Source organism: Hemiscyllium ocellatum, chromosome 39 (assembly GCF_020745735.1).
Source record: "Hemiscyllium ocellatum isolate sHemOce1 chromosome 39, sHemOce1.pat.X.cur, whole genome shotgun sequence".
NCBI lineage: Eukaryota > Metazoa > Chordata > Chondrichthyes > Orectolobiformes > Hemiscylliidae > Hemiscyllium > Hemiscyllium ocellatum.
Window position 1 is genome coordinate 30,331,433 of NC_083439.1, and position 1,153,433 is coordinate 31,484,865.

At 43.0% G+C, this 1,153,433-nt stretch overlaps 6 protein-coding genes, 1 long non-coding RNA gene and 1 pseudogene across 29 annotated transcripts; 3 read left to right on the forward strand and 5 right to left on the reverse strand.

Annotated features, from left to right (window-relative positions):
- Positions 1–1,473: 1,473 nt before the first annotated feature.
- Positions 1,474–89,167, reverse strand: rasef2 (RAS and EF-hand domain containing 2). Of its 3 annotated transcripts, none has more exons than XM_060853048.1 (17): positions 88,552–89,166; positions 37,855–38,004; positions 30,892–30,982; positions 28,217–28,312; positions 27,321–27,398; positions 24,434–24,549; positions 22,529–22,597; positions 20,875–20,956; positions 19,891–19,970; positions 17,374–17,542; positions 14,624–14,743; positions 11,949–12,093; positions 10,186–10,267; positions 9,236–9,350; positions 4,280–4,399; positions 3,235–3,311; positions 1,474–2,069 (listed from the first exon to the last, which is right to left on the reverse strand). In XM_060853048.1, the coding sequence occupies exons 1-17, from the start codon at positions 88,869–88,871 to the stop codon at positions 1,967–1,969; spliced, it is 2,013 nt and encodes a 670-aa protein (XP_060709031.1). In that variant the 5' UTR covers positions 88,872–89,166; the 3' UTR covers positions 1,474–1,966. The 3 variants fall into 3 exon arrangements, with proteins under 3 accessions (XP_060709031.1, XP_060709030.1, XP_060709032.1); XM_060853047.1 differs by having other exon boundaries at positions 1,610–2,069; positions 17,374–17,593; positions 88,552–89,165; XM_060853049.1 differs by lacking the exons at positions 1,474–2,069; positions 3,235–3,311; positions 4,280–4,399 and having other exon boundaries at positions 9,273–9,350; positions 10,180–10,267; positions 17,374–17,593; positions 88,552–89,167.
- Positions 89,168–121,411: 32,244 nt separating this feature from the next.
- On the forward strand, positions 121,412–140,518 carry LOC132834310 (uncharacterized). 2 transcript variants are annotated; one of them, XR_009647168.1, is made up of 3 exons: positions 121,412–121,670; positions 136,153–136,207; positions 138,464–140,518. It is a non-coding gene; the product is annotated as an uncharacterized LOC132834310 (long non-coding RNA). The 2 variants fall into 2 exon arrangements; XR_009647167.1 differs by lacking the exon at positions 121,412–121,670 and adding an exon at positions 121,671–121,756.
- A 73,432-nt stretch (positions 140,519–213,950) lies between these two features.
- sema4ba (sema domain, immunoglobulin domain (Ig), transmembrane domain (TM) and short cytoplasmic domain, (semaphorin) 4Ba) lies at positions 213,951–689,994 on the reverse strand. Of its 17 annotated transcripts, none has more exons than XM_060853318.1 (18): positions 689,796–689,994; positions 519,527–519,639; positions 409,363–409,460; positions 393,114–393,211; positions 331,530–331,886; positions 269,735–269,895; positions 267,423–267,485; positions 267,246–267,344; positions 267,038–267,149; positions 264,460–264,576; positions 262,034–262,191; positions 248,409–248,590; positions 241,262–241,412; positions 233,002–233,212; positions 226,632–226,747; positions 224,538–224,695; positions 221,012–221,106; positions 213,951–219,108 (listed from the first exon to the last, which is right to left on the reverse strand). In XM_060853318.1, exons 5-18 carry the CDS (start codon positions 331,645–331,647, stop codon positions 218,303–218,305), a joined length of 2,547 nt encoding a protein of 848 aa, XP_060709301.1. In that variant the 5' UTR covers positions 331,648–331,886; positions 393,114–393,211; positions 409,363–409,460; positions 519,527–519,639; positions 689,796–689,994; the 3' UTR covers positions 213,951–218,302. The 17 variants fall into 17 exon arrangements, with proteins under 17 accessions (XP_060709301.1, XP_060709302.1, XP_060709293.1 ...); XM_060853319.1 differs by lacking the exon at positions 393,114–393,211 and adding an exon at positions 401,446–401,531; XM_060853310.1 differs by lacking the exon at positions 393,114–393,211 and adding an exon at positions 401,446–402,141.
- A 52,099-nt stretch (positions 689,995–742,093) lies between these two features.
- On the reverse strand, positions 742,094–742,213 carry LOC132834444 (U6atac minor spliceosomal RNA; annotated as a pseudogene).
- A 6,115-nt stretch (positions 742,214–748,328) lies between these two features.
- znf710a (zinc finger protein 710a) lies at positions 748,329–787,276 on the forward strand. Of its 2 annotated transcripts, XM_060853168.1 has the most exons (5): positions 748,329–748,975; positions 766,470–767,918; positions 776,227–776,418; positions 784,245–784,419; positions 786,704–787,275. In XM_060853168.1, the coding sequence occupies exons 2-5, from the start codon at positions 766,509–766,511 to the stop codon at positions 786,916–786,918; spliced, it is 1,992 nt and encodes a 663-aa protein (XP_060709151.1). In that variant the 5' UTR covers positions 748,329–748,975; positions 766,470–766,508; the 3' UTR covers positions 786,919–787,275. The 2 variants fall into 2 exon arrangements, with proteins under 2 accessions (XP_060709151.1, XP_060709152.1); XM_060853169.1 differs by lacking the exon at positions 776,227–776,418 and having other exon boundaries at positions 786,704–787,276.
- A 12,894-nt stretch (positions 787,277–800,170) lies between these two features.
- idh2 (isocitrate dehydrogenase (NADP(+)) 2) lies at positions 800,171–829,559 on the reverse strand. Its single transcript, XM_060853018.1, has 11 exons — positions 829,403–829,559; positions 822,680–822,771; positions 816,239–816,404; positions 808,430–808,590; positions 806,716–806,859; positions 805,158–805,294; positions 804,651–804,802; positions 803,518–803,630; positions 801,933–802,030; positions 801,368–801,460; positions 800,171–800,529 (listed from the first exon to the last, which is right to left on the reverse strand). The coding sequence occupies exons 1-11, from the start codon at positions 829,515–829,517 to the stop codon at positions 800,442–800,444; spliced, it is 1,359 nt and encodes a 452-aa protein (XP_060709001.1). The 5' UTR covers positions 829,518–829,559; the 3' UTR covers positions 800,171–800,441.
- Positions 829,560–919,546: 89,987 nt separating this feature from the next.
- Positions 919,547–982,883, forward strand: LOC132834140 (transmembrane 6 superfamily member 1-like). 3 transcript variants are annotated; one of them, XM_060852777.1, is made up of 10 exons: positions 919,547–920,144; positions 927,963–928,066; positions 928,190–928,287; positions 938,918–939,021; positions 942,392–942,474; positions 942,864–942,982; positions 953,804–953,908; positions 955,522–955,614; positions 965,708–965,827; positions 982,373–982,883. In XM_060852777.1, the coding sequence occupies exons 1-10, from the start codon at positions 920,053–920,055 to the stop codon at positions 982,457–982,459; spliced, it is 1,005 nt and encodes a 334-aa protein (XP_060708760.1). In that variant the 5' UTR covers positions 919,547–920,052; the 3' UTR covers positions 982,460–982,883. The 3 variants fall into 3 exon arrangements, with proteins under 3 accessions (XP_060708760.1, XP_060708759.1, XP_060708761.1); XM_060852776.1 differs by lacking the exon at positions 982,373–982,883 and adding an exon at positions 980,313–982,320; XM_060852778.1 differs by lacking the exons at positions 919,547–920,144; positions 927,963–928,066; positions 928,190–928,287; positions 938,918–939,021; positions 982,373–982,883 and adding exons at positions 941,893–941,973; positions 980,313–982,320.
- Positions 982,884–991,916: 9,033 nt separating this feature from the next.
- On the reverse strand, positions 991,917–1,118,495 carry LOC132834295 (hepatoma-derived growth factor-related protein 3-like). Its single transcript, XM_060853026.1, has 6 exons — positions 1,118,385–1,118,495; positions 1,050,650–1,050,726; positions 1,045,286–1,045,424; positions 1,018,329–1,018,487; positions 1,004,151–1,004,306; positions 991,917–992,440 (listed from the first exon to the last, which is right to left on the reverse strand). The coding sequence occupies exons 1-6, from the start codon at positions 1,118,466–1,118,468 to the stop codon at positions 992,426–992,428; spliced, it is 630 nt and encodes a 209-aa protein (XP_060709009.1). The 5' UTR covers positions 1,118,469–1,118,495; the 3' UTR covers positions 991,917–992,425.
- Between the last annotated feature and the right edge of the window lie 34,938 nt (positions 1,118,496–1,153,433).

Here is a 1,153,433-nt window from a genome sequence, read left to right on the forward strand (position 1 = left end):
CTCAGCAAAAATAGGGAACAAGGATTGAAGTGAGGGATAAACCAACCATGGTAAACCAAGGAAATTGAGAATATAAAATGGGGAAAAAAAGCATATCTGAAGACAAAAGTCAGAGATAGCCCCCAAAGACTGGGATAAATTGAGAATCTAGCAAAGGAGAACTAAAATGATAAAAGAGAAAATAAACTGAGGGTAAAGTAGTGAGGAATACAAGAACTGACAAAAGTCCTTAAAATAAGAAGAGAAATCAAAGCTCATTAGAAACAAGTGGGGGTAATGGCCTTTTGGCATTGGCAACCTGTGCCCAGTGAGATTCCAGAGAATACATATTCAAGACTTAGAGGAAGAAAGTAAATGTATTGGATCCAGATTTGCAGAGGACTCAAAAACAACAAAATGCCAGGGTGGGATACAGACAGTTTGGAAAGATATTGATAATTTGACTGATCAAGAGTTGGCAAATGGAGTACAAATGTGGGAAAATGTGAAGTTCATTTTGGAAGAGAAATAGGAGTATTATTTAAATGGGGATAAACTGCAAAAATTTGCAACACAAAGGGACTTGTACACAAAACACAAAGCTAGCTCACAGGTGCAGCAGGTAACCAGGAAGGCTGTATATAAAAAAAACGGTGGCATGGTCTTACCAGCACCTTATTTAAAGAAAACTGTTATTTCATTGGAGGCAGTTAAGAGAAGGTTCACTAGGATGATCTCTGATATGGAGGGATTGTCACATGAAACAATTTGTCCTGACACCCCTGTTGTATTTATTAAACTTAACAGACTTTGGCTGGAACAAACCATCTTGCTACATTGTGTTCTGGCTGTGATAGCTCTTCAGTTCCAGCAGATGGAACCAGTCAGTTTTAAAATCAGCAAGTTTGCAGATGGATGAAGCAAAAACAAAAGCCCTGTAGACAGAGATTCCTTGCCATAGAAAACATTGGTTTAGAATATGCTGGTCACTAGGCCAATGGAACCCACTCAAATTCCTAATAACGAAAGTCTGTTCTCAGTAGATGTAGGCACTTGACCACTGGAGAGTAAGGTGTACTGCTTTTGGGTTGTCATAACTAAAGATCACACAGGAAAGATGCTATTACTTCAAAGTGAAAGGGTGGTCCTCACCATATCCAAGAGTTTAATTCCTTGCAGTGTTCCCAAGTCTGCAGTGTACAGTAATTAGATTAATCCTGTGGAGGAAGATTTGGTGGAAAATGAAATCAGTAAACTTTCAGGAAAAATGGACTTTTCTCTCTGCGGAGTTAAAGATCGAGAAAGAAGAAAGTTTGAAAAATGTCAAACAAAAAAAAACACATCGACCTGGACCCAATATACCGGCCATTGCAGCGGACAGCTGGAACTGACAACCGGAAGCGGCAGGTACAAATCACTATAATTGCCGGAGGAAACATCACAGAAGCGCTTCACAGGAGGCTCCCAAGCACTGAGGATGTCACCTAGACAGGGGACGAAACGTCTGCAACACAAATTCCCAGCTCGGCGAACAGAACCACAACAACGAGCACCCGAGCTACAAATCTTCTCCCAAACTTTGAAAAAAAATGGTTTACTGTAATTCATTTTATTTCAGTTTCTAACCCAAAAGCTTTTACTGAATAAATGTCATTTCAAAAAACAAACTCCTTCATTTTACAAAACTTATTTTTACATTCCTTGCACGTGATTTTAAAGTGTCATTTACATATCAAGGTAAAATCTATCACAAAGTAGAACGGGTAACACTTGTTCCTCAGCTCAAAAATATACATTTCAACCTATATACCATCAAAAATATACAGTTAGCCATTTAGTGGCCATTAAACAGATGCTCTCAAATGAGAGTAAAATTTTGCCAAAAGGAAAAATGCATTATAGCGTATTGTAAGCAAACATCACAGATCCCATGAATTATCTGCGTCTTAGAGGTCAGTGAACAATGACAATCCAAGGATTTCTAGTCTTATGTTTTGCAGCAGTTGTTCAGTGCCTTTTTCCCATCTGCTGCTATTAGCTTTGTCACTGGTTGAACACTGTCCCTGATGTTTGCATTCTTCTTGGCTTCTCTGCACAAGGGAGAAATGAACACAAATTATGTTGATGTATGCACTGTACAGACATCAAGTTTATCCCAATGATTTGTGTTTCAGTTAGAGATTAATTAGTGCTGCTGAACATTGTTTTGGCACAGAAACATTTGTACCAGGTATGTCTGGTTATCTGATGCGTACAGGGGTCTGTTGTGGTTTTTTCTTGTTGGCCAGAGATGGGTTTTCATGCTTCAGCTATTTTGATTTGGCAACCAGGCGTGGATTCAGATTTCAGTTGCTACAGCCTGGGAGAATGTATGCAACACTGGCAACACTCGAAGTTGATCTATAGATTTTCCCTCTGCCCAAGAGGCAGCACCACCCTCATGGTGTAACAGAGTTATCTGTATCCCATTAAATCCCTCAGGAACTTGAAATCAGTCTTAACATCCTTCATTTTCTTAGTCCTAATTTTTCAACTCACCCACTGCGGTCAAGATTTCCATTTCCGATTGCTAGCCAGTAAGTGCAGACACTACACAAGATTTGGCTATGAATGTCACTGATTAACATACCTCACTCTTGACGAGTAGCTGCAAGAGCAAGGCACCACAAGACCAAAAAGATTAAGTTGTGAATCCCAGTGACACTTGCTCAGTACAATTTCTGTTTTAATAACTGTTACCAGGATAACTATGACAATTCCATTATTTTCTGGACCTTTTCCCCACTCCAGGAATTTGTGAATAATTGTCTCAGTAATGGAACATTTCTCAACACAGGGATTATCTTAACACCAAAAGCTCCAATTTTAATCAAAACAGTGATTAATCAGACATAATGCAGAAGCAAATTACTGCAGATAATGGAATCTGTACTGAACAAAACCATGCTGGGAACCAGAGAGTCAGGCAACATCTATGGAGACAGTCATGTAGACTTGAAACATTAGCTTGCTCTCTCCACAGATGCTACTTGATCCTCCAATTTCCAGCATTATTTTTTGTTTGGAAGTAATGCAGATAGATTGCAAAAGTTCTTCATGTAATCCAGAGACCGGGATAAAGAATGATCTGTAAAGAAAGTTCTTCCTCTTTCATTAAGTGGTTTTGTGTTGTTACCCAAGTAATTGCAGCAGTTAGAATAGACTCATTCGGTTTACTTTAACATCGTAGAACTGTACAGTTAGAAGTGAACTTACCTGGCCAAATGCAGAACAGCCTCCACCACATTGGTCCCATCTTTAGCACTTGTTTCACAGAATAATGCGTTGTAAGTCTAGACAAAGACACAATTGTCACAGCACAGAAGACTACCAAGTTTATCGAGTCCATTCTGGTCATGACAAGTGATTCAGCCATCATCTGTCCTTATCCCAAACATTCTTCAGATATTCAGCCTATTTTCTTTTGTAAACCACATTTGAATCACCATCACTAGGAATAGCACTCTGTCTTACATTGAATTGCTCGCATCCAAAGTGTTCTCATGTCACTATCATTTCTTCTGCCAATTACTCTAGATCAGTCCCCTCTGGTTTAGGAGCTTTCTGCCCACCAAGCCTGCAATGATTCCTATTTATTTCTGCTACATATTGCCTATATGTAGATTTCTATTACTCTGTTCGCCTTTTATTCATGTATCTATCAAGATACACCTTAAATGCTAATGTGCCTACTTCCACTGGTAGTGCATTCCAGGCATCCGCCACCCTCAATGAAAAGTTTTCCCTGCACTTCACCCCTAAACTCCACCCACCTATGCTCTCCTGTGACCTTTCCACCCTCCGCCTATCCAGATCTGAATTTTGAATGTCATAAATTTGACTACTATCAAAATGTTCACTCATCCCTAAAGAGAACAGCCCCAGCTTCTCCAATTGTCATTTTAACTAAAGTCCCTCACCCACATATCCATTCTCAATTTTGTGTACCCTCTCAGAAGCCTTGCCATTCTTCCTAAAAATGTGGTGCCTGGAACTGGACAACTGGTTATCTTGGATTTATTTACATACAGGTTAATCTACAAATTACATCACAACAGCCACCAAGAAAGATTAACTCAATATAATACCCACATTGCTGGACACGTGTGCAGAAAGGCCATATGCTCATTGTAGTAACAGTAAAAATGAACTTAATCATTTACCTGAAAAATCGTCACTTTATTTGGAAAAGCAGCTTTTATATAAATTTCACTTCTGGTTTGTATTAATAACAATAAATATTTCTCACAATAAATCTCACCATAGCTAATTTCTCTCCATGGGCAGTCAGCACAGTACCACGCTGTGTATGAGGCATTTCATTTCTCAAATCTATTTTGTTCCCAATTAAGATAATTGGCGTTGGGAAGTCAGTAGAACTCTGAAAAACACATTCATTCATTGTAAACTTTGAACTGTTTGCATGCCATATATAATGAAGCCTGCATATTGGGGACACCGTCACGAGCAGTCTATTTGGGTATTTTCTATTTTGTGTTTTAAGTCAACAGGGAGTTCTTTACCTAAAAAGAGCATCTGAGAAGCTACTCATTCTGGAGATGGAGTTGTGTCTATTCCACAGATAGAACCACTATAGGTGCAAGAAAAAACAGCTCCCTATTCCACAAAAAGTAATTTCTGTCACAGAACTCACTGTTCTCACTTTTTAAAAAAATACATTTGATGGCTGTCCATAATTTGAAGGGTCTATGGTTTCAGAGTGCCTCTTCCAAGTTATTTGGATTAATCAAGATTCTAGTGTCTGCTTATATAGGTTTCACAATATACAAGGTTTTTGGAAAAAAGAGTTCCTGACATTGTTAAAGTCTTAGATCCCATTTAAGGAACAGATTGTAAATCATTTTGTTACACTGGTGACAACAGCATCAAGAGCATATAATACCAGCTGATCATCTTGGTTCAGGTAGAGAGTGCAATACTCCACACACCAACACACAGCAGGAGATAGGTGAGAAGTTTCATATAGCATACATTTTATCTTCAGGATATTCTAAAGTACGTCACATCTCATGGATTACTTTTGTTACATGGATAAACTTACCAACCAATCTGGAGAATGCAAGGTGCCACTGACAGAAAATTTGATGAATATAATTTTCTAGCCTTGGCACAAGATCTCTTGCCCAAGAAAGAACGTTAAAGATTCATTTTTAGACTGGAACATGCAATCTAATCTGTATTTCTGTCAACACCCCACCTGCCTGCTCAGGTGGGCATAAAAGCATCTCAGAATCATTAGAATGAGCACATTGTGAAAGCAGTGTCCTTTCCCTGTAGCCCTGCAAATATTTTCCCTTCAGCTGTCTAACCAATTTCCATTCAAAACTACTCTTGAATCTGCATCAGAAGTGCAATCAGGATTCCAAACAGGCTTTTCTTTATGTTGCCTTTAGTTCTCAGTCCATGTCTTGGTCTACACCTGCTGGTTTTCAATGAAGGGGCATTGGAGTGAAGATTCACTGTGCCCTCATTGGACATCTAATACACACCCTCTGCCACATGAGTCTCTAAAGAGAGAGCAGGAACTGACCTTTCACTTCTGCTGTTGGGTATCCAGGCAAACTGCACTGTGCTTTATATCATCCAACTCAAACTAAAAACTTTGAAACAGAAAAGTGGGACCCTGGAAGCTTTCTCCATTGGTATATGACCTTTAACACAGCAGCAGCACTCAGTCAGATGTACAGAATGGGAACAGACCCATCAATCCAACCCATCCATGCCAACCAGATATTCCAACCCAATCTAGTTCCACTGCTAGCACCCGGCCCATATCCCTCCAAACCCTTCCTATTCATAAACCCATCCAAATGTCTTTTTAAATGTTACCATTGTACTAGCCTCCACCACTTCCTCTGGCAGCTCATTCCATACAAGCACCACCCTCTGTGTGAAAAAGTTGCCCCTTAGGTCTCTCATCCTAAACCTATGCCTTCTAGTTATGGACTCCCCCTACCCCAGGGAAGAGGGGAGGGAGGTAGAAGGTAGCTGAGTGTGATAGGTAGATGAAGGTGGGATTGAAGGTTACAGGTTGGAGAGGAAAGTGGATCGGATAGGTGGGAAGGGAGATGGACAGGTCAGGAGGGTGATGCACAGTTGGAAGGTTGGATCTGGGATAAGATGAGGGAAGGGGAAGTGAAGAAACTGGTGAAATCCATATTGATCCCGTGAGATTGGAGGGTCCCAAGACGGAAGATGAGACGTTCCTCTTCCAGGCAGTGGGTGGTAAGGGTTTGGTGATAGAGATGGCCCAGTACCTACATGTCCTTGGAGTGGGAAAGAGATTTAAAACATTCAGCCACAGGGCAGTGGGGTTGCTTTGTGCATGTCCCAGAGATGTTCTCTGAAGTGTTCCACAAGTAGGTGTCCGACCCCCCCCAATGTAGAGGAGACCCTATTGGGAGCAACGGATACAGTAAATGAAGTGTGTGGAAGTGCCAGTCCCTTCATAGTTTCCATCCGTCAGCATACTTTGATCAATTCTTGAGTGGTTTAAATCAACATTATATACCTCCAGCCTACATAATAATCTACTCAAATTTTAGCCCATCCAGTATGTCAACTATTCCCCATCCCCACCTTCAGTATGACTTTGACAGTATCTTATTGTTGGTAAGGGCAGATACAAAAGTGCTCATTTAGTACCTCTGCAATGCCCCTGCCTCAAAGGAACCCTTTTAGTTACAGTCAGATTCATTACTCTTATTTTTACTATTCATCTTCAGAAAATGTTAAATATCTTGTGTTGGCACTCATCTCATGGCACATTTTGAAGTACCCGGACAAAATTTCTTTCTCAAAACTAATTTGACAGGAGATTATCTGACCATTTAATTTCAGTGCTGTTTAATCTTGCAGCGAGAATGGTTTAAAAAAGAAATTTATTTGCAAAATGTAATGATCAAGTACTTTGGGATATCCTAAGGATCTTGAAAGTATGATATAAATACACAATTCTCCTTTAAAAAAAGTTAAAATATTGATTTATTTTTTTAAAATAGCAATTGGTCATAAAATGTCAAACTCCAGGTGAAAGAGAAAATCATGGAAGAGAAATCAATTTTCCATCTGGAAAACAGTTTAGGAAACTCTGGTTGTCACCACCGTACACTAATCAGTTTGACTTGTCACTATCTGTATTGCTTTGCTTGGACAACTCTGCCCTGTGGCATATGCTGTTTATATTCACAGAACTATGCTGCTTCTACACTGTAGTAGAGTTCAGCATTATAGGTTCTGAGGAAACCACACATTTGGCACCCACTCTGTGTAATCTGCTAGTCACCCCATTCAAAAGAAGAAGGAGATAAGATAATCTCAGGACATTGAACATTTTAGAACAATAATAGAGAATTATACAGTTACAGGATGAACAAAGGACTTGAATCATAGGGAAGCACTACAACAGACATGGGTGATTGACTAGATGAAGTAAAAGTAAAGGTAACATGGAAAAATGCATTTACAGAATGCATTGAGGGATTGATTCTTAGAGTCACATGTTGCAGAACCTACACAGGAACAGCCTGTTTTAGATTTAGTAACGGGGTAGGATTCATAGACAGACGAGAAAGAGAAAAGGATCCTGTTGGGTGGGATGTGTTTCAGTTTGATGGACAGCAACACAGATATCCAGGGTCCTCAACTTAAATAAGGCAAATTTCAGAAGTATGAACAAAACGGGCTCAAAAAATAGACAAAGGTGAACGCCAGTGAAAGATCAGTGGCAGATGTTTGCTCAGCAAAAAAAAAGGCTGTCTGGTCAAAAAGGAGGACAAGGAGAAGAACCATGAACCATCTGTAGTGAACAAAAGTTGGTCAAGACGACTATCCAATCAAAAACTAAGGCGTACAAAGTGACAAAAACACAAGCTAAGTTGGAGGTTACTGAAGTCTACAAAAAAAAACGACAGTTGGCAGTACAGACTTGATGAGCTAAAGGGCCTCTTCTGTACTATATGATTCAAACTAACAAATTCCCTTGAGCGTCTTGAGGCATACAAGATGACAGAACAGCAGCTGAACCCGAATGTGGGATCCTTGGAGTTCTGAGTGTTAATCAGGAACTGAGAGATAGCAAAATATTGGTTATCTGCTTCGGTCTTCAGTGGGAGGCATTGTGAAAATCCCAAAGATATCAGATAGGCAAGGGAGGGAAATTTTTTTGTAACAGTATCAATTAGAACAGAGTAGGTGACAAATAAATGGGGCTGAATGCAGACCCAAAAACAAAAAAAAACACCAGAACGTGATGACCTGGAGATAAAAGATTTTAAAAGCAAGTGATTGCAGAGACAGTGAAGGCACTGGTTGGAATATTCCAGATCTCACTAGATTCTCAGAGGATTACAACAGATCACAAAATCACTAACATGATGCCTGTATTCAAGAAGAGACACACAAAGCAGGCAATTATAGGCTAGTTAGCCCATCTGTCATTGGGAAAATGACAGTTCATTAAGAATGCATTAGCTCTTCTAAATGGCCTGCTATTTCTATCTAGTGAAAGTGAAATCGTATTTAACCAATTGGCTTGAGTTCTTCTAAGATATGAACAAACAGAGTTGATAAAGGAAAACTAGAAGATGTAATGCATTTGAACTTCCAAAAGGCATTCAGCAATGGTACCACATAGAAGATTACTACACAAGACAGAGCTCACAGTATTTCGGGTAATGTATTAGCATGGATTGAGTGATGGTCTTCTCAGGTGGAAATACTAACTAGGATCAGTCAGTCCTTGGGCCTCTATTTGTGACTTATATTAATAATTTAGAGGTATAATGTATCCAACTTTGCTGCTGATACAAGAGACAGGTGAGGAGGCATTTTGCAATAAGGGACATAAAGAACCTGCAAGGGGATATAAGTAGATTGAGTGAATGGCAAAAATACTGACATATGAAGTTTAATGTAAGAAAATGAGAGGTTACGCAATTTGATAGGGAGAATCAAACCAGAGACAGATCCACCAGGAACATGTTTAACGGTGGGACAGGTTTGAGGGTCCAAAATGGCTTTCTACAGCTGCTTTTTCTTATACATCTACAACAGATAATGTAATCCAAAAGGAAGCTAGACCAAAACAGTGGCTTAAGTGAATGACTATAAACTTGAAAATGCCCACTGCCATAACAGCCCAATACAAAACCGTAGGAAAGGTTGAAAAATTTTGTTAAGCAAACAAGAGATGTACCTTAATTTCATCAATCCATTCTCTGACATTAAGAAAACTAGTCTCAGAGGTCACATCGTATAGCAATAACACACCATGTGCTTTTCGGAAGTAGGATTTGGCAATACTGCGAAACCTGACAGAAAATAAAAGGAAGAAAAATGCCGTGGTTTACTAACAAGCATTTGAACTGTATGGAAATGGGTTTCATAGTGTACAGACTCAAAACTGATTCATCCATATTGTTCACCTACAGCAAGAGGCATCATTACAAAGATGCAGTTTTATTTTTTTTAAAAAAAGATTGCGAAATTAAATAGACAGCGACAAAATAGAAGATAAAATATGGAATGAAAGTGGTATTACTGGTTCTTAATTCTGGCTAACAAACTTGGTTAAAAAGATTAGAGGGCTTCATTTACTGGGAACAGTATATGTGCGAGATTCTTCTCCAAAGGAAAAGAAAACATTTGAGCAAAAATCAAATTCCTCCATTAAAAAGATCACACTCAAACATGATTTTATTTACCTTCACAGTAGAAACCCACAATCAACCAATCATTCCTGACAAAGTCAGTGACTCATTTTATTGGAATGAAATAGAGCAGGTTCCATACTGAAAAGTAGGGCTGGTGCAGTTTTAAACCCCATCTGTAACCTCCAGTTGGGTGGCTTACTATAATAGAGATTTGTGTGTCATAATTTGGAACATGTTGGTGGAACAAGTATTTTGTCATTTATGTTTGTACAAGAGCAAAGGTTTTGCATCTCCAAGATATACTTCCCTGCATTAACTATAAGTGCATACACAGATGGACCACTTTAAACATGGCTACGGTGAATATTCTCTGTGCAATTAACATCTAATGCTATAAAATAGAATATAATAACTGTGGGCAAGGATGCAGATTTAAATTCTGACTTATTTCAGAAAAGCCATTAAGTTTCTCACTTTAAACAGTCACCTTTACCTCTCCTGCCCAGCAGTGTCCCAAATCTGTAATGTGGCACTTTCACCATCAACCAATAACTTCTTCATTTGAAAATCAACTCCTAGAGACAAACAGATTGTATTTTTTTAAAAAAAAATCTATGCATGCTGGAAAAATCAGAAACCAAAACAAAAATTACTGGAAAAAGACAAGCAGGTCCGACAGCATCTGTGGAGAGAAAGCGGAGGTAATGAGGAGTCCAGTGACCGTCCTTCAGAAGATAATATTCAACATTAGGATTAGATCTTTTGAAAGAAAAGCAGAAAACAGTTACCAAAAAGATGCATAAGACAATATTATTAATATGGTCCATATAATTGGGCACACAGTTTTACAAGTGGAACATAGATTTGTAGCAGATATTTCAGTCATTTAAATGATCATGACTGATCAAAACACTTCAATGCCTTTTACCCAGACTATCCCCATAATGTATTGGCTAAGTCAGAAATGTATTAGTTTCTATTTTAAATATGCACAGATTGAACTTCAACATTCCGTTAAAAGCAGAATTCCAAAAATTCACCTCCCTCAGTTTAAAATATATTCTCCTAGTCTCAGTCTTAAATGGCACTCCTCTTATTTTTAAAATGGTCCCAGCAGGTTCAAAACACTAACTCAACCACGTTTACCCTATCTATCCCTTTTAAAGTATTATTTTGTACAGTTCAATGAGACCACCTCATTCTTCAAAGTCCAAGAGAATACAGAGCTGAAAATGTGTTGCAGGAAAAGCGCAGCAAGTCAGGCAGCATCCAAGGAGCAGGAGAATCGACATTTTGGGCATGAGCCCTACTTCAGAAATTCTTCTTCAGAGAATACAGGCCATTATCTCTCTACAGGACAACCCCACCATTCCAGGGGCAGGTTTGGTTGCACTCCATCCATGCAAAGTATATTCATTCTTAGAAAGTGGGCATCACCAGCCAGGCCAATATTTGTCAGACATCAATAGTCACCCTCAAAACAGTGATGAGGGTACTTGCTCAGCAACAGTTTTGATACAATGGAGTAGTTAGTTAGAGTAAAGCATTAAGAGTTGCTGTGGGACTGGAGTCCCACATAAGGCAGGCAAAGACAGGTTTCCTTCCCCAATTCAGTTAGGGCTTCCATGACAATAATGAGAAACTGATTGTTACTTTTACGGAGGAGTTTCTATTACTTCTATTTAAAGACATATAAACTCAAATTCTCAGAAGTATTGTAGTGCGGTTTTAACTCCTGTCCTGCTGCATTCCTAGCACAGTGCTGGCGAACTAAACTATCCTACCCAAAAATGGTTTAACCAACCTTGCGACCTACAACTGCTGGTTTTGCAATCCTTCAGTGACTGAACTTAGGGTCTGTTTCTGTGCTGTATGACTCTTTGGCCCATCTCATCCATACCAACCTGGTTTCCTAACCTTAACTAATCTCATTTGCCTGTGATGGGCTCATATCCCTCTACACCTTTCCTATCCATGTAACTGATCAAACCTTTTAACTGTACTTGCCTTTACACTTCCTTTAATTTTCTCCCCTTGATAACATCTCCAAACCTCAATGCATCCTGGAACACACACTAGTAAATAAAATGAGTTTGGTATAGGTGGCTCACCCCTATTGCCTCTGTTCCAACACCAGTTGAGTAAATACCTGGACTGTTGCTTTCAAACAAAAACATTGCGAATGCAAGGCAGTTCACTTAAAACGGTCACATAAAAACAACAAAATCAGGCAGTTACAAAAGATAAATCTCTTACCTAAGGTGGTAGGAATATGCCCTTTAAACTCATTCATACACAGACGCAATAAAAAGCTGGATTTCCCTGAACCAGCATCCCCAGCAAGGACAAGTCTGTAGAGTGGGCCATCGGGTTTGGAGTTCTCTACTGCATTACCAGTGTTCTGAAAAGACAAACAACACATTCTTTGATAAAAACGCATGAACCTAAATTCTTTTAAACTTTCCTTTTGTGAAGTTTAAAGTCCTGATTCATCAGAATAACTAATATCAGAATTCAATTCAACTGAACTCAAATCACTGAATTACCTCTTTAAAAGAAAAAGGAAGCTAAAATTTCAATGAGAATGTCAGAGATTAGGTAAGAAATCCAACACAATGAACTGCTGGTCTGTTAATTTCTCTAATTGATCATGATCTCCTGACTTTGTGTGGGGGATGAAATATGGACGTCACAGGTTGTGTTATGGTGCATGTGCAGGGATACAGGCAGATGTAATCAGTAGCAGGATGATCTGCTCAGTTAATTTTACATGACAGAAAGATGGTGTCATACATCATGCATATACAACAGCTTGTATTTAAATATAGTAAAAAACGTTCCCAGGAACTCCCAAAGGTTAACAGTTTGGAAATGAATAAGTGATTTTGTACACTTTGGAATTTTCTCCCCTCCTTAAAGATGGCCAGAGAGTGGTAAAAGGGGGAAGATGTTGGACCAGTTGAGCCAAGAGTCATTTAGAGTCATAGAGATGTACAGCATGGAAACAGACCCTTTGGTCCAACCCGTCCATGCTGACCAGATATCCCAACCCAATCTAGTCCCACCTGCCAGCACCTGGCCCATATCCCTCCAAACCTTTCCTATTCATATACCCATTCAGATGTCTTTTAAATGTTGCAATCGTACTAGCCTTCACCACTTCCTCTGGCAGCTCATTCCATACACGCACCACCCTCTGTGTGAAAACCTCTTCCTGCCACTTCACCAATTAGGTTCTGGACAACAAGGTTCACTTGGGACTCTCAACCCACCCTCAATTAAGGAAATTTAGTGGTTAACTAATGGCCATCTTCTCCTAATCAGCTGTCTTTCTAACTGGCAATATAAATGCATAGCTTTCTTTGATAACTTTCTCCTCCCACCTAAGGCACAGCCCCACATTCATCATACACCTTCTTGTACCTTCCCAGAGTGCTGTTACTTTGGAGGCTTGTTCACAAGTAAGCGACAGTCCATTCAGTTGAAGCAGTAATAAAAGCCATGACCCGCCAACATCCACAACCTGGTGAAATTTCCATCTCAGGAGTGGGGAGACACTTAGAGAGCAATTGGAATATCCTGGTCAGCACCCCTAAATCAGCACTAAAATGGATCAACTCTGACCCTTTCCCAAGATAAACAATTATCTACTGCCTGGATCAACGCACGCTTGGGGAAAGGTTGAGCAAACACTTACACCACATATTGTTGGCATAGAGTGTCTAACCAGTTCTGCCTGCTGGTTTACCATGCAGTCACCTTTCTATTCAAGGGAAGATTTACCACGCTTACTTAATTTGGGCACATTCAGATTGCCAACCTAGTTTGAATATTGCCCATCAACATGAAAGCACAGAATTGCTGCATTCCCAGAAGTATTCAAGTATTACTTATACATTAAGTACACGCACCAAAGCATCAACCTGGAACTGGTTAGTGAGTCTCAGGCTGTTCCAATCTGTTCCTCTCCCAATGGCTGCTAACATGAGAGGCCATCCCTTGTAGAAACTCCACAGGGTAATAATGAGTGAGGTGCAATTATCAAATACAGATCCATACAGACTGTGGAAATCAAACTAGAAGGTGTTGCAAGTTAAGCTTATGGTTCCCATTATGCTGTTGCAAGACCCAAGCAGGAACAAAAAGAAAGCTCAAGTTCTGTTCAATAGCCAAATGCAGCCAGCCTGGAGTTTGAAGGATCTTCATTTTTAACTAATGTTCACTTCTTCACCAGTTTTCATTGTGAATTCTCAGTTAAGCAGAGTGTCTGAACAAAAAGCAAACTTAACACAAGTCTGCAATTCTTACAGAAAGGGCTAGATTAGCAGCTGCTTATGAGCCTAAGAATAACAGTATCCTCAATTTAATACAAATCAACTAAATTACCTATAAAAATACTTCATATTGCAGATTGGTACATCATAGTTTGAATGATCACAGACAAAATAACATGCTGTTATTGATAGAGGTTTAAAAACAGAAAATTTGGGGTCTCTAGGAATTGATAGCTGGCACCACAGTCAACAAAATGGATTAAAATTCATTACCATTTAATTGATGTAAACATTTATAAGCTGCAACCCCAATACAAATGCATCACCCCCTTCTCCCAAAGTAAAACCTGGATTTTGGGAATGTCTCGTTTGCCCAATTCAAAGATTAGAATTGGTGTGTCCCAGGAGTTAATCTAGGGGACAAAAAAATTGGAATTGGCCCTCTGACCTAAGGGGCTCAGAGTGGAACATCTCTCTTCCCATCCCAATTGGTCTCAGTTTTTAAATCTCAACCTTTCACCTCTGGTCACACGGTTCTGGCTAGGTTGGGAAGGTGCCAAGGGGGTAAAATGTCACGATGCTCAAGGTATTGATATTGTGCACGGGCAAGGGTTGATAGAGGGGGATCGTCTCAATCGGTCATCGTTGGGAAGTTACCTTGGATGTGAATGCTGGCAGACGTCTCCTTGACGATGCTATAGAACTGGAACGGCTAACAGGCCGTGATGGTTTCCACGTCCCGGGCAGTCCATCCACCTCAGACCTAAACTCCGGCATCTAAAAGAAACAGCCAGATAAACATTCAACTGTCCTGGTCCACACAACAAGCAGAGAGATTATTACAAACATTAAAAGCACACAGAGATATTCACTTCCCACAAGGTCATTTTTCCTTTGCTCTGTATTACATGAATCCCACTGTTTTCCTGGCTGCATCTTGTCCCAGAGTCATCTTATTGGTTAATTCCTGAATCTAACCTGACATGTTCAGTAACATGTCTGCACGGTGGCTCAGTGGTTAGCAGCGCTGACTCACAGCTACAGGTTGGATTCCAGCTTTGGGCGACTCGCACATTCTCTCCATGTCTGCATGGGTTTCCTCTGGGTGCTCCAGTTTCCTCCCACTGTCCAAAGTGGTGCAGGTTAGGTGAACTGGCCGTACTAAATTGCCCATAGTGTCCAGCAATGTGTAGGTTTGGTGCATTAGTCATGGGAAATGTAAAGTATTAGGGTAGGGGACTAGGTCTGGGTGGGATACTTTGGAGAGTCAGTGTTGACTTGTTGGACCAAATGGCCTGTTTCCACACTGTAGGGATTCTATGATTCTGTGTCTACAACCACACCTTTGTGTGCTAAAACAGCAAGTGAATTGTATCAAAAAAACATTTGACACTGATCTACATTAAATGATTTTAAGGCTGGTGATCAAATATTTTATCAAAGTGATATGGTTTAAGAAGCACCTCAAAAAAAGAGGGTGGTGGAAGGGAGGGAGGGGAGGAGATGGAGGGTTAGAAAAATGTCTAGACCTTACATCTTGGCTAGCTGAAGGGACAGTAGCTGATGATGGAATACCGAAAATTGTAGGTTTTGAAGGGATGGAATTGAAGAACGTCAATCTCAGAGGGTTATGGCTCTGGAGGAGGAGAGGGGGATATGAATGGACAAGGCTATGGAGGGATTCAAACAAATGATGAGGGTTTTAGGATGAGTGTTTTAGGGGTGGCGGTGGTGATGGTATGGGGTGGGTAAGGAACATATTTGTGGCACACGTCAAAATATAATGGCTTTGATCTTCAATATTTAATTGGGAACAAGGTCCCAAACTTAGTTGTATAATTAGATTTGAAGTTTTTGAAAAAGTCAATACAGCTTACTTAAAATGGAATTCATCAACCCTTTGTGACCCTCACCATTTACCTGGAAACAATAAAAGGCCTCATTATAGGTAGACCCACAAATACAAAGTAACCACAAGTTTGACGCAGCTGGAAGAGAATCCTTCGTTTGCAGAACCAATTTACATGGATAACATTACACTATCCAATGATTTGGAGTTGCTGGATTTGGCCTTCGATAATTTTATATAAATGTAGAATAATAAATTCATACTCAGTTACCTGGAAGCAGACAATGAATAACACTTCAATCAAATTGGTTGGTTAGGTGTTTGAGCTGTATATACCTTTGAAAAAAGGGACTGTGTGCTGCCTGTATACAATGTTGCAACTCTGCCTGACGGTAACAATCAATTATTTGTTCTCATGTTTGCCTCATAGCCTACATGTTCCACTGTTTGGAAATAACCAGTCCCTGAAATCAACTAATCATCAGACCATTAGCATTAACATGGCAGTATTTTTTCACAAACTTAGGAATCTATCTGATTTGTAGATTTAAGAAAAAAAATGAATTTACAACACCTAGCAACTCTGAAGAGTTTTTCTAAAGAAGTGCCAATCTGTGACTGGAGACATCAGATCTTTGTAACTGGTTGTTACAAAAAGAAAAAAAGTTTTTGTATGAAATCACTAAACAAATGCTGAATTGTTCATTTCCTGGAGTGAGGAAGTATCCAGTTAGATATTACTTCCTCACCTTTCAGCAGAATTTATTTTTGATCCTGTTATCACTGAAAGTGAAAGATCATAAGGGAGACAAAGCTACTGTGATTAATGGGGTGAAGAGTGTATTCCCGAGTTAAGGGTCGAGATATAAACAGGGGGAAGTGCTGAGAAAGGTCCAAAGGCAAGAGTACGAGGGCAAACCAGGTGCAGAAAAAGACTGAATTGAGAAAACAAAAAAGCAGAAAAGTAGTTTACATTTAAAATCTTCATTTACTGCAACTTCATGAAACACTTTACAGGGAGATGGGAGATGACATTTCCAAAAAAAAAATGGAATGACAGATCAACAACAATGAAAGTCAATTAACTCATGACAATTCACAAATTACTGACTGATTTGCACACTTGTTAAATTTAGCAGATCCTGGTGATAAAAGCATAGCTCAAAATTTTCGACATTTATCAGCAACATTTCACCAAGATGACCATGTGAGCTGTGAAAATTAAAATCAAGACCCACAAACCTTTGGGCAGGACAGTTTAGCTTCCTTACGACAGAAAGCACAGTAAACATGGCATACAGCAGTGGGAAAGTGCAAAGGAGAGAAAGTTTTTTTTTAAAAAAAAGAACTCCCCACGGAATCCATTGTGGAAAGGAACAACGATGCAACTTTGGAAATTTCTACAGTTCAGATTGAGGTTCAAACGATAATTGCAGAAACTCATTCTTGAAACTTTTGAAATCTACTGAATTAGCCATCTCCATTTGGGGGGGAAAAAACCAAACACTCCAGAAGGCCTGTAACTCTAAAAGAAACACTTTTGAACAGATCAGCTCACCTCAGTATCCGAGGCCACATACGAATAACTGTAGTGCATCGTTTCATGAGAATCATCGCTTCCATCACTGTTGTATTCATCTGAGGAATAATCGACAATGTCCTGAGATGTGGAGACACCGCTGTCCAGGTATCGGTCTGCCCAGTTTGCTACTTCAGAAATTCTCTGTCTGGAGTCATCATTATTTAAGATCACAGATTCTTCATTGCCGTTCAAAACACTGCATGTTGAATTACATACAATATACAGTAGAGAAACAAACCTGGAGAATCGACCAGCCTGTGCTAACTTTGATACTTTATCCCATTTAAATTTACAGCAACATTTTATCATCTAAATCATTTTCTCTTATGTACTCTAGTTTCCAATCATTGGATCTCCAAAATCTATCCAACCAATCAAATCCACTTTAATTTAGAGACTTCCGAGGTCGGCTTAAAATCTTCTCCTTTCTAAAGGGAAAAGCCCTGTTGAATCTCTCCCAATGGCTAGAATTTCAGTTTTGGTACCATTTTTGCATTTTCTCTCTCACCTCTTTCTCCATCCCTTTTAGTTTTATTACAAACTCAAAACCTGTGCAAGATACCAGCGTTGAATACAGATTGACCAATTTTTAATTCTACCTTCCCAGAAACAAAGCCAGTACTGTGTTTGCAATTTTAATTGCATTTGCAGAGTGAAAATTAACATAGACCACGTTGGTTTTACCAATTTTGATATTGCATGCAGCAGGTTAGAAAAGAATCAGTTCTTGGGAATTGTGGTACTTCAGAAAATGGCCCTTTGAATCCTATGACCAGGTCAGAGTTCAACTCAGACAAATGGGTTGACGCATTTTATCATTGGCTCAAATGTAAACAAGCTTGGGTATTTCCAAACTTGTTGATTCAATTTAATGGGAGGGTACAGGAATGCAACAAATGAAAGCCTAATAGTGATGAGCAATCTCTCACAGGCCCCAGTTTGTAGACCTCTCCTCTCTGGCCTGATGAAGGGCTAATGCTCAAAACATTAACTCTCTTGCTCCTTGGATGCAGCCTGACTGGCTGCACTTTTCCAGCACTGCACTTTTTGACTCATCTCTCTGGCCCTCTGCTTTACAGCAGCTGAACTAGTTCATCCATACACCATAAACTCTCCACTGAACGCATTCACATTGTCTCATTTCTGCTATTGTATCTGCCCCATATACAAAATACGCCATTTTGAGAATATGTATCATGCTCAGCTGGGAGTTCTTTATCTTAACAGACCTTGATCCGGGAGTGAAAAGGTTTGGCAGTGTGTTCTGCACCATGTCCTTTTTGGGGGCTGACCACCTCACAATGTTTGTTCAACATTATTTTATTTCCACTCCAACCCAGCCCGACTTTGTCCAGCTTTTCACCACAAAAGCTATTTGTAAATTTGTGTTGATCCCCTCCAATACTTTTTCCCTTGTTGGGATACCTTTTTGCATGATTTAACAAGAACCAGAACCTTCATTAAGTTGTTCATTGCTCATTTAACTTGCCTACCAGAGAGCATTTTATCTTGTACTTCTGACTGGCTTTGCCTTCAGCTTGCCAGAACATCTAGTGCACGTTACAAAAGGTCAACATGCAGGCACAGCCCAAAGACTCATGGGATACTACCCTTTAGGATGAGAAATTAAAACAACATTCTTGCTCTTATGTTCAGTTACACAGGGTACTCATTAAGACCGTATCTTGAATACTGTATGCAAAGCTGATCTTCTTAAAAGGATGGATGCAAATGCTTAGAGATGAATCAGAGAATCCCTACAACATGGAAGAATCCCACTGTGTCCACACTGACTTTCTAAACAGCAGCCCATCCAAACCTACTCTATTCCTGCAATTCTACATCCCTAGACACTACAGGCAATTTAGTATGACCAGTCCACCCACCCTAACCTGCACATCTTTGAAGTATGTTTACCAGATTGATATCTGAAATGTGTGTGTGTCCTATGAGGATAGTTCAGACATACTGGGCTTCTTTCCATTTGGGTTTAGAAGAGGGAGGGGTGATTTGATTCAAGTATAAAGACCCCAAATCGTCTTGACAAGATGGACTTAGAAGAGATGTTTCTACTTGTGGGCCAGTCCAGAACTAAGGGGCATTGTTTTAAAATTAGGCTTTCCCCTTTTAGAATGGAGATCAAAATGGGAGGAATTTTCTTTCTGAAGATGGCAAAGGTGGTTCAGTGAACATTTCTTAAGGCAGAGGTAGTTAGGCAAGGGATTTAAAAATCAGGTGCAATTAGCAGTGTAGGATTTGGAACATAAAAAGATCAGCCATGATCTTACCGAATGTCAAAGCTAGACTGAACAACCAAAAAGGATGTCCGTCTGCTTGTAACTCATTTATAAGGAGGATACATCCCCATGCCATTAACCCAACTATGTCTGAATGACATTGCCAGCACATTATGGCTCCAACATTTTGTGGTTTCATATTTTCAATATTTCAGGGTATCCTTACCAAGATTAATAGTGACCATAGTTGCCATACCTGCTATAGCCAGCGTCAGCTATTCCATTTTGTATTTCTGACTTCACTCCTCTCTCTGGAACAGATCCATTTAAAGAATACTGCAATTAAAAAAAAGCCAACCCTTTAGAAATGATTTTGTCCTGAAAGCCAGTCAACTAGTAAGTGCAGATGGCAATATTTGGACAACAATTCCTCTCTGCCTTTAGGGATCTTTGGTTTTACTCATGGGAGATGAGCATCAGTGGCTAGACAGCACGTATTGCCCACTTCTGGTGCCCTTCAGATGTTGAACCGCCTTCTTGAACCGCTGCAGTCCATTTGCTATAGCTAGACTCAATGCCATTGGGAGGAAATTCCACAATTCTGACCCAGTGACACTGTAGGAACTGTACACTGTAGGTTTCCAATTCAGAGGGCGAGTGGTTTAGAAGGGAACTCCAAGTGGTGGTGTTCCTGTGTATCTGCTGAGTTTGAAAGGTGCCATTTAAGGAGCCTTGATACATTTCTACAGAGTATCCTGTAAATAGCACACGCTGCTGCTTCTGAGCATTGGTGGTGAATGCAGTGCCAATCAAGTGGGTTGCTTTGTCCTGGATGGTGTCAAGCTTCGCGAGCGTTGTTGGAGCTGCACTCATCCAGGTAAATATGGAGCACTGCTTCATACTCCTGACTTGGGCCTTGTCAATGATGGACTGGCTTTGGAGAGTTACTCACTGCAGTATTCCGAGCTGAGAGGGGAGATGCTAATTTGCTAACAAGTCACTGCATCTATACTACACTGGTGAAAAACAAATTAAATAATGTTCTGACAAAGATTTAATTTTGTATTCCTCCTTTGCATCTAAATCATACACAGTAACATCTTTACCCTGCAACACCACTATTACAAGCTTCCTAAAATTTTAACTGAAAAAAATTCTGATTCTTGAGTGATCCCAATCATTGGAAATTACTACCAAGAAACAGATCCTTTCATAGGAAGTTTTCATTTTAAAAACCTACCTTAGTTTTATTTGAGTTGTGATTCCTCTCCAAAGCAACTCTTAACCCATTGTTGCTATCATAAAGAGCTTTATTAGCCTCTCTTAAAAAAAAACAGAGAAGGGAAGGTTAACAACAGACCATTGAAAACTCAGTGATTTCCTTCATTTATTCAGAAAACAGACATGGACAACAATAATACACATTTAAATCAGAGTGCTGAATAAAAGGACATGGATACAAAAAAAAAATGTTAACAGATTTTCTCTCCACAGACACTGCCTGACCAGAGTATTTCCAGAAGAAAAAAGGGAGGTCTGCAGATGCTGGAGATCAGAGTTGGAAAGTGTGGTGCTGGAAACGCACAGTCGGTCAGGCAGCATCCGAGGAGCAGGAGAGTCTACGTTTCAGGCATAAGCTCATCATCAGGAATGTGTGCCAGGTTGGTGCCTGAAGAGCTTATGCTCAAAACGTCGACTGTCCTGCTCCTCAGATGCTGCTTTTCCAGCACACGTTTTGACTCCGTATTTCCAGCACTTCCTATTTTGTTTATGTATTTTGACATCAACCCTGACTTGGTAAACATCCAAAAAGGTATTTTCACAGAAGAATTATCAAACATAACTAGTCAGCAGCAATTGAGAAATACTGTGAAAACAGACAAACTAAGTGGGTGATTCTAAAGGAATAGCTAAGGGAGAAAAAAAAAGGTGACACAAAACAGGAAGAGTAGGCCATTCAGCCCTTCCAGCCAGGTCCACCATTCAACATGATCATGGCTGATCATCCACCTCTGTCCCTGTTCCCCTTTTCTTTTCCATATCCCTTCGGTCCCAAGGCATCCAATTCCTCTTGAAAACATTAAATGTTCTGGCCTCAACTGCTTTCCGTAGCAAAGAATTCCAAATGTTCTCTGGTTGGAAAAAATTCTCATCTCAGTGATGAATGGCCTACCCAATTCTCAGACTGCCAGCCTTACTCCCCTGATAATTGGAAATATCCTTACTTTGTTTGCACTGTCTAGTCCTGCTAGAGCTTTTAGAATAGAAATTTGTCACATGTAATTTTACATTTAAAATACAGTGAAGTCCTACAAGTCACCCCACCACAGCAATCCAATATCATCACATAGCCCAGTTCTGTCATCCCAGGAACCAGTCTGGCAAACCCTCACTGTATTCTCTCCAGAGAGCTAAGGAGGGAAGTCAATAACTTTGCTGAATGCAGTGGAGGAGCACTGAAAACTTGGGGACGAGAGACATTTTGATAGAACATTCAAAATAACCCATGATTGTACTTTACTACTCTTCTTTCTGATCAGATTTTATTTTAGGAAAAAAAACAAAAAAAGTGGTAAATTACTCAGAGACCTTTCTAAAAAAATTGTATGAATTGGTCAACACAGTAGGGGCATTGACTCCTACGCACTGTCAGGCAACCACCTCCACATCGCATTGTTAAACCTTCACGATGTCAATTGTACCAGCACTTCGAGTGATGGATTAGCTGCGGTGCAGTCAGATTGTGTTGGGGGATGGCAAATAGGGCAAAGTACACAATAGCACAAAAAAAAAGCAGAATACCATTCCATTTTATTTTAAAAGAACATTTTACATACATATTTAGCTGTCTCCCTTAAAAAGATTTAAAATCCTTCAAATAAAATATAACCTACTGAAGCATCTGTATCTGATTTGTGGAAATCTCATTCTCTTCTGTTAGTTTGTGGATAGTTTCCTTTGCCCTGTTGAAGAGATCGAATTGTTAAAACAAAGTGTTAAGTGGTGTCTTGTTACTGCAACATTGGAACTCAGCAACAGTGTGTGAATAAGGCCAAAATATCCACCCCTCAGGTCTTCGGTTATGCTGTTGCATGACACTGCAGGACACATGCAACACACACCACCCTGGTGAAAATTTCAGAAGGCATCAGACTCCCAGGCCCTACGATTACTATTCTTAACCAGTCACTAAATAAAATGATCAAGTTTAATTTCTGTCAGGAATCACATCCCTGCCGTTCTCAATGCATTTGAACAGCACTGAGCTGCTGACATGATTCCTGCAAAACAAAAGCATTCGTTCTTCTGGCAGGTCACTCAAACGACAATCATTTTCAAAATTCACATTAAAAACACAAATATTCAAAACAAGGATCGCCAGTTACAAAAGACCGGTGGAAGCATTTTATAATGCTCTGATCTTACATCACTTAAAGGGGAACCTTTTCAACACAAGTTAGGTAAACAACATGAAAATTTTGTTCATGGAGCTACAATGAAGGGTCAGTGCAGTACAATTCCTTGGATTATTCGTTGAAAAGAAAAAAGTAGCCAAAAGAAAAGGCAGCATCAAGACTTGTAACCTATAGTCTTGCCAGAGATGTAGGTCTTAGCGAACATCTTAAATATGCGAGGGATACAGGTGATAGTAAGTTTGAAACGGAAACACAGAGCTTCAGGCCGAAGCAGTTGCCAACAATATAGAGTGATGAAAACTGGGGGCATGTTAGGAGACTCGAAACGAGACAATACAACTTGGCCACAGCATCTGGGAGTGAAAGTCGTCAGCATTTCAGTGGAGAGCAGAATTGGAGATGGTTACCGGAGGTAAATATCAGGATAAGAATATCAATCTGAGACAGACAATTTGGTCAGAGGCCCAAAACAAATCAACAGCTACAGGGTAACAAATAAACAGGAAAATTCAAGCATTTGAATAAATGCATAATTATGTAGGAGAATTAAGTGCCTTCTTAATTTAAAACAAAAGAGCTGGAACTTTACAATCAGAACAGATAATTCCATCAGCTACAACAACAAAAGGTCAAATAGGCAGATCATTATATTGGACAAAACATTCCGAGTGTGGTACGGGTCTTGTGCTGCCCAAGAAAGTAATAAGACTGCTGTGCTGCCTTGTTGAAGGAAGGGCAGCTGGATTTTGGGCCATTAGGCAAGCTTTCCTCTTGGCACAGGGCTCCATGGGATGATGGCCTGTCAACTGAAAGCTGCTGGCAAATCAAGAGGCCACCATTTGCAGAAATTGGCCATGCCATGGAGGACATGGCTGCTGGTCATACTGTGCCTCGAGAGCCCCAGGATGCCACAGCAATCAGAACAATGGTAGGTGTTGTCAGTCAAGTGCAGGGAATCATGGGTTTTGGGGGGTGGGGTGGGGTGGGGCGGGGCGGGTCTTGTGGGGCAGGAAAACCATCAGGATTGAAAATAAAGGATATGGTGATGTTAGTACATCCCATTAAATGTAAAAAGTACTGCAGGTTAAGGGTTGACCACCCTCACCCCACACAAGTGGCAGGCAGCCGACATGGGCTCTTCCTTTTGTGTTGCCCCCATTACATGTCCTACTTGGAGGAGAGATTTGCCAGGCAGGAAGAATAGTTATCCGCTATGTTTGTTGATGGACCATCCAGGAGTCTTCAGTAAAGACAGGGTGGGGAGGGCAGGACACGATCAAGTATTTATTGCAGTGTAATCCTCCCACACTTCATACAGGTTCAGAAGACTCCCTCCATTACAGTGTAAACCTCATTTGTTTAGTTGAAGGAATATTCATTTACCGTTCCTGATCAAGCAGACGATCAGCAAGCTCATTTTTACATTTGTCCAGTCCAGCTTCAAGGACGGAAATCTCAGTCTGACTCTGAAGCAGGGAACTTCTCAAATACTCATTCTCCTGCAAAATAAACGTTACATAATGTAACACAAACCTCGAATACCAAACAACACAGCTGATAGTTACAGATTCCAATCCCAGACCAACCACTTGAGCACATAGACCCTGAAATGTCAGCCTGAGTGATAGTGATGTTTTTGAGGAGATCATCCAGTCTTCTCTCCCAGTTGGAGACAGAAACACACACATCATTCAAAAGAAAGTGAAAGCAATACTCAGATTTCATTTATCCCTCAGACATCATTAAACAGGTTAACTGATCATAGGCACATCACTATTTGTAGGAGCATGGCAACTTTGACTGTCACATTTCCTCTATTAGAGTATTGACCACAGTTCTAAAGCACTCTGTTGCTGTATTGTTATTTGAGACACCTGGAACACACAAAAGACAGTCCATAAAATGACGACAGTTTTTCGTAGCGTAGAACTGTATCGGAAGATATTTAAATGTGGGATGATTTGAACTCAAAGCAAGAGAGTGTATATCACAGAGATATATAATGATTAACTCTGCATCAGCATTAATTTTAAACACAAATTCTAATACTCCACTGCTTTTAGAGGTCCAGATGTAGGATTTATCCAGCAATGGAATTATAGCATTTAATTAACCAGAATACTCAGATTTCAAACAGGGTAATAATGTAGATAATAATAATAATAATGTAGAATGTAAGTTGGTTCCATATATTGGGATCACTAAAGACGATAAACGTTTTATGGTGCAGATATATGCCATTTGGCCACTGTTGCTACGCTGGCTCAAAACCTTTTTTCCAGCTTAATCCCACTTTCCAGCATTCGGTCTGTGACCACGTAGCACTTCACAAACTGCTTTATTAGACTGAAAGGTGGCAGTGTTGATTCCCCTATACTGGAAAGGTTAATGAAATTCCATTCATAGATCCAAGGTTATGAAGATTTCTTGGAGACGTTGGATAAACGAGAATGTAAACCAACATGCACAAATTGTTTTGGGGAGGGGGTTTGTGTAACACAAAAGAAATCTCTAATGGTAACTGAGCAATAACTACTGCAGCTGATGGGAGAATCATAATTCAGAACAGGCCCTTCGGCCCATTAGGTTTGCAACAACCAAACAAAAAAGCCATCTCCTGTCTACAATGAACTCACTGTCCAGCACTCCACCCAAAGCCTGGAATGCTGTGACATTTCAGATGCTCATCCATGTACTGTTTCTTTCAAAAAAAAAGGCTGAAAAACTTCTGCCTCTAATCTCCCAGGCAACGCATTCCAGACCCCCAATACCGTCTGTGTATGTTTAGGGGTGGGGAGCTTCTCCTCAAATTCCCTCTAAATCACCTGCCATTCAACTTATGCCCCTTTGTTACCGACCTTTCGGGTATTTCCTATCCACCCTGGCTATACCCCCCCAGTCTTACACACCTCAGAGAACTCGTGTGTTGTAGTGGCAGAGTCCCTAACTCTGATCCTGGAGGCTTAGATGCAAGTCCCTCTTCCTCCTCTAGAAATGTGGAGTAACAATCACTGAACAGGGAGATTCAACAATACCTACACCTCACATCAGATCCTTCTTAACCTTCTCTAAAGGAAATAGCTCAAGCCTTTCTTCATAGCTATTTTGCTCCATTCCCTGCAACATCCTCTGTACTTGCTCCAGTACAGTCACATCCTTAATATCTATCCATACATCAGTGTGGATGTTAAAATATATTTATCCAAATAATCATAGTCTACGATCCAATTAAATTGGACATCTTTGTATAGCATTGCAAGAACTGTGCCTTTGTGACAGCACTGCAGGCATAGTGAGCATCATTGGACATGCAATTTGGGATAGATCACCATATCTCACTTGGGTAGCAGAGTTAACTAATTCCAAAAGATCTCAAAAAAAGTTTGCTACTGTCCATGACATCTTTAGTGCAACCTCAATTGTTTTGTTTAGAACCACAGAAAATGCAATTTGGGCTTTGAGGAACATAAATCGCACTTTGAGCCTAGGATTCGGTTATTTATCTGCAATGCCTGTAAAACTGAAAAGTTGCACTGAAATTATTATACCTTTGATCTGGGGGCAAAGCTGACATTTAAATCTGACTCACACAGCACAGTATGAAGCTCATCGTGCTTGAGTTAGTCTTTTGAAAAAGCTATCCAATTAATTTCACTCAATGACTGTTCCCTTAACTGTGCAGATCTTTACTCGAGTCTAAATCCAACTCCCTTTTGAAAGTTCATTAATGAATCTACTTCCCTCAACCTTTCAGTTAGTGCATTCCTGATCACAACACTGAGCAAAAGTCAATTCTTCCAATCTCTCCTCTGATAGAGTCACCAAATGTAACAAATTTGGAACAACAGCTCCATTCAGCTTCACTGCTAATGTCAAGTGGGGATATGCCAAATTTATTTTGGATTGTCGGTTTATTTGGGCTCATCGCCAACTGCAAGCTCTGTGCATTTGTCCCAGCAAATATTGGTTTTAATCTTTCAATAGTGTGAAACTGTTCCTTTGGGGACCACAACAACAGGCTGATCTCAAAACACGCTTTCTTCCACTAATCATTATTCAAGGTCTTTCAGAAGCAAGAAACTGTAGAAATACAAAAAGGTCGCCAAGGCAACAGAGCTTCAATGCTGGCACAGCAAGGAGTGAATAGTGTCTAATTTCCATCTTCTCAGGAGAATAAGAAAAGCTCCACGTACACAAGAGATCATGGTTTGGATTATACTAGCTTTAAAAATAAAGCCATAATGGTTGTAGCACTTGCGCACACACATACCCGGGTTAATTCATCCAACTGCTCTTTTAATGCAGAGACGTCCCCTTTGGAATTCGAATTCCACAGCTCTTCATTAAGCTGGAAAAAAACAACAACAATCAACTTTAATGCATTAGTGAGGCTGTCGAGCAGAAGTCTGAATATTTGCGCAGAACATTAAAATGTAAATATTGGTTTAAGATACTGTGTCAAGTATTTCTACTGTGTGCACTCTTCCATTTAGACATCCCAGTGGTCACAACAGACTAAAACCCAAATGGGCATCAAGCCCAGCATTCCTGTGCTGGGTCCTAGATGAAAAAAAGTTCATTAATCCAATTGCCCAGCTTTCTCCTCATTGCCCTGCAATTTTTTCCCCCTTCTAAGTCTATCTGCAATTCCCTTTTTGACACAGTCACTATGTGCTGTACATCTCTATGACTCTATGCTCCCACCTTTTCAAGCTTTATATTCCACATCACAACAATTGCATTAAAAAGAAATTAATTCTCAGTTCACCCTGGCTTTGTAGTAAATTGTTCCAAATCCACATTCTCTAGTTAACCCAGCCTCCCAGCAGTTGGCTAGTTTCTTATTTATTTACCACTTCAGTAGTCTTCTTTTGTTGTCTTTTTTTTTTAAGATGCCCCTTTGAGAGGTAAAGTCAACTCTAAAATACCCTGACATCCTTGTGTAGATTTTAAAATGAAAGTATTTGAGTAATTAGTAACTTTGAAATAGATCAGTTCAGTCTTAGTCTGAATTATACAATTTTCAGTCTTTTTTAGAAATGTGAACAAATGAGAGATTTTGTTTACCAGTTTTACATTGTTTATTTTACTGCAAAGCAACAATCCTTCCCCAGGAAGAAATCAGGCTAATCTGTAACCTAACCGTATTCTCTGGAACATAAATACCTTTCTCGTTCGGTCAATGATTGCCTGCAGATCCGTGACTTCACTTTCATGTCGTTTCTGCATTTCTGCCACTTTTGCCTCGAGTTTCGCCTGCTCCTGCAATGGATGAAACTTGAACACTGAGTTGTTTGTTTGTCAGAGTGAACAAGCAATCTTTGTTATATATATATATATAAAAAACACCCTGTTTTCAGCACACTGCACAAGTCTGTCAATTCAAGAGAACAGCCTATTAAGCTACAAAAGCCATTCAACAGTGTCTGCACAGTGATGCAGTGCACCCCTCAAAAGATCCATCTGTCCAGCTCTTCCTGCCTCCTAAAAAGGAGCATTTTTGACAAATATTTAAAATGGAATAATCGGCTTCTTTAAATCTACCTTTGCCCGTAAAGGGCAAATAATCAACTTCTCATTTCATGTAGTTACAAAGTAACAGATGAAATCTGAACTCAGGAGCAGCATTGCACAGAGAAACTGAGTAATTCCAACATTTACCAGGTTCAATGTCAGATTTCCAGCATCCAAGGGGACATAAATTTAAGGTGAAGGGTGAAAGGTAGTGGGGGGGGGGGGGGGGGGGGGGGGGGGGGGGGGGGGTAGGTTCTTTACCCAGAGAGTGGTGGGAGCATGGAATGCGCTGCCTGTGGGAGTGGCAAAGTCAGAATCATTGGTGACCTTTAAGCAGCAATTGGATAGGTACATAGATAGGTGCTTAAGCTAGGACAAATGTTCGGCACAACATCATGGGCCGAAGGGCCTGTTCTGTGCTGTACTGTTCTATGTTCTATCCACAGCACGTGTCCTACTTTAATGAAGCTCTGCTCTAGAACACTTTGATCCCTCAGATTGTGAAAGAGATGAGACAATCGTACGAGAGTCTGTCAGCTCAATCTATCCTCAGGAAGGAGGTCTTGTGGCAAAGTATTTAAAGGAAGCTGTGTGGCCCCTTTCTAACAAGATTCTAATCATTCAACTCAGGTTGGCCACATTTTGCAGGCCAGCAGGTGAAGGCGGGGGGGGGGGGGGGTGCCTGGATTCAGGTCCTGTCTGCCTTTATGGCACTACTTGTGAACTATAAGAGCAGAGGCATTCCTTCCTGGCCCAACATGAATCCAGTAACAAATTTCGCCCCCCACGCAACAACTGACCCCTACTCTGCCCAATCGCCATAATCCTCAAACCCCAATATCTTCCCCAATATCCCTCAAAACACAGCCCTGTGATCTCTCGCTCTCTCCCACAACCAGAAGTACCCTCAACCCACTAGAAATCTCCCTACCTGCTTCCTTGACACATCCTTCATAGGATGATAGAATCCTAGAATCCTTAGGAGTATGGTAGCGCACCTAACAGACCCACCCTATAGCCCTACATTTCCCATGGCCAACCCACCTACCCAGCACATCTTTGGACTGGAGGAGGAAACCAGAGCACCCAGAGAAAACCCACGTAGACATGGGGAGATTGTGTGGAGTTTGCACAGTCACCCGAAGGTTGAATCGAACCTGGGTCCCTGGTGCTACGAGGCAGCAGTGCTAACCACTGAGCTCCAGCCAAAGGGCTTACTGCCCAACAGCCCTTCATTCAGTCTGACACACCTGAACAGAAAGTCCAGCAAGGAAGCGCTAGCGTAGAAAGTGCAGAACCTTCAGAAAAACGTGTGCCTCCATGCTTTCTGTTCAAAAGGCCTCTTCCACAGCCGCACCCAAGATGTGCTGCCCTGTACATGAGGGTCTTTTGATTCAAGATCAATAGCATTGTAAGTCCAGCAAGCAACCCAAAGAATGCCCATTACATAGTCTGCATGCAGATATTGTGATTGCTTTTTAATAAGCAAGGTAAAAAAGGGAATATGGGGGAAAAAAAAAGGTAAGATCAAAAAGAATATGTCAAAAAGAAAGAGGATCGTCAGATCAGTTATGATCTTGTTGAATGGCAGAATAGATTTGATGGGCCAAATGGTCTTTTTCTGCTCTTCGGGTAGGTCACATAGTTGTGAACAATATCAGGTTCACTGGCGAATTTCTCGTGGTCAAGCAGCCCAATGGTGCTCATTGTAAACAATTCCCCAGAAGTGACCGTCACTCGAGGTATCAAAGGCTGTACATTGTGAAGTCTCGGATCATTGCAGACAGTCAAAAGAACAAATCACTCTAAATGGGCGGCATGGTGACTCCATGATTAATATTGCAGCCTCATAGCACCAGGGACCTGGGTTCGATTCCAGCCTTGGGCAACTGTCTGTGCTGAGTTTGCACATTTTTCCCCGTGTTTGTGTGGGCTTCTTCTGGGTGCTCCAGTCTCCTCCCACAATCCAAAGATGTGCAGGTCAGGTGGATTGGCCATGCTAAATTGTCCATAGTGTCAGAGGCAGATGGGTCTGAGTGGGATGCTCAGAGTCAGTGAGGACTTGTTTCCTCACTGTAGGCAATCTAATCTAAATCATACCACACTTTATTTGGAGCAGGAGGAGAATTGCCCCGAAGGGTTAAAGGATTTTTTTTAAAAATTGGAATTCAGGAGACATTTATACAACAACATTCCTGCACATTTTCCGCTTGGAGATTTTGAAGAATGCAGAGCAAAGGCATAATAATTATACCACACCCTGCTCCCCCCCACCACAATTATACAGTGGCATGGAATTCCCATCAATGCCTACGTGCAAATCTCACCTCCCCTCGGATTTTCTGCTCAAGTTTCAATGCCTGCTGTTGCATGTCCTCTTCCATTTCAGCCAGTCGCGCGTCAGCCATTGCCTCTGTCCTGCCGGAGATGATCAGGCAGTTCTTTTAACAACACATTCACTGGCAGGTTAAAGTGAACCATTCTCTCAGAAAAGTTATAGGAAGGATACTATTAAAGCTGGAGAGGGCTCAGAAGAGATTCACCTGGATGTTGCTGGGAATGGAGGGTTTGAGTTATAGGGAGAGGCTATGCCTATTTCATTGGAAAGTAGGTGGTTGAGGGATGATCTGATATAAATTTATAAAATCATGAGGGGTACAAATAAAAGGTGAATATGAAATGTTTGGAGGGATATGGACCTAGTGCAGGCATGTGGGATCGGTTTAGGTTGGGATTACGATTGTCTGTTTCCATGCTGTATGATTAAGTAGCATTTTGAAACAGGCCAACAGAGCTTTGTGGAGTTACACTGGGGTAACAATTAAATCATGGATATGAAAAGTTAACTCTTAGCTAGGGAAACTAACCAACTTATCCTCCAGTGCATTCTCAAAGAGACTTTCATCATTCCATTGCACCTTCAGTTTATAAAACAAAATGACTTTATATTGATTGAGCCTTTTGAGCTTCTTTAACATAAAATTCAATGAAAAGCTTGAATGTAGGTGATGACAGTCAAGGGAGGTCTCAATGCTATTGCAACTGTCTTCCACACTAGAAGCGAAAGAATAAATGCATTTGAGAAGTTAACAAATATGTACACCACACATACAGCTTATCTTACCTTCCAATGTGTAGTCATTCAATAGTGTGACACAGGAGGTCATAACAATGGTTACCTCCACCCTCCCACCACCCCCAACACTCATACCATAATCTTATGTGCTACTACACGCACTCTCCCAATCTTTCAAAAAGGCCAACTGATTAACATTGTACTGAGATGTTGCCAAATCCAAAATCATTAAGCTGTTTAAGTCTGAGTATTAATTACATCAGACTGGAATTTCACCCCTTTCTCCATTCAATTTATTTCCTTCTTGTTTGCGAACTATGCTATAATCTGCCTGATTAGCAATCTCTCTATTCAAGCCAGGGAAACTGTTCCCTCACTGGTTTTCCACACGTGATTCCTAGCAAACCATTGTAAAATTAGCAAGCTAACTTTGGCCTCCTACTCCTTCACCAAAACTACCAATTAAAACTAGCCACTATGACCCTAATTGGAGAACCTACAGCCAGACCATCACCCGTTTTCATGTCACATTGGTCTACACAAACAAACATTTTACTTTTGGCATGGGTGGGCTGGAGCACCAAGGATAGGGATCTTATGGCACCAAGACCTAGATTAATTTGTACTCACACGTGGTGTTCACCTGCTCCCCAGAGGCTAAGAAAATAATTCAAGCTCTAGATTTGCCAAACTTTGCCATGTCTCACTCACAGGTCTGTTGAAGACCGAACGGTACAAGTTCTGACCAAATAATATTCAACCTCCAATTTTCACTACAGAAACTTGATTTCTACATTCAAAGAAACCCATTGATCTGGTGAATAACTTTGGTAGGGGCCAGTGTAATGGGAAAGCTTTTAAAAAGCCTTCCTGTCAAAATGTACTTTTGGAACATTCCCAAACCTAAGTGATGTCAAATCTTTTAAATAAAAAAGGAGGTAACAAAACTTTGTTAACAGAAGAAAGCTAGTGCAAAAACACTCTTCATGGAAGACTTAAAGAGACTGCAAAGGGTGAGACAGAGCTGGATAAGGTAGTGACAGACGGAATACAGAGGAAACTCGATTATCCGAATTTTGGATTATCCAAAGATGATTTCAAGGGTCCCACGAAAACGTTTCAAAGAGATAAGTGTATGTGATTTACCTAGACTGAAGAAGAACATGTGAAAATGCTGGCAAGAAACAAAAGCAGCTCAAGCATCAGTGACTGGATAGTTTTTAGGTAACAGTTGTTATTCAGCCTTTTGCAAAAAGTAAACGTTTTACAGAACTGTATTCCCCTCACTTTACCAGGTCATTCATAGAAGAAAAGTGGCCAAGAACATAAATGCGTGGACAAGGCAATGCTTTCTATCGTGAGATGGAGTTCCCGGAAACTGACAAACGCTCTTGCAATCGTGAAAGCTGTTCAGGACCTTGCTTAATGATGTCTTCACCATTCCTTACTAAATGCTAACTACTGCTGCATTTTTAAAAATTTTTCTCACATTATCATTACTTTATTTTGTTCATTGTGTTCTCTTATACAAATCCTCCGGTACAGCACGACTTCCCTTGTTTAAGGTAAAAATCGATTATCTGAGTAATCAGATATCCAAATGAAATAGTGCCAGCCCATCTCGTTTGGATAATCAAGGTCCCTCTACATAAAGAGAAAAGACAAATTATCCACATTGGTCAGAAGAATGGGGAGGTAAAATATCTTGGAAAGATTAGCCAGTCTTCAGCAGGATTTTATAAGCCCTTGTAGAAGAACCAAAGTCAGTGTGTACAGGAAGTGATTGAGAAAGTAAATAGCATGTTGGCCTTTGTTGCAAAGAGGTCAGTACAAGGGTAAGGAAGTGCTCCACTATTTTAATCAACATGGCAGCAACACTATTTAGAATTTGCCTCCTTAACCAAGAAAGCTATATTTGCCATAGCTGAGGTACAAAGGTTCACTGGATTATTTTCATTCTATGAATCATTGTCCAGTGAAGGGGAAAACAGAGGAAAGGGCTTACCTTCTCCGGTGATTAGTAACAAAAAGGGACGTTGTCTTATTAAGCTGCATAAAATTCAAAGAGGGCTTGACTTGGTTGAGGCAGAGAGGATACTTCCCTGGACTGGAAAGTTTAGAATTAGGGGCTATCGCCCCAAGATAAAGGATTGGCAATTGAGGACAACTGAAATGGGGTGTCTAAAACTCTAAGCAAATTAAGGGTTGGGGGGAGACAAGACAGAGCAAGGGGTTGGAGAAGTCTGATAAAACAATTAAAATGAAGTTGATATCACAAGTACAGCCAGCAGCTCAAGAGGCTGTATACAGACTACTGCTGCTCTTAATTGTTATGCTTTCTGAATTCCTTTGAACCCTAAAAGAATGGTTAATTACACAACTAAGTTGTGAAGAGATGATTCATACATTGTCAGAAGAATAATCATCTCAAAAACAGGCTTCTGAAAATGACATTTCATATTAAGCAGATTGCTTATATTTTACATACAATGTCTGTATTTCAACAAAACTACACTTGTACATTTACAGTGCATTACTGAGAGGGTGCAGAATCCATTAAATCTTTTCATCATTTTATGTTCTGTCAGTTGGATTTTTTGTTTGCAAGTTCCACATTGTGTATAAGCTGTACAGGGTCTAGCTGCTCTCTCAGCTTCAAGGCTTTTCTTATAAAAGAACAAATCACACTAAATTACTTTGATATGGCCATCTGTAGCACTTTTTCCCCACAAGTTTAGAATGTACTGTCTCAGAAAGAACAGTGTAGAACCATACACCAGGTTCAATGAGCAGTGGTTTATAAAAAAAAATTGAAATGATTTTGTCTCTGCTGAAAAGACAACATTCTTATCTTCCATTCATGGATTAATACAATAAGTAGTTACAACAATACTTCAGTTCTATACGTTCTTCCAGTAGGTTAACGGTAAGTCTGTCTTAAGCTGAGCAAATGGAAGGAAAAGAAGAATTGGAGAGCTACAAAAAAGAAAAAGTAATCTTTCCAAAAATGCGTAAAACGTTTTGTTTCACTCCTAATGTGATTGTGATTTAGATTTTACATCGAGAAAAACAGGATACTACATACACAGAAATATGGTGAAGCCAAGGTGCAGGCTCAACACCCAGGGAACAGAATCCAACCTGCTCCTATACTTTTTACTCATTGATTTGTCTAATTTTAATTCTGTAGGTCCAAGAGATTTTGACAGAATCGTCTTCGCTCACCACCACCTTCAAGAGCAGTTAGGGATTTGCAAAAAGCGGCTGGCTTGTCAATCCCATCTCAAATGAATAGGAAATAACTCTTGACACTTTTGCTGTATAGATAAATTTTAAATTGTTCCATTAGGATTTCAGAGGTTTCTGAGGGTCAAGGGAATCAAGAAAGAAAGCAGGAGAATGGGGATAAGAAACTTAATCAGCCATGATTGAATAGTGGAGCAGACTCAATGGGCTGAATGCACTATTTTCTGCTACTATGTCTTAAATCAATTACAGATGTACACTTAATATTGAATTCATTAACAAGTGAATTCATTAATATGGGGTTAGAAGATTACAAAACCTGCCACTTTGATGAATAAATATTAAAAATCAAGACACCAATAGCTGAAACTTGAATGAGCGCATTAATTTACGTTTTACATCTCAGTGAAAAGCCCATGAACACTGACCTGCGTATGCCAGTTCTCCATTATTCAATTTTGCTTAGTCAGATTTAAGATTATATTCTTATGATTTTACTAGAATGGGAAATGTAGAAATAGTTCCAGCATTCAGGATAACCATCAGAAAATTTTATCCAATTCTAGACCGTACAGCCACAAAATGCTTTTAAACCCATATTGAAAATGTGCATTATCTAGAGAAGATAATTTGCCAAAGAACTGCAGGTTAAATCAAAAACAAAAACTAATTGTCAGCAGGACTGGAAGCATTTGTAAAGAGAAATCAGTTAACATTTCAGGTCCAGTGACCGGCACAGAGGCACAGCGGTTAGCACTGCTGCCTCACAGCGCCAGAGACCCGGGTTCAATTCCTGCCTCAGACAACTCTGTGTGGAGTTTGCACATTCTCCCCGTGTCTGCGTGGGTTTCCTCCGGGTGCTCCGGTTTCCTCCCACAGTCCAAAAATGTGCAGGTTAGGTGAATTGGCCATGCTAAATTGCCCGTAGTATTAGGTGAAGGGGTAAATGTCGGAGAATGGATTTGGGTGGGTTGCGCTTCGGCGGGTCGGTGTGGACTTGTTGGGCTGAAGGGCCGGTTTCCACACTAAGTAATCTAATCTAAGTCATCAGATAATTTGCCCTCCAGTACCAATTTTAAATTTGACACAAACGTTATGTTAAGTGATCGACTATGGTTTGATTTAAAGTCAATGTTTATATCTCAAACTATGTGAGGAAATAAAGTTACAGCCTAGTACACAGATGGTATGCCAATATTTCACTTTTTATACAGACTCATGCAAATCCAGCCACATGTGTAAACTAACAATTGCGTTAAGAATGAAGTTTTTGAAGCCTTGCAGTTTGATCGAGTAATGGCTGCTGAGTGAAAATGTGCTTCCATAATGATTGAAGTACTCTGTTGTAAATTAAGGAAGGATTAATTAGTTAATTAGGGCCTCTTCCTGTGCTGCAATGACTCAATGGCACTAAAATGGGTGTTATTTCCAAAACAGACACATCATTGGTTATAGTTAATAGATTAATATAATTGCAAGGCCCTTTACCATGGAGAAGAGGCAGTACTGGTGTAGTGTTAAAAGTAACTAGACTAGCAATCCAAAAGTTCAGCCTAATTTTCTAGGGAACATAGGTTCAGATCTTCCCCCTCCCAATACTTGGAAATATAGTATTTAAAAAGTTAGTCTCAATAAGTTGTAACAATGATTGATTGTTGTTTAAACACCTTCTGGTCCTATTAGGAAAGGTAATTTTTCATTCGTAAACACAGTCTGGCCCACATGTGATGACAGGCTCAATGACAGACTCTGAACAGCGCTCAAAAGTGGCTTAGCAAGGGTAATTAGGGGCAGGCAACAGAACTTGCTGAGGACACCCACATCTCATTACAGGAAAATGCTAAACTCCCCTGATTCAAGTGTGACACCCTCCAACAATTTACATTCCTCTATTCTTGCTGCTCAATTCCAAGTCAACTGGATGCCTACCTTGAAGAAGTTCACCTCACTACAAAGAGTCCTGATTGAACAGCTTCTGCCCAAACGTCGATTTTCCTGCTCCTCTGAGTATGCTGACCTGCTGTGCTTTTCTAGCACCACACCCTCCACTCCAAGTCAACTGGAGTCCAGCCCAGAAAGTGAAGACATTTTATCATTTTCTGACACCAATTCCCTTCAAACAGATCAAACTGCAATACTTTTAGGATCAGGTTGCCCTGCAGTGTTTTCTTACAAAGTCCCTACAAAAATGCATAGTGTCATTGAGATTGATCAATGCATCATTAAAAAGATAGTCAAATCAGTGCATTTTAAAAGACTCTAGATAGAATAAAAGGTTTATCACTTGGGTAAAGCTGCTCTACAACAAAATCAGTTGTTACAGAAAGAGATACAACATGGTCACCCTGTTATATGAAGGATATTATTAAACTGGAGAGGATTCAAAGATGATTTACCAGGATGTTGCCAGGAATGGAATGTTTGAGATAAGTCGAGGGGTAACCTTACTGAGGTGCATAAATTCATGAGGGACATAGTTAACATGAATGGCATGGGTTTGTTCCAGGTGGAGTTCAAAACTAGAGGATATATTTTTAAGGCAAGAGAAGAAAGATTTTAAAAAGACATGAGGGAAGTTTTTTTTAAATTTTTACACAGTGCTGTGTGTGGAATGAATTTCCAGAGGAAGTGATGGATGCTGGTACAGTTACAACATTTACAAGACATTTGGATAATTTCATGAATTCAAAAGGTTTGGAGGGATATGAGCCAAACGCAAGCAGATGGAGCAGGTTTAGTTTGAGAACACTTTCAGCATGGACTAATTGGACCAAAGGGTCTGTCTCCATTACTGTGTGACTATGTAAATAGGCGGGGGTGGGGGGAAAGAGTACATGCCAAGTGAAACAAGTTAGTTGCCCACACCCTTTAATAGTTCAAAGTTGTACTCAGATACATTCCAGAAGTGCTTCTGGCAACAATTCTACGAATGTAACAGGACACGTGTCACAGCAGCCAGACCCCTTACCTCCTGAGGGTCTGTTCCAGCTTCTCTGTCTCCATGTCCTGGACCTTACTGTCTTTGATCAGCTCCTGGATCAGTTTCTCATACTGCAGGTTCAAACCATAGTCTGAAGATGCACGGATTTGCTGGTAAAACTCGAATAATTTCTCCCGGCTGTTGGAGGGGGAAGAGGAAGAAACAACGTTAACAATTGTTGGAATTCGAGTGAAATCTCTACACCCTCCACCCCCAGTTTCAATTGCTAATCAGTTCCTGATCACTCGGCGTCCGGGTTAACAGAGTTGAACGCCTGCACCGTCAATATTAACTAATGGCGTTCCAAACTCGCTTTAAGTTCCTGGATGAAGGTCTAAATGAATGCAGCCCGTGTACGCGGTTCTGGGTCTAAGGTTAGCAAAGACTAGCAAGATAGAAACACGGAATGGTGCAGCACCTTACTGGGAGATGCCGAGAGCCGGGTTGACGATGTGGGTGCTCCGCCTGCTGCCGCTTTGAATGACAGCTATTAGAGCAGGGGGAGAGGCTGCCTGGGAAAACCAGCCCAGCCACTCTCCAGTCAATCTGAACTGCGTGTGTGCACCCTCACCGAGAGCTCCCTGTGGAGGGAGAGGCGGGAGTTGTTGCTAGTTTAACCCTCTCTAGAACTTTACCAGCTGTGCACAGAAGTGAATGGGTTCACTTTTTTAAAAAAAAAATCACACACCAGGTTTATTTGGAAGCACTAGCTTTGAGTGTTGCTCCTTCATCAGGAGGTCCTGGTGTTGTGTGATTTTTAACTTTGTCCACCTCCCAGTCCAACACCGGCACCTCCGACGCATAGGGTTCATTTTAGGAACAAATGACTGCAGATGCTGGAATCTGTACTGAAAACATTTTATTCTCCCGCCATCCCTTTTGAGGGTGACCAGGGTACACGTGTTACTATCCCATCCATAAAGGCTTCCAGCTTTATCGCGTGTATTTTTAACAGGAGGCTTCTACTCATTTACAAAGAATGTTGTGTCTAAAATAACCCATTTCTTTATAACCACCTTGCCCACATTTCTTCCTTTTAATCAACCTGTTCAGAGACGTTATTCTTCAGCTCTGGAACTGGTGAGACTCAAACCATATCTCCTGGCCCAGAGGCAGGAACACTACCCCTACCCCCACAAGAGCTAAATGACCAAAGTTGCTGTGATTAGACCCAATAGAAATGGCCTCTCACTGACATCCCCCTCAAAAATCTGACCCACTCCATAAACAAATGTTCAATAGAGATTAAATAAATCCAAGATAAAGTGATAAGGTCCTAACCCGACAGAGAAATCAAATAAGATGTAATGATTAAACAATAATTTTACTAAAATGTGTCTTATTAAAGAGTTAATTCTGCAAAGAGGTCATTTAGTCCTTTGAAATAGTTCTGGTATCTGATCATTGCTGATCTGTATCTTATCTTGATAAACATGCCTTAACTCCATATCATTTTATAACCTTGACTAGTTTAAAAATTCTCAGATTTAAAGAGGAATTGAGCTGGCAACTATTGCTTTTTGTACTTGAGTGTTCTATACTTCCTGAATCTGATGTGTGGTGTTTTCTAACCTTGCTCCTGAATGATGTATCTACTTTAAAGTTTATTTTCTCTTGTTCTATAATCCACATGCCCAGCAGAACACAATTTTCTTCTTATCTATCCACATCAATTCCCTAAAACCTCAAGCAAATCACCTCTTACCCCTCTATATTCTAAGAAATACAACCCTTGTTTAGGTAATCTCTCCCTAATAACATTTTAGTGAACCATACTGCACTCCGAAGATTAATATAGCATTTTCATTGTGTAATATCCAGAACTCTACTCCAGACTCTAGGTATGGTTTAAACAAGGATTTTATTATTGCTGCAAGAAAATTGTCCACTTCAGATACAAGCTTCGTTGTTTTAAAAACTTCCATGAGCTTCCTAATGATTTCCTGCAGTGTCCGGGAGGTCAAGGCTTCATGTCTAAACAATTCCAAAGTCACCCAGGGCATGGATTTAAAAAAAAACAAACTCAATAAAGCAACCTGCCATCTAGTATGACCATCCCGGATCTACCAATAGCCATCTTGACTAGATCTGTGAGCAGACTCATTTAAAACAAAATCCTCTGACTTGCCCACCTTCCATGATGTGAGCAAAGATGAGAAGCATTGCACTGGAGTGTGATCATAGTGTGAACATCAAGACTACACATAATGGAATGTAACCTTTCATATGCAATGATAATGCTGCTTTCTTTATTAACAGTAGGAGGCTGCCGATAAACCAGAGAAGAACGCAGCCACAAAAGGCCATTCGGTACACCGTCCTTCTGGCCCCTTGGCAGAACTATCCACTCAATCCCACTTCCCTACTGCTTCTCCATTGTTCTGTATGTTTTTCCTTTGAGTATTCCCCCAATTCTTCTTTGATGGTTACTATTGAAACTGCTTCCAATACTCTTGCAAGCCATGTATTGCGATCACAGTAACTTGCTGTATTAAAAAAAACATTTGATTATGTTGTTTCTTTCTGCTCGCTATGGTGAACCTGAGACCTCTGGAAACAGACTTCCCTATTTACAATCAAAGAATCTCTACAATGCAGAAAGAGGTCTTTCGGCCCATTTAGTATTTACTGACCCTCCAAAGAGCATCCCACTCAGATCCACCCCCTACCACATTCCCATAACCCCACATGAGGTTTTGCCATGGCCAATCCACCGAATCTGCAGATCTCTGATCTGTGGACGGAAACCCACATAGTCACGGGGAGACTGTGCAAACTCCGCACAGAGTCACCCGAGGGTGGAATTGAAACTGGGTCCTTGGTGCTGTGAGGCAGCTAATGACTGCTACCCAAAACTCTCTCAAAAATGTTCAATATTTTGTGGCTTCATCAAATCTTCTATCAAACTTCTCCACTATAGGGAAAACAATGTAGCTTCTCCAGTTTCTCAGTGTATCATCCCAACAGTCTCAAAACTGTTTTTGACTCTTCCTGGTCTCGACAGCTCTTCTGCAAATGAGATGCAGAGAACTGATCACAATACTCCAGCCATTTTAAGGTTGATCATACCATCTTATATACTTTTTTCCCCCCCACTACTAATAATGCCAAAGATTCATTGTGGTTTTTTTTTAAACCACCTTCTGTTCTGCCATGGATAAAGTGTTTATATGTAGTTCCCTGGGTCTACATATCTCTGTCCCTTCACCACCTTTTAAAACTGTGCCATACCGCTAGTATTGTCTTGACTCATACTTCCTACCAAAGTGCACCTCTTCGCATTTCGCTGCATGAGTTTTCATCAGCCATAGCTCTGCCCATATTACAAACCCGTCTACCTGTTACAAGTCGCCTGTATTGTTTGTTGCGATTCACAGTGGCTTAGTGGTTAACACTGTTGCCTCACAGCACCAGGACCTGGGTTCGATTCCTACCTCGGGTGACTGTCTGTGTGGAGTTTGCACATTCTCCCTGTGTCTGTGGGTTTCATCCAGGTGCTCCAGTTTCCTCCCACAATCCAAAGATGTAGGGGTTAGGTGAATTGGCCATGCTAAATTACCCATAGTGTTCAGGGATGTTCAATTAGGTGCATGAGTCTGGGTTAAATGTAGAGTGTTAAGGGAATGGGCCTGGGTAGGTTATCCTCTGGAGGGCCAGTGTGGAATTGTTGGGCCGAAGGGCCTATTTCCACAGTGTAGGGATTCTATATAAAAAAAATTTATACCATCTGTAAAGTTTGAAATTCTACACTACATATACTCAAATCCAAGTCATCAGAAGGAGTCAAAAACAGCAATGGTCCATATATTAATCCCTGGATGGAATTGATGTAACCTCCCTCCTGTATCAATTAGAACTGGACACTATTTTTAATCCTATGGTCTCCAATGACCTAGTGTATTCAGTATTCAAAATACTTGGGACTCCTGGTCCAGATCCTTTTGCAAATCTCTCTCTCCATCCACTCACCTCCATCCATTAAAGAAGCTCGGCCTTACTTTCTCAGATTGTGTTTTTAAAGGGTTTTACCCTTTAAATGCAGTTTTCACTATTTGCGATTGTTTCAGTATAGGTAGGGGCACATTTGCATGGAACGCATATGTCAGCGGCTCAGTTTTTGGCTAGAGATCCTAGACATGGGGGCCTTGGCAAAAGTCAATTCATCCATCCCAGTCTGAATTATTGTCTGGTGTCATATCTTCTCCTTTGCAAAGCTTCTAATGTGCAAAATACATCACAAGTGATTAAAGTTTCACTCTCATGGACATGTTTCTACATCACATTTTAATGTCACTTTGAATATTTGATTTAGCAATTGCCTTGCGTTTCTATTCATCAGTTCGAAGGCCAATGTGTCATATTGTTTTGCATTGTTGTTTTTCTCCCTTTAGTCTGCTCAGACGAGTACAGACAAGAACATATTTTAGTCATTATTTCTTGCATTAGGTGGGGCACACAGACTCCTCATAACAAAACCTTGTGTCAATTGTAAACACTCCCAGGCAATTTCTTAGTCCATGAGAGCAGAACGATGGCTCAGTGCTTAGCAGTGCTGCCTCATGGAGCTAAGGACCTGGGTGTGATTCCAGCCTTGGGCGACTGGCCGTCTGCGTGGAGTTTGCACATCCTCAGTACCTGCGTGGGTTTTTCTCCAGGTGCTCCGGTTTCCTCCCATAGTCCAAAGCTGTGCAGGTTAGGTAGCCTGACCAGACTCAATTGCCCCATAGTGTGCAGGGTGGCTGGATTAGCATGCAGTGTTACACGGATGGGGTGGGATGCTCTTTGACAGGTTGGTGTGGACTCTATGGGCTAAATGGTCTGCTTCTAAACAGTAGGGAATTTGTGATTCTATTAAACGAGTGGGAGAGTCATTGTGAATACACCCTAGCTGTGTAATTGGATGCTGTGAGGTTAATACAATTAAAAGTTACAGCAAGTGTTACGCAAACCACCAAATAGTTGCAATGGATACATCGTTTGTTTCTTTCTCTACCCAGTTAAGAACATATACATTTAACAGCAAATAGGCTTTTCAAAAGATTTGGGAAGTAAAACAGTTTCGGTATTCTGTCTTCTTTTAAAGGGTGGAGAGCAAACTACATGTGTGAATTCCAAGGTGCTTGCTCTACAATCAATCAGTCAGGCCCGTTCATATCTTCAGAAAATTGTTCTAGTCTTTCACTTTTGTCCCTTTATTGGCCATTGTAACTCTCTCTTCACTTCCTGTGTAGTGCAAGTTTGTTGCCTGTGAATTCCTGGTGTAGTATCTGGCACCCAGATAAACTCCTGCAGTTTCACTGAAATTGAAAGGCTGGCAGACTCCCGGTTTTGATTACTGCCATTACGTTAACATGGTAACTGATCGAAATTAGATAAATGATTAGTACTAAAATAATTTGAAACAGAAGTGAACAATCAAAACATACTTCCTTTTTTTTAGATTTTCAAAAGCAAAATGCCATTGGCAGAGAGAACACTTCATTATAAGATAAATGAAACAAACTTAGTCCCTATTTACAAGATTGATCCAAGTAAGTGTCATCTCCATTCATCTCAACTAGTCTCTACTGAATTTCAAAAGAAAACTTTCCTCCTACATTATCTCCTGACTAATTCTAATGGTTTTGCCTCCATTATCCTACTGCAAAGATGGTGCCAAATGTTAATCGCAATTTGCAATAAAGCTGGTAACATCGATCCTAAACTTTTCTACATCTCTTTTTAACATTTTTCAGTGTTGCCATATATGGCTAACTTAAATTGTGTATCAGATGAAACTTGTCCATCTATTTTAACATGGTGCACATTGTCTCCTCTCAATCAATTTGATTCAGTCCATGTGATATAAAAGGTATAATTGAAGGCACTTCATGATACACTTGGACCCTGATCCTGATGACTTGTGCTCCAGAACTAGCTGTGTCCCGAGCCGAGCTGTTCCACTAGAATAACAGCAATAGCATCCACCAAGTAATGTGAAAAATTAACCAGGTATGTCCTGAGCACAAAAAGCTGGACCAATTAAGCCTGGACAATTTCTGTCCTAACAGTCTACTCTTGACCATCAGCAAGATAGGATTAGTGATTAGTCTAATTCAGGATGGGCAATAAATGCTGACCTAACCTACAATGGTCATATTTCATGAACAAATTTAACAAAAAACCTTTTATTTAAAGAACCCTGTTTCTCCTATCTTTGCTCATCACTTGATCTTCAAAGCCCAGGACAGACACTTTCTGCTTCATTCCCTAACTTGCCCAGTTTTGCCCATTCAGTGAATGAGTTGAAACTCATTGTTAGTTGTGTCTTTGCCAACCAACGTTGGCTTAAGGTCTGGCCTTCTGTGCATAGTCTCCATGATATGAGTAATTTCCTTATAATGTGCTGATCAAAACTGATGATGAAATCAGATATCTTTTAACATGACATACATTCGACTGACCCTGAATGAATAGTGTAATTTAACTATGTCTGCTTTGTGTATTGATTTGACAAATTAAATATTAAATGGGAGTTTCTAGATTTGACAGTCATGTCTAACAATGGCTGTATCATAGTCATCAAAATTAGAAGAGATGTTGCTTTGCTCTACACTAGAAATATGAATTAGATTTTATTGTAAAGAACAGGAGTCCAGTGAAATATTTCACCACATGTAGCACCCTCTTTAGGTACAAAGTACCTAGTTACAAATCTTAGGTACTAAAATAGGTTAGGTATAAAAATAGAAAAATTTAAAAAAAGACATTACAGGGTATTGCTCTTATTTTAATTTCAAACAATTTTGATCTTCAGGTCTTAAATTGCAGTGATTTTAAAAAGTAATTTTAAGCAATAAAATCTGTGCGATTTGCAATAAAATCGCCATGTGCTCCTCACTCCCTCCCACTCTTTCCTGGCTCCAAAGGTAGAAGAACAGCACAGGGAGTCATTGCTGGGATGTGTGATTAGAATTAGGTTACAATCCCTACAGTGTGGAAACAGGCCCTTCAGCCCAACAAGTCCACACCAAACCTCCGAAGAGTAATCCACCCAGACCCACTCCCCTACCCTGTATTTACCCCTGATCATTGCACCTAACCTCCACATCCCCCAACACTATGGGCAACTCTGCATGGGCAATCCACCTAACCAGCACATCTTTGGACTGTGGGAGGAAATCGGATCGTCTGGAGGAAAGCCACGCATGCACAGGGAGACCCACAGACAGTTGCTCAAGGTTAGAATTGAACCCGGGTCCCTGGCGCTGTGAGGCAGCAGTGCTAACCACTGAGCCACCATGCTGCCCAGTGTACAACGTCAAACAGCTTTTCAAGGTTTGTTTAATTTTTGCAACCTGGTTATTCACTTATTTGCTTGATTCAATGCTTGCATTCTTCACTGGTCCAGAATCCAAGAAACATTCATTTTGCATTGTGATTCCATTCTTTTATTAGTTTGTTGTTAGGAATGTGGATGATGTAGGCAAGGCTGTATTTATCAAACACACCTAGATGTGCTGGGACAGTGACGGTGGGCTTGACTTCAGCAGCTGCAGCCTTTATACTCCGAGTGTCTACATTGAGTCATAAAGATGTACAGCATGGAAACAGAGCCTTCGGTCCAACTCATCTATGCCGACCAGATATCCTAACCCAATCTAGTCCCACCTACCAGCACCCAGCCCATATCCCTGCAAACCCTTCCTATTCATATACCCATCCAAATGCCTCTTAAATGTTGCAATTGTACCAGCCTCCACCACATCCTCTGGCAACTCATTCCATACACATACCACCCTCTGCATGAAAAAGTTGTCCCTTAGGTCTCTTTTATATCTTTCCCCTCTCACCTTAAACCTATGCCCTCTCGTTCTGGACTCCCCGACTCCAGGGAAAAGACTTTGCCTATTTATCCTATCCATGCCCCTCATAATTTTGTAAACCTCCATAAGGTCACCCCTTAGCCTCTGACGCTCCAGGGAAAACAGCCCCAGCCTGTTCAACCTCTCCCTAGAGCTCAGATCCTCCAACCCTGACAACATCCTTGTAAATCTTTTCTGAACCCTTTCAAGTTTCACAACATCTTTCCGATAGGAAGGAGGCCAGAATTGCACGCAATATTCCACTAGTGGCCTAACCAATGTCCTGTACAGCTGCAACATGACCTCCCAACTCCTGTACTTAATACTCTGACCAATAAAGGAAAGCATACCAACCACCTTCTTCACTATCCTACCTACCTAAGGAGCTATGAACCTGCAGTCCAAGGTCTCTTTGTTCAGCAACACTCCCTAGGACTTTACAATTAAGTGTTTAAGTCCTGCTAAGATTTGCTTTCCCAAAATACATCACCTCGCATTTATCTGAACTAAACTCCATCTGCCACTTCTCAGCCCTTTGGCCCATCTGGTCCAGATTCTGTTGTAATCTGAGGTAACCATCTTCGCTGTCCACTGCACCTCCAATTTTGGTGTCATCTGCAAACTTACTAACTACACCACTTATATGCTCACATCCAAATCATTTATGTAAATGACAAAACATAGAGGACCCAGCACCGATCCTTGTGGCACTCCACCGGTCACAGGCCTCCAGTCTGAAAAACAACCCTCCACCACCACCCTGTCTTCTACCTTTGAGCCAGTTCTGTATCCAAATGGCTAGTTCTCCCTGTATTCCATGAGATCTAACCTTGCTAATCTGTCTCCCATGGGGAACCTTCTCAAACGCCTTACTGAAGTCTATACAGATCACATCTACTGCTCTGCCCTCATCAATCTTCTTTTGTTACTTCTTCAAAAAACTCAATCAAGTTTGTGAGACATAATTTCTCATGCACAAAGCCATATTGACTATCCTGAATCCTTGCCTTTCCAAATACATGTACATCCTGTCCCTCAGGATTCCCTCCAACAACTTGCCCACCATCGAGATCAGAGCTGAAAATGTGTTGCTGGAAAAGCGCAGCAGGTCAAACAGCATCCAAGGAGCAGGAGAGTCGACATTTGGGCATGAGCCCTTCTTCAGGAATGAGGAAAGTGTGTCCAGCAGGCTAAGATAAAAGGTAGGGAGGAGGGACTTGGGGGAGGGGCTCACCAGTCTATAATTCCCTGGCTTGTCTTTACCGCCCTTTTTAAACAGTGGCACCACGTTTGCTAACCTCCAGTCTTCTGGCACCTCACCTGTGACTATCGATGATACAAATATCTCAGCAAGAGGCCCAGCAATCACTTCTCTAGCTTCCCACAGAGCTCTCGGGTACACCTGATCAGGTCCTGGGGATTTATCCACCTTTAACCGTTTCAAGATATCCAGCACTTGCTCCTCTGTAATCTGGACATTTTGCAAGATGTCACCATCTATTTGCCTACAGTCTATATCTTCCATATCCTTTTCCACAGTAAATACTGATGCAAAATATTCATTTAGTATCTCCCCCATTTTTTGTGGCTCCACACAAAGGCCGCCTTGCTGATCTTTGCAGGGCCCTATTCTCTCCCTAGTTACCCTTTTGTCCTTAATATATTTGTAAAAACCCTTTGTATTCTCCTTAATTCTATTTGCTAAAGCTATCTCATGTCCCTGTTTTGCCCTCTGACTTCTCTCTTAAGTACACTCCTACTTTCTTTATACTCTTCTAAGGATTCACTCGATCTATCCTGTCTGTACCTGACACATGCTTCCTTCTTTTTCTTAACCAAACCCTCAATTTCTTTAGTCATCCAGCATTCCTACACCTACCAGCCTTCCCTTTCACCCTGACAGGAATATACTTTCTCTGGACTCTCTATCTCATTTCTGAAGGCTTCCCATTTTCCAGCCATCCCTTTACCTGCGAACATTTGCCTCCAATCAGCTTTCAAAAGTTCTTGCCTAATACTGTCAAAATTGGCCTTTCTCCAATTTAGAACTTCAACATTTAGATATGGTCTATCCTTTTCCATCACTATTAAAAAATTAATAGAATTATGGTCGCTGGCCCCAAAATGCTCCCCCATTGACACCTCAGTCACCTGCTCTGCCTTATTTCCCAAGAGTAGGTCAAGTCTTGCACCTTCTCTAGTCGTTACATCCACATACTGAATCAGAAAATTGTCTTGTACACACTTAAGAAATTCCTCTCCAACTAAACCTTTAACACTATGGCAGTCCCAGTCGATGTTTGAAAAGTTAAAATCCCCTACCATAACTACCCTATTATTCTTGTTGGTGTGAGATAAGGAATCACAGGATCTTGAGTCAGTGGCAATGAGGGAGCACTTTGGAGATGTCCAATTCTGAATGACTGGCAACTCTGAGTTACAGGTGACAGTGCGCCTATCATCTACTACCTTTCTTGGTGGTAAAAGTGATAAGATGGGAGTTGCTTTTATGGAAAATAAAGAACATGAAAGCATGGGAAGGGTTAAAGCATGAAGACCACTGGCAATCTGTGGAAGGCAGGATGGGATAAGAGTAGTGGAATGCTCTTCCACCAATTAGCAGGGCAAGGTTAACGCTGAAAGGTCACTAAAGCAAGATGTGACAACACAAGTAATAAAGCAAATTTCTTTATGAAATGGTATTATTGGATTGGGACAATAAATACTTGGGACATGATATTAAAATATCTAATTAATAGTTAGTAGAGTCAGCTTGAGATAGGAGACTATTGTAATAGATGGAATAGCTAAATATCTATCATGACAGGTTAGTCTGGAATAAAAGATCTCTGTAGCAGAGTTAGCAATAAACATCTAACCATTAGAATAACATTAAGTAGAATGTACAACTAAAGAGATAATGGGAACTAACATCACTGGTTTATTGTGTAGCTAGAGTGAGGTACTTTAATTAATATAGTTGGACATGCTGATAAGCTAACAGAAACATGATAAAAAAAATATAAAAATCCACGGACCCTGAGGTTCGGGGGCATTGGAGAATCTGCTTTCTCAGTGTTACCGTTTTTTGTTTGCAAGTAAAAGACCTAGTTCTTGAAGAACTCTCTGCGTCTCCTGATGGTCCTCTATATTTTCTCCACAACACTTTCAGCAGTTCCTGCAGTACCTCCAACAAAAACAATAACTACAACGCTGGTGCTGGAAATGGAGTCCAGTGTCAAGATCTCTGAACATGCAGACTGCAATTTCCTTAATGAAGTCTTCAGCGGCATGGTGGCTCAGTGGGACGGCACAATTGCTCAGTGGTTAGCACAGTTGCCTCACAGCACCAGGGACCAAGTTTCAATTCTATCCTCAGGAGTCTGTGCACGTGGAGTTTGCACATTTTCTCCGTGTCTGCATGCGTTTCCTGTGGTTGCTCCAGTTTTCTCTCATAGTCCAAGGATGTCCACGTTAGGTGGATTGGCCAAGGGAAATTGTCCAGTGTCCAGGGATGTGCAGGTATGGTGGGTCAGTTAGGTTAAAAACTCCATGTGGGGTTATGGGGATGGCATGGTAGGGGGTGGATCTATGTGGGATGCTCTTCAGAAGGTCAGTGCAGACTTGATGGGCCAAATTACCTCTTTCTGCACTGTAGGGTTTCTATGATTCTAAAAGAACCCTGCAGCCATCCAAGCAGGTGAAGAGTTTTCCATCACATTCCTGAATTGTAGCTATTGAGGATAGAACATACATATAGAACAGTACAGGTCTTTTGGCCCTTGATGTTGTGCCATCCTTTTATTCCACTCTAAGATCAGACTAACCTACATACCCTACATTTTACTACCATCCATGTGCCAATGCAAGAATCGCTTAAAATGTCCCTAACGTATCTAACTCTACCACCACGACTGGCAATGAATTCCACACACCTACCACTCTCTGTGTAATGAACCAACCTCTGACATCTCCCCTAAACCTTCCTCCAATTATGTCGTGTCAGCCATTTCCGCCCTGGGAAAAAGTCTCTGGCTATCCACTGTATCTGTTCCTCTCATCATCTTGTACATTTCTCATCCTTTGCTCCAATGAGAAAAGCCCTAGCTCCCTTGACCTGTCTTCATAAGACATGCCCTCCTGTCCAGGCAGCATCATGGTAAATCTCCTCTGCACCCTCTCTCAAGCTTCCACATCCTTCCTATAATGGGGAGACCAGAACTGAACACAATATTCCAAGTGTCGTCTAACCAGGGTTTTACAGAGCTGCAGCATAACTTCAAATCATGGCTTTTAGCCTCAATCTCCCTGCTAATTAAAGCCAACACACCATATGCCACCTTAACAACCCTATTTATTTGGGTGGCAACTTTTGAGAGATCTATGGACATGAACCCCAAAATCCCTCTATTCCTCCACACTGCCTTTAATCCTGTCATCCGCATTCAAATTCCACCTTCCAAAATGAATCACTTCACACTTTTCCAGGTTGAACTCCATCTGCCACTTCTCAGCCCAGCTCTGCATTGTGTCAATGTCCCGTTGCAACCTACAACAGCCCTCCATACTATCCACAACTCCACCAACCTTTGTGTCATCGGCAAACTTACTAATCCACCCTTCCACTTCCTCATCCAAGTCATTTGTAAAAATCACAAAGAGCAGAGGTCCCAGAACAGATCTCAGTAGAAAACCACTGCTCACCAAGCTCCAGACTAGATACTTTCCATCTACTACCACCACCTGTTTTTTAATGGACCAGCCAATTCTTATCCAGCCAAATTTCCCTGTATCTCATGCCTCCTGAATGAGCCTACCATGGGGAACTTTATCAAATGCTGTGCTAAAATCCATATAAACCACATCCACTTGACCTTCATCAATGTGTTATGTCACATTCTCAAAAAATTCAATAAGGCTTATAAGGCATGACTTGCTCCCTCACAAAGACATGGTAACTATCTTTAATCAAGCTCTGCTTTTCTAAATAATCATAACACCTGTCTCTCAGACTCCTCTCTAATAATTTGCCCACCATTGATAGAAGACTGATCGGTCTGTAATCCCCAGGGTTATCCCAATTCCCTTTTTCAAAGGAAGGAATAACATTTGCCAGGCTCCAATCATCCGGAACTATTCCAGTGAGTGCTTTTCAGGAGTTGGGAGATGAACTATCCAGGCTGTGTGCAGTCTGTTTAGCCATAATGCCAGAATGGCTGGTCGAGCAAGGAAGACAATCACTTCATACTTTAAATCAAATTCCTAAACACACAAATAGACATACAAATCACTATTATTAAATCTGCAAATGGAAAACAAGAAGCCATTTGCCCACTCAAGACCACTGATCGCAACATGGTGGATCACTGGTTGATTTAGCAGGAAGACTTTAGAGTTACAGCGATGTACTGCATGGAAACAGGCCCTTCAGTCCAACTCTTCTATGCTGACTAAGTATCCTAAATTAATCTAGTGCCATTTGCCAACACTTGGCCCACATCCCTCTAAGCCTTTCCTATTCAGAAACCCATCCAGAATGCCTTTTAAAATGTTGTAATTGTACCAGCCTCCACCATTTTCTCTGGCGGCTTCTTCCACACACGCACCACCCATTGCATGAAAAAGTTGCCCCTTAGGTCTCTTTTAAATCTTTTCCCTCTCACCCTAAACCTACACCCTCTAATTCTGGACTCCCCCATCCAAGGGAAAAGACCTTGTCTATTTACTCTATCCATGCCCCTCATGATTTTATAAACCTAAATAAGGTCACCCCTCAGCCTCCGATACTCCACAGAAAACAGCCCCAGCCTGTTCAGCCTCTCCCTGTAGCTCAAATCCTCCAATCTTGGCAACATCCTTGTAAATCGTTTCTGAACCCTTTCAAGTTTCACAACATCCTTCCGATAGGAATGAGACCAGAATTGCATACGACATTCCAACAGTGGCCTAACCAATGTCCTGTACAGCCGCAACATGACCTCCCAACTCCTGTACTCAATGCTGTGACCAATAAAGGAAAGCATACCAAACGCCTTCTTCACTATCCTATCTACCTACGATTCCACTTTCAAGGATCTATGAACCTGCACTCCAAGGTCTCTTTGTTCAGCAACACTCCCTAGGACCTTACCATTAAGTGTATAAGTCCTGCTAAGATTTGCTTTTCCAACATGCAGCACCTCGCATTTATCTAAATTAAACCCCATTTGCTATTCCTCAGCTCACTGGCCCATCTGGTCAAAATCCCATTGTACTCAGAGGTAACCTTCTTCGCTGTCCACTACACCTCCAATTTTGGTGTCATCTGCAAACTTACTAACTATACCTCTTATGCTTACATTCAAATCATTTATATAAATGATGAATAGTAGTGGACCCAACACCAATCCTTATGGCACTCCACTGGTCGCAGGCCTCCAGTTTGAAAAACAACGCTCCACCACCACCCTCTATCTACTACCTTCAAGTCAGTTCGAAAACCAAATGGCTAGTTCTCCCTATATTCCGTGAAATCTAACCTTGCTAACCAGCTTCCCATGGGGAACCTTGTTCAGTGTCTTAATGAAGTCCATCTAGATCACATCCACTGCTCTGCCCTCATCAATCTTCTTTGTTACTTCTTAAAAAAATGCAATCAAATTTGTGAGACATGATTTTCCACACACAAAACCATGTTGACTAATGCTAATCAGGCCTTGCCTTTCCAAGTACATGTAAATCCTGTCCCTCAGGATTTCAACAAATTGCCCATCACTGACATCAGGCTCACTGGTCTACAGTTCCCTGGCTTGTCCTTACCACCTTTCTTTAACAGTGGCACCATGTTAGCCAACTTCCAGTCATCCGGCACCTCACCTGGGACTATTGATAATACAAATATCTCAGCAAGAGGCCCAGCAATCACTTCCCTAGCTTCCCACAGAGTTCTAGGGTACACCTGATCAGGTCCTGGGGATTTATCCACTTCTATGCATTTCAAGACATCCATCACTTCCTCCTCTGTAATAGGACATTTTTCAAGATGTCACCATCTATTTCCCTACTATGTCTTCCATGTCCTTTTCCACAGTAAATACTGATGCAAAATACTTGTTTAGTATCTTCCCATCTCCTCTGGCTCCACACGTAGGCTGCCTTGCTGATCTTTGAAGGGCCCCATTCTCTTCCTAGTTTCCCTTTTGTCCTTAATGTATTTAAAAGATCCCTTTGGATTCTCCTTAACCTTATTTCCCAAAGCTATCTCATGTCCCCTTTTTGTCTCCCTGATTTCCCTCTTAAGTATATTCCTCTTGCCTTTACACTAAGGATTCACTCTGTCTCTGCTGTCTATATCTGACATATGCTTTTCCTAACCAAAACCTCAATTTCTCTAGTCATCCAGTATTCCTTACATATACCAGCCTTTTATTTCACCCTTACAAGAATATACTGTCTCTCGATTCTCTCCTTTCTGAAAGCTTCCCATTTTCCAGCCGTCACTTTACCTGGACCCTCATTCAACTTTTGAAATTTCTTGCCTAATACCTTCCAAAATTGGCCTCCCTCCAATTTAGAACTTTTAGATCTGGTCTATCCTTTTCCATCACTATTTTAAAACTAATAGAATTATGGTCACTGGTCCCAAAGTGCTCCCCCACTGACACCTCAGTCACCTGCCCTGCCTTATTTCCGCAGAGTAGGTCAGAAGATTTTCTTGTACACACTTCAATTCTTCTCCGTCTAAACCCTTAACTTTGCGGCAGTCCCAGTCTCTGTTTGGAAAGTTAAAATCCCCTACCATAACCGCCCTATTGTTCTGACAGATAACTTTAGTTTAAGGAGGCAGGAGAAATTGGTCAGTATTTGGTGAACTTCATTAGAAAACCAAACTACAACTATCCAATGGAAAAGTCGCACCCCCACCTCTCAACCAAGGTTTCTTCTGTTTAGGATGCTGTGTAAAAACCCTTTTTCTGTCCTAATATCTCCGTACATGTAAAATTGTGCTTGTCAATGCTCTTGGGAAATACCTTTATACATTTTATTATAAATGCAAATTGTTGCTGTAAAGATCAAGACTTTGGTACTGATTCTGGAAGTTAGAAGTGGAAGTATTCGCATACAATTGTGCAAAATTCAGCACTGTTTGTAACTATTCAGGTACCCGAACAGTCCGTGTCCTTCTCTGGATGGGTGTAGCTTCAATAACTCGCAAGCAGCTTGTTGCCACCCAGGACAAAACAGCTCACTTGACTGACATTCGATCTGCCACATTCAATATTCTCTCCTATCACCACCAATGCACGACAGGAGCAGTGTGCACCAACAAGATGCACTGTAGCAACTTGCAAATCCTCCTTTAATAGAAACTTCCAAATTTGTGTCAGCTCAAAGGAGGACATGTATAGCAGATGCTTGGGAACACTAGCAGGTTCTCCTGCAAACCACACACTCCTGTCATTCCTCCATCATCACTGGGTCAAAGGCCAGGAACTCCCTTCTCAACAGCTTATAGGCTGCAGCTGTTCAAGATGGCAGGTCCCCATCGCTGCCTTCTAGGGACAATTGGGGATGAACAATAAATGCTGGTCTATGTGAATAACTTTTTTAAAAAAAGCAACATACAACCAAGTGCAGGGACCCATTCCCTGCAAGGCACGGTGGCTCAGTGGTGAGCACTGCTGCATCACAGCACCATGGTCCCAGGTTCAATCCCAGCCTCGGGTGACAGTCTGTATGGAGTTTGCACATTCTCCCTGTGTCTGCGTGGGTTTCCTCCGGGTGCTTTGGTTTCCTCCCACAGTCCAAAGACGTGCAGGTCAGGTGAATTGCATGCTAAATTGCCCATAATGTTAGGTGCATTAGTCAGAAGGAAATGGATCTGGGTGGGGTACTCTTCAGAAGGTTGGTGTGGACTGTTTGGGCCGAAGGGCCTGTTTCTACACTGTAGGGAATTTAATCTAATCAAAATACAAGGGATAAGTTCAAGCCCTGCACCTTTCTGAACTACATGGGAGTATAGAAAGCCTGCAGTTCCCTGTTGATTTCTCCAAGGCAAAGTCTCTGTTAATCTGAACCCTTTACTCCTCTCATCCAAACGACTGTGACTGAAATGTGTCATTCTTCTACTTGTCCTGATGAGTGCAAAATGAAAATCTTTGTCGACACATCTCTCTTTTCAGCAATGGTCAAATTCTGTATCCCCAAGTGACTGTCAGTGTTTAAGAAAACTTAGGTTTATAGAGGGAGCAGCAAGGAAGATAATGGGCACTTAAGATGACATGGAGCAGTAGCATCAATAATCTAGGCTCTAGCCGGAAGGTGGCATTGGGGCAGGCCAGAAGGTGCGAGGGACGGGTGGGTTGCTGGGGGGGGTCTGTATTCTATGCACTGTTTTATCAATTTGCATTGTCTTCTATGTATTTACTACTATTAATGTTTTGTGATGACTGAAAGTGGGATTTGAGGTTGGTCCTCATTTCCCTGAAAGCTGGTTGAACGGTGGGGTTAGGGGCCTGACTTTTCTCTCCCTTGTAAAATTGCTGTTTCTCTGTATACAGCTGTTAATGTTAACTGTTTTGTATATATTTAATAAAATAAAGAAAAGTGTAAAAAATAAAACTGACTCTCTGCGTATGGTTGATTATATTCACCACTTTGCAATCAGTTGCCACAATTAAAGGACATTGTTAACTAAACACAAATGAAGGGAACAGTACCAGTATTGCTGAAGTCCTATCACAGCTCTTGCACTAAGCAATGCACAAAAAATAAAAATTACTGACACATCAGTTGGAAAAGTATAAACCCTGAACTTTTATTAAAATGGAGGATGAGTGCATACCAATAACTATGTAAACAGGGGACATGTGATGACTGCATCTGTCACCATTTGGGCAGTTATGTAGAAAACATGATATCCACTGTCACTGCCATGCCTATTCCGAGCTGTGTGTGGGTGGACTGGTTTTCAACAATGCCTCTGGAATTAAAACAAAAATCAAAATACACCTCCCTTGACATTCTTGCAGGTTCGTTCATCAGTTTGAAACTACAGGCTCAGTCAGCATCAAACAGAAGTAATCAGAATGGAAAACTCGTCATTAGTATTCACGCACGCCACCTCCACATCCTCAAAACTCCAAGAAAAAGTGCTTTTGGCTCATTGGAGAGAGTACTGGGTCCATCCAAAAACAATTTGTTTGTGCAGTAAAAGGTTTTCACTAATTAAAGAGTATATTCCACTTTGTGTGATGGATATCTAGACCTATATGTATTTTTCACTGTTTAGAATCATAGAAAAAAGGAAGAGGCCATTCAGCCCATCGAGCTTGCTCCACCATTCAACATGATCATGGTGTTAAATGGCTGATCTTCTTATCTCAATGCCATACCCTTGCTCTTTCCCCATGTCCCTCAACAACATTATCTTTGAGAGATCAATTTCTTTCAAATATTTGGTAATTTCACTTCCACGGCCTTCTGTTGTACAGAATTCCACAGACCGATCATCCTTGGCATAAAGGAGATTCCTGATGAAGGGCTCTGGCCCGAAACGTCGAATTTCCTGTTCCTTGGATGCTGCCTAACCTGCTGTACTTTAACCAGCAACACATTTTCAGATCTGATCTCCAGCATCTGCAGACCTCACTTTTTACATAAAGAAGATGTCCCAAGCAAGGATGCCCCAAGGCATGGTACATTGGTGAAACTGAGCAGAGGCTATGGCAACAGATAAATGGACACCACACAACAATCAACAGACAAGAGGGTTCCTTCCCAGTTGGGGAACACTTCAGCGGTCCAGGCCATTCAGCCTCGGACCTTCGGGTGACCATCCTCCAAGGCGGACTTCGTGACAGGCAGCAGCAAAAAGTGGCCGAGCAGAGACTGATAGCTAAGTTCTGTACCCATAGGGATGGCCTCAACTGGGACCTTGGGTTCATGTCACACTACACACACACACACACACACACACGCACACGCACACACGTTTGTGGGGTGAATTGATACTTGCAGAGTTATATTGTACTTTGTTCAAAAACTGCATGAATCCATGTAAGACTCTTAACTCATTTTTGAGATTAAAATCAGTCTAAACATTATGGAACAGACAACAGACCACAGAGGGCTAACAACCTCAACATCTTATCTGGCCTGAACTAATTGTTAAAGTTAACCTGAGAATGTAACTTTTAAAAAGAGTTTTGTGATTTACATATGAAAGAAGTGAAACTATCATGGTCATTCTAACAAATGAGAGACTTAAGAAACAGTCAAGGTATTTATCAATGTATAATTTCAGTTACATCACACTGTAAACATTCACTATAAATTCTGTGTTTTACAATTGTGTACTCCACAACCACCTGATGAAGGAGCAGCACTCCGAAAGCTAGTGCTTCCAATTAAACCTGTTGGCCTATAACCTGGTGTTGTGTGATTTTCAACTTTAAAAGCAAGGTTTAGTGGACCGTATCAAATTTAGAAGAAATTGAGTGAGGTGAACTACTTGATAAGGACTCCAGACAGGAGTGCGCCATGTGAATATGCTCAAAAGGTATTCGGATTGGGAACTGAAAAATGTGTTGCTGGAAAAGCGCAGCAGGTCAGGCAGCATCCAAGGAGCAGGAGAATCGACGTTTCAGGCATAAGACCTTCCTAAAGAAGGGCTTATGCCCGAAACATCGATTCATCTGCTCCTTGGATACTGCCTGACCTGCTGTGCTTTTTCAGCAACACATTTTTCAGCTCTGATCTCCAGCATCTGCAGTCTTTACTTTCTCCTTCTAATTGGGAAGGAAAGCAAGAGGAGAAGGTGTTAATGATTACAGCGCAGAAGGAAGAACCAAGTTCAGAGAATTCTAAATTGGACATTCCTCAAATCAAATTGGACAATGAGGAAAGTGTCAAAAATTGGGATAAATTATTGCATTACCTTCCACAAGAATATCGAAATGGTTTGAAAGTGTTATTACTATCACCTGGGAGATATGCAGAAATAAACTGGGAAGTACTAACCTAATTGTGTATGATTAGATCTGGGAGATGCTGTTCTGATTAAGTAACACCCTTACAGGCATAACCCTCTAAAGTTGGCACAGGTTCAGAAAGAGATAGAGCACTTGCTCCAAGATGGCCTAATCGAAGTGAGTTACAGTCACTGGAGCTCACCAGAGTGATGGTGCAAAATCCAGATGGTTCCCAATGGTTATGCAAATTCAACACCGTTACAGAGACTAATGCATATCCAACTGGAGAATTGTGTCGAAAAAGTGGGCCAAACAACTTATCTTTCTAAGTTGGACTTGCTCAGAGGCAACTGGCAAGTATCTCTGTCAGAGAGAACAAAGGCAATTTTGGCTTTCGTAACACTAAATGAACTATATCAGTTCAAAGTCATACCATTTGGTATGAAAAACACTCCAGCCACATTTCAGAGACTGACTTATAAGGTTATTGCCAGATTATCCAACTGTGGTGTGTATTGATGACCTGGAAATTTTTAGTCACTCATGGAAGAAACATTTACACCATTTATCTGACTTGTTCAATCCAATCAGTCCAAGCCGAACATAATTCTAAACTAACCTAGTTCCACCTTCCTATTCCTGGTCTATATCCCCTCCAACCCTTTCCTATTCACATACTTATCCAAGTGTCTTAAATGTTGCAATTGTAACCCCATCCACCACTGCCTCCGGAAGTTCATTTCTCACGTGAACCACACAGTGTAAAACATTTGCCCCACATGCCTTTTAAAATTTCTCTTCTCTCACTTTAAGAATATGCCCCTGGAAAAAGACAACTCCTGTTACCTCTATTTATACCCCTCATTATTTTGTAAACTTCTATCAGGTCACCTCTCAGCCTCCTACACGCCAATGAAGAAAATTCCAGCCTATTTTTATCACTAAAATCTTCCATATCCGGCAACATCCTGGTAAATCTCTTCTGAACTCTCTGCAACTTAATATCCTTCCTAAAACAGGTTGACCAGAACTGAATACAGTATTCCAGAAGAGGCCTTACCAATCTCCTTTGTTTCAGATTTAGCAATAGTCAACTTCATCTTCCACTACTGCAAATGTGTTGCTGGTCAAAGCACAGCAGGCCAGGCAGCATCTCAGGAATAGAGAATTCGACGTTTCGAGCATAAGCCCTTCATCAGGAATCAGGCTTATGCTCGAAACGTCGAATTCTCTATTCCTGAGATGCTGCCTGGCCTGCTGTGCTTTGACCAGCAACACATTTGCAGCTGTGATCTCCAGCATCTGCAGACCTCATTTTTTACACTTCATCTTCCACTATACTGCCACATTACCTATTTTCTCCAAATCCTTGCTACATCTTTTGCACTACCTCCTCAGACCATCTGTTTCTAATTTAATATAATTTATATTTTAATCATTAGCAGCAGCATTTCTGAATCCAAGGTCTTGATTTCTATTGGAAACAATAATGGTTTCAATATTAATTCCACTCCACTCAAAACACCCCAGCCAACACTCTAAAATGCTTAAGTTAACAATTCCCAACTCTTTTCTACTCTTCCCATAATGTCTTTCTGTTCCCAAGTGTGAAGCATTGTCCAGTTGATTTTGGAACTGGACGTTTTAAGAAATGACATCTCCCGTATATCATACCATATATTTTCATGGACGTTTGGACCCATCATTTCTAAGTTCCCAGATAACTTAGTCAGGCAGCATCTTCCCCTTTGTTGAGTACTGTTACTAGGTTACAGTTATTTTAAAAAGAGTTACGTCAAGTATATTCCAAACTTTTAGTCAGTACTTTTCAAAGCTGGACACAAATGTTGTTAAAAATGTGACCATTGGTATTTGAGCTACAGACAAATTAAGAAAATACATAATCAATTATGGACATTGTCAACCTAACAGGGAATAATACAATACTTTGCTTAAAGATGGGCCAACACAGGAGTATTAAGTTCAACATTTCCTGTCCCCAAGTTTCTCACACAATAAAAAAGGTCAAAATACAATCTGTGGCAAATGGTAGTGAATGGCCACTGTCGTCTTCCCATTGCATCAAAATGACTCGCCCCTTCACACTGGACTGGGTAGACTACACAGGTCCACAAAATAGGGTGTGAAATTAAACACCAACCCTTCTTTGAACTTGTGGAGTGTCACATGGTGAGGGAGCTGTACTTATATACACTCTTAAAAACCAGCTAAAACCTGTTTGTGATTAGTTCCAACAACGCCATCAGAAAAATGATTTTAGCCACTGCGTAAACCAGACTCAACTGCAAGACATCACTTAACTGCAGTCTGTAATCTGTCCTATTTAAAGTTTACCCGAGAGCCTGCCTCCTAGAAATCTGACTGCAAGAACCTTCTCAGCCTGCTGTACAGCACTCCCCACATCAACATTAAATAATCAAATCCAAACAAAAGACAACAGGGCTGTTATCTCAGAAACCTTAGATTATCAATCAGAAACTAAGGATTGGAATTTGTAAAATTGCTTGATTGCTGTATCCAGTCTTTGTTTATGGGGGTTTGTGATTGACACTGATGTTGCATTTAATTTGAGGTAAATGTGAGAATAACAACATTTGTTCTATTTAAACTCACAAATGTTTGCTGCTGAATCATTTAGATCGTAAGAAAGCACATGCTGTCTATGAAAATGAATACAAATCAACTAATTGCCTGACAGTCAAATACATTTTTCTTTACACAGTTTGTTATACATTTGTGCCTAGAATATGGAGAGACAATCGCAGACACTATTCCCTCTGTGACTCCGTGTTAGATCCACGCCTCCCCACCCGCCCCACCAATCCACCCTCTACTCTCGGCACCTTACTACTGCAAGAGTTGTAAAACTGTGCCCACACCTCCATCCAAGACCCCAAAGGATCCTTCCACATCTGACAGAGATTTTCCTGCACCTCATCACACATCATCAACTGTATCCGTTGCCCTTTATGTGGGAGACGGGGAGAGGCAGAACACCAACTTGTGGAACGTTTCAGAGAATATCTCTGGGACACATTCACTAAACAACCCCACTGTTCTGTGGCCAAACACTTCAACTCTCCTTCCCAATCCACCAAGGACAAGCAAATCCTGTGCCTTCTACACCATCAAATTCTAGCCACCTGACACCTGGAGGAAGAACGCCTCATCTTCCACCTTGGGACCCTCCAACCATACGGGATCAATGTTGATCTCCACCAGTTTCCTCATTTTTCCTCCCCCCACCTTATCCATGACCCAAACCTCCAACTCACACCACCCTCTAGACCTGTCCATCTTCCTTCCCACCTACCTGCTACACCCTCCATTCCGACGTATAACCATCATCCCCCACCTTCAGGACCTACTGCATTCCCAGCTACCTTCTCCCCCAGCCCCACCCCTCTCCCCTCCCATTTATCTCTGAGCCCCCTTGTCACTCACCCCCCCCCCCCCCCCCCATTCCTGATGCTCGAAACATTGATTCTCCTGCTCCCAGGACGACGCCTGACTAGCTGCGCTTTTCAAGCACCACATCTTTTGACCCGAGAGTATGAGTAATGCTTAGAAAGCTGCATTTTCTGCCTACCTTCAGTTTGTCAGAAATGAATGAGATGGTGTTGCTTGTTGGCATCTCCCATTATTTTACTGATGACTGGCAGGAAACAAGCTGTTGTGTAATTGACAACATTATATTGATCCTGTGTCTTTGTGGTTATGACGTACTTGGGCAATATTGTTGGGAAGGTGCCAGTGTCATACCTGTGCTGAAATGGTGTGCGAGGCTGGTTTTGGTCCAGTGTGCAGATCTTTGGCAATACCTTACGATTAGTGAATCTGGAATTCTACATGCTTGCATTGTTGCTCGTCCTGACATAAGGCATCAGTATTACCCTGTCTCCTGACTGATGATATCTCTGCAGCGCACATCAGCTCCATCAGAATGATTATTGATACTTCAGACCATCTGTTGAGTCCATCTTGGTAATCTCAGACTCAGTATTTCTACCTGAAACTTTATTATGCAGTCAATATAGCACAGAATGAGGCCATTCTGCCGTTTAAGTCAATGCCAGCTCTTTGTAGGCAACCCAATCAGTCCCATACCCTCACTCAAATTCTGTAGCCTGCAAGTCTAAACTAGAGATTTCCCAACTTTCAGGAGTTGTTCCATACAGCAGCTTTTCAAATTTTCCCTGCAGCGTCAGAAGATGAGGGGTGGCCTTAAACTTTATAAAATCATGAGGGGCATGGATAGGGTGAATAGTCAATGCCTTTTTCCCAGTGTATGGGAGTCCAAATCTAGAGGGGATAGGTTTAAGGTGAGGGAGGAAAGATTTGAAAGGGACCGAAGAGGCAACTTTTTCACACAGTGTGGGTGCGTGTATGGAATGAACTGCCAGAGGACATGGTGGAGGCTGGTACAATTATAACATTTAAAAGGCATCTGGATGGACATATGAATGGGAAGCGTTGAGGGGGTTATGGATCAAATATTGGTAAATGGGATTAGAATAATTTGGGATATCTGCTCAGCATGGGTGAGTTGGACCAAATGGTCTGTTTCCATGCTGTACACTCTATGAATCTACAAGCCAATTCACTGCCATGAACCTGTTGGTAAACAAGCTCAATAAATCTTTGAGTGCTTCATCTAATTGATAAAAAAAAAATATCATTGCTTTCATTCCCAACCACAGGATGACTGAGGATCTTATCAAGTTGGGGATAAAGAGATTTCTTTGATTTGTAAACTAAGACCTCCACACATACAACACACAGATGAAAATAAGCTTATGAAACTCTCACCACGTGGTACCACCTTCTTCAATTTATTCTGCAGAAGATACAATTCGTTGAATTAACACTAAGCCACGTTGGAAATCATTGGGTTTGCAGCACTGAGTGTTTCAATATGGAGTATTGTTTCCACAGGCGCGGCTCCCTGATTGCACTGCTGTCATTTAAACTTTCCTTGAAAGGTTTACATGAAGTACCGCACTAAAATCATCACCACTCACATCAGAATTTCACACTTGCTACGTTGTCAAACTCGATCTTGGAAGACGCTCATTCATTCAAAGGGATCTCTTTGTTTCTCAACTCAGAAAAATTCTTGCCAATTAAAATTGGAATCCACATCATGGGAACAAGATCCAATCAGGAGCTAAGATCCTAGTTGAATCATTTATTTTTACTGATGCAGCAAAACTATGTCAAGCTTCCATCGGAGTTAAAATAGGAGTAAAAAAACGAACCAACTAAATGTTCTCAATGCAATTCCATCAAACCACACCCAAAATCTGTGTGTTGAATTATCGAGTAATTTAAACATAATAAACTCTTGCATTCACGTTATGCTATTTTGCATTTTGGGAGATTCCAAAGTGCTTTACAGCCAATGGAATACTTTTAAACTATAGTCAGAGTTGTAAGGCTGAAAAACCACACAAGGAATTTGCTGACACCAAGCTCCCACAAATAGTATCAGGAGGAGTGACTAAGTAATCTGCTCCAGTGAGATGGCTTCAGGGATAAATAGTGACCAGGACACCAGTGAGAGCTCTTCAGCTCTTTGAATAGTGCCAGTGAACCATTTCTTTTCACCTGAGATGTCAGTGGAAGCTTTGATTTAAAATCATCGAAAAGCCAGTCCCTCCAACAACACTGTGCTCCAGTGTTAACCTGCTTTTGTCACAGGACTTGAACTGGGCATGCAGAAGTCTCTTCCCCAGTGGTAGGGCAATGGAATTTCTTTTGTTTTTTTTAAAACAACGGATTCCCACCTAACAAGAGAGTCGAAGGGTATCTGGGGTTACATAGGAACATGGAGCTGAGGCTTTGGTCAGACAGCCATGTTCTTATTGAATGGTGGAACAGGCTCAAGGTGCTGAATCTTCGAGGAGAAAAGTGAGGTCTGCAGATGCTGGAGATCAGAGCTGAAAACGTGTTGCTGGAAAAGCGCAGCAGGTCAGGCAGCATCCAAGGAACAGGAGATTCAACGTTTCGGGCATAAGCCCTCCTTCAGGAAAGGGCTGAAGAAGGGCTTATGCCCAAAACGTCGAATCTCCTTTTCCTTGGATGCTGCCTGACCTGCTGCGCTTTTCCAGCAACACATTTTCAGCTCAAGGTGCTGAATGGCCTATTCCCCGTCTTTGTTGATATGCACAAACTTCCAACCACAAAGCAAGAATGCTGCCATTGAACCAAGGCTGCCACAAACACAATTTCAGTTTGGATTAACAGGAGATTCTCTGGTGTGATCCAGAAATGCTGATTTGCGAACTGAGTATAATCTCTACAACTGCATATTCTGGTTTTGTATTTTGCAGACTACTGGAATGCACTACATGACTGTGCATTGTTATAGTGATAGCTATATTGGAAATTACTGAATTTACAGTTACACCCACTACAACAGCCAAATAACCACCCAAATTATCAAAGACCTGTGAAACTCAGTGTAATTTAATGAGTCCAAAAACTACTCTGGTTAGTCATAGTTTCAGCTCTCATGACAAAGACGACATTGTTACATCCAAGTGGGGTGAGACATTCTTAATGAGTGTATTCACAGTCAGAGAATGCAAAAGGTAGTGATTGGGCAACTGTGTTATCAAGAGGACCCAACAGGAGGCTCTTTGAGTGATTCTTTAACCTATCACAGTTACAACAATAACATATGGAACTGTGCTGCCCTCTACCATCTACACAATGGTACAATGAAAACCATCCCAGGCCAATTTGATAAAAGGATGTGTCATGGATATATAGTTTGAAAGGTGATGCAAGCCCAAAATATGTAATAATCAACAGATTAAGTCAGTGAGAAATGACACCTTTTAAGGATTTAAACATTAGAAGTGTAAAGTCAGCATTAGCTCATAAAGGAAACAAACACATGAAGAAATATCTTGTTCACTGAGAACTAGATGGTACAATTCGACATGAGGGGGATGGAAAACAATTGTTTCGCTGTTATTGCAAGGGGAAAGTGACAAAAAGCTATCCAACTCAAAACACAATTTGTAAAAATGCCAAGTTAAATGGTTAGTGTTTTACTAGCAACCAATAAATGGGCACAAATAAACAACTGTTTTATCAACATTAAAAGTTAGGACTGGGAGATAAACCTGATCAAATTTTTATTGGGTCACTACAATTCTGAATGCTTCTGAATTCAATATAAGTAATTGTTTGTTTGTAAGATTGCTTCAATAATATCTCTAAAAGGTTTCATTATAAATTGTTATACATTTGTACATATCATACTTATTAGAGCTGACCTATGCTGTAGTTACATTCAGAATTTAATTTGCCATCCTGACCAACCACCCACATCTCCCAAGCTTTTATCTAAATCTTACCTCAGGGTCTCCCTCACATATCAATAATCCTGCTGACCATTTACACAAATTCCTCATTCCTGCAATGTCTCAAAATTAAATTTCTAGTTTTTATGCTTAAATCTTTTCCTGACCTCTCCTCTCCTCTCCACATCTTTAATCTCCTCCATCCTTAACAACCCCAATCGCTGAACTTTGCCTTCCTTTGATATTTATATGTCAATGCAATTCCCTACCTGCCTTTATCTTGCTTCCCTGCCCCCCCCCCCCCCCCCCCGTGCAAACATCTATATTGGCTCCATTCTCCCTTATATTAGAAAAAACTAAAGGTAACAAAATGGGTTTAAACAGGTCCCAATGGGGCACTAACAAAATAAAAATTAACAGCTCATGGAAACTGCCCCTTATACCCTTTTAAATCTTTCTCTTAATAGGTGGCATGACGACTCAATGGTTAGCATGACTGCCACAGAGTGCCAGGAACCTGGGTTTGATTCCAGCCTCATGTTACTGTGTGGAGTTTCCACATTCTCGCCGTGTCTGCATGGGTTTCCTCCGGGTGCTCCAGTTTCCTTCCAGAATCCAAAGATGTGCAGGTTAGGCGGATTGGCCATGCTAAATTGCCCAGTAGTTGCCGGGATGTGCAGGCGAGGTGGGTTAGCCATGGGAAATGCAGGGTTACAGGGATGTGATAGAGGGATAGCTATAGGTGGGATGCTCTTTGCAGAGTTGAGGTGTCTCGATGGGCTGAATGACCTGCACCTGCATTGAATGATTCTATAACCCTTCCCTTGTTCTTAAGAAGTCCTTTAAAACCAATCTCGTTGACCAATCTTTTAGTCACCCCTCCTAGTACCACCTTCTTTGATTCACCATCATTTCTGTATGATTACACAGTAGTGAAGCATTTTACAATGCTTTTTCTATGTTAAAGGTGCTACATAAATGCAAGCCATTGCTGATGTTATGACTATGGACTCTGGGACAGATCTTCATCCGCTGTGAGCATGTAATGAGAAACTGTGAGTAAGCTCGTTTTTTTTTTCAGTCTGAAATGAATGGACTGAAGCTCCATCCATTGACTCCATCTATACTTACCACTGTCCCCAGACAGCAGCCAACATCATCAAAGTCCTCTCCCACCGGTTAGACTCTCTTCTACCCACTACCTTCAGGTACAAGATATAAACGTTTGTACACGCGCATGACCAGATTCAAGACCAGCTTCTTCCACATTGTTATTCGACCTCTGAATGGACCTCTCAACTGTTAAATTTAATGGTGATCTCGCTCTCTATGCAAGTTCTCTGCAGCCGTAACATTGAACCCTTCCCTCTATTCTATTACCCTTATGAACTTTGTATAGTATGGCCTGTTTGTACTGTACACACAACTTTTTACTGCAGCTAGGTACATGTGACATTAATAATTCAAATCAAATGAAATCCTGGAATTTGCCTGTGCTTTTTTTGACTGTACTGCCTGACGAGTAAGAGTTTGCACAAGGAAGGCCACACTTTGTAAATCGGTCAGCCATTGGCAGCTGTGCCATCAGGTCTCCAGGCCCTAAACACCAGGCTTCCTTCATTAAACCTTCCACCATTCCACCCATCTCTCCTCAGACAATGGAACTGAAATCAGGTATTGTGTAGAAGGACTGGGCAATCCCGTACCAATGGGCTGAGGAGTCGCAGCTGGAGTTTAATTTAGATAAATGTGAGGTGCTGCATTTTGGAAAAGCAAATCAGAGCAGGACTTATACACTTAATGGTGGGTTCTAGGGAGTGTTGCTGAACAAAGAGACCTTAGAGTGCAGGTTCATAGCTCCTTGAAAGTAGAGTCGCAGGTAGATAGGATAGTGAAGAAGGCATTTGGTATGATTTCCTTTATTGGTCAGAGTATTGAGTATAGGAGTTGGGAGGTCATGTTGTGGCTGTACAGGACATTGGTTTGGCCACTTTTGGAATATTGCGTGGAATATTCCTATTGGAAGAATGTTGTGAAACTTGAGAAGGTTCAGAAAAGATTTATAACTATGTTATCATCATTGGAGAGTTTGAGCTAAAGGGAGAGGCTAAATTCGCTGGGACTATTTTCCCTGGAGTGTCGGAGGCTAAGGGGTGACCTTATAGAGGTTTATACGATCAGAAGGGGTACAGATAGGATAAGTAGACAAGGTCTTTTCCCTTGGGTGGAGGAGTCCAGAATTAGAGGGCGTAGGTTTAGGGTGAGAGGGAAAAGACTTAAAGGAGATCAAAGGGACAATTTTTTCACAGAGAATGCTGTGTGTATGGAATGAGCTGCCAGAGGAAGTAGTAGAGGCTGGTACAATTACAGCATTTAAAAGGCATCTGGATGGATGTATGAATAGGAAGGGTTTAAGGGGATATAGGCCGTGTGCTGGCAATGGGACTAGATTAGATTAGGATATCTGGCCAGCATGGACGAGTTGGACCGACGGGTTTGTTTCCATACTATATATCTCTAATGACTCTATGACCTCATTTCACATCAGCATCCAAGATGAAGCTCTAAGCCAAAACGTCAATGGACAAGATAATGCCCGCACCATTGTGCCATTGACTAAGATTAATATTTTATAATGCCTTTCAAAAGCGGTAAAGAGTGAAATACGTTTTCAGCGAAATGAGCTGTTCTTGGAGTTGGTACAGTCCTGGTAGTTTTATGCCATCTCCAATCACCAACAGGGACTGTTGAGCTGACTACCTGTTGCCTTGACAACACTGGTGTTGTGCCTTCATGTGCGCCATGGCGATGAAGGAATCCTGAGGTCATTATCGGAGATGTTGACCTTTCCACTGAAACACATTTTTCTTTAAAAAAAAAGGACTTGCAGCCCAAAATGACTGCAGATTTTAAATTTACACTTATCTGGAGCAATAGACCTCAGTGTCACAGCTGACAAGGTCTCGAGGAAACTTCAAAAGGAATAGACCAAGAAGGGAGAAAGTTCATTACAAAGTGAATTGTAATCCTCTGAGGTCGGAGATAACTGCCAACAGGAAAACGCAGCAGTCTGGCTAAGAGACGTGTTTGTGTCTTCCTGTTTAGATTAGATTCCCTACAGTGTGGAAACAGGCCCTTCGGCCCAACCAGTCCACACTGACCCTCCGAGGAGATACCCACCCAGACTCATTCCCCGACATTCACCCCTGACCAATCCACCTAATGCTACGGGCAATTTAGCATGGCCAATTCACCTAAGCTGCACATGTTTGGACTGTGAGAGGAAACCAGAGCACCCGGAGGAAACCCATGCAGACACGGGGAGAATGTGCAAACTCCACACAGACAGTCACCCAAGGCTAAAAGCCAGTTCTGGTCTGTGTATGCTAATGGAAGATTTTTTTAAAAATTCATTCACAGAATGTTGGCATCTCTGCCTAGACCAATCCATCCCAAATTGCCCAGAGGGCAGTTAAGACTCAACCATATTGCTGCAGGTCTGACCAGGTAAGGATAGCGCTAAACAGAAATTGCTGGAAAATCTCAGCAGGTCTGGTAAAGATGGCAGTTTCCTTCCCTAAAGGTCATTAGTGGACCAGATGGGTGTTTCTGATAATGTCACCATCAGACTCTTGATTCCAGATTTTAAAAATGAATTTGAATTCCACCATCTGCCATGGTGGGATTCGTGCACAGAATACGTCCAGAGAGTCTCAGGTTTAACAGTCAGGCACTAATACCATTGGCCATCGCCTCCCCTCTTCCAACAATTGATAATGGTTTCAAATCATCATTAGTCTCTTAATTCTGGATTTTTATTGGACTCAAATTCAACCACCTGCAGGATTTGAATCCACCTTCTGAAAAGTAGTGCAGAAAACTTTGTGCGTGAGCTGAGGTGCTCATGTGTAGTAGTGGGCTGAAGCACTGGAGTACAGTATGTTGTTGTGATGCTGACGAGGTCAGTCAGGTGGACCTCAGAATATGAGTTCCCCTTCTTGAGACTGTTAATCTGGTCCAATCAGAGAGCTCTGGCTGACTAGTACAAACAGGAGTGCCCACTGCCGCAGTTAGGTGAAAGTGTGGGGATTAATAAGAAAAAAAGAAAAAAAAAACACCTGGTTGCCCTTTGATGTGAAGGGCAGTGCTTGTCACTGGCCACTCGGGTGTTTTTGTATCTTCCTGGTGGTGGAAAAAAAAGAGAAAAACAACAAAGCAAACAAAACAAAAATAACCTCAAGACTTGTTGGACCGAATGGCCCGTTTCCACACTCTAAATATTCTGATTTTTAAAAAAAATGTAACCTCAAGATTGGAGCACGCAGTGTCCCCCAACACCCTTGAGCTGTTCAGGGAGAGGTGGGCACTGCAGCGAGTGGAGTAAAAAAAGAAAAAAAAACCAAAAAAAAACAAACAGGAGTGCCCTCTCCTTCACTGTTTGATCACACAGCATTGCCCTTTGATGTGAAGGGCACTGCTTGTCACTGGCCACCCAGGTGTTTTCCTATCTTCCTGGTGGTGGAAATTGAATAAAGATTTGTGCACTTTGTGTCTCTCACTGTGTCTCGCACCTGCACACACACACACCATGGGTGCTAGGGAAAAATTAAGCACAACCGCACAGTTAGGCGGTAGTGTGGGGGTTAAAAAAAAAACAGGGGATTCACTGGACCACTCGGGTGTTTTCCCTTACTTTAAAAAAAAGAAAAAAGATAAAGAGGGGATCCATCCCTGCCCCCCACTAAAGAAAAAAAAGGAGTGTAAGAGCACTGCTCGTCACTGGACCATTTGGCTGTTTTCTTGTCCTGAGTGCTGGATCAGTGTGAGTGTGTGCACGGACTCTCCTCCTTGAAAGTGTCAGAGGGGAAGGGGACTATCCCTGAACCAGCCACCACACAAAAAAAAATAAAAATAACCAGGAGTGCCCTCTCCTTCACTGTTTGATCACACAGCATTGCCCTTTGAGGTGAAGGGCACTGCTTGTCACTGGCCACCCGGGTGTTTTCCTATCTTCCTGGTGGTGGAAACTGAATAAAGATTTGTGCACCTTGTAAAAAGAAAATTAAAAAAATAAATAAGAGTGTACACATAACATGGGTCTTGGGGAAAAATAAGCACTACCGTAGTTAGGTGACAGTGGAGGGGATATTTTAAAAAAGAAGAAAAAAAGTAAAAAGAAGAACAAAAAAAATGAATAGGAGTGTCAGTGGTGGATTTTGCCCGAAACGTCGATTTCGCTGCTCCTTGGATGCTGCCTGAACTGCTGTGCTCTTCCAGCACCACCGATCCAGTGTCAGTGGTTCTGCTCATTCTGAGAGCTGCCTCTGAGGGAGCTGGGCAAAAGGATAAACAGGTGCAGAATTGGAGGTTCAATCTTGTTTCCCTGGGAACTGGTTACAGGGTGGGGTTTGGGGTCTGGCTTTGCTGCCCCCTTCCCCTGTAAATTGCTGTTTCTTGTATATAGCTGTTAATGTTAACTGTTTGTTTGTAGTTTGTACTGGCTAATAAAATATTGAAAAGTAGAATAAATAAATAAACAGGAGCGTCAGACATCATGACATTATGAGAGCTGGCTCTACGGGAGCTGGATCAGTGTCAAGGATTCTCCACATGTAAATAAAGGGTGACTTGGTGACAGGATACCAGTCTCGGTGGAGTTATTTCATATGTTAGCCTAAATTTGAGCACGAGTGAGCTGTGAAGACCACAGTCAAAGAACCCAATAGTCACTTCTGCATTGCAAGTAAAGGAATATCTTCCTCCAAACTGGACAAACCAGCTAGCTAGCAAGCAAGTCGAATGGAAATAAGACAAAAAAAAGGACTTAATTGCTTTGAGCAACATCAGTCAGTCAGTTAAAAGGAAACAGGACCCAAGAATTTCAACCAACCTGCAAAGCAAGAAAATTCCAAAACTTACTGCCTGTCTATTAATGTTCCATCATCGCCACTTCATTGGCAACCAGAGACCAACATGTATATCCTTTATGTTTTTTCTTGGACTCACTTCGCCATTCTAAATCATTATATACGCGGGTTGTGATTTTTTTACCTTCTCACATTTAGTAATTATCTCACTCCTTTTTGAACTCAAGAAAATCTAGTTCAACTGGCTCTTTTTAAAAAACATATGTTTATTTGTTCTGGAAGAAAGGTATCCACAAGGGAGGTTCTTTTTCACATTAACCTGGTTTTTTCACATTAACCTTGTTGCAACCAAGTGCAGGGGCAAGTAAAAATACAAGAGGATCCCTCCTCACCCAGGAGCCTGATGACTTCGAGTAAGCCACCTAGAGCTGTAATAACTTGGGGAGTCTTGGCCAGGGATCCGGTCATCACAGTTGTCTACATCTCAAGCTCTGTAAATCCCTCATTACATCTCTCTGCCTCTCTACATCACTATCATTTTGAAACACTAGTCATAAAGATGTACAGCACAGGAACAGACCCTTTGGTCCAACTCGTCCATACCGACCAGATATCCTAATCTAATCTAGTCCCACTGGAATTCTGGAGATATAAAACCAAAACATAGTTAGCAAAACTGAACAAGTCTGTGGGAAGAAAGCAGAGTTCATGTCTCTAGTCCAATTACTCTTCATTAGAATCCACTGGGTTACAAGTCTTGTGCCTCCACTGTTGCACCATCTCCTGTCCTCTACATTTAATTTCTAACAGATTAGTTTTTGAAGGAGTTTAGGCTCTGAAGAGGAATCATACTGGATTATTAAAGGATTGGACACTCTGGAGGCAGGAAGCATGTTTCTGCTGATGGGTGAGTGCCGAACCAGAGGACACAGCTTAAAAATACAGGGTAGACCATTTAGGACAGAGATGAGGAGAAACTTCTTCACCCAGAGTGTGGTGGCTGTGTGGAATGCTCTGCACCAGAGGGCAGTGGAGGCCCAGTCTCTGGATTCATTTAAGAAAGAGTTGGATAGAGCTCTCAAGGATTGTGGAATCAAGGGTTATGGAGATAAGGCAGGAACAGGATACTGATTAAGGATGATCAGCCTCGAAGGGCAGAATGGCCTACTCCTGCACCTATTGTCTATTGGATTCGATATATTTTTGACAAAAAAGGTTTAGACATATTAAAATTCAAATAAGCAGCTGCAGCATCTTCAGCTGTGGAAATAAAAAGTTCTGATTCAAATTGTTAACTCTATCTCTCTCTCCACAGAGCTGCTGTGTTTCTCGAGAACTTTGTTTCCATTTCTGATTTCCAGGATCTGCAGTATTTTACTTTCATTTGCATGTTTAATTTTGAGTTGACTCTGAGTACAGTAGCGCCTCGACTTACGAACTTAATCCGTTCCGGGACCCAGTTCGCGAACTGAATCAATTTTTCCCCATTGTTCGGATAGTGTAAGAATGCTTGGACGTAGCAACGAACGCTGTTCACAGCACACGCCAAGGACGAACTGAATGAGATCACGCGGGGCCCCGAGAGCTTTTGCGTACAACAAGCACAGAGCAAAGCAGAACAATGGAACCACGTGGTCGCACACGGGCTTTTTGCGTTCGTATCTTGAAATTCGTACATACGTTGAAGCAAAATCTTACCGATTTGTTCATTAACGGGGTCATTCGTATGTCGAGGCACTACTGTATTCTATTCCCCCAGCGGGTGGAAACTCTTCTACAAAACTTTGCCACCTGTCACAGATGCTCTTATTTTGTCTCTTCACATCATTGACGCCCGAACACACACAACAGCCAGTTTCAAAACAGTTTCTACTCTACTGTTGTTAGAATAGTAGGCGGCACGGTGGCACAGTGAGCACTGCTGCCTCACAGCGCCAGAGCCCCGGGTTCAATTCCCGCCTCAGGCGACTGACTGTGTGGAGTTTGCACATTCTCCCCGTGTCTGTGTGGGTTTCCTCCGGGTGCTCTGGTTTCCTCCCACAGTCCAAAGATGTGCGGGTCAGGTGAATTGTCCATGCTAAATTGCCCGTAGTGTTAGGTAATGGGTAACGTGGGGGTATGGGTGGGTTGCGCTTCGGCGGGTCGGTGTGGACTTGTTGGGCCGAAGGGTCTGTTTCCACACTAAGTAATCTAATCAAAAAAAAATACAGAATGGACTCTCAAACTCTTAACATTCACCTGTACCTGTGTTTTTGTTTTAGCTGCTATTTACTTATACGTGCTACTTAACTGTGATCTGCCTGTATTGCTCGCAAGACAAAGCTTTTCACTGTGTCTCGGTACACGTGACAATCAATTCAATTCAATTCAATTCAATCACTTTATGTATTTAGAAAAAATAACCCTCTTATAGTGGTGGGTAGTGGGTTTTACTTTTGGTGAAATGCTGGGGTTGTGGATGGTGGTCAGGAGAAGTAAAATCGACAAAACTCTCAAGCCAGTTCAGAATCCGACTCTAACCCAATATGCAGGTTGTCCCAAGGTGGGGCAAGAGAAATGGGTTGGTATTTTAAATAGAACAATGACGGTCAGAACTTTGGATGGGGCCAGTTTGGCAGGTTTTGAAGGCCTCGGGAAACATGGCAGCTACAGAGAGGTAATGACAGGCTTGAGGAGCATTCTTTTGGGTTGGACTGAGGGAGGAAGAATATTTACTCCCAAGGTCCTCCACTGTCGGACCCCAATACTCCAAAAAGCAGCACCCCACTTCTGCCAGGTGATTGGACAGCACCACAGTTCAGAGAGTGACAACCTTCCTTCCCTCTTCCAGAAAGGATCTGGAAGATCAGTCACCATGATGGTTATGACTGTGTTCTTTTTTTTTCCCATTGTCCTCCAAGGTCTCAGCCTCCTTTGTAATTTGATACATTAAAACAAACATCATGCAGCAAATGGATCTCACAGCGTTGTGACATTACAAAGGGCTTTTAGTGTCAGCCCAAAGTCAATGGGTTACTCTATTGCCCCTGAATCAAAGTGGGTTCATAAGGTGTTGCAAGCCATTAGGAAAGCTAATGGACTGACATCGCAACAGGTTTGGAGTGTAGGGGAAGTGAAATCTTGTGACAACACCTGGAGTACAGTGTGCAGTTTTGACGTTCTTACTTCCAGAAAGAGATAATTGCCATAAAACAAAGGTGTACTAGACTTGTACCTAGGATGGCGAAACTATCCTACAAAGAGAAATTTAGCAAAGCTGGACCTGGACTCTACAGTTTTGAAGATTCAGAGGGGATCTCATTGAAATCTACAATACACTTAAAAGTTTGTCATTTACATACGTGATTTGGATGAGAATATCAAAAGGCATGGTTAGTAAGCTTGCGGCAAAACTGTTGACATTGCAGAAGAGAGTTCTCCAAGACTGCAAAGGGATCTTGATCAAATGGATCAGTGTGTGAAATATGGCAGATGGAATTCAACCTGGACAAATACGAGGTATTGCATTTTGGTACAACAAACAGGGACGGGACTTATACAATAAATAGTAGGGCCTTGAGTAGTGTTATAGAACAGAGGGACCTAGGAGTTCAGGTACATAATTCGTTGACATTTGGACATAAAGACATCTAGCACACTTGCCTTCATTGCTCAGTCCTTCGAGTGTAGGAGTTGGGAAGTCATCTTAAGGTTGTACAGGATATTGGTGAGGCCTCTCCTGGAGTACTGTGTACAGTTCTGGTCACCCAGTTATACAAAGGATATTATTAAGCTGGAAAGCATTCAGAAGAGATTTACCAGGATATTTCTGGGTATGGAAAGTTTGTGTTGTATAGAAAGGCTGGATCTTTTTTCACTGGAGTGTGGGAAGTTGACAGGTGACCTTATAGAAGTTTAGAAAATCATGCAGCGTATACATAGTTAAATGATAGCTGTCTTTTCCCTAGGACGGGATATTTTAAGACTAGGAGACACATTTTTCAGGTGAGAGGAAAAAGATTTAAAAAACGCATGGGGGCAATTTTTGTTTAAACACAGAGTGGTTCATGTGTGGAATTGATTTCCTAAGGAAGTGGTGGAGGCAGGTACAATTACAACACTTAAAAGAGATTTGGATAAGGACATGAATAGGAAAGGTGTGGAGGGATTTAGGCCAGAAGCAGGCAGTTTAGTTTGGGATTATGTTTGGTATGGACTAGTTGTACTGAAGGATCTGTTTCTGTGCTGTACGACTCTATGATTTTATGACTGACAGACGGGGTCGATGCAGGTAAGATGTCTCCCCTGGTTGAGAAATCTAGGACTGAGGGTACCAGTTAAAAATAAGGGAGACACCATTGATGATGGAGACTAAGAAAAATTCTTTTTACTCAAAAAGGTGGTGAAACTGGAATTCAGAGGAAGCTCAGTCTGTCCACGTAAAGGTTGATAATTTTCATTAACAATAGTGTTTCGAGTTATAGGGATAGCTTTGGTAAAGGACTTTGAAGTGTTCATTCATGCAAGTGTTCATTATAAATGCAGGAGCTGACTCGATGGGCTGAATGGCCCATTCCAACACCTATGTTCATATCCACTCCAAAGGAGCTGAGCACAAAATTGAGGCTGACCCTCCACAGCAGTACTGAGGGAGTGCTGCACTATTAAAGCTAGGCCCCACTTGCCTTCTTGAGTGGACGTAGAAGATTCCATGGCATTATTTTCAAAAAGAGTGTATGAGTTCTCCTAGTGAATATTTATCTCTCAATCAACATCAACAATAGCTTATCTGGTGAGAGATGCCGTGGGAGTTTGCAAATTTGCTCCCACCGTTCCTTCACCACAAACGTGGATATGCCAATTAAGTAAGTTTGTCAAGTACAATGGATCATCCAGAGTCCTGAAAGCCACTATATAAACAAAAGTGACTTTTGTTAAAATCCTTTGATTGGCATGTGTTCCTTTCTGTTCCGTCACTCACTTACCTTGTACTATATTCTCGGTCTTCTCTCCCCACATTATTCCCCACATATCTGTCACTGACATTGACTCCTTGCTATATTGGTTAGTTCACTAGACTGTACTCATGCCTGAATGGCATCAATTAAAGATTCCTGCAGGAGCTCAAGTGGGTTTTACTGCTCACTCTTGTTCTTAATATTGTTTCATCATGCAAACTTAGAGTTTTATATTCAGAGTGTTTTACATAGGAGTGTTCTACTGACCAGGCAATCCTCTATAATCACAGACTTCACAATGGGTTCAGAGACCTTAAATTCTCAAGATTTCTGACCAGCGTACCACTGATTCAACTCTGGATTCACATCTGTCTCAAGCATTTCCAATGTACTTTTTCCAATACATCTTTCCAGCAAGAATCTAGAATATCTAGTCTTTTATTTGGTACTGGTAAATCAGCCAAGATTGTGAAATGCTGCCTGTGCACAAAATACTGTTCTCAGCCAACTCACTGGAATTTTAGTCTGCCCGTTTTTCAACGTAATACTGCGGAATGGTAGCACTGTTTCAGTCATCTTTTTGTTTTCTAAAAATTTATATTAGTCTCTTTTGGTTTCCTAGCTACTGTTTCTACTCAGCCACAAGATATTTCCTTTATGCCATTGCAAGTTATCTCAATAGACTGTGTGTTTTTGGATTCTGCTTGGAGTGTGGAAGCCCAATTAAAACTTTTAAAATTGCTTGCCTCTTGACTGGTCGGATGAATGGTTACCTCACAAGCTCATCACCATAGTGGCCCATCAAATATCTCACAGCCTTCTAATATTTCCACAACATGTCCATTCAACAAACAAAAATGACACAGTCAAGAGTAAAAAGGATGGAGTTTTCCACTGAGAAAAATATATTAAGTTCTTTTAATATTGATTAACTTTAACTTATTGCTTGCCTGGTTTTCTCTGAGGTAAAATGTTTTAAAATCACTTGGACAAAAAACTCCGATCAAACTTTCTCCTAGTGAACAAAAAGCAGAGCAATAATCCGATAAATGCATGTTTGAAATGTGTCATCACCTTAAACGTCAGAGAAGGGCACCAACTTTAAACCTTTAGGCCTTCAAGAAATTTCAGAGGGACTCAAATACATTAAATTTCTGCTGTATGGATAGTTAACAATCTTAATGTGAAATACGTTTTTAAAAAAAAATCTTTGTTTCAAGCTTTACTTTGTGCATTGTTACTTTCAGTTGCTGAGAGCAAAACAAATTGGTTTCGGTCAGGGTTAGGCAACTACTGATTCACCCTCTGAGCTCCTTGAAGATTCTCCCGATTGGTGGCTCAGAGCAAGTTGTTTCTTTTTCCAACTTTTCACAAATTGTTTTCTCTGTCTTTTATGCTTTGAACCTTCTCCTCCTCTCTCTCTTTTACTTTGAGTCATGAAAAATTGAGAGAAAAATCTGCAGTAACTAATTAGAATGACACTTAGAATGCTGCAATCTGCAAAGTTACAGATCAGGTTCTAGAAACTGTGATTAAGGTGGGTGGTTTGTTTTTAGATAAGATTCCCTACAGAATGGAAACAGGCCCAACAAGTCCACACTGACCCTCCAAAGAGTAACCAACCTAGACCCATTTCCCAACCCTATATTTAGGGCCCTGACTAACACATCAAACACTATGGGCAATTTAGCAAGGCCAATTCACCTGACGTGCACGTCTTTGGATTGTGGGAGGAACCCACACAGACACAGGGAGAATGTGCAAACTCCACACAGACAGTCCCCTGAGGCGGGAATTGAACCCATATCCCTGGTGCTGTGAGGCAGCAGTGCTAACCACTGAGCCACCATGCTGCCCCAGCACAGACATGATTGGGTGAATGGCCTCTTCCCATTCTGTAACCTTTTCAATGGTTCTAAAAATCCATTAACATCCAGCACTGAACTATGATAACTTTTTTCATAAATATGAAAGAGAACAATTCATTCACTGCTCGATGTTAGCAGGCATAAGGGGAGGAATGACCTTGTGGCCTTATTAATCCAGAGGCCCAGATAATCTTCTGGGGACCTGGCTTCAAATCCCATATGGTGAAATTTGAATTTAATAAAAATAATCTGGAATTAAGAGTCTAAATGATGTCCTTTAATCCAACAAAGATTGTCAGAAAAACCCATCTGGTTCACTAATTTACTTTAGGGAAGGGGATGCCATCCCTCCCTGGTCTGGTCCACGTGACTCCTGATCCACAGCAATGTGGTTGACTCTTAACCAATTAATACTGGCTTAGCTAGTGATGCTCTTATCCCGTGAATACCTTTTAAAAAAAAACTTGTGTGTGCTCCCAACTCAGGAGGTGAGACATTAAAAATGACCCTGAGAAAGTGAGGACTGTAGATGCTGGAGATCAGAGTCGAACAGGTGTGATGTTGGAAAAGTACAGCAGGTCAGGCAGCATCCGAGGACCAGGAAAATCCATATTTTGGGCATCAGCCCGTCACCATTCCTGATGAAGGTCTTATGCCCGAAATGCCAATTCTCCTGCTCCGTGGATGCTGCCTGACCTGCTGTGCTTTTCCAGCACCACACTCTCCAACATTAAAAATAACTGCTGTGTTCCCACCGCACACGCACAGGTACACTCATATTGCAGTTACAGCAAAGAACAGGAAGAGAATTTGACATTTATGATCTTCTTATATGATTTCTTTTTAGACCACTTGTACAAGTTACACATTAGATAAGATGCTGCATTGCGTTAATTATTGCAAGCTGTTAAAATATATAAATACTGAATATAAGGTAATTAAATCCAATTTTTGAATTAATATCCTTTAAGCAATTAAACCTGTTTTTCTCAGTTAGCTAACAATGTGGACTTACTAAATGCTTGCCTTGCCAGCATCTCCCTCAGTCTGGATTCCCCAGCTTGGGGGATATCCTCTCAGTGCTGAAAATGTGTTGCTGGAAAAGCGCAGCAGGTCAGGCAGCATCCAAGGAACAGGAAATTCGACGTTTCGGGCATAAGCCCTTCTTCAGGAAGGGCTTATGCCCGAAACATCGAATCTCCTGCTCCTTGGATGCTGCCTGACCTGCTGCGCTTTTCCAGCAACACATTTTCAGCTCTGATCTCTAGCATCTGCAGACCTCACTTTCTCCTCGGATATCCCCTCAGTGTCTATCCTACCTACTGCCGTCAGGACCTTAAGGAATCACAACAATCCAAGTTTTAATCTATGTTTTTGAGATGAATTGAAAAGAAAAAAAAAGGACTTGATGTGTTTGTAGTCGCACATAAGACTGGATCCTGCTTAAGATGGAAACACTCTCCATCATGACACAAATTCCATTCAGGGCTCTACAAACTATTGTTTATTTAATCTTATAGCCAAGATAGGAGGCCATTTGATCCATTGTGCCTGTACCAATTCCTCGAAACCAGTGGCTCAATTATTCCACTTCAAGTTTCCTCTTGCACTATTCCAGAATGTTTCACACAGTCAATAAAGCAGACAGCAAACATCGAAGAGAAAAATTAGAGAGAATGTGGGTCCCACACCCTTGATCTTTTCCTCACAACCCTGCAGTTGTTAAGCTGAGGATTTGGAAGGGTTAAAATACGAACCAAACACCAAACCATATGAGGCCAAATTGGGTTCCCATATTGGAATGGCATCAGTCAAATTATCAAGTAATGAATAGCCTTTAGAGCTAATCATGGCTCTGTGTGTAAGAAGGTGTTTTTACAATGCAGTTTCGATGCCAGAGGAAACATAGTAAAAGGAGTAGAACTAGGCCACATGGCTCATCATGCTTACTCCATCATTCACTGTGATCACGGCTGACCCTGTATCTCAACACCATACTCCACTGTCTCTCTCATATCCTTAATGACTTTGGTTTCTAGAAAGTGATTTCCTTCTTAAATATATCCAGTGATTTGGCTTACGTGGTAGAGAATTCCACAGGTTCATCACCCTCTGAATGAAAAAAAAACTCATCTCAGTTCTAAATGGTGTATCCTGTATCCTGAGACCATAACCTCTTCAGAATCACAGAAATATTACACAGTGCAGAAAGAGGCCATGCGGCCCATTGTGCCTTTACCATTCTATTGTCCAGTACCAACCTCCTGACTTTTGCCCACATCCTGTACATCATTATTGTCCAAAAAACTATTCAATGCCCTCTTAAAAGCCTCAAGGGATCATACTTTAGGGGCACTGGACTGGAGTAAGCACCATCTCTTTCTGAAGTCAGGTTGTATATGCCCTTTCAGTGAATATGAAAGTGTGCTGATGGTTCAGAGTAGCTGCTCCATTTTCATTAACCACAAACAAGAGTACTCACAAAAATGGCTGTTGATGCATTCACATGATACAGAAACATGCCCTTTACACAACTTGCCATCTCCCACCACTCAGTAATGGAGGAAGCAAAGCAGTCACAACAAGCAAAAGGCAGAGTTCAATTCGATTGTCAGCATCCCAGCAAACACATCGAATACATCAAGATATCCCCTGTAGATAGCCCTGTAGATGCAACCCCCTGAGAATTGAGGGTTGAGATGACACTGTTAGTCACATAACCCTTACAGTGCACAAGGAAACTAGTTGGGCCACCCAGTCTGTGCTGGCTTCCCAAATCAACAGAGCCAATCCTCCTCCTGCTTTCCGCGATATTCCACATTGCATTTCTATTACTTAGCGTGTGTGTTTTCCACTGATTAGGTAGATCTCTTGAGCAACCAGAATATTTGGTCAATTGGTACACTCCTGGTCCCGCAGGTTCCAGAAGGTTTGCTGTAATTCATTGGCTGGAAGGTACTTTATAACATCTGGAGGTCATGAAAGATGTTACATTAATGCAAGTCGCCCCTTCTTATGAAAATTTTATCTTAAGCTAGCTCAAACAAAATAAGAAAAAAGTGGAAAATGACAAAGATTATACATTTCAGAAGAATCTTTATGTTCTGTGCACAAGTCACAAAACATTAGTATGCAGCTACAGTGAGTGTTTAAGAAAGCTCATTGAATACTGGCCTTTATTACAACAGAAGTGAACATGAAAGTGAGGACGTTATGCTTCAGTTATACAGGGCATTACATCCTCCAGCCAGGGTACACACCATTCCTACATCCAGCCTGCCTAGCCCTGACAGTATTTTGTGTATTTCAGTGAGATCCCTTCTCATTCTTCTGAACTCTTATAAAAACATCCTGAGGATTCGCACATTCTTCGTTTATGACTGTGGTGGTCTGGGAAGGTTTGAGAAAATTATCCTGCAATCTCAATGGTAAATAACAGGTTTACTCAACGTTGCAGTAATCCAGCCTCACATGTGAGAGCTGAGTCTAAACTCAATCTTTTACGGTCAGATAGATACCCAGATAGTGAGGTCCTAAGTAGGACTTTCATACCATTCAAGAGCATACAAAGTACAAAGCCTCACTGCTGGTAGCTGAATGAAGTACTTTCAAATGATGCAGAATGTTGAAAGGGAGCTTCCTTGTCCTTGCGTTACTTGCATAACCATGGGATCCTTGCTTAATACCACCTGATCTTCAGATCAAATACTTGATTTTCTATCTGTCGGATTTTGATGGCTGCTGCTCATTAACATCAAGAGAAAACGTGATTTTCAGCATTGACTCTTTCAAATGGACAGCACCAGGCACTCGGGTTCTATTCCACCCTCAGGTGACTGTACATGTGGAGTTTGCATGTTCTCCTGTGTCTACGTGAGTTTCACCCGGGTGCTCTGGTTTCCTCCCACAATCCAAAGATGTGCAGGCTAGGTAGACTGGCCATGCTACATTGCCCATAGTATACAGGTAAGATGGGTTAGGCATGGAAAATGCAGGATTACAGGTATAGGGTAGGTTTGGGTAGGATGCTCTTTGGAGGGTTGGTGTAGACTAGGTGGGCTGAATGGCCTGCTTTCACACTGTGGGGATTTTACTGCAGGCGGTTAAACTGGGCTGCTTCAGTCTTTTGTAGTGGAGATTATCTGTGTTGGCACGCAGAACGCAGCTAGTATTAGGCAAAGAAAAATATATGGATTGCAAGGCCTGTTTGCAAAGGAGCCTGTCCAATTATCTGATATTCACTCCACCCGGAGCCCTGAACCAGAGAAGTTCACATCGTCTACCAGGGTTGGTAAAAGTTTTCTAAGTTAAGGCAGTGAATGAAAGGATGAGATTTCCTGTTCTACAGTTTGTTTTCTCAACTGAATTCATTAATTGTTTGATAAAGCAGAAGTTGGATGATGTTATCAAACGTACTTTGAATCTATGTATAAAGTGCAATATCTTTAAAACCCCGAGTAGTGATGAAAGGCAATATAATCCGTATTTGTGGATGGCAGTGCTGATCGTACCCTAAGCTTTATTTAAGACTGTATTTAAAATGTACAATTAACCATCCACTGTGCAGTTTGATGTATATTTGATGTAACTGCAGAAATATTTAGCCAACTCTTCTACAAAAGTTCAGTCTTTTTTTTTAAAACTCAACCTGTTCAGAGATGTTATGATACACTTCTGGAGCAGGTGGGACTTGAACCCAGTCTAGCATTGCATTGCACCACAAGATCCTCGCAATAGTTTATTAACCAACAATCTAATTGTAAGAATCTGTATAATTACTTTCTTCATTAGACAAAAGTTAGAGTATTCTTCAAGTTAAATTCCGTTCATCATCTGGTTTCACTTGGTTTGATCCCAACAGATTAAACTAGACAAGGAAACCATTAGTGTGCCCCTTTCTCAATCCTGTTTATTTTCACCTCTCACAAGAGGTTACATGCTTTGTGGGGTCTGAGAAGTGCCTGGACATGTTATTATAAGAATCAGGAAGGTGGGGGTAAGCCCAGTGGACCACCTTTCATTTCCCATCGGAGATTTGTTTGTCTTGTGTGATCTTGGGATTGCCAGTGTTTGACAGGCTTCATCAGATGTGCAATTTGGGGTAGAGTCCAGGATGGCTAAGAAACAAGGAGTCTAGCTTTTGTGATGGTAACACACAATCAGATGAAACAGGAGTAGACTCAAGCCTATGCTACCATTTGGTACAACAGAGCTGATCTTGAGCTTCAATTCCACATTCCTACCCATTCTCCAAATCCCTCGATTGCCAAAGAAAACAAAAACCTGTCTATCTCAGCCCTAAATATGTTCAGCAATACATCATTCACAACCCTTACAGGCAGAGGATTAGAAAGATTCAAAACCCTTTCGGTGAAGGGGAGTGGACTGAAAGATGTTTCTGTCAAGAGACAGATTACATGGTAACAACATTCCTCTGCAAGATATGACGAAGTTAACTTGTGAGAAACAAGATTAACTCTTTTTAGCACAATGATTTAAGGTTGCATGTTGGTGGCGGATTGTTCATAAATTAGAACTGGAATTCTGACTGAAGAAAATTGGGAAAGATTTTAGCCATGATTTCTACTCCCACTTTATAAACACACTATCCACAACACTAATTTTTCCATTTAAAGTAACTTTGAGGCCAGAGGTAATATAAGAGCAGAATGTACCTTTTATTTGACAGCTGTATCTAATTCTCAAAATGAATCTTCCTGGGAAATCTACAATATGATCACCTTGGAGTAGCAGAATGTATTATTGAAGATGTTTAATTTCTCTGATTTGGAGATGCCGGTGTTGGACTGGGATGTACAAAGTTAAAAATCACACAACATCAGGTTATAGTCCAACAGGTTTAATTGGAAGCACACTAGCTTTCAAAGCGACGCACCTTCATCAGGTGGTAGTGGAGGGCTCAATCCTAACACACAGAATTTACAGCAAAAATTTACAGAGTGATATAACTGAAATTATACATTGCAAAATCGATTGTCTGTTAAGCCTTTCATCTGTTAGAATACAGTGATAGTTTCACTTCTTTCATATGTAAATCACAAAAACTTTTTGAATTAAAAAGTTGCATTCTCAGGTTAGCTGTTAACAACGGTGATAGCTAGACAATATGTTGAAGGTGTTGGCCCCCTGTGTTCTCTGTGTATATCATGATGTTTAGATTGATTCTAATCTAAAAAGGGAGTTAACAGAGTTTTACATAAATTCATGCAGTTTTTGAGCAAAGTACAACGTAACCCTGCAAGTACAAATTCACCCCACAAAATATGTGCGCGCATGTGGGTCTTTGTCTGTCTATGTGTGTCTGGCTGTCTGGGTTGGGGGTTGTGAGTGTGAGAAAGTGTGTGTGCGTGTGTGTGTAGTGAGTGCAGTGTCTTAAGTCTGCATGTGGGAGTGTCTGTGTGTGTCTGTGTGTGGTGCAATGGTGGTCACCTGTAATGTGACATGAACCCAAGGTCCCGGTTGAGGCCCTCCCTATGGGTACTGAACTGAGCGATCAGCCAGGGAGGGCCTCAACCGGGACCTTGGGTTCATGTCACATTACAGGTGACCATCAATGCACCACACACACCGATACTCCTACACACACAGGCACTCCTGTACACACATACAGACACCCACACACACTCCCACACCTCCTCACAGACTTAAGATACTCTGCAATCACTACATACACACTTTCTCACACTCAACCCCCAATCCAGACAGACAGACACACAGTCAGACAAAGACCCACATGCACACATATATTTTGTGGGGTGAATTTGTACTTGCAAGGGTTACATTGCACTTTGCTCAAAAACTGCATGTAGAACTCTGAGCTAGCAAAAACTGCATGATTTATGTAAAACACTTATCTCACTTATTAGATTAGAATCAATCTAAACATCAGGCCATAGACAGAGAACACAGTGGGCTAACACCTTCAACATATTGTCTAGCTATCACCATTGTTAACAGCTAACCCAAGAATGCAACTTTTTTTTTAAAAACGTTTTGTGATTTACACATGAAAGAAGTGAAACTATCACTGTATTCTAACAGATGAAAGGCTTAACAGACAATCAATTTTTCAATGTATAACTTCAGTTACATCACACTGTAAATTTTTGCTATAAGTTCTGTGTGTTAGGATTGAGCCCTCCACTACCACCTGATGAAGGAGCGTCGCTCCGAAAACTCGTGTGCTTCCAATTAAACCTGTTGGACTATAACCTGGTGTTGTGAGATTTTTAACTTTAATTTCTCTGCTTGCAATCGTACAGCATATACACACACTCCCTTTCCCCTCTTTATAACACTATAATTCTGAGCAAGGTTTTGGTAAAGTCCCTTTACTGACTGTATAGGTTTAAAGTTGTTGGTCCAACAATGTGATTGTAAACTTTATTCAGAACTTCTCATTAGAAAGTTGGCTATGATTTTGAATATGTAATGGACTAATCTGAAACGATCGATTAAATTATTTCAGTGGAAACATTCCTTTCTCCAAGTCAGCAATTAATGTGTTTAACCCCCAGCAACAGACATTAATACTCCGGACAATTCTTGTCACCATTCTATAGGAAGGATATTGTTAAATTTCAGAAGGTGCAAAAAAGATTTACAAGCATGTTGCCGAGACTGGAGGATTTGAGCTATAGGGAGAAGTTGAATAGGCTGGGACAGTTTTCCCTAGAGTGTCAGAGGCCAAGGGGTGGCCTAATCGAGGTTTATAAGATTATGAAGAATGTGGATAGGGTGAATAGCCAAGGTCTTTTTCCGAGGGTCGTGGAGTCAAAACTAGAGAGCATAGGTATAAGATGAGAGCGGAAAGACTTTAAAAGGACCTGAGGGTTACTTTTTTCAAACAGAATTTGTAGTTCAGGCTGGTACAATTATAACATTTAAAAGGCATCTGGATGGGTACATGAATAGGAAGGATTTAGAGGGATATTGGCTAAATGCTGGCAAAAGGGATTAGATTAATCTAGTATATCCGGTCAGCATGGATGAGTTGGGCCAAACTGTCTGTTTCCTGTGCTATACAATTCTATATAATTGAGGCGAACACTCCAATCAGAGAGCACTGTACGGTCTGAAAAGTCATCTCTTAGATGGGATATTAAATTGAAGCCTGGTCTGCCTCCTCACAATAAACTCTCTTCAATATCTAACTTTTTTGTGGTTACATATTCACAGAACTGAACTGATGGGGTGGGGGAAGAGGGAAGGGAGGGGTGATGGGGAAGGCGACACAGGAGGAAGGCCACATTAGGGAGAAGGGTGTGAGGGGTGGGAAAGAGGGATGGGGGGAGAGAAAAGAGGGATGGGGGGGGGGAGAGAAAAGAGGGATGGGGGGGGGAGAGAAAAGAGGGATGGGGGGAGAGAAAAGAGGGATGGGGGGAGAGAAAAGAGGGATGGGGGGGAGAGAAAAGAGGGATGGGGGGGAGAGAAAAGAGGGATGGGGGGGAGAGAAAAGAGGGATGGGGGGGGAGAAAAGAGGGATGGGGGGGAGAGAAAAGAGGGATGGGGGGGGAGAGAAAAGAGGGATGGGGGGGGAGAGAAAAGAGGGATGGGGGGGAGAGAAAAGAGGGATGGGGGGGAGAGAAAAGAGGGATGGGGGGGAGAGAAAAGAGGGATGGGGGAGAGAAAAGAGGGATGGGGGGGGAGAGAAAAGAGGGATGGGGGGAGAGAAAAGAGGGATGGGGGGGGGAGAGAAAAGAGGGATGGGGGGGAGAGAAAAGAGGGATGGGGGGGAGAGAAAAGAGGGATGGGGGGGGAGAGAAAAGAGGGATGGGGGGGAGAGAAAAGAGGGATGGGGGGGGAGAGAAAAGAGGGATGGGGGGGGGAGAGAAAAGAGGGATGGGGGGGGAGAGAAAAGAGGGATGGGGGGAGAGAAAAGAGGGATGGGGGGGAGAGAAAAGAGGGATGGGGGGAGAAAAGGAGGGATGGGGAGAAACGGAGGGATGGGGGGAAAGGAGGGATGGGGGGAAAGGAGGGATGGGGAGAAACGGAGGGATGGGGGGAGAAACGGAGGGATGGGGGGAGAAACGGAGGGATGGGGAGAAACGGAGGGATGGGGAGAAACGGAGGGATGGGGGAGAAACGGAGGGATGGGGGAGAAACGGAGGGATGGGGGAGAAACGGAGGGATGGGGGAGAAAAGGAGGGATGGGGGAGAAAAGGAGGGATGGGGGAGAAAAGGAGGGATGGGGGAGAAAAGGAGGGATGGGGGAGAAAAGGAGGGATGGGGGAGAAACGGAGGGATGGGGGAGAAACGGAGGGATGGGGGGAAAGGAGGGATGGGGGAGAAAAGGAGGGATGGGGGGAAAGGAGGGATGGGGGAGAAACGGAGGGATGGGGGAAAGGAGGGATGGGGGGAGAAAAGGAGGGATGGGGGAGAAAAGGAGGGATGGGGGAGAAAAGGAGGGATGGGGGAGAAAAGGAGGGATGGGGGAGAAAAGGAGGGATGGGGGAGAAAAGGAGGGATGGGGGAGAAACGGAGGGATGGGGGAGAAACGGAGGGATGGGGGGAAAGGAGGGATGGGGGAGAAAAGGAGGGATGGGGGGAAAGGAGGGATGGGGGAGAAACGGAGGGATGGGGGAAAGGAGGGATGGGGGGAGAAAAGGAGGGATGGGGGAGAAAAGGAGGGATGGGGGAGAAACGGAGGGATGGGGGGGAGAAACGAGGGTGTGGGGCGGCGGCGCGAGGGTGTGGGGCGGCGGCGCGAGGGTGTGGGGGGGCACAAGGGTGGGGGGTGTGTCGAGGGTGGGGGGGGCAAGGGTGGGGGGGGCAAGGGTGGGGGGGGCAAGGGTGGGGGGGGTAGCGAGGGGGTTGAGGGGGGGTTAGGGTGAGGGGGAGGGGGTTGATGGAGGTGATGGGGAGGGGGAGGTGGTGAGGGGGGTGAAGGTGAGAGTGAGGGGGTTGAGGGTGAGGGTGGGGGGGTGAAGGTGAGGGTGGGGGGGGTGAGGGTGAGAGTGAGGGGGTGAGTGTGAGGGGGGAGGTGGTGAGGAGGGTGAAGGGGGTGAGGATGAGGGGTGGTGAGGGGGGTGAGGGGGGTGAGACTGGTGAGTGGGGGTGAGTGTGAGGGTGGTGAGGGTGATGGGGTGAGTGTGAAGGTGGTGAGGAGGGTGAGGGGGTGAGGGGGGTGAGGGTGAGGGGGGGTGAGGGTGAGGGGGGTTGAGGGTGGGGGGGGTGAGGGTGAGGGGGGGTGAGGGTGAGGGGGGGGTGAGGAGGGTGAAGGGGTGAGGGGAGTGGGGGTGAGGGGGGGTGAGGGTGAGGGTGAGGGTGAGGGGGGTGAGGGTGAGGGTGAGGGGGGTGAGGGTGTGAGGGTGAGGGGGGTGAGGGCGAGGGGGGGGGGAGGGCGAGGGGGGGTGAGGGCGAGGGGGGGTGAGGGTGAGGGGGGGTGAGGGTGAGGGGGGGTGAGGGTGAGGGGGGGTGAGGGGGGTGAGGGGGGTGAGGGTGAGGGGGGTGAGGGTGAGGGGGTGAGGGTGAGGGGGCGAGGGGGTGAGGGTGAGGGGGGTGAGGGGAGTGGGGAGTGGGGGTGAGGGTGAGGGGAGTGAGGGGGTGAGGGTGAGGGGGTGAGGGTGAGGGGGCGTGAGGAGGGTGAAAGGGTGAGGGGGTGAGGGGAGTGGGGGTGAGGGGGGGTGAGGGGGGGGAGGGTGAGGGTGAGGGTGAGGGGGGTGAGGGTGAGGGGGGGTGAGGGTGAGGGGGGCGAGGGGGTGAGGGGGGCGAGGGGGTGAGGGTGAGGGGGGTGAGGGTGAGGGTGAGGGGGTGAGGGGGTGAGGGGGCACGGGGTGAGGGGGTGAGGGTGAGGGGGGGTGAGGGTGAGGGAATGAGGGGGAGGAGGGTGAGGGGGGGTGAGGGGAGAGCTCGGTGATGTACCTGCGGAGGTAGTGCAGCCCAGCCCCGAAGCGCTCCTCAAACTCGTCCCAGGCCAGCCTCTGGTTTCCCTCGGAGCCGATGGAGGAGAGGTCGAGGACGGCGGAGACCTCCTGGAAGCCGGCGGTGAAGTCGCTGAAGTTGATGGAGCCGTCACTGTCCACGTCCAGCTTCTGGAAGAGCGGCTCAATCTGCGAATGGGACAGCCCCAGCTCCCGGCAAACGCCGGAGAAATCCTCAAACTCGATCAGCCCCGAGCGGTTCAGGTCACACGCCGAGAAAAGTCTCCTGAGATCGGGCCGGGTCATTGCCCTTGGCTCCATCCGGCAGCAGCAGAAACTCCCGACACAATCTGCTCAGTGTGCCCGGGATCAGGCTCCTGTCGCCGGCCCCACGCTCCAGGTGGACACCGCTCCCCTGTGTCTGTCTCAGGAGACAGTCTATGAGTAGTGCTGGTTATTCAGGACGAGCTACAATCACTCACCTTTCAAATAGGCGTTTTCCAGCAGCCGGGATCATTCTGTACACCAACCCCCTGCCACCTGCAAATTAACAAACCCCTGGCCTCTCCAACTCCCTGCTCACTTTACTGCTCTCATCTTAAAAGTCTTTGTGGGTTGCAAACACTTCCTGTGAGGTCCGATTTCCTGCTCCTACTCCCTGGATCAGATTCCACCCTATATTCCGTCAATCAGATGGAGCCAATGCCGCGAGAAAGTGCTGAGATTTTTCAAGTTTTAAATTTCTACAAGAACATAAGGACCACTCCACAGACCTGAGGAATTCTAGGATAAAAATCACACAACACCAGGTTAGAGTCCAACAGGTTTATTTGGAAGCACTAGCTTTCAGAGTGCTGCTCCTTTATCAGGTAGTTGTGGCAAAGATGCTTTTAAGCATCATTGAATAGATTCTGCTGCACCACCAAGTCACTTGTGTTATTTTCCCTTTATCCTCTACCACTATTTTACAAGGATGTTGCCAGGTTTCGAGGGTTTGAGCTATACAGAGAGGCTGAGTAGACTGGGGGTATTTTCCTGGAGCGTCAGAGGCTGAGGGGTGACCTTACAGAGTTTTATGAAATCATGAGGGGTATGGATAGGATACCCCTGGGGTGGGGGAAATCCAAAACTGCAGGGCATAGGTTTAGGGTGAGAGGGGAAAGATTTACAAAGGACCTAAGGGCTAACGCTTTCATACAGTGTGTGAAATGAGCTGCTTGAGGAAATAGTGGGGCCTGGTACAATTACAACATTTAAGAGACATCTGGATGGGTGCGTGAATAGGAAGGGTCTAGGTGGATATGGGCCAATAGGACTAGATTAGTTTAGGATATCTAGTCAGCACAGACGTGTTTGACTGAAGAGTTTGTTTCCGTGCTGTACATCTCTATGACGAGGGTGGTGAATTTATGGAATTAACTGCTATAGGAAGTGGTAGATGCAGGCACAGTCAGGACAAGTAAAAGGCATTTGGACATGTGCATGAATAGGAAAGGTTTAGAGAGATATGGGCCAAATACACACAAATGAGGCTAGTTTAGTTTGGGAAACCTGGTCAGCATGGATGAGTTGGACTGACGGGTCTGTTTCCATGCTGTATTACTCGATGGCTGTATCACTTGTGTTTCTGAATCAATTATCCATGTTTACCAAAGCCAATCAGAGGCAGCGCAATGACCCCAAAAGTGAGGGAAAGGTAGAGAGAGGGGGACAGTATTGAGTTGGAGGGGGAGATATTGCACTGCACCCCGCATCATGCCTAACTCTCTCTTTAAATACGATGAGAGTGTTAGTGGACCATTACTGCCTTCTCCCTAAGAACATCTGACCACAGGCGTAGACACTGGAGAGGGTGCTGCCTCTTTTATGTCTGGGATGTTAAACTCCTGGAGTTGACTTCTGTGGTAGACCTCAACGATCCTACAGCGATGTTTTGAAAAAGAGCAGGACGAGGTATAAGAAATAGCAGCAGCAGGAGACCATCCAGCCCATCATGTCTGCTCCACCATTAAATAAGATCACAGCTGATCTGATAATCCTCAACTCCACTTATCTGCCTTTTTCTCATACCCTTGATTCCCTTACAGTTTAAAAATCTCACTGAATAAGCTTATCAACCCAACCTCTACGGACCTCTGTCATACCAATTCACTGTCCTCTGAGAGTAGAAATTCCTCCTCATCTCTGTCTTAAATGAGTGACCCCTTATTTTGAGATTATGTCCTCTGGTCCCAGACTCTTTCAAAAGGGCAATAACCTTGCCACATCTCCCCTAAACATCTTGTATGTTGCAATAAGGTGCTCTTTCATTCTTCTGGACACCAATGAGTACAGGCCCAGTCTACTCAACCTTTCCTGATAAGACAGTTCCTCCATATCTGGTGTCAGCCTTCCAATGCCAGTATATCTTTCAATGGAATTGAAGGGAACCAAAACTGTTCATGGTATTCCATCTGTAGTCTGACTAGCACTTTGTACAGTTTTAGTGAGACCCCCCTATTTTGATGCTCCATTTATAGGGTGGCATGGTGGCTCAGTGGTTAGCACTGAGGGACCTGGGTTTGAATCCAGCCTCAGACAACTGACTGTGTGGAGTTTGCACATTCTCCTTGTGTCTGTGTGGGTTTCTGCCAGGTGCTCTAGTTTCCTCCCACAGTCCAAAGATAAGCCAGTCAAGTGGATTGGCCATGCTAAATTGCCCATAGTGACAGGTGCATTAGTCAGAGGGAAATGGGTCTGGGTGGGTTACTGTGTGGACTGGTGGGGCTGAATGGCCTGTTTCCACACTTTAGGGAATCAAATCTAATCATTCCTTTTGAAATAAAGGGCAACATTCCATTTGCCTTCTCTATTACCTGCTGAACATGTATACTAGCTTTTTGTGCTGAAAATGTGTTGCTGGAAAAGCGCAGCAGGTCAGGCAGCATCCAAGGAGCAGGAGAGTCGACGTTTCAGGCATGAGCCCTTCTTCAGGAATGAGGAAAGTGTGTTCAGCAGGCTAAGATAAAAGGTAGGGAGGAGGGACTTGGGGGAGGGGCGTTGGAAATGCGATAAGTGGAAGGAGGTCAAGGTGAGGGTGATAGGCCAGAGTGGGGGTGGGGCGGAGAGGTCAGGAAGAAGATTGCAGGTTAGGAAGGCGGTGCTGAGTTCGAGGGATTTGACTGAGACAAGGTGGGGGGAGGGGAAATTAGGAAACTGGAGAAATCTAGGTTCATCCTAGGCGGAATATGAGGATGTGGCTGTGGTAGCTAGTCTGTTTGAGAACGTGGCTGAAGAGCTTCTGGGCAGAGGAGATGACTTGGAGTGTGCAGTGAGAGAGGGACTCACTGAAATCCTTGTAGAGGGAGGAAGAGGGAGGAACAGATCTCTCCACCCTTCAGGCACTCTGCCTGTATTCCTGATGAAGGGCTTTTGCCCGAAGTGTCGATTTTACTGCTTCTCGGATGCTGCCTGAACTGCTGTGCTTTTCCAGCACCACTCTACTCCAGAATTTGGTTTCCAGCATCTGCAGTCGTTGGTTTTACCTTTATACAAAAGGATGCCCAAATCCCTGTAGCCTGCAGTTTTCTGCAAATGTCTTTTAAGCATTGTAATTGTACCCATATCTACCACTTCATCAGGAAGTTGATTCCACCCGTGAACCACCCTCAGTGAAAACAATTTGCCCTCATGTCTTTTTTAAATTTCTCTTCTCTCATCTTAAAAATATGCCCCCTAGTCTTGAAATCCCCCATCCTAGGGAAAAGACACCTACCATTAACTCTATCTATAGCCCTCATGATTTTATAAACCTCTATATGGTCACCTCTTAAATTCCTATGCTCCAGTGAAAAAAGTCCCAGACCATCCAGCCTTTCTTTATAACTCAAACCTTCCATTCCCGGCAACACCCTGGTAAATCTCTTCTGAACCTTCTCCAGTTTGATAATATCCTTTGTACACCTGGGCAACCAGAACTGGCCACAGTATTCCCGAAGAGGCTTCATCAATGTCCTGTACAACCTTAACAGGAATTCCCAACCTCTATACACAAAGGACCGAGCAATTAAGGCAAGCGTACTAAATGTCTTTTAACCACACTGTCTATTTGTGGTGCAAACCTCAAAGAATTATGTACCTGAACCCCTTGTGTCCCTCTGTTCGACAGCCCAATCCAAGGCCCTATTATTAATTGTATAAGCCCTACCCTTGTTTGTTGTACCAAAATGCAATACCATCCCTTTATCCAAATTGAACTCCATCTGCCATTTTTCAGCCCATTGGCCCATTTGATCAAGATCCTTTTGTAATCTTAGAAAACCTTCTTCAACTGTCCACCATGCCACCAATATTGAACTCCCCTATGCTTCCTGTTAAGTGCATATCCTCACATTTCCCACATTATACTGCCTCTACAGTTTTTGCACACTCACTTAATCTGAGGCAAAACAAAACTGCAGATGCTGGATTCCAAAGTAGACAAGCAGTAAGCTGGAAGTACCCAGCAAGCCAGGCAGGATCAGGAGGTGGAGAAGTCAACATTTCAGGTATAACCCTTCTTTATATTATCCTCACCACTTCTATTTTCATCAAAAAAACTCTATCCAACTCCAGAACTGGATGCAGCACCCAGTCTTCTCTGTAGTTCTACAGATAGGTAATAACGGGAGAAAGTGAGGACTGCAGATGCTGGAGATCAGAGTCGAGAGTGTGGTGCTGGAAAAGCACAGCAGGTCAGGCAGCATCCAAGGAGCAGGAGAATCAATGTTTTGGACATTAGCCCTTCATCAGGAATGAGGCTTGTGGACCAGGGGGCTGAGAGATAAATGGGAGGTGGTTGGGGGTTGGGGGGGGAAGGTAGCTGGGAATACGATAGGTGGAAGAAGGTGAAGGAGAAGGTGGTAGGTTGGAGAATTTGAGTTCGGGGTGAAAGGTGTTGGTGAAGTTGAACTGTTCAACTCCTCGTGGGAGCATGAGGTGGTGCTGATACAGTCATAAATGTAGCAGAGGAAAAGGTGGGGAATAATGTCGGTGTAGCTGCAGAAGATTGACTGTTCCACGTACTCAACAAAGAGGCAGGCATAGCTGGGTCCCATGTGGGTGCCCATGGCTACCCCTCTGGTTTGGAGGAAGAGCAAGGATTGGAAGGAGAAGTTGTTAAGGGTGAGGACCAGTTCAGTTAGGTCAATGAGAGCGTTGGTGGAAGGGTACTGGTTGGCATGAGAGGAAGAGACAGACAGCTTGGAGGCCTTCGTCATGGAAGAAGTTGGATGTCCATGGAATATTGGGGTTCAGAGAAATGAAAATCTTGGAAGAGGTGAAGGGCATGAGCCACCATACCACCCTATAAATGGAGTATCAAATAGGGAGGTCTCTCTAAAACTGTACAAAGTGCTAGTCAGACTACAAATGGAATACCATGAACAGTTTTGGTTCCTGAACATAGGTAGGGAGCTCCTGGACCAAGGGGGACAGGAAGGTGTCAAGGTATGCAGAGGTGAGTTGATTGGACAGGAGCAGGCTGAAACAATGGGTCGGCTAGGGAAATCAGGTTCGTGAATCTTTGGTATGAGGTAGAATCGGGCAATGCAGGTTTCACGGACAATGAGGTTGGAGGCTGTGGATGGGAGATCCCCAGAAGTGATGAGGTTGTGGATGTTCTGGGTGATGATGGTTTGGTGACTGTCTGTGTGGAGTTAGCACATTCTCATGTGTCTGTGTGGGCTTCCTCCAGGTGCTCCGGCTTCCTCCCAAAGTCCAAAGACGTGTGAGTTAGATGGATTGGCCATGCTAAATTGCCCCCATAGTATCCAGGGATGTGCAGGTTAGGTGGACTAGCCATAGTAAATGCAGGGTTAAAGGGATATGGTGGGGTTGGGGGGACAGTAGGAGGAAGTGTCTGTGGGTTGGCACCTGGTTTCAGCATTGTAGAGATCAGTGCGTCAAACTACTACTGCCTCCCCCACAAATGTGGACTGTGGATTTGATGGTGAGGTTGGGGTTGCAGCAGAGGGAGTGGAGGGCTGCGCGTTGTGAGGGTGAGAGGGTGGAGTGGGTGAGAGAGGTGCACAGGTTGAGGCAGTCGATGTCATGGCAGCAGTTTGAAATGAAGAGGTTAAGGCCAGTAACAGGCCCACACAGGGTGTCCAGGTGGATGGGGTGTGTTGGAGGCGGGAGAAGGAATTTGAGGTCAGGGTGAAAGGTGTTGGTGAAGTTGATGAACTGCTCAACCTCCTCATAGGAGCATGAGGTAATGCCAATACAGGCATTGATGTAGCAGAGGAACAGGTCGGGGATGGTGCTGGTGTAATTGATATGGAATAATGATCTAGGAATTGAGCAGGTTGTGTCTAAAACACTTTGTGGTCATGTGGACAGTAATCACGTTGGAGTGGAACCAGTAGATTTCCACCTCAATAGCGATCATAATCTTCATGATGCAAAGATTTGATTATAATCTGGTGTCTATGAAACTGCTTGATTCAAATACCAAAACTTGTTATAAGAAGGAAATTGAGCCTCATAATGTAAATAGAACTATAATTACTATGTTAGGTAAGAATTAGCTTGACCCTACGCTGTGCAAACAACAGCAAGTTTCATGGCCAATGGAATTGAAGAGGCCAGCTAATCATTGAATCCTACAGTGTGGAAGCAGCCCTTTCAGCCCATCAAATCTACACCAACCTACTGAAGTGTCCCACCCCACCATATCCTTTTAACCCTGCATTTACTATGGCTAATCCACCTAACCTGCACATCCCTGGATACTATGGGGCAATTTAGCATGGCCAATCCATCTAACTCACACATCTTTGGACTTTGGGAGGAAGCCGGAGCACTCAGAGGAAACCCGCACAGACACGGGAGAATGTGCAAGCTCCACACAGACAGTCACCCAGGGGTGGAATCATACCCAGGGAACTCTCTTCTCTCCATGCTTAGGAAACTACCTTGCTGCTTTATGCCTTGGCCTGTTTCATCAGGCTTCAATCTAGAGAGCTGCTTTGTGACCCACCATTCATCTGCAGGATTTAAGTGAGGGCATACCTCAAAATAGTCAGGTATTCTCATCACCGCCAGAATGTTCGATGGGCCAGCAACTGATCTCATTCACTGCAGTAGAAATGGATTGGTTTATGTAACATTGTAAATGAAGCCGTCTGTAAAGGGAACTGGCAGTATTTTTCAGATAAACTGATTTGTAGTTGTTTCAGGGCTGGGCGTGCATACTGAAACTTTTAAAACCCTTGAAGCTATTTATGGAACTTTTGAAATAATTTTGTTTTTAATTGCTGTCAAATCTTTGTCAATCATCTAAGCTGCTATCATGGATAAAACAAAAATTAGACTTAGCAACAAAAGGAAGTAGTGTAACTCTTCAGCATATACTGAAGTGTTTCACATGAACTATTTTTAAAAGGGCAGCTCCTGTTGCTATGTAAAGGAAATACAGGAACTAGTTTTGCACACAAGAGAACCACAAACAGTGAGATAAATGAAGTGGAGGTGTTTGCTGAGAGGGTGTAAGGTGAATTCTAGTTCACTAGTGCTGATATGGTCTTTTATTTTCATGTGCCCCAGGAACTGGACAATATTTAGACTTGAGCTGATAAGAAGTAAATAACATTCCTGCCTCACAAGTGCCAGGCATTGACCAACTCCAACAAGAGAGGGAGTTGAACTGCATACCATCACTGGATATCCTATCAACGATATCAAACCCAGATAAATCCTCGGACAAGTGGTTCATTTTCTAAATTAAGTTGTCCCCCTCATTTAATATTGCTAACATACAGCAGTTGAGGGAACTTAATGTGTGTAAACAGGCTGCTGTGTTTGCCAAATTACAAGTGGCTACTGTTAGGAAGTTGAATGAGTGTATGTTCACTTTAAAATAGAGTGTTTTCTGAATTTTGAAATAAATCTCAAGTGTAGGCCCAGCTGACTGAATGGAAAGGCTGGGAGATGGGTTGTTCCAAAATAGATACATGTTATAATTGGTTGTTAATTGAATACCTGGGTTTTAGTTGCAGGTTTGAAAACAATTCAAATTTAAACAATTAGTTTAAGTTGTGCCCTGGATACTAAAACCCAATCAAGTTTGAATTTATTGTTTTGACAGCAATGGACCAATGGTCGGGAATGATGCTGGGGGAGTATAAAACCATGTTGAAAATTTGGTCAGAGCAACTGCTGGAGAGCTAATTGCCCATTGAAACACTTGATCTCAAAGAAGTTAGAAGACACTTTTAAATAAAGGTACCTTTTCCTATAAAATATACTCGCAGTAAAAAGAAAGAAGATGACCCAGGGAGGTCAGCAGACAAAAGATTGAACACAGCGGAGAAGACAGAGACTGTGTGGACTTAAGATTAAGTTAATATAATGTTTAATACGTATGTTATTGGAACAGCATGTTAATAGGATTGTGTTCAGTTAGGGGAAAGAGTGTCGGTTTGTTAATTGTTTTGTTTAGTGTTCACAATTAGAGTTAGGAAAATAAATTGTTGTTTTTCTTTAAAGAGTGGAAGTTAGTAGTCCTCTGTCACTCAGTCACATTTTAACAGATTATGAGGTGAGCTTTTCTGGGAGTTTGGTTTTAATTATCAAAGGTGTTCGACTCCCTGTGTCATAACAGCTACACTCTGAGACAACATCATTGGCTGTGAATCACTTTGTGATGTCCTGCATCTTCAAAAGAAGCATATGGTGATATTTTAGTTCGTACATTAAACTACATCAAGGATGTGAGACCTTAGGAATCAGATCTCCAAAGACGTTATCACATGATCCACATATCTTTGCACACTAATTCCGTATAAGATAGTTCAGAATCTAATTTAATAAATATGCTTATACTTTCACACTTGTGCTCTGAGGTACATTCGGTCTTGACCAAACAACAACTTAATTTGAAACGTTTTGTCCTTATTTTCAAATCTCTCACCTCTCCTCATCTCTGTATTCTCCGCCAACCAGCCAACTCTCTCTCCTCAGTAATGACATTTGTGTATGTCTGATGTTAGTTGCTCCATTGCTGGCAATTACACATTCAGTTGCTGAGGACCTTACTTTAGAATTCCCTCCTTCTACCTCTCTATCTCACCTACCTCCTTTAAGGCAACACTGTTTAATGCTTACTTCTTCACCCAAGCCTTTGATTAACTAAGCAAATATCTCCTTCAATGCCCTACTATCACATTTTATCCTAAAAGATTCTTTACCACTAGATGTCTAACCACAAACAAATACAGAAATTGCTGGAAAAGCTCAGCAGGTCTGGCAGCAAACGTGGAGAGAAATCCGAGCTAACGTTTCAGGGAAAGTGACCCTCCCTCAGAACTCTGAGTTCTGAGGAAGGGCCACTCAACCCCAAACATTAACTCTGGTTTCTCACCAAAAATGCTGCCAGACCTGCTGACTCATTCCAGCAATTTCCATATTTGTTTCTGATTCTCAGCATCCACAGTCCTTTTGGTTTTTATTTAGATTTCTAACCGCCTCCAGGAACTCATTTACAGCAGCCCCCGCTTCAGAAATCACATGAGCAGCATCCCGACTCAGGCGACTGACTGTGTGGAGTTTACACATTTTCCCTGTGTCTGCGTGGGTTTCCTCCGGGTGTTCCGGTTTCCTCCCACAGTCCAAAAATGTGCAGGTTAGGTGAATTGGCCATGCTAAATTGCCCGTAGTGTTAGGTGAAGGGGTAAAGTTAGGGGTATGGGTGGGTTGCGCTTCGGCGGGTCGGTGTGGTCTTGTTGGGCTGAAGGGCCTGTTTCCACACTGTAAGTAAGCTAATCTAAAAGAGTGCTGCACCAAGTAACAAGGTACCTGTCAAATCTCTGGTGCACAATCAGAACTCAACAGGCACTGACACATCAGACAAACTCATTGCCAATGCCACTACTTGAAGGGGCAAGTATTAGCCTGGATGCATGACATAATAGTGAGACATCATTGAGCTGCAAGGAACATTGATGTAATAGCTCTCTCCAGGTTGAAACTCTCTATTTCGTATTCCAATATGCTTAGAATATTTGTAGTACATTCATTCAACCAAATTTATCAACTCCCTCAGACCTTGTAAACTATTTTATTCACCTTTGTGACATTTTTCTGAATCACTAACTTTGTGTAAGTTATTGTCTACAGTTTGTAAATTGAAGATGAGATTGTCATCACTAAAGTGAAACATAAATTAATGTGCAATATAACCTACCCTAATTGCTTGAGCATCGTTACTGTCATTATGGACCATATACCCATTCGTAATTGATCTTATGTGATACTGAAGTGTTGATGGGCTGTGCTAACCAGGGACTGTATTCTCAGGCAAGTAACTATTGATGTTTGAGCAAATTTTCATATTCTGTCTTCACTTTGCTCATTTACATTAATACCTACGACCAGCAATGGAATTCTTCCCCAAAACAAACCGTGATGGATACAATCCATGATGAGGTATTGAAAATAAGATACCTCATTAAAACTTTGAGTTTTACATGAAAAGTAAGAAAATATTTGCAGTTGCCACAAGTCGGGATTCTGGATTCATTTATTCACAGCATGGATTTTTTAAAAGGTGCTTTGAAAGAAATGTCTAATTTCATGACTTACTTTTTAAACATTGGGTTACTACTGTAAGTTAATTTACAATGTCTATAATTTACTATACAGTGCAAAGAAAGAAATAACTTGCATTTTTATTGCATCTTTAGCAACATTAGGACCCTTAAAACCCTTCATTCAATAAAGTTTTTTTTTAATTGAAGTGTACAATTGTGCTAAATATGAACTATCAAATTTAAGCTTCCATCACCTGATTATGGCTCATGGATTAAATTGGTTTTAAAAAGGATAAATATTGACCTAAAAGTGGTCGCTTCTGTCACACTGACCACAGAATGGGGCCAGTCCAGAAGAACAATGCTGAATAAATGAAACTATCTCCACTACATTATCATTTTATTTAAAGAATTTGAAACCAGACAACTACGTCAGCATCAAGAATTCACATTCCGTGCACAATGATGCCTCTTCTTCCTCAGGTGGCTCAAGAAATTCCGTAAATTTATAAGGACCCTCACCAACCTCTACAGATGCACTATAGAAAGCACACTGTCTGGGTGTATAACGACTTGGTATGGCAACTGCTCCGTCCAGGACCTAAAATGGGAGGTTGTGTGCACAGCCCACACTATCACAGAAGCCAACCTCCCATCCACGGACTCAATTTACACTCCTCATTACCATGGAAAGGCTGCCAACATTATCAAAGACTCCTACCACCTGGTAATACTGTCTTCCAGTTTCTTCCATCAGGCAGAAGATACAGAATCTTGAATACCTGCACCAATAGCTTCAAGAACAGCTTCTTCCCCGCTGTTATCAGATTGCTAAATAGACCTGTCTAACTTCAAATAATATCGATCTTGCTAATGTTGATCTTGCCTAGCGCATAGCCTGTGCGACATAACCTTTGTCTAAGTCTTTTTCACCCTATGACCTGTATGTTCTTGCTTACTATGATTTGTTGGCACTGCTCATAAACAAAGCTTTTCACTGTACTTAGGTGCACCTGACAATAAATAAATGAAATCAAATCAAATGTTTTAATTCATGGTTGTATGACAATTTCATTTTGTCAGAGGAACCATTCTCCTCTGCCAGTCAGCTAGCTTGGGAATATAATGGAGCCATGCCTGGGTCTATACAGATGAACCATATTTCAGTAGCTGTTTTTGAGCAGCATAATAGAGAGAAGAAATGATGTCTTCTTCAGTTTGACTCTTTTGCTTATGTTTGGATCAAAGCTGTAATGAGGTCAGAAGCAAAACCCAAATTGAGCATCAGGGAACTAGTTATTCCCCTGGAATTGCTGCTCATTGACACTGTCTGATTGCTTTGCTAATGATTGAAAATAAACTAATCAGATAGTAATTGGCTTGGTTGGATTTTTCCCAATTTTGTACATAGAACTGTTATAACCACAGATCATAGTTCTAGATCACCTATAGACACATTGAACTTTAATTACAATGTTTTTTGTTTCAAGGCATCCAGCCATAAAATTCTGAGAGTGTCTGGGGAGAGAGCCTGGAAGGTCACCTCTGACAAGGTGCGGAGGAAGCTTCAAAAGGATGAAGTAAAATGGAGAAAATGAATGACAAACTAAACACCAATCTCCAGTCAGCCTGCGAATGTGATGGAGAAAAGATAGAAGTGTAGGTGAGAGGAATGCTTTGTGTCTTCCCTATTCAAGAGCACACAAGAACAGGATTCAGCTGTGGTCTGTGTGTGCTAGTGGAAGGAAATGTGCCAGTGAGCTGAGGTACTCATGTTTGTCGGTGGACTAAGGTATTTATGTGTAGTAGCCTGTGCTCAAGTATTAATATGCTATGAAAGTTGAGGAACCACCCACTGGTCACCTCTGCATTGCAGGTAAGTAGCTCGTACAGTGAGTGCTAGAAGCCAGCTAGTGAACAGCCAGTGTCAAAAGGAAGCAGAAAGAAAGGATTTCTAATTAGCCTGCAAAGCCAAGAATCCTAAAGCTGAGTGTTCAACTATCAACATCCCACTATCTGCTTTTCACAAACGACTCTCTTTATAAAGACTGTTTCTTATATCTATTAATATTTATCTGTTTTTGATGCACTGCTGCCTCACAGTGCCAGGATTCTGGGTTCGAATCCACCCTCAGGTAACTGTCTCTGAGGAGTTTGTACATTCTCCTGTGTCTGCATGGGTTTCCTCTGGGTGCTCTGGTTTCCTTTCACAGTCCAAAGATGTCCAGGTTAGGGTGGATTGGCCATGCTAAATTGCCCATAGTGTTCAGGGATGTGCAGGCTAGGTAGATTACCATGGGAAATTCCAGGTTATACGTAGGTCCTGGGTGGAATGCTCTTCAGAGGGTCGGTCTAGACTCGATGGGCTGAATGACCTGCTTCCACACTGAAGGGAATGTATGATTCTATGAAATGAGAAGTATGTGTATTATGTTGTTGTTCCTTCCTGCAACGAAGAAACTCACCTTTTGTTAACTCGATAAAGACTGGTGCAGTTGGCTTCTTTTATAACAGAAATCCATTTGCTCTAGGAGAAAGGTAGCCAGAAGGGAAGGATCCTTTGTAAATGAATCTTTTTGTAACTAACCAAGGAAGTAGATGAATAACGAAGGGGAGCCAGTCCATCCCTCTTCACCTGGGTGCTTAACAATTTGAGATTTTTTTTTCTGGAACCAAAATAACATGAGGAGGCTTACCCAGGGTGTGTTAGTAACAAGGGAACACCAAGGCAATTTTCCATATTGTTGGATAGAAGCTAGAGTTGAACTGTACTGGAACAGCTTGGCTAGTGTTTGGAGCCCAAGGTATCCACAATTGCCAGAATGTTTTCAGTTCCCATAGACTTTGCAGTATCCAATGTCTAGCTGCTTCTTGATCTCATGTGGAGTGAATTGAATTGGTCGAAAACTGGCATCTGTGATGCTGAGGACTTCAAGAGGAGGCTCAGATGAATCATTCACCCAACATTTCTGGCTGAAGATGGATACAGACTTGTCCTTTGCCTTTGGGCTCCCACATCATTGACAATGGGGATATCTGTGTTAGTTGTTTAATTGTCCACCACCATTCATGGCTGAATGTGGCACAAATGATGAGCTTAGATCTGATCTAAGGTTGTAGGATTGATCTATAGGTTGTAGGATTGCTTCATCCTGTCTGTTGTTTGGCACACAATAGCCCTCTGTTATAGCTTCAATAGGTCAACGCTCCATTTTTAAGTATGCTTAGTGCTGTTCCATTTGCCTTGTTCGTTGAAACAGAATTAATCTCCTGGCTTGCTGGATAGTGTCTTTGGATTTTTTTACATCAATGTGTGAGGACTTCAGAATTACTTCTCATCCAAAGTCCCTGCATTGCCTCAGTATCACGGTGAGGCACTGGTGGTTTGGATAGACATGTTCTTCATAGGAACAAACCTTCTCCTTCCTCCCCTCCAAACTATTACTGCCCACACCCATGCCCTGATCATGCAAATGAGCCTAGTATTTTAATTTGAAGCTGGTTGCTGACACAAGTGAAAAAAGCTCCCATTGCGTTTGCCCCAGTGGAAGCAGCTGAGGAGAATTTCAGATAAAATGTTGTGTCCATTTGTGGTTTGCAGCTCCCAGACTTTGCACTGATCCATGGTCCATGGTACTAGAACTTCAAAGATGGCTCACTCCAGTGTAATCACTGAGCACCAGCAACCACAACTTGCATTTGTCATGCCTTTTGCATTGTGAGAGACATCGAAACTGTAGATGCTGAAATCCAAATTAGACCAGCAGGAGGCTGGAAGAACGTAGCAAGCCAGGCAGCATCAGGAGTTGGAGAAGTCGATGTTTCGGGTGTAACCCTTCTTCAGGACTGGGGGTGGGTGTAACGGGAGTTGCAGATAAAGGGGATGGCGGGGCAGGGTGATGAAGTGAGGATAGGTGATGACAGGTAGAGGGTACAATCTGGTTGGTCAATGGGAGGAATGAATCTGGCTGGTGACAGGGAGGAGTGGAAGGAAAGGGAGACGCTGGGAAGGGGGTCAGGGGATGGGAAGAGAGGTTATTTGAAATTGGAGCACTCAATGTTGAGTCCTCCAGGCTGTAGGCTGCCCAGGCGGAAGATGAGGTGATGTTCCTCCAATTTTCAGTTTGGTTTGTTGTGGCAATGGAGGAGGCCAAGGCTGGCCATATCAGAAAGGGCATGGGAAGGGGAATTGAAATGGATGGTAACTGGGAGCTCCGGTTGACCTCCGCAGGCTCGGCTGAGATGCTCGGTGAAACGTTCCCTGAGTTTACATTTGGTCTCCTCGATGTAGAGAAGATCACAACAGGAGCACCTGATGCAGTACACTAGGTTGGAAGAGAGGCAGGTGAACCTCTGTCTCACCTGGAAGGACTGTTTGGGGTGCTGGATGGAGGTGAGGAGGGTGATGTGCCAGCAGGTTTTGGATCTCTTCCAGTTGCAGGGGAAGGTACCTGGGAGTTCGGGGAGGACTTGGGGGTGGGGGAGAGTGGCGCAAACCAAAGACTGTCAAAGGGAACATTACTTGCGGAAGGCAAAGAGGGGTGGGGAGGGGAAGATGTTTCTTGGTAGTGGAGTCTAGTTGGAATTGGCAGAAGTGTTTAAGGATGATGCATTGGATGCAGAGACTTATGGGGTGGTAGGTAAGGACAAGAGGGGGGGGCTCTATCTTTATTGGGTTGGGGGGTCTTAAGAGCAGTGGTGAAAATGTGTTGCTGGTTAAAGCACAGCAGGTCAGGCAGCATCCAAGGAATAGGAAATTTGACGTTTCGGGCATGAGCCCTTCATCAGGAATGAGGAGAGTGTGCCAAGCAGGCTAAGATAAAAGGTAGGGAGGAGGGACTTGGGGGAGGGGCGATGGAGATGTGATAGGTGGAAGGAGGTCAAGGTGAGGGTGATAGGCCGGAGTGGGGTGGGGGCGGAGAGGTCAGGAAGAAGATTGCAGGTTAGAAGGGCGGTGCTGAGTTGAGGGAACCGACTGAGACAAGGTGGGGGGAGGGGAAATGAAGAAACTGGAGAAATCTGAGTTCATTCCTTGTGGTTGGAGGGTTCCCAGGCGGAAGATGAGGCGCTCCTCCTCCAGCCGTCGTGTTGTTATGTTCTGCCGGTGGAGGAGTCCAAGGACCTGCATGTCCTCAGTGGAGTGGGAGGGAGAGTTAAAGTTGTTGAGCCACGGGGTGGTTGGGTTGGTTGGTCCGGGCGTCCCAGAGGTGTTCTCTGAAGCGTTCCGCAAGTAAGCAGCCCGTCTCCCCAATATAGAGGAGGCCACATCGGGTGCAGTGGATGCAATAGATGATGTGTGTGGCGGTGCAGGTGAACTTGTGGCGGATATGGAAGGATCCCTTGGGGCCTTGGAGGGAAGTGAGGGAGGAGGTGTGGGCGCAAGTTTTACATTTCCTGCGGTTGCAGGGGAAGGTGCCGGGAGTGGAGGTTGGGTTGGTGGGAGGTGTGGACCTGACGAGGGAGTCATGAAGGGAATGGTCTTTGCGGAACGCTGATAGGGGAGGGGGGGAAATATATCCCTGGTGGTGGGGTCCGTTTGGAGGTGGCGGAAATGACGGCGGATGATACGTTGTATACGGAGGTTGGTGGGGTATTTTAATACTAGGTGAGAACCAGTGGGGTTCTGTCTTGGTGGCGGTTGGAGGAGTGGGGCTCAAGGGCGGAGGAGCGGGAAGTGGAGGAGATGCGGTGGAGGGCATCGTCGATCACGTCTGGGGGGAATCTGCGGTCCTTGAAGAAGGAGGCCATCTGGGCTGTACGGTGTTGGAACTGGTCCTCCTGGGAGCAGATGCGGCGGAGACGAAGGAATTGGGAATATGGGATGGAGTTTTTACAGGGGGCAGGGTGGGAGGAGGTGTAGTCCAGGTAGCTGTGGGAGTCAGTCGGTTTATAGTAGACGTCTGTGTTGAGTCGGTCGCCCGAGATAGAAATGGAAAGGTCTAGGAAGGGGAGGGAGGAGTCTGAGACAGTCCAGGTGAATTTGAGGTCGGGATGGAAGGTGTCAGTAAAGTTGATGAACTGTTCAACCTCCTCGTGGGAGCACGAGGCAGCGCCGATACAGTCATCGATGTAGCGGAGGAAAAGTTGGGGGGTGGTGCCAGTGTAGTTGCGGAAGATGGACTGTTCCACATATCCTACGAAGAGACAGGCATAGCTGGGGCCTATGTGGGTGCCCATGGCAACTCCTTTAGTTTGGAGGAAGTGGGAGGATTGAAAAGAGAAGTTATTCAGGGTGAGGACCAGTTCAGTCAGTCGAAGGAGGGTGTCAGTGGAAGGGTACTGGTTGGTGCGGCAGGAAAGGAAGAAGCGGAGGGCTTTGAGTCCTTCGTGATGGGGGATGGAGGTGTACAGGGACTGGATGTCCATCGTGAAAATAAGGCGTTGGAGACCGGGGAAGCGAAAATCCCGGAGAAGGTGGAGGGCGTGGGTGGTGTCCCGAACGTAGGTGGGGAGTTCTTGGACTAAAGGGGATAGAACCGTGTTGAGGTATGCGGAGATGAGTTCGGTGGGGCAGGAGCAGGCTGAGACAATGCGTCGGCCGGGGCAGTCAGGTTTGTGGATTTTGGGCAGGAGGTAGAAACGGGTGGTGCGGGGTTGTGGGACTATGAGGTTGGAGGCGGTGGATGGGAGATCCCCTGAGGTGATGAGGTTATGGATGGTCTGGGAGATGATGGTTTGGTGGTGGGAGGTGGGGTCATGGTCGAGGGGGCGATAAGAGGAGGCGGCCGCGAGCTGGCGTTTGGCCTCAGCGGTATAAAGGTCGGTGCGCCAAACTACTACCGCGCCTCCCTTGTCTGCCGGTTTGATGGTGAGGTTGGGATTGGAGCGGAGGGAGTGGAGGGCTGCACGTTCTGAGGGTGAGAGGTTGGAGTGGGTGAGAGGGGTGGACAGGTTGAGTCGGTTAATGTCGCGGCGGCAGTTGGCTATAAATAGATCGGGGGGGGGGGTAAGAGGCCACCACGGGGTGTCCAGGTGGATGGGGAGCATTGGAGGCGGGAGGAGGGGTCGTCAGAGGGTGGGCTGGAGTCTTGGTTGTGAAAGTAGGCACGGAGGCGAAGGCGGCGGAAGAATTGTTCAATATCTCGCCGCGTGTTGAACTCATTGATCCGAGGGCGTAGGGGAATGAAGATGAGGCCTCTGCTGAGGACTGATCTTTCATCCTCAGAGAGGGGGAGGTCTGGAGGGATGGTGAAGATCCGGCATGGCTGGGAGCTAGGACCTGGTGTGGGACTGGAGCTGGGGGTGGGGCTGGGGCTGGGGGTGGGGTTAGGGGCGGGGACAGAGATCGACGTAGGGGCGGGGTTAGACGTGGTGACGTTGCTCGGTGTGGGGGCGGGGTCAAGTGTGGGGGCGGGGTCATGCATCGTGACGGAAATAAGCGTGGGGGTGGGGTTACGTTTCGTGGCGAAAGTCGGCGTGGGGGCGGGGTTATGCGTGGTGACGAAGCTTTGCGTGAGAGCGGGGTTACGTGTAGTGACGAAAGACGGCGTGGGGGCGGAGAAACCTGAGGCGTTGTGGTCCTGCAGGTTAGTGATGTACGTGTAGTGACGAAAGACGGTGTGGGGGCTTTACCCTTAAGAGCAGTGGAACAGGAAATAGAGGTGGTGCAGTGGAGGGCTGTCTATATGAGGAAAAAAACATTGTTCGAAATAAGTGGATATCTGGAAAGGAACGTCTACTTGTCTGAGCAGATGTGGCGGAGACAGAGGAATTGGGAGAATGGGATGGAGTTCTTGCAGGATACTAGGTGAGAGGAGATGTAGTGCAGGTAGTTATGGGAGTCTGTGGGTTTGTAGTAAACTACGAGAAAGTGAGGACTACAGATGCTGGAGATTAGAGTTAAGAGTGTGGTGCTGGAAAAGCACAGCTGGTCAGGCAGCATCCAAGGAGCAGGACAATCGATGTTTCGGGCATAAGCCCTTCATTAGTTTCCTGATGAAGGGCTTATGCCCGAAACGTCGATTCTCCTGCTCCTCGGATGCTGCCTGATCAGCTGTGCTTTTCCATCTTGGGTTTGGAGTAAATGTCCATCTGGAGACTGTCACCGAAATGAAAATGGAGAGGTCAAGAAAGGGGAAGGGGAAGGTGGGGAGATCCAAGATGGCGGTGACTCAGTAAGTCTGAGTCTGTAGTGCTCTGCCCAAGAGTCCCTGCCTCCACCACACCTGCCAAACCATTTAAAATAACTTTTATTTCATACAGTTAGTCATTTTGCACCAAACTTGAGTAGTTTGTGCTTTGTTAAAATGACTAAGGGAAAAAATGCCCGCAATTCTCAGCAGGCAGGAACCCCTCCCCCACCCTCCCCAGCTGCAGCAGTGGCATCTGCAGCCACCCCGGGGGACTTACCTACAGGTGGCGAGCCTTGTTGCAGTGATTTCCAAGCTTGAAGAGAAGATCGACATCTTCATAGAGGAGTCCAGAAGCAGATGGAAATCGTCGTCGGTCGCGCTGCAAAAGCACGACTGAGACATAGAAAAAAATTGAACATCAAGTTAGAGGGACGGAACTAAAGGCCGCGACCTCCAAGGCTGCTGCAGAATCAGCCGTGGGCCGGGTCCGAACTCTCGAACAGCGAGACCGGGCCTTAGAAGGTCACACCGGCGACCTCGAGATTAGATGTTGAGGCTGGATCAGGCCAGGTGCGGGTAGAATGGACCCACCAGGGTGCAATACGCAGGACCGGGTCGGACCAGCGCCCCCGCCCGGTCCTGTCCCGGCTTCAGTGTTACAGCAAGAAGCAAATGCTCCTGGAAGCCTCCAGAAATCTCGAAAGATCTCCAGGACATGACTTACAAAGGATCTAAGTTTATGCTGTTTCAGGATTTTTCCTCAACTTTGGTCCGCAAGAGGAGAGCATTAGATGAATCAAAGAAGCACCTTAAAGATTTAAACATTCAATACTCCCTGCACTACTCAGCGACACTACGTGTTAGCCACGAAGAGTCCGTCTATAACTTCGGATCGCTGGAGAAGGCCAAGGAATTTTTGGACTCTCTTAAATAGATTGTAAGAGTTAATTCATGTGGTGAATGATGTTGTTCTGCCTGCTCTCTCCCCCCTCCACCCCACTCCCCTCCACCAGTTTACCCTTTTGTTTCTCATATTACTTTTATTGCTTAATATTGTCTCCGGGGGCCAGGGAGGGGGGCCACTTTGCGATTTTCTTTTTTTATTATATATCGGCCAGGTGGTCTAGTTGATTCGGGTGAGGAGGGGCGTCTGCCTTGCTTTACCTGATCTCTTTCCTTTAGAGCAGGATCGTTTCCCCCTATTATTTTGTGTTACTATACTTAATTATTATCTGCTGAGACAGCAACTTTATAGTTTTATATAGTTATACGTGGTAATAACATTACCAAATGTACCTAGGTATTGGTGTGGGTGGGGTGGGGGGAGGCGGTAGGGTACTCACTGTTAACTTTAGCTTTATAGTACACTTGAATTTACTTTATTTTATTATGGGGTGTCTAGGTCGAGGGTAGGGCACTGGCTGGGAGAGGATATGATGGGTTTTCGGAAAGGAAGTGATGCCCCCTGGAAGCAAGGGGGAAAAATCTCTGTTTTAAATATATTTTATATTTTTCTTATTTAGAGATAGTTTTTTTATTATATTGGTGTGAGTGTATTAAAGAATATCTTTGTTGTGAATTTTCTATGGTCTATGGCTCGGGGTGTTTTGGATGGGGTTCTTCCTGCCGGGGGGTGGGGTCTCAGACTTGCCCGGACGATTATTGTTAGTCATTCAATTAAATGGTGCACCTGGAATGTCAAGGGGAGTAATTCACCAATCAAAAGGAAGAAAATACTATCAAACCTCAAAAAAGAAAGGGTTGATTTAGTTCCCTTACAGGAGACACATTTACTGAATAAAGAACACTTGAAATTACAACAGGGTGGATTTGATCAGGCCTTCTTTTCTTCTTTCAGCTCAAAAAGTAGGGGAGTAGTCATTCTTATTCAGAATAATCTCCCTTCAAAATCCTAAGTCAGATAAAAGATGAATCTGAATGGTACGTATTGATTAAAGCCCTTATAAATGGAGAGGACTATGGGATTTTGAATCTGTATCATCCCCGGTGCATCCTTTCAAATTTATAATGGAAGCTTTCTGCAAACGGATGGCTCTTGGTGCTTGTCATACAAATATAGGGGGAGATTTTAATTGCATTATGGACCCGGAGATAGACAGGATACCCAAGAGTACTGCAGGTGTAGCCCCCAGATCCAGGCAATTGTGGATTTGAATAAAGAGTTAGGATTAGTAGATGTGTGGAGGTGCCTCCACCCGCAAGGCAGAGATTTCTCTTTTTACTCTAATCCACATAAATGTCACACTAGAATTGATATGTTTTTTGCCCTCCAACCTTTTTGAATTCCATGTCATCCTGCAAGATCATTTTTGATCACGCTGCTGTGTATGTGGAAATCAAGGCTAGGAACAATGTGACATCCCCCCAACATTGGTGTACGGATTCTTTCTTAATGAAGGATAGTAAATTTGTAAAATATTTCTCTCAAGAATTCAAAACTTTTTTGGAAATTAATTCAGGTAACCCGTCAATGATGTGGGAGACCATTAAGGCTTAAGCGCGGGGTCTGATCACTTCATACTTGGCGACCCAGAAAAACTAAAGGGAGAACAATAGCGTCTACTGGAGGCTCACTTAAAGGCAGTTGGGACAGTGTATGTTGATAGACGCTCTGTGGCTAAATTACAAAGTATTACGGCCCTTAAGACAGCCCTGAATACCGCACTCACTCAAACGGCAAAGAGGGAAATATTATTTGCAAAGCAAAGATTATATGAATCTGGCGATAAACCTGGTTGATACTTAGCATTTCTCACAAGGATAAAAAAAAGGCCCCTCAAGCTATCACGTCCATTAGGGAAAGTGCTGGTACTCTGACTCACGATCATAAAAGATCAACACAATCTTCAGAAAGTTTTATTCTGATTTGTATAAATGGCAGGATTGTGAAGATAGAGTCAGGAAGATGCAATCCTTTTTTAAAAGCCTGTCCTTTCCAGACTTAACCCAGGAACAGGTGTCGATCCTGAATGTTCCCCTAACAACCCAGGAGGTACTTGACACAATCAGGCAGCTTCAGAACGGTAAGGCGCCTGGCCCAGATGGATTCCAGGTTGAATTCTACAAAGAGTTTACAGGAGTATTAGCTGGTGCACTTATGGACATGTACAACTACTCATATAGTCAGGGCTTCCTCCCGTCTTTGCTGAAAGAGGCAAATATCTCCCTCATTCTCAAAAAAGGAAAATACCCAGAAGATTCCGGATCATACAGACCAATATCCTTACTAAATGTAGATTTTAAAATTATTTTTTTTCAGATTAGATTACTTACAGTGTGGAAACAGGCCCTTCGGCCCAAAAAGTCCACACTGACCCGCCGAAGTGCAACCCACCCATACATTTACCCCTTTACCTAACACTACGGGCAATTTATCCTGGCCAATTCACCCGACCTGCACATCTTTGGACTGTGGGAGGAAACCCACGCAGACACGGGGAGAACGTGCAAACTCCACACAGTCAGTCGCCTGAGTTGGGAATTGAACCCGGGTCTCTGGCACTGTGAGGCAGCAGTGCTAACCACTGTTCCACCGTGCCGCCTACTAAAACATTAGCATTGAGGCTGGAGAGGGTATTGCCATTTATCATAAAAGAGGACCAGACGGGGTTTATCAAGGGCCGTAGATCATCTAATAATATTAGAAGAGTTTTGAATGTGATTCAAGTCTGTCATCATGAAAAAATACTGGGAATAGTAGTCTCATTGGGTGCAGAGAAGGCATTTGATTGGGTTGAATGGTCATACCTGTTCTATACATTGGAAAGGTTTGGCGTTGGAAAGGTATTTGCTAAATGGGTCTCAACATTGTATAATGACCCCAAAGCAGTTGTGATCACCAATGGATTAGGCTTGGCTAGCTTCAGTGTGGGTAGGAGCTGCCGTCAGGTATGTCCTCTCTCACTGTTGTTATTCACGCTAATAATTGAGCCACTAGCGGAAGCTATACGGGCTGACTCTAATATAACGGCCCCGAGGGTTGGCACCAGTAAACATAAAATGACCCTTTATGCAGATGATGTTCTCGTTTTTCTTATTAATCCTCTGATGTCCGTGCCTCACTTAATCCAGGTTATTAATATATTTAGTGCATTCTCAGGTTACAAAATTAATTTCTCAAAATCAGAGGCTATGCCGATGAGTGGCCTCGCTAGTATACCCTACTTGTTGAATGGATCTCATTTTCCTTTTCGGTGGTCTCTGGAGGGTTCCTTATATTTAGGTATTTTTATCACCCCAGTATTTGACCAGCTGTACAAGGTCAATTTTGTGCTGAAAATGTGTTGCTGGTTAAAGCATAGCAGGTTAGGCAGCATCCAAGGAACAGGAAATTCGACGTTTCGGGCATAAGCCCTTCATCAGGAATGAGGAGAGTGTGCCAAGCAGGCCCTTGTAGAGGGAGGAAGAGAGCTTCTTCAAGGAAGGCATCCTTGCAAGAGGATTCGCAGTAGGTTAAAATCTTCAGGTAAAAAATGAGGTCTGCAGATGCTGGAGATCACAGCTGAAAATGTGTTGCTGGTTGGTAAGGCAGGACTGGGGGGATTTTCCAACTTCCTGGCTAGGTAGAATAGCTCTAATTAAAATGGATGTCCTGTCCTGTCTCTTATACCCTATGAGAATGCTCCCAGTGGTGCTGACGAGGCCGGCACTGCTCAAACTATATGGTTGGCTGGGTTCTTTCATCTGGAATCATAGGCGACCCCTTATTAAGTTAAAGAAGCTACAGCTTCCTCAAGCAAGGGGAGGGCTGGATTTTCCAGACTTTAGGAAGTATCAGCTAAGTTCTCTATTAAGCTACATAGCCAATTGGGTCATGTCTGACCCACAATCAATCTGGCTGGACATCGAGGCCTCTCAAGTAAAGTGCCCTCTTATTAACCTCTTATTTTTAGATAAGATGAAAATCATTATGGACCATTGTAAAAACCCTGTAGGATTAAACACAATTAAAGCCTGGAAGATAATGTGGCAAAACGAGGGTAATTCACATAAAACATCCCCCTATACTCCTATAGTGGGGGCATGGGATTTTCAACCAGGACTCACAGATGCCACATTTAAATCCTGGAGATCCAGGGGTCTCCTGTTTAGGGGATCTGTTTGAGGAGGGGGTCCTGATGTATTTTGAACAGCTGCATCAGAAATTTGGACTAACTAATGGAGACCTCTTTCGATACTTCCAAATTCGAGATTACACACAGAAGAAGACTACGCTATTAGATAGTCTTTATAAATCAGATAGAGAACATAGGGTGTTGTGGCCAATGGGGTGCACCCTCGGTCAGCACTCTCTATCATTTATTACATAATGAAGTGTCGGAAGACATGGACCGTCTGCTTAGAGAACATGGGATCAGAAATTGGGGCTGGAAATTTCCACAGAAATGTGGGATGACATATGGGAAAATGCCAGAAAAATCTCCATCTGTAAGAGAACCCAGGCCATTCAGTTAAAGATACTCCATAGGACTCATATAGCACCGGAACGATTGGCAAAATTTAGGGCAGGAGCATCGCCAATGTGTCCCAAATGTAAAACAGAGGTGGGCACTCTCACACACTGCTTATGGACATGCCATAAGATCTGCAAATACTGGAGTAGCAAATGCCTTGACAGAAATCTTGGGAACGGAAATTAGAGTAGATCCAGTATCTCTTCTCCTGGGCTTCTCGAGCTTACCTTCTCTCTTTTTGTGTAAGGAAAAATATCTTCGTAAACTGGGTGGCTGAGGGGCCTCCAGGACTTCTGAATTGGCACAGGTTAATTGTGGAATGTATTCCTCTTGACTTCCTTACAAATATGGTGCACCGAAAAACTGCATTATTCTATAAAATATGGCAGCCCTTCTTGAATTACATAGATACAGATATTTTGGCCATTTTGTCAAAGGCTTTCATCTAGTTGAGGTAACGTTTCTGGCTGGTCCGGGGCCCCTTGGGGGAGGAATGCCGCATGAATACGGGTTTTATTACGACTTGATGTTAATTTGTTCCGAGCAAGTACTTCACTATTTAATTACCATGTTATCAATTTCTTTTCTTGAGTAATGTAAGATATTTCATTATACACTCTGGTTAGTTATAGGTTAGATTAGTAGTTAGTTGAGTTTTGTCTTTTTCTTTTTTCCTCTGTATCTCTTCTTTTTATTGAACAGATTTTGGTTATTATTTATTTAATATTTAATTGCATATTAGTGTTTATACTTGTGTTTTTTCTTATTTGTAAGTTTGTAAAAACATGTTAAATTTTCAATAAAAATATCTATTAAAAAATGAAAAGTAAAATTTAAAAAAAGGGGGAAGGAGTTGCCCGAGATGGATCCAAGTGAATTTGAGGGCGGGATGGAAGTTGTGGGCGAAGTCGATGAACTGCTCCAGTTCAGCCTGGGTGCAGGGCACTGCTCTGATGCAGTCATTGATGTGACGGCGGAAACGTTGGGGCACTGTGCCTGTGAAGGTGCTGAAGAGGAACTGTTTGATATAGCCAACAGAGGGGCATGTGTAGCTAGTGCCCATCAGGGTGCCCATGGCCACCCCCTTGTTTAGGAGGAAATGGGAGGAGTTAAAGAAAAGGATATTAAGAGTGAGGACCAGCTCAGTGTGCAGAGGAGGGTATTGGTGGAGGGGGACTGGACGGGTCTATTGGGGTATGGATGTGTATAAGGACGGCACATCCATACTGAAGATAAAGCACTGTAGGTTGAGGAGCTGGAAGTTGCTGAAGAGATGGAGGGCATGGTTGGTGTCACGGATGTAGGTGGGATGTGCCTGAACCAAGGAGGTTGAGGTAGGACAAGATGAGTTTGGTGGGGCAGGAGCATGCTGAGACAATGGGTCGGCTAGGGTAGTTGGGCTTGTGGATCTTGGGGAGCTGGTAGAACCGGGCAGTGCGGGGCTGGGGGCTATGAGATTGGTGGCAGTGATGGGGAGATCATCAGAGGCAATGAAGACACGGAGAGTGCAATTGATTTTGACCAGATACATCGCCTGGGTCGCGGTGGGGTTGTGGGCAAGGGAGAGGTAGGACGTGGTGTCAGAGAGTTGGTGTTTGGCTGCATAGAGGTCCGTTCCCCAGTCTACCACTGCCCTGCCTTTGTCAGCGGGTATGATGGTGAACTGGGGGTTGTTGTGGAGCGAGCGGAGTGCTGCATGTTTGGCATAGTGAGGCAAGGCAAAGCCATCGCACAGAAAATTATCAAACAACATTTGACCCGGATCCACGTAAGATATTGACCAACCAGGTAGATATTCAGGTGTGTCTTTAAAGTAGATTTCAGCGGCTGGGTGTGGAGGATGAGGGAGCAGATCCTAGAGTTTAGGTAATTGAAAACATTACCATCAGCGATTAAAGTTGGGGATGTGCAAGAGGCCAGCATTGAAGGAATTCTGAGATCTTGGAGAATTGTGGAACTGGAAGACTTAAGGAGTAGAGAACAAAAAGTGGATGAATAATTAGTTGCAAGGTGGCAGCTAACAAATGCACCGCTGACTCATGATTTAAGAACTCACTTCAGATTTGCTCAATATTGACAATGAACAATATGTGCTATGTGTATGTAGGGAGGAGAATTTCAGAGTAAAGGGTAAAGGAAACAGACCCATTTTTGTTTCTTTTTAATGTAGCAGAACCCAAGCGCAGAGCCAGTTTTGCAGAACAACACAGAAGTTAAAGAGACTAGGATTGCTAATGCAGTGATTGAAATAAATCCGGCAGCATTGGTCAGGTTAGGGTGATGTCAAGCTTGGGTTTTGAGCCAGCATGTTTATGGATGTTTTAACTGTACACAGTTCTCAAGAGTTCAATAAAATCCAGTTCACAGCGAAATCATAACAAACGAAAGTATGTGTGGAACTTGTCACCTGACTATCGGTATTCAGATCGCATTTATGACTCAAAGCCAATGAATAGAAACAAAAAGAGAGCAATTTGAGTGTTTATAGCACCTTTCACAAGCCCAAGCTGACCCAGGATGGTTTATAACCACAATTTCTGAAATGTCACTCTTACATTGCAGGGTACATGGCTCTGCCACTCCTTGTTCCAAACAGTAATACAAAAACATATTACAGAATGTCTGGTTATTATCACATTGCTGTGTAAGGATCCTGAATTACAAGAGGTGGCGGGGAAGAAAGTAATATCACAGGAATCTACACTTAAATTGAAGTGAATAACATTAAAATAGAATCATTTCTTTGCCCTACAAAGGGGAGTCGGTTAGCTCAGTTGGTTGAATGGCTGGAGTGTGATGCAGAGTAAAGCCAACAGTGCGAGAGCATCTCGACCTCTGCTAGTTTTCTCTCTCTAATGGCTAGAGCAGCCCAAGGAGCTCAGGGACTTTGGTGACCAATACTTGCTGGAACTCTGTCCCTGAATAGTTACATCTGACTAACATCATCTCGTAAAATATAGTGAGGAATTATCGGCAATCTTCACAATGAGCTGGGGAGCGTTCTCATTTTGAGAGTATGGAGCTGGAAAAGCACAGCAGGTCAGGCAGCATCTGAGGAACAGGAAGATCAGCGTTTCAGGCACGAAGGGCTAATGTCCAAAACGTCGATTCTCCTGCTCCTCGGATGCTGCCCTGACCTGCTGTGCTTTTCCAACACCACACTCATGACTCTGATCTCCAGCATTTGCAGTCCTCACTTTCTTCCTGTGTTCTCATTTTGGTGGCTCAATCCTTTGAAAGGACACAATGGTTGGAATAAAGATGTCACAAATAGTTGAGAATTCCAGTTAAGATTTAGAAGGTTACAGATTTAACTCTTTGAGGGCCTCACTAGCATAATATGTATTGAACCTCTAAGCAAATTTGTTTGTCTTTGGTCAAGGGTGCTGAGATGAGTTTTGATACTGTGGATTAATTCAGTGCTGCACCAGAGAAAGTGAGAAAGATTGACATGAATGATACAGGAACTGGGAGGTTATAGTCATCAGGAAAGACTGGTAGACTGGAACATTTGAGTTATAAAAATGGACTGGAAAGGCTGGATTTCCTTCACTGGAGGTTGAAGGGTGACCTTATAGAGCTTTATAAAATCATGAGCGGCATAGATAGGGTCCTTTTCCTCAGGATGGGGGAATTCAAACCTCGGGGGCATATTTTTAAGATGAGAGGAGAAAGATTTAAAAGGGACTTGAGAGGCAACGTTTTTACACAGAGCACGGTTCATGTCTGGAATGAACTGTCAGAGGAAGTGAAGGATGCAGGTAGAGTTACAAAGCTTAAAAGACATTTGAATAAGTTCATGGATAGGAAACGTTTGAAGGGATTTGGGTCAAGTGCAGGCAGGCGGGAGTAGTTTGATTTGAGAACATAGTCAGCGTGAACTGGTTGGACTGAAAGGTCTGTTTCCATGTTGTAAACTTAATGACTATGATGTTAAAGCCTTTTGTTTCTCCCGGGGAAGACTAATGTCTTTAAAATTAATGATAGCACAGGTTGGGGAAAACATAAATATAAGAATTCAGAAGAAACCCTCTTACCCAATGAGTGTGGGAATGTGGAATGTGCTACCTGCACTAATGATCAGGCAAATAACCTCAAATCAGAAAATAAAATCAGGAATCAGAGATTTGTCCCATTAAACTGTGCTGCTGTCATTCACTGTGCCTGTGTCTGATATCCGATCTCTATATGCCCACGAGTCTACCTTTACCACATATCCCTTAACATTTAGCTTAGTACAAATATATTAATATCAATTTTAAAATTAACAAGATAATACAAAGCTGAATAACCACATGAGAGAGAGAGAGAGACAAATAGGTATATACAGTTAGTTGGAAAATGGTGAGAGAAAACTCTTAGTGTCCATAAAAGCTGGCATGAATCAAACAGGCCAAATGGTCTATTTCTATTGTGTAAGTGTCAATGTTACTTAATAAAAGTTTGTTAAAATTAGACACATGAATCATCAGTAATTAATGAAGAAGAATGTTAGAACAGTTTAGAGCATGGTGGCTCAGGGGCAGCACAGTGGCTCTGTAGTTAGCACTGTAGCCCCACAGTGCCAGGGACCTGGGTTTGATCCCTACCTCGGGCGACTGTCTATATGGAGTTTGCACATTCTCCCCGTGTCTGCGTGGGTTTCCTCTGAGAGCTTGGGTTCTTCCCACAATCCAAAGATGCGCAGGTTAGGTGAATTGGCCATGCTAAATTGCACATTATGTTCAGGGATGTATAGGTTAGGTACATTAGTCTGGGATAAATGTGGAGTAATAGGGGAATGGGTGTGGGTGGATTACTGTTCGGAGGGTTGGTGTGGACTTGTTGGGCTGAAGGGCCTGTTTCCACACTGTAGGGATTCCATGATTCTACGATCTATGAGTTCAGTTCAAAGTCAAAGTGTTAGATTTACAATGCAGAATACAGACAGTCATTGATTCAAGTTTACTCTTTTGGGTAGCCCAGTATTGAATCAGTGACATCAAATGGGTGTAGTGAAGAAAGCCTGTTTAGTAAGTAACCACACCCATGTGGTAGCCATGGATAAATGGATAAATATAAAAATATGATGAGGTGTGTCACTGCCAGATAGATATCTGGTGAAACTGGTTAGTGCTGCAGATCAAATGAAAACAGACACCATGAAGCACAGATAAATCACACGAAAAACAATAGTGAAGATCTTTTGTATTGAAAAAGGATATATTAACTTTTATTCACCTGACCTCACAGTTATCTAGAGTATGCAGATTTGACGTGTGATCGCAGTCACCTTAACATATTTAGCAATAAGGATCTCAGCCTCTGATGGTTTTTATAGGAGCTTTGGATCCATAGTTTGGGATATTGTTTGTCATCATGAAGGCCACATTGAGAGGTTTCTGTCCCTGTCCATTTTGAAAGGGGCTGAGAAGAATCCATCAGGCACGTTAACTCTGGTTGAGGGGATGTAGTGCTGAACCTTAATGGTTAAAAATAAAACCTGAACTTAGCACGTACAAGTCTGTCACGTCTTTCAGAGAATGTAATTTTTTAACAATCTTTTTAATGGAGGTCAAGTCACAACTGGTACATCTGGTGAAATCCACCTCTTGGTCAATGCAGTATATGCTGTGCTCACATTCAATCTTGGTAGACAATAAAGTTTTATTACATTTTACTTAATAGCTGTTTACTTTACACTGTAGGTATGCGGTCAATAATCTTTTGTGAGACTATCAGGCTTGACTTAACAGTTAGTATATATCACTGATGGCTGTGAGCACTTGCAGCTGGTACTGCAATACCAGCACATGCTGGTTAGATGCAAATAATATAGATCTTTTGAAATATTTGTACAGTGATGCAAATAATTAGCAAATTAATGTACAGATCCTAAATGTGCTTCTGAATATTTAAGAATTTTCATTGATCAGAATTGGACAAATAAAAGTTCATACATATCACCCAGACACCAGTCAGCTAACTAACTGCAGCAAAGTCTTGAATGGTAACAGGTCGACAAATCATTTACATTTTGAGGATAATAAAATATGTCCAGGGTTACTGACAGACTCGAACTCTCTTTCCTCTGACATGACTGGCTTTTTATGTAACCAATTATTTTTCAGTTGATTTAAAACAAAAATCAAACACAGCATGCAGATTAGTTTCTGTTGCCATGGTAACCAAAGTATGAAGTAATTACAGAGACAAAAAGTATCTGGGTCCTTTTGTTTCTTAATTTGCTGATAAAGTAGTAAAAGGCACGTTCCTGTTTGAACTTGAGTTAGTTGTGCGTATCTCGCGTGGATTTTGCTTTATTGATAGAAAGCCAGATTTTCAATTATACAACTTCAGGACGTAACCCAAAGTGCTTCGTGGCCAGTGAAGCATTTTCAGAGGTGCTGAGAAGCTACAAATTTGCAGTTGGAATAGTCTCGCGAGCGGCAAGGAGATACGTGACCAGATAAATCTGTTTTCATGACATTATTTGAGGAAAGGATGTCAGCCAAATCAATGCCATGCGAGCCATCTGAGAGAGTGAACAATGTGTTCAGTTTACGTCAGTGGTTTAGACTATCCCTCCCTCTCAGCATTGACAATACCACAGCACCGAACAGAGAGAAGCCTGAGGAGCTGATGTAGAAGGTGTTTTTGATCAATGTATTTCGTTATCGTAATGGTGTTGGTGATAATAAGTGAGTGCAGTCCCCAAATGCTGTAAAACTTTGAGTAACTATTGGATAGACTTCACATAGTGCTATATATAGTGTAAGTATCAGGGATAAGTGACTCTAAATTCTACCCTGCAATGCTTGGCCTGAAGTGACGAGATGGTACGTTCCTTTTATAAGGGGAAAAAACATTCCTTGACCTACATAAGCTTTGATAGTAATGTGTTTCTAATGTTCGTCAGGTTATTGTTGATGCTGCTGAATCTCATGGTCTTCTTGAGATGAGTAAGCAGAACAATTCGATCATTTAAAATGCATTTAAAGTACGTATGCACATGTTAAACTTAGTTAAAAATCTGCCTAATGATAAAAATCTATTGAGAATTGCTTTAGAGTTACCTCGAAGCTGCTCTACTCCATCACATTTTAACTGGAAGTGACACTAGACACGCATTTTTCATGAAAAGCCATGACACCAAGAAAATTCCAGGCCAAATCATTCCACATTTAACAAAGGAGATGGCAGAAGCTTGAGATATTTGTCGAGCCAATTCTCAAAGTTCAGTGAAACTGATATTTCGGGGCCAGTTAGTCACTGCATCCAATAGAGAGAACATGATGCCTATTGTGCTTTCACTACATAGAAAAATAAAATAAAACAGAAGCAATGGTAGACCATTCATCACTTCAAACTGGACCATCATTCAATATGATCATGGCTGATCATTCAACTCAATACTCTGTTCCTGCTTTCTCCCCATACTCTTTGAAGTGCATTTTTCGTAACTAATTAATCATATTTCGAAATGTAATCTTTATTGGTGGTGATAATTTGAGGGAAGAGTGTTGGCTCTTGTACTGGAGAACTCTATCATTTCTTCAAAGAATGCTGAAGAATGTTTTAAGCTTAATGGCTCACCCAAAATGCCTCACCTCTAACATTGCAGCACTTCCCTTATCACTGGACTGCACTAGCACCAGAAGGTGGTCAATCCTGCACTGGCTCTCTGAAGATCCAATTTCAACCTTCGGTTTAAACACTTCCATCTTCTGGCAGACAGATTTGAGTGCTACCAATTTATCTATGCTGTGTAAATTCTGAGTTACTTTTTGAAAGCATAATCAGGTTACATTTGTTAATTGCCATAAATCTCACTTTCAAATGGTCAGTCAACACAACAGATCAAATTTCACACAGATATACTTAATTATATCTAAAGAAAAATACCATGCAGGGCCTAACCATACTCAAATATAGGGCAAATATAGCAAGAGTATGCTAGCAGTAGAAGATGCAAAGGAACAGCAGTAGTCCATTCAGTTCTCATGACTTGTCATTCAATTAGATTCTGATTGACATGAATCTTTACTCCATCATCCTGCTCTGTTCCACTTTTTCTTAACAATCTAGCTCGATTTCAGAGGGGACGAGGATATTCATACTTTCCTAATAGACTAGCCAACACCATTATGCAGTCAAAAAAGTAAACACACAAAAAAAACATACAAGAGCTTAAACTTCCTGGTATGAAGAGAGACTAGGTAGGCTGGGGTTGTTTTCATTCGAGCATTGAAATCTGACTGAAGTAGCAATGTTCTGAGGGACTTAGACAAGACAGAAATGGAGAAGCATTTTTGCATATTAGAGGTGTCAATAACCATGGGGCACAGTTTTAATTAAGGAGGAGCAAGTTTAGAGGTGATCTAAACACAGTGGAATGAGGAATGGAACTCACTGCCTGAAAGAGTGATGGAGGTGGGAAACATCAAATCATTTTCGAACTATTTAGATGGGCACCTGAAATGCTGTTGCATTCAAAACTGTGGTCCACGTTCTGGAAAATGAGATAAGAATAGGTAGGTGTTTGATGACTAGTGATGGGCTGGAAGGCCGCTTTTCATACTCTTTGGCTCCAACTTAATCAAATATCTTTTAGCACCTGCCATGTGCAGTGTCAGCAGAAGTATGGTGGATGCGGGTTGCATACGTCATTATTTGCAAGAGCAAGTTGTCATCTAAGCTGTTCATAAACCTGTATGAGCTTTTTTTAAGTGAACCAAATCCATGCTACTCAATCTATGTAACTTACAAATAACATAAGAAAACAGATAGAAAGGATAATGATAAATGGAGGAAGTCTTGTGGTGCAATGGGCAGCATCCCTGCCTCTGAGCTAGAAGCTCAGTTCCCAACCCACCCAAGGACACAGATGGTCAAGGACGGTACATTCAAAAAGTGGCCAAACAGGTTGTAAACTCTTTCCAGTGCACACCAATGGCAAACAGCAGGAATGGGAGAGAATGCAGATCAGCCATGTCATGGAATGAAATTGGAGCCTCTACTACCGTCATTGCAGGCAACAACAGGCAGGTAAAAGTACATGTTGTCACCGCAGTTCAGATCCTTGAGAAGGCAGCTGCTGGATAGCTGTTGTGGAATAGATTGGTGCCAACAAGGTAGGATTTGATCCCTAATCTTCTTGGTGTGAATATTGGCCCTGGCACTACTATAGCAGAAATGGGACATGGATGTCATTGACCAGCATTTATTGCCCTTAAGATTAAAACGCCGGGTCATTTCAGACTCAACAACATTACTGACAATCTGGAAGGTCAGATTTGCAGATTTCTTTCCGATAGGGCTTTCTTAAATCTGTTTTAGTTCTCATGATGCTTGATGATGGTTTCATGGCTGGAACTAGCCTTTTTTCTCTTCAGTGCCAAACTTAGGTAACTGAATTTGGATTCGAGCAGCTTTCATGGTGGGTTGTGAACCCATATCCCAAGGCATTACCCAGCCTCCTGAATACTAGTACAGTGACATGATCTGTCACATTGTGGGGCTGTGAATTGGACCTATCTTCAGGCTGAAGAGAACTGAAAAGCTATTTTCTTGAGCCCAGTGTTAAAGTCACAGAGTATTACAGCCAGAAAGAAGCACTTCAGCCCATCATGTCTGTGATCTGTCAAGTCCCACTTTCCAGCAGTTAGCCCATAACCTTGTATGCTTTAGCACGCCAAATGATCTATATGTGATGGTTCCCACCTTTCAGGCAATGAGTTCCACATACTGACCAATAGCATTCCAGAACTATATTTGTAAAATGAAACCAGGAATTACGACGTACAGAAATGGAAGAGTTGACATCTAACAATATTCTGACCTGAGTGAAGTTTGGAGTAGGGGCACGCAATAGGTGTAGAGTATTGAAGAAATTGTTCATTGACACAGACATGAATTAGATTTGGCTGAAAGGAAAGAATTCAAGGCAATGTTCTGGAGGGGCAGATGTGCCTGTATGCAAGATAAGACAAGCAGCTCAAAAATAAGAGTAATTCTGAGGCTTTGGAAATTCAGTAGCTGCAACAGCATTCCAGTGTTGATACAATGGAGCAAATTAGATTTGGAACAAAAACAGAAATTGCTGGAAAAGTTCAGTAGGTATGTCAGTATCTGTGGAGAGAAATCACAGTTAATGTTTCAGGTTCAGTAACTCTTCCTCAGAACCCAAAATGTTAACTCTGATTCCTCTCCACAGATGCTGCAAGACCTGCTGAGCTTTTCCAGCAATTTCTGTTTTTGTTTCTGATTTTCAGCATCCGTGGGTCTTTTTGATTTTATATTAAATTAGATTTGGTTTTGCTTTGCTTAAAGTCAGATAAAAGAAAACGGTACAGTGTCCTTATCACTTTTTCTAATCCTATTTGTCCCACATTTACTTTCCCCCTTTTCTTTGTTGCATTTAGGTTTTCCTATGCCACCATCTCCACCAATCATACTCTCCCTGTTAGAAAGTGCATTGTTACTGTAACAAGGTCAATAGTGACAGTAGTATTCATCATTCAATCCTTCCACCTAATAGTCAGTACTGTATATCATTTTAACCCAGTCTTTGTTGTTTGTGGTGGTCTTTGACCTGCAGAGTGGACTCTAACACAGGATTTCAAGGCCAATTGAGCAACAGTCTAATGAAACACCTCATTTGCAGGAAGGAAGGACATGCATGCATTTGGCTAGAAGGTCATCAGCACTGAATTAGAATTAGAAACCCCTCAGTGTGGAAGCAGGCCCTTTATATTTGTCTACCCCAGTCCACACTGGCCCTGTGAAGAATATCTGACCCAAATCCACTCCTCTACATTTACCTCTGACTGATGCACCTAACTTACACATCCCTGAACACTATGGGCAAGTTAGCATGGCCAATTCACCTAACCTGCGCTCCTTGCAGGAGGAAATTGGAGTACCTAGAGGAAGCCCATACAGACACAGGGAGAATGTGCAAACTCTTAACAGACAGTCGCCCGAAGCTGGAATCAAACCCAGGTCCCTGACTCTGTGAGGCAGCAGTGCTAACCACTGAGCCACCGTGCCACCCAACACTGGTTGCGAACAAGCAGCAGGGTTCCTCACCCATTGAAGCATCTGCGAATTTCTATTTCATGTATCAGCAAATAAGGGCCAAATGCTGCTTGAAAGTGTGCTTTCTAAGACTGCTTTGCCCTGGATAGCCTGAAACAGGATTATACTTAGGATGAGCAATCTTCAAGTTTGGATGCCAAAGTCTTCCTCTCAGTCTCATTATAAAGGACCTGAATGCTGTTCGTGACTGACACTGACCTTCTCTAAACTCCTGGCACTGACTCAGGCTCAGGTCTAGGCCTGATTCCATGAACTGGAACCTGAGGGTCACTGCATTGGTTCAGAAAACCCAAGCATGGGACTCCTCATTGCCTGCTGGCCTTTGCTTGTCAAGCAAACCACAGTTCTCCATGTAGCCTGATTTCTTATGTTTAAAATTTCAATAACAAATACGACAGTGATATTTTAACACACAAAAGGGCATTTGTGCAGTCTTCCAAAGAGCAGTGTTGTTGAGGAAAAGAATATTTAACAGGGATAAATTTGACACTATTGTTCAAGGAATGGTTTGGAGATGCCAGTGTTGGACTGAGGTAGACAAATGTAAAAATCACACAACACCAGGTCATAATCCAACAGGTTTATTTGGAAGCAAGATGGCGGATGAAGGAGCAGCACTTTGAAAGCTAGTGCTTCCAGATAAACCTGTTGGATTATAACCTGGCGTTGTGTGATTTTTAGCTTTGTTAAAGGAAGGGTGGGAGGACAATTATATCCAGTGCAGTTCAGTTTAATATCAGGATGTGTCAGGTTTGAGAAACAAAAATTGGGAAAAAAATTTAATGTGCCTTGTGAATTATTTAGAGCCAGAACTCATTCGTAAAATGCAGGTTGAGTTCGATGAATCTAATTTAATTTCTTGCTGAAGTAATACGAAGGTTGGGATAGATAGATTTGGTTGTTGAGTGTGGGGCAGGGTGAAAAAGTCACTGAGTGGTGGGTGAGGAGATTTCAGTGATAAAAACTCTAGACACCAACTGTTGGACAGGTGTGCAGGGAGCAGCAATTGGGCTGTGGAACTTACAATGTGGCCAAATGATCAGCAAACTCTGTCACTGCATTCGCAGGGACTTTTGCCTGTCATCATGTCTGTGTAGTTAAGCTAGTCAAACTATCCTGGATGTATGTCACAGCTTATCTTACAAAGCTGTTTTGGCAGGGACCTTGGAGTCAGTTCCAGGACTCTTCCGGAGAGATTACTGATTGCCTCTAAACCGGCCATTTCTATCTCATGTCCCATAGCCCCACTGGGGATCACAACATACCCTTTAAGAACCCCTGAGATAGATAAAAGACAAGCTGCTCCCATTAGCTAATAGTACTGCAGGCAGGGTGAATGGAGAAACTCAGCAAAGCGGGCAACATCTGTGGAGGGACAGAATTCACATTTCAAGTTCAATATCACTCTTCTTGGGCCCTTGATGGGTTCTTGTTAGGTGAATAAATGGATGGGAATGTGGAATTTGAAATGCAAACAGATCAGCCTTGACCTAACTGGATGGCAGGGTTAAAATCTTCGGGTAAAAAATGCTGGAGATCACAGTTGAAAATGTGTTGCTGGTTAAAGCACAGCAGGTCAGGCAGCATCCAAGGTACTGAAATCCTTGTAGAGGGCGGAAGAGAGCTTCTTCAAGGAAGGCATCCTTGCAAGAGGATTCACAGTAGGTTAAAATCTTCGGGTAAAAAATGAGGTCTGCAGATGCTGGAGATCACAGTTGAAAATGTGTTGCTGGTTGAAGCACAGCAGGTCAGGCAGCATGTAATATAAAAACTACATTCCAACCAACAAAATTTGGACCCAACCAGGACAACCTGTAATAACATTCCTGATGAAGGGCTTATGCCCGAAACGTCGAATTTCCTATTCCTTGGATGCTGCCTGACCTGCTGTGCTTTAACCAGCAACACATTTTCAACTAATTGGATGGCAGAGCAAGCTCGAGGGGCCGAATGGTCCACTTCTGCTCTAATTTCCTAAACTCATTCAAGGACTATGGGGCACAAATTTAAGGTTTTGAGCAAGAAATGTAAAGGGGGGGATATGAGGAAAAACTTTTCTTAATGTAGCAAGTGGAAATAATCAACGGTTGATTAAAATCGAAGAGACACAAGAAATTGACCTATTGGGTTACAGAATGGGGAAATGGGTTGACTGGATTTTGCTACAGAAAGTTATTATGGTTCGATTGTATCATAATGACTCTATGATTCCAAAATTAGCCGTTAATCTCCCAACAGTATATCGGGTTAGATTACCAAATTTCTTCATAGCTCATCTTTGTATTAAAAGTCATAGCAATAACTTCCACTGAAATTCTTGTTCTAACAGTAAACTAACCATCGTGAACGTTGATTTCTGGTGTATTTCTCGACACCCTACCCCTTTATTTACATACAATAAATAGAAACACGTCAGCAACTCCCAAGCTTCTAAAAGCCAGTCATTCCTCATTCCTCATTGTGAATTCTGACGGAACTGAACTCGACTTTTGGCATTATGCAATTCCAGTCATTGAACAATGCAAAGAAACCTGTTAGCATTCTAAAAATGACTAAAATGTAACAAAGCAGGTCATGCTGTAAAGCTATGCATCTTCGGTAAGCCACTTACCTAGAGGAGGGCACCTTCATCATCACTCTAGAACCTTGGGCGGCACGGTGGCACAGTGGTTAGCATTCCCGGCTCAGGCGACTGTCTGTGTGGAGTTTGCACACTCTCTCCATGTCTACATGGGTTTACTCCGGGTGCTCCGGTTTCCTCCCACAGTCCAAAAATGTGCAGGTTAGGTAAATTGGCCAGGCTAAATTGCCCGTAGTGTTAGGTAAAGGGGTAAAGGTAGGGGTATGGGTGGGTTGCGCTTTGGCGGGTCGGTGTGGTCTTGTTGGGCCGAAGGGCCTGTAATCTAATCTAATCTTAACACCATTCAAGAAAAGGCAACTATCAGCTCCTGATTTGCCACCAAAGCATGGTGGTGTGAGTGTGCACCAACCAGAAGATGCACTGCAGCAACCAAAGCTTCTTCAGCACCACTTTCCAAACCTGTAGCCTCAACCAACTCACAGAACAGGACAACAGATTGTTTTTAGTTATTGTGGGATGTGGGCGTCACTGGCTGATCAGTATTTCTCACCCACCTATAATTGCTCTTAAGAAAATGGTGGCAAGCTGCCTTCTTGAACTACTGCAGTCTAGGTGCTTTATGTTGATCTATCATATCATTCAGGAGGAAATTTCAGGAATTTAACCCAGCAACAGTAAAAGAACAGTGATGTATTTCCAAGTCAGGAAGGTGAGAGTCTTGGAGGGGAACTTATTTGTGGTGGTGTGCCCATGTATCTGCTGCCCTTATCCTTTAAGATGGAAACGGTTGTGGATTTGGAAGATGCTGTCCAGGGATCTTTGGTGAATTTCGACATCTTCTACATGCTACACACTGGCGCTATTCAGCATTGGTAGTAGAGAGAGTGAATGTTTGTGGATATAGTTCCAATCAAGTGGGATGCTTTGTCTTGACGGTGTTCAGCTTCTTGAGTGTTGTTGGATCTATACAAATCCAAGCAAGCGGGAAGTTACTCCATCATACTCCTGAACTGTGCCTTGTAGATGACATACATGCTTTGGGAGTCAGGAGGTGAGTTACTCACCGCAGGATTCCCAGTCTCTGACCTGCTGTTGTAGCCAAAGTGTTTATATGGTGAGTCCATCTGAGTTTCTAGTGAACGTGGGCCATGATCAGCAGCAGCATTAAACTGAAACACAATCTGCAACTTCATGGCCCAGCATAGCCCCCACTCCACCATTACCAATAAGCCAGGGGATCAAACCTGACTTAATGAATAGGGCAGAAGGGCAAGTGCCAGGCATACCTAGAAATGAGATTGCAACCTAGAAGCTACAACACAGGACTACTGCATGCCAAACAGCAGAAGCAGTACATGATAGGCACACTAAGAAATTTCACAACCCAACGGATCAGATCTAACTTCTGTAGTCCTGACACATTTAGTTGTGAATGGTGGTGGGCAGTGAAACAGCTCACTGGAGGAGGAGTCTCCACAGATGTTGCCATCTTGAATAATGGGGGAGTCCAGCACGTCAACAATAAAGCATTTGCAACAATTTTCAGCTAGAAATGCTAAGTGAATAAGTCTATCTCAGCTTCTTCTGGAAGCCCCTAGCATTTTAGATCTCAGTCTTTAGCAAATTCAATTCACTCCACATGGCAGAGAGAAATGACTGAAGAAAATGGGCACAGCAGAGGCTATAGGCCCTAAGGCATTAGTATTGAAGACATGTGCTCCAGAACTTGCTGCAACCCTAGCTAAGCTGTTACAGCACAGATACAACAATGGCAACTACCCAACAATGTGGAAAATTGCCCAGGTAAGCCCTGTTCTTATGATGCATGAAAACCCCAGCTTGGCCGATTACTGCCCCATTAGCCTACTCTCGATCAGCAGATGGAAGAGGTCACTGATAATTCCATTGCTTGGTAATAAACTGCTCACACTCAGTTTGCATTCTGCCAGGACCACTCACCTACTGACTTCATTACAGCCCTTGGACCAAACATGAACAAAACACCGAGACTCCAGAAGACAGGTGATAAAGGGCTTTTGCCCGAAATGTCGACTCTCCTGCTCCTCGGATGCTGCCTGACCTGCTGTGCTTTTCCAGCACCATTCTGATCAAGTGCAGCATCGAGGAGCCCTAACACAACTGGCATCAGTGGCTATCAGAGGGAAAGAGGGAGTCATACCTGGCACCTCAACTTCAGGACAATTCTTCAGGAGTTCCTCAGGGCAGTGTCCTAGGCTCAGCCATCCTCAGCTGCTTTATCAATGACCTTTCTCCCAACATAAGGTCAGAAGTGAGGATGTTTGCCAGTGAATGCACAGCATTCAGTGTCATTCGTGATTGCCCAGTTTTGGAGTAGTCCATATTCAAGAACAACAAGATCTGAACAATATCAAGGCTTGGGCTGACAAGAGGCAAGTGGCAAGTAACATTTAGGCCACACGTGTGACAAGCAATGACCATCTCCAACAAGAGACCAAGTAACTACCATCGCTTGACGTCTGTGGTGTTATCATCAATGAATCTCACATTACCATGACCCTAGACATTACCATTTGCCAGAATAACCACATAAATACTGTGGCTACAAAAGCAGATCAGTGGCTAAGAATCCTGCAGCAAGTAACTTGCTTCCTAACTCACCAAAGCCTGCACACCATCTGCAAGGCACAAGTCAGGAATATTGATGGAATGCTTCCCACTTAATTGGATGGGTACAGCTCCAACAACACTCAAAAAGCTTGACACTATCCAGGAGAAAACAACCCTCTTGATTGGCACCACATTCACAAACATCGACTCCCTCCACCACTCATGCTCAGTCGCAGCAGCATGTACCATTTCTAATATGTATTGTAGACACTCACCAAGACTTCTTAGACAACTCTTTCCAAACCCCATGACCACTAAAAAGACAAGGACAGCCAACATTTGGGAACACCACTACCTTCAAGATCCTCCCCAAGTCACTCACCATCCTGGCTTGGAAAAATATCACTGTTCATTCACTGTCACCTCAAAATCTTGGAAATCTTTCCCTAATTGCATTGTGTGTCTGTCTACACCCCTGGGCAGACAGTCTGTGTGGAGTTTCCACATTCTCCCCATGTCTGTAAGAGTTTCCTCCAGGTAATCTGGTTTCGTCCCACACTAGGAGAAAGTGAGGACTGCAGATGCTAGAGATCAAAGTCGAGAATGGTGCTGGAAAAGCACGGCCGGTCAGACAGCATCCAAGGAGCAGGAGAATCAACATTTCGGGCATAAGCCCTTCATCAGGAATTTGTTATGCCTAAATCGTCAATTCTCCTGCTCCTTGAATGCTGCCTGGCCTGCTGTGCTTTTCCAGCACCACACACTCGACTCTTTCCTCCCACACTCCAGAGATGTGCAGGTTAGGGTGAATTGGCAGTGCTAAATTGTCCATAGTGTCGAAAGATATGCAGGCTAGATGGTTTAGGAGTGGGAAGTGCATGGGCACAGGGATGGAGTTGGGAGGTGGGTAGTAGGTCTGGCTGGGATGCTCTTTGGTGGGTCAGTGTTCCCTCGATGGGCTGAATTGCCTGCTTCCCCACTGTAGGGATTCTAAGATTCTATGAAATGGACTGTCGTGGTTCAAGAAGGTTCACAACAGGGTAACTAAGGATGAGCAATAAATGATGGCTGAGCCAGCATTGCCTGTAACCCCTGAATGAATAACGGAGCCATTAGATGTGTCGAATGGGTAATTGAGAAATGGTTGAAATTCTGGAGAACCCAATTATTAGCTGTTTTAACATTGAACCCTGGATGTCCCACCCATATTACATGTTAGCTAACCTGTCAGGGCCAGCAAGGTGAGTGGTCAACAGGAAGAGCTTCTTCAGTTGTCATCCTATCCTCCATCGCTGATTGGCTCGGGAGCTCAGAGGTCAGATGACAATTGGTTCATTCAGCTCCAAAGGTACTGCCAAGTCTACAATTCAGAGGGAGGAGCTCTTGTGAAGTGGGTGGTGGTGTCCTTGCCTCTGAGCCAGAAGACTCAGGTTCACATCTGACTTGCTCCAGAGGCCGGTCACAGCATCACCAATAACTACTATTCACAGAGTCACTGAGCTTCTCATTCCATCAGGGCTGAACTTGCTAAGATCCCACCCACTGCCTCAGGTTCACCCAGAATGTTAGAACCATAAGCTAAGCTTCTATCTCCCATATCCTCATCATCACAAAGATTGCTTGGTTCCACCTTCATTGTATTGCCCATTTGCTTCTCACTTCAGCTGATCTCCAGTTGAAACTTCCAGCTGCACCTTTGTCAACTTCCAGATTCAAATATTCTGAGTTTGGCAGACATTCGAATCTCTGTAACTTTAACTTATTCAATGTTCCTTGTTACCTATTCCACCAGACACCTCATCATCCTTGTCACAACCTTCCATGGTCTTAACCCTCCTTCGACTGCAACTTTCTTCCTCGGCTGCAAACTCTCTATCACTTTGACTCCCTCCTGTATATTCCTCCTTCCCTCTGTCCCACCATTGATGCCTGGTTCTACTACAGTCTCCGGAACCTGCTCCCTGAAACTGTCTGGCTCCATCTTCTCAATTAAGAACCTGAAAGCTAATGCCTTAGTTGTCTCCCTCCTTAGGTTTAGTTATTTCTTTTTTTAAAGGATTTAGGGAACAGGAGAAGAAAGAAATTGCGTTCTGATTCCCACTTCCAGTAATGACTTTTCTCTGTCCATTTTACAGGATATTAGAAGTGGAGGATTTACCACAGGAAGACCATGATCTGAATAACATTGTGCTTTAAATGTAAAAAGACACATACTTTTCTGTCTGTGAGAAATGCTGGGAGGGTGCGGAAACGATTTACAAGGATGTTGCCCAGGTTGGAGGGTTTGAGCTAGAGGGAGAGGCTGAATACGCTAGGGCTATTTTCCCTGGAGCGTCAGAGGCTGAGAGGTGACCTTATAGCGGTTTATAAAATCACGAGGGGCATGGATAGGGTAAAGAGGCAAAGTCTTTTCCGGTAGGGGGGAATTGGGGGAAGGGGGGGTGCTGCGGGGGTTGGGTCCAAAACTAGAAGACATATGTTTGAAGGTGAGAAGGGAAAGATTTAAATGGGACTGAAGGGGTAACTATTTCATGCAGACGGTGGTGCATGTATGGAATGAGCTGCCAGAGGAAGTGGTGGAGGCTGGTACAATTCCAACATTTAAAAGGCATCTGGATGGGTACATGAATAAGAAGGGTTTGGAGGGATACGGGCCAGGTGCTGGCAAATAGAACTAGGTCTGATTGGCTGTCTGGTCAGCCTGGATGAGTTGGACCGAAGGGTCTGTTTCTGTGCTGTATGACTTCATGACTATGTAACTCTCACCTCTGTAAATCAACTTCAGCTATTTTCTACATTAAAAATGCTGTATAAACACAAGTTTTGGGTTAGTGTAGCAATAAGCAAAGAATAGAAAGACATGAGAAGTACCTGAGGCGATAGAGTGTACCATCGCACAATGAGAGCTGTGTAAAATGTTTTTTCCTATTTTGTGAGCACATAGTACAGCACCTGAATATTTTCTATTTGTGTAGCTGAATGGGATGGAAATGCAAAGTGTACATTGCAATAGTGTGCTGACCTATTGCTGCCTATTTTCTGCTCTTATTCAAGTTCAAGTCTCCAGTGTTTACATTACAAATTTCCAAACACTACGCTTAAGCACTGTTTATTATTGATGAATAGTACAGCCCTGGAACAGTGAATGAGAGATTACTCATCAGTTAGCAGATTGTGTTGGCCAAATTCTGTTGTTTAACCAACCCAAATAAATCTGATTCTCTCTTTTTTCAAGATGGCGGCAGCAGAGTAACAACATTCAGACTACTCAGCCTGGGGCTTGTCCTGCTTCCACCTACTTTTCGTTTTTTTTTATTTTTGCTTTTTATCTTCCTTTTTTAATTTCCCTTATTTTTTCGCCTCAATTGCAGCGGCATTGGTGGTGGCATCAGCAAGAGCGTGTCCTGCACAGAAGGGCAGATAATATGGCAGCACATGCCCGGGGAGAAGGAAGGCTGAGTAAATGATGAAGGAGGAGGTCCGGGATGAAGGAGGAGGTGTCCAGTGGTGGCGGCAGCAAAACTAGGAAAGGTGGATGTGGCTTTATCCCAGCCCGAGGCCAGTGAGTGAGGAGCAGGTCCCAGGCTTGATGGAGTCGTAGAGATGTACAACATGGAAACAGACCCTTCAGTCCAGCTCATCCATGCCGACCAGATATCCCGACCCAATCTAGTTCCACCTGCCAGCACCCATCCCATATCCCTCCAAACCCCTCCTATTTATATACCCATCCAAATGCCTCTTAAATGTTGAAATTGTATCAAATCTCCACCAATTCCTCTGACAGCTCATTCCATACACGTACCACCCTCTGTGTGAAAACGTTGCCCCTGAGGTCTCTTTTATATCTTTCCATTCTCACCCTAAACCTATGCCCTCTAGTTCTGGACTCCCTGACCCCAGGGAAAAGACTTTGTCTAGTTATCCTATCCATGCCCCTCATAATTTTGTAAACATCTATAAGGTCACCTCTGATGCTCCAGGGAAAACAACCCCAGCCTGTTCAGCCTCTCCCTATAGCTCAAATCCTCCAAACCTGACAACACCCTTGTAAATCTTTTCTGAATCGTTTCAAGTTTCACAACATCTTTCCGGTAGGAAGGAGATCAGAAATGCATGCAATATTCCAACTGTGGCCTAACCAATGTCCTGTACAGCCGCAACATGACCTCCCAACTCCTGTACTCAATACTCTGACCAATAAAGGAAAGCATACCAAACGTCTTCTTCACTATCCTATCTCCTGTGACTCCACTTTCAAGTAGCTATGAACCTGTACTCCAAGGTCTCTTTGTTCAGCAACACTCCCTAGGACCTTACCATTAAGTGTATAAGTCCTGTTAAGATTTGTTTTCCCAAAATGTAGCACCTCACATTTATCTGAATTAAACTCCACCTGCCACTTCTCAGCCCATGGGCCCATCTGGTCAAGATCCTGTTGTAATCTGAGGTAACCCTCTTCGCTGTCCAGTACACCTCCAATTTTGGTGTCATCTCCAAACTTACTAACTGTACCTCTAATGCTCGCATCCAAATCATTTATGTAAATGACAAAAAGTAGAGGACCCAGCACCAATCCTTGTGGCACTCCACTGGTCACAGGCCTCCAGTCTGAAAAACAACCCTCCAACCCTCTGTCTTCTACATTTGAGCCAGTTCTGTATCCAAATGGCTAGATCTCCCTGTATTCTGTGAGATCTAACCTTGCTAATCAGTCTCCCATGGGGAATCTTGTTGAACGCTTTACTGAAGTCCATATAGATTACATCTACCACTCTGCCCTCATCAATCCTCTTTATTACTTCTCAAAAAACTCAATCAAGTTTGTGAGACATGATTGCCCACGCACAAAACCATGTTGACTATCCCTAATCAGTCCTTGCCTTTCCAAATACATGTCCATCCTGTCCCTCAGGATTCCTTCCAACAACTGGCCCACCACTGACATCAGGCTCACTGGTCTATAGTTCCTTGGCTTGTCCTTCCCACCCTTCTTAAACAGTGGCACCATGTTAGCCAACTTCCAGTCTTCCGGCATCTCACGTGTGACTATCGATGATACAAATATCTCAGCAAGAAGCCCAGCAATCACTGCTCTAGCTTCCCACAGAGTTCTAGGTTACACCTGATCAGGTCCTGGGGATTTTTTTAGATTAGATTACTTACAGTGTGGAAACAGGCCCTTCGGCCCAACAAGTCCACACTGACCCGCCGAAGCGCAACCCACCAGTACCCCTACATTTACCCCTTACCTGACACTACGGGCAATTTAGCATGGCCAATTCACCTGACCCGCACATCTTTGGACTGTGGGAGGAAACCGGAGCACCCGGAGGAAACCCACGCGGACATGGGGAGAACGTGCAAACTCCACACAGTCAGTCGCCTGAGGCAGGAATTGAACCCGGGTCTCAGGTGCTGTGAGACAGCAGTGCTAACCACTGTACCACCGTGCCGCCCACGATTTATCCACCTTTACCCATTTCAAGGCATCCAGCACTTCCTCCTCTGTAATCTGGACATTTTACAAGATGTCACCATCTATTTCCCTACATTCTATATCTTCTATATCCTTTTCCAAAGTAAATACTGATGCAAAATATTCATTTAGTATCTCCCCCATTTTCTGCGGCTCTACACAAAGGCCACCTTGCTGATGTTTGAGGGCCCTATTCTCTTCCTAGTTACCCTTTTGTCCTTAATGTATTTGTAAAAACTCTTTGGATTCTCCTTAAGTCTATTTGCCAAAGCTATCTCATGTCCCCTCTTTGCCCTCCTGATTTCCCTCTTAAGTATACTCCTACTGCCTTTATACTCTTCTAAGGATTCACTCGATCTATCCTGTCTATACCTTACATATGCTTCCTTCTTTTTCTTAACCAAACCCTCATCCAGCATTCCCTATACCTACCAGCCTTTCCTTTCACCCTGACAGAAATATACTTTCTCTGGATTCTCGTTATCTCATTTCTGAAGGCTTCCCATTTTCCAACCATCCCTTTACCTGCAAACATCTGCACCCAATCAGCTTTTGAAAGTCCTTGCCTAATACCATCAAAACTGGCCTTTCTCCAAATCAGAACTTCAGCTTTTAGATCTGGTCTCTCCTTTTCCATCACTATTTTAAATCTAATAGAATTATGGTCGCTGGCCCCAAAGTGCTCCCCCACTGACACCTCAGTCACCTGCCCTGCCTTATTTCCCAAGAGTAGGTCAAGTTTTGCACCTTCTCTACATGGTACATCCACATACTGAATCAGAAAGTTTTCTTGTACACACTTAACAAATTCCTCTCCATCTTAACCCTTAACACTATGGCAGTTCCAGTCTATGTTTGGAAAGTTAAAATTCCCCACTACAACTACCCCATTATTCTTACAGATGGCTGAGATCTCCTTTAAAGTTTGTTTCTCAATTTCCCTCTGACTATTAGGGGGTCTATAATACAATCCTAATAGGGTGATCATCCCTTTCTTATTTCTCAGTTCCACCCAAATAACTTCCCTGGATGTATTTCCAGGAATATCCTCCCACAGTACAGCTGCAATGCTATCCCTTATCAAAAACACCACTCCCCCTCCTCTCTTGTCTCCCTTTCTATCCTTCCTGTAGCATTTGTACCCTGGAACATTAAGCTGCCAGTCCTGCCCATCCCTGAACCATGTTTCTGTAATTGCTATAATATCCCAGTCCCATGTTCCTAACCATGCCCTGAGTTCATCTGCCTTCCCTGTTAGGCCCCTTGCATTGACATAAATGCAGTTTAATTTATTAGTCCTACCTTGTCCCTGCCTGCCCTGATTGTTTGACTCGCTTCTTTTCTCAACTATACCCGAGTCTGGGGACACAGGCTGAGCTGAGGCTCCAGGTCTGCAGCTAGGCCCGGGCGCCCGATGGTGAAGACGCGGTGAGTTTGGTCCCAGCACAGGATGCTGTAACAGCACCAGTGGCGGCTGTATTGGTGAGGTCGCCCCAATGTGAACTCATGGCGGTGGTAGAGTTGCTCGAGGCGAGATGGCGTGGGAGAAAGGCGACTTTTTGTTCCAGTGGTGATGCCGTGGTGAAGCACGGTTATAGCACACAGATGGTTTAGCCGCAGGGACCCGAGGCATCGGAGCGGAGGAACCCAGATCCAGGCTTAGAAGCAGAAGCTGTTCCAAAAATTACCTCACATTATTCAGATCAGACTATAATGTAAACTTTATTGTTTTATTTTTCCGGGTTTACATTGTGCATTTTGGTTTATTTTCTGTGCTTTAGGATGGAGCTGGAGAGTGGTGACACGACACAACACTTTTCCCTGTATTTGTATTGGGTACGTGTGGCAATGAATCAAATCAATTCGTTTGTATCCCTTTTTCTAAATACTTCTTATTTCTACGTTTACTTCACCCATTTCAACTTACTGTTTCTTAGTATCTCCCTCTGAGTAATTAGCATGCTCTTTGCAGAAATTCTCAAATTCTTGATTTGTAGTGGATTAAACTGCAGATGTGTACAAGATCAGTTCAAACCAAACAAGACAGCTGGAGGTTTATTGTTATTTGAATATTGGCTTTGATTCTTCTCATTTACAGTTCCTTGTATTTAAGGCCCGTTTTTGTCAGCAGTGATTCCTGTAACTGGATTTTTATAAGAAGATAAACCTTAAAGGGTTAATACCTCAAGTAGTTGGCCGTGTCCCAAGGTGAATTCCTGAAGCACTGAGTGGTAGCACTGATATCTCTCTGTAAATATGTTCTGGATCTCAAATTGTTTTCAATGCATTTATTTAAGCATTGGAAGTCCCAGCGCTTGTTGACACCTCCTTTTTCTGTTGACACAATGAGTCAACACATACTGCCTTTTTGCTTCAAATAGCTAGACAGGGGGCTTCCACACCCAGTGTGATGTCAGATTTAAATCAATCCAAGAGAGTAGGAAATGAGTTCTGCAGTAGCAAAACAACTTTTCATCCTGCGACAACATGATGTGACCTGGACAGTACTCAAGGAAGCAATGCATATTTATGTAATTACAGCCCACGGGGCAGACTGACATATTAAGTCTCATCCCCAAACAACATCACAAAAAGAGGTCATCTGGTAATTATCACCTTACCATTTGTGTGAATTTGCAGTATACAAACTGGCCACTACGATTCCTACGTGGCAAGAACACAGTGGCTCAGGGGTTAACATTGCTGCCTCCCAGTGCCAGGGACCCGGGTTCGATTCAAGTCTTGGGTGACTGTCTGCGTGGAGTTTGCGCATTCTCCCCATATCTGTGGGTTTCCTCCAGGTGCTCTGGTTTCCTCCCACTAAATTGCCTGTAGTGTCCAGGAATGTGTAGGTTAGATGCATTTTAGATTAGATTACTTACAGTGTGGAAACAGGCCCTTTGGCCCAACAAGTCCACACCGACCCTTCGGGGAGCAACCCACCAGACCCATTACCTTACATTTACCCCTTCTCCTAACACTACAGGCAATTTAGCACAGCCAGTTCACCTAACCTGCACATCTTCGGACTGTGGGAGGAGACCGGAGCCCAGAGGAAACCCGTGCAGACACGGGAGGATTGGTAAACTCCACACAGACAGTTCCCCGTGGCGGGAATTGAACCCGGGTCTCTGCCGCTGTGAGGCAGCAGTGCTAACCACTGTGCCACCGTGCCGCCCACTACTGTGCAAACTCCATACAGACAGTAGCCTGAAGTTGGAATCGAATCTGAGTCCCTAGTGCTGTGAGGCTGCAGTGCTGAGAAAAACCCAAACAAGCAGACAAAATACATCCAGAAACCCAGCCACTCTCCCCTACATCAAGGCCATCTCAGAAATGACTGCCAGACTACTCAGACCCATTAGCATCATGGTAGCCCACAAACCCACCAACACACTAAAACAGCAGCTAATGAACTTGAAAGACCCTATACAGACAACAAGCAAAACTAATGTCATTTACAAAATAACGTGCAAGGACACAAACAAAAAGGCAGAAAACTAGCCACCAGGATACATGAACACCAACTAGCCACAAAAAGACATGTGGCTCACATACAGATGAGGAAGGACACCACTTCGACTGGGACAATGCATCCATCCTAGGACAAGCCAAACAAAAACACACACGAGAATTCCTAGAAACATGGCACTCCAACTGGAACTCTATCAACAAACACATCCAGTTAGACCCCCATCTCCACCCCCTGTGAAAAGTAACAGGAAGTGACTTCACCACAGAAAATAACATCACCACAGGGAATGACATCACCAACCCAAAGAAACCCAAACATATGAATAGAAAGCAGGAATTTGCAGCATTGCTTCGCATAAGGTCCACTGAAGATGTTACCTAGTAAGGTAATGAAACGTCTGGAAGTGAACCTTTCAGCTCAGCGAACAAACCTACATCCAAAACCTCAACCTGAGCTACAAATCATCTTAAAATTCATTAAGATGTTTCTCATGTTCAAGAAAAGGTCTCAATGATTTTACTGTAAAGCGTGAATGTTGTTTAACAATGTGAGTTGATGAATGAATGCAGAGTGGTATATTTAGAGACTAATAATTCATCCACAAATTCCATCAACAGACGCATCGACCTGGACCCAATATACCAATCACTACAGCGGACAGCTGAAACTGACACCCGGAAGCGGCAAGGACAGACCACTATAAATGCCGGAAGAAACATCAAAGAAGCGCTTCGCAGGAGGCTCCACAGCACTGATGATGTCTCCTAGCCAGGGGACGAAACGTTTGCAACAAAAACTTCCAGTTCGGTGAACAGAACCACTACAGAGACTAATAGATAAAAAAAGACATGGAGTCATGTTCAATTAAATGTTCCTAGAATTTTGAAAGGTCTATTGATGACAGAAACATAGTTATGATTCACGAGCACGGTGGAGACTATCTCACTTTATCTGACTCAAACACATTTTTGTACATCAGATACTTTTCAAAGTTACCAAAACTATCAGTTATTTGTATCTACTGATCTTCACTGAACCATTCAACACTGCCAGCACTCAAAGTTGTGTTCCATATTTGATAATGACCTGCATATTTGTATAAAACTATAGGGATATGAAAGTTTACAAACCAAGCATGTTTCTGTGGCCTTAAGGTGAATCTTTCAACAGTTTATCAGTTTGAAGATTCAAAGCATAAATTCTCCTTGTGTCTTGTAACTAAAGTTGCAGAATCCTATTTTTTGCATTGAATTATTTTAGGGAGGAAAATTACAGCATAGAGATTCCAGCTCCTGATTGCCATTCCCTGTTCTTGCTGTATGCCTGGATTTTCACAGAAACTCTGCAGAATTTTCAAACAGATGGGTGGTATCTGGATTCGGAGCTCCCATTTCCTTTTCCAGCAGATCCGATTTTCACCAGTGGGGGAAAGGGTCAGATTGTGACTCACACATAATGAAGAACTCAGTGTTAACTTCAAACAGACCACATTTCTTTTGCCTGGATCTTGAAAGACTGTGGAACTGCCAAGCTGTAAACTTATTTTCATGTCCAGCCTGTTAAAATATAAAAATATCAGCTTGCCTTTGTCAATGAGATGTTAAAAGAATCTGTTGTATCAGTGACAAAAGCTGCTCATTGGTACAATACCATCATAAGGACTATCATTCTGTCAGTATTAATACTTGGCTGCTTTTCATAACATATCATTGTATCATTGGAAACCTCAAACTCATAGTTTGATTCTCGACTTAGAGGTTATTACAGGGTTGATGTCTGTGATTTGGTTTTGTGAATACAACTCCTCATTTTAAAAGTGTTTAAGTACTTGAGGGAATTTAAAAGCTTAGATGAGCTTTTATGAATGAGAATATTTTTCTAAATACAGTGAACATTGTAAGAGACATTTAAATCCTAATTTTACTTAATCTCAACAAAGCCCCTGAGGTCTGCACCTGTTGGGTACTAGATGTGCTTGCATGGAGGATCGAAGCACAAAGGTTAGTGAGTGGGTTGGTGCAGGTGGTCATGAACTTCAACCTTCAGCAGTAAATATCACCAATGATCTATTCTGGTCCATCCACATTGATGCGACAGTCAAGAAAGCACGCCAATGACTAAGGAAGGCTAAGGAAATTCAATATGTTCGCTATGACTCTTATCAATTTATGTTGATGCACCATGGAAAGCATCCTACCCAGATGCATCACAGCTTGGTATGGCAACTGCTCTACCCTAGACAACAAAAAATTACAGAGAGTTGTGAATGCAGCCCAGTCCATCACGAGAAACAGCCGTCCTTCCATTGACTCAGTTATACTTCTAGCTGTCTTGGGAAAGCACCCAACGTAACCAAAGACCCATCCTGCCCTGGTTATACTCTCTTCAACCTTCTTTCATCAGGCAGAAAATACAAAAGTTTGGAAACACATACCAACAGATTTAAGAACAGCTTCTTCCCTGCTGTTACGAGACTTATTAATGATCCTCGAATATATTAGAGTTGATCATTTTCTGCAACCTTCTTTGTAGCTATAACACTATATTCTGCATTCTGTTCTATTACACTGATGTACTTATGTAAGGTATGATTTATCTGGATAGCAGGCAAAATGACACTTTTCACTGTATCTTGTTGCATGTGACAATAATAAATCAAATCAAATCCAAAATTGACATTAAGTTGGCATGGGACTTAAAAGGGCCATCAAAGTGATCAAAGGCCTAACCGAGCTGGAGAGTAGATGACTGAGATATGTGTTATCCACTCACACCATCACAGTCTAATCTTTCTTCCTTACTGCTATCTTGTTTCATTACTGACATATTCCAAACCTGTCAGTTAGATTCCCTACAGTGTGAAAACAGGCCCTTCGACCCAACCAGTCCACACCGATCCGCCGAAGAGTAACCCACCCAGACCCATTCCCCTCTGACTAATGCACCTAACACTATGGGCAACTTTAGCATGGCCAATCCACCTGATCTGCACATCTTTGGACTGTGGGCGGAAACCGGAGCACCCAGAGGAAACCCATTTAGTTAGGAATTAAAAATTTGTTCTGCATTATAATCTTTATAATGCAGAACTTCATAATAGATAAGAGTAGACTGTTATTCCAATAGATCCCTGGATGTCCTGTAATTGGTTCACTATTTACAGTGCCCTTTATTTGGAGACTGACACAGGTGGTGGGTGGGTGGCATGGTTTCGCAGTAAATTAGCATGGTCACAATGAGCAGGGTGAGTGAGGGAATGAGTTGGCATAGATGGGGCATGGGGAAACGGGTGGCGATGAGGTTGAGGACCAGAGGACCTAAAATGTGAGCAACCAACTGGAAAGAAGGGCCAGATAACCAAAGTGAGCCTTTAAACCAGCCCACTCTGGACCTGAAGAAGGGTTACACCTGAAATGTTAACTCCTCCACATCCTGATGCTGCCTGGCTTGCTGTGTTCTTCCAGTCTCCTGCCTGTCTCACTTGGCACTCTGCAGCCTTTGTGGCTGCCTCCAGTCCCCATGTGACCTCTCAATGGAAAGGCTGTGGGGGATGTTGAACAAAGAGACCTTGGAGTGCAGGTTCATAGCTCCTTGAAAGTCGAGTTGCAGGTAGATAGGATAGTGAAAATGACTGTTTGTTTGCTTAACTTCATTGTTCAGTCTATTGAGTATAAGAGTTGGTAGGTCATGTTGAGGCTATACAGAACATTGGTTAGGCCACTTTTGGAATAGTGCATTCAATTCTGGTCTCCCTGCTATAGAAAGTTGTGAAACTTGAAAGGATTCAGAAAAGATTTACCAGGATGTTGCCAGGGTTAGATGATTTGAGCTATAGGGAGAGGTTGAATAGGTTGGGGCTATTTTCCCTCGAGCGTTGGAGGCTGAGGGGTGACCTTATAGATGTTTATAAAATCATGAGGGGCCTAGATAGGGTGAATAGCCAAGGTCTTTTCCCCAGGGTAACAGAGTCCAAAACTAGAAGGCATAGATTTAAGGTGAGAAGAGGGTGGTGCACGTATAGAATGAGCTGCCAGAGGAAGTGGTGGAACGGACACAATTACAACATTTAAAAGGCATCTGGATGGGTATATGAATAGAAAGGGTTTAGAGGATACGAACCAAATGCTGGCAAATGGGACTAGATTAATTTCGGATATCTGATCAGCGTGGACGAGTTGGACCGAAGGGTCTGTTTTCACACTATATATCACCGTGATTCTATGAAGATGTTCACATCCACCCGACCGGAATGGAAATCAGGCGTGAGGGGGTTCATGTAGGGGTTTGCCAGGCCAGGAAATTACTCGGCACTTGTTACCTGCCTCAGGAGCATATATCCAGCTGATAAAATGGATAGTCTGAAGTAACCAATTTGAACAGAGCATCTGTCTCTTACCAACAACAGGAGAAAGGAAAATTGAGAGTGCAGGACTTGTGGCTAGAGAGAATAGAAAACAAAACTTCTCAGTAAGGATGTGTTTATTCTAAAAATGATTCCTGTGTGGATTGTTAGTTGACAGTGATGCCACAGATTAAAGGACACTAATTATTTAATGAGTAACTGAATGTTCAGGTAGCTGCTGGAATTTGAACTCAGTGTACTCCTGGTGTAGCGTGAAGTTAATGTTATAAAGTTTATAATGTGAGCAAATATTTGATCCCAAACTAAAGCTAAAAACAGATCCCTCAGTGACAGATTTAGAACACATTAATAATGAACCCAGTTAGCAATCACATTGAAGGACCGTACAATGATTATGCAAACAGACAACTCATCAATCCATTATTTTTGATTCAGAAATGTCCATGCATGCCTACTCCCTTGCCAAATTCTGACACAAGATGCGTGTTAACACCCAGGATGTCAACCTTGTGACTCCGCACAAACTGTTGTCATGAACCTGAGTAAAAATTAAGCTTTTTGAATTTTATGCTTTAATTTGGAGCTTGATTTGCCTGAAACAATGTCAGACTAAATGATGTATACTAGAATACTGCAGGACAAACAACTGGCCAGACCTCCAGCCAAGTAATATCATAAAATCCCTACAGTGTGGAAACAGGCCATTTGGCCCAAAACATCCAAACTGACCCTCAAAAAAATAACCCACCCAGACCCATTCCCCTACATTTATCCCTGACTAATGCGCCTAAACTATACATCCCAAACACATTGTCAATTCACCTACTTGGCACATCTTTAGACAATGGGAAGAAACCAGAGCACCCAAAGGTAACCCACACAGACATGGAGAGAATGTGCAAGCTCCAAACAGACAGTCGCCCAAGGCTGGGATCAAACCCAGGTCCCTGGTGCTGTGAGGCAGTACTGCTAACCATTTAGCCACCGTGTTGCCCATAATAGGATTAAGATTGAAATTATGTACAATTTTGGTCTCAATTTCTATGGAAGGACACACTGGTCTTGAGGTGGAATAGCCAACGCTCTCTAGATTGGTCCGTACAAACATAAAAACATCTGAACGGGTGAACAAGGAACAGATGTAGGGCATTCAACCCTTCAAACCTGTGCTGACATTCATTAAGATGATGGCTGCTCTGGTTTTAACTGCAAACCTATATTGCTACAGAACCCCGTAACCTTTTTTGTCCCCTTGGTCATCAAGAGTCTATCTACCTCCACCTTGAAAATAATTAAAGATTCTGCATTCATTGCCTTTTCAAGAAAGGAATTCAAAAAACTCACAACCATCTGAGAGAAAAAGTGTTCCCTCACCTCTGTTTTTAAATGGCAGTGCTTTATTTTTAGTTTATGACCTGGGATAAGAGGGTCTTCTGATGGTAAGAGGTTGGCTAAATTGGGTAAATTCAGAAGAATGCAATTCAGAAGAATGAAAAATGATTTCATTGAAATATTTGAGATTCTGAAAGGGCTTCATAGGCTAAGTACTGAATGGTTGTTTTACTTGACTGCTAGAATCTAGAAAATAGGACACGGGGATAAGTAATTATTTTTGTTTCGAACTGAGGTGAAATTTCTTCACTTGCGATGAGATTAACCTTTGGAATTGTCACTCCTGGAGAATTGCTCCATCATTGAACATTGAACAGAGACAGAGTGAAAGTGTAAGATGTGCTGGAACTACAATAGAACCTCGATTATCCGAATATCAATTGTCCGAATTTCAGATTATCTGAAATAGATTTCAAGGTCCCACAAAAAACGTTACATCAAAGAGGTAAGTGAATTCAATTTCCCTGTACTGAAGAACATGTGAAAGCAGTGGCAAAAACAAATAAACACAAGCACCTCAAGCGTCAGCGACTGGATATTTTTTAGGTAAGGGTTAGTTACGCAGCCTTTTGCAAAAGTAAGTGTTTTACAGTATTCCCGTCACTTTACCGGGCCGTTCATGAAAAAACTGGCCGAGAACATGAACGCATGTGACAGGTGGATTTGATAAACACTGTTGCAATCATCGAAGCTGTTCGGGGCCTTGTTTAATGACTTTCCTTGTTTAAGGTAAAATTGATTATCCGAACGAGAAAGTGCCTGTCCACCTTGTTCGGATAATTGAGGTTCCTCTGTATATGCTATGTAGGAGATCTTTATTAAAACCTTTATTCCCTCTGTAATGACATTTTGTTTCTACCTACACCTCATGGACCGCATTGACTTAAGGTAGAGGGGTAGATGAAGTGAGAGATCTTGTGTACAAGTGCACAGGTCCCTAAAGGTGGCAGTACAGATAAGATTGTAAAGAAGGGGTGTGGAATGCTCTCTTTCATTGGCAGATGGATAGACACTATTGTATAAGACACTAATGAGGCCACAACTGGAGTATTGTATGCAGCTCTGGTCACTTTATACAAAAGACATAATTGCGCTGGAGAGAACGCAGAGAAAATTTATTTGAATGTTACCAGGCCTGGAGAATTGTAGCTCCAAGGAAAGATTGGAGAAGTTGGGATTGCTTTCCTGGGAACAGAGAAGGCCGAGGAGTGACATAATTGAGGTATACAAAATTGTGAGGAGGAGAGATAGAATAGACAGGGGGAACTGTTCCCCTTGGCAGAGAGTTCAAAAGCCAGGGGTCATAGATTCAAGCTCAGTGGTAGAAGGATTAAAGTGGGCATGAGGAAAAAGGTTTTTACGCAGAGGATGGTGGGTATCTGGAATTCAATGCCTGAGTTGGTGGTAGGCACAGAGACCCTAAACCCTTTGAAAAAGTCAAAAAACCAAGCGGATGCTGGAAATCAGAAACAAAGTCAGACCTTGCTGGAAAAACTCAACAGGTCAGGCAGCATCTGTGGAGAGACAACAGAAACCATTCTTAAAGAAGGACCACTGGACCTGAAGCATTAATTCTGCTTTCTCTCTACAGGTGCTGCCAGCCCTGCTGAGCTTTTCCAGCAAGATCTGATTTTGTCTTTGAAAAGGTGTCTGGATCTGCACCTTAAGTGCTGCAGGGTTATGGCCGTGTGCAGGAGGATGGGTTTAGAAAGGGTGTCTTTGGGTCGGAATGGACAATATGGGCTGAATGGTCTCCTTCTGTGCTATATCACATTCATGGTTTCTATGGCAATTAAGGATGGACAATGAATGCTAACCTTGCTGTCAATTCCCCCATCACATGAATGAATGAAAATGTACTTAATGTTGATGTTTCAATCAGTAATGTGCGCTATTTCTTGGCAGTTTTGTAGGTTTGGCTATGCTTGACCTGAAGATGCTAAGTTGAAGCTTGATTACGCTGACTTTCTGAGATTGTCATTCTAATATGCCCTTCTACATGATCAAATTTTTCATGCATTTTAATGGATGGAAACTCAGGAAGTGGATCTTTTTGAATATGTCTGCTCCAGACACCTGTTGAAAGGAACTTGTCATGGAGGGCAGTCTCGAGATCAGAAAGCAACCACTGCATTTCCAGCTGCTGCAACAGCCTTCCATCTTGTTCACTGCACCATAATTTTCCCAGGACCTTTTTCAGAGCAAGTGTGGGCTTTAAGTGTCTGTGATGTCTTTCCTTAACTCATGTTTTTATTTGGAAAATGAGAACTGATGTCTAACAGGTGATTGATCTGAATCCTTTATCTCCGAACTGACACCATCAGAAAGGTCAAAGGCAGTGGTCAGCACTGCTGCCTCACAGCACCAGGGACACAGGTTCAATTCCAGCCTCAGGCGACTGTCTGTGTGGTGTTTGCACATTCTCCCTGTGTCTGCATGGGTTCCTCCAACAGTCCAAAGATGTGCAGGTTAGGTAAACTGGCAATGCTAAATTGCCCATAGTGTTCAGGGGTGTATAGATTAGGTACATTAGTTTGCAGTAAATGTAGGTAATAGGGTAGGGGGAATGGGTCTTGGTGGGTTACGTTTCGGAGGGTTGGTATGGACTTGTTGGGCCAAAAGACCTGTTTCCACACTGTAGGGATTCTACGATGATTTGCACCACAGAAACTGGCCATTCGGCCTTCAGATATGTGCTGGAATTTGAGATTCATGCAAACCTTCTGCCATTTCACTGCATTTCGCAGTTACTGCCTTTGCTGTTTGAATTCATGTATCGCTGGACATCAGAGTGTGTCTCAGAAAACTTAACAAACACTGAAATTCCCAACCGATCTTGGAGGAACCTGTTTGGGAGAGGTCACAGCACAGAAACAGATAAGTGAATAGTTTTAAGTATAGTCTTGCTGTAAATCTTCAACAGTGAGTAGAGGGGGTTGTTTCTTGATTATATGTTTTAGTTGGGATCTGTCTCTTGATTAAAATTTAAAAATATAAGCCATAAGTATTAAGTTAGCCTGGAGTAGTATTTTGTAGAGCAATAAGATGGTGCTATTTTCTGGGTCTGTAGATTGGAAGGAGCAAAATGGCCTTCAGTAGAGTGATAAGCTCTTTTTGTTGGATGTGGGAGTTTTGGGAGAATTTAAGGGTTACTGAGGATTGTATATGCAATAAATGTTGTTGGTTGCGAATCCTGTGAGATCAAATAGATCCCTTGGAGTGACAGTTAGAGGTAATAAGGAATTTACAATAGCTAGGGAGTATGATGGATGGCAGATACAGTCAGGTAAATGGGTTAACTCCAAGAAAGGTAGGAGAGGTAGGCAGGTAGTACAGGAGTCTTCTGTGGCTATCCCCATTTCAAACAAGTATGCTGTTTTGGAAAATAAAGGGGGTGATAGGACTTTCCGGGAAAATAGCATAAACAGCCAAGTTTCTAGTATCAAGACACACTCTAATATAATGAGAGATCCATCGGTTCCAAGAGATTGATTGTGTTAAGAGACTCTCTAGTCCGAGGCACAGTCGGGCGTTCCTGCGGCCAGACGCAAAAAATCAGAATAGTTGCCTCCCTGGTGCCAGGATCAAGGATGTCACAGAGATGGTGCAGAATGTTCTCAAGGTGGAGAGGGACCAGGAGGAAGTCATTGTACACATTGGAACCAATGACATAGGAAAGGAAAAGGATGAGATTCTGAAGGGAGAATATAGAAAGTTAGGCAGGTATTTAAAAAGGATATTCTCGAGGGTAATAATATCTGGATTACACCCAGAGCTGTGAGCTGGTGAGAGCAGGAATAGAAGGATAAAGCAGATGAATGCATGGCTGAGGAGCTGGTTTACTGGAGAAGGATTCACGTTATTGGATCATTAGAATCTCTTCCGGGTTTAGAAGTGATCTGTACAAGAAGGACAGATTGCACCTGAATTGGAAGGGGACTAATATGGCAGGGAAATTTGCTTAAACTGCTCAGGAGGATTTAAAGTAGTAAAGTGGGGTGGGACCCAGGGAGATAGTGAGGAAAGAGATCAGTTGAGAAAAGAAGTGAGTCAAACAGTCAGGGGAGGCAGGGACAAAGCAGAAAACAGGATAGGACTGATAAATTTAACTGCATTTATTTCAATGTAAGAGACCCAAAGGGGAAGGCAGATGAACTCAGGGCATGGTTAGGAACATGGGACTGGGATATCATAGCAATTACAGAAACATGGCTCAGGGATGGGCAGGACTGGCATCTTAATGTTCCAGGATACAAATGCTACAGGAAGGATAGAAAGGGAGGCAAGAGAGGAGGGGGAATGGCATTTTTGATAAGGGATAGCATTACAGCTGTGCTGAGGGAGGATATTTTTGGATTACATCCAAGGAAGTTATTTGAGCGGAATTGAGAAATAAGAAAGGGATGATCATCTTATTGGGATTGTATTATAGACCCCCTAACAGTGAGAGGGAAATTGAGAAACAAACTTTTAAGGACATCTCAGCTATCTGTAAGAATAATAAGGTGGTTATAGTAAGGGAGTTTAACTTTCTAAACATAGACTGGGACTACCATAGTGTTAAGGGTTTAGCTGGAGAGGCGTTTGTTAAATGTGTACAAGAAAATTTGCTGATTTAGTATATGAATGTACCTGTGAGAGAAGGTGCAAAACCTGACTACTCTTGGGAAGTAAGCCAAGGCAGGTGACTGAGGTGTCAGTGGGGGAGCACTTTGGGGCCAGCGACCATAATTCTAATAGTTTCCAACTAGTGATGGAAAAAGATAGACCAGATCTAACAGTTGAAGTTGTAAAGTGACGTTATTATGCAAGAACTTTCAAAAGCTGATTGGGTGCAGATGTTCACAGGTAAAGGGACAGCTGGAAAATGGGAGACCTTCAGAAATGAGATAATGAGAATCCAGAGAAAGTATGTTTCTGTTAGAGTGAAAGGAAAGGCTGGGAGGTGAAGGAAATGCTGGATGACTAAAGAAATTGAGGGTTTGGTTAAGAAAAAGAAGGAAGCATATGTCAGGTATTGACTAACTAGATCGAGTGAACCTTAGAAGAGTATAAAGGCAGTAGGAATATACATAAGAGGGAAATCAGGAGGGCAAAGAGGGGACATGAAATAGCTTTGGCAAATAGAATTAAGGAGAATCCAAAGAGTTTTTACAAATACGTTAAGGACAAAAGGGTAACTAGGGAGCGAGTAGCGCCCCTCAAAGATAAGCAACGCTGCATTTCTGTGGAGCCGCAGGAGATGGGAGAGATACTAAACGAGTATTTTGCATCAGTGTTTACTGTGGAGAAGGATATAGAAGATATAGAATGTGGAGAAATAAGTGGTGATATCTTGAAAAATGTCCAAATGACAGAGGAGTGTTGGATGTCTTGAAACGCATAAAAGTGGATAAATCCCCAAGACCTGATCAGGTGTACCCTAGAACTCTGTGGGAAGTAGGAAAGTGATTGCTAGGCCTCTTACGGAGATATTTGTATCATCGATAGTCACAGGTGAGGTAGCAGAAGACTGGAGGTTGGCTAACGTGGTATCATTATTTAAGAAAGGTGGTAAGGACAAGCCAGGGAACTATAGACCAGTGAACCTGACATCTGTGGTGGGCAAGTTGTTGGACGGAATCTTGAGGGACAGGATTTACACATATTTGGAAAGGCAAGGACTGATTAGGAATAGTCAACATGGCTTTGTGTGTGGGAAATCATGTCTCACAAACTTGATTGATTGTTTTGAAGAAGTAACAAAGAGGATTGATGAGGGCATAGTGGTGGACGTAATCTATATGGACTTCATTAAGGCATTCAACAAGGTTCCCTATGGGAGACTGGTTAGCAAAGTTAGAATCTCATGGAATACAGGGAGAACTAGCCATTTGGATATAGAACTGGCTCGAAGGTAGAAGACAGAGGGTGATGGTGGAGGGTTGTTTTTCAGACTAGAGACCTGTGACCAGTGGAGTGCCAAGAGGATCGGTGCTGGGTCCAGTACTTTTCATCATTTATATCAATGATTTGGATGTGAACATAGGAGGTGTTCAGGGGTGTAAAGATTAGGTACATTAGTTTGCAGTAAATGTAGGTAATAGGGTAGGGGAATGAGTCTTGGTGGGTTACGTTTCGGAGGGTTGGTGTGGACTTGTTGGGCCAAAAGACCTGTTTCCACACTGTAGGGATTCTACGATGATTTGCACCACAAAAACTGGCCATTCGGCCTTCAGATATATGTTGGAATTTGAGATTCATGCAAATCTTCTGCCATTTCACTGCATCTTGCAGTTACTGCCTTTGCTGTTTGAATTCATGTATCGCTGGACATCAGAGTGTGTCTCAGAAAACTTAACAAACACCGAAATTCACAACTGATCTTGGAGGAACCTGTTTGGGAGAGGTCACAGCACAGAAACAGATAGGTGAATAGTTTTAAGTATAGTCTTGCTGTAAATCTTCAATAGTGAGTAGAGGGGGTTGTTTCTTGATTATATGTTTTAATTGGGATCTGTCACTTGATTAAAATTTAAAAATATAAGCCATAAGTATTAAGTTAGCCTGGAGTAGTATTTTGTAGAGCAATAAGATGGTGCTATTTTCTGGGTTTGTAGATTGGAAGAAGCAAAATGCCCTTTAGTAGACTGATAAACTCTGGTTTCCTTCCTATCGGGAAGATGTGAAACTTGAAAGGGTTCAGAAAAGATTTACAAGGATGTTGCCAGGGTTGGAGGATTTGCGCTATGAGGAGAGGCTTAACAGGCTGGGGCTGTTTTCCCTGGAGCATCGGAGGCTGAGGGGTGACCTTATGAGGTTTACAAAATTATGAGGGGCATGGATAGGATAAATAGACAAAGTCTTTTCCCTAGGGTGATGGAGCCCAGAACTAGAGGGCATAGGTTTAGGGTGAGAGGGGAAAGGTATAAAAGGGACCAAAAGGGCAACATTTTCACACAGAGGGTGGTACGTGTACAGAATGAGCTGCGAGAGGAAGTGGTGGAGGCTGGTACAATTGCCACATTTAAAAGGCATTTGGATGGGTATCTGAATAGGAAGGGTTTGGAGGGATATGGACTGGGTGCTGGCAGGTGGGACTAGATTGTGTTGGAATGTCTGGTCAGCATGGATGGGTTGGACTGAAGGGTCTGTTTCCATGCTGTACATCTCTATGACTCTAAAGAGATTTGGAGTGCAGGTTCATAGCTCCTTGAAAGTAGAGCCGCAGGTAGATAGGATAGTTTGGTATGCTTTCTTTTATTGGTCAGAACACTGAGTATATGAGTTGGGAGGTCATTGCAGCTGTACAGGTCATTGGTTAGGCCGCTGTTAGAATATTGCGTGCAATTCTGGTCTCCTTCCTATTGGAAGGATGTTGTGAAACTTGAAAGAGTTCAGAAAAGATTTCTGAGGCTGTTGCCAGGTTTGGAGGATTTGAGCTATAAGGAGAGACTGAACAGGCTGGGGCTGTGTTCCCTGGAGCGTCAGATACTGAGGGGTGACTCTATAAAGGTTTACAAAATCACGAGAGGCATGGATAGGGTAAATAGCAAAGTCTCTTCCTTGAGGTGGGAGAGTCCAGAACTAGAGGACATAGGTTTAGGATGACAGCGGTAAGATGTAAAAGAGACCTAAGGGGCAACTTCTTCACCCTGAGGGTGGTATGTATATGGAACGAGCTGCCAGAGGAAGTGGTGGAGGCTGGTTCAATTGCAACATTTAAAAGGCATCTGGATGGGTATATGAATAGGGAGGGTTTGGAGGGATATGGGCCGGGTGCTGGCAGATGGCACTAGATTAGGGTGGGATATCTAGATGAGTTGGACCGAAGGGGTCTGTTTCTGTGTTGTACATCTCTATGAATCTATCCCAGCCATATCTATCTATTCCCTTCTTCTATATCCCTTATCTGGTTACCCTGAAGGCATCTATGCTATCCACTTCAACAACTACATGTGGTAGCAGGTAAGACATTCTAATCCACTCTTTGGGTAAGATTACCACTAATGTATGTAATTTAGAACCCTGAGTATTGTTGTAGTTGTCGGTTGTTTTAATGGTTACAAATCAGATTGCTGTAGCAACAATGAACAGCGAATAGCTTAACATGTTCTTTCAATGTCAACGTTTTACTGTGAGACTCAGAAAAGGATTGCAAAGAACCTGAAAAGGCCTGAGAATGTACAGGGAGCATTTACCTGGTAAAAAAAAGAGAATGATCTGTTTTTTCCATGTATCAAACTAACTCTCCTGCCTTTTATTTATTCTGGAATTGTGATTATCACTGGCTGTATTTCTGCCTATCCCTGCCTCTGAGAAAGTGGCAGTGAACTGTAATCTGTGCTGAGTAGGTACATTCGTAATGCTGTTAACGGAGGGAGATCCAAGATTTTGACCCAGTGACACTACGTTAGTTCTCTTTAATTTCAAAAAATATACTTTATTCATACAAATATTTTTATATGCGTACATAGTCACTAAAGCAGTTCGGTTCTGTACATAGCATATGGAGAAACAATAAAATGTTGGAGTTTTACTTTCTAGCAAACAAACCCAAGGCACTTCTTGATGTAGTCCCATGTCCTGGTAGTGTATGGTTTGGAGGGGAACCTGCAGTGTTCCCACACATCTGCTACCCTTGTCCTTGTGCATCTGAAAGGTCCTGGTGAAGGATCCTCAGAAAGTTCCTGCAGTACATCTTGTAGATCATTCACACTGCAGCTGCTGTGCTCAGATGCTGGATGGAGTGAATGTTGAAGGTTCAACTGTTGGTCAAGTAAGCTGTTTTGTCCTGGATGGTGTCAGGTTTCTTGAATGTAGTTCAATATACACTAATCCAGGCAAGTGGGGAGTATTCTGTCACAATCCTGACGTTAAAATGAACAGGCTTTGGGGAGTCGAGTTATTTGCTACAGAATTCCCGGCATCTGACCTGCTCTTGTGGTGTTTATGTAGTTGGTTTACTTCAGTTTCTGGACAATAGTAACCTACAGGTTGTTGATGGTGAAGGATTGATTCAATGATGATAATGTTATTGAATGTCAAAGGGAGATTGTAAGGTTCACTGTCTGTTTCAGCATTGCCAATATTGTCATTGCAGCATTTGTCCAATTCTCCTTCGATATTTTCCATTTCAAGTACTCAGATACTGAAAGTTACTCCTAAACTCAGCAGAGCTTCAGATTGTTCATACACTACTCCTGCCCGAGAGAGTGAATGGATTAGGATCCTTTCACCATATTTCTAAAGGTCTTGTCGTTCAATGTGAGATTATAATCTTTGCCTGCAGTGAAACCTGTTGCTGAAAAGAATGTATCCCAAAAACCTTACATACCTTCCTTTATATGCTGAGTCAAAGGACGTAATTAGCAGTAATAGAGGACAAACCACTATGAGTCTTAACAAGAAAAGGCACTTTTCTTAGTGAACAAGTCTGTATAGACAAGAGGCACTTCCCAGGACATAGTTGTTGCATGATAGTAATAAGTTACATTGACTAGTTGGGCATAATTAAGAAGAATATCAGAAGCCAAAAAGAACACATCTGTCTCCATTGGGACCTTTGGCTCCATTGCTTCATCTCCACAAAAAGACTGCAAGACACCATCAGGTTGGGTGGTGCTTAATGCAACTTCAACATTCACTCTTGAAGAACTGTTCCTTGCCGAAACAGTTTATTTACATCTAATCTCTCTAAGTGGGAAGATCTACCCTAAAACCTCACTCAAGGGGGTGTTTGTTTTTATTGCAGCCTGTGGTTATGACCTGGAATGCGCTGCCTGAGAAGATGGTGGAAGCAGATTCATGAATAACTTTCGAAAGATAAATATTCGATGTAGAAAAATGTGCACGGATATATAAAGCAATGGTAGGAGGAGTCCATCTGACTGGCACAAACCCCTATGAAAGAGTCTGTGCGACATCCCCACAGAGAGGTAGCCTGGAGGTCGCACTCCTGGGATGGCACATCCATGAGAAAAGCGACCTCTACTGGTAGCTACACAAGGTGCACAGTTTAACATCAAATTTTTCATAGAGATAAAAACAATGACTGCAGATGCTGGAAACCAGATTCTGGATTAGTGGTGCTGGAAGAGCATAGCTGTTCTGGCAGCATCCAAAGTGCCGCGAAATCGACGTTTCGGGCAAAAGCCTTCCATCAGGAATAAAGGCAGAGAGCCTGAAGCGTGGACAGATAAGCTAGAGGAGGGTGGGGTGGGGAGAAAGTAGCATAGAGTACAATGGGTGAGTGGGGGAGGGGATGAAGGTGATAGGTCAGGGAGGAGAGGGTGGAGTGGATAGGTGGAAAAGGAGCTAGGCAGGTCGAACAAGTCACGGGGGCAGTGCTGAGCTGGAAGTTTGGAACTAGGATGAGGTGGGGGAAGGGGAAATGAGGAAACTGTTGACGTCCATATTGATGCCCTGGGATTGAAGTGTTCCGAGGCGGTAGATGAGGTGTTCTTCCTCCAGGCGTCTGGTGGTGAGGGAGCAGCGGTGAAGGAGGCCCAGGACCTCCATGTCCTCGGCAGAATGGGAGGGGGAGTTGAAATGTTGGGCCATGGGGCGGTGTGATTGATTGGTGCGGGTGTCCCGGAGATGTTCCCTAAAGTGCTCTGCTAGGAGGCGTCCAGTCTCCCCAATGTCGAGGAGACCGCATCGGGAGCAACGGATACGATAAATGATATTAGTGGATGTGCAGGTAAAACTTTGATGGATGTGGAAGGCTCCTTTAGGGCCTTGGATAGAGGTGAGGGAGGAGGTGTGGGCGCAGGTTTTACAGTTCCTGTGGTGGCAGGGAAAGGTGCCAGGATGGGAGGGTGGGTTGTAGGCGGGTGTGGACCTGACCAGGTAGTCATGGAGGGAACAGTCTTTGCGGAAGGCGGAAAGGGGTGGGGAGGGAAATATATCCCTGGTGGTGGGGTCTTTTTGGAGGTGGCAGAAATTTCCGCCACCTCCAGAAAGACACCGCCACCAGGGATATATTTCCCTCCCCACCCCTTTCCGCCTTCCGCAAAGACCGTTCCCTCCGTGCCTACCTGGTCAGGGCCACGCTCCCCTACAACCCACCCTCCCATCCTGGCACCTTTCCCTGCCACCGCAGGAACTGTAAAACTTGCGCCCACACCTCCTCCTTCACCTTTATCCAAGGCCCTAAAGGAGCCTTCCACTTCCATCAAAGTTTTACCTGCACATCCACTAATATCATTTATTGTATCTGTTGCTCCCGATGCAGTCTCCTCTACACTGGGGAGATTGGATGCCTCCTAGCAGAGCACTTTAGGGAACATCTCCGGGACACCCGCACCAATCAACCACACCGCCCCATGGCCCAACATTTCAACTCCCCCTCCCATTCTGCCGAGGACATGGAGGTCCTGGGCCTCCTTCACCGCTGCTCCCTCACCACCAGACGCCTGGAGGAAGAACGCCTCATCTTCAGCCTCGGAACACTTCAACCCCAGGGCATCAATGTGGACTTCAACAGTTTCCTCATTTCCCCTTCCCCCACCTCACCCTAGTTCCAAACTTCCAGCTCAGCGCTGTCCCCATGACTTGTCCGGACTTGTCCTACCTGCCTATCTCCTTTTCCACCTATCCACTCCACCCTCTCCTCCCTGACCTACCACCTTCATCCCCTCCCTCACTCACCTATTGTACTCTATGCTACTTTCTCCCCACCCCCACCCTCCTCTAGCTTATCTCTCCACTCTTCAGGCTCTCTGCCTTTTTTCCTGATGAAGGGCTTTTGCCCGAAACTTCGATTTCACTGCTCCTTGGATGCTGCCTGAACTGCTGTGCTCTTCCAGCACCACTAATGCAGAATCAAATTTTTCATAGTCATAGAGCACAGAAATAGACCCTTTGGTCCAACCAGTCCATGTTGACCGTGTTCCCAAACTAAATTAGACCTCCTGCCTGCACGTGGCCCATCTCCCTCCAAACCTTTCCTATTCATGAAATTATCCAAATGTCTTTTAAACATAGTAACTGTACCCACATCCACCACTTCCTCAGGAAGTTCATTCCACACGTGAGCCACTGTCTGTGTAAAGAAATTTGCCCTTCATGTCCTTTTTAAATCCCTCTCCTCTCACGTAGAAGTATGCCCCCTAGTCTTGAAACCCCTCCCATCCCAGGGAAGGGACACCTACCATTAACTCTATCTATGTCCCTCGTGATGTTATAAATCTCTATGAGGTCACCTTCTATAATCCAGTCAAAAACCTCCCAGCCTACCCACCATCCTTTATAACTCAAACCTTCCATATCTGGCTACATCCTGGTAAATCTCTTCAGGACCCGCTCCAGTTTAATAATATCCTTCATATTTCAGAGTGAGGGGAACTGCACAGAGTATTCCAGAAGAGACCTCATCAATGTCCTGTACAACGTCAACATGACTTCCCAACTCTTAAACTCAAGGGCCTGAGCAATGAGGGCAAGCATGCTAAATGTCTTTTTAACCACCCTGTCCGTATGCGATGCAAACTTCAAAGAATCGTGCACCTGAACCCTTAGGCCCCTCTGTTCTACAACATTAGCCAAGGTGCAGTGGGACATAATGCACAGGTCCTTAAAACAAGGTAAGAAATCTGTTTATTTAGTGCCCTTCACAACTTCTGATGTCCCAACACGTGTTAAAAACCAATGGTAGTCACCGTTGTAATGAACGCTACGCGGCAGCTAATTTGGACGCAGCAAGCTCCATACAAAATGGAATAAAGAACCTCATTAGGCATTGATTGGGAAATAAATACAGTGTCTAGGATGGGGAGAAATTCCAGGGATCTTTAAATAAAAACATGGGACCTGAGAGATTTGGTATCACTCAAACTCATATCTAGTCACACTTTAACACAAAAACAATATAGGAAGGCAATAAAACATTTTCATTGATACAATGCCTTTAAACATAGCCAAATGTCTTAAGGTAGTTTGCAGTAAGTTACTTAGCTGACAGAATCTGAAAATGAGCCACATAAAAAGGATATTCACCCCAATCCTTATTGGGATACATTTCCGATGGGTGGAGATAGGGGGTAACATTCCATTTAGGATGTTTCCCAGGTTTTTTTGGTTGCTGTGGAAGTTTAAATCCATGGCACATGTGTGGTTCATTTTCCAAAAGAGCCCCACTCAGAAGGCCCCAGTCAACTTGTTTCCCCATCAGGCTGGGACAGCAGAGGCTGCGGCCTAGCAGTGGTTGGGTTTCTTGCTGCTGAGGTAGCGATTGTGGGGACGGGCTGTGTGGATGCAATGTGAGTTTGAAGGTTTGGAGGGTGATCACCTGAGAGAGACCTGGGGTGATCCGTCAGCGGGGTGATCGTGAAAAAGCCCTAACCTCAGCCTGATTACCTCCCCCTCTACCTTTGCAATCCCGTCTGCATTCCAGCTTTCTGCTTGTATTTCTCACCATTCATCTCGCCAGCTCCACTCGCCCAGTCAGCAAAACCCATCCCATTTGCCCTTCTGTAGTGAGGACCCCAGACTGGCCATGGAGCATTCCCCTTTGAGCTCCTTGGCCAGATAGGCCCAACTGACGAGTGACTGATATCTGAACCTTACCTCAACTGCTTTCCTGCGACTCCCCATTCTATTGCGCCAGAGCACAGGGCTGACTAATCCACACCCCACTGTGACTCAGGAGGTATGTACCACTTACTGTGAGCACGCCTGACCATACCCAAGCCTCTGGCCTGATATCTGAGGATGCCTTGACTTACTATGCCAGGATCCCTTGACTGACGGGTGTCTTGCTGGCCATTAATGAGAACTATTGCCTTAAGACTTTGAGACAGAGCCACTTGCAGCGTGGTTGTGGCTAACACAGCCGGTCCATGGTGTAAGTGTGGGATTGACATTGCAAGGTGTCAGTCACAAATACATTCACCTCCTTCACAACTGACAGCAAAACCAGGTCTGGCTTCATATCAGCACTAAACTGCAATGTAGGAGATGCTGTGAGTATCTGGTTAGGTGCTAAGAAAGCAAGTGAGCTGCCCTGAGCTGCAGCCTGGCCCACCTCTCCCTGCTCACAGAGTGTCTGTGCAACAAGCATTGCAGTGATAGCTGCCCATATAAAGTGCAGCACTGACGTGCAGCAACTTACTGGAGATGTGTCATGATGGCGTGGTGAGGCTGCCATCATCAACAGGCCGTGAACTACTTGCAGCTGGTGGATTGGATTGCCTTGAGATGTAGGAGCTGAGTGTCCAAGATGACACTCTGCAGGAGCAAGCAGTGAGCTGCAGTCCCCAGGAGATGCTCAGACTTCCACATTGGGAATTCTCAGTGTCTAGTCCCTGTCCATCCTGTGGTGCAATATGATGCTGCATATCAATGAGGTGAGATTTGTAGTTAATTAGGGTGTTGACAGGTAATATATTCCTGTTAATAATCTTCCTGCTGCTTTCTAACTGGAATCTCATTTTGTCATCCAGATTTCTGTTGGAAAATATGACTTTTCCCTTCTGACCTCAAGAAACAACTCATTGGAACTCTTTGTCATGTGGTTCTCCTCAATTTCTCTCTAAAGCCCATATCATTCAGAAATAAAATTCCACTCGAAGTGTGTTGAGGGAATAAGAAGCTGACCTTTCCCGAGATATTCAGCCTTGTTTTGGAAAATGTTCACAATCCGTGTTTTGCAGCACCCAACTGGAATCTTGGTGAACAGGATCTTCCTGTGTTGAGTGATGTTTCATTATCAAATCACTGATGCAGTTATAAGTGTGCTAGCATCGCATTTACGGGTTAATTCACAAGATAAAAGCCCTCACATTTGAGAGTGTGTTAGATAGATTTGCTACTTAGAAGATTTAGGAGAAAGTGAGGACTAGATTAGAGTGGTGCTAGAAAAGCTCTGGTTTCCAGCATCTGCAGTCCTCACTTTTGCCTAGAAAGTGAATACTGCAGATGCTGGAGATTTGAGTCAAAATGTGTGGTGCTGGGGAAAGCACAGCAGGTCAGGCAGCATCCGAGGAGCAGGGGAGTCAACTCTAACTCTTCTGTCTCTAGGATGCTGCCTGGCCTGCTATACTTGTCCCAGAACCACACTTTTCAACTTAAAAGTTTTACTTGTGTTGTCGATCTCAATGAATATGATGTTATTATCAGGTTATGTAAAGGTTATTCTACACCCAAAGAAATGACGTGATTGTATCTGGGATTTATATATTTAATAAATCTGTCATTCTAAACTTTGCATTAATTAAATTACACAAACTTCAGTAAACAACAGCTCCACAATTCAGATTTACAATTCACTTCATATTTATCTCTCTTCGAACATTTCTTAGAAAGTCTTTTAAAGATGATGCAAAACTGAAATGAAAAGTTTTCGCTGTTATTATTCCTTGTAAGACAGCAACAATTAGCTCAATATCAATAGGATCCAGTCTTTAGATTATTATAATGAATGTGTAATCATTGATTAGTGTTATCCATGACTCCCTGAATCCGAAGACTCTGCAATCAAGGATCACACTGTAGTAATAGTTTAAAAGGCATTGAGTTAAGGACATGACACAAATCAACAAACACATCGACCTAGACCCTACATACCGGCCACTGCAGCGGACAGCAACTGACAACCGGAAGCGGCAGATTCAAACCAGTATAAATGCCGGAGGAATCAGCACAGAAGCGCTTCACAGGAGGCTCCCAAGCACTGAGGATGTCACCTAGAAAGGGGACGAAATGTTTGCAACAAAAACTCCCAGCTCGGCGAACAGAACAACAACAAGGACATGAATTAGAAATGTTTGGAGGGATTGGGGCCAAGTGCAGGCAGGTGGGACTAGTGTAGTGTCTGCAGTACTGTGGGAGTGTCGCAGTGGCTTAAAAGCCAGACTTTGGGATGAAATGCTAAACCGAAGACCCATCTGCCCCCTCGGTAGATGGGGAAGACCCCAAAAGTACTTTTTTGAAAACGAGCAAGTGAGTTATACTAGGTGTTTGGTCAATATTTATCTCTCAATCAATGCTAGACAAATAGATGATTTGGGATCATTCCTTTGGCCTGTTGTTGGGATCTTGCTATGCACAAAGTTGTTGCATTGTATCTTGTGGTCAGCATGTCAACTCAGCCTCCCCTGAAGGTCCCCAGCATTACAGATACCAGTCCTCAGCTGATTCAATGCACTCTATGAAGATATCAAGAAATGGTTGGAAGTACTGGAAAGTCTCTGGGCCTTGACAATATCCCAGCAATAATACTGAAGACTTCTGTTCCTGAACTTGCCGCTCTGCTGGCCAAGCTGCTCCAGTACAGTTGTAACAAAGGCATCTGTCTGACAATGTGGAAACTTGCCAGGTATATCCTGTACACAAAAAACAGGATACATTCCAACCTGGCCAAATACTACCCCATCAGTCTACCCTTGATCATCATTAAAGTGATGGAAATGTCATCAGCAGCAATATCAAGCAGCATTTGACAATAAACTGCCCAGGGATGCTTAGTTTGGATTTCACTGGGGTCACTTAACTCCTGACCTCCTTATAGTTTTGCTTTAAACGTGGTCAAAAGAGCTGAATTCCAGTGGTGAGGGGAGAGTGACAGCCCTTGCCATGAAGGCTGTATTGCTTAGAGTGTGGCATCGAGAAGCCCTCACAAAACTGAAGTCAATGGATATCAGGGGCAAACTGTCTGCTGGTTGGAGTCATATCTTGCATAAAAAAGGAAGGTTGTGGTTGTGGTTGTTGGAAGTCAATCATCTTATCTCCAGGATATCTCTGTTAGACTTCCTCAGGGTAGCATCCTGTGCCCAACCATCTTCAGCTGTTTCAAAAACGACCTTCCATTCTGCCTTAAAGTCCGAAGTGGGGATGTTTACTGATGTTTGCACAATGTTCAGTTCCTTATACAACGCTTCTGAAACTGAAACCATACCGAAAGTCCATGCTCAAATGCAGCAAGACCTGAATAATATCCAGACTTTGGGTTGATAAGTTGAAAGTAACATTCACGCAATAAAATGCCAGCAAGAGACAATCTAACAATCGCCCTTTTACATTGAATGATATTACAATTACTGAATCTTCCAATATCAACATCCTGGGAATGACTAGTGACAAGAACTGGACTAGCCATTAAAATACTGTGGCTCCAAGAGTAGAGAGTAGGAATCTTGTAGTGGATTCCTCCTGACTCCCCACAGCCTATCACCTACCTGCTTACCTTCGTAGTTCACCTCCAAGAGTGTATTGATTAGCTTATTGGAGAAGGTCACTGAGCTTGAGTTTCATTGAGCTCATCATCTGTACAGGATATTGCTGAGATCTCTTCTGGAGTACTGGGTACAGTTCTGGTCTCCCTGTTAAAGGAAGACTATTATTAAGCTGGACTGGGTTCAGAAGAGATTTATCAGGATGTTGCCAGAAATGGAAGATTTGAGTTATAAGGAGAGACTGGAACTTTTTCCATTAGAAGTATAGGAGCTTGAGGGATGACCTTCTAGAGGTTTATAAAATCATGAGGGGTAGAGATAAGGTGATTGGCAGCTGTCTTTTCCCTGGGGTGGGGAATTTCAAAACTATGGGCATATTTATCAGGTGAGAGGAGAAAGATTAAAAAAAAGGGGCAATTTTTTTACACAGAGAGTGGTTTGTGTGTGGAATGAACTTCCAGAGGAAGTGGTGGATGTGGTTACAGTTACAACATTTAAAAGATATTTAGATAAGTATATGAATAAGAAATGTTTGGAGGGATATGGGCCAGGAGCAGGCAGATGGGGCCAGTTTAATTTGGGATTATGGTTGCATGGACTGGTTGGACCAAAGGGTCTGCTTCCATACTGTATGACTCTATGACTCGATTGCAATACGTTTTGGAAGGATCTTTGTTATCCAGGCTCCAGGATGATTCCATCTGGCACACTGAACAGATTAATTCAACCCACAGAAAAGCACAAGATAATCTTCTTGATCTGCACATGATGCTCTTGACTACAAAGCTGAAGATGTTCTCAAGGTTGATCTGCTACGCTTTAGCCAGAGCCAGTGTGTGAATAGTTGCAATCAGTAAGATGAGCAGCTACACAATCATGAGCCAGGATGGCCCGCCAGTACTAAGGAAATATTGGAAAAGACCAATTTATTTCAACCATATAGAGGCAAAATTACTATATCGTGACAAGTGCAAATAAGCCCTACTACCTCAAAGATTGTGGCAGAATATTATGTCATTGTTAAACCAGGGACACTTGAGCATTGATTGCAGAAGACAGCCAATGTGTGAATCCATGGACTGGCCAGGAATATTCAGGATATTCAACGGCATGTGAATAAATGTGAGACAATGCCAAACATATTGACCCCCAGTAACAGAGGAGCACCTACATTCCACACAATGTTCCATCCACTCCTTGGACAAAAACAGCATAGAGTATTTACAGTGCGCAGGGTATATTACATCCTTGTGATGAATACTTCACTACATTTCCCATTGTTCAACAAATTTGCAGCACAACTAATGCAATTGTTGTGACATTATGAACATTAGTTTATTCAGTAACCTGGTACAGCTAGTGTCTGACAATGGACTGCAAAACATTGGCAAATGGTTTCAAAGCAGGGTGTACTAAGTGGGGAGTGACTCATATATTATATTGTCACCCCAATATCCACTCTCTGTCTCACAGGATGTATGGTAGTTAATGATCATGAAGTGTGGAGCATTGAAGTAGGGTTTTTCCATTGCATTGCTGTATTTTCATGCAGCCTTGGAAAAAGGATTACCATCCCCAATAAATGTTCCTCTCCAAAGTCAAAGGACAATGTTCAGGATAAACAATGAGAGTGCAGGAACAGAGCTACCACAACTGAGCACTGGGCAGAGAGAGTGAGTTAGAAATCCAATCTGAGATATTTGGACTCTAGCAAAGATTTCTAAAATATGTAACCAGTTCAGATCATACAAGGTCATTACTGACCATGGTGCCACATTACAAAGGGACAGCAGTCTCTCTGACCAGTATACAGCACGCCAGTCATGCACAAAGGAGGTGAGGATAAACATTCTGATGATGATGATGAGTGAGTGAGGATCTTCAAACACAGCAACCAGCAGCAAGACAACCAAATAGTCAAACAGGTTTAACAGAGAACATTTCTCTCCAGACAAGTATATGAACACCAGATAAGGGCGAGCTGTCAACCCTCCAAGTGTTACAATGAAATTTGAAATGTTGGTCTTGTAAACTCTGTTTTATCTGTTTATTTAATTCTTCAGTAGATAACATGTGTATTTACAACCATGGATACCTGTGAGATAATTTTATTTTTTGGGAAAAGGGGGATATTGTGTTATGGCTCAGTTGGTAAGTTTGTCAGTATGCCTTTAAGAGACACACTTATGATGTCATCACTGCATCAAAACATGCCTCAGAAATGGAATGTTTGTTTATTATTGTTAGCTGTAAATAAAGGTCTGCTGGATTCTTCAATAATATAGTACCCACGCTCCAGCTTTTTATATTACAGGAAATGACATGTGTATAAGCAAACTCAAGCCAACATTTACTGCTGTGTGACGTTAGAACACTTCAAAAGTAGTTCTTTGTTTGTAATGTGCCTTGGGACATTCTCTAAATGTGAAAGGTACAATATTATTTGAAGTATTTGCTTTTGTAATTGTTCAAAAGCCAAACTGAATGAAGGAAGAAGGAAGAAGGGCTCATGCCTGAAACGTCGACTCTCCTGCTCCTTGGATGCTGCCTGACCTGCTGTGCTTTTCCAACAACACATTTTCAGCTCTGATCTGCAGTCCTCACTTTCTCCTATTCCACCCAGAGGAAAGGTTAGAGTCATTACTATGGGTTTGGTGTCATTTGTAAACCAGGATAGCTGTTTTCATCCCTGAACAACATTAGTGAACCAAATGGATGTTAATTCCCCCAACAATTGTCAATGCATTTATAATCATCATTAGCATCTTAATTCAGATTTTAAAAAATTGAGTTCAAATTCCCCCATCTACCATAAAGGATTCAGACCCAGGATCCCAGAGCATAACCTGGATCTCTGGATTAATGGTCTAGCAATGATACCACTAGGCCATCATCTCCTCACTATGTGCCCTATTACCATTGTATTGTTTGGGAGCATTGGAAGTTGTTGTTCTTAAAAAGAATGGCAAACTTACCCTCAGTTGAAGCTGGGCAAGGAGATGCCGATCATCTTGGCATCATGAATAGCTGCCCAGGATTGTTGGGTGAAAGGTTCAGACTGGCAATTCACACAGAATAGACTTCCATTTGATTTGATTTACTGTAGTCACATGTACCTAAGTTCAGTGAAAAGTTTTGTTTTGTGAGCAGTACTTGCAGATCATAGTAAGAAGGGACATACAGACCATAGGCTGCTTAGACAGAGCGAGGCATACAGGGTTACACTGCACAGGAGGTGCACAAAGCAAGATCAATGTTATTTAAAGTTAGAAAGGTCCATTCAGCAGTTTGATAACAACATGGAAGAAGCTGTTCTTGAATCTTGTTAGTGTGTGTGTGTGTTTAAGCTTCTGTATCTTCTGCCAGATGGAAGAGAGCACTACCGGCGTGGGGGGAGGGGGGTCTTTGGTGATGCTGGTAGCCTTTCCATGACAACGAGACGTGCAAGTAAAATCCATGGATGGCAGGTTAGCTTCCGTGATGATCTGGGCTGTGCACACAACCTTATGGCACTGGACAGAGCTGGTGCTGTACCAGGCTGTTATGTGTCCAGATAGATTGCGTCTATGAAGGTTGGTGAGGGTCCTTATGGACATGCCAAATTTCCAAATCTATCTGAGGAAGAAGAGGCATTGTGCTTTCTTGACCATCACATCTAAGTGAGAAGTCCAGGATAGATTGTCGGTTATCATCACTCCACGGAACTTAACACTCTCAACCCTCTCCACCTCAGCTCCATGTATGTAGATGGGGATGTCTCCTCTTCCTTCCTGACGTCAGTGATTAGTTCTTCCATTTTGCCAGCGTTGAGAGAGAGATTGTTATTGCACCATGACACCAAGCCCTCTATCTCCCCTTCCTGTATTCTGACTGATTGTTGATTGATATCTGTCCTACCATGGTGGTGTTGTCAGCACGTTTGTGGATGGCGTTTTTCAGAATCTGGCAACACAGTCATGGGTGCACAGGGCATACAGTAGGGGGCTGAGAATGTATTCTTGTGGGGAACTTCTGTGTTGAGTGTTATTGGGGAGGAGGTATAGTTTCCCAACTTCACTGATTGCGGTCTATGGGTCAGGAAACTGAGGATTCAGTTACAGAGGGCAGAGCCGAGACCACAATCTTGAGAATTGAGATTAGTCTGGATGGGGATAATGGTGTTGAAGATGGAGCTGTAGTCGATGAGCAGGAGTCTGACATAGGTGTCCTTGTTATCCAGATGTTCCAGGGATGAGTGCAGGGTTAGGGAAATGGTGTCCACTGTCGACCTGTTACATCAGTAGGCTAATTGCAGGGGATCGAGACAGGCTGTGAGGCTAAAGTTGATATGGACCATGACCAACCTCTCAAAGCATTTCATGATTATGGAGGTCAGAGCCACAGTGTGGTAGTCATTAAGGCACTTGGCATTTGCTTCCTTAGGGACGGGGATGATGGTGGTCTTCTTGAAGCAGGTGAGCACTTTGACTTGTAGGTGGGAGAGGCTGAAGATGTCAGTGAATGCCTCCACACGGGATCTAAGCACACGGCCAGGGCTCCGTCCAGGCCTGGTCACTTTCCTTGGGTTTTCTCCCCCAGGAAGACCAATCTGATATAAGTGGTGGTGGCTGATGGAAGAGGTGTGTCCAGGGCTCACCGCAACTGCTGGCATTCAGCTCAAACCGAGCCCAGAAAGCATTGAGCACAGCAGGAGAGATGTGTCTCTGTCTGCTCTCTTACTCTGCTTCATCTTGTATCCCATTATGTTGTTTAGGCCTTGCCACAGGCAGTGAGAGTCTGTTTGGTTGGTTTGGACCTACAACTCGGTATGGTACAGCCCCTTGACATCCCTGATGGCTTTGAGGAGGTCATATCTGGATTTTCTGTAGAGGTCTGGATCATCTGACTTGAACTGCTGCAAGCTTGGTCTTCAACAGAGAGTGGGTTTCTCGGTTAATCTAAGGTTTCCAGCCTCAAAAAGAAAGATATATTAGAAGGGGCAGGTGGGAGATGAGTTAGACAGAGAGGTGGTGGTTCCAAAGAGTCAAACTACCTTCTTAGGGGAAACACAGTGATTTAAGAGGATAACAAAGGCTGTTTCAAACAAAGGCTGCAAAACATCAACACCATTCCATCTGTAAGAGTCCACCACTTGCTCTCATTCCACAGAATGACTTTATAATCAGCAAAGTGTTCTCATCTGTCACAGGTCATACATTTCCTTTCTTTTCTCATGAACTAATGCCTCATGTCTAAACTGCACAAACTCAATAAATGTTATGAAAATTGCTTCAAATTAGTTGACAGCCTATATCAGTGATCACAGTGATCACAAGCCCCATCCATCCATATTTAGCATCTCTCTGTATTTCTGAACCACTTTCTGCCTTTACATCTTTCCTTCGACTCTATCTTGTTGACTAAGTTTTGTCAGTTGCCCTTGTATCTCTTTATGAGGCTCAGTAGCCAAAACACATCTTGGGATGAATTGCCACATTTTGCGGAGGTGCCGTTGTTGAACTGGGGTGGACAAAGTTAAAAGTCACACAACACCAAGCTAGAGTCCAACAGATTTTTTTGCAACTGCACAATGTCAGAGCCCCCACTCCTTCCTCAGGCAGCTAGTGAGAGAGAATACATCCAACAGAGAATTTATAAGTAAAAGATCAAAGGGCATACAACTTATGCGAATAAGTTTTAGATGTGAAGCCATGTTTCAAGTCTGTCTGTATCTGTCGAAAACCAGCCTGATATCCCATGGCCTCATATCTAAAATATATTGTTAAAAATCACACAACCCCAGGTTATAGTCCAACAGGTTCATTTGGAAGCACTAGCTTTCGGAGCGCTGCTCCTTCATCGGGTAGCTTTGGAAGAGTTCTTCCCAACCACCTGATGAAGGAGCAGCGCTCCAAAAGCGAATGCTTCCAAATAAACCTGTTGGACTATAACCTGGGGTGGTGTGATTTTTAAGTTTGTCCACCCCAGTCCAACACCAGCACCTCCACATCTGAAACACATTATCTGACCTGAGGTGTCACCTTGAAGTTATCTTGGGGCAGTGACTTGAAAGAAATTTTTGAATTTACATATTAATCAATCGAAACCTGCACCTTCATTCTAACTGATTAAAGACTTAATGGCCATCTAGGTTTGTTCAATACATAAGTGTAAGTCCCTAGTTGCCCTGGAGAAGGCGAAAGCTATTCTTGCAGCTTGCTCCTTTATAGCTAGAAGGAACACCATGTTCAATTTTCACTCAGTCTCACGTCATTCCGTGGTTACTAGACTCCTGACTGACAAAAGATGTGAGAGCGGTGAACCCATTAGTCAGATTGGACCTCTAACACTTTATCGCACCCAGATAAAATAAGTCCGACCAGAATCCTGTCTGTCATCAGTCAGAACACTATCAGTTTACAAAAGAAAATAATTAAAGTAAGTGCTTGAAACAAACACTTTTACTATGAATTCTGTGTCTGATGTATTCTGTCTCTCTAGCTATCTGAGGAAGGAGTGGGTGCTCTGAAAGCTTGTGGTTTCAAATAAACTAATTGGACTATAAACCGGTATCATGTGATCTTTGACTTGCAACATTATATTCGATATGTTGTTGCTGTGAAACACATACTAACTAGAACAGGATTATACTGAATGGTAAAACAGTAGCATTCACCACTATATTGTAGAAGCCAGGTTTCACACTGCCTAAAATTTATTTCAATGTGTTCAGTGTCATACAAGAAGAAGGAAGAAAGATCCTCATACACATCAATGGTGCCCCATCCAATGCTCCAACCTCACACATCATTCACTCACCCTCGGGCCACCATTCTCTCATAGAAGGGCTAAACATTCAACGTAACAACTGATGGTTTTTTTTTACAGTGGGAAGCATTAGCCCTTTGGCAGGAGTTAGCATCACCCACCTCCCGGATTGAAGCCAAATGCTTCACTGACGAGGCTGGGATTCGCCAGCAGCTTTGCCCATGGTTTTATTAAAGCTCGTAAAGAGAGTTCGGCTTTCCTGTAGTAATCAATAAAAATCACAGTCTCAGCAGAAACATTCAGCGCAGTTCAAGGCACTTTCAAAATATTGAGCTTTGCTTTCTGCCAATTCAAGCTATTTTTGCACCAGTCACCCATGCCTGATAAAATGTCAGAATGGGAGTTTCTTACAAACCGAATGAAAGCACAAAGGGGGAGTTTAACAAGTGGACAATTACAATGATACCATGTCATTTTAATTTTTCAGTTTAACTTCTTGCACCTGCATGACAATGGTAACTCCCTGCAGTGAATTGGCCATAGGTGTTTTACTTAACCAATGAAATCTGACATCAAACCACAAACAATGGACTGCGGCAAATGACCAAGGCTCCTCTAAAAGCACCTCAAGCAACAAGGTCCATGGGAGCACCATCATTTGCAAGTTCCACCACATTCTGATTTACAATCAAATCTCCATTCCTTCACCATCGCCCGGTCAAAATCCTGGGACTCCCTTCCTAAACCCACTGTGGATGAACCTTTAGGTAAAGGTAAATACAGTCATTCAGTAGAGAGAGAGAGACAACTGACACTGCTTTAACCTCAGGGTCAGTACAGCAGAGGGGAAAGGTTGAGAAGGAGAATCGCTCATGGGGACCTTTGCTCGTGTGGGAATTGAACCCACACTGTCGGTATTACTCTGCACCGCAAGCCATCCAGTCAACTGAACTAACCAACCCCCATGGGTGTACCTACACCACACAAAGTCCAGCAGTTCAAGATGATACTGCCCAAATCAAAATTTAAAAGGTTGAAGAAAATCAGTCTGTTCAGATGTATTATTACGTACCTTCCTGACTAGGTGAATCTTAAACAATGATCATCTAATCTCAAACTAGAGACAGAAGCGTTGTGGTACAAGAGTCCTTCCAATAGTAATGCCTGAGAAATTGATTGATTTGCTCCTTGCACATTATTACTAGAACACTAGATGGCTCCCTCATTGAAGTAATCATGCACTAATCTCTTGGTTTTCATTTCTTTGTTTTTCCCTGACTGATTAATCGGAAAATCTGAAATTAACAGCAACTTGTTATTGACACACTTAGCGGAGTCGAGAGTGTGACACTGGAAAAGCGCAGCAGGTCAGGCAGTATCCGAGGAGCAGGAGAATCGACATTTCAGGCAAAAGCCCTTCATCAGGAAGGTCTCCTGCTCCTCGGATGCTGCCTGACCTGCTGTGCTTTTCCAGTACCTCACGTTCGATTTTAATCTCCAGCATCTGCAGTCCTCACTTTCACCTAGTTATTTTAACCACACTTACTGGAGTGTCTAGTTGAATATAACAATAGCTTGCAGAGAAATCGACTTCAAGGTTCCAATCAAACTAGTCCCAGACTTCTCTCAATGCACTTTTTTTTCTATTTACTCATGAGATATAGGTGTCGCTGGCTGGCCAGAATTTATTGACCATCCCTAGTTGCCCTGGAGAAGGCGAAAGCTATTCTTGCAGCTTGCACCTTTATAGCTAGAAGAAACACCATGTTCAACTTTCACTCAGTCTCACATCATTCCGTGGTTACTAGACTCCTGACTGACAAAAGATGTGAGAGCGGTGAACCCATTAGTCAGATTGGACCTCTAACACTTTATCGCACCCAGATAAAATAAGTCCGACCAGAATCCTGTCTGTCATCAGTCAGAACACTATCAGTTTACAAAAGAAAATGATTAAAGTAAGTGCTTGAAACAAACACTTTTACTATGAGTTCTGTGTCTGATGTATTCTGTCTCTCTAGCTGTCTGAGGAAGGAGTGGGTGCTCTGAAAGCTTGTGGTTTCAAATAAACTAATTGGACTATAAACCGGTATCATGTGATCTTTGACTTGCAACATTATATTCGATGTGTTGTTGCTGTGAAACACATACTAACTAGAACAGGATTATATTGAATGGTAAAACAGTAGCATTCACCACTATATTGTAGAAGCCAGGTTTCACACTGCCTAAAATTTATTTCAATGTGTTCAGTGTCATACAAGAAGAAGGAAGAAAGATCCTCATACACATCAACGGTGCCCCATCCAATGCTCCAACCTCACACATCATTCACTCACCCTCGGGCCACCATTCTCTCATAGAAGGGCTAAACATTCAACATAACAACTGATGGTTATTTTTTACAGTGGGAAGCATTAGCCCTTTGGCAGGAGTTAGCATCACCCACCTCCCGGATTGAAGCCAAATGCTTCACTGACGAGGCTGGGATTCGCCAGCAGCTTTGCCCATGGTTTTATTAAAGCTCGTAAAGAGAGTTCGGCTTTCCTGTAGTAATCAATAAAAATCACAGTCTCAGCAGAAACATTCAGCGCAGTTCAAGGCACTTTCAAAATATTGAGCTTTGCTTTCTGCCAATTCAAGCTATTTTTGCACCAGTCACCCATGCCTGATAAAATGTCAGAATGGGAGTTTCTTACAAACCGAATGAAAGCACAAAGGGGGAGTTTAACAATTGGACAATTACAATGATACCATGTCATTTTAATTTTTCAGTTTAACTTCTTGCACCTGCATGACAATGGTAACTCCCTGCAGTAAATTGGCCAAAGGTGCTTTACTTAACCAATGAAATCTGACATCAAACCACAAACAATGGACTGCAGCAAATGACCAAGGCTCCTCTAAAAGCACCTCAAGCAACAAGGTCCATGGGAGCACCATCATTTGCAAGTTCCACCACATTCTGATTTACAATCAAATCTCCATTCCTTCACCATCGCCCGGTCAAAATCCTGGGACTCCCTTCCTAAACCCACTGTGGATGAACCTTTAGGTAAAGGTAAATACAGTCTTTCAGTAGAGAGAGAGAGAGACAACTGACACTGCTTTAACCTCAGGGTCAGTACAGCAGTGGGGAAGGGTTGAGAAGGAGAATCGCTCATGGTGACCTTTGCTCGTGTGGGAATTGAACCCACACTGTCGGTATTACTCTGTACCACAAGCCATCCAGTCAACTGAACTAACCAACCCCCATGGGTGTACCTACACCACACAAAGTCCAGCAGTTCAAGATGATACTGCCCAATCCAAAATTTAAAAGGTTGAAGAAAATCAGTCTGTTCAGATGTATTATTACGTACCTTCGCACCCAGACAAAATAAGTCCGACCAGAATCCTGTCTGTCATCAGTCAGAACACTATCAGTTTACAAAAGAAAATGATTAAAGTAAGTGCTTGAAACAAACATAGCATCCCTGACCCACAGGATTTAACCACATTGGGAAGCTCGTGAAAACGAAGCAATGATTTATAGAAAATAGGTCCTGTCTTGTACTGACATTGCGGTGTTTCATTCTGTGTGTCACTTTACAGCTAAGTACTTTTATCATTATACATTACTCAAAATAATAAATTACTTTAAAGGAGACAAATAGAGAAGTAACCTGAACAGCAAGCTGTAGATGAGGAAAACTGCATTAGTAAAGTAACCTCCTCTTAAAAATAATACTTTGGGACTGCCAGACGAGACTTGCACACAATTCTTGTGAAGTCTCAGGGAAGTATTTGAGCCTTTCCACAATCCTCCCAAAAAAATGCATGAATTTGGGTTGGTGACATGATATAAAGAAAATTTCACTCTGCATTTTGTCCACTTGAGGGCATCATACACACATGTACCAGCAGAGAGAGTCTGCTAATAAAAGGTCATGTTTAAGAACGTGTTCAGCTTTTATTTGAGCCTCAGATTGAATATCTGTCCCCAAAACCTCACCAGGTTGGGATGTAAAAATGTTTGAAGTCACAAAGCTGATCCCCACTTTAAATTTTGCTGGAGTAAAATTTGAAGGAGATAGGCAACTAGACCCTTTTCGGAGTTTTGTTTCTCACAAGTATCTTAATGATGTTGCATGCTTCATGTGTCTACTCCATTTTGATGTTACCCCTGGCCAGCTTGCTTTCTTAGGGTGTCAGGAGACCTGGCAGCTATGGGAAGAAAATGGCACTTTCAACAAAAGGAGTGCCTGACTGTACTTCCACAAGCAATTTCCTTCACTACCCATCCCTCAGGCTCCTGCTCCTTTTGCCATCATCAAGATCAGAAACACCCCTGTGATATTGCTGATCACCGATCTCCTCTGTGTGATCAGCTCCTCAATCACCCCATCTCAGCTTCCTATCTGTCTCTGAACCTTCTCGATTTTCCCAAACCTTTGAGACCAATCTGCTCCCTCAGCCATTTCCGAGCTACAACTCAGCTCTGATTTGATAAGGTGCCCTCCTGCAGGATCTTCCCACAGGCAGCCAAGAGGCAGTCTACTCTCCAATGGAAGGCTGTTTACATGTCCCAGAGGCTCTGCCTCAATCAGGATACTCACAGCTCCAGAGGATTGGCAGCTTGTTGGTAGAGATTGGGGTTTGGGTGAATGTGAAACTCCCTCCATGTTGAGGGCACTCTAAGGACTATGGAATGAAATTCAATCCATGGTGGCTAAACTGGCAGAGGCTGGTGGTGTAGGGATGGGGTGGGCGTGGGATTAGAACATGAACCCAAGGCTGGCAAGTTTGGCAAGCCAACTGTTGGCACTTGCTGGGCTTGACGTTCAATGGTAGCCCCTATCTGTCACTTCAAAATAGGAAGCCTCGGCTGGTGCTCACTATCTTTTCATCAGTGCCCTGATGAAGGAGCAACTGTCTGAAAGCTAGTGCTTCCAAATAAACCTGTTGGACTATAACTGGTGTTGTGTGATTTTTAACTTTGTCCAGCTCTGGAGAGTACACCGAGAGACGAGAATCATCAAAGTTCTTTACTCTGAATTCCATCCTGGTCCAAACTTGAAGCTCCAGCCCCCACAAGATTGGGAAATGGTCATTTGACATCACTGGATTAGGATTCTGGAGCCCAGGCTAATGTTCTGGAGTACAATCCACTACAGGCAGCTGGTTTGAAATAATTTTCTTTTTCAAACTTAGAAATTAAGAACTAGTATCAGAAATAGTGACCATGAAACTTTCATCAATTGTTACAAAAGCCAATCTTCCTGGTGATAAGGACATGTACTTTCTTGGTCAATGCGACTCCATATCCACAGCAATGTGCTTGCCTCTTATAAAAGCAATATACTAAGGAAGCTGGAAGTCTAAAGGCAACATGGAAAAAGCTGAAGTGGCTCAGCAGGTCTGACAGTATCTGTTAGTTCTGAAGAAGTCACATTGAAGGGTTAGGAGAAAGTCAGGACTGCAGATGCTGGAGCTCAGAGTCGAGAGTGTGGTGCTGATAAAGCACAGCAGGTCAGGCAGCATTCCTGATAAAGAGCTTATGCCCGAAATGTTGATACTCCTTCTCCTCAGCTGCTCCCTGACCTGCTATGCTTTTCAAGCACCACACTCTCGATGTCAAAATGTTAACTCTGTTTTTCTCTCTATCCCCCCAGATGCTGCCAGACCTGCTGAGTTTCTCCAGCATTCATCTGTGTAAGACTCTTAACTGCTCTCTGAATGTAGCATAAAGCCACTGAGTTCAAGGGCAATTGGAGATGAGAAACCAATGCCAGTAACACTTACATCCCGAAAAAGAACAAAGAAATAATTCTGACCAATTAGGAACAACAGTTATTTTTTAAATAGTAGAATTTTTAAAAATGCATGTATCAGGATCCTGTTGAACAGGGTAGGATAGCAAACAAGTCCAGAGGTGAGGAAGGCCGGAGTAGGAATCCCTACAGTGCAGCACTGAGTCTGCACTGTCCCTCCAGACAGCATCCCACCCAGGCCCACATCTAGTATGGCCAACCCACCTAACCTGAACAAGTTTGGACTGTGGGAGGAAACCAGAGCATCTGGAGGAAACCCACATAGACACGGGGAGAACGTGCAAACTCCACATAGAAGTCATCCAAAGCAGAGTTCAAACCCAGGTCCCTGGTGCTGTAAGGCAGCAGTGCTAACCACTAAGCCACTGTGCTGCTTTGTACCAACAATGGGGTGAGGTATGCATTGATGACATTATGAAAGTAGATGCAACAAGAGAGCGATGTGGGGTTTTAAACTCAGCATTGGGCTCATTAAACTGCGGAAATGGTGCACACACATGGACCTGAGCAAGCAGTCAGAGAAGGGATACTGAGAGGAGGGACTATAGAGTAGAATATTTGCTGGAAACAAAGGTGATAACATAGTCTTCCTCAGAAGGTCACCTCTCAGTTTGAGAAAACACAATAAAATGGAGCTTCTCTCTCTCGCTGATTCTTCAGTGCACAGAGTCCTCCAATTGGTCCTACAACTGCCCATCCCTGATTGGACAGTGAGCCAACCCTCCAGCCACTAATTGGTCACACCAGGGAAGATCACTGCTGGGTGACCATCGCACACCCTGTATGGGAAGCTGCCATGGCATCCACCCCTTCTCCCAGTATCCCTGACATCTTGACCCAAAGCTTATAGAAATGTTGCCAGATTCATCCACCCCCCATCCCCACTGACTCCTGATCATTACCCTTGCATCACTCCAAATCCTAGTCATTCTCCCTTTCATCAATTCCCAGTATTGCTGCTTTCCCCAAACATTTGGTCATTTCTCCTTCCCCTTTGTTCCCATCCATTTCCCTTTCCTCTCATTGGAGTCCATAAGGAATTTAAGTTGAACGTCGTGTTCTGAAGAGTGGTTAGAATGTGGAACCCATGGTGATAGGAAATGGTCGAGGTGAATAACATTTAAAGTAATTTTAAATAAGCAAGAGGGATATTGAAATAGGAAGGTGTGCTGATTGGTGACAGGCTTTGGGGGATCACAAGGTGAGTTACTCACTGCAGGATTCCTTGCTTCTGAACTGCTCCTGAAACCATTGTATTTACCCAGCTGGTCCAGTACAGTTCCTGGTCAAAGGTATCCCTCAAGATGTTGAGAATGAAAGATTCAATGATGGTATTGTCTTTAAATATCAAGAAGTGATGGTTAGATTTCTTTCTTGTTGGGGATCATTGCCCGGCATTTGTCTTACTGCATTTGAACATGGACTGCTTAATACCTGAGGAGTCGCAAAAGGAGATGAACATCATGAAAACATCGGTGAACACCCCACTTTCAACTTATGATGGAAAGAAGGTAATTGATGAAGCAACTGAAGATGATTGGGCTGAGGACACCACCCTGAGGAACTCATGTAGAGATGTCCTGGAGCTGAGATGACTGACCTTCAGCAACCACAACCATCTTCCTATGTGCCAGATGTGACTCTAAACGCCAGAGCGTTTTCCCTTTGAATCCCATTGGTTCCAGTTTTACAAGGGCTCCTTGATGCTGCACTTAGTCAAATGTGAGGGCTGTCATTTTCCCCTCACCTCTGGAATTCAGCTCTTTTGTCCATGTTTGAACCAAGGCTGTAATGAGATCAGGAGCAGAGTGGCTCTGGCAGAACCCAAACTGGGTGTCACTGAGCAGATGCTGCTCGGTAGCAGTGTTGTTGATATTTTCCATCACTTTCCTGTTGATTGAAAGTAGACTGTTTGGGGCAGTAACAGGCTGGGCTGGATTTGTCCTGCTTTTTGTATAGACAATATAATCTGAGCAATTTTCCACATTGTGCAGTAGATGCTAGTGCTATAGCTGTACTGGAACTGCTTGACCATGGGAGCGGCTAGTTCTGGAGCACAAGTCTTCAATACTATTGCCAGAATGCTGTCAGGGCCCATAGCTTTGGAGTAGAATATTAGCTGGAAACAAAGGTGATAACATAGTCTTCCTCAGAAGATCACCTCTCAGTGGAGCGACTCAAATTAGCTGAAGATTGGCATCTGTGATTGCTGGAGGTGACTGGAGGATGCTGAGATGGATCATCCACTTGGCAATTCTGGTTGAAGATTATTGCAATTGTTTCAGCTCTATCTTCTGCATCGATGTGCTGGGCTCCTTCATCACTGAGGGTGGAATATTTGTGGAACCTCCTCCTCTGGTGATTTGGATTAGATTAGATTCTCTACAGTGTGGAGCAACAAGTCCACACCGACCCTCCAAACATACCCAGACCCATTCCCCTACGTTTTACCCCTGACTAATTCACCCAACACTACAGGCAATGTAGCACAGCCAATTCACCTGACCTGCACATCTTTGGACTGTGGGAGGAAACCAGGGCACCCAGAGGAAGCCCACACAGACACGGGGAGAATGTGCAAACTCCACACATACAGTTGCCCGAGGTGGGAATTGAACCCGGGGCCCTGGCACTGTGAGGCAACAATGCTAACCACTGAGCCACCATGCTACCTTATTAATTGTCCACCACTATTCTCAACAGGATGTGACAGGACTGCAGAGCTTAGATCAATTTGTTGATTTTGGGATTGCTTAGCTCTGTCTATCACCTGTTTCTTAATTCACTTGACACACGAGCAGTCCTGTGTTGTAGGTTCATCAGACTGGCACCTCATTTTCATGTATGCCTGGTGCTGCTGCTGGCATGCCCTCCTACACTCTCCATTGAACCAGGGTTGATCCCTGGCTTGATGGTAATGGTTGAGTGGGGTATATGCCAGGCCATGAGGTTACAGATTGTGCTGGAGTACAGTTCACCTGCTGTTGATGGCCCATAGCGCCTCATAGATGCTCAGTCTTGATTTGCTAGATCTGTATGAAGTCTGTCCCATTTAGTACGGTGACAGTGCCACACAACATGATGGAGATTATTATCAATGTGAAGAGGGACTTTGTCTCCCCAATGACTGTGTGGTGGTCACTCTTACCGATAGTGTCATGGACAGATGCATCTGCAGCTGGTAGGTTGGCGAGGATAAGGTCAAGTATGTTTTTCCCTCTTGTTTGTTCCCTCACTGCCTACCGCAGATCCAGCCTGGCAGTTATGTCCTTTAGGACCCGACCAGCGTGATCAATAGTGCTGCTGCTGAGCAACTCTTGGTGGTGGGCAATGAAATCCCCACACCCAGAGTACACTCTGTCCCCCTTGCCACTCTCAGAGCTTCCTGTTAATATTTTTCAACATGGAGGAATACTGATTCATCAGCTGATGGGGCGTGAGATGTGGTAATCAGCAGGAGGTTTCCTCGCCCACGTTTGACCTGAAGCTGTGACATTTCATGGGATCTGGAGTCAATGATAAGGCCTCCCTGGGCAACTCCCTCCTGACTGTGTACCACTGTGCCACCACCTCTGCTGGGTCTGTCCTGCCAGTGGGATAGGACATATCCAGGGATGGTGATGGTGGTGACCGGGACATTGTCTATCAGGTACGATTCTGTGAGACTCTCTGTGAGACAATTTTGGCACCAGCCCCGACATGTTAGTGAGGAGGATTTAACACATCGTTAACAGGGATGGTTTGCTATTGTTGTTTCCATTGTCTTTGTTGACAACAGATAGCTTCTTCTCTTTTTAAATGTTTATTACAACAGAGTGACATTCCAGAGGGCAGTTAGAGGTTGCTGTGTGTCTTGGTGTCACATGTCAGCTAGCAACCTTCCTAGCCTGAAAGGCATTAATGAATCATATGGGTTTTGTGACAATGATTTTGATGTCATAATTAAGCTGCTAATTCCAGATTTGATGAGTTCAGATCCTGTGGTGAAATCAGAACTTCGGTGCCCTGAACTTTATCTGGATTCCTATGGACAAGGAGAAGGTGAGGGCTGCAGATGCTGGAGATCAGAGCCGAAAATGTGTTGCTGGAAAAGCGCAGCAGGTCAGGCAGCATCCAAGGAACAGGAGATTCGATGTTTCGGGCATAAGCCCTTCTTCAGGAATTCCTGAAGAAGGGCTTATGCCCGAAACATCGAATTTCCTGTTCCTTGGATGCTGCCTGACCTGCTGCGCCTTTCTATGGACAAGACCAAACACTCTCAAAACATGTCAAGGCGATAGCCTACACCTGTCTTTTAGCTGATTTTGAGAGAAGTGTAAGGCACTGCATTCCAGATGTGATATGATTGATCAAATTTGGCTTTAAGCAAAACACACTTTATTCCTACGCCACAGTTCAAATACAAACTAAAACAAAACCAAATTTAACATAAGGAGATATGAAATAGGAGCAGGGGTAGGCCGTCTGACCCACCGAGCCTGCTCCATCACTCAGTAGGATCATGGCTGATCTTTACATGGACTCAGCTCCATATATAGCTGCAAATGTGTTGCTGGTCAAAGCACAGCAGGTTAGGCAGCATCTCAGGAATAGAGAATTCGACGTATCGAGCATAAGCCCTTCATCAGGAATAAGAGAGAGAGAGCCAAGCAGGCTGAGATAAAAGGTAGGGAGGAGGGACTAGGGGGAGGGGCGATGGAGGTGGGATAGGTGGAAGGAGGTCAAGGTGAGGGTGATAGGCCGGAGTGGGGTGGGGGCGGAGAGGTCAGGAAGAGGATTGCAGGTTAGGAGGGCGGTGCTGAGTTGAGGGAACCCCCCTCCCACTCCACCGACAACACTTTAACTCTCCCTCCCACTCCACCGAGGACATGCAGGTCCTTGGACTCCTCCACCGGCAGAACACAACTACACGACGGCTGGAGGAGGAGCGCCTAATCTTCCGCCTGGGAACCCTCCAACCACAAGGTATGAATTCAGATTTCTCCAGCTTCCTCATTTCCCCTCCCCCCACCTTGTCTCAGTCGGTTCCCTCAACTCAGCACCGCCCTCCTAACCTGCAATCCTCTTCCTGACCTCTCCGCCCCCACCCCACTCCGGCCTATCACCCTCACCTTGACCTCCTTCCACCTATCCCACCTCCATCGCCCCTCCCCCTAGTCCCTCCTCCCTACCTTTTATCTCAGCCTGCTTGGCTCTCTCTCTCTTATTCCTGATGAAGGGCTTATGCTCGAAACGTCGAATTCTCTATTCCTGAGATGCTGCCTAACCTGCTGTGCTTTGACCAGCAACACATTTGCAGCTGTGATCTCCAGCATCTGCAGACCTCATTTTTTACTCGAAGATTTTAACCTACTGCGAATCCTCTTACAAGGATGCCTTCCTTGAAGAAGCTCTCTTCCTCCCTCTACAAGGATTTCAGTGAGTCCCTCTCTCACTGCACCCCCCAGGTCATCCCCTCTGCACAGAAGCTCTTCAGCCACGTTCTCAAACAGACTCGTTACCACAGCCACATCTCCTTCCTCAGCACCTGCCTAAGGAACCGACTGATCCCACACGGACTCCGAACTACATTCCAACCAACAAAATTTGGACCCAACCAGGACAACCTGTACCTACAACAAATCCGAAGCCTCCAGCAACAGACCTCCCTCCGGATCCTCCGCTCCACCCTTGCAGCCATGCGTCGCCACTTACACTCCCTGCAATCAGCCCTACCCCAGCTCAGGACAACACTCTCACAGACCTGCAAAGGACCCCTGCTGTTCTTCATCTACAGAAGAATCCACAAACTCAACAAACAGTTCTTCCTAGCCCTATCAGAGATTAAAGACAGTAAGTACCAAAAACTTTCATGTACTTACCCCCACACTCATGGCCCCTCAACTATTCCAGAATCTTCTATAGGCCTGTCGGACGCCATCACACATGTGGCCTCCACAGCGCCCGCGGCACCAAAGGCCGCCGCCGACCGTGACGTCACTTCCGCCCCCACCGACCTCGGAGCCCCCGCGATCGCCGCCCCTACAACTGCCCCGGTGACCACCACACACACAACCGCTTCCACGATCGCCGACGGACCCGCGACCCACGCGGCCACCGGGAATGACCACCACTCCTCCGTCGCCGCAACCATTTCCGCCCCTCCGGTTGCCGTCGACGCAGCCACTTCCGCCCCCACTGACATCACTAACCTGCAGGAGCACAAATCCTCAGATTTCCCCGCCCCCACGCCGTCTTTCGTCACTACGCATAACCCCGCCCATAACCCCGCCCCCACGCCATCTCCCGTCGCTTCACGTAACCCCGCCCCCACGCTTATTTCCGTCACGAAAACTGTCCCCGCCCCTAACCCCGCCCCCAGCTCCAGCTCCAGCTCCAGTCCCACACCAGGTCCTAGCTCCCAGCCTTGCCGGATTTTCACCATCCCTCCAGACCTCCCCCTCTCTGAGGATGAAAGATCAGTCCTCAGCAGGGGCCTCACCTTCGTTCCCCTACGCCCTCGGATTAATGAGTTCAACACGCGGCGAGATATTGAACAATTCTTCCGCCGCCTTCGCCTCCGTGCCTACTTTCACAACCAAGACTCCCGCCCACCCTCTGACGACCCCTTCTCCCGCCTCCAACACACCCCATCCACCTGGACACCCCGTGCAGGCCTCCTACCCGCCCTCGACCTCTTTATAGCCAACTGCCGCCGTGACATCAACCGACTCAACCTGTCCACCCCTCTCACCCACTCCAACCTCTCACCCTCAGAACGTGCAGCCCTCCACTCCCTCCACTCCAATCCCAACCTCACCATCAAACCCACAGACAAGGGAGGCGCGGTGGTAGTTTGGCGCACTGACCTGTACACCGCTGAAGCCAAACGCCAGCTCGCGGACGCCTCCTCTTATCGCCCCCTTGACCACGACCCCACCTCCCACCACCAAACCATCATCTCCCAGACCATCCAGGACCTCATCACCTCAGGGGATCTCCCATCCACCGCCTCCAACCTCATAGTCCCACAACCCCGCACCGCCCGTTTCTACCTCCTGCCCAAAATCCACAAACCTGCCTGCCCCGGCCGACCCATTGTCTCAGCCTGCTCCTGCCCCACCGAACTCATCTCCCAATACCTCGACACGGTCCTGTCCCCTTTAGTCCAAGAACTCCCCACCTACGTTCGGGACACCACCCACGCCCTCCACCTCCTCCAGGATTTTCGCTTCCCCGGTCCCCAACGCCTTATTTTCACTATGGACATCCAGTCCCTGTACACCTCCATCCCCCATCACGAAGGACTCAAAGCCCTCCGCTTCTTCCTTTCCCGCCGCACCAACCAGTACCCTTCCACTGACACCCTCCTTCGACTGACTGAACTGGTCCTCACCCTGAATAACTTCTCTTTTCAATCCTCCCACTTCCTCCAAACTAAAGGAGTTGCCATGGGCACCCGCATGGGCCCCAGCTATGCCTGCCTCTTCGTAGGATATGTGGAACAGTCCATCTTCCGCAACTACACTGGCACCACCCCCCACCTTTTCCTCCGCTACATCGATGACTGTATCGGCGCTGCCTTGTGCTCCCACGAGGAGGTTGAACAGTTCATCAACTTTACTAACACCTTCCATCCCGACCTGAAATTCACCTGGACTGTCTCAGACTCCTCCCTCCCCTTCCTAGACCTTTCCATTTCTATCTCGGGCGACCGACTCAACACAGACATTTACTATAAACCGACTGACTCCCACAGCTACCTGGACTACACCTCCTCCCACCCTGGCCCCTGTAAAAACGCCATCCCATATTCCCAATTCCTTCGTCTCCGCCGCATCTGCTCCCAGGAGGACCAATTCCAACACCGCACAGCCCAGATGGCCTCCTTCTTCAAGGACCGCAGATTCCCCCCAGACGTGATCGACGATGCCCTCCACCGCATCTCCTCCACTTCCCGCTCCTCCGCCCTTGAGCCCCGCTCCTCCAACCGCCACCAAGACAGAACCCCACTGGTTCTCACCTACCACCCCACCAACCTGCGCATACAACGTATTATCCGCCGCCATTTCCGCCACCTCCAAACGGACCCCACCACCAAGGATATATTTCCCTCCCCTCCCCTATCAGCGTTCCGCAAGGACCACTCCCTTCGTGACTCCCTTGTCAGATCCACACCCCCCACCAACCCGACCTCCACCCCCGGCACCTTCCCCTGCAACCGCAGGAAATGTAAAACTTGCGCCCACACCTCCACACTCACTTCCCTCCAAGGCCCCAAGGGATCCTTCCATATCCGCCACAAGTTCACCTGTACCTCCACACACATCATCTATTGCATCCGCTGCACCCGATGTGGCCTCCTCTATATTGGTGAGACAGGCCGCTTACTTGCGGAACGCTTCAGAGAACACCTCTGGGCCGCCCGAACCAACCAACCCAATCACCCGTGGCTCAACACTTTAACTCCCCCTCCCACTCCACCGAGGACATGCAGGTCCTTGGACTCCTCCACCGGCAGAACACAACTACACGACGGCTGGAGGAGGAGCGCCTCATCTTCCGCCTGGGAACCCTCCAACCACAAGGTATGAATTCAGATTTCTCCAGCTTCCTCATTTCCCCTCCCCCCACCTTGTCTCAGTCGGTTCCCTCAACTCAGCACCGCCCTCCTAACCTGCAATCCTCTTCCTGACCTCTCCGCCCCCACCCCACTCCGGCCTATCACCCTCACCTTGACCTCCTTCCACCTATCCCACCTCCATCGCCCCTCCCCCTAGTCCCTCCTCCCTACCTTTTATCTCAGCCTGCTTGGCTCTCTCTCTCTTATTCCTGATGAAGGGCTTATGCTCGAAACGTCGAATTCTCTATTCCTGAGATGCTGCCTAACCTGCTGTGCTTTGACCAGCAACACATTTGCAGCTGTGATCTCCAGCATCTGCAGACCTCATTTTTTACTCGAAAATTTTTCAGCTCCATATATACTCGAGTAATAGTTGAATTTTTTTGCCTACTTTTTAAGGTTAAATTTATGGGGTTGACTATTACATGGGTATACTACTTTTGAGGGGCTGAATTTAATTCCTGTCAAGATTCGTACCATACCATCAGCAGAAGCCTAAGTGATCACTAAACGAGCAAAGAAATTAAATGAATAATGGTAATTCTGAAAACCCAGAACGGAGCACAACAGTCAGTGGACTGGAAGACCGGGTGCAGAGCGGAGCAACCGGCAGACTGGAATATTGGAACATGATGGCCGGCACACTGACTCATAAACATTGATCTGTTATTTGTGAGGAACGAAGGTTGACCTTTACACGAGATCTGGCCAAAAATAGGGAGTCAACTTTTACATGAGATTGAGTACATACAGTACCCGCCCACTCACCATAACCCTTAATTCCTTTACTGTTCAACAATCTATCTATCTTTACCTTAAAAACATTCAACGAAGTAGCCTCAACCGCTTCCCTGGGCAGGAAATTCCACCGATTCACAACCCTTTGGGTGAAGAAGTTCTTCCTCAACTCAGTCCTAACTGTTTCCCCTTATTTGGAGGCTATGCCCCTCGTTCTAGTGAAAACAACCTCCCTGCCTCTATCTTACCTATTTCCTTCATAATTTGATACGTTTATAGGATCCTCCCCCCTTTCATTCTTCTAAACTCCAATGACTATAGCCCCAGTCTACTCAATCTCTCCTCATAAGGCAATCCTCCCAATTCAGGAATTAACCGAGTGAACCCTCTTTGATGCCCCTCCCCTGCCAGGACATCCTCTCTCAAGTAAGGAGACCAAAACTGTACACAGTACTCTAAACATGACCTCACCAGCACCATATACAGCTGCAGCATAACCTCCCCGTTTTTAAATTCGATCCCTTCAGCAATGAAGGAGAATTTTTTTTTAGATTACATTACAGTGGGGAAACAGGCCTTTCGGCCCAACAAGTCCACACCGACCCGCCGAAGCGCAACCCACCCATACCCCTACAACCTTAACTAACACTACGGGCAATTTAGCATGGCCAATTCACCTGACCCGCACATCTTTGGACTGTGGGAGGAAACCCACGCAGACAAGGGGAGAATGTGCAAACTCCACACAGTCAGTCGCCTGAGGCAGGAATTGAACCCGGGTCTCAGGCACTGTGAGGCAGCAGTGCTAACCACTGTGCCACTGTGCCGCTCACAATGTTCCATATGCCTTCCAAATTACCTATTGCACCTGCAAACCAACCTTTTGTGATTGCCACAACTTTAACTCTATTAAAATACTTCACATTGTGGGCGGCACGGTGGCACAGTGGTTAGCACTGCTGCCTCACAGCGCCAGAGACCCGGGTTCAATTTCCGACTCAGGCGATTGACTGTGTGGAGTTTGCACATTCTCCCTGTGTCTGTGTGGGTTTCCTCTGGGTGCTCCGGTTTCCTTCCACAATCCAAAGATGTGCAGGTCAGATGAATTGGCCATGCTAAATTGTTCGTAGTGTAAGGTAAAGGGGTAGGGGTATGGGTGGATTGCGCTTCGGCGGGTCGGTGTAGACTTGTTGGGCTGAAGGGCCTGTTTCCACACTGTAAGTAATCTAATCATAATAGATTACTTTACTCCTGTTCATCAATTGTTCCAATATAACAGCATCCTACAAACACTCTCTTTGGCAAAGGCTAATTCAGCAAAACATTCTCCTCACTTGTGATCTGCTTCAGTCCGGGAGAAAGGAAAACAAAAACCCAAAAGCATGAATCTAGAAGCAGATAGAGAGCTCACACTTTTTACAGCAGCAGAGAGAGGGATTAGAATCCCTACAGTGTGGAAACAGGCCCTTCGGCCCAAAAAGTCCACACCGACCCTCCAAACAGCAACCTACCCAGACACATTCCCCTACATTTACCCCTAACACTATGGGCAATTTAGCATGGCCAATTCAGCATGACCTGGACAGTACTCAAGGAAGCAATGTATATTTATGTAATCACAGCCCACAGGGCAGACTGACATATTAAGTCTCATCCCCAAACAACATCACAAAAAGAGGTCATCTGGTAATTATCACCTTACCATTTGTGTGAATTTGCAGTATACAAACTGGCCACTACGGTTCCTACGTTGCAAGAACACAGTGGCTCAGGGGTTAACATTGCTGCCTCCCAGTACCAGGGACCCGGGTTCGATTCAAGTCTTGGGTGACTGTCTGCGTGGAGTTTGCGCTTTCTCCCCATATCTGTGAGGGTTTCCTCCAGGTGCTCTGGTTTCCTCCCACAGTCCTAAGATGTGCAGGTTAGGTGAACTGACTGTGCTAAATTGCCCGTAGTGTCCAGGAATGTGTAGGTTAGATGCATTTCTCAGGGGACATGTAGAGTAATAGGGTAGGGGAATGGGTCAGGGTGGGTTACTCTTTGGAGGGTCGGTGTAGACTTATTGGGCCAAATGGGCTTTTTCCACAATGGAAGGAATCTATGATTTTAAAAGTAATTAGAATCATAGTATGGAAGCAGGCCATTCAAGTCATTGAGTCCACACCAACCCTCTGAAAAGCATCCCAGTAAGACTACCCCCCATCCCGGGGCACATCCCCGGACACTGTGGAACAATTATCATGGCCAATTCACCTAACCTGCCCATCTTTGGACTGTGGGAGGAAAGCAGAGCACCTGGATTAAACCCATACAGACATGGGGAGAATGTGCAAACTTCACACAGACAATCATGATTAGATTAGATTACTTACAGTGTGGAAACAGGCCCTTTGGCCCAACAAGTTCACACCGACCCTCCGAAGACCAACCCACCCAGACCTATTCCCCTACATTTGTCCCTTCGCCTAACATTACAGGCAATTTAGCATGGCCAATTCACCTAACTTGCACATCTTTGGATTGTGGGAGGAAGCCCATGCAGACACGGGGAGAATGTGCAAACTCCACACAAACAGTTGCCCGAGGCAGGAATTGAATCTGGGTCCCGAGCTCTGTGAGGCAGCAGTGCTAACCACTGAGCCATCATGCCACCCTTAGAGAGCGAGATAGAGAGAGCTGTATCTAACAGCTTCAACTCAAAGCCCCCCAACTTCAACCACTGAAAGCAAAACTAAAACCCTGGGTTTGTGTGAGCCTGACTCCACTCATAGTTCTTTAGTTTACTTTAAAACAAACCCAGAGCTATTTACTCTGCTCTCTGTGGAGCAGTCACCTCTGTACCAGGTTTACAATACCAATCTTTAAGAGAAACAGGACAGACAAACGCCTCTTAAAGACCCATATCATCACAGAGTTAACTAGTTCAGCATTAATACTGAAAGGCCATCACCTCAATTTTATCAGAGACAAAAATAGAAACTGATAGAAAAGCTGGATGTAATCTGTGGAGAGAAATCAGAGTTAACATTTTGGCAGAAGTGAGGACTGCAGATGCTGGAAACCAGAGTTTAGATTAGAGTGGTACTAGAAAAGCACAGCAGGTCAGGCAGCATCCGAGGAGCAGGAAAAGTTTGGGTCCAGTGAACTTTCTTTTAAACTGACAGTATCTAGAAAAAAGTTGTTCTTTTATGCAGAAGATAGGGTGGGGCAAGGAGGTAAGAAGTAAATAATAGGCGAGAGATAGAGCATGCTGCAAATGTGTTGCTGGTCAAAGCACAGCAGGTTAGGCAGCATCTCAGGAATAGAGAATTCAACGTTTCGAGCATAAGCCCTTCATCAGGAATAAGACCAGGACAACCTGTCCGCCTGGGACCCAACCAGGACAACCTGTCCGCCTGGGACCCAACCAGGACAACCTGTCCGCCTGGGAACCCTCCAACCACAAGGTATGAATTCAGATTTCTCCAGCTTCCTCATTTCCCCTCCCCCCACCTTGTCTCAGTCGGTTCCCTCAACTCAGCACCGCCCTCCTAACCTGCAATCCTCTTCCTGACCTCTCCGCCCCCACCCCACTCCGGCCTATCACCCTCACCTTGACCTCCTTCCACCTATCCCACCTCCATCGCCCCTCCCCCTAGTCCCTCCTCCCTACCTTTTATCTCAGCCTGCTTGGCTCTCTCTCTCTTATTCCTGATGAAGGGCTTATGCTCGAAACGTTGAATTCTCTATTCCTGAGATGCTGCCTAACCTGCTGTGCTTTGACCAGCAACACATTTGCAGCTGTGATCTCCAGCATCTGCAGACCTCATTTTTTACTCGAGAGATAGAGCATGAAGAGAGAGAAGAGTTATAAAGAAAGGCTGAGACATTTTTCACTGGATTGTTGGAGGTTAAGAGACAACCTGATAGAGGTTTATAAAATCATGAGGGATATAGATAAGGTTAACGGTAAGTGTCTTTTCCCTGGGATGGGGGATTTCAAGATTCAGGGTATATTTTTAACATGAAAGGAGAGAGATTTATAAAAGACACGAGGGACATTTTTTTTGACATGGAGGGTGGCTAATGTGTGGAAGAATTTCCTGAGGAAGTAGTAGATGTGGGCGCAGTTACAATATTTAAAAGACCCATAGATAAGTACATGAGTAGGAAAGGTTGGAAAGATATAGGCCAGGAGCAGGCAGGTGGGACTAGTTTAGTTTGAGATTACATTTGACATGAATTGGTTGGACAAAGAGTCAGTTTCCGTGCTGTATGACTATGATTCTGTGACTAAAACAGTTGGACAGACAATGGGATGGATAAAGGTCAGTCTAGGAGAATAAATGACTGTTACTGAGTACTATTAGTGGCTAACAATGGGTAGTGCGTAATAGCAGACTGTGTGATAACAAGGCCTGGTGTGTGGGGGTTTGGGGTAAGGACATGAGAGAAGGTGCCTTAAGCCCTAACATTGTCCAACGCAATATTGGGTAAGAAAGCTGTTGAGTTGCCATGCGGAAAATGAGGTGCTGTTCTTCCAGCTAGTGCTGAGCTTCACTGGAGCACTGCAGCAAGCCTGAGACAGAGATGTTGGCCAGGGAACAGGGTGGGATGTTAAAGTGGCAGGGAACTGGAAGCTCAGGTACAGTGAGTAAGTTTGCAGATGACACTAAAATTGGAGGTGTCATGGACTGCGAAGAGGGTCACCTCAGATTACAACAGGATCTGGGCCAAATGGGCCAATGGGCTGAGAAGTGGCAGATGGAGTTTAATTTAGATAAATGTGAGGTGCTGCATTTTGGGAAAACAAATCTTAGCAGGACATGTACACTTAATGGTAAGGTCCTAGGGAGTGTTGCTGAACAAAGAGACCCTGGAGTGCAGGTTCATAGCTCCTTGAAAGTAGAGTCACAGGTAGATAGGATAGTGAAGGAGGCATTTGGTATGCTTTGACTTTATTGGTCAGAGTATTGAGTACAGGAGTTGAGAGGTCATGTTGCGGCTGTACAGGACATTGATTAGGCCACTGTTGGAAAGTGCATGCAATTCTGGTCTCCTTCCTATCGGAAAGTTGTTGTGAGACTTGAAAGATTTACAAAGTTCAGAAAAGATTTACAGGGATGTTGCGAGGTTTGGACGATTAGGGAGAGGCTGAATAAGCTGGGGCTGTTTTCCCTGGAGCATTGGAGGCTGAGGGGAGACCTTATAGAGGTTTACAAAATTATGAGGGGCATGGATAGGGTAAATAGACAAAGTCTTTTCCCTGGGGTCAGGGAGTCCTGAACTAGAGGGCATAGGTTTAGAGCGAAAGGGGAAAGATATAAAAGAGACCTAAGGGGCAACTTTTTCACACAGAGGGTGGTATGTGTATGGAATGAGCTGCCAGGGGAAGTGGTGGAGGCTGGTACAGTTACAACATTTAAGAGGCATTTGGGTAGGTATATGAATAGGAAGGGTTTGGAGGGATATAGGCCGGGTGCTGGCAGGATGGTCTAGATTGGGTTGGGATATCTGGTCAGCATGGACGGGTTGGACCGAAGGGTCTGTTTCCCTGCTGTACATCTCTATGACTCTATGACTGCATGGCTCAGGGCCAAGCGTGTGGTGCTGGAAACACACAGCAGGTCAGGCAGCATCTGAGGAACAGGAAAATTGACATTTCGGCAAAAGCCCTTCATCAGGAAGGGCATTCCTGGCAAAGGCCTTTTGCCCAAATCACCGATTTTCCTGGTCCTTGGATGCTGCCTGACCTGCTGTGTGTTTCCAGCACCACACTCTTGGCTCTAATCCACAGCATCTGCAGTACTCACTTTCACCCAACTGGAAGCTCAGGGTCTTTTTCGCAGACAGAACGTAGATGTCCTGTAAAGGAGTCACCCAGCCTATGCTTCATCTCCCCAATGTAGAGGAGACCACATTGTGAGCAGTGAACAGGGTTGACTAGATTGTGTGAAGTGCAGGTAAAGCTTTTGATGGGCATGTTCTATGCTACTGGAATTATCTGTTTGCAATATTTACATTCAGCCACTTGATGGCGTGTTAGTGCCATACAGGAAAGTATAATATCTCGCCACTATGCGCCAGTATTTGCAGATTGTTGGACATTAAAGCACTGTTCGGCAGAATTGTTTTACATAGTTATCTCTGAGTCAACACCACTTGAAGTAAGAGAAGTGAAACTCTGGAGGGATGTATAACAGGCAGCTGAATTTATATTAACTATTTCACACTGACACTCAAAGTGAAAATTAATGAGGCAGAAGTGGGTTCTGTAGATGCTGGAGATTAGTGTCTAGATTAGAGTGGTGCTGGAAAAGCCCAAAACATCGATTTTCCTGCTCCTTGGATGCTGCCTGATCTGCTGTGCTTTTCCAGCACCACTCTAATCGTAAGAATTAATAACCCCACTCCTCATGCGTGCGGAGATTCTTTGTTGATGCACAGGTGGCAAGGATATGCACTATATTATATATATTAAAATTCATATAAATACTGTATAGATACAAATGGAATTTAGAACATAGAACATAGAACAGTACAGCACAGAACAGCCCTTCAGCCCACAATGTTGTGCCGACCATTGATCCTCATGCGAGGTAAACCTAATGTACGAACCCTCAAATTTCTGTGACCATATGCATGCCCAGCAGTCTCTTAAATATCCCCAATGACCTCGCTTCCACAACTGCTGCTGGCAACGCATTCCATGCTCTCACAACTCTCTGTGTAAAGAACCGGCCTCTGACATCCCCTCTATACTTACCACCAAACAGCTTAAAACAATGACCCCTCGTGTTAACAATTTCTGCCCTGGGAAAAAGTCTCTGACTATCAACTCTATCTAGGTCTCTCATTATCTTGTACACCTCAATTAGGTCCCGTCTCTTCCTTCTTTTTTCAAATTAAAAAAGACCGAGCTCAGTCAACCTCTCTTCATAAGATAAGCCCGTCATTCCAGGCAGCATCCTGGTAAATCTCTTCCGAACCCTCTCCAAAACATTCACATCGTTCCTGTAATAGGGCGACCAGAACTGGACGCAGTATTCCAAGTGCGGTCTTACCAAAGTTTTATAGAGCTGCAACAAGATCTCACGGCTCATAAACTCAATCCCTCTGTTAATGAAAGCCAAAACACCATATGCTTTCTTAACAACCCTGTCCACTTGGGATCTATGTACCTGCACACCAAGATCCCGCTGTTCCTCCACACTGCCAAGAATACTGTCTTTAATCCTGTACTCAACTTTCAAATTCGACCTTCCAAAATGCAATACTTCGCATTTATCCAGGTTGAACTCCATCTGCCACTTCTCAGCCCATCTCTGCATCCTGTCAATGTCGCACTTAGCTTACAACAGTCCTCTATACTATCAACGATACCTCCAACCTTTGTGTCGTCTGCAAAGTTGCTGACCTATCCTTCAATCTCCTCATCCAAGTCATTAATAAAAATTACAAACAATAGAGGCTCAAGAGCACCACTCACCACTGACTTCCAGGCAGAATACTTTCCTTCTACTACCACTTGCTGTCGTCTGTCGACCAGCCAATTCTGTATCCAGACAGCTAATTTTCCCTGTATCCCATTCCTCCTGACCTTCTGAACATGGGGAACCTGATCAAATGCCTTGCTGAAGCCCATATATACCACATCCATCGCTTGACCCTCATCAACTTGTCTAGTAACATCCTCAAAGAACTTGATAAGGTTTGTGAGGCATGACCTGCCCCTCACAAAGCCGTGTTGACTGCATTTAATCGAGCCATGCTCTTCCAGATGTCATCAATCCTATCCCTCAGAATCCTTTCTAACACCTAGCGTGAGACTGACTGGTCTGCAATTGTCGGGGATTTCCCTATTTCCTTTCTTGAAGAGAGGAATTACATTTACCTCTCTCCAGTCCTCAGGTGCGACTCCAGTGGAGAGCGAGGATGAAAAGATCTTCGCAAGCGGCGAAGCAATCACATTTCTCGCTTCCCAAAGCAGCCGAGGACAAATCTGGTCCAGGCCTAGTGACTTGTCAATCTTAATGTTTGACAAAATTTTCAGCACATCAGCTTCCTCTATCTCTATCCATTTCAGCATGCACACCTGCTCCTCAATGGTTTCATTCACTACAAGGTCCTTCTCTTTAGTAAAGATAGAACCAAAAAACTCATTTCGGGTTTCCCCTACCTCCTCAGACTCCATACACAAGTTCCCTATGCTATCCCTGATCAGCCCTACTCTTCCTTTGATCATTCTCTTATTCCTCACATACGTGTAAAATGCCTTTGGATTCTCTGTAATCCTTCCTGCCAAGCCATTTTCGTGCCCCCTCCTGGTTCTCCTCAGACCATGTTTGAGCTCCTTCCTCGCTTGCTTGTAATCCTCTCAAGCTGAGCAAGACCCTTGCCTCCTCCACCTTACGTAAACTGCCTTCTTTCTTTTGACGAGAAGCTCCTCCCCTCTCATCATCCAAGGTTCCTTTATCTTACCCCTTCTTGCCTGTCTCAGAGGAACACATTTATGCAACAACTGTTCCTTAAACAGTCTCCACATGTCTATAGTGCCCTTTCCATGGAACAATTGCTCCCAGTCCATGCTTCCCAACTCATATCTGATAGCATCATAGTTTCCTTTTCCTCCATTAAATGTCCTCCCATTGTGCCTGCTTCACTCCTTCTCCATAGCTATGTAGAATGTGAGGCAGTTGTGGTCAAAGTTTTTCAATGGTGAACTGCCAACGTTTACTGTCATCGATCTCTGCCTCTATTCCTATCTTCAGATATAGTAACAAGTGTAGACTGCAGAGTGTAGATCTTAATATTTAATTTAGCTATTCACTGTTCTGCCACAGGCTACCCTGTGAACTCCAACCACCAGCAAATTGGGAGTCAGTGAAATGAACTGACCTGTTGAGAATTTCTCCCCTTTCATTTTTATAACACTGTTAGAAACCTCATAAAATGTTAAGCCTTATACAATAATGTGTAACTTTTTTTTATTAGAAATAACTACCTCTGAACAACAGATTTGGCTCTGAAAAATGATTTTTCTACTAATGGGATGTTATGAAATGCCCCTACTGTGATTAATTACTAGATTTTTTTAAAAAAATGATTTTTTATCAGAACATAGAAACATGAGTGGGTCATTCAGTCCATCGATCCTGTTCAATGAGATCATGGCTGATCTTGTTCGAACCCTTTGGCTCGTATCCCTTAATATCTTTACTTTAACAAAAAAAAATCATCTCTCCCAGGTTTAAAAAGAACAAATGATCCTGAACTGACTGTTGTGTGTGGAAGACAGTTCCAAACCTCTTTGTGTATAGCAGTGCTTCCAAACATTTCTCCTGATGGTCTGGCCCTAATCCTCAGGCTGTGCCCAATAGCTCTAAAAAGCCCAATCAATGGAAGTAGTTTATCTACCTGGTCTTTTCCTGTTAATAGCTTGAAGACTTTGATTAGATCAACCCTTAACATTCAAAATTCTAGAGAAGATAGGTCTAATTTATGTAATCTCTCCTCATAACATAGAACATTACAGCTCAGTATAGACCTTCAGTCCTCAATGTTGCACCGATCTGTGAAACCAATCTAAAGCCCATCTAACCGACACTATTCCATTATCATCCATATGTTTATCCAATGACCATTTAAATACCCTTAATGTTGGCAAGTCCACCATTGCTGCAGGCAGAGCATTCCACACCCTTACTGCTCTCTGAGTAAAGAACCTATCTCTGACATCTGTCCTATATCTATCAGTACTCAATTTAAAGCTATGCACTCTCATACTAGCCATCACCATCTGAGGAAAAAGGCTCTACTGTCCATCTTACCTAATCCTCTGAACATCTTGTATGCCTCTATTAAGTCACCTCTCAACCTCCTTCTCTCTAATGAAAACAGCCTAAAGTCCCTCAGCCTTTCTTCATAAGACCTTCCATCCATACCAGGCAACATCCTGGTAAATCTCCTCTGAACCTTTCCAATGCTTACACATGCTTCCTATAATGTAACGATCAGAACTAAGTGCAATACTCCAAGTGTAGACGCAGCAGAGTTTTGTACAGCTGCAACATGACCACATGGCTCCGAAAGTCGATCCCTTTACCAATAAAAGCTAACACACCATTCGTCCTCTTAACAATCCAATCAACCTGAGTGGCAAATTTCAGGGATCTATGCACATGGACACCAAGATCTCTCTGCTCATCTACTCCACCAAGAACCTTACCATTAGCCCAGTATTCTGTAAACGTGTTACTCCTTCCAAACTGAATCACCTGACACTTTTCCGCACTAAACTCCATTTGCCATCTCTCAGCCCAGCTCTGCAGCTTATCTATGTCCCTTTGTAACCTGCAACATCGTTCAGCACTGTCCACAACTCCACCGACCATAGTGTTATCTGCAAATATACTAACCCAACCTTCTACACCCTCATCCAGGTCATTTATAAAAATGACAAACAGCAGTGGCCCAAAACAGATCCTTGCGGTACCCCACTAGTAACTGAACTCCAGGATGAACATTTCTCATCAACTACCACCCTCTGTGTTCTTACAGCTAGCCAAATTCTGATCCAAACCGCTAAATCACCCTTAATCCCATGCCTCCAAGTTTTCTGAAATAGCCTACCATAGGGAACCTTATCAAACACTTTCCTGAAATCCATATACACCACATCAACCACTTTACCCTCATCCACCTGTTTGGTCACTTTCTCAATCAAGACAATAAGGTTTGTGAGGTACGACCCACCCTTCACAAAACATGTTGACTATCCCTAATCAATTTATTCATCTCGAGATGATTATAAATCCTATCTCTTATAACCTTTTCCAACACTTTACCCACAACCGAAGTAAGGCTCCATGGTCCATAACTATCAGGGTTGTCTCTACTCCCTTCTTGAACAAGGGGATAACATTTGCTATCCTCCAGTCTTCTGGCACTATTCCTGTAGACAATGACAACATAAAGATCAAAGCCAAAGGCTCTGTAATGTCCTCCTTGGCTTCCCAGAGAATCCTAGAATAAATCCCATCCAGCCCAGGGGACTTATCGATTCTCACACTTTCCAGAATTGCTAACAGCTCCTCCTTATGATCCTCAATCCCATCTAGTGTAATAGCCTGTATCTCAGTATTTTCCTCAGCAACATTCACTTTTTCCTGTGTGAATACTGATAAAAAAATATTCATTTAGCGCCTCTTCTATCTCTTCGGACTCCACGCCCAACTTCCCACTACTATCCTTGACTGGCCCTAATCTTACCCTAGTCACTCTTTTATGTCCTCTGACCTATCACCATTACTCCCACCTCCATCCACCTATCGCACTCTTAGTTATCATCCTCCCCAGTCACAACCCCTTCGGCTCACAACCTCATTCCTGGTGAAGGGCTTTTGCCCAAAACGTTGATTTTCCTGCTCCTTGGATGCTTCCTGACCTGCTGTGCTTTTCCAGCACCACACTCACAACTCAAATCTCCAGCATCTTCAGTCCTCATTTTTGCTTACTCTTTTATTCCTGACATACCTATAGAAAGGTGGATCTAATGGTTTAAGACCTTAGTTCAGGCGTCAGGGCCTCCATTTACCGAGAGGTGCGAGGAAGGAATGAAGGTGAGATCTAAACCTGAGACCCTACACCATAGGGCCTCCTCTAACCTTACTAAGAGTCTGTAAACGAGGTAAGTTTTCAGGTTTCTCTTTATTTTTCTTCTCTTCCTTTGTTTAGTTCTATGCGGGCTTTCAGAGTAGTGGGATGTGGATGTTAGGGCAGTTGAATGTTCCTCTTGGAGAATGTGGCAGGTGAGAGACTCTTCTCATGTCTCTGCCGACTACATCTGCGGGAAGTGCACCCAACCCCAGCTCCTCGAAAACCGAGTTAGGGAACTGGAGCTGGAGCTGGATGAACTACGGATCATCTGGGAGGTTGAGGGGGAAATTGAGAGGATGTACAGGTCACTCCCCAGGCACAGGATAAGGACAGCTGGGTTACTGTCAGGGGTAGGAAAGGGAACCAACGGGTCAGAGCAGGGATCCCCTGTGGCCATTCCCCTCAGCAATAAGTATACTGTTTTGGATACTGCTGGTGGGGACGGCCTACCAGGAGAAAGCCATAGTTGTCAGATCTCTGGCACTGAGCCTGGCACTGTGGCTCTGAAGGGAAAGGGGGGGAACATAGAAAAGCGCTAGTGGTAAGGGACTCAATAGACAGGCGGATTGACAGGAGATTTTGTGGTCAGGAAGGTATGTTGCCTTCCTGGTGCCAGGGTCCAGGATGATTGGGTTTACAAGATTCTGAAGGGGAGGGTGAGCAGCCAGAAATCGTGGTACATAATCGCATCAATGATATAGCCAGGAAAGGGAGTGAGGATCTGAAAAGTGACTACAGAGAGTTAGGTTGGGAAGCTGAAGAGCAGGACGAGTAGGGTAGTTATCTCAGGCTTGCTACTGGTGCCACAAGATAGTGAGGTGAGGAACAGTCAGCGAATGCAGCTTAACATGTGGCTGTGAGGTTGGTGCAGGAGGGAGGGCTTCAGATACTTAGACCATTGGGATACCTTCTGGGGAAGGTGGGACCTGTACATGAAGGATGGGTTGCACCTGAACTGGAGGGGCACAAATGTCCTGGGTGGGAGATTTGCTTGTGTGATTCGGGAGGGTTTAAACTAGTTTGGCAAGAGGGGTAGGAATTGGAGCCACATGTCTGAGAGGGGGTCAGTTGCAGACAGGACAGTGACAGGATATATTGAATCTATCAGGAAGGTTTCTCACGTGATGAATCAAAGGGATCGGTTAAAGTGTGTCTGCTTTAATACAAGGAGTGTCCGAAATAAGAGTAACAAACTTAGACCATGGATCAGTACTTGGGGCTACGATGTTGTGGCCACAACGGTTTCACAGGGGCAGGGATGGTTGCTTAATGTTCCAGGGTTTAGAACGTTTAAAAAGAACATGGAGGGTGGAAAATGAGGAGGGGGTGTAGCATTGCTAATCAGAGAGTGCATCACAGTGACAGAAACCAAGGTTGTTGAGGAAGGTTTGCCTGCTGTGTCAGTATGGGTGGAAGTTAGGAACAGCAAGGGAACAGCCACCACATTGGGGGTTTACTACAGACCACCTAATAGCAGTAGAGAGATTGAAGATCTCATAGGCGGGCAGATTCTGGAAAGATGCAAAAGTAGCAGGGTTGTTGTTATGGGTGATTTCAACTTTCCCAATATCAACTGGAACCTCCTAAGGGCAGATCGTTTGGATGGAGCCGTTTTTGTCAGGTGTGCTCAGGAGGGTTTCCTTACTCAGAGTGTAGACAGACCGACGAGGGGAGAGGCCATTTTGGCTTTGGTACATGGCAATGAGCCAGGACAATGTCAGATCTCATGGTGGGAGAGCACTTTGGTGAAAGTGATCACAACTGCCTCACATTTAGCATAGCCTTGGAAAGTGAAAGGTGCAGTTACTAAGGGAAGATATTTAATTGCGGAAAAGGAACCTATGACGCTGTCAGACAGCAGTTGGGAAGTACAGACTGGGAGCAATTGTTCCACAGAAAGGGCACAGCAGACATGTGGAGACTGTTTAAGGAGCAGTTGTTGCAAGTGATGCACAAATTTGTTCCTCTGAGACAGGTAAGAAGGGGTAAGATTAAGGAACCTTGGATGACGAGAAAAGAGGAGCTTCTCGTCAAAAGGAAGAAGGCAGCTTACATAAGGTGGAGGAAGCAAGGATCTAGCACAGCTTTAGAGGATTACAGGCTTGCTAGAAAGGAGCTCAGAAATGGACTGAGGAGAGCCAGGTGGAGGCACGGAAAAAGCTTGGCAGGAAGGATTAGGGAGAACCCTAAGGCGTTCTCCCTAATGAGGAATAAGAGAATGATCAGGGAGAAGGTAGGGCCAATCAGGGATAATGGGGGAAACTTATGCATGGAGTCTGAGCAGATAGTGGAAGCCCTAAATCAGTTTTTTGCTTCAGTTTTCACCAAGGAAAGGGAACTTGTTGTAAATGAAAACTTAGAGGAGCTGGGATACAGTCTTGACCAGATCAAGATTGATGAAGATGATGTGCTAGAAATTTTGGAAAACATTAAGATTGATAAGTCCCCAGGGCCAGACCAGATTTATCCTAGGCAGCTCCAGGAAGCGAGAAAGGAGGTTGTTAAGCCGCTGGCGAGGATATTTGCCTCCTCACTCTCCATGGGAGTCGTACCAGAGGATTAGAAGGAGGCAAATGTTGTTCCACTTTTCAAGAAGGGTAATAGGGAAATCCCTGGCAATTACAGACCAGTCAGTCTCATGTCTGTGGTCAGAAAAGTTGTGGAAATAATTTTGAGGGATAGGATTTCTGACTATTTGGCAAAACATAGTGTGATTAAAGGCAGTCAACATGGTTTTGTGAGGGGCGGGTCATGCCTCACAAATCTTATTGAGTTCTTTGAGGGGGTGTCAAGGACAAGGACAGTCGAGCAGTGGATGTGGTGTATATGGATTTCAGCAAGGCATTTGATAGGGTTCCCCATGGTAGGCTCATTCATAAAGTCAAGAAGTATGGGATACAGGGAGATTTGGCTATCTGGATTCAGAATTGGCTGGCTGACAGAAGGCAGAGAGTGGTTGTAGATGGAAAGTATTCTGCCTGGAAGTCAGTGTTGAGTGGGGTCCTGCAGGGCTTTGTTCTTGGGTCTCTGCTCTTTGTAGTTTTTATAAATGACTTGGATGAGGAGGTTGACGGGTGTTAGTAAATTTGCAGATGACACAAAGGTTGGCGGTGTCACCGATAGTATCGAGGGCTACTGCAGGCTGCAGCGTGACATAGACAGGATGCAGAGCTGGGCTGAGAAATGCAAGATGGATTTCAACCTGGATAAATGCGAAGTGATGCATTTTGGAAGGTCGAACTCGAATGCTGAATATAGGATTAAAGACAATACTCTTGGTAGTGTGGAGGAACAAAGGGATCTTGGTGTGCAAGTACATAGATCCCTCAAAGTTGCCACCCAAGTGGATAGGGTTGTTAAGAAAACATATGGTGTTTTGGTTTTCATTAACAGAGGGATAGAGTTTAAGAGCCGCAAGGTTTTGCTGGAGCTCTACAAGCCCCTGGTGAGACTACACTTGGAATATTGTGTCCAGTTCTGGTTGCCCTACTATAGGAAAGATACAGAGGCTTTGGAGAGGGTGCAAAGAAGGTTTACCAGGATGCTGCCTGGACTGGAGGGCTTGCCTTTTGAAGAAAGGTTGAATAAGCTCAGACGTTTCTCTCTGGAGAGAAGGAGGAAGAGAGGAGACCTGAGTGAGGTGTACAAGATAATGAGAGGAATAGATAGAGTCAATAGCCAGAGACTTTTCCCCAGGGCAGGATTGACTGGTACGAGAAGTCATAGTTTGAAGATATTAGGAGGGAGGTATAAAGGAGACATCAGAGGTAGGTTCTTTACACAGAGAGTTGTGAATGCATGGACTGCGCTGCCAGCTGTGGTGGTGGAAGCAAAGTCATTGGGGACATTTAAGCGATTGCTGGACATGCACATGGATAGCAGTGAGTTGAGGGGTGTATATGTTAAGTAACAACATTTTACATTAAGGTTAATTCTCGGCACAACATCGTGGGCCTAAGGGCCTGTTCTATGTTCTACTTTTCTATGTTCTATGTTCTATGTAAAGCTTTGGGGTTTTCCTTGATCCTGCCTGCCAAAGCTTTCTTATGTCCCCTCCTGGCTCTTCTTAGCTCTCTCTTTAGGTCCTTCCTAGCTAACCTGTAATTCTCAAGCACACTAACTGAGCCTTCTTGTCTCATCTTTACATAAACCTCCTTCTTCCTCTTGACAAGAGATTCAAGTTCTTCAGTAAACCACAGTTCCTTCGCTCAACCACTTCCTCCCTGCCTGACAGGTACATAACTTTCAAGGACGTGCAGTACCTGTTGCTTGAACAAGCTCCGCATCTTAATTGTGCCCATCCCCTGTAGTTTCCTTCCCCATCCTACGCATCCTCAAACTTGCCTAATCGCACCATGTTGCTTTTCCCCCCATCTATAACTCTTCCCCTCAGGTATATACTTAGCCCTTTCCATCGCATAACGTAATCCCTGGATTCCAGGTATCATTTCTGTAAAGCTAGATTGTCCTTCCAAGGCCAATATATACTTCCTAATGTGCCCGGATCTACACAAGACTACAATTAACGTCTACCCTGCAGCACAGCTTATGTATCCTTGTACTCTACTCCTCTAGATAGAAGGTTCAGAATTCCATTACTTAATTATTTTCTGCACCTGTTTGTGGCATTTTAAAAGATCTATGCACCTGACCTCTGAAATCTCTCTGGGCATCCAATGTATTTAGTTTCATACCAGCTCAAAAGTGCCCATCTAGAAAGGACCCGTCTAAAAGACTCGTCAGATATTGAAGCAGTTACTCCCTGTCAGTGTGTAGCAATGAGACTTGAGGTGATAAATGGTATGTGACATTTATGCCACATAAGTATCAGGCAATGAATTGCCTCAGCAAGAGCGAATCTAACCATCTCCCTATTGATCAATGGCATTCATCATCACTCAATCATCACTGAAATAAGGCCACATGCAAACTGGAAGAACATCCCATCTTCCGCTTTAGAAGCTTATAACCATATGGCCTCAACATATAATTCACCACCTTCCAGATCTCCCCACCACCCCCAACCTCACCCCAGATCCAGCCCTCATTCCATCCTGCCCCTGTCCTGACCTAACTAGTCCATCTTCCTTCCCAGCTATCCACTCCATCCTTCCCGCTGACCTCCTACCTATATTCACCTATTGCCATCCCACCTACCTTTCCCCCAGGCCCACCTCCCCTCCCTGTATTTATTGCTCAGCCTCCTTCCCCCCCTCTGCAGTTCTGTTAAAGGGCCCTGCCTGAAACATTGACTCTCCTCTTCCGCAGATACTGCCTGACCTGCAGTGCTTTGTCCAGTGCCACACTTTATCAACTCAGAAACTGACTTGGACCAGATGCCCAAATGCTGTAGCTACAAGAGCAACTCAGTGGATCGGAACTCTGAGGGTGACTAACTCGCCTCCTAAATCCCCAAACACTGTCCACCATAGACATGGTACAAGTCAGGAGTGTGATGGAACACTCATCCCCTGCCTGAATGAGTGCAACTCTAACAACATCGAGAAAGTTGATGTTCTTGCCCCAGAGTTCATTACATGTTTCAATGCAGCTTTCTTCAATAAAGGCCCATTGCTTTGCCATTGATTGTGAAATCCAAGCCAATGTTTGTGTTCTTTCCATTACCATAAGAGCAGTAAACCATAGCAATGACTAACAAGAGGTAGCAAACAGCCTGCTTCTTTGACTGAGTATCTCATCGGTTCCGTCCCTCTTCAATTGCTGAGCAAGTTTTACTCAGGATCTGCCCTGATAGTGTGACTGACATCACAAAGTCTGAGCAGCATACGTTAGTGCAAATCCGTGTTATTCACTCATTGTATTGATGTGGTAATGTATTGTGTCGCCTTGACAACAAGCCCAACTGTTTTGTTTAAGAAAATACAAAGCAAATCTCTTCGGCATTTATACATGGTCAGGATGGAGCTTGGTTAAATTTATGAGCCAGACACTGAAAAGCAATTTAAGTCTTTGAAAAGATACTTGCAAAAATAATTTGAAGTAAATTTCTGAATGATGTGGAAATTACATTTGAACAAACTCTGGACGGATTGGCCAATGACCTGGCAAAAGGCCAAGAGTTTGCCTCCAGAACATTTGATGTCATTCGAGAATGGGTTTAGTGTCAGGGTGGGACTCAGTGTGGGAGGTAGTTCTTTAAGAACAATGGACCAGGAAGGTTTCTGGAGAAGGCAAATTAATATTTAATAGCTGTCGTGACAAGTATCCAGGAAATCTTCTCCGGAACCCAGAGGAGAAGAGGATTAACGCTTACGGACTGGAGTTGGCTGCTCTGCTTCAGAGCTCACATTCGCAACAGTTGTGTAAAGTTCAACCTGCTGTGAGCATTTATTTTATGGGAAATCTGAATGAAGCCACTGCAACGCCTGCAGATGCATTTAAACATTAGCTGCTGAATGAAAACTGTATCTTTTCAGAACTCCATAAATCTGAGCAATTTTTCAAGCCTGGCACAGCTGCAAGACTAATGGTATTCCATGTCTTCCGAAAAGAAATCCTTTTAATTGAGGTTTTCTTTGAAGAATGGACTTTTAAAATGAAGAACATCGAACACCATCTGATGCACTATATTTGTAGAATCATGGAGTCAGACAGCATGGAAACAGACCCTTCAGTCCAACCAATCCATGCTGACCATAATCCCAAATTAAACTAGTCCCATCTGCCTGCTCCTGGCCCATATCCCTCCAAACCTTTCCCATTCATATACTTATCTAAGTATCTTTTAAACATTGTAACTGTTGTCTTATAAACAGTTTTATCAATTGTATTTTACCCATGTTACAGTATTGATTTATTTGTGTATTCTTTACTTTTGTACCTATCATGAAGGGTATTATTCGTTTTGAGGAAAGATCAAGTCTATATTTGAGGTTGGAGATCAACAAGGATGAAATATATGGTTACATTTATAGAATGGATGCAGTGGTGACATCCTAATGTCATAGTCTAGTACTCCATGCTCAGGACATGACTTCTAACCCCATCACGTCAGATGGTGAAAGCTGAATTCATTAAAAAAAATAAAGATCTGGAATAAGAAGTTATCCTAATGGTTGCCAATGTAACCACTGTTGATAGTTGTAAAAATCTATCTGAATAACTATTGTCCCTCAACGAAGGAAATCTGCAGTCTACATGGAACCCCTGATCAGTACTAATGGGCAAGAAATGCTGGCCCGGTCAGCAATACCCTGACTCAATGAATAAACAAATTTAAAAGTAACAGTTTTGTTCTGCTGCTTTGGCAATCATGAGAGTCTAGTCTCAGGGTAACAAGTTGAAAATGTGTTGCTGGTTAAAGCACAGCAGGTTAGGCAGCATCCAAGGAATAGGAAATTCGACGTTTCGGGCATAAGCCCTTCATTAGGGTAACAAGTTGACCATTAAGGACAAGACAAAGAGAAACTATTTCACTCAAAGATTTGTGTATCTGTGGAAAACTCTAGCCTGGAGGACTACGAAAAGATACAACTTTACTCAACCTGTTTAGCCATATTATGGACACACCAGTGGGACATGTGGGTCTTAAAGTGAGGCATTGTGGGCTAGAAGCAAGGACATTACCACTGCTTCACAAGATCCTAAGCCCCAACAGTTACCATTGCTTCATCATTGAATATGTTCAAAACTGAGGGAGATAGGGTTTTGGTCTCTCAGGATATCAAAATGAGAGGGGAACTGGAAGTGAAACCCCAGGTCATTTTGAATGATAGAACAAGGAGAGACTGGAGAGATTGGGACTTCTTTCCCTAGAGTGTAGGAGATTGAGGAGTGACCAGATAGAGACTTATAAAATCATGAGGGGCATAGATAAGGTGAATAGCAAAAGTCTTTTCCATGGGTTAGGGAGTTTGTAGGGGGCATAATTTGAAGGTGAGAGGAGAAAGATTTAAAAGGACCTGAGAGGCAACTTTCTTCACACAGAGGGTGGCTCACCAGAGGAAGTGGTAGAGGCAGGTAGAGTTACAACATTGAAAAGACATTTGGACAGGTACATGGATAGGAAAGGTTGGAGGGTTATGGGCCAAATGCAGGCAAATGGGACTAGTTTAGTTTGGGAAACCTGGGCAGCATTGACGTGTTGGTGGAAAAGATTTGAGTGGGCATGGGGAATCAAGCTTAATTTTATTGTGTAAATGAAGGGGGTGAAACTGCTAAGTGTGCAGAGTTGGAACTGTAATAATTGTCTGGAAAGTTGATGGCAGAAATAAGAGGAAGAGTGTGGCATGTGCGGGTCTTGTGGATGCTCACAATCTCGACAGGAAGAACTCCACGAGCTTCTGCAGCGTTAGAATAAAGATAAACCTGAAACTTGCAATGTAAGGAGGCTTGAGGTAGATTGTTGGTCATAGAGAAGCAAAGTCAAGAACCTTTAGTGTCATCCTGGAGTAGCCATGGATCTGACAATAGAGAGGAAAGTCCACTCATGCTTGGAATGGTTTAACTAAATTTGCCAGTGAATGAACTCACTGGATACACTAAATATGGAAATGTGTTCACACAGGAATAAAGGACTAGATAGGATGACTTGGTGGAGATGAGAGCATAGAAGACAGAAATGCTGGAGAGCTAATGGGCATATCAACAGCAGGAGAAGCACTATGACAAGGAAAGGTCTGGAGGAGGGGAATTAAATTTGTGCTAAATTGACGGAAGATTTCCCAGGCATGTGGAATAGTGAAATCTGAGATGAGCAGAGAGGTTGGAGATGGTAAGAAAGATGAGGGAATATCCAAAGGTGGCTGTATTATTACTTGAGACTTGGCAGGTATCAACATGAAGGGTCAGTTCAGTCTTGTGGAGATAGGCTATCTGGGAGTTCACCCTGGGTTTGGATTTGGGAGTGGATGTCTTGCCTCAATATTGCAGGGCCTCACCAGTCTCACCATTGCTTTTACTGATGTGAAACATTTTGAGAAGAAGCTGTTGTGCACAGAAGGAGCAACAGAAGCAATCAGATTGAGAAAGATGAACAGGACGGAGCAGAGCCTCGGAGGTTATTAAAGTCAGTGAGGCAGATGGAGTGATAGGAGAATAGCCAAAACAGCAGATGGTTATGCATGCAGCATCACTACAGAGGCAGCACAGGGAAGTCGGGTCAGAGTCTGCCATTTTTATTGTCCATATTTGGAAAATCTTGCGAAGAAAATAAGGGATGCCAGTGATATGATAAACTGCAGCTTGTGATCATATCACGGTCTGTCAGCATTCTGCCTCTGTCAGATTGAGTTTAAACTCTTTGCCTATATGAAGATGTGATAGGAAAATAAATAATCATTGTCTCAAGGAATGATGTCTCCAACACACTGCCTATCCAATACGACATGTAATAATTACCTTAAAAAATGCAGAGCTCTACATAAAGGGCTGAGGAGTGGGATTGGCTGGGCTGTCCTTGCAGAGGATATGATGGGCCAATTAAGCCTCTGTCAGTGATGTTGCCCTTTTGTGATTCAATGAATCTGCAGAATGTAACCAGGGTAGTCCATAGGGTTTCCTTTAACATTATGGGCTATGAGAAAAATAGACATGTGGTTCCACAGCAGAATCGAATGTGGGATGCTTCTGTTAAAATCGGTCTGTTCGTGATTTACATATACATCATCTTAGTGTCATTGTGAGTTGCTGCTTTAGCACTGGGACTGGGAGTCATCCTCTAGCAGTCACTTAAAGTGACAAAGAACATTGTGAAAGCATAATGACAGCAATGTACCCTTCACTAATTAGAATCTGCAAGAGATGCAACGGTCTCATTGCGCAATTGTAGATTGCAGACTATGAAAGTTTTCCACATGAAAAGAGACTTTCTGCTTTGTGTACAATAGAAAATGTAAAACATGCTGGTAGCAATTAGGTTTGCTGCTCAAACACCACATTTACTGATTTACATCTGTGAATCATCTAATTCAAAACAGACTGCTAAATTTGAGTGATGTAAACGGCTAAAAACAACAATATATATCTTTCCTCCATTGTCATCTTAAGGTCATTTCCTGTTGCCCACATTCCCACCTCTCCATCATTGAGTCATAGAGCTGTATGGCACGGAAACAGACCCTTCAGTCCAACTTGTCCATATGACCAGATATCCTAAATTAATCTAGTGCCATTTGCCAGTATTTGGCCCATATCCCTCTAAACCCTATCTACCTGTGACTCTACTTTCAAGGAGCTATGAACCTGCACTCCAAGATCTCTTTAGAGTCATAGAGATATACAGCATGGAAACAGACCCTTCGGTCCCAACCCGTCCATGCTGACCAGATATCCCAACCCAATCTAGTCCCACCTGCCAGCACCTGGCCCATATCCCTCCAAACCCTTCCTATTCATATACCCATCCAACTGCCTTTTAAATGTTGTAATTGTACCAGCCTCCACCACTTCCTCTGGCAGCTCATTCCATACCCGTACCATCCTCTGTGTGAAAAGGTTGCCCCTTTTAAATCTTTCCCCTCTCACCTGTGGCCTCTAATTTTGGACTCCCCATCCTGGGGAAAGGACCTTGACTATTCACCCAATCTGTACCCCTCATGATTTTATAAGTAATAAAGATGTTTATTTTGACAACTCTTCGGAAATTGAGAAAGTGGGAGTACTTGCTCCCACTTACAATCCTAGAAATGCAGCAGTTGTGGAGAGAGAGAGAGAGACAGAGTTAACATTTTGAGTCCAATATGACACTTCTTCGGAACTCAGAAACTCAGTAGCTTCTTTACATTCTCAATGTATGCTGAGTGAACTCTCCATGTAGTCAGTCCTTGTTCTCTGTGGACTAGGTCTGTGTACTTGTCAAGTCAGTCCCAGGCCAGGTCTATTTTTCACGGATTGACTTGTTGGGGCTTATCATGCTGTACTTCGCAGTAGATCGGAGATTTACATCGAAGCATACCCACGTGCTTTTTAAGCCTGGGGAAAAGCGATGACCTAATGGTATATCATCGCTAGACTGTTAACCCAGAGACCCAGGTAATGTTCTGGGGAACCCTGGATTCAAATCCTGCCACAGCAGATGGTGGAATTTGAATTCGGCAAAGTTCTGGAATTAAGAGTCTCACGATGACCATTGTCAGGAAAAAATCTGCCACAGCAGGTGTTGGAATTTAAGTTCTATAATTAAAAAGAAATCTGGAATTAAGAGGCTAAAACCATGATTCCATTTTCTATGTCAGAAAAAAGCCCATCTCATTCAGTAGTGCTACTTAGGGAAGGAAGTCTGCCAATTTTACCTGATCTGGCCTACATGTGACTCCAGACCCATAACAATGTAGTTGAATCTTAACTTGCCTCTGAGTAATTAGGGATGGGTAATAAATACTGACTTAGCCAATGACTCCCTCAAAAAAAAGGCCATGCCTCTAAACCCAGGAACAACAAAGATTTGGTATAGATTGGATATTTCCATCTAAATAATTCATTCCTAACAAATAAAACATTATTGCTGCTGTGGTCACTGTCACTTCCTTTCCAAAGTGTCCTTTTCAAGAATTCAAGATATATGCGGGTAAAATCAATGTGATTATAAGTGAACATTTGGATTGTACAACTTCATAACGCAATGCAAGGAGTGGTATATGTTGAAATAATGAAGAATTGAGACATCTGTGTTGTCATGCAATATTTATCAGACAGGAGGATATTTGGTTAGTCCTGTTCTTGCCAGCTCTCTCTATGAGCACTTTAGTCAGTCTAAACCCACCATTCTTTCACAGTAGCCTAGCAAATGTTGTGTTTTCAGAATCACAGAATTTTTATTTTTAATTCACTTATGGGACAGAGGCATGACTGGCTGACTAACATTTATTGCCTGTCCTTAGCTGCCCTTGAACTGAATGGCTTGCTAGGCCATATCAGAGGGCAGGCCAAAACTGATAAGGATGGCAGACTTCCTTCCCTGAAGGATATTAGTGAACCAGATGGAGTTTTCCAACAATTTCCAATGGTTGAATAGTCTTCAATAGATGCTTAATTCCATAATTTTTTTAAAATTCAAATTCCACCATCTGCCGTGGTCAAATCATACAGTGCAGAAGATGCCTTTAAGCATTGTATCTGCACTGCTAAAAACTAAGCTAACTCCACACTGGTCCCACTTTCCAGCACTTGGTCCATAGCCTTGAATGTTATAACATATAAGTGCTCATCTAGTATTTTTTAAAAAGTTTTGTTCAGGTTCTTATCAAACTCCCTTTTGAAATAATTGTATCTGCTTCCACACTTGCAGCCAATGAACTCCAGACCCTAACCATTTGCTGCTGAAAAACACATTTCCTTATGTCACTTTGCCAATCACCTCAAGCAGATCCCTGGATCTGTAGCAGTAGGAACTGTCTCTAACTAGCTGAAAATGTGTTGCTGGTTAAAGCACAGCAGGTCAGGCAGCATCCAAGGAACAGGAAATTCGACGTTTCGGGGCAGAGCCCTTCCTGATGAAGGGCTCTGGCCCGAAAAGTCGAATTTCCTGTTCCTTGGATGCTGCCTGACCTGCTGTGCTTTAACCAGCAACACATTTTCAGCTCTGATCTCCAGCATCTGTAGACCTCACTTTTTACTACAGTCTCTAACTACCCAGCCCTCATGATTTTAAACACTCGGCAAAGTTTAGATCTTGTCAAGGACAATTTTAGGATTGATGCTAGCAAGGTTCACAATAAAAAGACAGTAAGAATGACCTTGTACATCAGTGTGAAAGTGGCAATAGAGAGTTAGCAGCTCTTTGTTTTCTGCTAATTATCATTTTCATTGGAGTAATAATGTAAAATGAGTGTCTGCCTTGTTATTATCTGCTTTACACTCACAAGGACAAAGTCCAACACACTCACTAATCATCGTCTGGAATGGAAGATACTGCAACTTGGTGACAATCCTGGAATCATTAAAGGAATAATTGTACAGCGAACCAAGGGACTGAGACTCCCTGGTGGATGGATAAGCTAAGAGAAGCTTTCATCATCTTTCATTCCCTTTTGATCTTACGATGATGAATACCATATACATAAACCTTTTCACTTATTGTGGTGAAAGCCAGGACTACACCGTTATAAAACAAAGAGTTGTGGATGTTGGAAGTCTGAAATTGCTGGAGAAACTCAGCAGGCCTTGTGGAGAGAAAGCAGAGTGAAAGTTTCCAGGCTAGTGACCCCACAGAATAAACTGTTACGTCTGGTTTGAAACAGTAAGAAAACTAAATTTCAAAATCTGATTTCTCTGTCAAAATAGGAAGCACGTTTTCTGAATCACCGTTATAAAGTGCTAAATTTATTTTCTCTGCTGGAAAACCCCCAAGATATTTTGCTCCTGTTTCATTATCGAACAACTGCCCCCTTACTTGTAGTGGGTATGAATTCTTTCAGATTGGTGCAATCCAGGTGCAATTAGTGGTCCTGCACTGAATGTGAGCACTGGGATCAAAAAACTACATTAAATCCTCGGCTGAATTTGAAAGGCATTCAACGTTAAATTGATGACAGTTACTTTAACCTCGATAGTTCATTGAAATATTGCATAAATAAATGAGGACTAATATAAGTGGAGAGATCCAATTCTGCGATTTAGTATTCCAGAGTATGACATTATTATTAATGGTGTGGGTGAAAAATGAACACGTGGAAAATTTGACTGCAACAGACTTCAGGACATCACCATTTGATTGAAAAATCGTGTGTGTGTGTGTGTGTGTGTGTACGTGTTACCCTGCATACAGTTGCTGTAGTGCTGTGCCTTCCAGTGAGATGTCCTCCCGCTGACAGTTTGAGATGAATCTGCACCCAGGGGTGGCAGAGACAGGAGGTGAGGTGGCAATGAAACCTTAGGATTTGGAGGCATTGTCGGTGAAGGCACTAATGTAGTACCAAAAACTAGTCTGGGAAAATGAAGGAGGTGCAGGAGATCCAGGAAGTGAGGGATATTAAGGGGTGGGATAGTGGCCAGGAATGAGGTTGGATGTTGAGGCCCATGTGAAAGGATGTTTGGCCTGTCTACAGAATAACCCAGACACTTTCTACCTGAACAGGAAACTTGGATTGGGGGCTACCCAATGGACGGAGAAGCTGTGGTAATTGACTGCATTGGTCCTCTGCCAGCAACTATGAATTTAAAAATCACATAACACCAGGTTACAGTCCATCATGTTTATTTGGAAGTATTAGCTGATGAAAGAGCAGCGCTCTAAAACCTTGTACTTCCAAATAAACCTGTTGGACTATAACCTGGTGTTGTTTGATTTTTAACTTTGTCCATCCCAGTCCAACATTGTCACCTCAACATCACAGCAATTATGAAGGCATGTGTTCACCAAGCTGGGAATTTATGTTGCAGATGTTTCGTCCCCTGTCTAGGTGACATCCTCAGTGCTTGGGAGCCTCCTGTGAAGCGCTTCTGTGATCTTTCCTCTGGCATTTGTAGTGGTTTGAATCTGTCGCTTCCGGTTGTCAGTTCCAGCTGTCCACTGCAGTGGCCGGTATATTGGGTCCAGGTCGATGTGCTTATGGATTGAATCTGTGGATGAATGCCATGCCTCTAGGAACTCCCTGGCTGTTCTCTGTTTGGCTTGTCCTATAATAGTAGTTTGTCCTAGTCGAATTCATGTTGCTTGTCATCTGCGTGTGTGGCTACTAGGGATAGCTGGTCATGTTGTTTCGTGGCTAGTTGGTGTTCATGGATGCGGATCGTTAGCTGTCTTCCTGTTTGTCCTATGTAGTGTTTTGTGCAGTCCTTGCATGGGATTTTGTACACTACATTGGTTTTGCTCATGCTGGGTATCGGGTCCTTCGTTCTGGTGAGTTGTTGTCTGAGAGTGGCTGTTGGTTTTGTGTGCTGTTATGAGTCCTAGTGGTCACAGTAGTCTGGCTGTCAGTTCAGAAATGCTCCTGATGTATGGTAGTGTGGCTAATCCTTTGGGTTGCGGCATGTCCTTGTTCCGTTGTCTTTCCCTTAGGCATTTGTTGATGAAATTGCGCAGGTATCCGTTTTTGGCGAATACATTGTATAGGTTTTCTTCTTCCTCTTTTTGCAGTTCTGGTGTACTGCAGTGTGTTGTGGCCCAGAGATGCTTCACAGGAGTCTCCCAAGCACTGAGGATGTCACCTAGACAGGGGACGAAATATCTGCAACACAAATTCCCAGCTCGGCGAACAGACCACAACAACGAGCACCCGAGCTACAAATCTTCTCCCAAACTAAGAAGGCATTACTGGTCCTGGGAGATAATTTCACAAAGTGGGTGGAAGATTTCCCCTGTAGTTAGGCTATGGTTCTGTGAAGAGCAAGAACCCTTGTGAAAGAATTGTTTCCTAGATGGGATTAGCCTGATATAGTGGGATTGGATCAGGGAAGTCCCTTTACCAAGTCAAAAAAGTGTGGCGCTGGAAAAGCACAACAGGTCAGGCAAAACACAACAGTCAATGACATTCCTGATAAAAGGCATATACCTGAAATGTCGAATCTCCTGCTCATCGGATGCTGCCTGAACTGTCGTCCTTTTCCCGTGCCACACGTTTCGATTCTGACTCTCCAGCATCTGAAGTGCTCACTTTCTCCCACTTTATCTGGGCAGTTGATGCAAACCACCTCAAGGTGGTTATGGGTAGAGACTAAGTGACATATGTCCAACAATCTTCAATCTTCGGGAATATTGGAGCACATGAACAGAACCATTTGACCAACCCCATGGAAAGAACTTGTGGGTCAATTTAAGAAAAGGGATAAGGCATTTCCCCAGTCCTCTTGTGCGTGGATATAAATCTAAGGTGACAAGATACTCTCCCCAGGAGCTAGTAATGGACAGACTCATATGGACCACGCCACACCTCCTAATACCGATATTATTGGGGCCAGGTATGAGGTGATCAAACATAAATTCACTCGTGATCTGGGGAAATGGTTGCAGTGATTGTACAGACAGGCAGACTGTAACCTTGGGAAGGAATACCCTCAAATTAAATACTGCTGATGCCAAGTGAAACAGAAGAGTGAGATCTCGGCGAGCAGGTGATGGTATGGCATTATGCAAGAGTGAAATTGGTTTGAGCCCTTTTACCGGGGCCTGTACAGTATTGTGAACAAAATTGGTCACAGGGTTTACACCGTAGCATTGCCCAAGCATTTCAAATGGCCCCATGTTAATCAAATTCCAGAGGGGCAATTTTGTTTTCACACAGAGGGTGGTGAGTGTCTGGAACAGGCTGCCTCAGGTAGTGGTGGAAGCGAATACAATTTCATCATTTAAGCAACATTTAGACAGCTGCATGCCAGGCATGGAGGGATATGGATCAAATTCAGGCAAATGGGGCGAGTTTAATTATGAAAACAGGACAGCGTGGACATGTTGGGCTGAAGGGCCTGTTTCCATGATGTAGATCTCAATGACAGTATAATTGAAGAGGGTGCCTGTGTCACTCGGAAGGGTGACTGGCTGCACTTCCTGACAGGAAACTGACTCCCCAATAAACACAATGATTTGGTATAAAGAGGAAATTCCCCCCAAAGCAGGAGGAAAAAGGGAATCCCCAAATATACTCCCATTTGAAGGATTGCCCAGAAATGGAGACCCCCTCTGTGGTTCAGCTTATAGGTAAAAATGAGCTATCAAGAGTCAATCATCTGATTTTAATGTCTGAGATCTTTCATGGACTGACATGTATTTGAAAGGGACAAACACAGACTTAAAATGGCTGCCAAGGCCACAGATTGAAGCAAAGTCCAGGAAATAAATAAACAAAACTGAAATTACCATCTTTATCTAAACCAGTCAACTGAGTTACATGCCAAGAAGCTCAGATCAGTAATCCTGCTTTAATTCACGTTTGTATGATAATTTCACATGTTGAGACTGAAATACTGACCTGCCCCTTAACCAGCTTGGGAACACACTGAAGCCAGAGTCAGGAATACACACAGCACTCCATTTCAACACAACCATTTAACCGAGAGTTCAAATATATGTACAAGCTGCACCAATGTTGTTGGTGTGAGCAAACAATTCAGTAAGTGTGGTCTCAGGTTAAAAACCTCATGGCATCTATAAGGATTTTTAAATCATATGTCTCCTGCCAGTTCTTTTTCTATACACTCTCCTTTGCTGAATGTATTACTTGTGTGATTGTGCGTGTTTACTTGTCACATTTTATTATTTTTTTCCTCAGGTAGAAATCGCCTCCTTCATTTTGATGTAGTTAACCACATTTTTAATTAATGTGTGACATGGTTGCGTGTAAAAAGGAAATCAAATTTTTTTTTGCAACTAATTGAGGTGGTTAGGCCCCTCATGGGTGGGCCAGTTCTCTAAAAGGGTCTCTACAAGATAATAGCTTACCCTTCCTCACCTGGTCGTAACATTGTCACCTTAGATTGTTAACCTCAATGTTGACTCTGGAAGGCTGCAAAATCATAAGATGGGATGCTATTTCCTGAGTTCCAATTGAGCTTCACTGTAACAGTACAGGAAGCAGAAGACAGAGAAGTCCGAGTGGAACTGAGAATTAATGTCTCAAGTGACCAGAAGTTCAGCATCACACTTACTGACTGAATGGACATGTTAAGCTAATTCTCTAACCTGCGTTTGGACTCCCCAGTGTAGAGGATACCAAGATAGCAGCCAATCCATTATACTAAGTTGAAAGTACAAATGAATTGTTTTGCTTACTGTCTGCACTAGTTGCAAATAAACCCATATCATCAAATAAAGGGAATCCAAATGTCTCATTAGTGTTACATTTAGATCGAATGAGAACACACAATGCCCTGGTAAAGAAGTGCATGTTTCAGGTGTTGGACAATTGTATTGAAGCATTACTGAGATGATATCGTCTTCAGAATGACAGAAAGGATGTGGAAGTCTTTTTTTCATGATGGTATTGGACTGGTAATGGTGGAAATGGTAGAGGATGATTTATTGGGTGTCGGATCTGGCTGGAGTGGAAATGGGAACACGGTCATGATTCTGGGGGCTAAATAGCAAGGGCAAAATTGCAGGAAATGGGACAGACACAGTTGAGGAGTTGGTCAACCATTATGGGAAGGGACCCATGCTTCATGAAAAAGGCTAATATTGATGCTGGCAACATCAGGGCAGCTGCAATAGAGACAGAGAAACTGAGAGAATGCTTACAGTCATCAAGTTGGCTGGGGTCAAGTTTGAGAGTATCAGGAGATTCCAATCATATCACCAAGCGCATGAGATAGAACATTGAGAATACAATCAGTCCCAATAAATGCTCACAGGCAAGTGTAGAAGCCACTTTGATTTAAAATGGGCAATATTGATGCATCTGTCATATGCCAGTCTCCATTTTTATTTCCATTAACTTCAATCCAAGAGACATATAACATGCAACAGAATCAATATAATCTTTTGTATGTTAAGACCAAACTTCACGCAATTAGAAGCAGCATGATTCTGTTATTTCAATGAAATGTTAAAATATATTCATACTGCTGAGAAGGTGCCTTATTATGTATGTCATAATAGAAAATATAAAATGTGAATTTACATGGAAAAAGTAGAGACATCTTGAGACTTTGCTTTTTTGTCAATTAGCAACATATCAAGAGAAACTTGGGGAAAGTGTCTTCAAGAGAAACGTATTATGGAAATGGACACAGTAATATATCAAAGTACTGCTGATATTCGAGATCTGAACTAAAAATAACAAAAAAGAACTGAGTTTTGCAACAAGGTAAGGCAAACAAGATAGAGGATTAGGAATTTGAACTCATAGCATTTTACAGCATGGAGTGAGGTGGTTAGGCCCCTCATGGGTGGGCCAGTTCTCTAAAAGGGTCTCTACAAGGAGCCCCATTTTCCTGTTCTTACCCCATGTCATTTCACTACCCTGTGATCTTTGTGTCTACAGACTAGGAATGTGGGGCAGAACTAGTTAGATTGAAGGAGAAAGGAACTAGAAGGTTATCATCAACAAATTAATAATGAAATGATTATATAACTTATTTCAAATGCTTTAAGTGTGGAGATCACACTTCAATATTTGTGTCAGAACTATTATTCACATCATGTTAGTATAATCAGCTGATACAATCCCAGCAAAACATCAAACTCAGAGCAGTTGATACTGCCGTGGAAGTTTTTTTTATTTGTTTGTGGGATCTGGGTATCGCTGACTGGCCAGCATTTATTGCTTGTCCCTAGTTGCCCTTGAGAAGGTGGTGGTGAGCCGCCTTCTGGAACCGCTGCAGTCCACCTGCTGTAGGTAGGCCCACAGTACTCTTAGGGAGGGAATTTGTTAATTTGTGTGGTGGCACTTCATGGCCCAACCTGGACTGCAAGTGAAATAGATAGCACAGCATTAGGAGTCTATATAAAGGTAGCAGCTTCCAGTTAAAACTTACTAGAGCATCTCTCAGTTGGCCATTTTCTGATCTGTTCTATTGCAAGGGTGGGCAAAATAGGCAGTCGTTGCCTGGCTACCCATTTTACATCCTGCCCAAATTTCCTTTCTACTGTACAACTAACCCCCACTATATGCAATGCATGCTGTCCAGAGCTAAACACCTCCCTCAATTCTATCTTCAGTCTCTCATCATTTCAAAGCCATAGGACCATAACTCTGGGCCTTTGCATGCAGTATTGAGAGTGTTAGTTAAAAGATCAAACACGCAAAATGCATTCACAAATCGCAGTACCAAAATACATTTGTTTTTATTGTGTTTTATTACAAAAAAAAAGGAAATAAAGTGCCTTTTTAATAACACCATACAGTTACAAGATTAACATACAAAACACTAACAGGCACGTTTGTTGCTTTGTGTAAGGCTTGGCAGTCTCTGGTACCATTTTTAATGAGTTTATTTGAATGCAGATTACAAAAAGTGTAGACTGTCATTTGTATCATATACTTTTCAAAGACAGATTTTGCCCTTTCCCTATGTTTTTATATTTTCATTGAGTGTACAACAGGCGGATTCATTCTGACAGATCCAACCGTACAAATATTCAATGCTTAAGCACTGACCTAAACCTCTTGGTCCTCACCCTTAAGTCTCTTAATAAAAAAAGGACACAGATCAGTGATAATTTTTTTTTCCTTGTTTAACAACTTGAATGTAACCAGTATAAACCATATGCTTCCAGGTCTCTGAACCCGTACAAGTCAGTCACATTATTATTCTGAATAATAAGTAACTTTGGTATTTCATAAAACATGCCTAAGATAAATTCTTTAGACATTGCATCTATCTGGTCTTACAATGTCTTCAGGACATCTCAAAGCACTTTACAATAAAAAGATTACTTTGAAGTTCTTATGTAGATCGAAATTGATACTGTCGCTAAACGTTGATGTCTACATGGTTGGAATGTCTTGGAACATCATCTAGTTCAGATGGACTTTAAGCTTCCAAACCAAAGCTCGTTGTCACAGATGTATTTGTCTGATAAACCTTCAATGCTCTGACCTTATCCCCAACAATCCCAGATTCCTATATTCCACTTTAAATCAGAACTAACACTTACCATTATTACAGCCACACTAAAACACACAATGTTAAAAACGTCATTCATTTAAAAACATGCTATTACAGACTCCACAAGTATAAAGTACAATCATATTTTTATCCAACATTTAAAAACATTTTAAAATACATTTTGCGTTTGGTTGTTGCCTTCTGCAATCATTTGATTGTAAAAACACACACACATAAAATGAGAGACTTCAGGAGATAATTAGATTACTTTCCCCCCCATCATAAATATTTAAGACTGCCAAGCCTACATCTAACTTAAGACTATCAAGCGTATTTATAACAGTGTAAAATGAAGTTTAAAGACCATTTTCTCCTGAAATTATTACATTTCTAGATCAATTCAGTTTACAAAAGGCAAAGAAACATTAGCAACAAAACAAGTAACAGCTTAAGAATTCCACCTACAGGGGGAAAACATCACATTTTACAGAAAATACACAAAATACAGTCAATACAATATTTACAAGATGTGTGCAAAAAGCCCAAGAATGTAAATGGCAATGTGCAGTCACTAGTACCCAACAGAAAGATTTTATACATAGTGCATAGGAATTCAGGTAACAACTATTACCAGTCGGAGATTTGTGGTTTGTGCTAACTGTATAAGACCATTGTACTTTAGACAATTATAAGTATTCCTTAGCAAAATTGTGTTTAGATGTGCCAACATAAAATCTCATTTTAATCTGCAGATGGTTACATGAGTTTTTACATTTCTTTCAGAAAAGCATTTACTATAAGACAAATGATAACATAGACTTTTGCATGCACATAGGTCCAAATTTATCACTTTTAATCAAAGAAGAAGAGATTTAATTGCCATTGAAGCTCGTTGTCACAGATGTATCGTTATTTGTCTGATAAACCTTCAATGTTTCTACGACTTCTATTGTGAATAATTGCTTGTGAGGAAATGCCACTGCCTTTAAACTAACAGCTCCTCAACCCTGTTGACAATAACATCACAGTTCTAACACACAAGACAAATTGCCTTTGGAACTGGGGTGGTTGCAGAGCCATTAATTGAGGTTGCACTAAAACCTTCAAATAAGTTAAGATGTGGAAAGCTAGTGGGTAGATAGAGGGAGAAGGAGCGCAAAGCTTTCCTGATGTGGTTGACTGGATTAGGTTGGGAGCAGGCTTGTAAGGGGGATAAACAGCAGTATGGACCTGCTAACCAACAGGCTCACTGCATTGCATGGCTTCCTCTTTCATTAAAGTTCCTTTACTATAAGTTCTCTTTCGACTGACCAAGCTTTTCAGATTGTTGTTTCAACTAACAATGTACACACAATATAAGAAGATTTAAAATGCTATGTTTCAGAATGTAGCAACTCCTTTACCATATTGGGTTTCTGCTGAGAAATTACTACTACAGCTTGGTTTCACAGCTTAAAAATGTACCTCTGGTGGAAAAAAAAGTCAGCACAATTCCCAACAATATTAACTATTTGGCAAAAATCTGTTTTCTTTTTCCTTGGGTGTATTTTCATACCATCTTTTGGCACAGCTTGCAGTAGTAGTTCTGTTGTTACCTATACCTATACAACCTCACTTTAAACAGGAACTGTGAGAACATTTGCCTTAAACGATCTGTCCTATTAGTGAGAAACCAGAAATAAAATTGTGGATCTAAATGTAATGTCTGAAAAATAAATGTCAACTGGAGAAAGACATTTGTATGATATGTAGGAGAAAGTGGGGACTGCAGATGCTGGAAACCAGAGTTGAAAAAGGGCTTCCTGAAGAAGGGCTAATGCCCGAAATGTCGATTCTCCTATTCCTTGGATGCTGCCTGGCCTGCTGTGTTTTTCCAGCATCACATTTTTCAACATCATATGATATGTACCTTCTTCATAAAACTAATTCACAGAACCCTACTGTACATGTGCACATATTTTCAAGAACATAAGTTGGACCCTAAAAACTGCTCTAGCAATGTTGCGTGGTGTTTACAGATTTTTACCATTTGCCTGAAGTAAGTCTAATGTTTAAGAGTGCCATTTAGTTAGCCAAACTAATTTGTCTTAAAGTCCACATTTCTAACAAATGACTTATCCAATTACTTGAACTTTTCTTTCTATGAATATTGTTGAGTATGTGGACTTGTCCTTAAAAGATAATATCAAGAAATTGTGATTTTATCCAAAGGCAAAGCCTTAACCAATGAAAAACCAGTGTCCTAACAAAGTATTTTAAGATCAGGTCAACACGTACACTTCACCAGGGCTTTATATTTAACTGGTGTCACGTAAAATTATCAATGCATCTTAATTAGGCTCTTCCTGTCTTTGAAAATAAATGATTTTTATACTGACTGTTAACAGAAGAGATACAGGACTCACTATGCACACTTTCTGATTGCAAACTCAATAGTGACTTTTTATTTTATCAGGTCTTTGACCATCTCTAACTCTTCTCCTACATTGCACCTCAGTGAAATGCTTTGGGACATTTTTAAAAAAAATACAAACTGGTTAGTTGTAATTGTGGAACATTCCCAATGTATGCTGCCCTATCTCTGTCAGTATCTCGCCTGTTCAAACTGCTATTTGAACATCACAAACAAACTATGGGCAGATATTCTAAACACTGGAGTTTAAGTCTCCAAATATCCATTGACCAAACCAACTGTTGTTATTAACTACATAAGGAACAACCAACTACACTATGACTAATGTCCATTATAATTATTTGCTTTATCAATTTAACACAAAAAATGTCATTTGATCAAGAACAATTTGTTAAATTTTCAAGTGTTTCCTTTTAAACAACAAGGTTGTGTTTGTCACATCTTCTCCTCTTCTGAAAGATTTATTACAACCATTACATTATTGGAGAAATGTTTTATCTTTCTGTACATTACGTGTGTCTACTTTAAGGTAGCTTTCTACAGAAAGACATCAGGTTTGTACATTTCACACGGAAGGGAAGAGTTTTCTACGGATTTCCTGTACTCTCAAGGTCACCGTGGGGGACACAGTATGAAACAGCCACTACGGATATTTAGTGACTGCTGTTAAAGTAATAATGCTTTATGCAATGTTTGCTACATATATAATCAGCCCATAGTAAGACTGCTTAGCAACAACCCCAGTCACAAAACCTTACTGAGTTTTTCATCCGCCTTCGTCTTGTGATTATCTTTTCCCCCTGCCACCATGTCGCTCCCCCAGCCCCCCTCCCTACAAAAAGAAATTGAATATCAACATCATGTACCATGAGCCTTAAATTGCAAACAGATTGGGAAAAGTTGCAGTCAATAAGTCATGCGCTGTTCCATGCTGCTTGACTGATGGTCACAGACACACAGGTTTTACTATAAGCTCAGTTTCCACACCAATAACCATTCATGCATGTGGTTTACATACGGAAGAGATAGTCTACATGGCACAAAATGACAATTTTAGTCTTGTAAGCTGCCAAGCTTTATGTTTGTCAATTGTGTGTGCCCGGTCCCATATAGGAAGGCTACAGTTGGTGCCCTAGTCCAAACTCACTCTGCCATCTCACACTACAGAGTCTTTGATTTCAGATCCAATCCTCACCCTTGGTTGGGGGCAATGAGCAGAAATCTCCACATATAAGTTCTTTTGGTTCATTTGGTTGTTCGGTGATTCGGGGTACCCAGAGTCCTTGTCACTGACAGCATTTTCCAACACAGGGGTACTGCAGATATGGTTATCATTCAGACTCTGGTAGCCTTTGTGATGCTCGGAGGCTACCACTTGCACTGGGTTCCCATTCAAAGGCAGGCTTTCGTGTGGAATCTCAATCTTCCTTTGCTTCTTTTGCTGTATGTTCGAGCATTCGCCGTCCTTAATCAGCGACTTCATTTTGTCTCTGTTCCTGTACAAAAAGACCAGGGACGAGACCGCAAGTGTTAACCCAAAGACCACGCTCACTGCTACAAACTCCGTCCAATAGGTCTTGCCACTGGTAAGCTGAGGGAACCGGCTCTCACTGCTGAGCGGATTGATAATGATCCCTTTCTCTTGTGGTCCCAGGCCATCATTCAATCCCTGGATGGACTTCCTTGACGCATGCAAGGTCGTGGCCTCAGGAGAACCATCCAATCGTATGCAGTAGTTTGCGACCAGCAGCCAAAAATCCTCCTCTATGGCCCAGCATTCGTAGACCCCCAGAGGTTCTGCTGTAGCAATGATCCCACCATTGGGGAGAACCATGAAACTGTCATCGACAGCCGCCCCATTGTGAGTCCACGTCCTGGTGGCCAGGTTTGACTGCACTTTGCACGACAACACCCTGAAACTGTTGGGTCTCACAGTGACCGTCTCACAGGAAGTGGTACCTGCTTGTCAGAGATAGAAGAAGTCAATACTGTGTCTCACAATGCACACTTCAAAGACAAGGACCTACAGAGACACAATGTCAGCACATCCCACCTTCGCAGAGAAAGCTGAGACACAGGAATTACAAATAATATATTTTTCCTTATACTTTGACTGTAACCACACAGCAGCTGTAGTTCCTTGGTGTAGGATCTACCGATTGGGAAAGGTTCTATAGAAATGCAATTCTTATCTTTTACACTAAGTAGTTACCATGTGCAAAAGATAATGGGTAACACAGCATTAAGTATCCATTCAAGCAGTGTTTGGCTTACTTTGATTACAGTCAATTTTCTTGATTTCAAATAGATTTGTTCTATTTACAAATGAATGATTGTCTATTTAACAAGATGTGAACAGCACATGGATTTATTATTAACCAACAAACAGACAGGTCAACATCCTTGAGCCAGGCAGCCTTATTACATTTCTTGCAGCAAATTCCAACCCATTCATTTCTATTGCTCCAGACACTTATGGCACAGTGGTAATGTCCTTCTGGGCAAAGAGGTCTGGGTCGAAGTGCTCTGGAGGTGTATCATAGCTTGCCCAAACAAGTTGATTAGAATATCCCGTAGTAAAATAAATGTGTGGGAAGTGAATCTGGCAGAACACATTTTGGGAACTGAGTCACAGAGTTTACAATCTGAATGCTGGGTGCAGAGCCATTGGTTACATGGAACTAAGGAACTATAAGGAAAAACAAAATGGGCTGGGGCTCTTTCATCAGAAGACTCAACATGATTTATTAGAAAACTGTAAAACTACAAAGGGATTTAATGTGGTAGATTTAGGCTTGCTTCCATACTGTAGGGATTCTATGATTCCATGAGACGTAGTTTGCTGATGAAAAGCAACCGGCTTTAAGAAGACTTTATCGCAATAATCCATCCCGAGGCCCTTCACAATGAGAACCCCCCAACACACACGAAGAGATGATGGGATGCACGAACAAATGCTTCGACAGAAAGTTGGGTTACGAAAGGCACCTTAATGGAGAACATTGATAGACTGAGAGGTTTACCGAGGGAGTTCTAGAACTTCAGGAAGCTGAGGGCCTGCTGGTCAGTGGCTAATTGGAGCTGAACACTGGAGCCACGAACTGTCGCCTAAAGCCAATATAAACATGAAGGGACACTGCTTATGCTGTTGCTAACACTGTCTGCAACTTTTTGTGTTTTCCACAAATTCCCTGTTTCATTAGCACTTAGTCGGGTTTAGGACTTTAGTTGGAGATGTGTGGAGACTGGATAACCCTGGAGGAGTGTTGCTTGAGGGAGGGAAGGCCACTTCCTCAGCAATATTCCAAAGAGTGCTGCTTGGGCTGGACATTACAGGCCCCCACGACCGACCTATTTAACAGCCACCTCCGGGCCTCACTCTGGTTATCTGCTGTTCCACATGGAGCATGGCAAGATGAAGGCCAGGTTGGTTATCCCAGTTATTTCATAATTTTGCTGCGTTCTACCAACCAAGCCTATACTGCGTCTGGCAGTCCTCACTTTCTCCAAAGCAGAGTGGCCGGTAGCTCGCTAGGGGCGGGCCCCTCCCAGAGGTAGTGAATGGTGGGACTGAAGTTGTATAACAATACAATTCGGGCAGTCCCTGAGTAAAATTGCTGCGGGGCGGTCAAATTTCAGATACTCAGGCTCTTGACCAGCTTGCTGGCTGTGGGGAGGAGAGATTGTTGGGGTGTTTAGCAGTCTGTAAGTTCCAGCTCCATGCTATTCAAAATGGTTTCTCTCCAACGTGTTAACATACACTGGGCGTAAAGTAAACACTCCAAACATTCTAAAAAAGTGCATCATTTAAACAATAACTTATTTTCCAGTGAACCTTTCTCCTGGATGTGTAGGAATTACTTACGAGATGGTTGTAAAGCCCTGGGACCTAACGAGGAGCTGTCATGTTGCTGACACTGCTGCTCTGGCCGACCTCTCTCAATGTCCTGCTTCCAATGGCTGTAAATTAAACATTTGACATGAGCAGTCGGTATAAGGGCAGTATGCTAATATCTCAGTCACTCTGGGATTGCTGCTTCCAATTTTGAATGGCACTATTTCCCCCAATTCTACTCGGGGCCGGTTAGAACCACTGTAGACAACGGAAGTCTTGGAAAATCTTTCCAAACCTGGGCATTGACACATACACTGAGGCTAAAAATGAACCATTTTGAAATGTCACTTGCATTTGGGAAACCAGTTTGGTGCAATTTAAGCTCCTACATCACCTTTGTAATCCACCTCTAACTCCCACAGCATGGAAACAGACTCTTTGTTCCAATTCATCCAAGCTGACCAGATATTCTAAATTAATCTAGCCCTATTTGCCAGCATTTGGCCCATATCGCTCTCAAATTTTCCTGATGCCTTTTAAATGTTGTAATTGTGCCAGCCTCCACCATTTCCTCTGGCAGCTCATTCCATACACGCACTTCCCTGTGTGTGAAAAAGTTGCCCCTCAGGTTCTTTCTAAACCTTTCCCCTCTCACCTTAAACCTGTGTCCACTAGTTTGGGACTCCCCTACCTTGGGGGAAATACCTTGACTATTCACCCTTTCTATGCGATTTGTTAAACCTCTGTAAGGTCACCCTCTAAACCTCTGACACTCCAGGGAAAATAGCCCCAGCCTATTCAGGCTGTCCCTGTAGCTCAAACCCAACCCACCACTTAGTCGGTCAACCAGGTTCTAGTAAGTACCATGTGTTTGTGGAATGAAAGATTGGGGCTGACTACTAACGCACGCTGTGGATGAAAAGGGGAGTTGTCTCGATATCATTATATGTAACAATGTGTTCTTTTATTTGTTCATGGGATGCGGGCATCACTGGCCAAGCCAGTATTTATTGCCCAGAGAAGGTAATGACAGCAGATCTCCTACCCTGAAGGGCAACTGTGAACCAGATGGGTTTTTAACAACCACTGGCAGTATTTATATATTCACTATTAGGCTTGCTTTTTAGTTCATATTGCACCGTGTATCAAGGTGGGATTCGAAACCTTGTCGCAGACCATTAATATGAGGGTTGGGATTGCCCGTCCAATAACATTCCCCTAACACCACCACTGCCCATCATGTGTGATTGTTGTGACTGGGAAAATGGGGTTTTTCTATATGGTGGATTGACTTAGACACTGATTTAGGCTAATGAGAGGCTGAATATGGCCAGCAGACAGAGTGGTTGTGGTACTGCAGACAGCTCAGATCAGGTGGGCTAACTAATTTCCCATTGAAGAGAATGGACTACTCATCAGGCAGACAGCATAACGACCACACGATTCCCTCTGCAATACTTCAACATCGTGCCTCCAATGTACTGCTTAACACTGGGGGCTTACCAGGAAACAAAACGATGCCTCAATTCCTTCCTTCACAAAAAGCAAACCAAGTTACGTGGAACGTCTATTAGTATTTCATCTGTTACAAAGGTTGACACCTGACAAATGGCCTCAAGTTGTGGTTCATTGGGTCATGTTGGCTATGAGTCTGAAGGTACAGACTGGCGTCTCACTCCAGAGACTGGAGTACTAAAACCTCGGGCTGATATCCCAATGCATTACCGAGGGAATGCTGCAATCTTTGAAATGCAGAGTTCCAGATGTGATGCTTAACTGGTGTGAGAGCGACTCTCCATCAGCTAGATAGAAACGATCCCTTGGAATTACTTTGATAAAATGAGGGGAGGGCGGTGTATGCAAGGTGGAGGGGTTTTCCCGGGTCAATATCTGTTACTTGATCAATATCCGTGAAAAGAAGTTAACTGTCTTTATTATGTCACTTGTGTGTGAGGTTGCCATGTGCAAATTAGTTGCTGTGCACATAAATATAATTCATAAGCATTTTACTGGCTATAACTGATGGGAGATGGTCTTGAGGACAGGAAAGTTGCTCCAAAAATGCAAGATTTTTAAATTAAATTCACTGATTTGCTGTTTTCTATATTTTAAAAAAAAAGCAGTTCTTGCACAAAAAAAAACTATTGTGCTCTTGCTGAGGCACAGCTTTGTCTGTTAAATTGCTGTTTAATTAAATGGAGATGGAGGTCAAGCAGAGATTAACTGCTGTGTGGTGCTGAGTGTTGACAGATGGGAAGGTTACTACACGCGTGACATTGTGGGTCAGAAAGTGTAATTGCTTTGGGCAGTAAGGAGCTACTCACCCCATCTCCAAAGTCAGTGGGATATTTTCTTTGCACATTGCAAGTAATGAAAGAATCACAGACTCCCTACAGTGTGGAAGCAGGCCATTTGGCCCATTGAGTCCACACCAACCCACCCCTCTGCCCTCTCCCGTGTAACCCTGCATTTCCCATGGCTAATCCACCTACCATGCACATCTTTGAACCGTGGGAGGAAACTGGAGTACCTGTAGGAACCTCAAACAGAACCAGAGAAAATGTGCAAACTCCACACAGACAGTCGCCCAAAGGTGTGAATCGAACCTGGGTCCCTGGTGCTGTGAGGCAGCAGTGCTAACCACTAAATCACCATGCAACCCCTAATTAGGTTTTGTTCTCTGTTTTACTCAATAAGTATGTAAATGGGTGGGACTGATATTCACAGGTATGACAGAGAAAGGCAAGATGGCCAGTGTCTATATATTTCTGAGCAATTTTGATGACTTCCACACACAACAAAATCAGCAACTTTTCGACTAAACTGTAAATGCCCTTAAAGAGACGTTACCAAGCGCAGTGGAAAATCTGTAATTGAAAACAAGAAATGATGGCAATACTTTGTAAGTCTAGTAGCAATGGAGGCAAAAGAAACAGAGTTAACTGCTGGATTGAGATGCCCCCTAGCCCCACAGCTACTGGATTGGTTCAGTGATTTAAAAAAGTAGCAGATACCCATCCTCCCTCAGCCCCCACCGACTCCCACTTGTGAGAAGGCTGAAGTAAGTTGGTTTGCCACTGAAATCTTTTGGGCCTCTATGTTGTCAGTCAGAAGGCCTGAGCCTCATAACATCTGGCAGGTAAAAGCTGATAAAGTCTGGATCCATCCTTTACAGCACTGTTTGCGGGCTGAGAGACAGAGATACTCTCATCCCCACTACCAAACATGTAAACCCCTCAAGCCTCAAAAATCTCTCCGTGACTGATAACCCCAGCATCAACATCAGGGGCACACCATCTCTATCTCCTCACTGACAGTAAAGCAATCAGCCATCCACTGACCCCCAGATGTAATCATTGATCCGTATATTTCCAATCCTCTCTCCTGTGATCTCTTCCTAACTGCCCAGTGAGAACTGGATTTGGAGCTTTCCAGAATATCCCTACTCTGTTCTGAAACACCGTCACGGTAAATAGTGAGGTCTTTCACTTGCCGAATCTTCACTAGAGATTTCTGTTTAACGAGCGAGCAGTGCTTTTATATGAAAACTACTTACAGTTCTAGTTGCAACCCTCGCGTATCTCTGCACATGTTCCCATCCCAGGCACAGTAAGGGTCTCTGGCCAGGACACACTCTCCGCAGCTTAGATAAATATTGCATTTTGAGACAGGTAGCTGAACCACTCCAGAGTATGATGATGCATACAACATGCCCTGTGGACAGAAGACAAAATGCTTTGCTTCAATCCAACACAGACTGATTAGCACCACTTAGGAATATAAAGTTATTAATATTGTAGAATAACTTACAAATCAGAACCAAACAGCACTTAAACAAAGCTTTCAGTCCAACCAGTCTATACCAACCACATTCCCAAACTAAACTAGTCCCACCTGCCTGCACTTGACCCATATCCCTCCAAACCTTTCCTATTCACAAACTCATCCAAATGTCTTTTAATCATTGGAACTCTACGTGCATCCTCTAGCAGTTTATTTCACACACAAACCACACACTGTGTAAAAAAAGTTGCTCCTCATGTCCTTTTTAAAGCTTGTTTCTCTCACCTTAAAAATATGCCCTCTAGTTTTGAACTCCCCCACCCAAGGGAATACACCCTTATCATTCACCTTATCTATGCTCCTCATGATTTTATAAGCGTCAATAAGGTCACCTCCCCCAACCCCCACCCACACCACCACCACCCCCACGAACCTCCTACACTCCAATGAAAGCTGTCCCAGCCTCTCCATCCTACTTTTACATCTCACACTCTCATTCCCAGCAATATCCTGACAAATCTTTTCTAATCCCTCTCCAGTTTAATATCCTTCCTATAACAGGTCAACCAGAATGGAAATGCATTTGTTCTAAAAAGCTTTTCAAGCAATTTGAAAGTTAGAGAGAACTTTCTCTTTTTTTTCTTAGTGTGTTTGGTAGTGACTAAGGTGCCATCCCTAATGGTGGGACAACTCAACAGATCACCCACCAATCAGCTCATTCAGAGCTGCTAGGTGTGCAAGGGGAGGATCCTGCCCTATCACAGGCCTTAACACTGGTGATCTGGCTCATTAGAAACTGTGGACCAATCAGAAACTGGTAGTTTTGGGTCCTAAAGCCTCCTGGTTGAGACGCACTTCTTGTGGGTTCCAGAATTTTCTTTCCTCTTTTCTTCTCATGGAAGGGGAAAGCGGTTCAGGGGCAGGAGTGTTTAGATTGAAGAGTAGGAAGGTGGATTTCAGACAAATCCATCAGGCCGATCGCCATGGTTACCAGGTCAGAGAGCAATGAGTTGATGCCTTTAACAGGCCATTAACTGAGCAATGAAAGGCATTAATTGCTGGCTACTCACTGAAATTTCTCACCACACACTTAATTGCTTGTGAAGGTGGGGGAAGGGATGTGGAAGAGGAACAACTTGGCCAATTATTTCCCTCTCGCCATCTCGAGGGAGTAGAAAAGCCTGGCCATAGATTCAAGATTAAAACCTTGGTCTTGGTACAATTCAAAATCTACTGTCTTCCCTAGAAAATCTTTCCATTAGTGTCAATAATATAACCTTTACCCTACTCCGTTGAGCCAAAAGGTGTTGAATTCAAAGTTCAATTCCAAGAAGTCTCCGCTCTCAGTTCCAGTAGATTTCCTAGATCCTCATCATGTAGATGGTGGGAGTCTATAAAACTATCCTGCATATAGGAGTAACCTAAATAGAATCCATAGGGTCCTATAATTGATTGTTATAGTTGAGCTAATGGAAGAAGTGTTCACGTTCCCAACTCTTAATCAGTCTGCAAATCTTTCTACTTTGCAATACCATTTTCAAAATGAAGAGTGGGAACTTACAAAAACAACAGTCTTAAAAAATACTCTGTTTCCATCTTATTTTAATTTACCATTTCTTTCCTCATCAGCCTGTAGTGAGGATCCCCTTGTGGTTCAAAACCCAAACTCAATGAAAAGAATTGACAGGGGTTAGAGGAAGGAAGATGACCTTATTGCTCTCCCCGTGATTGGCTGCTGGCAAAAAGATTGAAAGTAAATAGCTTTTTAGTAAATGAGCTGTGTCCCAGCATCTGTTATCGCTAAGGTGGGAGCTGTTTGTTTCGCCTTCTTCAGGAAAATAAGAGTGAATCGCAATGAAATTTGTACCTGTTTCGAATCCAATATCAGATTCTGCACGGGCTGTGGTTCAGCAAAGACAGTAATTTCCTCAATAATATGAACCTTATGATTCACGTTTATAGCTTTGTGCAATATTCCATTTTCTGTCAGAAAAAACAATTTTTTTAAAAGTGCAATGTAATAAAATCCAACAGCAATATTACCATTTAATGTAAATAAGTTTCACCTCCTGTGAACATAAGAAACATTCTGATTAAGATATCTTATTCCTTTATGAATCTGACAGTATCCAACAAATTGACAGTCCTTCAGGATATTAGGAATCTAACTTCAAACCCTGATTTTTCTTTCGACTACTGAATATTTTTAAATCACACATTATGTTTTTGGGTTACCAGCCTTAAAAGAGAGCTTTCTATGACAATCCATCCATTGGTACTGTGATGAAGTTGCTCTTTTGGCAAGGTTATGCTGTCCTTGGCTTTTTTTTTAAGTGAGGTTGTAAATGACACAGACTCTGAAAAGTCTGGGTTGAAGAATTTTAAGGGCAATTTGATAATAGCTACCAGATACTGCCTCAGGCAGAAGGTTTTCCGGTTAAAATAAAAACACTTGTACAATAAAAGGGGAGTTAAGATTAGAGTGGTGCTGGAAAAGCATAGCAGGCCAGGCAGCATCCGAGGAGCAGGAAAATTGATGTTTCGGCCCGAAAGGTCAATTTTCCTGCTCCTTGTATACTGCTTGACCTGTTGTGCTTTTCCAGCACCACTCCGATCTTGACTCTGACCTCCAATATCTGCAGTCCTCACTTTCGCCTCAATGAAAGGGGAGTGGCCAGTTCTCCCAGCTCAGCTTTACTCTGGTTTGGTTTGGTTTTCAGCAGTAGTGTGGGAAAAAAGCTGCTGGACTCAAAGACACAGGCCCAGGTTGGTACTCTCTCTCTGCCTTCTCTCCTGTAAGAACCTGTCTTTAATTTTACCTTTTGTGCCAAGGGGTGTTTATGAGGATTATCGCAAGTATCTGGAACAGCATCGTTAAGTTGGGATGATCTGTTGGATTTTCAGATAGATTAAGTTATTCTGTATCCTGTTCTCTTTTGTTTGTGTTTCATTCAGTAATCTTGTAAATAAATTCTGTTTTGTTCAAAACTAAGTGGTTTGACCAGCAGAATTTCTCCTGGAACATCCACTTTTCACCTGCTTAAAACAACTCGCAAAGTTAGGGTCTGGGCTTCCTTCTTGAAATGTTTGGAGGGGTATGGCCAGGTCCAGAGCAGTACAGACAATGATCCAGCTGCAGTTACGCAGGTAGGATGAACAAGTCTGTCCTTCCTCATTTACTGGCATTTTAGATATTTCTATTCAACCTGCACTGGGAAGACATTACACATTCCTAGCCTGAACCCAAGTCTTCTGGCTCAGAGACAGGGACACTACCACTGAACTATAACAGCCCCTTTAATTAGCAGTACACAATTTATCAGCTGAAGGGTTAACCCTTTTGTGCTCAATTGCCTAAGCATTTAGCAAAGCTGAATATCTTGAAAACTAGAGCACAATCATCAATAAGTACAACTCAAGAGGAATGGGGATCTCAAGGAGTTTTATCTTTGATTTCCTGAGTGTTGGAACGGCAGGACAGATCTCTCTGTCCTTTGATCCTCTTTACACAGCCCAAGGGAATGACTCTGGATACTCCAGACCTGACGGCTTCAGTGTACGACAACACCTACTAGCTGAACACCAACCCGTGGGGTGAGAATCCTTCACAGGACTGTTCATCACCATAGTCTACAAATATTAAACACTATGCAGCATGAGAGTCTGTATTCTGCTCTATTACTCTGATGTAAGTATGTAAGGCATGATTTGTCTGGTTAGCACGCAAACCAATACTTTTTGCTGTAAATCAGAAACAGACAGGAATTGCTAGAAAAGCTCAGCAGGTCTTGCAGCATCTGTGGAGAGAAATCGAATGACCCTTCCTCCTTTTCACTATACATCGGCACATGTGATGATGATAAATCAAATCAGCATCATCAGTGCCATCGTATTCAAATTCAGTCTCCCCATACTTTACCCCTTGTTCTGAAGACACGGAGACCCCACTGGTCCCAATGCTGACCCCGGGTGGACATTAAACCTCAGACATTGAAGACCCAGGCGGGCTTAGTGTCTGCGAACACAGGAATGGGTCTTACTCACGGATGGCTAAAAGTTGCAACTTTAGCTGAGAGATTAGGCAGGATTCAGGGTGTGCCCGTAGGTGATCAGATTTTCCAAACCTTCCTGAGAATCCCTTTCCCTTTGTGTGTTTTGCCTTTGTTTTACTTATTGTTGGTTTTGCTCCTGGGTGAGGTCTCTTACTTTGAATGCTGTGTTTGCACAAAATACGACTCTGGTTTTGACTCATTCCGAACACTGCATCAAATATAAATATATTTATATTGAGGACAAAAAAAAGAGGTTCAGCCTGTAGCAATCCAGAATGCTTTTGTGATTATGTTCTGCTAAATGTAACTGTCAGAGGATCAAGCTTTGAGGGGAAAAGGTCAGAAAACTGTTCTTCTTGCTTAATTTGAAATCTGTGACACACTCTTCAATTTCTAGAATTACATTGGCTCATGTCCAACTCCTACAGCAAGCAGCAAGGCACAAGGTTAATGGCAAATGGGATCAGACACATTGTGTAAAATCAATAATTGATTGGTAAAACAATCAATTAAATTCATTCAGCACCGAAACAGGCCATTTTGCCCAATGTTGGTATTGATGTTCCATATCATTCACTTCCTAATTTGCTTCACCTCACCTTGTAAACATATAGATTAGATTCTCTACAGTGTGGAGCCCAACAAGTCCACACCAACCCTCCGAACAGTAATGCACCCAGACCCATTTCCCCCTGACTAATGCACCTAATACTATGGGCAACTTAGCATGGCCAATTCACCTGACCCACATATCTTTGTGATTGTGGGAGGAAGCCCCCTGTGTAAATTTTCTTTGTTCTTTTTCATTAATTTCATGGGATGTGGGCACCACTGGCTAGAGTAGCTTTGAGACACAGGGAGAATGAGCAAACTCCAGACAGTCGTCTAAGGCTGGAATCGAACCCAGGTTGATAGCACTGTGAGGCAGCAGTACTAACCACTAAGCCGCCATGTCACCCCAATCGAAAGAAAAACATTTTATTTCAATGGTGAGAGGGTGCAGAGCTTTGAGGTGCAGAGAGATCTGGAAGTTTTGGTGAAGTCACATGATGTGCAGGGTGTTCTAGCTAGGTGGATAAAGAACTGGTTGAGCAATTGGAGACAGAGAGTAGTAGTTGAAGGGATTTTCTCGAAATGGAGAAAGGTGACCAGTGGTGGGCCACTGTTTTTTTAATATACATCAATGATCTAAAAGAGGGCATTGTTGGTCTGATCAGTAAGTTTGCAGATGACACGAAGATTGGTGGAGTAGCAGAAAGCATAGGGGACTGTCAAAGGGTATAGGAGAATATAGATAGACTGGAGAGTTGGGCGGAAAAGTGGCCGATGGAGCTCAATCCAGGCAAACGTGAGGAGATGCATTTTGGGAAGTCTAATTCTAGAGCAAACTATACTATAAATGGAAGAGGCTTTGGAAACGTTGATGAGCAGAGAGATCTGGGAGTTGAGGTCCATTGTACCCTGAAGGTTGCTGCACAGGTGGATAGAGTGGTCAAGAAGGCATATGATATGTTTGCCTTCATCAGACGGGGTATTGAGTATAAGAGCTGACAGCTCATGTTAAAATTGTACAAGACATTGGTTCGGCTGCATTTAGAATACTGTGTACAGTTCTGGTCGCGACATTACCAAAAGGATGTGGACACTTTGGAGAAGGTGCAGAGAAGGTTTACAAGGATGGTGCCTGGTATAGAAGGTGATAACTATAAAGAGAGGTTGAGTAGATTAGGATTGTTTTCATTAGAAAAAAAGAGATTGGGAGGGACCTGACTGAGGTCTACAAAATCATGAAGGGTATAGACAGGGTGGATAGAGATAAGCTTTTTTCCCAGGGTGAAGGATTCAATAACGAGAGGTCACACGTTCAAGGTGAGAGGTAAAAATTTTAAGGAGGATGTACGTGGCAAGTACTTTATACAGAGGGTGGTAGGTACCTGGAAGGCGTTGCCAGCAGAAGTAGTAGAGGCAGGCATGGTAGATTCATTTAACGTGTGTCTGGACAGATGCATGAGTAGGTGGGGAGCAGAGGGATATAGATGCTTAGGAATTGGGCGGCAGGTTTGGTCAGTGGATTTGGATCAGCTCAGGGTTGGAGGGCCGAAGGGCCGAAGGGCCTGTACCTGAGCTATAAATTTTCTTTGTTCTTTGTTCTTTTTCATTAATTTTATTGGATGTGGGCATCACTGGCTAGAGTTTCATTGAGACACTAGGGTGTCCTCATGCATGAATTACAAAAGGTTGGTATGCCGATACAGCAAGTAATTGGGAAAGCTAATTGAAGGTTATTGTTTATCGAGAAGAAAATTGAATACAGAAGTAGGGAGGTCTTACTTTAATTATATAGTGCATTAGTGAGAATACCCTGGAGTACTGAGTACGGTAATGTTCATTTTATTTAAGGAAAGATCTAAATGTATTGGAAGGTTTACAAGACTAATATCTGGATGGGCTGGTTGTCTAATGAGGGGAGGCTGGACAGATCTAGGTTATATCTACTGGAATTCAGAAGAATCAGAATCACTTGATTGGAACATGTAAAGTCCTGAGGGATCTTGACAGAGTTCATGGAGAGTGGATGTTTCCTCTTGTGGAAGAATCTAGAATTAAGGGTCACTTTTTAAAAATAAGGGGTTGCCCAATTTAAGATAGATATCAGAAGATTTTTTTCTCTCACAGAGTGTCATGCAACTTTGAAACTCTCAAGCTCAAATGGCAGTGGGAGCCGAGTCTTGGAATATTTTCAAGACAGTGGTGGATGGATTTTCGATGAGCAAGAGGATCAACAGTTACCGGGTAGAGGAGGGGACATGCAGTATTCAAATCAGCCATGACTAGCTGATATATTGAGTGGAGGCGAGGTGAATGTGAGTACTGCAGATTGTGGAGATTAGAGCCGAGAGTGTGGTGCTGGAAAAGCACAGCAGGTCAGGCAGCATCCGAGGAGCAGGAGAATCGACGTTTCAGGCAAAAGCCCTTCATCAGAAAGGCATTGAATGGTAGAGCAGGCTTGAATGGCTGAATGGTCACTTCAGCTCTCACTTTGTATGCTTGTATCTATGTTCACATTCTTTATTCCTCATGTAGTTCACCCTTAAACATGTCTGGCCAGGCAGGATAAGTGTGTTTGAGAAAGGGTTAACAAGACATTTGGCATTCTGTATTTTATAAATAGACTCATGCGGTAAAATGGCAATAAAGGTACCTTTATGAAATTCTGGTCAGTCTCAAATGAAATGAGACCAATCCTGGGCACCACACATTAGGAAGATTCAAATGCAGTAGAGAGGGTGCAAAACATTTTCAGGAATGAGGGACTTAGATTAGATTAAATTCCATACAGTGTGGAAACAGGCTCTTCAGCCCAACAAGTCCACACCAACCCTCCAAAGAGCAACCTACCCAGACCCATTCCCCTACACCTAACACTACAGGCAATTTAGCATGACCAATTCACCTAACTTGTGCATCTTTAAACTGTGAGAAGAAACCAGAACTCCCAGAGGAAGCTCACACAGACAGTGGGAGAATGTGCAAACTCCACACAAACAGTTACCAGAGACAGGAATTGAACCTAGGTCCCTGGCACTGTGAGGCAGCAGTACTAACCATTGAGCCACCGAACCTGTTCACCTGTGGACACAATTGCAGAGATTTAAAAGAGGTTTTAATAACTATGAGAGATCTTAACCAAATTATTTTCATTCTTGAAAAGGTAGAAAACCATAATTTATGCAAGTGATTGGGATCTGCTATATACTACATTAGAGTGTAGTTGAGACAAATTCAAACGTGATTGGCAGGAACAAATGGGATACTGTAGCCACCGTTGGGTCTTCCCTGCTAGCATCCTAAACATTCCAGGGCAAAGAGGGGTCTCACAAATGAGGAAACATCTTGAACTGTTGTAAAAACCCATCTGATTCACTGAATTCCTTTGGGAAAGGAAATCCGCTATTTGCTTTAGGCTATGTATATCTCCAGATCCACAGTGATATTGTTGACTTAACTAAATAGCCTAGCAGACTTAACTAAATAGCCTAGCAATAACCACTGGCTTTGTCAGCAATGTTACACATCCCATGGAAGAATAAACAAACAAACTTTCTTTGTTATCATAAAGGATTACATTTTCAAGAATTCCTCATGAACTAACTGGTATAGACAGAAGTATCAGATTCTCTTTACCTGTGCCCAGAAACAGTACGTCATAATAACCCGAGATAGTCTGCACTCTGTCCACAGTGATCTGGATGTATTTCATATGTTTCTTCATCAGCAAGGGCTGGCTCCTGACAATCTCTTCCATCAGAAAGTGATCTTTTGCAAAATTCAGCACCTTGTCTGGCATTTGGAATGAAGAATTTATGTTCATGGCTCTTGCTGTATTTGTAATGCACTGTGAGGTATAACGCAAGAGAGGGTATTAGTTAACAATAAGCGTGTCTAATGGATCGTAACAACAGCTGGGTTACTGGTCAGTGGAAACAGGTTCTATCTATACTTTGCTGAAAGCTGTTACAATCCTCAAAGAGTTTAATAACTTTTCAAACTTCCAATGAATGACTGACAGAATCACACAACATTTCATGTTTTAATGCTTTTACTATAACATCCAATCTTAAAGCAGCATTGACTAAACGCTATTCAGTAGGCAATGTATGCTGAAAAATACAGAGGGGAACAATTAACATTTTAAACAACTGAAAATTACCCTCCACGGTTATACTGTACATTGCCCCTTAAACAAAGATTCTAATCTCATGTCCAAAGTGATCCCAAGGACCATATTCTGCCCTTTTCCTTTCTCAGTCTGATAACTTCAAATTCCTCAAACGGTTTTTACAGCTACTTAGAGATTCGTCCCTTCATCTAAAGCAAAGTGCATCTTCCATTTGATTCTTACAACTTCGGTCTCTTCAGTCTGAACACAGACTTCCACCAACTTTTGTGTGTAGTGAACTATAAAGATTTACCCTCTCCCTCTTTCTCTCCCTCTCTCTCAGAATCTTTCAGACTGCACCAGTCTGTTAAATGCAGTAATATTTTCATGAAGATCTATCATTGGATCTTACAATGGCTTCCTGCAGACCTTTATTTTCTCAAAGCCAAAAGGCAATGTGAATCTCACTGGCTTTGGAGAAATGATAATTAGGTATCTTCTAGATTTCTGACTTCAATTTATATTGGAGATGAACAGACAGTTTAAAGACATAGAATTCCTACAGTGTGGAAAGAGGCCAGTGAATCTGCACCAATCCTTGAAAGATCATCCCACTCAGACCCAGGGCCTCAACCTATCCCTGTAGCACTCTTTTTTAGCAATGACTAACCCACATAACCTGCAAATTCCTGGGCATAATGGGGCAATTTAGCATGGCCAATCCACCTGACCTGTACATCTTTGGACTGTGGGAGGAAACCAGAGCACCTGGAGGAAACCCACACAGACACAGAGAGAAAGTGCAAACTCAACACATTTTACTCCATTTTACCCATACAATATAGTCATAAAGTCAGAGAGAGGCAGAGCATGGAAAGACCCTTCGGTCCAACTCATCCATGCCAACCAGGTATCTCAACCTAATCTAGTCCCATTTGTCAGCATTTGGCCCATATCCCTTTCTTATTCCGAAACGTCACCATCTTATTTCAACAAAGACGATATAACTTTGAACATCTCTGTTAAGTCTCCCCTCTACTTTTGTTCTTTCAAAATGAACAACGTCAGCGTTTCTAGTTTCTCTGCAAATTTATTGAACAATTACAGCCCAGTGACCTCAAGCTTGCTCTCTAGAACAATCCACTTTGTCTATCTCCAGAACTCAGCAAGTTTATTTCACTCAAGTGCGCGGCCACGTGAGTTACTTACATGTCACAGTCTTCCACGACCAATAGCCACCAAAACAAAGGAACTACTTATAAGTCCCATTGATATCTTTGAGTGCTTACCATTTGCAAATCAGTGAACACTTACAGCTGACTAAACAACAACCTTTTCACTTCAGCAAAAGAAAGTTACTCTTTCGCTGTGCCAGGGCTCTGGGAAATCCTGAAGATGTAAAGGATATTCCGATCCATGTGGCACAGTCTTTATCACAGAAATATTTGGAACAAAATTGCTCTGGTCTGCCTAATGCAGCGCAACTTCCAAAATATTTTGCTGCAAATTTTATTCATGTGCTGTACCAGCAGATGTTGACATGTTCAACATGTTGAAAGCAGTGCAGTTTACTTCTGTCAATGCTGAAAGAGGTGGATGAAAACTATAGTCACACAGCACAGGATAAACATAGTTTTAAAATCTGCTGCTGTAGGAAACTCTTTTAAGTTGCAATATAAATAAATGTTTCCGGGACTTATTTAGTCACCTGGAGCCAGTAGACTTCTCTCTCTCTCTCTCTCTCTCTCTCTCTCTCTCTATCCCCCTCTGCCCCCCACTGGTTCTGTACGGTCGTGGTATAGGTCCAATGATTATGATAAATGTTTTAAGATACATTTCAGTCATGATCTAACTGAATGGCAGAATGCAGTCAAGGGGCTGAACGGCCTCTTACTATTATGCTTCTGAATTGTAACATATCCATTTTGCTTGGGAAAGCTACTGCTGCCCCAAGTCTTACATTTTACATTTTGTTTTGCTATTTTGACAGGGCTGGATTCACAAATGAAGTTATAAGGTCATAGGTTATAGACAGTCTTACCCTTCACCAGTAGAAACACAGATAAGAGCACTTATAGCGCCAGATGATTTAATGTACCATGACTTTGTTAATGGGAAATGATGAGAATTGGAGAGTTAATGACACACGGAAAATAATATTTTCTTCACACCTTTCAAGCATCTATGAACTCCTTAAATGGAGGACAGCTCATTCATTCATTGGCAGACCAGTCAAAACTGTCTTTGTGATGACTCGGTGTCAAAGTTCAAAACCTTGTCATCATTGGTCTCCATGTGGAGGTGAATCTGATTGGTATAAAGGGGAATTAGTCATGCCCACTCCATCATCGAGCTGAGTGGCCAATCCTGGTTTAATTAAGAGGGCAGATGAGCCTCCTAGGAACTGCACAAGACTTATCTAGAAATGATGTGTCAACTTTCTGCAACAACAACTAGTGAAAGGAGCAGGCATTAGGCAGGGCTGATTGATTCCACAACCAATGAAGCTGATTGAAGCTCAGCAATGCTGCCAATTCCAGCTATGAATAGTGCTGGGCAGTTAAACAACTGGCAGGTGGCAGAGGCTTCACGAATATCCCTCATCCCCAAGGATGGAGGCACCCAGCACATCGATGCAAACCACAAGCTTCAAGTATTTTTACCAATCTTCAGCCAAGGTTGTCAATTGGATGATCCATCTTGGACCCCTCCTTAGGCTCTAGGCAATATGGATGTCAGTCTTAAGCCTCTCTGTGTGTTTCTAAGAAAAGGCTGAAGACACTATAAACTGTAAAGGCTATTGGCCCTGACAATATTCCGGCAAATCTGTGCTCCAGTTCCTTCTATCACAGCTCTTCTATTACAGTCACAACAGTGGCATCTACGTAACAGTATGGAAAATTACTCAGGTATATTCCTGAAACAAATGCAGGACATATCCAACCCGACCAGATGATCTGTCCAATCTCTATCATCAGCAAAGTGATGGAATGGGTCATTGGCAGTATCATTAAGTGCCACTTTCAAAACAATAACCTACTATTGATGCTCAATTTGGGTGTTACTAGGACCACTCAGATCCTAACCTCATTACAGCCATGGTCCAAACACGGACAAAAGACCATACCTCTCACAGTGTGGGTGAGAGTGATGGCCCTTGACATCAAGGCAGCATATGATCACGTACAGCGTCAAGGAACCCTTGTAAAACTTCAGGGAATCAGGGAATACCCTTCACTAGTAGGAGTCATATATGGCACGGTGGCATAGTGGTTAGCACTGCTGCCTCACTACGCCAGGAAGTTAGGTTTGATTCCAGTCCTGGGCAACTGTCTATGTAGAGTTTGCACAATTTTCCTGCGTCTGTGTGGGTTTCCTTTGATGCTCTGGTTTCCTTAATAAAGAAGGGTTCTGCTCTTTGCAGACAGAAAGAACTTCCATACATACTGCTCACATTTCAACACAACAAAGTAGGTAGCAGCCACTCTCTGGTTTGTTGCTCAGAGCACTACCATGACCATTAAGAATCAACCTGCCTTATTTAAATTGTAACCAAAACCTTGGCAGTTAACTGCCAATCATATTGACTGGTGCACTCTCCATGATGAAATCTCTTCCAGTCAGAGTTCACTTTTCAAACAATCAGCACTCTCCTCTCACAATATTTGTCTACCCATTTCTTTAGTATTTCTTGTAAATTGTCCCAATGCTGCAAAATGAAAAGATTTGACAAACTATAACTTTTTTCAGGAATACTCAACTTCTCTGCATCCACAAAACTATATTTTATTGGAGAAACATATTCACAATACTCTTAAAAGAAAGCAGGTTCACCTTAATTGGATCAATCAGTGTGACGCTGTGTTGCTGTATGATAGGTACCAACAGCATGTACACATGTTCCCTCTTAAAATAAATACAATTGTTAACATGCTATTCAAACTGAAAAATGCCTAAAATAAAAGACTATTACAAAATTGAGAGACAAAGTCAGTTGTTCTACAGCTAAATCGTGATGGGAGTGTTCATTTCTGATGTAGAAACACAATTGGCATGGACAAGGCTATATTTGTGACTTCCAACCAATAATTCATTGATAGAAAAACAGCTGAATGTGGGAGATGTGACATATGGATGGTGTAGCTCTTAGATAACATACTCAGTATGAAAACTGTTCATGATCTAATTGACTGTCAATACCACAGCCAGTAAATTCAATACTCTTCTCGTTAAATCCACAATTTTTTTTTGTCTCTGATGTTGGGGTCCCTGGGCAGATCTGCCTTTGCCCATTTTCCAACAGTCCCCTACTATTTGCACGTTTTATACAGTCTGCATGATGTTGGGGTGATTTGTCTGAATCATTTTCATGTTTCATTCATTTTTAGGAAGTGAGCCACCACTGCCAAAGCTAGGCTTATTCTGCATTCCTCATTGCCTAGTCAACATAGTGGCAAGCTGTCCAACATGCACCCATTGTAGTCCATGAGGATGACTTTCTGCCACCTTGTTTTTGTAAGTGTTGTTGTTTTGAAAGTATCTCTACAATGCCCACCACTTCACTTCATAATGGCAGTCATGGTGTACATGGTAGCTCCCTTGTCTCTGAGCTGCAAGGGTCTGGTTAAAGTCACCTTAAGCACAAACTTCATGCGTTATACTCCAGTATGAAAAGGTGCTACATTGTAGGTGGTGCTGTCTTTCAGCACCATTAAACTGAGGACCTTTCTGTCCCTTCTGGTGGATCCCACACTTGATTCTTGAAGAAGAGTTGGGGGAGGGAGGGGGGCTATCCCCATTGCCATGCCCTTTCTTTCTCCCTTAATGATTATCATGATTAGACAATCTGATCAGTTACTATCGTGCTGTTGGTAAAACCTTGTGGTATGCAATATGGCTGCAGCACTAGCTTTAAATTGTTTTGAAATAACCGGTGGTTACTATATTAATGCAAGTTTGTTTTCCAATTTACTCTAATTAGGTTAATTTTGGTTAATTCCAATTTAGGTTAATTACTGTTCCATTATGGTTTTACTCCTGTTTCTCTCATATTCAAGCCTCTGTTTGCGAGCTCTGTCGGCTAGTTATCTTTGAGAGCTTGCCTAATGACAAAACCTGGCTTTACACCATAATCCCTATTATACCAATCAGATCCATCTCCACACAGGGATCAGTGATGACAATTTTTTTGAAATTTGACACAGAGTCATCACAAAGACAGTTTTGACTGATCTGCCAATGGATGAATGAATTGTTCTCCATTTAAGGAGCTCATTAGATGCTTGAAAGGTGTGAAGGAAGTATTTTTTTCCATGTGTCATTAACTCTCCAATTCCCATCATTTCCCATTAACAAAACCACGGTGCATTAAATCATCTGGTGCTATATGTGCTCTTATCTGCGTTTCTACTGACAAAAGATAAGACTATTTATAATCTATGACCTTATAACTTCATTTGCGAATCCAGAGTTAATTATCAAAGTAGCTAATAAATTGTAGGTCTTGCGGTAGCAGTAGCTTTCCCAAGCAAAATGGATATGTTACAGTTCAGAAACATAAGTCCAGAATTAGAGGGCATAGGTTTAGGGTGAGAGGCGAAAGATATAAAAGAGACATAAGGGGCATCTTTTTCACACAGAGCATGACATGTGTATGGAATGAGCTGCCAGAGGAAGTGGTGGAGGTTGGTACAATTGCAACATTTAAGAGGCATTTGGATGGGTAAATGAATAGGAATGGTTTGGAGGGATATGGGCCAGGTGCTGGCAGGTGGGACAAAATTGGGTTGGGATATCTGGTCGGCATGGACGGGTTCGACCGAAGGATCTGTTTCCATGCTGTACATCTCTATGACCCTATGACTCTAAGAGGTCATTCAGCCCCTTGACTGCATTCTGCCATTCAGTTAGATCATGACTGAAGTGTATCTTAATCCATTTATCACAATCATTGGACCTATATTACATGGGTGCATGGAATGGTAGGGGGACGTGGATGGAGAGAGAAAGAGGGAGAGAGGGAGTCGACTGGCCCCAGGTGACTAAAAAAGTGCCAGAAACATTTATTTAAACTTAAAACAGTTTCCTACAGCAGCAGATTTTAAAACAATTTTTCATTCACAGTGATTATCCTGTGCTGTGTGAGTGTAGTTTTCATCCACCTCTTTCAGCATTGACAAAAGTAAACTGCACTGCTTTCAACAGTCATTCCTGATGAAAGGCTTATGCCCGAAACATCGATTCTCCTGCTCCTCAGATGCTGCATGACCTGCTGTGCTTTTCCAGCACCACACTCTCGACACTGCTTTCAATAAGTCAGACATGTCAACATGTCTGCAGCACATGAATAAAGTTTGCAGCAAAATATTTTGGAGGTAGTGCTGTATTAGACAGATCAGAGCAATTTTGTTCCAAATATTTCTGTGACAAGCAATGTACGACATGCATCGAATATCCTTCATATCTTCAGGATTTCCCAGAGCCCTGGCACAGCGAATGAATAACTTTCTTCTGCTGAAGTGAAAAGGTTATTGTTTAATCAGCTGTAAGTGTTCAATGATTTTCAAAAGCATTCAAACGTATCAGTGGGACAAGCAGTTCCTTTGTTTTGGTGGTTATTGGTTAAGGGGATCTGTGTAGCCAAAGACAATTGAAGAACTACCATCCATTCAAAGAGGAAATCACTATGGGATCAGCTGCATGCTGGGCCTTTACTGACAAATTAGGCTGTTGTTGATGATGGCCGATAGCACCTCGTTACCCAGTTCTGAGCTGCTGGATTTGTTCAACTTCTATCCCATTGAGCACAGTGGTGGTGCTACACAACACAATGGGGAGTATTCTCAATCTAAAGTTGGGACTTTGTCCACCAAAGCCTCTGCCTTGGTCACTCCTAACAATACTGTCACGGACTGATTCATCTACAACTAGTAGCTTGGTGAGGATGTGGTCAAGTAGTGGTTCCCTCGACACTTGACAACACAGGCTTAGTCTAGCAGTTACGTCCTTTAAAATTTGACCAGCTCTGTCAGTAATAGTGCTACCACTCCTGGTAAGGATGATCCACAGCACCTCATGGATGCCCAGTTTTGAGTTGCTAGATCTGGTTGAGGTTTATCCCATTTAGCACAAGATGATGCTGTACGATATAATTGTACATCCTCAATGCGAATACAAGCTTTCCTATCCACAAGGCCTGTGCTATGGTTACTGCCACCAATGATGCCATGGGCAGATGCATCCGTGGCAGATAGATTGGTGGTCAATCCTAACAATACTCATTCATCTACAACAGGTGGATTGGTAAGAACAGGTTTAAGTATGTTCTTGCCTCCTGTGGGCTCCTTCATGATTTCTTGCAGACCCAGTCTAGCATCTAAGTCCTCAGGATCTGACCAGCTCGGTCAGTGGTGGTACTGACAAGCCACTCGGAGTGGTGGACATTAAAGACACCACACAGAGCACATTCTGCACTTGGCCTCCATTAATGTTTCCTTCAAGTGCTGTTCAATGTGGGAAGTACTGACATAGCCACTTACAGTAAGGAAAGAAATCCATGATGAGAAACCACTACAACAGGAAATTAAGCTTTTGTCAGGAAATAGGGGCCCTATGCAAGGTTTTAATTGATGAATAGAAAGATCATTAAATAATCTAGAATATAATCAGAACTAACATCCACAATGTACTTGGCACTAGATAAGGCATCAAGGCTTTTGTATTAAAATATCAATTCATTCCTCCAAAACTCAACAAGGCTCATTCTTAATTATCAGAAATACTTACAGCTCCTGGCCTTGGTTCAGGAACAACATGATTGTAAGGATACCATTGCTGTGTCTCCCGGTTCACTTCGATGTATCTTCCATTGAAGGCCTTCTTCATATCTTCCATAGAGTAGGCACAGACAGCTGAAGAGGCTGCTCCACCCTTGTACCTGAGAATCAATAGAGCATAAATGTAATGGTCAACTCTCTACCTCTCCTTCCAGTTCATACAAATTCCAGTCTCCTCTGTCAAAGAGACCCATCAATCTTTCAGTGACTTTATTCAATGTGATCCTCTCATTCACACTGTGGTGTTTAGTACCAGCTACAGAGAAACAGTCTGATAGTTGTTACTACAAGTGACAGAAAACAACTGCTAATTTTGCAAGGTGTAACCAAACAGTAATACTGAAAGGTTCATTTCTCACTTGCTCCTTTTTTATTTAAACAGGATGTTGTAAATTTCATACACAGTTTCTGTATGTCATCTTAACTGTATGAGAGAAAGATTCATAAAAGCAAAGTGAGCAGTTACAGTAAGTCAGTAACAAGGAGGTTCAGTGTAGAATCCCATAATTAGCTCCTAGTTAATCATATACATATATCTGAATCACGAATGAATGCCACGTTATTTCTGTGATGCAGTAAGGAGTAATCCAGCCGTATCCACATGCCAACACAAAGGCTGCATATTTCCACTTCTGGAACATTGTCCAGTTCCCTCTCTGCCTCCACCCATCTGCTGCTGAAATGCCTATCCATGTTTGTCTCTAAATCAAGACTATTCCTACACATTATTGGTCAGCTTTCAATATGAGAGCATCCAAATTTCTGCCGCCTGTGTCCTGACTCATGCTCAGTTCCAACCAGGTTTGCCTAGAATGGACAGGGAAAGGATTATTGGAGAAAAGGTGGTTGATGAACATTGAACAGCTGTTTATTAGAACATAGCTCATGACTCAAAACAAAGGACGAAGGAATCTAGGAAGGGGATAAAATAACCTTGATGAGCTAAAGAAGTTCAGGATACCCCCAAAAAACCCATCCAACACCATCCCCCATCCACCCCCACCCCCCCAAACCCAGTTCAACACCGTCCACCATCCGCGCCCAGCCCCCAAAAACCCCGTCCAACACTGCCCCCCATCCACCCCCACACCTCCCAAAACCCTGTCCAACACCATCCTCAATCCACCCCCGCCCCCCCAAAACCCCATCTAACACTGTCCGCCATCCGCCCCCCACCCCCCCAAAACCCTATCCAACATCATCCCCATCTGCCCCCACCCCCTCAAAACTCCATCCAACACCTTCCCCCATCCACCCCCAACCCCCCAAAACCCCATCCAACACCGTCCCCCCATCTGCCCCCACCTCCCAAAACCCCATCCATCACCACCCCCCATCCGCCCCACCCCCCCAAAACCCCATCCAACACCGTCCCCCATCTGCCCCCACCTCCCAAAACCCCATCCATCACCACCCTCCATCCGCGCCACCCCCCTAAAACCCCGTTCAACACTGACCCCATCCGCCCCCACACCTCCCAAAACCCCATCCAACACCATCCCCCATCCACCCCCGCCCCCCCAAAACCCCGTCTAACACTGTCCGCCATCCACCTCCACCTCCCCCAAAACCCCATCCAACATCATCCCCATCTGCCCCCACCCCCTCAAAACCCCATCCAACACCTTCCCCCATCCGCCCCCACCCCCCCAAAAACTCCATCCAACACCGTCCCCCATCCGCCCCCAACCCCCCAAAACCCCATCCAACACCTTCCCTATCCGCCCCCCACCCCCCCAAAACCCCATCCAACACCGTCCCCCATCCACCCCCACCCCCCCAAAACCCCGTCCAACACCTTCCCCATCCGCCCCCCACCCCCCAAAACCCCATCCAACACCGTCCCCCATCCACCCCCACCCCCCCAAAACCCCGTCCAACACCTTCCCCATCCGCTCCCACCCCCCAAAACCCCGTCCAACACCTTCCCCATCCGCCCCACCCCCCAAAACCCCGTCCAACACCATCCCCCATCCGCCCCCAGTCCCCCAAAACCCCATCCAACACCGTCCCCCATCCGCCCCCACCTCCCCAAAACCCCGTCCAACACCATCCTCCATTCACCCCCACCCCCCCAAAACCTCACCTAACACCGTCCGCCATCCGCCCCCACCCCCCCAAAACCCCGTCCAACACCTTCCCCCATCCGCCCCCAGCTCCCCCAAAACCCCGTCCAATACCGAACCCCATCAAGAACGAATCTGGGGAAATAATAATGTGAACTAGACAATGGCAGATGAGTTTAAGAAATAGTTTGCATCAATTTTAATGGTAAGAGGTTAAGAATAAAAATACTAAGTAATAAAGGGGCAAAAGATAGTTAAAGGAAACAAAATAAATACAATATCTAACACTAGGGCGAAAGTAATAGGGATAATGATAAGGATTAAACCTCGGCACAACATCGTGGCCAAAGGGCCTGTTCTGTGCTGTACTTTTCTATGATAAAGACTGTTAAGTTCCCTGGACCTGTTAGATATTAAAACAACTAGCTACAAAGATAATGGAGGCATTGGGGGAAGGTGAGTGGTGAGGATGACATAAAAAGCTATTGATGGATAATGTGAATTGGCAAAACTTGGTAAATTGAATAATAGAGGAAAATGTGATGTTGTGCACTTTGACCTGAAGAATGAAGGAGCTGAATATTATTTAAATAGAGAAAGGCTGTAGAAAGGTAGAAGGTTTTGGGGTCTTTGTCCATGAATCACAAATAGCTAGCACCCAAGTTCAATAAATAATAGGGAAGGCAAATGGGAATATTGGCCTTTATTTCAAAGGGAGTCGGGAATAAATTGAGGAGTCCTGCTAAAACTATACAAGGTACTCATTAGGCGACAACTAGAATACAATGAAACAGTTTTGTTTCCCTTATCTTAGGAAAGAAATATTAGCATTGAAGACAGTTGGAGAAGATTCACTAAGTTGCTATGGAGACACTTTCATATAAAGAGAGATTGAGTAGGTTAGGCTTGCACTCATTGCAGTTTATGAAAACAAGAGATGACTTTATTGAAACACTTAAGATTATAAACAAGTTTGACAGGGTAGATGTGGACAGGTTGTTCCACCTTGTGGGAGAGTCTAGAACCAGATGGCATAACCTGAGTAAGGAACCACTCATTTATAGAGCCATAGAGTCATAGAGATGTACAGCACGGAAACAGACCCTTCAGTCCAACTCGTCCATACCAACCAGATATCCCAACTCAATCTCATCTCACCCGCCCCATATCTCTCCAAACCCTTCCTATTCATATAGCCATCCAGATGCCTTTTAAATGTCGCAAAGGTACCAGCCTCCACCCGTTTATACTGAGAAGAGGAGGAATTTCTTCTCTCAGAGGATAGTGAATCTGTAGAATTCTTTACTGCAGAGGGCCGCCGAGGCTGGGTCATTATGCATATTCAAGGCTGAGGTAGATTTTTAATCAATACTGAATGAAGAGTTATGGGGAAAAGCAGGAAAATGAAGTTGAGGATTATCAGGTCTGGAAAAGCGCAGCAGGTCAGGCAGCATCCAAGGTGCAGGAGAATCGACATTTCGGGCATGAGCCCTTGTTCGATTGTCGATTCTCCTGCTCCTTGGATGCTGCCTGACCTGCTGCGCTTTTCCAGCAACACATTTTCAACTCTGATCTCCAGCATCTGCAGTCCTCACTTTCTCCTCGAAGATTGTCAGGTCTGCCATGGTCTCAATGAATAGTGGATTAAATTAAATGAATAATTAAATTAATTTATCGATACCTTTGGTCCTATGGTATATGGTCTTAACCCTCTACTTATTTATTTATTATGACTCCACTTTTTAAGTGATGCCATCATTTAAAATATGTCATTCTGGTTTTCAATCTTCTCCATGGCCTTATCCCTCTCCCATTGCTATAACCGCCTGCAACTCTACAACTCTACAAAATATTTACCTTCCTCTAATTCTTGCCTCTTGGGGCATCCTTGATTTTCTTCGCTCTACTGACAAGTCCATTGCCTCGTGTGCCAAGAGTTAAGTTCTAGAATTTCAACTCTGTCTCAAAGTGTGACAAACATGCGAGAACTGGATCCAAGATTGTGTTAGCAGATGGCAGAGACAGAAGCGTGTGTTTTTTTTCTGATATGATAATTAGCTAGCAGATGAGCCAATCAGCTGAACAGATACTTTGCAGATGGTAGAATTCCACAAGTCTGCAGCCCTGGGATTTTCTCTCGAATTAGGTCAGTTGACGAAAAATCAGAAGCTACTATTCTCTTGACTACCCAGCCTAACTCAGCACTCTTCCATGCCCCATGAATAAATCCAAACGTACTAGTAACAACTTCTTAAAATACATAAAAAGAGAGAAGTCAAAGTGAACACAGACTTCTTAAAAAATGAAGCTAGAGAAACAATAATGTGGAACCAGGAAATGAGCTTAATAAGTAGTTTACATTAATTTTTACTGTAGACGACACAAACACAAAAATACTAAATAATCAAGGGGCAAAAAATGATTAGTGTAAACAAAATAAATACAATAATTTACACTGGAGAAAAAGTAATAGGGATTTTCTCAGCTCACCTGTGTCTCCTACATTACAATCGTGACAATAAATCATTAACTGGAGAGCACTTCAGGACATTCTGAGGTTATGAAGGGTACTATATAAATGCAATGCTTCCTTTTCATTTGTTTCTGGATGCTCTCTGTAGCATTCATATCCTGTCCATAAAGAGGTTTTAAAATCCTCCCACAGTCCTGTTCACTCTCTAGCCCTATCTGTTAAATGTGGGGAGGTGGAGGAGTGGTAGACTCATTGGGTCAGTAATTCAGAACCAAGCCTAACATCCAGGGGACATAGATTCCAATCCAACCATGGTAGACATTGAAATTTACAACAACAAGAGGGTAGGAGAAAGCGAGGACTGCAGATGTTGGAGTACCAGAGTTGAAAACTGTGGTGCTGAAAAATACAGCAGGCCAGGCAGCATTTGAGGAGCAGGAGAATCGACATTTCAGGCATAAGCTCTTCTTCAGAAATGAGGCTAATGTGCCAAGCGGGCTGAGATAAAAGGTAGGGGGGAGGGAATATGGGGGAGGGGCACTGGGAATACGACAGGTGGAAGGAGGTGAGGGTGAGGGTGATAGGCCGGAGAGGAGGGGTGGGGCCAGAGAGGTCAGGAAGAAGATTGCAGGTCAAGAGGGTGGTGCTGAATCTGAGGATTGGGACTGAGATAAGGTGGGGGGAGGGGAAATAAGGAAGCTGGAGAAATCTACATTCATCCCGTGTGGTTGGAGGGTCCCTAGGCACTCTTCCTCCAGGCATCGTGTGGCCAGGGTCTGGCGATGGAGGAGGCCAAGGACCTGCATGTCCTTGGTGGAGTGGGAGGGGGAGTTAAAGTGTTCAGCCACGGGGTGGTTCGGTTGGTTGGTGCGGGTGTCCCAGAGGTGTTCCCTGAAACGTTCCGCAAGTAGGCGGCCTGTCTCCCCAATTAGAGGAGACCACACTGGGTGCAGCAGATACAGTAAATGATGTGTGTGGAGGTGCAGGTGAATTTGCGATGGATATAGAAGGATCCATTGGGGCCTTGGTGGGAGGTGAGGGGGGAGGTGTGGGTGCAAGTTTTGCACTTCTTGTGGTTGCAGGGGAAGGTGCCGGGGGTGGAGGTTGGGTTGGTGGGGGGGTGTGGACTTGACGAGGGAGTCGGGGAGGGAGTGGTCTCTCCTGAATGCTGATAGGGGTGGAGAGGGAAATATATCCCTGGTGGTGGGGTCCATTTGGAGGTGGCGGAAATGACGGTCTTTGAAAAAGGAGGCCATTTGAGTTGTTCAGTAGTGGAATTGGTCCTCCTGGGAGCAGATGCGGCAGAGGCGGAGGAATTGGGAACATGGGATGGTGTTTTTACAGGGGGCAGGGTGGGAGGAGGTGCAATCTAGGTAGCTGTGGGAGTCGGTTGGTTTATAGTAAAACAAGAGGGTATCCATTTCAATTGGTCTGCAAAGGAAATGAGAGAAACATTTTACACTCAGTGAGTAGTTGGGGTATGGACTCGGTGCCTGAAACCATGGTGGAGACAGGGTCAGTGAGGCATTCAAGAGAACGTTGGATAATTATCTCGATAAAAGTAGTTTGCAAGTGCTTTCGGGGGAAAGCAGGACATCTGCACCAGAATACAGGGCTCATTTAACAAGCTGGTGCATGCTCAGTGGGGCTGAATGGCCTCCTGTAACCAAAACATTTCCAAGATTTTGTGATTCCTTGAAATTTGAATTCAATAAAACTCTGGAATAAAAATCCATCACTGTCAATTGTCATAAAACCTACACGGCTCACTACTACTCTTTACTCTCAGCTTTATTTCTCTATTTTCTACTGAAAACTGAGAAGGTGTCACTGTACTATAATTGCTGCAAGATTTAACTTTTAACTTTGTTCTTTCTCTCTACATGGTTCTTAAGATTGTCTAACTAGGTACTTGTACATAAGATTGTGTGTGCTGACATTGTACACTTTTCACAGTACTCCTGTACTCTGTGACAATCAAACCAAAATCTAGATCTAGGGAAATAGATCTACTAGGAGAAAGTGAGGACTGCAGATCTGAACTGAAAATGTGTTGCTGGAAAAGTGCAGCAGGTCAGGCAGCATCCAAGGAGCAGGAGGATCGATGTTTCGGGCATGAGCCCTTCTTCAGGAATATAGATCTAGAAAATAGATCTACTACCTTTATCTGGTTTGGCACATTCATAACTCCACAGCCAGAGCAGTTTTCATGACTCTTACCATCCCATTGAGCAATAAAGCTGGCCTAGCCAGTGATGCCCATATCTCAAAATAAAGGTTTTTAAAATATTCAGCTACATATCAAAATACAGTAAGTGTTAATCCCGCTGATTAATTTGTATCAAATATACTCTCAAACACACATCATGATTCCTGTATCTCCCACCCCACTGTATCTTTAAGCAGAAGACAGGAAGGGTCTAACAATCCAGGGAACACTTCAGACACCAGGACATTATTGAAAAAGGTTCACAAGATCAGAAAGTCCTGGTTAAATTGTGACAATTGAGGGGCTATGACTTCGAGCTTGAATAATAGCTAATGTTGAATTCACATACCACTGGGAAGTAAAAACTCCATAGAAGGTTATGTTTTTCCAATCCTCTTTTCGAGTGGAGAGAACAAACATGTCCTGAATAACATTAAATGGGAAACCATCATCCGGAAGTGAGCAGGATAGCTGGGCTTTCAGGAAAGTTGTCCACCTTTTCTGAAGCACACGTTCTCCTCCTACATCACCCTGTGGAAACATTTCAGTCATTAATACTACCACCTGCCAGAATAAGCATCGTATAGTAGTTATTATCAGACATCACAACAGTGAAATCATCATAAAATAACCGTAACCCAAAGCATTAGAAACAATATCTTCAGCCATTTTGTACATCACAATCTTCAAAACTGTTTAAGAGTAACTGCAAATCTTTTTGCATGGGACATATGTGCACTCAATATTCAGGACCCACAACAAGATCATTTACCCCAGTAATGTACATGACTTTTTTTCATACTCATTCATGGGATGTGGGGGTGGCTGGCTGGATCAATATTTATTGTCCAAATCTAGGTACCCTTGATTGGATTAGATTCCCTACAGTGTGGAAACAGGCCCTTCGGCCCAACCAGTCCACACCGACCCTCCGAAGAGCAACCCACCCAGACCCATTTCCCCTCTGACTAATGCACTTAACTTGTGGGCAATTTAGCATGGCCAATTCACCTGACCTGCACATCTTTGGATTGTGGGAGGAAACCAGTGCACCCGGAGGAAACCCACACAGACACAGGGAGAATGTGCAAACTCCACACATACAGACACCCAAGGCTGGAATTGAACCTGGGACCCTAGTGGTGTGAAGTGGTTAACACCTAGTGGTGTTAACCACTGAGCCACCGTGCTACCTCAAAGTGTTACCGAGAAGTGTTATCGAGCTTTTTTTTGAACCGGTTCAGTCCACATGCTGGAGTTTGACCCACAGCACCTTTAAGGAGGGTATTCCAAGATTTGACCCCATAAAAGTAATGGAACTGTGATGTATTTCCAAGTCAAGATGGAGGAGAACCTGCAGGGGGTGATGTTCCCATGTACCTGCTCCCCATGTCTTTCCAGATGGAAGTGGTTGTGGGTTTGGAAGATGCTGCCCAAGGATCTATGCACCTTGTAGATAGTGCATACTGCTGCTATTGAGTGTTGGTCTTGGAGGGACTGGGTATTTGTGAATGTGGTGCCAATCAATGGGCTACTTTATTCTGTATAGTGTAAAGCTTCTTTAATGCTGTTGAAGCTGCACCCATCCAGGCAGGAGGAGTGTATTCCAGCACACTCTTGACTTCCTGATGAAGGCCTTATGCTCGAAGCATCTCCTGCTTCTCGGATATTGCCTGACTGACTGTGCTTTTCCAGCACCACAGTCTTCAACTCTGATCTCCAGCATCTGAAGTCCTCACTTGTGCCTTGTAGATTGTGGGCAGGCTTTAGGGAGTCAGGAGTTGAATTATTCACCTCAGTATTCCAAGCTGGGTTACTCCAGTAACATACATCGGGCCTAGTTTACTACAGTAATGTATACTGGCACCAGTTTACTCCAGGAAAAAGTGAGGACTGCAGATGCTGGAGATCAGAGCTGAAAATGTGTTGCTGGAAAAGCGCAGGTCAGGCAGCATCCAAAGAGCAGGAGAATCGACGTTTCGGGCATAAACCCTTCTTCAGGAATGAGGAAAGTGTGTCCAGCAGGCTAAGATAAAAGGTAGGAAGGAGGGACTTGGGAGAGGGGCGTTGGAAATGCGATAGGTGGAAGGAGGTCAAGGTGAGGGTGATAGGCCTGAGTGGGGGTGGGGGCGGAGAGGTCAGGAAGAAGATTGTAGGTTAGGAAGAGAGCAGGAGAATCAATGTTTCGGGCGTAAGCCCTTCTTCAGGAATGAGGAAAGTGTGTCTAGCAGGCTAAGATAACCTGCGATCTTCTTCCTGACCTCTCCGCCCCCACCCCACTCCGGCCTATCACCCTCACCTTGACCTCCTTCCACCTATCGCATCTCCAACACCCCTCCCCCAAGTCCCTCCTCCCTACCTTTTATCTTAGCCTGCTGGACACACTTTCCTCATTCCTGAAAAAGGGCTTATGCCCGAAACGTCGATTCTCCTGCTCTTTGGATGCTGCCTGGCCTGCTGCGCTTTTCCAGCGACACATTTTCAGCACCAGTTTACTCCGGTAATGTATTTTGGGACTAGTTTACTCTGGTAATGTACACTGAGACTGCATTACTCCAGTTGCTCCATGATACACACCACTTATTATTCCAGTAATTGAACTAAACTATTACAACGATTTAGTTGCACAATGAAACAAGAATGTAAGAAAAGGACATTTTTCTCATCAATTCAATTCCCATTTTACTCACTAACGTCAGACAAAATGATGGAGCCAAAAGTTCAGTGTTGTCTCCATCAGCAGCTCTGGAGAATTTAATGGCAGCAGCAGCAGCCTGTCAATGCCTGGGCTGTAATCATCACATCAATGCATGATAATGCCCTATGTTTAAGGGTGAGCTTTATAACACCACTATTATCAAATTCGATATTGTCGTTGGAAATGACATAGCTTATTGACATGAGGAGTAGCTGATAGGAGTAATTGGATTTGAATGGCTGATCTGACAAAAAAAAATGAAATCTTCAAGCTTTCTGCTTCCTGCTGAGCTTCATGCACAGCTCTAGAATTACGGGCACAGTGCATTTCTGGCACTTGGTTAACCATCGTATGGACTATTTAAAGACCATCAGAATTGAAAGAATCAAAGCTGATAGAAAAATGAGGCAATGTGATCAAGCCTTCATTTTCCAAATCGCTTATTGTCACAGAAACTGTTCAGTAAGTTTCAGCCTTCCTTACATTGATGTGAGTTGTTCAGAGATAAGGGTGGGATGGATTTTAACTGGGAGCTGTCGTTCAGCAGATTGGCTGATGGGATGCAGAGTGGGTGCAAAACAGGGGGCAGGCAAATTATTTGCTTAAAATTGTGAGGCTTGTATGATGCTCCTTAAAATTCTTTGACAAAATCTTCGATCATCTTACCCAAAATCACTTTGTACAGTTTGGCCTTTATGAAGACTCTTCGAATAGATTGTTTTTTTTTTAAAATTGCTTATAAATATAAGCTGTTGTCATGCCTCAGTTGAGTCACTGCCTCAGGGCAGATTTTAATGATTGCCACAGATTGGGAACCTTATTGCGGTCTAAATTATTAATGTACTTGCATCACCACGTCCACAAAGATGACTTCATTTCAAAACTGTACACTAGGACAGGAGCACTCCAGAAGGGGCATAATTTTAAAGGTAATTGGAGGAAGGTTTAGGGGAGATGTCAGAGGTAGGTTCTTTCCTCAGAGACTGGTAGATGCATAGAATGCACTGCTGGCAGTGGTAGTAGAGTGAGATACGTTAGGGACATTTAAGCGGCTCTTGGATAGGCACATGAAAGATAATACAATGAAGGGTATCCAGGTTAGTCTGAACTTAGAATAGGATAAAAGGCCAGCACAACATCGAGGGCCGAAGGGCCTGTACTTTTCTGTGTTCTATGTTCAGAGCTGTACACCAGGACTGGGACACTCCAGAATTGTACACCAGGACTGGGACACTCCAGATTGTACACCAGGACTGGGGACACTCCAGCAGTGTACACCAGGACTGGGGACACTCCAGAATTGTACACCAGGACTGGGGACACTGCAGCAGTGTACGCCAGGACTGGGGACACTCCAGCAGTGTACACCAGGACTGGGGACACTCCAGCAGTGTACACCAGGACTGGGGACACTCCAGCAGTGTACACCAGGACTGGGGACACTCCAGCAGTGTACACCAGGACTGGGGACACTCCAGAATTGTACACCAGGACTGGGGACACTCCAGAATTGTACACCAGGACTGGGGACACTCCAGAATTGTACACCAGGACTGGGGACACTCCAGAATTGTACACCAGGACTGGGACACTCCAGAATTGTACACCAGGACTGGGGACACTCCAGCAGTGTACACCAGGACTGGGGCACTTCAGAATTGTACACCAGGACTGGGGACACTCCAGAATTGTACACCAGGACTGGGGACACTCCAGCAGTGTAGACCAGCACTGGGGCACTCCAGAATTGTACACCAGGACTGGGGACACTCCAGCAGTGGACACCAGGACTGGGGACACTCCAGAATTGTACACCAGGACTGGGGACACTCCAGAATTGTACACCAGGACTGGGGACACTCCAGAATTGTACACCAGGACTGGGGACACTCCAGCAGTGTACACCAGGACTGGGGACACTCCAGCAGTGTACACCAGGACTGGGGACACTCCAGAATTGTACACCAGGACTGGGGACACTCCAGAATTGTACACCAGGACTGGGACACTCCAGAATTGTACACCAGGACTGGGGACACTCCAGAATTGTACACCAGGACTGGGGACACTCCAGCAGTGTACACCAGGACTGGGGACACTCCAGCAGTGTACACCAGGACTGGGACACTCCAGAATTGTACACCAGGACTGGGGACACTCCAGAATTGTACACCAGGACTGGGGACACTCCAGCAGTGTACAAAAGGACTGGGGCACTTCAGAATTGTACACCAGGACTGGGACACTCCAGAATTGTACACCAGGACTGGGGACACTCCAGCAGTGTACACCAGGACTGGGGACACTCCAGAATTGTACACCAGGACTGGGGACACTCCAGCAGTGTACACCAGGACTGGGGACACTCCAGCAGTGTACACCAGGACTGGGGACACTCCAGAATTGTACACCAGGACTGGGGACACTCCAGCAGTGTACACCAGGACTGGGGACACTCCAGCAGCGTACACCAGGACTGGGAACACTCCAGCAGTGTACACCAGGACTGGGGACACTCCAGCAGTGTACAAAAGGACTGGGGACACTCCAGAATTGTACACCAGGACTGGGACACTCCAGAATTGTACACCAGGACTGGGGACACTCCAGCAGTGTACACCAGGACTGGGGACACTCCAGAATTGTACACCAGGACTGGGGACACTCCAGAATTGTACACCAGGACTGGGGACACTCCAGCAGTGTACACCAGGACTGGGACACTCCAGAATTGTACACCAGGACTGGGGACACTCCAGAATTGTACACCAGGACTGGGGACACTCCAGCAGTGTACACCAGGACTGGGGACACTCCAGAATTGTACACCAGGACTGGGGACACTCCAGAATTGTACACCAGGACTGGGGACACTCCAGCAGTGTACACCAGGACTGGGGCACTTCAGAATTGTACACCAGGACTGGGGACACTCCAGCAGTGTACACCAGGACTGGGGACACTCCAGCAGCGTACACCAGGACTGGGAACACTCCAGCAGTGTACACCAGGACTGGGGACACTCCAGCAGTGTACACCAGGACTGGGGACACTCCAGAATTGTACACCAGGACTGGGACACTCCAGAATTGTACACCAGGACTGGGGACACTCCAGCAGTGTACACCAGGACTGGGGACACTCCAGAATTGTACACCAGGACTGGGGACACTCCAGAATTGTACACCAGGACTGGGGACACTCCAGCAGTGTACTAAAGGACTGGGGCACTTCAGAATTGTACACCAGGACTGGGACACTCCAGAATTGTACACCAGGACTGGGGACACTCCAGCAGTGTACACCAGGACTGGGGACACTCCAGAATTGTACACCAGGACTGGGGACACTCCAGAATTGTACACCAGGACTGGGGACGCTCCAGCAGTGTACACCAGGACTGGGGACACTCCAGAATTGTACACCAGGACTGGGGACACTCCAGAATTGTACACCAGGACTGGGGACACTCCAGCAGTGTACAAAAGGACTGGGGCACTTCAGAATTGTACACCAGGACTGGGGACACTCCAGCAGTGTACACCAGGACTGGGGACACTCCAGCAGCGTACACCAGGACTGGGAACACTCCAGCAGTGTACACCAGGACTGGGGACACTCCAGCAGTGTACAAAAGGACTGGGGACACTCCAGAATTGTACACCAGGACTGGGACACTCCAGAATTGTACACCAGGACTGGGGACACTCCAGCAGTGTACACCAGGACTGGGGACACTCCAGAATTGTACACCAGGACTGGGGACACTCCAGAATTGTACACCAGGACTGGGGACACTCCAGCAGTGTACACCAGGACTGGGACACTCCAGCAGTGTACACCAGGACTGGGGACACTCCAGAATTGTACACCAGGACTGGGGACACTCCAGCAGTGTACAAAAGGACTGGGGCACTTCAGAATTGTACACCAGGACTAGGGACACTCCAGCAGTGTACACCAGGACTGGGGACACTCCAGCAGTGTACACCAGGACTGGGGACACTCCAGCAGCGTACACCAGGACTGGGGACACTCCAGCAGCGTACACCAGGACTGGGGACACTCCAGCAGCGTACACCAGGACTGGGGACACTCCAGCAGTGTAGACCAGCACTGGGGACACTCCAGAATTGTACACCAGGACTGGGGACACTCCAGAATTGTACACCAGGACTGGGGACACTCCAGAATTGTACACCAGGACTGGGGACACTCCAGTAGTGTACACCAGGACTGGGGACACTCCAGTAGTGTACACCAGGACTGGGGACACTCCAGCAGCGTACACCAGGACTAGGGACACTCCAGCAGTGTACACCAGGACTGGGGACACTCCAGCAGTGTACACCAGGACTGGGGACACTCCAGCAGTGTACACCAGGACTCAGGCACTCCAGAATTGTACACCAGGACTCAGGCACTCCAGAATTGTAGACCAGGACTGGGACACTCCAGAATTGTACATCAGGATACTCCAGAAACACCCAGGAGGTTGGCCTTGTTCCAGGAGTGCATTCACCTTCCTGGATGGAAGATGCCTGCAACGGTCACAGTGAGATCCCCAGATTTTATTTGGGGAACAGGTTCTGGTTTGGTTCCTGACCATCTGGCTTTGGGAAGCTTCCAGTTTTTAGCTCGGGCATGTTAAAGTCTGAGTAGCTGGTTCTCGTTCGAGATTCACCACTGAGAAAGACTACCGAACATCTCGGCCAACTCTGACATATATATAAGTATCTTTCCTGGATGCGCTTTAGCAAGTTCCCCTGAGAACTGCACAACTCTATTAATTTTCTTTGCCATTCTCTTTACAACATTACAATTTATCATTTAAACCAATGGGGATAAAAAGGTAGGGCTTCCTTGTTAACATAAAGCATACGCTAGTATGGAGTGATAACAAAAATAAATGGTTTGTGTTTGTGATGGCTGCTGAACCAGGAACTTTGAAAATACAACTCAGTTTCAGGGTAGATTCAGAGTCAGGTAAGCATGCGGGCAGGAGGATTAAAGTGACTAAAGAAATGATGCTCAGAAACACAGAGACTCATACACACAGACACAGACTGAGACTCTCTCACACACACACATACACACACACACACACACACAGACTCGCTCACACAGAAATACCCACACATAGACACACAAATACGCAGAGACTTCTCTCATACACAGACACAGACACAGATACACAGAAACTCTCTCACACTCACACAGAAACTCACACATACACCGACACACATATGCAGAGACTCACATACAAGTCCGATGTACATACAAAGAAACTCTCACACACACACAGAAACTCACACACACACAGACACACATACGCCGACACACATATGCAGACTCACACACAAGACAGACACACATACAGAGACTCTCTCACACACTCACAGAACCTCTCACACATATACAGAGACTTGCACACAAACACAGAAACTCAGACACACACACACAAACAAGGCACACATACGGAGACTTCTCTCACACATAGACAGACACAGATACACATACTCTCTCACACACACACACAGAAACTCACAAACACGCACAGACACACATACACAGAGACTCACACACAGACACATATACGCAGAGACTCACATACACGTGCAGGGACACGCATTCAGGCACATACACAATCATTGAATCGGTTGAGGGGTATGTGGTTTACAAAATGTATTACAAAGCCTTGATTCCTCATCTACCCCTGATTCCTGTGCCTAACAAGAACTTATCCAACTCTGTCTTAAAATAACCAATGATTCCCCTTCTGAGACAGTTCGAAAGACACACTATCCTTGGTGAGTTGGGCAAGTTAGTACAGATCAGACTTTAACCTCAGACTCAACTTCAGCCTACCTATTTCTGGGAGTTAAGGTTCAGCTGGTTAATAGTCATCTCCCTGATCTGTTGACTGTTTCCCAGCATAGAATTCACCATTCTGAGTAACCAGTATCACCAAGCCAGTACGAACAATGAAACAGCCTGTCCTCCCATGTTTTGGAGATGCTGGTTCTCCCAGTTCACTTGTGGCTACATACCATCACCAGTCTTAACTGCAGGCTACAGAAGGTGAAAGCAATAATCCTAATTACAGATTATTGTGTAGAGCTCAGATTGTACAAGGATCATACATCAAACAGGAATGATATTTGATGTATAATAGGATGGTGTGCAGCTAATACTTAGAAAGGATATTCTTCAAGAGATGACTTTTATGTTTTTGGTGATGACAACCAAGGATTAGTATCACTAGCATAATGCTGTCGACTCTCTCTATGAGGCACTGTGTGTTTGAAGATATTGCTGTCAGTTTAGCCTGACAGGCAAATTCAGCGCCTCAGGTACGGCTTGTATCATTGCTCTCCTACAAGTAAAATTGTACATAATATGTATTAAGCTCAAAAGGAACTAACATCCGAATGTCAACCTTACTTGTAATTCTAATCCCCATCAGTAAGTGATACCCTTCAATAGTGAGAGCCCACAGGCTGAATGTAATTGTCTTCTCTAAATACAATTGGACCTCAATGAGATTCTCTTTCAGTTCAAATGTATTAATTCAGGTTTTCAAAATCCCACAGTTCGAGTGTAAGAACTGTTGGGATTATTCAATGATATCTACAGACGTTTTGTACATTTTATTTAGAATTTCTCAGATTTGGACAAGCGAAATATTGCTCATCACCTGTAATAAATCAGCTGTAAAACGTTAGCCTTGTCAAGTGTATCAGATGTCCCACAATCTATGATACAATTATGGAACTGTACAACCCAGAAACAGACCCCTTGGTCCAAATCGTCCATGCCGACCAGATATCCTAAATTAATCAAGTCCCATTTGCCAGCATTTGACTCATATCCATCTAAACCCTTCCTATTCTTGTAGGAGAAAGTGAGGATTGCAGATGCTGGAGATCACAGTCAAGAGTGTGGTGCTGGAAAAGCACAGCAGGTCAGGCTTATGAAGGGCTTATGCCCAAAACATCAATTCTCCTCTCCCACAACCCTCTCCACCACACCCCTCTCCCCCACACCCCTCTCTCCCACACCCTTCTCCCCCATACCACTCTCCCCCACACCCCTCTTTCCCACAACCCGCTCCCCAACACCCCTTCTCCCACATCACTCTCCCCACACCTCTCTCCCCCACACCCCTTTCCCTCACACCCGTCTCTCACACATCACTCTCTCCACACCCGTCTCCCCCACATCCCTTTCTCACACACCCCTCTCTCCCACATCACTCTCCCCACACCCCTCTCCCCCACACCTCTCTCCCACATCACTCACCCCACAACCCTCTCCCCCACACCCCTCTCCCCCATACCCCCCTCTCACACACTCCTCTCTACCACACCCTCTCTCCCCACAACCCTCTCTCCCACAACCCTTTCCTCCACACCCTTCTCTCCCACACCCCTCTCCCCCACACCCCTCTCTTACACACCCTTCTTCCCCACACCCCTCTCCCCCATACCCCTCTCTTCCACACCCCTCTCCCCCATACCCCAACCTCCCACACCCCTCTCTCCCACAACCCTCTCCCCCACACCTCTCTCTCTCACATCACTCTCCCCACAACCCTCTCCCCCACAATCCTCTCCCCCACACCCCTCTCTCCCACATCACTCCCCACACCCCTCTCCCCCACACCCCTCTCTCACACCCCACTCCCCCACACCCCTCTCCCCCACACCCCTCTCCCCCACACCCCTCTCCCCCACACCCCTCTCCCCCACACCCCTCTCTCACATCACTCCCCACACCCCTCTCCCCCACACCCCTCTCTCACAACCCTCTCCCCCACACCCCTCTCCCCCACACCCCTCTCTCACACCAAGAGGCTGTGGACACCTTTACCGAGACTCCACAAACTTCATTTTTGTCAGGAGCCTTTCAATGTTGTCCCTGACGATATTCGTCTGCCACTTGCCACATCAATGAGTTCTGCCCGTTCCAATCAGCTGGGCCTCTCACCATGGGCAGCTGACAGATCCCATCACCCACCTCAAAACCACACTGCCTCCGTCCCAAGTTTAAGCTAAACCCAAGATTCAGTGAACAAATCTTTGGCCCATTCTTTGAGAATCAAAGGGATCAAGGGTTACGGGGAGGAAGTGAGAGAATGGGATTGAGAAACTTATCAGCCATGATCGAATGTTGCAGCAAACTCAGTGGGCTGAATGGCCTAATTTCTGGTCCTATGTCTTATGGTCTTCGTTGCCTCTGCATCAACCCTATTTCCCATGTTCATTCCTGACTCTGTTTTCGAAATGAGCTGAAAATGTGTTGCTGGAAAAGCACAGCAGGTCGCACAGCAGGTCAGGCAGCATCCGAGGAACAGGAGAATCGACGTTTCGGGCATAAGCCCTTCTTCAGGGATGGCTTCCTGAAGAAGGGCTTATGCCCGAAACGTCGATTCTCCTGTTCCTTGGATGATGCCTGACCTGCTGCGCTTTTCCATCAACACATTTTCAGCTCTGATCTCCAGCATCTGCAGTCCTCACTTTCTCCTCTGTTTTCAGAATCTAACGATTACTAATCAGAATGTTCTGAAGGGTCACTGGACTCAAAACGTTATTTTCTCTTCTGTCGAGTTTCTCCAGCAATTTCTGGTTTTGTGTGTTTCAGATCTCCAACATCCATTTTATTTGTTTATGGTGGATAATCTAGAATTGTCTCACTTAAAAGACTGGGACAATTGGATTTTTTTCCAGACTGACACCTCACAGTTTTTTTGTTGGGTAAAGGTATGAAGGGATACAAAGTTGAAGGTGGGTACACCCAGGAGAGCAACAGAGCAGCCAAGACTGAATGGACTGGTGAAGAGACTTAAGAAACAAAATGACCTCCTCTTGATCATATTTTCTCATGTGATTCATTAAGAAGTTAACTCTTCCAACAAGGAGTGACATTTCTCCATGGACGTTCCTGCAAACCGTTAGGTAATTATGCAGCCTACACTATTTGCCTGAGACATGCAAAGATTTCTAGTTTGGCCTCTCTGAGTTCTGCCGTGTGAGCATGTGTTGTGCAAATCCAAACATCTAGTTTTTATTGGCCAACTCCACAATCTTCACCAGTCAAGACAGATTTAAATTTTTGAAGAAATCACTGTTTCTATGTGAAATATTGAAAATGCATATAGTTTGCAACTCAAAGAGATTATCTGGTTAACTTGTACATGGGTTCAATTAATTTTAATATATTTTTTATATTAAAAATACATTATTCTCTCCCAAGGAAGTACATTACACTACTTCTATGTCACAAAGGGAGTGTTTTATTATAACCTAAGTCATGGCAGTAAAAAAATTATCTTTATTGATGGCAAACGAGGAGGCATCTCTTTCCAACTTGCATTTATACAGTACTTTACTCAGTTATCAGATAACTCAAGGCATTTTACATGCAATGAAATACGTTCACTGTGTAGTCACAGTGGTAATATATCAAATACAGCAACAAATTTCTGCATAGCAATATCCTACACACATAGTGGCTCAGGGACCCAGTTTTGATTCCAACCTCAGGCTACTGTCTACGTGGAGTTTGCACTGTTTCCCAATGTCTGTGTGAGTTTCTGAGGGCGATGCTGAAAAAGCACAGCAAGTGAGGCAGCATCCACGGAGCGGGGAAACTGATGTTTCGGGCAAGAGACCTCCTTCATCAGGAATGAGGCTGGGAGCTAACGGGGTGGTGAGATAAATGGGAGGGGGGTGGGGCTGTGGGGGGCGAGGTAACTGAGAGTGTGATAGGTGAATGGAGGTGAGGGTAATGGTGATAGGTCGGAGGGGAGGGTGGAGTGGATAGGTTGGAAGGAAAATGATAGGTAGGACAGGTCAGGAGATTGGTGTCGAGTTGGAAGGTTGGAACTGGAATAAGGTGGGTGGAGGGGAAATGAGAAAACTGCTGAAATCCACACTGATGCTGCGTGGTTGGAGGATCCCAAGCTGGCATTGGATGGTTAGGGAATGGCAATAGAGGAGGCCCAGGACCTGCATGTCCTTGGCAGAGTGAGACGGGTAGTTGAAGTGTTCGGCCATGAGGTGATGAGGTTGGTTGGTGCAGGTGTCCAGGAGGTGTTCTCTGAAGTGCTCTGTGAGTAGGCGTCCTGTCTCCCCAATGGAGACTACATCGGGAGCAAAGGATACAGTAAATGACGTGTGTGCAAGTGCAGGTGAAACTCTGATGGATGTGGAAGCTCCTTTGGGACCTTGGAAGGTGGGGGGGGGGGGGGGGGGGGGGGGGGGTGTGTGTGTGTGTGTGTGTGTGTGTGGGCGTAGACCTGACAAGAAAGTCGTGAAGGGAATAATCTTTATGGAAAATGGATGGGGAGGGGAGGGAAATATATCTCTGGCAGTGGGGTCCATTTGTAGGTGGTGGAAATGGCAGATGATGATGCGATATATCCAGATGTTGGTGGGGTGGAAGGTAAAGACCAGGGGGTTCTCACCTTGCTGCGGTTGAAGGGGCAGAACTGCGGGAAGTGGATGAGATGTGCTGGACTGCTCTGCATAAAAAAAAAATTGCCCCCTTTTTAAAATCTTAAAAATATGTCTCCTAGTCTTGAAATCCGCCACCCTCAGGAAAAAAAATCTCCCAACCTCTCCTTGTAACTCAAACCCTCCATTCCCGTAAACATCCTGGTAAATCTTTTCTGAACCCTTTCCTGCTCAATACTATCTTTCCTATAAGAGGGTGTTCAGAAATGGACACAGTACTTCAGAAGATGTCCCACCAACGTCCTGTACAACCTCAACATAATGTCAATTTTATTCAAATCTATTGCCCAGTGCTACTTGCTCAGAGTTTGAGACAATAGGTTAGCTTCATCACTACTTCAGAGGACAGTTAAAGGTCAACCGAACTGGTGTGGGACTGGAGTCACATGGCATGGGAATCAATAAAGGCTGGAAGTCTTCTTCACGAAAGGAGATTGGTGAACAAGCTTGGCTTTTATTGAGTCTTTGTGCATTTATTCAACAACTATTTTTGTTTTTAGGTTTCAAATTGTCAAACTGCAAAGGCAACATTCAAACTCAATTCTCAGGCTTATGAGATCAATTGCTATTATTCCCAGGGAAACTTCTTTTTCTGAATTGAAGTGAATTAGATCGAGATCCTGAAAAGGTGTCTTAGATTCTGAATTCCCAGAGGCTTTAATAAGAACGGAAAGTCTGTGTGTTTTCCACAAAATAAATTCACTTGGAAAGAATGAGCAGAAATGGGAGCCTCTCAGCTCTCCAGGCGTTTGTATTTACCGTACAGATTTGGGCTATCCGTGATACAATGGTGTTCTCAAAAAAGTCAAATTCTTTGCCAGTTTCGCTGAAGAAGAAGTAGACTTTTCCATCATCGCTGTCAGAATTCTTTGCAGACACTCCCTCCTGAATAAACTCCGAACCTACAAATGATGGATCTGTAAAACATGCCAAACAGTTAAAAATATGTCTATCCAGGAGTTCGATGTAAATCACGAGGATCCTTACCATGGAATCTTGCAAACAATGCTAAGTTTGACAAAGTGAATTCAATGGGGCTTTTGTATTTGAAGTGATTAGATGTTGCTTTAAATGCCGCCAGGCAAATGCTGTGTAGAATCAGAACGTTAATGGCCTGGCTTTTACCCCTTGGCAGGGTTTGCTGTTCCGCCCACTGAAATGATCATGGGGTGAAATGCCTCCATTAAATCCAGGCTGCTCAGAAGCAAGAATCTCATTAGCTCACAGCAAGCCTGGCACAACAGTCCATGATATGCAGGGGAATAAATGCACAGAATACATTCCTGTACTCCATAAAGCATCTTTCTGTCTGGACAATAACAAAGCAGTCAAAGGCAAGACATCACTTGCTATTAGTGTTTTATTTCATCCGCACCAGGGTCAGTAAAGCAACGATGAGAAAAGTCTAATTGGAAAGTTTGTTAAGCGCAACAATGTCAACAAAAGAGAAATGCCCCAAAACCCAGTGACCTGTGGTCAGGACCCACTGTCTTTTCAATCTAAGAGCATTTGGATCTTTGCCTCATGATTCAGCCTTGAGTTTGCTGAATTAAGTGACAGTTCCACTCTATCAAGATTGCCCTGGGTGGCTGCTGCCAAGTTATAGAGTCATTCTTACATAATCCTATTATTTTCATGTTCATCCACTATCAAAAGATCTCTCTTGCTTGTCCAGAGGGAGGTTGGTGTATTACAGCTCTATAAAGAGAATGCTGGTATCCACGGTATTTATTAATAACCAACCTGGAGGGCCATGCTTTACGGGTTAAGATAACATAGAATTACAGAGATTGGTTTTGTAGACACCCTTTACACTTATTTTAATGCATCAGATCCAGTAAATGCCTTATGAGGAGAGATTGAGGAAACAGTTTCTGTATTCTCTCATTTCAAAGTATGACAGAGAATTTTACAGCATGGAATTTTTACAGTATAGTTAGAGATATTCTCCTGGCTGGTAACTCTAGCACATAATCTCAGGATAAGGGGCTGGTCATTAGTGGCGGAGATGAAGAATTTCGTCACTCAGAGGATGGTGAATCTTTTGAATTCTCTACCAGAGAAAGCTGTGGAAGCTCAATCACTGAGTTTGTTCAAGACAGAAATAAAGGATGGTGTAGTGACTCAGTAGATAGCTCTGCTATCTCAAAGTGCCACAGTCCTGGGTTCAATTCCTGCTTTTGGTTACTGTTTAAGTGGAGTTTGCACATTCTCCCTGAGTCTGCGTGGATTCCTCCCATAGGTAGATTGGTCATGGGAAACGCAGGGTTATTGCCATCAGGTTGAGGGCTAGATGTGGATGTAATGCTCTTCAGAGGATCAGAGCAGACTCTATGGGCCTCTTCCTTTAGGGAAGTGGTTCTATGAACATATGTATAGAGACTTTTGAATTAAGGAACAGAGTGAGAAAATGACATTGAGATGATCTAGAATGAGCTAACTTTCAATCTTTAATTTGTGTTCACATGCTGAAACAAATCTTGTCTGAATATAGCCAACGTCAGCTATACTGAACGCTAAGTGTACTGTTTTGGGATTCAGTACCGGGACAGAAACAGTGATTTGGCACGATGGGGCAGGCGAGGGAGTAATATAGTGGTGATATTACTGGACTAGTAACGGCATCCTCAAACTAACATGGTAAATGGTGAATTTGACTTTAATTTACAAAAAATATCTAGAAATAAAACTCATCTGATAGCAACCCTGTAATCACTGGTTGTAAAAACCATGTGGTGTCCTCTCTTGTCCTTTAGGGATGGAAATCTGCTGTCCTTACCTGTTCCGCCTATTTGTGACTCTAGACCCAGAACAAATATGGTTGAATCTCAAATATCTGATTAAATGGCCTTGCAAGCCACTCAGTTCAATACAGATGGGCATCGATATCCCACAAAAAAAAGTTAAAAACTCTAGCCACGTGGAGGGAGGCAGAACTTTGGTTCCAGCTGCTTCTTACACTGTTTGCATGTGTTGACCCCTCTTTTGATCTTGTGGGCCATCATCTCTCCTGAACTCCACGTCTCCCTGTAATGATGGAGCTCGGGTCAGCAATCAACCCTGGGCTACCTTCACACACCAGCACTGCTGTCCTGGAACGTCCACTCTGATAAGGTGTAGTTAGCTATTTTAAAGAAATTCATCTTTACAATGCATATCTCATGCGTTTGTTGCCTGTTACTTACCTTGAAGCCAATTGAGAGAGTTCTCTGTTTTTAAGGGAGGTTTGTTACCCAGACTTCTTGAAATGATTGGCTCATTCCCTTGAAAATTGCTGACCGTTCCTGCATATAGCGCCCCATCTGGTAGAAGCAAAGACAAGCACAGATTAAAGGCATCAATAGAATTCTTCAGGAGTTAATAATATCAGATTCAAAAAGTTGAAACACAGTTAATCAAAGAATGCAAGAGAACTGTGGCTTCAATGCCTTTTTCTTTATTCTTCTACAGGATTTGAGTATTGATAGAACAGACAAAACTTATTGTCCATCCCTAATTGCCCTGGAAAGGTGACAGTGAGCTACGTTTTGAATGGCTGCAGTCCTTCTGGTATAGAAGTACCCACGGTGCTGTTAGGGTAGGAGCTCCAGAAGTTAAACCCAGCAACAGTGAAGGAAAGGCAATACGGTTCCAAGTGAAGATGATGTATAGCTCAGTGGGGAAATCTCAGGTGTTGGTGTTCCCATATATTATCCTCCCTTGTGTTTCTGCATGGTAGGGGTCATGGGTTTGGAAAGTAATGTTTAGGTTAGAGTAGATTCCCTACAGTGTGGAAACAGGCCCTTTGGCCCAATAAGTCCACACCGACCCTCCGAAGAGCAACCCACCCGTTCGCCTACATCTTACCCATGACTAATCCACCTAACACGATGGGCAATTTAGCATGGCCAACTGACCTGACCTGCACATTTTTGGAGTATGAGAGGAAACCGGAGCAACCCCACGCAGACACGGGGAGAACGTGCAAACTCCACACAGATGGTTGCCCGAGCCGGGAATCGAACCCAGGTCCCTGGTGCTGTGAGGCAGCGGTGCTAACCGCTGAGCCACTGTGACACCCAATCTGTTGGTGAGTTGCTGCCACTGTGGTGGAGAGTGACTATTTAACTTGTGGATCAGAGGGGTTGCTTTATCCTGGAATGTTTTGAGCTCCTTGAGCATTATTGGAGTTGCACACATGTCGGCAAGTGGAGGGGGAGTTCATCACATTCCTGGTTTTTGGCAAAATGTACAGCTTTGGGAAGTCAGAAAGTGACTTACGGTATAATTCCCAAACTTCACCCTGCACTTACAGCTACAGAACTGATGTAGTTCACCCCACTGTGTTGTTGGCCAACTATGACATCCAGAATGGTGACAGTGAAGGGATCAGTAATGGTAATGCTGTTGAACATCAAGGGAAATGTGATGATCTCTTTTTTTTTGTAAGTAATCAATGCCTGGCACTTCTGTGGCACAACTGTGTTTGCCACTTCTCAGACTAAGTCTAAATGTTGTGCAAGTCTTACTTCATAGTGGCACTGTCTGTTTCTTGAAGGGATTAGAAGTGGAACTGAACATGGGGCCACCATTAGCAAACACGTGTGACCTTATGATTGAGGAAAGGTCCTTGAGTGAGCAGCTAAAGATGACACTACCCTGAGCAAATTCTAAAGGCATATTATGGAAGAGAAAACTTGGCCTCAGCAACTACAATCATCCTCTTTTATGCTAGTTACGACTCCAGTGAATGAAGATTTGTCACTCCCGATTCCCATTGACTGAATCCAGTTACGCTTGGGCTCTGTCAAAGTATAATCACTCTCGCCACACCTCTGGAAGTCAGCTCTTTTGTATATGCTTGGATCCAGGCTGCAATGTGTGGCCCAGTGTTGAGTCTTGCTGACTGAGAGGGAACAGCAGAAACAGCAGTGGCCAATCAGCCTCTCGAGTCTGATCCACCATTCGTTTACATGGTTGTTGACCTCAACACCATTAACCCACCTCTGCTCCATATCTCTTCTTACTCCAACATAACAAATATCTGTCAGTCTCAGTCTTGAATCACAATTGACCCAGTCCTCAGTCTTCTAGTCATAGAATCGTAAGCCCAGCTCGTCCATGCTAACCAGATTTCCTAAATTGAACTAGTCACATTTGCCCATTTTCCCAGCATTTCTGCTTTTGTTTCTGATTTCCAGCATCAAAATTCATTTGATTTTTTTGACCCACTTGCCTGCATTTGGTCCATGTCCCTCTGAATCGTTCTTATCCCTGGACCTGTCCAAAACTAACCTGAACTTCCTTCCAACCTATTTTTATAACAGCGTTTCTTGATTTTCTTCTTTAATGGCATTTTAAGATTTCTACCTTAGTTCAGGAAAACAAAAAAAGATAGTTTCCCTTTGTGCACTGTGTGAATTCTGACATAATCTTCAATAACAAGCTGAAAATGTGTTGCTGGAAAAGCGCAGCAGGTCAGGCAGCATCCAAGGAGCAGGAGAATCGACGTTTCGGGCATGAGCCCTTCTTCAGGAATCTTCAATAACCCAAATCAGATCTTCCAAGCTCCAGAGAAAGAAAAACTGAGCGAAACCACTGGAAGAGTCAGGTTCACTGGCAGGAACAACATCTGTTCAGCAGAGCAAACCTTTACTGGATTAAGATGTACACTCCAACCAGCAACCCTGTAATCTGACAGTTAACTGGCTCAGGATACCATCTCATTTACAGAGTTATAATCACATACTGGGCAACCAGCACTTGAAACCCGCTTTTACCCACCAACCATAATTGCAGTCGATTTATAGGTCGGGTCAAAGGGACAGCGGCCTTTTCCATCTTCTGTTAAGAGATTACCAAAGCGACTTTTCTCAAGAGAGAAGTTTGCGATATGCTACAAGGGAAAGATAACAGGTTACACCTTGTGCTTGCAAGTAGCCGGCAACATTTTAAATTCTTCACATCCAAAGACAGCAGTGACAACACTTACGATGTAGGCACAAGTTGGGCTGAAAGCATAAGTCCCACAAACATAAACGTGTGTGCTGTTCACCGGAAGGAGGATTTTGATGTAGTTGAAGCAATCACTCTGAAACCAGAGAAACCCATTAGAACCTCTGACTCGCCATTGCTCTTAAATGTACCTCAACAGTTAATTTTCACCTACCGACAGGCTCTTGCCCTTAAAGTGACACTCGTTCCTCTTCTGCTCTGGGACTTCCCAAATCACCTGTAAAAAGGATATTCAGATTTGATTCAAGATCTTGCGCTGACATCCATTAAACAACCAATAATCCATCTCAACTCTTCACTGTCAACAGCCTGTCTTTGCCGTCAAAGCTGCTAAAGGCAGGGAATGCACAGTTTATGGTTCTAGCAGGTGGAATCACTAACAACCTATTGACAGAAACTCACTGTCAACAGATTTCAGAAATTGTGACTTTGGGTCCATTTTATTAAGTTCAGGACGCTGACAAAATGGTTCAGTCCAATGCTCAGTCAGGTGTTCTTTGGATGTAACGACATTAGACTTCCTCATTTACATAACAGGGGTGTCTAGAAAATAGCCCATCTCTATATTAGGTCAAACTGGTACAATCTCAGCCCTCTATATGGGGATTGGCTACTGTATGGTACAGAATGATGCCAACGAAGTGGGTTCAATCCCTTTCCTGTTTGTAGTAGTTCAAATATACCTACTTATTCTCATTGTCCCATGCTTAATGTGCAGTGGTGCCCTTAATTTACATAACCACTTATCTCAACCTGTCTCTAACAAAGATAGAAGCCTTTGGTTTCTCATGGACTATCACTAAGCAGCAATTTCTTTGCCTATCTGCACCCAAGCCTGAACAGGCCCCTTTTACAGCCAAGTTAGCCTTCATGAATCAACTTAAGTGAGCAATGCTTCACTCAAGCACCACTGATAACATTTTTAAAAAGGCAGTCGTTATCCAGTCAGCCCTTCAGATTCACTGTGCTGTTCCACAACGTTAAGGTTGATCTTCTAACTGAGGCTCGATCATGTGATCCAATGAATTCCACGTGACAGGAGGGGCGAGTCAACATTGGAGTAACATTGTGGAATGAGGAGAAGGAGCCAATGACCACGTGGCACTTTGACTGCCTCCTATTATAATAGAGAAGCCACCCTTTCCAACAGTGCCTGTCATTAGTGGTTGGCAGTCACACAGTGGGATGCACACAGTCTCCACTTCAAAACATTTCCAGACAGTTCCTATTCAAATGTTGGGAACTGAGAGAGATTTTCCAACTGCAGTTTGAACAATCTATTAAAGCAGCTCCTTAAAAGTCAACTCATGCTCCACCACAGTTGAGTGTCTACAGCAGAAAGTCTTTAGTCATTTACTATAGTAGTGCAGTTGTGCCATTCGTCACAATAAACAGAATAATCAAAATCAACCCCCCTCCGAGAGATTAAAGAAAAGACATAAAACATTCAAAGCACAGAGAATCCCACTTACAATGTAGGAGACCAGTGAGGAAATGAACCTAACAAAGAATTGGAGCAACTGGATGCAATTCTCTGTCTAATGTTGTAAACCATCTCTCACTTTCTTTCCCTGACAAACTGGAAATGCCACTTCCATTATAAATCAGTGATTTACTCCTTTCCCTTTTCTCAAGAATTAACAGAATTTGGTGAATGGCTGATAGTCTATTGCCGGTCTCCTTCAATAAAGGCGTACATTTCAACAAAACTCAGTGTACTTTGTATTTTCGTTCTTTGTTTCTAGAAATTCATTTGCTGCCACTAATAGTGTTCAGCACCCTGACAATAGTTGGAGTAGCAATATTCAGTGTGGGGTTCCAAGACTAACTGATGTTGATAACAGGATTAACGATGCCTTCAGGAAACTGTGCGAAATTTCAATGATAACTATTCAATTCAGGATTGTCAAGAAGGAGCCCCTCACTGGTTCACCACACATGACTGTCGCTGACCTGACAACCTCAATATCAAATTGGATTGCTTCTGTCAGATCTGGGCCGAGGCTCCCTCCAAATTGGGAGCCAGCAGAGAGTTAGTCTGCACAGGCTTTGGGAAGCTGGGCTCATCTTGGTTCAGTAATTACACGACATGAGTGACAGCAGGAGATATGCTGTCAGTCATTGCTTCAGGGAGAGGCGCCGAGCATTTAATGACAGAATTGGAGCTGGGGTGGAGGGAAATTCGGTGAAACAATGTGACTGAACTGTATCTTTGTGACCCTGTGCCTGTGTCTGGATGTATGCTCTGACAACTGACAGTGAAGCGTACTTTGATAGTTCCCAATGGACTTGCATCGACAGTCAAGACATTCTTCTGCTTTGTGCCATAGCACTAATTGTCCATTAAATCCCAAATGAATGACGTTTAAAAGAAATAAGGAAGAGAAATAGCCAAGTATGACAGCACTTATTTGCTCTGCAGCAAGATAACGTCCCACCACTGTTCAGCTGGAAATAAGAATATACCTCATTTTTAAATTCATTGGGAGCAATATTGAAAATGTCCAAAGAGAAAATGGCATCTTTTGCACCAACATAGAGCAGTCCATGTTCGGGACTCAGCAGCAGCTTTGTGTAGTTTCTCACTCCGTCTCGATGGAAATGTTTGACAGGTCTGTCTGTGTTATCTGAAAGAGAAGAAATCCTCCTGATTAGAGCAAGTGGCAAAAGACCTTTCCTCCCAAAACAGACAGGCAGCTGACAGCAGCCTCTCGCTCCAGTTCGTCGGGCTTTCTGGAAACGTTTTACCTTGAATATAATTTGGGAGGTAATTTAGCAGGTCTGGCAGCATCTGTGGAAAGAAAGCAGAGTTAATTTTGCCAGTCCAGTGACCCTACTTCAGAACTGGACTCGAATCATTAACTCTACTTTCTCACCACGGATACTGCTAGGCCTGCTGAGTTTCTCCAGCAATTTCTCTGCTTGCTTCAGATCTGCAGTATCCACAGTTTTTTGTTTTATTTGAGAGGTAATTGCCAGTTTAAATATCTGAAACTCAAATGGACAGTATAATACAGTACAGTGGGATGCTTACAGTACAGGAGGAGGCCATTCAACCCACTGTGTCTGTGCTAGTTCTTTGAAGGAGAAAGTCACATGCTGCCATTCCCGTGCCTTTAAGCTGCAACTGTTTCACCTTTTCAGACAATGAGCCAATTCCCTTTTGGTTGAACTAGCCTCTGCCACGTTCTCAGGCAGCGCATTTCAGATCCTAACTGGTCCATGTATGGAAGATCTTCCTTTAAGTTACCATTGATTCCTTTGCTAAATTATCTTAAAGCTGTGATCCTCAAATTTTCCACGGTGGTTAACAATTTCTCTCTATCTGCTCTGTCCAGACCCTTCAGGATTTTGTGCATCTCGATCAAATCTCCACTCAACCATCTCTTTCCCAAAGAAAACAGTCCCAACTTCTCCAAACATCTGTATAAAACTCAAAAGCAAAATATGTCACTTTTTAAAAGAGATTCAGAGGAAGGGGTTCAAAAAGGAAGGTTTTGCATCTTTGTGGTGCCTCATTGATTTGTACCTCAATGTAATATACAACCTTTGAGGTGCAGACACTAAAAATGACCAGGTGGTCTTTTGATCTTGGTTGCAGTCATGGGAGCAATGTTGGTCTGGACACTGGAGAATTCCCTGTTTATACGGACAGGGCTATGGGTTGTCATGTCAACAGGTGGACTTTTAGTTTAACAGCTCGTTTGCAAGATGGCACCTCTGACAATGAAGCACTCTCACATTACGGCACTGAATTTTCGGCTAGATAATCCACTGTAGCCTGTGACTGGATGTCCAATCATCAGACTTAACAATCATGAGACTGCCATGATTAAAATGGGCAACATTTAAGGGATGGTATGTTTAAATAGGGAGTAATTTACATCTCCACACCTTGGTTTAATTATCTACAATCTTCAAGCTCTTTTAGGTTGAAAACTGAACTGTCTTTCACTGTCTTTGTGAAATAAATTTAAAATATCCTTCCTTAATTGCACCATTGTGGGTTTTTTTATTCACTCATGGGATGAGGGTGTCACTGGCTAGGCCAGTATTTATTGCCCTTCACAAATTGCCCAAAGGGCAGTTAAAATTCAACCATGTTGCTGTGGGTCTGGAGTCACACATAGGCCAGAATAGGTAAGGATGGCAGTTTCTTTCCCTAAAGGGTATTAGTCAACAAGATAGGTTTTTCTGACAATCGACAATGGATTCACTTAATTCCAGATTTTTTACTGAATTCAAATTCCACCATCTGCCATGTTGGAATTTGAGTTCAGTGTGGTGCTGGAAAAGCACAGGAGGTCAGGCAGTATCGAAGGCTTTGGAGAATCAACATTTTGGGCAAATGTCCTTCATCAGCCTCATTCCTGATGAAGGGCTTTTGCCCATATCATAGATTCCTCAGATGCTGCCTGACCACCTGTGCTTTTCCAGCACCACACTCTTGACTCTGACCTCCAGTCCTCACTTTCTCCATACTGGGATTTAAACCTGGGTCTCCAGGATATTAGCTGGGTCTCTGTATTAACAGCCCAGCAACAATACCACTAGGCCATTACTTCCCCGTAAGAAAGGCTGCCTGGAGACAGAGTCAATGGTGGCTTGCAACAGAGAAATGGATAATTATCTGAAGAGAAAGAATTGAGGGCTGATGGGGGAAAGGTAGGGGAGGGACACTGGGTGAGCTATTCTTGCACAGAGTTGGGGATAATGGGCTGAATGATCTTCCATCTTGTCATAGCTCTCCCATGGGATTCTGATTCCATGAAGACAACTTTAATTCCATGAATGAGCCATTTGGATATTAAAGTGTCTTCTCTGGTAACATTGTATAAATGTTACTGGGAACGTCGTGAATTTATATATTTACAAAATAATACATGCTACTCCAAATATCAGCCCCATCACTTTGTGTGTGTCTAATCATATTTTGATAGCTGCCGAAATGTCACACTTGTACTAAAGTTATGAAAGACACAGTAAACAGTCACCCTTGGATGCCATCAAATAGGAACATGACAGACTCAATACTCTAGGCAGGGAATAAACACGAATGGGAAGAAGAGGTTTTAATGAATACCACAAATGTATTAATTTTTCAAACACCTTTGGCTTCATTACTCAAGAGTGTAAATGCTGGAATTTTTAATAAAAAGTTATATTGTGAAAATAAGACTGACTCAAGCAGTTGACATCTAGTTGTTTATTTTCAAGAAACCATATTTTCAGTGCAGAGGATCAATTCACTGCACCTTGCTCAGTCAGGAAGCCACTATGCTGACACAAAACTAAACTGCAATTTAATTTAAATTGATTAATAATTTAGCACGCTGATTAGTTTACAGGCTCCCATCAAATCCAATGACATTTTGTCGATATCACATGACAGACCCAGAGTCCATGCAATTATGTTGGATGTCACTGGATTGCCCTGAGCTGGAGTACTGCGTCACCCGCACCTTCGGAAGGATACTGTGGCCTTGAAGATGGTGCTGAGGTCACTTGTCTGAAAGAAGCCAGGGATAAAGGAGCTCAGCCATGGGGAGAGATTGGAGAATCTGAGATTGTTCTCACTGCAGAGAAGGCTAAGAGGAAATTGGATGGACCTGTTCAAAACGATGAAGTATTTTGATGGAGTTGATGGGTTTCCATTGGCAAGATACAAGGGAAGACCACCAAGTTCTCCTCTAAGCCAATCACCATCCCGATTTGGAAATATATTGCTGCCGATTGCTGTCACTGGATTACGCACACAGCAGAGTATTGTAGTGGTTCAAGAAGGCAGCTCACCACCACCTTCCCAAGGGGTGACTAGAGATGGGCAATGAATTCAGTGCTGACCAATGATGCCCATGAGTAGAAATAAGACAGGTCACAGTAACCAGAGGTTACCGATTTGAAATTATCGTCTGAGGAACCCAACAGGAGAAGGTTTTTTAACACTCACTTGTTTTTACCTGCATTACACTGACTAAAAGGGCTGTGGACACAGATTCAATTTTCAAAGATGGGGGAAAGGTAGGGGAGGGACAAAGTTTAAAATGTGAAAAAGAAAAAATCTGGAGGCATAAGGGGAAAAACTGACATTACTTGATAGCTCTTCTGAAGAGGCGGCACATGTTAATATTCTTAATTAACATATTCAGACATATTATGACACACCTCTGGAGTAGATGGAACTTAGATCCCAGGCCTCCTCAGGTAGAGATAAGGACCTTACCACTGTGCCATAAACAGACCTCTAGAATAGGAATGATGAGCTAAACAGTCTCTTGGCGAAAGTAAAGACCGCAGATGCAGGAGATTAGTGTCGAGAATGTGGTGCTGGTAAAACACAGCAGGTCAGACAGCATCCACGCAGCAGGAGACTCGATGTTTCAGGCATAAGCCCTTCGTCAGGAATGAGGCTGGGAGCCTCAGGGTGGAGAGATAAATGGGAGTGGGGTAGGTGTGGGGGGAAGGTAGCTGAGAGCACGATAGGTGGATGATGGGGGAAAAGGTGATAGATCAGAGGGGAGGGTAGAGTGGATAGGTGGGAAGGAAGATGGACAGGTCATGAGGATGACACTGAGCTGGAAGGTTGGAATTGGGATAAGGAGAGGAGAGGGGAAATGAGGAAACCGGTGACATCCACATTGATGCCATATGGTTGGATGGTCCCGATATGGAAGATGAGGCGTTTTTCCTCCAGCCATCGGGTGGTTAGTGTGTGGCGATGGGGGAGGCCCAGGACCTGCATGTCCTTGGCAGAGTGGGAGGGGGAATTGAAGTGTTCAGCCACTGGGCAGTGGGATTGATTGGCGCCCTGCAGATGTTCTCTGAAGCGCTCTACAAGGAGATATCCTGTTTCCAGTGTAGAGGAGACTGCATCGGGAGCACAGTAAATGAAATGTGTGGAAGAGCAAGTAAAACTCTAATAAATGTGAAAGGCTCCTTTGGGGATTTGGATGGAGGTGAGGAGGGAGGTATGGTTGCAGGTTCAGCAATTCCTGCAGTTGATGGGGAAGGTGCCAGGAGGGGAGGGTGGGTTGGTGGACGGGTGGGAAATGGATGAGATGCTCTGGAGGGCAACATCGACCATGTGGGAGGGGAAATTGTGGTCTTGAAAGAAGGAGGCCATCTGGTATGTTCTATCGGTGGAATTAGTCCTCCTGGGAGCAGATGCGGCAGAGGCAGAGGAATTGGGAATAAGGGATAGTGTTTTTCCAGGAGGCAGGGTGGGAGGAGATGTAGTCCAGGTAAACTGTGGGAGTCGGTGGGTTTGTAGAAAATGCCAGTATTGTGTCGGTCACCATTGATGGAGATGGAGAGGTTGAGGTAGAGGAGGGAGGTGACTGAGATGGTGCAGGCGAATTTAAGGTCAAGGTGGAATGCGTTGGTGAAGTTGATGAACTGTTCAACCTCTTGCTCTGTGATAAGATTCTATTAAAAAAACTCCAAATACGTAATTAGAAAATGATCATTTACATTGCATGTCTTTGTTTCATTTCTTCTTGCTGTGTAAGACCACGTGCTCAATCACAATAAAACGCTTCTGGCTTCCTGACAGGTTATCCCAGAACGTGTTAAAAAATTTGAACAGATTTCCCCTGAGCTTTCTGTTAGTGATAATGGATTCAGACTCAGAATATGATGGGAAGAAACTGACTGAGAGAATCCATTCAAACTGACTCTGCGCCTCTGGGCCGTGGCTTTGAAACAGACCCAAAGCCCGAGATGAAATGGAAATCTCCTCTGGCTGCAGCAGTTGACTTCTGAAGAGACACAGCTGACCAGGGGTCCCCAGTGAAAAACATTCAGAATTCAGCGGTAATTATCCGAGGGAGCACTAGCTGGGAGTCAGGGAGGATCTCACGCTGACACAACAATAATGGCATACTTCGAAATTCAAACTTATTTTTGGAGTGTAGTGAGGGGAGCATTATTCCTCATCCAGTCAATAATGTAACAATTGTAAAGTTCTCTCCTTAGGCCTCTCTGCCTCTTTCTTTTGCTCTCTCCCCCTTTTGAGCTCTTCCTGAAATCCTTTGATGATGACAGATTTTTATGTTTTAGTTTGTAGGTGATTAGCTGCCCCAAAGTCTGGACGAAATCACCATAGTCAATGCAAACAGCCTCAGGACAAGCTAACCTTGTGCTTTGCTTGCAGGTGTTAGAATCCTTACTTAGAAATGATCAAACACCAGTTACTGGACAGCTAGTTTCTCTTCTTTTGCCACACTCCAGACTTCTGGATGGAAATGTGCCTACACTTTATACTTTGTTGTCAGTTGCACTCCCTTGGTAATGTTCTTTCCTCTAAACAACAAGGTATTAGGCTCTAGAGCTGAAAATGTGTTGCTGGAAAAGCGCAGCGGGCTCTAGACCCAACCCAGTATCTGAAGACAAGAATTAGTGCTGAGCTCTCTGCAGACGCTGGAGATCTGAAATACAAAGTGCTGGAGAAAGTCTGCAGGTTTGGCGGCATCTGCGGAGAGAGTTACGGTTTTGAGTTTGATATGGATTTTCTTTGGAAATGGGTTATACACTATCACCTGGCCAACTTTCATCTCTCAGTCGACATAAGGAGAGCCCATTATCTGGGCAATTGTCACATTGTTGGATTGTGGGAGTTTGGCTGTGTGGGAAGAGCGGCTGTTCTCATACAGTACAACAGAGACTAGACTCGAAAATAGTCTGAGTCCAGTGATTGTTCTTCAGAACCCTTCTGTTGACTCTCACATCTGCTAGACTTTTGAGTTTCTCTTTGTTTCAGGTCTCCTGCATCCGCACTTTGCTGTTTTACTCAAGAGTCACTTGTTGGCTGTGAAGACATCTATCCAGTGGTCATGGGAAGTGCTATTTCAATGCAAGCTTTTCATGCCCCTTTGACTGGGACCTGGCCAGACGCAGTTATCTGATATATGGGCATTTCCAGGACAAGTTCAAAGACCAGAATGGCAAACTATTCCATCAACCGGCTGTGAAACTCGAGAGCAAAACCTCCGCACTGACTACCGATGAATAAGAAACATCACTCATAAATATCCAACAAATTAAATATGGAAGCTGCCTCGTAACAATCATCATAACACACAATCTAACATAATGAAAAATACATTTAAAGAAGCCTTTATCTTCCTGTTGAGCTAACTGGCTCCCAGTACAGCAAAACAAGGGATGTCAGATGATCCATTATCAGCCTTCCTGGAACAGTCTAAGCTTGGCTCCTGTCCAAATGCATGCCACTTGTGGTTTTTGTGGTACTGAGCTACTGAAGCTGTGGTTATAGATCGGAATCCCAGATTGGGATGGTGCTTTAATCTGCTGCCTGTCATCTGCCAACCAAGTGAGTGCTCAGCCCTTGTCAGTACCAAGCACAGCTGGGTATCAAGTGTGGCCACGTTCAAAAGGAAGCATGCAGCTAAACCTTAGGAGGGAGGATTCTGATGCTGCAAAATAAACTGTAAATCTTGATCAGCTTTTGAGTTCTGATGAAAGGGCATTGTCCTGACATGTTTTATTCTCAGATATGCTTGTGCTGCCTGAGTATTGACACCATTTTCAGATTTTCTTCCTGATTTCCAGCCTCTGAATTGGGGGAATAAAAGCAGGTCCCCTCACACTTCATAATGGAACAGAAGGACCCATGGAGTCCACCCCAGTCACTGTCTTGCAGTGTCTCAACTAGGAGAAAGTGAGGACTGCAGATGTTGGAGATCAGAGTCAAAACGTGTGGCGCTGGAAAGGCACAGCCGGTCAGGCAGTATCTGAGGAACAGGAGAGTCGAAGTTTCGAGTAGAAGCTCCTCACTGCTGCCTCACAGCGCCAGAGACCTGGGTTCACTTCCCGCCTCAGGCGACTGACTGTGTGGAGTTTGCACGTTCTCCCCGTGTCTGCGTGGGTTTCCTCCGGGTGCTCCGGTTTCCTCCCACAGTCCAAAGATGTGCGGGTCAGGTGAATTGGCCATGCTAAATTGCCCGTAGTGTTAGGTAAGGGGTATATGTAGGGGTATGGATGGGTTGCGCTTCGGCGGGTCGGTGTGGACTTGTTGGGCCGAAGGGCCTGTTTCCACACTGTAAGTAATCTAATCTAATCTAATCTAATCAGGAATGAAAGGCAGTTCATCAGAACTCAAAAGCTGATCAAGATTTACAGTTTATTCCCGATGAAGAGCTTATGCTTGAAACATCGACTCACCTGCTCCTAGAATGCTGCCTGACCCGCTGTTAATTTCCAGCACCACACTTTTTGATGAATGTCTCAAGTATTCTTGTTTTTGACAGCTGGTGGCATCTTAATAACATTCTATATTTGATCTCAAATTTTGAGTGATAACATCAATGATGTATTTATTTTTCATTGCTAGTTTTCCCAAATGATAAACACCTTGTGCAAGTCTGTTCAATGGCTTGCTCAGCCACCTCAGAGGATGCTACAGCATCATCCCTCATCATTGTCCAATGACAGTGGGGACCAGGAGCCAGGGATTCAGTACAACAGGAGTTCTCATTTCCTGTGGCCTCAGTGAAATATGGTCAATGGAGGTCTGTCTAAGAGTAGGCACAATGCAGAGGCTACTTTTCCTTGGCAGCAGTCTGATTCCAACTCAGAAAGTCGGAATTTGTTTAGACTGAACTGGCACTGTTGAAAGAGCACAGCAGACAAAGGAAGCCATTTGGCCCCCTTAAGTCCATGCTGCCATGAATTGAAACCATGGCCAATCTGTCATCCAAATCCATTTGCCTGAGGTGCTTCCAGTTAAGGAGATATTTCTTTATCCAGGGAATGCTGAGCCTGTGGAATTTTCTGTCTCAGAAAGCAATTGAGGCCACAATGTTGAAGGTTTTCAAGAAGGAATTAGGCGTCTTTCTGAGGGCTAAAGGGATCAAAGGGTAAGGGAAGAAAGCAGGAACAGGGTACTGAGTTGGATGAACATCCATGATCATACTGAATGGCGGAATAGGCTCAAAAGGCAGAATTGCCTCGTCCTGCTCCTACCTTCTATGTTTCTACCCTTTGGCAAACAGAAGAAGCACCTCAAAGTTCTTTCTTCACCACTACTCCCTCTCTGTCCCTCTTCCTCCAATTATGCAACTAAACCAGGTTACACTTCCTGGCAGCTTTACGAAAGTGAGTGTTGACTGAAGTAATAGCAGCGAAGGGGTTAATGTTCATGTTACACTGGCTCCAACCATTCTGCTGATCTCACACAGAGGTCTGGAGATGGAAAGAAAGAGTTTTATTCCAGCTTTCAGAGGAAGCAAATGTATCTGTACCAGTCCCTAAGGAGTGACCAATTATACCTAACCAAATCTATTGGTAATTATTGTTCCAATGTAATTCAATTTTTTGTTATCTAATATCAGTGTCTCCTTTGTAGATCCCCTTGAATGGGATAACTGCTATGGTTAATCACTAGATAGGTTCATGACAAAGAAAGATTGGTGTCAGCAAAGTACCTTAAAGACCTCTTATCTAGTACCACATGGTAAAGGTGGCAAATACCACAAGGTGCCAGCTGTGGTCATCTGGGAAGATGTCACAGTGCGGACACTCGATGCATCACAAACAGCACATGACCCAAAGCTGATTGGGACACTAGAGAATCTTCCTATGAGCCCAAGCAATAATGGGGGCTCCCACACAGGCGAGACTCCCCATTACCCCGACAATCTCATGGACTTTGGGAGCCATAGCATTTTCTTATCCACTGCAGAATTTACCGCAAATAAAATCCATGAATGTGCATTTAATCTGGAGAATTGGTTCATAATTTTTCATAAGAATGCTATTTACACTGAGGTTCAGCAGTTTTTGTATTTTTGCTGAGTTTTATCCTTCTGCGAGGTTTTACAGCTCACCCATACTAGAATATCAGTTTATTCATTATACTTGAACCAATAATCTTCAAACTCCAGGCTAGAGTGCTACACACTGAGCCACAGCTGACATCAAATAAGATTCTGATATCCTGGGAATTAGAGACCGTGAGTCATTCTAAGTACTTTCAGCTCAAAAGTGACATATCTGGGGAAAATATTAACTTCAAATACCAGCTTTTGAGAGACTCAAATTAAATAGAATTTTGCATTTCCGCAAGGACTCTTACCAGTTTTTATAGATGCACCTAAAAAAGCATTCTACCCGGATGCATCATAGCTTGGTATATAACTGCTCTGCTCAAGACCAAAAGAAATAAGAGAGTTGTGAACACAGCTCAGTCTTTAAACCAGCCTTCCATCCACTGACTCCATCCATACTTGCTGCAACCTCAAGCAGCCAACATAATCAAAGACCCCTCCCACCTCAGCTATACCCTCTTCCACCCTCCTCCACTGGCAGAAGGTACAAACATTTGAAAACACGTACCAACAGATTTAAGAATAGCTTCTTCTCCTCTGTTATCAGACCTGTGAATGGACCTCTCACATACAGAGCTGATCTTTCTCTGCACCTTCTCTGGAGCTGTAACACTGTATTTTGCATTCTATTCTATTACCCTCCTGTACTTACATAAGGTATGAGTTACCTGGATGGCACACAGTACTATACTTTTTACTGCATCTTGGTACATGTGACAATAAAAATCAAATGAAATCAAATACTGTGACTAAGATATTGATATAAAGTGAAATGATTTAATTATACTTGATCAAATTATTGTTAAACAAGTAACTGCTTAAAGTTAAAAAGATATAATTGTGGAGTTTACAGTAAACTAAGTGGAAAAAGTTGATGACATTTTTTTTAAAAAGGATTTGCATTTCACTTTCATTTCTCCGTTCTCCTGACCAGTAAAGGCCTTTCTTTAATATAAAAAAAACAGTTTGTTCATTTGTAACTGATCTTTTTACAGTGAGTACCTTCACTTTCAATATTCATGTTCTACCTGCCACCTTAGCTTTGTCATCTCGTATGTGCAAGATGAATGTGTGAGACAGAAAAGTAGAAACCGGGGTCAAGGGGATTGCTATTCTATTTGCAACAACGTACAGGACTATCAAGTTGCCCATGGGCCTATGCAGAAGATGTCCTGTTGAATATATCTACTGGATTGGCCTGTGAAAAACGATAAGTCAACGAAAAAGAATGAAAGATCCACTTATCCTGGTCCTCACTGATCTCTGTCACATAGGTGTTTGTTCGTGATTGTATTGATAGGAGTAACCACTGTGCTGTCATTGTGGAATGTAAGTCCCATCTTTTGCCTTCTCTGTTATGTTGGCTACATCTACACCTATGTGATAGCGAAAGGTAGGGTGTGTGAGTGTTCGCGCAGTGTGTACACGCAAATGGATGCCTCGTGTAGTGTTGCTAGATCTGTTCTCAATCTATCCTATTTGGCATAGTGGTCATGCTATTGAAAGGAAAGATGATATGCTTCGGGTGAAGATGGAAGATCATCCCTAGTTGGCACTGATAGGCACTCTGAGGGCAAATGGAAGTCATCATGGCAACACTACACCACACAGCTGCAGCCAGGATAGAAAGCCAAGTTCCTTTCCCTGCAGATCTTGCATGAACCAGGAGGGTCTTTGAGACAACACACCAGCGTCATGGTCACATTTCCTGAGAACAGCATTTTTTTTCCCGATTTTATTAAGAAACTGGATCTCAATTCTCCAACTGCCATTCACAAACTCTAGAGTACTGGTCCAATTGTGTCACTGGTACTGTACCCATAGACCAGAAGACATATCAGGCTAGATCATTCAGGCCATCAGCTTTGCTTCCCCATTTATTCAGATCGTTATTGACCTGATAACCCAGAATGTGACAGATGTCAGAAGAGCTGAACAGGCAGGCTATACCAGTCTTATATAACGAATAGACAGACAATTAATTCTGGAGCAACACGGTTACTAACTCTCTGGAATTATCCCACAGTCTCCAGCATTGACAGCACAAACATCTGGACACTGCGAGAAACTTTGATGGTAGACCATCATGGAGGTTGCGTTTCAGTTCCTTTGAATGCCTTTGTGATTTGGTTGTAATCTAAACGGATGTTGTGGAGGGAGCGGGCATGTTGGAGGTGGCTGAGCTGTTGGAGGTGGCTGGCTATGTTCTGAGGTATCCAGGAATAAATGCAATCAGACCTGGCACCCTATATGGAAGAGGTAATTTATCGGTCAGGCACCATTTCAAAGGTAAACTAGGTGGTGTCACCGAAGATAGGGCTTAAAAGCATTTTAATTTCACGCTGGTCAGAAAGTGTCCCCTTCAATGTAAATGGAGGAAACCTGCAGGCCAGCACTGCATGCTGAAACCTTTTGTGTAGAAACTATTCAACTGTACAGTGCTCCAATCTTTGTGGGAAAGCTTTCAGCTACTGGAGCTGTCCTCAAGCCAATACTTTCAGCTTTTTTCATCCTTGAGTGGATTAACCATTCAGTCACCAGGTATCTATTCACATCTCCCATAAGTCTGGTATGTATATTTTACTTAGCTGTCCAGAGATACACCTCTGGGGCAAATGGGTCTTGAACCCAGAGCTTATGTCCTGAGGTAGTGACAATACCAAATTGCCTCAAGTGCTTTAAGTCTAGTATTTAAACAGAACAGTGCCACTAATTGGGCTTTAATCAGACATGTTCATGTAAACTTTACAACATTAGCACTCAGGCAAGATGAATTTTGCTATCAACCATCTTTGAATTAGTGTAAACAATTTATCCTGCAGCGTTCCATCCCTGCTTATGCTCTGCACTGTTTTAACAAACATTCATTCGGTAATTGAACCGCAAACATGACAAAAACCAGCAAATGTTTTCAGGAGACAAGCCAATTACACAGAGGCAGATTTTCTCTAATTGCTTCTTGTTGAATGAATTGCTCCCTGGGATAGAAACAGATAAAACTTTGGAGGAGGGAGAATTCTTTGTGCTTTCATGCCACTGTTGTCATGGTTACCAGCATGGAACAGGCTTAGCTTGTTTGCCTCAATTATGAATCCAATTCCATATCAGCTGAAATAGGTGTACTGAGAAATATTGCTTTAAATGATTCATGTGTGACACATGGTTGTAGTTCATGCAGACGGATTGCAAAGAGGCATACACCCTCTCAGTTCAATTGAGTGTGGTGGACACTGTGGTCAGACAAAGCGCTCAATGAGGGGTCTGTTAATTATAACAGCATGCATCGGGTTAGCTACTAACTCAGGAGAGGAATTTAATCCAAAAAAAAGGGTAGATTGAGGTCAGGTGGGAGGTTGGAAGGGAGAGGGTCCCAGAAATCTGTTTCCTCTCCCAAATCTATCAACTGCTAGATTTAACTGGGGCTGGAATACGTTAACTATGACAGTGAGCCAAAGAGCTAGTGGGAAAACACTGGCCCAAAGCAGTGAGATTAAGGTCAGACACTGAGGGAGTGCTGCACTGTCATCATTCGGGGTGACATGTTAAACTGATATGTCATCTGCACTCTCTGATTAATGGTAAAGATCCCATGGTTCCACTTCAGAAAGAGCTCTTCCTGGTATTCTGGTCAATATTTATTCACAAATCAGCATCACAACCCAGACCATTCGGTTATAACTGCAATTATGTTGGTGAGATCTTGGTGTGCAAAAACTGCCTGTCAGGTTTCCTGCATTAAGACAATGACTACTGTTTAAAGCCATGTATTTGGCTGTAAAGTGTATTGGGACATTACCTCTGGAGCAGGTGAAACCTGAACCCAGATCAGGGGCAGGGACAATACCGAGTGGAAACATCGACTCTCCTGCTCCTCAAATGTTGTCTGACTTGCTGTGCTTTTCCAAAACCACACCTTTTGACAAAACTACTGCACCACAAGAAGGTCTCCCATTGTCTGTTTTTATTTTAAATTTAATGTGTTTTTCTAATCAATCAGTTCAGAGATGTCACTACATACCTCTGAAGCAAGACGGAGTGGAACCACGGCCTACTAGTTGAGGGGCAGGGACACTACCACTGTGCCACAAGAACCCTCAAAACTACCCTTTATTCTTTTTTTCTTTTTTCTAAAGAACTATCCTTTAAGTCTGGTTTAGTCAATCCTTTCAGCCAACATATATTATGAATCTTCATAGAGTCAATCCTGCACCAGCCAATGTAATATAAGGCCTATTCCTTGAATGTCCAAGTTTCCTATTTTAATGTGGAGAGACTAAGATTAATTCAGATAAAATCTATCTCTGTCATTCTTTAGCCCTGGGACTTAATTTGTTCTTTGATTGTGATCTTTAAGATATTATTCAGAACCTTATTAAAACTTTCAGATCTTCCAGAAATCCTTGTCATCCTTGCTTCATGGAAATTTAATTGAATGAAGATCAAAAGCTGAATGAAAAAGTCAACTGGTGGCTACATTTTCTCTGTTGTTTGGAGTGTTTCTCATTTGAGTGAACTCCTACTTGAACAAGTTCAGTTATTATCTTTACTGAACCATGTGACGTGGGTGTTGCCAACATTTATTCCCCAATCTTAACAGCCCTTGGGAAGATGGTAATGGGCTACCCATCCTGAGTACAACTGACTAGCTAGCTAGACCTTTTCTGGGGCAGTTAAGAATCAACTATACGACTGTGGATCTGGAATCACATGTAGGCCAGACCGGGTAACATTCGTAGATTTCCTCCCTTGAAGAACCTGTACAGGATTTTATGTCATTCCCATAGTTTTAGCATCTATCCTCCACTTATTTAACTAATCGAATGTAAATTCTCCCAGCTGCTGTGATAGGATTTGAATTTATGGTTCTGGATCATTCCCCCAAGAAACTGAGACGCCCCATGATTTGACACGCCAGTGTTGCTCGTGGTACGGCTGTAAAATATTATGATTAGATTCCCTACAGTGTGGAAACAGGCCCTTCAGCCCAAACCGACCCTCCGAAGACTAACACACCCAGACCCATTTCCCTCTGACTAATCCACCTGACACTATGGACAATTTAGCATAGCATGGCCAATTCACCTGACCAGCACATCTTTGGATTGTGGGAGGAAACCCATGCAGACATGGGGAGAATGTGCAAACTCCACACAGACAGTCTCCCAAAGCTGGAATTGAACCTAGGACCCCGGTGCTGTGAGGCAGCAGTTGAGCCAGCGTGCCACCCATATAAAAGCATATGTCAGATATACAAAACAGTAGAAGTAAGCAGACCAGTTAATTGATGGGTAGCAAGTGCACACACTTTGTGCAACTTCAGTATGAGCAGACCCAGGCAGTGCATTACACAGATACAAGGTAGAACCTGTAGCAATTACAGTTGGTTCTGATATAATGCGATAGTTCAGTTTCCATGCGATCCCGCATTATAAGAAAATCGTGCAGTAGCAGCGCCATTTAAACTAATGAGGCCGCAATCGCGTTATAGCCATTACAGGTAAGGAAAGTTCACCTTCCATGAATAACGCTCTAAATTCTTCAATCACGTTAACGCCAATTCGTATTGATGAAACACGTGTTATAGCAGAACCAACTGTACATAGATAAAGGGTTAGCGCGAAAACTTTGCTAGGTACCAGAACAATAATTGAAAACAAGTATAATCTGAGCATCATCTAGGGAGAACTAGATAATTAAATTGTAATTACATCCAGTAGTCTTGACTATTAAGTCAGACATTGGATGACTCTGCCTGTCAATTGTAATGCTGTCACAAGAACCTGCACATAGAAAGGATGGTAATTATTTCAGTTTGACATTCCACAGGCTTAATTGGCCAATTTGATTTGGAATATATTAGCAACATAAGAGAGAGTAAGTAATTCAGCCAGTCAGGCCTGCTCCGCCTTACCAATTATGTGGCTATTATTTGTTTTTGAGGGCTTGCTGTGTGAAAATTGGCTGTCACCTTTCCTACGTTACAACTATAACTATGTCAAAATGAGTTAAATTGTAGTAAAGTGCATTTGGGTGTCCTGAAATTGTGAGAGTCGCTACAATGGAAAATTAGTCCAGGGTAATTCTATACTACAATTCAATTCCCCCTTGTCCACATCCTTTGCATTTTTATGTGATACAAATGTATTCATTACATTTGTCCGGATGAGTGCAAGATGAAAAGCTTTGACACAATGTCTCTCTTTTCACCCACATCAGTGAACATACTATATGTCTTCCCTTTATAGGGAATGGATTTCCAGATTTCCACTATCCTCTACTTAGATCATAACAAGCTGCACCAGACAATATAGGGACATGGAGCTTTCCAATCACATTGTCATGGGTGGGTCACATACAGAAGGCTGAGGGTCACAAATGCTTCATCTAAACTCATGCCAATACACAAAATAACAGTGCTATGATTCAATGTTCATTTGTACTATCACTAATTATTGCCTCATGTCACAAATAAAATTGAATTGCAATGAACTTGTACCTACATGACACTAATCACAGTAACAGAATGTTCCAGAGTCCTTTCAAACCAATCAGTTACCTTTAAATGCAGAAAATACAGCTCACATCTGGTAATGTAATAATGAGATCACGTTGTTTCAGTGATGTTGGTTAAATTATAAATATTGACAAGGACACAAGGGAGAACTGTATTCAAAACTGTGCCAAGGACTTCTCTACCTCCACTGTAGAGAGAAGAAGAAGCCTTGATTTAATTTCTCACTTGAAGTATTGTCCCTCTGGCAGTCTGACACTATCTGTGCTATGCTGTGGGGTGGCAACAAATGCTTAGATAGGACTGACTCTGGAGTAGGACTTTGGCCTCATGATTTTTGGCATTAGAGGTGAATATGTGAGCCACTGACAGAGGGTCTACTGCCCTCTTGTATGCACCTCTACAAAATATAGATTAGATTACCTACAGTATGGAAACAGGCCCTTCAGCCCAACAGGTCCACACCAATCCTCCAAGGAGTAACCTGCCCAGACCCATTCCCCTAACTGACGCACCTAACACTCTAAGCAATTTAGTATGGCCAATTCACCTGACCTGCACATCTTTGGATTGTGGGAGGAAATCACACAGACACTGGGAGAATGTACAAAGTCCACAAAGACAGTTGCCCAAGCCAGGAATTGAACCCAGGTCCCTGGCACTAGGGGGCAGCAGCGCTAGCCGCTGAGCCACCATGCCACCCTAGGAGCAATGCAGAAAACAGCATCTTATCCCTCCTTGTTTTCACATTCTTCACCTTTGTGAATGAGTGAAAGGCCATTTGCTGTTGTTCATCAGGAGAAATTAGTGCAAAGGCCCAATTCAGTGAGGCCTTTGCTGAAAGTATGGGTTGAAAATGTGTTGCTGGAAAAGCGCAGCAAGTCAGGCAGCATCCAAGGAACAGGAAATTCGATGTTTCGGGCATAAGCCCTTCATCAGGGCTTATGCCCGAAACGTCGAATTTCCTGTTCCTTGGATGCTGCCTGACCTACTGCGCTTTTCCAGCAACACATTTTCAGCTCTGATCTCCAGCATCTGCAGACCTCACTTTCTCCTGAAAGTATGGGTTGTTTGTCTGACAGTTGGTAATAAAGAAATCAGGGAATTTAAGGCATCAATCAAGCAGCAGTACAAACCTTATGCATCAGTTCTTCCTCACGTAAGAACTTCAAGTTGCAGTCAAATGAAAGCTGCATTTATATCTCTGAATCTGTTGGGTTTGGCTTCGATTCTATGGCAGTGTATAATATATAGGGTCTCCATACTGCATATTTCCTGTATTGCAACTCCGTCCACTGAAGTGCTTAATTGGCTGCAAGCCAAATTGAAACATCCAGTCCTTGTGAAAGATGATATATAAATGCAGGAGTTTATTTTCATTTATTTTCCTTTAAGATGTTCTGCCTACTTGTAATCACTATGACAATGGATCTGATGATCTGCAAGAGTTACGTCTTCAAAAAACTCAATCAAGTTTGTGAGACATGATTTCCCATGATCAAAGCCGTGTTGACTATCCCTAATCAGTCCTTGCCTTTCCAAATACGTGTAGACACTGTCACTCGATTCCTCCAACAACTTATCCACCACTGACGTCAGGCTCACCAGTCTATAGTTCCATGGTTTTCATTACCAACTTTCTTAAATAGTGGCACCACGTTAGCCAATCTCCAGTCTTCTGGCACCTCGTCTATGGTTACAGCTGGGAAAATCTGGCTATCGATGATACAAATATATCAGCAAGAAGCCCAGCAATCACTTCCCTAGCTTCGCACAGAGTTCTCGGGTACACCTGATCAGGTCCTGGGGATTTATCCACCTAATGCTTTTTAAAAGGTCCAGAACGTCCTCCCCGTAATATGGACATTTTTCAAGATGTCGCTATTTATTTCCCCACTTCCTTTATCTTCCATGGTGGGGAAGACCTAATAGAGGGCGTAGGTTTAAGGTGAGAGGGAAACGGTTTAAAAAGGATCTAAGGGGCAACTTTATCACGCAGACGGTGGTGCGTGTATGGAATGAGCTGCCAGAGGAAGTGGTGGGGGCTGGTATAACTATAACATTCAAAAGGCACCTGGATGTGTAATGAATGGGAAGGGTTTAGAGGGATACAGGCCAAGTGCTGGCAAATGGGACTCGACTAATTTAGGGTATCTGGTCAGCATGGACGAGTTGGACTGAGGGGTCTGTTTCTCTAAGGGTTCATGTAACATTACATTAGAGGCAATGAGCTCTAGATAAATCTCAAAAAAATAGTTTTTCGGTTCTCATTTCAGGTAAAGTCTCCACAGAACTGAACCAAATGGAAAATCAAACCACAGAAGGTGATAGTGACTAAGAAAGCTGAGGCTATTGAGGTGTTTAGATACAACAATGATATATTTCAAGTTGAGGTGTTGAGGATCATGGACCTATATATATAGATCAAAGGGATCATAGATCCAAAGACTCCCTATAGTGTGGAAGCAGGCCATTTGGCCCATCAAGTCCACACCGACCCTCTGAACAGCATTCCACCCAGTACCAATGCCCCCTACCCTTTCCCTGTAATCCTGCATTTCCCATGGCTAACCACCTAACCTGCACATCACTGAACACGATGGGCAATTTAGCACAGCTAATCCACCCAACTTGCACATCTTTGGACTGAGAGGAAACCGGAGCACCCGGAGGAAACCCACGCAGATACAGGAAGAATGTGCACACTCGACACAGAAATCAAACCCGAGTCCCTGCCATTGTGAGGAAGCAATGCAAATCACTGAACCACCACCATACTGCCCTCAGTATGGACCGTGAGGATCAGTGAGGAGAGACATGATGGGCCAGTGTTTGGAATGGGATGATGTATAGGCAACAGAACCTTGGAGGAGCTGAAGTTTATGGAAGTTGGAACGTAAGGAGGTCAACCTGGAGAGCAGTTTAGCAACTAAACCTAATGGAGGTGCAAGTGAAACCTGGGCAGAGGCTGGGGTTATGTTCCACAGGTAGGACTGGCCGGTTCATGGAGACAACATGGGGTCAGATATTCAGCTTGTGATTAAATAAGGCATTGAAGCTGGAAATAGTCTGACTCCTCCGAGACAGAGGGCACAATTCAATGCCAGCCAGGTGTGAAGGTGGTGCAGGGTATTTAAGTGGGTGGGAGAATGCTGCATGGGGTTGCCACCATTTTCTTCCAACTTCTCTGATGAAATCCAGGCTGGGAAGTCCAGTGGATGGTCCGCCCACCTCATTACTAATTAATGCCCACAGCCTCATCCTACTGTCACTGGTACTCAAACCGCCAGGGGTGTGAGGGCAGATGAGGGCAAGGTTGGATCCTCATTCCCTGAAAATACACGTGGTGTTAAGAACAGAAATCATGGTTAGCAAGGATCTGGCTATGAGTGTACAAGGAGAACCAGAAATAGAAAGCTGTGATGCAGGAAAGAGAGAGGGCAAGGTGGATGGAGATGCTGTGCTTTTCCAGCACCACTAATCCACAAAATCAAGACTGACATCCCAACACTGTACTCTCAGCTAACATCACTAAAAGTAATAAATCTGCTGATCATTGCTGTGTGTGGAACCTTATTGGGCAAAGATGAATAGTTATACTTTGTACATCACAACAGTGAGTACAATCAAAAATACTTCACCCGCTGTAAAGCATTTTGAGACACCATGAGGTAGTGAGCAGTATATGAATGCAAACTCTTTATTACTCAGTCGTGGAGGTCAACATAACGTCCCTTGTGTTGGAATAATCAAGAAGCTTTTTGTGAGCTGTATACATGCCACAATATAGCCGGTAATCATTCAATCACATATCAGCTTCGTTGTAGTCAAACTGGTAAATCAGCAGTAGAAAAGGTAGAAGCAGAAAATGTTTTCATGACAGAAAGAAGCCACTCGACCCAATATGTCTGTGTTAACACACCCAGCTTTATCTGCTTTCCAGCAGATTTTGGTGGTAACTGACACTTCAGGTACAGATCCAGTTTGGTTTTGAAACACTTTGAGGGTTTCTCCTCCTAACACCCTTTTAGGGAGTGAGTTCCAGACCCCTACCACCTCTAACTGAAAAGTAATGCAGCTGATATGAGCAGAGAATTTCTTGTATCCATTCTACCGTCTTGTGTTTCTCTTGTCTACTTTTACTTGACAGTGCGAGACCATCAAGCTGAGGGATGTTCAAGCTTGAAATGGAATGCTGTAACTTCCATTCGGACAGCCAGTGTCAGTTGAACAATAGAGACAGGACTGCATATACATCTCCTCTACTCAAACACCACACCTCGGTCTTGTTTCAAAAGTCTTTGTATTTCCCACACCAACTTGAGTGGGAGTACCAGCTGCTTTTATTTAAAGCTGTTTCTGCTGAGCTTAATTTACTACATTAAGTATGTGCTTATATTTAATTAAAGTTTACAGAAATACTGAATCAGGACCTGTTTACACTGCAAATTCTTCTGTTTGGCTCATTATGGTTCAATGTGCAAAAGAAATAAAACAAAGTATTAATTAGAATACAAATGATATAATGCAACTTGATCCAGAAAAAAAACACTTCTTTGTTAAGACCAGCCATATGCTAATAAATCAGATTTGGCTTTTTCTCAAGAGTCAACTGACAAATTTGAGTTTTTTTTTTACAGTGGGAACACAAATGGGGATAGGCCACTCAGCATCTTGAAGAAGAAAGTCAGGACTGAAGATCAGAGTCAAGAGTGCGATGCAGGAAAAGCACAGCAGGTCAGACCGCATCCGAGGAGCAGGAGAATCAATGTTTCGGGCAAAAGCCCTTCATCAGGAATGAGACTTGATTCAGGACCTTGGACCTACTCAGCCATTCCATTAGATCACAGCTGATCAGCATCTCAGCTCCATTTTACTTGCCTTATCTCCATATCCATCCATTAAAAGTCGATTCAGAAGCTTACTGTTGATATTCTACTGATTTCAGTCACCAATTATTTTCCAGCATCCGTTAGTTCAAGAGAATTCAAGACATATCCAAGATGGCAGAAAGCAAAAGGTGACAGTTCAGGGGTGTTTTTCCAACTGAAAGTCTGTACTCAATGGGGTTGCACAGGAGTCAGTATTGGGGTCCTTGATGTTTATATGAATGATCTAGACTTGAATGTAGGAGGGTTGATCAGTAAGTTCGCACATGATACCAAAATTTGGCTTTAGACTACTGGAGGTTATGGATGGGCTGATCAGTTGAAAATGGAACTCAATCTGGGTAAATATGAGGTAATATACTTGGGCAGGACAAGGCAAGGGAATACATGATGAATGGCAGGGCCCCAGGAATTACCAAGGATCAGAGGGACGCCGGTGTGCATGTCCACCAGTGCCTTATGTATCAGGACAAGAATTTAAAGTGATTTAGAAAGTCTATGAAATATCTGCTTTTATTAGGCAAGGCATAAAGTTTAAGAGAAGGGAGGTGATGCTGGAACTGTATAAAATGTTGGTTAGGTCACAGTTAGCATATTGTGCACAATTCTGGAATCCACATAAGAGGAGGGATGTGATTGTATTCAGAGGAGATTTACCAGGATGTTACCGAGACTGAAGAGTTTCAATTATGAAGAGAGATTGGACATACTGGGGTGTTTCGTTAGAACAGAGGAGATTGAAAGGGGACATGATTGAGATGTATAAAATTATGAAGGGCATACACAAGGTAGACAGGAAATGGAAGGTTCAATGACTTGGCAGCAGAGACTTAAGGTAAAGGACAGAAAGTTTAGTGGGGAAATAACAAAATGATTTTTCATCCAGAGGGTGGTGGGAATCTGGAGGTCACCGCCTGAAATAGTGTTAGAGGCAGAGACCCTCAGAACATTGAAGTAGCATTAGATATGCACTACTTACAAGAAATTAGGGGTTTAGATAGGGTTGACAGTGAGAACCTTTTTCCACTAATGGAGTCAGCTGTTACTAGGGGACACAGCTTTAAATTAAGGGGTGGTAGGTATAGGACAGATGTTAGGGGTAGATTCTTTACTCAGCGGGTTGTGAGTTCATGGAATGCCCTGCCAGTAGCAGTGGTGGACTCTCCCTCTTTATGGTCATTTAAGCGGGCATTGGATAAGCATATGGAGGTTATTGGGCTAGTGTAGGTTAGGTAGGTTTTGGTCGGCACAACATCGAGGGCCGAAGGGCCTGTACTGCGCTGTATTTTTCTACGTTCTATGTTCTAAGACTATGGACTAAGTGTTGGAAAACGTGATTAGAATGTTTAGGTACTTGTTTTTGACTGGTATGGATGCAATGGACTGAAGATCCCTATGTCTCTATATGGCCACGGAGCTGGGAATGAGGTGTGTCTATCCGACTAATGGTCGAGCCAGTAATTACACCATAAATGGGAAAACTTGATGTACCAATTTGCAAAACAGGGGCTCCCATTTTCTGAACACATGTACTTGCAAATGCAGTCACATGCAGGTGTGTAACTTTAAAGATCTGACATATGAATGTTTCCTGTGCTTATGTACAGCTACTGTATGTTGCTTTGCATGGTGTTTTGAGTTGTGCGCAAACTGACCTGCTATTGGACTCCAGAATGGAGCCCATTCACAAACCAGGACCTGCCTGCAGTACACACTTCCAGACAGATTGAAAGGAAAACATGAACAAAAATTGAGAGAACAGGACATACGCTTGTGAGCATTAGAAGGTAAGTATCCCTCAAAGGTTCTTAAAAACACATTGCTTTATTCGGAGTAAATTTTATATTAACTATCCTTGATCCTAAATAGTGATGTTAGAATTGAAATGAATATATTGGCCATTGTAGCAACACACATTGTTTCATTTGGTTAAGTCAAACAAGAGCAAATCATTTTGCTGTTCTATTTTAGCAATTCAAACAGTTGCTTTAGCAGGGGGCTGTTTAAAATATGCCCCAGATCTGTTTGTGGATGACAATAATTTATTAATCATACTTTAAAAAGCAGTGAAATGCTCCCTCTCCCATCTGTGGTATCCAAATATCTGTGACAGAAAATCATGGAAAGAAGGTACTTAAAACATCATTAATGTACTGGATAATGTTTTGATGATCTAAACTTTACACAAAACCTTTAATCATAAGTGATCCCATGTGGGTTGCTGTACATCATTCACAACATATCTGGACAAGAGCTCCAAAGCTTTCATTCCCCTTCAATGATCATTAATCACTTTGAAGTTTTACGTACATAATGAGCAACCTCTCCCACTGTCCCAATCTGTGAGCAGGAAGCCCAGAAGCTCCTTTGCTGATTTATGTTGAAATCTGTAGATGAATTTTATACTCTTGATTATCGGAAACATATCTCAAATGGCAAAGTAAACAATACTGCCCTAAACTGGCCCTGACCTGCCTTATCCATTGATCCAAATTACATACCTGAGCTTTGTGCAGTGTTTTTTCAATGACTAATAACTTCGGTAAAAAGGAGGATTAGATCAGGACTTGTTGTGAGAACTGGCTTACATTTAGCTAGGAGACAAAATGGAATTCTGCAATGCTTCCTCAATTTTGAAACTTTTCCTTATTTGGGCAAAACTGGATTGAGTTGTTTCTTCCTTACTACTGATATGGAATGCTTATGTTTTGAACTGGGATACCTCAGTTCAAATTGCTATTATGGTGGCTGTGTCATTAAATTCTATCAATTAAATCAATCTGGAATAAAAGCTATTATCAATAATGGGTCACATAGGCTACCATAAGGGGCAATGTTTTCACGCAGAAGGTGGTGGTGGGTGTAAGGAATGAGCTGCCAGAGGAAGTGGTGGATGCTGGTATAATAACATTTAAAAGGCAGCTGGATGGGTACAGGATGGGTTTAGAAGGATATGGGCCAAATGCTGGCAAATGGGACTAGATTAATTTAGGATACCTGGTCCACATGGATGAGTTGGACTGAAGGGTCCGTTTCTGTGTTGTATGATTCTATGACTTTACCAGATTGTTCTAAAAATCCATCTGATTCACTAACATTCTTCATAGTAAAAACAATCTGCCATCCTTGCTCAGTCAGGCTGCAGATCAACAACAATGTGGTTGACTTTTACGTGCCCTATGAAATAGTTGAGTAATTCTCTCAGTTGTATCCAAGGAGATGTGCAGCATCAGGAGAAGGTTATTGGCCCTTCCAGCCTGCTTTGCCAGTTAATAAGATCACAGCCGATCTGATGATGGTCTCATTTTTCTACCCCTCCTGCGTTTGACTCCCTTGTTATTCAATAATCTCTGGCACAGCAGCATTCAATCAACCCACTTCCCACTCCAAGGGCTTCAAAGACTCACGAGAGAAGAAAAAGTCTTCTTACACTCCATCTTAAACAGGAGATGCCTTATTTTTAAACTGTGTCTCCTAGTTCCAATCTCTCCCTCCTTTGCTGTCAAGGCCCCTTCAGTATCTTGCATGTTCAAATAGACCCCTCACTCTTAAACTATATTTGAAATAGGGATGGGCTATCCCTGGGGAGCACAGAGTGGGGCTTCTTAGCCTTAGACTGATTTACTTCCTGAGACAGGCTTTCACAATCCAGGACAATGTTCAGCCCCACAATGACATCAGGACCAACACTTGGATGAAGAGCTCAGGGATACCACGGTTTCCAAGGTTACAGTTCTCACTGGGAAAGGGCTTTTGAAGCTGACAGACATCAGTTGGTTCTACTTTTTCAAGGTTGTGACTTTGACTAAATGTTACTATTTTAGCATTTTTGTTTTAAACAAAATCTAGTTACACATTGAACAAGACCCCATGTTTATGAATCGGTCAGTAATTCCTCAGATTCAAGGATAAAATGCTTCCATTCTGGTTCATTGTGTTCTAACTGCTCCAATACATGATCTGCGAACTCTGTTGTACAGAGGGACAGCTGATATTTGAAGTATAAGGTAGAGGAGTTTCCTGGGCAGCTCAATTTCTTCTGCTACTGAACCTGGTGAAAGTATCTCCAGTAAAAGTACTGGCAGTCAATGGAGGACCTCAACACACCCAGTGCCTTCCTGCGTGGTCTTTCTCCATTTTGAACAGTCACTGGCCAAGGATTCCAATGAGTCACTGAATGACAGGAACCGTACCTAAAACGTTTCCGATGCCCTGCTGGGGGTTCATTGCCACGACCAAGTTCAGAGGGGACCAGTTGTGTTGGTAGCTCAGGGTGAGGGGTGAGGTGACTCTCCCAGCAAAGCTGACTTTGCCTCATTAGACCCTCAATGCTGGGAATGCAGGCTTGGAAGAGGTTTGACCCCTCAACAAATGTGAAGCATTTTGGGGAGACAGATATTTCACCAGAGTCAAAAAGTGCCTTTTATAGGTTGATAAAGTCTCTGGAGCGTACAGGAACACAAGGATCCCTGCTACCAGATAAAACTTGACCAAAGAAATGAGTTTGAGGACCTGCTTCATGACAGCTTTTCCTCAGTTGACCTAAAGCTATACCGCAGCGTTACAAATGGTGGTGGCTTTCAAAGGCTTTCCTCGAAAGGCCTTTAACTAGGGCCTTGAATACACAAAATGTCCCATAGGTTTCTTATCAGAGAGAAAAAACACCTTGACACCAAGCCACATGTAAGAGGAAATCAAGTTACACTTTCATTGAAGAAGTTAATCAGCCTTGACACCACAAAGCTCACGAACTAAATGTCCTCTTGAGGGATAATTATTAAGTGTGTGTTCTATTCTGATTGCCATCTAATTAAATTCCAGCCTCATTCTGGAAATGAATCATTATTATGCCACAGAATGACTCATCTGACGTCAAACAAGTTCCTGTGAGTGGCTGTGGTACTTATTTACCCTCGGACAGGCTTCCTGCTTCAAGTTGCTTTTAAGTATCATAACCTGGTAATGTCTCTGATGAAATTTTCCATAAAATAGACCAAGGATTTTCAGTCCTTCAATGCCTAGTTCTTTCTGCAACTTTCTTCTGTTTGCAAAATAGGTCTGCTCCCCAGGAGGAGAAAACAAGTGGGAAAGCAAACTATTTTTAAAACAAAATAATAAAGTCAAAATGAAGGCTATTTAGGTTAGAGTAGGATTTTAACATATAAGACCATTAAAATTCAAATCTTAGGAGAACCAAGAAAACAAGGGAAAACAAAGGTAAAGGGGGAAGGAGGGAGAACTCGCATTTATATAGACCATTTATAGAGTCATAGGGTCATAGAGATGTACAGCATGGAAACAGACCCTTCAGTCCAACCCATCCATGCCAACCAGATATCCCAACACAATCTAGTCCCACCTTCCAGCACCCGGCCCATATCCCTCCAAACCCTTCCTATTCATATACCCATCCAAATGCCTCTTAAGTGTTGCAATTGTACCAGTCTTCACCACATCCTCTAAGCAGCTCATTCCATACCCGTACCACCCTCTGCGTGAAAAAGTTGCCCCGTAGGTCTCTTTTATATCTTTCCCCTCTCACCCTAAACCTATGCCCTCTAGTTCTGGACTCCCCGATCCTAGGGAAAAGACTTTGCCTATTTACCCTATCCATACCCCTCATAATTTTGTAAACCTCTATAAGGTCACCCCTCAGCCTCCGACGCTCCAGGGAAACCAGCCCCAGCCTGTTCAGCCTCTCCCTGTAGCTCAGATCCTCCAACCCTGGCAACATCCTTGTAAATCTTGTCTGAACCCTTTCAAGTTTCACAACATCTTTCCGATAGGAAGGAGACCAGAATTGCACACGATATTCCAACAGTGGCCTAACCAATATCCTGTACAGCTACAACATGATCTCCCAATTCCTGTACAATACTCTGACCAATAAAGGAAAGCATACCAAACGCCTTCTTCACTATCCTAACTACCTGCGACTCCACTTTCAAGGAGCTATGAACCTGTACTCCAAGGTCCCTTTGTTCAGCAACACTCCCTAGGACCTTACCATTAAGTGTATAAGTCCTGCTAAGATTTGCTTTCCCAAAATGCAGCAACTCCACCTGCCACTTCTCAGCCCATTGGCCCATCTGGTCCAGATCCTGTTGTAATCTGAGGTAACCCTCTTCGCTGTCCACTACACCTCCAATTTTGGTGTCATCTGCAAACTTAATAGCTCTACCTCTTATGCTCGCATCCAAATCACTGTACAAAGTGATTAGGGGGTTAGATAGTGTTGAGCATGAGAACCTTTTTCCACGTATGGAGTCAGCTATTACGAGGGGGCATAGCTTTAAATTAAGGGGTGGTAGGTATAGGACAGATGTTAGGGGTAGATTCTTTACTCAGTGAGCCGTGAGTTCATGGAATGACCTGCCAGTAGCAGTAATGGACTCTCCCTCTTTATGGGCATTTAAACGGACATTGGATAGGTATATGGAGGATAGTGGGCTGGTGTAGGTTCGGCGGGTTTGGATCGGTGCAACATCGAGGGCTAAAGGGCCTGTACTGTGCTGTATTGTTCTATGTTAATGACAAAAAGCAGAGTGCCCAGCAGCGATCCTTGTGGCACTCCACTGGTCACAGGCCTCCAGTCTGAAAAACAACCCTCCACCACCACCCTCTGTCTTATATCTTTGAGCCAGTTCTGTATCCAAATGGCTAATTCTCCCTGTATTGCATGAGATCTAACCTTGCTAATCAGTCTCCCAGGGGGAACCTTGTTGAACGCCTTACTGAAGTCCATGTAGATCACATCTACTGCTCTGCCCTCATCAACCTTCTTTGTTCTTTCTTCAAAAAACTCAATCAAGTTTGTGAGACATGATTTCCTACGCACAAAGCCATGTTGACTATCCCGGATCAGTCCTTGCCTTTCCAAGTACATGTTCATCCTGTCCCTCAGGATTCCCTCCAACAACTTGCCCACCACCGAGGTCAGGCTCACCAGTCTATAGTTCCCTGGCTTGGCTTTACTGCCCTTCTTAAACAGTGGCACCACTTTTGCCAACCTCCAGTCTTCCAGCACCTCACCTGTGACTATCGATGATACAAATATCTCAGCAATTTCATCTCCTCCAGTTTTTCCAAGGGGCTTCTCTGAACTGTAGTCACTGAGAAACATGGCTGTCAGTTTACCCACAACAAGTAATTTGGCAATGAGTGGGTAGTGTTTTTTTTGGTGCTAGGGGAGGGGTTCTTTTTGTTCCAGGGCAGCAGGCAAACTCCTCTACTCTTCTTTAAATCGCGCTATGGGAACTTTCATGCTCAGACAGGCATGAGTTTGTGGTTATTGTAGGGTTTTGCTGCTGGGAACATGCTTGGGCAATCAGATGTGCAATTTCCACAATCTTGCACCCATTAACATCAACAGATTTTTTTAAAAGGTCATGTAATTAGGTTGTGCAACTTAGATGAAATAATCTAAGTTGGATGTGTTCATAGGATCATAGAATCCCTACAGTGTGGAAACAGGCCATTAGGCCCAACAAGTCCACACCAACCCTCTGAAGAGTAACCCACCCAGACCCATTCCCCTACTCCATTACTCTACATTTACCCCTGACTAACGCAGAGCTGAAAATGTGTTGCTGGAAAAGCGCAACAGGTCAAGCAGCATCCAAGGAACAGGAAATTCGACGTTTCGGGCATAATTCCTTCATATTCCTTGGATGTTGACTGACCTGCTGCGCTTTTCCAGCAACACATTTTCAGCTCTGATCTCCAGCATCTGCAGGCCTCACTTTCTCCCTGACTAAAGCACCCTAACCGACACATCCCTGAACACTTTGGGCAATTTAGCATGGCCAATTCACCTAACCTAAGTTTTATTGTAGTGATTTGTCATAGGAATCTGTTCTTTAAAAATAGTTTGGAGATCCAAGATGGCGGCGACTCAGCAAGTCTGAGTTTACAGTGCTCTTCCCAAAACCTGGGTAAAGTGAGTTACTCACCCCCACCACACTTACCAAACCACCCAAAAAAATTTTCTAACCTTAATTAGCTGTTTACTATTATATTTAAGCAGTTTAATATTAAGTGGATAATGAGTAAACCAAAGGGATCCCGCAGCTCTCAGAAAACAAAGACCCCTCCCCCACCCTCCTCTCCTCCTCCGGCTGCAGCTGATGTAAAAACAGGCCTTGTAGAGATGATTGCCAGGCTGGAAACGACACTCGTCAATTTCATCACAGAATCCAGACAGAGATGGAATGCATTCGAAGAAAAGTTACAAAAGTACAGCCAGGCTCTCGAGGAATTACAGGGCCGAGTGGTGGGGGCGGAGCTAAAGGCCACGACCTCCGAGGCTGCAGCACAAACAGCTGCAGAACAGGTGCCAGCTCTGGAGCAGAGAGTCCGGGCCTTTGAAATCTACATGGATGACCTGGATAATAGAAATCGGAGAAAGAATATCCGTCTTCTGGGCCTCCCTGAACAAGAAGAGAAGGGACAGTTAGCAGTATTTCTGGAGCGATGGTTGCCCCAGCTTTTAAACCTGGGGGCTGAAACTGACCGGGTAAGGGTGGAGTGGGCCTACCGGGTCGCAGTACGCGGATCTGGCCCAAACCAGCGCCCACGCCCGGTCCTGTTCCGGATGCAGAGTTATAGGGAGAGGCAGATACTCCTGGATGCCTCCAGAAATCTTGGAAAGGATCCTAAAGCTATGATTCATGAAGGATCCAAGATTATGTTATTTCAGGACTTCTCCCCGGCTTTGGCCCGAAGGAGGAAGGCGTTTGATGAGGTGAAGAAATGTCTAAGGAACTTAAATATTCAATACACCTTACGCTACCCAGCGACGTTATGCTTTACCCACGAAGGATCCGAGTATAATTTTAGATCACCAGAAGAGGCTAAGGAACTTTTAGACTCGTTTAAATAAATCGTAAGAGACAATTTATGTTGGCTTGCCTCTTCCACACTCCGTGGGGAGAAATGGATACTTTACTCTACTTTACTTTTGCTTCTGGGAGCAGGGTTGTCTTCTCTTGCTATTTTATGTTATTATACTTAATTGTAATTTGTTGGAGTTGTAATTTTATAGTTATGTGTGTTTGTACGTGGCATTGATGCTATCAGATATACTCAGGTATGGGTGGGGAGGGGTGGGGGTGGGGCGCTCACTGTCAATTCTAGCTCGGTATTATATCTAAATCCTATTAAGGAGCGCCCGGGTCAAGGGTGGGACACTGTTTGGGAGAGGATATGGTGGACCTTTAGAAAGGAAGTAAGGCCCCCTGAGAACAAGGGGGAGGATCTCCATTCAAACATGTTTTATTTTTTTTTTGTTCTTATTGTTTGGAAATAGTTTCCTTTTTATTATACTGTTATGAGTGTATTAGAGAACATTTTCTCTTGTTTGAAGGATGTAAGTGACTCAACTATACACTCTGGATAATTGTGGATTAGATTAGTAGTTAACTGAGTTTCATTGTTTTTCTTTCTTCTTTAGTATCATTCCTTTGAATTTTGATGATTATATATTTAAGATCTATTTTTATATTAATGTTTGTGCTTGAAAGTTCTGTTTATTTTTGTAAATCTGTCAAAATATTAAATTTCTAATAAAAATATCTTTAAAAAAAAATAGTTTGACCTTTTACACTGACCAACACTGTAGAGTTTTTCCAAAGGAGATATTACAGTAATGGATATTACACTTTCCATTATACTGCGTGGAATCTGAGGAATGTACATAGTGCACACTGGGAGAGTGGCTTTAAAGGGAAACAGAGATGGCATAGTGTAACACTGGTCGTCTGAAGGGACATGGGCTGGCATCGTGGATGGGAAAGGAAGGAGAGGAGGAAGTTTTAGGAGCACTCAAGTAATGTTGAGACTAAGGGTACTGTTTTCGCATAGTCTACTCCTGTTCTTGATGTTGGTTAGACAGATGTCAGCTTGGTGCTAATGTTCAAGAGATGGTTCAGTACTTGCAGCTATAAAGTACACTTCAAGAGGTTTACAGTACAGAGTGGTATCTCTCCACTCTGAGATGGCTGTGCCATATGTATTTGCGATTGTCTTTTATGAAGATTCAGTTGAAACGAAAAGACAAATTCTATTTTTGCTCGGGGGAGGGTTTACTTGGAAGTTGTCAAAAACATGAAACATAACCATTAACAGTTCAGAATCTCCAGTCTTTGTTGGTCTGTGCCAATATTCAATTATCTGACAAAGGATCCACACTTGTGATGGAAATTCTTAGAAAGGCCTAACCAGCAAGTCTTGCCAACCAGATATTTAGGCATTACTTCCTGTTGCTCTGTTTACGGAAATCCAGTACAATTTAGAAATGAAGCAAATCGATCTAAACTTCTCCTTTACACTGGAGAACAGAACTCCAGTTTACACCAATATCTTCATTTCCAAATTTTACTGCGCTTTCCTTCTAAAGCCAATAAAATTGTACATTTGTAAAACCTAACAGAAACAGAAGACAGCACACAAGTTACACCTCATTACATCTTTACTGCCTTTTCTATGCATGGAAATCAAAATTTGAAGGCATCAAATGATCAGTTAGTACATTAAGCACAGTGTTTTTAATTACGGAAACTTTTCATTATCTCTGAAGCCACAAAGAAAAACTAGCAATTCAGAGCAAGTTTCAGGTTTTTAAATTCATGTGTGGAATGTGAGCGTCACTGGCTGGGCCAGCATTTATTGCCCATCCGTAGCTGTCCCTTGAGAAGGTGGTGGTGAGCTGCCTTCTTGAACCGCTGCAGTCCATGTGCTGTAGGTTGATCCACAGTGCCATTGGAGAGGGAACTCCAGGACTTTGACCCAGTGATAGTGAAGAAACTGCGATATATTTCCAGGGCAGGATGGCGAGGACATTCTTCTGAGAAATGTTATAAACCAGCAAAAATGCAACTGACAGTTCTGCTTCACTTAAAAATTTCAGTGTAAATTTTCAATGTGCTCAGAATTGCCATCAATGCAGGAAACGTGAATCTTCTGATCTTCCGCCCAGTGCACAGCTAGACAGGCAGGAGGCTGGAAGAACACAGCAAGCCAGGCAGCAAAAGGAGGTGGAGAAGTCAACATTTCGGGTGTAACCTTTCTTCAGGACTGGGGGTGGGTTTAGGAGGAACTGCTGATAAGGGGGGAGGCAGGGAAAGGGTGGTCAAATGGGGATATGTAGAGGGTATGACCTGGTTGGTCAATGGGAGGAATGAATCCAGTTGGTGACAGGGAGGAGTGGAAGGGGCTGGGAAGAGAGTCGGGTCACGGGGAGGGAGGTTTTTGGAAATTAGAGAACTCAAACAGGACAGTTTTGGGAACAAAATGTGAGTACTTAAGTGAGATATAGTGGTGTTGTGTTGGACTTTGGTTGCAGTTATTGGTTCATTCTGAATGAATGGTAATCTCATTACAGTTAAAGCCCATTTTATGCATTACTTTACTCACAGGTTCATAAATGTAGTCATGTGAAGTGGAGAATGTGAGGTGGGGCTGCGGTTGACAGTGAGGGTGCAGTTTACAAATGTGCACACATTAAATGTATTTTCTGGAAAACAGGGAAAAAAAGTGCATATAGAGTTATACAGCACAGAAACAGACCCTTTAGTCCTATTTGTCCATGCCATCTAGATATTCTAAATTAACCTAGTCCCACCTGCCAGCACCCGGTCCATATCCCTCCAAATCCTTCCTATTCATGTACCCATCCAGATGCTTTTTAAATGATGCAATTGTACCAGCCTCCACCACTTCCTGTGGCAGCTCATTACACACACACACACACACACACACACACACACACACACACACACACACACACACAAACAATGTTACGGTGGCTCAGTGGTTAGCACAGCCTCGGGTGACTGTCTGTGTGGAATTTGTACATTCTCTGTGGGTTTGCTCCGGGTGCTCCAGTTCCCCCCCAACAGTCCAAAGATGTGCAGGTCAGGTGAATTGGCCATGCTAAATTGCATTAGTCAGGGGGAAATGGGTCTGGGTGAGTTACTCTTCGGAGGGTCAGTGTGGACTTGTTGGGCCAAAGAGCCTGTTTCCACACTGTTGGGAATCTAATCTAATTCCCTTTTAAATCTCTACTCTCTCACCCGAAACATATGTCCTCTAGTTTTGGACTTCCCCAGGGAAAAGACCTTGGCTATACAACCTACCCATGCACCTCATGGTTTTATATTTTCTCTCATGCTCAGCATCCAATGCTCCAGTGAAAATAGCCCCAGCCTATTCAGCTATGCCCTTCAAGCCCTCCAATCCTGGCAACATCCTTGTAATTTAAATCTTTACTGGACTCTTTCAAGTTTCACAACATCTTTCCTATACTATGGGGAGAACGCTGGTAAGTGGAGTTGAAATGCCAATCAGCCATGATTGAATGGCGGAGTGGACTCGATGGGCCGAATGGCCTTACTTCCACTCCTATGTCTTATGGTCTATAGGAGGGAGACCTATAGGTCCAAAAGTGGCCTAACCAATGTCCTGTACAGCCACAACATGACCTTCCAACTTCTATATTCAACGTTCTAACTAATAAAGGCTAGCATACCGAACACTTTCTTCCTTCTCCTGTCTACCTGCAACTCCATTTTCAACAATTGTGAACCTGCACCTCAAGATCTCTTTGTTCAGCAAAGGGCCTTACCATTTGGTGTATACGTCCTGGCCTGATTTGTCTTTCCAAAATGCAGCATCTCACATTTATCTAAATTAAACTCCATCTGCCACTCCTTGATCCATTTGCCCATCTGATGAAGATCCGGTTATACTCTGAGGTAATCTTCTTGTTGTTAATTCCACAATCAGTACGAAGTAAAGGGTAACATGTTTTAGGAAGTGTTAGACTCGCAATCCATGATTCATATCGTTAATTATAACTTGTCACTGGACCAGGATTCTGAAGCTCATCACCAAACACCATGAGGACCAGAGAGTGATGGGCAATAAATGCTTGCATTGCCAAAGTCCAGGAGAATTTATCTTTTAAAACTAGAATATTTTTAGTTAAGGTGCTAGCAGGGGTACTGATGTATATCATATTTTAAAAGCCTAAAGACTGAGGATTATAGAACATGGGGAGTATTTGAATGCAGAATTCAGGACCACAAACAGTTGGTGAAGCAAAGTCCATGCACTCCTAGAAAATAGCAGCACAGGAACAGGCCCTTCAGCCCATCATGTCTGTACAAGGAAGTCGGACGATTGTCAAAAAGATGAAAGGAGAGGAGGAGCGAGCAGGCAAGAGAACAAGATTAGACAATTGGTGAGGAAGAATGCTGCCACTATTGGAACAAATGATCTGTTATGTGCTGGAAGGTTCTAGAATCGACTGAACGTGGCATCAAGGAGCCCAGCAAAATTTGAATCAATTGCTATCAAAAAGCAAACTCTCTGCAGGTTCAAAACACACCCTCTACATAGGATGATCGTTAAGATTGTTGGAGATCAGTCATCTCAGTTCCAGGATATCTCTGCAGGAGTTCCACTGGGTAATGTCTTTGGCCCAACCATCTTCAATTGCTTCATCAATAACCTTCCTTCCAACATAAGGTCAGAAGTGGAGATATTTGTCAATGATTGCAAAATGTTCAGCACCATTCATGAATCCTCAGATACTGAAGCAGTCCATGTTCAAATGCAACAAGATTTGGACAATATTCAGGCTTGGGCTGACAAGTTGCAAGTCCGAAGATGTGCAAGTTAGGTTGATTGGCCATGCTAAATTGCCCATAGTGGCCAGGAATGCATAGGTTAGTTGGATTAGCCATGGGAAATGCAGGGTTATAGCATTAGAATAGTGGGGTGAGTCTGAGTGGGAAGCTCTTCGGACAGTCAGTGTGGACATTTTGGGCAGAATGGCCTGTTTCCACACTGTAGGGATTCTATGATTCTATGAACATCTGTACCAGACAAATGCCAGGTAATGACTATCTTCAGTAAGAGACAGTTTAACCACCGTCCCATGTCATTCAATGGCGTTACCATCACTGAATCTCTTACTATCAGCATCCCAGGGGTTACCATTCACCAGAAACTTAGCCGGACCCACAGCATAAGCACTGTGGCTACAAGAGCAGGTCAGTGGCTAGGAATACTGTGGTGCATAACTCATCTCCTGACTCACCAAAGCCTGTCCACCATCTACCAGGCACACGTCAGAAGTGTGATGGAATACTCCCCACTTGTCTGGATGGGTACAGCCCCAACAACGCTCAAGAAGCCTGACACCATCCAGGACAAAGCAGCCCTCTTGACTGGCATACATCCACAAACATCCTCTCCCTCCACAACCGATGTTCAGTAGCAGCAGTGTGTACTGTCTGTAAGATGCACTGCAGAAATTCAAAGGTCCTTAGAGGGCACTTTCCAAACCCATGTTCACTTCCAAGTAGAGGGACAAGGGGAGCAGATACATGGGAACATCACCACTTGCAGGTTCTCCTCCAAGCCATTCACCATCCTGACTTGGAAATATATCACAATTTCTTCACTTCACTAGGTCAATTTCCTTGAATTCCCTCCCTAACGGCATTGTGGGTCAACCTACAGCACATGGACCGCAGTTGTTCAGGAATGCCGTTTACCACCACTTCTCAAGGGCAACTAGGGACTGGCGATAAATGCTGGCCAGTTAGCAATGCCCACAACCAAAGAGTGAATATAAAAAATGCCACTCATATTGCCATTGGAATGAAACTTCACCATAATATAACCAAGTAATCAGATAGTGAATGTAGCAGGAACATCATTCTTCAGAATGCAGTGAGAATGTAGAACATACTATCAATAAATACTATACATACACGTAAGTGAATGTTAGAAAAGCACCTGAGGGAGAAGCAGATAGAGGGCCCTGTTGTTCAGGTAGAAAAGGAAGGATTGAGGAAGGCTCTGACAGAACATAAATGCTTGTAAGGACTGGTTGGATCTATTGGCTAATTTCTTTGCTATCTATTCTGTGAATGTAATGTAAAAGATTACTTCCTGTTACAATTGGTTGCAGTGAGCATCAAAAGGACGTAAGAAACAGAAACAGAAGTTGGTCATTTAGCCCTCCATCATTGCTGAACCACTCAATACTATCATGGCTGACTTCCAAATCAATTTCTTTATCATTTGCTCTCCCCATATCCCCTAATATCTGAGACTCCTCAAACCCAATGACCCTTGTGTCAAATATATTCAACTTCTGTGCGCCACTGGGATGGAGAATTCCAAAGACCCACAATGCTTCAAGTGAAGAGATTGCCTTTACATATGTATCTAGACACTGTCTCCTTTATGAAATAACTGAAAGGATGGAGAAATTCCTTGTTGCATTCTTCAATCAATGTCAACTTGACAACTAATCAACATCCCTTTTCATCCAGTCTAAATTATTATTCTCTTTGAAATATGATATTCTTGCATCTGTTCTGATGCATGCAAGATGAAACACTTCAACAGCAGTCCTCTTTTTCATCAAAACTCAAAAATGTGATTATTTAAAAACAATAAAATTTTGAATGCAAGTTAAATCCTTAAAACACAATATTGATGACATAAAAGCACTTTTATTGGCATGAGGTGACACATTGAAATTGGCAAACTAGATTTCAGCTCTAACTTTCAATGCCTAGGTTTCCCGGGTAGAGAGGACAATTGGGTCATCAAATCAGATGTTTGAAGTAAAATCAGAAAAGAACAGGTGCAAAGACAGTGAAGACCACACCAAATCTCGTGTTTCTTTGAGAGTCAACACAAAATCCCAGCAGTTCCTCTGACTCAGAGGCCAACACATGTGACTAAGGGAGAAAACAAGGACTATTTTTGCCAAATTACAGAGTTAAGTACCTCGAATTCTATCTCACTTTATATCAGCTTCAGTTCACCCATCACCATAGAGTTTACCGAAATAAAATTGTTTTCCAGGACATCTTAACATCCATTTCAACCTCTTCATCCTGGTATTTAATCCTGCATGACCTCAGTCTCCCTCTCTCTCTCTTTGCTCTAATCTTGTCTGGCTCCACAATCCACTGCAATCTCTGCACATCTTCAACACTGGTCATAAGCATGTCCAGTTTTCACCAGTCCACTAGCCGTACCTTCAGCTATTGGCATCATAGCTCTGGAATGTCATCTATGAAACTCTCCAACCTTCAACCTGTCATTACCTCTTTTCATCAACCTTTTGCTCACCAGTCCAAACAACACCTGAGGTGGCTGTAACAATTCTTTTGACAACGCACCAATAAAGCACCTTGGAATCATTTGCTATTTAAAGGTACTACATAAATGCACAGTATTGTTGACTATTTCAGGAACTGTTGAATATTCCACCAACTGATTTTCTTCCTTGTTTGTGAAGCTGAACTGTGAAAGAATGCTGTGTTGGTCCATCATAGTTGAGACTTTCATATGTGATGTGTGGGTTTGAGTCTGAACATTTGGATGATCATTATGATGCTCTGACTGAAATCGCCAGCAGCTAAATCAGTCCCCGGTGACAGCATTCCTTAGCAAGTGGGCAAAGGCGATGAGAAGGAAGAAATATAATTGACAGAAGAAGACTGAAATAATTGGAATGCTTTACAACAAATTAAATCTGCCCGGGGAGTCAATTAGCATCAAACCCAACAATCCCTCTTAATATTCAAAGTACGTTTTGTGCTTCCTATCACATTACCGACATGAAAAGAAACTTTGGAAAAGTATAGCAGAACCATGGAAAATGACAAGTTGGTACGGGTTTTAGAAATTCACAATCTATATATTATTAAATATCTTATGTTGAAGTACCCTTTGTGTCTGCAAATCTTATTCCTTATTGTCATATTCTTCAGTCACATTTCTCTAGTCAATATTTATTATTGTTGTGTGAACAATTCCTGATAAATGTTGTCATGTCATGATGGAGTTGCAGGCTTTGGCCACAAACTGTCTCTCTGAAGTGATTTTCTGAATTCTCTCTCCCAAATGCAGCACCATTGTGTACAGTGTCAACTGACTGGGAGCAATTCAACAAACAATTTACTTACATGCAATCCAACACCTAAGAGCCATGTTTGCTTTTGAAATACTACAATGGTTCTGAAAAAGATTTATTTGAGTGCAATATAAAAGTCTGAGAAAGGAAACAAGTGTATGTCTTTGAATACACTGCAATGACATTGATTGCGAGCTGCCCAGGATATAGAGTCATAGAGATGTACAGCATGGATCAGACTCTATGGTCCAACATGTCCTTGCCGACCAGATATCCTAATTTAATCTATGCTCATTTGCTAGCATTTGGCCCATATCCCCTTTAACCCTTCTTATTCATATAGCCATCTAGATGTCTTTTAAATGTTGTAAATGTACCAGCCACCACCACTTCCTCTGGCAGCTCATTCCATACACACACCACCCTCTGTGTGAAGAAGTTGCCCCTTAGGTCCCTTTTAAATCTTTCCCCTTTCACCTTAAACCTATGTCCTCTAGTTTTAGACTCCCCTAACCTGGGTAAAATCCTGAGTTAAGTTCTTGCCGATTGTAGCTATCTTCCCTCGGATTGACAAGTGCTGTGTACTTTACAAATTAATGAAAAAAAACTCCTTTGAAACTATAATGCTGGACGTACTAATGTATTATTATCTTGGCTATAAATTGGAATGTTATACATTTATAGACAGTAGGATAAAAAAGGACACACAATCAATTGACTATTCCCTCGAGGGAGTAGGTGGGTAGACTACTCCTATCTAATCTCTGTTGAATTTATCACAGACCAACCACCTGATGAAGGAGCGTCATTCCGAAAGCTAGTGCTTCCAATTAAACCTGTTGGACTATAACCTGGTGTTGTGTGATTTGTAACTTTGTACACCCCAGTCCAACACCGGCATCTGCAAATCATCACAGACCTCAAACCTCAAAGGACCTCCTATTTGCAGCTTACTTGTACAAATTACTAAATCATGGGCAGCACACAGTATTCAGTAGGTAGATCTTTTCCAGTCAGGCTTTGGATTTAAACTGTAGGATATAGGTAAAGTAGTGTTACTTCTGCAATTATAATTACTTATACAAAGTAAATGAACTCACACCAGTGTGTAATTGTTTCAGCCAAGAGCTGAGTCAACAAGAATGGAAACTATGTGGAGGAAATACATAATTGTTTTTGTATTAGCTAAAATTGTATGCAAGAATGAAACGTGACTGCAAAACAATGGTAGATATTACAGACGAATAGATAAGATGCTGTGAGGGGAGGCAGTTAAGCTAGATACGCCTGTACAAACAGTAGGTATAAACATCTGTTTCCCACATATACAGAAACACAAGAACAAACCCCAATTAAAAGAGTCATGAGGAACAGTATGTTAGGGGAAGGCACAGGTGGAGGGAGTAGATAATGATAAGGAAAGGATATGCCTAACAATGACCCACTGCGGGATGAGGTCAAATGGCCTTGTGAGGCCAGAAATAAGCATTTTGGCACAGACAAGGCCGGATAAGGCAAGAGATAAGCAGGAGTAATGGGTGCTGGTCTTAGGGAAGTGGAAGATGTAAACAGGGGAGGAGCAATGAAATAAAAAAATAGAAACCAAGTTATATAAATATCGAGTATTAATTGAATTCGGTGTGCGTGTCCCTTGCCTTGTAGACAGTGGACATCACACCCTCTTGCAAGAGTAAAATAAAGGACACTACTGATTCAGATTTTGTCTCGGACTGAAATTATTGAAGTGTGTGAGCTTAGTTTCTCACAAAACCCTGCTCCTGTGTGACTCTCCAGCCCAGTGGAGGCAACACTGCACTGTCAGAGACATACTCTTTCAGGTGGAATGTTAAGCTGAGACAACACTCTGCTGAAGATATGCAGGTCCTGGGCCTCCTCCATCGCTGTTCCCTCACTACCCGACGCCTGAAGGAAGAACATCTCATTTTCCGCCTCGGAACACTTCAACCCCAGAGCATCAATGTGGATTTCACCAGTTTCCTCAATTCCCCTCCCCCGACCTTACCCCAGTTTCATCCTTCCAGCTCAGCACCATCACCATGACCTATCCTACCTGCCAATCTCCCTTCCCACCTATCCACTCCACCCTCTCCTCTGACCTATCACCTCCATCCCCATCCCCATTCACCTATTGTACTCTTTGCTATCTTCTCCCCAACTCCACCCCACATTTATCTCTCTACCCTGGAGGCTTCCAGCCTCTATTCCTGATGAAAGGCTTTTACCCGAAACATTGATTTTCCTGCTCCTCGGATACTGCCTGACCTGCTGTGCTTTTCCAGCACCACTCTGATCTAAACTCTGGTTTCCAGCATCTGCAGTCCTCACTTTTTCCAAGCTGAGATGTCAGCTGAATGTTTAAACGAACTCACAAACGCCCCAGGCACCATTTGAGGCAGAGCAGAGAAGCCTCCCCCGAGTTGAGGCCATTAACCAGTATCACCAAACAAAAAGACTGATTGATGACTGTATTTATTGCCCTGTTATTTGTATGCAGATTGGCTGTCTTATCTACCTTGATAACATTGAGTGCACTTTGAAAGTTATTAATTGCTAAATATTTTAAATGGCCTGAAGATATAAGGGCACTTTGCTAAAACAAGCTGTTCATTATCTTGCAAGGCCTGTGCACTTGGGAGTTACAACTGTGATCAAGATGAAGATTATAATTTAGAAGAGAAATTGAAACATCAAACACTAGAGCAAATAGTAAAATATTGACTGAGCTTTAGGGAGTGTTGTTAAAGTGTATCTATTAGCATGGATTTGCACCAATATCCATTTGTTACTCCAACTGGAGTAGTTTATGAAGCTTATTATTATCTGTTATGAAATAATTTTATGCAAAGGTGGTCTGAAATGAAAGACCAATTTTTGAATACAACTTTTAAAAAAAGGGTTTTGTGATTTACACATGAAAGAAGTGAAACTATCACTGTATTCTAACAGATGAAAGGCTTAACAGACAATCAATTTTTCAATGTATAATTTCAGTTACATCACACTGCAAATTTTTGCTATAAATTCTGTGTTACGATCGAGTCCTCCATAATCACCTGATGAAGGAGCGTTGCTCCGAAAGCTAGTGTGTTTCCAATTAAACCTGTTGGACTATAACCTGGTGTTGTGTGATTTTTAACTTTGAAATGAAAGAGATTGTCAATATGAGGGACACAGCAGCAGATGGCATGAGTTATTACTCTGAGAGATACAGTGCCGACTGGGTGGGGAGATAGCAGTCAATAAGAGAACAAAAGGACAAGGCCAAATATTTCAAACACTTCTGGCCAAACATGTCCAAGTAGTTATCATTTGAAATAACTACAAAAAAAACTTACAGAAACATTCATGAATTGCTTCATGCTTGCATTCTTGCTTATGTTAAACTGAATGCCTTTCCAAATTATGCAACAGAATAAAGCCTCACAGTACCATCAAGTTCAAATTTCTCTTTAATGATAAGGTAAGGTAAAGTAAATGCATTTGTTTTTTATAAAGCAGTTTTTACTCAGAAACTTCATGGATCCAGAGAGCTCAAAGTTACCAAAACAATCACCCGCACAGTCATTAGTCTCTTGTCATCTTTTAATTTAAAACCATTGGTATTTGGATAAAAACTATATAATTGAATGTTTCTGTCTGTTGTTTTGCATGTTCCACAGGTTATAGATATGCAGACAAAGCCGGTCTAACTCATGAACACTCCACACCAAGCAGCAACGAAGGAGCAAAGTCTTGTTAGGCACAAGCAGTAATGTTGCAGATTGACAATATGGTCCTCTAAACAAAAATGACGTAGAAATTGATAACCTAAATTTCATTTAAAACTTCCAGCTGTTTTTGATATAGGATTTGATGCAATTATTTGTCATTGATAAATAATAGAAAGAGAGAAAGGACATTTGAGTTCTTTGCTGTTTCTGTTCCTCTTACCCTTGTGTCCAATCCTAGCATTCAATTCCCTCAAATACTTAGCTAGCTTCCTTGTCCATCATATTACCTAAAGCAGACAAGCAGGAGGCTTGTCTCACCCATTCCCTGCAGCAGAGAACTCCACAACCAAACCATTTTCTGACAAAAGAAAGTGCTCTTGATGTTCCCACTGGTCTTAGTATACTCATTAGTAACATCCACCCTGGGGCATTTTAATCTGTAAGTAGGTCTGTATAAATGCAAATTGTTGTTATTATTGTCTTCAATTTATGGTTTCCTCAGAAGTGGGAGTATCTTCTCAATTTCTACGCAATTAAATGCTTCCATAATCCTAGAGTCACCCCCCGCTCAGCTTTATCTTTCCGAGAGAAAAGAGTCCCAACCTGTTCAGCCTCTGAGGAGGTTCGTGATGTGCTAATAATTCAGAGGTACAGGCTAATGCTCTGGGGATTTTGATTCAAATCCCAGCACAGTGCTGGAATTTAAATTCAATTAATTCATCCAGAGTTGATAGCTAATCTTGGTAATGGTGACAATGATAGCAATCATCAAAATGGTGGGAAAACCCATCATGAAAGTAAATGTGCTGGCCTTACTTAGTCTAACTGACATGTCACTTCAAATGGGTTTATGACCTGCCCCTCAAAAGCCATTCAGCTTAAGGAGAATGAGGGATAGATTACAAATTTGGTACATATTAAATTTTATCTGGACTGGGCAAGACTTTGATGCAGGGAGATGTTTCCCCTGGTTGGGGGGGGTCTAGAACCAGAGATCACAGTCTTAGGATACAGGGCAGACCATTTTGGACTGAGATGAGGAAATATTTCTTCAATCAAAGGGTATTGAACCTGTGAATTCTCTGTCACAGAAGGCAGTGGAGCCAAGTTACAGAGCGTAGTCAAAGAAAGAGATAGATAGATACATTTCTAGATTTTAAAAGTATCAAGAAGAAAAGGAAGAAAGTGGGAATATTGCATCAAGATACAGGATCAGCAATGTTCCTGTTGAGTTGTGGAGCAGGCTAGAGGGGCCGATTGGCCTGCATCTACTCCTAGTTTCTTTTGTTTCTAAATGCTGGCCTTAGCCGTGTCCCTCACATCTCGTGCAAGTATAAGGCTCACTTCATGTTAAGAGTTCTGGCAGCATCCTGACAAATGTTTCTTTGCACATTTCCAGGGTTTCTGCATTGCATTTATAAAATGCAGTCCAGAACTGTGCAACGTACACCAATGGTTGTCGAACCAAGCTCCTGCTACACATCGTAATGCAAGTAGCATGCAACCTACAGTCAGGCAGATTTAGGCACATCTCAAACCTCAAAAATCCAATCCCTCAAAGTCTCGGTGTCTCAATCCGATTTCTGCTTTGTTGCAGATTTGATAGATTATTCAATCTTGAAACGCATCAACTTCCCAAGTATGTATCACAAGTTGGTACCAATAGTCCAACGAAAACTTGCAGCCCGCAAATACAGTCTCCACATCCCCCCATATAATGTTCTCCATTTATGAGCACGGGAAAAAGAAATTTCAAAACAGGTTTCTCCAAAGAGTGCTGAAATGTAATGAAGAACCATGCAGGCTTTTCAGTGTCATGAAGCTGTTGGATGTGTGTATAAAGAATGTAAACAGATAAGGTTAAACTACTTTGGCCTTGCGCAACTGAAGCAAAACGAGTGCAGGGAAGGTGAAGGTGTGCCAAGATATTGTTGCCTGTCAGTCTGGTAAATTTCTGCCATTGCTTCGTCACAACTGACATCTGATGTTATGCAATAAGAAGAGGATTTATGATAAGCTGTTAATGACTCCACCAAATAATGACTGTGGAGCCTGGAGACACTGTTGGTTCTAAGGAGTAACCCTGAAGCAATGTGTAATGATCTGTCTGCGAGAATATATCAGTCACAAAAATACAGGTGCGCATGAAGCGTGTTCCAGGAAAAAGTCCTGCTCCTGCAACACTCACATTCATTGCCCAGTTGACTGATGCTTGGTACAATGGGCTTCCCGAAGAAGGGCTTATGCCCGAAATGTCGATTCTCCTGCTCCTTGGATGCTGCGCTTTTCCAGCAACACATTTTTCAGCTCTGATCTCCAGCATCTGCAGTCCTCACTTTCTCCCACAATGGGCTTTCTCATGGCTCCGCCAGCCAGATTCTATTAATTAGCTCAATAGTTCCCAGGCTGCTGACAATTTGCTCCTTATCATTTTGGCAGCATCTGGAGGCCGATGAATTCCTCCAGGATGTTGAACTCTTACATAATTCATAGCCCAAAAGACCTCTGCTTCAAAAGAAATCTTCCAACGCAGTCCCTGTTTTTATTTGCTATTTCAGAAGCACTAACTCAACAACTTCTCATGATCAGACTTACCGCAGAGCTTGCCACCTGCAACATCTCTGCAAACATGAGCAGGGCAGGGCATGACTGTTCTCCCTCTGGGTGTGTTTCACGGCCTGTTAGCATAATTACTCAGCCAGGCACAACTGGGAGATTTACGTCAGTTTTGCTGCGTAAGGGGTTCATTGTAATAGTCAACACTCACAGTGCACTCTCCTCCCTGGTCCTGTTCACAAAGCACTACGCCTCAGTGTGACTGAAAGACATCTGGACCTTGATTCCAACCTTTCACCAAAATGAGATGGTAGGCGCTAGAAGTCGCTAGCTATGTATTTGACATGGGAATAGAACAGCTGTAATTGTATAGAATAGAAAGTGCAAATGATAAGAGAAGGCTAAACATAAGCTGCAAAAATAGCAGAAGTTGGAAAGCGAATGCAATCTCCACAGCTAGTGGTTTCACAATTGGATACATTCGAGTTAAATTAAGGGGAGAAAAGGCACAGTGAGCAGCAGTCGATCCAAACCAAGGGGATTGAGAAAGTATCATTAACGGTGATAATGGTTTCTTAAATACCAGGAGTGAACTATTGTTGCCTGTAATCATCCACCACACACTTTGCGGTGTTTCTTAAGAGTTCAAACTTTAACTCTGTTTCTTTCTCTTCAGATGCTGCCAGACCTGTTGAGTTTCTCCAGCATTCTTTAATTTTATTTCAGATTTCCATCATGAACAGCATTTCAATTTTATTAAAGGGGACAAAGTTTTCTTCTTACCCCCGTTAGGATGAGGAGGCAGGAAACAGACTTGGAAGAAGGGACGCCAATTTATAAAGCATGAGGCGAGAATGCTGATCGGTTGGGCCACTGTTGGCAGGAATTGTTAATTGTTAATCTTAGTACCAGAAGATAGACTTTGATTGGTCAGGGTGTTGCCATGGGAATGCAGCAGCGATTGGGAGAAAGGGGTCATGGGCACTGCCGATGAGAAAGATGCAATGTGTGTAAGAATCCCTTTTACCCACATAAATTTCTGTTTATAGATGTAGTTTATAGCAAATACATATGCATCAAATGACAAGCCCAGCTATCATCTTAAATGGCTGTATTTCTCCACCTGTACAATAACCTGCATTTCAGTAACACCCTCAGAAAAGAACAATGTCCCAAAGTACTTAGCCAAGCCATAATTAGAAATATTATGCTAGCAAATAATGTCAATTCATAGTTTGAAGACAACAGATAATTCCCCCACTTTTTTGTATTTATTTGCAAGAGACGCTATTTCCCAATAACTGGTGATCAGGAATATGCTGGCTTGAACAGCCACACACAGTGCCATGCACTTTATCTTGAGGCTAGAATTTAAAGCCAGGTCCTTTTGTGCATGAACTTAAATAGCCTTGAAACAGAGATTAATTCAGAGGTAGTGCTCTGGACTTAATGCAATACAATTAGTATTATCAAAATACAGAAGCACTGGTGAGGGCACAGATCCTGCCCATCCTTGGTCACACATAAGATTTCTGTGATTCTGTAATTTCTTAACATCTGGTAGCTGAGGACAATAATGACCAAGTAAGGTCCGTAAACTAATGAAGCCACTCCAATGCTACAACAGCAGTGAGAACAATGGCTATATTTTAGAGGCACTGTGAAATGCTTATAAAGCAGGAGCTTGAAAATTAAACCCGACACGCTCTGGAAAGCGAGTTATCAGAATGACTGCACGGGGAATTGTCATACAACAGAGGTGGGAAGGTGAAGAATGAAACAAAGATGAAATGAAAAGAAAAACAGAAAATGGAATTTGTATTTATATAAAGTCTTTCTCACCCTCAAGATGTCCCATAATACCTTACAGATAATAAAGTGTCCTTTAAAAGGGGGAGAATTCTCTGAATGACAAGGCTGCCCTCTATTTCCCACTCACGGCTACTGTGGAGAAGGTGGCGAGTGAACATTATTTTTGAACCCAGCAGTGTGTGTGGTGGTGGTGGCCTTACTGTTTGGTCAGATTACCATGACTTGGCCTCAGTGATGTACAGGAGAGCTCAGAGGTGCTGGCTATTGCTCTGAACCTGCATATCTTCCGACTGTGGAAGGAACCCAGAGGAAACCCGCACAGACACAGGGAGAATGTGCAATCCTCACACAGCCAGGCACCCAAGGCTGGGATTGAACCCACGCCCCTGGTGTTGAGGGACAGCAGTACTAATCACGGCGCCATATAGCTGTCCCTGGCAGCACTGCCACCGAACCTAAATAAATTGTTCAATTTATCCTTACTATAATAATAAGCTGCATTTAAAATGATGCCATACAAACAGGAAGGAGAAGGGGTTGGGGGAATATGTAAGTTAGTTGGAGGAGTCTTGGAAAGAGTTTAGTGACAGCGTGCTTCCTGTGATTGGACTCTTTTGCAAAAACTGAACTCTCCTCCATCAGGGAGAGAGCATCAAAAGGAATGACGTCTCTTTCAAAGACCAAACGGGGGATAGAGAGGTTTCAGGCAGTAGGGTGTGATGGCATCACACACAGCTGATGGAATCATGCATTTCATCACATTGACATAATTGAAAACAGGAGAAGAGAATGTACGTAGAACACTTCATTTTTAAAAAGAATGAGATCCATGCCCTTTTAAGGAGCTGGCTGCCATTGGTCTGTCCTGGACATCAGGAAGCTCATTACAAAACAGCTGCAAGATATTTCAGCTTCAATGAGAGGGTGTTTATTTATAACTTCAAACAGACACCCTGCCAGAACTTTAACATTAGGCACTCATCTGTGCTGAACAGCACAATGATTTCAGTACGTGATGAGGAGATTACTGCTTGTGCATCTGATTATTCCAACTCGAAACCTTGTGAATAATAGGAAGAAAGGACTTGCATTTACACAGCGCCTTTCACAATTTCAAGAGAACCCAACGCATTTTCGATTATAATTAAGCTCTTTTCCAAATTAGTTCTATGGGATTTTGATGTACACCAGCCTTATGGCCAATCTGATGGATGGCATTTCCAACACTGCAGCGCTGACTCAGTCAGTGACTGCACTGGAACAGCACCCTGGATTATGTGCTGAAGTGTCTGGTGTGGAACTTGAATCTATCCCGTGGACTAACCTCAACCCCCGCTCCATGAAAGTGGCAGCTAATCCTATTCCCAAACTGGCATCAGAAGCTGGGAGGTGATGAGAATGAAACAAGTTCCGGTTTTAACATCAAAAACATTCTAGGCATGAGGAGTCCAACCTCAAACCAAAACAATAAATATTTATTAAAAACAGTAGGTTGGAGCATAATTAACTGGTTTTACAGCCCTATTCCCTTTCTTAGTTTAAGCTTCTCTTTAAATGTTTCTCTCAATAGAGCATGAAGTGTCATGCTCATGACCATGAAGTGTCGCTATCCCAATATGCACAGCAGAGGTGAAAATCCCATCTCAAACTATGTGGAGACCAATCATAGTATGAGGAATTGTTGCATGTTTGTAGAACAAACTAGTCCCAGCTAATAACTGGGATAGAGTGGGATAGAGCTAAGAGCTGGGATAGAGTGGGATAGACCTAAGAGCTGGGATAGATTGCTGGTCACCAATTCTCCTGTCTGCTCTTTTAAACTGCAAGTAAATCACCCTTTCCACTGTCCCCATCAACCATTTCCAGGACAGGGACAGCAAAGGATTAGAAACAGAGTAAATCTCCCTCTCCACTGCCCTCATCAACCATTCCCAGGACAGGGATTGCACTGGATTAGAAGCCGAGTAGAGGTCCCTCTACACTGTCCACATCAAATACTGTCAGGACAGGGATAACAGGGGATTAGATACATAGTAAAGTTTCCCCAACAGTATCCCCATCAGTCACTCCCAGGACGAAGTCAGATACAGAGTAAAGTTCGTTCTATTCTTTTATACTGAAAGTAAGCTGGAAGTAAAGCTCCTTCCACACTGTCCCCATAGAGAGAGCTTTACTCTGTATCTGTCCCCATGTTGTGCCTGCCCTGGAGCGTTTGATGGGACTCTGTAGACCTTGCTCTATACAGTCGCATCAAACGCTCCCAAGGCAGGCACAACATGGGGATAGATACAGAGTAAAGGTCCCTCTACTCTTTTAAACTGAAAGTAAAGCTTCGTAAATGTGGCTACCTATCAAATACGCCCAGGACAAGGACAGCACAAGGGTGGATACAGAGTAGCAGAAAGGCAGCTTTCTCCCTTGGTGTGCCTTTCTATACTAGCTCAAAGGTGCCTGTTTGATGAACATTGTTAAGGAATGAATCAGGAGTGAGTCCTAATGAGAAGAGGCACCTGTCTCAACAACAATGTAGTCCACTGCATGGTAGCGGTTTGGGCTCCACGAGGGTCACACAGCTTCTGATCTCATTACAGTCTTGGTTCAAACAAAGACAAAAGAGTGAAAGTGACAGCTCTTGGCATCAAGGCTGCCTAACAAAACTGGCATCAATGGGAATCAGAGGGAATACTCCCAACTGGTTGGAGGCATACTGGCATAAAGGAAGGCAGTCATGATTGTTAATGTCAGTCATCTCAGCTCTGGGACGACAGAAGGCCCTCGGGTAGTGTCCTAGTCCCAAACACCTTCAGCTGCTTCATCAATGACATCCCCTCCATCATAAGGTCAGAAGTGGTGATGTTTGCCAATGACTGCACAATGTTCAGCACCATTTGCAACTCCTCAGAAACCGAAGCAGTCCCTATCCAAATGTAACAAGACTTGGTCAATGTCCAGGCTGGGGCTGAGAACACCTCTTCCCCCGTCTCCGCGTCTGAGCTTACTTTCAAAATCAGGACTCTCGCCCACCTTCTGAGGACCCCTTCACTCACCTCCAACACACTCCATCCACCTGGACACTCCGCGTTGGCCTATTACCCGACCACGACCTCTTCATTTCCAACTGCCGCCGAGACATTAACCGCCTCAAACTGTCTACCCCACTCCAACCTCTCACCCTCACAACGCGCTGCCCTCCAATCCCTCTGCTCCAATCCCAACCTCACCATCAAACCAGCAGATAAAGGGGGTGCAGTGGTAGTTTGGCGCACTGATGTCTACACCACTGAAGCCAAGTACCAACTCGAAGACACCTCCTCCTACTGCCCCCTTGACCATGACCCCACGCCCCATCACCAAACCATCATCTCCCAGACCATACAGAACCTCATCAACTCAGGAGATCTCCCACCCACAGCTTCCAACCTCATAGTCCAGGAACCCCGCACTGCCTGGTTCTACCTCCTTCCCAAGATCCACAAGCCTGATCACCCCTGGCCAACCCATTGTCTCAGACTGCTCCTGCCCCACCAAACTCATCTCCACCTAACTTGATACTGTCCCTATTCCCCCTAGTCCAGGAACTCCCCACATACATTCGAGACACAACCCACGCCCTCCACATCCTCCAGACTTCTGTTTCCCCGGCCCACAACACCTCATCTTCACCACTGACATCCAATCCCTCTACACCTCTATCCGCCATGACCAGGGCCTCCAAGCCCTCTGTTTCTTCCTCCCCCGATGACCCCAACAGTACCCTTCCACTGACACTCTCACCCGTTTGGCTGAACTGGTCCTCACCCTTAACAATTTCTCCTTGGAATCCTCCCACTTCCTCCAGACCAAGGGGTAGCCATGGGCACCCGTATGGGCCCCAGCTATGCCTGTCTCTTTGTTGGCTACGTAGAACAGTCCATCTTCCGTAATTACACCGGCACCACTCCCCACCTCTTCCTCCACTACATTGATGACTGCTTCGGCGCCACCTCGTGCTCTTGCGAGGAGGTTGAGCAGTTCATCAACTTCACCAACACAGTCCACCCTGACCTTAAATTCACCTGGACCATCTCTGACACCTCCCTCCCCTTCCTGGACTCTCCAACTCCATTAATGATGACCGACTTAACACTGACATTTTTTACAAACCCACCGACTCCCACAGCTACCTGGATTACACCTCTTCCCACCCTACCTCTTGCAAAAACGCCATCCCATATTCCCAATTCCTCCACCTCCGCCGTATCTGCTCCTAGAAGGACCAGTTCCACCACAGAACACACCAGATGGCCTCCTTCTTTAGAGATCGCAATTTCCCTTCCCACGTGGTTAAAGATGCCCTCCAAGGCATCTCATCCACATCCCGCACCTCCGCCCTCAGACCCCACCCCTCCAACTATAACAAGGACAGAACACCCCACGATCCTCACCTTCCACCCTACCAACCTTCGCATAAACCACACCATCCGCTGACATTTCTGCCACCTCCAAAGGGACCCCACCACCAGGGATATCTTTCCCTCCCCACCCCTTTCAGCTTTGCACAAAGACCGTTCCTTCCTTGACTACCTGGTCAGGTCCACGCCATCAAAAAACCACCCTCCCGTCCTGTCATCTTCCCCTGCCACCGCAGGAATTGCAAAACCTGTGCCCACACCTCCTCCCTCACATCCATCAATGTTTCACCTGCACCTTCACCAATATCATTTACTGTATCCATTGCTCCCGATACAGTCTCCTCTACATTGGGGAGACTGGAAGCCCCCTCGCAGAGCGCTTCAGGGAACATCTCTGGGACACCAGCACCAATCAACCACACCGCCCTGTGGCCCAACATTTCAATTCCCCCTCCCACTCTGCCAAGGACATGCAGGTCCTGGGCCTCCTCCACCATCACTCCCTTACTACCCGCCGCCTGGAGGAAGAACGCCTCATCTTCATCCTTGGAATACTTCAACCCAGGGCATCAATGTGGACTTCTACAGTTTCCTCATTTCCCCTCCCCTCACCTTACCCTAGTTCCATCCTTCCAGCTCAGCACTGTCCCCATAACCTGTCCTACCTACCAATCTCCCTTCCCACCTATCCATTCCACCCTCCCCTCTGACCTATCACCTCCATACCCACCCCCATTCACCCATTGTACTGTTTGCTACCTTCTCCCCCGCCTCTCCCCACCCACCATATATCTCTCCACCCTGGAGGCACCCTGCCTGTATTCCTGATGAAGGGCTTTTGCCCGAAACGTCAATTATCCTACTAAAAACTGGGGGTGACAAATGACAAGTGGCATCTGAGCCACAGAAATGCAGGCAATGATCACCTCTAATATGCAACAATCTAACCACCATTTCTTGGCATTCAATGGTGTTACATCACTGAATCTCCCACTATCAACATCCTAGGGTTGACTATAAAATGTGCTGGAATTGACATATAAATAAGTGGCTAACAGAGCAAGTCAGATGCTACGAATTTGCAGAGAATAATTTATCTCCTGACTCCCCAAAGCCTGTCCACAATCTGCAAGGTATAATTCAGGGGTAATGATATACTCTCCAGTTACCCAGATGAATGCAGCTCCAACAACACTCAAGGAGCTTGACATCATCCAGGTCAAAGCAGCCCATTTGATTGGCACCACACCTATAAAAATCCATTCCTTCCACCACTGATGCTCATTGGAAGCAATGTGTATCATCTACAAGATGCACTGCAGAAATTTTCCAAAGATCCTGACAGAGCAGCTTCTAAACCCACCATCAGGAAGGACAAGGTCATCAGATACATGGGAACACCACTACCACACTAATTATCATCCTGACTTGGAAATATATCACCACTCCTTCAGTGTCACTGGGTCCAAATCCTGGAACTCCCTCCTCAACAACACTGTGTGTCTACCTGCAGTGGTTCAAGAGGGCAGCTCACCACCACTTTCTCAAGGGCAACCAGGGATGGGCAATGAATGCTGGTCAGCCAGTGATGCCTGCATCACACAAGCTGATGAAATAAAATGTTATATTGGCCAGTTCCACATAATTACTAAGACTATCGGGAACCAGGGATGACATAGCTGACCCATTGGGATCTTAAGCTAAACTCTACTTTGTCCCCACTTAAGACTGTATGATATCATCAGATCATGTGGGGATTAATGTAGTATCCAACATTAACTCTTTCAACAGGAATCACCATTAGTAGCTACTTGTGGATGGGGACAGGGGACTGTCATTTGTCACACATCAATCTGAGAAAGAAAGACTTGTATTTATATATTGCAGTAAAGTGCTTTATGGGTGGCACGGTGACACAGTGGTTAGCACTGCTGCCTCACAGCGCCTGAGACCCGGGTTCAATTCCTGCCTCAGGCGACTGACTGTGTGGAGTTTGCACGTTCTCCCCATGTCTGCGTGGGTTTCCTCCGGGTGCTCCAGTTTCCTCCCACAGTCCAAAGATGTGCAGGTCAGGTGAATTGACCATGCTAAATTGCCCGTAGTGTTAGGTAAGGGATAAATGTAGGGGTATGGGTGGGTTGCGCTTCGGCGGGTCGGTGTGGACTTGTTGGGCCGAAGGGCCTGTTTCCACATTGTAAGTAATCTAATCTAAACCAATAGCCTTGTCTATGTTGCCCAGGATCGTGTAATGGGTCTGGTCTGTACTCTCTATGATTTTCTGTCCGAGATGTAAAGTCACATACAAAGCGAACACTGGACCAGTTACCCATACTGTCACGCTGCCCACCAGGACAGCACAGTGACATCTTGTGGACTCACTGCAGATGCTGCCAATTCTATTTTGAAAGCTGAACGCAACTGGTCGCTCATCAATCATCCCAGCTCACTGACCCAATGGTGAGGACAGTGTGTGTCAGACTGCAGTGACGTGTTCCCTTATGTGACAGCAACAAGAAATGGTTGAGTCAGTTTGGTATCATTGCAATTCTGGCCCAGTACGTATCATTCCACTGCTTTTAAAGTTATGACAGAAAACTGAGCTGTTCATTTAGCATGTTCAATTCCTTATTCTGCCAATTCTGTGCATCAATGACTAAGAACATAATATGTAAAAACAGCCAAATGATATAGTTTGAACGATGATCAGAATTCATTGCCAATAAAAAATAACAAAAAAGTCCCCTGGTGTTGTGAACAATTAACAACAGGAGTAAACAAGGTTCATGTCTCAATCTGCTTCCTTCTTTGCATCTCCCTTTATCATGATATTTCCAATTACTTCATTGTTCCTTATTTATTGCTGGGTCAACTTGGCTTTCCATTTTTGTTCTTAAACTTCCTGATTGACCCTCACATTGAAGGCAATAATACTAGGGGAGGGGGGGGGGGATGGAGGTTCCATTGGCAATGACCAGCAAAGCCCAGTGATATTTGTTTCTGCAGCCATTTATACAACCCACACCTGAAGTCCCCTGTGCCTGGATAGCCACCCTGCTGGCTGGTCAACTTCCCATTCCCAGGCATGGATGTGCCAACTGTAGCCCAAATACTGCTTTCAGACACATCTAACTCAATAGGTACCAAACATGACAGGATCCTGCGGGATGGCAGTACTGTCCTCATCTCTAGGCCTGAAGATCTGGGTTTAAACCCCACCTGCTCCAAAGTTGTGTCACAACAAATCGGAACAGGTTCATTCGAAAATGTCTACACCAAACATGGAATGTTCTGCTTTTATCATCCTCAGCTGACAGCAGGAGCTCCTGGATAGGTCAGTAATTCTGGGTTCAACTCCCACACAGGGACTTGTTGGACGTGGAGAAATGTCTAAATATGTCAACTGTCAGCTGGTAATAGAGGGACAATTTCCTGGGCAACTGTCTGACAGAAATCAATTGCAGTAATTTTCTCACAAGTGAAAAGGAAATAAATTCAATGGAAATCTAAAGCCCAACCCACAAAAAGAAGGACAGAAGAGAAAAGTAGATCAACTGTGCAATTACAACTGGGGAGGTGATGGCCTTTTGGTATTATTGCTAGACTATTAAACCAGAAATGAAAATGTGTTGCTGGTTAAAGCGCAGCAGGTCAGGCAGCATCCAAGGAACAGGAAATTCGACGTTTCGGGCTAAAGCCCTTCATCAGGAATGAGGAGAGGGTGCCAGGCAGGCTAAGATAAAAGGTAGGGAGGAGGGACTTGGGGGAGGGACGATGGAGATGTGATAGGTGGAAGGAGGTCAAGGTGAGGGTGATAGGCCGGAGTGGGGTGGGGGCGGAGAGGTCAGGAAGAAAATTGCAGGTTAGGAGGACAGTGCTGAGTTCGAGGGAATCGAATGAGCCAAGGTGGGGGGAGGGGAAATGAGGAAACTGGAGAAATCTGAGTTCATCCCTTGTAGTTGGAGGGTTCCCAGGCGGAAGATGAGGCGGTCTTCCTCCAACCGTCGTGTTGTTATGTTCTGGTGATGGAGGAGTCCAAGGACCTGCATGTCCTTGGTGGAATGGGAGGGAAAGTTAAAGTGTTGAGCCACGGGGTGGTTGGGTTGGTTGGTCCGGACGTCCCAGAGATGTTCCCTGAAGCGTTCCGCAAGTAGGCGGCCCGTCTCCCCAATATAGAGGAGGCCACATCGGGTGTAGCGGATGCAATAGATGATGTGTGTGGAGGTGCAGGTGAATTTGTGGCAGATATGGAAGGATCCCTTGGGGCCTTGGAGAGAGGTAAGGGAGGAAGTGTGGGCGCAAGTTTTGCATTTCCTGCGGTTGCAGGGGAAGGTGCTGGGAGTGGAGGTTGGGTTGGTGGGGGGTGTGGACCTGACGAGGGAATCACGAAGGGAGTGGTCTTTGCGGAACGCTGATAGGGGAGGGGAGGGAAATATATCCCTGGTGGTGGGGTCCGTTTGGAGGTGGCGGAAATGACGACGGATGATACGTTGTATTAAACCAGAAACTCAGCTAATATTCTGGAGACCAAGGTTGAAATTCCACTATGGCAGATGGTGGGATTTGAATTCAACAAGAAGATTCTGGAATTAAAGGTCTACTAATGACCATCAAGCCACTGTCAATTATCAGAAAACAAATAATCCATCTAGTTTACTAATGTCCTTGTGGGAAGGAAACTGTCTGTCTTACCTGACTCCAGACCCCCATCAATGAATGCATTGATTCTTAACTGTTCTCTGAGCAATAAATGCTGGCCTAGCCAGAGATGCCCTCATCCCGCAACTGAGTAAAAACAAACGCATGAAACCACATAGCCATAAATGGAGCCGACAATTTCTCTCTCTGTCTCAGTTTGTTTTTTATTGTCCCTTTCTAATTCTTCCCTTTCCGTATCTCTTGGCTATGTGTTTCTTGACTTCTGTTTTGCCTATTCCTGGACTGGGGAGACAGACACTCATCGTTCATCCCTAACTGTCCTGAGAACATGACAATAAAGTTTCTTCAAACTGAGTCGTTTGTCAGGCTATTTCAGAGGGTGGGGTTAAGAGTTGGTGTGGGCTTTGAAGGCATGTACAGGCTGGGATGGGAGTGGGATGCGGCTTGCAGCTCTGGTGAACTGTCTAACATTTCTCTTTTCTGCACCTTCACGGTTACTTTTACTGACACTGGTCTTTCAAAAAAAAGCATGTTAGAAAGAATTAAACTCTCAAACATCCAATGATGTGATTAATCTGGAATACTACTAACATAATCTGCGTTACTTTGTTTGACACTGCTGTACGCTCCATGTTTTACATGTACATAAACCTTCCTGTTTCTGTGAAAAATGTTGATGTCTGCCAGTGTAAAACTGTGTCAAAGTTGATTACCCCAGTGACCTAAGATTAATGCTTTGGCTCCTTGCCCTGACTTTGGGATGGAGTGCAGTGTAGCAGTTCTGTGTCAATATGTGAGAATCTGCACAGACATGTTCCAAGAATCACTGACTGAGTTTTCTGCTTACACACCTTTAAGCAATCTGTTTATCCTTTAAGTAAGGGATACAGGAGCCAGCAATGATTACTCATCAAGGCTTGAACACAGGTGAGGTGAAGACATCCCGGCCTCAGACTCGACAACCACATCCTCAATCATATCTCACTGCATCCGCCTTAGCAACAAAGGGAAAATTAGGGCATTGTCACAGGACGGGTAATCCAGAGGGCCAGGGAACACGGATTGAATTGAATTAAATTTATTGTCACGTGTACCAAGGCACAGTGAAAGCTTAGTCTTGCAAGCAGCACAGGCAGATCACAGAGTTGAGTAGCACAGATCAGTAAATAATAGGTAAACAGTGGCAAAAACAAAAACACAGGTACGGGCGAATGTTAAGAGTTTGTGAGTCCATTCAGTATTCGAACAACAGTAGGGTAGAAACTGTTATGAAACCAGCCTGGTGCGTGTGTTCAGGCTTCTGTACCTTCTCCCCATTGGCAGAGGTTGTAGAAAAACATTGCCAGGGTGGGATGGATCTTTGAGAATGCTGGTAGATGGATTCTATAGATTCTTGTGATTATCTGGGCTGGGTTCACCATTCTCTGTAACCATCTCTGATCTTGAATGGTACAGTTGCCGTACCAAGGTAGTGATACATCCAGACAGAATGCTCTCGATGGCGCACCTATAAAAATTGACAAGGGTATTCGCCATCATGCCAAATTTCCTCAGCTGCCTGGATTTCTGTTTCTCCAATTCACTGCAGCCTGAAGGGGCAGTGGAAGCCAATTCAGCGGTGACTTAAGCAGAAGGGGAAGCAGCAAGAGAACGGGGCTGATCCAGTCGCGCTTTCAAAGTTTTGATGGGCTGAATGGCACTTTTAAAAATGTAACCTTTTCTGTGATAGGGATATAACCATTCACTGTTTGGCTTGTTATAGGTCATTTCAGAGGGCAGTTAAAAGTCAGTCACTGTGGTTAACAGGTTACATTATAGCATTATATATTGTGTACAGGTAGTTCTTTTGTAATGCGATGGCTGAGTTCTTGTGCAACCCCGCTTACAGGAAAATCACACTTTAGAAACAACGCTTAAAGTGTTGGTGATGTAATTGCATTACATCCAACACACGTTTTAAAAGTTCAAACTTAAGAAACAGTGTTCCCAATTCATCGATCGCGTAATAGTGAATTTGCGCTAATGAAACGCATATTATAGCAGAATCTGTACATTATCTATATCGGCTGTTGCTCCATCTGTAACAGGTTCCGCTCTCTCAGCTCCCACTGAGGGACTATGAAACGTTTCAAGTCTCAAAATGGGATCGCAGTGGGAAGAGGTTTTCAGAAGCTTACCCTTTAGGGAAAGAAGTCAGTTACCCTTACCAGCCACCATAACTAGGCTGGAACTCCATGGCAACCATTGCACCCACTTGGGCTTCTGACCGTAACTTTACAAAGGCCTATTGAAAACTGTGTTAAAACAGTGATCAATGATAGTTTCACTGTCACATGACTGGGATTAGCTTTCGATTTCAGATTTATTGAATTTAAATTCCACCAAAGGTTGGTGGAGTTGTGGATAGCGTGGAGGGCTGTTGGAAGTTGCAGCGGGACATTGACAGGATGCAGAAGTGGGCTTAAAAGTGGCAGATGGAGTTTAACCTGGTAAAGTGTGAAGTGATTCATTTCGGAAGGTCGAATTTCAATGCTGAATGCGGGGTTAATGGCAGGATTCTTGACGGTGTGGAGGAACAGAGGGATCTTAGGATCCACGTCCCCAGCTCCCTCAAAGTTGCCACTCAATTTGGTACGGTTGTTAAGAAGGTGTATGGCGTATTGGCTTTCATTACCAGGGAGATTGAGTTTAAAAGCCGCAAAGTTATGCTGCAGGTCTACAGAGCACTGGTTAGACCACACTTAGAATATTACATTCAGTTCTGGCCACCTCATTATAGGAAGGACGTGGAAGCTTTAGAGAGGGTACAGAGGAGATTTACCAGGAGGCTGCCTGGACTGCAGGGCATGTCTTATGAAGAAACGTTGAGGGTGCTGGGGCTTTTCTCACTGGAGCGAAGAAGGATGAGAGGTGACTGGATAGAGGGGGACAAGATGATGAGAGGCGCAGATAGAGTGGATAGCCAGAGACTTTTTTCCCAGGACAGAAATGGCTATCATGAGGGGGCATAATTTTCAGGTGATTGGAGGAAGGTTTGGGGGAGATGTCAGAGATAGGTTCTTTACACAGAGAGTGGTGGGTGCATGGAATGCACTGCTAGCAGTGGGAGTAGAGTCAGAGACGTTAGGGACATTTAAGCGACTCTTGGATAGGCACATATAAGATAGTGCAATGAAGGGTATGTAGGTTAGTTTGATTTTGGAGTAGAATAAAAGGCCGGCACAACATCGAGGGCTGAAGGGCCTGTACTGTGCTGTACTGTTCTATGTTCACGACGAGACTGGAATCCCCTGGCTCTCTGGAGTACTGGCCTGGTGTTAACGGAATCCTTTTTCCTTTGCTGCTGTTTGATTCTGGAAAGAGTCACACATTACTTTGCTCCTGAGAAACTATCAAAGTACTCACTCATTATTTACAGAAGTTGTAGTGTGTCATGTATGTTTAAACTACTCACAGCATTATCACTAAAACGCCCTACAGACTGAATTTTACCATTTGTTTTGGCTACGTGCCTGTTATGTTTACTTCATTTTAGCCACATGGCCTGGAGAGTTTTCTTGTCGAACCTCACTAATCTCACTTCGTTAACTATCTACTCTGCCCCTCGTGGCCTCCCTCTGGTCTGACACCAAACCTATCCGATTCCATGCACTGCTCCCAGAACAGCTCACCACTGCCGGGATATTCCCAAATGTAGCTGCATCCCTGGAGCCCACACCAAGTTTAGGAGGCCATTGTGAACCTGCATAAACTCCCGGAGGTGCCCAGGTCAGTCTGGGATAATTACCTGCACATGGCAGGCAAGGCGTTCTCTTTCCCCAGGCCTGGCCATGATATCGGACCATGCCAGCCTGGTCTGAGGTAGCCACCCAGATCAGTGCAGTATTAACCATCTGGAGGAATGCCCAGTACTTGTTGGAAGAAGTTCAATGACCTTCTCTCCTTCACCAGTGTAAATGCCACCATCTGCTCTCTGACACCTCATACACAGTCATCCTGTCTCTGATGTAGCACACACTGTCCATGCCGCAACATTGCAATGATAGGTATCAATGCAATATTGAAGTGCAGAAGTGATTTGGGATGAGCCATGAAGATTCTGAGATCTGTACATGTTGGATGCCAGCATCTGTGAACATGGGGTGCATGTAGCCAGTGTATCCTGAGAAGTCTGGTGTGTGGCACAGAGGACTTTTAGAGAAACCAGTGAATTGATGTATTTAGTGTACCCGCTCTGACTGTCGTGCCATGTCAATTCTTAATGCTGTGTGGGGGAGGGGATGGTCTTCTCTTGCTTCCCTTATTGCAGATTCATTGACCGTATGCAGGAAATGACAATGCATCCTAGAAACAGGTTTTGAGTTTTGGAGTCATCTGGACAAGGGTGAGAGGTCTCCTCATGTTCCAGCTGCCTCAGGAGACTTCCCTAATCATACCCTTGGCCTTTACTAGAAATGTCTGCTCTTGGACTTGCTTCTGCTCCTTAAAGGTCTCTGCCCATCAGAGTCTTCTCCTTCCCACTGATTCCATTGAGAGTAAATCCTGGTACACTAGTCCCCAGGTACCCATTGGGCATACGTTCCAAGGCCCACCGCAGAACCCTAGGACTGCAGGTAGGTGTGAGCCCGTTCATTTAAATGGGAAATGTATCTTCCTGCAGCCTGCTGGTCCCTGGTTCTGGAACGTTCCCTATAATATGTTCGGGCCATGGTAAACCACCGGTAACTGAAACCATGGAAAGCAGACCCATGGATATGAGGGCTGCCCTGTATACACACGTGGTGGACTCAAGAAAACAGGTCAGGATTGGGGTGGAGTGAAAGGTCATGTTGGAAGTACTCAAAAGAGTGAAGGCTTCCCTCCCTACATTGGGAACAATGTGAACTCTTCGGGAGTAGGTGTCCCAATGTTGGAGAGTTCCTGAACAAGGGGTCAGAGTCTAAGAATTCAGGACCAAGATGAAGAATAATTTCTTCACCCAGCGAGTCGTGAACTTGTGGAATTCTCTCCCACAGGAAGCTGTTGGGGCCAGTTCATTAGATTGATTCAAGAGGGAGCTGGACATGGCCCTTGTAGCTAAACAGATGAAGGGGTACAGGGAGGGGGTGGGAATGGGATACTGAGATTGCATGATCAGCCAGTATCGTGTTAAATGGTGGTGCAGGCTCGAAGGGCCGAATGGCCTACTCCTGCTCCCACTGACTATGTTTCTATGTTTCCATGTCTCCACTGCCTATGCTCAGAAAATGACAATAAACGTTTAATTGAACAGATCATCGATCAGTTGTGATGATATGAAGAAGCTAAAATGCAGTCAATGCAGTTGCAAAAATGCCAAGTGTGCCCTCAGTGTGGACTTATTGGAGCTTTCGATAGGAACACTAAACAGCCAATATCACTTGGCATCCTGGGGCATGCACCAAAAATGCCACTTCTATTGGACTCGGGTGGTATTGGCTGACGGATGGAGAGGGCAACACCAGGTCTATTTGATAGCGCTAGTCAACAAATTTCCACCTTTTAATTTCATACAAAATAAGCAAAGCTAAATAACACTGAAACTGAACTGGTAATTGGCAGCTTCGACCTGACTACAAACAATTATTGATTAAAGCTGCAGAATTCTCCGGCAGACACAAATTGGTCAATAAATGCACCAAACTCACTAAGAATGATCACCCTAATGGATCGAGATGATTTAGAAAGCATTTGGTAGCCCTATAGATTAATGTGTACAGAACTTTAATTTGTTCTGTAGAGCAGTGTAGCATGAATGCTCATTACTGAAGGCCTGGGGAAGCCGGCTTCCCAAGTGTTTCACTACTTTGATCAGAGTATGAAGCCAAGTCACAACTGGAAGATCGATCTCCCATGAATCCTGTAATAATGAGCTCCAGCTGCACATACAAAGAGCAAGCTGACCAATGTTAATCTTCCGTTCACTAATGTGTGTCAAGCAAGAGGTGTGGAGACTGCAGAGATTGAGGGGAAAGAGAAATAGTTAACAATTCTTTGGGCGCAGCGTTTACGTTGGCACGTGCTTTCCCTTTTTCCTCTCAACCTTACTCGCAACTGACCTCATGTGAAAAGTAGAGAAGTGGCCAATTTAAATAAAGCAGGCCAGAGGAACTGATTTGGGAGATGGCTTAGAAACAGGCCAATTGGCCCAAGTAATACATGTCAAGGTTTTTAAAAGCTTGTTTCACAGGATGTGGGTTTTATTGGTATTTACTCCATATCTCTAACTGGCCTTGAACTGAGAAGCTTGCTCAGCCATTTCAGAGTCAACCACATTGCTTTGGGTCTGGAGTCCCATGTAGGTCAGACCAGCTAAGAACAACAGATTTCCTTCCCTGAAGAATGGATTGTTAGCATGAGAAATGATAACTAATATGGTTACCACTGCTGAGTCTAGCTTTCAATTCCAGATGTTTTAGTTGAATCTAAATTCCAACAGCTGCGGTGAGACTTGAACCCATATCCCCAGAGTGTAACCCTGACCTTTCCAGGTCAGTAATCCAATGACATTATGCTTATGCCACCACTCTTTCTCTTGTCTCTTTGCACCCAAGTCTGCAGGATTACACAACACCAGATTATAGTCCAACAGGTCTGTTTGGAAGCACTAGCTTTCAGAGCCCTGCTCCTTCATCAGATGGACAACCACCTGATGAAGGAGCAGCGTTCCGAAAGCTAGTGCTTCCAACTAAACCTGTTGGACCATAACCCGGTGTTGTGTGAATTTTAACTTTGTCCCCACCCCGTCCAACATCAGCACTTCCAAGTCATTGTACAGGATGGCACTGAAGGAAGCTAAGCGAGCTACTGAATAAACAAGGCAGCATCGTCTTCTCCAGATTGCACACAGCAATTAACTGGTACATCACATTACCACACTTCACTATCTGGAGCAGATGTACTTACTGTAATCGAAAACAATCCTTGGAACAACATCATCCTCCTTAGAAAGGGACTGAGTAAATCCAATTGTACATAAAGTACTTGCTGCTAGCAACAGGTAACTCAGAAAGTCCAGGGTCATGGTGGCAATGCACTTCGAGGTAGATCTTATTGAAAGAATGCTTCCGTCGTCTTGTCCTCAAAGGTTCAGAATTGGTTTATAATCCACTGATTAAGTTACACAGTCTTCAGCAGCACTGCTGAGATATCAGAGGGCTGCAATGGATGCTGCTTACTTAGCAGAACAGCGATGATTCTCCAAATTGGTTCCTGCAAGCCAAAGTGAATCCAAACATGTTCCCTATTTCTTGAAAGCTGGATCTGTAACACAAAGAGTAAACGAGGACAAGTTAGAATTGACTGTTCTGATGAAGGGGCACTCGACCTGAAACGTTATCTCTGATTTCTCTCCAAAGACGCTGCACCCGCGGAAAATTTCCAGCAATTTCTGTTTTTGTTAGAAGTGAATCAATGACTGCAGAAGTAAAATGATTTAAATATCAAGGTATGGATTGAATGAATGTTGTTGAAGCTGCTCAGAGATTACAGCCAGATTTCAACACGGCAAACCTTTTACTAACCAGCACATACAGGACTAGGAGTTTGCTGGTTGATCAAATATTCCAGATTATCAAGAGATCCACATAATCAATGTGAAAACGCACACTAATTAAGAAAAATACAATGTATGGGGTATATACATCATTTTTATACTTTACTTGTAGCATAAAGCATTTCAATAATATTGCAACCTTGCCTTAAATAAAACTTACCAACAGACAGCCTTCTCACTCACACTCACAACTGACCACTCGGACATTGCTGTAGATTGCGTCATTTGAGGAGAAATTGACTCAGAATTGAATCAACTGTTGATTTTCATGTGGCCATTCGAATGAACAAGTATATTTACATTGAGGTAAATAAATGAAAAATCTATAATAATTGGACAGTAAACTTTGTGAGGTATACATTTTTTGCCTGTTTATTGAGAATGCCAATTTCCCTTCCCCCCACCTTATCCAAGTTCCAACCTCCCAACTCAACACCACCCTCATGACCTGTCAAACTTCCTTCCCACCTATCCACCCCACCCTCCTCTCCGACCTATCACCTTTACCTCCACCTCCACCCACCTATTGCACTCCCCAGCCCCACCCCCCTTCCATTAATCTCTCTCCACCCCCTCGGCTCCCAACCTCATTCCTGATGAAGGGCTTTCCTGATGAAACGTCGATTCTTCTGCTCCTCGGATGCTACCTGACCCGCTGTGCTTTTCCAGCACCACACTTGCGACTCTAATCTCCAATATCTGTAGTCCTCACTTTCTCTGATTCATAACATAAGATGCTGTTATGAAACAAAGCTTGCTGTACTGTTTTCTGATGCTTGCTAGCACTAGCACCACATTTGAATATTGCTAGAAAGTTACATATTACACTGAACCTTGCCAAATTTCAACGAGTCAAATGCAAGAATGCCATGTTTCACACGATTGGAACAATTTCTCTCACAGGAGAAAAATGCTGGTTGGGTGGAAGAGTCAACCTTTTCCTCTGGTGATTGTGAGACAAAAGGAAGTTGTGAGACAATGTGTGAGTAGGAAGAGAAACCATTGCACCAGATTCTCGTCAGTTAACTGGATGGATAAAAGTGGAACCAGGAGAGCATGGTCCCACCCAACTGGATGACAAGGCAAGGCATTTCAAACAATCAGAGCAATCCAAACTCCAGGGAGTGTCAGTTGTTGTGATTCTTTGAACTTTGGCACTCTTGCATTTGTCCTGATAAAGCAAAATGAACAACGTGTTTCTTTCTCAGAAGTATGCAATCTCTTACAGAGATCTATCACTCCACCATCCTCCCTCAATGCCTCACTGTGTGGGACTGGCTCCTCCTACTTCCATCCAGGCATAGCTGGAGAATCAAGTGGGATGTGTTTTCTTAGGGCTCCCACACCACAACACCTGTTGTCCATCTGGTGTTCTCTCCTCGCACTTGACTGCATTCTGACAGCATCATCTGAAAACACATCAGTTGACACTCAGTTTGACCCCTGCTCCATTTCCCTATGCTCCTCCACTTCTTATCTGCTTGACTTATGCTGCTCAACTAGCAAGTCCTTCCACTATCAAAGCCACTGTCCACGATTCTGGCTATAGATGCTATCACTCTCCCCAGCCACTTCCCACGGCTGGATTCAAACTATTCCCAATATTGTACTTCAACCTGACACAGAATTGAATTTCCAATCCCATGTTCTCTGCCTCATTAAGACCATCTATTTCCATCTCTGTAGCAACGCCCAGCTCTGCTTCAGTCCCTCTGCTGCTAAAATTGTCAGATGCATCTCTCCACTATTCTAAAATATTCCAAGCCAACCTCCCATCCACTGCCGTCTGTAAACATTCTGAACTCTGCAGTATCCTGTCACCAAGCCCCATTCACCCATCACTCCCTTGTACTCACTGATTTACAATGGCACTGGTCCAGTAAAATCTCAATTTTAAACTTCCCTCTTTATTTCCAAATACTTCAATGGTCTCACTCCTCTTCATTCCCAAAACCACATCGAATTCTATGACCGTCTGCTGCTTCGGTTCCGGCCCATTCCTGATTTCCACTGCCCCATCATCGGATGCTGCCCTTGGATTTACTCTCTTTGCAGTGCTTTTTCTCAAAACCAGTGTCTTCATCTGTCCTGGTATCTCCCAAGGTGGCTTCGTGTCAAATTTCAATTATACTCCTCGGATGCCCCTTCTGAGCCGCATTAAACAAGAAATATAAATGCAAATTGTTGTTGTAGACTCACTTAGTCATGAAGTCATGGAGGTGTACAGCATGGAAACAGACCCTTCGGTCCAACCAGTCCATGCTGACCAGAAATCCCAACCCAATCTAGTCCCACCTGCCAACACCCGGCCCATATCCCACCAAACCCTTCCTATTCATATACCCATCCAATTGCCTCTTAAATGTTGCAATTGTACCAGCCTCCACCACATCCTCTGGCATACACATATCACCCTTTGTGTGAAAAAGTTGCCCCTTGGGTCTCTTTTATATCTTTTCCCTCTCACCCCAAACCTATGCCTTCTAGTTCTGGACTCCCCGACCCCAGGGAAAAGACTTTGTTTATTTAACCTATCTATGCCCCTCATACTTTTGTAAACCTCTTTAATGTCACCCCTCAGCCTCCGACGCTCCAGAGAAAACAGCCCCAGCCTGTTCAGCCTCTCCCTGTAGCTCAAATCCTCCAACCCTGACAACATCCTTGTAAATCTTTTCTGAACCCTTTCATGTTTCACAACATCTTTCCGATAGGAAGGAGACCAGAACTGCACGCAATATTCCAACAGTGGTCTAACCAATGTCCTGTACAGCCGCAACATGACCTCCCAACTCCTGTACTCAATACTCTGACCAATAAAGGAAAGCATACCAAACGCCGCCTTCATTATCTTATTTACCTGCGACTCCACTTTCAAGGAGCTATGAACCTGCATTCCAAGGTCTCTTTGTTCAGCAACACTCCCTAAGACCTTACCATTAAGTGTATAAGTCCTGCTAAGATTTTTTTTCCCAAAATGCAGCACCCCGCATTTATCTGAATTAAACTCCATCTGCCACTTCTCAGCCCATTGGCCCATCTGGTCCAGATCCTGTTGTAATCTGAGGTAACTCTCTTCGCTGTCCACTGCACCTCAAATTTTGGTGTCATCTGCAAACTTACTAACTGTACCTCTTATGCTTGCATCCAAATCATTTATGTAAGTGACAAAAAGTAGAGGGCCCAGCGCCGATCCTTGTGGCACTCCACTGGTCACAGGCCTCCAGTGTGAAAAACAACCCTCCACCACCACCCTCTGTCTTCTATCTTTGAGCCAGTGCTGTATCCAAATGGCTAGTTCTCCATGTATTCCATGAGATCTAACCTTGCTAATCAGTCTCCCATTGGGAACCTTGTCGAATGCCTTACTGAAGTCCATCTAGATCACATCTACTGCTCTGCCCGCATCAATCTTCTTTGTTACTTCTTCAAAAAACTCAATCAAGTTTGTGAGAAATGATTTCCCACACACAAAGCCATGTTGACTATCCCGAATCAGTCCTTGCCTTTCCAAATACATGTACATCCTGTCCCTCAGGATTCCCTCCAACAACTTGCCCACCACTGAGGTCAGGCTCACTGGTCTATAGTTCCCTGGGCTTGTCTTTGCCACTTCTTAAACAGTGGCACCACATTAGCCAACCTCCAGTCTTCCGGCACCTCACCTGTGACTATTGATACAAATATCTCAGCAAGAGGCCCAGTAAACACTTCTCTAGCTTCCCACAGAGTTCTCGGGTACACCTGATCAGGTCCTGGGGATTTATCCACCTTTAACCGTTTCAAGGCATCCAGCACTTTCTCCTCTGTAATCTGGACATTTTGCAAGATGTCGCCATCTATTTCCTTATTGTCTATATCTTCCATATCCTTTTCCACAGTAAATACTGATGCAAAATATTCATTTAGTATCTTTCCCATTTTCTGTGGTTCCACACAAAGGCGGCCTTGCTGATCTTTGAGGGGCCCAATTCTCTCCCTAGTTACACTTTTGTCCTTAATATATTTGTAAAAACCCTTTGGATTCTCCTTAATTCTATTTGCCAACATTATCTCATGACCCGTTTTGCCCTCCAGATTTCCCTCTTAACTATACTCCTACTTTCTTTATACTCTAAGGATTCACTCGATCTATCCTGTCTATACCTGGCATATGCTTCCTTCCTTTTCTTAACCAAACCCTCAATTTCTTTCGTCATCCAGCATTCCCTATACCTTATAACCTTCCCTTTCATCCTGACAGGAATATACTTTCTCTGGACTCTTGTTATCTCATTTCTGAAGGCTTCCCATTTTCCAGCCGTCCCTTTACCTGTGAACATTTGCCTCCAATCAGCTTTCGAAAGTTCTTGCCTAATACTGTCAAAATTGGCCTTTCTCCAATTTAGAACTTCAACTTTTAGATCTGGTCTATCCTTTTCCATCACTATTTTAAAACGAATAGAATTATGGTCACTGGCCCCAAAGTGCTCCCCCACTGACACCTCAGTCACCTGCCCTGCCTTATTTCCCAAGGGTAGGTCAAGTTTTGCACCTTCTCTAGTAGGTACATCCACATACTGAATCAGAAAATTGTCTTGTACACACTTAAGAAATTCCTCTCCATCTAAACCTTTAACACTATGGCAGTCCCAGTCGATGTTTGGAAAGTTAAAATCCCCTACCATAACTACCCTATTATTCTTACAGATAGACGAGATCTCCTTACAACTTTGTTTCTCAATTTCCCTCTGACTACTGGGGGGGTCTATAATACAATCCCAATAAGGTGATCATCCCTTTCTTATTTCCCAGTTCCACCCAAATAACTTCACTGGATGTATTTCCAGGAATATCCTCCCTCAACACAGCTGTAATGCTATCCCTTATCAAAAATGCCACTCCCCCTTCTCTCTTGCCTCCCTTTCTATCCTTCCTGTAGCATTTGTATCCTGGAACATTAAGCTGCCAGCCCTGTCCATCCCTGAGCCATGTTTCTGTAATTGCTATGATATCCCAGTCCCATGTTCCTAACCATGCCCTGAGTTCATCTGCCTTCCCCTCTGGGTCTCTTACATTGAAATAAATGCAGTCCCATTTATTAGTCCTACCTTGTCCCTGCCTGCCCTGACTGTTTGACTCACTTCTGTTCTCAGATGTACCCGTCTCAGATCGATCTCTTTCCTCACTATCTCCCCGGGTCCCATCCCCTACCTTACTAGTTTAAATCCTCCCAAGTAGGTCTAGCAAATTTCCCTGCCAATATATTAGTCCCCTTCCAATTTAGGTGCAAACCGTCCTTCTTGTACAGGTCACTTCTGCCCCAAAAGAGATTCTAATGATCCAAAAATGTGAATCCTTCTCTCATACACCAGCTCCTCAGCCTTGCATTCATCTGCTCTATCAAGTAAAACAATTTAATGGACAGAATCTTGTAAGGGTGATGTGGGTATCTTGGCTGCTGGAGAGCTCCATGCCCCTTTTTTTGATAAGACCTGCTGCATCTTGTAGCTCTCAGGTACTCTACAAGAGAGAGGGCTTGGGGTGGTGGTGGGGAGGGGAGGGGGGAGGTTTCTTCCCTCAGGGTCAAGGATCCCGTGGAACCCGAGCTCCCATCCACTTACAGACGCCAGTCCACCAGAGTACTGAGCAGTGCCACCAAACAGGTAGTGGCCACTTCTGGTATGGCATGCACCCACAGTTGAAGATCAACAATGGCTCCAGGCCACAGGTGAGTGATGGCAAGAAGGGAGGTGTGGGGTGGGGTGGGGTGGGGCGGGGGCACAGGGTGAGTGGAAGGATCAGCAGCAAGTGTGGGGCTCAGTTCCCAGCCAGCCCACCACCTCCTGACTTGAGGTGGCACAGTGACTCTGTGGTTAGCACTGCTGTCTCACAGCGCCAGAGACCCAGGTTCAATTCCTGTCCTGGGCGACTGTCTGTGTGGAGTTTGCACGCTCTCCCAGTGTCTGGGTTTTCTGAGTTGTCCGGTTTCTTCCTACAGTCCAAAGATGTGCAGGTTAGGTGGATTGGCCATGGGAAATGCAGTGTTACAGGGATGGGTTGAGTCTGGATGGGATGCTTTTCAGACGGTCAGTTAATGGGCCGATTGGCCTGCACCACACTGTAGGGATACTATGATGAGACACTGAGTTCCTCTGACCAGCTCCCCCTCCCCAAACTTCTTGGAGCCTGCAAGCAAAGATGACAAGGTTTTGACCCCCGCCACCACTCCCCCTCAACTTGCAACAAGGGGCTAGTACCAAATAATAGTGGGCAGAAGCCCTGAAGTGGGTATCAATTGTCCGCTTATGGACTTCAGTTGGCAGTAGGAAGATCTACCTTCCTGCCTGATTAAATCCCATCAAACCCACCATTGAGAGGGGGAGGGGGTACACAAGATTCCAACCAATGTTTGCAATTTTAGAAATACAAAGCATGTGTTCAGGGAGTTACAGCAACCATCAATGAGACTCATATACAAGATGAACCAAACACCAAAACTAAAAGCTGTTAGTTCAATCACATTGAGGTTGCGTGTTCCTCGCTTTCCAACACACATCACTGTGAAGGGGAGCTCACAGTGGATGCAGCAAGACATCTCCAATGCATCCAGCAGCTGCACAAACAGCATGCAACTCGTGCAGTGTAGCACAGTTGTATGTAATTGATGGAAGCCTGTTAGACAGGTCCCTGCAGCTTAACTCCTGCTCCTTTTAGCTCTCTAAGAGATATTATCATTCAGATCTGTTCCATCTCGTGCTGCATGAGGCCTGGGCAACATGCAGCTCGTGTGGAGGCTTCTATCAGAATTGGGGCCATGCAGATGTTTCAAGGATTAGTTCAACAGCAAGCAGGGATTTCCCTAAGTGGAGCGGAACTGGTCATCTTCAACAGCACTCCTGGCAAATTGGATAGTCAGAGACACCTGAGAAAATTAAAACTTTTGGTACTCCAAAATAAAATCAAGTTACCCAAAGAAAATGCAAGTCAGATAGAAAATGCAGCTGCAAATGTGTTGCTGGTCAAAGCACAGCAGGCCAGGCAGCATCTCAGGAATAGAGAATTCGACGTTTCGAGCAGAAGCCGGCTTATGCTCGAAACGTCGAATTCTCTATTCCTGAGATGCTGCCTGGCCTGCTGTGCTTTGACCAGCAACACATTTGCAGCTGTGATCTCCAGCATCTGCAGACCTCATTTTTTACTCGAAGATAGAAAATGCAAAAGAGGTTCTAAGTATGAAGCATGATAACATGTGGAACAGTTGTGATGTTGTAGAGGTGAAAACCACTCTATATCCATATACAGCAAGGCCTGGATAACATTGAGGTTTGATAAGTAACAAGTAACATTCAAGCCAAATAAATGCCAGGTTGTGATATTTGGCATCATCCAGCACATAGCAGTGCACGTGACTGGCATGCCATCAATAACGTCAACATTCACTCCCTCCACCACCAATGCACAATAGCAGCAGTGTGTCCCATCTACAAGAAGCACTGCAGCAATTCACCAAAATTTCTTTGTCAGCACCTTCCAAACCGGTGATCTCTATCGCAGAGAAGATCATGGGCAGCAGATACATGATAACACCACCAACTGTGAGTTTCTGACTTGAAATTACATCACTGCTCCTTCACGGTCACTGAGTCAAAGTCCTGGAAACCCATTTTCAACAACACTGTGAGTGTACCTACTTGGAAGTTCATGACTGCCTCTCAAAGGCAGTTCGTGCAATACAGAGGAACTTCAAATAACCGAATATCAATTTTATGAATTTCAGATTATCTGGGGAAGATCTCGAGGTCCCAATAGAAACACTACATCAAAGAAGTATTTCAACACTGATCACACCTTTTGCTTACAATGATTAAAAGTGAATTTGGCTTACTAAAATGCTGCCGAGAACAGTCCTGGACATCGATGGGAACCCAGGCACCGTCTCCTAATGACTGACCTCCCACTCTCTCTCTCCCTCCCCACACATTCCCTGGAGTTTTACACAGATGTCTACCCTGAACACACCCCCTTCCCCACGTAATCTCTCCGACATTGTCATGTACCGGGGAAAGGTGGAACCTGTCAAAAAGTTGCAGTAAAACGTTGTGTGTGTGTATGCGTGTGTGTATGTGTGTGTGCTATTTTGAGACTCACCCCCTCAAAGGCAGCAACAGTCTTACTGTTGGTGTCCAGTCCAGTTGCTCTGGAGGGGGGGGCGTGGATGGGGGAGGGCTCATGGGGGCTGACAGGGGTGGGGATGTAAGGGGGGTACAAGGCGGCCAGGTTGGATGGGGGTGGGGAGGCAGGAGCGCACACAGTGAGTGGAGGGGACAGATGGGGGTGCGGGATTTGGGGCAGGAGCAGGGGTGTCTGTGCGGACGGGGACGCGGATGGGGTCGGGGGAGGTGGGATGGGGGTGAGGGCGGATGGTGTGCAGCGACTCACATGCGGAGTGCTGCTGCCTCATCTTCTGAATGGGGAGCTGACTTAGCGAGTGCTGTCTCAATCCCAATGTACTGATGGGGAGGGGGTTGGAGGCTTCAGCAATGCTGCAGGTCCCTTACACACAAGTATGTGTCCGCTCAGAAACAAACCCTGAGACAGAGAGAGGGAGCAAGGCAGGCAAAGCGAAGAGAAAGGAAACTGCAGAAAACTCTGAGAGGAGAGTCATTGAACCAGTTATCTGAATAATCAATTATCCAAATGAAACAGTGCCCACCCATTTGAGGTTCCTCTGTATACAACCAGCAATACCCACAACTCAAGAATGAATAAAAGTAATCTCTAAGTGCGAGACTGTTCCTTAACTATGACTATTCCAAATTCAATGATTCTTAACTCTGATCTCCCAGAGCAATATAAACATTAGGGTCTATAATTGATTAGAATTCTCCCTTTTAATTAGCTGGATTATGCCAGCTTTACGTTACTTAATTTGCATTTTTCCCTTGGTTCAATGTGCTGGGTGTGCTATTTATTTTTAGATTGATTAATGAATGTCAAACTAGTGCGTGCAGGAATTTAATACAAATTCATCAACTGTCATGCAAAATAGACAAGAAATGGCCCTGTTCTTGTACAAAAGGATTTGAGTTCAGCCAGCTAAACTATTATTAATGAACACAATCACTAAACAATACACACATGCACACGTGTGTGTGATTATTCACTTTTATATTAACACAGCATGAAGCTGCCCAAACCGGTTACACTGCATACGCTGCAATGTGCTGTATACTCTGCACGATGCTTCACACAGAAATCACTTCATTATGCTGCATACAGGATGCTGTACACAATGTGATATACTGTACACACATACTGTACACACTGCAATATATTGTACACAAAGCAATAAGCTATACAAACCATAGCATGCTGCGCACATAACAAGTTGTATACTGAAATAAGCTGCACACTCCACAATGCACTGTAAACATCACAGCACGCTGTACACAACATGCTGCATGCCTTTGCTATGGTGCACCCTCACAGCAATAGGTTGCGTGTGGGGACGGTATGGTGACACAGTGGTTAGCATTGCTGCCTCACAGTGCCAGAGACCGCCTCAGGCGACTGTCTGTGTGGAGTCTGCACATTCTCCCCTTGTCTGCATGGGTTTCCTCCGGGTGCTCCGGTTTCCTCCCACAGTCCAAAGATGTGCAGGTCAGGTAAATTGGCCATGCTAAATTGCCCGTAGTGGTAGGTGAAGGGGTAAATGTAGGGGAATGAGTCTGGGTGGGTGCACTTCGGAGGGTCGGTGTGGACTTGTGGGGCCGAAGGGCTTGTTTCCACACTATAAGTAATCTAATTTAATCAATACGCTGTACAGAAGCAATAAGCTGCATATTCAAAACACACTGTGATAAGCTGTGAATACTGCAGTATGTTGTAAAAATGCAAGAGTGCACAGACTGCAGGATACCTGCACCCATCATTGCATGCTGTATACACTGCAATAAGCTGTGTACGCCGCTATAACTACACACACATATCGCAATATGCTGCACACACCACTGTATACTATAAACACTGCAAAATGTGATACATGTCACAGGATGTCAGACTCACTGCAACATACTATACATACTGCACTATGTACTGCACTATGCTACAATATCACACACTGCGATTTGCCGTACACACAGCAATGCAGAATGCTGAACGCAGTACGCTGTACACACTTCACTGCATGCTGCTGCACCATACTCTTTTATACACGTAATCAACTCTTTCAGGTAAGTATAATTGAGTCAAATACCCACTCCATTCACAGCCCAGTTTTTCATTGAGCTTTCCATATGTATCTCCTATCCACATGTGGGTCTTACTCTTCCTCAACTCCTGTTTACAACACTGACACTGATCTGCTTCTCAGCACGTGTGAAATAAACATCACTCCTGCAATTCCAGCCAAAGTAAATCACCTTCTCTTTGTGACTTCCTGCTTGATTCATTCACATAATATTCACAACACAGTAGTCCTTTCATTCCCAGTGACTACAATCAGCTTGAAGAAGTGGTTATGAACTCAGGCATCAACATTTGAACAGCTAGCTACCACTACCACAGAACAAAGTGAATTCTCTCAGCAATTTGCTGTCTCTGATAGATGTCTTACTCACCTCTGTAAATAGCCACTCACTTGGATCTCAGTCACTCAGCTGATTCCACAATCTGGTTTTCGCAATGAGGTGACTAATGGGCCCTGTATCCCACAATATGGCCGATCCTACGTGGACAGATCTTGACCCAAAGCGCTGTATCTCTGCCCACTGTGGATCTCTGCCCTCTGTGGATCTCTGCCCTCTGTGGATCTCACCCTGCTGTGTATTCAACGATAGCACAGGGGCACGGCAACAATCACCTGAACAAGTTGTTGAGTGAAGTGCTGAAGGAAAACTGGCAGCACAAGTTCCGTGACTTTGCTCTGACACAGTCTTACTTCTTTTTTAGCAATAAGAAACTGGCAGCTCCAAACAAATGAGTCAATTCTCGTGAACTTGAACAGAAAAAGGGCTTGGAACGGTTCCACTGACTGGTCCCTGGGTTAAGGAGTAAACCTTGACAAATCCCTTGCAGTAGTACTCCAGAAAGTAGCAGCAACACTAGATTAGGCATGCTGTACATAACAGATGGGCACCAAAGTAGGTGTGATGCTTGCTCTGTCAAATCGCACAATGCTATTTGAACCTGGTTTTCTTTATTCAGAGGGTGTTTTGGAGTTAGGATCATGACTGATATGCCGATCTAGAATGTGCGGTCTGACAAGAGTGGAGGTGGATTGGACTCTTAATGTTGCAAAGGGAAATGGAGAAAAAAGCGAGACTTTAGCCAGGCTGAGCAGGGAAGTGGGGCTAATTGGACAAGAGGGTCGGCACAGGAAAGATGGACCATATGGCCTCTTTCTGTGCAATAGGCGAACATTTCTCTGCCAAATCCAAACTGAAGAGAGTCAGATCACAGTTCTCCCGGTACAGAGATGTGATTTTTCTGCCAAACGCTCTGCAGAGATTGATGCAAAGTTCAGTCTTTCTGGGAGATGCAGGCTGTGGAACAATCCCAAACACTCAATTCGTAAACAGAATCAGCAGGCTGAAACTTTCCAGGTGTGTCCCCTTCTCCCAGAACCTGTTTGAATCAAGTTTACACACCCAGGGTGTCACAAGCTCACTTTTCCTTTTAGTAATTTAAAGTTTTTTTTCCTGTTTGGCTTTCCGTTTTGTTTTTCTTTCTCTACTTCAATCTCTGAATCTACCACAACCGGGAGATCTGTCCTGTTTAGTCAATACACACTGTCTCATCGCCACTGGCATTCACAGATCTGCACGCAATCAATTGCCATGCTCTGTGCAGTTATCCCTCCAGGACTTGGATTTAATCTTAATCTGGTTTTGTAAAGTGTGGTTAAATTGGAAAAGAGTGTGCAATTCATAAACTATTTCAGACCTTTAAGTTCTCGGATAATGAGGCAGTGTATGCCCATGTGCAGCAAGACCTGCACAGTATTCACATTAGTGCCACAAAAGTGTTAAGCAATGACTCTCTCCATCAAAACCGAATCTAACCATACAGTATTACAATCACTACATTCCCCATCAGAAACATCCCAGCAGTCACCATTGATCAGAAATTTAACCAGGCCACCCATGTGAGAACGGGCCTGGCAATTCAGCAGCAAGTAACCCAAAGCCCATGCTCTATCTCCAGGTCATAAGTCAAGAGGGTGATTGAATATTCCTCAAAGCACGAAGCTCCAATAAAACTCAAGAGGTCTGACAAAGGACAAAGCAGCCTGCTTCAATGACACCACATCCACCAGCTTCAACATTCACTCCTTCCACCAGTGAGGCACCACGTCACCAGGCTTCAAAATCCTCCTCACTGACTATTACACTTCAGGGTTTTATGGCATCTTTGAGATTATGGATGGTGTACCCAGGTCGTGAATATACATCAAAAAGATCAATGGTCCTAATAATGACCTTAGTCTTAATAATGACCTCCCTCCAGCCTGAGAAAAATACTCAACTAAACTGCTGCTTTGTTGGAAACATCTGCCAATGAACACATCCCAGGTTCGAATCAAACGAGTGAATTGCTTGCATCCCACAGTGTCAAATCCTACAGCTTAAAAATATGTATCGAGTACTGGATTGTGCTTTGCATCTTTTATTATGTTGTACTTTTATGAAGAAACTGGACAGTACCTTTGTGATCGCCTCAAAATGAAGAATAAACTGCAATGAAAGGTATGTGTTAAACTGGGTAACAGATGTTTAGATCAGAGTGTTGCTGGAAAAGCACAGCAGGTCAGGCAGGAATTCACCAGGAATTAAGGGCTTTTGCCCAAAACATCGATTTTCCTGCTCCTCAGATGCTGCCTGACCTGCTGTGCTTTTCCAGCACCACTCCGATCTAAACTCTGGTTTCCAGCATCTGCAGTCCTCACTTTTGCCTGGGTAACAGATGTGATCAGTGACAGATAGCTGTGTCTGCTCACATGAAAAAGTTTAATTGAAAATAATAGTCAAGAGCTCTGTCTTCAGAATAATTACACATCATCTTTTAAGGTTAATGATCATGTTACAGAATTTTGTCAAGAACAAGGATGTTAAAAAAGGATATGTATTTAATGCCTGAGTGGATTCAAAATCACACGGTGAGTTCATTTCGGGTCTTAGGTCCTGAGTGTGTGTTTGATTTTCTGACACATCAAATTATAAATTCCCCTTAACAAATTGCATCCTGAAATGAGGTGATTGCACTTCATGACTTGAAGCATAATAGTGAGAATGATCTAATCACACTAGTCTAACAATCACAACTTGTTCCATCCTAATGTACTGTCACTGTACTACATGCATTATGTCACCATAAACCTATAGCCATGATCACCACAAACATTCAGTCAACAATCTTACACACGAGATCTTCATGGTCAAATACTCCTTTCCCTGAGCTCAGGTTTTCTGTTTTCTCAATCCCTTCAATTAGAACTGTCTCTGTTCCTGGTTCCCATAGCAACCTGAATGTTGATGAGGGGTGATTCTAAAACAAGGCCTGCACACTCCAGATAATTGGATGTTCAACTGGGTAGACTGGAGAAGTTGGGCTGTTTTCCTCAGAAAACAGATTCAATGGAGGTGTTCAAAATCTTGACATACACAAACAACGGATCATTGTTCCCAACGGTGAACAGATTCTGAACAAATAGGCCCTGATTTAAGGTGATAGTCTGGCCTACATGTGACTCTGCACCAATGATGCATTGATTGATCCTGAACTGTGTTGAGGCCGCATCTATTTATTTTGGAATGTAGTCTGTAACTGGAAAAAAAGATATTGATTTTAAAATATGAAAGTGCATGCAGTGGCGCATATAAGACAACTACATTTTCGGAACAGTCAGTCCAGTCAATTTGGTCTAGCTGCAGTTTAAAAAGTGCCCTAAGAGTGCAATGCAAACTGAAACCTCCAGGAACCAGGTGCAATATCAGCTGTCCATCCACTTTCAATATATAGTTGCTCTCAACTCTCTTTGAAAGAGAAAGAGAAACTATATTCAGAGACACTGGAAAAAAAGAGTCAAAATATAGAGAAAATGGAAGGACCCTGTGTCCAACTGATCAACCAATGAAGTTAAGACAATCCATTGCTTTACAGACAACATTGTGTCATCATTGATAAAAATCAAGGGAATATGAGTACAGAGCTGAAAACGTGTTGCTGGAAAAGCGCAGCAGGTCAGGCAGCATCCAAGGAGGAGGAGAATCGACGTTTCGGGCATGAGCCCTTCTTCAGGAAAGGGTCTCTCTCTCTCTCAAGGATTTCACTGAGTCCCTCTCTCACTGCACACCCCAGGTCATCTCCTCTGCTCAGAAGCTCTTCACTCTACAAAGATTATGAGTACAGTCTAGTCCACTTCTGTGGCCTGAACAGATGATACAGAACTGTGTGTTTCCTTGACTGTATTTCTTCCCCTGTCAATGTATTTGTCTTAAATTGTTTGTCTTTTGTTTTATTTATGTGTGCATGTGTAATTGGGGTGAAACGGCTCTAAGCTTAGGTTTATTAGTCATTGTTTAGTAATTAATAATCTTCTTTGCCATTTTGTTAATGTTTGAGTAAAGTACTTACTCTGTTTATGACAAAACTTGTTCAGTATTACCTTTAGATTCTGAATTGCAGTTAGTCAATCAGCTAAATGGATTTTCATGGTCTAATGGATTCATACACATTTGTCACAGCTTGTGGAATAGTGCATCTCAATTATCAGCATACTCTTTTCAACTGGGTCATGATGACTGCTTTCTGAAATAGCCTCGTAACTCAGTCAGATCAAGGCCAATTAAAGAAGGGCCTGGTCAGCAACATCTAAATCCCATGGAAGAATGAAAAACATTAAATATCCCTATTTTTCCAGTTCGAAAATCATACTTTGGCCTGTGGTTTGAAATCTCCCTTTTCAGTTATAAAATGCTGTACTCGCAATTTTGGTTAGTCTCAATTTTTCAACTGAAAGCTGCATGTTTTACTACACTCTAAGTTGGTGGTGTACGGGCCAAGTGAGTGACAGAGGCTGTGTTGTGAAGAAGATGTTTAAAGCAGTGGGGTGGGTGACAATCCAGTTGGCTGCTGTGTCATGCTTAGTGGTGAGCTTTCTGAGTGAATATAATCAGTCACTGTCTGGGTCTGCTGGAGTGCATGTGTCCGTGCATGTGCATGTGTGTGCACGTGTGTGTGTGTGTGTGTGTATACACGCGTGCCATGCTCTATCATGTACTTTCTCACAAGAAGTGTGATCACTTGGGCACCAAAAGAGATTTATCCCAACAGCAAGACAGGAGGGGAGAAAAACAAGAAACAGCAGAAGATAAGAACCATTCTGTATAAGAATGACATGCTCAGTTAAGTTTGGTTTGTTTAAATCCTTCCAATTAATATGTTAAGTAGAATATCACCTGGATTTCTGTGTACTCCCAATTTTGAGGAAGTGCCAAAAGTTTCTTTGAACCAAGGTTTAACTAAATGATAGATTAGACTACTTACAGCGTGGAAATAGGTCTTTCGGCCCAATGAGTCCACACCAACCCTCCAAAGAGCAACCTACCCAGACCCATTCCTCTCCACCTAACAGTACAGGCAATTTAGCATGGCCAATTCACCTAACCTGAGGAGGAAACCCATGCAGACACGGGGAAAACATGCAAACCCCACACAGGCAGTTGCTTGAGGTGGGAATTGAACCCAGGTCTCTGGTATTATAAGGCAGCAGTGCTAACCACTGTGCCACAGTGCACCATGCCACCCACTAATACTTTAAATGTGCAGCACATCATATCTTCCTGACACAGGATGGACTGTTAGGATAAGAAATCAATAGGTTTGTACAACAAAAGATGGTGAAGAGAAATAAAAAATCAGTTGAAACGTAAAGAAGGTAATTTTCTTGTATTGATGCATATTGTTGCACTCTTGCAACTATGAGTTACTAAGTAACATGAACAGCAAGATCATTATTTAATGACTGAGACCAATTTCAATTCAATCCAAATTGCCTGAAACATCAATTAAGTGATGTCGCCATATAGAGTGCAAGCAGTTTCTTCTGCAATTAAAGCCAGATTTCACTGGCTGCTTTATTGCCTCTATCTTCATCTCTTCATTGATTCTTCAGTAACATCAAGGCAAAAAATGACAAGCTGATTGAGGCAACCTATTAGATTGTACAATTTGTGTACAATATATTACTTATCAATCATTCTTCCTGTGTACTCAAATTATCCTCCACTTAAACTGCAGTAAATAACCTCAAAATAGACCACTCTGTTGTTGCAGTGCTCTGCTTAATTCTTCCTTTAGATTGAGGACTTAATGTCAGTCCTTCAGAGGTCTCTGAAATCAGATTGGATCCCATCTCATTCAGCAAAGCTCGGATCCAGTTTTGGTATTAAAATACGCCAGTCCATAGAAGTCCATTCCATTTAACCAGCAAGTACAAAATATTCTTCTTTACCATCCCTCATAATTACCAAAGAAGAGTTCCTGCAAAACTCTTTATAGAATTGCATACACAGTTGGAGTTAATGAAGCTTTATGAATACAAGTCACGACTTAACTGTGCCAGAGGAAGTGGTAGAGGCTGGTACACCATTTAAAAGGCATCTGGATTGGCATATAAATAGGAAAGGTTTATAGGGATATGGGCCAAGTGCTGGCAAATGGACTAGATTAATTTAGGATATCTGGTTGGCATGGACGAGTTGGACCAAAAGGTCTGTTTCCGTGCTGTATATTTCTGTATGACTATACTAATAATTGCGTCTCACTGTTGCACAGGTCGTCACAAAATGGTACGAAAACCTAATTAAACCACCAAAAGAACCAATTTGCCCAATGGACTGCTATTCACACTAGACTTCATCTGAAGCACACTTCATTTTAACAAATGGCAGAAATAGAAAGGATTATGAATCTTCTCCTGCATAACTCTCTTATAACCCCAAAATACACACACAAACTCATTCACAATGGAGGCAGACAAGCGAGGGATGGTTTGACCCAGGTATTATGAGTGGGAAAAACAATAGGCTGAGAAATTCTGAAGACCCAAAGTCAAAAGCAGGTTAGATTGTCTGTCACAACTCTTTCTGATTTAAGTAAAGATGCCACACTGTTGTCTGGAAAGCGATGGTTGTTCTTCACTTCTGGTGAACCAACATATTTCCTTGTTAAAATTCCTTCTAAGGTTTTCTGCAATTTCACCCAAAGACTGAGTGGAGGCAGAAAGTGATCTTTCCAGCTCACAGACTCTGGATGTCTCTAGTTTCCCTCGCACTTAGAGCTTTGTGACAAACTGCAGCTCAATCAGAATTTCTTTAAAGGGTAACATGGTGGCTCATTGGTTAGCACTACTGCCGCACAGTGCCAGGGACCCAGGTTCAATTCTAGCCTCAGGTGACTGTCTGTTTGGAGTTTGCATGTTCTCCCTGTGTCTGTGTGGGCTTCCTCCCATGGTCCAAAGATGTGCAAGTCAGGTGAATTAACCATGCTAAAGTGCCCGTAGTGTGAGGTACATTAGGAGAAATAGGTCTGGGTGGGTTACTCTTTGGAGGGTCAGTGTAGACTTGTTAGACCAAATGGTCTGTTTCCACACTGTAGGGAATCTAATCAAAGATTCTGTCTCAGTATCCTCTCGCACTCCTTTGAAAAGCAACACTGCCTTTTGCAGCTAAAAGTGCACACCATTTGTGTTTTCCAAGTTGCAAAGCTTTCCTGGTTTTTCAGCTATATACATTATAAAACCTATCCAAGATCAACAAGGCACAAGTCAGGAGTGTGATGGAATACTCTCCGCTCGCCTGGATGGGTGCAATTCCAACAACAATCAGGAATTTTGACACCATCCAGAACAAAGCAGCCCACTTGAGTGGCACCACATCCACTCCCTCTAAACCTTAACTGCCTTCACCACCAATACCCAGTAATAGCAGTGTGTACCATCAACAAGACGCACTATTATAACTCACTAAGACTCCTTTGATAGCACCTTCCAAATGTTCCAAATACCCCCTCTCAAGGGATTTTTAGAAGGTATCTTCAACCTTAACTTTTTCTTATTTTAAAAGCAATTTGTAAAGTGTGTGTTCCCAACGCAATGTGGCTGGTCAAACTAATCAAAATTAAGCAAAACACAATTTATTTAAACACTGTCATTAAAATACAACCAAAGAAAGAGAAATGTAGAATAACTTAACTCTACTGGAAACTTAGCAGCGTAGATACAGTACATATTACAGATTATTCCAATACAATAACATCCCAGAAACAAACCCCTTGGCAAAAAAGAAAAATTCAGAAGCAGATTCTCACATGCAGTGCTCCAATCCAGAAGGACAACATCAAGAGAAAATTCAGAGAGAGTAGCAGCCAGGAGATATTCACTGAAGCTTCCAACTCTCTTGAGACCCCAAAAGATCTGATGCTACCCAGAAATCCTTATCTGTGAGAGCTGGACACACCCATTCAAGCTGCATGGGCAAGGCCACTCGTGCTGTTTATACAACTAACCAGCTCTGCACCTCTGCCATACAACCTCTCTTTGAAAATGAAAACAGGACAAAACAACCTCTTTAAAAAGGTGATAGCATTGTCCGACAAACTTCCACCACCTAGAAGAGCAAAGGCAGCATGGGCATTGAAGCACCAAACCTGAAAGTTCCCTTTCACGCCACACAACATTCGGAGGTGGAATAATATCGCTGCTTTTCAGCATCACTGGGTCAGAATCCTGGAATTCCTGACACCACCATCAGTATTCCTGCACCACACAAGGTTGCATTAGTTCAAGAAAGCAGTTCACCACTATTTTCTCCGGGCGAATTAGGGCCAAGGAACATATAATGGGCCAAACAATGATGCTCACATCCCATGATAGAACATTAAAGTTGTACTTATTTGTGGTTACTTTCTATGTAAAAGCAGTTAGTTTCAGTGCCCAGCACAACTCTCTTCTACTGAACTCAACTTATATGGAAGCAAAGTCAAATTATCGCTTAGTGCTTATCCTTCTGTAAACTAGCATCTAACCTCAATCCAGGAACCAGTTCATTTACTTTCACACCCGGTTACTGTATTTCTGGGGCCGTTTTACTGCTGCCAGAATCCAGGCATGAACATTTACCACAGTACATTTGCAGAGTCAAAAAGGAAAGGTGCCCCCCAGTAGCTTGAGACTGATGCTGCAAAGAACCGGTATTCAGTATGTCTAGAATGATGTCCTGTGTTACATCACACAATGATGGCGATATCATCACATTCTGGAGTAAAGCACTATAAAAGAAACTTATGCATCAATGCTCTAGCTCTACGTGTTCCCTATACCATAGGCAGCATGATGGCTGAGTGGTTAGCTCGGCCATCTCACAGCACCAGGGACCAGGGTTCAATTCCAGGCTTGGGTGACCATGGGGGAGCTTGCATGTTCTCCCTACATCTCTGGTTTCCTCCCCCAGTCCAAAGATGTGTAGATTAAGATGTTGTCCTGTCGTGTCCATGGATGTGTGGGTTAGCTTTGGTAAAAACCCCCTATGGGGTTACAGGGATATGATGCTCTTCAGAGGGTCGATACAGACTCAATAGGCCAAATGGCCATTTCTGCACTGGTTCGGACTCTATACATAAAGTAGTGTATTCCTGCAGTTTCAGTACAATCTAACAGGAGCTCCCTTGACTTGCTTCAAAGATGATGATCAATGTCTTTTAAAATATTTATTCCCGATCAACCACAGGGAACAGGCCAGGTCCAATTTAGGAAACACTACTTTGGTAATGATGTGAAGCTATGTAGATGTAGTTTATAAAAATAATCCCCAAAACATGGACGTTCACTCATGCTAAAGAAGACTCAGGATGATGGGGCTCATGTTCACTGGAGCAAAGAAGGTGAAGATTGTAAAAAGTGATTGAAAACATAAGAGATTTCGGTTGGATAACTTGGGGAAAGATTTTTTTCATTTGGTGAACCAGCACTGTAAGGACACAAATTTAAGAATATCCTACCACGGATGAAAGAACATGTTTAGAGATTTTGTTTACATTGAGTGCTACAGGGGTAAAGAAGACCACACTAAAATGGAAAACAGGGCTCACATTAGCCTTTAAAAAGATAACTTTTTTTTACAATTGCACAGAAGAAAGGAACAGTAGAAAGGATCTTTCAGGCTGTCAGCAGAAATATCATGGGCTGATTGGTCTCCATTTGTGAAACATCGCGACACAATCCCACAATCACATGTTGCAATTCCAGGGTTTTTTTTAAATATATGTTTTTATAGAGGGGTCAATGTTTTAGGAACTTTGAATGAATCCAGCACATTACTGAAAACTGACATAAACCTTTACTGCTCTGTACATTTCGGCAAATTGTCAATTTAGAACATTGAATTCAGCCAGACTCTGAAATCACATTTGGCAACATTTTACGATTAAGAATGGATTCTCCGAGTTAAAAAAAAATCCATTTTAAAAAGCGTTTTGCTGTAATCCAGTTTAAAAGATGTTCCAAGAAGTTACATGTTCTAAATTCTTCCTTGGTTGTGAAATGGAATGGTAGTATTTCCAATGCTGTCAGTTTAACCACATTCTCAGCTAGATCTGAGATACCTCAGCAACCTGCATGGTCATGATTTTAATCCTGCAACTGTGCAATATCTGAGACGCGTAAATAAATGCATTTAAAACTGCACCTTCAGCTACAAATAATCCTGTTAAAATGCCTGGGTTTTACAGTTTATCCTGTAAATATCTTCATAATTTTATGTAATTGGAATAGTAATGCACATTATTATAAAATGTGGTTCCATCAAGCTGATAACCACAGTGCTAATAAAACAAAACAGAAAATAAGAATTAACTTCCAATTTAAGACTTAAAATGGGATTAAATTTAAATGTGAAAAAGAGCAGACTGCAACTTCCAAATCACTAAGGCAATGGATTCTGTTTCAACAAGTTAATCACCCAACATCAATTCTAAAGAAAAAGCATGCATCCTGCAATGGCAGTGCACTCAGACACATTCATCCTTCTTAGAATAAATTTAATTTACTTTATATTATGTTAGGCGATCCACTGCAAACTTCTTCTCAATTCATAATGTAGCACAGGCAAACCTGCATGAGCAGCAAAACTACACACTACACACAGCAGCATGTGACAAGTTTGACACTTCAAGGTCTTAATAAGTTCATGAATCAAATAGAATCCTTTCCAGTCGGTGTGACAGAGTGGAGTGACAGGACTTCAATCCTCTTCCTCTTGATCTTAGTTGTACAAATGTGAACATGCTGGCCACTCAATCTTCCTCCCATTAATCTAGAAGGTGGATCTCTCGAATCCATCCTGGGGTGATAATGACAATTTAGTTCGGTGTCAGAAGATCGGAACTACGTTTGTGAAATGCTCCGAACCCAGCAGGACACTACCAGTCCTAGAATGTTGCTTTGTTTTGTGCTGCCTTAATCAGGTTGACACACAGCTCAAGCCAACAGTTTGCTCTCAAATACCATCTCAAAACAAATATTTACCTCTCCAACATGAACTGAATAGCCTCCCTCAGTGCCGTGATGACTTTTACTGTGTATGGTTTGCCTCCCTCTATAGCTGCATGTGTTCTGTCAGATAAATTGGCCTCACTTTGTCTCTATCCCCTTTACCCACTTGAGGTCAGAGGTTCCCTCTGTATCGCATCCCCTTCTCCTGGGGCTGCCTGTCTTTTTCTCTCAGATTTCTCCGCCCCATCTTTTTTATTGGGTGCTGCGTCACAGTGGGGCGAGATGAGGAGCCTCTAGCAATCAATAAAGACCACTTTTGGGCAAAGGCGGTGGCAAAAATATGAGATTCAGTGGCTCCTTACCCAAGCCCACCTCGCTGGTGCTTCGGAAATATCGGGATCAAGACTCCTGATGTTCCCCTCGAACGCCACCAAAACTCTGACTCTTTCCTGGGTTCGAGAGAAGTGTAAGACTTTATTTAGCCAGATTAAAGATGCTGGTGGATTGGGCCATTAACTTGGTCTAGTCACCCCCTCTCTACCCACCCCCAGACATAAAATCAACTTGAAACTCTCAGAGATTGAAAGGAGTTCGAAGGAGGGGGATGGGACTGTCTAATAAAAGGGGTCTCTTTATTTCCTGCTCCCTGCCCCCTTTATCTCCTCCAACTCCAAGAGAAGCCAAGTTGTAGCTCCACAACAGTCTCCTCCTAATGTCCCTTTGTCTGGACATCTTCCAGCCCAAGATAATGAGATAGAGTGGCCTCCCATCACATTTCCATGGGAACGCACTAACATTGCATTCCAGCTCCTGTGCAGAATCACTGCAAATCTGACAGCAACAGAAAGGGGACTCACGCTGGTGTTTTCTGTCCTCCGAAGGCGGGTTATTACTGTTTCTTGATCTTACTGGACAGGAAAACCTTTCTTACTTTTTCTTGTGATTCTTTGTTTTCTACTGTGCTTTAAATCATAGAGTCACACAGCACAGAAACAGCCCCTTTGGCCTAACCAGTCTACGCCGACCATAATTGCAAATTAAACTAATCCCACCTCCCTGTGCTTGACCCATATCCCTCCAAACATTTCTTATTTATATACTTCTTTAAATTTTGTAACTATACCTGAATACACTATTTCCTCTGGAAGTTCATTCCACATGAACCATTCTCTGTATAAAAGCATTGCCCCTCATGACTTTTCTTCTCTCTTCCCAAAGGTATTCTTCACTCCCTAAATTGAGGGACTCACTTTACTGCTTCTTGGGATGATGGGGTTTTCTTATGAGGAAGCGATGAGCAGGTTGGTCTTAAACTCACTGCAGCTTAGAAGAATGAGAGATGATCTTAATTGATATGTAGAAGACCCTGAGGGAATTTGACAGGGTGGGTGCAAACAGTTAGGGGACACAGTTTAAAAATAAGACATCTCTCATTTAAGTTAGAGATGAAGAGGCTTTTTTTTCCTTCTCACAGGTTTGTCAGTTTATGGAATTTTCTTGCCTGGAGAGGAATGGAAACGGGGACATTGAAGATATTGAAGACTGAGTTGGAGTTTTCATCACCGTGGGACTCAAGAGCAGAGAGTAAAGTGGAGTTGAGGTTGCCACTAGATGATCCCTGATCTCATCCAAATCAGGGAGAAGACTTGAGGGATTGAATTAGTCATAGAGTCACAGAGCAGGGAAACAGACCTTTTGGTCCAACTCATCCATGCTGACCAGATATCCGAAAGTAATCCAGTCCCATTTGCCAGCATTTGGCCAATATCCCTCTGAACCCTTCCTATTCATGTACCCATCCAGCTACCTTTTAAATGTTGTAATTGAACCAGCTTCCAACACTTTCTCTGGCAACTCATTCCATACACGCACCACCCTCTGCTTGAAAACGTTGCCCCTTAGGTCCATTTTAAACATTTATCCTCTCAACTTAAACTCATGCCCTCTAATTTTGGACTTCCCTACTCTGGGGAAAAGACTTTGTCTATTTATCCTATCCATGCCCCACGTGAATTTACAAACTTCTATAAGGCCACCCCCTCAGCCTCCGATGCTTCAGGGAAAACAGCCCCAGCTTATTCAGCCTCTCCCTATACCTCAAATCCTCCAACTCTGACAACATCCTTGTAAATCTTTTCTCAACGCTTTCAAGTTTAACAACATCTTCCTTATGGCAAGCAGACTAGAACTGAATGCAATATTCCAAAAGTGGCCTACCCGTGTCTTGTACAGCTGCACTATGAGCTCCCAACCCCTATACACTATGCTCTGACCAATAAAGGGAAGGCATACCAAATGCTTTCTTCACTATCCTGTCTATATGCGACTCCACTGTCAAGGAACTATGAACCTGTACCCTAAGCTCTCTTTGTTCAGCAACTCTCCCCAGGTCTTTGCAATAAATAAATGAGTCCAATCCTGATTTGCCTTTGCTAAATGCAGCATCTCACATTTATCTAAATTAAACTCTATCTGTCACTCCTCGGCCCACTGGCCCAGCTGATCAAGATCATGCTGTACCCTGAGGTAACCTTCTTCACTGTCCACTACACCCTCAATTTTGGTGTCATCTGCAACCGTACCTCCTGTACTCACATCCAAATCATTTATCTAAATGACGAAAAGCAGTGGACCCAGCACCAAACCTTGCGACACACCTTTGGGTCACAGGTCTCCAGTCCGAAAATCAACCCTCCACTACCAGCCTCTGTCTCCCATCTTTGAGCCAGTTCTGTATCCAAATTGTTGGCTCCTTCTCTGAATTCTTGCAATCTTGAGGAAATGTAATGTTGTGGACTGATCATCAGGAAAGTAAAACACCATTCACATTCATCACTCGCAGATTTACTACATACAATGGTTATTGTGATTTAATTGTTCACATACTGGGGTAGGAACTCAGAGTTCATGAGTTCAAACTCTACCGCGACACATTGCGAAAGCAAATAAAAACAAACCTGGTGGTTTATGAGCTAGTGCCAAAGACCACGAAAGGTGATAGATTGCACTTAAGGGAAAGGAACCTGCTCCCCTGACTCAAACCTATCCTCATTACGTGGTTGATGTTCTCAAGATATTGAAGATTGGGCAAGAAATGTTGCTTAGCTGGTGTCACCACATCCCAGCCACAAATCATTTTGTAAAAGCTACATGACCACAGATAATTTCACTGACAGAAAGTGGAAATGCAACTGCTGTCAGGGTGTAACAATGACAATTAGAATTCTGAAATTTTAAGAAAGAAACATGACAAGTGAGATTTGGTTCTTAGTCTGAAGCTTTTGCGATGACGCATTGTCAGGTACTCAAACCAAAGGAGCTGAACACACAGATAACTGGTGGATAGTTGGCATTATCTCACTCATTGGATATAAAATAGAATTTATGGCAGCAAATAGTTCATATGTACCCGTGATAGCCCAGTGACAAAGGTGACTCCCTATAACCACCTTATACTTCGGCTGTTCTCATTCTCTTTAACAAGTCACACCTTTTGATTAGGTTTCTGTTCCTCAAGTGTTATCATGTTAGATGTTCAAACTGTTATTTAAAGGAACTAACATGCTCACAATGTGTTTTCTCTGTCATTGAGCAACCTCCTTTAAATAACTCAGAGCATGTTACGGGTGTGGCGTGGGAGTGGGGAATTTGCTGCAGTATTTCTCTTTGGCAATCCTGGACTTCGTCTATCTCTAATGGAATCTCTGACTCCAGGTCAATGACATTATTGTCAAATACACAACAGTAAAAACAACAAAAAAGCCAACAACTTGTATTTCTATAGTGCCTTTAACACAACAAAAACACTCCAAGATATTTGACAGAAATGGCCTCAATGAAAAGGAGGATAGTCAGAAAATCAGAAATCTGGCAGAGTTTTCTACCCTAATATAGTCTCTAGCAATGACATCATCACTGTTCACTCACATTGCATTGAAACTGGGAGTTTGTACCACAAACATCACTGCTTTTAGAGTGTAGGTTTGCTCGCTGAGCTGTAGGTTTGATATCCAGACGTTTCATTACCTGGCTCGGTAACATCATCAGTGGCGACCTCTAAGAGAAACGAAGCTGTTGTCTCCTGCTTTCTATTTATACGTTTGTCCTGGATGGGGTTCCTGGGGTTTGTGGTGATGTCATTTCCTGTTCGTTTTCTGAGGGGTTGATAGATGGTATCGAGATCTATGTGTTTGTTTATGGTGTTGTGGTTGGAGTGCCAGGCCTCTAGGAATTCTCTGACATGTCTTTGCTTAGCCTGTCCCAGGATAGATGCGTTGTCCCAGTCAAATTGGTGGGTTTTTTCCCCTGTGTGCAGGGCTACAAGGGAGAGAGGATCGTGTCTTTTTGTGGCTAGTTGGTGTCCGTGTATCCTGGTGGCTAACTTTCTTCCTGTTTGTCCTATGTAGTGTTTCCCGCAGTCCTTGCATGGAATTTTGTAGACAACATTGCTTTTGTCCATGGGTTTACTGGGTCTTTTAAGTTTGTTAGTTTTTGGCCAACTTAAAGACTGGCCAAAGAACTACACACAAGACTGGAATACCGAGTAGAAGAGTCACAGCACTCCATTCACTCCACCCAGGAATTCCTAAAAATCATCAAAAACACCAACATAGAGGAAGACGAAACAATGATCTAATTCGATGTAACAGCACTGTTCACCTCCATCAACATCAACCTGGCAAAGGAAACACTCACTGCTCTTTTAGAACAGACCATCAAACACACCCCAACCACCATCAATCACATTACCAACGAAAACATCATGAAGCTAGTGGACCTGTGCCTCACCACCCACTTCACCTTCAACAACATAGTCCACAAACAAACCAACGGCACACCCATGGGATCTCCGCTATCAGGATTCATAGCAGAAGCAGTAATGCTAAGACTAGAACAAACAGCCCTACCAATCATCAAATCAAAAATCTGGGTTCGCTACGTAGATGACACCTTTGTCATCACAAAACCAAACAAGATAGAAGAGACATTTAACATCATCAACAACACTCTCACAGGCATAAAGTTCACCAAGGAGGAAGAAACCGACAACAAACTCGCATTCCTGGACGTCACAGTCAAAACGGACAACTGAGAACTACAAACCTGCATATATAGAAAACCGACAAACACTGACCAAATACTTAACTACACCAGCAACCATCCCAACACACACGAACGAAGCTGTACCAGAACACTATTCCAACGAGCCAAATCACACTATAGCACAGACGAACTTCGGAAAACAGAGGAGAACCACCTATATAACGTATTCATGAAGAACGGGCACTCAAAATAAAATACGGTCTGCAGATTCCTCAAGAACAAACCACGCCAAGCAGACCAAACACAGCCAGAAACCCTAACCACCTTACCATACATCAAATAAGTTTCAGAAATGATAGCCAGACTACTAAGACCCCTCGGAATCCTAGTAGCACACAAACCCACCAACACTCTCAAACAAAAACTAACAAACTTAAAAGACCCAGTACAATCCATGGACAAAACCAACGTAGTCTAGAAAATTCCACGCAAGGACTGCCACAAACACTACGTAGGACAAACAGAAAGAAAGTTAGCCACCAGGATACACGAGCACCAGCTAGCCACAAAAAGACACGACCCTGTCTCCCTCATAGCCCTACACACGGAGGAAAAAAAAACACCATTTCGACTGGGACAACACATCCATCCTGGGACAGGCTAAGCAAAGACATGTCAGAGAATTCCTAGAGGCCTGGCACTCCAACCACAACGCCATAAACAAACACATAGATCTAGATACCATCTATCAACGCCTCAGAAAACGAATAGGAAGTGACATCGCCACAAACCCCAGGAACCCCATCCAGGACAAACATATAAATAGAAAGCAGGAGACAACAGCTTCGCTTCACTTGGAGGTCGCCACTGATGATGTTACTGAGCCAGGTAATGAAATATCTGGATATCAAGCCTACAGCTCAGCGAGCAAACCTACACCCTAAACCTCAACCTGAGCTACAAACCTTCACAAACCTTGCAAAAGTGTCACTGCTGCTACAATTCTTAGCTCCCCTCATCAACCAGCTACTCTCTCCACCCAGTCCCCTATTCTCCATTCTCTTCCGATGTCGTTCCCTGGATCAACAAATACGGCCTGTATGATCTAGTCTGTGTGCTGTCTGAAATGTTATCTAATATATCATACTGTACAAAGGTTGAGACAGATGTCTTGAAATTTACTGACACTACTAATTGCACCTATAATATCACAGACTCATACACAATCTAGATTTTGCGGTTACTGTTATGTTACATACACATAACTGACTGTGACTGAAAATACTAACCTGATTCCATGACATTGACAGAGTCAGTGAGGGTGAGATGGGTACCTTTACACCAGAATGTCACACGTCATGAAGAAATGTAACTGTCTTAAAGGTACACTGCCTGTCTGGTCTGGTATCTATGCACTAACACAACATCCTCACTGCATCCATTCTCCACTCCCCTCACCTCTTGGTAGCTTCCTGGCTTTGGGATTGAGTGAAGGGATTGAGCCTCATTCTGTAAGCTCCTCTGCATCAATGGCTTTGGAAACATTTAAAGAATCCTGAGCTTCGTCCGGAGGCTCACTGAAGATGTTACCTAGCATGGTGACGAACCATCTGAAAATGCACCTTCCAGCGAGCAAACCTACATCCAGAACATTTAATGAATGTTTGTTTTCTTTTTTAGAAATCATTGAGGCTGGTTTATTGAACTTCCCAATGCAGAGAGAGTGATAATGGGAAGGCAACTTCTCGAGTGAATCTGAGTTGACTGCAAGGAACATTTTCAGATGCAGGCAGATGCCTACAGTATCTCTTGTGATGATATCAGTGGCACTGGGGCAGCTTGGACAGTGAATGCCCCAGTGCGTGCCCAGCAATCATTGTGGGACTAAATGCAGCATATGTAAATGTAAATGATTCACTTTTTTTGTCGCAATGGAAGGTTAGCTTGGTTTTGATTTGATTTATTATTGTCACATGTACCTGAGTATAGTGAAAAGTTTTGTTTTGTGAGCAATACAGGCGGATCATAGCCGACAAGGACATCCAGGCATATAATCTTACACAAATTTACCTGAGAAAATTGCACAGAAAAGTCCCGCAAAATGTAGAAAGCTGGCAGGCACATGTGTTGTCTGCTAGTTGGGTGTGCGATGATAAGAGGGCATTTGCCTATATCCTGCAATCTCCATGGGACAAGTCCTGAGGAAGGCAAGATTCACAAAAAGGAAGAACAGTGGCAAAAGGAACTGAAAACAGATCTCAGAGTGCAGCATTGTTCCATGAGTCACATGGTGCTGTGAACAAGGCAGAAATGGTTAAATGTGAGGCCGAAAGAGTCCTTTGAAAGCGAGCCGCTGTGCAGGAGTAATTAAATAAAGATATGCAACACTGAACGACAAATCAAATATTTCAATCAAGTTCATTAGGCACAAGCCACCATTAATAAATCCATCCTTGATTAACTCATGCCTTTCCAAGTTAAAGGAAGACAATAGAAAGGGAAGCAAAAGAGATTATGGTCCCTTCCTGATATAGAAGCTGAGTATTTTGAGCAAACAACATAAATTGATGTTCTCTTTAACATTTGGTATTTTTGCGATTCTGTCCTGATCAGCGTAAGACAAAAATCTCTTCCACTGTGTGTCTTCATTCAGCAATGCTAAAGGAGGTTATGCTGAAGCTACATTCTGATAGGGTTTCTGATGCAAAGCCAACAACCTGAAACATTAACTCTGTTTCTTCATGCACAGACACTGTTTGACCAGGTGAGAATTTCCAGAATTTTCTGTTAATTATTTTAGTGTATCCACAATCCGCTCTATAAAGAACTGCTCTGGTCCATGCCTCTGTGTTGTCATCAAGAAATAAATAGCAATAAACTCGTGTGGGAATCCAAAACTAGGGGGTCATTTTTAAAAACCATAAATACATCCAAGTGGCAATTCAGGATTATCCAGAGAAAAAAAAAGACCTACATTTATGTAGTTCTTTCATGACCACTGGCTGTCTCAAAGTGATTCACAACCAATGAATTACTTTTCCCTTGAAGTGTAATTTGGAAAGTACAACAGCCAATTTGCATAGAGAAAGCTCCCACAAGTACCAGTCAAAAAATGACTAAAGCAACTTTATTTTGTCGGGTGCTGATTTGAGAGCTAAGTTCTGGTGAGGACACTGACAATAACATGCCTCCCCTTCCTCACACCTGCCGACAGAAAAGGCTTTAATGGGTTTTGAGAAGATTTGTAGCTCAAGTTGAGGTTCTGGATGTAGGTAGGTGGTAGGTTTGTTTTCAGATGTCCCGTTACCTAGTACAGAGACAAACGTCTGAAAACGCACCTTTCAGTTCAGTGAGCAAACTTACATCCGGGTGGTTTAATACCTCATCCAACAAACAGCAACTCCAACAGGACAATGCTCCCTCAGGACTGCATGGGAGCATCAGCCCTGAACTGTGTGTTTACGACCTGAAGTGGAGCTTGGACCCACAGCTGGAAGCTTGTGTTCTTGCCTTTGGTTAGTTTGGTGACATGGGAGCATTTAATCTGGTGGACACAATTGGGTGATGGTCTTTCAACACTTCTGCCAGTTGAGGCCCAGAATACACATGTAAGGGCATCATCTTACCACCACTGGTATCAAGGCAGTGGTAGAATCATAGAATCCCTACAGTGCAGAAGGAGACTATTTAGCCCGAGTCTGCACCAACCCCCTGAAAAACATCTCATGCAACCCACTCCCTACCCTATCTCATAACCCCCCATTTCCCATGGTTAATCCACCTTGCCTACACATCCTTGGACACTACAGGGAAATTTTTAAGCATTGTCAATCCACCTAACCTGCTCACCTTTGGACTGTGGGAGGAAACCAGAGCACCCAGAGGAAACCCGCACAGCCACGGGGAGAATGTGCAAACTCCACACAGTTAGAATCAAACTCGGATCCATCACACTGTGAGGCAGCAGTGTTAATCACTGTGCCACCGTGGGATGGTGCCCCTGGGATCGGTAGGGACTCACTACACAAGGAGTCTGACAAGCAAACTGTGCCCCTATGGCACAAAACATAGGACTGCACATTTCTCCACAGCTGAGAGCGGTTGAAGTGTGGGACTTTTAACCATGCAACGGAGCAGATGCAAACAGTATTGCTGCATTTCAGGAGAAACCAGATGGAGTAAAGAATAGAAGGACCCGACTTAGATTGAGTTGGCTGAAAGGAGCCTTGTGTTGGGTATTAACATTGGCATGGACAGCTGTGTTCAATGGCTTGGTCCTGTGCCACGTATTCTGTTTAATCTAGAATAATACACTTCTCTTAAACTCTGGCAGAATCACCATGACAGGATGCATTATAAATACAAATGACACATTTCTGGCATTCGAAAGAATCTGTACCTCCTGCGAAGGTTAGCATGGCAATATGTGTTCACTTGGCTCATTAGAGTCAGGCATTTTGATTTCATATTCCATGGTTAGTTGCCGGCACTGATGTCAACAACAGCTTCACTGGCAGCTGTTTGACACTTATACCGTTTAAACAATTACCATCCTCCCTTTCCCTTTAATATCCATCTGCTTTGCTAATGTGTTACATCACCGCAAAGCCTTCACTTTGAATGTGACACTAGGCTTCAGGGAAAATGTAAATGGATTATTTGGAGCACAAGTTGCTCTAATCCCAGCCATTGTTAATAGATATAAAGGCACCACCGTCACTTTTCCGACAGTAGGACCTGGGGCTTCAGTGACATGTTTAATCACATGTCTAGCTCCTTTATTCCCAGGAAGAATGATGCGGCCTTTCTCAATTTCTCCAAAGCACCACGTTGGTTTTGGAAGCACAAAGCTGTCTGCCTGGTTTTTCTGCGCCATCGCTGCACTGCAATTGATGTGGAGCATAGCAAGATCCCACAAACAGCGATGCCATGACCCATCATGACACTGGCAATGGGTTTCTCTGCCCCCTGCTGGACGTTTGATGGTGCAATGGTAGGCCTGGCCAACGCTAGGTTTCTGCCAGCTCAAGATGCCTCCTATCAGACGATGCCATGCAAGGTTCTGATCTATCTGCCACCCTTCAACTCTTCACTCAAAACGTGGTGAATCTTTGGAATTCTCTATCGCTGAGATAGGTGGATGCTTGGTCGTTACTTAAGGCAGATCTAGGGAGATGTTTCACCATTGAAGGAACTAAGGTGCGATTCCCTATTGTAGCAATAAGACGGGGAGGCAAACTCAAGATGGTGGCTCAGTTGCGAGGGTGTTTGAAACAACTTTTGAAAGCGGCAGCCATCACCAAGTCACCCTTTATTTACACATGAAAAGCCCTTAACACTGACCCAGCTCCCTCAGGGCCAGCTCTCAGAGTGAACAATCTGACACTCCTGTTCATATCTATCAGCTAAGGCTCCCTGATTGGACTAGATCATCAGCCCTAATCAGGGAACTCATATTCTGTGAGGTCCACCTGGCTGACCTTGTAACAATCACTGCAGTGATATTTGATCAAATGACCCAATTCCTGCTCTAATGTCTTATGGTACCTATTCCCAGTTGGCATACTCCACCTTCCTGCTCCTTACCACCCCCTCCTCCTGACCCTGTCCAGATCCTCTGGTTGGAAGGGACCCAGTGGGCAAGTGATCAATGGAAGGAAATGGTTCCTGAGTAAGTGGTGGAGGTTGGGCCAATCGCCTTCAGCAGAGGGAAACAGAAACCCAGGGTGACAGCTGCTGAAGATTTCCCTGTCCTGCCCCACAAGAATCTGAAGATCAGCTTGTCAGAGCTTGGGCACCTGCTGATCTGGCACTGAGGCTCTACTCCCATCCCCATGCAGACCTCCAGTCTTTATGGCCCTCAAAGAGATGGTGGGATTGGAGGGTGTAATTCCTCTCCTACATACCATTTACCAGGAGAATATTGAGGGAGTCTGGAGCCTTTCAGTAGATTTGTCCACCTCTGCTCTGTCAAAGTGACGCTTCCAGCCCAGATAGCAAAGTTGCAAACCTGATGAAGGGTTTTTGCCCGAAACGTCGATTTTCCTGCTCCTCAGATGCTGCCTGACCTGCTGTGCTTTTCCAGCACCACTCTAATCTTGAGCAAAGTTGAAAACCTAGTCCAACATCTGTCATTACCACTTTAATCAAAGAAACTGAAATGTACAGCACAGAAGGAGGCCCTTCGGCCAGCAGTATCTGTATCAGCCAATAAGGAGCCATCCAGCCTAACCCCACTCTCCAGTTCTTGGGCTATAGCCTTCAGGTCATGTCACCTCAAGCACATATTGTACAACTTTTTTAATGTGATCAGGATTTCTGGCTCCCCACCTGTTAGGCAGTGAGCTCCAGACCCCCATTACCCTCTTGATGTAAACATTTCCCCTCAAATCCCTTCTACACTTCCCACCTCTTTTTCCAGATCTATGCTTCAAACAAGAGGTATAAGGCCTTCCTGTCCTCACTAGCAAGGCCCCCCAAAACCTAATAGGCTTCAATTTCATCTCCCCTCAGCTTTCTCAGTTCCAAACAAAACTACCCAATCTTCCCTTGTAACTACATTCCCCAGTCCATGTGACATCCTTGGAAATCTCCTCTAGACCCTGTCCACTGCAATTCAATGTCTAAAAACAACAAGGGAAGAGTTGAATTTCATAAACTGACTCCATAAACTGAGCTGTACAAAGGGTTCCCCATTTACAAATGTCCAACTTAAGTTGCTCATACTAATAAATGTAAGCGCATACAAGGGTGTATTAATATTAATTTTAATGATTCAACATAGAAATGTTTCTTGGACTTGTAACAATTATTTTACATTGTGTTCCAACTTGCCTACAAATCAACTAGTAAACAGACTCCAGAACCTTATGGCTGCCTGTACTGTGTGAAGATCAGAATGCTAGAAAGCAAAGTGCATGGACCTTAGGACATGTCACTAATTTCTATGTGCTTTTGATTCTTAAAAATAATACCCCAATTTCTGTTTTGATGCTGGGGCCAAAATCTGTTCAACTCACTCCAATTCTTTTGAACAAAACAAGTGATTTTTAAAAATTCCCAATCCTTTCACTAAGTTGCTCAGTTTCAGTTTCTCAGCTGTTCCTCATTTCTCTGGTCTCCGTATCTCCAGACTTAGGCCATCTGGGGTATCTATGATACCTGTTTCTATCGAACTAAGTGTCACAGTTGATAATTTCTCTTCCTACAGACTTCACAGTGTGAGCGTCTGTTCCAGATATGTGCGAGTGGTGCCAAGGGAGAATGAGTCTCACAGGTTGAGTTTAAAGGAATTATTCAGCCCGGAATCCTAGCAAGGCAAAAAGCTCTTAGCTAACAGAGCTTGAGCGGTGTTACAGCAAAATGAAGATGTAGCATCTGCCTAGTATCAGGGACTTGAGTGGATAGAAGGGTAGAATCAGACACTTTCAGGGATGTAGAATAAGAGGATAGGTCTGACAATGTGACATGTTAATGAGATATTCACAGGAAATAATGCAATGCCATAAGATCTTACTCTCTCCTGCAATCTTGTGTCAAGATTATTTTATGAGTGGAGGTGGATCCCCTTCTGAGAACTAAAAGCGAAACACCCAAAGAAAAGTGACCTTCCCCTATAATCTGTAAAAAGTGTGCAAAGTGATGTAACCTGCTCTTCAGCAATTTCTAGTAGTTAAATAAAATAAATAATTGACACTCAGTTTAAAATCAACAAGTACCAATTTATTTATCTAAATCCAGCAGTAAACAAATTAACTAAATTATGAATGAACTGAATAAATCGCTTCCAACTACTAACTATTCCTGAATACAACAAGATTCTAACGGTATGCTGTTCCAATAAATTAACGTCCTACTCATATAACAAAAATAGAACTTAGTCTCTCAAAATTATAGCCAGGTTACACGTCTCCTGGAATGTTCTGTGGCTTTCCCATTGATTCCTCTGTCAGGAATGACTTCTCCATGACTGGTACCGGAGTTGTTTAGGTAGTGCTTTCTCTAAGACACAGAGGAGGCCGTGAGAGCCAGCAAGTCTCTCAGGAGCAGAGTGCCATTTGCTCTGGGGTCTTGTCCAACTGCCCCCTACTCTTGATGACATATCAATATTTCTTAGACTAAGTTTGGTCCTATGTTGTCAGAGCCATCAGATTTATATTTTAATAGTTTTTGGTATCGAATTACCTAGTTCAAATTGATTGGCTAAATTCAAAGCACTGTTGTCTTGGTAAAAACTGCTGCTTGGCCTGCTAACTCTACAGCCTTTTGACACAAATGTTTCAGTCGAGTGCTCTCTGTGTACTTGCAAACTTTCAAGCTGCTGCCCACAGACATCCATTTTAATCTCTAAGCACTGAAAACATACTATCTTTGAAGGGACCATGCAATGCATTCCCCCCAGCATTTTACAATTTTACAAACACCAAATTCTAACTTCCTGCCTCCCAACCTATAATTATCCAACTTCACAACAATCACAAATAATGTGATGTTCCTTCAATAAAATTAATGTTCATTTTCTTTACCTCAGCTGGCTCTGGAGAAATATTATTTTGTAATGCAACCAGGAATATTATACAGGTTAACAAGAACTACATGAATGGTGGAGTAGATTTTAGGAGTTAAATAGTTTCCTTTTGCTGTTATGTTCTTATGAACACATCTTCTAAAGTATGACATTAAATGTAACCACAAATAATGCAGTGGAAAAGGAGCAAAAAGAGTGTCTAACAACCTTCAAATTTAGGAAGGTAATATTAAAACACTAATGGATGCTGCTGTTGATAAACCATCAGGACTAAATGACATGCACTTCAGAGTATGAGGGAAGCAAGGGAAAAAACAGGAAATGGGAATAGGGGAAATGGGAATAGGTTCAAAGGACTCATGAGTCGGGAATATCACATACCCTTTTCCAAATAGGGGAAATGATCCGAAGAGTGACTTTTATGTTAATAGTATCTGGAATGTAAATATGCTGAGATAAATCCTTGAAGAAATTAGGTGCTGAGCTAGGAGTGGCCAAACACTTGGTCAAAGAGATGGTGTTTGAAAAGCTGTTTGAGATAAAGGAGAGGTCAAAAGGTTACAGGATGGCGTAACATTCCAGAATGATGGACTGAATGGTTGAAGGTTCTGCTGCAAACTGAACAAGGGAAAACCGAAGTCAACAAGAATGCCACCTAAATGGTTGTGAAGTAGTAGAAATAAAACAATAGATGTTTCTTCCAAGGGAATAACCACTGCTGAGCTAAAACATCATCAATATTTACGTGAGAAGATACATCATTGTACTCCTCACATCATTGCTGGAACCCATATGGGTTGGTGGGGTTTTTATCAATTGGGGTAGTTTCATGTTTATAACAGGTCCTATTTTTCTATAATTGTGCAGAATTCCGGAAAGACTACAGCTGAATTACTCTGTATGTTCTGGCCTTAATATCTATGGAAGGATATAACTGCATTGCGGTACAGCAAAGGTTCACTAGATTGGTCATAGAGTCATAGATACTACACAGCATGGAAACAGACCCTTCGGTCCAACCCGTCCATGCCAACCAGATATCCCAACCCAATCTAGTCCCACCCGGCACCCGGCCCATATCCCTCCAAACCCTTCTGATTCATATACCCATCTAAATGCCTCTTAAATGTTGCAATTGTACTAGTCTCCACCACATCCTCTGGCAGCTCATTCCATACACGACCCCAGGGAAAAGACTTTAGCCTATTTACCCTATCCGTGCCCCTCATAATTTTGTAAACGTCTATAAGGTCACCCTTCAGCCTCCGACACTCCATGGAAAACAGCCCCAGCCTGTACAGCCTCTCCCTGTAGCTCAAATCCTCCAACCCTGGCAACATCCTTGTAAATCCTCTCTGAACCCTTTCAGGTTTCACAACATCTTTCCGATAGGAAGGAGACCAGGATGACAAGAGTCTCACGCAATGATAGGCTGAGTAAACTAGGCTAATCTGGGACAATTATGTCTATTGGGGAAGGAAATCTGCTGCCCTTACCCAGATCTTATAAGCAATGGAGGGGGGTCAAAAAGTGGGGTATTGGAAAAACACAGCAGGTCAGGCAGCATCTGCGGAGCAGGAGAATTAAGCATAAGACCTTCTTCAGGAATGAAGGGCTTATGTCCGAAACGTCGATTCTCCTGCTCCTCGGATGCTGCCTGACCTACTGTGCTTTTCCAGCACCACACTTTTTGAGTCTGATTCTCCAGCATCTGCAGTCCTCACTTTCTCCTGAGAACAATGTGGTTGACTCTTAACAACCTTCTGAAATGGCACCATGAGCCATCAATGTCCATATCCCACTGTAGAATAATATTAACTCCAGGTGTGAAATTATTAACCTTTCACACACAAAGTGCAAGCTTAGAACCCTACCACAAATGACAAATCAATTGAAAATCTGAAATCCAAGACTGATAGCTTTTTGTTAACCAAAGACTTTAAGCCACATACAGTCAGAGAGTCATAGAGGTGTACAGCATGGAAACAGACCCTTCGGTCCAACCCGCCATGCCGACCAGATATCCCAACCCAATCTAGTCCCACCTGCCAGCACCCGACCCATATCCCTCAAACCCTTCCCTTTTCATATATCCATCCAGATGCCTTTCAAATGTTGCAATTGTACCAGCCTCCGCCACTTCCTCTGGCAGCTCATGGTTGAGGTTTTGTAGTGCAACGAACAGTAGCTTCCTTACTTCCAGGCCAGAAACTCTGTGTTTAAGTCCTCACCAGGCCTTGGCTGCAGGAGAAGCATTTATAGCACAGTTCAACAGACCAGTAACCAGTCCACGAGTCCTCCCACCATTTTGGCACGATTCCACAAGCATGTCAGTGAAGATCTGATTTAAATCAAAGGAAATGAAACAAAGGCAGCTATATGGATTGAGAAGACATTTACCATGATCTCACTGATTAACAGAACAGTTTGAGGGATTAAACTTCTCCAGGAGTAGGAATAGGCTATTCAGTCAATACAGTCTGGCTTGCAATCCAATACAATTGTGCGTTTCAATGTCTTACCCATCCCATCCCAACAACCCTACACACCACTGGCAATCTGAAATCTATCAATCACCACCTTAAACATTCTTAAAAACTAAGCTTCCACATGTGGTAGAAACTTCCAAAAGCTTCACAACCCTCTTGAGTAAGCAAACTTTCTCCTCATCTCCTCCTTATTTTTAAATTGGGCAACTAGGGGAAACATCTTCTCTACCTATAAGTATTTTACAAGTTTCAATTACATCACTTCAAGTTAGAGACACAGAGTCATAGAGCTGTACAGCATGGAAACAAACCCTTTGGTCCAACTTGTTCATGCCTACCACATATCTTAAATTAATTTGCCAGCATTTGGCCTCCTGGGTGTCTTTTAAATGTAATTGTACCAGCCTCCACCACTGCCTCTGGCAGCTCATTCCATACACGCACCACCCTCTGTGTGAAAAAGTTGCCCCTTAGGTCTCTTTTTAATCTTTCCCCTCTCACCTTAAACCCATGCCCTCTAGTTTTGGACTCCCCTACCCTGGGAAAAAGACTTGCTATTCATCCTATCCATGCCTCTCGCGATTTTATAAACTTCCATAACATCACCCCTCAGCCTCAATGCTCCAGGGAAAACAGCCCCAGCCTATTCAGCCTCTCCCTGTAGCTCAAACCACCCCCTCCCCAACCCTGGCTGCATCCTTGTAAATATTTTCTGAGTCCTTTCAAATTCTTTGAAATGCTAGGTAACGCAGGCTCGGTTTGCCCAATCTCTCTTCATAGGACAGTCCTGCATTCTTAGGTACAAGTCTGGTTAATTTTTCCTGCATTCTCTCGAGGGCAATATTACCTGTCGTTGGATAAGGAGACTACAAACTGCACATAGTAATCCAGGTGCCTGCTGTGATCAGGATTAGTGTCGGTATTCCTGATGGCAATACTAGCTCAGGTACAGAGGGTCTTCTGGATGGAAGCATCTGTCATTAATGGCAGTTAATGGCAGTGGCTTAATGAAAGTAGTTATTCCTTTAAAAACACATACGCGATTTCACTTTTCCCGCAGAAGGAACGTAATGCAGTTTCACAAATTCCACAATAACAGTAATTATTGAAATGATATAGCCGCTCACCCCCTCTCCCCCACCAATTGTGGAATGTTCCATTTCCTCAGGCTGCAGAAAATTATAGTGACGAACCCTGACAGTCACTCCCCATCCCCCTTCAAACACAAAGGCTTCCAAATTAAAGATCCTGTCTGTGTGGCCCGGTTCTACCACCTTCTAAAACACATCTTAAACCGCCAGCCCAAGACTGAATCTCGAAAATAACACGCAGCCCAGACCCCCTCACTCTGGACTGAACACCCTGCAGATCCACACCAACTTCAACTGGGGAAACAACTAAGTCTGTTCCCAACAGCATTGACATGGCTTGATTCAAAGTTCAAAGCAAGTTTTTTTTAAAAAATCAGCCCTTACCAAATTCCAAAACGCACTCAGAATAACTGGATTAAAAGTAAATTCTGCAAGGAATTAGCTTATTTGTTTGCAATTCTTTTGAATCCTGGATTCCATAATCGAATGATAAATAAGAAACAGCATTGCATCACATATTTAAGGATTTATAAAATTCATCTGAGTTAGACAGTAGTCAAGGTAAATTTGAATGCAGTATTCACTCACTGACAATCACCTCCAGCACTTCCTGGAAAACTAGCTTGATTCAGTAAACAGGATTGTTTTACCATTACATATGAATCCCAGTACATAGTACGCAAGTTTAACTTACAACTGAGCAAGAAATATCCACACGCAGATCCTGTGCCTGGAAAAGTTCACTCAGCAGCCAGCACAATACTGACGTCCACAGCTCCCCGCATGCCGTACAATGTGGTCTGAAGCTTCATATCAATGTGTGCTCTACAAACTGATAAGGAATTAGATGGGCAGCGATTCAAATTCTGCCTTCCGTGTTTTTACTACCGACTGAATTGGCCAATCCAGCGTGTGAATGCAACAAGAGAAGTCAGCGGGGGGGATTTAAAGCAAAATATTGTCCTTCCTCAGTAATTGATCCAGCGCGATTATAATTTGCAAACATTCAAAATTGTTTTTGCACCAAAGGTTACGAGCAGAGGACACCATGAATGCAGGGAGTATTTCTGCACGGTGAAGGAATTTTGTTTACAATGTCTGTTTGGAGGCAACTTATTACAAGCATATTTCAGACAAGACGCTGAGAAAATTTGCATATCGAATTGTAAACTCAAGGCCACTTCTAAACAGGCGCCTTCCTGATGTGTTTTCAGAAGTAATTTTCTCTTGGAGACGGGAGTCTCCTGGAGTTCCAGCACAAGAGACTTATCAACTACATGATATTCCACTTCAACCTTATGTGAAACACAGTGGTAAACCGATAAGCAAATCTACACATAAACCTAAATTGTCACTACATACTTACATTATTTATGAATCTCTTTGTTTCCTTGACAATACTGAGATAAATATCAAGGACAGAAGAGTCGTGAATCGCAAATTTACGCAATTTTTTTCTGTTGCTTTTAGAATGAATCCCCAAAAGGATTGAGTCAATAGACATAAAAAGCCCTCCATAAAACGGCAGCGTTTTACAGGCTGGTACTGATGGAATGTTTACCAAAGACACAGTGCTTGGAAGAAGGATTTGTTTAATCTTTGTAATCGCAGCCAAAGAACACGCCCAAGCAAAACGAATGCTTTTAACTTTAATTGGCATGACAAACTCTCGAAAAAAAGCCTAGCAGAATGGTTCACGTTACAGGCTCCTCTCACACACACACAGATGCACTGCTGCAAAATTCCACTTCAAAGTCTCTTTAATTGACAGAAAATATTTCATCCACCAATTTCTGTTTTCTCCTGTTTCCTCCTGGCGATACTGCCAGCAGCTCTCCGGAACTGTGCCCACTCCTTTCTGAGTAGTGGCTGGTTCATTTTGTTTGGGCAAGCCAAGCTGGGAGTCCCCAGTCTGCACTGGTGCCAGTGAACAGAGATCTTCATTAGCTTTCCCTGTTCAATTTTATTTTCGGTTGTGCTGTGTGGAACCAAGGGTTATGGAGATAAGGCAGGAAGAGGATACTAATTAGGAACGATCAGCCATGATCATATTGAATGGCGGTGCAGGCTCGAAGGGCAGAATGGCCTACTCCTGCACCTATTGTCTATTGTGTCTGTTCCCAAGTTAGAGTCAATCCAGGCAGAGACAGAGGCCATTCAGACCACAGAGTTCATGCTAACTCTCTGTAAAATGATCTAGTCATAATCATTCTCTTGCTGTATCCCTATGGTGCAGCAGTTTATCTCCCTCCATTCAATGTCCTTCTGAAATCATTGTCCTTCTTGCAGCCAGTGAGTTTCAAGTCATTACTAGTTGGTGTGTATCTCCCTCCATTCAATGTCCTTCTGAAATCATTGTCCTTCTTGCAGCCAGTGAGTTTCAAGTCATTACTAGTTGGTGTGTAAAAAGGTCCTTCCTCACATCTCTCCTGCATCTCCTGCCCAAAGCCTTAAATCTGCATCATCTCATCCTTGTATGATCAGAAAATGGGGCTAGCTTTGTCAGAGCAAATTGCTGCAGATTGCTGGGACCTGTACTGGTAACAACAAATGCTGAGGTCATAGCGATTCGGACAGCATCCATGGGAAGAGCTAGTGTTGGACTGGGCTGGACAAAGTTAAAAAAAATCACACTTCACCTGGTTATAATCTAACAGGTTTATCTGGAAGCACTAGCTTTCGGAGCACTGCTCCTTCAATAGGCATCCATGGAGAGAGTAAGCTAACATTTTGAGTCAAGATAACGCTTCCTCAGAGCTGGTGAAGTGTGGAGGGACAGAATTTATGCTACAGTGCGGGCTGGGGTGGGGTGGTGGTGTGTAGGGTGCTGGTGGAGAAAAGATGTTGACAGTTCAGATTAAGTGACGAGAAAATGAGAACGTCAGAACAACAGCTTTCCTTTGCCTCACTTATGTAAAGCTGTCAGAACCTTGTACACAGACCAGATCCTCCTTCACTCTCCTTTGCTCCAATGTTAACAACCTGAACATCTTCATCTGAGCATCAGGTCAATCATTTTCATAGCTTCTAAAGGTCAAACGTTCATTTCACAAACCAAAGCTCTTTCTGAATCAGTGAAACACCTTAGAGGGTACTTCAGAAACTGAAGGTTGAGTATGATCAATGGAAATGCTAACTGACATTCCCAGCAATTCGCCATTCAACAAAGATAATATTTTCTCCGGTAGTTCTGAAGAGGAGTCACACTAGACTAGAAACCTTAACTCCATTTCACTCTTCCTTCAGACGCTGGCAGTGGCTGACCAGGGACTGTGCTCTGGCCAACCTTTCAGTTCCTCCCTGCCAGCCAGTCCAGAAGAAGCAACCACATGTCACTTTGTCAACGGGCTTCCCTTCCATCATGAAAGTGGCGGTCATATTTAAATTTAAAATTTAAAAGTGTTAAAAGATATAGGGGCATCCTAGAATCCTAAACTCAAAACGACAGCCTCCCTTTTGGGTCCTTTAGCTTTCAGAGCTGACTGAAAGACATGTCCACCCACTGCCTTTCACTGGAAGACATATCTACCCACTGTCTTTCACTGGAAGATATGTCTGCCCACTGTCTTTCACTGGAAAACATGTCTATCCACTGCCCATGACTGGAAGACAAGTCCATCCACTGCCTTTCACTGGAAGACATGTCTACCCACTGCCTTTCACTGGAAGACATGTCCATCCACTGCCTTTCACTGGAAGATATATCCATCCACTGCCTTTCACTGGAAGACATGTCCATCCACTGCCTTTCACTGGAAGATATATCCATCCACTGCCTTTCACTGGAAGACATGTCTACCCACTGCTTTTCACTGGAAGACATGTCCATCCACTGCCTTCCACTGGAAGACATGTCCATCCATTGCCTTTGACTGGAAGACATGTCTATCCACTGCCTTTCCCTGGAAGATATGTCCATCCACTGCCTTTCACTGGAAGACATGTCCATCCAATGCCTTTCACTGGAAGACATGTCCATCCATCGCCTTTGACTGGAAGACATGTCTATCCACTGCCTTTCACTGGAAGATATGTCCATTCATTGCCTTTCACTGGAAGACATGTCTACCCACTGCCTTTCACTGGAAGACATGTCCATCCAATGCCTTTCACTGGAAGACATGTCTATCCAATGCCTTTCACTGGAAGACATGTCTACCTAATGCATTTCACTGTAAGACATGTCTATCCACTGCCCTTGACTAGAAGACATGTCTACCAATTGCTTTTCACTGGAAGATATGTCTACCCACTGCCATGCACTGGAAGATATGTCCATCCACTGCCTTTCACTGGACGACATGTCTACCCATTGCCTTTCACTGGAAGACAGGTCTACCTATTGTCTTTCACTTGGAGACATGTCTATCCACTGCTCTTCACTGGAAGGCATGTTGATCCATTGCCCTTCACTGGAAGACATGTTTACCCACTGCCCTTGGCTGGAAGACATGTCTACCTACTGCCTTTCATTTGAAGACATGTCTATCCACTGCCTTTGTTTGGAAGACATGTCCAACCACTGCCTTTCACTGGAAGGCATGTCTATCTACTGCCCTTGACTGAAAGACATGTCTACTCACTGCCCTTGACTGGAAGACATGTCTATCCACTGCCCTTGGCTGGAAGACATGTCTACCCACTGACCTTGACTAGAAGACATGTCTATCTACTGCCCTTGACTGGAAGACATGTCTATCCACTGCCCTTGACTGGAAGACATGTCTACCCACTGCCTTTCACTCAAAGACATGTCTATCCACTGCCTTTCACTGGAAGACATGTCTACCCACTGCCTTTCACTGGAAGACATGTCTATCCACTGCCCTTGACTGGAAGACATGTCTATCCACTGCCCTTGGCTGGAAGACATGTCTTCCCACTGCCCTTGACTGGAAGACATGTCTATCCACTGCCTTTCACTGGAAGATATGTCTACCCACTGCCTTTCACTAGAAAACATGCATATCCATAGCCTTTGACTGGAAGACATGTCTAACCATTGGCCAAACTTCACAAGAGGTGTAAAGTCACCAACAAATGACTGCTACTGCCCGTCACACAATGCAAGATCAGAACTTTCATTTGACCTTAACATTTAGTCATGACCCTAAATTTAAAATCTGCCCTGTGAACCCAACTTTCTGCTTGTTTCTCAAGGAGGTGCAATGACTCTTGACCCTGCATGCTTATGGTGTTGAGTGATTCATATCCCTAGGGGGAAAAGCGTGCATTCTAGATTGGGAAAAAATAATACATTAAGGACAAAAGCATAACTAGGGAGAGAACAGGGCTCCTCAAAGATCAGCAAGGCGGCCTTTGAGTGGTGCCGCAGAAAATGGAAGAGATACTAAACATGTATTTTGCATCAGTATTTAATGTGGAAAAGGATATGGAAGATATAGAAAGTAAGGAAATAAATGGTGACACCTTGCAAAATGTCCATATTACAGAGGAAGAAGTGCTGGATGTTTTGAAACACATAAGGGTGGATAAATCCCCAGGACCTGTGAGAAGCTGGAGAAGTGATTGCTGGACCTCTTGCTGAGATATTTGTATCATTAATAGTCATAGGTGAGGTGCCGGAAGACTGGAGGTTGGCTAACGTGGTGCCTCTCTTTAAGAAGTGTAGTATGGACAAGCCAGGGAACTATAGACCAGTGAGTCTGACATAGGTGGTGGGCAAGTTATTGGAGGGAATCCTGAGGGACAGGATGTACATATTTGGAAAGGTAAGGACTGATTAGAGATAGTCAGCATGGCTTTGTGCATGGGAAATTGTGTCTCACAAACTTGATTGAGTTTTTTGAAGAAGTAACAAAGAGGATTGATGAGGGCAGAGTGATAGATGTGATCTATATGGACTTCAGTAAGGCTTTCGACAAGGTTCCCCATGGGAGACTGATTAGCAAGGTTAGGTCTCACGGAATAAAGGGAGAACTAGCCATTTGGATACAGAAATGGCTCAAAGGTAGAAGACAGAGAGTGGTGGTGGAGGGTTATTTTTCAGACTGGAGGCTTGTGACCAGTGGAGTGCCACAACGATCAGTGCTGGGTCCTCTACTTTTTGCATTTATATAAATGATTTGGATGCAAGCATAAGAGGTATAATTAGTAAGTTTGCAGATGACACCAAAATTGGAGGTGGAGTGGACAGCGAAGAGGGTTACCTCAGATTACAACAGGATCTTGACCAGATGGGCCAATGGGTTGAGAAGTGGCAGATGGAGTTTAACTCAGATAAATGCGAGGTGCTGCATTTTGGGAAAGCAAATCTTAGCAGGACTTATACACTTAATGGTAAGGTCCTAGGGAGTATTGCTGAACAAAGAGACCTTGGACTGCAGGTTCATAGTTCCTTGAAAGTGGAGTTAAAGGTAGATAGGATTGTGAAGAAGGCATTTGGTATGCTTTCTTTTATTGGTCAGAGTATTGAGTACAGGAGTTGGGAGGTCATGTTGCGGCTATACAGGACATTGGTTAGGCCACTGTTGGAATATTGTGTGCAATTCTGGTCTCCTTCCTATCGGAAAGATGTGAAACCTGAAAAGGTTCAGAAAAGATTTACAGAGATGTTGCCAAGGTTGGATGATTTGAGCTATAGGGAGAGACTGAAAAGGCTGTGGCTCTTGTCCCTGGAGCATCAGAGGCTGAGGGGTGACCTTATAGAGGTTTACAAAATTATGAGGGGCATGGATAGGATAAATAGACAAAGTCTTTTCCCTGGAGTGGGGGAGTCCAGAACTAGAGGGCATAGTTTTAGGGTGAGAGAGCTAAGGGGCAACTTTTTCACGCAGAGGGCGGTACATGTATGGAATGAACTGCCAGAGGAAGTGATGGAGGCTGGTACAACTGCAATATTTAAAAGTCATCTGGATGGGTTTATGAATAGGAAAGGTTTGGAAGGATATGGGGTGGGTGCTAGCAGGTGGGACTAGATTGGGTTGGGATATCTGGTCGGCATGGACAGGTTGGACCGAAGGGTCTGTTTCCATGCTGTACATCTCTATGACTCTATAAATTCAAGCCATGTGGATTTTCCTTTCAGTTTAAAGATGTTGAAACATGGGTCCTCATTGTTGTTGATTCATAAACCTGACAGACAAACAAAGTGAAATGAAAACATTGCCGTAGAGCAGGATCTTAAATCTTCAGCTTTAAGTTTGGAACTGTATTCTCAATATCTCAATTTTCAGAAGAAAGAAATGCCTTTTCACGTAGTGAGTGACTAGGGTCCAAATGATGTGGAGACTGGATAAATAGATCCATTCAACTGTGAGTTTGATTTGGATTCGAAAAGGAACAAATTATGGGATAATGAAGAAAAATGACAATCAGTGAAATACTCATTCACAAAACTAGCGCAAACAGATGGGCTGAATGGTCATCTACTGTGATGTCGTGATTCTCTAATTCTAAACTATAAATATAAATCTAATGCTCTTTCAAGTCAGGGTTCACAATGGGATCTAAATTACCACCAGCAGAGAATATAACAAGCAACACAATAAATGTTTACTCAACAAGGATCTTTCCATTAGACCAGAAGATTTGAAATAACTCACAGTCACAGCAATATTGAAACTGTGAAGGTCTGCCTGTGTTAAAGTTTAATACAAGGGTAAACACTGTTCTATATTACACCAAGAGGAAGATTTCTTGACCAGAATTAAGATTAACAGACCAAAAACAGGTTGACCTGTTATTTATCCCAAAACCTTTGGTGGGATTTGGCTGGTAGCAGGAGAGTTGCCATGTTTACCACAATGCTGACACTACAAGATCTAGAAATACAAGTTTGCTCATTCTTACTCCTCAGCCACATGTCATTTGAAGAGCCCAGACAGCACCATGCGGATAGTAGTTCCAGAGCTCAGAGGTGAAGGTCTTATAGCAAGTCATCCATTGTCTTAATTCTGACAGAAATAAGAGTGAAACATGACACAAAACTTACATGCACACCCATGATTCACAGTTACACAAAGACACACACATAAATTTCACATGCAGACAAACACAAACATACTAAAGCACATATGGTTCATTTCCTTAGAGCGGTTTTCACTATCAACATTGGTGCAAAGGTAGTGGTTGCACTCTGGATTCCCAATACTATCCTGCTCGTTACATCCCTGCACTTTACACCCCTGTCCATTACACCCTTCCACTTTACACCCCCGCTGATTACACCCCTGTCCATTACACCGCTGCACATTACACTCCTGCACATTACACCCCTGCCCATTACATCTCTGACCATTACACCGACGCACATCACACCCCTGCACATTACACCCCTGCAAATTACACCCCTGTTCATTACACCCCTGCTCATTACATCCTTGACTGTTACACCCCTGCTCATTACATCCTTGCACATTGCACCACTGCCCATTATACCCCTGCTCATTACACCCCTGCATATTATATCCCTGTCCATTGCACCCCTGCTCATTACATCCTTGCACATTGCACCACTGCCCATTACACCCCTGCTCATTACACCCCTGCATATTATATCCCTGTCCATTGCACCCCTGCTCATTACATCCTTGCACATTGCACCACTGCCCATTACACCCCTGCTCATTACACCCCTGCATATTATATCCCTGTCCATTTCACCCCTGCTCATTACACCCCTGCACATTGCACCACTGCTCATTACACCCCTGCACATTGCACCCCTGCCCATTACACCCCTGCTCATTACATCCCTGCTCATTACACCCCTGCTCATTATGCCCCTGTCTATTACATCCCTGCCCAATAAACCCCTGCTCATTACACCCCTGCTCATTACACCACTGTTCATTACAACACTGCCCATTACACCCCTGATCATTACATCCCTGATCACTATACCCCTGCACATTACATCCCTGCTCATCACATCCCTGCCCATTACGTCCCTGCTCATTACACTCATGCCCATTACATCCCTGCTCATAACACCCCTGCTCATTGCACCCCTGCTCATTATACCACTGTCTATTACCACCCTGTGCATACCACCCGTGCTCAATACACCCTTGCTCATTGCACCTGTGTCCATTACACCCCTGCTCCTTACACCCCTGTCTATTACACCCCTGCCCATTACACCCCTGCTCATTACACCCTGGCTCATTACCCCCTGTCAATTACACTCCTGCTTATTATACCCCTGCCCATTATATGCCTGTTCACTTCATCCCTGCCTATTACAGCCCTGCTCATTGCATCATTGCTCATTACACACTGTTCATTACACCACAGCTCATTACACCCCTGCTCATTACACCCTTGCACATTACATCCTTGCTCATTACACCCCTGCACATCACATCCCTGCTCATTACACCCCTGTCTATTACACCCCATCTCATTACAACCCTGCACATTACACTCCTGCTCATTACACCCCTGTCTATTACACCCCTGCTCATTAAGCCCTTGCTCATTAAACCCTTGCTCTTTACACCCCTGCTCTTTACACTATTGCCCATTTCCACCCTGTGCACTAAACCTGTGCACATCACACTTCAGCTCATTATACCCATGTCCATCACACCATTGTTCATTACATCTCTGCACAATACACCCTTGCTCATTGCAGCTGTGTCCATTACACCCCTGCTCATTACGTTCTTGCCCATTACACCCCTGCCCATTACACCCCTGCTCATTACAGCCTGGCTCATTACTCCCTATCAATTACATTTCTGCGAATTATAGCCCTGCCCATTATACACCCACTCATTACATCCCTGTCAATTACACCCCTGCTCATTGCACCATTGCTCATTACACCCCTGTCCAATACACCCGTGCTCATTACACCCCTGCGCATTACACCACTGCCCATTACAGCCCTGCTCATCACATCCCTGCTCATTACACCCTGCCCATTACAGCTCTGCTCATTATACCCCAGCCCATTACATCCCTGCTCATTACATCCCTGTTCATTACACCCCTGCCCATTACACCCCAGTTCATTATACTCATGTTCATTACACATTTGTTCATTACATCCCTCAAGGTTTGTGCGAAGACTTGTAGCTCGGGTGCTCGTTGTTGTGGTTCTGTTCGCCGAGCTGGAAGTTCTTGTTGCAAACGTTTCGTCCCCTGGCTAGGCGGCATCATCAGTGCTCTGGAGCCTCCTGCAAAGCGCTTCTTTGATGTTTCTTCCGGTATTTATAGTGGTCTGTCCTTGCCGCTTCTGGGTGTCAGTTTCAGCTGTCCGCTGTAGTGGTTGGTATATTGGGTCCAGGTCGATGTGTTTGTTGATGGAGTTTGTGGATGAATGCCATGCCTCTAGGAATTCCCTGGCTGTTCTCTGTCTGGCTTGCCCTATGATAGTATTGTTTTCCCAGTCGAATTCATGTTGCTTGTTGTCTGCGTGTGTGGCTACTAGGGATAGCTGGTCGTGCCATTTCGTGGCTAGTTGATGTTCATGTATGCGGATTGTTAGCTGTCTTCCTGTTTGTCCTATATAGTGTTTTGTGCAGTCCTTGCATGGTGTTTTGTAAACTACATTAGTTTTGCTCATGTTGGGTATCAAGTCCTTTGTTCTAGTGAGTTGTTGTCTGAGTGTGGCTGTTGGTTTGTGTGCCGTTATGAGTCCTAAGGGTCGCAGTAGTCTGGCTGTCAGTTCTGAAACGCTCCTGATGTATGGTAGTGTGGCTAGTCTTGTTGGTTGTGGCATGTCCTCGTTCCGTGGTCTGTCTCTTAGGCATCTGTTGATATCAACAGATGCCTAAGAGACAGACCACGGAACGAGGACATGCCACAACCAAAAGGACTAGCCACACTACCATACATCAGGAGCGTTTCAGAACTGACAGCCAGACTACTGCGACCCTTAGGACTCATAACGGCACACAAACCAACAGCCACACTCAGACAACAACTCACTAGAACAAAGGACCCGATACCCACCATGAGCAAAACTAATGTAGTTTACAAAACACCATGCAAGGACTGCACAAAACACTATATAGGCCAAACAGGAAGATAGCTAACAATCCGCATACATGAACATCAACTAGCCACGAAACGACACGACCAGCTATCCCTAGTAGCCACACACGCAGACAACAAGCAACATGAATTCGACTGGGAAAACATTACCATCATAGGGCAAGCCAGACAGAGAACAGCCAGGGAATTCCTAGAGGCATGGCATTCATCCACAAACTCCATCAACAAACACATCGACCTGGACCCAATATACCAACCACTACAGCGGACAGCTGAAACTGACACCCGGAAGCGGCAAGGACAAACCACTATAAATACCGGAAGAAACATCAAAGAAGCGCTTTGCAGGAGGCTCCAGAGCACTGATGATGTCGCCTAGCCAGGGGATGAAACGTTTGCAACAAGAACTTCCAGCTCGGCAAACAGAACCACAACATTACATCCCTGCTCAATACACCCACTCATGTCCATTACACCCTTATTTATTACATCCCTGCCCATTACACCCCTGCTCATCACATCCCTGCTCATTACACCTTGCCCATTACTGCTCTGCTCATTATACCCCCGCCCATTACATCCCTGCTCATTACACCCCTGCACATTACACCCTGCTCATTACACCCCTGCTCATTACACCCGGGGCTATTACACCTCTGTATATTACACCCCTGCTCATTAAACCCTTGCTCATTGCACCCGTGTCCATTACACCCTTGCTCATTACACCCTTGCACATTACACCCCTGCCCATTTCACCCCTGCTCATTACACCCCTGCCCATTACGGTCCCTGCTCATTACACCCCTGCCCATTACGGTCCCTGCTCATTACACCCCTGCCCATTACATCCTTGCTCATTACACCCCTGCTCATTACGCCCCTGCTCATTACGCCCCTGCTCATTACACCCGTCTATTACACCCCTGCTCATTACACCCCTGTCTATTACACCCCTGCTCATTAAGCCCTTTCTCATTACAGTCCTTGCTCATTACACCACTATCCATTACCACCCTGTGCATTACACCTGTGCCCATCACACCCCAGCTCATTATACCCATGACCATTACACCTTTGTTCATTACATCCCTGCTCAATACATCCTTGCTCATTGCACCCGTGACCATTACACCCCTGTTCATTACATCCTTGCTTATTACACCCTTGAACATTACATCCCTGCCCAATACACCCCTGCACATTATACCCCTGCCCATTACACCCCTGCTCATTACATCCCTGCTCATTACACCCCTGCTAATTATATCCCTGCTCATTACACCCCTGCCCATTACACCCTGGTTCATTACCCCCTATCAATTACATTCCTGCTTATTACACCCCTGCCCATTATACGCCTGTTCATTACATCCCTGTCAATTACACCCCTGCTCATTGCGCCATTGCTCATTACACCCCTGTTCATTACACCACTGCTCATTAAACCCCTGCTCATTACACCCCTGCACATTACACCCCTGCCCATTACACACCTGCTAATTACACCCCTGCTCATTACATCCCTGCTCATTACACCCCTGCTCATTACACCCCTGCACATTACACCCCTGCTCATTACACCCCTGTCCAATACACCCTGCCCATTACAGCTCTGCTCATTATACCCCCACCCATTACATCCCTGCTCATTACACCCCTGCACATTACACCACTATCCATTACCACCCTGTGCATTACACCTGCGCCCGTCACACTCCAGCTCATTATACCCATATTCATTACACCCTTGTTCATTACATCCCTGCTCATTACATCCTTGCTCATTACTCCCCTGCTCACCATACCCCTGTCCATTACACCCCTGCTCATTATACCCTAGCTCATTACTCCCTGTCAATTACACTCCTGCTTATTATACCCCTGTCCATTACACCCCTGCTCATTATACACTAGCTCATTACTCCCTGTCAATTACACTCCTGCTTATTATACCCCTGCCCATTATACACCTGTGCATTACATCCCTGTTGATTACACACCTGCTCATTGCACTATTGCTCATTTCACCCCTGTTCATTACACCACTGCACATTACACCCCTGTTCATTATACAACTGCTTGTTACACAACTGCTCATTACACCCCTGTCCAATACAACCCAGCTCATTACACTCAAGCCCATTACACCCCTGTCCATTACACTCATGCCCATTACATCCCTGCTCATTACAGCCCTGCTCATTATAGCCCTGCTAAATACACCCCTGATCATTTCACCCCGCCCATTACATCCCTGCTCATTACACCCCTGCCCATTACATCCCTGTTCATTACACCCTGCCCATTACATCCCTGTTCATTGCACTCCTGCCCATTACATTCCTGTTCATTACACCCCTGCCCATTAAAACCCTCCCCATTACACCCCTGCCATTACACCTCTGTTCATTACACCACTGCTCATTACATCCCGCCCATTACATCCCTGCTCATTACACTCCTGCCCATTACACGCGTTCATTACACCACTGCTCATTACACCTCTGTCCATTACACATGTCCATTGTACCCCTGCTCATTACACCTCTTTCCATTACACATGTCCATTGTACCCCTGCTCATTACATCCTTGCCCAGTACATTCCTGTCAATTACATTTCTGTCCATTACACTCCTGCTCATTACACCCTTGCCCAGTATATTTCTGTCCATTACACTCCTGCTCATTACACCCTTGCCCAGTATATTTCTGTCCATTACACTCCTACTCATTACACACCTATCCATTACACCCCTGCTGATTTCACCACTGCTGATTACATCTCTGTCCATTACACCTCTGATGATTATACCCCTACTCATTACACCACTAGGTAAAAACAATGACTGCAGATGCTAGAAACCAGAGTCTAGATTAGAGTGGTGCTGGAAAAGCACAGTAGTTCAGGCAGCATCCAAGGAGCAGTAAAATCGGCATTTCGGGCAAAAGCCCTTCATCAGGAACTGCTTATTACACTTATCAATTACTCCCCTGCTCATTACACCCCTGTCCATTACACCCATATCCATTACACTCCTGCTGAGTACACCACTGCTCATTACACCCCTGCTCATTACACCACAGCTCATTACATCACTGCTCATTACATCACTGCTCATTACACCAATGCTGATTACACCCCTGCTCATTACACCCCTGCCTATTACACCCCTACCCATTACACTCCAGCTCATTACACCCCTGCTCATTACACCCCTGCCTATTACACCCCTACCCATTACACCCCAGCTCATTACATCTCTGCTCATTATACCACTGGCGATTACATTCCTGCTATTTACACACATGCCTGCCACACTACACCACTGCTTATTACATTTATCCATTACTCCCCTGCTCATTACACCCCTGTCCATTACACCCATTTCCATTACACTCCTGCTGAGTACACCACTGCTCTTTACACCACTGCTCAGTTCACTACTGCTCATTACACTTCTGCCGAGTACACCACTGCTCATTACACCCCTGCTCATTAGACCGTTGCTCATTATACCACTGCTCATTACACCCCTGCTCATTACACCACTGCTCATTACATCACTGCTCATTACACCACTGCCGATAACACATTTGCCTATTACACCCCTGCTCATTACATCCCTGCTCATTACACCCCTGCCCAATATACCTCTGTCCATTACACCCCTGTCCATTACATTCCTGCTATTTACACATATGCCTGCCACACCACTACCTGTCACACTACTGCCGACTTCAGCCTTATTCATTACACCCATGCCCAATACACCTCTGTCAATTACACCCCTGCTCATTACATCCCTGCTCATTACAGCCCTGCTAAATACACCCGTGATCAATACACCACTGCTCATTACATCCCTGCTCATTAGACCTCTGTCCATTACACATGTCTATTATACCCCTGCTCATTACACCCCTGCCCATTAAAGCCCTGCTCATTACATCAATACCCTTTACACACCTGTCCATTACACCCCTACTCATTACACTCCTGTTCATTAAACCCCTGCCCATTATACCCCTGCTCACTAAACCCCTGCCCATTATACTCTGCCCATTATACCCCTGCCCATTACATCAATGCCCTTTACACACCTGTCCATTATACCCCTGCTCATTACACACATGTCCATTACAACCCTGTTCATTACACCCCTGTCCACTATACCCGTGCTCATTACACCCCTGTCCATTACATCCTCGATCATTACACCATTGCCCATTACACCCCTCCTCATTACACCCCTGTCCACTACACCCCTCCTCATTACACCCCTCTCCATTACACCCTTGTTCTTTCCTTTCCTGTTGAATACAGCCCTGCTCATTACACTCTTGCCCAGTATATTCTTGTCCATTACACCCCTGCTCATTACACTTCTGCTCATTACACCCCTGCTGATTACACCCCTGCTCATTACACCGCTGCTTATTACACGTGTCCATTACTCCCCTGCTTATTACACGTGTCCATTACTCCCCTGCTAATTACACCCCTGTCCATTACACTCCTGCTGAGTACACCACTGCTCATTACACCCCTGCTCATTTCACCACTGCTCATTACAACCCTGCTGAGTACACCACTGCCCATTACACCCCTGCTGAGTACGTCACTGCTCATTACACCCCTGCTGAGTACAGCACTGCTCATTACACCACTGCTCATTACACCCCTCCTCATTACACCCCGCTCATTACACCCCTGCTCATTACACCCCTGCCTATTACACACCTGCTCATTACACCCCTGCCTATTACACCCCTGCCCATTACACTCCTGCTCATTACACCCCTGCCTATTACACCCCTGCCTATTACACCCCTGCCCATTACACTCCTGCCCATTACACCCCTGCTCATTACATCCCTGCTCATTACACCCCTGCCATTATACCTCTGTCCATTTCATCCTTACCCATTATATTCCTGCTATTTACACACATGCCTGTCACACCTCCACCTGTCACACTACTGCCCACTTCAGCCTTATTCATTACACCCAGGCCCAATACACCTCTGTCCATTACACCCCTGTCCATTACATATTGTCTGTCATACCCTTAGCTCTCACAGTCATGCCCACTTCGAGTCAGAGAGTCATCCAGTACAGAAACAGATCCTTCAGTCCAACCAGTCCATGCCAAACATAATCCCAAACTAAACTTGTCCCACCTGCCTGCTCCTGGCCCATATCCCTCCAAACTGTTTCTATTCTTGTACTTATCCAATGTTTTTTAAACACTGTAATTGTATTCACATTCACCGCTTCCTCAGGAAATTTATTCCAGATGTGAAACACTCTCTATAAAAAAATTGCTCTTCACGTCTTTTTAAAAATCTCTCTCCTCTCACCTTAAAAATATGGCCCTGGTCTTGAAATGTGCCATCCGAGGGAAAAGACAACTACCATTAATTCTATCTATACCCCTTATTATTTTATAAATTTCTGTAAGGTCGCCTCTCAACCTCGTAAACTTGAGTGAAAAAGTCCCAGCCAATTAAGCCCTTTTTTATAACTCAAACCTTCCGCATCTGGCAACGTCCTGGTAAATCTCTTCTGAATCCTCTCCAGCTTAATAATATCCTTTCTACAACTGGGTGACCAGAACTGGACACAGTATTCCAGATGAGGCTTCACCAATGTCCTGTACAACCTCAACATGTCTTCCAAATTCCTATAATCAAAGGATTGAGCAATAATGACAAGCGTGTCAAATACTTTTCTAACCACCCTGTCTTTATGTGACATAAACTTCACCCTTATTCATTACACCCCCTGCTCATTACACCCCTACTGCTATACCATTATCCACTACACCTTGTCCATTACACCCCTTGCTCATTACACTCTTACTGCTATATTCTTACCAACTACACCTTGTCCATTACATCCACTGCCCATTACACCCTTATCCATTACCCCAGTGTCTATTACACCAATGCCTATTATATTCCTGCTTGTTACATATCTAATTGTTACACCCCTGCTAGTTATGACCTTGCCCATTACACCCCTGCCCATTACAGCCCTGCCCATTGAATCCTCAGGAACTATGACATCCTTCCATCCCCATTGATTACAAGCCTGCTGGATACACTCCCACCAATGACATCCCTGCTTTTTAAATTTAAATAATATAGTTTATTCATAAATATTTTCTTTGGATATATACATAGTCACAAATGCAGTTTGGTTCTGCATATCAAGGAAACAAACAAATATTGGAGTTTGACTCTATCCAAACAAACCAAAGACATCTCTTACATATATATGACTATATTTAGATGCCTTGAGGCACTAGAACGGTTCGATACCTGAACCGACCCCCATTTAACCTCAGCAGGAAGACCTCAGGCTGTGGTCTTTCCCCCCTGCTTTAGTGCATGCCATGCCTCCAATCACATGCTATCCCAATGCCCATTGCAACCCCACTTAATACAACTCCACTTGTTCCACCTCTTTAGCTGTTTGATTGTTCTGTCCTATTGTGTGTTTATTATCCAAAGAAACACTAGGTCGATTGCAGGAGGATCAGTCAGTGCACAACCCCCAATCCAACCTGAAAATTACAGCCTGCCTTTAACAGAATTCCAACGCAGATCAGAGCAGAGATTTCAATTGCAAACATTCGGATTTCAGCAAGATTATGAGGGCAGTGGAGGATGGGAGTAGATTGCCTTTTGCTTCTGACACTTTCTTAACATCATTTAGACCTTCCAACAACATTCCTTGAATGCTGACAGTGGACTTTTCAATGAAATCTCCCTGTGCTTAACAAAAGGAGGGAAAGTTGCTATTCCAAGACATTGTCAAAAAACATTACTTCATCTGTAAATTTTATTGATTATAGTATCCAAGACCCTGAGGGGTCTTGAAGTGTGGATATGGATACAGTGTTTGCTCTTCTGGGGTCATTGCTTAAAAATAAAGCAGTTGCCCATTTAAGGTAGAGATGAAGAGATTTTTTTCTCTCTCAAAAAAGGCTCATGAATCTTTGTAACTCGCTTCCTTCAAAGGTGGTGAAAGAAAAGTCTTTGAATATTTTTAAGGCAGTGTTGGATACAGTCTTGATAAGCAAGGCGGGACAGAGGGTGAAAGGTTATCAGAGATAGGCAGGGAAAAACCTACTTTCTCATTAACCTGTTAAAGGCTCATAGAGATGTACACAGGAAATAGACCCCTTGGTCCAACTCATCCACGCCAAACTTAACTAGTCCTATTTTCCAGCATTTGGTCCATGTCCCACTCAGCCTTTCCCATTTACATTCCCATCCAGACGCCTTTTAAATGCTCATCGGTGTTATTGCACACCTCTGGAACAGATGGGGTTCGAACCTGGGTCTCCTGGCTCAGAGGGAGGGATGCAACCATGATGCCACAACAGTTTTGTTTTGGAATAATAAGCTCAGCCATGACTATGCTAAATGGCGGAGAAGGCTTGACGGGCTGAATGGCCTACATCAATTTGCATTGTTGTAAGAATAATTCAAATTGGGAGACTGTGCTGCTGCATACAATCTGTGAAACCGAACTTTGTTCACAGAACTGTCTGAATGTTACCAGATTGAATATGCAGTGTTACACCTTGGGGAAAAAACAGTTGAGCGTGGATCTTATCAGAGTGTGGAGGTGGTAGGGATACAGGAAATACACCTGTGCACCCTGACCTCAGAAGTATATCCTACACAGTCACTTGGTCTGGCCTACATGTGACTCTAGACCCACAACAATGAGGCTGCCTCTTCATTATCCTCTGAATTACCTTCAAGGCCCACTCAGCTGTTGAAGCATAGCAAACAGGAGCAGGAGTTGGCCATTCAGCCCATTGATTCTGGATCGGTGGTGCTGGAAGAGCACAGCAGGTCAGGCAGCATCCAACGAGCAGCAAAATCAACGTTTCGGGCAAAAGCCCTTCATCAGGAATAAAGGCAGTGAGCCGGAAGCATGGAGAGATAATTCAGCCCATTGAGCCTGCTCCACCATTCAATATAATCATCCAACTCAGTCCCCTGCTCCCACTGCCTCCCTATACCCTTTGATCCCTTTAGCCGTAAGAACTATATCTCACTCCTTTTTGAAAGCATTCAATGCTTTGGTCTCAACCATTTTCTATGGCAGAGAATGTCTGATACTAGGGGGTGCGCATTTAAGGTGACACGGGGAAGCTCAAAGGAGATGTGAGGGGTTTTTTTGCACCTAAAGTGGTAGGAGACTGGAATGGGTCGCCAGGAGTGGTGGTGGAGGCAGCTACAATAGGGACGTTTAAGAAACTTTTAGATAAGCACATGAATATGCGAGGAATGGAGGGATATGGACCAAGGGCAAGCAGAAGGGATTAGTTTCATTTGGCATCATGGTCAGCACAACACTGTGGGCCGAAGGGCACGTTCCTATACTGTACTGTTCTATCAATTCCATAGGCTCATCCCTTTCTGGGTGAAGACATTTCTCCTCATCTCCGTCTTAAATGGCTGACCTTATGTCCTTAGACTATGACACCTGGTCATCGGGAACATCATTCCTGTGTCTACCCAGTCTAGTCCCTTTAGAATTTTAAAAGTGTCTATGAGATTCCCTGCTCTTTCGTCGAGTGAATATCATCTTAACTGATCCAGTCTCTCTTCATATTCCAGGAATCAGTTGGGTGACCAGCAATGAGGGATGAGTAGAGAGATGTATTTGCTTTGCCAGTGAAGGCCACATCCTGTGAAAGAATGGAGATAGGGGGAAACTGTTTTACAGCACATCAGTGCAAACTCATGCTTATCTTAGTTAGAGATAAAATAACTGCAATGGCTGGAATCCAAGGTAGACAAGCAGCATCAAGAGATGGATATGCTCACTTATTCCTACCTCAACACTCTGCACCCCAGCAAAACCATCCCCCACCTAACCCCCACCCCTCTCCTTTATCCGCAGCTCCCCTTACACCCACTCCCAGTCCTGAAGAACAGTACACCCAAAACGTTGACTTCTCCACCTCCTGATGCTGCCTGGCTTGCTGTGTTCTCCCAGCCTCCTGCTTGTCTAACACGCTTATCTTAAACAGCCTAGCGTTTATGCAGTTCCATTGTAAATTTATATGTCCACATATAAACTGGAAACTGATGATGAAAAATGGCCTCAACAATTACACTCCCTCATCAATGATGACTTTGTGTCACTCGTGGGAGGTATAAAATGGTTCTACCATAAATTCTATTGCAAAGTCAGCATACAGGAAATTTTTTATTAAATAACGAGATATCCAGAGGAAACTCCCACAAGTTATTAAAAATGAGAATTATTACCGTTGAATATCAGGAGATAACTATCAAAATGAGAGCTGGAAACTTATTTTTATTTGTAATGTTAATGGGCGCTAATTTACCCATTGCGATTGCACAAATGCACTTACAGTGAGGTACAGAGACGTGAAGTTAGAATGATGATGCACAGGAAAAATAAATATATATTTTTTAAAAAATGGCTTTGTTTATCACTCACATACTTTATTAATAAACACTGCAAGCTATCAGTTTTATTACCCATGTTTAACCAGGAGATATATGTGCTGAATTACAAAAATAAATGTTTCCAGTATATTTTAAATGGAATAAACCCAATTAAATTTAATAGATTTTAACTACTCCAGCATTGGTGAATATACCTTCAGCTGTGAACAGCCCAGCCTAATCCTCTCCATTTGATACTTCAGCCTTTGGCCAATTTATTTAGGTCATCCACAATTAATATCAACCTATACATGGCTTGGTACCAAATGTTTTTTATTCATTCAGGGGTTGAGGGCGTTACTGGCTAGGTCAGCATTTATTACCCAGAGCGCAATTAAGAGTCAACTACATTGCTGTGTCTGGAGTCACATGTAGGCCAGACCAGGTAAGGACGGCAGTTTCCTTCCCAAAAGGACATTAGTGAAGCCCAGATGGGTTTTTCCTGACAATCAACATGTCATTAGAACCCATAGTTCCAGATATTTGTTGAAATCAAATTCTCCCATCTGCCATGGCAGGATTCAAACACGGGTCCACAGAACATTATTTGGATCTCGGGATTAACAGTCCAGCGATAATATGGGGAGGGGGCCATTGGCTCCATATGTTGCCTCCAATGTTCTTTTAGAATACATCCATGGTGTGGTACATTTCATCATAGTCACAGGGACCCTTCAGCCTAACCAGGCCATAATGGAGGAGAAAGTGAGGACTGCAGATGCTGGAGATCAGAGCTGAAAATGTGTTGCTGGAAAAGCGCAGCAGGTCAAGCAGCATCCAAGGAACAGGAGAATCAACGTTTCGGGCATGAGCCTTCCTGAAGAAGGGCTTATGCCCGAAACGTCGATTCTCCTGCTCCTTGGATGCTGCCTGACCTGCTGCGCTTTTCCAGCACCACATTTTCAGCTCATGTCAACCATAATCCCAAACTAATCTTGTCCCACCTGCCTACATTTGGCCCATAGCTCTCCAATGCTTTTATGCTAACATTCCAATTGTATGGTCTAAAGCAGCCCTGGAGTTGTACAGGCTCAACAAGAAGGACATTTTACAAAGGCTTCCCCTCCTCTCCATTCTACAAGTGTCACAACAGTTTTAACATGATAATATGGTAATTTCCTAAGCTATGTTAAATATGAGTTTTTGCATAAAGCCTGGAAATGTCTACAAAGCTATTTCAGCCAGTGATGCTCAGTGAGATAATTGAGACTGAGCAATACCAAGAGTTCTGAAGTTGAGGGAAATCTGCCTGACGACAGCCCTTGAATTGGTTGGGCGGTAGCTTGTTGGTAATCTGCACAGCAACCAGAGACTTCCCGGAGCTGACAAACTGAAAACATCACTCACTCTCCCTTCTGACACAAGGGTGCGGAAAAAAATAAAGAAAAAAGCTTAAAAGAACAAATTCTAACAAGACCCTATCGCCACCACATCAACGATCGAAATGAAGAGCAACCATCACTTTACAGACAGCAGGGTGTCATCATCACTGAGATCAAATGGAATTATGAGAGACAGTTTGATCCATACTTGTATTATGGACTTTTGACCTCCAGTATTTTGCTGTCTGTCCTTTTTCTCTGCCACCCATAATATGTGTCACACTATCTATTTTTTGTCTGTTTAAACCATAATTGAATGTCTGCGTACTTGAAAGTTTGAAAGGGGTTATAGTTTAGATTGCGATTAATAATTCTTTCTTTTCTCCGTCATTTGTTGAAGTGTGAAATCAGAAAGAGATTTGTTTTCTGTTACTTGGTGTGAATTGTTTGAAAGGTGTTACCTGGTATGTAAGGGGCAAAAATCCAGCCCTCAGCCATTATGATTGTCGATCAATCTGCATTTTCTTTTACTCAGTATTATTTTAGCTCCAATGGTAACCTATATGTAATAAATCAGATGAACAAAATTGTTAAAAAAAAAACTGCTGACAGGATGTTCTTGCTCGTGTCTAATGAGGGGAGCAGACCGCCAAAATTGGAATTGCTCCTCGCCTGTGTATTCTGTAATTAAATTTACTCCAGAAAGTTTTGATTTTACATTCCTATAGCTGGATGCATTTAAACCTGTCAAAACCTCACAAGAGACTATTTGTCATAAGCGGCCAAGTGAAAATCATCATTTCAAACTTCCAGTTCTTGAGTTAAAAGTCCTGCATGAACTTGAGCAAAGCAGCTAAAAACAAAAGGCAGTAATTATTGCCAGTTTAAATTGGAAGCATTATACAAAGCTGAAGCATTGTTTTGATAGTCCTGCGTTAACCTAAAGCTTTTCCAAACGTTTGTGGTGATTAAACAGCAATATTTGAAAACCTATTGCACTGGTTGATTTAACCTCGTGACTCTGTTCTCTGCAAGTTATGGCAATTCTCAGAATCCATCGCATTCAGAATTCATCCCTAAATTAAATCATCCAACCCAACGGTGTTCAAAGTAAATTTACTCCTGATTGGTCTGTAATGAGGTTTTTGTGGTGAAGGTTTAAAATGTATTATTATTTGTTAACTTGAGTTATAAAGTAGAGCTAAATAGGTTTCTGATTTTTTTTAATTCTGCAAAGGTGACTTAGAGTTATTTCAACACAGAGACCCTTCAGCCCATCATGTCTGCACCAGCCAGCAAGCACCTATCTATTCTATTGGGTCACACAGTGGCTCAGTGGTTAGCACTGCTGCCTCACAGTAAGAGGGACCTGGGTTTGATCCCATCCTTCAGTGACTGTCTGTGTGGAGTTTGCACATTCTCCCCATGTCTGTGTGGGTTTCCTCCGAGTGCTCTGGTTTCCTCCCACAGTCCAAAGACTTGCAGGTTAGGTGGACTGGCCATGCTAAATGGCTCATAGTGTCCAGAGATGTGCTGGCTAGGTGGTTTATCATGGGAGTGCAGGGATAGGATAGGGGTTTGGGTGGGATGCTCTTTGGAGGGTCAATGGGCTGAATGGCCTGCTTCCATACTGCACATATTCTATTCTAATCCAATTTCGCAGCACTTAGCACATAGCCTTATATGCTATGGCTTTTCAAATATTCATCTATATTTGAAATACTCTTGTGTCATCTCTCCCATTCTTTCAGGTAGTGAGTTCCAGACACCAGCGTCTGAGAGAAAAAAAATTAGTCAAGAACCAGAAACCTTTTTTCCCAACAGTGGGTCAAAATAGTTGTTCCAACAAATCATGTGGATTAAGTATTCTTAAGAAGTGTAATTTCATAAAGATGATAGCTGAGTTTTTTTTTCCAGCTAACGCATGAGGTGAGACAACAAAGGAAGATTAGCATTTACTACAACACCCTTTGTAACAGCCTCATGAGCTTTATAGCCAATGAAGTGTGGTCGAGTTGTAGTCCCTGTATATCATTACAACTCCATGACATTGCAACCCTTCTGCTATAAATTCTGTGTCTTATGGTCTTGTTCCACAACCACCTGATGGAGGAGAGGCGCTCTGAAAGATAGTGTTTCCAATTAAACCTGTTGGGTGTTGGTGAAGGCACACCTGGAGTAATGTGTACAGCTTTGATCTCCTGACTTGAGAAAGGATAGAGTTGAGGGGTGCAGAGGACGATCAGTAGGTTGTTTCCAGAATTGAGGGGGTTGGCTTATGAAGAGCGATTGAGTAGACTGGGATTATACTCTTTGGAATTTAGAAGAATTGGGGTGGGGGGGGAACATCTTGTACAAACATAAAATATGAAGTGAATAAATAAGATAAAAGCAGAGTGGTTGTTTCCACTGACGGGTGAAATTAGAACTCGTGGGCGGAGCCTCAAAATTAAAGGGAACAGGTTTAGGAGGAATTCCTTCTCCCAAAGAGTTGTGAATTTGTGGAATTTCCTGCCCAGTGAAGCAGTTGAGGCTTCCTCGTTGAATGTTTTTAAGGCAAAGAGATAGATTGTTGAACAGTAAAGAAATTAAGGGTTACAGTGAGCAGGCAGGTACATAGAGCTGAGTCCATGAAAAGATCTTACTGAATGGTGGAGCAGGCTCGACGGGCCACACAGCCTAATCCCGCTCCTATTCCTTACCTTCTTATGTAAACATGTTGCCTCCTCTTGCTAAATTTTAACAACTAGGATTCCAAAGTACTTTGCTGTTTGTAAAGTGCTTTGGAATATCTTGAAATCACCAGAAGGTACTATATAAATGCAAATTATTTCTTCGCAATCTTTCTTCCAAATCCCATTAGCTGACTGGCAGCCACTTATCCTCATCAGATTCAATTAGAATAAACCACGTTGGCAGGCCTAATTTGCATTGTAGTAAGCTTTATCACACTACATCTTTTTCAATTGTTATTTAATCCTCTTCCAATCAAATTTCTGCATTGGACACTTTTAGACAGTTTTTTAAAATATCCTTTTCAGGCAGATGGTAGACGTAGGCAGGAAATTAAGAATGACAAACATACTGCACATTTCAAAATGACACCTGTTATACCAGCCAACCACATATGCTGCTCAATCACACCAAGTTGGAAATACTTTTAAAAATCACTGATCTTTCTTTCTCATTTGCTTATAAAATGTTAATCGCGCCTAGTGGAATTGATCAATATTCTTCCTGAAATTTCCAGTAGTCCTTGTAGGATTAAAAATATATGTCATTAGCAAAAAAAAAGCAACAAATAAACATACTGTAATTATATGGTGATGCAACAGTAGTTTGACAAGTTAAAGAGGAGGTTTAATAGTTGTAATAGATTCAATATATAAGCTCAATGCTGGCAATCAAAGCTATCCTATTTCCCAATAGATACCCTGGTTGAATCATCTCTTGCTATATTTCACAAACTCACTGTGGTTATCATTGCTATCATGACTGGAACAGCATGGTGGCTCACAGCACAGCCTGGGTTCAATTCCACTCTTGGGCAACTCTGTGAAGTTTGTACATTCTCCCCGTGTCCGTATGGGTGTCCTCCAGGTGCTCCAGTTTCCTCCCACAGACCAAAGATGTGCAGGTTAGGTGGATTCGCCATGCTAAATTGCCCCATAGTGTAGAGGGATCTGCAGGCTAGGTGGATTAGCCATGGGAAATGTGGGGTTGCAGGGAGAGAATGGGTTACAGGGATGCTATCTGGACTTGATGGCCTGCTTCCACACTGTAAGGACTCCGCCATCTTTGGCTCTGACCAATGCCCGGTCTACTCCAGAGTATCTCGAAGGTGAAGCTATCCCAAAAAGTCTGAAAGACAGACGAAGCTAGCCATCTCATGCTACTATTTTACAGTAAACATGAGTAGTTTTCTTCATTAACAGAATGATGCCATTGAGCTAAAAAAGGCATTTTTGTCTACCATGCAAATGAGTAATATGGTATATGAGTTTCAGTGCTGATATGATGCTATACATTCCAATGACTGGCCAACTATACTAAGCAGCTTTGACTGTTTGTAATGGCTAACATATGCTGATCGTGCCGAAACAGCATGTGTTTGCAAACCTCAGAACACTATGTCCAAGATTGGATATAACCTCACTATCGGGCAACATGATTAAATAACCTTCAGTGTGTGAATTACAATGAAACCACCTTAAAGCTTTGTGTGTGCTGGAAACTGAGCACATTAATACTGTTCTATTTAGCTGAAAAGAATTCAACAATGCATTGTTTTGTTTTCATTGAGAAAAGGGTCATGGAGACTGATAACTGTTCTCACTACACTCACCACTATGCCAATCAATCAGCACACACTTGTGATGCTGTTTAAATTAGTGTTCCCTTCCAAGTGTGACTCCTTCATTGTCAGTTCAGACATGTGCAAGATGAGAAACCTCTTTTCAGCAAAGTTTAAGCTCTGCACAACCAAACAATTATTTAGTGTGTTCTTAAAGATATCTTGTGTTCATTGCTATTCATCAATGTTATCCAATGTTTGGTAAATCGTAGTATCCTGCTGTGCGGAAGGAGCCATTCACTTCAGTGTGCCTGTGTCTATTCCTCGAAGGAGCTCTCCAATTAGTCCTAGGCCCCTCTCCTTCCCTGTTGCCTTGCACATTTTCCTTTCACAGATTGTTCTCTCTAAGTCTGGCTTGTATTCCTTGTTTGAGATAATTAGGATTTTATGTGCAGTGGGTTAAGCAAGCCAGAATTTGAAATGAATTGATGATTAACATATAAGAGGGAAGTAGGGTGGAAGTGTCCCCAGTGCCAAGATTATGTTTTTCTTGCTACGGATGGGAGTGAGAGTGTGAGAGAATGCATATAAAATAAAGAAGGTGGCTTGTTATTGTTATCTGTTACAGTGTACTGAAATAACAATGAGAGACGGTAGTGACTGATCTGATTTCTCAGTGAGTGTAAAAGCACCATACGTGTCTTGGAATACTTCCAGTTAAATCCAGGAGCCTTGTAGGAAGAGTGAGAGAGACTGAGGTTATGAAATCTGTCTGTTGATGCAGTTGTTAACCTGCTCTGGCACCAAAAAGATAACAATGTTTCGTAACTTGCCATTTGCATTTGTATCATGGATTGCTTCATAAACCATGTCCGTGCTGGAAAGTTGCACTGTGCAAGAAGGGCCATCAGAAATGCAAGTCTGCTTTAACTCTGGTCATGGCAAATCCACATCAGCGAAGCTCACGATAATAAATAATCTACATCAACGGGGCTAACAGTGACCTCGAGAGCTTCGCAATTCATTCACTGCAGGATGTGCTCAGCATGTACTGCTCACACCTGCAAGTACGAGATTATGGACTCCAGCTTCACCTGAGTTAGTAATCTAGGTGAAAGATGTGTGAATGCTCATTGCCAGAAGGAAAATAGGAAAACACAGAATGAGGCCATTTGGCCCAACACGCCTACACTGGTTCATTCACAGATCCATCTTGTGGGCTCCCTTCCACCATATCTCTGAAATGTCCTTTTCCTTCAAGAATTTATCCAACTTCCTTTCAAAAGTTAATATTGAATTGGTGTCCACTATTTAATTAGGCAGTGCATTTCAAATCCTCACCACCTGAACAAAGAATATTGTCATCATGTCACCTCTGGCTCTTATGCCAATCAGTTTAAATATGTAGTCATTGACATTTCAGCCACTGGAATCAGTCTGCCTTCATTTATTTGACTGAAGCCTCATACTCCTGTTCCCATGGATGTTCAGAATCTCATGATGTCACCCATATTAAAGCACCCATCGTTGAGGACCCTTTTGTGGATCCTCACTCAATTCACATGGCTCAGAGTAACTGCCAGGAGTGACGACGACACATTGTCCAAGTTCTTACGCAAAACGCGGCCCACCCATTGGTGTAAGTGAAGGATTGGCTGCCCTATTTTCAGACCTGCAAATCAGTTGTTATGAATTTGGCTCCTCTGCAGTTTGTTTGGAGTAACAACAGGGCATGGCAGCAGAATGGATGTCTGAACAAAGTTAGTTACGGGCGGCACGGTGGCACATTGGTTAGCACTGCTGCCTCATAGTGCCAGAGACCCGGGTTCAATTCCTGTATTAGGTGACTCTCTGTGTGGAGTTTGCACATTCTCCTCGTGTCTGCGTGGGTTTCCTCCGGGTGCTCCGGTTTCCTCCCACAATCCAAAAATGTGCAGGTTAGGTGAATTGGCCGTGCTAAATTGCCCATAGTGTTAGGTGAAGGGGTAAATGTAGGAGTATGGGTCTGGGTGGTAAATGCTTCGGAGGGTCGGTGTGGACTTGTTGGGCCGAAGGGCCTGTTTCCACACTGTAAGTAATCTAAGTTAGGACAGTAGGGTGTATACATATTGTCCATATCAACAATTTTAGCCAAATTGTTACAACGAGTAGACATCAGAGCAGGCAAGACAAACAGAAATAAAAATGACTTATAAATGTGCCACAGAATGTCTACATCTTAACCTGTGAGAGATTGGCTGATCCACTGGTTAAAGGAATGTGGTTCACACCAGATTGACAGGCCCACCTTCAACCAAACAAGGCTTCCTGCCTGGTCTTAGATATATCACTGATTTTATCTTTCAACTTTTGTAAATTTTGTATTCTCTATCACTTTAAGCACACTGTCCCTTCACAGTGAATCTGCAGTGTATATGATCGACAGAATGGACCACAGCAACTTGTCAATGCATCTTCTGTGGCCACACCACCCAAACTAAACCTGTGTCCTTACTATCTGGGGAGATCGGGGCAGCACGTGCACACAAATATTTAGATACCTTGGTGCAGCAAACCCAGAGAGAAAAGAGATGGTGTAATGATAATGCCACTGGACTAGCACTCCAAAGGCCAAAGTGGGTTTAAATACCACCATAGCAATTGGTGGAATTAACATTCGATAATTAAATCTGGAATCAAACCCACCTTTTGTAATGCAAGCCATGAACTAAATTGCCCATAGTGTTAGGTGCATTAGCCAGAGGGAAATGGGTCAGGGTGGGTTACTCTTCAGAGGGTCTGTGTGGACTGGTTGGGCCGAAGGGCCTGTTTCCATACTGTAGGGAATTTAATCAAAACCCATCTGGTTCATTAAAACTGTTGAGGGAAGGAAATCTGTTGTCCTTACTCAGTCTGGAGTACACGCAATGTGAATGACTCTTCACCCGCCCTCTGAAATGCCCCAGCAAGGCATTCAGTTCAAGAGCAATTAGTGATGGATGACAACTACTGGCTTTGCCAGTGATGCCCACATCCTGCGGAAAGTGTAAACGAAGAAAGTCTGCTTTCCTTCCAGTTTTGGGAGCCTTCCAATTGTGATCACAGATAATGGCAAGAGACAACCTGGAGATGCTTCTGTGATAATCCACTTCACACTACATTCCTGACATGGATTCTATGTTGACTAAGAAGACAAGGGCAACAAAAGCAGACACCACCAATTTCCCCTCCAGGTCACACCCACATTTTGATAAGAAATTTCCATTTGAGGTGATGTGAAAATGTGGAAAGGTTAAATGATTTCTTGTGACCTGTTTTGGATTTCTAACCGTGGCTATGCATTTTAACAATGCTCAAACTTTGCAGCTCCTCAATTTATAAAATGAAATGTTCTAATGTGTTGCTGCACCCCAAGTTCCGCCTTCCTGAGCTCATGAGAACTTGCAATGGATCATCAGGAGTAACAAATGAAGCTGGAAACATCTCCAGTAAGCATGCAGATAATCTCAGGTTGCTAATACCCCCAGATCCCACAGCTTCACTGAGGGAGCAACAATCGTTCAGAACCCTCTCGGCCTGTGAGATGTAAATAGATCCGACGGATAATTAGCTTTCAAGCTTGTTTACTGCTGCAGTGGTGTGTACCTTAACAAGCAACTGTTTCTGTGAAGCACTGCTAATGGCATGTTATTAGATAAATTATGATCTGAACAATTTATTATATGGAACTCTTGTGATAAACAGGAATATCAGTTAATTGTTGTCTAATTAATCATCCAATGACCATCTGGTCGCATCTAAATTAATTCCAGCTAAGCATCAGTTAGTTATTATTTAATTAATTCATTTAACTTGGAAACTCTTTGACAAAATCCTTAAATAAACATGGAAGACGACAAAATACTGATCTCAGCATTTGGCTGCGAAAGCAAATACATAGCTAACAGTATTTTCTAATCAACCTGTTCAGGGATGTTATGACACACCTCTTGAGCAACTGGGACCTTGAACATGGGACATTTTGCCTAGAGGTAGGGAGACTACCACAAAAGCCCAAAAGACAGCAGGTTGCACAGTCTTAAGGTCATGAGAATACTAAAAAACAAGGAGCTTTGGAAACCATCATGTTGTTCTCTCCCACATCAAGCTGCACTGGCAACACCAAGACTCCACAGAGGCTAACTATTGACGACCCAAATGTCTTCAATTTATTTTGTGGCTAACGTTATATTCTTGCGCTTAATTCTTATTGACCTACAGCTGTGAGAATTCATCCACCTATTCTTCCTGGCAAATTATAAGTCACAGTGCCTTCCAGCAAGCACCTTCTCATCGCTACCATTTACCTGGGTAAACATCACTTTTCGAGCAGCAGATCATGAAATTCTCAATATTACACAACGTAATTTTTAGTCGGGTGTGTCTGTTCTTTGCCCTGATTATCAGCATAGCACAGGAAAACAAGTTGGAACAAGTTGAAACATTCAAACAAAGTCAAAACAACCTTTTATTAACCAAACCTTGGGTAGGCTGAGCTCGCATTTGAAGACATCTGCAGAATTAAAGGGACCTTGGCATTCCCTGTTGATAACTTTCCCAGGAAGATCTGCAACACAGGGACATGACACAAGGACTCATAGCAATTTTTACAGATACCATTCTATCTAGATGCATCACAATGTGGTACAGCAACTGCTCTGCACAAGACTGCAAGAAATTACAGAGAATTGTGAATGCTGATCAGTCCATCACAAAAACCAGCCTCCCTTCCATTGACTCTGTTGACACTTCCTACTGCCTCAGGAAAAGAACCAATATAATTAAAGATCCCTTCTCACCCCAGATATACTCTCTTCCACCCTCTTCAAACAAGCAGAAGACATAAAACTTTGAAAATACGTACCAACAGATTCAAGAACAGCTTCTCCCCTGCTCTTTTTAATGGAACCTCTCATATATTAGAGCTGATCTTTCTCTGCACCTTCTCTGTAGTGTAATGCTATATTCTATATGCTGTTCGATTACCCTCATGTACTTATGCAAGGTATAATTTGTCTGGTTAGCATGCAAAACAATACTTTTCATTGTATTTCAGTACATGTGACAATAATAAATCAAATCAAATCAATCAAACATGCTGTTTTCTGCATCTCCACAGTTTTGAGTCAAAGTTTTCAACAGGATGCATCTTAACATTTCAGGTTCAGCATGGGACCCTATCGAGAAAAAAAAATCACAAGGAATTAGGGGAAGAAACGGTAGTAAACGGCTCAAAATTTCACCCAAGGGGATATCTATATGCAAACATCAATCTCAAGCAGATCACTGTGCCAGGCTCATCAACAACATCTTCTATTAACATGGCATGTTTAATAATGTAAAAAAGCCCCAAACTGCTCATGGTGAAAGGCTGAAAAATAGGGGTGTGCAAAAGGACTAGAAACGGAACAGCACAGAAATCACAGTGTTGTAAAGCTGGAGAAGGTTACAGAAGTAGGATTGAGATGACGGATGGATTTGAAAATAAGTTTAAAAGCAGTCAATATTGTCAGGTGGGGTAGGGGAGGAGGAGCGGTGATGGGTGAAGATGATGTTACACAGACAAACCTTCAGATAAACACACATTAATGGAGGGTGAAAGACAAGAGACTGCTTACAACACAGTCAAAGCTCGAACAAATCTACATACATGCTCCAACACCATAATATCCTGCTCCTGGGAGGCTAACTGTTAACATCTAACTAGGTTAAAAACAAGGACTGCAGATGCTGGAAACCAGAGTCTAGATTAGAATCTAGACTCTGTTAATATCTAACCCCAAGCCTGATGAAGAACTTGTATAAATAGTGGTTTTACCTCTCTCCAGACACCCATTAAACAGAGAGAGGCTCAAGAGCATTTTATGAGACGGCATCAGCTCAACCAAATTATTGCCATAAGAAACAGTGAGCATTGATTCAGAAGTAATCTGGTCGCACCTCACATCAACTGGAGTCCCTTAAGCAGGAGCTGAAAATGTGTTGCTGGTTAAAGCACAGCAGGTCAGGCAACATCCAAGGAACAGGAAATTCTGACCTGCTGTGCTTTAACCAGCAACACATTTTCAGCTGTCATCTCCAGCATCTGCAGACCTCACTTTTTACTCCCTTAAGCAGGAATCTTACTTTGGGAATCAAGTTCATAAAGTACATTTTCCAATTCCTATCAGATGGTCATTGACATAAAGTGACAACTTGTCGAATCTTAAAGCATACAGAGAGGCCATTTGGCCCATGGTCATCGTGCCAACCTTTTGAAAGAGCTATCAAATTAATCCAGTGACCCTTCTTCACAACTGAACCAATTGAAAAGCATTCAGTGCTGAAGAGGGGTCACTGGACTCAAAAGGTTAACTTAGATTTCTCTCCACTGATGCTGCTAGACCAGCTGAGTTTTTCCAGCAATTTCCGTTTTTGATTCCCAGCATATGCAGTTCTTGGGTTTATTTTTCCAATTAGTTCTTTCTCAGTAGCTCTGTAAACATTTGCTTTCCAAACACATTTCCCTTTTGAAAGTTACTGTTGAGTCTGTTTCCATCATCTATTCAGACAGTGCATTTTAGGTCATAAAGGTAAAGTCACTGCAGCCCTGCCAAACCACAGGGCAGATCCCTCACAAAGGGTGGTGGTTTAATCTGAGGGTCACCACACCACAGCAGGGGGGGCGGGGGGGCGGGGGGGGGAGCTCCTGCACTGCAACCAGCTGTCCAGCCAACTGAGCTAACTGACCTCCACTATTCCCAATCGTAATAACTCACTGAGTAAAATGATCTCCTTCACTTCCTGCTGGTTTATATCTTAAACCTATGTCAGTGTTTGTCAGCCTCTTGCCAATAAAAACATTTTCTTCTCCTTTAATCTGCTGAAGTCCCTCTCCGCATTTTTGCTTAAGCTTCCCTGCTCCATGGAGAGCAAACCCAGCTTCTTCAATCTCTGTACTGAAGTTTCCCATAGAACCTCTATTTCAACAATAAGTCTGCTCAACCCCAGCCTCCACTCCAATGGAGACTACACACTTGTTAAGTCTTCCCACCTGGAAACCCCTGACCTGGAATCAGTGCCAGGCAACCCCGAGCATTCATCTGCTTTCTGGCTGTGCTTTTCCAAAGGGCTTTGTCTGTCCTGAGGTATGCTCACAACCAAATTGCCCAGGGAAGCCGCTTTCCCAATATTGGCTCATGGATCCTCTTGCATTGTGTGTGTGTATATGTGTGTGTCTCTGTGTGTGTGTGCGTGTTTGTATGTGTGTGTATGCACGATTGCGCATTTTTGTGTGTGTTTGCGTGTATGTTCCGTTTGTCTGTTGTATGTGTTTATGTATGTGCGTTTGTATATTTGTATGTTGTGTGTTTGTGTGTGTGTTTGTTTGTGTGTGCTTGTATGTTTGTGTGTGTTGTGCATGTGCTTGCGTTTGTGCATTTGTGTGCGTGTGTGTCAGGGAGGTGGGCAGTGAAGAAGGTGTTTGGTACGCTTGCCTTTATTCGTCAGTGCATTGAGCAGAGTTGTTGGAAGGTCATTTTTCGTTATACAGGACATTGGTGAGACTGTTTGGAATAGTGAGTCCAATTCTGGCCTCCCTGCTACCGGGAAAGATGTGGTGAAACTTGAAAAGGTTCAAAAGAGATTTCCAAGGATATTGTGGGGGCTGGAAGGTTTGAGATGTATAGAGAGACCAAATAGGCTGGGGCTATTTCCCCTGGAGAGTCGCAGGCTGAAGAGTGACCTTATAGAGGTTCATAAAACCATGAGGAGCATGGTCAGGATGAATAAACAAAATCTTTTCCCCAGGATGGGGGATTCCAAAACCAGTGGGCATAGGTTTAAGGAGAAAGGGGAAAAATTTAAAAGGAACCTAAGGGGCAAGTTTTTTACACAGAGGGTTGTGTGTGTATTGAATGAGCTGCCAGAGGAAGTGGTGGAGGCTGGTACAATTACAACATTTAAAAGGCATTTGATGGGTTTATGAACAAGAAGGGTTTGGAGGGATGTGGGCCAAATGCTGGCAGGTGGGACTAGATTGGGTTGGGATATCTGGTCGGCATGGACGGGTTGGACCAAAGGGTCTGTTTCTATGCTGTATATCTCTATGACCCTATGACTCTAAGTCCCTGATCCTAGGTGTGATCCTCTGCAGCCTCTGTCCCAGGATTTAACATCTTTTCCAAAGGATGGTACCCAGAATTGGATGCAAAAGCCCAAGTGAGGCCTAACCAGTTATTTATAAAGCTTTGACATACCTTTGTGGGCGGTACGGTGGCACAGTGGTTAGCACTGCTGCCTCACAGCGCCAGAGACCTGGGTTCAATTCCCACCTCAGGCGACTGACTGTGTGGAGTTTGCACATTCTCCCCGTGTCTGCGTGGGTTTCCTCCGGGTGCTCCGGTTTCCTCCCACAGTCCAAAGATGTGCGGGTCGGGTAAATTGGCCATGCTAAATTGCCCATAGTGTTAGGTAAGGGGTAAATGTAGGGGTATGGGTGGATTGCGCTTCGACGGGTCGGTGTGGACTTGTTGGGCCGAAGGGCCTGTTTCCACACTGTAAGTAATCTAATACCACTGCCTTGTTTCAGTGTCTTAATTCGGACTGCCAACTTGGATTTGAGAATATTCCTGCAGAATTAATCACAAAACATCTTCTCTCAAAATGCCCTGTGCATTCATGGTGTGTGTGTGTGTGCGTGTGTATACGTGTGTGTGTATGCGTGTGAGAGTATGTGCGTGTGAGTGTGTGTATGTTTGCGTGTGTGTGTGCACGCAAAAGGAAATATAAAACAATAACACAGACATTGTGGATTTCAATCAACATTTGACGTTTTGAAAAATGGGTTTGGCTTATACGCCAAGTATGGAATGTGGCAGCGTAGGATATTCTCATTTTGAAATGTGCAAACCTTTCTGTTTGTCAGTCACCAGGTGGGGCCCTTGTGGATCGGAAAGTCTCATACATCTTTTTGGTAACGTGGCCCATATCACTGTCTTGAACCCAGGGTATGCTGCTTGCGCTGACCTCAGAGGAAAGAATAACCCCAAACATATTTTTCTGAGCTGAGAAGTTGAACAACCCTTCATTCTAGTGCTTGTATTCATTAGCTAAAGAAAGCGATGTCGATTTACATCCCAAGAATAGGCCTAAACATGTATTTTGGTACTGAAAACAGCAATGATCTTACACACTATTATGTGTTTATATTGGCCCACATGTTGTTTCTTCTGGGCGCCTCTTGCAGCAAAGTTGCGGTTAAACTTTAATTTCTGAAGATACAAGGACAAATCCAGAGGGCTGTTTCTGGTAGTTAGTGCTAGCGGTGGATCAGTGGACAATACTTGTGCCTTTGAGTTACTGGGCTGGATCGTCAAGACTCACTCCAGGGATCCAGCGCAGCAGCTAAGTCTGACATGTCAGAGGTATGTCACACAAATGAGACATTAAACTGATGCTACATCGACCTGCTTCTGTGGATATGGAAGATCACATGGGGCATTGTTTCAAAGAAGAGTTATTGCTGCAGTCCTCTCCAATACTTAGCCCTCGATCATCCGCGTCAAAGATGATCTGGTCATTGTCGAGACTGGTGACTCTAGATGTTTGCTGAGTGGATCTTAGCTGCCATGTTTCCTACATTAAAACAATGTCCACCCTTCAAAGAATTATTTCATTTGTTGTGAGCTGCTTTGGAATGGCCTGAGGTTGTGCAGGGCGCTACATGAATGCAGCTTCTTTTCCTACACAGATGTGGTTGAGGGGGGTGGGGAGTGGTCACATTTTGGGGTGAGTCCTATTTTGTATGTTGCAAAAGCAGAAACATTACCCATGAAACATTTTAAGTGTATATATATGATACATATAAAATCACAATCCATGTAGATGGGAACATGGTGCAATTGCTGACAATTTTCTGGCCTGTACTGAAACATGCTGCAAGTTTTTGAGTCCTGGGAGACTTAGCTTCCTGGGTGGCCAAGTCTATTTAATGGGTTTTATTTGACTATTGCCTTGGGGGGGCGGGGGGGGGGGGGGGGGGGGGGGGCAGGGGGATAACCCAACCCATTCACTGGCTTTTTCAAGCAGCCCTTGGCTTTCTGTACTATTGTGGATTGATGGGGAAAATTGAATGCCTTATTTGGACAATTAAAATGATTTGCTGTCGATACAGCATCCCAGAATTTGACCACAATCCCTTGCTGCTCCAGTTCGTTTTCTGATTAAAAACAAACGCACACCGTGACACTGGGGAAAAGGTCACGCAACTTCCCAGCTTGTGCCAATTTTGAGGCATTTTCTGCGTCATTAGCCTTTTCATTTTCACAAGGGAAAATGTCAACTTGAAGACAAAAATGGAATTGTCACGGCCCTCAGAAACAATGAAGTGTGGTTTGTGTGCAAAAAAATGCTGATTTTGGGGACAAGCGGAGACCAGAAATGATGCACTGGAAGGGATCCAAAACTGGAATTAATTCCCATGTCCTAGTGTCAGATCCAGTAGAAAGAATAAACTGTGTCTTCTAGAAATCAAAAATAAACAAACCAGTGTCAATGCACTCCATTGTTGGTTAACAGCAAAAAATACAGATTGGAACTTGTTGCTTGCTAGAGTCTATTAACCAGGCTGTTTCTGCTTGTATGAATCCAATCAGATAATGAGAGGTTTAGATTGGCTAAGAGTTTAGCACACAAATGAGGCTTAACTAAATGCCTCCTGTGAGGAACACAGGATAGTTTGATCGCCTCTGGTTGAGCTTTTCATCGTCATTTCCATTTTCGTGCACTCGAGTTCTGAAAATGACAGGAGGGAGCGATCCAGATGGCCCGTCAAGTCCGCCCCACTTCGTTGGTGGTGCGACGATTTTTAGCTTGGCAAACCCTTGGGAGGTTTGAAAGAGCAAAGTTGGGAAGGGATAAAAAAGTTCTGTGGGTAATTCCACTCTCGTCACCCCTCAACCCCCAACCCCCTAGCGCCCACCCGGCAGCAACCCCTCCCCGAAACGAGTCAAAAGCATCGTATCATTCTCTGCCCCCTCCACAACCAGTCAAGCTGCTCTTTGAAACGATTAAGATGGGTAGAGAGTCAGGAATCTTCATGCCAACTACAGGTAAATCTCGCTTCACATTTCTTCCTTCCCTCTCAACGGGCAGAGCTCATTGCAAAACATGTCTTGATTTACTGATTGACTGATTTTGTGCTTGGGTCAGCCACCATGCAGGAGTGAGGTGAGGGGGGCCTGCAGTCCCATTTTCATCCAAGATTTGCAGCCTTTGATCACTCCTAAGTGCCTTTGTCCTGAGAAGCATGAGTGAACTTGTTAATTTAGAGCCGAAAGAGATTTTACTCCTAGCCCAGAAATGGTGCTGTGCTTTGTGGTTCTAACCCAGTGTGCTGACTGATAAATTGCTGCATTTCTTTTTTCAATGAATGTAATTTAACACAGAAATCATTACTAATACCGCCAGGGGCTTAATTCTCATGTTAACCCACTTACTTTAATTGAGATACCATCCCCACGAAAATGACAGATGTATGAGAGTGCTATGCCTCCTTTTGCTCAACAATAACAATTTCTAGGCTGTTGCTATTAACGGTGAGCTAGAGGAATGGTGATGTGCAGACGCAAGTGTACATACTATGTTATATCTCTTAATCAGTATGCTTTTAGGGGGCATTAAGAGTGGCACAGCAGCTCAGTGGTTGGCACTGCTGCCTCACAACGCCAGGAACCCAGGTTCGATTCCCACCTTGGGTGACTGTCTGTGTGTAGTTTGCACTTCCCCCTCGTGTCTGCCTGGATTTCCTCCGTGTGCTCCAGTTTCCTCCCATAGTTCAAAGATGTGCAGGTTAGGTGGACTGGCTGTGCTAAATTGCCCATAATGTCCAGGGATGTGCAGGCTAGGTGGATTAGCTATGGGGAATGCAGAGTTACAGGTAAAGGTGTGGGTCTGGATGGGATGCTCTTTAGAAGGTTGGTGTGGGCTGAATGGCCTGTTTCCACACTGTAGGGATTCTATGATAGATATTCATATCACCACTGCAGCAAAGCATATGAAGTGAGGGTAGGTATAAAGATCTCACACTCCATGTTACCCAGGGATCACTTGAAGCGTGACACTCTATTGGAAGTATGTTGCTCTGTTGTAACCTGAAAGAGTTCTTTTAGCCCAGACACTTATGTGTTTGAAGAATGTAATTTTTTTTGCCTAATAGTTAGTTGTAATAAATTGGATTCTTCAACACCACACACAGGTTTTGTTAGAGGCTATAGCATAAGCTTTGAGATCAGATCAAACACTCTGTTCTAGGCAAGCATGCAGAAACTAACACACAGTTCCAATTACAACCATCAGTGAAACCAGTGAGAAACGATGCAGTGCAAGAGCAATAGTAGGAAATATTTCCTGTTACTAACCTTTCCTGGACAGCTCGGTATTTCTTCCTATCTTGAATTACATGGCTCCCAAGATTGGCTTTCTGCAGATCCTCATGTTGTTGCACACAGGGAGAAGTCTAAACAAAGATGAAAACGTTGCAATTTTTAGAACAATTGGTTAACCATACAGTTCTAAAAACTTTCTGCTTTCCCATGCTGTGTGAGTGTGCATTACACATTGCCTTTTCTCTGTGCCTCAGCAAAACATTCACGTTCCTTAAGCCAGCTGAGGCCAAGAGTTTGCTGTTTGTATAAAGATTCAACCTTCAAATTTCAAAGCTTCAATGAAACAATCTTTCCCAATGATTATTGAATTGCTAACGACCAGAGCACCAAATGATGTTTACAGGGAGCAGGATTTTAGAATCCTTGCCTGTGTGAGGGCCATATGTTAAATATCATGCCATAAAAGGGCGGTGAGTGAAGGATAAGAAAAGCTAAATGCTTCACGGTTTTAGGCAAAGATCAGGACTACATTTATCTTGTACCATACATGACACAAAGCAGAGCACAGCTGATGAAGTACATTTGAGGGAGAATCACTGCTAAATTTAGGAAATCAAGGCAGCCAGTTTATGCACAGTTAACTCAAGAACATTGATGAGATACATGATCAGTTAATGCATTCAATGATACAGATGAAGAGTAAGTATTGACCAGGACACCGGGGAGATCCAGCATCCATTCCTTTGTATGGTGCTGTGGAATCATCTCAGAAGGAAGCTGGGGCCTTGATTTGGCATCTCATCTGAAGGATGGTACCTCTGAATGTACAGTAGACAGGAAGGAGGCTGGAGGAATACAGCAAGCCAGGCAGCATTAGGAGTTGGAGAAATTAATGTTTTGGGAGTAACCCTTCTTTAGTCCTGAAGAAAGGTTACACCCGAAACGCCGACTTCTCCACGTCCTGATGCTGCCTGGCATGCTATATTCTTCCAGCCTCCTGCCTGTCTACTTTGGATTCCAGCATCTGCAGTTTTCTTGTCTATAACTTCTGAATGTACTTTAATAAACTGTCAGCCTAAATAATTCTCTGGAATGGGGTTTGAACCCATGACTATCTGACTCGGAGATGGAAATGCTAGCTTTAAGCCAGTGCTGATGTCAGTCATAATAGCTAGCTCTGTACCAATGAAGTTATACATTGGAGACTGAAAGAGTTCTCTCAACATACCAAACATACTTTGCTGCAGTGCTCTTTTGTATGCTGAGTCGTCAGATGCACTCAGAGGGAGTGAGTTTCGAACCGTATTGTCAGTGTGTTTCACCTACAAGCTCTGTGCATCTGGCAATCTCTTGGTGGGTGAGCACTTTCCCAGGATTGCCAGATAAATAATTGTAAAAACATCACTCACTCATATTTTCTACAGCTTATTGCTGAATTACATGGCATTTAGAGCACAGGAAGAGGCCATTCAGCCCAACCAGTCCACACTGGTGTTCATGTACCACACAAGTCTCCTCTCAACCTATTTTACTTAATCCCACTAACGAATCTTTCTTTTTCCTTCTCCCCCATGTACTTGCTTAGCTTCCCTTTAAAGGTATCAATGTCATTTTCCCTATGATTCCTTTTTTTTTCAGAAGGATGTGAACGTTCTGGACAGCAAATGCAGAAAAGGGTTTCAGGAACGGTGCCAGAGGTGAGAATCTTCAGCCATGAGGAAAGATTGGAGACGTCAGGGCTCTTTTCCTTGCAGGGAAGGCTCGAAAGAGATTCGGTAGAAGTTTTCAAAATCACAAGGGTCTGGATCGAGCAGATAGGGAGAAGCTGTAACCATTCATGAAAGGACCAAAAACAAGAAGCCACAGATTTAAAGTGGTTTGCAAACGTAGCAAATGTGACATGAGAAAATATTTTTTCACACAGCAAGTAGTTAGGGTTTGGAATGCAGTGCCTGGATATGTGGTGGAGGAAGTTTAAACTGAGGCATTCAAAAGGGCATTGGATGGTTATTTAAACATAAACAATGTTATGGGGTTATGGGAAAACGGCAGGAGAATGGTGCTAAATCGAAAAACCCAAGAGATCGAGTATAGATATAGTGACTGAACGGCTTCCCCTGCATTGTAACAATTCTGTGATGTTAACCATCTTCTGGGTAAAGAACTTTTCCCCAATTTTGCTGTTGAACTTAATTTGATTTTGGACTGTCTAATGCACAGCGACTCATTACATAATTTTCAGACGTCTACCAGGTCACCCCTCAACGTTCTCCTTTCTGGACGGAAGGACTGAAGCTTCATTATGCTTTCCTAATAACTGCATTCACTTAGAATACACATTCATCTGGAAAACATCATGGATACATCCTTTGCTACTGACATCGGTTCACACTTCAACTCTGAAGGTCCAAGTATTTAAAGGAAACACATTTTGGAATGCTGTAGTTTTGTTTGCCTCTTTATTGCTGATTCCTGGAGGCTTCTGGGCAATCCTGGAAAATTGGCAACACAAAGAATGAAGAGTCACTTTCTTTCTCTTTGCAAATTGTTCAAACAAAGAAGAACAAAGAAAATTTACAGCCCTGGAACAGGCCCTTCGGCCCTCCAAGCCTGAGCTTTTGGCCTGAGCCAAATCTACTGTCTAATTACTAAGCATCTGTATCCCTCTGCTCTCCACCTACTCATGTATCTGACCAGACGGATCTTAAATGAATCGACCATGCCTGCCTCTGCCACCTCTGCTGGTAACACGTTCCAAGCACCTACCACCCTCTTCACCTTGAACACATGACTTCTCATTATTGAATCCTTCACCCAGGGAAAAAGCTTATCTCTATCTACCCTGTCTATACCCTTCATGATTTTGTAGACCTCAATCAGGTCACCCCCCCAATCTCTTTTTTTCTCATGAAAACAATGCTGTAACTACTCAACCTCTTGCACATCTGCAGCAAAGGGTGATTTATTTGGGGCATCTAAAGTAGTCCTGAATTTATATGTCATAAATCACCAGTGATAGCCAATAGTAAAACCTGGTAATTCACCATTATCCGATTCTTATACCCATGACATTTCAGAGATTGAAATGTTTTTTTGAGCAAATATGAATTTAAAACCTGGTCACACAGGAAGCAAGCCTGTACTATGAATCAATCTATCCTGGTACAGTTTCCACGGTCCATTGAATCTACTCCACCATTCAATCATGGCTGATAGCCATTTCAACTCCACTTACCCACACTCTCCCCCATACCCCTTAAATTCCTTGCAAGATCAAGAATTTATCAATCTCTGCCTTGGAGACATTTAAAGTTCCGCCCTCCACTGCTCTCCATGACAATGAATTCCACAGGCCCACCACTCTCTGGCTGAAGAAATGTCTCCTCATTTCCATTCTAAATTGACTCCCTCTAATTTTAAGGCTGTGCCCACGGGTCCTAGTCTCTCCGCCTAATGGAAACAACTTACCAGTGTCCACCCTTTCTAAGCCATGCATTATCTTGTAAGTTTCTATCAGATCTCCACTCAACCTTCCAAAGTCAAATGAATACAATCCCAGGATCCTCAGCCATTCATCGTATGTTAGGCCTACCATTCCAGGTGTGAATCTCCACTGGAGATACTCATTGCTGCAATTCTAGCAAGACTCAGCCCAGCTCATTTCCAAGGAGAGAGAGCTTTTTTCTCTTTGTTTGATGGGGTTGAAATGATTGAAATAATTAAAAGTTCAACTCTTTTCTTAATTATTATAACATTCTTGATTAAGTTTCCTTCCCCTGCTTTATTGCCACTTGAGTTCATTTTCCTCTTTCCATTTAAACTTTAAAAAAAACTTCTCTTCCACAGACTGTGTTCCCCCATTTTGGTCCGGGACTTATAATAATTTATTTTCAGATCATTTCATTAGACTCCTTTTCTCAGGAAAGGTGCTGATCACGTTAGTCTATTGAAAGTCTTGGCAGCATTTTCGAGCTTGATACACACTTCTCTCTTGAATGACTCCCCAGGAGACTCACTGAATCTGGAACGTTCTTTCCCTGAGCCCTCTAGGTAATTACCTAGAAATTCTGGGTAAATCCCTCTCAAGTTGAATTATGGCATTGCATTTTCTTTCCCTCAAGTGCCAAGTGTCAACTCCAAACCCACACATTCAACCCAGGTCTCCAAGAACTCAAATCTATGCCAAATGACATTGAATTACATATCTTAGCTTCATGGCAACACTGAACTATATTTCAACGATTGCTTTTAACAGTACAGGAAAGAAAATATAGATTTGCAAGCAGGAACTGGAGTTCTCTCTCTCTCTCTTCTTCCCTGCCAATTTCTCTAATCATCTTGAAAAACAGCAAGTGAAGAACCCAATTGATGAAACAATCATTTACTGAAGAACACAGCAATGTCTGTAAATGTTTCCACTACTGAGGATACCATTCAATAAGCCATGAGCTGGGGGAAGCAGTGGTGTCATGATCATCAAGAGTGCGTGGTGCAGAAAAAACATAGCAGGTCATGCAGCATCCAAGGAGCAGGAGAGTCGACATTTCAGGCAGGAATCCTTTATCATGATAATGTCAATGGTCTAGTAATCCAACAATTCTTCTGGGGACAGGGTTTCAAATCCTGTCATGAGAGATGGTTAAATTAAATTCAACAGTCAATTAAAGAATTCAGAAGTAAATTCTGCCCTAACAGCAATCACGCAAACATTGTCAATGGTTGTAAAGATCACCTGATTCACTAATGCCTTTTAGGGAAGGAAATCTGTCATCCTTAGTCGATCTGGCTTGAAGTCCCAAAGCAATGTGGTTGACTCTTAAGCTGCTCTTTGAAATGGCCGTGGTAAGTCATTCAGATCAAGGACCAGTTAGGGCTCAGCAATAAATTCTGGCCCAGCCAGGGACACCTACATCCTATGAGTGAATAAAACAAAACTGTGGACTCAGATTATAACAGCTCAAAATCTTTGAGACCATTTAAACTGCAAAACTGAGATTCACACGGATGATCCCTGGAATGTTAGGTCTAACATACGAGGAATGACCGAGGATCCTGGGATTGTATTCATTGGAGTTTAGAAGATTAAGGGGAGATTTAATAGAAATGTGCAAGATAATACAGGGCCTGGGAAGGGTGGACGCTAGGAAATTGCTTCCGTTAGGCGAGGAGACTAGGACCCATGGACACAGCCTTAGAATTAGAGGGAGTCAATTCAGAACAGAAATGCGGAGACATTTCTTCAGCCAGAGAGTGGTGGGCCTGTGGAATTCATTGCCGCAGAGTGCAGTGGAGGCTGGGACGCTAAATGTCTTCAAGGCCGAGATTGATAAATTCTTGATGTCACTAGGAATTAAGGGCTACGGGGAGAATGCTGGTAAGTGAAGTTGAAATGCCCGTCAACCATGATTGAATGGCGGAGTGGACTCGATGGGCCGAATGGCCTTACTTCCACTCCTATGCCTTATGGTCTTATGGTCAAAATCATTATTCTCTTGCCTGTACTAGATACTCTCTTCTATATTTATTACCTCTGGTGCAGTTTCATTATAATGTTCTTCCATCAGAATTATAATAGGCAATAAAATTCCTCTTCCCTTTACTCAAGAGACTCTCAGTAACTGGCTCCTTCATTTTCCATTTTAATTCCTGAATGATGCCTGTTCCTGAAAATATTGGTTGTGATCGGGAGAGGGGGGTGCAGTTGTTGGAAATAGAGGGAACAAATTCTACCATTTTGGCTGTTTGTCACAATATACGTACAGCTGCAATTACCTCAGCATGTTCTGAGCTGCAACTGGATAAAGCAAATTTGCAGATAAAAGACACAATCGGCCTCTTGACAACATGTGAAGGAAACCAAAGTAATGCCAGTTGCTCCCCCTGCAACGTTCCTGACACTAACTCTACTTCGTGTACATGTTCATCTCTTACAGCCACATCATAGAGTCATACAGCATTGAAACAGACCGTTCAGTCCATGCTGACCATGTTCCCAAAGTAAACTAGTCCAACCTGCCTGCGCTTGGCCCATATTTTGTCAAACCTTTACTATTCATGAGCTTATGCATTCATTCCTTGAGGTCTCTCCCATACAAACTTCACTTTAAAAAAACTCTACTTCTTTGCGTTTTTTGGACTACAAGAGTTTTGAAATAATACAAAATAAAAATCTTATGATTATGAAATGCAAAACCCATAAAGATTATACAAAAATGTCCGCAACATAGGAGCAACTACAATATTCATGCTACTCTCAGTCCACCAATTTGTTTTTTTCAATCATGCTGTCACAAAGCTAGGCCTTTTATTTTCTAAAAGTTGTTCCTTGGCTCAAGAATACTCTATCCGTGATTTTTTTCAGGGGGACAATAAACCAGGCCGGGCTCCGATCAGTCTGGTTTGGTACAGAGATGAGAAGGATTTTGTTTATATGTAAACAGATGAGGCTCAGGCCAAAATAGTCATGTTTTAGAAGTGACCTGTATAATGAAAGGGGAGTGGTCAGCTCTCTAGCTGAGCTGAGCAGTTTAATTCAGTCCAGAACTGGTTGGGAGTTCAACGGTGAGCTGTGTGAAAATAAATTCTCTCTCTCTTTTTCTAATGCCAACCTGTAAGCATGTGTTCTATTTATACTGGTTTCTCAGGGGTTTGCTTATTGGGACTGTTGTGTACATTGAGAACAGCATAATTAAGTCTAGTTCAGATAGACTGAGTCCTGTAGGGGTTCTTTATTCTGTTCTTTGTGTTTTATTGTGTAATTTTGTGAATAACGTTTTGTCTGTTTTAAAATCTAGTAGTCAACCTTACTTCGGGTAATTTTTACTGCACGCTTACCGAAACAAGTTGCAAAGTTATGATCGGAGGCTGCCTGCTTGAAAAAGTTTTGAATGGTCTGGCCTAATCCATAGCAATACCTCTTTCGATTTACTTTCAAATGAAATCTTTCTTGCAGTTTTGGTGGGTAAATTGACTATCACTGGCATAACACAAAGACAAGCGCCATTGGGTGACCTCTGTCCTATGGCTGCTCCCATTCCAGTAACACCTACATTTTAAAAAGGGAAGAACAACAGTTCATTTTCCATTTGGGGACCCTGCAGCCCTCAGTTCGTAAAATCAAGTTCAATAATTTTGTAGAGCCTGAACACCTTCCACTCTGTCCTTTCCCCAATCCCCACACCCTGTCATCACTTGAGCTGCTTTCAGCACAGCCGACACATTTTCACTTAGTTAAGGTTTCCATTAGCAGCTTTCATTTCTCCTTGACACTCTATCGTCAATCCCTTTGTTCCCCCTAACTGTCATTATTTCCCTTTCTGAGCTCCCTCTCTGCCTATGTGCTCACTCCTTTTCCCCCTGTGCTCCCGTCTTCAGTTACTAGTAATTCTGAAGAAGGGTCACTGGACACGAGACATTAACTCAGCTTTCTTTCCACAGATGCTGCCAGAGCTGCTGAGCATCTCCAGCAATTTCTGACTTTGTTTCAGATTTCCAGCATCTACAGTTCTTTGTTTTATTACATCGTTAAAATATTCATCTTTATTTTGAAGTTCTTCCATGGCCCTCACCCCTTCTCAACTCTGTAGTCTCCTCCAGTTCTACAACCCTCTGAGATATCTGTGCTCCACCAAATCTGGCCTCTCGTGGTTCCCCGATCTTAATATTTCAATGGGGTCCCAGCACAAGGTTATGAAATTGCTTCCTCAAACTCTCTGCCTCTTTCTACTCTTGCAGGTGCTTCTTAAACTTAGTTTCCTGAGCATTATATTTGCGTGTGTGGCTCGGGGTCAATTTGATAACACTTCTATGAAGCACAATGGAGTATTTCACTACGTTAAAAGCATAAATGCAAATTGTTCTTGCATTAAAAAGCCAGGAAATAAAGGGGCACTTTCTCAAATTCAAGGCTGCCAAGATAGGAGAGATTCAGGATATTTTACCATTGACAACGCCCTTAAATTAAGCTCGCCTGTTGAAAAGGTGGGTAGAGATTCTTTCACCATATCTTCGGTATGCATCACAAACATTGATATAGCCCTATACAAAGAGAAGGGGAGTACTCCCTCGTGCCCTGGTTAATAGTTATCCCTTGGTTAATACGTACAAAGTGGATATTCTGACTACAATCGGAGTGCTGTTTGTGAGAGCTTGCTGTGTGAAATTCTTTTACTGCCTTCGTAGCTTCACAATAGTGACAACACTCTTTGAAAGAAGTACTTGATTGGTTGTAAAGTGCTTTGGGATTGGCCCAAGGTTGTGTAAGGTGCCATATAAATGCAAGTTCTTATGATCGAATAGTGACCTGGAACAAGGCTACATTGGAGTGACCAAGATTAAACTCTCATTTCTTAAAAAAAAACTACCATCACCAGGAGCCATCAAACAGGATGTTAGTTACAGACAGGACAGTTCACCATTTCCCTGCAGCTTTAGACTGTTGTATTCTGTTCAGTAACTCTCCTTTTAGATGTTAGTCACTCCGATCACTTTGTTGGAGCTCGTCCACTCCATCTGCGTCTTTTCTTCTTTTTCCTCTCTTCATGTTTGTTTTTCTTTTCTTGTTTTTTTCTCTACTTATTCCATTCCTCAGAAAGACTCGATGGAACCCTGGCCTCAAGGTGGGATGCCCAGCATGAACTCCCTTCTTTACATCTTCAGAACTATAATGCTGAACTTTTACCTTAATTTCTTTAGTTTTTCAAATTTACACCTAAGATTTTGTACCTAGGTATCTTTATACCTAAGATGGTGCCTGGAATTAGCAACTTTGTACACTTTTCGCTGTACCCCTGTATCCTAATATTTGTGCCCATGTGCTAACAAACACAACTCAAATTCTTCTCATTCTAAAGTCCACAGAAACAAAGCACTTTCCCAACAAGCATCACTGCAAGCATCCAAACCTGCAGATGGCAATGCACAATGATGTCTCTTGGATAACTTTGAAAAATTGTACGGAAACAGCATGACAGGACTCAGCACCTGTTTGGAACCATTCAGTGCGAACTGAGACATTCTGCCTGAATGTTACACGGGTTAAATTTCCTTTCTCTCAAATTAATTTATTGCAGTTTTGATAAAGCACATCACCAAGGCTATGCTTGTTATGTTTTTCATCTTGCATCGATATTGCCACTGATACAAACTGACACAAAATGCTATCATTTTCTTCCAACTTCTTGTTCTGGTTGTCTATGCTGTCTCCTCCCCACTGATGTGCTGTCTTACAGATGATGTGGTGACAGCCAGGGTTTCAACTAGGTGCTTAACCAACCACTGACCAGTTGCACACCTTGGTAATGAATTGGGAATGTCACCTTCAATGTGCAAGCATGTACATTCAAAGCAGTTGACTTTTAACAACCATCTAAAGTCCCAATCTTCCTTCAAGTCTGGTCTCTTGTCCATCCTCCACATCCTTTGTGATAACCATTCTTAGCTGCCAAACCTGAAACTTTAGAACTCTTTCCTAATTCTCATTTGCCTCTCCTTTTGCTTTGAAAACCCTCTTTCAAATCAGTTAAAAATCACACAACACCAGGTTATAGTCGAACAGCACACTAGCTTTCGGAGCGACGCTCCTTCATCAAGCGATTGTGGAGGACTCGATCGTAACACAGAATTTATAGCAAAAATTTACAGTGTGATGTAACTGAAATTATACATTGAAAAATTGATTGTCTGTTAAGCCTTTCATCTGTTAGAATACAGTGATAGTTTCACTTCTTTCATGTGTAAATCACAAAACCCTTCTTTTTAAAGTTGCATTCTTGGGTTAGCTGCTAACAATGGTGATAGCTAGACAATATGTTGAAGGTGTTAGCCCCCTATGTTCTCTGTCTATGACCTGATGTTTAGATTGATTCTAACCTAATAAGTGAGATAACAGAGTTTTACTTAAATTCCTGCAGTTTTCAAATCTACTTTGACCTAATGTTCAACAAGAGAGAATCTAGCAACTGCCACTTGACACTGAATGGGATTAATACAATTGATCTCCCACCATCCATACCCTGGAGGTTTCCATTAAAAAGAAACAGAACCAGACCAGCTATATAAATACTGTGGCTACAAGAGCAGGTCAGAGACTAAGAATTCTAAAGTAAATCACCCACTTCTAGTTTCCCCAAAGCCTGTCTATTATCTACAAGTCACAAATCAGAAGTGTGGTGGAATACTCACCACTTGCCTGAATGTGTGCAGCTCCAACAATACTCGAATGGTTAATCACTACCTTGGACAAAGCAGCCCACTTGACTGGCACCACATCCACAAGCAACCACTCCCTCCACAACCAATGCTTGGCAACAGCAGTGTGTGCGATGTACAAGATGCACTGCAGAAATTCACCAAAGATCCTCAGAGAGCACCTTGCAAACTCATGACCACTTCCATCTAGAAAGACAAGGGAGCAGATACATGGGAACACCACCACTTTCAGGCTCACCTCCAAGCCACTCACCATCCTGACTCGGAAATATGTCACTGTTCCTTCAATGTCGCTGAGCCAAAATCCTGGAATTCCCTCCCTAAGACATTGTGGGTCAACCCACAGCACATTGGATCACAGCACCACCAAATTATCAAGGGCAATTAGGAACAGGTAATAAATAGTGTTGACTAGCCAGTGATGCCCACACCCTATGAGTGAATTTAAAAGACACCAGATCCACACATATGAATATAGTGCATTAATTTGATATTAAAAGAATTAATATCACTGTTTTAGTTTTGTTAATATTTGTGCTTTTGTGTGACTCTCCAGAATCTTGCATCCCTTTGTATCTAAGTGTTAATGACAGAAAACTGATTAATTCCAATATAACTCTTGGTAATGCAAGTGCACTCTTTTGACGTGGCTGTTTACTGAGGCAGTGAATAGCAGCAGCTGCAGAGTTCACAATTGTTGGCCAAGAGCTGGTCAACCATGCCCTCTGAATAGGCTGACAGGACTCTGCCTGAACGCACAGCTCATTCCAGCAAAATTCAACACCCACACAGCTCAACAGGAAACTGCTAAGAGGGCACAAACCCTTCCTTCCCTCACTGAACTCTGGGAAATGCATCAACCAATAATAATCATGAACGTCAGGAGGGTGAGTAGGAATTTTTTTTTCATTCAACTTATTAATCGGATCTGGGACACCTAAAATGGTGATGAAAGCTGATTCAATTTTTTTTTTGTTATGATTCTCGTGGGAGAGCCATGAGCCAAAATAACCAAATTTACCAAATCTTCCCCAAATTAAGAAATTCCCAATAACATCTGACCTCATGTTAAGAAATCAGAATCAACACAAACTATACATGTACTAACAGGCAATTTGGGTTTTATCCAATTGTGGGATGTGGGTGTCACTGGCTGGGCCAACATTTATCGCCTGTCCCTAGTTTAGCCTGAGAAGGTGGTGGTGAGCTGCTGTCATGAACCTTGGAAATCCATGTGTAGAAGGTAGACTCATGCTATGAATGATACTTCAAGTAAAAAAAAAGATTAATTTCAATGAAATAATCAGTATAATGGGAATGCATCTTACACAACTACAAGATCACATCTTGGACACTTGCAGCATTATGTGTAGGTCCAAAGTTCTCCATTCAATTTCTGGTTTCTGGAACTGCATACTTTCCTACTTACTTGATACACCTTGAGTCCATTCACCAGAATTCATATTCAACATCTTCAGAGATGGTACTCAACTGAAAGGGTTACTCTTGCAGAACCTCTGTAGCTAGATTCACAATAGTATTGAAGACACATATTACCTAGAAATTCCTGTCTCCGCCTTCTTTAATAAACCCTATGGAATGCTCTGGTCAGCTCTCACAAAACTAAAGTAAAATTGTCCAATTTCTAATTTTTGTTCTATCCATACTTTTGGCTTTCTGTCCTGTTTACTTATATCATACACACAAAGATCGTTGTAAACATGTCTTCCTTACTCTCCCCTCAGCTGCAGTTTGTATTCACGAGTTTTGAAAGGATTTGTAGCTCAGATTGAGGTTATGGATATAGGATTGCTCACTGAGCTGGAAGGTTCATTTTCAGACATTTCGTCAACATACGAGGTAACATGTTCAGTAAGCCTCCAGACGAAGTATTGTTAATGATTCCTGCTTTCTATTTATATGTTTGGGGTTCTTTGGGTTGGTGATGTCATTTCCTGTGGTGATGCCATTTCCGATGGTGATGTCATTTCCTGTTAATTTTCTCAGGGAGTGGTATATGGGGTCTAATTTGATATGTTTGTTGATAGAGTTCCGGTTGGAATGCCATGTTTCTAGGAATTCTCATGTGTGTCTCTGTTGGCTTGTCCTAGAATGGATGTGTTGTCCCAGTCAAAGTGGTGTCTTTCCTCCTTTGTAAGGATACTAGTGAGAAAGGGTCATGTCGTTTGGTGGCTAGTTGATGTTCATGTATCCTGGTGGCTAGTTTTCTGCCTGTCCAATGTAGTGTTTGTTACAGTTCTCGCAAGGGTATTTTGTAAATGACATTAGTTTTGCTTGTTACCTGTATGGAGTCTTTCAAGTTCATTAGCTGCTGTTTTAGTGTGCTGGTGGGTTTATGGGCTACCATGATACCAAGGTGTCTGAGTATCCTGGCAGTCATTTCCAAGATGTCTTTGATGTAGGGGAGAGTGGCTAAGGTTTCTGGATGCGTTTTGTCTGCTTGTTTGGGTATGTTGCTGAGAAATCTGCGGACTGTGTTCATTGGGAGCCCATTCTTTTTTTAATACACTGTATAGGTGATTTTTCTCTGCTCTGTGCAGTTCCTCTGTGCTGCAGTGTGTGGTGTCTCACTGGAATAATGTTCTGATGCAGCTTCGTTTGTGGGTGCTGGGATGATTGCTTCGGTAGTTCAATATTTGGTCTGTATATATTGTTTTCCTGTAGATGCTGGCTTGAAGTTCCTCATTGGCTGTTTGCTCTATTGTGACTTCTAGGAATGGCAGTTAGTTGTCAACTGGAACAATATCTATCTTAGCTTTAAAATGTTTACTGAAGTAGCAACTTCACTGGGCAGGGAATTCCACAGATTCACAACTCTCCGGGTGAAGAAGTTCCTTCTCAATTCAGTCCTAAATCTGCTTCCCCTAATATTGAGGCTGTGCCCTCTTGCCCTAGTTTCATCTGACAATGGAAACTTCCTCTCTACTGAATCAAGAGTTGCAAGATTACTTTGTTTAAAATTCACTCATGTGACATGGGCATTACTAGCTGGCCAGCATTTACATTCCTTAGTCACCCTTAGGAAGCTGATGGTGAGTTACGATCTTGAATTGTCTGATCTATATGCTGCAGGTGGACCTACATGAGGGAGCAAATTGCAGGAATTTGAGCCAGTGACACTGAAGGAATGGCGATATATTTCCAAGTCAGGATGGTGAGTGGCTTGGAGCAGAATTTGTTCTCATGCGCCAGTACTTCTTATTACTCAAGAAAGATATAATTGATCGCTGTAAGAAAATTCTTAAAAGTCCCTTTCAAACATTTTTGAAAACAATTGCAGATTTCAGGAACATTTTAAAGAAGCTACGAATGTCCCTTCCTGTGTTGCTTCCCAATCGAAGGTCATTGCACTTTCAACTTATTACAGGACAGCCCAGGAAAGTGGGATTATATTGGATTAGTCTTGATACAATGGGCTAGCAGGTTCTCTTTCTTGTTGTAAGATTACTATACCGTAGATACCTATGCTCATGAGAATTTCCTGCTGCTATCACCTAGGCTAGAAATGATGACAGATGTAATTAATGTCCAAACTGGCTGCAAACCATGGACAGACGGCCTGGGGAAAACTCAATCTACTTGGCTATTCATACTTGTAAAACCGTCCTGATGAAGGCACGTGACTTTTCAGAAACTGAGAGGAAGGCATTGCCGTCCATTGTAGCACCACGTCTGGCACTGCATGATTGACAGCTGTGTTTGAATCTCTCCGCCCCTGTCCACTATTCACAGTAAGTGTATGAATGGCAAAAGTGTCTCTGATCGCCTCATGGAGAAAAAGCAGTTAGTTTCCCATGGCTGAGTTTCTTCAGCGATTTCTGTTTTTGTTGTGAGTGGTAATGGCATATTCCCCAAAGTGGCAATGATTTTCACACTCTTTGCCAATTCACTGTGGTGAAACTCTTAGCATGGGAGGATAGCTCAAATATACGGACTGGATGTCGGAACGGTGGTTCAGTGCTGCTGCTCCTTTAGGGTAGATGACAGGTTAGTACCCACTATCTTAAATTATTTAAAGCTTTCCCCATGCCAGACATGATACATACATAGACAATGCTGTTTTCAGTGGTCAGGGGTCTTCCAGAAGGATTCTGCTCCTCAGTTCCCCTTCACTGGGAAACATAAGCACTTTGGTGTTGCACTCCCAACCTGCAGTTCCCACAACCAAGCAGATCAGCTCCTCTGGATTCCCAACTTGACTTTAATTAAAAATCACACAACACCAGGCTATAGCCCAACAGGTTTAATTGGACGCACTAGCTTTCGGAGCGACGCTCCTTCATCAGGTGGTTGTGCTCAGAAGGAGCGGTGCTCCAAAAGCTAGTGCTTCCAGTTAAACCTGTTGGACTATAACCTGGTGTTGTGTGATTTTTAACTTTGTACACCCCAGTCCAACACCGGCATCTCCAAATCACAAGATGATTTGTACATTTACATAAAACACACAGTAGCAGGTCAGCAGGCTGTCTTACACGTTTCCTGGTTTTGATTTTGACTGAATTCGTTGTGACTGGAAACGAGAAGCCAGGTTAATCTGATGTGGCTGTTGCTGTTTTTACACAATCACAGAAAAGCAACATTTACTTCAATAACAAACAGGGACAGAATCCATTCCATCCACTGAGAAAATCACACCAGTCTACATTAGAAGCTATCAACCAGTACTTAATTGGCACTAAAGTAACACCAGCACATTAGTGAGAAAATAGAAGTTCTTATTATGGCACAACAGAAAACTCCAGCTTGTACAAAGATCTCCAGGTGAAGTTACTCAGAATTCACTCACAGATTTCCATGTCAGTTAACACCAATCTCCATTCAGAAAATTTACACAAATGAACAGTTCTGAGACTAAATTGATCAAAATCAGGCAGACATTTTACTCACTCCTGAAGCTGAAAGCTGGTACTAGTGGAAACTATTTAATAAAATACGTTTTTCAGTCTTACTTGTTTTTAGGTCACTTGTGACAATTAATGATGAAAAGTCAAGAAGCTCACATTTAATTGACTTCAATGAGGTATCTGGGTTTTGGGAAAATGTTTGAGGTTGCAGTGTTGTTACAAACTTTGCAAGGAGTGACCTCGTTTGAGTTAATATAACTAGGTGTCTGATGAGCAAAATCATGTCTTTCTCATGGACTGAGCTGAACAAATGCTCCATTGCTGATTTGGTTGTAACTACCGCACTTTTTTCTACGGAAGGTGAAGAATAAGTCATCATAGCCCCACTCTGCGCTAGATAGAGATGACTGGGTCACCAGTCCTTGGGTGAAGAGAATAGCCCTTTATGGTAACCTCAGCCAGTACTGAAATTGAACCAGTGCTATTGTCATCACTCAATATCACAAACCAACCATCCAACCAACTGAGCTATCTGATCCTTTAGCCAGGATATGATCTGTTAAACTGTTGCTTGATAGTTGGATCCTGAGCCTTACGCATAATTTTGAAATTTTGTTTTCCCTTTACATTCATGCGGTGAAGTATCGGTAAGGTAATGAGATGTTTTTGGAAGTAAACACCAGTGATATGTTGATTTGAGATTTCCATGGAATTATCTGATTGTCATGATGGGGTCAGAGAGGGGCTCTTAAACTAGCTGATCACCATCTTCCTTCAGAGCTTTGTGTGAGAAAAGGAAGTGTCTAAAAGTGAGGAACTCTGACATGAGTCATGAGTCCCACCAGAAAGTGAGCTCACTCACACATTTAATGACAAAAAAAAACTGTAGATCACAGAACTGAGGGGCAAAGCAAGCAAAGTGTTAATTTATTTTTGCAAATTTGTTCTTAGGATGTGGGTATCACTGGCAGCATTGAAATGGATTACTCAGCTCTATCTGCCCTGAAAATACTATTGTTGGGTTTTCTTCGTTCCCACTGCAGTCTCCGTGCTCCCATAGTGAGATCAAGAAAGGGAGTTCCAGGATTTTGACAGAGCCCATGAAGTAATGAGATAACAATGTGCAAGTCAGGCTGCTGTGCAACTTGGTAAAGCAGTTGGAAGTGCTAGGGTTCCCGTGACATCGCTGCCCTTCTGTTTGATATACACAAGATGTTCCGTCTTTTCAGCTGTTAGATCTGGGTAGCCTGTTTCTAGTGAATTGGTTAACATGTTATTTCTACTCAGATGGAAAAATGCCATGTAAACAGTTAAAACATTCTTAATCCAAACCACATGGCACTATTTCAACTCACTGGGGGTACAGATTAACTGGATTATTACTGTGTTGACACCAAATGCAATCCAGTACTTCATCAATTGTAGTTTCTGTTTATTCAGCACCATAATGTGTGCCCTTGTGGATATTTTCAAACACATTTAAATCCATCTCCATGGCACGGATAGGTAAGCATTTGGGTCACCTCTTCCATCGCTCCAGGAACACAAATAATACAGGAATGTGATAGATTTTCTTTTTGAAGAATTGCAATCTATGAGCAGCTCAAAGAGGCCCTGAATCTTGAGCCAAGACGTGGGCTGTGAGACAGGATGCCCAGTGAAGAGAATTTAATGAACATGGCAACAACTTCAAGTGGATCCATTGGCCTCATACCAGCATAGATGAGGAACCCAATACTACCAGTAAACAGTGTTAGTAACACATTTTGGTAAAACAAATAAGACAGGACTTACACAATTAAAAGTAGGGCCTTGCATAATGTTGTAGAACAGAGAGACCTTGGTGTTCAGGTACATAGTTCTATGAAGCTTGTGTCACATGTAGACAGGGTGGTTAAGAAGGTGTTTAGCACACTTGCTTCACTTCTCAATCCTTTGAGTACAGGAGTTGGGACGTCATATTGAGGTTGTGCAGGATATTGGTGAGACCTCTTCTGGAATACTGTGTCCAGTCCTGGTCATCCTGTTATAGGAAGGCTATTATTAAGCTGGAGCAGTTTTAGGATGTTCCCAGGAATGGAGGGTTTGAGTTTAAAAAATAGACTGGATAAGTTGACACCTTTTTCACTACAGCATAGGAGGTTGAAGGTTGACCTTATAGAGGTTGACAAAATCATGCGGGGTATAGATCGGGTGAATAGTAAGGGTCTTTACCCCACGATGTGGGAGTTCAAAACTAAAGGACATATTTTTAAGGTGAGAGGAGAAAGATTTTAAAAAGACATGAGAGGTGATTTTTTTACAATGAGAGTGGTTCGAGTGTGGAATGAACTTCTAGAGGAAGTGGTGGATGCAGGTACAGTTTGAATGTTTAAAAGACATTTGCTAAGTACACAAATAAGTATTATTTGGAGGGATATGGACCAAGCACAGGCAGATGGGCTCGCTTAGTTTGGGATATAGTCAATGTGGACTGATTGGAGAGAAGAGGCTGTTTCTTATATGACTCAATGACTCTTAACAGTGAAAATCTAGGTTTCAGTTCATTTGCCTTGTATTAAATCCCATGAAATGGGTTCAAATCATTTGCTTATTTCTCAAAAGTGTAATCATATTGTGAAATACGCTTTAATGTCTCATTGTGTTTTTGCATTTATCATCGTATCAAATCCCTGTTTCTGCAAGAAGTGGAACATTTCAACAGGCTATCCAAACCATTGCTAACGTGACACCTTTGAAAGCCTGGTTATCTGTGTAGGTGCAGCCTACAGTACACTGGCAGTCAAAATAAACTAATAAGATGTGAGTGTATAAGATTAGAAAATAGTGCAATAATACATGCCGTTTTTAATCAAGTCAAAGTGCCTCCAAGCACTTTGTTGCACTGAATTGCTTTTGATGCATGACGAATGTTCTGGTTTTCATAGATAAAGGTTGTCGAGATGTTGGGATGAGTTTAGCTGGTGGCAGCTGAAATGTCCAGACTGCAAAGGTACAGATTGCCTGGTGAATGTTGAAACTACTGATTTCAGGCAGGGCAACACTAAAGGAGCTGGAATTGGCTGGAAGACAAGATTGAGAGGGAATCAGTTCCTGATCATTTGTACACCCATCTACTGAAGGTGGGGTGCAGGCAGGGCTGAGACCAGGCTGTTGAAATCAGCTCTCACCTGGATCAAGTCTATCAGGATGCAAACTGCTGCAGATTGGTTAACACTGACAGGCAGCAATGTTAAGAGAGCCGTACTCTCGCAGTCCAGGTCAGGAGAACGGTGGCTGTAGGAGCGGGGACTTCTGCCACACTGGCGGTTGTAGCCAATATCTACCAAAGGCTGGGCTGCCAACCTGATTGGACAAAAAGGACTAAGCCAACGCTTCAGTCCCAAACCATGACCACTTCATGCAGCACCATCTCCACCTTGGCAGCGTATGACTGGAATCTGGTGCTGACCTCTTGTCCCTGTTATATTGCCCTTGTCCTGAATGCCTATCCCTGTGTATCATAGCTTCCTCTCACATCACCATCGCCTCAGTCATTTCAGCCTTTGCAAAAGGCTGACAATGGGCTGTTCCCAAAGCTGTAAAGACTGCTATCCTCCTGTTCTCCCACTTACACTTTAATTGATTGCCACCCTTCATAGAGTTATAGGGTCATAGAGATGTACAGCATGGAAACAGACCCTTCGGTCCAACCCACCCATGCCGACCAGATATCCTAACCCAGCCTAGACTATGTGTTCAAATCTCTGAGGAGGATTGGCACTCCCAACCTTCAGCCAATGTTGATGCCCCAGGAGAAAGTGAGGACTGCAGATGCTGGACATCAGAGCTGAAAATGTGTTGTTGGAAAAGTGCAGCAGGTCAGGCAGCATCCAAGGAACAGGAGCATCGGAATTGCTAGCATGAGAGGACATCAAAAACAGAAGTAAAAGGAAGTTTCATGAAAGAGAGAGCCAGCAGAATTCCTGCCTTCTCATTGCTGCAGCAATCCTGGGATATAGGCTCATAGGAATTCTTTTATTCTCTCATGGGACATTGGCAATGCTCGCTGGGCCAGCATTTATTGCCCATCCTTAGTTGACTCTTGAGAAGGTGGTGGTGAGCTGCCTTCTCGAACCGCTTCACTCCACCTCTGTGAGTTGATCCACAATGTTGTTAGGAAGATTCCAGTGGAGATTCACTCAGATGATCCCTGGAATGGTAAGCCTAACATACAATGAACAGCTGAGGATCCTTGTATTGTACTCATTAGAGTTAGATCTAAAAGAAATTTACAAGATAATGCATGGCTTTGCGAGTGGATTGCTGGGAAGTTGTTTCTGTTAGGTGGGGAGACTAGGATCCGTGGGCACAGCCTTAGAATTAGAGGGGGTCAATTTAGAATAGAAGTGAGGAGATATTTCTTCAGCCAGAGAGTGGTGGGCCTGTGGAATTCATTGCCCAGGAGCACAGTGGAGGCCAAAATGTTAAATGTCTTCAAGGCAGAGATTGATAAATTCTTGGTCTCGCAAGGAATTAAGGGCTTCGGGGAGAGTGCAGGTAAGTGGAGTTGAAATGGCCATCACCATGATTGAATGGCGGAGTGGAACCAATAGGCCGAATGGCCTTGCTTCCACTCTGATGTCTTATGGCCTTATGGAAGGGAATTCCAGGAGTTTGATCCTAGTAACACTGAAGGAACGGCAACATGTTTCCAAGAGGAGACAGTGAGTGGCTTGGAGGGAAATTTGCATGTGGTGCAAATTTGCAGCTCCTGTCCTTCTAGTTGTAGTGATTCCAGGCTTGTAAGGTGTTGTTACTGCAGAGCACCTTGGAGATTATACCCATGCTGCCATTGTGCATCTGCGGTGAAGGGGGTGAACGTTTAAGCCTGTGGGTAGGGCGTCAAAGAAACAAGCTCCTTTTTCCTGATAATGTTGAGCCTCTTGAGTGTTGTTAAAGCTGCACCTTTCCAGGTAAGTGGAAAAATTTCCATCGCAATCCCTAAATGCAGTCCATGTGTTGCAGAATTCAGGCATGGATTTCTTTATTACCTAACAAATGGGACTAAGCTGTATGCTATCATCTCACCTATGATTGACAGAAGGGCACTGTTCGCATAGTTGTGTGTTGGAGTATGCTGTGCACAATTTGACTTCTGTGTTTCACTCTATTTCAAACATGATAATGCTTCAGTAGCAATGTACACTTTGGGTCTCACAGCAAGTTGTGAAAGGTGCTGCATAAATGTAAATTCTTTCCAGCTATATGCAGTATGGAGTTACTTTGGTTTGGATTTTTCTCTTCTGCTTTCCTCATCTGGCTGGGGGAGATTTCTCACCCCAATATAACCACTGAGATGGAAAACAAATCATCATATGGCAGAGAGTCCCAGATTTGAAGTCACTTATACACTTGCCGCACACTGGCATTGCTACATAAATCTACACTTTTGTCTCACCCCTCTGAGTTACCAAAAACATCACCCTCCTGCACTCCAATCTCAATTCTTTCGTGTAGTCATCCAAAATGGTTCAAGTTGTCCGTCAGTGTTCAACGCAGGCTGCTTTTCTTCTGCTGTGCTGACATTTCTTTACCGAAGGACTCAGAACCAAAACAACGTGTGGACATACCTCAGAGTGACAGGGCCTGTGACAAGCTGCAGCAACTAGGGAACACAGTCACACACTTCACCATTTGTCACGCCATTTGCTGCTGTTTTTTAATCAAAGCTACACTTAATCCAATAACATCCAATCCACATGACATTTGGTCCTTGTCACACATCCTAATGATGAGATGTAACTCGATAGAAGCAAATGTTTTGGCCATTCATCTCATTTCAGTTGATGATCTCATTACAGTAAATATGTGTTCCTGTAGCCTTCCTTGATATTTCTTAAAACCAGTTGGGATTTGGCACTTCTGGCTGGTCTCCCAGAGTCTATCCTTTGAACTCCAAGTCATCCAAAACTCTGCTGCCTGTGTCTCAAAGCACAACAAGCCTCATCATCCCTGTGCTCACTGACCTACATTACCCCTCAGTTAGTAAAACCTTCATTTTAACATTTTCTCAAATCACTCCCTATCTCTGTCATGACCTCCAGCCCCTCAAACCTTCAAAATATCCACATTTTGCAAGTTTTGGTCTCTTATGCATCCTCAGTTTTAATTGCTTCATCACTGAATGTTAACCTTTAGTTAACAAGACACCAAAGTCCGTCAAACTTGATAGGATTCAGAAAAGATTTGCAAGTATGCTGCCAGGGTTGGAGGGTTTGAGCTATAGGGAGAAACTGAATAGGCTGGGGCTGTTTTCCCTGGAGCGTTGAAGGCTGAGGGGTGAGCTTCTCGAGGTATATAAAATCATTAGGGGCATGGATAGGATGAAGAGCCAAGGTCTTTTCCCCAGGGTAGAGAAGTCCAAAACTAGAGGGCATAGGTTTAGGTGAGAGGGGACAGATATAAGGGGCCTAAGGAGCAACCTTTTCACACAAAGGGTGGTGTGTGTATTGCCAGAGGAAGTGGTGGAGGCTAGTATAATTATGACATTTAAAAGATATCTGGATGGGTACATGAATAGGAAGGTTATATGGGCCAAATGCTGGCAAATGGGACTAAATTAATTTCGGGTATCTGGTCAGCATGGATGAGTTGGACTGAAGGGTCTGCTTCCATGCTGTACAATTCTACAATTTTCCTCCTTTTAAGATACTTCATAAAACTGACCTGTCTGACATTTATGTGGCTCAGTGGCATATATGGTGTACCTATGAAGTGACTTGAAATGTTTCATTATGTTAATAATAAATGTAAGTTGTGTCCAATATTTCTCTAAAATCCTCAATTTCTTCTGCTCCCTGTATCTTTAAAAATCCATCACCAGGTTGGGGTTTTGATCAGTGGTCTGATCCTGGCTTGGTTCATCTCCTCAGCTTCCCACACGGGATTCTTTCTTCTTTGTAAAGTGCCTTGAGAAATTGCCCACTTTAAAGGGAACTAAATAAATACGAACTGTTGCGGTTCTTTGCGATAAAGCCCAGTGATTTTAAATAGCATCCTTCACATTTATGGTAATTGGGCCAAAAGCCAGATGGAAATGAGGAAAGCTGTTTTGAACTCAATCAGTTGTGTCGATCTGGTATGCATGGCCTGAGTAGATGGCGAAAAGTGAAGAGGGTAGCCAGTAAAATGCAGACCTATATTCACTTGCTGCATTTACAGAGTCCTCCTGTGGGGCTTTTCCCATGAGCTGGTTGATGATCCTTATTTACTTCTTGATTCTCTTCCCACATCTAGTCCTGTGATTACAAATGCACAGATGAAACATGTCTGGTTCCAGGGCCAGTTGTATTTACAGGAGCAGGTTACCAAAGCTATTAGCTTGCAAAGTGTCACTTCACATCAAACATAGCTGCCTCACAGAGCCAGGAATCCAAGTTTGATTGCAGCCTTGGTTGGCTGTCTGTGTGCAGTTCACACGTTTTCCATGTGTCTGTGGGGGTTTCCTCCAGGAGCTCCAAGATGTCTGCTCTCTAAATGCAATTTAAAAATTAACTTTGTTTTTAATTATTGGGGAGACCTCAGGTGAATCACATCCAACAATCTGCTCTGAAAATTCTACTCACAGTTTGACAGAGATGGCAGACTCCACATCATCAGCTATTTCAATGCTACATTCTGAAACAATCAACAACATTGTGAAGAAACAACATTGGGGCGGCACCGTGGCTCAGCGGTTAGCAGTGCCGCCTCACAGTGCCAGGGACACGAGTTCAATTCCCGCCTCGGGCAACTGTCTGTGTGGAGTTTGCACATTCTCTCCATAGGGAAAGTGAGGATTGGAGATTAGAGTCGAGAGTGTGCTGCTAGAAAAACACAGCAGGTCAGGCAGCATTGGAGGAGCAGGAGAATAAACATTTCGGGCATAAGCCCTTCAACCCTGTGTCTGTGTGGGTTTCCTCCCACAATCCAATGATGTGCAGGTCACGTGAATTGGTCATGCTAAATTGCCCATAGTGTTAGGTGCATTAGTCAGGGGTAAATGTAGGGTAGGGGAATGGGTCTGGTGGGTTACTCTTCAGAGGGTCAGTGTGGACTTGTTGGGCCGAAGGGTCTGCTTTACTGTAGAGAATTCAATCTAATCTAATGTGCAAATCATTTCTCCAATTATTAATAAATCCTTCCAGAACTTCTAAGATCTCTAGATTCATACCTGCATCTTTCCCATAACTAATTAATTCTTAAATGCACAATATTCTACTTTTGTAAGAGACTTTGTTGAAACCCGTCCTTTAGTTTTTGAGTTTGTTGTTCACAAACACAGTGAAAACCAACTTCACTGGAGGAGGTAAAAATGCATTTCAAATGCAAATAGACAAATATTTAAAGAATGTAACAAAGGGGAGAAAATAGGGGAGTAGGATTAATTGAAAAGGACCTGCACCAAGCACAAGATATCCTGTGCTGTATGATTCTACCTTTAAACGTTCATTTGGATTTTACAACAAACAATATCTTGCATGTATCTTAATTTCTGTGATTGCTCAGTCCTGGTCATTGTATGTTCTAGTAATGAAAGTCTTAGCAGCAAAGACTTGGCTCAATACATCCCTCTCTGAAACATCTGATAGGCAGCACAGTGGCTCAGTGGCTAGCATTGCTGCCTCACAGCGCCAGAGACCCAGGTTCAATTCCCACCTCGGGCAACTGTCTGTGTGGAGTTTGAACATTCTCCTCGTGTCCGCGTGGGTTTCCTCCCACAGCACAAAGATGTGCAGGTTTGGTGAATTGGCCATGCTAAATTGCCCGTGGTGTTAGATGGAGGGGTAAATGCAGCAGGGTGGGTTGCTCTTCGGAGGGTTAGTGTGGACTTGTTGGGCTGAAGAGCCTTTTTCCATATTGTAAGTAATCTAATCTCAAAAGCAATTTGCAGTTGCAATTAATTATTATAAAGACCAGTGATAGTCATGTGAGACAAAGCCAGCACCCACAAATATTAAAGATGACGATGAACCCATTTCTTGGTGGTGATGAGTAAGAGATAGGCTGTAGAGAGGCATTCTTCTCTTTATGTAATGTCTGGGAAACATTAACGTACATGCAAATCTGTTGAGAATCAAAAGGGCCTTGTTTTAATGTCTCATCTTAACAATGGGAGATGTGAGTACAGTATGCAGCTCTCACCATGTACTGCATTCAAGTCTCAGCCTTGATTATGTGCTCAAGTTCTGAAACAGGAACAAGGTCAAACTGACTTTATTGCCATATGTTGGTTTAATTCCTCACACATCTCTGATTGTACAGATCTCATATCAGTCAGTCTCAATTCAAGTATCACTGTGAAACAATTACTTATTTTAGCAAAATGATCGCCCTTATCACAGGGCAATAACTAACAACAATAACTCTTACCTGTGTAGCATTGCATAGGCAACAGGGTGGCTCAGTGGTTAGGCTTGCTACCTCACAGTGCTGGCTGGGTTTGATTCTACCCTTGAGCAACTGTCTGGAGTTTGCACATTGTCTGTGTGGGTTTCCTCCCATAGTCCAAAGATATGTAGGTTAGATGGATTGGCCTTGCTAAATTGCCCAGGGATGTGCAAGCTAGATGGTTTAGCCAGGGGAAATGTTACAGAGTAACCGGTCTGGGCGGAATGTTCTTCAGAGGGTCAGTATGGACTGAAGGGCCTGCTTCTGCACTGTGGGGATTCTATGATTAGCTTTTACATAACAAAATGCCTCAAGGTGCCTCCCAGAAAAAATCCCGAATAAAGTATGGCACCAAACCATATTAGGATGTTGGGTCAGATGATCAAAAACTTGGTTAAAGGGTTATGTTTTAAGGAGAGACTTGAGGCAGGAAAGTGAGGCAGGGAGGTATAAAAGTGTAAGATGGCAATTGTGGAGCTGGAGATTTAAAAAAAACTGGAGATGCACAAGAAGGAAGGCAGATAACTGAGGATTGTGGAGTTGGAGATGAGAGAGATAGGGAGGGTGAGGCCATGGAGGGATTTGAAAATAAGGATAATGAAATAACCCCATAGAGGTCGGTATCCCGTCACTAAGTCACCTTTTATTTACACATTCATAGCACTTGACACTGGTCTGCTTACCTCAGAGCCAGCTCTCAGACTGGACAACAACTCTGACACTCCTGTTTATATCTGTCAGCCAGGGCTCCCTGATCGGACCAGGTTAACAGTCCCAATATTCTATGAGGTCCACCTGGTTGACCTCATTACAATCACAACAGATGAAATTGGAAAATCAAGGTGTTGTTTGACCAGGCGCCAATATAGATTAGTGTTAAAAAAACACATTGCTCAAATGTAAAAGAGAAATACAGAAAATGAATCAAGTTGTAATAATCTTTAATTCTGCTTGGGGACATATTTTAACCAAATAGAAGGTAACAATTTGCTTTAAATACTCTGTGTTGAGTTTCTGCTCACTGTCAGCTGAATTCGAAATGAATCATAGTTATTCACAACAACCTCTGGACTTGAACAGTTAACATCAGCAAGTCCCATTGACTCATTTGTTCCAGAGAACTGGCATTCACGTGAATCACATAGAGATTCAGGTGATGGATCAGATTTTCTGCACAGCAAGATTAGACACCACAAAGTGAAGATGGTGAAATGTGAGTCAGCCTGGATCTGCTGTTTATTCGACAGACAATTAAAAAACATGGCCCAATCAGAACGTAAGATTTGGGCATGATGTGGAGGAGCTGGTGTTGGACTGGGGCGGACAAAGCAAAAAATCACACAACACCAGGTTATAGTCCAACAGGTTTATTTGGAAGCATTAGCTTTGAGCACTGCTGCTTCACCAGGTAACTAGTGGAGCAGGATCATAAGACACAGAATTGAAAGCAAAGATCACAGTGTCATGCAATTAAAAAGATATATTGAACAAACTGAGATTGCTGTTCAATCTTTAAAAATCCTAGATTGTTACTAGTTAGTTACCTGATGACAAACCCTCATCTCTGGACTCAATCTAGTGACGCTCCTCTGAACTGTCTTCAATGCAACTGCAGCTCTCCTCAAGTAAAGGGACTAAAGGTACATGCAGTACTCCAGGGATGGTCTCACTAATGCCATGTACAGTTGCAGTAACACTTCCCTACTTTTATACTCTATTCCTTCAGCAATAAATGGCAACATATCATTTGCCTGAATAAAGAAAGAAGAAAACAAAGAAAATCTACAGCCCAGGAACAGGCCCTTTGGCCCTTCAAGCCTGTGCCAATCCAAATACACTGTCTAATACTATCGCCCAATTCATAAGGATCCGTATCCCTCTGCTCCCCACCTACTCATGCATCTGTCGAGACGCACCTTAAATGAGCCTACCGTACCTGCCTTTACTACCTCCACTGGCAACACCTTTCAGGCACCTACCACCTGTACTATCCGCATGTATCACCCTTAAACTCTTCTCCTTTCACCTTGAACATGTGACGTCTTGTTACTGAATCCATCACCCTGGGAAAAAAGCTTATCTCTATCCACCCCCTATCTATACCCTTCTAGATATTGTAGCCCTCAATCAGGTCCCCCCACCCCCCATCTCCCTTTTGCTTATGAAAACAATCTTAACCTACTCAACCTCTCTTCATAGCTAGCACCTTCTATACCAGGTAACATCCTTGTAAACCTTCTCTGCACACTCTCCAAAGTGTCCACATCCTTTTGGTAATGTGGCAACCAGAACTGTACACAATACTCTCAACCTTCAGAGTACAATGGACCTGAACTACCAGATGTCTCTGCTCATCAACGTTTCTTAAGGCTCTTCCATTTACAGTATAGTTTGTTCTAGAATTAAACCTTCCAAAATGCATCATCTCACATTTGTCCCAGAATGAACTTCATCTGCCACTCGTCCGCCCAAGTCTCCAGTCTGTCTATATTTTCCTATACTCTTTGATAGTCCCTTATGCTTTCTGCTACTCCAACAATCTTCGTGTCATCTGCAAACTTACTGTTCAGACAGTCAATGCCCTCTTTCAGATCATGTATGTATATCACAAACAACAGTGGCCCCAACACCGACCCCTGTGGAACACCACTGATCACCTTTCTCCATTTCAAGAAGCTCCCTTCAACTACTACTCTCTGTCTCCTGTTGCTCAACCAGTTCTTTATCCACCTGACTAGAACACCCTGCACATCATGTGACTTCACTTTCTCCATTAGTTTACCATGGGGAACCTTGTCAAATGCTTTATTAAAGTCCATGTATATGACATCTACAGCCCTTCTTTCATCTATCAACTTGGTCACTTCCTCAAAGAACTCTATTAAGTTGGTAAGGCATGATCTCCCCCGCACAAAACCGTGTTGTCTCTCACTGATAAGTCCATTCTCTTCCAAATATAAATGGATTCTATTCCTCAGTGCCTTCTCCAGCAACTTTCCCACCACTGACATCAGGCTCACTGGTCTGTAATTACCTGGATTATCCCTACTACCCTTCTTGAACAGGGAGAACAACATTAGCAACTCTCCAGTTCTCCGGCACGTCACCTGTGTTTAAGGATGCTACTAGGATATCTGTCAATGCCCCAGCTACTTCCTCCCTCACCTCTCTCAGCAACCTGGGATAGGTCCCATCCAGTTCTGGGGATTTGTTCACCTTAATATCCTTTAGCCTACCCAACACATCCACCCTCCTTATGTCAACGTGATCCAGAGTAAACAAACTTCTATCCCTAATCTCAACATTCATCATGTCCCTCTCCTCAGCGAACACTGATGCAAAGTAATCACTGAGAATCTCACCCATTTTCTCAGGTTTGAAACACAACTTTCCTTCCTTATCCATTAGTGGACCAACCCTGTCTCTAGTTACGCTCTTGCTTCTTATATTTGAATAAAAGGCCTTGGGATTCTCCTTAATTCTGCTCCCTGAAGTTATTTCATGACCCCTTTAGCTGGCTTGATTCCTCATTTAAGATTGGTCCTACTCTCCCAATATTCCTCCAATGCTTGTTCTGTTCTTAGCTGCCTGGACCTTATGTATACTTCTCTTCATTCAACACACAAATTCTCCTGTCATCCACGGTTCACAAATCTTGCTTTTCCTATCCCTTATTTTCAAAGGGACATGCCTATCCTGCACTATCTTCAACCTATCTTTGAAAGCCTCCCACATATCAAATGTGGACTTCCCTTCAAATAACTGCCCACAATCCAGATTTCCCAGCTCCTGCCGAATTTTGATTTGATTTGCCTTGCCCCCGTTTAGTACTCTTCCCTTCAGGCCACTCTCATCTTTGTCTACGAGTATTCTAAAACTCACAGAATTGTGGTCACTATTCCCAAAGGAATCCCCCAACTTCTACCGCCTGGCCAGTCCAGTATGGCCCCTTCCCGAGTTGGACTATTGACATACTGCTCTAGAAAACTTTCCTGGATCTCCTTACAAATTCTGCCCCATCCACACCTCTGACACTCAGTGTATCCCAGTCAATGTTAGGAAAATTAAAATCTCCCATTACCACCACCCTGTTGCCTCTATACTTTTCCATAATCTGTTTATCTATTTGTTCTTCTACCTCACGCTCACTGTTGGGAGGCCTGGAATACAGCCCTGCCAATGTAACTGCACTCTTCTTATTTCTCAGCTCCACCCATAATGCCTCACTACTCAAGCCCTCCATTGTCCTCTCCTTTAGCACAGCCATGATATCATCCCTGACCAGCAATGCAACTCCTTTCCCCCTTTTACTTCCCTCCCTGTCCTGTCTGAAGCATCTATATCCTGGAACATTTAGTTGCCAACCATGCCTTTCCTTCAACTAAGTCTCTGTGAACTGGTTAAAAATCTAGGTTACCAAGGGGTCACAATTATTTCCTGGTTTAAACTTCTGTTTTACGGTAAACCAACTCAGAGGCATCTACATATGTAGTGTGCTAGCGTTTGCTACACATTGGAATCCAAACGTTGGACAGAATTTAATCGAACGACAACAAAGAGAAGCTAAGACCACCAAATTGCACAGAAGGCTGTTTGTCAGTCTGCACGTCATGGGAAAAGCTCTGACAATTAATTCTGAGAAAGGACATTCTGTAATAGGTGTGAAGTCTGACTGTGTGATATGTTGATAAGACACAATACATCACAGGATGTGATGCAATGTCACATGATCTTGCTTCCTCTTGCAGTCTGGTGGCAAGGTGAAGTCACAGTAAGATGTCCTTTAAATAAAGTGAATGTTTTGCTTTACCTCAGCAAATTCTGTAAATATTCCTTGAAAGCACAACAAGACCAAGAATATCACAGGAAAAGGACCAAGTACACAACCCGACATTTTACAATCCCAGCTGATATTACTACTGACAAGTCAGATCCCAGATTGAAATCTGCTTTGATAGATCTTATTAATGAGGTGGTCACTCATTGAAACAAGCACATAATGTTGCAGGTTTGGTTTTCTACTTGAATAAAATAGGAATTTATTATGCAAAAGAAATGAGGATAAAATAGAATATTCTAACCAATTTACATGTAACACAATTTGTAGGGCTTCAAAATATATGGTAAAAATACAATCCCTTTTATTCCAATGCCATTGCCTTACAATACTCAAGTAAGAGAGAGCGTTCCTTCCCTTATAGGATCTATAGGTTTGATTTAACAGTTTCTCTCTGTTCCTGGTCTTCAGTTTGACTGACTCTTCCCTTTCATAATAGACGCGACTGAGCTTTGACTTTTTCGGTTTTAAATTACCCATTCAGAATTCTAACTAAGCACTTCTGGTCTGGAATTTCAAACTAAAACCTTTACACTGAGATAACCTTTTTCCTAACTATTCTGAACTAATTTCTTTCTTCGGTCCAAAATAGATAACCTCAAACTTGCTTACATTGAACTCCATCTGCCACAGTATTGCGTATTCACCTTTTGTGAATACTCTTTTATCATCTACACTCCTTACAATGCTGCCTAACTTGTATCGTCAGCAAATTTGGACATATGACTTTCTATGCCATTATCTAAGTCATTAATCAATAATGTGAATAATTGAGGCTATAACACTGATTACAATGATCTATATATCTCTGCCTTAAAAGCAAGTCAAGGGCTCTGTTTACACCCACATTTTCAAGAATCCATTGATTCATAAGCCTCTGAGAGGCTAAAAATAAATCTTCATCTCTTGCCAATAATCCTACCCACAGATTGGCACCAGAAGTCCTACCCTGTCCCAGATGCTGGTGACCGTCAGAAATCTCAAAAACTCTTTATCTGCTGTGATTTACTCTATTTGAGTGAATATTATGAAAGTTTTAAGACAGGTTACTCTATCTTCATGGGGTGCCGGTGTTGGACTGGGGTGGATAAAGTTAAAAATCATACAAGCCCAGGTTATAGTCCAACAGGTTTATTTGGAGCACTGCTCCTTCATCAGGTAAGGAGCAGCACTCCGAAGGTGAGTGCTTCACGACACCTGTTGGACTATAACCTGGTGTTGTGTGATTTTTATCTCCATGTTGGACTTTGAAGAGGCCATTCTGGTTCTGAACTGTGAGACTGAAACCATCTGAAATTAATTGAATTGTGCTGAAACTAAATTGGCAATCAAGTAGCTGGTCACAAGTTTTACTCTTCTTTTTTTTAAATGTTCCTTTCGTGAAACTATACTAACTCTGTTTTTCCAGTTCCTTTTGAGACCAGACAGCATCTCTGCTTTTCCATTCTGTCTGGCACATTGTGCTTGACAAGGTTGGTTGAGATAGATAAATCACAGAAGAGTTTGGTTTTGTAAGGGAGACGTTGAGGATTTAATCATCTCTGCCATCAGGGCTGACAGCTATTTAATGATTCTTAATGGCAGCTTGCCCAAGACTCAGCTGAATTAAAGTACTCAGAATATATAAATTATATCAAAAGGATAATCATTGTATTGCACTGGTTTGAACTACACTGTGATTAGAGACCGTTTATTACTTTCCAAGACTCTGGAATAGGATGGGAAGACCGCAGTAGTTCTCTGAGCAGATCGATATTCTTGCTGGATGGAGCATCAATGCATGAGGCAGAAGATTTTCTGCACTTCTTTAGGCTACAGACCCAGTCTAAATTCACATACGAAAGGAAACATTTAGATAAAGCAACACAGCAGGAGAGGACACAGCATTCACCCTCAGATCATCTCATAGCTAAAGGAAAAAGCCTTCCTTTAAATAGAGCAATGACAAACTCAGGACCTCCTGAAGCACTTTAATCTAGTTAATTACATTTGACCTACAGTAACTATTATATTGGAGTTGGTAATTAAATTAATACGCCATTTTTATTCATACTTCAGATCTGGACATTGCTAGCTGAGCCAGCATTTAATGCCCCATCCCTAATTGCCCCATGAGAAGGTGGTGGGGAACCACCTTCATGAACTGATGCCGTCTGCGTGCTGTAGGTAGACCCACAATGCTGTTATGGAGGGAATTCCAGGATTTTGACTAAGTGACACGCAAGAGATGTCTGACGTAGAAGTCAGGATGGTTAATTTGTACAAAGCCAATTCCCACAATCATGCACTGTTAGAATGACCAGATAGTCTATTTTGGTGATGTTTGTTGGGGATAAATATTGCATTGGACACTAGGCAAAACTCCTGCTGGTCTTCAAATAGTTGTCATCTTTCTGAGAGAATCTGGGTTTTACAACTAACTAAGAGATGGCATGGCCAATAGTGCAGCAACTCCCTCCACACTACAGGAATGTCAGACTAGTTTTGCAATAAAGGCACAGACACAATGAACCTTGAATCTACAACCTTCTGACACTGACAGGGAGTGTTACCCACTGGGCTAGTGCCATTGCCCAGATAGTGGCTCAAGGTGGAGGAAAATGTGAAAATGAGAGAAAAGGAACGACTTTCATTGATATCGTGTTTTGGATGATGTCAGGATGTCCCAATGCTTAAATGCGGCAGGAATTGAAAACAGACTGGAAACCCTGTCCACCATCTACAACACACAAGGAGTGTGATGGAATACTCCCCACCTGCCTGGATGGGTGCAGCTCCAACAACCCTCATGAAGATTGACACTATCCAGAACAAAGCAGCCCACTTGATTGGCACCACATCCATAAACATCCACTCCTTCCACCACTGACGCTCAGTCACAGTAGTGTGTGCTAGCTACAAGCCGCACTGTAGAAATTCATCAAAGATCCGCAGACAGCTTTCCAAACCTATAATCACTTCTATCTAGAAGGACAGGGCATCAGATATATCCCTTCAAGATCCCCTCCAAAGTCACTCACCTTCCTGACTTGGAAATATATCATTATTCCTTCACTGTCGCTGGGTCAAAATCCTGGAATTCACTCCCTAAAGGCACTGTGGGTCAACCTACAGGACATGGAGTGCAGCAGTTCAAGAAGACAGCTCACCACCACCTTCCAAGGGCAGCTAGGGACAGGTAATAAATGCTGGCCCAGCCAACAACACTCACGTCCTATGAGTGAATAAAGTTTAAAAATGTTCTTGTGACTTTGTACTCCAAAGTGGTTTGTCAGATGGTTTTCAACCCTCGCCAGATACCTGGCACAGGCAGCTGACTGCCCTTTTGAACAGAAAGAAAGTTGGGAGTGAAGTCCAAATTAGAAACAGATTTGAACAAATCTACTTAATTGAAGCTAATAATTCTGACTTTATTCCCTTTCATCTATCCAGCACAGATTCCATGGGATGATGCTGTGCTGTAACGTACTATATTTCTATTATCTTACAGATCTGATTCTCATTACTGTGCAGAAGGTCTCTCTAATTTTGCAATGTATAACAAACTCTTGGCTTGCAGTCAGTTGTTGGAACTTAATTAAGATGGAGAATATGCCATTAAGTTAAAACTTGTCAAACACGTGTGAACAGGTGTGACCTACTTCATTACAAATGGAATCTTTATTTAAAACAGAAACATGGTTCTGTAATGATAAAGTGGAATATGAAAGCATTAGCTATCCACAGTAAAACACATACAAAGAACAATTCAGATCACGAGAACTGTCTTCACTATATCCTCACATTACTGCTACCTTCACTGTACCATTAATGTTGACATGTGCTTTGTTCTGGAGATGTGGTGACAGCCTACCTGAAATGAGAAGCAATGACAGAAAATGAAGACACAGTTTAAAGCTACATTTACTGGCCAAATGACATGTGTTAGAAAAGCAAGTATTTGCTGATCTGGCGATGTACAGTGGATGAGAGCCAGCTGCTCCATAGCTCATCACAATTCCACTGATGGGTGCAGTTGCTGTCACCACCTTCGGTTTGACACTGTTACAATCTGCACAGCACACTGGCTTTTCAATGCACACCTCCCTGAATGAACTGGTGAGCTCGCTCTCCAGATGCCTGGGAGGGTGGTCACTATGGTGAAGCAATCCCAGACCCACTATCAGGATTCATCACAAGACAGCACCATTTATGTTGTTCATGCTGAACTGTAGGACTGCCTGGAAAGATGAATTATATACTGGATGAATTCAACTTAACCCAGAGGATAGCTAAAAAGTTGCAATTTACATACCAAATATTCAATCTAAATGCAAATTGAGCTCCTTTCTTTACAGCTCACAGAAACAGAGACAGTTCTCCCTACTCTCGCTAAAATTTAAGGAGGGAAAGGAACGTTGAATCCTTTCCAAGAAGGCACACATCATCGCTACATTGCTACTTATGATCCATTAGTGTCAACTGTTGTGCAGTTGGTAGCACGCTCCGCTCCTAACATTTCAGCACATGGTCTAGACTAAAGGTCTAGTGCAGTGCAGATGGAATGCTACCCTGTTGGTGGTGCTGGGTTTTTTTCAGGTTAGATATTAAACTAACCCCCGATTGCCTGGTTCACAGTGTCCCCACAAATTACCCACAGCCCCACGGATAATTTCCCAAACACATCTTCCAGCTTTTCCTGTCCATGAATTCTCTTCACTGTTATCATTGCCAAAGTCCCCTTCATTCTCCCGAGGCTGCTCCTTCTTCTTCAAGATGGAGGATGACTCACCTTTGCTTCAGTCTTGTGGTCTCTGAGGTGACAAAAGGATTCATTGCTGGATCCAGCCAGCATGTCCTATGAGACTGTGCAGCTTGGGTTTCTGTACGCTCCCTCTGCTGCTAGCACTTGGCCACCTCATGGGCCTCTTGAAGATGATCGACACCTCCTGGAAGGCTTCTTCTCCAGTTTGGGCAGGTTGTAGGCAAGGGCTTCCCATGAGACAGTGGGGCTGTGCACATTTTCATGGAGCCTTTGAGGACATCCTGGAAGCATTTCCTCTGCTCAGGGACTGCTTGGAGTCTTGAGTCAGGTAATGCGGCAGGCATGTGACAGTAACTCAAGCCTCAATGCTGAAGATGCTGGCCTGAGAGAGAGAACATAGAGATATTGGAGCCTGTAGCCTGCCACTGGGTTTGCAGGGTTTTGTGGAAGCAGTGCTGGTGACTGAACTGCTATGTAGGCCATGAGCTTGGTGCTGTTTAGAGGTGTTTGTTAGAGCACTCTCTGATCCCCAGTTAATGTTGGCTCACTGGTGACAATATTGTCTTTCACTGATGCTGTTTACCCTTTCTGAAAAGGATGCTCCTGAGATAGGAAAATTGATCCACATCGTCCAGTGGCTTGCCAAGGATCCTGACGGTTGAAGGGCAGTGTTGCATGGTGGGAGCGGGTCTTTAGAGAACCTTTGTCTTCAGTCGGCCGTTCTTTCATATGCCTCATGAAAGCATCAGCAATGGTTTGGAGCTCAGCTCTGAATGTGCACATGCATATTCTTCATCTACTATTGCAGATGGAGGTTGGCATGGTCTTGGTTCTGGACTGGAACCAACAGAGATTGAACAGTTGTCCACTTATCCTACGTAGAACCTCAACTTTTGATGAAAGCTCCACGAAAATGGGGTGAAGGTTTGCTGTGTGAAAGATGGAGAAGAATGTTGGTGCGATAACACACCTTCCATTGGCCCCAGTTTGTGGACCTCTTGAATCTGTTTTGGATCCATTGGCGAGATTCAATGCTTGCATGCTGTCATGCAACATGTAGAGGATGGTGAGGAATTTCTGTGGCAGTCAAATTTGAGAGGGGCATTCCACAATCCCTCCTGGTCAACAAAGTCAACTGTCTTTGCGAGATCAAAGAAAGTCAAGTCACAGGTCGTTGCTGCTTTCTGCATTTCTGTTGGACTTGTCTTGCTATGAAGGTTTGGTTCACTGCTCCTCATGATGGATGGAATCCACACTGTGATCCTGGTAGGAACTGTTCAGTCACAGGGAAGACACAATTGAGGAGGATTATTGGAATGATATTCCATGGGGCAGACAGCAGAGAGACTCCCCTGTAGCTCCAAAAATGTGTAGGTTAGGTGAATTGGCCAACCTAAATTGCCCGTAGTGTTAGGTGAAGGGGTAAATGTAGGAGAATGGGTTGCACTTCGGTGGGTCAGTGTGGACTTGTTGGGCCAAAGGGCCTGTTTCCACACTGTATCTAATCTAATCTACTGTAATCCATTTTATCTCCTTTCTCGAAGATAGTCACAGTAACAAGGTCTCAGAGATTCACTAGTGTACTTTCCTTCTTTCAGTTGAGGATGTGTGAAGATCGATTCCCTCCCCCTCCCTGCCCACCCCTGTATTTCAGCAGGGATTTCAGATGCTCAGGTGCTCTCTATCAGACAGACAGAACTAGAAGGGTTAAACATTTCATGAGACTATATCGAAGGAAAACAGGGAAGTTTGCCACTGAATGCTGGCCAATATTTATCCCTCAAGCAACATCATTAAAACAGATGATTTGGTTATTATCCACACAATGCTGTTTGTGGGATTTTGGCTGCCATATAACATCAGTGGCTGCATCTCAAGAGTATTTCATTGGCTGTAAAGTGCATTGGGATGACCTTAACTTGTGAAAGAAACAATTATAAATGCAGGTTTTAATTTTGTGTTTCAGCTTTCCAACACCTGCCATATTCTGCTTTTCAATCATTCCTTTTCTGCTGTAGAAATAAGATACCAGTTTCAATTAATCTGTGAAGTGGCCCAGTAACTTTGATTCAGAGAGTATGGTTACTGTGCTCTACACCAGGCTGCATATTGGCATTCCTTACTCACACACTCTTTTTGACCAACACTGCTCATATAATATGCCTCAGCTTTCACTCGTTACTTTGGCCACAACTCAGCACTTACATTGGGTTCAGGAATACTGCAGGAGACAATGGGCGGCTAAGTGGCAGAAGAAACACAGATGACACTCAGGTTGAAGAACAGTTAACGAAGCAGATAAAAAGAAGGTGTAAGTGCAGTTTTTAATTTAATGCAGGACAACAGAAGGTTTATTCGTGGTTAAAGCAAGCCCTGGGTTTTTATTTTAAAAGACACCGTTTCCACATTCTTCCATAAGGATCAGCACTTAGCTTGGAAATCGCCCCCACCCACAGAGCTGTAAATTTGAGCACTGCTGGAAACCAACATGACAGCACTCTACTGCAGCACAAAGCTTCTCAACGGGGTTTTGTTTCATACTTTGGCTTGAGGTTTTTGTCAGTCACAACGTGATGATGCCGCCTAGCCAGGGGACGAAACGTTTGTAACAAAAACTTCCAGCTCGGCGAACAGAACCACAACAACGAACACCCGAGCTACAAATCTTCGCACAAACCTTGAGTCACAAAAGGTTAAAAACACATTTTGCAGAGCCTGACTCAATCTGTTGTAAGACATTATCAGTGCAACAGCTATTGTGTCAGCCCTCATGGTTAAACATTAGACAGCATCCTATCGGACAGATACTGCAGGTACACTGCAATTGTAATACACTTTTAACATTACATCACCAACAAGTCCAAACTGGAGAAGATTTTTGATCAACATATAATGATCCCTTTTGAAAGTAAAGTTGACATCAGTTACAACTCCTTGGCACTGAGGGATGTGCAGAGCAGATTTATATGGATGTGCCAGCAATGTGTGGGCATACACATCAGGAAAGGCATTCAAGAGGGCATTTGATGATCATTTAAACTGAAACAATTTGCAGAATTAATGGGAAAAGGCAGGGGACACACTTAGCCAAAACACTCAGCGAGCCGGTGCAGATAGGATGGACAGAATGGCCTCTTTCTCAACCAAAACAATTCTGTATTCCTGAGAAAAGGATTGACAGGCTGTAGTCTCTTTTCTCTCAAAACATTGATAATGAGGGGTTCCTAACTTTTGGGCGGCACGGTGGCACAGTGGTTAGCACTGCTGCCTCACAGCGCCTGTAGACCTGGGTTCAATTCCCGACTCAGGCGACTGACTGTGTGGAGTTTGCACGTTCTCCCCGTGTCTGCGTGGGTTTCCTCCGGGTGCTCCGGTTTCCTCCCACAGTCCAAAGACGTGCGGGTCAGGTGAATTGGCCAAGCTAAAAAAAAATTGCCCGTAGTGTTAGGTAAGGGGTAAATGTAGGGGTATGGGTGGGTTGCGCTTCGGCGGGTCGGTGTGGACTTGTTGGGCCGAAGGGCCTGTTTCCACACTGTAAGTCTAATCTAATCTAATCTAACTGAGGTCTTTAAAATGAGGAAAGCTTTTTTTAAGAGGGCATGCAGGTTGGTTTCCTTCCTTTTGTGGAGGTGAACAAGAACACTGTTGTGATTGCAAAATCATACATTCAAATCTTTTGATACAGACACACGAATCCTAGCCAGCACATACATTACAGTGACGAGTATGATCCGCCCAAGCCATCAATGTGAACGCACAGCTAAATAACAGATATGCTGGAATAGGGATCATTACCCCTGGGGTTTCAGACTGCAGCAATAATGGTGTATGACCTATTGACTCCCTGTTGCTATGGTGAGGAGTTCAGCCAAATGCAAATCAATCAACTGCAGTGTAAAGTGAGAACAACCCCGATATCAAGCTATGCATTCACTGCCATTGTGAAGCATACCTGCCCCATCATATCAATCTACAAAGGAGCTGCACTTCCTATGCTATTGTTCAATACCTTCTAGTTACTTGTGGCAAAATCAGAATCTCAATGCAGTTAAGTGAATCCCAATCACTAATAAAAAGTGAGGATCAGCACCCATTAGGTGCACGCAAACCTTTAACCTTTACATGCTGATTTTTCTTTTGGTCATTGTGACTGTGGATACTGAATGGTAGTATGGGCTCAAACAGTAATTAGCTGAAAATGTGTTGCTGGAAAAGCGCAGCAGGTCAGGTAGCATCCAAGGAACAGGAGATTCGACGTTTCGGGCATAAGCCCTTCTTTAGGAATCATTCCTGAAGAAGGGCTTATGCCCGAAACGTCGAATCTCCTGTTCCTTGGATGCTGCCTGACCTGCTGCGCTTTTCCAGCAACACATTTTCAGCTCTGATCTCCAGCATCTGCAGACCTCACTTTCTCCTCAAACAGTAATTACCCATGTGAAGTCCATTTACCTGTAAAGTGTGTGTCTGTGTGTGTGTGTTGTGGAGGAGGTTGGCTGAGTGCACTAAAGTTCAGGATGTGCCAAAAGTTGTGGCATCATTTCCATATCTGTGGCCAATCGGGACTGCTTGTTGGACAACTTGTGACCATCACGTTGTCAACAGTTGAACCGCTTGTATACAGTTCAGTGTACAACACACAGTGTAAAGTGTACACAGCAGTTTTAACTGTTTACGATGTAATGATCACAAGTTGTCTGTCAGGCTGTTCTATCAGGCCACAGATATGACCATAAGACCATAAGGCAAAGGAGTAGAAACTGGCCATTCAGCCCATCAAGCCTGCTCCACCGTTCAATCATGCCTGATAAGTTTCTCAACCCCATTCTCCCACTTTCTCCCTGTAACCCTTGATCCTCTTTACAATCAAGAACCTATCTATCTCAGTCCTAAATATACTCAATGGCCTGACCTCCACAGCTTTCTGTGACAATAAATTCCATAGATTCACCATTCTCTGGCTGAAGACATTTCTCCTTACCTCCATTCTAAAAGGTCTTCCTTTTACTCTAAGGCTGTGCACTTGGGTCCTCATCTTTCCTACCAATAGAAACATCTTCCCAGCATTTACTCTGTCCAAGCCATTCAGTATTCTGAAAGTTTCAATTAGATCCCCCTCCTTTCATCCTTCTAAACTCCATCGAGTATGAACACAGAGTCCTCAAACGTTCCTCATTCCTGGGACTATTCTCGTGAACCTCCTCTGAACATGCTCCAGGGCCAGCCAGTATATCCTTACTGAGGTATGGGACCCAAATGCCACCATTTTTGTCAGTTGTTCCCCAGCCATATTTACTGTCCCATTCTCCTTCCTCTCCGAACACATTTCAAGCTTCACCTGTTTTAACTACTTTATTGATCTGACAGAAGATCAAAAACTGTTGAAGCTTTGTCCATTTTAGTCACAGAAATCCCATTTTGAACCCTGATGCTCACAGCTATTGATAATGGATTACCTTCACCAGATCACTAAAGAAAGCAATCTGCAAGATGAGCCAACTCGACATCTTGCAGAGCACGCACACTTCTGCAGCTGTCTGCAATGCTCTCCTGAAGTGACTCTCCTTATTTCTTTCACATTGTTCAAAGGAATAAGTTCTTTCCTTTCAGAACAATGATAATTTTTACTGAGAGATGAAATACAGTTTACTCTCCTCCCACAGACATTAAGGGAAAGTTCAGAATGCTAATTGGGAGATGCTTGGAGACACAACGTTAGGAACAGACAAATAGCAGACTGTAAACAGGTCAGTGCTCATTAAATAAACATTTTTGTAGTGACTGCGATTCTGAAATCCCAGAGGGTAGTGAAAGATCTTAAGATGCCAACAACCTCAACACAGAGCATCGAAAGGAAAATGAGGACAGAAGCATTAGCTCCTCCTGAGATGATTGAATTAAAATGAGTCATTCTAAGTATGCAGGAAACATGGCCAATGGAGAGCACTTTATAGGGGTCTGTTTTTATAGGAAGCCAGATATAATTTATAAAGAACACACACGTCTAATGGTGTCGGTCAGAGGAACATTTCACCCTTCTAGTCTGATCTATCATTCAAATAAACCATGGCCGATCTGCAACTTAATCAGCGTGCCTTTGTTCTATTGCCCTTAAAACCCTTGCTAATCAAAAATCTATCAATCTCAGCTCTGAAATGTCTTTTAATGATTGCCCTATTTCTGCCTTTGCTGTCCTCTCTCTTGATACTGAAAGGATAAAAATGCATGGGCTGGGGAGTCCAAGGCCAGAAAGCCAGGGCCCAAGGTGAGAGGCCAAGCAGACATAAGGCACTGCAGGAATTGTAGAGATTGGAAGAACAGGAACAGAACCAGAAGACTGGATGGGTGTGCAGCTAATGCTATGAAGAAGGAGAGACAGAGGGGAGGCAGAGTTAAATAGGGATGCTGTGAAATACTTAGGGACAAGCACGGTCACCAGCACCACCCCAAGCTTCACCAACTGTCTCCATAATATCTCCATACTCTCACTACCGGCAAATCTCCCACAGCACTTCTTAAGAAAGTACTCAGGCAAAAATCATCAGCAGGGTGAAGCAAATATGAGCAGGTTTGGAAGGTTTGGGTAGAGAGCTGACTTTAACATAAGATTAAAACAACGAGAGTTCATAGGGAGACAATTCCAGTGATGGTGGCCATGGCAACTGGAACAATGGCTGCCAATGGTAGCAAAGGGATGGATATACAGGTGTCCAGAGTCAGCAGAACACTGAGTTATGGTGCTCAAAGCGGTCACAGAAATAGGGAAGGAAAGGTCAGTGAGCAATTTAGATATATAGATGAAAATATGGAAGTCAGGCGTGGGGGAAAGCGAGTCATTGTGAACTAATGAGCATGCAAGGTGATGTGAACAAGCAAATCTCTGGATCAGTTTAAAGTTCAAGGACCATAAAATTATAGAATACCCACAGTGTGGAAGCAGGCCTTTCAGCCCTGCAAAGAGCATCCGACGCAGATCCACTCGCCCTCTACCCTATCCTCAGGGAGTGGAAAATCTTTAAAATGGTAAGAATGTGGAGTTGGAAGCTCAGTGTCGACACAGAAGTTTCAGACGGTCCAATTCACATGAGACATTGCTGGAGATGGAAATGGAACAAGCCACGTGCAGATGGAGTCTATGGTAAGGGCTGTGAATAAGAGACTTTTGTCTTTCCAACATTTCACTGGATTCTTGGAGGGCCCCATTGGTCATGGAGTTGGGGTGGTAAGAGAAAGGCATTGCTGGAGATGATCTGTACTTTGAAGGGGATGGAGAAGTTGGTGAACCCCAAGATCACAGCATCATCTAGCTTTAGATGCACTTCATAGTTAACCTTAATGCTAAACACATAAAATGTTGCCAGAATTTTCTGGGCACTTTTGGCATGGGTTGGGAGATGGGAAGGCCTCTCAAATTTGTAATATATAAAAGATTACATTGCATTTAAAGTCATAGAGTCAGAGACTCATAGAGATGTACAGCATGGAAACAGACCCTTTGGTCCAACCCGTCAATGCCGACCAGATATCCCAACCCAATCTAGTCCCACCTGCCAGCACCTGGCCTCCACCACTTCCTCTGGCAGCTCATTCCAAACACGTACCACCCTCTGCGTGAAAAAATTTGCCCCTTAGGTCTCATTTATATCTTTCCCCTCTCACCCTAAACCTATGCCCTCTAGTTCTGGACTCCCTGATCCCAGGGAAAAGACTTTGCCCATTTATCCTATCCATGCCCCTCATAATTTTGTAAACCTCTTTCAGGTCACCCTCAGCCTCCAACGCTCCAGGGAAAACAGCCCCAGCCTGTTCACCCTCTCCCTGTAGCTCGGATCCTCCAACCCTGGCAAAATCCTTGTAAATCTTTTCTGAACCCTTTCAAGTTTCACAACTTGAAGGAGACCAGAATTGCACACAATATTCCAACAACGGCCTAACCAATGTCCTGTACAGCCACAACATGACCTCCCAACTCCTGTACTCAATACCAACAAAGGAAAGCATACCAAACACCTTCTTCACTATCCTATCTACCTGCAATTCCACTTTCAAGGAGCTATGAACCTGCACTCCAAGGTCTCTTTGTTCAGCAACACTTCCTAGGACCTTACCATTAAGTGTATAAGTCCTGCTAAGATTTGCTTTCCCAAAATGCAGCACCTCGCATTTATCTGAATTAAACTCCATCTGCCATGTCTCAGCCCATTGGCCCATCTGATCCAGATCCTGTTGTAATCTGAGGTAACCCTCTTCACTGTCCACTACACCTCCAATTTTGGTGTCATCTGCAAACTTACTAACTGTACCTCTTATGCTCGCATCCAAATCATTCATGTAAATTACAAAAAGTAGAGGGCACAGCACCGATCCTTTGGTACTCCACTGGTCACAGGCCTCCAGTCTGAAAAACAACCCTCCACCACCACCCTTCTATCTTTGAGCTAGTTCTGTATCCAAATGGCTAGTTCTCCCTGTATTCCATGAGATCTAACCTTGCTAATCAGTCTCCCATGGGGAACCTTGTCGAACGCCTTACTGAAATCCATATAGATCACATCTACTGCTCTGCCCTCATCAATCCTCTTTGTTACTTCTTCAAAAAACTCAATCAAGTTTATGAGACATGATTTCCCACGCACAAAGCCATGTTGACTCTTCTGAATCAGTCCTTGCCTTTCCAAATACATGTACATCCTGTTCCTCAGAGTTCCCTCCAACAACTTGCCCACCATCGAGGTCAGGACATAGAGGTGTACAGCATGGAAACAGACACTTCAGTTCAACTTGTCCATCCCAGCCAGATATCATAACCTAACCCATTTACCAGCATTTGGCCCATATCCCTCCAAACGTCCTATTCATATACCCATCCAGATGCCTTTTAAATACTGCAATTGTACCAGCCTTCATCACTTCCACTGGCAGCTCACTCCATACATGCACCACCCTCTGCGTGAATAAGTTGCCCCTTAGGTCTCTTTTATATCTCTCCCCTCTCACCAATTGGAACACTGAAGACAAAGCATTTGAAGAATCAAACTTTCTACAGATGCAAAGCAAACCACTAAGAGGAATGAAAGTCCTTCATTTAGTGGGGGATCTGGTGAGTTAGCAGGACCTAAATTCCCCTGAAGGGCAACTGGATGCAAATCCACATAGTGTGGCATTGGAATAGTGAGACCAAAGGAGGGAATATACCAAGTGAGGTGTGAGCACAAGTCTGGCAAAGCTCACTTCAGGAATTACTCAGCCAGCTCTGGTCAGCGGTTCACAAAGACACATTTTGTTAACAACACCATTCAACCCCATGTACCTACACCTGGAAAGACAAGGGCAGCATGGGAAAACTATAATTTTGACTCCATGTCACACACCATCCTGACTTGGAAATTTATCATCATTCCTTTGCTACCACTGGAGCTCTCTTTCAAATAACATTGTGCTTTTCCCATATGATTGCAGCAGGAGAGACCTCTGCTTTCCTTCTGGAGTCCAAAGGAGCTTTCCTGTTCCCCTGGTCACATAAGGAAAATAAAAATGTTTAATATTCACCTTTCTCAACTAGTCCCCATCCTTTTCAGCCTGGTGGGAAAGGCATTGCCACTACCTGCTCAGACTATCATCTGCTCAGCAATCAAAGATGTCACCAGGACTCAAGACAAAGAGACCTTGGGGTACAGATTCACAGTTCCTTGAAAGTGGAGTCACAGATAGACAAAGAGAGGGAAGGAGGCATTTAATATGCTTGTCGCTATTGGTCAGTGCATTGAGTATAGGAATTGGGGGTCATATTGTGGCTGTACAGGGCATTGGTTAGGCCATTATTGGAATACTGTGTTCAATCCTAGTCTCCCTGCTATAGGAAGGATGTTGCAAAACTTGAAAGCATCCAGAAAAGAATTACAAGGGTGTTACAAGGAGGATTTGAGCTATAGGGAGAGGCTGAATTGGCTGGGGCTGTTTTCCCTGGAGTGCCAGAGGCTGAGGAGTGACCTCATAGAGGTTTATAAAATCATAAGGGGCATGGATAGGATGAATAGACAAATTCTTTTCCCTAGGTTGGGGGAGTCCACAACTAGAGGGCTTAGGCTTAGGGTGAGAGGGGAAAGATATAAAAGGGACCTAAGGGGCAGCTTTATCACAAAAAGGGCATGTATGGAATGGGCTGCCAGAGGAAGTGGTGGAGAAGGGTACAAATACAGCATTTTAAAGGCATCTGGATGGGTATATGAATAGGAAGGGTTTAGAGGGATATGGGCCAAATGCTGGCAATTGGGACTAGATTAGTTTAGGGACTTCGATGTTGTGGCCATTACAGAGACGTGGGTAGAACAGGGACAAGAATGGCTGTTGCACGTTCCAGGGTTCAAATGTTTTAGTAGGATCAGACATGGGGGTAAAAAAGGGGGAGGCGTGGCATTACTTGTCAAAGACAGTATCACAGCAGTGGAATGGACGATGGAAGAGGACTTGCCATCTGAGGTAGTTTGGGCTGAGGTTAGAAATAGGAAAGGTGAGGTCACCCTGTTAGGTGTTTTCTACAGGCCTCCTAATAGTCCTAGAGAAGTAGAGGATAATATTGCGAGGATGATTCAGGAAAAGAGTGAAGGTAGCAGGGTGGTTGTTATGGGGGACTTTAACTTCCCAGATATTGACTGGGAGAGCTATAGCTCGAGTTCATTAGATGGGTTGGTGTTTGTACAATGTGTGCAGGAGGGTTTCCTGACACAATATGTCGACAGGCCAACAAGAGGGGAGGCTATATTGGATTTGGTTCTAGGTAATGAACCAGGCCAGGTGTTAGACTTGGAGGTAGGTGAGCACTTCGGGGACAGTGACCACAACTCGGTGACTTTTACTTTAGTGATGGAGAGGGATAATCGTGTGCCGCAGGGCAAGAGCTATAGCTGGGGGCAGGGAAATTATGATGCAGTGAGGCATGACTTAGGATGTGTGGATTGGAAAAACAGGCTTCAAGAGAAGAACACTAATGAGATGTGGGGAGTGTTCAAGGAGCAGCTACTGCGTGTCCTCGATAGGTATGTACCAGTCAGGCATGGTGTAAAGGGCCTTGTGAGGCAGCCGTGGTTTAGTAAGGAATTGGAGTCCCTTGTGAAAGGGAAGGAGGCGGCATATGTAAAGATGAGGCGTGAAGGTTCAGTAGGGGCGATTGAGTGTTATAAGGTAGCCAGGAAGGAGCTAAAGAGGGAGCTAAGAGAAGCGAGAAGGGGACATGAAAAGTCTTTAGCTGGTAGGATTAGGGAAAACCCAAAGGCTTTCTATAGGTATGTCAAGAATAAAAGGATGACTAGGGTAGGTATCGGTCCAGTCAAGGATAGTAGTGGGAAGTTGTGTGTGGAGGCGGAGGAGATTGGAGAGACATTAAATCAGTACTTTTCATCAGTATTCAGTCAGGAACAGGACACTGTTGCTGATGTGAATATGGAATCACAAATAATTAGAATGGATGCCCTGGAAATATGCAGGGAAGAGGTTTTGGGAATATTGGAAAGGATGAATATAGATAAGTCTCCTGGGCCTGATGGCATTTACCCCAGGATTCTATGGGAAGCTAGGGAGGAGATAGCAGAGCCATTGGCCTGGATTTTTATGTCGTCGTTGTCAACAGGAATAGTACCAGAGGACTGGAGGATAGCGAATGTGGTCCCATTGTTCAAGAAAGGGAGTAGGGATAGCCCTAGCAACTATAGGCCAGTGAGTCTGACTTCAGTGGTGGGCAAAGTCTTAGAGAGAATGGTAAGGGATAAGATTTATGAACATCTGGGTAGGAATAACGTGATCAGGGATAGCCAGCATGGTTTTGTGAAGGGCAGGTCGTGCCTCACAAACCTTATTGAGTTCTTTGAGAAGGTGACCAAGGAAGTGGATGAGGGTAAAGCAGTAGATGTTGTGTATATGGATTTTAGTAAGGCGTTCGATAAGGTTCCCCATGGTAGGCTAATGCTAAAACTTCGGAGGTATGGCATTGAGGATACATTAGAGGTTTGGATTAGGAATTGGCTGGCTGGAAGGAGACAGAGGGTAGTAGTTGATGGATTATGTTCATCTTGGAGCGCAGTTACTAGCGGTGTACCACAAGGATCTGTTTTGGGACCATTGCTTTTTGTTATCTTTATAAATGATCTAGAGGAAGGACTTGAAAGCTGGGTAAGCAAGTTTGCGGATGACACAAAAGTCGGTGGAGTTGTGGATAGTGAGGAAGGAAGTGGTAGGTTACAGCGGGATATAGATAAGTTGCAGAGCTGGGCGGAAATGTGGCAAATGGAATTCAATGTAGCTAAGTGCGAAGTCGTTCACTTTGGTAGGAATAACAAGATGATGGATTACTGGGCTAATGGTAGGCTACTTGGTAGTGTGGATGAGCAGAGGGATCTTGGTGTCCATGTACACAGATCTCTGAAAGTTGCCACCCAGGTAAATAGTGCTGTGAGGAAGGCATATGGTGTACTGGGCTTTATTGGCAGAGGAATTGAGTTCCGGAGTCCTGAGGTCATGTTGCAGTTGTATAAGACTCTGGTGCGGCCTCATCTGGAGTATTGTGTGCAGTTTTGGTCGCCATACTATAGGAAGGATGTGGAAGCTTTAGAACGAGTGCAGAGGAGGTTTACCAGGATGTTGCCTGGAATGGTAGGAAAATCTTATGAGGAAAGGCTGAGGCACTTGGGGCTGTTCTCATTGGAGAAGAGAAGGTTTAGGGGAGATCTAATAGAAGTGTATAAGATGATTAGGGGTTTAGATAGGGTAGATACTAAGAACCTTTTACCGCTAATGGAGTCAGGTGTTACTAGGGGACATAGCTTTAAATTAAGGGGTGGTAGGTATAGGACAGATGTTAGGGGTAGATTCTTCACACAGCGGGTTGTGAGTTCATGGAATGCCCTGCCCGTATCAGTGGTGAACTCTCCTTCTTTATGGTCATTTAAGCGGGCATTGGATAGGCATTTGGAAGTTATTGGGCTAGTATAGGTTAGGTAGGATTCGGTCGGCGCAACATCGAGGGCCGAAGGGCCTGTACTGCGCTGTATCCTTCTATGTTCTATGTTCTATGTTATCTGATTGGCATGACTGAGTTGGATCAAAGTGTCTGTTTCCATGCTGTACATCTCTATGACTCTATGACTCTAAATGCAATGTAAGGATCTGGGGAAACAGGTGTGTTTGCATCAGGTGAGTTGTAATTAAAATCACTCGGTGTAAAATACTTCTGCTGTTTTCCTTGCTCTAAGAAATTTGAAAGGAGAAAGAAATTGGAGGGTAATGCAGAAAGAGCAATGGGGTGGGATTAATCAGACTCTCCAAGGGTCAGTTCAGGCACAACACGCCAAAAGCTTCCTTCTGTGCAGTGTAATCAAAGAAGATATTCAACAGAAGATTGGCTGAAATTTCTTGATATCAAAGATTAATCTCCTGTGAGAAATATATTGGAGATATTGAAAAAGTGGCTTACTTTTCTCCCCCATATTTTGAACACTTTATGGTATTGGAGATGGTGGATGGTGTTTTGTTGGGGTGGGGTGTTTGGAGGTATGTAATGGAACCTCCAGGAATATGTCCAACCAGAGCTGACCAGTCTAGACTCAAATGTAACAGAGGTTAATACTATAGCCATTTAATACAGTCACTGATATACCCCAGCACTGTAGGCCAATCAAGCACATTATTAGAGTAAATAACATGGAGTTCAGCAGTTCACCACAATTAGCTTCATTTAATATCCCTTAATTGAACAAGAATAAAAAGCTCCTAGTCGGTTTGGCTCCATTTCATTCATTAATGATTAAGTTCCTCCAATCCATTAGAAGCTAAATGTATTATCAGTTTCCTCTCATACTCCACTCAATAACTCTTGAGGTGAGGGATATACTGCACTGTGCACTTTCAACTAATGGTACAGAAACTGGAGGAGGCCACTCAGCCCCTCAAATCTGCTTCACCATTTTATTACTTCATGGCTGAGTTTCTATCTCACTGCCTGTTCTATTCCCCATATCAACAACTGCTTGGTGGGACAAAACTCAAACTTTGTTAAAAAGAGACATGATGTCAAACCTTTTTGTCTTGCACAGATCAGGATTGAAACTCACGAAAGCCATGTTTATAAAGCAAGTGGTGTCGCGGGTAGATAGTGAAGAAGGCGTTTGGTCTGCTTTCCTTTATTGGTCAGAGCACTGAGTATAGGAGTTGGGAGGTCACCTTCTGGCTGTACAGGACATTGGTTAGGCCACTTTTGGAATATTATGTGCAATTCTGGTCTCCGTGCTATAGGAAGGATGTTGTGAAACCTGAAATGATTTAGAAAAGATTTACAAGAATGTTGCTGGGGTTGGAGGATTTATGCTACAGGGAGAGGCTGAATAGGCTGGAGCTGTTTTCCCTGGAGCATTGGAGGTTGAGGGGCATGGATAGGGTAAATATACAAGGTCTTTTCCTTGGGATGGGGGAGTCCAGAACTATAAGGCATATGTTCAAGGTGACAAGGGAAAGATTTAAAAGAGACCCAAGGGCCGGCTTTTGCATGCAGAAGGTGGTGAATATATGGAATGAGCTGCCAGAGAAAGTGATGGAGGCTGGTACAATCACAACATTTAAAAGGCATTTAGATGGGTATTTGAATAAAAGGGTTTAGAGGGATATGGATCAAGTGCTGGCAAATGGCACTTGATTAATTTAGGATATCTGGTCGGCATGGATGAGTTGGACCCAAGGGTTTGTTTCTGTGCTGTACATCTGTGACTCCATGACTCAATAACTAACAATTTATTCAGCATGAGATCAGAGTGTATATTGGCTCATCTAGGCAGGAACCTATTGTCAGTCTTACTTAACTGATTAACTTTAAACCAGGCACGTCAACAGGAAGAAGTCAACAGGGAGAAGAGCAGACAAAGGAAGCACATGGTGAGGACAGTGCAGGAGAGAGAGAGAGAGAGAGAGAGAGAGAAAATGAATGAACCTGCACAATTACTGCCTTTGCTGTTTGAATTTGTGTGTCACTGGACATCAGAGTGCATCTAGGAAAATTAACAGTGAAATTCACAACTAATCTAGGAGGAACTGTTGGGCAAAGTTCACAGCACAGAATCAGATAAGTAAATTGTTGTTTTAAGTCTGTCCAAGAGAAAGGCTGTATTAGTCAGTATAGTGGGTTATTTCTTGATTATATGTTTTTGGAGATAAGTCTCTTGATTAAACTTAAAATATAAGCCATAGCTATTAACTTATCCTGGGGCAGTGTTTGTAGAGGAATAAGATGATGTTATTTTCTGGGTCTGTAGATTGTGAAGGAGCAAAAATGGCCTTTGCAGTGATATGTACTTCTTGTCAGATGTGGGAGTTTAAAGAGAGTTTAAGGGTTACTGCAGATTATATCTGCCATAAATGCTGTTGGATGCGAATCTTATCAGATCGAGAGGATCGATTGGAGAGACAGATAGAAGCGATGAGGAATTTGCAACAGCAACAGTATCTGATGGATGGCAGTTATAGGAAGGGGAGAAAGTCTCAGATACAGTCACATAGATGGGTTAACTTCAGGAAGGGTAAGAGAGATAGGCAGCTAGTGCAGGAGTCTTTTGTGGATATATACCCATTTCAAACAGGTATGCTGTTTTGGAAAATGTAGGGGGAGATGGATTCTCAGGGGAACGTAGCATGAACAGCCAAGTTTCTGGTATTGAGACTGGCTCTAATGCAACGAGGGGTGCATTGGTTTACAAGAGATCAATTGTGTTAGGGGATTCTGTAGTCAGAGGTGCAGAGAGACGTTTCTGTTGCCAGCAGAGAAAAAGCAGAATGGTGTGTTGTTTCCCTGGTGCCAGGATCAAGGATGTCTCAGAGAGGGAGCAAAAGGTTCTCACGGGGGAGAGGGGCCAGCAGGAGGTCATTGTCCACATTGGAACCAATGACATAGGAAGGGAAAAGGTTGAGATTCTGAAGGGAGATGACAGAGAGTTAGGCAGAAATTTAAAAAGGAGGTCCTCAAGGATAGTAATATCTGGATTACTCCCAGTGCTACGAGCTAGTGAGGGCAGGAATAGGAGGATAGAGCAAATGAATGCATGGCTGAGGAGCTGGTGTATGGAAGAAGGATTCACATTTTTGGATCATTGGAATCTCTTTTGGGGTAGAAGTGACCTGTACAAGAAGGACAGTTTGCACCTAAATTGGAAGGGGACTAATATACTGGCAGGGAAATTTGCTAGAACTGCTTGGGAGGATTTAAACTTGTAAGGTGGGGTGGGGGGTTAGACCCAGGGAGATAGTAAGGAAAGAGATCGATCAGAGACGGGTACAGCTGAGAACAAAAGTGAGTCAAACAGTCAGGGTAGGCAGGGACAAGGTAGGACTAATAAATTAAACTGCATTTATTTCAATGCAAGGGGCCGAACAGGGAAGGCAGATGAACTCAGGGCATGGTTAGGAACATGGGACTGGGATAGCATAGCAATTACAGAAACATGGCTCAGGGATGGACAGGACTGGCAGCTTAATGTTCCAGGATACAAATGCTACAGGAAGGATAGAAAGGGAGGCAAAAGACGAGGGGGAGTGGCATTTTTGATAAGGGATAGCATTACAGCTGTGCTGAGGGAGGATATTCCTGGAAATACATGCAGGGAAGTTATTTGGGTAGAACTGAGAAATAAGAAAGGGATGATCACCTTATTGGGATTGTATTATAGACCACCCAATAGTCAGAGGGAAATTGAGAAACAAAGTTATAAGGAGATCTCGTCTATCTGTAAGAATAATAGGGTAGTTATGATAGGGGATATTAACTTTCCAAACATCGACTGGGGCTGCCATAGTATTAAAGGTTTAGATGGAGAGGAATTTCTTAAGTGTGTACAAGACAATTTTCTGATTCAGAGTGTGGATGTACCTACTAGAGAAGGTGCAAATCTTGACCTACTCTTGGGAAATAAGGCAGGACAGGTGGCTGAGGTGTCAGTGGGGGAGCACTTTGGGGCCAGTGACCATAATTCTATTCGTTTTAAAATAGTGATGGAAAAAGATAGACCAGATCTAAAAGTTGAAGTTCTAAATTGGAGAAAGGCCAAGTTTGACAGTGTTAGGCAAGAACTTTCGAAAGCTGATTGGAGGCAGATGTTCGCAGGTAAAGGGACGGCTGGAAATAGGAAGCCTTCAGAAATGAGATAACAAGAATCCAGAGAAAGTATATTCCTGTCAGGGTGAAAGGGAAGGCTGGTAGGTATAGGGAATGCTGGATGACGAAAGAAATTGCGTGGGTTTCCTCCGGGTGCTCCGGTTTCCTTCCACAGTCCAAAGATGTGCAGGTCAGGTGAATTGGCCATGCTAAATTACCCGTAGTGTTAGGTAAGGGGTAAATGTAGGGGTATGGGTGAGTCGCGCTTCGGCGGGTCGGTGTGGACTTGTTGGGTCGAAGGGCCTGTTTCCACACTGTAAGTAATCTAATCTAATCTAAATTGAGGGTTTGGTTAAGAAAAAGAAGGAAGCTTATGTCAGGTATAGTCAGGATAGATCGAGTGAATCCTCAGAAGAGTATAAAGGAGTATACTTAAGAGGGAAATCTGGAGGGCAAAATGGGGACATGAGATAGCTTTGGCAAATAGAAGTAAGGAGAATCCAAAGTGTTTTTACAAATATATTAAGAACAAAAGGATAACTAGGGGGAGAATAGGGCCCCTCAAAGATCAGCAAGGCAGCCTTTGTGTGGAGACATGAAAATGGGGGAGACACTAAATGAATATTTTGCATCAGTATTTACTGTGGGAAAGGATATGGAAGATATAGACTGTAGGGAAATAGATGGTGACATCTTGCAAAATGTCCAGATTACAGAGGAGGAAGTTCTGGATATCTTGAAATGGTTAAAGGTGGAAAAATCCCCAGGACCTGATCAGGTGTACCTGAGAACTCTGTGGGAAGCTAGAGAAGTGATTACTGGGCCTCTTGCTGGATTATTTGTCTCATCGATAGTCACAGGTGAGGTGCCGGAAGACTGGAGGTTGGCAAACATGGTGCCACGGTTTAAGAAGGGCAGTAAAGACAAGCCAGGGAACTATAGACCGATAAGCTTGACCACAGTGGTGGGCAAGTTATTGGATGGAATCCTGAGGGGCAGGATGTACATGTATTTGAAAAGGCAAGGACTGATTCGGGATAGTCAACATGGCTTTGTGTGTGGGAAATCATGTCTCACAAACTTGAGTTTTTTGAAGAAGTAACAAAGAAGATTGATGAGGGAAGAGCAGTAGATGTGATCTATAGAGACTTCAGTAAGGCGTTCGACAAGGTTCCCCATGGGAGACTAATTAGCAATGTTAGATCTCATGGAATACAGGGAGAACTAGCCATTTGGATACAGAACTGGCTCAAAGGTAGAAGACAGAGAGTGGTGGTGGAGGGTTGATTTTCAGACTGGAGGCCAGTGACCAGTGGAGTGCCACAAGGATCGGTGCTGTGCCCTCTACTTTTTGTCATTTACATAAATGATTTGAATGCGAGCATTAGAGGTACAGTTAGTAAGTTTGCAGATGACACCAAAATTGGAGGTGTAGTGGACAGCGAAGACGGTTACCTCAGATTACAACAGGATCTGGACCAGATGGTCCAACGGGCTGAGAAGTTGCAAATGGAGTTTAATTCAGATAAATGCGAGGTGCTGCATTTTGGGAAAGCAAATCTTAGCAGGACTTATACACTTAATGGTAAGGTCCTAGGGAGTGTTGCTGAACAAAGAGACTTTGGAGTGCAGGCTCATAGCTCCTTGAAAGTGGAGTCGCAGGTAGATAGGATAGTGAAGAAGGTGTTTGGTATGCTTTCCTTTATTGGTCAGAGTATTGAATACAGGAATTGGGAGGTCATATTGCGGCTGTACAGGACATTGGTTAGGCTGCTGTTGGAATGTTGCGTGCAATTCTGGTCTCCTTCCTATCGGAAAGATGTTGTGAAACTTGAAAGGGTTCAGAAAAGATTTACAAGGATGTTGCCAGGGTTGGAGTATTTGAGCTATAGGGAGAGGCTGAACAGGCTGGGGCTGTTTTCCCTGGAGCGTCGGAGGCTGAGGGGTGACTTTAGAGGTTTACAAAATTATGAGATAGGATAATTATAGGATAAATAGACAAAATCTTTTCCCTGGGATCGGGGAGTCCAGAACTAGAGGGCATAGGTTTAAGGTGAGAGGGGAAAGATATAAAAGAGACCTAAGGGGCAACATTTTCACGCAGAGGGTGGTACGTGTTTGGAATGAGCTGCCAGAGGAAGTGGTGGAGGCTGGTACAATTGCAACATTTAAGAGGCATTTGGATGGGCATATGAATAAGAAGGGTTTGGAGGGATATGGGCTGGGTGCTGGCAGGTGGGACTAGATTGTGTTGGGATATCTGGTCGGCATGGACAGGTTGGACCAAAGGGTCTGTTTCCATGCTGTACGTCTCTATGACTCTATGATTGGTCAGGTTATCCCTTGAAGTCTTTCATCTCTCGAAATCTCTCAGTCTCTGCCATGAACATGCTTAATTATGGAGTATTCACAGCCCTCTGTGACAAAGAATTCCAAAGATTCACCCAAGCTCCACATGAAGAGATTTCTCCTCATCTCAGATCTGAATGGACTGTCCCTATTCTGAGAATGTGTCCCTATTACTCGCCATCCAAGGGCAACTTCCTTCCTGCAGCTACCCGGTTTAGCCTTGTATGAATTTTGCACATTCCAATGTGATCACCTCTCATTCTTCCAAACTCTAGAGAATACAAGCTCAATCTCCTCCATCGCTCCTGTTTTTCATTCATGTGGATCATTGGCTGATAAAGGTTGTTGCCTTGAGAAGCTGGACCTGTTTACTTATTTTACAATGCTGCTGCTCATCCTGTAGTTTGCTCCTCAAGTCTACTTGCTGCGTGTGTCTCAGTGAGGAACAACTCTCATCTGAGTCAGAAGGCTACGAATTCAGTCCCCATTGCAGAGACTAGAACACAGAAAGAGGCTGCACCTTGAGTGCAGTATTGAGGGAGGCCTGCACTGTCTGTTTGACCAAGTTGGCAATCTATGGTTGCAGCTTCTCTTTCAGGTGGGGGCATAGGATCCAATGGTACCATTCCTCCAAGTGTTCTGGCCTGTAGTTATCTCTCAACTAACATGTCCACATAATCTGTTTGAGCCAACATCGCATTGCTGTTCGGGAGAACTTACTGGCTGGTGTCTTTCTTTCCTAATGATGTGGAGGTGGCGGTGTTGATCTGGGGTGGACATAGTTAAAAATCACATGACACTAGATTATAGTCCAACAGGTTTACTTGAAATCACATGCTTTCAGAGCTTCGCCTCATCATCAGGTCAAGTGAGAAAGATGCACATGGAGCACAGAATTTATAGACAGAGAGGTCAAAAGATCATACAAACGGTGTGGGTGGACTGACGAATAATATGTCTCTGCAGGTGACCAAGGGTGTTAGACAGTGTGAGGGAAGTGTCAACAGCTGAATAACAAGCTGATCTATAATCTGATGAAATGAGGCAGAGAGATAATTACAAAAAAGTTAAAAATAAGTTGGTGCTGGAGACAAACCAAATGACTGGAATAACATGGAAAAGAAACAGAAGTTGCTGGAAAAGCCCAGTAGACCCGGCAGCATCTGTGAAGACAAACCAGAGAGAAAGATACCCGGCCCTGAAACATTAACTCTGATCTATCTTCACAGATGCTGCCAGACCCGCTGAGCTCCCCCCTGCAACCCCTGCCCTCGTCCCTGATTTACAGCATCTGCAGTTCCTTCGGTTTTTATTTGACTGGAATAAGATGATGGGTGTAAGAGTCGCATGCTCAGGGTCTAACCAAAGTAATAAGTAATCCAAAACTGTATGAAGTAATTATGGTAGAGAGATCATCGCAATTTATCAAGTGGTGCTGTCAAAACCGGACAATAAAGAAGAGTTTACAGATACAGAACAATGTGGTGGGGTCACATGTAGCACCACATGAACCCAAAAGCACAGTTGGGGCCATCTTAATGGGCACAGAGCTTGGCTATCAGTTTCTGCTCGGTGATTCTGCATTGTTGTGTATCTGGAAGGCCGCCCTAGAGGATATTTACTCAAACATCAGAAACTGCTTGTTCTTGACTGCTGAACTGAGAGAGAACATTCCTCTCTGGCAATTGTTTCATGGTGTCCATTCATCCGTTGTCATTGCATCTGCATGGTCTCGCCAATGTACCATACCTGCAGTGTACGAGATAGACAACATGTAACCTGGCCAATGCTGTCTACCTCATATGCTGCAGGCAGGGATGCCCTGAGGCATGGCACTCTTATGCCTATCATGTTATTCCAGTCAAATAAAAACAAAAAGAACTGTGGATACTGTAATTCAGGGGCAAGGGTAGAGATGGGGGGAGGAGATGGTGGGGGGGGAGGGGCAGGGGGAGATAGTGGGGTTGGTGTGGGGGGGAGCTCAGCAGGTCTGGTGGCATCTGTGAAGATAAATCAGAGTTAACGTTTCAGGGCTGGTGACCCTTTCTCTGGTTTGTCTTCACAGATGCTGCCAGACCTGCTGGGCTTTTCCAGCAACTTCTGATTTTGTTCCATCTTATTCCAGTCATTTGGTTTGTCTCCAGCACCAAGTTATTTTTAAGCTTCTTGTAATTATCTCTCCGCCTCGTTTAATCAGATTATAGATCAGCCCTTTGCTTGTTATTCAGCTGTTGATAATTTACTCACACTGTCTAACACCCTTGGTCACCTGTAGAGACATATTATTCGACAGTCCACCCACACCATTTGTATAATCTTTTGATCTCACCGTCCATAAATTCTATTTTCTGTGTGCTTCCCTTTCACTTTACCTGACAAAGGGGCTATGCTCCAACAGCCTGTGATTTCAAATAAACCTGTTAGACTAACCTTGTGTTGTGTGATTTCTGACTTTTTTCTGGCATTATAACAGCAATGGCACATCGTCAAAGCTCCATTGGCTGTATCTTTGAGATATCATGAGGATATTAAAGGTGATATATAAATGCAAATCTCTTATTTTATCCTGAAATCTTGTGTGTGGGACTGAAAATACTTTGAGATGCGTAAACCACCCTGAACTAATGAAAACCCTTCCATGCTCCATTCTCATTGGGCGAGAATGGTTAAAATCCAGATATAGTAACAAGTCTTAATATCGTTGAAGATTGTTGAGAGAATCTGAAGTGGACAGAGGGCTCCACAATTGCTTCAGAATCAGAATGAACAGTGAACAGACAGTGAGACATCACTTCACCCCCTGAGACTTGTGACAGCCAAGGTATCTCTGCAATCTAGTCTGCCAGTGGGGAAGATGTATTCATAGGAAGCATATGTAGCCAAGTTGGGACTGCAGCACTGTATTGTCCCAATTCTCTAACCCCGAGAATGTCAGATCTCAAACCTCTGTGACAAAATGTTCCTGGTGAATGAAACTTATACAGGTTATACAATAAATGTGTGGCACTAATCCTCTATTGTTCAGCTGAAAGAATAAACTGATTATACCTTCCAGAAAAAAACTTCTCAAATTATTAAGCTCCTAACTGAGAGAAGCATTTGGGCTTGTAATTTGCGCTATCTCCAACTTAACATCCGACAATACAATCAGCCCCAGCTGGGAGCACACTTCTAAATTTCAAGAACTACATGACATTCACCATTTCCCTATTCGATGAGGGAATTCAGACACAGACGCACCCACTGAGGAACTCAAGGGCAAAATGAATTAAATTTTAATTAAACCCACAGCAACATCCTGCCTGAGTCAGTCTGTCGAAGCCACTACACCACACCAGCTGCTCTGCTGCTGTCACTCAAGGAGATCAGTTAAAAAAAGGGTGGGTGCAGAGACCAATTGTATCAAGAACTGTCGACACACACACAGACACACACACAGACACACACACACAACCAGACTTGGACATATATCACTCTGTTCGTTCATGGATACAAATATTAGAACTCTCCACTTAACAGAGAAACGGTAGCATTTTGGCTACACAGACTGCGGAGTTTCAAGAAGAAGGGCCGACCATTGCCCTATCACGGGCAATCAGCAATGGGCAATTAATGCTGGCCTGGTCAAAGTCAGCTTCATCTCATTATTGAATGATTAAACAAGGATTCAGGTCCACAGTTACTCCACCAATGCTCCCTGGGAGCACTGCTCCTTCTTATTCTTTCTCTTCAACATTTTCTTTTTCTCTGCTTCCACAATGCTCAGGTCCAAAGATCCATGCAGGTACTTGCTTCGATGTTTCTGCCAAGACTTGTTTGGCACAGTGGCTCAGTGGTTAGCTCTGCTGCCTCACGGATCCAGGGACCCAGGTTCGATTCCCACCTCAGGGACTGTCTCTGTGGAGTTTGCACATTCTCCCCCTGTCTGTGTGAGTTTCCTCCCACAGTCCAAAGTTACGCAGGTTAGGTGAATTGGCCATGCTAAATTGCCCATAATGTTAGGTGCATTAGTCAGGTGTAAAGATAGGGTAGGGGAAAGGGTCTGGGTGCGTTACTCTTCAGAGGGTTGGTGTTGACTTGTTAGGCCCGTTTCCATACTGTAAGGAATCTAATCTAAAAAAAACTCAAGTAAAACACTGAGCAAATGTCCACCGTAAGTGTTTCAAGTGGTGTGTTTCAGCAGACGCAAACATCACACTACTTCAGCAAGTCAGCTAGTATACTAACGACATGACTGTATTTGTTTGAAAAAAAACACAAAACACTGCATGCACGATCATTTGCTGTTACATGTTCTGCAAGTTATTCAACATATGGTCACAAAGAAAATAATCATTCATTAATAAAAAGTTATGTAACTTACGTGATTCATGACTTTATTTTGCCGACAATGTGTTTAGCTTTTTCTTGGTTAGTAAGGTGATCAAGGGTTTCAGAGAAAAGACTGGAGAATAGGGTTGAGAAAGATATCAGCCATGATCAAATGGCGGAGCAGACTTGATGGGCCAAATAGCCTAATCCTGCTCTTCTACCTTATGGTCTTATTGTGTTAACTCTGGTCAGTCCCACTTTTGTCAGTCTCTACACGTACTTTGCATCCATTGTCTTTAATTGGGCAAGTCTACAGATAGTTTGCATGTTAATTGTTGTTGGCTACTCTTTTGGCATTTGCTTGATCCTAGGGTGATATTCCTCCTCTGGGGCATATCATTCTGTGATGAGTGCTGTTGTCACGGTAACTGTTGCTGCTGATCTTTTTTGTTGCTTGGGAACAGTGGAACTCTGTGATGGGGGCTTAATCTTCTTACTCAGATTCTTGCTTTCCTCAGACTTGACTCAATTCCTTGATATCTTGTATAAAAGGGGTTCTGCATCTCTTTTCGCATCTCCTTTGTAAGAATGACTCTCTTGTCATTTTACAAGATGCCATCGTAGATAATTGTCTCTGTCAGGCCAATACTCTCCTACAGCAACAGGAGTGACCTTGATGTTTTCAGGCTACCCTCTCATCATTATTTCCTGTAGCATTTGGGAGGTCATACCTTCTTGCATAGTTCACTTGACTTAAACAAGACATTTGTCTTTTGGACTCTGTAGGGTTGATGACCTCTGGAGAATTTGAGCTGTTTCCTCCCACTGAATCTGGAAAAGGTAACTTTCTGCCTTAGCTCCATCAACTGTCTTGATAGGCAGTGCTACTCTTGACAGCATATCGACAATCTACATCTGTTTCCTTTGCTTATATGTCACGTGCAGATTACATCTTTGCAACTAAGGCAATACTCTTTGCTTTTGAGCAACCTGAAACAATTTGAGGAACATGTTTTGAATTGGCTTTCTCTTTGTCAAATAACAATTGGTTGACATGCTCATAAGGAAAGACAATCGACAGCTTTCCTTACTTATTGAAACAGCATCATTCAATGTAGGTTGATGCCCAGGGTGCAAATGTGACTGATTACCCTTGCTACGTAAGGATGACTCCATGTCCTGTTTTGTTGGTAAAATGTAGCATTGACATTGTAGCACTCACTGGTATAATCATCATCCATTAGTTTGACTGGAGTGATAGTTGTTTCTTATTCTGTGCTCCACTTCCTCTCCACACCCTTCGCAGTACTTACACAGAGGTCCACATTCTGATGCTAAATCAGTCAAGAATTTTGCTAAATTGTTCATGAATGCAACAAATAGTTGCACGGCTTTGCACAGTTGGTCACTACATCTCCGGTACAGCTATCATCTTGTCAGGATTGATGTACAGTCCTTTTGCTGTCACAACGTGATCTAAATACTTGAATTCTGTCATCCACAATTACATCTTTCTCTTGTTCAGATTCAGATTCAAGTTTCCCTAGTTACTTCTCTCTACCTGTTGCATTAGGTTCTGATCGTAGTCTGTGTTGGCTCCTTTTTTTGTGTCTCCATAGCTTTAGGATCCAGAATGACTTCAACTTTGGGAAGAGCACTCACTATCCCACTCTGTCTCCAGCAGTCATCAGGGGCAACCATCTGCATCTTGTGTAGATTGTTGTTAGAAAACTGCTGCTTTCGTCTGAAACTGCCAGTAACCGTCCTTGACATCAAAGACAATAAGGCGTTTTTCTTTAGATGCTGGCATGGGGTAGTGACACCTCTTCAGAGAGAGATTGAAATCCATCAATATAACTCGCAGTTTTCCCAGTTTTTTTTCCAATGCGACCATGCTGCTTATCCACTCTCTAAGATTACTGCCTCTTTTCCAGCTCTCCCATCTTGTCTTTCAGACTGGAACTGAAGTCCAGGTAAGAAGGCTCCTCAGCAGATATTGAGCTGGTCTCACTCTCTCATCTACAGTACTTTAACATAATAAAACCAGGAAGATATCCACAACCTGCAAAAACTACACTGTAATCTTTACTGGTCTCTTCGACAGTCAATGGCTTAATGGCCTTAAGACACTGAAAATCTGTTAATTTAGGGTTACAAGTTGAAGTTTCAGACTTGCTTCAGCAGAGCTGAGTGGATTTTGTTTAAGGTGGTATTCTAGATCTTCGTTCTTCCTATTGAATTGGGCTCTCAGCTTCTAGAGAGGAGTATCATTCCAGCACCTCACCCAACCTTATCTCTGCGGACTTTCATTCTCAGGTCACTATCTTGAGTGACTTTGCATGGATCTGCAACGTCAACAAGCTTTTGCACCAAGCATCAGTAACTATTTAACACTTCCTGCTCTCCTTCTGCAATGATCATTCTAACAACCACAATCCATTAATCACTTTTAAATCTGACTAAGGCAGCCTGTTTCATGGTGTAACGTGATTCATAGAATCATCAGTTGATTAGATTAGATTCCCTACAGTGTGGAAACAGGCCCTTCAGCCCAACCAGTCCACACCGACCCTCCGAAGAGCAACCCACCCAGACCTATTTCACCTCTGACTAACGCACCTAACACTATGGGCTATTTAGCATGGCCAATTCACCTTCCCTGCACATCTTTGGACTGTAGGAGGAAACCGGAGCATCCAGAGGAAACCCATGCAGACATGGGGAGAATGTCCACACAGACAGTCACCCGAGGCTGGAATCGAATCTGGGACCTGGTGCAGTGAGCCACCGTGCGGCCCCAGAGAGAGTTAATATTTCTCCAGCAGTTGCCTATATAGACTTATTTTGCTACTTTGTAGTTAACCTGCAATGACACTTATAGAGTCATAGAGATGTACAGCATGGAAACAGACCCTTCGGTCCAACCCGTCCATGCTGACCAGATATCCCAACCCAATCTAGTCCCACCTGCCAGCACCTGGCCCATATCCCTCCAAGCCCTTCCTATTCATATATCCATCCAAATGCCTTTTAAATGTTGCAATTGTACCAGCCTCCACCACATCCTCTGGCAGCTCACTCCATACCCCTACCACCTTCTGTGTGAAAAAGTTACCCCTTATGTCTCTTTTAAATTTTTTCCCTCTCATCCTAAACCTATGCCCTCTAGTTCTGGACTCCCCAACCCCAGGGAAAAGACTTTGTCTATTTATCCTATCCATGCCCCTCATAATTTTGTAAACCTCTATAAAGACATCCCTCAGCCTCCGAAGCTCCAGGGAAAACAGCCCCAGCCTGTTCAGCCTCTCCCTATAGCTCAAATCCTCCAACCCTGGCAACGTCCTTGTAAATCTTGTCCGAACCCTTTCAAGTTTCACAATGACTTTCCGATAGGAAGGAGATCAGAATTGCATGCAATATTCCAACAGTGACCTAACCTATGTCCTGTACAGCCGCAACATGACCTCCCAACTCCTGTACTCGATACTCTTGACCAATAAAGGAAAGCATACCAAATGCCTCCTTCACTATCCTATCTACCTGTGACTCCACTTTCAAGGAGCTATGAGCCTGCACTCCAAGGTCTCTTTGTTCAGCAACACTCCCTAGGACCTTACCATTAAGTGTATATGTCCTGCTAAGATTTGTTTTCCGAAAATGCAGCATCTCGCATTTATCTGAATTAAACTCCATCTGCCACTTCTCAGCCCATTGGCCCATCTGGTCCAGATCCTGTTGCAATCTGAGGTAACCCTCTTCGTTGTCCACTACACCTCCAATTTTGGTGTCATCTGCAAACTTACTAACTATATCTTTTGTGCTCGCATCCAAATCATTTGTGTAAATGACAAAAAGTAGAGGGCCCAGCATCGATCCTTGTGGCACTCCACTGGTCACAGGCCTCCAGTCTGAAAAACAACCCTCCACCACCACCATCTGTCTTCTACCTTTGAGCCAGTTCTGTATCCAACTGGCTAGTTCTCCCTGTATTCCGTGAGATCTAACCTTGCCAGTCTCCCATGGGGAACCTTGTCGAATGCTTTATTGAAGTCCATATAGATCACATCTACTGCTCTGCCCTCATCAATTCTCTTTGTTACTTCCTCAAAAAACTCAGTCAAATTTGTGACTGATAATCTCAGAACCTCTGCATATGCCGGTAGCTTTTCCCTTCTCTCAGCTGATGTGCTCTCATGACAGAATTCTTTATATCTATGACAAGCATATTTCCAATGAAATTATTTTTCAGTTGGCTAAAAGCACAGAATTTAGCTAGGTATCATGTACTGATTAATATTTTCCTCTTTCTTTGATATCTGATTATGAACAGATATCATTTATAAGTGACATTGATATGCTTCAAAATGTGTCTTCAAAGCCTATAAAATCTATTAGTGGGGTCTGTCTTTTGTCTGCTCTTTAGTGAGGTCTAAGTTGTAATAAAACATTCTTTCCTCAGCACAGATTTGCTACTCTTATTTGCTCTGATTTTGGAAATTAATTTTGTTGCTATTTCAAATTTTTGTCCCTATGCGTGAAAGAAAATCCAATTCTGTCTCATATCTCTTTATATTTTCATAACAGCACGGTGTGGAAAATTCACAGCTACCTTGACTCATCCAGTAATTCAATTATCCAAACTGAATTTTATTTTTTAATTTCCTCTTTTATTGTTTCTTTCTTGAGTTGGCTCTCTTCCATCTCTGAAAATCCCCTTGCTTTAAGCAATGAGTTTTTAATGAATGGTCATTACCAACTGCACACAAAGACAAAGCAGAGTCATTTTGGATTTGAAACATTAACCCTGTCTCTTTCTGCACAGATGCTGCCAGAATTGCTGAGTATCTCCAGCAATTTTTACTTTAATGCAATTGACTGTTTAATCAAGTTGAATTCATAGAACTGCTCTGTGCCACTTAATCTGTGTGAGTATCAAACTAATTTAATAACCGACATGAGGAAATAGTTTATGAACTTGGTTCCAATAGTTCGTTGCACAATTTATTTTAATGCATGATGCAGGTTGGTCAACCTCAACTGTCAGTGATTCAATTCACAACAGGTAATTAACACTGGAGTTTTCACTCCTGTCACAAGTCGTGATTATTCAAGGCATTCTGTGTCCTAAACTATCCGTAGCTCCAAGCTCACTAATAACAACCAGGGGATTGGGTTAGCTCAGTTGCTGATATTGAAGCAATGTGATGCTAGTGGGGTAGGTTCAATTCTCATCACTGGCTGAGATTACCATGAAGGACTCTCCTCCTCAACCTTGCCTGAGCTACACTGGCCCTCAGGTTAAATCACCACCAATCATCTCTGCCTAATGAGAGAACAGCTCTATGGTCTGGTAAGATTATGGTGACATAACAGTTGGCGTGGAATGGCTGAATCATGTATTGTTTTACACATTTTCATCAATGATTTTAAACTAGTACAGCTTATCCCACAAACGAGTAAACATTCGAGCTATGATCTCAATGTAAACTAATCCGTGTGGCTGAAAATATAACAGATATTTTCAAAACATGGTACAAAGAATTTGTAGCATGAAACTTAAGGTGCTTCAGCCCAATTCATTGTTCATTTTTATGCTCCACATGATCTCTCCTCCTTTATCTCATCTAATCTGTTAAGTATCTCCAATTCCTTCCTCCCTTACATACTGACCTATCTTGTTCTTAAATGCACCCAAGCTCAATGCCTGAAAACACGCTATTAGTTTGAGGACAGAGAGGACAAAAAAACCTGCCCTTTCACTTCCGCTAATATATTTTAAGCTTAAGTCGGGGTAACACAATCAGGGCAAAATGAAAACAAGGAAGAGGATGAGAGACAAATTGCCTCAGTACATCGCAGTCTTAAGTTCTCTTGTTACAGCCACACTGACGCCACTGTCTGGCCAGTCTGAAGAACTGGCTGTGGTTTCTAGTTGGTCTTACAAATCAAATTGGGAAAACAAGGCACTACAGAACAATGATTTCTTTGAAAATATCCGACAATTGGTCACAACGACGAGCAAAAGAAAATGCCGGAGTTTGGGTTTTCTTTTCCTGAAATCAAAATTCTGTGGAATGAGAGAAAGAAGATAAAAACACACAGCTGATTTTCCTCTCAGACTTGCAAATTTAGCAGTTCGGGGTACTTACATTTAACGGGCGGTTTTCCACCGCAGTTCTAACAGGGGTTGTGCATCAGTGTTATCCAACTTCACTTGGAGCAGTTGCACACCCATACCGTATAATAGTGGGTTATTAATGAAAGCAGCCTGATCATATCCACATGCTGACAGGATGACAGAAAGCCTGCTCATCAATCGTTAGCAGTTGCTGGAATCCTGCTCTCACCATGGTTACGGCACCTTACTACAACAGTAGGTGATCCAATCTATCGCCATGGTACCCAAAAAGGTTCCAGCAAAGCCTGATCTGTCTGAGCCTTGACAATGAACCAACACTCAAGCCCGTTTTAACACCGACAACATTCCCGGTCACAGCGGACAGTTCAGGGAGGCACTCTTACCGAAAGCTGGCGGGGCTGGAGCTGAGCTTGAACTGTCTGATGAATACGAGCCGCCACTAAGAGCAAGGACTGAGAAAGGGGTGTACCCAGGCACAGAGGAAATTACTGACTGGGGGTCTTGCTTTATAGTCTGCCAGCGGTTTTCCATTGGTGAATCCCAGAGGAACATTAATGGGTCTGGTGCTATTGGAAATTACAGATGCTCTGACACTACGATCCTTGCTGCAAGGACAATTTTATTTAATGTCTTCGCAAAACACAAATGCACACACATATTCGCTCGATATTATTCCTTCCATCAGTGAGCTCTTAATTCATTTACACAGTACTGAATGCATTTGCAAGGTATAAAACAATGAATCTTGCAATTCATCATCAGGGCTGTTTTAAACATCAGGATCTCTCACTCAGGTTGGCTAACATGTATTTTTCTCTTGGTGCTTCCTAGCAATACAATAAATCTTAAAACCTTGTCTGCAATCTTGAAATCAATCCCTCGTTAAATAATGCTACAGTCGGTGGTCTAATGCTACTGCCATAAACCATAGACCATTAAGGTATCGGCATTACACAGCCTGATGTCAATTACTGAATGCATTAAGCTTGATATTCTGAAAGATACACTTTCCTTTCACATTTACACCTCTCAGACAATTAGTGGACGTATCCCGGGCTTGCAGTAACCTTCCATTGAAAAGCCTTGTGTAATTACGTCCTCACGAACAGAGTGGAGCTGATGCAATATTAGTTGGTTTCTCCAACAAATATTAGAAATGAACAACTTTGGTAGAAAACTGTATCAAATATGAACATTGTGCCCAGCTCAACTGCAATTATGTTCACATATCAACTAGAATGGGAAACACAGGGATGGCAGACCAACTAAATACATAATAAAAACTGAAAGAACTGCGTACGCTGCAAATCAGAAACAAAAACAGAAATTGCTGGAAAAGCTCAGCAGGTCTGGCTGCATCACTGGAGAGAAATCAGAGGTCACGTTTCGGGTCCAGTGACTCTTCCTCAGAATGTAAAAGGGAGGAATGGAAGGAAATGAGTAGGGAAATGATATTGGGGAAATTGATGAGATGAAAGGCTGATAAGTCGCACTGGGCCTGATTATCTACATTCCAGAATACTTAGGAAGCAGCCCTAGAATTAGTGAATACAATGATGATCATCTTCCAAAACTTTACAGACTCTGAAGTGGTTCCTATAAATTGGAGGGTAGCTGATGTAACCTCACTATTTAAAGAAGGAGGTAGAGAGAAAACAGGGAATTATAAATGGTTAGCCTGATAACATTAGTGGGGAAAATGCTACCATTTATCAAAAATTTAATGGCACAGCACGTGGAAAATAGCGACAAGATCAGACAGAGCTAGCTTGGGACTTACAGCAGAGAAATCATGTTTGACCAATCTGCCAGAATTTTTGAGTTGAAAAAGGGAGCCGGAGGGTGTGCTTTACTTGGACTTTTAGAAAGCTTTCGATGAGGTTGCACACAAAAGATTACCATGTAAAATTAAAGCACTTGGTATTGGGGTAGTGTACTGACATAGAAAGAGAATTGGTTAGCAGACAGGAAACAAAGAGTAGGAATAAATGGCTCTTTAACTGAGTGAACAGGAAGTGTTCGCTGGGTTACTGCAGGGATCAATTTTCGGACCTCAATATATATTTACAATATATAATCATGAGTTAGATGAGGGAACTTCCATGCAAAATGTCAAATTTTGCAGAAATCAAAATGCTGGCTAGGACGGGGAACTGTGAGGAGGTAGCAGAAATACACCAGTGTGATTTGGATAAATTGAGTGACAGGGTAAGTATATGGCAGATGTAGTATAAAGAGGATAAATGGGAGGTTATTCACTTTGGTAGAAAAATCATGAAAGCAGGTTATTATCTGAATAGTGATGGATAGGGAAAGTGGGTGGGGTTGCAGTGGGACCTGAGTCCCCTTGTACACTGAACGTAAGTATACAGGTGCAGCAGGTGGTCAAGAAGGCAAATGGTAGCTTCCATACCGAGAGGATCTGAGTACAGGAGCAGGGATGTCTTGCTGCAATTGTGCAGGGCCTTGGTGAGACCACATCTGGAGTACTGTGTGCAGTTTTGGTCTCCTTATCTGCAGAAGAATATTCTAGCAATGGACAGAATGCAGTGAAAGTTTACCAGCCTGATTGCTGGGATGGCAGGACTGAAGAGAGACTGGATCAGTGAGGAGTATATTCAATGGAGTTTAGAAAAATAAGGGGGATCTCATAGAAATCTGGAACATTCTAACAGGACTATACAGTGTATATGCATGAAATAATTTTCTGATGACTGGAGAGTCCAGTACTAGGGGGTCACACAGTGTAAAGGTATGGGATAGGCCATTTAAGACTGAGATAAGGAGAAATTTTGTCACCCAGAGAGTGGCGAGCCTGTGGAATTCTCTGCCACAGAAAGTAGTTAAGGCCAAAACACTGAATATTTTCAAGAAGGGGTTAGATATAGTTCTTAGGACTGAAGGGATCACAGGGTATAGGGAGAAAGCAGGAACAGGGGACAGAGGTGGATGATCAGCCATGAGCATATTGAATGACAGAGCAGGCTCGAAGGGCTGAATGGCCTCCTCCTGCCCCTGTTTTCTGTGTTTCTGTGTATTATGGATCATTCATAGATTATTCAACTCACTGCTTTCACATCATTATGCAAGCACTGAAAGTTCTTTGACAAATAAATGGATGAAAGAACCAAAGTTCACATTGATAGATCGCCTTTCACATTCTTAGGGAGTCCCAAGGCACCTTCCAGCCAATTGAGTGCTTTTCAAATGTAGCCACTGTTCATCAAAATGTAGCAGCCAATCTGTGCACAGCAAGTCCCAGAAAGCCAGCAACTGATAGGGAGCAGATCAGTCCTTTTAATGATAAATTGTTGCCAGGAGTTTGGGAAAAGCTCTTCAAATAGCACTGTCAGATCCTTTACAGTGCATGAGAATGCAAAGAGAGACCCTGGTTTAATGGTTCATTTGAAAATCAGCGCCTTTAAAAATGCTCACCCTTTGTGCACCATTGGAATATCAGCCTTGATTTAAGAATGCAAGGTTTGTGAAGGTTTGTAGCTCAGGTTGAGGTTTAGGGTGTAGGTTTGCTTGCTGAGCTGTAGGTTTGATATCCAGACGTTTCATTACCTGGCTAGGTAACATCATCAGTGGTGACCTCCAAGTGAAGCGAAGCTGTTGTCTCCTGCTTTCTATTTATATCTTTCTCCTGGATGGGGTTCCTGGGGTTTGTGGTGATGTCATTTCCTGTCCATTTTCTGAGGGGTTGACAGTTGGCATCTAGATCTATTTAATAATCAAATCTTGGAAAGAGTCTTAACCCCACACCTTTCTAAATCAGAGGTCAAACACCTCCCTATGTAGGAACCACATTAGACTGCAGGCACATTTTATACAATCAACGAATGATGTGGAAGGGAGCAGTACAGAAGGAGACTTTTCAGCCTGTTGCATCTCTGTAAAAACAGCTCAACTAGTCCCACTCTCTTGTCCTTTCCCCAAAGATCTGTCATAGACTCATAGAGTCATAGAGATGTACAGCACGGAAACAGACCCTTTGGTCCAACTCGTCCATGCTGATCAGGTATCCCAACCCAATCTAGTCCCACCTGCCAGCACCCGGCCCATATCTCTCCAAACCCTTCCTATTCATATTCCCATCCAGATGCCTTTTAAATGTCGCAAAGGTACCAGCCTCCACCCGTTTATACTGAGAAGAGGAGGAATTTCTTCTCTCAGAGGATAGTGAATCTGTAGAATTCTTTACTGCAGAGAGTTGCTGAGGCTGGGTCATTAAGTATATTCAAGGCTGAGGTAGATTTTTAATCAATACTAAATGAAGGGTTATGGGGAAAAGACTGTCATTTGTTTTCTTCAGATAATCATCCAATCCCTTTTGGAAACTACCAGTGGCACCACCTCTGCCACACTCTCAAGCCATGCACTCTTGACCCTAACTCCATGCTGTGTGAGAGACATCTTCCTCATGTCACATTCGGTTCCTTTGCCATTTAACTTATATCCTTTAGCTTAACATGTGTAAACCAATGGGAACAGTTTCGCTCTAACTACTTCGTCTAGACTCCTCATGGTTTAAATACAGTCACATTATTCTCAGGTACCACCACTGCCAGCATGTGGCATTCTGATTTGGATCATTCTCTGTCACCAATCATCCTTTCTCTTGAATCCAGGGTCTGTCTAATTATCAGTGGTGGAGAACTGATTGCTAGTGAGTCTAGCCAGCAGAAGCATTTGGTTTACTTAACAGGACAGTTTTACAGCAGTAGATACTGTTTGCAATAAGTCGCTAGTTATTACTAAAGACTCCTTGGAGCTGTGCAGAATATATCTACTCCACCCAGAGGCTGTGTGTCTGGGTGGAGCATAATGTGACAGGAGCATTAACTCCTCTTGAACTATGACTTTCTACAATAACATGTCTGTCAAATCATCTCTAAAGCTTCTCAATGAAAAGCAACCTCAATTTCTCCCATCTATCCACAGAACTGGAGCCTTTCCTGTCTGAAACCAGTTTTGTGAGTACTTTCTGCACCCCTAATACTGCCATGTCCTTTATAAAGTGTGGAGTCAGAGTTGGACGCAATATTCAAATTGAAACTGAACCAGAGTTTCGATAAATTTCACTGAAATTTGTTCCTTTTGTGTTCTTCACCTTTATTGATGAACCCCAGATACTCTGCCTTTTTAACCACTTTCTGAAACTGCCCTGTCCCCTTCAATAATTTGTGTTCATTTATTTCTAGGTTCCTCTGTTCCTGCACCCTTTTAGAATGCTACTAAGGTTTGTGTTGTCCACACATGTTGAAATTGTGCCCTTCGCACCCAGTCTAGATTTTAACTTTATCAAGAAAACCAATGGTCCTGGTTTTTAACGTTGGGGAACCCTATTGTATACCTTCTTCAAGTCCTAAACATCTGATTGCATTGAGTATATAAGCCACCTTCCAAAATCTCGATCCTTTTAACTCCGGTGACCCTTAATCCCAAAGTTCCCACCAGTAGTCCATTGACTGCCTTGGTCCCACTCTCTTAATCTCTCTAAGTTAAAAATGTCAAGATATATCCCTTTAATCTTTACCACAAGCCCCTTCATGATTTGCTGCCCATTTTCTGTCATTCTTTCTAAACTGGATTGGATTATTTGCTTGTATTTAAAAGCATTGCACAATGGTAAGCTGCTTGAAAGCTCGGTAATTTCTAGGCAGGCAAACGCATTGAGAACAGACAATTCAGATTGCAACATGTGAATCCTCTGTTAGATCATCCAACAATTATGATTCTCACACTGATACTTAAATTAAATGAGCTCAATTAAAGTTGGAATGGGGTTAGAGTATAGAGTACAGGGAAGATTAGATAATGTACAGCAATTATAATAATAAGATGATTACCTAATAAACATTGAGAATTTGAGAATGTATAGGCAACTGTTGCATTTTCTTTTCAACGAAGGTAGCCAAAAAATATTGTTCTGCCTAGGCATATTGAGTTTTCTTTCCCAAATCCACCCTGCCCATATTCACTCTTACTTAGAATAGAGAGGACAAACAATGTCTCTTGCCCCAGGATTGGGTGGAATTCACTCTGACACTCTTAATCAAATTCACTGAAATCGAAGTGCCAGAAAGGTCCTGATGAAAGGCTTATGCTTGAAACGTTGGTTCTCCTGCCCCTCGGATGCTACCTGACCTGCTGTGTTTTTCCAGCACCACACTCTCGACTCTGATCTCCAGCATCTGCAGTCCTCACTTTCTCCTACATCTCAACGAACTACCCAGCACCTCAGATAGCATGCCATCAAGCCCATCCAAAAGTTACTCAGCTCTCTGGTCTGCCTTCCTCCTGGCTTTGAACTATGTGCTCACCCCCAAGTCCAAGATGGAGAATGGGAAAAACAATTGTGGCTGTAACAGCTACTCATGTTTTGAGGTATTTTCGGTGTTGAATGTGATTTCCTCGAATTCCAGGAGCAGCAATTATTGTTTTCTAAGCTTTTGGGACTTTGAGGGAAAAAGATCAAACAACAGCACTTTAAAAAGGAGGAAGACAGACAAAGGCAGAGACCACATGACCAGGGATAGAAATCTACAGTGCTGTCTGACACAGCAGTGAATCTGCACAGTTCCTGCCTTTGCTGTTTGAGTTAAAGTATCTCTGGATGCTGGAGTGTGTCTAGGAAAAATTAACGAACAGGGAAATTCATAACTGACCTTGAGGAACCTGTGTGGGAGAGCTCACAGCACAGGAACTGGTAAGTGCATAGGTAAGGTCCTGGGGAGTGTTGCTGTACAGAGAGACCTTGAAATGCCGGTTCATAGTTCCTTGAAATTGGAGTTGCAGGTTGATACGATAGTGAAGAAGGCATTTGGTATGCCTTCCTTTGTCAGAGCATTGAGTATAGAAGTTTAGAGGTCATGTTGCAGTTATACAGGACATTGGTTAGATCACTTTTGGAATATTGTGTGCAATTCTAGTCTCCCTCCTATTGGAAGGGTGTAGTGAAACTTGAAAGGGTTCAGAAAAGATTTGCAAAGATGTTGCCAGGGTTGGAGGGCTTGAGCTATAGGGAGAGGCTGAATAGGCTGAGGCTGTTTTCCCTGGAGCATCGAAGGCTGAGGGGTGACCTTTTAGAGGATTATAAAAACATAAGGGGCAGAGATAGGGTAAGTAGTGTCCAGAACGAAAGGGCATAGGTTTAGGGTGAGAGGGAAAAAAATTCGAAGTGATCTAAGGGGCAACATTTTCACACAAAGGGTGGTATAAGTATGGAATGAGCTGTCAGAGGAATTGGTGGAGGCTGATACAATTACAACATTTAAAAGGCATCTGGATGGGTATATGAATAGGAAGGGTTGAGAGGGATATGGGCCAAGTGCTGGCAAATGGGACTATATTGGATTGGGATATCTTGTCGGTAAGGACACGTTAGACCGAAGAGTCTGTTTCTGTCCTGTACATTTCTATAAGTCAACCATCACATGGTTAGTCTCTTCACAAACAAGATAAAGATAATTTTACATTCATTTGGCTCAACTTGCACTGACAATGCATAACATTAATCCCTCACACTTATTTTCTGTACCTAATGTAGTCCTACATGTATAATGTATTATAAGTATGTATTCCTCTATGTATCCCTACATCAGCAAATACAGGTAATTGGGCATATCCTTCGATCTAGAAGCACAAAGACAGCAGATAACTGGGAATACCACCACCTGCAAATTCCCCTGCAAGCCACACACCATCCTGACTTGGAAGTGTAATGCTGTTCCTTCAATGTCACTGGATAAAAATCCTGGGAGTCTTTCTTAAACAACACCATAGTAATATCCTTGCCATGTGGTCTGCAACAAATCACCCAGGCTTGTCACTACTAACTTCTCAAAGAAATTAAAAGTTGGCTTAGCCAGCAACACCCATATCCTACGGATGAAGGTAGATTTTAAAAAGCTGTTTCATCATTATCTTTGTGCATTCTTACATGTACACACAGGAAGAACATGATATGACACAATACTCGGGATAATCCTAATATTCTTTTACTCTTTCCTGACATTACTCACTGCTGCTTAATTTCACTTTGTTCTTTTCCTCTACTGTATTCCTTTGTTACTCTAACTTTTTTCCATTTCTTTGAGACTATGTAGCATTGTTTGATCCCTCACCGTGTCTTTGTCTATGGCTTATCGTTTAGCTATTGTGTTTGCTGATCCCCTTTGTACTTTGTCCTTTCTCATAGAGTGATAGAGATGTACAGCACAGAAACAGACCCTTTGGTCCAATTCGTCCATGCCAACCAGATATCCTAACCTCATTTAGTCCCATTTGCCAGCATTTGGCCCATAACCCCCAAACCCTTCCTACTCATATATCCATCCAGATGCCTTTTAAATGTTGCAATTGTACCAGTCTCCACCACTTCCTCTGGCAGCTCATTCCATACATGCACCACCCTTTGCATGAAAATGCTGCCCCTTAGGTCCCTTTTATATCTTTCCTCTCTCACTCTAAGCCTAGCCCTCTAGTTCAAGACTCCCCCACCCCAAGGAAAAGACCTTGTCTATTTACCCTATCCATGCCCCTCATGATTTTATAAACCTCTATCAGGTCACCCTTCAGCCTCTGACACTCCAGGGAAAACAGCCCCAGCCAACTCAGCCTCTCCCTATAGCTCAAACCCTCCAACCCTGACAACATCCGTATAAATCTTTTCTGAACCATTTCAAGTTTCACAACATCCTTCCTATAGGAGGGAGACATGTACACAATATTCCAAAGTGGTCTAGCCAACATGTTGTACAGTTGCAACATGACCTCCAAACTTCTATACTCAACGCTCTGACCAATAAAGGAAAGCATACTAGGAAGTCACTATCCTACCTACCTGAGACTTCACTTTCAAGGAACTATTGGCCTGCTCTCCATGAGGTCTTTGTTCAGTAACACTCCTTCGCACCTTACCATTAAGTGTATAAGTCCAGCCTTGATTTGCTTTTCCAAAATGCAGCACCTCATCTTTATCTAAATTAAACCTTCTCTGCCACTCCTTGGCCCATTGACCAATCTGATCAAGATCCTGTTGTATTCCAAGGTAACCTTCTCCGCTGTCCACTATACCTCCATTAGGGATAGTCAACATGGCTTTGTGCATGGGAAATCATGTTTCACTAATGTGATTGAGTTTTTTAATGAAATACCGAAGAAGTTTAAGGAGGGCAGAGTGGTTGACGTGATCCACATGGACTTCAGTAAGGCGTTCGATAAGGTTCCTCATGGTAGACTGGTTAGCAAGGTTAGATCTCATGGAATACAGGAAGAACTAGCCATTTGGATACAGAATGGGCATGAAGGTAGAAGTTAGAGGGTGACAGTGGAGGGTTGCTTTTCAGACTGCAGACTTGTGATCAAAGGTGTGCCACAAGGATCGGTGCTGGGTCTGCTGCTTTTCATCATTTGTATAAATGATTTGTTGTGAACAAAGGAGGTACAGTTAGTAAGCTTGCAGAAAGCACCAACTCTTTTAGGTTAAGTCCCAATCATTATGGGTTAAGATCTTGAACTCCAAACTCTAGGCTAGTGCTCTCTGTACAGTACCGACCACATTGCTGGGTCTGGAGTCACATGTAGTCCAGGATGGCAGTTTCTCTCCCTGAAGGGCATGAGTAAATCAAATGGGTTTTTCCCAACAATTGATTCATGGTCACCATTAGTCTCTTAATTCCAAACTTTGTTTTTAATTGAATTCAAATCCCACCATCTGCCATGGCAGGACTTGAAGCCAGGCCCAGGGGACATTGCCTGGGAAAAAATCAGTCCAGCAATAATACCACTGGGCCATCACCTCCCCACTGAGATCCTGTATTCTCTCCCAGTTGCTACAACAAACCCTGACAACATTTCAAAGTGGAGAATAGGAGTTTTCCTCACATGCCCTGGCCAATATTCATCCCTGAACGAGTATCACAAAAACAGATCACGATCCATTGCTGCATTTGTCTTTGTGGGAGCTTGCTGTGTCCAAACTGGCAGCCGCATTTCCTGCGTTACAACTGTGAGTATACTTCATAAGGATTTTACAGGCTGCAAATTAAGCTCTGGTGCTTGTAAAAGATGCTGTATCAATACAGGCCTTCCTTTCTTTGCATTAAAAATCACACAATACCAGGTTATAGTCCAATAGGTTTAATTGGAAGCACACTAGCTTTCGGAGTGCCGCTCCTTGCTCCGAAAGCTAGTGCTTCCAATTAAACCTGTTGGACTATAACCTGGTGTTGTGTGATTTTTAACTTTGTACACCCCAGTCCAACACCAACATCTCCACATCATTTCTTTGCAGTGGTATTGTGTTCATTTATTCCCATGCAGTTATTCAGTCACCTGGACTGTTTGTGTCTACTTATTGTTCCTCCTTTTCCTGCTATCTCAGGAGACGCAGCAGTACTTCCATAATTCAGCATACTCACACGCCTTATACTTGACATTAAACTAACAAGGAGAAAGACAGTATCAGACAAGGTTAGCCCTCAAACAGAACAACATCTTACATCTAGCTATCTGTTTAATTATTTGTGTTCATTTATTGCTCCAGTGTTATTTTGCTTGTGTGTTTATCTGTTGTTCCTTTGCTATATTGCTTTGTTTCTTAATCTTATTCCTGTCTACACGATGAGGAAATCATGAGATAATTGATAACGGCATAACCTCTTTATCTCCCTTCCCCAAAGCTGAATGCAAAACGCTAACCAAACTTCCATAAACCCCACCCATCCAGGAATTAAAAATGTTTGCCTCACTTTAATAACTCAGGAAACCCAACTGGAAAGGACAATCCTGGGGCTGCTTTATACAGGGCTCAGGTGATGAGTTCCAGCTAGGTAGGTCATTGTCTGTTACCAAGGGAACTCATTCTCAACAAGCTCCACGAGGAAATTAATTAATGATTCTCCATGGGTCTTGCAGGGTTTAATACATCTGTCCCCTTCCAGGTCTGAGGGTTTCCCCTCACTCCTGTGGTAATAGGGATTTTGCATCCCCTCGTCCATGGTCCCAGTCTTGTCATTTTCTGGGTCTGGTCAGGGGTTGTATAATAAATTGGTGAATGTCTCTTTCCTGAAGCTTATCCCCAGTGGTGACCTCCAACTGACTTTCTGCCCCCTCTGTTTCCACCTCCAAGTCCTGGTCCTCCTAGTCCTCAGGACTGGCTCTCCAGCTTTCCGTGGGCAGTGCACCATCTGTTAGTTGGTGTGAAGCATGGAGATGGTGGCATGTCCATAAAAATAATTGTTTCTGTGGATGATTTCCATTGAGAGAGATGTGTGTGCTTTTTGTGGTCTTCTCCCTGGTTTTAACCACGTATACCAGACCCATTTTCTTAAGGGTAACTCCCAGAATCCATGGCGATCATCACCGAGGTTCCTTAGGGGAATGGTATCTCCTGGTTTAAAATCTCTGGTTGGCCTATGTCCATTGGGGCCCCTTTTCTGGGTTTGTTGTTTTAATTCAACTGTCTCGTCCAATGTCAGGCTAAGCCTAGGCCGAAAGCATCAGCCCATCAATGGTTCCACCAGGGTTACTCTTGTCATTACATGCAGCAATGTCCTACTGTTGAACAGAAAAAGTGTAAGCTCAGTTTCCAAAGACCCTGTAGTTTGTTTTCTCACAATTCTTCTGAACACCTGGACCGGCAGTTAAGTCAGACCGTGAGGATGGGTGGTAGGGTGCCCAGTGTATGTGCCTTACCCTGTCTGCCTTCATAAATATTTAGATTAGATTCCCTACAGTGTGGAAACTGGCCCTTTGGTCCAACCAGTCCTCGCCGACCCTCCGAAGAGTAACCCATTTCCCTCTGACTAATGCACCTAACACGATGGGCAATTTAGCACGGCTAATTCACCTAACCTGCACACCTTTGAACTGTAGGAGGAAACCCACACAGACACAGGAACAATGTGCAAACTCCCGAGGCTGGAATTGAACCCGGGACACTGACGCTGTGAGACAGCAGTGCTAACCACTGAGTCACCGTGCTGAAACTCTTCATTCCCCCAGCCGGGAAATGGGATCCTGTTGTCTGTTATAAGGATTTCGGGTATACTATGTGGACTAAATGATTGGTGGAGATTTTCTGTGGTGTTGTAAGAAGTGGTAGAGACCACTAGGTTTGTGTTGATCCCTCTTGAATGGGTGTCGATAAGGATTATAAATGTAAATGACCTTGTGAAATCTGCACGTGCCCTCACCCAACGCATGCCCACCCATTCTCAAGGGTGTACTGAGGCTGCTGGTGAGGCCTTCGAGTTTTCCTGGCAAGTTTTGCACCACTTGACCAGGTTTTCGATATCTGTGTCCCTGCCAGGCCACCAAACATAGCTCCTTGCGAGCACTTCCATTTTAGAAATTCCAGGGTGACCATTGTGTAATTCTTGGGAGTATCAGTTGCTGGCCTGGACATGGGACAACCACTCAGGCTCTCCACAAGATAATGTCATCTTCTATGTTCAACCCCCAATATTTTGAGAGATAGGGTTTTGTACAACTTCATTGTGGTCCACTATTCAGGCTGGTATGATTTAGCTTCACCAGTGTAGAGTCTTTTTGAGTCCAAGCCTGGATTTGATTGGCAGATACTGGTAGAGAGTCGTTGAAGCTCAAAGTCATGAAGACTTCATCCATGTTCATAGGTGAAGGTAGGCTGGTAAGTAGCAGCTCAAGACATCCACATTGGTCACACGTCTTCCTGGATGATATTCCAAGGTACATTCATAGGCACCTCTTAGCAGTGCTGGGCATTGGATCTGAGCTTGCCTTCCTTGAAGATGTTCAGCAGTGGTTTGTGATCAGTTACTGTGGTAAATGCTGACCATGGACATACTGGGGAGCTTCGTCACCGTGAATACCATGGTCAAACCTTCTTTCTTGACGTGGACATACTTCCTTTCTAGCTCTGCAAGGGTTCGTGATGTGTACAGGATTGAATGTTCTGTCACATCATCCCAATAACACTATCCCTATCCCATAAACGAGTGACCTCAGGAGGTCAATATTTAGCTTCAGGTGTCATTGTTTTACATTTGCAATGGCTTTCTGTTGTGTGATTTGCCACAACCCTTTCTGATTCTTTTTTCAGTCAGGCATTGGGGGTGAGGTGTGTGTGTGTGTGTGTGTGTGTGCGTGTGTTGGTTGGGGGGGGGGGAGGGTGGAAGGGAGGGGTAGAGTGCCAGCAGATTTTCCAGATTGGGTATGAATTTCCCCCAGTAATTTATGAGACAGAGAGAACACCTCAACTCCACTGTGTTCCTTAGAAACCCTTTTTATAGCTGTCAGCTTCCCTTCAGAAGGATGTACTCTGTCCTTGTTAACCCCGTACCCGAGGGTATGTTACCCCATTTACCAGGAACACACATTTTTTCCTTTTTAGCTGGATGCCAGTCACAGAAAAATGCCACAAAACCTCCTCAAACTCTCCACCTGTTTCCATTGCAGTAGCTCCTGAGATTAAAGCACCACCCAGATAGACTGTTACTCTGGCTGTTCTCCATGCCCCTTTGAAAGATGGCACCAACCAAATAGAACATAGAACATAGAACAATACAGCACAGGACAGGCCCTTCGGCCCACGATGTTGTGCCGAACATCTATCCTAGATTAAGCACCCATCCATGTACCTACCCAATTGCCGCTTAAAGGTCGTCAATGATTCTGACTCTACCACTGCCACGGGCAGCACATTCCAAATATACCCCAAAGGCCAAGTGAGTGTACTCATCCAGTCTTTTGTGAGTATTTAAAATTATGCACTTCCTGGGTGACACCCCACACTCCAGTTAGAGGTAGGTGTGGCTCATATCCAATTGGTAACATATGTGACCTGTAACCAGCTTTCCACACAGGTTTTCTATGTGTGGTATCAGGCTGTGTGTCTAAGTGGCAAGATCTGATGACCATCACCTTATACTCCCCACAGAGGCGGACTGGGTTGTCAGGTTTTAAAACTGGGACTACTGGCCTGGCCCACTCAGCTAATTGTATGATGCCAAGTTCCTCTAAACACTCTAAGTTAGCCTCTACATTGGCACCTGGGGCATAGGGAACCAGTTGTGCCTTGAGGTATTTAGGTCAGGTGTCTTGGTCCATATAGATCTTGACCCTTGAACCTTTTATCTTCCCAAGGCCCTTGTGGAAAACTTTGGGATACTACCCTATGACTTCATTTCCATTGCTATAGAATCACAGAGACGTGCAACACATAAACAACTTGTTCGGTCCAAGGCATCCATGCCGACCAGATATCCTAAATTAATCTATTCCCATTTGCCAGCACTTGGCCCATATCCCTCTAAACTCTTCCTATTCATGTACCCATCCAGATGTCTTTTAAATGTTGTAATTGTACCAGCCTCCACCATTTCCTCTGGCAGCTCATTCCATACACACACCACCTTCTGTGTGAAAATGTGTTCCTTAGGCCCCTTTCATATCTTTCCCCTCTCACCCAAACCTGTGCCCTCTAGTTCAGGACACCCCCAACCCAGGAAAACGACATTGTCAATTTACCGAATCCATGCCCCTCATGATTTTATGAAACTCTATAAGGTCACTCCTCAGCCAGTGCCCATTTTAAAGATCTGTTGCCAATCCAGGTAGATTTTCCTTAACAGTCCCTTTCCAAAAGGATTGGGACCTGGCCCTAGTACCAACATTAAGGGGACTCAAACTGTCTGCTGCCCCTGGGTAACTGGGGTTACAGTGGTCCCAATAAATATCAGGGCTCCCCAATGTATGTGGCCAATATAGCCTTCATGTCACACAGGCTTAAAAACAAGATGTCCCATCACAGATTCCTAAAGGTTGCCTCTCCAACAGTAGATACAGCTGTACCACCGTCTATCTCCATGTCTAGGGTTGGCCATTTCCCTGAAGTTGTATCTCAGTTGGAGCTGTATTGGGAGCAGTGATGTAATTTTGTTGTATCAATTCCTCATCCTTGGCTGATTTAATTGCAAAGCCTTGTCTTGAGGTGACTCTGCCCTTCGGCCTGGGCTGTTTGCATTTCACCTGTGTTGGTAGCCTTGTCCAGGGTAAACTTGATGACTGCAAACACAGTCTGGGCATTCTTGCTCCTCACTGTATGTGGAGAAACTTCCTGTCCTGTTCTGGGATGCTGTGTCCTCTGGACTCCAGCTGTCTGTCCCTGGCAACAAATGGGGGTCACCCAAGGCTGAGGACGGTGCTGCCCATGAACCCCCGAAGCCCCTGAGCCCCTTTTGCCACAGTTTCACGGGAAATGGTGAGTTCCTCATTCTGTCAGTAGCTTCCTTTGGATCGCAGCATTAAGTGATTCCTTAGCAGTTCCTAAAGTGCTCACAATTTCCACGAGAATTCAGCAACTGGTTCCCCAGGAAGCTGTGTTAAACTTGTACTACTGTTTTTTTTAAATTTTAATCAGATATTTTATAACATACCTCTGGGACAGGTGAGACTTGAACCCAGGCCTCCTAGCCTGAGGCAGGGACACTACCACTGCACCAAAAGATCCCCTCTAAGCCCTCTTTTTATTATATCCTGAAGTTCTGTCCCACATAAGTAAGCAACTTACCCACCACCAAATCACCACAACTTGTTTAGCTATTGACTACCACCATTAATCACCCGAACCAGTCGACACAGTTTAAAAATAAGGAGTAGGCCACTTAGAACAGAGTTGAGGAGAAACCTCTTCACCCTGAGAGTGGTGGGTGTGTGGAATGCTCTGTCCCAGAAGGCTGTGGGGGCCAAGTCTCTGGACACTTTCAAGAAAGAGTTGGATAGAGCTCTTAAGGATAATGGTTATGGGGATAAGGTAGGAACCGGATACTGATTGAGGATGATCAGCCATGATCATAATGAATAGTGGTGCTGGCTCGAAGGGCAGAATGGCCTACTCCTGCACCTATTGTCTATTGTGTAGCCAATTAAAAATTAACAAGCAAAGACCCTTATGGGCAAATCAAACCATCAAAGTGAAGGAGGGTTTGTGAGAGAAGAAGGGGGCTAAATCAAAATGCAGTCAGAGGGGGAAAAATAGCACGAAGGGCATCAAGGGCATTGGTGGACACCGTGTGCTCTGTCTCCAAGGACACCTGGGCTCGAACATAACCTTGGAGGAGGGGCCGCTAGTCAGCAGAATGACCCCCTCCACAACTCACTGCTTGGACCTGTTTATAGCCAGCCTGCCCAGGCCCAGGAGCAGACCCACAAGGAGATCCTCTGATCTGTCCGCACCCCTCCACACCCATCGATCAGGAGCGTGGGCTGAAGTGCAACTAAAAATACAGCACAATATTTCTCAAATAACTAAAAAGGGAATGCAAACACTCAACCAACACAAATATGGTACACAGACTCCACAGCACCACAAAGTAAACAGTGGGGCTGAGAGTCTGTAAACAACTGCAGATTAAGTGACTGTTGTGTGCAACATCCTCTACCCCTGGTCCCCAAGGGAAAGAGAGAGGGCTCCCATGTAAAGAGCCCTCCACTGTGGATGTCCACTGCCCGGAGGTCAAACAAAAGGCCCAGTGACAGACATGAGAGTCAAGGTGGATGGTGTGCAGCAACAGCCTGTACTAAATCTGCCTGGTTGTGGCACCAAAAGGCAAACTCAGCTTACTGAAGAGACACATCAGGTTGTGGTCTCCTGAGGGAGGCTCAGAACACTTTAGTTTTTAACTGATATTTCCAAACAACCTACTCAGAGATATTGTTACATACCTCTACAGCGGATGGCACTTGAAGCCAGGTCTCTTGGTTGAGTATTAGGGACACAACCACAGCACCACAAGAGTCCCACTGGGTCTGCTTTGTAAAGGATTCAGGTGATGAGTTCAGCATTGCCTGTTACCAAGGGAGCTTATATTCAACGAACTCCACAAGGAGATTAATTAGTGATTCCCCATGGGCCTTGTAAGGCTTATCCCATTCAAATCCGCACATGTATTGGTTTAAGGCCTCATCCTAAAGGCAACGCTTCCTCCATCAGTGTAGCACTTCCTCAGAGTTGTACCGGAGTATCAGTCTTGGTTTTTACATGTGTCTAGTGGACCTGCAACATTAATACTGAGGGAAGAGAGAGCTGCCAACCACAACAGAATTGGCACGCTCCAGTGAAAGGTCTCGATGGGATAACCATGTTAAAGACATCATAGATGTTTCTGTTGGAGCACCAGACAGCTAAAGTCCCAAAGCAGATTTCACTGACAGTGCTGTCAGTGTGTCCTGAGAGCAAATGGATGTTGGTGTATACATTTGTAACATAGCAGCAGCATCACTCTCTCATCCAGCTTCAGACATTCAGTTTTCTGTCAGAATGAAGCAGGAGGCCAAGAACCATTCAATATTGTCACTTTTATTGTGACCACTCGGAGCTTCTTTACATTTACATTGTGCAAAATGTTCCGTTGTCCCAATCACGCCAAAATAAAGTTGATGTTAGCCCTACCGTACATTAGAAAGCCATTAGTCTGATAATAATTACCAAATGAAGGTTATGGGGGAGAAGATTATAACATCAGCCACAATCTCATTGTATGGTAAGCTGACTCAATGGGGTGAATAACCTACTGCTCCTATGCCTTATAGATCATGTTAGCACTGAACTATGTAAACATTGATGTCTTCGAATAAGAATAAAGTCAGAAGTCACACTGCACTGGGTTATACACAAAAGTGAGGGCTGCAGATGCTGGAAACCAGAGTTTAAATCAGAGTGGTGCTGGAAAAGCACAGCAGGTCAGGCAGCATCTGAGGAGCAGGAAAATCGATGTTTCGGGCAAAAAGCCTTCATCAGGAATAGCACTGCATCAGGTTATAGTCTAACAGGTTTATTTGAAATTACAAACTTTCAGAACACTGCTCCTTCATCAGAAGTTATTTTGATGAGGAGCATGCACCCCCTTAACATGGACCCACATTGTCATTCCTTCACTGTCACTTGGTCAAAGTCCTGACAGTTCTCCCTAACAGCACTGTGGGTGGATCCACACTCAAGAACTGCAGTGCTTCAAGAGGAAGGCTTGTTACCACCTGCACAATGCCAATTGGGATGGGCAATAAAAGCTGGCCTTGGCAGCAATGCCATCCCCACATCCCATAAACAAACCAAAATACTCCTGACCTTTACTACATGAATGTAGTTATACAAATACAAGTTATTACATGGTTTTAGATCCATTTAAACTCTGCATAGGGAGTGCCCACTTAGAAAATCCATCTTTTGTTTTCTGCTAGAGTTGCACAAGAAGTCTGTTGTTGCTGTACAAATACTAAAGCTTTTGCTGTCTGGCTCTGAATCATTAGTGAATAATTAATATTTGCAAGCCACGCGATAAATGGCTACAATGTCCCTCCAGGTCACAGAGCTGGGGGAGGCATGTATTTGCAAATCACCACACAATAATAATCAGAAATAAATGGGAGTGGAGGAGAGAGATTCCACATATGGAAATAAATGACTCTTCAGTGAAGTGTGATCCCTTTTGACTTGTCCTTGAATGAAGTAGTTTGCAGTTTAATGTTTAATGGCACTGAGGGCTACATTTCAGAATTCAATACGTGAGGAATTGTATTTCTTCAACGCTCAATTGTGTCTCTCAGAAACACCCAAAATATCTCACAAGAACTTCTATTAATAAAGCACCTTTAATTTAAAGAAATACTCATTTTACAAAAGCTTAATAAAGCAAAATAGAACTTTAGTCTACATAAGGAGGTGTCAGGGAGAATGACCAGATCTCGCTCAGATGCAGCTGCTGCGTTACAGGGAGAATGACTAGAAGCTTACTCATTAAAGGAAGGAGCAATCAAAAGAAAGGTGGTGAGATTTAAGGAGCAATTTGAAGAGTTTAGGACTCAGTGGTTGACGTAACTGCCGTCAATGGTCATGCAATTAAACTGGGATGCACAAGAGGCCAGAAATAGAACAGCACCCCCAGAGATCTCACAGGGTTATGTGTTTGGAGATAGAGTAGGGTGAGGCCATGGAGGGATTTGGACATAAGGATAAGAATTTTAAAATCAAGGTTTTGCTTAACTAGGAGCCAATGTAGGTCAACCAGAATAAGCATAAGTGGTACTAGCTAAAAGATGGGTAGTAGAGTTTTAAATAGCACAACAAAGAGAGGCAGGCCAAGAATTCCATTAAAATTGTCAACTGAGAGAGAGTAATGGGTGATTCACTCAACATTGCAAATGAGTGCCAGCCTAGATATTGTAATGTGCATAATTTTTTGCCAAATGCATTGTAATCAGCTAACATCCATTGTTTCATTAACCTAGAAAAACCTAATGACATAAACAGTGCATTATGTGACTGACTGTAAGTGACACAGAGCAAGTTACTTTAGTTGATTTTACCCCAGAACTAAGTCATAAATCACCGAATACCAGGTTATAGTCTAACAGGTTTATTTTAAATTTCTGATTTGAAATAAACCTGTTGGACTGTAACTTGGTGTCGTACAATTTCTGACTTTGTCAACTCCAGCCCAACACTGGCATCTCCACATCATATCTCAGGATTGACACAATAGCCAATTAAGTTGGTGGGATCGTTCCCATACTGTGCTGCTAACGCAGAGATGACACAGTCATCATCCCATAATATCAGTCTGAGAATTTGAAGCAATAGCATGAGGAAATAAAACACTGCATTCAATGAGGGTGACCGAGGAACTTCTAAAGGCTGTGAAAACCCAATTGATTCACTCGTGACATTTAAAGAAAGGAAGCTGACATCCTTGCAACACTCTAGCCTCAATGTCACTATACTTTCACATGAAGGGCTTGCTCCAGAGGGCCATTTTGTATCACGATATCTCTTTTTTTCCTTACCACTTTGAGTGTATATGAGCTAGTACTGAGGCCTGCAGACAATCTTTCAAGAATCTAAGGAGGGAGCCTGGTCAAACATACATTGGGTTTGAAAGGATAAAACAAAGTAATTTTGATAGGTGGATATGAACACTAAAAATAGATCAAACATGTGACGTTCATTGACGATTATTTTGGAGGAGATCAACAACTCACTTCCTGAAGTAGTGAGAACTCATGTGGAAGAGCAGAGAGCTAAGACTGCAAGATTAGCAGCAGAAGTGGCAGATGATTATGAGTTGGTCCATAAATCAAAGTTTGGCTTCTGGCACAGAGTCATAGAGATGTACAGCATGGAAACAGACCCTTCATTCCAATCCGTCCATGCCGACCAGATATCCCAACCCAATCTAATCCCACCTGCCAGCACCCGGCCCATATCCCTCCAAACCCTTTCTATTCATATACCCATCCAAATGCCTCTTAAATGTTGCAATTGTGCCAGCCCCCACACTTCCTCTGGCAGCTCATTCCATACCCATACCACCCTCTGTGTGAAAAGGTTGCCCTGTAGGTCTCTTTTATATCTTTCCCCTCTCACCCTAAACCTATGCCCTCTAGTTCTGGACTCCACGACCCCAGGGAAAAGACTTTGCCTATTTAACCTATCCATGCCCCTCATAATTTTGTAAACCTCTATAAGGTCACCCTTCAGCCTCCGATGCTCCAGGGAAAACAGCCTCAACCTGTTCAGCCTCTCCCTATAGCTCAAATCCTCCAACCCTGGCAACATCCTTGTACATCTTTTCTGAACCCTTTCAAGTTTCACAACATCTTTCCGACAGATAGAAACTGGGGAAAAGGAGATATGGTGATACTTGCTTGCTCTCTAAAAGAACAAGCCATTCAGTTGTACTGACTCCCTGCTCAGTGGCTCAAGTGGGATTTCCACCATTACCTCTCAAAGCATCTCAGAGTGGCCTGCAAGTGATAGACCTTGAAAATAAATTAGAGCAGGAAGAGTTAAGGAAGATTTTAATTGTGGTGTCTCGATATCCTGAAGGGTTTGATAGAGCAAACATGGAGATATGTTTCTACTGGTAGGAGGTTTGGTAATCCAAGCTCAAAGATATGAGATAATTGATAAGAATGAGGTACATGGAGAGGATAAATAGACAAAGTCTTTTCCCTGGGGTGGGGGTGTCCAGAACTAGAGGAAATAGATTTAGGTTGCGAGTGGAAAGATATAAAAGGGTCATTAGGGGCAACTTTTTCACACAGAGGGTGGTGCATGTATGGAATGAGCTGCCAGAGGAAGTGGTGGAGACTGGTATAATTACAGCATTTAAAAGACAACTAGATGGATATACGAGTAGGAAGGGTTTAGAGGGATATGAGCCAAGTACTGGCAAATGAGAATAGATTGGGTTAGGATATCTGGTTGGCATGGACGAGTTGGACTAAAGGATCTCTTTCCGTGCTGTACATCTCTAAGACTGTATGACTCTATAAAAACCATGAGGGGATGTGAGGAAATATTTGTTACACTGCAATTGTTTTCTGATCCCGTATTACTGATGGTGGAAGTAGATTCAATGGTACCGTTCTGAAGGGGAATCAATAAATACTTAAATACTGAGCAACTATGGGGCTATGAGAAGCAGCAGAAGATTGGGATGATGTAGGATAGTTTGTGTAAAGAACTAACACAATCATCATGTGCTAAATGGCCTCCAAGTGTGCTCTAATGATTAATAAAGGCATCAATTTCCTCCCAAAAATATATTCAATGAGAGTTAGCCATCTTCTTAACCCAATCATCACATTCTCTTCCTCCATCACTTCTCCTCAACAAAATTCAGTTCTCTTGCACTCCCATCAAATTCTCCCCACCCCACTCAAAGTTCCACCTGCTGTCAACTCTTACCCTCCCCGGGGTTTCTCTCCTGTTACCTAAGCCATGTTCACCCTGGCAAGGGATATATCTCCTGCTCCTGGAGTGGCTTTCCAATGAAGCTGGAAGTCGGGACATCTGTAGTTAGGATGAGATAAGGAGATTTGTGATTTCGATTTATCGCCTCATGTATCTTAAACATATAGTCAAAAGTGTTTTTGATGATTATATGCAACGGGTCACCACTCTCCAGCGTCATCTTAAAACTCTGTATATGCTGTAAGATTTTACTGCAGTAGAGATCATCTTTCTTTCTTCCTCTTGTTCCTCCTCTCCTGCTCCGCTCCTCCAGTCACTGCATGGGGGTCTGGTTACAGGCTCCTGGGTCTCTGTTATTGGCTCTAGGGTCTGGTTACAGGCTTCTGGGTCTCTGTAATGGGCTCTGGGGGCCTTGGTTACAAGCTCTTGGGTCTCTGAAAAGCAGCTGCTGCATCTGAGCGAGATCCATGGTCTGGGGACACACACATTCCAAATCTCCTGGTCTCATCCGACGTTGCTCCAGACACTGCTGCCAGCCATCGGTTGTCAGGGTGCTCTGCCGTCCTATTCAATGATGCTTCTGATCCTTCAGGCACCCGGGCCTAGCTGCAGGCCTGAAGCCTCAGCTTAGCTGCGGATCTGGGCTGGGGGAATTCAGTCTGGGACGTAGGATACTCTGGGCTGGGATGGAGCCTTGTCCAGCCCCCTCCTTCACCCGCCACTCTCCAGGCTCTGTAATTTCTGTGGTTTAATCATTTCACCATTCCATAATTTCCATATTTCCACAACGTAGTGCAAATAACACTGTTAAGTCAAAGTAGAGGAGGCAAATTGCATTCTGAGGAGGGGGTGGTGTGGAGGAGGGTCGCGAGATCTTTGAAGGCTGGCACGGTGGCTCAATGGTTAGCATTGCTGCCCTGCAGTGCCAGGGACCGAGGTTCGATTCCAGCCTAGCCAATTGTCTATGAAGTTTGCATATTCTCCCTGTATTTGCATAGGTTTCCGCTGGGTGCTCTAATTTCCTTTCACAGTCCAAAGATGTTTGCATGCAAAATTGCCCACAGTATTCAGGGATGTACAGGCTGGGTGGATTAGCCACTGGAAAAATGCAGGATTGCATGGATGTGTCTGGGTGGGATGATCTTCAGAGGATTGGTATGGACCTGTTGGGCCGAATGGCCAATTTCTACACTGTAGCGATTCTATGATCCCTTGACTGGCTATGCTGTTACCATAACTGCTATGTTGAAGGAAGTCAATCAGAATTGATATCAGAGTCTCTTTTTATTTGCAGTGTTCCAAGGTTTTACCAATGATTTGGAAGAACAAGATTCAAAATGTATGAAGGAATGACTGGCATTTCTATAGCACCTTTGTGACCTCTGGATAGCCCAAAGTGCTTTGTAGCTGATTGATTACTTCTGAAGTTTAGTCACTGTGGTAATGTAAGAAATACTACAGACAAGTTGTGTATAAACAGGCTCCCGCAAACAGCAATGAAAGAATTACGAGATCATCTGTTTTAGTGTTGTCAACTGAGAGATAAATACTGACCAAAACACCGGGGTACACTTGACTGGTCAAAAACAGAATTTCTGGTCATTCTCACATTGTTGTTTGTGAATGCTCGCTGTGTGAAAATCGACTTACCCTGGTGGGCCCTACGTCAAAATGGTGGTAATAATTCAAAAATACTTCATTAGCTGAAAGGCTGTTGCAAGACTGTGACAGGTGCTATAAAAATGGAAGTCCTTGTTCAAACTGTAAATTAAAGATATTTGTAAATGGGAAAAAAACAAAAGGTGAAGGTAAATCTGGTATGGAGCATTGTTTAGAAAATGTATTTTATCACGTCCATGGAATGTTCCTCTGCTCTTTACTGACACAGATTACAGTACTTTTGAAGTGGATGCCATTATTATCTCCTCAACAGTTGTGTCAGCTATTGTAAGTACAGCGAGCTCTTAACATTCAGTTAGCCTTTTATGCTGGAGCGGTTGAGAAGGAAGAGGTACAACTAGCTCAGCTGGTAGTGAGGTGAAGCCCCAAAACAGACTTACCCAAACAAAGTGAGGGGAAATTAGTTTTTAACTACTTTGTGAGTTCATTTAACTGTACTGCTTGAGGATTGGGAGTAGATTATTATCTAAAATTCAAAAGGGAATTGGTTGAACACCTCTAAAGGAAAGATTTGCAGGGCTATGGTGAAAGAATAGGAGAATAGAATTCATTGGTTTGCTCTTTCAAAGAGCTTACACTAGCTCCATGGGCTAAATGGCCTCCTTCCATTGATGAATGACTTATTGAAAAGACCCTGGTCAGTCTCTGCACCTGAGTTTCTGATACACAAGCTCAGTGCACAGAACCTAGTGTTGCCTGAAAGCAGTAGAGTCATAGAGTTATACAGCACAGAAAGAGACCTATCAGTACAGCCAGTCCATGCCAACCATAATCCCACATGAAACTAGTCCCACCTGAGTATTCAAACCTTTTACCCAGGTGTTCTTCTCTTGTGTGACAGTCAAAAGGCAGGGAGTTGATTCAGGCTTTAAACTGTTCTTTATTTAACTCTTTAGGTACCAATACTCACTGTAAACCTTACAATCATTTGCAAACACTTCGTACTTCATCTAACTTAACTAACTTCAACCTTAACTCACTTCATTTAACTTCAACTTAATTCATGCTTAACCCTAATTCGAACTTTAACTCTAAAAGTTCGGCTTGAAACAAATATGACCCTGATCTTGTCTTGTGATTCATTGTCTTCTCTGGAGATGACTTCAGGGCACATACTCCTCAAATGTTTGTCTCAAGAGTGCACTCCTGAGAAATGTTTTGTTCTGTTATGTGCTCGCTTCTAGAAGCTTCTCTTGAACTCAGCCAACAAACTGACCAAACCCTGATCACTCCGTTCAATCCCAGACGATGAGAGTTTACTGATAAACAATTCACAAATATTTATATCAATTCATAAACAGCCACATAAAATGCTTCATACAGGGTTATATGGTGCCAATCTCTCTAGCAGATAGTCATCAAACCTTATTTGGTTAACACAGGATACTACGGGTCACGGCATATAGGATGGGTCATGATATCTCTGTTTGCAGCTGTAACCAAGATCAGAGTTTAAACTAGCTTAACCAGAATTCCCAACATGCTCAATTGTAGCTCTTAACCAGTATCATAGCCATTTCTGCTGCTGGCCAACTGACCACACTAGCATCAGGGATTTCATTTGTAAAGCCTTCCGTGATAGCTAATGCATAAGACCTGCTCTACTTAAATAGCTTCCAGAAATAAATGTGTTGGCCTCAGTTTTACATATGGGAGCCTAGTACATCTAAAATCCTATATATGTCAATCTCACCCACTGGGGCCACGAGACCAGTTAACATGGGAAATGGAAAGGTTCTCACTGATGCAGTAAGCGATGGTGTTCTGAGGTTGCTGCTAATGTATGTCACCAGGAGACAGTGAAGAGGGTTTTCCTGTCCCAGGAAGATCTAATACCAGATGAGATAAGCAACGGAATGCCAGCTCTGACGTTCCTCACCTTCACTGCGTGCAAACACATGCCAAAAAAAAACTAAATTAGCCTTTTCCATTGCTGAGATCACAAACACTTAACCTGAAGAGAAAAGGAATGACATTTCCTGTATTCAAATCCATTAATAAAAGTGGGCATTGGCTGCTGAAAATGCCAGGTAAAACTGCCCCTTTATCATTGCTCCTTCCAATCCTGCCATTGTGAGGAATATTTATCGGCTGGGTTGTGGCACAATTGGCCAACCAGGCCTATTCGATGGCCACATCTATCACCAATGTCACTGCCTTCTCTGCCAGTCCCAATCTCCATCAGCATGCTAACCTGTCAGGTCATTCAATGCCTGCCTGGTGTTTCATTTGTTAACATTATCTTTGTGAGAGCCAGTTGTACTGAGCAGATTAAAGGGTTTTATTGCCAGAAATTCAACTCTGATGCTTATCAAAAGATAGCAGCTTGCAAATGGCAATGTTTAGCAGCAAATTAACATAAGTTTTGCATACAGCACCTGTACTACTGCAGACAAAATACTGAATTCGCAGATGCAAATGAAATCTTCTTATAGTCTGTGTGAATATTATTCCAGTCATCTGCACAAGTACACATTATTGAGAGTTGGCTTATTAGTTTTTCTTCACATTAAATATTCAATGAAATGCATGATTTTCCAATATTGTAGACTGAGGTATTTGGGTGGAGAGCTCTACAAAATTTAGTCATGACCATGTTTCAGTGCTGTATATCATAGCCCACACTCTCACAGGGTGTAAGGTTCAAACATAAAGTTGAAACACCCACTCTCCTGCAAGTGTGGGATCAGAGACTTAACTCTACTGAAATCAAGTCTACAACTGTCTGACTACATTGCTTGTACTACAGTCAGTTCTCCTGTAACATGTGTTTCTTCAATGTGAGTTAGCTGTAACACGATTGAAGAATTTAGACTGTTATTTGCAGAACGCAAAATTTCCTTACCTGCACTGGCTATAATGTGACTCTGACCTCCCCATTAATTTAAATGGTGCGGCTACTGTGCGATTTTCTGACAACACGAGATTGCAATAGAATGGAAGGTTCGTGTTATATCTGAACCAACTGCAATAGAATGCTGCAATGCAGAAACAGGCCATTCAGCCTCTTGTGCTTGTGCTGGTTTCTTTGAAAGAGTTGCCTAATTAGCCCCAACCCTCTGCAGTTTCACCATAACTCTGCAACCTTTCTCTTTGAAGGACGCGTCTCATTCCGTTTTGAAATTTATTGGTTCCATCAACAGCACTTTCCAATTTGTTTCAAATCATCACGTAAAAAAAATTCATATTTCCCCAATTTTTCACCAATGATGTTTAATCCGTGTCCCCAGGTTACTAACCATTGCACAGTGGGAATGGTTTCCCCTTGTTTATTCTACCAGAGCAATTTAATGTTTAGATGACCTCTGCTTCGTCTTCCTCATAGTTCCACAAGAAGTAGACACTTATAAAAATACTCCTCTCCTCAATAACTGATCCATAGCGATTGGCTTCCAGTCTACACCTCATCTTTGTTACAGTTTTAAAGTAAGAGATTTAAAAATGGCCAGGAAACCCATTACTTGCCAAAATCCACAAGCGTATTTGCTGTTCCCATTTTGTATCCTGCACAATTTGCCAGACAATCATGGAAAATGAAGTTGTCATTACTTTCCTTCCCTGACATCTGAAAGCCCCTGCACCAGGCTGGTCAATCCTAAACCAGTTAAAAATTATTTCAAGCCCATCACCATTTAAAGTTTGACAATTTTTAATAATTAACTAATGAAGCAATGGATACAGGTAATGTGAGAGGGCCTCTTGTCTGATAGCTGATCCCTTTCCCACCTTCAGTCACCAAATTTGCTGTCAACACCTTTCTAAAAAGAAAGGATATGCATTTACTTAGAGCCCTTTTTATTCATTCATGGGATGTGAGCATTACTGGCGAGGCCAACATTAGTTGACCATCCTTAACTGCTCTTGAACTAAATGGCTTGCTTGGCCTCTCAGAGGGCAGTTAACATTCAACCACATTGTGGATCTGCAGTACATTTAGGTCAGTATAGAATGGCAGATTTCCTAAAGGCTATTACTGAATCAGATGAGAACACTCAGAACATCTCAAAGCACTTTATACAGAACAAAATTCCTACTAAACCTATTACAGACATGCTTTGGAGATGCCAGTATTGGACTGGGGTGTACAAAGTTAAAAATCAGGCTGTAGTCCAACAGGTTTATTTGGAAGCACTAGCTTTTGGAGCACCGCTCCTTCATCAGGTGGTCACAACCTGATTTTTAACCTAGTACAGAGTGCAACAAAGTGACCAGATTGATCTCCTTGAATGACGGAATCATCCTGTAGGAAGTGATTGAGGAGACTGGGTAGCACTGTGGCTCAACGGTTAGCACTGCTGCCTCACAGCGCCAGGGATACAAGTTCATTTCCACCCTTGGGGTGACTGTTTGTAGAGTTTGGACTTTCTCCCTGTGTCTGCACGCATTTCCTCTGGGCACTCCAGTTTCCTCCCACAGGCCAAAGATGTGCAGGTTGAGCGGATCATCCTTAGAAATGCAGGATTACAGGGATAGGGTGATGGGTCTGGGTGGGGTACTCTGTAGCGGGTCCATGTGGACTCAGTGAGCCGAATGGTCTGCTTCCACACTTTCATGACTGGGCTGAAATAAGGGGAACTGAAATTGTGTTTAGGTAGGGTCTGGCTGAGGGGTGTAGCTATGGTTGTCATGGCTCCTGTGATGTCAGGGGAAGTCTAGTTGGCGGTGTCTGTGGTAAGTTGGACTGGTCAGTGTAACAGGAGTTAAACTAGATTTCTCATTGTCTAACTTTACCTGGACAACTATTAACTGAAGCAGCAGCCCTGACCCATCTGGATTCTTTCAGAGGGTTCCATGTGTAGTAGAATTGCCAGGCGGAATCCCAGGCAATTCACTCAAAGTTTGTTGTATCTGGAATTCCACAGGATCCCAATATGGAACTCCAGTCTGTATTGCTCTAGCGACTTTCTTAACCAGCACAGTATTGCTATGTCTTGAGCATCGTCTTCCTGCCTCAAACATCCAAAATTATGTGTATTTCCTCCATCTTCTTTCTCAACAAAAGTTCTCCCAGAGAAAATTGCAAACAGATTGCCGAAATAAACTCCTCGGTTTTGCCAATTTCCTTGGGGATTTGGTGATAAATATTTATTAGCCTCAAATTCTTGTCATTTCTAAATTGATGCTCATTATTTACAAACAACTATTACATTAATCATGGCCAAGTTAAACTAGATAAAGTAATAATATCCGAGAAGGTGCAGAATGCAAGTAAATTATTCATGCTGGGATCTACTTGGAGTCAGCCAAAGTTGTCATTGAATATATAAAGTGTACTGCCTTTTGTGATACATCATATTATTGTGATAATGTGTCGAGCTCTAGTCTTTTACTAGATTGAAAACTGTGCACTTAGTGCTTATAATGGGTCTCACACGGAACTAGATAAGAGATAACTGAGGGTTAACAGTTGTAGTTGGATTACAGATTAGTTACTGAAATAGAAATAAAATACTGCAGACGCTGGAGATCTGTAATCAAAACAGACAATGTTGGAGAAACTCCACGGGTCTGGTAGCAACTGTGAAGAGAGAAACAGAGGTAACATTTCAAATCCAATTTCTCAGAATGGCAACATTTTGAGATTCAAAACATGAACTTTGTTTCTCTCTTCAGAGATGTTGTCAGACCAGCAATTTCTGTTTTTAATTACAGATTTGCAGCTCATAAGGCTTAATTTTTTTAGTGTTATTGGAGAAAGAAGCAGAGTTACAGTCCAGACTGATTGTGACAGAACTCCTATTGGTTTTATTTTCACTTCTTTCAACTGAACAACTTCCCATGTATTTGATGGAAGGTAATTCGCATTAAATGCAGTAACATTCCTTTATTCTAGCTCATATTCAGAATTGGCAACACTGCAGAAATGACAGGGACATTTCTGATTACTAAGAAGATGTAGGTTTTTATCTCCATTTAAATATTTAAAGCTTTACTTTCAGCAATTACATATATTAAATGGATTAGGCATTTAAATCAAGATGAAAGACTACCCATGCTAAAGAATGACATTTGACAAATTCTTTAATGTATTCTTGGGACTTAGGCTGTATCATCATGGTAATATTTATCACTATTCAGCAATTACATTGGAAGTGTTAAGTGTGTGTGTGTGTGTGTGTGTGTGTGTGTGTGTGTGTTGATTTGGATTAATCTGATTCATTGTAGTCACGTGTACCTAAGTACAGTGAAAACTTTTGTTTTGCATGCAGTACAGGCAGATCATAACATACAAGGGCATACAGATCTATGGGTGTTTAGACAGGGCAAGGCATACAAAGTTATGGCTGCATAGGAGGTGCACAAAAACAAATGTGTCTCTCTGTGTGTGGGTGTCTGTGTGTGTGTGTGCATGCATGTCTATATATGTGCATGCGTGCCTCTGTGTGTATGCATGTATGCCTGTGTGTGGTATGTGCACGTGTCTGTGTATGTGTGTGCATATTTCTCTGTGTGTGTGTGCATATCTGTGTGTGTGCGTGCACCTTGTGTGTGCATGCCTGCGTGTGTGTGTGTGTGTGTGTGTGTGTACGTGTGTGTCTGTGTGTGCAAACATTAATATGTGTGTGCGCATGTCTGTGTGTGGTACGTGCAAGTGTCTGTGTGTGTATATATGTCTGTGCATGCATGTCTCTGTGTGTATGTGCCTCGTGTGCGCATGACTATGTGTGTCTATGTGTGCATGCATGTCTGTGTGTCTGTGTCTGTGTATGTGCGTGTACACAGGTTGGGGTGGGGTGATGATGGAGCATATCATGGTGTTCCTAGATTTGCAGTCAAGAGGTTTGGACTAATGTTCCAGAAACATGGGTTTATGAAAGTGAGGAGCATTTAGATTCAATTCATGAATTCAGAATAAAACACCAGTCTGATTAATAACGTTCTGCTTCATTTACTTCAGGGTAGAAAATGTGCCATCCACAGCTGGTCGGAGTTACAGCAATGCAGGAAATGATTAATTACCCTCTGAGAAAACCATTACATTTTATCAAAGCCACCACATGATGTCATGTGATCAGGTTGCTGACTGAAGATGGTTCGCACACTCACGTCAGTGAACATCAAGAACTCTTTATTAAACTATACATAAGAAATGGTCAGAAAGTTTATCTCTGGAATCCTCCGGTCTAAGGACCCAGTTCCATACCATTGCTCAGCCCTTTGAATATAGGAGTTAGGAAGTCATGTTGAAGTTCTACAGGACACTGGTGAGGCCTCTTCTGGAATACTGTGTTCAGTTCTGTGTTTATAGGAAGGATATTATTAAGCTCGAGAGGGTTCAGAAGAGATTTACCAGGATGTTGCCGGGTATGGAGGGTGTGAGTTATAAAGGAAGACTGGATAAGCTGGGACTTTCTTCACTGTAGTGTAGGAGGTTGAGAGGTGACCTTACAGATGTTTATAAAGTCATGAGGATTATAGATAGGGTAAATCATAGGTGTCTTTTCCCTCGGATGGGTAAGTTGAAGACTTGGGGGGCATATTTTTAAGGTGAAAGGAGAGAGATTTAAAAAAGACATGAGGGGCAAATTTTTTATGGAATGAATTTCCTGAGGAAGTGGTGGGTGTGAGCACAGATACAATGTTTAAAAGACACTTAGTTAAGTACATGAATAGGAAACATTGGAAGGATATGGGCCAGGAATAGGCAAGTAGGACTAGTTTAGTTTGGGATTAAGCTCGGCACGGTCTGGTTGGACCAAAGGGTCTGTTTCCGTGTTGTATGACTCTGTGATCTGACACAGCTCCTTATTCACTTGCTCAGTAGCTATTCTTACAGTAAAGACATCAGTACCTTTATGCTACACAGGAAGGGGGCTGCTTTAAGTCAGTTGGCTGGGCAGTTGGTTTGAGATACGGACCGATGTTACCTCATTTCCTGCACCAACTAACATTCCGATGATGGATTCTGCTTCTCAACCTTTCAGATTATACCATTACCAGTCATCTCCCTCTAATGGGAGAACAGGATGAAGGCAACTTTTCCACACAGGAGAAAGGAAAAATCCCTGTGTGTACACCCACAATGGACTGCAATCATTTGAAAAGGCAGATTGCCATCACTGTCTCAAGGACAATTTGAAAAGGTAGGTACATGTCAGCGATGCCATGCCATGCCATGGAGGAATATCTTTACAAAAGTCAATCAGATTGCTGAAATAAAAGAAACAGTAAAATGTTGGCAATATTCACAGTATTCTCCTCTGTGGACAGCAAATAAGAGGTAACATTTTAGTTCGCTGGTCTTTCACCAGGACTGGAAAATACTGTAACAGTTTGAAGATAGTAGAGAGGCAAGGAGTAGGAGGAAGATAGAATGGGGAAGCTCTGATGTAGGGTGGAGGACAGAAATGATCAATGGTGACAGGGAGGGGAAGGCAACACCAAACTGGGACAAGTAAAGAAACAAAAGCTGATTCGAGAGGAACAGCAGTGTTTTCATCTACAGCAACTGAAAACAGTTGAGGCAGAAGGTAGAGCCTGAAATCGTCCAACTCAATATTGATTCAGAGGGGTTGTAAAAACCCTAATTACAGAATGAAGTGCCGTGCTTCAAGGTTCCATTGAGCTTTACTGCAACTGTGTGGGAGGCTGAAGACTGAAAGGTGGGAGGAGGAATGGAGCACAGAATAATGAGCATATGATGTAGTACCAGACTCCCCAACCCAGTAGAACATCATTGAAGGGGTTTCCTAACCCAGCAGAACGTCAGTGAAGGAGTTTTCTAGCCCAGCAGAACGTCAGTGAAGGAGTTTTCTAGCCCAGCAAAACATCAGTAAAGGAGTTTCCTAGCCCAGCAGAACGTCAGTGAAGGAGTTTTCTAGCCCAGCAGAATGTCAGTGAAGGGGTTTCCTAGCTCAGCAGAACGTCAGTGAAGGAGTGTCCCAGCCCAGCAGAACATCAGTGAAGGAGTTTCCTAGCCCAGCAGAACATCAGTGAAGGAGTTTTCTAGCCCAGCAAAACATCAGTAAAGGAGTTTCCTAGCCCAGCAGAACGTCAGTGAAGGAGTTTTCTAGCCCAGCAGAATGTCAGTGAAGGGGTTTCCTAGCTCAGCAGAACATCAGTGAAGGAGTTTCCTAGCCCAGTAGAACGTCAGTGAAGGGGTTTCCTAGCCCAGCAGAACGTCACTGAAGGAGTTTTCTAGCCCAGCAGAATGTCAGTGAAGGGGTTTCCTAGCCCAGCAGAACGTCAGTGAAGGAGTTTTCTAGCCCAGCAGAATGTCAGTGAAGGAGTTTTCTAGCCCAGTAGAATAGTAGTGAAGGAGTTTCTTAACCCAGCAGAATGTCAGTGAAGCAGTTTCCTAGCCCAGGAAGGAGTTTACTAGCCCAGCAGAATGTCAGTGAAGGGGTTTCCTAGCCCAGCAGAATGTCAGTGAAGGAGTTTTCTAGCCCAGCAGAACGTCAGTAAAGGAGTTTTCTAGCCCAGTAGAATGTCAGTGAAGGAGTTTCCTAGCCCAGCAGAACGTCAGTGAAGGAGTTTTCTAGCCCAGCAAAACGTCAGTAAAGGAGTTTTCTAGCCCAGCAGAACGTCAGTAAAGGAGTTTTCTAGCCCAGCAGAATGTCAGTGAAGGAGTTTCCTAGCCCAGCAGAACGTCAGTGAAGGAGTTTTCTAGCCCAGCAAAACGTCAGTAAAGGAGTTTCCTAGCCCAGCAGAACGTCAGTGAAGGAGTTTTCTAGCCCAGTAGAACGTCAGTAAAGGAGTTTTCTAGCCCAGCAGAATAGTAGTGAAGGAGTTTCCTAGCCCAGGAAGGAGTTTCCTAGCCCAGCAGAACGACAGTGTAGGAGTTTCCTAACCCAGTAGAACGTCAGTGAACCAACTGACTTTAATCAACATTAGCGACACCGAACCTTACCACACATTCAGAAAGCCATGTAGAATATCATACCTCATGTCTGTGCTAGCCCTTTGAAAGAGCTATCTGTGTGGATGAAAGATCATCATCAATCTGAAATGTTAACTCTGTTTTCTCCACAGATGTTGCCAGACCTTCTAGCATTGTCTATTCTTATGTCAGATTTCCAGCATTTGTTTGTACTCAGTTAGCCCTATTCACCTATTTTCCCCAAAGCCACATACACCTCACCTTTACAAGTACACATTGTTATCATCCCTAAGGAGACTTATAACCTAAAAGAACCAAACTTCTTAATCGACCCCAATAGAAAACACCTATGGGCAAGGTTTCACATCATAAAACTGCTCCTCTAATAACACAACCCAAAATCCACATGAGTTTTATCTGAAATAGCAACAGAAAATGCTGAGGTGGCTGTGTTGTAGACAAGGGCCCTTATAAGAAATGGTAGTTTAAAAATGTCATTTCGTTTATTTGTATTCAAAAATGATTTGCAATTCAACAGTGAAGTAGCAGTACAAATGGAGAAATAAATGGTTGAAATCTAATCGCCACTACAGAGAGATAGTTACAGGGGAAGCAAGACTGAGAAGTAAATATTGAGGGAACACATTTTGAAATAGCAAGCAAAATGGAAACAGATGAAGTGTAGTCCTGGTGATAAAGAAGGATTAGGGACATCAGTATGAAAGGATCTTCAAAAATCATGAATGCCATTACGTACGGTGATGGAGATTTGGAAAAGCAAAAATGGAAAAATGCTGTTACAAGGACTTTACAGGCCCCTAAGAGAAGTTGTACCATTAGAAAGAACATTAACCAAGAAATGACTGTCACAAAGGCAATGTATTGGTGTCGAGAAGTTTTAATTGTCTTGTTGATTGGGCCAAGGGAATTGGCAAAGATGTTTATGACAAAGGGTCTGTGAAGTGCTTTTGTTACAGTTTCCTGGAGCAATACAAGGGAGAAAGCCATTTTGTATTTTGTATTGTGTTATACAGTCACAGAGAGTCATCGAGTTATACAACATGGAAACAGACTCCTCGGTCCAACCTGTTCATGCCAACTAAGTTTTCCAAACTGATCTAGTCCCATTTGCCTGCATTTGGCTCATATTCCTCTAAACCTTTCCTAGTCATGTACCTATCCAAATATCTTTTAAATCTTGTGACTGTATCTGTATCTATCACTTTCTCTGGCAGTTCATTCCACATACCAACCACCCTCTGTGTGAAAAGGTTGCCCCTCAGGTCCCTTTCAAATATTTCTCTTCTTATCTTAAAATCATGCCCCCTAGTTTTGAACTCTGCCAACCTAGGGGAAAGATCTTTGCTACATACCTTATCTATACCTTATTTTTCAATGTATAATTTCAGTTACATTACACTGCAAATTTTTGCTATAAATTCTGTGTCACAATCGAGCCCTCCACAATCACCTGATGAAGGAGCGTCGCTCCAAAAGCTAGTGCTTCCAATTAAACCTGTTGGACTATAACCTGGTGTTGTGTGATTTTTAACTGTGTACACCCCAGTCCAACACCGGCACCTCCAAATCATTCCTTATCTATGCCCCTCATGATTTTATAAACCTCCATCTGGTCAGCCCTTAACCTCCAACACTCCAGTGGCAAAATGTTTTTGCTTATCAAGTCTCTCCATAGAGCTCAAGCCTTCCAGTCGCAGCAACTTCCTGGTAAATCTTTCCTGAATCCCTTCCAATTTAATGGTTATGATTTGGGGATGCCGGTGTTGGACTGGGGTGTACATGAATGTGTGCAGTTTTTGAGCAAAGTGTAATGTAACTCTGCAAGTACAAATTCACCCCACAAAACATATGTGTGCATGTGGGTCTTTGTCTGTCTGTGTGTGTGTGTCTGTGTGTCTGTCTGGGGTGGGGGTTGTGAGTGTGAGAAAGTGTGTGTATGCGTGTGCGTGTGTAGTGAGTGCAGAGTGTCTTAAGTCTGTGAGGGGGTGCATGTGTGAGTGTGGGAGTGTGTGTGTCTATAAGGGTGTGTGTGGGTGTCTGTGTGTGCATCTGTGTGTACCTGTGTCCGTGTGTATGTGAGTGTGTGTGTGTGTGTGTGTAGGAATATCTGTGTGTGTGTGTAGTGCAATGGTGATCACCTGTAGTGTGACATGAACCCAAGGTCCCGGTTGAGGCCCTCCCTATGGGTACAGAACTTAGCTATCAGCCTCTACTCGGCCACTTTTCTCTGCTGCCTGTCCCGAAGTCTACCTTGGAGGATGGTCACCCAAAGGTCCGAGGCTGAATGTCCTGGACCACTTGAAGTGTTCCCCAATTGGGAGAGAACCCTCCTGTCTATTGATTGTTGTGTGGTGCCCATTCATCCGTTGTCGTAGCCTTTGCTCGGTTTCCCCAATGTACCATGCCTCCGGGCATCCTTGCCTGCAACGTATAAGATAGACAACGTTGGCTGAGTCACATGAGTAGCTGCCATGTACAAGGTGGGAGGTGTTCCCACACGTAATAGTGGTATCTATGTCCACAATCTGACACGTCTTGCCGCGTCCACCGTGACAGGGTTGTATGGAGTTGTCCTGAGAGCCGGGCAGTTTGCTACGAACAATGATCTGTTTGAGGTTTGGCGGTTGTTTAAAGGCAAGTAGTGGAGGTGTGGGGAAGGTCTTGGTGAGGTGCTCATCCTCATTGATAATGTGTTGCAGGTCACGAAGAACATGGCGTAATTTTTCAGCCCCTGGGAAGTACTGAACAACGAAGGGTACCCTGTCAGCTGCAGCACGTGTCTGTCTCCTGAGGAGGTCATTACGGTTCCTTGCTGTGGCACGTCAGAACTGGCGGTCGATGAGTTAAGCATCGTACCCCGTTCCTGTGAGGGCATCCTTGAGTATTTCCAGGTGTCCGTCACGTTCCTCCTCATCTGAGCAGATCTGGTGTATGCGTAGGGCTTGTCCATTTGGAATGACTGTTTTAATACGTTTTGGGTGGAAGCTGGAGAAGTGTAGCATTGTGAGGTTGTCTGTGGGTTTGCGGTAGAGTGTCCATCCTTGATGGAGACGCATGTGTCCAAGAATGAGACAGACAGTCGAGAGTAGTCCATGGTGAGTTTGATGTGGGAAGAAACTTGTTGATGTCACTGTGTAATTTTATCAGTGACTCCTCACCATGGGTGCAGTGGAAGAAAATGTCATCAATGTACCTGGTGTACAATTTAATGGTAACCTTCTTCCAGCAAGGTGACTAGAACTGTACACAGTATTCAAAAAGTGGCTTCACCAGCGTCCTGTACAACTTCAACATGACGTCTCAACTCCTGTAATCAATGATCTGAGCAAGGAAGTCAAACACCTTCTGAACCACTCTGCCAGTTAGACTCTGTTCACAACACCACAACATTCCACTTGATGCAGTGAAGAGCCCAAAAGGCTTCCTGATCACCCCATGGTATGTCACAATGCATTAAAGATGACATTGTCTTCTCCCAAGAATGAAACTACAAAGGACTTGATCAGGTTTGAAAAAAAACAGCGTATATAATCACCTGAAAAATTGACATTCTAAAGCAGCTGCCACAATTTTACAGGGTACCGCACTGCTCAAGAGAATCATAGAACCTTGACATTGTGGCAGCAGGCTAGTTGGCCCATTGAATCCACAGCACCCCGCTGAAGAGCATCACATCCCCATCCCTGTAACCCTACATTTCCCATGGCCAATCCCCCTAACCTGCACATCTTTGGACTGTAGGAAGAAACTAGAGCACTCAGAGGATTCCCACACAGACATAGAGAGAATGTGCAAACTCCGCACAGAGAGTCTCCCAAGGATGGAATCAAACCCAGCTCCCTGGAGTTGTGAGGCAGCAGTGCCAACCACTGAGCCACTGTGCCAGCGTCTGTACCATCATAATCCCTGTAAGCTGCAGAGCCAAGTAGTAACTTCTGTGACCACTATAAGTTGATCCTTTTAAATTGCAGCACATGCAGATGACTAAATCTGAACTGCTTTTTGCAAACTCAAGACAATAGCATGGGTGCAATCTTACTGAGGCCTGACCAATGTGGACTCTGGTAAAACCTATGGAAGAATCAGGTGAGAAGTCTGGTGAAGCCTATTTCAACATTGAGAGCTTTTTCTGTACTTTTTATGCATTTGCTGAGTGGCAAGCCAAGTTTCTCACCAGGCATCAGTGAGTTGCCAATTAAGGGGGATTATATCTTGTTAAATGCCTTACTAACAGGCCAAGTTGTCATGTTAATATTCGGCTTCATATCTTATCAAACACAGTGGGCAGTGAGAATTCTCAACATGGAGGTCAGACTGGATACCTGGCAACTTTAAGTGAAAGTGAGGACTGCAGATGCTGGAAATTAGAGTTGAGTGTGTGGTGCTGGCAAAGCACAGCAGGTCAGGCAGCATCCGAGAAGCAGAAAAGATCGATGTTTTGGGCAAAGCTGTCACCTGGCAACTTCAGCTCATCGCTCACTCTGAAGGACTTCGATGTTGGACATCGGGTACCAATATCTCAGGGCATATACCATGGGCATCGAGCACATACACCCGACATCCACAGACATTGGCATTGGATATGTGTAAGCCATAAGGACCCTTATCGCACATCACCAGTCCACTTGCATGTCATTTCTGCATGTCACTGCTGCACTGGCAACTGTTATTGTAAGGCTGCAGGAAGGATACTTTGCACACAAGGTTATGTACCCAGCTCGTGGACTGGGTGAGGTTTCACCTCCAAGGTCTTTGCTGTTGTCATTGTGCTGTACTCACTCGGAGGCCACCTTGATGCTCATAGTATCCCTGACTGCCTTGCATTGTCTTTCTGCACTTTGTCCCATCAGCAATGGATGAATCTGATGAAGGGCTCCTGCCCGAAATGTCGATTTTCCTGCTCCTCGGATGCTACCTGACCTGCTGCGCTTTTCCAGCACCACTCTCATCTTGACTCTGATCTCCAGCATCTGCAGTCCTCACATTCACCTGTTTGACTAAATGGCATAGCAATAAACAGTGGGAGTACAAAATAGTGGGGGGACAGTGGGTAAGTGGCAATATCAGTGGACTGATAAAGCAAAGGCCCAGACTAATGCACTGGCTTCAACACTGGTTTCCACCAAGGTAGCTGGTGGAATTAAATTCAATCATAAATGTGGAATTAAATGTGGTTTATATGTGACTTCAGATCCACAAGCAATGTGGCTGAATCTTAAATGCCTTCCACATTTTAAAAATAAATGCATTCACAAGATCAGGGCGTCACTGGCTGGGCTAACATTTACTGGCCATCACTAATTGCCCGGTGGGTCGGGGGAGTTAACCACGTTGCTGTGGAACTGGATTCATATATAGACTGGACCGAGTAAAAATGGCAGTTTCCCTCCCTAAAGGATATTATTGAACCAGATGGGGTTTCACTGAGAATTTGCAATGGATTCATGGTCAGCATTAGACACTTTGCTCCAGATTTTGATAGAATTCAATCTCCACCATCGGCCATGGTGGGATTTGAACTTGGATCCCCAGAATATTGCTGAAAATGTGTTGCTGGAAAAGCGCAGCAGGTCAGGCAGCATCCAAGGAACAGGAGATTCGACATTTCTGGCATAAGCCCTTCTTCAGGCATAAGCCCGAAATGTCGAATCTCCTATTCCTTGGATGCTGCCTGACCTGCTGCGCTTTTCCAGCAACACATTTTCAGCTCTGATCTCCAGCATCTGCAGACCTCACTTTCTCCCCAGAATATTACCTGTGTCTCTGCACTAACAGTCCCCAGCAATAACTCCTCCAGTTTTCCTCCAAAGTGCATCACCTCACATTTTCCACATTATATTCCATTTGCTACGTTTACGCCAACTTGTTTAACCTGACCATACTTCTCTCTGTAAACTCTTTGCATCATCCTCACCATTTGCCTTCCCTGCTATTTCTGTTTTATCTGCAAACTTGGTGATAGTACGTTCACTTCCCTCACCTGAGTAGCTAATATATATTTGTCAATAATTGCAAACCCTGTGACACCCCACCCTGAAGTCACCATCCTGAAAATGTGCCTCTTCTCCTAACTCTGTCTTCCACTAGTTAGCAAATCCCCAATCCACACTAATATACTACGCCCCAACACTATAGGCCTTTTTCTAGCTGAGGTATACTAGCTTATGAATGCCTTTTGGAGACCCAAAAATATTACAACTCTTTTATCTATACTATTTGTCACCTCCTCAAAGGATTCTAATAAATTTGTCAGTGTCTATTTCTCCTTCAGGAAGCCAAATTCACTCTGCTTAATTATCTTATAAATTTTGAATTATTCTGCCATTACATCCTTTATAATATTTTCCCAATAGCTGATGTTCAGCTAACTGGTCGATAGTTGCCTTTTTGTTGTGTCTCGTTCCGTTTTTGAATAAAGGTGTTACATTGGCAGTTTTACAATTAGCCAGGGCTTTCCCAGAATCTAAGGCTTCCTGGAAGAATCACTGCCAGTGCATCCATTATCTCCGTCACTACCTCCTTTAATATCTTAGTCCCATGGATCTGATGGGATGCATCCTATCAACTTGAAGCCTCACTGGTTTCCCTAGTACTTTTTCTCTAGCAATGGTTATTGTCTTTATTTCTTCTCCCACTTTTGATGCTTGATTATTCTGTAATTTTGGAACATCATCAGCGTCTACCAGGAAGACTGATGCAAAGTATTCATTTCACTCCTCTGCTTTTTCCGAGCACCATCTTATTATTTCCCCAATCTCAAAGAGGCCCAAGTTCACTGACTTCTTGTTTCCCTTTCTATAAATTCAAAGAAGTACTTACTGCCAGTCTTGATATTATTTGCATGTTTATTCTCTCCTTTCTTTATCATCTTTTGTTGGTCTTTCGGATTTTCTGTCCCTCGCTTGCCACTAATTTTAGTCATAGAGTCATAGTGCTGTACAGACCCTCCAGTCTCTTACGACACAGGGTAAACTCTCCTGCATAATTTTAAACCAGCAACACAGAAAAGATTTATCCCATGCAGTAATCTGTGAAAATTTGATAGGCCAAGAACTATTTAAAGTAAAAATTAACAACTTTATTTCTTAAAGTATAACAGAGAATAATTAATTCACAACTAATTACAATTCCTTCCTCTAACCTATCTTTTACATTCCCTTCTATAATACTGGTCTGCTAAAACTCCCAATTAAGATTTACAAAACAACACTTTTTATCTCAAACCAGGTACCTTTCAGTTTTCTCTGAATTCCTGTCTTCTTTTCTTCTTCTTGGGGGTTCAGTTTCACAGTTACTGATTGATAAAGGTACTTTTTTAAGAGAGCTATTTTTCGGGCAGTCTTTTTACATGCAGGTGGTTTGGCAGTTCTCCTCTCAACTGTTCAATTTTCCCTGGTCTCATACTCTCTCTCTCCCCCACCCCCAAAGCACTGCATTGTGTCATTGGTTTTAAGATTGTCAATATTCTCAATTCAAACTGGATTGGAGTTTGAGATTTTCCGGGCATAATTTAAACTGATTGGCCGAATTCCAATCTGTTTTGTTATTTCCCGGCAACCAGCTAATCAAGTTGTTCAACCAAATGTTATATTATATATTTTTTTCAGAACACTTGGTTCTGTCAGGTAGTTCTGTTGCTTTTAACTCTCTTAAAGGCACAGTACAGCTACAACTTCACAACCTCCCCCCCTTAAGAAAATCTGAACCATCATAACGGAAAGATGGCTTCATTTCTTCTCTCTACTTTTTAAAATCATTATCCTAACACACAGATAACCTTAATATTAGTCCACCTTAACATCTTCCCATATAACTGTATATATAACTTGTCCATGTTGACCAGTTATCCTAAATTAACCTATTTCCATTTGCTAGTATTTGGCTCATATCCCTCTAAACACGTCCTATTCATGTACCCTTCCAAATGCCTTATAAATGCTGTAATTGTACCAGCCTCCTCCACTTCTACTGGCAAATTCCATATAAGCACCACTTTCTGTGTGAAAATGTAGTCCCTCAGGTCTCTTTTAAATCTTTCTCATCTCGCCTTAAATCTATGTCCTCTAGTTTTCAATCCCCCCAGGGAAAAGACCTTGGCTATCCACCCTATCCATGCCCCTCATGATTTTGTAAACTTCTATAACATCACCCCTCAGTCTCTGAGGGAAAACAGCCCCAATATATTCAGCCTCTCCCTACAGCTCAAACCCTCCAACCCTAGCTACATCCTTGTAAGACTTTTCTGAACCCTTTCAAGTTTCACAGCAGGGAGACCAAAACTGAATGCAGTGTTCCAAAAGTGGCTTAACTAATATCTTGTACCTCCACAACATGACCTCCCAGCTCCTATACTCAATGCACTGATTATGATGGCAAGTATACCAAATGCCTTCTTCACTATCCTATCTACCTGTGACTCCACTTTCAAGGAACTATGAACTGGCACTCCAAGGTCTCTGTTTAGCAACACTCCCCAGGACCTTACCATTAAGTGTATAAGTCCTCCCTGATTTGCCTTCCCAAAATGCATCACCTCACATTTATCTAAATTAAACTCTATCTGCCACTCCTCGGCCCATTGGCCCATCTGATCAAGATGCCGCTGCATTCTGAGATAACCTTCTTTGCTGTCCACTACACCATCAATATTGGTGTCATTTGCAAACCATACTGACCATATCTCCTATATAAGTTTGTTTATGTGTTTTATCTTTCAGTTTGTTGCTGTCCTTTACTTCCCCAGTTAACTATGTTCAGACAGTGAGACATGGCTGTGCTTAAGGAACACAAAATGTCAGCATGCAGGTACAGCAAGCTGCTCTACAAACAAATACAACATAGAATACAGAACATTACAGTGCAGTACAGGCCCTTCAGCCTTGATGTTGTGCCAATCTGAAGCCCATCTAACCTACACTATTCCATTTTCGTCCATATGACTAACCAATGACCATGTAAATGCCCTTAACGTTGGTGAGTCTACTACTGTTGCAGGCAGTGAGTTTCACACCCTTACTACTCTCTGAATAAAGAAACTACCTCTGACATCTGTCCTATATCTAGCATCCCTCAATTTAAAGCTATGCCCCACCCCCCTTACTAGTCATCACCATCTGAGGAAATAGGCTCTCACTGTCCACCCTATCTAATATTCTGATTATTTTATATGCCTCAATTAAATCACCTCTCAACTTTCTTCTCTCTAACGAAAATAGCCTCAAACCCCTCGGCCATTCCTTCCATACCAGTCAACAACTTGGTAAATCTCTGAACCCTTTCCAATGCCTCTACATCATTCCTATAATGAGATGACCAGAACACTGATTGTGTGGAGTTTGCACGTTCTCCACGTGTCTGAGTGGGTTTCCTCCGGGTGCTCTGGTTTCCTCCCACAGTCCAAAGATGTGCAGGTCAGGTGAATTGGCCATGCTAAATTGCCCGTAGTGTTAGGTAAGGGGTAAATGTAGGGGTATGGGTGGGTTGCACTTCGGCGGGTCGGTGTGGACTTGTTGGGCCGAAGGGCCTGTTTCCACACTGTAAGTATTCTAATCTAATCTAATCTAATCTAACTCTATGCAATACTCCAAGAGCGGCCGCAACAGAGATTTGTACAGATGCAGCATGATCTCATGGTTCCAAAATTTAGTCCCTCTACTAATAAAAGCTAACATGCTGCATGCCTTCTTAACAACTCTATCAACCTTTCAGGGATCTATGCACATGAACACCAAGATCTCACTGTTCATCTGCACTATCAAGAATTTTATCATTTGCCCTGTTGCTCCTTCCAAAGTGAATCACTTCACACTTTTCAGCATTAAACTCCATTCTCCACTTCTCAGCCCAGCTCTGCAGCTTATCTCTGTCCCTCTATAACCTACAACATCCTTCTCCACTATCCACAACTCTACTGCCCTTCGTGCCATCCGCAAATGTACTAAACCCAACCTGCTACGCCCTCATCCAGGTCATTTATAAAAATGTCAAACAACGTTGGACCCAAAATAGGTCCTTGTGATACACCACTAGTAACTGAACTCCAGGATGAACATTTTCCATCAACCACAACCCTCTGTCTTCTTTCAGCTAGCCAATTTATGATCCAAACTGCTACATCACCCTCAATCCCATGCCTCTGCATTTTGTGGCAATAGCCTACTGAGGGGAACTTTATCAAATGCTTTGCTGAAATCCATATACACCACATCAACTGTTTTACCCTGATCCACCTGTTTGGTCACCTTCTCAAAGAACTCAATAAGATTTGTGAGGTACGACCTACCCTTCACAAAACCATGTTGACTATCCCTAATCAAATTATTCCTTTCTAGTTGATTATAAACCCTGTCTCTTATAAACTTTTTAAACTCTTTACCCACAACTGAAGTAAGGCTCACTGGTCTATAATTACCAGGGTTGTCTCCACGCCCCTTCTTGAACAAGGGGAGAACATTTGCTATCCTCCAATCTTCTGTTACAATGATGACATAAAGATCAAAGCCAAAGGCTCAGCAGTCTTCTCCTTGTCTTCCCAGAGGATGCTAACACCTCCTCCTTGTGCACCTCAAGCCTATGTAATTCAGTAGCCTTTATCTCAGTATTGTCCTCAACAACATTGTCTTTCTCTAGTGTGAATGCTGACGAAAAATATTCATTTAGCAGTTCCTCATCTCCTCTGACTCCATGCACAACTTCCCACTACTGTCCTTGATTGACCTTAATTTTACTCTAGTCATTCTTTTATTCCTGATATAGCTATAGAAAGCCTTAGGGCTTTCCCTGATCCTATCTGCCAACGACTACTCATGTCCCCTCCTGGCTCTTCTTAACTCTTTCTTTAGATCTTTCCTGGCTGACTTGTAACTCTCAAGTGCCCTAACTGAGCCACCACATCTCATCCTAACATAAGCCTTCTTCTTCCTTTTGACAAGAGATTCAACTTCCTTCATAAACCATGGCTCCCTCATTCGACAATTTCCTCCTTGCCTGACTGGTACATACTTATCAAGGACCCACAGTAGCTGTTCCTTGAATAAGCTCCACATTTCAATTATGCCCATCCCCTGCAGTTTCCTTTCCCATCCTATGCTTCCTAACTGTTCCTAATTAGATCATAATTGCCTTTCCTCTGGCTATAACTCTTGCCTTGTGGTATATACCTATCCCTTTCCATCACTAAAGTAAACATAACTGAATTTTGCTGTCCTTTCCTCTACATCTCTGGAACTATTCAGAGTCTGATAGAAAACTCCCAATAGGGTGACCTCTCCTTTCCTGTTTCTAACCTCAGCCCATATTACCTCAGTAGATGAATCCTCAAACATCCTTTCTGCCACCTAATACTATCCTTGACTAACAATGCCACCACCTCCCCCCATTCACCCCTCTTTTACCACCTTCCCTGATTTTACTGAAACATCTAAATCCTGGAACCTGCAACAACCATTCCTGTCCCTGCTCTACTCATGTCTCCGAAATGGTCTGTTGAACTCTATTGCAAGGGTTTGGAGGATAAGTGGTGGTTGCTGGTACAGTTACAATGTTTAAAAGACATTTGGACAAGTATATGAGTAAGAAAAAGTTTGACAGAATATGGGCCGAGTACAGGCTGGTGGGTCTAGTTAGTTTGGTATTATGGTCAGCATAGACTGGTTGGACTGAAGGGACTGTTTCCATGCTGTATGACTCTATGAGTGCATGATAAGAGTAAAGACATCTTGCTAGAATTGTATGGGACTTTGTTAGAACAGCATATGCAGCTTTGATCTCCATATTTATGGAAAGGTATGCTTCCATTGGAATTGGCACAGCAAAGTTTTACTAGAGTAGTACATGGGATGACGGGGTTGTCCTAATTTTAGAAACTGAACACATTCTTTGGAGTTTCGAAGAATAAGAGGTGATTCTAATAAGATGTTAAAGATCTTAAAGGAGCTCGACAGGTAAATATTGAAGGTTCCTTTTCCCAGCTGGGGAATCTAAAACAAAGGAGCTCTGTGTCTCGAGATGAAGGACCAGTCAGTGAGACGAGGAGAACTTCACTGAAAGGCATGTGAACTTTGCGATTTCTGTAGTATAGAAGGTTATGAGTGCTGAATGGTCAAACATGTTTAAGCTTGAGAATGAGAATTTTGGCAATATGGGGAACAGTCAGCATCACTGACTCAATGGGCTGATGGGTTTGCTTCTCTTCTTATTTCTTATGTACTTAACTGGAACCAATGTGTTTCCTGATGTTTGCACTTTCAGGGCTGAATGAGGAAGATCTTGTCCGTGTTGGGTTATCTGGTGTTGCAACAGACCACAGACATCAATAATAGTCATAGAGGTCTACAGAACAGGAAAGGACCCTTCAGCTCATCCTGCTTGCGCTGGTCAAAAATAACCATCGAACTATATTAATCCCATTTCCAGCACCTGCACATACCTTCACACAGACAGAGTCTGTGCACACAGAGGACATACTTCGACTCATAGAGTCATACTGCATGCAAACAGGCACCTGCACAGGCCACTCTAACTAGATCACATTTACAATGCAGTCAGCTTTACTGTGGTATTACTCGAATGAACTTCACCCCCCTAGTCCCTTCTTTGATAGGACTTGAATGAAGTAGTTTCTATTTATCTGAGCATGTCCTTTTAAATACATCACTCCACTCACTCCTCAGTCTTACCCTCGATCAAATCAGAAGCCAAATTTATGGAAGTTGTTATCATAACTTCCAGTGTTTGAGATCACCTTAACTGACCATGACATTTTATTCGAGTTTCTCTTACTGTGAGATATGATGTGCAAAATTGATTCATAAGCTCCGCAATCTCAGGAGGAACAAGGAAATAAATATATTCACGAAAAAAAAGAAATCTTTCATTTCCCGCACGGCTTGCACTGAATGTGAATCAAACATAGGAAAACGTCACCGCAACAGAAACGACACACTTACCCAAGTCATTCATCAAAACCAATCTGTTCTACTCCACGTGGTTAGATTTCATTTCTCGATCTCACTCCTTTCCTTTAATCGGGCCAGTTGTGTTGATGACATGACCGCTAGCCCTTAAGGTGGGAAAATATAACACATAGATCAACTTTGGAACAAGTCTCCTTGATTTTTGCACAGTAGTTAACAATCACCACCAATTTCCCCATGAATTGCCTGAAACTGCACTTTGTTCTTACTCTTGACTGGACCAGCTCATCCGTGCTCTGAGCACTTTTCTAATCCAATTGCATCAACTCCCAATCCGCTCCCATTGTACAGGGGCCCTGAACCGAGAGCAATCCCAATCCAAGCGGAACATTCCTTGGCAACATCAAGTTGTACTCATCACAATTCAATACTGGTCATGTTCCGTGACAAAGTGTTGGACATTTTTCCTCTATGCACCAAAATGCTTGCATTTATGTACCCCTTTTAATGTGGTAATGCACTCTGCAGGGTGAATATTACACTGAACCGCAAGGTGCGATGCAAGAAAAAGTGACCAAAAACTAGATACTTTTATAAGAGAGGAGGTGATTGAAGTGAGAAGCTTCAGGGAGGGAGTTTGAGATTTTAGGACCAATAAAAGCATGACCTTTAACAGGGTAGCAACCAAACATGGGGATGCACATGGGGCTAAGACTGAAGGAGCAGATTTCTGGGGGCTGTAGGAGGTTATAGCAATAAGGAAAGGCGAGCACATGAAAATATTCCCTATTTGCTGCACTGTATACTGCACTGACTGCATCTTGCAGTGCGGCAGTAGGGCCTTCTCCAGCTCCCCTCTTCTCAACAGCATTTTTAATGAAATTCTCCATTTTCAATCCTTTGGTTTCCCAAAATGCCAAATGCAAAACTACGAATGGAACTTTTTATATTAGAAATGTTGCATACTTCATAGAATCCCTATAGCTTCAGAGCTGGCCATTTGACCCATCAAGTGACCCTCTGAACAGCATTCTACCCAATCTCTATAGTTCCCATGGCTAAGCCTGCATATCCCTGGATGCTATTGGGCAATTTGGAATGACCAATTCACCTAGGAAACTGTAGCACCTGGAGGAAATCCATGCAGACACAGGGAGAATGTGCAAACTCTACACAGTCGACTGAGGGTGGAAATGAACCTGGGACCCTGATGCTGTGAGGCAGCAGTGCTAACCACAGAGCCTATTGTAGTGCCCTACATGACATCTATGATCACACTTCAGAAGTACTTTATTGGCTGGAATGTCCTGAGTTTGCAAAAGGACACTATATAAATGCAAATCCTTCTTTCTTTATCTAAAACAGATTTTTTAAAAACTGAGCAAATTTGACATTCCTAATAGTTCAAAGATGCAAGCAGTGATAGTTCTTACCAGAAAATCAACTTGCTTCCGCTGTGAGATTGTTTACAGGCCTTAATGACAGTATATCAACCAGCAGTATTCAAGAAAACTCCTTCTATAAATTCCTACTCACTACGTCAGCCAGCTGCCTACTTGAGTTACCTCTTTGACCTTGCTTTCTAGTGGTATAATATTCCACAGCTCCTTAGCAACAGCTATCAATGACCACTCCCGTGCAGTTCAACTTTGAATAAATCTGTTTACATAAAACAAACTTCCTTTTTAATTCACACGCTCCTGTAATTAGCAAGTTTAGCCATAGCAGAACTCCTGCTGACAAAATAATGTGAGAATGTACCCATACCTCAGAGTTACTCTCCAAGAATGAGTCAAAACTCTATTGTAATATGCTGAAGACAAACACAGTGGCTACCTTGTTCACAATCTACAGATCTTCAAATCCTCTTAGGTCAGATGTAAAACAAGCCAAGAATAGCACACATGTGAACTAAATACTTCTCTACTGCTTTTCTAATGACATGCTCAGGAAGTTTCAATGTGGCCTTTTTTGCATGAATTTTACTTGATTCATTCCTCAGATGGCATGGAAACCCACACTGTGAACCTGGAGAGTGTGGTCAAGTGTCATCTGCTTATAAATTGGTTAGAAATGTTACAATCAAAGACAATTTTGTTTTTTTATTCATTTGTGGGACATGGGTGTCACTGGGTGGGCTATCATTTATTGTCTATCCACATAGTCACGCCTTGAGAAGGTGGAGTTGAGCTGTCTTCTTAGAGAGAGAACTTCAGGATTTTGACCCAGTGACAGTGACGGAACAGTGATATATTTCCAAGTCAGGATGATGAGTGGCTAGGAGGGGAATTTGAAGGTGGTGGTGTTCCCATATTGTTACTACCCTTCCTCCTAGATGGACATGGTTGTGGGTTTGGAAGGTACTGTTTGAGGATCTTTGGTGAATTTCTTGTAGGTGGTACACACTGCTGGAACGGAGTGTCGGTGGTAGAGAGACTGGATGCTTGTGACTGTATAAAACTTTTCTTAATTATTATTGGGACAAGGGCCAGCATTTATTTCCCAGCCCTCTTTGTCCTTGAGAAGGTGGCTGTTTATGAAACATTCAGTCCATGTGAAACATGTACTTTCCCCAATGCTATGAGGGAGGGAGTTCCAGCATTTTGACCTATATATAAGTCAGGCTGGCGAGTTTCTCTTTCTCTGCCCTTCTTGTTCCTCCCTCTGCTGATCTGCTTGACATCGGCCAGGGTCTCTATCACAGGCTCGGGTTTTGGTTATAGGCTCCCACCACCGCCACTCAGATGACGGCTATGTCCAAGTTGGAGCCATACGCCAATTTTGTAACACTGAAGCCCCAACCCATGCTCAACCGAGCAATACCACCAGGTCACAGTGGTCCTGCACTCGTTCAGGTGCGTCTAGCCTCAGACCTGGAGCCTCAGCTCAGCCTGTGAGTCCGGGCCAGGGGGATTCAGCCTGGGATCTGCTCCTCACTCTCTGGGAGACCCCGGGCTGCCATGGAGCTACCTTCGCCTCATCCTGATGTTGTTCCCACTGTTGCCAGATGCCTCCTCCTTCGTTGTTCATTTGGCAACAGCTGCCACTGCTCTCTGGGCCCATGCAGCCATCTTAGTCCGCCATCTTGGATTCCACAATACCAACACAACTATTGCTGCCTTAGATCCCTAAGAATCACCATTTGGGACTCCGATCCCATAATCCAAGTCTCAGGTTTGAAAAGTGCTGTCTCAGGAACTTTGTTGATTTGCTGCAGTGAAGGGAGTGGATGTTGAAGTGGATGGCGTACCAATTAATCAGGCCATTTTGTCCTGGATGGTGCTGAGCTTCTCAACTGTTGTAGAAACTGCACCCATCTAAATAAGTGGAGAATGTTCTACTGCACTCCAGACTTGCCGCTTGTAGATGGTAGACGGTTTTCAGGAGAGGAGGTGAGTCACCTGCAGCAGAATTCCTAGCCTCTGACCCACTCTTGTAGGCACAATATTTATATGTCTAGTTGTGGTCAATGTTAACCTCCAGGATGTTGCGAGTGGGGATTCAGCCATGGTAATTACTTTGTATCATGCAATGATGGTAAGATTTTCTCCTACTGGATATGATCATTTCCTGGCAATGGTGTGTGGAATAAATGTCAGCCCAAGTTTGGAGATGTTGCCCAGATCTTGGTGCATTTAGATATGGATTGCTTCAGTATCTGAAAGTCATGAATGATGCTGAGCATTGTGCAATCATCAGCAAACATCTCCACTTCTGATCTTATGATGGCAGGAAGGTCATTGATGAAGCAGCTGAAGATGGTTGGACCTAGGTTACTACCCTGAGGAACTCCTGTGGAGATGTCCTGGAGCTGACATAACTGACCTGGTGGTAAAATGATCGATGAGTTTCAGGACCAGTTAGACTGAAGTGGTGACATTCCAGAGATAGTGGTTGTAGGGATCTGAATATTCTGTCTCTGCTTTGGTTATATCAGTGTACAAACATTTGAATTTGGAGTAGAAAGCTGTACAGGACATTGGTTAGACCACATTTGGAATATTGCACGCTATTCTAGTCTCCCTCCTATAGGAAGGATGTTATGAAACTTGAAAGGGTTCAGAAAAGATTTACAAGAATGTTGCCAGGGTTGGAGGATTTGAGCTACAGGGAGAGGCTGAACAGGCTGGGGCTGTTTTGTTTGGAATATTGGAGGCTGAGGGGTGACCTTCCAAATCTACAGGGCATAAGCTTAAGGTGAGAAGGGAAAGACCTAAGGAGCAACTTTTTCACACAGAGGGTGGTGCGTGTATGAAATAAGCTGTCAGTGGAAGTGGTGGAGGCTGGTACAATTACAATATTTAAAAGGCATAGGAAGGGTTTCAAGGGATATGAGTCAAATGCTAGTAAATGGGATGAGATTGGGTTGGGATATCTGGTCGACATGGACGGGTTGGACCGAAGGGTCTGTTTCCATGCTCTACAGCTCTATGCCTCTATAAGTAGATCATTCGGCCACCACTCAATAAGGTCATGACTAATTTATTTGTGTTTCAGATTCCACATTCCCATATGTTCTCAATAACTTTTGATTCCTCTGCCTAATAAGACTTTATCTATCTCTGCCTTAATCAATGATCAATGCCTCCATTCCTTCTAACATCCGTATTTCGTCAACTTTCCTTTAATTATGCATTGTGACAATGACCAGGTAATCTGTTTTGCCCTTAACTGAGGGATAGTTGTTGGTCAGAACGTTGCGGATTATTCCGTACTGTTCTTCAAAGTAGTGCCATGAGATCTATTTGAAAAGGCAGGAGCAGTCTCAGTTTAGTATCGCATCCGAATGACAGCACCTTTCACAGTGCAGCCCTCCCTCGGTGCTGCAGTGGACTGGCAGCCTCACTCCTTATGTGTTCAAGATCTGTAGTGAGGTTTGAATCCAGGATAAGATAGGGATGATGCCCTGGGCGTGGATGGGTTGCAATGGAAAGTCATGGGAGTGATCCAGAGCAATTTCAAGAGCTGCTAAATTGTATGGAAGAGGTTTGTATGCGTTTAAATAGGTGGCAATTTGTTGGCGGTACATCTGATAAACCATAGAACAAGGAACAGTATGGCACCGTACAAGCCCTTTGGCCCTCAATGTTGTGCTGACCTTTTATCCTACTCTAAGATCAAACTCACCTACATACATTTTACTATCATCCATGTGCCTATCCAAGAGTCGCTTAAATGTCCCTAATGTCTTTTTCCCACCTGGTCAGAGCGACAGTACTTCCCACAGGGAATAATCGGCCTGGATTAGACACAGACATGGTGCAGGCAGGAAGGTGGAACAGAGGCCCAGGTGAGATCATCCATGATTGTATGAAATGGTGGAGCAGGCCTGACGGGCTGAATGGCCTCCTCCTGCTCCTAGCTTTTCTGTTCTACACCGATGGAATCAGGAACTCAACCCCAGAAATATTCACGGTGGGGGTGATTCCCTCTGAGCCACAACAAGCGGGTTCAGGGAGGGGATTGCAGAGACTGAAGACCAATTGGACTCTGCCCCCCCGAAACGAAAGGGAAGAGGGAAATGTATAGAGGACGGAGTCAGAGGAATGGAGAGACAGTGAGGTGGGAGTGAACACCATGTTTAAAATAGGGGGGAAGCACAAGGCAAAATATGGAACACATCTGCCTGATGCTCCACATAGATGCAAAAGATCATGAAGTTGACAGAGAAAAACTTTATGCTCATGTAGGAGCCAGAGGGGACCAGGGCCCATCTGTTTGAGAGTGACGACAGAGAGCAGCTCTTCGTGCCAAGGGTAGGCATGGTGGCTCAATGGTTAGCACTGCTGCCTCACAGTGCAAGGAACAGGGGGCGACTGTCTATGTGGACTTTGCATGTTCTCCCCATGTCTGTGTGGGTTTCCAAAGATGTGCAGGTTAGATGGATTGGCTATAGGAAATGTGAGATTTTGGGGATAGGATGGGATGTTCTTTGGAGGGTTGGTGTGGACTCAATGGGCTGAACAGCCTCTGTTTTCACTGCAGGATTCTCAGGTGAGAATACTTTCCCTAAAAAGATATGGTTGATAAAGGTCATTTGAAAATGTCAAACCTGAGATCAATTTTATTCAGCTTATAACAGGCCGAGGAACTAAGGTGGTAGCTGGAGATAAGCTACAGATCAGGTTTTTTCTAATTGAAGGAAAGACCAATGTCTAGGGGCCGAATGGTCTCAGCCTATCCTGGTGTTCATCGCAAATTATTTTTAAACTTATTTCGGAGAGATGCCTTTGAGGAAAATAAATATGAGCAGAGGAGAAACAAAAGTCAAACTCTCCCAGTTCAAACTAAGTTTACAAGGAGACACGCAGTTGGCATCATTCCCGGGATCAGTTATAGATTAAACAAAGAGATTGGCCGAAAGAAATCACTGTTTTAAAAAGCATAGTTATCAGAAGTTGTCACTTGCAATCCTTACAGCAGGGTAAACCTTCAATGCTAATTTGTAAACATGTGAATAGACCATAATTTTCATAATAACTATCTGGAGAGTAATCTGTCACATGTGCCTCTATTTCGATGCACCTGGATTTGATCCATTTGACGGCAGTAATTTAGGGTTTTTCAACCTGAAATCTGTGCTGGTAATGCCCCTTTAAATGCTACTGTGTGGGGCAATCGGTAACTTTGGCATTGTGTAAGTGCAATTAATTTCAGTCAGTTCTTGAGGAGGTAGTATCAGTGTCAGCCATTTACGAGTTGTCACTTAAAAGAAACTATCTAACTACTCTCGGCTAAAGCATCTGTGACCTAGTTCCACAATATGGTGCTATATTTTAACCCGTACTGAACACAGCTAAGCTTGCACATCCTGACTGGATGAACCATTTGTAAATATGTTTACATTCAATTTTGATTCAAAGTTTTCTCAGAGCTGTAAATTGTAACGTGAACAAATATTATGCAATACAAATTAAAGTCAGATCTTTGCTGTTTAACTGAGGAAAGGTCAGGACTAAAAGAACAATATTGCATTCACTAAATTAGCCAATTTGCGTCGAAGTGCATTTGGTGATAGAGTTTCACAAGAACTGTACAGCACTGAAACACAATACAGACACATGTTAGCTTTCTGTGTTCTCAGAATTCCTTAATCTAGAGATACGGATCTAATATTGCAACTAGTTTGTCAGCAACACTTAAAGCAGGGCGTCTCACACATTTGTATACATCTCTGAGCTAAAGCAAAATTGCGTGAGTTGGACAAAAAGGATCAGATTCGAATTAGTAAATGGAAAACTTTACGCTAATAACAGGTTTTCGCAATTGATGAATGCAGTATAGACCTTCCTGTATGCAAATCCACTTCTGGAATTTTCCATATTAATGACAGGAGTGACGACATTTCAAAAGTACTTTCACTGACTGTAAAGGGTATCTGAGGTTCTGAGAAGTCAGAGCAGAAAGTAAACCATCATCTCAGCTCCACCACTGAATAAAATCATGGCTGATCCAATGGTGCCTTAACCACTCCCAAACCCCACCTTCCCCTTTATCCTTAACTCCCTTGCAGATCAAATAACTTAGCTTTCAACATAATTAATGATTTAGCCTCCACGGCTTCTGTGGGAGATCATTGCCAAGTTGGATACTCCTCTGAGAGAGCAAACAAAACCTGCCCATCTCCATCTTAAAATAAAAGTGTGGCTCCCCAGTTTAAGATTCTCCCTCGAGCAAAAATATCCTCCCAGTATCCTGTCAAGTCCCTTCTAAGTATCGATAGGGTCACTCCTTATTCATCTAAATTATAATGAGTACTGGCCCAACCGGCTCAAATTTTTTGAATATATATTTCTTAACCAACCCCTTCAGGGATGTTATCACACACCTCTGAAGCAAAGTTAAAAATCACACACCACCAGGTTATAGTCCAACAGGTTTAATTGGAAGCACTAGCTTTCAGAGCGCTGCTCCAAACACCTGATGAAGGAGTGTCGCTCCAAAAGCTAGTGCTTCCAAATAAACCTGTTGGACTATAACCTGGTGTTGAGTGATTTTTAACTTTGTACACCCTACGCCAATAGCGGTATCTCCAAATTATGACCTCTGAAGCAAATGATACTCGTTCCTGGGCCTCCTGGCTCAGAGGTAGGAACACTAGCAACGTACCACAAGCAGACCCAGCAAGTTTTTCGCTGAAGGGAAACCTCTCCATGAGCAATGCCTTTCATTAGGCCATGAATATAATAAACTTTGCATATGATTCGAATCAATTTGACAAGGAGGATGAACTGGAAGACCTCCAGTCTCTAGATTAACACAGTCAAGGTTTAGCACAGTTCTCTCTCTACTGAGAGATGGTCTCCTCAATTGGATACAGTATTGGCTTAACGGCAGGAAACAGAGTCTGGTGGCAGAGGGTTGCTTTTCAGACTGGAGGCCTGTCACCAACAGTGTTCCATGGGGATCAGTTCTGGGTCTTCTTCTGTTTGTCATTTATATAAATAACTTGGGTGAGAATATAGAAGGCATGGTCAGTAAGTTTGCAGATGACACCAAAACTGGTGGCATAATGGACAGTGAAGAAGGCTTTTGAAGATTACAGAGGGATCTTGATCAAATGGTCAATGGGCTGAAAAATGGCAGATGGAGTTCAGTCTGGATAAATGTGAGGTATTGCATTTTGATACAACAAATAAGGGTTAGGCTTATACAATTAATGGTAGGGCCTTGGGTAGTGTTGTCAAACAGAAGGACCCAAGGATGCAGGAACATAATTCTTTGAAGTTTGCCTCATGTAAAGACAGGGGGTAGCTAAAAAGGCATTTTGGCATGCCTACCTTCACTGCTCAGCCCTTTGAGTATAGGAATTTAGAAGTCAAGTTGAGGTTGTAGAGGACATTGGTGAGGCCTCTTCTGCAATACTGTAACCAGTTCTGGTCGCTCTGTTATAGAAAGGACATGATTAAGCTGGAGAGGTTTCAGAAGAGATTTACCAGGATGTTGCCGGGTATGGAAGATTTGAGTTATAAAGAAAGGCTGAACAGGCTGGGATTTGTTTCACTGGAGTATAGGAGGTTGACAGGTGACCTTAAAGAAGTTTCTAAAATAATGAGGGGTATGGATAGAGTTAATGGCACTTGTCCTTACTCAAGGATAGGGGATTTCAAGACCAATGGACAAATTTTTAAGGTGAGGGGAGAAAGACTTTAAAAAATACATGCGGGGCAAACGTTTTACACAGAGGGTGCTTCATGTCTGGAATGAACTTCCTGAGGAAGTGGTGGATATGGGTAATGTTTATAAGAAATGTGATAAGTACATGAATAGGAAAGGGTTGGAGGGTTATGAACCAGGAGCAGATGGGGCTAGTTTAGTTTGGTTTGAGATGCCATCAAACATGGACTGGTTGAATTGAAGGGTCTATTTCCATGCTGTACAATGCTATGACACTATCTCTTTAAAATTACTGAAATATGTATACATTAACAATCATGTTAAGGGCCTTAAACCAGCTATAGAATCAAGGACTCTGCTCTGTCCTTGTGGTGCATCTAGTTGTCAACAAGGCACTGAGGCATTCCAGTTTCTATCTGGAAGATTCTAAGTGTTCACAGTCTCAGACTGCAGAGCTTTGAAGTGGCAGACGAAATTTAATTTAAATGAATCTGAGGTGTTACATTTTGGTAAGACAATTTAAGGCAGGTCTTATACTGAAATGGTATGGTCTTGGGGAGTATAACTGAACAAAGAGACCTTGGGATACATGTTCATTGTTCTTTGAAAGTAGAGTCACAAGTAGACAGGGTAGTTAAGGAGGTGTTTGGTACGCTTGCCTTTATTGGTAAGTGCATTGAGTACAGGAGTTGGGAGGTCATGTTGCAGATGTACAGGACATCGATGAGACCACTTTTGGAATACTGCATTTAGTTCAGGTCTCCCTGCTATAGGAAAGATGTTGTTAAACTTGAAAGGGTTCAGAAAGATTTACAAGGATGTTTCTGGGATTGGAAGGTTTGAGCTATAAGGACAAGCTGATTAGGTTGGGTCTATTTTCTCTATAACATTGGAGGCTGAGAGGTGACCTTATAGAGGTTCATAAAATCATAAAGGACAGGCATAGGGTGAATAGACAGGATCTTTTTCCCAGGTAGGTGAGTTCAAAATTAGAGGGCATAGACTTAAGCTGGAGAGGGGAAAAATACAAAGGGGACCTGAGGGGCAATGTTATCACGCAGGCGGTGGTGCGTGTATGGAATGAGCTGTGAGACAAAGTTGTGGAAGCTGGTACAATTATAGGCATCTGGATGGGTGCATGAATAGAAAGGCTTTAGATGGATATGGACCAAACGCCAGTAAATGGGGCTAGATTTATTTAGAATATCTGATCGGCATGGATGAGTTGGACCGAAGGGTCTGTTTCTGTGCTGTTCAACTCAAAAACTCTTTACATTTTCCATCTGAGCATCCAATATCTACATCTGCCAAGGTTTGTGGTTTGGGATTATGCATAACCTTTGTGGAGGTCAAAGGAATCTTCTGCATCTTGTCTTTCACGCAATGTCCTGGATTCTTCTGAACCCTGTTCAACTTCCATCAGGGTTGACATTACTCTGCTGAAGGTTAAGCACAGGATTCCAATGAAACTAGTGCAGTCTGTAAAAGTGCCGCGGGACATCATGGGCTCCTGATGGATGGAACTGTAAAGCTTTGAGGGTGCTACTTCAATGGAAATCATTTTGTTTTGATGTGAATAATTAAACAGCTTCACAGATGACAGCATGTAGTGACAGTGCTTTGCAATATTGTTATCTATAATCATTGACAATAATCCATCTTCTCTGACAAAACTGAAATAAAACTGGTGCCTCAAAAACAAAGTCCGTCACGATTTGATACTTCAGATCAAAGAGGCGGTCGCTAACACCATGTGATTCACGGTGTAAAATCATTGGTTGAAGTTATCAGCAGCCAAGGGACATATCTCAATAGAAGATTCTAGCCAAATGCTGTCCACTGGGTATGAGAGAGGAGGATCATGGAAAGACTGGGAAATAAATAAAACATCATGTTGCTCAGTGCCATAACCAACCAAGGAAACAAGCAAAAACTAGCCAACGGCTTCAAAAAGTATTGACAGCACCGAACACGGCTAATGGTACATGCAATTAAATGTCACAGGGTCATACAGCAAGGAAGGAGACTCTTAGGTCCAACTTGTCCATGCCAACCAAGTTTCAATGCCAACCAGGTTTCCCAGACTATGGCCTTGGTCAGAAAGAAAAAAGGAAGCCTAGGAGAATGGGAACTGATGAAGCCCTTGAAGTATATAATGAAAGCAGGAAAGAACTTGAACAAGGAATTAGAAGGGTGAAAAGCGGTCATGAAACGTCATTAGTGAACAGGATTAAGGAGAATCCCAAACCTTTTTATACATATATAAAAACAAGAGGGTAGCCAGAGGAAGGACTGGACCACTCAAAGACAAAGGAGGGAATCTATGTGTGAAACCAGAAGAGATAGGTGAGGTCCTAACTGAATACTTTGTGTTGTTATTCACCAAAGAGAAGGAGTTGATGGTGGACGATCTCATGGAAGAGGGTGTCAAGTTTTTCAGTCAAGCTTCTTTTAAAAAGAAAGTGGTGTTGTGCATCTTAAAATATATTAAGGTAGATATGTCCCTGGGTCTTGGTGAGATCTATCCCAGAATATTGAGTGAGACAAGAGAACAAATTGCTGGAGCACTGGCAGAGATCTTTGTATCATCTTTGGCCACAGTGAGATCTCAGATGTCAATATTGTCCTATTGTTTAAGGAAGTTAGCAGGGATAATCCTGGAAATTACAGACATGTGAGTCTCATGTCGGTGGTAGGGAAGTCATGGTCAAGATGGACTGCATGGGTTTGTGCGGGGAAGGTCCTGCCTCACTAACTTGATCGAGATTTTTGAGGAGCTGAGGAAGGTGATTGATGAGGGAAAAGTGATCGGTGTTGTCTACATGGACTTCAGTAAAACCTTTGATAAGGTCCCTCATGACATACTGGTACAAAAGGTGAAGTCACATGGTATGAGGTGTGAGCTGACAAGATGGATAGAGAACTAGCTTCGTCATAGGAGACAGAGGGGAGCGGTTGAAGGATGCTTTTTGGATTGGAGGGTTGTGACCAGTGGTGTTCCACAGGGATCAGCGCTGGGACCTCTGCTGTTTGTGATCTAGATAAATGATTCGGAGGAAATCATAGCTGGTTTAATTAGTAAGTTTGCAGATGATACAAAGATGGGTGGAATTGCAGATAGTGAGGAGGATTGTCAGAGGATGCAGCCGGATATAGATCGTTGGAGGCAAGGGCAGAAAAATGGCAGGTGGAGTTTAATTCAGACAAACATGAGGTGACGTAATTTGAAAGGTCAAAGACAAGCGGAAATTATATAGTGATTAGCAGAACTCTTCGGAGTATTGATATACAGAGGGATGTGGGTGTGCAGGTCCACAGATCGCTGAAGGTGACAGCGCAGGTAGATAAGGTAGTAAAAAAGGCCTGTCACATTTTGCCTTCATTGGAAGGGGTATAAGAAAGGCAAGTCATGCGACAGCTTTACTGAACTTTAGTTAGGCCACATTTGGAGTATTGCATAAAATTCTGGTCACCACACAACCAGGTGGATGTGGATACTTGGGAGAGGTTTGGAAAAGGTGTACCAGGTATGGGGGATTTTAGCTATGAGGAAAGGTTGGATCGACTGGGTTATTTTCACTGGAACACAGGAGGTTGAGGGGCGACCTGATAGAAGTTTATAAGATTGTGAATGGCATGGATAGAGTGGGAAGTATGAGGCTTTTTCCCAGGGTGGAGGGATCAATTACCAGGGAGCACAGATTCAAGGTGCGAGGGGGGAAGTTTAAAAGAGATGTGCAAGGCTTGTTTTTTACACAAAGAGTGGTGAGTGCCTGGAACGCACTGCCAGAGGAGCTGGTGGAAGCAATTACAGTGGCAGCATCCAAGAAGCACCTGGACAAGCACACAAATAGGAAGGGAATAGAGGGATACGGATCCTGTAAGTGAAGACAGTTTTAGTATGGAAGGGTAAACTAGTCTCATTTGCCTGTATTTGGCTCACATCTTGCACCTGTCCAAATATCTTTTAAATGTTGTAATTGTACCTGCATCTATCACTTCCTGTGGCAATTCATTCCACGTATGCACCACCTTTTGTCTGAAAAAGTTGCCCTTTTAAACCTTTCCCCTCTCACGTTAAACCTATACCCTCTAGTTCTGGACTCTTCCACCCCGGGGAAAAAGCCTTTGCTATTTACCCTATCCATGCCCCTCATGATTTTATAAATCTTTATAAAGGTCACCCCTCAACCTCCTCCGCTCCAGGGGAACAAGTCCCAGCCTATCCAGCCTTTCCTTAGAAGTCAAACCCTCCAGACCCAGCAACAAGGATGCAGGATCAAAGATACCATGAGAGACATCAGCCAAAGGCAGGCATGAGAAGCCAGGTCACAGAGCAGCCCAGATACCACTGAACGGTGGAACAGGCTCAAGGGGCCAGCTCCCACTGTCCTACCTGCAGCACTCTCACATGACACAAGCGTAATCACCAACACCGACAAACTGCAGCAGAGTGTCCCCATAACCACCACCAACCACAATCCTCAACCACGTCCCCTCAACCGAGGAACAACATCTAAGCTTGTAAATCTTTTGTGAACCCTCTCCAGTTTAATAATATCCTTCCTATAACAGTCTGACCAGAACTGTACATAGTACTCCAAAAAATGGCTTCAGCAATGCCCTCTACAACTGAAGCATGATGTCCCAACTACAGAGGGTTCGAAGTCAGCACATTCCTGCCACTGGTATCATGAACAATAGTCTTCTTCAACAGCACCTGCCACTTACAAAGCTAAAGGTTGAGAAACTGCCCTATCCCAGAGATGGAGCAGTGCAAGCATCCAATAGGGAGCTGTTTCCCTACCCGTCTGGATCTCGGTAAAAGAATCTTCTTGAAGGTAACAAATGTTGGCAGCCAGCTCACGATGCCCACATCCCATGAGAGAATTAATTTTAGTAACTGTGGGAGGAATCTTCCAAGCCCGTCTGGAGTACGTGGATGGGTGTACAGGGGAATCTAACTGGAGGAGAGGCAAAAATTTAGTTTCCTGACAGTTGTTAAGTTCTCAGATCTTTTTCTGTGGACCATTGATGGTCAGGAACCTGTTTTGTATTTATTAGTAGACCTTGCCAGTGCTGTCCCAGGAGGACAGCAAGGTGAACAAGGTATTTGGTATGATTACCTTAATTGGTCAGCGCATTGATATAGGATTTAGGAGGTCATGATGCAGCTGTACAGGATATTGATTAGGCCACTTTTGGAATAATGTGTGCAGTTCTGGTCTCCATCCTATAGGAAGGATGTTGTGAAATTTGAAAGGGTTCAGAAAAGATTTACAAAGATGTTGCCAGGGTTGTAGAGTTTAAGCTATAGGGAGAGGCTGAACAGGCTGGGGGCTTTTTCCCTGCAGCATCGAAGGTTGAGAAGTGGCCTTGTAGAGATTTATAAAATCATGAGGGCATCGATAGTCAAGGTCTTTTCCCTGGGGTGGGGCAGTCCAAAAGTAGAGGGCATAGGTTTAAGGTAAAAGGGGAAATATATAAAAGGGACCTAAGGGGCACAGGGCGATGTGTGTATGGAATGAGCTATCAGAGGAAGTGGTGGAGGCTGGTACAATTACAGCAATTAAAAGGCATCTGGATGGGTACATGAATAGAAAGGGTTTGGAGGGATATGGGTCTCCAATTTGTATCGGGTTTCTGGTTGGCATGGATGAGTTGGACTGAAGGGTCTGTTTCCATGTTGTATATCTCTATAACTCTATAACTCTATGTCATGAATGCTCTTAATACTCAAGTGCACTGGAATTAGATTCAAGGTCACAATCTTATCAGACAACAATGAGAAAACTCAATGATGTAAGCCAGGTGTTGATGCAGTGGTAGTATCTCTACCTCTGAGCCAGAAGACCTGGACTCAAGTCCCACTTGCTCCAGGGGTATGTCACAGTACGTCTGAACAAATTGATTAAGGTTACTACAAATCAGGCACGCTCCCGGTGGGATAGACATGTTCTGGTAATTGCAAACATCTTTCCACTTTACATATAAAAGGAACTACAACTCTCAGCAGCTAATGTACTGTCAGGTCACTGACCTTTCATCACAACTAGAAGAATGTACATATCTGATAGCATCCCATCAAAGGCTTGCATGGCTCAAGAACACATTAGAAGTATGTGACAGAGATCCCTAACACACAATCTCCTCTACAGTAGCAACCTTACAATGCTCACAGTTATAGGGAACATGTATTGCATAGACAGTGGCACACGCCCTTGTGGAATTTCATTTTATTTATTCATGGGATAAGGGTGTAACCCATACCTAATTGCCCAGAGATAGTTGAGAGTCAAACACATCGCTGTGGGCCTGGATTCACATGTAGATCAGACCAGGTAAAGATGGCAGTTTCCTTCCCTAACGGGCATTAGTGAACCAAATGGATTTTTCTGACAATCAACAATAAGAATCATGGTCCTCATTTGACTCTTATTTCCAGACATCTATTGAATTCAAATTCTACCAACAGCTGTGATTGGATTTGAACCTAGGTCCCCAGCTCATTGCCAGGTCTCTAGAGTCTAGCAATAATACCACTCAAGCACTGTGCAGGTTATTCATCCTGATATGACACTGAAGACAGGTCCTTTGGAGCCATCCACAGTGGCTGACGTTTGCAGCCTCCTCTGCCCATGCTACATCTGTCAGTTGGCATGGCATCTTGCTGCTATCCCTAGGGAAAGAAACTTCCCCTTGCTCCCGAGCAACGTTCCACAGAATTTCCAGAGAGACCTTGCTATAGTGTGGCGCTGCCTTTTTGCCAGCTCTCTCACATCTACAGGGGTGGATGGAGACCATGAGCAGACGTGGAGTGGTGTTTCTGGGTGACAAGAGAGTGAAATTCTGTCTGAAAGCCTGTGGAATATTTTGGAGCCTGGAAGGTCAAAATTCCTGTCAGAAGATCTTGGTGTTTTACCTGCACAGGCAATGAGCCAAAGAGATTGTAATCGTGCAAGAAACCCTGACGCCGGTCTCCACACGCGTCCCCTTGTGGGACAGTCTTGACCAAGCGGGCAAAGATATAGAGTGAGAGGTGGTAGGTTCAAAACTCAGATGGGGAGAAACTACTTCTCTCAGAGGATTGTGAATCTGTGAAACTCTGCCTCAGAGTGCAGTGCTGGCAGAATCAATCAACAGATTCAAGAAGGAAATGCATATATTTCTAACAAAAAGCGAGACAAAGGGCTATGGGAAACAGGCAGGAAAGTGGAGTTGAGACCAAAATAAGGTCAGCCATGAATGTGTTAAATGGGGTTTGGGGTTGAGAGGCTCCTGATTCCTCTGTGCCACACTTAATCTCAGAAACATACTTCTACCATGTACCTCTGTCTCAGCGTCATTTATACCCAGACAATGTGTATGTTAACCTTTGTAGAGCTAACCACTTTCCCTGTACTTATCAACCTATTACAGTTCTCTAAAATATATGCACTGCCTTTAATAAGATTTACTGAGGTGACTAATCTGTCCACTGCTTTAAGGTCATCCCTAATTAAATAGCCCAGCAGCACTTAAACTGACACAAACCTTTCTGCAATGGCTAAAAGTTAATCTAACTGCAATATAAAAATGAATCAAAACAAAATTAGGACTTTCGGATGAAATATTTTTTATTAGTGCCTCATATATCCTCTGACCTTTCTGATATTGCTTAAAACATGCTATTAAAAAGCGGAGCAAGAATCCCTCACTTTGCATACTTTCTTCCTTTACAGATTCTGAGATCTGCCCTTTGGTAAGCAGATTAGACAAAGTGTTGAGGTCTCAACCACTGTGAAGTGGTAAACCAGAAGTTCAATGGAAAGGCAGTCAATATCATCAAAGACCCCTTCCCACTCCAGTTCTAATCTCTTCCAATCGCTTCTGTCAGACAGAAGATACAAAAGCTTAAACACATGTACTAACAGGTTTGAAAACAGCTTCTTCCCCATTGTTATTAGACTGTTGAATGGACCTCTTGAATTTCAAATCTAATGCTGGACTTGCTTTTTATGCACCTTCTCTGCAAGTGTATTCTTCACTGTGATCTTTGTGTGATATGATCTGTCTGTTATGCAGGGAAAAGAGAACTTTTCACCGCATTTAGTTATATAATAATTCAAATCAAATCAAGTTCACAAGACAGTTTCAGCTAAGGAAGACCTTTCACTCTATATCACGTCTCTGTTTGGACGGTACCCCCTGAGACATCCACCACAGTAGACATTCACACCCACTACCACCAGTACACAGCACCCACAGTGTGTACCATTTATAAAATGCACTGTAGCAATCTGCCAATGCTGAAATCAGTCAATGCTGAGCTCAATTTCCACTGCAGCAAGAGCCATACCCCAGAGTGGAGGGGATGTGAGAACACGCAAGTGCTCCTCATTATGGACCAGACTATCATGAAAGGCTGACATAATTTATTGAAATGTCAAGATGTTGAATTATTTAATAATTGAAAAGGCTGCCTGCCTGTGTCCATGAGAGGCGAAGCTAATCTGTTCTATTATTTTCAATAGCTGTTTGTTGACGTAACCCTATGCTCTAGCAAAGTAACAGTATTACTGCTTGACTGTTTCCCTTTACGTATTACTAACACAGTGGAAAGACGTACATTCACAGTTTGATTGGCAACTCATAGTGGTTGTTAAAGGATTAGTTTTCAAGGCTGTTGTGTTATGAATTAGGAATCAACTACCAAAGGAGATTTACATCTACTGAATACATTTTCATGATTTGGAGTGGGTGTTTTATTTACATACAGTGAAGTCTGTCATAAACATTTATAAATTTATTTCTTTTCAGCATGGTTCCTGAGGTCTGCCATTGGTGGATTCTGTGAGTTGGCATGCAGGACATAAACTGATAGGATACTGGAAAAGCGCAGCAGGTCAGGCAGCATCGAAGGAGCAGGAGAATCGACATTTCAGGTATGAGCCCTTCTTCAGAAAGATTCCTGAAGGTGATTCCTGAAGAAGGGCTCATGCCTGAAACATCGATGCTCCTGCTCCTTGGATGCTGCCTGACCTGCTGCGCTTTTCCAGCAACACATTTTCAGCTCTGATCTCCAGCATCTGCAGTCCTCACTTTCTCCTATAAGCTGAAAGGATGGTGAGTGTAGAGTATATTTGTATGAGTTGTCATTAATTTTGCATAGAAGCCACAAGGGTCATTGAGGGTGGCTGGATGTAATGGATTGGCATGTATTGGCATGGGCTGGTGATGTTGGTGGGGGCATTTGATGGGGTAGGCGGAATGAGGGCGAAATGGCCTAAAGGACCTGGGATCCGAGAGAACCGATGTAGGCTTGGGAGCCCATTATAGAGTTAAGGTCAGGGTTGGGGTTAGGGTTATCACCATATGGCTGCCTCCAATCCGCACCTGGGGAAGGCAAGGGAAGAGTAGCAGCAAGGAAAATCCCATGTCACAAACCCACCTCCCCCCTGAACAAAGATCCTATTATTAGGTAGACTTTTTCCTGAGGTAGAAACATAGTAACATAGGAACAGGAACAACCCATCAAACCTGCCCTACCATCCCATATGCCTGAATGCTGACTGAGTGTTTTGCCACCTTTTACTCATTCCATTCCCATAACCTTGTACACCATTGGTAATCAGAAATCTATCAATAGCAATCTCAAACATACTCAAAGGCTGAATTTCCACAGCCTTCTGTGGTAGAAGTTCACAGCTTGATGAACCGGGAAGTTCCTCAATTCCCAATGTCTGACTCTCATGTTAAAATCCATTCCATAAAGTAAAGAGGTAAACACTTTATTATGTGTGGATATCAGGTTGCTCTCAGCCAAGGCCCAGTTGGTCGAATCTTGTCTCTGGATCAGGGTGGTTGTGGATTCAAGGTTCAGTCCAGTGATTTGTGCAGACTGTCACTCCGAGGAACACTACAGATGAGATATTGAATTGTCTGCATTTATGGATGGATGTAGAGGTTTCCATGGCAATACTTGGAGATGAACAGGGATTAGCCAATATTTGTGACTAAAAACACTAATTAGCAGGATTATCACATTGCTGTTCTGTGTGCTTTTTCCTGTGAACTGATTGGTTGCCACTCTTCCTTGTGCTTGCAGTGTTTGTAAATCAAAAGGTGTTTTATCGGCTACAATGATTTCTGGGATATCCTGAGGCTGCAAAAGGTGCTGTTGAAATGCCAGCAGTGATCCAAATGTTGCAAAGCATCATGCTTGCACACTTGATTTTTTTTTGTATTCACTCACAGGATATGGGTATCCCCGACTAGGCCACATCCCTAACTGCCCAGAGGGCTGTTAAGAGTTAACCATATTGCTGTAGAACTGGAGTCACATGTAGGTCAGATGAGGTAAGGATGGCAGATTCCCTTCCCTAAAGGACATGAATGAACCACATCCGTTTTTCCCGACAATCAATAATGGGTTTCCTGAACATCATTAGAACCTTAATTTCAGATTCTTTATTAAATTCAAGTCCCACCATCTGCCATGGCAGGATTTGAACCTGGGTCCACAGAACATTAGCTGAGTTTCTGGGTGATACCGAAACGTAAGAAAAAGGAGCAGGAATAGGCCATCTGGCCCATCCAGCCTGGTCCGCCAATCAATAAGAACATGGCTGATCTCTCATGGACTCAGCTCCACTCACCTGCCATTGCCTCCCTACATGTTAGCTATCTCATGATGTAAAGTTTACTCGAAGCATCTATTAACAGCTGCACTGTTCCATGAGGAACTACAACTTCCACCAGGAATGAATCTGGCCCCAGAATGAGAGGTATTTCTCAGCAATGCCGCAATAGACTTTTGCAGAGCAATCGGCCAAACAATTGCGAGCCTTGCTTCCTGTCGAAGGAATTGGCTGTTATTTATCTCTGCTTTATCGCTGCTCCTCAGTTAATGAGAAAGTATAAAAAACAATATTTGCCAGCTGAATGATCATAATCACCCAATGTATTGTATAGACACAGGATGTTTCCAATGGTTCAGCTCAGTGTTTACAACAGGAAGTCATTGTACCTGAATATATATCTTGCTCTCTGATGAAAGATGAACACATTATTTTCCTACACAGCATTAACTCATAGTTAATGTCTTCCACAAATCCATAATGTGTGAGCAAGTTAGGGTTATCTGTCTTCCACATAAGTCTTTTTTTCTCTTAAATCCCCTGAGAATTGCCAATGTCTTCACCAGAGCTTTTCACCTGAAGATTTGTGGAAATAACAGTTTTGGTTCTGCAGAAATTTATTTCAATAATGAAACTACAGTGGAGAAAGCAATCACTTCTGACTGACTAAACCCGAGCTTCTATGAATGTTACCGGGATGGAGACAGCTGACATGAGGCTTACTGTAGCTTAAACCTTAGTAACTCTCAGAATGCACTCTTCTATTTAGAGTGACAATTATAAACCATCACCAGCATCAGGATTTCACCATCATTTTATTTCTGAATGTCTCCTCTCCTACTCCAAAGGCACAGGGACTATGTCCTCATGGGTTAGTGAGTGAAGGATGAATTACTTTCCCCTGTTTCCATTCGACCCCTATCTCATCATCTATTAGTGCCAGGGTGCTCTTGTGTAGAGTCATGCAGCTCGGAAACAGGCCCTTTGTCCTAACTTATCCATGCTGACCAGGTTCCTCAACTGAACTAGTTGAATTTGAGTTTAGCCCTCTAAACCTTTCCTAGCCATGTATTGTCCAAATGTCTTTTACATGTTGTAAATGTTGAAATTGATCCATTTCTAAAATGAGTGACTGTCATTCCAAGAGTACATTATTATGCAGAGTATGCTTGGAAAAGCCAGAAAGTGCACAATATTACAAAGCACGAGCCACACTCAATGCGTTGATATGAAATATAAAATATTAGTAAGCAGGTGCACCAAGTAATTAAAAAGGCAAGTGCAATTTTGGCAAATGTTGCAAATTTGGCCTTTATTTGGGGCAGCATGGTGGCTCAGTGGTTAGCACTGCTGCTTCACAGCTCCAGGGTCCCAGGTTCGATTCCAGCCTTGGCTTGCATATTCTCCCAGTGTCTGCGTGGGTTTCCTCCGGGTGCTCTGGTTTCCTCCCACAGTCCAAAGGTGTGCAGGTCAGGTGAATTGGCCATGCTAAATTGCCCATAGTGTTAGGTGCGTTAGTCAGAGGGAAATGGGTCTGGGTGGGTTACTCTTCGGAGGGTCTGGTTGGGCCAAAGGGCCTGTTTCCACATTGCAGGGAATCTAATCTAAAAAAAAAATTGCTCAGTGGTTGGAGCCTAAAAATAGGGAAGACTTGTTATAACTGTACAGAGTGTAGGTGAGCCTGCACCTGGAAGATTATCTCTTGTTTGACCCCAATACTAAAGAAAGAATACACTGGAGTTAGTTCAAAAGAGATTCATTCAGCTGGCACCTGGAGTAAAGGGTTTCACCTGTCAAGAATGGTTAAACAGGCTGGGCTTTTATTCATTAGAGATTAGAAGAATGAAGGGTGATCTTATTGAAACAGTAAGATTCCGAAGGGTCTTGATGCATTAGACATTGAGAAGATGTTTCCACTCGTGAAGGATTCTCAAACTGGGATGGCATGGTTAAAGATTAAGAGGAGACTCTTTAAGAGGACACTCATCAAAGCCAAGGCGCAGAAGAATTTCTTCTTCCAGAGGGTAGTGAACGCCTGGAATTCTCAATCCCAGAGAGTTGTGGAGGCTAGATCACTGAAACTATTTAAACAGGCAGTAAATAGATTACTTAAAAATCAAGGAGCTGGTGTAAAGAGGACTTGAAGCCTGGGACAGCTCAAGCATGACCTTGTTGAATGGCAAGGCAAGTTTGAGGAGCTGAACTGCCTATTCCTACTCCTTTTGCTTATTTTCTTATGTTAAATGGCGTAAGGAGAGCCTTTTGCCCTTGTTCGTGCTCAATAAAACAAAATTTGAGGTGTTTTGCTTCTTCCAGTCGACAGCAATTTTGAAGTGTTCAATTACTTGTTATGACTGAGGTGTTAACTGAGAGGAAAGGACCAGAACACATATTGGCTCTGACTTTGTTGTCAGCGCTGCTGGTTGTCAAGCAAGTTGCTGCACGTACTGATTGGGGTGGATTTTCGCTGCCTAAATAGAGGATTCTTTCCCACTAAGGGTTGCAGTCTGGGTTAGTAGGGTGGAAATATCAGTTAATGATGGATGTGGGGTTCAGTCACTGCACTGCAAGAACTGGAAAAATATTCACTACATGGGAGTACTTCCACTTGCAAGTTCCCCTGCAAGTTGGCCGCCATCTTGACTTGGAAACATTTCGTCGTTCCTTCAGTGTCGCTGGGGACACAGTTCTAGAACTCCTTCTCTGATAGCACTGTGGGTCTATCTATACCCCACAACAACAGCAGTTTAAGAAGGCAGCTCATCCACCATCTTCTCAAGGACTATTATGTTTGGGCAAAACATTACTGGCCTAACCAGTGAGGCCCACGTGAATTAATAATAAATTGAAACGCTGTTGGGAAATCATGTTTTGGCAGACAAAATTAATTCTATGAAATTAAACATTCCAATATAATTTTACTGAATTAAAAATTTAACTATTTTCTCAAAATTAAGAAGTAACCTTTTTTTAATGTATAATGGCTTGCTGAGATAAATCACTTTAAGACACCAAAATTAAAAATGTCTGATAACTCATAATAAAAATTCATAGATTTTACTTTAGCAAGATTTATTAGAATTTTAAAAGGATTCATGTAAAACAGTGTGGACCTCCTCATTAAGTATTCACAAATTGAGAGAAAGCTCCTTCCATGTTTGAAATGTTTAAATGTAATTACATTTAGAATCAGTGGACAATTAGTCCACATTCATATTAGTCCAGATTCAATTAGTCCAGCTTTATACTGGCTACATGTTCTTGAAGTGGTAAATACTTGGGACTAGCTTTGTGTGTCTTCTGACTAGAACTTGAACTGGATCATTTATATACATACTGTGACGACAAGAGCAGGTCAGAGGCTGGGAATCCTGCAGCAAGTAATTCACCTCCTGACTCCTCAAAGCTTGTCTACCACTTACAAGAGTTTTGATGGAACACTGGATGAGTGCAACTCCAACACACTCAAGAAGCTTGATGCCATCCAGGACAAAGCAATCTGCTTCATATTACCAAATTCACCACCTCCAACATTCATTCCTTCTACCACTGACACACAGTGGTAGCTGTGTACTGTTTATAAGCTGCATTACTATAAAAAGGTGCTTCCTCTCTTTGGAAGCACCTTCCAAATCTGCAACCTCTACCACCTAGGAGAACATGGGCAGCATATACATGGGAACACTACAGTCTACAAGTTCCCCTCCAAGCCACTCACCATCTTGACTTAGAAATATATCGCTGTTCAGTGTCACTGGTCAAAATAGTGGAATTCCCTCCTTCATAGTATTGTGGGTCGAGGCTTTGGACAGGGAATTGAGAATTGAACTGCACCTTTGAAAAAAAGATTCTCTACTTTTGTTCGTATAGCCAATGACAAAGTGGACAGTTCCTCAAAAACCTCACAAAGTGACTAGGTCACTGTTTCCGCTGACAGGAAGTAATAAGAAAGAGTCATAAATCTGCCTCTCTCTTGAGAGTGAATTGGAGAAACACATTAAGAGGGCAAAATAATAATCTTCTGTAAAGAGCCAGAGCCAACAATTTATCAAAAACGAAGTGTGTCATTAGGATTGTCATTAGGAGACGGGGATGCTGCAGAAGGACTTGGACAGGCGAAGAGAGAGGCCAAGGAAGTGGCATATGGAATACCAGGTGAGGGAGTGTGAGGTTATGAACTTTGCAAGGAGGAATAGAGACATAAACTATTTATTAAATAGGGAAAGGCTTCAGAAACCTGAAGCACAAAGGGACTTGGGAGTCCTTGTTCAAGATTCTCTTCTGGTTAACATGCAAGTCCAGTTGGCAGTTAGGAAGGCTAATACAATGTTAACATACATTTCAAGAGGGCTAGAATACAAGAGCAGAGATATTTTGCTGAGACTGTATAAGGCTCTGATCAGACCGTGTTTGGAACATTGTGAGCAGTTTTGGGCTCTATATCTAAGGAAGGATGTGCTGGCATTGGAGGGAGGTCAGAGGAGGTTTAGAAGAATGATTCTGGGGATAAAGGGCTCGTCATTTGAGGAGCTATTGAGGACTATGAATCTGTACTCCATGGAATTTAAAAGGGTGGGGGGGGAGGGATGAGGGTGGATCTGATTAAAATTTACAGAGTACTGAGAGGTCTGGATAGAGTAAATGTGGAGAAGATGTTTCCACCAGTAGGAGAGACTAGGACCCGGGGCACATCCTCTGAGTGAAGGGGCAACCCTTTTGAACTGGAATGAAGAGGAATTTCTTCAGCCAGAGGCTGTAGACACTGTAGAACTCACAGCCACATAAGGCAGTGATGGCCAAGTCATCAAGACAGAGATAGATAGATTCTTGATTAGTAAGAGGGTCAAAGGTTATGGTGAGAATGCAGGAGAATGGGGTTGAGAAACATATCAGCCATGATCGAATGGTGGAGAAAATTCAATGAAATGAATGGCCTAATTCTGATTCTATTTCTTATGGTCTCAATGGGAGGAAACAATTGAAAATTTGAGAGTGGCACAGTGGCTCAGTAGTTCGCACTGCTGCCTCACTGTGCCACGGACCTGGGTTCGATCCCAGCCTTGGGCGACTGTCTGTGTGGAGTTTGTACATTCTCCCCGTGTCTGTGTGAGTTTTGTCCGGGTGCTCAGGTTTCCTTCCACAATCCAAAGATGTGCACTCAGGTGAATTGGTCATGCTAAATTGCCCATGGTGTTCAGGGATGTATAGGTTAGGTGCATTAGTCAGGGGTAAATAAAGGGTGGGGGAATGGGTCTGGGTGGGTTACTCTTCGGAGGGTTGGTGTGGACTTGTTGGGCCGAGGGGCTGATTTCCACACTGTAGGGACTCTATGAAAACGACAAAAGACTTGATGTCAGTCTCTGCATAACTAATCCTCCGCTGCTCAATAAATCTGCACACAAGTTATCCTGTGCTCTTTCAAAGTTTTTGTATCATCTTTGATCAGTTTTACTTTCAGCTGACATGAAGGATAATTTTGGAACTTGTGACGTTGTTCTGTGCTGTGTCTCATGGTGACTCACTATTCAAATCAATTGGTATTTGAGGTATTTGACCTTGTTCAAAGTCATAGAGATAGTATCAATAAAAATACACAAGGCTCTCTCAGGTAGAAAGCAGTCCCTCAGTGCATCACAACTGGAGTTCAGTCTTGGAGACGTTAGCAACAGTAGAAAAGGAAATTCAGATGTGAAATCATCACCTTTGCACACTTACTGCTTTCAGCCTTTCCTCATTGGGTAATAATCTTGTCTCTGCATCATGGTTTAAGTCACAGTCTAGAAATGTGAGCAAGAATCCAGGCTGACCCTTCAGCAGTGTGCTGCTGGTGTGCTATGCTGCTAGAAGTGCCAACTAAAGGAACATTAAACCAAGGATACATCTGTGCTTTTGGGTTGAGGCAGAAAAATCCCCAGATACTGCGTGAAAACAAGCTTAGGGCAGCATGGTGGCTCAGTGGTTAGCACTGCTGTCTCACAGCTCCAGGGACCCAGGTTCGATTCCACCTTTGGGTGACTGCGTGGACTCATAGAGTCTAACAGCACAGACTAGTGCCGATCAAAACGTCCATCCACGCTAACCCAATTTCCCTACACTTGGCTCACAGCCTTCTAATCCTTTCCTATCCATGCATTTGTCCAAATGACTTTTAAATGTTGTTTATGTACCCGCCTCAACCACTTCCGCAACTCATTCCATGTGCATACCACCTTCTGTGTAAAAACGTTTCCCTTCAAGCTCCCTTTTATTTTTTTCCCCTCTAATCTTACACTGATGCCCTCTAGTCCTCGATTCCCCACCCCTGGGATAAAGACTGAGTGCATTCACCCTATCCGTGACTCTCATGACTCTTATACACCTCTATAAGGTCCTCCCTTGGTCTCCTATTCTCTAAAGTAAAAGGTCCTTGCTTGTCCAACCTCTCCCTGTAACTCATACCTGGCAACACACTTGTAAATTTCATCTGCACTCTAGCCTGTTTAATAGTATTCTCCCTATAACAAGGTGATTAAAACTGAACACAATACTCCAAGTGCGGCCTCACCAACTGCAACTTCCCAACTTCTAGACTGATGAAGGGCAGTGTGCCAAAGGCCTTCTTCATTGCCCTGTCTAACTGTGACTCCACTTTCAGAGAACTATGTACCTGAACTCCAAGGTCCCTCTGTTCCATTATACTCCTCAAGGCCCTACCATTCACCATGGACTCCTACCGTAATTTGACTTTCTAAAATGCAAGATCTCACACTTATCTATATTAAACTCCATTTGCCATTTCTCTCAGCCGAACCTCCCCAGCTGATGAAGGTCCTGCTGCAATTTCTGATTACCTTCCTCACTGTCCATGATACCACCTATTTTAATGTCATCTGCAAACTTACTAAGCATGCCTTGTACATTCACATCCAAATCATTGATTACAGGTAACAAACAGCAATGGGCCCAGCATCAATTCCTGAAGCACTCCACTAGTCACAGGCCTCTAATCCAACAAGAATCCTTTCACTATTCCCTTCTGCTTCCTACCATCAAGCCAATTGTGCGTCCAATTTGCCAGCTCGTTGTGGATTCCATGTGATCTAATCTTCCGGAGCAGCCTACTATGTGGAACCTTACCAAAGGCCTTCCTGAAATCCATATAGACTATGTCTACTGCGCTGCCCTTGTCAACCTTCCTGGTCACTTCCTGAAAGAACTCTAACAAATTTGTGAGGCATAATCTCCTACTCACAAAGCATCTGACTACTCCTAATTAAACCAGTCTTTCCAAATGCATGTGTGTCTTATCTGTTAGAATCTTTTCAAGTACCTTACCCACCACAGATGTTGGGCTTACTGGTCTACAGTTCCCAGGCTTTTCTTTGTAGCCCTTTGCAGAATAATGACACAACATCCGCTACCCTCTAGTCTTCTGGGACCTCACCTGTGGCTAAAGATGACACAAAAATATCAGCCAAGGCCCCTGCAATTTCTTCTCAAGGTTTTTGCAGGGTTCTTGGATATATCTGGTTAGGACCAGGAGATTTATCCGCCTTCACATATTCTATTACATCCAACACCTCCTCTACTTTGATATGGACTGTCCCCAAGATATTAGCACTAACTTCCCCAAGTTCCCAAGTCTTCATGTCTTTCTCCACGGTAAACAAGAAGAGAAATATTAATTGAGATTCTTGCCCATCTCCTGCGGTTCTACACATACATGTCCCACTTTGGTCATTGTAGAATCTTTAGGGCAGCATGGTGGCTTACAGCGGCAGGGACCTGGGTTCAATTCCAGCCTCAGGCGACTGTCTGTGTGGAGTTTTCACATTTTCCCCTGTCTGTGTGGGTTTCCTCCGGGTGCTCCGGTTTCCTCTCACAGTCCAAAAATGTGCAAGGTTAGGTTAATTGGCCATGCTAAATTGCCAATAGTGTCCAGGGGTGTGCAGGCTAGGTACATTAGTCAGGGGTAAATGTAGGGTAGGGGAGTGGGTACGTGTGGATGGAGGGGTTAGTGTGGACTTGTTGGGCCTAATGGCTTGTTTCCACACTATAATTCTATCATTCTTGAGGAGTCCTATTCTCTTTCTAGTTATTCTTTTTCCTTTAATATACTTAATGTATCTCTTTGGATTCACCCTAATCTTCTCAGCCAAGGCTATCTTTTGCCCACTTTTCACCCTCATGACTTCCTCCTTCAGTAGACTCCTATATTCCCTGTATACCTCCAAGGATTCCTTTGATCCCAGCTGCTTGTTCATGAGCCACGCCTCCTTTTTGCTGGTCAAAACCTCAATATCTCTTGACTCCCAGGGTTCCCTATTCCTGCCAGCCTTGCCCTTCACCCTCACAGGAACATACAGACCTGAATTCTAGCTATCTCACTTTGAAAGGCCTCCCACTTGCTGGAGATCCCTTTACCTGCAAACAAACTACTCCAATCGACCCTTGCAAGCTCCTGTCTAATTCCATCAACATTCCTTGCCCCAATTTTAGAACTTGAAAATGTGGATGAGTTGTGTCCCTCTCCATAACTATTTTAAAATTAACGGAACTATGGTCACTGGTCCCAAAGTGCTCCACCACTGTCACCCCCGTCACCTGTCCTGCCCTATTTCCCAAGAGTAGGTCGGAATTTATCCCTTCCTGAGTAGAACCCCTATATACTGTTTGAGGAAACTACCTTGAATGCACTTAAGAAATCCCAGCCCATCCAATCCCTTAATACTCTGGCTGTCCATGTTAAGAAAATTAAAATCTCCTATGACAACCCTATGACTCCTGCAAGTCTCCTCAGTCTCCCTGCATATTTGTTCCTAATTCCCATTGACTATTTGGGGGCCTTAGCACAACCCCAACAACATCACCATCCCCTTTTCATTTCTTAATTCCACCCACAATGCCTCACTGGATCATCCTTCAGTTATTTCATCTCTGGTTAATGCTGTGCTACTTGCCTCAGTCAAAAATACAACTCCCCTTTCCCCCTCCCCTCTGTTGAGCCTAAAGCATCGGTGCCCTGGCACATTAAGCTGCCAGTCCTGTCCCTCTCTTAGCCATGTTTTGGTAATGGCTATAACATTCACGTACCTATCCATGTCCTGAGTTCATCAGCCTTACCTGTCAGCCCTCTTGCATTGAAATAAATGCAATTTACTCCAATAGGCACTCCTTGCTCCCTGGCATGTTCCAGCCTGACCTTTCTCTTCAACTTATTATTTCTGATTACTGTATCTCCTTCCAGCCTCCCACTTGCCTCCCTGCTGTTGGTGGATCCCACTCCCCTGCAAATCTAATTTAAACCCTCCCTTGCAGCACTAGCAAACCTGGCCATCAAGATATTGATCCCCCTTCAGTTCAGGTGCAACCAGTCACTCTTGAACAGGTCAGCTCTACCCCAGAAAAGATCCCAATGATCTAAAAATCCCTGCTCCCTGCACCAGTTCTTTAACCATACACGCATCTGCCACATCCTCCTGTTCTTACCCTCAGTAGCATGTGGCACTGGAAGTACTTCATTCCTGAAGAAGGGCTCATGTCCGAAACGTCAATTCTCCTGCTCTTTGGATGCTGCCTGACCTGCTGCGCTTTTCCAGCAACACATTTTCAGCTCTGGAAGTAATCCTGAGATTATCATCAACGAGGTCCTGGTTTTTAACTTTCTTGCCTGGGTCTCTCTCCCCGTGTCTGCTTGGGTTTCCTCCGGGTGTGCCGGTTTCCTCCCACAGTCCAAAGATGTGCAAGTCATGTGAATTGGCCATGGTAAATTGCCCGTAGTGTTAGATAAGGGGTAAATGTAAGGGTATGGGTGGGCTGCGGGTCAGTGTGGACTTGTTGGGCTGAAGGGCCTGTTTCCACACTGTAAGTAATCTAATCTAATCACTCTGCAGGACCTCATCCCTGTTTCTATTTGTGTCAGTTGTGCCAACATGCACAATAACTTTGGCTGTTCACCCTCCCCCTGAGAACATTCAGCAGCCTCTCTGAGACATCCTGGACCCTGGTACCTGGGAGGCAGCACACCATCCTGGATTCCTATTCGCAGCCACAAAATCTCCCATCTGTCCCTCTCACTATCGAGTCTCCTAACACTAAGGTCATGTTTACCTTTACCCTTTCCCACTGTGCCCCAGAGCCAGTCGTAGTGCCTCCAACCTGGTTACTGCCGCTTTCCCCTGAATGGTCATCCCCCCCAACAGTATCCAAAACAGGATACTTGCACATTCTCCCAATGTCTGCATGGGTTCCCTCCGGGTGCTCCAGTTTTCTCCTACACTCCAAAAGTGTGCAGGTTAGGCGGAAAGCCAGTGCTAAATTGCCCATAGTGTCTGGGAATGTGCAGGCTAGGTGTGTTCCACAGGAAATGCAGGGTTATAGGGTTGGGGGGTGCAGGCCTGAGTGATCTGCTGTTTGGAGGTTTGGTATGGACTCGATTGGCCCAATGGTCTGCTTCCACACTGTAGGGATCCTATGAAGAGCTGTGGAGTTCACACACATTTAACCAATGTCACTAAAAATGCAGACCATTGAGACTTCTATCTCACATGACCAAGACATAGCTCAGCACGTGAGCTCTTCCTACACTTCAGAAATACTTCATTAGCTCTTACCATATATGCTCACATATATGTTAGATTAGATTAGATTACTTGTAGTGTGGAAACAGGCCCTTCGGCCCAACAAGTCCATACCGACCCACGGAAGCACAACCCACCCAGACCCCTACATATACCCCTTACCTAACACTATGGGCAATTTAGTATGGCCAATTCACCTGACCCGCACATTTTTGGACAGTGGGAGGAAACCAGAGCACCCGGAGGAAACCCACGCAGACACGGGGAGAACGTGCAAACTCCACACGGTCAGTCGCCTGAGGCGGGAATTGAACCCAGGTCCCTGGCGCTGTGAGGCAGCGTGTGCCACCGTGCTGCCCTATTGATCTTATGTTTAAGTTGACCCATTAGTTTTGGCCAAAAAGTCTTGTATTTTCCATCTATCTTGTGTATAAGTTGACACTAGTTTTTCGCGGTTATCGATCAACATTTATGTGTCAGTGTGCCTGCCTGTTGCGCTCCACTCTGGCTAACCATAGCGCACCATTCCAGGTCTTCCAGTCCACCAACTGGCATGCTCCACTCCAGGTTTTCAGAATTACTGTAATGGCATGACAGTACAGGGCAATTACCGTAACCGTGGAGTCGGTTTCAGTTACCTGCGGTTTACCACGGCCTGAACATATACAGGGAACATTCCAGAACCAGGACCAGGGAGCTGCCAGGAAGATAAATTTCCCATTTTGTCTATTTTGTAGATAAATATACAACCTCTTGAAAACAATACCTCGCATGTAAGTCGACCCCCTAATTTCAGATTTTAAAAAACTGACTTCAAAATTCGACCTATACATGAGCATATATGGTAATCACTTTGTCACAGCTTTATCGTGTGAAAGGTACTGATTAAAAACACAAATTCTTAAAAAGGAATGATGGCATTTTAATCTTTCCCAGAGCTCATTGTCTCTTCTCCTATCCAAAGTGATGGCACTGGTGTGACAGGAAGATTTTTAAAAATGCAATGTAATAATGGAAACTTTATAAATACTGGCCCATGATTGTTTGGATGAGAGCAGTAAGCTCAGCAGATCAGGAGCCTCTGAACAGTCCTTCACTAAGTGAACAAATTCCTCCCGAGCTAACATAAGCCTTCACACGAAAGTGATCATACTTATGACAAGAAACCTCCATCTGCACATTTCGTAATGGCATTGTAGCTTCCATTGCTTCCTCACATCAAGATTTGCCTCATGCACCAGATGTTCTCTGACTGATAACAAATGCTGGCGCCCTGAGAGCTCCAGTCTGGGCCTAAAGGAAGAGATAATCAGATTTCTTTATGGAATGACTGCAGATTAAACAATGAATGATGTCTTGAGTAAAAAAGGAAAGATGGCCAACTTCAGGCGATAGCTTTCTGATAAGATCCTCAGCTAATATCATGTGGGTTGCTTTGGATCACTGGCTTGCACCGTGGAGCCCACTTAATCCACTCAGGGAGACTTTGTGTGGAGGTGTTGTTCTTTAACTTTGCCTTCGCTCTGTTTGAAGTTCACTGCTGTTAAAACTGTTGGACTATAACCTGTGTGTTGTGTGATTTTTAACTGCTGTTGATGATTTGGATGACTGGGAAAGGTACTAATGCATGTCAAAAGCTCACAATCAAACACCACTGTATAAGGGACTTACGTAGTCATGGAACAAAGATAAAAGAAATGGAAAGTTCTCACCTGTGAAGAGGTAAAGACTTAGATTAATGAACAATAAAATACCTGTAAAAGAAAAGTTAACACTAAATGCATACCTCAGTTGAAGTACAAAGATGACATTATAATTCATAACAAAGCAGACATAATGATCTAATGATGGGAGTCAGCAGCTTTGAAAGATACAGCTTGTGAGGAACCATTCCACTTATGGGTTCATCAGGAAGACTTGCCTTCCTTCATTCTCTATAAATAAGTACCAATTCCTTGCTCTTTCTCTAGAATTCGGCAAATGTTTTGCTTTTAAGTAATTGTCCACTTTTGAGGTGACTGTTAAATCAGTCTCCATCACTCAGACAGCACATTACCAGTCACAATAGCTCACTAAGTAAACTTCCTTTGGTCCTCATTTCTACCCAATTCTTTTGTTAATTATCTTCAATCTGTATACTCTGGTTATGAACCCTCTTGCCAGTGGAAACAGCTTTTCCCTATCTACACGATCAAAATTCATAATTTCAAACATACTCCTGCAATAGTCCCAATGGGACACTATAACATGATCGTTGAAGGAACTTGTATTTTTTGCGAAATGTTTTGTTCTGCTAAAAATGCCCAAAATCACATTCCTTCATTAATTTGTACAAGAAGGATTTTGTTTTGTTTTGGAAGCTCAGTGTTCCCAATAATTTTGTTACGAGTTGGTCCAGATTAGGTCTGGGATCACAGTTGGGAGTGTAGACTATGTGTTAGTGAGGTGAGAGAGAGTCAGTGAGACAATGAGTCAATGGTGGAGGAGGCAGGAGAAGGAATCACAAAGAGATCTAGATCATAGTAAAGATTCAAATTATTTGCCAACAGCCCCAGATATGTACTCCCTAAGGCACTCCCCCCCCAACCCCCTCACCAATCCTCCCCAACAAAAAAAAATCACACTTCAAACGTTAGTAGGCAAATTAAATTCCAACACTCTGAGTTGTGTGGAGTGTGCACATAGAAGCAACAGATAGAAGGGCAACTAAAATGGCCCATCAACTCACTGCTACCACATTTTCTGATCGACCAGAATACTAAAATTCAATGTTGCTTCAGGAACACCATTGCTCTAGGCTCTGCTGTGACATCTATAAGTTGGTCTTGCTGTATTGGCACCCAGGGAAATCCAGACATCACCTGAGATGAAATGTTCTCATGCCTGTGTTCAGATCCCAAGGCGCAATTGTCTGCCCCCAGTTCCGCCAGCCTCAGAACCCTCCCATCCTGGTACATCTCTGACGTCCTTCGCTCCATCACTGGGGGCCATGCCTTTAGCTCTCTATGCCAGGGCTTCCCAAAATGGGAGTCAGAATGCAGAGGGTGGTGAACCACAGGTATGGAGTTACAAACACTGAGGGGGAGCCCCATCCTCTCTCTGCTATAATAGGTCATCTGCCCCTTTGACATCACTCATCAAGGGATCCCAACAGTTTACAACCTTCAAAATGGGGGTCACAATGGAAAAAGGTTGGGGAAACCCTGATCTAGGCCCTAAACCCCAAAGTCACCTTTCTAAGCATCTCCACCTTGCCTTCCTTCTTTCATATGCTGCTTAAAGTCTACCTCAGCTTTTGGTTACCTTTCATCTCCTTCTTGGTTCAGTGACATTATTTTTAAACTGGTAATCCTCCAATTCAGCACCATGGGGATATTTCAATACATTAAAGCCATGATCTTGCAGCTGCTGTTAATAAGAATCAAGTTACATTTTTCCAATTGCAAATTTATCAAACAGGATTAAAGACTGCAGAAATAAAGCTACTTTGCTCTTTGAAGCTTCAAATCTTAACGTTGTCAATCAGAAAGTACTAGCAGCTTTATTTCAAATAGTGTCTTCAGCATAGACTCCTTGGTGATTCGAATAGATTAGATTACTCACAGTGTGGAAACAGGCCCTTCAGCCCTACAAGTCCACACCGACCCGCCAAAGCGCAACCCACCCAGACCCCTACATTTACCCCTTACCTAACACTACAGGCAATTTAGCGTGGCCAATTCACCTGACCCACACATCTTTGTGACTGTGGGAGGAAACCGGAGCACCCGGAGGAAACCCACACAGACACGGGGAGAACGTGCAAATTCCACACAGACAGTCATCTGAGGCAGGAATTGAACCCGGGTCTCTGGCGCTGTGAGGCAGCAGTGCTAACCACTGTGCTACCGTGCCACCCACGGTGGAGTAAGTCCAAGCTGTGAATTATTTCACCACCTTCTATGAATCCTCTCATGACTGAAGAGTCTACTGCAGGATTGGCATGAATGCCAACAGACTTGACATTTTGCATTGTTGTTATGGATCTGCAGCTCTGTCAGTTCTTCTGCCCTACCCCGGGCATGGTGGATTTTGCACGTTTGGGGCTAATGCCCCTTGAATCATGTCAAGCCAAGTTTCAGTGCTCACTTTCATATGAGACTGGTCACCGCAGTGTCGTCCCAAGGAGGGGTTTGTAACAGACATTTGCAAGGCTTTTTCTTGCACGATGGTTCAATGGTTAGCACTGTTGCCTCACAGCACCAAGGATCCAGGTTCGATTCCAACATTGGGTGACTGCCTGTGTGGAGTTTGCACATTCTCCCCGTATCTGCATGGGTTTCCTCCGGGTGCTCCCGTTTCCTCCCACAATTCAAAGATGTGCAGGTTAGGTGGATTGACTGTACTAAATTGCCAATAGTGTGCAAGATTTGTGGATTAACCATGGGAAATATAGGGTACAAGGATAGGGTGTATCTGGGTAGGATGTTCTTCGGAGAGTCGGTGTGGATTCAATGGGCTGAGTGGCCTGCTTCCATACTGTAGGGATTCTATGATTCTACACTTCTTCAAGGTAGTTAGGATCAGATTGATTTTTCGATTGAAGATCTCTTTGTGCTGGATGTCTTGAAATGCTTAAAGGTGGATAAATCCCCAGGACTTGATCGGGGTACCTAACAACTCTGTGGGAAGCTAGAGAAGTGATTGCCAGGCCTCTTGCTGAGATATTTGTATCATCGATAGTCACAGGTGAAGTGCTGGAAGACTGGAAGTTGGCAAACGTGGTGCCACTGTTTGAGAAGGGCGGTAAAGACAAGCCAGGGAACTATAGACCAGTGAGCCTGACCTCAGTGGTGGGCAAGTTGTTGGAGGGAATCCTGAGGGACAGAATGTATGTGTATTTGGAAAGGCAAGGACTGATTAGGGACAGTCAACATGGCTTTGTGTGTGGGAAATCATGTCTCACAAACTTGATTGAGTTTTTTGAAGAAGTAACAAAGAGGATTGATGAGGGAAGAGCAGTGGATGTGACCTTTATATGGACTTCAGTAAGGCGTTCGACAAAGTCCCCCATGGGAGGCTGATTAGCAAGGTTAGATCTCATGGAATAGAGGGAGAACTAGCCATTTGGATACAGAATTGGCTCAAAGGTAGAAGACAGAGGGTGGTGGTGGAGGGTTGTTTTCAGACTGGAGGCCTGTGACCAGTGGAGTGCCACAAGGATCTGTGCTGGGCCCTCTACTTTTTGTCATTTACATAAATGATTTGGATGCGAGTATATGAGGTACAGTTAGTAAGTTTGCAGATGACCCCAAAATTGGAGGTGTAGTGGACAGTGAAGAGGGTTACCTCAGATTACAACAGGATCTGGATCAGATGGGCCAATGGGCTGAGAAGTGGCAGATGGAGTTTAATTCAGATAAATGCGAGGTGCTGCATTTTGGGAAAGCAAATCTTAGCCGGACTTATACACTTAATGGTAAGGTCCTAGGGAGTGTTGCTGAACAAAGAGACCTTGGAGTGCAGGTTCATAGCTCCTTGAAAGTGGAATCACAGGTAGATAGGTAAGTGAATAAAGTATTTGGTATGCTTTCCTTTATTGGTCAGAGTATTGAGTACAGGAGTTGGGAGGTCATGTTGCGGCTGTACAGGACATTGGTTAGGCCACTGTTGGAATATCGCATGCAATTCTGGTCTCCTTCCTATCGTAGGGATGTTGTGAAACTTGAAAGGGTTCAGAAAAGATTTACAAGGATGTTGCCAAGGTTGGAGGATTTGAGCTATAGGGAGAGGCTGAAACAGGTTGGGGCTGTTTTCCCTGGAGTGTCGGAGGCTGAGGGGTGACCTTATAGAGGTTTGAAAAATTATGAGGGGCATGGATAGGATAAATAGACAAAGTCTTTTCCCTGGGGTCAGGGAGTCCAGAACTAGAGGGCATGGGTTTAGGGTGAGAGGGGAAAGATATAAAAGAGACCGATGGGGCAACATTTTCACATAGAGGGTGGTACGTGTATGGAATTGGCTGCCAGAGGAAGTGTGGGGGCTGGTACAATTACAACATTTTGGATGGGTATATGAATAGGAAGGGTTTGGCAGGATATGGGCCGGGTGCTGGCAGGTGGGACTAGATTGGGTTGGGATATCTGGTCGGCATGGACAGGTTGGACCGAAGGGTACCTGAAGAAGGAGCGGCGTTCCGAAAACTCGTGCTTCCAATTAAACCTGTTGGACTATAACCTGATGTTGTGTGATTTTTAACTTTGCCTTGTGAAGAGAGATTGAGCAGTTTAGGCCGATAATCCTTTGAGTTTAGAAGAATGAGAGGAGTTCTAATTTAGGTTAATAAGATGCTAAAGAGGTGTGACATAGAAAGGATGTTTCCTCATGTGGGCCAATCTAAAATGACAGGTTTAGTTTTAGGATAAGGGCTAGCAGATTTAAAACAGAGATGAGGAGAAATCACTTCTCTCAAAGAGTCATGAATCTGAAATTCACTACCAAGAGTGTGGTGGATGCTGGGACACTGAGTAAATTTAAGGGGATAAGCAGATTTTTAATTAGTAATGGGTTGAGGGCTGTGGAGAGCAGGCAGGAAAGTGGAGTTGAGGCCAAGATGAGATCAGCCATGATTGTACAATGAGCTGAATTGCCTACACCTACTCCTAGTGTTCTTATGTTTGTGTCCTGCCACTGACTTCTCATGTGTCTTTGGTGGAAGTGTGCTTGAGCTCTGAAATGACACAATAGCAGACTCAGCAACTGTGCCGTAATGCAGGGTGGTAAGGACAATGGCCTTATTGACTTTGGTTTTGGTCTTCATCTTAATACCATGTGGCTTCAAATCACAATCAGATGTCAGCCACAGACATAGCATGCCTTAAAGGTGCCGATATTGATGGTAAAATCTAGTCATGAATCCAGTTCATACTTTGTACGGTTGATATAAGAAGAACAAAGGGCACCAAATACTTCTGGTACTTCAGTGACTCTCACCAAATCCAGTTTAACTCTGTTCCCTTAAAATTCATGTGTGTTACAATAAATTTCTCACATTCCTACAAACCTACCAGAAAATCTCGTGTTCTTTCATGTTTTGCCAAAAATAACTCTTTAATAGATTATTGTTAACGTGTAGAATGTTTCTGGAAACAGGTCATTTGGCCCATTGAGTTAACATCAACACTCTGCACACCATTCCAACCAGACCCACACCTCTACCCTATCCCTGCAATGTTGCATTTCCCATGGCTAATCCACCAAGTCTGCACATCCTTGGACTGTGGGAGGAAACCCACGCGGATACAAGGAGAATGTACAAACTCCACACAGACAATTGCCTGAGAATGGAATCGATTCCAGGTCCCTGACACTGTGAGGCCGCATTGCAAACTACTGAGCCAATGTGCCATCCTAACAATTCTAGCATAAAACATCACTGGCTATTGTACCTGAATGATTCAGTTCATAGGACCACAGATGTTAATACAAAGTTGGATTTTATAGGGCTTCATGATAATACTACTCTTCTCCCCTAACCCCTGCTGGCTAATAGGTTTGTTGCCTGCTCAAGGGAAGAATGGCTGTCTGTTTCTCCTCTCAAGGACAGCAAAGCCAACTTCAGAGATGCTCAGTAGACCCACTGGGAGAATGGTGGCCAATGGTGGTTCTGCATTCAGTAGATCAGGAGGCGAGGTACAAAAGATTGGAATTCTCTTGGTGCTTTCAGGATCAGTGAGAGAGCTAGACTGGGGGCTTCCAGGATTTGAAAGGCCCAAGCAGTTTGTCACCTTGGAAGGAAGGCAGGGTAACACCCTGGGCATTCCTGTCAGGGGCTCAATAGCCCAGTTAAAGAGGGATTTCCCTTGCCCAATAGAAGCCCGTGCAGCCTGACCAATTGGGTGGGCCTCTCCCGCTGCCCCATAAATGCCAACAGCTTTTGGATTAAACCCTTAAGTGTGTATTCATTACCGATTTAAGGGCCTCAATTGGCTCAATGATGGGTGTGGTTAGCTGGCACCACCTCCACTAATGGCACAATTGGAGTTGGGCCAATGCAAGTGAGTAGTTGGTGGGCAGACTTCCTGTGCATTGTACCTGTCAATCTTCAAATCAACCCATAACTGCAGCTCTGTGAATATCGAAATCTTTCAGGCAGCCCCACCCGAGCAAGCATCTTTTAGGACCTCACAGGCTTGCAATGCTCTCTTCGTCACAATTAGTCCACACCAATTCAAATATGGTTGAGGCGAAGCATTATCACTGGTGTAATGTAGGATGAACTGCAGCCGATTTGGACACAGTAGCAACTAGCCAACTTTGATTTATAAGGATGTTACTGAGACTGGAGGGTTTGAGTTATAAGGAGAGGCTGGATAGGCTGGGATCTTTCTCCCTTGGAACATTGTCGGCTGAGATTTATAAAATCATGATGGGCATAGATATGGAGAATAGCCATGGTCTTCCTCACAGTAGGGGAGTCCAAAACTACAGGGCATAGGTTTAAGGTGAGAGAGGAAGGATTTAGAATACATTAGATTGCCTACAGTATGGAAACATGCCCTTTGACACAAGTCTACACCCGACCCTCTGAACAGTAACCCACCCAGACCCATTCCCTTACCCTATATCTACCCCTGCCTAATGCACCTGAAACTATGGGCAATTTAGGATGGCCAATTCACCTGACCTACACATATTTGTGGGAGGAAACTGGAGCATCCAGGGGAAACCCACACAGACACAGGGAGAATGTGCAAACTCCGTGCAGTTGCCCAAGGTGAGAATCGAACCAGGGTCCCTGGTGCTGTGAGGCAGCAATGCTAACCACTGAGCCACTGTGCCACCCTAACATCACAGAATCCCTACAGTGTGGAAACAGACCCTTCGGCCAAACAAGTCCACACCGACCATCTGAACAGTAACCCACACAGGCCCATTCCCCTACCCTATTATCCTACATTTACCCCTGACTAATGTAGTTGAAAAATGTGACGCTGGAAAAACACAGCAGGCCAGACAGCATCTGAGGAGCAGGAGAATCGATGTTGCGGATATAAGCCCTTCTTCAGAAATGAGGCTGGTGTGCTAGGCGGGCTGAGATAAAAGGTAGGGTGAAGGAGATTTGGAGGAGGGGTGCTGGGAAGGGTCAAAGGGCCTGTTTCCACACGCTAGGGATTCTGTGACATTAGGGTGGCTCAGTGGTTAGCACTGCTGCCTCACAGCATTAGGGACCCTGGTTCGATTCCCACCTTAGGCAACTGCATGGAGTTTGCACATTCTCCCCATGTCTGTGTGGGTTTCCTCTGGGTGCTCCAGTTTCCTCCCACAATCCAAAGATGTGCAGGTCAGGTGAAGTGGCCATGCTAATGTACACAGCCTACACATCCCTGAACACTATGGCCAATTTGGCATAGCCAGTTCACCTAACCTGCACATCTTTGGATTGTGGGAGGAAACCAGAGCACATAGGGAGAATGTGCAAACTTCAGACAGAAAGTCACCTGAGGCTGGAATTGAACCTGGCTAACCACTGAGCCACCATGCCATTCCTGAAAGTGAACTGAGGCGCAACGTCTTTACACAGAGGGTGGTGCATGTATGGAATGGAATATCAGTGGAAGTGGTAGAGGTAGGTACAGTTAAAACATTTAAAAGACATTGGATGGCTATATAAATTTGAAAGGATTAGAAGGATATGGGCCAAATGCTGACAATTAGGACTAGTTCAGTTTAGGAAGCCTGGTCGACATGGGTGAGTTGGGCTGAAAGGCTGTATAACTCTATAACTAGCAATGAAATACCAACCAGATAACTGACTTCCAGAATTGACGAGAACACCAGTGTAATGATACTGTGACTTTAAGAAATGCATGTAGTCCTGATTTATTTTTAAGAGAGAGATTGAACATGAGTGGTGAGCAGTCCATGGTAACATAAACAGCTTGAAAGGCCTTGAAGATTTTTTTTAAAAAGTTGGAACAATACAAGCAGCCTGGCTAGGTGTGGCCAGCTCTCAGAAGCCTGAATTTATAGTGTTTTTACTTTAATTTTTAGATTCAACAGAAGCTGCTGGAGTCTTGAAGAAGTAGAAGCTATTTTCCCCTTCTCTTGGGTACAACTAGAAGCTGGAGTTTCTCTGCTCACTGTGGGTGTTGCATGTTTTCTGAACTTGCCTTTTTTGCCTAAGAGGTGTGTTCATGGGATGCTACAATATTGGAACAGTTAATTAGTAATATTTACTGTATCTAATATGGAGTTAAGTTTTCCAATAGAATTAAGTTATTCTAAATTCTTTTCTCATTTGTTATATTTTAGCGTCAGTGTCTGAATGAAGTATGTTTTGCTTTAAATCTGGTAGTTTGCCTAGTTGAATTGCATCTGTAACGAAGCAGATTACATTGTCCTTTCAAATAAGAAGTTAGGGTCAAGGCTACCTTCTGAAAGTATTATGACAGAGAGTCTGGTCAGGTCTGGTCTGATCCATAACATGAGGGAGGCCTCCCTTTCAGTTGATCTTCTTCATGTCCATCTGAGGAAGGAGTGTGGGGGGGGGGGGGGGGGGGGGGGAGTCCAATTCACAAGTTCTCAAAAATGGAGTGCCCCTGACAGCGCAGGACTGCACTGAAGTGTCAGCTGATTTTGCAGCCTGGATTTTAGTCCATGGGTTGGGAGGGTAGATTCAGAAGAATTGCTAGCTGTATAAATGCAGCTTCTCAGACTGGAGGCTTGGAGTGGGAGGGAGGGTAGAGGCACATTAGGACTTGGCCTGGCTGTCTCAGGCTATAAAACAGAGTGCAGAGGCAGGCTGGGTGAAGGGCCTATCTCCATGATTAGCACTATCATCAAATTTCAAAATAGAATGCATAAGATATAAAACATTCCTCCAGTCCTCATCCATCACCACATCCCCAACACATCTCCTCTGGCTCATCCATGCCAAACCATTCCACCTCCCATAATCCTTCAGACCCTCTGAAATAACTCCACACAGGCTGCTATTCCATCGGTAAGTCATCCTTTATTTACATGTGCATAATACATGACAATGACCCAGCTAGCACTGAGTGGACAGAACCCCTAACCCTCCTGTTTATATCTGTCAGCTAAGGTTCCCTTTTTGGTCCAGGTTAACAGCCCCAATCTGGGAGCTCATATTCTATAAGGTCCACCCGGCCGATCTCGTTCCAATCACTACACACTCCATTTTAATCTATGTCCTTGGATCCTTCCCAATGGGTCTTTATATAGAGTCATAGCGTTGTACAGCATGGAAACTCGTCCATGCCGACTAGATATTCCAACCCAATCTAGACCCATCTGCCAGCACCTGGCCTATATCCGTCCAAACACTTCCTATTCATATACCCATCCAGATGCCTTTTAAATGTTGCAATTGTACCAGCCTCCACCACTTCCTCTGGCAGCCCATTCCATACATGTACCACCCTCTGCGTGAAAAAGTTGCCTCTTAGGTCTTTTTTATATCTTTCCCCTCTCACCCTAAACCTATGCCCTCTAGTTCTGGAAAGTACAAAGTGTCTATTTCAGACTCACTCTATTGAAAAGAAAACTTTCATTCAGAAAATGCATTTACTACATTTACATTCCTTCAATTAGGTAATGACTTACAAGAACACGCATTTCAATCAAGTGCACAATCCCTTATAACAACAAGCTTTAGAATTTATTTAAAGCCATATTCCAAATTTAGATAAACACCTGGAACTGTCAATCAAACTGAGAAATGGCAGTGGAAATAGGAAGCTGTAAAATCAGTCTTGAAGCATTAATTCAGCATGGGAAACCTTCAGTCATGCAGCAAGAGAAAGAATGAAGTCGTAAGCAATGCTTTGTTTTTACACTCCAGGGATTTTCTTCAAAGATTTAAAGAGCTGGACATTTAAATACTTCAGCAGTGTGATGGAGCTCCATTTGACAGTTGTTATTACAGATTTTCTTGGCAGGATTGACAGGACCTCTGACTGTTACTTCTGATACTTCTGACAGTTGATGTTGGCAAGTGTGTTTGCATTTCCAATAAGCATGATAGTTAATAAGCTTAGGCACTTTCTATATATGTTCATGCCTTTTAAACAGTATCAATGACACAAGGGCTACACAATGGGTCAGTGGTCAGCTCTGCTGCCTCACAGCACCAGGAACCTGGTTCAATTCCAGCCTTGGGCGACTGTCTATGTAAAGTTTGCACATTCTCCTTGTGCCAGGGTGGGTTTCCTCTGGGTTCTCCGGTTTCCTCCCACAGTCCAAAGATGAGCAGGTTAGGTGGATTGGTCATGCTAAATTGCCCATATTGTCCAGGGATGTGCAGGCTAGGTGGATTAGCCATGGGAAATGTAGGGTTACAGTGATAGGGTAGGGAGATAGGTCTGGGGTAGGCTGGTCTTTGGAGGATTGGTACAGACTCAGACTGAATGGCCTGTTTCCACACTGTATGGATTCTATGATTTATCTCAACATGGGACCTAACCTTCAACAAATTTATTCCTTATCCCTATCCAAGGGGAATCTGACATCTCAGCCATCCAAACAAATGCACAAAGTTCTTTCCTGCTCTGCCCAGGTCTACCCTGCACCCCTTGGTTGTCACACTCCTGCGTTACCAAAGTGAAAAAGGAATGGAGCCAGCTAGTAACTAAAATACCAGCTACCTCTGGGAACTATGTATTGTGACCCTGTGCAAGGACAGCAATTAGTTAGCAAATGGAATGATGACCTTTACTGGAAGGGGCAAAAATATAAATGAAGAGAAGTCTTGCTTCAGTTGCATAGGGCGGTGATGAAACCACACCCAGCACTGTGTATGGTTTTGGCCTTATTTAAAAATGAAGAGACTTGAATGGGAGGCAGTTCAGAGAAGGCTCAAGTGGTTAACCCTTGGCATGAAGGGGTTATCTCACAAGGAAAGGTGACGTGGGTCTATACTCAGAGTTTAGGAGGAAGAACGATGATGATATTGAAACATTAAATATTCTGAGAGGGTTCGACAGGGTAAACTTTGACAGGATGTTTCCCCTCATGGGGGGATCAAGAATGAAGCAGAGGTTAAAGAAGAAGAGATCATCCATTTAAGATGGAAAGAAATTTATTCTCTTCAATGGTTGTGAATGCAACGAGTTTCTTTCAGGATGGAGCCAGTGGTGTGTGGAGTTCCACAGAGACTTCTATTTTGTGACTCGCAATATAAATTAATGATCGGAATGAATAAACTGAGGGCATTGTTGCTAGATTTGCAGATGGCACAAAGATAGTTTGAGGGAGAGGTAGTGTTGAGGAAGAAGGGAGGCTGCAGAGGACTTAGGTTATGCGTTTTGCTGGGAAGAAGAGGCCTAGGCTATATTTAAAACAGGGAGGCTTTGGAAATCTGAAGCACAAGGGACTTGTTCAGGATTTACTTAAGATTAATAATTAGGTTCAGCTGGCAGATAAGAAGATGAATGCAATGTTAACATTCTTTTCAAGAGGGCTAGAATATAAGAGCTGAAATGTATTGCTGAGGCTGCATTAGGCTCTGGTCAAGTTGAGTTTGGAATATTGTGAGCAGTTTTGGGTCCCGTATCTAAGGAAAGATGTGCTGGTGTTGGAGGGGGTGCAGAGGAGGTTGACAAGAAACATCCCCGGGATGAAGGGCTTGTCAATATGAGGAGCAGTTGAGGACTCTGGATTTGGACTCAACGGAGTTTAAAATGATGAGGGGTATCTGATTGAAACTTGTAGAAAACCGAGAGGCCTGGAGACAGTAACATGGAGAAATATTTTCATGAGCACGAGAGACTAGGACCTGAGGGCACAGCCACAGAGTGAAGGGATGACCCTTTGGAATGGAAATGAGGAGGAATTTCTTCAGCCAGAGGTGGTGACTCTGTGGAACTCATTGCTGCAGAGAGCTATAGAGGCCAAGTCACTGAGTGTATTTAAGACAGACATAGACCGGTTCTTAATGGGTAAGGGGATCAAGGGTTACAGGAAGAAGGTAGGAGAATGGGGGTTGTGAAATATATCAGCCACTATTGAATGGTGAAGCAGACTCGATGGGCCAAATGGCCTAATTCTGCTCTGATATCTTATGGTCCCTTCATTCAGATCATGAATATAAATCACAAATATTTGAGACCCCAGCATTGATCAGTTACATCTTTTCCCATACAGAAGTGTATATAACATCAATGGTCTTTACCAGCAACTTTGGAGCTAAATTAAGATATCTTTTCAAATACATCTTCCAGTTACCTCTGTTCAGCTGACGACAGCAATTCCTTCCTTCCTTCCTTCCAGCCCCAGGTCAGTCATGCAATTTAAGGTGTGTGTCACTTTACTCAATCGATTTTTCCATATTTGTTAGCTGATGACACACCACTGCTTTTTTGATTTAAATGAATGTTCATTTGAGAAGCTAAAGGGAGGGAGCTGCTAAAAAAAACAAGTGTAATGTATCTGGATCTGCCCTTTACATGTTCAGACCCGACTATACAGTCCAACTACTATACCTTGGGTGGGGTAAGTGATGTGCATGCTTTTACAATCAAACTGGGTTAATCACCCACTCAATCCACACCCCTGATATGAATTTAAAATGTTATCACTTTGCTTGCCAGAAAGTTGTCAGTTATCCCAAAATAATAAAAATCCAAACCTGTTCGAGGCTTGATTCAAGATCTCCACAGCCTGAAGAAAAGATTTTTCTTGGCGCAAAGTGAGAAGCAGGTGAAAATTAAAATAATCTGTGCATTTTAGTCTCCCCCTTTAATCTTTTAGCTTCTTTTCCATCTTTCTTTAGTCTCTCTCTTGTCAGACTATAACCCAGTGCCAGGTGATTTTCGACTTTGTGCATCCCAGTCCAACACCAGCACCCCCACATCACTGTTTGAGAAGACAAGCTTATGATTGACCTTTGCAAAAAATAATGAATTTTTACTCTTGGTCCTTAAGACCATAAGAAATAGTAACAGGAGAAGTCCTTGAGCCTGCTCTGTCATTCAAAAGGATCATAGCTGATTTGACATACCTCACATCCACTTTTCTGCCCTTTTCCTGTAACCTTCCCCAAGCGATCAAGAATCTCAGCCTCAAATGTACACAAGGACTCTGCCCCCACACCCCTCTGGAGCAAGGAGTGCCAAGGCCTCACAGACCTTTGAGTGAAGAAATTCCTCCTCATTGTGAGTTCTAAATCGGTGCCCCTTTATTCTCCCCTAGACTCTCCCATGAAGGGAAACATCCTCTCAGCATTTGCCCTGTCAAGCCCCCTAAGAATCCTCTATGTTTCAATGCAATCGCCTCTTATCCTACTCTACTGAGTAGAGTCCCAAACTGCGTAGCCTTTGCTCATAAGACAATCCCTCCACACTAGGGCATATTCTAGTGAGTTTTCTCAAGCCTAACCAAACTGGTGCTCTACTCCTAGTTCCAACATGGCGGGCTAGCCCCAGGTGGACAGAGGAAGTGTTTTAGGGATACCCTCCAGGCCTCACTGGCAAAGTGCGGCATTCCCACAGACACCCGGGAATCACTGGCCCAAGACTGTCCAAAGTAGTGGAGGAACACCTGGGAAGGCATTGAACACTTTGCAAGACTTGCCGTCAGGAAGAAAAGGGAATTAGAGACAAATAAAGCTGCAGATGTTGGAATCCAAAACAGACAGGCAGGAGGCTGGAAGAACACAGCAAGCCAGGCAGCATCAGGAGGTGGAGAAGTCGATGTTTCGGGTGTAACCCTTCTTCAGGACTGGGGGTGGGTACAGGAGGAGCTGCAGATAAAGGGGATGGCGTGGCAGGGTGGTGAAATGGGGACAGGTAGAGGTTACAACCGGTTTGGTCAATGGAAGATATGAGTCCAGTTGGTGGCAGGGAGGAGTGGAAGGGCGGAGGAGGGGCTGGGAAGGGAATCGTGGGGTGGGAAGGGAGGTTATTTGAAATTGGAGAACTCAATGTTCAGTCCTCCGGCTGTAGGCTGCCCTGGTGGAAGATGAGGTGTTGTTCCTCCAATTTGCAGTATGGTTCATTGTGGCAGTGAAGGAGGCTGGTCATGTCGGTAAGGGAGTGGGAAGGGGAATTAAAATGGGTGGTGACTGGGAGCTCCAGTCGGCCCCTGAGGGCCCAGCTGAGAGGGAAAAAATACAAGTCAGGTGAAAATAACATTAGGGACGCACTGCCACATTAACACCCCACCCACCCGTTTCTGCGACTACCTTCTGTCCCAAGTGTGGCCGAGTCTGTAGAAACCACACCAGACTGTACAGCAACCTTCACACTCACTCTGAGAGTGGAAGAGCCATCCTCGTTTGCAAGGGACCACCAATGATGATGAACCTTCGCTGAACTGCCTCCAATGAACTGATATCTTTTATTAGATATTGGGACAAAAAAACTGGTCACAGTGTTCAAGATGTGGTCTCACCAGTTCCTTGTCCAGTTGCTGGAAGACTTCCCTACTGCTATATGCCTTGGGTCCGTTTATGAGAAAGTAATTTTGACTGTTAGAATGTAGGGCCTATAGTTTCTCATTTCTTAAACAACGTGTCTCTAATTTTTTCAAAGGCAAAGCAGGTAATGGGAGAAAAAAACGTGACATGACCATTATTCATTCCACTCATTAGATACATTAAAGTGTCTAAATTTGAAATTAGTACTTTCCAGGACAAGATCACATCAGATTAAGGGAAGGAATTTTAGAGATGACACAGGGACTGTGCAAAATCCATGGACTGGTTGTGATTACCTGAGGGGTTCATAGGGGAATTTTCAAGGCTTTTATTTCTCTATTTTCTGGATTTCTCTTCCTTATTTTTCCCTGGGAATTAGACTGTGGGTGGCAATGGGGAGGGGGAGGAAGAAATGTTCAGTCATGATCTTGCCACCATGAGTGAAAAGCAGACTGATGAGTCAGTGACTCTGTTGCTGGGATGGGATGCTTTAACCAATAAGCGTGAAAACAGATAACATTCCTAAATTCCCAAACAGACCTGACTCACTTACAATGTAAGACAATGCCTCTCCAATAAAGGAAAGGCTTGCATTTCTATAGCATCTCTCACAATCTCCAGGTGCTTTCAGAAGTTTTGAAGTGTAATCATTGTTGTAATGTAGGGCAGCAAATGGCACACAGCAAGCTCTTATGAACAACAATGCAATAATAACCACACAATCTGAATTTTGATTCTGATTGATCTGATTGAGGGATAAATACTGGCCAGGACTTCAGGAAGAACACCGTCGCTTTTGATCAAAATAAGGCTAGGGGATATTTCATATTAAACTGAACAAACAGACCATTTTGACATCTCATCTGAAAGACAACATCTCCAACAAAGCAGCATTAATTCCCTTTGAACCAGAACGCTGTGACTCAGAAGTCTGTCGACTGATCCCACATAATATGTAAGACCATAAGACATAGGAGTGGAAGTAAGGCCATTCAGTCCATTGAGTCCATTCCGCCATTCAATCATGGCTGATGGGCATTTCAACTCCACTTACCTGCACTCTCCCCGCATCCCTTAATTCCTTGCAAGATTAAGAATTTATCAATTTCTGCCTTGAAGACATTTAACATCCCGACCTCCACTGCACTCCGTGACAATGAATTCCATAAGCCCACCAGTCTCTGGCTGAAGAAATGTCTCCGCATTTCCATTTTAAGTTGACCCCCCCCCACCAATTCCAAGGCTGTGCCCACGGGTCCTAGTATCCCTGCCTGATGGAAACAAATTCCCAGCGTCCACCCTTTCTAAGCCATGCATTATCTTGTAAGTTTCTATTAGATCTCCCCTCAACCTTCTAAACTCTAAAGAACACAATCCCAGGATCCTCATGTAGATGATGATCAGCAGTTAATTATTATGCACTTGGGTGATTTTGTAGCTCAGTAGGTAGTGTCCTTCCCTCTGAGCCTGAAGCGACAGATTTGAGTTCCTTTTTAGGTGACAATCACAGAAAATGCATTTGTACTGTGGTCAAACTGTTGATTATGAACTTGTAAATCTCTTCAATACATCAACAGCAGGCAGCAAAAGAGTAACTGTCTTCTGCTCATCCATGTTTGATGCAGAGTGATGTTCTTCAATGCCTCTGACGATTGGCTGGTGCCCTACTCCAGGAAAATCCAGCGATGGAAGCAGACATAAGCACATGTCAACACACATGGAAATCCTCTACTATTGAATACTGAAATAATGGAGTGCAGAGAACATTTTTTGAGGACAACAATCAGACATAATTTTACCTTTGCTGAAATGAGTAGTCATGAACACCATGTAACAGAATAAAGTGATTGAAAATAAAAAGATGTACAAGTTTTATTGCGCCATTTCCTTTTACAATCAGATTGTTGACCTTACTGCTCCCAACTACCCCCTCAGGAACACAAATCATGGGAACTTGTGACTAAATGCCTCAAATCTGACTGAGATCAGGGAAGAATGTGGACCTTTCCACTGCCTGGTGAATACTGGACAGGGGTGAGGTGAAAAGTATTTGGAGAATTTAACCACCCCATGTCCCAATCTGGGTGACTGGAACTTTAAACTTTAAATTACATCTGGCTCTCCACTCTATGCTCTTATTGAGTTGATTCTGTGACGCAAAGACCAATGTGTCATTATTACTAGTTAACTTGTTTGGACATATTATGGCATAGCTCCACGTAAGATGGCACTTGAACCTTGGACTTCTCGCTCAGAGGTAGGAATACTACCAGTGTCCCAGAGGAACTCTTAAAGACCAGTCAATATATTTACAGAAGAACCCCCTCAAGTTAGATGGAGGAGAGGTTAGCATGATGGGATCCTCACACAAAGATATTCAATGAGTTTCAAAGACATCATCAGGGGCTGGCATCTCTGATTACTCATCTGTGGTCTGAAAGGAACAAATCTGTCTTAATTTTTTTTTCCCTGGACCATGGCGAGTAGGGGTGCTTCTTTGGATTTCAACTTGGCCTGCCATGATCTCTTTTGGAACTCCTTCTTGATCTCTAAACCTACTGAGGGGAGGGCAACCTGCTCCCTGCCAGATTTCAGAGGCAGGACCTCCAAGCGTATTTGTGATGAATTCACTGAATCTTCAACACTTTGATGGAGACTGTTTATTGCTTGCCACAGAACATATATCTCCACACCAATTAATGCCCCCTACTGCTGGATGGATCTTCTTTGTACACACATTTAAGTAGTCCATAAGAAGTAGGAGCAGAATTAGGCCATTCGGCCCACTGAGTCTGCTGTGCCATTCAAATGGCTGATATGTTTCTCAACCCCATTCTCCTGACCTCCCCCCATCATCCTTGATGCCCTAACTAATCAAGCACCTATCTATGTCTGTCTTAAAAAGATTTAATGATTTGGACTCCTGAGCCTTCTGGGGCAATGAGTTCCACAGAGTCACCGCCCTGTGACTGGAGGAATTCCTCCTCATCTCAATTCTAAAGGGTCATCCTGAGTGCGTATCCTCATCTCCCCAACTACTGGAAACATATTCTCCGTCTTCACTCTGTGCAGGCCTCTCAGTACTCTGTAAGTTTTAATCAGATCCACACACCCCCATCTTTCTAAATGCCACCCAGTACAGATCCAGAGTCCTCAACTGCTCATCACATGACAATCCCTTTATCCCTGGGATTATTCTTGTACACGTCCTCTGGCCCCCTCCAAGGCCAGCACATCCTTCCTTAGATATGGAGCTCCAACCTTCTCGCAATATTCCAAATCCGGCTTCTGTAGTCGTGTGCAACACACTAGGTTACAAGAGTCCCAAGGAATTTCACTATTTATTTTATTTTTGAACGAAAGAAAGGAGCTTGCATTTATATGACCCTTTTTACAAGGTGCTTCTCAACTGCAATCACTTTTGTAATGTAGGAAATAGGGCAGCCAGTTTATACACAGCATGCTCCCACAAGCAGAATTGTGGTAATGAGTAATTACTTTTGCAATGATGTTGGTCGACAACTGGGACATCACAGGGAACTCCCCTGCTCTTGTTCAAATTAGGTGTCTTGAAAACTTTGTTTAAACTTATCATTCCAACACAGCACTAAAGTCTGTCTACCCGCCTTCCTCCTGAGTTACATAAATCATGGGAACTACTCATTAAGTTGCTCACATCTGACATGAGTTGTGTAACCGCAAACAGCCATGAATTGCATCAACAAAGTCTGTCAGTTCGTCTATCAAGCTGGGTGAATGAGTTTACTAAAAGTCCTCATCCTTGATGACTAATTCGTGAAAACATACCTCTGTCCCACCATGCTGCTCACTGTAAGTGTCCCAGCTGTTGAAACAAGAAATTGGTTTGTGACACAGGGTTACCATTGAATGAGCCCCTACACAAACAGCTGAGAGGCTAGGGGATAAGGCTGAACCGCTGACTGAGGCAGGGCAGGTTCAACCAGCAACCATGTTAAATTCTGATGGCTCCTTCCTTGGGGACAGGGGGTTCAATAACTTGTCCCTCCCAGCAGTTGAGAAACCAGAGTCATGAACAACATTGTAATAATGCAGCACAGGAGGCAACAACTGATGGCCAATTGCCTTGAATTCTAATTGGGAGTGACATGCACTGTTAACAAATGACTTGTCCCCTCGTCATTGAAAGATCCACAGCTGAATCAACGGTTGATGGGAGCGTGAATGAATCGAATGTACCTTTGAGTGTACATTGTTGATTCTGTAAGAAATGAGCAGGTGAGTTCTCTTTTGCCTGTTAACTCAGCTGAGATTGTAACTATTTAAAAATACACAGGGCTGCCAAATATTGTAAAGTCTTTAAGGTCAGGATATAAAAGAAGAATACGCTGGTAGGTGGAACGTAGGTCCTGGAGTATTAAATCCTGGTACAGATGAAATGAATTGTAAGATTCATGGAATTCATATAAAAAATAGTCACATGAGTAGATGAAACATTTGTTCACTAATATCAACAATATTCAAATCTGGATGACTATTGCTTATTGAACTTTGGATGCTTCATAGTTCAACTTCCCTTTCATTCCTCTGAATCCCCAATGTTATTAAAGAGTTTTTAAACTAGGGAAATTCAGCTGAAGATATGGTTCAAATCAGGCAAAATTTAGCCTTGCGTTTTCTGTATCTTGCAGCCAAAATGCTATCATATTACCAAAGCAAAACTAGATTTTTTTTTTCAACACTGTTCAATTTACTCTTAACATCACTCATTAGACCAAGGGCGATTATCACTGCTTTTACCACAGAACATCTGTATGGGTTCCATCCGACAGCAAGAAATTAATAACCAGCTTCATATTGCCTGAGAAAGGAACCCACAAGCCATGAAAAGACAGGATTAAATGCTAAGCAAAACCAAGAACCAACTTGTGGTCACTGCAGAGTCAGACTACCTGCAACTAACATCCTGAAACCTCCAAGGTTCGATGTCCAGTGTATGCAGAATAAAAGCTGCTCTGGAGCCAACACGTCTTTGATCATATAAGGTCCCAGCCTGTTACTCTGATGGCTGAAACTTCATAGAATCCCTACAGTGTGGAAGCAGACTATTCAGCCCATCGAGTCCACACTGATCCTCTGAAGATCCCCCCAGACTCACCCCATCCCTGTACCCCAGAATTTCCCATGATTAATCCACTTAAAATGCACATACCTAGACATTGGGCAATTTAGCATGGCCATTCCACCTAACCTGCACATCTTTGCACTGTGGGAGGAAACCAGAGCACCCAGAGGAAACCCACGCCAACATGGGGAGAATGTGTAAACTCTACACAGTCATCCGAATCCAGGTCTGTAATGCTGTAGTGCTAACCACTGAGCTACTGTGCCACCATAAGGTCCTCCATTAATTCCACAGAAGCCAATGATACAATTACACAAAGAAAGCAGTCTGTATGATCAGTGCTGAGTAACTATTATCAATACTGCACAGCTTTACTGTGCTGTGGTCAGCTACAGCTCTTCCCAGCATCTCAGCCTGAAAAGGTGATACCTTCAAAGGTTCCTCAAGGTTCACACAGAGCACCAACTCTTCCAAATCCAACATGAAAACTGTGTAGGGATCAAGATCTTTTGTCATCTCATTTCCATCTTGTCACAGCTCTACAATTCTGTCACTGGATAAACTGAGTTTTATGACATCAACATCAAGCGTCAGCTAGACTTTCAACGTCTCTAAAATGCTACTTTTAAAGAAGCATTGGCTTCTCTCATTGGGGAATGGGGGAACCCTGAAGGTTACCATGGCAATGGGGTTATCCCAACATGCCCAGTGGTAGCAAATATCCACCAGTAACAATACCAGCTCGACGCGTTTTAGTGGGCATTTACTATGCCTCAGAATGCAGGCTGGTCCCTTAAATTCAGTGATCTTGAGCTAGTTATGGGAAAAAGGTTGGAAAGTGGAGTTGAGGATTATTAGAGCACTCATGATCTCATTGAATGGTGGAAATAACCTGATGAGCTGAATGGCCTATTCCTGCTTATATTTCTTATTAAGCCATTTCCTAAGGAAGGAGGTAGCACGCTTTGCTGACCATTCCAGTCCTGGCCTTCCCTCTTCCACCAGTGAGGCTGGGGAAAGTTTGACATTGTACTGTGCATCCTGTAATATGCGCCACCAGGAAGTGGTGGTCACTGCTGGCACTGCAGCCATCCTGGACCACCAACAAAGGAGGAGGCCCTGGATGAGAGGTAAGTGTGCAAGGCTCATGGAGGCCAGTCATGCAGGCTTTGGTAGCAGGATATCTCACTGAAGATCGGGAAGGGGGTTCCTTTCCGATCAGATGGTCCTTACTGAACGAGGGTACAGTATGTGGGATGCAAAGTGCCCAGACAGGATGGGCACCACCCTCACCAACATGCTGATGGGAATCCATCCCTCTGTGTTCCTTCCAAATTCTACAGTGCCCCAATTCCCAGACCCACTTGCTCACTGCCTGCTTCTAAAGGGCAGAATGACATTTCCCATTCAATTTGCAATCTGGTGCTGTACCGAGGCGCAGCTGAGCTGAAATGTTGCCTATGTGGGCAAACAGAAACTACCTCAGGGCACTGTTACCAAGATGAACATTGAGACCCACTGACCAACGGTGACACAAACTATCTGCCATGTTTGTACACAAAACAACCGCGACTTTGTCTCAGAAGTGGTTCATTGGCTGTGAAGCATTTTGCAATGATCTAAGGACAGGTTTAATGGGGCAGCAGCTCTTTCTCTATTCGGGGATTTTTCACAGGTTTGTATATCTGTCATTGTCAATCCTGGCTCAGTGGCAGATCCTGCTTCTCAGTAAATCAGTCTTGTGTTCGAGTTCCTCTCCAAATATTGAGCATGCAACTTTGGCTTACTCTTCACTGCAGTACCGAGGGAGTGCTGCACTGCCTGCTGTGCTGCCTTCTGGATGCCATGCCAAACTATGGCTCTCAATTGTCTAGTAAAAAATGAGGTCTGCAGATGCTGGAGATCACAGCTGAAAATGTGTTGCTGGTTAAAGCACAGCAGGTTAGGCAGCATCTCAGGAATAGGGAATTCGACGTTTCGAGCATAAGCCCTTCATCAGGAATGAGAGAGAGTAGCCAAGCAGGCTAAGATAAAAGGTAGGGAGGAGGGACTAGGGGGAGGGGCGATGGAGGTGGGATAGGTGGAAGGAGGTCAAGGTGAGGGTGATAGGCCGGAGTGGGGTGGGGGCGGAGAGGTCAGTAAGGAGATTGCAGGTTAGGAGGGCGGTGCTGAGTTGAGGGAACCGACTGAGACAAGGTGGGGGGAGGGGAAATGAGGAAACTGGAGAAATCTGAATTCATACCTTGTGGTTGGAGGGTTCCCAGGCGGAAAATGAGGCGCTCCTCCTCCAGCCGTCGTGTTGTTATGTTCTGCCGGTGGAGGAGTCCAAGGACCTGCATGTCCTCGGTGGAGTGGGAGGGAGAGTTAAAGTGTTGAGCCACGGGGTGATTGGGTTGGTTGGTCTGGGCGTCCCTGAGGTGTTCTCTGAAGTGTTCCGCACGTAAGCGGCCTGTCTCCCCAATATAGAGGAGGCCACATCGGGTGCAGCGGATGCAATAGATGATGTGTGTGGAGGTACAGGTGAACTTGTGGCGGATATGGAAGGATCCCTTGGGGCCTTGGAGGGAAGTGAGTGTGGAGGTGTGGGCGCAAGTTTTACCTTTCCTGCGGTTGCAGGGGAAGGTGCCGGGGGTGGAGGTTGGGTTGGTGGGGGGCGTGGATCTGACGAGGGAGTCACGAAGGGAGTGGTCCTTGCGGAACGCTGATAGGGGAGGGGAGGGAAATATATCCTTGGTGGTGGGGTCCGTTTGGAGGTGGCGGAAATGACGGCGGATGATACGTTGTATGCGGAGGTTGGTGGGGTGGTAGGTGAGAACCAGTGGGGTTCTGTTTTGGTGGCGGTTGGAGGAGCGGGGCTCAAGGGCGGAGGAGCGGGAAGTGGAGGAGATGCGGTGGAGGGCATCGTCGATCACGTCTGGGGGGAATCTGCGGTCCTTGAAGAAGGAGGCCATCTGGGCTGTGCGGTGTTGGAACTGGTCCTCCTGGGAGCAGATGCGGCGGAGACGAAGGAATTGGGAATATGGGATGGAGTTTTTGCAGGGGGCAGGGTGGGAGGAGGTGTAGTCCAGGTAGCTGTGGGAGTCAGTTGGTTTATAGTAGATGTCTGTGTTGAGTCGGTCGCACGAGATAGAGATGGAAAGGTCTAGGAAGGGGAGGGAGGAGTCTGAGACAGTCCAGGTGAATTTCAGGTCGGGATGGAAGGTGTTAGCAAAGTTGATGAACTGTTCAACCTTCTCGTGGGAGCACGAGGCAGCGCCGATACAGTCATCGATGTAGCGGAGGAAAAGGTGGGGGGTGGTGCCAGTGTAGTTGCGGAAGATGGACTGTTCCACATATCCTACGAAGAGGCAGGCATAGCTGGGGCCCATGCGGGTGCCCATGGCAACTCCTTTAGTTTGGAGGAAGTGGGAGGATTGAAAAGAGAAGTTATTCAGGGTGAGGACCAGTTCAGTCAGTCGAAGGAGGGTGTCAGTGGAAGGGTACTGGTTGGTGCGGCGGGAAAGGAAGAAGCGGAGGGCTTTGAGTCCTTCGTGATGGGGGATGGAGGTGTACAGGGACTGGATGTCCATAGTGAAAATAAGGCGTTGGGGACCGGGGAAGCGAAAATCCTGGAGGAGGTGGAGGGCGTGGGTGGTGTCCCGAACGTAGATGGGGAGTTCTTGGACTAAAGGGGACAGGACCGTGTCGAGGTATTGGGAGATGAGTTCGGTGGGGCAGGAGCAGGCTGAGACAATGGGTCGGCCGGGGCAGGCAGGTTTGTGGATTTTGGGCAGGAGGTAGAAACGGGCGGTGCGGGGTTGTGGGACTATGAGGTTGGAGGCGGTGGATGGGAGATCCCCTGAGGTGATGAGGTCATGGATGGTCTGGGAGATCAATTGTCTACCCAGGGATACATAAACAATCAGGGCCATTCATACAGAGTCTTGGCTGATATCCAATCCCCCAAGGATAAACAGAATATCATCATTGCCTGTGGGATTTGCAGCTTGAGAACTGACTCCCTCATTAGCCTGCAGTGAGTGCCTGGGGATGGGGAATGTGGTGCTTGGATAGTGATCTGGGGAGGACCACATGCTCAGTGAGACTGACCCATATCCTGAGCTGCAGCAGGAGCATCTGAGCTGAGGTTCGGAAAGATGCGAAGTAACATGCCACTTTCAACACGTTAAAGATCAAAACTTTGTCAACCTTTAGCTTGGGTCAGGAATGTTCCTCAGAAGTTTGGTAATCTGATTGTATCATCAGGATCCATGTCTGAGAAGAATTGGGTCATAGCTGATAATAAAGCTGACTGGTTTAAACACAGTTATAAACATCTCTTGTAGACCTCTGGCAATTGCGTTTTCATTTCATGCAACATAGCCGTGAGATCTGAAAGGACTGATTCTCTGTTACACTTGGAAACTGCAGTCTCTGATTATCTAACCAGTTCCTAACCATCAACAAATGACTACACAGAATTTTTCCTTAAGTAAATAAGAATATGGTCAAGTCCAATACTACATGGATTATATTTCGAGTGCAAAAGGGATGGAGGGATTGACTGGGAATTTTGTGGCTACTGACTGAGTGAGTGAGGGGAAGTGATGGGATAGAATCAAAGAATCCCTACAGAATGAAAGCAGGCCATTCGGCCCATCAAGTCTTCACCAACCCTCTGAAAAGCATCCCCAGTCCTCTACTCTATTCCCACAATTCCCATCGTTAATCCAACCAGCTTGAATATCCCTGGATAAAATGGCCAATTTAGCATTGCCTATCCACCTAACCTGAACAACTTTGGACTGTGGGAGGGAACTAGAGCACCTGGAGGAAACGCACGCAGACACTGGGAGAATGTGCAAACTCCACACGGACAGCTGCCCAAAGGTGGAATCAAACCTGAGCGGTAGCAGTGCTAACCATTGAGCTACCCAGATGTTTGGAAGACATATGTATGAGGGGACAAATAAGGCACTGACTACCAACATGTATGAGGCTGTTTGATCTGAACAAATTATGTTTAATTTAAACTTAACCTGAGAAAATGCTTGGAATTCATTCCATTAATAGTTAATTGTGGGATTTAATAAGATATGTGCGTAGACAATCTTTCGTATTTGTGCTTGATCATCTACTCAAAGGTGGAAATCTGCAAAAAAATTCAACCAAATGCAGAAGATAATGTGATGACACCTTTTAATGAAAGTGTTCCTGACAAAATAAAAGGAGTCCCTGAAAACCAAAAGGTAACCACCAGAAATATCTCAAAAAGTGATCTCAGAAAAAGAATAATTTCAGCTCTGGTCTGTGGATTCTAGGTATATTTAGAACGTTTCAAATCTGAGAGCCATATATGCGTGAATTAAAAGTCTGTACCTCATGTTACGATGACCCAACTCTTCTGCTTTGTTAAATGATTGTTACAACATCACTAAGTGAATATTTTCTTCCAGCTACAAATAAGTATACAATATACAATCCTCAAACCAAAATAGGTTAAACAGATGGACTCAATGGTTAGCATTGCTGCCTCACAGCGCCAGGGACCCAGATTCAATTCCAGCCTCAAGTAACTGTCTGTGTGGAGTTTGCACATTTTCCCCGTGTCTGCATGGGTTTTCTCCAGGTGCTCCAGTTTTCTCCCACAGTCCAAAGATGTGCAGATTAGGTGGATTGGTCATGGTAAATTGCCCATAGCGCCCAGAGATGAGCAGGCTAGGTGGATAAGCCATGGGAAATGCAGGGTTACAGGGACAGGAAAGGGGCCTAGTCTCAGTGTGATGCTCTTCAGAGTGTTGATGCAGACTTGATGGGCCAAATGGCTTCTTTCTGCACTGTAGGGATATTAGGAGAAGGAGAGAAAGTGAGGACTACAGATGCTGGAAATCAGAGTCTAAAAGTGTGGTGCTGGAAAAGAGCAGGTCAGGCAGCATCCGAGAAGCAGGAGAGTCAATGGTTCAGGCATACGCCCCTCATCTGGAGTGTGGTGGCGTGTGGTGGGGGGGGTGGGGAATGAGAGAGTTGGGGGTGGGGGTGAGGTAGCTGGGAAGGCAATAGGTAGATGCAGGTTGAGGGTGATAGTGGAAGGTTGGAGGAGAGGGTGGAGCAGTTAGGTGGGAAGGAAAATGGCTAGGTAGGACAGTTTAAGAAGACACTGCCGAGTTGGGGAGTTGGATCTGGGATGAGGTGGGGGGGGGGATCCAGCCCTCCAGCCTGGCATCGCCCTGTTGAACTGTCCTACCTATCTTCTTTCCCATCTATCCGCTGCACCCTCCCCTCCAACCTATCACTATCACCCTCAACCTGCACATACCTATCGCCTTCCTAGCTACTCATTCTCACCCTCCTATTTATCTCTCAATTCCCACCCTCCTATTTATCTCTCACCCCCGCCTCCCCACCTCCACCACACACACACACACCCCCCCGCCATACATATACACACACATTCCAGATGGGGTGCATATGCCTGAAACGTTGACTCTCCTGCTCCTCGGATGCTGCCTGACCTGCTGTGCTTTTCCAGCACCACTCTTTTTGACGATGATGAGATGGAACCTGACAATGCCTGAAACTGTTAAAGACAGCTGTCTTGAAAGCAATGTCAATTGGAGCCATTTCAGTGGTTTCCCTCCAATGTTCTTTGATCCGAACTTGAAACAAATATGGCCTGAATTTGAAACCATAGGAACCAACTGGTCTATCAAAACAATGTAACAATCTCAGAGATTAATCAATAACACAATGAAACTGCAAGCAGCCACTAAAATGAGCTTATGACATTCTTTCTATAAATATGTATTGTAATTTTCAGCTGGCCAATTTTAAGATAAGCGAGTTACGTTCGGCTTGGCATTCAGGGATACTGTTTTCTAAACTGCAAATAAATTAATTTTTAAAATGCTAAAAGTAACAATAATCCAGCAAGGAAACTCTCATTTGTTCTGGTAATTGATATTGATGGGAATCCACTGCGGTAAAACAAACACAATGAGAAAACTACTTCATCACATTTCAGACAATACATTATTAATATCACAAACACTGGAAACCGAGGGAAAGAGAATCATCTGCCTTTCACTCACTCCTTAATGTTACATCCTTTCAAGGTTCCACAACCGAAAGGGAAATCAATCAGCAAAATTCCACTGAGACACTTTCTCTCATCGGTTCTTCCTATACATTGTGATTCCTGTTTAAAGATGACTGTTTCAGTCATAAATTCAGAGAATTTATTTATTTTAAAATGCCAGTATAATTACACTGATTATTCACTGCCAATGTGGCCGCATAAGTCTGAATGCAGATCTATGTGAGTTTGCAGATATTTGTGTGCATGTGTTTCTGTGTATCAGTGCTTGTATATGAAACAATGCGAGTGCAATTTGGGATTTTCAATGACTTAGGAACATTTTTAAAATGGCTGTTTGGTCCCAACACTGGAATTCCCAAGCCCGTTCCCAAGGTTTCTAATTTTCAAGATTGCCTTTTAGGTCACGAATATTCATCTGGTATTCCTGCCTTGGTCAGCTCCTTTGCAGAAATGGGCATGTCCTGGCAATGCCTGTGGTTGGGCCAGCTTTTCAAAGAGTCATAGAACATAGAGCAATACAGCACAGTACAGGCCCTTCGGCCCTCAATGTTGTGGCAGCTTTCTATCATACTCTACAACCAGGACTAACCTACATACTCTTCCTTTACTTATGATCTGCAGAATCCCTGACCTGTCATGAACCAGAGCTTGGATGAGGGAATATCTTGAAAGGTGAGTTCAAAAGTTCCTCTTCAAATGCACCGCCCACACTCCATGCCATTCTATGCTTCCACCCAGCCCACAGGCTTTCCTCAGTTGAAAAATGTGATGCTGGAAAAACACAGCAGGCCAGGCAGCATCGGAGGAGCAGGAGAATCGACGTTTCGGGCATAAGCCCTTCTTCATAAGCCCTGAAGAAGGGCTTATGCCCGAAAAGTCGATTCTCCTGCTCCTCGGATGCTGCCTGGCCTGCTGTGTTTTTCTAGCATCACATTTTTCAACTCTGGTCTCCAGCATCTGCAGTCCTCACTTTCTCCACAGGCTTTCCTCACCAGACTATGCCCCCTCCAATACTCCCTTGGCTCCTAATGCACCCCACCAGCCCCCCCACCCCCCTCCCACCCCCACCCCCAAGCCAAGCTATGGCACTTCATTGCCTTTTTGCACAGCCTACAATATATGGAGCAAATAAACATCAGAAATAGGAACAAAGTAGGCCATTCAGCCTTCTGTGCCCTGCTCTCCAGTTCAATGAGACTGAGGCTGATCTTTTAAATCTACAAAATTCCGCAAGATTAGATGGGGTAAACACAGGAAGGGCATTCCTGATGACCGGAAAGTCTAGAACCAGGGGTCACAGTCTAAGGATATGGGGTATGCCATTTAGACTGAGATGGGGAGAAATATCTTCACCCAGAGAGTGGGGAGCCTGTGGAATTATCTACCAAGGAATGCAGTTGAGGCCAAAACATTAAATCCTCTCAAGAAGGAGGTCTCAGGGCTGAAGGGATCAAAGGGTAAGGGGGGATAGTGGGAACAGGCTACTGTGTTGCATCATTAGCCATAGTCATATTGAATGGAGGAGCAGGCTTGAAGGGCTGAACGGCCAACTCCTGCCAATATTTTCCATGTTTCAGTGTTTCTATATTTCTATATCAACATCATAATTCTTGCACTTACGTTCATATTGCTTCATGCGTTCATTACCCAGCTATTTATCACCCTTACTCCATGGGGAAGCCTCCATAGCCCTCCAGGGTAGAGAAATCCAAAAGTTCCTCACCCTCAGAATGAAGAAATTTCTCTTCATCTCATTTGTAAACCACTTTGCCCCTTGTTCTGAGACAGTGTCCCCTGAATCAAGACCCCACAAACAGGAGGAATCATTCTTTCTGCATTTATTCTGTTGAATGCTGTAACAGTGGTGTATTTTTGAATGAAATCACCTCATTCTTCAACAGAAGAATACAGGCCTAGAATATCAACCCAGTCTATTTAACCTTTCCTGGCAAGACAACCTCTCCATCCCAGGAAGTAGTTTGGCTGCACTTCTGTCTTTCCTTAAGTAAGGAGACCAGAACAGCACATGTTTAGATTGAGATTAGATTCTCTACAGTGTGGAAACAGGCCCTTCGGCCCAACATGTCCACATCCACCCGCCAAAGAGTGACCCACCCAGATCCATTCCCCTACATTTACCCCTGACTAATCCACCTAACACTACGGGCAATTTAGAATGGCTAATTCACCTAACATGCACATCTTTGGACTGTGGGAGGAAACCCACACAGACACGGGGAGAATGTGCAAACTCCACACAGACAGTTGCCCGAGGCGGGAATTGAACCCGGGTCCCTGGTGCTGTGAGGCAGCAATGCTAACCACTGAGTCACTGTGCACAAGAAGCTCTTCCCCATTGCAGTAAGGTATCTCTATTCCTGAACACAGATCCGGAGCAGGAGTAGGCTATTTGATTCCTTGAGCCACTCAGTAAGATTGGATTGGAGTGCAACTTCAAACCCACATTCCCGCTTACCCGTGATAATCTTTACATCTCCTTCTCCCACCCCTCACCCACCACCACCTTGTTTACCAAGGATTAATCTACCTCTGCCTTAAGAATATTCAAGGATGCTTATCATAAGAGATTAGAGCATCGGATCTATTCAGATGTTCAATGAGTTCATGACTTATCTGATGCCCTCCACCACCTTTTCAGGAAGAGAATTCCAAAGATTCGTGACCTTCCCCTTCTGTCTGAAATGGGCAAGCCCTCTGACTTTGAAACAGTGACCCCCCCTCGTTCTAGATTTGCCATAAGGGGAACCATCTTTCCATGTTTATCCTTTCAAGATCCCTTGGGATTTTAAACATTTCAAACAAGTCACCTTTTGCTCTTCTAAACTCCATTGAATGTGAGGCAAGGCTGTTTAACCTTCCTCATGAGAGAACTTGCCCATTCCTGGTACAGTCTGGTAAACCTTCTCTGAACTGCCTTCAATGCATTTACGTCCTTAATTAAACAAGGTTACCAATACTGTGTGCAGTGCTCCAGATGCTGTCTCAGCAGTGCCCTCTATAAATGAAGCATAACCTCCCTGCAAATTGAATTGCCCTCACACTAAACTATAACTTTCTATTAGTCTTCCTAATTACTTGCTGTACTTGCATCATAACCTTTTGCTTTTCATGCACAAAGACACCCCAGATCCCTCTGCATCTCAGAGCTCTGAAATCGCTCAGCATGTAGATTATATGCTTCTTTATTATTCTTCCTGGATAATTTCACATTTCCCCACATCATAGACTCCATTTGTCACATCTTTGTTCACCCACTTGGTCGATGAATATCTTCAAGTAACCTCCCTTCATCCTTGCCACAATCTATGTTCTTGGCTAGCTCTGTGATGTCAGCAAATTCGGAAACCAGATTTTAAGACTCTAGTTTCCAGATTTCTGTCTTTTTGTTTTGACTCAGAGCTTTATATTCCCTACCTTCCACTCTAATGGGACTGTCTATGATTCAAGGGAACTTCGGAATACTCAAACCAATGTATCACTGTCTCACTGGCTACTTCTTTAAAGATCCTAACAGGAAGTCCCTCAGGATCTGGGTACCTTTCAGCACACAGCTCCAACAATTTCCGATCTACTCCGACAAATTGTCTTTTTCCTGTGTTTCTCCTTCCTATCTGCCTGCTAAGTTCTCACAGTTTATCAGCTATAACTTGTACCTTTAATTTTTTTTTACTTTTTGATTTTTTAACCCCCACCCTATCGCCTAACTATCGCCACCCTAGTGCTTATATTTTCCCCAGCACCCATGTTGTGTGTGTGCGGGTGAGAGACACAGTGGAAGACACAAGGTGCACGAATCTTTATTCACCACCAGGAAGAAAGGAAACACCCGAGTGGCCAGTGACAAGCAGTGCCCTTCACATCAAAGGGCAATGCTGTGTGATCAAACAGTGAAGGGGGGGGGGTCAGGGATTAAATCAAAATAGAGTTGGAGGGGGAAATAATGCACTCCACTCCCTGCGACGCCCACCTCTCCCTGAACAACTCCAGGGTGTTGGTGGACACTGCGTGCTCATTCTCCAGAGACGACCGGGCTCTAACGTAACCGCGGAAGAGGGGCAGGAACTTGTACCTTTTATGGTATTTCAGGGTTAATTAAACAATTAATCTGATAATGACGAGTCAAACAAAGCTTTAAAAAGTTATTTGTTACTTTCGATCAATGAGAAGCCAACTGGTGTTAATTATTCAAACCTTTGAAAGTGTCAAAACCAAAGTGTCAATAGGAGAAAGTGAGGAATGTAGGTGCTGGAGAGTCAGAGTCGAAAAACGTGGTGCTGGGAAGGAATCAGTGTTTTGGGCACTAATCCTTTATTAGGAACACTGAAGGGGTATTGCCCAAAATGTCGACTCTCCTGCTACTCGGATGCTGCCTGACCTGCTGTGTTTTTTCTAGCACCACACTTTTTGACTCAAAGTATCAACAGCAGAAATATAAAATCTATGCAAGTAAGCATTGTGCAGTAGACAGGTGAAGTCAGAAAGCCTGAGCTGTCAGTGAAACAATGTTTCCCCTGGGGATCCGCCGTTTCAACACTCTCATGGATTGTTCAGCTCTCAACCAAGAATGCACATCAAGAAATTTCCCCATCTCCTGATACCTATCTAGCAGATGAAAATTCAATCCTATGATTGTGGGTCGGTGGGAATATGAGTGTGTCCACATGTGTATGTGAGTGTGCACGTACATGTGAGTATGTGAGTGTATGAGTGCTTTTGTGTTTGCATTCATGTGTTATTTTATGTATGAGCAAAGCCTCTAACCTGTTCTCATATTCACATAGCAGACAGTCCAATTCAGTGTCAGGTCAGTGGTTATTCCCAATCTGTTAGATTGCAATACCGGTGAATGTCAAGGGGTGATTGCTAATTGTCAGTCCAAAGCTGGATATCATTTAGGTTTTAATACATTTGGACATGGACAGCTTCAGTGTCTGAGGAGTCACAGTATCTGAACATACTGCATTCAGTGAAAATTCCCACTTCTGTACTCATAACAGCATAAGGTATAGGAGCAGAAATTAGGCCATTCAGCCGATTGAGTCTGCTCCACCATTTAATTATGGCTGATAACTTTCTCAACCTCATTCTCCTGCTTTCTCCCTGCAATCCTTGATATCAAAATTCTATCTATCTCATTCTTAAATATACTGAATGACCTGGCCTCCACAGCCTTCTGTGGCAATGAATTCCATAGATTCACTGCTCTCTGGCTGAAGAAGTTTCTCCTATCTCCGATTTAAAAGGTCTTCCCTTTACTCTAAGGCTGTGCCCTTAGGTCCTAGTCTCTCCTACCAATGGAAACATCTTCTCAACATCTACTCTGTCCAGGCCATTCAGTATTCTGTATGTTTCAATTGGATCCCCCCCTCATCCTTCTAAACTCCATCGAGTATAGACCCAGAATCCTCAAACTTTCCTCATATGTTAAGCTTTTCATTCCTGGGACCACTTTCATGAACCTTCCCTGAACACACTCCATCCTTCCTGAGATATGGGGCCCAAAACTGCACACAATACTCCAAATGTGGTCTGACCAGAGCCTTATACAGCCTCAGAAATACATCCCTGCTTTTATATTCAAGTCCTCTCAAAATAAATGCCATCATTGCATTTGCCTTCCTAGCCACTGACTCAACTTGCAAATTTACCCTGAGAGAATCCTGGACTAGAACTCCCAAGTTCTTTGCCCTTCAGATTTCTGAATTTTCTCCCCATTTAGAAAATAGTCCATGTCTCTGTTCTTCCCAGCACAGTGCATGACTTCACACTTTCCCACGTTGTACTCAATCTGCCATTTATTTGCCCATTTTCCTAACCTGCCCAAATCCTTCTGCAGCCTCCCCATCTCCTCAATGCCACCTTTCCCTCTACCTATCTTTGTATCATCTGCAAACTTAGCTAGAATGCCCTCAGTTCCTTCATCTTCATCGTTAAGGTATAAAGTGAAAAGTTGTGGTGCCAACACTGAGCCTTGCGGAACACCACTTGTCACCAGCTGGCATCCTGAGAAGGACCCATTTATCCCCACTCTCTGCTTCATGATGGAGGGCAGGTCATTGATGAACCAGCTGAAGATGGGTGGGCCTAGGGAACGACCATGAGGAATTCCTGCAGAGCTGTCCTGGAGATCTGCCTGGGCTGAGCTTGTCCTCACTTTGAACAGCTTCTCATTTAAACTCCACTCACTTTCTTGTGGTCAAAGGGGTGGCCTGGGGTATCTGCATGGGCCCCAGTTACACCTATCTCTTTGTGGGGTTTGTGGAACACTCCTTATTCCAGTCCGACTCTCTCTCTGGTACATCAATGATATCACTGGTACTGCTTCCCTCTTACGATCTGAACTGGAAAAGTTTTATCAATTTCGCTTCCAATTCCATCCTGGCCTCACCTTCACCTGGTCCATCTCTGACTCCTCCCTTCCACTCCTTGATATTCCTGCTTTCATTTCTGGGGATAGGCTGGCCACCAATATCCATTACAAACCAACTGACTCCCACAGTTACCTTGACTATTCATTCTCACACCCTGCTTCCTGTAAGGGCTTTATCTTATTCTCCCAGTCTCTCCGTTTCTGTCACATCTGTTCTGACGATGTCACTTTCCGCATGGGGTGGGATTCAGAGATATCTAGCATTTTTCTCGACCAATGATTCCCTGCTACCATGGTTGACAGGGCCCTGAGCCAGGTCTGAACATCTCTCACACTTTTGCCCTCACCCCTTCCCTTCCCTCCCACAACAACTTATTCAGCTTTTCTTCTGTCCTGGCCTGCTATACACAGTGTCCTTGTTACCTCTCCATCTACACACTCACATCTCCTCTTCTACTGCTCCCAACCCACTTTGGCTTCACCATAAATACCACTTTTCCCTTGCTGCTATCAATTCTGATTATGCCCACAACAGCTATAGAGTCCACCTGGTCCTCACCCACCAGAATCCTCAGCTAAAGGGCAATTAGCCGCCATTTCCGTTGCATCCAATGTGATGCCATACCAGACACATATTCCCTCTCCTCCCTTATCAGCATTCCACACAGACTGTAGCCTCCGGGACACCTTAATCTATTCCTTCCCCGCTCCCAACATCTCCCCATACCCTCACAGCACCTTCCCCAGCAATCACAAAAGGTGTAATATCTGCCTGCTTGTCTCTCTCCTCACTATCCGAGGCCCCAGACACACCTTCCAGGTGAAACACTGATTTACCTTTATTTCACTCAATCCAGACTATTGTATTCGCTACTCACCATGTGGCCTCCTCTCTACTGGGGAGATGAAGTGCAGCCTGGGTGACCGTTTTGCAGAACACTGATGCAGTGTCCATAATAATGAGCTTCCAGATGCCTGCCACACTGACTCATCCGAGAGAACGGGATCTTTCTGGACAAGACCAGGTTATTACACCAATCATACCAGAAGAGAGCAGAAGAGAGCAGACGATGAGGAAGGCAGAGAGGAGACAGGTGCAAGAGGCCCCGGGAGAAGTACCTGCCAGGAACAAGTTGAAGCTTTTGGAAACAGTAGAGACTGATGACACTGCCAGTTCGCAAGGCGGCCAGATCTGTCAATCAAAACTTGGCGCAGAGGCAGAGTGGAAGAGTCGGACATCGCACAGAGCCGTGGGGACTCCATAGTGAGAGGAACTGACCGGGGTTTTTGTGGCAGCAGACGGGATTTAAGGATGGTGTGTTGCTTTCCTGGTGCCAGGGTGAAAGACATTGCAGACAGAGTGCGGGAAATCCTCAAGGGCGAGGGTGAAGAGCCAGAGGTGGTGGTACATGTCGGCACAAATGATGTCGGGAAGAAGAGGAGGAACATAACTACAGCGGGAGAACTAGGAAGAAGGCTAAAAAGCAGGACATCCAAGGTGGTTATCTCCGGTTTGCTTCCAGTTCCTCGGGCTGGTGTGGCCAGAAACAGGGAGATAATGGACTTGAACGTGTGGTTGGGGAACTGGTGCAGGAAGCAAGGATTTAAGTTCTTGGATCACTGGGGTATATTTTGTGGTAAGCATAAATTCCACAAGAGAGACAGTTTGCACCTTAATAGGTTCGGGACCAGCATTCTGGCAAGCAGGTTTTCTACTGCAACACTGCTACATTTAAACTAAGTAGCGGGGTGGGGGAGGGGACAAACTGGATGTTTGTAAAGGAAGTTGAAGGGAAAGTTAGAACAAGAGAATTCAAGAAAGACAACTGTATCAATGAGGCAGAAAACTCGGAAAGGGATCATGCTGTAAGGTTGAGTGAAATTGGGGTTGATGGGAAGGGTGAGAGCAGTAACAAATTAAAAATACTATATATGAACGCACGAAGCATTAGACATAAGATGGATGAGCTTGAGGCTCTTTTGGAAATTGGCAGATACGATATTGTGGGGATAACTGAGACGTGGCTTCAAGTGGACAGGGCCTGGGAAATGAATATTCAAGGCTACACGTGCTATCGTAAGGACAGACGGACGGGCAGAGGAGGTGGGGTGGCCTTGTTGGTAAGGGAGGATATTCAGTCCCTTGCGCGGGGGGACCTAGAATTAGTGGATGTTGAGTCAACGTGGATAGAGCTGCGAAATACTAAGGGTAAAAAGACCCTCTTGGGAGTCATCTACAGGCCCCCAAACAGTAGTCTGGATGTCGGATGTAAGATGAATCAGGAGCTGAAATTGGCCTGTCGCAAAGATGTTACTACAGTTGTTATGGGGGATTTTAACATGCAGGTAGACTGGGAGAATCAGGATGGTATTGGACCTCAAGAAAGAGACTTTGTGGAGTGCCTCAGAGATGGATTCTTAGAGCAGCTAGTGCTGGAGCCGACCAGGGAGAAGGCAATTCTGGATCTGGTATTGTGTAGCAAACCAGAATTGGTCAGAGACCTCGAAGTGAAGGAGCCATTGGGAAGTAGTGACCATAATACATTAAGCTTCAATCTGCAATTTGAGAGGGAGAGGGTACAGTCGGAAGTGACAGTACTTCTGTTGAATAAAGGGAACTATGGAACTATGAGGGAGGAGCTGGCCAAAGTTCAATGGTGCAATACCTTAACAGGGATGACCATGGAGGAACAATGGTGGATATTTCTGTGTATCATGCAGAAGTTGCAGGATCAGTTCATTCCTAAAAGGAAGAAAGATCCCAGGAGGAGGCATGGGTGGCCGTAGCTGATGAGGGAAGTTAAGAAACATATAAAGTTAAAAGAAAAAAAGTATAACATAGCAAAGATAAGTGGGAAAACTGAGGACTGGGAAGCTTTTAAACAGCAACATAGGATTACTAAAAAGGAAATACGCAGAGGAAAAATGAGGTACGAAGGTAATCTAGCCAATAATATAAAGGAGGATAGTAAAAGCTTTTTTAAGTACGTGCAAGGCAAAAAAATGGTTAGGACTAAAATTGGGCCCTTGAAGACAGAAACAGGGGAATATATTACGGGGAACAAAGAAATGGCAGAAGAATTAAATTGGTACTTCAGATCTGTGTTCACTGGGGAAGACACAAGCAATCTCCCTGAGGTAACAGTGGCTGAAGGACCTGAACTTAAGGGAATCTATATTTGCCAGGATTTGGTGTGGAGAGACTGTTAGGTCTGAAGGTTGATAAGTCTCCGGGGCCTGATGGTACTGAAGGAGGTGACTCGGGAAATCGTGGATGCGTTGGTGATTATTTTCCAGAGTTCGATAGATTGGTGTCGGTTCCTGAGGATTGGAGGGTGGCTAATGTTGTACCACTTTTTAAGTAAGGAGCGAAACAGAAAGCAGGAAATTATAGACCAGTTAGTCTGACCTCAGTGATGGGAAAGATGCTGGAGACCACTATAAAGGATGAAATTACGGCACATCTGGATAGTAGTAATGGCCTACTCCTGCACCTATTGTCTATTGTCACACCACCATGCTTCCACGCCAACATCTCTGTCTCACTGTTCCAGCAAGCCTCAGCACAAGCTGGAAGAAAAACATCTCATTTTCCACTTCTTGGACTTGAAATAAATCCACAGACGCCAATATTCCATCATTAAACCTACCTTTATTTACACATCAAGTGAATTGGCCATGCTAAATTGCCCATAATGGTAGGTGCATTAGACAGGGGTAAATATAGGGCAGGGGAATGAATCTGGGTGGGTTACTCTTCGGAGGATCGGTGTGGACTTGTTGGGCTGAAGGGCCTGTCTCCATGTTCTGGGGAATCTAATCTAGTCACTGCCTGTTGCCCAGCCTCATACAGAATGTCAGCATCTCTGAGACTCACCCTTTTTTACCTGTCAGCCTGGACTCCCTGATTGGACCAGATTAATCGCCCCAAACAGGGAACTCATCTTCTATGAATTTCAGCTGGCTGGCCGCATTACAATCACCAACATCAAGTTCAATCTTTAGATCTTGATTCTATCCTTGGAAGATTTTTTTTACCCACTGCACACTCTGGCCCTGCTATGACACTTGTTGCTTTTAGCACAGTAACTCATTCTCACACTCCTAGACCCATTATCATATTTTAGGTTAAATACAAATGAAAAGAACTATGGGTGTTGGAAATCAGAAACAAAAACAGAAATTGCTGGAAAAAATCAGCAGGTCTGGCAGCATACGTGGAGAGAGATTAGGGTTAGTGTTTCAGCTCCTGTACCCTTCCTCATTTCCCATTTGTCTCACTGAGTCCACACTCACCCTCCAAAGAGCATGCCACCCAGACCCATCCCCCTGTGACCCCACATTTCCCATGGCTAACTCACCTAGCCTGCACATCCTTGGACGCTATGAGCAATCTAGCATGGCTAATCCACCTAATATGCACATCTTTGGACTGTGGGAAGAAACTGGAGCTCCTGGAGGAAACCAACCCAGTGAGAGGTGAATGGTCAAAGTTCACACAGGGTGGAATCGAATCTGGGTTCCTGGAATTGTGAGGCAGCAGTGCTAACCACCAAGCCACTGAGCTGCCCATGTTCATGTTAGAACCACGGCTGTAATGAGGTCAGGACCTGAGTGGCCCTGGTGAAACCTAACCTGAGCATCAGTGAGCAGGTTAGTCGTAAGCTATAGTTGCTTGTTGTAGTTCTGTTCGCCGAGCTGGGAGTTTTTCTTGCAAACGTTTCGTCCCTTTCTAGGTGACATCTTCAGTGCTTGGGAGCCTCCTGTGAAGCGCTTCTGTGCTGATTCCTCCGGCATTTATACTGGTTTGAATCTGCTGCTTCCGGTTGTCAGTAGCTGTCCGCTGCAGTGGCCGGTATATAGGGTCTAGGTCGATGTGTCTGTTGATTGAATTCGTGGATGAGTGCCATGCTTCTAGGAATTCCCTGGCTGTTCTCTGTTTGGCCTGTCCTATAATGGTGGTGTTGTCCCAATCGAATTCATGTTGTTTGTCATCTGAGTGCATGGCTACTAGGGATAGCTGGTCGTGTCGTTTCATGGACAGTTGGTGTTCATGGATGCGGGTTGTTAGCTGTCTTCCTGTTTGTCCTATGTAGTGTTTTGTGCAGTCCTTGCATGAGATTTTGTAAACCACGTTGGTTTTGCTCATGCTGGGTATTGGGTCCTTTGTCCTGGTGAGTTGTTGTCTGAGAGTGGCTGTTGGTTTGTGTGCTGTTATGAGTCCTAGTGGTCGCAGCAGTCTGGCTGTCAGTTCATGACAGAACACCAACTGTCCACGAAATGACACGACCAGCTATCCCTAGTGGCCATACACACAGATGACAAACAACATGAATTCGATTGGGACAACACTACCATTATAGGACAGGCCAAACAGAGAACAGCCAGGGAATTCCTAGAAGCATGGCACTCATCCACGAATTCGATCAACAGACACATCGACCTAGACCCTATATACCGGCCACTGCAGCGAACAGCTACTGACAACCGGTAGCGGCAGATTCAAACCAGTATAAATGCCGGAGGAATCAGCACAGAAGCGCTTCACAGGAGGCTCCCAAGCACTGAAGATGTCACCTAGAAAGGGGACGAAACGTTTGCAAGAAAAACTCCCAGCCCGGCGAACAGAACTACAACGAGCACCCGAGCTATAGTTGCTTGACCAGGGCCCTCGAGTCCTTTGAAAAGAATAAAACTCCCGGAAGCAACGGCTTACCGGTCGAGATCTATTCCACTCTTTGGGACTTGATTGGCCAGGACCCGCTGGAGGTGTATCTCAGTATGCTTCGGGCAGCTACCATGAGTGAATCCATGAGGAAAGGCATCATCACCCTCATCTACAAGCAGAAGGGGGAGAGGGACGAAATTAGAAATTGGAGACCGATCTCACTGTTAAACACAGACTATAAAATCTTGTCAAAGGTCATTGCCAACCGGGTCAGGTCTGCTCTGGGATCGGTGATCCACTCCGACCAAACCTGTGCTGTACCGGGCAGGAAGATCTCTGAGAGTCTTACACTCCTCAGGGATATGATCGCCTACGTGCAGGATAGGGGGGTGGACACCTGCCTCATCAGCCTGGACCAGGAGAAAGCCTTTGACAGGATATCGCATACATATATGAGAGATGTCCTCTCCAAAATGGGCTTTGGGGAGGGAATCGGAAATTGGATCAGACTGCTCTCCACCAACATTGTCAGTGCAGTCTCAATCAATGGGTGGGAATCAGATAGCTTCCCTGTAACATCTGGAGTCAGGCAGGGCTGCCCACTCTCTCCTGCCTTGTTTGTGGGTTGCATAGAGCCATTTGCCGAATCCATCAGGAAGGATGCGAGCCTGAGAGGGGCAACTATTCCTAGCAGCGGGGGCCTACAGGTTAAGGCCTCCCTGTACATGGATGACATCGCCGTTTTCTGCTTGGATCTGCTGTCCGTGCACAGACTCCTGTGCATCTGTGACCAGTTCGAACGGGCCTCGGGGGGCCAAGGTAAACTGAGGCAAGAGCAAGCCCATGCTCTTTGGGAACTGGGCCGACCAATCCTATATTCCCTTCACTGTCAGGACTGACCACCTGAAGGTGTTGGGTATTTAGTTCGGGGGGGGGCTGGGGCGTGCGCCAAGACCTGGGAAGAGCGGATCAGGAAGATGAGACAGAAACTATGCAGATGGGAGCAATGGTCGCTCTCCATTGCGGGAAAAAACCTGGTCATCAGGTGTGAGGTACTCTCAGTATTGTTATATGTGGCACAGGTCTGGCCTATCCCCAGAATCTGTGCCGCCGCAGTCACCCGGGCCATCTTCCACTTCATGTGGAGATCAAAGATGGACCGGGTCCGAAGAGACACAATGTACAAAGACCGGTGCAATGGGGAAAAAAACACTCCCAATGCCACCCTCACCCTGATGGCCACCTTTGTGTGTGGCTGCATCAAGCTGTGCGTGGATCCCCGGTACGTAAACACCAAGTGTCACTATGTACTGAGGTTCTACCTGTCCCTGGTGTTGAGAAGGATGGGCCTGGCCTCGCTGCCGCGGAACGCTCTGAGTAGTTGGACCGTTCCATATCACCTGTCCTTCATGGAGAAATTTTTGAAGAAAAACACCTTTGACCACAAGTCCATCAGGAAGTGGTCAGCACGTAGTGTCCTTGAGACTCTTCGGGAAAAGGAGAGGGTGGATCCTGTTGAGTGGTTTCCTGAGCAGACTGTCAAAGCCATTTGGCAGAATGCCTCATCGCCAGAACTTTCCAACAAGCACCAAGACATGGCTTGGCTGGTGGTGAGAAGGGCTCTGCCTGTGAGATTGTTTATGCACGCCCGGACTCTCTGCCGCACCACACGCTGCCCTCGAAGCGGCTGCGGGGGAGACGAGACTGTCACACACCTCCTTCTGGAATATGCCTATGCAGAGGAAGTCTGGAGAGGAATGCAGTGGTGTTTGTCGAGGTTCGTCCCGAGCAGCGCCGTGACACGGAATTCCGTGCTCTACGGTCTGTTCCCCGGGACGCACACCGAGACGAACATCAACTGCGCCTGGAGGATCATCAACTCGGTGAAGGACGCTCTCTGGGTGGTCCGAAACCTGTTGATCTTCCAGCTGAAGGAGTTGACCCCGACTGAGTGTTGCAGACTGGCACATTCCAAGGTCCAGGACTACATGTTGAGGGACGCGCTGAAGCTTGGGGCAGCTGCCGCCAAGGCGCAGTGGGGAAAGACCACCGTCTAACATCTGCCTGCCTAAAGAAGATCGGGGGCCCATGTAGTCATTTGGGCTCTGCTGACGCCTGAGCTAAATATATGGGCATATAAGTGAGAAATGCACAGACCTGTATATAACAAAGATAATTTCGAGCTGTGTATGTAAATGTTGACATATGTATGGCATGACCAAATGTACAGACAATCAAATTATTTTATGATTACTTTACGAATAAAGTATATTTTTGAAATAAAAAAAAGGTCACTGTTGATGACACCATCATTTACTAATGATCGAGAGTAGACCAATGAAATGGTAATTGTCTGGGTTGAACTTGTCCTCCTTTTTTATGAACAGGATATCCCCAGGCATTTCTCCACATTGTTGGGTGGATGCCGGTGTTGTAGCTGTAAGGGAACAGCTTGGGTCAGGGAGCAGCAAGCTCTGGAGCACAAGTCTTCAGTACCATTGTCCGAATATTGTCAGGGGTCACAGCTTTTGCAGTATCCAAGTGCATTCAGTGTGTCTGTATTTGTATGAGTGTGTGCATGAGTATCTTTGAGAGTGTGTGACACCTGTACTCATCTCACAGCTTTGTGTTCATGTGCAGCTGAGTGCTGTTTGCTATGCTTTATCGAGGCCAGCAGGGAGACTGAAAGCCATGAACTGTTATTTACAGATTGTGCTCACAATCAATAACAGAGTTCAACATTAAGACTGACTCAGAGAAAGTAATTCCTATTTCGATTCTTCATGCAAACAATTGACCTGATGTCAATGACTGATCCATTAAACATGAGGAAAGAAAACAATCCTGACTGAGATTTTGGACAATAATATTAACGATACACATCTGCTATAAATCCTGTGCCACTCTCTGAATGAATTAGCATGTGCAGATTGACAGAAAAGCTCTCACACTTGCAGCTGTGTGTACTGAATGGGCAAAAAATAGTGTTTGTAATCAATAAGGAGTGGCAATGAGTGAGGGAGGGGAGGTAACCCATGATCAACAATACAAAGCAATTGGACTGTCCATCAACACCATATTAAGCTTTTAAAATTCAATAATGAACACAATAGAACTGCCAGGAGTGATTGGAATTAACCCATTGACAGTCTATCCATATACATTCTTCCCAGAAGGAACACAATAGGGAAATGCTTTTAAGCAGCAGGAACAACACAGCATTCACCAGGTTCAAAGCTTCAGCCTCCACATCTCTGAAACTGCAGAAATGCTAGAACTGCCCAGTCAACCTCAAAAGGTCTGCATTATGAACTGAGAGGTAGATTTGAACAAGTCTAATAGCATCAGTCATTTGCTAGTTTTATGCAAATAAACATGCTGGTAATTAGACGGCTAATTATCCTCGTTTGTGTTAGTCCCGTTGTGATTGTGAAGTGTCTATCGGAGTACTGGAAGTGGGAAATAGCATGCGAACTAGATCGGTTCTACTCAGAGCAGCAATACCATCTATGTTCAAAATTACTGCTTCCAGGTTACAATGTTCCACAGCAGAACCATAGAAGTCTTTAACTGACGCTCTGATACATTGACGGGAGGGGAGTCTGAAATCAATTTATGTTGGCAAGTATCTTAAATACTTGACAGAGGTAGAATTTTGACAGCAATGAGTCAAGTTGCCAAAGACAAGAAGAAAGATATACATTTATATAGTACCTTGCACAATCTCAGTACTGTACATCCCAAAGCATCTTACAGCCAATAAAGTTCTTTCCTCGTAATGTGCAAGACTCAGCAGACAGATTGCACAGAGAAAGATCACACAATCAGCAATATAATCATGACTAGCTAATCAATTGTACTGATGTTGATTGGGATAAGTATTGGGCAGGGAGAACTTGAAATAGTGAAGAGGGGATAGGAGCAGGAATGACTCAAAAGCTTGGTTTTCAGGACAGTTTTCAAGGAAGGCAGAAAGATGGAGAGGCAGAGGAATTCAAACTGGGAATTTCAGTGTAGAGGGCCTGAACAGCTGATCGAAAGATTGCCAATAGTTGGAGGATGGAGACTTCTGGATAAAGTTGTAGGGCTGGATGGTTTTACAGGGATGGGTGGTGTATGGGATGAAAGGTTAACAAAAGTGATTAATGTTGGGGATATGTGCTGATAAAGAGGACTTATCTATGGACAATTAACTTCTGTAACTAAATTTACTGAACTGCTTTCATAGATGATAGTTATGAAGCTGCTTTCCTCACTTCCACATTTAGGGCAAGGGTCTTTAGTTTAAAGACGCAAAGCATTAATGACCCGAATAAGGCTGTACGTGCTTCTTGCAAGTTCATTTAATAAGAATTGATCGAACACAACTTTGTTACTGAATTACTTTTCCTGCATTTTGTATATGTATGCTTAAGAATCTTGCGTAATATCAGCACATAGGCCTGCGTACATCTATTGCTGGTGTCAAAAGTTTATAAGTTCACAGAGAGTGGACATAAGTCAGCTCTGTTTATAATATGTCATCACAGGCATCCAACAGGAAGGAAAACAAACCTTTCAAAATACCATGGAGCAATGGGAGAATCCTATGATGACATTTCCCAAAACTGGAGAGCTACTGAGTCACGGGCTTTTGCCTGAAACGTCGATTTCGCTGCACTTTGGATGCTCCCTGAACTGTTGTGCTCTTCCAGCACCACTAATCCAGAATCTGGTTTCCAGCATCTGCAGTCATTATTTTTACCTCACATATAAATCAGGCCAGATAAGGATATCATGTTTCATTCTGTAAAGGACACAGGTTGAACTCCTACAACATTCCACTAGCTTCACAGTCACTTTTATTGATACAAGTCCTTAATTTTAAACCACTTTCCTATTCTCAAAATTCTACGGTGGGAACTCAACTGATGTTATCTGGGTCTCGACCTCCGCATTCACACATCGGAGATATAGTCATTATGGTACCATCATCTTGACAGGTGTACACACTGTCTTCAATCTGAATCAGATGCTAGCAACATCTGGGAGCCAAGACAGAATGTGCAGAGTATAGTAGGGCAGAGTGGGATTGAAGTGGAGGAGGGTGGGTGGGGTGGGGGCGGTGGAGTAAACTCAGTTGGCTCTTTGGTTGGTTTGCGTAGGATTAATTCCTGCAGTGACTGAGGTCACTATGAAGGATTCTTGATTTCTCCCTGACTGAGGGGTGATGATCCTCAGGTTAAACCACCACCAACCATCTCTCTCTCTCTCTCTCTCTCTCTAGTTAGACAGCAGTCCTCTGCTCCTTTGGGACCATGGCAAATTTACCTTAACTCTTAGCACAAGCAGAAATGATTTCTTCCAGAACAGGACACCTCCAGAGATCAAAAATGAGCTTATAGAGACACTGGTATAAGTCTCTTTGTGTTTTCAAGCTGCCAGTGAGTTTATCTGTCCTTCCTATTTTGTTGCAATATCCATGAAATATCCTCAGGAACTTTTTGTTGCTTTGCATCTCTGGATTAAATAAACTCTGCAAAGAGTCTGACAAATGCGGCATATTATTATTCTATCACCACAAGATGACTTTAGTAAATGCCAATGTTCAGTCAATGTTAAATATCTGTAACTTCTTACAGCAAGTTAATCAATCGTGATTTTCATTCCTTTCTCTTGGTTTTCACTTTAGATCAATCATCTTACACATAGATTTTCAAATGTGGTGAGTTATTGGCTGTGACGACTATGTGGCTGACTCCAAAGCACATACTCTCTTCTTATTTAGCTGTCCCAATCAATAAAGGTCATTCTTTTCAGTCCCGCAATTTCCAAAGCCTTTTCTATAAATTGGATCTTTCTACGCCTTCTTCCTGCTCATTCAATTCATAATTAGTCACTCTAAAAACACACTCAAATAAGCTATTATGTCTCTCCTAGACAGGAGACAATATTCAGCAATGTCATTGTTTCTCTTTGTTGACGCTTCCATTGACTGTCGGTTGTGTTTTCACTGCAATAGGTTAGAATGATATGGTGAACAAATCTAACAATTCTATGTTTTTAAAGGTATGGAAAAACACTCGGAGGATTCTGACAGAAGTGTCACATAGTAAACTTAGTGAACATGATTATAGTCCATGGAATTACGGAGACATTGATTCTCTGAATTGTAACTTGATTAATACATTTGAATAAGCAGGAGTCTAGAAACAAAATGAAAATCACTGGACTTGGTGCTGTCATTAGCGTTGTCCTGAAATGGGTGGAAGAAAATAATGGGATAAATTTACTCACTTTGGTTAATACCAGTCAAGGCCATCTTGTTAAAGGTTGGGATAATAGGGTACTGAAGGAGGTGGCTCTAGAAATCGTGGATGCATTGGTGATTATTTTCCAGAGTTCAATAGATTCAGGATCAGTTCCTGCAGATTGGAGGGTGGCTAATTTTATCCCACCTTTTAAGAAAGGAGCGACAGAGAAAGCAGGAAATTATAGACCAGTTAGTCTGACCTCAGTGGTGGGAAAGATGTTGGAGTCAATTATAAAGAATGAAATTACAACATATCTGGATAGTAGTAACAGGATAGGTCAGAGTCAGCATGGATTTATGAAGGGGAAATCACGCTTGACTAATCTTCTGGAATTTTTTGAGGATGTAAATCTGAAGATGGACAAGGGAGATCCAGTGGATGTAGTGTACCGGACTTTCAGAAAGCTTTTGATAAAGTCCCACATAGGAGGTTAGTGAACAAAATCAGGGCACATGGTATTGAGGGCAAAGTACTGACTTGGATTGAAAATTGGTTGGCTGATAGGAAACAAAGTGTAGTGAAAAATGGCTCCCTTTCGGAATGGCAGGCGGTGACCAGTGGGGTACCGCAGGGATCAGTGCTGGGACTGCAGCTTTTTACAATATATATTAATGATACAGAAGATGGTATTAATAGTAACATTAACAAATTTGCTTATGATACAAAGCTGGGTGGCAGGATGAAATGTGAGGAAGATGTTAGGAGATTACAGGGTGACCTGGACAGGTTAGGTGAGTGGACAGATGCATGGCAGATGCAGTTTAATGTGGATAAATGTATGGTGATCCACTTTGGTGGCAAGAACAGGAAGGCAGATTACTACCTAAATGGTGTCAAGTTAGGTAAAGGGGCAGTACAAAGAGATCTGGGTGTTCTTGTACACCAGTCAATGAAGGCAAGCATGCAGGTACAGCAGGTAGTGAAGAAAGCTAATAGCATGCTGGCCTTCATAACAAGAGAGATTGAGTATAGAAGCAAAGAGGTTCTTCTTCAGCTGTACAGGGCCCTGGTGAGACCGCACCTGGAATATTGTGTGCAATTCTGGTCTCCAAATTTGAGGAAAGACATTCTGGCTATTGAGGGAGAGCAGCGTAGATTCACAAGTTCAATTCCTGGAATGGCGAGACTATCTTTTATTGAAAGATTGGAGCGACTGGGCTTGTATACCCTTGAGTTTAGAAGACTGAGAGGGGATCTGATTGAGATATATAAGATTATTAAAGGATTGGACACTCTGGAGGCAGGAAACATGTTTCTGCTGATGGGTGAGTGCCGAACCAGATGACACAGCTTAAAAATACGGAGTAGGCCGTTTAGGACAGAGATGAGGAGAAACTTCTTCACCCAGAGAGTGGTGGCTGTGTGGAATGCTCTGCCCCAGAAGGCAGTGAAGGCCCAGTCTCTGGATTCGTTTAAGAAAGGGTTAGATAGAGCTCTCAAGGATAGTGGAATCAAGGGTCATGGAGCTAAGGCAGGAACAGGATATTGATTGAGGATGATCAGCCATGATCATAATGAATGGTGGTGCAGGCTCGAAGGGCAGAACGGCCTGCTCGTGAACCTATTGTCTATTGTCTATTTTCTATTTCTTACCCATTAGGAGAATCTGGATTGTTAGCCAAGGTGCCACAGTGGTTAGCACTGCTGCCTCACAGCGCCAGGGGCCCAGGTTCAATTCCAGCCTTGGGTGACTGTCTGTGTGGAGATTGCACATTCTGCCCCTGTTTGTGTGGGTCCCCTGTAGGTGCTCTGGTTTCCTCCCACAATCCAAAAATGGGCAGATTAGATGACTTGGCCATGCTAAATTACCCATGGTGTTCAGGGATGTGTAGGTTAGGTGCATAGTCAGAGCTAAATGCAGAGTAGTAGGGGAATAGGTTTGGGAGGATTTACTCTTCGGAGGGTTGGTGTGGACTTGTTGGGCCGAAGGGCCTTTTCCACACTGTACAGATTCTATTCTATCTGTCAGAAGACTAGACATGGCAGTCCTGAAAAAATATCACTTGCTGAATCCAACTGCAATAAATATGAGCCTTCCTTGCAGATTGTCAGTTCTAAATGGTACAAACACAACATCGAGCTGCATTTCACTTCAGGACAAACCCCAGAAGAGCCTTTTTCCAATTAGATTGATCATTTGTTGATTGATGCAGTGAAAATTTCCAATTAGAATCCTATTCTTCTGTCAACTAAGTTGACTTTAATTGTATACAACACTGAATCAGGCATTGGAGGTATAGAATGGAGGAATACATGACAATCAAAAGAAATCAATCCTCTATGCTGATTTGAACATTTATCTACAGCACGTTCTGCAGATATTGTGGATGTAAAGTCTAGCAAAGTGCTATCATGTTTGAATTGCTGTTCAGTTAATGATCAGTATTTGAATAAGGATTGAACATAATAATTTCCAATCTTTTCAAAGATGTTTTCGTGCCATTCAGAAGTAAAAGTATTATCCATGTTTGGGTTCATATATCCATTTGACTTTTTAACATTATTCCTGATTTTACTCCACAAATATGAGGAGCTCTTGGACTCTCTAAGCTTGAGTAACTTCCAATAACGAGAGATTTCCTGCCTAAATATTTCTCACATCTTTGCAATTACATTTAGTTTACTTTTAAGCAGGTAAAGTAAAAGTCCTGAAACATTTCTGTAAATTATGCAACATTTAGCTATTTGAGAATATATCATACATTGGCCTGTTTCTACCCTGCATCCACCGTAATTATAAATACAGACATTTAAGGCAGAAATAAGGACACAATGCATGATTTTAAAATGGGATGAACTAGGTCTATATTTCACAGTCCACCATGCCAGCATTGCTGACACTGAGTCCCACTCCAGGTCTTGAGCCGAAGATCTAGGTAATCTATTACATCAGTCCCAAGGGAGTGCTGAAATGTCAGAGGAATGATCTTTTGAACTGGCCATAATGGGAATACTGTGCTGCTAATGAATATTTTGAAGGACCAGGCTAACATCATTGGGACACTGGGTCAAATTCCACTGGTCGAATTTAAATTTTAAAGAATCCCTACAATGCAGATCAAGGCCATTCAGCCCAACAAATCTATACTGACCCACCAAAAGGTATCTCACCCAGGCTCACCCCCGGAACCCCACATTTACCAAGGCTGATTCACTTAACCTGCACATCTCTGGGCATTAGGTACACAGCAGACACCATCTCCTTGGCCCTACACTCATCCCTGGAACACCTACATAACATGGACATCTATGTCAGACCCCTATTTAATGACTTTCGTTCCATCTTCAACGCAATAATTCCAACTAAACTCATCTCCAAACTCTGAGATCTAGCATTCAGCAGCTCTCTGTGCAATTGGATCCCCAACTACCTGACCCGCAGACTGCAGATAGTAAGAATAGGCGATAATACCTTCCCCAACAATGATAAAAATCACACAATACCAGGTTATAGTCCAACAGGTTTAATTGGAAGCACACTAGCTTTCGGAGCGACGCTCCTTCATCAGGTGATTGTGGAGGGCTCGATCGTAACACAGAATTTACAGCAAAAATTTGTAGTGTGATGTAACTGAAATTATACATTGAAAAATTGATTGTCTGTTAAGCCTTTCATCTGTTAGAATACAATGATAGTTCCACTTCTTTCATGTGTAAATCACAAAACCCTTTTTTAAAAGTTGCATTCTCAGGTTAGCTGCTAACAATGGTGATAGCTAGACAATATATTGTGTTCCCTGTTGTGTTCCCCAACAATAATCCTCAACATCATTATTCTGTGAGGCTGTGTACTTAGACCTCTAGAGTACTCCTTATACACTCACGACTGTTTAACCAAATTCAGCCGTAACTCCATTTCCAAATTTGTTGACGATACCACCGTAGTAGGTTGGGATCTCAAACAACGATGAGACAGAGTACAGGATGGAAATAGGGAGATTAGTGGCATGGTGTAAAGACAACAATCACTCCCTCAATGTCAGTAAAATGAAGGAACTGGTCATCAACTTCAGGAAGCAGCGAGGTGGACACCTGCCTGTCTAAATGAATGGTGTTGAGGTGGAGTGGTCGAAAAGCTTCAAGTTCCCAGGAGTAAATATCACCAACAATCTGTCCTAGTCCATCCACGTTGATGCTACAGTCAAGAAAGCACACCAAGCACCTCTCCTTCCTCAGAAGGCTAAGGAAAGTTGGCATATCCACAAGGACTCTTACCAATCTTTACAGATGCACCATAGAAAGCATCTTATCCTGATGGATGCCAGTGTGATATAGGGACTGCACTGCCCAAGAGCACAAAAAACTAGAGAGTTGTGAACACAGCCCAGTCCATCATGAAAACCAGCCTTCCTTCCAATGGCTCCATCACCACTTCCTACTGTCTTGGGAAAGCAGTCAACATCATCAAGGAACCCTCCCACCCCGGTTATACTCTCCTCCACCCTCTTCCATCGGGCAGAAGATTTAGATGTTTGAAAATACATACCAACAGATTCAAGAACCGTTTCTTCCCTGTTGATCTTTCTTCTCTGTAGCTATAGCACTATATTCTGCACTCTGTTCTGTTACCTGATGTACTTTTGTAAGGTATGATTTGTGTGGATAGCAAAATTATTCTTTCCATTGAATCTCGACAACAATAAATCAGGTACCTTACAATTTACCACGTCCTATACACCTGACCTGCACACATGTGGGAGGAAATCAGAGCACTCTGCAGAAACAGGGAAACTTCACATAGATAGTTTTTAGATTAGATTACTTTAGATTAGATTACTTACAGTGTGGAAACAGGTCCTTCGGCCCAACAAGTCCACACCGACCCTCCGAAGAGCAACCCACCCAGACCCATTCCCCTACATTTATCCCTTCACCTAACACTACGGGCAACTTAGCATGGCCAATTCACCTAATCTGCACATCTTTGGACTGTGGGTGGAAACTGGAGCACCCGGAGGAAACCCACGCAGACACGGGGAGAATGTGCAAACTCCACACAGACAGTTGCCTGAGGTTAGAATCAACCCTGGGTTCCTGACACTGTGAGTCAGTAATGCTAACCATTGAGCCATCATGTCGACCTTGGATAGGCATCTGAAGTCTGTGCATAATATTAATATTATGATCAGCATACTGCTGCAGTACCTATGAGGGTTTGTACATACAGCTGTGCTGGGATGCTCTTTGGAGAGTTGGTATGGATGGGCTGAATGGCCTGCTTCCATACTGTAGGGATTCTATGAATTTTACTGCTGCTAAAGCAAATGGATTTACAGTGAGTTAAAATAGGGTTCACATTTCTCTGAAACACCTTGCACGTTTTTATACGTTTCTGGTTTGAAAAATGGTTTACCCAAGAGATATGAGTGCAGCTGGTGAGGCCAGCATTTAGTGCCCATCCCTGGTTGCCCTCAAGAAGCTCATATGGAGCCATGTTTGGACTGGCTGCTGTCCAAATGGGATACCCATAGTGCTGTTAGGAAGGGATTTCCAGGTCTCTGACTCTCGCTGATGTAGTTCCACATGAGAATAGATTGGGGCTTGTGGAGGTGACTTATAGGGGGTGGTGCTCTAATGTATCTGCTGCCCTTGTCCTTGTCAATGGAGTAGGGTATGACAGGCTAGGTTGCTTAACTAAGTGGCTAGGTTGCTTAACTAAGTGGCTTTCCTTTATTGGTCAGAGTATTGAGTATCAGGAGTTGGGAGGTCATGTTGTGGCTGTACAGGACATTGTTAGGCCACTATTAGAATATTGCATGCAATTCTGGCCTCCTTCCTATCAGAAGGAATGTTGTGAAACTTGAAAGGGTTCAGAAAAGATTTACAAGGATGCTGCCAGGCTTGGAGGGTTTGAGCTATAGGGAGAGGCTGAATAGGCTGGGGCTATTTTCCCTGGAGTGACAGAGGCTGAGGGGTGACCTTATAGAGGTTTATAAAATCATGAGGGGCATGGATAGGGTAAATAGATGACAAAGTCTTTTCCCTGGGGTGGGGGTGTCCAGACTTAGACAGCATTGGTATAAGGCGAGAGGGAAAAGATATAAAAGGGACCTAAGGTGGGACTTTTTTATGCAGAGGTGGTACGTATATGGAATGAGCTGCCAAAGGAAGTGCTGGAGGCTGATATCACTGTAACATTTAAAAGACATCTGGGTGGGTATATGAATAGGAAGGGTTTAGAGAGATATGGGCCAAGTGCTGACAAATGGGACTAGATTAGGTTAAAATATCTGGTTGGCATGGACAAGTTGGACCCAAGGGTCTGTTTCCATGCTGTACATCTCTACAACTCTATAACAATTTTAGCCAATAATTGTTTGGTACATGCTTTCTAAGGTGCATTTTTGCAGTGCATCTTGTAGATGTCTGTGGTGAAGGGAGTGAACATTGATGAGGAATCTATCAAGCAGATTGTTCTGGCTTGGATGGTGTTGGGCCTCTGGTCCTGCACCAGGTAATAGACATCACCTTTGACTTGTGGTGACAGTTGACTCAGGAGGCAAGGTACTCACCAGTGAATTTGCACCCTTTGACCTGCTCATGTAGCCACAGTATTTATATGGCTGGGCATATTCGGTTCTGATCAATGGTAACACCCAAAATGGTGATGCGAGGCTTTCGGCAAAGTCTTATTTTAAAATCATAATTTATTCATGAAAATATTTTTATATATATTCCATAGTCACTAAAACAGTTTGGTTCTGTACAGTAGTATATGAAAAAAACACAAATATTGGAGTTTGCCCCTAATTAAACAAACAAACCAAAGACATTGCTTATTTGTACAAGACTATACTGACCTGTATTTGAGACACTGAGAGAGTCCTAATGGAAGAGACACCCATTTAACTTTGGCATAAAGACAACCAGACCCTCCCCCTAGCTTATCCCTGCATTTTCCCATTGTTAGTCCACCTAATATGCACATCCCTGAACACTGTGGGGCAATTTAGCATGGCCATTCCACCTAACCTGCATATCTTTAGACTGTGGGAGGAAACCCACATAGACACAGAGAGAATGTGCAAACTCCACACAGATAGCTGACTGAGGCTGGAATCAAACCCAGGTCCCTAGATGTATGTACCATTGAGCTACAGTACTGATCAATGGGATCTATGATCCCCTGCATTCCCATTTTCAGGACCTCAACTCACTCATTGTATGCTGACACCATTGACCATAGTAAATGAATAATCATTATCAAATAGATTGTTGGCTCAAATTGTACTTAAGCAACCCAACTTATCATACTGCTTGATTATCAAGCAGTATGTGCTCACCAGAAGATGGCAAGCAAACCCAGAATGCATCAGATGGGAACAGGGATTAGTTTGGAAAGTTGGAAGGCTATCTAACTTAGATTGTAAACATTGGAAAGAGCTCTAACTCTGATGCACCTTTACCTAAAATATCACCCCCTCCCTTGCCAGCCAAAAACAGTGCAGGCAAAGGGTTTCCCTTTCAAAAAACAGAAAATGTAACCATGGTTTCAGTCAAAACAGCCCTCCAGCATTCTTTCCATCATAGAAATGGCAACTCAGGAATGAATTTATAAGGATCCCATTCTTCTGCCTTTCAGCACTTCAATTCCCACATTCCCATAATTAGTGCAGTTGGTAATTATTCTTCTGGTTCTCAACGATGTAACCCTCTGGAGTCCTTTTTGATCTAACACTTAATACCTTTGAGCTCAAACAATTACCTGTAGTTCAATTTAGCAAGAAGATAACTTTGGAAGCAAAGTAGCAAAGATGATTAGAAGCTAGGTCTTTCCCTTGAGGAGCTGGCAGCAGCAAATCTGAGATGCTACAGCACTGACACTGGGTGGAAGGTATAAAAACAGGAGACAAAGTTTATCAAAGTACAGGGGGTCCCCAATTTATGAACAACTGACTCACAAACATGTTTACCTGCGAACGCAATCTTATAGAGGGGAGTAATTTTCAAGTCCCCACATATGAACATTTTCTGAGCTTATGAACGGCTGCTTCAAACTGCCCTGCATTCTGTTCTGACATGTGTACAAATCAACTTGCAAACGGGCTCCAGAATGGAATCTCTTCCCAACCAGGGGACTGCCTGCATTCCATTATAAAAGTGCATGCTAGGGATTTATAGAAGTTGACAGCTGGCAGAAGAAAATACAGTTTTGTGAATGGGAGTGCAAATATGTTATAAAGTTTCTTAAATTATCATGCATCATTAATAACTATAACAAAAAACCTTTGATCACTGAACTTTAACTATAGAAGCCCATTATACCAAATATCTACATCTCACCTATTTTACAGATACATCTGTCAAAAAGTAGCTCTGATTTGAACTGAAATGCCTACTTCATCATTTTAATTAGCATTAATGATTTATTTTGCAACTCACCAGCTTATGTAGCTACCAGAATCAATCCTGCTGAGACTGAATAGCTCTGACTGACCAAAATTCATTTCCAACATTCCATTATAAAATTTTACTTTTAATCAATGGATGCATTGATTTTCTTGGTGGATATTCAAGGTGAAAAGTAATACTCAACAATTGTTACTGGAAATGATGCTCTGTTCCCTCACACTTTCCACTTTCCTACCTCTCAGTGTCATTTTATCTCTAAAGGCATGGTGGAATTAATCTTTCAGGAGCAAATTACTGCAGACGCTGGAATCTGTACTGAAAACCAAAAATGCTGGAGATCAGAGTGGGTCAAGCAGCATCCATGGAGAGAAAGCAAGCTAACATTTTGAGTATAGATGACCTGAAATGTTTGCTCGCTCTCTCTCCATGGATGTTGCCTGACCCGCTGTGATTGCCAGCATTTTTTATTTTCAGAATTAATCTTTCTGTAGTTTCACTCACAAAAATAACAGAATTTCTCACTGATAAATGGATATGCTGCCAGTGAGATGAAGTAGGGAGGGAAGAGGCTTGTGTGGAGTATAAACACCTGCAGAATAAATGACCTATTCTCATGCAGTAAATTCTATGCCGTTCTACATAAAACTAACTTGCAAATTGGCTTTTTGGAAAAGCTGAGTTTGTAATGGGAGCTCTGAATCAAAGCTCATTCAGATTTACATCTTCATCCTTTCTCACTTGTGCTAATCAGCTTTTCCAGTTCAGATTTCACAGTCAACAAAGCTCCATTACTGGGATTAATTTGATGTGGCAAAGGCCTAATCTTTTGCTGTCTGTGTGAGATAATGATTACAGTCAACGAACGCTGCAACATAACAGTGAGAGCTCTATGACTCTGCCGTTCTCTGTCAACACAGTATCAATGCTGTCTGCCCTTCATCAAAGGACCATCCTCTGGACTTCTTGAAGTGAATGCTCCCGAATCCTGTTAGATGATCTCAGTAGAAAGATAATGAAGCTGCAGTTAATGACTGCCCAAATTAGTATCTGCACTCTGAGGTTACACGGTCAACGCAATACATTGCTGTGCACAATAGTACCGCCATTCATTACACAACATTTCATTATATGCGCCTTATTCAATTATGTCATTGGTATTTGTCTGCAGGATGCTGTAGATATTTTAATCCCTTCATCATTTTACTTCAAAACCCTTCCCAGATTGTTAGAGACTTCTATTTATGAGAATTATGTCCTTTTTTCTTATGAAATGGTGAATTAAATACAGATCACCCGAAACTGAATGGAATTTGATATTTGTGTGGAGTATAGTGTACTGACCCTCCAGCTGGTCTGGACGTTAGACTATATTGTCTATAACTCAAGGAATGCACTATTTTGGATACTGCCAACACATACATTAATCGGGAGGAGCTTTGCTTGAATAAATGGACGTACTTAGCAGTGAACTCAACAACGACTTTTGTCCATTATGTTTCCGAGATGTTAATGCCCTCAAGTCCAATCAGACTCATTGTCTCCATACTGACTATCTGTACAGCAATCTCATAAGTCCCAATGCCTACTCTCCTCTCCCCGTCCTGTGAGTATATTTCACTCAAGTGCTTATCCAATTTACTTTCAAAATCATTCCTCAGTTCCACTTCTATCACCTTCATAGGCAACAAATTCATTATCCTCGCTGTGTAAAACAAGTATTCTTAATATTCCCTTGCTTAAAAACTCAAATTTTGGAAACCCTCTCTAGCCCTTACACTATGAGCTAATGCTTTTCTTTGTCTATATTATCTGGAACTGTCATGATCCTACATTCCACTTCCAAGTTCTCTCTCCAGCATTTTTACCCCAAGCAGAACAATCCCAGCTTCTCCTGCCTAACCTTGTAGCTAAAATCCCTCGTCTCTGCAACCATTCAGATATCTTGTACACTGCCAAAGATCTTCACATTCTTCTTGAAGTGCGGTGACCAGAATTGGGCACAGTATTGGACCGACCAGAGCATTATCCAGGTCTCTACCTCATGTGGTTCACATTTACTGCACCACTGTGCACACTCCCAAAGGGAACAAGTTAAACAGGCATCAGCAAAAATACTCAATCCCCGTACTGCTATAACTTGGTAAATTATCAACACACAGATTTCCACTGACCATCCAACTACTTAGTTTGGGATCGGTTTAGCTCAGTTGGCTGGATGGTTGGTTTGCAAAACCAATGTAACACTAATAGGTTCAGTTCAATTCTTGCACTGACTGGGGTTACCATGAATAATTCTTCCCCTTGCCTGAGATATGGTCCCCCTTAGGTTAAATCACCACCAGCTGTCTGTCCCTAACAATGGTCTGGTAAGACAAGGCGACGTGAGTTAGGGATCTGTAGGAGAGACTTGAAATGACCCGGTTTTGACTGGAATTACAGTGGAGAGATACTGTTATCCTTCACAAAAGGATCAAGAACCAGGGTGTGAACTTATAGTGATTTGCAAAAGGAGCAAATGCACCTTTTCACAGAGTGAGTAATTCAGGTATTGAATGCAATCCTTGGAAGTGTAGAGGAGGTAGGTTCAAATGAGACAGTACATGAGCACCAACTAGCCACCAAAAGACATGACCAACTATCACTGGTATCCGTACACACAGATGAAGAGGGTCACCAGTTTGACTGGGACAATACATCTATCTTGGGGCAGGCTAAACAAAGACATGCACGGGAATTCCCAGAGACCTGGCATTCAAACCGGAGCTCCATTAACAAAGATATAGATTTGGACCCATTTACCAACATTTCAGAAACAAAATCAGAAATGATATCACCCTACAGCAAACTGAGACAGATAAACAGCAAGTGGAACAGAACACCAACGCTTCACTGAGGCTCACTGATGATGCTACCTAGCATGGTGACAAAACGTCTGAAAACAAACCCATTTGCTCAGTGAGCAAACTTACAACCTGATCCACAACCTGAGCTACAAATCTTTTCCAAAATCTCAAGCTTTCAGCTGAGGTCTATATGATGAGGTTTCAGCTGTGGCCCAGTTGCTAGGTCTCTGGCCCAGGTCAGAAAGTCATGGATTCAAACCCCAATCTGGAATTGACCTTTCTTCAGGCTTATCTTGAAGGAATCAAATCTGCAGGTGGTTCCAGAGTAAAAGGCTTTGAAAACATTCCTGCTGTTCAGGGAATGGTTTCTGCTAACACATCCTCCACACCCCTAGACAGTTCAACAGCCTTTTCCTATGAATATGGCTAATTGCTGTCTTTGTGCATACCTATGGATATTGCTTACAAATCCTGACACCTTACTCTTCACTGTGAAGCAGTTTCTAACCCTGTTCTCCCTCTCCTATTGATATCATTTGTTATCTAGCTCCAATCCAAGTTCAGATTCTCTCCCCATTGTCTTCATCCCCCTCCTACTGCTTCCCATTCCACATCCTGTGCCCCACACAGGCAACAGGCAACTCCGAATGTGCTTCAATGGCCACATTTCTTTGAATACCAATTGTTGACTTGCTTCACTATCCCATGCTCCTCACTCCACATCGTGTCCATCCCCACACCTAGAAAGAAGTTCATTGAAGATAGAGATGTCTCAGTCCCTAAAGACACCAAAACCGCCACACTGAACAATCCAAGTACAAGTGATTTGTGAGTAAAAACAGCATTTTAATAATGGCAACAGCTTGGTTCACTCCCAGGGCCCAGCTCAGTTTGACTAGGCTTAGATTATTTAGGAACAACAGCCTCTGGGCTGCTTGATCAGGACCACACGTTAAATCCCTTCAAGCAATGAGAGACTGGCAGAAGGAGAAGCATTTTACTGCACGCACTTTCGAAAGCCAAGACACATAATTAGCTGAAAACAATAAATGCTGGACATCATAGCAATCAGGCAGCATCCATTGGGAGAGAGCAAGTTAATGTTTTGAGTCTAGATGATTCTTCATCATTTGTTCCTATACATAATCAGCTTTTTATCGAAAAAAGAAACTCCATAAATGGGCCTGTCTTCCCAGTTCTCAAACATTTTGAAAACAGCAGAGGTCTACCAGCTGAAAAATATATTGAATGAAGATGGAGAACCTTAGTTTCAATGCACAGCATGAATATACAAGATCATAATGCTGTCAACAATTAGGCATGAAGTCTCTCAATATTTTCCTATAGGGACTGTTTAAACTATCATGAACTGCTCTCCATATTTCTTAAGTTTCAAAATTTTATTGCCCATTACATTTCCCAAAGTGTTCTGCTGCCAATGAAGGATTTTCAGACTGTGGTTATGTCAGAAATCTGGCTGCTAGCTCGTATAAAATAAATTCCCACAAACAGTAACGGTGACCAAATAATGTCCATTTGTTTAGTAGGGGATACTGGACAGAACACCAAAGGTAACTTTCCTGTTCCTCCTCAGAATTTTCTTCTTAGGTGGTCTCCCCAGATCAAGGATGGACTTTTTAGTTGGGTTTATTGGATTCTAAGATGGTTGATGGATGATATCCAACTGTGATCTAGAGACTCTGCCATGTCTGGGACAGGTAGTGCTTAGCGGCGGGAGGTTGGTAGTGAATGAGAGGTTTGGAGTTTTGGGCGCTCCCTTTGATACCTCAGCTTTGCCTCTGCATTTTCCCAAAGAAGCCTCTTGGTGTGTTCACAGTGCCTTCCTCAACCAATCACAGAATCACAAAGTATTACACCACAGAAGAAAGTCACTTAGACCATTGTCTCTGCTCTCACCCCACACCCTTGCACAATATTAGTCTCCAAATGATCATCCAGTGTCCTCTTAAATGTTTCAATTGAATCTACCTCGACCACATCCCCAGGCAGTGCATTCCATATCCTAACCACTAACTTGCCCATCACATTTTATTCTTTTGCAAAAGACTTTAGATCTGTGCCCCCTGGCTCTTGATCCTTTTATGAAAGGGAACAACTTTTCCCTCTCAAGTCCACTCATGATTTTGAAAATGTTTTGTCAGATCTCCTCTTAACTGTCTTCTCTCCAACAAACGTGGGACTCCAATGACTCACTGGATCATGTAACAGGAGGTTCCACCTCAAAGAGTTGCTGACCAGAAGTCAGCAGCTCTCCAGCACCAGCAGTGCCTCTGGGAATGGTGGCCACTGCTGGTACTGCAGCTGTGCTAGACACAGGGTCAGAGGTAAGTCAAAAGTGGGGACTGTAGCTGAGGCCAGACTAGCATAGCTGGTGAATGGGGAAAGTGGTTTGAATGACTGAGACTGAGAGTTGGTGAGGAAGGAGATAGTATGGGGAAGGGAGATTCTGGGGTTGCCTTCGGGTGGGCCAAGGGGTACTGGTAAGGTGGGTTCTCACACGTCTCTGCCCATCAGGACTCATGCAACAAAGACACCAGACTGGAGGCTTGGAATGGCCTCACCTGTAGCTGGTAAAATTGCAACTGGGCGGGGGTTGAAACGTATGGAACAGGCAGAGCACCCCATCCCCTGAACACAGACTATGAAGAGCAGTGACGGGATGAAATTAAGGCCATTGCACTTAAAACATGAAAAACTCATGATCATGATCTGAAGACTTCCCACTGTGAATCAGTTTAATTTCATATTCTCTACACTAGCAGTGGCTCAGGATTTGAGTATTATACTCCAGTGCGGTACTGCACTATTGGAGATGCCAACTTGAGGAGGAGACATTAAATCATTTGCCCTCTCAGGTGGACATAGAAACATTTTTTGAAGGGGGTCGCCCCATTCCCAGTGTTATCTTTATCAATCAATCATCATCACTTTCCATAGAATCCTACAGTGTGAAAGCAGGCCATTCAACTCATTGAGTTCACATCAACCCTCCAAAGAGCATCCCATCCAGACCCACCTGTAACCCTGCATTAGCCTACACACTACGGGCAATTTAGCATGGCCAATCCATCTACCCTGCACATCGTTTGGACCATAGGAGGAAGACGAGCACTCAGAAGGGAACCCACACAGGCACAGGGAGTATGTACAAATACCACACAGACAGTTGCTTGAAGATGGGATTGAACCCAGTTTCCTGGTGCCATGCAGCAACAACGTTAACAACTGAGCTACTGTGCCACTCCTGCTTTTAGCTGAGTATTACCATATTGTGGAATCTCCCAGTGTCTAATGGTTGCTGCAGTTCAACATTAACTGTGGGAAACAAGAGAGCAGTAATAATGATATATGGTTCTGTAAAGTTAGATGATCAAAGAAGCTTATGACACATATACTGTTCAAAATGTCAAATAAAACAAAAATCCACACAGAACTGCAGCAACAAGAGAAGAATATTTGGCCAAAATGTTTATCCATCAGCCCTACACTTCAGGGATTTGAGCTCTTGCAGTTGACACTCCAGTGAAATACTGAAGGAGTATAACACGGTCAGACAGAATGTTGGACCAAGCTTTGTCTGTTTTTCATGAGTGGTCAGAAACGATCTCATGGCACTATGTCAAAGAAAAGCTGCCGTGTTGTCCCAGAGCCCTGACCAATACTAATGCCTTTAATAACAGCTACAAACTGATTATTTGAACATTAGCACCTTGCCATTTATGGGATCTTGCTATGTTCACATGAGCCACTGCATTTCTGACACAGTCAAGTGACTGGATTTCGAGACAATGATTAATTGGCTGCAAAGTGTTTTTAGACATCCTGAGGTTGTGGAAGTTGCCAAATGTTGGCAGGGCTTTCTACAATTTTTATGCAGCTGGGCTAACATCAACTCACTGTAATTAAGCTCAGATTGATTCCTAACAATGTTACTTTGAATCTTTTTGGATTACATTCGCTTCAGCCTTATTCTCTGCACAGATGGGAATATTATCCAGTGACACAGATGACTGGCACCAAGCTTCCACCAATGAGACTCGTCTTTCCCTCTGCTTTATTTATGAAATGTGAAAAATAACCCGAAATCATTCATCCTCTCCATGACAGAGACAGCAAAATAGCTTTGCAACCTTAAATACCTGATAGGAATGTTAAGAAGGGCTGTACACACATATGTTTAAGCTTGCTTGCCTGATTGCTGTGTTAATCCATTCCTAATCACTTTACATCTATTCTCCACAACTTTACCAACAGACCGACATAGAAGACAAATACATTGCTCTGTTACTACATCATCTGAATCAAAATAGAAAAAGATGTTTGCATTGTGTCTCTCCCAATCTCAGAATATCCCAAAGTGCTTCACAGTCAATGCAGTGCTTTCAAATTGCTGTGACTGGTGTACCATAGAAAGCACAACACAGCTTTGCACACATCAAGATCCCATAATTAGCAAAGCTATTTAGTGAAATTAAATATAGAAAGTGCTGGAGGAACTCAGCAACTCTGGCAGACTTCGTGAACAGGGTAACAGAATTAACGTCTTGAGTCAAATATTAATTCTTCGTTGGAATGTGCTTTACACTTCAAACATTATCTGTTTCCCTCTCCACAGAAACCGGCTTCTCCAGCACTTTTTCTTTGTATTTCAGAATTCCAGCACAGCAATATTTTGCTCTTATCTGTTTAATTTTGTGATGAAGGCTGCTGGAACAAACACCAGCCAGAACATCCTTTCACTCCTTTGAAATGGGACCATTTACTCCACGGAACAAGACAAAATGCTGCAGTTTAACAGTTCATCACACAAACAGCTGTGGTTGAGAGGCACTCCCTCATTGGACAGCACAGTGGCACAGTGGTTAGCACTGCTGCCTCACAGTGCCAGAGACCTGGGTTCAATTCCTGCCTCAGGAACCCAGGGTAGATTCTAACCTCAGGCAACTGTCTGTGTGGAGTTTGCACATTCTCCCTGTGTCTGCGTGGGTTTCCTCCCACATTCCAAAAATGTGCAGGTTAGGTGAACTGTCCATGCTAAATTGCCTGTAGTGTTAGGTGAAGGAGTAAATGTAGGGGATTGGGTGGGTTGTGGCATGGTGGCACAGTGGTTAGCACTGCTGCCTCACAGCGCCAGAGACCTGGGTTCAGTTCCTGACTCAGGCAACCATCTGTGTGGAGTTTGCACATTCTCTCCGTGTCTGCATGGGTTTCCTCCGGGTGCTCCGGTTTCCTCCCACAGTCCAAAGATGTGCAGGTCAGGTGAACTGGCCATGCTAAATCGCCCGTAGTGTTAGGTAAAGGGGTAAATGTAGGGGAATGGGTGGGTTGCGCTTCGGCGGGTCAATGTGAACTTGTTGGGCCGAAGGGCCTGTTTCCACACTATAAGTAATCTAATCTAATCTAAAAAAAAATGTAGGGGAATGTGTCTGGGTGGGTTGCTCTTCGGAGGGTTAGTGAGGACTTGTTGGGCCGAAGGGCCTGTTTCCACACTGTAAGCAATCTAATCTAATCACTATACTGCGTCATTTGCCTGGATTAAGGTGTTGGAGCAGGATTTGAACTACAAACCTCAGTAGCAAGAATTATAACACTAAGCCACAGCTAATAATAGCTTGCCTCATCTCTGGAAGCAATAGAAGGGTCTTAAAATTCATTTATGACACTGGTTCAATTTGCACAGAAGGAAATGAATGGCAGGATTGAAAATGAAATTCGATTCTGTGAGACACTTTGCCAGGCCATTGCAAATTGATTATGCAGTAGGAGTATGAGCAAATCTCACTGCTGACCTCTCTCAGCAGGCTGCATGTATTCTTGGTATAAACCAGTTCATGGGTTTGGAGTTCCTACTCGATGATATCATATGATATTATATACACAATTGGGCTTGCCTGGTCTAACAATGGGGTAACCCTATGGCTGAAAGACATCTTTGCAATATCAGATCGAGAGATTGTTCATCATTGTTACGTTTCCTCTTTATTCCTTCATGGGACATGGCTGTCATTGTCAATCCCTAATTGCTCTTGAGCTTAAGTGATGTTTTCCGGCCATTTCAAAGGGCAGGTAAGAGTCAACCACATTGCTGTGAATCTGCAGTTTATTTGTAACCCAGACCAGGTAAGGAAAGGGACATTAGTGAACCATTTTATGATAATTGATGGTAGCTACAAGGTCACCTTGACTGAGATCAGCTCTTTAGTTTTTAAGTTCTTTGGGCTGCTCATAGAATCCCTGTAGTGTAGAAGCAGGCCATTCAGCCCATCAAGTCCACATTGGCCCTCCAAAGGGCAACACACCCCGATTCACATCCCTATAACCCTGCATTTTCCACGGCTAATCCACTTAGCCAACATATCCTTGAATACAATGAGTAATTTAGCATGGTCAATCCACCTAGCCTGCATATCTTTGGGCTGTGGCAGGGAACCCAGTGCACCCGGAGGAAACTCATGCAGACATGAGGAGACTGTGCAAATTCCACACAGACAGCTGTCTGAGGATGGAATCGAACCTGGGACCCAGAGGCAACAGTGCCAACCACTGAGCAACTTTGCCAGGATTTGAACTCAAATTCTCAGAGCAACAATCTGAACTCTGGATTACTAGTCCAGTGGCATTAACCACCAGGCCACCATCTGAAATGGCCATCATATGTCTGGGATTCTGCTTCTCTTTAATGAAGAACATGATGGCCAAAGACATTTTATTTAACTTCATTTTAACCTCATCCAGAAAAGGAAACTGGAACTCCATTAGAACTCCAAAAATTGGGAGCGGTACGATGGCTCAGTGGTTAGCACTGCTGCCTCATAGCACCAGGCACCTGGGTTCAATTCCAACCTTGGGCGACTGTCTGTGTGGAGTTTGCACATTCTCCCCGTGTGGGTTTCCATAAGACCATAAGACATAGGAGTGGAAGTAAGGCCATTCGGCCCATCGAGTCCACTCCGCCATTCAATCATGGCTGATGGGCATTTCAACTCCACTTACCAGCGTTCTCCCCGTAGCCCTTAATTCCTCGAGACAACAAGAATCTATCAATCTCGGCCTTGAAGACATTTAGCGTCCCGGCCTCCACTGCACTCCGTGGCAATGAATTCCACAGGCCCACCACTCTCTGGCTGAAGAAATGTCTCCGCATTTCTGTTCTGAATTGACCCCCTCTAATTCTAAGGCTGTGTCCACGGGTCCTAGTCTCCTCGCCTAACGGAAACAATTTCCTAGCGTCCACCTTTTCCAAGCCATGTATTATCTTGTACGTCTCTATTAAGTCTCCCCTCAATCTTCTAAACTCCAACGAATACAATCCCAGTATCCTCAGCTGTTCCTTATATGTTAGACCTGCCATTCCAGGGATCATCCGTGTGAATCTCCGCTGGACACGTTCCAGTGCCAGTATGTCCTTCCTGAGGTGTGGACACAGTACTCCAAATGGGCCCTAACCAGAGCTTTATAAAGTCTCAGTAGCACATCTCTGCTTTTATATTTCAACCCTCTTGAGATAAGAGACAACATTGCATTCGCTTTCTTAATCACGGACTCAACCTGCACGTTTACCTTTAGAGAATCCTCGACTAGCACTCCCAGATCCCTTTGTGCTTTGGCTTTACTAATTTTCTCACCATTTAGAAAGTAGTCTATGCTTTTATTCTTTTTGCCAAAGTGCAAGACCTCGCACTTGCTCACGTTAAATTCCATCAGCCATTTCCTGGACCACTCTCCCAACCTGTCTAGATCCTTCTGTAGCCTCCCCACTTCCTCAGTACTACCTGCCTGTCCACCTAACTTCGTATCATCGGCAAACTTCGCTAGAATGCCTCCAGTCCCCTCATCCAAATCATTAATATATAATGCGAATAGCTGTGGTCCCAACACAGAACCCTGCGGGACACCGCTTGTCACCGGCTGCCATTCTGAAAAAGAACCTTTTATCCCAACTCTCTGCCTTCTGTTAGACAGCCAATCCTCAATCCATCCCAGCAGCTCACCTCGAACACCATGGGCCCTCACCTTGCTCAGCAGCCTCCCGTGTGGCACCTTGTCAAAGGCCTCCCATAATCCAAAGATGTGCATGTCCGGTGAATTGGCCATGTTAAATTGCCCATAGTGTTAGGTGCATTAGTGAAGGGTAAATATAGGGTAGGTGAATAGGTCTAGGTGGGTTACTCTTCGGAGGGTCGGTGTGGACTTGTTGGGCCGAAGGGCCTGTTCCCATCCTGTAGGTAATCAAATCTAATCTCAAGTAGGTAAATTATTTCTGATGGACACCCCCTCCTTAAATTACTGCGTCAGCAACAACTAGGGAGGGAAAATCGAGCATTATAGGCCAATACCTGTTAGAGTTTCGAAAAATGAGAGGTATCTAATCAAGATATGTAAGATGCTACGAGGAATTGATAATGTTGACACAGGAAAGGTGTTTCCTCATGTGAGGTAATTCAAAAATGAGATATCATAGCTTTAGAATAAGGGATAGCAAGTTTAAAAGATATCAGGTAGTTACCTGAAGGAGCAGTGTTCCAAAAGCTAAAACTTTCAGATAAACCTGTTGTGTATAATTGTTCCTCATCAAATAATTCAGAGTCTGAGCTAACATTCTAAGATTATGGTTCTTCAACCATTCACAGCTACCTACTTGCCTGCCTTGACAGAGGACAGTCAATGGTGCTGCTGTGTGGAAACTGTAACAACCACCTGGTGAAGGAGCAGTGCTCCGAAAGCTAGTGCTTCCAATTAAACCTGTTGGACTATAACCTGGTGTTGTGCGATTTTTAACTTTGTACACCCCAGTCCAACACCAACAAAGGGCGGCACGGTGGCACAGCAGTTAGCACTGCTGTCTCACAGCGCCTGAGACCCGGGTTCAATTCCCGACTCAGGCGACTGACTGTGTGGAGTTTGCACGTTCTCCCTGTGTCTGCGTGGGTTTCCTCCGGGTGCTCCCACAGTCCAAAGATGTGCAGGCCAGGTGAATTGGCCATGCTAAATTGCCCGTAGTGTTAGGTAAGGGGTAAATGTAGGGGTACGGGTATGGGTGGGTTGCGCTTCGGCGGGTCGGTGTGGACTTGTTGGGCCGAAGGGCCTGTTTCCACACTGTAAGTAATCTAATCTAATCTAATCTCATCTCCAAATCATGGTCTTCAATCAGGCTTAGCTCTCAGAGTAAACACCATGTGAGGCTTTAGAGAGCTGAAAGATCTGCCTTTGATGTTGGATCAGTCTCCCAGCAGCTTGCATGCAGGAGCAGTTAGTCCTGGAAGTTAGATTCAACATCCGGGCAATAAATAAATGGACAGCTACAGCCAGGAAGGCAGGCAACTTTGATCTAAATTTTTAGATTTTAACATTCATTATTACATGCAGTCGAGTACAGAAGTGCAGGAGTACAGTGAGAAGTGCATAATGTCACCACACAAGGTGCCATCTTAGGTAGCAAAGTACTTAGATACAAAGTAGTTAGAGAAACAGAGTTAAAAAGTTAAGCATTACTTCATAGAATAAGTAGAAAATAAAACAATAAAGAATTCGCTTACATTGAAGTCTTTCTTAATTTAAACCAGAAAATGAAGGACGAAATTAGAAGTTCAACAGTCTTTGATGTGTCATCCACTTACTTTGCTCTCCAAGAGACCTCAGCCACAGAAAAGCTTTACCAACAGTGTCCTCCAGTTGTGGGAAACTATTTCCCATTTTGTTGTTGCCTTAGTTTGGCTCACAGTACAGCAGTTACAAATTCTCACCTGTGTTTGCATGGCCTCATCCCTTCCTAATACCATACACTTGCCCAGCCCATAGCCCTCTGCGTCTCTGCATTCATCCAATTCTGGCCTCTTGCACATCCACGTTTTCACTGCCTGACCATTGGCAGCTGCAATTCCATCAGGCTGGGTTCTGGACTCTAGAATTAATTCTCTCCCCATCTCTCTGTGCCTCTCTAAGTTCCTCCTTCGATCAGATTCTTTGGTCCATTGACCAAACATCTACTCACAAGGGCTTATGCCTGAAACATCGATTCTCCTGTTCCTCGGATGCTGCCTGACCAGCAGTGCTTTTCCAGCACCATACTCTCACATCTACTCACCTGTCCCCACATCACTTTTCCCAATCTTGTTTCATCTCACCGCTGCGAATCACATTAGGAGGCCTGACTACATTAACAGCTACATAAATGCAATTTGTTGTTGCAGTCATCACCCAGGTAATAAATTCAGTCTCTCATTTGGAATTCCCTCTTTGGGCTTCTCCAATGCAAAATTATTGGAACCACTTCATTACGAAAAGACCTAACCAGCTAAGTGGCCATTTGCCCTGCCTTTCTGCCGAAGATATAACAGAACATTGGAGCAAGAAGCACAGAAATCCTCCCTCTCAGTTGTAGACATAACACTAAATTATCAATTAATCATCTATTGTGGTAGACACAGCAAGAAAAAGAAAGCCTTTTACTGTGCAGTTTCTGTTAAGATCTCAAAACAATCCAAAGCACTTTACAGTCAATTAAATATCGCTGAAGGTCACTTGTAATGCAGGAAATACAGAAACCAATGTCCCTTCCATAAATCAGGAAATAAATGAGCAGCACTTCTCTTTAGTGATATTGGTCATGATTAGATTAGATTCTTTACAGCGTGGAAACAAGCCCTTCGGCCCACCAAGTCCACACTGCCCCTCTGAAGAGAAACCCACTCCCCTGCCCTATATTTACCCCTGACTACGCACCTAACACTGTGGGCAATTTAGCATGGCCAATTCACCTGACCTGCACATCTTTAGATTGTGGGAGGAAACCCACGCAGACACAGGGAGAACATACATACTCCAACCAGACAGGTGGGAATTAAACCCAGGACCCTGGTGCTGTGAGGCAGCAGTGCTAACCACTGAGCCACCGTGCCACCCATTTCCAAATATTGACTGGAAATAGATTAGATTAGATTAGATTCCCTACTGTGTGGAAACAGGCCCTTCGGCCCAACCAGTCCACACCGACCCTCTGAAGAGTAGTAGCAGCAAAAGTTCTATTCACTTTTCCCTGAAACAAGGGCAGGGACTTTACAACAATCAGGGATAGTTTTGTAGTTTGATATTCCAGAGATAGAGACGTGGCAATGCTATGAAGATAGATGGACAAAAAGGAAGCAGGACAGGGCAATCTGTGCTGAAATGCCTTGAGCTGTATATAGTTTATAATTATGGAAAAATGTTTTGCAACACCAATGGTGGTTGTTCATTGTAAGGCTATTGTGAGGAATTTAACTTGCAAGCCAGTGTGTGTTTCTCCAGCAGTGAAACAATTCTAATCTACAGTCTGAGTTTAATTGACTGCATCTTGCTCTCCTCAGCCTATCTAACACTCCATTAGGCTTCCAGCCAGTCACTGTAGACAGACACTAGCATTGTTTCAAATTAGCATTTGGATTAAACTGCCACTGAGCTCAGCACGAACTGACTGTACGAGCAGCTAGTTCACAGAAGAGGTCACACTTTTTCTCTGATTGCATTGCTGAGGAGTGTCTTGGGATGTTCTACTAAGCTAAAGGTGCAATATAAATGCAAATTGTTGTTGCTCTTCTGGTTCACCGGAGGAAATAGTTTCTCTGCAACCACCTTATTGAATCTTATTAAATACATTGATCAGATCATCTCCCTACCTTCTCAACAGGTTTACACAGCACATTCACATATTCCTCTAATGCCCTGGTGTAATACACATGAATCTGTGCTTAACCCCTTCCTATCGGGTAGTGTGGCCAGATGGGCTGCTCAAAACGATGGATTTATGAAAATGGATAATAAATGGACACTGGAAGTATTCAAGGAGGTCCTCATAAGAACTGGGTACGATGCTCAACTCATCGACTGCCAGTTCCAACATGCCACAGCAAGAAACCGTAATGATCTCCTCAGGAGACAGACACGTGCAGCAACCGACAGGGTACCCTTCGTTGTCCAGTATTTCCCAGGAGCCGAAAAACTATACTATGTTCTTCGCAGTCTGCAACACATGATCAATTAGGATGAACACCTTGCCAAGACCTTCCCTATGCCTCCACTTCTCACTTTTAAACAACCACCAAACCTCAAACAGATCGTTGTTCACAGCAAACTGCCCGGCCTTTCAGACAACACCATACAAAACAGTCATGACACACGCTACAAAATATATCACAGTGTCGACATGGAGACCATCATTACACTGGAGACACCATCTACCATGTATGCGGCAGATATTCATGTGACTTGGCCAACGTTGTCTATCTCATACACTGTAGGCAAGGAAGCCTGAGGCATGGTACATTGGTGAAACTGAGTAAAGGCTACAGCAACGGATGAATGGACACTGCACACAATCAACAGACAGGAATGTTCCCTCCCAGTCAGAGAACACTTCAGCGCTCCGGGACATTCGATCAAGGTGTACTGCAGGACAGGCAACAACACAGAGTGGCCGAGCAGAGGCTGATAGCCAAGTTCGGTACCCATGGGGATGGCCTCAGCTGGGACCTTGAGTTTATGTCACACTACAGGTGACCCCACTGCACCACACACACACACACACACACTCTCTCTCTCTTACAGACCCATACACTCACACAGGCCCCCTCTCATATGCTCACACATACCTGCTCCCCACATTCACATGCACACTGCACCCTCTCACAGACTTATACTCCTTTACACTCATGCACATACAAATACATACACTCCCTCACAAAACCACACACCCCCCCACCCCCACCCCAACACACACCCACACATTTAAGTTTGTGGGGTGAATTTGTACTTGCAGAATTACATTTTATTTTGCTCAAAATCTGCATGAATCAATGTACGATTCTGTAAATCTTTTTGAAATTGAATCAGTCTAAATATTGGGACACAGACAGACAGACTTTAACCTCACACCTTCAATGCATTATCTGAGCTGACATACCTAAAGACTAGGTTAGATTCCCTACAGTGTGGAAACAGGCCCTTCGGCCCAACAAGTCCACACTGACCCTCCAAAGAGCAACCCATCCACACCTATATTCACCCCTGACAAATGCAGGTAACTCACCACACCTGCACATCTTTGGACTGTGGGAGGAAACCGGAGCACTCAGAGGAAACCCACGCAGACACAGGGAGAATGTGCAAAGTTGCCTAGGGCAGGAATTGAACCCAGGTCCCTGGCACTGTGAGGCAGCAGTGCTAACCACTGAGCCACCGTGCCACCCAGAATGCTAGAGTTCACATGAGAATGTAACTTTAAAAAAAGTTCTGCGATTTACATATTGAAAGAACTGAAACCAATATGGTCATTCTAAAAGATGAGACACTTAACTTTGTGGGCGGCACGGTGGCACAGTGGTTAGCACTGCTGCCTCACAGCGCCTGAGACCCGGGTTCATTTCCCGCCTCAGGCGACAGACTGTGTGGAGTTTGCACGTTCTCCCCGTGTCTGCGTGGGTTTCCTCCGGGTGCTCCGGTTTCCTCCCACAGTCCAAAGACGTGCAGGTCAGGTGAATTGGCTATGCTAAATTGCCCGTAGTGTTAGGTAACGGGTAAATGTAGGGGTATGGGTGGGTTGCGCTTCGGCGGGTCGGTGTGGACTTGTTGGGCCGAAGGGCCTGTTTCCACGCTGTAAGTAATCTAATTAACAAGCAATCCAGGTCTTTTTCAACATATAATTTCATTTGCATCACACTTTCAACTTTAGATATAAGTTCTGTGTCTTACGATTTTATACTTCACAACCACCTGATGAAGGAACGGCGCTCCGAAAGCTAGTGTTTCCAAATGGACCTGTTGGATTATAATCTGGTGTTGTGTGGTTTTAACATTGTACACCCAAGTCCAACACTGGCATCTCCAAATCAAGACAATAAATGAGGCATGCTGGGAAGTTGAGACAGGCCTTGAACAAAGTGATTGTGCTAATAAACATGCTGCAGAATTAAGACAGGCTGCAGCTACAGACAGACAGTATGCAATTGACCCAGTAGCTGCAGACAATACAATATACAACTGAATTTCTATTGAACAGAATCAACCTGAATGCCATCCCCAGGATAATCAGAAATAAGAGTGATTAACTTAGAGAATGGATCAGTACTTGGGGCTATGATGTTGCAGCCATAACAGAGACGTGGGTTTCACTGGGGCAGGAACGGTTGCTAGATGTTCCAGGGTTTAGAACATTTAAAAAGAACAGGGAGGGTGGAAAAAGAGGAGGGGGTGTAGCATTGCTAATCAGAGAGTGCATCACAGCTACAGAAACAAAGGTTGTTGAGGAAGGTTTGTCTTCTGAGTCAGTATGGGTGGAAGATAGGAACAGCAAAGGAGCAGCCATCTCATTGGGAGTTTTCTACAGACCCCCTAATAGCAGTAGGGAGATTGAAGAACTGATAGCTCGGCGGATTTCGGGAAAATGCAGATTTTGGAAAAATGCAGCAGGGTTGTTATGGGTGACTTCAACTTTCCCAATATTGACTGGAACCTCCTTAGTACAGATGGTTTGGATGGAGCTGTTTTTGTCAGGTGTGTTCAGGAGGGTTTCCTTACTCAGTGGGTAGACAGGCTGCCAAGGGAAAAGGTCATTTTGGATTTGGTGCTCAGCAATGAGCCAGGACAGATGTCACATCTCGCAGTGGGAGAGCACTTTGGTGACAGTGACCACAACTGCCTCACATATACAATAGCCTTGGAGAGGGAGAGGAGCAGTTACCGAGAGAAGATATTTAATTGAGGAAAAGGAAATTATGACACTAACAGACAGGGAGCAATTGTTCTACAGAAAGGGCACAGCAGACATGTGGAGGCTATTTAAGGTGCAGTTGTTGCAAGTGATCCACAAATTTGTTCCTCTGAGACAGGTAAGAATGGGTAAGATTAAGGAACCTTGGATGACAAGAATAGAGGAGCTTCTCGTCAAAAGGAAGAAGGCAGCTTACGTAAGGTGGAGGAAGCAAGGATCTAGCACAGCTTTAGAGGATTACAGGCTTGCTAGAAAGGAGCTCAGAAATGGGCTTAGGAGAGCCAGGAGGGGGCATGAGAAAGGTTTGGCAAGAAGAATTAGAGATAACCAAAAGGCGTTGTACTCATACATGAGGAATAAGAGAATGATCAGGGAGAAGGTAGGGCTGGTCAGGGATAGTGTAAGGAATCTGTGCGTGGAGTCTGAGCAGATAGGGGAAGCCCTAAATGAGCTTTTTGCTTTGGTTTTCACAAGGAAAGGGACCTTGTTGTGAATGAGAACTTAGAGGAGCTGGGATACAGTCTTGACTGGATCGAGATTGATGAAGTTGATCTGCTGGAAATTTTGAAAAACATTAAGATTGATAAGTCCCCAGGGCCAGACCAGATCTATCTTAGGTTGCTCCGGAAGCGAGAAAGGAGGTTGCTAGGCTGCTGGCGAGGATATTTGCCTCCTCACTCTCCATGGGAGTCGCACCGGAGGATTGGAGGAAGGCGAATGTTGTTCCTCTTTTCAAGCAAGGTAATAGAGAAATCCCTTGCAACTACAGACCAGTTTTATGTCGGTGGTCAGCAAGGATTTGGAAAGAATTCTGAGGGATAGGATTTATGACTATTTGGAAAAACATAGCGTGATTAAAGGCAGTCAGCATGGCTTTGTGAGGGGCAGGTCATGCCTAACTAATCTTATTGAGTTAGTTGAGGACGTGACAAGATACGTCAACAAAGGTCGAGCAGTGGATGTGGTGTATCTGGATTTCAGCAAGGCATTTGATAAGGTTCCCCAAGGTAGGCTCAAGAATAAAGTCAGCAGGTATGGGATACTGGGAGATTTAGCTGTCTGGATTCAGAACTGACAGAAGGCAGAGAGTGGTTGGAGATGGAAAGTATTCTTGGGCCTCTGCTCTTTGTAATTTTTATAAATGATTTGGATGAGGAGGTTGAGAGGTGAGTTAGTGAATTTGCAGATGACACAAAGGTTGGAGGTGCCATCGATAGCATCTCTATACTACTCGTGCTACTGTAGACTGCGGCACAACATAGACAGGATGCAGAGCCGGGCTGAGAAATGGCAGATGGAGTTTAACCTGGATAAATGTGAAGTGTTGCATTTTGGAAGGTCGAATTTGAATGCTGAATATAGGATTAAAGACAGGATTCTTGGCAGTGTGGAGGAACAGAGGGATGATCTTGGTGTTCAAGTGCATAAATCCCTCAAAGTTGCCACCTAAGTGGATAGGGTTGTTAAGAAAGCATATGGTGTTTTAGCTTTCATTAATAGGGGGATAGAGTTTAAGAGCTGCGAGGTTTTGCTAGTGGTCTGCAAGTCTCTGGTGAGACCACACTTGGAATATTGTGTCCAGTTCTGGTTGACCTACTATAGGAAAGATACAGAGGCTTTGGAGAGGGTGCAAAGAAGGTTTACCAGGATGCTGCCTGACTGGAGGGCTTGTCTTATGAAGAGAGATTGACTAAGCTTGGAATTTTTTCTCTCTGGAGAGAAGGAGGAAGAGAAGTGACCTGTTCAAGGTATACAAGGTAATGAGAGGCATGGATAGAGTCAATAGCCAGAGATGTTTCCCCAGGGCAGGATTGACTGGCAGAAGGGGTCATAGTTTTAAGATATTAGGAGCGAGGTATCGAGGGGACGTCAAAGGTAGGTTCTTTACATAGAGAAGCACAGCAGGTCAGGCAGCATCCAAGGAACAGGAGATTCAACGTTTCGGGCATAAGCTCTTCTTCAGGAATCAGTTCCTGAAGAAGGGTTTATGCCCGAAATGTCGAATCTCCTGTTCCTTGGGTGCTGCCTGACCTGCTGCACTTTTCCAGCAACACATTTTCAGCTCTGACCTCCAGCATCTGCAGACCTCACTTTCTCCTCTTTACATAGAGAGTTGTGAATGGATGGAATGCGTTGCCAGCGGTGGTGGTGGAATCAGAGTCATTAGGGACATTTAAGCAACTGCTGGACATGCACATGGATAGCAGTGAATTGAGCGGTGCGTAGGTTAGGTTATTTTATTTTACATTAGGATTAATCCTCAGTACAACATCGTGGACCGAAGGGCCTGTGCTGTGTTGTACTTTTCTATGTTCTATGTTCTATAATCGGGACCTCCAGTTGTTTGCTTGACACAGGGGTGCCTCACGCCCATATTTGGAGAGGGTTACCTGACCCATGTGTACCTAACACCTCCAGGAATGGATGCCTAAGGTCCACCCTGCCATGGACATGTCAACGCCTGTTTGGGTCCAATTGATCAGGGTGATCGAGCCGAATCGTTCTATTGGAGGACACTAAAGACCCTGCTGAAAGAACTGGAACAACTACTACTTTGAAAAAAAAGAGATCCCTGCTAGATAGTTCGTATTGCCAAGCTAACTGGTCAAATAACATCATTGTGACCCCATCAACTAAATTACCCATGCATGACATACCCCTAACTGCCCAAAGTTTAAACCCTGAGTCCACCACCCTGGTTGAAAACCCGGCATACCCAATATAGGTGTAAAAGAAAGATGTTTTGGCAATATTGCCTTCATTCTGCTGCATTGCCCTCCACACTTTAACAGTATTAATAACTATCGGGCTGTGGCAATATTCCTTAACTGTCCTCATTTTGTCCAGGAACAGCAAGCTGGTAAGGGGGCACCTTGCTTGAGAAGTTTCAATAACCAATCATATTGAATGAGAATCCCCAGAAGCCCAGTCACTCACATAAGATAAAGGAGAGCTTAGCTGATAGCTATCAATATCCAGGAGATCCACTCCCCCCAATCCATGAGGCATTTAGCTAACTTAATAAGGGGCTGCTAACGATGCCAGATAAAAGCAATGAACCAGCCTTTCAGTCTCCTAAATATTTGCCTCGTGAAAATCAAGGGGAACACGCGCATGGGGTACAATAAACGAGAGACAATTTTCATTTTAATGAGGGCCATCCAACCTAACCAAGAAACGAAATGCCTCCCATCTTTGAAGGGTTTGTTTGATATTATCGAATAAATGAACAAAATTAGCTTTAGTCGATCAAAAACTGGAGTAATGAATATAACCAAATAAAAAAGAACCCCTGTGACCACTTAAAAGGGAATCGAGATTTGTCCTCAAGACCTAGTATTTTCATAAGACCACCCATAGACATAGCCTCTGATTTTGCAAAATTGATCTTGTATCCCAAAAAGGTGCCAAACGAATTGATACGTTGTATCAGGTGAGGCATTAAAACTGCTGGGTTTGACAAAAAGATGATGACGTCATCCGTGTACAACGAAATCCTATATGATTTTGACCCCAATTCTGGAGCCGATATGTTAGGATCCCTACTGATGGCCTTCGCCAGCGGTTCAATCACCAATGTAAAAAGCAATGGAGAAAGGGGACAGCCCCGCTGGCTGCCCCTAAAGATATTAAATTTGCTTGATCGCACCCCATTGGTGAGACCGCGGCAAGAGGGTCACTATAGAGAACCTTTACCCATCTTATAAAGACTTTGCCCAATCCAAAACGCTCCAGAGTATAAAAAAGACACGGCCACTCAACCTGGCCAAATGCTTTCTCTACATCTAGAGAAATCTCCAATCCCTTTATTGACTGCTGTTGACATGCTTGAATTACATTAAGTAACCTTCCAACATTATTGGAGGATCTGCAGCCCTTTACAAAGCCCATCTGGCCCTCTTTAATAATAGAAGGTGACAACTAGTCTCCAGCCTTAATGCAACGAAAGGATTTTAAAATCAACATTTAAAAGTGAAGTGGGCCTACAGGAAGTACAGCCTTCTTGGGCCTTCCCTTTTTTAACAATAAAAGAAATATTGGCATCTCTTAGAGATGGCAGGAGGTGATTATGACTGCATGAGTCGTTAAACATGTTCAGCATTGGGCCTAACAATATGCCTAACAATTCCTTATAAAATTCACTGGGAAGTCCATCAGGTCCAGGCGCCTTTCCACTCTGAAGCTGCTTCACAGTCTCCTGCACCACTTACTCCAGTAAGGGAGCATTGAGAAAAAACTCTTATTCAGGGGTTACACCCAGAAGCTCCAAATTCTTGAAAAAAAAGGCTCCATCCTGGCCAGTCCATCCTCACAACCTTCAGACTGGTATAACTCAGAGTAAAGTCTCTGAAATGCCGCATTGATCTTTTTAGAATCACAGGTTAGCTTTCCAGAACATTCCCTGATAGACATAATGGATTAGGGTCTACTTTTTTTCCTGGCAAGATATGCTAAGTGCTTGTCTGGCTTGTCACCATGCTCAAACAGCCTTTGTTTTGCAAAAGTAAGCTCCTTCTTTGCTGTCTTCGTGAGCATGGAATTCAATGCAGATTGCAGTGCCGTAATCCTCTGTAGCTTGTCCAACGAGGGCCTGTCAAAGTAAACCTTCCCGGCTGCCTTCAACTGTTCTTCAAGGAGACGTTGCTGTTCACCTTTCTGCCATTTCCTACTGGCACAGTAGGAAATAACTAACCCCCTGGCATAGGCTTTGGCAGTTTCCCTTCCTGAGTTCCAGTGGCCAGAACTGAACAGTGTAACTGTGGTGTAAAGGGTTAACTATCCTTTAACTCTGAGAATCATTACTGAACATCTGTGTCATAGTGCCATCAGATCACATGGAACTAGGACCTGAATCTAAAGGGTTCCAGAGATTGGTCATCTCTCATCATCTGCTGTCTATAATTATGATCTTTAAAGCTTGTTAAGGTTCACTCTTTTGGTTAGCCTGCAGTAAGTAATAGATTTTTATAGATCAGGTATCTTAACATTAATGGTGAAAGAAAGAGCACTCAGCAGTGGGAACATAATGAGGAAAAGGCGCACAACCTTAAGAGACTCAAGCTGCTGGAGTCCTGGCCAGCCAGTACTACAGAGAGTAGAGACTATACTGGAGCTGGATTAGCAGAACTAAACTTATTCCACCTGCCTATGTTCTGCCCATATCCCTCCAAACATTTCTTATTCATGTACTTATCTATTGTGGGCGGTGCGGTGGCTCAGTGGTTAGCACTGCTGCCTCACAGCACCAGGGTCCCAGATTCCATACAGCCTTGGGTGACTGTGTGGAGCTTGCACATTCTCCCCATGTTTATGTGGGTTTGCTCCGGTTTCCTCCCACAGTCCAAAGATGTGTGGGTCAAGTGAATTGGCCATGCTAAATTGCCCATAGTGTTAGTTGCATTAGTCGGAGGGAAATAGTTCTGGGTGGGTTACTCTTCAGAGAGTTGGTGTGGACTGGTCGGGCCGGAGGGCCTGTTTCCACACTGTAGGGAATCTAATCTAAAACATTGTAACTGTATTTGCATCCACGACTTCCTCTGGACGTTCATTCCAGAACCACTCTGTGTCAAAAAATTGCCCCTCATGACTTTTTAAAATCTTTCTCCTCTCACCTTAAAAATATGTCCCCGAGTCTTGAAATCCTCCACTCTAGGGAAAAGGCCTTTGCAATTCATTTCACCTATACCCCTCACAATTTTATAAACCTCTATCAGGTCATCCCTCAGGCTTCTATGCTCCATTGAAAAAAGTCTCAGCCTATCCAGCCTCTTCCCGCAACTTAAACCCTCCATTTCTGGCAACATCCTGGTAAATCGCTTCTGAACACTAACTGTGGAATAAAGTAAAGATATCACGATTAATGGCATGAAAACTAAATCTGCAACTGGATATGGGAGATGTTCTATCTTTTCTCTCAGTTGTAATACCATGATTGAGACCATAGATCCTCAGACTGTCTCCCATTGAAGCTTGGGGCGCAAGAGATATTAAAGGCAAAGTGAGAGATACAGCCTCACACCGAATCAAGTGTGGAACCGATGCAACTACCTAAAAAAAATGAAATTCCTATCCTAGAAGCAATAAAGAAGCCCTCACCCCCTTCATCTGTAAAATTGTCTTCAGACTCCTCTTTGTTCTTCTCCTTAAGGGCAGATGGGAGAGTGAGAATGTCAATTCATTGTCCTCCTCTTCAAGCGGCTGCAATAGCTTTAGTAAAGAAAGATTGCCCCTTCAATCGGGTTTTCCTCAACTGGTCTTCATTGCTGTACAACTCAGGGACCAGCAGTCATGAGAAGCTGTCAATCCAATATACCTACCAAGACAAGGATAAGTAAGCACAGATGTCTAATATGTAGAGAAAGTGAGGACTGCAGATCAGAGCTGAAAATGTGTTGCTGGAAAAGTGCAGCAGGTCAGGCAGCATCCAAGGAGCAGGAGAGTCGACGTTTCGGGCATGAGCCCTTCTTATATGTGGGCCAAATGGGCCAAGAGTATTGCTGGAGATCAATGCCTTGGGTGAGACCAACTTGAGGGAGGGATCTGGGAATCAAAATTAAATCCTCATGGTTAAATGTTAATGATTAAAAGGAGCATTGTGTAAGATTCTGGGAAGGTGTGGAGTAAAGTAAGTTATAACTTTTACTCAAAAAATAGCTATTGAACATGGGTATTCAGAACTGTGACAGCTGAATCATGGAATTGGAATTGGGTTTGAAGAGTTCCAGTGAGATTACTTCTCTTAGCCAACACTTGTATACAATTACCTTCAAAAAGCCTGTTCATATTGACTCTCAAGACTTCTAGGACCAGACTAACTCTAACTTGAGTCTGAGCAAGATTCTGTCAAGCTGCAATTCTGCTGAAGAATCTCAGAATTTTTCACAGGATATTGCCCAGCAATGAGTCACAACATTTAATTGGGAAAATACCTCCCATATTTTATAGTGTAGTTATCATCAAACAGCATCCATTCAGCCTGGGGTACATACCACAGGATCTCTCTTTGTTCAAACAGTGAATTCTTTATTTGCTGTGCTCCCTCACAGTCCTTCATGTGAAAGGATGTGGAGAGTAGTTGGTTTCAAGACCATTAAAATATGATAAACATCAGAAAGGGCAGCAATGTAGTATGAAGCATTATTCCATGATCTCACTTATCCTTCCCTGTTCTTTGTTCTCTCTAGATCACATCTACTCCTTCTCTCTGTTGTAACTCATTAATTTTTTTTTCCCATGGATGTTTTTTCAGTGTGATTTCATTTCTCTCCAGGACTTCAGTTTAAATCTACTCTAGACAAGAGGGTGGGTGACCTCTCTTTGGTCCTTCAGCATGTTTTTATCTTCAATTCTTTCTAACAATAAACAAAACTCTGATTGAAATTGGTCATTGTGAACCATTTCATTGTCACACCCAGTTTAGCAATGCCTTTCACTGGCATGTACACACACACACACACACACAGATATACAGACAGGCATGCACGCACACACACAAAGATATACAGACAGGCATGCGCGCACACACAGATATACAGACACGCGTGCACACACACAGATATACATACAGGCACGCATGCGCACACAGATATACACACACGCGCACACACAGATATACACACAGTCATATACACACATGCACACACACACACAGATATACACAGTCTCACACACACACACAGATATACATACAGGCACACGCATACACACACACACACACACACACACACACACACGCACGCGCACACACACACACACACACACAATACAATACAAGGAAATAGTAGGGGAGAATCTTCCATCTTGAAAAACTTTCACAATCCACATCTTACCAAATGCACGCACAATAAAATAAAAACTGTTGAAAAGATTCATTGTTGGGAGTTCCAGTGGGCCCGCACTCACCTTTAAGCAGTGCAGACCTCTTAAGCCAAATAATGGAATGTGAAGGAGATGTTGAGTAACTAAGGGGCTTGGCATTTTATTGTATACAACTACAGTGACATACAATATCTAATTAAGTGAGTGTTGCAGGTCTGCACACTTCCAGTAAGTACAGGGATCATTTATAAATGAATTCATTCACTCATGTTGCTGTGATGTCCCTCTCTGAAAACACAAATATGCTCTGTGCATTCAATTAAAGGAAATGTATTTTCAGCAGCTCCTGATTCTGATGGGAGTTCATCAAATGTAAAACGTTAACAGTTTTTCCACTCAATGTTGCCAGGCGAACTGAAGTCTCAGTCACAGTATTTTCAGATTGCACGCCAGATGTTCACTCTCTGGCTGCGATGACTCTTTTTTTGGGGAAGAAAGCAAATCGGCCTCCCCATCTCACACCTCACTTTTCTCTGCCAGCACCTGGAAAGTGCATGCGTTTCCAAATTTATTCCCGGGAATGTCACAGAGTCATAGAGGCATACAGCTCGGAGACAGACCCTTCGGCCCAACTTATCCACGCTGACTAGATATCTTAAACTAATCCAGGCCCAGCTGCCAGTACTTGGCCCATATTCCTCTAAATCCTTCTTATTCATATACCCATCCACATCCTTTTTAAATGCTGCAATTGTACCAGCCTGCACCACGTCCTCTGTTAGAGCCAAAATAAACTGCAGATGCTGGAATCCATAATAGACAAGTTGGAGGCTAAAAGGACACAACAAGCCAGGCAGCATCAGAAAGTGGAGAAGTCAGGTTACACCTGAAACATTGACGTCTCTACCTCCTGATGCTGGCTGGCTTGTGGTGTTCTTCCAGTTTTCTGCTTGTCCACTACTTCCTCTGGCAGCTCATTCCACACACACACCACCCTCTGCGTGAAAATGTTGTCCCTTAAGTCCCTTTTAAATTTTCCCCCCTCACCCCAAATGTACACCCATTAGTTTTAGACTCTCCCACCCCCAGGAAAAGACTTTGTCTATTTACCCTATCCATGCACCTCTTGATTTTATAAACTTCTATAAGATCACCCCTCAGCATCCGACGCTCCAGGGAAAATAGACCCAGTCTGTTCAACCTCTTTCTATAGCTCAAACCCTCTAACCCTAGCAACATCCTTGTAAATCTTTTCTGAATCCTTCTGAATTCAAGTTTCACACATCTTTCCGATAGGAAGGCGACCAGAATTGCACACAGTATTCCAAAAGTTGACGAACCAAAGCCCAACATGACCTCCCAATTCTATACTCGATGCACTGACCAATAAAGGAAAGTGTACCAAACGCATTCTTCACTATTCTATCTGTCACGGACTTGATTTGATGGTTGCCAGAAGGAGGGATGGAGAGCGAGCGGTCTGTTCAGACCTGTCCCAGATCGACAAATCAAGTGTAAAACTGTGAAACCCAAAGCATACAGAGCCTGCCGCCTTCACTAGCAGCCTCTGGGAAAGCCCCAAAGCCAGCAGTAGGCCCTTCCTCTGCCCCATGTGCTGCCGCCTCTTACCTACCATAAAGGACTTGCTAACATTTGTTCCAGTCCACAAGTGGAGTGGGCATTGAGAAATTGAGAACTATTGGGTCTTTAACAGGCTCAATACCTAGTTAACTGGTCATTTGAAAAATGACAGACTGACTTCTGATTTGCCAGCCTGCTCCCCTTCAATTAACGCTGGGGACTGGTTTGATAGTGGCAAATTGCCAAACTGATGGCGTCATGCCATTGAACGTCCCCACAATGAAGGCTGGGGGTGGGGGGTGGGGCAGGGTGCTTAGGCCACCCAATGGGCAGCAGTAAAATCCAAGCCACATGTTTCTATCTGTTTTCTGCCTCTCATGACTTATTAATCTCAAAAATGATAGCCCATGTGACTGTGGCCAAAGTAAATGAGCCCGTCCTCATTTCTCTTCACCTCCCTATAGGCTCAGATATGATCCAACGCATCATTCTCCATCTTCATTCAGCTGGATGGGTCTGCACTCTCCTGCTTCCATTCTCAGTCATGTAGTCATGAGCTAACCCCCTGCAATAGCTTGTCTTGCTATCCCCTCATAGTTATCTCTGATGTCTTCCAAGGGTTTGTCCTCAATCTTTTCCTATCTCTCACCCACTTCCTGCTACTTGGCAACGTCATCCCAAAACCAGTTTCCATGCGTAATTTTGAACCCACATCTTCACCTCACCATCATGCTTTTCAGACCTACCTCGCTGGCTGTAAGTTACCCGATAGCTCAATCAACATCCAGAAATGGAGGAGCAGAAACAGCCTTCAACTAAACATTGAGGAAACCAAAGCTAGTGTCTTCAATCCTCATCACAAATTCTGTCCCTTACACATTGACTTAATCTTGCACCTTGCCTGATGATCTGTTCGCAAACCTCTTGACGCCATACTTGACTCAGAGAAAGTGAGGACTGCAGATGCTGGAGGTCAGAGTTGAAAAGTGCACTACTGGGAAAGCATAGCCGGTCAGGCAGCATCCGAGGAGCAGGAGAGTCAATGTTTCAAGCACAAGCTCATCATCAGGACACTGCACCATTGCTAACGGCACCTATTTCCATATTACATCATCTGACTTCACTCCTGGACAGCTCCTCCACTGCTGAAAGCCTTTATCCACATCATTGTTCCCTCTAGGCTGGCTTGACTGACCTCTACCTTTCCTAAACTTTTGATTACTTAAATCCATGCTGTCCAAACCAAATCCCATTTACAGGTTACTGCCACACCCACTGACCTACCCTGATCAGTAAATTTAACAATGTACCTTCTGCCCTTTGGTCTACACCATTTAAATAAATTGGAAACTGCTGAGGTCCCAACAGTGATCCCTGTGGCACATCAGCCATTATGTTGGCACGGTGGCTCAGTGATTAGCACTGCTGCCTCAGCACCAGAGACCTGGGTTCAATTCCAGCCTTGGGTGACTGTCTATGTGGAGTTTGCAAGTTCTCCCTATGTCTGCACCAGTTTCTACCAGGTGCTCTGATTTCCTCCCACAGTCCAATGATGAGGAGGCTGGGTGGATTAGCCATATTAAATTGTGCATAGTGTTCTGGGATGTATGGACCAGTTGGATTAGCCAAGGGAAATGCAGGGTTATGGGAAACGGTAGGGGGCTGCATGTGGGTGGGATGCTCTTTGGAGGGTTGTTGCAGACTCAATGGGCTGAATGGTCTCTTTCTGCACTTTAGGGATTCCAAGATCTTCCCAACCTGCATGTTTATGGTAGAGGGAGTTTATAAGGAAATTTGAATTTTAATAAGTGGATTTATTAATGTGCCAAATGGTTCACAGATGCTTATCTATAGCTAGAATCTACATTTTTTGTAATAAATCACAGCTTTTGTTAAATGCAAAAACATAGTCCATGCTTTCTGCTTACCTTGGTCTAAAAGACTGGTAAATTGAGGAATTTTGCATAATTTTAAAATATTTTTAACATTTGTGACAATTTTCGGAATATATTGAGAATTGATTGTGTATGGAATGAGCTGCCAGAGGACATGGTGGAGGCTGGTACAACTGCAACATTTAAGAGGCATTTGGATGGTTATATGAATAGGAAGGGTTTGGAGGGATGTGGGGCGGGTACTGGTAGGTGGGACTAGATTGGGTTAGGATATCCGGTCAGCATGGACGGATTGGACCGAAGGGTCTGTTTCCATGCTGTACATCTCTATGACTCTATGGTTTCTGGAGCACTAGCCCAGTGAATTTGTGCTAACCAATGGTGCACCTTTCAATGTTTGATGTATTTGTATTCTATAAGTGTACACATTGATTTATGAGCCATTAGGATTGTATGGGACTGGACAGACTGAGCATAAAGATGCTTTTTTTCCCTGTCCACTATTGTCATGTGTTGGAGGTAGGATTGAGAGGCACATCATCTCACACATAATGAATAAAATATTACATTTGAGAGACCTCACCTTATTTGCCCATCTTAGCTCAACATCATTTGATATTCTTGTCTAACAACAATCCAATTATCTGAGTCCATAAAGCTTCAGTTGGACCAGCATCCATGTGGTTTTGGGGGAGTGAATTATTGGAGAGTGTTACCATCAGAGCTACATGATAATCATGTCATTACATCGGATCAAATGGCTAGCTGCAGATCTTCTGGAAGTGAGCAGAATCTCTAAGTTTGCTTGGGAATTCAATATGTATGCAGCCTTGAAGAATGCTTCTAAAAGAGACCGCAGACACATGCTTTTATAAAACCAGACAGCTTCAGATAGTGCTCTACACCCCAACAAAACATTTCTGATATCCACTACTCTTTATGCGAAAAAGCACTTCCTTTATGGACGTAAACAGAAGTTACTGGACAAGCTCGGCAGGTCGGCCAGCATCTGTGGAGGGAAATCAGAGTTAACGTTTCAGGTCAAGTGACCCCTCCTTGGAACTGAACTGAATTCTGACTGAATGCGTTAACTCTGATTTCTCTGCACAGATGCTGCTAAATACGCTGAGCTTTTCCAGCAATTTCTATTTTTGTTTCTGATTTACAGCTTCTGCAGTTCTATCATTGCTTTACAGATGATCCGATTCTAATTTTGAAGTATTATCTTGTGCATCTCACAGATTCTTGATTTTGCAACTGGATGAAATCATTTCTCTGTCTCCACCCTATCAAATCCCTTTTTAAAGAGTTTAAACACCTTAATCAGATCATTCTTCAATCTTCTATACTCAAGGGAACGCAGGCTGGGTATCTGCAGCTTGTTCTCATTACTGAACACAATTCTTGAAACACTGTTATCGTTCGGATAAGTCTACAATACACCTTCCCTGAGGCCAGTATATCATTTCAGAGACATGGCCCTCACAACTGTACACAGAACACCAGAAGAAATGTGACTGAAACCCTGTCGAAATAAATCATTGTTTTTGTTACCTTGCATTGTAAAGGAGGAGCTGGGGGGGGGGGGGGGGGGGGGGGCGTTGGGAGCTGGAGGGGGAAGGAGGAGAAATCTGATGATTTGGGGAAAGACTGACAAAGTCCCAGAAGCAGACTGCTAGTCTAAGATATCATTGTCGGTGCAAGGATTAAAACAGAGATTTTACATTCTTAAAAGCAGCATTCCTGTAATTATGTTCCATTGCTGGCAGATTTTATATATATAGATAAATCTGTCACTGAATTCTGAAGATATGTTTTTCATTTGTAAGGAAATTTCAGCAGCTCTGCAAACTGGAGATTTATACAATTTCAAAGACCTAATTACTGCACAACAAAGTGCAATGAATCCGATTCTGAAGCAAGGTGACAGCTAACATCAAATCGGTAAAATACTGACGGCTAGAAGGAGGGAAGGAGTTCAGATGCTTTAAAGTGAGGAAGAAGGAATTGAAATACAGGTCACTGAGGAATAGATCAAGTGAAACATAGGATTTTGAGATAACTTGAAGAAAAACCTCAAAGAAGGGCATCAAGGTTAATCAATTCATAAATTTACCAGAGAGAAGAACAGCACAAGATACAACGAGAGAGAGAGAGAGAAGGGGAGAGGGAGAAAGTGAGAGAAATGGTAAAATAGAAAAGAACAAAGTGAAAATAAATTGGCACAAAAATACAACAATTGAGAAAATCATTCCAGAATACAAGAACATTTGATGTTGGAAGTGGACTAAAAATTATTAGCGTGCACTTTTGGGAAGAAGTAAATAAAATAAATACCATTGGTAGCCTTGTCATAATATTGATGGTTCTGGGAAACCAGACTGTAAATGCTGTTAAAATTAAACTGCTCATTAATCATTGTCATTGATTTTTTTTTGTACCTACAGCTGTTCATTTACCATTGAAGAAACTCTTCAAACAAGAATTGTCACCTCTCTATCGATGTTAATCCTGCCCCTTCACTAAATCTGCTCTTTCAAGAATTAAACTTTTGAGTACTGTTCACAGAGAGTCTTATTGTGAAATTGTGGTCATTTCTCAGGATCAGAGTGGGTTGCAACTTCTGGTAGGGGACACTCCTTGAGGAGTGCATTCTACAGAAAATTTGGTTCTTTCACATTGTTCCTCAGTGCAAGCGTATTGTACAAAACAGATCCGTTCCTTCCGAAAACACTTTGAGTTCTAGATTCAGGACCAAGCCACGAGGAGCATTTCTGGTGAAATGATTGCAAAAGGGGAAAATTCCTCACCGTTTGTTCATTACAGAACCTAGCTGGGGCTGGGATCCAGATGTTCGTGAGGCCCACACACTGGGATCAGTACATAGTTAGGACAATGTCAAGCTGGTATGCAGCATTGGATTTGGACACTAACAAAGCCAAGGTAGCTGGCACAGGATACTTTTCTGTGTACTAGTGTACTAGTCCATCTTGCCAAAGACAAGTGTTGACTATGTAATGCAAGGGCAAACTATAAATTATGATGAAGAGTGTGAGCAGACGTTGTCAGCAAATTGAATATACGGGGACGTGTTCACACCACAGCAACAACTTGCATTTAAATAGCACCTTTAAAGTTGTAAAACATGAGGAGTTGACAGTATGGAGAGCAGACACGAAGATGGAGTTGACACCATAACTAGACAAGAAACTGACAGGGAACCATGTAAGTGTGACTGATGGGTTGGCCAAAGTGGTAGATCTTGAAAAGTATCTTCAAGGGAACAGATAGAAAGGTTTAAGGGAGGGACTTGCAGAGCTTAGGACATTGGTAACTGAAGACAAGGTGGGGCAAAGGAACTCAGGTTTGTGCAAGATCTCAGAACTGAAGCCAGATATCTCAGAGGCTTGTGGGTTGGAAGAGGTTCCTTGGATAAGGAAGGAAGGTCATGGAGAAACCTGCACATCCATGAGAATTATTCGAATAATTGACCACTTCTGACATAGAACATTAGTGATTCAAACACAATTTCACTTATGTACGTCAAATCTGTCAGACCTCCTGCTCGTCATGCTCATTTCCAATTTAGTAACTCTTATGGTGATGCTCTGATGAACATTAAAATACATAATGGCCCTAAGGGAACTGATGGCTCTGATTGTAGCAGTTCCACCATGAATAGACACTGAGCCTGGACCTCACTGGGCCTACTCGGAGGGCACTGCACTGTCACCAACAGGGGAATGGCAGCTGAGTTTGATGGTCTGTGGGATTAACACTGTGGCAAAATCTCCAGTGTTTACGATGACTGAGGATTTAATTGAGTAGACAGTTAGAAACTATTCCCTGTAGCGTAGGATTCCAGAATGAGGGTGGCATGGTGGCTCAGTGGTTAGCACTGCTGCCTCACAGCGCCAGGGACCCTGAGTTCGGTTCCAGCCTCAGGCAACTGTCTGTATGTAGTTTGCACGTTCTCCCTGTTTTTGTGTGTAATTTGCATGTTCTCCCTGTTTCTGCGTGGGTTTCCTCCCGAAGTCGAAAGATGTGTAGGTTTGGTGGATTGGCCATGTTAAATTTTCCATAGTGTCTAAGGCTGTGCAAGCCAGATGGGTTAGCCATGTAGATGGGAAATGCAGGGTTACAGGGAGAGGTTGCGTCTGGGTGAGATGCTCTTCAGAAGGTCAGTGTGGACTCGATGGGCTGAATGGCCTGCTACCACACTGTTGGGATTCGATGATAAACTTAAAATGAGGGCTGTTAGGCTGTTGAAAAGATCATGTCAGGAATCTCACAATGCTTACTCTGCGCCCTCAATGGGACACTGGTATTGTGGCAAACGTCACTGGACAGGTAATCCAGAAGGTAAGGCTAGCGCACTACAGTATCTGAGGTCAAATCCCCACGACAGGAGCTGGTGCAATTTGACATGAAATTAATAGATCTGGAATATAAGAGAGGTCTAACTGAGGTGACCATAACAACTATCATTGATGTCGCTGCTTATCACCCTTCAGGGTAGGAAATCCTCTGGTCTAAATATGACTGTTGGCTGCCCACAGAAACAACCCAGCAAACCCCAGAGATGGGCAAATGCTGACACTGCCAACATCCCATCATCAAATAAATTGCAGGGTACTAACTGAACACTTCAAAATCTAAACTGATCGACAGACAAGGAATATGGTACCAGAGCATGGAAATGAATATACAGATCAGGTAACATTTAATTGAGTGGTGGAATAGGTAAGAAGACTGGACAGCCTCCTCCTTCAGGGTTACAGAGGTGGGGTAGGGGGTGGGTCTGGGTGGGATGTTCTTCAGAGGGTTGGTGTGGACTTGATGGGCTGAATGGCTGCTTCCACACTGTCGGGATTCTATGAAGCTGTGTCTACATGAGCATTCCACAGCTGATTCATCAGTTCTTGTTTTAAAGCTGTCAAAAAGTGTTACCAAATTCATTGTAGCATTAAAGCTGTGCTGAGAATTCAGAAAGCAGCACAAGATTTGTTGTTGTGGGGATTCATGTTCTGCACAGTACAGGCGAGAGAAGCTAATCACTGTGCAGCTAAAGGCAGCCTTTACAAGGAGCTGGTAAATTTTCAAAGCCTCAGTACAACAGAACTGGCAGGATCCTCCTGAATTAACTGGCGCTGTGGGTTTTGCACTGTGCTTGCTCTATGTATTCAGCAGAGTTTTGGCTGCAATTATAATGTCCATCTTGACACAACTCATCTTTTTAACAGGTTGCGGGTGATTTTTAAAAAATATATACTCCACCCAAAAAAAAAGCTTGATTCAACTTCAGTGACACACATTATAGATTTACCATGTAATACTTCCTTTGTGACCCTACATTCTCTCAAGGGTTAAATGGGACATGCGTGCTATTTTTGTCTGACTTAATACTGCCGCTGTTGTATGACGGATATCTTACTGTATCGGAGCAACAAAGGGAGTTTTCTTTTACTGGCCGAGCTGACATATCATATGTTCAGACAGACAGAAGATGTTAAAAATGAAAATGCTGGGAACATCGAGCAGATCTCTGCGGAAAGCAAAAAAACAGTTAACATTTTAGCTCAATAACATTTTGACAGAACTCAGATACTGATATAAAAATAAATAAATGTTCTGGTGCAAAACCACTGACTAAAATGTTAACTCTGTCTCTTTCACTCTCTCTACAGAGGCCACCTGGCTGGCTGAGCATTTCCAACACTTCATGTTTTTATTTCAGGTTTCCAGCATCTGCACTATGTCATTTTAACAAATAATAAGAAACTTGCATTTATATAGTGTCCTTCGCAACCTCAGATTATCCAGGGATGTTTCATATCCCACCATTAGACTTCTGAATGGACTTCTCAAATTTCAAATATAATGGTGTTCTTGCTTTTTGTGCACCTTCTTTGCTTCTGTAACTATGCATTCTTTGTTGTGTTCAATTGCCCTGTAATCTTTGTGTGGTATGATCTGCCTGTACTGTGTGCAAAACAAAACTTTTCACTGTATTTAGGTGCACATGACAATAATAAATCAAATCAAATCAAAATCCAAACAAGTACTTTTAAAGTGTAGTTATTTTATGATCTGGGAAATGTGGCAGGCAATTTGTACAAAGCCAACTCCTTTAAACAGCGATAAGGCAAGTGACCAGATCAGCAGTGATTTGGATTGAGAGCAATAATGTCAGAGAAACTGTTACATCTGAGGTGAGCCTTGGCTGAACATCTTAACCAGAAGCTGGTATCTGGGACACAGCCACCTTCCCTCTACACCCAATCGGAACATCAGCCTGGATTTTGTTCTGAAGTCTCCAAAATAACTTTTGAACCTGTGACCTTTTAACTTAGAGGTGAAAGTGCCAACACTGAGAATTAGCTGCCACAAAACAAAGGATTAAAGATGACAGAACATATCCATCTAACAAGTGTACTGTGAACATTTGTCAAGCATTTGTGTTTGAAAGTGCAGAAACACTCTGGTTTACGCATAAAAAGGATTGTTTTTGGTTCAAGGCTAGGGAGGGCGTATCAGAATTATTTGTTTTTTCCTTAACATGTTATCCAGGTCAGGTGAACACACGAGATTCAAGCTCTGGTCAGTGTCACTCCACTCTTGAGTCAGCTGCTAGGAACTGATCAAGGAAGTTCTTTGACACTCCAATCTCTCTCTGACCTTCTTGTGGGAATCTGACCAATCCCTATGCTACGGGAAGGTTAAAGAAAACGTATGTGACTCCAGACTTGAGACAGGCAGTGGGTGCCATTTCTAGTCACATGGGGTGAGGTGCCATGCAGACCAACATCATGCAAATTGTCAGTCCCGGATTGGGCATGGGCCCCCTGTACCACCACGTAGTGAGGGTGGGCAGCGAGGTGTATGCCCCCACCATTGGCTGGATTAATGCCAGATCAAGTGGTGACACCATGGAGGCAGGAAACATAATTAATGAGGTGAGCAGCAGAGGATTGTGTGAGAAGACTCACTGGGAATTACAGAGACAAATCCTCCAAGCAACTTCCCGAAATTGGCACATGGCCAGAATGTGGGAAAATTCAGACCTATACAACACAACTGCCCTTGTGCTCCAGTCAGTTCATGCCAAAGCATGTACACACATTTATGCCAACTGTTCGAATGATATCCAACACAACCCTGTCGATATCTGCTGTTGTTCCTTCAGAAATCGCCTCAGCCTCTAGGTACTGATTCAAGAATCCCCAACCAGCCACTGTCATTCTCCTTATTCATTTACTTTGGATCTCTATGATGTCTTCAGTAAGTTTTACACCACTGTTTTGAGGCTGACAGGAACTTAATCTTTACTTTCAACAATTTCAACACTTCCCTGTCCCATGCACACCTCCCCCTCCCCACCGCCCGCCCCCCCCCCAACCCCACCCCCAACCCTCCCTATCCAACCCCTGTCGTTCCTACCACTGCTTAGAGCTGAGCTTGCCCTTTCTTGCCCTTGAGTCCTTCGGCACAGCTTTTCCATCTCAAGGGAAATAAGACATGCTTATATCTCTGCTACCTCTTTCCTAACCTCCATCAGCAGCTTCAATCATAGCTTTATAACTTGACCTAGGTCAAAATTCCCCTAAACGGTAAATAACGCAGCTGTCCAAAAACATTACAGAATTGCTTCACGTATCTATAACGCAAAAACCACCAGGAAAATAACAAAATATGTTAAATTATTATCTGCTTCTGCTTCCTGAATTTCTGTGAAAATTGTGACCTTCCACAGTTAAATGTATAAAGAGCCAACAGAAATGGACTTGGCGCTGTAATTATAAATTCATCTTTAAAGAACATTCCTGGAATGAAGGTGTTTATTTAAGAGGAAAGGATGGATAATTTAGGCTTGTACCACTGGAGTTTAGAACAATGAGAGGAGATATTACTGACACTTATTGATTCTGAGGTGACTTGAAAGGATGGATGTTGAGAGGATGTTTCTCCTAGTCAGAGAGGCTAGAACTAGGAGACACAGTTTAAAAATAAAGGGTCTTTCATTTCAAATGAAGGTGAGAAAAATGCTTTTTCTCTGAGGGTGATATGATATTGTCCTCCCTGGTGTTGGAAATGGGGTCATTCAACATTTTTAAGACAAGAGATAGATATATTCTTGACTAACAAAGGAAGACTACGGAACGAACAAACATAGAAGACAATGTGTGAGAGTTTACTTCCATTCACAGCCTCTTGCAGGCTACAAAAACTTACTCCCAACACACACTCAGATACACACAACAGAACCAGTCCAAGTCACTTGTTCCTTTTCTGGAACTGAACTCAAATGGTTCAAATTGTAGCCAAGTATCCAAATATAACAGTGTCCCTATGGCACTAACTGCTAGGGCTACCTCTAGATCCACATTAGCCCTAAAGTAGAATGGCCTGTCTTCTGGAGATAGGTCAGAGCACCTCCTTCCACAGAGAAGGATGAATGACTGCATTCCCCCTAATGGCCAGCTGACGAATAGCTGACAAGGAGATTTCAAAAGTATTGCATTCACAATACAATAAGGTGCCTATTAAATGAGGGGCCTTTTGAAATAGTGCCTTATTGAAACGAGGGGCTTTACTGAAAGCAGCGATGCACTCAAGGAATAAATTTCAATGAGACAAATGGTTTTCTCACCCTTGAGTTTCTCCTCATATTGAAAAATGACATCACATTGAAAGGACTCACTGTTTGAAAGAAATAAAGATTAGAATCAAATTTACATCAAATCGCATTAATCTAAACTTTTCCAACACCCCATTGATTTTACTATGATTGCTAGCCTTTCCTTTAGGTAGGTAAATGCTAAAGATAATTAATACGACAGACACTTTCAGAAGGAAAATACAACTGCTACTGCCTTACATTTGCAATTATTTTTACACTTTAATTTGATTTTAAACATATATTTCATGCATTGTGAATCGAACCCAGGGTACACACCATCTGGAGTATTGTATTTAGTTTTGAATACTGCATCTCTGGAGGGATTTATTGAGTGCTGAGGGGGTGCAGCATAGGTCTTGTGAAATGGGGCTCAGAGCATTGAATTACGGTTTATATTCCTTTGAACACAAGATTTGATCGGATCAAGGTATTCAAAGGATTTGAAAGCTTGGGTGTGGAGAAAGCAATATTCCTGCTGAGGGAGAATCAAAAACAAGGGACACAGTGTCATAGAGTCATAGAGTGGTCCAGCATGGAAACAGACCCTTTGGTCCAACTCATCTATGCCTAACAGATATCCTAAACTGATTTGCCCGCGCTTAGCCCATGTCCCTCTAACCTTTCTTATTCATGTACCCATCCAGATGCCTTTTAAATGTTGCAATTATACCAGCCTCCACCACTTCCTCTGGCAGCTCATTCCATACATGCACCACCCTCTGTGTGAAAACGTTGTCCCTTAGATCCCTTTTAAATCTTTCCCCTCTCACCCTAAACCTATGTCCTCTAGTTCTGGATTCACCTACCCTGGGAAAAAAACCTTGGCTATTCACTTTATCCATGCCCCTCATGCTTTTACAAACTTCCATAATAACCTTAAAAGAGACGGTTCAGGAATGAAACCAGGCAGTATGTGTTTGAATACAAAGTGTTGCAGAAATCTGGGATTCCTTGCCTCATAAGGCTCACTCTACTGGAATGATTAAGATTGCAGTTGATAGACTGGTCAAGTGATGAGATATAGAATAAAGGCAAGCAAAGTTTGCTCAAATACAGATCAGCCATGATCAGATTAAATAGCTGAGCTTGTTCAAAGCATCAAAATGCCTATTCCTCCATATTTAGGTCATGTTTATACCAGTCAGGAGCAATTCATGTTATTCTGCAGGAAGCTCAAGATGCCAATCACTGGGAAACAGCTTTGTACACAAAGTTGGTAGACTTGAAATGTTTCGAGAGAACTTTCTCAGAGTAATTTCCGCTTAAAGAGTGAACTGTCTATTTGGCTTTGACATCACAAGTTGACATTTAAAGCCAAGATGGGAATGGGCACAGAGGTCAGTAGATGTAGATCGACAGGTGGCACACCATGTTCCTGGACTCTACCCACACCCCTGGGCCTATTCCCAGGAGTTGGCATGTGAGCGCAGCAGTAACTCCATACCCGCTCGTGGTGGTACAACCAATTGGTTTCGTTATGGGTCTGCTACAGTGGAGACGGACTGGAATTTTTCCATTGGCCTTTGGAGGCATGGGGAACAGGGCAGCTGAAGGACATGGTCTCCAGACAGGTCTGTAGGGGGCTTTCTCCTCCACAATAGCAGCTTGTCTGCTCAGTCAATTTCTTTAACACTTTAAAAAGAGGGAAAGACTCCTCCATTTAAGGCAACCCCTGTCCCTCTCATGACCTGAAAGGCCACATCTGCTCCTTCTGAGCTACAGAGACTCTTCCTACTGCGGCCTCCATCTTCAAAGTCTTGTCCACTTTGATTGGATGCCAGCTGGACATTAACTGGCCAATTTGGGAAAAATCACAAGGGATTGGCTGTTTCTGCACTCCAGAGCCTGATCCTATGGTTAGATTAGATTAGATTCCCTACAGTGTAGAAACAGGCTCTTCGGCCCAACCAGTTCATACCGATCCTCTGGAGAGTAACCCACCCAGACCCATTTCCCTCTGACAAATTAACCTAACACTATGGGGCAATTTAGCATGGCCAATTCATCTGATCTGCATATCTTTGGACTGTGGGAGGAAACCGGAGCACCCGGAGGAAACCCACGCAGACACAGGGAGAGTGTGCAAACTCCACACAGACAGTCACCCAAGGCTGGAATTGAACCTGGAACCACTGAGCCACTGTGCCACCCTTGAGCCACTGTAGAGCCTGAGGTTTGTAACAACAATCCTGCCTGACAGCTCACTTGTTGTAGTAGAGCCCGAGCAGACAGTGAGACCACGTCTTCGTACTAATGCCTTACAGAACGCAAATGGGACACAGCCACCGTGCCATCCCTACAACCCTGGGATCAATGTAAAACTGCCATATCGGCATCTGCTTTCAGTCAAAAGAGACATGAGGTTGGTCCTGACTCGGGTTCATGGTTGAGAGAAGTCCTGAAACATGGGTGGGCAGAATTCTCTGGACTCATTGATGATTGACTGGTGGGGTTGGAAGGGGGGTGCAGGCTGGCAGAATAGCCTATGAAGGCATTGGTTTTGGGGTGCAGAGGAGTCTTCCTGCTGGCATTGCTCCTTTCCTGGAAGTAGGTGGGGGGGAGTGAGGTGGTGGGTCATCTGTTGGAAGCCCAACTCGAAAACTGAAATGGCCAGTTAAAGTTCTCTTCACACCTCCACTGACATTTGACAAGTGGCAGGAGGGGATAAACCCTGGTGGCCTCCTACTTGACTAAGCCAAAGCCCTGGAGCATTCCATATGCTGGCAATGGCCACACTCACTGGAACAGTGGACCTGTTCCTCTCGCTGGGGCCCTTCCTGGCTGGCCCTGACACCCCCAGACCCCAAGAACGTGGTTTCTCCGTCGCTCGCCATGTACATTCCATCAAGCTCCGGCTGCAGTCTCTGCAGCGGCCACAACTGAGTGGTGGCGCAGTTGAGCTGCCAGCCTCTTGATGCACCAGCAGCTCTGGAGGGAAGATGGCAGTCTGCTGACATTAATAATGACATTTAACTGGTTGCTGCTGGCCTCATATCAACTAGAAAAAGCTTCCTCAGGATAAAAAAAAACACGTCTTCGATCAGATAAACCTTGTGATGTGCTGTTTGTTTCAAAGGTATAAGGAATTGTGCTTTATTTTTAAAGTTATGGGATGCTGTTTTCGGTGGGAATTTGGGGATACATTTATTTCTTGGTTTGTTCTGGGGTTGTCTCCTTCATTGCTCTGAGATGGTGCAGGTTCCATAAGTGATGGGACCTTTCAATACTGAACTTGAAAGAGGGTTTTCAGTAACTGGCACTCTTGCCAGTTTTCTTCAGAGGGCATCGAAGAATAACAATATTGGAGTGTGTGTTCCCAACGCAGACAATAGCAAGCTGCCATTAAAAATGATCACCAAGATCCATCTGCACCTACACAGATGCAATCACAGTGCAATCTGGACACACACAATTCCTCAGATTGTAACCCCCATTGCTTAATGCACTGCCCAAATTTGGAAGTGGAAAACCAGTGCTGCATCCGACTTGCTTGTGACATTTTGAGTTCTTTTACTGATCACATAAAACTTGGAAGTAAGAGAAAATGACATTTTGTCCAGCACAAACCTTGCAGAGTGGGGAAAGCAAACAGAGTTAAATCAGCCAGCCTCACTGTTTCCTCTTACAAATTCCTTGTATGTATTGTAACAGTACTGAGCCTGAGATTAGTGTGATCAGCTCTGTAGGAGAGTTCTAGTTTGAAGCAAAACTGAAAGAAGATAATCGTCAGACAATGTCAAACTGCAACGCTGCATTTCTGTGCAGTCACCTCTGTTGACCTTAATTGTGGCATCCTCCATAATTACAACCAAATAACGTAGTGCAAGTGAGGACACATACAGCATGAGTAGGCCATTCAGCGCGCACACACACACACACCCACACACCCACACACCCCCGCCAATACTGCTCTGCCATTCTAGATCATGGCTGATCACCTAACTTACAGCCACCTTACACCAATATTCCTGTATCCCTGTCAATACAGAGTTGCATACAGACCAAACCAAGTTGTCTTCCTTCCCTGGAAGGCATTAAGCAGTTATGGAGGAGGTGATGGCCTAGTGGTATTATCGATGGACTGTTAATCTAGAAACTCAGGTAATGTTCTGGGTACCTGGGTTCAAATCCCACCACGGCAGATAATGGAATTTGAATTCAATAAAAATCTGGAATTCAGAATCTGATGATGACCATTGTTAGGGAGTGTGGGGGAGGAATAATTCATCTGGTTCATTAACACCCTTTAGGGAAGGAAACTACCATCCTTACCAGTCTGGTCTACATGTGACTCTTTACTGCCCTCTGGGCAATTAGGGATGGGCAGTAAATGCTGGCCTGGCCAGTGCACCATCATAGAGTAGACAATCACCCAGCTCAGTACTGTCCCTGTGACCTGTCCTACCTGCCTTCCCACCTATCCACTCCACCCTCCTCTCTGACCTATCACCTCCATCCCCACCCCCATTCACCTATTGTACTCTATGGCAACTTTCTCCCCACCCCCACCCCCTTCTCATTTATCTCTCCACCCTGCAAGCTGCCCGCCTCTATTCCTGATGAAGGGCTTGTGCCCGAAACGTCGAATTTCCTGTTCCTTGGATGTTGCCTGACCTGCTGCACTTTAACCAGCAACACATTTTCAGTCCTAGTTTTTACCCAATGAACCGTCATCCCATGAATGAGTCTCAAAAACAAAGGTGAATTCTTCACTGTTCGGCCACAGTTACTGAACTGAATTTCATGGCTTGCGCTGGCAAGTAAGTCTGAACTTAGTTCTCCAGTCTGGGGATGGTAACCATGAGGGATGCTATTCCCCTCCCTGGAGGATGCTGGAAGGATTTGGACACGGATTACACACACTCGTTATTTAAACCATAATTTTCCTGTTGAATGGCTCGAGGGTATTCACCGCTCCCCCACCTTCCCCTACTCCGCCCCCCCCCACCCCTCCACCCTCCATGTGCAGGAACAACATCTCGAGAGCAGTGTTAGAAAGAAGGAGGCCACATCTGAAAGCACTTTGCATCTTGAGATGAGCTTAATTCTGAGGGGACCCTGCTTTCCGACTGCAGAGCGAGAAAGTAAACACATCTCACAACCTCCCCCACATTAACCAGAAGGAATTTGTTCTTCTGTCAAACAAACAAGTTAGACCGATGCCTGACCCTAATAAGACACATTCCTTATCACAATGCTGCCAGCAGTTTGTTCGGTGTTTATCCCACCATACTAGCACGTGAGCGAACTGTTTACATTGAAACCTCAGCCCACAGCATAATGATAACGTGCCTTGGCTTTACTGGTCTCTTTCATTTGGGTTTCAAATGGAGTTCAAGCTTGAATTCATGTAGCGCCTTTCATAACCTCAACACATCCTAAAGTTTTTTGAAGCAAGTGAACCTCCTTCAAAACAAAGCAAAGGATGTTGGCACTTTTTTTTATTCGTTCATGGGATGTGGGCATCACTAGCTATGCCAAAATTTATTGCCCGTCTCTAGTTGCCCTTGAGAAGGTGGGGGTGAGTTGTCTTCTTGAACCACTGCAGCGATGTGCTGTAGGTGGACCCACAATGCCTTTAGGAAGGGAATGCCAGGATTTTGACCCAGTGACAATGAAGGAACGACGATATATTTCTAAGTCAGATTTACAGGTGAAGGGGAACTTGCAGGTGGTGGTTTTGTCATGTATCTGCTGCCCTTGTCCTTCGAAATCAGTGTTGCTCAACGCGGGCAGAAACGCCCCATAAGGGGCATTTGCCTTCCTTCAATGGGCGTTGAAGTCAAAGGGGGCAGCAAGGGGGCACTGAACGACTTTGTAGAGAGCTTACCAATCACTTGGAAGACTGCCGTGTCCTTGAAGGACATTGCTGTGTGCAGATGGATAGTCACATAACTCGAGTCTGTTATTTTCCCTGCACCCAAGGAGGCATGCGCTCTGATTGGTTGCTGCGCTATTATTGATTGTCTTCTCTGTGAATGGCAAACCATTTGAACTCGTTCGCAGTTGGCATTGATTCTACTGCCGAGATCAATATCACCTAACTCAGGTCGCTTCTAGAAAGACAAAACGCACCTTTTCAGCTGTTCTACCAGGTGGCAGAATGAATGCACATTACAGCTAATTAGCCAATCAAATGTCGCCACTTGTCTGAGCACCTTAAAATTATCGTGATACAGTAATTCCCATGATTCCATCACGGTATTCGAGCAACAGTGTAAAAATGGCCTCATCGAGCAAGAAAAAGTGCAGGCAGTAGCATGGACTGTTTGCAATATGGCTTTATTCAATCTCCATCTAATAAGCAGTTACATCGCATGGATGTTGTTCAGCATGGTGACCTGAGATTGCTTTTGACAAACATTGAACCAGATGTATATGATTTAGCAAGGCAACATGAACCACAAGGATCGCACTGACTATGTTGCTATCACAGATTAAATTTTATACAGAATGAGCCAAAGGTAGGTGGACGGTAAGAACAGTCATAAATGATAACATTTATTTTTTGTTGTATATAAAACATATTTCACAAACATTTTCCATTTTCAGCACTGCAGTGTATTGCAGTTACATGGGCAAAAATAGAGTTTGGTGATTTGGGGGCGTTGCATGATTTCAAGGATAAGAAGGGGTCATTGAATACGGAAAGGTTGAGAAACAATGTTCCAAATGATAGTGATTGTGGGTTTGGAAGATGCTGTCTGAGGAGCCATGGTGAATTTCTGCAGTGCATCTTGTAGATAATGTACACTGCGGCAACTGAGCGTCGGTGCAGCTCAGACGGAGTGGTTGCTTGTGGATATGGTGCCAATCAAGTGAGCCACTTTGTCCCTGGATGATGTCAAGCTTCTTGAGTGTTGTTGGAGCTGCACCCATCCAGGCAAGTGAGGAGTATTCCATCACACTCCTGACTTGTGCCTTGGAGATGGTGGACTGGCTTTGGGGAGTTAGGAGGTGAATAATTTATCACAGGATTTTTCTGATCTGCTCTTACAGCCACAGTCATAGAGTCATAGAGATGTACAGCATGGAAACAGACCCTTCAGTCCAACTCATCCATGCCAACCAGATATCCTAACCTGATCTAGTCCCATTTGCCAGCACTTGGCCCATATCTCTCTAAACCCTTCCTATTCGTATACCCATCCAAATGCCTTCTGAAAGTTGTACTTGCATCAGTCTCCACCACTTCCTCTGGCAGCTCATTCCACACATGAACCACTCTCTGCGTGAAAAAGTTGCCCCTTAGATCCCTTTTATACCTTTTGTTCATCCTTGAGGAAGTTGGCACAAACACCTGCATTGGTCAGTGTGCCAATTCTTTTAACTGATCCCAATGCTGGAAGAGTGGGGGGGAGGGAAATACAATGCCAGCAGTTTTCCAATTGGCGGGGTTGGTGGGGAGCATGGGCAGAATGTAGGGCAGTTCACCAGCCACGAGACTGGCACCCAACAGCAGGCTGGTGCTTTCCTGCCAACCAGGGTAGGGGGAATATTGTCAAAGACTATCCTGTGGGGGCAATCTTTCCTCAGCCCCTTCCAACCCATCAAGCTGGCAGAATCTTTTCTACTCTTTAATTCAATTATTTATTAAACATGTCAAGGCACCCACTTGATAACTTCACCTTTACACCAATCATTAATGCTTCTAGAGCTCACCCACTCCCCTTAATGGATACCGAATCTGTATCTATCTGTCTGCCCAATTATGGGATACCACAGTCCAAAATGCCAAAATGCAATTGTTATCCAAGTCTTGGCTCCTGTCTCCTTGTCTCACAGGAGAGGTCAGCATCATCGTTATAACACAGCAGTTAGCATGCGCAGCCAGAGCCCACAACAATGTGATAATGACCCATTAGTGGCCAGCACATTCAGGGAAAATGGCCTTATTCTTGTTTGATTGCACCATGGGAACAGGGAAATATGGAGGGAAAAGTCAGCCTCAGATTAACCATCCATCCAATTACTGAACCCGCTATGACCTCAGAATAGACCAATTCCAAATTTAATTGTTTCAGGGAATTCCAAAAACCCAGATACTTACTTAATGGATGAGACCACAAGGTTCACTGCGTTACAACAAGAACACATTGTTAGACAAAAATCAAATAACACGAATACAGGTAACCATATCTCAAAGCAGGCAGTTATTTTGTAGATATTATAGGAACAATGAACAACAAACTGAACATTCTAAATCAAATTTCCTTCTACACCCAGCTGACCTGAAAAACACAAGTCTAATATTAATCAGAATTTAAACAATTATGTACTTGGTCTGGCTGCCAGTTCAAAGATTCATACAAGTATTAAAATATATTGATTTGATTTGATGTGTTATTATATGTACTGAGATACAGTGAAAAGTATTGCTTTGTGTGTCATCCAGACCAATCATACCTAAGTATAGCAGGGTAATAGAACAGAAGCTGAATAGAGTGTTAAAGCTGCAGAGAAGATGCAGGGAAAGATCAACTCTAATATATGAGAGGTCCATTCATAAATCTGATAACTGTGGAGAGGAAGCTGTTCTTGAATCTGTCAGAATGCATTTTTAAACGTTTGCATCTTCTGCCTGATGGATGAGGGTGGATGGGAGTATAACCGGGGTGGGAGGGGCCTTTGATTGTGTTGGTTGCTTTCCCGAGGCAGTGGGAAGTGTAGATGGAGTTAACGGATGGAAGGTTGGTTTTTGTGATGGACTCGGCTACGTTCACAATTCTTTATAATTTCTTGTGGTCTTGGGCAGAGCAGTTGCCATACTATGCTGTGATTCATCCGGATAGACTGCTTTCTATGGCGCATCTATAAAAATGGGGCTTCTATTTATTTCCAGCAAGGTTGTCTCTTCAAGTCTTGTCTCATGGTTGTCAACTAAAGTGACATCACCGTCATCTTAGTGCCACGTCAGTTCAAACTTTCCTGATAGTAATGTTCTTTAACTTTGGAACCTTGCATCTAAGAACTTTCTCAGCTTGGCTAGCTCAGAAATCCCACTCACATTGGTAACCTCCAGTAATCAATGTGTTTAAATCTGTTTAGCCAGCACACAAGACTTCAACTGAATTGTGCTTGAAAGAAATGCAGCCAGACTGTCCTAAGTTAAAACTATTTTCATTTCCTCTCCCCTGTAATAAACCTGAGGTTGACTCCTTGCTTTACTAATATCTCCCAGGCAGCCTGTCATATGATCAATTACCAGAGTAATCTAGTTCTTAAAGGGACAATCACCCCATTATAAAACATAGCTCTTTTGATATCCAAAAGCACGTGGGCCATCATACACTGGGGTTGAAAATGTGTTGCTGGTTAAAGCACAGCAGGTTAGGCAGCATCCAAGGAATAGGAAATTCGACGTTTCGGGCATAAGCCCTTCATCAGGAATCTTATGCCCGAAACGTCGAATTTCCTATTCCTTGGATGCTGCCTAACCTGCTGTGCTTTAACCAGCAACACATTTTCAACTGTGATCTCCAGCATCTACAGACCTCATTTTTTACCTGAAGATCATACACTGGGGTGTCTGCCTTACTTATGTGCCCTAGTCTTTGGGATGTTATTTGAATTCATCACCATCTGAGTAAGATGGTGATGTCTAAATTATCTCGAAGTTAGTCACAAGTCAACTTTTGCAGGTCGAACACTTTGAATTAGTTAGGCCACCTTTGGAATACTCCATTCAAGTCTGGTCCGCCTGCTATAGGAAAGAACAGCCAGAGAATTCCTAAATTCCTAGAAGCATGGCATTCATTCCCAAACTCCATCAACAGACACATTGACCTGGACACCATATACAAACCACTACAGCTGAAACTGACACCCGGAAACGGCAAGAACATCCATCAACAGACACATCGACCTGGATCCCACATACAAAGCACTGCAGCTGAAACTGACACCCGGAAGCGGCAAGAACAAACCAATATAAATACCGGAAGAAACTTCAAAGCAGCGCTTCACACGAGGCTCCAACAGCACTGATGATGTTCCCTAGCCAGGGAACGAAACGTTTGCAGCAAAAACTTCCAGCTCGGCGAGCAGAACCACAACAACGGATACCCGAGCTACAAATCTTCAATCAAATTATAAATAGGAAAGATGTTGTAAAACTTAACAGGGTTCAAAGAAGATTTACAAGAATGTTGCCACGGTTGGAGAGTGTGAGCCATAGGGAATGGCTGAATAGGCTGGGACTGTTTTCCCTGGAGTGTCAGAGGCTGAAGTTTAAAAGTTACATACAGTTTAGAAGCATAGAAGTTTATAAAATCATGAGAAGCACGGATAGGTGAATAGCTAAGGTCTTTTTCCCAGGGTAGGGGAGTCCAAAAATAGAGGGCATAGGTTTAAGTTGAGAGAGGAAAGATTTAAAAGGGGCAACATTTTTATGCATAGAGTGGTGCGCGTATGGAATGAGCTGCCACAGGAGATGGTAGAGGCTACACAATTACAACATTTCAAAGGTATATGGACGGGTACATGAATTGGAAGTGATTAGAGGTATATGGGTCAAATGTTGACAAATGGGACTAGATTAAGGTAGAATATCTGGTTGGCATGGATGAGTTAGAATGAAGGGTCTATTTCCACGCTATACATCTGTATGACTCCAAATGCTCATACACCGATTATCAACAACACTGAAATAAAGTTGAATTTAGATCAGCAAGCATTCTTTAAAACGAATAAATTATCAGCCTTGTGACCAAATGACCAGATGTCTACCTACCCTATCCATGGAAGGAAACCAATGTCCTTACCTAGTCTGACCCACATGTAGAATGATGGAATGCCAACAGTGTGGAAGCTGGTCAACTGGCCAATCAGGTCCACAGCACCCCTCTGAAGAACAGCATCCCACCCAGACCCATCCCTGTAACCCTGTGTTTTTCATTGAACCTGCACATCTTTGAACTGTGGGAAGAAATTGGAGCATCCAGAGTAAACCCACTCAGATACAGGGAGAACATGCAGACCCTACGCAGACAGTCACCCGAGGGTGGATTCAAACCCGGGTCCCTGGTGCTGTGAGATAGAAATGCTCACCACTGGGCCACCATGCCACCTCAGAGTTCAGATCTGCAGTAATATGACTGAATCTTAATTGCCCTTTAAAGTGGCCTAGCATCCACTCAGTTTGAGGGTCTAATTTTGGTCAGGCAATAAATACTGACCTAGCCAATGCCACCCACATTTCATGAAAGAATACGTTTTTAAAAATGTAGCATTCTTGCTTCTGTGTTGTAAGTTTCTGGGTTCAAGACGGACTCCATGGTATGAGCATGTAGGGTAGAACCTTCCCAGCCCCTGAACAATGACGGCACTGGGGACTCAGTCGGGAAATTTGGGCATGATCAGAAGAAACCAGATGCATGATGTCAACATTGAGAGGAAACCGTTTGAGTCTCTGACCAAGATTTGAATGGTCAGATGAGAATCTCGTGAGTGAGTGGCAAGAACCTGTTTGCATTCATTTTCTTAGTCATTAGTATTTGATCATTTCCCAATCTCACCTCATTATTATGCAGTTTCCCATCTCTCACCCGCTGGATAAAAGCTGGGCAGCAACAATTCCCAATGTGAAAGTCCAAGCAGGTACATGGTAACTCCAGTTTATTGCCTGCTCACCCCAGCCTCCATCTTTCACACCAGTCCCCAACCTCTTAGGGGACATGCCATTGGCAGCAATCACCTACACACCCCTATCCACACAAATCAGCATCAGAGTAGTAAGGGTATGGAACACCCTGCCTGCACAGTAGTGGACTCGAGAACTTTAAGGGCATTTAAATGGTCATTGGATAAACATATGGATGATAATGGAATAGTGTAGGTTAGATGGGCTTCAGATTGGTTTCACAGGTCGGCGCAACATCAAGGGTTGAAGGGCCTATACTGCGCTGTATTGTTCCATGTTCTATGAACCAGCCTCACCACACACTCACGGCACATTTCCAATCCAGGCTTCTGCATGTGAACACTGCACTTTGGAGCAGCCAGCACCCTCTATGGCAATGTTGCTGCCAGGACAATCTGTGCACAGGAACAGGCACCCTACCAATAGATCCCATCTCAGGGCTCTTCATGTGTTGTCTCTTTGCGCTGGTGCATTTTGCACCTCAATCTTTGCCTTGCCTTGCTTTTCTGTGTTTTGTCCCCTTAGCCAAAGGTTAAAGATTCACTGTACCAAATACAGTCTCAGTCCAACATCAAACCTGAAAGAGAGCATCTCCAACAGTGCAGTAATTCTCATTACTCTATTCTCCATCAAAACCCCTCATTGTTTTGAATACCTCTATTCAATCTTCTCTTCTCTGCCCAAAGGAAACAATTCCTACTACCTCTGTCGTCCAGATAATGGAAATCTGTCAATCCTGGTGTTACAGCAGAAAATCTTCTCCAGTATTTCCTCAAGGCTTTGAAATCCTTGCAACAGCGTGCTAGCCAATGTTGTCCTCCATTATCTTCACAACGTTCTTCCTGCCAACTCCACATCCCCCTAGTCTCTTATTCACATGGGTTTGGTCTCAGCCGACCTGATGTATTTTCTGGCATTAACACCTTCTCTTCTTTTTTATTGCTTCAGCACCACCTTTTGCTTTTTAGTGTGTGTACCCTTACTCCTGCACCACCTTCGTCCACTTTTTACAGCATAAACCCATTACATTTCCAGACCCCTTCATTCCCAAAGTGGGGTGAATCCAAAGAAGACTCAAAACATTAATTGCATTTCCCTCTCTGCAGATGCTGCCTGATTTGATCAGTTCTTCCAGTACTTTCTGTTTGTACGCGAAACTCATTGCCTCAAAATATTAAACTGCAACGTGTTGTTGCTTTTTATGACGTTTGATCTGCATTGCAATGTTTCAAGTCTAGACTGAAGTGACATTTCAATGTTTGATCTCAACAGCTGCTGTTTGCCATTTTTGGTTTGTTCAAACTGATTATTATAAGCAATGACCTTTGCCAATTCAGAGCACTGTTTGCTTAAGATGGAATGATATTGACAGTATTTGTCATCAACATTTGTATTAAGCTCAAATTTAACATTGCTTTGATGTAATGTAATATATTAAGCAAGTTTCAGAACATTGTGAAAATGACTTATATTCCTTACTTAATATTCCCTACAGTCGACATCCACATAGAACGTTCTGGTAAGGATTTGAAGCTCAGCTTTTTTTAAAAAGTAATTAATTGTTGGGAATATGGATCTAGCTCTCAAGGGCCTAGACTTTCACAAGCATGGAACAGCCTCTCTGTTGTAGTGATTGGAAATTATATGTCCCTCCTTCTAACATGGTAGTTCTCCTATTTGCAGGGGGTGAGAAAGGCGTTAGTTCGGGATTGATGCATGCTAAATTTATAGAGACAGCTTGCTGCTTAAATCATGAGGCTGCCTTCAGTCTGGAGTGACTTTGGCCAAGTAGATGCCTGAATCCAAAGTCTACAAACGAGACCAGGTTATGTCTGAAACTCTGAGAGTTTGTTTGGATAGCCAATGTACCCAGAGCTTTGGAGATAGAAGATTGTGGTTCTTGCACATGTTTGCAGGAGTTAAACTGCTCTTTTTGAGAGGGAAGGAACACTTTGGGAGAGATTAGGTGCCCTTTAATGGCTTTTATTGTTAAAAATCCATAAATTCAATGGGCCTGTCAAGCAATCAAAGAATTGCTAATCTGTCAAAGAATAGTCAAGCTGTCGTAGGGACCTGTCAAGGTATTCAGGATTAATGCAGTCCCTTCAACCTTGGGGGGGGGGGGGAAGACCAGAGAGCTTCAAAAATGATTGCTCTCTATCTCACTCCTTTTTTGAGGTAAGCCTGAAAATTTCCATAACTGGATTAGTATTGCCTGATTGATTTCACAGTGATTCATTATCACAGTGGGATGTCTTCCATTTCACAATTTGATTGATGTGAGACTATGAGTTCCAATGCTTGCAAATAAACAAAATGTTTGTCTTTTATCAGAATTTATTGTAGTGAATTAACTTAAATGTGGTATATGTATTTTTTTATGAATGAGTGAGTGGTTTTCTTAATACAGTCTGCAATACATGTACTTAATTGAATAGAACTTTATTCTTTCTCATCTGCATATAGATACTGAGCTCTGCTGAAATGTCGATTTTCCTGCTCCTTGGATGCTGCATGACCTTGATAGTGGATACAATTTGGGTTGGCATGGTAGGATTGAGTGTGGACGCATGAACTAGCATGAGTTGGCACTAATTTTACATAAGGGCTATAAAAGGGCAGAGGATGGGTACAAAGAAAGAGGTTGGCATGGGGTTGCGACAGTCCTGTTTGAACAGGAAGGTGAGTGGTGGTTAGGAGGAGGTTGCCGGTTGAGAGCTGGTGGGATGTTTTATGTGCTAATCTTTATTTTTAAATTTTGGACAGCATTTATGGTCCATCCCTAATACTACAGAGTGGCCTTCTTGAATACAATCAAGCAGTGTTACAGGGGAGTTCAAAAGCAGTTGTATTGCTATGGAACAGGAGTGACATATCCGCCAGACTTGGTAAGCGTGACTGACTGATGTTGAGAAAGGAGATTAATAAACCAGATTTCATTTAAAACAATTGGGCAAAATGCTAGCAAATGGGATGAGATTAATTTAAAATGTCTGGTCAGCATGGATGAGTCTGACCAAAAGGTCTGTTTCCGTGCTGTTTCCAACTCTATGACTTTATCCAGTAGCTACATAGTACTGTTACAGATACTGGCTTTTTATATCAGATTTCCTTATTCAAATTGATATTCCCACAGCCGACATAGTGTAATTTGAATTTGTGCCAAATAGAAACAAAGAAAATAGGATCAGGAGTAGGCTATTTGGTGCTTCACACCTGCTCCTCCATTTAATAGGATCATGTCTGATCATCCAACGCAGCCCCCTGTTCCTCATACCCTTTGATCCTTTTAGTCCTAACAACTATAACTAGCCCTGGCTGTTTGCATGACTAGTTCTTCAATGTGGTGGAAGCTGGAGATTAGAGTCATCATCCTTCAACGACCTTCATCAGGGCTTTTGCCCGAAATGTCGATATTCCTGCTCCTCGGATGCTGCATGACCTGCTGCGCTTTTCCAGCACCACTCTAATCTTGACCCTAGTTCTATAATGCGTCTGGGGCTGGAACATCCAGGTTCAATCCTCACTCCAGGATTTGACAGCCAAGCACTGTGCATTCATAATGTGGCTGAACAGACTGTAAAGTCTTTCCTGCACGTGGTAATGGAGGGCGGTGAGAGCAGGAGAGACAGAGAGGCTGTCAACCATGTGAAGGAATGAAAGGTAGAGTCTCTACCATCACTATTCATAGCTCTGGACTACATTGTGCATACAAAAATATACACTGCCATGTTAACACAGTCTCTTTGGCGGAAGGGGGTGGTTGATCATCTGGACGGCTGGGATAGAGCAGATTGGTACCAACAGTGTGCGGTTTGATGGCTGCTATGGCTGTGGTGGTCCTTGTGAGCCATGCCCTGGGGTAGACAAGTGAAGAAGGACATCGGCTCGATGCTCTGGTAGCTGTGTTATTAATGACATCCCTGGCGCTAAGGAGACCATCTGAAAAATCCTCAAACCTGGTGTAAAGAAGTCTGTGCTTTGTTTTTGAACGGCGCGGGGAGAAGAGTGAGGACTATGTTTCGGAAAGGACTGAGTATCAACAAAGCATCGGGTCAACATGTGTGCCAGAGCAGACGTGATTACATGAAATTACCAAATTGGATACAGCTTTGCAGATTGCTTGCATCTCATTCCTTCTCCACTTCTAATGAATAGGCTCATTGCTTTCAAGCACCGGGTGTTTTGTCCAGCTATCTACATTCCTGGAAAAGAAAGGACCAGGGAATTTAAAACAAAGAGTTTTGTATGGTGCCTGCCAGATGCTCGCCTTCGATTACTGAGGCCAATAGCTGAGGAGAACTTTAATGGGGGACACAGTTCAGGAAATGTGAGTGTGACTTGTAAATGAATCATTGAGGAAGATTGAGAGCTCACTTTGATTCTGACTGTGTCAGGACTGTTCATTACTCTGGTATTTACACTTACTCCTGAAAAACACTTAGGGCTGAATCTTACATTTAATGGCAAATTGTGTCTATTTTTTTCAGTGGGATCCTCGCTGTGAGGCCCAGCAAGATTTACTGCCATATTTTACACAAGACGATTCAGTAACTACATACCCTGCCCCTGTGACACCTATCCTATGCAATTCTAGTCCCACGCTGGCACGCACGTTCCCAAAACAACTCACCCCTCAGCGTATATCCACCGAAAGACCCTGGCACCCATGCCATGTCAACCCAGAGGAGATCTGGCATTCCAAAGGTGCCCTGCTCGGTGATGGACACTAGGCACTGGAGAAGGGGAAGATGGTGTCACAATTCTCCGACAGGGACTGGGACGTCCTGCTGCAGGAGCTAGAGGAGAGGTTTTCTCTGAGAATAGGCAAAGGATGCCATGCCATCAGATTGTTGCAGCCTGGCCTGGATAATGTTGGCACCATTGCCCCTCATACTGAAACACCCCTACTCTTTCCTGGGCCTTTATGTCAAAAAGTGTTAATGCTGAATGAAGTGGTCAGCGATGTGTGGGGCAGGGAGATGTATAGCACACAGGGAGCTAGTCCATTAGGATTACCATGGATTAGGGGGTTTGCAGGTCTGTGTCCAGCACACAGAGTGGGTCTGAATGTAATGTTTTTGCCCTCTCAATGGGCTCAGTGTGTCCTGCAGCTCCCTTCCTCAGGCTGAGACACTTCCTCTGCCCACTCTAAGTATGGTCACTGCCATTTTCCTTCCCATTGCGTAATTGTTGACTTCCTGCACAATGGAGGGTGACAGCGAGCTCTTTTTGGACAGTGGCTTCCAGCCTTCACCTCTCCAGGTCAATGAGGTCTGGATCATCCAAAGATCCCCTTCCTGAGAACACCATCGATTTCACAGCTCTCTGGTTCCTCACCCCAGCCCATCTTCATGAACTTGTATCTGCCCACCTTTCATCCATGCCAGCCCCCTGGCAAAAACAGTCACCGTGCCAGGTCTGGTCAAACACTGTCCCCTTCCTTGATGCCAGGGTGCTCCTGAGTGTGGATGAACCTGGCCCCTGCAACGCCCTGTTCCCAACCGTTGCCTCGCTGTATCTCCCCATTTGCAGACGATTCCGTGGCTCTGCGAACCCTTCGTGTCAGGCTCACATGAAAATCAGGACCACCATCAGGTAAAGCGAGAGTTACTGAAGCATTGCCTGGAACACAGCTTACACAATGCCAGGTGTTTTTCTTTGCAGCTGAATCGCACAATGTGGTGGTGGCACAGTTCACATCCAGTGATTTACCCTCTGTTGCGTGGTGCAGACAAAATCTAATTTCCTGACCTCAACTCGGCCTGAGCAGTGATGCAGCAAATTGGCAACAAACTGGTATAATCAGCTGAAACAAAGCTCCAGCGTTCTTTGCTGCAGCGAGCTATTTCTGAGCGGCTCTGTCCAGCTGGTACACTCATACACTCCGTCTTGGGAACGCAACCTGTGGAGCACCAAGTCTAAGTGCTGGCAAACCACAGGCAGTTCAGAACATCTGGATCATGACTGGCCACACGAGGGGTTTGCAAGTTAGAATCCAACACTGTCGGAAGAAGTGTGGAATTTTATTTAGGGCAAAATGACTTTGAATCAGCCGAACTCAAAACCACAGGCAATGAATCAAATCTTTTCTGTGCGCAGTTTCACAACATATCAATAATTAAATGCTCATTAGCAGTCGCAGCAGACTGAGGGGCATCTTTGAAGGAAGCAAGTCAATTTATTATGGCTGATTAAAAAAGCACACTGGAGTCCAGGCATTTTAAATACAGGTGCAAAGCTGGATTTTTCCAGGATTGGGGAGACTCTGCAGATCTTTATAAACGAGATTCCCAGCCACATTCCCATCACCCCCAATTTTCACCAGCTCTGGGATTAGGGTGCCAACTGGTTCAAGCCTAGAACCTGCACCCCTTCTCTGTTATACCTCATGGTCAATGCGTGAGTATGACTTCAGGAGATATGCTCATTATGTCATCTCTGTATGTGACCTCAGGGTATCAGCGTCTCATACTCCATTTTATTCTGGAATCACTTGAAGCATGTGATGCTATCGACAGCATGCTGTTCTGTTGTAAGCGGTAGGCTTAACAATAGCCCAGATACATAGGTGTCTGAGAAAAAGAACGTTTGAAGATAGTAATTAGCTGTAAGATTCACTGGTTGGATTCTTCTACATCACAACATCCAAGCCCAATTTCTCACATTTCAGGGAATCGATACGAATAATGCTGCATCAGGTAAAGCACTCTGCTGAAGGCAAAATCACATCACTCCCAACATGGCCAGCTCCATATGGTCTGCAATCCCCATAGGATAGGAGGTTTTTAAGAGTCCCCATAGGTGACTTTTTAAGAGTCACCTCCAAGATGTCAAGAATCATAATCTCAATGAGGGAACACTTTGAATCAATCTCCCCCTACTTGTCTCCCTGTACCCTCCACACCAAAGTACTCCACTCTAGACACTTCGCCACCCCAATCCCCGACTCCATGGACCCTCATATCCAACCCTCCTCTCTCCCCCCCAAACAACTCTTGGCATTCATCTTGTCCTTCCATACAGGATACGTCCTGTAAACAACAAATGAACTGGAGAATGACAATGGTACGTGTGATTATTTTTAAAAAAATAATTTGTTCATAACATTCTTTTAAATATTGCTTTTATAGACCCCTATCTCTAAGATGAAAGTCCAGCCCTATTGAGTGGAAAATCAATGCAGTTATGATAAGTCTTTCTATAAAAGTCACTGGCTACGCATATTTGGAGCATCGTGTCCCAATTCTGGGCATTACAAATCTTGGCATGACAAAGCCTTGACAAAGAATCACAGAAACCCTACAGTGTGGAAGCAGGCCATCCGGCCCATCAAGTCCATACTGACCCTCCGAAGAGCATCCCACCCAAACTCTATCCCTGTAACCCTGCATCCTGCATGGCTAATCCACCTAACCTACAATCTTTGGACTCTGAGAGGAAACCTGGGCACCCAGAGGAAAGCCAAGGAGACACGGGGAGAATGTGCAAACACTGCTACTCCACATTGAATCTCCTCATAACCCTCTTCATCTAACCCTGTCAAACATAACATTCTCCCTCCTGTATTTACCTACTTTCTCCATATACTGATTGAATTGTGGTTGGGAGTGAGTAATTGCAATGTAATTTACTGCACAACTTATATTAAATAATAAAAAAACAAAGCTCTTGCATTTCATGGCTGGCGACTGTCAGTTTTGAATCATAATCCTACACTCCTGCTCGAATTTAATGTGCAATATATCATCAATCCTTTTTAATAATCTGAATATCACTTGCAAAGATCACAACTAAAGCTACAACCAAAGGCTGCATGGTGTATTTTCTATCATCACTACAGAATAAAATCCTGACTCACAGCAGGATATCACCAGGAAATTAGTTTTGAAGTTATAAAATCACATCATAAGGAAACAAAGAACTTAGCATGTGTGATACTGGAGTAAAATACATATAAAAGTCCATCGGATTTGCAGTAAGTAGTCAGTCCATTTGGTTCATAATATTCATGGACCACATGACTCCTCTTCCCCTAAATAGCTCTGTCATTATTTGTTAAAATAAAGGAAAGCCATTAAAAATAGTTGTCACTGCTCTTGGATATAGCTTATTTTTGATTATATCCTTGATATTCAATGTAACCATTCAGATATCATGTGAACCTACTCTTCCCTCTATTTCAGTTCCTTAGCTGGGTGGCAGAGTTTACGTTTAACTCATTTAAATTAAGAATGCTTACTGCTTCCAACTGTCCCACATCAACTATTCAAAATTCGACGATTTTCCAGTTTATGTGAAAATTGCAGCAAAACACACGAGCAAAAGCTGCAATGAATTAAAGAGACAAACCCCTCTTCCTTTCTGTCTTGCCAAGGCAGTGACTAGTCCAGGGACAGACAGGAAATGGAGTGGGTTGCTGAGGAATGAAAAAGCAGAAGATGTGAAGCTGAGGGGGCAAAAACTTGTTTGAGAAGAAAAAGATCCAACAAAGCTGGCATTTTAATCAGCCGACCACAAAAATTTGCAGACCTAATGAACTGTCAGAAGAAATTAGGATGAAGTGGTTAAATCAACCATATTTCTTCGATAGCACAACATTGAAAGGTCTAAGGAAATCTCCAATCCTTCTTCACATGTACAAGTTCAGCGTAGCATAGAGCAGCAATACTGACAGCTAAGCATTTTCACTTGCTCTCTCATTCACTGAAACTAAATCTTGCATCTCAGATACTTCAGCATCTATTTCAATTCTGTAGGTAGCCAACCAGTAATAGAATTGTACCATTGAATGTGGGACTTCATATGGAGAGACTGGAGGAGTTGTGTTCGTTCTCCTTCGAACAAAGAAGTTTCCAGCAGGCTTTGGCAGAGGTGTTCAAAATCCAACATCTTTTGTTAGAGGATAGAAGAAGAACCTGTTTTAACTAAAGAGAGAACAACCTCAGGGCAACGACTGAGAAATGAACCAGAGGAGGCTATGAGGGGTACTTTTTATTTACACAGCATTTTATGACGATCGGGAATGCTCTGCCTGAAAGTGAGCAGGAAGTAGTTTCAACACCAACATTCAGTTACCTGTATTGGTCAGTACATTGACTAAGGAGTTGGGAGGTCATGTTGCGGCTGCACAGTTCACTGGTTAGGCCACTACTGGAACATTGTGTACAATTCTGGTCTCCCTCCTATTGGAAAAATGTTGTGAAACTTGAATGGGTTCAGAAAAGATTTACAAAGGATGTTGCCAGGGTTGGAGGGTTTGAACTATAGGGAGAGGCTGAACAAGTTGGGGCTGTTTTCCCTGGAGCTTCGGAGGTTGAGGGGTGATCTTATAGAGGTTTATAAAGTCATGAGGGGCATGGATAGGGTGAGCAGCCAAAGGTTTTTTCCCCCCAGGGTAGGGGAGTCTAAAAATAGAGGGCAGAGGTTTCAGGTAAGTGGAGAAGAACTTAAAAGGGATCTACACGATAACTTTTTCACGCAGAGGGTGATACGTGTATGAAATCAGCTGCCAGAGGAAGTGGTGGAAGCGGGTACAATTACAACATTTAAAAGGTAGCTGGGCAGGTGTATGAATAGGAAGGGTTTAGAGGGATATGGGCCAAGGCTGGCAAATGGGACTAGATTAACTTAGGATATTTGTTTGGCATGGTCGTGTTGGACTGAAGGGTCTGTTTCCGTGATGTGTATCTCTCTGACTCTATAAGTAAGCACCAGAGCTATGGGGAATGATGAGGCTAATTTGATTTATTATTGTCACATGTGCTGAGGTACAATGAAAAGTATTGTTTTGCATGCTAACCAGACAAACCATACCTTACACAAGCACATGAGGGTAATAGAACCAAATGTAGAATATAGCATTATGGCTAATTTCCAATTAGCCCCACCATTCCATGATGAGGAATGGTGGGGCTAATTGGATGGTCAGCACAAGGATAATTGGCCAAATGATTTTCGCCTATCATTCATAGATCTATGATTCTAAACTTGATTCAAATGTTTGATTCACCAATCTCCCTGATGCCTGAACATTTCAACTAAATGTTTGGCCAGGAGTGTTGATTTTATAAACGTTGACCTTTAAGTGATGCCATTAAAGTTCATGTAACCTGGATTCTTATTATGTTATCAATTAATTCAGAACTGTTGAGAACAGAGAGGAGGGGAAACTATTATGGTAAGTGCTTCAACAGGTGAAAACTCTTGTCACAACCTTTTCTCTCATTCTTTATTAATTAAGCATGCAAACGTACAAAATAGTTAGAAGAGTCCAATGCATGTGTTTTGGGAAATCTGTTTCCAAGAAAGGTACTGTTTGTCACTGGAATTTTATACTTCCAACTTCTCCCTTCCAACAGAAAAACTGGCACCAACCCAGAGCTCAGAGTCTGGGTAAGCTTGGGCTAGTCCATAAGATTGCCTGGTTGAATAGCAACGCCAGTTGTGTTCAGTGGAAAGTAGTTAAACCTCATCCAGACCAGGGCCATCCACAAAATCAGTGAAGAGACCTTCCCTCCCCTTTCACACCACACCACCCTCCCCCCCCCCCCACCCCTCACTGTTTTAGGGCTCTGCTGTCAACAAAGATAATACCGACAATAATGGATGAAGAACATGCTCAATGTTTGTCACTTACATATAGAAAAGACTTATGTGGCATTTTCACACATGCTAGAAAGGCTACAGAACCAATCACTTCAAGGCTCATCAACTCCACCCTCCCACTTTGCCTTGATCCAGTACAATTTGCCTCCCATCACAACAGGTTCAGGTTCACAGCAGGTGCTAAATCCCTGACCCTACACCCATCCATTGAACATGTGGATAACAAGGTCATCTACATCTGACTCCTATTTATTGGCTTTAGCTCTGCCTTCAACACCACCATTCCAGCAAAACTCCTCTCCAAACTCCAAGATCTACTACTCTACGCACCCCCTTTGCAACTAGGTTTCCTTCGGGGGCTTCGGTTTCCTCCCACAGTCCAAAGATGTGCAGCTTAGGTGGTTTGGACATGGGAAATTCCCCATAGTGTCCAGGGGTGTACAGGCTAGGTGGGCTAGCCATGGGAAATGGGGTGGGGTGGGAGGGGGGCGGGTTACAGGAATAGGATGGGAGGGGTTGAGTTTCATTTGGATTGTTCGGAGGGTTGGTGTGCCAAATGGCTGTAGGGATTCAATAATTCTACTTACATTCAATGGATTCTCAACTTCTGGACCTATAAAGTGCAATCAGTCAGGGTAGGTGACAACATCTCCCCACAACAATCCTCAACACTGACGACGCACACCAGTCATACTCTATGACTGGATGGCCAAATTCAGCTCCCACTCCATTTGCAGATTTGTTGATGACACAACTGTAGTGGGTCGGATCTCAAACAACGACAAGATAGAGTAGAAGGAAGGAGATAAACAGCTTAGTGGCATGATGGAAAAAACAACAATCTCCCCCTCAATGTCACCACAAAATGAAGGAGATAGTTATCGACTTCAGGAAACAGAGGACATTGCCCATGCCTGTGTCAATGGTGCTGAGGTAGATGTGGTTGAGGGCTTCAAGTGCCTAGGAATAAATATCACCAACAATCTATCCTGGTCCATCCACATTGATGCTACAGTTGAGAAAGTACACCAACACCTCTACTTCCTCAGAAGGCTAAGGAAATTCAGCACGTCCACATGACACTTACAAATATTTACAGATGCTCCACAGAAAGCGCACAATCCAGATGCATCACAGCTTAGTAAGGCAACAAGAAATTGCAGAGTTGTGCCCAGTCCATCACACAAAGCAGCCTTTTATCCACTGACTCAGTCTACACTTCCCACTGCCTCAGGAAAGCAATCAACACAATCAAAGCTCCCTCCCATCCCAGTTATACTCTCTTCCACCCTCTTCCATCAGGCAGAAGCTACAGAGGTTTGAAAACACATATCAACAGATTTAAGAACAGCTTTCCCCCGACTATTATCAGACTTATGAACAGACCTCTCATATATTAGAGTTGATCTTTCTCTGCACTTTCTCTGCAGCCATAATGCTATATTCTACATTTGGTTCTATTACCCTCATGTGCTTGTGTAAGGTATGGTTTGTCTGATTAGCATGCAAAACAATACTTTTCATTGTACCTCAGCACGTGACAATAATAAATCAAATCAAATCAAGGCTCGTCACTGTTGCTATGTAGATGTTGTAGCAACCAATCTGCAAACAAGGTCCTACAAACAGGAATGACCCATCCAATTGTTCTTGTGAGGTTGACTGACAGGGTATTGTTGGCCAGGACACTGGATTGCCCAGTACTCTGGATGTTGCTAGTTTCTTAGCAATGCATACCTTGTCATTCTCCCAATACTATAAATCTCTCTACTACCATATGCAAAACACTCTCTGGGAACCTGCTAAGATGTACAAGACTTTCTACAAACTACAACCTCCACCAGCTAAACAGACCAGGATAACGGCAGGTTCATAGCAACACCATGAGCTCCAATTTCCCTTTGCAGTCACACACCATCCTGTTTGGAACATTTGACTTCATTGGTTTCACAGGTTGGTGCAACATCGAGGGCCGAAGGGCCTGTACTGTGTTGTAATGATCTATGTTCTATTCCTTCCTCAACATTGGGCCAAAGCCCGTGAAGCACCAATCAGCATCACGGCAGCAACTTAGCCAATGAATTGCAATCGTTGAAGGTGATTCACCACCTTCCCAAGGACAAGAGGGGCAAGGGCAATAAAAGTCAGTTTGCAAGTGAAAATCACAACCTAAACTCAATTCTTAAATAAATTTCCCAGTAATATATATGCTAATTGTTTTCCAACAGGGAATAATTTGACATGCCATTAGTTAGCTAATGAGCTAGTTATGTGTAGCTTTAAGCTAGATAACCTGATGAGCTGCAAAATGGTCAAAACACGAGATGTGCCACAATTTAACCCTCAGTTCTTTCCGTACCATTCATGAGAACATTGCTGTGGGGTCACAGGCAAGTCATCACGATTTGTAAGTTGACCAAAGAAACTAACCTCAATGCATATTCAGATCGAGCAAGCAACCGATGCAAACTGAAGTTGAGAAAGCAACTGTGCTCAGCAATCCTTCACCAACTCTCATCCTGCTTGGGTTCTGGACAAAGTGATAGACAGTGCCTTACTTGCCTCTCAAAGCACACTTAAACACTTCTGAATCTTGAAGCAGAGTATAATTTAATGCCCTCCTCAAAGGCAAGTTTGGAGGCATTATGAGAATGGGAGAGCATTTATTCTTGCAAAAAGATGCCAGTTGGGTACCCTGCCTTTCTGCCTTTACTGCAAATACAAACAAAAAGCCAAAAGAACTATGGATGCTGGAAAACTGAAATAAAATCAGAAATTCCTGGAAAACCTCAACAGGTCTGCAGCATTTGTGGACAGAAATCTGAGTTAACATTTTGGGACTAGTGACCCTTCTTCAGAACTGATGGTAGCTAGGAAAAGGCTGGCATTTATGCAGAAGATAGGTTGGGGAGAAGGGGTGTTGGGGTTTGTGTGTGTGTGTGTGTGTGTGTGTGGGAGGCGGGGGGGGGGGTGTAGGCGGGAGTGCACAATAGGTGGAGATAGAGCCCAAAAGAGAAAAGAACAATTGTGCAGACAAAGGATTAGATAATGGTCAACCTGGGAGAATGAATGGCTGTTAGTGGGGACTACTAGTACCTAACAATAAGTTGTGTGTGTTAGCCATTCATGTGATTGCAAGGTCTTGTCTATGGAGTTAGGGTAAGACATGAGAAAAAGTGCTGAAGCCCAAAATTGTTGAACTCAATATAGAGTCAAGAAGGCGAAAGAGTTCCCAAGTAGAAAATGAGGTGCTGTTCTTCCAGTTTGCACTGAGGTTCGCTAGAATTACCTCAATTACAAATAGGGTCAAGGCTGGAATTCCAGCCCCAGCACGAATTACCCAACCTTTAAGTGAGTAACCAATGCAGTCAGCATGAGGGAGCCCAGAACGCTCATACAGAAACCCCAACATACAAAAGAAGGTGGTGGGGAGTGTCCCTCATTCAAAAACACTCAGTGAAACAGACATCGGGTAGTGGGGGTGAGCTTGCTGAGAGCCAGCCCTTCTGCCCATACTGTCAGCCCCCTTTTAACCATACCTGCCCTGTACCTCCACATCACTCACTCACCTGTAAACCCGATCCCTTGATGACATGGGTGCATTTCCAGCAGCGGCCACTGCACTCCCAGTGGCATTGCCTGCAAGTGAATCCTGCCAGCCTCTGATTTGCCAGGATCTCTTTGGGTGGGATCTCTGCTGCCCAAGGGAAGGTACACCTCTGGCCATTTAATCAGGCAGGCAAGATGCCCATTGCCTTTTTAGAATTTATTCGTGGGATGTGGGTGTGGCTTGCCAGGCAAGCATTGATTGCCCATAAGTAATTGTCCAGAGTGTTGTTAAGAGTCAACCGCGTTACTGTGGATCTGGAGTCACATAGGACAGGCCTACTTAAGGACTAGATGAAAGTGAGGACTGCAGATGCTGGAGATCAGAGTTAAGATTAGAGTGGTGCTGGAAATGCACAGCAAGTCAGGCAGCATCCGAGGACCAGGAAAATTGCTGTTTCGGGCAAAAGCCCATCATCAGGAATGAGGCAGGGAGCCTCCGAAATAGAGAGATAAAAGGGAAGGGGGGGTGGGGCTGAAGAGAAGGTAGCTAAGAGTGCAGTAGGTGGATGGAGGTAGGGATGAAGGTGATAGGTCAGAGAGGAGGGTGGAGCAGATAGGTGGGAAGGAAGATTGGCAGGTAGGACAGGTCAAGAGGATGGTGCTGAGCTGGAAGGTTGGAACGGGTAAGGTGGGGGGAAGGGGAAACGAGGAAACTGGTGAAATCCACATTGGTGCTCTGGGGTTGAAGTGTTCCGAGGCGGAAGATGAGGTGTTCTTCCTCCAGGGGTTGGGTGGTGAGGGAGCAGTGGTGGAGGAGGCCCAGGACCTGCACGTCCTCGGCAGAGTGGGAGGGGGAGTTGAAATGTTCGGTGGGGTTGATTGGTGCAGGTGTCCCAGACATGTTCCCTGAAGCGCTCTGCGAGAAGGTGTTCAGTCTCCCCAATGTAGAGGAGACCGCATCGGTAGCAACGGATACAATAAATGACATCCTCTTGATTATTTTGTCTCTTACACTACTGTAAGATTGTTAATTCCATCAATCAAAAATCAAATGATGGCAAACTTGATTTGAAATCATTTAATGATATGATTTCCATGTGCACTTCAGCCTTTGGAAGCTGGGGGGGGGGCGGGGATGCATGTTTGATAACTAAATAGTTCAATATCTTTAAAGCTATTGTGATGATGAATCTGTGTCCTTTAAACAAACAGACAGATAACATTATAATCATCCAACCACTCCTAACCTACACTCACCACAACCATGATCATGGGAAGCCCAAAGGTTGTAGCTCATTCTGGAAACACCCTGTACAATAAAGTGAAAATTAGTCTGTACTCAGTTAGCTAATCCCATTCAGGGCAGGAATGAGCACTTAACAATTAGCTTTAGCACTCTTGTGGAGTTTATCAGATAGCTCCTTTTTCCCAGGATAGTTATCTGACCACTCCAACTAGAACGTGAGTCAGGATTAGCATTTGTTCTGATGATCCTCACAATCAATTAACCAAAAGAAACCCTCAATCCAAGACCACGAGGGCACCTGAATGTTCTGTATTTCAGGGACGTAGCAGTATACATAGCAGGGACCATACGGCAATAAGAAGTTCAAACATTTTAAAGGAAGAAAATCACAATATTAAAATAAATCCTCACAATTTGGACCGAAGGGTCTGTTTCCATGCTGTACCTCTCTATGAATCTATAATTTGAAACAAAAACAGAAATTGTTGAAGAAACTCCGAGGACAGCAAGCAAAATTAATTTTTGAAGGCCAGTAACCCTTCTTCAGTTCTGAAGAAATGTTAGCTCTGCTTTGTCTCCACAGATGGCTCAGTGGTTAGCACTGCCGCCTCACAGCACCAGAGACCTGTGTTCGATTCTAGCCTTGGATGACTGTCTGTGTAGAGTTTGCATATTCTCCCTGTGTCTGTGTGGGTTTCCTCCCACAGTCCAAAGATGTGCAGGTTAGGTGGATTGGCCATGCATTCCTGCGCCTCCACCGTATCTGCTCCCAGGAGGACCAGTTCCACCAGAGAACACACCAGATGGCCTCCTTCTTTAGAGACCACAATTTCCCTTCCCACGTGGTTAAAGATGCCCTCCAACACATCTCGTCCACATCCTGCACCTCTGCCCTCAGACCCCACCCCTCCAACCGTAACAAGGACAGAACGCCCCTGGTGCTCACCTTCCACCCTACAAACCTTCGCATAAACCAAATCATCCGCCAACATTTCCGCCACCTCCAAAAAGACCCCACCATCCAGGGATATATATTCCTCACCACCTCTTTCCACCTTCTGCAAAGACCGTTCCCTCCGTGACTACCTGGTCAGGTCCACACCCCCCTACGACCCACCCTCCCATTCTGGCACTTTCCACTGACACCGCAGGAACTGTAAAACCTGTGCCCACACCTCCTCCCTCACCTCTATCCAAAGCCCTAAAGGAGCCTTCCACATCCATCAAAGTTTTACCTGCACATCCACTAATATCATTTATTGTATCCGTTGCTCCTGATGTGGTCTCCTCTACATTGGGGAGACTGGGTGCCTCCTAGCAGAGCACTTTAGGGAACATCTCCGAGACACCCGCACCAATCAACCACACCGCCCGTGGCCCAACATTTCAACTCCCCCTCCCACTCTGCCAAGGACATGGAGGTCCTGGGCCTCCTTAACTGCCGCTCCCTCACCACCAGATGCCTGGAGGAAGAACGCCTCATCTTCCGCCTCGGAACACTTCAACCCCAGGGCATCAATGTGGACTTCAACAGCTTCCTCATTTCCCCTTCCCCCACCTCACCCTAGTTCCAAACTTTCAGCTCAGCACTGTCCCCATGACTTGTCCGGACTTGTCCGACCTGCCTAGCTCCTTTTCCACCTATCCACTCCACCCTCTTCTCCCTGACCTATCACCTTCATCTCCTCCTCCACTCACCTATTGTACTCTATGATACTCTCTCCACACCCCACCCTCCTCTACCTTATCTCTCCACACTTCAGGCTCTCTGCCTTTATTCCTGATGAAGGGCTTTTGCCCGAAACGTCGATTTCGCTGCTTGGTGGATGCTGCCTGAACTGCTGTGCTCTTCCAGCACCACTGACCCAGAATGAGGTTAAACTCAGATCAGCCATGTACTTATTGAATGGCAGAACAGGTTTGAAGGATCAAGTGACCTAGTCTTGTTTCTTATGCTTACCTTATTATTTTACTAGCACCATCATGTCTTTCGTATGTAACTGTGCCTGCTCTCCACCGTACTGCTGACCTTTCTTGTTCTTTCAAATCAGTTCTCTGGCCATCTCTAAAACCTCCTCATTCTGGTGAAAGGCTACTATTAAGGCTACATTAACCCTGTTTCCCTCTCCACTTTGGCTTTGGCCTGACTTGCTGAGTATTTCCAACATTCAGTGCTGATACTTTACATTTGTGGCATCCACAGTATTTTGAGCTGGCTGAACCATACAACCACTGCGACAGAACATTCGTCCTAAACACTGATCATTAGTCTTACCAGCCTTACTAATGTGAAACGGTTCAAAGATGAAAATGTACCAACTTCCAATAGACGATACATGGAATTACATCAATGTCAGGGTATTTACAGCATAGTAGACGAGTGGGCAACTAATCACTGAGCTTCAGGAAGAACATGCAGCTCAGCCACAATAACACTGTGGTGTTTAGCTAATTCACACTGACAGCACTTCTGTGAGATTCAAATTCAATTGTCAAAGGAGAGATTTAAATCAGTCAGAATAACAGCAATAATATATGATGTGGCATCAAATCTAAGTATGGCTTAGAAATGTACATGGCAGATGTTTGGATGACTTTAATTACCGTACATACTCAAATAATGGTCGATCATGTGAGAGTGCTAACCATTGACCTTTGACCCTCAAAACACTACCTTTTTGCATTTAGAAATATGAGTCTGACCCCTAACATTTTGGCCAAATATAATTAATTTCTCTTATATCTTGTTAGTCTTCGGTTTGGGGTTGTAGGGGACAGTCTGGCAGGGCTTAGCAAAGTGGGCATCAGGAGCCCAAGTGGGGTTATGAGCTCTGGGACAGCAATGACCACCATAATGTTCTGACCAAGTTAGAAGAGTGGTCCCTTCTGCAGGAACAGACCTCAGCTCACACAGCTTTCCATCCCCCACCCCATCCCCATCCACACTTTCACGCTGAGAGGTCGGGACCATTTTTGAGCCTTGAAATGGGGTCATAGTGGGGAAAGGTTTGGGAAATACTGGTTAACTGAGCCTTTTTCAAAACTGATCCTTTCTCACTCAAATGTCGGGATTCCCGGTATGCAGTCCAGGATAGTTGCTGGCCCTTGATGAGCTCAGAACCACGGCAGGCAACCGGTGTTAGTGTCAATACTGGCAGTGCCAAAACCCAGCATGGATTTCAAACCCTGCAAGCTTTTACTCAGGTAAAAGTTGATCCCCTACTTTTCACTGATAAATTGCTCTAAAAATCTCAACTTTAACACAAGTGAAAAGGTATTTGGATCTGCACCTTAAGTCAAAAAGTGTGGTGCCAGAAAAGCACAGCAGGTCAGGCAGCATCCGAACAGCAGCAGAGTCAATGTTTTGGGCATAAACCCTTCAACATCAATGTCACATTCCTGATGATTTGGAGATGCCGGTGTTGGGCTGGGGTGTACAAAGTTAAAAATCACACAACACCAAGTTATAGTCCAACAGGTTTAATTGGAAGCACACTAGCTTTCGGACTATAACCTGGTGTTGTGTGATTTTTAACTTCCTGATGAAGGATTTATGCCTGAAATGTCAACTCTCCTGCTCCTTGGATGCTGCCTTATCTGCTGTGCTTTTCCAGCACCACACTTTTGAACTCTGACTCTCCAGCGTCTGCAGTCCTCACTTGCTCCTCTGCAGAACTATGGGCCATGTGCAGGACGATGGGATCAGGAAGACCACCTGGATGTCTTTAGGTTGGTATGAACAATATGGGCGGAATGGCCCCCTCCTGTGCTGTACCTTTTCTATAGTTCTATGGTATTGAGCTGGAATGTGCAGAAGAGTGAACAGAAATGTAAATGTAGGATATTATCAAAAGTGAAGAAATATGATAAGATGAAATACTATCTTTGCTTCTCTCTCTGCTGCCAGAGCTGCTGAGTTTTTCCAAAAAATACCAGTTTTTTTATTGAAGACTTTCTTCTTTCTGCTTTACTCAACTATCTTCTTCCTATTTATCAAGCAAACTGCCTGCATAACGATTATTAACACTGGCCCAGCCCAAATGAAGGTAAATGTCCACCTAGCTAACAGAAAGGTCACCTCATACAAGGGAGAGCATTTACACAATGGTTTAATCTTCAAGATCACGAAGAAACCGAGGAAAGCACAGAATGGGTTGCAGTTATACATCCTGTTTGTGACAATGACAGCACCAAAGCTTTCTCCAGCTGTTGAGATACTTTCGAAGTTCAAGTCACTGTTGCAACATCAGAAAAAACAGAAACTGGCATCAGAGTAAGTGTTTTGACCATTCAAGCCTACTCCACCAGTTGATTTGATCATGGGCAAGCCACTACCTCAATGTCAATTGCCCCTTGATCTAAAAATATATCCATATCTTCCTTGCACATAGAGTTGTTGATCATACAGCACAGAAATAGACTTTTCAGTCCCACCAGTCCATGCTGACCATAATCCCAAATTAAACTAGTTGCACCTTCCTGAACTTGGTTCATATCCTTCCTAACATTTCTTTTTCATGCACTTACCCAAATGTCTTTTAAACGTTGTGACAGTACCTGCATAGCCCCCTTCCTTTGGAAGTTCATTCCATACACGAACCACTCCCTGTGTAAAAAAGGTTGGCTCTCATGTCTTTTAAAAATCATTCCCCCTTACCTTAAAAATATGCCCCTTTGTCTTGAAATCCCCTTCTCTGCCATTCATCATATCTTTGCCCCTCATGATTTTGTAAGCCTATATAAGGTCACCCCTCAACTTCCTATACTTCAGTGAAAAAAGTTCTGTATTGAGCAACACCCTGGTAAATCTTTTCTGAGTCCTCTCCAGCCTAATAATACCCTTCATATAACAGGGTGACCAGAACTGGACACTACTCCAGAAGAGGCCTCACCATATATTCACTAACTTGGCCTTCACAGCCGTTTGTAATAAAGAATTCCACTGATGCATTATCTACTGATTACAGAGTGCTTCCTCATCTCAGTCCAATCTGGACTACCCTAGATTACTTACAGTGTGGAAACAGGCCCTTCGGCCCAACAAGTCCACACCGACCCGCCGAAGCGCAACCCACCCATACCCCTACATCTACCCCTTACCTAACACTACGGGCAATTTTAGCATGGCCAATTCACCTGTGGGAGGAAACCGGAGCACCCGGAGGAAACCCACGCAGACACGGGGAGAATGTGCAAACTCCACACAGTCAGTCGCCTGAGGTGGGAATTGAACCCAGGTCTCTGGCGCTGTGAGGCAGCAGTGCTAACCACTGTGCCACCGTGCCACCCTGTATCCAGAGACTGTGATACTTGGTTCTAGACTCCCCAAACCAGGGAAAACATCCTTCCTACATCTAGTTAAAAATCACACAACACCAGGTTATAGTCCAACAGGTTTGTTTGGAAGCACTAGCTTTCGGAACGCCTCTCCTTCATCAGGTGGTTGTGGAGTGTAAGATCATAAGACACAGAATTTATAGCAAAAGGTTACAACGTCATGCAACTGAAATGATATATTGAACAAACCTAGATTGTTAAGTCTTTCATCTTTTAGAATGGGTTGCAAGTTTTGGTTCATTAATATGTAAATCCCAGAACTTCTTTTAAGTCACCTTCTCGAGATAACTTGAGGTTTTAAAACAAAAGGTGGCATCTCAGCTCAGACAATGCATTAAAGGTGTAAGGTTGGAGTCTGTCTGTATCCCAATCTTGAGTCAGACTGGTTCTATTTCCAAAGTGGAATTTACTAAATATTGTATGGATTGACTGCCTGCAGATTGTGCACTTTTTGAGCCAAACAGAATGTATCTGCAAATATAATTCTGCAAATACAAATTCACCCTTGGATTTTTATGTGTGTACATGAGTGAGAGAGAGAGAGAGAGCATGTGATTGTTTGCATGCACATGAGAGAGTGTGTGTTTACGTGTATGAAAGCTTAGTAAAGTATATATGTGGGTGTGATGGAGTATAAGCCCATGAGAGGGTGTGTGCGTGAGTGTGAGTGTGGGAGGTGTATGTGTGTGTTTGTATGAGAGAGAGCATATGTATGAAAGAGGGTCTGCATGAGTGTGTGAGTATGTAGGAGTGTGTGTGTGTGTGTGTGCGTGCGCGCGTATAGTGCAGTGGGGTCACCTGTCATGTGACATGAACCCAAGATCCTGGTTGAGGCCATCCCCATGGGTACCAAACTTGGTTATTCCTGATGAAGGGCTTATGCTCGAAACGTCGAATTCTCTATTCCTGAGATGCTGCCTGGCCTGCTGTGCTTTGACCAGCAACACATTTGTATCAGATCTACTTGGCCACTTTGCATTGCTGCGTATCCTGAAGTCCGCCTTGGAGGATGGTCACCTGAAGATCCGTGGCTGAGTGTCCCTGACTGCAGAAGTGTTCCCCAATAGGGAGGGAACATCCCTGCCTGGTGATTGTTGTGCGGTGTCCATTCATAGCGTCTGCTTGGTCTCGCCAAAGTACCACGCCTCAGGTGTTGTGTGATTTTTAACTTTGTTCACCCCAGTCCAACTCTGGCTCCTCCACATCATTCCTACATCCAGTCTATTCAACTCTGTTGGAATTTTATGCATTTCAATCAAATCCCCTTTCTTCAGATCCCTTTCTTAAATCCAGTGAATACACATCCAATCGAATCAATGTCTCCTCATAGGACAGTGGTTTCAGCTTGGAGTGTGTGGTGCTGGAAAAGCACAGCAGGTCAGGCAGCAGTCGAGGAACAGGAGAGTCAACATTTCAGGGACAAGACCCTCATCCCTTACCCAGCACCACCCTTTTGATTCACCCTGTTTCTGAACTCAACTCCTCTTGCAATGACAGCTAATGGGCCATTTGCCTTTATAATTGCTGGCTATACCTGCTATTATGTTTTCTCTGACTGCTAAACAAGGACACCTGGATTCCCTTGTACATCCACACTTCCCAATATGTCACCATCTAAATAACTATCCGCCTCTCTGTTTATCACACTAAGGTGTACAACAGTAAATGTAGGAAATGCAATCTCAGCTTATCAACCTCATCCTGTAAGATGTATGTGCACTGATTCCCAATGCTTAAACTTAAAAGCTGAACCCCAGGCAGCAAGAACCAGACACAAAGGAACAAATACGCAGAATATGTGCAAAGGTTCACAATGTTTTGTAGCTTTGTCGAACTGTAGCAATTTAAATAAATTCAGTGGCACAGTTTAATTAAGAGCAGGATGATTTTTAAACATGTACATTCAAAATTTTGGATTATATCTCATTTTGATTAAAATCCTGCTTTTGAAATCTCATTTTAGCCCATAATTTCGATGTGATTGTAAGAGTGGTTACAAATCCCAAACAGGCAACTGCTGATGCAAAAATCCTTCCATAGTATCTGGCTCATTAATGGAGCCACTTTTACAGACAATCCTGCATTATAATGATTGACAGGACCCTCTCCAGTGCATTGTAAATCTCATGTCTCTTCAGCTGTGAGTGGATATTACAAAATTATTTCATCCGTAGGTTTCAATGTAATGTTTTTCAGTGCATTTGTTGGTTTTTTTCCTTTGAAGTGACATCAATTTTATTGAAATTTACATTTTTTTACTGATTTCTCTAAATCCATAAACTCTACGAAATTTAATCACAAGACTGTCACAATATTTTGATAAAGGCAAGAGGAAGTAATGAAAATAAAGCATGGGTTTTCAAAGGATTGGGTCAGTGGAAAATATGATCACAGTGGTCAGTCGATATGTGGATAAGTTGCTTTCACCAAAACAACACTGAGTTAATGTTTCAGTTGAGTGCGGAGATGGAGAAGTTTATAAATCCAATGGGTTTTGAGCAAGTGAAAAGGAGGCTGGGGAAAGAACTTAAAGGGAATATCTGTGGTAGGGTGATGGCAGGGAAGGTAGGTAAATAGGTCTATTACACCTCCTGCACTCATGTGGAAATCTGTCATGGGAAAGCAAGGCAAGGAATGGACCAGAATATTTCATGGACAGAACTGTAAGAAGGAGATGGCTAAGGTGCATTAGTCAGAGGGAAATGGGTCTGGGTGGGTTGCACTTTGGAGGGTCGATGTGGACTGGTTGGTTTGAAGAGCCTGTTTCCACACTGTAAGGAATCTAATCCAAGGTCTGTTTGGTAATAGCACAATGCTGCAGATAGCAGAATCGGAAGAGGACACCACCTTCCACACCTGCCGTTTCAAGATGAGAATCAAAGATGCCACCAAGTTGACATGGCCCTCCACCATGACCTTTTTATATCACACACTCCTTCTCTCACCCTTTGCCTTCCCTCCCAGAACCACTAGAGACTTCCTCTTGTCCTCCCGTTCCACCTCACCAACCTCCTTATTCAACTGACCACCGTCTGCTGACGAAAGACTGCTAGCCAGCCATTTACACTTCATCTAGACATATCCTTTGTTTCTTGACTTCAACTATTAGCCCCCCCTTTGGCTTTTTGATGATGAAATCATTCCTTGGTTCTGACGAAATGTCACATTAACTCTGCTTCTCTCCACACACTTGTTGCCTGAGCTGCCAAGTATTTCCAGTGTTTCATTTCCATCATCTGCAGCTTTTGGCTTTTATCAATGAAAAGGATAGAGACTGATGAGGAGAGTTCATTTCTTTGCACACATCGAATTGTTAGGAAATGGAACATAAAATTGGAAACAGGGACAAAAACAGAATCCAGAATAGAAAAGTGAAACTGCATAAACATGGCAAAGAAAATGAAACATTTTAAATAACAATGCTCAGTGGGCCAGATTATGTAGAGAGATACACCATAAATTTGATAGAAAAAAGTCAAACTGTAATTTCAGCGTCAAAACCTGAAATTGCTGGAAAAGCTCAGTAGTTCTGGCAGCAGCTGCGGACAAAAATCAGAGTTAATATTTTGGGTCCAGTGACCCTTCCTCAGAACATGAGGAAGGGTCACTGGACCTGAAACCTTAACTGATTGCTCTCCACAGATGCTGCCTGACCTACTGAGCTTTTCCAGAAATTTCTGTTCTTCTTTCTGAATTACAGCATCTGCAGTTTTTTTGTCAGTTTTTACAATTTCAGAGTCTGGACTTTGTCCATTATCTGGTGAACTTTGTAATATTCTTCACACAACACCAGGTTATAGTCCAACAGGTTTAATTGGAAGCACACAAGCTTTCGGAGTGACGCTCCTTCATCAGGTGATAGTGACTATCACCTGATGAAGGAGCGTCGCTCCGAAAGCTAGTGTGCTTCCAATTAAACCTATTGGACTATAACCTGGTGTTGTGTGATTTTTAACTTTGTACACCCCAGTCCAACACCAGCATCTCCAAATCATGGTCAGTATTCTTCAAAGCTTTTGGATCAGAGTAGGTATAGGAATATGCTGTGAGGTGTCCGGAGTTAAGGTGTCAGGAGTTAAGATTGTCCAGGCCTCAGGGCAACAGGGGTTTGAGGGTCAAAGGTTTGTGAACCCACAGGCCTCTCCCCCAGTTTCAGCTCTCATGCCAATCCCATTCATGCCCTGAGTTTAAATTGGATTTATGCGTGGCCAGCGAAGGTGTGATTTTCTTCCCCCTATTGGCTTGGCTCAATAGCTGTCAGGATGGTGTGACATAAAACTGAAACATGCAAATGCAAGTGAGCATCTGTCCAGCCACAGACGCTCAACATGCTGCAGCTGTAATCCTCACTGGCTGCATTCACAATACTTTCTTTGTTGCCCTTAAAGTACTGATTATTTTGTTACAACAGCAGCACAATTAGAGCTTTAATTACATAACAACATGACAAGCAAATAATCAAAACGACCCATGTTTCCAAACCTCAAAAGATGTGTTGTGAAGATTACCTTTCAGCCAGGGACAAATGAACATTGCTTTTTAAAATTAGTGCAAGCAAACACCTCCTTTGTGACTTTAATCTCACCTGATAACTGTACAAATTTACGTGGCGCTGTAGAGTTAACGCATCATTACAGCACCGACTGAGACCATTCGGTCCATTAAGTTGATGCCAGCTCACTATGGAAAAATTTCAAAGGTTCCCATTCCTTATCTCTATCTCTAAAAACTGGCAAGTTTAGTTCCCTCGAGCAGGCAGACCTTATGAAAACATATAATATTATGAAGGGAAGAGACATGATACGAGGAGGGAGGACTGTTTTAAATGAACTTAGAATGAGTTTTAATGCCACGTGCATTCAAATGAGTGCAATGAAAGGTTTGCAGTGTCGCTGATTATAGCGCCGTCTTAAGACACAGGATACCTTGGTACGGATACTTGTATTTGTTACAGAATTGACAGAATAATACATAAAAGTCCAGCATAAGAATAAAAAGTTCTTAATACGTACTTGAATTACAGGCCCTTCACCCCAATCCATGCCAGTGCCAAACCCTCAAACCGTACCAGGCCAAACCTCCAGGTCATGCTGGGCTTCAAAACTCAAGGCTACGTCTCCCTCACTGCAGAGCAGTCTCCAGTCCAGGCCTCGCAGCCACATCCCATACCCCCCAACCACCTCACCTTCCCCCCACTCCCCTCCCCCCCCCCCCCCCCCCCCCCCCACCCCCCAACTGCGGTCTCCAGTCTGGGACGTATCTCCCTCACTGCGGTCTCCAGTCTGGGACTTGTCTCCCCCACGGTGGTCTCCAGTCGGGGACTCATCTCCCTCACTGTGGTCTCCAGTCTGGGACGTGTCTCCTTCACTGCAGTCTCCAGTCTGGGACTTGTCTCCCCCACGGTGGTCTCCAGTCTGGGACTTGTCTCCCTCACCGCGGTCTGCAGTCTGGGACTTGTCTTCCCCACGGTGGTCTCCAGTCTGGGCTTTGTCTCCCCCATGGTGGTCTCCGTCTGGTTTTCCCCTTCCTCCAATGACCTCCCAATACAGGACTTGCCTCCTTCCATTGAGCCCCCCGGTCCGCGACCCAACTCCTAGGGGTCATTTCGGACTGAATTGAGGAGGAACGTCTTCAGTCAAAGGGTTGTGCATCTGTGGAACTCCCTGCCCAGTGACGCTGATGAGGCTACTTCATTGAATAGTTTCAAGACAAAGATAGATTTTTTGAACAGTAAAGGAATTAAGGGTTACGGTGTGTGGCTTGGTAAGTGGAGCTGAGTCCACGAAAAGATCAGCCATGATCTTACTGAATGGCGGAGCAACTCGATGGTTCAGACGGCTTACTCCTGCTCCTAGTTCTTATGTTATGCAAATCCAATTTTCTTCTAAAATTATTGTTTCTACCAGTGTAATGGGTAGTGAGTTATTACTACCTGCATACACTTGAATTTAAAGAAATACCACACTATCTGCAACAGATACGCATTGTTCTAAGGTTATCAACAGTGGAAAGGTAAATCAACTGTGGTTAATGTAAGAAATTAAAGACTGTATTAGATCGAAGGAAGTGGCTTATGAGGTTGTCAGAAAAAGGGGTAAGCCTAAGGACTGGAGCAATTTTGAGGAGGACCAGGGTACTGATTAAGAAAGTGAAAATGTAACATGAATTCAAATGAACAAAGATCATAAATGTGGTCTGTAAAAGCTTCTTTAAGGAAGTGAAAAGGAAATGATTAGCTTCAGCAAATTATGCTCATTGCAGATGGCTACAGGAGAGTTTATGGCGGAGAGCAGGGTTATGATGGAGAAACCCCCGAAACAGTTACTTTGTGTCTGGTTTCATGGAAGAAAATACAGAATATCTCCCAGACATACGAAGCTGAGAAGTAAATGTAATTATTGTTTGTAAGGAGATAGTACTTGGCAAGTTAATTCAATTGAAGTCTCCGAATCAGGAAGGCTTCACAAAAAATATTGAAAGAGATGATTAGAGAAAAAGTGGATGCATTGTGACTACCTTCCAAAATTCTACAGATTCTGGAAAAGTTCCTGTGGACTACAAAGTTGAAAATGTAATTCCAAGATTTAAGAAAGAGGGAAGAGGGAGATTGGAGAACTCTGGACCTGTCAGTTTGATGTCAGAAATTAAAACAGCAAACAATCTATTATCAAGAATATAATAACTGGGAAATTAGAAAAGAACGGCAGAATAGGGCAGAGTCACCATGGATTTGTGAAAGGGAAATCATATTTGACAAACTTGAAGTTTCTGAAGATATTCCTTGCAGTATTGATGAAGGAGAACCAGTCAATGATGTGCATTTGGCATTTCAGAAGGGTTTTGAAGGAGACTAGAGTATAAAATGGAAGCAAATGAGATTGGAGTAAGTATACTTGTATGGAACTGACAGAAAACAGAAAATAGGAACAGGAGGACAGGCTGTTGCTTGTGGGGTATTGCAAAAGTCAGTGTTGGGACCGTAGCTATTCACATTTTACACCAATGATTTGAATGTGGGGACCAATTGTAACATTTTTTAATTTACCGATGACACCAAAATGAGCAGGAATGTATGTTGTGAGTATGATGCAAGAAGGATTCAAGACATCTTAGATATGTGCTGGAACATACTAGAATGTAGAATGTAGAAAAAAAAGCAGAAAGGTGGGAAATTTCCTCAATGGTGAGAGGTTGAGAAATGTTCGTGTTCAAAGGGACCTGGGTGTCCTTGTTAATAAGTCACATTCAGGTGCAGAAAGCATTTAGGAAGACAAATGGTATGCTTGCTTTGGTTGCAAGGGAGCCGGGTACAGAAGTGAAAGCATCTTGCTGCAGTTGTCTTGAGTCATGGTGAAACCTCACCTGGAGTATCATGAACAGGTTTGGTCACCTTACCTAAAGGAGGATATACTTGAGAAAAGGGGAGTGCGATGACGGTTCTCCGCTAAATCACAGGCATGGCAGTATTGCCTTATGAGGACAGATTGAGGAAATTAGGCTTGTATTCCTAGAGCTTTAAAGAATGAGGGGTGGCCTCAATGAAACCTAGAAAATCTTAACAGGGCTTGGCAGAAGTAGATATAGATGTTCTTCCCGGCCAGTGAGTCTAAATCCAGAGGATATAATCTCAGGCTAAGGAGTAGACCCTTTTAAACTGAAATAGAGAGGAATTTCTTTACTCAGAGGGTAGTTAATCTTTATGTGGAGATGCCAGTGTTGGACTGGGGTGGACAAAACCAGACGTCACACAACTTCACCTGATGCAGGAGCAGCGCTCTAACAACTTGTGATTATAAACAAACCTGTTGGGCTATAGCCTGGTGTCACGTTACTTCTGACTTAGTTAATCTTTGGAATTCTCTACCACAGCGGGTTGTGGAAGCTCAATCATTGAAAAAGATCAAAACAGAGACTGATAGATTTCTAGCTATTAATGACATCAAGGGATATCGAGATAGTACTGGAAAGGGGAGATGAGGTAGATGAGGTAGGGTGGATGCTAGGAAATTGTTTCCGTTAGGCGAAGAGACTAGGACCCGTGGACACAGCCTGAGAATTAGAGGGGGTAAATTCAGAACAGAAATGCAGAGACAATTCTTCAGTCAGAGAGTGGTGGGCCTGTGGAATTCATTGCCACAGAGTGCAGCGGAGGCCAGGTCGCTAAATGTCTTCAAGGCAGAGATTGATAAATTCTTGATGTCACAAGGAATTACGGGCTACGGGGAGAATGCTGGTAAGTGGAGTTGAAATGCCCATCAGCCATGATTGAATGGCGGAGTGGACTCGATGGGCTGAATAGCCTTACTTCCACTCCTATGTCTTATGGTCTTATGATCAGCCTTAAACTAACTGAATGATGGGGCCGGCTTGACTGACTGAATAGTTTACACCTGTTTCTACTTTCCTAACAGGAAGAGTTTACTTTGACAAACTTATCTAAACCTGTCATAATTCATCAAAGTCATTCATATTTCTGAACACCTCCATTAAATCACCATGCCTTACTCCAAGAACAAATTCTGATTCTCTAACCTAACTTCATTGTGAAAATCCCTCATTCCTGTAAACATTCTCTGGTCAATCTGCTCTACATCATCTCTAACAGGTACTAGGTCAGATTTTGTGAGGTGCTCTCCGGCCATATTTATGCAATATGAACCGGGACCTGGTTCCACGACAACGCAAAGCTATTCCTACAAATTGGATCTCACTCTGATGTCAAGTTTTACCTAGTGACCAGACTTGCAATGATGAAACAACTCAACAATAACATTTCAGTTTTGAAAAGCTCTTGCACTTGGTAATTGCTCAGACCAGAGCACATCAACACAAAGAAAATATTCTCCGAATTGGGGGCAGATCATTTGCTGTCATGATAGGTTTAGAGGCAAGAAGGGTATTAATTAGATGGAGTTATGGTGTACCTGAAGCCTACTTCTTCCACACCTCCAGCAGAGATGGGTTTGAGTGGGATGCTCTTCAGGGGATCAGTGTGTACTCAATGGGCCGAATGGCTTGCCTCCACCCTGTAGGGATGCTATGATCCTGTGGCTGGGTCGCTCCTTGACCGTAGCATTCTAGTGCCTATCAATACAGCAGCCATGATCAAATGGTGAAGCAGAATCGATGGGCTGAATATCCTAATTCTGCTCCTATATCCTATAAGCAGTGGCCACAGCCTTCGTTATTTGTGTTGCTGAACATAGCAGTAGCCTGTGATTGGCTAGCAGCTATTGGTAGGTGGGATCTCTCATCTAGTTAAGGGACAGATTCCTGAACTGCCACCCCATCTTAGATATCCCTGCTTGCACTCTGTAATCTACAGCCCTGGTGGCAATAATACTTTTGGTTTACTCACAGAATGTGGGCATCACTGGCTGAGCCAGCATTTATTGCTATCCCTAATTGCCAAGAGGGTAATTAGGAGCTAACCACATTGCTATGGGTCTAGTATCACTGCGAGGCCAGATTTCCTTCCCCAAACCACATGAGTTAGAGTGCTGATGGGTTTTCTTTCAACAATTGTCACTGTTAGACCATTAATTCCACATTTTTATTGAATTCAAATTCCACCTTCTGCAGGAATTGAACTGAGTACCTAGAACATTAGCTGGGTATCTGGATTAATAGTCTAGAGATAATACCACTTGGCTGTCAGCTCCCCTATGTGAGTTGGAATAACAGCAGCTGTATTTCCACTGGAGCCCTCAGACAGAGAGTGGCTGTTGCTGGTGTTGCAACGCAAATGGGCACATTGATCAAACACTGTGTCAGGGTGGGTCCGGCCAATATACTGATGAAATTAGCTATCATTTTCACAATAGAGAGAATGCCCAACAAGTCTGGAATTGGCTATACCCCTCTGGCAAGAACTTTAATGAAAGAAGCATTTCATCATGTGCATCCATGAGCAGCTCACTCCAGCCTAGCACACTGAAACCCGCATTTGAGTCTTCCACAGCCAAACCTATACATGGCCTCACCCTCCAGCATATTGGCAGCAGGACAATTATGCCTATGGCTCCCAAATATAGACGCCCTTTCCATGCTGTCTTTCAAGACAGACACAGAATGAATAATTGAACGTGTGGCTGTGAATGTGAAATCAAGTGACTGTGTGTCTTCATCATCACTGTTGTCTTGGTCTTCCCCCACCATCTGGCCAGGTTACAGTTCAGGGGTATCTGAAATGAAAGCAGTACAGGTGTAAGGCTGTAGTGTGAGGAGAGGGGAGTGTAGGTAGAGTATGCATAAACCACCCTCAGCTTCCAGTTAGGAAAGAGTGAGGGGGCATAGGATGAAAGGAGGATTTCATGTGAGGATATTATCATCGCCAATGGATTCAGCCATGCCATTGATCATAGTCTCAGGAATGGCTCTTACTTTAATCAAGTTAGAACAAGTAGCTGGAAATCTCGCCTTCAGTTGGACCCATGCCTCCACCCCTGGTTCAGTAAGAGAATTGAAGTCATGACATGGTTGAATAGTTGTCAGTATGTGAAAGTTGTGAAATGCGGGTGGGAAGCCTGCATTAGTGCTAAGTATGTGAAGCCACAACAGTCAGTTATGAGTTTTGATTAGAGAATGGTATTAGATAAGTGATGGGGGAAAGGAGAATAGATGTGTTGATCTGAACAGGAGCTGAGGTTATTGGTGGAGCTGGTGGGATATGGAACAGGGAGTTCCATTCACCAATTTAAACCACTTCTAAGCATTTTAAACATTTTTGCAAAACTATATCCTTGAGGGATTTGTGGGGAGCCAATGGCCTAGTGCCATTATTGCTGGACTGTTAATCGAGAGTCCCAGATAATGTTCTGGGGACCTGGGTTCAAATCCTGTCATGGTAGATGGTGGAATTTGAATCCAATAAATATCTGGAATTAAGAATCCCATTATTGGGAAAACTCATCTGGCTCACTAATGTCATTTAGGAAAGGAAATCTGTCATCCTTACCTGATCTGGCCTACATGTGACTCTAGACTCACAGTAATGTGGTTGACTCTCAACTGCCCTCTGGGCAATTAGGGATGGGCAATAACTGCTGGCCTAGCCAGTGACACCCTCATCCCGTGAATGAATATAAGAGAAAAAACTCTTCTAGTATTGAATTCCATGGTGATCTGCTCCCCCTGTCTTCTTGTCATGCGCCTTTATGGACCATGAGTTCGTGCCTATGGGATAGCTCTCTACAAGCAGTCACTTAGAGTAAAGAACCTGAAGGACGCTGAAATGAGAGACATGCTGTTGAAGCTTTTCATCTTTCATCAGGACAAATGCAGGAATTTCAAAGGGAACTATAATTTACACAGCAGGAGGAAAAGGGTGATGATTAATTGGTGAGTGGACTCTGATTGATTGAGCCATTGTAATGAGGAATGCCAATAGGAATGGTTCTGCTCCCAAGCTTTACTTAAATTCAAAACAGCCAAGTTGACTCTGAATGGCTGAGCCATTCCCATGAATAATACACCCAGGGATAGTTGTCCCCTATGCATTTGTCTATTTTAAAAAGATAAAGTGGCCTGAATACAGGCATATCCTTTATGCATGAAGAAACCTGTGTCTGAATATAGGCAGCTTCCAGCAAGTTTAGGTAAGCCATACCATTAGCCTGACTGATAATCTTAAACTGGCAGGTTAGCGCATTCAGGTTTGTTCAGTTAGTGCTGTCTATTGCTGGATCCCATCTCATGTTGGACATTATGTTGAGAAGTGTGCAAACACAGACTGGTTGGCATCTCATCTCCTCTGTGTATCTTCCATCAAGATGTCCAGAACGATGTTAGAAAAATGTCAGCGCCCATTCACTCCCATGGTCAGCCACTGGTCTCGACTCACAGCAGCGCTCCCAACGTTGCCAACATCTCCAGGAGCCACAATTTTCCTTTACATTAGGAGGTGTTCACTAGCTTTACGCAGCTCGCATGTCCTTACCAGCAAACACCCAGTTACAGCTGTCTGCCTATAGCAGTTGGGCAGGTGATAGGAAGACAGTATGTTGTGTAGTCTGCAATGACATTGAACAGTCATGGGATAGTCACACATCATGACTGCCATACCCCTTTTCAGGGGTTATCCCAATTAGCCCCCAATGACCATGGAGTTAGAATCACTTATACGTCAGTGTCTCTTCATTCAGCAGAGGTTTAAGTCCATTATTTGAAATAAGTTAGCATCTTTTGAGGGGTTCTGGGGCTTAAATATAAGATTCCTTCTGGTTCGGTGTTTGGCTACTCAAATTGGGAAATCACTTGGGAAAAAAGACAAAAGGTGTATCACAATGAGCACCATGCTGAAAAATCCAGGATTTCAGTGGGTTTTGAAAAGTTGAAAATTTACAGAAATAATGACCGGATTTAATAATAAGAAATAGCATGATGGGATGGAACAGATGTCAGCATTATTCTAAAGTAGAACATGTGAAATATGAAATGTGAGTTAGACTGGTGTTGACCTGGTGGTTAACCCTGTCCATTTTTCACACACATCATTGATTATCTGGACTCAATGCTGTTGTAATGATGCTGCAGAAGATAAGTGCTTTCCAAAATGGTGAAGTACGAAAATGGGTTCAAAGCTCATGCCAGGAGCTGTGCTTCAGCAATTGCCACTGGCAAAGTCTAGTGAAGCTGCTCTAAGCATAGCATTTAGATCCAGGAGAGATGATCCAATTGAGTGATGCAAAACTCACGAGTCTCAACTCAATCAGTGCAGGAAGAGGGTTTCCTCATACTGAGGATCAAGACTTGGGCAACACAGGGTCAGGCCACTTAGGACTGTGATAAGGAAAACTTCTTTATTCAGAGGGTGGTGAACCTTTGGAATTGTCTAAACCAGAGTTCTGTGAAAGTTCACTCGTTCATTATATTCAAGATAGGAATCAATAGATTCCTAGATATTAACGATATTAAGTGATTTGATGGAAAAATGGCACAAATTAATTGGGAGAGAAGACTCAAAGAAGGGCTGAATTTCCAACCTCTGTATCTATTTCCTATGTGCTGGATATTCTAGGAGTCCAAAAGGTTAGCTTCATGAGAAACTAATCCTATTTAAAATAAAAATGGGAAGACATTTTTCCTTTAATTTATATAGTACAACATGAACTCAGAACTCATGTAATTTTATGAAAGGAAAGGTTACCATTTCCATAGCACCTCCACAACATCTCAAAGTGTTTTAAAACCTCCAAAGTGCTGTGCTGTGGGAAACACAATAGCTAATTTGCTCACAGAAAGCTCCAACACATAGCAGCAACCTGTTGGTCTGTTTTAAGTATTGGAGGATTAATACTGGTCAGGATGTAGAATGAACACAGCTCTTTGGGTAGTACCAAAGAGTGTTCCTCTTTGGGTAGTACCAAAGGCTCTTTTACCTCCACCCAAGGGAGCAGGACAAGATTGGACTTTAACATTCTTTTCACAAGATGACATCTCCAGCAGAGTACCAACCCCTCAAGGACTTCCACACAGCGTTTGAGCTAAGTGTCTGGTGTGGGATTTCAGCCTACAGTGTTTTGAAAGAAGAGGGTGTGATACCCACTCACCCATCCCCAGCAGAACAAAGGCACCACTAGGAGGTGGCATGATGTCTCAGTGGTTAGCACTGCTGCCTCACTGTGCCAGGGACCCAGGTTCAATTCCAGCCTTGGGTATCTGTGTGGATTTTACACATTCTCTCCATGTTTGTGTGGGTATCCTCTGAGTGCTCCAATTTCCTCCTACAGTCCAAGGTTGTGCAGGTTTGGTCAATGAGCCATGCTAAAGAGTCCAGTTATGTGCAGGCTAGGTGGATTAGCCATACAAAATGCAGAGTTACAGGGATAGGGTGGGTCTGGGTGGGGTGCTCTTCAGACGGTCAGTGTGGACTCAATGGGCTGAGTGTAGGGTTCTATGAGGACAATCTCTCTTTACGCAGAGTGTTAGTATCTGGAACACCATTGCCTGAGAATTGGACACTCACCTAAAGAGAAAACAGTTCCAAGGCCTGGGGAAGTAGGTCAGCAAATAGAATCACTGGCACATTAGGCTGAATAGGTTCTTTCTCTTCTAGATCCAGGCTATTACCCAAAGACTTACCTCAAACTTGAATAATTTATATTGTGAGCTAGCTGAAAGCTCACCTCTGCTCTATGATATACAAAGATGTACACTCTGTCAGACTGGTTTGAGTTACAACATATTCAGCTCCTTCACATGGCTCATTGCACAGGGTTTTGGTTTTGCTCTGACCCTTAACGTCTCCTGAACGTTCTGTGATTCCATTGTCTGATATATGTGTCCCTTGCTTTAGATAGATCCCCAAGAGACTGGGGAAGGAACAGTCAGAACATCTCAACGCTCTGTCATATCTTGTATTGTGAAGCCAAACACTTGGACCCAGACCTTTGTAGCTTCGGCTGCGACTCCAAACGATATTAATTGCAGTGCAGGGACTCTGCTTGCAATATGAATGTCGTGTTTGCAAATCGGTGCATTTGCGGAGAACCGTACAATCATTTCAAGAACAATGAATGCGAATCCACTCCAAAGCCAACTGCAGCAAAAGTGCAGTGCAAAATTGCATGTCAAATTTTAAAAGATCGAGCCAGATATTGGGCGTGTTTCTAGTCGGTAACCCGTCGTTTTATATCCGCGATTGCATCTCATTTATTTATTGTGACGCTACCAGGAAATATCAGTGCAAATAAAATGAACACAGTCCACATGCAGGGCAAAGTTTGCAATTTCCCTTGTGCATACCTCTCGCTTCTTGGCGGAGCGACTCCGCCCTCTTCGCCCAGCGGCTGGATGCTGAAGTGCTGTTCCCTTTTATTTTCTTGCACCGTCCAGCTTCGTAAAAATGTCGATCGCAAGCCAACCTTCAGCGATGACGAGAGAGAGAGAGAGAGGTGGGACAGGGCAGGTGAAGCTGCAACAACCCACCTCTAGACCCAGAGCGAGGAATCACTGCCCCTCAGAGATTTCTATGATTTATCCACTCCCCCCTCCTTCTTGACAGCAGTGTCTTCAACTAGACTGGAGCTCCCCTTGCTGTTCAAGCCTGGTCATAGCCACTGTAGCAAGCTGGACAGAAAGTGTAAGCAAATGGAATCAAAATTATCTCACGGAAACACTGATCATAAATAATATTTCCACAAACATCAGGGCAGCTTATACATTTTTTGTCATCTATACAAACAAGTCAAAACAAAATCAACAACTTGCATTTGTATAATGCTGTTAACCTGGTAGGACACCCTGAAGAGCTTTAGCAAGTTAAACTTGATCACCAGACCGAGAAGAAAATATTAGCACAGCTCACTATCATATTGGTCAAAGAGATAGGTTTTAATGATTAACTTAAAGAAGGAGAGAGAAAGCTGTAAGAGGGAATTCCAAAGTTTGGAGGTTCGAAGATGAAGGCGTAGCCGTCAAACATTCTGAGATTAAAATTGTAAATGATAAAGAGACTAGAACTTAAGGAGTGTTGGATGGCTGGATGGCTGGAGGAGGTGATGAAAAGAGGGAGGGTCACTTCATAGAGGGGTTTGAAAGTTTTAAAGAGGCTTTGAAGATTATTGGTGGAGGAGGGAGGCAATGTTGTTCAAACATCACAGAGAAATCAGGTGGTTGGGTCTTGGTGTGAGTCAGGATGCAGGACACAGAAGTAATCAAATCAAGGCTACCTGTGAAATGGGGTAGGATGTAAAATGTTGGCTTTGCTTCAGTTATTCAGGCAACTAAACAAGTTATTGTACATTTCAGATTAGGTCCATTTGGGGCAGTCCTGAACAACACTGTGGGTGTATGTACACTGAATCGATTGCTGCAGTGGGTCAAGAAGGCAGCTCAGCATCACCTTCTGAACAGCAGTTCAGAATGGGTAATAAATGCTGGCCCAGCTAGTAACACCCATGAACCCAAAAGTGAATTAAAAAATACTTTGCTACTCATGACATGGAGAGCTTGTTGTATCCATCCATTTAACAAGGAAATAACAACGCTGCACAGAAAAATAAAATATCTTTCCCAGCTTTTTCTATTTTGCCTAAATTTCTGTGAGTCTTCTGTTGAGGAAATAGCAGTTAAATTTTCAGAAATGCAAGAGGAAATTTAAAATTCTCTTTAGCGTTTAGCCAACTCCTATCAGTAAGTAATGCATGTAATGATGAATCTCATGTGGAAGACCCCATTCAATTGAGTTTCATTTTCTATTCGGCCAATGGTGACAGAATTATGCCATTTCATGATTGAATCTGAACTGTCATTTCCGTACAGAAAATGTTTCCACCAGTAGGAGAGACTGGGACCTGTGGGCGCAGCCTCAGTGAAGGGATGAGCCTTTAGAATTGAAATGAGACTGAATTTCTTCAAAGGGTGGTAAACCTGTGGAACTCATTGCCACAGAAGGCAGTGGACCCCAAGTCATTGAGTGCATTTAAGACAGCCACAGATAGGCTCTTGATTGGTAAGGGATCAACGGTTACGAAGAGAAGGTAAGAGGATGGGATTGAGAAAGATACCAACCATAATCGAACACCAGAGCAGATCTGATGAGCAGAATGACCTAATGCTGCTCCTACATCTTATGGTCTATCATCTAATGGAAGAAACGTGTAACTTTGTGAATGGTTTTCAGCTGTCAGTATTGATTCATGACCACTGTCTTGGCTCTGAGTTCAGAAGATTGCACGGTCAAACCTCTCTTCAGAGCTTGAAGTACACATGCTTCAACATAGGACTGAAGAAGTGCTGCACCATCAAGGATACACTGTCTCAGATGAAATCAAAGACTCTTCTATCCTATCAAGTGGCTATAAAAGATTCTTCAAAATTATTTAGAGAGTATGGGAGTGGTTCTGGCAAACCTTACTTCATTAATGAAATACCATTCAAACTGATAGGCAACATAGGAATAGGATGAGGCCATTCAGACCATTTATCATATTCTGCCAATCAATTAGATCATGGCTGATCTTCAACCTCAAAGCTATTTTCTTACACTATCGCCATACTTCTGAAAGTCATTGGTCTCCAGCAACCTATTAGTTTCTATTTTGAACCTGCTCAATAATTGAGCTTCCACAACGCTCTGGGGCAGAGAATTCCAAAGATCCACCACATTTGAGTCTTAATTGGCCTATTCCTAATCCTGACCTTGTTCTAGAGTCACCAGTCAGGGGAAACATTCTATCTGCTTCTACTCTGGAATGCTCTGGAAGAATTTTATAGGTTTCACAGAACTGATTTGGATGTGAGCATGAGAAGTACAGTTAGTAAGTTTGCAGATGGCACCAAAATTGGAGGTGCAGTGGACAGCGAAGAGGGTTACCTCAGATTACAACAAGATCTGGGCCAGATGGGCCGATGGGCTGTGAAGTTGCAGATGGAGTTTAATTCAAATAAATGCGAGGTGCTGCATTTTGGGAAAGCAAATCTTAGCAGGACTTACACACTTAATGGTAAGGTCCTAGGGAGTGTTGCTGAACGAAGAGATCTTGGAGTGCAGGTTCATAGCTCCTTGAAAGTGGAGTCGCAGGTAGATAGGATAGTGAAGAAGGCGTTTGGTATGCTTTCCTTTATTGGTCAGAGTATTGAGTACAGGAGTTGGGAGGTCATGTTGTGGCTGTACAGGACATTGGTTCGGCCACTGCTGGAATATGGCATGCAATTCTGGTCTCCTTCTTATCGGAAAGATGTTGTGAAACTTGAAAGGGTTCAGAAAAGATTTACAAGGATGTTGCCAGGTTTGGAGGATTTGAGCTATAGGGAGAGGCTGAATAGGATGGGGCTGTTTTCCCTGGAGCGCTGGAGGTTGAGGGGTGACCTTAAAGAGGTTTACAAAATTATGAGGGGCATGGATAGGGTAAATAGGCAAAGTTTTTTTCCTGGGGTCGGGGAGTCCGGAACTAGAGGGCATAGGTTCAGGGTGAGAGGGGAAAGATATAAAAGCGACCAATGGGGCAACCTTTTCACACAGAGGGTGATACGGGTATGGAATGAGCTGCCAGAGGAAGTGGTGGAGGCTGGTACAATTGCAACATTGAAGAGGCATTTGGATGGATATATGAATAGGAAGGGTTTGGAGGGATATGGGCCGGGTGCTGGCAGGTGGGACTAGATTAGTTTGAGAGATCTGGTCGGCATGGATGGATTGGACCAAAGGGTCTATTTCCATGCTATACATCTCTATGACTCTATGACTCTAAATCACCTCTTATTCCTCAAAACTCCAGAAAATAAAGACACAATTTCTTCAATCTCTCCTTATTAAATAATCCTGCCATTTCAGAGTTTAATCTGGTGAACCTCAATTGCATATAGATAAGGAACTGTACACAATACTCCAAGTGACCAAGGTCTCACCGCCATTCTCAATGTCCTGTGAGAGAAGGAAGTAGGTGATCCCATAATGCAGATACATTCATCTAGTCCTTGCCCCAACATGTGATACAGTGGTCTACCTTAATCTATGGTAATTATGAGAAGTTGGTCTAAATAGAATGCATTGTTAATGATGCTCCTAAAGAAGACCAGGGTGGCACGGTGGCTCAGTGGTTAGCACTGCTGCCTCTCTGTGCCAGGAACCCAGGTTCGATTCCAGCCTCAGGTGACTGCCTTTGTGGAGTTTGTACATTCTCCCCATGTCTGTGTGGGCTTCCTCTGGGTGCTAGTCCAAAAATGTGCAGGTCAGGTGAATTGGCCATGCTAAGTTGCAGAGGTACAGCCTTGTACTTCACAAAGGTTCAAGGTTTTCAAATCAGCTGGAGACTAAAGCCATGGAGACAAGCAAGGTCCTAGGTTCAAGAGTTGGGCTGCATAGGATTGACTGATCTGAGTCAGGTTTATGGGAAGAACACAATGGCAATGAATATCCTGGGAACCACTCTTGTTTCACTGCCCTGCAATTCTCAAATGTACAGTGGAAATCCTGTTCACATTTATAGATCCATCTTCACAGTATAATATTAATTTCTCAGGCAGACATGAAAGATCCCATGATCACTACTAGAAAAAAGAGTGAAGGAATTATTCTTAATGCTCTGCTTAATACGTAACCATCACCATGTTGTTTTTTGCATTCTAACTATGACCACGCCTCTAAAGTATTCCATTGGAGTTATACTTGGCACATAGAAAGATAGTTGTGGTTGCTAGAGATCAGACATCTCAGCTCTAGAACAACTCTGCAGGAGTTCCTTAGGGCAGCATCCTGGACCCAACCATCTTCAGCTGCTTCATCATTGACCACCATAAGATCAGAAGTGGGGATGTCTGCAAATACTGAAGCAGTCCAGTTCAAAACACAGCAAGACCTGAACAATATCCAGAAGCAATATGTATGTCACACAAATACCAGACAATGATCGTTTATAATAAGAGATGGACTATGCATTGCCCCTTGACATTCAATGGCAATGCCTTCACTGAATCCCCCATCATCAACATCCTGAAGGTTAACATTGATCAGGGCCAGTTGTACGAATATTGTGGATACCCGAATGGCTCAACAACTGAGAATCCTGCAGCAAGTAATTTACTTCTTTACTGACCTAAGCATACCCACTATCAAGAAGACACAAGTCAGGAGTGTGGTGGAATATGCTCCACTTGCCTGGATGTGTACAGTTCCAGCAACATTCAAGAAGCTCAACACCATCCAGGACAGTTCGATGAACACCACATCCACAAACATCCATTCCCTCCACCAAGAAGGCACAGTGGTAACTCTGTTAATGAGGTGCATGACTGTAATGTACCAAGATCCTTAGATACCACCTTCCAAACCCAGGATTTATATCTGACTAGCTGGACAAGAGCAGGAGATACATGCAAATCACACCATTTAAACATTTCCCTCAAACTACACAGCATCCTGATTTGGAAATGTATCACCACCCTAATGTCATTGGGTCAGAATCCTGGCATTTCCATCCCTTTAGCATTGTGGGTATACTATAGCATGCGGATTGCAGCAGTTCAAGAATGTTCTCCACCATCTTTATGATGGAAACCAAGATGGGCAATAAATGCTGGCCTATCCAGTGACCCTCACATTCCCCGAATTAATTTTCAAAAGTTTAGCTGTGAGTTGTTTTTAACCATATGCTATGGTGTAAAGGCTACCACTGTATATCAATACCAATTTTTTATTGGTTTGAATAGAATCTCAATGCAGTGATGAGACGTTATTGCAACATATTTGATTCAGATCTAAGGAAATTCACAGTCACAAATAGCCAGCACTACAACTCTCAATACATATCATTGTAGGAATTGCACACACATGGCTGCTGAGTGTGAACAGAATCAGGCTGCTGAATGCAACTTGCTACAGTCATAGAGTCATAGAGGTGTACAGCATGGAAACAGACCACTCAGTCCAACCCGTCCATGCCGACCAGATATCCCAACCCAATCTAGTCCCATCTGCCAGCACCCGGCCCATATCCCTCCAAACCCTTCCTATTCATATGCCCATCCAAATGCCTCTTAAATGTTGTAATTGTGCCAGCCTCCACCACTTCCTCTGGCAGCTCATTTCATACCCGTACCACCCTCTGTGTGAAAAGGTTGCCCCTTATGTCTCTTTTATATCTTCCCCCTCTCACCCTAAACCTATGCCCTCTAGTTCTGGACTCCCCGACCCCATGGAAAAGACTTTGCCTATTTACCCTATCCATGCCCCTCATAATTTTGTAAACCTTTATAAGGTCACCTCTCAACTCCAGGGAAAACAGCCCCAGCCTGTACAGCCTCTCCCTATTGCTCAAATCCTCCAACCCTGGCAACATCCTTGTAAATCCTCGCTGAACCCTTTCAAGTTTCACAACATCTTTCCGATAGGAAGGAGACCAGAATTGCATGCAATATTCCAACAGTGGCCTAACCTATGTCGTGTATGGATTTGGGTGAAATATTGAGTTGCAGTTAAACCAGACAATAAATGTATTTCTGTAGTGAAATGAGGAGAGGTCAATCCATCCTGATAGCATTCTGTGTGTACCTACACTGCAAGGACTGGAGAGGAACTAAAAGTGGCTCACTATTGCCTTCTGTGGGACAATTCAGGATGAAAATAAATGCTGAATCAGCCAGATATGCCCACAGCATGTGAAAAAAATTATTTTACTTGTGTTGCCCTGATGTACTCTTAACATGAATCCTTTTTTAATTGAAGTGACAAACATTTGCTGAGTCCATATTCACAGCAAATTGGATTAAATATCAGATTTTATCCAGAATATTTTGTCATGCTGCATGTTATTTAATTGTATATTTCTGTAATTATTAGTTGAGCCCAGTAATTGGTCTTTCTCCGAGTAGTTGGTATGGATCATCAATGTTGTGTTAAAGCAACCAAACAAAGCTTAAAAATTAAAAATAGCAATACTGAAAATCAGTGACAGGTTAAAATGTCTTTTCACTTTACACAGAACAGGAGCAGCTGTGTGTCTCTAACATCTTCACATTTAAAACAAAAACAAATTTTTGTTTAACTGAGAGAACAAGGAAGAAATGTCTTTTTCTGCTTCAGTTCACGTTGCTGAAGGGAATACAAGTACACAGTTGCACAATATCTTGCTGCTACAGCCTGACCCAGTTTCCATAACAACGATCACCATACTGTCAAATTTAATGGGCTCAGTATTAGAATTTAGATGCACATAGTGTAATGTTAGTAAGTACAGCTTTTATCCCATACTTTGCTGTACAATGGAGGAATTGTGTTATATGCAATAGATAAGAAATGTACTGATGATAAATAGTTAAAATGGATATAAAATGGGCTTCATTCGGAGGCTCACTGAAGATGTGATGAAACATATGGTGATGAAACATTTGAAAACGAACCTTCCAGGTCAGCGAGCAAACCTATATAAAATATATTATGTATAAAATCAACCCGCCTGATTGCTAACTTCGAATAGCCTACAAACACATGAATTTTCCATCCCACAGACTTTTGCTTCTTAGGTGCAGTCCCATTGACTTTTCCAATTCCCATGAGCCTGTCACTGGCGAGACATATCTTCAGCTGTCCAGGCCAGAGACGATTGAGTGGGAACCTGATTGAGGTAAGGGGTATAAGATTATGCAGGGCATGGAAAGGGTGGATAGATAACAGCCATTCCCCTTAATCGAAGGGTGGGAGAAAGTGAGGACTGCAGATGCTGGAGAGTCAGAGTCGGAAACAGTGGTGCTGGAAGTGCACAGCAGGTCAGGTAGCATCCAAGGAGCAGGAGAGTCGACATTTTGGGCAGAAGCCCTTCATCAAGTGCTTTTCCAGCACTAACCTTTTGACTCTTAATTGAAGGGTCAATAATAAGGGGCATAATTTTAAGATGACAGATAGGAGGTTTAGAGTGCATTTGAGGATACGTAGGTTTCGGAATGCACTATCTGATAGAGTATTTGAAACAGTCACTTCACAATATTTATAAAATGTTTGGGTGAGCACTTGAAATGTTGTTGAATGTCAAAGGGAGATAGTTAGATTCTATCATTGGTGATTGCACCACACAAGTGACAAATATCACTTGAAAGTTATCAGCCCAAATCTGAACGTGGTTTAGTTTTATGGACTGGACACAGATTGTTTCAGAATCTGAGGTGCCTTGAGTGATATTCAACATTGTGCAGTCTTCACCAAACATGCTCACTTCTGATCTTATGATGGTGGGAAGGTCATTAATGAAGCTCCTTGAGATGATTGGTCTGAGGACACTATCCAAAGGAATTCTTCAAGTGAGATAATTGACTTCCAACAACCACAACTACGTTACTTTCTGCTAGTTATGACTCCAACCAATGGAGACCCTGATTTCAATTGATTTCAATTCTGATAGGACTCCTTGATGCCAAACTTGGTCAAATGCTGCTTTGCTATCAAGGGTTGTCAAACTCCCCACACCGCTGGGGTTCAGTTTTCATAGAATTATCATAGAATCAAACTACTTTACCAATGATTGAGAGTAGATTAATGGAGTAGTAAATGGCCAAGTTGAATGTGTCTTGGTTTTGTGGACAGTATTTTATATGGGTGATGAGGCTCTGACTGCTGGAGAGCCAATGAGACACTTGAATGGGCACCTGAGGGCCTTACCCCATGATCAATGGACCTGGGAACAGAGGTTGTACATGTCAACACTTGATTGGCCACTGGGAACTGGCACCTCTTCATTGCCTGGCAGAGTTACTGGCCTGGGATTGTTGCGGTTTCCAGCACAAAGGTGATGGATGGCAGGAGTAGGAATCACAATGAGGTTCCCTAGGGATCGGGGGAGCAAGGGGAATGACAGAAAGAGAAGATTGTGGTTCTTAGCAGGTCTATCTTTCCCAAAGTCAAATTCCTTGATTGAGCACTGAATATCTTGGAGCAAGGCTTCCCCATCTACAAGTTCATAATCTATCCTGATGGCATTTGCTCTGCAGGCTTGCCACAGGGTGACTTGCATGTCCCCTGCTGGCTGGATACCAATGGTGGCACATTGCTCAATTAAGAGTTTCAAATGGTGGCAGGGCAGGATCGCCATTTTTAAGCTTTATCACCATGGACCTCATTTGGACAGAGGCAGGCTGATGGTAGTGCCCCTACCTGCCACCTTCCCACAATTCAATGCAATCCTGCCTCCAAACCTATTGGGAGAAAAACAATCCATTCCCGTTCTGCCCAAAAAATGCCAGTCTGCCAGAGGCACAGCTAATTCTGGAGCACAAGTCTACATTCCCACTGCCAGGATATGGGCAGGACTCATAGCTTTGGCTATTCACAGCATACTCAGTTAAATCTCAACTCCATGCAGAGTGAATTAAGCTAAAGACTGTCTTCTCCGAAGCTGGAAATTCAGGAGGGCAGACTGGATTATCCACTTGATACTGATATTGTTATTATACATTTCGGGAACTTGAAATTGGAGGATTTCAAACACTTCAGCCTTGTTTGTCACACACTGGCCTTTGCTATAGTTGAAAGAGAAAATATCTATGGAGCCTCCTCTCTAAGTTAGTTATGTATTTGCAATAGTCTATTCATTGATGCACAGATTGTGTTCCAAACCCCATAACAGCCTGAGTTCAAACATGGTTGAGGGAACAATGTCAGTGTTAAAGCCAAACCACAGTAAATTACCTACCAATGTGCCATAAGGATCGGTGCTGGGTCCACTGCTTTTCATCATTTATATAAATTATTTGGATGCGAATACGGGAGGATGCTTAATGAGTTTGCAGATGACACCAAAATTGGAGGTGTAGTGGACAACTAAGAAAGTTACCTTGGAGTACAATGGAACCTTGATCAGATGGGCCAATGGACTGAGGAGTGGCAGATCGAGATTAATTTAGATAAATGTGAGGTGCTGCATTTTGGAAAGGCAAATCAGGGCAGGACTTATACACTTAATAGTAAGATCCTGGGGAGACTTGCCGAACAAAGACACCTTGGAATGCAGGTTCTTAATTCCTTGAAAGTGGAGTCACAAGTAGACATGGGTAGTGAAAGCAGCATTTGGTATGCTTGCCTGTATTAGTCAGTGCATTATGTATAGGAATTTGGATGTCATGTTGCAATTTACAGGACATTGGTTGGGCCACTTTTGCATTCAATTCTTGTCTCCCTGCCATAGCCAAGATGTTGTTAAACTGGGAAGGATTCAGAAAAGATTTACAAGGATGTTGCCAGGATTGGAAGGTTTGAGCAATAGGAAGAGGCTGAAAAACCTGGGGTATTTCCCCTGGAGCATTAGAAGCTGAGAGGTGGCCTTAAATAAATTTATAAAATCATGAGGGACATTGATGAAGTCAATGGATAAGGTCTTTTAGCCATGGTGGGAAAGTCCAAAACTAGAAGGCATAGGTTTAAGGTGAGAGGGGAAAATGTTTAAAAGTGACCTGAAGGGCAACTTTTTCATGCAGAGTGTGGTGCGTACATGGAATGAACTGCCAGAGGAAGTGGTGGAAGCTGGTACAATTACAACATTTAAAGGCATCTAGATGGATACATCAATAGGAAGGGTTTAGACAAATATGGGCCAAATGCTGGCAAATGAAACTAGATAAATGTATAATATCTGGTCAGCCTGGATGAGTTGGACTGAAGGGTTTCTTTCCATGCTGTATATTTCTATGACACTATGAGAAGAGGCACTGTTTTGTAATAACAATAAGGTTTAATGCATATTAGCAATAAGTATAACTACATTTGGTCAGGCATAGTTAATAAGACCCTAGGGAGTGAGTGCAATCGATACAAATAGCTGGAATAACTTGTCCTTTGCCATACCATAGTTAATCTTCCTTGATTTTGGAATGCTGCCAGTGTCCAAATTGTATATTCTCATTGGGCTCTTTTAATCTGACCATCCTTTAACACAGATACCAGTGAATGGTAGCACAGTCTTTGTCTTCTTCTGCCTTTGTTGAATTTGATTAAGTATTTCTTGGCTTGCTGGCCACTGTTTCCTCTTAACCCTTTGAAACATTTCTTGTTTTGCAATTATGTTATCTTAGCAAATTCTTCCCTGTTTTTGGGATTCGGCCATGAATCTAAGAAGGTCAATTAGATCTTTAACTGATTGCCCCTTGACCAATCGGTTGATCACAGTTTGTTGTTCAATCAGTGTTTCAACAGCTGTTTGCTTCTTGTTACAATAATGTTAAATGTGAATTATTGAATTTTAACTTTGTTTATTTGATTGTTATATCTGAGATCTAGCATGGTCTAAAATAGTTTTAAAAAGGACAGATACTTACCTAGATACTAGCTGTGATCAGAGCTGAAAATGTGTTGCTGGAAAAGTGCAGCAGGTCATGCAGCATCCAAGGAACAGGAAATTCGACGTTTCGGACACAAGCCCTTCATCAGGAACTAGCTGTGATCATCAAACTACAAACTGAGGTAAGTTCAGGAGACCCATATGAAATAACAGAAGTATCTTTACTGAAATTACTGCCTTATCTATAGACAGCATGAAGAAATTAGTATCTCCTATAGCAATTCATACTTGCATGAATGCAGGTATTTGACATAAAAGGTTGTCTTCAACTTAGAAAGACAATGGAGCCCAACTTGGAGATATACAAATAAACTATATTTCAGTGGCTGCTTGGCAAAGCAGAGCAGAGGGAAGAAAAAATTGACTTGGTAACATGAGTGAAAAGCCCCCCTATTTGTTTCTCCCTGACCCTTTCAGCCTTGCTGAAGACAATATGTAGTGAAAAAGAAAAATGAGGAAACAATTATATTTTGAGAACTCCGAGATATCTCCAAGCTTTGCCATTGCTGAGGATATGAGTCAACAATTAAACAACTGTGGTCTTAAGTAAAAATATCTAACAGTCAGACTCTGAAGAGTTTGAAATCACATAGCCATTATTCTTCCTGTCAGTAACAGACAATGTCTTCTTGAATTAAACCTTGTATCTGGCTCCTTCATTTGGATAAAATTAACTACGTTTTTAATTAATGTACAATATATCTACATGTTAAAAGAAATATAGATATTTGTTGTGAATGACCAAAAGGGAGTTAAAAAGAAGGAAGATGAAATGCCTCCTCACCTGGTTACAGTATTCTGGACCAGTGGCTTCACAACTTTGTTTCTGGACAAGTTGTTTTGTTAGAGTTAGTGGGATTCCTTCTGACCTCTTAAAGAAGTTGAGGTGCAAACAGTTCTCTTGTCTCAAAAGTGAGGAGCATTGATTTTGAGCTATATAAACATTTCAAATCTCTGTAACTTTTAGCACGCCTGTATGATTGACAGTCATGCCACCTGAGAGAGGAAAACTTTAAAAGGGACCTAAGGGGCAACTTTTTTACGCAGAGGGTGATGTATGTATGGAATGAGCTGCTGGATGCTAGTACAATTACAACATTTAAAAGGCATCTGAATGGATATATGAATAGAAAGGGTTTAGAGGGACATGGGCTAGGTGCTGTTAAATGGGACTAGATTAGGCTAGGATATCTGGTCGGCATGAATGAGTTGGACCATTCTCTACGGCCCTACAGCATTGGACTGATCTCTATTGTCAGTAGCTTCTGTTTGTTAAGGAATTGTATTTTGTCTGACAAGACAGGGACCTCAGCATTCGTATAGAGATTAAATTTTGCAAGGTATATATATTTCTGTGAAACTCAGGTCATTGGGACCATCAATTTCCTCAAAAATGCCTTCAGTATCTTTTCTAACATAGACTGATATATTATATTGAGGTCTTTGCATAAACAACTTTCCTCTTTCCTACAGTTTTGTAAAGGTGTCTTATTTTGTATGCTTAGTGATTGATTTTGGCATGGTACTGTATCTTGATAACTTCATGGGGTGACAGTTGAGTGTTCTACATCTCTAACCCTGAATCTGCGAGGAAATATTAAATATTTTGCAATTTCTTCTTAATGCCCAGTAATCTTATTACTGGAAGGTATTTTAAATCTGTACAATTAAAATACTGCTTGTAATCTGCTGCTCCTTAAACTTATATTCACAAATGTTGCTTTAAACTGAATTACTACAGAATGTGTTTGACACAATGCAGCATTCTCTTTACTTGCCATTCTTTCTAGCCTCTGTATGAGGGCGGCATGGTGGCTCAGTGGTTAGCACTGTTACCTCACAGCACCAGGGTGCCAAATTGATTCCAACCTCAGGTAACTGTCTGTATGGAGTTTGCACATTCTCCCTGTGTCTGCGTGGGTTTCCTCCCACGGTCCAAAATGTGCAGGTCAGGTGAAATGGCCATGCTAAATTATCCCATAGTGTTAGGTCAATTAGTTAGAGGGAAATGGGTCTGGGTGGGTTACTCTTCAGAGGGTCGTTGTGGACTAGTTGGGCCGAAGGGCCTGTTTCCACACTGTAGGGAATCTAATCTAATTACTGCATGACCATTATATTCTTCCATCAAATTTTAAATTGTATTTACTGGCTTTTCTATACTGATTTACTGCTATTGGGCATTTTTTCAAATCTTTATATCTCTTGATTCCTTATTGGGTTTCCCCACACTTTTTTTTTAAAAAAAGAGTTTTCGTGCCATTTTTAATGATCAAAATACAGATTCCTCCCTTCTGTTGTCAAGTTAGAATTTTCTCACTTCTTCCCAGTTAAATTGATCATTTGCTTTCATGAACACACAGCTCTTTCTTCTCGAAAATTCTTGAAATAAAGTTCTCTGGTTTCAACCTTTATAAATGTCCCACTGAACTTACAGCTTAATTAACTGAGTCCCAGTCCTTAATCATGAAATTTTCCTGAATTTTCTTCTTCAGCTGCTGGAATCTTTCATTACATTCCCTTGAATTTAACCATTTTCATCTCAAATAAATTCTGAGGCCTTCACTTGATTCTGTAGGCCCTTCCATCATTCCTTGCAACCGAGTCCCGTACAGCCCTATGCTGAGTGTGACGATACTCTTTGCAAGAGGGGAGAACTCTTTTTGACATTCCCTTGCCTTCTCTTTCTGGTCGGTGTCTTTTTTTATGTTAACTTATTGCCTTTCCCCTTAAGGATCTCTACTTTTACCTCTTGGAGCCTTCTTTTGCCCATTTCAGTGTCTCCTTCCCTGAGGCCTCTGTACTTTCAAAGAGTTGTTTGCTTCTGTCACTTCCACACCCATGACCCAGTATCATTGGCCAGCTTCCATAGTTGCTCCATTCTCCATTCATGATCACATTTCAACGGCTAGCTATTTAAAGTGGAAATGTTCCTAAAATAATAAACTCCCTTGCTTGTCATTTTTCCTTTTCTTCTGAGTTTTTTTTAATTTCTCCTCCTTCAGGTGGGGGTCAGATCTGCATCACTGCAACCATGGGGTAATTTCTCTGATGACCACTTCTGACATATTGTGGTATTTGCCACCTATACTGTAGGTAATACCAGGTAAGGGTTATTAAGTTGGATAGTGGCCACAAATCTTTCTTTGGCTTTTCTTTGTCTTGGACATATTTAGTGACAAATAGTAGAGAATACACTGCCATAAAAAATCTACAAAAGAAATTTTGTGTTTAGATTACAAGAAGCATGATAGCATAGGTACAGCTATAGTTACGAGCACCTTAAAGAGCTGGTAGAGATACTAATGGTCGCTCCAAAAGCTAAAGTAGAACTCCTTGTATTCACCCACAGAATTTGTGTGCCATCAGTAGAATGGTGGAGATAATCTAACACAAACATTAACCCCTTCAGAACCCATATACAATGTATACAATCCCCACAGTTATCCAGTACAGAATGTTGCTGCAATTATTCCAGACTTTTTAACTCCATCACTCTTCTTGGAAGTCTTCATGTGAAAAACACCTTGACATCCATTTTAAATTTGCAGTTTGATTGGTTGAGTCTGTGTCTCCGTGTTGCACAGTATTTGAGGCAGTTTTGAGATTTACCATTCTTATAGCATTTCTCTCCTGTATGGCCTCCCAGCTAACACCCCCCCTTGAGCTTGTCCAGAACTCTACTCCCCATATCATAACTAGCACCAAATCCCATTCACACAGTATGGCTTGACTCACTAGCCTATATTGGCTTCCATTCCAAAAAGTAAACCTCAGTTTTAAAACTTCTTTGTTTACAAACACTTGCATTGCCTTATGCCTCCAAACCTCCCACAACCCTACAAGTCTCCGAGATATCTAGGTTCCTCTATTTCAACTGTTGGTGATACATTAGCTGTTGGGTCTCTAAACTCTGGAATTCCAATCCAAACTCCTGGTTTTTCTCTTTAAAAGTTACCCTTTTTGTTCAGCAATCTGGTCCAGTGTCACATTAAATAACATTGCTGTGAAGAGTTCTAAATTTTCACTCAGTCATTTCTAATTCCCCTCTCCTGGTTGAATTACTTTTACTTTGCTCTTCACCTGTAGTATAAAAATCACCACTTCCGTCTGTCTATTACTCCACTATCTTCCCTTTTATTTACTTTACAATATCATTTGTACAAGCTTGTTCAGTTGAGCCATCCCCTTTGTCTGCTCCCTGTCTAATCAGTGAGCGGCAAGTTAAATATCCTGAAAATATTCTCAACTCCATCCTCATTGATTGCTTCCTTCTGACGGTTAGCATTTGACACTGTTACATTTTTGTATGCTATTATTTTGTCACGTGCTCGCTACTTCAACTCACTTCAACTGCCGCTGTAAACATTTACTCAAATTAATGTATGGCCTAGCTAGTTAGGGGAAACTTGCAAAGGAAAAGTTCACATCTGTGTTTAGGAGCACTAAGCAAAAAGCATGATCACGAGACCAAATGGAAGGAGTGTTACAGCAGCTAGAGTGTATTGGCGCTGCATTATATGAACTAAGAAATTGCAACTCACTCGATTGAGGAGTGTATGGCAATGCAGTGGGTGATGTGTTCAGTGTAGCTCCACAATGAAAAGAAGGATCATGCTGCATCTATAACACACAGAAACAATGATTTACACAATGCCTTTCATAACCTCAGACTATGCCAAAGGCTGGGGCTCCAGTGCAGTACCGAGAAAGGCCTGTACTACTGGTGGTGCTGCCTTGGAGCTGAGATCCAAAACCAAAGCCCCATCTGCTCTTCATGTGCAAATGAAAGATCTCATGGCACTGAGCAGGGGATTTATTTCCAAGCTGAAAATGTGTTGCTGGTTAAAGCACAGCACATTACCAAAAAAAAATCTAGTCATTTAAAATACATCTATGTATTATTTCAGATTCAATTGAATTTACATTGCAAATTTTTAAAATTCTCTCATGGGGCATAATTGTCACTCGCAGGCCAGCATTTATTACTCATCTCTAATTGCCCTTGAGAACATTTTGGTGAACTGTCTTCTTGGTCTGTTGCAGATCATATGCTGCAGGTAGAGCCACAGTGCCATTGGGGATGGAATTTCAGGATGTTGACCCAGTGACAGTGAAGGATTGGTGATAAATATCCAAGTTCAGATGGTGAGTGGCTCAGAGAGGAACATGTAGGTCGTGGTGCTCCCATGTATCTGCTGCCATTGCCCTTCTAGATGTAAGAAGTTGAGCTGCCTACGAGTCTTGGATGAATTCTCGCTGCTAGTGAACATTGGTGGCAGATGAGCTGGATGTTTGTGGATGTGGTGCACGAAACATCCACTCTCTCCACCACCAAATGCTGAGTAGCAGCAAGGTGAATGATCTATAAGATGTACTGCAGAAATTTGCCCAAGATCCTTCAATCTCTTATTTTGCATTTTCTATATCTTGCTTATCACATGGTTTATCATGATGCTGTGTTATGGGATCTTGCTGTGCGCAAATCTGCTGCCAAATTTCCTGCTCTTCAAAAGCACTTCATTGGCTACAAAGTGCTTTGAGGGAGTCTGCTCCAAAACCCACTCGATTTTAAGTCATTTGAGCATTTCAAAAACTGATTATGAATACATTTTAGCAAGGAAAGGTTAGTAAGCAATATAGAATCTATTTGGGCAATGGAGTTAAAATATGGATCAGCCATGGTCTAACTGAAAGACAAAATTTGCTCAAACCGCTAAGTGGCATCTTCAAGCTCCTTGGAAGGATAGGCTAAAGTAGGAGTCAGCAAGGTTGTCCACAGAATACAGCCCTGAAGAGAAATCTTGTTGGGCCTGGTCAGAACATTAAGTATTTTTCTACACTACGCCGAGATGCTGGAGAGAATCATAAACATTTAATATAGTAAACCTTTTATTTAAAAACCATCTGTGCACCTGCAGCACCATCTAGTGAACTGGTATTTGAAATGGCAACAGTGCCACTTAGGTAAAAACAAGGACTGCAGATGCTGGAAACCGGAGTCTAGATTAGAGTAGTGCTGGAAAAGCACAGCAGGTCAGGCAGCATCCGAGGAGCAGGAAAATCGACGCTTCGGGCAAAAGCCCTTCATCAGGAACAGTGCCACCTAGACTTGGGAAGTCTAAAAGGCAAGGGCCAGTAGAGAATACAAGTGACAGCCTAAAAGAAGGAAGACTTGCATCAATAGAATTGTCAAATCACATCGCACAGAAGGAGGTCCTTTGGATCACTGTATCTTTAGTGGCTCTGTGAAAGAACTATCGAATTAGCCCCACTCCCCTGTTGATATCCCACACACTGCAAATATTTCCATTTCAACTATGTATCAAGTTACAATCAAACCTGCTTTCATCACCACTTTACACAGTCCGTTCCTGATCAGAACAGTTCATTTCAATTGCTTGTTTTCATGACTTCAGAATGTCCAAAGAACTCTACAGCCAACATTAGAGAATGCTGTAATGTAAAAATACACAGCTTAAAAAAATTGGGAACATTTATCAACATTAACAAAGAGTGATTCATGTGTCGAAACCAAATACATGGTTTAACATTCTGACACAGGAACCAAGTGTAAGATGCAGGAAATGTGTATGAAACACAAGAATCATGGTTCTCCTAATAAAACTCCACAGAAACTCTCTCTCTTACCCATTTCCAGATAGTCACACCACCATGTGGATATCTCCATTCTCTCCAGCTTCTCACCTTTTCTTTCAGTTTTATATTTCTTCCTTTGTAACCATTTTTTCTGCTTTTCTCCTGCTTGCTCATACGCAAATCCCTCTTCATTCCAGCAGCTCTTTGCCCCATGTAATGGAGATTTTGGGGATTATGAAGGGGCTTGACAGCAGATACGTGTGCAGAAGATGCTGCCATTTATTGAATTGAGACTAGAATCAAGGTAGACAAGCAGGAAACTGGAAGCACACAGCAAACCAGGCAGCATCAGGATGTGTAGAAGTCAACGTTTTGGGTATAACCCTTCTTTAGGATGGTTAGAGCTAATCAATGTAATTGCTCATCAATCTAAAAGGGAAATATTGCCAGATAGTGGTTAGAATGGCAACTTGCTACAACAGGAGTCTGAGGCATGTAGCATTTAAGGGGAAGTTAGAAAAACACAGAGGGAAGGAATAAAAAAATATGTTAATCAGGTTAGGTGAAGAGGCATTGGAAGAGGGTCAAGCAGGGACCAATTGAGCTGAATGGTCATATGCGATATAGCCCTTATTACTTGTGTTATCTCATTAGCCATTGTTCCCTCACCATTTCACTATCACCCACTTTATTCCTTTTTCCTTTTTACATTCCTTAAACCTGTATGGGCTGAAAGATCAACTTGGATTTTCTATTGGTCAGTAATCTACAAAAGTAAATCAACTTCCAAATCAAATTTACATGTCAGCAAGCACGAAAAGTTGGTCAACCTGCACTAAGAGTTGAGGAGGATTTGCACCACTTAACTTTTAGAGTATAGCAAGGTTACCAGATGCAGTGGACATCTTCATATATGACATTCTTGGAGGAGTTTATGAGAGTGGAATTGCTTTCTCTTTCCCACCATTTCCATTTTTAGAGTAACTTTATAGTTGGTCAACCCCGTAAAGTGGAGATTCGGGCAGCTTAGATATCCAGTTGCCATACCCTTGGGAAGCAAAGCACTCCACCATCCAGCAGGACCGGGAGTAGTAGTGCACAGGAACACCAGGTTCTTCCTCAGATGTCACAGCTTCCTGCCTTGGGACATCTATTGTTCCTTACCTGACAGCATAATGGGACTACCTCCACCCCATGAACTGTCATGGTTGAGAATAAAACCTCTCACTCCCTCTGGCAAGGCGAATAGGCCAGTAATTGCTGAGCTCTTTGCTAGCCAGCTTCCTCTGTGACACCTGCTGAAAAAAAACACAAAGGGAAGTGTTACCAATGGACACGTGTAATGATTACATTCTATCAAAGTAATGCCTGATGTTGAAAGAGAGCTCTGCACAGATTGAAATGCTGAGGAGGTATGCAATCTTCATCAGGCACCCACTGCAAATAGAGGCCCATGCCTGGCTGTTAACAGTGACCAACATTCCCTCTAAACTGTGCAGCAACCAAAGGATATTGTACAGAGGCATAAACAAACTGGTCCCTTAATATAACTGTATGCATAAAAGATTTCAGGGGCAATTGTTCTCACTACAAAAAAAGGGATCATTGATGGTGACTCACCCATTCTAGGAGTGGTAAAATCATAAAATTGCAATTGGCTGACTACATCCAAATGTATCCCCTTCTCCAGGGGGCAGTGACAGTATTGACTTAATACTCATTCACTGCAGAAACAAAAATTGCTGGAGAAACTCAAAGAACTGGCATCGTCTGCGGAGAGAAATCAGGGTTAACATTTTGAAGCCAGTGAACCATCTTCGGAACCCTTTTAAGGAGGGTCACTGGACTCAAAACATTAACTCTGCTTTCTCTCCAGAAAGGCTGCCAGACCTCCTGAGTTTCTCCGGCAATGTCTGTTTTTGTTTCAGATTTCCAGCAACTGCAGTTCTTAGTTTAATAACAAACTGGTCCGCTGCCCTGCTTTAGTAAGCCTGTAATGAGTGAACTGATGGCAGAATCATTAGGGTTATTGGGAAAAAAAAGTGTGAACTAACATAGAACGGTATGGTCATAGAGTCATACAGCATGGAAACAGACACTCCTGTCCAACTCGTCCATGCTGGCCAGACATCCCAAAGAAATCTAGTCCCATTTGCCAGTCTTTGGCCCACATCCCTTCCTATTCATATACTCATCCAGATGCCTTTTAAATGTTGTAACTGAACAAACCTCTACCACTTCCTCTGGCAGCTCATTCCATACATGCACCACCTTCCACATGAAAAAGTTCCCCTTAAATCCATTTTAAATCTTTCCCCTCTCACCTTAAACCGACGTCATCTAGTTTTGGACTCTCCCACTCCTGAGAAAAGACCTTGTCTATTTACCCTATCTATGCCCCTCAAGATTTTGTAACAAGTGTCACTGTATTACAGTAACCCTAATGCTGATCTTAATCCTATCACACAGTTGAATGTGCTATCTCTTGCTTGACCTAAAGCACTACTTGTTCTCTCAGGTGGATGTCAATAGTCCCACGGCATTATTTGAAGAGGAAATAGGGACTTTTTGCCTGTGTATTGCACATTCTTTTGTTCAACCATCATCACTGAGAAATTGATTATCTGGTCATTTGCCTGTTGCTGATGCAGGAACTTGCTGTGCTAACTCTGGTTGCCATGTTTCCACATTAGAATAGTGATGACACTTGAAAAGTACAACATTGAATACACAGCACGTTTGATTTTCCGAGGTCGTTCTGATTTAAATGGAAACAATATTGTGCATGCTGTACAACATCACATAGAGAGGTTGCCTTTTCCACGTTCAATCAACAGGATTGAAAAGATCTTGTTGCTATAGCTACAGGTGACAAAGATGGCATGTCCTTAAAAGAGAGAAAAAAACATGATTACAGCTGTCATCAAACAGGCACACAATAGAAAGAGATGGATTCTGTCATTTTCGATGAATGGATATAGGGAACCTGCAGAAAGAAGCAGCTTATATGAGAATGATACAATAGTGAAATGGGCAAGGTCAGCTATATTTCCACTTTTCTGTAGGATTTGAACATGATGATATATGATATAATAACTTACAGTGTAGTTAACAAAAGATCAGACATGAAACTAAATTAATGCAGAGTATGGCTTATTGTCAAATCTTTTGTTTGGCTGAATGGGTTGTGTTGTGTCAGAAGGCTATGGGTCCAGAGCTCTCAACTTGAGCAAGTTATTTATACTGGCATTTCAGTGCTGTGCTGAGGGATGTGCTGTTCTGTCCTTTGGATGAGAGATTAAATGGAGGAGGTGTCTGTCATTTGAATGGTGATTCATCACTAGGTGAAAGTATAAAAAAATTCCCATGATACTAACTCAAAAGGAAAGGAGTTTTCCTGATGTCCTGCTAACTATTTATTAGGGATTACTTATATCAAAAACAGATCATATGGTAAACTATTGTTTGTGGGAGCTTGCTGCATGCAAATTGGTTGCTGAGTTTCCTGCATTGTAATTACTACACTTGGACAGCACTGATAATGTATGCTGGAAGCATAGATCTGTATTCACTGCACTACAAAAAACGTGCAGTGGGGATACTTTGTACAGATGCACCCAGCTCTCCAACTGGACCAGGCTCCATCTCAGAGCTGCTCACCTGCTGAAACCAATCACTTAGTACTGAGCTGCATGCTCCCAGCTTCCCTGATATTGACAATTAGCTCAGTCATACAACAGGCCTTGATGTTCAGCAGTCTTCAGCCCTCAGCCTAAGGCATATATCACCTTGTTAACACAGCAGGGTGCTATATCAATCTCTGTACCATATGCTAGCAGAGTACACAGTAAGCACACTGCATATGGGGTAAGCAAGCAGCCATCTATCAATCTCTTAAGCACCGTCAGTCAGGGGGTCCTGGAACAGTAAATCAAGGGAAGCTTTCCATACCAGTCCAGAGGTTGGTTGGGGGTGCTCTCAGTCAGGGGGGAGTCTATGTCTTTGCAGTCCAGGAAATGGGTTACATCAGTTCATTGACATCCAGAGCAGCCAGTCAGGGGAGTTAAGGTTATTGTGGTCGGAGAGATATAAAGGCACAAATCAGGGATCTATGCACATCTTGCCTGAGGATACTTTCCTGGCACCACCTTGTCCCCTTGTGTTGAGCAGGCACCTGCATTGGAGTGAAGCTTTCCACACCCACTGTCACAGTACCTTCAGTCCTGAGGGCCAATGCCTGGGCAGTGGAGATTGGGGATGGGCCTCTCTCCTACAGCCCCTCAGGTTGCTGGACCTGTCTCTCCATGGCACTGCCAACCTGTACATGAAGGAAGCATTACTCACTGCATATTTGCAGATCCTGGGCAATGGGGGCCATTGTGTCCCACATCCCTACCTGCTGCTCCTGGTCCTTCCTGAGTGTGTGGACAAGATCCTTGAATACCCAGGGTGGGGGCTGCAGAAGACAACTTTGGCCAATGTTTCTTCTAAGGCCTCAAGATCCTAATCCTCAAAAGTCCAGGAGGCCCTTTTGGTGGAGCTGGCCATTTCTCTGCAGAGGCTATTGGCAGGTTCATGGAATCTGTACGATACAGGAGAGAGATGGCATTGCAGTCTGCATTTAGACATGTACAATGATTAAGAGTAATTTACCTGTTTGGCAGTCGAGTCATCGAGACATACAGGACAGAAACAGACCCTTCGGTCCAACGAGTCCATGCTGACTATAATCCCAAACTAAACTAGTCCCACCTTCTTGCAAACATTCCCAAACATTTCCTATTCATGTACTTACTTAAATGCCTTTTAAACATTATAACTGTACCTTCAATCATCACTTTCTCTGCAAGTTAATTTCACTGTGTAAAAATGTTGCCCTTCATGTTTTTTGAAATTTTTCTCCTCTCACCTTAAAAATATGCCTCCTAGTCTTGAAATCCCCCACCTTAGGGAAAAGACACCTGCCAATCACCTCATCTATACCCACAATAATTTTATAAACTTCAATAATAAGGTTACCTCTCAACCTTATGTGCTCCAGTTAAAAAGATTCCAGCCTATCCAGCCTCTCCTTATAACTCAAACTCTCCAATCCCACCAACAACTTGGTAAATCTATTAAGATGGAGAGGGTTCAGAAGAAGGTCCTTCCTTTAAGAGCGTGACCAGAACTGGACACAGTACTCCAGAATAGGCCTCACAAACTATAACCTCAACATGACGTCCCAACTCCTATACTCAATAGTCTGAGAACAAACAACCCTCCACCACCATCGTCTCCTGCGATTAAACCAGTTTTATATCCAATTGGCAAGTTGTCCCTGAATCCAATGTGATCTAACTTTAGTTATTAGTCTACCGTGTGGAACCTGGTCAAAGGCTTTACTAATGTCTCCCAGTCTGCCCTCATTAATCTTTTTGCTTACTACCTCAAAAAAAACTCAATCAAGATTCTGAGACATGATTCCCCTTGCACAAAACCATGCTGACTATCCCTAATCATTCCTTACCTCTCCAAATGCATATAAATCCTACCTTTCTGAATTACTTTCAACATCTTACCCACCACTGAAGTCAGACTGACAAATCCACAGTTCCCAGGCTTCTCCTTACATCTCTTCTTGAACAAAGACACAACATTACCCACTCTCCAGTCAATTGGCACTGTGTTTGTATGTATAGATGATACAAATATTTCTGCTAAGGGCCCACAATTTCCTCCTTAAGTACTTGCACGTTTCATCGCCCCAATATGTACAGTTCCTGTTCTCTCCTGAAAGGACCAGGATTCTCTTCTTGTCGGCAGTGGGGGCACACTCTCTCTGCCCTGTTATGGGTACATTTCTCCTGTAAAGTAGGGGATTGAATGAGAGAATGGTGGGCAGTATGGCAGGTAATGCTTAGTGCAATGTGTGGGGGAAGGTGGTGAGGTGTTCAAAAGGGCTGAATAAGCAGGTGCAAATAACATACAGTTCGTTGTGTGGGAGTTTGGAAGTGAGAGCAGGTGAGGGAAGATGTGGCAGGTAGCAGAGCCTGAATCTTGGTGGTAAATGAATACAGGAGCAGAGACAGACTGAGTGAGGTGGTGAGTGTGGCATGTATCTTGGTGGAGTAGAGAAGGTCAATGACCTTCTGGCAGCATTACTGGCTTTTCCTCTGCACCCTGGAGATGACACTGACAGTAACAGTCACCTCAGACCATGTTGGCACAGTCTGATAGCACAGCCTCTCCTAATCCTCCAGGAAAAGAACTACCCCATCCACCAGGGAACTCCTGGTCCCCATATGACAATCACAGTGCCATCCTCCCCTTCTCCATCAACAAGACTGTGCAGGATAGCCTCAGAATGCCAGAGCTGCACTGTGTACAAAGACAATGGTGCGGATGCCAGTCATTTGGGCAGATGTCCATGGAGTAGTAAGTTGTTGTGGAAGTGGCACATAGCAAAATGGTGTGAAGCTGGTTGTGAGAGATGCCTTAGGGGTATGGTAGGTAATGAATGAGGCAAGTTTGGTAAGAAAACTCATTGAACCTTACCGAGAAAAAACCTTCCAAGATACTCAAGTCAATTCAGATCTAGCCAACAAAACATGAGAATCTGCTGGTTATGTTCTCATTTATCATGTGGGGAATTGAATACAAAAGAATGGAAGTTATACGTCAGTTATACAAAGTACAGCTAAGACCACACAGAGTCAGACATGTACAGCATGGAAACAGACCCTTTGGTCCACTCGACATTGTCGACCAGAAATTTTAAACTAATCAAGCCCCAATTGCCAGCATTTGGCCCATAAGCCTCTAAACCCTTCCCATTCATATATCCATCTATATGGCAGATTATATGGCAGATCAGGTTCAAGGGGCTGAATGGCCTAGTCCTAATTTGTACATTGGTGAGTCAGGAGGTGAAAAGGGAGAGCAGATAGTGAAGTAGGATAAATTTCTGGAAGGATTTCTCTTTAGTGCATTTATGCGCTCTGTCATTGATGTAGGAACTGGAACCACCTTCATTTTAATTACTAGGGTTAAGGTGAAGAATAGCACATTCAGTTAAATTCATTACATTTTAGATTATACCTTCCTATTATTGATGATACTGATGATGAAACGACAAAGCAGAAATCAAAGAGCTGTCACTCTGGCATTAAGAGAGGGGCAGGAAATTCATACAGAATGGTGTCTTTAGAAGTCAAGACCACATAAACAGAATATAGAAAATGGAATCAAAAGACAAAAACGTTTTGTGAGAAAAATCAAGAGAATAAAATGAGAAGTAAAGTGGAAACTAAAGTTTTGTACTTTCATCAAAACCAAAAGTACAAGCACAAGAGCAAGGTGGGGGCAGGATAAATAAAGATCGAAAAGTCAGATAAAGACACAAAGAAACTGGGCAATCAATTAATATTCATGTGATGGATATGAAAGGAATTGGCGTCAGTATAAATAAATGGGCAGCAAGAGAAGAAACAGATGTGAAACAATGCCAAACCCAGATGAAACCACCCCTGGGAAATAAGGAACCCCTGAGATAGAATCAGAGATATAGAGGAAGTGAGAGAAGCACAAATCTGAGGGACAGGAACCGAAACAGAGAAGTAAAGTACTGAACAAAAACACCATCGAGAGATAGCTGTGCTCTGATTCAGATTGTGATGCGGTCATGGTACTGGATGGGCAATCCTGAGGAGATAAATTTTAATCCTCCCTCCGCAACTTCAGAATCTGACAAATTATCAGTTCCTTTGAACAAGGATAACATTTGCTCATGGCAGTAACGTCCAAGTGGAATCTTCTAACACTGGGAGGCCATTGTGCTGCACCTATCACTTGCTCTAGCTCACCATGGTACATCAGAAGGATTTCTGGACTGATAAGCAACCTAGTTGACTGTTTTAAGGCACAACTTCCAGGGCCTAAAGGTCTAAGGTGGGTCTTTCACACAGACCTTCTGCCTGGAGGTAGGGACACTACACCACAGCACAGGACTGCCTTGAAACTTTTTGGAAGCTGTCAGATTGACAAAAATACACTGGACTATGCATGTATCCTTTTAGGGCAACTAACAATGTGCAATAAATGCTAGCACCCACATTCTGTGAGTGAATATAAAGAACAACTTTCAAGTATGCGTTGGGCAAGGCAGATTAGTACCACTGACTTCAATTCCTTTTGGCTGACCTTAAATAGGAAATGAGTGATCACATTGAAAGTTTTGCTTAGAGAAACCATAAATATATAATGTCACAGAAAGAGACAATTCAGACCATATTGTCTGTACAGCCAGAAACAAATCTAGCTGTCTATCTGCTCCCACTATCCAACACATGGTCCACAGTTGAAAAGTGTGGTGCTGGAAAAGCACAGCAGGTCAGGCAGCATCCGAGGAGCAGGAGAGTCAATGTTTCGGGCATAAGCCCTTCATCAGGCATGTGAACATATGGCCCACAGTATTGCAGGCTACAGCATTTTAGATGCAGGCCCAGGTACCTTCCAGACCGATTAAAGATTCCTCCTCCACCACAAGCCAGGCAGCTATTTCCACTACCCTCTGAGTGAAGATGCTTTTCCTCATGTCCACTCTAATCTTTCAGCCATATTTCACCTTAAATCTGTGCCCCCTGCTAATGGACTCTCCGTGAGGGGAAACAGGATTTTCCTGTCTCCTCTATCTAGGCCTCTCATATTTTTACGCACCTTAATTAAGTCACCCCTCAGTCTCTTCTATTCTCAGGTTTGCCACCCTGACCTATCCAATCTTCTCTCATTGCTCCAATGTTCAAGCCCTGGTGACATTCTTGTACATTTCTTCTGTACTCCATCCAGAGCAGTTACCTCTTTCCTATGATGCCATGATCAGAACTGTGCAGAAAATCTGAACTGTGGCCTACGAAATATTTTAAGCAGTTTCAACATTACAGACCTACCATTGCAATTGTATGTTGTTCAATGAAGGAAAGTATATACTTTCTTTGTCACCTCATCGACCTGTCTTACCCCATTCAAACAATATGGTGATGCACTTTCTAGGTCTCTCACTTTCTGTACTCTTCCTAAAACCCTCCTATTTATTGTGTATTCCTTTGTTATGTATGTCTTTCCCTTCTAACATCCTTCAGGGGTTAAGAGCAATCCTCTTCACTATCAACTACGTAGCCAATTCGTATGTCATATGCAAGTTTTCCAATCACACCTTTAACTTCAATTCATTAATTTATTGAACAAATAGTGAGGGGCTGAATGCAGAGCCTGTGGAATGCCACTGGAAAATGCTTTCCATTCGCAAAAGCATTTTTGAATTTGTTAATGGGATATAGGTGTGACTGCCAGGCCAACATTTATTGCCTATCCTTAATTTCCCAGGGGGCAATTCAATCAAATTGCTGTGGCTCTGAAGTCACATGCAGACCAAACCAGGTAAGGATGGTTAATTTTCTCCCCTAAAGAACATTGACGAACCAAATGGGTTTTTATGACAATTGACAGTGATCACACTGTAGCTGTTAGGCTAGCTTTTAATTCTAGAGATTTTTAAAAATGAATTCAATTTCACCATCTGCTATGGTAGGATTGAAATCCTGTTCTCAGAACATTAACCTGGGAAGGATCACTAGTCCAGTGACACTAACACAACGCCAGCACCTACCTCCATCCATTAACCATTATCCTTTATTCCCTGTCACTGAGCTAATTTTGTATCCAGCTCACCACATTCTCATGTTTCCCAAACCCTGAACATCTCACCAAGTGACCTTTGTCACATGCTTGTTAAAATCCAATGCAGACCACATCCACGACACTGCCCTTTTCAATCCTCTTTGTTATGGTCCCAAAGAAAGAATTAAGCAAGTAAGACACAAACTTCACTTTGCAAAACCATGCTGGAAGCCCCTAATTAATCCATGCCTTTCTAAGTAACAGCACATCCAGTCTCTCTGAACAGGTTCAGATAATTTATGTACCACCAATGTCAGACTGACCAATCTACCATTACTTGGCCTATCCCTCTCAACCTTTTTGAATAATGGTGCAACATTCACAGAGCTCTAGTCCTCCAGTGCCTTGCCAATATCTAGTGAGGATTAGAAAATGATTCTCAGTATCTGTTACTTCCTCCGTGGCTTCCTTTAACAGCCTGTGATACAATCCTAGGATCCATTACCCTTGGTCCCTGTAGTAATTCCTCTTGCACTACACTTATTGCATCTAATACTTCACTGGACAATCTGCATCATCCCTGTCCTTTGTGAACACTGAGACAAAGTACTGATCACATTTGTATTGTTCACATCTTCTGCTTCCAACATGTTACCATGTACACCTGTGATAGGTGCTATCCTATCACTTGTTATCTTTTTGCTCTCATTGTATTGATAAAATGCGTCAGGGATTGCCTTGATTTTTCCTGTTAATATGTTTTCATGCTTTCTCCTTGCTTTTCTTATTTCCTTTTCTACTTTATTGTTCCATTTTCTATTCTCCTCTCAGTTTTCTACAGGATTAACTTTTGTGACCATCATAAATGTTCTTTTTCTGCTTCATCTTACCCTGCATTCTTCTGGATAATTAGACAGCTCTGAATTTACCTTTCTGGAGACCTGTCTACACAGAATTTTGCTTTTGAATGCCTCCAACCATTTTGTCACTGATAAGTAGCTGTATTCAGTCTACCCTCACCAGATCACCTCTCACCCTTGTAAAACTGCCTTGCCCCAGTTTAGAACTTTTACCTCAGTTTTATCTTTGTTAAATCTAACCATAGGGTAGTCACATCTCCAAATGTTACCCACTGCTGCTTCACCTACTTGCCCAGCATTATTTCCTCAGATTAAATCTAGAAATGTGCCCCCTCTTGTTGTTACTTGTCAGCTAAAAACAGTTGTCTCAAAAGTAGTTCAAGAATTTGTGCCTTTCACATTGTTCATACCTCAATTGACAATGCCAACTATTATTGCCTTTTTTTCTTTATATAATTAGAAATGTAATTACGTACTTACCATCCTAACTCCCTCCCACTATGTGGGGATCTTTAGTAGTCTCATAGGAGTGTGGTCTGCCCCTTCATTTTTAATTCTCAGCTCAATCCATATACCCTCATTTGGTGTTTCATTTTGCAAAGTGCTGCCGTAATGTTTTCCAAATGTTAGAATCATAGAATTCCTACAGTACGGAAGCAGGCCATTTGGCCCATTGAGTCCACACCAACCCCTCTAAAGAGCATCCCACTCCAGCCCTATCCCAGAACCCTGCATTGCCCCTGGCCAATTCACCTGACCTGCACATCTTTGGATTGTGGGAGAAAACCAGAGCACCCAGACGAAATCCACGCAGACACGGGAAGAATACGCAAAGTCCACACAGACAGTTGCCCAAGGCTGGAATCAAATCCATGTCCCTGGCGCTGTGAGACAGCAGTGCTAACCACTGAGCCGCCCACTTCAAGGCAGACAATTTGCTACAACCCTCAGGGAGAACTATGAGACAGTGGTTCTCTAAATATGGGAGCACTGCTGTTGTATCTTGGTCTGAACTCCACAACAACTGATACGTCTCAGATCACACAACCACAAAAGCTTTCATTTGTGAGCCCACTTGCGATCCCAAACCCCACTGATTTAACATATCCTTCCTCACAGCTGTAGTTAATTCCTTAACCATAAGTCTAGACTTTTTTTTTCATTCCACTCTGAAAACTCTATTCAGAGATGTTGAGTTGCCATTTCTACCCCCCTTTAAGCCATGTTTCTGTTACACGAATAATACTATACTGCCATGTTTCTATCTCTGCCCTCACCTCAGGGCCTCTATTTATTACACATCTGTTGCACTTACATATGAGCTGCCACATTTTTCTAAATTACTATTGCTGTTAACTGGTTTGATAACATATCATTTGAGCAAGAAATTCATTAAAATTTCATTAATCTTGCAGTCCACCAACTTGATCATGAGCAGCCGTCGGTGTCTATTTGTCATTTTGAATTAAATTGTTTTGTCCTATTGCAGGAAAGGTTGCTGCAACTAGAGGCAGCACAATAATAGGAGTTTAAAAGCTCAAATCCCAAACAAAAGTCTTCAAATAAACTAAAGTTATCACATAAACATGAGAGGAGAGGTGACTGAGGTTGCTTAGGTTAATAGACTAAAAGTTAAAATGACAAATAAACAGGAAAACCTTTAAGGAAACCATGGTGGCTCAGTGGTTAGCACAGCTGCCTCCGAGCACCAAGGACCCAGGTTTGATTCCAGCCTTGGGTGACTGTCTGTGTGGAGTTTGTATAGTCTCCCTGTGTCTGCGTGGGTTTCCTCTGGGTGCTCTAGTTTCCTCCTACAGTCCAAAAATGTGCAGATTAGGTGGATTGGCCATGGGAAATACAGGGATAGGGTGTTGGTGTGCACTCAAATTTCAATCTGGAATCTGACATGTTCAATTGAAATCATAAGAATAATATTGGCTAAAAAATGTTACAATATTGCAAAAAATAATTCTAAGTTTGAGGAACAAAACGTGGATAAAGAGGGAAAATGAATACAATATTAAAGTAGACTAGCCGTGCTTTCACACTGTAGGGATTCTCTGAAACCACTTGAAAAAATGAGCAAAATCGCATTACTCTTAAAAACAAATACTCACCAGGAAAGATCCATTAATGGCAGAGTAGGAAAATTAAATGTAATATGATGCAAATTTGATTCATATATATTTTAATGACATTTATTTTAGAGTTTAGACTTAAGCTAGTAGCCTGTGGATTTAGTTTTGTGCATCTAAAGGAGTTCAATGATTAATTTGTATGTCTGTCTGTAGCCAGAGTGACACTTCTTTTAAACAAAGTTTGGAAGAGTGAGCTCCTGGTGTGGGGTGGAATTTTATTTCCATTGGGAGAGCTTCTATAAACAAACTAAATAAACAGTTGTGTATTAGACTTTCAGTTTAGAATGTCAGAGATTGATTTTCTTCCTTTAGATTAGGGGAAACGTCCATAGCTTGCAGAAGGCTTTCAGTTTGCACTTTTACAGAGGTCGTAGCTGAAACGGAATGTGTCGAACAGTGGCTTGTGATAATGGTTTCGCTTGGAAGTTCCAGGCCAGAAATGTCTGGTTACAACCCTAAAGAAGTTACTTGAAGTTGAGACAATCTAAGCTCAGTTGTGTGAAGACTCCAGGAAGTGGCTATCAGATTCTCAAAATGGAGTTAAAGCCATGGTTAAATTAAACCCCACAGATGTGCAAAAGAAGGGCTGGTGTGTGTACTATAAAGGAGCGCTTTTGAGATTAATGGGATTGTATTTACTGGATGTTTGAACATTTTTAGAATTGTTTACATCTAAACAATTTGGGTTATTCTATTTTATCTTTATTTCTTTTGTAGAATAAACTTCCATCTTATTGTTAAAATCAAATCTGCAGCATTGAGATAATGTTTCATTAAAATTAAACAAAAAACAATTCAATCCAAATTTCAATCTGGAATCTGACATGTCCAGCTGAAATCATAATGAATAATATTGGATAAAAAATGTTACAATATTGCAAAGAATAATTATAAGTTTGAGGAACAAAAAGTTGATAAAGAGGGAAAATGAATGGAATATTAAAAGTAGACTAGCCAGCAATATAAAAACAAATTGCAAGATCTGTTATAAGTATATACAAAGGGGAAGAGTAGCTACAGTAGATTTAGATCCCTTAGAGACAGCAGAAACTTATGCTGGGGAACGAGGAATCACCAGAAGCATTGAACTGCTATTTATGTCTGCCTTTGCAGTAGAAATCACAAATTACATACCAGAAATAAAGATTAAAATGAGGAAGTAATAAGTGTGAGGAGCAAGCAAGGCAATTAATATCAGCTCAGAGCTTGTACTGAAAAAAAAAACTTAAAGGCCTAAACTGACAACTCCAGTATTATTAACCTACATCCAAGTAGGTTAATAATAGTAGGTTAATAAAAGAGGTAGCTGCAGAGATTTGGATGCACTAGTTATGATTTTCCTAAATTCCAAAATGATTTCAATGGATTGGAAGTTAACAACTGGATACCTACTATTCAAACAAAAGGGGGGAGAGAAAACACAGGGAACTGCAGACCAGCTAGCTACAGGCCATAGTTATCAGGAAATTGTAATCTGTATGTTATGAAAGGGATATCTTGCTTGACAATTGGAATTTATTTTTAAGGAGACAACGAGTAGGATAGATAAAGAAGAACTGGTAGATGGAGAATACTTAGATTATCAAATGGCTTTCAATAAGATGCTTTCTCTGCACTGCCTCCAATGTCAACATACTTATCCTTAGATAGATTGAACAAAACTGTTCACTGTATTCCAAGTATGGTCCAACTAGTGTCATGCATTGTTTTAGCAAGTCTACTCTACTTTAATGTGCTATTCCTTTGAAACAAAGTCCAACATTCCATTTGTCGTCTCTAGTACCTGCTGAACTTGTATACTAGCTTTTTATGGTTTATGTATGAGGACCCTGAAATCCCTGTGTGCTGTAGCTTTCAGCAGTTTTCTTCTCTTTAAATATTATCCCCTTTCTCAATTCTTCCTGTCACTGCAAAACCTCATCTTCCAACATCATATTCCATCTGCCAAATTTTTGCCCATTTACTCATCCTGTGTATATCTCTCTGTGGACTGAGTCAATCTCAACATTTACCTTCCCATCTATTTTCATGCCACCGACAAACTTGGCTATAGTACACCCACTTTTCTCATTCAAATCATTAATACATATTGTAAATAATCGCAGTCCCAGCACTGGCCCTTGTGGCACTCCACTAGTTATAGGTTGCCACCTTGAAAGTGCATCTTCATCTTTTCAACTCAAGGAATACAAATCAAAGATTTTCTTTGTGGCATATACTGTAAATCAGTAGGATTAGAGCCAAAGCAAATCTTGTCCTCATTGAAAATGTCCATAAACGCACACAAACACCATACATTATATGTTTGTATAATGCATTGATTAGATAAATCCTTTCGCCAGCACCTAAGTATATACACGCCGCACATTTACAAGTGTCTTAAATATACACAGCTCCATACACACAAAAATATCCAGACTTATATGTACGCACAAAATAAATGCACTCACACAATCAAACAAACACACACTCAAAATAAACTGTATGTACGTATATTAAAAACAAGAGGACAATAGGGAGAAGGTAGAACCATTCAAGGATAAAGAAGGGGACTTGTGCTTGGAGGCAGAGGATGTGGATGAGATCCTAAATTAGTACTTTGTATCAATATTCACCCAGGAGAAAGATATGGAATATAGTGAGATTTGTATGGAGCATGCTAATATGCTGGGGCATTTTGAGATCAAGAAAGAAGTGGTGCTAGATCTCTTGAAGAGCATTAAGGTGGATAAGTCCCCAGGGCCCAATGGTATCTACCCCAGGTTATTGAGAAAGGCAAGAAAGGAGATTGCTGGGACCTTGACCAAGATCTTTGTATCCTCACTAGCCACTGAAGAGATCCTGATGGACTGGCAAGTAACTAATGTTGTTCCTCAGTTCAGCAAGGGAAATAGGAATAATCCAGGAAATTGTAGACTAGGGAGTCTCACATTGGCGGCTGGGAAGCTATTGGACAGAGTTCTTAGGTACAGGATTTATGCACATTTGGAAAAGCATAGCCTACTTAGGTACAGTCAGCATGGCTTTGTGCAGGGCAGGTAATGTCTGACTAACTTGATTGAATTTTTTGAGGAGGTGGCGAAGGTGATAAATGAGGGTAGAGCAGTGGATGTTGCTGACATGGATTTTAGTAAGGCTTTCGACAAGGTCTGTCATGGTAGGCTCATCCAGAAGATTAAGATGCGTGGGATCCACTGTGACTTGGCCACTTGGATTCAGAATTGCTTACCCGTAGAAAGCAGAGGATAGTAGTGGAAGGTGTTTTTCAGGTTGAGGTCCATGACTAGTGGTGTTCCATAGGGATCTGTTCTGAGACCTCTGCAGTTTGTGATATATATATAAATGACTTGGATGAAAAAAAGAGTCAGAGTCATAGAGATGTAAAGCACGGAAACAGATCCTTTGGCCCAACTAGTCCATGCCAACCAGATATGTAGATGGGTGGGTTTGTAAATTTGTGAACAATACAAAGAGCAGTGGAGAATGGATAGTGTAGAAGGTTGTTAAAGGATATAGTGGGATATATATCAGTTACAGATATGGGCAGAGAAATGGCAGATGGAGTTTAATCTACTTAAGTGTGACGTGCTGCACTTAGGAGATCAAATGTTAATCAGTTAATGGCAGGACCCTGAACAGCATTGATATACAGAAGGATCTTGGGGTTCGAGTCCATAACTCCCTGAAAGTGACCCATGAGTAGACAGGATGGTAGAGAAGGTATATGATGTGCTTGCACTTATTGGTCAGGGAATTGAGTACAAGAGTCAGGTCATCGTGTTGCAGCTTTAAAAGAGTTGGTTCGGACACACTTGGAGTATTGCATTGAATTCTGGTCGCCACATTACAGGAAGGATGTGGAGGCTTTGTAGAGCATGCAGAAGAGGTTTACCAGGATGCTGTCTAGATTAGAGAGTATAAACTATCAGGAGAAGCTAGAGAAACTCAGGTTGTTTTCTCTGGAACAGTGGATGCTGAGTGGAGACTTGACAGAAATCTATAAAATTAGGAGATGCATAGACAGATTTAGTGTCAGAATCTTTTCCCAAATTGGAAATGTCTAAAACTAGGAAGCATGCATTTAAAGATGAGAGGAGAAAAGTTCAAAGTAAATGTAAGGGGCAAGTTTTTTTTTAAACACAGTGAGTCGTGGAAGTCTGGTACATGCTGCCAGGGATGGTGGTGGACCCAGATACCATAGAGCATTTTAGAGACTTTTAGGTAAGGATATTAATATGCAAGGGATATGAACCAAACGCAGGCAGAAGAGATTAGTTTCACTTGGCAGCATGGTTAGCACAACATCCCCCTGAACAGTTCACACACACTTCTAACAACAAGGAATCATTAGAAGATAGTTTTCACTCGCCTTTATATTTGAGTAACTTCAGGCTTCACAATTGATTTTAACTCCAGGTTTTATGATGCTTAGCTTCCAATGTCCACGAATGTAGGCGGCACGGTGGCACAGTGGTTAGCACTGCTGCCTCACAGTGCCTGAGACCCGGGTTCATTTCCCGACTCAGGCGACTGACTGTGTGGAGTTTGCACGTTCTCCCCGTGTCTGCGTGGGTTTCCTCCGGGTGCTCCGGTTTCCTCCCACAGTCCAAAGATGTGCGGGTCAGGTGAATTGGCCATGCGAAATTGCCTGTAGTGTTAGGTAAGGGGTAATATGTAGGGGTATGGGTGGGTTGCGCTTCGGCGGGTCGGTGTGGACTTGTTGGGCCGAAGGGCCTGTTTCCACACTGTAAGTAATCTAATCTAATATTAATCTTGTGATGTAAAGTAACTGTCACAAAACTGGGTTTAAATACAGTTATCATTAAGCAATGGGTTTATACAAACTCTCAGGCTATTCCATAGATGAGCATTGCTTAATATTCAGGCTGCTTACATCATAATGTCATCAATATACATTTGAATTATTAGCATTCTTTGAAAATTCAGAATGGCTGCCATATGCTTCAGATTTGCCTTTTTCTATTAAATAACCTTCCTATGCTGATGTGAAACCACAGCTGGGGGAGAGACAGCAAGAGACAAGATTGAGAATCTGCAGATTGTGAGGAGGCAGAGACAGGTGCAATGAGATATGGAGACTTTCAAGCTGACTGAGAGAGACAGAGCAAAGCGTGTGACAAACAGATCGAAATCATGACAAAGAGATGCAGAACTCAGAAACCAAAGGAGACAAAATAAATCAAATCCTGGTTTTCTTCTGGCCAATAAAAAAAACTTAACATCATGGAAAACATCCATAAAATTATTTTTCACTTTACAATGCCCAGGGGAAATGTTCTGTTCAGTAATTAGAATCACGTAACATTAATTGTCTGATAATAAAAATAGATGGTTTTTGATTCTGGTTTCTGTGTATTTTGGGTCTCTGGAACTCACTGCTAAAATGGTACCATCAAGACATTTAAGAATCATTTAGATGAACACCTGAAATGTCAACTCACACAAGGCTATGGACCAAGTGCTGGAAAATGTGATTAGAACAAATATATCCTTGATTAACAGTGTGGACACAATGGGCTGAAGGGCCTTTTCTCATGCTGTAAACACTCGATTCTATGAATATAAATATGCACATGTATTTACTCAAGGCCAAGAGAAATTACAAAGATTTTGAAGGGATAGCTAAATTCAAGAGTCCCTTTACAATATGGTAATACTGCTTGGGACAGAAACTGTGGCTCACCATTAGAATCAAAAGCTTACACATAAATCACATTGTGAATGGAACAGAATCAGGAAGATTTTGAATGAATGTCCCAATTTGAAGTGAGCCTGCAACTATGTAGGCGAAAGTGTAATAATGCTGATATTGTTCAGGATTGAATGGCAATTGTCTGTGTTGCTCTACATCAAACAAACAACAAACATCAGATTCAAGTAACTAAGTAATGTTCTGAAGCGGCTAATGATCATGATACATTGACACCATCCATTCAACTGATGTCATACACAATCAGAGGTGGACACAAACGGTTCTACTCTTCCAAAGGAAGTAGATGCATCTACACCAACTTCCTAAGGTCCTAGTTATTAAGACACAGCTGTGTCTTACAATCTTATACCCCACAACCACCTGACGAAGGAGCAGCACTCTGAAAGCTAGTGCTTCCAATTCAACCTGTTGGACTATAATCTGGTGTGATTTTTAACTTTGCACGCCTCAGTCCAACATCAGCATCTCCAAATCATAACCCTTAACCAGTACTCCACAACGATAAAGATGGCAAATAACTCAAGGTACCAGCAGCATTCATCTGGGAAAATATCACACATCCAGCACTGTGGCTCAGTGGTTAGCAATGCTGCTTCACAGCACAAGGGACCCAGGTTCGATTCCTGTCTCAGGCAACCGTATGGAGCTTGCACATTCTCCCTGTGTCTCCGTGGGTTTCTTCTGGGTGCTTTGGTTTCCTCCCACAGTCCAAAGATGTGCAGGTTAGGTGGATTGGCCATGCTAAATTGCCCGTAGTGTTAGGTGCAATAGTCAGAGGGAGATGGGTCTGGGTGGGTTACTCTTCAGAGGGTCAGTGTGGACTTGTTGAGCTGAAGGGCCTGTTTCCACACTGTAGGGAATCTAATCTCCGGAGCATGCAGTACTGAATCCAGGATTTCTGGCAAAGAGGTAGGGACACTACCACTCGAAGAACCCCCACACAATGGAAACTAGCAAATGTATATCGGGTGTGGAAGATTTTATTTGCACCCAATGCTACAAGTGGGAAACCTTTCAATGTGTCAATGTGAAATACGGGTGAACGTACTATGCTTCAAGAGAATTTGCAGACAATATTCCTCATGCTGCTTGATGGATTAGAGGTAGGTCATGTCCAATGACCTTTCCAAGTGCACTTTGGGATTGGCAAACACTGTATCAATATGCTGTCATTACCCAGAGGCTGATTTGTCCCAGCTTCTAGGTGGTCAAGGGTGTAACTTGCTCACAGTAACTCATTGTTCACTAATCCCCAGTGTCAGTGCCACGCGGCTGGCAACTGTCTTTCCCAGATGCTCACTTGATATCCTCCGCTCTCTCACACATTCCATCACAGGCTTCTGCACTTTCACCCACTCCTTTGTTGTCCTCCTGCTCTCCCACCCATTCGCTTGCTTGTCTTCTGCTCTCTCATATTATTTCCCTCACTGTGATCTCACATCTGCCCCTCTACACTGCCTCTGCCCCCGCTGACATTACTCCACTACCATCCAGCTTGCCTTCACTGGTCTCTAGCGCTGTCCCACTGGCTTCTTGTTCATCCTTACTTTTGCTGACTCTCCTCTACTGATTTTCAGCTCTTCCTCTAGCTCTGCTTCAATTGAGACAGTCTTTAACTGAATCGTGCTAGAACCAGCATTCTGACTGGCCTTATAACTAGGGTGATAGACTAGTTTTAAACTAAATAATGGTGGGGTGAGGGTTCAGTTTGGGAAGATACAATGAACTGGAACATAGAAACAGGAGTAGCGCATTCAACCCTTCAAAGCTGTTCCATCAGTCAATGAGATAATGGCTGATCTGTGGCCTAACTCCATATGGACATCCATATCCCATAACACCTTTGCTTATCAAAATCTGTCTCAGATTTAAAATTAACAACTGAACCAGCATCCAGAGCTGTTTGTGGAAATGTACTAATTCTTAATATTGACTCACATACTTTAGCTGTACAATGGTGTTTGTTAATAATATTATAAGTAACCAACTGTACATCAACATTAGGCTTCCTTTTCATTCCAGAACTGCAATGAATTGAAATTGCAACAGCCGTCAATGTGGGATTTGAAGCCATGTCCCCAAAACATTAGCCTGGCATTCTGCATTATGAATCCCATCATAGTAACACTATGCCACCATCTCCCCAACTGGCCTGAATAACAGCGTCAGCATTCTTCTGAGGCACTTTGTGATGCTTTGTAATGTTAAATATGTGATACAAATGAAAAGCTGGTGTTGTTGCTGAAAAATTGCTCCCATTTCTCCACCAGAATCACATGCACATTTGCTTTCTGGTGCCCATATCTCTGGCATATTTAATAGGATTTTCAAATAGAAATCAGAAAGCTCTCAAGGAGGTTCCCAAACTGACATCAGGATAGAGGAAAGGACGGGTGGAACAATATTTTCCCTCTCTTATTAAGAATTGCAACAATACTTTTCATAGGATGAGAATACAGTACAGTCTGATCCCACCCAATTTCTAGTAAATTAACTCCCAGGCACCTGTCCTCCGCTTCACTAAGCAGCTGGAATTGAGTCCAATTAAAATTTAGGAATAGAACTCAATGACTCAACTTCTAATTAAGTAGCATTTGTAAGTATGACAGGGATTTATTGATATGCAGATTTATAATATTCAAGTGAAACCTTTTAATACGATCTTCATCTTCTTTCATTAAGCCAGCTTCACACAGTCTGCCCCATTTCCTTGCCATCCAAATCATCGGCTGACTTTGTAGTAAGTCGAACCACATAAATGCTTCCCAGAATAGAAAAGCTTTCCACGAAATGTTTAGTTTCAGTTTTTTGCCTTAGTGTCAATAGTTTGGCCCTATAACCTTAGATGTAATGGCCACATTTACTTCTGCTTTAAGTTAGAAGTTATCAAATTACAAATTTCTAAAAAGACAGCTTTCATTAAGATGTGAGCAAAGGGACTCGTGCTTCAGATGCTGCCTTGAATTATTCTTACCTTACTTGGAATTTATGAAGTTAACTGGGAGGGAAAGGGCATTGAAAGTGTAACTGAAGCTCTCTTTAAAAGGAATCTTTGATGTATAATTATTTAACTCCCACACTAGATAACACGAGAGAGGCCAGGCAGGATTTTCCAAACAAATCTGGTTGCTTTAAAAAAAAGGTACTGAAAATTGTATTGTTTGCACGCTCCTGTTGCAATTTCATTTTCTGCGGGGTTTGACATTGATCAATCACATCAGGCGTACAGCACAGAAGTAGGATGTGCATTCAAAGTGGTCTGTCAGGGATTTTGCTTCACATAAGCTTCCTCCCATTTCTTTATGCCTAACCGGAACAGCATAATCTTCAATTCAGCAGTCCTTTGTGCATTTATGTAGATTCCTCTTACATGTAGTAATGCTATTCATCCCAACTCTGTCATAAAGTAGCAAGTTCCAAATTCGAACCATTTTCTGAGTAAATAGGGTGTGGTTCATTGGCACCTTGCACACTCCTTGCCAAATCTGTTGTTTGACAATTTACAATTTATCACAAGTTTTCCTTAAAGCAGGATTGGAATTTTATTAAAGGAGATACAATTTCTTTCAAGCAAAATTTAAGATACTGCCATACAATCAATAAAATAAATCTATTTGTCTCTGTTTCTGTGACAAATGACAGGATTGCTGTTGATCTATTTAGGGACAACTTTCAATGACGGCTAAAAAGTATATAAAACTTCAGTTCACTCTTTGCTTTTTCATTTTTGTCTTACCAAATGTGGACTTTAGTCACCTTAGTTTTCCAACTGAATTTGCCTCATCAGTGCTCCATTACACTTGCACAGATACATTCCCTCTATCTGCTGCATTTATTCTATTTTCCAACCATAATTTTTCACTGGCCGCAGGAGTTCCCCCTTCATTTGTCAATAGTTCCACCCCCAAGTGCTACCAAAACAACACTTGTCCCATTATTCATCATTTCCATCTCTTTTGTACCTTTCGCTTTTTCCGGTCATGTTAGTCACCCTCCAGATAGTGGAAGTGACATTAGGATGCCAAAGATTGACATCTAGAACATGTGTTAGAAGTTCTGGCTTGTTGGTGAAGGAGAACTTCACAGATTCAGTGAATGGTTACAACATAGAGGAGACCAGAGGCCCAGTGTCTGTGAAGGTTCTTGGAAGAAGCAATTCACTAATACCATTCCCCGACTTTGTTCCCGTTTCCTTGAACATTCTTCCATTTTTGGAAAATTACCTCATTTCCTTTTGAATAGGTCGATTGGACCAGACCCCAGCATTTCAAACATACTTAAAGTTCGTAAATGACACTAAAATGAGTGGTATTGCAAAGTCTGCAAAGGGATATATGAGTGGGCAAGGGTCTGCCAGATGGAGTACATCAATGGTAAATGTGAGGTCATCATTTTGGTTGGAATAACAGCAAAATGAACTATTATTTAAAGGGAAAAGTTGTAACATGCCACTGTGCAGAGGGATCTGGGTGTGCTTGTGCACAAAATGTTGGTTTGCAGATGCAGCAGGTAATAAAGAAGGCAAATGGAATATTGTCCTTCATTGGTAGAGGGATGAAATTTAAAAATAAGGAGATTGTGCTACAGCTGTATGGGGTGCATGCAAGGCCATACCTGGAGTATGGTGTATAGTTTTGTTCTTCTTACTTGAGAAAGGATGTTCTGGCAGTGGAGGGGGTGCTGATGAGGTTCAGTGGGTTGATTCTAGAATTGAGAAGGTTGCCTTATGAGGACAGATTAAGTAGACTGGGACTGTCCTCGCTGGAATGTAGAAGAATATGGGGGGATTCTTATAGAAACATTAAAATTATGAAGGGAATAGCTAGGATAGAATCAGGGAGGTTGTTTTCACTGGTAGGTGAAACTAGAGCTAGAGGGCATAGCCTCAAAATAAGGAGGAGCAGATTTATACCAGAGTCGAGGTATAAGGTTGTGAATCTCTAGAATCTCTAGAATCTCTAGAATCTCTAGAATCCCCTGCCCAGTGAAGCAGTTAATGCTACCTCGGTTGAATGTTTTTGAAAGACAAAGATGGATAAATTTTTGAACAGTAAAAGTATTAAGAATGAGGAGGTGGGTAAATGGAGCTGAGTCCATGAAAAGATCAGCCATGATCTTACTGAATGGCGGGTAGAAGGCTGGACGAACACAGCGAGCCAGGCAGCGTCAGGAGGTGCAGAAGTACAAGTTTTGGGTGTAATCCTTCTTCAGGACAGGGGGTGGGTACGGAAGGAGCTGCAGATATAGGGAGAGGCAGAGACAGGGTGGTGAAGTGGGGATAGGTGAAGACAGGTAGAGGGTAAAACCTGGTTTGTAAATGGGAGGAATGGGTGGCAGGGAGCAATGTAAGGGAGGGAGGTTATTCAAAATTGGAGACTTAATATTGAATCCTCAAGGCTGTAGGGTGCCCAGGCAGAAGATAAGGCATTGTTATTGAATGGCGGAGTGGGTTTGATTGGTCAGATGGCCGACTCCTGTTCCTATTTCTTATGATCTTATATTCTTAATGTCAGGCAGCATACTCCAGATCCTAACCACACATTGCATGAAAAAGTTTTTTTTTGGCCAATAGCCTAAACCTACACCTGCTTGCTCTTGATCCCTCCACTCAATCTTTCCTCTATCTACCTCTGCCAGGCCCTTCATGATTCTAAGTACCTTCAATAAATCTTCTCTCAGCTTTTCCTTTTCTAAGAAAAGCAGTCCCAACTTGTCGAAATTATCCACATCCAATGAAGTAATCAAATTATTTTTGGTCACAATGTTTCCATTGGTCCATTTCCTACAGGTATTGGCCTCAGTTCATATAGGTAAAAACAATGACTGCAGATGCTGGAAACCAGAGTTTAGATTAGAGTGGTGCTGGAAAAGCACAGCAGTCAGGCAGCATCCGAGGAGCAGGAAAATCAGCATTTTGGGTAAAAGCCCTTCATCAGGAATACAGGCAGAGTGCCTGAAGAGTGGAGAGATAACTGAAAGGAGGGTGGGGGTGGGGAGAAAGTAGCATACAGTACAATAGGTGAGTGTGGGAGGGGATGAAGGTGATAGGTCAGGGAGGAGGGTGGAGTGGGTAGGTGGAAAGGAAGATAGGCAGGTTAGACGAGTCATAGGGACAGTGCTGAGCTGGATGTTTGGAGCTGGGGTGAGGTGGGGGAAGGGGAAATGAGGAAACTGGTGAAGTCCACATTGATGCCCTGGGGTTGAAGTGTTCCGAGGCAGAAGATGAGGTGTCCTTCCTCCAGGCGTCGGGTGGTGAGGGAGCAGCAGTAAAGGCCCAGTTCATATAGGTTTTGTCCCCAATTCCAATGAATTATCATTGGTAATTGCCTAGTATGTTGTTTTTGGAAATAGGTAAGGCATATTTGATGGAAGCTGTGCAAAGATACCTCACCCTTGTAGTTCCATAGGGGAAAAGACCCTGACAGATGATGAAGCAACCAACAGGAGGAACAGTAATAGTCTGAAGAGAGATCAAAGGAAATACATTTCATGCTGAAAAAGGGGATTTGTCCATTCTCTTAGATCTTCTCTTGGCTTCTGATCTGCTCTTTACATAAACAGACTTTCTCATCTGCCTCCCCTTCTTCAGTAACCATGAATGAAAACAGAAAAACAAAGTTCTTGGATCTATTCACTCTGGACTTATGAGTGGATTCTGCGCACAATTCTTTTTGTTAGTCTCGATTCAGCAGCAGAATCAAACTAAAGATGGAATACGTAACATCTCAATTTTTAAAAAAGCAGAAAAACCACCTTTACATGGTCAGGTAGAAATATTATGTCATCCAAGTTTAAGCGAATTTCTTACAAAGTGTAATCCATGAACTCCTAAGAGATTCCATTCAAAATCTTGATGAAGGTTTGCAAGAACAGTGGGATCAACTTTACTCAGGCAAGAATTCTGGCCTTTATGTTAGTTCCTGTATCCTCCAGAATGTGTGAAGTCAATGAGGTTTTATTTTCATGGGGCAGGTGGAGCATCATGTGCATTAGAGACACCACTAAGGAAGTAACCTTCTCTCCTCCTGCCAGCTTTGGGGGTTTTGCGATTCCAGTTGCCCTCATATTGGCAGTCAGAAATTTGGAGCAATTTTCTGATAGTTTATCAGGTTTGTTGAGAAGCAGCAATTTAGATAAGGTAGGAGTTAATTAGTAATAGGAAAGTATATAACTGACAATTAGGGATGGTTCACTTTTCTTAATCGGAGATGCATTTTGAGGAGGGGGGGAACTTCAAAACTTGGGGCATATTTTTCAAGTGAGTGGAGAAAGATTTAAAAGGGGTCTGAAGGGCAACCTTTTTTACACAGAGGGTAATTCATATGTGGAATGAACTTTAAGAGGAAGTGATGGATGCAGTTACAACATCTAAGAGAGATTTGGACAGGCACATGAATAGAAAGTGTTCAGAGGGATATGGGCCAAATGCAGGAAAATTGGGCTAGTTTAGCTTGGGAAACTTGATTGGCATGGATGAGTTGGATCAAAGGGTCTGTTTCCATTCTGTATGGTTATGACTGGAACCAGAGGACAAACAGACTGTCGTCATGGGAATTTGTCAGTCTCGTTAAATTTGTGGGAGCAGCATCCTGCTATCTAGGCAAGGTGTTAGGGAACTCTTTCCTGGGTTTTCCTCCTCTTCTAGAGAATCTTCTATCTGGAGAAAACAGCAAGCTGAGGACTACCTGAAGACCATCACCCGATGAAGGCTTTCCTCAGCCCCTGATAACTTGTTGGTACACTTTATTTCTCAGGGCAGGTATCAAACACTGTGTCAATCAATTGTCTGAGATCCTTTGACCAATGACCATGGGATAGTTACACATGTGGCCACATGACCATGGTTCCTTTGTTCACCTCCATTTGAAAGTTAGTTTTTGTTCCTTCGAAGAACAAAATCATCTTATTTTTGAAAACATGGCAGTCAATAGCGTAGCTATGTTTTTTTATGCTGTAGAATGTTAGTTACTACTATCCACAGTTAAGAGCTATCATGGTACACAGAAAATATGGAATACAGAATACTAAGTGAACACAGGCTTAAAGGGACCCCAATTTCCAGCACCTCCCACTAAATTATACAGGAGTGGAATATAAGGAGGTTGAGTATTATCCTGGAGATTATCCCAGAACTGTGTTGCTTCCTACAATAGGGAATGTAGCCGTCACCATAGCTGTTGGTGTTGTCTCACAGATTGTACATAATATACCATTAAGAGACACACTTATGATATCATCACTGTATCATAACATGACAACAGTATTAAGGTCTCAGTCTCCATCTTGCTAAATCCTCTTGTGAAAGCTGCTGTGAAATGGAAGTGTTCCATTCTTTTAGATTGTCCTTTCTACTTATTGTTATTTAAAGAATGATACTGTAATTGCTGAGATTAAGAGTAAAATACAGCTCAGAACTTGAGTTTTGTAACACTCATCTAGCATTCCTGAAAGCTATTCTGGACTGAGTTTTTTTTTAACATACTTCAATCATTCAGGCACGTACTAATGTTTACTTAGGAGCTCCTTGGCAAGATTTTGATCAAATTCAGAGTTCACTGAAGCACAGGAACTTGAAGGAAAACTTGAAAAAAAAACAGGATTTCATTTAAACAAGAATGTAAAATGAGAAAGAACAGACGAGAGAGAAATGAAAAATGAGTCAAAGCTAAAACAAGTTGAGACAAAAGCAAACTGCTAGAGAGAAGGAAAGACTTAGAGAAGGAAATGCTGTATGCGCTGTGAAGGGAATGAGGAGTAACAGGTAGAAATGCCAATCCCTTCAAGTCTCAATTATTTACCACCAAGTTTCAATAAAAAATAAACCAAAATGACATCAGCGTCATGTTTATAAAGTAGGAAAAACATGCTCAAAAGAGTATGAAAGTGCACCAGAAATAGATACAGCAGTAAGTCTGGCTTCCTAAACATTTTCCCACCGTGATCATGTTTCAAGATTCGAGATTTGTTGTGAATCCTCCGTGAGATCTGAGAGAATGGGGACTAAAGGTAGTAGGAATCCCTAAATGAAACACATCACAAGCTAAATGGAACACTGATATTGGAAAACAGAAAAGCTACCAATGTTGGAAACAAATAGAGTCATAGAGATGTACAGCACAGATACCCACTTCCATCCAACTTATCCATGCCAACCAGCTATACTAAATTAATCCAGTCCCATTTGCCAGCGTTTGGCTCATATCCTTCTAAACCCTATTCATGTACCATCCAGATACCTTTCAAATGTTGTAATTGTACCAGCTGCCACCACTTCCTCTGGCAGCTCATTCTATACACACACTAACCTCCACGTGAAAAAGTTGCCCCTTAGGTCCCTTTTAAATCTTTCCCCTCACCTTTAACCTATGCCCTCTACTTTTGGACTCCCCTAATCTGAGGAAAAAAACTTGACTCTTCATTTTATCCATGCCCCTCATGATTTTGCAAACTTCTGTAAGATCACCCTTCAGCCTCTGACCCTTTAGGGAAAATAGCCTCAGCCTATTCAACAGTCCCCCCACCCCCCACCCCCCTCCATAGCTCTTACCATGGCAAATAACATGATCTCAACATCAAATAGAGTAAGATGAGGTCAGTGTGTCAGTGTGGGGAAGAGTGGAACAGGGGAGTGGAAGTGGGTGGAGAAGTGTGGGTGCAGGATGGAGGGCAGTGAGATGGAGGGAGGTAACTTTGACAGCAGATGCCTGAACAAGCAGGGGCACAGTTGTAGTAACTTGATCAGTGCTCCAAAGCTACCAATTGATGCCTAGGAGCACAGGATGCCAACAGTTTAGCTTGTGACCTACCTTGGGGTCGTGATCCCTACTTTGGGGAGCTCTGTCATACACCCTTGTTAGCCTGCACCGACATTCAATAAGGTTATGGCTTAACTTCAACATCATCTTGCTCTTTCTGCCCTATTCCCATTTTTCTTAATTCCCTCAGCACTCAAAAAAAAATCTATCAATCTTAGTCATGAATTGTGAGCTTCATGGCTCTCAGTGGAGGTGAATCCCAAAGACATAGCACCTCGATCAAAAAAGTTGCTCCTCATCTCAAGACGCATCCTCTTTTCCTCAGATAGTGAAAGGAAACAACCTCTCAGTCATCCTCTCATATCCTCTACGCATTTTACCTATTTTAATGAGACCGCCTCTAATTGTTTTAAATTCCAGAGAATTTAAAACAAATTCAGTCCCTCCCGAAATCACAGCTTTCCTCTCAAGGTTAAACATTTCCTTATTTATATAAGAGTCCAACATTGTACATACTGCCCAGATCAGCTGCACAAAAGCCTAAAATAATTGCAGCAAGACTTTCTCATTTTTATGCAACGAAAACTACGAACAAGCCATTCGATGTCCTACTGCTTGTGACTGTCTGATTCATTTAGAGGTATCCCCAACTCTCCCTGGATAGCAACCTGTCATACATAGCACCTTAAAAAGTTCCTGTTTACATGTTTTCTCTCTAAAAGTGAATAATTCCTCACTTCCACACTTCCATCTGCCACCTTCTTGCCCAATCACTGAAATTGGTCTCTATCACATTGTAGCTTTTCTTTAGCACCTAGATTCCTGTCATCAGACTCGCATGAAGACAACAGAAACAGGAATAGGATATTCAGCTCCTCGAGACTGCTCATGGCTAATCAGACATTCCTCATACCCACTTTCCTGTGATCTCTTCATAAGTTTTTATTTTTGGTCAACAATCAATCGCAGCCTTAAATATACACAAGGACTCAGCCCCCATGCTCTGTGGCAAATATTTCCAGATACACACAACCCTCTGAGAGAAGAAATTCCTTCTTATCTGAGTCTTAAATTATTGCCCCTTTATTCTGATGCCCTCTGGTCCTAGACTCTCGCATCAGCTAATAAAGGCTATCAAGTATGGCATTCTTCTAGTAATTCAATATGTAACATGATCAACAGCATGTTGAGACTGTAATGTACAGATCTATCTGCAGAAAAGTTTTGAATGCATCACTTCACTTGTTATAGTGCAGATGCTGTATTTCAGATATCACAATTTGCAGGACAGAAGTATGATGAAAAGGAAAATAATTTCCTCCATTGTTTTAGATTAGATTACTGACAGTGTGGAAACAGGCCCTTCAGCTCAACAAGTCCACATCGACCCTCCGAAGAGCAACCCACCCAGACCCATTCCCCTACATTTACCCATTCACCCAACACTACAGGCAATTTAGCATGGCCAATTCACTTAACCTGCACATCTTTGGACTGTGGGAGGAAACCCATGCAGACACAGAGAGAATGTGCAAACTCCACACAGACAGTTGACCAAGGCAGGAATTGAACCGGGTCTCTGGCACTGTGAGGAAGCAGCGCTAACCACTGTGCCACCGTGCCGCCCCAAAGAAATCTAGTTTTTTGGTGGAACATAACTTTGGCTAGTATCACCCTTCTGCACCCCCACCCCCATCCTCAGAAACCTCACCCCCACAAAACCCCACCTGAGTCTTACCACTATATACCCACCATCCCCCTCCCCCCAGACCTCAAACCCTGTGGCCGAACTGTCTGTCCTTAGTAAAGGGTCCACGTTCATACCCCTCCACCTCCGTCTCAACAAATTCCATACGTGCCATGACATGGAGCTCTTCTTCTGCCATCTCAGTGCTTTCTTCTTTGATAAAGACACCCAACCACCCTCTGAGGACCCCTTCAACCTTCTTCTTCCACTTGGATACCGCCTGCCAGTCTCTTTATTGCCTTAACTTCTCCTCTCCACACCCCCCCAACACTAACTTCAACCCCTCCAAATGTGCAGCGCTCCACTCCCTCCACACCAATCCCTGTTTCATCATCAAACCCACTGACAAAGGACGGGGGTGGGGGGTGGGGGGGGGGGACCCCTGTGTCAGAGGCCGAACACCAGCTCACTGACACCACATCCTATCTCCCCCTTGACCATGACCCACCCATGGCCCATCAGGCCAAATTCACTCACACTGTCTGTGACCTCATTGCCTCCAGTGATCTATCCTCCACTGCCTCCAACTTCAGTCCCCAAGCCCTGCACTGCCCAGTTCTACCTGCTCCCCAAGATCCACAAGCCCAACTACCCCAGCTGACATATTGTCTCTGCATGTTCCTGGCCTCAGTTCCTCCCATCTCGACTCCATTCTTTCCTCCTTGGTCCAGGCACTTCCCACTTCCATCCAGGACACAAACCACTCCCTCCACCTTTTTAGAAACTTCTAGTTTGAAGGACCCCCGGCACTTCATCATCATTATGGACGTGCAGTCCCTATACACATCCATACCCCACAATGGCAGCCTGCAGGCCCTCAGTTTATTCCTCTCCTATAGGGCTATCCAGTCTCTCTCCACTAATATCCTCCTGCACTTCGCCGAACTGGTCCTCATTCTCAATAACTTTTTCCTTCAACTCTTCCCATTTCCTCCAAATGCAGAGAGTGGCCCTGGTTCCTGGCTATGCCTGCCTCTTCATCAGCCATTTCAAACAGTTCCTCTTCAGTCTTCACACAAGTATTGTTCCCCAACTCTTCCACCATTACATCAATCACGGCATCGGCACTGCATCTCGCAGCCAGGCTGAACTGGAGCAATTCATTGATTTCATCAATAAATTCCACAGTCCTCAAATTCACTTGGTCTATCTCAGGCACCTCCCTCCCCTTTCTTAGCATCTCCGTTTTCATCTCCAGCAACAGTTTAGAGACTGATGTTACTATAAACCCACAGACTCCCATAACAACCTGGACTATACCTCCTCCCACCTCATATTCTGTAAAATCTCCAGATATTTTCCCAATTCCTCTGTTTCCTTCGTATTTGCTCTGGCGATAAGATCTTCCCCTCCCAAGCTTCCCAGGTGTCCACCTACTCTATTTTTCCCCCTCTTATCCACCTCACCACCTTCATTCCCTGTTCAATTGCTCCCTCCAAACATAAAGATAGGGTGCCCCTCATCCTCACCTTTCCACTTCTGGTCTCCACAGCCAACGCATCATCCTCAAACACGTCTTCCAACACCAATTAGACCCCACCACCCAGAACATCTTCCCTTCCCCAGCACACTAAGGACTATTCCCTCCATCACACTTTGGTTCATGTCACTCTCCCCACCAACTCTCTCAGTACCTTCCCATATCCATAAAAGATGCAAAATCTGCTGGCACACCACCCCCGTCACCTCCATCCAGGGCCCCAAACTGTCCTTCAATCTCTCCTGCAACCTAGTTTACTGCATCAGATGCTCCCAATGTGATCTTCTTTACATCAGTGAGAAGAAACAAATTTAGGGAATATTTCACCAAGCATCCCAGCCAGGTCCAGCCTGACTTCCCAGTCATCGCCCATTTCAATTCCCCCCTCCAACTCCCTCTAAGACATGTCCATCCTCGGCCTCCTCCATTGCTACAATGAATCAGACTGCAAATTGGAAGAACATCGCCTTAGCTTCTGCCTGGCCAGTCTACAGCCCGTAGGACTCAACACAGAGTTCGCCAATTTCAATAACCTTCCCACACACTCCCTGACTCTTCCCAACCCCGCTTCCTCTCTTCCATCCAACCCACCAACCCCTTCCTTCCAGTTACCAACTGGATTCGTTCCTCCCATCAACCAACCAGGTCGTACCCACCACCTGTGTTCACCTCTCATTACCTCAGCATTTTGCCCCTCTCCTTACCCAAAACCCTCCCTATCTGTAACTCCTCCTACCTCCACTCCTGAAGAAGGGTTATATCCAAAACGTCAACTTCTCAAGCTCATGATGCAGCCTGGTATGTTGTGTTCTTCCAGCCTGCTTGTCTACAAATATACAAGGCATTCAGAGATTCCCCATGACATAATTCACAGTACATTGCACGTTACTCTGTTTTAGCAGGACAACACGTCATGCCACAAAACGTACAGCTGCTACAAGAATCATTTTCTGATGAGTTGGATCAGTATTCCAGTTCCTTTAAGATCCACAAAATCTAGTAAACTCAGCATTTAGCCAAGTAGTATTTAATTGCCACTTTATAAGGGATTGGAATATGCCTGAATTTTTGTTTATTCAGAGTGCATCCAGTGTTTCAAATGACAAAGAAAAACAATGACATGCATTCTCAGCATAGAAAACCTCTGCCTCTGGCTCACGCCATCTCTTACCTGGAAATGCTTTCATTGGGTGCCTGAAATCAGAAAAACAAAGAACGTACAATAGCAAATTAAGGAGTGGCAGGATAATCTGTTCAATCAGAGCTTTGAAAGAGAGTGCAGCAGCAAATGTATCCATTTGTCAAGTTGCTGTTTTATTTTAGACTGTAGTGTCTGCCTTTTTATATATATATAGCTTAAATAGTTTGATCTTGCTCATACATCAGCTACTAATAAAAAATGTAAACAGATATAGAGAATGCTGGAATCAACTCACTCTGATCTTATAACTTGATTCTGCACACACTGTTTTTTTTGCTGCTCTCAATTCTGTCGTAGAACCAAAATAACAATGGAATAAATAACCTGAAAGATTCAAACCAATCAGCAAAACCATACAGAGCTCCCTTTAATAACAAAACAAAAATCAGAAATTGCTGGAATAACTCCACTGGACACTGGACCTGAAACTTTAACTCTTTGTTCTCCAAAAATGCTGCCAGACCTGTGGAGTTCTTCCAGCAGTTTCTGGTTTTGTTTGATTTACACCATCTGCAGTCCTTTGTTCTTTCTTTACACTGTCTAGTATGAATGTTATGTCATTACTATACCAAATCCGAAATACTGCAAAGTCAGCACTTTTCCCTCCCCAGAGGTGATAGAATCCCTACAGTGTGAAAACAGGCCCTCTGGCCCAACAAGTCCACACCAACGCTCCGAACAATAAACCACCCAGACCCATTCCCCTAGCCGACATTTTACCGCTGACTAATGCATCTAACCTACACATGCCTGAACACTATGGGCAATTTAGCACAGCCAATTTACCCAACCTGCACATCTTTGGATTATGAGAGGAAACCAGAGCACCGGGAGGAAACAACACACAGATACGGGGAGAATGTGCAAACTCCACACAGTCGGTCGCCCGAGGCTGGAATCGAACCCAGGTCCCTGGTGCTGTGAGGCAGCAGTACTAACCACTGAGCCTCCATGCCACCCTGTCGCAGCTGTCAAAAAAGTGCAAATAATCAGTGGGATGACACTGCCAAGATGCTTACACCTTTACCACCTCTGCAACAATGAATGTCTGAGTGGGAAGGTGACCTTCCTGAACCACTATCAATGGAGACTTTTAAATGGTCAATTACTGACCATTTATTGGCCTCAACCCACCCTTCCCAGCAAGAGACAAATGTGATTACCTTACCTACAGGAAAATCAGAGAGGCCTGTCTGCCCACATGGTGATGATGCCTCCATTTACCCCAACCTAGAGGCGATTGGGAGTATGAATGAGAGCAGGTGAGTGGTAACAGAAGGCCAGCAACCCACCCTTGCCTCCAGCCCCCAAAAAGTCCACCTGAAATGAGCAACATCTCCCCCAACAAAACATCCACCTTCTTTCTTGTATACTTTATAACGGCTCAGCACTTCAGTTCCCAGAGGCTTCCTGCCTCTGATTGGCTGGCAGCCACTGACTGGGCTGGACTTCAGATCAATGCACGTGAAAGGCCGAGAAGCCCACCTGTCAGCTCTCTCGCTGATTGGGGTATGGGTAAAGGTGTTAGTCACTCCTGAAGACACCCACATCCACACTTAGCAGAAATCTTGGCCTGGACATGAATGAATCTGGAATGCAGTAGCTCGTGGATATTTTGGTAAAACAGCACATAAATCTTGCATATACTAGGTCCACACTGAATATTCAACATTGTTAAAACATAAAAAAAGACTGAATGCACAATTAAATGAAATGACATTCAAATAAAATTTTTGCAATTAATGTGACATTTTAAGCAAAGAATTCAAACAAGGTTTATTCCAGAAGTGATTTAGAATGGTACATACCTTTTTTTTTGCTGGGAGCCTGGAATATTTATGTTTTTCTGAATACTCAGCTCTTTTCAAAAATTTTTTTTGTTTGTTCACAAAGATATAAAGAGTTTATAGCAAGGTCAGCATTTATTGCCCAATCCGAAGGTGCTTGAGTGCCAAGAGAACATACCTTCCGTGGAATCAACAAGCTACTCACAAAAAGTGGTCCTTTTAAGATTTATACATTTGCAGCCCTCTAGCAAATTTAAAGGAATCATGCAGCACAACAAATTGGTTGCCCACAGCAAAGTGGCATTAGAGGGAACTTTGTCTTTTTTTAAAACATCATTAGATGCCACAAAGCAAACATCAGTGCCTTAACCATTTGTGTGGTTTAAGACGAATAAGATCCTTCCCATCCTTATCACCAGGAGTGCTAATCTTCTCTCACAAAACTTCCTTACCTGAGAAGGTTATACTGTACCTTGCATGGCTACATGGTAATAGCGGTCCCATAATAACAGTGAATTCCAGGACATTGTCCAGTGATGATGAAGATCAGGTAATATACATAAAACCAAACATAGTATCTGATTCAGAGAGAATCTTTGAGCCCTTATTGGTCAAAATCGCTGTTTCTGAAGGTCCTAGGTTCTTGTGAAAGGTGATGGGATACAGATTGTTACCTCTGTCTTTTTCTGTCTCTCTAGATGTTGCCAGACCAGCTGAATGTTTCCAGCATTTTCCCTTTTTATTTTGCGTTTCCAGCCTCTGGAGTATTTTCCTCCAGTATTGAGTTCCCGTATTCCATGCTCTAGAGGGGACAACTAACTGCCACAGTGGAGAGGAGGAAGTATAAATCCAAAAACACCAGAGTTAAACAAGCAAACATGCTGGATTATCTCAAGGTTCATGAATGTTACCTTATTGGCAAGTGATGGCTATCCCTTAGACTCCAAGCTAGGGATTTGTGGGTGACAGTGATGTTCTGAGAAGTCACCATCATAACCTAAGAATTAGGAGTAAGGCCAGACCATCACATTTTTCTGGCCTGCACCTTTACATAGAGAGTAGTTTGTATGTGGAATGAACTTCCAGAGGGAGTTGTGGATGCAGATGCAGTTACAACATTTAAAAGCCATTTGGAATAAGTACATGAATCAGAAAGGTTTGGAGGGATGTGGCCCAAGTGCAAGCAGGTTTAGTTTAGGATTATGTTCAATGTGGACTAACTGGACTGAAGGGTGTATGACTCTATGACTGATCTCTACTGTCCTCTCTACCCCTATATCATCTGACTCCTTTGTCAGTCAGAAATCTAACTCAGCTTTAAAAATATTCAAGGACCAGTACTTTGTAGGGAAAGCAATTCCTCAGTCTAATGACCCCCAGACAGAAAACACATATCCTCATCTCCTTCTTAACTAGGAGACTAATCCAGTTGACATCACTAACTTGAGGAACCACTGTAACAGTAATTCTGGGACTACTGTCATTGCCCTGTGATAACGACAACCAACTTACTTTATGGCACTTCAGAATGTAGCCACTGTAAAGCTTCCCCACTAACCCATGTTATTCTCCTGTTTTTACAGGGTTACTTGACATCCTTTAATGCTCAGGCCTGATTGGTCCTTTGTCAGGGCTCTCTGGGCTCCATTGCCACCTATTTGCTCACTCCTTCACCACCTCACTACTCCAACCTCCATTCCACCCGCGAATCCCTGTCATCCAGGTAAATACCAGTGTCTTAGAAACATCAGTTCTGAAAAAGGATTATTGAACTCAAAACTTTAAACTTGTTTCTCTCTCCACAGATGCTCCAGGCCTGCTGAGTTTCTCCAGCACTTTCTGTTTTTGTTTTGGAATTCCAGCATTCACAATTTTTTGTTCTGTTTTATTCTAGTATTTCTTGTTAAAATTTCTTTTTGCCACATAGTGTTTTCTATATATTTCAAATTGATAGCCTACTATCACCCTACATTAGTTTTGAAGCATACATATGCAGTTGTGTCTAAGAAAATGTTGAGGGTATCAGATACTTAGACAAACACTAGCAAATACCTATTATAGATCATTAAAAATAATCACAGGATTAAAGAATGGGAGTAAATGACAAAAGCACGAGACACATTGAAAGAGTACTTGCATAAAACATGCACATAAAACATGATCATGTTTGCTAGATTTTCCTATTTCATTTCGATATAATTCGTGAAATGAAAACAGCTTTTGTTTTGTGTGCAGTAGTATCCACGAGGTAGGTAGACGGCACATAGAAAGCTGTTTTACTTTCAAACATTTAATTCAAATCGAAGGAAATTCCAAATCATAGTGATAGTGTTTACATTTGCCATTGTTCGTTGGTTTTAGCAAATCTGAAAACATATCAATCCTGCAAATTATCTGTGAGATTTTGAGAAGGTTTGTAACTCAAATTGAGGTTCTGAATGCAGGTTGCTCGCTAAGCTGGAAGGTTTGTTTTCAGATGTTTCGTCACCATACTAGGTAATATCTTCAGTGAGTCTCCAGATGAAGCACTGGTAGTATAGCCTGCTTTCTATTTATGTGTTTGGGTTTCTTTGGGTGAACCCAAGGAAATAGAAAGCAGGCTACACTACCAGTCCTTCATCCGGAGACTCACTGAAGATCTTACCTAGTATGGTAACGAAACATCTGAAAATGACCTTCCTGCTCACTAGGCTACTCTGTGTCCAGTACCTGTGAGATACTAAGGTAGAGATATTCCATATTATTTATGTAATTCCTTCCTTTACTGTTTTGGCAAATACATTAACCGGTCTCTGGTAAAATAATGCAGGAAGGAATTTCATTCGAGGCCATGGAGACCTTTACTTCTAGTATCTCACTGCATGATTTCCAAGACTATTATTTGTAAACATAATTCTGGATTTACTAAAGCTCTTTAAAAGTGGAAAAGGCAAAGATTTGGTGCTGATGCCTCTATGATTTATTAAATTGCCATATCATAGTTTACAATTTAATAGTGCAAAGTGAACAGAAGTTCTGTGAATTTCCTTTTTAATTGAAGAAAACTTACAGAAGTCTAGTGAGGCTTTTAAACCACTGCAAATGAACATATTCTGCTTTCCATGTATGTCAAAGCTGTCATGTGGTAATGCCGACTATGCATTTCCTGTCAACATTTTCCGTTGTAAATTCTTATGTCCTTATTTGTAATGGAAAGTGCCTATGTAAACGTGTCACGCAATAATTACATTCCCCCTTCCACACTAATGAAGGCATGGCGGGGGTGGGGGTGAAGAGCATAATTACAAGATGTAGAGATGCAAATTACATTCCGAACAAGAGAATATGGATTTACAATTGATCTATAAAATGTTGTGTGTTATAAATGGAATTAAAATGAGCTTGCAAACGCAGCCAATGACCAATGTTTTCTAAACCTACTTTATTTGAAGGCTACATGTGGTCTTAATTCCCCCTGTGCAACATCAGAAGAGATTGATTGATTTATTTCTTGAAGTTATCTGGAGAGGCAGTCAAAAGAAAAATCTTTGGGGGGTCTTCCAATTTTGAGCAAAACAAATTGCAGAATGATGCAGAATTTCCTTGCAAAGAAACTTCCCCAACACTGGAAAGAATAATAATGATTTTTTATTGTCTCTAGCTATTTCTCTTGCTCGCTCTCTCTCCCCCACTTAGATACAGAATTTCTCACAAAGGAATTCCATAATTCTCTCGAGAATATTGGCAGTTTTTAAAATATTTTATCTCTCAGTCTCTCTCTCTCTCTTCCACTCACTGATACAGCATTTCCTCACAAAAATTCTCCTGAATGCTCCAGAGAATGTGACTGACTTTTTTTATTGTCTGTCTATCTCTGATCCAGAATTTTCTCATGGAAAAATCCTTTATGTATAGACCCTGGTTATAGCATTTTTAAAGTTGTTCCTCTTGGTTTTTTTTTTATCTAGTTCTTTGACTGTGTTCCTCTTTTCCTGTCTTTCTCACTAGCTAACTCAGTCCCTCTCACTCTGAATGCCTTTGTCTCTTATTCTCTCTCTGCCTTAGTTTCTGTCTCTCCTGTTCTGTATATGTCTTTTTCTCTTTGTCTCTTAATCTCTCTTTGTTACAGTCTCTTTCTTTCTATCTCAATCTGTGTGTATCTTTGTTTCTGACTTTCTCACCTCTCTGTTTTCCTTTCTGTCTTTTTGTCCCAGGCTCTCCACCACTTTAAGTTTCTCTCTTACCTCTGTTTCTTTATCAATCTATCCTTCCTTTTGACACAGTTACACTGGCTCTCTCTTGCTGTGTGTCTCTCTTTATCTTTCAGTCTCTCCTGCTCTCATTGTTTCAGTCTTTCCCTTTCTTTCAGTCTCTCCCTTCACCACTTCCCCCAACCCCCTTCCTCTCTCTCCCTCCCTCTCTCACTCACACACACAGTCTTGTTTTCTCTGTATCTCCCATTCTCTGCCTCTATAAATTGTGTGTGACACTTCAATGTCATCTAGAGTATTGAAACAGAGATCTTACAAATGGCAGCAAGGTAAATAGAACAATGGGAACATGACTGAGAGCAGACCGGGCTTGAATCAGGACTTTGTCTGGATCTGAGGGTCATGGCCGTCAGTTGGACTTGTGTTTTAAAGAGAAGGTATGTTTTGCAATGTAGGGTTACAGAAATATAAGCAACGTAAGACAATTTACTCAAATATCGAAAACACGGACAAGTGAAATAGAGTAACCAAAATCCTGATAGATGGGGAAAAAGTCAGTGGAGTAGTTTAAAAGAAAATAGGGAGAGAATCAGAACGAACAGTTCAAGGTCAGTGCAAATGGTTGGTAGTTAGAGAACTGAAATAAATTCTATCAGCTTGGAAGATAAACAAAAGTTAAGCTCGCAGCATTAGGAAAAAAAACAAAGGCCATGAAGAAAGTTTCAGCAGAAAAGAAACCATATTTATCTTGAAAGTTCACCCCTCAGACAAATCTAAGGATCTTAACTGCATGAGTCGACAGATGCAGATACAAGAGCAATCCTAGGGGCATCTCAGGGCTTTTAGACAACAGTTAATATCATAATGATTTACATTGAGTTCATTGTTTCATTACAATGTGTCAAGCATAAGATTGTAAAGTATATATGAGCATAACTGTAGACAAAGCTTTTACTTTTTTGTAACAATATAACATATGGTCTGTGCCAGAATTATTTAATTTTTAAATATGAAATATGGAAATGGATAAATATTTATTACAATGTGTCAATTTGTAATTTGAGTTTATTTGTACAATTTCGACAGGCAAAAATAGGAGTGATCAAAACTGCCAATTGCACTAAATGTGGACACCTTCCAATGTTATTTAGAATCAAACAAATCACATGATTTGAGTTTTGATCGAAGTATCAGTTTTTTTGCACAAATTGCACTATAAGTAAATGTCCTGTATGTCATTGAATGGATTTCTTCACATTTTATTGAATCCACCTACTTGATTTCTTTCTGATTAATTTAAATAGTGAAAACTGGAAATATTCCAAAGCATCTTCCAAAGAAGAGTTATATCAGACTTGAAAATGTTAACTCTGTTTTCCTCGAAACAGAATATGTTAGACCTGCTGAGTTTCTCCAGCACTTTCGGTTTATATTTCTCACTATCCAGACCCCTCATGATTTTGAGCACCCCATGTAAGCTTCCCAATCAGTATTAGTGATCATTTTGTCAAGGGAGCATTGTGGCCTTTTGATTGGTGACCGTGAAATGTAGGAACGGAGGTGGGCCACTCAGCCCATTGAGTTTGCTGCGCCATTCAATGAGCTCATGGCTAATCTGATTTCCAATTCTGCCTTAACTGTTAGTGATTAAAAAAAAATCTGTCTCAGCCTTGAATATAATTAATGACACAAAAGTCCTCTGCGGTAAATAATTCAACAGTTTCACAGATCTGTGACAGAAGAAATCCCCCCCCAATCTCTGTCATGACCATCACCTGATTCTGAGATCACTTCTGAGTCTCTCCCACAAGAGGAAGAGACCCCCCCAGCACATGGTGTGGTGTGTGATTCTCCACATGCAGTGTACCTTGTGAGGTTTGTTGCACGATTCCTATCCTCCCTCCCCTCCCCCCCCCTCCCTCTCTCCCTCTCTCCCTCCCTCCCCCTCCCTCCTCCCTCCCCCTTCTCCCTCCCTCTCCCCCCCTTCTCCCTCCCTCTCCCCCCCTCCTCCCTCCCTCCCTCCCTCTCCCTGCCTCCCTTCCCCCTGCCTCTCCCTGCCTCTCCCTGCCTCCCTCCCCCTCCCTCTCCCTGCCTCCCTCCCCCTCCCTCTCCCTGCCTCCCTCCCCCTCCCTCTCCCTGCCTCCCTGCCTGCCTCCCTCCCTCCCTCCCTGGTTGTGCTGATGCACTGAGCTGTCACTGGGGAACTGTCAGTGAGCACACACCAGGAGCCGCAGTGACACTCTCCCGCGCAACCCAACCTGACTGCAGCCGCCCAAAGCCCCGCCCCCGTGCTGGGGCGGCCTGGCCCGTTGATTGGCGGGTGACGTCAGCGCGTCGGGCGCGAGGGCGGGCCGCCGCCGGGGCGATTGGCCGACAGCGCTGTCGATCGGGCGGGGTCTGACCGACAGGTTCGGTTGAGCGTGCGAACGGCTTTGAGTTGACGGCGGCGAAGGGGCCTGAGGCACGGACACAGACCGGGACGGCGGCGGCTGGGGGAGGGGGAAAAAAAGACCGTCAGGCAGCGACGACGGGTGTTGGGAGGGCCGCCCCTCCCGCTATGCCGGCCGCGCCTCAGGGGAAGGTGCCGGTGGCCTCCGCGGCGCGAGCCTGCTCGGTTTGTCCGTGAGGCCGGGCGGGCGGAGCTGAGCTGTCGTTCACCCCCACCCCCCCCCCCTCTCCCAGGGGGCGGTGAGGAGGAGGGGGGAGCCCGCGGGCCTCCCGGGGTGGGGGGGGGAGAGGATAGGGAAGGCAGGGGGGCTATTTACATGGGCTGCCGGCTGCTGAGGTGAATCAGCCCCGGGGGGTGGGGGACAGACCCCATCATTAACCCCCCCCCCGCCCCCCTGGAGGGAGCAGGGTCCTCCCTCCCTCCCTCAGTCGGTGTCTTCACCCTCTCCCCCCCCCAGCCCGGCAATCTCCCTGTCTCCTTCCGGCAGACGGTGCGGATCCTCCTTCACTCGGCTTCATAATTCAAGGCCAAGAGGACGGGGGTGTTTCCTGCGGCTGTGTTGACCAGGTCAGTGTGTGCCCTGTCTCCCCCCACCCCCACCATCTCCCTCCCCCCCTCTCTCTCTCTCTCTGTGTCAGGCATGGGAACTGCTTTAACTTAGGGGCAGTGTCTGTCTGTCTCTTTCTTTCTCTCTCTCTCTCTCTTTCACTCCTCCTCGACATCTCTCATTCTTTCACTTCCACATTCCCTCCTGCCAGAATCTGAATAAATGGCGTCTCCAAGTGAAAGAGGGGGGGATGAAAAGAAAATCACCATCTCTACTTCACTGCAGAGGCGTGTGGGAGAAGAGAGAAGAAACCAACTTTTTGCAAGCTCTATTATAGCTAAAGTGTACCATTATAAAGTGATTTAAAAGATTGGGATGTTTTGTCTCTTCATGAAGATGTTTGCATTTTTAAAAAAAAAATTGTCACCATTAGTTTCTCTTTGTTAGGCTCAGATTGTGATGTGATGTTACTCTTGAAGCAGCCTTAAAAAAATGTTTTCATTTTCATTTCTGGCAGTTTTTTTATCTTCTACGTCTCTTTCTCTCTCTCTCTTTCTTTTGTGCTCACTGTCTGCAAGCTGTCTGCCCTCTCTTTTCAAAGCTTCTCCTCTTTCATTCACCCCTGTTCTGTAGTTCTTTCTCTTTTGTTCCTATTCTGCTCTTTCCCTCTCTCTATTCAGGCTTTCCTTTTTTATTTTCCTGAATAACATTGAGAATTTTTGGGATGGGGGAGGGCTTGTGCTTAAATTGCTGCGGAAACTCCAGAAAAAGCTCTCCTGCATTCATTTAAAGCAGATGGGGTCCAGATGAGAGAGAGATTGTCAATTATTTGCATGTATATTGGCTGTAATTTGAATGTTTAAAGTATGTTACCTGTTGACAAAAATTATTTTTGTCTCAATTTAATAACTATCAAAATTTAGTTGTAATACATAGCCAAAAATCTTGTCCCTGGTTGTCTAGCCGCATATGTCAGTTGTTCTTGTGACTGAAGCAAGGGACTAAGACATAACGCAAATGCATGGATATTTGTAGGGTTGACAAGCACTCTGTTATATGAATTGAGATTCTTTTTAAATAAAGGAAACCTTGCAACTTTACACAGCTGGAAGTTTTCAAATAACTGAAACCAGTAAAATTGGATTAATTTGTTGGAAGTTTGAGATGGAGTATACTTTCTACTGTGAGTTTAGAAAATGTATAAGAAATCATTCTATTGTGCGCAGTATTATAAGTGAGTTTGTATAAATGAGTTAGTATGCAACTTAAAATTTACTGTAAATGTTAGGTAAATATTCATTTTTTGCAGCAAAGTCTAATGCAACACTGCCTTTTTTAATATTGGCATGTCCATTATACTGAAATTTTACCTGGATTATTAATGAAACTTGCAAATATATTCAGAAGTCTTAGAGTTGGGATTCACCTTGGATAAAAACTGAGAACATGGTGAGAAGGGTGTCAAGACACATGCGTAGCAACCCATGACTAGAGAAAACTAACTTGAGAAACTGATCCATCAAATGACTTCAATAAAGTAAGTTGGAGATACATGCCTGTTGAAGGTTGTATGACATTCTAGCTGAATTCACAGGCTTATAATTACATTGGATGTCAACTTCAGGTGTTTAACAGATAAATAGTAGTCATTTGGACTGTTAGTACTTTGAATTCAAAATCATCATTGTTTTCAAATTCCTTGATGACCTTTCTTCATCTTCTCTTGCAGTTTTTTTTTGACAGTCCTCCAAGATCTCTGCATTGCCCAAGTTTAATCTTCTGAGAGTTGAGGACTGCTGAAGTCTCAGTGCAGAATGTCTCCTTCTTTTTCACCCTTTTTCTGCCCCTTCAGTGCTTGTTGAAATTTGATTCTTTGACCAATGTTTTGATCACCTTTGCTTGCATCTCCTTTTGTGCCTCAGTGATAAATTTTGTTTGATAATGCTCTTGTGAATTGTCTTGGGGCGTGTACATAGTGCTATGTATGTGCAAGTTAATGATGGTTATTGGCTTTATATACACTGATAAATATATCAAGCAATAACATAAGGTCCATATACTATTCCAAGGGAAGTATGTTGTACTAGAATATGTAAGTGAGTTAAAGGTTGAAATTAACTGCTTTGAATTGAACCTTTTATTCTTGATATATGACGATACATTTTTCTAATGATCAGAGTTTTCAAATTTCAGTAGCAAACCAGTCTTCAACTGTAATTAAGAATAGTGCACTGTGAACCATTGCCTGTCAGAGGCAATATAATGGTGTCCTCAATCAAGTGACTCCAGACTATATCTTTGTAATCAGAATGCAACATTGTCCAGAGTATGAGCTAGTAAAAAATGAGGTCTGCAGATGCTGGAGATCACAGCTGCAAATGTGTTGCTGGTCAAAGCACAGCAGGTTAGGCAGCAGGTTAGGCAGCATCTCAGGAATAGAGAATTCGACGTTTCGAGCATAAGCCCTTCATCAGGCTAGCAAATAATGCATAATTACCTGCATGCGGCAGATACTTCAAGAATGGTGATTTCAGCCAAAGGTAGAGATTGCAGATTCATTCATCAATTCACTCAGTCCTTAATAACTTGACAGCCTGGATGGAAAATTGCTCTTCTGTCAGTTGGTCCCATTCCATAAAGCACTTTTTTTTTCTGTTTTGTTTTTATTGCAAGCACTTGAACAGCAGTAGTTACCTGTTTTGTTATTGCTTGTTGTTGTATTCAAATATACAAACTTATTTTAATTAAATTCCCTCTCCCTTGTTCTTTAAAGGTACTTTTATATTTTATCTTAACTCAGCTGAAGTTAGGAATCCTCATGCATACTGGATAATGTTTTCCTTTTGGAAATCGCCTGTGGATTATCACTGTAGATGCACATCACTTACAATGTAGTCTTAATCCACTCATTGAGAGCATTGGTAATAGTGCTTACCCTCAAAACTTTGGTATTTTTAATCAACCTTTTCAGAGATGTGACGACACATGTCTGGAGCAAGTGGGTCTTCAACACTGGCTTCCTAGCTCAGAGGTAGGGATACTACCCTGCACCACAAAAGTCATTCTATGATATTTATTCTCAGGATACATATGAGTGGCAAGGCCATCTTAATTTCTGTTCCATTTGGCTTGAGAAGGTGGTGATTAATGGACTGCGCTACTGAATCAGTTCTTGTGATTCTCTCATAATTGAGATGATAGATTTTTCACCCATTAGTGGAGAATGAATGGAAATGCACAGTCAAGACAGGGCGATCTTCGATTCAGAGGATGTTGTTTCCCATTGCCTTTCATTTTTGATTTTGATGATCGGAGTTGCAGTACTACTAAGCTCTTGAGTGTAGGAGAAGATTATAAAGGAGCAATCTTATCTTTATGATTGTGATAACCATCATTCTTTTTTTGTTTTTGTTTGTTTGTTTGTGCTCTGCTCCCTAAACAAAAATGAAATTTCCTGTTTGATACATTTCTTCTTTTACACAACAGCTAGATGATCGTAAGTTCTTTCTGTTATGGCTGTTTGAGTCAAACAGGAATAAGCAAAGCTTTATGTTTACATTTGTGAAGTAAATGTTGAAACAAACTTCCCTGATTAAGATGGTTCATATCTGTAGATCCAAATGAGTGGGAATAATAGTTTTGATAGTGAAGTTAACTATGTTTACAACCAGAACTATTTACGTGGACTGCTGTCTTGCACTGTTGCTAAATGTAGTAAACTAGGATGCAGTTGCATTTTGAAATTAGTTTTGGTTGGCTTAATAATTATTTTGAATTAATCCACATTGCTTTTTTCTTTTTCCTATCTATTATTACTGGAATGGCCTTATCCCTAGGGCTCTATCATTGGAGTGTCTTCCTAAACATACTATAAAGACTTGTTTACCATTTAATGCTTTCAGATTCAGATTTTTTTGGCGTAAACACAACCAAGATAACAAACTTATTTTTACCTTTTTAAAATAGCAATCTCTCCTCTTCCAGTTGAGTTGTATTAAAACAACAGCGGATGCTGGAGATCTGAAACAAAAACAGAAATTGCTGGTGAAACTCTCTAGGTCTACCAGCATCTGTGGGAAGAAAGCAGAGTTAACGTTTTTGAATCTTGTTACTATTCATTCGAACTGTTCTAATTCGAGGTTGATCTGAGAATGAACTAAAGTTAGCATTGTATCAATCCATCTCTTGGTAGTCTGGTTCTATAACTGGAAAAATCCTTCGATGAGCAGAATTTTATAACTAATGGGTGCTTTTTGTAAACTGAGTAAACTGCTTTTAAAAGAAAGCAGTGTGCTATCAAATAGCAACTATTTTATTCTGTACGGGTGAGTTTAGGAAGATGTGGATAATATAGGTTGTATGTTTCAAATCAACTTTTTTAAAGAAAAAACAATAGTGTCAATGGGAATCAAATTGGATTGGCAACTGCCAAGAATTCCACTCAGTTTTGATAACTGTTCTCTGGCCTGATGCATACATACTTTAGTATTTAGCATGTGGAGTGGGATAATTGACCATTTACGATTGTGATACTTCGATCAAAACAGTATAGAAGTGGAAATTGAGGAAGATAATGGAAAAGTTTGTCAAATTCTTCCTATTTTAAAATGGGTAAGTTTTAAGGCAGCTGAAAATGTGTTGCTGGTTAAAGCACAGCAGGTCGGGCAGCATCCAAGGAACAGGAAATTTGACGTTTCGGGCCAGAGCCCTTCATCAGGAAGCCCTTCCTGATGAAGGGCTCTGGCCCGAAATGTCGAATTTCCTGTTCCTTGGATGCTGCCTAACCTGCTGTGCTTTAACCAGCAACACATTTTCAGCTCTGATCTCCAGCATCTGCAGACTTCACTTTCACTTTTTACTCAAAGTTTTAAGGCAACCCCATTTCCAGTTGAACGCTGTTATAGTACATCAAAAAGGAATTGCATTTGAAATTTTATTCTTAATTCTTCAAAATATGTGGACTTCTGGTTCATGAAATCTGCACCTTTTTATAAGGGCAATCAGATATTGAAGAACGTCCATTTTTTTTTCATGAATAAGCCAATGTAGCTCTTGGAAGCAGGAGTAGGCCTTTTGGTTCCCTCAAACATATTTCACCTCCCTTTCAGTAAGATAAGGACCAATCTCCAAGTCAACTTCATAGACATCTTAATGCTCTACTTCGAAGTTGTAGACTTACTAGCTTTGGTTAACAATCTGTCATTGATCAAACAACAATTACCATTTATGGAAGTTCCAAACCTCCTTTTTGCATGTAGAAGTGTTTTCCAGTTTCACTTCTGAAAGGTTTGGCTCTTATTCAGAACTTGTTCCCAATCCTAGATTCCTACACGGAATCTGTTACACGGACGTAAGTTTGCTCGCTGAGCTGGAAGGTTTGTTTTCAGATGTTCCATCATCATACTAGGTAACATCATCAGTGAGCCTCATTGTTCTGTTACATATTTTAAAAACTTTGATTAAGTGACCCATCAATCTTCTAAATTCCAGAGAATACAGCCGCAGTTAGTGTGATCTCTCCTCAACAAACCCTTTGGAGTCTAGGTATCATTCTGATAAATCTGTCTGCACTGAATCATCATATCTTGTTTTATTTTCTCTTCTATCAATTTCGGAGCCTGACCATAGTCATAGCAATATCTCTGTACAACCTGTTAGGTTTTGAAAAGCAAAATATTGTAGATGTTTCAAATCTTGGGGGGAGAAAAAGTTCGCTGGTAAAGGGATGGCTGGAAAATGGGAAGCCTTCAAAAATGAGGTAACAAGAGTTCAGAGACACTATATTCCTGTTAGGGTGAACGGAAAGGTTGGTAGGTGTGGGGAATGCTGGATGACTAAAGAAATTGGGGTTTTGGTTAAGAAAAAGAAGGAAGCATATGTCGGGTATAGACACAAGAGTATAAAGGCAGTAGGGGTATACTTAAGAGGGAAATCAGGAGGGCAAAAAAGGGACATGAGATAGCTTTGGCACATAGGGTTACGGAAAATCCAAAAGGTTTTTACAAATACATTTAAGGTCAAAAGAGTAACTAGGGATAGAATAGGACCCCTCAAAGATCAGCAAGACAGCCTATGTGTGGAGCCAGAGGAAATGGGAGAGATACTAAGCGCGTATTTTGCATAAGTGTTTGCTGTGGAGAAGAACAAGGAAGAGAGAATGTGGGGAAATAGATGGTGACATCTTGAAAAATGTCCGTAATTACAGAGGAGGATGTGCTGGGTGTCTTCCACTGGTTAAAAGTGGATAAATCCCCAGGACCTGATCAGGTGTAGCAGTGAACTCTAAGAAGCTAGGGAAGTGATTGCTGGGACCCTTGCTGAACAATTTGTATTATTAATAATCACAGGTGGGTTGCCAGAAGACTGGAGATTGGCTAAGGTGTTGCTGCTATTTAAGAAAGGTGGTAAGGACAAACCTGGGAACTATAGACTGGTGAGCAGGTTGTTGGAGGGAATCATGAGGGACAGGATTTACATGTATTTGGAAAGGCAAGGACTGATTAGGGAAGTCATGTCTCAAACTTCATTTGAGTTTTTTTTTGAAGAAGTAACAAAGAGGATGGAAAAGGGCAGAGCGGTAGATGTTGATTTTTATGGACTTCAGTAAGATGTTCAACAAGGTTCCCCATGGGGCACCGGTTAGCAAGGTTAGATCTCATGGAATACAGGAAGAACTAGCCATTTGGAGACAGAACTGACTCGAAGGCAGAAGACGTTGTGGTGGTGGTGGAGGGTTGCTTGTCAGACTGGAAGCCTGTGACCCACGGTATGCCACAAGGATCGATGCTGTGTCCACTACTTTTTGTTATTTATATAAATAATTTGGATGTGAACGTAGGAAGAATAGTTAGTAAATTTTGCAGGTGACACCAAAATTGGAGGTGTAGTGGACAGTGAAGAAGGATACCTCGGAGTACAACAGAATCTTGATCCAATGGGCTGAGGAGTAGCAGATGAAGTTTAATTTAGAAAAATGCGAGGTGCTGCATTTTTGGAAAAGCAAATCAGAGCAGGACTTGTACTCTTAATGGTAAGGTCTGAGGGTGTGTTGCTGAATAAAGAGACATTGGAGTGCAGGTTCATTGACAGTGGATAGGTTAGGTAGATAGGATAGTGAAGATGATGTTTCGTATCCTTTATCAGTCAGAGCATTGAGTATAGGAGTTGGGAGGTCATATACAGGATGCTGGGCCAGTTTTGGAATATTGTGCGCCTTCTGGTCTCTTTTCTAGCAGAGGGATATTGTGAAACTTGAAAGGGTTCAGAAAAGATTTGCAAAGATTTATCCAAGATTGGAGAATTTGAGCTGCAGGGATAGGCTTGAATAGGCTGTTCTCCCTGGAGCATTGGAGGCTGAGGGATGAGCTTCATAGAAGTTTATAAAATCATGTTTATTTGGAAGCATCAGCTTTTGGAATGCTGTTCCTTCAAGTGATTCTGAAAGCTACCACTTCCAAATAAACCTGTTGGACAATAACCTGGTGTTGTGATTTTTAACTTTGCACATCCCAGTCCAATACCAGCACCTCAAAATTATAAAATCATGAGGGGCATGGATAGGGTAAATAGACAAGGTCTTTTCCGGGGTGGAATCTAAACCTAGAAGCATAGATTTTGGATGAGAGGGGAAATATTTAAAAAGTGACCTAAGGGGCAATGTTTTCACACAGAGGGTAGTGCGTGTATGGAATGAGTTGCCAGAGGAAGTGGTGGAGGCTGGTACAATTACAACACTTGAGGCATCTGGAAAGGTATGTGAATACAAAGGGTTTAGAAGGATATGGGCCAAGTGGGAGTAGATTAGGTTAGGATATCTGCTCGGCATGGACGAGTTGAACCGAAGGGTCTGTTTCCATGCTGTACATCTCTATGACTTCGTGCTGCCAGACCTGCTGAGCTTTGACAGAAATTTCACTTTGAAAGACCTGACCATATCATCTTCCCTTCACAGATGCTGCCTGATTTCCTGAGGGCTTCTGTGTTTAGGTGTTGAGGCTGTAAGAAATGTCATGAGGTTTTCAATACTATGAGCACTGATTTTTGTTCATATGCAACAAGCTCTCGATGTATAATATCACAACATCACATTCTGTGATTTCAAGGGCATGCTTCCTGTTTAAAATAAAGTTGCATGAAATTCCTCCTTTTATTTCAAGATGCACTACCTATTTGAAGTAAACAGGTTGCTTCTATTAATAACTTACGCTTTGTAAGTTATTTTATCATGAAAAGTCCAAAGTTGTTTATCATAGTATTATAAACAATTTAACATTCTGAATGCACAAACGGTTAACATTTGAAGAGCAAACACCTCTTGAGTGGTTGTCTGGTTTGGGGAGATGCTTTTTCTCAGGCCATCTGTTGGTATTGAGGATAATTTGCTTCTTGGATTCTTTTTGGTTCTGAAATATTGATCATTCCAATCCACAGGTTGCCATGCTTGAGAAACAAAATAGATTTACGTTTGACTATTAAAATATATCAGTGGAAAAGAAAGAAAGAGAGAGAAGAGAGAGAGGAACTTGATGAAATAACCTTCATCAGGGAAGTTGTGCTAAAGCAAATAGATGGAACTGCAAGTTGACAAGTCCCTGGCTCCTGATGAGCCTTCACTAGGGTCTTGAAAACAGCTGGCTAATTTACAGATTTATAAAATTCCTTTGATTTAGGAAAAGTTCGAACAACTTGGAAATACCGCATATATAACTCCTTGATCCAAGAAGAGAGAGAAGCAGAAAATAGGAAATGATAGGCTAGTTAACTTGATGTCGGTCATGAGGAAGTTGAGAATTGATCATTAAGGTTGCTTATAACTGGGCACTTAGAAAAGCTCAAGGTGATTGAAGAGTCGGCATAGTTCTGTGAATGGGAAATCACAGTTAACTAATTTGGCATTCTTTTGAGTATTGCGTTATGGATATAGAACAGCCTCTATCTGTGCTGTGCTTAGATTTCCTGAAGGCATTTGACAAGGTGCCACATGAAAAAAGGTTATTGTGCAAAATAGGAGCTCATGGTGTAAAGATAAAATCCCTTGACCTGATGGGATGCATCCTAGGAAGTAATGATAGACGCATTGATGTCTAGTAGTTAGAAAGGACCCAGAGGACAAGAAAACCGTCGTTATGACACCTTTATCCAAAAAAAGGAGACACCAAATAAGTAAGCTGGAACTGACAACTGGAAGCGTCAGATACAAATCACTATAAATGCTGGAGGAAACAGAAGCGCTTCACAGGAGGTTCCCAAGCACTGAGGATGTCACCTAGACAGGGGACGAAACATCTGCAACACAAATTCCCAGCTCGGCGAACAGAACCACAACAACGAGCACCCGAGCTACAAATTTCTCAAAAATATTTGTGTTATGTTAATGATTTGAATGAGGTAAGTGAATGCATTATTGCCAAGTTTATAGATTTAAAATAAAAGGCAAGTAGTGAATCTGATGCAAGAAATTTGCAGAGATTTAGACAGGTGAGTGTAAAGTACAGAATATGATATGGAAAATTGAGGTTAAATTTATCCCTTTTTTTCTAAAGTGCATGAATTGAGACTGCAGAAAGTGACACCACAGATGAGATTCCTCATCTATGGATCACAAAGCATTCAAGTTCAGTTGGTAATAAGGAAGACGTATGAACTCTGACCTTTATTCCAAAAAGAATGGAGTATGAAACTAGGAAAGTATTGATAGAGCAATAAAGGGCGCTAGTTAGATCATACCTACAATGCTGAACAGCTTTGTCCCCTTTTTCTAAGGAAAGATATATGGGCATTAGAGACAGTCCAATGGATATAGTAGTTTCAGTGAGTGGGTGAAAATCTGGTAGATGAAATAAAACAGGGCAAACTAACCATTTTGATACATAAGTGGTATGAAGCTAGAATGTTGCTTTTCAGACTGTAGGCCTGTGACAAAGTATCAGTGCTGCATCCATTTCTTTTTAATTGTGTGAATATGGAGGGTATGTTTAGTAAGTTTGCAGATGACATTAAAATTGTAGCTATAGTGGACAGCCAAGAAGGTTACCTCCTGTATACAACAGGACCTTGATCCGATGGTCCAATGGGCTGAGGAATGGTAGCTAGAATCTAATTTAGATAAATGTGAGGTGCTGCATTTGGAAAGGCAAATCAGGGCAGGATGTATATACTTACATAGAACATAGAAAAATACAGCGCAGTACAGGCCCTTTGGTCCTCTGCGCCGATCCAAGCCCACCTAACCTACACTAGCCCCACTATCCTCCATATGTCTATCCAATGCCTGTTTAAATGCCCATAAAGAGGGGCAGTCCACCACTGCTACTGGCAGGGCATTCCATGAACTCGTGACTCGCTGAATAAAGAATCTACCCCTAACATCTGTCCTATACCTACCACCCCTTAATTTAAAGCTATGCCCCCTCGTAATAGCTGACTCCATACGTGGAAAAAGGTTCTCATGGCCAACCCTATCTAAACCCCTAATCATCTCGTACACCTCTATCAAGTCACCCCAAACCTTCTTTTTTCCAATGAAAACAGCCCCAAGTGCCTCAGCCTTTCCTCATACGATCTTCCTACCATACCAGGCAACATCTGGTAAACCTCCTCTGCACCTGTTCTAGTGCCTCCACTTCCTTCCTATAGTATGGCGACCAAAACTGCATACAGTACTCCAGATGAGGCCGCACCAGAGTCTTATACAACTGCAACATGACCTCAGGACTCCGGAACTCAATTCCTCTACCAATAAAAGCCAGTACGCCATATGCCGCCTTCACAGCACTATTTATCTGGGTGGCAACTTTCAGAGATCTGTGTACATGGACACCAAGATCCCTCTGCTCATCCACACTACCAAGTATCCGACCATTAGCCCAGTACCCCATCTTCTTGTTACTCTTACCAAAGTGAATCACTTCACACTTACCTATGTTGAACTCCATTTGCCACCTTTCTGTCCAGCTTTGCAGCTTATCTATATCCCGCTATAACCTGCCACATCCTTCCTCACTGTCAACAACTCCACCAACTTTCGTATCATCCGCAAACTTGCTCACCCAACCTTCTAGCTCTTCCTCCAGGTCATTTATAAAAATGACAAACAGCAATGGTCCCAAAACAGATCCTTGCGGAACACCGCTAGTAACTGCACTCCAAGATGAACCTTTACCATCAACTACTACCCTCTGTCTTCTTCCAGCCAGCCAATTCCTAATCCAAACCTCCAACTCCCCCTCAATGCCATACCTCCGTATTTTTTGCAGTAGCCTACCATGGGGAACCTTAACTTAATGGCAAGGTCCTGGGGAGTGTTGCTGAACAAAGACCTAGAAGTACAAATTCATAGTTCCTGGAAAGTGGAATTCTAGGTAGAGAGGATAGTGAAGAAGGCATTTGGTATGCTTTTCTTTATTGGTCAGTGCATTGAGTATAGGAGTTGGGAGGTCATGTTGCATTTGTACAGGATGTTGGTTGGGCCACTTTTGGAATATTGCGTGCAATTCTGGTGTCCTTCCTATCAGAAGGATGTTGTGAAACATTTACAAAGATGTTGCCAGGTTTGAAGGGAGAAGCAGAATAGGTGGGGGTTATTTTCCTTGGACTGTTGGAAGTTGAGGGGTGAGCTTATACAGGTCTACAAAATCATGAGGGGTATGGATAGGTTAAATAGACAAGGTACTTTCTGGGATGGGGGGGTGTGGCTGGAGGGGCGGGCAAAACTAGAGGGCATAGGTTTAAATTATTGGGGAAAGATTTTAAGAGATCTAAAGGAAGATTTTCATGCTAAGAGTGGTGCGTATGTGGAATGAGCTGCCACAGGAAGTGGAAGAGGCTGGTACAATTACAACATTCAAAAGGTACCTGGATGGGTATATGAATAGGAAGGGTTTAGAAGGATATGGGTCAAATGCTTGCAAGTGGGACAAGATTGATTTAGGATATTTGGTCAGCATGGATGAGTTAGACCGAAGGATCTGTTTCCATGCTGTATGTCTCTGACTCTAAAATGTGGGAACAGGTGAAGTACTCATTTTGGCAAAAAGTATTACATAAATGGAGAACTACAGAAATCCAAGTGTTCTGGTGTGTGTGACCACAAATTGATATGCAATTCTGGCAAGTAATTAAGGCTAATGGGACGCTAGCCTTTGAGGAACTAAACAAATGTACGAATCGTATGCTTCACTTATACAGGGCAATGGTGAGATTAAAGTGATATACCAAATAGATCCTTTCAGGAAGAACTTTGAAGGTGGTTCAAAGAAGGCTTACTAGATGATGACTCGAATGAACAGATGGTCTTGTGAGCAAACCTTGGATAAGCAAGACCAGTTTCCACTAGAATTTAGAGTGGGGTGACTTGTTTGAAGTGTATAAAATCCTGAATGGACTTGACCATGTAGATGTGCAAAAATGTTTCTTGTGGGTAAGTCCAGAACTTGACGGTACTGTTCATAAACAAGAAGAGGCTTCCCTTTATAAGGTAAATATAAGAGCTTCTTCACTCTGCGGATTATGAGACTTTGAAACTCCTTGTCTTAGGCAATGGAAGTGGGACCATTGATCACTTCTAAGGTGGAGATTGATGGATTCTGATTAGATAATGGAATTAAAAGTTGTTGGGGTGGTAGATGAGAATGTAGAATTTGGAACACAACCAAGTCAACCATAATCTTGAATGGCAGAACTGGCTAAGTGGGTAGAGTTTGATTTTAGATTAGGCGTAGCAGGTATCTTCATAAAATCATAGAATCCCTATGGTGTGGAAGCAGGCCACTTAGCCCAATAAGTCCAAACCAACTGTCCAAGTAACCCACTCAGACCCATTCCCCTGCACTATTACTCTACGTTTTACCTGACTAATGCATCTATCCTACACATCCCTGAAAACTATGGGCAATTTAGTGTGGGCAATTTAGCATGGCCAGTTCACCATCTTTCATGTGATTAAAGTGCTGTAGTTGACTTTGAGGGCATAATGAAGTCCAAGCCATTTTCTATTTGTGTGCAAAATAGCAAGTGCACGAAGGAAACCAGCAAATATTTGTTTGGTACAGGTGAGATGTATTGGAACTTGGAAGAATGCAGGGACCGTGAAAGCTGACCAACATTAGCTATTTGCAAACTAGTTGAAATTATGCCCTTGAATAGGAACTCCACTGTCAGGAATGCTGTGGAACACTGTTCCGCTATACTAGAAGAAATTTAACTACCAGAGGTTGAGTGGTGGTTGAGACAATCTCTGACGTTTGACAGAGTTTCAGTGCTGGATCTTCAAAATTGAATAATGGGAAGAAACAATTTTAAAGAGATTTGGTTATCCACAGTATCACTTATATCTGGGGAGATAATGGGGGCAGCTGCTGAGAAATACCTGTGATCTGCCTTGCTGCAGCTGGTATTTTTTTTTGAGCTCTGAAATTTAAACCAGTTTGTCAATAATTTACCTTGTTAGTTCTGAAATATCAGCGTATAAGTTGTGTACCTATGGTAGATCAATTTGCTTTTTTAACTTTCTACAGTAAAGTTTAGCTGCTCAAAACCAGAGAATCATGTGGCTTAATTTTCTTTTGGAAGCATCTGGGATCTGAGTGTGTCTACATAAATTTGGCAGGCAATCTGGATTGTAACATTTATTTAAATAATCCTTCTGGGAATAACAAAGCAAGGCACATTTTTAGTTACATTGTAAAGAGCTTTTTTTAGTGTTGGTTTGGACTGAGTCTGAATTTTCATTGTTTCAGTTTGTTGCGTCTGGTGATGTAGCAGTTACTGTCACCTACTTGTTTTGAAATTACATAGGTGTTTCAATTGAAGTGAGTAAAATATGACCACTAGCTAATATGCAAGTGAATATTTGGCAACAATGAACCCTCCATTTTGAATGAATAATTTTCTTGGACAATATTAACACTGTATCAGCTGTCTTGTAAAAATAATTTGTAACACTTTCTCCTACCGTTTCCAGCAGCTTCCTTTCCGGTTTGAAACTATCTGGAACATAGGGGAGAGAGCAAGACAGTGAAATTTGTTTTGGATTGCTTCAGCAAAACACTGATACAGACTCTGAGTTAAATGGGCGCCTGTGTTATAAATTACCTATGGTTTTCTGTTTTCTTCGATAGGGAAGATATCATCAGGAATTGAAGCACTTACCTCTTAATGGCCTCAGACATTCAGCTGTATGCTGAAACTTTTACTTTGAATTCATTCTTTACAAGTTATTGGTAGTGCTTTGGTCTAAAGTTGCAGTGACTGTTGTAGCTGCTTCCTTTTTAATATATGCCCTGAAATCCACACTCTGACAGCATATCAGTTGTCTTTACTTTTTTTTGGAACAGTTGTTCTTCTGTCAATTTCCAGTTCCACTGTAGTCATAATTTAGCTAGTTTAAATATTCTTGTGTAACCTATTGTAAAGCTTAGAGACGGGCGGCACGGTGGCGCAGTGGTTAGCACTGCTGCCTCACAGCGCCAGAGACCCGGGTTCAATTCCCGACTCAGGCGACTGTGTGGAGTTTGCACGTTCTCCCCGTGTCTGCGTGGGTTTCCTCCGGGTGCTCCGGTTTCCTCCCACAGTCCAAAGATGTGCGGGTCAGGTGAATTGGCCATGCTAAATTGCCCGCAGTGTTAGGTAAGGGGTAATGTAGGGGTATGGGTGGGTTTCGCTTCGGCGGGTCGGTGTGGACTTGTTGGGCCGAAGGGCCTGTTTCCACACTGTAAGTCTAATCTAAATTAGTATTTCTAATTTCTGATCTATCTAAAGTACATATAATATATTACTGGAAGTATATTCATATCAAACCAAAATGCATATTTCAAGTGTTCTAATAAATCAAAGGTCCACTGAAGTATGAACTTTCTAGGGTTGTGCAAAGGAAGTGGAAGTTCACAAACTCTTCCTGTTAGATCTTCATTTATATGTCAGTGTGGAGCTTTATTAAGCCTTGCTGACGTGTATCTTTTTTGAAAGAGAACTTTTTAAATGCCTTGTTTCAGAAGTAAAAAGGTTTTTCAAAAAAGATGATGTGTTGTTAGGAATATTCAGATTTTTGTTAGAAAGCTACAATCAGTCTTTCCAAGTTAGTTTGAACAGCTGTGCACTAATCACTACTCTGGAATTCTTGTCAGTTGTTTACAATTAAGTCAATATGCAAACTGTCTGATATTAATCTTCAAGGTCAGGAATTTGAAGCCAATACAGCATGTGGAAAGCTGAATTGATTATAGGTTCTTGTTCCTAGTTTTCCAGAATTACACTTTTCCATAAATTCACAAGCCACTCCCATCTCCATTGTCTTGTCTCTGCCACCCTGTTTACATCTCTTTTGCTTGGTGCAGAACTTAAACACTTCTTTAAAACAGGCAAGAAGTCAAAGCTTTGTCTTACTTTCATTGGGCTTAGGATGCAAGAAACTAACTTGTGTTCCTCCAAGTTTATGTAGCATGAGAAGGTGGTGCTAACAGTATAATGTACAGTGGACCCCCGTATCTCGGGTTTTGGTTTCCGTGCTTTCAGTTATCTGTGGTTAACTGCAGCCCAAAAATATTACATTGAGCATTCCAGGAGGCTGCTGGGGAGGTAAGTTTCCCACTTAAATGATAGGGTTCACGACTATTCATGGTTTGGGCATCTGCTGTGGGTCTTGGAACGCATTTCCCCACTGATGTGGAATGACACCTATATTTGCACATGTAGCAGCTACATATATTAATGCACCACCCTGCTTTGTGTAGGTAAAAGAATTTCATACTTTTGTGTGGAATAAAGGGATCATAGATACTGCCAGTCTCATTCCCATAGACTCTGGTCAGGGAATTGCTATCTACCTGGTCTAAGAACTAAGATTGACAGTTAACTGTCCATTTCTGCTGTATCTCCATGCCAATGATGGCCCAACCAATCGGCACCCTCTTGCTGCATAAATCGATGTCAGTTTCTTGCGTCCTATTCCTCATGAGTGCAAAATGAGAAGCTTTGACGATTGTCTCTTTTTTAGCCATGTTTAATTTGTTTTCGTTTAACCAGTGAAGTGGGTCACCACTTCTAATTTAATCAGAGTATCTATTTAAGTACCAGTTCTAAATAGTGTTCATTCTTCCATCAACTGGGGATGAATTTGCAGCTTTAATTGGTTCTGAACTAAGATGCTTCTCTTTGTGCATCCTACTATTTGGTATCTGAGTTGCCAGTAGTGAAACTGAATTACTAGACATGGATGGTATCAGGTATAACTTCATGATTTCAGCTGTATCACTTACTTTTATATTCTAGTATTACTAGATTTTACTCTGAATTGTATTCAATCACATTAGTATATGAATGGAAACTTGTGATGTTAGTAATGAGTAGTAAGCCAAGGTGTTCCTTTTGCTTGTAAATCATTTGCCACATGATGCAATAAAGGGAAATTGCCTGAGAAAGAGCTTTGTTTTAGAAAAAGCCTATGACATGGGAGTGAGGTAGCAGACCTCTGGCAGGGTGGAGTAGGCTTTTCTTGTCTTCCTAACAGACTTTTTTCATATCAGGTTCTCTTCCCCAAATCAAATGGCTTGATATTTTTCCCCCATGCTAATATTTTGTTTAAATGATTTTCTCATAGGGTATGGTATCACTGGCTAAGCCAGTACTTATTGACAATCCCTAATTACCCTGGAGAAGTGGTGGTAAACTACCTTGAACCACTGCAGTCCTTTGTGATAAATATGACATTCTGTTTTTCCTGCTGTAGTTGATAATTATAAAGTATTATTTAAAAGGTGATAATTTGGCATATGTTGATGTGTAAAGGAACCTAGGTGTCATTGTACACTAGTCATTGAAAGCAAACATATGGGTACATCAGACATTTCAGAAGACTAATGGTCTGTTGGCCTTTGCCAGAGGGTTTGGTTTTAAGGAAGCCTTGCTGCAGCTGAACAGGACTTTAGTGCAGCATACTTGCTACTTGTGGGAATACAATGTGGATTACCAGACTACTTCCTCAGATTGCAGGTTTGTTGTATGAGGAGAGACTGCCTGTATTCATCATTCAGAAGAATGAGGATCTTGTTAAAATTCTGACAGGACTGGACAGACTGGATGCTACCCATGGTGGGGGAATTCTAGAACACTGGATCACTCTCAGGGCACATGTTAGGTATTTCCAGATAAGATGATGCAAATCTGCTTCACTCAGATGGTAAGTCTGGAATTCTCTACAACAGAAGGCCGTGGAGGCAAAGTCAAAAAAAAAATTTGAAAGTAACAGATTTCTCAAAGCTAAAGGTGTTGAGGGCTGTAATAAGAGTGCAAGATTTATAACATTTGAGATGGATCATATAGTGGAGCAGGCTCAATGGACTGACCACTGCTATTTTCCATGTATCTATACTTGGGTTTTGTATTACTAAATAGAGATTTTGTGATTATGTACATTTTAGACTAAAACCAAGGAATGCTTACTATTTTTAAAGTTAATTTGAAAGTAGAAAAAAAATTTAAATAACTTTTTTGGGCATATTTCTGTTTTTAACCTTCTAGATATCTCTTTGTGGAGCTGTTGGTAATGAATTAAAAGTCATGGATCACCTTGTAAATACTGGAACTCAAACAGATCCTGTTGTGATATTATCCTTTGCACAAGCAGCAACTTTGGGACTTGTTGGCCAGAATGGCCCTTTTAATTTTCCATTCAGAGAAAATGGAATTTATCATATACCAGACGCATCGATAAATAAGAGTACTGCACTTGAACCCATGACCATAGAACAAAGCCCTAGACTGGATATGATTAACACATCTGAATGTTTTGAGCAACAAGAGGAGGAAAGTTTAGAAGCAGAAAATGGCTTTATAACTTTTGAAAGGCAAGCAAGGAGGAGGAAACGACAGCCTGTGAAGCTAGTGCATGCTGAAAAAAATGATGAAAATTGTAAGGAGGAAACAGTTGAAGCACAGTATGATGCAGAGAATCAGTCCAACAGTGTTCTGTACAGACACGGAATGAAAATGATTGACATTAGCAACTTCAAAAGAAAACAAATGCACCGTCCTCTTCGTGAAAGGACTCAAGATGTTCACACAGTTAATTTTTCTCCTAACTATAAAGAAATCCTCCATTGTAATTCTGCTGATCTGCAGGAGAGAGTTGATGCAGAAGGGGAAAAGTTGATAAACAATTATTTTGAAACTAATAAGTCGCCGACTTTAGTCCAAATTGAGGAGCAGTTTCCAGAGGAGTCAGTGACAGGGGAAAACCGTAATTTTGTATGGCAACGTCAAGTGGCATACGAAACAGAGATATCTCTCCCTCAGCAGGAGGATCGTAGCAGAAGAGCTCAAATAGATCGGTTGGATATTAATGTACAAATTGATGATTCCTATTGTATTGATGTTGGGGAAGGGCAAAAACGATGGCAGTGTCGGTTATGTGAAAAATCGTACACTTCCAAATATAACTTGGTCACTCACATATTGGGTCACAGTGGTATTAAGCCTCACGAATGTCAACACTGTCATAAGCTTTTTAAGCAGCCTAGTCATTTACAGATGCACCTCCTTACTCATGAAGGCATTCGACCACACAAATGCGAGGTGTGTGACAAAGCTTTCACACAGACAAGCCATCTTAAACGGCACATGTTGTTGCATACTGATATAAAACCTTACAGCTGCAGAGTCTGTGGGCGTGGTTTTGCCTATCCCAGTGAGTTGAAGGCCCATGAAGCAAAGCATGAAAATGGCAGGTGTCATATTTGTATTGAATGTGGGTTGGATTTTGTGTCACTCATTCAGCTAAAGAGACATCTTGTTGCACATCAAGGTCCCACACCATACGAATGCGCACAGTGCAACAAAACCTTTAGCTACCGAAGTCAGCTTCAGAACCACATGATGAAACATCAGAATATCCGCCCATATGTCTGCACTGAATGTGGCATGGAATTTACTCAGCCTCATCACCTGAAACAGCACTCACTCACACACAAGGTAAGACTGCCCACCTGTTCTGTCTAGAGATCATATTTGTTGTTTGAAGTTATTCCAGTTGATAAAAATTGGCAGAACTTTGGGGGGGGACGCAGGTGGGAAATCTGAGATTGGTGAGCCTTAAAATTTTTTTTGTTTTATTGTTGAGGCTGTCTGTCATCTTAATCTGGCTGGCTGCCTTTTAGAGAGTCTTAAAGGGACCTTCTCATTGATTCAAGCTTTGACAATTACATTTTCATAGTTTCTGTGACAGGATTTATTTTTGCATCGCCAGTTTGGAACGGTTGGATAATGCGATTTGACGACAAAATAGCATGTTGGATTTTAAGCAGTTTTGTCAATTTTATACCTGGCTGAGTATACACAGATTAAACGCAACTTCGGAGGATGCAGCCAATGCAAAAATGCAATTCTTCCTATTTTGGTCCTGCTAGAGAATGCAATACTTAGTGATTTCATTACCCCAGTAAAAACCTGGAATACAGTCAACTTAATTTGACTATTACTTATGTTGATTATTTTTATTGCTTCTGTTTGAAATCAAGCCTAGCATTAACATAGAGGGTCATATAATAAGTATACTATTGGAGTTGTGATACTCCATTGCTATACTAAACTTTAGCTTGCATTACTTGCATGTGAAATTGTATTTCAATATGTGCTAGCCATCTCATTGGATCAGGATTGGGAGAAATAAGGGGAAGAGGAAAATTTAAAGACTAAGACTTTAAACCTAGCTAACATCACCAATGGCACTACAGGAGTTTTAAAAGCTGCAAGTCTGACAGAAAAAATGTTGAAATGCAACTGAAGGAACATCCCCTGAGTATTTTGAAGACTTTGTCACAACTGGAAAAGGAAAGGTGTTTTTTCATTGTTTGAAGAACTGACAACATGACAGGGTGAGGGTGAAAGTCACTGTGCTGATTGAAGAAAATTGCTGCACTTGGCAGTGAGCAGCTGCTAATGTTCCTATTGTTTAGGAATAGATTTAAAATAAACTAAAGGTGAAAATTCCTGGGTGATGTGCATATTCATCAACTTGTTTAGTCAAGCATGTTGAAGACAAAAGGCGAGTTTAAATAAAGATCAGATGAAAGGAAGCAAACTAAAAACTCATTAGGGAAATGAGACCGACTGTTTCAATCATGGCTCAGATCAGAGGGCTATCATTTAAAATCTTTTGTATAAGATTGTGTAGTGAGATTATAGCCTGAAAGTTAGAATTGGAGGTGAATTAAAGGGACAATCCAGGGATAACCAGAGTCAGAGTTGCAACAAGAATGGAGATATTTGGCAAACTTTAGATTTAGCTCCCTATTTAGAGACAACATTCTGAGCAGTAAGTAAGGCAACTTTAGATTGGAGGAATTGTGTAAATAGAGATAGTGGGGCAAAGCCAGAAATGGTTTGCAAAGAACATTTTAGAATACAGCATGAAATTCTGGTCGCTCTCCAGTAGGAAGAGGGTACAGAATAGGTTTGCAAGGATGTTGCAAGGACTAGAGAGGCTGAATAGGCTGTTTTTTTTTCCCCTGGAGCATTGAAGGTTTAGGGGTGACTTTCCTAAGGTTTATAAAATCATGAGGGGCATGGAAAGGGTAAATAGCTAAGGTGTTTCCCAGGGCAGGGAAGTCCAAAACTAGAGGGCGCAGGTTTAAAGTGAGAGGATTTTAAAAAGGACCTGGAAGGGTAACTTTTTCACACCGGGTGGTGAGTGTACAGAAGGAAATGCTGGAGGAATTGGTGGAGTTGCAACATTTGGAAGGCATTTGGATGGTTAGCAAATAAGTAGTATTGAGAGAGCGAGAGAGAGAGAGGTTAAATGCTGGCAATGGGACTAGGTAAGAATGGGATGTCAAGCTGGTGTGGGTGAGTTGAACCAAAGGATCTGTTTCTACGTTGTATGACTCTTAATCTGTATGACCAGGTGTTGTATTTGCCTCCACTGAATTTTAATGTGTTAAGATAAACTATTAGGAATGCTGATAATAAATGGAAGTCTGACAGGGGGAGTGGCCTGTGTGTTTCATGGATCACATTTTAGATGGTGCAAGCAGAGGGCAGTAGAAAGGAAGGTCAAGTCCAACAAATAGTTGAGGTGTATTATCTCTGAATAAGGTAAAGCCTTAGCAGAAGAAATTGGATATTTCAAAGCTTTGCTATGGAAAATATTGGAACAGATGTTATAAACAGATGATTCACAAACTGAGCTACAAATCTTCAAAATCACAGCTGTTACAACGACTGAGAATCTGGAATAAAAGGATGAAATTGAGAGAATAATAATATTTTGAAGTGGGAAAACCATTGACTAGTTTTCTGTTTATTGCCTTCACCATTTCAATTTATCTTTTGAGTGGAATGGCTGTACTTTGTGTGAAGAATTAATTTAGCTTGACCTCAAACTCCAAAGTCAAGTCTGGGTAACAGAATACTGTGCAATTATGTGAAAAAGATGGACTGGAAAAGACAAGCTGGTTCACCATCCTACTTTGTAAACCTGATTTGGAGTTGGACTGGGATGTACAAAATTAAAAATCTCAGCACCAGGTTATAGTCTAACAGGTTTATTTGGAAGCACTCGCTTTCAGAGCACTGCTCCTTCTTCAGGTGGTTATAGAGTCATAGAGATGTACAACATGGAAACAGACCCTTTGATCTAAACCATCCATGTCAACCAAATATCTCAATCCAATCTAGTCCCACCTGCCAGCACCCGGCCCATATCCCTCCAATTCTTCCTATTCATATACCCATCCAAATGCCTATTAAATGTTGCAATTGTACCAGCCCCCACACTTCCTCTGGCAGTTCATTCCATACACGTACCACCCTCTGTGTGAAAAAGTTGCCCCTTAAGTCTCTCTTATATCTTTCCCCCCTTACCCTAAACTATGCCCTCTAGTTCTGGTCTCCCCAGCCCCAGGGAAAAGACTTTGCGTATTTACCCTATCCATGCCCCTCATAATTTTGTAAACCTCTACAAGGTCACTCCTCAGCCTCTGACCCTCCAGGGAAAACAGCCCCAGCCTGTTCAGCCTCCCCCATAGCTCAAATCCTCCAACCCTGGCAACATTCTTGTAAATCTTTTCTGAACCCTTTCAAGTTTCACAACACCTTTTCCGATAAGAAGGAGGCCAGAATTGCATGCAATATTCCAACAGTGGCCTAACCAATGTCCTGTACAGCTGCAACATGACCTCCCAATTCCTGTACTCAATACTCTGACCAATACAGGAAAGCATACCAAATGCCACCTTCACTATCTTATTTACCTACTACTCCACTTTCAAGGAGCTATGAACCTGCACTCCAAGGTCTCTTTATTCAGCAACACTCCCTAGGACCTTACCATTAAGTGTATAAGTCCTGCTAAGATTTGCTTTCCCAAAATGCAGCATCTTGCATTTATCTGAATTAAACTCCATCTGCCACTTCTCTGTCTATTGGCTCATCTGATCCTGTTGTATTCTGAGGTAACCCTCTTTGCTGTCCATTACATCTCCAATTTTCATGTCGTCTACAAACTTACTAACTGTACCTCTTATGCTCGCATCCAAATCATTTATGTAAATGACAAAAAGTAGAGGACCCAGCACCGATCCTTTTGGCACTCCACTGGTCACAGGCCTGTAGTCTGAAAAACAATCCTCCTCCCCCATTCCTCTATCTTTTGAGCCAGTTCTGTATCCAAATGGTTCTCCCTGTATTCCATGAAATCTAACCTTTCTAACCAGTGTCCCATGGGGAATCTTGTTGAATGCCTTACTGAAGTCCATATAGACCACATCTACCGCTTTGTCCTCATCAGTCCTCGTTGTTACTTCTTCAAAAAACTCAATCAAGTTTGTGAGACAGGATTTCCCACACACACAACCATGTTGACTATCATTAATCAGTCCTTGCCTTTCTAAATACACGTACATCCTGTCCCTCAGGATTCCCTCCAACAACTTGTCCACCACAGAGGTCAGGTGCACCGGTCTATATTTCCCTGGCTTGTCTTTACTGCCCTTCTTAAACAGTGGCACCACACTTGCCAACCTCCAGTCTTCTGGCACATCACCTGTGACTATCGATGATACAAATATCTCAGCAAGCGGCCCAGCAATTACTTCTCTAGCTTCCCACAGAGTTCTCTGGTACAGCTGATCAGGTCCTGGGGATTTTTCCACTTTAACCGTTCAAGACATCCAGCACTACCTCCTCTGTAATCTGGACATTTTGCAAGATGTCACCATCTATTTCCCTACAGTCTATATCTTCCATATCCTTTTCCACAGTAAATACTGATGCAAAATATTCATTTAGTATCTCCCCCATTTTCCGTGTCTCCACACAAAGGCGGCCTTGCTGATCTTTTGAGGGGAGAAAGTGAGGACTGCAGATGCTGGAGATCAGAGCTGAAAATGTGTTGCTAGAAAAGCGCAGCAGGTCAGACAGCATCCAAGGAGCAGGAGAATCGACGTTTTGGGCATGAGCCCTTCTTCAGGAATGAGGAAATTGTGTCCAGCAGGCTAAGATAAAAGGTGGAGGGGGGAGGGGTGTTTTGAAATGTGATAGATGGAAGGAGATTAAGGTGAGGGTGATAGGCCGGAGTGGGGGTTGGGGCGGAGAGATCAGGAAGAAGATTGCAGGTTAGGAAGGCGGTGCTGAGTGAGGGATTTGACTGAGACAAGGTGGGGGGAGGGGAATGAGGAAACTAGAGACCATAGCAACACGACAGCTGGAAGAAGAGCGCCTCATCTTCCGCATCGGAACCCTCCAACCACAAGGGATGAACTCAGATTTCTCTAGTTTCCTCATTTCCCCTTCCCCCACCTTATCTCAGTCAAATCCCTCGAACTCAGCACCACCTTCCTAACCTGAAATCATCTTCCTGATCTCTCCGCCCCCACCCCTTCCCTTTCACCCTGACAGGAATGTACTTTCTCTGGATTCTTGTTATCTCATTTCTGAAGGCTTCCCATTTTCCAGCCGTCCCTTTACCTGCAAACACCTGCCTCCAATCAACTTTTGAAAGTTCTTGCTTAATACCGTCAAGATTGGCCTTTCTCCAATTTAGAACTTCAACTTTTAGATCTGGTCTATCCTTTTTCATCATTATTTTAAATCTAATAGAATTATGGTCACTGGCCCCAAAGTGCTCCCCCACTGAGGTTGTGGAGTATAAGATCGTAAGACACAGAATTTATAGAAAAAGATGACAGTGCAATGTAACTGAAAATATATATTGTAGGAGACCTGGATTGTTTAGGTGTCTCCTCTTTTAGAATGACCATGTTGGTTTCAGTTTGTTCTCATGTAAATTCCAGGACGTATTTTAAAGTTACATTTTCAAGTGAACTTTAACAAGAGGTGCCATGTCTGCTCAGAATGCAGTGAAGGTGTGAGGCTGTCTGTCCATCCCCCAGTGTTGAGACTGATTCTATCTCTTTGCTTTATTGCCTTACCTGAAGCCTTGTTGATTGTTGTGATGTCCATTTCATCCGTTGCCTTAGCCTCTTTCTTTGTCTTGTCAATGTACCATGCCTAGGTATCCTTGCCTGAAACCTATGAGAGTTGGTATTGGCCAAGTCACATGAGTACCTGCTACATACACGGTGAGGCTGGTGTCACCCCTTGTAACGGTATCCATGTTGACACTGACTCATCTGACAATAAACTGCCTGGTTTTCAGGACCACACCATACAACCCTGTCATGGCAGATGCTGCAAAATGTCAGTATTGACATGAATACCATTACATGTGGGGACACCACCCACCATGTACGTGGCAGGTACTCATGTGACTTGGCCAACATTGCCCATCTCATAGGCTGCAGGCAAGGATGCCCTGAGGCATGGTACCTTGGCGAGACCGAGCAGAGGCTACAGCAACAGATGAATGGACACCACACAACAATCAACAGTCAGGAGTGTTCCCTCCCAGTTGGAGAGCACTTTGGCGATCCTGAACGTTTGACCTCGGACCTTTGGGTGACCATTGTCCAAGGGGATCTTCGGGGTAGGCAACAATACAAAGTGGCTGAGCAGAGGCTGATGGCCAAGTTTGGTACCCGTGGGATGGCCTCAACTGGGACCTTGGGTTCATGTCACACTAGAGGTGACCCCACTGCACTACAAACCGTTTCTCATATGCTCATCCTCTCAGACTTATAACCCCTTTAACACACTCTCAGTCATATTACCCCACACACAAGTTTGTGGGGTGAATTTGTACTTTCAGAATTACATATTATTCTGCTCAAAAACTGTTTTGAATCCATGTAAGAATCTGTAAATCCCTTTTTTAAAAATGAGAATCAGTCTGAACATTGGGGTACAGGCAGCGTCTCACAGAGTACCTCACACCTTCAATGCATTATCTGAGCTGGCATGGCCCCTATTATTAAAGTTCACTTGAGAATGCAACTTTCCCAAAAAAAGTTCTGGGATTTACATATGAAAGAACTGAAACCAACATGGTCACTCTAAAAGTTGAGAGATTTAACAAACAATCCAGATGTCCTTCAATGTATAATTTCACTTACATCACACTGTAGACGTTTGCTATAAATTCTGTGTCTTACGATCTTGAACTCGACAACCATCTGATTTTAAAAAGACAGCGTTCTGAAAGCTAATGCTTCCAAATAAACCTGTTGGACTATAACCTGGTGTTGGATTATAACCTGGTGTTGTGATTTTCCACTTTGCAATGAAGTTCGGGCTGCGATTATGGCATTTCTGATGGTTGAAAGTAATCTCCTGAGAGGACCAAATTTAAAAAGCAGCCAACTCAGGAAATTGATTACCCCCACCCCTGGGCAAAAGAATCCTTTCTGTGCTGTGAATGTGAATCAGTGTGAAAACCAGGATACGATTCTAACCATACGCACCACAATGGCTTTAGTGAATCTGAACTTGCTGCACAAGCTGGTAAATTGTTCCAGAGCCCATGATCCTTTGTAAAAATAATCACCTGATATAAAATCTAGTCTCTCCGTTTTGTGCATATTCCCTGTTTTTTTTAAATTTAATTCAAAGTACAATAAAATTCACTTTAAGCAAGTGCAGGGATCAAGTTGCATTGGTAAGTCTAAAGTGCCAAATAGTGAAGATTATAAATATGGAATAAGCTTTTAATATTCAAGCAACATCTCTCTTATTAATAATGCACCTTTATTATAGGTTATGAATATACTGACCTAAATCTACATTTGTAACTTGCATCAACATCTTTACATTCAGAAAGGGTGCTTGAGTGCTATTACCCTTGGGAAGTCTTCTGGTTACTAAAGTATGTATTGGTGTGGGAATTGGAGATGCTAGTTGAAGCATTCCAGTTTGTGAAAAGGCAGATAATGCAAATGGTATTATTGTCTGTCCATTGATGCAGTCTGTTCCTTTTTATTAAAATGATATTTGATAGTGTTTTTTTTCTTTTTAAAAAAAAACTCCACTTTAAGCTTGTCATAACAAGTAACTTTTAAGATAGTTAGCAATCTAGAAGCTTTCCTCTTCACCTTTTACCACTGTCCCTAATCCACCCCTTATGTTGGGTGTCAAAATTGCCACCAGTAACCTAGATAAGCAGTAGTTGTAAGGATGGTGTTTTTCATTCCTGGATCATCCAAAAAAAATGTCTGAGCTCTTGTTTAAATTTTCACAAAACAATTTGTTAGAAAACCAAAGGAATTTTCTCATAGACCTTTCTTTGAACTAATTAATTTTGTAGAAACCATCGGGTGTTGATTTCACATTTGTCCATATCAAGAAGCTTTAATTTTCCAATGTCATCTCTATTTCTGAATTCAACTTGATGCTTGTACAATTTCAGTCTATTCTCTTGCAGGCAACTGGCTAAAATAAAGGCTGCATTCATTTCAGACTCAATTGTCTGTGCCTCCTTGTGGTGGTTAAGCAGCAAACACATTGTTTATATCCTTTTTTTCACCAGTGAAGAAGAATCTTGTTTTTCAAGGAATTAGGTCACAGTTGGTATGGTTGGCATCAATGAATCTTTATAGGTGCATTCAAAAGAAGATGATGTCACGCGCTGGAACAATATCTTTAACACCTTGCTCCCATTCTATTTCTTCTACATTTTGGTCGCCTCTTCTAAAATTAAACCCTCCTCAAACGTATCAGTTTGCTTTTACTATCCCTTTGCTGTTTTGTAGCTCTGATTTTTAATGTATCTTTTTTCATTTTCAGGAGTAACTTTATTGATTTCTCAATGACCCCAAGTTCACTGATTTTGTTTTTAGACAAGTAACAAATGATTAATTAATCTGAACCCTGCATCTTTCCCCTCCATCAGGGAGTAAAAGAATTTAAATGTGAAGTATGTGGACGCGAATTCACCCTTCAAGCAAACCTGAAGAGACACATGCTGATTCATACCAGTGTCCGTGCATATCAGTGCCACATCTGCTTTAAAACCTTTGTTCAAAAACAGACTTTAAAGACCCACATGATTGTTCATTCACCTGTCAAACCATTTAAATGTAAGGTAAGAGAAAAGGATACCAAACTGGCACTCAGAATTCTATCCATTCATGATGTTGAGTGGGAAATGTATAGTTGAGGCACACATATAATCAATTGTAGTATTAAACCATGTTAATTATCTGGAGCTAATTATTTGTTAAAAGAACTACAATAATGAGAATTTGTAAATATGCTGACAAGATGCAGGATCAGCTGTCATTTCAGGGGAGCCAAGCATATATGTGGTACACTAAATGTTAGCCATCCGTTTCAAAAAGACACTTGGTTTTGAGTTACTGGCTCAGTTTGAGTTGGGTATCTGGAACGGAATGCAACTTACACTCACTCCCTCACTCCACAATTGTCAAATTCAGATAGATTAGATTAGATTCCCTACAGTATGGAAAATTACCATTTGGCCCAACAAGTCTGCACCGACACTCAGTTACCCCCCCCAAACCCATTCCCCTACCCTATAAGTTACTCCTGACCTGGCGATTTAGCATGCCCCATTCACCTGACCTGCACATCTTTTGGATTGTGGGAAGACACCAGCACACTGAGGAAACCCACACAGACACAAGGAGAATATGTAAACTCCACACAGTTGCCCAAGGCGGGGAATCAAACCTGGGTCCCTGGTGCTGAGAGGCTGCAGTGCTAACCAGTAAGCCACAATGCAGCCCCTCTCTTTTCTCTGCATACAAATTCAGAGACTTCCTTTCCCACAATAATGTAAGAAATTATATTTGTTGCAATTAAGCCTCTTTATCTTGTTTATCTTTGGGTTTATTTGTGACACTCGCTCCTGTTTTGTTCAAGTAGATCGGGTATGTGTGAGTGCCTGACATTATTTTTGCTAGCCCTTGCTGTTCGCTGCTTCCACATTTTGTTCTTTTTCCTCTTTGCGTTTTACATAATTTTCTTCTCTCGCCCTTCCCTGCCATTTCAAGCACTTTAATTTCTCCAAGTAGTTTGAAACCCAGTTGCAATAAACCTTTCCTACTAGCTGACATCTCTTCAACTGTTGTTTTAAGCTCAGAAACGTAACTGGTGTTAGGAAATCATTCCCTTTCCCAAATGTGAACAAAAGGTTACAGGGTGCTAGAACAGCTGGCTTTGCATTTACAAAGGTATTGAGTAAACACAGCCATCTTTTAAATAAGAGCTAGTTACACTAGTAGAATTAGGATATAGGTTTGCTTGCTGAGCTGGAAAGTTCAGATGTTTCGTCACCATATTCTAGCATCAGTGAGTCTCTGGGTGAAGCGCTGGTGGGATGTCCCGCTTTCTATTTGTTTAGATTTCCTTGAGTAAGTGGCATTTCCTCTGGTGATGTCATTTCCGGTTTTTTTCTCGGGATGTAAATAGGATCCAAGTCAAAGTCTTGGTAAGAGTTCTAGTTGGAATGCCATGCTTCTAGGAATTCTCATGCGTGTCTTTGTTTGGTTTGTCCTAGAATGGATGTGTTGTCCCAGTTGAAGTGGTGTCCTTCCTCATCCATATGTGAGGATACTAGTGAGAGAGGGTCATGTCGTTTTGTGGCTAGTTGATCATGTATCCTGGTGGCTAGTTTTCTGCCTGTTTGTCCAATGTAGTGTTACAGTTCTTGCAAGGTATTTTGTAAATGACCTCAGTTTTGCTTGTCAGTATAGGGTCTTTCAAGTTCATCATTAGCTGCTGTTTTAGTGTGTTGGTGGGTTTGTGGGTGACCATGATGGATTATGTGTGGACTACCATACACTAGTATCCTTACTTACAGATGAGGAAGGACACCACTTCAACTGGGGCACCACATCCATCCTAGGACAAGCCAAACAGACAAGCACGAGAATTCCTAGAAGCATGGCATTCCAACCAGAACTCTTAACAACAAACACATTGACTTGGATCCCATTTACCACCCCCCGGGAAGAAGAACTGGAAATGACATCGCGGGAAATGTCATCAACCCAAGGAAATCTAAACACAAATAGAAAGCAGGCCATGCTACCAGTGCTTTGTCTGCAGGCTCACTTACCTCGTATGGTGATGAAACATCTAAAAACAAACCTTCCAGCTCAGCGAGCAAACCTACATCCAGAACCCCAACCTGAGCTACAAATCTTCTCAAAACTCACTAACTGGTAGAATCAGCTGAATTTTCACTTGACTCCATTTTCTGCGATGCCAACCAAATGCTCCAAAGGCAGCTCAGCAATTTGGGAAAAGTAGACAGGTTATCCAGAAGTAAAGGATTGTGTTGGTTAGACGGAGAGGAAATGAGGGGCTTATTTCATGAGGAAAGGATGGACAGGCTGGACCTTTTTATCCACTGGAGTTTGCAAGAATGAGGTGTGATCTTATAGAAATACACAAGGTGCAGTGGGGACTTGACTGAGAGGATGCTGAAAGATATTTGTCTTTTGTGGGAGACACTAGAGCTGGGTGCGAGTGTTTCAACATAAGGGGTCTCCCATTTAAGGGGGGAAATAATGCAAAATGTTTTCTTTAAAGAGGCTGATTAGTCTGTAGAATGTTGATCCACAGAGAGCAATGAAGGAGGGATCACTGATTTTAATCTAAGTTTGACGTCAGGAAGATGGGATTGAGCCCACAGTGAGCTCGGCTGTGTTTGTATCAAATGAAGGGCAGGCTCGAGGGGCTGAAATGACCACCTCTTCCTCCGAATGAGTAGGTTCATTTGTTGGTGCATGAGAAATGAACTGATTGTCAGAACCCCCCCAAAAATAATTTGACATTTTGTATACAAATATATGACACAGTTGAGATCTGATGTTCAATGTTCTTTTTTGGAGATTTTATTTCAGTATGAACTTCAGCTGTAGATTCTTTTCCTGTGTTACAGGAAATGTTAGCTGTTATATGGCCATTTGATTGTTTAAAAAATAAAGCTGTTTAAAATGTTTTCTTGATTCCAATTCTTATATTGCCCTTTGTTATTAAAGCAATATTTCATTCTATGATTTCTTAGCTCATAGTTTTGGATAATGAAATGTGGGATCCAGGTAGTCGAGTGGTACAAAAGGATTGGGTGGTTGGTGTTGAAGATATTTTGAGATTAGATTGGAAGGTGAGGTTGAGAGGATTGGTGTTGGTTTTCAGCACTTTATGTTCCTTGGTTATCTTTTGGTGAATTGGGTGAAATAAATTGATGTAGTCTGGACTTGGCTGCTTGTGCATATCAAGCCAGTATATTCTGTATATTCTGTATTGATCAGTTTGGGACAAATTTTAGGTAGCAAGTGTGAGATTAGAGATGCAAGATTGGAATGTTGGATGATCTTCATTCAGGATTGATGCGGGACCCATTGAATATGAGTTGAGAACACCCCCAAAGAATATGGAGTGCTAAATACGGACAATCATTTTAGTCATCACAAACAAAGCTTTACAACAATGGAAAATGTTCAGATTTTGATTACAATGCAGCAATATGTTGCTTAATTGGTGCAGAAACGTCTTAATCAATTACAAAGTCTTTAAACTTCAGATGACTTACAAAGGACTGCTTATGATTAGTAACCCCACACTAGTGAGTAAGAGCTGGGTACTTTTGAACTGTATCAATACAAATAAGTGTTTCCAGTATGAAATTGTCTTTTACTGCTTTTTTTTTTAAGATTGAGGCTTTTGAAGTGAGGAACACTAAATTATAAAATTTTACATTACAAAAGGAGGCTATTCTGCCCATGTCTGTATTGGCTCCTGAAAGAGCTACCCAGATAGTCCCATTCTCCAGCCCCCTCTTCATAGCCCTCTAAATTCATTCCTTTCAAATATATATCCAGGTCTCTTTTGAGACCATGTATAGAATTCACCTGCACCCACCCAGGCAGCACATTCCAAATTCTAACCAGACCGTTTTTTTTAAAAAGAAAAGTTAATCCTCACTCCTGGCTCGCCTGCTGAAAGTCTTGAAATTGATTACTGCCATAATCAATAGAGTAAAGAAGGATATTGTCAAAAATAGTTGATGGTTTTGAGCACTTCAATAAGGTCACCTCTTAACATTCTCTGCTGCAAGGAGAATAATTTGTTTCTTAATTTTCTGACGACTATTGGATGAGCCTATAGTACATTCCCAATAAGGTGACCATCCCTTTCTTCCAAATAACTTCCCTGGATGTATTCCCAGGTATATCATCTCTAAGTACAGCCATAATGTTATCCTCAGTCAAGAACACCACTCCTTCCTCTTTGCCCTTTCTATCCTTCCTGCAGCATGTATACCCTGGAACATTAAGCTGTCAGTCCTGTTCAACCCTGAGCCATATCTCTAATTGCTATGATATCCCAGTCCCATGTCACTAACTATGCCCTGGGTTTATCTGCCTTGCCTGTTAATCTCTTTCATTGAAATACATGTAGTTTAATTTATCAGTCTTCGCTCTTCTCTGCTTTTGTTTCTGTCTGTCCAGGTTGACTTTCTCCTTTTCTCAACTGTACCAGTCTCAGACTGATCTCTCCTCATTTGCCCTGGATCTAAAAGTTGAAATTCTAAATTGGAGAGAGGCCAATTTTGACAGTATTAAGCAAGAACTTTCAAAAGCTGACTGGGGTGGATATTTATAGGTAAACCAATGGCTGGAAAATGAAAAGCTTTCAAAAATGAGGTAACAAGAGTCCGTGGACAGTATCATCCCATTAGGATGAAGGGTAAGGCTGGTAGGTGTAAGGAAAGCTGTATGACTTAGAGAAATTGAGGTTTTCTTCAAGAATAAGAAGAAAGCATATGTCAGGTATTGACAGCAGAAACTTATTAAATCCCTAGAGTACAAAGCCAGTAGGGGTATACTTAAGAGGGAAATCATAGAGTCATAGAGATGTACAGCATGGAAACAGACCCTTCGATCCAACCCATCCAAAATGAGCCATGAGATAGCTTTAGCAGTAGGGTTAAGGAGAATCCAAAGACATTATATAAACATATTTTAAGGACAGAAAGGGTAGCTGGGGAGAGATTAGGGCCCCTCCGAGATCAATAGGGCAGCCTGTATCTGAAACCGCAGGAGATGGGGGAGATAGTATTTTGCATCAGTATTTACTGTGGAGAAGGGTATAGAAGATAGAGAACATAAGGAAATAAGTAGTTACATAATTGAAAAATGTCCATTTTACTGAGGATGTAGTGCTGGATGACTTAAAACACATAAAGGTGGATAAATCCTTGGGACCTGATCAGGTGTACCTTGGAACTTTGGGCCCATTGCTGAGATATGAGTATCATCTATAGTCACAGGTGAGGTGTCAGAAGACAGGAGGTTGGCTAACGTGGTGCCACTATTTAAGAAGGGTGGTAAAGACAACCCAGGGGACTATAGACTGGTGAGCCTGACATCGGTGGCGAGCAAGTTGTTGGAGGGAATCCTGAGGGACGGGATTTACATTTATTTGGAAAGGTAAGGACTGTTTAGGGGTAGACAACATGGCTTTGTGCATGGGAAATAATTTCTCATGAACTTGATTGTTACTTCAAAAAAAAACTCAGGATTGAGGGTAGAGCTGTAGGCACAATGTAATGGACTTAAGTAAGGCATTTGACAATGTTCCTCATGGTAAACTGGTTAGCAAGGTTAGATCACGTGGAATGCAGGTAGTTTTGGCAGAACCCATGTTTTGGCAGCGTGATTTGGCTATAACATTGCTGAAGAATTAGGGAATGGTATTTTCGAGCATGCTTTCCTCCATTTGCAATAGTGTGATTCCAGTGGGGATTGGTTTGCGTTCTTAGTCTCTCCGCATGCACAATGTCACTGCTGGTTTTCATGTCATGCTGCACTTGCGCCAATGTCAGCTGCTGATAGAGCAGCTTTGAGAGGTACTGTACTGAGAACAGCTTTCTTAGATTTTTTTTTAAAATGTACTGTTTAATTTTACATTTGCTAATAAATCATTCCAACCATCATTCTGGCTGTGCTATACTTTTGCTTTAGACTTTTTGGGTGACTTTTGAGTGATTGAGTGATATTTTCTGCTGGTCTGCCCCCAACCCCACTTTTCCTACTGGCCCCATTATTTCTAATTATGAGAAGTTTCACGAGAACACAGCTATGGCATTATAGATAGTTCTCCTATACAGGGAGAACTAGCGTTTGGATACAGAACTGGCTCAAAAGCAGGAGGTAAAGGATGATGGAGAATTGGTCACAGGCTTCCAGTCTGAAAAGCAATGGTATGCCACACGGATCTGTGATGGGTCCACAGCTGTAAATAATTTAGATGTGCATATGGTTAGTAAGTTTGCGGATGACACATCAAAATTGGAGATATAGTAAACTGTGAAGAAAGTTACCTCCAAGTACAATGGGGTCTTGGTCAGATGGGCCAGTGGGCTGAGAAGAGACCGATGGAGTTTAATTTAGATAAATGAAAGGTGCTGTACTTTGGAAAGGCAAATCTGGGCAGGGCTTAATGATAAGGTCCTGTGGAGAGTTGCTGAAATAAGAGATCTTGGAGTGTAGGTTTGTAGTTCCTTGAAAGTGGAGTTGTAGCTAGATAGGATAGTGAAGAAGGCATTTGGTATGCTTACCTTTATTGGTCAGTCCAATGAGAATAAGAGGTGGGGGAGTCATTTGCGGCTGTACAGGACATTAGTTATGTCACTTTTGGAGTAGTGTGCGCAATTCTGGTCTCCTTCCTATCGGAATGATATGAAACTTGAAAGGGTTCAGAAAAGATTTACTAGGATGTTGCTAGGGTTAGAGGATTTGATCTATAGGGAGAGCCTGATTAGGCTGGGATTGTTTTCCCTGGAGCGTCAGAGGATGAGGGGTGATCTTAGAAGTTTATAAAATCATGACTGGCATGGATAGGATAAATAGACAAAGTTATTTCCCTGGGGTTGGGGAGTCCAGAACTAGACAGCATAGGTGAGGGAGGAAAGATATAAAAGGGACCCTAAAGGGCAACCTTTCATGCAAAGAGTGGTAGAATGAGCTGCCAGAGGAAGTGGTTGGGGCTGGTACAATTGCAACATTTAATTGGCATCTGGTTGGTTAGATGAATAGGAGGGGTTTGGAGGGATATGTCAAATGGGACTAGATTTATCAATGATATCTGGTCGACATAGATGAGTTGGACCGAGGAGTCTGTTTCTGTGCTATGCATTTCCATAACTCTAAAGCCCAAATTCTTTTTTTTTCCCCTGTGTGTAAAATCCCTTATTCCAGTTAACACTTTAAGAAAGCACCAGTACAGATGGTCCACTGACCAAGTTTTTTAAGTAAACTGAGGACTATTCTGTCTCCCACACATCCCAGGAATGGATTTTTTTTTAAAAAATCTTTAAAATGACATTTTCTTGAAATATTGGCTTGTGCAAGATTCCAGTTTGATCTATAGGTCAAGCTAAGTCCTAATAGTTTGCTATAGTGGCTATTCATTGCCAGGACTTTGTACACTGAAGGCAGTGGATTTTTCCAGTGGGACAATGAGGAAAGAAAGGAAGCAAAATGATGGGACTAGTGAAGCTTGAGGTTTCTCTCCACCTCTATACATTGTTGGGTTCAGTTCCATTTTTCAACACCAAAAGTAATGTCCTTCATTTCAGAATACTCTGTATAACCTGTTCATAATTCTACTGTGTATGATGCTGTTTACGATCAACATTACAATATGACTAAATTTAACCCCCTCGGTTGATGCAATTCAACCTGCGTTCATAACACTTAGTTCAACTCATTGGTCGAACAGGACAATGGCTTATACTGTTTGACACAAGCCAATAAACAGGAAAATAAGTAAAGGTAGGAGGAAATCTTTATTGTAAACAAGGTTGGTTCTCTACACAAATAGCCACTTTGGTCAGTAATTTGGCTTTTAATGGGAGTTTTCTTTGTCTTTTAGGTATGTGGAAAAGAATTCAATCGGATGTATAATCTGCTGGGTCACATGCACCTTCATTCAGACAGCAAGCCCTTCAAATGTCCATACTGTTCAAGCAAGTTTACCCTCAAAGGGAATTTAAGCCGGCACATGAAGGTCAAGCATGGTGTCATGGACATTGTTCTTGATGCTCAAGGTAGGTGCTCAGTCTTCCTCCTAAATACTCTGCTAGTTATTTATGGGTGAGGCACTTTATTACTTCAGGATGTTTAAGTTAGCCATCTTCTCTCAAAGCCGCAAGATCAGGGAATACAGTGTCAGATTGGAGTGGCCAGATTGTTGTCATTTGCATTCCCTATTTTGATTCCCCATACAAGTTATATTTGCACCTAGACCTTTGAATCAAAAGGCTGTATTGCTGAATGTAGGACATTTTATGTAACATGGTACTTCAGGGCAATTTGTAATGAGTACTGCATTGGTTGGAAGTGTCATTCATCCTTCAAACAAAGCCAATCTCATGGCAACTGGTTCCAGGTTGATTGGGATATTATTGATGGCTGCCCGGTCTCCTGTCAAAGTTCCTCTGCTTCAGCAGTTATTAGGTGCTGAGCCAGCCTCACTATCGGTCTTTCCTTCCAACTAACCTTTTTTCTTTTCGTTCCTCCTATTTCCCTATGCCCCAGTCTTCTGTCTGTCTAAATGTTTTTTATAGGCATACACCTAATGAAAGAGCAAAAGTGAAAGGTGGACTTGTTAGCGGACCAAAAAAGAGAATTTACTGATGGAGGTAGGGGGACAACTGGGGCACTAAATCAGCACTTAACATCTGACTTTATCTCCTCTTTCAGAGTAACATGGGCAGTGTTGTCTTCATTGATAATTCAGGCTAGAAGAACTTAAAATTGATAAGGTGTTGGCATTGGATTTGCTGTCTGTATTTAATTTTGATAATGACCAGTACTGGATGATCTGCATCCAGAGATACTGAAAGAAGTGAAAATGGAAATCATAGAGGCACCGGTATTAATTTGGAGTCTTCCTTGGACTCTAGGATAGCGTAGATGACTAGATTTTTATACTCCTGATTAAAAAGTGTCTAATAAGTTGAACAACACATGCTGAGGAACTTTTAGAACCAATAATGTAGGACATGTGCAGGTTACGCATGCAAAAGATGGGATGGTGATCATGACAAGAGGGGAGGTTGAGGGTAGATGTAGCTCTCGATGGTATGGGTGCAGACTTCAATAGCACACGGAGGTGGAACTGGAATGATGTCAGAATTCTCATCTCCGTGCAATGGCAGGAGGTGCACCAATATGCAAATCACTTGGCACAATTCAAAGTCTGCTAAAGATACAAAATGAAATATTACAGTGAGCAACATTAGTATAGAACTTCAAAAAGAGGTGCGTTTGTTGAATGGGCAGGCAAGTGAGGCATGCAGTGTATTGCATAGGAGTATAAAGGGTTTTAATTTTTCAATCTGGATAATTTTGCCTGTGTGGTCGAGGCAAGTTCATTCAAGTGATTTGGGTTATTATCTCTAAAGGAAGAATATGGAGGGCAGTGGCACTAGCTGGATTGTTCCTTGGAGAGCAATTAACAATACAGCTGGCAGTATGTCCTCCTTCTATGCTGTGACCATTCTGTAATTCTTCCATGCTATACTGCAGGCTTGCTGGAGCATACAAGATATTGGTGTATATTGACCCATTTTGCTGTGAAATGGTTTATGTGGCTGTTTAGTATTACACAGTGCACAGTGCTAGGTGTGATTGTCTCTCTTCCAAGCCCCAAGTCTGGCTTCCTTGCTGAATTTGAATAATAAACTCTGGTCAATATTTAATGTTTTCTTGTGGAATATGCGGATCAGTGAAACTGACTAATACTGGCTGTTTTCTCTGGGTAAGTAATTTGTGGGATTCATCCACAGTATAGTCGTGAATAATATCAAATTCCATGTGAATTGAGGCTGTAAAATAGTTTCTGAGATGCCACAGGTTTTCTAATCCAAACGTAATAGTACAGGCTCTTTTTCAACGCTGCCTGGTCAAATGGGCTGCATTAGTTGGTTACTTTAAGGACACAGTTTTATTTATATTCCTCTGGGAATTCAGAAAACATGTGTAGATAAAGGAAAAAATCCCTTTTTTATTGCATCTTTTAACTGTACCCTCTGCAATAAATTAAAATGGAAGTGGTTTTCTCTCATCCCTGTTTATCTTTTACGTGAAACTTGCCATTTCCAGCTGAGGGGAAAGGTGGCTAATTTGCCTTGGAAAGCTGGTCAGTTTGTGCTGATCTTCCTTCCTCTGGTTCTTTCTATAAGACCTTCTCTGATTAGCCTGATTAGGTTTTGTTCTCAGCTGTACAATCCAGCCTGTAGTTGCAAGTGTTTATAAAATGCTTTCTCTGTAGAACTGAGATTCCACTCGTACTTCCATTACCTTATGAAACTTTCTCTCTCCCTACAGAGAGCTTGTTGGATATTGGGCATTCTGAGTGTATCGAAAATCAGCAAGCAGATATTGATGACTATGAAGAAAACTCTTTTGACTTCACAGGTGGACAAAAAGCTGCTGATGACACTTCAGACTCAACAAAAATGTCTGATGATGAAAGTATGAAAGACATCTACTTTAATTTTGAGAAGGAAGCTGAAAGATATGGGATGGACTTAAAACCATAACTGAAGTGAAGCCAAAAAAAATTGTTCTGTGCTTTGACCATTGTTATTTGTGCATAGCTTTCTCTTAATGCTGCACTTGCAGATTTTAAATTAACATTCCAACTTTAAGTGTATGTTTCACAAAAACATTGTAATGTGAATCCATTTTACACGTTACTAATCTCAGGGTTCTGTGCAAATTTTTTTTTAAGATGGTCTACTCTGGACCAAAACAGATGACTACTACCAAAATTATGTTGGTCTTTACTGTGTAAAATATAACTTCAAAAAGAAAAGTTCTGTATATATCCAATTGGAGTAATTCATTGAATTACATTGTGGAGTGGCTTTTGTGGATTTATTTTCTTACTGGACTATATAATCATCTACAATAGCAATAAAATAACAAATCAGTTTAAAAGTTTGTGGCCAGAAGTGTTTTTCTTGCTTGACATTGACTATTTTAGAAAAGTTAATGGTTAAATTTCAGAGATCACTACAGATTATAAAGTGAAAATGAAAGTGCTTGACTCGCCCAACAATGAGTTGGAAGAGGAAAGACCTTTATATTGTGAAGATGTGTGTGAAGAGAAGAAGGAAAGTTTATCAAAAGAATCTGGAGTGAGGACAAAATGTGCGCTCGTCATCTGACAAGCTTCACAGCAATGGTTGTGTCTATCTTACTGTTAAACAATGTGCACTAACAGAGCCTTGCTTTCTATTCTTGTAATATTTGTCTCTTTTAAAACTGCAATTCCTATGCCAATTTCCAATGGAAACCAGCTATATAAACTTGCCTGTCACTACACAGTCAAGTCATTGAATGGTGAGCCACCCACAAGTTGTTCAAAATGCTTTCTAGAGAATTTTCACCTTAGTAAATGAGATGTTTTAGTGATTAATGTTCAAGCTAAAAAAAATTAGAATTTTAACAACAGGTATATTAAATTGCTCAATTTTTTGAGGTTGAATTTGTGGGCTTGGAGTTGAGGGGTGCAGTTAGATGAATTCTGGTTGCACAGCATACTCAATAACTCTAGATGCATTGGTAATCTGGTTTTCAAATATTATTTGGTCTCCATTTTAAGCTCACACTCTTCTGTAAAAAAAAAGAAAGTACATGAGTAACAGTCTGGTACAACAACTGTTCTGCAAACTATCGTGAAAGCCAACCTCCCATCGGTGAACTCCCTTTGCACTCAGTGCTGCAGAAAGGCTGCGAATGTCAGAGATGCCTCTGACCCTAGTAATGCTGTCCTGCAGCTTGTTGTCAGGCCAAGACACACATGTGTGCGCGCGCATACACCGCTTTTTCCCTGTTGATATTGCACTCTTGAATGGACCTCTAACGTCAAACAATGTTACTTTGTGCTAATATTGATTTTGCTTTGTGTACTTCCTGTGCAGCTGTGACCTTGTATGCCTGTCTGTCTAAGGATCCTATGATCTGTATGTCCTTGTTTACTATGATCTGAGTACATGCGTTGGTAATAAATCAAATCAAAATCAATGCAATGGTATAAAATACAAAGATCTCTCAATCCCAGGATTGGAATATGATAAAGAACAAAAAAGGGATACAAAAAAAAGTGAGGTACTGAAAGTGAATGAAAAAGAAAATAAAGGGATGTTAAGAGTATCCCTAAAGGTCCATGCAGATATTCAAGTGTATTGTAGTCCCTTAAAGATAAACGAAAGTAATAGTTTAGAATTACAAGTATCAGGCTTGTTAAACATTTAATATTAGTTAGCCCAGTTAGTCCAATATCCATATGGGGCAATGCTAAATTCATCATTAAGGAAGTAATAGCAAAATATTTAGGAAGTCATGGTACACATGGGCAGAGTCAGCATGGTTTATGACAAATTTATTGAATTCTTTAGAGGATGTAACAAGTGAGGTGCATAATGGGGAACCAGTAGTTCCAGTAGACTTTATTTCAAAAAGGCATAAAGATTACCCTACAAGATTAGTGTATATAGGTTATGTATTAACATGGATAACCAACAGGAGAAAAGTCAGTGTGCGTGGTTCATATTCCAGTTGACAAGCTAATGATTGGAAAGCCACAGGGGCCAGTGTTGGGACATCAACCATATATAATTTATGATTTGGAGATGCTGGTGTACAAAGTTTATAAATTGCACAGCACCAGGTTATAGTCAAACAGGTTTAATTAGAAGCACTAGCTTTCTGAGCGCTGCTCCTTCATCTGGATGTGGTGTTGTGATTTTTAACTATTTATAATTTATGATGTGTATAATTAACCTCGATGAAGGAATGAGTTGTATTTTAGAAAAAAATTACTTGTGATGCAAAGATAGAAAAACAAGTTGAAGACATGGAAACTGTACAGGGATTGTGGAATAGAACAGAATACTAACTTCCTGTCACTTGTATTTCTACAAAAAAAAGTAATGAAAAATGTTTGAGTTGCCATACTCTGGCACCTGGATGTCTTGAAATACATAAAAGTGGATAACTCCCTAGGACATGATTAGGTGTATCTTAGAGCTCTCTGGGAAGCTTGGGAAGTGATTGCTGGGCCCCTTGCTAAGATATTTGTATCATCGATAGTCACAGGTGAGGTGTCGGAAGACTCTAGGTTGGCTAGCATGGTGCCACTATTTAAGAAGGGTGGTAAGAAAAAGCCAGGGAACTAAAGACCAGTGAGCCTGACATGGATGGTAGGCAAGTTGTTGGAGGGAAAGGATTTATCTGTGTTTAGAAAGGCAAAGACTAACTAGGGATAGTCAGCATAGCTTTGTGCGTGGGAAATCATGTCTCATGAATTTGAGTTTTGTTTTTGAAGAAGTAACAAAGAGAATTAATGAGGCCAGAGTGATGGACGTGGTCGATTGAACTTCTGTAAGGTGTTCAACAAGGTTCCTCATGATAGATTGGTTAGCAAGGTTAGATCTCACGGAATACAGGGAGAACTAGCTAGTTGGATACATAACTGACTCCAAGGTAGAAGACAGGGTGATAGTGGGGGGTTGGTTTTCAGACTGGTGCCCAGTGGTGTGCCACAAGGATCAGTGCTAGGTCCACTGCTTTTCGTAGGAGAAAGTGAGGACTGCAGATGCTGGAGATCAGAGCTGAAAATGTATTGCTGGAAAAGCGCAGCAGGTCAGGCAGCATCCAAGGAGCAGGAGAATCGACGTTTCGGGCATGAGCCCTTCTTTCCTGAAGAAGGGCTCATGCCCGAAACATCGATTCTCCTGCTCCTTGGATGCTGCCTGACCTGCTGCGCTTTTCCAGCAACACATTTTCACCACTGCTTTTCATCTTTTATAGAAATGATTTGGATATGAACACAGGTATAGTTAGTATGTTTGCAGATGACACCAAAATTGGAGGTGTAGTGGACAGTGAAGAAGCTTTCCCTCGTACAACGGGATCTTGATCGGATGGGCCAATGGGCTGAAGACTGACAGATGCAGTTTAATTTAGAAAAATGTGAGGTGTTGCATTTTGGAAAAACAAATCAGAGCAGGACTTATATGCTAATGGGAAGGTCTTGGGGAATGTTGCTGAGCAAAGAGACCATGGAGTGCAAGTTCATAGTTTTTTGAAAGTGGCGGCTCTGGTAGATAGGATAGTCAGGAAGGTGTTTGGTATGTTTTCTTTTATTGGTCAGAGCATTGAGTACAGGAGTTGGGAGGTCATGTGACTGTACAGGGTATTGGTTAGGCCACTTTTGGATTATTGTGTGCAGTTCTCGTCTCCCTCCTTTCAGAAGGATGTTGTGAAGCTTGAAGGGTTCAGAAAAGACATACAAGAATGTTGCCAGGGTTGGAGGATTTGAGCTGTAGGGAGAGGCTGAACAGGCTGGGGCTGTTTTCCCTGGAATGTGAGAGACAGGGGTGATGTTATAAAGGTTTATAAAATAATGTGACAAGGTCTTTTCCCTGGGGTGGGCAAGTCCGGAGCTAGAGGCTATAGGTTTAGGGTGAGAGGGGAAACATTTAAGTGACTTAGAGGCAACTTTTTCATGCAGCGGGTGGTGTGTGTATGGAATGCCAGAGGAAGTGGTGGAGGCTAGTACAAAAACAACACTTAAAAGGCATCTGGGTGGGTATATAAATAGGAAGGGTTTAGAGGGATATGGGCTGGGGGCTGGCAAATGGGACTAGATTAGGTTGGGATATCTAGTCAGCATAGACTAATTGGATCCAAGGGTCTCCTTCTGTGCTGTACATCTCTGACTCTATGACTTACTTAATAACATATCACATGATTAAAACAATTAAGACAAAGTCCATCTTTGTTCAGTTCACGGCTACAGGGTTCCACAGATTGAGGAAAAGACAGATCTGCTGCTTCAGAAAGCCAACACCGAAGGTGCCAAATCTCAGGCTGAACCACTGTGCTGCTGACGATGCTGCCTGCAGAAGCTGCCTTAAGCACACCCCTCAATGTTGAAGCCCCTGTTGGATCCGACCACCATTCTGGGCAATTGGAATCTCAGACCATAAGACTCCACACAGCCGCCTCAAGGAATCCAGAGCCATCAGAATCCAGGATTGAGCTTACCTCATTGGCAAAGACACCACTCACTTGGACCATTGGAATCCCAGGCCAGTTGTGATTATGTGATCCACCATACTTTTGCTAATGTAGGGAAAATGTGAGGTTGTCCATTTTGGCAGAATGAATAGAAAAGCCACACACTTGTATGGAGAGAGACTCCAGAATGGTCTAAATATTGGCAAACATGCAGTACAAATGTTTAGCCTATAAGCAATGGCCCGACTAAGCTGCAGCAGTTCTGATGGTCTGTGCACATCCATCAGCATGTCCATCCTGTTTGCAGTATTGACTTCTGATTCCAAAAGTTGTTACCATGCACGGAGCTCTCGTCAGAAGAAAAATGATTAGTGGAAACGTTGCATGCAAATACAGCAAGTAATTGAAAGGCAAATACAATGTTGGCCTATTGCAAGGGATTTAGTATTTGATGTGAGATAACGGTAAAGGGCATTAGTGAGACCGCGTCTGGAGTTTTGAATAAAGATTTGGTCTCCAAGTGTGAGAAAGGGTGCACTTGTCTTTGTAAACTATTCAAAGAAGGTTCATTAGATTAACTTTGAGGATGAAAGATTGAGCAGGTTGGGCCAATACTCATTTGAGTTTGCAGTGAAAGGTAGTTTTCATTCAAACGTCAGATTTTGAGAGGATAATTTTGGAAAGGATGCTTTCTCCTGAGGGGTTCTAGACCTTGAGGGGCAATTTAAAAGGAGTCTCCCAACCAAGAAGCGGAATTTCTTCTGAAAGTTCTTAGACTTTGGAATTCTCTTCAATAGACTGCAGTACAAGCAGGATTATTGAATACATACAAGTGAGACAGGTTTTTGATAAATAAGTTGAGGGTTATGTGAGCTAGGGAGGAGAATCAAATTAAAACCACAATCCGATCAATGGTGGGCTTGACAGATGCAATGGCCTACTCCTCTTTCTTAGGAGAAAACGAGAGATTGCATCAAATGTACAAAGTACAGTTAAAATTATCGGGAGAAACTGGATTTAACCCTGTTTTGGAAAAGTACTGGAAGAAAATAAGATTGAAGATTTACAGATGTCCTCATCGTTTCTTCGCACCTTGCCAAGCGGTAAATAGGTAGTAAGAGGCAGGTAAGGAATAACATCATTCCACTTTAGGAAGAGTGAGATTTAAAATAAAATTAGCTTAAACTAATCTGCTTTACCTAATATCTGTTATGGTGAATTGCATTTTAAAGACCAAGAGTAAATTATTATTTGCGTATGAACTGATCAATGAGAACTTGTATGAATTTGTATATGTTAAACCTGTTTAGTGGATCTAGTTGAGTTTTGAGGAACTATCTATCATGGTAACTGAAGTCTCTGGAAGTTTTTCTTCCCTAGGAGGCAATAGACGAGATTGTAAAAATAAGGGGATATAGATTTGGAGGTAATCTTGTGACATGGATAGAAAATTGGTTAGGAGATTAAATGCAAGGTGTGGAAGTTAGCTCAACAAAGCCTTAAGCAGATGCTATTTTGCATTCAGCTCTGGGATCCACATTTCAGAGGATAGATATTTTTAATCAACTTGTTCAGATGTGTTACAGCACACCTCTGGAGAGATTGGACTTGAGATCCACAGGAGGCCTCACTTCAGAGGATGCAATGCTCTTGATCACAGTACGGTGCAGGTTCATTGGAACATGAATGAAACAGGTTTTGTGTACTGGAGTTGCAATCCCACGATTGTCGTTGATTAAGAGATAATCTAATTAAGGTATTTAAGATTAACGAATTTCAAAAAGTAAAGAAACTCTCTTCCAGTGGAAGTCTCTAGGAGAAGGGAAATTTAAGTTTCTAAGCCAGTCAGCTTGTCACCTTAGGGTCTCATTTGATCCCAAGACGACAAGCTGACCTTTGGACATGCCAACAGTGCTTTTATAATTTCCAATCTTATTACCTATATGACCCTATTTCAACTCCTCTGCAGACAACCACCATTCTTTGAGACGTATAGTGGGTAATACATTCCTGGCTGGTCTTCCATGTCTTACCCCAAATAGGTTTTGAACGGGAACAGAACCAAATAAATTCCAGAAAACACAGTACCGCAGCGCTTCACAGGAAGCTCCAAAGCCCTGAAGATATCATTAAGACAGCGGACGAAATGTCTGCAAAGCAACTTTGTACGGCACCCCAAAAGTACGGTAACTGGCTCCTGAGCTGCAAATTTTTACACAAACTTTGAGAACTTTAAATGCTAAATTCAGACTTGCACGTTACAGTGGATTAGCACACTGGTCTCCAGAAATTTGCCTATAGCTTTGTTGAAGTCCACCCATGCAATGAGCTCCATCTGATGACTATCCCTTGCATGATTTATAATCTCAGTTTACACTCATTAAGATACCCTAACCATTTAAATATCCTTCACAGCTAACCCTGACATCCAGCCCACTGCTGCACCTCCCATTTGTGCTCTACACAGTGATTTCGGGTTGTCTAGTTGTTTTTCCTAATGCAGTGATGCTTCCCACTTGTGAATGATCTGAGCATCTTGCAATCAAAGGTGAGCCTTTCTGCCTGCATTTAACTTTGATAGCGTTACCAATGTTGGAGTGCCAAATTCTTGCACCTAAAATGGTTAGCTGTTTCCCACATCTGCACCCAGCAAATCCAGATCGATGCATCTGGTTCATGAGCTAAAGGCATTATTAACAACAATAATGTAGCTATACCACTTGAACAGCGCTTTTTCAAAAAAGTAGAATATTTTGTTCAAATCATTTCAAACTGTTATGCTGCATTGTAATCTGCACAATTAAACACTTAATTGGATCATGGAAACATGAAGAAAAACTATAAAGGTTGGGACCTCAAGTGATGTTAGCTGTAAGCATCTCTGGCACCAGAGGTTTCTGAGTCCTGCCGAGTTCAATTTTTAATACACAAACAGAAATTGCTGGAGAAACTTGGCAGGTCTGGCAGTGTCTCTGGGGAGAAAGTATTACAATGTTTCCGATCCAGTGACCCTTCCTTCAGAAGTAATTGCCATTAGGAAAAAGTAGTCTTTAAGCTGTGGAGGGGGCAATGTGGTGGAGCAAACCATAGGTGAAGGTAGAGCCCAGAGAACAGGGAGTACAGCAGGCAAAGGAATGGATGCTGCCAGACTGGTTGAGTTTCTTTGGTTTGTTTTTGTTTCCGTTTTGATTTCTAGCATCCACAGATCTTTGATTTTTGTCTCGTTTTTATTAGGTTGTCTTGACAATATTCAACATACAATTTAGTGCACTTTCCTTGGAAAATCCAATTACAATGGAACTCTTCGAAAATGCTGAGGTATAACGATAAGGATTTCTAAAGGCCAGCACAGTTTCTGTCTGCAAGTTTCTTCCCTCAATCAGATGACAGTGTCCCAATGACATCTGCTGCAATATTGGAGGAGTGTGTACTGCCAATCTCTTGGAACGAAGTCATGAGACTGTGGGAGTGAAATAAAGAATCATTTCACACAGAGGGTGGTAGAAATGTATATAAATCTCCCCAGTGGCTGTAGCTCAGTTGAAATTTATAGACCAAAGATTGACAGATTTGTTTTTAAAGAAGAGTATCAAGACTTGAACTCAAAGCAAGTCAGGAGGTGGGAGGCAGCCATAATCTCTTTGAATGGTCTACTCTTGTTACACTTAATCTGGCGAGTTGGTTTTAGTTGATGTTTGCAATTTTATTTTCAAAACTGTACATTTTTGGTATTATAATGGCAACGTTGTCCTCATCATCATCCTGACAGCCAACTCATCCTGCCAGTCTTGGCTCACTCTTGGTACTTCAATTCCGTTGTTTGAATGTGTCTCGTAGACCAACAACACACCCAAATCCAAAAATAGTAACTGTGGAGTTTCAGTCCTTTAAAGGACATCCTGTCTTTTATTGGAAATTCAGGCAGGAAGAGGAGCCAAGACTGAGGATAAGCAGAGAAACCTACTCAGTAATTTCAGTGCCTTTTACTCAAGGAGAAGAGCATGTTTTAAAGACATGTTGGAACATGGAAGAAATAAAAGGGCAGGAAATGACTCGTTCGGAGGAGTGCCATGAAATATCCTCAACCCAGAAATCGAGCTTTGATGTCTCATGAGCAACCTGTCTGGACCGCAGAAGCACCTGGTAAATTAGTCAGCCTCATGTTACCAAGTGAGATCAGTTAATTTGATAGATAAGTAAAGATTCTGGTGAATAGTTCTCTGAAATGTTTAGTATTTCAAATGGAGGGGAAAACAGAAACCCAAACATGATCAGTTATAGCCCATTCCATTTCTATAGAATTGAAAACAGAACAAAATATAAAAGCTTAGTCATTTTTCACGTCACTATTGGGTCTAGATGGATATTTTCTAGGAGAAAGTGAGGACTGCAGATGCTAGAGATCAGAGCCGAAAATGTGTTGCTGGAAAGGCGCAGCAGGTCAGGCAGCATGCAAGGAGCAGGCTCATGCCCGAAACGTTGATTCTCCTGCTCCTTGGATGCTGCCTGACCTGCTGCGCCTTTCCAGCAACACATTTTCAGCTCTAGATGGATATTTATCAACTTAAGGAGGTTTACAGTGTTCTGTACTAAGCACCCTAATTAGCAGTGGCTGAAGAAAGGTTGGTGCTGGTTTGGAATAATGTCCAAACTGTAGTCTTTTCATTTACGCCATGTTGAAGCTGAGCTGTTCAGGCAAGACAATTGCTTTGATGTGCTGTACTTTGTTTTTATTTATATTTTCTAAGTGGTCTATTAAAATTAGATTTATTCCACAGGGGTGATGGGACCAGAGTAAGATCTAGCCCATTACAGTTGTTCAAATAAACAGATGTAATTTTAATTCAATATAAAACACAGAACCTGGTCTCTAAAGACTAAACTGTCTAATTTTAGCTACATCCTTCATTGAATAAGAGGTCTGCCTGCACGTATGAAAGAAACTCGAGTCATGTGTGTGTAGACATCCGCTACCAACACAGACAGTTCCCCTCCCATTTAACGTTTACAGTCAAGCAACATGTAAGAGTGGCTCCCTTCTTTGCTCATCTTAGCTGCAAAAGGATATTAAAATCTGGAGAAGCACTAAAAAGCAGCTACATTTAGATGACAGAACTCTGAAAAAGGACTTCTCATCCATTTAATGCATAAACTTATTTAAAGTTGACATTAATTTGACAGACTAATTCTTCCTTCTTGCTCATCTCTTCTGCCCCTACTTTAAATGCAGGAACATGTGAGAAGTACTTTTGACTTCCATCCCTTCCAAGGTTGACTTAAAACAAGCTGTACTCACTCCATTGTCTGTGGTTTTAGATTCCCTACAGTGTGGAAACAGGCCTTTAGGCCCAACCAGTCCACACCAACCCTCCGAAGAGTGACTCACCCAGATCCATTTCCCTCTGACTAATGCACCTAACATGATGGAACAGGAAATTCGACGTTTCGGGCATAAGCCCTTCATCAGAATGAGGAAAGTGTGTCCAGCAGGCTAAGAGGTAGGGAGGGAGTCCCTCCTCCCTATCTTTTATCACACTTTCCTCATTCCTGATGAAGGGCTTATGCCCGAAACGTCGAATTTCCTGTTCCGTGGATGCTGCCTGAGCTGCTGCGCTTTTCCAGCAACACATTTTCAGCTCTGATCTCCAGCATCTGCAGACCTCACTTTCTCACCTAACACGATGGGCAATTTAGCATGGCCAATTCACCTGACCTGGACATCTTTGGACTATGGGAAGAAACTGGAGCACCCAGAGAAAACCCACGCACACTTGGTTGGTGGGGGGGGGGGGGGGGGGCGGGGAAAAGGGGTATGTGCAAACTCCACAGAGTCGTCAGAGGCCAGAATAGAACCTGGGATTCTGGTGCTGTGAGGCAACAGTGCTAACCACTGAGCTAATGTGCCACCCCACTATAGAAACAGTAAAGGACAAGGAGGGTGGAGCAGGGAAGAGGAGCAGAACAACATACACGCCTCAGCTTTCAGTCACTGGAAAATGCATACAAGAGCTCTTACAAGAGGAATGAATGGGAAAGATGAGGACTCCTGCACAGCAACGGGCAAATGTGGCAGACCGGAGTAGCACTCTAATACAGAATTTACATCTAAAGTCTACACTAAACTAGGACTACAGGCAAAATAAAACCAAGGATCCATTCTCTATTTAGTTAAGCTTTGGTTGAAGAGCTCAGGCCTGATTTGCACAACCTTTACTATCTGTGTAACTCTAGATGCTCCAAGTGGAATTCATTCTGGCTGGAGCACTGAGCTCTGCAGCAACTGGGGACCCTATGGTATCTACAGGGCTGAGGGGGTTCTGGATAGCATGTGGTCACCTTGAAAAAGCAGACACTAGGCTTAGGGCTGAGAAGATTAAAGGAGAGGAACCAGGTAGGCAGTAAGGGAACCTGGCTGCATTTTAATCATTTTTTTGCCTTGGGAAAACAGATGACAGTTCTTCTGTGAAGGCCAGCCAAAGCATGTGCACAGGTGAGTGGTCCAGCTGTACGAGGAAGAGAAAGTAAAATGCAAGGGCAATAGTGATAGGAGAAACTGGTACTGAGGGGAGTGGACAGGTACTTGTACAATTGTAGACATGGCATTTTGCCTCAGTGCCAGAGGCAAGGATGTTTTGGGACAGCTGCAGAGATGGTGGTTCACATTGGGACTAATGACAAGAACAATAACATCCTGCAAGCTGACTTCAGGAAGCTAGCTAAGAGATTGGAAGAGCACTGTTCTCAATGGCTATTGCATGTTGATCTTCATGAAGAAGGATGTCATACATGGACATCATGCTGAGAACTGTTGAGATGGTAGAATTGGTTTTTAACAGCAGAGTGATAAATCTGCAGAGCAGAATGAGACGTATCCCAGAATGTTGAGAGGGGAAGAAAAAGGCTCTGGCAATAGATTTTCAAACTCTGGCCACAGGACTACCAACATTCTCTTCTATTTTAAAGTAATAGGATAGACCAGGAAATTACAACCCAGTCAGTCTAGTAGGTAGGCTATTAAGAGAAAAAAAAAGCTGAACGATAGCATTTGCACTGGGAAAAAGGCATTGTTTAGTGTGGATTTAAGGATTTGACAAACTTGGGTGAATACTCAGAGGTAACCAGGAGTGTTGAGGGTAATGCATTTGATTATAATTAGCTTTGATAAGATCCATCATAGCAGTCTGGTCAAAGAAGAATTAACCCATGGGATCAAAGGCAAAGTGGCACTTTCTGTCCAGCATTTTGGTCAGTTATGAATCCAGAAGGGTGTTTGTTATTTATGTCTTTCCTGTTTGGTCATGCAGGGCTGACTGCTGCAGCACTGGCTATTTGTGTGATGCATTTAAAGATCTGGAATTAAATATAGAGGACATGGTCAAATTGGCAGCTCTTCCTTAAAAATAAATGGCTGTGTAAGAGGTCAGGAGAAAGAGCCAGGTGTGCTTGCATTTCACTTGTTTAAACTTAAACATGTGAATTTAACTTGGAGGGTAGTGGTAAGTGTTGTCTCATTTCTATTGGTATCATTCACACCAGCACAGCATGGAGGCCAGAGTTCAACTAGCAACAGATTGTTGACAAATAATCCAGTTAGTGTCTCTCATTCTCAACTTTTGCTTGCTGCAAAAATTCTTAACTCCAAACTGCAATGACAATTACACTACCCCTGATAACCCAACAGGATCCTTCAAGTTAATCCATTCTCCCACAACTTAAACATTTACAGCCTATTGTGGATGATTGTAGAGATATTCTAGCTCTGACAAGGATATGGATTCTGGGCATCAACCTCTTGCTCCTTAAACTGCTTTGACCAATGTTCCACGACTGGTCCAGCCCAAAATGAGTTATATGCATGGCTCAAAGTCTGAATTTAAAGATACCAGACCAAGTCGGAGTCTTCACCTCAAGTTCTTGTCCCCCACCAAGACTTCTTAATTTGTCTTTTGTCTCAAACCACCCTATCTGCATTCTTAATAATTTTCAATTCTCTCTCCACATTCTAGCTTTCTTAAAATTCACTTTCCTCCTGAAATCTTAAAACGTTTTCCACTCATTTTGGCAAGCATACTATTTGACTGTGCTCAATTCAACAGCTGGAACCAAAACAGCATAGTGAAAATCAATGCAAGCATCTCAAGAGTTCAGGTAGATTTATAAAATAGTTGTCAGCCACCTGAAAGAAAATGTATATTCCTTTCAAACTTAAATGCTTATTGTTTGTATCTGCCTTTTGATTCACTGCACCTTAATTGAAAAACAATTAGGTACACAATGATATAAAACTAAAGTTATAATTTGGTATAGCAGTAGAGATTAGTTTTACAAGTCTTTAATTTTGATTAGAATTCACAGCATATGAACAAGTCATTCAATCTGTTTATGCTTCATTATGATTTTCTGTACTTTACTATGATTCTTTATATCCCTAACCACTCCACTTGTTCATTAATCCAGCTGTATACTCCTCCTGGCAGCTTTCATTCGGGTTTGAAGAGGGTGACTACATTACTTGTCACTGCCCTTAAGTATATGTGTAGCCACACAAACTTTAAGGTTAAGTAAACTTGAAGCTGACACAGCAGACAGCTTTGGAACCGGAAAGGTTTCAGGCACTTTATGAACAGTAATGGTGCACATGTAACCAGCTTACAAATGCTCAATGTTAATGCTGGTTTACCTTAAAGATTAATCCATTCCTCGATAGAACTGAGGAATTTTAATTTTGGGATTACTGAGAATTGAAAGTAGTACACAAGAAAATACACATTGAAGGATTTTTTTTTATTATTGCTTGTTAATGCCAACTTCATTCCTAGTGACAAATATATTACAGATTTCAATGAAATGTTTCACAATACAAAATCCACATCAGTCCAAACTCTCTGTACAATGTCCTCCCAGTACATGCTGGGTAATCTTAGCCTCAATAAATTTAAACTTAAAAAAATAAGTAAACTGACTGGCTTCTTCCTTCTTCTGATGTGACCTTCATCTTAAGTTAAAAATGAGGTAAAATAAATTTTTACACCATCTATTTCTTGCCCAAAGCTTTATCCAAATTGTTCTTTATGGCATCCAGGAAGTCAGTAGTGTTGACATAATGCTCATTCAATCGTACGCTGAAGGGAAAAACAGAACACATCTAAACTTAGGGAGAGACAGGAATGAAACATAACTTTGCATCACACAAGTTTTTTAAAAAACAAAACAAAGATAGGATTGGTATAAAGCAGATACATGACCCACTTAGTCAATGCAAAAAGCAGGTTTAAATCGATAATACCTGTTATCTGGTCTCCTGCTTACATGGCTCTCCCTCTTCCACATGTAATCTTAAACTTATTTCCAGATCAGAGAGACAAGTGGTCAAGGAGGCATACTGCATGCTTTCCTTCATCAGACAGGGTATTGAGTACAAGAGTTGGCAGATCATGGTACAGATGTACGAGACTTGGGATCGGCCACATTTGGAATACTACATACAATTCTGGTCACCACATTACCAAAAGGATGTGGATGCCTTGGAGGGGGTGCAGAGGAAGTTCACCAGGATGTTGCTTGGTTTGGAAGGCACTAGCTATGAAGAGAGGTTGAGTAGGTTAGGATTATTTTCATTAGAAAGAAGGTGGTTGAGGGGGGACCTGATTGATGCCTATAAAATCATAAGAGGGTGAATGGCATGTCCAAACAGGTTGATTAAGAACTATTCTAACCTAGCTCCCTGTCTTTTTTATCATAGGGATTTGTACCCAGAAATGCTGAACTGCCAACAGGAACTGACAGCTTGATTTGAGGCATTGTTAGGAGGTGGAGATGGGAAGACAGCTCTTTTTGGCTTGTGACCAGTGCAGATGAATTCATTCCAAACTATAACTCTGGATCACTAAACTAGGCACTAGGTTTCATTTAAGTTCAGCACATGAAGAATATGTCAATTTTATACAAAGTACAACTTACTGACTGAGACCATGGATACAACCAGCCAGATCTTTAGTCATGATGCCACTTTCAACCGTTTCAACACACACCTGTTCCAATGTCTGGGAAAACCTTGAAAATAAAATCAAGGTTACAGTACATTTGAATTAATATTAAACAAAATTATTGTGCCAGGACACAAAAACAATGAATCACAATATTAATATCTTCAGTAGTCAATACTCAAAGTTAACTTCATCTTAGGTTCAGTGTTCCTCCTGGCTAACTGTTGATGATTACAATATTCACAACCTCAAATCATTATACAGTGAGCTTGATCTCCTCTGTTCAGTAATGAGACAACACCAGAAAGAGAACAAGCATTAAGTCAATACTTTTATACAAAGCCTCGGGAACAGAAATTAAACTGATTTGTCAGTGTCCAGTGCAAATGTAGCCAGGAGAGGTGCAGAATAAGCTTGTCAGTGTGGTTCAAGTTTTTCAACTAATCAGAACTGCACATAACATGTAAACTTATGAGCTAACATTAAAAAGAACACCCTTGGTCTGCATCATGAAATACCAACCCACGATCCTGTCTTACCTGATGAGTTCTTGATTGCCATCCAGCTTCCCACGGTGTTCAAGGCCTCGAGTCCAAGCAAAAATGCTCGCAATGGGATTCGTACTGGTAGGATTGCCCTGCAACATTGGAAAATGGTAAGACTAGCCAACTCCTACCAAGTGATTAGTACAGCACTCCTTCACTGAAGCTGCAGAGTTTAAGACTTCACAATTTCAGGAGAGATGAACTCAGATAGAACTAACCACTAAGATCTTGCAAAACAGTTTACCATCTAAATACAACTACAGAACATTTGGAAATGGGAAATGAGCAAAATGGTTAGTGTTTCAGTAACCAGATGGATTTGTGACGACTGACAAAAACCAGAAGGCCTTGAATTAAGGTCTAGACCATTATGACAAAGTTCAATAGTCAACTTTCAAAGAGGGAATTGGATAAAAATAGGTGTGCACTGGGGAAAATCAGTAGGAAAAAAAAATAGAAGTCTAACCCAAATAGTTCCAGAACCAGCACAGACTCAAACCGTCTAATGTGCGGTGAAGATCTGTTATAAATATCCACAATAACAATTTTATTAAAGGAGTGTATTACGTCAAGATCAAGGATTGTGGATATAATGCCCATTTTAAGTTGGATCCAATTAGTCTGAAGGTAGTAATATTTAACTGAACAAAACTAAATTTAATCCATTCTACAATCAAAATTAAGCAAAATCTATAAGCACAGTTATATTGTTCCAAATGTTGAGATGAACTCAAAATAAATTGACCTAAGTGATTCAGAGAAAGTACTTTTAAATCTGTATAATCTATTCACAAGTAGCAGAGAATAAGCATGACAACAGAAGGATTGTGCAGAACAACTAGTTAGAATGTATTTTGCTCCTTCAAGACTTTGATTCTGGGGTGGCCCAATAGAGTTGCACACTCACCAGGTGAACAGAGCATTGCAAAAGGCTAGAAAAAGAAATTTGCTGCTGTATTAATTAATTACAGCAATTAATTACACCAAAACATGCCACTAAAAGCCAAAGTCTATATTAATACTATATTAACAATGAAGATCTGAGTTGAATGCTTCTCATTAGAGGAAGTTGAATGCTTCTCATTAATACTTCCTCTAATGAGAAGCATTCAACTCAGATCTTCATTGTTCATTAATTTTTTTTGATAAATGTTAAATGAAAATGAAAATGAATTATATTGTGGAGTGCCTTAACAGGGGTTTCAGAGAAGTGTTATTTTAGCTCTCCAAGGGGAACTAAGAATGAACACCGACTAGAGTCAGATCTCTCCATCTCACAGTCGCAGTGTGATGAAGTATCAACTCTGAATCATTCATGGCTGAGAGGAATTGTAGGGAGGAAATGTTTCAAGACTAAATAAACAGACTTGCAGACAAAGTGGGAGTAAAATGAAAGCATCTTGCTGCCCTACTCCTATAAACAATTGCTAATACTTGGGATAGCAGGCTCCCAGTTGCAAAATTTTGATTAATCAATAATTTCTTTTATAAGCATTGAGATTTGGTGCCACCTGAAACACTGTCTGCAATAGTTAAAATACTAAATCCAGCATAACTTTGTTATGAGTCTCAATCTTGCCTTCTGGTGTTCTCTGTAGTGGCGTGTGACTGTACCATGAGCTGCCTCTGCTTCAATCGTCTTTCCATCAGGGCAAACCAAAACAGAGGTCATTAAGCCAAGAGAGCCAAATCCTAAAGGAAAAGAAAGCGTATATGAAGGGATGGGCAGACAGTGTTCAGAATTCAGTTTGAAGATTCCCATCTGAATGCTTCAAGATATGATCCAGGCCTGCTTCATCATTCAACATGATCATAGATGATCTTCTGTTTCATTTTCTTGCCAACATCCCGGAAAACAAATAATTGGAAAAACTCAGCAGGTCTGACAGTATCAATGGAGAGAAAGCAAAGTCAATAGAGTTCAGTGAAGATGACTCTTCAAAAGGCTTCCGAAGAGCAAAGATGAACGTTGACTCTGCTTTCTCTCCAGGGATGCTGCCAGACCGGCTGAGTTTCTCCAACTTTTTTGTTTCAGATCTTTAGCATCTGATTGGGTTTATTTTAAGTCTACATCCTCCAATTCTGAGTGGCCAAAAACTTGTTAACCTTGAACATAGCTATTGGTTAAATTTTGGGTAGAAAATACAATCTGAAGAGTCAACAGTGTTTTCTCATTTGGCAATAACAGATGTTAGAAAACCTTGCCAAAAAATTCCCAAATGCTACCTTACTTCAGCTGAGGTAAGGTGGTATAGTTCAGCTAGTATGGTCAGGGCTGAGGGGACTCCAGTAACAAGAGATCCCTGTGGGCGGCACGGTGGCACAGTGGTTAGCACTGCTGCCTCACAGCGCCTGTAGACCCGGGTTCAATTCCCGACTCAGGCGACTGACTGTGTGGAGTTTGCACGTTCTCCCTGTGTCTGCGTGGGTTTTCTCCGGGTGCTCCGGTTTCCTCCCACAGTCCAAAGATGTGCGGTTCAGGTGAATTGGCGAAGCTAAATTGTCCGTAGTGTTAGGTAAGGGGTAAATGTACGGGTATGGGTGGGTTGCGCTTCGGCGGGTCGGTGTGGACTTGTTGGGCCGAAGGGCCTGTTTCCACACTGTAAGTCTAATCTAAGTCTAATCTAAAAAAAGAGTCTAAATAAGATATCTATTAAATTTTATTAATGTCTGCAGATAGCTTTCTCTTAAATGGAAGACAAAAAAAATCACCTTGAGCCAGAATATCAGACTGTACATCACCATCATAGTTCTTGCAGGCCCAAACAAAACCACCAGAGGACTTCAGCACTTGAGCAACCATGTCATCAATAAGACGATGCTCATACCATATACCAGCCTTCTCAAAGTCTCCTTTGTATTTCCTGCAAAGAGAGTATAAATGGCAGATCAGCATAACCTGTACGGTGGCAATTATTTCAGGTGATAACCATTGGTTCTTTGCTCCCATCTTTCCTACAGACCGCGCAATCCATTTGTCATCCACCTCTGTGGAATTAGTGACAACGTTATCTATTTAAACATGGAGATGCTTCCACTATTTCGCATTGGCTGCCTTTAGTGTAAATCGCACTAGAACAGTTAAGATTACAGTTAAAACCTTCAAAAAAAAAAGGTATCCAATGCTACACCTCCAACACATGCAAAAATTAAATTTAAATTCTGGTTCGGTGTCTTAAATTCTTGACTGATCAAGGAAAAAAAAACAAAAATACTTACTGCTGAAAAACCTCCTCAAAAATGTCTTTGAAGCGTCCATCATAAGCCTTTAGAATAGTATTCTTGGTGCTCATATAGAGTGGCCACTTCTTCTGCAAGGCATACTGAAAGCAGCTGTGTGCAAAACCATTGATGGACTGAAAAAACAGCCAGAGAAATGTTTAATTGGAACATTTCAGAGCCACTCCTCAATTTGGAATCACATTTAAGGTCATTACCCACCCTTTGTTAGGGCACAGCTGGTGGAGAGAGATTGTCTGCCTCTATACTGCTTCCAGTTCAGCTTCTAAACTTGCAGATTCACCCAGAAAATTCTCATCTTCACTCAGATAAGGCTCTACAAACTGTTTCATGCAGAAATTTGGTGTTCCTTTAATACCTTCCTTCAATGAGGTACTGATCAAAAATTTCCAACTACACAATTTCAAGTCATTGAACATCAGGTGCAGAGGTGTTCCATCTGTGGGAGATTCAAAATTAGGGGCCATAAGAATCTTGTTGACCCCAATAACTAAAATCATTCAAATTTTGTTATTGGTAAAAGGATAACAGCAAGATTCTACTTTAAGCATTACTGTAACAAAAGAGGCTATGGCACCATTAATTAAACACTATGCAATTAAAAAAAATGTTACCTACAAACCACACTATTTTACAAAAACTATCCATTCTCCCTTTAGTGATTCAATGTTTTAAGACCCTGCCCAAAGGGATTTTTGGTAAGAGGACCTGATTCACTTTCCCAGTCCGATAACAGAATTCTGAGCTTTTTCAGTGAAGCCTTTCCTAGACATTCCTGGTCTAGCACAATACAGTAAATTATCCAGCCTGGTTTCAATCAAACTTTGTTTCTTAATCTCACGATAAGCTTCCATCTACTTTCCCACTTGACAAACCATAGATGCCTTTGGTCTCACTTGGGTGAACATGTTTGGGAGACTGATATTTTAAAAGTCACTTAAATGAATCACGTGGGATTTCTAACCAGAAAGAAATTTGTGACAGGCTATTAGGCATCAACTCTCAAAAGATAGATAATTTAAAATTTAAATCACTTGTAACCCCAATCTTCTTGACCCCTTCCCAGGATACTGAGAATTAAATGCTGTTACTATAATCTTCAAGGGTGAGCAACTTACAAACCAGGCCAGATAACAGGTAGATGACATAAGATCCCTTTATGTTTCATACAGTATATAAAAATCACAACTCCAAAAACATATCTGCAACCATAAACATTAAACAAAGAAATTACATTGGTATGGGATCTTAAAAAGGTCAAATGTGGAAAGTCTATAAAGTGTATAAAACTGTTCCAACAAGAGCAAAAGACACATTCACTTGAAAGCCAGACTGTCATGATATTAAGAGGTGCACAATATCAAAGAACAGCAAATTTGAGAATTGTTTTTTTTTAGGAAAAGGCAGTGGCCCCATCTTACTGAGGGACACAGCAATTAAAAAGCAAAGGTGGAAACTCCCACCCTTACTCCAAAGTGAGTGAAAAAAAAATCAAAAGAACTTCCAATAATTGTGACTACACACAAGAATCACTTACCTCATCAGTGTTGTACATGCCCATTCCAACACCACCTCCAGGAAAGTTATATACCTCCCACTCCTTGGCAGCACTGGCATCCTTTGGAGTGAAGACCAACTTGAATTGACCAGGTTTGTCCACCACAAAATCTGTAGCTTTGTACTGCAAGGAAAATAAAGCTGATGGTAGGTACAGGAGTACACATTCTTGAATAGTGTAACTGAAGGTGGCAGTAACACCTCAACATTAATGGAAAGCTTCCCTCTGCTCTGATGGAAAGCAGAGAATGCTCAAGAAATACAAACAAACAGAGGGATTATATTAAAAAGGAGTAACACCTTAAGATGCCAAGCCCAAATATGAATAATAGAGCACAGTAATTTCTCATTTCAAAGACATAATATTTTCAAGTGAAAGTGCAAACATACATTAAAAAGGCAAGGATAGTCACGCTACGTTATCAAAATGGAAAATCTCAAGTGGTCAGAAGCATTGATAAGCTGGTGTAATCAAAGCAGATTAGATTAAATGAAACACGCACACTTTAGTCTACACTTCTGTCATTACTTAGATAAAGCAATTTCCCACTCCCTTTGAGCTGCAGGGGAAACAGATAAACACTTCATAAATCACAAGGTTGATTATTACATGGATCACAACTAATTTCTTTCTTCAGAAAAAGTTTGACTAATTCTACTAATACTAAGGCAGCATTCTGTATTAGCTCAGTCTTTAAGTCAGTGGTTACAGAACGGCTTCCTCACTGTTCTAATGAAGCCATTTGAATTTGGAAAGGCACCATGCAGTGCTCTATGGATACAGTCAAAATGCCATACACCCAGGGAAGTCAGGTTAAAATGCTGCATTTATGTTGCTACTGTTAGAAACAACATTTTTTGGCATATCACACCCTTTTAAACATCAGACAGGTATAATCAGCCACAATGAATGATCACACTACCAATACCCACTGGTAGCAGCACTAAATGATTACTACTTCGAGTAGGTAGCATTCAATGAACTGTGACTGCCAAGAGTGTCAAGCCACGAATGGTCCTTGGCAAAAACCCAGCCGCTTCACGTGAATTCTAACTTATTGCAGCATCAACATCTATACGGTTTATGGATGTTTTTGGGGCTAATATCACTTGTTCATTCTCTTTATTACTCGACAATTGAGGTAGCGTTGATACATCTGTTCCATTCAAGAAACCCACCAAATCCCTTCAAAAGGAGTGAAAACTACAAAATGTAGGTATTGACCACGAAGAGGTGGTTAACCTGTCATTTGACAGCAAACAAGCTCAGAATTCACAAAAGCTTTTGTCCTCTGGCCACTAAACTAACTGATAAACAATGGAGAGCATTTCATTTTAATGCATCAGGTAAAGTCAGCATGTCTATAAGGAAAGAGCATAAGCAGCTTTTCCTATGAAAGTGTGACTCACCACCAGTATCAGTTCTCAGTATCATGAAATAGGGCACTTTCAATCAAATCCTGCCCCATAAGAACTGAATAGTTATCAATAAATTAGTCTCATTTACACGAATGGTCTCAAAACATACTTTAAAAAAATCAACCTGTTCGGACATGTTGATGTCTCAAAGATATACGATTTGAATCCAGGGCTGTCTAAGAGTTAGGGATACCACCACTGCAGCACAAACCCTCCTTGCACAGCATTTAAAAGTGTACCCTAATTAAACCTAATTCTTAACCAAGATAACACACCTGGTCACCATGTGCATGTCTGCCAATGGTGATGGGTTTAGACCAACCAGGAACAAGTCGAGGGATGTTGTTGCAGATAATAGGCTCACGGAAGACAGTACCACCCAAAATGTTTCTGATTGTACCATTCGGACTCTTCCACATTTTCTTCAGTTTAAATTCTGCGAAAGCCAGATTTTCAATAAGTTTTACAAAACAAGAAATACTGAGAATTGCAATGCATTTACAATAACATTTTAAACTTAGCATAACCATACAATGATGTCAAACCTGGGAGTATGAAGCAGGCTAAATTTAAAAATTTAAATCATCCAGTTTTTTGTTCATGTATTGTTCTTTTACACGATCCGTGGATACTGGGGGGGGGGGGGGCATAGTGAATGAGCTGGAGAGGATCCTGGGAGTGGAAGTTAGGGAAGGTCTGGTGTCCCTCCTTTTGAGGCTACCGAACCTTCCTTCTTTGGGTGAGCATGGGAAGAGGTTATTCAACATTGTTACGCACTGCGTGACGAAAAACACCCTAATGCATTGGATATCAGAAACGGCGCCAGGTTGGTGCAGATTTGTGACAGAGCACGTCCCTCATGACAACCTGACAAGTATGGCGCACCACAGAACAGAGTAACTTTATATGACGTGGCAGCCTTTTCTAAATACCAGTGACATTTTAAATACAGGTATAATCAGAGTCATAGACATGTACATGAAGGAAACAGACCCTTTGGTCCAACTCGCCCATGCCAATCTGATATCCCAACTCAATCTAGTCCCACCTGCCAGCACCCGGCCCATATCCACCAAACCCATATCCACCAAACCCGTCCTATTCATATGCCCACCCAGATGCCTTTTAAAATGTTGCAATTATACAAGCCTCCACCACTTCCTCTAGCAGCTCATTCCATACACACACCACCCTATGCGTGAAAAAGTTGCCCCTTAAGTCTCTTTTACATCTTTCCCCTCTCACCCTAAACCTATGCCCTCTAGTTCTGGACTCCCCACTCCAGGGAAGAGACTGTGTCTATTTATCCTATCCAAGCCCCTCATGACTTTGTAGACCTCTACAAGGTCACCTGTGGATGGGAACCTTGTTGGAGGTGTGGCAAATGGAGCAATGCACTATAGTACAATGTAGTGTAATTTAAGTTTACTGGATGTGATTTGATTTAATGTTGATTTATTTATTTTGAGTTTGTGCTAATTTGGTTTAAGTAAATGAGTTAACTTATCATAAGAATAAACTGCCTATTATTCATGTTACAGTACAATATTTTTCTATTCTTCTGTACTTTTGTATAGAACGTTTTTTTGGTTTGCGCCAATGGAAAAAAGTGAAAATGTTTCAATATATACACATTAAAAACAAGTTCACTGAGCACAGACATCTCTTACTGAAGAAGGAAGATAGATTTTAGGAAGGGGATAAACTATAAGGAAAGGAAGTTAAGGAGACCATCAAAATTGAAGGAAACAACTGAAATATTAGTACTAAACAAAAAGGAAAGATTTTAATCTAAAAAAAACCCCAAAAGATAACAAGTAACAAAAAAATTCAGTAAGAGCTTTTTGAAAATACATTGCAGTCTTCATAGCAGAACACACTGATATTATTCCACAATTCCAAGTGATGTGTCCTGGTAAACTGGAAATTCACGAGGGGGAAAGGAAGTTAAAAATAATTCAGATATTTTTGCTGTTGTAAAGTAGGTGACGCGAAATCATTTGGGGTTTACAAAAGGCACTGGGAAGACAGATGTAGGAAAACTAGAGACGCCAATGAGTTTTGATGAAGCGGTAAAAGGAAAGCCCAGTGGAAACTAAAAAGCTGCACCAAGTGCAACTTGACCAGGGATTGGTTGAGAAGAAAGTGCTAGATCTTGCATGGGTAAAGCTTTCCCATGTATGGAGTAGCAAGTAAAGAAATTATGCTTTTAACAGATACAGGAGCAAGTTAATCTTTGATGCTGAGATATATGTAATTCAGAAGGAGTATTGTAGAATAAAGTGGTAATATTTGGAATTCATAAGAAGAATGTTGCATTATAATAAAATGAGATTGGAGTGCCCTGTGAAAAGTGAAGCTGTGGCTGGATTAATACAGAAATTCTCAGTTGCAATTTATCCTTGGGAATGATGCAGCTGGATCACAGGTGGGAGTGATGCACACAGTGGTTGAAAAGCTTGTAGAGAAAAAAAAACAAGTCAGGCAACTGAGGTACTACAGCAGGTATATCCTGTGATTTTCCCTCTGTGTGGTAACATCATAAAGCCACAGTTGAAACTAGGAGAAATCAAAAAACACAGATTTGGAAACAACTTCAATGACCAGAAACTACATTTACTCAAACTGATGAGGAAAAATGAAGCCTTGATGAGAAATGGAGACCATCACATTCAAGCAGATGAGAAAGGGACAGATGTACAAGAAGTTGCATTACCAGTGGGTAATAGAAAGGTGATATTGCAGATAGCACATGAATTACTAATAGATGGGGGTCATTTAGGATTAAGAAAAATTCAAATCAAAATATAAAAACATTTTCATTTGATTGGACTGCATACAAATGTGGCTGAATTTTGCTAAATATCATTTGTGTCAAGTAATTGGAAAATCTTAGGCAGTGATAAAACCAGCATGCTTAATACCCATTCCCATATTTGAAGAATCTTTTAAGGGTCAAAATTGTGTAAGACCCCTACCTAAACCAAAAAGTGGGAATCAGTATTTTTCACCACAATGGGCATGTCTACTAAATTTTCAGAGGTCATTCTATCACAGCTAAAAAGGCTTGTAGAGAAATTACTCAGTTTTTTAAAAAAATAAAAGCTACATATTGGATCAAGGTCAAATTTTACAAAGTTATTCATGAAAGTCATGAAAACTTAGAAATAAGGTACTGTAATTCAAATTCACTCCATACCATTCAGAATCACAAAGCATTAAAATGGCATCAAACTTTAAAAGACCACAGGGCTTATGGTCCAGACTATAGAGAGGATTGGGATAGAAGGAATGCCATGCTAATTTTTGCAGTTAGGAATGCACCTGACAAATCAACTAAATTCAACCCACTCGAAACAGTTTTTGGGCATGAAGTGAAAGCCACAAATTCATTTCAGATAAATTGGTGAGAAAATTCAGAGGGCACATATTTGTCCGATGGCAAATTTTAGGGAAAGATTAAATACAGCAGGTGAATTGGCGGACAACATGCTGTGCTACTTTCAAATGCTATGAAACAGGAAGCAGACAAGTGATCAAAATTTGTACTTTTGCTAAAAGAGATAGTGTCAGTGTTATTTCCCATAGTCATTGAACATTTAAAGACAAGGTTTAGGGGGCCTCAAAAGAAAATTGAGTGAGGGGCATTATTCGAGGCAAACGCCAGAGAAAAAAAATTGTCGTGTGAATATGGCCAAAAAGATATTTTGATAGGGAAAGAAAGATAGAGAGGTCCCCTTCCTAGACCTCTCCATCAACGACGACCGACTCAGACATCTTTTACAAACCCACTGACTCCCTGGATTACACCTCCCCCTACCTCCTGCAAGAATGCCATTCATATTCCAAATTCCTCTGCCTCCAGCGTATCAGCTCCCAGGAGAACCAGTTCCACCAGAAAACACACCAGATGGCCACCTTCTTTAAAGGCTGTAATTGCCCCTCCCATGTGGTTGAAGATGCCCTCCAACACCTCATCCACGTCCTGCACCTCCACCCTCAAACCCCACCCCTGCAACCACAACAAAGACAGAACCCCTCTGGATCCTCACCTTCCACCCCACCAACCTCTGCGTAAACCACATCACCCACCAACATTTCCGACACATACAAATGGATCCCATCAGGGATACAATTCCCTCCCCACCACATCTGCAAAGACCGGTCCCTCTGTGACTACCTGGTCAGGTCCATGCCCCCCACCCTCCCCTCCTAGTACCGTCCCCTCCCACTGTAGGAATTGCAAAACTTGCATCCACACCCCCACCCCCTCACCTCCATCCAAAGCCCCAAAGGAGCCTTCCACATCCAAAGTTTCACCTGCACTTCCACAAATGTCCTTTATTGCACGTGTTGACCCCGATGCGGTCTCCTTTACATTAGGGAGACTGGACGCCTTCGCGCAGAACACTTCAGGGAACATCACTGACACCTGCACTAATCAATCACACCACCCCATGTCCGAATATTTCAATACCCTCCTCCCACTCGGCTGACGACTTGTGGGTCCTGGGTCGCCTCCACCACCACCCGATGCCTAGAGGAAGAACGCCTCATCTTTCACCTCAGAACCCTTCAACCCCACGGCATCAACGTGAACTTCACCAGTTTCCTTATTTCCCCTCCCCCCATCTTACCCCAGTTTCAAACTTCCAGCTCAGTATCATCCTCATGACCTGTCCCACTCATCAATCTTCCTTCCCACCTATCCGTAGAACCCTCCTCTTGGACCTATCACCTATACGCCTTCCTCCATCCACCTACTGCACTCCCAGCTACTTTCTCCCTTGCCCCACTCCCTCTCCACTGGAGGCTCCCAGCCTCATTCCTGATGAAGGGCTCCTACCCGAAACAGATTTTCCTGCTCCCTGGATACTGCCTGATGTGCTGTGCATTTCCAGCACCACTCTAAACTTGGGCACTAATCTCCAGCATCTGCAGTCCTCACTTTCGCCCAATACCAGTTTAAAATCACACCATTTGGCATGAAAAAAAAACACCAGCCACATTTCAAAGACTAACCAATAAAATCATTTCAGGATTATTGTGTACACATCAAAAATCTGGTGATCTTTAGTCACACATTGAAGGAACATTTGCAGCATTTATTGGAATTGTTTGATAGTCTTCAAGAGACAGGCTTGGCGACCTGAGAGAAAGTTTGCAAAAGCCTAAGTCACATTTCTGGGCCATGTTATCGAATATGGTCAGTTGGCTCCACAGGATGTGAAAACAAAGGTCACTGGGGAGTTTCCCATTCCACCAAAGAGGGAAAGACTACAACTCATGGGATTGAGTGGTTTTATTAGAAACTTACACTCCATTTTAGCAACATGGTTGTTCCACTGATTGACTTGAAGTGCAGAAAATTTCAATAGATGGAGAAATGTCATAAGATATTTGACAGCCTGAAATCTGTGTAAACCACTACTCCTGTGTTAACCACACCTACTTACGCAAGCCATTCAAGATAGCTATGGGAGTGATGTAGGTGTCAATGCTGTATTCTTGCAAGAGGACGACAAGATCGATTGAGTATTTTTCCACAAAATTGAATCAAATATTCCACAACTGAGAAGGAGACCTTGCGTTTGGTGCTGGCGTTGCAACATTTCAACATTTATATTTCCAGTAATGCACCTGAGACAGTTGTCTATACTAATCGTAACCCATTAAGTTTTGACAAATTCCAAACTGTATTGGAGCTTATCATGCAGCTATTCAATTTAGGCGATAGTGAGGACTGCAAAAGCTGGACAGAGTTGACAAAGTGTGATGCTGAAAGATGCACAGATCAAGCAGCATCCGAGGTGGTCGGTCATTGTCTTGGGCAGGTACCTTCATCAGCCATACAATTTGAAAATCATGCATGGGCAGGAAGAGAGAAGGTAACTGCCAATTTGTTGTCAGTTTGATGGAGGGTGGTGGTGGTGGTATTGGAATTGGATGGTGGGGGGAAAAAAAGATTGAAATAGACTGCAGCAGTGAATAGATTAGAGTGGTGCTGGAAACGCACAGCAGGGCAGGCAGCATCAGAGGAGCAGGAAAAATCGACATTTCGGGCAAAAGCCCATCATCAGGAACCAGTGAATGTGTGCATGCTTAGAGTTAATGGATTGTACTGTACAAATAATGTAAAACTAAAGGCTATCTTTCTATATTTTAAGGGGGGGGGGGGTGTGACAAAACTATGGCTTTAACAGGTATATTTTGTCTTTTATGAAGGAAGGTCGAGACAGAAGTGACAAGCAGTCTGCTCAAAGCCAAACTGAATGAGTGGGGTCAAGTTCTCACAAAACCAGGATTTTTAGTTTTAGATTTTAATAGCAGTTGCTGGCGTCTTGAAGCTGGATGTGGAAACTCTTTTCTGTTTCAGCTAAAAGCAGAGTTCACTTCCTGCTGCTAGAATTGCTCATTGGACAACTTATTTTACTGAATTTGCCTTCACCAAGGGTGTGTTTGTGCGTTATGATACAGATCATTGCGCTATAATGCACGCTTTGTTAATGTGAATTCGCTATAACACATTAGCGAAATTGGGGACAATGTTTCTATAGCGTGAACTTTTAAAGCATTATTGATAATACGATTCCAGTCCCATTAGTTTAAATTGTGTTGCTATTATGCATTTTCTTATAATACAGGATTGCGCAAGAACAGAACTACCAAATTATAGCAGATCTATACTAAAACAGTTAATTAGTAGTCAATATATCGATTATTTTGTTAAGATTTTTACAGTTACAGTTAAGATTTTTAAAAACTTTGTCTATTTTAACTGGAGTACAAAAATAAAGTGTTTTGCTTAACAGTAGTTGGACAAAATTGCATCTGGTACGCAACATCTTACACTCATTGATGCGGATGTAGGTTTGTTCACTGAGCTGAAAGGTTCATTTCCAGATGTTTCATTACCTTACCAGGTAACATCTTCAGTGGACCTCATGCAAAGCAATGCTGAAAATTCCTGCTTTCTATTGAAATGTTTGGGTTGGTGATGTAATTTCCTGTGGTGATGTTATTTCCTATGGCAAAGTCACTTCCTGTTCCTTTTCTCAGGGGGTGGTAGATGAGGTCTAACTCTGTTTGTTGATAGAGTTCTGGTTGGAATGCCATACTTCTAGGAATTCTTGTGCGTGTCTTTGTTTGACTTGTCCTAGGATGGATGTGTTGTCCCAGTCGAAGTGGTGTCCTTCCACATCCGTATGTGAGGATACTAGTGAGAAAGGGTCATGCCTCTTTGAGGCTAGTTGGTGTTCATGTATCCTGGCGTCTAGTTTTCTGCCTGTTTGTCCAATGTAGTGTTAGTTACAGTCCTTGCATGGTATTTTGTATATGACGTTAGTTTTGCTCATTGTCTGTCAACAAACCCAAACAAGCAGACAAAACACGTCCAGAAACCTGAGCCACTCTCTCCTACATCAAAGACATCTCAGAAATGACTGCCAGATTACTCAGACCCTTGGCTGCATGGTAGCCCACAAACCCACTAAATACTAAAACAGCAGCTAATGAATTTGAAAGACCCTAAACAATGAGGGAGACTGGTGAGGCCAGAATTCTAACTTCAGGAATCACAACAGTCTGTTTACTCTGCAACATCACAGCAATGAGAAATTGGGTAATGCACGTTTTGAAAAGGGAGTGATAAATATTGATCAAGAATTGGAGAACTTTCCTGTTGAAAAGGTGCCTTGAAAGAGTTTACATTTATTAAGAGTACAGAAGGCAGCTCACCAATTCATAAGACAACCCCTTTATAGTTGCAGACTCCCTCAACTGAAGAGTCTACCTAGATCTGTACTCGTCCAAGGTCTTTCAGAGGTACGAATCCCACCACATCAAAGACACCCAAGTACAAAAACTGAAGTATAAATTTAAAAAAAGACAAAGTTAAAAGATCAACATTATGGTCCTTATAAAACTCATTTGCAGTGAAATAAAATGAACTATAATTATCAACATAAGGCAAACCAATACCTTTAGCTTGTCATAAAGATGTACTGTATTGAAATAAATCTTAGCAGTGATTTTGATTCTACGCATGAACACAGCTTAAAACGAAGGACAAAGGAAACCTTTACCTATTACTCGGTCCTCATCAGGAGTGATAGTGGCACACTTGACTGCAACGTGATACTTCTGGGTTGCGAGTGCAGAGTCAATCGTAACTTGATCATCAGTGGCATCCCGATGTGGCAAACCCAAATCATAATACTTCATCTCCACATCAACGTTCGAAAGGATGAGCTGAAAAAGGTTTTACTATCAGCAATATTCAGGTTTGGAAGATATTAGAATAAGAACCCTCCTGACTAAAAGTAAAAAATCAAATCAAGATCTCTAGAGTACAACGTGCATTCCTTAAAATCCGTGTCAGTCCTGTGACAATGGATCAAATACAGGTCGTTCTACTATAACACACATTTCATTAACAAATTCTCTAACACTATTGATGAATTGGGGACACTTTCTAAAGCATGACGTTTTAAAGCGTGTATTGGTTATAACACAATTCCAGCCCCATTAGTTTAAATGTTGCTGCTATCAAACAATTTGCTTAACATTGGATCACACGAAAACATAAATGTTTATAGCACAACTGATTGTACTATGATTCAATTTGGTTAAGTTACCAAAGCCAAATAGGTGACCACAGCATCCCTCATTCCAGGGATGCTTGAGAAAAAGTACTAAACTTCAGATTAACATTTTTGCTGAGGCTAATGTAAAATGGCACCTTGCATCTTTCCTTACTATAGCATATTAAAACTGTTTGCCCAAAGTAGTGTTACAATAAAACCGTTTAAATACAAACCCATCATCTGTGCTGCCAGTAACTTAATTCCAAGATAGCATGTTAAAACAAACTTTATCTAAAGTTTATGAAGTTTAACAAAAACCCAGATAATTATGGGTGTGTAAATAAGCAGCCTTTGTTTACCCATGGAACAAGCTCTTGAGTAAGGAAAGAGTCAAAAGATATAGTAGGAACCAGGAAAGTGGAATTCAGACCACAAGATCAGCCATGACCTAACTAATGCACATCTCCAGCTTTTAATGCAGGTATTGTTATGGCTGCCCCTGAATCGGCTGAACTCCATTTCCCTTTCTGCAGTCACTGGTTAAACAATATCAGTCTTCATATTGTGTTCCGGGCTGAGTTTTAAAGCTTGTGCAACCTATTCAGCCATGTATCACTGCAAAACATGCCCAAATCAGTTCCACCACAAACCTTAATCTGTACCCAAATTCTGAATGATGACTATTTTAACTGCCCACCATTGAATTGTTAATCTTCGTCAAAATTTGTGTCAAGTGTTTATGCAGCTCAATTCATACCTGGCCTGGGATCTACCCCACCTATAATTTCCTTAACTGATACCCTTCCTAAGCCCTCCACCTGTACACGTCTCATTTACACTCAATATCAGCTGCCTTTTCTCCCCAAGCCCCTCCCCTAGTGGGCAGCATGGTGGCACTGCTGCCTCACAGCGCCAGAGACCCGGGTTCAATTCCCACCTCAGGCGACTGCGTGTGGAGTTTTGCACATTCTCCCCGTGTTTGCATGGGTTTCCTCCGGGTGCTCCGGTTTCCTCCCACAGTCCAAAAATGTGCAGGTTAGGTGAATTGGCCATGCTAAATTGCCCGTAGTGTTAGATGCAGGGGTAAATGTAGGGGAATGGGTCTGGGTGGGTGCGCTTCGGCGGGTCGGTGTGGACTTATTGGGCCGAAGGGCTTGCTTCCACACTAAGTAATCTAATCTATGTAGAAAACTTTGAAAACACCTCAAATCTCTCTGACCAGGTTCTGTTACCTCAATCTCCTTTTGGTTATACTGGTTGAAATATTCATGTGTCTAAAATATCAATTCCAGCTCATATTGATGAACAGCTTTTGGAGGAGCTTTGGAAGTGCTCACAATTGTTGATACCAGGTGTTAATGTATTACATCAACCTTAAATGCAGCTGGTGGAGCCTATTTATTTCAAGGTTGACTAATGTAGTGAAAACACTTTCACAACTTCAGGACATTCCAAGTACTACAAAACCAATAACATTTAGCAGTGTTTGAAATGCAAGGAATTACTTTCAAATACCAAAGACGTTTTGAGGAGAGAGGAGAGAGAATTTTTTACAAAGGGTAATACTATTTAAAAGAGGGTAATTCGCACATAGAATTAACTTCCTGAGGAAGTGGCTGATGTTTAGATTAGATTAGATTACTTAGTGTGGAAACAGGCCCTTCGGCCCAACAAGTCCACACCGACCTGCCGAAGCGCAACCCACCCATACCCCTACATTTACCCCTTAACACTACGGGCAATTTAGCATGGCCAATTCACCTGATCCGCACATTTTTGGACTGTGGGAGGAAACCGGAGCACCCGGAGGAAACCCACGCAGACACGGGGAGAACGTGCAAACGCCACACAGTCAGTCGCCTGAGTTGGGAATTGAACCCAGGTCTCAGGCACTGTGAGACAGCAGTGCTAACCACTGCGCCACCGTGCCGTCCACATGTGGGAACAGTTACAACATTTAAAAGACATTTGGATAGATACATGAATGGGAAAGGTTTAGAGAGATATGGGCCATGAGCAGGCAGATGGGACTAGTTTAGTTTGGGATTATAGAGTCAGAGTCATCGAGACGTACAGCATGCAAACAGACCCTTCGGTCCAACCGGTCCATGCCGACCAGATTTTGCAAGCAATATTCCAACAGTGGCCTAACCAATGTCCTGTACAGCCGCAACATAACCTCCCAATTCCTGTACTCAATACTCTGACCAATAAAGAAAAGCATACCAACACCACCTTCACTATCCTATCTACCTGTGACCCCACTTTCAAGGAACTATGAACCTGCACTCCAAGGTCTCTTTGTTCAGCAACATTCCCTAGGACCTTACCACTAAGTATACAAGTCCTGCTAAGATTTGCTTTCCCAAAATGCAGCACATCGCATTTATCGGAATTAAATTCCATCTGCCACTTCTCAGCCCTTTGGGGCCAGCATGGACTGGTTCAACTGAAGGGGGTATTTCCAAGTTCTATGGCAGACACAGATTAATTGCAGGGATTATATGCTTAAATTGAAAGTTTGATTGTTAATGCTCAAATTATTTTAATTGTGACGCACTGAGGCAATACCTCAACATTTATTGTATTGTTTTCACATCTGTACAAGGTGTCATTTAGCTGAAGCTACCAGCTTAATGCCTTTGCCTACTTTCACCACAGCCCATCAACAATTTGCCCCTCTCCATTGCTTCATCCAGTTCCTGTTAAAAAGGAACATTGACTCTGCTTCCATTACCTTTCTGCCAGTATATTACACAGACGCTTTAGAATCTGAATTTCCTTGAATTCAATACTGGAGGATCAAAGACAGTACCTGTGACAAATCAGAATTTGTCACCTCCTCAAAATAAAACAATTTGTTACCTTGATATTTTGTTGACCCAGAGCTGAGACCCCTGTCTACATCTTCACAATTACGCCAGTTTCTAAAACACACACACTTAGAATTAACTATTGTCTCGAAAACATGGTTGGAACACAACACCTTATCCTTACCTGCCAAACTAACCGAACATCCTTCTTCCATAAAACCCAGCTGAGGTACACTGCAAAAATTCACCAAAGAACCCACAACCACTTCCATCTAGGTAGCAGATACATGGCAACAATACCACCTGCAAGTTACCACCTAGTCACTCACCATTCAGACTTGGAAGTGTGTCTCAGATCCTTCATTGTCACTTAAAATCTTGGAATTCTCTCCCAATGGTATTATGGGTCTATCTACAGCACATGGACTGTAGCAATTCAGAGGATGGCCTGCATGTAGAATGAACTTCTTGACAAAGTGGTGGATGCGGGCACAGTTAGAACATTTAAAATTATTTGGATAGGTACACAAATGAATAGTTTGAAGGGATATGGGCCAAGAGCAGGCATGTGGGACAAGGTTAATTTGGGATTATGTTCAGCACAGATCTGTATCTGTGCTGTATGTCTGACAGATCACCACTCTCAAGGGCAACTAGGGACAAGCAATATCCTAATCCCATGAGAAATTTCAAAAATCCAGAATTATTGCTGGCAAGTTAATTGGAAGGGTTGAGGAATATGGGGCAAATGTGACTAGATTAATTTCAGACATCTGGTTGGCATGGACAAGTTGGACTGAAGCGTGTTTCCATGCTGTACATCTATGACTGACTCTAAGATACTGTTCACTCATCACTTCTGTCCAAGTTTCAAATCCTCCATTAAAATCATCCAGAAGTGGATGCAATACTCATTATTTAGATCAGAGTGGTGCTGAAAAGGCACAGCATGTCAAATAGCATCAGAGGAGCAGAAAAATTGACGTTTGCAAACACCCTTCATCATTTGTTAGTTAGCATCATCTAAACTCAAATCAGTTAACAGACAAAACAGCAGGAATAAGCAGGGCATTCTCAGGATGGCAAACTGCTGTTAGCCAGGTCCTACAGGGTTCAATGCTTGGACCACATCTGTTCACAATAGGTGATTCAGATGTGAAGACTCAAGCAAATCTGACTTGGACAACTGAAACAGGAATAATTCCAGCAAGACGCAAATAGGCTTTAAACTGGTTTGGATACGCTGAATGAATGGACAAGAAATGGCAGATGACAAAGAATGTCAATAGCTGTGAAGTTAGCCAATTGGCAGAAAATAAAAATGTAGGGCATTTCTGAAATGGAAGGGGCTGGGAAATGTTGATATCCAAAAGAACTTTGCACCCTTGTTCATCAGTCATTGAAAATTAGCATGCAGTTGTGGCAATTAGGAAGTCAAATGATATACTGGCCTTCATCACAAGGTGCTTGACTACAGAAGTAAGACTTCTTGCTGAAATTATATAGGACATTGGTGGATGTCACCTGGCGTACAGTATGCCATTTTGGTTTTGCTCTTCAAGGAGATACTTTTCAGGAAGGGTGTACAATAGAAGTGCACCAGGTTTGATCTGGTGATGATAGGCTTTGTGGACTTTCATTCTTGAGATGAAAGAGTAGACACAAAGATGTTTCCCCTGGATGACAAAAGAACTAGAGAGAGTAGTGACTCAATAAAGGGCTTGCTATCTAAAACCAAGATCAGAGGAATTGATTCAGTCCTACAGATTTAGAAGCTTAATCATGTAAAATGTAAAGCACAGAACTGAGACTGATGGAGATTAGTGGTAGACAAAACAAATGGAAGATAACGTGCCATGAACTATATGAATGGCAGGGCAGGCTTGAGGGACTGAACAGCTTCCTCTTGGTCTTAACTTACATTCCATGTTTAATTTCCTTCAATGCTTTACACCTTCTAAGACAACTTCCTCTTGCTCAAATATCAAACACACCCAGAACCTGGAAACATATTCACCAAGCTTTTACTGTACGGCAACAAGAACATTGAGGGGGTGGCAGCCAAGGGTCAGCTGTTTGACACACGCTCTGTAGCAGTTTACCTACCTATTAGGAACAGTGCATAATGAGCCATGCCATTGATTACGTGCTAGTGCTTTATTTCTTATTCACTCAGACGACATGGGCATCGCTGGCCTGCCAGCATTTTTAAATTGCTGGATCTTAGTTGCCCTTGAGCTGGTGATGAACTGCCTTCTGGAGTAGCTGCAGTCCATATGGTGGAAGTTGACCCACAATGCCCTTAGGGTGGGAATTGCAGGATTTTGGCCAAGCAACAGTGAAGAATTTGCAGATGGTATTCCCATGTATTTGTTACCTTTACCCTTCCAGTTGGAAGTGATTGTGGGTTGGGGTTTGGAAGATGCTGTGATTATCTTTGGTGAATTTTTGCAGAGCATCTTGTACACAGTACATACTGCTGCGCAGGTGGAGGAGAAGGTGGATGTTTGGGGATGTGGTGCCAGTCAAGCAGGCTGCTTTGTCCTGGATGGTTTCAAGCTTGAGTGGTATTGGAACTGCACCCATCTAGACAGGTGGGGAGTATTCAGTCATACTCCTGACTTGTGCTTTGTAGATGGTGGACAAATTTTGGGGAGTCAGGTGGTGAGCTATCACCGCAGTATTCCTATCCTCTGAGCTGCTCCTGTAGCCACTGTGTTTATGTGGCAAGTCCAATTGAAGCTCTGGTCAACGGTAACCCCAAGGAAATTGATAGTAAGGAATTCAGGGATAACTTTAGTTAATGACAACAGGTGGTGATCAGATTGCCTCTTTTTGGAGATATTCATGCTATGTAAATGCCAGGCAATGACTGTTACTCACCACTAGTCAAACCAAGCCTTTCTGTGGTTGCACTTAAACATGGGCTGCTTCAGCATCTGAGAAGCTGTGAATAGTGCTAATGATTAAGTAATATTCAGCAACCATCCACACTGGCCTTATGATGAAAAGTTATCGATGAAGCAGTTCAAATTTTCAGAAAATTCAAAAGCTCTTCACATCTAAAACTACTTTAATAGTGACTAAAGATGGTCCTTTTAAAAACACTAAGAGCAATAGATCCTACCTTTTCTTTGATAAAAGCCCATATGATGCGGGTCATCTCATCACCATCCATTTCGACCACAGGGTTAGCCACTTTAATGCGCTTGTCTGCATCTATTCAGATGAAAGCAGCTTAATCACAATCCAATAATTTACTTAAAACCCAAGGCTACCTATTAAAACAGCTTATCTTAGATTGGTTTCAAAACTGTGGTTCAAAGGGCTGCTCAATATTTCAGTTCATATGCAACTTCTGAGTTAAACATTTAAAGGGTTTAATGACTAACAATAAATGAGGTACAACAGTTGCAGTGAAATATGCATAATGTAACTTTGAACAGTGCTAAAAACCAGTGCAATTTTATTTGCAGAAAGCAGCAAGTACATTTGAAGAAATCAGTGATTTCTCATTTAACACTGAGGCAATTTAAGTAAAACAGAAATACGTAGGACACCGTACTAGCTCAAGTACAATTCAGCCCTACAGTACAGTACTGACAGACTATACACATTGCAATAGCCCAACTTAATCAAGGGCCCCACTTTGTATGGCTGAGGCACCAAAATCTTTAGCTTTAAATGAGCTGAGAAAGTATACAGTGCAAGCATTTTTGAAATATTGTCCAAAATCTTCAAAAGTATAAAAGTTAAAAAAAGGCTCTAGCACTTCCAACCGCAGCAATGGCACTCAACCCTTTTAAAAAAAACACATGAACCTAAAAATGCATCATTGGACAACTGAATTAAAGACTTATAGAAATGAAAACTCAGTTGCAAACATGTTCAATATAAATGTTACTGATTCAACTTGAAATTACTCAAAAACACTAGTAAGTGTGCACCACACAATTTCTTTGGGGCAGGGGACATGAAATCTTAACAGTCCAACATGTTGCACATGTTGTCACTGATCATTTCTACAGTACTGTACTTCTGCCATTAGAGGTCACTGAACAATACCAGGTGCAACCTGTAGGGAACACAAACTGCAAACGGCTTCTTTTTCATTTCTGCTTATTTCTCCCCTCCATCGCCAGTAGAGATGAGTGACCTTGCTATTATGGGCATTCCAACTTCAAAATAAACCAATTTACGCAATGTTTAAAAAATGCCATTTACAAATGAGTGCGTAGCAGAGCTTCTTCAATATTTAGACAGAAATTAAACCTTGCAGCAGGCTCAAGGTTATCATGAACCTTGAGCAATTTACTCAGTAGACACATGACTACTTTTGGAACAGAGCCAATTCTGGGTCCTCAGAATTCCACATTAATTCTCTAGATGTTAAACAGAAACTGCAACTGTTTAGAATGTAAAACTTAATTGAAGGCTATTTTACAGTTTTTTTTTTGCAAACACAGAATGCCAAATAGACTTGCTGCACTGCAGATGCTGATACAATGATTCCCTCTGCTATGGAGGAACATTTTCCATCAGCATGAAATTATACACCTTCTCAGATGAGAGTACAGTACTTTGGAAATGACGAATGCATAACTTCGGTTAGAATTAGGCCATTCAGGGAGAACGTCAAGAAGTACTGCTGCAAACCATGTATAGTGGATATCTGGAACACTCCTTCAGAGGCCAGGTTGTAAAAATTTCGATGCAGCTGCAAATGTGTTGCTGGTCAAAGCACAGCAGGTTAGGCAGCATCTCAGGAATAGAGAATTCGACGTTTCGAGCATAAGCCCTTCATCAGGAATGAGAGAGAGAGAGCCAAGCAGGCTAAGATAAAAGGTAGGGAGGAGGGACTAGGGGGAGGGGCGATGGAGGTGGGATAGGTGGAAGGAGGTCAAGGTGAGGGTGATAGGCCGGAGTGGGGTGGGGGCGGAGAGGTCAGGAAGAGGATTGCAGGTTAGGAGGGCGGTGCTGAGTTGAGGGAACCGACTGAGACAAGGTGGGGGGAGGGGAAATGAGGAAACTGGAGAAATCTGAATTCATACCTTGTGGTTGGAGGGTTCCCAGGCGGAAGATGAGGCGCTCCTCCTCCAGCCGTCGTGTAGTTGTGTTCTGCCGGTGGAGGAGTCCAAGGACCTGCATGTCCTCGGTGGAGTGGGAGGGAGAGTTAAAGTGTTGAGCCACGGGGTGATTGGGTTGGTTGGTTCGGGCGGCCCGGAGGTGTTCTCTGAAGCGTTCCGCAAGTAAGCAGCCTGTCTCACCAATATAGAGGAGGCCACATCGGGTGCAGCGGATGCAATAGATGATGTGTGTGGAGGTACAGGTGAACTTGTGGCGGATATGGAAGGATCCCTTGGGGCCTTGGAGGGAAGTGAGTGTGGAGGTGTGGGCGCAAGTTTTACATTTCCTGCGGTTGCAGGGGAAGGTGCCGGGGGTGGAGGTTGGGTTGGTGGGAGGTGTGGATCTGACGAGGGAGTCACGAAGGGAGTGGTCCTTGCGGAACGCTGATAGGGGAGGGGAGGGAAATATATCCTTGGTGGTGGGGTCAGTTTGGAGGTGGCGGAAATGGCGGCGGATGATACGTTGTATGCGGAGGTTGGTGGGGTGGTAGGTGAGAACCAGTGGGGTTCTGTCTTGGTGGCGGTTGGAGGAGCAGGGCTCAAGGGCGGAGGAGCGGGAAGTGGAGGAGATGCGGTGGAGGGCATCGTCGATCACGTCTGGGGGGAATCTGCGGTCCTTGAAGAAGGAGGCCATCTGGGCTGTGCGGTGTTGGAATTGGTCCTCCTGGGAGCAGATGCGGCGGAGACGAAGGAATTGGGAATATGGGATGGCGTTTTTACAGGGGGCAGGGTGGGAGGAGGTGTAGTCCAGGTAGCTGTGGGAGTCAGTCGGTTTATAGTAGATGTCTGTGTTGAGTCGGTCGCCCGAGATAGAAATGGAAAGGTCTAGGAAGGGGAGGGAGGAGTCTGAGACAGTCCAGGTGAATTTCAGGTCGGGATGGAAGGTGTTAGTAAAGTTGATGAACTGTTCAACCTCCTCGTGGGAGCACGAGGCAGCGCCGATACAGTCATCGATGTAGCGGAGGAAAAGGTGGGGGGTGGTGCCAGTGTAGTTGCGGAAGATGGACTGTTCCACATATCCTACGAAGAGACAGGCATAGCTGGGGCCCATGCGGGTGCCCATGGCAACTCCTTTAGTTTGGAGGAAGTGGGAGGATTGAAAAGAGAAGTTATTCAGGGTGAGGACCAGTTCAGTCAGTCGAAGGAGAGTGTCAGTGGAAGGGTACTGGTTGGTGCGGCGGGAAAGGAAGAAGCGGAGGGCTTTGAGTCCTTCGTGATGGGGGATGGAGGTGTACAGGGACTGGAAGTCCATCGTGAAAATAAGGCGTTGGGGACCGGGGGCGCGCCCGAACCAACCAACCCAATCACCCCGTGGCTCAACACTTTAACTCTCCCTCCCACTCCACCGAGGACATGCAGGTCCTTGGACTCCTCCACCGGCAGAACACAACTACACGACGGCTGGAGGAGGAGCACCTCATCTTCTGCCTGGGAACCCTCCAACCACAAGGTATGAATTCAGATTTCTCCAGTTTCCTCATTTCCCCTCCCCCCACCTTGTCTCAGTCGGTTCCCTCAACTCAGCACCGCCCTCCTAACCTGCAATCCTCTTCCTGACCTCTCCGCCCCCACCCCACTCCGGCCTATCACCCTCACCTTGACCTCCTTCCACCTATCCCACCTCCATCGCCCCTCCCCCTAGTCCCTCCTCCCTACCTTTTATCTTAGCCTGCTTGGCTCTCTCTCTCTCATTCCTGATGAAGGGCTTATGCTCGAAACGTCGAATTCTCTATTCCTGAGATGCTGCCTGGCCTGCTGTGCTTTGACCAGCAACACATTTGCAGCTGTGATCTCCAGCATCTGCAGACCTCATTTTTTACTCGAAAATTTCGATGCAGACTCAGTTACTTCGGGAAAGAATTAAGGATTACAAACCAAGGCAAGGAGGTGCAAGATAAAATCAGTCACAATCTAATCAACCAGCGGAGACTCTCGGAGTTGAATGCCTATAACAGCCCCTGCAGGATTGCAGGGATCATTTTCAGCAGATGGAACATTAAAGAACTTAGGTCAATTACGTCACTATCCCGAACGCATGCTGTAAGAACATCGATACAATGGAATTTATTAAATACCATTGTCAGTTTTATTTTATCTCCTATAGTCCACTTGATTGGTTTCACAGATCCAGACTGGATACTAGAGAGCATGCAGTATTAGTAAAATGAAGTGCATAGACCAAACTAACTAACTTTCTGCGCTGTATCTACATGTAAAGTCACAGGGGTGTGCAGGAGAATTGGTCAACTACAATTTCCATTTGAAATACCATCTTGCAATGCAATTGAGTGAAGTAACAATACGCATCACCATACCACAATTAGTTGTAAGTATTCATTTTTTGTAAGATTAATTGAATTGCTAAGTGAGAACAAGATGGCAAATTTAACCAAAGATTTACTCAATGCTGTTACCCAAAGATGAAACCTGTTGTCAGTCTATTTAGACAGAGGATCAATATTTTGCTGTAGAATGCAAAGATTTACTACAAAACCTTTAACTAACCATTAGAATTTCAAATCATGCACGAGTAGGCATGTGAAATTTTATCGTCTCCTTAGAGGTCTATTTGTCCTTTTGACCTTTGAAACTTAGAATGCCCTTCAGCAGCTCAATCCCATTGAAGGACAAATGAAAAACGATTAGATAAGAAAACAACTGCCAGTAATGGGGTAATGCAGCATGATCTTGTCTAAGAGCAAGCTCAAACAAAAAGTGCGACACGACAAAGCATAGTTGTGCTGCCATCACACCCTCATCCCCCAAACATGGGCATGAATCTAGTCTGAAAATGCTGTGGATGCATTATCATTTCAATTTTAATCTAGAGAATAGATTTTGATTAGGAAAGGGCATGGCAGAAAATAGAATACGGCAAAATCTAATAGTTGCCATTCAGATCAATTAAGATCTAACTGAATGTCAGAGCAAAAGCTGAATAGATTAACTGATTCTGCATGAAACAATGGTCATTGAGATGAGTACTGCAGAAATATTTGCTACTTTGAGTGATTTGCACCAATAAATATGCATTCAATTTTCTCATCACTTTTCTATATTGCTTTCCACAAATAGAGGCTGCAACAAGCAAATATTTACTGTCCTAAAGCAGCTAAAACCAGAGTGTACAGAGTTAACTCAAGAATTACATTGGTCCAGTTTCATTCACCCCCCCCAACCCCCCAAAGTAAACAAATCGGTGCTTTAGATTGCTAGCACTGCAAGCCTCCTTCTCTGAAAATAGTTTTGTCAGTTCAGTTCCCAACTTTTAACAAAAAAAGCAGCACAAATGCAAATTATTGGTTAAAAGAACACAATTCTATGCAGAATGCAGCAATACTGCTAGGCCACCATTTATTATGTAATCCACACTTGGGTGTAGAATTATCACTGCCCAACAATTTTAAAATAGAAACCCAGTCTACAGCAGAAGATTTAAAACCACTGTGCCAACTAACAGTTGACTCAGGATAATTTCAGATTAGTTATTTTAATAAAATTAACACCCCCATCAAACATAATTAATGCAGAGCACCATACATATAGCAGCAAGTGATTTTAAACAAAGAGACAATTTAAACAAGGCCTCAGAAGACCACCACGTGCAACTGTTTGATTCCATTCCAGAAATCAGGTTATATATTCTGAAATTTAATCTGTAGTGTCCATTCACAGTACATTGTTTCAATGGCAGTGAAATTTGAAAGGAACTTTCTCACCAAATCCACTCCGAAACCAACCAGTCTGACATTGAATGCAAACCACACTTGCATTCACAAGTGCTTTATTGAGATTACACTAGTTTAACACTTGAAATACTGGTCAAGTCTCAGACAGGAGTCAATTTTAGCTCTTTACTAAAGAAAAGATGCAAAAGAGAGGAGGCTACGCTACACAGAAAATATCCTGCTACCTTCCGCAACCACTTTGCTAGTGAAATTCAAACTAATTCACATTAAGAGGCCATGTGAAAGGCAGGCAAGTCTGGGATGCTAAACACAGAGGAGCAGAGAAATGGTGAAGCACTTGGTGAGCAGGCCACGTCAATGAACAGTGGGGAGGAAGGAGGGGGCTGGAAGTGGATGAAACAGGGAGGGAAGGAAGAAAATCAGAACAGAGGAGTCAACCACCTTTTCGAGAGAGAGATACGGGGAAGAGAAAGAGTAAGATAAGGGGATAAGGAAGAATAGGCTGTTTAATTGCATTCTGTGGAGGAGGACTGATGGGTAGGAAGGTGAAGGAGGAAGAAGGTGAGGGTTATAAAAGAGAAAAATTAAGAATGGGAAAAAAGAACGGGAGAGATGAGGGGAAGGGACAAAGGATAAATGGAAGGGAGGGGAAGAGGGAAGGAGATGAAAAGGAGAGGGCTGTGGGGGAGGGGGGTAAGAAGAGTAGCTGCGGGGGGAGGGGGGGGGAAGAAGAGACAGAACTCAGTGACCTTGAGCTGACCTCCCTTTAACCATCACCTCAACCCCACTTCCCCCCCACGGGGGTAAAATTAACCCCACACCCCCCCCGCGGGGATAAGATCAACCCCACTCCCCCTCCCACAGGGGTTAAAATTAGCCCCACTCCCCCCCGCGGGGGGGGTAAAATTTTCGGCAGGGCTGCGGCCTGGTCTGTGTGTGGGACTGAGGGGCACCTCATTAACCGCCGGCCCCCACCCCCCCTCCTTCCCCCGGGGGGGGGGGGGGCGGGGGGAAATAGGAAGGAGAGACACTCACAGTGGCGTCGCTGCGCTGATGCCTGGCCAAAGGCCGGGGCCAAGGCCGCGGGGCTCCTCGCGGCTCCCAGGCGGAGCCGGCTCCACACTCGGAGGTAACCCACCACTGCCGCCATCACTCCGGGGGATCACGCTCACTCCCGACTAAATCCCGCCGCCCGCCCGCGCTCTCCCTTATATAGAGCCGGCCGGCAGATGCGTCTGACGTCAGACGCACCTCCCCCACCCCCCCCGCCATCCCCGACAGAGTGTACGTGCACGCACGCGACCTGCCACAATGAATCCCACTCCCTGTGTATCTCCTGTTCAGCCAGAGCAGCACTGGGCACATGGATGGAACTGCTCCTTGCAAAGTCACTTCATGACCCACATCATTCTCAAACAGGCAGATTGTTGAATGCGTTGCTGGCTCATTATTGGACCGATGAATAGACTCTCTCTCGCCTAGTGCATGCCCAGAGTAATGTAACATGTATGCCTCTGTCTGAGTCTTTCTGAATTGGACATCCTTGCTTACTATGATCTGCCTGTATTACTGGTAAACAAAACTTTTCAATGTACTTCCGTACACGTGGCAATAAATAAATCGATCAAGCTCTTCCAAAAGTCTTCACATTCCTACAACAGTTCCTGTGGATTGGAAGAAAGCAAATGTAACCCCACTATTTAGGAAAGGAAGGAAAGAAAATAGAATACAGACCTTTAGATGATACAAAAATATAAATTGCTGAAAAAGGTCAGCAGTTCTGGCAACCCTAATGTTTAGGGTTGAGTGACCCTTCCTCAGATCCTATTTAACATCAAATTGACATAGCTGACCTATAACCTAATTCCATTTACCTAATTCTTGCTGAGAAAAAAATCCATATCAGATTTTAATTTTTTTGTTTAAAATGATTAATTGTGCAATTATTTATTGATGTTTGTGGGAGTATTTTCTGTACTTTGCTACTCATCAAGGCCCTAGAGTCCCTCACTGTTTCTTATCACCCTATTAATTCCTTTTAAAATTTTGAAAACCTCAGTCAAAACCATAACCTTCCATATTTCAGGGAACACAATCCTGGTCTGTATAATGTTATCCTCAAAATCTAACCTTTGGGCCATGTTGACTGTATGTCACAGTCCTTGCAATGTTAGTTTATCTTTCCTAAGATGCAATGCCTGTAACTGGACAGATTACTCCAGATGCAGTCTCACCAGGGCAGAGCATGGCTGCACCAATGTTTCTGCTTTATAATTTAGCCATTGAGTTGTGCAGCACAGAAACAGACCCTTCAGTCCAACTTATCCTTGCCAACCCGATATCCTAAATTAATCTAGTCCCATTTAGAGTCATAGAAATGTACAATATGAAAACAGATCCTTCAATCCAACTTGTTCATGCTTTCCAGTTATCCTAACCTAATCTAATCCTATTTGCCAGCACATGACCCATATCCCTCTAAACCCTTCCTATTCATGTACCCATCCAGATGCCTTTTAAATGCTGTAATTGTACCAGTCTCCATGAGTTCCTCTGGCAGCCCATGCCTGATGAAGGGCTTATGCCTGAAACATCGATTTTCCTGCTCCTCACATGCTGTGCCTTTCCAGCACCACACTATTGACTCTAATCTCCATCATCTACAGTACTCACTTTCGCCTAGTTCATTCCATACATGCACCATGCTCTGCATGAAAAGGTTGCCCCTTAGGTCCCTTTATATCTTTCCCCTCTCACCCTAAACTAATGCCCTCTATTTCTGGACTCCCCCCACCCCAGGGAAAATACTTTATCCATTTATCTTATCCCTGCCCCTCTATCAGGACACCCTTCAACCTCTGACACTTCAGGGAAAACAGCCCCAGCCAATTCAAGCCTCTCACTATAGCTCAAATCCTCCAACTCTGGCAACATCCTTGAAAATCTTTTCTGAACCATTTCAAGTTTCACAACATCCTTCCAACAGAAAGGAGACCGGATTTGCCAGCATTTGACCCATATCCCTCTAAACCTTTCCTAATTATGTAGCCATCCTGAAGCCTTTTAAATGTTGTCATTGTACCAGCCTCCATCACTTCCTTTGGCAGCTCATTCCATACACTCTTCACCCTCTGTGTGAAAATGTTGCCCCTCAGGCCTCTCTTAAATTTTTCCCCCTCTCACAGTAAACCTATGCTCACTATTTTTGGACTTCCCTACCCTGGGGAAAGACCTTGGTTTTTCACCCTATCCATGCCCCTAATGATTTTATAAATGCTCCAGGGAAAAAGCCCCAGCCTATTCAGCCTCTCCCTATAGCTCAAATCCTCCAAATCTAGCAACATCCTTGTAAATCTTTTCTGAACCCTTTCAAGTTTAACAACATTTTCCCATACCAGGGTGACCAGAGTTAAATGCAATATTCCAAAAATGGTCTAATCAATGTCTTGTATAGCCACAACATGACATCCCAACTCCTAAACTCAATGCACTGACCAATAAAGACAAGTGTATCAAATGCCTTCTTCACTACCCTGTCCAACTGCGACTTCACTTTCAAGGAACTATGAACACGCACTCCAAGGTCTCTTTGTTTGGCAACAATCCCTGGGACTCTCCCATTAATACATCAGTCCCGCCTTGATTTACCTGAGGAAAATGCAACACCCCACATTTATCTAAACTAAACTCCGTCTGCCACTCCTCAGCCCATCAGATCAAGGTCCCATTGTAATCTGAGATCATCTCTTCACTGTCCACTAACCACCAATTTTGGTATCATCTACAAACTGACTAACCATACCTCCCATATTCACATTCAAAGCATTTATATAAATAACAAAAAGCAGTGGACCCAACACCGATCCTTGTAGCACCCTTGGTCACAGGCCTGCAGTCCAAAAAAACAACCTTCCACCACTACCTACTGTCTCCTATCTTTGAGCCAATTTTGCTTCCAAATGCCTAGCTCTCCCGTATTCCATGTGATCTAAGCTCGCTAGTCAGGCTACCTTGCAGAACCTTGTTAAATGCTTTGTTTGAAGTCCATATAGACAACACCCACTGATCTGGCTTCATCAACCTTCTTTGTCACTTATAATGGCTAACACTCTACACCCAAGCACGCTGCTCCATCACACATTACCTTCGAAGTACCTGCACAGGAATAGAGATTATCACACACCTCCTGCTGGAATATGTCTTTGGAAAGGAGTCTGGAGAAAGATGCAATTTCTTTTGTTGAGATTCATCCTGAGCAGCTCCATGATGCAGAAGTCAAAGTAACTACTGAGCTAAAGCAGGCGTCAAACTCTGTGCTCGACAGTTTGTTCCCCAGGATGCAGACCAAGACAAACATTGACTGCACCTGGAGGATCATCAACTTGGTGAAAGATGCTCCTTGGGTGTGCCCAAAACACACTGATCTTCCAGAGCAAGGAATTGACCCTGACTGAATGTTGCAGACTGGCAGATTCCTAGGTCCAGTACGATGTGCTGAAGGATGCACTAAAGTTTGGGGCAGCTGCCACCAAGGCGCAGTGGGGAAAGACCGTCATCTTTGACTTTTCAGCTGAAGTTAAATGGGGAGCCATTCAATCATCGGATTCTCCCAGTGCCTCAAAATGATGTAAATATAGCCTTGTAGAAGAAAGAAATGCCTTTAACTGCTTCAGTGACTATGGATATAAAGACATTTTAATGAATAAAGTACATTTTTGAAATAAAAAAAAAGCTAACACTCTAATTACTCAGCCAGTGCAAATCTGTACAGTCTGCATTCAGAGAGGGAAAAAAGATTGGGTTTAACTTTCTCAGTTACAACAAATCCAAAAGCATTTAATTAAGCATGTTCTATTTTACACCTATGTACATTTATGCACATGAAGATTTTTATGAATGAAGTATATTTTTTACAATAATATTCCAATAGCCCTCTTGATTTTTTTGCACCGGATTACTACATTTTAGTGGTACCTGTACCGTGACGCCCTGAATCACTTTGAATTTCCCCACTCCTTTAAGGGGGTGAGGGGTGGGAGGAGGTAATTCATTAAAAGGGTAGGAGTAGGAAAGGAGAAAGGCCCATTTCTCTATCTGTCTTATCCTTTCTTTAGCTAGAAAAATGCTCGTTAAAAAACTCTTGCACCCTGAAACGATCCCCATTTCTTGTTTCACCTTGCCAACATTACTTGTTTAACCTTGAGTCCTCGGTCTAATTATTTTCAGGCTGGAAAACGTAGTGGATCCAGGGCAAAGTTCATTGTTTATAGTCAGGGCAACGTAATTCCTAAACGGAAACCTGGGTCACATTTCTAATGACGTGGGTTAATCTGCAGGTAGTCTGAAAATATCTCCTCAGTAATTTTTCAACCAATAGGTTCAGACGGAATTCTAAAGAAGGAATTAACCAAATCAGGTGAAGGAAAAGTTGAAGTATTCCATTTCGCCCTCGATTGTATTGTGTGTGCTTCACTGGACTGACATTGTGCATTTACAGCAGCACAACAGAGGGGCGGCACTAAAATAAAACAAGTGACCTAGCAACCGAAAAGACAGGCATATGTTAAATATAACGGCAGTTTAATTCCTATTGTTCAGGGAACTGACTAAAGATCACAACGAGACAAACAAATCAGTGTGCACCACATAATCTTGCTTTTGGGGGGGGTGGGGAAGGACTGCAAAGTGCAACTAAGTAATTGGGAGAGGGGAACACGGTTACTTTACCCCAAATGAAGTCATGTTTTATTACAAAGTGAGATATGGAGGAGTAGTTCCTTAACTTTTTATGAATGTTCAAGATGTGGGCGTCACTAGTAAAGGCACCTTTAATTGCTTTCGGCAAAGTCTCAAGTACAATGCCAGGTCATTTCAGAGGACAAGAGTCGGTCAAGGTTACAGGTCTGATTGAGGTTTTCGAGACTTTGAAAGGAATTGTGAGGGTTATAAAGTGGCACGGCAGCTCAGTGGTTGACACTGACACTTCCAAGCGCTAGGGACTTGGGTTCGATTCCAGCCTCCGACGACTGTCTGTATGGAGTTATGCACGTTCTCCCCGTGTCTATGAGGGTTTAATCCGGGTGCTCCAGTTTCCTCTCATAGTCCAAAGATATACAGGTAAGGTGGATTGGCCATGCTAAATTGCCTATAGTGTTCAGGGATATACAGGTTAGCTGCATTAGGCTGGGTGGTTACTCTTTGAAGGGCCTGTTTCCACACTGTGGGGATTCAAATTTAAGAAAGGAACATTTTCCATCAATAAGAGAGGTTAGGGCCTTAATAGAGCCAGGATAGTGGTAAAGTATAGAAAATACTCCCACAAATATTGTCCCAGGAGCAATGTTATTTGGGTGTTGCAAACACAAAGCCTAACGCTGACGAGCTAAACATTCCAGTCTTCATTTTAACACAAGGGAATATCGTCAATGGAGTTACCATTCCCTGTGCGGATCACCAACCCCGGTGGATGCCACATACTCCCTCTCCAAGGAATCCCAGGCATGGATCACTGTGGAAAAGAGAACAGACATTTGGAAATTATGACTCCCACTGCTCTCTCCAGCTGATGGTTTACTCACGCAACAAGCCCATGAGGGGGGTCCTCTGATTTTCCTGCCCTCCTCCCGACTGGGTGCCCAAAGGTGTGGGGCTGAAGTACAAACTTAAGGAATAAAATCTTAAGATAACTAACACGGGATTGTATTCTCCCACAGCGAACAAGTTCACAGTCCACAGACTCCACAGCACTGCAATGTAAATAGTTTGGCTGGAGTCCCTGAACCATCATGATTGATGATTGCACAGGAATGCTTTATGCAAGACCATCCATCCATCCCAGGTTCCCAATGGGAAGCAGGAGGACCCCTGTATAGAGTGCCCTCTACTGGAGAACCCCACTGCCTGGTGGTAGAATGGAATGCTAAGACATGTCTAGGCTGTGGCCAAGGGGGTAAAATACATGGTGTGCAGCAGCAGTAGTAGCGGCTGGTACAGGAAACTCCCCTGCAAGGACATGAGGACATTTCTAGCGGGCACCTTGGTTTGTGGGGCACGGGTATCTGAAGGAGGTTTTGGAACCGAGGGCCAATGTGGAATTCTGAACAAACAGGTACTACATACAGTCGGGAGACTGTGTCTCCACCATCAAATTGGATTTCTTGTCAGGTGAAGGTTGGCATTGCCCACGGCTGGGCATTCCCGCCGCTCTGTTTGCCAACATCCGGCCCAGTGCTCCGGCAACCAGCATGACCTCAAATCTGGTTACTTCTCTTTTCCACGACTCGAACCCGCGATGGTGGAGGTGTGGATTCCTGAGCAGTGGCACCCTGAGGCTCCTCCTGATGGTGGAACATGAGTTGACCATGTTCCAGACATTGTATTCTGGTAAAAGACAGACAGCGTCCTAAGGGAGACTTGAAGACTCTCGCTGTTTATGAACAGAGGTTGTGTGCCATAACAGAGAGTGGGCACCCAGTGGAAAAATTCGTCACCAGGTCACATCTGGAAGGAGGCTTGATGTAAAGGTATCATTGCAGAGTCCGAGGGTGGCAGGTCACCACCTGGGTGTAGAGGTTTGCCAGCAACTGACCGCCCTCTTCAATGGAGAGACTCCGAATCACTGCCATGACCAAGTGCATCTTCTTGCCCAAAATAAATGAAACAACATTCTCTGGACTTTTGTGACAAAACCAGACAGAGAGGGACCAGCTGGCAGACCTCAGATAGAGGAGATGTTGGTGCTCCAGCTGAACCTCTGTAACTCCTCCGGCAAGGAATCCACCCATCATGGACTCACCAGGAGTCTGGATCATATGGCCCAAATGATCCTGGTGGAAGACTCAGCTGAATACATCAACTGGCACTCGTGCATCCTTGCCGGGTCAGCTGGCTCAATGAACATGAGGAGCACGTTGTCGACATAAGCCAAAAGAACCACACCCATGCTCAGCCAATGCACAGCCAGCCCCAACAACCTCCTGTGCAAGAGGCACAGGGAATACAGCTGGCCAGACAAGGGGCAGCTCTAATGGACTGCTCTTCCAAAGTGAAGGGGTGCCGTCTGTGACCTTCTCAGATACTTTGTGGGCTGTACAAAAGTCAGATCTGGGTGACAAACCTCATCCTGAACCTGAATGTTTGCAGAGTCCTAAGCAGATAGTCATGATGGATCCTGTTGAACACTTTTGCCGGATCAAGGGACAAAGTGCTCGACAGACCAGTCCTCTGGGAAAAATGGATCAGGTCCTGCACCAAGTGGATGTTCCTGTGGATTCTCTGGTTGGGAACTGTGTACAGATTGGTCAGAGTGGATCATGCTAAATTGACCATTGTGTCCAGGGATGTGTGGGCGAGGGGGATTAACTATGGGAAATGTGGATCAGGTGGGATGCTCTTCGAGGGTCGGTGTGAACTCCATGAGCCAAATGGCCTCTATCTGCACTGTTGAGAATATATGATTCAAGAAGGGAACACCTCCCCTGTTACCTTCTCCAGCAGCACAGACCTGACAGAACGAATCATTGAATCACTCCTCTTCCAGCAGCAGGTTGTTAAAGTGCCAGTACATGGACAGGAGGCAGGCATGGAATGGGGTGAGCTCCAGCCAATAAACTCCCCCATTGGGACCCCCTCCCGTGGTCACATACTGAGGGGGGCTCCTTGGTAGACTCCATAAGGATGTCTGGGCCATCAAGCGGCAGGGATTCTAGGGCCCTGTCCTCCTCCCAGCACAGGTCCTAACACCCAGCTCCTCACTGAAAAACTTTCGCACCGGGGTCTGAGGTCTGGGAGGGAGTTGGGGGTTCTTCACCCTCCTTGCTAACACCTGATGATGTCCAATACCTGGCACTGTGGCCCTCGGAAGTAATCTAATCTAATCTAAAGCCTAGCACAAGGCTAATTTGTGGGACTCACGACCAGCCCAAGAGGTTGATGGTCCAGATTCGGGAAGTACCCTGTGCTGGGACGGTGTGGATATAGCGGTAGACTCAGGGAGCCTGCCTGCACCCTGGTGGCACAGTCTCGGGTTCACCATACCACCCTGACATTGTCATGATGGAGTGATCCACCCAGGGGGCGATACAAAGGCATGATAGGCTCAGGGCACAGAGAGGTCAGGACCTGAGGATGGTTTGGGGAGGTTGAGGCTTAATGCCTCGCCTTCCTTCTACAAGATGATTTCCCTTCCACCATGGTGGCACGGGTTTGTCAGTGTAGACCCCATACATGGAGAAGGTGTGGCAGAGCCCTCTCTGGCAGCCTGGGTGGTCTTCACGCCCTTGGAGGTGAGGTAATTCTTGCGCAAAATACCTGTCCTTTAGTACAAATGGCACCATGTTCTGTCTGCTTTCCAGAAGGGGTGCAGTAAGCAGTTCTGTCCCTCTTCCCTCCACCATTTCATTTAAGATCTTTCGAAAAACTATCACATCTCACCTTGCCCTGATGTTACCTCCTGCCGCTTGGCATGAAACACCTCTGTGAAGTCCCCCCCCCCGGGGTGTTTTGCAATGCTGAAGATGAGTTATAAATACAAGTTGGCTTTGGTCTTATACTCACTGCTGAGGAAGTTTCTGAAATGAATGAAATGAAATGTGCCAGGCTCATTGGCCTGGAATTCCTGAAGTAACTTTAATTCCAATAAACCACTTGAGAATTGTGTCGGGTGCTTATCACATTTTAATTACTCATTCTAAAGTCAGGAAGCAACACATCAGTGGATCAATGAATATGTATACTGTGACTATTTGTTCGGATTTGTTCAATGGTTAAATAAACAGAAGCTGCTCAGCAACAACTAACAGCGTTGTACAAGTGTTCTTGCGGTCCACTGGAAGTGTCCCTACCTCGAGGCGAGAAGGTCTGGGTTCAAGTCCTGCCTGCTCCATAACACATCTGAACATATAAATAAATGTTTCTTGAAAAGGAAAAACTGAGGTAACAGTTAGGGAGGATGTGCGTAGGAAGTTTCTAAGTGTGAAGAATGTAATATTAGCAGCCACATGTATAACATAGCTACTCATTACTTAAAGAGTGGTTAGAATGTGGCACTCACTACAATTTGAAGTGGTTGCAGTGAACAGTGTGGATGAAGGCAAAAACACTTTTTGCTGGAAAAGCTCAGCAGGTCAGGCAGCATCCGAGGAGCAGGAGAGTCGATGTTTCATGATGGGCTCTTGCCTACAAACTTGATTCTCCTGCTCCTCAGATGCTGCCTGACCTGCTGAGCTTTTCCAGCAAATTCTGTTTTTGCCTCCATTCACCCTTCATGAAGGGCTCCTGATGAAGGGCTCTTGCCCGAACCACCGATTCTCCTGTTCCTCAGATGCTGCCTGACCTGCCTGTGCTTTTCCAACACCACACTCTCGACTCTGATTTCCAGCATCTGCAGTCATCACTTTCTCCTCTGTGGAGAGAAAGCAGAGGTAACGTTTTGGGACTGGTGACAACTTCATCAGAACTCAAAACATTAATTCTGCTTTCTGTCCACAGATGCTGCCTGCCCTGCTGAGTTTTTCCAGCAATTTTTAATTCCAACAACCACAGTTCTTTGGTTTTTCTCCTAAGTGTAGGTGGAGGAATCTGAACAAGTACATGAGGGAGAAGGAAATAGAAGGAGATGAGACAAGATTGGGAGGAGGTGATTTATGTGAAAGCATAAACACTTGCGTAGACTGTCGGCCCAACTAACCAGTTCCTAATCTTTAACATGTTCATGTAAATTGCAACCGATTCTTAGATGCTGGGAGGTACATCATCCACCAATCATATATGCTTGAGTCCTAGAGTCATAGTGATGTACAGTACGGAAACAGACCCTTCAGTCCAACCCATCCATGCCGACCAGATATCCCAACCCAATCTAGTCCCACCTCCCAGCACCCGGCCCATATCCCTCTAAACCCTTCCTATTCATATACCCATCCAAATGCCTCTTAAATGTTGCAGTTGTACTAGCCTCCACCACTTCTCCTGGCAGCTCATTCCATACACGTACCACCCTCTGAGTGAAAATGTTGCCTCTTAGGTCTCTTTTATATTTTTTCCCTCTCACCCTAAACGTATGCCATCTAGTTCTGGACTCCCCCACCCCAGGGAAAAGACTTTGTCTATTTATCCTATCCATGCCCCTCGTGATTTTATAAACCTCAATAAGGTCACCCCTCAGCCTCCGCTCCAGGGAAAACAGCCCTAGCTTTTTCAACCTCTCCCTTTGCTCAAATCCTCCAACCCTGGCAACATCCTTGTAAATCTTTTCTGAACTCTTTCAAGTTTCACAGCATCTTTCCGATACGAAGGAGACCAGAATTGCATGCAATATTCCAACAGTGGCCTAGCCAACATGACCTCCAAACTCCTATACGCAAGACTCTGACCAACAAACAAAAACATACCAAACACCTTCTTCACTATCCTATCTACCTACGACTCCACTTACAAGGAGCTATAAACCTGCACTCCACGGTCTCTTTGTTCAGCAGCACTCCCTAGGGGATCTTGACTAGAGTGTATTCAGTGAGCAGGGGTGATGAGAGATGGCTCACTCTGTGACATTTTGACTCCACAATGTGTGTCTTTTCTTTCCACCAGGTTTTAGTTTTGAAATAAGCCAGAACATAAAGGTTTTGAAAGGGTGCAGGTAGGAACAGAGAAGAATGCCAAATAGGCAAAAGAACTTGGGAGCCGGCAGTTGGGTTAGCAGCAATGTAAGTCAGAAATCCTGACCTTGCGTGAGTGAAGTGAATTGAATTGAATTAGCTTTATTGTCACATGTACTCAAATAAGTACAGTGAAAAGTTGATAAGTCACCATTGACAGCACCACCACAGGCACAAATAAGCCCAGGTAGATTAGTTACAAGATTAGTTACAATGTCGCAATGACACCAACATGGTACAATTCTTAGTTATAGAATAGAGAATAGAAGAAAAAAAGTCAGATTATAGCTATACACAATATAACCATAGGTCAGAAAAATAACAATTTAAAGATACAAACATCACAGTCTCTCTCCAAGAGCTTGTCACAGCAGACCAATGTGGAGAGGCCTCCATGTGTTCTTACCTCTGGCTGCCATCATGCTCTGCATTCACCCTGCTCCAACACCAGGCCACTGAACCCCCTGCTCCAACACCAGGCCAGTGACCCCTCCCCACCCCACTCCAACACCAGGCCACTGACCCCGTCCCCATCCCGTTCCAACACCAGGCCACTGACCTTCGCGCCCCCCCCCCCCCCCCCCACTCCAACACCAGGTCACTGACCCCCCTCTCCAACACCAGGACACTGACCCCGTCCCCACCCCGCTCCAACTCCAGGCCACTGACCCCATCCCCACCCCACTCCAACACCAGGCCACTGACCTTCGCCCCCCGCTCCAACACCAGGCCACTGACCCCGTCCCCAACCTGCAACAACACCAGGCCACTGACCTTCTGTCCCACTCCAACACTAGACCACTGAACTCCTGCTCCAACACCAGGCCACTGACCACTCGCTCCAAAACCAGGTCACTGACTCCCTGCTTGAACACCAGGCCACTGACCTTCGCCCACCCACCCAACCCGCTCCGATACCAGGCCACTGACCTTCGCCCCCCACTTCCTCAGTCCAACACCAGGCCACTGACCTTCGCCCCCCCACACCCCTGCTCCAACTGCAGGCTACTGACCCCCCCTCTCCAACACCAGGCCACTGATCCTGACCCCACCCCGCTCCAACACCAGGCCACTGACCCCGTCCCCACCCCGCTCCAACACCAGGCCACTGACCCCCCCTCTCCAACACCAGGCCACTGACCCCGTCCCCATCCTGTCCAACACCAGGCCACTGACCCCGTCCCTACCCCGCTCCAACACTAGGCCACTGAACCTGACCCTACCCCACCCCAATGCCAGGCCACTGACCCTGTCCCCACCCTGCTCCAACACCAGGCCACTGAACTTCGCACCCCCCCCCCACCCTCACCTCTCCAACACCAGGCCACTGACCCCGTCCCCAACCATCGCTCCAACACCAGGCCACAGACTCCGTCCCCAGGTCACTGACCCCGTTCCCAACCCTCGCTCCAACACCAGGCCACTGACCCCCGTCCCCACCCCGCTCCAACACCAGGCTACTGACCTTCGCCACCCCCAACCCCCTGCTCCAACACCAGGCCACTGACCCCCCTCTCCAACACCAGGCCACTGACCTTCTCCCCCCACGCACCCGCTCCAACACCAGGCCATTGACCTTCGCCCCCACCCCTCCTGCTCCAACACCAGGCCACTGACCCTGTCCCTACCCCGCTCCAATACCATGTCACTGACCCCGTACCCACCCCACTCCAACACCAGGCCACTGACCCAACTCCACCCCACTCCAACACCTGGCCACCGACCCTGTCCCCATCCTGCTCCAACCCCAGGCCACTGACCCTGTACCCATTCCCCCCCCCCCCCGCTCCAACATTAGACAACTGACCCCATCCCATCCCACTCCAACACCCGGCCACTGACCCCATCCCCACCTCGCTCCAACACCAGGCCACTGATCCTCTGGCCCAACACCAGGCTATTGATGCCCCCCCCTCCCCTCACTCCAACACCAGGCCACTGCCCCGCTTCGCATTGGGCCACAGGTCACTGTTGTCCCCACTTCTGGCCGCACCTGCTTTGCCGAGCAGTAGTCTGAGGCTGAGAGAAGGGAGGTCAAGAGGGAGAGAAAGAGCAAAAGAAGAAGAAGAATGGGCAGAGCTGATGAGCTCCAGCTGGACCATCCTACTGGAAATGGTCACCAGTAGCTGGGGAATGATGGGTGCAGATCCTTAGAGGAAGCTGATACCAATAGATTGTGAAGGGAGGTTGCTGTTGTTCAGCGGTTCCAGGAGGAGTTTGCAACAATCTTGGATTGGGAAGGAGTCACCAACATCAAGGGAGGATGGTTTCATCTCTTTGTCCAGGAGGTCAAATTGATTGTGAGTTAGGGCTTGCTTTGGATGGGGGTAGTGGAGGCTGAGGGTGTGGGCACGATAGAGTTCAACTTCTGGGACTGGATGATGTGGTTCTGCTCCCTTGACCCAAAAGCAGTGCTGTAAAAACACTCAGTGTTTAAAATTTCTATAGTCCACTCAACCTCAACCCACCTGTTTGAAGGGTAAATTGGGGTCACTATCGAAGGGGTGGCATGGTGGCTCTGTGGTTAGCACTGCTGCCTCACAGCATCAGGGACCCCAGTTCAATTCAAGTTTTAATGAACTGTTTGAATGAAGTTTGCACTTTCTCGCCATGTCTGCGTGTCTTCCAGTTTCCTCTCACAGTCCAGATGTTCGGTGGGCAGGCCATTGGAAATTGCCCATAGTGCCAAGGAATGTATAGGTGGGTTAGCCATGGGAATACTGACCTACAGGGCTAGGGCAAGGGTTGGGTCTGGGTGTGAATCTCTTCAGAGAGGTCAGTGTGGACTCGAATGGCCTGTTTCTACACTTTCAAGGTTCTATAAGGGTGAAAGATTTGCAGGGCTGTGGGTAGTGGCATGAGGTAAATTGCTTTTACACAGTTGTCACAGACATAGTCACAGTCATACCCTTCGGTCCAACTCGTCCATGCCGACCAATCTAGTCCCACCTGCCAGCACCCAGCCCATAACCTTCCAAACTGTTCCCACTCATATACCCATCCTGAGCTGAATGGTCTCTGTACGTGCTATGTTCATTTTCTGATTCAATCATCCTATGTCTGGTCATGATCATAAGCAGGAAGCAATTTTCCCCTCTTTAGGAGAACCAAGGCCTCTAAATCACTACACCAGCAGGTATCAACTCAGCCTAAACCAGGGATTAAACCTGATACCTTGTAAGTCCACCAGCTCAATGATTAAATTTGATACACCATCAGGAGAGGTACTGCAAAATATAACAAATGAATCAACCACAAAACTCTTTGAAGATGGAAAAACGTGTCAACAAGGCTGTTTAAAAAGTCCAAAGAATCTTTAACTTTTATAGATAGAGGAATCAGAAGATGTTGCAGCAAATGATCAGAAATAACTTGTTAGGCCTCAGGTCTGTGCAAATTCACAAAGCATTGGAGAGGATCTGGAGGGGATTCACCAGAATGGCATCAGAGGTGAGGGACGTCAATTCTATGGAGGGGCTAGTGAAGCTGGAATTGCTTTCCTTACAACACAGCTGTTTACAGGAGATCAATAACCAGAATTTAGAATAAAGAGATCAGGGAAGAAATGATCTTCAACACAATGTTCAGATCTGGCTCGCACTACCTGAGCAGGTGATGGAAGCATTTACAACAGTAACTTGTAAAATGGAGTTGTCGCTGAACTGGACATAGAGCTGTACAGCACAGAAACAGATCCTTTGGTCCAATCAGTCCACGCCAACCATAATCCCAAACTAAACTAGTCCCACTTCCCTGCTCCTAGCCCATATCCCTCCAAACCTTTCCTATTCATGTACTTATCCAAATGTCTTTTAAATGTTGTAATTATACCCGCATTCACCACTTCCTCAGAAAGATCATTCCACACATGGATCATCGTCTGTGTAAAAAAATTTGCCCCCATGTCTTTTTAAATCTCTCTCCTCTCGGTTTAAAAATGTGCTCCCTCATCTTGAAGTCCCGACCGAGGGTAAAGACAACTGCCATTAATTCTATCTATACCCCTCTTTATTTGATAAACTTCTATATGGTCACCTCCCAAATCTTCCACACCTGGCAACATCCTGGTAAGCCTCTTCTGAGCACTCTCCAGCTTAATAATATCCTTCCTATAGCTGGGCGATTGGAATTGGACACAGTGCTCCAGAAGAGGCCTCACCAATGTCCTGTATAACCTCAATGTGACTTCCCAAATCATGGCCATGTATTGGAAAAGGAGGAACTTGAAAGGCTGTGGGGGAAAAGAATTGAGTGAGACCAGTAGTCTGGGTGGGATGCTCTTTGGAGGATTGGTGCAGACTTCATAGGCTGAATGGTCTCTTTCCACACTGTAGGGATTCTATGATGATTGAATTAGTTCTTAAAGAGTTGGCAATGGCATATTGGCTGAATAGTCACTCTGTGCCATACAATGCCACGAACTGCATTAAATCTATCAAAATGGAGCAATTAAGAGAAAAATTGAGAGATCAGCAAAGTTTTTTCTTTCTCTAACTCAACAAAAATATTTTGTTGCAGTAGCATATCAGACTTTTAATGAAACCAGGATAAAAGAGCAGCTCAGGTTTATCTTTTAGTACAATGTAATATCTTGAAAGTGCGACTATTAAAATTCCAAAATGTGGATTGATTTGTGTCATTGACATAAATTAATATCTCAAGTTTGGAAATACTTTCTTGCACTTGAAGTCTGCAATTGACAGTCAAATAATTACTAATGGAGATGCTTGTGGTGAGATAATATTTTATAGCAGATAACATCTAATGTATGATTTCTGCTTATTTTACTTTGTATTATACTCTCAGTGTGGGGACCACTTCAAATCAAAACAGAATTTGGGGGAATACAGTTTTGAATGAGCTCAAACTCAGGGGAGAGTGGAAATCGGGAGCCAGGCTGGAAATAACAAAGAGGTTATCTTATTGAGATGTACACGCCCTGCGAGCAATCGACAGGATAACTGTCTTTTCCCCACAGCCTTTTGTCAGGCAGATTAGTACCAGGAAACACAGTTTAAAAATAAGGGGTCTTCCCATTTAAGATGGAGATGAATTGAATTTATTTCTTTCAGACGGTTAAGAGTCTAAGGAACTCTCTTCCACAGTGAGCAGTGGAAGAAGAGTCATTGAATAATTTTAAAAGAAATGTAGATGTATTTTTCTCTAACAGGGAACAATGGGAATGTGGAGTTGAGGCCACAGTCATAGAATTATAGAGGTGTACAGCATGGAAACAGAAACAACTTGTCCATGTCAACCAGACATCTTAAATTAATCTAGTTCTATTTGCCAGCATTTGGTCCATATCCCTCTGAACCCTTCCTATTCTTATACCCATCCAGATGCCTTTTAAATGTAGTAATTGTACCAGCCTCCACCATTTTCTCTGGCAGGTCATTCCATACACGCACCCGCACTGCGTGAAAACGTTGTCCCTTATGTCCCTTTTAATTTTTTCCCCTCTCACCTTAAACCTATGCTCTGTAGTTCTGGACTCCCCTGTCTTGGGTAAAAGATCTTGACTATTTACCCTATCCATGCCCCTCATGATTTTATAAATCTCTATAAGGTCACCCCTCAGCCTCTGATGCTCCAGGAAATCAGGCATAATCTTTTGAATTGTAAAGCAGTTCCAAACATTTGAATGGCTTACTGTTTTTAATTTGTATATTCATATGAAAAAGCATCCATCAAGGTTTGAGCAGCTGATGAGTTGAGGCAGGGAAGGAGAATGGATGGTATTTTGCCGTTTGCTTTTCCCATCCTAATTAGTTCCCTGGATTTTTTGCCGAGCTTTGTTCCATCAGTGAACTGGGTGTATTCTATGTTAACCATTCATGGTCAGATCTGGCTGGACTATACCAAACACACTCCTCTGCAAAAAGTAATCAAGAGGATCTTCCAAGGAAACAAAGATAACTCCGTCATATTTTCTCCATTAACAACTCTCTTCTTTATCCCTTTTCCTTGGATTGCTAAATCCCTATCTCCAACAAAAGATATTGAGGAGCATTTTATCAGTGAGATTGAAAACATCCATTCCATCCTCCCCGCCCCTCTGATCTTTCCCTCTTTTCTTTCCCAAACTGTTCCTAGCCCTAATGTCACATGCCTCTTTCTCTAGTTTATTCCTCAGATTCCACATCCCCTGTGACAGCCCAATTTGTTCATGACACCCACCTTCTCCATCCCAACCCCATTCCCACTAAACTGCTGACCAGGTAATTTGTCTTTATTGTCTCCCTTCTTTTCAAAACTGCCATCACTTTCTCCTCTCCTCACAAGAAAGAGTACATGAATAGGAAGGGCTTAAAGGGAAAAGGCCAAGTGCTATCAAATGGGATTAGATTAATTTAGGATACTTGGTTGGCATGGGCAAGTTGGATTGAAGGGTCTGTTTCTGTGCTGTACATCTCTATGACTCCATAAACCAAACATGGGTCCTTCTGAAGTTACAAGCTGCTGCTTCACCTGCAATCTAATTGTTCTATTCAAAGTCCTTTAATCCACCGTTGCCTCATAATCCTGTTTGCATCTCTCTAGGATCTCTTCCAATCCTTGAAATTACCGCGGATTAGATTAGATTAGATTACTTACAGTGTGGAAACAGCCCAACAAGTCCACACCAACCCACTGAAGCGCAACCCACCCATACCCATTCCCCTACATTTACCCCTTCGCCTAACACTACGGGCAATTTAGCACGGCCAATTCACCTAAATTGCTCATTTTTGGATTGTGGGAGGAAACCGGAGCACCCGGAGGATGTGCAAACTCCACACAGTCAGTTGCCTGAGACGGGAATTGAACCCGGGTCTCTGGCGCTGTGAGGCAGCAGTGCTAACCATTGTGCCACCGTGCCGCCCACAATATTAAAGGTTCTAAAAAATGGGATCACCGTGACCTGCGAGTTCTCCTCCAAGCCACTGACCATTCTGATTTGGAAATATATCATCGTTCCTTCAGTGTCACTGGGTCAAAATCCTGGAATTCCCCCCCAAGGGCATTGTGGGTCAATCCACAGCAGATGGACTGCAGCGGTTCAAGAAGGCAGTTCACTACCACCTTCTCAAGGGCAGATAGGGATGGGCTGTAAATGCTGTCCTGGCCAGTGATGCCCTCATCCCACAAGCAAATAGAAAATATATAAAAGTAAGTTACTGTTAACCTAAATATTGGGTATAATTTAGTCTGACTATTTGGGTTCTTTAACTAATCTTACTTTGTTGCCTAAGTGAATGTATGAATGAATGAATTGAACTTATTGTCACATGTACCGAGGTACAGTGAAAAGCTTTGTTTTGCGAGCAACACAGGCACATCACAGAGTTAAGTAGCACAGACAAGTAATTAACAGGTAAACAGCAGCAAAAACAAAAACACAGGCACAGGAGAATGGATTTTGAGAGTCCATTCTGTATTCTAACAACAGTAGGGTAGAAACTGTTATGAAACCGGCTGGTATGTGTGTTCAGGCCTCTGTGCCTTCTCCCTGATGGTAGAGGTTGTAGAAAAGCATTGCCAGGGTGGGATGAATCTTTGAGAATGCTGGCGGCCTTTCCTTGACAGTGGGCCTGGTAGATGGATTCTATAGATGGGAGGTTGGCCTTTGTGATTGTCCGGGCTGAGTTCACCACTCTCTGTAACCATCTCCGATCTTGAATGGTACAGTTGCCATTCCAGGTAGTGATACATCCAGACAGAATGCTCTCGATGGTGCACCTATAAAGGTTGGTAAGGGTATATGCCATAATGCAAATTTCCTCAGCTGCCTGAGGAAGAAGAGTCTAATATATGCCTTAAGGGGACAGCAATATTCCTATGACATTGTAAGAATCTTATATTTTATTGGTACTAAACTTCAGCTGTAAAGAAATGAAATGGTAAATACTGTTCCTGCCAGGTATGTCCTCAAGCCAGGAATGAATTTTAAATAATTATTGAATGAAAATCAAGCCTATTTATGTATCTGAAATATTACCTATAATAAATTCAAAACAGAACAAAAATATTTGATTAGATTAGATTAGATTACTTACAGTGTGGAAACAGGCCCTTCAGCCCAACAAGTCCAGAATGCCATGTTTTGTTTGAGACATTCCAAAACTTATTCATGTTTTGTGGGATTTATGCCACAGATGGTAATAAAAAGCAAATTGCTGCAGATGCTGGAAATCTGAAATAAAAATGCTAAGTGTTGGAGAAACCTAGCAGGACTGGTAGCATCTGTGGAGAGAGTAATTAATATGCAAATCTGATACTAGTTCTTCATAATTGCTGAATAAGAAAAATTAGCTTTCATAAACTGAAGGCATCCCTGAAATATCTCCACAGAGGCTGGTATCGGTATCCTGTCACCAGGTCATCCTTTACTTACAAATGAACAGTCCTTGACTTTAGTACTTCAGTACCTCTGACACTCCCCTTTATTTCTGTCAGCCAGAGCTCCCTGATCGGATCAGATGAACAGCCCCAAAGAGGGGACTAATATTCTATTAAGTCCAGCTGGCTGACCTAGTTACAATCACCACAATCCCAAAGACCTAAGCCAGTTAAGTGTTGTCACTGTTGGAATATAGGAAACATGCAGCCAGTTTGCACACAGAAAGCTCATACATACAGCAATGTGACAATAAGCAAATAGTCATGCTATTTGAGGGGGAACCAGGCCACCACAACACACCTTCAAAAATTGTATCATGGGATCTCATATTATAACATCTCATCCAGAAGAGATCACCTTTGACATTAACAGATCTCCATTGACTGGAAGTTAAACTTCCCACGGCCTTCTGACTCAGACATGAGAGTGATATCATTGGGTCACAACTAATACTTAATTTTTTGGTACTTCATAAGGTACAGTTGATTTAATATCATAACACTTTACTTCTAACAAGTCCAATTCTTGTTAGAATCAACAATGTGAATTTTGTATGACTGAGGAGTTTATAACAGAATGTCTAATTTGGTTAAGCACTCGATGGGCTCATGGGATGTCAAATGGAGAAATAATGGATATGATTTGTGAGAAAATTAGGCCTAGAGTCTCCCCATAAGACATCAAGCGAGCAATGTTGTATTCCATGATCACAATTGTACTTCCAGATAACTTTGAAAAATTCTTTCAAAGGATAAGGGCAGCAATTTCTTTTGAACTGAGGTCTTTTAAAAATAAATCCCATTCCAATAGTTCTGGAGCTACGTGAAGGTAGACCAGGAAAGAAGAGCTGATTTATTTCCCTGAAGGACATTATTGAACAAGATTAGTCTTTATAGCAACTGATGATAGTTTTATGGTCACCATCACTGAGGCTAACTTTCAGTTTGAATTTAAATTACACCAGCTGCTGTGGTGGGATTTGAACCCATGTCTCCAAAGTGTTAGGCTGGGTCTTCGGATTACAATGGCATTACAATTGTGCAACCCTTTTCTAATTTTCTCTTTGGTTGAACAGGTTGCCATTGGTCCAGACCCTTCACATGACTTGATTTGATTTGATTTATTACCGCCACAAGTACCTAGGTACAGTGAAAAGTTTTGTTTTGCGTGCAGTACAGGCAGGTCATACCATACAGAGATCATAGGGGGACTGAACAAAGAGAGAGATACAAAGTTACGGCTGCAAAGAAGCAGGATCAACATTAGATTTGAAATTTGAGAGGCCTGTTCAAAAGTTTAATAACAGCGGGGAAGGAGCTGATTTTGAACCTGTTGGTGTGTGTGCTTCAACTTTAATATCTTCTGCGAGACTGAAAAGGTTGGAAGAGATTATAACCAGAATGGGAGAGATCTTTGATGATGTTGGCTGCCTCTCTGAGGCAGCGAGAAGTGTCAATGGATAGAAGGTTGGTTTGTTTGATTGAGTGGGCTGTGTTCTGCAATTTCTCACAGTCCTGGGCAGAGCATTTGCTGTTATGCATCCAGATCGAATACTTTCTGTGGGTGCATCCACAAAAGTTGGTGAGAGTCCTTATGGTCTTGCCGAATTTTATTAGCCTCCTGAGGAAGAAAAAGTGCTTCTTCTTGTTCCTCTTATTAGATGCATGTTGTCCACTGTCTTTGAAGTTGAGGGTAAGGACCGTTCAACTCTTTTGTCCATGTTTGAACCAAAGTGGTGATGAAGTCAGGAGCTGAGTGGCCCTGGCAGACCCCAAATTGAGCACCAGTGAGCAGGGCATTGCTGAGCAGGTGCTGCTTGACAGCACTGGAGACAATCTCTTTTGAACTAATAGGTTGGTATTTGGGCTGGATTGGCTTTGTCCTGCTCTATTTTGTTGACAAGACATACTTGGGCAACTTTCCACATTGTTGGGTAGATGCCAGTGTCGTATGTGTGCTGAAACAGCTTGGGTAGGAGTGCAACAAATTCTGGAGCACAAGACCCCTGTACTAAAGCCGGAATGTTGTTAGGGTCCCTAGCTGCTGGCAGTACCTACTGTCTTCAGCTTCTTTGACTTTACTGCACTTGAGAGTGGGAGGATGTTTTCATGCTGGCTCAGTGACACTAGTTTTACAAGGCCAACAGTAAGATGCAAACTGTTGAACAACAAATATGTCAATTATGACATCAGTGTCAGCTTGCTATCTGCACAGTACAAAGTGTAGAATTACACAAGGCAGAACCATTTTAAAACACCAGTACAATGCAATACTGCATTGTATTTTCTGATGGATTCCAGGTAGTAAGCAAAGCTGATCCTTGCAGTGCAGAATGCGACTAAACCCCTATGATAACACAGTGTGAGAACTTTGAGCTGCTCTGTCCTTGTTGAATCAAGTTGAACCCATTTCTTTATATTTACTAAAGCATGTTGAAACTGAACCAGACAGACAGACTGAGACATGTAATCCTCCTTGGTTGTTATAGTATTAACCCATTTGGCTATTGTTGCAATTCAGGCGATGAAATGTAACACCGAAATCATTATAATTCCCTTGGCTACGTTGGCATTTCTCAATGTTTTGATTCTATGTGAAAATACCAATGATGCTGTGTTCATCTATGTCTGGGAGCTGCTGTAAGAACAAACTGAAATTTGCTGCATTTGCTTCTTCCAGCAGTTTCTCCCCTGCCCCCACCTCCACATATGTCATTAGAAGGCAAGGGTAGGATCAGAATGGCGTCTGCTGTTAGACAGCTTGCTGCCAAGGATTGTACATTAATAATGGATCACCAATGCTTAAGTTACCATTGCAAGGAGCAGCCTGCTCCAGAAAACAGTTCATGCAAAAATGCAAGTATAACTACCCTGTTCTTTTTTGTTGAATTACGATCTGTTTATGGAAAAATGAGACCTTTTATTTCAGAATTCTAGCATCATTGAAACGCACAGAACTTCAGGTCCTTTGAAATGCGTCTTTTTTTCCAACCATGTATCTATTATCTACCTGAGGTGATTCAAGCTCATGTGGAGAACCGCAATGAGTGGTATAGAAACATTGAATGACAGATGCAAGAAGCAGTGAGGAGCAAACAAAGGTGTGACTTTGTATCAAATTCTGGTTATGAATGTAGCTACTAGTTTATATTGGCAGCAACACTGACCTAAGCAATATTTTAACATGTGGAGTAACGTACCTTAGTACTGATCGCAAATTCAAACATTCAGCAATCCTATTTCCAAACTGTTTCTTTTTGGAATGAAATAAGGAGGCAGTACAATGATAATGACAAAGAAACTCTGACACGAAAAAGCATGTTTATGTAATCGCCTGCATACAGTTGTGATGTCTTATGCTTCTGTCAAAAGAACAGCTTTACCATTTGGAACCTTGCGAGAGATTGTAGCAAAATAGAGACCTGAAGGTCAATTATATATCATCAACAGTTACTCACTAACAAGTCTGATTGTCCACCTAGGAAATTCTGTGTCACTGGCTATGAGTTCTGTCGGTCCTGGTATGACTGATGAACCCAATCCTAGAACCCCATCTCTCATCACACATTTGGCAAGTGTTTCCAGAAGATGGAATTGGTTCTTGATCTCAAGACTGCTGGCATTCATTTCCCTGGCTCCTTTTCCGTACTTGCTGATGGGCGTTTTTAAATGATTGTGTCTCTTCATACAGGAGGTCCTATCCAATCAAGTGGATTTCTTTTAAACAAGGATCTCCCAGGTTTGAGATCAATTATAGATAACAATTCATTTACAGCTCAGAAACAGACCATTTGACCTGGTCCATGCTGTATCTATACTCCAGAAGCCTTATTTCAGCCAACTCCAACAATACATCCTTTATTCTATCCTCCCATGTGATCAGTCAGCCCCACACCCACCAAAAATATCAATGCCACTTGTCTACTGCATTGCTGTAATAGCCACTTTCACATCCCTATCAATCCCAAAACAGCAAAATGTCTCCAGTGGTATTCGACACTCAAGACACCCAGTCCTAAATGCATCACAACTAGAAATGTGTCCACTCCACCAAACCCTGCCAACAATCCTAAAGGCTAGGCCACCCCTCAGCTTTCTGTGCTCCAGAGCAAAGAGCACGTTCTCCTGTTTAAGCCCTTACTAAGTGTTCCCTATCCCTGCTCCCCACAGCACCTAATAGCCACAATTGTCACAATGTCTATCAACAGCGAATACAATGAGAGACAAAATACTGAAAATTCTTCTCCGACACATTGAGCTGTACTGAGGAGACCTTGTATGGTGCAACCTCCAATCCCAGACAAAGTCCAGGTCAGCTCTCTTTTAAAAAGGTGAATCAACACTGTCCCCACTGGTCAACCACTTATACTATAATTTTGCTGTCCTTACCTGGTCTGGCCTACATGTGACTCCAGACACACAGCAATATGGTGGACTCCTAACTGCTCTCTGAAACGGACAAGCAAGCCAATAAAACCAAGAGTAATGAGGGATAGGCAATAAATGCTGGTCCAGACAGTGAAGTCCAAATCCTATAACCGATACGCAAACTAGATGTTCCTAATCTCTGCAGGCAACAGAACAACCTAATATATAGCCCCTGTTCCCTTCAGCAATGTATATGCATCACTGCTAATCTCATTGAAATAATTTGTCATTATGATTAGAGCTGATGCTTTCATTATTTATGGAGGTTAATTAATTCTTTCAAGTTTATTCTCCTCTGGGCTAAATACTCTTCCTTGATTTATTGCATTTCAATTATTTTGTTACTAGAATGAACGGTGGCAATAAAATAACAACCACTCACTTTTCATTGTTATACTTTTCCGATTTATCAATTACTAGAAATTTCACAGTGGTGACTGTATTATCTATTCTTAACAATATTTTCAATATGTAAAATATATTTAATGCTACGTTTCGGCAAATTGCCTCACAGCACCAGGGACCCAGGTTCAATTCCGCCTCAGGCGACCGACTGTGTGGAGTTTGCACATTCTCCCCGTGTCTGCGTGGGTTTCCTCCGGGTGCTCCGGTTTCCTCCCACAGTCCAAAAATGTGCAGGTTAGGTCAATTGGCCACGCTAAATTGCCCGTAGTGTTAGGTGAAGGGGTAATTGTAGGGGAAAGGGTCTGGGTGGGTTGCACTTCGGCAGGTTGATGTGGACATGTTGGACCGAAGGGCCTATTTCCACACTGTAAGTAATCTAAGTAATCTAATCTAACCTAATCATTATCAAATTATTTGCAGCATATCAAACAACACTTTATATTTGCATAGCACTTGCAATGCCATAAAACATTAAAGTATTTTGACAAGTGCACGTAAAACAAAGTATGAGATGTCATAAAGCCTGCTTAAAGAGGTAGATTCTAAGAAGGAGGGAAGTGAGAGAGCAGAGGAGAGGGGTTCAGAGAGGGTATTTCAGAGCTTAAACAATTGGCAACTGCAGGCATGGGCAGCACTGATGGAACAATTAATATCAAGGATACACAAGATCTTGGAATTAGAGGAATGTAGTTACATCAGAGGGTTGTGTGACTGGAGAGCAAGAGATAAGAACTAACACTTCATGAATAATCAACATCATTGGGCAGAACAAGTCCAACCATCAGGACTAAACACAACTTTCTTCCCACCCCACTGTCCATCTTCCATCTCTCAGCCAAGAATTCATCCCCCTGACAATTGCAGCAATAATAGCTGCAGTGTTTGCCCAAGTAGAAACTGAGACAGGATTTGAAGAATAAAATGCAGTTCATGGAGTGTTTCTGGTGGTCTCACCAACAAATAAGACATACACATGCTATTTATCTTTAGACCTATTAATATCATATAAAATGTGGACACTGAGAATTATATACCAACAATTATATTTGTATTGCCTCCAAGTTTTCAACAATGTTAGAATTGCAAGGATACAATTACACAACATTTGGCAGATAATCTGGGTCCTGTTTTAGGCTCTCTCTCTTTCTATCTGCGGAATTTTGAAAATGCAAACTGAAATGAACAATGGCTCCTAACATTGTCACACTTTATTTCGATACAGCATGACATCATGAAGGTATATTGTTAATACCTGCACCAGGCTGTGTTTCAGAGCATGTAAATTTAGCCAAAAATAAAAATTGTCCAGCTAGACAGGATGGAGGAGATAAAGGGACTCATAATAGAGATAAAGAAATAAAATTGCATTCTTGTAATAGTTTGCAGACAATGAACGACTTTCAAAATGTAATGATTGTTGTAAAGTAAGCAAAAGTAGCAGTCAACACAGCAAAGTCCAATGCTTAGAAGTCAGGTAAATAACAGTTGGCCAAGACATTGAGGATCCAATACGTGGATCCCTGTGACATTTAACAGATCTTTTCCCCCTGGCTTTTTAATTCAGCCATTGGCATAAACAACCCGCTTTTGTGTTTCTTTACCACCCAGAGAAGATGAGTGTGATCATAACCTGGACCTGATTGCTCAAGCCTCATGACTTAAAGGAGACCAGCAGAACGAGGCAGAATGGAATCCATGCAACAAGACAGACAGCTGTAATAACATCTCAATTTGGGAAACGTGCCCTCCTTATTCACGGAGGCATTCCTGGAGTTCACACTCTGGAATGTAAGATCCAGAGAGAGAGACTCCTCATAGCAGCTGAGTGGACAAGCTCAGCCTCTGGAATGAAGCAGGATTGGCTAGAGGTGACTCAGCAAACAATGAAGGAGTGTCTCATTTATGGATGTGGTGTCAAGAGTGGTTCAAAGATCTCTTCAGAGTAGTAAAGGTGAGAGATGCACCACATTCCAGTGTCAACTGGTGCCACTGCTACAATCTAGCAGGTTTGTGTTGACATCTACATCCAGGGAGAGTAGCCTCAGATGGGGTAGGACATACTTGTCCCAAAAAAAGATCTGCCAGTCTGGTCCTTGGGGTAGGATGGAGGATAGCTTTGACTTCACTGTTGAGTGCCTCACTGAAGTACTGCTAAAGGAGTCTTCAGCTTTTGTCGAGTGAAGAAGGATGGGTGAGCCATGAGAGGGAAGATGGAGAAGGAACACAAGGAAGTAAGGGCTCCACCCTTGTCTCCACTCCTCCCCCCATCCCCACTTAGTTAGAGTTCCACAATGATGACGCCTGTGCCTAGTGCCCATATTTGCCTACAAAGCAACTGTGACAGCACCTGAAGCATATTGACTTGCATGTGAACTATTTCTCGAGGCTACAGAGACAGGCGAGATATCATTTAAACATGGTTTGTTTTTGAACCAATTCAACATTGTTGTGAAGCAGAGGTTGACCCTAACCGAAAAATAAAACCAAAACTCCCAAAAGAAGAGCATCTAACCCAATAATCCGTTGAAGGACCGTGAAAAGTGGTACAACCTGTCTATCAGCAACTTTTAGTAATTAAATAAAAATAAATTCCTGACATTCACTTTAAAATCAACAAGTAACAATTTATTTATCCAACTCTAACAAATTAACTAAATGATCAACAAACTGAATAAATCCCTTCTAATTACAAATTATTCCCAAATTTTAAAAAAGATTCTAATGGTATGCCGTTCAAACAAATACAATTCCCACTCATATACAAAGAAACAGAACATAGTCTCTCAAAAATTACGGCGTCTTCCAGAATGTTCTGTGCCTTCTTCCACTGAGTCTTCTGTCAGAAACACTTCCTCCAAATCTTCTGTCAGGAACATCTTTTGTCATCATTGATACCATTATCCTTTAGCTGTTGCTTTCTGTAATCCAGGTACATAGATGATTGTGAGAGCCAATTTCTCTCTTGATAGCTGAGGGCTGTTCACTCTGGCAGATGGCAACTAGCTCAGAGATCTTTGTTCAACTGCCCTCTCTTGATCAATATTTCTTAATAGGATTGGTCCTATATTGTCAAAACTATCAGATTTAAATTTAATAGATTATTGGTACCTAAGTGCTTGGTTCAAATTGATTGGTTAAATTCAAAAACATTTTGTTTTGGTAAAAGCTGCTGATTGGTCTGCTAACCAAATGGCCTTTTGGTACAAATGTTTCAATTTGGGCTCTCTGTGCACCTGCAATTCCTCAAACTGCTGCTCACAGATAACCAATTTAATCTCTAAACACCAAAAAAAAACTTTTAAAGAGACCATTCAATGCTTTCTCTCCCTAGTATTTTAGAATTTTACACACATTAAATTCTAACTTCCTGTCTCCCAACCTAAATTTACTTTATCCAACTTTGCAACAACATTTACATTGCCATGCATATTGCCAATAATTGCAAAGTGCAGGTAATGTTGCCAGCTTTCAACAATGGCAAACACCTGAAGCTTCAGTAGCACATTAGTCAGAAAATCTAGATCCCAATTGAGGACCTTTGTCTTTCTGGAGGGTTATATTTTTGTTTAATTTATTTTTTTTTTGATTGGATATGGTCAACACTGGCTCAGCCAGCATTGATTGCCCTAGGAAAGGTGGTGGTGAACTGCCTTCTTAATCCACTCAGACTGTTGACAACACCTTCTATTACTTTGCTAGTGACTGACCGGAGGATGATGTGGCACTTGTGATAATGAGATTAGATTCCCTACAATATGGAAACAGACCCTAAAACCAAACAAGTCCACATTAACCCTCCAAAGAGTAACCCATCTAGACCAATTCCCTCACCCTATATTTACCTCTGACTAATGCACCTAACACTATGGGCAATTTGGCATGACCAGTTCATCTTACCTGCATATCTTTGGATTGTGCAAGGAAACCAGAGCACCTGGAGGAAACCCACGCAGACACGGGGAGAATGTGCAAACGCCTCGCAGACAGTCATCTGAGGTGGGAATCAAACTCAGGCTGCTAGTGCTGTGAGGCAGCAGTGCTAACCACTGAGCCACCGTGCTGCCTAATAATGAGGATCACATAAGTGATGTGGCTGTGGCTGATCATATGACTCTGATGTCAGTCAGAAGGAAGACTCCAGTTTATGATGAGCATGAGGAGAGAAAGGTCATAGACACTACCCATGAGAGCTATATTTGAAAACCTACTGTGTAGAGAAAAGACTGTTACAGTACATCAGGAATCAATGAGACTTCCTTAGTGATAAGAAGCACAGCCTCAGGACCAGCTTATACATAACACCCACAGCTGATATACTCCTGACCAGTATCTCAATGTGCAGGTGTCAGTATTTACTTAAAGGACAAGATAAAGCAATAATAACTAGATTTGCCCTGCTTTTCATAGCCAAGGAAGCCTAGTCAATTTTCCACACTGCCAGGGCGACCTGGTGTTGCAGCTACAATCATCTCCACACTAAGGTCCTTCTCTCTGACCATCTTAAAACAGATTGTATAATGATCACTGTCTTGCTAAGATGTTCCTCCTCTTCTACTCTTATTTATTATAGGGCAGCACAATAGCTCAGTGGTTAGCACTGCTTCCCCACAGCACCAGGGACCTGGGTTTGATTCCAGCCTCAGGTGACTGTCTGTGTGGAGTTTGCACATTTTCCCTGTGTCTGCGTGGGTTTCCTCCGATTTCCTCCCACAATCCAAAGATGTGCAGGTTAGGCGAATTGGCCATGCTGAATTGCCCATAGTGTTCAGGGATGGATAGATTAGATGCATAAGTCAGGGGTAAATATAGGATAATAGGGAAATGGGTCTGTGTGGGTTATTCTTTGGAGAGTTGGTGTGAACTTGTTTGCCTGAACGGCCTGTTTCCACACTGCAGGGATTCTATGATTCTGAGTCTATATACATTTCTCATTACTGGATCCAATTGCAAATCTTCCCTCATTATGACATCAGGTTATAGTTCAACAGATTTATTTGAAATCACAAACCGTTGGAGTGCTATTCCTTTGTCAGGTTCAAAGAAGGACTGACCAGACTTTAGAAAAATTGGGATATTATTCCCCGATTTCCACCAACTTGAAGCATCTATAAAATGATAACATCCAATTTCCATGAACTAATTAGCAGAGACTGACTTGGAAAAGCTAAATCACTTGAATTCTTGAAGATGGTGAGCAGAACAATGCAACAATGCACTTTGGCACAGAGAATAAAATATGATTAAATTACCATCCTAATATCACAACACAGATTCCCTTTCAAATCACACATCAGCCTAACTTAGAACTATATTGCCATCCCACCAATGTCACTAAACCAAATGAAGGTATGGACCCATCTAGAGGGGCCCCTTGGTTTGAGAGCGGTCAAAAGAATCACTAGGAGTACACTCTGTTTAAAGCAAGGTTACCAGTTTAATAAACTAAGGCAGCCTTATGCAGTTTTGTCCAGCAACACAGAGGTTCAAGCTTCTGCATTCTGTGGAAATATGGTGCAATTACATTCGAAAATTACACATTATTTATATGTTTTTTTAAGAGACAGCACAGCCTTAATTAGATTAGATTGCCTACAGTGTGGAAACAGGCCCTTCGGCCCAGCCAGTCCACACCGACTCTCCAAAGAGTAATCCACCCAGACCCATTACCCTCTGACTAATGCACCTAACACTATGGGCAATTTAGCATGGCCAATCCACCTGACCTGCACATCTTTGGACTGTGGGAAGAAACCGGAGCACCAGGAACAAGAAAACTCCAATCTACTGTAATATGGTGACATGATTTACAGCAGGTTAATCCAATGATATTTCCTGGGAAAGGGTTCTTAATTTACATAGCTCACCATGTCATGCTAGCAGTTCAAGGTTAGTTGGAGTACCAAATCACTGTTTTATGATTTTGGGCATACCTTCACCATAAAGACTACAGCAGTTTTAACACAAGGCCCACCACCAGTTTCTGAAGGGCAACAAGAGATAGATAACCAGGCTTGCTGGCCCTTTCCACAACCCACCATGAAGGTGGAATATAAAATAGAAAAGCAATCACCAAATTTAAAAATAACTTCTAGAATGTCTTTCACACCATCAAAATAAGCCATAGCTCTTCACAAAAATGAAGTATTTTCGAAGTAAAGTCACTCTACAGGGAGTGTGGCAGACTTTTAATTCAGACAAAGGACTTACAAACGGCAAATGAAGGATCTGATAAATCTAAAACATTATTACAGGTAAGTAATAGCAGGGTTCATAGCTCTGAGGAAAAAGGATAAAAGGACAGATTGCGCTTAGAAAACACTTTTCCTAACTTTGGAATATTCCAAAGTGCTTTACACACAATGAAGTGTTTTTGCAGTGAAAAATAGCAGACAGGAAATACAGCAGTCAATTTGTGCACAGAAAGATCCCAGAAAAAGTAATGCTTTAATGCACAGGTGAAGAGATAGGTGGGGGTGTAACAGTTTTGCCGTTAGACTCATAATCCAGTGTTTTGAAGACTGAGGTTTAAATCCCTCCGTGACAGATGGTGAAATTCAAATGTAATTAATAAATCTGGAATTAAAAGTTAATCTGATGTAACTTTTGTTGTAAAGATCCATTTGGTTCCATTTGATATCCTTTAGGGAAGGGAAATCTGCCACCTAGTGACTCATGTGACTCCAGACCCCGGCAATGTGATACACTCTCGATTGCCCACTTTAGTTTTTATCGTGTTGTTTAAGGCATAAATATCAACTCAGACTCTGGGGATAACTCAGCTCTTCACTTACAAGACAATCCCACGCAAGGTTTTATACACAAGTCAGTTAGGGCTCAGCTGAACAGCTTCCCATCAGTGCTGCACTAGAGTGTCAGGCTTAAGTTTGTGCTAACATTCCAGGACAGGACTTGAACCAACAGCCTATTGCTCCAAGGGCAAATGTACTGGATTCTGAGCCACAACAGTTTCATATAAAGTAACAGAGCCAGCAAGTCATGTTGCTCCTGAATGCTGTTTCTGGTAGAAGTAATATTTTCTGTCCAGGGCTCATCATGATACACTTTCCTGTTGATCCCAAGATCAAATAACCTTCCAAGATTTACTCTCGAGTGTGCTACATGAGCAACAGCAATGGGGAAAGGTACAAACAGGTTCATACTGCTTGCGGAACATCTTCAGGATGAGAGGTGGAAAGTTGAAAGGAATTGCTTAATGCAAGACGTGTTTCTTAACTTGTGCAGGGGAGATGTTTAGAGAAATCACAAATTTCTATCAGAATCTTAATTTACAGCATTCACAGTGTGCTTCGTTTCGATGTTGTACTCAGGGCAAAGATCCAGTCCTGAAAGGAAAATAACCACAGTCACATTCCCTGCCTGTGTACACATTCCTATTTTTAGTGCCAGGGATAGGCTGTGCTGTACATGAAATGTCACTCCGCTGTCATCTGAAAGACCTAAATCTTGGCAGCTTCTCCTTTCTCCTTGCAATTCATGTCAGAGATTCACCACATAAAACAGACCCAGCATGGAATCTTATAAGGGCCTGAATAATATGAGCCATGGAGAGACATGAAGCAGAATTGCGTAAGAAGTCCAGCAAAGCCTGTTTTGACACTGGGAACAGCTTGCTGCAGTTTTTGGTTACATCCTGGACACCGAGGTGAGATTCTCACTAGGCAGCAGTGAGTTGCCTGTTAAAGAGGATTATTCCTTCTGAACACCATTATTAACTACACATCTTGGCTCATTATATGCAGCTTCCTATCTTCCCACCCACTGCAAGCAAACTCACTCTGAAAATAGAATAATACAGCACAGGCTCATCGGCCCTCAGTGTTGTGCTGAAAATGATGCCAAGTTAAACTAATCCCATTTTCTGACCTTTGGTCCATATCCTCCTATTCCTTGCTTTTCCATATACCTACCTAAAAGACCCTTAAATGCCCCTATTGTATCTACCTCGACCACAACCCCTGGCAGTGTGTTCCGGGAACCTACCACTCTCAGTGTAAAAAAACTTGTCCCTCACATCTCCTTTGAACTTTACCCCTCTCATCTTAAATGCCTTTAATATTAGGCATTTCAACTCTGAGAAAAAGATCCAAGTAGCATCCTGGTAAGCCTCTTCGGCACCCTCTCCAAAGCCTCCACATCCTTCCTGTAACATGGTGTCCAGAATTGAATGCAATACTTCAATTGCGGCCTAACCAAACTTTTATAAAGCTGCAACGTGACATGCTGACTGACACGGAGGTCAGAACGGGAACTGGCATCAAAGATCCCACGTTGATCGCCACACAACAGCATCTCAGGGCACAATCCCTGGCTATGAGCATTCACAGATACTGGCATCGGACAATTACCAACCCCTCAAGATCGTCATGGCACCTTTCCGATCCCCTTGCAGGATAATTAGGAAATAGAGTACGTAAGGAGGAGAGCAGCTGAACGCCCCCTTCCAGCTGACCCTGAGGGTGCTGCACCTGTCTCTCCACAGCTCTGTCCGTAATGGCTGGCAGGAGACTGGAAGAACACGGCAAGCCCGGCAGCATCAGGAGGTGCAGAGGTCGATGTTTCGGGTGCAACCCTTCTCCAGGACCTGTTCATGAAGGCAGCATGACTCACTGCATAGCTGCAGCCTCTGGGCAACGGGAGTCATTGTGTCCCACATCCCTACCTGCTGCTCCAGACCCTCCTTGTGTGTATGGACAAGGTCCCTGAATACCCACACCACAGGGGGCTCTCCTGCAAGGGACACCAGCAGCAAACATTGAAAGTCTGCAGCAGGAACAGGCCCGCAGCTCACACATTGGCCCAGGGTAGTAGGGCTCCTCACTCACTGTCTTAGCACTCAGTGCCTACCTGCGCGTTCCCAGCATCCCTGCTTTGCATATCAGTGTAGACACACTACCCGGCACTGGCCTTTCTGCTAAGCTGTTCAAATGGGCGGATATCCCACTATACAGCAGCGTGCTCCACCAACTCATAGCAGCACCATGTGCCCAGCAGCTTACACAGTAAACACGCAACATGGGCAGCAACCAGGCATCCAGGTCTCAAAATCCCAGGGATAAAATCCTCACTGAAGTCAATTGAGGCACCTGTCAGTCAGAGGGACCTGGCACAGTAAGTCAAAGGCAGCCTCTGATACCAGTCCAGTAGCTGGTTGAGAAGGGTCTCGATTGGGGAATCCATGCTTCTCTAGTCTGGGGAATGGGCCATGATTAATCCTATGGCTCCATAGTGACATGTCTAGGAGAGTAGGATTATTGCAGTTCAGGAGAAGTGGGATCACTCAGCAAAATGGATGCTTCCAGTCCAGGACTGCACAGTTAGGTCACTCACTCAAATCACGTGGCACCATCCAATGGACAAGGGATGAGCAGACATGGGAGAGTGGACCTTTGACACAGGGTGGGTCTCAGGAACCTATTTGTGGGGCTGCTGGGTGGGGGAACAAATGGATGACTCTTGTGGTGGGGGGGGGAAGCAACTGTAATGTTGGTGGGGGAGGGGAATTCAGCAAAACATGATGGAAACAGGGTCTTGTGGCAATGGGGTTTCTCCATGGTCAGAAGCTTCAAGGGGAGGGATACAGTGTATGACTGCACCTGGCACAGTCGGCTCATATGCCAGCGGCTGGGGTGTTGGGGTAGTGTTGGCCAGGTGAAGGCTTGTGTCAATGGGTTGGGTGGGGACCTGGGGAGGAGTGAAGCCAGTTGGATTCTGGGAAAGAGCTAACAGGAAAGGGGTCTGGATGTTTGGGGCCTCAGTGATATGTAGAGGGGGAGGCTGGAAACCACCGTGTGCAGTGAGCTCATCATCCATCATGTTGAAAATCACTAGAATGAATTAGGAAGGAAAATGGCAGTGACCATATCCAGAGTGGGCAGTCTCCCCCGATGAGGGAGGGGGTTGTAGGATGCACTGATGTGAGGCCCTTGAAGGGGCAAAAATATTACACACAGACCCACAAAGTGTAAAGGATACGGACCTGCAATCTCCCTATTCCCTGGTGATCTTGATGCAGTGGCTCCCAGTGTGCTGTACATCTCCCTGCCCCACACATTGCTGAATTCTCTACCAACACATCCTCACAGAGGACAAGGAAACAGTGGGGATATTTGATGAAGACAGGCCACAAGAACACATTGCTCAATATCCATCGTGTTCCTCTCACTTTCACATGCTTTAGTGAGTTCTCACCACAGTGACTGGTCCCTGGTACATCCTGCATGGACATGATGTTGAACACCATGGTGGCACAGTTATATTCGAGGCTACACACCGACCCAAACAAACAGACATATTGCAAATACTATGAACCTTTATGGAAATGTGAGACTTTATATACAATGCAATGTCACCGATGCCATCAATGTGTCCTCGAAAGGATTATTGCTTTCCCTTCCTCCCATTGACATCTCAGTGTTATCTCACATTCTGCAGCTAAGGCCAAGGGAGCTTGCTTCACAGTGGAGCCTATTGTCTTTGGAGGTTTGGTAAAGCCCAGTGACTGGGTCTGCTTGGCCCAAACATACTGAGGGTCTCCTTACCAGAGGCAAGCTAATCCTCTTCGGCTTGAATTTCACAGGAGGAAGACAGGACAGTGTTCTGACGAGCCTGTGTGTGGTCTTTCTCCCTCTGCCAGTTGCGGAGCTGTCACAGTGAGGTACCCACCAGGTTGGGCTCCCAAATGTTCTGAACTCGATGTCCCTGTTGAGGTGTCATATCTGAGCTGGTATAAGACAGCCTCGTTAATGCTTGCTGACAGTGGGGTTAAGGTAAGAGTTGCAGTGGAATGATGAATGGTACCTGCTTGGTTAGCAGGACATGGATGTCTCAGCATCCCTTCAGGAGTAGGCTTGGCCATCTACTGAGAGAGACAGATTTCACTCCATGCTGTGTATGCTGTTGGACATCCCTCCACCTGCTCCTGGCTCTTTCCACCATAGTATAGGCTGTTCTATCCTGTAATGGGAGAGAGGAAGGGACTAAGTGAGGTGAAAGTGGGTGGCACACCTGTTGGTGCTGGTGGGCCAAAGGTGGTAAGGCGTCCTAGCTGATTGCGCAGGTACAGCAGAGGGCATGGAGGGTCAGTGGTTTGGAGGGGAAACAAGAGGGAATGAGGGAATAGTGAGAGTGACCGAACGTGAGCCTTGGTGGGAGGTGCGTGGTGTAGTGGAGATAGAGTGAGTGAGGTGGCAAAGAGAAGTATGTGACACTTACACTGGTGCCACGGAGAAGGCCATTGATGCTGTTGGCCATCTCTCCAGGCCATGGCCTAGATGGTGGCCACTCCTAAGCTGCCAGGGTCTGGTGGCATGACTGTCTCTGGCGCTGCTCTGGAAAGAGGACAGACCACATCCCCACTTTCCTGGGCCACCCTCTCCACCAGGACCTCGAGGTCCACGTCGGAGAATCATGGTGCCATATTGTTCTTAGATATCTTCATACAGACTGTCCTTCAATGAGCAACACAGCTTCAGAATGTGAATGGTCAGCTGGCAGACTCATTGCAGTCCTATAAGGTAGGCACTGGCACTAATAATGCTGGTCTTCTGCCAGCACACTCACCCAGGACACCTCGCCATCTTTCAGCCATCTGCCCAAGAACAAAAGCTGTGTCATCCACTTTCACCTCACTCATCCAATGAATGGCGCATTCTTCTGTGAATGCTGCTGTCAGAATGGGGCTCAAATCAGCAACAGGGGCAATGGAGGCACTTAATGAGGTGAGTCTAGGAAGACATATGCATTGGGAGATCTCTGCTGACCTGGTGGAGAGAAACTGTCCGTGAAACTCAACAAAACTCACATTTAGCCAAAGAAGACCTCAGCCTACAGTACAAATCATATAGATTGGATTAGATTACTTACAGTGTGGAAACAGGCCCTTTGGCCCAACAAGTCCACACTGACCCGCCACCCACCCATACCCCTAACACTACGGGCAATTTAGCATGGCCAATTCACCTGACCCACACATCTTTGGACTGTGGGAGGAAACCGGAGCACCCGGAGGAAACCCACGCAGACACGGGGAGAACGTGCAAGCTCCACACAGTCAGTCACCTGAGGTGGGAATTGAACCCAGGTCCTATGGTGCTGTGAGGCAGCAGTGCTAACCACTGTGCCACCGTGCTGCCCCAAACAGATGGGACTTGAACCCACAATCCCTGGCTTAGAAGGCCAGTCCCATAGACATATATATCAGCAGCTGGGTGGTATGGCAAAGTGAAAACATTTATTATTCGATTGCCTTGGATGAATCCACTGACATTACTGACTCAGCGCAGATGTTATTTTTTATTTGCGCTATAACTGCGGATTTCCATTATCATGTGGAGTTACTGGCTTTGGGTACCCTTACAGAGAGGGCAGGTAGAACTGACATCTTCACTACCTTCAAAGAAAAATGACATGAAGCAAATCAGAATTTATGCAATTTAATAAATGTATGCACAGACAGTGCATCTTCTGTGAAAGGAAAAGGTGAAGGGTATGTTGCCAGATCCAGATACTTTCATTTTCTTTTATTGTCTTTTGCATCAGTAGTGCCAACTCTAATGTTTTAAGTGACACATTAATGATTGTAAACTACATTGAAGCAAATGCATCATGGCATCGCCAATTTTGTAACATGCTTCAGCTTAATGATGAAACATTCAGTGTGGATCTGCCACATCATTCTAAAGTGTGCTGGTTTTCACAAGGACAAATACTTGTGAAACTTTTATTTTTGTGAAAACACATCACAAAATCTTTTTTTGAGGAACTGAATGAACCACGTGAATTGTCAAAAGAGGATTTCTGCAGAAAAGCTGCATTTTTGCACGATATAATGTCAAAGCAAAATGATCTGAATTTTTTGTTGCAAGGTAAAACTAAATTGATATATGAAATGTGGCTAAAAATACAGTCATTTTGGAAAAAGCTGACATTTTTCAAACCTCTCCTTACCTGATCGGAACTTTTAGCTGAACACTTTCCTGAGCTGGCAAAGGTAATTAATGAGGTAAAAACAATGACTGCAGATGGTGGAAACCAGATTCTGGATTAGTGGTGCTGGAAGAGTACAGCAGTTCAGGCAGCATCCAAAGTGCAGCGAAATCGACGTTTCGGGCAAAGACTCTTCAAATGTAATTAATGATCAGGAGCAAATCATTGAGGGAATAAGATGTGAAAGAATACTCAGCTTTTCTAGACTCCCTGATTGAAGAATGTAATGAAACTGTTTTGAGAAACATGATCTCACACTGAAACTAGCTTTTCAACCACACCTGGTTGATGCCTCCAGAGCACCTGATGACTTACAGATGGAACTAATTGAGCTCTCGGAAGATAATATTCTGAAGTCTGTATTTGATGCTAAGGAGGATTATATGCCACTGAATACCCAAGTCTCATCAACGTGCCCATCAAACGCTGCCCTGTTTTGGCACAACTTATTCTTGTGAATCAATATTTTCATATGTAACACAAATTAAAATGTCCTCAAGGTCTCAGAGAATGGATTCACCTGAAGGACCAATTAAAGCCATGGTCAGCAATGTTGGAACCAAATGACCGATTACTATCTCACAATAAGCAATCACAAAAAATGGTTTGTTGTCTATGTTTTTCACTTATTATCAGTTCTATTGTTAACTTTGCCAAAATAAATGTACCTTTGCTGAATTTTTATTTTGTTTAAACTCCTCATACAATAGCAGGCTTTAATTAAAATCAATAAATATATTGCCAAAAGTATGACATTTTGTTGTTTCAATTCTCAGCATGCAGTCATATAGACTTTCGGTGACCCAGACTCCCAGCCTTGGTGTAGACCCAGATTCCCAGCCTCAACATAGAAGCAGACTCCTGGTTTCAGCATAGACCCAGACTCCCGGCCTTGGCGTGGACCCAGACTCCCAGCTTCGGCGTGGACCCAGACTCCCGGCTTTGGTGTGGACCCGGACTTCCGGCCTCGGCATAGGCCCAGACTCCCGGCCTCGGTGTGAACTCATTCTCCCGGCCTCGGTATGGACCCAGACTCCCGGCCTCAGCGTGGACACAGACTCCCGGCTTCGGCGTGAATCCAGACTCCCGGCCTCAGTGTGGACACAGACTCCCGGCTTCGGCGTGAATCCAGACTTCCGGCCTTGGCATAGGCCCAGACTCCTGGCCCCGGCGTAGGCCCAGACTCCCGGCCTCGGTATGGACCCAGACTCCCGGCCTCAGCGTGGACACAGACTCCCGGCTTCGGCGTGGACCCAGACTCCCGGCCTCAGTGTGGACACAGACTCCCGGCTTCGGCGTGGACCCAGACTCCCGGCTTCGGTGTGGACCCAGACTTCCAGCCTCGGCGTAGGCTCAGACTCCCGGCCCCGGCGTAGGCCCAGACTCTCGGCCCCGGCGTAGGCCCAGACTCCCGGCCTCGGTATGGACCCAGACTCTCGGCCTCGGCGTGGACCCAGACTCTCAGCCTCAGCATAGACGCAGACTCCTGGTTTTGGCATAGACCCAGACTCCCGGCCTCAGCGTGAACCCAGACTCCCGGCCTCAGCGTGAACCCAGACCCCCGGCCTCAGTGTGCATCCAGACTCCCGGCCTCGGTATGGACCCAGACTCTCGGCCTCGGCGTGGACCCAGACTCTCAGCCTCAGCATAGACGCAGACTCCTGGTTTTGGCATAGACCCAGACTCCCGGCCTCAGCGTGAACCCAGACTCCCGGCCTCAGCGTGAACCCAGACTCCCGGCCTCAGCGTGAACCCAGACCCCCGGCCTCAGTGTGCATCCAGACTCCCGGCCTCGGTATGGACCCAGACTCCCGACCTCGGCGTGGACCCAGATTCCCGGTCTCGGCATGGACACAGACTTCCGGCCTCGGCGTGGACCCAGACTCCCGGCTTCGGCATGGACCTGAATCTCGGTTTTGGCGTGGATCCAGGCTCCCGGCCTCAGTGTTGACCCGGACCCCTGGCCTCAGTGTTGACCCAGACTCCCGGCCTCAGCCCGGACCCAAATTCCCGGACTCCCGGCTTCAGTGTTGACCCGGACCCCTGGCCTCAGTGTTGACCCGGACTCCCGGCCTCAGTGTTGACCCAGACTCCCAGCCTTGGCATGAACCTGAATCTCGGCTTTGATGTAGACACAGACTCCCGATCTCAGCGTGGACCCGGACTCCGAGCACAAACCCAGAATCCTGGTCCCAGCATTCCCAGCCTCGATATGAAGGCCAGCACAGCATGAGTTGGAAGGATTTTGTTCTGAACTCTTCTTTCTCTATTTTTCTGATTTATTGCTGGACTTCCTCTTTCTTTTTTTTCCACAAGAATCTATACCACGGTACCTCAGCGCCTAAGATGGCGCTGTAAGAGGCGATGTGTAAAATTTTCATTGTGCTCATGTGAGTACATGTGACAATAAAGCTAATTATTCTTGTATAATATACAGCAACATCAATGAGTAGAAAATTTTGACTATGCACACATTTTTGCAATGTAAATGGTTAGTGCTATTAATGTCAGGACTTCTGCCTCAATAAAATCTTGATTTTTGTCATACATGTCAGATGAGCTTACCTATCGGGCAGCTCTCGGATCATAGTCAGATATTGATCGTGGTATTTAACCTAAGAAAACACCCTCATGGACATAGCAAGATCTCACAGTCAACAATGTGACAAAGGCTGGAGAATCTTAACTGAGGGATAAATGTAGGTCAGGACACAAAGGTGAACGTCCCTGTGCTTTATTAAAACTGCGCCATCAGATCTTTTATGTCCACCTTAGAGGACAGACAGGCTTTGGTTTAACATCATATCGAAAGATATGTTTTTCCATGTCAGGTGTTTTTATAACAATAAGCAAAACCCACAGAAAATGAGAAAAAAAGCGACCATTTTCTGGCCACTCCAGGGCAATGCTGGAAGATTGGTAAATCGACCTGTCATTCAGAAAGCAGAATTGGTTTGTTTTTCTTCCCCAATGATCATGTGGCATAGAATATCCACCCTACCATATTTACATAGAACATAGAACAGGACAGCACAGAAACAGGCCTTTCAGCCCTTGATGTTGTGCCAAACATGTCGCCAAGTTAAACTAACCCCTTCTGCTTACCCTTGGGCCATATCACCCCATTCCTCTCATATGCGTGTATGTAGTGATTGGAACCAGGTGGATCTTGAAAAGCACAGCTGGTCAGGCAGTATCTGAGGAGCAGGAAAGTCAATGTTTTGAGCATAAGCTCTTCATCAGGAATGTTCATCAGAGCTTATGCTCAAAATATCAACTCTCCTGCTCCTCGGATGCTGCCTGACCGGCTGTGCTTTCCCAACACCACACTTTTTGACTCTGACCTCCAGCATCTGCAGTCCTCACTTTCTCCTACCAGGTGGATGACTATGAGATACTTGATTGGGGTTGTTAACCTGGGACAATCAGGAAAGCCTAGGTCGATCAATATTACCAGGTGATTTAGAATCCCCTCAGTTTGGGGACTGACTCTGAGCTGACTGGGTACAGCTACTGTAGTGTGCACACATAAATAAAGGGTGGGTTGGTGACAGGATACCAACCTCTGTGCAGTTATTTCAGTGGTGACAGAAGGCAACAGTACATGCCTAAAGAACATTCACTTGCAACAGTCATCTTGGACTTGGGGTAAGCATTTCTGGCATCATGCCTTTATTTGGGAAGCTTGACTCATTTGATCCTGGGCCCAATATGTGGACAGAATGAGATATCTTTTCTGGGCAAATGACGTTGGGACAAATGAAACATAATGGGCAGTTGTTCTGAGTGCTTGTGGACCTGCAGCATGCTTGGTTATACAGTGATAGAGTCATGGAGCTATCTGGCATGGAAACAGACCCTCCAGCCTAACTCATCCATGCCGACCAGAAATCCTAAGTTAATCTCGTCCCATTTGGCTTATATCTCTCCAAACTCTTTCTATCGATATACCCATCCAGATCCATTTGAAATGTTGTAATTGTACCAGCCTCCATCACTTCCACTAGCAGCTCATTCCATACACATACCATCCTCTGCATGGAAAAAGTTGTCCCTTAGGTCCCTTTTAAATCTTTACCCTCTCACCCTAAACCTATGCCCTCTAGTTTTGGACTCCTCCACCTCAGGGAAAAGACCATTGCTATTCACCCTATCCATGCCCCTCATGATTTTATAAACCACTGTAAGGTCACCTTTCAGTCTCTGATGGTCTAAGTAAAACAGCCCCAGCTTATTTAGCCTCTCTCTATAGCTCAAATCCTCCAACTCTGACAACATCCTTGTAAATCTTTTCTGAACCCTCTCAAGTTTCACAACATGCTTCCTATCGCAGGGAGACCAGAATTGAGTGCAATATTCCAAAAATCAATGTCTTGTACAGCTGCAACATGACCTCCTAACTCCTATACTTAATGCTCTGACCAATAAAAGCAATAAACACTTTCTTCATTATCCTGTCTACATGCAACTTTAATTTCAAGGAATTATGAACCTGTACTCCAGGGTATTTTTGTTCAGCAACACTGCTCAGGACTTTACCATTAAGCATATAAGTCTTGCCCTGATTTGATTTTCCAAATTTTTAAGTTTATAAGGGAGTTAACTTTCCCAAAGGCACCAGACGCTAAAACCTTCCAAGAGTTTGACGGAGTTGGTTAAGGAATATTATGACTACACAACCCCCTCTAATCCTGAGATGTTATCAGTTTTATTTGGATGTTAGAGAACTGGGGGAATCTGTATCAGGATTTTATGAGGTAAAGATGATTGGCAGAGAGATGTGATTTTGGATTAACTCTGAATGAGAAACTGAGAGACCATTTGTTATGTGGGATTAATGATGTAACCATGCAGAAGTGCCTTCTAGCTGATGCCCAACTGGAGTTCAAACTGGCACTGCGACTGGCTTTATCATTAGAAAATGTGGCAAGTGGAACAAGATAACAACATGGCATCCTAATGGAAGTGGATGTCCTCACCTCTCTAACTGAGCTTGAGGAACACCACTTGAGTGTAGGCAATTGCAGAGCCTCACGCAGGGCATACACTGAGCTGAGGGACCTAGAACTGTCTAAATCAGAATCCCACAACAAAGCCAAGTCTTGGCCAAGTGGGGAATCTGGGCCAGCAAGCCATTTTAGTTGCTTCCAGTCTCGAGACAGCAAAGGAGTCTTACAAGGCCTGGCTTGAGTAAGAAAACTTGTTGGCCAGGAGAGTGCACACCCTGGAAAGTCCCCCTACATGTGGGTTGGAATGATTAAATTGCTTAGTGACATTCAAATTGGAACCACCTACAAATAGTGTCTGGTTAAATGGTCACCCATTTCCCATAGAGGTTAATACTAGTGCAGCTGTATCTGTGGTTGCACAACCTGTCTTTAACAAGACTTATTTGAATCTCCAATTTGCGCAAGACCTCAGCCAGACTGAGAACACATACCAGGGAACTAACGCAAATTAAGGGTACGACTCTATGAGAAGCAGTTAGTGCCGTTACCTCTGATGATAGTAAGAGTCTCAGGCCCAAACCTATTGGGGTGGAATTAGTTGAGAAAGAATCACCTAAATTGGCTCAACATTTTTCAATTAGAAATGGCTGCCTCAGTGAAATCCTAGTGAAACACCCAGGAGCTTTTCAGGAAGGGCTTGGGACTATCAAAGGATCTTCAAGGCCTGACATGAGTAAGAAAACTTGTAGGCTGGTACCTAGGAGAGAGCACTCCCTGGAAAGTTCCCTCTAATTGTAGGCAAATTTTGCAAGGCTCACCATGTGCCATTTGACTTGCAGGCAGAAGTAGAGGTGGAGAGCAAAGGAATCATCAAACCAGTGCAGCTTGTGTAACGGGCATCACTGGTTGTACTGATGGTGAAGCCAGATGGCTGTTTGTCTTTGTGGGGACTTTAAGCAAACAGTTCACAGCTGAATAAATAACCAATCCCTCGCAAAGAGAACTTGTAGGCAATATTGGTGGGGGGGGCTGTTCAATATGAAGCTGGGTGTGAGCCGCACTGACCCGCAATTGCGACTGGATGAGGAGTTCCAGAAGAACTGGGGAATCAATCTGTGGCCTTTTCCAGTGAACCATGGAGAACATTTTACAAGGGCTACCCCAGTTTGCCATTTATCGGGATGCTGTACTAATAACAGGGAAGACCAATAAAGAGCACTTGGAGAACTTGGACATAATGTTTAAACGTTTCTCCCAGGCAGTCGTATGCCTTAGAAGGGAAACGTATGTGTTCCTGGCACCTCAAGTGACCTCCTTGGGTTACAGAGTCAATAAAACCGAGTTACACCTTTTGGAAGATAAAATGAGGGCACTCATGTCTGTACCCACAGCTTAGGTTTTTCCTTGGGTAGTAAATTATTACGGAAAATTAATATGTAAACTGTCCTCCACCTTGGCACCCTTACTCCTGCTGTTGAGAAAGGGTCAGCCTTGGAAATGGTTGTATAGCCAAGAAGTAGCCATTTGGGGAAGTGAAAAAATAGCTGTTGTCATATAAAGGTGTTGACCCACGATGATCCGAAGTGGGAGGTAGTACTGACATGCGATGTCTCCCCCTATGGTATTAGCATAGTGTTGGTCCAACAGAGAGGAATGCCTCATGGCGTATGCTTCCCAGACTTTGGCTGATGGTGAATGCAAATATGCCCAGAGAGAGAAGGAAGGTTTGGCAGTTATCTTTGGTGTGAGGAAGTTCCACCAGTAGCTTTATGGATAGGAATTTGTCATAGTAACAGAACGCAAACCCCTGCTAGGGCTACTGAAGGAAGACAAGGCAGTGTCACCCTTAGCTTCTGGTAGATTCAGAGATGGGCCCTTATTCTCAGCACGTGCAAGTTACAACACCATCCAGGAAGCCAAATGGCTAATGGGGATGCCCTGAGCTGCCTGCCTGGCAGATATCTCACTGATGGTGTCTCCCCTGCAAAAGTCCATTCTAGTTTTGAAATTCCTGACACCCTTCTGGTCACTGCAGACAATATTCAACTGTGGACATAAGAAGATCCTGTCCTAGCAAGACTAAAAATGCTGGTAGTAATGGGGGAGATGGAAGGGCTATCACAACCAGGACTGAACCCTTTCTGGACCCAGTGAGACCAGAGGATGGCATTTACTGAGGAGAGCAAGAGTGATTATCCCGCATAAAGGTCACCGCCACCAGGGTCATCCAAGGGTTTCCAAGAGGAAAATGCTCACAAAACGCTATGTCTGGTGGCCGGGGTTGGATGCCAGCATAGCTGCTGTATTGGGGCAGTGCCCAGAGTGCCAAAAGGACAAAACTTGCCACCAGGACAGCCCCACATTAATGGCAATGTCAAGGGAAACCCTGGACGTGGTTACACATCAATTCTGCCAGTCCTTTCATGGGCTCAATGTTACAGGGCTTTGTAGACACCCATTCAAAGTGATTGGATGTGCATAATGTTTGTTCAGTAAACTGAGGGATGACAATTGAGAAATGGTGAGCATTGCTCATGATACACTGATTCCTGGAAGTATTGGCCATGGACAATGGAACATCGTTTACCAGCAGGGAATTTGAATATTTCCTGAAGTGAAATGGCATTTGGCACATCAGAACATTGGACAATGGAGTGGCAGAATGAGTGGTCCAAATATTGAAGCCAGGCTTAAAGAAGCAGTCTACAGTGTCACTCAATACCAAACTGTCCCAGTTCCTGTTTGATTATGGGACTACCCCACATGCAACAACAGGGACAGCTCTAGCAGAGTTGCTGATGGGGAGAAAACTCCACACCAGGTTATACCAGATGTTCCCAGACCTGGGGGGAGGGTGAAACAGCAGCAGGAATGTCCCCTCTAAGCGTCCCCTCTAAGCGTCCCCTCTAAGAGAGACGTTGAATTTGGGGGAACAAAGCTTAGTGCCAGAACCATGGGTATGAGGCGATGTGGATGCAAAGTACATCCCATGACTTATAAAGTTCCAGGCAGTGATACAATGAACCATCGGAAAACTGTTACCTCGCAAACGGGGCAGGAGCAAACAAACGTGACCCGTCAGAACAGCCAGAAGGCCTGTCAGAAACCATAGGTTTTCTCCCTGTGTGTAGTGTTGAGGAAGACTCAAAGTCTGAGACGGATGAAGCCTCGATACCATTACTGCTGGAAGAAGAGGAGGAAACTCTCCTGAGATGCTCTGGGAGCAAGAGATGGGCCACGGTCTGGTACACACCGTTCATGTCAGAGTCCGAATGAGAGGAAGTAGGCCTGGGCTGAAAGTGTTGCAGAGAAAGCTACAAGAGAAAGACCAAACCTACATCCCCAGACTTGTCTGGGGGGGGGGCGGAGATGGAGTGATTGGAACTGGATGGACCTTATCGACTATGAGGTCCTTGATTGTGTTGTTAACCTGGGCCAATCAGGAAGCCCTGGTGACCAATATGAACAGGAGATTTAACATCTCTTCAGGTCAGGGCACTGACTCTGAGCTGGCTGGCTACAGCCAGTGTACTGTACACAAGTAAATAAAGGCTGACTTGGTGATGGGATACCAGCCTCTCTGTGCATATCTAAAAGCCCCTCAAATACCCCTATTGTATTTGCCTCCATCAACACCTCTGGCAGAACGTTCCAACCTTCTACCACTCTCTGTGTAAAAATATTTCCCCCTCACGTCTCCTTTGAATCTTCCCTTTCTCACCTTAAATGCATGCCGCCTAGTGTTAGAGATTTCAACTCTAGGAATAAGATTCTGACTGTCAACCCTAGCTGTGCATCTTATAATTGTATAGATTTCTATCAAGTTCAGCCCCAGCCCCTGCCATTCCAGAGAAAACATCCTGAGTTTTTCTAATGTCTCCTTATAGCTCATACCCTCTAATCCAGGCAGCATCCTGGTAAACATCCTGCGCCCATTCCACATCCTTCCTGTAATATGGCAACCAGAATTAAACGCAGTACTCTAAGTGTGGCCTAATTAAAGTCTTATAAAGCTGCAATATGATGTCCTGACTATTGTACTCAATGCCTTGACCAATAAAGGCAAGCATGCCTTCATTACCACCCTAGCTACTTGTGTGAGCACTTTTAGGGAGCTTTGGACCTAAACCCAAGATCCCTCAGTACGTCGTTGTTGATCAGGGTTCTGCCATTAAGTGTACATTTTTCCATAACATATTTGACATATCACACTTATTTTCCTGTTCATTTCTTTTCTGTCTTCATTCATCAAAATGGATCTGCTAAAGTGCAACGGAAGTTGTTGGTTTTGTCTTGCTAATTATATCAGATTTTTAAAACTGCCGGAACTTCCCTTTCTGGCACATTTGTAAATGTTTGCACGTCTTGCAGAAAATAACCCCCACGTTCTCACCACCAATTCAGTCGGGCCAAAGGTGAAAGCAGCACTATTCTAATCCACAGCCGAACTGACTGGATGAAAAGAGGCTGCAGTGCAGAATAATGCTGAGGCAGGAAGCTGCAAATTGCTGCCAAATCGTTTGACAACTGCATATACACTGACTCACTGATCTCAGTCCTGGGAGACATCAAGCAGAAACTGACCACTTCCTTTTTTTTTCCCATAACCATCTCAGCTGCTAATTAAAGAGGAAAGAAAAAGAAGAATAAAAGGAGGAATCCGGTCTAGGTCAAGCACTGAACAGGGCAAAGTGACCTGAATGCGTTTTTGAAATACAAGGCTACTGTCAACAAGGCTGAGCTGGTAGACATCTCACATCGAGGTCAGGAGAAGGAAGGAAACAACCAGATGTCCCAAAGTGCTTTACAACGAGTCAAGAAGTTGTTGTCTCTGTTGTAACATGGTGCTTAATGGGACGGCCAATTTGCACACAGCAAGTCTCCTTCCTCAAAAAGCACGAATGACCAGATAATCTATTCCTTCACTGAGTAACGCTGATTAAGGGTGAATGTTCTTCAGCCTGTCTTCTATGTCCACGTGACCTAGATTTCCACCTCAGCTGAAAGATGTCCAGAGTTTTCACTCAGCGGGCAGCCATTACTCCAGCGTAGATGGGAGTGACATGTGCAGGGGTGGGGGATGCTGCAGAATCCCCATCAGAGCAGACTTCTTCAGAATTTCCTATAAAATTGATGACTTCATTCGGTTACTTCCCTATGCCTGGGACTGTCCGAAAGTCTACATTTAAGTCAGAGAATTTGGAACATTCTATTGAAATTAAGTAATTAGATACACTGGAAAACTTAGACCATTAAATACATTGTCTAATTCCTGACTAACTATTTAACTTACCCTAAACACTGCATTATTTACCTGGCTCCCTTGCCAACTCGCACCCTGGCCCTCTACCCCCGGCACCATCCCCTTTGCACCCTACCACCCCCACCCCCCCACCTCCTCCATCTCACACTTACCTGATGTCTTTACTGTTTGACAGCAGCTCACTCGGCTTTACATTTGGGTGATTGATTGTTGTGTAAAGGTTTGCCTTCCTCTGACAGTTGAGAGTGTGGTGCTGGAAAAGCACAGCAGTTCAGGCAGCATCCGAGGAGCAGGAGAATTGATGTTTCAGGCATCCGACAGCTCTACGCTACAAAACTCCTGTCAGAATGGGAGTAAAGCTCCGCACTCTCAAGGTAGATCTGGGCACAATCTGTTCTCAGGAGAAAGTGAGGACTGCAGATGCTGGAGATCCGAGCTGAAAATATGTTGCTGGAAAAGCACAGCAGGTCAGGCAGCATCTAAGGAGCAGGAGAATCGATGTTTCGGGCATAATCCCTTCTTCAGGAATGAGGAGGGTGTGCCAAGCAGGTTAAGGTAAAAGGTAGGGAGGAGGGACTTCAGGGAGGAGCGTTGGGAAAGCGATAGGTGGAAGGAGGTTAAGGTGAGGGTGATAGGCCGGAGAGGGTGTGAGGATGGAGAGGTCGAGAAGAAGATTGCAGGTCAAGAAGGCGGTGCTGAGTCCAAAGGTTGGGACTGAGATAAGGTGGGGGGAGGGGAAATGAGGAAGCTGGAGAAATCTGCATTCATCCCTTGTGGTTGGAGGGTTCCTAGACGGAAGATGAGGCGCTCTTCCTCTAGGCGTCGTGTTGCTATGGTCTGGCGATGAAGGAGGCCATCTGAAACGTTTCACAGAGAACACCTCTAGGACACCCACACCAACCAACCCAACCATCCCGTGGCTGAACACTTTAACTGCCCCTCCCACTTTGCCAAGGATATGCAGGTCGTTGGCCTCCTCCATCGCCAGACCATAGCAACACAACGCCTGGAGGAAGAGCGCCTCATCTTCCGTCTAGGAACCCTCCAACCACGAGGGATGAATGCAGATTTCTCCAGCTTTCTCATTTCCCCTACCCCCACCTTATCTCAGTCCCAACCCTCGGATTCAGCACCGCCTTCTTGACCTGCAATCTTCTTCCCGACCTCTCCGCCCCCACCCACTCTCTTGGCACACCCTCCTCATTCCTGAAGAAGGGCTTATGCCCGAAACGTCGATTCTCCTGCTCCTTGGATGCTCACAATCTGCTCTCACACACGCAGGCCTCTCTGCTGTCATTGAAAAGAAGGGGCCAGGTGGCAATAATTGTAAGCTTGCCAATCCGCAGAAAATCCAGCCAGATGGACATCCAACAGTGTCACACCCCCTTTGTGCTCCAATAGAGGGTCGGTTTAGATTGAACAAGTCTCTGAAGCCAGATCTGAACACCCAACCCATATTTTTCATGGGGCTACGGGTTCAATAACAGCTATTAATCTCTCTCTCAGGTGGACATAAAAGCCGAACACCAAAAAAAAGAATGGGAGGGCTGAATCTTACGTTTTCCTTTGGCCGGTGTTAGGTTTGTCACATTTTTCGCAATGTTTCCTGCAACAAGGCCAAGTCATATCTCTCACTGTTTCTTATCAAACGTATCTACTACCCCATGGCATCCCTCTCTCTATGGTGGCTCAGTGGTTAGCACTGCTGCCCCAAAATGCTCGGGACTTGGGTTCGATTCCATCGTCAGGCAACTGTCTGTGTGGGTTTGCACATTCTCCCTGGGTTTGCTTGGGTCCCCTCCAGGTGCTCCAGTTTCCTCCCACACTCCAAAGTTGTGTACATTATGTGGAGAGGCCATGGGAAACTGCTCATAGAGACCAGGGATGAGGTTGGGTCCGGGTGGGATGCACTTCAGCGGGTCAGTGTGAGATAATTGGGCTGAATGGCCTGCTTTCATTCTGTAGGAGTTTGATTATTCTTACCGCTTGTTGTAGCCAGGACAATGTGCCAGTATCACAATATCTAAGAATTAACCAGCATCTCCCACACTGGCACCACCTTTGAGAGAAGGGGTTGCACTGGGTGAGAGCTGTCAGTCCTGTGGTGCCTTACATATTTTGACCTGTAAGTGGCTGACATGGAGAATTTGGCACAGCCCCCTTTGCGGGCAGGGACCTAAAACTCTCAGTGGGTGGTTTGGTGCACAGAAGGGATGCCCTCTCCTCCCAGGACCTGTGGTGGAGGCCATATCATCAGACCATGCCACCCGAATTTGGGCAGTTTTGGCTGTCTGCAGGAATGAGGTCAATGTCCTTCTCCACTCTGTCAGTGTGATTACCACCACCTTCTCTCTGATACCTTCACACTCTGCCTCTGCCAATGCTGATGCTCTAATATTCCCACTGCTGCCTCACCATCTCCCCCAACTCCCTCTCACCCACTCCTGACTCCCAACACCACTAACCCTGCGTGCCCTCTGTGCTGGCAACTCACTCACTAGGACACCTCCCCACTGGTAACAGTTCTGCCATCCATTTTCAGCTCCATTAATTCCTGAACTTCTCTCATCCCAGAAGGAAAACAGCACACAATAATGCAGAAAGGGTTCAGGTTCACTGCCTGTTATTTAATTCCTCACCAGTTGTGTGGAGAAACTCCTAACCCTTACCACCTCAGGCAGCTGACTGACAACGTCCAAGCCCCTGCACTGATTATGGAGACTGCCCTTGACGTACGGTCCTGGGGTGCCCTGACTAAAGGCTAGCCCCCTTGATGTGACTGAGGACTGCTGACAACCATGATAGGCTTCATGGATTTGTATCTGAGCTGACTGGCACAGCAAGATAGCAGTACAGTGAGCCTAGCATCTCTCTCTCTCTGAAGGGGCCAAGTGTAAAACCACAAGGTAAGGCAGGGATACTGTGAGCCAAGTAAGAGCTATGACAGAGAGCAAACAGAGTAGCTTTGTCCAGTCCATGAGCTGGGTGCATTGTCCTATGTGCAAAATGCCCTTGCTGCAACATTACAATGATAGTTTCACCCTGAGGTGCAGTGTTGAAATGCAAAAGCACAATGTAGGTGGGGTTGGAGATGTGCCCTGAGGGTTCTTAGCTCTAATACATGTCATTGTCAGTGTCCTTATGTGTGGCCAGTGCCCATGGACCATGCCCTGAGATATTGGAGCCTGATTTCCAACGAGGAGGTGAACCAAAATCACTGGATACTCACTCTGACTTACATGTTGAGAATTCTTGACCTCTAGTAGGGGGGCTGGATTGGAAGGTGAATATCAGAGGGAGATGTGCAGTGAATGAGGCCATAAATGAGCAATAATCCCCCCCTTAATTGGTAATGTACTGCTGCCCAGTGAGACTCCCAATCTTGGTGCCTGTAATTTGCCTCAAGATGCAGTAAGTTGATCCTGTTGTTGAATAGACCTCTCTGGAATCTGCTGCAGAAGTGGAGGGCAGGTCAGAGGGTCTGCTCCTGGGCCTGGCCAAACTGGCCATAAACAGGTCCAGGCAGCAGGCCATGCAGGGGGTTGTTAGGGCCGACTGCCTGCCCCTCTTCCACGGTTATGTCAGAGCCAGGGTGTCCCTGGAGAAGAAGCCCGCGGTGTCCGCCAACACCCTCAAGATTTTCAGGGAAAGGTGGGCACCGCAGAGAGTGGAGCGTATTACTTCCCTCTCCAACTCTGATTTGATGTAATCCCTGCCCTCTGAGAAGGACACTGGCTTGTCACTGGCTACCCTGGTGTTTTCCTTCTTCCTAGTGGTGGAAATTGAATAAAGATTTGCACGTGTTGTTCTCACACCCGCGCACACACAACATGGCTGCTGGGGAAAATATAAGCACTACCGCAGTTAGTTGGTAGTGTGGGGGTGAAAAAAAAAGGAAGGAAAAATAAAGGAAGAGAAAAAAACCTCCCTGGAGCCCGATGCAGCAGGGGAGGGCAGGTCAGAGGATCTCCTTGTGGGTCTACTCCTAAACCTGGCCAAATGGGCTATAAACAAGTCCAGGCATGGCCATGGAAGGGGTCATTAAGGCCGATTGCCTGCCCCTCTTCTGGTTATGTCTGTGCCCGGGTGTCCCTGGAGAAGGAACATTCGGTGTCTGCCAACACCCTTGAGGTTTTCAGGGAGAGGTGGGCACTGCAGGGAGTGGGGTGTTTTATTTCCCCCTCCAACTCTATTTTGATTTAATCCCTGCCCTCCCCTTCACTTTTTTGATCACTCAGCATTGCCCTGTGTTGAGAAGGACACTGCTTGTCACTGGTCACTTGGTGTTTCCTTTCCTCCTGGTGCTGGAATATAAATAAAGATTTATGTCCTTGTTGTTCTTCACTGCGTCCTAGACCTCCACACACACGACATGAGTGCTGGGGAATAAATAAGCACTATCGCTGTTTGGCGATAGTGTGGGGGTTTTAGAATAAAAAACAGAGAAAAAGGAAAAGGGAAAAAATCCCTCCTTGGACTCCTCATGTGATCCGCCACATTTCTCTCTGGAGCTCCCATTGTTCCGGCCTCTGTAAGATTTTGCAAGTGACGTCCTCCAATGTCCTGATCAAAATTTTTCTATCAACAACCATCACTAAATAAATAAAATAATTTGTTCATTTCTGTGTGTGTGTGTGTGTGTGTGTGTGTGTGTGTGTGTGTGTGTGTGTGTGTGTGTGTGTGTGTGTGTAATGATTGCTGAGCCTGTCAAAGGAAATAAATGTGAATAATTTCTCCTTCCCGTTGCACGGCTAATCTCTTAAAGAAAGAAAAAAAATCCCTTACCTTGTAAGAATTTGATGGGAGATTATGTTGTTTTTCTGTGGGAAATAAGTGAAGCTTTTCCTCCTGTCCACTCATTGGCTCCTTGATTCAGTTTCAAGGCCAGCTGTTGAAACTGACAGCAGTGATCCTGACTGGAAAAGACAGAACCTTATTAAAATATTCAAACATTCACACAGCACAATTGAGTAATTAATGGTTGAACAAATGCACTCACTGCATCCACAAATCATCCCACCCACTGCTCCCTGTTCCCAGTTTCTGGATCCCATTCCAGTACAGATCTGCAAAGGATTTTTGAATCATCCTGACAATCCCATCACCCCAACCCCATTGAGAATTTGACTTGATCATTATTCGCGCTGAAGTGGCAGCTCAACTGAAAGCATTAAATGAAGCACTCGGAAGAAATGAAGCAATCAAATGTTAGTCAATTGGAAGTGATTTAAAAGGCAAATGTGTTGGTGTTTATTGTGAAGGGGAGTTGTGTATAAAATAGAGAAATATTGCTACAGCTGTTAAGGGTCTTAGTGAGACTGTGTCTGGAAAGCTGAGCACAGATTTGACCTCTTTTACTGAGGAAAGGATGAAAGAAGTTTCAATCAACTGATTCATGGGATGAAGATCTCACAAGGAAATGTTGAGCAATTTGTGCCTCTGGAGTTCCGAAGAATGGTAAGGGATGATATTGAAACAATAAGGGTGGTCGGGAGACTGGGGCAGAGTGTTCTGTTCAGATATCTGGGTTAACGGTCTGGTTTAAATCCCATCATGGCCGAAAGTGAAATTTGAACTGAGTTAATAAATCTGGAATTAAAAGCCAGTTTCACAGCAATCATGAAATCATTGTCAATAAATACTCATATTGTTCACTCAATCCCTTTAGGGATGTAAATCTGCCATCCTTAGTTAGTCTGGCTGACATGCGGATCTAGATACACAACAGTAGGGTTGACTCTCAGCTGCCCTGTGAAATGGCCAAGCAAATCACTTGGTTGTATCAAAAGGCTGCAATACCTGAAGAAAGTCTCAGCTGTCATTGGCCTAGGCGCTGACGATGTCATCGGAAAATCCAGGCCGATCAACCCTGTTTCCTCACTAACACCTGGGCTAGACTTGGGAGAACTATTTCCCCAGATAAATTAAGCAACAAGCTGATATGGTCAAAGTCAAGGAATCATACCGTACAGACAACACCATCCTCCTCCTTTGGTAAATTCTGCCCCATCGGCTGACAGGCCCACCATCTGGGCATTTAAAGTTCCATGGCTTAAAACAGGGGCAAGGAAACCTACTGTTCACTGCCACCTATTGCACTCCTTAGCTGATGAATCAACGCTCCCCTTTTCCACCACCTGAAAGATGCACAGATGATGCCAAGGGTACAGATGAGGAACATTAATGCTTTCAGAAACAGTGGCTTGATAGTACCAGCTACTGAGTGAGTCGTAAAGGACATTACTGCTAGACTGGGTCTGCAGGGGAAGGTGAGGGAACCACCTAGAGGGGAAAATGTACTTGATCTCATCTTTACCAATCATGTTGTACATCCATGTACTGGTAGGAGTGACCATTGCACAGTCCTTTTAGAAACAAATCCTTTCTTCACATTCTGAATGCCCTTTATTATGTTGCATGGTATTATCATCATGCTAACAGAGACAGTTTTAGAACCTCAGGACATTATACCCATGAGGTGCAGTGGGCCATCGCCAGCAGCTGAATTGTGATCAACCACAATCTGCAAACTCATGTTTCCCACTCATCAAACCAGGGGATCATCCTTGGTTCAGTGAAGAGTGCAGGAGGGCATGTCAGGAAGGGAGCCAGGCCTAACTAAAAATGAGGTATTGACCTGGCCAAGCTCTGGTCACAAACCAGCATACAATAGATGGAGCTAAGCATTTCCACAATCCACGGATTAGGTCTCAGCTCTGCAGTCCTGCTGCGTCCAGTCATGGTTGACAATTGAACAACTAACAGAAAAAGGAGACTCCACAAATATCCCCATCCTCATCCCCATTGATGGGATAGCCAGCACATCAGGACAAAGATTAGGATGAGGCATTTGCAATGACTTGCAGTCAGAAGTGTCATGTGGATGATGCCTCTTCCTGAGGCCTTAGCATCACAGATGCCAATCTTCAGCCAATTTGATTCACTCCACGTGAGCTACAAGTATTGGTGACTGCAAAGGCTTGAGGCTTCAATAGTGCTGAAAACTCATGTTCTAGAATTAGTAACACACCTAGCTAAGCTGTTTCAGTACTGGCATTACATTCAATAGGAAAATGCTCAAGTATCTCACAGAGTCATAGTCATACAGCATGGAAACAGACCCTTTGGTCTAACCAGTCCATGCTGGCCATAATCCCAAACAAAACTAGTCCCACCTGCCTGTGCTTGACCCATTTCCCTCCAAGCATTTCTTATTCATGCCCTTAAATGTTTTAACTGTATCTGCACCAATCACTTCCTCTGGAAGTTCATTCTACACCCAAACCACTCTCTGTGTGAAAACGTTGCCCCCATGTCTTTTTCAATTTTTCTCCTCTCATAGCCATCATCAGCCAACAGCTCCCCGTGTAACAAGGGAACGATAACAACAAAACAGCTGAAGAAAAGTATACTTGGGATTCTATCCCTCAAAATCTTGCAGCAAAACCGTGCAGATGCAATTAGCTTACAAATGCAACTATCTTCCTTTCCTCAACTCCAAAACCTAGGTCTCAGCTCCCCCTTCTGTAATTGCACCTCAACTTCCTGACCCACAGACTGCAATCAATAAGCAGCAGCGTCAGCACCTCTCCCACCAAATCCTCAATATTCTGTGCCATGCAAGGCTGCATAATCATTCCTGCTAAAGGACTTATCAATGCTCCTGCTCCTCTGATTCTGCCCTATCAGTTGCGCTTTTCCAGCACCACACCTTTTGATTCTGACTCTCCAGCATCTGCAGTCCTCACTCTCTCCTCCCCCTTGCATACTCAGCCCTCTACAATACTCCCCACACACAACTGTGGGGCCAAATGCCACCCCAATTCCATTTACAAGTTTGTTGACGACACCAATGTTGTAGGCTGGATGTCAAACAATGATGAGACAGAATACAGGAAACAGATGGAGTACGTAGCAGATATAATGGCAAGACAACAATCAGCAAAATGAAGGAACTGGTCACTGACTTTAAGAAGCAGAGTGGAGGGCACAGCCCTGCCCGCATCAATGGGCTGAGGGGCGATGATAGAGATTGTCAAGTTCCTGGGAGTGATGATCACCAGCAGTGTGTGTTGGTCCACCCACGTTGACAAGACAGTCAAGGAAGCATGACATCTCTACTTCCTCATTGTTAAGAAAATGCTATACATGGCTCAGTGGTCAGCACTGCTGCCTCACAGCGCCAGGGACCCGGGCTCAATTCCCGTCTCGGGCAACTGTCTGTGTGGAGTTTGCACATTCTCCCCTTGTCTGCGTGGGTTTCCTCCGGGTGCTCTGATTTCCTCCCACAGTCCAAAGTTGTGCAGGTTAGGTGAATTGGCCATGCTAAATTGCTCATAGTGTTAGGTGCATTAGTCAGGGGTAAATGTAGGGGAATGGGTCTGGGTAGGTTGCTCTTTGGAGGGCCGGTGTAGACTTGTTGGGCCAAAGGGCCTGTTTCCACACTGTCGGGAATCTAATCTAATCTTAAAAGTATGTCCCCTAGTTTTGAAGCCCCCTACCCAAGGGAAAAGAGACCTGCTATTCACCTTATCTATACCCCTCATGATTCTATAAACTCCTATAAGGTCCCCCCACAATCTCCTATGCTCCAATGAAAGCAATCTCAGCCCTATCCAGCCTCTCCTTATAACCTAAACTCTACTTTTCCAGCCACACCCTGGTAAATATTTTTGGAATCCTCTCCAGCTTAATAATATCCTTCCTATAAAAGAGCTGTAAGCAAGTAAATAGTAGTGTGAACATTTACCACCCTATCAGTCTACTTTTAATTATTAGCAAAATGATGGAAGGTGTCATTGATTGTGCCATTGAGAAAAGCTTGCAGAGGAATAACCGTCTCACTGATGCTCAGTTTGAGTTCTATCAAGGCTACTCTGCTCCTGAACACATTACAGCTTGGTCTAAGCATTGATGAAAGAGTTGAATTCCACATGCATCTTGACTGAGTGTGACATCCAGAAATCCTGGAAAAACTGGATTCAACAGGAACCAGGGGAAACTTACCATACATTGGAATCAGCCAGGGCACAAAGTCCAGAGTGGTTGAAGTTCAGTCATCTCAGCTCCAGAACGTCTCTGCAGGATTTCCTCACGGTCGAGGTGTTTTCGGAGATGTTATTTCACAACAGTGGAGTCGGTGAGACTTAACCCTGGCCTCTTGGCTCAGAGTGAAGGACACTATCACTGTGCCACAAGAGCCCTCAAAGTTCCTCAGCATAGATATTTTTCTAATCAACCTGTTCAGAGATATCATCCCTGGAACAAGTGAGGGTTGAACTCAGGTCTCCTGGTTCAGAGATAGGGGTAAGTTCCTCAGGTTATTGGGCCGGGCTTGGCCATCTTCAGCTGCTTCATCAATAACTTTCGCTCCACTGTTAGGTCAGGAGTGGAGATGCTTGCTAATATTTGCACAATGTCCAGCACCAGTAACAACTTCTCAGATTTAGAGCTGTCATGTCCAAATGCAATGAGGCCTGGAAAATATCCAGGGTTGGACTGACAAAGAGCAAGTAACATTCACAAATGATAGGTAATGACCATCTCAAACAAGGTGAATCTAACCACATCGCAAAGATATTTATTGTCATTATCACCCCTGAAACCTCCACTCTCAAGATTCTGTGGGCTACCATTGACCAGAAACTCAACTGGACCAGTCGTATAAATAGGGTGGCTACAAGAGTAGGTCAGAGACTAGGAATTCTGAGGACAAACAAGTTATCTCCTGACTCCCGAAAGCTTTCCACCATCTACAAGGCACAGATCAGGAGTGTTATTGAATGCTGTCCACTAGCCTGGATGAGTGCGGCTCCAACAACACTCAAGAAACCTGACACCACCCTGGACAAAGCAGCTGTCTTAATAGGTATTCCATTTAATACTGTCAACATTCGCTCCCTTCACACTCATGCCCAGTAATAGCAGCATCTTCAAGATACACTGCGAAATTTCACCAACGCTCTATGGACAGCACGGTGGCACAGTGGTTAGCATTGCTGCCTCACAGTGCCAGGGACCTGGGTTCAATTCCTGCCTCGGGCAACTGTCTGTGTGGAGTTTGCACATTCTTCCCGTGTCTGGGTGGGTTTCCTCTGAGTGGTCCAGTTTCCTCCCACAGTCCAAAAATGTGCAGGTTAGGTGAATTGGCCATGCTAAATTGCCCATAGTGTTAGGTGAAGGGGTAAATGACAGGGAATAGGTCTGGGTGGGTTGCTCTTCTGCGGGTCGGAGTGGACTTGTTGGGCAGAAGGGCCTGTTTCCACACTGTAAGTAATCTAAATCTAAACCTGTGACGTCCACCATCTAGAAGGACAAGGGCAGCAGATGCAGAGAAACACGTGCAAGCTCTCCTCCAAGCCATTCACCATCCTATCTTGGAAACATATTGTCAATCTTTCACCAACACATAGGTCAAGACCTTGGAACCTCCTCCCTAATGGCACTGTGGATGTCCAAACTGCGCAAGGGCAGTGGGCAATAAATATTGGCTTAGCCACTGGTGCCCACATCCATTGACATTGCCACGTACTGTGACTTTCAGAGTCATTTACATTATTGCTGTGTATAGGGGTTTACTATATGCAATTGTACCTCATAAAATCATTTACAGAGATCATTTTGGCAAATTGATCATTGTAGCTGAATTCTGTAACCACAATATAACTGTGGATCATATCTATGTGTCCCTGAACCATTCCCTGTCTGTGAATAGCCCTTAATGTGCAGTTTCTTGATTTTTATGTATTTATGTTTGACGTCTTTGACAGTAATGAATGGAAGTTGTACAATCACTGGATTTGAGATCCTGAATGCTCTCATAAACTGGGTCAAAGGGAATGCAAGGAAGGGAGCACCTCCAGATGGAATATTGCCAAAGTTTCAGCAGGAATTGTAGCTCATTTATTTCCACTCTTACATGACCGAAAAATGGAGAGCAGCAAGTTGGCTGGGGCAAAGGGCACAGTTTGGATGGGTGGAGTGTGTAGACTGTGTTGCAAGTGTTTTAAACAGAGAGACAGCTCTTTAGGATCAGAGTTGTGATTTTGGAGGCAACATGTGTTTTCATGTCAAGTAAACAAACCCAGAGACATTGCCCTGGATGATATGGTCTAGTTAGTACAAACAAAATGATGCAAACCAACCCATGGAGATGATCTCATATATTCCATTGCAGTCAACATTGGTGATAGTAGGGCAAACAAAAATGTATTTTCTTTCGTAGGACATGGGCGTCATTGGCAAGGCCAACGTGTGTTTCCCCCAATCAGCCTTGAACTGAATGGCTTGGGGCAGTTCAGTGTCTACCACATTGCTATGTGTCTGGAGTTGCATGTAGGCCAGATCCCATTAGGATGGCAGATTTCATACGACCCCTATAGTGCAGAAAAAGGCCATTCAGCCCAACTGCACCAACCCTCCAAGAACCCCATCTGTCCCAGTGACCCTGCATGGAGTTTGTAAAACCATGGCCAATCCACTTAACTTGCACAGCTTTGGACTGTGGGAGCAAGCCCACACAGACACAAGGAGAATGTGCAAACTCCACACAGACAGTAGGCTGAGGTGGGAATCAAAACTAGATCCCTGATGCATGTGGCAGCAGTGCTAACCACTGAGCCACTGTGCCTCCCAAAGAATTAAAGTTTCCATTGGAAGCTAGCAACATTGGCTTGTAGGTGGCTTGAGCCTATGCCCTTGGCATTGTTAGCACCACTCTCTAACCATGTCCACGAACCAGCCAACAAGGAGCTGTTTTATGTAATAAAGACAGGCAGCGTTCCCTCCCTGTTGGACATTAGTGAACCAGAAGAGTTTTTCAAACAATCAATGATAGTTTTCACAGTTACCTTTATTGAGATTAGTTTTCAATTGCAGATTTAATTAAAGTTTAATTCCACCAACTGCCTTTGTTGGCATTGAAACCATTTTTTCAAAGCTTTTGCCTGGCCCTTTTGATTATTAAGCCAGTGATACTGTCTCTAGTCTGGTAGGGCTATCTGTACCATGTGCATCTGACAGCACTGTCTAAGATTTGCTAATACACGGTGTAGGGCTGCTGGCGTCAGGCTTATTAGGCAATCTTCACAAACATATAATTGAACAAAAAAAGGGGGTATTTGGAAGAGTGACCAAATGATTAAGGTAGAGTGGTGGGTTTCAGGGAACATCTGACAGAAGGAGAGAGATGCAGGGAGGAAAGGGTGGGAGGGAGAAGTGATGAGGCTGTGGTGAGAGAGAGGGAATGAGGCAGAGCTTGGGGAGAGAAAGGTGGGGGGAGGAAAGGGAATGAGGAAGAGAGAAGGAGAGAGGGAATGAGGTGGGGTGTAGAGAGGGAATGAGGTGAGGGCAGAGGGAACGAGGCAGGGGGGAGACAGGAAATGAGGCAGAGGGGGCAGGAGAGAGGGAATGAGGCAGAGATGGGACAGAAAGTTGTGGGGAAGGTGAGTTTGAGCTGTAGTTTTTGAAATGTGCCACATGACAGCTCAGAAATGGAATAGTCAGGACTGTACATGATAATTCTGGGGGAGCAATTCTTAGATTGACTTCAGTCGGTCAAGGAGTACCATCACAGTCAACCAAGGGCATTGTCTGATCTCATTCCAGGTTGAGCCCCAGTCAGTCAGTTGTCTGCTGGGATGAGCCTGTTCTGTAGTGGAGCTTGTTGTCTGGGCGATTTGAATGGATGACCCAGTGGATGTTTGTGGTGAGAGGGCCTCAGAGCTGCTGAGAGTCTCCTGTACAGATGCAGAGTGGCCCTCCTCCGCTGCATCTTCCACAAAGATCTGGAGGGGAGGCATCTGGCACCTCTGAAGTTTCCTGAGAGGGGACCTCCCCAGTGGAGGGAGCCTGGGAATAGTTCCTCCTCCATCTGGCAGTCCATTGGCACCATTCTGTCTCCTTGAGAGCAAGGGGTGCCAGGAGTAAGGTCAAGGTCCCTTATCCCTCTTGTTGCCTTGCTGTTGACACAGGGCTGGAATGGCTGGTGTGATGCAGCTATGTGCATGTCTAACAGCTACTGAGTGTTCTGTCAGACTTGGCTGTCTATCAATGGAGGCAGCCAAGCACACATTAACCACAGCCAGCATGATACTGAGAAGATCAGTGCCCCAGCATACTGAGTGTCTCCGACAAACCTCCCTGCTCAACATTTTTAAAGTAATTTTTGGCTGACACTACTTCCTGTCTGAATCTGACCATGTGCATGGTCTCTGGCAGTCCTCTGAGTGCGAATCACCTCGGATGCTTCTTCCCAGGCCAACTGTGGAGATGTGCCAGTGATGTCCTCTTGGGTCTTAATGTAGATAAAGCCCCCACCATGATGCAAGTCTTTGAGTTGGTGGAAGGTTCCAGTAGAAAGCCCAGCTGGTGTTTCCTCTGAGGGCTCTGTGATTTTTTTTTCTCAGAGAAAGAGGAGATGGACAAAGGGACTGGCCTTTTAAGGACAGCGACTACCTGTGTACCTGTGGTGTCTGTGGAAGGTAAGGGAGGAAATTAGTTGTGCGATAAAGGGAGAATACTGAGAATGTTATGAATATACTTACTGTGGTGGGAACAGGAGTGTAACACAATGAAGGTTACCTGGGATACCAGTTCATTGTGAGTTTTTTAAGCGAGTTAGAGTTTTAATGAGTAGAGTTGTATGGCAACGGTTCATAACTTTTTTCTCTCTGTTGCTAGAGTCTATTTATTTGTAATAAATAACCATTGTTGTTCAGTGCAACGTCGTTAAGTGTTGTGGAAGTTTTAATATCTTTGCATGGATAGTCTCAAAAACCTTTTACTATCTCAATGATCTTCTCCTCACAAGGGCGGGGGCGGTGGATGGAGGAGTTGAACATCAACTGCCCTGCCACTCATCATAGCCCTTTCTGGATCATTCTAAGATACTTTCCCCAGCATTGAGACAAAAAGGATTGAGTGAGATGGAAGTGGTTGAAGGAGTGATTAGTTATGAGTCAGGAGCAGGAAAAGTTGGTGAGAGACTCTCAATGAGCTGGTAGGAAGCACAGAGGGCAGGAAGGGTTAGCCATTTGGGAGGCTGAAGTGGGTGAGGGCATTGAGGGAAGATGCGACATACAATAGTGAGAGTGGTAGAGCATGAGCCATTTTGGGAGGTGGGTGTAGTGTAGGGTTAGAGTGAGTCTGAGGAAGCAGAAAACAAATGGAGACACTTTTGAAAAACGTGGAAGGTCATTGACTTTCTCACGGAACTGCTGTGCATTTCGTCTGTTGGAATGGCAATGAGCCGAATGACTATTTCCATCTGTGCTTGATGTCATGGTCTTCACTGGCCGTACTGAAGTTTGGTGATAACCCTCTTTTCCATCACACCATTCACCAGGAAAACTCCACTCTTTTTTAATATTAGATTAGATTACTTACAGTGTGGAAACAGGCCCTTCGGCCCAACAAGTCCACACCGACCCACCGAAGCGTAACCCACCCAGACCTATTCCCCTACATTTACTCCCACTGGAGAGATCTGAGCACATAATCCAGGCACCTACATGGAAGAGGAGAAAGTGAGGACTGCAGATGCTGGAGATCAGAGCTGAAAATGTGTTGCTGGAAAAGCACAGCAGGTCAGGCAGCATCCAAGGAGCAGGAGAATCGACGTTTCGGGCATGAGCCCTTCTAACACTACGGGCAATTTAGCATGGCCAATTCACCTAACCTGCACATTTTTGGACTGTGGGAGGAAACCAGAGCATCCGGAGGAAACCCACGCAGACACAGGGAGAATGTGCAAACTCCACACAGAGAGTCGCCTGAGGCGGGAATTGAACCCGGGTTTCGGGCGCTGTGAGGCAGCAGTGCTAACCACTGTGCCACCGTGCCACCCACAATATAGCAACATGGATACCAGTCTGCTGAAAGACAGTACAGGTCTTCCATATAGGTGCTGCAAATGTGTTGCTGGAAAAGCGCAGCAGGTCAGGCAGCATCCAAAGAGCAGGAGAATCGACATTTTGGGCATGAGCCCTTCTTCCTGAAGAAGGGCTCATGCCCGAAACGTCGATTCTCCTGCTCCTTGGATGTTGCCTGACCTGCTGCGCTTTTCCAGCAACACATTTTCAGCACTGATCTCCAGCATCTGCACTCCTCACTTTCTCCTCTTCCATATAGGTGCCTAGATTATGTGCTCAGATCTCTCCAGTGGGAGTTGATCCACAATTCTCTGCCACATAGGGCTATCACTGAACCTCAGCTGACACTGACATGACTGAGTAAACATGGTTGACTGAGGAAATTCATTTGATACAGACCCAGGAATAAAATCAGCATATCGCAATAACTCAGCCTCAGCTGGGCTCTGTTTATAAGAGAATAAGGATACAATTCATTGTCCAAGATCTTTTGAGTCAGCAAGACTGTTGGTGAGATTTCCTGCGTAATTAACAGCTTTGAACAGCAAGTACATCCCAACATATCTCATGGGGAATGCTGACAAATGTGACTTCATGTCTGGATTTGTACAACCCTGTGATTGGGCTGCAGTGTTGAACACAATTGCTCATTCATTCTGACGTCTGGTGCAGGTCTCTAATTTGCCTGCAGACTTAGTGCCATCCCTAGCAGTAACATTGCTTCAATCATAGTATGTCCATCTCTCTCTCTGGGGAATCCTAGCTTGTCATAGTGTCACACAGCACAGAAACGGACCTTCCTGTCCAATGTGTCAATGCTGACCAAAGAACAAGGAGAACAAAGAACAATACAGCCCAGGAACAGGCCCTTTGGCTCTCCAAGCCTGTGCCCAACACATTTTGCCCTTCCATTTTAAAACTACCTTCACTTACAGGATCTATACATCTCCATTTCATCCCTATTCATGTATTCATCCAGGTGCTTCTTGAATGCTGCTATTGTGTCTGCTTCCACCAGCTCCTCTTTGTGTGAAACACATGCCTCATACATCTCTTTTAAACATCCCCCCCCTCACCCCTTGAACCTGTGCCCCCTGGTAATTGACCCCTCCACCCTGGGAAAAAGCCTCATACTTTCCGCTCTATCCATGCCATTCACAATCTCATAAATTTCTATCAGGTCACCCTGCAACTTCCCGCATTCCAGTGAAAGCAAATCCAGTCTATCCAACCTTTCCTCATAGCTAAAATCCCCCAAACCAGGCAACATTCTGGTAAACCTTTTCTGCACCCTCTCCAAAGCATGCACATCTTTCTGGTAGTGTGGTGACCAGAAACATACACAATATTCCAAGTGTGGCCGAACTAAAATTCTGTAAAACTGCAGCATAACTTGTCCATCCTTGTACTCAATGCCCCTTCCAATGAAGGCAAGCATGCCATAAGCCTTTTCCACTACATTATCTATCTGCGCTGCCACCTTCTGTGCCATCTGTGGACCTACACAACCAGATCCCTCTGTATATCAATACACCGAAGGGTTCTGCCATTCACTATCTAATGTCCACCTGTACGTGACCTTCCAAATGCATCAGATAGTTTCTCAAAGTGAACTAGTTGCACTTGCCTGTGTTTGGCCTATATCTCGTTAAACCTTTCCTCTTCACGTACCTGTCCAAATATCTTTTAAATGATGTGACTGTACCTGCATCACCCACATCATCTGGCAGTTTATTCCACATACGAACCACCCTCTGTGTGGAAACGTTGCCCCTCAGGTCCCTTTAAAATCTTTCTCCTCTCACCTTAAAAATATGTCTCCCAGTTTTGAATTCCCCCACCCTAGAGAAAAGACCTTGGCTATTTATCCTATCCATGCTCCCTCATGATTTTGTAAAGCTGTATAAACTCATGGTCCATAGAAAAATGTCCAACCTCTCCTTATAACTCAAACAATCCAGTCCTGACGACACCCTGGTAAATCTTTGCTGAACTCTCTCCACTTGACAAGATCTGTTCACAGTAATCCAAAAGTGGCCTCACCAATGTCCTGTACACCCTCAACATGATGAGCCAACTCTGATACTCAACAGTCAGAACAATTACCATCGCGACTTAAACATAATGTCATGCTCTCCATTCTCGGAGATATGGATCCTTGCATTTTTTTTGTGTAAATATATTTATTAGCAAATTTTTTTAACTTTACAAACATATAAATTTATTGAAAAGAACGATCAATCACAAATATCAGTATAATCAAAAGAAAAAAAACCACAAATTACAATACAACTACTATCTTCTAACTACTAACCTACTCTATCATACAAAGCAAACCCTAACACTCTGCAAAGCAACACCAAAAAAAGAAAGAAAAGCAAAAAAAAACTACAAAATACAGACCAGTTATGCTCAGCGCAAGGAACAAAGGAACGGGAGCATTGTATACATACCTGTATTACTCAGGAGACCCCCTCCAGGGCCCAGGACTTGACAAATCTAACCATCCTGGTTAAACAAATGCCCTAGTTAAGATAACTGATAAATCTATATCCAAATAACTCAAGTAGGGCTGCCATGTCTTATAAAAATTGTCTGTTGTGTGGTGCACCATGTTTGTAAAAAAGTCCAAGGGAATGTGCTCCATAATTAATTTCTGCCATTCTAGCAGGCCCGGCGGGTTCTCAGACACCCAATTCATCAGAATATTCTTCCGTGCACAGTGTGCAAGAATATTAAATAGTTTCTTCCCATGCCCGTCTAAAGATGGTAAATTGAGTAGACCTAAGAGGAGAGAAATCCGGTCTACTTTAACTTCATTCCTCAATACCCTGCCTATCTCTCCCTCCACAGCGCTCCAATAAACACGGAGCCTGTGGCATGACCAGAAGCAATGGGTAAGAGTACCTACACTTACTTTACATTTGGGACACACTGAAGATGTCCTTTTTAAAACTTCACCAGACGGTCTGGTGCCAGATGAGCCCTGTGCAGAACTTTTAACTGCGTAGCACATGTCCTGTTACAGATTGAGATCTTTCGAGTATTCTCCCATGTTTCAAAAGAAATCTCCACTTCTTGCTCCCAGGCCTCACATAACCGGTTAATATCCTGCCAGGCCCTGCCACCCAGCAGGCGATAGAGGGCACTAACCGAAAGGGTGCTTGTGGAGCGTAGCAACAACCTCTCTGTATCGGGCTTATAGGGCTTAGTGAGAAGGGTAGTCTTCTTCTGGATGAAATCCCTAACCTGAAAAAAACAGAAAAGACCTCTGCTGGCAACCCGTATTTGCGGCTCAGTTGCTCAAAAGACATCATAACCTCCCCCTCAAACAAGTCTCCCAAACTAGAAACTCCTCTCGCTGCCCATAGTTTGAACCCTGAGTCCATCATCAGATCCTTGCATTTTAACCAACATTAAACAGTCACCTCTTTTTGTTTGTCGCTCCAACAGATGTTGACATCTATTAATTTCTCATATATGTGTATCTTCACCAATAACTATGCTGTCTATCATATCTAATTTTGGATTGAAGCTAATTTGTTCCTCATGTCATTCTCTTATGCAGGATTTTACTAAATATTTTTCTTGGACAGAATAATTCCTCAAAGAATGATTCTTTTACTCAGAATTTGAACCCAGATCCTCTGGGTAAAAACCTGGAATTTTAGCTTCTTGACAAGTGAGAGGCAATCTGAAAATGTTAATCCTTAACTACTTCTCAGTTTTAAAATTTGATTTCTCAAACTCTTAATCTTCCTCCTGAAATGTCCCTCAGGTTTATTTCTTCCCTCCTGCATGTGTGTTAAAAGTTTGGTCTTTTTATGTGCATTATTTCATAATGGAAGACTACTTTTTTTCCATCTGTTTCGATGGTTAGCCATTCTTTTATTGCAAGGAATCACTCTTAAATGTCTTTAAAAGAATATAATGTAAATTAGAGGCAAGAGTAGGCCATTCAGCCCCTTGTTCCACCATTTGATAAGATCATGGAAGATCTGATTGCGTTGCCAATTCCACTTGTCTGTTTGGAAGCCCCCTGCCCGTACTCTTGACTCTGTTGTTAACCAAATATCGGTCTAACTCATTCCTCAACATGATCAATAACCTTGCCTCACTTGCTCTCTGAAGGAGAAATCATAGATCCAATGATTATCTGAGGAAAACATAACCCCTTTACCTCATTCATAGAATCCCTATAGAGTGGAAACAGGCACTTTGTCCCAACAAGTCCACACTGACCCTCCAAAGAGTAACCCACTCAGGCCCATTCCCCTACCTTATTACTCCACATTTACCCCTGACTAATGCACCTAACCTATACATCCCTGAATAATATGGACAATTTAGCAAGGCCAATTCACCTTACCTGCATACCTTTGGATTGTGAGAGGAAACTGGAACACTTGGAGGAAATCCACGCAGACACGGGGAGAATGTGCAAGCTCCACAGACAGTCATCCAAGGCTGAAATCGAACCTGGGTCTCTGGCTCTGTGAGCCACCATGCCACTCCATTCTTAAGCCCTTAATATATAAACGATATTCCCTAACTCCAGGATCCTTCAGGAAACAATTACAGTTCCTTAACTAGACACATCAAGGACTTATGATGAACACATTTTAAATATTTGGTAAAATTAGAATAATAAATAGTTTTTAAAAATAGGGAAGGACTTCCTTTCCAGTTTTTAATCAAGCTGAGTGCTTTGCAACAGCATAACCTTTAATTCTCCATGAGCAATAGAAAGTGGGTTACAGAATTTTATGTGGTACATGTAAAGCAGGTAGAGATGTAATGATCAGACTTACAATGGTGACTACACTTCCAAAGTGTTTATTTTCACTATAAATAACTTTGGGACATTGTTAGGTTGTAAAAGCTGTAAGTCAATCTACATGGCTCCTTAGATACAGTGGTAGTGTCCCTGCCTCTGTGCCTGAGTTGAAGTCTCACCTACTCCAGAGGTGTGCAATAACATGTTGATTAGAAAATACATCTAAATGCAAGAATTGAACCGCAGCAAATCTTGCCCATGACAAAAGATGCAGAAGCACTGTCTGTGTTCTCTAAGAGGCTGGGAATCATCAATCAGTTAGTCAGCTCAGGACAACCCACCTCTGGAGACATGAGATGCTGAGGGTACACAAGAGGAGACACCAAGAGGGAGTTTGGATAGTTTCAAATTGTAGGAAGCTTGTCAGATTTGCGGTCGCTGATGAACAGGATGATTTTGTGCAAGATAGTGAGTAAATGTCTGCAAGGAGGAGCAACATAATTGATCATAACTTCCATATCTGTCACAGCTTTCAGCTTATGTCAGTAAATGTGTTCAGGCAGTTGCCAATGGGGAGTAATAATGACAAGCAATATCACCCTGAACTAGAACGATGTACTGTGGCAAAGCAGGCACATAACGGTTCATTCTATTTCACTTTTAACATGTTTGGGGTAAGCCAGAGTCCAACCCATCCTTGCAATTGAGTTGGTTATTATAAGGTGATTCAGAGCTAAATTATAGGCCACATACATTACCATCCTAGTACTAAACTAGGTCTCAGTTCATTATTCCTGTGGCATCACTCTGCTGATTCACTACCTAATACAGAGCCAAAGAAACGGCATTTGTAATTTTGTGGTAGATTATTAATCACAGTGTTTTTGAAAGAGCTTTTCTCTGCTCCTAGTTTTAAAATATCACAAATGTAAAGATGTGGCTTTTGTTTCTTATACTGGTCACTAAGCTCCAAGCAACACAATAAGATATAAGTTTACTATCACTAAGCCTTACTTACTTTAGTCAAGTCGCATAACAGGAAGGAAATGAGAACAACAGAAGCCTGTGACTGTTAGAAACACTGCAGACAGCAAAAAGCTGAACATTGAAATGAAAATAGTCCACAAGATGGCACTGTGTTCATATCTCAATGGTGTGTGCGGGGAAAGGCGGAGTGGTGTATTCAGATCAGTTAAAATACAATCATGTTAACATATAGAATTCCTACAGTGTGGAAACAGGCCCTATGGCACAACAAGACACAGTGTATCATTGATAGTCACAGGTGAGGTGCTGGAAGACTGAAGGTTGGCAAACGTGGTGCCACTGTTTAAGAAGGGCGGTAAAGACAAGCCAAGGAACTATAGACCGGTGAGCCTGACCTCGGTGGTGGGCAAGTTGTTGGAGGGAATCCTGAGGGACAGGATGTACATGTATTTGGAAAGGCAAGGACTGATTAGGGATAGTCAACATGGCTTTGTGCATGGGAAATCATTTCTTACAGACTTTATTGAGTTTTTTGAAGAAGTAACAAAGAAGATTGATGAGGGCAGAGCAGTAGATGTGATCTATATGAACTTCAGTAAGGTGTTCAACAAGGTTCCCCATGGGAGACTGATTAGCGAGGTTAGATCTCATGGAATACAGGGAGAACTAGCCATTTGGATACAGAACTGGCTCAAAGGTGGTGGTGGAGGATTGTTTTTCAGACTGGAGGCCTGTGACCAATGGAGTGCCACAAGGATCGGTGCTGGGTCCTTTAGTTTTTGACATTTACGTAAATGATTTGGATGCGAGCATGAGAGGTACAGTTAGTAAGTTTGCAGATGACACCAAAATTGGAGGTGCAGTGGACAGCGAAGAGGGTTACCTCAGATTACAACAGGATCTGGACCAGATGGGCCAATGGGCTGTGTTTAATTTAGATAAATGCAAATTGCTGCAATTTGGGAAAGCATATCTTAGCCGGACCTATACACTTAATGGTAAGGTCCTAGGGAGTGTTGCTGAACAAAAAGACCTTGGAGTGCAGGTTCATAACTCCTTGAAAATGGAGTCACAGGTAGATAGGATAGAGAAGAATGTGTTTAGTATGCTTTCCTTTATTGGTCAGAGTATTGAGTACAGGAGTTGGGAGGTCATGTTGCAGCTGTACAGGACATTGGTTAGGCCACTGTTGGAATATTGCGTGCAATTCTGGTCTCCTTCCTATCGTAGGGATGTTGTGAAACTTGAAAGGGTTCAGAAAAGATTTACAAGGATGTTGTCAGGGTTGGAGGATCTGAGCTACAGGGCACAGCTGAACAGGCTGGGGTCGTTTTCCTTGGAGTGTCAAAGGCTGAGGGGTGACCTTATAGAGGTTTACAAAATTATGAGGGGCATGGATAAAATAAATAGACAAAGTCTTTTCCCTGGGGTCAGGGATTCCACAACTAGAGGGCATAGGTTTAGGGTGAGAGGGGAAAGATATAAAAGAGACCTAAGGGGCAACTTTTTCACGCCCCTTAGGGGGTGGTACGTGTATGGAATGAACTGCCAGAGGAAGTGGTGGAGGCTGGTACAATTGCAACATTTAAGAGGCACTTAGATGGGTATATGAATAGGAAGGGTTTGGAGGGATATGGGCCAGGTGCTGGCAGGTGGGACTCGATTGGGTTGGGATATCTGGTCGGCATGGACGGATTGGACCGAAGGCTCTGTTTCCATGCTGTACATCTCTATGACTCTATGCGTAATAACTTTTCTTAAATAGAAACTGAAATAAATCCACACAGGCTGGTATCCTGTCACCAAATCACCCTTTATTCACATGTGGAGAGTCCTTGACACTGACCCTGCTCCCTCAGAGTGAACAGGGTCTTTGACACGCCTGTTTATATCTGTCAGCCAGGGCTCCCTGATTGGACCAGGTTAATAGCCCAATGAGGGAACTCATATTCTATGCGGAATGGGACTATTTGGCCCCACCGTTTTGGCTCTAAACTGTTTTGGCGCTCATTACTTTGGCGCTGAGCTGTTTTAGCGGCAATACTTATAGATAACCATGAAAATTTTGGTTTGTCTATCTGGTATGGGCTCTACAAGAAAATAGAAATAAAATTGTATCACAGCTTTCCAATGTGAAGACAGAAGGGCTTAAGTACCAGCAAGGCAGTAGATGACTATTAAAAATTGTTAAATGAGAAAATGGTTACAAAACGAGATTTGAATCTGCAGCGGGTCATTACAGCTTTGACTATCAACTCTTGCTAGTTGAGAAAATTACATCGGGTCATTAGTCATGCTCTTTTCTTTAACCAAACAAGAATTTTTTTTATTCTGAATTGGTGCCAAAACAGATCAGTGCCAAAGTAATGAGCGCCAAAACAGTTTAGAGCCAAGACGGCGAGGTCAAATGATCAGTGCCAAAAGGGCGGTGCCAAAACGTACCCGACCCTGTTCTATGAAGTTCACTTGGCTGACCCCACTACAATCATCGCAGAAGGTATGAGAAATTGCCTTGAGGAGGTTTAACTGTTACACAGCACCCATCAATGTTAACATCGGAAAAGGAGTTGGCCATTCACCCCCATGAGCCTGTTCACACTTTCAATTAAATCATGGCTGATTTGTACCTTGCTCTATTTACCCAGCTTAGCTCCAAACACCTCAACTGTTACCACAGCGAAATATGTTGACTGTGGTCTTAGCTAATTATACTTGAACATCAGAAATAGGAGCGGAAGTAGGCCATTCGGCCCCTTGAAGCTTTCCTGCCATTGAATAAGAGTAGGCCTGAGGCTCTGACTCAGTTCCACCTTCCTGCACTACTCTCATAACAGGGAAATGTTGGCACTATGGCAATATATCTAGAATATTAATCCAGGGTGTGGAGGTGCCAGTGTTGGACTGGGATGAACAAGGTCAAAAGTCACAAGACACCAGGTTATAGTCCAACAGGTTTATTTGAAATCACAAGCTTTCGGAGTGCTGCTTCTTCACCCGTGGGACTAAACCCTGATGTTGTGTGACTTTTGACCATTAATCCAAGGGACCATGCTAATATTCTGGGGTTCAAATCCCACCATGGCAACAAGTGGAATTTAGGCTTTAATTGATATGTTTGGAAATATAAAATTAGTAATGATGACCATGAAACTGTTGTCTGGTTCACTCATGTCCTTCAGAGAAGAAAGTCTGCCAGTCTCACCCAGTCTGGCCTACATGTGTTTCCAGCTCCACAATAATGTGGTTGACTCTTAACTGCCATCTGAAATAGCTTAGCAAGCTACTTAATGTAAGGGTAATTAAAGAGTACCAACAAATCCAGCCTGGCCACTGACTGCAATAAAAGAACCCACTTCCCTCAATATCCAAAACACCTGTTGGTCTCTGCTGAGTGTATACAGAATGAATAAGCATTGACAATTCTGAAGCAACAATTTCAAAGGTTTACGACCCTTTGCGTAGAGACATTTCTACCTGTCTGAGACCAAAATGGCTGATCCCTGAAACTCCAATTCTTTGTTCGAGACTCTCCAGCTGGGAAACATCATGTACTCTGTCAAGTTTGCATCAACCCTCCAAAGTGCATCCTACCCCCATACCCTATCTCTATACTTCCCTTGGATAACCCACTGAGCCTTCCCAGCCCTGGACACTATAGGCAATTTAGCATGGCCAATCCACCTAAACCGCACGTCTTTGGACTTGGGGAGGAAATCAGAGCACCCAGAGGAACCCCACACAGACTTGGGAAGTACGTACAAACTTCACACAGACAGTAGCTGAGGCTGGGATTGAACCTGGGTCTCTGCTGTTGTGTGGTCACTTGTGTCACCCTGCTGTCCCTAAGCCAGTCTGTAAGAACCCTCATAGCGCATCTCTGACCCTCATAGCGCATTTACAGTTTATTTCTGCACTTCAAAGCTGCACCTCAGGATACACCAGTAACTCTTATTGTCACGCTGCAGCCAGGACATTTTGTGCTCAGGAACACACACCCAGCTCATGGAGTGGACCAAGCTGTATCTCCGGCCTCTTAACTCACTCTCATTATACTCATATAGATGCACCATGGAAAGCATCCTGTCTGGATGCACCACAATATGTATGGCAACTGCTCTTCGTAAGACTGCAAGAAACTATAGAGAGTTGTGAACACAACCCAGTTCATCATGCAAACTAGCTTCCATCCATGGACTCCATCCGTACTTCCCACTGCCTCTGGAGAGCAACCAACATCATCAAAGACCCCTCCCACCCGGCTAGACTCTCTTCAGGTAGAAGATATTAACGTTTGTAAACACGCAAAAACAGATTCAAGAACAGCTTTTTCCATGCAGTTATCAGATTTTTGAATATGCCTCTTTAATGTTAATGTTGATCTTTCTCTGTACCTTCTTGGCAGCTGTAACATTGTACCCTGCACTCTGTTTTGTTACTACCCCCTCGGCTCACAAGTCTCATTCCTGACAAAGGGCTTATGCCCGAAATGTCGACTCTCCTGCTCCTCGGATGCTGCCTGACTGACTGTGCTTTTCCAGCACCACACTCTCGACTCTGTTACCTTGATGAACTTATATAGTATGATGTGCCTGTAAAGCATGTAAGACAACTCTTTTCACTGTACCTTGGTACATGTGACAATAATATATCAAATCAAATCACTCACTCTGAGCCTACCTGAATGCTCACAGCTGATATTGCATTATCATTATGCATTTTGCCCCCTCAGTCAGTGATACCAGTCTCATATTACTTTTGTCTTGCCTTGCCATTTACCACAGACACAAAGCCAGGAAGCTTCTCAGTGTTGTCAGCAGACCTCAATCAATACAAGGGAGATAGCCTTTGTTCGGGGGTCCAAGTCAAGGACAGTCTCCGATACCAGTCCAGGGGCTCGGATGTGGTTAATCAGCTGTTCAGGTTGATTAGTGTCAAGATGGTTTCCCACATAAAGGGTGAGGAGTTGATTGATGGGCAGCCATTTGACTCTTTTAATTCCATTGTGCATTGATTTCCTAAGAGAGAAGCAGTTGCTAATAGGGGTGAAAGTGTGAGGAAGAGCTCTTACTGTTGGTGGAGACAGGGAGATGTTCTGAGGGAGTGAGTGGGCAGCGCAGAGGGAATGCAGGGTCAGTGGTCGGGTTGGGTGAGAGCGAGTGAGTGAAAGTGTTGCAGGCAACAGTGATGGACTCTGAGCCTCAGTGGAGATGGATACAGAAGCAGAGATAGAAAGGGGGTGAGGCATCAGAGAGAAGATGGCACCAGAGTACTGAAGGTCATTGATCTTTTCCTACAGTGCTGGGCATTCCTCCCAATGGCTGTTGGTCCTGGGGGAAGAACATCTTCCTGACTCCATTCACAGGAGTCCCTATCTGCAAAATGGGGCAACAATCTCCCCTGGTCTGCCCTGGGACCAGTACAGGACAGCTCTATATCGACAGTGCTTATCCATTGAGTACATTGGGCTTCTATAGATGGTGCAGGTAGAAGGGTTTCTGGTCTCTCGGCAGATATCCACTCAATGCCACGTTGTTCTAGGACCGGCACATGGTAAGATGGTGCTAGAACTGGATGTGGGTGATATCGTAGGGATGGGGGCGACTAGTTAATGAAGTGAGTTTTGTAAGAAATGGTGAGAAACCTCATTGGGTCTTGGTGTGGGAATCCTTCCAAAAACACACAACAGGTAATTAGCTAAAAAAAATCAAAGATTCTGCCAACATTCCAGGTCATGACCTTTCCTCGTTATGGAATACACCAAACTCTGGCTTAGGCTCAACTGCAGTATTATTCCCAGTTCTGGGTACTGCACGTTTGAAAAGTTACGAAGGCAGAAAAGAAATTGCAGAAAAGATTCGTAAGAATGGTTCCAGGGAAAAGGAACATCAGTTACATGGATAGCTTTGTGACTCTGAGGTTGTCCTCAGAAAAGAGAAGATGGCAAAGATATTCAGTAGAGATGTGAAAATCATGAGGGGGATCCAGAACTACGGTACACTGCTTTAATTGTTTTTAATTTCAAAAATATACTTTATTCATAAAATAATGTGATGGTCTGTACAGTTGGTCATGCCATACATATGTAAACATTTACATACAGAGATCAGAATTTATCATTTTTATATACAGGTCTGTACATTTTTCAATCATATGTCCATATATTTAGCTGAGGCGTCAGCAGAGCCCAAATGACTGCACGGGCCCCCTATTCTTCCTTAGGCAGGCAGATGTTACACGGTGGTCTTTCCCCACCGTGGCAGTTGCCCCAAGCTTCAGCGCATCCCTCAACATGTAGTCCTGGACTTTGGAATGTGCCGGTCTGCAACACTTAGTTGGGGTCAACTCCTTCAGCTGGAAGATCAACAGTTTCGGACCGCCCAGAGAGCGTCCTTCACTAAGTTGATGTTCCACCAGGCACAGTTGATGTTCGTCTCAGTGTGCGTCCTGGGGAACAGGCCGTAGAGCACAGAGTCCCGTGTCACGGCGCTGCTCGGGACGAACCTCGACAAACACCACTGCATTCCTCTCCAGACTTCTTCTGCATAGGCACATTCCAGAAGGTGAGTGACCTTCTCGTCCCCCCCGCAGCTACTTCGAGGGCAGCGTGCGGTGCGGCTGAGAGTCCGGGCGTGCATAAAGGATCTCACAGGCAGAGCCCTTCTCACCACCAGCCAAGCCATGTCTTGGTGCTTGTTCAAAAGTTCTGGCGATGAGGCATTCTTCCAAATGGCTTTGGCAGTCTGCTCAAGGAACTGCTCGATAAGATCCACCCTCTCCTTTTCCCGAAGGGTCTCAAGGACACTACGTGCTGACCACTTCCTGATAAACTTGTGGTCAAAGGTGTTTTTCTTCATAAACTTCTCTACGAAGGACAGGTGATATGGAACGGTCCAACTACTCGGAGCATTCCGCAGCAGCAAGGCCAGGTCCATCCTTCGCAACACCGGGGACAGGTAGAACCTCAGAACGTAGTGACACTTGGTGCTTGCGTACCGGGGATCCACGCACAGCTTGATGCAGCCACACACAAAGGTGGCCATCAGGGTGAGGGTGGCATTAGGTGTATTTGTTCTCTCGTTGCCCAGATCTTTGTACGGTACACTGCTTTAATGTGTTCAGCTAAAGAAAAAAATAACAACATAAGGAAAAACTTTTTTTCCCCACAGCAATTAAGTGGACTGTGTGATCTAATAGTTTGATGATGGCGGCTTCGTTGAGTGCTTCAAATAACAATAGGATAATTACCTGAAGAAAAAACAAATCTGCAGGGCTACAGGGAGAGAAGTAGTACTGATGAGCCGAATGGTCTTCTTTTATTCAATGTCCTTTTTATCTAAACTTGGCTTACTCAGCCTGTCTTCATAGGACAATACACTCATCTCAGGAATCAATCAAGTGAACTTTTGTTGCACTCTTGCTAAGGCAATTATATCCTGACCAAGCCTCTTGGCAATTTGAACACTCCAATTACACAGGAAATGTTCAGGTTCCCAGACTAATAGGCTTGAGTTCATGACCCAGTGCAAGTCACTTTTGAGAAGGTGGTGTGAGCTGACTTCTTGATCCACAATGCTGTAAGGAGGGATTTTGAGCCAGTGATACTGAAGGAATGGTGATATATTTCCAAGTCAGGATGGTGAGTGGCCTGGAGGGGGGACCTTGCAGGAAGTGGTGTGCCCGTGTATCTGCTGCCCTTGTCCTTCCAGATGGAAGTAGGTTTGGAAGGTGCTGTCTCAGCAGTGAAAAAAAGCTGAAATCTTAAAGGGCTACAAAACAATTTTAGGCAATATTTGGTTACCCCCTAAGTGGTCAGTTTAGGATGAATACAGGTTAATTGGATCCCAGTCTTACTTGGCACTGATCAGCTTTAATGGGCTCATTCCCCTGTAGGACTGTGCCAATTAAAACTCATAATCATTTTTATTGCTATTTGCCATGGCAACTATCCCATGTCAATACTTCTCCACCTCCTTGTCTGGTCTCTATGGTATGCGATCAGCCATTGATTGCTTCAGATTGTATTTAACTTTAAGATAAAATGTTTTATGGAAATGGCTGTTTCCCGTGGTCTGTTTATCCTGGCGTGTTTAACCACAGGTTTGTCTAATAGGCTTGGTGAACATTTCTGCTTCTCTTAAAGATCAGTTTGTTTTGCCAAGAGACCCAAGTTCTGAGTATCATATGACATTTGTGGAGTGTTCAATCATTTGGTGTTTGACTATGTGGGTCTGTTGTTTCTTGGTACTGTGGGTGATAGTGAAGTCTGACTGTGATGACTGAGAAAGGGAAATTAAGTCAAAGCAAGCAGCTATAAGAATGAGAGCAGATGTTTTAACATATTGAATAAAATATAGAAATGGTTGTGTCATTATGTCTGAGGCATAAATCAAAATGGCAGGGATGATGAAGACAAACAATTTAAATTTACTGACCCATGCTCCTTCCTGTTCTTTACTCCTCCCAAACAGTGGAATAGGTGGATTTTATGATACAAGACTAACATTCTCACTGTGGAGACGGACAATCTAGATGTAGCAATGACCGAAAAGAATCAATAATCATGTATTGTTTCAGAGCACAAGGCTGTTGAGGATTTGCAAAACTGACAAAAGACATGTTGATGCTTAATATGACAGCAAGTGCCTTGATAAATACATCAAGGTTTTGTGATTTACACATGAAAGAAGTGAAACTATCACTGTATTCTAACAGATGAAAGGCTTAACAGACAATCAATTTTTCAATGTATAATTTCAGTTACATCACACTGTAAATTTTTGTTATAAATTCTGTGCGTTAGGATTGAACCCTCCACTACCACCTGGTGAAGGAGCGTCGCTCCGTAAGCTAGTGTGCTTCCAATTAAACCTGTTGGACTATAACCTAGTGTTGCGTGATTTTTAATTATATTTCCTCTGGATGCTTCGGTTTCTTCCTATAGTCCAAAGATGTGCAACTTCAGTGGATCAACCATGATAAATTGCTGATAGTGTCCAAGGATATGCAGGCTAGGTGGATTAGCCATGGGAAAGGCAAGGTTACAGGGATAGGGTAAGGGGGGGGGTGGGTTTGGGTGGGATGTTCTTCGGAAGGTTGGTGTGACTCGATGAGCCAAATGACCTGTTGTGATTCTGATTCTGATTCTATGAACTGGATCATTGTGATGTTAGGAATTATCACAGTTGCACTATGCTACAAAAACATCACATTAGATAGACTCATGATCTCTGTAGTCATAGACTGAAGCCTTAAGAGGGTAAACCTTTTCAAAAGGCTTGGCTTCAAACTCTTACTGGAGCACAAATTTAGTATAGGATTTGGGAGATCATATTGCAGCTATACAGGACATTGGTGAGACCACCTTTGGAGTACTGAGTACAGTTCTGATCACCCTGCTGTAGAAAGGATGCTATTAAATTGGAAAGGGTGCAGAAAAGATTTACAAGGATGGGACCGAGACTGGATGGTTTGGGTTATAAGGAGAGGCTGGATTGGTTGGGACTTTTTTTCACTGGAGCGTAGGAAATTGAGGAATGACCTTGTAGAGGTTTATGAAATCTTGAGAGGCATAGATAAGGTGAATAGCAGAAGTCTTTTCCTCAGGATAGGGAAGTTCAAAGCTAGAGGGCATAGGGAGAGGGGCAAGATTTAAAATAGATCTGAGGGACTTTTTCATGCAGAGGGTGGCGTGTAAAAGGAATGAACTGCCAGTGGAAATGGTAGAGGTGAGTACAATTACATCATTTAAAAGTATTTGGACAGGTATATGAATAGGAAAGATTTAGCAGAATATGAGCCAAATGTCAACGAAGAAGGCTACTTTAGTTTGGGAAATCTGTTTGGCATGGACGAGTTGGATCAAAGGGTCTGTTTCCATGCTGTATGACCCTATGACTCTACAATAATGCTAGATAATGCAGACTGTACACACAAATATCCATCCTTATTGACCAACCTTGGGAAGATTAAGGGGTGTTGTCATGCTTCTTGAGCCAACAGATCAATTCAGTTAGGTTCACAAAATTTCACACTGTTAGAGTTTAGAATTCATGTTGAAGTGTTACAGGAATTGAAATGATTTGAAGCTGACGGTATCATCCAGTGACAATAGGACTGAGTCAGTGCACAACATAAAAGGAGTGGACTTGGAATAGGCAGTGATCTTAAAGGGAGCAACAAAGCTATTATTCCAGTCAGCTATCCACGTGGCATAATCCATCTCGATGATCCAATAACTACCAACATCATTTAATGATTCCACAGACGAAGCAAAGAATGAGATGGAGCTATATCCAAATACCAGCTTTTGTTACTCATGTTTCAGTTCTGCAGAAGACCCAAATTGTACATTCCAGAATACTGTTTTGTCAGTTTGTCAGAAGTCAAGGAGCTGCTTAATCTGTTTCACAGCATCGTTGTTCAAGGAAGAGATAAAGCAGAACTCGATCAGCTGTTACCAATGATGCTCATTCAACTTGAACAGATTTTGATTTGATGCTCCGCACTGACAATTGGACATTTGTGGACTTCCAGGATTGCCTTTCTAAGGAACAGAGTGATAACAGCTAGAGTCAAGCCAAACCACAACAACATCAATACCAACCATCCACATCGGATGACAACTAAAGTAAAAAGAGTTGAAATTATTATCACAAATTCTTTCCTAAACATGCAGAGATCATGAAGCCTCTCCAGAAGATACTGCCCCAACTGTATAAATTGAGAATGGACAATCACAGAGCAAACCGCATTTGAGATGTTAAAGGGGAAGATAGAGTCTCCATCAGTCCTCATGCATTTCAGGGGAATGTTGGGAAACAAACACCACAACACATTACATCAGGTAGTGCAATCAGAGCCATGCTCTCACTGTAGATTAAAAGAAGCACACATCCTTTGCTTATGTAAACTCACATACTCCATTGCAGAGGAGGAAGCATTTACACATGGGAACATCAATACATGTACCTCTACAGTAGGAAGTTCACTCTGTACTGTTCACCAAACACTGGCCACATTACTAGAGTTATAGTCATACAGCATGGAAGCAGATCCTTTAGTCCAACCAGTCTAATCCAACCGTAATTCCAAATTAATCTGATCCCACCTGCCTGCACTTGGCCCATATCCCTTCAAACATTTCTTATGTATTTTAAACATTGTAACTGCAGCTGCATCCACCACTTCCTCTGGAAGTTCATTCCACATACATAGAGTCATAGAGATGTACAGCACGGAAACAGACCCTTCGGTCCAGCCCGTCCATGCCGACAAGACATCCTACCCCAATCTAGTCCCACCTGCCAGCACTGGCCCATATCCCTCTAAACCCTTCCTATTCATATACCCATTCAGATGCCTTTTAAATGTTACAATTGTACTAGCCTCCACCACTTCCTCTGGCAGCTCATTCCACACACACACACACACACACATCTTCTGAGTGAAAAAGTTGCCCCTTAAGTCTCTTTTATATCTGTCTCCTCTCACCCTAAACCCTCTAGTTCTGGAATCCCCAGGGAAAAGACCTTGCCGATTTACCTTATTCATGTCCAATGTGACCCCCTCTCTGTGTAAAAAAGTTGACCCTTGTGTCTTTTTTTAATCTTTCCCCTCTCATCTTAAAAATGTGCCCCCCAGTCTTGAAATCCCCACCTTAGGGAAAAGACACCTGGTACTCACCTTAGCTCTGCCCTTCATGATTTTATAAATCTCGATGAGGTCACCCTGAGTCTCCGATCCTCCAGTGAAAAGTGTCTCAACCTGTCCAGCCTCACCTTATAATTCAAACCCTCCATTCCAGGTAGCATCAAGCCACATCAAAATCTAGTTATTGATCTGAGAAATGTCAGCTCCTTTTCATTAATATAACTTTGAGCTTGAATGTCTCACAGGTTCACACAACCAAATAGCTTAATTACTGAGTTGTGCTGCTATCGTATTTAGCATTAGTAATAGAAAAATGATTTGTGACATTGAGAACTATATAACTGTGGTGACTTTAGAAGCAGCTGAGAATTTAGTTATATTTGAGGAGTTTAAGGCAAAATCGACAAAAGATATCATGTTGCAAGAAATAAATCATTTCCCAGAAACTAAGTGGCCTTATGAAATAGAGGAAGATTTTGTCACTGCTGAGTAAGCAATGAAGTTGCATTATTTAGTGACAACTTTATTACACACAGGACATAGATGGTTATCTCAAAAGTACAGCAGCAACGTGTATTACACTATATCCTTCAGTCTTCATGAAGTAGCCTGGTGGTCAACAATGGCTCACCACGTGGAAGAACTCATTAGAAACAGCATAGTTTGTACACTGAATGGGAAATCTGACAAACCTTGTCCTGCATTTCTCCAATTATCCCCAGGGCCATGAAAACCACGGCCACAACTTTATGTGGATTGTTTATGAGGCTCAGTGATGGCAGCACGGTGGCTCAGTGGTTAGCATTACTGCCTCACAGCACCAGGGGCCTGAGTTCAAATCTAGCCTCAGGTGACTGTCTGCGTGGGGTTTGCACATTCACCCTGTGTCTGCATGGATTTCCTCTGGGTGCTCTGGTTTCCTCCCACAATCCAAAGATGTGCGGATTAGGTGAATTGGTCATGCTAAATTGTCCATATTGTTTGGGGATCTGTAGGCTAAGTACCTGAGTCAGGGGTGGATAATATAGGGTATGGGTGTATTACTCAGTCAGGTTGGGCTGAAGGGCCTATTTCCACACTGTAGGGATTCTATGATTATGATTTTAGAGGAATGCAAGCAACCCCTCGAATTCAACAATTTTTGCTGTCTGTTCATGACCTATGTAGCAAATGGCCAGAAACAAACACCATAACCACTCTGATCATTGAATTTACAGACTGGGGATTGCTGGAGACTATCAATGCAGATAATGAACCACAGTTTGTTTCTGTCAGATTGTAGAGATCCTAGTAAGCAATGGAAATCATCACCATCTGACATTGTGATAAAACCAGTAATGGAATGGTAGCGTTGAACAATACAACAGAGTGACACAGTATAGTCTGAAAGGAGAATATCAGAGGAAAAATGCATTTGTATATCATCTTGCATAGATCTGTCCTCTTGCCTGGACAAGTTCAGATTCATCAGCATTCAAAATGCTCAACAACATCCAGACAAAGCCAACCTTCATTGGCATCCCATCAGATTGATAACCCATCCACCACATTCAGCATTCACTCTCTCTACCACTAGTGTACAGTAGTAGCAGGGCGTATCACCAACAAGAGGCACTGAGTAAAGTAGAGTAGCTCTTTATTTGTCATGTCTACCATATACAACTGGGACAGTAAAAATGAGACAACATTCCTCCAGGTCAACTGAGGCTGCTACCAATGGACAGCACAAACTACACAATCGCACACGGCATAAAGTGCACTAGAAGAGCAAAACATGCAAGCATGATAAATAATAGACATTTTTCTAGCAGCAATTTGAAGTCATACAAAGAATTTCAGACGGGAAAGAATCTGATCATATGGGAGCCTGATGGCTTGGGGGATAAAACTGTTGCACAGTCTGTCCATGAGGGACTGAATGTTCCGATATCTTCTGCCAGATGGCAGGAGGGGGAAGAGCACCAACTCACCAAGGTTCCGTCAACACCAATTCCCAAACCTGACGATCCAGCCACCCAGGAAACCACACAGGAACATTACAACTGCAAGTTCCTCTCCAAACCACAAACCGTCCTCATTTTGCTGTTCCTTCACAGCTGCCAAAACTCCTTTCTAACTGCTCTGTCTGCGTACCCGAATGTGGTGCTTCATGACGGTGGCTCACAATCAACCTCTCGAGGGCAATTAAGGATGGGCAACAAATGCTGGTGATGCCGACACTCACGTCCCATGAAATAATGAAAAGAAAGGGCTGTGCAGTGGTCATTTCTGCCAATACTGTCATGGACAAATGCATCTGTGACAGGTAGGGCAAGGTCAGGTAGATTATTCATTGCGTTCATTCTTCTTGTTCTATGCCTAGTCTTGCAAATATTCTCTTCAGGACACAGCCAGGTTAGCCATTAGAGGTGTTACTCAGTCACCTTTGATGATGGATATTACAGTCCTCACTCTGAATACATTCTGTGCCTTCAGTGCTCCTTTGAAGTAGCATTCAACATGGAGAAGTACTGACTCATCAACTGTGGGAGGTGATATATGGTTCCTCTTAAAAGTTAAGATTTGGGCTTTCTCCCAAGATGTGGGGACTACAGTTTCCAAAGTGCCCATAAATCAAATCCTGCATAGTCCTTGTTATCACACAGTCTGCTATTACACCCAACAGGTCGTTAGCCACAAACAGTCCACATTAATAGCTATTCGCCCTCCCAGTCAGATTGTTATTCCCTTCTTTGTCTGTCCAACTGTTCTCTCTGTTTGGATTCTATCTCCACCAATCGTTTACTCCTTAACTCCAACCCATACCCTGACATTTTCCGAGCTACCATCAGCTCTGAGGAATGTTACCTCTAATTTCTCTCCACAGATGCTGCCAGACCTGCTGAGCTTTTCAAGCAATTTCTGTTTTTGCTTCTAATTTACAGCATCCACTGTTCTTTCGGTTTTTATCTTAGACTCTTGTTTGCCTTAGTTTTCTGAAAGAGCTATCCACTCTCTGCTTTTCTGCCCATTACCTATGGATTTTGCCTTTATACAAGTTCTGAATGAGATGACATGTCACAGCGCTGATCACTTGTCTTCAACTTTGGCTTTGGCTGATTACACTGGAAAACTGCATGGGATAGCTCTCAGAACCTCCAGACTCAATCATGGGAAACACTACACTGTCAGATGATTACGTTCAGGCTAAAAGTAGGAAGATTTGTTCAAAAAATAAGTTAATTACAGAGAAATAAGGAAAGAAAATATCCCAAGAAAATAATGGGACAAATTGTCAGAGTACAATGAGGACTGACTCCATGAAGATCCACATTTGTGACTCTCTGATGGAGGAAAGGTCGTTGACAAAGCAGGTCCAGGGGTGAAAGTGGACAATGCCAGCTTGCAATTAGGTCATATGGCTGAGGAATGCTTCCTATATTGGCTCAGGGCACACCCAATACAGAACTCAATCCAAATATAGCAGCTTGTAGACAATTGTTGCATATCCTCAGATGAAGTGGAAGTGGGTGCACATTTACATTGCTGACAGGGATCCCGAGGGAGATCTTGGTGCAAGGTGATTTAGAGAGAAGAGGTGATCTAGAGAAATTGGGTGTTCTAGAAAAAAGGCTGAAATTAAGAAAGAAGCAAGACCTAGAATAAAGGAGTGATCGAGAGGACGGGGACAATCAATAGTGAGGGATTATTGACAGGGAGGGCGAGGTGATCTTGAGGGTTGTTTGGAAGGACAGCACAATCAAGAGGAGGTAGCTAAGAGCTGGAAGTGGTATTCAGGATTGGAGAACACTCCTGCTCTCCAAGTTTAATACCCTCTGTTTCATCAGTACAACCTTACATGCAATCAGCTCCATAAATCTTTATCAATCCTGCCAAACTCAACAAGCCCAAGATTACTGTAGCCTGAATAACTGTATTGGTGACTCTTTGTTGCTTCACATGAATCCACACTGACCATTGGCCAATTGCTGAGCATCTTTATAATGTTACAATTGAACCACCTGCTGTTGTTGTTACATCTACACATGGGTGGCACTGCAAAGGGGGATTATGGAAGATAAAGAGCATGAAAGCATGGGAAGGGTTAAAGCATGAAGACCACTGGCAATTTGTGGTCTGTGGAAGGCAGGATGGAAGAATAGCGGAATGCTCTTACACCAATTAGTACAGTAAGGTTAACACTGAAAGGTCACTATAGCAAGATGAGATAACAGTTAGTCGAGGTAGTTTCCCTGTCAAGAGTCATTATGACAAGATTGGGATCATAAATATTTGGGACATGACATTAAATATCTAATTAATAGTTGGTAGAGTTAGCTTGAGACAGGAGACTATTGTAATAGATGGAATAGCTAAATATCTAATAATGACAGGTTAGTTTGGAATGGAAGATCACTGTAGCAGAGGTGATAATAAATATCTAATTGTGACATTAGGAAAATATTAAGTAGGTTCTGGAATGAAAGGCCATTGTTGCAAAAGTTAGCACTAAATATCTAACCGTGACATTAGAATAACATTAAGTAGATTGTACAACTAAAGAGATAATGGGAACTAACATCTCTGGTTTATTGTGTAGCTAGAGTGAGGTACTTTGATTAATATAGTTGGACATGCTGATAAGCTAACAGAAACATGATTTAAAAAACGGACCCTGAGGTTTGTGGGCAATCTGCTTTCTCCGTGTCACGGTTTTTTGTTTGCAAATAAAAGACCTACTTCTTGAAGAACTCTCTGCGTCTCCTGGTGATTCTCTACATTTTCTCCATGACAAGATCTGCTGGCACACTTGAGGCCTTCTGCGATTAGTGGTCAGTATGGGGCTGGAATAGACCATCGGCTCTGGAATTGCCATTTTAAGTTTGTAAGTTTCCTTTTGTTACAACACAGCAGTGAACCCTACTATTAATTAAACCAAATACCCGGAAAAGCTCACCTTGTCTTGTAATCTGTTAAAATATGACAGACAGAGAATTCCCAAATTCCAATATTTAAAGAAAATAATATCAATTTATTCTTTAACTCTAAAAGTGAACATCAAACAACAACTATTCACAACTCTAAGCCCCCCTTTCTCTTAATTGCTTATTATCTGCCTCCAGATCTGCCTCTATAAGAATATACTGTTCCAATAAAACACTTATTAAAATTACATCAACTTAATTTCAAAACCATACAGTGGCTGTCATTGTCGGTGTCTTTCTTCTGACCCAGACTGAAGATCTCCCTGGGTTGCCTTTTTTTCTTTTACTGTGAATATGTTCCATATGAAAAACTACCTTTGATAGACAGCATTTCATGGCAGTTACCCTGTCAATGGCAGTTACTCTGTCAATGGCAGTTACTCTCTCGATAGCAGTTACTCTCGTGATAGCAGTTACTCCGAATGACTTTCAAACTGCCTGCCTCTTTTATACCCCCAACATCGGATCATCTCATCGGTTCAATGTTGGCAAAACAATAAATTCAAACTTGATTGGATTTTCGTATCCTAGGGCATAATTTAAATCGATTGGTTAAATTCGAATTGTTGTCAAAACAGCAACCAACTCAGGTATCTATTTCACAGCAAAATGTTATATATTTTAAATTTTACAGTACAATCTGAGACAGCTAGTTAGTTATCTGACAGTTGCCTGTAAGTTCTCAGTTCAGAACTGCATTCACTATCTCTTAAAGGTACAGTACATGCCTTCAACTTCATAACACTTTGAAGATATTGTGCTTGTTGCAGTTCCTGTTTATGGACTGATTCCTTCAGTTAACTAATCAATGTATTCAGTTAACTAACCAATATGTTCAGTTGAGGACCCAAACAACTCTACCCTCACCAGTGAACACCACAGCAAGTTCCACTGCGTAGGTGTGGGCTTTGCTCTTTTTCTAAGGCTCAAGCCTCTTACTGTACAGTTTTGTGGGATATAGGTAAAGTAGTGTTACTTCTGCAATTATAATTACTTATGCAAGGTAAATGAACTCACACCAGTGTGTAACTGTTTCAACTAAGAGCTGAGTCAACAAGAATGGAAACTATGTGGAGGAAATATATAATTGTTCTTGTATTAGCTAAAATTGTATGCAAGAATGAAATGTGACTGCAAAACAATGGCAGATGTTACAGACAAATAGATAAGATGCTGTGAGGGGAGGCAGTTAAGCTGGATACGCCTGTACAAACAATAGGTATAAACATCTGTTTCCCACTTTTACAGGAACAAACCCCAATTAAAAGAGTCATAAGGATCAGTATGGTAGGGGAAGGCACAGATGGAGGGAGTAGATAATGGTAAGGAAAGGATATGCCTAACAATGACCCACTGCGGGATGAGATCAAACGGCCTTGTGAGGCCAGAAATAAGCATTTTGTCACAGACAAGGCCGGATACGGCAAGAGATAAGCAGGAGTAATGGGTGCTGGTCTTAGGGAAGGGGAAGATGTAAACAGGGGAGGAGCAATGGCATAAAAAAAGGAACCAAATTACATAAATATCATGTATTCGTTGAATTCAGGGTGTGTGTGTGTCCCTGCCTTGTAGACAGTGGACATCGCACCCTTTTGCAAGGGTAAAATAAATGACCCTACTGATTCAGATCTTGTCTCGGACTGAAATTATTGAAGTGAGTGAGCTTTGTTTCTCACAGTTTACTGATAAATTGGTGCAGACCTTGGTGAAGGAGGACATCAAAAGCAGTGCCCAGTTCTTTAACCTTTTTGTATCTTTCAAAACCTGAGGAACAGTTGAACCAACACTGCATCATCGTAGCCAAAGGGCTTTAAGTAAGGATTACAAAGCAGGTCCAGAAAGAAAGACAACTTGAGAGAGCAAAAGGACGGGGATTCACAGAGAGAGGGAAAAGAGGAGAAAATTAAGATGACCATTAAAAATTTTAAATGTTGCACTTTTAGAATCTTAAGTAATTTACTATAAGTGGAACTTTGACTCTATAATTTAAATCATTCCTTGTTTTAGAATTTCATATTAGCAATTAATATGTCATTATAAAGGTATTTACATTATTAATTCTGAGCCTAGTTTTCTGTAGCAATCTTAATGAGGAATTAACATGCAAATTCTGCAGAATAATTAAAGGTGAAATGCTGTTGTTGAAACGCAGATAGAGGAATTGCATAAAGCAACCAGTAAGTTCTTCATCTTAATCCCTTCATCTGTTCCATTTGTTGGCCAAGTTGCACATTAATAGCAACAAGTCCCACTAATGTGCCATAATATTTCCAGGAAGATTTGCTCCATTAACATTGAAACCATTCCTTTCCAGTGAATTACTCAGCAAGTTTTGAAGGTCTGCCTCTTCTTACAAATCTATAACAGACTCTAGCCAAAAACATATCACTCATCCAGAGAATATGATGAATGTCCCTTAGAAACACCAAAAATTATGCATATGCATTAAACTTGGATTGATTATTGCCAGGATGTGGGCATTGCTGGCATTTAATATTAATATTCTAAATTAATACACTTTAATATTAATATAATACTCATAATTATTCCGGAGAAAGTATTGGACAGTCACTTTTTCACATTACTGTAATCTATGCAGCGAAAGTTCAGCCATAGTACTGTTAGGGAGGTGCACGGTTTTGACTCAAACATTGATATAGGAATCGCAAACAGAGGAAAAAAGTTTATCTATCCTTATTTTCCTCATTTGGTCATGGGATGTACCACATATACTCGATAAAAGTTGAATTTTTTTAGCCTTTTTTCAGGTTAGGTTTAAGACGTCAATTATTATATGGATACTACTTTTGAGGGGCTAAAGTTCATGCTACAGTCCAAAATACCAAATCATTAGCAGAGGTACAACTGATTTCTAAACGAATAATTAAAAAACACAACGAAATATGGTAATTCATCAAGACTGTTTTTTAACCTTTTTGGTTCACAGTTCAATTCTCCAGCGCGTCGAGAATAATAGGCATTTTGTCCATGTTTCCAATGCATGATAACTTGTAGCCTTCTATCTGCCTATTTCCGATTACAAATTCTTGAAACTGTAATATCTTATTGTCTAGTTCAGCAGGCAGCTTTTGTGCAATCTTAGTTCTCTGCCTTCCCTTGAATCTTATATCCACTAGGTGCTACAAGGGAACTGTGCTCTGCTCAACTGCACATAATAAAAGGTTGTCATCTGATTCTGACCTGATATGTCTTAAACTTTAGCGCCAAATTGGTGTGAAATGTACATCAAAACACATAATAGCACAAAAACCGAATTCATTTCCTCACTGTAACACTTACATACAGGATAATACCTTGATCTGCTATCTGTGAACAAACAGGGTCGACTTTTACATGAGATATATGGAAAATTCCAGATGTTTTGACCAAAAATAGAGGATTGAATTTTACATGAGATTGACTTTAACTTGAGTATCTAATGCAAGTGCCATTAGCTGGTCTAGAGTTTATGGCTGCCCTTGAGAAGGTGGTGGTGAGTCACCTTCATGAACATTGCAGTCCATGTGGTGTAGGTTGACCCACAATACTTTTGGAGAGGGAGTACCAAGAAACTGACATGACAACAGCTTGTTTCATATCTTCATGCACACACTTCTGTCTTTGGGGAAGCACGGGGAAATATTGGAATGGTTAGCAAGCTGAATGTCAATCTCTTGAATTGTATCATTCATTCCTTTGAATCCCTCCTTCTGTTGCCAACAAATCCTGGAATGGGAGAAAGTGAGGACTGCAGATGCTGGAGATCAGAGTCAAAAAGTGTGGTGCTGGAAAAGCACAGCCGATCAGGCAGCATCTGAGGAGCAGGACAGTCAACGTTTTGAGCATAAGGTCTTCATCCTGGGATGGGATTGGAACCTAGAGTTTCTGGTTCAGAGATTGTGATGCTACCACCTGAAGCACAAGTTGTCCAATGATAATGAAAGAGTAGCAATAATAGTCCATGACAGTTTGGTGATTTAGTAGGAACACACATACTTTATCAAACCCTTTTCCTCATCTTAAGCAGTTCAATTGGATTTCCCCTTTTGTGTGTGTTACAGCGAGTGTTTTATACCTCTGCTGTAATCTGGGGCTATGAGTACTGGTCGAGGCTGTGTCTTCCTTTTCATGGCAGAACAGGAATCTTGCCCACTCTTATCAAGGCTGGCATATGGTGGAAGGATTTGCAGGTTGCTAATCATCTTGCTTGACTGCGTTATGCAATACAAATTGGGATAACCTTCTTTAACCCCCAACTCCTGAAGTGGGATGTGAACTTAGAGTTCCTAACTAGTGTAGGGGCAGGGGATAGGGGTAGAGGCAACATCACTAGCCAAGGCCTCCACAGATTGCCTCTTCATCTTTCAGAATGCGTTAGGATTATTGATATGCAGGGGATCTGTTTGTGGAGGTCCACAGACCACCGAAGGCAGTAGCACAGGTAGATAAGGTTGTTAAAAAAGGCTTATGATATGCTTGACTTCATTGGAAAGAGCATTGAGTGTAAGAATAGACAAGCAATGCTACAGGTTTAGAGAAAGTTAGACCGCACTTAGAATATTGAGTATAGTTCTGGTCATCACACTACCAAAAGGATGTGGATGCTTGGGAGAGGGTACAGAAAAGGTTTACCAGGATGTAGCCTGGTATGGGCAATTTTAGCTATGAAGTAAGGTTGGTTAGGCTGTGTTTGTTTTCACTGGAACGCAGGAGGTTGAGGGGTGACCTAATTGACGTTTACAAGATTGTGAATGGCATGGATAAAGTGAAATGAGTGAGGCTTTTTCCCAGGGTGGAGGGGTCAATTACCAGGGGGCACAGGTTCAAGGTGAGGGGCGGGAGATTAAAAGCCATATGAGAAGCACATTTTTCACACAAAGGGTGGTGAGTGCCTGGAATGCACTGCCAGAGGAGCTGGTGGAAGCAGACACAGTGGCAGCATCCAAGAAGCACCTGGACGAATACATGAATTGGAAGGAAATAGTGGGACTTATCCTGTAAGTGAAGACAGTTGCAGTATGGAAGAGCAAAACATATTTCCAGAAAGGCTTCGAGGGCCGAAGGGCCTGCTCCTGTGCTGTATTGTTCTTTGTTCTTTTCTTTGAAAAGGAACTACAATCTAGTCCTGGTACTTTGGAGAACCTGTGCACCCAGAGTGAATATATATTTCCAAACATTGTCCTCAGAATTAGAGCTGGACTGTTCAGAGTAAGGACAGGAAACCTTTATTTGCTCAAAGCGAGATAGAAATCTGAATTTTTTTCTCTCACCTTTTGAGGCCACGGTCAATTGAAAACATTAACTCTGAGATTGTTAGATTTTGTTCTGAAAGATCTGGAACGAAGTTAAATAGTTAAATAGGTTTAACGTACAGATCAGACTTTAAAAAAATCAAGCTCCTAAAAGACGTGGCCACCTCCTCTTCCTGTATAATGCAAATTAATTCCCTCCAACTGCACCATTTCCTTGAGGAATTTCACTATTTGAAGTACATCTCTATGTTGCTTATTGTTCAAAACGCACCATCAGAATTGCATGCCACATCTCAGCTGCCAATCGCCATCTCCCTCGCCGTCATGTTCCTTAATTTAGTCTGCACTTTGACACATGCAGAATGGAAACATGACTTTGAAGGGTCAGGCAATTAAACACCGCTGCCCAGAGATGGGGGCGCCTTGCTCGACCTTCAAGCAGTACCTGCAGTCGCAATCACAATCACAGAGGGAGAGACAGATAAGAGCTAATTATAGCTTTAATTGTACATTGGCTGCAAATCTGTAAAAGATCATGGTGGCGCTGTGCAGCTGGAACTAAAATGAATGTACACAATCTCCCTGTCAAATGCACTGTGCTTTTTGATCCTCTTAACTGCACTTTGCCACAAAACACAGAGAAACGGTAACCTAAAAGGGTTTCAATGTGCTATATATCCTCGGCTCTGACTGACAGCTGGCCCATGTGCTGACGCTGGGGATTTTGGAGAGCTTCCCAGCACCCAGAAGTGGAATGTGATTGTGCTCTGGGATCCGGGCCAGGAGCCCTTTGTGTGTTTCAGTGCAGAAACCTTCATCCCTACAGAGAACCGGTCCCCAGGACAACTACTGGGCTTTCATCACTGTTAATGCTGCAATTATTTTGGGGCTTGCTGGTTGAGAGAAAGAGGAGGGAAAGACAAGAGGAAGTTACAGTTCTCTTTGGAAGGAGCGATACACTGCTTTCCCTTTGTTATAACCTTGTCCGAGGCTTGGATCAGACAGAGTACAAATCCTGGAGTACCATATAACGGAGTCGAAGGAGAGTCAATTATAGCAGCAACGTGACACACAATAATTTCAATTTCTCAAAGAAAAAAATGACTGCTTCCTCCGCCACGAGGGTCTTCATGTTATCTCTGGTGTCAATTCCAGTGAGCTATCTCTTTAATTTCTTATCCGCGAACTGCAGGTAAGTCAGTGTTAACGTTCGGCCTGTCTTCTTTTTGTTTCGCCCATGTGCAGTGTTGAAGGGCAGCAGAACAGAGGAAGTCAGTATTGTTGGAAATCCGTTCAGGTTGCGGCTGCAGGAAGGGTGGGTAGTCCAGAGCAAAACATCTAACAGGCTGCAGAACATTGCTAAAGCAGCCACTGGAAGTTGTTAGGCAGCTGTGGTGAAAGCTGTGCGTTTTGCCTGGTGCACAACTACCATCTGGGCTGGCATGTCTCATCTGTGTTTGATTAAGTAAACACTGGGTCAAAATAAGCCGGTTTAGTACTTCTTAAATTAACATCTTTTTTTAAAAACTGAGTCCCATGAAGGACGTTCATTGTACTTTATTAGAGCTTCTGTCACTTGGAACTGAAAGATCTGTATATTGTGTGTCAGATAAATATACCGAATCTGGAATATTAATCATTACCAAGAAGCTGTTTCACTCGAGAGCTATTTGTTATGAGTCTTTCAAAAAATGAAATGCTTGATACTTGGTCAGCTCCTGTACTGTCACTACTATAAATATCATAAATATAGGCCATTTATATTCTACACATCACTGACCTAATTGTCATTGTGTGCGATTTGAATGCAGTCACATTTTTCACCAATGAGTTTATTCTCCGAAGTTTCTGGAGCCTTTACTTTTCAGAACAACCCACCCTCTGCAGGCAGGAGAAATGGGGGCTAAACTCATGGGTGGTACTCCTGCCTCATAGTGCCAGGGATCTGGGTTCTGTTCCAGCCTTGGGTGACTCTGTGTGTGGTTTGCACATTTTCCCTGTGTCTGTGTGGGTTCCCTCTGGGTGCTCTTGTTTCCTCCCACAGTCCACAAAGATGTGCAGGCTAGGTGGATTATCCATGGGAAATGTAGGGGGTGGCTATGGGTGAGATGCTCTTTGGAGGGTTGAATGACCTGCTTCCATACTGTAGGAATTTTATGAAAGCAGATTATCTGGGTGTTTTTTTTATTGGTGTGTGGGATCTTGTACAAATTGCAAAAGTGAGTGTTCTTTAAAATTATTTCACTGGCTGTAATATGGTTTGAGATTGTGGGTGATTCTAATTAATACAAGTTCTCTCTCTCTGTGTCCCTCAAACTGTGCTTCCCAAATGGTTTCCCATTGTGACCCCAGACTGAGGGCAGGGAAGAAGCGGGGAGTTATTGTGCAGAGATGCTTTTATTTTTGTCCATGATAGTTTTGAAGAGTGAAGGGGCCTTGGAGCTGACAACTGGGTATGTGCCTGTCGTGGAGTTTCAGTGCTGCTTCCAGGATTGTTCCCACAACATGTGCCAGAGCATATGAGCACACTCTGCATTACAAACAATTTTCATACCTTCACTGGCTAGGCCTGCATTTATTGCTCATCCCCAGTGGCCTAGAGGGCAGTTAGGAATCGACCACGTTGCTAGCTAGGCCAGACAAAGATGGCAGATTTCCTGTCTTGAGCGGGTAATTAATGAATCAGGTGGTTTTTACTGCAAAGTTTACATAATCACTGAACTTTGTAATTCCAGATTTTCTTTGAATTTAAAAATCACCATCTGCCAAGGCACCATGATTTGAATCCATGTTCCCAGACAATCAGCCTGGGGCTCTGAACCAGTGGCATTATCACTACGCCACTCCTTCTGTTGGTAAGGTTAAGGAAAACCCTAAATTAGTCAATTAGAGCCCAGAACCAAAAAGCTGAATCAGAGTAGTGAGAAAAGGACTAATCATAGAATTCCTACAGAGCCGAAAGAGTCCAATTGGTCCATCGAGTCTGGACCAACCCTCTGAAGGGAATCCCATCCAAATCGAGCCCCTACCCCATTCCTGTAAATCTGGATTTCCTCTGGCCAATCCACCTAACCTGCAAATCTTTGGATTATGGGAGGAAACTGGAGCACCCAGAAGAAACCCATGCAGGCATGGGGAGAATATGCAACCTCCACACAGACAGTCACCCAAGGCAGGGATCAAACCCATGTCCCTGGTGTCACGAGGCAGCAGTGCTAACCACTGTCCTGCCAATCAGGGCAGTGAAAAAGTTGTCCCATTGGTGAAACATTTAGGAAAAATAATCAATGTCCATGCCAGGGTCTCTACCTGAAATCATAATTACTGCCTGGGAGCTTGCATTGCCAAATATTGAAATATTGGCTATTGCAATTCATGCTGAGGGATGATGTTGGACTGGGATGGACAGGGTCAGAAGTCAATTGACACCAGGTTATAGTCCAATAAGTTTGTCTGAAATCACAAGCTTTCGGAGTGCTGCTCCTTCATCGTGGTGAGGGACCCCTTGCTATAGAAGGCATTGGCTTCTTTCCATGGTATTGTTCAACAGGTGTTAGCTGTCTTCCATTGTCTTACCCCAGTGGACGTTGAGTGTTGGCAGTCAGCTCACAGAGGCAGCAAAACCTGTCCATATCTTTCAGCAGACTTCATTAGGTAATGATCTGACATGGGACGCCTGGCTCATTTTCCTAACATTAGCTGAGGGTCAAACTGCAGTGGCCTAATCACTTCCCTGCTGAAATGACCTAATAATAACCAGGGAATGAGTTTGGAATGACAGAATTCTTAGGTTCCGCTGAAGAAGCAGGAGTGTTGCTGAGACTTTAAAATAACTAATTGTCGACCTTCAATTTGGCAGGGACATTGAGGGATTCAGTCCCGAAACCTTCCTGTCTCATCACTTTTCTTTGAGCTTGCTCTCTCAAGATGGTATTTTGGATCAACTCTCTTATCCTACAGTCTGCTGTGTGGTTTAATGCTGAAGGTCCTAACTTCAGAATCAGATAGTGAGTTAAAGGGGGAAATGTGATGTTTAGTTTCAGTTATTGCAGAATATGGAAGCTGATGTGTGAAGAGTTCAATTCTTATGAACTCATCCCTCAAATATAGTCCCGTGATACAGGGAAATTGGAAGCAAGTTTGCATCAGCTGGTTTAATAAGCCCTTCAGTTTGAAATCAGGCTGTAATTCAGTTTGCAGGTCACAATCTTCAGTGCAATAACTGAGTGAGTGCTGCATTACTGGAGGTGCATGCCACAACAGGTATTATCTAACATGGTACAATTGACGAAGACCATCCAGGTTCTGATCTGATTTTCATTCTGCCAGTTTTGGATATCATACATCTGGAGTATTTATTTGAGAAAGAAGTATGGAATTAAAGTGTCCCTTTTTTATATTGCAACTCCAAAATACTCGATTAGATTGTGAATAAGATCGTTGGTGTTTATTTTTCTTTATTATTCAATTATGTGTGCAGCACTATCAAACCCAGATTTTGTTGTCCATCTCTAATTGCCCTTGAACTGAGGGGCTTACAAGGCCATTTCAGAGCACAGTTAAGAGTCTGTCGGCTGAGGGCTTATAGGCCAGACCAGAGAAGGATGGTACCTCTCCACCCTTAATTAATTAATTATATGAACTTCCACAACAAATCAGTCACGGTTGGCATTATTGAGACTAGCTTGACATTCTAAGTATATTAAATACATTTAAATTCCCATCTAACCACTGTAGTGAGATTTGAACCCATGTTCCTACAGTAGTAGTTTTCTTCATGCAGTGACAGTACCCTTAAGCCACTGCCTCGCTCGGTGAAAAGCATTGGGATACTTTGCTGTGTTACATACACTGTATTTATACAAACTCATAGATTTATTTAATCATTCTGTTTAGAAATGTTATTATTCACCACTGGAACAGGTGGAACTCTGAACCCAGGCCTCCTTGGTTAGGGACAGGGGCACTACCACTGCGCCACCAGACCTTTTAAAATGCAAATTGATATGTTGTCTTAAAAAGTACTGAAAATGAATATCGTCAGTTATGCTGCTTCACTCTAATTTTGACAAAGTCTTCAGTTTATGTAGGCGGGGTTTGTGCCACACTTGTGTCAAAGTTATATCAAACAAGCGTGAAAAATCTTGACAGAAGTCTTAGTACTGGATGTTTCAACAGAAGTCCTACCCATTGCACAAGCAGTGTATAACAGATCGAAATGTTTGAATCAGAAAATTGTAGAATCATAGAGTCGTGAGTGTGGTGCTGGAAAAGCACAGCAGGTCAGGCAGCATTCCAGGAGCAGGAAAATCGATGTTTCGGGCAAAAGCTCTTCATCAGGAATTTTCCTGCTCCTCAGGTACTGCTTGACCTGCCGTGCTTTTCCAGCACCACACTCTGGACTCTAATCTCCAGCATCTGCAGTACTTACTTTCACCTATAGAATCATAGTCATACAGCACAGAAAAAGACCCTTCGGTCCATGTTGACCAGAATCCCAAACTTAACAATCCCACTTACCTGCATGCGCTTGGCCCATATCCCTCCAAGCATTTCTTATTCATTTACTTATCCACATGTCTTTTAAATGTTGTACATATACCTGCATCCACTAGTTCTTCTGGAAGTACATTCCCCACATGAACCATTCCATGTATCTGAAAATAGTCCTTTAAGTTGATTCTTGACCTTATTTAGGGGAGTTTTGAATTTGATACAAACAAACACATTCTTCACAGGAAGATTTTGATGTCCAGTTACAGATATACCTCTGTTACTAAGCAGCCTCCGAATTATGCACATGCTGGAGTAGAAAACATGCCAGAATAAGGGAGGTCGTATTCATTAAGGTCCCGCTCAGAGCTGAGGGCTGCTGCCCAGGTTCTCAATGTGAGCGTATTAGCCTTGCACTGGCCTGACCATTGCCACCCCCACCTCCCTCCCATTGGGTCACAGTGGATGCCAGACCATAAAAGTTGTCAGACCAGAGGACAAGGGAGGAACAGCCTGTTTTGAAGGATCTGGCAACTTGACTTTTTATAGTGATTTTCATGGTTCAATGACATCCCAAAGCCAATAATGTACTTACATACTTACAAATTGCAGTCACTGTTAGTAACATGGCACCCAATTGGCATACAGTAAACTCTCAGATTGACATTGTGATAATTACCAGATAATCCGTTTTAATTCTGAAGAAGGGTCACGGGACCCGTAAAGTTAACTCTGCTTTCTCTCCACAGATGTTGCCATGCCTGCTGAGTTTCTCCAGCAATGTCTGTTTTTGAATCCGTTCTAATGATTGTGGCTGATTTAGAAATGTTAGCCAAGCTGAGGTCAACTCATCTCCTCAGCTTGGAAAGCATTGCAGTGGGATCTTTTGCATCCATTTGAAAGGCCTTGATTTTAAGTCTCACCTGAAAAGTAGCAACACTAATTCAGAACTGCACTGAAATTTCTGACCTGTTGCAAAATGAAGGGTTTGTGTAATCAGTCGATGCAAACTGACTTCCTTTTCCCTGTACCACTGGTCTATGTTTAATGATTGAGTTTATAAGAACTCAACTCTCCACACATTAACTTCCAAATTCTTCGGTAAATGATTTTTAGCATCACATGTTCCCTTTGCAGTGCCTACCTATGATAGCTTTCTGAAGATAGTGCCTCCAGGAATATAGTCCCACAGAAAGGGTTCCCAGATCATTTTTTGGCTAGTCATTATGAGTGACACTGAGCAATTTGGAACAGTCAGAGCATAACTGTCTTAATACTGATATGTAATGGTTGCGATGTCCCAGATAGCATTGAAGGGAGGTGGTCAAGATGATAGCTTGTCAAGTAGTGGCAAGTACTTCGCCTCTGGCGTGTGAGAGAATTAGGCTAGCATTGGATGAGTGGAGTGCTTTTAAGGGTGTGATGCATGGTTCATTAGGTGGGTATGGAACAACAACCTGGGAACAGTCACTTGGCCTCACAAAGACAAACACTCCATGAAACTCAACAAAAATGACAGAACCAGTTTCAGGTATGATTCAGCCCTGGGGCTTTAACTTAGAGTAAAATCGAGGAATGAAGGGGATCACGAGGCCTGTTTTGAATCCTGCCCAACAACATGCATGGGTGGCTGAGTTATGAAAGGTTAAAGAGGGGCCCAAGCTGTTTCATTGGGAGAAAAGGTGCAAGATATTTGTACCTGTAAATGGTGACCAGGACAGCTCTGCTGATTGTGGACATTTGGTTAATCTCTGACTCCTTGGGAGGTGTTAGTAATTTCAAATTTATAAATAGTTGTATTTTAAATTATAGAATCAAATCCCTACAGTGTGGAAACAGGCCCTTCAGCCCAACAAGTCCACACTGACCCTCCAAAGGGTATCCCACCCAAACCCATTATTCTACATTTACCCTTGACTAATGCACCTAACTTACACATCCCTGAACACTGTGGGCAACTTAGCATGGCCAATTCACCTAACCTGCACATCTTTGGATTGTGGGAGGAAACCAGGACATCTAGAGGAAACCCATGCAGATGTGGGGAGAATGTGCAAACACCACACAGTTACCTGAGGTTGGAATCAAACGTGGGTCCCTGGCGCTGTGAGGCAGCAGTGCTAACCACTGAGCCACTGTGCTACCCTTGTCTAATGCCAAGATAAAATGCTATTGGGTGACTTAACAATAAATAATTATCACTTCTACCTGGATACAAGGTCCATGTGACTCTTAATGCCATTGAGATAGGCTTTGAAAGGGAAAGAACACATAGGAAGCCATAGTAGAATTGGGTTGCAGGCTTTCCGAAATGAAAGGGAGAGCAGAGCATTAGAGACAGCTAGTGTTTTGTGTCATGGAAGATATAGGTAGGAGCTTGTTCTTGGATTGAAGAATCTGAATTCATGAGGGTTAAACAAAGCTGAAGAATTGCCTAGTTTGCCCAGATGGGAGAATTTCCAATTCATCCCTCACCATAGCAGTCATTTCTGGGATCAGGAGTTACTCGATTTGGAAAGGAAAAGAAAGAAAACAAGTCATTGAGCTCTAAGAAGCACATTGGAACAATTCCTGGAGAATGCAATGTTCATTTAAGGGACAAAGTATAAGCATGGGAGGAGCATTGTTTGGTTATTTTCAACATTAAATCTGGATCTTTTCTGTTGTTTAGAATACAAGTGGCCTTCTGAAATGATGATTTGTCAATGTTGCTGTGTTTTCTTTCATTACAATAAAAGCTTTAAAACTTGAAATCTTGCCATCTGATCCTTTTAACCTCTCATTTAAAGTTTGAACTTCTGTTTAAAGGCTGCTGGTCACTGTGGGGATCATCATATCGAAGCACAAGTCTGAATTAAATTCAAATTTACTGTGGTAGATCTCAAAATGGTGGTAACTGTGAAGCTGTCTTAATTCAGAATGTAAAATAAATTACTCACAGAGACCATGACTGAAACAATAAGGCTTAGAATGTGAAACTTGCACGGTTGGGGAAAAGAAAGGACTGATGTATTTAAAGAAAGTGAGCCAAGCACATAAGGGAGAAAGGTTTTGCTGATAGGTTCAATGAAAAAGGGTGAACGCATTCTGTGGGGCATAACCACAGTGTGGTCCAGTTGGTCTTAGTAACATGCTTTAATGATGTAAATTCTACGTTGTGTCATATTTAACCCCTTCATTTAACTGGGTGCCTCACTGGTGGCTGTTCAATTGTTTTGGTCTGCAACATTCCCCCTAAATCTTTCTTTCTGTCGAGCAAGCATCTCTTCCTCTCCCTCACTGATCATGCTCTTCTCAGCTATTTTCAGTATGTCTTGGTGCCAAATGTTGCTCTCTAATGCTCCTGTGAAGTTCCTTGGGTATTTTACTACGTCACAAGCACACCATCAATGCAACTTGTTGAATGTTGCTGTTGCATTTCTTTTCTGCAGTAAATGTCAGAATTTTTAACAAAGTGTCATATAATGAAATGGAGCTTCTGTTTAAAGTTAGGTGACTTTCATTTGTACTTTGGCAGCCCCTGGACCATTCTCATTGTTGGATTCTTGATCTTGATCTCGGTTGCAACAATTGCCTTTTTTCTGGCGAGGAAGAAACCACCGAAGGATCCTTTATTCTACCGTGAGTTTTGTTGAATTATGCTGAAAATAATCACATGAAAATGCAATTATTCTGTAGAATTTATAATCTGGGAAAACCCAAAACACATTCCCTGATAATGGTGTGCTATTATCTTCATGGCAGTTTATGCAGTCTTTGCGTTTACCAGTGTGGTGGACCTTATAGTTGGACTTGAACAAGATGGACTTATTGATGGATTCATGACTCTTTACTTGAAGGAGGTAGGCAAAAGCACTATCCCTACTAATGGATTTGGGGCTAATTTTGTCTTGGGCGATAATGTGAAACAACATTGACTTCCTGCCTGAAAGTGCGCAAGTATTAGGAACAGGAATATTCCATTCCACCCCTCAAGCCTGCTCTGTCGTTCAGTAAGACCATGGCTGATCTGCTTGTTCCCTCAACTGCAATTTTTTATGTGTCCCCTTTCACTGTCAACTTCCTTATCAGTCAAAAGATCTATCAACTATATTCATTTGTCCTCCACTTCTCTCTGAGGAAGAGGGTGCCATAGATTAATAATTCTCTGAGAGGGGAAAAAAATCTCCCCTTCTCAGTATTAATTAGGATTCTTAAATTGTTTCGCCTAGCTCTAGACTTCCCTATAAGGGAAAACAGCCTCTCAGCATCCATTTTGGATGTTTCAATAAGATAGCCTCTCGTTCTTCCAACCTCCAATGAGTACAGGTTCACCCTACCTGAAAATGAAAACAATATTTCCCAAAGTGAAAATGAGCCTGAGAATTTAGGAAATCAGTATTAGCAGCTGAAGAATCCCTAACTGATGGATTGTATCCGAGAAGAATCTTATTTTTAGGGAATACTATTTTGGGATTGCTGAGCTACGATAGCACAATGAAAACTAAGATTAAAGAGGCAAAATTGCTGAATAAAGGTGCAATTATGTTCAGATGCCGCATATAATTCCCTATTTAAACTGTATTCAGTGTATCAATCAGGTCAAATCATCTTAAGTAGCTTTCTTCCAGGAATGAGAGGAGGTAATGACAGGCTTTCAGCAAATGACATCTCCAGAAAGTGATATCTCTCTGTGCTCCCTGAGACTAGGCAGAGATAATATTTGTCTTCTTTATCCCTTGAATAACTTTGGGTGAAGATATCCTTTTGGTTATTTTTAGTGAAATCATAAACCCAAATCAAAAAAGATTGCATTTTATATTTTGCCACAAGTAATGAGTGAGGAAACCTTCCCACTCTTTCAAGTTTTGTTCAAAGAGATCTTGTTTAAGAAGATCTTGGAAGTGTAGGATGGTGGTTTAGCAATAATGGATGGCAACGTTTCGGTTGCTCAAGGGCATCAATGGTTGGTGACAGAACGACCCCAATAGACCGATCAGAGTAGAATTCTGGATGTGGTTCTTGGGAATCAGGGGAATCACAGGTATACAAAGACATCAAGTAATCTAAATGTGAGAATGAGAATTTATAAATATAAGACCTTCACTTCCCTCCCCCTCTCTATATCTCATTCTACCTCATTCTCTCCTTCTTATACAGATCTCTCCACTTGCTATCCCTCATTCACTTTCAATGTTTAATTTCCCTGCTGGAGAGAATTGCATAAAGGTCCATTTTATGGACATAGTTATATTTAGTTATGTAGCACTAGCTTGAGTCCTGTATTTAAAGGGAAAGTTGTGCTCTTCACGATAACTCTGATGAACCCGAGGATGAGATATTTGAGACAATGTGAAACCCAGGAATAGCAAACATTTTATTTTAAACAGGTTCACTACAATTGCAATTAAAAATAAATTTTTTAATATGCTAATTAAGATCTACTTTTCATAAATATTCAAATCAGAATAAGATACAGAGAAGTGGAAGAAAGACTGTCAATTTAATGTGCACAGGATTGTGCTAGCAAAGATCTGGCCCAGAAACAATGGGCCGAGTAGCCTCCTCCTGCGCTGTAATGTAGTAAATAATAATAATTCACCACGTGACCTGCACATCCAAGTTTATGAAGTATTCTTCAGAAAATAAAATTTATAGTTAGGCAATTTCTTCCTGAAGCTGAATTAAATTAGCTGCTGTTGAAATAGCTGATGAAGCGATTAATCCCATCAACATTTTTAAATTGCGCTCTGATTTCATTCAGATGGTAGGAATGAAAACTTGATGTCATGTTTGCGATCTAATTCTATGGTGGAAACGTTGGACACTGTTCAACTTTGAAATCAGAGCACTTTCCTTTTACAAGGGCCAACAGTTTATAGGAAATGAAAATAATGAATTGACTTTAGAATTATTACCTGCTGTTTTCAGACTAGATTTATAAATGAAGCAAAAAATAGAAAGTGAAAGTAATGTGAATTTTGAAAGCTAAATCTTTAAGAGTTGGTGTTTGTGAAATTATTCTTTGTTGTAGAGTGTATAATTTTGTGTATACATTTCTGCTGGTTCTATGGGATATCCGTTTTCATCTACATATTTAACTATTCCAATTTAATTTAGAGCAGATCCCCATCCTTCAGCCCTGAGAAACTCAACAAAAACTCTGCTGTCTGTCCTACACCAAGGGGGCAATTTTACCACACCTTTAGTAATGGGCTGGAGGCCATGTAAGCGGGTGCCATGGTGACAGTATCCTGCCCATTGGCTACCAGACTCCACTGGTACTTTACTGTTGGTTGGGCAGACATAAGGCAGCCTGCCCTACTATTCTAGCTACTGAAAGGTGTCTTCCCACTGCCATGATCCAACCCAATCTAGTCCCATCTGCCAGCACCCAGCCCATATCTCTCCAAACCCTTCCTATTCATATTCCCATCCAAATGCCTCTTAAATGTTGTAATTGTACTAGCCTCCACCACATACTCTGGCAGCTCATTCCATACACGTAATCTCCTTCTGCATTGCTATATCAGCTCCTGGAACTCATCACCTTGCACTTGCTCCTCTGTGTACAGCCTGGCCAAGATTCCACAGTGACTACACTACGGAATACCTCAAATTGTCTAGTTCATGAGTAAGGCGGGATGAATTAGCTTCCCTTCTTCATTCATCCGCCTCTTTGTTGGACACAGCAAGATTAAATTTACAAGTGTCCATGTGGACCACTTTCTGCCAGACTAAATTAATTTGTTTCTATAGGAACCAGTTTAACGAGGCTTTCTTGGAGATACAAAAAAAATGTGTTTAGTAATTCATAAATTTGGGAAGAAATAACACAACTAGATTTAAGAAGCGAGAAAGTAAGAAATAAGAAGTGAGTCTAAGAAAAGTAAAAGTTAAAAAATATTATTAAGTCACTGGGTTGTTAGTGGAATAGAGATTTTGAGATTCTTGGCTTTAGTTGAAATTCTTTATCCTGTCTCTTTTTGACTGACTTGCTGGGCTTGTTGGCTTCCAATGTTATTCCTGATGAAGGGCTTTTGCCCGAAACGTCGATTTCGCTGCTCGTTGGATGCTGCCTGAACTGCTGTGCTCTTCCAGCACCACTGATCCAGAATCTGGTTTCCAGCATCTGCAGTCATTGTTTTTACCTTCCAGTGTTGAAGTTGAGCTTCCATGTTAGTCCACTTCCTTTGAGTGATCCCCCCACTGCTTTCTGTTTCCTGCACCTGAATTTGGACCCCTACACCCCTCCGTGAATCCTGCCAGGCTGGCCTCACTGAATACTCATACTTCCCTGGATCTGGAGATCCATTGCAGCTCTCCTTCGTGGATGGCATGGAATTCCAGCAGTGGCCACTGCTCCTGGTGCCACTCCTGTGACTTGCTGACCATGTGATTGGCTGGCATCTCTGGGAGGTGGTGGGACTTCCTCCCAGATGGAGGTGATGTCTCCGTCTAAATCAATTAACAGTATTGCAGCCATTTACTTGCAGTAGGATGGTCTACCCAAGAGATGGTGGGATTGCCACAATTTGAAAATCTGTTGTGAGGTACCACCTCCATATAAAATTCAAGTCAGAATTCAAAACATCTCAAGTCTCGTTCAGCCATTACATTTTGCGTTTACACAGCTAGAATAGCTGCAGGCCCTACCTTTTGGATTTATTATTGTCTAAAACCTGATGGACTCACGCCTTCCGTAATCCTGTAATTCCCTTCTTGTAAGGGATGCAATGGCCCAGTGATAGTATAGCTAAACTATTAATCTAGAAACCCAGGTAATGTTCTGGGGACCTGCGTTTAAATTTGAATTCAATAAAAAAAATCTGAAATGAAGAGTCTAAGGATTGTTGGAAAAACTCATCTGGTTCACCAATATCATTTAGAGAAGGAAACCGACTTCCTTTAAAAGGTCTGTTCTGCATGTGACCCCAGACCCACAGCGAGATGCCTCTAGGCAATTAGGAATGGGCAGTAAATGCTGGCCTAGTCAGTGATGTCCACATTCAGTGAATACATGAAAACATCCTCTTCAAGCATCACAACATCTTCTCCAGAGCACTCATTACCCTCTCACTTTCTCCTCTTTACTTTCCTTCATCCTTCCCCCCATTATTGGCACCTGAGCCCTCAGCTGTCAGGTCCGTCCCGAAATCTCTGCACCTTCCACTCCTTCTTAAAGCAACAACAACTTTCATTTATCTTAGGCATCTAAAGGTGTGCTCTCTCAAACAAACATTTGACCACTTGGAACACAATTCACATCTCCTCCCAATATGCCACTTTCCCAATCATTTTATTAATTATGCCTTTGTAAAACAACTTGAGCCCTAGTTTTATATTAGAGGTGCTATCTAAATGCTGCCATTTCCATTGTTTAATCCAGTGTGTGCATTGTTTATCTTGGATGTGGTCAATAGTTCCTGCCTCCTGTAGTACAGTGTAGCTTTTATTTTGAGCGCAGAACTGATTAAAGGAAAACTGGATCAAAACCAATCAGATTTGGAAAATACAAAACTTTAAATGAATGGACAATGATTGTTTTTCCATCCTTCTGCACCATAAATAGATTAGGATCTTTTATCTTTAATCCTTGCAAACGTATGTTTTTGTGAATTGATGGCGATAAGCACAAATGTTCAACAGGCAGCCATTCTTCAAGCCTTTTTTTAAATGCCACCTTCCAATAAAATGAATGGGTAGGTCTGGGACAAACCCAGCCTCATGAAGCTACTACTGGACACACAGCTCAGTCTACAACAGCATGGTGGCTCAGTGGTTAGCACTGCTGCCTCTTAGCATGAGGGACCCAGGTTCAATTCCATCCTTCAGTGACCGTCTGTGTGTGAAGTTTGCACATGCTTCCTATGTCTTTGTGAGTTTTCTCCTGGTGCTCTGGTTTCCTCCTACAGTTCAAAGATGTACAGATTAGGTGAATTGGCCATGCTAAATTACCCATAGTGTTAGGTACATTAGTCAGGGGTAAATATAGGGTAGGGGAATGGGTCTGGGTGGGTTACCCTTCAGAGGTTCAGTGTGGACTTGTTGGGTTGAATGACCTGTTTCTACACTGTAGGGAATCTAATCTACCCTTAAAAACAGCTTACTTTTACATTGCGTTTTTAAGGATGATACAACTTCCTATGGCACTTCACAGAAACACGATGCAACATTATGTAACAACAAGCCACATCAGGAAACATTAGGAGAGACCTGATTTTAAGCTTTATTGTCATGTGTACCCAAGTACAGGAGTACAGTGAGAAGTGGACAGAGGTAAATTGAACACAATATTTTTAAGGAGAGATAGGCTGAGAGTCAGTGAGAAATCTACTGCTTTGGGCCTGGACAAAAAATTACCATCAGTCGAGGTGTGGAAAAAGTACAAGTATTCAAGAGCTGGAATTGGAGAGATGACAAGTCAGGGGGGTAGTAAGGCTGGAGGCTGTTACTGAAATGGATGGGAAGACGGACTCAAACCCAAGAATGCCCGATTTAAATTTGAGACATTGCTGTACCAGGACGCAGATTCTAACTCCACTACCGAAAGCCAAGTCTAACTTGGACAGTGAATGGCTTGAACCTTGAGGCAGATCGAGAAGTTGCGATGGCACTTTTAAGTGGTATAGCTGGTGTACTGTATCTATCCCACAACTGGGTTAATGGGAGATGTGAGACTATGCACTTGGGCAGAGAGAAGCGCAGAGTATTATTGAAGTAGGGAAAGTCTGAAGGAAGCTACAGCACAGATGGGTTTGGGGATCCCTTCTGCATGAATCACAAATTGCTAACATCCAAATTCAACAAAAAACAAGGAAGGTAAGTGGATTGGTGACCTTTAATTCAAAGGGAATGGACTTTAGGACATCTATAACTAAGAAGGAGACCATTCAACCCATTGTCTGCACTGGCCAACAAAGATTTGATGACAACTAATTCCAATTTCCAGCTTTTAGCCCAGACCCCTGGAGGCTATGGCAACACAACTTAATGTCTAAGTATTACTTAAATGTTAGGAAAGTTTCTGACTCAGCCACTCTATCAGGCAGTGAGTTCCAGCTCTCCAACACCCTCAGAGTGAAATGCAAATCTTCTCAACTCTCCTCCTAGCCTCTGTCTCTATCCATAAGTCTATGCCTCCTGGTTATCGAGCCTACTATGAATGGAGAAAGTGCCTTCTCATCCATTATATCCATGCCCCTTGTAACCTCATCCATCTCAACCTTTGCTGCTGTGAGGAAAGGAACTCCAGGCTGACCAATCTGTCCTCATATCTCAGACCTTTCAGCCCAGGCACCATCCTGGTCAGTCTCCTCTGTGCTCTGTCTAGTGCAATCTCTTCTTTCGCACGATGTGGTGACCAGAACTCTTATGCACCCTCTGCTTTTTGTCTCTCACCCCATGGGGCTTTTATCTTTTAGACCAGATGAGAGTATAATGGAGCATAGAAATAGAGAGGTCTTGCTGAAACTGTGCAAACCACTAGTCAGGCCACACCTTGAATGCGGTTTGTTCCCATTACCTGAGGAAAGATGTACTGCAGGCAGCACTTAAGTTTCATGAGGTTGATTCTATGTGCAAAGAGATTTTCTCATGAGATGTAGGTAGTTCGGGCATGTACTCTATGGAATATAGAAGAATGAGACGTGTCGTTAGTGAAAGATGCAAAAACCTTAGGGAGTTTGACAAGGTAGATGTGGAAACTCGATTTCCACTTGTAGGAGAGTCGAGGAGCAGAGAACATAATCTTGGAATAAGGGGCCTCCCAATTAAGATAGAAGAGAATATTTCTTTCCTCACCTAGGCATGTGAATCTGTGGAATTCTTTGCTGCAGAGGGCTGTTGAGGCTGGGTCATTATTTAAGGCTGAGATTGACAGATTTTTAATCAGGAAGGGAATCAAGCATCATTGAGCAGAGGCAGGAAAGTGGAGTTGTGAATTATTGGATCAGCCATGATCTCATTAAATGGTGGAGCAGACATGTTGGGCCAAATGGTCTCCTTCTGCTCCTACAGTTTATGGTGTTTCTAGTCACTTTCCGGCCTGCTTCTATTGATTATCTGAATGACCAAAAGTTATGTTACTTGACTTTGTTAAATAATCTATGCAGGGTTAAAGAATTCCAGAATAATCACGGCATTTAGGGTGAAGAAATTCCTCAGTCCTAAATGAACAGCCCCAAATTCAGAAACTATGCTTCATTATTGGAGATTTCCCTGCCATGGGAAACAATTCCTGTCAAACCCCTTCAGAATATTGACTGTTTCAATGAGATCACCTCTCAATCTACTCAATTCCAGACCAATTTATTCAGACTGGCAGGACAGGACAATCATCTGATCCCAGGGAGCAATCGAGTGAGCATTTGCTGTATTGCCTTCAATGGACAGATATCCTTCATTAAAATGGAGAACAAAACAGCCCACATTATTCAAAGTTTGTCTCTCAAAGCCCTGTACAATTGCAGCAAAGACATTTTTATTCTTCTACTCCAATCCCTGACAATAAATTAAGACTTTAAGACATCCTTAATAAAAGTGGTCAGAGACTAGGAATATTGTAGGGAGTAACTCATCTCCTGACTCCCCGAAGCCATCTCCAAGGCACAAGTCAGGAGTGTGATGGAATATCCCCCTCTTGCCTGGATGGGTGCAGCTCCAACAACACTCAAGATGTTTGACACCATCCCGGTCAAAGCAATCTACTTGATTGGCACCACATCCACAAGCATCCACACCCTCCCCTGCCTATGCTTAGTAGAGCAGTGTGTATTATCTACAAGACACACTGCAGAAATCCACCAAGACTCCTTTGACTGCATCAACCAAACCCATGATCATGATAATCTAGAAGGACTACTGCAGCTGATACACACCCTCTGCAAGTTCCTCTCTAAGCCACTCCCCATCCTGATTTGGAAATATATTGTTGTTCCTTCAGTGTTGCTGGGTTAAAATCCTGGAATTCTCTCCTTAACAGCATTGTGAATCAGCACGATGGACTGTACTGGATCAAGGAGGCAGCTCACCACCACCTTATCAAAGACAACGAGGTATGGGCAATAAATGCTGGCCAGCCAGTGACGCCCATGTCCCATGAGAGAATAAAAAGAATAAAAACCTATTCATATATTTTCCCAATGACTGATGTCAGTCTCCCTGTTTTCTCCCTCACATCTTTCTTGAACGTTGATGTTGCGTTTGCTGACTTCCAATCTGCTGGGACCATTCTAAAATCCAGTGAAGTTTGGAAAATCTCTGGGACACCCATACCCATCAACTCCACCACCCTGTGGCTGAACATTTCAACTCCCCCTCCCACTCTGCCAAGGACATGCAGATCCTGGGCCTTCTCCACCACTACTCCCTCACCACCCGACACCAGGAGGAAGAACGCCTTATCATCTGCCTTGGGACCCTTCAACCTCAGGGCATCAATGTGGATTTCACCAATTGCCTAATTTCCCCTGCCCCCACCTTACCCCAGTTTCAAACTTCCAGCTCAGCACCATCCTCATGACCTGTCCCACCTGTCAATCCTCCTTCCCACTTATCTGTTCCACCCTCCTCTCTGACCTATCACCTTTACCCCCACCTCCATCCACCTATTGCACTCTCAGCCACCTTGCCCCCAGCCCTACCCCTTCCCATTTATCTCTCCACCCCCGAGGCTCCCAGCCTCACTCCTGATGAAGGCCTTTTGCGCGAAACATTGACTCTCCTGCTCCTCGAATGCTGCCTGATCTGCTGTGCTTTTCCAGCAACACACTCTCGACTTAGCCAACACATACACTATCACTACCCTTACATCTTTTGGAACTCTAGAATGTAGGCTATCAGGTCCTGGGATTTGTCTAGTTTTATCCCTTAAGTATCCCTGCAACATATACACTCTTCTGATATTAATCGTCAATGGCCAGCCGATCACCATTGTCTACAGTGCAAGTTGGACTGGAGTCAGTTGCTGGTAACACATGGAGGTCCCACATTGGGATCTATACTGGATCCCAGGGACAGCGGAGTGATGGTGGAGTTGAGGAAGGGGAGCGTTGTTTAAGGACAAGGATGTCTTTCAGCGGGCCACCTTCTTCCTGGTTTTGGCTGAGTCAATTTGACACTGAGTGGAACACATCTGACCACATATCAGGGAAAAGGACAGCCTTCAGGAGACCCAGTAATGCCATCATGAGGCACCAGTAAGTTCAGGGATAATTAGTTTTGATTCATAAAAGAGCCTAATAACCTTCTGATTGACTGGAACCATCAGAGAGGGCCGTCCCCACCCCAATTTAACTGGGCACTGTTAACCTGACATTGGGAATCCAGTGCAGATACCCTGAATGGATGTTCCTGGTCCCCTGCCATTATGTTCATTTTGGAAGGCTTTGCGAAATCCAGTCCAGGAAATACTTCAGTACACAAAGGTAGACTTTGGAACTCTCTAGAGTGTAGGTTTGCTCGCTGAGCTGTAGGTTTGATATACAGACGTTTCATTATCTAGCTAGGTAACATCATCAGTGGCGAATTCCTGCAGTTCCACAATTGATGGTAAATTAATTGTTGGATTATCCAAAGGTGTGAAGGTATTAAGAGACCGTTAATGTAAAAGGTGGGTGTCAGGATATGGGTTACAGGTCAGGCATAATCTTGTCCGAAGATGGAGTAGACTTGAGGGGTAAATGATCTATTCCTATTTCCTGTGTTCTCAACACTAATTCTACAACCTGTCTACTCTATACTGTGGAGGTAATGTTAGAAACAGAATGGTGAAATAAGCAAAATTTTATACTGTTAGAAACCTTACAATGTGGAAGCAGGCCATTTGGCCCATCAAGTCCACATCAACCCTGCAAAGGCCATCCCACCCAGACCCAACTCCCTATTTCCTATGGCTGATCCACCTAGCCTGCACATCCCTGGGTGCCATGAGCCAATTGGCATGACCAATTTACCTAAACAGCATGCCTTGGACTGTGGGAGGAAACCCACACAGACAAAGGGAGAATGTGCAACCTCCTAACAGACGCTTCCCAAGGTTGGGATGAAATCCAAGTCCCTGGTTCTGTGAGACAGCAGTGTTAACCACTGAGCCACCACTGCAACATTAGTGAAAGATCTTAATGCAATTAATGCGCGATATGAAAAAAATTACCAGTGACCTTGGTGATGGCTTTGTAGATCAATTTTCAACTTGTCCAATTTCCTGCCATCAGATTTATTTATACTTTTGGTTTGGGACTGGAAATTTAATAGGAATATATATAACAAGTTCCATAAATGGCTTTCAAGCACTTACTGTGTAATTGGTAGGTTAATTAGTTTAAAATTTGACAGGACAGTAAAGGCTGAAAGTTATGATCTTTTCTTGAATTTATGAATAGTGTCATGTATGAAGAATATTTTAAATAACGAAGTAATAATTTCAGACTCTCTAAAGCTCACTGTTGTTTGACTCCTGCAAATAAAATGTTTGTTGTTTTCATGATGCAGGGTGAACCTTACCTGAGCACAGGCCATGGACATATGATTTGCTACTGGGATGGTTCAGCACATTACTTAATGTATCTCCTGATGGTAGCAGCTATTGCATGGGAGTAAGTTTCAGAGGAAATATCTTCCTAAAAGAGAGCATGCAAGTATCCATCTGTACAGCATTTCTTCTGGACCAGGCTAGACCCCCTCAAAGTATTTTAAGAAGGAAGCTTAGACGCTAAGTTTTTCTTATTTTAAAGGTAAATGTGAGGTGCTGTATTGATTGGTCAACCTACTTGACCTTAAGCTAAATACAGTTTCTTCAGATACTATAGTTAAAGTACAACAAAGGAAGAAGGACTTAACTCAATTGGAAAACTTAACAGGATAACAGCTGCAGTAACTATTACTAATTAAATGTTCCAGTATAGTAACATCCTACACGCACACCTGTGGCAGAAGGCAAATTCAGAAAACAGATTGGAGAACTGCATGTGAGACAATCTGGGAGGTATGAACATCAAACAACAATTTTGAGAGAGAGAGAGAAAGTATGTGTAGCAGCCAGGAGAAATTCACTGTCTACCAACCCTGCTGTAACCCCAGCAACGACAGCCGAAAGCTAACTAAAAATCCTGGAGCTTTGAGAGCTTGACCACACCCACTCAAGCTGCTTCTATTGTTCCAACTTTTTAAAAAAAAAATCCAAGGCCTCAAAAGTTGTTTTTCTTCTCATGGACTGCTTGCCATCTATTCCCTAATCTCTTTCTAAAAGAAACCAAGACAAAACACACCTCTTAAAGCCAAGAATGTCATCACACATGACATGTGAAGTAATAGGCTCATTGATTTCTTGGCATGTTTTCAAAACTAGGACACTGAAAAGGCCCTAAGTTTTAATTGCCCGAGAGAAAGAGTTAATATCTCATTCTATCAGTACACAAAACCACTTAAACATCCATACATGGCATGCTCTATGTTTTCAGTGCACTTCATGTTATGCCAGTTCCAAGTTTGAGGAATGGGTGATATGTGGCAGCCTCTCCAAAGATGCCTCCATTCTGAAAATTAATGAAACAACCACTCTAGACACAGCTGGTTTCACAAAATGGCCATATTCCACTGTTAGCTCCACAGACTTGATGAACTCTGTTTCCTTCAGTCAGTTTGCAATTTGACCACTATCTTCTCAATGCTGGTCCAGCCATTGACATCCACGTCCCACAAGAGAGTAACAAAAACACCTTTTTTCTAATTTCTAAAATTCTTTTGTGGGATTTTGCTGTTGCTGGCAAAGCTAGTATTTGTTGGCCATTCATAATTGCCCTTCAACTGAGTGGCTTGGAAATCTATTTTGGAGAGAGCCAGCCACATTGCTGAGAGTCTGGAATCACACGTTGGCTACATCAGCTGTGAAGGCAGATTCCCTCCTTTAAGAGCATTTAATGAACCAGATAGATTTTCATGCCAACCTTTGGTGGTCACTATGAAACTAGGTTCGAAAGTCCGGATTGAGTTTAGATTCCACCAATTGCCTTTTGACCCATTGTCTCCAGAAAATTAGCCTGGGTGCCTCCATTACTAGCGTAATGATATTACTACTCTACCAATGCTTATCCTTCCTTGACAGTGCATGGGAGAGGTTGAAAAGATGGAACTATGTTGATTCGGCAAAAGGTATCATTCCATATTTTTAAATGTGACATTCCTAAAGCTTAGCCAATTGTTCCTAATTCCTAAAATCTAAACCTTTCTGCAGTCCAATTAAATACTGAACCCTAAATTAATGGGAACTGACCTTCAAAGGATATAATTAGCGTGCTGGCTTCTAATAATTAATGCACACCTCATGGTTCAGTAATAGATTTTTATTCAAAACCCTCTGCATATTCTCCACTGATGCAGCATAGAATATAGAGCAGACTTTGTTTGCAATTTGACCTGATTTGTTCTAATGTTTGACATTGCATTCATCACAATGAAAACCTATTAACTGGCTGCAGGTTATTCAATGCTCCTATGAATTTATTGAGCCATGGGTCCTAGAAAAGTGCTCAATCAAAGGTTCTTGCTCTTTAAATCAAAGAGAATGTGCCTCATAAAAGATTAGAACATTTTAATTTTTATTAGATGGCTTTTGAAAAACCTTTGGTGAAGTAAGTTCCTTGTTCTCTGATAACCTGGTCTATCCAGAGCACTGAGCAGTGGTAAATATATTGCTTGGTAAGGGAATGAAGGGCAGGTCCCTATCAGATCTACTCTGCACAGTGATGGTGGTATGGGAGATACATTATTCTCCTTGGCAAAAATCAAACCGCTAGTTTCCCTCAAATAAAAACAGAAAGTGCTGGAGAAACTCAGTAGCTCTTGCAGCAGCTGTGGAAAGAGAAACAGTTAATGTTTCAAATCCAGTAACCCCAGTTCTAAGGAAGAGCCATGTTGGACTTGCAGTCAGAGTTGTACAAACCCTTCAGTCCAACTTGTCCATGCTGGCCAGCTATTGTAAATTAGCCTAGTCCCACTTGTCAGCATTTGGCTCATAATCTCTCTAAACCCTTCCTATTCACATACCCAGCCAGCTGCCTTTAAAATGTTGTAATTGTACCAGCTTCACCACTTCCTCTCATTCCATGCATGCACCACCCTCTGCATGAAACAGTTGCCCCTTACGTTCCCTTTAAAGCTTTCTTCTCTCACCTTAAACCTATGCCCTATAGTTTTTGACTTTCTGACCCTGGGAAAAAGGCTCGAAACATTAATGCTGTTTCCTCTCCACAGATGTTGCCAGTCCTGCTGAGTTTGTCCAGCACTGTCTATTTTTATTTCAGGTTTACAGCATGCAGAATACTTTGTTGTTTTCATGATGACTAATTTTTCTCAAGCCCTCTTGGAAATCTGCTTGGGTGTTTGCCATCAGAAGCAGTCTGGGCTGAGAGCAGTCCATGTTTGAATAACATCCTGACACTTCCTGTTCAAGCATACAAAAAAGAAATGGGCACTTTCGGGAGGAACTGGGAGAATTAAAATCCAACTTGAGTTAGCACCTTCAAGGAATAAGAAGACTGCAGAATTGGGTGGGTATGAGAAAGGAAAGTTGAAGAGAACATGTTGCGAGAAAATGATCTTTGTTAGAAATTTCCCAAAGTTATACAGTAAAGTATGACTCTTAATGTTCTGATTAAAAATACATAGTGATTTGCAATAGTGGAGGAACATCGATATAGCTCCAAGTCAGGATGTTGTTTGACTTGGAGGGAAATACTGGTGGTGTTCCCATGTTTCGTTTTCTTTGTTCTTCTAGATGGTAGAGGGGGTGGTTTTGGAAGGTGCTGTCTGAGGAACCTATGGTGAATTACTGAAGAGAATCTTGTATATGTTACACATTGTGCATTGGTGGTGGAGATAATGACTGTTGAAGGCGGTGGTTTTAACTTGTGCTGTATAAGATTGTTGATGGTGCTACATGTAAGTAACCTAGTTTATATTTTACAGGCAGAGTTACAGAACCATTGGGTTATACTGGGTTGGATCAATTCTAATGAGTACCTTTGTATTCTTATCGGGAAACCTTGTTGGTAGGTTCAATTTTATTTTATCTCTGCCTTCATGTGTCTTTTGCTTTTCTTTGACTATCATGGGAATCTCTTTACATTTTGCATACATATTCCCTGATCATGTTTTTTGAAAGTATATCTGCACATGTGTGCATTTATATATCTCCCTCTTACTCACTCTGTTTCTTCAGTCATTTTATGAAGTTTCAATAACAGGTCTTAAATAATAGAAAACATTTAGTACGAAAATGTGTTGATTTAAAATCATTTAATCTGTAAGTATCCAAGGCTAGATTGAGAAGAATATGAGCAGAAAGGACTTGATGTAATTCTTCTTAATGTTTCTTAGTGGAAATTTGTTGGCTACAAGGCCTAGTTCTGAATCTTCCTTGTTTTGAAATATTCACTAGGGAAGTATGGCAGCAAACTTGGTCCAGTCAGCCTCCTGATTATACCGTACCTTGTCCTACCTATGTGGGCTGTTCTCCAGATTTATCACCAGCCTCTTGAGAATGAATCTGCACCTAAGGTCAGTACCTCATATTAATCGTCAACTGTTTACTTTAAAAAAATTGATTTTTATGTTGAGGATAAAGTTGGGAAGGATCTCAACTATGAGTGCTGGATAAGAGTTTGTTTAATTGACATGATCAGGAGAAGCCAACATGTTATTTTTTCCATACTTCTTTTTTTATATTAAGGACAACATTAGTTGCTCAATACGAGTTTCTCTTGAGAAAGTGGTGGTGTCTCCAGTGCTGAAGTACCTGAAGTGTAGGTATACCCACCAGGCTGTCAGGTAGGGAATTCCAGACTATTGACCTAGCAACCATGTGGGGAAGCCAAGTTTGAATGGTGTGCTACTTGGAGAGATAAACAAATTCAATGGTGCTTCCGAGTACCAGTTACCCTTGCTGTTCCAGGTTGTGGATTTGGGGTGGGAAAGCTGAAGAAGCCTTGACTAGATCTTGTTGCCACTGTCCTCCAGTGATAGTCGGTGTTCACATTTCATGTTGGATGGTGTTGACTTTCTTGACTGTCTTTGCAGTTGCAGCCATCCAAGAAATTGGGGCATTCTAACACACAGCCTGCAGTTGTCTTTAGCACCCTGTGATTGGGGTGGGGGTGGGGGGAGGGTGGGATCCTGATGATTTGTATTCATTCTGTGGCCCTTGTTGGAAGGCGCTATGGCCATGACATTGTTCTTTGCCAGTAGGATCTCAGCAGTCTTGATATCTAAAATCGGGCCAAGAGCAAATCAAATAGCAGAGGCTGCTGAATCAATGAAATAACATTCCAGCATGTTGAATGGAGAAAGGAAAGATTTGGGGAGGGAAAAATGGGCTGGATAGATTAATAATGAATGAAATCTTTACCTATTATATAGTCATTTATTTCTTGTGTATTTGGAATCTTTGATGTAAAGGAACTTCCTAAAATATTTCAGACTGAACAAACACACTGGAGAAACAAGTTTTGGTAGTTTTGGTCAGTCCTCTCGAGGTGAGGCTTTGTCCTTGGTACTAAGTAAATTTCACACATGGAATCCAAATGAATTAAATCAGTGTGGTGGCTCCTTGCTCCTGTATCAGCTCCTTGCCTGATTCTATCCATTCCTCTAAGTGGTCAAGGGAACATTGTGCATATTGGAGAATCTGTAAAGTTGTTACCATTAGTAACAAGACCAGTAAGTGGTCTTGAGGGCTTTTGGTATCCAGTCTTGAATATTATTTTTCCTTCGTAATTCGGTTGGTTATCTCAGTTGGCTACAGTGTGATGCTGAATGATGCCAACAGATTCAATCCAATGCCAGCTGCAGTAGCTGGCTATCTCATCTTGCCCCATGCTAGCAGAGTTGTGCCCCTCAACCCATATAAGGCCAGTTGTCAGTCTCAGTTCAGAAGAGTTAGAGGTTATCTTAGAGTTACAGGGTTTAGAGATATACAACAGGGAAACAGAACCTTTGGTCCAACTTGTCCATGCCGACCAGATATCTTAAATGAATCTAGTACCATTTTCTAGCAATTGGCCAGTATCCCTTTAAACGCTTCCTATCCATATACCCTCCAGATGCCTTTTAAAAGGTGTAATTTTATCAGCATCCACCACTTCCTCTGGCAGCTGATTCCAAACATGCACCACCCTCTGTGTGAAAAAGTTGCCCCTTAAATCCGTTTTAAATCTTACCCCTCTCACCTTAAACCTATGCCCTCTAGTTTTGGACTCCCATACCCCTGGGAAAACACCTCAACTATTCACCCTATCCATGTCCCTCATGATTTTATGAATCTCTGCAAGATACAACTCAGCCTCCAAACCTTCAGAGAAAATAGTCCCAGCCTATGCAGCCTCTCCCTATAGCTCCAACCCCAGCAACAGCTTTGTAAATCTTTTATGAATCTTTTCAAATTTAACAACATCTTTCCTATACTCAATGCACCAACCGATAAAGGCAAACATCCCAAATACCTTCTTCACTTAATGAAATGTGTCAGACAGACTTTGGGGAAAGTGCTGAGTGGATGTTTGCTTTTGTGGGCAGCAATTGGAAATTCTTCTCTCAAGTCCTTCATTCTTCTTTGGAATTCTCTTCCATTTGAGAGCAGTGCAGGCTCGGTCATTGATTTATTACGGCTGAGTTAGACAGATATGCGATTGACAAGGGAGTCAGACTATGGTTGATACAGGGAAGTGGGGTAAATACAACGTGGATCCGCCATGGTCCTATTTATTGGCAGAGCAGCTTTAATATGCCAAATAGTCCACTCCTGCTCCAATTCCTTATGATTTTATGATCCCTATTGGGAAAAAGATAGTCTCTCATCTTTTGTGGATTATTGCTAACTACCATTATCACTACTTAATATAACTCAATATTCATCCCTAAATGAAAATAGACAATAGTGCAATGATGAGAATGATGAGTAGGCTACAATTTTATATACTGCTCTTAAATTCCCCTGTAGCATACACTTATTCTAGCTTGGACAATCCTAGGAGTAATTTGTTTCCCCACAACACCTTCATGAACTGGTTCATATTTGCATAGCCTATTTTTAACAGAGAGAGTGTACGGTCTGCTAAGAATTTGAACATTGCTTAGTGTTGATGGAGGAGAGCCATATTTAGATGAACTACCCTGTGTAACTTGACCAACTTACAGTGTGTATGTATATAGAACATTTATCCATTTATATATAATTAAAAGGCTTTGTTTCTAGTCACCCGACTTGCTATGTGGTACATTTTTCTCATATTTGAGTGTGGAACTGAGAGAAGCAGATGCTTACAGATGCTGGGAGATTGTGTGCAATACTCCGATATGACAATGATTCCCTTGAGTTTCTGCCCAGCCCTGTAGGGAGCAGGGGCTATATCATTCCCCAGTAATGGGAGGAAGAAAATTGAAATGCTTACCAAGATGATATAGTTGGAGGAGGCATAGGGCATCAAGCATGGTAGGCAGCATGTCCCATCTGCCACACTGGTACAGGCAGCAAGAGGTGCATCTAGGTCTCAGGTGTTTGTGTGTATAAGGCAGGGGTCTAACACATTTCCTTTATCGTGCTGGTTTGTCCTCAATACGGCTGGTACCAGCCACTTGGCAGATGTGCACCCTGGGTGATATCACTCAGATCCTCCCTTTGCCCTGTCCTGCTGCTGCCTACCCACTTTGTGGCTGCTTGAAATGAGCCAGGCGCTCAAAGCCTGAGTGACAGAGAGACCTAGAGGTTCAGGTACATGGTTCTTTAAAAGTTTTCTCACAGGTAGGCAGGGTGGTTAAAAAGTGTTGCTCAGATCTATGAGTTCAGGATTGGGACATTGTGTTCAGGTTGTACAGGACAGTGATGAGGCCTCTTCAGGAGTATTGTGTCCAGTTCTGGTTGTCCTGCTATAGGAAGAATATTATTAAGCTGAAGTGGATTCAGAAGAGATTTACCAGGATGTTTGCCAGGACTGGAGGGTTTGAGTTATAAGGAGAGGCTGCATGTGTTAGGACTTTTTTTTTACTGGAGCATAGGACGTTGAGGGGTGACCTCAGAGAGGTTTATAAAATCATGAGTGACATTGAATAGCAAAGGTTCTGCCCCTAGATCGGGGACTTCAAAGCTAGGCGACATATTTTTAAGGTAAGGGGAAAAAGATTTAAAAGGGCCGTGAGGGTAATTCGCATGTAGAATGAACTGCCAGAGGAAATGTTAGAAGCTGGTGCAGATACAACTTGGATAGTAGATGAATAGGAAAAGTTTCGAGGGATATGAGCCAAATGCAGGCAAGTGGGACTAATTTAGTTTGGAAATCTTGTTCAGCATGGACAGGTTGGACTGAAGGTCTGTATCTGCACTGTATGATTCTATGACAAGGAGTCTATGTCAATCCTGACATGAAACCTTCATGTGGACAGTGGAACAGCTCTCTCTGGTAAAAGGCATTTCTCCCATTCAGAGCTTGGTACATCTATGCATTTTGTAATTTTCTTATGGATAGTGGAGTAATATCTTAAATGCTACATCCTTCTCAAATGTCATTCTCCTCTACTATCGTCCATATTGTGTTCCTCCTCTTCTATTAAAGTAGGGAGAATAAAGAAATTTCCATGAGGAATCCTATAGATGTTACTCCCAACCTCTTCCTATGGATGCAGGGCTAACACGAATGTCTCTTTGGTTTCACTGGCCACAAGGCTCCAACTCAATTAAAATTGAAAACTCGAGAAATTATTTCTCCAGGCGACAGGCTTCAAGATCAAATACATTTGCCAGTGTGAGCAGTGCACTTCCTCTCCTTCCCTTGGAGCCTTGGGACATGATCCCAGATATAGCGATGATCTGTTAAGGCACTGACGTACAGGAGATAGTGAGGACTGCAGATGATGGAGAGTCAGGGTCAGTAAAGATGCTGGAAAAGGCACAGCAGCTCAGGCAGCGTCTGAGGAGCAAGAGAGTCAACATTTTGGGCATAAGCTCTTCATCAGGACTGATGAAGGGTTAAGCCTGAAACATCGACTCTTTTGCTCCTCAGATGCTACCTTACCTTCTGTGCCTTTTTCAGCACCATATTTTATTGAGGTCACTGACATGTTACATGTGGAAGACATCAGTTCTGAAAGGAAGTATGAGGGCAACTATTTTTAGGTGCAGCAGGTAATTAAGAAGGTAGTTGGACTATTGTTGTTCATTGCTAAAGGGATGGAGTTTAAAAACAGGGAGGTTATGCTGCAGCGGTATAGGGTGCTGGTGAGTCCACACCTGGAGTACTGTGTACAGTTTTAGTCTCTTGGGAAAGGGTGTACTGGCATTGAAGGGGGTGCACAGGAGGTACACTAGGTTGATTCCAGACTCAATAGGGTTGGCTTATGAGGAAAGATTGAGGAAATGGGACTATACTTATTGGATTTAAAAGAAGGAGGGGAGATCTTATAGAGACATATAAAATTATGAAGGCAATAGATAAGATAGAAGCAGGGAGGTCATTTCCATTGGTGGGTGAAACTAAAACGAGGGGGGGCATAGCCTCCAAATAAAAGGGAGCAGATTGAGGACTGAGTGGAGGAGGAACGTCTTCACCCAAGGGAGTTGTGAATCTATGGAATTTCCTGCCTAAAGAAGCAGCTGAGGCTACCTCACTGAATCTTTTAAAGATAAAGATAGTTGGAGTTTTGAACAATAAAGGAGATAAGGGTTGTGGTGAGAGGAGGGTAAGTGGAGGTGAGTCCATCAAAAGATCAGCCGTGATCTTATTGAATGGTGGAGCAGGTTCAATGGGCCACATGGCCTACTCTTGCTCCTATTTCTTATGTTCTTAGGTTCTAACTATTATCGGGTGAAAACATGGTGGAAATGCAATCCATTAGTACAAAGCAGTGCTGCTGGATATGGTTTATGCAAATCCATCACTGAACAGACGGATGGTATCAAATTATTTGCTTGTTTTCAGCTTCCTCACTGCAGTTTTCCATCAGTATAACATGCCACAAGGCACTAAGTTCAGATCTAGTACAGTGGTTGAATTGCAGGTCTGTCCCTGTGTGTGGAGCTGGTGGGATGTGGAGTTGAGACAGAGACAGGTAAAGGAGAAGACCTTGATACACCTTCGGATGGTGGACCTGCTGTGTGGGGTTCAGCAGCTTTCTCAAACTGCCCAAATTTTAGATTCTTGTCTCAAATGATTCCCAGCAGAAATGTTTTGGTAATTTGTCAGGTTATAAAAATGTGAATGAACAAAAATGATATTCCATTTTTGTTGGTATTCAAACTTTCTGATTGAGAGATTTGTGATAAGCAAAGTGTGCTCTGTGTGTGTTTTTTAGCTTGATTTCCTGGATGTTGGAAGCAAATATACAAATAGACCCGAGATTAGGCATTCAGTTTAAATCACTGCGGAAGAGTAAATAGTGGGAGGCTCTGATAAGAATTGTCCTGAGTAACCGATTATTTCATAGATTTGTGTAGATTGAGAATCATTTCGACACTGATTTACAGAACAATATTGTTTGCTTTCTGAACTTTTTTTTCAGCCTTAATTGGATATATTAAAGCTTCATTTTACTGAAGTTGTTTATCTTGCCAGGATTAGTTTTGAATGTTAGAATGTTTGTAAAACCTTTTCCCATAAACATGTGTCTAATTTGGTAGTTTTGTGTTTAAAGTATGATAAATATTTAGAGCCTGTAATATTTGTACAGGTGCAGAAAATGGTGCTAGTTTCTGGGGTACATTCAGCATTTATTATTATTCGTTTAATTTATCACTTAAATAGCTTGAGACAAATAGGAACAGGGATGTTTAGCTCCACCATTGCAGTTAGTCATGACTGATCTGTACCTCCATTCCATTAATCCACCTTCACACCACATCCCTTATTGATGAAGAGTCTATCAATTTCTGTTTTGAAACAACCTCCATGGCCTTGGATGGAAAGTTCCAGATTTCTGCCACCCATTATATGGAAGAATGTTTCCTAATTTCCCTCCAAAATGGCTTCTCTCTAACTGAGAGAGGATGCTCTCAACACAAGAAGTATCATTTAATGTTGTCCCTATAATATCTGTTTAATATTTTAAACGTCTTTGATTAGATCACCCCCTCAATCTGTAAAATTCAAGGACACATGAGACAGGTTTATGTAACCTATGTCCATAAAACCTATGTCCTTAAAGAAACATCATTCTTTTTATTCATGGGATTAGGGCATCACTGGCTGGGCCAGTGTTTATTGCCCATCCCTAATTGCCCAGAGGGAGTTAGCAGTTACGAATCAACCACGTCGCTGTTGGTCTGGAGTCACGTGAAGGCCAGACCAGGTGGCATTTTCAGATGGCCTCATTCCTGATGAAGGGCTTATGCCCGAAACATTGATTTTCCTGCTCCTCAAATGCTGCCTGACCGACTGTGCTATTCCAGTACCACACTCTTGGCTCTAATCTCCAGTACCTGCAGTTCTCACTTTCACCTGGCATTTTCATATGACATTTGAAACTGCGATGGCAGTCTCCTTCCCTAAAGGACATTCGTGAACTAGATAGGTTTTTTCAGACAGTCAGCTACGGACTCATGGTCATCACTCAACTCTTAATTCCAATTTTTAAAAAAAATTGAATTCAAATTTCACCATCTCCCAGGGCTGGATTTGAACCTGTACCACCAGAACATTATCTGGGTTACTTAATTAATAGTTTGGCAATAATACCACTAGGCTATCACCCAATCTTTTACAGGATTGTATTTTTTAAATAAATATTAATGACTCCATGCCGTTATTCACCCATAACATATAAAAAGTACCTTCCTCCCTAATTTATGTTTTGTTTAATCTGCATTATTAATTAACTTCGCAAACTTCAAAAACAGAGAATTTTTATTCAATTGGAAAACCTCCTTCCATGATTTGTTTTATCATTTGAAAATGATTTGAAAAATCACTTGTATTTCTGCTCAACAGCTCTTGCATGTTTTGGAATTAACTATTTAACCATAAGTAGATAAATTGCATTTGAATGCAAGTTGAATAAAGCACTCAAGATGTTCAGTGTGATACATCTACGTGCTGATGGACAGCAGTGAATTATCTGCTCTATCCAGTACCATACAAGTTGAATGCATTGTCCACATGCTTCCTACCCTATCATGTATTCCTTTTACAGGTGAACAGAACAACCTTGAGGTGCACAAAATTTTGGAAAATTCATAACCGTTCCCTTGATATTGAATGCAAACTGACTGGAGGACCCATCCTACTTCTTGAAACCTTTCTGCCTCTTGTGAAAAATAAGCCCAGGTCTTGCTTGGGGAAATTCAGCGAATCAGTATCTGCTGCACAGGCTGACACCCTACAGAGTGGGATCACCAGTCACTGGGATAAGAGGAACGTACTCCCATGATTTCACCTCGTCCAGTCATTGCACTACTTTTAATACTGTTGTCGATCCTCCCTAAACTACTCAGTTGAAAAAATTGGCGATGTATGCAAAATCAACGTAGTCACTTCATCTTCTAGATCTTGACTGAGTCAGTCCATATCTGCAATTTTTTAGAGACTTGACTCTGAGCAACTGAAAGATTTTCCTTGTCCTGGGAATTCATCTAGTGTCCCTCTTCAGCATCCTTTCAAAAGTCTCAATATGACTCATTGTGTGAGGGGCACCATAACCGAACAAAGATAAAAATCACACAACACCAGGTTATAGTCCAACAGGTTTAATTGGAAGCACAAGCTTTCGGAGCGCCGCTCCTTCATCAGGTGGTTGTGAAGGAGCGTCGCTCCGAAAGCTAATGTGCTTCCAATTAAACCTGTTGGACTATAACCTGGTGTTGTGTGATTTTTGACTTTGTACCCCCCAGTCCAACACCGGCATCTCCAAATTGTAACTGAACAAAATATTCTAACTGAAACCAAACTAAGATCTTGCAAAAGGGCAAAACATTTTATCATGAATAGTTCAGTTAATGCATCCTAGCACCTGATTTGCTCCAATGTCCCTGCATTGGTCATAAACCTTTTGAGATTGATGCACTATCACACCCAGATTCCTTTTCTTCCAAATCAGTTTTAGTATTTTATTTGAAAATTGTCCTTGTTCACCTTTCACCCTGTCCATGCACATAACAGCAGACTTTAGTATATTAAACCTTATTTTTAATCATAGACCTAATGCCTTAACACATCTTGATCTGAATGTAGTCATGGCTTTTGCACGTATCTCTCTACCTTGCGCAAATTTACAAATCATTTCCCCTTAACAATTATGCTTTGATCATTTGTTTTGGTAGCAAAGATCCAAAGAGCTATTCCTTTGTGAAACCAGAGGTGATCAGATTCCAAGCAAAGTGAAGACAAGATTAGTAGTTGGGTTGGAAGGTGTTATTGATGAACAAGAATGGGAGATTTGGGACTGAAGTGAAAGCATTGTGTAGGTGTGAGGGGACCATTGCATGGGGATAGAGAGGGATAGAAAAGACCTGGCTCTTGTAATGGTTATATAAGTGATAACGGGTCAGGTCTGAGTTCTGTTGTCCTGCTGCATTCAGTCCTGAATGGTGGGGGAACCAGTAAAAAAACTCACATGAGGATGATGTGTCGCAAAAGTCTCCATTAATAGTGGTGCACATTAGTGCAAAAGATAAGACTGAAATATTTTAATCCAAGGGTGCAGAGTGGATCACCCATCCTGGACTCCTCCTGAGACTTGCAGCATTACAGATGCTAACCTTCAACCAACTTGATTCATTTCATGTGATATAAATAGCTGAAAGCACTGGAGATTGCAAAGACTTGGACCCTGACAACATTCCAGCAGTAGCATGAAGTCCTATGCTCGAAAACTAGCATCACCCCTAGCCAAGCAGTGCAGCTACAACACTGTGGAAAATTGCCCAGCTATTCCTGCTCACAAAAGCAGGAGAAATCCAACCCCGCCTGTTACCACCCCATCAGTCTATTCTTGGTCATCAGCAGAATGATCGAAGGGATTGTTGACAGTGAGATCGGATTGCTCTTACTCAGCAATAAAGCTGCTGACTGACTCCCTGTTCGGGATTGGCAGGACCAATCAGCTCTGTCATAATTACAGGTAACAGAGCTGAACTCCAGAGGTAAGGTGAGAGCGACTTTCCCCAACATTAAAGCCATGTTTGACAGAGAGCTGTGTCGAGGAGCCCCTGCAAGACATGGCTCCAGGGAAATCTGGGGAAAACTGAGGAGCAGGTGAAGTGAGGACCCTTACAAAGAAGTAGAAAGTCTGGTATGGGACCTGTGTGGGACTTAGGAATACAGCAGTGAGGCTTAAAAGGAGCAGTGGCAAATATTTTCCCACAAAGACCAAGGGTAGAACTTTGACCAGAGAACACCAGATCTCAAAGGACGTAAAGGTTGGTATTAAGAAAAAAATTGAGGCTTATGACAAATACTGAATACAAATATTATCTCCCTTTGATGTTAAACAGCATAACCATCATTGAATCCCCCCATTGTCAACATCCTGAGGGTTACCTTTGTTCAGAAAATGAACTAAAAACTACCATTCTAAATATTGTGGCTGCAAAAACAAGTCAGAGGCTGGGAATTTTGCGGTGACTAAAGCACCTGTATCAACAAAGCCTGCCCACCATCCACACACAGCAGAGATCAGGCATTTGGTGAAATGTTCTCCATTTGCTTGACTGTTGGTTGGACGACATTCAAAAAACTTGAACATCACCTAGGACAGAGCAACTTGTTTTAGTGGCACCCAACCCACCACCTTGAACCTTTACTCCCTAAAGTACCAACTTACATTGGTGTCAGCATGTACTATGTAAAAGATACATTGCAGTAACTCAACACAGGTCTTTAGACAGCACTTACTAAATCTGTTGCCTATTTAATGAGGCTGTTTAAAGAAATGCATGGTATATAGTGGCTTTCACAACTTTAGGGTGCATCAAAATGCTTTACAGCAAACAATGTTGGAAATAGAGAGCCTGAAGAAAGCCGTGTGACTGTGAACAGGTATTCGATTTTTCTGACATCCTAGGACCCTATTCTTCGAAATAGTGTTATGAGATCCTTTACACCCACTGAAAGCACAGCCTTGCTTATATATCTCACCTGTGAGCCATCACCTCCTCCAACAATACCTAGGGTATCAGTGTGGGTTTTTGCAATGGAGATTCTGAGGGAGGGACCTTCTGATGCAGAAGTAAGAGAGCTATAAGCAAGACATGACTAACAGTTTCCCTCATTAATAAACTGGTTATCTCTAGCAAAGTAGCAGAGAAATATCAAATGCATGCATTACATATTAATTCACAGATATTTTCAGGCTTAGATTAATTTGAAGCAAAGCTGTTATTTTATTACTCCATTATTTCAGGCTGTTGAAATCGTTCAAAAGAAGAACCTGCTACAGAGACCTCTTGATCTGTTGTTAACCATATCCCTCTTTTTTGCGATTGGATTCAGCCTCTTCAGAGGATTGGTAAGAGAACTTTAAAAGATACTTTCTTTCTGAACTACCACAATCACTGCAATGTCACAAGGAGTTGTAGCTTAAGAGGTTCAGTGGGGCTTTTTCAGGTTTGTTTTCCCTGAATCAACTGCTTTCTGACCTGGATATTCCCAGCAAAATTGGGAACGCTGAGGTGGCTCTACAAGCCTACTCCGGGCAAATGCGCCCTGAAGTTGGAATTTTGGTTTTCAGCCAGCCAGTTTTGCTGAGAGTCAGGCCGGTGATCCTGGGAATGCACGTGGAGTTTACTGGAGTGTGGACGCAGGCTGGGTGATAGGCCTACCTCAGTGCTCTAGCGTTGAACGGAGTTTTATCTTTCAAAAGTGATTAAAGTAGAAAACAGCCCCCTCTCCTCAACACATGCCAACCTACAACTCTACCCACTTTCCAGCCCCTCATCAACTCATGCCAACCTGTTCCCCAGCCCACCAACCTTGTAAAAGCCAGACCTTAGCCCTCCTATTGAGATGAATTCAAATTTTTAATGCAGACTTTTCTAAAAAAACTTTCATTCATAAAATTCCACTCACTATATTTACATTCCAGTGTATAATTCCTTTTAATTGATAGTCTCGCTTCAAAGGGTCTGTAACCTCGTCATGCTGTCAATAAAACTATCAAATGGCAGGCTTCCTGTCGTGATAATGAAAGGTTGTGAATCAGTTATACAGTGCTAATACAGTCCTGAGGCTTAAGTGAGCCAATCATATGAGTGTTTTTACCACTCTAGACCTTAACAGAAGTTTTTTTTGTAATGTTTCAAAGGGCAAAAGTTTTAAATACCTTGGCATGCCTGACAGTTCCTTTTGACCGTTTCTGTTGACAGGCCTTTTTCACATGTTTTCGCACTTCCCTTTGGCAGGTCCATTTGACACTTTTTGATAGTTTCCTTTGACAAATTTATTGATGTTTTCAATGATCTTCACAGTTATATGCAGTTGTTACACAATATTCATGTCTACTTCCCACAATACCAGTGTGTGCCTTTACCTCTGCCAAGGGGCAGTTCACCTCTTGCAAAAGGCAGCTTACCTTGCCAGATAAGTCCCAGGGCCAGATACAAAGTGCTACCTTAACTGTCATTAACCCACTGACCTCAGAACAGAACGGCTCCTGGCAGGTCTAACCTGCACGTGCCATTTTTTACACACCTGGGTGACCAAGAATCAGACACAATTGGGTGACCTCTATGAGGAACTTGCTCAGCAATCCCACAGCTATGAAACGGGACCTGCCCTTATAAAAATGGTCGGTGCTGTGTTGGGAACCTGCTCCTTCTGCCATTCCACTGCCTGTCCCTTGTTGTGAAAATCCAGACCAGAGTCTTTATTCCGTTCAGTATTCCACTCTGTAACTGGTGGCGATCTATCCACTGGTTTCAGGAACTCACTAATTCATTTTGTCTTGCTGCATTGAAACTGACCCTGGGTAGTTGCTTTGTTGTAAATGTTACAGTGAAGGAGTGTATGAAAAGTCTGAGTGTGTTGAGTGTACAGCTGAACTTGGAGAGATCGTGCAGTTCACTCACCACGTTTTCACAGTTATCGCAGTGGGCTGTACTAATTACATATTAATGGCCGTAGGTCGCTTTGGATTGTCCGATCAAGGTGTGTCGACAATACCTGCAGCTCCAGGAGCCGTACCTGCGAGACCCTGCAGCCTACCCAAAGATACAGGTAGGATTGGACTATGGCTTTGGTTAGCCAATCAGATTACATATTGTGATATATAGGAGTTAGAGGGAAAGATTAGTCTTTGGAGCTTTGTTCACTTGCAGAGAAATTGATCATCACGGTACCTATTTATAAACCTTGTGGGTACTAAAATTTGGGCTCCCTCTCTTTCCTTGGGCTATACCAACCACTAAGTAGGAAGCTGGTGTCTTTTACCTGAAACTGGAGTTAGGTGCTTTGCAAACTAATTTTAGGTTTCAATGCTGGTTGTAGCATCCAATGCCAAATTCAGGGTGGCACCATGGCTCTGTGGTTAGGACTGCGGCCTCATAGCATCAGGGACCCGGGTTCAACCTCGGGTGACTGTCTGTGTGGAGTTTGCACGTTCTCCCCGTGTCTGCGTGGGTTTCCTCCCACAGTCCAAAGATGTGCAGGTTAGGTGGGTTGGCCATGCTAAACTATCTCATAGAATCCAGTGATGCGCAGGATGGGTGGATTAGCCGTGGGAAAATGCAGGGTTACAAGGATGGGGTAGGGGGATGGCTCTGGGTATGATGCCATTCACAAGGTTGGTGTGGATTTGATAGACTGAATGGCCTGCTTCCACACCGCAGAGATTCTAAGAAATAAGTCATGAAATGGGAGGGGAATACATTGAGGGAAGAGAGTGGCATGGTAGGAATGTCCCTGAACCACGCTTTTACAGAGGCGAAAATGGGGACTGCAGATGCTTCAGATCAGAGTTGAGAGTGTGGTGCTGGAAAAGCACAGCAGGACAGGTAGCATCCGAGGAGAAGGAAATTGATGTTTGGAACAAAAGCCCTTCATCGGGAATGATTCCTGATGAAGGGCGTTTGCCCAAATCATCGATTTTCCTGCTTCTCGGATGCTGCCTGACCTGCTGTGCTTTTCCAGCAACACACTCTCCATTCTTCTGCAGAGCCAGGCTATAATTTTGTGGGAGAAAGTGAGGACTGCAGATGCTGGAGTACCAGAGTTGAAAAAAGTGGTGCTGGAAAAACACAGCAGACCAGGCAGCATCCGAGGAGCAGGAGAATCGACGTTTCGGGCATAAGCCCTTCTTCAGGAATGAGGCTGGTGTGCCAAGCGGGCTGAGATAAAAGGGAATTTGGTGGGGGGGGGGGGGTGGGAGCGCTAGGAATACGATAGGTGGAAGGAGGTGAGGGTGAGGGTGATAGGCCGGAGAGGGGGTGAGAGCGGAGAGGTCGGGAAGAAGATGCGAGGTCAAGAGGGTGGTGCTGAATCCGAGGGTTAGAACTGAGATAAGGTGGGGAGAGAGGAAATGAGGAAGCTGGAGAAATCTACATTCATCCTGTATGGTGGGAGGGTTCCTAGGCGGAAGTTGAGGCGCTCTTCCTCCAGGCGTCGTGTGGCCAGGGTCTGGCAATGGAGGAGGCCAAGGACCTGCATGTCATTGGCGGAGTGGTCATGAGTGGGCATAATTTTGTGGGCATGTATTTGAATCCCACTGAGTTAGTTGGTGAAATTTAAATTCTGTTGATTAAAAGTCTGGAATTTAAGGCTAATCTCAGTCAGGGCGAACCACAAAGATATCGTTGATTGCTATAAAAACCATTTGGTTCACTCATTTTCTTTATGGAATGAAATCTGCCGTCCTTACCTGGTCTGGCCTTTGTATGATTCCAGGTCCTCAATTCATTTTGAATTGCTCTCTGAAAGGGTATAGTAAGCCACAGATTTCAAGGGCAGTAAAGACTGGTCAATAAATGCTGTCCCCGCCAGTGAGCCCATGCCATGGAGGGATTAAATAAAACTACCGCGAATGCTGTGCCCAGTCATTCGGTCTTCACTGTTTGAACCAGCACAATTTGTATTTCTCTCCCACTTGCTGTTGGTTCCAATTTGCCAATTGGAACCACATCGGTCAGTAGTTACTAAACTCTCCCAGAAATGATAAGTGAAGATCAGTTGTACATTTATGGGTTACCGAGATTGTAAGAGTTATGTCACTTCAAAAGTCCTTCATTGGCTCTGAAGAGCTTGGGCACATCCTGAGGTAAGGGAAGGTGCTATAGAAATCCAAGTGTGATCTCTCTTTTAACCTCAACATCCACTATTAGTGCTAGGCAGGAAGTATTCGTGCTGGCCTGGAAAAGGAAAGGAATGAATGAACAAAGAGAATCCAATGATCGTAGATAAGTTTGAAATACACCCATCAATGTCACATATTATTGGCTGGGCCAATATTTATTGCTTATCCCAGATTGCTACCTTCAGGATGTGGTGGTGGGTCATCTTGAATTGTTGTAGTCCGTGGGGCATTGGGACACGGTGCTGTTTGGAAGGGAGTTCCAACTTCTTGAACCAGTCACAGTGAAGGAATGGCAATATTGTTCCAAGTCAGTGTCTTGGAGAGGCGCTTGCAGGTGATGGTGTTCTTAGGAGCAGCTGCCCTTGTCCTTCTAGAATACTGGAAAAAGAGACTTAAAATGGGTACAACTACAGGGAAATAAATCAGGGTTGTGTTTCCTTGTGTTTTAAAGACAGATCTTTGAAGGGGATAAATCCAGGTAAATCATTATCTTTGGGAGAGAATATAAAAGTAAAAGCTATGTTCTTAAAATTATAGAGTCGCACAGTATGGAAACAGCCATATCCAAATCATCCATGTTGACCAAATATCCCAAATGAACTAGTCCCATTTGCCTGTGTTTGGTCCATATCCCTCTAAACTGTTCCTATTCATGTACCTGTCTAAAAGTCTTTTTATTATTGTAATTGTCCCCACTTCCTTTGGTAGCTCATTGCATACAGACACCACCATCTGTGTGAAAATGTTACCCCTCACTTCCCTTTTAAATCTTTCCTCTCTCATGTTAAACCCATGCTGTCTAGTTCTGGACCTCCCTACCCTTGGAAAAAGACCGTGGCTATTCAACTTATCCATGCCCCTCATGATTTTATAAAATTTTTTATGTATAAATTTTATATATGATCACCCCTCAGACTTCAATGCTTCCAGGCAAAAGTAGCCCAGCCTATCCAGCTTCTCCTTTGTAACTTAAATGTTCCATTCCCGATAACACCAGTCCCGGCAGCATCATTGTAAATTTTTTTCTGCGCCCTTTCTCATTTAACGATATCCTTCCTATACCAAGTTGACCAGATTGTGCACTGTATTCCAAAAGTAGCCTCACCGATTCTTGTACAGATGCAACATGACGTCCCAATTCTTATACTCAATGCTCTGACCAATGAAGGCAAGCATGCCAAATGCCACCTTCACCTCCCTGTCTACATGCAGTGCCACTTCCAAGGAACTATGAACTTGCACCTCTCGGTCCCCCCCTTCCCACGGCCTACCATTAAATGTATTAGTCCCACCCTGGTTTGCCTTACCAAAATGCATTTATCTAATGTAAACTCCATCTGCCACCTCTCAGCCCATTGGCCCATCTGTTCAAGATCTCTTTGTACTCTTAGATAACCTTCTTCACTGTCCACTGTACCACCAATTTTGGTACCATTCACAAGCTTACTAATCTTACCTCCAATGTCATTGATAATAAATGACGAACAACAGTGGAACAAATCCTTGTAGCACACCTCTGGTCACAAACTTTCAATCTGAATAACAACCCTCTACCAACACGTTCTGTCTTCCACCATCAAGCCAATTTTGTATCCAATTGGCTATCTCTCCCTGGATCACGTGATCTAACTTTACTAATCCATCTACAATAGGAGACCTTGTCGAAGGCCTTGCTAAAGTCAATGTAGACGACGTCTACCGCTCTGCCTTCATCTATCTTCTTGGTAACCTGTTCAAAAATGCTAATCAAATTTGTGAGACATGAGCTCCCACACACAAAGCCATGCTGACTCTCCCTAATCAATCCTTGCCTTTCCAAATACATACAAATCCTGTCTTTTCAGAATCCCATCCAACAACTTAACCACCACGCGTGTCAGGCTCACCGGTTCCTTGGCTTTTCCTTGCAGTTTTTCTTAAATAATTGCACAACATTAGTCACCCTGCAGTCTTCCGGCACCTCATTTGTGCACGTCAGTGATACAAATATATCAGCAAGGGGCCCAGCAATCTCTGCCCTTCTTGTGTACAATGAGTCAACACCGCACAGTTCTACTCTTGAATCAAATTGTAAGAAAAACAACTCTTTCTTCTGCAACATCACAGTCCAAACTTCCATTTTCAGTTATTTTTCAAACAAAATACATGTCCTTACATGCCCCTAACTTTTCAAGCAATGAAACAGCATTTTTAAATGTGTTTCATGACCATGTAAGCATGATACATATCCAATTAACAACAAAAAATTATGTCATCCTTACATTCATTCACTTTTGCTGAGCCATTTATAGGTAAATGGAAGCAATTCTTCACTTTTTCATTCAAGGGACAGTGGAAATCTTGAATTCCGTAAATGATTAAGATCATTAAGATCAAGAATGAGATTTACTCTAAAGGAAAGAGGGATCCAGCGTTTGGCTAGCCTATCACCTAATATCTGACAGTCACTTGGTGACACAACTTCAAGGGGGATGGTGCTACTTTTTGACTATGAGATCATTGGTTGGGTTTGATAACCAGGAAGGCCTGGCTGACCAGTGTGAACAGGAGATGGGGCCCTCTTGTGGCACAGAGGTAGTGTCCCTACCCCTGACCAAAAGACCGGAGTTCAAGTCCAACCTGCTCTGGAGGTGTGGAACAACATGGCTGAACAGGTTGATTAGGAAAATAGGCTCACTTAAAAAAAGACAAAACTTTGGTTATGAAAAAGATATACAGGAGATTTAGAATCTCCTCAGTTTTGGGGCTGACCCCAAGCTGGCTGGTCACAGCCAGTGTACTGGGCACAAGTAAATGAAGTGTGAGTTGGTGATAGGATGCTAGCCTCTGCAGTTATTTCAAACACTTGCCCCCTCCTCCACACCTCAGGACTGTGCTGGCAGTTGGTGAGGATGTGGTGAAGATGAGAAGGGGTGTGAAATGATGAGGTGTCTCATGCCTCATGTCAAAAGGCCTCAGCTGGTGTTTTTCATCAGTGAGGGTGGCCGTGGGCTCAATGCCACCCAGCAATGGTGGACGTGAGCTCTATACCACCCAGCAATGGTGGACGTGGGCTCTATACCACCCAGTGATGGTGGACGTGGGCTCTATACCACCCGGTGATGGTGGACGTGAGCTCTGTACCATCCAGTGCTGGTGGATGTGGGCTCTATACCACCCAGTGATGGTGGATCCGGGCTCTCTGACACCCAGTGAGGGTGCCAGGTATAAGCTGGTCCCTAAAATTGGGCTTATGAGGCTCCCAGTACCTAATCGAAACCCCTTTACCCTCAACATAGAGAGCACCCTGGCTTGAAGAACCTTTTTTTAATCCACTCAATAGTGCCCCCACCTGCTCCCACTGGAACCTGCTGAATAAACCTGCCTACTTATTTCACACAGGAGCACAGACACAAGAGTAGGCCATTTGCACGTGGTGCATCATTTGATAAGATCAAATTTCCCCAATTGTGCTCTTATAGTGATTGTAATGGGGTCAGCTAGGTGGACCTCATAGAATATGAGATTCCTGATTGGACCAGATTAACAGCCCCAATCAGGGAACCCTGGCTGACAGATATAATCAGGAATGTCAGAGGATCTGTTCACTCAGACAGCTGGCTCTGAGGGAGTTAGATCCGCGTTAAGGACTCTCCGTGTTTAAATAAAGGGTGACTTGGTGACAGGATGCCGTCCTCTGTGGAGTTATTTCAGGTATCAACTCCAATTTCCTGCCTGCTCCTTATAATTCTTCCCTCCCTTGTCTTTCAGTGTCTGTCAAACTCAGCCCAGAAAAATTCAATGACCCAGCCTTTGGGAAGAGAATTCCAAAGACTAACCACCCTCTTGAGAGAAAATCAGTTTTCCTTGTCTCAGTCTTAAAGGAAAGTCCACTTATTTTTAAACCACAATCACAAGTTCTAGTCTCCTCAGAAGAGAAAATATTCTCTTACCACCCTATCATCTCTCCCCTACTATGTCAGGGTCTTATATGTTTTGATAACATCACCTTGTATTCTTCTAAACTCTAAGGGATATAAGCTCAACTTGTTCAACTTTTCTTTGTAAGATATTTTCTTCATCCCAGGAATTAGTCAAGTGAACTTTCCGTGGACTGCTTCGAATGCAGTTATATCCTTTTTCAGATGAAGCGATCAAAGCTACACAGAAACCTGGAAGTGGTCTTACTAGCATCCTCTATGATTACAGTAAAACTTCCTACTTTATATTGCATTCCTGATGCAATCAATGCCAACATTTCATTTGTCATCTTACTTGTTTGCTATACCTGCATGCTCATCTCTGTGTAGCAGGACACTCAGGTCCTTGTGTATCACTGAGCCCTGCAATCTCTTTCCATTTCAATGTTGCGCTGCTTTTATGTTCTTCCTACCCAAGGGGACATATTCACATTTTTCTGTGTTATACTCCATCTTCATTTTTCCCCACTCAATTGGCCAGCCTATACCTCTATGCAATCTCTTTCCATCCTCTTGATAACTCATTGTCCTGCCCATCTTGGTGCTGTTAGTATAGTTAACTGCTATATCCTTCATTCACATCATTGATATCGATTTTAAATAACTGATGTCCCAGCACTGATCCTATGCTACTAGCTATTTGTGTATCCAAGAAAACAAAATACCCTTACTGTTTCTTGTCAGCTAACCAATTCTTTATCCATACTAATAGCTTACCCTCCAACATCATGCTTTAAACATCCAAATACAGGTTCTCCTTTATCCAACTTACATATTACTTCCTCAAAGAATGGTGATAAAATTAAACATGACCTTTCACCAAACCATGAGGAATTCCTGGTAGATACCTGCTACCTTGTCAGTCAGCTTGATCCAAGATCTTAATTTGGAATGTATTAGTGAGTTATTGTACACTTCTCCAGTTAATGGATTCAAAACTCAGGCATTTCTTAGATACGTAGATGTATAGAACAGTACAGCACAGGAACAGGCCCTTCAGCCCACCATGTCTGTGCCAACCATGATGCCATTCTAAGATAATCCGATCTGCCCACACATGGTCCATATTGCTCTAATCTCTGCCTGTCCTCTTGTCTGTCTAAATGCCTCTTAAACTTTGCTAATGTATCTGCTTCTACCATCTCCCCTGGCAGTAACTACTACCCTGTGTAAAGAAATTGCCTTACACATCTCCTTTAAACTTTCCCCTTCTCAATTTAAAACTATACCCCTGAATATTTGGCATTAAGAGATTCTGACTAGCCACCTTATCCATGCATTTCATAATTTTATGTATCAGGTCACCCCTCACCCTCCAATCCACTAATGAAAATAATCCAAGTTCATCCAATCTCTTCCTTATAGCTAATACACTCAATCCAAACAGCATCCTGATAAACTTCTTTTGCTCTCTCTCTCCCCAGAGGTTCCCCATCCTTCCCATAGTGCAGTGACCAGAACTGTACACAATAGTTCAAATGTGGCTGAACCAAAGTCTTATATAGCCATAACATGACTTGCCAACTTTTTCATTCATTGTCCTGATTAATGACGGCAAGCAGGTCATACAACTTCTTTGCCACCTTATTCACTTCTGTTGCGACTTTCAGGGAGCTGAGGATGTGCACTCCAAGATCCCTCTGTTTATTAATATTTCTACGGGTCCTGTCAGTTAATGTATATCTCCCTCCTGCATTTGACCTCCTAAAATGCATCAACTCAACCTAGTCTGGATTGAATACCATCTATTGAACTTTCCATTCCTGCATTAACCTTCCTCACTATCCACAACTCCACCAATTTTTGTGTCTGCAAACTCACCCATTAGATCACCTATATTTTCATCCAAATCATTTATACACATTACAAATAACAGGTCCCAGCACTGATCCAACTGAAATACCACTGGTTACAGACCTCCAGTCATAAAAACACTTGCCACAGCTACCTTCTGTCTTCTAAGACTAAGCCAGTTTTATATCCAACATGCTAACTCACCATGGATTCCATGTGACTTAATCTTCTGAATCAGCCTATCATGAGGGACCTTGTCAAATGCTTTAATTAAGTCCATGTAGACAACATCCTCTGTCTTCACCAATCATCTTCATCACTTTATCAAAAAACACATTTGAGACAAGACTATCTCTGGATAAAGCCAAGCTGACTAGCCCTAATATGTCTTATTTTTTCCAAAATCAAGTAAATCCTAACCCTAAGAATCTTCTCCAATAATTTCTGTACCATTGATGTGAGGCTGACTGGCCTATAATTTCCTGGATTATCCGTGTTGCCCTTCTTGAACAAAAGAGCAACATTGGTTATTCTCCAATCTTCTAGGACCTTCTCTGTGGCTAAAGAGGATACAGAGGATTCTGTCAAGTTCCCAGCAATCTCCTCCCTTAGATCCTATCAAACACTGGGGACTGATCTACCTTAACGTTTTTCGAGACACCCATCACCTCCTTTTCCTTAATGTCGACATGCCCCAGAATATCAACATATCCCTCCCCAATCTTACTGTCATCCATGTCCTTTTCCTTGGTGTGCATTGAGGACTTCACCCACTTAAAAATCAGTTCAGTACAGAAAGAGGCCAGTTTGGCTCATTACGCCTGCACTGACCTTCCACAGAGTATCACACTCAGAACCCCACCCATATGTGTTTTTTTTTTAACCATGGCTCATCCACCTAGCCTGCATGTCCCTGGACATAACAGGGCCAATCCACCTAACCTGCACACCTTAGGGCAATGGTGGGAAACTGGAGCACCTAGAGGAAAGTCACACAAATATGGGGAGAACATGCAAGCTCCATGCAGCCACCCAAGGCTGGGGGAATCAAACCCAGATCCCTGGTATTGTGAGGCAGCAGTGCTAACCACTAAGCCACCATGCCACCCTCTGGCTGCAGGCCTAAACTCCCTCCTTTGCTTTTGAGTGGATCTACCCTTTCCCTATTTACCCTCTTGCTCTTCATATGTGTATAAAATGCCATGGAATTCTCCTTAATACTACTTGCCAAGGACATTTCATAGCTCCATTCAGGCCCTCCTAATTTCTTGTTTAAGTTCTTTTTTGCTTTCACACTCCTCAAGGGTCATTGTTGATTTTAGTTTTCTAAACCTTGCATATGCTTCCTTTTCCTTTATGACTAAACTTTCAATGTCTCTTGTTATCCAAGGCTCCTGAATCTTGCCATCCTTGTTTGGAAAGTGCCCTTTCAGCTCAAGAGCAGGGTTTACAGTAAGGTGATAGACTAGTGCTGAAGTAAGCATTAGGAATGGGTTGACCATTGCGGAATGGGAAGTGCTAGATTTAGATATTAGAGATGGGAAATTTCTGGAAAAAATGGGGAAGTCCTTTGACACCTTCTTCTGAAGTGGTGACCCGTAGCATCATGAATGACAAGGGCAGCAGATACACCACCACCTGCAAGTTCCCCTCCAAGCCACACTCTATCCTGAATTGGAAATATATCATCGTTAACCTCAGTGTCATTGTGAGTAAACTCTGGAATTCCCTTCCTAACAGCACTGTGGGTGTATCTTCCCTCCAAGGATCACAGTGGTTCAGGCAGTGGCTTCATTTCTTCAGGGCAATTAGAGATTGACAAATGATGGCCCAGCGAGAAACAGCGAGATGCTATTTTTAAAGAAGTAGCTGAACCCCTGCATTGGGGCCAAATAGACATTCTTCTTGTCTCCTGTTCATTACTTTGGGACTAGTGTCTGACATTTTGTAATAATTCTAAAGCTGGGTTATGCGAAATGTAGAGTGAATTCCATGTACGTGCAAACACTGCTGTTTGTCATTGACAGAAATCACACAACACCAGGTTATAATCCAACAGCCTTATTTGAAAGCACTAGCTTTAGGAGAGTTCTGGAAGCTTGGGATTGCAAATAAACCTGTTGGACTCAACCCTGATGTGGTGTGTCTTCTGACTTTGTCCACCCCAGTCCAACATGGGTGTCTCCTCATCATATCTTTCATTGAAACCTGTCCATTTGGAAGATCTTGAGATTGCTAGCTGAATTTTATCTATTTGCCTTTCTCCTAGATGTTGGTTTACATGTTTTACTCTGTCCCGTTCTGCATCATAACCCTTTATGGTCTCTTTATTCCTGGATGTTCCTGGCTTCCTGACTTGGCATTGCTTCATGCAGGTGGTCTTGCACAGGTAAGACGAAACTGCGGCGGATTATGTCTAGACTTATTGATAGGAACTTTCTTTGGTATTGTCTAGTGTTTTTGAAGTGCCCTTTGCAAACTTTTACACTGAAGGTAGAGAGGAGCTATCCATTTCCTTGGTTAGGCAACTATCCTTCATGTATAAGGTAAGTGATAGTTGACCATTTAACCACAGAAGGCATCACATTTGCTGGGCATGACTGGAGGGGAAAGTGATGCCAGTCATGTGAAATCTTCTATAACCAACATTTGGATTGAATTTACAGCAAAGCAGAGGCATTCAGTCTCTTGTGATAAAGCCTTGGAGTTGAAATCTGTCTTCCAGAAACACTTTTCATCTCAGTTTGAAGGGAAATAAGTTGGTAACTGTTTAGGGCACACACACTGGGATAAACAGGGCTCCTCTCCACCTTTACAAAGCTTACTATTTTTCTTAAAATGCAATAAATTGCTCAATATTCAGGACCCAAGCCTTGACCTCCTACAACCACCTCCCGGTGATAGCTATCAGAATGTATTTATTTACTTTATTATGCGCTATCAATTACTTTATGAACGCTGTACACATTCAGAAACAGAGCCTTTGGTTTTGTGTTCTGGTTGTTGGTTTACTTGTCATTATCCCTGCCTGCCATTCCCTGCCACTAATTTCCCACATTTCTACTTATAGGGCAATCCAGAGAGGAAGGCTATTTTAATATGGTACGTCGAAATAAATAAATGTATAAGAGACTGTCCATGGCAGAACTCTCTGAAAATATCTGCCATCAGAGGCTTAGCAAACTCATTCCTGGTGAGTATGGGGTGGGAAAAAAACCAGGATCTTGCGCTGTGGGAGTAGAATGTACCTCAGAATGTGATGGCTATGGATGTAGTGGGAGGGGACCATCCAATGTTCACCATTCATGTAGATACCAACAACACCGGGCATTGTTTATCTCTCCTCATTGATACACCACATTTTAATCACTTGCCCCCACTGTTTTGGTTTGAATCCTGGCTACTTCGCCAGTTTTCTTCAGGTGTACGCTGGTAGAGTGTCCATTGTCCCCAGTAGTGCAAGCTGCCCACACACTCGAACCCATTTCACCCACAGCAGTTTTTCAGCCACTTATTCGTCTGTTGAATTTAATGTGGTGTTTGCCAAGTGTTTGCAGCTCAGGCAATAATCCAGAGTTTGTAACCTTTTTGAGGTTTTGCTTTTTAAATTTCTTGTCTAGCTCCTCATACTCCCCACGTAGACCTCTTTCCTGGTTCTTTCTATGTCATTGGTATTTACATGGACTATGAACATTCGATGCTCCCTTCCCACTACATCCGTGGCTATCACATTCTGAGGTACATTCTACTCCCACAGGACAAAACTCTTGTTTCTCCCATCCCAGTATTGACTAGGCCTGAGTTTACTTGGCTTCTGATGACAGGCGAGTCTGGCCATAGCCTGTGTCCTGCACATTTGCTTATTTTGAAGCACTGTTTTAACACGGGACATGATAGCCTTCCACTCTGCTTACAAGAAGCAACATTCCTTTCAATTCTCAATCGTTTTGCAAAATTTGGAATGTTTTTGTAATTCAGCTGCATCCGTGATCTTGGAAAATTTGTTTAACCCTTCGCATTCAATGACTCAGAGATTAACTGGTGCAGTTGGGTTAATGGGTTTCCGACTGACTAGCTCGCCCGGTTTGTGTGGAATATTTTTGCAAGTTTTTCTTAATGTATCCAGGTGGTTTGCTATACTTATCCCACAGTCACCAATTTACTCCTGTCCATTGTATAAAATTGTACTTGGTATGACATCAACTTACTCGATGCTGATCATTTTTGCTGAATCAGACAATTAAGAGATCACAGTGAAGTAGGTGCAAGGAGGCCCTTCTCAAATTGGTTACATTACCTTGACTTATCTAAACAAGGTCAGAAGTCACATGACACCAGGTTCTAGGGCAACAGGTTTGTTTAAAATCACACGCTTTCGGAGTGCTGCTCCTTCGTCAGGTGAAACCGAGAGAGAAAAACAGAATGAGCATTTTGAGTCCGATATAACTTTTGGAGAGGGGTTCTGATGAAGAATTATACTGGATTTGAAATGTTAGCTCTGTTTCTCTCTGCCCACAGATGCTGCCAGATCAGTTGAGTTTCTGCAGCGTTCTCTGTTTTTATTTCAGATTTCCAGCGGCTGCAGTATTTTGCTTTCATTTGCTTTGATACCTGGGAGATGGTTTGGGTGTTCTGACCCATCAAGTGTCAAGCAAGGACAATGATCTGATTGGAACTATTGCTTGACAGAATTAACCTTTTCCCCACTATCCAATCCAACCGACCTCAGTAGACCACAAAAGAAATAGCTTCAACTTTAAGCTTGTAATGCCTCCTACCCACTTTGGAAAGCCCAATGCATTCCTCCTGTAACTAAAACCAATGTTACTTTCTTCAAATACATACAGTCAAACTCTTTATGATTCAAGAGATCTGTAAAACCTTAACTGCACAGTTTAGGAGACCTGTTACCAAATGTGGTTTGAGAAGTGCATGTAATTTTGCTTGAGATTTTTTTGTATCAGAGATATGCACACCAATGTGACAATGGTTAATCTCTCCCTTATCTGAGTTTTCGATCCACTGGGCTGATTCTTAGCTTGCTCCCTGCCATGGGATTTTTTTTTCTCTCATGCTCTGAAAGAATCTTAACTATGCAGACGCCATGATGACATACCCACAAATAAACCTTCTTAGTCTGATGAAAAGTTATATAAAGTTACGGCATGTTTTGGGAGAAGTGATGTTATAAAGAGATTTCTCCCTCTAGACCATATCAACCCTCTGAGCTATTTCTTGTCTGTTTCCATATAATAAGTTTGATGGTTTCATTTTTGCTGTTGACTCCCTTCCCCGTATTTGGGGTCCATTATGCAGTTATATTTTTCTGTCGGATTTCTCCCTTCTCTGGGAGTTAAAAACAGACAGGGCTGTGATTAACTGTGGAGAATCTAGAATGACAGTTGGCTGGACTGAATAATGTATTGGTGGTAAACTCATTAATGCGGCTTGCTGTGGGATTATACAGGGGAGTGACTCTGATGTCAGGAAGCCCTTCATTAATGACCATGCTGAGCAAGCACTGTCAGTGTTATAAAACAGTGTTGATCAGAACAGCTCTGGAGTTGGTAAAGATTGGGCCATGTGCTGGTTCTCTGTTGGTACCAGGGTGTCCATGGAGAGGGAACACACAGTGCCCACTAATCCTCTTGATTCCTTTAGAGAGAAGTGGGCACCACACAGGATTCAGTGCTTCATTTCCCCCTCCAACTCCATTTTTGGTTTAGTCCCCTACCTTTCACTAGTGGACTGTGCTTGTAACTTGTTATTTTATTTAAGAAAGTCAAGAAGAGCTCAGTGGATCAACAAGAAGACCATTTGTTAGTTCAGTGATGACCTCTGTAAAGTTTAGCATTAATCTGTGGGAAGTGCTCTGGTGTCGTTACCTCTTGTCACCTTTATTCCAGCCTCAAGGTGATGTGGGGAGGGGCAAAATGTTTGGGGAACATGGCAATTGTGGATATGAAAGTGCTGTGATAGCTCCCTGAACAGCAAGTACAAATGAATTGAACATTGTTCAGGAATCGGACTGGATGATGCCAGAGAGATGTTAGCATCGATAGCTCCCTGTGCCTGAAGGAAACCAGTGCTGGCTGTGAATCCAGTGGCTTGGGCTCCTTCACTCACTGGGACCACGGTGAATTGGTCAGACTGTATTGCTTTCCTGTAAAGGGCATTGGTGAACCCCTAAGTAGTCTGCTGATTGTGAGATGCCACACACGTGTTCCCAGTAGTGGTTTGTAAAGAGCCAATGGTGAGGAAGTTCAATGCCACTGTGATTTTCAGGCCCCAGCACCCAGTGCTTCCTCCCTAGCCGCATAACCTTTCAATGCCAACTTCCCGTCAGCACCCTGAGTCACCCTCGGGCCCTGCCTTTCACTTATCTGCATGGAGCTGCTGTATCTTCAGCTCTCTGTCCCTGTGCACACTGCCTGACAGCACTGAAGGCTGAACTCATTCCTTATTCATAGCTGAACCTAATGTCTCTGGGCCCAGTAGAATTGGTCACCCTTCCTCCTTATTTCTCCAACCCTAATGAAGATAACAGCTGCAGGGGTAGATTGATCCAAAACCATCTGGCATGGAAGTACTGATCAGTCTCGAAACATTAAGAATGAAATGTATATTTTCCATTTAGACATTTTGAGATAATCAATCAGCCTCTGGGCTCTTAGCAGGCTGCTCCTCGAAGCTTGCCCTGAAGCCCCTTCCCGTGGTGTAGCACATCCTCCATACCTTCCTAACGCTGCCATGTGCAAGATATTTATAGCCTTGATGTTTATGTCACTTTGTATGCACGTGGCTATTAGCATTAGCTGACTCCAGCCTTTATTGTACCTGGCAGAACAGCCCTACAACCTTGTAATTTACAACAGTCTCATCCCGGTGGCCTTCACTTTCAGAGACATGGGACCTGCGATCACTGTGACCTGTCTGAAGGTCCCTCCCCCTGCCTTTCTAAACACACTGGGACATCCCAATAGATTCTATTCCAGGGCAAATATTGCAAGCCTTTGAAGTGCTGAATGGCACCAATAATGCTGATACAAACAGGTTAGTGGTGCAGTGGTAAGTGCCGCTGCCTCTAGGCCAGCAGGTCTGTGCTCACATCCTACCTGCTTCGGAGGTCTGTGATAACATTTCAGATCTTGAAAATATCTAAACAGGTTCCATGGTTATGAGTAGGTCAGCTCATTGAACTTGTTCCATCATTCAGTTTGAAGATGTTGCAACCTAGGGGCTGTGGCAACCAATTTGTGCTCGTGCATTTGATATTTGATATTGTAGGATCAAATATTGTGCAGGCGAGAATCAGTTTGCTTGTATTGTTCTTTCTTTTATTCTGTGATGTCAAAACAAATGTGGGTCATGCGTCACAGTCCAGGCTATTTCGGAAGACTATGACACTAATCGGTTTGTGTCGAGGCCTCACTGATTCAATAACAACACTTCTGCACAATAGTGGGTGACATATCTAACTGCTAGTTTCAATTCCTGTCTTTTCCTAGATATGTTATTTTGCGCAGAGTGATGTTCCCTGCTCCAGGGAAGACAATATTGTTTAACATTTAATAACCACGCTCTTAATAAGGAAGCAGCTGCCAGCGTATTGTTTAACTGCTGCAACCAACAAAATAATTTTTGGTTTAAAACATAACTCCCACAGCTCTATACAGTATATAAAGAGACTAATTATGGCCAGGAATTGGTTACTATCCAATAGCAGATTAAACTCTAAAATTTGTGTTTTAATTTCCATTGATAGTTTAAAATAAAAGCTTGATTTATTTGAGAAAACATCTTCATTTACAGCCTGTGAGGATACACCAGTATATTTGACCCATCTATAATCGCACTAAAAGGACTTGCCCACAAATCCCTTGGACCAGTTAATACAACTATGTCACTGCAGGAGGAAGCAAGCATTTATATAGCCTCTGACGTTGTCCCAGGGCACCTCAAAATATATTACAGTCAGTGATGTACTTTTCAAAGTGAAATGATTGCAGCACTGCAGGATATGTGACAATCAGATTGTGCACAGCAAGGTCCCACAAACAACGATCTGACAATGGCCAGTAAGTTTTTTTTTCTTAAGGGACTGAGCAGTAAATATTGTTCCAGAAATTGAGGAAGACTCTCTCAACTTCATCAAAAAAAAACCCCATGCTTTACCCTGAGAGGACTAACTGAATGTTGCATTTCAAGACAGTGAATCACGTTGCTTCCCACAGAAACTTCCAGAGTGGCTGAGCATTTCCAGGATTTTATATGTTTGTTTCAGATTTGCAGCAACTGAAATTAGTAGCTTTTGTGTCCTTAATCTTGAAAGATTCATTGATCAAAACCAGACACTAAGAAGTGGATTAGAGGCTGAACGTAATTATTTTTAATCAACCTGTTTGGATATGGTAAGACAGACTCTGTGATGGTAGGTGACATCTGAACCAAGTCCTTCTGGATCAGAGATAGGGACATTACCACTACAGCACAAGACCAAGAATCAGACAAATCATTTTCAGATCAGAGTTCGATTGAAACTTGCACATCAAAAAACTCTGACACGTGGATCACTTGTTCTCAAATGTATATAAACATATCTTATATATATTTGTCTTACACATGTTTATATAATCATCTCTCACCCAATTATTCCTTAGTTCAACCACCAGGCCCTTAGCCCCTCTGGTTCTCAGACATCCCTGTCAAAACCATATTATGTGTTAACATTCAGTTACCTTCATTGGTCCTGGCATTTTATTTCTGGGGTTTTCAAACTGGATTTGAATTATCCAGCAATCATGGGGGTCGTCCATCTCAGGGTCTGTGTGTGCTATTAAGCTTCTTAATAACCTACTCAGTCACATAACCACTGCACCCCGTGACTCTACTGCCAACTGATATCTTCTTCTTTTATTAAGCCTTGGTTGTGTTTTTGAAGCAAGTTGCTTAACAAAACTGAGCTAAGTCTTTGGCAACCAGAAGATTCGCAGATTTTCACAATGGAAAAATCAATCTAACAATTGACTCTTATCGAATAGTCAGGAGAGACACAATCGGTCCTTACCTTAAGGAGTCTCTTGGGTTATTTCATGCAATTGAGTAGAATGATCTGGTATTTTCCTGGGCTTGGATCTAACACTCTCGATTCATGGTCAGTAGGTCATAGGTTATGCTCTGATAATGAAGACTTAAAAAATGAATTTTACCTCCTATTATTGTGTCAGATGTGAATGTATTAAACATGCCAAACCTACCTCTGAACTACCCAGGTAGCAGATTGCCAGTTTAATAATGAGGCTGGCAGCCTCTGTATTAACCTAGCCTGCAGGTCCAGTTGGTCTTTGGCTGGTTTTACTAGGCTTTCGGTAACCAGGCAGTAGAGGGAGGAAAGAGCAGCTTTATGGAGGAGCTTCTCTTACATCATTATTTGTCATCTAGGACGACAAAGACTGAACACTCCTTGCAAAAAACACACCCCAACCCACCCGTGCTAATAAGGCTCTCCCTTCAGAACCTGACCCTCCCCTTGCAAAAAGTTCTTGGCTATCAGGAACCAAAATTACCCCCCCACCTCTGGACCACGAATTGGACTGGCCCTTTACTGGGGTCAGGGGTCAACTCCATGCTCTCAGTAGCTGCTCTGAGTACAACCTGTTGCTCGGTTATTTTTGAGGGGAGGTACCAACAAAGATTAATGTTTAGGGTATCCCCCTCTAATAGCCCGAGGACCAGATTTTTAAAACATTATGCTAAAACCGTAGGTTAATGTAACTCCCAAGTCTGATTTCAATCTACCAGATTTTCTTTCCACTTATTTCAGGCAGACAGCAATGGAATTCTTTCTTAAGTCATCCACTTTGTGTACTCTGAAGTCAATGGGAGTTGGGGGGGAGGCAAACTTTCTGTGGTTAGAGTCATACCTGGCAAATACAAAGATAGTTGTGACTGTTGGGGCGGTCAGTCATCTCAACTCCAGGACATCACTGTAGGAGTTCCTCAGAGTAGTGTCCTAGGCCCAACCATCTTCAACTGCTTAATCAATGACCTTCAGTCCATCATAAGGGCAGATGTGGGGTCATTTGCTGGAGATTGCACAATGTTTACCACCATTTGTGACTCCCTAGATACTAAAATAGCCGGTGTTTATGTACAACAGAACCTCAACAGTATTTAGCCTTGGAGTGAAGTATCATTCATGTCATATTCACAATCAACCATCTCCAATAAGAGAGAATCAAACCATTGTCACTGAACATTAAAGGCATTATCGTCACTGAATCCCTGACTATAATGACATCTTGGAGGTCACCACTGACCGTAAACTGAACTGAACATATAAACAAAAGGAGGCTACAAAAGGATGTCAGGGGCTAGGAATCCTACAGTGAGTAACTCACTCCTGACTCCCCAAAGCCTGTCCCCGATCAACAAGATACAAGTGATGGAATATTTCCCACTTGCCTGGATGAATGTATTTCCAACAATGCTCAAGAGCAATGTAGCCTGCTTTATAGACACCACATCCACCAGCACTCACTCCGTCCACCACCAATCCATTGAAGCATCTCACCAAGGGTCTGTTAACAACACCTTTCAGAGCCGTGAAGTTCTCCTCCAAGCCACACTTCCATCCTGATTTGGAACAATAAGACTGTTCCTTCACCGTCTTTGAGTCAAAAAGCTGGATGGCCCTGTGTGGCCACACATTCTGGGTTTATAGACACCACATGAATTGCAGTGGTTTAAGAAGGCAGCTCACTGACAACTTCTCAAGGGCAATTATGGATGGTCAATGAATACTGATCCAGCTAAGCATAGCCACACCCACAACACAATGCATCAAATTAAATTTCAGAATTTATCAAATTAAATTTCAGAAATGCCAGACTGCAGACCTGGTAGATGGGTTAAGGAACAATGGATATGTTTAACCTTTACTAATGGTTTATTTATTTTTTAGCATTCACTAAAATAGCCCCAATCTAAACAGATAGTGCACAAAAGCAGTGAGTTAACCGTCTCTACTGCATTTATTTACAACTGACTATATTGTGCAGTGACGGGAGAATGCTCAATTATGTCTTTCCAAAGCAAATCATGGAATCCCTGCAATGTGAAAACAGGCCATTTAGTCCATTGAGTCCACACTGACCCTTAAAGAGCATCCCACTCGGACCCACTCCCCTATCCCCGCATTTCCCATGCCTAACTCATTTAGCCTGTACACATGGGCAATTTAGCTGGCCAATCCACCTAACCTGTACTTCCTTGGACTGTGGGAGGAAGCTAGAGCACCCACAGGAAACCCACGTGGATACAGGGAGAATGTGCAAATTCCACACAGACTGTTGCCTGAAGCTGGAATCGAACCTGGGTTCCCAGTGCTGTTTGCAGCAGTGCTAACCACTGAGCCAACATGCCACCCATCACCAATGCACACAGTGTTAGCAGTCATGATTTGGAGATGCCGGTGTTGGACTGGAGTGTACAAAGTTAAAAATCACACAACACCAGATTATAGTCCAACAGGTTTAATTGGAAGCACACTAGCTTTCGGAGCGACGCTCCTTCATCAGGTGATTGTGGAGGCCTCGATCATAACACAGAATTTAGAGCAAAAATTTGCAGTGTGATGTAACTGAAATTATACATTGAAAAATTGATTGTCTGTTAAGCCTTTCATCTGTTAGAATACAGTGATAGTTTCACTTCTTTCATGTGTAAATCACAAAACCCTTTTTTAAAGTTGCATTCTCGGGTTAGCTGCTAACAATGGTGATAGCTAGACAATATGTTGAAGGTGTTAGCCCCCCTGTGTTCTCTGTCTATGACCTGATGTTTAGATTGATTCTAATCTAATAAGTGAGATAACAGAGTTTTACATAAATTCCTGCAGATTTTGAGCTTCCTGCAGAAGGGGCTAACACCTTCAACACATTGTCTAGCTATCACCATTGTTAGCAGCTAACCCGAGAATGCAACTTTAAAAAGAAGGGTTTTGTGATTTACACATGAAAGAAGTGAAACTATCACTGTATTCTAACAGATGAAAGGCTTAACAGATAATCAATTTTTCAATGTATAATTTTAGTTACATCACACTAATTTTTTGTTATAAATTCTGTGTTACGATTGAGCCCTCCACAATCACCTGATGAAGGAGCGTCGCTCCGAAAGCTAGTGTACTTCCAATTAAACCTGTTGGACTATAACCTGGTATTGTGTGATTTTTAACAGTGTTAGTAGTGTGTACCATCTTTAAGACGCACTGAAACATCTCCCCAGGGCAAGTAATTGAAACAATTTGAAAGGAGGTTTTGTACAAAGTTCATTCTAGTTCTTATCTTGACAATATACATCACTTCCTTACCTCCCACCATAAAACATCAATATTTTCTCACCAGCGTTCAGAGATGCTATTACACATCTCTGGGGCAGGTGGGACCCAGATGTCCTTGCTCTGCACCCAAGAGCTTCTCAAACTGCATTTATGTAATATCCTACACTTCCCAAGTGCTTTACTGCCAGTCGAGTGTCTATATTCTTGATAAATGCACTGTTCGTAGGAGCTATTGATCATCTGTTTCTAAGAGGGATGGCAAGTAGATGACCCATTCAGGTTTGAAGGTCCAAGTGTAGTTGATCGATAAAAGAGATATGAAAATAAGAATGACGGCGAGGATTGTTGTGGAGGAATACAGAGGCTTTCTCTTAGTTTAAGTTTTTATTTCAAGTAAATCAGAAAGTGCTGGAGAAACTCAGCAGGTCTGGCAGCATCTACAGAGACAGGGTCAACACTTCAAGTCCAATGACTCCGGTTTCGAGGAATTGTCATACCAGACTTGAAAGATTAACTCTTGTTTCTTTCTCCACAGCTGTGGAGCAGTCCAGCTCCAGTCCAGCATTTCCTTTGCTTATTTCAGATTTCCAGCATCTGCACGATATTTTGTCTGTGTACTTATTTTATCTTTAACAAAACCCGGGTCCCTGGCATTGTGAGGCAGCACTGCTAACCACTGAGCCACTGTACCAACTTTTGAAAAGTGCCACTGGATTTTTTTGGCATTACCTGTGAAAGATGACTGCACCTCAGCTTAATATCTGACTAGTAATTCAGATAGCACAGGGGAGGTGATGGTCTAGTGGTATCATTGCTGGTCTGTTCATCCAGACACCCAGACAGTGTTCAGGAGGACTTGAGCTTGAATGGAGAATTTGAATTCAATTTTTAAAAATCTGGAATTAAGTGTCTATTGTTGACCATGAATCCATTGTCAGGAAAAACCCATCTGATTAACTCATGCCCTTTGGGAAAGAAACTGCCATCCTTAGCTGGTCTGGCCTACATGTGACTCCAGACTCACAACAATGGGGTTGACTCTTAACTGCCCTCTGGGCAATTAGGGATGGGCAATAAATGTTGGCCTAGCCAGTGACACCTTCATCCTGTGAATGAATTAAAAAAAAATCCAGTCCCGCTATGAAGTTGGACTTGAAATCAGCCAAACCTATCCACTGAGCCATCTTATTATGGTTACTCATTCATATTCACGAATGTAATAGGATAACTGCTGTTACTCTCTTACAAGGTTTAAAGTCCTCATGGCTTAACGTGCCTCGAATCACCTGTTAACTAAATACTGGTCAATAGTGTATATCACTGGAGTTGGTATATATAAAAATTTGTTACTTAGACCCCTACAATGTCAAAGCCTATTAAGTCCACACCGACCCTCTGAACAGCATACCACCCAGACCCACCCCTTCTCTGTAAGCCTGCACTTCCCACGGCTAACCCACCTAGCCTGCACATCTTTGCACTGCGGGAGGAAACCAGAGTACCTGGAGGAAACTCACACAGACACAGAGAGAATGTGCAAATTCCACAGACACTCACCCGAGGCTAGAATTGAACTGGGGTTCCTGGTGCAGTGAGGCAGCAGTGCTAGTCACTCAGCCACTGTGCCACCATTTGCCTCTACTGGGAGGCATATTACGTGTTTCTTGTTAAAAGGCCTATTTATAAGAGCTAGCTGTTGAGAGGAGGATGCTATGTAGATAGCAGATTCTTGTTTGAAGATCTATCTATGGTAGCTGGGAGCAGGACTGAAAGTGAAGAGCATTGTGCAACAACAGAATGTTAGAATGTGAGGAAAAAAATAGATTGGTGTGGACAGAATGTGAAAGCTTCAGTGGTCATCCTAGTATCTCACGGAATGAACAGGAGTGTGGAGCCTTGCTGCACTCTTAATTTAAGCTTTTATTTGATCTCATCCTTGACCTCAGTTGGTGATACCGAGAAACATTATGACCAAGCCCAATTCCAGCTACAATGATGCTATTTTAAATATCAGCTGCCTGTGCTAAAAATATCCACAGAACTGTGTAGACCTCAGACTCTGGTTTGTGATGTTTCTGTGGCGATCAGACTGTTTATTCACCCTCTCTGTGCCTTTAGAGTCAATCGAACAAAATTAACCCAAAGATGTTTTGAGGAGTTTACACATTCTGCACAAGATTTTCCAACAGCTAAAGGATTTTTGGAGACGGGAATCACCTGTTTTTGTTTGGGTAGAGAAATTTTAGTTGTGTGATTTACTGTTCACTGGATTTAACATACTGGATGGCTGCAAGTGTGCCTTTAATGGTTTAGGATGATAATTTTCGAAATGGGCGTGTTTGCTTGATGCATGTTCGCAACGACGCGATGATTTGCAGGTGTAGAATTTCCATGGGTATCCTCGGGTGACTGCTAACTTTTGAGAAAAAGCATCCGCGTCTATTCGTGCCTCATTTCACTTCTGGCAGAATAATGGTGGAAGAACACTCAGGAATTTGAAGGCAAGATCTGTCCAACGCTAATTCTCCTGTAAGATGCCCCTTAAAGCCTGCTGTTTGACCATGATGTTTTTTGATATCTGAAACAGAAACAAATTTGGAATCCTAGTTCAGGATTCATTTAAGGTTAACTATGCAGTTCCTTTTTTAAATGAAATCCTTTAGGAGATGTAGAAGTTACTGACCATATCCACAGAAGTGTGTAGACTTTAGAGTTTGGTGTGTGATGTTTCCATAGAGACCAGACTGCTTATCCACCCTCTCAATGTCTTTAGAGTCAATCAAACAATATTAACCCAAAGGTGTTTTGAGGAATTTACACACTCTGCATTTATTACCCATCCCTAATGCTGAGACAGCAGTTAAGTGTCAATCACATTGCTATGGGTCTGGAGTCACATGTAGGCCAGACCAGGTAAGCACGGTAGTTTCCTTCTCTAAAGGACTTCAGTGAGCCTGAAATAACTGCACAGAGGTTGGTGTCCCCATCACAAGTCACCCTTTATTTACACACGGAGAGTCCTTGACACTGACCCAGCTTCCTCAGGGCCAGCTCTCAGAGTGACCAGAACCTCTGACACTCCTGTTTATATCTATCTTAGATTAGACCAGGTTAACAACCCCAATCAGGGAACTTATATTCTTTGACGTCCACCTAGCTGACCTTACTACAATCAGTACAGAACGAGCTGGGTTTCTCGTGACAATTGACAATGGTTTCACTGTCATCATTAGATCCTGAATTCCAGATAGTCATTGAATTTAAATTCCACCATCTGCCATGGCAAGATTTGACCCCTGGTCCCAGAACATTAAAAGGGTCTCTAGATTAATAGTCTAGCAATAACTAGGCTGTCATCTTCACAGAAAGGTTCAGTAGATAGTCAGGAAGGCAAATGCTATATTAGCATTCATTTCAAGAGGGCTAGAATACAAGAGCAGGAATGTACAGCTGAAGCTGTAAAAGACTCTGTTCAGACTGTATTTGGAATATTGTGAACAGTTTTAGGCCCCATATCTAAAGAAGGATACTTAGAAGCTGGCCTTGGAGGTGGGATGCAGAAGAGGTTTACAAGAATGATTCTGGGGATGAAGGACCTGTTATGTGAGGAGCAGTTGAGGACTCTGGGTTTGTACTCAATGGAGTTTAGATGGATGAAAAGGGGATCTGATTGAAACTTACAGAATACTGAGAGGCCTGGACAGAGTGGATGTGGAGAAAATGATCCTACTTGGAGGAGAAACTGGGACCCAGGGGCACAGCGTCAGAGAGAAAGGATGGCCCTTCAGAAATGAGTAGTTTCTTCAGCAGTGAATCTGTGGAACTTAATGCTGCAAAGGGCTGTGGAAGCCAAGTCATTGAGTGTGTTTAAGAGAGAGATAGTTGGTTCTTGATCTCTAAGGGGATCAAGGATTATGGGGAGAAAGCAGGAAAATGGATTGAGAAACATATCAGCCATGATCGAATGATGCAGCAGTATCAGTGGGCTGAATGGCCTAATTGTGCTCCTATATCTTATGGCTTTATGGGTATCTGCCCTTATATGGCTCAGAGCCAAATTGAGTTTTACAATGTTCCTGCGAAACACCCTGGGACTTTTGCTTTGCTATATTAAAGGCGCAATGTAAGTGCAATTTGTTGTTGGAACTAAGTAGAGACTGTTATTCTCCAGTGTCAGGTTGGACCTCCACTCCTTTTGAACTATATTCACTGGAGTGATGGCAGAAAGTTAAGCTATACTGCAAATGCTTCTGTATTGACATGCCATTCTGTTTAATAACTACAACATTGCTGGATAGCTTAGGCAATTCATCACCTCCTGACCTAGAGTCGCCAGTGCTCTTTGCTGCGATTTTTGAGAAGAAACTTTCTCCCCAACGTATGGCAAGAAATATACATCACCTAGATCTTTTGGGAGCTCTGAAAACAAATAAATAAAAAACTAATCTATTAAAAGCTCCACTGCTTGGTGTTTGGTATCGCTCAGGATTTTAACCATCCTTTTCTCCTCTCCCCTGCCCAATTATAACAGGCACAATTTTCACATATCGGAGCATCCCTTCATTCCAGAACTCCATATATGTACAGAGTACCAGAAGAGGCTCAGCTGATGTTTCTAATAACAAATGGACTCTATGGCATCGTGCCACAATTACTTGCCTACAGATGTGTGAATAAACCCGAGTTTTTCTTGAAGAGAAAAGAAGACGCAAAGACAAAGTAAAAAGCAAACTCAGTCAACTAAATGTTTTATTTTTCTGTCCAAAGTTGCATTTTTTGTTATGCAGATTCAATATTAGAGTAAATTTCTTATTAAACAAATTGTATCGGTGCTTTGCAAATGATTTCTTTTTTCTATTTTGGTATTGGTACTGTATTATTCCTCCAAGGTTGTTCTTGTGTGAAGTTAGGGAACTGTGTGCATAAGAAAAAAAAAGTGAAATAATTACCAAGAACAAATGCATTCATTTTGCTTTGGAACGAGAGATTTAGTGGGCGGCACAGTGGTTAGCACTGCTGCCTCACAGCGCCTGAGACCCGGGTTCAATTCCCGACTCAGGCGACTGACTGTGTGGAGTTTGCACGTTCTCCCCGTGTCTGCGTGGGTTTCCTCCGGGTGCTCTGGTTTCCTCCCACAGTCCAAGATGTGCAGGTCAGGTGAATTGGCCATGCTAAATTGCCCGTAGTGTTAGGTAAGGGGTAAATGTAGGGGTATGGGTGGGTCGCGCTTCGGCGGGTCGGTGTGGACTTGTTGGGCCGAAGGGTCTGTTTCCACACTGTAAATCTAATCTAATCTAAGTCTAATTTCTGGTCTGAGGTAAAAACAATGACTGCAGATGCTGGAAACCCGATTCTGGATTAGTGGTGCTGGAAGAGCACAACAAGTTCAGCGAAACTTTGGATGCTGCTTGAACCGCTGTGCTCTTCCAACACCACTAGTCCAGACCATAGATGCCAAACCCAGTCAATATCCGTGCTTACAGTGTGTGTAGTGCAATTTATTGAAGTATCAGTTTTGTATAATGACAACCAGACAGGAGCTGAGGAGACTTTTTTTTCAGTAAATTCACAGGAATTCAATACAGGCATTTATTGAATTCTAAAATTGCCCTTGTGAAGGTGGCAAGCTGCCTACATGAATACAGTTGTTTCTCTTCATAAACCATTTTCCTGGGATGGTTAAGAATAAACCATGTTGTTATCAATTTGGAGTCACATGTAGCCCAGATTGGGGAAAGATGACTGATTTCATTCCCTGAAGGATGTTAGTGAACCAGACATACTTTTATAACAATCTAGTCATTTCATGGTCACCGTTATGGAGACTGTGCTTTTTAATCCAGCCTTATTTAATTAAATCCCTAGCTGACATGATGAGTTTTGAACTCTGGATCGCTGGTCCAGTAATGTAACCAGCCTGTGTCTTTACCACGTTTTAATGCTTGTTATTTGTTACAATTTTGAATGCACTTCCTGAAAGGGGTGGTGGAAGCAGATTCAATTCTAACTGGAGTTGGATAATTACTTGAACTGAGAATGTTTGCAGGACTGTAGGAAAAGAGCAAGGCCGTGTTGGACAAATTGGAAGCTCTTTCCAAGGACCATTCCCAGGTACAATGGGCCGATGGATAACCAGTCTCATTAGATTCTGCAAACTTCCCAAAACAGTACAGATGCTGATATTGCAGTGGCATTAAATGAATTATTGCAATACAATCTACAGCTTTGAGTGTGTGCTGCATGCACTAATCATATAGGTCACTTCTGTGATAATTCACATAGTCAACGTGAAAGCAATTATCTGTTTACAAAAGCTGACTTGTATGGACAGCCCTTCTTTATTAAACAGAACTGAAATGAGACTTTGTCTACTATTTCTCATCAAATATAACAAACTGATGAAGGAAATTCTCGATGTTTTTAGTGTTATATGGGGGGAATTGGACTTTGAGGATATCTCTAGCTGGGTGTCCTTGCTTGTACAAGTGGTTTATATTGTTGCTGCCTTTGGCTAGAATTAAAGACTATTTAAAGTTTTTCGCCTGAACCGAAGTATGTTTTACTATAATCTGCTCCTGCTCTTTCCAACAGATCTCTGTGTTCAGTCAATTCTGTTGTGGATATGAATTCAATGGCAGCTTTTATTACATGAGGGAGAAACAGTTGCACAGATATTGAAGAAAAGGTGAGAATGGGACGTTGACAGAGTCCCTGCATTTTCAATGGGCTGGACAGTATCCTTGAGTATTGTATTACACAATCAGCTGCCCAACTTCCATCGTTCCATGATTTTTGGCTTTGCCTCCAGCCAGAGATCTTAAACTCTGGAATTCTGTCCCTAAAACTCTTACCATTTTCATACCCCACTTCCTTTAAGATCCATTCTTTAAAAAATCTACCCATTTGACAAACTTTTGATCACCTGTACATCTTCGTGTGACTTACTGTCAAATTCTGCCCAGTGACACTGCTCTGAGGTGCCTCGGGACATTAACAAGACATTCAGATATCCAACAGGCTAAAAGTGTAAGTTGTTGTTGCCTAGTGCGGGGTAGAGGGAAGAAATGTCACACAAGGCTGAAATGCTGGAAATTAAAAATCACTGGGGCTGTTTCAACTTCCTGTTTTTTTTCTTATTTTGTTAAACAAGAAAGAATTATAAATGAATTTCAGTCTGCCATTTTGTTTTCTCTTGTAAATGCGCTGGCGAGAAGCTGACCAGATCTGAGTGAAAGAATTGGCTCATTAGAATATTAGAGCAGCTTGGGTGAATTCACACATTGGATTTCAGAGCAAAATAGCTCAGTAGACTCAGGGCTGTTGCCCTGCGCCACATAAGCACCTTCAGAAGTATCCGTCACTTACACCTGCTGTCTCCTTGATAAAATTATTTTACAGACAGCAAGAGAGGCTGTTGACGCAGCACCATTAACTGGCAACACCTCTAGCTGTGGCTGTGCAGATTTATAATGAGTGAGAGCTCAGGCAGTGTGGTTTAAACGTACCTTTCAGCTCCCTCGTGTGGTGCGGTTCAGCCTACCCCAAAACATCGAAATTCCGTCCACGTTGCAGATTTAGATCAGTAGATTCTTTAATCTGATCGGGGGACGGTGCATGACCAGGATATATTTAATGGAACAGAGGAAGATGACATTAAAATATTTTTTGAACGATGAGAAATCGGGAGCTGTGGAGGAACAAAAAGATTTTGCTTGCATTTCAAAACATAAAAGAACGAAAATTTACTGCACAAGTGCGGGAAACAACATAAAAGCCAGTGGGTATGTATCTTTATTTAAAGTGGCTGGAATATACATTGAGGAAGTGATACTTCCATTGCACAGAATTGTAGTCAGATTCTGTTAGAAGTACTGTGTTCAGCATGGACACAGAATCCCAGGAAAGATGTAAGAAAACACTCTCACCCCTTCCCATCCCGGACTCGCCGATTATGAAATTTAATCAGCCCACAGTCATATTTACATGTCAGAACATGAAGCAATCATCTCCATACCCCACACCACTCTGTCAAAATTCACAAGTCATGGATCATTTATGGCAGCATTTCTTTCATTTTAATTCATTGCTGCTGACCTCAGCATCGGTAACATGCCGACGTTCAATTTGCAAGGAGCCATGGTATGTTGCAAATCATCTTTTGCGTGCTGAGCATCTTTCCTCTGCCTGCATTACAAATGGACGATGAAATGATTGCAATTTAGATGGAGTTTGCAAATGTATTTGCCCCTTTGTCCTAGTATCCAGCAGATGTGGATCCCACAATTTCATCCAGCAAACTGACTCTACTCATAGAACATGACAGCACAGAAAAGGCACTTCAGCCCTTGACGTTGCGCTCACCTGTGGAACCAACCTGAAGCCCATCTATTCCACACTATTCCATTTTCATCCATGTTTATCCAATGCCCATTTAAATGCCCTTAAAATTGGCAAGTCTATTCCTGTTGCAGGCTCAGCAATCCTGAAGCAGGGCTTATGCCCGAAACGTCGATTCTCCTGCTCCTTTGATGCTGCCTGACCTGCTGCGCTTTTCCAGCAACACATTTTCAGCTCTGATCTCCAGCATCTGCAGTCCTCACTTTCTCCTTACTGTTGCAGTGTGTTCTACGACTATACTATTCTGAGTAAAGAAACTACCTCTGACATCTATCCTATATCAATCACCCCTCAATTTAAAGCTATGTCCCCTCATGCTTAGCCACCACCATCCAAGGAAAAAGGCTCTCACTGTCCATCCTAAGACCACCCTCTGATTGTCTTGTATATCTCAATTATGTCACCTCTCAACCTTCTTAGCTCTAACCAAAACAGCCTCAAGTCTCAAACCTTTCCTTGTAAGACCTTCCCTCCATACCAGGCAACTTCATAGTAAATCTCCTCTGCACCCTTTCCAAAGTTTCCACATTTTTCTTCTAATGCAGTGACCAGAACTGTAGGCAATACTCCAAGTGCGACTGCACCAGAGTTTTGTACAGCTGCAGCATGATCTTGTGGGACCGAAACTTTATCCCTCCACCAATTAAAGCTAACACACCATTTGCCTTCTTAACAATCCTAACAACCTGGGTGGTGACGTTAAGGGATCTATGTACATGGACATCAAGATCTCTTTGGTAAAAACAATGACTGCAGATGCTGGAAACCAGATTCTGGATCAGTGGTGCTGGAAGAGCACAGCAGTTCAGGCAGCAGTTGGATGCTGCCTGAACTGCTGTGCTCTTCCAGCACCACTGATCCAGAATCAAGATCTCTCTGTTCATCTACACTATCAAGAATCTTATCATTCGCCCAGTACTCTTTATTCCCGTTGTTCCTTCCAAAGTGAAACACCTCAAATCTTTCCACATTAAACTTCATTTGCCACCTCTCAGCCCAGCTCTGCAGCTTATCTATGTCCCTCTGTAATCTGCAACATCCTTCAGCACTGTCCACAACTCCACCAACCTTAGTGTCATCTGCAAATTTACTAACCCATCCTTCTACGCCTTCATCTAGGTCATTTATAAAAATGACAAACAGCAGTGGTCCAAAAACAGATCCTTGCAGTACACCACTAGTAACTGAACTCGAGGATGAACATTTCCCATCAACCAACACCCTCTGTCTTCTTTCAGCTAGCCAATTTCTGATCCAAACCGCTAAATCACCCTCAATCCGTTGCCTTTGTACTTTCTGCAAAGCCTACTCTGGGGAACCTTATCAAACACTTTACTGAAATCCAAATACACCACATTAACTGCTTTACCCCCATCCACCTGTTTGGTCACCTTCTCAAAGAACTCAGTAAGATTTGTGAGGCACAATCTACCCTTCACAAAACCATGTTGACTATCCCTAATCAACTTATTCCTCTCTAAATGATTATTAATCCTACCTCTTCTAACATCTTCCAATACTTTACCCACAACTGAAGTAAGGCTCACTGGCCTATAATTACCAGGGTTGTCTCTACTCCACTTCTTGAACAAGGAAACAATATTTGCTATCCTCCAGTCTTCTGGCACTATTGTCGTAGACTATGATGTCATAAAGATCAAAACACAAAAGCTCTGTAATCTCCTCCCTGGATTCCCAGAGAGTCCTCGGATAAATCCCATTTGGCCTAGGGGACTTATCTATTTTCACACTTTCCAGAATTGCTAACACTTCCTCCTTGTGAACCTCAATCCTGTCTAGTCTAGTAGCCTGTATCTCAGTATTCTGCTTGACAACATTGTCTTTTTCCAGTGTGAATACTGACAAAAAATATTCATTTAGTGCTCCCCCATCTTCTTGGACTCATGTACAACTTCCTACTACTGTCCTTGATTGGCCCTAATCTTACCTAGTCATTCTTTTATCCCTGATATTCCTTTAGAAAGCTTTAGGATTGTCCTTGATCCTACCTGCCAATGACTTCTCATGTTCCCTCAGCCTGGACCATGTCATTTTCCAGTTGCATTTCTCACCTAGTGAAACAAATGATGACAGGGAAAACACACCTTGTGGTGAACACTACCAGCGGTGAGCTCTACTAGCCACCAGATAACTCTGCAGAAACTCTGTGCCCTGTTTTACCACACAGTACCCCAGCAACCCATTTCCACCCATATAAATGCCACCACACTGAACTTTGCCTTTAACTGCTCTCCCCCAGCCCTGACCCTGACAATAACATCTCCCAGATGCCCATCCTCCTCCTCTATGATCCCCCTGTGGAGGCCAAGATGGTGGTCACTGCTAATACCTCATCCTCATCTCAATGCCTACCATGCTCTCTGATGCTATTCCATATCATCCCTTTATACCTTGTCTTGCCTGTCTCATTATCCATGTCCCCAACTTGACAGATATTTCTGTTTCCCTGTCCATTGACCCCATCTCCTTTTGTCAATGAACCTCCCTTTGCACTCTCCTCACCAATCAACACAAGGACCACTGCACTATATTTTCCACAGACCTCTGACTAACTTCAATGAGTAGTCCAAAGAGCCCTGACCACTGGCTTTGTCCCTCCTTGACTGAAAAAAAAAACAAAACTCCCCTGACTACTGGAGCTGGCCCTACAGGACTGACCACTGTCCATTCCTTGGATTGTAGTTGGACTGTAGGTCCACTGACAGTGAGCAGGCCGAGTGGACAACTAACCATGACCAAACTGCTGGTCTATGTGTGGACTGTGCCCTTGGTTGATGGCATCTTGACTCCCTGACTGCAGCAGCATCTCCTCCCTCCCCCGAGATTAGACTGAGGACGATTCCACGTTGTAAATGTAGCCCCTGGTGGGGTAAATGTGAAGTGTGTTTGCTATTAAATGGCAGCTGGCACACCTTGCAGATGTTCAATTGAAGTCACGGTGTGCTGTCCAGCAAGCTATCCCCTCCCTGGACAGATCCTTAATCATGTGCAGCCTGTTCATGTTTCTATGCGAAACAATACATTAATAATGACAGCACTGATGAGACGTTGCAACTTCAGCCAGAGCCAAAGGTGAGCAGGCAGGGCACAGCAAGGCATGGACACCTTCAAGATGCATGTGCGAATGCTAAGAGAGCTGCCCCAGTGTGAAAACTGGGTGCCTGTCTCTATACACAATATGTCCTTGCAGCAGCTGGTGGCTGGTGGATCCTACAATGTGCGTCTGTATTTCCTAAGTATCCTGCAAGTGGATCAGAGAGATGCCACGAGGATCCTGAGGGGTTGGCATTCGAGGCCATTATCTGTGAATGAGAGCTGGTGCTCATGGATCATGCCCTGAGAGGCTGTTGCAAAGTGAGCAACATGGAAGCACTTCCTAGCTGAGGTTGCCAGGTAACTACTCTGACTTCCACATCAAGAATTTTCAACATCAAACCTACTCACAGCACATGGTACAATGCAATGCTGCATAGCAATGGGCCATGATGTGCAATTAATAAAATCATTAACACATGATAATCCCCCTTAGTAGGCAAGAATCTCACTCCACACCCACAACCTAGTTAAAAGATGCAGCCAGTTCCTCCCGACATTGAGTTGATCCTTGCTGGACTTCTAACCTGATTTTGCCTCCTTTCTCGCCATAACTCAAGGACCAGGAGAATCAATGTTTCGGGCATAAGCCCTTCGTTGTGGTTCTGTTCGCCGAGCTGGAAGTTTTTGCTGCAAACGTTTCGTTCCCTGGCTAGGGAACATCATCAGTGCTATTGGAGCCTCCTGTGAAGCGCTGCTTTGATGTTTCTTCCGGTATTTATAGTATTTATTTATTCCACTATAAATACCGGAAGAAACATCAAAGCAGCGCTTCACAGGAGGCTCCAATAGCACTGATGATGTTCCCTAGCCAGGGAACGAAATGTTTGCAGCAAAAACTTCCAGCTCGGCGAACAGAACCACAACAACGGACACCCGAGCTACAAATCTTCAACCAGACCATAAGCCCTTCATCAGGAATGATGAAGGACTTAAGCCCGAAACGTCAATTCCCCAGCACCTTGGATGCTGCCTGACCTGTTGTGCTTTTCCAGCACCGCATCTAAAGTGATGAAGAGTTTTGATAAAGTAGATAAAGGGAAACTATTTCCCACATGAGGGAGTTTTGTATAGAAGGATGCAGAACCTTTAGAGCAAGGTCACTTAGGAGCAAATTCAGGACATATGTTTTTATATGGAGAGACATGGTCCTCTAGATTTCTGTATAAATGCAGCAAATGGAAATCTGATAATAAGATTGATAAGTTCATTTAGGTAATGTTTGTGCAGTAATAGTGATGAAAGGGACTAAGGTCTAGATAAGCCACAATCTACTTTAGTGTTAGAACAGGCTTATGTATCATAGAATCCCAACAGTGTGGAAACAGGCCATTGGCCTAACATTTGTATAGACACTAAGGTCAGTGGAGTTGCGGACAGAGGGACATAGATAAGCTGTAGAGCTGGACTGAGAGGTGGCAAATGGAGTTTAATATCGAAAGGTTTGAGGTGTTTCACTTTGGAAAGAGCAATGGAAATAAAGACTACTGGGCGAATGGTAAGGTTCTTGGGAATGTAGATGAGCAGAGAGATCTCAGTGTCCATGCACATAGATCCCTGAAAGTTGCCACCCAGGTTAATAGGGTTATTAAGCAGGCATATGGTGTGTTAGCTTTATTTGATAGAGGGATCGAGTTTCAGAACCACGAGATTATGTTGCAGCTGTACAAAACTCTGGAGCAGCCGCACTTGGAGTATTGCATACAGGTCTGGTCACCGCATTATGGGAAGGATGTGGAAGCTTTGGAAAGGATTTAGAGGAGATTTACTAGGATGTTGCCTGGTATGAAGGGAACACCTTATGAGGAAAGGCTTGAGACTGAGGCTGTTTTCGTTAGAGATAAGAAGGTTGAGAGGTGACTTGACACATATAAGATAATCAGAGGGTTAGGTAGGGTGGACAGTGAGAGCCTTTTTCCTCAGATGGTGATGAGGGGACATAGCTTTAAATTGAGGGGTGATAGATACAGGACAGATGTCAGATTTAGTTTCTTTACTCAAGAGAATAGTAATAGGGGCATGCAACTGCAGTAGACTCCCCAACTTTAAGGGCATTTAGATGGCCATTGGATAAACATATGGATGAAAATGGAATAGTGTAGGATAGATGGGCTTCAGATTGGTTCCACAGGTCGGCACAATATCGAGGGCTGAAGGGCCTTTACTGTGCTGTAATGTTCTATGTTCAGACTCTCTGAAGCACAACCCACCCAGACCCATTCCCCTAGCTTATTTCTTTACATTTCCTCTGACTAATGCACCTAACCTATACATCCCTGAACACAGTGGAGAATCTAGCATGGCCAATTCACTGAACCTGTACATATCTAGCTGTGGGAGGAAACCCAGACAGACATGGGGAGAATGTGCAAACTCCACACATTCATAGAGATGTACAGCACAGAAACAGACCCTTTGGTCCAACGCGATGTTGACCAGATATCCTAACCTAATCTGATCCCATGTGCCAGCATTTGGTCCATATCCCTGTAAACCCTTCCTATTCCTTTACCCATTCAGATGCCTTTTAAATGCTGTAATTGTACCAGCCTCCACCACTTCCTCTGGCAGCTCATTCCTTGGGGTGGAATTGAACCTGGGTTCCTGGTTCTCTGAGGCAGCAGTGCTAACTACTGAGCCACAGTGCCACCCTATGTCTTCTCTAATTCACTACTAACGTAGGAGTAAATGTGAAGATTACCATCTTAAACTATCATCTGCTCTGTATTTGTCACCTTATTCAGATACAATTGTACATCTAGTATCTAATACACGTTAAGTCACCTGACTCCATTCCTGTTCCTGATCACCGAAGCAGAGCAAATTAGATATTTTCTGACTTCTGCAACTGATATCCACTCCTTTAGAATATCTGCCTATTTCCACCACTGTGATATCACCTTTGTCCATGCCCAACTTCTTCTGAAATCTGCATCCATGCTTTCATTATCTTCAAATTTGACTTTTCAACTCTGTTGACATCTTGTCTTTCATCCATCTAAAACTCTGAAGTTTGACTAACTTACACCAAACCCAAATCACACATCACTAAATGTTGTTTGTGAGCTGGAAGCCACTGGAATTAAGCCAATTCTCAGCTTCATGTTCAAAACCCTCTGCAGCCTTATTGCTTCCTATCTTTGTAATCAGTACCTCAACCAGCTTCTGAGAGCACTGTTGTCCTCTAAGTCTCTTCACTTTGTCCCCTTTGTTTCACCAGTGACCATTCATTCAGCCTTCTTGATCAGAAACCTTAACATGTCCAATCTGAATATCTGCTTTTTCCCATCCTCCTTTGGGTTACTCTTCACAACCGTCCTCTTTGACCAAACAATTGGCCAAAAGTCCGTAGGTCTCCTGCTTAACGTTGGTGTCAGTTGTCATTTGATTCTATTTCAGTGAGGTACCTTGCTATATTTTACCGTGTTAAGGGCACTGTATGAATGTCCTTGTTGGTATCTGGTGAAAGAGAGTCTGACGTGAAAAAGTTAGGTAGCAGCAACTATACCGGGCCCTCATAATTGTGAGCCTTGGAATATTGCCTTTTGCCAATTCAAGATAATGCCAGGAACTTTCCTTTTATAGTTAAGGTGTGGGGGCAGCTCCCCTGGACAGCACAGTGACACTGCAGCATTGGCTTCCTTTTCATACTACAGTACAGCAAACTTTGTTTTAACCAACACCTTATGAACTGCCATTCTTGATAAACTGGCAAAAATTATATACCTTAAATTCTGCGAAGTTTACTGCAGTATTGTGTCCAATTATTACAATTTGCAATTGATTTACCTCAATGTAAATATACTTGTTGTTCAATGTAATGACCACATGAAATATCAACAGTTGATTCAATTTCGAGTCAATTTCTCAAATGCCACAAGCTACCATGACGTCCGAGCAGTCAAGACAACAGTGCTTTCAGAAGTTGGTTGAGGTACTGATGATTACAGAAATAGGAAGGAGTAAGGCTGCAGAGGGTTTTGAACATGAAGTGGAGAATTGCCTTAATTCCTGATGAAGGGCTTATGCCTGAATCATCGATTCTCCTGCTCCTCTGATCATGCCTGACCTTTTTCAGCACCACACTGACATCTGTGTAGTCAGTTGAGGGTGAGAGTGGGAAAGCTGTCTGCCAGTAAGTTTTATTTAAGACAAAGTTGCATTATTTACAGCATAAATCATTTAAATAAGAAAGCATAACAGTAATGTGTATACCCTGTGCATTACATTTCTATTACTTAAAGTGTTTTTTTTTACATTGATTGTGTGGACCTCTTGATTTTCTGGAATATTTGATCACCTGGCACACTCCTGGCTGGGTTGGTGCTGGATAATAGGAAGTTTACTGTATTATGAGGCTAAGCTTATTTCAGAGAGGGCAGCTGGAGATGGGCTTGGCAGCACACTAGCATCATGGGATGTGTTGTGAGACTACCCTCAGAGTCTGCTTCAATGGCAATGACCGATTCTGCCTGGGAAGGTCACTTAACTGTTTCATTTATATTCACCAACACTGCAGCTATGGTCAGCTGGATTTGCTGCAGGGTGGAACTCATTCCTACACGCCACAACCTATGCAAGGAGTCTCATCTCCCAGTTTGCAGTAAACAAATTGACACCAATATTTGTGCATTCCATAAATTTTATTCTACTAGGCAGTCATTTCTGATCAGCCGTAGAACAGACATTTTTTTGTGTAAAGATACTAAATAAATGCTTAAAAAATCCCATAGAACAGATGGCACAGGGAGAATAAAACTGAGCTGAACACGAGAATAAAAGTTATTTTTCACATTTAAAGCAAGCATCAAAAATAAATATCATATCCTTTCTCAATGACGGAACAGCAAGGCGATTATAAGAATGAAGTGCTGTGAAATGGGTTGGGGTGGGGTGGGGTGGGGTGGGATGTTGCTCACAACATTCCACATGGGAGGGGAATATAAAATAAAAGACATTTTCTGTTTGTTTTTACTGACTGACATGTGCACAAAACTATAATCAGTAACACAATGAAGAAAAGCCGGCACAAACTGCAAACCGATGTCGACAGTGGCAGAAGGAATGATCGTTTGTAAAATATCCAATACTTGACAGCCAAGAAGTGTACCCTCCATGTTTAGTGGCCAGGATTCAGATGATCAAGGTCTGAAATGAAGAATTAAAAGCAATTAAAGCGTTAAGCACAGCGCTGCAAATGCTGCAGAACTGAAACAAACCTCCCTCCTCCAAAAAGACTGCTGGATACACCGGGTAGTATCTGTGGAGCTAAACAATTGCAGAGGAACCTCAATTATGTGGCATTCGGTAATCCAAATATTGGATTATCTGGCAAGGTCGCAATGTCCTGATGCTCTGTTAAACTATGTTATCCAGCATTCAATTATCTGGAATTCGATAACCAACCAAAATACTCCCACCTGTGTACTTTGGATAATCGAGGCTCCTCTATAGAGTTTTAGGTTCAAGGCTGGTGAAAAGCTGGCAAGTTGAAACATTGGGCGGGATTGAGTGCAACAGGAAACATGTCTGTCTGGTTCACTTAATTGTGAGAGGGGGCCCTGCATTAGTCTCTGCTCAGTGGCCAAGCCTTGCCCATCTATTAAATCAGATGGTGGCAAGGCTTTACTTTAGATTCAGATTTGACGGTGGAATGTCAGGCTCATTAAGTAGTAACTTCATGCCTAATTTCCCTGAGCTCACCACAATAATACTAAAGACATGTGGCTTGCCTGCACTTCCTGAAAATCATCCAGCAAACCATGTCTGGTTTGGTAGTGGCCTTTGCAGTCTCTCATTACCAGGTGATTAGATTAGATTAGATTACTTACAGTGTGGAAACAGGCCCTTCGGCCCAACAAGTCCACACCGACCCGCCGAAGCGCAACCCACCCATATCCCTACATTTGCCCCTTATCTAACACTACAGGCAATTTATCCTGGCCAATTCACCTGACCTGCACATCTTTGGACTGTGGGAGGAAACCAGAGCACCCAGAGGAAACCCACGCAGACACGGGGAGAATGTGCAAACTCCACACAGTCTGTCGCCTGAGTCGGGAATTGAACCCGGGTCTCAGGCGCTGTGAGGTAGCAGTGCTAACCACTGTGCCACCGTGCCGCCCACTATATATTCCACTATAATCATAAGACCCCCAAGACACAGTAGCAGGAAGCAGGTCTTTCAGCCCACCACACCATTCAATGACATCATAGCTGACCTGATAATCCTCGACTCCAATAAATGATTGAGGGATCTGAGCATAGGAACAACAGTGTAGATGAGATGGTGAAGCTGAAAGCCACCTGCCCTTAGTTTCAGCCTCCTCCTCACCCACACTATTGTTCCTGTGCTAGGTCCCTTGATCATGTATTGGAGTTGAGGATTGGATGGTTAGCATTGCTGCCTCATCGGCCAGGCACCCAGCTTCAATTCCAGTCTGTGTGGAGTTTGCACATTCGCCCGTCTGCGTGAATTTCCTCCGTATGCTCCAGTTTCCTCCCATAGTTCAAAGATATGGATTCTGGGCAATCCAAGATGGAGGACAGGAAAAATTTGTGGCTGTAAGAGTTACTCCTGTTTTGAGGTATTTTAGGTGTTGGAGGTGATTTCCTTGAATTCCAGGAGCAACAATTACTGTTTTGTAAGCTGTTGTACTGTCATAACAACAGCAATTTTAAAAGGGAGGAAGACAGTGAAGGAGACAGACAGAAAGTAACCTACACTGCTAACTGACACACCAGTGAATCTGCACAGTTACTGCCTTTGCTATTTGAGTTTTCATATATGACTGGACATCGCAATGCATCCAGGAAAAATTAACAAACAGTGAAATTCCCAACTGACCTTGGAGGAACCTGTGTGGGAGAGCTCACAGCACAGGAACAGGTAAGTACATAGTTTTAAACATGTAACCTTGCTGGAAATCTACAGTAGTGAGTAGGATGGGTTCTTTCCTGATTATATGTTTTATTGAAAGCTGTCTCTTGAATCAATTTTAAAAATATAAACCATAAATACTATGTTAGCCTGCAGCACTTTTTTTTACAGCAATAAGACAGTGCTATTTTCTGGGTCTGCAGATTGTGAAAGAGCAAAAAATGGCCTTTGGTAGAGTGATATGCTCTTCCTGTCAGACGTGGGAGTTTAAGGAGTGCTTCTAAGTTACTGATGATTATGTCTTCAAGAAGTATCTTTGGTTGTGAATTCTATCAGATTGCATGGAACAGTTGGAGCAGCAGTTAGTGGCAATGAAGAATTTACAAGAGCTAGCGGGTGTGATAGATTGCAGTTATAGTAAGGGAGAAAAGCTACAGATATAGTCAGGTAGGTGGGTTAACGCCAGGAAAGGTAGGAGGGGTAGGCAGGTAGTACAGAAGTCTTTTGTGGCTAGCCCCAATTCAAACAAATCCCTGCTATGGAAAATGTGTGGGGTGATGGACTGTCAGGGAAATGTAGTATGAGCAGCCAGGTTTCTGGTATCGAGACTGGCTCTAATGTAATGAGGGGTACATTGCGTTCCAAGCGATTGATTGTGATAGGGGAACTCTCCAATCAGAGGCACAGATAGACGTTTCTGTGGCCAGCAGTGAAAAATCAGAATGGTGTGTTGCCTCCCTAGTGTGAGGATCAAGGATGTCTCAGAGAGGGTGCAGAATGTTCTCAAGGGAGAGAGGGACCAGCAGGAGGTCATTGTACACATTGGAGCTTATAACGTAGGAAAGGGAAAGGATGAGATTCTGAAGGGAAAATATAGAGTTAGGCAGGAATTTAAAAAGAAGGTCCTCAAGGGTAGTAATATCTGGATTACTGTCAGTACTATGAGCTAGTGAGGGTAGGAATATGAGGATAGAGCAGACGAATGTGTGGCTGAAGAGCTGGTGCAGAGGTGAAGGGTTTACATTTTTGGATTGTTGGAATGACCCATACAAGAAAAACAGATTGCACCTAAATTGGAAGGGGACTAATATACTGGCAGGGAGATTTGCTAGAGCTGCTCGGGAGGATTTAAACTAGTAAGGTTGGCGGGTGGGACCCAGGGAGATAGTGAGGAAAGAGATCAATCTGAGACTGGTGCAGTTCAGAAAGGGAATGAATCAAACAGTCAGGGCATCAGGAACAAAGCAGAGAGCAAGGTAGGATGGATAAATTACACTGCATTTACTTCAATGCAAGAGGCCTAACAGGGAAGGCAGATGAACTCAGGGCATTGTCAGGAACATGGGACTGGGATATCATAGCAATTACAGAAACGAGGCTCCGGGATGGACAGGGCTGGCAGCTTAATGCTCCAGAATACAAATGCTACAGGAAGGATAGAAAGGGGGACACAAGAGGAGGGTGAGCAGCGTTTTTGATAAGGGATAGCATTACTGCTGTACGAAGGGAAGATGTTCCTGGGAATACATCCAGGGAAGTTACTTGGGTGGAACTAAGAAATAAGAAAGGGATGATCACCTTATTGGGATTGTATTATAGACCCCTAATAGTCAGCAGGAAATTGAGAAACAAATATGTAAGGGGATTTCAGTTAACCGTGAGAATAATAGGGTGGGATTTTAACTTTCCAAACATTTACTAGGACTGCCATAGTGTTAAAAATTTAGATGGAGAGTCATAGAGATGTACAACAAGGAAACAGACCCTTTGGTCTAACCTGTCCATGCCGACCGGATATCCCAACCCAATCTAGTCCCACCTGCTAGCACCTACCTCATATTTGTCCAAACCCATCCTATTCATATACCCATCCAAATGCCACTTAAATGTTGCAATTATACCAGCCTCCACCACATCCTCTGGCAGTTCATTCCATACATGTACCATTCTTTGCGTGAAAAAGTTGCCCCTTATGTCTCTTTTATATCTTTCCCCTTTCACCCTAAACCTATGCCCTCAAGTTCTGGACTCTCCCACCCCAGGGAAAAGACCTTGTCTATTTTTCCTATGTATGCCCCTCATGAATTTTATAAACCTCTATAAGGTCACCCCTCGGCCTCCAACGCCTCAGGGAAAACAGCCCCAGGCTATTCAACCTCTCCAGACAACTCAAATCCACCAAACCTGGCAACGTCCTTGTAAATGTTTTCTGACCGTTTCAAGTTTCACAAATAGGTAAAAACAATGACTGCAGATGCTGGAAACCAGATTCTGAATCAGTGGTGCTGGAAGAGCACAGCAGTTCAGGCAGCATCCGAGGAGCAGTAAAATCGACGTTTCGGGCAAAAGCCCTTCATCCTGATGAAGGGCTTTTGCCCGAAACGTCGAAGTTTCACAAATAGGAAGGAGACCAGAATTGCATGTATAAGAAACTTTTCTGAGTCAGTATGTGGAAGTATCTACTACAAAAGGTACAAAACTTGACCCACTCTTGGGAAATAAGGCAGGGCAGGTGACTGAGGTGTCAGAAAGGGAGCCCTTTGGGGCCAGCGAACATAATTCTATCAGTTTTAAAATAGTGATGGAAAAGGATAGACCAGATCTAACAGTTGAGGGTCTAAATTGGATGAAGGCTAATTTTGATAGTATTAGGCAAGAATTATCAAAAGCTGATTGGGGGCAGATATTTGCAGGCAAAGGGATGGCTGGAAAATGGGAAGCCTTCAGAGATGAGATAACGAGAGTCCAGAGAAAGTATATTCCTGTTTGGGTGAAAGGAAAGGCTGGTAGGTATAGGGAATGCTGGATGACTACAAAAATTGAGGTTTTGGTGAAGAAAAAGGAAGCATATATCAGGTATAGACAAAAGAGAACGAGTGAATTCTTAGAAGAGTATAAAGGCAGTAGGAGTATACTTAAGAGGGAAATCAGGAGGGCAAAACGGGGACATGAGATAGCTTTGGCAAATAGAATTAAGGAGAATCCAACGAGTTTTTACAATACATTAAGGACAAAATGGTAACTAGGGAGAGAATAGAGCCCCTCAAAGATTGGAGCCACAGAAAATGGGGGAGATACCAAATGAGTATTTTGCATCAGTATTTACTGTGGAAAAGGATATGGAAGATATAGATGGTAGGGAAATAGATGGTGACATCTTTCAAAATGTCCATATTACAGAGGAGGAAGTGCTGGATGTTTCGAAACACATAAAAGTGAATAAATCCCCAGGAACTGATCAGGTATACCTTAGAACTCCATGGGAAGCTAGGGAAGTGATTGATGGGCCTTTTGCAACTATGTGGTGCAACTATTTAAGAAAGGTGCTAAGGACAAGCCAGGGAACTATAGACCAGTGAGCCTGACGTTAGTGGTAGGCAAGTTGTTGGAGGGAATCCTTAGGGACAGGATGTATATGTATTTGGTAAGGCAAGGAGAGATTAGAGATATTCAACATGGCTTTGTGCGTGGGAAATCATGTCTCACAAACTTGAGTTTTTTAAAGTAGTAACAAGGAGGATTGATGAGGGCACAGTGATCTATATGGACTTCAGCAGGGCGTTCGACAAGGTTACCCATGGGAGACTGATTAGCAAAATTAGATCTTATGGAATACAGGGAGAACTAGCCATTTGGATACAGAACTGGCTCAAAGGTAGAAGACAGAGAATGGTGGTGGAGGATTGTTTTTCAGACTGGAGTCCTGTGACCAGTGGAGTGCCACAAGGAACAGTGCTGGGTCCACTACTTACCATCATTTATATAAATGATTTGGATGCAAGCATGAGAGGTACAGTTAGTAAGTTTGTAGATGACACCAAAATTGGAGGTGTAGTGGACAGTGAGAAGGTTAACTCAGAGTACAATGGGATCTTGATCAGAAGGGCAATGGGCTGAGGAGTGGCAGATGGAATTTAATTCAGATAAATGCGAGGTGCTGCATTTTGGAAAAGCAAATCAGAGCAGGATTTATACACCTAATGGTATGGTCCTAGGGAGTGTTGCTGAACAAAAAGAGACCTTAGAGTGCAGGTTCATAGCTCCTGAAAGTACAGTCTCAGGTAGATAGGATAGTGAAGAAGGCGTTTGGTATGCTTTCCTTTATTGGTCAGAGTATTGAGTATAGGAGTTGGGAAGTTATGCTGTGGTTGTACTAGACATTGATTAGGCCATTTTTGGAATATTGCGTGCAATTCTGGTCTGCTTCCTGTCGGAAGGATGTTGTGAAACTTGAAAGGCTTCAGGAAAGATTTACAAGGATATTGGCAGAGTTGGAGGGTTTGAGCTATATGGAGAGGTTGAATAGGCTAAGGCTGTTTTTCCTGGAGCGTCGGAGACTGAGGGATGACCTAATAGAGGTTTATAAAACTATGAGGGGCATGGTTAAGATAACTAGACATAGTCTTTTCCCTGGGGTGGGGGAGTCCAGAACTAGAGGGCATAGGTTTTGGGTGAGAGAAGAAAGACATCAAAGGGACCTAAGGGACAACTTTTTCATGCAGAGTGTGATGCATGCTGACCTGTAGACTTCTCAGCTCGTCCCCCTACACTATCCCAAAATCATCCACAAGCTTATCTAAGGATTGTTTAAATCTCCCTAATGTGTCTGAGTTGACTACCTTAGCCCTTACCACTCTCTGTGTAAAGAACTTGCCTCTGACATCAGTCTTAAATCTATCACCCCTCAATTTGTAGTTATAAATGAGCTGGTGGAGGCTGGTACAATTACAGCATCTAAAAGGCATCTGGGTGGGTATATGAATAGGACGAGTTTGGAGGAATATGGGCCAAGTGCTGGCAAATAGGACGAGATTAGGTTAGGACATCTGGTCAGCGTGGACACGTTGGACTGAAGGGTGTGTTTCTGTGCTGTACATCTCTATGACTCTATGTGCAGGTTAGGTGAATTGGCTATACTAAGTTGCCCATAGTGTTCAGGGATGTGTCAGTTAGGTGCATCAGTCAAGGGTAAATGTAGAGTAATAGGGTAGGACAATGGATCTGGGTGGGATAATCTTCAGAGGGTCTGTGTGGATTTAATGGGCTAAAGGGCCTGTTTCCCCACTGTTGGGATTCTATCATTCACATATTCTACAATTCTCATCCTACCCTCAAGTACAGAAAAAGAAATTACTGGAAAAAGCTCAGCAACTCTTGCAGCATCTGTAGAGAGAAATCAGAGCTAACGTTTCGGGTCCAGTGGCTCTTCCTCAGAGCTGAGGAACGCCATCATGTCCTTTAGCTTGAGGTCCCTTGTGCAATTCTGGTTCCTGTCAGACCTCTTGGGAGCGCTGTTGAGCAGTGGAAACTCCAGCATATGACTGGTGGCCATATGGGATTGAGCCTACCTCATAGAACAGAGGGTAAGAAATAAAGAATTTCATCAGTTCTCGAACGAGTAAGAGGCAACTCAGTGTGTCTTCCAAAACCTGTTTTTTAAATCTGTGTTTCAGTCTTTAACAATGCTGCCTGAACTGCTGAATGTTCCAGAGTTTTTTTTATTACAAGTAGCTATTTTATTTGAAGTAAGTCTTGTTTAAAAAAATACTCTCAAACGATGGAATACAATTTGTGTTTAACTCAAAGCTAAGCTTCAAATGATTAAATATTTCAATTTTTAAGCTGCCTGTTTTCCATTTTGACATCATCTTACTTACTTCAAGCGTAAAAAAAAAGTCAAAAACATGCTTGTAATTTATCAACAGTAATTAAAATTATAATGGATTGCCTGAGAATAAAGTGCTTCATAAACATGACGCTATTCTCAATTGGATAAATGCCAACTTTGAATGAAATGGAGTCTGATATTTGTTTAAATGCCAGTCCCAACACCTTCATACGGCAAAGAATTACATTTGAATGAAATTGCATATTTTACGTTATAATAGTTTTGTCATTCTGTGAATTAGCTCATTTGCTGGATCAACAAAACTTTAAAATTTCTGTTAACTTCACCCACTGGCTGATGGATCTTCCCGATACCTTTGGAGAATGAGTTACAGGTTAACCATTCTTCCATTTTGTTTTCTCCTGGGGATGGGAACATGTGCTAGTTCAGGCAGTCCCATGTATGTCATCAGCCATCTTTATGTGTGAGAACTGACAGTGAGAATCACAGTACCATTGAAACATAAGGACAGCCAACACAAGCTGTTGATAAGGCTCAGGGGCTGGTGTATGTGTTTCTGACAGCTTGGAAACTGAATGTCAGAACATTCTCCTGTGAAATCTGTTGAGGAAAGTTCTTCATTTTAATGATACTGGAGGCAAAACGGCTTTAGAGTCTGGTTTGTAATTTTCTCAGGATTTGTATTTTGATGATTCAGGTTTCCAATGAGGGATGTTATTTATGAAGTAGCAGCAGGGTCAGACATAAAAAGGTTATGATTTGCGACGATACATGTTATGATCTGGAATGTGCTGCATGTCAAGAATGGTAGGATTAGATTCAACAACAACTTTCAAAGGAATTTCAACAGAAGAAACATTTGCGAAGGGGAAACAGCAGGGGGCGTCAGACAAGTTGGATAGGTGTTCAAAGAACCATAAGACCACAAGATATAGGAGTAGGATTAGGCCATTTGGCCCATCATGTTTGCTCTGCCATTTGATCATGGACCATCTGTTTCTCAAACTCATTCTCCAGCCTTTTCCCTGTAACCCATACCAATCTAGAATTCCATCTTATATACACTCAGTAACTTGGCTTCCACAGTATTCCGTGGCAATCAGTTCCACAGATTCATTATACTCTGGCTGAAGAAATTCCGCCTCATCTCAGTTCTAAAGGTCTCTTCACTCTGAGGCTGTATCATCGGGTTCTAGTCTCACCTACTAGGAAAAACCTAGTGGAAACGTCTACTCTATTCAGGCCTCTCAGTATTCTGTAAAATTTCAATCAGATCCCCCATCATCTTTCAAAACACCATCGAGTACAAAAGCAGAGTCCTGAACTGTTTCTCATATGACTAGCTCTTCATCCCTGAGACCCCCTCCAATGCCAGTATATCCTTCCTTAGATACTGGGCTCAAAATTGTTCACAATATTCCAAATTCAGTCTGACCAGAGCCTCAGCAATACATTCCAGCTCTTATATTCTGACCCTCTTGAAATGAATGCTAACATTGCATTTGCCTTCCTAACTGCCAACTGAACCTGTATGTTAACCTTGAGAGAATCCTGAACTAAGACTCCCAAGTCTCTTTGTGCTTCAGATTTCTGAAGCTCTTCCCCGTCAAGAAAATTCTTCCTTACATGACCTTGCACTTTCCCACACTGCATTCCATTTGCCCCTCCTCGCCCACTCTCAAAAGAGAGAGCAGGCCTGTCCAAATCCTTCTGCAGCCTACCCACTTGTCTCTCTACCCATCTTTGTGTCACCTACAAATTCAGCAACATACCCTCAGTTCCTTCGTCCAGATTGTTAATGTATAACATGAATAGTTGTGGTCCCAACACTGACCCCTGCGGAACTCCACTGGTCAGTGGCTGCCATCCTGAAAAAGACCTTCTTATCTCCACTCTTTGCCTTCTGCCAGCCAATGTTCTAACCATGCCTGAACCTTGCCCCTAACACTGTGGGTTCTTCCTTATTTAGCAGCCTCATGTGCAGGACCGTGTCAAAGGCTTTCTGGAAATCCAAATAGATCATGTTCACTGACTCTCCGTTGTTTAACTAGCTAGTTACCCACTCAAAACATCTGTCAGGCATGACTTCCCCTTGAGGAAGCTGTGTTGACTCAGCTCTATTTTACCATGTGCTTCCAAGCATTCCACAATCTCATCCCTTTGTAATGGACTCTCAAATCTGACCAATGACCAAGGTCCAGCTAACTGGCCTATTGTTGCCTCTCTTTTACCTCCCTCCCTTCACAGGGGTGCTACTTTACCCATTTTCCAGTCCTCTGGCACCCTCCCTGACTCCAGTGATTCCTGAAAGATCACCACCATTGCTTCTGCAACCTCCTCAGTTATCTCCTTCAGAACTCTGGAGTGTAGTCCATCTAGTATAGGTGATCTCCCCACCATCAGCTTTCCCACCAGCTTCTTCTTAGTGATGACCACTGCACTCGCCTCTGTCCCCTGATCCTCTTGACTTGTGGTATGCTGCTGGTGTCATCTTCCGTGAACACGGATGCCAAGTACCTATTCAGTTCATCCATTTCTTAGTTCCCCATGACTACCACTTCAGCCTCATTTTCCAGTGGTCCAATGTCTATTCTTACCTTATAGATATCTTAAAAAAACAAACATTCCTGCCACCTGCTTTTACATTACTAGCTAGCTCACTCTCATATTTCATCTTCCTCCCCCTTATTTCATTTTTTAGTTATCCACATTGGTTTTTAAAGGCTTCCGAAACCTCTCTTTTTCCACTAATCTTCAACACATTGTGTACGTTTCTTTTTCATTCACATTGTCCCTGATTTCCCTTGTCAGTTATGCCACGAAGTCTGAATGGACTTTCTCTTAATGGGTGGCACAGTGGTTAGCACTGCTGCCTCACAGTGCCAGAGACCCGGGTTCAATTCCTGCCTCAGGCGACTGTCTTGTGGAGTTTGCACATTCTCCCCGTGTCTGCATGGGTTTCCTCCGGGTGCTCCGGTTTCCTCTCTCAAAAATGTGCAGGTCAGGTGAATTGGCTGTGTTAAATTGCCCGTAGTGTTTGGTGAAAGGGTAAATGTAGGGGAATGGGTGGGTTGCACTTTGGTGGGTTGGTGAGGACTTGTTGGGCTGAAGGGCCTCTTTCCACACTGTAATCTAATCTATAACAGTCCAGGGCCAAACTTTACCTGTATTTTAGTTATTTGTGAGGACATATGTATTATACACAAGAGAATAGGATCCCTACAGTATAGAAGAAAGTCATTCAGCCCACTGAGTCTACACTGACCCTCTGAACACCACCCCACCCAGACTCAGCTGCTACCCTCTCCTCACAACTCCGCCCTTCCCATGGCTTATCCATCTAGCCTGCACTTCCCTGAACACTGTGGGGGAATTTAGCCTGGCCAATCCACCCTAACCTGCACGTCTTTGGAATGTGGGAGGAAAGTGCAGCACCCGGAAGAAACCCATGCACACACAGGGAGAATGTGCAAACTCCACCCAGACTGTTGCCTGAGTGTGGAATCGAACATGTCTCCCTGGCACAGTGAGACAGCAGTGCTAACCACTGAGCTACCGTGCTGCCCCCATTGGGTGGTGAATAACACATTCCTCCCACCAATGAGAAACCTTGTCCAGTCAGCTCATTAAGAACTGATGGGTAAGTATGGGGGAGTTTTTCAGCGAATCACAGGTCTTAACACTGGCAATCCAGGTTGCCAGGAGCTGGCCAATCAGAGGTCACCATCTGTTGCATCGTAAGGTCTGCCAGTTCAGTTCAACTCCTTAGAAATAAAAGTCCTGGGAAATCTTGAGGTGGGAACAGAAAGAGAGGGAGAAGATGATTGAGAGAGTTGGCAGCAAGGGCAGGGTGTGGTTTTTAAAGGTCAATCTGATTGGCTCCATTGGGGCAAATGGAGGTTTCCCATAAATTGGCAAGCAGGCCACCATGATTTCCCAGTCAGAAACCAGACACCTTTCTTATCCACTGGGGAGACAAGAGATGAGGAAGGTGGTGAGTAAAGTCCCTTGAAGAGGCCATTAATTGACCACTTAAGGGCCTTAACTGGTGCCAAGTCAAGAAAGTTGCCCAGCAAATTGTTAATGAGGTGGTGAGTCAGGGCTTTCTTTGCAGAGCCAATGAGCCCAAAATTGTTCCCATCTCACCATCTCCTGGGAAGGGAACTTCATACCCTACGACTCGACAAGGATGAGTAAAAAGACACTCAGATCATATGTCAATGTTTATCCATTCCCATTCGCATCGATGACTCATGTGAAAGACAGCAAACCAGTGGCTGATCAAGAATTTTAGTTCATCCTCAGAATCCTCCAGAGAAATCTATGGCTGGCAGAGTCAATCGCCTTACCTCTTCATTCATTTTCTGATGTTCGCCAACATTTTTTGTATCACCGTCTGCCTCTCCTGCTTCTGAGCCACTCTTGCTTTCCTCCTCCTTGACGTCCTTATCACCTTCGTCTTTGCCTTCCTGGTCAGAGGATTTCCGCAACTGCTTTGCAGATTTCTGGAAAACACATTGTCAGCAGTAAAATTAAACGGCGCTCTCCTGGTAAGTGTTGTCCCCATCCGTTGCAATAGAAACCCCTGCTTGTACCATCGATGGTCTTCTGCCAGAGTTACGAGTGTGATCTGGAGAAGCACAGGGTGATAGCCAAAATGTGAAATTCCAGCATAATCTACCAAAAGATGCATTTCATGCATTCTCAATCATTCACACCATTCGGTCCTTCTGATTGGTAAAGCAATTTCAGAAAATGAGGTTGGTGATCATTTGTTCTCCAATTTATTTATTTGTTAGTAGTTCTTCTTGAACGTCAATCAGTGGAACTTTCTTTTCTTGGGGAACAGAGTGAAGTAACTCCCCAAGCCTGGAATGCTCAGAAAAGTAAGTTAAATATCAAGGTGGTACAGGGGTTCATGCTGTGTACCTGGAAGAATTTAACTAACCAGCTGCAGTTAGAGAACAATTTCAGCACACTGACCACTTGGTTAACCTATTTCAAGTATGTCATCAAACTTCACTGGCTGATCACTCCAGTGGGAACAAACTGATCACATTCTCTCGTTTGAAAAAGTTGCTTTTGGACATCTGGTTTACACCTTGATGCGGCACAAAGATTGCAGCAATTCCTGGGGCAGGACCACCAAAACTTCCATAGGGACGGAATGACAGATTGTGGAGAGAGACTGCAGAACACTGAGGTTGGGAATCCTGGAACATGATGTCACTAAAAGTTAGCATACAGGTAGAGGAAGTAATTAAGAAGGCAAATGGAATGATTTGTTCATCGCAGGGGGATAAGAAAATAGTGATGTTTTGCTACAGGGAATTGGCGTGACTAAATCTTAAGTATTGTGAAGTTTTTATCGCCTTTTGAAAGGATACATATACATTACAAGCAGTTCAGAGAAATCATTCCATTTGCCTTCTTAATCATTTACTGCACCTGTATTCTAACTTTCAGTGATTCATGGACCAGGATACCCAATACTCACTACATATCAGTGTTCTACCACATCATTCCACTTAAAAAAAAGTTGCTTTTTATTCTTCCCAATAAAATAGACAAGTTCTTGCATTACACTCCATCTGCCACTTTTTTACCGATGTTCCTTTCCAGACGTTCTAAGTCCTCTTACTTTCCTCCATTTCATTGTGCCATCCAAACAGTACTTCATTAAAAATGTTATACAAATCCATGTCCACATCACCATGCCTTTGTTCATTAACAAACCCGAATGAAGTTAATCAAACATCATTCACATTTTTTAATTTATTCACATGATGAGGGAATCACTGGCTAGGCCAGCATTTATACCCACAAGGCAGTTGAGTGTCAATCACATTGCTGCGGGTCTGTTAGGCCAGACCAGGTAAGGATGGCCGTTTCCTTCCCTGAAGGACATTACTCAACCAGGTGGGTTTTTCTGACATTTAACAATTGCTTCATGGTCACCATTAGACTTTTAATTCCAAATTTTTATTAAATTCAAATTGCACCATCTGTTGAACCTGGCTCCCCAGAACATGGTTCCGCAGGTTAACAGTCCAGCGATAGTACCATTAGGTCATTATGTACCTTAAGATTTAACTAATCTGAGCTGGCTGTCATGAATTAGTTCCTGGCTTTCAAGTGAAAATTAATTTGATCCTAAATCATTACCTTTAAAACATTTTCCCACTGCTATGGTTGAGCTGACTGTCCTGGTTGATCTCTCTCCCCTTTCCTTGGTCGCAGGTGTCACGTTTCCAATGCACCAAGCCCTCTGGTACCACCCCATATCTAACAGGAATTAAAAGATAATCAACTTGGACCTGCCTCGACAGTTATCAACATGGTACAGGTGGCATAAAGACTGCAGCAATTCCAGGGCTAGGGCCACCAATACTTCCTCAAGGATGGAGCAATGGACAATAAATGTGACTTTTCCACTGTTGCCTGCACTCAAGCATAAATTCCTCATTAAAACCCAGAGGGAGCAGGAGCTTCTAGCAACCAGTGTGACTCCAATTCAAATTACTGGCGACCAGGGAAATTACATTTTCAGGGCAATCAGTCAGTACTTGATGATTTCTGCTCACTTTGAGTCTGCCTCTGAGCATTAAAGCAATTAAGTGATGCTGCAGCTTTCACTCCTGTTTAACAGAGTGGCCCAACATCTGGGAAAACATGGGTTTCCCTAGTTGATCCAGCGTTCTGCGAGACTTCAGCACTCCAAGCAAGAGGGGATGACCAATTCATGCTGTTTCTCTGCGATTGCCCTGATCTTCCATCAAAGTCTGTGGGATTAGCCAGAAACTCAACTCTGTTATATGAAAAAACGACAGCGCTGTGGCGTAGCGGTTAGCACGCTGCCTCACACTGCCATGGCCCTAATTTGATTCCACACTTGGGCGACTGTCTGTGTGGAGTTTGCATGTTCTCCCTGTGTCTGTGTGTGTTTCTTCCGGGTGCTCCAGTTTCCTCCCACAGCCTAAAGATGTGCAAGTTAGGTGGATTAGCCATGCTAAATTGCTCAGAGTGTCCAGGGATGTGCAGACTAGTGGATTTGCCACAGCAACTACAAGATTATGAGGATAGGATGGAATGTTCTTCAGAAGTCTAGATGGCGATTATGTGCATTGTAAGCACTCTATGGTAAGACATAACATTGGTGCAGGGTGGACTTTAGCATCAAGCTGAATCATTTGACTGATTCAGAAAGATTCCAGTTATTTGTAAAAATCTTGTTCTGAATCATACAGCATCTCACTTCATCCATTTGGATCCTCAGAAAAGATACAGTGGTTTCGGAGTGGGCACAAGACACAGGTTTAAGAATTTTCTTTCAGGGATGAGCACTGTTGGGAAGGTTGCAGTCACTGTCTTTCCCTAATTGTCTTTGAGAAGGTCGTGGTGAGCACCTACAGTGCTGTTAGCAACAGAGCTCCAAAAATTAGAATTTTTGAATCAGAATTGTAACAGGACTTAAAGCATTAAATGAAGAAGACAGGTTGCATTGACTGGGCTTGTATGCCCATCAAGTTGAGATTTGTTTTGGGTAAGGGTAATAAGGCATATGGAGAAAGAGGAGTAAATGGAGTTGAAATCCAGTAACAGTGCAATTTGAATGGTTTGGAGGGCAGCTTCTTGCTGTTGTCGTGCTAGTGTTAAAATACTGACCACTGATTGTTTCCATCACCTGATTTTAATACCTGGGACTTGCATGGACTGACTTTTTTAAAAAAAATGAACATTAAATGAACACCAATCAACTAAACACACAAATCATTGGTTCATGAAACCAATATGGAACAAATTGATAATTTTTCAAAAGACATCAAAACTAGTTTGTGCTACTACCCTGATTGCCACATTATGGTATCTACCACTGCTGCCCGCTTGTAGTTTGAATAAGAGTTATTTGCAGCAATTCGCTGCAACCATTCCTCCTTTATTAATACTGTACCTAGGGTCTGTCTGATGATCTAGTAACCAGTGACAGAGGATATATCACTATAGAGTCTTTACAACAGAGGGACTGTTCTTAGTAATAAGTAAAAGTACATTTTTAGTCAGATATAATTACCAGGATTTTTGGGAGCTGTACAGAATAGATCTTCCCCCATAAAGTCTAGGGTAGTCCTCACTGTCTCCATCCAATGACTGTGTGTGAATCAGCAAATGAAATGGTTCTCAACATAATGGGAACAATAACTCTTCAGAACCATTACCTGATGCAATACAGTCCACCAAGTCAGGTCCTCATCTCCTATCCTGATCTACATCTGTATGATATGTTTCACACATTGGATATGAAAGACATCATATCCAATTATAAAGCGTGGAAAATTAAATTCAGACACTGAAATACACCGATCAGCTTTCAATGCAAGGTACTGCTTCAGGCATGGCACTGACGTAGGAGATGGATATTTAACTCCAACTAAAACCAATTCGAGAGGGCTGTCTCTGCTTCTCAAGAAGGAAACGTACCCAGTGACAGAGCTGATTAAAAACAAACATCAGAATACCACAGCCTCAAAGAACACTGAAATATTCTTTACTGCTGAGGATCCAAGACATCAAGTAAACAACCATGGTCTCGGGTTAAAACCATATGGTACACACACACCATTAGGGCTTTAAGCTGCATATTCCTTTCGTATTCTTTTCGTTCTGGACACTATTCATTTTTAATTTTGTAGTTGTGCGCTTGACATGGGTTACTCAGTATTTTTTCACAGGATTAGCAAGTAATAAAATTGTTTTTTTCACTTAAGAAAACTTGCATTCGGCTTGTTAGTGATATGTTAGACACAGGTAACTACATTTTTACTGGAGTTAGAGAGGGGACTGATTCATTCTGCCTCACCTGTTTTTAAGCAAAAATGTAAAACTTCACTTCACTCAATTTAGCCAACTGTATTTTATGCTCACAGTGTGATCTCCTCTACATTGGGAAAATAAAGTACAGACTGGGTGACTGCTTTTCAGAACAGAAATGAAAATGTGTTGCTGGAAAAGCACAGCAGGTCAGGCAGCATCCAAACAGCAGGAGAATCGATGTTTCGGGCATGAGCCCTTCTTCAGGAATACGTCCCGAAACGTTGATTCCCCTGCTCCTTGGATGCTGCCTGACCTGCTGCGTTTTTCCAGCAACACATTTTCAGCTCTGATCTCCAGCATCTGCAGGCCTCACTTTTTCCTGCTTTTCAGAATACCTGTGTTTTGTCTTCAAAAATGACCGAGCTTCTAGTTGCCTGCCATTACAACACACCACTGCTTTCCCTCGTCAACATCACTTTCTCAGGCTTGCTGCAGAGCTCCAGTATAGCTGGAAGAACAGCACCTCACTTTCCATTTGGGAACTCTGCAGCCTACTAGACTCAATATCGAGGTAAACAATTTTGGGGGTCCAATGTCCTTAGCCTAAACCCCCACACATCAGGCCATCACATGGGCTGCTACCACACACAACCTACTGTCAGCTACTATCAGTGCCCACTCGTAGCTACTCATTCCCCTAGACTGACCATTAAACTTCTTTGTCTATCCAACTGTTTGTTTCTCTTTGGGCTCTATCATCATTTATCGATTACTCTCACCCTCTCCACCTCCCCACTCCATCTTCTGCATAAATACCAACCTTTTCCGAACGTCCATCAATTCTGATGTAGAGTCACTGAGCCTGAAATGTTAACTCTGAGTTCTCTCCACAGATTCTGCAAAACCTGAGTTATCCCAACAATTTCTGTTTTCGTTTCTGATTTCCAGCATCTGTAGTTCTTTTGGTTTTATGTAAAACATTAAAGTGTTTTTGTGAGAAAATTTAATGTTTTCAGCCAATCTGTTAAATGTTAGCTGAAAACAACAAATGCTGAAGATCACAATGGGTCAGGCAACATCCATGGAGAGAGAGCAAGCTAATGTTTCAAATCTAGAGAGCTGTTAAATGTGAAGATTGATTGCAATTTCTGAGCTAATTAATAAATATCCATTGCTACACACAGTTATACCAAGTTTGTGTATATCTCTGATGATTTGGAGATGCCGGTGTTGGACTGGGGTGTACAAAGTTAAAAATCACACAACACCAGGTTATAGTCCAACAGGTTCAATTGGAAGCACACTAGCTTTCGGAGCGTCGCTCCTTCATCAGGTGATAATCACTATTACCTGATGAAGGTGCGTCGTTCCGAAAGCTAGTGTGCTTCTAATTAAACCTGTTGGACTGTAACCTGGTGTTGTGTGATTTTTAACTTTATATCTCTGACGACCTTGCTCAAACACTGGTTTAATTTATTCTTTCTGATTGGCTGTGGACAAGGATGAAGACTCTTTCTTGCATTTACATGGAGACAGCCACCAGATGGCAGTATTTTAGTATGGTGCCCATTAAGAGTTTAATGCCTTGAACATGAACTCCATGTTCTGCAATATTGATAGAAAATAATGATGGATTCAGAGGCAATCAGCTGCAGCTGATTAACTACAACTATTATTGTAGTTAATAAAACCGGAGCTCATTATTGCTAACGTTTAGCAATGCTGCACACTGAACCAGAGCTGATGCCTTGTTAATTCACAAAGCCTGCTTTAGAACATTCCTAACGAGATAACAGATCTTGTTGCTCTGGGTGGTCATGCATTTGGAAGATGCTGTTGAAGGAGCCTTGGTGAGTTGCTGCAGTGCATCTTGTAGGTAGTACATGCTGCTGCAACTCCATGTTCCTGATAGAGGGAATGAATGTTTATGATACATGGATACCAATTGAGCAGGGTTGCTTTGTCCTGGATAGTGTCAAGCTTCTTAGAGTCATACTGCCATTCAGACAACTGGCAAGTATCCCATCACATTCCTGACCTGTTAGTAATGGACAGGTATTGGGGTGACTGTCAACAATGAGTCAGAATACCACCACCTGCACCTTCCTCTGCAAGTCACTCACCATTCCGACCAGATAGGAAATTGTTAATCCTTCGTCACAGAGTCAGAAATCTTGGAATTCTCTTAGTACTCCCTTAAGAGTGTTATGGGATTTCCTTCACCACACAGACTCCAGCATTTCAGGAGCACATCAGGAGAAGCAAAGTTGTGGGAGGAGTGTGGTGGGTGGCAAGATTTCGTAATGGCCAGTGAGAGGTTATGCTCTGGGCCATCTGGCAAGGAGAGGAGGTGCTCTCCTCTATGGATGGCATTGGCAAGGCTTCCCATCAGATCCAGACAGCATGGGCTGAGATCGCCAAATGATGTGAACCCAGTCAGGGAAGAGGAAGAATAACCTTCTATTCTCTGCAAGAGTAGGCGACCTAACTTCTCATTGTAGTTATAATTTAATCAAACAGTTCAAGAGGGTTATGACACAACTCTGGCCAGATTGGAGGTCAAGTACTCCCATGCTGCCATTTCTCATTGTAGTTCACACTCAGAGACATCGCCCTGACCTCTTAGAACACACAATAGAACATTACAATGCAGTACAGGCCCTTCGGCCCTCGATGTTGCGCTGACCTGTGAAACCAATCTGAAGCCCATCTATCATACACTATTCCATTATCATCCATATGTTTATCCAATGTCCCTTAATGTTGGCGAGTCCACTACTGTTGCCGATAGGGCATTCCACACCCTTACTATTCTCTGAGTAAAGAAACTAATTCTAACATCCATCATAAATCTACCACCCTTCAATTTAAAGCTATGTCCCATCATGCTAGCCATCACCATCTGAGAAAAAAGGTTCTCACTGTCCACCTTATCTAATTCTCTGATCATGTTGTGTGCCTTTATTAAGTCACCTCTTAACCTTCTTCTCTCTAACGAAGATAGCCTCCAGTCCCTCAGCCTTTCCTCACAAGACCTTCTCTCCATACCAGGCAATATCTTGGTAAACCTCCTCTGCACCCTTTCCAATGCAGCCACATCCTTCCTATAATGCAGTGGCCAGAACTGTACACAATACTCCAAGGGCAACTGCACCAGAGTTTTGTACAGCTGCAACATGACCTCATGACTCCAAAACTTAATCCCCCTACCAATAAAAGCTAATACACTGTATGCCTTCTTAGCAACCCTATCAACCTTGGGTGGCAACTTTCAGGGATCTATGCATGTGGACACAGAGACCTCTCTACTCACCCACATTGCCATTAGCTCAGTAATCTATATTCCTGTTCCTCCTTCCAAAGTGAATCACCTCACATTTTTCTGCATTAAATTCCATTTGCCACCTCTCAGCCTAATTTGCAGCTTATCTATGTCCCTCTGTAACCTTCAACATCCTTACACACTGTGCACAACTCCATCGACTTTAGTGTCACCCGTAAATTTACTAACTCATCCTTCTACGCCCTCATCCAGGTCATTTATAAAAATGACAAATAGCAGTGGTCCCAAAACAGATCCTTGTGTTACACCATTAGTAACTGAACTCCGGGGTGAACATTTCTCAGCAACCACCACCCTCTGTCTTCTTACAGCTAAAAATGTGTTGCTGGTTAAAGCACAGCAGGTTAGGCAGCATCTAAGGAACAGGAAATTCGACGTTTCGGGCCAGAGCCCTTCATCAGGAAAGCTAGTCAATTTTTGATCCAAACCACTAAATCACCTTCAATCGCATGTTTCTGTGGTTTCTGCAATAGCCTACTATGGGGAATCTGATCAAACACCTTACTGAAGTCCATATACACCACATCAACCACTTTACCCTCATCCACCTGTTTGGTCACGTTCTCAAAGAACTCAATAAGGTTTGTGAGGCACAACCTACCCTTCACAAAACCGTGTTGACTCTCCCAAATCAAATTATTCCTTTCCATGTGATTATAAATCCTATCTCTTATAATCCTTTCCAACATTTTAACAACAACCGAAGTAAGGCTCACAAGTCTATAATTTCCAGGGTTGTCTCTACTCCCCTTCTTGAACAAGGGGACAACATTTGCTAACCTCCAGTCTTCTGGCACTATTCCTGTAGACAATGATGAAATAAAGATCAAAGCCAAAGGCTCTGCAATCTCCTTCCTAGCTTCCCTGAGAATCCTCAGATAAATCCCATCTGGCCTGGGGGGCTTATCTATTTTCACATTTGCTCGAATTGCTAACACCTCCTCATGAATCTCAATCCTGTCTAGTCCAGTAGCCTATATCTCAGTATTCTCTTCAACAACATTGTCTTTTTTCCTTTGTGAATACTGACGAAACATATTCATTTAGCGTCTCTCCTATCTCCTCAGACTCCGCACACAACATCCCGCTACTGTCCTTGACTGGCCTTCATCTTACTGTAGTCATTCTTTTATTCCTGATATACCTATAGCAAGCTTTTGGGTTTTCCTTGATCCTATCTACCAACGATTTCTCATGTCCCCTCCTGACTCTTCTTAGGTCTCTCTTTAGGCCCTTCCTGGCTAACTTGTAACTCTCAGGTACCCTAACTGAGTCTTCACGTCTCATCCTAACAGATGCTTCCTTCGTCCTCTTGACAAGAATTTCAACTTCTTTAGTAAACCATGGTTCCCTCGCTTGACCATTTCCTCCCTGCCTGACTGGTACATACATACCAAGGACATGCAGTAGCTATTCCTTGAACAAGTCCCAAATTTCACTTGTGCCCATCCCCTGCAGCTTCCTTCCCCATCCTATGCATCCTTACTCTTGCCTAACTACCTTGTTACTTTCGCTCCTATCTAAAATCATCTTTGCAAACCGTTCCTCTACATCTCTGGAACTTTTCAGAGGCCTATTGATAACTCCCAACAGGGTAACCTCTCCTTTCCTGTTTCTAACCTCAGTCCATGCTACCTCAGTAGATTCCTCATCAATTGTCCTTTCTGCCACCGTAATACTGTCCTTGACTAACAATGCCACACCTCTTACTCTTTTACCACCTTCCTTGATACATCTAAACCCTGGAACCTGCAACAACCGTTCCTGTACCTGCCCTATCCATGTCTCCGAAATGGCCACCACATCGAAGTTCCAGGCACCAACTTGTCCATGAGTGACTTTGTGGCCCATCTCAGGATTACCACCTTTACCTTCCTCATCAGAGACTTTGTCTTTTTTGAACCATGCCAGGGGCACACGGTGGCTCAGTGGTTAGCACTGCTGCCTCACAGTGCCAGGGACCCGGGTTCAATTTCCACCTTGGGCGACTCTCTGTATGGGGTTTGCACATTCTCCCCATGTCTGTGTGGGTTTCCTCTGGGTGCTCCAGTTTCCTCTCACAGTCCAAAGATGTGCAGGTCAGGCGAATTGGCCACGCTAAATTGCCCATAGTGTTAGGTGCATTAGTTAGGGGAATGTGTCTGGGTGGGTTACTCTTCGGAGGATTGGTGTGGAGTTGGGCTAGTTTCTACACTGTAGGGAATCTAATCTAACCTATTTCTGCATCTCTTTCTTGCCCAATACCTCCTCCCTTTGTCGAGAGAGAATGGGGAGATGTAGTCAACATCCACAAATGAAAGACATGCTGCACTGCATTACATCAACTGTCTAATCCAACTTTCTGAAAACCATTTTCAGGCGGTCTATAGTCTGCTATGCAGTGATTCTTCTGGAAGCATGCACTGTATTGTAACTCCCCTGGATGTTGGTCTGAGGCTTCCTCACCATTGATGTCTCCAGCTTGCCCCCATAACTTATTAGAGTCCAGGTCCCAAAGTCCTGTCGACTCTCACCTGCTGCTGTGACCACAGTTTCCCTTACATTCCTTAAGAGCTCCATCAGACCTTGACGCTTGCTTTCCAAGTCTTACCTTACCACATTCAATGTCACCCTACAACTATGTCCGTTTCCCCCACTGCTAAATACCAACAGACAGAATTCTCAGATATGAGATACTGTCAGCACGGACAGCAACAGATACAGATCAGGCCACCACTGTACTTAATGGAAGGGCCAAGACCACAGACCCCAGACTAATAGTAGCCCAACTTGTCTGGAGTGACTACAACAAATTCTTGCCCCACAAACCCTTCCTACCTGACTATTCTTGTGGTTCTATGTCATTCAGTCACATGTACCCTCTGATGATCCTTTGGACCTTGCCCCTCAGCCAGAAGGGGCTCTCTGTTTGCTTTTATCCAATGGGGTTTAAGATGGCCCAGGGAGATGGCCTGTCTTCCTCTATGTGGACATGTTGACTCTAACTGAAGAACTTAGAGACTGATTGAGTGGGAACATCATTAAAAGCCATAAAAGACAGGCAGAAAATCTTACCCGAATGCCAGGATAAAGTGGAAGTGCAAGCCTGCAGTGTGCAGCTCAATTTCTGAATTGCCGAGGTGCTTTATTGGGGTAGAAAATAATTGGGAAGGTAAATTTAATCTCTAGGAATTATGCTATTAATGAGATGTTAATACAAGCAGAAAACCTTTTGGAGACCATCTGGTGAGAAGGTCAACCTGTTTTGTGAGATGGAAGAAATTTAATCAGTGAAAGTTGTCCTGATGGTAGAATCACAGATTTTTTCTCTCTCTCCTGATGAAGTTGAGCCACCCACCGTTTTTCCTGTGGGATCGGAAAATATCTGCCCTGGATATAACCTTTGACTTTGAGGAATGACCTATTTTACCCTCTGGAGAGGCGCTGAGAATATTCTAACGAATGCTCGTTGTGTTGGAGTGTGCCGACTGTAGAAGATGGAGAGGAGGTGAATCTGCTCAGCAGGACCGATACTTCAGAGAAATGTGGAATTGTGGAGAAATGGCTCCTTTCAGGACTGGGAACCAGCAGTGGGGGGAGGCGCAATCATCTGAAAGATCAAAGCACGGTTCCTGAGCTACCTCACATGCAGGCTGTTTGGAGAAAAGCCAATTCTCATGAATGATGTCATGTACAATAGCAGTCAGTTCAAGCTACATAGCTTCCTACTGGCACAAGTGGACTGGTAGAAATACCTCACCAAGGAGGCAATACATGCCGGTGTCTTACACACTTGCAATGCACCCTGAAATATTTTTCTAGATTAAAAGCAAAAAGTAAATATGAGTGACTGATATAGTAAAATAAGACAATAATGGTTGGGTTTTGCTACTTGATAAACTGAGGGGCTGGAAAATACACAGGCCTTATAGGACATTGTCACATTCAGTCTGACAGGAATGGGGTAAGACCAGGACAGTAAATGAGGACCTAGAGAGGAGGTCAGGTTCCAGTCTATACTGGTAACACCTTGTCACAGGACTTCAGTGCTGTCCTCTTCCAGTTCCACTTGGAGTAGCAAAGGCAGGAAACCTGAACTGTAAAAAGGAAGTGCTGGAGAAACTCAGCAGGTTTGTTAGCATTTGTAGAGAGACAGAAACAATTAACATTTTCTGTCTTCAGAAGAGTCATACTGCACTTTAAACCTTAACTCTCTCATTCTGCTCTCTCTCTCTCTCGCTCCACCAATGTTCTCAGACTTGCTCGGTTTCTCCAGTACTTTTCATTTCGTTTCAGAATTCCAGTTTCTGCATTATTTAGATTTTCTATAGAACCTGAATTGGTGCTTGGGCAGGTTTTGTTGACCCAACAACAACATAGACAGTGGCACAAAGTCATTCAAAGTGAACAGAGCCTCTTACCAAACGTGAAAAATAAATACCGGCGTGGTTTAATGCATAACCTTACCACATGTTCTTAAAGTGCCTGGATCAAAACCTGTCCAGAAGAAAATAAAATGGCACACCCTTAATGTTTCAAAAATTCCTGCTTCTTTATTGGCACTGGTATAAAACCTGCACCCACACCTCCCCCCTCACCTCCATTCAAGGCCCCATAGGATCCTTCCACATCCATCAGAGATTTTCCTGCACATCCAAACACCTCATCTACGGTGCATGTTGCTCTCGATGTGGTCTCCTCTACATTGGGGAGATAGGATGCCAACTTACGGAACATTTCAGAGAACATCTCCAGGACACATGCACCAATCAACCCCTCCACCCTGTGAATGAACACTTCAACTCCCCCTCCCAGTCTGCCAACGACACACAAGTCTTGGGCCTCCTCCGCAGCCAAATCCTAGCCTCCCGACGCCTGGAGAAAAATGCTTCATCTTCCGCTTCGGGACCTTCCAACCACATGGTTTTAATGGCAATTTCACCAGTTTCCTGATCTCCCCTGGCCCCACCTTATCCCAGATCCCACCCTCCAACTTGGCGCCACCTTCTTGAACTGTCCTACCTGTCCATCTTCCTTCCCACCTATCCGCTCCACCTGTCCATCTCCCCCCACCTTCATCTACCTATCACATTCCTAGCTAACTTACTCCCAACCCATCCCCCCTCCCATCTCTCTCTCAGCCCACCCCCATATTCCTGATGAAGGGCTTATGTTCGAAATGTCGACTCTACTATTCCTCAGATGATGCCTGACTGGTTGTGCTATTCCAGCACCACACGTTTTGACTCTGCAGTTCTGGTAGGTCCAACTAAACTTAAGATCGAGATGTACAAATACAAAACTATTTCTGTTTACTGCACATTAAAAATATGGGATAGGATCAATTTCAGATGAGTGTAGAATGATAGTAAATTGCTGCTTTACCAGGAGGTGTGTCTGGGGCTTTGGACAGTGGGTAGGGAGGTGGTAAACTTTATGCAATCCAGTCTACTGTACTCACTGCTGACCATGTGGTCTCCTCTACACTGGGGAGATGAAACACAGACTTGGTGACTGCTCTGTGGAACACCTACATTCTGTCTGTAAAATTGACCTCAAGCTTCCTGTTGCCTGTTACTTCAACACACTCCTGAGTGTCTCGCCTGAGGCCCACTGAAGACATTACCTAGTATGGTGACGAAACGTCTGGAAATGAACCTTCCAGCTCAGCGAGCAAACCTACATCCAGAACACTCCTGTGTTCCCTGGCCAACACGAGTCTTGGGCCTGCTGCAGTGCTCCAATGAAGGTCAGAGCAAGCTGGATGGAAGAACTGCACCTCATTTTCCAATTGGGAATCCTAAAGCCTTCAGGACTCCATATCGAACTTAATAATTTTAGAGGCTGAACGCTTCCTTCCATGTCCTTTTCCCACCCCCAGGCCCTGTCTTCACGAGTTGTTTTCAGCACAGCTAATCCTTTTTTACTCACTCACAGTCCCCATTATCTCTTAACTAGGTCAGCGAGTTTTGAGAAGAGCCTTCCAGCTCAGTGAGCAAACCTCCACCCAGTTCTTACCAAGCTTTTCTTCTTCTCCAACTTACCATCAACTATCCCTTTGTCTGGTGACGTTTTTCTCTCTCTGGGCTTCATCTCCACCTGTCCGCTCAATCCCTTTCCCCTTCCAATCTCCTGTTATCAACATAAGACCACATTTTCCTGCAAGCCATTAGTTTTGAAGAAGGATCATTGACTCGAAATGTTAACTGGTTCTCTCCACAGACGCTGCCAGAATGCTCAGCTTCTCCAGCAATTTATGTTTTTGTTTCAGATTTACAACATCCGCAATTCTTTGTTTTATTAAACCTTGAGAGAATGGCTTTAACCTAAAACAACACAGAAACATGTACAATACAATTTACCTCCAGTCCATAGAAAGATACTAATCCTTTACCTTAAAAGCAGCTTTTTTTCGTTTGGAGCCTCCTTTTTCATTTCTGCTTTTAGCTTTTCCCTCCTCATCTATTATTTCACCCCCTTCACCTTCACTACTGGCATCTGCTGTATTTCCTCCCTCTCCTTCTGTCTCTGAGGAACTCTGTTGCTGTATTGCCTGAAACAAAAACACAGTGGGGTTGTGAAAACATGACATACGGTACCAAACTGAATACTCCCAAAAATAACACCAACTATCACCAGCTGAATTTGCATCCGTCTACATTTCATAGAGACCCTACAGTGTGGAAGCAGGCCTTTCGGCTCATCAAGTCTACAGTGACCCTCCACAGAGCATCCCACCCAGACGCACACCCTACCCTATTCCTGTAACCCTGCAGTTCCTATGGCTAATCCACTTAACCTGCAAATCCCTGGACACTAGGGGTTCTACTTAGCATAGCCATGCCATGCGCTGCACTGTGGGAGGAAACCAAAGCACCCAGAGGAAACCCACGCAGACAAGGGGGGAGTGTGCAAACTCGACTCAGTCGCCCGAAGGTGGAACTGAACCCGGGTTCCTGGTGCTGTGAGGCTGCAGTGCTAATCACTGAGCCACCATGCCTCCCTAGTTACAATGGACACAGTCTATTTAAATTGCTGGATTTGTGACCGGTTTCTTTTGAAAGTGACACTGTAAATTATTCCTGTAGAGAATATTCTAAGTTGGCTTTTGCACACTAAAGAATCTGCAGTAATATGTCAGCGTGAACTCACAGAAACCTTCACCAATGCTTCAATAGTGCCTTTACCTCCCAAAGCAAACCCACATTAATGCTATCTTGCAATGATCCAGAAATTTAATTATATTTTTTGTTAAATTGATTATGAGTGCATAAAGGGGAAACATCGCAAAAAAATGTTTTTGATCAACATGAGGATAGCCTCAAAGCACTTTCTAGCTGATTAAGTACTTTTATTGGAATGTAGGAAAATGACACCAATATATGCACATAAGTTCTCACAACAGCAATGAGCTAATGACCAGATAATCTATCTTCTGGTGATGCTGGTTCTGGGTTAAATATTGCAAGACATTGTGGATAACTCTCATCCTCTGACAGTGTCATAGGGTCTTTTATGTTCCCCTGGGAGCAGGCCTCAGTTTAACATCTCTTCTAAGCAAGTGCACACTGCAGCAGCTCTTCAGTAATGCACTAGAATGACAACCTAGAGTTAGGGTGATACCAACTTGACTTAGTTCTTGTCCATTCTGGCTGTCCATACAAAGTTTATTTACATTAATAAATGCTTGCAATTCTGTTTGGTTTTGGTTTTTATACCAAACTATCGACTTTGTATTTGCCAGCTAACATTTATCTATACTCTCAAATATGTATTACTGAACTTTGTTCCTTTAAGAATATCAGTTCATGGACAAGCTTTGATTATTCTCAATTGCCATCTTCTGCTTTTCTGGATACTTTATTTATTTCTGTTTCAAGGTGATTGACATACTATTAGTCCAATCAGATATTACAATGGTTGTCCCAAAAAATAGATTTTTTTTGCCATTACAAATTAATGTCTTTTACTTTTCACAGCGGACTTTAACTAGATTGACAGTGGATTTGAGATGACCATGAACAGCCTAGAATACAAAAATTCATATTCATAGGAAAGAGGCAACGGCCCAATGGTATTATCACTGGACTGTTAAGTCAGAGATGAGTGTGTGTTGCTGGAAAAGCACAGCCGGTCAGACAGCTTCCGAGAAGCAGGAAAATCGACGTTTTGGGCCAGAGCCCTTCATCAGGAATGAATCCAGATAATATTCTGGGGAGACAGATATGAATCCTGCCATGGCAGATGGTGGAATTTAAATTCAATAATAAAAAAAATCTGGAATTAAGAGTCTAATGATGACCATGAATTCATTATCAATTGTGGGGGAAAACCCCATCTGGTTCACTAAAGTCTTTCAGGGAAGGAAACTGCCATCCTTCTCTGGTCTGGTACACATGTAACTCCAGACCCACAGCAATGTGGTTGACTCTTAACATGGGCAATAAATGCTGCCTTGCCAGTAACACTCTCATCCCATGAGTGAATTTTAAAAAACTCAGCAAAATAGGTGGAAGTCGACACCACCTCCCTTATAGTGGATCATGGTTAATGATGGAAAAAATAAACAGGAAATGAATGGGAATAGGCAAAGTATTAGAGAATTTAAAAACATATTCACATCAAACATTTTTAATTCAAAAGGTTTTATATTAGGAATTGTTATATTAGGAATTGCTATATTATTACTTGTTACAATATTATAAAAAAAATTAAAAACATTAAGTGCTGAAATAACTAGTTTTTGGTTTACATTATTGTGCTGTTCTGTGGGTGCCCATTTCTGATCACTAATGTAGCCATTCTGTTCTGTTGTGTATTTACAGCTCCAGGAGCAGGGTATTAATTTCAACTGTAGGCCATTGTGTAGGAGGCAGATACGGGATCAGCCACCCTTTATTCATGTCTCTTTAATTTTGAATCCTCCGTTTTCATTTCAGGTATTTAGTTGCCCTTCTGACCCATTCATATCTTTCACCTCTGTCTGGGCCCCATCCTGCAAGCGGAGCTCAATCTCAAATGTAGACTTGTGAATCCCCAAATTTGCACAGTAAAATGTGTCATATAATGTTACGTGCTCTAAAGGCTGTTGGTCAATGGCTGTTCAACAAATGCGAGTACAAGTTCAGTTTTGCTTTAGCTGCAGCATATCGGCATACACAGAGCTGATGGGCGTTCCTGCAAATGTGCAAAATATAAGTTCAATTGTAATACTCAGAGATTCAACACAGCTATAGAAAGAAACAAAAAGGACTGGAGAAATCCAGTAGATCGGGCAGCATCTATAAGAATAACAATAGAATTAATGTTGAATATGAGTCTCCTCTGGAACTTAACCCAAAGTGCTAACTCTGTTTCTTTCTTCCACAGATGCTGCCAGACTTGCTGTGTTTCTCAAACAGTTGCTGTTTTTGTTTCGTGTCTCCAGCATCTGCAGTTCTGTGATTTTATTCACCACGGTTAAACTGTTTATCATAAGATTGTAAAATGATACAACCCACAAGGCAGCCATTTGACCTGGTCTTTGTATGTTGGATCTTTAGCACAGCTGCCTTACCAAAGGCTGACTTAGCTACCAGTGTTTTCTGGTAACTCATTCCAAATGATTACATGTGCAAAAGTCTGTTTGATTTTTCCATTTTGCTTTGATCTCCTAATTTCGAAATTTACCTTTTTTTTAAAACTTTACATCAGTTAGAGCATGGTTACATGTAGTTGAATCTCTTCTATACACAACAATACTGATGTAGCAGGTACATAAGATCACACTATAACGTGTTCTACAAAGAATTACTCAGCTATGTCAAGTCCTTGCACAGCCTTACAGCGCTCTCAAATCAGCTGGGTACACCTTGCCAAAATGACATCTTCAAAGGGCTTCACGCAACAACAAACACAGAGCAAGTCTCAAGAGCATTTTGCTTGGTGTATATTTGCAAACACATTTGGTGTTTCTGTAAGGGTAAAGCATGAAATGGAAGCAATCCTACCACACAGCAGTATGTAGCAGGCTGCCTGCCCACAGGCCATACCTGACTTGGAAGCTCCTTTTATCCAACTGCTGCATTCCAATTCAATGTGCAATGTTTTTTCAATTTTAGTTCACTTTACCGGGAGCTGTAACTGTTTTGAAAATTGATATTGTGCATAGGGAATACAGATGTGCAAAAGGTCCACTAAAGGCCATTCAACCCATTGCCTGTGCTAGTTCTTTCAGAGCAATCCAGACAGTATACTCCCCTCACCTTCCTTCATATTCCAGCTTCAGCTCTTTCATCTCATAATCTTCTCAAGTCTGCAAATGAATTAATATCCAACTGCAAGACGGTGCATTCCAACCTAACAATCTGTTGTATCAAACAACTTTCTCATGCCACCATTAGTGATAGTGAACTGAATAAGTAGACCATGCATCATATGCTTTACTCCCTCTAAAGGAGATTGAGGGAGTTTTGATTAAGGGCTTAAGATTATGACAGGCTTAGATAAGATACACAAAAAACGTCTGTTTCTGTTAGCTGATGAGGGATACAGATTTAAGGTTTCGGGCAAGAGATGTAGTGAGAATGTGTGCAAGAATTGTTTTCACAGTGAATGGTAATGATCTAGAACTTGCTATCCCATGTTGGAAGCAGAGGTACTGAATGATTTCAAAATTAAACAGGTCCTTGAAGCAAAGAATTTGGAAGGCTTACAGGGGTGCAGCAAGGAATGAGGTTAGACCACAATGCTCCACAGGGAGCAGGATAGACTTGATGAGCTGAATGGCCTCATGCACTGCTGTAAGCAAATCTATAACCACACCATTATTTTCCTCTGAAATCAACTACTCAAATATCTGCTTCAGTGCACAGTGTCTGTATTAGTGATTGCCAGCTTTAAGCACTGTGGGCTGGACAGCAATAGGTGAGCCTGGAGTGGTCATGATCACATGCCAATATCTGGCGATATCTGATATTTTAAGAGACACACTTCTGCCAAAGGAAAACCTTTTACAGAAATATACAGGATATCCCAATGTTCAGCTATGAGGTTCATAGAAACTCAGACTAATCCGATAACAATTCCTACATTGGTAGAATTAATCTGACTAGAAATTAGGGAAAGGGCAAGAATGCAATCAGCCAGTGAGCATAGGAGATTGGAGCTGGAGTCCATATTACGGCTTCTCAAGTCTGCGCTGCCATTTAAAATGGTTGCAGCTGATCCTGTGCGTCACCACCACCTTCCTGCCTGCTCCTTGTGTGCCTCTATTCTCAGAAAGATCAAAATCTATTATTCCAAGCCTTGATTATTAGCACTTGTGACACTGATCACAAACTCTCGATAAACAGAGCTAGTATACAGACAAGGTTACAACAATTCTAGAATTTACAAAAACATGAGAATACGATGAGACAAAACTAAAAAGAGGGTGGGCAAGCAAGCAAAGTGAATCTTTCAACTGTGAACAGGGCCACCTACTGTAAGTTGAGGCGGGGGGGGGGGGAGGGAGTGATGAGGAAAGTAACACTGACTAATATAAAAACATAGTGTGAACAGAATTCAGCTCACATAGGGAAAAACACAAAGATTTTCTACCAGGTTGGCCATTAGTCCTGAGGTCAGGACTTTCTCCCACTGAACATCTCACTCTCTGCTCATTAAGACCAGTGGCAGTGTATTATTGCTGGAGACAGCTGGTTGGTTGGCTTGGATCTAACTCAATATTAGAGAAGAGTGCAATATGCCCCTATAAAATTCTTAACAGTGATGGAGAGACCTGGAGGCTCATGTACATAAATCTTTGAAGGTGTTAGGACTGATTAAGAGAGCAGACAGTAACATATATGGGATTTTGAGCCATTCTCAGCTACCATCCCCCCTATTTCCCCCCCACTTATCTCTCAGCCTCCTTGGGCCTCCCCATGTTCTTGATGAAGAGCTTATGCTCGAAACATCGACTCTTCTGCTCCTTGGATGCTTTTCCTTTTTGACTCTGTACAAGATCATAACTTGTTTAGATAAGGTAGGTGTAGAAATATTATCTCCATTAGCTGATATACAAGAATCAGGGGTCACAGATTTAAGATTTTTGGTAAGCATTATAGTAGGATGTGAGGAAAAATATTTCTGTGCAGTGAGTGGCAATGACCTGGGATATGGGGTAGCAGAGGTAGGGGTATGTGAATGGGATGGGAAAGGGGTGAGTGGTTACCTTGATTTTTAAGTGGCCTGCAAATGATGCCAAGAAACCAAGGTGGGTCTCCCATGCAGCTCATCTCCACACCAGAACGCCCCATGTACTATCACGGCTTACTAAGTGCATTGTAAACACTATCTCTGTCCAAAAAGAATCCCCCTAAAGTCGCACATGGGTTGGGTGTGCATTTCAAAGTGTCAAACTGAGCATGTCAGGTTGTCCCAAACACATAGTAAAGTCTGGCCCTAGATCTCTATTTAATTGTATACGTGCAGTGGTTCAGTGGTTAGCACTGCTGCCTCAGCGCACCAGGGACCCGATTTGATTCCAGCCTCAGGGTAACTGTCTGTGTGGAGCATTCACATCCTCCCAGTGTCTGCATGGGTTTCCTCCCACACTCCAAATTGTGCACATTATGTGGACTGGTCATGGGAAATGCAGGGTTACACAGATAGGGTGGGTGGGGGTTGGTTACTCTTTGGAGGGGCAGTGTGGACTTGATCCGAATATCCTGCTTCCACACTGTAGGGATTCTATAATGATTCTTTCTCAATCCATCCTGAGTGATTCAATGATTTATGCTCATACACTCTCAGGTACCTCTATTCCTGTATCTCACAAGAATCGTACCCTTTCCTTTGCAGTGCTGTTCTCCATTCTTCCCACTAAAATATACAACTTCACAGTTCTCTGCCTTCACGTTCACTGGCCATGTTCATGTTCTTTGCCTTCACGTCCACAAGCCTCTTTATGTCTAACACTGTCCCGCTCATAGTAAACAATAATTTCAAGTTGTGTATTATCTGTAAATGCTGAAAATGTGTTGCTGGAAAAGCACAGCAGGTCAGGCAGCATCCAAGGAGCAGGAGAGTCGACGTTTCGGGCATAAGCCCTTCTTCAGGAAGATTCCTGAAGAAGGGCTCATGCCCGAAACGTCGACTCTCCTGCTCCTTGGATGCTGCATGACCTGCTGCGCTTTTCCAGCAACACATTTTCAGCTCTGATCTCCAGCATCTGCAGTCCTCACTTTCTCCTATTATCTGTAAATGCCACAATGTGCTGCCCTTTACTCCGAAGAACAATTGTTTGCCACATTTCTGTATCTTGTCACTCAGCCATGTTTGTATCAATACTGCTAGTGCCTTTTTAATTGCACAGGATCCATTTCACAAATAAGATATTTTGCAGTTACCTGACTGCATTAAATACTCGAGACTGTCAGAGTGATGCCAGGTATATAGGTTGTATATCCCAACCTACTCGTTGGATCAAACAGCATGTTCTTTCTGTTGTTTGATAAGGGCAAAGTATAGTCTGCACTCAACCAGCCCATGCTTGCAAAACCCAAAAATAAAATGTCAATTGGTCGTTGAAATTCCGCATTTAGGCAGCACTTGCTGAACAATCCTGTGTCTGGCAATAATTACATTAACAAACACTTAAAAGCAAGTGCTCAAGTGTAAAACATAGCTCATTTATGCCTGCCACAAGTGATGTACATTTATAGGCAGGCACTTGGCTTCTGTAAACAAAAGAAATACAACAAGCCATTTGCCATTTTAAATTACCTGGGAGTTGGGAAGCTTACAGTTCTCTGATGTTTTCATTACGGCAACACCTCAGTCAATCAGTCGACTTGCCAACTAAATCAGCGTGTTTTTGTCCTGTAGTATGAAGTATTGCAATTGTTTCAAATTTACATTCTTGCAGTGGGTCCTGACGAATTCATCACAAAAACAGCTTCAGCAACACCTCCCTCTTCAGCAATGTTCCTATTTCATTGCCTCATCAAAATTGGCAAAAGCTGGCAATGAAAACAAATAGATCCTATCGGACATCGGAAGTGTGCCCAGATATTTACGTGAATTATTGAAATGAGGCCCACAGCCCAATTTCAGGTTAGGCTCGGACCTTCAAGATTCTGGGCTTGAAAATAGTCCTAGATGAAACTGAACCTTTATACCTTCAATTCCACAATTGACATCATTTTGTTTAACTCAAAACAGGTTTGCCAATTCCACATGATGATATTAATAGCACCAGAACCCAAAAGATAACAGTGAATTGTAAGAGATGGAACATTCCGGAGACTATGACAAAGAATGAGAACAGAATAAAGAGAATGGGCAACACCTTGTCTGTGTAATGAAAACTGACTCAAGAGACAAAATATGAAACTAATAAAGAGAAAGCAAACAATACAAAGTAAATATAAGACATTCATGTTTTATATGCACAATATTGTTTATAAAATTGCAACTGAACATATATTTAAAGTTTTTTTTAAACAATAAAGTGAATTGCTGCATGCTTTATAGCTGACAAACTCTTACAAAAGTGCAGTTTCTAGTTAGTACTAATGAAGTGGCTGCTGACTTTGGCAAATGCTTGTAATATCGCTTCTAAAGGTAAGCCAGCCTAAGACTTTATTAGGCACTGTCAACAGGAAATGTGTAAATTAATCCAGATTTATTAAATTTACACACAGTTCCAATTTCCAGCAATTGAGATTATGGAGGGAGCAGAATGATCAAATGGGCTTGAACAGGAAAACATGGCAGGAAAATAGTAAAGAAAATGTGTCAGGATAAGGGTTTTGGAGCGCCTTGGCTTGGATTTTATATTTGGGGCACGTTCTGTAAGTCTGCCCATTTCAGGGCTCATTAATTGCAACCCTGATTGACATGTGACTTTGCCCCAGTAGGCTTCAGATTCATGGTGCAGTTTACAAGCTGCTATCCTGTACTGGAGGTGGGCTGATGAGAAGGCTTGCCCTCACTCCCAGCCTCAGCAGCACAACACCTAACCTCATTTAAGAACGGCCTGAATTGGGGAAACAGGCTGATAGGTCACTTTTCACTGTGCTCTGGTAGCTTTTCTATTGAAGAGTACTGTTTTGCATGTGCACAAGTATACAATGCTGTTCAAGGCCAGGGTCAGCTTACCATCCACCAATGCCATTTATAGTATCTGTTACTCCCGATGCGGTCTCCTCTACACTGGGGAGATTGAACGCCTCCTCACAGAGCGCTTCAAGGAACATCTCCGGGACACCCGCACCAATCAACCACACCGCCCTGTGGCCCAACATTTCAACTCCCCCTCCCACTCAGCTGAGGACATGAGATCCTGGGCCTCCTCCACCGCTGCTCCCTCACCCCCGACGCCTGGAGAAAGAACGCCTTATCTTCCGCCTCAGAACACTTCAACCCTAGGGCATCAATGTGGACTTCACCAGTTTCCTCATTTCCCCTCCCCCCCCACCTTACCCCAGTTCCATCCTTCCAGCTCAGTACTGTCCTCATGACCTGTCCTACGACCCAATCTCCCTTCCCACCTATCCGTTCCACCCTTCCCTCTGACCTATCACCTCCATCTCCACCCCCATTCACCTATTGAACTCTTTGCTATCTTCTCCCCAGTGGCACCCGCTCCCCCCCATTTATCTTCCACCCTGGAGGCTTCCTGCCTCTATTCCTGATGAAGGACTTTTGCCCAAAACATCGATTTTCCTGCTCCACGGATGCTGCCTAACCTGCTGTGCTTTTCGAGCACCACTCTAATCCAAAACTGTACCATAAAACCAAAACAGGCAGGAGCAGAAGTAGGCCATTTGACCCATGGAGTCTGTTCTGCCATTCATGGCTGGTCTGATAACCCTTAACTCCACTTTCCTGTCTTGTCTCTCAAACCATGATTAAAAAATTTGTCTACCTCACCGTCAAATATGCTTAATGACCCAGTTCTTACAGCCATCTGTGGTAAAGAATTCCAAAGATTCTAACTCTCTGAGAGAAATAATTCCTCTTCAACTTGGTTTTAAATATGTGGCCCCTTATTCTGAGATTGTTCCCTCTGGTCCCAGACCCTCCCACAAGGGGATATAAATTTTCTGCATCTATCCTGTTATGTCCTCTAGTAATCTTGTAGGTTTCAATAAGGTCCCCTCTCATGTTTTCACATTCCAACCATTACAGGCCCAATCTACTCAATATTGCCTCATAAGACAGCCCCTCTGTATTTGGTATCAGCTTGGTTAAACTTCTTTGGACAGTTTTCAAAGCCAGTATATTTTTTCCATAGACAAGGAGCCCAAAACAGTTCAGTCTTCCAGCTGCAGTCTGTGCATGCCTTGAATAGTTTGAGCACAACCTCCCTACTTCTAATCTGCATGCCATTTGAAATAAAGGCCAACACTCCATTTGCCTTCATTATTAGGGCTAAATTTGTCGCTAGCTTTTTGTGATTCATGGACAAGGACTTCCGTATCCCTCTGTTCTGTGGCCTTCTGCAGTCTTTTTCTATTTAAATAATCTGCAGCTCCACTATTCTTCCTGCCAAAATGCATAACCCCACATTTTGCCACATTATATTCCATCTGCCAAGTTGCAGCCCACTTACCTAACCTGTTTGGATCCTTCTGCACACACTTTGGGTCTTCTTCATCACTTGACTTCCCACCTTTTTTTTGTCATCAGCAAACCTGGCTACAGTACACGTACTTTCCTCATCTAAGTCGTTAATATATATGGTAAATAATTGTGGTCCCAGCACTAGTTACAGACTGTAGGTCTGAAAAATGCCCTCCTCATCTCCCCATACTCACATACTACCTCCAACATCATGAGCTTTTATCTTATTAAATAGCTTAATGTGTGGTACCTTATCAAATGCCTTCTGAAAAATGTAAATATATTACATGAACTGCTCTCCCTTTATCTATTCTGCTTTTACCCCTCCTCAAAAGAATTCTAGTAAATTTGTCAGACATGATTTCCTCTTCATGAAGGCGCACTTCCTTGAATATAATGTGCATTTCTAAATGCTCTGCTATTACATCCATTATAATAGACTCTAATCTTCTCAATAATAGACATTGATCTAATTGGCCTACAGTTACCTGTATTTTACCTCTTTCTCTTATTAAATAAAAGTGTTACATTGGTAGTTTTCCAATCCGCTGGAACTTTGCCAGAATCTAAGGATTCCTGGAAGATTACTATCAGTGCATCTACTATCTCTATAGCTACTTCCTTTAATATCCTAGGAAGCACTCCATCAGGTCCAGGTACTAAGCAGTCTTTAGCTTTATCTTAGTAGGACAGATCCCTATGAGGAATGACTGCATTACAAGCACATTAGCGAGTTTTGAAAAGATTTGTAGCTCAGGTTGAGGTTCTGGATGTAAGTTTGCTCGCGAAGCTGGAAGGTTGGCTTTCAGACGTTTCATCACCATACTGGGCAACATCACAGTGAGCCTCTGGTGAAGCACTGGTGGTATGGCCCACTTTTTATTAATGGGTTTACGTTTCCTTGGATTAGATTAGATTCCCTACGGTGTGGAAACAGGCCCTTCAGCCCAACCAGTCCACAACGACCCGCTGAAGAGTAACCCATCCAGATCCATTTCCCTCTGACTAATGCACGTAATATTATGGGCAATTGAGCATGGCCAATGCACCTGACCTGCACATATTTGGACTGTGGGAGGAAACCGGAGCACCCGGAGGAAACACACGCAGACATGGGGAGAATGTGCAAACTCCACACAGGCAGTCGCCAGAGGCTGGAATTGAACCTGGGACCCTGGTGCTGTGAGGCAGCAGTGCTTACCACTGAGCCACAGTGCCACCCTTTGGTGACATCATTTCCAGTGGCAATGTCATTTCCTGTTCTTTTTCTCAGGGGGTGGTAAATGGGATCCAAGTCAATATGTTTGTTGATAGATGATCATGTAAAGACATGACCCATTCTCACTAGTATCTTTACATACAGATAAGGTTAGACAACACTTTGACTGGGATGACATATCCATCCTATGACAAGCCAAATAGAGTCACACACAAGAATTCCTAAAAGCATGGCATTCCAACCGGAACTCCATCAATAAACATATTGACTTGGATCCCATTTACCATCCCCTGAGACAAAGAACAGGAAATGGCATCATGATAGGAAATGACATCACCAACCTATGGAAACCTAAACACATAAAAAGTGGGCCATACCACCAGTGCTTCATCCAGAGGCTCACTGATGAGGTGGCCTAGTATGGTGACGAAACGTCTGAAAACACACCTTTCAGCTCTGCGAGCAAACTTACATGCATTAAAAGCACATCTACATTATAATGCAACATAATACTATTTCAGAATGTTTCAGATTCCTTAGTATTTAATCTCAATCCTGGCATGGATTTAATGGTCTTCTAAAACCTTTAACCACCAGGCAGAAAAGGTTCATGGGAGGAAATCTGATTGTCTTTTGCCATTTCCATACAGGACTTGAGCAGAGGCATGGTTTGGTTTTCACACTAGGCATTCTCAACCTGCAAAAAGGCTGTGGAATATGACTGGAAAATTGGATTTCCTTCAGATATATTCAAAGTGTCATAATTCACGTGTCAAATCTTGCCTCTGCAACCAAAGAAAATGTTGACTTCAAGTGTCATTGGAAGTGAAGATACAGGAAAACCTTGTGCATCTGTTTGAGGACATAAGCAGCAATCTTTATAGGACAATTTTTGATCTAATGTATGAATATTATATCTATGTTCTGCTGATCTTGGTCAGGGACAATGTGCAAGAATACTATATCTCAATCATGACTCAATTCCTGACCTGTGTCACTTTCTGTAACTTCTGATACTTGTAGGAACACCTGGATTGCATTTTCTGTACAACAAAAAGTGACGACCACATTTATTGTCCAACTATGCAGTTCCCAGCTGCTCTATGGAACACAATGACTAAATGTTTGGTTCCTGAAAGACATGGGTTATGACATAATAGCTTAAAGAAGTACCTAATAACCCACTGTGGATGGTTATACCAAGGGGCGAAATCATTAGGTAGTCACGGGTGAATATCATACACCAAAGATATCATGCACATAGAAGTAACGTGTATCCTTTTATTTGGCATCTCTATGTTGTGCTAACCAACTTTGCTCTCCTCCAAATTAATGACAGGAACTGTAAGTTAACCCAGAAACAAATGTGAGGATTTGAAAGTATTCTTCCATTAGCATGGAGCATTGACTTCAGAAATTTCCACAATAGAAGCTCTGCAATGGGAATTAAATAAAAAATGTATTTGCACCAAGTGTCTAAATAGATTAATCTGTTAAGTACCCTGCACTTGCACAAAGTTCATGGCAACAGGTTTGCTATTAAAATTTGTCATTTGCAATGAAAATGTAATGCTGTAACTACACCCTTTCCCCAGTAATGGTATTATCAGATGGCAGTGGCAGAGTAGACAGTGTATGGGCTCCTGTCACTGGACTTGTCCTCTTTGTCTGCATTTTTAAAATCTTTTCATTTTTCCTTCTTCCGCTTCTTTTATCTCAGTCTTACCCGATAAAGGGAGCTCTCTGGCAAGAGGCAACTCCAATAGGCTCCGGAGCAGCAGTGGCGACTTCAGAGGCAGTGTGGCTACAGAGTCAGCCCCAGGTCAGTATCCACTAGCCTTTTTGCAGGTTGAGAATGCCTAAAGTGGGAGTCTCATTTCCACATAGAGTGGGCCCCTGGGGGTTGCATGGCATAGGCTGGTATAGCCCGGAGTGGGATACACTCTATGCGGCATGGCGTGAGGTGGGATAGCCCAGAGTGGGACACTCTCTCTGGGGCATGGCATGGATGGGATAGCGCAGAGCGGGGCACCCTCAGCAGCATTGAGAGGGGTGGAATAACCCGGAGAGGGACACTCGCAGCAGCATCGAGAGGGGTGGGATAGCCTGGAGCGGGACACACTCAGCAGCATCGAGAGGGGTAGAATAGCCCAGAGCAGGACACTCCTTCTGCGGTATGGTGTGGAGTGGGAATCCCAGAGTGAGATAGCCCAGAATGGGGGTCAGGTGGCAAAAGTTGGACTCTCTAGGTTTTATATTTAAAAATTTCATTCGAAGTTAATGCGAACGGTACCTATATTTGGGCAACAGTCCACACTTTTTACTGTACTGCATACTGAATACATGTGACAATAAAGGATATTCTGTAAATGACATACTTGGGTTTTGTATTATCAGCCTGCTGGTTTATAGTGCAGAGAATCTCCTTAGCTCCAATCTATTCTATCCATGGCTTTCAAACCTATCATACATTTAGTTAATTAGTGATAAATCCTGTGATCTTAAAGTATTTACTGTAAACACCGATGACAGTGAATGAATTACAGAAGCTCCCTAGATCAATTATCCCCTACCCTCTAACTCTGCTTCATCTAAAATCTACTCTTGGTCTTTCTTCACCACATTTAATACTAGGGAGATTAACTAATGGAAGACAACAGCATTCAACTGCTCTCTTCTATTTAATTAGGTGGTGACTGATCTTCAATTCCATTTACACACTTTTACTCCCTAAGCCTTAATAACGTTGCCCAAGTGAAGTCTAGTGAACTCAGTTTTGAAAATTTCAAATGAGTATTTTAGCAACCTTATGTATCAGAGGAGAAACGTCAGAGTTCAATTTGCCTTTGTGTGTGCAAAGTTGCTTGTTGACTTTGCTCCCATATAGTCAAGCTTTAATTCAAAGATACTTGGTTTTTTGATAAGTGTAGTTTGTAAATAACCAAATAAATAATTTGAAGTTCAACCATCCCTCAGTGTCCAATGTTGAGACAGATAAGAACCATATTTATAGAACCAGTCACTGCTATGATTTTTTTTACCATCACAAGTTTAAGAATCATTCTCAATTTAGGTGGATGTGACAAATCGTGCATGGTAGCAATGTATATTTAATATTGTTTGCAGGCTTATCGTGGAAAGCTTCATAAATTATTTATTTCATCACAGGTAATTTCAAAGAAATAAAACTATGTAACTCCTGCTGGAAATGGAAGACTCTGAACGTGTTGTAATCATCAAGCAGAGATTCGGAGAGTTTGACAACAATCTCTTTCCAGCTATGTAACCATCTTTCCCTTTGGATGTTACGTTTAATGAGAAAAACACAAGTAAATATTTTGAAGAGGAGAAGAAAACAGCAGTAAGCAACAGTTTAACAATCTTGTAAAAGTTTCTTCAACGTTATCATGGTGTTGCGATTGTGGCCAACTCCTAAGCTGTATAAAACCACAGGACTGGTGCCTTTGTAATTTGGATTTGACATTAACAGAAACTGAGTACTGGTCTAAATTTCTCTTCACACCAGTCAGCTTGCACCAGTAAGAGTGCAGAGGATACAGTTCAAAGAGTACAGCACATCCTATAAGATGGGAAATCTAGTATTTTACATTCAGCATCCCACAAGCACGGTTGCTCAGTGGTTAGCACTGCTGCCTCATAGCACTAGGGTCCCAGGTTCAATTCCGGCCTTGGGCGACTGTCCGTGTGGAGTTTGCATATTGTCTGCGTGGGTTTCCTCCCACAGTCCAAAGATGTGCAGGTCAGATGAATTGGCCATGCTAAATTGCCCACAGTGTTAGTGCATTAGTCAGAAGGAAATGGGTCTGGGTGGGTTACGCTTCAGAGGGTTGGTGTGGACTTGTTGGGCCGAAGGGCCTGTTTCCACACAGTAGGGAATCTAATAACTAATAAACTGCAGGTTAGCAGGGCGGTATAATGCAGGAGTCGGGGTGTCCATAATGCTACAGGGTAAACTTTTGACGGTTTTGAAAATTAGGTGAATTTTTAAATGGCAGCTGCTCTATACTACCAGAATAGATGTCAGATAGAAAAGTTGAAAATTAAATCCTGACTGCTAGTATCCATCCAAAGTTGCTGCATGTGCTGCTGTTAAATCTAAACACTGATACTGTATGAGGATTGCAACAAGTGATAACAAAAGAAAAATGGAATTGCTATTGGTTCTGATTCAGTCTGCCAATGTTGCAAAAGGAAATCGTATAACCAGTGATTATCCAACAGCAATGATCCTCCAGCAATTTGCAAAAAATGTCTCCAAAGCTTTAGCAAATACTGCTTTGTCGAATATAGGACGTGCAATAGATTGTCCACCAAGATGTAAGGGGGAGCAAGTAACTGTTATAACTGGAGGAAATCATGTGATCATATACAAGTAGAATGGAAGTGATGGAGCAGCTCTTCATTCTGTAGGGAAACATTGAGAGTCAGGACAGTTAATATGTGACATATACTGACATATACAAGTCTTCAGGCTCTGTGAATATTTACATGATGGAGGTTAGCCACCATTTCTGAATTGTGTGGTTATAGGTAAAATGATTGAATAACAACTTTCAAGCTAAGTTAAATTGCCATTGTATAAAATAGTTGTGCTTTACAATCTGGTCAGTGAGTGGCAAAAATAACTGAAAGGCATTTTAGCTCTCTAAGTTAAAATTGAGTGGAATGATATTTTCCAAGAAAGATGGAAAAGAAGTTGCATTTATACAGTGCCTTTCACAACTTCAGGACGTCGCAAAGTGATTTATCTCAGTGAAGTACATTTGAAGGTTAGTCACTATTTTATGTAGCACAACTTAAGCAAGGTTCCATTACAGCAATGCATTAATGACCAGCTAATCAGAGTAAAAATTGCTGAGGGATTATATTGGAAAGGATACCAACACACATCCAACTGAGGAGGCAGCTTTGCATCAATAGATCCTTTAAAAGGTGGCACCACCCAACATGCAGAATTCCGTCGGTATATGGTCTAAAATATTCAAGTCCCTGAAGTGTTGTTTGAATATATTAATTTACAAGTAAATAAATTGAGTACTCCATCAGATGAGAGTTTTGAGAGACTACATTTTATAATTTACCTTTAAGTATAAACTTTATCATGTGCAAGACATTAAACAATGTAGACACTGGAAAAAAAAGACATACATCCCATTTCCCACCACATGCCTTTTGTGCAGGCTGAAACCTTCGACTTGTCTTGTGTACTTTTCTTAAGGCTTTGATCAGGAAACTGGGCCATGGGTCAGAATGGGTCTTGTACTTCCATTTGCAAATTGCGTCTCAGTGTCTATCACTGTTGCACATTGCCCTTGGTGGTTAAAGGATGTGTAACAGTTGAAAATGCGTTGCTGGTTAAAGCACAGCAGGTCAGGCAGCATCCAAGGAATAGGAAATTCGACGTTTCGGGCATAAGCCCTTTACCAAGTTCTCCCACTATTGTTCTCCCCCAGAGACATTTCACAAACATTCAGAGAAGAGGGTGCAAAGGTTTCACTCCAGTATGATGCAACTTTCCTTTGATTAATGTGAGCTTTTGGTTGCAAGTACTAAATTTGGCTGTTAACTTTCTATAAGAATGATTGCATGGCATTCCTGAAAAGTTTAAAAACCTGGTCAGTGCTTGTATACTCTGATCTGATAGGCTGTATGATAATCACCTGCAGAAAACTCAAGTTTAAAATCTGATACATTATTTTGTTGAAGTCCAAAGATGTGTAGGATAGATGAATTGGCCATGCCAACTTGCCCATAGTGTTCAGGGATGTATGGGTTAGGTGCATTAGTCAGGGGAAATGTAGAGTAGCAGGGGAATGGGTCTGGGTGGGGTACTCTTTTGGAGGGTAGGTGTGGATCTGTTGAGCCAAATGGCCTGTTTCCAAACTGTAGGGATTCTATGATTCAAACTAGGCAGCTGTTTTGAGATGTGCATTAGCATAATAAGGTTTTATTTAAGGATCTGTTGAAGAACAGAAATCTTAGAAGGAGCAGGTTAATTAACAGGACTGGAAATTGATTTGACTATTGGAAATATGGGTGATGATAAATAGAAAAGGTAAGGTTTGTTCCAGGTCATCTGTTAGTCACCTATAATACTAGGAAGGAGAGTTGTAGTTATCTGCCATTTATTAACATTTCAAAAATAAACATGCCAGGTTTATATTTATGAACAGCTGCAGTGAACAGCTAAGAGAATAATGGCTCATTATCACCAAGGTGAGCTCATCATAGAGCCATACAGATCCTTCAGCCCAACCAGTCAACCAATCTCACCAACTGGAAACTGAAATATTAACTCTTCACAGATACGTATGGACTCACACATTAATGGTTAAAGCACTTATGCCCATTTGGTATACTGGATTTGAAACAAGAATGCTCTTGCTACTTCGTTGTAAATTCTTGTAAGGCATAACCACAGTAAATGCAAGTATATGTGACTTTTATTAGCAATCTATTCACTTGAAAAAAGTAGGTGTGCCATGGAATTGTTTGTCTCGTTGAAGTAAGTCTTCGTACTGAGAAGGTTGGGAATCACTGGTCGAACTAATCTTTCAACCTCTAGTCTTGAGGATAGAAGACTGCATCAATCTAGGCAAATGGTCATTGAGATTTGTCCCCTCATCGATGAAGAGGTCAGGTTGGATAGCACTGCCCACCGTGCCCTGCCAGTCTTTGTTAAAGGTATTGAAACCTTGAACTTCTTTGGCTTTGACATTTTTTCCTAGGATCAGCTGTCAATCTCTTGGTATGAGCTAACAGCACACCATTGTATCTTGCAGGTCACTGAGGCCTTTCTTGTGAGCGCTTGGGAAGGCATTCAATTTCAAATAGTTCGGATCTTGCAGAGACAAAAGAAATGGGATTCATCTCCTTTTCCAAAATCCCTCGGTTTCAGGCATCATCGATTGCACCCATTGAGTCACTGAGGCACTACAGCAGCAAGCCCATGACTACTGGCAGCTGCCATTACTTCACTGTCCTCCAACAGTCCAGGGTTCTTCAAGCTACCAGCAAGAGATCAGAGAAATATTCCAAAACATAAGGAATATTCCTTGAAGAGGAGATGTCTACCCATCCCTTTATAGGACCTCAGGATACAGCTAGAGAATCACCACAACTGAAATCATAAATTCACATGGTCCAGCACCAAGGAGGACAGGAAGATTCCGATAATGTGGCTTGGTGCCTGGTCCAGTTGGTTGGGAACTTAGAATACACTCTGCTATGGGCTTCTTGCACTGGGGTGGTCTGGTAAACTCGCCAAAACGTGGTGTTCCCAGAGAGGGACATGTGCTAGATTAGCATAGCTCATCAGAGCAGGAAAAGATCCAATTGCTTTGCAGGGAGGTGGCTGGGGCCAGCTTAAATCAAAGCTCTTACCAAGGTGGCACTAATACCTGGGCACATCTGATCCAGGCAGGTTTCTTCACCTTTGATCTGCCTGTGAGAACGTACTGATTAGACACACATCTGAAAATGGATCCAATTTTACCAGCGATACCTAGGACACACTTCTTCATTGAATTTGGTGTTTAAACACTACAGTTACCCATTACCACTTCTTCACACTATGCTGTTCAATCACAGAAGCTCACTCATCTAGGATCTTGGCTGAACATTGTCAAATTTAGTAGTAAATTATCGTGTAGGGGATCCAAAATAGCAGCCACCTAGGAAGATCATGTTTGCTGGGCTCCGCGCCACAACATCAGCAGGACAGAGCTAGAGGGCATCCCATCCATGCTAATGTGAGTGAAATCACAGTAAAAGAGCTATAGAACTTGAGAATTTTACTTACCTTTGTTTTTATTGCAGGAGAGTGTCGAAGAAAGGAGAAAGTTTGCATGGGGCCGGGGCTGGGATGTCAGGCCAACCCACTGAGGTGGCGGGCTTGATTCCTCACCAGCCTGGAGCTTGCCAAATCTCGTGAGGTCCTGGGGTGGCAGATTGAAGATAAAATTGAGGAGAAGTGGCTCCCAGTCTCTGCAAGACCAGGGAAAAAGGACTGATGAGCTCGAGCATCAGGCCACAGGGATGGAGGCTGAAGCTAATTCATCCAAGAGTTGGACTGAAGCCCTGGAAACACAAGTCCGTGGGTTTGCTGGATCTGGTGGATGATCTTGAAAACAGTGGCAGAAGAAGGAACCTTCGTGTTGGTGGCATGCCGGAGGGGATGGAAGGTAAGCGGCCAGTGGAATTCTTTGAGAAGTGGCTCCCGGAATTCCTTAGTTCAGTGGCTAAAAGGGGAAGGATAAAGATGGAGAGAGCCCACCGGGTCATGGCATGAATGCCAAGAATGGACTAGCACCTTCACCCTGTCCTGGTATGGTTCCATCATTATAAAGACAAACAGTGTATCTTGGAAGCTTCCAGAGCCCAAGGGAAGGATCCAGGGATGCTGGTGTGCAAGGGCTCCAGGATCATGTTTTCCAAGACTTTTCAGCGGTGGTGATCTGGAAAAGGAAGTCCTACGACGGCATCAAGAAGAGATTGAGAGAGCTCGGAATCCAGTACTCCCCAAGATATCCAGCGGTGCTTTGGATAAATTATATTGGATCTGTACATTTATTTGACTCGCTAGAGAAAGTGAGGAACTTTGTGGACATGCTGACTTAATCCAGACAATTGAATAGGAACAGATACAGAGCTGTTCGGGCTTGACCTTCTTTAGAGAGGGCATGGTGAAATCTCCTTATGTTGGGAATAAGTTATGTTAAATTATGCTTGAGATGGATAAAGTATTTAGCTTAGTTTCTGAGTTAAGTTATACCAAGGGATGGGTGACCTTTATTTACCTTTAACTTACTGTGTATATTAGTAATCTTGTTTGTTTTCCTCCTACTGGGTTGCCTGTGTGTATGATGTGACCCTAGCTACTAGGAGTTAAGAGGATGTTTGGGATGGTCAGTAGGATTGTGGGAGGCGTAAGTGCTCCCTTTGAATGGGGGCTAAATTCCTCTAATAAGTGCCGTTGGTGCTTTTTTGTTTTTCCATTTTTGGTGTATATAGTTTTTGCAAGTTTTAGTTTGTAGCTGTTTTAGTTTATGTAGTTTTTGTGTTTTGTGGACTTCCTTGCACTGAAGCTCAGCAATTCATGGTTCAAGTTCTTCCTCTCTGGAGTCTAATTGGTGCTATAGATGGTTATGGCTAAGGATGTGCTCAAGTGGTGTACCTGGAACATTAAGGGGAGTCACTCACCAGTCAAGAGGAAGAAGGTACTTTCCAGTCTTAAAGGGAGAGGGTGGATGTTGCCTTATTGTAGGAAACACCTAAATTATGCGGAGCATTTGAAACTGCAACACAATGGGTATTTCTCATCTTTCAATACAAGGAGTAGAGGGGTGGCCATTCTTGTTGGGAAGAATTTCCCATTTAAGTTGTTAGAGTGTATTAAAGACACACGCAGGAGATCTGTGGTCCTTAAAGCTTTGGTACATGGGGAAGAATACAGGATCTGAAATGCTTACTGTACCCGGCCCACCCCCTCAAGACTTTCAAGAGTGGTTAACCTCGCATTTCAGCATATTATCATGGTGGTGGTGGTGGTGGTGGTGGGGGGGGCGGGGTTGGGATTTTCATTGTCTAATACATCCTATGGTGGATAAATTGCCCAAAGGTCCCCCAATATCTTCTTTGTGATCTAAGCAATTAAGGGATTTGTGTGTTGAACTAGGATTGGTAGATGTTTGGAGGCACCTTCACCCTACTGGCAGGGATTTTATTTTTAAAAAATCTGCACAAGTGCCACACCAGGATTGATTTCTTTTAGACTCCCGCAGCACATTTGGGCTGGATGGTGTCCCATACAATTGGCAATATCACCATTTCTGATCATTCTCAGTGTATTTATTGGCCCAAGGATAAGGACTATGGTAGGTTCGAAGCATTGGTGATTGGATCCCTTTATCCTTAAGGATAGCAAGTTTACGGAATTCTTTTCTACTGAATTCAGGGCTTTTTTTAGACATTAATTTAGGCTCAGCTAGTAATCCATCCATTCTCTGGGAAACTGCTAAAGACTATGCTAGGGGGTTAGTTATTTCCTATTCTGCCAGTGAGGAATGGCAGAAGGGTGAGCAGCAACGCTTGCTAGAGACACATCTGAAGGCAGACTTCGATAGGCCCTCATTGGCTAAACTGCAGTGGATTGTAGCGCTTTGGTCTACACTGAATTCCATCCTCAAACAGACAGCTAAGAGGGAGCTTACACTAGCAAATCAAAGGCTGTTTGAGCATGGGGATAGGCCGGGCAAGTACTTAACGTATCTGGGCAAAAGTGAGGACTGCAGATGCTCAGTTTAGATCAGAGTGGTGCTGGAAAAGCACAGCAGGTCAGGCAACATCCAAGGAGCAGGAAAATTCGATGTTTCGGGCAAAAGCCCTTCATCAGGAATGGAGGCAGGAATGTATCTTGCCAGGAAAAGGAGTGCTCCCCAAGCCATTACATCAATCAAGGAGGATACTGGAAATTTCACCCATGATTCTAGAAGGATTATCGTGTCATTTCAGAAATTTTACACTGAACTATACCAGCTTGAAAGTTGTGAGGATGGGCGGGTTAGGAAGGAGTCTTTTCTTAAGAACTTGGACCTCCTGGGAGTGAACCCTGAGCAAGAGTCTCTCCGTAATGCCCTGTTGTCAATGCAAGAGGCTGTGAGGCAGCTTCAGAACAGAAAGGCGCCTGGTCCTGATGAACTTACCAGTTTTATAAGAAATTTTTAAGTATACTGTCAGGACCGATGCTGAGTATGTTTAAGGATTCACATAGTTGTAGACTCCTCCCACCATCTTTAAGAGAGGCAAACATCTCTCATATTTTTAAAGAAGGGAAGGCCCCGGAGGACAGTGCTTCCTATAGGCCCATTTCACTCCTGAATGTCGATTTTAAAATCCTAAGACCCTGGCACTAAGGTTTGAAACTGTGTTCCCCTCCATCATTGAGGAGGATCAGACGGGGTTTAATAAAAGGTCACAGGTTGTCGAATAAGATCAGGAGGTTACTTAATATGATCCAAGTACGTCAACAACAATTGGTACAGGGATCGGTGATCTCGTTAGATGTGGTAAGGCATTTGCCTGGGTCAAATGGCCATTTTTTTAATACTTTGGAGGGGTATGGCTTGGAAGAGGTCTTTATCAGATGGGTAAAAGTTTTGTATAGTGACCCGCTTGCCGCAGTTCTCACCAATGATGTGCGGTCAAGCAACTTCAATATTCGTAGGGGCAGTCAACAGGGCTGTCTCTTATCACCTCGGCAGAAGTGGATACTGCAGATGCTGGAGATTAGAGTGTTGCTGGAAAAGCTTAGTAGGTCAGGCAGCATCCAAGGAACAGGAAAATCGACATTTCGGGCAAAAGCCCTTGATTTCTGATGAAGGGTTTTGCCCGAAATGTCGATCTTCCTGCTTCTCGGATACTGCCTGACCTGCTGTGATTTTCCAGCAGCACTCTAATCTTGTCCCTTAGCACTGTTGCCTTTCACATTGCCAGTGGTTCAATCACCAGAGGCAATATGTAGGGATCCCAATATATCTGTTCCTGAAGTAGGGACAAAAACACATAAGATTGTATTGTATGCAGATGATGTTCTTGTCTATTTATTAACCCTAACAGTTTCTGATACAATGCATTAATTCATTTGGTGGCTTTTTGGGTTACAAGATCAACTTTGCAAAATTAAGAGACCATGCCCTGATCCTGAGGATAAATCTTGAATTCCTTTTAGATGGAGGGCTTTTTTCACTTAGGTATATTCATTACCCCTATCTTTGATCGGCCATTTAAAACCAATTTTGCCCATTTATTCGACAGAATCAGTCAAAAAGATGAGGCACTTCCGATCTCTTGGCTAGGTCAGATAATCCTCATTAAAGTGAGCATTCTCTCCCACCTGCTGTATCCCATGTGAAAGCTTCCTCTGCTTTTTACTAAGCAGACATTTAGAAGACTGAATGGCTGGTTCAGTTCCTTTATCTGGTATTGCAAGCGACCCCTTATTATAGAGTCATAGAGATGTACAGCGTGGAAACACACCCTTCGGTCCAACCCATCCATGCCAACCAGATATCCCAACCCAATCTAGTCCCACTTGCCAGCATGTGGCCCATAGCCCTCCAAACCCTTCCTATTCATATACCCATCCAGATGCCTTTTAAATGTTGGAATTATACTAGCCACCACCACTTCCTCAGGCAGCTTATTCCATACACGTGAAAAAGTTGCCCCTTAGGTCTCTTTTATAACTTTCTCCGCTCACCCTAAACCTATGCCCTCTAGTTCTGGACTCCTCCACCCCAGGGAAGAGACTTTGTCTATTTATCCTATCCATGATTTATTTATGTAATTAGTGGGTTGCGTGTGTATTGGCTTGAATTATTTGTTTTGTATTTGTTGTAATATCCAAAAAAATTTTCTTCTCTTTCCAATAAAAATATATTTTAAAAAAATTATTGTATATACACTCACCAGCAGAGTTAGGCCCAGTTAACCACTTGGAGCAATGACTAACAAGATGTCTTTCGATCTCAGCCATTTCTACACCGTTCTCCCTTTCAGACCATGGGGGCAGCCTGGCTGTGTAGTCTGCTTGTAGTTACAACGTCCTTGATGTGAAGGTGCCAGTGGGAGCAACACCAGAGGCAGCTGCTGCACTGGCATCAAGATAGGGATTATCTGCATCAGAGGCATAGATAACCACTAAGACAGAGGGGGCATGGAGGATGATGATGTTGGTGGTGCTCTGTGAGAATTGGCATCCTCACTGTTTGCCTCAGCCTTGGATGGTGCTCTGGATTGCTGGAGGGGACCACCAGGTAGGGTACAAACTGGCGTCCATTCCAATCATCACTGTGCCAGCAGTGGCACTGTGCCAATAGTGCCACAGGACACTCGCCTGCTCCAAAAGCAGCTCCATGGAAGATAGATGGGAGAAATCATCAGAACATAACTGCAACAGTGGATTCTTCTGAAAGGCTGAAGCATCCTGATACAGCTGAACCTTTTGAGCTTTCAGACAGGGTGGAGTGCATGTCATTGATGTAATTCAATACCCTCTCACCCTCTCCTCCAGGCATTCTCATCTCTCCATCAAAGTTGATGTAATGCCATTTTCCTCCACAGCAGTCAAGATGGTGACTCCTCCTCCAATGTGCGTTCTCTCTCTGGGACTGTGCGTCCCTTTCTCTTGCAAGGATGAAGATATGAGAGAAAGATAACATTATACTGGGCTCTCTCATAAATATTGGGGACTTTATACAAATAAGAAGCCACATACATCAGTTCAAACAGGTGCTTAGTTTCTGAAGCTTGTTGATGGGTCAGGAAGTACATTGGACTCGCATGTTAGGAGTTGGCTGCATATGGGCTGAGGGGCTGGAAGTTGGAAAACTTACTGTCATATTGCACATTGAGCAGAATGAAAAGCCTTTATGACTCTTCACCAAATTCTCCAGACAACGCTGCAGCTACTAACGTGTTCAGTCACCTCCAGCCAGGTCTGCTTCATTGTCCTGTCTTACACTGAGAACTAAACACTTTCATGATCACACCCTGTCCACCTTGAGCGCTGCATTCCGGTACCATTGACTGGAAACTGAAATGAACCAGCCATACAAATGCTGTGGCTACAACAATAAGTCAGAGGCTGGGAATCCTGCAGCAAGTAACTCATCTCCTGACTCGCAAAGCCAGTCCACCATCCATAAGACATGAGTTGGGAGTTGTGATGGAATCTTCCCAGACGTGTGCAACTCCAACAACACTCAAGAAACTTGACATCCAAGACATAGTAGCCCACTTGATTGGCACTACATCCACTCCCTCAACCACTGACCTTCAGTCGCAGCATTATGTAATACCTACAAGATGCACAGCAGAAATTCACTAAGACTCCTTAGATACACCTTCAAGCCATGACCACTTCAATCTTGGAAGACAAGGACAGCAGATACATTGGAATACCATCATCCGCAAGCTTCCCTCCAACACGTACACCGCTCTGACTTGGAAATATATCGCTGTTCCTTCACTGTCACTGGGTAAATATCCTGGAATTCCTTCCTTAATGACATGATGGGTCAACCTGGAGCACATGGAGTTCACAATTCAAAAGGAAGCTCACAACCACCTTCTCAAGGGTAACTAAGATGCGCAGTAAATGCCAACTCAGCCAGCGATGCCCACATCTCATGAATGAATAAAAATAAAGGCGACCACAGGGCAGCTCTCACCCTGCCATGCCCCTGCCTCTCCTTTTGCTGATTTCTGATTTTCAATGATGTTCAATATTGCTGTTCCCACAATGGCTGCCATGGATGCTTTTTTTTTAAAAACTGGGCCCACCCCCATCCTGGTCCTGCTACCTCTCATTAATTACCAAACCTGCCTTCCAATGCTGTTGACTTGGGGAAAATTACAAGCTGTGACTACACTGACACCATCCATCCCCATCCTGGCAGGGACCCAGAAATGGTCACAATGGCAGGGTCCATATCTCCAAATGAGAATACTGTTCCTTGTTAAAAACAGGCAGGAAATTTATCAGGATAGAGGAAGGAGTGGATGATCAAATACATTATAATTTGCTGTGGTCTCCATACTTCTGGAAACATGACTTTTAATTAAAAAATCAATTCAGCCAGAGCTAATCGATAGATTGAGAACAATGCTTTCTTGCCATGATAACATTAAATACTCAACTATTTCAATTTGGTAATCATCAACATTCAAGACGGAGTTAGACAGATTGTTTTGACGACAAGGGGATTGACAAGAAGGGGATATTGAGGGAAGATGGGCTGGCGCCAGTTCAGCTGTGGTGATCTTTATGAATGGAAAGGTAGACTCAAATGGAAATATAGAAACACAGGAGAAGACGTAGGCCATGCAGCCCAGTCATTTTAGACCACGATTGATCATCCACCGCAATGCCACATTCCAAAGCCCTCTATTACCAAACAAAAATCTGACTGACTTCCAAAAATTCATTATCCTGCGAGTGAAGGGGTTCCCCCTCACCTGAGTCAGTGACAGCTGGTTCTAGACCCCACAATTAAGGGGAACATATTTTCCACATCTACACTGTGTATCCCTTTAAGAATTCTCTCACAGTGAGAGGAACCTGGGTTCAAACCCAGAGCCCGGAGGCAGGAGGGCACCTAAATTCTCCTGCTTGCATCTCTTGACTCCACACTAATGTGCTACACAGCTTGGTTAACTTAGTTTTGAATTTCTTGTGCCATTAGTTAACTTTTTATGCTGTATATATAGTTATAAAATATATCTCAAATGTGAAATATAACTATAAATTCACAAATATTGGCAAAATAAAAAGCTATGTTGGGATATATACATGTTCACAATCCTATGTTGTATAGCCATTGCACTGCATTTCAATGCCAATAATGAATTGGCAGCCTTGCTTGAATTTGCTGATAATAAATTGCCAATCAACTTTGACTTGTCCAAGTATACTGGTTCATTGTTAAAATAGTGGGACAACCAAAAATAGTCGCTACCTGATATCCTGTGAACTTGACGCCAGGATTGTTTTCGATCTCCCACAGACCTTCATTGAAACCTTTTCGCTTGTTAGACTTTCCAAATTTATCTTTATATTCTTTGTAAGGTAAAAGGTCTTTAGGTCCCAGGAAGGCACTGCAACAGAAAATGCAATTGCTGAACTCAAAAGATTTTTCACCCAGCTTCGTCAGTTAAACAAAGGACTGATCAAAACACAACATCACAATATAACCGACTAATTCCCTGGCTGGTACATCTCTCAAGGCTGGATGCTTGTTGGTTAGCTAATTTTCTATTTTTTTTAATGAATGCCCCCATGATCATTTAATCAAGTCTTCTCCTGGGGCAAGGCTCATGCCAAGGACTGTTTGAATCGAAGGCTGACAACAATGGGAGAAATTAATTTATGTGGTGCCTTTAATATAGATCGAAAGCCTTCCAATACTGTAGAGGTTCTATGGTTAAAATACACACTAAATAAAGAAAGGAGATATTAGTAAATGTGAAGGAGGGGGTTTTAAAGAGGAGAGAGAGTGAGAGTGGAGAGGCAAAGGATTTCAGGGAGGGAACACACAAGTGTAGAACCAAGGTGTCTAAAGGCGTGACCACCAATGCAGGGCAAAAGGGGAGGAGAGATGCACAAGTGACCTGAGCGAGTTAGGGAGGTTGTACACGATGTACCAATCAGGTCATCATCCTGTAGGGCCACAAAAGCTCAGAAAGAGAGGCAAGACAGTGAAGGGGTTTTAAACTCAACAATGAGAGTTTTAAATTTAAGACACTTGCAGGGCTAACAGTCAATGTATGTGAATGAACGAGTGGAAATTGGTGCAGGACTGGATAACGGCAGATGAGTTTCACATGAGTTGAGATTTATGGAGAGGCAAGGGTAGGAACAGCAGAACACTAGAATCAGGTGGTGGTGAAAGGCATGGATAGAGGCTTCAGCACAGTTGGAGTGGAGCTGGTGAGGGGTGTTTAAGTTATTCTGATGTTATCTGTTCTAAACAATGCATTAAATTTTCTCCTGGAGAAACAAGTAGAATTTTCATTTAATTGAGTATATGAATGGTCATTACTGTTGGGATGTATAACATTGCTATTTTAACAGACATTACAAGAGTTAAAATAAACAGATTGACATTTGTGGTAACAGTGATAGAAGGAGGTCACAGTATAGCATACACAGCTTGTTCACTAATACCATCAAATGTGAACTTCTCAAGGCTACAATTAAGTTTTAAAATTTCCACTTATTGGCACTAAAAATTTAATTGTAATTTTAACAACTTATTATAGGATTTGACTCTAGTATCTTAGACAAAAGCAGATTATTTTAAGTAAAATATCCCCAAGATTTAATCACTTCACTTTTTCGTATTTGTTCTTTCAGCTCTTGGCATGAATAGTTTTCAGGACAGCTTGGGGGGTTGGTGGGGGGGGGGGGGGGGGGGGGGGGGGGGGTGGTGGTGGTGGTGGTGGTGGTGGTGGAGGGTGGGGTGTGAAGGCTCTAATTTCTGCTGCCTGTTTCAAAAATTCTTTCTTCCTCTCTCCTGAAGTCACTGATGAGTCCTGCGGTCCAATAGTGTTTGCCAAGCTACGACCGTTATCATAAACAGGCAGACACCATTCTGCCTCAGCCGACACTCACATTCTAGCTGCGTCAGTCAAAGAGGGGAAAACAAGACTCGGGAGCCTGGGCCATTCTTCCCCATTCCTAGCCAGTTGGTGAAGGGATTAGTTACAGCCTGATCCTGCCCCTAGTGGGATCAACAAACCTGTGTCAGTCAGGATAATAAAGATTTGGAGATGCCGGTGTTGGACTGGGGTGTATAAAGTTAAAAATCACACAACACCAGGTTATAGTCCAACAGGTTTAATTGGAAGTTGCCAATAATAAAGCTGTGTCTGAGTTAGTTCAGTTGGCAATGCATTTACCATTGAAGGCTTGCAGGCAAATATTACATGTTTTTTTTAAAGCAACATGAATTAATAATTGGAAGTGAAAATCAAGCTATTCTCTATGGATAAACTAAAAGTGCCCTGTATATGCTAAGTAGAGTATTAACATAACATTATTTCTCTGAAATAAAAACATTTTATTCATTTCAAACAATTAAGATCTCCTTAAAATTGTGGACAAAATAACTTCATTCAAGTATTCTGTGTGTGTTTCGCATTAACATTGCAATGTGATTTAGTTCGAGTTTTTCCAAGGTTAGACTTGGGGAGGTGGTCCATGATCTCTGTTGAGAAGGTGATTTCTAAAGCTTGCTTTTCTCTTTGACATTAATCAGTTTGCCTTGCACTTGACTGGAAAAATGTTGATGGCTTTGTTCTATAAACACGAGCTCCTCACAATATATTAGCAGGAAAGGGGTAGTTTTAACTGCTGACTTTTCATCACCAGCTGTTCTGCATTTGACAAACAATCGGGAAAGTGGTTGCCAACTGTTTCAAGGAGACAGGTTTCACCCTTTGAGGACGAGAAGAGAATTTCAGCAAGATGTAATACACATTGGTTTATTCTATGTACACAAAAAAAATCACAAAATATTCTGTATTGTCCTCTAACTCTAACCAATAACAACACTCAGATCACTTCCAATTAAAAGGTTTCGTACCAATTATATCAACTGAAGCATATTCTTTTAAAAAAGTAATAATTAAAACAGGAAATGCTGGGGACACTTTTTGTGAATCAGAGAATGTTAGAGATGTAACAGGTTTTTGAAATAGAGGCCGGGAGACCTTTCTTTCTTGTCTTGCCTCCCCATCCCTACTGAATAATCCTAGTGTTTCCATGTCTATGTTTGCTTTCTAACATTGGTAATGCTTTACCCTTTTTATTATCTTAAAGCAACTTATTCTACAAATTTTCATTCCCATCAGAGCTTTATCAGCTGACAATGCATCTTGGGAATTCAGGATAGGATCCTTCAGGCTTTCCCGTTTGTTTACCTTTTTTCCGCTGACTTTACTGTTTAGTTATTGTTTCATACATTGCCTTCAAAAAACAAATCAACATAGCTTGCCTCTATTGCTCCATTATGGCAATCAAGACTTTTGGAGGTGCTGGTGTTTGACTGGGGTGTACAAAGTTAAAAATCACACAACACCAACTTACAGTCCAACAGGTTTATTTGGAAGCACTAGCTTTTGAAGTCCTGCTCTTTCTTCCTGCTCCGTCACAACTGTCTAATGAAGGAGCAGCACTCCAAAAGCTAGTGCTTCCAATTAAACCTGTTGGACTATAACCTAGTGTTGTGTGATTTTTAACTAAAACTCAATGGGCTATTCTCCTGCCTCTTGCTCGAGCCCATTAAGCCATTCCAGAGACATGAACATAATCCAGTGCACTACTGAGGGAATAATCCTTTATTGGAAGGTTATCTTTTGGACAAGTCTAAACCAAGGTCCTCATGTAAACTCTCAGATCGATATAAAAGACTCAAAGTCACTATTTTGAAGATGATTAGAGGATTTCGCCTTGACGATTTGGCTAATGATTATCTTTCACACAACATCTGCAGTTTGGGGAGATTACTCTGCATATATCGGCTGCTATACCTCACTGCAGTAAGTGCACTTCAAAAGTACATCAAGATTCTTCATAATCATCTTGCAAATACACTGTGAAATTAAGCGGCAAAACTAAATAGATGCTAACGTTAAATTGCTGTCTATCATAAGTATCTCAGTTGGGTGACTATAGCAGTAACTGGCAGCAGAAATGTTAACCACTGCCCTCTGCTCTTCTTCAGTTCCTTGGTGAGTAGTAAACCAAGAGGGGATATTTAACCTACTCCCTCATATCCTCTTCCAGGTCTGACAGTGAGATCCTGCAGAATTGCCCCGCATGGGTATGAGCATGATCAAAGTAACAGATCATCTCACTGCCCCAGATATTCTGATTACCGTTAGAACAGATTCCACCAAAAATAGTCCTCTTTAAAATTACCTACTCACCTGTTGGCAATTTTTATGGCTAAGATCCTGAATCTGGGCTGTCTCAAACACTGGATGAAACCAGGGAGAAATCCACTCAGGGTGGAGTAGTGTCGAAGGCTGAAACTGTTTTTTGTTGAACTACATTTCCTGTCACATTTTAACAGTTAAATGCTCTCCCTTCCAAAGGTACTTTGGCAGTGACTGAAGAAAAGCAAGTTTACAACGGACGTGAGGGGGAATACAGTGTCAGATGGACAGAGAGGTGTGGGTCCAGTGCAAAATAAGTCGATGAATTACTTACAGAGTGGAAACAGGCCCTTCGGCCCAACAAGTCCACACCTATCCTCTGAAGAGCAACCCACCCAGACCCATTCCCTTACATTTACCCCTTCACTTAGCAGTATGGGCAATTTCGCTTGGCCAATTCACCTAACCTGCACATTTTCGGGCTGTGGGAGGAAACCGGAGCACCCGGAGGAAACCCACGCAGACACGGGCAGAGTGTGCAAACTCCACACAGCCAGTTGCCTGAGGCGGAAATTGAACCCGGGTCTCTGGCGCTGTGAGGCAACAGTGCTAACCACTGTGCCACCGTGCCGCTCAATGCTGGGGATAGGTCGATGGACCAGTGTGGGGTAAGGGTGTTGGCCTGGCAGTGAGTGTATCTGTTCTGGCAGCCTTAGTTCAATGCTTGAGTGTGCTGTATTTGGCATGATCTGGTCACGCTACTGAGGGAGGAGAGTTGGCATCAGGTATGAGATGGGGGCCGTGGGTGTCAGGTCCAACACTGTCAGATAGGGTGTCAAATGTTGGGATGGGTGTGGTTGGAAAGAGTCAATGCCGAGTTTAGATTCGGTGTACCAGGAAATACAGTTGGATTTGAATCCTTTAACTCTTCCTAAGTAACTATTAAGCTTAAATTGAGCTGGATTCCTCTGAATTCTCCAACTTAAGGGGGGCTTTTTGGGAAGGTTCCAGACACATGGAGATTTACCTGTTAGAAGGTTCAATTTCCTGGGAAACTTCCAGACAAGCGGGTGTGATGATTTTGCATGGACCCAAACTGCAACTGTAATCTATGCTGCTCTTTAACAAGTAACTGATCATTTGAACATCTGCCTCATTGAAAGAGCCTGAACAGTTTTCACTCAATCATTGCATACCTACACGAACCACATTTCGGCAACATTTGCCACCCAAAAAACATAATTTCACTAAAATCTGAATGGAGTTGACCAAAAATGTCAAATCTCTCACTGTACATTATTGGTTTGAATTTCTTCAAAGAGAAAGGTTTTCATTCAGATCCATTTATAGACAAACTCACTTTCATAATAATGAAAATCTGTCATGTAACAAAATATACAACACTGACCACCATCAGCCTTTTACCTTTGAAGTGTACTTACGTCTCATGAGTTCCAAAGAAGAAAATAGGATATTTATTTGCTGGCGGTTTCACTGCTCCCTCTGGGAGCTCATCAATCTGTTGAGCAAGAGAAGAGGATTGAATATAATTAATACTGTCAACAGAAGCTTCCATTGGACAACTTCAGATTTTCAATATCCACATGTTTATGGTTGAAAATCACACAACACCAGGTTATAGTCCAACATATTTAATGGGAAGTACACTAGCTTTCAGAGCGACTCTCCTTCAACAGACGAGAGTGGAGGGCCCAATCCTAACACAGAATTTGTAGCACAAATTTACAGTGTGATGTAACTGAAATTATACATTGAAAAATTGATTGTCTGTTAAGCCTTTCATCTGTTAGAATACAGTGATAGTTTCACTTCTTTCATGTGAAAATTACAAAACCTTTTTTTAAAAAAGTTGCATTCTCGGGTTAGCTGTTAACAAAGGTGATAGCTAGACAATATGTTGAAGGTGTTGGCCCCCTGTGCTCTCTGTCTATGACCTGATGTTTAGATTGATTCTAATCTAAAAAGTGAGATAACAGAGTTCTACATGAATGCATGCAGTTTTTGAGCAAAGTACAATGTAACCCTGAAAGTACAAATTCACCCCACAAAATGTGTGTGTGCATTTGGGTGTTTGTCTGTCTGTGTGTCTGGGTTGGGGGTTATGAGAGTGAGAAAGTGTGTGTGTGTGTGTGTGTATGTCTGTAAGAGTGTGTGTGGGTGTCTGTGTGTATAGGAGTGCCTGTGTGTGTGTGTGTGAGTGTGTGTGTGGGTAGGAGAATCTGTGTGTGTGTATAGTGCAATGGTGGTCACCTGTGACATGAACCCAAGGTCTCTATATGGGTACCGAACTATCAGACTCTGCTCAGCCACTTTTCTCTGCTGCCTGTCCCGAATGCCCACGCTCACACATGCACCCCCTCACAGACTTAAGACACTCTGCACTCACTACACACACACACATACACTGTAAATTTTTGCTACAAATTCTGTATCATCTGATGAGGGAGTGTTGCTCCGAAAGCTAGTGTGCCTCCAATTAAACCTGTTGGACTATAACCTGGTGTTGTGAGATTTTTAACTTTGTACACCCCAGTCCAACACCGGAATCTCCGCATCATCACATGTTCATGAGTATCAAACAGAAATGAAAAGAAATGCTTTACTCTCTGCCTCTAGTAGGAATGAGGACAAGGAACTTAAGCTTTGGGGCACAGATGGGTTATGGGACAGGGAGGCAACTGCACACTCCCTCCCCCCCCAAAAAAAAATCAGTCATAGAACGATGGCCTCACTCCTCTGTGAGAAGCAGAGTTAAACAGCAAAGTGACTCCTTAAAGTGACTGGAATGGGCGAGCCATTTTAACCATGGGTCGTACTGCCTTAAGCCTGTCATGAAAGCTAGCAGTAGAAGACAAAGTCCTGGTCACAAGGTTCAGAAGTTGAAAACTAAAAACATTACTTGTTAGCTGTGCTCCTCCTTGTCCATATGGATAAGCCAGTCATCCCCTGCCCCACACTTCACATCTCGAGTATGGACTTTCCCAAATCACTGCCAGCCCTAATCTCTTACTGTCCTTCTCAGGAGCTTTTGCCCTTTGTGTCCAGCCTACGCACATCATATCCTTCCCCTCAGACCCCAAGTGGCGATGATTAGATTAAATTCTGCACAGGATGGACACAGGCCCTTCTGCCCAACAAGTCCACAGTGACCCTCTGAAGAGTAACCTACCCAAACCCATTTCCCTCTGACTAAGGCACCTGACACTATGGGCAATTTAGCATGGCCAATTCACCTGACCTGGACTTTAGTTTGGAGTCAAAAGATGCGAAAAGTTAACCAACCTCTCAGATTTTCACACTCCTCGATGCACAACTCCAGTAATTAAATTTGCCAATTGTGGCCTACATGCATTTATATCAACACTGAGATCAGACAGAGACACAAACTATTGAATCTAATTTATGACAGCATTAGCTCAATCCTTTCTTCAGAAAACCTGTTATATTTTCTTAGCACAGAGACTGGAATTTTAACCCCCCATCAAAAGATGAGATAAAATTTCAAAGATCTAAAAGCTAACAATTAATGGGTTTAATAGAGGCAGGGACTAATTTGCTTTTGAGATGTTAATGATGCTGTGTGTTTCAATTTTGATCAGACTTACAGAAATAAGGTCCAGAGTTTCCATCCTTAATCAGTGTGGTCTGAGTTTCCCACTGATGAGAAACTTTGCAGGTGAATGGAGGTGCAAGCAGCAGATTCATGGAAAGGCACCTCTCACTCATAGCCATAAGATCAGGAAGAGCAAGAATTACCTTTCCTGGGTTTTTCAAGCCAATCTATTTTCCCCTGCTGTGATCGGACAAGCCAACACACAATCCCTACCCCTTGCCTCCTTTCTTTTTGCTCCTGAAGCACCCTTCTATCACAGGGAGAAAATGAGGACTGCAGACGCTGAAGATCAGAGTTGAAAAGTGTGGCGCTGGAAAAGCACAGCCGGCTAGGCAGCATCCAAAGAGCAGGAGAATAGATGTTTCAAGCATAAGCTCTTTATCAGGAATGTCTACTATCACAAGGCTTTCCCTTTGCTAGCTGATCCTGAGACCAGGGAATTTCACACAGGACCTATATATTTATTGCATTTAGAGTCATAGTCATAAGAGATGTACAGCATGGAAACAGACCCTTCAGTCCAACTATCCCAATCCAATCTAGTCCCACCCGCCAGCACCTGGCCCATATCCCTCCAAACCCTTCCTATTCATATACCCATCCAAATGCCTCTTAAATGTTGCAATTGTACCAGCCTCCACCACTTCCTCTGCCAGCTCATTCCATACATGTGAAAAAGTTGGCCCTTAGGTCTCTTTCATATCTTTCTCCTCTCCCCCTGAACCTATGCCCTTTAGTTCTGGACTCCCCCACCCAAGAGAAAAAGAATTTGCCTATTTATCCTATCCAAGCCCCTCATAATTTTGTAAACCTCTATAAGGTCAGCCCTCAGCCTCCGATGCTCCAGGGAAAATAGCCCTAGCCTGTTCAGCCTCTCCCTGTAGCTCAAATCCTCCAACCCTGGCAACATCCTTGTAAATCTTTTCTGAACCCTTTCAAGTTTCACAACATCTTTCCGATAGGAAGGAGACCAGAATTGCACACAATATTCCAACAGTGGCCTAACCAATTTCTGGGGTTTTAGACCCATAGCCCACAAAGCATGTCCTCTCTCACATCTCTGATCAACACTACTCTGGCCTGTCTCTTCTTGTATCTACCCAGCACTCCACCCCTACCTTAATAAATTAGGTGCCAGAGCCTCAGCCAGGCTTTCACGGGTACTTTACAGATATGAATGATGGAGACACAAACAAATTGGAAAAGATCACAGCAGACCCTACTACTTATAAAATATCAGGGAGGTAAAAACAATGACTGCAGATGCTGGAAACCAGATTCTGGATTAGTGGTGCTGGAAGAGCACAGCAGTTCAGGCAACATCCAAGGTGCAGCGAAATCGACGTTTCGAGCAAAGTATCATATTCCATACCCATAAAACACTTGCTTTATGTTGTTTTTATCCCTATAAAAGATGTAGGCAACACTAACAAATTAAGTATTTGTTGCCTATTCCTTATTGCCTGTGTGACCTGTTCAGGCTGTTTCAGGCTTAACGCGTTGCTGTTGGTCTGACTGGGCAAGGACAGCAGATTTTTCTCCCTGGAGAGAAATTAGTGAACCAGATGGACTTTTATGACAGTTGCAACTCATAACATGGATGCTATTAAATTACCTTTTAGCTATAGATTTCTTTTTCACATTTGATTCAAATTTCATGAGTTGCTAGATACTTACATACAATAATCCAACTCCATTCTGAGATTGCTGATTCAATTGTTTCCATCACAGACTACTACATATATTGAACATCCTCATACAATAAGTAAGTCAATTGAAAGTTGTCTTTACGTCCATGCTCCGGGAATGATCGAGCTTTACAGAGTTTCTCCACAAGTCTCAGAGGCACTTGGCATACACGTCATCCATGAATGCAGTCCATGGTATTCATTACTGGATAGTCATTACTCATTCAAGGAGCACTGCCCTCTGATTGCATCATAGTGGGCAGGATTATTTTGTCGAGTGTTTGGATGTGAACATTTTGAACTAGCAATGAATGCAATGTCAATTGTCCATTTTTCAAAGTAAGATTCAAATAGAATTACGTGTGTTGATTAGAATTTAAACATTTCAAATGGGGATGTCCCCGAGATCAGGTGGAGTGCCAACTGACCATTTAATCTGATATTACTCTCCATTAGTATCTTTGTCTCTTCTCCAATAACATTCATGATCATTCAAGGATTGCTGAACCAAGGTTTATGCTGTGACTTTACTGCAGGGTAAAGATAATAAGGCACGCCCCTAGGCTACCTAAAACTGCACTGTTGGTGTTACTCTGAGTAACATGCAAGCCACCTAGCCAACTGAACTAATCACTGCTCCCCCACCTCACTTTAACTCTGATGCAATGTATAATTCCATTAGAAGGAAAAGTGGTCTTGCATCCAATTTTATCAATTGCCAAGCATAGGTTAGAATTAAAAAAACTCCATTATTACTTCCATTGGTTTCAGAATTCAAACAATACAAACAGCCTTATTTGACAAAAATCTAAATTAGGAATTCTAAATCACATAAAAAACTGGAAGTGCTGGAGAAACTCAGCAGGTTTGGCAGCATCAGAGAAACAAAGCTGATGTTCTGAGTGTGATAGGAGTTATTTTCCCTATTCCAAAGGTGCGTCACACTGAACTTGAAATGTTAACTTTGTTCGTCTCTCTCCTAAAGTGCCACTAAACCTGCTCAATTTCTCAAGCACTTTTTGATTTTATTCCCAATCTCCAGCATCCGCAGTAGTTTGCTCCGATTTAAACCAAAATGACATATTTTAAATGATATGAATAGTCTTGCCACTTTTCACTGCAACATCCAAATGAACAATTAAACTCAACTCAGAGCACGAAACACACCTTTTGGTCCAACTTGTCCATTCTGACCAAGAGTTCCAAACTAAACTAGTCCCAGTTGCTTGCATTTAATCCATATCCCTTTAAACCCAATTATCCACTGAATCTAAAGGCTACTCAGTTTCCATTGGTGAAATTGTGGAACTGGCCAGCTCTGGAAGAATGCTGTGGTGGTGGTGGTGGTGGGAGGGGGGAGAAAAGAGAGAGAGAGAGAGCGAGCGAGCGAGCGCGAGATCCTCCTCCAACCTGCCTATATTACCAACATTCCAAACCTTCCTTCTCCATGGTCTTCCTCGCCCCACGAGCCCCACCATACCACTCTCCTGCCACTGTCAAGCTTCATCTTTCAAGGTCTTTTGTTCCCCACCCCCTGCCCCTTTCCAAAGCACTCTACTCCCCCACAATGTCCTCCAATCTTTCCACCAACATTTGACTGCTTGGAACCCTTTGACTAGCACTTTCATCACTCTGGGTGTTTGCACAGTTCTGAATTTCTGCATCTGCTGAGCATAAACCACTCAATTCAACCAAATGAACCCCAAGAATACAATCAGCACATTTTTTAAAAAAAACACTAACTGACATCTACTCAGAGGAAGTGAAGACTGCAGATGCTGGGAATCCTAATGAAGGAAAGGCTTATGCCCAAAACATTGATTCTCCTGCTCCTCTGATGCTGCCTGGCCTGCTGTGCTTTTCCAGCACCACACTCTCGACACTAACTGACATCTGTCCATTAACAAAAATTGTGGAAAATTATACTATTAAAATGTTAAGGATGATCGTGGAAACAAAAATATATTGAGATTTTATTCAGTAAAATGTGCATCAAAGTAATGGGGCCAAGCTTAGACATTTATTGTGTATTACTGACTCAAATCAAACCACTGAATAAATTTCATATGCAAGAGTTTTCCATGCAATCCCAGTTAGTCTCTTTCACAGGCTTAAAACCTAAGAAACAGCAACTGTGTGAAGGGCAGTCAGTTACAACAGATGGCTAATTAATACTAAAATGTAGGTGATTTGATCAGAGTTTATTCTCATGACTTGTTATCAAACTCATTAAAATATTGGAATCCAACTGTCGGGAAAATGGGGCACCTGGCAGCCGAAAGCAGAGAAACAATTACTTGCCCATCCATTGGCTGATGAAATTTTCAGGCAAGCTGCAAATAAACAGTGACTACTGCTTCCTGTAGCAGATGTGAGCCTGAATTTAAAAAGAGTGGCTCTACTTCAGTTGCAAGAACTTGTTGGTAATTTTCAGCATCAGTTTGTAGAACTTGAGCTGCACACGATCTTCCTGGTGACATCAGCCTTCAGCTGCCTAACTAAATATATACTACTAACTTCCATTGCCTTTGGATTCATCTTTCATTTCTTTACTCACACCATATCTAGCTCCTATTCAAGTTTCATGTGTGTATAATGTTAGCTGTAACCTCATGAGCCTAAGGAAGGTGCGTTTAGTGTGATGGTTGATTTATGTGTAACTGTGCGTCAGTTATTTCAAAAAACATATTAATTGCTAACTGGTGCCTGCTGTTTCGTTGTAGCAATTTGAATACTGTGCTTTTTAAATAAATTCATGCTTTCCTGTATATATTGGCTTTAACTTTAATGGACGGTTGGGAACTATCGAGGAAAGATAAAGATAAGATACTGCCGATGCTCGAAGTGTTAACCAGAGAATGTTGGAGAAACTCAGCAGGTCTGGCCGCATCTGTGGAGAAAAAGATAGAGTTAATGTTTCAAGTCTGGTAAAACTCTTCTTTAGAAAGTTCTGAAGAAGTCAGACTTAACTTTCTCTCTCTTCACAGATGCAGCTACATCTGTAATTATTGAAGTAAATTAAGAATTTTAAAAGTTCTGTTTCTGTGAAAGTCTAACTACTACATATGTCAATAAAGACACAGAAGGCAAGTGACTCCATCGTATAAATGATCTATTCAGAATAGAAAAGGAGTCTAAAACTAAAAAAAACAAAATGCAGTCCTCATGAAAATTGCAACAAAATCCCTCGATATATTGTGTCCTGGTTTGGGTAGCATTCATTCTCTTCAGTTGCCTGTTGCTGACCATTCAATGCACCCCTTTTTACGATGACCAAGATGAGATGTCTTTCTCTTTCACTACTCTATGGTTCACAACATAAATTTAATTGTTTTACCCAGTTTCCGCTATAGTCAATCATATGCTTTATCCATATTAGAATTAAAATAAAATTAGATTTCTTTCATAAAACACACATTATTGATTTGTGAAAAAAAAAACCCAGAACTTATTGAGTGAAAATGCAAAACTGATTAACACACTTAGTTTGTAACATGAATATATAAGGGTAAAGGAATAAGAAAATCAATCTCTCTTTTGACAAGATAAATTGGAAAATGCAGGCAGATGTCACCAAATAGACAGTCATTTCTGGGATCTTGGCAGACACGGTTTGCTCAGGAAACATAGTATTGAAAAACTGTTTAGTTGCTCTTCTAGAGGAATTTCAGAACTCACAATAAGAATTTTTTTTTCAGAAACAGGAGAGTTGAGTTGGGTGCTTCTTGCCTTTGGAAGGCTGGTCACCAACTATTTGAAATAGTATCCAAACCATATTCTGCAACCTGACACTAAACTGAAGTAGGTGGTCATCAGTAAGCAAACAATTACCAAGAAATGCCTCATCAAAAAGTTCCACTCTCCTTTCAATTTCTTTCAAAAAAATAATCTGAGTATGCACAACCCTTGAAAACGTCCACAAGGATGATTAAATATGAAGCCATTGTAACATCTCTCATTGTGCTCTTTTGCCACTTTGTTTATACCTTTCCACCACCCTTGGCTTGCTGGCTTTTCTCGATCCCTAACATACCCAAAATGGGACAGCCTCTCGACTGTGTTCCCAAGTCGGGTAGAATGTGCAAACTCCACACAGTCAACCAAGGCTGGAATCGAATCCATATCCCTGGCGTTGTGAGGCAGCACTGTCAACTACTGTGCCACTGTAAGCAAGTGATTAGGTACTGCATAGGGCATGCAGGGTTAGTGATGTCAGGAGTTGGGAAGGGTGACAGTGAGGGAGAGAAGATGTTGCAGAGAATAACAAGAGTGGTGGTGCATGAGCCTTGGTGGGAGGGACCCAGTTGCAGAGATGAAGTGTGAGGTATCAGTGAGAAGGTAGTGCTACATATGCTGACAATGGAGAAGCTCATTGAGGGCAAAACATTCCTTTAAATGGCTATGACTGCAATGACCCAGGAGGCAACCTTGGACCAGGCTGGTATGGCCTGGTGTCATGGTCTCTTCTGCTCGTCTCACAAGTAGTGGAAATCCCACGTGTGGACCACCCCATCCACTAGATCCTGCCCAATAAGTAGGCTTCAATTTGCCTTGTCTGGGGAAAATATCAGTTCCACACTGACAGAATTTGCCCAGGTGCACAAAGGATGGCTATGGCACTGAAGTTACCAGTCCATTCCGGGATATCCCAGCAAAGGTGAGTTGCTCCGGATATAGCAAATGGTAGAATGAGGTGAGAATCATGTGACAAGGACCAGGTTAATGGGTCAAGTTTGGTCAGATATGGTGAGAGAGCTCACAAAGCCTTACATAGAGAAATCTTCCATAAAACTCAACAAAACTGATGTTTAGCCATAAAAATGTCACTTGAAGCCCATTTAATTACTTGTTTAATTACTGAAAATCTCAACACGGTGTCCTTGGTATACTTTACATGTGCCACTTTTATGACCAGGGACATTGAGAAAATATCTCTCTGAGAAACTGCACAGCAGCGTTTACAATTCTACTCACACGAGAATTTGTGGGGAAACTAAAAAGCTTAGAAGTAATTTAGTTAACTAAAAGAAGGAAAGGAAATACAAGTTCTTCCATTCTCTGGAACCCATTCGGTGAATCATAACAGAGTTCCTGCTGGGTATGTTTCAGCAAGAGTTTAATTGTACCTACACCAGCAATAGGAATAATTTTTAAAGCAGTGCATTGGGAATGATCACAATTAATTCAAATTACCTCAAGTAATTTGCAGTGATAAAGGATAACAAGAAGTCTGGATTACACACACACAAAGCACAAAAACAGACCCTTCGGTCCAACCAGTCCATGCCAATCATAATCCCAAACTAAACTAGTCGCACCTGCCTGCGCTTGGCCCATATCATTCCAAATACTCATGAACTTATCAAAATGTCTTTTAAACATTGTCACTGTACCTGCATAGACCATTTCCACTGGATGTTCATTCTACACATGAACCACTGTGAAAAAAAATTGCCTCTCATACCTTTTTTAAATCCTTCTCCTCTCACCTTAAAAATATGCCCCCTATTCTTGAAATGCAACACTCTACAGAAAAGATGGCTGCCATTCACCTTATCTATACTTCTTGTGGTTTTATGAACCTCTACAGTCCAGTGTAAAAAAAAAGTCCCAGCCTATCCAGCCTCTCCTCAACTCAAATCCTCCATTCGCACAACATCCTTGTAAACCTTGTCTGAACCCCCTCCAGCTTAATTATTTCCTCCAAATAACAGGGCGACCAGAACTGAACACAGTACTCCAGAAGAGGCTGTCTAGAACACTTTGGGCCAAATCTTCCTATAGGCCAGGGAAACCCCATCCCTGCACTTTCACAGGCGTGCAAACTGTACATTTGAGCCACATGTGACATGATATACCATTCTGGGTTTTCACACTTTCACGTTTACGAGGCAGGTTGTGAGATGTGCTGGAGTGAGAGTGAGCAACGTGGACATAACAAGCTCTGTCCTTTGGAATTCCCACCTGGATTTTCCCAACAGGTTCCCATTAAATCTCAACAAAGGTGGGTTTCCGTGGACGAATTTGAACTTCCTGGACAAAATCAGACTTCCTTCTGCATTCTTGACCTTGTATCATTTTCCCTGGACCTTTGTGCAGGTTGGGATGACTACTGTGCGAAACACACACCCATCAAGTCTGGATTGAAAAGTAGGAAAAAAAACTGGATTTCTCCAGCACATCATTTTTGTCTGGACATATGGGAATTGGAATCCCTTTGAAAACCATTAGATTTGAGAGCTTGTGAAGAAAATGGAAAACCTGTTCTGGAGACTGGGACACCTTGAAAGGTGAATATTTTCACACCTTCAAATGCCACTATTAGATAGTGCATTCTAACATAGATGCAGTTTTAAAAAGTGATATACCATAGGGATTTGTCCTGCAGTTGAGCCTTATATTGATTAGTCTTGTACTATTTGTTCACATATGTGTGCTTGACCAATTAATATAACAGCATAATGCAATGAAACTGTTACAAAATGCCCTGCCAGCCTGTGTTGTCATCTGTTCCCGTGATTGAAATGTCACTGGCTGATGAAAAAAAAATCAACACTTGAAAAGTATTGCAACCTATTCCCTTAAACTGACTGAAGGAACTGTGCTTTAAAATTGAAATGAGCACATGCTGTGTATGCTGTTTATCCCTTTCAAGAGAGCAGTCTATTGTTTAAATAGCTGTGGTCATGATCCTTTTATCCTGGGGAAGTACGTAGCTCAGTGGTTAGCACTGCTGCCTCACAGTGCCAGGGACCCGTGTTCAATTCCAGCCTCACTCAACTGTCTGCGTGGAGTTTGCACAAAACCTCCTCCACCTGGCCCCAGTCTGCGTGGGCTTCCTGCAGGTGCCCCCATTTCCTCCCACAGTCACAAAGATGTGCAGGTTAAGTGAATTGGAGGTGTAGTGAACAGCAAAGCTCAATGAGATCAGAATGGCAGATGAGTTTAATTTTGATCAATGCGAGGCACTGCATTTTGGGAAAGCAAATCTTAGCAGGCCTTATACGCTTAATGGTAAGATCCTAGGGAGTGTTGCTGAACAAAGAGACCTTGGAGTGCAGGTTAATAGCTCCTTGAAAGTGGAGTTACAGGTAGATAGGAGAGTGAAGGCGGCGTTTGGTCTGTTTGCCTTTATTGGTTAGAATATTGAGTATAGGAGTTGGGAGGTCAAGTTGCAGCTGTACAGGGCATTGGTTAGGCCACTGTTGGAATATTGCGTGCAATTCTTGTCTCCTTCCTATTGAAAGGATGTTGTGAAACTTGAAAGGGTTCAGAAAAGATTTACAAGGATGTTGCCAGGGTTGGAGGATTTGAGCTATGGGGTGAGGCTGAATAGGCTGGGGCTGTTTTCTCTGGAGCGTCAAAGACTGTGGGGTGACCTCATAGAAGTTTATAAAATCATGAGAGGCATTGATAGGTCTTTTCCTTGGGGTGGGGGAGTCCAGAACTAGAGGGCCTAGATTTAGGGTGAGGGGGGAAAGATATAAAAGGGGCATAAGGAGCAACTTTTTCATACAGAGGGTGGTACATGTATGGAATGAGCTGTCAGAGGAAGTGGTGGAGGCTGGTACAATTGCAACTTTTAAAAGGCATCTGGGTGGGTACATGAATAGGAAGCGTTTGGAGGGATATGAGCCAGGTTTTGGCAAATAGAACTAGATTAGGTTGGGATATCTGGTCGGCATGAATGAGTTGGACCAAAGAGTCTGTTTGCCTTTAGTATCAAGGATACAGAGGTTTTCATTAGATAGTGAGAAGCTCTGTCCTAATGAATTAAAAATATTTTCACAATAATTGCATACAATCTAGGGATTCTATATTGTGGTTATGAAGAATACATAGTGGAAGCAGGACAGAGTGGGGGCACAGAGTTGGTATGGAATTGTATTGGTGATCTGAAGGGGCATAGAAGATACATATGGGGGTGAGAAGTATCTGGGAATAACAGACCATCTGTGGGGAAATCAAAGATTGACAGGGGCATAGCTACTGCATGGTAAATCTGAGGAGGCATGATCTGGCACTGAAGGTGAGGGAGGAAGTTTAAGAAGCCTTTACATACTAGGACACTGCATTGGAAAACAGAGAATGAGCTTCAAAACAAGCCTGTCTGCACAACCACACTGCTTATATACTCCAGCGGGGATCACAAACTGCACTGTGAACCCGAACCTGATGTGAGAAGACAAGAATGGCGTATGAAGTCACACACGCTGGATTATAGCAGAAATACGCAGATTTGCATCCTTCCTGAGTCTAAAGGAAGGGTTGGGCCCAGGTATGGCAATTGCACATGAAAACATGCTTCTGCACCCCACAAGAAATTCAAACCTTTATTTGCAGGAAACCAGAAATAAAAGGCCATGGGGTACATTTGGACTTTGTGCAGTCTTGTAAAATAAGAATAAGTGAATTGGCAGCCGCTCTGGATTTCAGGACACCAAATTTGCTCTGTAAACCACAACATGCATTTTACAAAGTAAAAATGTCCAAAGGTGGTGAAAGGAAGCATAAAATTGGATAGAGAAATCCATGAACTACAGCAGATGACTAAAAACTTGGGCAATAAAGTGGATTTTCTGGTGATCTCATACCTACACAATTGGAGCAGAAACACGCCACTCAGGGCTTTTGAGCCTGCTCTAATTCTACCTCAGCCCCACCTTAGACCATAAGACCACAAGATATAGGAACAGAATTAGGTCATTCGGCCCATTGAGGCAGCTCCACCATTTCAATTGTGGCGCATATGTTTCTCAATTCTATTTACCTGCCTTCTCCCTTTCTAATCAAGAGTGTACCGATCTCTGCCACAGAAGGCTTTGTAGTTCACAATGAGTTCCACAGATTCGCCAGACTCTGGCTAAAGAAATGCTTCCCATCTCAGTTCTAAAGGGTCGCCCCTTCACTATGAGGCTGTGCCCTCAGGTTCAAATCTCTCCCACGTCTTCTCCACACCCACTCTATCCAGGCCTCTCAGTGTTTTGTGAGTTTCAATGAAATCTCCTCTCATCCTTCTAAACCTCACTGAGGCCTCATCTGCTCCTCATATGACAAGTGCTTCAACCCCAGGATTATTTTTGATTTGGAGGTGCCGGTGTTGGACTTGGGTGTACAAAGTTAAAGATCACACAACACCAGGTTAGAGTTCAACAGTTTATATGAAAGCACTAGCCTTTGAAGTGCTGCTCCTTCATCAGGTGGATTATTCTTGTCAATTTCTTCTGGACCTTCCCCAATGTCAGCATGCTTTTCCTTAGATATAGGGCCCAAAGCTGTTCACAATATTCCCAATGTAGTCTGACCACACTATTTCATATCCCGAGGCTTCCTGAGAATCCAAAAATAGGATCAATCCCAATACACAGTGACTGAGCAGATATAAATCTCCGGGATAGAAAAATCCCAAAGGTTCACTGAATGAAAACATTTCAGCAACTCTGTGAAATGAGACTGTGAGCAACAGGAGAAACAATGTCTGTTCAATAGGATTGCCTCCCATTGTTCTAAATTCTAAGTCATAAAGACTTAGCTTACTCAATTATTCCTCAAGGGACAATCGCCTCATCCTAGGAATTCAATGCATTATAGAGTCAGGAAAAGGGCGAGATCACAGGGGCACCTGAAAGCAAGGATTGGGCAGAGGTGCAGTGGAAAGTAAGGGAAGAAATGTTATTTTCTTTTTTATTATTTTTCAAAGTTCCCCTTGTCTTTCTCTGCCATTAACAGACTGTGGATTCCTGCACAAAATCCAACACTGATGCCTGTATAGCTAACAAGTCAAGGTAAGGCAATAAGGTGGACTTCACGATATATTAGCACACTGTGTTTCCCAGTTAAATTTCACTTAATGTCACAAAGGGTATGGTGCTCTCCTGAGCTGCTTGTAGGATATTCTGAAATTTAGCCAATAGCTCAAACTTGAATTCTAAAAACAGGGGCTTCCAGAAATACAAAGTGAACACACGGCCTGACAACGTTTTCTGTAACCATGGTGCAACGCTGAAGAATATACTTATGATATTTACTTAACTTTTATAATCAAGGCTAAAATAGTCTTCACATTGAGAACTTAATCTACTTCTGTTCATTAAACTGAGCCTTCGCGCACATGCGAGTATAAAATAAATGAACTGCATTCTATAAAAGCACTTATGTGGAAAATTAATAAACAGAAAGAAAAATTATTTAAGTAGACTAAACAACGCATCGTGGTCTCTCAGCGTTAGGAATGAATCTATGAAAAAGTGTGGTTCCAAGTTTGCAGATGGCACAAAGCTCTGTGTGAGAGTGAATGCTAAGAAGATGCAGATAAAGGTGCTGTTAGCTAAGTGTTAATGTGCAAATTAGTGCAGATCAAGGTCCAGTCTTCGATCTTCCTTTTTTTAAAAATGTATTTATGACATATGGGTGTCACTGGCCAGGCCAGTGTAGTGATTGTAGCGAAGTCAGCCAGCTTGACCTCAGAATACTAGTTCCCTGATTGGTCAAATCAGGGAGCCCTGGCTGACAAGATAATATGGGGAGTCTTAGAGACACTAATACACTGAGAGTTGACTCTGAAAAGGCAGTGCGCTCAAGTCAAGGACCGAAGGATCTATTTCCATGCTGTAGGACTCTATGATTGTTTAAGTATAAATAAAGAGTGATGTGGTAATGGGATACCAGCCTCCGTGAATTATTTCAGGCAGCATTTATTACCCATCCTTATTTTCCCAGAACCAGTTAAGTGATATGGAGTAATAGAGATGGACAGCACAGAAACAGACCCTTCGGTCCAACTCACCCATGCTGACTAGATATCCTAATCTAATCTAGTCCCATTTTCCAGCACTTGGCCCAGATCCCTCTAAACCTTTCCTATTCATACGCCCCTCCAGGTGCCTTTTAAATGTTGTAATTGTACCAGCAGCCTCCACCACTTCCTCTGGCAGCTCATTCCATACAGTCACCATGCTCTGCATGAAAAAGTTGCCCCTTACGTCCCTTTTACATCTTTCCCTTCTCACCCTAAACCCAAGCCCTCTACTTCTGGACTTCTCCACCCCAGGGAAAATACCTCATCTATTTATCCTATCCAAGCCCCTCATGATTTTATAAACCTCTAAGGTCACCTCTCAGCCTCTGATGCTCCAGGGAAAACAGCCTGTTCAGCTTCTCCCTATACCTCAAACTGTCCAACCCCGGCAACACTCTTGTAAATCATTACTGAACCCTTTCAATTTTTACAACATCCTTCCGATAGGAAGGAGACCAGAACTGCACACAATATTCTAACAGTGGCCTAACTGATGTCCTGCACAGCCGCAACATGACCTCTCAACTCCTATACTTAATGCTCTGACCAATAAAGGAAAGCATACCAAACACCTTCTTCACTATGCTATCTACCTGTGACTCCACTTTCAAGGAACGATTAGCCTACACCTCATGGTCTCTTTGTTCAGCAACACTCCCCAGCATCTTACCATTACGTGTATAAGTCCTGCCCTGATTTGCCTTCCCAAAATGCAACAGCTCAGATTTATCTAAATTAAACTCAATCTGCCACTCCTCGGCCCATTGGCCTATCTGATTAAGATCCCATTATAATCTGAGGTAACCTTCTTTGCTTTCCAATGCACTTCCAATTTTGGTGTCACCTGCAAACTCACTAATTATGCTTCTTATGTTCACATCCAAATCATTTATATAAATAACAAAAAGCAGTGGACCCAGCACCAATTCTTGTGGCACACCATTGGTCACAGGCCTCCAGTCTGAAAAGCAACCCTCCAGCACCACCCTCTATCTTCTACCTGTCAACCATATTGTTGTAGATCTGGAGTCAAGTGTAGGCCAGACCAAGTAAGGACAGCAATTTCCTTCCCTAAAGAGGATCAGTGAATCAGATTTTGTTTTCTCTGACAATTGACAATAATTTCATCGTCATTGTTAGACTCGTAAGTTCACATAATTATTTAATGCAAATTCCACCATCTGCCTTGGCAGGATTTGAACTGAACCCCAAGAAAATTACCAGGGTCTCTGGATTAATAGTTTAACGATAATGCCACTAGGCTATCACCTCCCTTCTGTCATATGGTACAACAATAATAAAGTTGTTGACGAACCATAGCAATGCATCTGAAGATATTTAAAAACCAAACCTTCCTTCCAAATACAAGTCTGTATTAAATTTTAGCTCTTATTACCAAGTGGCAGAATTTACTTTTTCATCACTTTGGGAAAATGTGCAAAACAGAAAATGCATAATCTGCAGTTGGCATTAATAGGTTTGGAAAACATGCAATGTATGGCACTGGAACATTAAGATTACACTTCCTACTGTTCTACATTTGGACCTTATGTTGAAGCAATTATGTCAGACATATTTTTCCATCTGTTTCTGATTGCTACCACACTATTTGCTTCTGTATGGACGGGGTTTCCAACAGCGATTCAGATAACTTAGACAAAACTGTACTTGGGGATATACTCACATTCAGATCGTGGCTTCACTGTCAACTAGATTTGCTTTGCACCAACACTGCAGGGCTAGTTGAAAAGCCAGTTGAATTCAGAATTTGGTCCTGCACTGGTGACAGAGTAAAAATTCTTGGATAAATTGCTCTCAGATTAGATCTTCACACCAAATCACTTTTAAGGTGGTTATGATGATAAGCTACTTCCCTTTGATGTTGAGGGTGTTGTTTGGCTGCACCTTAAGCGTCGCTACTGTTTCTGTGCCAGCTAGTAATAAGTGCTCAGCAGCAGGGTATGGAACCAAGGCATTTAGAACATAGAACATAGAACATAGAAAAATACAACGCAGTACAGGCCCTTCGGCCCTCGATGTTGCGCCGACCAAAGCCTACCTAACCTACACTAGCCCAATAACCTCCATATGCTTATCCAATGCCCGCTTAAAGGACCATAAAGAGGGAGAGTCCACCACTGCTACTGGCAGGGCATTCCATGAACTCTCAACCCGCTGAGTAAAGAATCTACCCCTAACATCTGTCCTATACTTACCACCCCTTAATTTAAAGCTGTGTCCCCTAGTAACAACTGACTCCATTAGCGGAAAAAGGTTCTCACTGTCAACCCTATCTAAACCCCTAATCATCTTGTACACCTCTATCAAATCTCCCCTAAACCTTCTTTTCTCCAATGAGAACAGCCCCAAGTGCCTCAGCCTTTCCTCATACGATCTTCCTACCATGCCAGGCAACATCCTGGTAAACCTCCTCTGCACTCGTTCCAATGCCTCCACGTCCTTCCTATAGTATGGCGACCAAAACTGCACACAATACTCCAGATGAGGCCGCACCAGAGTCTTATACAACTGCAACATGACCTCAGGACTCCGGAACTCAATTCCTCTACCAATAAAGCCCAGTACACCATATGCCTTCTTCACAGCACTATTTATCTGGGTGGCAACTTTCAGAGATCCGTGTACATGGACACCAAGATCCCTCTGCTCATCCACACTACCAAGTACCCTACCATTAGCCCAGTAATCCATCTTCTTGTTACTCCTACCAAAGTGAATCACTTCACACTTAGCTACATTGAACTCCATTTGCCACCTTTCTGCCCAGCTCTGCAACTTATCTATATCCTGCTGTAACCTGCCACAACCTTCTTCGCTGTCCACAACTCCACCGACTTTCGTGTCATCCGCAAACTTGCTCATCCAGCTTTCAAGCCCCTCCTCTAGGTCGTTTATAAAAATGACAAACAGCAATGGTCCCAAAATAGATCCTCGTGGAACACCGGCAGTCACAACACAGATCAGCCATGGTCTCAGGAAAAAATGGGAGAGAGGCACAAGGAGACGAACAACCAACTCTTGTTGCTATACTAACAAAATGCAACTTTTAAAAGATTTTTTTTTCATGATGTGATTACCATTGGGTAAGCTGCAATCTTACCATTGGGTAAGATCCAATCTGTTGCATTTCGCAGGCGGACCCAGAAACATTAGGCAGGGAATTCCAATGACATTGACCCATCTTTCCCACCTTTATTGCTGGTTCTTTTTACATAACCCCTTTAGCGGTAAGTTTTCTTAAAATGGATTGCAAACCCATATTGGGGTGTGCTATTTCCTCATCTAACTTGAGCTGAGACCAGCAACAAAGGAACACAGGCTTTCACTTTGCTTCGAGAGTTTGTCTGCTTAAACAACCTTCATTTACCATGAGACTCCATAAACTAGCAAACAAAATAGCCACATAAAATTGTCAAAACTTCACAGTTTGTACTGCGTCCAGGTCTGTATTAAATTGCTTGCCTGAGCCTTAAAGAGAAAATGTAATTGAATTTTAAATGGAGAGATGAATGGCTGTAAAAGAAAAACAAATATTCTTAATAAACAACCTTTGATTTTATTTCTAACAGTAACCAAAATTAAAACAACATAACAGCTAAATATATCCTTTCAAATTAGAGCACACATACAAAAGACTATTTGCCTTGTACTGCAGCCAATTTAATTGATTAAGTGCCTCAGTATTGTGGAGGTCTCAAACATACTTGTGAAGGGTTTAGAAAGTGGGACTTTCACTATTTCAAATTATGTTAATGATGGTGTACCCTTGCTGTTGCACACAATTTAGTTTTGATTTATGGTAACTATACATCTGTAGTCATCACCATTTGAGATTATAAGCTTTGTTAAAGTCTGTTGAAAATTGAAAAAAAATAAATTGGCTTCATCCTACAATTAGCCACACTGTACCTGATCATTGAAACTGCTCCTGTATGGCACACTAATTACCAGTTTCTGCTGTTAGCATCCAGTCATAATATAAGAGGAAAAAAAAGTCAAACAGCTTCGAAGAACATTTGCCACAGATTACACTCCCAAGTGCATTCTGGCACTGCTCTGTGAATTGAAATGTCGATTCAATGACTATCTGTTTCCTGGGCATAAACAATTGTAAATATGGAAATTAGTTTAGCATGGTAAACACTGCTTACATAATGCAGAATATTAAAGCATGGGGTGTGTAAATTTGGATTAAACAAAGCCTTGGATTTTCACCGAGTCAATCTATGCTGTTGATCTAAAATGGATCCAGTATTCTGCCCCTACATTTGACAGAAGTCATTTTCACTGGGAGTGTAAGGTATGGGGAGGCTAAGTCAAATGCAGAAAGTGATCCACCATTGTGAGAAACCTGGACTCAGCAAGGCTATTTGAACCCAGTGCTGAAGGGCAGATAAGGCTTATAGAACTACCAAGTCATCAAACTATTTAAGTCCCCAGTTCTTCAAACAGTAAAAAACATTGAGTTGAATTGAATTTATTGTCACATGTACCAAGGCACAGTGAAAAACTTTGTCTTGCAAGCAATATTGGCAGATCACAGAGTTAAGTAGCATAGATAGTAAATAATAGGTAAACAGCGGCAAAATCAAAAATACAGGTACTGGCAAATGTTAAGAGTTTGTGAGTCCATTCAGTACTCCGACAACAGTAGGATAGAAATTGTTCAAAACTGGCTGGTGCGTGTGTTCAGGCTTCTATACCTTCTCTCTAATGGTAGAGGTTGTGGAAAATCTTGCCAGGGTGGGATGGATCTTTAAGAATGCTGGCGACCTTTCCTTGACAGCGGGCCTGGTAGATGGATTCTATAGATGGAGATTGGCCTTTATGATTGCCCGGTTCTGGATTAGTGGTGCTGGAAAAGCACAGCAGTTCAGGCAGCATCCGAGGAGCAGGAAAATCCGATGTTTCTGGCAAAAGTCCTTCAACAGGAATAGAGGCAGAGGCAGGGTGCAGAGATAAATGAGAGGAGGGTGGGGGTGGGGAGAAAGTAGCATAGAGTACAATGGGTGAGTGGGGGTGGGGACTTTCTCCCCACCCCCACCCTCCTCTCATTTATCTCTCCACCCTTCAGGCACTCTGCCTGTATTCCTGAAGAAGGGCTTTTGCCCGAAACGTCGGATTTTCCTGCTCCTTGGATGCTGCCTGAACTGCTGTACTTTTCCAGCACCACTAATCCAGAATCTGGTTTCCAGCATCTGCAGTCATTGTTTTTACCTTTGTGATTGCCCGAGCCAAGTTCACCACTCTCTGTCACCATCTCTGATCTTGAATGGTACAGTTGCCATACCAGGTAGTGAGTCAAGATTAAAGTGGTGCTGGAAAAGCACAGCAGGTCAGGCAGCAACCAAGGAGCAGGAAAATCAACATTTCGGGCAGGAGCCCTTCATCAGGAAAGCCTGACCTGCTGTGCTTTTCCAGCACCACTCTAATCTTGACTCGAATCCCCAATACCTGCAGTCCTCACTTTTGCCTATACTAGGTAGTGATACATCCAGACAGAATACTCTCGATGGCACACCTATAGACGTTGGTAAGGGTATTCACCATCAAGCCAAATTTCCTCAGCTGCCAGAGGAAGAAGAGACATTGTTGGGCCTTTGTAACCAGTGCATCCACATGAAGAGTCCAAGAAAACTTGTTGTGGATGATCACTCCCAGGAGCTTGACACTCTCCATTCGTTCCATGCTGTTAATGTGTAGGGGGGCATTAGTAACATTCTGCTGGAAGTCAATAATGATTTTCTTGGTTTTGCCGGAATTGAGAGCTCGGTTGTTCTCAGTGCACCATTTTTCCAGGTCTTCCACCTCCCGTCTGTAGTCAGTTTCGTTGCCAGCTGAGATTCGACTGACTATGGTGGCGTCATCAGCAAAATTGTAAATGGCATTAGTCTGGTATTTGGCGATGCAGTCATGGCTATACAGCGGGTACAGTAGGGGGCTGAGTACGCACATTTGGGGTGCGTCTACTAGCCTGTGCAAGTTGAAATGAATCCTCTCGGTTAGTTATAATAGCCATTTGTTGATGTAACCCTAAATGCTATCATTAATGTTTGGCTGTTTTCACTGCCTATCATAACTGTGGTGGACAAATCAAAGTGCTTATGATTGATGGTCTTTGATGCAGATGTCCAATTGGAATTTCTGAAACTTCTACACCTCCACACTCCACCAAGACAGTCTGAAGATTCTCGCAAAGGAGATCCAAAAATGTCCTCATCCCTTACTACCTTCCTCCACATGTGTAATCTTGTTCTCTTATTGATTTCTCCTTTAAGTTGACTCACCTCCTCCAAGTAAAAAGGCATCAAGAGCCTGTATGGAACCCAATTACTTGTTTTTTTTTATATGTACCACTTTCCTGTTTTTGTCCTACTTTTCAATGACTATTTTGCTGTCGCTTCCTGCTACTGTCTGGAACCATAAGAATTAAAACATTTGGTTTTCAAATTCCATCACTCTCTGACCTGACCCATTTCCGGCTCATCTTTTCTTGAAGTCTTTGCCTTCAGTTCTGAGCACAGATTGTCCACTTACATTGATGACATTATATTTATTTGGTGACAATTTGCATCCCAGCTAGATGCTCAACCTAGCTGGATGAAAAGGCAGATGCTGGATTCTCACTGATCACTGCGAGATGTTTAGCATGTATAAAGTGATGAGCACATGTCTGTGATACTACACCTGCCTTTTCTCTTTATAAATACTGTCAGAGCATCTGACTAGTTCTTCAGCCCCCGAATTCAAATTTCTAGCATTTAAAATAGTCATCGATATCAGGTGGTGAAGAGTCAGGTAGGCATTAAATTACTACTAGTAAAAAATGAGGTCTGCAGATGCTGGAGATCACAGCTGCAAATGTGTTGCTGGTCAAAGCACAGCAGGCCAGGCAGCATCTCAGGAATAGAGAATTCGACGTTTCGAGCATAAGCCCTTCATCAGGAACAACCTTGTTCCTGATGAAGGGCTTATGCTCGAAACGTCGAATTCTCTATTCCTGAGATGCTGCCTGGCCTGCTGTGCTTTGACCAGCAACACATTTGCAGCATTAAATTACTGCTGTTACAATTGGTTAGTACAGTAAATGGGTTTTAATGAGCTTAAAATCTCTTATTTACATTGCCTTGCGTTTTCATGCAATACAGTACACAAGAAATATGCAAAGGAAATTCTGACATTGTTCAGTGAGGGAAAAGCTTTGTGGATGTGTGATATTCGTGTTTCCATTACGACTTGCTGGAAGGCAGGTGTGTGTGTGTGTGTGTGTGTGTGTGTGTGTGTGTGTGTGTGTGTGTGTGTCAGAAATTACTGGAATGTTACTTCTTGCAACAAGCCCCACTCTAAAGTGCTCTTCCCTCCTTCAAATCAGAGCAGTTTTCCCATCCTAACATGCTATAATGCAAGTTGATAAGAATACAGCAAGGTTAACAAAACATCTGGGACCCGAGTTATTGTCTGGGCCAATACTCGCTTCTAATGAAGGACTAAGCCAGAGACAGAGAATTTATGGAGAAGGAAATAAAGTGAATTAGAGTCAAATCAGATACAAAGAGGACTGAAGATGGACAAGTACTGTCAATGAAGAGAGAGGAGAGAAAAGCTTAGAACAAAGAGTAAGACATTTTTCTCAAGATCTTGAGAAATAATTTACCAATTGCATAAAAGATCCCCAAGTTTAAACTGTTACTTTTCTGGGAGGGAGAGATTAAGTGGTATTGCTGAATCAGAAACATTAATTACCAGTTGCACCTCTCTTGATGTGTTTCCTTGGCTATTTATATCCAAATACAGCAATATTATTCAAAACTCGAGTGGGGTGAAGGCAAGCTTTTTCGGAGAACAACCACCAAGTGGCACAACTCGTCCAGCATTTTGTGGCAATTCTTAACTTACAGGGCCCCTCTTTCTCTCCACAAGTTGATGGATGACTTTCACATTTATAATGGAACTGTTACTAAACTCGCAATTATCCAGGCCCAGCAAGACTGAAGAATCCACAAACCTTATGTACATTGACACAGAATGTATATTCTTATTCCACAGAATTTGGTTTGAACCAGTGCAGGAATAGGCTTTGATCTGTCACATAATTCAAGTGGTCCTGATTAATCACCTTGTCAACACTGAATGATGAAGCGCTTCATACACAAATTTGTCAAACTGTTTACTTATCACTTGATAAAATTTCTTTTAAGATGCAAATTGGTTGGTATTCTAAATCACTTATTACAAAATCCATTTTCTCTAAACTTACCTTTTTGATTTACACAAAGTATTTACAATGTAAGTACCTCTTCTGTTTCTTTATTCTTCTTATATCCCTGTTAATACTTTATTTCTCCAATTATTTACTTGATTTTGTTCCCCTTTACAGCTTATTGAAGTTGTCATTAAATGGAAGAGATGCAACTTAAATATTGATTTTCACTACTCCTTCTGTGTATCAATTAGTATCATAACAATCTCCCAGTCTTAGGCTTTCTATTGGTATGTCTCCTGCTAGACACATCATACGCAGAGTTAATTTAGACTTCTGCTAGTTGGTTCTGCAAGTACAGAAATTACACATTGCACAAAAGGAAGCAAAACAGGTCACTTCAAATACATCATACATGCAACACTAATCAACAACTGCCTCGGTAGTTTTTTTAAAATTAGTTCTTGATAACTGTCCATTGCCAACAAAACTGATATTATTGAGTCTCCATGGTTGTCCTTGAAAAGGCACTAGTTAGTCCTCTTCTTGACTTTTTGCAGTCCAAGTAGAAAAGATTGTTGCATCATACTATTGGGAAGGTAATTCCAGCAATCTGAACAGCGTCAAGGCAAGGTAATATCTGTCTAAGTTGAGAAGGCTCCATTTCTAAAGGAGAATTTAAAGGTGACTGTTTTTTTCAATTAACTCCAGATTGTTCTGTTATAATGTACGTCCTGTCAACAAAAATCCGCTATAACGCAATTGTCGAATTGGGGACACTGTTTCTATTGCACAAACTTTTAAAGCATGTAAGGGTTGTAACGCAATTATGGAGTCAGAGATGTACAGCATGGAAACAGACCCTTCAGTCCAACCCATCCATGTCGACCAGATATCCCAACCCAAACTAGTCCCACCTGCCAGCACCCGGCCCATATCCCTCCAAACCTTTCCTATTCATATACCCATCCAAATGCCACTTAAATGTTGCAATTGTACCAGCCTCCACCACATCCTCTGGCAGCTCATTCCATACACGTATCACCCTCTGTGTGAAAAAGTTGTCCCTTAGGTTTCTTTTATATCTTTCCCCTCTCACCCTAAACCTATGCCCTCTAGTTCTGGACTCCCTGACCCCAGGGAAAAGACTTTGTCTATTTATCCTATCCATGCCCCTCATAATTTTGTAAACCTCTATAAAGTCACCCCTCAGCCCCATTAGTTTAAATGATGCTGTTATTACGTGATTTTCTTATAACATGGGATTGCACGAGTACAGAATTACCATGTTATAGTGGAAATGATTGTAGTGCCTTCTAAATTCTCCTTTCACATCACATTCCCTGTAAACATGGACATTTGAATGTTACCTAACCAAAAAACTGTCAATAAATGTTTTATGAAATATTTAAATTGGTTATTTTAACATCATGGTTGGGTACAAACAAATCAAGAGATTTCATTTTATTAGACGAGGCATCCATCAAATGGCAGTTGTTTGATTGAGGTTATTGAAAGACCAAGGTATTTAATTAAATATCTACAAACGCATGGGAGATTCTAACTTGGCCCATGAACATTTTCCATGCATGAAAATGGTACTAAATTCCGTTAAAAAGATAGACAGGGTGAAACTGGTCTCCACAAGGAGAGCAGATCAGAAAATAAACAATTTTTAAACATGCTGATATTTATTTCTGAGTGACTATGGCATATATTGTCAAGATTTTTGAATTTCAAACAATGCAAAAGTGACAGTGAAACTAAGTAGTAAGCCTCCAAAATAATGTTTGAACTATCGTTCCCTGAAATTCAAAGGAAAAAGATTGATAAGATTGTGGCGAGTGTGTGTGTGTGTGTATGCGTGTGCGTGTGCGTGCGTGTGTGTGTGTGTATGCGTGTGCGCGCACACATATGTTAGAAAGGGGATGCATGAGTTTGACCCAGTGATAGTGGAAGATGCTTATATATGTCCAGTTCAGGATGGCATGTGGATTGGAAGACAAATTGAAGGTAGTGGTGTTCCAATGAATCTGCAGCCTTTGTCTTCTTGATGGAAGAGATCATAACTTTGGAAGGTGCTATCAGAGGAGTAGTCTACTGGCAGCACAGGGATTGAGAAAGTATGCTACTATGAGAGAAGTCAGTGGCTCAGTTTCACATTGTCACAAAACTGGTCCTTTTACAAGGTTACTGAGCCCTTGAGTTTTTTTTTCCCCCAGGGAGGGGATAATTGGCCAGGCTCCAACTTGCCTGGGCTTGAAAGGTTTATTGGGGCCCTCTTTGTTTACCCGTAACAGATAACGCATCTGGCCTAAGGCTTTCATGTCTTTAAAAAAAAACGATATGATCAAGGGGGTGTACCCAGCTCTCTAACTGCCCAGGTCAGTTCAGTTCAGGTGTTAGTTTACTCAGGGTCACAGTTGAAAGTGGAAGCTCTCTCTCTCTCCTCTGCCTTTCTGACTTTGTAACCTGTAAACTTTGTGCTAAGGGGTCTGTTTATTGGGACTGTTGGAAGTATCTTTGGAACAGCATCATCAGGTCGGGATAATCTCTGGGTTTTTGGATAGGATAAGTTATTCAGATATTCTATTTTTGGTTTGTTGTGTTTCATTCCGTATTTTGTAAATAAATTCTGTTTGTTTAAAACTTGGCAGTTGGACCAGCTAATTCACTCTGGGAATATCCACTGTACACTTACCTGAAATAAATAGCAAAGTCATGGTTTGGGCTACCTACCTGAAAATGTGTTGAGGGCTCGGGTCTGGTCCATAACAACAGATCCATTTCAGTTTAAGACTAAACAGGCGAATCACTGAGTTGCACTTGACCAACCCTGTAGGCATGGGCTGGAGATGGTTGTACCCATAAAATGGCAAGGGAAGGTTGGACATATCTGCCTTCCGCCACGCCATTATGCTGTCTTACTAGTAGTTAGAATCCAGAGTTCAAGTCAACCACTTGAGTTTATTAAGTAATCTGCCCTTACATTAAACAATGCAATACTTCCTACTTTCTGGCTGCGAGCAGCTCCAACGACACTCAAAGTTTAATACCACCCAGGACAAGGCATCCACCACATCCACAAAAATCCACTCCCTCCACCACCAATGCTCAGTGCCAGCAGTGTGTACCGCATACAAGATGCATTACAGAAATTCTAAGATCCTTGGACAACATCTTCCAAACCCACAACCATAAAACCCAATCACAGCAAACCCCTCCATTGCTCGACAACACTACCTGGTGTGCTTCCTTATGCCTCAGCTAATTCTCCTGGCTGCTCCGGCCCCCAGCAGCAATACCTATCCCAGTGAAAACCCTTCATATTCCCATTAACATTCCCACCCATCTCACTGGGGCTGCCTGACTGGCCCAGCTTCCCTCAGCCAACTACCTGGGAAAGAGGCCAACCTGCATTTACAGCACACTTTCAGCTAGACGCAGTCCCAGCAGTGATCACTGCTCCTGATGGTGCTGCTGAGAATGCTGAACCATGAGATATCTGATTGGCTGGCAAGTGTTGGCAGTGGGAACCTAAGTTTTAACAGGACTGGAGCTTTGCCAACAACTGGTTATTAGCCAGATGGATGAAAGTGGGCCTGAGGTTTCCCAAGAGGGCACGGTAGATTGCTCTCTGGTTTTAAGGCCAGTCCTCAGAGCTCCCGGCATGCTGTCAAATTCCATGCAACATTGCTATTTTACTGTCAGAGTCATCAAAGTTTTGCAGCATGGAAGAAGGTTCTCTGGCTCATCATGTCCACACTGGTCATCATCTATTCTAACCACATTTTCTAGCATGTGGCCTGTAACCTGTACACCTGTATTTTGGTGCTTCAAGTGTTCACCTAAATAGTTGGTGATAGTACCTCCCTCTGCCACCTTTTTAGGTTCCAGACACCCACCACTCTCTGAGTGAGAAACAAAATCCTCAAACCACCTCTAAGCCTCTTGCACTTTACCTTAAAACTGCGCCTCCTGGTTACTGACCTCCCGACAATGGGGAATTGTTTCTCCCAGTCTACCCTGTTATGTCTCTCAGAACTCTGTACATCTCAATCAGGCCACCCTCAGTTTTCACTCCTTCAAGGAGAATAACCTCAGCCTATCTCATTTCTCTTCAAAGCTGAACCACTCCAGCCCAGACATTATCTGATAAATTTCTTTTATACCCTCTCTAGTGCAATCGCATCCTTCCTCTAGAGTGGTGACCAGAACTGAACATAGTACTCTAGCTGTGGCCTCACTAACATCCTATACGGCTCCATCATAACCTCCTTGATTTTGTGGTCAATGCCTTGTGATATTGCAATGAGGACAGTGAATGCTTCAACAATAGTAGATCCACAAATGCATTAAAGTTATGTTTCAGACAGTCTGAGGGAGTGATAAATTATGCAGTTACTCTCACAAGGAGGTCGCATAGTATACTCCAGTGGGTGGGAACACACCACAAGAGTCTTCCATCGAACCCACAGGTATCTGCATAGTTATCTAGATATAGGATACAGAAGCAGTAAAACAGCTCCATTAATCTTCCATGTGTTCCTCAAGCTGCAACAGGTGACAGGTTTCTGTCAAGTTGTAGAGCACATCTCGAGGCTTAATCATACTGTGCTTAGTGTGCGTAAACTTGTTCCTCTGGTTTCTTTGGCATCTTTCCTGATTTAGCTTACAGGAAATAAGGAGGTCAAAGTTGTTCCTTTAGGCTGATAGTGGCACATTAATATTTAACTGTCTTTCTGTATGTAATTGGTGTATCATGTGTGTTAGGTAAGATATTTAATTAAATTAATTAATTAAATGAAATTCTGTCTTCCTCAGTTTCCTGGGATTGAGGTAGACTTGCTTCCTCTTCAGTTCAATTGCTTCTAAGATGGCTGCTCGGTCCAATGTGTGATCTGTGGACTGTGCTACATATTGCCAACATTTTGCTTGAGGTGACAGGTAGATGAGGTGTTTTCTCTCTCTCTCTCAACTTCACCTCTGTACATTCCCAACAGTTTGATGTGCTTCCTGAAGTCACCACTTTGGTCAGTCATGAGCCAGTCTTTCCAGCAGGTCACTAGGGCTGACCGATTCCCTCAAGGTTGCTTGGAGGATAACCTTGAAGTCTTTCTGCTGTCCCCCTCAAAGTCTGCCACCAAAACCAAGCTCTGAGTAGAACTTTGGGACTCTGAGTATCAGGTTTATGAGTGACAAGCCCCACCTAGTGCAGCTGTTTTTTCACTGATTAGTACTTTGATTCCGGGAAAGCTGGCTTGTGAGAGGATTCTTCTGTGACGATCTTAACAAACACCATAATTCATGCATTGAACATAGAACCATACAGCACAATACAGGCCCTTCGGCCCTTGATGTTGTGCCAGCCTTTTATTGCACTCTAAGATCAGACTAACTCACATATCCTTCCTTCATTGTACTATCTTCCATGTGCCTACCCAAGAGTTGCTTAAATGTCCCTAATGTATCTGCAGAAATCTCTGCCAGATATTCAAGTCAGCTGGTGGAAATCTGAAATTGGATAGCTGTGTAAACCACTACAAAACAAATCTCCTGGCTGCATTACATGTGGTAAATCACATGCCCTTGTATTATAACTTACTGTAAACAGAGTCGAGAGTGTGGTGCTGGAAAAGCACGGCAGGTCAGGCAGCATCCGAGCAGCAGAAGCTCTTCATCAGTAAAAGGTCTGACGAAGGGCTTATGCCAGAAATGTTGATTCTCCTGCTTCTCCGAGGCTGCCCGAGCTGCTGTGATTTTCCAGCACCACACTCTCAACTCTGATCTCCAGCACCTGTAGTCCTCACTTTCGCCACCTTCTTGTAGACAACCTTCTTACAGATTCCGACAAATTTCTTCTCACAGTTTTGAATCATAGCAAGATACATAATAGGAGACTATTCAGCCCATTGTCCTTGGACCAGCCATTGGGAACGTAAGAAATCACACATCCTCCAACAAACAGAAAATAACATTGGACGTCAGTCACACTGAAAAAAGACAAGGACAGCTGGACAAAATAGCCTGTGTTCTCAGCTGCTGAAAGGCAAGCAAACTCTGATTAACCTCACCGTGAATCATTTCGAATTAATTCTGATTAACCTCACTGTGAATCATTCCCCCCAACAATGAGATACTGACCGACTGAAAGCGCTGATCTTTTTGCACAGTTAGCTGCTGCACACCTACAATGCAACAGTTCAATCTTAGCAGCAAAATAATATATTCCACTTCATATGATGCAGCAGTATTAGCGTGACACTGCCACAAATCATCTGACTTACCTTGAACAGTGTCATGCGGAATCCAACAAACATAATGCGAGCCACAGATCTAGTACACTTTTGCTGCTTGCCGCTGTTTTAATCATCAAACTAAATTGTTCATATTGGATTTAAATACAAAATTGAAGTTAGAAAAACATTAATTTGACCCCGGTGCTGCAATGTTTGGATGGGATTTTGTAAATTAAACCTGAAAACAATGAAAGCCCCAATTGCCATCTTCACCCTAACCCAGTCCATTAATATCTATGACCTTAAAGGAATGTACCAAGATGCTGCACACCACCAGCTGTTTCACAGAGCCAGCCCCCTACAGTTGTTGTGCTAATGAGAAAGCATATAATGTGGTGGAAGGCAGTGGAAGCCAGAGGATTGGGAAGCCTACAAAGACCAACAGAGGACAACGAAGAAAGAAATAAGGAGGGAGATTAAATATGACTGTAAGCTAGCCTTTAATATTAGGTAAGATTGCAAGAGTTTCCTAAGATATATAAAGAGCAAAAGAGGACATTCGGCCACTGGAAAATTATGCTGGAGAAGTAGTAATGAGGAACAAAGAAATGGCTGAGGAACTGAATAAGTCATTCTTCACAGTAGCAGACACAAATAATATCTCTCAAATACAAAAGAGAGTCGGGAGGCAGAGATGTGTTTGGTGGCCATCACCAAGGAGAAGGTGCTAGAAAATCTAAACGTGGATAAATTACCTGGACCAGATGGACTACACCCTAGAGTTCTGAAGGAGATAGCGGAGGTTTTACTAGTGATCTTTCAGGTATCACTGGAGACAGGGAGGGTCCCAGAGGACTGGAAAATTGCTAATGAAACCCCCCTGTTTAAAAAGGGAGTAAGGCAAAAGATGGGAAATTACAAACTGATTAGTCTGAGCTCAGTGGTTGATAAGATTGTGGAGTCCATTGTGAAGAACAACATTTCTGAATACTTGGAAGTGCATGGTAAAATAAGGCAAAGTCCAAATGGTTTCATCAAAGGGAAATCACGCCTGATAAGTCTTTTTGAATTCTTTGAGGAGGCAATGAGCAGGTTAGACCAAGGAGAGCCAATGGATGTTATTTATTTGGACTTCCAGAAGGCCTTTGATCAGGTGCCACACAGGAGGCTGCCGAGTAAGATAAGTGCCCATTGTGTTAGAGGCAAGGTACTAGCATGGATAGACACTTGGCTGTCTGGCAGAAAGCAGAGAGTGCAGATAAAAGGGTCCTTCTCAACATGGAGGCAGGTGACTAGTGGTGTTCCACAAGGATCGGTATTGGGAGCCCAACTTTTCACTTTATACATTAACAATCTAGATGAAGGAACTGAGGGCATTCTGGCTAAATTTGCAGATCATACAAAGAGAAGTGTAGGGAGAGCATTGAGGAGGCAGGGAGGGTGCGGAAAGGTTTAGACAGGTTGGGAGAGTGGGCAAAGAAATAGCAGATTAGATTCAATTACTTACAGTGTGGAAACAGGCCCTTCGGCCCAACAAGCACAACCCACCCAGACCCAACCCCCTACATTTACCCCTTCACCTAACACTACGGGCAATTTAGCATGGCCAATTCACCTAACCTGCACATTTTTGTGGGAGGAAGCCGGAGCACCCGGAGGAAACCCACGCAGACACGGGGAGAATGTGCAAACTCCACACAGTCACCTGAGGCGGGAATTGAACCCAGGTCTCTGGCACTTTGAGGCAGCAGTACTAACCACTGTGCCGCCCATGTGAGGTCATGCACTTGGTGGGAAGAACAGAGGCATGGACTATTTTCTAAATGGGGAGAAAAATTAGAAATCTGAAGTGCAAAGGGACTCGGGAGTCTTATTCAGGTTTCTCTTAAGGGAAATTTGCAGTTTGAGTCGGTAGTTAGGAAGGCAAATACAATGCTGTCACTCATCTCAAGAGGACTAGAACATTTAGGGGCGGCACGGTGGCACAGTGGTTAGCACTGCTGCCTCACAGCGCCTGTAGACCCGGGTTCAATTCCCGACTCAGGCGACTGACTGTGTGGAGTTTGCACGTTCTCCCCGTGTCTGCGTGGGTTTCCTCCGGGTGCTCCGGTTTCCTCCCACAGTCACAAAGATGTGCGGGTCAGGTGAATTGGCCAAGCTAAATTGCCCGTAGTGTTAGGTAAGGGGTAAATGTAGGGGTATGGGTGGGTTGCGCTTCGGCGGGTCGGTGTGGACTTGGTGGGCCGAAGGGCCTGTTTCCACACTGTAAGTCTAATCTAATCTAATCTAATCTAATCAAAGCAGGAATGTACTTCTGAGGCTTTGTAAGGCTCTGGTCAGACCACATTTGGAGTATTGTGAGCAATCTTGGGCCCCATACATCAAGAAGGATGAACTGGCCCTGGAGAAGGTCCAGAGGAGGTTCATTAGAATGATCCAAGGAATGAAAGGCTTAACAAAAGAGGGACATTTGAGGACTCTGGGACTATACTCGATGGAGTTCAGAAGGATGAGAGGGAATCTGTTTGAAACTTGCAGAATACTGAATGGCCTGGACAGAGTGGACATTGGGAACAGGTTCCCACTGGTAGGAGAGTTGAGGACTCGAGGATGCAGCCTTACAGTAAAGGGAAGACTCTTTAGAATGGAGATAAGGAGAAACTTCTTTCACCAGAGAGCGGGGAATCTATGGAATTCATTGCCACAGAAGGCTTTGGAGACCAGCTCATTGTGTATATTTAAAACAGACATAGATGAGTTTTTGATTGCCAAAGGGATCAAAGGTTACAGGGAGTAAGCAGGAAAATGGGGTTGAAAACCTATCAGCCAGGATTGAATGGCAGAGCAGACTCGATGGGCTGAGTGGCCTAATTTCTGCTCCTATGTCTTAGGCTTATGGTCTTTATGAACATTATGATCCATAATGCCCTGCTGCCTCCAGCAGTTTCACCTATCTCTAAGGAATGACAGAGACATAGAATTCAAAGAATAAGTTATAGAATTACCCCCTTCCAATTTGTGGGAGTTCAAAATAGGCTTTGGAAAACCAATGACACATTCAACATGCCACCTAGCCTCCATTCGCTGTAAAGTTACCATCATTCCCCACACAAACACTTGTCAGGAACCTTGCTAGGCAGCATTGTAGACAGTGCAAATAATAGCATCAAATTACAAAGGGATATTAAATGGGCAAAACTGTGGAAGATGGAGTTCAACGTAATCAAGTGTTACCAATTTTGGATCAAACAAAAACCAGGGCACTTTCCAGATAACATGAAGACAAAGACAGTGAATGTCCAATGAGATTTGGGGATTCAGGCGCACAGACTTTTAAAATTCCACAAACAGGTGCAGAAAATAATCAAGGCAGCTCATGGAGTGCTGGCTTCTATACCTAGAGGATATAGGGATCTATAATCATCTTAATAGCAGAATATTCTGCATCATATAGTCCTTATAGAACAAGTTACCATGTTCAATATAATGATATCGAATAGAATCAAACACAATGATTTGTACTCCAAGGAAGTGACACCTTTTGGCACCGAAACATCACTGATAATGTTTTGTTCTCAGCGTTTAGATTGCCACCACTGAGCATGTCATTCCTTTGCAACATCTTATAAACATTTTGGGGGAAAAAAATACCTGCTCCTTTTAACGAGGGAATGGAACTCCCCCCTGTCATCTGACCAAAATGATCAAATGCCCCCATATATGGGAATACAATGACTTCCACAGATCTTGAATGAGAAAGACTACCGTTTGATCTTCCTCATGACCTCTGTAACAATGTATATGATAAAAATATAACTTATACAGTTACTAGCATGCAATAAGTCAAATATTTTTCAAGTCAAGAGCCTCTTCAGAAGACTAAAGTAGTTTTCCTCGTCACACCAGAACAGATCCTGAACGAGAATCGTGGCAAAAATTCTACCATATAGTGACTTTTTTATTCATTCATGGGACACAGGCATTGTTGACTGGGCCAACATTTACTGCCTATCCCTATTTACTTGGCAGGTTGGTGGTGAGCTGCCTTCATGAACTGCTGCAGTCCATTTGTCTTAAGTACCCACATTATCATTAGAGATATGCGACCATGTAACACTGAAGAAAAGGCAATGCATTTCCAATTCAGGCTCACAGGGGAACTTGCAGGTAATACAAGAGTTCTGAAAAAGGTTCATTGCACTCAAAACATTAATTCTGATTTCTCTGCCAGACCTGACGATTTTTTCTAACAATTTCTGTTCTTGTTTCTGAGTTTCAGCATCTGCAGTTCTTTCATTATTTTTTGTTTAGTATTCCATTACACTGACATTTGCCTTATTAATGGTGAACAGGTTTTGGTGAGACAGGAGGTGAGTCACTCGCTTCAGTATTCCTAGCCTCTGACCTGCTCTTGTAGCCAGAATATTAATATGGCTAGTCCAGTTCAGTTTCAGGACAGTGGTAACCCCAGCACTTTAAAGTGGGGGTTTCTGTGGTGATGATGCTATTGAACATCAAGGGGCAATAATTAGATCCTCTCTTGTTGATGAGGCCGATGTCTGGCATTTGTGTGATGCGAATCAAATCAGCCATGATCTCACTGAATGGCTCAGTAGAACTTGTGGGGAAATGACCGACTTCTTCTGCTCCTACAACTTATGGAATGTTACTTGCTACTTGTCAGCCTATACTTGGATATTGTCCAAGTCTTGCTGCATTTTGCTACAGACTGCTTCGTTATCTGAGAAGTTGAAATATATTGGGTAGTAATTTATTATTACTTGTATTCATAAAAATGTAGTAAAATGTGTATAAATCATCGTAATCCAGTGCCATTTTAATTATATAAACTACAAAATGAAGTAATTCACACAATGTAAGGGCAAATTACGTTTTTGTTCCATTCATGTTTTCTTGATTTTTTTTAAGTGACCACGGGACATGTCTAACTGCACAGCCTCCAGAATTGTCCCTGAGGTCACACCAGCAAGGGGGGAGCATGCTGAACCAGCCCCTGCCATCGCGGACTGGACTCAGAACGACATCGCTGCCAAAGCCATCTCATCGTTGTCGATATTCCAGCTGCTGTCACATTCAGGAGACTGTCCCAACTCTCAAAGACCATCTCAACTTCTGAGGATTGAGGGACCATTCAAATTAATTCGCGAGGACAGAGGGATCAATCACTCTGCCACTGTTTCAGATGCCAGGGGAGAAGAACTGACCTCAGTTCGACACTGGAATAGTTGGTCAACCTGTGACTTCCACTAACATGAGGAACCAGCCATATCCCACCACTCAGCAGCTCCCCACAAACTCTCTCCCATACTCCCCCTCCTCCCACTGTTGCTCTGTCACTCAATAGTAGCAGGACTGAGCAATAGTATAGGGACCACATACAACATGGTGAGCAGCACAATGGATATACAAAAGTGACAACCATTAACTTTGCAGAATATAGTAAAATATGCTAATATGAACCATAAAAGAGTTGTTATAAACATTTAACAATTAAGTTTACCATTTTAAGCTGTCAATTTCTGCTTATGATTTTCAGTTAACTTCAAGGTGAAATAAAGGACGGTGTATGAAATGAGACAAATGAATGCTGTTGTTTAATTCTGTGCTGCATTGTGACAATACGGAATACTCCTTTTCCCTCCGCGTAAATGCAAAAGAACACCTCGGAGAATGCAGAAAACTGGCAAGTCTGAGAATATTTCTTTAATTTCTGTCATAGAGTCATAAAACACAGAAACAGCCCCTTCGGTCCAACCAGCCCATGCTGAACATAATCCCAAACTAAACTCATCTCACCTGCCTGTTGCAAGCCCATATCCCTCCAAACACTCCCTATTCATGGACCTATCCAAATGTATTTTAAACATTGTTAACAATCACACAACACTAGGTTATAGTCCAATAGGTTTAATTGGAAGCACACTAGTTTTCGGAGCGACGATCCTTCATCAGGTGATTGTGGAGGGCTCGAATGTGCTTCCAATTAAACCTGTTGGACTATAACCTGATGTTGTGTGATTTTTTTAACTGTGTACACCCCAATCAACACCGGCATCTCCAAATCTTTTAAACATTGCAATTGTGCCACTTCCTCAGGAAGCCCATTCCACATGGGAACTAGCCTCTGTGTAAAAAAAAGGACCCTCATGTCTTTGTTCAAAAATCTCTCCCCTCTTATGTTAAATATATGCCCTCTGTTTTTGAAATCCCCCATCTGAGGGAAAAGACACCTACCATTAACACGATCAATGCCCCTCACAATTTGACTCATTTCTATCAGTCTCCTCCCTTCCTCCTAGGATCCAGTGAAAAAGTCCCAGACTAGCCAGACTTTCTTTGTAACTCAAACTTTCCATACCCTGCAACATCCTGGTAAATCTCTTCTGTACTCTCTCCAGCTTAATAGTATCCTTCCTATAACAAGAGCGACCAGAACTGGACAAAGTATTCTAGAAGGGGCCTCACCAATGTCCTGTACAACCTCAACATGATGCCCCAACCCCGATACTCAAAGGACTGAGCAATGAAGGCAAGTGTGCCAAACAACTTTTTAACTACCTTTTCACTTTGTGACGCAAACTTCAAAGTATTATGTACCTGCGTCCCTTGGTCCTTCTGTTTTATAACACTACCCAAGGCCCCTCCATTAATTGTATAAGCCTTGTTTGTTGTACCAAAATGCAATACTTCACATTTATCCAGATTGAACACCATCTGCCATTTTTCAGCCCATTGACCATTTGATCAAGATCCCTCTGTAATCTTCAAAAGCCTTCTTCACTGTCCATTATGCCACCAGTTTTGGGGTCATCTGCAAACTTACTGACCATGCCTTCTATATTCTCACCCAAGTCATTTACATAAATGACAAACAGAAGAGGACCCAGAACCGATCCCTGTGGAACACCACTGGTCACAGGCTTCCAGTCCGAAAAGCAGCCCTTCACCATTACCCTCGGTCTCCTGCTGTTAAGCCAATTATGTATCCAATTGGCAAGCTCACCCTGAATCCCATGTGACCTAACTTCATGAAGAGGGATACTTGTCAACCTTTAATCTCAACTAACTTTAACAATTTTAAAACAGTATCCTGGGGTGAAATTCATTGAGTCCTCTTACACATCACTGAAACTCCAATCACAAAATTTTCTACAGTTATGCTGATAGAACAGGAGAGGGTGGAAGGAAATTCACCAGAGTGTTCAATACCCTGTATTCTTCCTACGATTAATTTTTGATTAATCTGAATAACGCTGTGTATATAGGATTGTTTCTCTCTCCTTGGGTCTCTGTTCACTGTTTACTGTGTTGTTTTGGAATTCACTTCAGCAAATAGCAACCTCTGTCAATGCTTCATTTCAACTCTGAAGTGTTTGTTATCCAAATGTATGAAGGTGCATGTGGAGTTTGCTCACAGATTAACCATCACCTCACTCAATTTGGAACAAGTTCCACAGACTGCACACTAATTCCTGTTCTTATCCAACAAATCTCATTCAAACATTTTGGAAAACTGAATGATATCTACCTGCTCACACTCACATCCAAATCAGGTTATTAATTGTCACACCCATGTTTTCATTATTCACTTATTGATCTGCTGCGCACAGTGTGTGTCCAATTTCAGATTAGAAGGAATGTGACATCAAGTTGAAAGCACTGTAGGACTCCTTTTTTAGATTAGATTCCCTATAGTATGAAAACAGGCCCTTCGGCCCAACAAGTCCACAGCGACCCTCAGAGTAGTAACCACCCCCCTCTGACTAATGCACCTAACACTATGGACAATTTAGCATGGCCAATTACCTAACCTGCCCATCTTTGGACTGTGGGAGGAAATCGGAGCACCTGGAGGGAACCCATGCAGACACGGGGAGAATGTGCAAACTCCACACAGTCACCTGAGGCTGGAATCGAACCTGGTCAAAGTCATTAAATAGAAATTACTGGTTCATTCAAATGTTTTTAGCATTAGATTTGCAGTTTGTAGCAATGCAAATTCTGAAATCTGGCATGGGCTGGATATTACATGCCTCAGTCAAATGTGGCTGGGGTTGTCACACTCAAATACTTCCCTACACATCCCTGCCCAACACACTGAACCTGGGTGTTAATTGGCTCTAAAGAAACAGCTTATCGTGCAAATACTTCTTTTAAACAGCTGTCTACAAATTATTGGAATTAAAGGTTAGTGAATAAATCCTGTACTGTCTCAATCGCTGTCACTATGCTATTTTCACGTGGCAGCCAGTAAAGAATAAGGCGACACCCAAATGCAAACTGGCTTTCATCGGACAGCCACCCACTTTACATCCAGCTCGGCATCAGCAGGGTACGGGATGCTTGGTTGATTTTCTCTCCTTCACCCTCAGGTGCAGTGCCCTCTCTACACTGTGAGGTTCCGCCCATGCCAGTGTACCAACATATTAGCTTCTGGTGCTGCCTCACACAGACCTTAAGGAAAATTAAAGGGACCATTGCTCAGGGACACATATATCATAGAATCCCTACCTTGGGAAAACAGGTCATTTGGCCCAAGTCCACACCGATCCTCCGAAGAGTAACCCACCCAGACCCATTCCCCAACTAATGAACCTAGCTTACATATCCCTGAACACAATGGAAAATTTAGCATGTCCACTTAACCTGCACATCTTTGGACTGTGGGAGGAAACTGGAGCACCCAGAGGAAACCCACACTGGCACGGAGAGAATGTGCAAATTTCACACAGACAGTTGCCAGAGGCTGGAATCGAACCTGGGTCCCTGGCAGCAGTGCTAACCACTGAGCCACCGTGCCGCATCTGGCCCAGCATCTTCCCACCATCACCAAAACTCATCGACATTGGACAGCCGGGGGGGGGGGGGGGGGGGGGGGGGGAGGAACATGGGGCACAGAAATCAGCAGCTGGCCACCATATGGAAATAAAGAAGGAAGGTTCCAGTAAGCTTACTAAAAGTTCAAGACCCCAATATTACACTGCTCCTGTCGTAAAACGGTCAGCCAGCCAGGAGCAGGAAAGTTATTTTCTTACCAAAAAAAGTGTTTAAAAGGACAGGAAGGAAGTGGGGTTTACTAACATTGTAATGCACCTTTTGCCCATCAAGAACACATCCCAAAAAGATAGCATCCCCTTCCTTCTAACCCTGCTGTTGTATAAAATCCACATCTTTCTCCTCTTTCTGAAACGGTTGAGAAACACCTGTCCAAAGCCCCGGACTTGCATTCCTCCAGAATCCATGCAGCCTTTGCACTTGCATCCAATACAGAACTCCAACAGTTCTACACTGCCAATTAACTCTTGAAGGTGGGATTTCCCCCTGGTGAGAGGGAGAAGTCCCACCAGGAGCTCATTTAGCCCACAGGCAGAGCTTGATTGCTCCTTTGAAATGCTCCTTGAAATACGACTATCTATCTAAATATCTTCTAAAGTGGCTTGGTTTGGGGAACTTTTGACATGTTCAGGGTGCTCTTTATATGAAAGTCATTCTGGTTTAGTTAAAATATTGAATAGATTATTCTTAGGACAAAAACAGAATTATTAGTAGTAGACCAAAGTCCTTCTGAAAAATGTCTTTTGGTGTTCTTAATATTGTCTCCATCATCCAGAGGTTTGATGGAATGAGTTGTGAATCTCGCTGTTGTATAATTGAACAGAAGCTGCAGAAGCATGCAGGATGGGAATAGTTATAGAGTCATAGAGTTGTACAGCTCCAAAACAAACCCATTGGTCTAACTCATCTATGCTGAACAGATATCCTAAACTGGGCGAAAGTAAGGACTGCAGAGGCTGGAGATCAGAGTCGAGAGTGTGTTGCTGGAAAAGCACAGCTGGTCAGGCAGCATCCGAGGAGCAGGAGAATCAACATTTTGGGCAAAAGCCCTTCATCAGGAAGATTGGCTTGGAAAGGGTGGATGCTAGGAAATTGTTTCCGTTAAGTGAGGAGACTAGGACCCGTGGACACAGCCTTAGAATTAGAGGGGGTCAATTCAGAACAGAAATGCGGAGACATTTCTTCAGCCAGACAGTGGTGGGCCTGTGGAATTCATTGCCGCAGAGTGCAGTGGAGGCCGGGACGCTAAATGTCTTCAAGGTAGAGATTGATAGATTCTTGATGTCACGAGGAATTAAGGGCTACGGGGAGAATGCTGGTAAGTGGAGTTGAAATGCCCATCAGCCATGATTGAATGGCGGAGTGGACCCGATGGGCCGAATGGCCTTACTTCCACTCCTAGGTCTTATGGCTTTTGCCTGAAACTTTGATTCTCAGCTATCTAAACTGATCTAGTCCCATTTGCCAACATTTGGGCCATATCCCTCTTAAGTCTTCCTATTTGTATAGCTATGCAAATGCCTTTTAAAATGTTGTAATTGTACCAGCCTCCACTACTTCCTTGCTTTTTACATGCACCAGCCTCTGCATGAAAAAGTTGCCCCTCATGCCTCTTTTAAATCTTTCCCCCACTCTGTGACAATACTGTGGCTTTAAGAGGTATGAATCAAGAGTGTGACACTGGAAAAGCACAGCAGGACAGGCAGCATCCAAGGACTAGGAGAATCGATGTTTCGGGCATAAGCCCTCCATCAGGAAACCACGTTGATTCTCCTGCTCCTCAGATACTACCTGACCAGCTGTGCTTTTCCAGCACCACACTCTTGACTCAGATCTCCAGCATTTGCAGTCCCCGCTTTAAGAGGTACATCCTGGTTTCTTGTTGAGGGAGATTGGGGGACAGCCGATGAGCAGTCTATGAGAAGATAACCAACTTATGAAGCTTTGGGTCTTCTTTTTTAAAAGTTAGAACAATAGAAGCAGCCTGAATGGGTGTGGTCAACCTCCCATGCACAAAATGAGGATTTTTAGTTTTTTGTTTCAGCTGTTACTGTTGGGATGTTGAAGAGGTGGAAGCTATATTTGTCCCTCTCTCAGTTACAGCCAAACCCTGGGGGTTCTCTGCCTGCTATACGGTAGCATGTGAAACAATCTGTGTCTGACTTTGCCTTTTCCAAGGGTGTATTTATAGGATGTTACTATATTGGAATAGTTAATTAACAATAATTATAGTATCTATTATTCTGTTAAGTTATTCTAATTCCTTCTTTTTATTATTGTATCTTAACTGTAGTGGATGGATAAAGTGTGCTTTGCTTTAAATCCAGCAGTTTGATCAAGAGGGATGCAACATGTTATATTTATCTTTGAAATAAGAAAATGTTAGGGTCTAGACTATCTTCTGAACAGTTTGAGGGGATTTGGTCTGCTCCATAGTACCTCTCACCTTAAACCTAAGCCCTCCAGTTTTGGACTCCCCTACCCTGTGAAAAAGACTTTGGCTATTCACCCTATCCATTCCCCCTCATGATCTTATAAACCTTTATTATGGTAATCCCTCAGCCTCCGACGCTCCAGGGAAAAATGCCCCAGTCTATTCAGGATCTCCCTATAGCTCAAACTCTTCAAACCAGGAACATCCTTGCAAATCTTTTCTGAACCCTTTCAAGTTTAACAACATCGTTCTTTTATTAACAAGATTGATCACAAAAACATGAAGCTAGAGGGATCCAACACACTCCATTTTTATGAACTCCCCAGAAGTCCCCCCCCTCAGACCCATAGTTTCCCTTCCAGGTACACCAACGTACAGACTAGCAAAATAACTACAATGGAGACTGAAACACCTGGTAAACAGCTCAACCCACTCCATCCACTCTGCCCAAGGATTCCTCAACATCATCTAGACCTCAGCATAGAGGATAATGAGATCATGATCTCCTTCAACGTAACTGCACCATTAACCTCTACAGACATCTCCCTAGCCAAGGGAACACTAGACTCGGTACTAGATGGATCAGTGATACAGACACCCTACAACACCAACACTATCAGTAAGGACAGCACCCTCAAACTACTGAACCACGACCAACTTCATCGTTAACGGCCAGATTCACAGACAGAGTAACGGAACACCCATAAGTCACCAATGTCAAGATTAATAATAGATGTTGTAATGCAAAGACTAGAATGGACAGCGCTTCTCAATATCCAACCTAAACTTTGGATCCGCTATGTGGATGACACCTTTGTCTTTACCAAATGTGCTCAACTGGAAGAAGCTCATGAACAACATCTTCACCAGGGAAGAGAACAACAACCAACTTCTCTTTCTGGACATAATGGTTGAACACAAGGCCAATGGTAAGCTCCAGACCAGTAAACACAGGAAGGCCCCCCCAAACAGACCAAGTACTCAACTACACCAGCAACCATCGCAACAACCACAACAAAGCTGCATCAGAACATTGTTCAAGTGAGCTGTAACACACTGCAGCACCCCACAGCTGCACAAAGCCAAAGAAGCACACCTATACAGCGTACCCAAAAAGTGTAGTCCGCTGTTACCTACACATCATGTCTGGAATCACCGGTCACCCTGCCATACATCAAGGACATATTGGAAATGACCACCAGACTACTTCGACCCAAAGTATCATAGTAGTTCACAACTACACTATGACAGCTACTGACGAGTATCAAGGATCCACAGCTAATAGAACCAACATTATGTACAAAACACCATGTTAAGACTGCCACAAATATTACATAGGGCAAGCCAGAAGAAAACTAACCATCGGGGTACACAAACACCAACTAGCAACCAAGAGTCATGATCAATGATCACTTATGTCCATACACAATGGACAAATTAGGACACCAATTCAACTGGGACAACATATCCTTTCTAGGACATGCCAAACCAAAGACATGCACGTGGATTCCTGGAGGCCTAGCAGTCAACTCAGAACTCCATTAACAAACATGTAGCATTAGACCCCATATACCAACCTCCAAGAAACAAAACTGGAAATGCTACCACCCACTTCGGCAAACCAGGACATATAAATATGCAAGATGGACAGAACACTGATGATGTTACCTAGTATCTGACAAAACATCTGAGAACAAACTTACCAGTTCAGCGAGCAAGTCAACAACCTCATCCAGAGCCTGAGCTACAAATCTTCTAAAGAACTTCAAACGTCTTTCCAAAAGCAGGGAGACCAGAACTGAATGCAGTATTCGAAACTGGCCTCACCAATGTTCTGTACAGCCACAATATGACATCCCAACTTCTACACTCAATGCACTGACCAATGAAGGCAAATGCCTTCTTCACCACCCTGGCTATTTGCAACTCCACTTTTAAGGAACTATACAACTGCACCCCTAAGTCTCTTTATTCAGCAACACTGCTCAGGACCTTACCACTAATTGTATAACTCCTGCCCTGATTTACCTTACCAAAAGGCAACATCTCACATTTATTTAAATTAAACTCCATCTGCCACTCCTCCGCCCACTGGCCCAATTCTTCTAGCTTTTTGTATACTTGCCTTTGCCTCCTGCATTTGGAGATGTTCAATTCAGCAGATAATAAATACTAGTTGTCCGAACGTAAATTACTAAGGAGGAAAGAGAAACTTCCTCTACACATCTACTGGGAGCCTGAGGGAAAACATCGACTTCATACCTGCCTTACCTTGCAACATTTCAGCTGCACCGCAGGAATACAAGTTATTATTTGTATTCGCAAGTTTACAGCGAGACACTCGAATGCCCCACTTGCCACATGAAAAATGCTTGGTGCACTAGGATCGCATCTTGTGCGTTTCATTTTTTATACATTCTCTCCCAATGATGGCTCCCATCCACTCAATCCTCCTCCACATGTATAGTGAGGTTAACATAGAGAGATGATCATCTCTCTATCACAGCAGTGAATCTAATCTGAATAGTAAGTTACAAAGAAATGGTCGATTTAGTATGTCATTGATAATTTAGCACTTTGTGTACGGCAAATTTGAATACTCAGCAGATTTCAATTAAGAAAGACCAGGCATGGACAAGTTGGACCAAAGGGTTTGTTTCCATGCTTATAACTCCATGACTCTATAACAAGGGAATAAACAATGTTTGGGCAATTTTAATCTGAGGAGGTGTATGAATTGGGGTAAGAATCGACTATTCAGCACTTCAAGCCTGATTCTGCCATACAATATGATCATATTGATCTGACTGTAGCCTCAACACCACTTTCCAATCTCCTTTTACCCCGAGACTCCCTGGTTAGCCAACAACCTATCCAACTCCGCCTTAAGAATTCTAAATGACCCAACCTCCCTTGGGTGCTGAGTGCCACAAACTTATGGTGCTCAGAGAGAAGGGAAAAGTTAATCTCATCCTTCATTTTAAAAGGGAGATCCATTATTTTGAAACCGTGCCCCTAGGGGAAACATCTGAAAGCATTCTCCCTGTGAAGACCACTCAGGATATTTTATGTTTCAAAGAGATCACCCGTCATTCTTCTAAACTTCAATGGATACTGACAACCACATTGTAGGAGCTCTCATTCCAGAAATCAGTTGAGAGCCCACAGGGTGGGAAAGAAATGCTAGTTTTATACCCTGCCAAATTTTACTCTGTTGAAAAGAATACTGTGACATCAGGGAGGGATTTAGACCAATGTTCCACCTAATGAGACATTAGATTAAAAAAAAAGTGACCGGGTGTAACTCATTCCATTACTGTCTCCCATTAGGAATGATAGATCACTGGGGTTGAGTGTCTGTAAAAGATATTGCTGGGAAAAGGATTGAACATTTCTTTTAACTGGTTATGATGATAGAGTGTCAGCATCATATAGCATCGGTACAGAGCCTTTGGTCCAACCAGTGCACGTAGACCACGTTCCCAAATTATACTAGTCCCACTTGCTTGCATTTGGTCCACATTCCTCCAAGCCTTTCTGATTCATGAACTTAGCTAAATGTCTTTTAAATGTTGTAACTGTATCTGCATCCATCTCTTTCCCTGGTAGTTTATTCCACACACTGTATAAAAAATTTGCCCCTCATAACTTTTTTTAAACATCACTCTCCTCTCACCTCAAAAATGTGCCCCATAGCTTTGAGCTCTTCCAGATTATGGATAAGACCTTTTCATTCAGCTTATCTGCGCTCCTCATGATTTCATAAACCTCAATAAGGTCACCCTACAACTTCCCATATTCCAGCGAAAGCAGTCTCAGCCTTTCCAGTCTCTTTTTATATCTCAAAGTCTTCATTCCTGACAACGTCTTGGTAAATCTTTTCTGGACCCTCTCCAGTTTAATTATTTCCTTCCTTTAACAGGGTGACCAGAACTGCTTACTATACTCCAGAACAGGCCTCACCAATGTCCTGTATAATCTCAGCAAAAGGGCCCAACTCTATCCTCAAAAGTCTGAGAAATGAAGGCAAGCATGCTAAATGCATTCTTAATGACTTTACCTGTCTACCTGTGATGCAAACTTCAAAGAATTACTTATCTGCACCCCATTAATTACATAAGTTCTGTCCTTGTTTGTATTACCAAAATTCAATACTTCACATTTATTCAAATAAACTCCAACTGCCCCTCCTAAACCCATTCACCCTATTGATCTAAATGGTCTTATATAACTTTGTGTTGTGTTATTTTTATTCTGTGTAATACACTTACATTCTTCTGTTAAAAGAACACTGACAACCTCATGTGAACATTATCAGTGACTGACCACCCAGGTAGCCAAATTTAAAAAAATACATTTTCTATTAAGCCAGGTTTCACGCTGAAACCTGATTGGTCCAGTATTACCAGCTGCTGGGATCATAACATCCTGTATATTCTCAGCTTTTTCTATATGATTTGCAAAAAGAATCTTCAGAAATTCATGCACTATATGGCTTTAATATTGGACTTCTGTGGGTTTTTTTTTGGCTGGAAACAACATACAATCAGACCAGTAAAAGCAAAATACTATGGATGCTGGAAATCTGAAAACAATCAGCCTATTTTAGCCCTTAATGATAAATGAGCCATACATAGAACATCAAGTTTACTGAGCTTTATAGACATATATAGCTCCTACAATCAAATATCTAATATTAAACCAAATGACTGTTCCTACAGTACGTAGTAAAACCCATCAATAAGGAATTCATAAAGTAGATAATAAAACACAATACAATTAAGCTGTGCCTGCCAAAATATTATCTTATTAATCGTTGAATCATTTTTGGATGGTACTGTATAAACAATATAAAACTCCTTCAGATTGCATCCAGAATTTTGCAGCTAGGATGTCAGGATGCTCTGCACATTTACATCAGTCTTGAGTAATTTTGGGGTAATAGTGTAACCAGTTTGGGTCTGTTTGTGACCACTACCTGGAACAAGCATAAAATATGATTTGTGGATTTACTTGATGATAAAACTGGCTGGAATGACTGACTCTCTGTGCTCACCTTCACCCAATGGTGTCAGTTCAATATTTGATGGTTTTATCAATCAATTTTGTTGCAACATTCCATTTTGCACTCATCAGGACAATTACCAAAATACACTTCACACAGTATAAGAAGGAGTTTTCCCTTCATGTTGTTAGTTCTTGCAAAGTATCCTGAAGAAATGTGACAAAGTGGGTTGGGGAAGGGAGAGAAGTGGCAGAGGCAGCTGATTGGTGGATAAATGTAACTTTGACCTCATTGAGTTCATGATTACACTTGTTGGAACAGAGGGTGGATGAGACAGTGACAAGGCTTAAGAAGACAACTTGCAGAAGGAACAAAAGCCAAGTGTTCTTTGAATTTGAATTCATCCTGGAATAGAAAGCAGTTTTGACTGACAGAGCAGGGCAGATTGTCTTTTACATGGTTCAGTTAGACCCGACAGTGAATGGCTAAGCCATCATAGGCACATCCATTCACTTCTGCAGCTCTTGGATTTAAGACACACTGGAGGAACAGCCAGGACTAAAGGGAACAAGCTTTTAAATGGGAATCAGGGTGGAAAGGAGGGTGTGACTGTGCAGATTGGTAGTTGCAGACATGTCATAGTACACAAAAGACTAAGGGCTTGATGGTTGGCAATTTAAGAAAGTGCTTTGTAGTAAACAGGGAGCATTTGAGAGCTGACACAAAGGAAACAAGTTTCAGCAGAATATTGAGGAAGTGACCAGGAATGGACTTAGCAACAGTGAGCTGGTAAACTCAAGCAGACAGACATGAATATGGTTTGTGGAGCTGATTTGGAAGGTAAAAGTAAGGGAGGAGAGGAGAGGTCTTGTGACAGAGTTTGAGGGAAGAAAGAATTAAAGTAAAGCACTAAGAAAACTGGTATGGCACTTGAGTGGACTTTAAATGAGACAAGACAGATAGACTAAGCAGAGATACTCAAAGGCATCTATCATTCTCTAGTACACAATTCTTTGGTGATAGGCCCAAAGCACTGCATAATGGTAGGAGCTTATTGTGAGCTGTGTATGTTTCCCTGCATTGTGGCAATTTTCTCCTGTTGTATCTTTTCTCCTCAATGTGAGTGGAGCACTAATTCATGTACCAGGGAATAGCTGTAGCATTGTGACATTACACTTCACTGGCAACACAGGAGAACGAGCAGGAATACCTGCTGGAAGGTATGCTACAGCTCTCAATTCTTTGGAAACTTTAACATTGTAGCTCCCCCAACCTGCCCTAAATCAATTTGTCAGCGTATTAAAATGATGGCCACCATGCTTCATTCCAATATTTTCCTTCTTTGAATGTAGTTTTGTTCACTGAGCTGGAAGGTTAGTTTTCAGACGTTTCATCACCATACTAGGTAATGTCTTCAGTGAGCCTCTGAATGAAGATGGCAAAACATCTGAAAACAAATCTTCCAACTCAGCGAGCAAACCTACATCCAGAACCTCAACCTGAGCTACAAATCTTCTCAAAACTCGATATTCCATCTCTTTGGCATCTGATTAGCGTATGGCTCAATGTCAGATGACCAGCAACTTCTTAGCTTGATTCCATTTTCAAAATTTGAGAATAATTAATCCCTGAGCCTGATTTTGGCCCATATCCAAATTGGAAGGACCCATCTGAGGAATTTTGTCCTGCTGGGTGCCATATTGATGTAACATGGCCTTAGGTGTTGCGAGTACTTGCTCCAGTTAGTCCTATAGCAAAACTTACAGATGCCTCTAAAGAGCTTTAGAATGGAATGTCAAGAGCAACAAAATTCCATTACTGATTCAAAGTAATGTGGTAAACAGATCTAACTGAGCAATGTTGGCAATATTTGTGTATAAATGTAGATATGCAGGAAGATTATAGATAGGGTATCTTTAAAGTTCTCTTCAATTCACAACTGCTCGACTACATTGGGAAAATGCTTCTATCTGTTGGTCAAGGAAGGTAAAGGAGAAAAAGCAAGGAATTATAAACCAGTTAGCTCAACACTTGATGTCAGGAAGTTGTTAAAATCTATGATTAAGAATAAGGATAATTCTGGATAATTGAACACCTTGAAAATACTCAATAATGAGAGAGAGCTCACACAAATTTGGAAAAGGGACAGGACAGCGATTGCAAGTCAGGAAAGCTTTATTTAAATTTATTTGGGGGTGGGGCGGGGGGGGAGGGAGCTGTAGCTGATTAGGGTTGCTGAAGCTGTTGAATTGATTGCTTACCCTGAATCGTCCAGAGGGTAGTGAACAGTCAATCACATTGTTATTTGTCTGGAGTCACATGTAGCCAAACCAGGTAAGGAAGGCAGTTTCCCTCTCTAATGGACATCAGTGAAGTTTTCCTGACAATCAGCAATGGATGTATGATCGTCATTAGACTCTTAATTCCAGATTTTTGTTGAATTCAAATCCCACCATCTGCCATGGCAGGATTTGAACCTGGTTCTCCAGAACATTATCTTGGCTTTTGGATTAATAGTTCAGTGGCAATACCACCGTGCTGTCATCTCTCCTTAAATACAGTATTCTAGCAGACAGTGATGGAAGAGCTTCAGCCCTGGATTTTAATCATTAGCAACAATATATTTGCAGCTTATATAGAGGAGGAGACAAGACTGCTGGGTGGATGAGCTAAGATGCTCTGATTCAGGATGCCATTCAAATGAGGGGGAATCAAAGTAACATAGTAGTGACTGGGGAGAGGAGAGGCTGGGAACAGGCAGCTTAGCGTGGCCATTTCCGAGACTTCTGATGACTTTAATGTCTGTCTGACACCAGGGTCAAGCACATTTCCTCACAGCTGGGAATGAACTTGGAAGTCAAAAAAGAAGAATTCATTTGTTGTGGTGCACTTAAGAAACAACAGACCTAACCTGAGAAATGCTGTGAAACTTAAAAGGGTTCAGAAAAGATTTACAAGGCTGTTGCTGGGGTTGGAAGGTTTGAGCTATAGCGAGAAGCCGAATAAGCTGGGGTTGTTTTCCATGGAGCATCAGAGGCAGAGGGGTGACCTCAGTCCTTATCAGAGGGTTGGGGAACCAAGGACCAGTGGGCATCAGTTTAAAGTTAGAGGGGAAAGAATAAAAGGGAATGTCAGAGGCAACATTTTTACACAGAGGGTAGTGCAGATATGGAATGAGCTGCCGGTGGAAGTGATTGAGGTGGGTACATTAACAACATTTAAAAGGCATTTGGATAAATACATGGGGACAGGTAAGGATTAGGATATGAGCTAAGTGCAGGGAAATGGGGTTAGCACTGCTGGGCATTTTGGTCAGCATGGACCAGTTTCAACCAAAGGGTCTGTATCCGTACTGTAGGACTGTATGACTATTACAGAGGTTTATAAAACCATTACAATCGTGGATAGGGTGAATAATCAAGGTCCTCTGGGAGTCCAAAACTAGAGAGCATAGGTTTTTGGGGGAGGAGGGGGTGAGATTTAAAAGAGACCCAAGGGCAACTTTTTCCACACAGAGGGTGGTGCATGTGCAGAATTATCCGTGGAGGCTGGTACAATTACAACTTTTAAAATGCACCTGGATAGGTACATGAATAGGAAAGATTTAGAGGGATATGGGCCAAATGCTGGCAAATGGGACTGGATTAATTTAAGATATCTGGTTGGCATGGACTTAGGTGGACTGAAGGGTCTGTTTCCATGTTGTACATCTCTATGATTATATAAATAACATTCTACTGTGAGAGTTTAGCGATGTATGGTGCAAATAAAAATGCTGTACACAAAGTAAGATCAATGCAGGGAGTAGTAATAAAAAATGAAATTGAAAAGCTCTTTACCTGAACGAATGAACTATTCACAAGAAGGTAGATGAATGAGTGGCACAACTAGCTATCTAACTTTAGATCTAATCGTCATTACAGAACCATAGTTATGAGGTTATAAGGTTGGGAAATAAATACTCCAGGATAGACAATATTTTGAAACGACAGAGAGAATGGCAAGAGAACACAGGGAGTCATGATAGTACATGATGACATAAGGGTATGAGTAAGAAATGATCTTAGTTCAGAAGATCATGCCAGTATAGGTCCGGATTAGGAAGATAAAGCATTAGAAACACTTGTGGGAAATTCTGGACCCCTTACTTTGAACAAAATGTTAAACAACAATTTACTGAAACATGTAATAAAGGTAACATAACAATTGTAAGAAATTTTAGTCTTCATGAAGACTGGACAAATCAAATTGGCAAGCATGTTCCAGAAGATGAGTTTGCTGAATATTGTTGTGACAGTTTCCCAGAGCAATGTATTGTGGAACTGACAAGGGATAAAGTTATTTCAGATCTAGTGTTCTGTAATAAGGCAGCCTTAATTAGTCACCTCAAAATAAAAAAAAATCCCCTTGGTACTAGTTATCATAATACAAGTAAATGTGGTGTTCAGTTCGAAAGGAACATAGCCCAAATACAAATCAAACCCTTAAATTTAAACAGTCATTTTCAGAGGCATAAAGGGAAAACAGGCTAAGCTTGATTGGTTAAAATAGTATGAAAAGGCATGGCCCCAAGTAAACAATGGGACACATTTAAAGAAACAATTTGAAATGTTAAAAAAAAAGCAACCCACAACAAAAACTCAGTAAGAAAGATCCATCATGGTTTAGTAAGACCATTAAGAATAATACTAGGTTAGAAGACTTAGAATTCTGTGAATAAAAATAATAAAAGTGAGGATTGAGAATCTTATGGAAAAAAGAAGAGAAAATTTTAATAAGATATTAAAAAGGGAAAAAGTAAAACATACAGGAATGACTAGGAATATAAAGTATATGTTGTAAGAGTTTTTATACATAAATAATAAAATAATTAAAGTCATGATTGTTCCCTTAGACACCCACTGTAGAAACTATTATGGGAATTAAGAAATCGCACAGATATTGAACAAATCTTTTAAGCTGTATTTTCAATTACACACTTGGAATTTATATCAACAGAAATAGACAGCCAGACATGTTTTTCCAGATGGCCTCATTATGAATTCCTGGCTGAGCTCCAAGGCCCTCTAATGGATTGGTTTAGCAGTTTTTGTTTATACATGAAGAACTGGAGTGTTAGCTTTGATTGATTGACATATTTGAGGTCATGATACGTTATTTTTTTCCTCATCTTTATTTTCATTGCGTGCATTGTTTATTATTTATTGCATAAGATTAAAAGGTATGATGATGAGGGATAAAACTTCTATTTTAACTGTGAAAGGTAGTGCTTGGTTGACTCTGTTGTAGAGCTGTAACAGCAGTAATTTTTAATTGGTAATTAATTATATAATTAATTTTTACATTCAGTTTCTGAATGGGTAATTTCTTTCATTGCCATTTCAAAACTTTCTGTTGTTAGTTTTGGACTATCTGGTTCTGTACATAGTTCATACTGGATCAGTGGGCATGGAGGGACTTAAGTAAGGCCTTTTAAACAGCCTTGCGAAGTTTCCTGAATCAACATGTCCTTCAGAAGCTAGCCAGGCTCCACAAATACTGCAGGTTGGTATGAGATATCTACTCCCTCAATGGAATCATCCAAGATTAGAAGTGCTGGGTGCAGCTTACAATAGGTCCCTGTCAATCACTTTTAAAAGTGTTCAAAATTAAATATGACAAGGTGAAGACTTTCACCTAGCCTGTACATCCTTGTTAGGGGGCAATGTAGCATGGCAGACCCACCTAACCTAGACATCCTTGGATTGTGGGAGGAAACGGGAACACCTGGAGGAAACCCACGCAGACATGGGGAGAATGTACATACTCCACTCAGACAGTTGGCTGAGGCGCTGTGAGGCAGTGGTGCTAACCACTGTGTCATCAAGCCTCCCAAACACAGCAGGGCAAAAATCAGGATCGTGTTTACTAGAACGAGACAGGAAGGGACAGAACCACGCATGTAAGAGCACAATCACAGATAAGGCCAGCAATTATAAAAATTGTAAAAAGTAACAGAGTTTAAGACCCTGTATCTGAATGTATGTAGCATTTGTAACAAAAGGAATGATTTGTTACCACACATAGATAAATTTATATATCCTGATAGGCATTACAGAGACATGAGTCACAAGTGTCCAAGCCTGGGACCTGAATATTGAAGATTATTTGACATGTTGGAATGTCAGAAAACAAGGAACACTTGGCAGGATAGTTCTTTTACTTAAGGATGCTATGAGTAGAGTAATAAGATTTAAAGATCAAATTGTACAATCAGTATTTCCATCACCACATAAACTAAGAGGTCACGTGTGAGAGTAGTTAATAGACTATTACACTGTAGTACAGAGCATATGGGGAGAAACAAATGGGACATGTAAGAAAGGCAACACAATAATCACTCAGGACTTTCATCTTTATGCTGCTTGGAAGAATATCCTGCAAAGGTAACCTGAAAATCAAGAGTCTTTTTTGAGATAATTTCTTCAGACAGTGAACTGTCAACTCAACCAGGGAGCAATCCAGCCCAGACCTGGTAATTTGCAACGAGACAGGATTATTTAATCGCCACATGGTAAAAGAACCTAGGTGACACTGATCACACCACGATAGAATTTCATGTTCATTTCCCTTCAGAAAGGGAGAAGTGTGGTCCACGACTGGTGTGTAAAGGTAATGTTGAATGTATGAAAACACAGCCAGCTAAGGTGAATGGAAAAACTAGGCTGAAAGGTAAGACAGTAGATTTGTAGTGACACTGTTAAGGAAATATTTAATAACAGCAAAGGTACATCCCAGTGAGAAAGGAAGGAGGGAAGGAAGGAGGATATTATATCTGTGACTAAATAAATTTAACACTCGGAAAGATGTTGTGAAACTTGAAAGGGTTCAGAAAAGATTTACAAGGATGTTGCCAGGGTTGGAGGATTTGAGCTATAGGGAGAGTCTGAACAGGCTAGGGTTGTTTTCCCTGGAGCGTCGGAGACTGAGAGGTTACCTTATAGAGGTTCACAAAATTATGAAGGGCACGGATAGGGTAAATAGACAAAGTCTTTTCCCCGGGGTCGGGGAATCCAGAACTAGAGGGCATAGGTTTAGGGTGAGAGGAGAAAGATATAAAAGAGACCTCCAGGGTAGCTTTTTCATAGAGGGTGGTACATGTATGGAACGAGCTGCCAGAGGAAGTGATGGAGGCTGGTACAACAGCAACACTTAAGAGGCATTTGGATGGGTATATGAATAAGAAGGGTTTGGAGGGATATGGGCTGGGTGCTGACGGTGGGACTAGATTGGGTTGGGATATCTGGTCAGCATGGACGGGTTGGATCGAAGGGTCTGTTTCCATGCTGTAAATCTCTACGACTCTATAACGCTATCCTTAACTTTTTAAGAAACATCGTACACATCTGCAAAGATTAGTAGTATGTCAGAGGATTGGATGGATTTTAAGGACCAAAGAATTATTTCTTCTTTAAAAAGCGAAAGCAGGGCATGAGTGAATATACAGGATGGCAATGTATGAGCTAGCTAGTAGTACAAAAACAGATAGTAAGACTTTTTACATGTATGTGAATAGTAAAAGAGTAGCTAAAGCTAGCGCGCTCTGGGGAATTGATAATGGTAAACAAAAAGCAAATGATTGAGGCTCCAAACAGGCTTTGAAAATTTTGTGCCCATCTTCAATGAGTGTCTTGGAGAACCTCCCAAAGATGACTGAAAATCAAGGGATGATAGTGAGGGAAGAACAGTTACCGTCACCATAGAAGAAACAGTAGGCAAAAGGGTGACAGGGATCTTCAAAAAAAAGTCACACTGCAGATAGTAGATGAATTCATTAAAATCTTCTGAGAATTTCTCAGATTCTGGAAGGGACCCAGAGGATTAGAAAACAACTAATGTAACACCTTTGTTCAAGAAAGGAAAGAAACAAAAAAAACAAAACTATAGATCAGTTTGCCTAACATCTGAAGGTGGTAGAATCCATTAATATGGCAGGATACTTAGAAAATCACAGTGTGATCAGGGAGGGCAAACAATATTTTGTGAAAGAGAAATATTGTTTAAACAATTCATTAGAGTTATTTGGCAAAGTAATAAATTATTTGACAAAGTATGGTGGATAGAAAAGAGCTAATAGACATGATATACTTCAATTCCAAAAAGATATTGATAGGTTGCTGCATCAAAAAGCTGTTGCACAAGAGCACATTGTGAGGAGGGTAACATATTTGCTTGGACAAAGCTTTGAATAACTAGTAGGAAGCACAAATTAGACATAAACGGATTTTTTTTTGGATTCTCAAGCCAGAGCAGGTGGAATGCCACAGGGATCAATTTGGAGGAAGGCATCAAAACTTACAGTACTTACATATTCCAATGACATCAAGATAGTTAGGAAATTAAGTTGTCAATAGGAGGTAGGGAGTCTGCAAAGTTATACAAACAGGTTAAGAGTGTGGAAATGACACATGGAGTCTAACATAAGTAAACATGAACATGTTCACTTTAACACGAAGAACAGAAAAGCAATATACCATATAAATGGAAAGAGATTGTAAAACTCAATAGTATAAAGGGATACCCACAAATCACAAAGTTATTATGTAGGTACAGCAAGTGATTAGGAAGGCAAATGGAAGGTTGTAATTTATTGAAAAGGGAAGGGCATGTCAAAAGTAGAAACAATTGAATGCAGAATACAGCATGAAGTGTCGAGTGTACGCTGTTTTACTCTCTTTGAAAAAAAAAGTTATTTTAGAAGATGAAGGACTCAAAGTCAAAGAGATGTACAGCATGAAAACAGACCCTTCAGTCCAACTCATCCATGCCAACTAGATATCCTAAACTAATCTCATCCCTTTTGCCAGCAATGGGCCCATATGCCTCTAGACCTTCCCTATTCATGTAACTAGAAGACGGAGTTGAAGAAAAAGTGATAGAAATGAGGAGAAATTCGTTCCTCTCAAAGGGTCTTTAGGAATTCCTTTTCCTAGATGATAGTGGAGGTTGGATCTTTAAATCTACTCAAGTAGGGTTAGATAGATTCCTTTATTAACCAAAACTCTAAGCCTATGATACGGGAGACAGGAAAATGGAACTCAGACCACAATCAGATCAGCCATGATTTTACTTAATGGTGAGGCACAAAGGCCAAATGACTCTTGTTCCAAAATTCCTAACTCATTACACCACAATGTCTTTTCTCCATTTACATGGCGGGAAGTTCAGTTTGGACATTAATACTCCCCACTTGTCAGCATTAGTAAAAATTTATTATTCAAGGGACTTGCTTCCATCCTTGAGTAAAACAGCCTGTTTATTCAGCAGATAATCCACCAGCAGTAATGTTTAATCTAACTTAAAGGAGGGAAGGATTAGCAGCTCAGCATTTTTGGCTGCAGGGCTTTCAGATGGGATAGAGATGGGATTCAAAAATAAATCAGTATCTAGGGCACAAAGTCCATTTCTCTCCCCATCCACCCCCAGTTTCAAGGGCTTCTCATGAGCATTTCTCAAGTGTGACATTTAATTCCTGGAGGGATAATTTATGGTTTGAGGGGCCCCAATGTCACTCTTCCTAATGCCTTCATTGCATGATGTAGTCACATTGTAAAAATACCATCTGTATTTGTGATGTAAAGGGCATTATATTTTGAAGAATTCTTTTGTGCCCTCAGTAATTAATCAATGCTCCCTGATGTGTAAAGCCACAACACACAAGGAAAGCATAAATTCCCTTGACATCACAGTATTCAAACTTGCCCAAGATTACAACCACAAGTTAGCAACAATTGCTTTTCATGTAAAACAACTAGCACACTCCAAATACAAAAAGCCATCACCCAAAACATCTCTCTGCAGACTCATATAGTAACCAAATGGTTGCATTTTGGTTTCCAATGAGTCACTGTCCCTGAAGTAAATCACAGTATGAGACACTCTGAGATATGACAACATAAAAACACAAATCTTTATAAAAGATGCTGTTTACTAAATTATCTAATTGAGACAGTGCTCATTACAACAGCATCCACTACATTTTCCCCATATAGTGCCTCCTGAACCCTTGCAGCATTAAGCCACAGGCTCCACATCTAATTGCAATTAATTCAAAACCTGTTCCCAGTTAGCAGAGTTTCCTTTATGAAAATGTGAAAACTGTTGGTGGGCGGCAAGGTGGCACAGTGGTTAGCACTGCTGCCTCACAGCACTTGAGACCCGGGTTCACTTCCTGACTCAGGCGACTGACTGTGTGGAGTTTGCACGTTCTCCCCATGTCTGCGTGGGTTTCCTCCCACAGTCCAAAGATGTGCGGGTCAGGTGAATTGGCCATGCTAAATTGCCTGTAGTGTTAGGTAAGGGGTAAATGTAGGGGTATGGGTGGGTTGCGCTTCGGCAGGTCGATGTGGACTGTTTCCACTACTATAAGTAATCTAATCTAAGTTTCCCCCTTTTTCAGACCATTACCCCTTTCTGAAGCCCCAGTGCCTCCAATAAGTGTTGAAATATGGTGCTGGAAAAGCACAGCAAGTCAGGCAGCATCCGAGGAGCAAGAGAATTGATATTTCGGGCATAAGTCCTTCATCAGGAATGGACATTATTTGATCCATCTGCAGTCCTCATTTTCTCCTAGTCACTGTCTCCAATAACCTCACTGTTTGGGGTGTTGCCTTGACAGCTATGTTTCCTCAGCTCCACTCTGCCCCTCACTCTGCTGTGCCCAGCCTTACTGGCATACCTCCTTACCACTGCTCCAATCACAGGCTGGTTCTCTCCAACATTCATAGAATGTTCATAGTGAACCTATCAGCAGTTAATGTGTGAGAGAGAACCAGCCTATAACTAGAGCAGCAGCTCCTCAGAGATTCTGACAGCTCTACCTATGGGAAAGATTTTTCTATGATTGGTTGCCACCACATTGACTTTTCTATTTGGATGGGTGGGGGTGGCAGGGGGGATAGTATCAGTTGAATAAACAAAGCCAAAAGAGTTGAACTTGAAGAGGCAATCATGTGTCTGGGAGTATAGATCCCTATACAGCCAAAGGTGGAAGAGGAAATATGCAGTCCAATTGATAAAAAAAAATCCAAAAATAAGCAGGTTGTAAGAGTATGGGATTTCAGATACTCTAATCTTAATGGAATATATTTAGTGGAAAAGGTACAGAGTGTAAAAGTTCCTTCAAATTCATCCAGAAGAATCTCCACAGCTAGTACCTGGTAAGAGGAACAGCTCTGGACACTGTTTGGGGAAAAGATCTGGACACTGTGTTGCCGACATTTCGTCCCCTGTCTAGGTGACATCCTCAGTGCTTGGGAGCTTCCTGTGAAGCACTTCTGTGATGTTTCCTCTGGCATTTGTAGTGGTTTGTATCTGCCGCTTCCGGTTGTCAGTTCCAGCTGTCCGCTGCAGTGGCCGGTATATTGGGTTCAGGTCGATGTGTTATTGATTGAATCTGTGGATGAGTGCCATGTCTCTAGGAATTCCCTGACTGTTCTCTGTTTGGCTTGTCCTATAATAGTAGTGTTGTTTCAGTCAAATTCATGATGCTTGACATCTGCATGTGTGGCTACTAAGGATAGCTGGCCATGTCGTTTCGTGGCTAATTGGTGTTCATGGATGCGGATCGTTAGCTGTCTTCCTGTTTGTCCTATGTAGTGTTTTGTGCAGTCCTTGCATGGATTTTATACACTACATTGGTTTTGTTCAAGCTGGTATAGGGTCCTTTGTCCTGGTGAGTTGTTGTCTGAGAGTGGCTGTTGGTTTGTGTGCTGTTACACACAAACCAACAGCCACTCTCAGACAACAACTCACCAGAACGAAGGAGCCGATACCCAGCATGAGCAAAACCAATGTAGTGTACAAAATCCCATGCAAGAACTGTACAAAACACTATATAGGACAAACAGGAAGACAGCTAACGATCCGCATCCATGAACACCAACTAGCCACGGAACAACATGACCAGCTATCCTTAGTAGCCACACACGCAGATGACAAGCAACATGAACTTGACTGGGACAACACTACTATTATAGGACAAGCCAAACAGAGAACAGCTAGGGAATTCCTAGAGGCATGGCACTCATCCACAGATTCAATCAATAAGCACATCGACCTGGACCCAATATACTGGCCACTGCAGCGGACAGCTGGAACTGACAACTGGAAGTGGCAGAGACAAACCACTATAAATGCCGGAGGAAAGATCACAGAAGCGCTTTACAGGAGGCTCCCAAGCACTGAGGATGTCACCTAGACAGGGGACGAAACGTCTACAACACAAATTCCGAGCTCGGCGAACAGAACCACAACAACGAGCACCCGAGCTACAAATCTTCTCACAAACTTTGAAAGATCTGAACAGGCAGAAAGAACACAAGTGAAAGAATACTTTAGTGGTATTATTTAGTTAGATTCAGAATAGTTATGAAACAGAAGATAAAGGCAATTCAACAATACTAAAGTCCAAGAGATGACTTGATTGAAAACATTGGGTGGGGGGTGGGGGTGATCATACACCTCAAGGACTGCAGTGATTCAAGAAGGCAGCTCACCACTATCTTCTCAACTAGGGATGGGCAATAAATATTAGTCTAGCCAACATCCCGTGAATACATTTTTTAAAAATCCTGAGGAGGCTTGGAAGGGTGCCTGGTCGTTTTGTTTTGTTTGCGGAGAATCTAAAACTAGGAGGTCATTGAGACAGAGGTGAGTTTTTTCTCTGAGGGTCGCCAGCTTTATGAATTCTCTTCCTCAAAAATAGCAGAGTTTGTATAGTTTGAAGTCCAAGGTGGATAGATTTTTGGAGAGCAAAGGTGTGAAAGACTTTTGGAGTTAAGTGAAAATGTGGAGTTGAGGTTAAAGTTTTGAACGACATGGGGTAATAGATGTGTAGGAGCACAATCACCTGTATGTTTCTCCTTCAACTCCCTACCTATACACAGTCTGCAGCATGTCAACGAAGTGGTTCACCAGCATTTTCCCACGGGTAATTAAGATGGAAATCAATACTGGATTTGCCAGTGAAGTTCATAGCAGGTGAATGAAAAAAAAAGTGACCCTGCCCTCATTAAGGTACATGAGCCTCACAAGGGTTAAAACCACACAAGTGGCTGACAGTAAGGCTGACAGTAAGGTTTGTCACCCTACTAGGTAATGTCAAGTTTTGCCTGAGGCCCACTGAAGATGTTACCCAGTATGGTGATGAAACATCTGGAAGTGAACCTTCCAGCTCAGCGAGCAAACCTACATCCAGAACCTCAACCGGAGCTACAAATCTTCTCAAAACTCGCTAAGTAAGGACTACATTCCGAAAAGGTCTTCCTTTAAATTGTATTTCTTACATATCACATCAGGTTGAGACTGAGGTTGATTAACACCTTTAAGTACCATTCACACATCCAATGTTGGGACGGTTCCATTCATTTCAGTCCAGTGACACAAAAGCTGCCAATGGAACCCACATCCACCAAGGAGCAAGAGCTTCCACTGGTGCTGACCTGGCCAATCACTGATTACTCTGATCACCTCAGCAGGAGATTAGATCCAACTAGGTTCAGGATTGTTGTTAGTCTGTAGTTTTGAATTTAACTTATTGTCAGAGGCAGGCGAGGATACTGCAATACCTTTGTTATTTTCTGAGAAATGGCTCGAAATTCACCCAAATGGTATTCTGTTTGTTCATGTTCTTTCTGTAAAAATATATCAGGGTGTAGGTTTACAAATGACCTTGACTCACTAGAGTGGTAATCAGCTCATCTTCCAAAGTACAGAATAAATGAGGATTTGCAAGATTACAATGTGCACAATGAGAGGATTCATTGTTATCGCACGACTGGTATTTTAATAAAAACATAATTAGAAATGTGGCGTCTGTTTAGTGAACAGCCACTACTGTAGTACCTAAGAGTGTACCGAGCACCAACATGGGACTTATGACTGATCGGTTATACTGTTCAACACCTTGTTAGACCCTCCTTTCAAGACTTCAATGTGGCAAAACTAGGACGTAGATATGGCAAGAATTTTTTGCAAGGTTTGTAGTAGAACTAGAACAAACAGCCCCTCTAACAACCATCAAACCAAAAATCTGGGTCCGCTACGTAGATGACACCTTTGTCACCACAAAACCAAACAAGATAGAAGAGACATTTAACATCATCAACAACACCCTCACAGGCATAAAGTTCACCAAGGAGGAAAAAACTGACAACAAACTCGCATTCCTGGACGGAGAAAGGATAACGGAGAACTACAAACCCGCGTATACAGAAAACCATCAAACACTGACCAAATACCTAACTACACCAGCAACTATCCCAACACACACAAACAAAGCTGTATCAGAACACTATTCCAACGAGCCACCACACACTGCAGCACAGACGAACTTCGGAAAACAGAGGAGAACCACCTATACAATGTATTCAAGAAGAATGGATACTCAAATAATACAGTGCGCAGAGTCCTCAAGAACAAACCACGACAAGCAAACCAAACACAGCCAGAAACCCTAACCACCTTACCATACATCAAAGAAGTTTCAGAAATGATAGCCAGACTACTAAGATCCCTCGGAAACCTATCAACACTCTCAAACAAAAACTAACAAACTTAAAAGACCCAGTACAACCCATGGACAAAATCAACGTCATCTACAAAATTCCACGCAAGGACTGTCCCCATGCCCCCAACACTACTTAGGACAAACAGGGAGAAAGTTTGCCACCAGGACACAGACACCAGCTAGCCACAGAAAGACACGACCCTCTCTCCCTCGTAGCCCTACACACGGATGAAAGAAAACCTACCATTTCGACTGGGACAACACATCTATCCTGGGACAGGCTAAGCAAAGACATGCCAGAGAATTCCTAGAGGCCTGGCACTCCAACCACAACGCCATAAACAAACGCATAGATCTAGATACCATCTATCAACCCCTCAGAAAACGAACAGGAAATGACATCACCACAAACCCCAGGAACCCCATCCAGGAGAAAGATATAAATAGAAAGCAGGAGCCAATAGCTTCGCTTCACTTCGAGGTTTCCACTGATGATGTTACCTAGCCAGGTAATGAAATGTCTGGATATCAAACCTGCAGCTCAGCGAGCAAACCCACACCCTATATGGCAAGAATAAATACCACTGAGCTACCCTAGAGATAGACCAAATGCAGTTTCCAGAGTTGAAAACTACTTAGCATAATAAAAATAGAAAGCTGAAGTTATATAGGTCCTTTTACAAGCTCAATGAATTTTACAGCCAATGAAGTATTCAGTATTGTATGTTGAAGGGCTTTTCAAGTATACTCCCTCTGGTGACAGAGGAAACACTGCTGCCAAACTGCACACCGTAAGTTCTCACAAACACCAATATGATGAATGAACTGAGCATCTGTTTTTATTGATGTTGGTGGAGGAATAAGTATTGGTCAGGCCACAGGGAGAATTCCTTTGCTCTGCTTTGAAAAAAAGTGTTGTGGTTTTTTTCTTAAAATTTCTACATGAGAGGATACATGGATTTATTCAAAAGAGACAAGTGGTGTCAAGACAGCTCTGTACTAACTAGATGAGTAAAATTCCTCATGACCTTTCTGGATTGACTTTTGCCTGAGGTTGCTCAGCGGTGTTTTTAGCTAACCTTAGGACTCTTTGGTTGCTTACCAAGCAACAGCATAAACAGAAGGGAACACATTTCAGCCAATACTGGAATAGCTTATACTGGAAAGAGCACCACAAATATTTTTTATCTAAAAAGATACTAAAACAAGGTAGTAGTATGATCTGTCTGCAATTCATATATGCCTTGACATAGAATGGACATTTGCTCTGAAAGCTGTAGTTGCACACACCTCAATACTACTCTTTCACTTTCAGCACCAGGCAGCTCAGTTGGTAGCATTCTCAGAGTTATAAAACTGTATGTTGAAGTTCTCCAACACAAAAATCCATGCTGATACCCTGGTACATTAGTGAGTGAGTGCTGTCCTGTCAGCATTCTGTCCGCCCATTCAGATGGGCACAAGATGAGCCCACAGCACTACTGTGACAAAGGGCAGAGAGTCAATCTCAATATCTATCCCCTAATCAGCTTCACAAAACAGATGATGTGGTCATTGTCACACTGCTGTTTGTGGGAGCTACCGGTGTATAAATTAGCTCAAATATTTTCTTTACGACATCAGCTACTCAGTGCATATCACTGCAAAGCACATTGAAATGACCCCTGGTTGTAAAAGATGCTATAGAAATGCAAATATTTATATTTAAATCAAAGAATGTGAATGCACATAAAAGAAGGACAAGAAATCTCAGCTGTTGCCTCTGTTCCAGATATATTGTAAATAACAGAAGAGAACTTAACGGAAGCAGGGAAAGAGCCATTTCCATCCTTGTCCTCTTAGCTTTAACTTTTTAACATTATACCTGCCTTACTTCAGCAGATAGGACTTCAGCTATTGTTAATGGGACATAGTATTATAGTTATTCGGTGTGCAGAATTCTAATATTGGTTGTTGTTCTCAAAGAACACCAAACAAAAGTCAGAACAAGCTAATTGGAACAGCAGCACATAAGCAAATGAAAGAGATGGGGGATGGAGAGGTTTGAGTGAAGTGAAGTGTCGCTAGTAAGGGATGTGGAGGAGCACAGTTCTCTCCTGGGAGAAATCAGATCCCTAGCAGCCTCCTGGGAAAACAAGAACGCACTCTGAGAAAAAACGTCTGGAGTAATTTGTCACTGTCCACCAAACCCCGTAAAAGCTATACTTGGGAATGTGAAGACCATTCCTAACTCTGTACAGTTTTATGGAAAGGTAGCAGCAACATGTAATGTCATTGTCTGTAGAAGATTTTCAAATGTCTCCATGTTGCAGTACATATACAAACATACATTCTTTCTTATATAACACTCTTAAAAGCAAAACATATTCCATGTCGCTTTGCAGAGGTAGTCCAATGTTTATCATGCTGCAACTTCATTGGCATCAAGAGTAAGGCCCCAGGAGGACAGTGTCATATAAACAGAATATCGCTCAAGTATGATCAGGTTTTTAGCTTGAGACCATGTACCTACAACAGCAACAGATGTCATTTATAAGGTGCCTCTAATCATAGCCAGATTGAATGTGTTGACAAGTTGGATGGAGGGAGCCATAACAAAGTTCCACATTCCCAACAGTTTCCTCCTGCACATCACCACCACATGAGAGTGGATGTTCAGCAAAAGGACATGACAGGAGCTGGTATAGCTCAAACTTTCAAAGTAATAAAAACTGATCCCATAAACTCTTGTTGCCATTCTCCACTTAGCTCCAGATGCTAAAATAATGTAAGAGGGCAGCAGGACTGAGTAGTCACAGAATCAGCACACATGGGTGATCCAGCTGATAGACACCAGGTGACCCCACTCAAAGGATGTTTCACACTGCCTCAATCGAAGAGGCTCCCGTCAACAGCTCACTGCCTATCACCTCACGTACTCTAACCACTAGATAGCATTGCAAAAATACACAACAAACCAGGGTAGGAAAACAATAAACTCACATTCAAATACAAAAAACTGACTAGTAAATCTATGGAGCTTTTTCCTCGATGCGGGACCAAGTTGCAGTATATGTCCTCTTGACTTCCCAAAGCCTCAACTGAACTCAAGTATACTCTCCTCTTGCTCGAATGAATGCATCTCCAACAACACTGAAGGACCTCAAAACCTTTCAGGCCAAAGCACGCTGTTTGGTCAGCGTCCCATCTATGACTTTGCGCCACACAACCAACTCATTGCCTCTTGACATTACTGATTCTCTCACAAGTACATCTTGGGGTTACTACTGCCCATAAGCTGAACTGTACTGGCTTTATACAGAACAACGTCGATTATCTGAAGGAGACGGACAGAGAGCATTTTGTTCGGATAAGTGATTGTTCCTATTATGGAAAATGTTTTTAATGGGACCTTGAGACCTTGTTCAAACTTGGATAATTGGTGTTCGGATAACCGAGGTGGCTGTGTAAATATATGCTGCAATAGGAGGTCAGAGCCTACAAACATCTGCAGTGAATAACTTAGCTGCTGTCCACCCAATGCAAGTTCAGGAGTAAAAACAAAGGTCTTGCTGATATTGTGAGACTGCACCTGGAACATCATGTACAATTTTAGTCTTCTCATCCCATGGAGGATATATTTGCCACAGAGAAGTGCAACAAATGTTCACCAGACTGCTGCCTGGGATGGCATTACCGTCCTACAGGAAGACCCTCAGTCTAAATTCTCCAGAATTTAGGAGAATAAAATGTAAAATTCTTTCAGGACTCAGCTGGGGAGATTAAGAAATGCTCTTCCACCTCATTTGAAGAGTCTCAAACTGTGGGACAGAGTCTAAGAATAAAAGACAAGCCATTTAGGACTGAGATGGGGAGACATTTGTTAATCTGGAGGCTTTAGAATTCTTTACCCCAGGGTTTGTGAGGGCTCAATCATTGAGTATTGTCAAGATTTCTACGTATTAAAGGACATGTGGAATAGTGCAAGAAAATGGTTTTGAGGTAGATTAGCCATGATCCAGGTGAATGGTGGAGCAGAATTAAGGGGCTGAATGCCCTATTTCTTTTCCCATTTCCTATATTGCTGTGAACTTGTGAATTAATTGGATAGCTCTTTCAAAGAGCCAACAGCGAACTGATAGGTTGAATGGCCTCCTACTGTTCTGCATGACTGTACAATGAAAGGATTTCACTGTAAGCGGCCTCTGGAGTTTTGTGTCAATATTCTACTGAAGTACTCTCTAATAATTCTGATCGTTGCATGATATTTATTCTGTGCTTCCAACTGCAATGGGTATAAGCCTCAGTTGAGTGGCCTCATTCTCCAAGGATGACAAGTTTGATTGACTTTGGAGCTATGAGAATGAAAGTACTATAACTGCTGGTATGGAAACGGCTATTTATAATAACAAACAGTAACAACTTGCTTTTATATAATGTCTTTAAAATAGTAAACTGTTCCAGATAAGAGCTTCAAACAAAATTTGACTCTGAGCCACTTAAGGAGATGTAGGGCAGATGATAAAAAACGTGTGCAAAAGTTAGTGAGTGACAAAAGAGAGGTGGAAGTTGTAATAAGTGAGTGTTTTAAAACTTAATTAGTCATTTACTTGAAGCTTTACACAAAACATATAGCTGGATAGACTAAAGGCAAGTCCATCCAATCATAAGTGATTAAGATCAGAGATTTAGTGTACAAGAGCAATATAAAAACAGGTAGAGTTTCTGTAGAATTTAAAAGCAAGTTAACAAAGTGAGCACTAGTCCTGAGAATTGTTTTTGAAAAAACAAAGCAGCCGATGAACTGGAAAATTATTTTATGCAGTCTTCACTACAGATAATAAAAGTAACACCCCCTATAGATCAAGGAATGGCCTGAATTGTACAGGCACGGCTGATGCATGTAGGATTGGAGAAGCATACAAAGATAGAGAGGCGAGAGTCTATAGAGGGATTAGTAAACGGCATGAGAATTTTCAAATCACATAATTGTTTGACTGGAAGCCACAGGTCAATGAACACAAGGTGAATGAAACTTGCTTATGCAGCCTTCCTGACACATATCATGATGCCCTGAGCATTGATCTTACAGAAAGTGAGACTCAAGAATATTTTTCTTTCGAAAACAGAAAAAAAAGAGGTAACAGAAAAAGCTTTTCTGTATCAGTTATTACAGAGGATAGAAGTAACATCTCAGAAGTAACTACTATAGGGCAACATGGTGGCTCAGGTGGTTAGCACTATTGCCTAACCGCGGTAGGGACCCGGGTTCGATTCCAGCCTCGGATGACTGTGCAAACGCCACACAGACATTCTCCCAATGTCTGCGTGGGTTTCCTTCCACGGTCCAAAGATGTCAAGTCAGGTGAATTGCCCAGAGTGTTAGGTGCATTAGTCAGAGGGAAATGGATCTGGGTGAGATACTCTTCGGAGGGTTGGTGTGGACTTATTGAGCCAAATGGCCTGTTTCCACACTGGAGGAAATCTAATCCTACCACAATGTGTTTTTTTTAAATCAATGAAAAACTCAGAAAAACAACAATCATCAGAGGAGTGATAATAAGTAAATTGTTTGGTTGGTAGTGGTTGGCTGACAAGTGGTTTGGTCCTGATGGAACTTCATGCTTGGCTTTTAAAAGTAGCAGCAAGTGAGATAGTCAATGCATTTGTTTTAATTTTTGGAAACTTCCTAGATTTGGAGAAGGTCCAATTAAATTGGAAGATAGCAAATGGAGGACAGAAAGCAGTAAACTACAGGCCATTTAGTGCACAGGGAAAATGGTAGGAGCTGTTATAGAGTAAGTTATAGCAGGGCAATGAGATAAATTCAAGGTAACCAAGGAAAGTCAACTTGATTTTGAAAAGGAGTTCCTGCTTAGCCAATCTTTTAGAGTTTTTGTTTAAGAAAATAAAATGTGCTGTTCACAAACGGTGGATATACCAAACTTCGATTACTACAAAGCATTAGATAAAATGCCATTTCAAATTTTATTGCAGACAACAAAATGTCATGGCGTCACACTGGCACAGGTATAAGAAATTCTCCTCCTCTCTCTACAAGGCACTCTCGGCTACCTTCCCCCAGCCTCACTCCGCTCCCATTTATCTCTGTTCCCCCCTCGCTCACAAGCCTCATTCCTGATGAAGGGTTCTTGTCTGGAACATTGATTCTCCTGCTCCGTGGATGCTGCCTGACCTGCTGTGCTTTTCCAGCACCACACTCTCGAGTCTGATCTCCAACATCTGCAGTCCTCACTTTCTCCACAGGTGTAAGATTGACTAGCTATTGCAAAACAGGGAGTAGGTGTAAATGGGGCTTCTTCTGGTTGGTAAGGTGCAGCCAATGGTATGCCAAAGAGATCAGTCCTGGTACTTTAGTCTTTGGCTTCCTCACAATCCCACCCTTCCCCATGTTCACACATGCCAAAACATGACAACTCATGCCCCAATAGCCCCATGGCCCCCTACAGACCCTATGCCAACTTTTTGCCATCTCGAATGGATTTGGGTCCTGCCAACCATTTATAAAGGTCCAAGGGCCTCTACAACTTTACAAAAATCTGTCTCGATATTTCTGAATTACTTTGAATATTAACATCACCTCAGGAAATCAATAATTCTTCAGCTAATCTGAAGATGGAAAATTAGTGTTTGACAAGACAGGCAAGTAAATTCCAAAAATAATACATCAGCATCCTCAATTGAATGATTAAATACACACAAATAAGCTCTTTCACATTCTGTGTTACACATTAAAGTGGGAAAGGTTGGTGAATAAGTTGCACGACACACTTTACATTAAGTCTGGCTGTCCGAGAGGCAAATTCTTGTACTCCCTCACTACAGAACAGACACTGAACTCCTGTCAGGAAAAGCTGGCCTCAAAAATTATGTCTCCTGGATTGATGTTAGCTTTTCGGTCACACTTCCTCGCCACCTTGCCAACAACACCTGACTGCAAGCATTCTGTGTGTGACAACATGAGTCATAGCAACGTGATATTGATTCCAGAATGATGAACACCCTACCTTGCTTCTTGTTTACCACTTGTCAAAGCAGAACAAAAACACACACACGACAACGTTTACACATGATGTTCCAAAACATTACTACACCCACTGAACGCTGCAACGTTTAATCACCATCTTTATTTACCCAGGACCAATGAAAATACCTGACAACCACGGGGTTGATTCTAGTGCCATACAAATTGGGAGCCAGGCCAAGATGTGTGCCATACCTGCTAGGGAGCTGTGACTACCAACAAACCTGGAATACTAGATTCATTTACAGGCATACTTATTTCAGAGCCCAGTAGACTGTACAGCAATTGTGAGAATGAGTCATAAGAACTGATGCATTTGCTGGGGTGCTCACGTTATCCCCCCAGTTGCAGCTGTTATTCGGTATCTTTTAAAGATTAAGCAACCTACACACACACACAGTTCAACGCCGGCCAATCATTTCAATCCTCTCCTTGCTCAAGATCATCTCGACCACTCCAGATGCTAATGGTTATATAATCGTTTGTTCGCACAACAACAACAGAAAACATGTCAGAAAGGAGAGAGACGGGAGGGAGCCCGTGAGCTCCAACACTGAACAGCATCAGTGGCCGAGGGGAACGGAGAAAGGCAGAGTCGCTGTCCGCCTCCAGCCCCCCCACCCCGCCATCCGACAAGCGTGTCCCCCCGGCTCCCCCCCCCAGAAGCGGTCAAACAGCTTCACCAACCCACCCACTCCCCAGCCCATCCTCCTTCAACTCCTGTACTCACCCTCGCTGGCCACTGCGGGTAACCCTTCATCTTGGCAAAGACCAAATCGCCAGCCTTGTAGTCTCTCGGCCTCGGTCGCGCCATCTGTGTGTATGTGTGTGTATCTCTCCCCACCCCCCTCCCCTCCCCTCCCCTCCGCCCCCCCAACAAGAAACACACCTTCGCCTTGACACTAGGGGTTTCACAGAGCGACTTAGACCCACTTCTAAGGAGGCAGGCTTGGATGGAGAGGACAAGGGGGTGGAAAAGTAGGGGGGGGGGAAGGCCTTGGCTCAAAAGCTTCCCCTCAACACCTTATTTTCTTAATCTGTTTTTCGAAAACAAATAAGGTCTTCTCCCACCCCAGTCTCCTTGATTTCCCCTAGAATGCAGAGAGCTGCTTTGTCAGTGCCCTTGGCGGCGAGGCGGTACAGCCGGTGCCCGATCCAAGATACAAGCGGCCGGGCTCTCCCTCTCTCTCTCATCTCCCTCCAACCCCCCTCACTACAAACGCATGCGCTTATTCATTCGCCTTTCTTTTTCTCGGGAAGAAAAAAACCCATCAAATCTCTCTCTCACAGGCACACGCAACCAGAGCCAATGTTTCAGGAGATACTGTTTTGATCTTATTTTGCAACATTTTACGTTTGGTTACAATGTTGCCTTTGTCTCATTCCCGACAAGTTTCCTTTCAATCCTCCCCCCCCCCAACCCCACACACAAAAAAAATCCCAAAGCATTGTCCAAACTCAGTCGGAGGCGATTTTTTTGTTCCTCTAATTATTATTTTCTACCCTCGCCCGAGAGGTGAAAGGATTTATTTCCACCCCGTTCGAGGCAGTTTGTATTTTCCAAAAAAAAAACAAAATTGTCCAGACGTGTCAAGGAAGTAACGTTTACACAAACACCGTCATAAACAAAGAGGGATGCCTTTTGTCGTTCAAGATTTCTCCAGTCAGGATTATCTATTTAATTGTGCTCTTTCAGAAGGGTGTAATCGAATACATTACGGGTATCTTTCAACAGTAAAGCCAACTCTGTAAAGATTCAATGTTGGTTGTGTTTGCAATTAAATAAATGAAGTAAGAAACAGTGAGCTGGGAACTTTGCGTCAGAATTGACACTCAATTTCAACTAAGCAAGGATAAAACAAATTCTGATGAAAGGGCATTAATATGAAATATTGACATGGTTGGGAAGGGGATATTTTGGTGCTTCCCCCTCCCCCATTAGCAGGAAGTGTGATAAACAGGTGACTTAATGAGGTGGGATGCAAGATGTGGATATCCTGTTGGCCAGAGATGAAGTCAATGGCATGTTTAGGGTGTGTCAGGCATCAGTATTGCTTACTTGTAGTTAATTTGCATTCATGAAAATTCATATTGTTAATAAAGATCTAATTTGAAGTTAGCATCAGCGGTGCAAAATAATCTCGTCACACCTGGCTCACATTTGTTTATAAATGGTGTGCATGAGTTGGCTTTGTGCCATTGTGCTTGAGATCATGGTTGTCCTTGAAGTCTATAGCACAGGGAGGGGAGCAGGCACACATCAGTTTGCATGGAAGCCTTGGGACTGGCAGGAATGCCTCAGTTCTGAGGGCAGGGGATGGTTGTGGAGAACTAGAAAAGGGATCTAAGACAGAGGATGGGGTCGGTTCATGAAGGAGTGAAGTGGGAAGACCCTGTGTTCAGGGTGCGGTGGAGACCAATGAGGTGGGGGTTTACCAGTACTCAATAACTAGACTGTAGGGGTCTGTGCTTGGGTTGAGGATGGGGGCCACTGTGCTGGGGTTGGGCCTGGTAATGGGATTCGATTTGCAGGGTAGTCCATCAAGGAAAATAAATTAATTACCTAATTAATAGTGTCAAAACTGTACACCTCTGGTGCATCTCAGAGTTTTGAGTTCATCTACACCATTTTAATTATATCCATTGAAAGTGATCTCAGACCATGTTCTTGTAATATGTAGAACAGAGGGCGAGCTGAGTGTGCCAAGTCAGCAACGTCCCACAGTGTGTTGAGTATAACACTGGACACTAATGGGACCATCAATAAAGAGTGAACACCGACCACAACAATTGTTTCCTCCTCAATCGAGATGTTGTTCAATTCCTTGTAGCTACCAATGTGTGCATTACGCTTAGCTGGACTCAACAAATGATCATGATGTACATGTGAATAAAGTGATATCAATGTAAAGTATTTAGAAGTGAAATTTAAGTTTGGAAAAAAACACACTTGCTGCCTTTGTATTCTCAGTAAGTCTTACGTTAATGACGATGTACCTGAATAGGAAAGGTGTGGCCATGATGCCACCACCCCAGGGCTCAAATTGCAGACAGCTACTGCAGCTACCAAGCTTCAGGTTGGCTGGTTAAAAGGCTTTGTTCCTATTATTTTCTTAAACTTTAGGCTCTCCAGCCCTTACCCCGATAGCTCCTCAACAACACTCCCACTCCTCGTGCATACATGCCATCTCACGCCAACCCTGTGCCTTCACTCTCCTCAACTGCCTCTGTGTACCTAAATGTTCTCCTATCCACATTCCAGGTCTCCTCACATCCTCCACATCAAATGCCCCTCCTAGTCTCTATGTCAACTTAGTGCCAACTGATGATCTCCCACCCATCCCTATTGCCCCATATAACCCCAAACCAATTAATGTCTTCTCATTCTTCATTTATTGGCATCACTATCTCTGTACTAACTCACTCAATATCCACCAAAGGTAAACCTCAGGTAAACCTTTGCTGAGATGAAATAGAATAATGCTCAAATAGCTGACACAGAATTCACTATATAAAAATATCTCACTCACAAAAGCCTACTCAACACAGTTAAATCCCCTCAAGTATTTAATGCCATATGGAAACAAATATTTATATTTGTAACCCTATATCAAAACCAGATAATCCTTCAAAAACACTTTGAACTGTTATTCATAATGTGAAATTACAATGTCCCCACTGTGATAATAATAGATTGTGGGATGTACCTAATCATTCATAATGCTTAAAGATACTCTGAAATCTACTTGTTAGAACATAGTTTTGCAACTTTTTCAAACAGCTGATACTTGAATAATTTGACAATTTTACAGTTCAACCAACACCATTTGTTCTTGTTTGACTCTCACAGAGTTAGTGTGAGACTTGCACTGGAATAATGAATGGTACTTATTCATTTGGCAGGACATGGATGGTTTGGCATCCCCACAGGAGTAGACCAGGTTTTCTTCTGCAAAGGACAGTACTGAATAGTTGAGGATCAACTAGGTAAAAGTGAGGACTGCAGGTGCTGGAAACTAGAGTAGTGCTGGAAAAGCACAGCAGGTCAGGCAACATCCGAGGAGCAAGAAAATCGACATTTCATCAAAAGCTCTTCATCAGGAATAGAGGCAGGAAGCCTCCAGGGTGGAGAGATAAATGGGGGTGGGGGGGGGGAGTCTTTGCTACCTGCCTCTATTTCTGATGAAGGGCTTTTGCCCGAAATGTCAATTTTTCTGCTCCTCGAATGCTGCCTAACCTGCTGTGCTTTTCCAGTACCACTCTGATCTGAAGAGAAGCCTGATGTTGGGCATCTCTTCACCATCCTGGCTCTTTCCACCCTATCATTAGCTGTTTTCTCCTGAAATGAAATAAAATTGGGTGCCATGACTATTAGTGCTAGTGCAGCTGGTCAAAAGGCATCATGGGTAAGCAAGATGGCAGCACAGAAGCTCTGCAGGATTCTTGGCATGGGAGATTTGCAGGAAATGAATCGAAGTGGGGGAAGATGATTAATGCAATAGTAAGACTGGTAGGACCTTGGTATGATGAGGGTACAGAGATAGACTGAGTGTGAGGTAGCAAGGTGGCATTTAACCTGGAAAATGGGAGAAAGTCGATGACCTTTTGCTGGCCATTACTACAGACACCATGGAGACAGCACTGACCAAGGCTGAAGATTCAGTTCATCTAGACCTAGTTACATCTATTAAACTGGCCATACCGCAGAGTGACATTATAGGATTCTGTTGATTGCAGTGATTTGGAAATGTTCATCAAATTGTATTAATTTTCATAGATGCACAGGCACCAATAGGCAAGTTTTAAAAGTTTTGTTCATATCAGAGAAATGATACAGTCTCCTCCTTATTAATAGACTTTGGCTAGAGTCTTATTCAGTTCAGAGTCTTTAAGTGCATTCAATTGTATGTGGTGATCATGGGTTAGTGGTTCATCCAGCTCAGATTTCAATTCCCTCTGGGAGATCTTTGCAATGGACAGCTCCTGCACCAAGCAGTGGTGATCAAGTAGGCTGTTAATATTGTGACCATTCACACAAGTTGAACATTATCTGTGAGGAGGATTTTTCCAACAAAAGGTTTAATGCAAGGAATGTCCAGATCTCAAGGTTTCTTAGAAGATTTTCATATCACCTTATGTTTTGTTCCCTTCCAAAGTGTTGGAGTTTTTTTTATCAAGGATGTAAGAGCAGAGAATCTTGTATGTAATATAATCAAGTAGAGTTATCATGTCTTCCTGAAGGGAAAATCACACTTCAGAAAATGCTTTAGAGTTCTTTGAGGAAATAACAAGCAGAACAGATAGAAAGAAACTATTGGATGGAGCATATAATGATTTCCTAAAGGTGTTCAACAAGGTACCTCAGATAAGGCTGTGAAGATAAGAGTTCATGATGTTGGTATATTAGCATGGGTTGAGGATTGGCTAGCTAGTAGAAGACAGAGAGTTGGGATAGAAGGGCACTTTCAGAATGGTAACCTGTAACAAGTGGAATGCCACTGGCATCAGTTCTGGGTCCGTAGTTATTTATAATATATTAATGATTTAGATGAGGGAAGTGAATATACCATACCAAAATGTTGTGGACAGCATGAAAATAGGTGGAAAGGTAAATGGTGAGGATTACATGAAGAGCCTAGAGAGGTCCATAAGCAATAATGTTGGGAAAAGTGGGAGCTTATGCTCCACGCAGGAAGAACAGAAGTGAGTATTATTTAAATGGGAAAAGACTTAAGAAAGCTTCAGCACTGAAGATTTTGAAAGTCCTCGTGCATGAATTACAAAAAGCCAGCATCTGAGTTCAGCTGGTAATAGGGAAAATAAATGGACTGTGGCTTTTATTTCAAAGGGAATGGATTTCAAATACAGAGGAATCTTGCTAAAACTATACAAGACACTAGTCAGACCTCACTTAGAATATTGTGAACAGTTTGGTCCTGTCATCAAAGAAAAGACATTGTCGGCAGTTCAGAAAAGGTGCAGTTGGATTGATTCCAGGTATTGGGGGACTTGGTCATGAGGAGCGATTGAGTAGATTAGGCTTGTATTCATTGGAGTTTAGTAAAATGGGAAGAGACCTTATTGAAACGTAATGATTCTTAGGAGACTTAACAGAATAAATGCAGAGAGATTACTTCCCTTTGCAGGAGAGTCTCGGACAAGAAAACATAATCTCAGAATAAGGGGTCACTCATTTAATACAGTGGTGATGCGGAATATTTTCGATTAGAGTGTAGTGAACCAATGGAATTCTTAACCACTGAGGGTTGTAGATGTGAGGACAATACGTATATTTAAGGCTGAGATAGACAGAGCTTTAATCATTAAGGGAATCAAGGGTTATGGGGAGGAGGCAGGAACGTGGAATTGAGAATTTTCTGATTGTACATGGTCTCATTGAATAACAGGGCAAAGTCGTTATGTCAGATAAACTTCTGCCTCTAAATTTTATGGTCTTATGGTTAAACAATATCCACCAATTGTTTTGGATGATTGGAAGATTAGTTTGCCCACTGCTGTAGGATTTCCTAATATGTTGCTTTTGTAGCCCGGTCATCAGAATGTCCAAGTTGTCTGGTAAAGCTGCAGTGTCCCTTTTGAAGAGGCTCTTGGATCTCCATGTCATTTCCACCAAAGCAATCTTGGTTTCTTCTAGTTAAGAAACTAACCAATGTAGCAATTGTTTCTTATACAATGTGTTTCAACAACTTTTCTTGCTCTACTTTATTATTACTGTCCAGAGTCAGAGTACTTAAGTGCCTAACTTCAAATTTTCTTTAGAAGTCTGCTTGCATTTCTGATAAGTACAGTTAATGAACTTTTACTTCCCTTGTTTCTGGTCTTTTCCTTTTGGTTGATAGTTTGCTTCTGAAGGCAATGTTGGCTTGAACCATCTTGTGATAACAGTAAGTCTGTTGTGAAATATGTCCCATGCATCAAGTTGATGGATGCTTATGCATGCTCAATATTCTTTCTCATAATTTAGCAGGCAATTAGCAATAAAGCTACAGTATTAAAAACTCCATTACTAACAGAACTTGGATGTGTGCATTGCTCTTCTAAAGAGAAACCAGAATACCTGCAGTTAGGGGTATTCAAGTGTATATCTGCATAAGTGGCAGTTAACTCATTTTTAGTGTAATTTCTTTTCTCTTGCCCCTCTTTAACAAAGACACAAAACATAAGAACTTACAAAGTGGGAATGAAATAGTCCAGTTAATGCCTTAAGCCTATTTCACCATTCATTACAGTTGTGGCTGATCTTTATCCCCAATTTCATCTTCCAAAACCATCCCCATACCTCTTAATTCCCTTGCTACCCAAAAGATTATTGGCTTCTGTCTTGGATCAACACAAAGACTGAATATCCACAGCTCTCTGGGTTAGAGAATTACAAATATCCATAACCCTCTGGGTGAAAAAATGTTTCCGGACTTCAGACCTAAATGGCCATTTCCTTATTCTGACATTGTGGCACATATTAGGCATGGGTTCAAAAGGAAGAAGCAACCCACAATATCTTTCAAATGTGTGAATGAGGATTGCTACTAAGCTACTCTAGCATCACAAGAACATCATCTCTACAGGGAGGTTGGTTAGCTCAGTTGGCTGGATGACTGGTTTGTAATTCTGACTGATACCAATGGTGTGAATTAAATTCCTGCATTGATTGAGGAAGGGCTTTTCATGAAGAATTCTCCTTCTTAGCTGCACCCTTCGCCTGAAGCATAGTATTGTTCAGGTTAAAGCACCACCGATTGTCTCTCTCCAATGAGAGAACAATCCTATGGCCCAGTAGGGCTGCAGCAACTTTGCCTTTTAATATTTGAAATCCTGAAATAAAAGGAGCTATGGAAATGCTATGGAGGTGTCCATCAACATCTGAAAGGCAAAAGATGGATATTTGTTTAAAAGATGTCCACCTGAAATTATGACTTGTATTATCATAAAAAATTCACCTTGAGTGCAAACCAGGTATCTTAGTAGTTTGAGTGCCTGCCAAATGCATAGGCTGCCAATAAGAGCTGTTCCATCCAAATAATAATGACGTTATTAAATTTTATATCTATTTTCAGGAATTAGTTATGTTGAAGGATAATTCAACAAGGAGCCTTTCTTTCTCTGGTATTGACTTAAAAATATAAGCAACTGATTGACCGGGAGATGGTCATGAATGGAATCTCGTAATGTTAGGATCATTGCTCTTGTGTGCACCTACATATTGGCAGCAGTCTGTGTTCACAGTAAGAGAGTAGGAAAATGAGCTTTGATTGCAATTAATGAGCCATTGATGGTTGATTGTAGACGTTGTAAAGGAAGCAAAATAATGTTATTACATCGTCCTAGGACATATAAAGGCAAAGCTAAAGTATCTAATCGAGCCACCTCTAGGATAGATGCTCCAGCTGTGGGTTCTTCATATAGTGGTAGATTTAAAAAGATTCCAAGAAAGATTCATGAGAGATTTTATCTAGTTTCAAAACCCTTTGTTATCAGGAGAATCTTGAGAAATCAGTATTTTCAATCCTTCTGATCAGGTTCATGGGTTACTTTAGTTAGATAAGCAGAAGAACTCAAGTGCATCAGTTAAGCTACAGCTATGCAGGATTAGATAAGATGCCGGTAAGTTTATTTTTATGAAGGACTACTTTCTAGACCTGTTAGTGAACATTGAATTACTGCAGGCATTAATCAGGAACCTTAACAGGTTTCTTTATATCCACACATGGGGAGGGGGACTTGCTGGTTAGGCCTGCATTTATTGTACATACCTATTTGTCCTGGAGAAGGTGGTGGTGAGCTACCTTCTTGAACCACTGCAGTTCCTTGGAGTGTAAGGACACCCATAATTTTAGTAGGAAGAGAATTCTAGCATGTTGATTCACCATCATTGAAGGATTGACGATATATTTCCAAGTCAGGATAGGAGTGGCTTGGAGGGGAAATTGCAGGCTGTGGTGTTTCCATGCATCTTTTCCCCTTGTCTTCTTGTTAGGTAGAGGTCATGGGGTTGGAAGCTGCTGTCCAAGGAATTTGGTGAATGGGAAGGATTACCATTTAATGGGCTAGTGATGTCAAGCCTGGTGTTCTCCAGGATCAACTGCCAGTAGTTTGAAAGCAATTTGCCAGAGTTTTCTTTTCCTAAAATGGATGATGGTTTTCCCCCTTTTTATTCTTTTGTTTTCACTCTCCCAGTAGATTACTTGGCTTTGGTAGTTGTGAGATACTGGTACATATGAAAGGATGTGCTAAGTGCTGGATAGGCAGATTCAATGGTTGAACTTTATTACAATTCAGTGTTATGCCCACCATTCAAATTCCTGCATGATCTCTGTAGTGATTGGAACCTGGTTGACCTCATTGACTAAGAGGTTGTTGATTGGGATTATTAACCGGGGCATATCAGAAAAGCCCTGGCTGACCAATGTAACCAGGAGAACTTTCACTGTGACTCACACCTGCACACCCATGACATGAATGCTGGAGAAAAATAAGCACTACTGCAGTTAGGCGGTAGTGTGGAAACAAAAACAAAAAAAAAGAATAAAAAAAAGGAGGGTCAGAGGTTCTGTTCACTCTTGAGAGCTGCATCTGAGGGAGCTAAAAAAGAGAGAAAAAAAAGAACTGGGTGCTAAACATCTTAAAACAAATAACCAGAAGAGCTTTTACTGTGTCTCACACTTGCACACACACAACATGGATGCTGGGGGAAAAAAAGGCACTACCTCGGTGATAGTGTGGAGGATTTTAAAAAAAGTAACCTAAAAAAAATTATAACCAGGAGATTTAGAGTCTCCTTGGTTTAGAAAAAAAATATGTATGAACAGGAGAATATAAGTACTACTGCTGTTAGGCGGTAATGTAGAGAAAAAAAATTAGAAAAAACAAAACAAACCAAGAGAAAGCCGGAAGGGGCATATGGGCAGACTGCCTTAGAATGGCTGGAAGGTGGGAGGGATGGCTGGTTTGCTTAGTTGCCGTGGGGGACTATTATATGCACTTTTTAAAAATGTAATTGGACTGTCTTATATGTACTTGCCATTGTTACTGTTTTGTGATGATTGAATCTAGGATTTGAGGTTTGTCCTCATTTCCCTGAAAACTGGTAGACTGGTAGGATTTGGGGCCTGGCTTTGCTGCTCCTCTCCTTTGTAAAATTGTCGTTTCTCTGTATACAGCTGTTAATGTTAACTGTTTTGTAAACTGTATTGTTTAATAAAATATAACTAGGAGATTAGAATCTCCTCAGTTAGGGGACTGACTCCAAGCTGGCTGGCCATAGCCAGTGTACTGAGCACAAATAATTAAAGGATGACTTGGTGAAGGGATACTGGCCTCTGTGCAGTTATTTCAATCTCAAACATACTTTTCCCAATAGCAATTGTTACATAATAAACCAGAATCCCATAGCATCAGCAAGGTAACATATTCTTTGGAATATCTGATTGTACCTGTATACAGGAGGGGGAAAGTGTGAAAGAAGGACAGGTAAGTAGAGACGTAACTTAGTGAGAAACCTCAGGAAGTTAAGAAATCAACCAATCCCAAATAACAGCAGTGAACACTATCCATAATTACCATAACTACCTGTATTAATTATATGGAGAATTACACATACAATTTCTCTGATCTTATTCTCAAAGTTATGCTGAAGAAACACAGACAGCTGTCTCGATTGGAAACTCAAAATGCATTACCAGTCTTCAATACGAGTGTGGAGAGGCATATTAATGGTCATGGAAACAATGGGGCACAATTGTCTCACATCTGCAATCTGGGTCAAAATTTCTTTGCAGAATTTTAACGAACATTTGTTGCATCACCTGAGCCTTAAGAAAGAGGTGGCTTTCTGGATCAGGGATATGGCTGTGACAAAACCCAGTTCGAATGCAGCATGACCAAGAAAGTATTCAGGCTTGGGTTGATAAGTGGCAAATAATTTTTATGCCGCACAAGTGCCAATCAATGATCATCTCCAACAAGGGAGCTAACCAAATCCCCTTTAAATGTAATTATGTTACCAGTACTGATTTCTCTATTTTCAACACTTTGTGGAAGGTAAGAGGTTTACCATTAACCTGAAACTGAACTGGACCAGCCACATGGATCTGTGGCCAAATGAGCAGGTCAGATGCTGTGAATTCTGTGCTGCAAGTCTCACCTTCTAAGTTACATTCCTTCTAACATTTCCTGCCACTGAATGGACCTCAGAGGTGTTGTGTTACAGCTGCCAATCAATGTGTCTGGGCTCTGAGGAGCAATGGCTGCTCTGTGGCCATGTGGCGATGTAGATTAAAGGCAACATTACTCCGAAGACCCCTGTGGCTGTCCACCATCTAGAAGACGCAAGTCAGGAATCTGATAGAATACTCTCCACTTTCTTCCATGAGTGCAACTCCAGCTACACTCAAGAAGTTTGACTTCGTTGAAGAAAAAGTGACCTGCTTCACTAGCACTACCATGAGCATTCACTCCCTCCAATACCATTACATAGACATTACAATGAGCATCATTAACAAGGTGCACTGCAGCAACTCACCCAGATTCCTTTGACAATATCTTTCAACTGATGACCTTTACCACCTAGATGTACAAGGGCAGCATTATCTGGGGATGTTAAGGCGACCCTTGCTTTAAATTTCTTTAAGACGGGCTTATTAGTACAGGAGTTGGGAGGTCATTTTGCGCCTGTACAGATAATTGGTTAGACCACTGTTGGAATATTGCATGCAGTTCTGGTCTCCTTCCTATCAGAAAGATGTTATGAAACTTGAAAGGGTTCAGAAAAGATTTACAAGTTTGTTGCCATGATTAGAGGATTTGAGCTATAGGGAGAGGTTGAATCGGCTAGGGCTGGTTTTCCTGGAATGTCGGAGGCTGAGGGGTGACCTTATAGAAGTTTATAAAATCATGAGGGCATGGATTCCATTTGCAGTTCAATTGGTCAAACTAATTAACATTAAGCAAAATACAATTTACACATACAATATAGTTAACATTCAACAAAAGAAAGGATAGGAATAATAACTCTCTTGGAAAACTTAACAGAATAATAGATACAGTAACTATTACTAATTAACTATTCTGATATAGCAACATCCCATAAACACACCCTTGACAAAAGGCAAATTCAGAAAACAGATTGTCTCACATGCAATTCTTCAATCTAGGAGGAAAGAACATCAAAAGACAATTCTGAGAGGGAGTGTAGCAGCTGGAAGGGATTCACTGCCTTCCAAACCTGCTGAGACCACAGTAACAACTGCTGTTGAAAATTGAAAAACTGACAATCTCTGGTTCTGTGGGTGGGAGCTTGACCACACCCATTCAGGTTGTTTCTATTGTTCCAGCTTAAAAAAAAACCCAAGGCTTCACAAGTTGTTTGTCCTCTCATGGACTGCTTTTCTCCTGTCACCCAATGTCTGCTTTTTTTTAAAAAAAGGACAAAATAAACTCTTAAGGCCACAGTATCATCACAATATTGCCAACAGTTGCGACTCTTTCTTCCATGGCAGTCATTTGTACCCCCTGTATTATCACCAGGACTCTGAGTTAGTGGCTGACAACTGGACCAGAAGGATTATATACTGCTGACATGGTTCACGATTCGGGTCAGAAACATATACACACACACACACAAACACATGCACGCACATGAGGGCCATGTGAAGGAACATCATCATCCTGCAGATAATCAGCATTCATAAACAATGTATTCACTGCTTGGAGAAACAGGAGTCTTGACTATCTGCTGCAGGCTATGCAAGGTAATAATCTTGAGGCACTCACTACCATCAAACAAGTAACAAACTAATCGATAACAAAGAAACTCGTAAATGAACAAAAAACAGTCTTGCCCAAGAAGAATCTGAGAATTTATAAAATTGTGATATTTTAAACCATCCCTAGAAATTAAAGTAAAATACAGTGGGAAAGATGTAGCCCTGTCCAATAAGAAACCTGTGTGGCATGGTTACCATGGGGACAGGGATTCACAGGTTGAAACACACGTGAAGGGAGGTGCAAACATCCACGCCTTTAACAACAAGAGAAGCTGTTGAACTAACTGTGGATAGACCTTTCGTCTCTTGAGGTTTGCATACAGCCGAGAAACAGAAGTCACATAGAGAGACAAGAGGCTGTGACTGCTGTAATCACCAGGGAGAATAAATCTTCCAGTTTTCTGTGAGCTACCAGTCAGAATTTGTGAGGAAAGGTGGACTTTTGTTGTAGAGATTCATTCTGTGACAATCTAATGATTTTAGAAGATTTGCTTTGGTCAGGCTAGAAGGAGAATGTGTTGTCGGTGTAAAAATTCACTGAAGGAAATTATTCAGATGGTCATTGCTATAGATCAAACCAAAGCTCCTCAAAATATAGTCAGAAGATAGTCTAGACTCTAACCTTTCCTTATTTTAAAGGTAAGTGTAAGGTGATGTGCAATTTGATTGGTCAAACTACTCGACATTAAGCAAAACACACTTCATTTTACAACCGCCTGATGAAGAAGCAGTGTTTCAAAAGCTAGTACTTCCAAATAAACCTGTTGAACTATAACCTGGTGTTATGTGATTTTTAACTTCATTTTTACACTACAGTTAAAATGCAGACAAAATAAAAGAAAGACTTGGCTTAACTGCAACTCTATTGAAATGCATAACAAAAAATAGATATATTAACTACTATTAATTAACTGTTCCAATACAGTAAAATCTCATAAACATTCTTTTGGCAAAGTTAAGTTCAGAAAAAATAGATTGCCTCACATGTAATTATCCATTCTGAGAAGAAAAACATCAAGAGAAAGCTCTGAGAGAGAGAGAGAGAAGCAGGGAAAGATGTACTACAGCTTTCAAATCCAGCTTCAAGAACCCAGCAACAAATGCTCCTGAAAAAAGCTAGAACTAAAAATCCTAGGTCTGTGGGAGCTTGACCTCACCCATTCAGGATGCTTCTACTATTCCAACTCTAAAAAAACCCCAAGGCCTCACAAGCTGATTACTTTATTGGGTTCAAATAGACTGCTCAGTGCCTCTGTCTTAAAACATCTCTTCAAACAAAATGACAAAAAACAACTCTTAAAGCCATAGTATCATCACAATCTCACAATGCTATGACTCAGCAAAACAGTGAGATGTGAACCCAATGGAAGCTGGGAGTGGATGTGGAGTTTTCCTTATAAAGGCTGTATACTGTGGAAAGCATGTTATAATGTATATGACTGCAGTATGGAGTTATCAGTTGATTTAAAGCATTCATAATGCTTAACATTTATTAGCTGCTTACTAAGTTATAAAGCTAAAAATCACACAACACCAGGTTATAGTCCAAAAGGTTTACTTGGAAGCACTAGTTTTCGGAGTGCTGCTCCTTCATCAGGTGTTTGTGAAGAATAAGATTGTAAGATACAGAATTTCTCGCAAAAGTTTACAGTGTGACGTAACCAATCCAGGTCCAATCTAGGTCTTCTTCAATATATAATTTCAGTTAAATCACACTGTAAACTTTTGCTATAAATCTGTGTCTTATAATCTTATTCTCCACAATCACCGGATGAGGGAACAGCGCTGGTGTTGTGTGATTTTTGCTTTTTACACCCCAGTCCAACACCAGCGTCTCCAAATCATACTAAGTTATAGTTAGTCAATATTGCATTTAATTGATCTTCTGCAGTAAAAGTCTTAAAATGTGAGAAATCTTGTTAAGCATTTCCTTTAATTTGATCATTGGCAGTTGAAATCTTTGGTTTAAATTGTTAATCTCAACAGGGTTCATGACAACACTGAGGGCTCCTGGGTCTGGGATGACAACAGAGGAATGTTCCAGAGTTTAAATGAACAAGATTTCACAGATACCTTTTCTGCATTCATTTTAAAAGCTATTTATATTGCTGAAGTGTTGTTCAATAGGGAGGATCTTTTGGTGAATTAGAAGTAGATTTGAAAGAAAGTACAAAAAAGGCAGAAATTGATGAAGGATTGAACATTGAGGAAGAAGAAAAGCAATCCTGATAATGCACGGGTTGAGAGTTAGCTAGAATTCAGTTGAAAATGTAACTATTGAATGTCGACTGTGAAAGGCAAAAACATGCAGAAGAGAGATGAATAAAATAAAATCTGAATTAGAATTTCAAAGAGGAGAGGGTGGAGAAAAATTGACTTGCAAAGACAGACGGAACCCAAAAAATTGAGCTAGATAAAGCAAAGGATTCAGTTACATTAGATTACATGTATAGGGATAGCATGAAAACATAACCAATTGTTTAGTATGTTTCTGAAATTCTGAAGAATCGTCAAGCAAAGGATTCAGTTATATTCGATTACATGGATAGGGATAGCATGGAAACATAACCAGTTGTTTAGTATGTTTCTGAAATTCTGAAGAATCGTTAAGCAAAGGATTCAGTTACATTAGATTACATATATAGGGATAGCATGGAAACATAACCAATTGTTTAGTATGTTTCTGAAATTCTGAAAAATCGTCATACCAACTTCTGAAGAATTAACTCTGTTTCTCTCACCTCAGATGCTGCCAGACCTGTCGAATTTCTCCAGCATTTTCTGGGTTTGTTTCAGATTTCAACATCCATAGTTTTCTGCTTTCAATCAGATTTAACCATTGGTTTTGAAATGACAAGGAATATCCACTTGATGCCTAAACTGAGTGAGGGCTGAGTTGAAATTTATTTGGTTTCATTTGAGAAACTTGCTGCAACATTATACTGGCAAAGGGAAGTTGATCGCCATTAATGTGAAGTGTATTCATGCAGAAAACAATGCAAGTATATTTGTTACTTTCACATCAGCACTGTGATACTGTGAAGACTGCTATTCTTAAAACCAATGAGGTAGTGCTAGAGCCACACAGGTAAAAATTTAGAAACTTAAGAAACTTAGAAACAGAATGAGACTTGTGTGGAATTTGATAGAGAAGGCAAAATTATATTTGATAAATTAAATAGAGTTACGAATATTGATCAAGCTTTTGAAAACCTGTGGTGTTAATGAGAGATTTTTTTAAAGAAAGATGTCTTTTTAGTAATAAGGCCCATCTCGGAAAACATAGAGTTTCTAATCTAAGAGCCATTGTAATTATGGCTTATGCCTATGGACTATTTCACAAGCGAGTGAGTAGCAATAGATCACTGTTCACAAACACAAGCTGTGGAGATTAGAAATTGATTATGAACAAGATTTAGGGCGGCACGGTGGCACAGTGGTTAGCACTGCTGCCTCACAGCGCCAGGGACCTGGGTTCAATTCCCACCTCAGGCGACTGACTGTGTGGAGTTTGCACCTTCTCCCCGTGTCTGCGTGGGTTTCCTCCGGGTGCTCCGGTTTCCTCCCACAGTCCAAAGATGTGCGGGTCAGGTGAATTGGCCATGCTAAATTGCCCATAGTGTTAGGTAAGGGGTATATGTAGGGGTAGGGGTATGGGTGGGTTGCGCTTCGGCGGGTTGGTGTGGACTTGTTGGGCCGAAGGGCCTGTTTCCACACTGTAAGTAATCTAATCTAATCAAAAAAGTAATCTAATCTAAACAAGATATCTAAAAATGCCACTTACCAAATAGATAATCCAAGTTTTCATGTCACCAAATGCAGCATGGACCATATTTATTGTCAATCTGTGCAAAACCCAATTCTGTAGTTGGATATTATGGTCATCCTCTATTCAAGATGCGATGTATAAATGACGGATCTTCAATACTCACACCTTCCATGGACATTCAAGACTTTAGACTTGGTGGCACCAGCCATACGAACATAATCATTGATCCTTGCCAGTTTTGCAATCACTCTGAACAACTCCTTGATTTGATTTAGTGCAACGGGTGTTATAAGTGCACCCAGTAAGAACTAATATATCAGTCACCTGTTTGAGCTTTATTTGGGGATTATATTCATTGATGCTGCAGCATTTTGGTTCAAAAAGCACAACAGGTAAGGGTAGCAATGATTTTTCCAGACTTTTGTGTAGTCTTCCCTTTGTTGCACAGTCTTGACCTCTTGATTAGATTAGATTACTTACAGTGTGGATACAGGCCCTTCGGCCCAACAAGTCCACACCAACCCGCCGAAGCGTACCCACCCAGACCCATTCCCCTACACTTACCCCTTCACCTAACACTATGGGCAATTTAACATGGCCAATTCACCTAACCTGCACATTTTTGGACTGTGGGAGGAAACCAGACCACCCGGAGGAAACTCACGCAGACACGGGGAGAACGTGCAAACTCCACACAGTCAGTCGCCCTCTTGTTACAGAACAAGTTGAGGCAATTATTGTTGACATTTGGCAGTTTGAATGCCACGATTTGCAGATATAATTAGGCTCCAGCTCAACTTTTCATAGCTGGAGTGCACTTCTGATCACATTATAGGAAGAATGTCGTTATACTAGAAAGAGTACAGCAGAGATTTATCAGGAAGCTGCCTGGCCTGGAGGATCTGAGTTTTGAGGAAAGGTTGGATTGGCTGGCAATGTTTTCCTTGGAGCAGTAAATATGGAAGTGAGGGACTTTGATCAGGTGGATAGAACAAAAGTTTTCTTTTCCATTAATAAAAAGGTCAATAACCAGTGGGTGTGGATTTAAGGTAAGTGGTATATGGCTAAGAGGGTTTCTTGTCACTCACAATGAGGCGCAAGTTTGGAACTCACTTCCTGAAAGACTGGTGGAGTCAGAAACATTTGAAGCATCATAGCAGTATTTTGATATTCAGTTGTGTTGCCATAGCCTCCATGGCTTTGGGCCAAGGGCTGGAAAATAGGATGAGTATAGTCAGATCTTTGTTGACAAGTACAGACATTATAGATTGAATGGCCTCCTTCTGTGTCATAAATACCTATGAATCTGTGAAACTTTTCAGAGTTCCCACTCTCAACTTGATACTACCTTGCCCTGAAGTACAATATTCTCAAAAGTGTGATGACTAAGGCCCTGAAATTCTCCAGGTTTCCTGTTGGAGTAATGGCTGGTGATCCAAAGAACTGCCAAGTAAACAGTACAAAAAACTGAGGCAGCAAGAGGATTTGGGTTGACATTGTCCGACATTTTATTGATTTCCTGACATTTCACACTGAGTGACAAAATCATCCCTTTTATTTCTCAAAAACTAAATATTAATTATAAACATAAGAAAATGTCAAATAAAAAATGTCAGTGCTTAAAAGCAACAGAGAACATTAAACAAAGAAAATATGAACCATGACAATTTAAAGATGCACACCCCACAAATACAATGTCTACGTGAAGCCAAAAACTGCTTTGTATTGACATAGAATCTGAAGTGCAATATGCATTGTCAGGACAAACTATTTCTAAAGCAAAGTCCCCTTCTAGCGAGCTTTATTCTGGGGACAAACCATCTCATTTAAGATCTATCTTTTTGGCCAGTTTGTTTGGCCATGTACCTCAAAATTGTTGCTTGTGGCTCAGTTTCAATTACTGCTCTCTAACAGTCCCTGGGAACTTGCTTGTATACTTTATTCCATTAATGGAGCTGCGTAAATATCTTGTTGTTGCCAATGAAGCTCCGACATTGGATGCTGGTTGCAATTGCATCATAATCTGCAATACCAATGAGAAGTAAAAATAATTTATACTGACCATACATTTAATAGGTGAATGAACCTTTGAAGCAACACTTGAAATAAACAGTAATGGAGGGCAAATCTGTCTGAAATCGCTCTAGAAAAGTCACTCATTGGCGCAACTAATGAGGGAAAAGCCACCCACTGTGGGTGGAACACATGGAATCAGTGAGGAATAAACATGAAGTGTTGCAGTTGCTGGAGTCTAAAACAAACACAGAGAATAGTGGAGAATCTCAGCAGCTCTGTCATCATCTGTGGAGAGAGAAACACTCCAATAAGACTCTTCTTCAGAACTGGAGTCAGTCAGGAGCAGTTCATCCAATGACAGGCTGCTTCTCTCTTTTCCTGGCTGCTCATAGACCTGGCTCACTTTGAGCCTGTAGCTTTCGTCAGGTTTTATTTAGTTTATACAGCAGAGAAAACCTGCAGCAGCAGCATAGTGGCTCAGTGGTTAACACTGCTGCCTCACAGCACTAGGGACCTGGGTTCGATTCCAACCTCAGGTGACTGTCTGGGTGGACTTTGCACATTCTTCCCATGTCTGCGTGAGTTTCCTCTGGGTACTTCCCACTGAATGTTGAAATACTGCTTTGAATGTTCCTGATTCCAACAGTCTTCCAGGAAGTGAATGTCAAACTTGCACATCACTCTGAATGGAAAGCATAATACCCCTCAATTTTCCTCTGAGCCAAATAATACTTGCCTACAATCTAGGAAGCCTGGCACTACTAAGGTAGGAGGAACAAAAGTTATCTTCCTATCAATGTCCTCCACCTCCATTTGTCCCATCTCAATCTTCACTGCTCCAAAGCAAACAGCTCAGACACGTGCAGGTTAGGTGAAGTTTCCATGGAAATGCAGGGATACAGAGACGGTGTGAGTGGGATATTCTTTGAAGGATTGGGGCAGACTGGATGGGCTGAATGGCCTGATCCCACACTGAAGGGATTCTAGGTTCTAAAAAGGACAGTTCCTTCCTTTTAGGAGGTCTGATGTCTTCTGACTAATCATAATCAGTTCTGTTACCTGGGAATGAATCATATGGCTGTTGGCAGGCAGAAGGCCCTTGTCAACAATAAGGCGCATTCCCCAGACCAATCAGATCCTTGTTGCCAGCCGAATCTCCATTCAGACACCCCACACCCCCAACGTTTCCAGCTCATCAGCAGATAGACTTCCCCCACTGTTTGAACATTCAACAGTGTAAACAACACTTTCAAGTGTCAGTTAACTTGCTTTTAAAGACTGCAGTAATCCTTGGTTTCAACATAGTATTTCCCCATTTCAGTCCACAGTCAAAATGCAGAAAAATAAAAAGATATGCTCTTTACAATAGCACAGAAAACTGAACTCATTTTTGCACCAACTTGGGCATCATTGAGGTCAAGGCATGCTATGGCTCCAAATAATTCATTTCACTTTTGGCAGTGTCAGCTTTTACATTTTCTGGGGCAATTGTACACTTAATGATCTCTTTCAGTAAGCATAATATTAGAACTTCCATAGATATGGCAAACTGCACTAATTGACAGAGGGATAAAAACATCAACATAATTTAACAAGATGAGGAAAGACCGGTAATTATTTCCTCTCCTTGGTAATAAACGCAATAGTCAGATTTCTAAATTACTATTCAGGTTTCTAATTTGTGCCATACAAATCAATTTAACTGTTAGTGTAATGGCGCACTAGATTCACATTCAGCAATAATTAACAAAGCAATGGATTTATTTCAAAAACTTACTGCATCATAGCTCATCTCTGTGTATAATGTATGACAAATTCTCAAAACTGCTCAGGAAGGGAGGCTTCAAAACCACCATGTTCTTATTCACACTGCAAGGCATTTATGATTAACTAGAAACAGTTTCCTCTTTTTTCAAATGCAAACCCAAACAATCCCACACACTTCCTCTGACTTTGAACACTGCTGCAAGAGCCACTATTAGCCTTTCTATTCACTGCAGTTCCAGAGCAGAAATGACACACGCTGAAATTAGAATCACAGCTAATATTCCATTTCCAATTAAATGGCTGCTTATAGTTCTCAGATCTAATAGAGATTGTTACTCACCTGAATTAGTAACTAACCCAATGGATGAAAAATGAGAATCTGCCACTGGATTGATATTTGGTAACCGTGAGGTTTGTTTGATCCTGTAGTACTGGGACAGCTCTCACATTGAGACACTGCAGATGCTTATTTTCAAGATCTGGGAATGGCATTGACTCAGCCTCCTGCATATGGACAACATTCCTGATGAAGGGCTTATGCCCGAAACGTCAACTCTCCTGTTCCTCAGATGCTGTCTTACCGAGAGTGCTTTTCCAGCACCACATTCTTCGACTTTGATCTCCAGCATCTGCAGTGCTCATTTTCTCCTGACCATCAAATACAATTAAAGACTCAATCAAAGGTTCTTTTCCTGAGTTATTGAGGAAGAACTGTACTAACTGCCCCCCAACTTGATACATTGGGAGGCCATTGACTGCAAGGTGGCAGTTCCCCTTGAGGTTTCCCAAGAGAGACTGGCAAATCCATCGAAGCTGGGAACTCTGTGACTCAAAGTGGAACTCTCCACTGGCAAATTTCTAGAGTCACACAACACAGACGAGGCCCATTGAATCTGCACTGACCTATCTACATTGTCCCACTTTCCAGCACTTGGACCATGGTCTTGAATGCTATGACATTTCAAATAGTCATCCATGTATGTTTTAGAGATTGTGAGGTTTCCTGCATCAATTACCCTCCCTGGCAGTGCATTCCAGACCCTCACTGTGGTCTGAGTGACAAATTTTTCCTCAATCCCCTCTATACCTCTTGCAATTCACTTTAAAATTATGATTCCCTCATTATTGACCTTTCAACTATGGGGAACAGCTGCTTTTTAACCACCTTGTCCATGCCCCTCATAATTATATTCACCTCTATCAAGTTACTCCTCAGCCTTTTCTGCTCTCAAGAAAACAACACAAGCTTATCCAGCCTCTCTTTATCACTGAAATGCTTCATTCCAGGTTACATCTTAGTGAATCTCCTCGTCACTCTCTCCGCTCCAATCACATCTTTCCCATAGTGTGGTGACCAGAACTGCATACAATATTCCAGCAGAGGTCTAACCAAAGTTTTGTAGGATCCCGACATAATCTGCCTGCTGTTACAATCTAGTCATGATTGGTAAAGGCACGTGTCCTGTATGCCCTAACTACCTTATTAATCTGTCCTGCCACCTTCAGGGATCTGTGAAGAAATATCTCAAGATCGCTCTGTTCCTCCAAGCTTCCTGGTGTCCTGCCATTCATTGAGTACTCCCTTATCTTATTACTTCTTCCAAAGAGCATCTCCTCACATTAATCAAGGTCAAATTCAATCTGCTACCGATCTGTCCATCTGACTAACCAAGCTATACCCTCCTGTAACCTGTGACATTTTCCTCACTGTCAACTGCCCAACGAATCTTCATGACATCTGCAAATTTACTTATCATCCCCTTCACATTCTCTTCTATATAGTTTATATCTATCACAAACAGTAATGGAGCCAGTACTGATCCTGTGATATGCTACTGGACAGTGACCTCCAGTCACATAACAGCCTTCTAACACCACCCTCTGTTTCCTATGACCAAGCCAATTTTAGATCCAAACTTGCTTAATTTCACAGGATCCCTTTTGCTTTTACCATCTTTATAGGTCTTCCATATGTATCTTGTTAAAGGCCTTGCTTAAGTCGAGATCAACTACACCAATGGCGCCACCCTCATCTCCACACCTGATCACCTCCTTGAAAAATTATGTCAAATTTGTTAGGCATGACTCCCCTCTGACTTAGCCATGCTGACTATCCATAATCAAACCTTACACTGCCATTTGGAGATTAATTTTCTCCTTCAGACTTTTCTCCAATCGTTTTTCTATCACTGATGTGAAACTGACTGGTCTGTGATTCCCTGGTTTATTCTGATGAAGGGAATGCCGTAAACATCAATTCTCCTGCTCCTTGGATGCTGCCTGATCTGCTGTGCTTTTCCAGCACCGGACTCTGATCTCCAGCGTCTGCAGTCTTCACTTTCTCCTGGTCTGTAATTCCTTGGTTTATCCTGACCACCTTTCTGAAAAAGTGGAAGGACATTTGCCGTCCTCCAGGTTTCTGGGACCTCCCCTATGACCAGAGAGGGATTCAGACCCACTGTCATTTCCTCCCTCACCTCCCATTGCAGCTTGGGATATAATTCATCTAGGATGAAACCCATTTACAAATTTGCTGACAACACCACCATTGTAGGTTGGATCTCAAACAGTGAAGAGGTAGAACATAGAAAAGAAATAGAGAGCTTAGCGGCATGGTGTAAAGACCACAATTTCTCCATCAACATCAGCAAAATGACAGAGCTGGTCACTGAGTTCAGGAAGCTGAGTGGAGGGCACACCCCTGTCTGAATCAATGGTGGAGATGGTCAAAAGTATCAAGTTCTTGCCAATGATGGTCATCAACAATCTGTCCTGGTCCACTCACATCAATGTGATGCTCAAGAAACCACAACAACATCTCTATTTCCTCAAGAAGCTAAGGAAATTTCATATGTCCACAAGAATTCTTACCAGTTTTTGTAAATGCACCATAGAGAGCATCCTATCTGGATGCATCACAGTGTGGTTTGGCAACTGCTTCTCCCAAGATCACAAGAAGCTACAGAGAGCCATGAACACAGCTCAGTCCATCACACAAACAAGCCCTCCATCCATTGACTCCATCTGTACTTCCTACTGTCTTGGGAAAATAACCAACATAATCAAAGACTCCTCCCACCCCAATTAAACTCTCTTTCATCCTCTTCCATTGGGTAGAAGACATAAAGCTTTGAATGCACATTGGAAGAGATTCAAAACTAGCTTCTTCCTCACTGTCATCAGACTTTCTAAATGGCTCTCTCAAATATTAATTCTGATCTCTCTCTCTGCACCTTCCCTGCAGTTGTATCACTCTATTCTGCACTTTGCTCTGCTACCCTGATGCATTTTGTATGGTACGATCTGCCTGTAGAATACGCAAAAAAAAACTTTTCACTGTATCTCAGTACATGTGACAAAAATAAATCAGCTCACCTGGACCTGAGGAGTTGTCCACTTTTAAACGTCCAAAAGCTCCTCACTTCCTGTCTCAATTTGCTCAGAACCCCTATAGTCCTTCTTCCCAAATTCTGTGGCTATGTTCTCCTTCTTTGAGTGAAGACAGAGGTTTTCACTTAACACCCTACCAAAGTCCTGTAGCTCCAAGGACAGATTGCATCCTTGGTGCCTAATGGGTACAGGTAGTTCTATAACGCAGTAGTTGCGTTCTTGTGCAACACCATGTTATAGAAAATCGTGCAATAGAAATAATGGGGCCTATTGGAGAAACAGGGTTGGGGTGAACCACCAAAAATATCAGTAAAAATCAAAACAAAAATAGTAGTTAGTCTAACACAAATGATAGCACAGTCTAATTAAATCTTGAAATCATATATCTTAAGGAAATGTAACACTTTAAACTAAAATCACTAACTACAGCACTATACCTTTCTCAAAGCTGTTCACCAGAAAGTGGACTGACCGTGTGATGCTAACGCTGAACTCCAGTCCTCCTCCAGATTCTCCCCCTGGTTTGAAATCAAGTTCCTTCTGAATGTAGATTACAATTCCCATTTCAAGCTAAGTTATCCAGTCCTGATTATTTTTTAGACATTCAGGGTTAAGAACAAAGAACAAAGAAAATTACAGCATAGGGCACAGACCCTTTGGCCCTCCAAGCCTGTGCCTATCCAGATCCTTTATCTAAACCTGTTGCCTATTTTCTAAGTGTCTGTACCCCTCTGCTCCCTGCCCATTCATGTATCTGTCTAGATATATCTTAAATGACACTATCGTGTCCGCCCCTACCACCTCTTTGGGTAACACTTTCCAGGCATCCACCACCCTCTGCGTAATGAATTTTCCATGCATATTTCCACTAAACCTTCCCCTCACACCTCTCACCATGACCCCTAATAACTGAGTCCCCCACTCTGGGAAAAAGTTTCTTCCTATCCACCCAGTCTATACCACTCATGATTTTGTAGTCCTTAGTCAGGTCCCCCCTCAACCTCCGTCTTTCTAATGAAGATAATCCTAATCTACTCAACCTCTCTTCATAGCTAGCATCTTCCATACCAACCTGCTCTGTACCCTCTCCAAAGCATCCACATCCTTTTGTTAATGTGGCAACCAGAACTGTATGCAGTATTCCAAATGTGGCCGAACCAAACTCTTATAACCTGTAACATGACCTGCCAACTCTTCTACTCAATACCTAGTCTGATGTAGGAAAGCATGCCGTATACCTTCTTGACCACTCTATTGACCTGCATTGACAATGGACCTAAACAACCAGATCTCTCCGTACATCAATTATCCCCAGAACTTTTCCATTTGCCATTTCTCTGCCCAGCTCTCCAATCTATCTATATTCTGCTGTATTCTCTGACAGTCCCCTTCACTATCTGCTACTCCACCAATCATAGTGTCATCTGCAAACTTACTGGTCAGGCCACCTACACCTTCCTCCATATTATTTATGTATATCAAAAACAACAGTGGTCCCAGCATGGATCCCTGTGGAACACCACTGGTCACAGGTCTCCATTTTGAGAAACTCCCATCCACCACTATTCTCTGTCTCCTGCTGCCCAGCAAGTTCTTTATCCATTTAGCTAGTACACCCTGGACCCCATGCGACTTCACATTCTCCATCAGCCTACCATGGGGAACCTTATCAAATGCCTTACTGAAGTCCATGTATATGAGCTCTACAGCCCTTTCCTCATCAATCAACTTTGTTACTTCCTCAAAGAATTCTATTAAGTTGGTAAGATATGACCTTCCCTGCATAAAACCATGTTGCCTATCACTGATAAGCTCATTTTCTTCCAAATGGGAATAGATCCTATCCCTCAGTATCTTCTCCAGCAGCTTTCCTACTACTGACATCAGGCTCACTGGTCTATAATTACCTGAATTATTCCTACTACCTTTCTTAAACAAAGGAACAACATTAGCAATTCTCCAGTTCTCCAGGACCTCATCCGTGCTAAAGGATGCTGCAAAGATATCTGTTAAGGCTCCAATTATTTCCTCTCTCACTTACCTCAATAACCAGGGATAGATCCCCTCTGGACCTAAGGACTTGTCCACCTTAATGCCTTTTAGAATACCCAACACTTTCTCCCTCCTTCTGCTGACTTGACCTAGAGTAATCAAAGATCTATCCATAACCTCAACATCAGCCATGTCCCTCTCCTTGGTGAATACCAATGCAAAGTACTTGTTAAGAATCTCACCCATTTTCTGCGACTCCACGCATAACTTCCCTCCTTTTTTGTTGAGTTGGGCCAACCCTTTCTCTAGTCACCCCCTTGCTCCTTATATATGAAGAAAAGGCTTTGAGATTTTTCTTTAACCCTGTTTGCTAAAAGATATTTCATGACCCCTTTTAGCCCTCTCACTTCCTCATTTCAGATTGGTGCTACTTTCCCAATATTCTTCCACAGCTTCATCTGTTTTCGATCACCTCAACCTTATGTACCCTTCCTTTTTCCTCTTAACTAGTCTCACAATTTCACCTGTCATCCATGGTTCCCTAATCCTGCCATTTATATCCCTCATTTTCATAGAAACATGTCTCTCCTGCACTCTAATCAACGTCTCTTTAAAAGCCTCCCACATATCAAATGTGGATTTACCTTCCAACAGCTGCTCCCAATCTACATTCCCTAGCTCCTGCTGAATTTTGCTATAGTTGGCCTCCCCCCCCCGAGAGGAATGGAGTGGTGGCATTCAAAATGGAATTGGCTCGAAATGTTCCCCTTTCGTTTGGGACCATTCTTGTCCTTGTACATGAGTATTCTAAAATTTACAAAATTGTGATTACTATTCCCAAAGTAATCCTCTACTGAAACCTCAATCACATGGCCGGGCTCATTCCCCAACTCCAGGTCCAGTATGGCCCCTTCCCAAGTTGGACTATCTGCATCCTGCTCTAGAAAACCCTCCTGATTGCTGGTTACAAATTCTGCTCCATCTAGATCTCTAACACTAAGTGAATCCCAGTCAATGTTGGAAAAATTAAAATCTCCTATCACCATCACCCTGTTGCTCCTACATCTTTCCATAATCTGTCTACATATGTGTACCTCTATCTCACGCTCATTATTGGGAGGCTTGTAGTACAGCCCCAACATTGTTACCACACCCTTCCTATTTCTGAGATCTGCCCATATTGCCTCACTGTTTGAGTCCTCCATAGTGCCCTCCTTCAGCACAGCTGTGATATCCTCTCTGACCAGTAATGCAACTCCTCCACCCCTTTTACCTCCCTCTCTATCCCACCTGAAGCATCTGTATCCTGGGATATTTAGTTGTTAATCATGCCCTTCCCTCAACCAAGTCTCACTAATAGCAATAACATCTTACTCCCAGGTACTAATCCAAGCCCTAAATTCATCTGCCTTACCTACTACTCTTCTTGCATTAAAACAAATGCACCTCAGACCACCAGTCCCTTTGCGTTCATCATCTGTTTCCTGTATATTCTTCCCCTGAGTCACACTGACTTCATTACCTAGTTCCTTACAGTCTTTAGTTACTACCTCCTTACTGTCCACTAACCTCCTCCTTTGGTTCCCATTCCCCTGCCACATTAGTTTAAAACCTCCCCAACAGCGTTAGCAAAAGTACCCCCAAGAACATTGGTCCCAGTCCAGCCCAGGTGTAAACCGTCCAATTTGTAATAGTCCGACCTCCCCCAGATCCGGTCCCAATGTCCCAAAAATCTGAACTCCTCCTTCCTGCACCATCTCTCAAGCCACGCATTTATCCTACCTATTCTTTCATTCCTATTCTGACTAGCATGTGGCACTGGTAGCAATCCTGAGATTACTACCTTTGAGGTCCTACTTTTTAACTTGGCTCCTAACTCCTCACAGATTCTCTGACTTTGTTGCTCCTACTTTTCGTCATTGAGGGAACATTTCGAGCCAATTCCATTTTGAATGCCACCACCCCATTCCTCTAATGTTCTGCTGTAGATTTTCTCTCACGATGCTGTTCCCACTCTACTTTGGTCAGATCATGCCTTATTCTAATGAAATCTGCCTTCCCCAAATCCAAAATAGTACTTTTTTTGCAGACTATCTTTTTACTTTTCCATAACAAGCTTAAATCATACTATGTTGTGGTCACTATTGCTAAATTGTGTCTGACTTTGGTCCCCAGAATTAGGTCCAGCACTGTGCCAGCCCTGAATGGACCCTTTACATGATGATATAAAAATGTCGCTTGAATATATTTCAAGAGACCCATCTCCTCTCTATCCTTTATACTATGCAATAATGTTGGAGAGGTGGAAATTACCTCATATAATTACTGTATCATTGTTTTTGCACACCTTGGTGAATTTCCCACCTATCTGCTACTCTACTGCCCACTGACTCTTTTGGGATCTATAATACAATCGCAGGAATGTGACTGCTCCCATTCAATTGTTAACTCTACCCTTCCAAAGTATCAATCCTTCTTTCTGCAGTAACTGTCTCGTTAATTAATTATGCAGTACCATGTCCTCTTTTTCCCTGACTTGCCTGAAAATCCTGTACTCCAGAATGTTGACTTGCCAGTCCTGACCCTCCTTCAACCAAACCTCTGTGATTGCAACAATTTCAAAATTCTATGTGTTAATCACACCCATAATTCATCCTTCACAGCCTGATGCTGTTACAGAAGGTGCTTTCTCTCTAATCATCAGGACCTGCCAGTTTTTCCCAGCAATAAGAAATAACTCTGACCAACTGTGTGAATGGAGGGATCACTTCCATACACGACCAGCCTATGGTGCAGATAGTTTGCTGCCACTATTCTCGCTCCTTGGGTGGATCTAAAGACCTTCTGGGGGAAAAGCACTAGTGATTTGGAACAAGATGCCTTTATCTTAAACAATTTGGAATTTATTGCATAATAGTATTAAGGTATAAGCTACGTTAATAGGTTTAGGCATTGGTATTTTGGGTGGTGCTTATGTCGACTCCAACATTACTGCTTCCACGACCAATACCTTATAGATTAGATTAGATTAGATTAGATTAGATTACTTACAGTGTGGAAACAGGCCCTTCGGCCCAGCAAGTCCACACCGACCCACCAAAGCACAACCCACCCAGATCCATTCCCCTATATTTACCCCTGCCCCTAACACTACAGGCAATTTAGCATGGCCAGTTCACGTAACCTGCACATTTTTGGACGTCTTGTAGAACAGCACTCCAGGTGTAGCGATTGTAATGCTGTCAACAAGGTGGATCTCATAGATGATGAGTTCCCTGATTGGGGCTGTTAACCTGGTTCAATCAGGGATCCCGGGCGGACAGATATACACAGGAGTGACAGATATAAACAGATATAAACACTCTAGGAGCTGGCTCTGAGCTAGCTGGGTCAGTGTCATACCCTCTGCATGTTTAAATAAAGGGTGACTTGGTGATGGGATACCGGCTTTCATGGAGTTTTTTCACTGGAGTTTTCTCTGCTGTCTTAGCAGTGGCAACTCTCTAGGTCATGTTCCTCTGACAGTAGAGGGGTTGGCCCTCTGATTAGGACAGTGAGTAGAAGGCCTGAGCTCTGTCTTTTATCTGGCTGTGCCCTTTGCCTGCTCTAATGTGATAGCTTCTCCTGCCAGTATCACAAGATATCCATGCACCTCACTGATGGTTCTGCTTAAAAAGTGATATATAGTACTCTCCTTTGTCCATGATACTTTCTTTTGTCGTTGCGTGACATGAGAAGGTCATGTTGACAGTGGAACATCTAGTTTGGAACTGCACTTGGGTTTTGGGATAGGAGCATTCAGCCAGGCTTTGCAGTCTGACATGCAAATACCTTCCCCACAGTACTTAGTTGGGAGTGTCCTCAATTGATGTTGCAATCGCCATTGAACTACAAGGGCTCTATAACTTTGCATCATTTAAGTACTGGCTGACTGCACCTTTACTGCTGCAGAGACAGAGGAGCTTGCAGTGTTGGGTTTCTGGGCTTCATGAGGTCTGTATAGCTTCAGCTTTACCCATAACAAGAGGGTCAATGGTTTCTCAGCTCCTCCACTGTTGGGTCAACATTCAACTCTATCAAGACAGGCAGGCTTGCAGTGGCATTTAGAGCTTCCTCAATAACAGTGTACTCCCGAGACATTAACTCAAGATAGTGTTCCATCCATCTCTCCAGTGTTTACTGTAGCCAGTGAGAATTTTCCTGTCCTTTTGATGGTTCTGTTTTCTTTGCTGATGGACCTACCTTCTTGATGACTTAATACATTCATTCTTATTTGTTCCTGGGATGTGGACATTGCTAGCTAGATGAACATTTGTAACCCATCCGTAACTGTCCTTGTGAAGGGGGTGGTGAGCTGCATTCTTGAACCGCTACAGGGTGTGTAGGTACACCCAGAGTGTTGTTAAGGAGAGGGTTTCAGAGCTTTTACCAGTGATAGTAAAGGAATGGCAATATATTTCCAGTCAAAAAAATATGCCTCTGGAAAAGCAAAGCAGATTAGGCAGCATCCAAGGAGCAGGAGAATCAGTGTTTCATGCATAAGCCCTTCATCAGGAATTTTTTTGGGGGAGCATAGGGGCTGGGAGATAAACAGGAGTGGGGGTGGGGGGAAGGCAGCTGGGAAGGCAATAGGTAGATGGTGGTGGAGGAGGATGATGGTAGGTCGGAGGGGAGGGTGAAGCCGATAGGTGGGAAGGAAGGTGGGTAGCTAGGACAGTTCAAGAGAGCAGTGCTGAGTTGGAAGGTTGGGTCTTGGACAAGATGGAGAGAGGGGAATTGAGGAAAATGGTGAAATTGACATTGATGCCGTGTGGTTGAAGGGTCCCAAGGTGGACGATGAGGTCAGGATAGTCAGTTATTTGAAGGGAAAGGTGCAGATTGTCGTGTCCTATGTATTGCTACCCATGTTCTTCTTGATCTAAGTGTTTGCAGGTTTGGAAGGTGCCATCTAATGTTGAACTTCGTTAGTGCATCTTGTAGATAGCACACATGGCTGCTACTAAGCGTTGGTGGTGAAGGGAGTGGATGTTTGTAGATGTGGTGCCAACCAAGCGGGTTGTTTTAACCTGTAAAGGGCAAGTGGGGAAGATATCACACCACTGACTTGGTGTGGACATGGACAGGCTTTGGATAATCAAGAAGTGGGTTACCTGCTGCAGGATTCCTAGCCTGTGACACGCTCGTGTAGCCATAGTATTTATACGGCAAGTCTAGTTCAGTTTCTGATCAATGGTAAGACCGAGGATATTTGTAGATTGAGGTTCATCAATGAGTGATGGTAATGCCATTGAGTGTCAAAGGATTCTCTCTGTTGCTGATTATCATTGTCTGGCTCATGTATGGTACAAATGTTACTTGCTGCTTGTCAGCGCAAATCTGGATATTATCCAGGTCTTGGTGAATTTGGACATGTACTGTTTCAGTATCTGAGGAGTGGTGAATGGTGCTGAACATAATACAATCATCAGCAAACATCCCCACTCTGTCATAATGCAGGGAAGGTCACTGATGAAGCAACTGAAGATGCTTGGGCTTGGGACGCTACCCTGAGGAACTGCTGCAGAGATGTCCTGGAGACAAGGTGCCTGACCTCCAACAACAACAACCTTCTTCTTTTGTGCCAGATGTGACTCCAACCAGCTGAGACTTATGTCCCTGATTCCAATTGATTCCACCACCAGCTATATAATAAGATTGCAGAGGTGAGGTTTAATCCATTGGTTGTGGGATGCCTCTGCTTTTGCAATCGGCCCACAAGTAAGCCCATATTTTAGTTCCATCAAGTTGACCCCTCATTTTTAGGAATGCCTGGTAATTCTCCTAGCATGACCTCCTATACTCTTCATTGAAATAACATTGACTTCCTGGCTTGATGATAACAGTAGAGGGAGAGTCATGAGGTTGTAGATAGTGTGTGTGCACAATTCTGCTGCTGCTGATGGCTCACTATCAGTTGTAAATGTCTAGATTTGAGTAGCTTGATGGTGTTTGACATCTGCTGAATTTAGGATGTGGTAATACTACAGATGGTGAAGGGCATCCTCAATTTGAAACTTCAACTCTATCTTCACAAGAACTGTACAGCAATCAATCTAATGGATGCTGAGATGGACAGAAACATTCGCAGCTGACAGATTGATGGGGGTGAGGTCAAGTATGTTTCTCCCTTTTGTTGTTTCCCTTGCCACCCTCTGCAGACCCAATCCAGTAGCTATGTCCTTTAGGACCTGACCAGCTCAATCAGTCATGCTGCCGAGCCACTCTTGGTGGAGGATATTGAAATCGCCCACCCAGAGGACATTTTGCATCCTTGCCACTCTCAGTGCTGGGGATAGCTCGGACATGATTAGTCAGGTATAATTCTGTGAGTATGTCAGGCTGTTGCTTGACTAGTCTGTGAGACAGCTCTCTCAATTATGGCTGTAGTCCTCATTTGACAGAAAGGAGGGTTTGACACAGAGTTGATAGGGGGCTGCCTTTGCCCTTGCATTTCTGGTGCTGAGGTTGATGCTGGTCATTGCCTGGTTTAATCGCTTTGAGACATTTTGTAAATGATATGTTATAACTGAATGGCTTGCTCGGCCATTTCAGAGGATATTTAAAAGTTATCCATAGGGCTTTGACATTCCCTGTGTTCAAGGATAAATAGATATTCTGGTAAAGTTGTATAAACTCATCAGCATCTGATTCAAACCTGGACAGAGGTACTGTCCAGAAATACTTAACCATTTTCACCAGCAGAGGATGCTCATGCACACAATTTACCTTGGTGCAGTTATCAGCCATTAACAATTAGGTATAGTGGTGTTTGTTTACTCGGATTCACTGGGAATCTAAAATGATACCCAAAGTGTGCATGCATGCTTCTGATGTGAGATGTGAGATATGTCGAGGTGGGCAGGTAATGCCAGCTGGAAGTATGCAAATCATCTCCCTGGCTAGCGTGTAACTCTGATTTGATGCTGTTTAAGAGCTCAGTGCTGATACCTTTAAACAGACATTCAGCTGCAGAAAGACCTTCCACTGCTACCGACACAATTTTAAGGGACCATAAACTACTTACTGCTTAGCTGGCACTGCCACAGAATGAAGAAATCACAGTTGCTGCCAGGATAGAATCTCTACAGTGTGAAAACAGGCCATTTGGCCCAACAAGTCCACACTGACCCTCTGAAGCGTATCCCACCCATTCCCCTATCCTATTACTCAACATTTCCATTGACTGATGCATCTCAGACACATTCGTGAACACTATGGGCAAATTTAGCATGGCCAATTCACCTAACCTGGACATCTTTGGATTGTGGGAGGAAACCGAAGCACCTGGAGGAAACCCACGCAGACACGGGGACAACGTGGAAACTCCACACAGACAGTCGCCCGATGCTGGAATTAAACCCGGGTCCCTGGCACTGTGTGCCACCGTGCCGCCTACAGGGTGTTGATACAGGGCATTGACTTGAATGATGGGCTAACAATGGTCATGGCAGCGTTGGTATGCCTCACCCGTGAACTTCGTCAATGTTCACCTGGGGGATCCTACAATCATGGGAAATTGTCATGCTCTCTCTAGCTGTGTGTATCTCACAAGAAGGAATGAAATGAATTTATCCTCATTGAATAGAGAGCCTCAGTACAATTAGAAGATGGTAATGTTAATATCTCCCCTATAAACCTCAGGGTAGCCAGATGTTGAAAGAACCATCAGAATGGTCACCACCATATGCCCATTGGCAATGCCGTTCATGCCGTTATGGACCAGACCAAAACTGCTCAAAATATTCAGAAGGTTGCTTAGACCCTAACATTTTCTTATTTGACATGCGAATGTAAGGTCTTGCGTTCCAGATGCAATTCTATTGGCAAAACTAAAGTCAATGTTATTTCAATGAAGAGTATAGGAGGTCATGCCAGGAGCATTACCAGGGCATTCCTAAAAATGAGGGGTCAACTTGATGGAACTAAAATATGGGCTTACTTGTGGGCCGAGTTGCAAAAGCAGAGGCATCCCACAACCAATGGATTAAACCTCACCTCTGCAATCTTATTATATAGCTGGTGGTGGAATCAATTGGAATCAGGGACATAAGTCTCAGCTGGTTGGAGATACATCTATCACAAAAGAAGAAGGTTGTTGTTGTTGGAGGTCAGGCACCTCGTCTCCAGGACATCTCTGCAGCAGTTCCTCAGGGTAGCGTCCCAAGCCCAAACATCTTCAGTTGCTTCATCAGTGACCTTCCCTGCATTACAACAGAGTGGGGATGTTTGCTGATGATTGTATTATGTTCAGCACCATTCACCACTCCTCAGATACTGAAACAGTACATGTCCAAATTCACCAAGACCTGGATAATATCCAGATTTGCGCTGACAAGCAGCAAGTAACATTTGCACCATACATGAGCCAGACAATGATAATCAGCAACAGAGAGAATCCTTTGACATTCAACGGCATTACCATCACTCATTGATGAACCTCAATCTACAAATATCCTCGGTCTTACCATTGATCAGAAACTGAACGGGACTTGCCGTATAAATACTATGGCTACATGAGCATGTCACAGGCTAGGAATCCTGCAGCAGGTAACCCACCTCTTGATTATCCAAAGCCTGTCCACGTCCACACCAAGTCAGTGGTGTGATATCTTCCTCACTTGCCCTTTACAGGTTAAAACAACCCGCTTGGTTGGCACCACATCTACAAACATCCACTCCCTTCACCACCAACGCTCAGTAGCAACCGTGTGTGCTATCTACAAGATGCACTAACGAAGTTCAACATTAGATGGCACCTTTTAAACCTGCAAACACTTAGATCAAGAAGAACATGGGTAGCAGGTACATAGAACATGACAATCAGCTCCTTTCCCTCCAAATCACTGACTATCCTGACCTCATCGTCCACCTTGGGACCCTTCAACCACCCGGCATCAATGTCAATTTCACCATTTTCCTCAATTCCCCTCTCTCCATCTTGTCCAAGATCCAACCCTCCAACTCAGCACTGCTCTCTTGAACTGTCCTAGCTACCCACCTTCCTTCCCACCTATCGGCTTCACCCTCCCCTCCAACCTACCATCATTATTCTCCACCTCCATCTACCTATTGTCTTCCCCCCAGCCCCACTCCCACCTCCTGTTTATTTCCCAGCCCCTATCCCCCTCCCCCCGCTCCCCCCAACATTACTGATGAAGGGCTTATGCACGTAATGCTGATTAAAGCAAAACATACTTCATTCATGCATTATAGTTAAAAGAAAACGTAAGTAGAAGGAATTGGAATAACTTAAATCTTTTTGAAAACTTAACAGAATATTACTAATTAACTGTTCTAATATAGTATTATCCCATAAACACACCCTTGGAAAAAGGCAAAATCAGAAAACAGGCAGAGAACCCCCAGTATTTGGTTGTAATTGAGAGTGGGAAAAAATAGCATCCACTTCTTCAAGACCCCAATAGCAACTGCTGAAGGCTAAATCGCTGGCTCTGTGGGAGCTGAATCACATCCACTCAGGCTGCTTCTATCATTCCAACATTTAAAAAAAGCCCCAAGTCCTCACAAGCAGATTACTTTCTTACAGACAGCTTGGTACCTCTCGTTCAATCTCTCTTTTGAAAAGAACCAGGGTGGGGGGATCCAAGATGGCGGTGATCTAGGAGGATCGCGTTGCAGAGCTTCACACCACAGCACAAGGGGGACAAACTTCTAACTCAGCAAAAGTGAGGACTGCAGATGTTGGAGATCAGAGTCTAGATTAGAGTGGTGCTGGAAAAGTTCAGCAGGTCAGGCAGCATCCAAGGAGCAGGAAAATCAACGTTTCTGGCAAAAGCCCTAAGATGCTGTCTGACCTGCTGTGCTTTTCCAGCACCACTCTGAACTTCTAACCCACCCAACCCGGAGCATTGCAATACCCTAGTATTCTGGAATGGTCATGGAGTCTCAGGAAACTGTGAAAAATCAACTCACCTGCGTTTTCGCCATCCAGAGATGTCAAAGAAGGGAGGAGGAGCGTCCGAGGCCAGGTCCATGGCCCATCCTCGAACTTGATTACCTACCA

Excerpts from the sequence above, each read along its gene's own strand:
- znf710a (XM_060853168.1), top strand. The coding sequence starts at position 766,509 with ATGGATCACCTTGTAAATACTGGAACTCAAACAGATCCTGTTGTGATA. Across the intron at positions 767,919-776,226 it reads AGCACTCACTCACACACAAG|GGAGTAAAAGAATTTAAATG; the intron begins GTAAGACTGCCC and ends CCCCTCCATCAG. Across the intron at positions 776,419-784,244 it reads TCAAACCATTTAAATGTAAG|GTATGTGGAAAAGAATTCAA; the intron begins GTAAGAGAAAAG and ends TTTGTCTTTTAG.
- idh2 (XM_060853018.1), bottom strand. The coding sequence starts at position 829,517 with ATGGCGGCAGTGGTGGGTTACCTCCGAGTGTGGAGCCGGCTCCGCCTG. Across the intron at positions 806,860-808,429 it reads GACATGCACATGGTGACCAG|TACAAAGCTACAGATTTTGT; the intron begins GTGTGTTATCTT and ends TTTTCCTTGCAG. Across the intron at positions 805,295-806,715 it reads GCATGTACAACACTGATGAG|TCCATCAATGGTTTTGCACA; the intron begins GTAAGTGATTCT and ends CTGTTTTTTCAG.
- LOC132834140 (XM_060852776.1), top strand. The coding sequence starts at position 920,053 with ATGACTGCTTCCTCCGCCACGAGGGTCTTCATGTTATCTCTGGTGTCA. Across the intron at positions 928,288-938,917 it reads TGACTCTTTACTTGAAGGAG|GGTGAACCTTACCTGAGCAC; the intron begins GTAGGCAAAAGC and ends TTCATGATGCAG. Across the intron at positions 965,828-980,312 it reads ATGCAGGTGGTCTTGCACAG|GCACAATTTTCACATATCGG; the intron begins GTAAGACGAAAC and ends CAATTATAACAG.
- rasef2 (XM_060853047.1), bottom strand. The coding sequence starts at position 88,871 with ATGGAGCCAAGGGCAATGACCCGGCCCGATCTCAGGAGACTTTTCTCG. Across the intron at positions 17,594-19,890 it reads GCTGACGCTGGCTATAGCAG|TGTTTTGAACGGCAATGAAG; the intron begins GTATGGCAACTA and ends TTCAACATGCAG. Across the intron at positions 10,268-11,948 it reads GCATATTCCTACCACCTTAG|GAGTTGATTTTCAAATGAAG; the intron begins GTAAGAGATTTA and ends GTTTGTCTCTAG.
- sema4ba (XM_060853315.1), bottom strand. The coding sequence starts at position 331,647 with ATGACCCTGGACTTTCTGAGTTACCTGTTGCTAGCAGCAAGTACTTTA. Across the intron at positions 262,192-264,459 it reads CTCTCTCAATTGGCTTCAAG|ATCCATCATTTGTAGGTTCG; the intron begins GTAAGTAACAGG and ends CATGTTTTACAG. Across the intron at positions 241,413-248,408 it reads GGAGTTTTTACTTCCCAGTG|GTACAAGGGTGGAGCAGCCT; the intron begins GTATGTGAATTC and ends ATTGATTCTCAG.
- LOC132834295 (XM_060853026.1), bottom strand. The coding sequence starts at position 1,118,468 with ATGGCGCGACCGAGGCCGAGAGACTACAAGGCTGGCGATTTGGTCTTT. Across the intron at positions 1,045,425-1,050,649 it reads TTCTTTGGAACTCATGAGAC|TGCCTTCCTGGGACCTAAAG; the intron begins GTAAGTACACTT and ends TTTCTGTTGCAG. Across the intron at positions 1,004,307-1,018,328 it reads GAAAAAAAGCTGCTTTTAAG|AAATCTGCAAAGCAGTTGCG; the intron begins GTAAAGGATTAG and ends TGTGTTTTCCAG.